Consider the following 1,153,433-nt stretch of genomic DNA (forward strand, 5'->3'; position numbering starts at 1 on the left):
CAAGCGCAAGGTAAGTGGTTTCATTTTTTTAATTTTATTTTATTGTATCTCATCCTCGTCTGTCGACTTCACGCCCCGCCCCGCCGCTCTTACCTGCACCGACCATGACTGGTGTAAATCAGACGTGACTCAGCGTTTGCTCTGAGCCAGTTGTCCATAATCCCTAAATTCTTACTTAGGTGAGTCAGGATAATGGTGCAGCACACCTTTTTATACAAGCCTACTGCAATCGATATGTGAGATAGTGCTGAGGAAAGCTGGACATGGGTGTCTAGCTCTCTCACAATGTGAGGTTAAGCAATTTGAGTTGCTACTGTGAATCGAGTTGTCCATCCAAAATGGAAAAAACAATACCAGTGCAAAATGGAAAAACGAATACCAGTGCATTTTTTGCAATGTGTGGTTCAGTGCCAGTCTATGGTTTGCCCACATAGGAGCCTGCATGTTGCCCTGCATTTGCCTTAAGGTTTCGTACCATCCACTGACACCCTGTCACAAGCCCCCACTGCACACAGTCCTTGTCCTCCCACAGTGGGCTACAGGTGCAGGGCATGACCTCCTGCCACACCCTGTCTGATCTTGTGATGTCTGCCACCCTCAGCTATTTGATGTGGAATCTGGGGTGCAGAGCTGAGCCTTAGACCCACTCTTCTTACCCTCACTAACCAATTGGGCACTGAAGGCTTCCTATTTTACATTTAAATATGTGGATCTCACATTCTCTCCACGCATCCATGATGGCATCCACAATGGTTTTTGTGATCTGCAGGATCCACAAGGATTCAAGGGCTCCTACAATGGAATTATTTTTAGTTTGAGGGAAGGAGCTACCTTTCAGTGATTTCTCCACATCTCCCTTTAGGTGAGAAACTGCTACCCTATATTTTTTCCGGCAGCACAGGTGCACCACATATTAGTGGGTTCACCAACATTTTCCCGTCCTGCCCAGCCAATGCTCATATCCACTGATAATCCGTGCACACCAAAACGGCAAAGGAAAAAAATGTAACTTGTTGTGAGAAGTTGGCCTGGTATATGATGTCCACTAGCTAAAGTGAGCACCTTGCACCAGTCCAAACAACCCTTATGGTGATTTAAGAGGTCTCAGACAACCTTAGAAAGCTATCCAAGTGGTAGCTGTGGAGAGCAGCCTTCAGGCTTAGTCTTGAAGGAGTGTAAAGCAGCTTGTTTTACCAGAATGCAATCTTATAGTGTAGATTAAATTAAAGGAGAAACACACAGTAGTTATAAAAATAGGTATTTATTATATAACACTTATCTAGTATATTACAGTATCTCCTACATGGAGATAGACACAAGTCAAACAATACTTCAGCAAAGAAATAACAATAAATAGCTCTAATACACAGTGGACCCCGGGGGCACCAAACCATATACTAAGAAATTGGTATGAGAACTACGACTCGAGTCAAGACAGTGTCGAAAGGATGTAGAATCGCTGGGACCCCAAGGAGCCACCCAAGGTGAGTAGATAGGGACCCCACGGAGGACAGGTGCAGTTTGGGAACACGAACGCGTGCTCCGTACAACTCTATGTGTAAATCGAGGTTGGAGTTTTAGAGATTAAGGACCGTTCCCAGAGGACTTCCAAGAAACCCCGTGGAGGACAGAAGGTTGGAGAGCTACCCCACCCGTGGATACCGAAGTACCTGAGTTACCTATCCCAGGGAAGCCGGGTGCAAAGGTCTGAAGTGGCGTCGGAAACCGCAGTCGAACCCAATGAAGGACTTCAAAGAAGAGCTACTGCTGGAAGGGAGAAGAGTGTCTGTTGGAATCCAAATGTGGATTCTTGTTGAAGGGTACCTGAAAGCAGAGGGGACAGAGTCTGGGTCACTTGAGAGTGACCAGGAGTTCAGTAGACGAATGCCCACCAATGTCGGGTGCCTCAGGATAGTTGACGGTGACCTTGACTCTGCAGCTGCATGGACAAGGCGATGTTGAGGATGACCAGGAGCTGGATGCAAGCTGTCGTACGAAGGGTGTCGAGTGCTGAGGGGTCGGTGTCCTGCGGGATCACCAACAAGCCTTGGCAACACCAACTCAGGCAGAAGGTCAAGGGAGTGTACGGTTCAGACCAGCAAGGTCCAAGAGACTTATCACACGCAGGGGAGTCAGGGCAGGCCTGGAGAAACCAGGGGAGCCCAGGAAAAGTGAAGCTGACCCTCAATTTGACCCACACAGGGAGCCCAGGAAAAGTGAAGCTGACCCTCAGTTTGACCCACATGTCATTAGAGGACCTCGAGCAGCTTCACAAAACAGGCCACGGAGCACACGGTGCGAGGTGGTTGAAGATCTTTGTAGGAAGTGGTGCCAGAGGTTGGGGATACTTGGAGCCCAATGCACATTTAGCAGGATTGCCAACAAGCATGTGCACTTGCAAAAGTGCATGGTGCACAGGGGTTTGAGTATTGCAGCCCCCACGAGTGATTCTGGCCCAAACTTGGTGAGAAGGCAGCTCAGGTCTTGAGGGATGTAGAAACCCACCTCTTGTGTTGCTGAGCCTTTCAGAATCCGTAGGAGCTTGGGATCAGCAGACCGGGCAGCAGTGTTGTGGTGTCTGCGAATGCAGGGGAGTGACTCCTTCACTCCGAGGGAGAATATCTTCAGATGTCTTGGATGCTCCACAAGTCCTACACGGTTCCTGTATGGTGCAAAGGCACAGATGATACAGCAGACTGAGAGGGAGATGAAGTCAGGCCCAAACGAAGTCCAGCAAAGTCCAGAGTGCCCAGATGGTCAAAGTGCAGTGGTTTCTTGTTCAGAATCTTGTCCACAACAAATCTAAGGTCCTTCATCCAGGTAAGCCCTTAAGTACCAACAGGAGAGGGTTGGAAAGATTATGGGGAGCCTCTCGGGGGAGGGTCTGGACAGGGGGGAGGTTACTCCCATGTCCTTTGCCTACGGCTCTCAGGACTGGTTTGAACTGGAATATGCACAGAGACATCAAATGTGTCCCTCATTCAGACTAAGTCACTTGCAAGCGCACCCACCCAGCCCTAATACACTAAATCCTGTCTGGGAGGTGGTCACACCTCCCTGTGACAGGATGCCTATTGTTTTGCCTTCACCCGCTCGTGGTTGGCTCAGCAGTAGGAGGGCAGAAATGTGTCTCTGGTCAGCAGCAATCATTTTGTGCTGTCCGGAGCTAGAAGGCTGGTACCGGGAACACCGGGGACCCCACGAAGCTCGCTTCTTAGGGGTGGAATCATACCTCCCATACCGGTTACTGGTGTGGGGGTATGATTCCAACTTGTTTGACACCAAACACGATAGGGTTTGTTTCAGCCATTTTAGAGTTGGTCATCACGGGGTCGGATAATGCCCCTCTATATATAGTATATGGCTGCTTCACCAACAACCCAGGAGAATGGACTCCGTAGGCTGGAGGGGTGTACTGCTCATGCAGGGACACCCTCTCACTTAGAACCAAGCACCCTGCCCTCAGGATTGTAGAGGTCTGCTATAGGGGTGACTCATAGGTTTTGAGTGCAGTGACCCTTACATATAGTAAACCTATATCTTAAGTAAGTGGTGCATGCACCAACTTACATAGGCTGCAATGGCAGGCTGTACTTCAATTTTGCATGGCCTCTCATGGGTGGCATAATACACGCTTCAGCCCATGGGAGGCCTCTGGGGTACCTATGCCCTGGATACATGTGCACCATATACTAGGGGCTGACAAGGGTACCCCAGTATCCAATCTGGAGTGCACCTAAGTACATAACATAACAGTTTTAGGGAGAAAGCAGGTAGGCTGAGGTCCTGATTAGCAGGATCCCAGTCAGACTAGTCAAAAACAGCATTACATCAAGCAAAAAGTGGGGGGTAACCATAAGAAGCAGATCCTACTTTCCTAGACTCGGCCAATAAAATGCAAGTATTTTTTATCTAAATTTCAACCCATGCATCCAAGGAACTTGTGAATTAAAGGTCCATATACACAAAAGATTAACCTTTCAAAGTCAACCTGATACTTTTTAGTAGTTCAAATATCTTAAAATTACTGAACAGATTTGCACCAAATGAAAAGGTGGATTCTGAATAATGTTCTATGTTTATAGCCAAATTGGTATAATTCAGTTCAGTAGTTTGGGAATTACACTGCACATTCTGATAGGACTTAAAATGGCAAATGCTCCATTTAGGTCTCAACAAATACAGTTTCCGCTGTTTCGACAGATCTGCATGAAATGTGATAGCGAGTGTGAGCCCCAGGTGCCTGAGGAATGAAATGGGAGGATTTACTGGAAGGAACAAGTGCTGTCTGGATATTGAAGGAGAGGAAAAAGATACTCCGGGTACTGGCTGCAAACAGGGGCGGCACTTCCGTAATGGCAGAGGAGCGTCACCCCACTCGTCAGAGCTAGTCAAAGAAAAATAAAATGACAATCAAACAATATCATTTAATTTTTCTTTGACTGGATTTGACATGCTTGGAGGGCAGGGCCAGGCCATGACAAGCAGGTAGTGGCACTTAAAAGTGGGCATGTATGTTTGGCCGGCCATCCTAGGCTGGCCAAACATACATGCGTCCTTCGATATCTCCAACCCTGGTGTGAATGCGACTGTGTTCACATCTGGGTTGGAGAAATGCCTCAGGCTCACAGGCAGTGTCTGAGCGTCAGAGTAGGTCGCTCAGACCAATCCCGACGCTGCTCTCCCAGCAGAGCAACCTCTGGATTGGCTGAGCAGCCTCTGCCTTTCCAGAGACAGCTGGGAGATCTCCGAGGCAGGAGGCGGCTGTCGGCATTGGAGGCTGTAGGGGAAAAGGTAGGGTTTTAAAAATTATTTTTCCATACCCCTGCCCACCCGTCTGTCCTTCCCCCACCCCCTCACCTTCGTGATGTGACAGCCGCGACTGGCTGCAAAGGTGCTGATTCTCCCCGTTGCTGTCCATTTCCCATAGACGTGTCACCAGTAGGCCCTGACTGGGAACCCAAAGCAGCCCTGGCAGTTTTCTTGGACCAGTCCCTAGGAAAGCACTGCCTGGGTCCGAGAGGCTGGAAACGCTTGCTGCTTTTGTTACTGGGGACTGATATCGCAACATCGATGCAAAACCGGCCCATCCACTTCAAAACCGGCCCTCACCAGGAGCGACTCCTCTGTTATGGTGGAGGAGCGTCGCCCACCCCCCTGCTCCCTGCAGAGGCAAAGTACGAAAATAAAATGATAAAATAGAATGATAGTAAAACATTTTATTACAATTGTATTTTTAGCCCTGCAGGCTGCGAGCCGAGGGAGGGGTGTGGCCTCCCATCCTGACGCTGCAGCACCAGGGAGTAAGGGGGAGTGGTGGGCACTGTCAAGAGCTCATGACGGTTTGGTCAGCCCTCTGGGGCTGGCCAAACCGTCATGCGCACTTAGCCTTTATCCACCGAGCTGTGTTGTACAGCTGGGTGGAGAAACCGAAACAGGCTCCCAGTCTATGTCTGAGTGCCAACCTGAGGCGCTCAGACCAATCCCATCGCTGCTCACATGCTGAGAGCACATCTCAGCAATCAAAGAGGTGCAAGGACACATATCTGATGCAGTGGAGGTGGATGTGGGCCTCTTACGAGACAATCAGTGGAAGTTGACTGGTCGAGTAAAGAGAACTGAGGACTCTGAATGCTGAGGGGAGTTCTAGACACAATAACTTCTGAATAGTTGGGCAGGTGGAAGGCATAGACGGAAACAAAATGAAGAATACCTTGACTGATAGGGTCCCTCACCAGGTAGTCACAAGACTACTCAGCTATTGTAATAGGGACATCATCCTACAAAAGCCCTGCAACATAGGGAAGCTGAGAGTGGGGAATAATGGGACAATTGTATTCCCTTACTATACTGCCGCAGTACAGCAGCACTGCTCATCCTCCTTGGAAGTAAAGAAACTCCAAGAAGCAGTCATTGAAACATGCTGCTATTCCACGCTAAGCGAAAGCGATACAAGTCGGCAAAGTGATCTTCACAGATCCTCAAGTAGTGTGGGACTGATTGGAACTCTACACAGCTGACAAGATGAGGCACCTTCGAGGGACCCTCAACCATAATAATAACAAAAGAGCCTTGCAGAGTTATGTAACTACGGAAAAAGAAGCAGCACTAGAGGCAGCAAGTGCTGAGCGTACTGGACAATTATCCAACAACATTAAAGGAGAAATGCCAGTCTCTTCGGACATCTTGATATACGCCAATAATTCCCTGCAGGAAGGAATGCAACTGACAAGAGAATCATATAGGCTTTTCTGAACCCCCACCACACTTCAGGGTGGTGAAGCAGAGTGCTTACTAACCATTTACAGGAATGTCTGAGATTTGAACTGTGCAGTTTCCTGGCTGCTGGTAAAGAAATGTGGCCAACAGGTACGGCTGCAACAGAAACCAACCTCTCTATTCTTTCCAACAGTGGCAGAGTAAAAGTATTTGTTCAGTCCATATTTCAATCAGCAGAGGGTGATTAACCTCCTCCCTTGGAGAGTGGGAGTTGGAAGATCGATGCAGAGAGCTGAAAATCTAAACACTATAGTTGCACCTACCCGGAATGGGATGATGTTGGATGTATACAGGGTTGCATGTGGACTTGGAACGGTATAGGGAGAGAATTTAGATTTTTCACAGCCTGCTGGACAGAAAATCTGGATTTTATTAAGGACACGGAGGCTAATATTATGCAAATTTCCTTTATTGCCACAGCTCAACAGCAACAATTGAAGAACATAGAACTTCAATGAACATTCTGAAGAAGTATAAAGACCCTTCATGACCAGCCATCTTCCTTCTTTGTTAGACTGCGAGGAAAGATCAACGTGCAGAAGAAAAACAGGAATAAAATTGAAGATAGATTTCCAAATGTGGTCCGAAGGAAAAAGATTCTTATTCTGAAAGAAAATAATGCCATTTAATAATACCTTGGCATAATATAAATTTATATGAATAAAAATTCACAATAGGGAGGGTTATATCCTAAAGAGGAGGGATAATATTAGCCTCCGTGTCCTTAATAAAATCCCGATTTTCTGCCCAGCAGGCTGTGAAAAATCTAAATTTTATGGCACGACACAGAGGCTATTTTATGCAAGTTTAAAGTGCAATAAGAACATTATCATTCACATTAGAGATTGGTCTCAAATAACAAGCCTTAAACATACTATCATTGGACCAGTCTGCTGCCCTAAGGATATCTTGTAGACCACCTCCTAGAAAAAAGGCCTTAGAAGCCGAAGCACCTCTGAGGGAGTGAGCTCCAAAAATAGATGTCTACACTGCTTTCATGCATAACATCCTTAACCCATCTAGCTAAGGTTGGAGAAGAGACTCCTTTATGAGGAGATCTGTAGGAAATCAATAATTGACATTCATTCAGTCTTAGATTTTTAGTTCTTTTCTCGTACTCTTTCGAACATTTAACCATGCAGAGTCTTTCATTCTGAGGAAAATGGGGTAAAAGATAGAGGAAGACATCGTCTTGGTTCTTTTCTTGAGATAAAAGCAAACACCTTCGGGTTGGAAGGCCCTTGCTAGAGACATCTAAAGCCTTGACATCTGAAGTTCTCCTAAAAGAGACTAGACCTAATAAAACTAAGTTTATATGAGATGCGTTTAAGAGAAAGAGAAGCATTTTCTCCCCACGAAGAAAGAGTTCGAAGAACGAGGGTAACATCCCAGAGGGCAGTATATTTAGCAGAAGGTGGGTTAAGAACTCTCATGCTTTTCATTATCTTTTTAGTTAATAGTTTGACCAACAGAGACTCCGTTAATTAAATAATGGCCAGCTGAAATAGCAGATCTATAAACATTAACGGTTCTATAAGATAAACCTGATGTAAACAATTCTGAAAGATAATTAACAACGTGGACTAGATCAGTTGAAACGGGATCATAACATTTTTTAAGGCACCAGCTAACTCATTTGTTCCATGCCAATCGATAAGCCTTTCTTGTACCAGATGCCCATGACTCAGAAATGAGTCTGAAAGCATTTGGCGAAAGCCCAGGGATTCGCCATTGTCTCCTGTAATCTTCCATGCCGTCAGTACCAGAAGACCCTGTTCTACAAGGGGATGGATGTCTCCCTCTGGACATAGGAGTATCTCCTTGAATGAAGGAATCAAAATGGGGAAGTCTACGCTCAGTTCTAGGATGATTGGGAACCAAGCTTGAGATCTCCAAAGAGGGGCTATTACGACAATGCTCTGACGGTAACGTCGAGCATAAAGGAGCAGGTGAGGAAGCATTGCAAAAGGCGGGAAAGCATAGGTGCTAAGCCCCTCCAATCTTGAAGGAAAGCATCTACCTTTTGAGCTTGAGGGTCCAGTCTCCAACTGAAGAAATTCTTCAATTGAGTATTTAGTGGGTCTGCAAATAGGTCTATCTTGAAGGGATCCCATCTGGATTGGATGGCTAAGAATACCTGTCTGTCCAATCTCCAGTTGCTGGAGTCCTTGAAATTCCTCGAGTACCAATCTGCCACCCCATTCTTCAACCCAGGAATGTGTTCCGCTATAACCAAAATTCCTTTGCTCAAACAATAGTTCCATAAGCCTTTCGCTAGGTCTGTTAGGCACTTGGAATGAGGCCCCCATAGGGAAAGCGGTTTTTGACTTGTCTATTTCTTTGGCGTCATTTGACAAATCTTCATGAAATTTTCCAAAAGAAGTGCCCCAGTTAACCTTGTTGGTCATGTAAATTTTCGGGCTGATCCGTTAAGCGGGGGCCGAGGAAAAGGGCAAGGGTCAAAAAAAGTGTGTTTCCCATGTTAACTCCCATAGAGTTTTTAGAGACGCCTGCAGCCCCAACCACTGTACGGAATTACACCAAATTTGGCAGGAAGGTAGATTTTGGTTTTCAAATTAGGCTTTCAGTTATTTGGTGTAAATCCGTGTAGTACTTGTTGAGAAATTTAAGGAAATCCAAATATGTATATCTACGATCGCTGCTAATTTGCAAATAACAAGTTGGTGCAGAGATCTGCAGAGCTCTGATTGGCTGCCAACACTTCAACCAAAAAGTATTGGCAGCCATCTGGGCCGAGTCCCCAAACAAACGTGTAAAAAAGACAAGAGAGTAGGGTAGGAATACCCTGATCCACAAGCATTAGGCTTAACATTTAAAGAAAAACATTTTGCCACAAGTTCATGGCAAAAAAAAAAAACACAAGCGCAGGCTCCCGTGCTTGTTTTTAATTAAGCCAGTGGGTAGGCCAGGTTCCGGGGCATGCCTCCTTTAGTAAATTAAGGGAGGGGGCAGACTTGGCTCCCCTCCATGGGGATGTGTATGCCCCAGAGTCCACAACCTCCCAGGGGCTTATGTTAATGTAAAAGCGGGGGACTGCACGGACTCTCTGGGCCCCGAGGACCACCACCTCCCCGGGTCTACAAACAAAATGAATGGGGGGCCGCGTTGACCCCATGAGCTCCAGGGACCATCCCCTCCTTGGGGCTTTTGGTAAATTTAATGCGGGGTGTGTGAACCATCCCCCCGGGCTCGGGTACCACCACCTCCTCAGGGCTTTAAATTAAATTAGTTGGGGGGTGCAAGGACACCCCCGAGCCTCAGGGACCACCACCTACCCAGAGCTAATAGAATAATGGTGCGGGGGCCGCTCGGACCCCCCCATGCTGTGGAGACCACCACCTCTCCGGTGCAAAAAACATTAAATATAAGGGACTGCCCGGGCCCCCCTGAGCCCCGGGGACCACCACCTCCTCGGGGCTAATTTGAGTATGGTGCGGGGGCAGCTCAGACCCCCGCACCCTGAGGACCACCACCTCCCTGGCGCAAAAATAGATTTTGAAGTGGGAGGGGTCACGCAGCCCCATTCCGGGCCATATACGGCCACGGAGACCACCACCTTCTCGGGCTGGCCCATGAACAACAAAGGAAGAGGGCTGTGTGGCCCCCCACCTGGAACCATATATGGCCCTAGAGACCGCCATCCCCTGGGCCGGCTCCTGCTATGTCCCGGGGTGCTCACTCCCCAGGCCATAGCTGTTTGCTTTTGCTCTGCGGGAGCGGACAGCTACCACCAAGTAAATGCAAACACTCCAGTTCTAGTGGGCGGGAGCTTTCAAAGTACTTACACTCGCTGGAAGCAGAGGTTTCATCTTTAACCTGCCCGCATACATGCGGGAAGAGAAAGAGAAGAAACTATTGCTCCAGCATGGAGGGAGCTGCATTTCCAGCAGCTCTCTGCATGCATCAGCAATGCCGGCTCCCACAGGAGGCGGGAAGCCTGCTGGGACCGCAGGGGCCTTGAGGCTCCTCTCACAGTCCCCATCGTGCACACTGGGTGCCCTGGCTAGAGCCAGGGCAACTAGAGATACATGGCTGGGACCCGGAGGATGGGGTCCCTGGTGCGGAAATTGACCTAGGGAGTGGGACAGCATGGCCTCAATCACATTTTGGCCGGGCTCTTGGAGATAGGGTCCCTCAGGCCAAAATTGCCCCTGGGAGGGGGGGCCACACAGCCCACCTCCTCTTTGGTATACATAGATATTAAGGTTGGTCCCCAGGATATGGGGTCCCTGGGGCTGAAATCAGCACAGAGAAGGGTGCTGCATGGTCTCCCTTCCCCATTAAATTTGGGCCACATCCCCGGGACTGAAATCAGACCAGGGAGGGGGCCGTACTGCCCCCTCCCACAAAGAAAAAATATATGTATACTAAGGTTGGGCCATGGAGGATGCAGCCCCCCCCCCCCCCCCCCAAGGATGAAATCTGCTTTGGAGCCCCCACGGGTCCCTGGGGATCAGGTCCGCAGGGCTGAAATCAGCCCATGGAGGGGGCTTTGTGGCCACCCTCCCCAATAAAATGTGGCTTGGCCACTCACACACCCACTCGGAGTAGGATTCTTCTCCTTCTTCTATCAGCACCCAATACCATTTTGCAAGTTCATTTGCTTGCAGGGGTTTCAGTAGCTGCTTTATCTCAAAGTCTGTACTCCCTTCCCCACTTTCCCCAGTTCTCTTGCCCAACTTGGTAAGTGATAATATTTGAACTTTGAAAGGCGTCCTGCTGTTCGTCCATCCAAAATGTCCCATGAGCCTACTGATCTACAGTGCAAAATCTGACCCTAGTTATTTACACTGGCTTCAGACAGGGGGGCTGCTAGTTTATCCAGCAGGCAGATAAGAGTACCTGCAGAGTACCAAATTGGGGCTGAAGAACAATAATTCTGTTTTCCTAAAGTTCACCCTATTTGGTACCAAGTCTTACATGCGGCCTTCAAAGTCTTCAGCCTTACTTTTCTAAAATATTTGGGATGACCAAATTTGAACAAAAAAAGTTGTCATACTCAGCATGTTCTCTTGTTAAGGCCTTAAACAATAAGGAGTAACATTTTTTTTTTTAAGAGAAGAGATCTAAAGCTTTTAAACTGAAAGGCCCGATAGTAGATTAGGATATCTTGCTCCGACGGATCTTCTTCCAAGCAATCCTTACTCGTTTGTCTGACCATAGAAAACTACTTAAATCTCCTTGTAGTTTCTAAATGGCATCCAGATTAAACTCTAAAGGAATATAAAAGTAAATGTTGGTAGTATAGACATTTTGAGAAGATTCGATCTTCCTAGAAGTGAAAGCGGGAGGTTACTCCATTTCTTAAGTAGTCTTTTGGATTCAGCCTTTACTTTATTAAAATTCATTTGGGCCACTTTATCAATATATCCTGTGTCACCTGGATCCCAAAGTATCTAATTTCCTGTTTCACTAGAGGGCTGAGGTAATGTGTGTTCCACACCATAATTTCATTTTTTTCACTGTTTATTGAGTAACCTGACACCTTCCCGAACTCATCTAGGGTTTTCAAAGTCTCTCGGAGGGAACTTTCCAAATCATTTGTAAATATCCTCAGATCATCCGCATAGAGGCCCACTTTTTTCCCGCCTCTAGTACATATCCCTATTGAGCATTATTTGTAATACCATACTGTGCTTCTCCCAACAACATAATGGCATCGACCCAAACCGTGAATCAACAAATGAATTGCCCTCACATTAAAACTGTTTTCAATTGTTGACGAAATATAGGACAAGTATATTGTTGTGAAGGCACTATGTATCCTTAGTTACTGTGTAAATGAAAAGCTTTGGCTCTCCATCTCTCAGCCTGGTCATGCCCACCCACAGGAAGCCGCAGGAAGCAGCAAGAAACAGGCAGTAACAAGCAGCACTGATTGTGTTAAAGCTGGGATCAGTAGTTACTCTCTTCACATACTGCTTTTATACCGTTGCTCATCCACTTGAGACAGTTTTTGAAGTAGTTTTGTGGTGGATTTCGGCTCTATCAGAGCCCACTGATTCCCCCTCTGTGGTGTGAAGTAAAAGGAGCAATGAAGGAGAAGAGCCCAGAGTGGGGAAGGGAACCAGGTCTGCAATTCTCCCAGACTTTTCAGAATCAGTGGGTGTCGCATGCTGTGCCACTGCTTTTCTACGCCCCCTCGCAACTACCTCCTGCGGGTACTAGTCCTTTGATCCATGACCGTGCCTCCCCATAGGCAGCAGGGCAGGGCGGGCGCAGCAACGCACCCTGGACTTGTAGCTCACCGTTCGGGGCCTTACGAGAGGGTGCGCGTGGGGGCTTGGAGTCAGCATTTGGTCTACGCTGGAGCTCTCTTGAGGATATAAGTCCTGAATCCCCTACAGAAGCTGTAATTCTCCTTGCAACAGCCTCTATCTCCCCTTCTTCTCATTGGAGGATAACAAGAGCTGAACTCTCACACAAGCCTCATCTTTTTCCCACAACTGCTTCTCCTCTTGCCACTTTGCTCGCTTCTCCGTCTACACCAGTAGCAGCACCTAAGTCCTGTGGGTGGTGGGAGTGAATACGGCCTCTGAAGGCAGAGGTCTGTGTCACTAAATACTCCCTTACCATGATGGTTAAAAAGCTCGGAAACCATTTAATTCAAGTGAAAAGGCAACCTCTAGCCCTTCGAACAAAAGAAGGCTTAAGAAACCCCTATATATGGAGCCGAGTGAGCGCGCCGAGCAAGATGGCTGCCTCCCTCTGGGGTGCTGCGGAATTCGCCCTTAATTGACAATTATTTTTGAGTAATTAGGCTAGCCTTACTGCTTTGTCAACACGAGGAGGTTTCCTTTGTTAAGCGCTTTCTGGCTGTTTGTTTCTGGTGCCTTTTCATGTCGGCTGGGTGGAGCAGTTAGCAGTGGACTGCTCTCCGGTGTTTCCTTCAAAACTTCTGCCAAATCTTTCTGTCAGGGTGGAGTGACTCCCAGGAAAGGGTGCGGGTCTGGCCTAGGACACTCCCACAGTTAGTTTTAGCTGCTGCACAGCTCATTTTAAGGTAGAATTTTATTTCTGCTTCCTTTTTTTTCTTTGGTAATATTGTGACAGTTTTTTTGTTTCCTTATTTTGGATATGGATGGAAAGAATACTCAAACTATGTCTACTAAACACAAATGAAATAATTTTCCTCCACTAGTAAAGTCCAAATTAGTGGATATTAATTCGTTATCCACTTTGTTGGAAGAGTTACAAGTTGTGTGTTCCAATACAGATACCATTGTGTCTGAAATAAAAACTTTATGAAAGGTTATGGCTGGCCTTTCCATGAAAATTTCTGACAATGCTATTAAAATTAGGATAATAAATCTAAATACGGCCACCTTATGCCTATTGTGGCTAAAATAGTACCAATGAATAAGTTATTTCTGGACTTAGAAAATTGTAATCGACAATACAATATGCAAATGTTTTATTTACCAGAGGATGTGGAAGGTAATGACTGCAGATTGTATTTTGAAAACTTATTAACTGGCCTTTTACATATAAAGTTTCCTGAAAAATTTGAGATAGACAAAGCGCATTGAATTTCTTCTCATTGTAATCCAATGATATTTAAAGTCTTGCGTCATCACCATTTTGTTTTGATAAGAAAAGCAGCCAGAGACATTTCTTCATTAATGGTCAATGGGAATAAAAATTGTATTCCTCAGGACTTCGCTAAGGAAACAGTTAAAATGTGCAAAGAATTTGCTGATCTTCAACCAAGGCTGAGAAGTGCTGGGTTTAAGTATGGCTTGTTTGATCCGCCCACGATGCGCATATGGAAAGATGAGTCCTCTAAATCTTTTCAGTACCCGTATGATCTTCATCGCTATTTGGATTAACAGTCCCAGTACTCAATGAAAACAAAAGACAGATACCTGAGCTCAATGATAATTGAGTTCTGATATGCTAGCCTTTTGAGTAGAGTATTTTATAAGGGCTTGTGGAGTAAGGTCATTCTGGACATGCATGTGTGCAATTCAAGAGTACTATTTATGTTTCTTTGTTGTCTAGTCTTTATTTTTTGTGTCAGTCTGTGTCTTTCTTTTCTTCTCGTATTAGAGCTACATTTCTTTTTTCATTCTCTCCGATTGGTCAATTCTTCTATCCATCTTTCTTCTTCTCTCATAATGTCGAATACTAATGGTATTAAAATTGTTTCAATTAATGTTAAAGGTTTACGGCACCCTGTTAAACGTACTAAAGTTTTAGAATATTTAGCTAGGTGTAAGGCATATATATGTTTACTTCAGGAGACTCATATAGATGATACAGTTTTATCTTATATGAAGAAAAAAAATGGGTGGGTTCTATTATTTCTTCTCCTGTTCATAGAAAAAATGGAGTTGCTATTCTTTTCGCAAAAAAAATTACATGTTTAGATTTTGCATAAATGTGCTGACGTTGATGGTCGTTTCATTATAGCCAATATCAAAATTGATAATAATATTTTATATCTAATGTATATGGGCCCACAAATGATCCTGATTTTTGGTCCCGATTTACTTCAGAATAACTAAAATTGGGTAATGTTCCACTTATTATAAGAAGTGATTTTAGTCTTATTTGTGATCCATTATTGGATAGAATTTCCCAAACCAACTACTATCCTCCAAAAGCTTTTTTCACTCTTAAATGCTTTTTTAGAACTACCAAAATGGTAGATGTTTGACATCTACATAATACTACAGACAAACAGTTTACTTTTTTTCCTAACAAACATATTTCTTATTCTCGACTTAATTATTTATTAATATCTTGTGGTTTAATATCCTCAATTTTTAAACCTACTATACAGAATATAGATATTTCGACCATGCATTTATATCATGCATTTTATGATTCAACTTCTGTCCACTTGTTCGAGGTTGATGGCTCATGAATACCAATATTGCTCTTAATGAGAAACATAAGACAAAGCTTTTGTCTGCAATTCATGATTATTTCTCATTTAATCCGGAGGGTTCTACGTCTATTATGAATAGATGGGGCACATTTAAAGCATATATCAGGTAAGAAACTATATCTATTATGGCACATGATGATAAGTCATTTAATTCTACAAGTAAAGATTCGGATAAACAAATACCTAAATATGAACATCTATGTATTACTTTTAATCACATCTAATATAAGGTTAATTGCAAAACCTACATTATGAATTGAATAGGGCAGGTATATAAATCTCCAATAGTAAAGCTAAATTTTGTTTTAGTGCTAATAGATGTGGTAGACTCCTGGCTAACCATCTCCGTATTAAAAATGATAAAAATCAAATGAACACTATTTACACTCCAAATGGCTCAATTGCTTTATCCCATGAAGACATTGAGTTCATGAAATATTATTCTGACTTATATAACAAACCACCTCGTACTGATATATCGCATATTGATAATTTTTTGGAAGGATGTGGCTTACGTAAAATCTTGCCAGCAGACCAAACTAAATTGGATCTTCCAATTACTATGGATGAAATACTTTTGGCAAATAAATCGCTGAAGTCACATAAATCTCCAGGCCCAGATAGTATTCCTGTGAAATTTTATAAGAAATTTTCACCTCAGCTTTTTTCGCACTCACTTTCGTTGTTTTCTTATTTTAGTGATACTGGTTCTACTTCGGGTTCGTTCTCTGAAGCGTTCATTATTGTCGTCCCGCAGCCTGATAAAGACCCCTCTTTGGTTACAAATTATTGCCCGATTTCTTTAATAAATCAAGATCCTAAACTTTATGCTAAAATTATTGCAACTAGATTAGCTCTTCTACTTCCTCATATTATACATATGGACCAGTCAGGCTTTATGGAAAACAGGCATTCGACGAATAATACCAGATTATTATTTCATGCAATTGATGCTGGATCATTACTGCCTTTTCCAGCAGGTGTTCTGGCCTTAGATGCGGAAAAGACTTTTGATAAAATACATTGGCAATACCTTTTTCGCACCTTGCCTGCTTTCAATTTTGCTACATTGTTTGTTTGTATGATTTCAGCTTTATACTCCAGTCCGTCTGCCAAACTTTTCATTAATGGTCGGTTTTCTCGTAAATTTTTCCTTTTCCTTTTTAGGGGAACTAGGCAAGGTTGCCCATTATCTCCTTTGCTTTTTTTACTTGCAATTGAACTTTTATTAATTGTCATTAGAAACTGTGCAAAAATCGAAGGCTTTCAGATAAACAAAGTTCCTATTAAAATGTCAGCATATGCTGATGATATTCTCATACATATTGCTAATCCAGATTCTTCCGTCCCTCCGTTATTGAGTTTAATTATTATGTATTCTAAGATCTCAGGTTATAAGCTTAACACTAACAAAACTGAATTTTTTCTCTTAAATGTTCATTGTTCGTCTGATATGTTTACTAATAAAGAAATTGTTTGGCAAAAAGATAAGCTTAAATATTTAGGCATTTTATTTGTTAGCACCATAAAACAATCTCTGTCACTGAATTTTTTTATCTACTTTGGCGTATATTAAGGATAAATTTAAAAAATTGTCTACTTTGGGCGGATTCCGATCCGGGTCGGAAGGGCACCGAACGCGATCTGGCCGGAAAAACGAGGAGCCGTACGCGTGTTTTCTGGCCGACTCGTACAGCTGTACGAGCGAGCCAGTACGATGCGAGCTACATGAAATTCACCGACCGAGTCGTTTCCAGGTCCGAACCGCTCCGTACGTCTCGGTCGTAAGCTAACCGTGGCCTGCAATGGATGCGATTCACGACCGAGCCAGTACGATGCACGCGTCGGACAGCCTGTGCGAGCCTGAGTGTCCGGCTCACAAAAGCGGACTTCGGGGGTCCGCGTCGGACCCCCCGACACCCACAGCCGTACGACTCACACACAGGGGGAGACCTATGGGTCTCCCCAACACAGGCATGTACAGTGCAGATGGCACTGACGCGTACCCACTGTAGGGGACACACTTGAGACGTGCCCATTCAGTCAAAGGGAGCGCATCGACGCTCGTCGTACAACTGGCTCCCATTGACTTCTATGGGAGTCCGACCGAACCGAGTCCGACAGCATACGTGCGCATCGTACTCCCTCGGTCGGACTGTAGGGGTCCGGCTCGGTCGGAAAACACTCCGGATCCGACTCGGTCGGAGTGCTTTCAGACCCGGATCGGAATCGGCCCCTTTGCTTTTATCTTGGTGGGGAAGAGTAGCTGCAATTAAAATGATTATGGCTCCTAAACTTTTCTATCTTTTTTCAATTATACCTATTCAATTACCTCTTAAATGTAATAAGACCATTCACAAATATTTCTCTAAATTTATTTGGAATAACAAATCTCTTGGGTTAGGATATAAAAAATTCAAGTTGCCTAAAAACAATGGTGAGTTTGGTTTACCGGATTTCTTAGTTTATCATAAAGCTTTTATTTTAAAACACTTTATGGTTTCTGCATATAGAACCTAATAATTCACCTTCATGGCTTTGCATTGAACAAAAATTAGTGTCACCGTTTCCTTTACCTGCTTTACTCTCAATGTCCAATTCATCTGCCTTGTGAAAGAAATCAGTAATGTTGAAATCTACAAAATTGATATTAAATGATTTGGACTCACGCACATTAAATTTAACGTTTTGGCATAATGCTTTATTAAAATTAGTTTGTCACATACATTTTTGCCTTTCAGGGTCTTAAGCTGATATTTTTTATTTAAAATATATTTACAATGATAAGGGATATTTAAGTTTTGATGAATTACAACAAATATTTAATTTGCAACCATCAGATATTTATAAATATGAATTGTTCTGTAACTCTATTCTTGATTCATTTCCTAATGACTTTCCTTTAATTGCTTTTTCCGATTTGGAAATGTATCTTCAAACAACATCTTCTTCAGCTCATATAGTGTCATTGTCATATAAAAAATTGAATAATTCTAGTGGGGGTAATATCAATTTTCTTTTTACGTTCTGGAATATAGAATTAGACTTGTTATCTTCGGATATGTGGAGAAACATTTGGTTTAATTCTATCTCAGGTTGTTTACCTGTATCTTTATATAAAACTAATTCCTTTATTCTTTTTAATTCTTTATGGTCTCCTTTAAAATTGTATAATGTGAAACTTTTAAATTTGTCTAATTGTTGGAACTGTTATTTAACCCATTGGTGCTCATGGTGGAATGGTTCCGTCATGAGCACCAGTGCTCATGTTCTCATGAAAAGAACCATTCCGTATGTGCACACTTGCACAAAATCCCTTTGCAAAACCAGGTTGTTTTGTGATAGATAGGGGCCATCTGCGTTTTTGGTCCCAGGCTCGGCGGCCATCTAGGGAAACTTACCAAACACACACATTTCTGAAAACTAGACACCTGTGAGAGTCCAGGGAGGTGTGATTTGCATGGATCACCCAACTTTTTCCTACCAAGAATCTCCTGCAAACCACAAATTTAGCTGAACAAATCAAATGTTCTCCCATTTCTGTGTGGAAAAGTTGTGGGCTCACTGGGCTGACACAAATTTCCTACCACCCAGCATTAACCCAGGTCTCCCGATAAACATGGTACCTCACTTGTGTCGGTGGGCCAAGTACCCGTGGCAGGGAAGGGCCCAAAACGTATTGTGGAGACATCAAAATTATCTATCACAAAATTACCTGGTTTTGCAAGGGGGGCACATGTGTTTTTGGGCCCGCGCTCGATTTCCATCTAGAGAAACCTACCAAACCCAGACATTTCTGAAAACTAGACATCCAGGGGCGTTGAGGAAGGTATGGCGTGCATGGATCCCCCAATGTTTTCCTATCCAGAATCCCCTGCAAACCTCCAATTTAGCAAAAAAAATACATTTTCTTCACATTTATGCCTGGGATCACTGCACTGGCACAAACGTCCTACCATCCAGCGTTCCCCTTGGTCTCCTGATAAAATTGATACCTCACTTTTGTGGGTGTCTAATGCAGAGTCAGCCTAAAAACGCATATACAAAAAATATAGTGCTTAGAGCTTGCTGTGCTATCCCATCAATCCCAATGTTTTTGGTCCTTCCCAGCCACAGGCCCTTAGCCCACCCACACAAGTGAGGTATCATTTTACTCGGTAGATCGAGGGAAACGCTGGGTGGTAGGTATTTTGTGCCGGCATGATAACCCCAGACAGAAATGGGAGGAAAATGTGATTTCTTTAGCTAAATTTGAGGCTTGCAGGGGATTCTGGGTAAGAAAACATTGAGGGATCCTTGCAAGCAATACCTCAATGAACTTCCCTGGGTGTCTAGTTTTCAGAAATGTCTGGTTTTGGTAGGTTTTCTTACATGGCCGTCGGGCCCCGGACGAGAAACGCAGGCGCCCCCCTTGCAAAACCAGTTAGTTTTGTGATAGATAATTTTGATGACTCCAAAATACGTTTTGGGCCCTTCCCTGGCACAGGTACTTGGCCCACCCACCCAAGTGAGGTACCATCTTTATCGGGAGACCTGGGGGAACGCTGGGTGGTAGGAAATTTGTGTCGGCCCAGTGATCCCACAACTTTCCCACACAGAAATGTGAGAAAAATGTGATTTGTTCAGCTAAATTTGCGATTTACAGTGTATTATGGGTAGGAAAATGTTGGGGGATCCACACAAGCCACTCATCTTTGGACTCCCCCAGGTGTTTAGTTTCCAGAAATGTGTGGGCTTGGTAGGTTTCCCAAGATGGCCGCTGAGCCCGGGACCAAAAACGCAGGTGCCCCTTGCAAAACAGGTCGTTTTGTGATAGATAATTTTGATGTCTCCACAGTACGTTTTGGGCCATTGCCTGTCGCTGGCATCTAGGCCTACCCACACACGTGAGGAAGACTTTGGGGAATGCTGGGTGGGTGGAAGTTTGTGGCTCCCCACAGATTCCCGAACGATCCATCACAGAAAGGTAAGGAAAATGTAATATTTTGTTTTTACAAAGTTAGAGGTTTGCAAGGGGTTCTGGGTAACCGAACCTAGTGACAGCCACACAAGTCACACCATCCTGAAATCACCTGGATGTCTAGTTTTCAAAAATGTATGGGTTTGCTAGGTTTCCTTAGGTGCCGGCAGAGCTAAGGTCCAAAATACACAACTAGGCACATCGCAAAAAAAGGGTTAGTTTTCACTGGAAAAATGTGATGTGTCCAAGTTGCTTTTTGGGCCGTTTCCTGTCGCGGGTACTAGGCCTACCCACACAATTGTGGTGCCATTTTTATCGGGAGACTTTGGGGAATGCTGGATGACTGGAAGTTTGTGGCTCACCCCAGATTACAGAACTTTCCATCACAGAAATGTGAGAAATTAGTTTTTGGGTTTGCAAGGGATTCCGGGTGACAGAACCTAGTGAGAGCCACAAAGTCACCCCATTCTAAATTTCCCCGTGTCTCTAGTTTTCAAAAATGTATAGGTTTGCTAGGTTTCCCTAGATGCCGGCTGACCCAGGGTCCAAAATTCACAGCAAGGCACATTGCAAAAAAAAAAGGTACCATTGTTATCGGGAGACTTTGGTAAATGCTGGGTGTGTGGGATTTTGTGGCTACACACAGATTCCAGAACTTCATCACAGAAATTTGAGGAAAATGTTTTTGTTTACAAAGTTTGAGGTTTGCAAGGGATTCTGGGTAACAGAACATGGTGAGAGCCACACAAGTCACCCCATCCTGGATTCCGCTGGATGTCTAGTTTTCAAAAATGTGTAGGTTTGCTAGGTTTCCTTAGGTTACAGTCCATAGGAACAGGTAGTGATGGAAATTAGATCGCACCTCTCTTGTAAGGTGCAGCTGTGTCCGTAATCAAAACTGTACAACAATTTTTTTTAAACCTTTTCAATATGGAACAAATGCATCATACTAGCCGGAATGCATAACACACTTTAGCCAAGGGCCTCCGTGTTAACATGAAAGACGGTTACCATAGCACTCATTACAATAATCAACATGAAGTGTTTCAACTTCTCTTTAGTAATCAGTACATTCAATAATTCAAAAACCAGAGCCAAGTGTTTCTCAGAAAAGCTTGTATTTTCAATCGGGAAAAATAGCCAGTCAGGAAAGAACAGCCAACACGTGTTTTGTCCCACCAGTGACTTTTTCAAGGCTGTAATCATATACAAATATGCATATTAATCGATGTACACATCGTAAGAACATGGTATTAAAGAATTTTCTTAACAAATGTGTGTTATTAATTACATCCGTATGCTGTAGACTGAAGCTAGGAAGGAAAAAGTTGAGCCTCTGCCCTCATGCCAGTTTTGATCGTTCCTGTGAACATCATGTAAAAGTGGTAGGAATGACTGAAAAATTGGTCCTGTGCAGTCTCTTACTTGCATGCACGTTATAGATCCAACAAATATTTATATGGAAAAGTGATACTATAGAAAAAAGAAGAAGAAAGAATAAGAAAAGTACTATGAACCCTGCGAATGTGAATTTGTGAGACATTCATCAATCCCACGGTCAAGTGTCGTGCGGCTCTGTGAATAAAGTAGTACTGAAAGAAAGATGACTAAAAATTGAAGAGACTGACCTAAAGCAGCAGTATAGTGCCGCTGGTCCTGTGTGGCGATCAAGTAGAAAGGTCAAGATGAGGTATTGGCTACTAAAATGAAAAATATATACAAGATTGAGTACATTCTATAAAGGCCCAAGAGGAAGACTGTACGTATGCTTGAAATGAGAACTTACATAAGATTTAGATTTCTGGAGAGACATTTAAAATATATGTGTAATTTATCCGCCCTTCTGAAGTAATATTCTGAGTAAATAGGAAGCGGCTTTGAAGGGTGGTATCATATATCTTACTCACGCAGTCCTCACATAGTATTGTTAGGACTCCCGAAGTCACATTTTTTGTAGACTCCTAGACAAGAACCAGACATTGAAGTAGACACACACCCTGAAAGTAGCGGACATGCAGCACCGTTTTCCAATTTTTTCAACAAAAAAAAATAAATGTAGCTGTATTTTGGCTCCAGGGGAATCCACAAAGCCTGGGTAACTTTAGAATCCTCAGGGTGTTGGGGAAAAAAAAGACGCATATTTCATGAGGATACCTTATGTTTACAAAACAGGGCCCTTAGCGCAATCTACCCCAAAGAGCCAAAAAAAGGTTTAGCACGGGGGAAGGCCTAGCAGCGAAGGGGTTAAATACAGGTTTGTTACGACATATGTTAAATGATTGTCATATTGTTCCAAAGTTATGGAATTAAATTTGGCGGGTTATCACTCAAATATTGAATGTCACAGATACTTTATCATATACTATAGTAATTTGTAAATCCTCTTCTCTATCCACTAAAATGTCCCTAATGCAACTCAAACTCTTTGATTTCTTAATATCCGCAGCTTTAATATCAATTACTACTAATTGGAAAAATGTCTCTTTATTATCAGTTCATGTGTGGTGGGCTTGGATAATTTTTACTAGGAGAGGTGCTAATTTGACGTTATCTGGTATCATTTATAATACTCCGAACTATCAAACTTTTTTGGGAAACCAATTGAAGATTATCTAGGTTTAAATCATGAATTAAATGTTATTACAGGTTTTAACTTTCTATGTATAGGTTTAATACTTAACTTTAGTAGCTCTATAAATGTATAGATGCAGTGATATTATTTTAGTAGTATAGGTACTTTATCAATTATCCTTAATGCTTATTTATGCTATATAATGTTTACTTGCTTGCATATTGTTTTCCTTGAAATCTATTTGTACCTTTTCTGTGCTCTTTTCTGTAAGCTCTCTTTTATCAAAATGTAATAAAAATGTTATGAACAGAAACTCCTATATATGCCTACTCTAGATGACCTCCCTACTATCCCAGTTTCTCCCCCTAAATTAGGACTTTTGGATGAAAACAAGGCAGGGCAACCTCTCTTCTTCAAGATTCTACACTCAAACCTCAGCTAAGTCTAGAGTATTATTATTGACTTGTACAACTAAGACTAAAAGAAATTATGAAAAGCCACCTCGGGACGACACCCTTCCAGAAATAGAGTTGAGTTCACTCAAACTTAGTAAGAAGAATATAACTACAACTGTTCCTTCATATTTTCCAATTTTTAATACACATATATCCTCGATGACAAAGGATGTTCGATCAACTAATAGACCAGAAATCCTTCCTCTCGTGCCCCACATCTTGGAGTCTTCCCTAGTGCCAACCTCCACAATTATATGCACTGTAAGACCCTGCAGGGAATGATGCTACTCTACTGCTTGCAGAGGACATCATGTCCGTCTGGGCACAGCAGAACTGCCAAACCTCTTCCTGCAGTTCTAGGCTCAGCTCTCTTTCCCATTTCTCTCTAGATGTAGAGGTGTCCGAGGCAGTTCCTCCTCAGCGCTGAAGTATGGTGTAGATGTTACATATTTTGCGGTATTTGATTACAGTAGTTTTTCTAGAGTTTGGAAAGTGGCTGATTCATAGGAAAGTTCAGGATAGCGATTTGGACATGCCTAGCAGCCTATAGTATAACAATACATCGACAGGAGCGCATGGCACCGCTCTTTTGTATCCCACCGGTGTAATGAATGTATTGCTTTGATACATGTCCCCACACTTCGTAAATCCCCAGGCAAATAACTGGGTTTTAGCCTTGCTTCGTGAGTGTGGGGTAGTAGTCGATGATGATGTAGTGGTAAACTAGGTAAAGACATGAGATCAAGGCCCCCTGTTTTTTTACATACGCGTCCCCTGCTCCCACTGTGCATGTAGTAGTGGCCATATTGCGGGGTTATCTAGGCGCTGGTGTGCCTATCAATGATGGAAGTGTAACCGGATCAGCCACATCAATCTCTTTTGCTAAATGTGGCACAAAAGATAATGGCTGGTGCCAATATGGGGCAAATGGCACCTTAGCACATAAATATTAGATCTCCAGGTCCGGTGCCTGACGTAACCCTGTACATTTCTTCCCCAATACACCCCAAATCGCAAAGAGGAGGAGACTGATACTCTGGCATGAAATTATAGCAAAAGGTCTGCAGGAAAGAATACTCCACATGGCAAAGATCAGTATAGAGTGGTCTGCAGGCAAGAATACTCCATCTAGCAAAGCTCAGCATGGAGGGGTCTTCAGGCAAGAATACTTCATCTAGCAAAGCTCAGCATGGAGGGGTCTTCAGGCAAGAATACTTCATCTAGCAAAGCTCAGCGTGGAGGGGTCTTCAGGCAAGAATACTTCATCTAGCAAAGCTCAGTGTGATGTGGTCTGCAGGAAAGAATACTCCATATGGCAAAGCTCAGCATGGAGGGGTCTTCAGGCAAGAATACTCCATCTAGCAAAGCTCAGCATGGAGGGGTCTTCAGGCAAGAATACTTCATCTAGCAAAGCTCAGCATGGAGGGGTCTTCAGGCAAGAATACTTCATCTAGCAAAGCTCAGTGTGATGTGGTCTGCAGGAAAGAATACTCCATATGGCAAAGCTCAGCATGGAGGGGTCTTCAGGAAAGAATACTTCATCTAACAAAACTCAGCGTGGTCTGCAGACAAGAATACTCCACCTGGCAAAGCTCAGCGTGGTGTGGTCTGCAGGCAAGAATACTTCATCTAGCAAAGCTCAGCATGGTCTGCAGACAAGAATACTCCACCTGGCAAAGCTCAGCGTGGAGGGGTCTTCACGCAGGAATACTTCATCTAGCAAAGCTCAGCGTGGAGGGGTCTTCAGGCAGGAATACTTCATCTAGCAAAGCTCAGCGTGGAGGGGTTTTCAGGCAGGAATGCTTAATCTGGCAAAGCTCAGCGTGGAGGGGTCTTCAGGCAGGAATGCTTCATCTGGCAAAGCTCAGCGTGGAGGGGTCTTCAGGCAGGAATACTTCATCTGGCAAAGCTCAGAGTGGAGGGGTCTTCAGGCAGGAATGCTTCATCTGGCAAAGCTCAGCGTGGAGGGGTCTTCAGGCAGGAATGCTTCATCTGGCAAAGCTCAGCGTGGAGGGGTCTTCAGGCAGGAATGCTTCATCTGGCAAAGCTCAGGGTGGAGGGGTCTTCAGGCAGGAATACTTCATCTAGCAAAGCTCAGCGTGGAGGGGTCTTCAGGCAGGAATACTTCATCTAGCAAAGCTCAGCGTGGAGGGGTCTTCAGGCAGGAATACTTCATCTAGCAAAGCTCAGCGTGGAGGGGTCTTCAGGCAGGAATGCTTCATCTGGCAAAGCTCAGCTTGGTGTGGGATGGTAAGAGATACTTCTAAACCTCGCTGTGTGCGAAGTCTCTGATGCACTGCAGGGAGAGGGTGCCTCCTCACTGACTAGATGAAACCTGATGCACTTCAGATGAACGCAGAAATGTGATTTATTTTTGAAAGATGAAGGACCTACATTGTTGCCAATAAAGGATGAGCAGTTTTAGGAACCAATAGACATGACTAGGCGTATACCTCAGGGAAGTTTGACTGTTGGCTTCTGCGATCCCCACACAGGCCTGACTGTTCCATCACTCTGCGCACCCAGCCTTTTGTCATTCTGTCTGCCTTCTTTCACCCACCTCCTATCCGACCTCATTTCTCTTCCCCACCTCCTGTTTACTCCATCCCTCCTAATGATTCGCTCCCTCTTGATGATTCCTACCTGAAGATGGTGGGCCTGATTCACAAAGTTAAACGTACACTTTTGTGTAAGGTCACCATTGTTTGCTATTCACAGTGGTATTTTATGAGAAGTATATTTACGACTGCTGAGTTTTCTCACATAAAGATAGGGCAGTCCTATTTTTTTATGTGAGGAAACTCCGCAGTTGTAAAAACTACTTGTTAAATACTTTTATGAATAGCAAACAATCCTATCTTTTTATGTGTGGTAACTGCGCAGTTGTAAGGATAATAATCGTAAAATACCTTTGTGAATAGCAAACAATCGTAACCTTACACAAGTATTAGTTTACCTTTGTGAATCAGGTCCAGTGTTTCTAGGCGCTTTCCAAGCTGAGGGGTGAGTGGAGGATGCTGGGAGGGGTGTCACACGATCATTGCCTAGAAGACCTACAGAGGGCTACACAAGTGAGAAAAGTGAAAGAACGAGAGGGAAATAAAAGTTATTCTTGTCCACACTAATTGTGATGTCTTTTAGTTTAACCATTGATGTAAGGAGTGGTGTTGCGAACTTTGTCTTACTTTTGAAACCCAAGGAAGCTGAACTGCAAAAAAAACAGTATATAACCTGGTCATTATATTGTTTTAAACTTTCAGAAGTCTGTTACCAAAGAGGCACGGCAATGAGTAACTCCATTTATTAAAAGCGAAAGCATCCTTTAGAAGGGCACAAAGCCAACAGTGTGGGCACACATCAAACTTGGCAAAAAAAATATCCGTTTCCACTATTAAATGAGAACTGTGTTCACATGGACATTGCTTTGTGCAGGGAAGCTATTCGAAATTCCTCTCAGTGTGGTTTTAGGAGAGGAAGCTGAGCAGACGGCCTTGTTAATTTAGCATACAGGCTTCGAATAAAGTACAACATCCGTCATCTGAATGAAATTAAATTAAACCTCGGTCCCATGTCCAAGGGGAAGGAGCCAATTTCTGCTGGGGAGCCGGCCGCTGGAGCATCGCCGAAGCCTTAATGGACCTTCCGTTCTGGGAGCCAATTTAGAAGAATAACCAGTTTAACATTTCAAATTAGCCTTTGCATTCAACGCCAGAACATGTGTTACCTGAAAGCTGGACCTTTCTGGTAAAGAAATGCCTGCTGTCACCACCACACCCCCTAGGAAGCCGTGGCAGGCAGAGGCCCTTTTTTATCCCGTGGTACACAATTAAAATATCCAAACTGTTTACCCTCAATTATTTAAATCAGTTTCTGCCCCCAGACAAAAAAAAGTATTCCAATTATGAGTTTTAGGCACACGTGTAGCACACTTTCTCCAGGTGACTCTTGGAACAGATGCAAACACAGCGGAATTAAGGTTGGGAGAAGTCCAGGCCCTGTATTTGTGGCCCAGGCGCTGGTGGCTGGCATCTTGTCGGTGTTGGCATTTATTTTTTATCTCCAGCATGGAAACAGTTATAAGTTTAAATCCTATGTCCTTCAACTCATGAACCCTGATTGAGTCCCGGTAATTGCCTACTCTCTTTAGCAGTCACAGGGTCATGGCTACGACTCCGGAGGCCTAGGTCCTGCTGTCATGAGATTGGAAAGTCCTAGGGCCTAACATGTAACTCGGAAATGGGTTACAGCTTGACCCCTAATGCCCTCTCCTTCCACTGGTCTAAACTCTTGGTGGAAATGAGCACCTGGAAATGTCCTAGCTTTCCGTAATGCTTCAACCAGCAGAGACATGCAATCACCAAGCTATTCCAAGCGTCTGTCAGAGCAATCCCTTGTAGAGTTGACAAATATTTCACTCATTACAAATAGCAGAGCTGTCTCTCTCCAAGTCTCAGACAGCAGAACCCACTCTTACTTGCCGAGGCAGCAAAGCTATCCATCGTTTGATAGGGCAGAAGAGCTGTGCTTTGACCCCCAACCTGTCAGGGTCTACTCGCTGGTGGTGGTGGATACTTTTAAGTGTACTGAATTATCTGGTTTTAGGCGGCTTCTCTTTCCACCCCCCACCCCCCGTTCTATGGCAAGTTTTTTCAGTCAGTTACTCTTTGAATGCCATCACCTTTGATGTTGTTGTTGGTAATAGTTTGATTTTTGAGGGACATTAACTTTTGGCATGATGACCCAGAGCATGCAGGTACATATCTAAAAAACGCATGTCTGTTTTTATAAACAGTATATTTATATGAAATTGAACTTGACATTAAATCATTTTGATTCACATAGCAACTGCACACAGGGCGAGATAAGAACACAATTAAAGTACATAGGCATTCAATTGTCACGTGACAACATAAGGACGCATATTCGATTTTTAAACACATAGGGCCCGATTCACAGAATTAACTTAAGACAAAATCCTAAACTTACTACTTTTGGTATTCACAGAATGCACTTACTACTTTTGGTATTCACAGAATGCACTTACTACTTTTGGTATTCACAGAATGGATTTACGACTACTAACTTTACGTCCGCACTCGGGCCGCAAATTCCGACCTGGAGGCAGAGCTTCCGACCTGGAGGCGGAGATTCCGGCCCGGAGGCGGAGATTCCGGCCCGGAGGCGGAGATTCCGGCCCGGAGGCGGAGATTCCGGCCCGGAGGTGGGGATTTTTGGCCAGTGGCGGAGATTTAGCCATGGCCAAAATCTCCACCTCCGGGCTGGAAGCTCCGCCTCTGGCCTGGAAGCCCTGCCTCTGGCCTGGAAGCCCTGCCTCTGGCCTGGAAGTCCCGCCTCCGGGCCGGAAGCCCCGCCTCCGGAATTTCCGGCCCGAGTGCGGACGTAAAGTTAGTAGTCGTAAATCCATTCTGTGAATACCAAAAGTAGTAAGTGCATTCTGTGAATATCAAAAGTAGTAAGTGCATTCTGTGAATACCAAAAGTAGTAAGTTTAGGATTTTGTCTTAAGTTAATTCTGTGAATCGGGCCCATACTGTTTGGGGTGAAGCCTTCGATTGCTAACATTTGCTGGAGACTAGTCAGTGGATCTACGAGGGTAACTACCAATTGTCTCACTAGGAACCCTGAATAGTTTGACTAATATTTGCCAGAGAGGGGTTGAGTGCGCATTAGCTAGGTGTGTTGTGGGGGGCCAGGGTGGGGGGCCGAAGGGGCTCTAGGTCTGTGTCTATTTTTGTTGGGTAGAGTGGACGGTAATATATCATATCATAGGTTATTGCAGTAGTCTTTTGATGTTTTGTTCTAGTTTCTGTCAGCTCATCTGTTTATCACTGGATACACACATGGCCTCATTGCTGGGACGCCATGGTTATATACCAATTATCCTAAACAGGACAACACATTTTAGTATGCTGGTGCAGTCTGCTGCAGCTAACACCTGTTGTGTATAACTCACTGTACACTGTGTATCTGACTTTTGTGAGCAACATACTAACGGCCTTCAAGTAAGACAAATTGTCAGTTGTGGAAACTGCATATTACAAAAATCAATTACCAGATAAAAAAATGTTTTACATTTTTTTCATTGCACTAGGCTGCATCATTCAGCCATTTTTGAATGACCGGGGCGGGACAGCGTATCCAAGTCATTACAATTTTGCATTGAGCTAAGAGAAAGACCATTGCAGTCAAACTTTCTTGTACAGCGAGGGATCTTCTGTGCATATCCCAACAGAGCGTCTAATAGGGACATTTCTAAGTGGCGGGTCAGTAATCTCACAGATTTCTATGTAGTGGTCAGTAATTTCACTACTTTGAAACATGGAGTTCCAAAATTCAGGTACACCGGGACAGTGCCAGGCAAAACGTATAATATCCGTAGTTTCATATGAGCACTGGAGACATCAGGACACAATATTTGGTTGATTTTATTTAGTTTTATGGGGTAAAATAAGGGAGATTTAGTAATTTATAGTGAATGAGTTTGTCTGTAATCTATATAAATCAGTTAATTTTATTAGAACAATATGACCATGTATCGCCATCTAACGGGGAGTGGAAGTCTTGGTCCCAGAGTTCACATTGGAAACAATACATATGCCAAAATAAATTGCAGTGGTCAGGTGTATTGCCCATAACGCTGGAAAAGATATGGCCACACTTTGAAATAAATATGCAGATCAGGTGTCCAGAAACTGTTCACTTGAGAATAAAGCTGTGAGATGAAATGAACAATTTACAATTCAACAGGCAGAATAAAACGAGTCAAGTGAGATATTTCTGCTGAAAATGCAGAGAATGTAAATAGTTTTTTTGCTAAAGCTGATACAGACGTATTTGATTGAATTAACGGACCTCCAGGGGAAAGTGCCAGAGTGCTAGAATAAAAATGTCTTACCTGTGTTTATATATTGTTCTGCATAAGTTAGCATTCTCTGCACCACTTTATTTTTGGCCACCATTTTGATCCATGAGCAAAACTAATCTCTCTCTCTGCCCCTGCGAGAAGCAGCCTTGGTAATTTTCCTATTCTCCAAGGTTGGGCCTTGCTGTACTAATGAATACACTGTTCTTATTAGCGCATACCTTTCCCACTAGATAAAGGCCTGCTCCCACTGATCCAGCGACGGGCGCAGGCAGAACGACCTTGGCCAAGATATAGTGTGTGCCCGGTCTCAAGATCGCAATTTATCCTTCTGTACCTCCTTTGTGAAGCTGCCTCCATCTGGAAATTTCCAGTCTGGGCGTGCCTTCATTGATTCTGAATCATACATAATGTATCACCTTGTTTTCTGATGTCAGTCCTCACTGCAGAAACCCTAAGCGACAGGGCAGACGGGGCTCCGCTCGAGTGTATCTGAATAAACATTTACTTGGTTTGTATTCTCTACTGTCTGACCGACTCTTCAATTGTATGGAAGGCTGAGAGGTGGTCGCGAGTGACCCGGGTGGCCCTATTCGGGTCACTTCCTTCAAGAGGATGCAAAAAGAAGGTGGGAAACCCTGGCTTTCTGAAAGAATTACCAAGAAATACATTTGACTTCATTCAGTGTTGAACAGCTTGGCTAGATATTTGCATAACCAGTCACATGGGGGCAGGGATGCCATGACCAGAACATTTAATAAACAGTGGTCAAATTCAAAGGTGTTACAGAAGATGTGTGTCAGAGATGCCCAGATTGTCTGAGAAATCATTCGGGGGAGGAAACTGTGGTCCTTATGAACCACATTGGCAAACAAGAAGCCCCATTTACGAGGCTTCAGGCAGACTTTATAGAGAAGCCAGTTTACAATCACCTTAAGAACATTCTCATGCTTGTTTATTATCTTAAAGGGGTGAGGCCTGTGGATCAGAGACGTCATGTATGGTCACTCCCAACTGACCACATTCTGGGAATTAATGCCCCCCACTTCCAGACCTAGAGACATTTGGGAACCATTCATCACTCAGGCCCGGGAGAGGCAGGGATCAGATGGTGACACCTCGGTGGATGCGGTATCGACTGTTGGGCCGGTGTGAAATGTTGTTTGCTGTCTTTCTTTACAGTTAACTCGCCTGCAGTGCATACAATACGAGATGATGCCCTGGACTTGTGGCCATGTTCCTCATATGCTTATTTCTTGATTGGTATCGCAATGTGGTGATCATTTACATGTTTCTATTATTAGTGGGACGGGCACATATTGTAGAACACTTGTAATGTTTTGAATGTACAGCTTTACTCCTGAACATTCATTGCTAGCATGCTGGCTAGTTGATTACTGTATTTCAATTTTATCTTTTGAAAATGCCAATAAATGTATTTATTTTTTAAAAGGGGTGAGGCCTACCCTACCCGGAGATCAGATAGTATGACCATTGCCAAGATTTTGTTGAGGAGTTACTACCATGTTTAGGCTTGCCGATTTATACTGAGACGGATCATGGCAATCATTGTTAAAAAGGAAATTTTGAAATTGATTTGTACCGCTCTCCAGATTAATCTAAGATTCCACTATAGTTATCATCCTCAATCATCTGGTGAGGTGGAGTGGATGAATGGAACCATCAAAAACAAATTGACCAAATTATTTGCATCCATTAGTCTCAAGTGGCCTGATGCTCCTCTTGTTTGAAGAGCATTAGAATTATTCCATATAAAAAGACTGGGCTCCTGCCCCATGAAGTGCTAATGGGCAGAGCAATGTGATTGGCCTACAATCCTTCAGCTACTCTTGTTTCAATGACTAATGAGCTAGTACTAGACTACTGCAAAGGTGTAGCCGGGGAAATATTATTTACATCGCATGCCATTACAACGCGGTCTAGGAGATGGGGTTATGATAAGGAAGCATGGATGGAAAAGTTTCCTAGAAGAATGTTGGACATGCCCTTTCCAAGTCATACTCGTGACTAACACTGCTGTGAAATGTGTCAGAGTCCCACAGTGGTTCCACGCCACTCACACGAAAAGAGTGAAGGCGGTGGATGAAGAAGTGGTGACAACAACCATTGATTCAGAGTCAAGCTTACAGTGTGGATCCAGAGAGGGATGAAGAAACATTTGAAACTAGTGAAAACTCTAGTGAAGTAGCTGGTATAAGTGAAAGCTAACATCCGTGTGAAGATACCAGTAGCCAGTTTTAATTTGTGGGTCAGTGAAGAACTGTTACAAAGTCATGAGTGACAATCAATAAATCAGTGATCTTATAAAGCGTGACTACTCACCCGTGAGGGACTCAAGGTGCTCAGTGTGTGGTAAGTCAAAGAGCCAGGTCTTGAGGTCCTTCCTGAATTGTGGCAGCGATGGGGATTGCCTGAGGTGCAGAGGCAGGGAGTTCCATGTCTTCACAGTGAGGTAGGAGAAGGATCTTCCTCCAGACGTGGTCTTGCGGATCCATGGGATGGTGGCTAGGGTCAGTTGGGCGGAGCGAAGATTACTGGTGGGAGTGTAAAAGGAGAGGCGGTGGTTGAGGAATGCAGGTCTGGCATTGTGGAGGGCTTTGTAGGATTATGTGAGGAGCTTAAAGGTGGTTCTCTTATTGACAGGTAGCCAGTGTAGGTCTCAGGTGGCTGGTGATGTGGTTGTGGCGTGGGATGCTCAGGAGGAGTCTAGCGGAGTAATCTGGATTTTCTGAAGTTTCTTTTGGAGCTTCTGGGTGGTGCTGGCATACAGTGGGCTGCCGTAGCCGAGTCTGCTGCTGGCGAGTGCATGGGTGACTGTTTTCCTGGACTCTGCGGTGATTCATTTGAAGATCTTGCGAAGCAGGTGGAGGGTGTGGAAGCAGGAGGATGAGAAGGCTTTGATTTGCTGATTCATAGAGTGTGAGGCATCCATGAGGATGCAGAGGTTTTGTGTGTGGTCCGTGGGGGGAGTTCCGAGTGATGCGGGCCACCAGGAGTCTTCCCAGGTGGAGGGGGAGGAGCCCAGGATGAGGACTTTGGTCTTGTCTGAGTTAAGTTTGAATTTCTTGCAAGGAGTAATATATCTTGCGTGATTTAAACAGAAACAGAAAAAATGCTAAATAAAACCTAATTCTATTAGGCATATCAATTTTGTTGCAACATTTGTGTAGAAACCCACAGATCAATTCTTTTAGCTGTACTCACTTCAGCCGAAGCAAGTATAATTTATTTCGTAGACTGTATTTCAAGTAAAAAAAAGACAAAGGTATTTTTATATGTGTATTCACACTATATACAATTCCACATTTTGACGTGATTTTGGGACCCCAGTGAAGTGACCATAACCAAAATGGTGCAAAATACGTAGTGCTAATAAGGAACGAAGGCGATGGGTATTGGTAATTAAAAGAGGAGCCCTTTGGATATACAATGTAGACAGTTCTTCATAGGTGACTTATAGTTTGCTGGGGCTCTCCCTTTTTAAATGTCAACGACGTTTTGACCCTCTCGAGATACGGGGTCTCTTCAGGATGGGAATTCTGGGGACTGGAGGTGGGACATAGTTTTAGTTTAGGTCAAAGTGAAATACAGTCTGTGGGCTTATTGATAAAGGGTAGAAATTGCTTACCCAGTAGCACTGATAAGGTGCCCGAGGTACAGGTGTCTTTCTTGTGAACGCTGTTTCGGCCTAATTAGCAATACCCAGTTTGCAAGGACACATGGGTCGCTCTTGTTTCTTTGTGATTTTTGAGTTAAGTTTGAGGCAGCTGTCCTTCATCCAGGTGGTGCCTGCCTTCAACCTATTGTGGAAGTTGGTCTTGGCAGCTGTGGGTTTGTCTCTAAGGGGGGGAATCAGCGGAGTGTCGTTGGCGTAGGAGAAGATATTGAGTCCGTGGATTCTGCCGATGGCTGCAAGTGGGGCCATGTAGATGTTGAAGAGGTGGAGCTCAGGGAGGATCCCTGAGCCACTCAGCAGCTGATCTCTGTGGGTTCAGAGTTGCAGGGTGGAAGTCTGACTCTCTGCGTTCAGCCAGTGGGGAAGGAGTGGATCCATTCTAGGGCTTTGTTGCAGATGTTGGCGTTGTGGAGTCTTGTGCAGAGGGTGTGGTGGGAAAGGGTGTTGAAGGGGGCTGAGAGGTCCAGGACGATGAGGCAGCAGTCTTGCCTCAGTCGAGGAGGATGCAAATGTTGTCTTTCACAGCAAGGAGAGCAGTCTCAGTGCTGTGGTTACTCCTGAAGCCAGATTGGGAGGGGTCCAGGATCTTGTTCATTTCGATGAACTCAGAGTTGGACGGTGTTGGCTTTCTTGATGGCTTTGGCATTGAAGGGGCGCAGAGAGATGGGTCTGTAGTTCTTGAGGTACGTTGGGTCGGCAGAGGGTTTCTTCAGCAGGGGGTTGATCTGTGTGCTTCCAGTCTTCAGGGAGGGTGGAGGACTCTATGGAGCAGTTGATGGTGCTGCAGAGTTCAGGTGCGATGGAGGTGCCAGTTCTGTTGAAGATGTAGTGATGGCAGGGATCCAAGGGGGCTCCGGAGTGGATGCTCTTCATTATCCTGAGGGTGACGTCAGAGGTCAGGGTAGTCCAGCTGGTCAAGGTTTTCTGGGGTTTGGAGCCATTGGGTGCAGTGGTTGTGGATGGGGTAGGTAGGTCTTGGGTTGCGAAGCTGTCATAGATCTCCTTGATCTTGCGGTGGAAAGGGTGGCGAGGTCGTCGCAGAGGTCTTGTGATGGGGGAATGTCTGCTGTCTCTGTGCTGGGTTTAGCGAATTCTTTAACTACGGCAAAAAGTTCTTTGCTGTTGTGTACATTGGCGTTGATGTGCTCCTGGATGTCAGTTTTCTTTATTGTCCACATGAAGCGGTGGTGTGCGGTGATGATGGATTTCAAGGGCTGCATGGTCTGCCGTGATCTTGCTGCTCCTCCATCTTTCTCGAGTTGTCTGGAGGTGTGACTGGACTCTTGGAGGGCAGGGAGAACCAACTAGCTTCCTTGGAGGGCTCGTTGCCTGATGGGGGCCAGTGTGTTGGTGCAGTAGGAGATCTAGCAGTGGAGGTTGTGTGCTGAGGTGTTGGCATCCGTGGATGTCGGTGGTGGGTTCTTGCTGAGGGAGGTGGTGAGCTGGTTTTTCATGACTTTGTTCCAGCTTCCAAACAGGAAGAAGTAATCCCGGATCTGGACAGTGAAAGGCTCTAGTTGGAAAAGTCACAAGAACCCCAGAGGGTGAAAGCAGTTACAATGAGTCAAGGAATTGCTCATGCTGAGTAAAGCACCAGTCCATCAGGGACTGAAGAAGATTCAGCAGTAGTCACAAGTGAAGCTGAGAGAGTCAAGACATCAAAGGCAGTGAAGAGAAGCTGCAAAAAAAAGCACTGGCAGAACTAAAGGCTAAAGTCAGTCGAAGAAAAGCCTTAAGTAATTGAAATTGACTCTAACAGTGAAAGAGTGTCACCAGTTGCTGAAAGACTGGCAAGAAAGAGAATTCCAAATCAAAAGTATGCTTCATCTGAATGGGCGTACCTAGCATCTGTCTGAATAAGGACAAGAATATGACTCAGATCTGCAGTCCAATAAACTGTTGCCAATTACTTTTTGAAAGTGGACTATAAAAAGAAGACACACCTTGGACATTCAAAAAGCTGAAAATGGTGAAATAGAAATTAAATATTGTAAAAAAACCCGTTGAAGAGTTTAAAATAAAAGAAATGTATGATCTGAACAAAAGAACTGAGAAAGCCTAGTTTGATCATTTGTTTTAAAACAAAGAAAAGTTTTATTATTACTATGAAAAAAATATGAAGACTACATTTTGAATCTAGATATGTTTTTAATCTTTGTTTTCAATCTCAACAGAAACGACATATAGCAAATGATGCAAAATGTTTGGATTGATCTCCTTGATAATGACACTAATAGTTTATTGTTGTGCCTCATTTCTACGATTGGATAGGACTCCACTGTGGCTAAATTAACTATTGTAAATAATGGTGTTGGATCTAATACATAAACACATAGGGAAAGTTTCATGATAATATATATATTTTTTATAACATTATTAAATGAGTTTTTATATATCAACACAAGCAATACAAATATCAAACCCAAGCGATTACGGCCACAGTTGAAGCATCAAACAGTGCAGAAAATATACACAGTCCTATGCAGCACCATAGATAACAGCTACCACTGCTGGTTTTGTGATAATATTTACACTAAATTGTTGAGTGACTATGTGGACGTAATGAGGTGTCAAAAACCTTTTTTTGTGTACTTTTCTCCCTTCTTCTGCAAACAGCTTACAGTTTCTTATGCAATCTTGTGCAATGTGTTTGTTAGTACATTTAATAAGCATGAATTTCTTTCACCATATTTGTCAGATTTCAACATTTCACTGGAAGACTTCCTGTTTCTGAAGATGCTAAAGATGGGGTAAAGTATGGTTACATTTTTAGCACAGTTGTTCAAATGAACTTGTTTGAGTGAAGAAGAGCGTGAGGTTGTATAGAATGTAAAAAGAGTGAACATAGAGATTGGAAAGATGAGAAAATACGTGAACAGACAAAAGGTTAAAGAAATATTTAGGTTTTCAGATTTGCACCAGAGACTCAGAATTGAGCATGAGAAAAAGGGTGAGTTGTGTATGTTGTGTCACGAACTCTCAAGAATTAGGTCAGTGGGATATGTGGGTGAGAGTTAATGTGGAAGAAGTGATGTGAATGATCATTTCCTGATTGGTGAAGAAGCAATTTTGAGAGCGATTTATTATGTGTAAAGAGACTATTTTAACCTGCCTCGTGATTGGATGTATTCCTGTTATTTAGCTTTAGTGTGTCTTAAGGTATTTCATGTGAATGGAGAGAAAGATGATTTTGGTTTGAGAAGAGTGAAACATGGTTGTAGACAGATAGTATTAGATATGTTGGAAGCTGCGATTCCATCTGTAGGCATTGCTACGAATGATGTGGCCTTCAGAAGGTAATGCTAGAGTTAGTAACACACACACATCTTCAAAATATAACTAATATTTTTGAGGGAGACCAAGCATTAGAGGAGCATGGCATTTGGGAAACAGTAGGATCCTTGGGTAGTGAGATAGGAAAGGGTTTTCGTAAGGTTGGTGAAGGATTCAAAAGTTTGGGAGGGGGTATGTTTAGTTTGCTTTTAACCCCTGTAATTATTGTGTTAATTATTCAGTTGTTTTGCTGTTGTTCTTCAAGTTTTCTGAGCGGTTATTTCTAAAATGTGGGTGCAAAGAGAGAAGGGGATCGTCCCAGAGAAAACATCAAGAATTTGGGATGGCTGATGCCAGGGATCGTGATTACAATTAGCTGATATTGATGGAGGAATCGTCTCAAAAGAAGCAGAAAAGTGATGCAGTCTGTGTTATAATTGCTAGATTAAATATTTTAATTATGGGTTTTAGTAATTCTAGAATAATCTTAGTGGGGGACATGGTCAAGGATTTTTGTACATTCATATTTTTGTACATCATTCATTAAGAATGTGCAGAATGTACTTCAGAGGTAACTGGGTTGTTCAATTGCAACCCCTAAGGCGATTATTCATGAAAGATCGACGGCAAAGAGCCCCCTTGGAGTGCCCGCTGGATATTGCAGTGCCGGCCCAACGGGGAGCACAGTTAACACTTTCATTGACCAACTACGGTTGGGATGCTGAATATAGTAACCTTGACCCAATTTTGGAATAGTAGGCTTTACTGGTTATTGATATTGTTTGGGAGAATGTGTACCAGACCGTAACTTCTTTCAGTCCTTTGTATCTTGATGGAGTTCTTCTGGACTGCACCTTTTGAATTTTATAATAAATCCCTTAAATGTATTCTGCAGATCTAGATCTCAGTTATTGAGTGGGCCCTTTTACTTAATTGACTGTGTCTGATATTTTAATGTATTGGGAGATGCCTTACCTTGGGGGACATTTTCCCTCATGAAATTGAGGTTGAACATTATCTCCAGTTCATCTAACTGTGGGTATTCTGTTGGGATGAAATGTTCAGGGGTGTAGGGCTATTGGGGTACCCTCCGCCCTCACTGCTTGCCTTCCACACCAATCCAGAGCAGCTTTGCAACCCTCATAAAATGTGATTATTAGTAAAAAGAAAGAATAATTTATGGAAGTATTACCAATTTAATAACGACCAAACAGCCAAACAGTGGAACACACAAGCATCCTGGCTACTTTGTACAATAGACGTGGTTGCGCTTTACACGTCAATACCACATGCAGCTGGATTAGAAGCAGTTGAGTGGGCTCTACTACAACTAGAAGATATCAACACTGAAAAGTTATTACTATTATAGTTACTGAGTTATTGTTTAAAAAACAGTTATTCCAAGTGGGATGACAGATATTACGCACAGCTCACCGGAACATCCATGGGATTTTCGGGGGCACCCACGTACGCGAACATTTTCATGGCTTTATTTGAACATCAGAATCTCATGAGCAATCTGACTTGGTGGTCCAAGATCAAATTATATTGTAGATTCATAGACAACATCTTTTTGGTCTGGATGGATACCAGAGAAAAACTGGAGGAAATGGTACAAACACTCAATACTTTTGACCCCAGAATACAATTCACTCACAAGATTCATGACAAGGAAATTGAATATTTGGATGTAACAGTCATTAAGAAACCAGACGGTGGAGGTGTACACACCCAACTATACCGCAAAACTACAGATTGAAATAATGCTTTAGATCACTCCAGTTTTCACCCTAGGAGCCTCATAAAAAAATCTGCCATACTCTCAATTCATAAGGATAAAGAGAATATGTTCTGATCCAACAGTATGTTCCATCAAAACAGAGGAATACAGACAAAGATACAAAACAAGAGGATATCCTGACAAAGTGCTACTAGATTGCATACAAAGAGCTTCTAATAAAGAACGTAAGGACTTATTTATTGCCAACACTACAACCAAGACCAATCGAATTGTATTTGTATCCAAATACACTAAAAGCTCACCAGCCATTAAAAAGATTATCAATAAAAGATGGGCGTTTTTAGCTAATGAACCCGATTTCAATAATCTATTCAAAGATTTACCTTTACATGCATACACAAGAGGGAGGAATTTGCGGGAATTACTTTCAACGCCTACCCCTGATAACCAACCCAAGGAACCTAAAGGAACTATGAGATGTCACAACTGCATACATTGCAACAATGTGATCATAGACAACAAGCTAACACACCCCATCACAGGAGCACAAATATCGTTGAGACATACGAGTGACTGTAATACAGACAATGTAATATACTGCATAAAGTGTCCTCGTGGAAAAGCATATATTGGAAAAACAGAATGCAAAATCAAAACCCGGCTTACTGAACACAAAAGTTGAATAAGAACAAAAAAATCTAACCTCAGCGGTAGCAGCACACTGGATAGAGGCCAATCATTCTATTTCCCAATTAAGATTTCAGATCATAGAAAAAGTCAAAACACGTTCGGGAGTTGAGAATAATAAAAAACTGCTTCAACGCGAGGTATATTGGATAAAATCCCTACAAACCATGATTCCTAAGGGTCTGAATGATAGATTAGATATGTCTTGTTTTTTGTAGGTTTACCATATGATAACCAAATGTTTATAACGGTTACACTCCACCCAATGCCTAGTAAAGTAACACACACATCACACTACAGTAAAATCATAAGATTGGTGTGAATCATGACATATACACTGTGTCAGCAGTTGGCAGGAATCTGGTACAGGTTCTTAGTGCTAGTATGGACTATAACTTGTCATAAGGAGTAGCGTTTTTAGGTCATGGGGATAGAATAATATTACGATTATCATACACTATATATACAAGCAAGTGGTATATCATCTTATCTTATTTTATACCTTTTTCAGATGTGTTTTTTTTATTAGGCATAATTTTTGGAGTCATAGTCTGTCATGAGCAACCGTGAACAACAGAATATCATATAGGTAAACGGCATAGAATCGCGTTTACATAGCGGATCATCACAGTATATGATACAATTTTTGGAGAACTTCAGTTGAACCGGATAGTATAGAAATCTTGCATTTATATAATTTTTGCTTCATGGTTTTTGTTTAATTTTCACAATGTAACGTGAATTAGTGTTGTTTAGGTTCGACTCAGTATCATCATATTGTTTTATCAACACGTTCTGTTAATTTACCATATTCTTAGTTACCTATTTGAGTTGAATATAGGCTTCGATATTTGTCAGATTTAAAATAACGATTCAGCCTTAAGTCCGCATTTTTGTGGTAGCGTAAGTGTTTTGGATACATGTACTGCACCAGTATACCATGGCGTGCGTCTATTAGTTTGTGGAGACCCCGGAGTCCGTCAGTTATGTTTAGTTAACATTACCGTTAGCTCTTATAACCCCGCGAGATTGCAACTAGGAAACAACGTTGAATCCAGGCAGCCGAGGCACGGATTACGAAATCGAGTGTTAAGGTAACACGCGGGTGAACGAATAATGGCAAGCAGCTAGCGTCGGCCGCCTCTTTCGGTATTTTAATTAGGATGGGCAAATGCCGCTCTACTGTGCGTCTGAAACTGTGATTTTTGTTCCAGACTACAAGCGTCAAACGGTGTTTAGTAGGGTAAGAACTCTGTGACGCAGTGGTTACTACATCGTTTGTGTATGCACTTCTAGATAGATATCTCTAAAAACAACTTGTAGACCTTTTGGCTAGGATTCATTTTGAACGAGTTGGTTTATTTATTTTATTACAGATCAGACCTCAATCGGATAACTTGAGGCAAGGAAGTATAACTCCTTTAAGGTTATAGCATCAGTGTTGGCTTTGTACACAGTGGTTCATTGATTACAGGAATTTATTATTGGTTGTCTTACAGCTGTTGAATTTGATTGGTTGATACATAAAGCACAAGTTATGCAGTTTCAGGTATGATATTATGTTATACACCGCACACAAACACACTGGGTGACGGATTTGAACATTTAATATAGGCAATTCATAAGAGTAATAACCACAGGTCAGCATGTGATCTATTATAATCAAGTCAAGAAAGTCTTTATTGCGAATATTTCATAATAAAAGACATGCTAAAACATCGATACAAGTTAAAAACATACAAACATATGTTACACCAATATACATAAAATCCTATAAATAAGTTTTCACTTTTAAAAAACACCAATATTAAGAAAAGTATTAAATGTACAAAAATTGCAAAGACTTGATATATTTAAAACTAATGTCACAGCAGACTATACAATGTTATGTACAAAATATTTAGGGACTAAAGCTCCGACTACGTAAGAGCCATGCCCAACTTAAATACTTGGCCACACCAATAATCACAAAATTTGAAGTATCAGATTTCAGTATTCTGCTAGCAATAGATGCTGTTCTAACTCCAAGTTTGCGACAGACAGGGCGTAACCACAGCCTTCTTGGGCGAATATACTCCGGGCAAACGTAGAGGAAATGATCTACAGTTTCTGTCATATCCTCACAATGGGGACATTTATCATTACCCGGGGTAGACCAACTTTTAGTGAAGGAACGTAGTGGTAGGGTGCCTAATCTAAATTGATGGTAGAGCTTCCTGTCCTGCAGTTTTGTGATTATATCCCAATAATCCTCAAGATAGGGGTCGTCTTTATTGGTCAAGTATAGTAAGGTCAGAGGACCTCCGGTCATAGAGGCAAAACGCTTGTCTTTGACCCACTGCCAGTATCTGTCCCTAAAGATCTTTTTCTGAGGAAAAACAGCCATCTCAGGATTAGACCACAACTCACCCATTCCCATATCGGTCAGTATAGCTTTAATTTTGAACAACCAACTGATTCTGTGGGAACCCCCTAGGTTTTTAACTTCAATCAAAGCGTTCGCGTAAGAGGACAGCTCAGGTGTTGTCCACAGACGTCGCCAAAACGCCAGTGGGCTAAACCGCACCATGTCCTCAATAGGGTGACATCCCAAATCCAATAGAAGGGTATGCGTGGGGAAGATTGTGGTAACCCTATTGCAGACCTGAGAAATTTGTTTATTATAATCAGATGAAATAATACAGTGATCATGAGCTCTTTTAGGACATCTATTAAAAAATTTAAAATAACCAATCTATGTTTTATTTACAGATGTTGCCTATGAGGAATGAACAGTTTTTAGTTCCGAAATGCATTGGGCATAAGCACTGAATATTTTATGACATTGTACAAGTGACGTTGTATTTTAAGCATTTGCTTACTATGTATATAATGTATATTCATGTAACAAATTGACATTGCAAAAAAATGTAATGCACATTGAAAATGAATCATTTTTGCTTATAATATTATTTTGAAAAGAAGAATACATTTTAATAAGTTTGAAAACTAATGGTCTATATTGTGGTGTGACCACCAAGTGAACAGTGCACAGCAAACTCATGTCTTAGTGCTTGTCATTAACTAACATCAATGATAAGTTGGCACACTGCTTTGGGATTTGCCGTCAAAGAGGCTGTCAATCACAAATTTATTCTAATCAACTGTAATCACTTCCAGCAAAGGAAGTCTATTATTATCTAGGAGGGCTACTTCATCTAGTTATGACTTAAGGTATTTTGGGGCGAAAGATAGTTAAAAGAGATTTAGCTCGGTGTAGAAGTTCACAAACATTCCTAGGATATCTTCACATGTGTATAACTTAGTGCCTTGGGGTGAACAGATGTTGGAACTATACGGAGATCTTTCTTGGACGTGGCAAATTGTCCATGTTAGTGTTCAACTAGGCCTTTTCCTTTCTCCATAGCATCTAAACCGTGTGTATTTCCTCAGCAATTTAACCTCCGCAAATGCTTTGTAACTAATTTGTACATTTCAGCTAGTTTGCTGGGATCAACATGCCCTAATATGATAAAGGTCACATACAGGGCATAGTTTGATCTTCCTCATCAAACTTTAACAGTTTTGAAGTACTTCTCTTAACACAATCAGCTCATCTTTCTGTCCTGTTTGAGGGGGCGGGGGGGAGCTTGAGACAAATCTGACCAAGAAATCCGAGTTGGAACAGGGTCTGAAACAGGGTCTGAAACAGGGTGTCACAAGATGCTTTATACCAAGCTTTAGACTTATTTTCTCATGTTTCCAAATGTGGAGAGTTAAAAAAGCTAAACTGAAGACTAGATATCTGGCTAAGTAACTCCCTATAATTTTTAGCCACGCCTAAAACCTCTCTAGGAGAAACTTGTTAACAAGAACACTACAGCTTTTCTGAATCTTCACTCCTTGGCCCAGTCCATTCTGGTTTTACGCTGCTACATAACACTGGCTCAACCTTGGTTGTTGTAGTTGACGACCTACATCGTCACTCAATGCAGGGGGCAGAGGGACTTTAATATTGCTTGATCTCTCTTCCACATTTATACCATCTGGCACAAAAGGATGTTGATTCATTTACACAAAATTGTGATTAGACCTTCAATTGGCTGGCTTCCCTGCATGATCGAACCTATGCAATGAGAATTTGTCTTTCTATTCAGCATCTAACCCACAGAAACCAGTTTTGCCACAGGGGACTACAATAAGTCTCACCCTTTTCAATGTGTATGTTACTGCTTTAGATTATCGTATTAGGGAAGTTTAACTTCATAATTTATATCCAATTTATGATTCGTCTTGATAATCCTTTTAGTGGTTTCAAAGAACAATTAAACATGTGCCCAGCTACAGCAGCTTCTTGAAGGCAGGTAAAGCTTTGAAACTGAATGCTGATAAGTCGAAGGTCCTTATACTGGACCGCTGTTCCAAGGACCGGTCAGTTAGCTGGTGTCCTTCAGTTCTAGGCAGTGTTAAAAAAACAAGTTGTCTTACTTGATAATATTCTGACTTACAGAGTTGAGGTTAACAAGTTTATGTGCTCTTATTTTCATTATATAAAAGGCTCCTGAAAAGTTGTCCTTTTTTTATTCCCTTTTGATTCCCATAACACAGACAGATGGCCCTCAATTAGTTGCTGAGAGGAGCGGTGTCAAGAAAATGTAAGGTAGGACAAATCCCTGCAGAACAAGAAATAAGGACCTACTTCTCCAATGTTATGGCCTTCCAACCTGCAAGAATCATTGGATCCTGACTCTCATAGGGTGGCTGTGTTCTGCTAAGTCCAAGCTAAAGGGGTTTGGCAAATGAGGCTGCAGTGGGAGTAGTGGACTGGGAGCCCAGTGACAGTGACTGCAGGGGCAGTACAACCTCGACAGCGAAACTGTGGGGTGCCTTTTGGAGTTTGGATTAGCTAGCAGTATGAAGCACCCCTGCTGAAGCTGCAAAAGGAGTGGTAGGGCTGATGAGGCAGGATAGACAAGCCCCAGGAGCGTGCCGTGGCCCTGCATTACTTAAACCACTTAAAAGCGGGGTCTACCTATTCCCAAACAGGCGAGCCTTGTCGAATAGGTGGAATGACAACATAGGTACAAATGACCCACCAGTTGGAATCTATGGTGTCCAAGCCACAACAAAATGTGAAATTGGCCGCGTCATGACTGTAGCTATAGCATGGGGGAGGACAGGTAAGAGATCTTCAGGGACACCTGGGAGGACTCGGGCTGCCAAATCCCGAAGGGCATGAGATTAGAGCTCCAGACAGCCGGTAATTACAGAATATAGTGCCAAACTGGTGGACGAGAAGACTTTCTTTCCAAATGTCCCCACCTATTTAAACTCCCTATCGGAGGAGAAACTGGAACGGAGTTGGGGTTAGTCTTGCTCGCAATTGTCTGAACCACCAAGCATTCAGGCAAGGGGTGCTGAGATAAAAATGCAGGGTCACTCAGGGCAAGGCAGATGTATCTTGCAATCAGTTGGTCGCCCGGGGTGGCCACAGCAAGGCTTGGCCCATTCCACTAACAAAGTACCAGTATTGCTTATGATCTATTACAATACACATGACCTGTTCTATGCCAACATTGATAACTTCAGTGATGACAAATAAAATGACATAATTGATGACTTCACTGTGCATGGCGAGGGTGTACGTTATAGTTACTTGAGTTAATAGAACTGGTATCAGTTTTAGTTTCAAATGTTACGTTTTAACTGACATTTTCATCCAACTACGGCTAAAGAGCCAAGCGTTGTGACAAACTCAACGTATCGTGAACCGGAGCGGTGTCTCAGCCCGTTTTTGATTCTTTGGAATGGGTGTTTGGGAATATATATTCTCACTGAAAAACCCAAAGGTAAAAGTAACGTTATAGTTAGGTGAATATGTCAGTGACAACATTAATGATTTGAACTAAAAAAACACACACAGAAATTCACCAGATATAATTAGCAGAGCTAATTATAACTTGTGCCACCACCATACACTGCTTATGACCTCACATATTACATCACTCTTAACTTGTTCTATGGCATCATTTATGACATCACTGATAAATCTTTATTTATGACATTTTATAACATTCAATATAAAAATGCAAAATAATAAAGAGGTTACAGAGGCAGTGAAATCACATAAAAAGAAATATAGCCAAGACATCTCGAACCTTGCATTACAACCGCAGAGAAATGAGACCTCTCAAATGTAAAAATAAGCATCAAGAGGGGGAACAACGGTAGGTGCCAGGACACCCGAGGGAAATATGCAAATGACCAATAAAATAATAAGTTATAGACATGCATAACAGAAGTAAATGTCGTAAGCCAAACCTTCGTGATCATTGAGATACAGGACAGCCTTCCACATCCTCATCAGCGTCAGAGGTTGAAAGTAACAAATATTCCCTTAGCGGCTGACAAATGTCCTTTGGTCACAAAGTAGGAGGTTGTAAAGATGCATATACTCCACTTGTAGTTTCGCATATATCAGGTCACATGTCCATTCCGCAACACCATTGCAGGGTCCACCTGGCACTTGGCTAGTAACAATGCAATTGCAGTATAGCAGCGGACACCGATCGGTATTGGTTCAACATAACCTAACTGAGCCAATAGTGGACATGGGGTCAATGTCTGCCCAGTCATGCGTGAAAGTGTAGAGTGGGCTGTTCCCAACATGTAAATATAGGTGCACAATTCCAAGCCAAATGTGTAAAATCAGCATATTCAGCCGCACACCTGGGGCAGCGATTCAACCTAGTCGGGTCAAGTCTAGCCAACATCTAGGGGGTGGCATAGGCCCGGTGCAAGTATTTAAAATGCAAAAATTTATGACAATGGGTTTTGGAGAGGAACCTAGTTTGTTCACAGCAGTAATACCATGTTTTGTCAGGCAAAGTGTACCACAAATCTCTCTCCCAAGCAGCCTTCGCCATCTCTGCGCCAATGGGTTTCAGTCGTATAGAAGTATGATATAAGCGGGATACTAGATGGGCGTGATCTGCGGCTGTGATAATCATAGTGAGGGATGGGAAATCCTTAGGTTCCTTTGGGTATGAAGGGAAGAGTGGCTCGTAGAGTACCATGCAGCTGATCTAATTCAAATCTATCCATATAAGTTGCATCATGAACCTCAGTTAACAAGGAGATAGACCGTAGATCTGAGTTAGTAAATAAATCACCCAAGGTTTGTAGATGAAATATGATCAGGGTACGCTCAGTCAGTGTCTCCCTCGTCACTGGAAGCCAGGCATTATTGAGTAGGGTGATGTGAGGAGTATATAGCATATTGAAGCCCAGAAAGCACATGAGTTTGGTCCAAACCCAGTATGTAGAGGAAAGTGTCTGTATCTCAGCAGGGGTCCTAGTCGAACTATGTGGCGTTATAGCAGAAAGGGATAACAGGAGGGCCTGTGTCCATTCTGGTTTAAGATATTACAATCTGGCATCTGTATGGTACCAAAAGTAATCAAAGTGTGCCTGCGCTACAAGGTAACAAAGATAGAAGTCAGGGACTCTGAATTGCCACATTCATAGGGCAAAGTCAACGTATCCCGACTGATTCTAGGGTGTCCATCAGCCCACACCAGTCACGTAAGAATACTGCACAAAGTGTCGAATAAGCTCTTGTTAAGGCTATCAGAATGTTAAGAAATAAATATAAAAAAAAGGGCAGGACCAACATTTTAATTATAGCTATTCTTCCTGCTGTGGACAACGGGAGCTGGACTCAGCGCTCAATCTCGGTAGAAAGTTTATAAATTGCAGGGCCAGAATTCAGACAAATGAGCTCTGAACTGATTCTATGTAAATAGATACCAAGGTATTTGAGAGAGTCTTCACACCATTGCAGGGGGAATTCGATAGTGCAAGGGACAGTAGCATTCATCAATGGAAAAATCTCGGATTTATTCCAATTTATGGAGAGGCTAAAAAGGCTCCAAAGCAGACCACCTCTCAAATTAATGGTGGTAGATTAGTCTCAGGGTCTCCTGACAAACAACAGGGTGTCATTGCATATAAAAAAGCTAGCAGAGAACCTCGATGAAAACGCAACCGCAATCCAAATGCCGTTCCTGAAAATGCTGAACACGGGGGCCCATGGCAATGATGAACAATAAAGGCGAAAGTGGGCATCCAAAGTGGGCATCCCTCTCGAATGCCACGAGGCAATATGAATCGGACCATCAATGTGACATTAAGTTTAAGGCGCGCTAATGGGGTTGCATAAAGTAATTTGACTAAGTCCCTAAAACCTTTAAGGATACCAAGCTTCAGCAGAGTAAAATGCAAGAAGAGCCACTCAGGAGAGTGTGGTATTGTGCATTTACTAAGCCTCTGGCTTAGAATGTAATGAGCTCATGGAGCAAGTGTTCTATATTCCTGTATGAAGATTCTCCTTGGTGTCAGTTGATCCAGAGCCCCTTCTTAGATGAATGTATTTCCTGATTAAACCTTATGTTCAAAGTATAACCCTGCGTGATTCTTCACTACAAGATTGGCGACGACCGGGATTGTTTTCATCATCCAAACTAGCAAGAAGGGGCCAGAGGACGAAGCGGTGAAGTACTTCGAAGGATTTTAAGCAGTGAAGTATTGGATCTGGTATTTAGAACATTTCATTGCCCTACTCGACGAGCGAGGTGAGAAACTCCTTCGTTGTTAATTGTGCTGTCCCCGTTTTGAGAAGGAGCAGCTCGACGTTGTTTCACGGTGTGCGGGACTCTCCATTTAGTTGTTGCTGTGTTGCCATGGTGCGCGGCGAAGCCGGTCAATTGAAACCGACAGCGGTGTCTTAAGGCATACAGCTGCGCAGGCTGAGACTTTACCTTGTCTCATCTATTGGCCTCTGACACCTGAATCTGCTGGGAAAATTTGTCAGCGCTTTATTGGTACAATTTTAAGCAGTGAAGCTCCGTTACTCGCGACGATGTTTCGAGCTCCTACATGCTCGCGCCTTCACTGAATGTTTAAACACGCAGCGCTAAACCAGTCTAAACTTGCAATGTTCAACCCAGGGTTATTCGGCTGGCTTATGTCTCACGCTCAATCTTAAACAGGTCAAGCCGTCAAAAGGTAAAGATAGAATAGGAAGGCTCTCACCTCTGTTTTTCGTCCGTTGTACTTTCTCCATGACTAAGGAGATCATAGAGTCTAAGCAGCACGTCCAATGTTATATTTTACAATTGCAGCACTCCTAGTGGTGTATTTTACAATTGCAGGCTTGGTTTTTTTCGTTAATTAGCAATTTTTGCTTTATTTTGCACCGGTGATTTTTACCTCCGCGATTTGCACGCTTATTACTTTGTGCAAGTCATTTTTACCCAACTATTCGTATGTTTTGTGTGTTACACTGACTTAATATTTTTAATTATTTTTTTTTCTTTCGTTCTTTTCTTCTTCTTCTTCTTCTTCTTTCTTCTCGACTTTGAACCAACATGCAAAATATAACAGCACCAGCCTCTTTCCTGCAAGATCCTGGTGATCCTCCACTAGAGTGGAAACTTTGGATTCACTCGTTTAAAGCATACTTAGTAGCTATTGATGCTAATAAGTTCAAACCTGACAGGAAAAAAGGTTTAATGTATTACCATCTTGGTGTTGAGGGGCAAAACGTATTTGACCATCTTCCTGATTATGATGGTTCGGATGAGGAGATTGATGAATTTGATGCAGCTATTGCTCAACTTGACAAGTATTTTGCAAAATCTAAAAATCTGGTTGTTCACAGATTCAAGTTTTTTACCAGAGTACAAAAACCTTCAGAGAGTATTGATTCTTATGTTACTGCTCTGAAAGTGCTAGCTTCCACGTGTGAATTTGAAGAGTTCACTTCTCAATTGATTAGAGATCAACTTGTGGCTAGATGCAGTTCTAAAAAAATACAAGAACAATTGCTTACCTGCAAGAATCCATCTCTTGATAAAGCTATCGACATAGCGAAAAGTATTGAGGGATCCTGTCAAGACGTTAAGTCTCTTGAGGAATCTCTCCAAAACTAGCATATCAGGGGCTGTTGTTAATAAGTCCACGACCACCGTTGATAAAAGAAAAATTACAACTTCAGCCAAACCCATTGTCCAAAATGTTGCACAAAGGAAAATATTTTGTTTTAGGTGTGGTTCACCTAATCATGTTTCTTCCTTTAGGTATTGTCCAGCACTTGGTCAACATTGTAAGAAGTGCAATAGAATGGGCCATTTTTCAAAAGTGTGTAGGGGTGGCAGATTTAATAATCCTATTCGCTCTTTAGTAACTGAGGACAGTGATGTTGAAAAAGAAAACCCTACCACCAATGTCGAATTAATGTTGGGAGTTAGATGTGTAAAAGAGCTTAATTCTTCTTCTGTCGTTGATCCTGAAGTTGAAGTTTGGATTGATGGAGTGTCCATCAAACTCCTTGTAGATACAGGTGCTCGAATTACAATCATTGATTATAAAAAATACACATTCGCTTGGAGTAAACTTTCTTTGGTTCCTCCCGATGTATCTACGGTGGCATTTGAAGGCAGCAAAGTGGATTTTCTTGGGTATTTCTTTGCTAATATCAAATTTCTTGATTCGCACATCAATGGTAAAGTGTATGTTGCTCGCAAGGGCATTAATGTTCTAGGACTGATTCATCAAGCTGAATTGAAGTTAGTTATAAGACCTGGTTCATGTAATCCTGTCACTGTTGAAAGAATAGAAGTCCCCGGCTGTTGTTGTTCTGTGGATCTGTCTTGTGACCACAAGGTACAATTGAGTTCAGATTTAGATTGGGAGAAAAAATTAAAGAAGGTTTTTCAGGACAAATTAGGCAAAATTTCAGATTTTGTTTTTGCAATAAAAGTTAAACACCAGGTTACCCCAGTCAAACATAAATTACGCAGCATACCTCTAAGTGTAAGGAAAGAACTTTCTGTTATGCTTTCACATTTATGTGAACAAGGCATCATTGCGAAAGTGGAGTGAACCCTTTGGTTGTCTCCCATAGTTCTCGCAAAGAAAAAAATGGCGAACTCAGGATGTGTGTTGACTTGAGGAGTGTCAACGAGGCAATTTGGGTGGATAATTTTCCTTTGCCAAGGATTGAGGATCTTATCACCACACCAAAATTGGTCATTCGTGTTGGTTTACGAAGCTAGACCTTAGGTCAGCTTATCACCAAGTTGTCTTAGATAAATCCTCTCGCCATTTAACCGCCTTTGTTACTCCTGAGGGAACCTTCCAGTTTTGCAGGCTGCCCTTTGGCATTGCTTCTGCGGCAGCAGTTTTTCAGAGATTAATGTCTAGCATGTTTGATCACTTATCTCAAGTAGTGGTTTTCCAAGATGATATTTTGGTGTTTACAGAAAGTGAAGCTGAACATAATATTGTTGTAGAAAATGTTTTGAGTATATTAGAATCTAGAGGTGCCACTTTAAGGAAAGACAAATGTATTTTCAAAACTAAAGAAATAGAATATCTGGGTCACGTTTTTTCTGCTGAAGGTATTAAGCCAAAACCTTGCCTTGTAAAAAGCATTTTATATGCTCAAGCTCCGAAGAACAAAGATCAACTACTTTCTTTTTTGGGCCTTTGTGAGTTCTATGCTAAGTTCTTAAAAAATTTTGCAAACCTAACTGAGTCTTTTAGGCCTTTACTAAAGAAAAATGCAGAATATAACTGGTCTGATTCTTGTGATCAGACTTTTAAGATCATCAAAGAAAGAATTGTTAATGCTCCAGCTCTTCAATCTTTTTCAGAAAAAAGGGCTACTGTTATTACTGTGGATGCGTGTGAATATGGCTTAGGGGCTGTCCTCACTCAGATGGAGAATGGACATGAGTTCACTATTGGCTTCGCTTCTCGTACATTAAGAGATGCCGAAAGTAAATACTCCGTGATTGAAAAAGAGTTGCTAGCCTGTGTGTGGAGTGTAGAGAAATTCAAAGCATATGTTTGGGGCAGACATTTCACGTTGAAAACTGACCATTGTCCTTTAGTCAATATTCTCTCTGGAAAAAAAATCAAACGTACTACAGCTAGAATTTCCAGACTTGCTGCCAAATTGTTTGCATTTTCATTTACAGTAGAATACATTCCTGGGGGAAAAACTCCAGAGCTGATTGTCTTTCTCGACTTCCCATTGACTAACACAACAATCATGATTGGGAAGCCGAGATTGAGGAATGCTTTATTGCATACATAGGAGATGCAAGTTTTTCAGAAAATGAATGGATTTCTGCTGTAGAATCAGATTGCAATAATGTGATAACTTCACTTAAAGTGCAATCTGGTTGGCCAAAAGAATCACAATTAAAAAATGAGTTACAACCTTTTTGGAAAATTGCAGATGAATTATCTTTAGAAGGTAATTTGCTAGTTCGTGGAGAGAAATTGGTAGTAACCTTTTCTCTTCGTCAGCAGGTGATAAAATTGGCTCATGGTCATTTGGATTCTACTCTGACTAAGAAGAAAATTAGGGAAAGATTTTGGTGGCCTCGTATGGATTCACAGATTGAAGATTTTGTGTCAAATTGCATTAAATGTAAATCAAGCGACAAAGTGTTGATAACTGAACGTCAAGTTGAGTCAGTAAGTCTTTGTCCAAAGAGAGCTTGGCAACGTGTCAGTGTTGATTTTTTAGGACCATACCAAGTTTTACCTCACAATTTAAGATATTTTATTGTGATGGTAGATCATCTATCCAGATGGGTCGAGGTTGAGCATGTGTCGGAACCCACCACGAGAAAAGTGCTTGAATATTTTTTGAAGGTGTTTTCTAGAGAGGGTTTTCCAGTAGAACTACTCACTGATAATGGGGTTCAATTTGTTTCCTCCGAAATGCCTTCCTTTTTGGAAAATTGTAAGATTAAACATTTAAGGACACCTCTTTATCATCCCCAGAGTAATGGGAAAGTTGAACGTTTCAACAAGGTATTGGTTGAGTGCATTCAAGCTTCGATCAGGAGCAATATGGATGTGGCTCAATCAATTCATGAGCTGGTTTGGTCTCACCGCACTACTCCACACTCTGTCACTGGCAGATCTCCTTTTGAGCTCATGAGCGGTAGAGAAGCTGCTACTGAATTATGTCCATCTTGGATTCTAAAGGTGTTACCCAAACCAGGGGATGTTGGTAGTTGGTGTAAATCCGCCGAATCTAGCTCTAATATTTTCAATTTTAAAAAATTTGAAAATAAAAAGTATTCTTTGGTGAAACCTTGCAGGCTAAAAATAGGCGATTGGGTCCGTGTCAGGAATCCCATCATGGTTGGGAAAGGTCTTTCAAAGTTTAAGGATCCTGTTCAAGTTTGTGAGATAAGGAAGAATGCTGTGAAACTTTCTGATGGGAATTGGTGGGGTATCTCTCGTGTGGCTTTAATTCCACGTAACTTTTCTGTTCCAAAGAGTTGCAAATTTTTCAAGAAGCAATTCTACTCCACGTAGGAGTGATCGTGTTCACCGGAGACCCACGAGATTTAATGACTTTGTTTCTCGTTAAAATTTTAAAAGAGGAGGGAATGATGGTTGGTTTATTCTTATTTGATATGTTATAACTTGAGTTAATTTCCTTTTTCTCATGTTGTCTATTTGTATTTCATTTCCTTTTTCTCACGTTGTCTATTTGTATTTCAAAGAGGAAGCTTTAATTGTTTTTACATGTACGGTTATTTTAGAAAAATATGTTTTTAGGAATGTATAGGTATTATATTTCTGCTTTATTGTTTCTTTAATTTTCCTGTTATCTTCCTTTATAAAAAGGGGTATGTGTGGTATTGTGCATTTACTAAGCCTCTGGCTTAGAATGTAATGAGCTCATGGAGCAAGTGTTCTATATTCCTGTATGAAGATTCTCCTTGGTGTCAGTTGCTCCAGAGCCCCTTCTTAGATGGATGTATTTCCTGATTAAACCTTATGTTCAAAGTATAACCCTGCGTGATTCTTCACTACAGAGAGTCAAATGCGCTCTCGGCGTCCAGCAGTATAGTAGCAGCCGGGAGGTCCAAGGAGAACTGATTAAGAATTGCAAACACTGTACAGAGATTCACTAAAGTGGAGCGCTTGGGGGACAAACCTAGACTGTAAAGGTGAGGTTAAGCTATCCACTAACAAAGAGAGATGTGTTACAATGATTTTGGCCAGAACTTTATTGTCATGATTGAGCAATGATAAGGGCCTGTATGAGGTGCAGAAGTGAGAGGTTTACCCTGCCTAAGCAGGAGCGTTCTAACTGCCTCGAGCAGAGTGGGGGGTTAGAGGGGATGCCCTGTTCAAGAGATTCAGCATAGACCTCAAGTAGATGTGGGGCCAATATTGTTTTATAAACTTTATGAGAAACACCCAAGAAGCCATCCGACCCGGAAGCCTTAGCTCCTCTAACTTCATCTTTGGCTTGAGAGATTTCCTCACAGGAAAAGGGAGATGAAAAGAATTGCTTGTGGCTCCCCTCGAGCCACACTATCACCATTTCTGACAAGTAGTTTTCTAACGCCTCGTCCGTCACCATGCCTCAGGATGTATATAGGTGTTGGTAATAGGAGGTAAATTCAGTGATAATGGTAGTGTTATCAGAAACCATGGTGCGATCATCAAGTTGAAGAGCAGTAACGTAGGAGGCTTGAAATGTAGGGCAAAGTAGTCTAACCAGTGTGTGGCCAGGTTTCTCTGCCTCTCCTTATACATGTGCTGTGGCATATTTGCCCAAATATGTCACCTCACGGGTTGCTAAATCTAGAAATTCTTGTAATAAAGTTTATTGCATATGCAGTGGCATGAGGGAAGTGGGGAACATGCTTTGCAGATCCAGATCCCGCAGTTTCCCCTCCATGTCCGCCAGCGCCCTCCTGATGGAACGGAGGGCACCCATAGTGTTGAATGTTTGGAAACTGTCCCCCATATTTACTGCAAAGTATTTAATAATTCCATTGCGGGTCTCAGCACTAAATACTTTCTCGTGTAATGTGTTCATTGGAAATCACCATGATGTCATCGGTAGGGAGAGCAGGGGATCTGCAGGGAAGTCATCACTGGAGAGTGATCTGATAACGTATGGGGGTAATGGGTTACATCTTTGAGCCATAGACTTATTTCAGGGGTGAAATACCAGCGGTCTATACGTATCTAGACACTGTGAGGGACAGAATAAAAAGTATAGTCTCTACTATGTGGGTGTTGGGATCTCCAGACATCTGTAAGTTGGAAAGAATTCAGGAGATTGGAAAGAGCCTGCAGAGCGCGTGGCTTGGTGACATGACACGAGCAGTGGGGTCAAGGGGAGGATGAGGAATTAAGTTGAAATCACCAGCCACAATGATATGATTGGTAGGTAAATGGTTTATGTGAGTGGAGATCTCATGAAAGAAATCCGGAGAGTCCACATTTGGGGCATAAACATGAACCAACAAAAAGGATCCAGGTGCAAGTGTGCTGACAACCAGAAGGTAGCGACCCTCAGGATCAGCAATCACCTCTTGTGGGACTAAGGGGCTACTTTTATGGAGCAATATGCAAACCCCCCCCCTGGAATAGGAGCTGTAGCTAGCGAAAAAATGATTAGATTCCCAGGTAAAAGCATTGGAATCTATGGGATTTGGTGTACAGTGTGTCTCTTGAAGAAAGGCTAGTTGAAAAACATATCTGGTCAGACAGGAGAGGATTTGTCTTCCTTTGCGAGGGTTATTTAGCCCTTTGAGAATCCATGTCATACTTACAAGGGAAATAGTCCCGACATTCTTAATCGGCAGCCCCATGCATGTTACAGTGGGTACAGGACAGTAAAGAGTCACAGGCGAGAATCCATGTCATGGCATATACAATAGTGCTACCTCTGCAGAATAAAAAACTGAAAAATGCATCGCAACAGTGAAACAACAGCCCTCCCACCCACCGACACCAAAGGAGTAAATAAAAATCCCTGGTGAAACCCAGTAATACCCAGAAAAACAACATAGCAATCCAGGTGGAGTACTCCTTGGGGTAGGGCAACACTCGTAAGGAGAGATGCCGTAATGGTGGAAAGAAGTAAAAATTATATCAACCTGTCAGAATACCCATAAGCAAATCAAGTTGTACATAGTGCCCAGCTCCTGCATACTGACAGAATAAGGGGAGGGGAAAACGAGAGCCCAAGTGCCTTCAGGTCTATGGAGTAGTCTGCAAGTCTGTAGACGCTGGGCTCGATGAGAAAGCAGAGGTGTGGTCATCAGTCACGCAAAATTATGCAAAAAAAGAACTCTGGGTAGTTCTCAAGTTTAGGTGTAAAGCAGCTCCAGTATAGAGCACTCAACACCAGCGACACTCTAAATTTGCTCACCTCAAATGTCTGCTTTGCTATCAAAGTCTTTAAGAGTAGGATTAGCACAGTGCCGTCCACGTCGATATAGAGTGCTCTGCACACGTAATGGATTTATGTTCATAAATAAAAGATAAATGTATAGCAAAAATGGAGATTAAATTTACAGATATATAGATAGAAAAGAGGCTTAGGGGTTTGGAAGGTTTATTTTATTTAATAGTGGGTATCAGTGGTGGGTTAGAAAACTGTTAGATGTGGAATATGATCAAAAAAGACAAACATTCCCAAAGTTTAAAGTGAGGTTGTGCTTAGCCTTGGTTATAACATCTAAACATAGGTTTACACAAAAACTCACATTAATTGGGAAAAAGAATTATAACACCAAATGCAATACTCATAACTTCACCCTTGATGTGACAGATTAAATTACAAATGTAATAAATAATCTTACATGTGAGATTAAACACCACATTATCGTTTAAAGAGAAGACTATGAATGTAATGTTTGTTTTCATATGTGTTGTTACTCAATTATAATGCGCTTTCAGGTGTGAATTACTTGTATAAATATTGTGAGGTAACTTCTAAAGGCTGTGTGCAAGGTGTTGACTGCAGAAAATGGCCAAAAGCACAGGACCTGCCCCCAATCTGGTGCGGTCAAACAACTCCTGCTGCCCACGGCTGAAGGCCAAGAGCTTTTGGCCTGGCCCTTTTTTAAAAAAAAAACATTTTTAAGGTTAGCAGACGCATTTCTAGGTTTTGAGAAACTGCAGCAAGCTTCCTGGCCATGGACCACGAACTTAGAGCAACCTTCAAGGGCTCTGTTGATGGCCCGTAGGGTAGGTGGAATGGGTTTTAGATTCACCAAACCTGAGAAAGGACCAGCATGGGCCAATGAAGATTGCAGGTTGTTTGAGGTCTCTGCTCATGAAGCTGTAACGGTTCCAAGGTCCCTAGCCAGGAAACACTGATCTCAGAAAAGGTAGGGGCATCATGACTTGCTTGAGGCTTCGCCAATAGTAAATCATAACACCCCCACACACTTTTTCAATTGTAAGAAATAGAATAATGCACTCTGAGCATCTATACAGTGGAGGTTGTATAGTTATAGTTAGGTTACAGTTCCAAGAAGACATTTTCTGCCAATTACGTTGGTGAAGTTTGATGAATCTTCATGAAACTTTCCAAATCAAAGTACATCCACCTGCGCTCCTCCCTGAAAGGTTTTGGGTTGATCCGTCAAGCAGGAGCTGTGAAAAAGGGAGGGTCCCAAAACGCATTCTCCCCATGCAACTTCCCATAGAAATTTTGGGAAACCGTATTAGGCAGAAAGCTAGAGTTTTACTCAAAGTGTGCTTTTTGTGATTTGGTGTAAATTGGTTGCGCCATTTGTGAGAAATTAAAAGTTCAAATTAGAATGATATTTGGATGGTTGATACCACAAATTTAAAAAAAAAAAAAAAAAAACACACTGACCAGCCGAGATGGCTTTTTTTTTTTAATCCATCGACCCGATTGGTCCTGAAGGACTGTTGCCAGGCCCAAAAGACAAAGCAATCTTATCACCTATTGTGTTTGCTGGTGGGGGGACTTCAACCCCCAGGATCCCTTGCTGCTGAAGAGGATTTGCTGACATCTGAGCCCTCATGCTTAAAAGAGTGCCTGGATCCTCGGGACGCCTGTTGTGTTTGCTGGTGGGGAGACTACAACCCCCAGGAACCCTTGCTGTTGAGGGTCTTGCTGGCAGGATCAACCAGTAGCTTTTATCAGCAGAAGGTTGACCCCCAGGGAGAAGCGTTGGTCAGCCATTGAGAGGGAGGCCTTTGTTGTGGTCTGGGCTCTGAAGAAGTTGAGGCCATACTTGTTTGACACTCCATTGTTCAGATAGACCACAAGCCCCTCTTATGGCTTAAACAGATGAAGGGTGAAACCCTTAAACTTTTGAGGTGCTCCATTTCCCTACAGGGGATGGACTATTTAGTGGAACATAGACCAGGGAGTAACCATGCCAATGCAGATATTTCCACTTCGAAAATGAAGAATCAACTGGACAAGTTTAGTCTCATCCGCCTACGTTTGGGGGTGTGGGGGGTTTTGTAGGAAAGTCATGATTACCCCCACTTTTAGTCTGACTGGGATCCTGCTAATCAGGCCCCCGTCTCTGTGCTTTCTCACCTAAATTGGTTTGGTAAGTACTTAGGTACATCACAGATTGAACACTGGTGTTACCTTATCAGTCCCTAGTATATGGTACTAAATTACCCAGGGCATAGGTACACCAGGAGTCCCCCCCATGGGCTGAAGCATGCATTATGCCACCCATGGGAGACCACTCAATTTGCAACTACAGGCCGGTCATTGCAGCCTGTGTAAGCTGGTGCTAGCACCACTTACAAAAGATATAGGTTTCCCTATTTCTAAGGTCACTACACTTAAAACCTATAAGTCACCCCTAGAGCAGGCCTTTAAATCCTGAAGGCAGGGTGCTTGGTTCTAAGTGTGAGGGTGCTCCTGCATGAGCAAGACACCCCTACAACCTACAGAGTCCATTCTCCCGGGTTGTAAGTGAGATAGCCATATGACATATAGAGGGGCACCGCATCATTACGCGGTGACCATCTCAAAACTGGCTGCAACAAATCCTATCATGTTTGGTATCAAACATGTACAGTGTGGAGGTATGATTCCATGCACTGTAGAGCTTCTTTGGGAAGCCCTCAGTGCTCCCAGTACCAGTCTTGCCGACCCGGACAGCCAGCCAGGGCTGCTGCCAGCCAAAGACACGTTTCTGCTCTCCTGCTGCTACCAAGCTCGGGCAGGGAAGGCAGAACAATAGGTATCCTGTCAGACAGGATTTCGTTTATTGGGGCAGTACGGGAGCGCTTGCCAACGCCACATAGTCTGTGTGCAGGGCACACTTGGTGCCCTCCATGCATAACCCAGTTCAAACCAGTTCAGGGAGCTGTTGGCTCCCGCTCTGGCGTGAACCTGGACAAAGGACAGGGGAGTATCCTCCCCCTTGTGTATCCCTTCCTTAGGGAGGGACCCCATCGTCCCAACCCTTTCCTTAGGGTATTTAAGGGATTACCTGAGGGCGGGTCCCTAAATTCGTCGTGGGACAAGATACAATTCTGACATTACTTCTTCAACGATCTGGGCACTCTGGAATTCGATCTGGGCATCAAGGCTGCAACCGAAAAGACACTTGTTGCTCCTTATTTCGTCACCCTGCTCGTCTGCTGCAACGTCCGTGCCTGTGCACCATGCATGAACCTTCCAAGGCCAGTGGCCATCCAAACCACCTGAAGGAATCTCCCTTGAAGTGAAGGATTTACTTCTCTGCATCGCAGGCACCCGCAAATAAGCTGACCGGTCTGCTGATCCTGCACAGACTCCGAAAGGCTCAGCAACACAGATGGTGGTTCTTCTCATCCCTGGAGGCCTGCCCTGTCCTCTCACTAAGCTTGAGGCCAGTATCCGTCGTCGGAGCTGCAGGAACCTAACCCATGTGCACCGCGTCGACTTGCAGTGCAAATGCTTGTTGGCTTCTTTCCACCAAGATCTTCGGGCTCCAAGTAGCCCCAACCTCAAGCATCTGCAGTGACCAAGATCTTCATCCTCAACGCATCACTTGCATCGTGGGCTTGCATCTTTCGTGAGCTGCTCGAGATCCTCTTGCGACTCCAGAGCTTCCGGTCTGTGGGTCCTCTTGAGGGTATCTTTGAATTCTTTGGGCTCCCCTGTGTGCTCGGGGCCTGCCCTGGCTCCCCTGTCTCCTGGACCTTGCTAGTCTTACATTGCACCTACTTCAACTTCCACATTGTTTGCAGATGCCAAGGCTTGTTGGTGCTTTCGCCGGACACCGACCCCCTCAACACTCGACATCTGATGTGGGACAACTCGTATCCAGCTCCTGCTTGTCCTCAGCATTGCCTTGTCCGCACAGCTGCAGTTTCAAGGTCACCATCAGCTTCCCTGCAACACCCAACCTCTGTGACCATTCGTCTTCCGTCCCTCCTGGTAACTCCTGAGTGGCATAAACTCTGCCCCCACTGCTTGCAGGTTCTTCCCATCTTGAATCCACCTTTGGGTTCCACAGGACACTTCCACCTTCACCAGCAGCGGCATCTTCCTTAAGTCCTCCATTGGGTTTAACTGTGGTTTCCAACACCACTGCACACCTATGCACCCAGCTTCCCTGGTGTTGGTATCCTGGTTCCTAAGGTATCCACTGGTGGGGTGGCTCTCCAACCTTCTGTCTTTCATTGGGTTTCTTCAGGGTCCACTGGGAAGGGTCCTTCTTTAAAATTGCAACCGCGACTTACCCGTTGACTTGCATTGATCTAGCAGTCATGCTCCCACTCTGCTCATGGCCACTGTGGGGTTCCTGGTTACTTACCTTGGGTGGTACCTTGGGTCCTCGGCACTTCTACGTCTTCTGAGTATAGTCTTGACTCGAATCGTGGTTCGCATTCCACTATTTTAGTATATGGTTTGGTCTTCCCCGGAGGACCACTGAGTATTTCGTGCTACTTACCTGTTTCTATTGAAAAGTATTGTGTGCATTGTGTATATCTCCGACTAGGAGATATTTGTATTTGTTAGTGAGTGTCTTATAATAAATATATATATTTATAAATATACTGAGTGATTATTTTCACTTACTCTATAACTATGAGATTATGTTATGGTAAAACAAGCTGTTTTACACTCCTTCTGGACTACCGCTTAGAGAGCTTTCTAAGGTTGTCTAAGACCACTAAAATCACCACAATGGTTGTCTGGAATGGTGCAAGGTGCCCACTTACATAAGTGTACACCATATACAAAGTCAGCTTCTCACAGGTGGGACTTTAACCCCCAAGATCCTTTGCTGCTGACATTAGAGCCCTCATGCTTTAAAGCATGACTGGACCTCTGGTATGGGGGACGCACCAGGCGCGTGCTGAGGCCAAGAGTGGGCCCGTCTTCGCCAGGCATAGTCTTACTCCTCGTCTACTCTAGGTACCATGAACATCATATTTTACTGCTATACATTAGCTTACAAATGCAATTGATCCTTTATGGGGTAATGGAAAGTACTGGAGAGTGGTCCTAAAGCCCCATCCGATTCCACTCAATTTTTTTTTTACAGAGAGCAGTGGGAGTAATCAGTAAGGAAGTTTAATTGGCTGAACGCCGCTTATTGCTTTCATTCCCACCGCACATCTGGGTCTCCCTTGGAATCATCGGAAACAGTATCAATAGTCACAAGAACTAAAGCCACCAGCCCGAGTCCGGGGGGATGTGCAACAAACTTAACAGATGTCATCCCAACGATGGAGCCAGAAGTGGCCCAATCACAGCTACAACTACATTTACGCAGTGGGGTAGTAATGTATGCAGCAGGTAAAAGAAAAAGAGCAGATTTAGACACCAAATCCAAGAGATTGTGTGTCTCAGTGCCGTGCAATGCAGTGAAGCAGGGGAAAAGTTCAAGCTGCTTGAGGCAGTAAAGGACCTATGTAACAATCTTATCACTGCTGTGATGGATATATTAGAGCCCATTAATGAACACATGGTTGCCACAGAATTGGAGATATGGAAGATAAATGCCCTACCAGCAATGACAGTACCATGTGGTTGGACCATGAGCTATGTCTTCAAACTACAAGATCAATCTTCCCTGGGTAGAGATCATCTCGGGTGAGCAGGCAGGAACCAAGACTGGCTAGCACGCCCACTACTCAACCTAAAGTGACTATGTGTGCGTAAGGGAGAGTGGAAACAGTTTACCGAGTTTGGCTGGTGGAGCAAGGGGGGGGGACGGCGGTGGCGAGGGAGGGGCAGAGGTTTGCGTAGTAGTAGGTCAGGTATCTGGTCTTAAACAAACATCCCTGAACCTGCCACCTGATGCCTCCCCATATGTGACAAAATTGTCAAAGGTTCCTTGCCTAGCTGTAGAATAGTCATTTACCAAATTGTAAAATAAAGTCTTACATTGGCTTTGCACTAATAATGGTTTGTCATATTCAGATGCCTGCCACATTTTGATGGTCAGGGAGGTGGGTTGGGGCCCATTGCTAAATGTTTGGTTGGGCGATTGTATTTTTGTCAATTTTAGGCACCCTATGATCGTCAACAACTTATTGGCCAATTGTACACAACTGGAATTGTCAGGTTTTAACATCTTACTTCTCCTGCTGGGCTTTTTTTTACCACCACTTGAGTCATGGTCATAGTGTGGGAGGAAATGCCAGCTGCCAGTATCCCCTATCCAGGTTGACTGACTGCTCACTGAAACAAATCTCTCAGCTTATAGAGAGAATGGGCTATCACTAGTAGATGGCATCGCGCCAAGTGTATCCCCATACTTAGAAGACCCAATTGCCCTAGTTTGCGAGATCAGACCCTTATTGATGGTACTGACGCATCGGATCACCAGTGTGTGAGCTGAGAAATAGTAGCAACCAAAACACCAGCATCCCCGCAGTTAGACTATGCAGATACCCGCGCCTTGCTACCCAGCTGCCCCTCTCCACAGACAACTATATTGTCTTGTAACATCGCAGGTATCAAGGGCAAACTAGGTGATCCTGATTGGGGTAAATTTATTGGGTGCCATGATATCTCCTTATTCCAAGCGAATTGAGTGGTCGACCAAGTGCATAGGGCCAGGTTCAAGATCTATAGTGTGCCCGCTATTAAGTCAGCTGCTAGGCGCCCCTCAGGTAAGCTGCTTATATTGGTGCCGTCCAGTTTATCTTATTCTATAGTCAAAATAGGTTCCTCTGATGCCTACGGACTAATTTTCTTCTAGTTCAAAATCAAATCCCTCTTGATAATCAATATATACAATAGGACTGGTGGACACAAGCAGGAATCCCAAACTCCACAAATGCTGGACAGAATATTGGTAGCCCACTCTGAATATCACAATGTCATTGTGGCTGGTGACTTCAATCTTTCTTTTGAACCAAGTGGCATATTCCAAGATTGGTCTAGCATTGAGAACTCCACATTGGGGATCCCTGATTTAACATAGTATAATCTTTCTAGGGTGGCCCTTCACGTGGTGGAACTCACCTTTACGCACAGGTTGCGTTCTTGTAACAGTCGATCACCGTGAGACAAAATGCCTGCTCCCACATTTAGAAGAGCGTTGTATTTTAGTACTATTGACTCCATCCTATTGGATTTGAAACTCTGGAGCAAACTGGGAGACTTGTCGGTGGTAGAACGAAATGAGAGCGATCACAATCCTGATACTCAAATTGAAGCAGTTGATGACATTGCCCCCGCAAAGCAGATGGCCACCACAACCACCTAGAAGTAACAAACAATAGGAGCAATGTTAAGTGGGAGGTAGTGAGTTCTTCACCCAAGGCAGTTATGGGTCTATATCGAATTCTCACCACCCACATGGAAAGCATGCTAGCAAACTGGGGGAACAATGCATCAATTTCAATTGAGCATGATGCGGTGTTCTCAAAATCAAGATCTTTTCACCAAGGAAGCTTTGGGGCGACCCAAACCAACTGCCCCAAAGAGCTGGTTTAACAGGTTTTGTAAAATTGCTAGGACAAAGTAGCTGGAAGCAAAAAAAAAGGGAGCTATTCAGGATATCAGGGAAAACAGGACCATCTATAGAGCCACTTTAAAGGAAGCCAAAGTAAAATGGGAAAATTGTATTTGGCTGGATCTCTTGAATGCCACAGCTTAGGCGGTGCAAATTCAGCAAACCGGTCGAGTCTTCAACCCTATTTTGTGAAGGGGTTGCCAATTTTAAAAATGTATTTTCAATATCCCACAAAAAAAATAGAGTTGTTGCCCCTAGGGACGTTAGTTGCCACTGTAACCCAACCTGCCTCCAGTAGCTTTTTCCTAGGAGGAAACTGCTTGTGCTGGGGCCTCATTTAAACAAGAGATAGATTCAATCAGTTAAGGCCCAAGCAAGGGGGGCAAGCTCTCTAGTATGCAAAACTCTGGAGCCACTGCAACACAGATTGCTTGACTGTAGCGGAAAACAATTTGCCTAGGGAGGCGAGCACCACTTGTATCACAACTTTTGGATTTAGGTATCCATGAAATAGTCGCTTTGGCTGCATTAACACTGTTGCTACATTGGATATGCATTTGGAGCACAATTGATCTGTGCCACTTTAGAGAGGGTCTGGCAGACATCTTAAGAACGAAATTTGCGTTAAAAATAAAATAGCTGGGATTAATAAAAAATGCATGGGCGTGGAAAGATTCTGGAAAGAGCCTTCCTCCATTTGTGCAGGAGATGCATACATAGTGAAAAAACTGGTTTATGAGAAAGCTGCCTGTATTATCCTGAATATGTATTTATTTATCTTGTTTCTTTCTCCCTAGCTGCTCAGCCAGTGTGAATGTGCTTTGTGGAATGTTGGTGTGGTGTTGATGAATGGAATGTTTGGGTGCCTGTGAGGTGAGGTGTGACAGTTGGAGTATGGGCTGAGCAGCAGGCAAGCTGCACCTGGTGGGGTTGCTCTACGTCAGTGGTCTTCAAACTTTTTTGCTTGGAGCCCCCCAAAGCAAAATGTTTTGAAGCCAGGGCCCCCTGCAAAACCTTATTGCAGGAATCGGGAAACAGGAGAGGCAGGGCTGAGCGCAGAGGCAGAGCTTTCGAGATCATATCATGGCTACTTTTTGTAGCTCGTAATCCACAATAAAGGTAAAACATATAATAGGAAAATCATCAAACAATAACAGAAATTGACTACAAAACTATTCTCTCCATAATTTGGTTATTGTGAGCCCCTCACACTCCTGGGACCCAATGCAACTGCACCTGCTGCTAATGATAGCGAAGGCACTAAGTAGCAGTCTACCTTCTCTGCCTCTTTCACAACTTACCGACCATGCCTGGCCATCACTCTAATCTTGAAACAGGTTATCCATCCTTTTTTTTGGTTTTATGTAGGGAGGACTCGGCCCACAGGCTTTTGAAAACTTTACATAAGCACCATTTACATTACACAAACACAAGGTCATATTATTATATTTATTTTTGGCACTGGACGACTAAGTGATTTGAGTTGAGCTGACAAGAGAACTTGAACTAGGGTCTAAAGTAGGCAGCTCTTGTCATTATGCCACATTGCCTCCCTTTTAGAAAAAATTAGCTTCAACGTGTTGCCCCCCCATCTTTTTCCAGTAAACGTGATCTCATCTCTATGGGAAAGGCCCTTTGCAAAACTTGACTGGTCACATTTCTGTTGCTTTTTGCTATATTTGGATATTAAACCGGTATATTGAGGGGGAAACCTATGCCCAGATAGTTTTAACCAGATGTAAAAATTATGAAATAACAAACTAAATGTATCACAAATTGTGCTGTATAACGCCACATAATTTTCCTTTTCTTGACATATAATTTAGGCAACCCTGCCACATGATTTGGTCCTCCCAGGCCGCATAATTCCAGTGACCCTGGCTTTAATTTGCTCCTCATGACACTGGAACCTGTGCAACTTGTTAAACACACATAAAAGCTGATAAGGAGCTAAAATATGCTTTAACTGATGGAGTCCGAGTGCTTTTTACCACAGGCATGGAACTTGTAGCACTATAAATACACTAGTTACTATTCCCCACTGTGAAAACCAGGATTCAAATTGGTAACTGTCTGGTCAGACACATAATTCTGCAGTGATTGCTTTAGCCAACGGATGTTTATAATATAAGAGAGAATATTTTCCCCAAAATAGTTTCATTTGCTTTGTTTTTTCATTTAGTGTGTGCGTGTTTTTTTTAAATTATCTGAAGGTGAAACCATTATAGATATTAGCATATTGTGTTCAGCCCTGAGCCCACTGACTGTACACTCAGGATTACAGTTGCACACTATTTATGCAGTTTAAACTCTGCATATAAAAGATGACAGGCTGAGAACACGCCAGATAACCGTCGCTGCTTCAGGCCATCTTCACTTACAAGTCCTTCCTTGCAGATGCAGTTGCGCCCCCCTGGGAATGCAGTCACGGATCCCCAGAGGGGGCACGCCAAACAGTTTGAAGACCTGTGCTCTACATGAACTTACCAAGTAAAACCATTACCTAATAAAGCTTCTTAAACTACACCTCGGCTACTGGATCTTCCTTACTACACATTTCTGGTGATGATCTGCAGATAGACCTATGCGTTACTACTGGTGTTTCTGAAGCTGCCACTTAAAGAAAGATTAGAAACTGAAGAAACTGCCAGCAATTGCCCTGGCAAATTGCGTTTCCCGGAGGATTCGATCCAACTCAGACTACGCGGTTCGCCACGGCAAGTTCGGAAGGAGATCGAGTTCCAGCCTGATGCACTGACCTGACGCTGCCATCCACCTCGCAGAGAATCCAGCTCCAGTGCTCTCTGACTTCCCTTGCAGGGGGGTTAGACTATCAAGTCCAGAAAAAAGATTCCAACCTCTCTCATTCTAAGGTATGGAGCTGACTAGAACTTAGAGAAACTTTTGGCAACTCTTGGCTAAACTAAAATATAGCTAGCTATACTTTAGAAATGGCACCTACTTCAAACCTCGTACTGCACTTAGGTTAGGTACACTGGGGTAGAACAATTTAGCTACTGGATCTTCCTTACTACACTGTCACTTGCAGGCAGCATCGAAACAACTCAGGAAGTTAAGCAAGTGCTTTTTAGTTCATAAATCCATAAGTAAGGCCGCAACGTTTTTAGATTTCATATGCCTGGCACGTGCACATCAGTGTTTTTACAGTTTAGGTATGGGACACTTCCATTAGCCGCTTCCATCGCCTGATGGGGGGGAGGGGGGGGGGAGGAGGAGGAGTATGAAGTAGGGGTCACACTATTGTTTTTAATAGCAAAAGCGTCATGGAACCGGGTGAACATCTGCTATTCTTCTCCCCTCATTATGCTAAAGCCAGAAGTAGGTGGTTAGTGGCTCTGTGCCGATCCCTTAGTTTAGCAGAAAGAGAAGCCAACAAAACTTGCAAAAGTAACACATCAACAATATTGGTAGTGGCATTGTCAAAGCTTTTGCAGATTGCCCGGATAACGAGAAAAAAGCTATTAGGTAATAAGCCAGATTGAGTCTTACACGGTGAATGATTTGATGATACTTGATGAATTTTTGTACATAACAATTTTTAAATCTAGTATTTATTACTGTTTTTCGGTCTGTGCCAACCTGGCATATTTTGGAATCATTGCATTAAATTATTTAACTTGTGATATTTTATGTATTTTGAGGATTACATTTTTATTTCGAATTATTAATAAAATTGGATGCTTGGGTTGGCTAGCTGAAACATCAACCGCAATGTTTTGGCCGCCATTTCAGGGCTTGTTCCATGTGTCTAGAGTTTCTTACAAAATCATATACAAGGGGGCAGTGTGGCTAAATTTGTGTTTGTGCTGTAGTTCCTGCATTAATCCCGCAGAACTCACCGAAGCCTCCTGTTAGGTCCTGCAGGACTCAGTGCGGCCCTGCTGTGTGGTTTTCCCAGGAGAATTGCAGACTGTGCAAGCATTACAAAATGAAGTTTGCACTGTCCCACAGTAATTTAGGAGTACCACAGTACAGCATTTTTTTTATTTTTAAGGAAAATATGGGGTGGGTGTCCATGCCCAACCATAGGTGAGTTGGCAAGCAACAGGGCATTGGCCACCAGCAGAGGGTTGGGGACAGAGCCTGGCCGCAGGCCCTGACATCCAAGCAGTGCATAGCGGGTGTGCAAGTTATAGATGACTCAATAAATTATTACTGGTAAATTTCAGAACATTTGTTTTTGTCTTATTACAATATCGAACTATAACATCATCTTTACATTTGTTTTTTTCCATTAAATATGTGTCTGAATATCTATATCTATCTATCTATATATATTATCTACTGGCGGTCGCCAGTAGATAGTTATAGTTAGGACCGTGTTTCCATAGGAAATCTCAAAATTCTATTTTGAATAACTTTGGCGCCGGTTGACGAATCCTCGCGAAATTTTCAAAACTAATGGGGAGCTCCGCTCAGCTCCTACCCTGAAAGTCTCGGGGTGATTCGTCAAGCGGGGGCCGAGAAAAAAGGGGGGTCCCAAAACATGTTTTCCCCATGCATTTTTCCATAGGACCTTTAGTCGAAGGTACAGCCCGAACGGCTGAACAGAATTAATAGAAATTTGGCAGAGAAGTAGTCCTCAGGTCAGGGAAGTGCCTTTTGCAGGTTTGGTGTCAATCTGTTCAGTAGTTCCTGAGAAAATAGTATTTAAAAGCATATAAATATCTATAAGCGCGTACCGTGCGCGCACCATAAGCGTACGGTGCGCGAGCGAAATTCTGATTGGTTGTTATATGTCTGTAAACATTCGAATCGGTCGAAATCAGGAAGTGTCGGCCGCCATTTTGTCTGTCACACTGGAAAGGAAAGGAGGAGAACGTGAAAAGGGGGCAGGGTAGGGAATTTGACCCCCTAGTGTTTGTCAGGGGGTCACAGTGGGACCCCGAAGGGCCAAAAAAAAGATTTTAATTTCCTAAAAAATTCGCGAGGTGTGCGTACCGTGCGGGCACGGTAAAAAAAATTTTTTTTCAAAAGATTTTAAAAAGAAGATTAAGTGTTTAAATATTAGGTGGCTCTAAAAAGAGCCGTTGTGTTTATAGAGTGTTTTTTGGTACCTACAAGTAAGTACCGATGCAGAGTCTAAAGTTCAAGAGGAAGACTCTGTTCCCTTCATCATTGAAATGTACACCGTCTCCTCTATAAATGTCTTGCATGTTGTAACGCAAGTTGTTGTGGTATATAGAACCCATACCATAGTCTCTGAGGAAAGCAGAAACAGACTTATTGACGTGCTTTCTTGCTTTGTCAATCTGCGGACAATGTTGGTTGGACCAGTTCCACTTTTGCCTTTGGCATATATTAGAATATACAAAGGCAGTTTGAGGAAAAAGTGACATCAATTGCAGAAAGGTGTCCTTAATAAGCATTTGCAGACCTACCCCAGTTAAAGTGCCTAGGTCATTTCCACCACAGTGCACAATAATAAGGTTAGGCTGTGGGAGATGTAGAAAGGTTTTCACCAAAGGCATTAATTGGTGCCACTTTAACCCTCTCTGACCAATCCATTTAATGTCTACATTTGGCAAAGCAAGATCTTTCAGAATACCTCTTTTTTCTGCAAACTTTTCACACCAGAAGACATAGCTGTGACCTATAATCCACACTGTGAACATCTTCCAAGGAGATCTGGATGTACTCAGGTGTCTTTCAGTAGAATGGCAATATGAGAAGAAAGATAGTTGTAAAATGGAGGCTTACATACTTTTTTAAAAATAAAAAGAAATGATTGGCTGTTTCAGACCATTCAACACTAAAAACTAGGCTGTATGTTTAAATTTTTAAAAGCATGTTTTGTATTGGTTCAGAAAAATGTGTTCCCACAGAACATTAGTTTGGATTTGCTGTTAGGTTTGAAAAGTCAAGCACTCTTGCTCTTTGGATTTGAAACATTGTGTGCTGAACTTCTGACCTCTCTGCTCACACCAGTGTTCCATGAGCTGTTGCTATGGTAGCAGGCAGAAGTCATGTTGGGGGAAGGGATCATTTGGAAAAGGGTTGAAATTTGCAACCAATAGAAATGTGTGATTCCATTTGAAAAAATGTGGGAAACACTGTGATTTGAAGTTAACATGTATATGTGTGAAAAAAAAAGAGGGAAAGATTGCCATTTACTGGTTCTGCTGAGAGGTGTACAGTTCAGAGATTATGGTTCTGATAATCTGCTGTGTGAGTGGCACATTTCTTTCTCAACTAACTACTTTTAAAGGTGAGTTATGAATTTAAGAGGGGATGTATGTGGTGTAGTTGGATATAAATAATAGAAAGGTGATATTATGGAGTATGTCTTCACCATAAGTTAAGGTGTACTGGTATCACCCAGGGATACTGTTTTGTGCCTAGAATCACACCACGAGTCTGTGTGCACACAGGAATTCTTGTCAGAGATTTAATTTGTGTTGCTCTTGCTCTGTTAGACTTGCACTTGCAGGAAAGGGGCAGCTTGTTTTCTTGAACTGAGATGGTTAGCATTCAGCAGAAATCACTTTTTCACAAATGAGAGGCAAATGCAAACACATTTGAAATTAGCAAGGAACATTTTCCTACCACTTTAAAAGTTGTGTTTTACATTTTATGTTAAGGAAGAAATTTAAGTGCCTTGAACTTGAAAGATATTATGGAGTATGTCTTCACCATAAGTTAAGGTGTACTGGTGTCACCCAGGGATACTGTTTTGTGCCTAGAATCACACCACGAGTCTGTGTGCACACAGGAATTCTTGTCAGAGATTTAATTTGTGTTGCTCTTGCTCTGTTAGACTTGCACTCGCAGGAAAGGGGCAGCTTGTTTTCAAGAACTGTGATGGTTAGCATTTACCAGAAATCACTTTCTCACAAATGAGAGGCAAATGCTAACACATTTCAAAATTAGCATGGTACATTTTCCTTCCACTCCCGCAATGGGTGAGGTAGTTTTTACATGTTCAAAAGTCCAATTAACCTTTACCACACATGTAGTCTTACATACATGTCTGCAGTCTTCATGCAGTTGTGCAAGCGGACATGCAGATCTGTGTTGCACCTGACAATACACGGTCTCAGACTTGCAGTTGTAGGAAAGGGACAGGTCATATGATAGGATTTGAAAAGCTCAACAAAAAAATTATACTGTATTAAAATTACATAAAGGTATTTTTTTTTTTTAGTTTCTTTCAGGTATTGCTGAACAACAGTGAAATTAATTAAAGATGCCTATAAAGTCAAGAAAGAGAAAAGAACAGCAACAACATCTATACTTGAAGAAAACTGGACCAAAAAAAATAGTTGAAGAACATCATGTTGGAAAAAAGAAAAAAGTCTTCTGGTAAGCAGACTAAGGATTTTTAAAAGAAATATCGTCAAACAAAGAAAAAATGCAAATAGTGTTTCAAGTACAAAACAACAACAGAGTCGACAGAAAATACGAAAAGCCAATGTTGAATCAGAAGTAAGAAAGAGTGACTTTAACACGAAAAATAGATTTTAAAAACATTCGTAGAAAAATGTTTCAGAGAAGAGTGATGTTAAATTTGCTAAAGGATGTGAACAAATATAAGAAGAAAACCAAATTTTATAAAAAAAAGAAATATATTGAAACAATTGTTGCTAAGGCTTTGGAAATAAAATGAAAACTATTCATTTTAATTTTGAACAGGATGAGTAGATTAGAAAAATTAGTCAAAGCAATGAAGTCACAAAGGAAAAGAGTAGTGAAAAAAAATAACTTTTGTAAAGTGTTCTTAGGAGAATGGAAGCATAGTTTAAGTACTGAGCCATTTTTTAATGAAGAGAGTTATCTTCAAAGTAATAGTTTGTTGCATGCAGTTGACACCAATGGTCGAGCTTATGAAGTAAAAGATGGTTGTGTAATGGAAAATGAGAAAATGGTTCCAAGAAATGAGGAAGAAGTGTTAGCTGACGAGGTTATGGGGAGACGTCCTAAAGCCCCAGTGTACACTTGGAATTGTAGTAGTATTTGCACTGTGCGACAAGAATCTATTGATAAATTACGTGACTTCCTAAGAGAATATAGTAAAAAGAGTGTTAAACAGAAGATTAAGGTGCTTCAAAGACTAGACCCATGCAGAGTGAGAGAGAATACTGGTTTGCAAGGACATTCTCTTGCTTGTCTATCAAGGAAAGTTTGCCAAAGTGTTTTTCACCATTTTAGGATGCTGGCTGTTCATCATATTGAAATGAGAGTTTGTGAGAACATTGTATTTTGCTAAAAGTCCAGCACTAAAGTTAAATGAGTTGAATAGTGCTCTGTTCCGTGGATCTGTATCAGATGTAGTGAAGGTTACTGATGATATTCAGTTTTGTTACTTTGGTCCAGAGCAAGAAAGTGCAGGAAATGACACAGTTATTGAGGAAAACGTGGAAGAGAATGTAGAACTCACTGTTAGTAAATTTTGTCATTTCATCTTCAAAACTTTTACTATCATCTCTAATGAAAGACCAAATATTACTTGTATTTGTTGCCGGAGAACCCATTATAAAATTCAAACAAGAAATGATGATCTGTATAAAAAAAGTGAAAATGAAGATAATTATAAGTGGAAGGATTTTGCAACATATATATTTCTGGAAAATAGTTTTGATTTGGGTGAAGATCAGCGTATTTGTAAATACTGTTATAACAAGTTAGAAGTAAATAGAATGCCAGCCAGAGCTGTACATAATAATTTAGAATTGGTTGATATTCCTGCAGAACTTTCGGATTTAAATACGTATGAGTCTATACTCATTCAATGTGTCCATCCGTTTCATACCATAGTGCGTATGTTTCAAAAACAGGTAAATTACCTCCTTCGGATTTACAAAGAGGTTTAAAAGGAAGAGTTGTCCATTTGCCATTGGATTTGAAAAATAATATGGAAACAATTGATGCAGATAGATTGGAAACTGAACCATTAGTTATTCTGGTTAATGAAGTACCAACAAAGAATAAGAAAATTTGGCAGGAGCTGGTAGATGTACGAAAAGTACAAAGAGCAAATTTATATTTGAAAAGAAATAATAAATGGTATGAAACAATTTATATGGATGAAGATGAAGAAGTTTTACTACCAGACTCAGGAATACCAGCTGGGCAAATTGAAAAAGTGGATAAGTTAAAAGAAGAAGAAATTTATGAACATTTCAGCATACATCCTCTTCATTCTAAAGAAGTTATGGGAAACACTATTGATCTGTTTCAGATGAAAAAAGCACAAGGAACTCCTGTGAGTGTATGGGAGGAGAGCTTGGAAGCTCGTTGTTTTCCCCAGCTGTTTCCTACAGGAAAAGGTGGACGATATGATGAACGTCCAGTACAGATTACTGCTTCTGAGTATCGGACTACAAGGTTATATGCAGAAGATCCAAGATTTCGTCAAAGTATTCCATATTTGTTCCATCTTTTATTTGAAAGTAACTTGTCTGCACTATCTTATGCAGTAAATCACATTTTAAAAACTGGAGTACATCTACATAATGTGTCTGCAAAGGATTTTATGAACAAAGTGCAACAGCGAGATGATCATTTGGAATCTCAAATGATTAATTTGATGGCTTGTCAGCGTGGAACTAATGAAAATTGGTATCGACGCCATGGAGAATTGAAATGTATGTTACGAAATTTAGGAATGTAAATGTAAAATGTAAATGTTATAGACTTGTAAAGCGCACAGCTACCCCAGCAACGGGGCGTCCCGGCGCTGTAGACCGGAACTCTTACATGGTTCCTTACCCTAAGCTGTGCTGAGTACGCTTGGGATGATTTACTGGATTTTCTACGAGAGGCAAATTCAAATATTGAAAACCTCCAATACAAGACAGCAGGAGAATTGTGCTCATTGGATCTGGTTAATGTTTGCAGATATTTCAATCATAGATTTGAGGCTATGATGTCCTTCATCTGCAATAAAAAAAATCCACCTCTTGGAGAAGTTGTGGATTTCTTTTGGAGAAAAGAGTACCAGGCAAGAGGTGCTCCTCATATTCATATGCTGTTGTGGATAAAGGATGCCCCAAAATTTGGAACAGATTCTGATGATGCAGTTTTATCTTTCATTGAAGAATATGCAACATGTGCTATACCTAAAAGCACAGAAGAAAAAAACTTAAAAGAGCAAGTTTTACGTTTCCAAAGACATCGGTGTGGAAAATACTGTCGACGAAAGTACAAGAGTAAAGATAAATTCTACACAAAATGTCGATTTGGATTTCCACGACCTGTTCTTTCAAAAGGAAGAGTAAACAGTTTAAGTCAGCTGTGCGACATACTATTACAAGAAAATCGCCTAAGAATACCTACAACCTAAGAAGAAAAGAAGAGTCAAAATATATAAATGACTACAACCCAGTCATTTTATCCATGTGGAATGCTAACATAGATATACAGTATGTAGCTGACAATTCTATTGCTGTTGCTCGGTATGTCACATCTTACATCACTAAATCTGAGAAAACAGAATTGAAAGAAATGTGGGAAGAGATTTCTCACGAGAAGACTGTCAGTAAAAAGCTATACAGTTTCAGTTTAAAGAGGTTATCGCATCGAGAAATTGGATCCTACGAATGCTCAGATTGGTTATCATCTGCAAATCTGTACTCCAAATCCAGAAGAATAATTTGGGTAAGTTTAGGGCTTGCAGGAATGAGAAATCGGGTACTGAAATCTGTTCGAGAAATTGAATATTTAGCAGAGCACGAACCTGAAAGTACAGACATTTTAAGAACAAACCTGTTGGACACATATTACCCACAAAGAAGTCATCATCTTGAGAACATGTGTCTATATGAAGTGCTGCAGAACTACATTTATAAACGGAATACCACAGAAGACATCAACAATGGAAAATATAAAGCCACTGGTGAGGAAGGATGTTTGGTAAAACAAACAAAAGGAAGTTTGATAAATCACCGGAACCTGAGTTGCGACACTACTGACAAGAAGGAATTTTACTACTTGGCACTTTTACAGCTGTTTAAACCATGGCGTTCAGAGGACGAACTACTTGGAGATTTTCAGAGCTATGAAGATTCCTTTAATGCTTGCAAAGATAGCATAGAATGCAGTACTTTCTCAACTTATGTTCAAATGTTAAATGAAGAAATTGAACAAGAAGCAACAATTGCAGCTGAAGTAGCTAGAGACAGTTCTCAAGACAGTCAAAGTTCTGTGACGTTAAGTCAAGATCCTTTAGGACAACCAATCGTAGAAAATGAAGCTGCAATAGCCATGAATGAAGTCGAAACAGCTATGAATCAAGCTCAGGAAGATTTAATAAACTTACCAAATATGGAACAACAACTGAATGATGAACAACAACAAATTTATGAGGAAGTCAGAAAAAAAATTGATCACGGATTACTACATGAAAATAAAGAGTGCTCATGCACATCGTTTCAACCAATCAGAATGTATGTGAGTGGACAAGCCAGAACTGGAAAAAGTTTCTTGATTAAAGTAATTCGAAGCTACCTACAGCAAAAAACAGATTCAACTTTGTCTTGTGTTGTTACTGCTCCAACTGGGTTAGCAGCATATAACATAAAAGGAATCACCTTACATCGTTTGCTAATGTTACCAGTGGAGCATGAGAACAAAATACAATACCACAAGCTAACAGGAGAAGCATGTTTTGAAGTTGCAAGAGTATTGAAAAAAATGAAAGTTCTCATCATTGATGAGGTAAGCATGGTATCAAACTTAATGCTTGCCTTTGTGCATTTAAGAATGCAGCAAATTCTAAAGACAAACTATGACGTGCTATTTGGAGGCAAACATGTTATAGTTTTTGGGGATCTTCTGCAGCTTACTCCAGTTAAAGGACAACCAGTATTTCAAATCCTTACACATGAAGACACGAAAAAGTCATTAGGAAGTATAGGTAATGTGAATATTTGGACATACTTTCAGTATAAAGAACTCATTACCAATATGCGGCAAGCCAATGATGAGGATTATGCAAGTATTCTCAAAGATATCAGAATTGGACTACTCACAGAACATGGCAGAAAAGCTTTACAGAGTCAATTGCTATGTAATGTGTTTCCAACAGAACAAATAGTTCCAGAGAAAATATACAAGAACATTGCTGGAAAAAATACTGTAATCTGCTTAATGCCAACACTTCATGAATGCTCTATATTCAATCAAGAACATTTGAAATTGGAAAATGAAGAGATGGTCAAACTGGAAGCTGTGGATAAAATACAACATGAAGGAATAACTATTATATTGACAAACAAATTGACAAGTAAATTGGATTCTCTAGAGAAAAACATCTCAAACAGCTGGTTTAGAAAAGAATCTTGATGTATGTATGAACTGTCGAGTAATTTTAAGACGTAATTTGGATGTAGAGAAAGGTTTAGTGAACGGAGCTATGGGTAAAGTTGTGGGTTTTGTTAATTACCAGAAAAAAGTTGGAATTGAATTTTTAAAAATAAAATTTGATCAGATTGAAGAGGTTAAAGACATTTGTCGTTGTTCAGTTCGTTTCTTGCTTGTGAAAGACTTATATGTACGTAGGAAGCAGTTTCCGTTTTCTCTAGCATATGCTGTAACTATTCACAAATCTCAAGAATTAACTGTAGATAGTGCATTTGTAAACATTGGATCTACTGTGTTTAACCTCATCGCTGCTCATGACGGAACCACTCCATCATGAGCCACGGGCGCCGTGTGCTCATGACGGAGTGGTTCCGTCATGCTGCGGCCGTTGGCGGACGCTCCGGCCAGGCGGCGCTGATTCCCCGCCTGTGCGGGCGATTAGCACGAGTGGGCGGAGTCGTGACGGAACCACTCCGTCATGAGCACAGCTCGCCCGTGACTCATGACGGCGTGGTTCCGTCATGAGCATGGCGGCGCCGCGCTGCCCCCAAACCCCCCCAGTGCCGCGGCGGAATTCGTGCCGCGGCGAAGGGGTTAAAGAAGGTATGGCATATGTTGCTTTGTCACGCGTGAAAAAAATATCTGGTTTATTCATGATAGACTTGGACGACTCAAAAGTTAGTGCTGATGCAAACTGTGTAAAGGAGTATAATAGATTAAGAAGAAGCTATGCTCCTCATTTAGGTCAGTATCCTGTGTTTGAAAAACGTGTTATTTGTAGGAAAAGGAGATTTGAGAATCTCTGTAATGAGGATGTACAGAACAGAAAACAAAAAGAGAGTAATGTGACTGCAAGCAAAAAGAAAAAGGACAGTGTTGAAGAGGTTGTTGGTTGTCATTTTGAAAATAGCTCTGGTGTCAACTGCTACGCAAATGTAGTGCTGAATGTTGTATTTTATCTTCAAATTTTGCAAGAGCAGATAATACTAAATCATGGAAAAAGATTCTGTTCTCTGCTGAGTCTCCTTTATGAGAAGCTGAGTAATGATAAAACTAAAATAGAAAGTGCTTCTGATGTTAGAAATCTTTTAGATGAATGTTCTGGATGTACACAGTTTACACAAGATGTCCAGCAAGATGCACAGGAATTCTTGATGTATATGCTTATGGTACTGGAAGATGAAGGGGTAGAAATAGAAAATATATTAGGTGTCTCATATAAATGGGAACATTGTTGTGAAAACTGTATGAACACATGCAGCAGTAATGTTGATTCTGAAAGGTTCATATATTTAACATTACCAGAGAGTAAAACAGTGACTTTTAGTAAATTAGTTAATGATGCAAATCACAACATGGAATGTTCTCAATGTAAATCAGACATGTTATCAACGTTATTTTTACATAAATATGGACAGTATGTAATTTTAATGATGCAACGTTGTAGAGCAGATGGAACTAAAATTGAAACTTTACTAAAGAAGTTTGTAGGAAATCAATTATCAATATCAGGTAAAACTTTTGTTGCACAGTTGCAATTATTTTTCATGATGGACCTTCTATAACTTCTGGTCATTACACAGTTTGTCTTAAATGTGAAAAAGGATGGACACTGTGTAATGATTCTCAATTGATTTTCAAGCAACGTTTGCCTTATGATTTACCAAATTGTTACTTAATTTTTCTAAAACCAAAATTTTAGATACAAATTCCAACATCTGAAGAAACCATTATTTCAATTTTATAGGATTAACATTGGATATTTCACTTACAAAGGATTTTAAAATTACCATTTGGCTCAAGGAAAGGTAAAGGTAACAATTGTGGACTTGTTTGACAGATATTATTTTGGTGTACGTGCTTAAGCTGCAAGACTTACAGACGTTATTTATTGCAAATAGTTATCGTTCTTAGAAGGTATTTTTAATATATTCGTGACATTTCTATCAAGGTCTGTTTTAGTGAGAAGAGATTCAGGGCTTTTTTTAAACACTCTTTCAGATTGTTTTTTTTTTTTGCCCGCTGTTAAATGATGAAAACAATTGATATCACTATTTTCAGTGAAATTCAATACATTCTGAAAACAGCAAAAGAAGGGCAAAAAATTGCTTTGTTAAATATGAAAAAATATGTACTGCTTAAGAAAATGTATTGTTGAATATTAATACTTTTTTTCTTTTTTTCAGATCTTGAAAGAAAATTTAGGAAATGTAATCCATTTTACTTGCAATTGAAAAAAAAAATTTAAAAATGTGTTTAAATTTAAAACAAAGGTGGAGAACATGGTAAGGGGGCATGGTAGAGACTTCCTGACCCCCTAGTCTTTGTCAGGGAGTCACTGAAGGATCACAAAGGGTGAAAAAAATGATTATTTTTTTTTTAAAACACATAAAAAGCACCGTGCGCGCACCCTAAAAAAAAAAAAAAATCGACAAATAGATTTAAAAAACAAGTTTTTGTGTTTAGATTTTAGGTGGCTCTAAAAAGAGCCCTTGTGTTAATGTAGGGACAGAGGAAGAGAAAAACGAAAAAATGAAAAAAACTATGGCCTAGTGCATAAGTGCTCCTCTAATTTCCTCTCAATGAGATCAATACTGGTCTCACCCAGAGAAATGAGAGTTTGACAATCCATGCACCGTGTATACAGCCTCCCAAAAGAAGGGCGTACATCCAGAGGTGTAGAAGTAGAAGGCACCACCGCAAAAGAAGTGCTCGGCTGAGCTGCCAATAGTGTGCTCGGCTGAGCTGTTGCGGATGTGCTCGGCTGAGCTGCTGGTGGGTTTTCACTAACCGCTTGAGCAAAAGTCGCAGGATGCACTTTTTCAACGTGCCTTAACATTGTGTGAATACTAAAAGAGTATTTCTTATTAGCATTTCCACATGATAAGGTCCGGTGACAAAGAATGCACGGGACTTTTGGTGCCTTTACCTTCTTTTGGCCTTCTTGAAAAGTGAAAAACTGCCATATGAAGGAGTCTTTCTGCTTCCTCTGACTCTGTCTCACAAGAGTATCCTGTTCACTCTCAGAAGATGGCTGCTGCTCTGCCATTGTATCTCAAATACAGATTAGCTCCTTCTCCTACTGGTTCAGAAGTAATAATGAGGGGAGTGGGTGTGGTGTTTGAAGAATCTGGAACTGAAACTACTTTGAACCAATAAAGTGTTGTTTCTAGATCACATGACTTGCCATGAGGGGAGTGGGTGTGGTACTGGAAGAATCTGAAACTAGTATGAACCAATAAAAAGTGTTGTTTTTTAATCACATGACTTGAGGTGTGCGCTCGGTGCGCGCACGGCGGAGCAAGTACGCCTGCGTGAACGAGTACACGCGCATGCGCGTAGTATTACGCGCATACGTAACGCGCATACGAAGTACGCGCGCATGCGCGTATGTATTACGCGCGTACGTAGCGCGCATAACAAGCACACGCGAACGTACTACGCGCGCATGCGCGAACTCAGCGCGCGTAGTACGTGCGCATGCACGAACGTACCGCGCAGAGCACGCACGACGTACGCAAGCGTACGTTTTTCGTGTACGCATGCGTACGTTATCTACGTACGCATGCGTACTTGGTGCGCGCACCGAGCGCGCACTATGACGTACGCATGCGTACGTAGATAACGTACGCATGCATACATGAAAAACGTACGCATGCGTACTGGGTGCGCGCACTGAGCGCGCACGGTAAAAAAAACGGTTTAAAAAAAAATGAATGAATTAAAATATATATAAGTTAATAGAAGATATTAAATATGCTGTTCAACTTTATCCAAATTCAAAAAAAAAAAGCTAAGCCATTCCAAATTAAAGGATACAGATAATCTATAAATATATACATAGGTAACTTGATGTAAAAGAAATATATAAAAAATTCATAAATTAGCATTTAAAAAACCTTTGAAATTCACTGAAAAAAACTATAGGTTTCACACATGTTATAGTTAGTTGGACATTTCATTCGTAAAAAACCAATGAAATTCCCCCGTTATAGTTAGTTCAGCTAACTATAACTCGCGCGCCCGCAATCCACTGCTGATGACGTCACATATTACATCACTCATGACATGATCAGTGACATCACTCATGACATCACTGATGACATCTCAAATGACATCACTGATGACGTCATCCATGTGATAAATTAACGCATCTTTTCACACCCTAATATAACCTTTGATACACCGAATCAAAATTTAAGAGTTCAATTCTCAAAACCATAAATACTCCAATACAAATAACTACATACCCACTTATTAACTCTTAGGTCTACATACACCTCCACTCATTCACCTGTACAGTCACTCATATTTACAGTCACTCCATACAAGACTATCATATGCATTTATACACCTATATAGACACTCACACACCAGCAATCATCCATAGAGGTACTCTCACACCTAGTCAGTCATGCAAATAATCACACTCCCATTTACTCACCTATGCGGTTATACACACTCAAGTTCACTTACTCATAAAAATAGTACCACATTCTTACGCTCCTATAGAATCATTGATACCAGCACACACTCATCCATACAGTCACTCACAATCACACTCTCACATCTACCCATTTATATACTCTTACACGCATATATACTGCCTTTCACATATGTAGTTAGTCACAAATGTACCACTGAGATATACATTCAATCCCTAACACCCCCATACATACACTCACTCAACCATACAGTCCATCAGATGCACTCTTAAAACCATGCGCCCATAGAATCACCCACTCACACATCTATGCATAGAGTCACACACACCCTACCCACACAAACACTCAGGAACCCATACAGATATTGAGACAAGCAATCAATAACTCATATAGACACTCATATAGCTATTCACAAAACCATGCAGCCACTTATACACTCACATACAGACACATACAGACATTTACAAAGTTTAGTCATTAGTCTCCAGTAAGATACATTTATTGACTCACTTATAGAATCAGTTACGCACCACAGAAAATCATCCATTCACACACTTGTACAGCCACTCATTCTTCCACAGGCCTTTCACTATAAATATATAAAACATATTTAAAATTTACAAAAAAACACAGTCACTGGATGATGTCATGAGTGATGTCACTGACCAGGTCATGAGTGATGTAATATGTGACGTCATCAGCAGTGGATTGCGGGCGCGCGAGTTATAGTTAGCTGAACTAACTATAACGGGGGAATTTCATTGGTTTTTTACGAGTGAAATGTCCAGCTAACTATAACATGTGTGAAACCTATGGTTTTTCAGTGAATTTGCAAGGTTTTTTAAATGCTAATTCCTAACTATAACGTGTGTGAAACCTATGGTTTTTTCAGTGAATATATATATACATACATACATATATATATATACACAGTGGCGTCTCCCACTGTGTTGTTACGGTTAAAACACATCTTTTCATTGAAACCTCATTTTTGATTTGTCTAAAACTTTTAACCCTATGGATGTAGCTGCACCAAAATTGCCAGTCGCTTGATGTAGTCACAAGGAATGGTGTTAAAAGAGCAATGGTCTAGTTAAGGACGCAGTGCCAGCGGCACCTCTGATAAGCAGTGTGCCATCAGAGATGGCAGCCCAGTGGCAGTGAACTTTGTCATGATGGACAGCTGGGAAAGGGGTCCAGATGCTCTCAAGCACATTCACCAAACACTAGGAAGTTAGTCAGTGAGGTCGATATTAATGGGAGGAAGATTCCTGCCTCAAGGATACTGGTGCCTACAGGACTACGGTTGAAAAGTAATATCTGAAGCCAGAGGAGATTATCCTGGTACCACGAGCAATGCCTGGTAGCCGGCAGAGATGATATGGAGTATTTGCTTCCCAGGGTTGAGGCAGAAGTCCATGCCAAGACAGCCATGGGTGAAATACAAGGGTGCGAGAGAAACAGGGTGCTGGGTGCCGGCTGGGCAATTACCTGATTGTACCTAAGCTAGTACCAGAGCCAGAGGGCTACATGCCCTGGCCAATGTCAGTCATGCTGACAAGAGCACAGGCTGCAAGTCAAACTCAGGAGAAGGCTGGGCTTACTCCTAGAATGGTAAGATCAGATGCAAGTGGTGGAGTGAGGTCCAAGGCAAGTTCTGGGAAGCCATTACCCTTGCTCTCGATGGGAATGTGAATGAGGGTCTCGACGTGGTCTGGTTTTGGAGTCTGGAAGCTGCCAGCGCTGCTGTCTGCTATCAGAACTACCAAGAGGGAGCTTCGCAGGACACACGAAAAGTGTTCTACTCTCATGGGCTTACACAAGGTGGCCCAGCAACAAGCTCTCCACTGAAGTGGTTGGCAAGCACAGTCTAGACTGGGAGGACAAGTTGCTGCATACTAAGCCCATGGATCCAGAACCCAGAGTTAAGAAAAGGTCTGTGGTTCCATAAGCACACATGAATTTCTGGTCATTACTATCCCTTAAGATACCATAAGCAGGGCACTGGGGCATCAAGAAGAACAAAAATAGTTTAGTATGTTTTTTCACCTGTCCAGGTATGTGTCAAGATGTAAAGAGGTTTTGCTGACCCAGATTTGTCAAATGATTGGCATGACTGGAAGCCAAACCAAGGCACTGTTGTTAGTTCTACCCATGATTGCGGTGCCATCTGAGAAGGTGGACGAACACATAGTTGGTCCCTTTACCCACCCCCCCCTTCCACTACCAAGTATATCTTTTTTGTGGTGGATCATGCCAGGGTAGTGGAGGAGGGGCCTCCTTAAAATCTTCCGGCTGGTCGGATTCCCTAAGACAGTTGTCTCTGGCAGGGGAAATAATTTCATTTCACCATACATGAGGGTGATATGGAAGGAAGCTAGTGACATATCACTTCTCCACAATGTACCACCATAATCCTGCTACATTGGTGAATTGGTTGACTGCTTCAACAAGACCCCAAAGAGAAATTTGGGTAACTCACCCGGGATCTCCTTCTGCCATGCCTGTAATTTGCCTGCAGAAGGTAGTAAGACATAACTGCTTTTCGCTTCTGTTTAGGCATTCCGTCAACAGTTCAGGCTTTGGTCATAGAAGACTGGAAGGTACCCCCAAATCCCCAAGCCACGATGAGGTGGACTATGTTCTGGGCCTCATGAAGGTGAAGGCTCAGTCAATGAGCAAGGTGAAGAAAAACCTTTAGGCTACCCAAGAGCTAATGGACCGGAAAGTGACTAAGTACCAAGTGGAATAGAAGGAACTGGTTCGAAGACAATTTGCTATTCAGCTTGGAGTGATCCTAGGTGGTGAGGAATATTTATGATGTCAACTACCTAGTTAACACAGGTGCCAATGAAATCATACTACCAGGAAAATTGTATGGTTAGCATTCTTGCCATGGCAGAAGTCGTCCAGCAGACTGAGCTCCTTCCAGACCTGTTGCACAGTGGTGGGAAAGATGGCCCAGTAGAAAGGGTGAAACTAGCCCCTGATCGGACTCAACTGCAGATGGAGGGCGGGGAGGTTTTTGAATAGTTTGACCACCTATTCTTATCCACGCCAGGGTTAACTAGTGTCTATGTCCATGACACAAACACTGGGGATAGTTTGCCTTAGAAAAGCGATTTACAGAAGTTGTTAGACCAGATCTAAGAATGAATAATGGCAGAAGTGGCCAAAGTGTTGGACCTTCGAGTGACTGAGTGCTCCCATAGTCCATGAGCTAGTCTAGTGGAGTTAGTTACCAAGCATGAGTCCACACACTAGCACTTTTTCATGGACTGCCCGGCATGCAACACTCTCACAAAAGTGGATGCCCATGCTGACAAGCTAGTGGACAGAGTGAGCACAGCTAAGTACCTCAGTGCTTTTGATATGACTGGTGGCTTAGGGAACCGGGTGCCAAGACTTAATTTTCCACCCATGAAGGCCACCATATGTTCAAAGGTATGCCCTTAGGGTTAAAGAATCCTTCAAACACTTTTCAGCACCTAGTCCAGAATGTGTTATTTGGAATGGAAGAATTCAGCATGGCCTCCTTGGACAAAACTGCTCTGTGTTCAGCTGCTCTTTGCAAGATCACCTGAAGCATCTCGAACAGGTTCTGAAGATGCAATGGACCAAACTGACCATCAAGGATATGGAGTACCAGGTGGATCAGTCCTCTGTGGTCTATCTCAGATAGTAGGTGGGAATGGAAGAATCGCCCTTTGGAGTAGAAGGTACAGGCTGTACTTGATTGGGATTTCCCACAACCCAGGTGAGGGCTTTCTTAGGCATCACCAGTTACTACAGGAACGATTTGTGGGCAACAATGGAACTATAGATGTCCCCACTGTGAGCCCTGACCCATCCAAAAGCAGCCCAGGACTGTCATTTGGACTGAGGAGCGGTAGAATGCTTTAATAACCTGGAGGCCACATTCTGCAATGCACCAGTCTTGAAGGCCCTTGACTATAGTCAACCCTTCATTGTACACAACAATGCTTCCAACATGGTAGCTGGGTCAGTTCTCGTACAGCTCATCAAATAGAAAAGGCAACACCTGCTTGCCTTTATGAGCCACAGATTACTGCCTAGTAGGCAGAACTGGGTTATTTAGAAAGAGTGCTTTGCCATCATATTGGCCCTCTGATGGTTCAGACTTTACTTGTCTTATAACAAGCTTGCGGCCCAGAAGAGTCACAAGTCACTCATGAGGTGAATGATTTAAAGGGACAGAACTATACGCAACTCTCGTGATCGATCTCTCTACATGGATTCTACTGCACAGTGGAGCACAAGTTAAGATTATCACATGGGAATACAAGCGGACTTTCCCAATCCAATCAGGCTTTTCCAACAGTGGAGTAAGTTCTGGACATTTGGGCCCTATGAGGTGGAGGATATCTGTTAAGGTGGAGAAATGTCCAGTGCATGGGTCTGGAAAGTGTGTCCCCCTGGCACAAGGTCCACATAGCAAACTGTAGTGTTTTGTATCCCTCCTCAGCACATTGGACAACCATGCGTATGCGCTGAGGCTTTTTCCATGATATGGAATGAGGCCCAGAGCAGAGGTCTGTAGTCAGTAGGGAACACCATGTGGCCTTCCATTTTTATAGAGTGTCTACTATTGTCTCACTGGGTTGCAGAGGACTGACAATGACAGATAACTGGTTATAGTCGCAGAAGAGCCCTTTTTTCCTGTTGTCAAACTGGGGGAGCAGCCTACCGACCTCTTGTGTTTTTTTTAATTGATCTGCCAGTCCCTTGCAGCAAGTCATTCAACCTCACATGTAGAGTATGGGTAAAGCGTGTGCTACTTGTGGGGAGATAATGGACTATTTTGTATCACGTATACTTTGGCGGTACCCAAGATTGAGGCATAGAGGGAGTCAGCGTGCCAATATTTCCTGATCTAGAGCCCAGGGCCCTGTACCAATAGTGACTGGGAGATTCCTTTCACCTACAGGATTCAGCTGCTGACTGCCAAATACCCTTGCTAGGTGTGGAACCAGTAACCTCTGGAAGATTCCTATTGCTTGGCAAGACGGGATGCCTACATTCTACTTCTAGGGAGATTGACTGTTAAGGAGGGGCAATGGAATGAAGATACTTTTCAAAAGAAACAGAGTCTGCAGGGAGCTCATGCAAGGCACAGGGACACCGCTATTGTGACATGGGCGCACCTCCACCAAGATACAGTGAGTGAGGTCTGGAGGCTTGAATGCACTACCCCAGCAAAGGAGGCATTGATATCTGTGACTGAAGTGAATTCCATCCCGTGATCTAACATGAAGTCCCAACGTGGTAGTATTCACAAGAAACTCAAAGTGCTAAGAGAAGACCAAGATCGTAAAGAGGAGACTCATCACTACGACCCTGGGTGGGCACCTGCTTATTTGGCAGGGGGTTTAGTGATTAGACCCAAGGTAAAACCGCGTGACAAGATTTCTGTGACACTTGCGCTGTAACTCTGACTGAAGCTGGTGCTGCCACGAGGTACTGGAGATTTCAGGTGCTGATGCATAGGTGTGAAGTGCGCCGTCTGGTAGCAGGGGCCAGGTCAAAACCGCAGTATACTCGCTTGATGGGCCATGCCACACACACCAGTGAATCCGTTCTGCCTCTGCTGGCAGCGGCACCAGGAGGCACTGCCAGTGGAAGCACTTTCAAAAACTCTGCTACTTGGACAGCAAAGTTACCGTGAAAGAGTGCATACAAGAGTGGGGTCTGAGTAACTATTCTGAGTTATAAGAAAGCAAGAGCTACCCCAGCAAAGCACTAGGAGACTCCCCTCGCAAGACCAAGGGACAATGCTTCTTACCAGTAAAGACTGTTCCCCGTAATACCTGCCCTATGCTAAATTGTGTATAGTGACATTTAATGTGTGTTTTAGCATTAAAGTCCATTCGTTTTTATTTTAAAACCAAAGGAGATTTTAAAACCAAAGGAGTGGCTGGACAGTGATTTATTGCTTCTCACAAATGTTTGTTGGGTGCTGAGTCTATAGTCCCAGAACACTACCTCTCAGACCATGACTCGTACTGCTCAAGATACCCTTCGAGTCCAGTGCCAAAAGGGCGTACTGGGACTAACCCTTCAATAGTACTGTTAAGCTCCAGGGCAACAGTAAATGTCTTTGATTCATCCAAACGGAGTCCAGTGACCCCTGGTTTGTCAAGGGCTTCCGAGAAAGTTCTCATATACAGTAATTCCTATTAAAACACATATCAATAAACAAACACAAAATAGTTTTATAGCAGTAATTCCAAATATTGACCCACTCAAGCATTAAGAAACGAGCACCAAAGCAGGAATTGGGGAAAGCCTGCACAGTTCAATTCAAGAGAACCTGTCGTCATCCTTCAGTAGAGCCAAGCTGAGAATGGATGGAAGGGTTCAATGGATGGAAGGGTTCAATGGATGGAAGGGTGGTTCAATGGATGGAAGGGTGGTTCAATGGATGGAAGGGTGGTTCAATGGATGGAAGGGTGGTTCAATGGATGGAAGGGTGGTTCAATGGATGGAAGGGTGGTTCAATGGATGGAAGGGTGTTCAATGGATGGAAGGGTTCAATGGTTGGAAGGGTTCAATGGTTGGAAGGGTTCAATGGTTGGAAGGGTTCAATGGATGGAAGGGTTCTTCAATGGATGGAAGGGTTCTTCAATGGATGGAAGGGTTCTTCAATGGATGGAAGGGTTCTTCAATGGATGGAAGGGTTCTTCAATGGATGGAAGGGTTCTTCAATGGATGGAAGGGTTCTTCAATGGATGGAAGGGTTCTTCAATGGATGGAAGGGTTCAATGGATGGAAGGGTTCAATGGATGGAAGGGTTCAATGGATGGAAGGGTTCTCATGCACCAAGCCTACCACTACTTACGTGTTGTTTCTGGATCAACAGCTCTCATCCAAGGAATTCAGTTGACCGACGCAGTTGACTTTGGTTTCATATGTGGAGAACAGTGCATAAAAACATAAAAAAACAAAAGGCTTGGTGTGCAAAATTAACTGAAAACCTCCAACCGTAAAGTAAGTTTAATAGATTACGGGCACATCATTCAGTGGAAATGAGTGAGTCCCTCACTTTGGAAGGTGTATATTTTCACAATTACTAGTGTGTTACAGTGTTTTACAAGGTGTGCTGTGCACTGTTGGGCACTGTTCAGTGAAAAACAAATTAACAATAAACTAGAGAAAGAAATTCTGATAGTAGTATCCTGAAGATTTTTGCTGCACTTATAGGAGTCAGGTTCTAAAGTTTCGCTAGCTTATAAACAATGGTCAAGTGCAATTTGCTTACATCATAGAACCCTAAACATGTATTTTTACTAATAATTAAACAGATGAATTACTGTTCAATTAATACACCTATGTAACTGGGAAAGCTAACAACTAAGAGTGTGTGTTAGCTCAGCGGAGGCATTGTCCCCACAACACTGTCATGTTTTTTCAAAGAAAAACAAGCTGAATATGCCATACACAGAAGACCGGACCTACAATGATAACTGTCCACTGAACATGAAGCTGATAAAAGAGATTCACATTTTTAAAAAAAACTCAAACACAGGAAGTTTGGATGAGAGCTTCAAGTACACACAGAGCCAGTATGTATTCAATATTTTATTAATAAACATACAATTACTATAAAAGCTGTTGCATTTTAGACATTTCCTACTTTTCAAAGGCAGTTTAGAATAAATATATAACAGAAAGTTTAGTGTACTTGAATGGAACATAGTAGTCCCACCGGGAGCAATGAATATTGTCTTTTGAGAAGAACTGTTTAAAGTGCGAGCTCCTTTGGCTCACCAAACCTTATGTTATGTGCATTGCTAGTATCTAGTGCACTTCAAAATGCATCTGTAACATCTTGTAACACCAGTGGGGAAACCACTACAGACGTCAGAAAGGAAGTACATACAACAGGTAAAGAGTGGAGCTCTGCATATTCCATGGGCAAAAGGGAAAATAACCAGCAAGCAGAACATCTGAACCTTTCCTGTTCAGCAACAGCAAACTGTTTTTACAAATTGTACTTTTTTTGTTTTTTAAATCAAACACATTTACATTACAGTTCAATATAATTAAGCATATTACTTCCCTTGATATCCCACGACGATGAAGAAAAGTGTAATGAGAACTGCACTGAAGGTGACAAAGACAGCCTCCCTCCTTCACCCCTTCAAAAAACATGGATCTGGCCAAAAGGTTACGAACTAGCTTATATTGTAATGATGGTCAGAATGCATTTAGTGTCAGAATGGTTAGCAAATAGAGTTTTGAAAAAGTACTAGTTCCTTCTGTGTGGTTTGCAATGTGGTTAGCAGAGAAAAGCTCGACTCTTGCATTATGAATATTTATGGACAGCGGAGTTTTAATGTAGGGCTCATTCAACCAAGACACGCACACATGGAATCTGCAAAACCATACATTATGGGTAGAGGAGTCCATGTTATCATGGACTCCTACTGCAACAGGTGAAGCTCCAGACATGTCACAAGTACACTTAGAAAATGGGTAGCTTGAACTTTCCATGTTGTGTTCTGAACAGTTTACAGTGATGTGTTTTAGGCAGACACCATGCAAAGTGTAAACATCGAAGGTATCAAAATATTGAACAGGAAGTCATGCAAGAACTTCGTTAAAATGGAAAAGCTTGCTGTACATTTCCAAAACCATTTTTTCTTTAAAACTTTACTGAGCTCCCGCGTTAAATTGGTTAAATTAAATGGATTGGGATTCAGCATGGTACTACCGTTGTGTTTATTGCATCCAATAAGTCATGGTAGATCGTGTGCAACAGCTCTGCATTTTCTAAGGCACGATTTGAATGAAACGTGGATGTGTGGTTTTCTATTGGACAGTGAACAGGTTTTTAAGCAATGCGCAGGATGGCGCATTCTTAATTGAAGGGGCGGTAACTTCCGCCCAAGCACGCCACCGACATGCAAAGAAGAGGCAAGCATTTTAATAAATAGTTGCTTTTGAAAACGTATAAAAATATATTGCCCACCTACCACGGCACGTCTTTTAATCGCTTCTCACATCTTTTCAAAAAAACGCACAATTGTTTTCAAGTTAGACGACACAATTTCGTCAAATGGGATTTCGGCTTCAAAATGTGCTGTTTCTGTAAATGGTCTCATTTAATAAAACGACCAAGTAAACAAATCAAAAAAACTTTTTGTAAAGATGTTGTCCATGGCTGCATGATGTGAAATATGCAATTGACAACTGAGCTATTTGTCTGTCTCTATTCCACACACAATGCCTTAGTGCTGACTTCCGGAAGTGCACCTGAATACAAACTCAAATTAAACATCCGGGCACTTGGCAAATTCTGCAAACGAACGGTTTACTAACTACAGTGAATACGTGCAGTGTGTGCACAATTCACGGACACGTGCCTTGTTCTTTCTCAACACTGCAAAATAAAATGAAATTAGCTGAATAAACAAACAAACGGAAAAGAAAAGCTGGGCATAGGAAATCTGAGCGCCTCCCTCTCGGAGAGGGAAGTTCAAGGACATAGCAGAAACCCAACGCAAACTGAACATCTTCAGTGCGATGGAACGCGGGCGCACCTGGCTGTTTATCGTGTCGGTGACGCCAATCACCTCACCCGTCGTCCATTCTTTCATAGATAATACTGTTCCAGGGTGCATACACCTCACAACCGCACACAAAGAAACAGCAGCACCTACTCCCGTCTCCCCTTCGCAACACACGCACGAGGCCCTTGTCCAAGCTCCTGCACGGGATGCGGCATCTGGACCATTTTATGTCCATACAATCAAACTGTATTTTTGTCATGATTCATAGGACAGCCAGACCAGGATAACTTACTAATGGCATTAATCACGTTGCCAACGAAGTCCCTTAAAACACACAGCATGCAGCACAGTACAACAATGTGCAAGTTAGCCCTTTTCTTGCGACGTCTGTAGCATTCTGCAACAGGGCCGCACAATAACATTCCGCTTTGTTAGGTGTGTGTGTGTGTGTGCCTGTACAGCAATCAAAGACATGGAGTGAACTTCCGTCTATTTTTTTGAGACTCTTCCTACAGAACTTGTTAAGTAGCCCCAGTCCATTTACGCTCTATGGTCACTAGGAGGATACATACACGAATACAGCACTCACAGGATTACACGAGTTCGAAACTACCACACTTCCCAAAGAAATGCGCAACAACATTTCAATAGGTCTTTGGTGGAACGTTCATGGCAACCAACCGGCAGCCTATATTCCCTGTAGAGATGGATAAAATGTGCGGATCTTAGAAAAAAAGTGGGGAAATGGCTGCTACCAACTTGTGTGAACCCTCGCCGGGAGAAAGATCACCACTTCCTCTCCTATTGCAAACAATGCAAGAAAAACGCTGTTTTCACCCAAAAAGAATTTTCGCAAAGAAGAAAATAGAACAAGGCAATCACTCTTTTCAAGTTTGTTTCTGCCTTCATTCTCTTTCTCCAGGTACACAGAGCAATGGAAGCCACCAAGAGACCTTCAGCAGGCTGGATGCAGCTTTTGAAGAATCCACTTTCCTTCGATTTCCCTCTAGTTGCTATTGTTTTGCTGTATGAAAGCCTGTGCTGCAGACACTCGCTTGTGGTTTTTCAAAAAGAGAAATTTTTGGTAAAATAACAGACCAAAAATGAGCGAAAAGGTGTCAATATAGAAAAAATTAAAGGTGCAATAATTTATATGGCTAATCTTACCTTCAGATTGAGGAAACTGAACACAAAATGCTAAAGGATTGAGTGTCATCCATGCTGTATCTCAATGTACACTACAAGAATAAAGTGTAAGAGGACAGCCATTTGGCGAGAGGTCCCAAATGGGTCAAACTTTTGACTTCACTAACATTTGTGCTCATATAGCATATGTCGGTGTGTGCGAGAGCACGTTTGCGAGTCTTGTAAACATTCTAGATAGTGATAAAATAGGAACATTATTGGTATTTTATTGCACCTTTATTTTTTTTATTCCCATTGGAGAGAATAACAGGCTTGAAATCTTGCAAGTGAACTCTAATAAATATACACAAAAATAGTAGTACTTAAGATGGAGCTGCGACGTTTGCACCTCGCTAACTTGTGCAAGTGCATTGAGAATGGAACAAGCAGAGGGCTCTTTGAGGTTCGGACTCAGACAGAGCCTTTTCCAGAAGCGTTTGCCTTGAGATGAGTGCTGTGGCGTCCATGATGGGAGTTGCACGGTAGATTGTCTGGAAGCAGCCCGCGGGGCAAGGTGGCGGATGTATTTCTCATAGAAAATGTTCAGGTCTGAAATTCATGTCACAACGTTGTGGGCTGACCCGCTGCTGTGTTTTCAGGGAAAATCAGAAACAAAGAAAAAAACATTCAGTCACATAATATTCATTCAAGTTGATGCATTTAGTGCCACAGTAGAGACTGAACACAGTTTTAAATGGGTGTCTAAAAATTGTGCAGTATGAGTTACATACATGGTACTTAATAAATGCCCTACACTCAGATAACGAGCTGCCCAGAACGGAAAGCAGAGTGGAATACCGGTCTGGAATTATCATTGCTGTCCAGTATTTCTGCCCCACTAATTATGCCTTTTCATGCCTGGAATGGAGAATAACACGCTGGGTCCCAAATTTACTGGGCTCTTTCTCACAAATTTCAGGCCCGTTACTGCTTACAAATTATGAGCGTAAAAAAAAAGGGTAAACTTGTAATTGTGTGCGGCATGGTAACTCCTCTGTATAATTCACTCTGCTCAACTTGTAGTCTAGCCCATATTTGTGTTAACAATTGTATGTCCAGTTGAGTTCAGTATTTCCTTTAATTCGGTTAAATAAACCAAATAAAGTACAATATTATCATTTAAAAAGACAATATAACAAAACGAACAATTCACTGTGCAACACTATTTCAAGGTAAAACTTAGTTGTGAAGGGAATTTCGGACCAACAATACAATACTCATCATACATTTTTTTAAGATACATAATATTATGAAAGGATAAAAGATTTGGTTAAAACATACAAAAATTAACATGATTTATAAGCAAGGCAAGTCAACACCAAGATAAAAAGGTCTACATGAAAGTGCTATTTTTATTGAGCATTTGACCTAATGTAACATATTGCAGACAGGAGCTAGCAATTGAATACATCACACAGTCTCTGGTGCTGATTTTGATTATTCTAAGAGATATGTGGCGATCCCTAAACGCAAGAAGTTTACAAAGGGGAATAATCCATCGTGAGCGTTGTTTAGCATATGCCTTACAAAAAAATAGCATGTGTTCGATATTCTCTGGGACTACACAACCCATCGGACACAGGTTTGTTTTGTCTCCCTTTTTCGTCCAGGAATGGGTAAAAGTAGCCAAAGGTAATATGCCCAATCTGAATTTAACATAAGTGCTCATGTGGCAGGCTTGGTACCCATGTTCAGGTATAGCTCATATTCAGGTGCACATTTGGACATCAGGAAGGAGTCTACCAGGGTTCCACGAGAAGCCGCAGAGAGTTTTACGCCCAATACATAATTCCAGTAGGACGTTTTCAGCTTCTTCCAAGTACCTTTAGGTAGTGCAAAAGACTGCAGCCACAAACCTTCCAATCCCAACTTAAATAGCCAATTTTTGATGTGTACAAGCCAGGGGATCTTCCCAGCATGGGGCCATGTAGTATAATTCTGATACAGTCCCTGTAGGGACCTAGATCCTCGTTTGTCCACAGCCTTAGTCAATACTTGATAGGTCTCAACATAGCAATGTCAGAAATCGATCTATAATTTTTTTTTAAATTTCTTTTTATTTGCATTTCAACAACATTACAAACATAATACACTGCAGAATGTATAGGATCCAGTATCGACGAGACAGTTACCTCCATACACAATGATGTCCATATTGCCGATAGGTATCCACACAATAGTGCCAGAGCAAGAATCCAGAGCAGAGTCTCTCCTCGTCCCAGCCCCCAATACACCCCCAACATCTCCCACATCTTCAGTGTCAACCACTGCAACCCACCATCAACCTCTACTTCCGTCTCCCCCCGGCCATCCGACATGAGGGTCAGTGCACTACAACGGATTGAGCGGTGTGTGAGTTAACCATTGTGAGAAAGGGTCCCATATGTCCCGCGGGCGCGTGCGTGGTGGCAGGAGCTCCCAGAATAGGGTGAGTTGCGTCTGACAGTATACTACACTCTTAAGCCACTCCCTAATAGTAGGCGTTGTGGTAGCCCCCCAATGTATCGCAACCTGGCGCTTAGCAAGTAGAAGGAGCATGGCCGGCAGTCGGCGATGTTTAGGCTTAACCATATGCAGGATCCCCAGCAGCGCAGCCTGAGGGGTACATGGGATCGGAAGCTCCGTAATGATGCACATTAGACGCAGCACCTCTGCCCAAAAGGAGGCGATCATGGGACACTCCCACGCCATATGCAAGAAGTCAGCGCCACGCGCAGTGCATTTCCAACAATTGTCCGTGTCTCTTAAGCCTATACGATGAAGTCTGCGTGGGGTGCGATATATCATATGTATGTACTTGAAATGGATAAGCCGGAGTCTATAGTTAGGGGATAGTGTCTCAAGCATTCTGCAGCATAGGTCCCAGTGGGCGTCAACAATGTCAACTCCCAATGCAGCGCTCCACAAATCGCGCGCCACTGGGGTCACCACTGGATGATTGCTTTGCATGCGCCCATATAGACGGGAAATTAGCTTGCGCCCCGATTCCACCTTCAGGACATTCTCCAGAGCCATCAGACTCGGCGGCGGCTCCGGGAATGCAGGAAACAGTGCCCGACATGTGTGGCAAAGCTGGTGATGAAGCAGGGTGTCAAGCGCCGTCGGGGTCTCCGCAGCGCACATCTGTTTCAACGTGATGAAGACACCATCAGGGAAGACGTCCCCCGCCGTATGGAGACCCCGCGACGCTGCGCGTTCTCCCGTTTTCATGCTCTGCAGCGGGGGCCACATTGGGTTCCCGCGCAGGGGGATTGCCGAAGTATAAAGGAGATCCAGCTTAGCCCGGCGGCGCAGTCCGTCCCAAGCCCACTGAAGCGCACGCACCGTATCGATTTCATTCCGCCTGCTCTTGTGTGGCGCATATAGGGCAGTGCGGAGCGGTAACGGGCCAACCATGTCCGCCTCTATCGCCACATGCGGTTGATAAGGCGTGGGGTGTACCCAATAGTGTAGGAACTGCGCCTGCGCACAATACGCATATAGCGTAAAGTCTGGTGCCGCCATACCTCCCTGTCTTTGTGGGAGAGTAAGCGTCTCCCAGGCTACCCTCGGCTGTTTACCCCCCCCACGCCAGTTCGATCATGAGCGAGCGTATCTTATTCAAGAAGTGTTTAGTCAAGGGGAGAGGGATATTAACAAAGAGGTAGAGGAGCTTGGGCAGTATGATCATTTTGGTCACAGCTATCCTGCCCGCCAGGGACAGGGGCAGGTGTTTCCACCGGCCTACCCTTTCCTCTATCCACTGCACGGCCCTCCCATAATTCTCCGTCCACAATGCCTGCATGTCTGTGCTAACCCATACCCCCAGGTATCGCACCGGCCCGGTCGCCCACTCCAGCGGGCAATCAGGCGTGAAGCGGGGTGTCGCCTCCGTCAAAGGCAGGATGACCGACTTCTCCCAATTAATAGTCACTCCCGAAAGCAGACCATACCGTATCAATTCACTCGTCATAGGGGAGAGGTTATCTTGTGGGTCAGTCACATAAAGGGTAATATCATCCGCGTACATTGAAATGGTCAACGCACGGGATGAAAATACAATGCCCCTGTTCGCATGATGTTGCCTGATCCGGGCTGCCAAGGGCTCGGTGGCAATCGCGAATAGTAGGGGTGACAGAGGGCAACCCTGTCTCGTGCCTCTTCCGATATCAAAGGGTTCGGAGACAAGCCCGTTCACCCTCACACGGGCAGTTATGTTAGTATAGAGCAGGCGAATATAGCGGATAAACGCTTCACTTACTCCCATTCGCCGCAGCAATGGGAACAGAAAAGCCCATTCCAGGGAATCGAACGCTTTCGTGGCGTCCAATAGCACCACTGCGGCCTTGACGTGAGGGGCCAAGTAGTGTAGCACTCCAAACAGGGTCCGTAAGTTGTGGTTCGTGGACCGGCCCGGCACGAACCCCGATTGATCTGGGCGGATCATTAGTGGCAACACCGGTTGTAATCGCAAAGCGAGCATTTTCGCGAATATCTTTGCGTCTGTATTTATTAGGGACAGCGGTCGATACGAGTCACAGCTCTGGGCAGCCTTATCAGGTTTTAAGAGAGCAATAATGAGGGCCTCTCTCATCGACGCGGGAAGTACCCCAGATTCAACCGCCTCAGCGTATACAGTCAGCAGCCGGGGGGCGAGGAGGTCAGCGTATTCCTTGTAAAACTGCGCTGGGAGACCGTCCGGCCCGGGCGCCTTGCCAGGGGCCAAGGACCCCAATGCCTCCTTCACATCTTCAATTTCAAAGGGGCGATCGAAATATCCTTTTTGGTGCGCATTAAACCAGATTAGCTGAACCGTGTCTAGGTAATCAGAAATGTCTGCCACGGCAGGCCCACCCCGGGAGCGGTATAGCTTTTTATAGAAGGACCGAAACGTATCCAGTATCTCCGGAGGGGAGTACACGGTGTCGCCCCGTGTCGTTTCTACAGAAGGAATGTAAGAGGAGCCCCTCTGTGAGCGCAGCAACCGGGCCAGTGTTCTGCCCGGGCGATCCCCCTCGCCGTATCTGCACGCCGTTGCGTGTTTATGTAAAAATTTAAGCTCCCTGTCTGCCTCTGTTTGGTATTCCGTTAGTGTGGCGCGTGTTTCCGCTAGAGTGGTCGTTGAGGGGTCTGAGCTATATTGTACCTCTAGAGTATGTAAGCGGTCCTCCAGTCTCTGGAGTGTATTTCTAATGCCCTTCAGCACTCTAGCCTGTCCCGCAATGCAATGGCCCCGGATGACCACCTTGAATGCATCCCATAGGGTTCCCACCGACGCCACCGAGTTCGTGTTGAGTTCAAAGTAATCGAGTATATGTTGGTGTACCTCCTCGCGGAACACCGGATCCAGCAGGGCCTGCGCAGGCAGCTGCCACGTGAATGGGGTGATGTATGGTTTGGGGACCCTTAGCACCAGTTCAACCGGACAGTGGTCCGATAGGGTGCGCGCTCTGTGCTGAACTTCAGACGTCCAGGCTTGGATATGTGGGGTTAGGAGCCAAAAATCTAATCTAGACCACGCCTTTCTATGTGGGGTGAAGCATGTGCCCTCTCGCCCGCCGGGGTGCAGGATCCTCCACGAGTCCAACAGGTTATATTCTTCCATTAGACCTCGAAGAAGGTCCGCTGTGTGCGGATGATGCGTGCGCGCTGCTCCCTCCCTGTCGTTTTCCAGCGACAGTACAGCATTGAAATCCCCTCCCCATATGTACTCCCCCGCGCCAAGGGATTGCGCCTTTAGCCAGACAGTCCGAAAGAAACCCGGGTCATCTGTGTTGGGACCGTAAGTGTTAATTAGGATTATCTGCTTATGGAACAGTTTCCCCAGTATTATTAAATATCTGCCCTCCGAGTCGGCATTTACTTTAAATGTTTGCCAGGGCAATCCTTTGCGTATTAAGATGACCACCCCCCGAGAATAGCTGGAGCATCCAGACGTGTGTACCTCACCCCACCTAGCATTTCGCAATCGTTCTCCCGCTTTCTGTAACAGGTGGGTCTCCTGTAGAAGACAGATGTCGATGTGGTTTCTGGCCAAGTGCGCGTGTGTCAACCTAATCTTGCGATGGTCATTAAGACCTCGTATATTCCAAGTCAGACAGCGTAACTCGGTCAATGAAGCAGTGGGTAATATGCCCTACGCAGCAGTATGCCAATCCGCGGGGTTAGGGGCAGGGCGAACAGCAAAATATCCAGTGTAACAGCCCCAGCACCTAGCAGGAAAGTGTGGATGTGTAGAGGCAATACCGTGTCGTCTTTCAAAAGTGTATTACATTTCCGCAGGTCAATAACATCAAACAAAACAGTCCCTCCCTCCCAACCTCCCACTCCAACCCCCCAATTAGGTTGAGATGCTGTACCCCTCCCAATTCTAACCCAAAAATAAAGCAGTTGCACGGGAATCATCCCTTCGAGGGCGTGGGTTTACCTGCACACTCCCCCATCAGTGAACAATAGGGTGGCCGAACATTCTGCCTTCCAAAGCCCCCAGCAGAACATACACAACAGGCAACGACTTATGCATCACCCACAACAGTAACGGTGTCACCCGTAGAGACCATGTACAACAGGAGTCTGTGGGACCCCAGATGCAGCGAACTTGTTCTACATCTCCCACCCACCACAGGCATCAAGACATAGACATTCAACAAAGTTATGGGTACTCATCCGCTGAGTGTCAGGACGCCATGCTTCACAAAAGTAGAACAGGGATCACAGAAACGCCGGTCAGATCATTCCACATCACTCAGCTTGTCCACCGGGGAGGCCGCACGGCTTGTGCGCTGCTCCCCATTCGTGCGCTCTGCTATCCTGGCAAATTTCAGCGCCTCCTTCGCCTCCGTGAATATCAGCGGCTTCCCTTTGTGGTGAATTTTTAACTTGGCGGGGTACAACATGGCATATCTGGTCCCCACTTTTTGAAAGATTTTTTTGGCAGGTATGAATTCGTGCCGCGCCGACTGCACAGCCTGCGTGAAGTCTGGATATAGGGAAATGGCCATGTTCTGAAAAGTGAGGTCACCCTTTTCCCGGTATAACCGTAGTATGGTGTCCCGATCACGGTAATTGAGAACGCGAGCCAGGATCGGTCTCGGTGGTGCCCCAGGCACCGGGCGAGGTCCAAGCGTTCGATGTGCACGCTCGATCAAGAACATTGCCGACAGTTCTGTCCCAAATAAATCGCGGAACATGCCTTCCACAAATTGCTCCATGTTGCCGATGTTTGTGGACTCCGCAATTCCAATAATGCGCACGTTGTTTCTGCGAGAGCGGGCTTCCAAATCCTCATTGCGCCCTCGTATTACATCCAAGACTTTGTCCATGCGCAGCAATCTTTCCCGGGTGTCCCCTTGGCCTTCTTCACAGTCCGCAATTCGCGCCTCAGCCGCCGCACGCCTTTCCCCATGTTGATCTACTGTGCGCGACAGGCCCTCCATGCGCTGCGCCATTGTGTCAAGCTTGGATTCAATCTCCCTCAGGCAACCCTTTAGTTCACGAAACATACTCTTTATGTCTTCGTCTTGTGAGGGTTCCAGCTGCGTCTCAGGGACCACCGTCTGCGAAGCCGGCTCCACTTCCACATTCCGGGTGGATTTCCTTTCGAACTGGAGCCGCGGCTGTTTATTGTCCGGCTTGCCCATGATCATGCAGGGGAGACCTGCCAGTGGGATCGAGGTGGGGGGTGATCTCAGCTAAGCACTCTTCGCAGTCATGCACCGCTCCCTCGGGAGGCCCCACGGGCGCCCGAGGCACTCCGCCACCAGTCGCTCCACGCAGTTCCCAGCACAGCTGCCGCGCCGACCAGCCCACCGCGCTGACAGAGAAGTGCTATGTCAGCTTCTCCCCTCGGATACCGCGTCTCCGGGCCGCTATGTGGACGTGCAAATGTGGCGACTCAAGGCATGAGATGGAGGAAGCGGCTTATCACTTTCGCCCAACTTCTCTGGCGGAATATACAAGGCGTGGCGTTTCCTGCACAGTATTGTCAGCAAATTCCAATTAGGCATGAGTTGCAAGGTATCGCCGCCTTTGGTGGTGCACTGATCTCCGACTGCGGCGCCACCAGGCCCGTCCCGGTAGTCTTTCTGGGCAGCAGCAGCCAACAGCCTCAATCCCACTCAGGGCCGGTAAAGCGAAGGGCAGGTAATCGCTCCCAGCAGCCAGGCCAGCGCCGACCCCGCAGGCTCCCCCGATCGCGGTCCACACCGCGGCAGCAGCACCAGCCGCGGCAGCTCTATCAGGCGGCCCCGCAGCGCTCAGGCCTCACCGGATTCTCCGTGGTATCCCCGGGCTGCGAAATTCTCCCAGGAGTAGTCAGCACGTCTTCGCCACAGGTCCACGATGCATCGATCCGGCCCCACGGGCCACGGTCACAGTAGCGCCGCAGGTCCTCTCCGCCGGGCCGCCCCACGTGTCAGCTCAAGAGCCCCAGCCGGGGACTCGCGTTGCGGCGACAGCCGACCCGCGCCTCGCGGGCTATCCGACAGCACAGCGCAGGGCCAGCTCGCCTGCAATACTCCACCGATTTCCTCCGCGAAAACTGCCCCCAGGTCACCGGGTCTCCGACACCCCTCTGCACCGCTCTGTCTGCCCGGACAATGAGGCACACTCGGATGGGCCGACGGATAATGTGTTCGGCCGGCAGAGCCCCGTTAAACGGCGGCCATCTTGCGGCTCGGCTACGCCCCCAGAAATCGATCTATAATTTAGGTCGAATCTAATAGGCAGGGTAGGTGCACTGGTTGGGAGTCTCAACAGAGTCTTAATGAAGGCATTTTCAGCTTTTTCAAGGGTGTTAAGATTACAGTGCCTTCATAAATCTGCCCCATACATGGCTCCACCACAGGCTTGAATCTTGTATATTTCCAGGGGAGGGGAGATAGTGAAAGTGTGTGATCTATTGGCAAATCCTAAAATGGACCCGGTTCTTTGCTTACCTGTGCTACCCATCTATGGGAGTCTTCCAGTCTTACAACCAATTAATTAAATTCATGGGCTCTATCTAGAGCCTCCTCCCCTATGAGTATCTTACTCTTGGGTATTTTCCTCCTATTACCAAAGACCATGTACCTAGTTTTGTTTTTGTTAATATCCAGGCTGTGGTTTAGGCCAAAATTATTAAATTTATCCAAGAGAATAGATAGACCACGAGGCGACTTTGATAGTAACTAAGTGTCATCTGCGAAAAGGAGACACAGAATTTTATAATCCTTTACCTTCGGGGAATCATTTTCACAGTTTAAAAGATAGAGAATGCAGCCATTTATATACAAGAGAGAGAGTGTGGGGGCTAAAATACACCCTTGTCTAACACTCCTCCTAATTGGAATATCTTCTGTCAATTCCCCTTTAGGGCCCCACTTAACCCTCACAAAGTTTTCTGTGTATGGTGCCTGGATCAGGGATAGTAGTCCATGCAGGACCCGGATCTTGTGCAAAGCCACCCAAAGTTTTGCCCTGGGTACTAGATCGAATGCAGCTTGCAAATCCACAAAGGCAACATACAGCAGCCCCCTGTCAATGTCTACTACCTTCCACTTACCGGAGAGGAATGAGACAATCTGGTCTATGGCCCGATGTTGGATCTGAATCCCGCCTGCAAGCGAGACGACGCTTTGGCTTGGGCAATCCAATCCCGTAGCCTCGATAAAATGTGCATACTGTAGACTTTCTGAATATTGCCTATCAAATTTATTGGTCTATAGAGCATCTAAGAGGGCCTTCTTGGAGGTTTTTCATGACTCATTAAACCAACCATTTACTCTTGGTCTCCGAAATCCCCTTCCATTTTTGTAGTCCACTACAAACAGGTTATGAATTTTTAAAAATAAATTAACGTGCATTATCAAAATCTGCGTGGGGGTTAAAACATGGCACTATAGAGTTTGCAGTTCTTCTAAAACAACCTTGTAGATTGCAAATGTGGCCTCTTTGGCTCTTGAAAGAACCTCCCATTTTACCTTGCGTTTATTGTTACTATTCATCACAGCCTTATGTGGATCAGGAGAGATTAAACTTTGCCTTTCTCTTATCTGTGACTTATCTCAGACTAGAGTAATAGGAAAGTGATTACTAGCATGTAGATCAAGCACTGCCATGCCTTTAATTTCATGCCAAAATGCGAACATCCAAAAGGATAGAGTCTATGTGGCTATTATAATCACCCCTCCTGAACGTTGGCTTTGCATCCGGGTCTGATGGAAAGCGACCATTGCATGGCCTCAGACCAATAGAGACCAATATATAAATAATCTGGGGGGAAGCAGAACTCATTTTCTGTGGTTTTCTTTGTAGGAGAGTAGGGTCTGCTTTCTATATTCACCCCCACTTTTTGCTTTTGCTCCACTGGTTTTCGACTTAGATGTGGCTGTGGGCCTGCTAATCAGACCCCCGGCCCAGCTGTTCTCTCTCTAAACTAATACTATGTACTTTAGGTGCATAACCCAATTGGATAGGATCACCTTATTGGCCCCTGTACAGTGTACCTTAGGTACCCAGGGCATAGGTGTACCCTAGGCCTACCAGGGGCTGCATTATGCCACCCCTGGCCTGGCCTTCCATTATGACACAACTGGCTGATCAATCAGCTGGGGCAAGATCGTGTAATCACCCCTTGCTTAGGTGTAGTATTCCTATACCTTCCGTGCCCTACGCAAAATTGTGCCTATTCTCCCCAAAGGTTTTAGAGCTGAGGTGGTGCGGAGTATTATACTCAGTAGATTAGACTACTGCAACGCACTGCTCCTAGGAGCCCCAAAGAAATTGATCCTTAGGCTGCAGAGGATCCAGAACATGGCGGCAAAACTGGCTCTATCGCGCCCACGCTCTGCTTCCTCCTCGGCAGCTCTAGCCGATCTACATTGGCTGCCGATACAACAGAGGATCGCGTTTAAGGCGGCATGTCTTGTATTCAAGGCGCTGCATGGACTTGGACCAATCCCACTCCAGGGCCTGTTTTCTTGGTACCAAGCTGCCCGGCCTTTGAGATCCTCATCGGCGTTTCTGGTGCGGGTCCCAAGGATCACTCGAGTCAGGATAGGCGGCCGAGCTTTCAGCCACACAGCCGCCTCATTATGGAATTCCCTTCCGCTAGTGCTGAGGGGTAAGCAAGATCTGACTTCCTTCAAAAGGGACCTTAAGACCTATCTGTTCCCTAGGGCAATATAAACATTCTTCCGGTGGTTTAAATAGGGTCTCAGCGCCAGGATACCCTTGGGGTGACAGACGCGCTTAATAAGAGTCAAATACATACATACATACATACATATATAGACACATGTGTACCTATCAGCCACTCCTATGGCAGGCCTTAACAATCCTGGAGGCAGAGTGCTTGGTAACATGTGAGATGGTGCTCTAGCATGAGCTGAGCCTGTCTGCAGCTTTCGGAACCATGTCCTTATAGCTGTTCTATGATATAGCCTACCATATACTCTTAAAGTGCCTTATAATCTTAAACGGTTATGGTAACTATGGTTTGGCTTTATCGAAACATGTTGTGTAAGGTGTCTAACACTTTGGAATAATACCCCCATACCATTTCTGGCAATGAGGATATTATCCCTCCCTTCTAGAGGGAGAAGACATGTTGAAACCTACTTACCCGGTTAAAATTGACCAGAGCCCCAGCATCACAAAATGGATGCTGCTGCCACAGACACAAGTCTGACCTCCTGCTGCTGGGAGTCCTTCCAGCGAGGGAGGCTTGGACAATAGGTTTCCTGCCTCGGGAGGTGCGAGCACCACCCTAGACAGGATTTTGTGTATTGGGGCAGGGAGGGTTGAATGAAACGAGACACTGCCTGGGGCACACAAGTAGTCCCATGCATAGTCCAGTTCAAACCGGTGCTGGGGCACTCCAGCCCCAGCTCTGGCGCGAAACTGGACAAAGGAAAGGGGGTGTAGCCACTCCCCTTCCTGGTCCCACCCATAGGAGGGACCTTGCAGGTAGCCCAGCCCACTAGCCCAGTATATTAGTAGCTAGTTGGGCCCTGCTAAATTAGATTAACCTGAATCTGCAACTTGAACAGAAACTCTGGACCTTCGACATTCGACCTCAGGAAGAAGACTGAAGAAATCTTCCTTGTGGCCAAGGAGTGACCACCCTGGGCAACCAGGCACCATCCAGCGACCGCTGCTTGCTTTGCGACTGAATCCTACGAGGGACGACTGCAGAGACTGACCAGCGCCGAGACTTCCAGACACCTCTGAACCAGATCCACATCTCCAGCGAAGCTGAGACCCGTGGAGGCGACGAGGGACGTGGGACCAGCGACTTGGGAAAAGTGGCTAGTAACTGACTAGCGCGACTTCTGAGGCATCCTCGAGGCTGTGCTTGGGGAATTGTGAAGCCCCACTCCCGAGCACCATCTGCAAAGAAGATCAGCTCCCCACACTTCACGTGTTCTGCGTGGGGCCCTTCTGCACCTGTGTTGCCCGGTTGCTGGCCCGTTGGCTAGTAACCTCTGCGACGACGAACCTTTACTTTCAACTTGCTGGTCCGGCTCCTCCAGACTGGCACCCGCTCCTCTGTGAAAGAGAAGCACCCCAGACCTTCCTGGTCTGCACCAGAAGCAAGTCCTCCATCCTGCGTGGGTTCCGCTTGCCAAGGCTTGTTGGGTTCTGACTCGACTTCGACGACGCCGACAGCAAGAGCCTTCGTGGGACAGCTCACCTCCTGGTCCTGGTCGTCCTCGACGTCTCCTGGTACCCGTGGCTGCTGCGACAAGCTTCACCCCTTCACCTGCATCTTCACGACATCGCCTGGTTCCTTCCTGGTTCCTTCCCGGCTCCTGGCTGGTGACCTAGACTCTGTCCCTTCTGCTTGCAGGTTCCTTCCTTCTTGATCCCCACCTTGGGATCCACCGGACACTCTTCACTGACTGCCTGTCAGCAACTTTCCTTCAGGCATCCATAGAAGTCCACGACGAAACCCGTCGCAAGTTCACACCTATGCACCCGCAGCCCGTGGGCTAGGTAACTTGGGTACTTCGGTGCTCACAAGGGTATTGACTATCCTAGGGTCTAGTTTCCGAGTCTCGACTTTCTAGCTATACCAGAAGTGTCCTAAAACTGCTCATTTCTAACTGCTAGTGATTCTATCGACTTTTACGCATTACGCGTGAGTGTTTCCACTCTGCACCTGTATCCCGTGGGCCTCCCACTTCCTAACTGTTGGTAGTATAGTGTAGCCCCAGCGATTCCCTAGGCCTAGGCCTATCCTGTGTTCGTGACAGTGGTCCTTATACCACTTACTTAGTATATGGTTTGCATGGCCCCTAGGGCCTAACTGTATTACTTACCTGTGTGACTTAATGTATGCTTAAATAAGACTGTGTTGTACTTACCTCGAATCTCATAAAGAGTGCTGAGGGTTTGCCTAGAATAAATACATTCTATTTTTATATATATCTGTTGTGGTGTCCTTTCATTTGGTATTCAAGGGATTACATATGGTATAACAGCTGGCTTCACATGCCATTCAGAGTTTAGCCTAAGACTGCTCTTGTCCATGCTACCACTAGGATAGCTGGTCTATAAGGTTGACTTTTTCAACCAATCACCATAAGGGTTGGTTGGACTGATACAAGGTGTACACTAGAATTAGTGACATCATATATTAGGCCAACTTCTCACATTCTTTGAATACAAATTCTGGGTATCCTACCAGATTCATCCTAATCCCTTATCAGTTCCAAGAATGGGGTATAGGGTTCGAAGGATGTGTTAAAATCTCCTGCTATGATCACTTTATGGCCAAGGGCAAAAGTTTCCTGAAATGCATTCAAGGTCTTAAAATAAAGAGAGGGTCTGGAAAAAGGAGTCTACCTGTTGTAGATGTTTATCAACATATATGGAGTGCCAGACTTTGGTTTCAGGCTAAGGATTAAAAGGTCACAGGAGTCTATAGGGATTTTGTTAATTGAACACTCAAGTGAACTTTTGGACCATATTAAAAGCCCCCCAGATGGCCTACCTTCTATCAAAGGCAGTGCCTCAATACTATGAGTTAAGAAACCATGCCTATGAACCTTAGTCAGTGCCCAAGTCTCCTGGAAGATGCAGAAGTCAAACTCATCTATGAACAATCACCAGGCCCCATCAACCATTTCTGACCGAATCCCAGCAATATTCCAGGAGATAAGGTGGAGAGCAAAGGCTGGATTTGTTGGCACCTGCACAATCCCCTGAGCAGCCACCCTGTTTGCGACGAATTTGGGGTCAAATTAAGAACATCTGTGGACCCTTAATAACTGGAACAGAGGGGGCGTGGTCTGGCCACGCAGGAAGATGGCCACCTGAGAAGTGAGATCCGTCGCGGGACGGGGCCCCAACGGCTCTAACTCACCGTTTTATACATTTGGAGCTCCTTCCTCCTGTTCCGCTGCATTCGGATGGTGCGGGGATGAGTCGGAGTGAGTTTCCTGGCGTCAGAAGATGAAGCTGTTCCACCAGCGCGTCTCGTCTAGCGCGCTTCCTCGGACGCGCCTCCTCAGGCCGCACCTTTTCCTCTGTATGAGGCCGCGCCTTCCCGGATGACTGGAGCGCTGCCTTCGCTTGGAACGTGATTCTTCATCTATTAAATATGACGGCACCGCCTCCAGGCCATTAATGGTGATGAAGGTGAGGCTTTTCTACGCAGCATGGCATTTGTGAGGGTGCGCCCTTCCTCCTGACAGGGCCGTTTTTTTCTTCATATTGCCGCAACAGCGCTTCTGCCTCATTGAAGTATTACGTATTGTTTGGACAGTGCCTCTTTTATGATTTGAAGCTCTACCTCCTTACCTAGCCTGCAATTGAAACTGTGTATTCCACAATGTTCAGCATTATATATGAGGATTCGCCCTGGTTATCCGGTACTTCTACATCCTTGGTATAATTGCGCTTTTGCGCTCCTCAACGTTACAAAGGCTTGTATTCCTTCTTTCCCTACGGGCTGCATCTCTTCAACTAATGGACATTGAACTTCATAAAAATTTTCATTGTTGGTTATATAAAATTTAGGAGGCCTCCTTTATCTTTTCCTGACAGAACTGCTCCTCATTCAACTGTTTCTATGTATATGTTTTCCATTTATTCTATTGCTTTTGGTGTTGTAATATTCTAATAATAAGTTTCATTATATCAGCCATCCACTACTTTGCATATTTATTTTACCACATTGACAGCAGTTTTGCTCTCAGCAACTTTATCTCATTATTTTCAAAGTACCTACATCTCGATATCCTGCGCCACAGAACGGCCTCCTCACGCTTCTTCAGAGTTTCCTTTAAAAGTCCTTTACAAATGTCTACTACTAAGCACGGCAACAAACACTCTAAACAACTATTTGCAGAGACTCTCAAGCAACCCAATACCATGTCAACAAAGGGCAGCACATCTTCATCATCCAATTTACCTCCAAGCTCACCTCCTGCCACTGGGCATGCATCTGCAGAAACTATGCAACGTATTTTCCAGGAAATTTCTGGGGTTAGTCGTCGACTGGAAGGTATGGACATCACACTTACATCCTTGGCTGAAGAAACCAAGTAAATTCGAGCGGATAAAGCAGGCCTCTATGCCAAAGTGGAGGGTCTCGATACTAGAATTCTTGCAGTGGAGAACCGTCTTGATTCATTTTCCAACAAAGATCAAGATCTTCTATTCCTTCATAGCAAACTCATCGATTTGGAAGATCGTAGTCGAAGGGATAACATCAGTTTTTTTGTTTTTCCGGAACATATTGAAGGCCAAAACACCAAAGCATTTCTTTGTAGCATCCTTCCAAACCTGACTGGTATTTCTTTTGTTCCACCTTTAGAAATCCAAAGAGCCCACAGAACTAGTCCTCCACGTAAGGATTCTACAGCGCGTCCAAGACTGTTCATGGCGAAGGAGACGGGCAATAATCAAACACGACAATTACTGACTGCAGCTCGCTCGCAAGGCTCCTTCTCCTTCAAGGGTCATATAATTCATATGGCAGCTGATTTTTCTAAGGAAACCAATGAACGAAGGAAAGCTTTTCTTTCCATGAGACCTCAATTGCACCAATTAGACATCAAATATGGCTTGTTTGATCCTGCACGTTTTCACATCACCAGAAATGGAGATTCCAAAGATTTTTATGATCCAATACATCTCCAGAATTTTTAGATTCCATCAAACTTCAAGACATGGAAGTTCAAGTCCAATCTTCAACAAAGGATCATTCTCAATCACCTTCTACTTCCTCTCTTCCATTAACAGATCACAGGCGACTTAGTCTTAGTAGCCCCAGACATCATGGTAGAGACTTCGAAAGACTCCATCGCCCCCAAGAAGACAAAACTTTAACCCTTCATTCTGCTTCTACTGCTACCTTTCCACAAAAACCGCATAGAGATAAGTCCAGATCCCCTCTTAAATCTCCCTTAGATGCAGATTGAATAACCTTTTGTCATGCAAGTTGTTCTTCCTATGTTTAAGCTGTAGCTAATTGAAGGTCTCATATTTATTTTTTAACCCCTTCTTATTGTTATCAGCACTAAGATTAATTAAGTTGTTCTTATATACTATGATGTCCACACAGTGTTAGATGCATTATAGATAGATATATGCTTTATTTTCTATATTTTCAATTTTATCTTTAGACTGTTTCTCTCCATTATAATGGTTACTTCCACTTTGTTATTCACTATCAATATTACAATTCTTACCATATTATCATAAGTCTTGCTTTCATTTAGCTATTATGACACCTCGTTATTTGCTTATTGTTCTAATATTTTATTTTTATTTTCTATCATATGTCATTTACATTGTGCTCTATTGTTATTTTCTGCTTATTTACAAGTAGAAGGTATTTTTTTTAAAGTTATCATAAGTTACTTAATTGTTAGTCTTTTGTCCCTTTAAAATGGAATGTACTATAGCTTTTATGACTTACCTTTATTTCTTACTTGCTCTTCTGCTTTCCCTTATTGTATTTCTCACTCTTTATCAAACTGTTATCATGAACTCTATTACATGTTAGTATTCACTCTCCTAACTTCGCTTATTTTCCAGAGGGGTCCTCTCCCGCGGCGGCGCTCTAGTGCGCCCAGACCCGCAGTTAACAGTTCAGGTTCCTCAATCTCTTTCCTTTTATTTGCACGTTCTTCTATCATTTTCTCTTGATTATTCCCTCATCCCTTCCTCCTCCTCTTTATTGTACTTCCTAACAATCATCTTACAGTTTTGTCTTATATTGTGTTACTTGTCTAAATCACCTTTCTTTCCTGCTGCTTGTTTCTTTTCAACTACATATTGATCCCCCTTCTCTAAGCCACGGCTTTTTTTTTGCTTTTTTTTTCTCTCCTAGCCAACAACAACTCTCCCTTCTGCTGATTCTTGTACTGCTCTAACATGCCACATACACATCCTTTAAATGCAATCACATGGAAGGTGCATGGTCTTACTCATTACATTAAGCGGAAGAAAATATTTTCTTATCTCCAATCCAAACATGTAGATGTAGCTTTACTACAAGAAACCCACTTAGAATCGTTGGAGCCTGAAAAATGATGTAGAGATTGGGTGGGAAAGGTCATACATAGTAGTATTCAAAAAGATGAATCCAATGATGTTGCTCCTTCCCGCAAATGTAGAGTAGCAATACTCCTTCACAAATCACTTCAGGTTACTGTTTCAAAAACATGGTCGGATACGAATGGACGTTATATCTTTGCTAAACTACGGGTTGGCGATTCACACATTTGTGTAGGATCTTTCTATGCTCCTACGGGTACCAAAAAATCCTTCTTTCTTCAGTTGTCCCATCTACTAACAGAAATTAATGCGTCACAATATCTGATTGGCGGAGATTGGAATGTGACGCAAGATTCCATCCTAGACAAAACAGGACCATTAGACGAGGGAAATGCTTCAGATAGGGTTTTGCTAGGTGACATAAGGTTGGATAATGGATTGATTGATCATTGGCGTCTTAGTCATCCAACAGATAAGGAATACACTTTCTTTTCCTCTGCCCATGGTACATTCTCTCGTTAAGATTATTTTTTGACATCACAGAAGGTAGTCCAATTGGTTACAGATTCCCGCATCCTGGAAGCAGCTTTGTCTGATAATTCTCCTGTCCTCCTCTCCCTTGAATTAGGACTTTCTAGACCAGGACGGAAACCGTGGTGTATGAGTATCCAATGTCACAGAACTCCAAATGGGAAATTCCAATTACAGTCGCACTTCCAAGATTATCTTTCCACTAATCAAGGCTCTGTAGCCTCCAACAGGGCTAGCTGGGCTGCAGCTAAAGCCACTCTTAGGGGTCAATTAATGTGTGATGCAATAATTGCAATAATTGCAAATAAACAAAACGCCAGATGGCAAATTGACTTAGAACAAGATATACAATTTTACTCTCGTTTGTACACATTTTCTCCAACGTTACAAAATCGTAAATTACTTGAACAAGCTCGCATGGCTCTAAATAGCCTTTTCGCATCCAAAGCAGAGTATGCTTTGCAGAAAATGAAAGGTCGTCACTACGAACAAGGTGAAAAGGCAGGACGATTATTAGCTGTACAATTACGTCAGAGAGGCAGCTATGGCTATTCCGGCCATCTGGACGGCGCAGGGAGATTTGTGTACAAAACCTCAAGAGATTGTTAATGAGTGTGCCTCCTTTTATCAATCTCTTTATACTCCAGCTAACCATATAGACACGGATAAAATGTCAGCATTTCTTGCACAGGTAGATCTTCCGTCCCTATCTGACGATGGTAGAGCCATTCTTGAAGGTGAAATTACTAAAGATGAAATTTCTCGAGCTATAACTTCCCTACCTTATCACAAAGCTCCCGGCGAGGATGGATTCCCTGCCGAATTTGATCGATGGGGAGGTCACAAGGTTATTGATACTCAGCATGCTGCATTCCAGGAGGCGGATAATGTATCTTCATTGGGTCCTATCTCCAACAAAGCCATTATTCCACCCAAACCCGGTAAAGACCCCTTATTGTGCAGTAGTTATCGCCCCATTTCCTTATTAAATTCCAATATCAAAATTTTAGCTAGCATCCTAGCATCTCGTCTTCGTAAAGTTTTACCTTCTTTGATACACCGTACTCAAGTTGGTTTTGTTCCGGGACGTTCCTCTCGGAACCATATTCGCACCTTGGCCCATGCACTATGGTCGGCTACACATCTTTCATTAGCACTCTCGCTTGACGCAGAAAAAGCGTTCGATCGTATCGAATGGGACTACCTTTTCACAATCATGGGAACATTTGGATTGGGTAAGAAATTTATTGATAAAGTACGCTTGTTGTATGACAATCATTCTGCTCAGGTGAATTGTGGTGGGTTTTTATCTGATACGTTTATGATTAGGAAAGGAACGCGCCGAGGTTGCCCATTATCCCCACTTCTTTTCCTTCTGGCTATGGAACCTTTAGCTGCCACCATTCGCTAATCTGATGAGATTACAGGTGTTCCCCTCTCAATTGGACACTCTAAAATATACCTTTATGCCGATGATATTTTGCTTACTCTTACACAACTTCCCCGATCACTTCCCTCTCTTCTCCAAATCATTAATGATTTCTCTTCTTTTTCGGGCTACAAGATCAATTGGGATAAGAGTGAAGCATTGCCCATTTCTAATGGAACCACAAAAGCAGCTATACATGGATTCCCTTTTCATTGGCAACCCTCACGTCTTAAGTACTTAGGCATTCTAGTCAATAAAGGTTTGGAAGACATGGTTGTAGATAATTTAACCCCTCTTATTTCTCAAATGCAACGTGACTTCGATAAATAGAAATCCTTGGGACTCTCTCTATGGGGCAGAGTCCAAGCTATTAAAATGGTCACTCTTCCGAGATTTTTCTACGTTTTAGGTATGCTTCCCCTCCAGCTTCCCCTATCCCTACTTAACCCCTTGCATGCCCGCCCCTTTCCCCGCCCAGTGCCGCGCCTTCCATTAGCGGGCGGAGTTCATGACGAGCTGGACTCGTCATGGGCACAGCGCCACCGCAGCCCATGACGAGTCCAGCTCGTCATGGGCACTGAAGGGGTTAAATCTATAGACTCCAAGATTAAAACTTTTATTTGGAATTCAGCTAAACCACGTCTTGCTATAGCAAAGCTGAAGGCTCATCAATTATATGGTTGGATTGGGCTTCCATCCATTGAGCATTATTCTTTAGCGTTGCATATTTCCCAACTTTCTTATTTGTTACCTGGAATCAAAGATGTACCGCAATGGGTTCATATAGAACCCATTATCTTCTGTCTTCAAAGTTAGATCTTTCCCTCTTATACGGTAGTGGTTCTAGTCGTATTGACTCGAAAAATCCAATCTTATCAGCTATGCATAAATCCTGGCAACGAGGTCATCGTATATTAGGTTCTAATCCGCGGATTCATAGTAAGGCTCATCTATGGAATAACTCAGCTATTCGTATTAACGATCGTATGCTATCTTGGCCTGAATGGCAAGCTGCAGGTATTCGGTACCCGGATCAACTTCTTCATGGTGAAGACTTCAAATCATTTTCACAGCTCAGTGAGGAATTTAATCTTCCTAAACAACATTCTTCCAAATACCTTCAGCTCCAACAGTGTTTGAAGAACCATTTAGGGTCACCCCCTTGGATATTACAAAACTCTCCAATATTGTATTATTTAAATACTTGGGGGAAACTCAAAGGGGTAACCTCCGGTCTTTATAAAACCTTTACATCTCATCTTTTTTCTAAATCCCTCACACATGATCTTCAATGTAAATGGCAAGTCCGTTTATCAACCTGTTATACAGACAGTGAGGGGGATCAGATCTTGGAGAATCTTCATAAAGGAACCCGCGAAGCAAGGCTCAAATTCTGTTTATTCAAAATACTACATGATTGGCACTGGTCGTCAGTCAAATTACACAAAGCTAATCTGCTCCCACACGTTATTTGCTGTAGATGCTCCAATCCTGGTTGTGATACTACCCACATTATTTGTGAATGTCCAAGTATCCAACCCTTTTGGAACTATGTTGGTATTGTTATGTTATGTTAATCGTTTTTATAAGGCGCGCAGCTGCCCCAGCCAAGGAGCGTCCCGGCGCCTGATCAGGTACCACAACACAACAGATCGATGCTAATAAGGGAAAAGGAGGGAATCAGTCAGCGGTTGGAAACAAAAAAGTTTTTATGGCGCGCCTAAAGGAAGTAAGGCTATTCAGGGCTCGAATATGGACAGGGAGAGAATTCCATAATCCTGCTGCTAATACTCGAAAAGAGCGACCTCCCATCCTACTCAGTCTAAACCGTGTATTGACCGCCAAATGGAGAGATTCTGATCTAAGAGACCGTGTAGGAACATAGGAGGAGACAAGCTTAGAGAGGGCTGGAGGAGAGGAAAGCTTCAAGATTTTAAATGTCAGGCAAAGAGCCTTAAATTTAATTCTCTGTCTAACCGGCAGCCAGTGAAGAGAGGTCAAAACTGCAGAGACAGAGCACTGTCTAGGGAGGCCAACGATGGCACACGCCGCGGCATTCTGCACCCTTTGCAATCTAGTAGCCTCCGCCTGATTCACTCCGAGCAGCAGCGCACTCCCATAGTCCAGCCGAGAAAGAATGGAGGCTTGGACCACCAGTTGCCGAGTAGGGGGGTCGACGAATTTGAGGACCGATCTCAGCCCTCGCAGAATACCATAACAGGTAGCTGCAACCTTCTTCGTGTGGCTGGTAAAAGAGAGTGTAGGATCCAGCCAAACCCCCAAGTTCTTAACTTCGGCAGCTGGGATGGGAGTCACCCCCAATTCTGGAGGCCACCACTGGTCTCCCCAAAGCTCCGCCTGCTTTCCTAAAATCAGGACCTCGGTCTTTTTGGCATTTAACTGCAAACAGTTAGTACGCATCCAATTTGCCACGGCTATGAGTCCTGCACGAAATCTGGGAGCGTTCACCTCGGGGGCACCGCTGAGTGTCACCGCCAGCTGCGTGTCGTCAGCATACGATGTCATAGTAAGGCCACATTGTCTGACGACTGCAGCCAGCGGTTTCATATATAGATTAAATAGAGTGGGGCTCAACGCAGAGCCCTGCGGAAACCCCAGCCCCAGTGGATGGAAAGAGGACTGACAAGGTGGAATAGCCACTTTAAAAAACCAGTCCGAAAGGAAAGAGCGAAACCATTGGAGAGCAGTCCCCTCAATTCCCACTCCCCCCAAGCACCGGATCAGGATGTCGTGAGACACCGTGTCAAACGCGGCGCTCAGATCTAACAGGAGGAGCGCCGCTGTCTGCCCAGCATCCAGCACCGTTCGCAAGTGCTCGGTCATAAAGAGCAGTGCAGTTTCGGTGCTGTGTTGTGCACGAAAACCATTCTGGCTCTGGTCAAGAATGTTATTACGAGAAAGGTGGGCAGACAAGATGGAGTTCACGTGTGCCTCAGTAACCTTGGCGGTCCAGGGCAGTAGGGAGATGGGACGATAGTTTTCTGGCAATAGGGGGTCAAGGTTAGGCTTCTTTAAGATAGGGCTGACCACTGCCTGCTTCCAGTAAGACGGACCACGCCTGATGTGAGCGATAGATTGATCAAATCCAGTAAAGGCTCACGACATAAGGGAGGAAGAAGTCTGAATAGCTCTGGCTTCAGCGGATCTAATGGAGAACCGGATTTAATTTTGAGGCTCAGAGTATCGAAAACCTCGTCCGACATTACTGGCAGGGAGGACAGGGTTTCGTGAGCCATAGCTATCACACCAGTTTGCTCAGCACCGGGCACAGATGGCGTAAATCCTCGGTAGATCGCCTGCACTTTCTCCACGAAAAAGGATGCCAAACTTTCACAGTGAGAGTCCGTGCAGATTTCCACCGAGGTGGCCCGTTTCCCCATCAGGTCTTTAAGAACCTTAAAAATTAATTTAGACGGGTTGGGGCTATTCTGAAACTCGAAAGCATAGTATGCGGCCCGAGTTTGACAGATTGCCCTGTGATAGATCTTAAGCTGGGCAAAATACGAAGATTTCAGGGTGGGATCAAAGGATTTCCGCCACGCCCTCTCAGCTTGCCGGCACGTTCTCTTAAGCTCGGCAAGAGTATCATTATACCATGGGCTGGTAACTTTAGCATGGCATTTCGACCAGCGCATCGGTATAAGAGAGTCAAGGGCGGCTAGGACCCAGTTACAAAACTGCTCGTATCCTTGTTCCACATTCAGCAGATTGCCCAGGGGCTGCGCCTCCAAGATCTTATAAAACTCCTCCAGTTTGAGCTTGTGCCAATTTCTTTTAAGGATCAGTCTATCCACAGGTTTAAATTGTGGGTCATCTATAGGGCATGAAACTTTAACCAGCAGATGGTCAGTCCAGCCTACCACCATCGGGTCAGAGACCCTAGCCCGCTCCAGTGTGGTAAATAAGGGGTCAAGGATATGACCTCCTATGTGGGTAGGGGAGGTAACTAGTTGGATCATTTGCATGGCTTCAAGGTCCGCTAGCAAGGTATTAATAGGTGCTGATGACCTCTGATCAAAATGGATATTGAGGTCACCTACGATGTTAAAATTGGCACATCTCGGAGCTAAAGAGCTGACCACGTCAGTAAGAGCGGCCTTGAAGACAGTGTCATTCCCTGGCGGGCGATATTACCCTGAGCTCAATAATGCCTCTGAACTTACCATTTACACCAAGCAATATTATTTTGCATGACGTACGTCACTTCCCAAAGCTTTCCAAACCACAACATCGTCTTTTCCACACTGCTCTAGCCACAGCTAAAATATGTATTTTACGTCACTGGAAATCCTCCTCACCACCTTCACAAGAGGAATGGCTGGTTGCTATGATACAAACAGCTTCACATGAAAGAACAGTTTATAATCTTCAAGATCAAGCCGATATATTCCTCCAGACATGGTCGCCATTCTTACAAACCAAAGCTACTGACCCCTCTGCCACCCTGCCTCCTCCCAGTACTTCTATCTAGGCTGGTTAGTCCACTTTTCCACTCTTGTTTATTATGTTTGATTATTTATTTTGCCTTCTTCCTTTTTTTTTTCTTTCTCTATTCTCTATTTCTCTTCCTTCTTTCTTCATACCCTGGATCATTCTTCTTCTTCTTCTTCTTCTATATTCTCTTTTATACTATATTCTATACTCTTTTCTATTTTTCTTTTTCTTAATATACTTTTCCTTTTGCAAATATACACATTTTCCTGAGACAATACCTATTTATTTTGTTTCTATATATATCTCTTAAATTCTCATTTCTTATGTAATTTCTTTTCCTTCTATTTGTCTATTGTGTTTTTTTCCCCAATATTTATTTGTTTATGTTTTATTTAATTGTTTCTACAATTACTCCCTCATTCACTTATATTGTATTAACTTATTTGCGTCTCTTTTACATGCTTTATTTAAATATTTATTGTTGTATATTTGTTATTATTATATTGCTTATTATCCCTTATTTATTTACAAATGCTTTCTTTTTATTGTTTATCTCTCTGATGTATTCTTACTATAAATTCAATAAAAATTTAAACACAAAAATAACTGGAAAAGGGGTGGCCTCCTCTTGCCTAGGACCTGGGTAGGGAGCCTCTCTGGGAAGTCAATCAACTTGTTCCAGAACCTAAAACCGGTTGGGCACAGGTACACTATAGGGCCTGATCGACCATTGCTGGCTAAAGATGGGAACACTTGGGCTTCTTTGGGGACATAGTGATGCAGGGATATGAGTAGCCCAAACAATACCTAGTGGCTGTTTATAAAAGTACCCCAAGGGGAGTGGATCAATACTAGTTTGACCGACTTGAACATGTGCCGCACTGGCTAGCAATTTTTGTACCAGTGAGGGGTCTTTTAAATTCATGATGACACAGTTCACCGGATGGTCCTTCGACTCTTTCCCAATCCAGCACTCTCTACGAGTATGGATATTATTGGTCAGGGAAGTGGGGAAATTCATATACTTGGAGAGCCAGTTCAGACACTTGAGGCCAAGCTTTTGTGTGCTTCTTTCTGCTCTTCATTCAGTCTCGCTACTACTGACAAAATTACCACACAGGGGCACGCTGCGGGGGTAAGTTAATAACAGGAAGATTCCTAGTCTCTTGAGGAGGTACATCTGCCTCCCTTCGACCAACGCTGCCCCCCTGATAGTGAAGTTGCCCTGGTTGCAGGCCCCTCACCGGATTACCCCCTGTATTCAATATATTCGAACTGCTAGTTGGTAATGGGAGCAGCTTCCGCAAAAACAATGCTCATCTTGTTTTTTCCAGTTTCTGCTACTGAGGGAGGTGAAGATGAAGGAGGAGCAGGATCTACTCTGACATTTTGCCGAGGGGATGATAGTCTGGGTTTAGGGATGTAATTCAGTACCCGATCGATCTCAGACAAGCGAGCCACAACAGGTGAAAATTCACTTCTTATAATCCCTTCTATTCTGCCAACTAGATCCTCTACTAAATCAACAACCCATTTTGGTTTTGTGCAGCCCACATCACAGTCGAGAGTAGCAGTAACAGAGGTGGTGGGTGGTGAATTAACAACAATGCTGTTTGTTGTGGGCAGATTTTCTCGGGTTCTTTGCAACTTGCCTGAGTTCTTCATATACGATTTTGGGGGCGAGTGTCTGCTGGGTGGTATCAGCTGGAGGGCCACCATCGAACATAGCAATCCACCCCTCCCCCCTTAAGACTTCCTGACGGAACACACATACATGAGCCAGACAGTGAATGTGCAATTTCCTTTGGGCCCAAGAAAAGTCTCTTCAGTTAGAGCGGGACACTCCTGAACACCCAGTAGTAGGACCACCCAAATGGAAGACTGAGCAGATATGGGCATAAGACAAAAGCATAAGATAAAAGCAGGGTCAAAGGCAAAGTCCGGGGGGAACAACGTCTGGGTAGAAATGAGATGAGAATGTAGTCAATGCCAGGGGATAAAACAGGTGGCAATGTAACATTGTATGTCAAATATCGTAATTACCCAAGAACCTAAACATATGTGACAATCATGAAATGTACGGTGCAAAATTTATTAAGAAAGTGGGCTGGCAAAAAACACATGCCCAATAATAAACTACTAACACTAATAAAAGTACAAATATCACTCACCCCGTGCACTGTTTATGATCTCACACATTCCACCACAAACATCACTGGTGACAACCAACACAATGTGACTAATATCATACATAACATCATTGGTTGTCCATTATATGGGACATGACATAGAGATCTACGGTTACAATATCAATGTTTGCTATTGGGTATTCTTGCTGCAACTGTATCTACTGGTCACTACTGAGCTTTATGCAGCATTTAATACAGGTCACAGGTTTTAAGGAAAAAAAACAATAGCGTTCCAAGCTCATCTATGTAATCATGATCACCACCATCATTGATCACAAGACTGCTTATAAGGCACCATTTAAAATAGGTAGAACATCCAAGGAACACAGTGGAATTTTTAAGATATGGCTTAGCAGTGTGTACACATATTGTGCCACTTTCAGTACATCTTGGGCAAATTACATTTATTTGGGCATGTCCCTTGTAAACATATGTGTAGGCATTTAGTAGTGATCAGTTGTACTGAAGCCTTGTTTTTCTTTTTAACAGATGTGTTGATTGACATTTCATGAACACTTCACATGTGCAAAGACATCCATTCACGATCAATGCTACAACCATTTTACCATTATTATTGCTGTAAAATACCCGTTTTGGCTTCACGGTTTTAAAGTTTACCTAAAGATTTTATTTGTCACAGTATTCGGAGATAATGAACAAAAATCAACATTCTACGCGAGGATTAAAGGAGAATTTAGTAGTGGCTGTCTGTGAGATTCTTATCTAGATATTGTACAGTTAATGAAATGGAAATTGAAAATTGCATGTATTTCTACTTGACATGTATCAGTTTATTTTGAAAGTGCATATTTGGATAATCTCACTGGCCTCTACTAAATTCTCTTTTAATTCATCACCCTTTTGGAACAACGTTTTCTTTGTTTACATTTAGGCTCCGTTTCCTGTAGGTTTTTGGGTGGCCTGTATTTCTTGACATAGCATTATGTGATGTCACTGCTGTCATGTAAAATGTCATGTGGGAGGTTGTGATCAGCTAAGTGTGGGAATTATGGTTGCATAGGTCACAGAGTACTACAATTTCAGTGTTTTTTATTCTAACCATTATCATCTTATTTAAGCGTATTACTGATAAAATTAGGAAGTTACAGATCTTAGAATCTAGCAATAACATAACTTAAAATATACTTTCAATGCTCTCCATAAAACTTCAGTTAAAGGGATTTTAAGGTCCACCATTTATACATCAATGACATTTTCAATTCAGCGTGGTGTTTGACTAATCTAACATCTCGCTAATAAAGAATTAAAACTTACAAAAACCATATGAGGGCACATATCATACTAAAGTCACATTATGATATGATGCCAGAAAATAAATGACGGTTGTGTTGGGTAACATCACAAGAATCAACTTACTTCTTGATCTGATATAGCAATCATTACAGTTTAGTAAACCATTTCTGATCCGGACATCTGTCCCAGAAGTTGTGTCTCCAAGCTGTCCTTTGCAAATTCCACACTGTCAAGGGAAGTAGAAGAGAGCGAAAACATTTCATATACTGTGGATCAAAATATTATATACATATATATATATGTATATATATATTTATTTACACACACACACACATTATATATATATAGTTATACATTATCAGATTTGGAGGGTAGCAGTTTTGAAATTTCTTAGTATGCTGCAAATTACTTTCATCTAAGTTATCTTTCCAATTTTTCACTTAAAATGTGCGAGTTCACTGTAGTCCCCAATTCTTGGTGCCATTAAAGCTGTACACTAGGTGAGTTGCCTTTTGGGACCTGTGCCTTGCGTGAGTCATAATAATAGTTTCTCGTAGTAGATAAGTTACGCAAAAACATACAGTACGTCACTCCATGTAGTAGAAGAAACTGCAGGAAGGACTACCCAAATATAAAATGCTGCATAGATGCATTTCCTAGTGGTTCAAAATGTATAATAACCACAATAGCAATGGCTTCAGTACTTCCCATTACATTTCCATGTTCATGGGAGAGTCTCTCTTTCTAGAATCGGTGGGTCTTCCGGATTTGGACTTGTGCTATCTGTGCCTAGAGAGACACTTATGCAACACATCACTAGCAAAACTATCTTGCTGAAATTCTTCTGGGGGTCACCTGTGGTTTCCTGAAAATGTAGGAATCAAGCACTTTCATCGCATTTTGTTATCTTTTGATATATATTTTCTGTTACTGAAGGTGCAAAAAATGAGACTGAAGCAATGTATCAGAAAATATTCGAATAAAACTCCTTTGGAGACAAAAAAACCTTGTACAAAAGGAGGGCTTCATCACCAAATACGTGAATTCTCTAAAGGCATTCAATTGTTAAGGAGTTTTCCACCACCGAAACAAACAAGTCAAACAAACATACCTGAAAGCACTGTATGTGGAAATAAAGACTGAGTGTTTCTATGATCATGGCAGCTCCTTTACCAAGAGGAAGTTGACAAGTAGAGCACAGTTTCTTCCCACTGACAGCCCTACAAGAAAGAAAAGACAAGACCAAATAAGTACAGGTGGGTGCACCACTGTACACACCAACACATTCTTGAAATGTCTTCATCTAGCAGCTTATGGCCCCTAGCCTCCGTCTTGCTGGATCTGCACACATCAGTCAGTGCACCAGTCCTAATGTACAAGCCCGAGTGCTAAACAGTACTTCATATTTGACCAATTTATGCAGGAATCAGACACAAACATGTAAGGCCTGATTTGCCCAAATGTGCCCAAGGCAAATTCTCACTTGTGTTAATGCACCAAGTGCTCACTGAGGCTAGTTCAGGTAACTGAGAGCCGCCTAGATGTGCCGTTTATGCATTAAACGAGTGCAGACTGAGTTCAAGTGACAATAAGGGCAAGACTGTTTGCTGGAACAAAATGCAGCAGACTTGCAACATTACAATCATCAACACTGCGAGCAACTGCACAATTCGTTTTCATTACTGACATTGATTGTCCATGTTAATTATCTTCGTCATCAATTTAGTCATCATAAATAACTGATACAACAACTGTTCATTACTAACTATACTTCTTATGTGAACTGAATTACCATTCTCTACCGTTTACTGACCAATGCTTTTGTATCCATCACTCTGTTTGGAGAGGGGAGGGGGTTGACATTCTTCCTACAACCAATATGGTTTTAATACTGAATGAAAGAACACGTTTGGGAGGGTAAACATCCAATCCTTTTAAGCAAAAATACATGTTAAGAACGGAAGGATGATATGTCTGGTATTGTTATGCCTCAAGTCTACGTTAACACCTACATACAATTGGAATTACAATTTCAATTTAATTTGTCTTGATAACATTTACACCTCTCCTCCTCAAGTTGCCCTTCGTGGACTAAAGTGATTCAATGTCTTCTGGCACACTGGAGTGATTTGTCCAGCACAGCATAGTGTTGTTCTTGCCTGAAAATGGTAAAGTCCAAGAATAAGGAAGCAGCTGGCAAAGTCATCAAGTGGCATGGCCGGGTTGCCTCATCTTTTTAGCACCTGCACGTTTCACTGCAAAAGAGTGGAACTGCATTTAAGAGGAGGCTGGCAACTTCTTTTAAAAGTTCAAAACGTTTTAAATGAGGGAGGCACATTAAATAAGCATTGGCATAGCCAATAGGTTTTGCCTTTGGGACCTTATAAGTGTTTACCCATGCAACAGTTGCATAACTAAACACTTATAAGGTCCCAAAAGCTAGACCTATTGGCTATGCCAAAGCTTGTTTTAACTGCTGCAATCTATTATAGCCTCACGGAGAACATCAAAGCGGCCGCGAAAGTGATCGCGATCAAACATCAAAGCAGCCGCGCGGCCGCGAAAGTAATCGCGGTAAAGCGCGACGCGCGAGCCCGCGCACATGCACTGTAGCTCTAGGCTGGACTGGTAGCACTTTTTGGAGCCCTCACAAAATGTCTCGCCAGACCAGCGCATGCGCTGGGTCAGGGAGACTTAAAAAGAACTTGGTGAACACTCTCCCTAATTAGGCAGAGGCAAAGGATCAATACAGTGACCATAACTGCTTGGTTGGAGTTTAGTTATGTAGGTTCTGTCAAACAGCAAGCACTATATGTGGTTTTCTTCTCAATATTCGCAGATGTCTGCTATCAAAGCAAGGTGCTTATGAATGGAGCATGTACCTGACCAACTTGTTCTAAAGGCTCACCCAAACAACAGTACTTTCTTGAGAAGGTCATGCCAATAAGTTTCCTTGAACATGGGAGGCGGAGCTAAGCCAGGCCGCAAGATGGCTGCTCCTTGAGAGGGTTCTGGCGGCCTAATTATAATCCACCTTTTATCAGCTGTCTTATGGACTCCCTATGAACACTATCCGGTGTGGCGGCCTCCTGGACGGACGGTGCTCCCCCGGATTGCTTTTGAGGGCCCTGGGGGCCATCTGGAGCACCGTATGCCCGAGTGACCGAGGTGCGGCCTCCCTGCGATTTGGCTCTGCCAGCCCCGGCGCCCAGGACTACTTCCTGCCATGTGCTGTTGCCGAACCTGCGGCTCTGGACGCGGGGCACTGACACAAGCATCGCCACCGCAACAGTGCCTTCGATCGCCCCGCCCAGATGCATAGCTGCCAAGGTTTCAGATTACTTTTGTGTGACATTTTAATATTTTTGTTGTAATTATGAGTGACATTCAACTACTAAGAGTGACACTTTCTCATGAGGTAAAAATCAAGCAAAGACGACGAGGGAAACATAAATATCAGATTTAACACCCATTTGAGCAATAGGAACTCTAATAATATCTTACAACTGATGCACAGGACAAGAATTCGATGCCAAAAAATTCAGCCCATACAGTGAACCTGTCACACCTACACTTCAGGTCTGTACTGGAAGACAGCGTGCATATGTGATTTTACTGCAGGAAAGGTTTGTGGTAATATCAAAAAAATCAAGAGTACAACCCAGTGCAGCAAACCCAACACACAGGAACAGCCCATAACAATCAGCCCAAAACTGTCACTTCAGGAGTTGCATTGGAGACAGGCATGAAAAGAAAACTACAGCCTCAATTTCTCGACAAGGTACAGATGGGAGAGTGCGTTTATTTAAGCTTGCTGCAGGATTTTTTTTTTTATAAAGTCAGGAAATCAACAGTAAAACCCAACACAAGAGATTTAACAGGCCAAAAAATGTCAGCCTACACACTGGCCTGTTCAAGACCTTGGTTTCTCCAAATTGATTGTTTTCCTTTTTGCAGTTTTATGTAGCACCGGCTCAGTCAAAAGGTATTGAATGGCTTTTTACGAGCACCCGTTACATTTCATGAGCACGGGGAGTTATTTGCCCCAAATCACAGGATGTTCAGACTATGCCGGGAGTCAAACCTCTTTCAGTGACTGCCGCTGGCATCAACCAGGTCCGCCGCGCTGCCCGCTACCTGCAAGTTTAGTGGCACCAAAATCAGTGGAGCTAAGTCGCACAGGCCCGAAACAAGCTTTCACGCTGTCGCAAAAACCTACTGAGACAGACTGCGTCGACTGCACAGTTCTCGGTTACACGGCCGCAGGCAGATCCAGATGACCGCTGCGCATTGTTAAAGGCATAAAGTTAAGTACCACTAGAAGAATAAGTCACAGTACCTTACTTCTTTGCGAGGCGAGCTGGTGCCCCGCCAACAGGCCAGCTGTGTCTGGCTCGCAGTCAGGGCCTCTTCCATTGCGCCAGAAGGAAGCACTTTCACAAGACTGCCCCTGGTACTAATAAGATAGGGTCCGCTGGCGGGATCATAACCGCTGCAGTGCCATGATTGCTCACTAGTGCAAACTCCAAAACATGTCGCCTGTTCGCGCCGCAAATGCTTTGTTCTCATAAACAAGGTGGCTGGAAACAGAAGTAGCCATTGGGCAGCCGGGCACTGACTCCTAACATCAGTCAGTGTATGGAATGTGCCACGTGGTTTCAAGTACTGTACTGCCGGGTCTGATGAGAGTGCGAGTCAGTGGCGTCTGAAAGCCGCGCCGCGGCAGGTAATTAAATGCAGCCAGGCAGCAGGGGAGGCAGACTGTAACATTGTAGCACTCAGACTCCAGAGCTGAGCAGATCTTTAACTATTAACTTACTGAGCCAGAGCGCTGCTGGCAACGCAAGTCTCTGAGAAGCAGCAGAGCCGGGGCACAGAATATGCTACAAGCGCCGGCACCGCCGCGTAGTCAGTTTCAGATTGGCATGATTAAAAATGCGTGACAATGCATTTCAGTGCGGTGATGCGGAACACCACACTGAAATGCGTTAGTGTCACACCTGATGAGTGATACTTGGCAGACATGCAGACGCTGGTGCCCCGATCCTCGCACTACACTTGTTGTCAATGTTTGAGGAGTCGCTAGAGAAGGGCATCCTGCCCCCCATCTCTCAGGGAAGTGGCCATAGTGACTATCCTCAAACCAGATAAACCAGTGCAGTATTGTGACTCCTATAGCTCTTTACCCGTGATTAATGGGGACAATAAGATTTTCACTGAAATTCTGGCCTACCGTCGTCTCCAGATGCTCTCCACACTACTCAGGTCTGACCAATCCGGGTTTATCCCGGGCCGCTCAACTTCCCACAACTTACGTACCATCTTTGCGACCAGGCAGCATCTACACCCCCAGGTGTCAGCAGTCGCCGCCACCCTCCTCCATGCTACGAAGGCATTTGATTCTCTTGAATGGTCCTATCAAGTACACTGTTAGAGCGGCTGGGCCTAAGCTCCAGATTTGTTTTGTCAGATCTGCCTCCTCTATACTTCACCCACCGCCCACATGCTGCTCAATGATGTGCTGTCTGGCCCGTTCCCGTTGACCTGTGATACTCAGCAGGGGTGCCCACTCTCGCCCCTCCTTTTTGCCAAAGCATTGGAGCCATTGGCAGCCCAGTTATGACAACATCACTCCAATCGTGTCCTCATGTAACGTAACTGGTGCTATGTAAAGCGCTCTGATATCCGATTCCGGTCAAGTTTGCGCTATATAAAACTCTTCCAAAATAAAAATAAAAAATAGTGGCCTTGGTTTTACTTCTAGAGGACTGGTGTTTTCCATGTATGCCGACATCACCCTTTATACCCAGAATCAGCCAGAGAACCTGACCCTACTGACCCACAAGATCATTCGCTTTTGTGGCTTCTCTGGTATGATCGATTGCTCAAATATCTATATTATTCCCCCTCACTGACGGCACACAGCATTTCCCCATAAAATACCCATTCAAGTAGGCATCTGGGCCAGTGCGATACCTGGAGATCTGGCTAAGTCGCAATCTGAATGAACTCTGGCGAGCTAATTACGGCCGCGCCATATCCTGGCTTGAAGACAGAGTTCCAATTTGGACCCGCCTGCCTTTGTCGCTGGCTGGGTGAATAACGAACGCGAAGATGGTTATTCTACCTGTTTTTATACCTTTTCTTAACTTGCCCTTCCCCCTCACGACCCAAGTTCTCTGACACTTGAGCTCCATTTTAATTACACTCACGTGGGCAGGTTAACAGCTGCACATTAAGTGGGAGTGCCTATCTCTACCGCTCACCCAGGGTGGCCTTGGCACACCTGATATGACACTCTATGCGCTGTGTGCCCAAGCGCAATATCTGCATTATTGGCTACACCGACGCCCTTCCAACTTCACTTGGCGGTTGAGGCAGACTGAGAGGTGCCCTGCCCAGAGGATATACTGCTGTGTTCAAACAGCATTACTGTTGTCCAACTACAGGCTGCAACTTATACATTTTAAGTTCCTACACCACCTCAATGAAACCCAACACATCTTTTCAACATTGGGCTTGTTACTGATGCATGAGGTGCACCTCATCTTCCTGCACCTGGCATGGGGGATGCCCAGATGTACGTTTTGGGAGGGGTATTCTCCATTATACAAGATATTATTAGTCATGCTATACTTTGCCACCCAAGTGGCTCTCCTTGGTTATGTCAAAGATGTCCCTGCGGGCTCCCGCCGCCTAACCGCCATGCTACTCTTGGCTAAGAGACGTGTGGCAATTCACGGGTGCAGACGACCTCACCTCGCTCTGTCCGCTTGGTTGTGAGACACGGTGTATTGTCAGAAACAACTGTCTAACTTCTGGGACACCATGCCCCCGCGATCCCATCCCAAGGATATTTGGGAACTATTTCTCACATACATGCACTGCAGGGATACACCTGTGTCCTCTCCACAGAGAATTGCACTCTAGGTCAGCCTGCTGCCCTCTGCCATAACACACTCTCCCAATTTCACGACAAGGCCACAGGCTTCTCATCCCCAGTCATGAGACCCGATACCCTGCCTCCCCCACACCGCTGTTTCTGTATCTCTGACTGGGGCAACTTAGTGCACTGTTAAAAGTTTCAGCCCTATTGGCTGTTATGTGTTACTCGATGAACATGTGAGGGAGGAACTGCCTTGATGCTGTTACTACTGTACTTCATAATGAATCGCGCTTATCCCCTCCATCTCCCTCTCCTTCCTTCCCTCCCCTACTCCAGTCCCCTTTCTTCAACCCCTGTTTTGAAGTTGTGATAATTGTCATCTGTTATCTCTATAAATGCCAATAAAAATAAATATATATATTTAAAGTTTCCTTGAACATCCCACCTCATTCCGTACCCCTTCTGACATCAAATAGAAAGAAGCAGCAGGCCAGTTCTGAGTACCCAAGTATTCGGAGGACTAAACCAACATGTTTCCTTCATAGAAACAGATAGGTTTCAAGTCGTCCCAACAGACTCCTTGTATTTGCTCCCCTGAAGGAGGACTGTTCAAGGCAGGGGTGGTTTGATAAGATCTAATGTCAACTTCATTTTCTACTATAAATTATGGAGCGACAAGGGACAACTTAACCCCATAACTATGTAAAGACAAAAATACATTTGACCTATATGAAACCAGGCATGTATAATGAAGTGACCAGGCATGTGTAGCTAAGGAATTTGTCAGTACACAGAAATTATCAGACATCCATAGCCTTTTCCATCAACGATCCACTTCTAGTCCAAAGCTTGTGTAACATAAGTATTCAGAGTAAGTCACTGGAATAGATGTATTTTTTTAACCAACCTGAGCTAACCATTGGATCTGTCATCTAGTTAATCAGCTAAATCAGTGAGATGTGGTGCTACACTGTTCCTCTGGCTGTTAAATGATTACATTCCACACATGATGGGGTTGTTCCATCAGCTCATAGCAAAACTCTTCATGCACACAGATGACACCCAACTTACCTGAACATCTCCTTCAATATCTTATTCTAAAATCAAATGATAACTGTCTGTGGTATCACTTCAAAATGCACGAAAAAGAGGGAGTGGAGGATGGAGGTGGAGCAGAGAAAATGTTCCAGAGGGTTAGGAGTGCAAGGTGCAAAAAATGTCAGCCTCCCCTCTTGTAGTCAGAATCTTGCCTCTTCGAATAGTAGTATAAAGATCAGAGCAGCCGCGGAGGAATGTTCTTAGTGGTCCTGGAGCGGAGATAGGAAGGTCCCTTTTCATGGGCAGTTTTCAGATTAACGTAGAGATTTACACTTCATGTAAGCATCTACAGGCAGCTGGTGTTGCTCCCTTAGTTGATGCTCATAGGCTCAAGAGGCTTCAATATAGGCCTTACTCCTTTGTTTTCTACTGCTTGGAGCATGTTGATAAGGAACACAAGAGTCCAAAGTAAAGGAAGTTAGACTAGCCCAGCATGGAGAGAATGATTGTTCTGATCACAGGAAAGGAAGTGGCAGGGTTTTCAAACAGAACGAGTCAGTAATTGCATGTTTCATTTGATGATTTATTTGCGGGTTTGTGTATAAGTGATCATTAAATGAACGGATGGATTGGTTTGAGTCATGCAGTAATTAGAGGGGAGGATCAACCCCAAGTTAGACCGTTGGTTGTCTTGGAGGTTCTGGTAAGTATTAAGAGCCGAGTGCTGCCAGCACAAATCTGGTGTTCAAGATAGAAGCTCCTGATTACTGAAATGATGGGCTTTACACAGTAATGAACAGGATAATACATAACAAGAAAGCAGTGGCGGCTGGTGACATTTGAAAGTGGTGAGGCGTAAACAAATTGACGTACAACACTGTAGCGAGTGAGCCCGAACCAACTACGGGGGGTTTTGGGGTTCTCATCCAAGAAAAGTTTGAAAAAAGAGTGGGCAAACGGTGCATTTTCAAGCAAATTTGAGAATGCAGGAAGGTTAATAGCGCAACTGTGAATCTGTTCCAACAAAGACAATGACTGGCAAAACTGTCTATCGCTTGTTCTGCTGACATCCTAGGCTCGCAAAAGGAAACCAATATACTATTGGGTGTAAGGTTTGTTCCTGAAACAAGAATATTATCATGCACACATTGACACATGCCCCAGTGATTTATGGCACAAAAAGGGCTGGTGCACGCACTGCCAACCCTTTCAACCATGCACAAAGGCCAGACAATTCTCCAAGCAGCACTTATACTCATTTCCTTTGCAATAAAAGGGATCCTTTGAAGCGCCCAACAGCCCTCCCTTAATTTCAAGTACCGAAGCAATGATGAAAGTAGCAATGTGAAGGGCATTTTTGAACGGGGGCCACGTTCAAGAAGCCCCTTAAATAGAGCACAAAGAAAAAAAGTAAACGCATTACAGTGGATTAGCAAACGAGCAAGCACTCATTACTCTGTCCACAAAAGGACAATTACAATTGGCTGCAGAGTTCATATTACATGCAATTACAATACAATACTGATCCCACTAGGATCAATTAAATAATTAGCGGGGCAGTGTTAAAGTATTTCTAGATGGTGAAGTATTTTCAGGAGCCAAATAGTGTGTAGTGTCAAACATTTGTTACAGTCTGTATTTCGCATGTCACATGGCCTAAACTGACGTAATATCCAAACTTCAAAAGTTGGAATACATAATTTACAACATATGTACATTTCCTCTTGTGTCTTGCGTTGCCCCCATTAAACATCACTGATCACATGTCTGAGCTTGCTATGTTTCTTGGAATTCCAGGTTCCAGACTCATAGGGTCTGCTTGGACTCAGTCGTACACACCTCCCAGTAGCAAGAGAAAACAGTTTTGGTACAAAAACACACAGGGTGCAGGTTCAATATTGGCACGACCCCACTGAATGTATCCAGGGTGTGAGGAGAACGCTTCCTTCTATGTAGAGGAATAAAGGGTATACCCCCACTATCGCCAACCAGTACTGCTCCCAATCTAAGGGACCGATTGGTACATACTCAGACGGTAGCACCAGTGAAGAAAGACAGATTGAACCTCCGAGAAGGACCTACTAAGTAAATAAACCATAATAAAAATGTTAAAATCCAAGCTAGAGGGTCCACTAATTCGAATTGGGAAACTACCGGTTTCTCCATTACATAGATGGAACTACAATAATTTCAAAGATATGGAGGACATATAGCGATTATAATATACTATCAGACTGGATTCCAATTTAATTAAATTAAAGAATCTTTGTCGTAGACAAGAATATACTGACTAGGGAACTACTTGCTGACCATATAAATGATTGGTGACACCAATTTGGACTTTGTAGTACCTCATTTGAACCGGAGATACTTCCATGTCTGAAGATAAAAAACCCAAGACCACTATACAGATGTAAAGTATCTTTCTCTTGGTCCTGAAGAAGGTGATATCAAATTGTTGCTTTCACCGAAACATGCGTAGACCAGTGATTACACATCCGGGAGTCCTACCTAAGAATTAAGCTAAAGAGAAATCAATCAGAAACAAATTTAATGGACCAGTGAATGCCTAAACCTTTATTCTGACAACTATGATGGATAGTAACAGCGAATAGGACCCCATCACAGATGTGTTTTTATTGTCATTTTATTGTTATTTTTGTGTAGTATGATTGATGGTATGTGTGATGAGAATGATAGGTGAGAATGGAAGGATGATGGTGTTCCTTTTGAGGGTTATCATGACGTGTATCATAATGGATAGAATCAAGCTGGGATCTTTCTTTCAATTGAAACATAATATGAATTGGTCTTTATTTGTAAATATTTCTACGAGCACACAAGTTTAAAATATTCAAAAAATATATATAATAAAAATAGACAAATGTTTTTGATAAATATAAACCACATTAGAATGAAAGCAGTTTCTGTGTGTAGAATTTGTTTAATTAAGTAGTTTTTGTGCTGAGATTTTGTCTCATGGGGAAATATCTTGTTTGAGTAATTACCACTTTTGAAATTAGATAGGCCAGATAAGAGGTTGCTCTAATTGTACCCAATCTAAGGGTCAGCCATTACGACTCTGGAGGTTACTACCCAAGATGAGGAATGCAGCCCTAGCCCCCTAGAAACCAAGCACTCTGGAACTAGTAACGGTGTGGTCTCTGTCATAGGCAACCAAGCAGAACATATCTATAATAGGTGAGAACTTGAAGGAGACACGGAAATATAATCACAGGATGGTGTATCGGCAACAAGAGCACAGGGCTTTGAACCTTCCACTTCTACTTAGACACAGCCCTGCACAAAGCTGATGCAGACAAAAGGCAAGCACCCCCTATCCTGCCAGAACAGTTGTTATTGCCAGGACTGAATGTAATGCAAGCACACCGGACAAATGGACTGAGGAAGGCAAAAGGGATGCCCAGCCCTCCACCAAAGGAGAATCCTGAAAGAGAACATCTCAGAAAAAGATGACTGCCTTCACCAGTGAGGAGCATTGTTATTCAGCAATTAAGGGGGCATACCTGTGTGTTGGTCAAGATGTTTGCAATCACAGCAATGCGTGAAGCGTGATTATTGAAATAATACCTGTGTGTGGTGCATGATTGCAGAAACCATAGTAGAGTGGGACACATGATTACAAATACCCCCGCAAAATATGGTAAAGTCAGCCTTGATTTCAGTGATTGGCCCGCGTAGTTATCTATAGTACTGTGTACACAATACTTTAACATCAATGAGGTCGACTGCAATGTTGCACCACTTATGCCTCTCACAATTTCAGGGGTATTGCGCTTGTGAAAAATAAACTTCTGTTGATGCTGAAGCAGGGAACAAATCAGCAGCAAGATATTTGTGTGGGCTCGCTCCCCGGGGGCTTTAACTTAACAATAATATTACTTCCACTTGTGAAATGGACAAACACAATGTCAGAGGCACTGTGGCAATAATGCTGCAAATGCCACCAGCAGATGGGTGCTTCGTATGGGATTCTTCGACTTTGCGGCCCCTGGCTAGGAGGTCAGGTCAAGCAGTTGAGGCTGTGAGCTTCATACTGGCAACTGAATGTTCCTGACATCTATCTGTGGCTCATCCCGCAAGCAGCTCCCCTGCCCTCTTGGAGAGACCCCATCAGGACACTAATCCGCAATCTGAGCAACGTGCAGTATCCCTGCCCTTTAGAGACGTGTATTAAACTCTCACTGAGTTTTCCCTCAGACAGTGGCATTTACCATTAAAATGTGTGTTGACCTCAAAAGTAGGCAATAGCAGTCGCAGCCGGTGGAACGACTCCAGTCAAGGCCGACATGATGGGGGGGGGGCATGATTTGGGTAGGGTGGTACGCGCGGGGGTGGGGGGGGTTTAATGTAATAAATTAAACTTACCAGGCATGAGGCATCTCCTTTGGTCCCGTGTCACATCATGTCTCCTCTGCAACGCTCAACAGGAAATACTAACTGCCAAATCAGGAGACTGAATGCGACGGGGGGCCGGGCGGCTGACCCCTGTTTCCTCATATCCTGGCATTTGATAGGGAATGGGGCGACTTTGCGCAAAACGCATCACCGTCCAAGCAGGAGCCCATCTACAGACGGCTGCACTACACTGGGCATGCGCAGCATCCTAATGGTTTGTGAATGTGAGTGAGGAGCAACGCTCCTCTCTTACATGCGCAGTCAGATCATCTTCTGGACTCCTGCTCTCGCCTGCGTGTGCAGGCGAGAGCAGGAGACATGCGCACTCTAACCCCTGAAGCACAGGCCGGCCCGGAAATGTAAACAGACGAATTGTGAAAGCTGTCAATTCGTCTGCTTACATTCCTGTTGCCCAAACTGCAGTGAGCAGTTTCTTTTGTGAGGCGCTGGCCCGGCGCCTCTATGGACCAGCCGCCCCTGCAAGAAAGGATAAGCTGCTGACCTGGTGCATTGTAAAAATGATATAGACAAAATAAAAGAATACTGCAATTCTGAGGTAAAAGTGGTCTAATGCAGTGATCCTCATATAGTACAGTCCTGCTTAGCTACGTCAACATAAAGCTCCTTTAGCAGATGCATTCCAGCACGAGGAGGGGGATAGACTGTTTGCAGGACCCCAACAATCGCCTCAGGAATTGCTGTGAAAGACACGTAGACATTCCTGCAAAGCCTAAGTTCTTACCTGTGGTGTTCCTCCATTCAAGGGCATGCAGCCTGAGCGGACATGATGATCTCACCATAGCAAACTGCTCACTTTGGCAGCAATGTAGAGAGGTCTTCCAGTAACCACAGCTGTTACAGAGCAGAGCCTCTTTATACAGTCTTTCTATTGGACTGCACGGTCTTCTTTAAATTTAGGATGCTTTACAGAGGCGGATGTGGCCCGATGCCCAGAGGCCATACTGCTGGGCCCCCCAGCCGCAGACAGCTACCTTTTAGGAGGAAGGAAAGGACTTCCTATCCCACACCTCCTGTGAGCAGCTAGACTGTCGCTTTTGGCCCTCAGGGGGCAAAGCTTGGTACCCACTGAAGATAAAGAGCTGTGGTTGCTTCTGGGAATAGAAAAGCTTTCTAAAGACTTTATCAAACAATGGGATCCCCTAATGAATTTCTTTCAAACAGACTATAAGGAGCTTTCCGGTCATAAAAGACCCAGAATTCTGAAAATTTGGGAAAGCTCCAAACTTGATGACTACTATAAAGCAGCCAAGCAGATTGGGACAGAGTCCCGATCTGTGGATGCAACCCAGCGAGGAAAGCCACAGTGAACTGTATCATGGACAAGTGGGTTCGACAACACAGGAGAGGGATGGGATCCGTTGTTTATTGGGGAGGATGGGATCTTGGGAGGGTGAGGGAAGTGTTAAATGAGAAAAACTGTCAAAATTTCCATAAAAATGCATTCAACCCTAATTTAGAATGCTTTTAGGTTTAGTGTGAGCACAATATTAAGACATGGCAGTCAGATACCAAGTACACTTCTTGATAAAACTGTTCTCAGGTTTCTCTAGTCCTAAATCAAGAGAGATAATCAGCACTAAAGGAAAAGAGATCCAAGAATTTGCATTAAGATCTACTGAACAGTATAAAACAGGGTGTGGCCATGAATGATGCCGCCATTTCATTTTTTTAAATGTTATTTAGGGTACTTATAGGGCAGAGACCAAACCCTAAAAACCAGTAGCATGATGCATGCAGCAAAGAGGAATACAGAGTAATGTGCACATATATTCTAGATTTGATACACTGCACATTCAAACTGGGCAGTCACTAAAGAGAATGGTCATCAGGACCATTGGAGAGCACATTAAATAATTAACCAATCAGAATAATATCATGAATAAAGAAAGGTTGGCGAGGGCAGAGTTTGAGGGAACATTTTTCAGTTCCATTCAAAATTGGAGGTCGGTGTCCAGTCCCAGGTGAGGATACAAGTCACTGCTGGAGCTCCTGTTGGAGCATTTGCAGTAGATGGGCATTAAAGGACAAGAGAGCTGCTAACAAGTGTGCATTATACATAAAGAAAACTCTTGCATTCATTTAGCTGATGGTCTGAGTAGGATTTAATTGCATGATGGTTGAATTGAGGCTGTTAAGGGACACCAAACAACAGTTCTTATGAACTTTTCATACCTTCCAGGTGAGTGGCATTGTGGTGTTGGAGAACAAGGACTGGACAGCCCAGATCCGATATTCTCATGGGATCCATTTCTGTAATACAAAAGAAAAATGAAAACAGTTGAAAAGCAAATTGAGGAACAATCACAATAAAGTTAAATATGACTGGGAATACAAAGTGCTGTTCAGGCATTGCTATGTGTACAGGGATCAACATCACATGCAACGAAAAAGGATGTATATTTGTAAGACCAGAAGATTTTATTAAATTCACTTATTTCAACATGCCATTTGACACACTTCTAGTAAAGCCTCCCCCATATAAGACTACCGTAAGATTAATGGAGGAGTGTCGCTATCCGCCGCCAAAAAGTATACAAGCCCACAATCTATCACTGGAAGAATGCAGTTGCTGAATTTAAGAACCTGAGGGACGGGTGCAATACACATTTTCTTGTTTGGGTTACTCCTTAATGGGGGTCATGAATATTATATTCGTTGAAACAGTTGTAACAGGTCTGAGTCCAGTCCCAGCTGCATCCAGCCTGAGTATTGGTGGTGTGGGGCATTATGGGACAAGAGAGCAGCTGGCAGGTAAGCAATGCACATAAAGAGATTTCTCATGAGCGTTTGAATTTATGATCTGACTAGGATTTAATATGCTTTTTGAATTTAGTTTTTTAGGTCATTGAGGTCAGAGGACAAACTCCCAGAATGCCATGTTTTAGTGTTTTGCCTTGGATGAAACACTACTTATAGATCTGGTGACCAAAAACTCGTCCAAAAGTGATTAACTAGTTGGTTCAGTGGGATGATTAACTAATGATACGAATACTAACGTAGGAGAACAGGGAGTAGTGAGTTACACACCACAGTGCATTGCTGCCGTGCACATGCAGCATACGAGAAGAAAGACAAACTTTGTCACAATTACCCGTAAGTTATGTAAACGTTTTCATAAGTTTGTGGATGAGTGGGAAGTGAGAACAGACACACAAGGTTATCCTGAACCAATTTAATAAAGTCATCTGCAAGCCATGAGGCATCTGCACTCATGCAGAATTCGAGACCCCATTGCATACTGGAGTCACAAAAGCCAGGCCATAACGGCATAAACAGGAACATGCCTAGCAGGCCCAAGACAGCACGTAAGACAGTGTGGCTACACGGCTGAGACAGCTGTGAGTGTGGCTCCTAAGGGGGTACACATGTCTAGGCAGTTCCCCAACATTGCTGGCACATGGCTGAAAGAGCCCATGGAGGTCCGTCTGTTCCACGCTGCTGGTGGCAGCTTCCCATGAACTCAACAGGAAGGGTTTACAAGTGTCAGAATGTGCTCGATCAAAGAGTCTGTGGCGCACCTAAAGGTCGCAGGAATGGTGCTTCTCACTGGAGACATGCATTGAGCTAATTATGGAGTATTGAAGAAACCTGCTTCTAATTGATGGTTTGCTTATTGGAATTTGGTATTTAGGAGACTGCAGGAACCACAAGACCTAGAAATTGGATGCCACAAAACTGTGTTGGAGTTTTTGGGGTCACAAGACTTAGGGTGAAGGTATCATGAGACGGTACAACTGTTTTCTCATGTAAGGTCTCCTTAATTTCTGGGGCAGGGTCTAGGGCTTGTGCATTTTACGAGGTGTGTCCTTCTACTTTTGTATGGTGTGCTGCTGGGGTTATGTTCATTTTTATTTTCGCCTTTCACCTAAAACATTGGGAATGTGATACTAAATTCATCATTTCAATTTAGCAATAGGTCCTACTCAATAAATTACTATAGCCGTAAAGTAAATAAACCCCTGCACGGTTATTTACATGGGAGATTAAGTTTGGTCTGCATGCTGCTAGTTTGATCATTTATATATCGTAGCTAGAAAAAAAACACACCCACTTGTGCTTGTAGAAATCTATTTGTTTTTTATCACTGTCATGCTGTAAGTTTAAGTTAAGCAGAGGTTATGTCTTGGGATCCTGCTAACTGGCATCTATATCCCTATGGTCTGATCTGTTGGAGATCAAGATCAGTAAACTAATCAACGAAACTAGGAAACAACTTAAATCTGGCATGCTCTACTGTTTCCTTAACATGAAGATATAATAAGCAACTTCATGACAGGCGCACCTAGGAAATATGTATTTCTCTTTGAAGAACTCCAGACTCCCATTCTTAAAAATGTCTTGGACAAAAGTGCAGACTAAAGTGAATGCATTTGTCAGGGTCAATAACAAAAGCAAGTTGTACTGGAAAAACCAGAGTACGGTGAAAATTAATGGTGGCACTTGTCCGCATCTTCAAAGGAATTTGATTTTGTCTCACATGAGAACACTGCCAAATGGTAACTCCTACAAACTAGAGATAAGGATCCATTTCAAATATATCGAGCAACGTTAAGAATTTTACCAGAACAAGTAATTTCCTAAAAAAGAGCAATCAGTAAGGGCTGGCCAAATGTTAAGAGACTTTCCTACATACAACATTACTGTACATATTTAACACTGTGGGACAAACTAAAGGTGGAATCGGTGTTCAATAGTAAGTTATCTACATTGAGATTTCCAGGGTAGCAATGGTAGAAGAATTTCTTAGATGATACCTTCTTAAAATCTTTCAAGGAGTAAAGGAAATTGACAAAAGGAAAACTTTCATTCTTGAAACTCCTTGAAAGTTTCGTGAAGTCAGTCATATGAATTAATTATTGCTGGTTCAAATGGAAGCTGTGCCTCAAGTAATCCTTTAGCCTGGTACAAACTAGTGCTACTGGAAAACCAGCTTCGATGTAAATGTGCAACAATCGACTAGAGGCTTGTAACAGATCTGCCATTTCTGCATGGTCACGCCAGATTTGCAGCCTTTTCCTCAGCCCTATTTTTACTGTTATTAGGACTCTGTACACTGTGACACTGCCATTCAATGCCACAGGTTGTGTGTTCTGGAACTAAAAGTGGTTCAACTCAATTGGTCTATTTAACCTTCCTTTATAAACCTTAGTAGATGGCACAGATCATGTACCAATATAATTGGAGTTAAATGTAATGTGTCTGTTGCATTGTGTATTTACACCATCCACATATCAGACAAAAATACATGGCTGCCAGGAGCATTACTGTGCTCTGGCTGGGTTGCACCTTGTAACGCAACAAGTCAAGACACCTAATATATAATTAGGTATAAATGCGTTTTTAATAGCATTTAATTAATTAGTACAAACACCAACAATCTTAGTAAGTCTACATTTAAAAGTAAAAGAAATCACCCCTACCCCCAACATTGCTGACAGCCATCTGTTGTCTCCTCACCCCCGTCTCTGTGGTCCATTCTATTCACCCACTATAATCCTAGGCTATACAAGCAGTGATAGTTTATTTTTTGCTATTGAGTTATGGAATAAGAGTCGTCAAGTTTAGAGCTATCAAGGATCCTCAACACTTAAAGCCTCTTAGGACATTGTAACCCTTCATAGAAGAGACCTTTAAACTAAGGGGGCGTCCCCCTCTGGGGGTCCGTGGCTGCATTCTCAGGGCACCACAAACACCTAAACAAGTATTTGTAAATGAAGATGGCTTAGAAGTGCGACTTGGCACATTTCTAGGCTGTCTTCATTTACATGCAGTCTTTGAAGTGATAAAAAAAAAAATACATGGGAAATTCTGTAAAGTAAAATAATGTTCAACCGATTATCTTAACTTGCATTTATTTTTCAGTTACTGTTTCTGCATTATCTTGTAGTTAACTGGAAGTGAAAAATATGATATCGAATATTTTGCTCTTTTTAGCCACGTTTTTTACCCTGCCACCATCGCACTCAGGTGGTGGCAGGGTCAAAAACGTGGCTAAAAAGAACAACAAATTCTTCAAGTGTTTTGTTTTTCAGTTTCAGTTAACTTCATAAAAAATAATGCAGAAACCTTAAACAAAAAATAAATGTAAGTTAAGCTAATTGGTTGGAAATATAATCTTTTATGTTATGACATTTCATTTGGTTAATGTGATCACTGCAGATGTGGGGAACAGTGACTTGTGTATTTAGAGTGCTACAAGGTCCCTTCCTGGAACAGAAAGCACTATGAATATGGAAGTCATTGTTTTACATTTGTATTATACACAGTACAAGGTAAGCTGCTGCAAAATGATTTAGGGTTTTAAGATACAACAAGTGCTTTCAACTTACATATTTTAGTAATAGGTAAACTGTACCCAGTGCAAACACTTTTTTACAAGTGTCCATTAAAAGTACACTTTCTGGAACTCAGCTTATAACAACCTGACATTATGCATCAGAAAGAATTAATTGTCACCAAGATGTTTCAAGTGACTCCATCAATTAAAGCCTATGCTGGCTCTCAAGCAGCCTTTACATTTGTTGATTAACCAATTGCACGCATTCACAGTTCTTGCAGGTAGCAGGCACCCTGGTGAGAAGGCCTGCTTCTTCATTAGCTCCCTGTCCCTGCCTGACCGTCAGAGCACATAAAAACCCCTCCCCACTCCAACTTCGCTCTCCCTTCGCTTTCACACAGAGGCACCTCAAGGGCCACATTAACTGTTAAGGGATAGTTGTTTTTTCAACGAAAAGTATTAAAAAAAACTGCTTTTGGTAAACTAAAAAAGAATGGGCAGGTGGGTCCCCAAAGATCACGTCCACTTCGAACTCTGTTTACATGAAGATGTCCTTCAACGTCAAGTCAAGCAGGTGAAAGTGAGGAGGCTAGCCAGCTAGCAGGGACACGCTCAGTACCAGAGCTCCGACTGCCTGAAACCTCAGATTAATGGCCCAGGAGACTGAGGAAAGTAGTGAGATACTTGGATAGCGTCAAAGAGATGGCCCAGAGCTATATGATGGGTAATATATTTAGTTTATAAATGACAGGCACAGGTTCCTCGGAGAGATGCCTTGAGAAAAGTGGGAGTTATTAGGGCTCTATTTTTTGTCCAATGGTCATTGGTAAAGCAGGTGCTGTGGCATTGGGGCCAGGGTTGTGAGGGGCTACCACACACTTTTGGCTGCCATAGTAGCAAAACGGGGGTGGGAGGCATTTTCCTTGCTAGAATTAGGGGCATGGTCAACCCTTGGGCACAGGGAACAGGGCCAAGCAACATGGGGAGAGAGGTGGGACTTTTTCCTCCTATTTGTTTCCTATAGACGGGGCAGAGAAGCCTGTTCTGAGTTTCGGGACTAGGAGTAATCACCCAGTGGGGTGCGCAGAGGACACAGCCTACTTTGCAGGGCTGGAGGAATCATTAGTGCTGCAGGTCAAGTCGCACCGGGGCCCAGGAGTGAGAAGGGTCAACTAAATCCCAGTTGTGGCTGTTGTACTACGCTTGCTTGATTGCATTAGGTCCCAGTACACATTTGCCGTGCCACTGTTGCTTTGGGCCTGGACCAATGGCCTGACAAAGGTGAAATGGAAGCAGAGGAGATACCTTGGCTGGGTCTCAGAGAGATGGCAGAAAGGGGTGGGACAAGATGAGGCCCATGTTTTTTTTTTAAAGGGGCAGAGAAGACTGCCTGCTTCGCAAGGCAGTAACTATCATTAGTGAAGCAGGATCAGTGGCACTGGGACCCAGGACTGAGGGGCCCTTTGCATCACAATTAAGACTGAATGCCTTTCCAAAAGGTGCACAGGGGGTCGTCTTCCTTGCTAGTGTTAGGCAACGGGCACTGTTGCTACAAAGGGGGGCAACATCTGGGAGCTCATTGTTTCTCAGAGACAGAGAGTCACTTTCAAGATTGGAGTGATGGCCAGGTATGAGGGGAAGGAGTGAAAGAGGCAGAGGAGACAGTCTGTTCTCAGGGCTGCAGTTACCATTAGAGCAGCAGGTACAGTTCAATTGCTTGATATAGTTAAACAGTTTTAAGTTTCACATATAGTGTGGCTTATGACTTGTATCCCTGAAAGGATCTAATAAGCTCAGTTCCTGGGGCTCAGTCCTGTCCCTCCAACTCACCCTATTTTAGCCATACATTTTTTTTTAAAGGGGGAGGGGGCACACTTCAAAACATTTTGCTTTAGGAGGCTTAGAGCAAAAAAGTTTGAAGATCTCCGCTTTATTGTCCTTGCTGAAAACGTCAAAGAGATAGCTCCATCCTCTTGTGAAGTCTCTTTCCTTCCCCTCTGGTGCTTTTTGATAATTTCTTCAGCTCAGAGAGCCACCAAAGCTTTTTAGTCCACTTGTGTTCTGTGGGGGCCAGCTGCTGTCCCCAGAAGGAGAGAGTGATTTGTTAAGCTGTTGGTAAGAAGTGGGAGATGAGACTGCCTTTCCCCCCAGAAGAGGCAGTCTGCTGCTGGGCTACCCAATAGCACCACCGCTGGGCATTTGGTCAGTTGTATACTCATAATTTGTTCTATCACTGCCAAGACTGAGTTCCAGAATAGTGTTATTTTAGGGCAGGACCAAAGGAGTTCCACCCTCTCCACATCTCCTCCACCAGTGTGACTGCCCCTTCTTCTAATCTGGGCTAACCATGCTGCGGTGTAGTGTCATCTGTATAAGATTTCGAACATTGTTTACTTGCCCTCTGTGTGAGAAGTAAAGTTGTTCACTAGGAATAAAATGATCTACCAGTGATACGCAATGCGGGACATTTGTAACTCCTTTTTCCAGGCACATTGAAATGGGAATTTTTCACCCTCCTGCCTAAGTTTAAGCATACTATATATTTCAGAAATGGCATGCTTATTCCCAGTGCTCGTCAGAAGGTATTTCTCAAAGGGCATTTGGGCCCTGGTCACTTTCAGGGACAAGAAGCCAATAGCGTAACTGCAGGTGTCGCAAGCGTTCAGTTTCCAGGAGGACCTATTCTGTTTTCAGTTGCTCAAACTATTTAATGTGCCCTCGTCGAACAGGTCTTTCAGCGTCTTGCACCCTCACCCACTCTGTCTAGTCTAGGGGTAAAATCTATATTTCCCCAGAGTGGTGTAAAGGGCGATGGGAAAGTGGTGAGCCTTTCCTTAATTGCTAACTTGTTCCATATCTCTAGAGTGGCCCTTGTGACTGGAGATTTGTAAGGGGTGTTTGCCATCTGCACTTTGGGCCACTAGGGCACCACCCAGAGGTGTCTCGCCATCATAGTGTTTATCATACACCAACCGTTCCCTGCTGGTTCAGTGGATCAAGAACCATACCTAAGATATAATTAAGTGGCACACTATATTTTTTTAAAGTGTACCCTCAAAGTATATGACAGCCTAAAACCTATTTCACTCTGTGGGTTCAGCTACATTTTCCATCTGGCAGGTCTTCGTGTGAATAAAATATTGAATTTTATATCTCTGCCTGAGAAAACACTAGCACGTTTTCAAAGTTATTTCATATGTATTTTAAAAATTTTTATTTAATGGTCAACTCAGACTTTTAATAATTTGTGTACAGAATATATCAGGCACCTCAACCACCACCTTCTCAGAAGATTCTTGGATCTGGGAAGACTCCATATAAAGAGATATGGGCCTGCTGAAAGAAAGATAACTTGTTCTGAAAGCAGAGGACTCACTCAAGGAGTCCTGCTGGCAAGCAGAGACTGGAAATGCTCTCCAATGATCAAGTGGTTGGCCTCCTGTTTCCTTGCACACAAAAAAGCAGGAGCACTCGTCTCCAAGAGGGCTTATTTGACCATAGTGGACCAGACCGTCCAGAAGACATTGCCAGACATTGAGAACTGTTACATAGTACCCTGCCCAGACAGGCAGTGTTGAAGGAGGGACCTGAAGGAACTTTTTCCGCAGTTGGAGGAAAATGTGACTTATTAATTTTTCCACCCACGATTAGCTGCGGGGTCTTTCCCACTCAAGTAGTAATGAAGGAGGGAACAGAAAGCAGATGTATCCCTTTCTGAGCTGTTTGCTGCACTGAAAACTTGTTCAGTGAGGCCTTGTAGTAAAGGTATTCAGCCTCATGCAGCCCTGCCTAAAAACAGCTTCCAGATTTGCTACGATGGAGGATTTTAACTTCCCCGGGCTGGGGGGAGGCAGCAAATGTATCCAACCAATATAAGCACTCTTGCCAGTCACAAAATCCTGATTTGTTCTGCTGAAAGCATTAGGTGCCAAAACCAATGACAAACATGATAATGACATATCTGACATTAAGGGAACCTCTCCAACCACAACCTGGACTCTGCCCCACTGGAAGATTTTTACTTCCATTTCAGAGACTGACCTGGAAGGTAAAGGTTTTGATTAGGGAGACCTACTTGGTGTATCCGACCTCTGCTCCATCACTGTTACTCTCAAATAGCTCCTGCGAACAGTTGTTTTGAATAGTGCTTTATTTTCTCTATGCAGTTTTGTCTTAAAACTTTCAGTAGTCACATCTTTGGTTCCCCTTAATCAATTTTAATGATTTGATCTTGGTGCCTTTTTGCTTATTAAACTGTTTTCTACTTTTCTAAATCGGATTGGGAATATTACTGTGTCGTGTTCTTTACTTAAAACTGTTGGTCCCGCTAGAACTTCACACTTCTCTGGGGATTGCCTGTTGCTTGTGCCATAGCTGCCAAGAGAAGTTGGCAGTGGTCACTCCGTCCACATTAAGTCCCCAATTTCTGACAAGGCTTCAGTGCATTATGACTGCTGGTTGGTTTCTATAAGAACACTGCACAAAATCGAATGTCGTGAAGGGCTGAACAGACATCATTTATACCCACTTAATAGGTTCCCCTGGACTTCAGAAGGATGGAGCAGGGGTTCACTAAAAGTGCTTTATTTAGAAAACTTCTAATTTCACATGTGTGCAAGTTTCTGGGTTTTATATCATATTAGAATAAGGTTGCCAAAGTGCTGAAACACTTTTTGGGGTAAGTGCTAAGGCTGTAATCTTCAGCAACGAGGAATACAGCAAAGGTTAAATACAAACTGTTTTTAACCTACTATTAACAGCCACATTTTTATTTCCAAATAGAGAAGAAAAAACTATTTTTCAGTGGTTAAGCATTTCATCTAGGCTCATGGTCAGGGAAAAGTCAATAACAGACACCTTTTCACTTACCTCCTTATTCCTCCTGAGGTGTGAACTTGAAGACTAGAACTCAAGGAAGGAGCTTTCAGATCGAGCTCTTCTGAAACTGGTGGCTCTTGAGGGATGGGCTTGGGGGATCTTGGTGCACCTGAAACAGGGTAGGATAAACGGTTAATGATGACCAAGAAACTGAATAAAATGTATTTTCTCAGGGCAACATTCCAGTCCATCGTTTTTGGGACATCAGTCTGGATATGTTGAAAAGGAACAGTCCAGTCCAAACTAGCTGTCTAGGCCCTCTCCAGAGGCGAACACAGAAGACCACAGACCAGTTTAAACCTTGATTGGGGTGCATCAGTGAGGTGCAGCTTTAGTCAATGAGTTAATGATCAATGTCTGGGCATCTCATGCGGAATGTCTCTCTGGAAATAAAAAGTTATGGGAGGACAGCTTGAATTAATCTTAACCACTGTTGATTAATCTTCTCAGTGGGACATCCTAAGTGCATGACCCAGGGTAGGGGCACAGACAGTCTACCTTCCCCGTGTCAAAGTGATAACCGACTAGAAAATGAGTTCACAAATAAGCTAGAAAGTAAGAAGGGGCGAGTGACGTAAGGGACAACCGGCCAGTTAGTTATTGCTGGATCCTGGGTAAAAAAAGATAGCTAACAGAGGTGCGGTATTGCAGGGGTCATAATTAATATACTTTCTGCAAGCTATAAGCCACAATAAAATCCCCCATTGAACAATCACAAAAACAGTCAGAGTACATGTGAAAAGATCAAAGGCCTCACCTCCAGTGCTCCTTCTGTGACACGCTATCTTAGTAAAATTAACAGTAATAGCTTGGTTTTTCCAGTAACAGGTGCTTAAATACATTCACAATGCTCAAATTTGTTCTACGTATTTACCCAAATTGTGATTTGTGAAACTGCACTGAAAACACAATAAAAAGGCTTAAAAACATAACAAAATAATGGAAGTAGTCAGTGAAAAGGTTCCAGAAAGGTGGAGTCCTGGAATGGTGATTGCATCAAAGCCTTTCGTTTTGAAAAAAATTGATCATATTGTTAAACATCCAGATTTGGTAAAATCACATTTAAAGAAGCGTCACGGAGATACTGGCATCATTCTTAGCTTGTGCTCGGAATCACTGACTCCAAGTGTCTGTCTCTCCATGAGAGCTGTAATACCCACTGCCTCGGCCTGCGCTGGAGTTCTGGTGTGAAAGACAAATGAAGAGGGCCTTAAAGCATCATGCAGAATGTGTATTTCTACAGAGCTTCTATTTCAATATCCACACAACACTGCACCTAAGACTGTGACACCCACATCACCCCCTAAGTAGAGAAGAGTTTTCGGCCAGGCAATACATTCTCTTATACAGAAAGATTGCAAATGTCAGTAAACTTCACTTCACAAGCACTGTGCTGGAGAAGCTTCTAAGGAAGGCCTGTTGTTTTATATCTCTCTATTTCTTTTAACTTTTTTCATGTTGGGTGAGCACTTCTGTGCAGGACTGAGATGGGTTTCATACCTATGTATTTGTACCAAAAACAGGCATTTTGTTTGTAAGTGGGCGGTTGCTAAGGTTTGCAAGATTCAAATGAGCATTTTATCTGTGGATCCTTAGATAAAAATTACATCAGGCAAACGTTTACTTGAGGGGCTCAAAAGCATCCATATAACTCAAATAAGATGGGAAGTCAGTGGAAGAATTCAACCTCTCGATTTCACCTTTACTTTTTAAAGCTTTAAAATTAATGTATACGCTAATCTAATCACAAAATCCTTCGAAAAGTTCTGCAGCACAGGGGATGTTCTGATGCACTCATGCCGAGTGACTATTTCTGAGAAAAACCTCCCTCTAAAACACACCAAATGTGAGTATTTTTAGGCACAAGTTACAAGACTTATTCAGGCAATAAAAGGAACATTTCTGGCAGGTGATAAAGGCAAAAAGGAGAAAAACAAAATAAAATGATGGTATTTACATTTGCTTCAGGGTGAAGCATTCTACTGCGGCCCTCCAACCCCCACACGTCAGGTCTACACCAACATCCGCCATGTACACATACATACAGAGATTTACACAGAAACAACTAAAGGAACCTACTGATACTTCAGGAGCAGCATGGGTTCTGTCAAACGTATTGCCTGCTTTTACCTACATCGCTGCATCCTATTCACCTGCTTATCACTCAATGTTGTTAAAAATGTATAAACGCGTTTGGTTTACAAACCTGATCCTCATACAACACTCTCTTTAATTGTATATTACGAGCTGTGGTTGTACGGTTGTGGGCATCAGTAAGATGCCCTCTTTTTTCAATGAGACAGTAAAGGTGCATATTTAGAGATAAGCAGGTACCTTGAAGCTGCAGATGCATTCTGGCCGGGGAGCAGCACTCTTCTGTGCGAGCCTGGCTTCTCTCTTCACTTCTGACCGGAAGCAGCATCTCTGGGCAGGGCTCTGTCACTTCTTTTCTACTGTAAACATCCAAACAACAGATTCAGTTAAAAATGTTGCGGTATGCTGTGCATATTTGGCAAATATATCCTCAATAATATTGTTTCAAATTTTATGTCCCATCGGTAGAGTGCATTTTCTGAATTAGAATGAGTTCATTCTGATCAGTTCATTGATTTACTGTGGGCCTATGCATAGCGCTCACAAAAACTAATCTGTTGTAGTAACTAGGTGCACCGAACACTATTAAAAGCATATTCTACGGATGTCTAGCTTTGACATGACTATATTAGTCCCATGCCAATGGAGTGCACTACAAAAGCTTCATTTTGCAATAACTTCCTGACTGAGTAACATAATTTTAAGTTCTATTAATGAGTTTGTATGGCGTGACGATTACCTGAAAGGTGCCCTGGCACTAGATATGATGGGCAGACTCTGCCCAAAGAAGGCCGCAGTGAACTACTGAAAAGCCAGGTCTCAAAGTCTTCACGCAAGATGCTCCTGAAGACGTTTCATGGATATTGGATTAAGATTCCATTGTTTAGCTGTCAACAAAACAAAATGCAACTGCCTCATTTGGCTTTTTAAAGCATAGTTTAGCAAGGAAAGCATGTTTAGTAAGTAGCGCAGATATCTGCTAGAAAGTAGGGCTTTACTTTCTCTTTTATATAGAGAGGCCCTTTAACTGCTGACAGGACAGCTCAGCGAGTTGCACGTTCCCAGATGAGAAATGCAGATGCAGGTCACAGCTCTGGATCGAATCAAGTGAATTTGCCGTGCGGGCTGGGTGATAACCTACTGTTTTATTGGAGATATATTTTTGTGGAGCAAGATGATTGAGTCTCCTGTATAACTTGGAGAGGGGCTCCTAAAACGTCCTCTCCTCACCCGAAAAGTGCCTCCAGGTATACAAAGAATGTGGATGAAGCAAAGGACCCATGGAGTCCAAGGTCTATCCTACACAGCAATGGAACACGGCACATACCCGAGGCTGGGACAGATCAGCAGGTGGTGCGGCCACAAACCGACCTAGAAGTTGGTAAACATCAAGAACATTCATGCTTCAGGGCCTAGGAACTCGATGCAAACACGGAAACACAGATAGGATGTAGGAGACATGGGGCTTGTTATACCGAGTTGGATGGGCCCTGGAGGAAAAGAGTGGGTCTTTCATTCCTCTCTAGAGAGAGGAAGAACAGCATCTTAAATTCAGCATTCTATTCTTCCAGAGTCTGAAGCAGAGACTAAAGATGCTTGTATCCAGGATAGTTTTATATTTGCTTTCAGGGTCTTCAATCTTGCTGGAATGTGGCTGGGATTGATGTAGAAGCGGTCAGCGATGGACCACTGTCAGATGGATAGCATGAATGCTTTTCATCAGGTTTTGAACCATAGTGTGAGCTAGATGCAGCTCCCTACATGTTACATGTGGGAGAGATGTGCTCAATTATCTTTTGAATCATTTCTAAGGCAGGCAGTGGGGTGGCAGACTGCAATCTGTGAGGGAAGCTGGTGCTCCTGCCAATGTGTGACCTTACTAGCACGTTTATGGTCAATGTAGAGTTGGACGAGGGGTGCTACAGCTCGAGTGTGTGGAGGAGGCGCAGGCCAGTTGTATCATTTGCCCACATGGTGTTTAAAGTCTTTTCACTGCAGAATCCAAGAGGTTTTGCTCAATAGGAGAGGGTGGGGTTAAGTCATGCATAAACTTCCCTGTCTGCCTGGACTGGAGTTAGGATTCAGCAGCTCTGCTATAAAGGTGAGAACGCTTTCCGTCGAGTTCTGCTTTAGGTATGCAGTGTGCATCACCAGGGTATTGATGATTGGCAATGTCCTAGTTGGCAAGATGGTCACACTCGTACTGCAGGTAGAGATTAAAGTATCTGGGCAGGAGTTAAAGCAATGAGGCCACCCACAGGTTACAGGTAGGTGGGAACAGGTAGGCTGCCTCAGCACGAACTACTCTCTCTTGAAAGGAATGAGGAGAACCACTGGAGGACCACATCATTCTTGGCCCTGCAAAAAGAAAGTGTGGACAAGAGGGAGTGTTCACTTAGAGAGGTCTAGGCAGAGTGGCAAGCGTTGCTCACTACAGAGGATTGTGTAAACTACCACTTGGCATGTAGTTTCCGCACGCAGCAAGACTGGAACCCTAGCGGAGTATTTTTGTCTTGTCATTCAGCCACACCATCGAGCATACTAATATTTAATATTAAACACCTTGAGAGCTAGCATTATTGTGAGAGAACTGTTGTTCATCCTTATTAGAAGCCCAGTGTATGCCAGATGCTCAAGGCGCCTATCTCAGCTGTTTCACAATTAACTCTTCCAAATAAAGTATGAGAGAGGGTCTATTTTTTATCATAGAGTACCCCAGGCCCATTCTGTCCACACCTGAGGTACGAGACCCTTGTCCTTGCCCTGCCAGCCTAATTTGTAAGCCTTGTTAAATTGACCGGAGGGTCCTGTTTTACTATACAACAAATGCCCTGGGCCATCCTTGTCACTCAGGCAGTATGAACCCCTACGTAGGCCCTGCCAGCCTGATCTGTAGGCCTTTTGTTAAGTTGACCAAAGTTCTGCACCCATCTTTACTGAACAGCAGGCTCTAGGCTTGTCTGACCAAAAATCACAGCCAGCCTCTCTCTGCGAGGCCTCCTGCTCCAAACTACAGAGCCCCCACCCTACCCTAGTGCAAAATTCACAGGCGCAGAGTTCACTGTCTCTCTATTCTGTCGACATATAGCACATCACATCCTGGGTCTGTACATGAGAATAGAGAAGTTCCCACCGCAACAACCGTCGGACCGGGGTGATGAATGTGGCAACCCAGACACATATCTAGATCTATATATATTTTATTCCTTTGCATTACATATTTTCTGCTTGCCCTATGCAATTTACGACGAGCGCTTGGCCTGAGATTATAACCTTTCACCTAGTCTACGTTCCGCATTTAGTAGGATAAACACGTCTGATAAATGTGCGAACCATGCTATAAGTGATGTAGGTAGAAGTGGCGTGAGATGACGTTACTGTAGGCGCTTCTCATAGCCTTAAAAAGTATAAAAGGGAAGCCCACACAGTTTTCGGCGGACTACCCCACCTGCCTGTTAGTAGATGGCAGGCGGGTGTGGGTGCTCCCCAAGAGCTCTTGTTTTTTGTTTTTAAGATACAATTTAACTTGCCAATATATTTGCTGTATATGCTATGTATGCTATTTTTGTCTCTAAATTGGTGTTTTCTAATTGAGAATGTAATGCTTATATTACACTTTTCTTTTAGGTAGGTACGTGATTATTCTCAGTATATTAGATCAAGTGTGCTATGCATTCTGAGAACATTTTTCTTGAGTTATACTGTTTTCATAGTACATTTGTAAATGTGTCTTTGAGGTTTAGTCTCTCTCTCTCTCGCCCTCCCAAACAGTTCAATGCTTTCATGTAGAAATGCCTTCTGATTCATGTGACTATGTGAATGCGAAGTCACTATATTTTGTATTTGTGTGTCTTTTTCTTGAAGTTTCTTGAAGTTGCACCTTCTAAATAAATCTGTTAAACCTTTTGGCTTAGTTTCCATGACTCACATATCTGTTTCCTTCAGTTTTAGTGCGAGCGTTCCCAGGCACCCCGCCTCAAGTTAAGGTGCCCCTTTTGCCCCTAAATCACTCCCTCGAACAAGTAAATTTACCTAGGCCAACACAATTGTTTGAGAGAGGAAACGGCCTTTACAATGCGGGAAGAGCCACACGTGCAATATCCCCACAAGCTTAACCACACATATGCAATGCGTGGTCTAGATGCTGATATGGGCGGGCCCAGAAGCAAGAAGGATCGGGGAGGACACGGTGAGGTAAGTGGGGCTGGGGCCGGGTTTTGGAGGGGTGGGGTAGTTTTTAAGGATTGGGGGTCGTTTTAAGGGCTCGGGGTAGGGTAGTTTTTAGGCTTTCATGGGGGAGGGGCTGGGAGGGGTCGGGTAGTGTATAGGGCTTGTGGTAGTGTTTAGGGCTCGAGGTAGTGTTTAGGGTCAGGGTCGTTTTTAGGGCTCAGAGAAGTCTGAGTAGTTTTTAAGGTTTGGTGGGGTCGGGTAGTGTTTAGGGCTCAGGGTGGTCAGAGTAGTGTTCAGGGCTCGAGGGTGCCGGGATCGGGCAGTGTTTAGGACTGGGGGGGGGTCAGGGTACTGTTCAGGGCTTGGTTGGGTAGTTTTTAGGGATCAGGGGGTCATAGTCATGTTTAGGTCTCGAGGCGTTCTAAGTTTTAGGGGTCAGATAGTTTTGGGGCTCAGGGCGGGGGGTTGGGGTGTGATGTTTACACACATCCCTTTACCATGAAATTGCGTGGTAAAGGAATGCGTTTAGATGCATTCGCTGTTGGGGCCTCATAGTAGAGGCACGCGTGGTTTAGCCATGCGTGCCTCTGTCATACAACCGTGTGAGAGGTATAACCAAAAACAAAAGGTCAAACGCAAGGATTAAAAGAGGTTACCATAGTAAAAGCTGTGTATAGGGCACTGTCTGGCTAGACCTAAAATTGTGCTTTGTCCTACCTGCTCTCCTCCTGACAATGCTCTCCTTTGCCATTGGTTAGAAGTGAATCTCCCTCCTGGCCCCACAGCAGACTTTGCTTCTCGTTCGCTGCCTTGGATTGCTTTTCTCCCACGCGATCAATTCCTATCGATGCTGCATACTGGAAAGAAACCAGATCACAACAGTCATTTTTCTTGCCAGACTAACTTTATACATATTATGATGTAGTTTATGAAGTCATTTACCAGATAATTAGACATATATTGAAATAATGAAAATGGATCACTCTAGGGCCAACATTCATATCGAATACAGTACTTGACGAAAATCTTTCGAAGTGGCCATATTCTGAACTCTACGTGGATATGCCTTCATATGAAAATGTCAGAAATGCCTCAAACTTGGTTGTCTGCCATTGTTTTTGTATCCTGTTCGCAAGCATTGCCACCCACAAACGTTTGCAATTTCTAAGCGAAAATTCCCTCTTTGACAATAGCCTGTGTTGAACCTGGGAGGCAGCATAACCCTATCGTATGCCTCCATAGGAAGGCAGTGGGCATGCGTGCTACCCATACAAAGATGGCCCCACACACATCAAGAACAGATGACTGAGGGTAACATTTTACACCTTCGACTTCCATATACAAGCATTGATTCAAATAAGTAAACAATGTTAATAATATAACAGCATTGACACAGTCAGTAGGTCTTGACTTGTTTTGGCTTCGACAAAAAACACTGAGAAAAATAAATGTTATTTTGCGTCGCGTGCATGCACGCACACCATGACACTGCTGACAGCCTCAATCAATCAGTAGGCACGCATGCAGCACCACGCATACGCACGCCTACTAAATAATGGGGGCATCATTTTCTTTATTTTGGTATTCACTTCGCCAGGGTGGTGGATGCCACCGGGAGCGGTAAATAAAAAAATATATATATATAATTTTCATGCTAAAACGATTTTTTAAAAGCAGAGTCGGCCATGAGAAAATGGCACCTACTGGGCACTTCTAAAAAATGTTAAACACTTTTTTTCACCTTGTCGTTGTAAATGTGGTTTTCTGCCCATACATACTAGTGCCCTAGAGCCCAACAAGTATCCACTGTAGTGGTGAGTGGCTGCTTATCAGGTGCTCCAGAGGCAAAGCTTCAGGTCCCGTCACCGGTCTACATTGTGGCAAGGCCAGACAAGCTATCAGGAAAGAAGTCCCCACAAGAAGCATATCCGACCTAGACCAACAACGGTAATATTAATAGATACAGGGAAGCTATATTAGACAAATATAGAAAAGTGGGGCCGATCACCTATAAAGACAATAGAATCTTCATGTTCCCAGACAGCACACAAGCTGTCCGAGCGACTCTAAGTCAACCTAACAGCAGGAGACAGACAGTATACCCTGAAAAAAACAGCCGGTCAAGCATGTAGGAAAAGTGATGTATGGGTAAGTACGCATTCCATGAAATGTTGGCGGCTAAAAGTACAGTTCTAAAAAGCTTGAGCACACACATTTACTCTCCATTCTGAACAAAGTATACTTTTAAACTGTGGTGTTTTATGTAATTTTTCGGACTTTAATAGCATCTCTTTTTAGGTGCCATGTTGCTCTTAAACACCATAGCATAGCTTGTGAAAACCTGACGCTTGCTGACAAAGAAATCTTAATGTAACGAGGTACCATCTATATTTTCTGCTTCGCTAGCCAGTTCTGACCACCAGATGGCAGCATGTCTCAATGAAAGAAAGTAAAACAGTCTCACAAGACACTGGGACACTTTCAGTGTAACTAACTCAACGTTTCCCACCTACTCTTGGGAATAAAACAAAGTCCGGTTTTACACGGTGTCTTTGCCAAGTTTTAAAGTCACCCTTTTGTTAGTGAACAAAGCTACCTCTCTGCTGACCCATACCATCCGAAGTACAGTTAAGGAACAAAATAGTGATTAGTCCAGCTTGAACTACCAGGCCAGGTCCTCCCTGAACCCACACAGAATCAACCCAGACGTGGGTCCCATGTTTACTGCGCCACTGGAACCAAGTTGCACCCACGCTGACGAGCACTAACAAGGGCTAAACTGCTCTTGGGTTGCTTCTGTGCCGGTTGAGGGAGGACTTGGCCTGGCAGTTCGAGCTGAACTGTTACTATTGGAGCAGGATCAAGGCTGATTTGCATATGACTGGGTCCAAACTGAGGATGCGGCCCACAGAAATCAGTCTTTCTGAGGCTCACAGTTGTAAGAGAACCTTCTCAGGGTGTTTCTTACGACTGTATTCTCCTGCAGACTTCATACGGGCCTGCCTGCTTCCTCCAGAAGGGTTGCATACACTCCAAACCAAAAGTCCACCCTAACGTTTGCAGCCAAAGAGGCTTTGTAGGTGCATTTTAGGGTTTGCAAAAAAAACCTCTGCACTGCGCAGCCACTCCTGGTTGGGTAACACACCTTCTGTAGGGGCTGGGTATATGCATATAAAAATATAAATGGGCTTAACACCAAAATAGTCTAATCCGGAGTTCAAAAAGTAAACTACATTTGGTAATAGTACTGCATGATAATATTAAAGTCGAACTTTATCACTAAACAAAGTAAAATTAGCGATATTTACATCACATAGTTTGACAGAAACCAATACATACATGTACTAATCCTGATTCTGCTCAAACCCTCAGGAGCACAACATTCTCCGTGAAAAGTAAAACAAACAAGCACTTCCACAATCCTAGAGGTCCATTTGCAGCTTTTGAATGAATGCACAAGGCTTTGGCCGTCTGTTGAGAGCCCTGATGTGATCAATACTCGGCCATGCCGTTTTGCAGATGGTTACACGACGCAAATGCATTTAGTTTACTAATCACCAAACCCATAATGTTAATTAAAGCACACTGAACCAGTGCAGATCTGGCAGAAGCTGAAACAGTCTCTCCAGGGGGGGCTCCACACCGCCACTAGCTGCACTCACCCGCCCCTTCCCGCTGAACTCAGATCTGTGCACGGCAGGTGTGTTGGTTTTGCCAGTGTTTGTTTGAACTCTTCTCACAGACTTCCCACACAGGAAGAAGTATAGTCTAGCATACACACACACTGTAGCAATACGTCTATCAGTGATTTTACTGAAAATTAGCCAGGAAAGAGGGAAACGGAGTTATTTTAGCCAATACCATTAGGCGTAACTTCGAAACTGGCGATGCACGCGTGCACCAGCAGGTGGCGGTGTGCGTCTTACCGTTTGTTGCTCTGTAGCCTCGAGATGGTTCGTCTGCTCCCTCACAGTCCTCGCGAGAATCCCGGAGCACGCGGTGTCCTCAGTCACGGAGGAGGAGATGGACGAGAAGGGCTCCGCAGAGCTCGAAGAAACGGTGAACGGCACCACAGTATCTTCAATGATTTTGCGTTCCTTAAAAGGTGAAACCAAAAGGAAGCAACAACACCTTAGAACAACGCAGACCAGATTCATTTGAGGTAACTTCGGTGCCTCTGAGGTAAATAAATACTGGTTTACAGAGAGGATTTTTAAAAATGGTGGTCGATGGCGTAGTTCACAAGGCCTTTGTCATTCGTAGCATGGATTTTAACCACAAGTACGAGCATTCCATCCGCTCACAGGACAACAGCTTTTAAAATGGGCTAAACACTGGTTAGATAACTATTAGACAAAACATTATAGAATTCGTACAGAAACCGCTTAACATTAATTGAAACAGGGATGCTTAAGCAAAGCCAAGACAGACAAGACTATCAGTATATTACGCTTAGACTGTAAACAACATGTAAAGGTAATTCATTGAATATTCGTGGGTATGTAATGAAGATCTTCTCTGCATATAAACTGCCTTTATAGTTCCAGGTGTATTAGATAAGTATGAAGCATAAAAGAAATTAAATCAAAATAATGTCTAGACACCGAATCAATTACACACACAATCTCAGAGATGTCTAGTTGCCCCATTAAATCCGGTTTCCCTCACATTTTCCGCACTCACACCTGCATATTCATCACTTGAATCCCCCCACATTATCATCACTGTCTTGCAACTCGCTTACAGTTTCCAAACTGACACCACCTTCCACTGCTGAGCTAGAACCCATATTTTAACCACTCAATGACAAGTCATCTGCAACAACTCCATCTTCTCTTTCCTCCCCAGCACCAGACAGACCTGTAGTACTCCAAACAATGACCACTCAAACCAACATCATCACCCTCTGAACCAACACAACTTTTGCCACCACTTCTCTGCTCCCACTCATCTGAATAAACAGCTCTCTTCACCAACACCACATTCCTCTCACTCCACCTCCATCTTTCACCTTCACCGACCCTTTAGTTACTCCTACCACTCTTGTGGACAGATAGAATTTAGACAAACCTTTCTTAATTTTACCAAGACGTCTGAATTTCACAATATCACCAGATTCTAATTAGTTGTTTGGCACACACTTTAGCATCATAATACACCTTACTCTTCTCCTGTTTCATTAACACCCTCTGCTTAACCTGGTCTAAAATTTCACATGCCATCGTGTCGCACATTTGTCCTGGTCTAATGCTAGAATCGGATTATTTCCCTCACAACTTCTTGAAAGGTAATATTCCAGTTGTAGAATGAGGTTTTATATAGTAGTTCTACAGCCACTCAAATGGTATCTTCAATATCCAACTTGGATTGCACAGCAAGCTGCAAACACTCCTTGAACATTCTGTTTGCCCTCTCAACCAAATCATTTGACGGGGGAATATATAAAGAAACAGTGATAGGTGAAATGCAAAAGACTTAAAAAATCATGCTGCACTCGGATGAAAGAAAATGCACGCCATTATCATATACTGTCCATTTAGGAAACCCTTCAATACTGAATACAGATTTTTTTTAAATCAGTTGCTGACTTGAAATCAGTGCAATCAACACATTTGTAAAAATATCTACTTGTAATGATAATCAATAAAAACAATCAAGAACTTCACATCATCAGGAAAAACCGTATTCGGACCCCAAAAATCTAGACCAACTTTCTCCCATGGCAAAAAATTGGAAATTCCACTGGCGACAAAGGTATGTATGTTTCTCACCACAAAGTGTCTCACAGTATCTTGACATCGAGAACATGACCCTAAAATGATGTACCAAAACATCCATGCTAGGCCACCAATAAAACAACTTGCATTTTTTCTTCATAGATGTCAACCCTACGTGACCAGAAAATGCTGGCCATACCAACTGTTCTATTACACCTGGGAGGCACAACCTTCTCTACTCCCTCAACGCTTAAATCATCCACTGGTAACTTGCTCTCCTCTGGCCAACCACTGCAAATCAAATATTTCACTTGCTCCCACACCTTGTCCTCCATTTCCACTTTCTGCCACTCTTCTTTTCTCACAACCACTTCACTGTGTTTCAATACATCCACCAAACCAACAACCCACTCATTTAACCACTGGTCATTCTCATCTCCCGAATCAACAACAGGAAAACATAACAAATTTGCTCTGCCATTCTTGACATTGGAATTGTGGCAAATGTCAAAATTAAACTCTTGCAGATGCGACAACAGATGTATCAACCTGGGACTAGCATTCCCAATTCCCCTTTCACCTAAAAGAAAGGTTAACACCTTATGGTCAGTAGCAATCTTAAATCTCCTGCCCCAAAGGAACATTTTAAAATACTCGACAGCACACACACTAGCCAAGGCTTCTTTCTCTGTTGTACTGTAGTGATGCTCTGCTTCCTTTAGACAATGTGAAGTATACCTTTTACCTTCCATAATTTGTCAGTATTGCACCAATGCCCAAGTTGCGTGCATCAACTGTTACTATGCACCCCATCTCAGGATTTAAAATGTTTAAGAGCTGGCGCACACATAATCATTTTTTTCACTTTCACAAACACTCTGTTTTCAGCATCACCCTTATCAAATGGTACATTTTTCTTTAGTAACTTTCTGAAAGATTCAGACATCACTGCAAATCCTGGAACAACGGGAGCATAGTATTCACATAAACCCAAAAAGGATTTTACTTCTTCCTTCGTACTTGGCTCAAGGGCATGCTTTATAGCACATAGCAAATCTTTTTAAGGCTTGATACCTTCAGGTGAAATGAAGTATCCCAAATAATCTATGGTGCTTTGAAAAAAACAGCATTTATCCTTCCTAATAGTCATCCCATGTTGACTATGGGTACTCAAAACCCTGTTTAGCAGAGCGCTCTTCAAGGTGCTCGGAAAACACCACAATGTCATCATGGTACGCTAAAACTTGTTTTTTTTATGACTAAATGACCTATAAATGAGTTTTTGAAAGACTGGCACAGTCGACCCAAGCCCAAAAGGCATGCGCCAAAAACAAAACCCCCCAAAAGGACTGATGAAAATTGTAAGCATTTTTGATTCTTCACCAAGCAACATCTTGTGATAAGCTGCCCACAAATAGAGTAAAGAGAATATTTGAAGCCCCATTTACAAATGACAAAAGATCCTGCATTTTGGTAAGTGGGTGGTAGTTAATAAAAATATTTGGTTTCAATGACCGCAAGTCCAAACAGAAACTAATAGCACCAGACTTACGTTGGCCACTACAATGGGCGAAACCTACCCTGTAGAGTCAGCATTTTCTATCACCCCTTCTTTCACCGACTCATCCAGGTGTGCTTTGAGCTCAACCCTTATGCTCAAAGGGACGTCTTACTTAATGCTTAAGAGGTCAAGCGTTTTCTTTTAACACAATTTTGTGCCCATACCCTGGTGCACATGGAACACTCTGGGATATAAAAAAATAAAAAACTCTTCATTTGCAATTATGACTTCTGACACACTGACAGGATTATCAGTTCCAGGACATATCACCATCCCCAACATTCCTGAGTCATGCCAGCCTAGGATGTTAGAATCTTGTTTTGCTACTTAAACCCCTGCTCTCACGTCTCGAAATACCCTTCCAGTTTGATTCTTTTACCATCATACGCTATAGCAAAAATGTCAGTGTGCAAATCATTTTGAACAAAGACCCACATCAACAATTTGATAGGTGAACCAGTGTCCTCTGTTACCAGGTACATCCTTTCCACCAATTTTGAGCATGCAAAGTGGATCTTTCATGCCACCCTTAACTCCTGCTTTCAAAGACAAAACAACTTTCATTTCTCCAAACAATCAGACCAGTGTCCTTCATGCACTACATTAACTGCACTTGCCACCCTTTACATATTCTGGCAAAGTGACCAATTTTCTTGCGTTTTACACTGTTTACCTAACGCGGGGCAGGATTTTGAACTGGCAATGTCTTTTTCCTACCACACTTATAACAGGTAATATCATTTTTAGGCCCACTCTTATGTTGTGCGCTTTTAAGTACCACAGCCCCCAAATGTTCACCATCATTATCACTGTTCAATTCTCTGTATGCCACAATATATCTTTCAATCCCATTACCCAAAGTCTGAGTCTATTCTAGTGTGAGATTCTTTCTGCACAACACATTCTCCTGTTTTTTTTTTATGATAGCAAAAACTAACAACTTGATCATGTATATATTGATCCAGTAACGAGCCAAATTCACATGGAACAGCCAATACTCTTAGTGCAGCTACATATTCATCCAACGACTAATGTGGCATTTGCCTTTGTGTTAATAATCTGTGCCCTTCCAGGACAATATTGGGTCCTCCCGAAAACTGTTTACCTAAACGATGCACAGCTTCAATGTATTTATTCCATCTCCCAAAATCACGGGCTCAGGCATGATCTCCAGAAAACGGTCAAACAACTTTTGTCCCTCTTAGTGAAAATAGTTGTAAAGCAACGCAAACCTCCTACTGGCAGAGCAAACTTTTCTCATCATTGGCCACAAGGTAGTTCTCAAACGAACGTAGCCAGTACTTCCAGGACATTTTGGGCTGAAACTGAGAGGTAGGGGGTGCTGGCTCCATCTCGGCACCAGGAAACACCACTGTGACATCACTGACCAATGGTGTCAGTTTCCCATCCATTTTTTTCTCTGTCTCTGAGTTGAACAGGATGGACTGAAGTCTTATCAGCAGGATGCAGTACAAAATCTAAACTTGGAACCATGTTATCTCAATTCTAGTAGTAAACCGGTCTATAAGAAGAGGAGGTCCGCGAGATTGATGACAAACCTGAAGGTGTATAGCTTATCGACCAGAAAGATTCTTACCAAAGGTAATTAACTTTTTCTTTGGAAGGAAACATCTACCTGCAGATTCCTCACATTTTGAATAGATCTCCCAATCGGGAGACTGGTTTTGAAGACCTGGTTAAACAAGAAGTCTTGGAGAACAGAGCAAATGAAGTGTCCTTCCCTCCGCACCTTTGATATCAAACAGTGGCATTTTGCAAACATGTGAAGGGAAGCCCAGGTCGTCGCTTAGCAGATCATGGCCATGGAGACTCCACTTGCTAGAGCTGAAGACTTCTCCCTAGTGGAATATGCCTTGATGTCCTCAAGAGGTTATTTGCGTGCCAGGGCATAACATATCTTGATGTACAACATGATCCACCTGGGCAATATCCTCTTTTGGACAGCTCTACCCTTCATTTTTCTGATGTAGCCAATGAAAAGTTGGTCATGAAGCCGAAAATCTTTGGTACGGTCAACATAAAAACTAACCTCTCTTAGGGTCCAGCCTGTGTGGCCTCTCTTCCTCCTTAGTGGGATGTGGAGGCAGGAAGAAAGTAGGTGTGATGGACTGCCCTAAGAGAAAGCAGCTTTTGTTCCTAAGGACCAGCTTGTCATTAAAAAAGGAAGTAAAGGGAGACTTAATACTCAGCACATTTAACAGGCATGTCTAGCCGAAGTAATGGCAATCAGGAAAACTGTTTTAAAAGTAAGAAATCACAACTGCCATCTGTGCAAGGGGTCAAAGGGAGAAATCCAAAACATAACGCCCAGATTAAAATTCTACTGAGGTATAATGAATGGGGAAGGGAAAACCTATGAGTGAGGCCTTTCAGAAATCTCATAACTGTAGAGGACTTGAACAGTGAAGGCTGGTCTGAGAAACACAGAATAGCTGACAACGAGGAAAAGCAGCCCTCTGGTGTGCCCACTGCGCAATCCTGCAAAGCCAACAGGGTGAACTGTTAAAGGTCCGATAAGTGGGCCCTGAGAGGGTCTACGGCATCGTCTGTACACCGCATGACTAACCTACTCCACCTCTTAGTACACCGTTTTGAAAGAATGTCTGCGGGCGCTTAAAATAACACCCACTACTGCAGAAGGCGGATGAAAAGCATTAGGGGTCTCCGCTCAATCTCCAAACAGCAAGGTGGAGGCTCTGGATATTGGAGTGTGGCACCTGTCCCTCAAATTGAGAGGATGCTTACCCTTTGAGGGACATAGAGCAGGAGCACAGAGATTGATGGACCACGTCTGCTTATTACAACCTTCTCAGCCAATCCATAGCTGTAAAGATGACTTGGACATGGTCTAGCCGAATCTTCCTCAGCACCTCAGGAATAAAGGCTTTAGGAGGAAATATGTGAAGTGGAAAGCTCCATTTCAGTCAAAACGCACCCCAGGGCTCCCTGCAACATAATTGAGGGCACAGAACTAAGGGTAGTGGGCATTACTGTGAGTGGCAATAAGTTCACTCGAGGTGTGCCCAAAATGGAAAAGATGTTCTGGACCACCTCCGGGTGAAGTCACCACTCCTGGCCAGCAAGGTGAAGCAGAGCCAGTCTGTCGGCTTTGATATTCAGAGCACCAGTTGCATGGTTGTCAACCAACCAGATCTGATACTTCTGCGCCCAAGACCAGAGTCGTACTGCCTCGTGACAGAGAAGATGTGACACTACTTCTCCCTACTTACTGATAGACACCCTCGCGGTCCTGTTGCCCGTTAAGATATATGAGGACCATCTGCAGCTAATTTGCCTGCAGCTCCAGCAGATTGATATGGGACATCTGCTCCTCTGGAGCCCAAAGGAGTCTGATTCTCCAGTTCCTCCAGATGCGCTCCCGCACCCTAGAGTGGAAGAGACTATACCCACAGTGGTCACAGCTGGTAAGGCCTGGACCTGGAAGCACATCCCTTGAACTAGGTTCTCCTCAACAGTCCTCCATTTCAAATCCGCTGTTGTGTCTCCAGAGATTACTATGGAGTGTGAATTTTCTGCTACCAAGAACTACTGCCTGTGGAGGCACCACTTGAGGACCCTCATGTGCCAGTGTGTATGATTGACCAGGACAATGCAGGAAGCTGCAAACCTTGTAATTACTGCCTGAATATCCCTTATCCTCTGAGGAAAAGGAAAGGCGCAACTTGATATAGTGCTGAGTACTTCTCCTATGAACAGGATGTCCTGAGAGGGCTCCAGGTGAGACTTAGGCATGGTGATGGAAAATCCCAGGTCATTCAGCAACAACGAAGTTGACTGCAGGTGGCACAACTCAGTCTTCAAAAACGTGGCCTTGAAGAGCTAGTCGTCCAAGTACTGAAACACTGAGATTGGCGATAATCTGAGATGGGCAGCAGTCACACCATCACTTTCATAAAGACTCACGGAGTGGAAATCATGCTAAGCACGGATCCTACTGTGAAGTGGAGGTACTTTATGTGTGACTGCAGAATCTGTATGTAAATATTCATGTCCTGTAAACTGACAGGCAACATCCAGTCTTCTGCTTCAAGCACTCGCAACACCTGAACTTTTACTTGCACAGGAACCAATTCAAGACCCTGAGATCTAGGATCGGACACCGGCTGCCATCCTTCGGGACCAAGCAGTAAAGAGAGTAGCGCCTCTTACACCGTTCCTGTTCTGGCACCAATTCCACCGACTTTTTCTACAGTAAGAGGTCTACCTCCTGCTGAAAGAGGCATAGGTGGTCTGCAGAAAGGAGGCAAGACGAGGAGGGGAATGAGTCTAGGGCCAGTTGGAAGGGTAGAGCATGCAGTCTTTCCATGAGCTGCAATACCCATTGGTCTAAAGATATGTCTTCCCAGGGTTGTGGCAAGGAGGATAACCATCCTCGAATAGGCGCAAAATGCGCCCAAAAGAGGGAACTAGGGCTGCTTCCCGCCTGAGGCTGGGGAGAAAGCAGAGAGGAGGGTGGAAGGGAGAGCTAAAGCTTGGCCTCTACCCTTGCCACGACCTTGCTACTGCTTAAACAGGGGGTCTTGGTGGTGTTGCTCATGCTGCTGGCCTTGCTATAAGCTATGTAAAGGGAAGCCTCTGACGAATCCCCAACATTTTTGAAGTGGTCTGTAGGCTTGCTACTGGGTTTGTAGTCCTTGAGATCTAGTAGTAGCTCTACTGTCCTTGAATCCCTCTGTTGAGAATGCCTTCTCTGCGAATCACTTTACTTTCATAGACTCCTTGTCTATAAGAGTGGTAGTGAAAGCTCCAGGAGATAACCTTGAGGAACAAGACACTTGTACCACCAGGCTCACTGAGGAGAGATGTGTAAACAGGAAAGTCAGGTCTCCTGGGGATGATCTATATCACCTTGCCACTAGTCGATTTTTTGCAGGGGCCCGAGATTGGCTTTTCCCACCACACCATCACTGGATCCGCAATGGCACCACTGAAGAGTGCATTGGTTCTGATATGAGAAATGGGGTATAAAACTTCTGTTGAGAGGTTAGAACTCACCTCTAGCGATGGCAGGGGCAATTCTAAAATGTATGCCGCCTTCCGTACTAGGGCATGGTATGACGTGGTCTCTGGTGGAAGGATGCCTGGGGGATAGGGGGTATAATTCCCATATTCAGCCACTGGCATCTTTAAAGGCTAACAAATCTGCCTCAATGGAGGGGTAGGGGGTCGACATCCCTATACTGCACCAAAGTATTTTTGTTTTTGAACATCTGACAAAAATCGCTGAAAGTTGCTGACCGAAAACAATTAGAGGTGAGCAAGCTCTAGATCTACATCAACGGAACAGAAACAAGCATTGGCATAGCCAATAGGTCTTGCCTTTGGGACCATATAAGTGTTTAGCCATGCAACAGTTCATGTTGTTGCACCAAGGATATTGTGCTGCATAACTAAATACTTATAAGGTCCCAAAAGTGAGACCTATTCGCTATGCCAATGCTTGTTTTCTTGGCCTCATCTGCGTTTCTTTGCAGCACATCCTCTCAAATGCAAGCTAGCCTGTCAGTGTTTTTTTAACCAAAGCTTTGTATCCAGGTACAATACCTCAAGATAAATAAAAACAAAGCTGTGAAGTTCAAGAAGTGCAAAGATTTACATTATCGTGGATCACCGTTTGTCAAACTTGTAGAGTCTGTCTTCGGACGTTGCACTGCTTGTTCCACTTGACAACTCCATTTCAATTAAGTAGAGGAACAGACAGAATGTGGGGCCATTAAATGTTCCATACAACAAGGATGTTTACCCTGATATAGTTAGTAGTTTAAAACATCCTTATCTCTAAATCTAACAGCAGACTGAGAGGGTTGTTACTTTCTCCTTTTCTGTAGATAGCCATTCTCCCCCCGAGTAAAAACAGAACGAGATGATATGAGACAGAGCACCGACAGTAGTGCTAAAAGGACGATGCCCCTCTCCTATCAAACTCCACATAAAACTACCAGCCCCATTAGCCCTTGACCCTTTCCCTACAAAAACAATTTGATGCGAGTGCTTGGCAGAAACACTGTACATGAAGTCCAACCTAGGCAGTTTACTAGCGATGACAGTGCCATATATCGTCCACTCTTTTCAATTAGATTCTTCCCTTCGGGTGGATTAGCCAAAGTTAAACACTTGTTGAAATTCCTTCCTAACACACTGCACAATGTGGCATCTCAGAACCAAAAAGGGACCATGAAACAAGCATTGGTGTTAAAAGGGGCCAGTGAAAAAAACATTATACCTCCTGAGAACCCATATAATTCCAGCATAACCATTTGGATCTAATGGACAAACACCTACAGAAGATTACATCCGTGAGAAATTCAATACGTTATCAAAAATATTAATAACAACTGAGCAGTGAAATTTATTTTCCAAGGCGAATACGGTTGGGACAAAGAACTAAAGCACCAAATAAAAACAGGTAGTTCTCAAAATCAAGGTGTAAAGGTCCCCACGCGTAGGATTCACTTCAAAGGACTTTCATAAGATTCTGACTGCGTCTATGACCTGTTCGATAACTCAAGAATACTCAAGCCTGAGCTGTTGTCAACACGGGGTGAGGGAAGAGATGAGGAGCAGCTCTATCCCGTGGAAAGGTGGGTGCGGTGGCTGGGAGAGCATAGTCTATCACAGGGAAAAGAGAGCAAATTGAACCCCCAAGCAACCACTTACAGCCCTCATGGCGGCCTCGGTGGCGGCGCTGGCCCGAGGTGGGTTGTAGAATTAGATCAGTAGGCCTGGACACAGAAGTGGTACTCTGCAGAGACGGCGGTGGACGGGACCTAGCCCGGAGCAAGGGATGCTCGGAAGGCTGTAACTGAGGAGGACGCAGGAGGTAACGCGACGGTGACGCACTTAAAGGCCGCGTGGCTCTCGGCGATGGATCGCCGCACATATGCCAGCGATGAGTTGGAGTCCTGCTGTTACACTAAAGTCATGGAAGAATTTTCTCATCAGCACAGAGGCCGTCTTTTCGCATCACAAAGGCGTTGCAGCTGTCCCAGGCCTGGGCGACGTCCAGCTATGCCCCTACCACCTCTAATTCAAATTATTAAAAAAATAAATTACTAGCATCACTTCCTTCAAAAGAAGCCCAAAAAGGCATATCCTACCAAAAGAAGCCCAACTGCGAAAACGAAAAAAAGGCCGTGATTATTTAAAACAAGCGCGCGCGGCAGCAGGGGGAGGGAAGAGAGGAGAGGGCCTGCGCGATTTGCTCGCGGGAGTGAGCCGCTGGCCCCACGATAATTGATAACATATGGCGCCAGCCGCTCGCTCCCGCAAGTAAATCGCCAGACGTGCACGCGTTGCCATTTAAGGCAATGGAACACGTGCAGGTGTTTGGCTAAAAAGCCTAAGCGATTGCAAAAGGTCTTTTTGCCTATGCAGCGCATGCGCGCTGCTTAGGCGAGACCTCAAAAGGGAAGTGACATGAAGGTGCCAGTGGGGGTTACTTTACGGCTCCAGTGATGTCACAGTAACATTGCTTCTGGTGCTGTGATGGAGCCAGCGCCCCCTAGTAGTGCAGAAAATATCAAAGAATTTCCAGATGCAGTCAGAAGCCTGGGATATTTAAAGGGTGTGGAATCTACAGGCAGAAGCATCCATCCGATAATACTATTACATGACGTTAGATTTTCACAAGAATCTCTTTACCAAATGATGGAATGCAGCTCCAGTAGTGTACCCAGTATTTTAAAATAGTATGCTTGAGTATTTAACCAGACAGTAGGGATATTTTCCCTATGTGGAGCATATGTTTAGAGAAATGGACCTATCTCTCCATCTTAAACTCATGGATGATATCCAACATTAATCAATGAATGAAAGAAAATTTGTAATCGCGCAACTAAGCCCGAAGGCATCAAGACGCCTAACCAAAGAAAATTCATAAAAAGACTGATCAAAACTAAGGGTAGGCCATGGCAAATAGCCAAGTCTTAAGGGCCTTCCTGAAGGCTTGCATGGAGGGAAGAGATTTAATTTCCACTGGCAGAGTGTTCCACAGCTTAGGGGCCAAAGTTGAAAAAGCTCTGCCACCCCACTTAGCTTTACGAACTCGAGGGACTGATAAAGATTTGTTGGCCGAACGAAGGGTTCTGGAAGGTGTATAGGGGGCCAACAAGTCCCTTAAGCCTCCAGACCTATTAGTGGCCAGAGCCCCGTAGATCAGACTCAAAGACTTAAAAGAGATCCTGGCCTCAATTGGGAGCCAATGCAACGACCTTCTGGCAGCCTGAGCAGAGGCCCGTTTGGGCAAGTCCAATACAAACTTAGCCGCAGCATTCTGCACCATTTGTAATCGTGTTAACAGACCCTTGTTAATGCCTAAATAGAGGGCATTACAATAGTCCAGTCTGGAGCCTATCAGTGCGAAGACGATTTGTTTTCTGGCTTGAAGAGACAAATAATGTCTAATCCTCCGGAAAATGTTTATTAGGCCCAAACAGGTGGAAATAGTCCTCTTTACCTGTTGGTCCATCCCCAGGGTAGGGTCAATCATGACTCCTAAATTTCTAGCCAGGGTCGTAGGAGTCGGACACGCACCCAACGAAGTAGGCCACCAGTCCACCGACCAAAAATCCTCCTTTCCTCCAAACACAAGAATCTCTGTCTTTTCGCCATCTGTGTGGCTGCTTGCTGGTCAGTGCGGAGACAGTGGCCTATCAAGGCAGACACGACTGCTCCGTAAGGGAAATATTTCTCCTTTGTATGGCCCTATCTCAGTATGGTGCAGCCTCACTACATATAATGCAACACCAGACCAAGTAGTTGAAAAATGTATGCTCAACACTGCTGTAACTTGTTTATGATAGGGATTATCAAACTATGTAACCTACTCAAATGCTAGTGTAAATACAAGGACTATTAAATATTCTATGCGTAAATACATATAGTGAATGAACTACAGGTAATGTGCAGTATCTTACTAGGAGCGGTTTCTATCCATTTCATCCGAGTATCAGTAGTGTATTCATTTTACAGTTTCTGTAGTGTGATAGTCCTGAAGCAGGCTCTGTTTCAGGATTCGGTTTTCACCTCTGTGGTGATAAGCAGCCATCCACTCCACATTTATGTACCCTGAAGATATATATATATATATATATATATATATATATTTTCACAGAAAAAAACATAGGTTTCAGGGGTGTTATAGTTAGCTGGACATTTCACTCGTACAAAACCAGAGAAATTCCCCCGTTATAGTTAGTTCAGCTAACTATAACTCGCGCCCCCGCAATGCACTGCTGATGACGTCACATATTACATCACTCATGACATGGTCAGTGACATCACTGATTAGCTGAACTAACTATAACGGGGGAATTTCTCTAGTTTTGTACGAGTAAAATGTCCAGCTAACTAGAACACCCCTGAAACCTATGTTTTTTTCTGTGAATTTCTAAGGTTTTTTAAATGCTAATTCCTAACTATAACATGCAGGAAACCTATGGTTTTTTAAGTGAATTTCAAAGGTTTTTTAAATGCTAATTCCTAACTATAACGTGCCTGAAACCTATGGTTTTTTAAGTGAATTTCAAAGGTTTTTTAAATGCGAATTTCTAACTATGCCTACAGAGATAGGACATGTGAAGAAAGAAGAAAAAACACACAGAAAGAAAAAGAAATGCAGAAAGAAGCTGCAGAAGTCCTCAAAGATAAAGAAAGAAAAGTGCCGGAAGAAGGAAGATGTGCAGAAAGAACAAACAGAGGAGGAGAAAGAGTCTTTGTTGCAAAATCATCCTTTACCCTCAACTTTTTCAGATGGGTACTGGTGGTAACTGACTCTGACTAACCAGTCCTAGAGCCAGTGCTATGCTAAAAGTCACTTAGAATACAGTTAAAACACCTACATACACTAGGCAACACTATGCGTTTGGGTACCTCTGTTATTAGCATGACCTCCATTGTAAGCCCCTAGTATATAATAGGGCAGGGGTATTAAAACTACCTCTTAAAATGCGCCACAGTGTGCATTTGCACACTGGTGATGGGAGGGAGGAGCTGAGCTGACGTGTGCAAACATGCCCTATGGCCGTTTTAATTTGGGGGATAAAGTCCCCTTGAATCCTGAGTTTCCCTTGGGTCCAATTAGCCCACCAGGTATCTCCAGTTAGCGCCACAGAGCTGCCTTGCAAAGAAAATGGGCCTGGACCACCTCTCTGCAACGCAGCACAGTGGTGCTTACTGGAAGCACCTGGTGGACAAGTTGGCCCCCATGGGCCCTCAGGATTGAAGGGGAATTATTTCCCCAACTTAAAACGCGACATAGGGCGTGTTTGCACACGTCACCTCAGGCCCCGTCCCCTCCCTTTCCCACTGTGTAAACACGCCCTGTGGCCGTTTTAAGTTGGGAGATTAACTCCCCTTGAATTCTGAGGCTCCCTAGGGGCAAATTAGCCCACTAGGTACCTCCAGTAAGCACCATTGCAGAGAGGTGTAAAAAGGGGCACATCCTGCACCACCTCTCTGCAACCCAGCGCAGTGGCACTTACTGGAAGCACCTGGTGGGCTAGTTGGCCCCCAGGGTCCCTTAGGATTGAAGGGGAATTATTTCCCCAACTTAAAACGCGCCACAGGGCATGTTTGCACACGTCACCTCAGGCCCCGTCCCCTCACCTCAGGCCCCGTCCCCTCCCTTCACCACTGTGTAAACCCGCCCTGTGGCCGTTCTAAGTTGAGAGATTAAGTCCCCTTGAATCCTAAGGGTCCCTAGGGGCAAACTACCCCACTAGGTAACTTCAGTAAGCGCCACAGAGCTGTGTTCCAGTGAGGTGTAAAAAGGGGCGTGGCCTCAGAACACCGCTCTGCAACGCAGCTCCCTGGCACATACTGGAGATACCTGTTGGGCTAGTTGGCCCTCAGGGACCCTCCCTTCACCTCTGTGCAAACGCGCCCTGTGGCGCGTTTTAAGTTGGGGGATTACCCCCCCTGAATCCTGAGGGTCCCTGGAGTGCAACTACGCCACCAGCTACCTCCATTAAGCGCCACAGAGCTGCGTTGCAGAGAGGTGTAAAAAGGGGCGTGGCCTCAAAACACCTCTCTGCAACGCAGCCCCCTGGTGCATCCTGGAGGTTCCTGATGGGCTATTTTGCCCCCAGGGAGCCCCAGTATTCAAGGGGAATTCGTTCCCCATCCGCAAACGCGCCAGAGGGCGCGTTTGCAGAGTGCTAAAACGAGGGGGCGTGGCCTCCGGTGCGATGCCGGTATTTTGTTTTAAAAGGGGGGCTGCATAGCCCCCCTTCTTTTTCTTATTTTTTGGCCCTAGGGACCCCATCCTCCAGGGCCTGCCCCCTAATCTTTTTTAATGAAAAAATTAAATATTGGGAAGGGGTCGCGTGGCCCCCTCCCGAGGCCTTAACCAGCCCCGGGGACCCCATTCCCCGGGGCAAGGCCTTTTCTTTTTTTTTTTTTAAGTATTTTTTTTTGGGAGGGGGGCTGCGTTGCCCCCCCTCCTCTGGCCACTAAAGGTCCCGGGGACCCCATCCCCCGGGCCTGCATTTCAATTTTTTTTAAATTATTATTTTAGGGGGAGGGGGGCTGCCTGGCCCCCCACCAGGGCCACTAATAGCCCAGGGGACCCCATCCCCCAGGGCTGGCCCTCTCTGTTGCGGGCTGTGGGGCGTGCCCCCCCCCCCCCCCCTCCAATTTAGAGCCCCAGGGAGGTGGCGGTCCCCGGGGTGTGTGGGGGGGGGGCTTGAGCCCCCCCCCCACAGGGTATTTCTTTTTTTTCTTTTCTTAACAAGCCCCGGGGGTGGCGGTCCCTGGGGCTGCAGGGGGGCCATGAGCCCCCCCCCCCCGCAAATATTTCCACAAAGCCCCGGGGGTGGCAGTCCCAGGGGCACAAGATGGCTGCTAACACTTCCTGGTTTGGAGTGTTGACAGCCAATTAGCATACAGCTCGTGCTCGGCAGGGTGCGCGGATCCACCACGCCCATAGATATATCTATGATTTTACTTTTGATTTTCTCAGGAACTACTGAACGGATTTACACCATTTAAGCAAAAGGCATGAGTGTGAACCAAGATCTACCTTTCTGCCAAAGTGGGTGTAATTCCGTTCAGCAGTTCGGGCTGTAGCTGCGACTAACGGTCCCTATGGAAAATTGCATGAGGAAACCCCCCTTTTTTCTCGGCCCCCCCTTTACGAATCACCCCGAGACTTTCAGGATAGGAGCGGACCAGACCGGGCCACGAGTTTTGAAACTTTCGCGAAGATTCGTCAACTGGCGCCAAAGTTATTCCAAATAGAATGTTGCGGATTTCCTATGGATAATAGGTCCTAACTATAACTACCTACTGGCGATCACCAGTAGGTAATATATATATATATATATATACACACACATATACATATACACACACAGATCAAGGCATATGCGACATGTGGAGAGTTGAGAATAGTAAATCTATGCTTAGCTATCTACACTTACCTATATTTCCTAATTTCACAATATTGTGGCTGTTGAGGTTCTGGTTGATACCAGTTTTATATGAAGATATTTAACACCCAGTATTCTAGAGGAATGCCTTTTAAGAACCATTCAAATAGGTAGCAATAATACATTTTGTTGTGGTTTCAACACCCACAGGATGCCTGCTCAGAAATTAGTTTTGCTAAATTCCACCTATTAAAAGTTTTCAGCATTTGAAAGCCATATGATGCGAGTTTTACAAATGCATAAACAGCTCACCTGCAATTCATTTAAGGGCATCCGCCTCAACAAACTTTACCATAATTGCCCAGCATGAGTTTCCAGTGAGGTAACTCAAAGTCTTGTTAAGGGAAAGGTTAAGTATGACGCTTACACTGCCATGCCTTCTTTCCACAAATATAAGACAAAATGAATAAAAACGAGACAAACATGCAGGTGCCTGGAAGCTACTTTATTAGCAAAACAGAAAAGACATATTGCATGTAGCCAATGCGTGCATAGCGAGTACCTCCTCATAGTATTTACGTTCCTCCTCTTCTACTTCTTTCTGGGCCTTTTCCCATTCATCCTTCAGCTTTTCCTGCTCCTTCTGGTACCTCTCCTGTCACAGAATTGTAGTACAATGGGCTCAAAACGACATAATGCAACACAAGTCATGAAATGCTCAAGCACCTTTGATGTAATTTATGCTGGTAGTGGTACGGCTCAAAGTGGTAGGTGTGATGGACAACAGTATGTAGTGCGAAGAGGTCTTAATGTAATCTACATGACTGCAATGAGATGATCAGCATGACAAATAGGCTACATGGCAGCCATAGAAGCTTATTGCAATATCTGGCATCTCAATTTTATTGCGCACTACTAGAAATCAATTACATCCGAGCATGCCCTAAAGTGCTTTGTATGCTGTTGACATCTGCGGTGTCTTGTATTTGGGGTCAGCTAGTCTTTTATAAAAGCATTTGTTTGGCATTCGATCATAGAACGTAGTTCTATGAACTGTAGAAAATTATTTGAATGGTAAGCTGGAGGATTTCTTGGTGGTTGAAGCTTTTTTAGAATTAACCTTTTGTTTCTCAACAAGCTTATCAGTAAGTTATTCAAATCATTGCTACATTTTGGTTACGAGGATGAGCTAGCGAAAAGGCTGGTGAGGAATCTATGGGACAAGTCTGCTCATATGAAAAGGAAGATTCAGTTTGACATTGTGTGTGCTGTGACTGATGTGCGGGTTAACACTGGTGATAAAGTCGTGATAAAGTTCCCAATAGCCTGGGCAGGAAATTCCAAATATTCTGCACCTCAAAAGGTGGTCAAGTTATACAAATAGAATATTGAGCCTGTGCTCAAGAAGTAACTTCTAATTCTCTTGTTTGCTCCCCTTTGTTTCTCTTCTTTTTCCCTGGTCTCTTATCTTCTCTCCTTCTCCTGTTTGCTTTCTTCTTTTTCTTCCCATGTTGGTTTTACATTTTATGGGAATGAGTGATGTGGTATATTGAATTTGAGGGTCAGCTGCCTAGTCTTTTATAATGAAATGTGTTTGACATTCTGCAGTAGAATTTATAGGGATGAACTGTAAGGAGTTCTCTGATGGTTAACATGTATTCTCCTGTATATTTCACCACTAATGGGGTAGTAGGAGTAAGGAAAGTTACTTTAGAATAAGACCATCATTACAATATGAAGGGAAATATTAATTTGGATGCTAAGAGGAGTTTGTGCTTGGAGCCGACTGGTTAATGCCGGACGCTGGGAGGGGCATGGAGGAGCAGAGCAGTAGAACTGTATTCAGCAAACCAAAGAAACTCTTTCCCAAAGTCAGATTCATCTGTCCCCGCCAATGGGTGGCGTTGGAGCTAAGATAACACTGCTTTTACTGCCACCTACAGCCCAGAAAACGAGGGGGTTCAGAAGCCCGCGGGTGTTGTTGCCGGAGTTTGCTGGTACTTGCGGTAGGTATTGCCCAATCACCCGCCCACAGCCTGCATAATAGTTGACACACTGAACAGTCACTAGTAGGAAATTAAGCAAAACAGAGCAAAAGACCAACATAAGAAAAACAAGATACGACTGTCTGCACATACCAAAGTTTTATATTTTCTACAAAGCATTGACGCCATGAATTAGACAATGCAAAAACCACAAAGCTGCCAAAGTAGTACTAAAAAATTTCCATCCACGTGCCATCAAATCCAACAACAGCTCCTTGAATTCTCCAAATGTGCTCAGCCCAAGTCCTAATCAAAACAAATTGCATACTTCAAATACTTCCCAAGAGGAACACAATGCCTCCATTATGGAGGAAACCATCGAAATTAAGGAGCATGAGGAAAAAGTCGAACTTGCAGGTTGTTACCAATGCAGACGATCCAAATACCTATCAGATACCTAACAAAACATTCTTAGAATCTAGATTTCCGGGGAACCATAGTTGGAGAGGTCTCTATGTCCAATGGAAATTATATGACAAAAGACTCCAGAAGTTGGCATTGAATTGAACTGACTCCAGAGGTTGGCATGAGCTTTCTGCTGCGCTGAACGTAATTATATCAGCCCTTTCAAGGCAAAATTTGATCCTAGAAAATCATTTAACCACAGCTCAGAAAAAGAAATGGGCTATAGGATCGATCAAAACCAACCTGCATAAACTGACCTAACTCATTACACAGGTACAAAACGAAACAGTCATGTTATTAGCTCCATGCTCCTGCTCACAAATATATAAACTTGCCACTGTCACTTCCATCCCTCAATCTGTAGTGTAGGACTTTAGAACTAACACCCTTCTTACTGGAGACTGCCCATCTGTCTCCTTCAACAAATTGATGAGTAAATCAAAGCAGACAAAAAAAATTGTGCTCATGGTGAAGAGCTGCTCGAAGCCGGATGGAAATTCCATCCTCAAACAATGGCAAGGCAATTATCACGGACTAAAAACCCACTCATAAGACAACATACTGTGAAATCTAACAGTCGGTAGGAGAAGCTGATAAAACATGTACTCAAAGTTGTTTCGACCACTTAATCTCTAAATCCCCCAATACGTCATTCCTAAAAGTCCCAAGCAAAGATTTCACATGCGGAACAACATCTAGGGACATTACCAAAGGAACTTCTCTAGATGCCAAAAACGATAGTTGAAACTTTGAACTTCTGCCTTTCCCAGGGAATACGGATTGAAAAGACCAGTTTGTCACCTTTATTTCCAATAAAAGTCAAAAGGGACTAAGGAAACTAAATAAATACAAAAATAGAGCACCAGGTCCCACCAGTGAGTAGCATAAAGGGCCAAACGAACCTCCTGAATCCAAACGATATCCCTTGTTCTCCTCACAAACCACTTCAATTCCTCAAATGTCATCCCAACAACCAGATGGTTCCTCCATAGACAAAAAGGACGAAGCACCAGAATACATACCAAACTCCACATGACTAACAAGTCCAAAAAATACAGCCCCAAATGAGATTAGGACATTCATTCCAGCTGCCAACCCACACACATTTTCAACGCCCCTAACAGGACAAAATATATCAAAAGGTGCTTCCATTGCTATGTCGCATGGAGAAAATTTGGCGCACCAAGGAACTGTCACTCAGAATAAACACTTGTAACAACAGTCTCTACCCAAACGATGTAGGTGACAGAAAACTGAGGCAAACTAGTCCCACACTCACCTTCTGATCGAGCCTGGGAAAACTCCACTAATAAAAGTAATTTTAATTCAATCAGCATGGCCAACAGACCAGAACAGCGGCTGACCTTGCTAATGTTTTTGGTGAGGTGCCCCTATCAAACCTGGCTGAGGGAATAGGTGAATGTGAAGCAAGTAACATCACAGACCCCAGATCAAGCACCTCGTGCAAATCTAGAGAGATTAATGGAAAACAATTGTACAAATCAAGGCTCCATCATATCACTAAAGCCACTCACAAGGAATGCAAGATTAGCTAAATCGTAGGAACATTCTAAAGTTCGGAAGAAGTCCACATGAAATCGAGCCATAGAGATGACAGACTGGATGAGGACCTTAGAGAATGGAGGGAGCTGTGCAATGCATGTTTAAACCCTGAACCAGACGCGGGTGACCCACAAGAGTCAAATACCAGCGGGACACGACTATGAGGGAGGAAGAGTAAGATGTTAGGGATGAGAGATATGCATTTACTTTCCCAATGCACTGATATTCCAATAGTCGGCAGGTCCTGCTCATATATGCGTACTCTGCTGCGGTCCACCACTTGTTTATGTCATTTGAAAATGTATAACTGTTGCAACGTTATTACAATCATAAATAAAGGTTATAAAAAAACATTCTCACGTTATTAAAAGCACTCCAAGATAATTCCTGGTGCTCTAATCAATCTATTAACAGCATTACATTTTGAAGCGATATATCCTCTAAAAGCCTAATCTTTTTAGCAATTCGGACATTTTGAAGAAATGCTCGACCTCTAGAAGGGCCCTTTGCGCTTTATCACAACTCCGCTTCCGCATTCCTCTAGTGTTTCGCAGTGTCCTTTCACTATATTAATTGCAGGATGTCGCGGATGTGCCACTGGCGCGCCTAAGGCAAGCCAGTCTGCGCCTGTTCCGCGTATGAATCGCAGCCAGCCATGCTGCCAGGGAGTCCTGCCACAATTACACACTGCTTCCTGCAACCATGTATTTACCGGGTCCCCCTTCTCTGCCTGCCTTATCAACTGTCGATCCCTACCATGACACGCCCTACATATGTGTAATTTGCTAGCCGAGAACCATTGGGACTTGAGGTTTCTAACAAACTTTAATCAAGGATTGTTTGGCTACTGACATTGCATTAGCTATTCCCCCAGACTTTTACATATTGATAGAGTGAACAAAAATGGGGGTGAGTGGCAATTATACATTGCTCCTCCTACTCTTATTCTATTTCAAAATTGATTAATGTAAATAATATTGACGGGCTGGCTTTTACTATTATTTTAGCCCCTTCTATTGCACTATCTGGGGTGCTTAGTCACAGTCTCCTGACGCTTTGACTGCCTCCGTACAGTTATTAGCCGATGCACTAGGTCAACTATCGCCTCTCCATGCCAATATCTTATTATTGGGTGATTTCAACCTCCATGCGGACGATCTGAGTAACAGACCTGTGCAGCAGTTTAAGTTCTCAATGGAAGGTTTTAACTTAGATGCAGGTTGTACACTTGATCTCATTTCAGCAAATCCCTTGACAGTCCTCATCAATCCTGTTCTGAAGCTTACTCGGTCTAACCACGTTTTGGTTCCTTTTAATGTGCTCTCTTCAGGTCCCTGTAGTGTGCAATTACTGAAAGAAAACTTCCAGAACTTGGCATAAAATGTCAGACTCCCAACTTATGGAGAGATTACAGTCTACCCCCTTTTATAAGACAGGGGACTTAGAGCATGATGTGGTCACCTTCGATAATTGGCTGGTCGACGCCCTAGATACCACTGCTCCTTTAAATTCTCTTACCTCAAAAAGATGAAACTCATCCGCTCCTTGGTTTTTCAACGCTCACAAGTTCGAGAAATAGCTATGTATGAGAAATAGCTATGTATAAGACTAGCATGGAAATGGAGGTCCAATTATGAAAAAAGCTATCTACCAGTTAGCTTTGAAAAGCTATTACGCTGCTAATCGGAAGGCTCAGAAATTCTTCAATGCATCTACCATCTGAGAGGCATGTAATAAATCACAATAATAAATCACAAAAGTCGTTTAAAATTGTGAACTTTTTTCTCTCCCCCAAAGCAATAGGAAACACTATTTCCCCTTCTATGCAGTTATTGGAGGCCCTCATAGATTTCTTTCTCAAACTATCTATGAACAATTTCCAGTGCAGATCCCCACTGAACTAGGGTTGGTGGCTAACTCCCACCCGGGTCCGCTACTTACTAGATCTGACTCTATAACCTTAACAAGATGCAAATCAGGTTCCCATTGGACCCTTACTTTACGTTTTAAAATTTGCTGCTTCTGTGAATTCCATCATAAACATACTGATAAATGACTCACTGGACCTGGTGCTCGCTCCTAAAGCCAATCTCCGCGACCTGCAGATGATTCCACCACGGAACCACAGCATTTCTTATCAAAACTTTTTATTGATTCCCAGCAATTTGCTGAACGCAAAATCCAGAATCTTTGGTCTGCAAATCCTACAATCAAAGCAGCATAATCTGTTTGCTGTAACTGTAACAGTTGCCATCTACACGAAACTAGCACCCCAAAAGGTTCGGAACGTTGTCGATATTCCTGAAAAACTAAACTCCGTTTTCAAGACTTTGTCTTGGTCTTTTTGATATAGGTGAAATTGTCCAAAAATGCAAATATGCTTGAGTGAATGCAGCCTGTCGCTTTTGTACATACTTCAAGGAATCATTTGTGCATTGTTTTTATATGCGCCCAGATTGTTTTTTATGAGAAAGACATTTCTTGGACAACCCTTTCGAGAACTCAGCAGAGCAGCCTGCTCAGGGTCTGAATTGAACTGTTTTAAGGGACTAAGTGCAGGTTAACAGCCAGATTTATTAACTTTAAGGACAACGTTCTTGTTGGGATGGCCAGACAGGATGCTACCGGCCCTGAGCACAGCATTACATCATATTGGGAGCTAACTGGGAAGGAAAAACTCTTGTCTCTCCAGAGACATTTACTATTTCATCGGTGGTAATGTTTTTTTTTTAATTTCCTTGTAGCACTATTTGCACAAAGTATAGCTATGTTCTGTATTGAACTTTCTTTTCAATGCTCATAAATATATTTTAATATTTATTTATTATGTTGAAAAGGCCTACACAGATGTTGGCACTTTTAAGTTAAGGTCAATCAGATGTTTTATAGTTAAAGGTAGAATTGAAACAGTATACAGCGTATTGCAAAATTATGTCACCTAACCATAACAGTGCCACACAATTACAATCATCTTTCCTTTAGCAGTTGCCCTTCAGAAATGCCTTTAATTAAATACCTGAAATGGGAAGGAGACCTGCTGCACTCATATTCCTAATTGTAGCCATCATTCTGAAGCATTTATTTTCTGTGTGGTAATCGTAGGTCCTTTGTTATAGGAAACCTGGAGGCACTGTACTTGAAAGGCCCTTGTTTGGAAAGTGAAGACTCTTATTCCCTGGGTGGACCTATGATGTCCACAGACCAACATGAGAGGTCAGTAGACCAAGAAGCTCTCTGTAACTAGATGGTCATGGATTTGTATCTTGAATATGGGATATAGCTAGATATGGTAGTGCTTTCAATTTAAGTCTACCACAATGATGTTGTGTAATAGTCCCACCTAAGAGTTCACACTGATGTCAAAGCCTTGGGCTTGCTGAAGTCTAGAGCCTAGATGTAAAGGGAGTCTAAAGAACAGCTGACCTTAGACGTCCGACTGGTAGAACTATGATAAAGCTGTGATATGGTGCTTCTAGGACAGTAGTCCTTTTCCAGTCTCGGGTGCTTGGGTAGCAAGTTCCATAGGGAGGTGGCATGGGAAAGAAGGGGGCCGCCACCCTATCTTTTATATCTGAAGTGATGTGACAATAACAGACCTCTATTAGCTGATCTGAGACTTGATAAAGAACAAAGAAGCTAGAATTGTAATTCAACATTCCATTATGTAATGTATCGTGGACAAGGACAAGTTTTTAAAAAGAAACCCTTTTCTTAATAGGAAACCAGTGGAGAGATCTGTAAGGGGGAAGTATGAACATGGTGTTTTAGGCCATATACGAGAACAGCATAATTTGGGGAGTAATAATAGCATACTTAACAGACTGGAGGATTACCCCCACTTGCTAAGGAGCCGTTTATATAGTTGGTTTCAAAGAGTGATAATGTAGGAAGGCGAAGACTGATGACTATGGTGTTGCTAATGTCAAAGGACGTAGAAGCCTTCTTGAAGGGGATCAAGATGATCCTGACTTTGGATTCAGAGATTGGTGCAAATTCTTGTAGAACGTGACTGCTAGAAGGGGAGGGAGACGGAGGACTATGCATCAGGTTCGCCCAATGGAATCAACAATTTGCGCCTTTAGAATTGCAGGAGGTTATCACTGAAGTCGGATCAGTGAGCAAACAGGTCATAAAGGGCCTTAGCAGATATCAGCTCCTTTAAGGTGTAGAAAAGTTATTTGGCAAGATTCAGAGGCAAGATTGGTAGTATTCTTTTCTGACTTTGTGCAGACAGATGTGCTTCCTCTGGCGTAGGGACATGGCAGGTGACAGAGTCAAGTTTTGTTTTGATCCTCCTCCTTTATAATGCTCTGCCTTGTTCACCTTGCCTTTTTCATTTGACACAGGCTTCCTGTATCCAAATTATTAGATTATGTGGGACTGCAATTTCTGACAGTGGAGGAACAAGGGAGTCTAGGGCCTTGATTAACTTTAAGATCAAATTATCAAGAACGGCATCAGGATTGTTGAAAGTAGGATTCAGGATATCTGTTAGAGACTGAATGAAAGCTTCCTGCTGTAATTTGTTCAGGTGATACCAGATGGAAGGGAGGACCAATGCTAGTTACAACTGGTTATAGGTCCACTTACTGGCACACTGTTGATAGAGATTTTTAGTAGGATGTGGTATGACCACATAGCCGATAGATTTCAAGAAAGCTGGAGTTCTGGTACTGCTTTCGGAAGGAGGTCAAGACTAGGGCCTTCATTGTACGTTTTTGACCAGTTGTAAGAAGCCAAATGGTTCTAAAACAAAATAGGGGTGAAAATTAGGGATGATCAGAATTAAATTTCCACTGGTGAAACTGAGTGAAGTTCACAGCTTCATGAAGTTGCAAAGTTTGTGGACTATTCATACCTTTCCTGCGTGTGAGGACTACAAAAAATAAAATGGGAATTTTCTCACCTTAACCTTTTTTGTGGTAATATTCTTCTACGAAACATAGGCTTTGCATTGCATTTAAGCTACAGAACTCACTTTTTGCATGTTTTTTCCCAGACACTTTTTTTGGCTGAGTATATTCTTGATAAAAAACTTTCATGGCCTGAATGCCGAACAGCAGCAATATAATCGTTACAATCTCCTACAACATCCATTGATTCCTAATGGCCCACAATTGAACACCCATTTGTTTATGAGCTCTCAACCAGGTGTATCCCAAAACAGCTTAACTCATTTGGCCCAGCACAGACTCTAGGTTCTGACCTCTGCTACCTGCCCCATAACAGCAATCTCCAGGACATCTTGTAGATGACCTCATCAATATCTTCCCAGGGCGCTCCAGTCTACAATTACTGGAAACACTTTCGATGCCACCACTCCCTTCGCCATCGAGCTGTTCTTTGCACCAGTAACGCCCTTTTCTGGCTTATGTTTGCCCGACTCAAATCAAGAATAACTGGAGATGGTTATAATCCAACTATACAACCTTCATTCTGATCGTCACCCTCTAAATCTGTTCTCTCCACTTTGATGATTTAAAGATAATCAACGTGGTGCCGCCCACCAACATAAAGCCAGGATATTTAGAGGACAGTTATACCACCTACACTGCCACCGGCTGTGATGGCCCCTCATCAGGTTGCAATAGTTCTCATAGCACTTAATTTATTTCACCATATGAGGCCTCTGGAGTCTGGGCGTAGACACCTAGCAGTTTGAAGTGGGCAACTCTTCATAAGTTTATGAGTTGTTTCCTATTTTGCATCCTTCATGAGGATGCCCTTCCTTTTGTTACCTTTGATGGACAATAGGTCCTGTACTGCCCAAAAGGCCTTGACTTCTGCTCCAAGGACTGAGTCTTAGGGGCTGAGCTCTGCTACTATCCAAAAACTGTACCCTGTCTGGCAGGCCTTCCAACATCTATTCCACAGCTTTCGCAGTATTTTTGACAGAGATTTTTTTCTCTATGACGTATGAATGCTGCACAGTAATGGAGCATATCAGGGCTCTCTCTCCACAGCTGTGAGACAGTCTTCTTCTGTTAAATCTTAACTTTATGCCTCCAGTCTTGCCACCTATGCTTCCAAAAAGTATGTAAAATTCCTACTTTTCCTCCTAACAGAGAGACTACAGTCAAGACCCCTAATTTAGGGATGGGTTTCGGGACAACCCGGGTCCTGGGGCCGTCTGAGCATGCACAGGGGAAACCACTATCTCCCTAGCTATCATTAAATCTATCTATACCTTCTCAATTGAACACTGCTGCACCAGCAGCCCTACCGTTCCGAAGATTTGCAACTGCCGGCTTCTAACTTCTCTGTGCCCGGACACATGCCACAGCTTTTGAGCTAAGCTGGATGGCTGAGCGGGATTAAAGTCTGTGCCTCCGTCACAGCAGCAGGACCCCCAAACCGATTACCCATGGAGCACAAAGTCTTCCACAGGTGGTGGATTTGAAAGAAGCCCAGGGAGTGACAATAGGCACAAGACTGTGGCTTTACTTATGAGCACCAGTATTTCTTGACCATCTTGTTTCCACGTCGATCACACCCTGCTTCTCACACTTTTTTTTCATAAGACTTTTTGGCAATTTCATCAAGTTACTAAACTAAGCATGGATTAAAAAAGACACAATTGGGTTGGGATAAAGTTGGAAGCTTTTACACACCTCTAAAGCAACAACTCTACCAATGCAACTCTTCTGCTCAGATAGCACAACTCAAACTAGAGTGGTGAACTTTAGATTCGACTAGCATCTTTTTGCTGTATCATCATCACTACCTTTAGCGACTCTTAATCTATATACTTAATTAGAGGTGACTGATGCCATTTTGTCTGAGCGGTAAATGTCTTTCACTACTTTTTAGTCAATAATTTTGTAGCATAACAAAAACCTATATTTTCATTTACAAAAACAACAAAGCGACGTAAATTATTAAATTTATGAAGCAAGCTAGACTTGAATTCATTTAGCATTCTGAGAGACATGCCATGTACAGGTAGTGAGTGTAATGTAAGGGCACAACAGAGTTCCACTCACTGCTTCTGTTTCGTGCAAGAATGAACCAACTCTGAAGCTCCAAAATAAATCGTCCACTGCCAGTCCTAAACACCAAGGAATGGTACTCAATAATTAAAAAAACAAAATGAACGCCGAATAGGGAGACAGCTACAAGAAATGTACCCATTCACAAACAGTCTTAAGTTAAAGCATCTTTATGGCTACGGACTAGTTATTTAAAAAACACAATAAAGATATGATGAATACAGACTAGAATCAGCGCTATATTTAAGATGTCCAGCCAGACACTTAATTTAATGAATCAAAAAAAGCAAGGCGAATAAGAGCACAGTAATGAAGTGGGACACAGTCCTGCATCCTACACAAACATATACCAATTACATTTAGACACAAACATTTCAGGCAAGACAAGAGTAGCTTGTAGCCAATATGAATAACTAGGGCAAGCTTCTGGAAAAACAGTTAATGCACTTGTTTTGATGTGCATACTGTTTAAAGAGGTCGACGACGTTTCGATCCTTTTAAAACAATACTAGGATCATCATCAGGAAGGGTACGAAACAAGCCTGAATTATACACTGCCTTGGAGCCGTAGTGTAGGCGATTCCAGGAAAACCCGTGGACGCTCGAGTTGAGCTAGAGTGGAGCTTAGAGGTGGCTGCATTGAGCGGTTCTTCAGTAACTATGTTGCAGTTAAAACAGAGTCTGTGATCGACGGATGATTGTGGGACTCTAACCGGAGATTGATAGGTCCGGGCTGGGTGAAAATGACACTGTCAGCCCAGTGAGAGGAGGATTACTACATTACTATGCTCTTATTCGCCTTGCATTTTTTGATTCATTAAATTAAGTGTCCGGCTGGACATCTTAAATATAGTGCTGATTCTAGTCTATATTCATCATATCTTTATTGTGTTTTTTAAGGACCTTTGTTTTGTAAAAAACTGACACCCAAGGTTCTTATCTACCTTGCGGGTTCCCTTGTTTGATTCAAAATACAGACTAGTTATGTCACTGAAAAGCATATTTTACATATCAGTGAAAGTAATAGTAATGGTCCTTAAACAACAGAAGTTGATTTGATAATGGCAATTGTAGTAGATAAATTCAAGAGTATAGACAGGTAACAACAAATAGACGGAAATGGCCACTTGAGGCCAGCTGTTGCCTAAAGATCTTCTGATAGGCCAAAACCATACACTAAGGCTGTACGGGCCATTCACATTACATTCATTTTCGAGATTTGGCATAGGCAGCAGCACAACAAGTAACAGTTCAAAGAAGATCATTGCTCCTTCAATTTTACAAATGCTAGCCACCTAGCGGATTAGCCTTTATTAAAAGGGGGGGGGGGGGGGGGGAATGAGGAAAGGCATGTTAGGGGTGTTCAAGACTATGTATCTTTTCCTTGGCTGCTGCAACTAAAGAAAAGAACAAAGTTGTAAAGATGAGGGCAGGGACGTGGTCTAGCTGAGGGCAGAGAGGGTATCAGGCAATTCGATTAAAGCAGGAACGGAGATATGGCTACAGGATAATGAGTGGAGAGAGCAGCAGAAACATCACATGTTCATGGGAAGGTAATCTGGAGATCCAGTTACTGCAGGTATGTGTTTGGGAAGAAAGACCCCTTACAGCATGATTCCGCAGACTGGGAACAATGTGCTGAGCAGATCAGGGGAAAGGCAGTAATAAGAGCATGGCTGCTCAGAAGAAAGGGGGATACTACATGGAGGAAATCATGAAAATTATTTAATTTTGGAAGAAGACCATGAAACAGTCCCTATAGTAAGGGGAACAACAACAAAAAAAAGACATTAGGGAATTGGATCTTCACTGAATAATAGTAACTATATTATTGTTTGCAGCCTTTACCTGCTACTTGCTATAGTAGTTTCTGCTGAAAATGACACGCTTATTTTATACTGAATAACCTTCTGCAGCCATGATCATGCCTATCTATTAACAAAACATTCTTCAAGAATGTAGGAAATCATTGCAGCAATACATGCAACTCATGGTATGAAAACATCATGGAAAAAGGTGAGGAAAAATAAAACAGGACTGACCTGAAGCAATCGTTCCTGTTCTTGCTGCCACTTTTCCTGGCGCTTCCGTTCCTCTTCTGGATCCCAAGTCCAGAAATTCACACGTTTCGTTAAGTTAAGCGTCGGAACTAAAACCTATTTGTACATATATCAAAACAAAGAGATTTAAAATAGTGCACAGCATATTTATGTTTGATGATAAAAACTCAAATCTAATAAAACAAATTGAAACAATACTTTTTCGTAAAGAAATAAAATGATATGGAAAGCTAGCCTCTGATGTGTTAAAAGGCATCCTGCAACAACTCCTGTATTGCTTCTGTAGCATTCAGGACCACATAGAAGCAATACTGTATGTCCACATAGAGTGGTCGTAGTTTCCAGTTCTCCATACACAACAGAATCCTGGTGCCAGTGACTGTGTGCTAAAGGCACAGCTGCAAGCCAACTCCCCAGCACCCAGAAATTATGTGCCTATTTATCTTCAGGGACAAAGGGGACAACAGATAAAAAACAGTGCACTGGGAATTAAGCTAAAACTCACTACTGCCTAGGGAGCAATGATATTTAGGTGTAAACTTAGGATAGTGACCAATACAGAAACTGGATGATAATTATATGAAATTAGTATATATGATTATGCGTTTAGCATATACTCTAGGATATGCAAGAATGGCCGGAAAGATGCAGCAGCAGATTGAAGACTGGAGCAGATACATAGTCAACAGGAATGGTGAAGAATTCGAATAATGCACCACAGAAGGCTGTACATGGCAGACCAGACCGTACACCACTGTGCAGGTACCCACGAACTGGAGATAATCAATATTGCTGGCAGCAAGAAGGAAAATGAGACCCTGCTAGATACTGATGGAGCCGAAACCCTAACCGCAGCAGTAGTCCTCTTTGAAAACAAGGAAGTAATCATCTGCAAAAAGGATCCATAATAGTGAAAAGAGGTAGCCTACAGTGACACTTTTAGGCGCTATTCATCAGAGACAATTGGTACCACTATGCCAAATGTGACACTACCAGGCAAATAAAGGTGTTGTTAGTCACTGTTCTGCCACATCCACGCACCATAATCTCCAACCCAGACCCCAGGGGCGCTTATGGGTCAAGATCACATACCAGCTACCAGTATACCCTGTCTTTAAACCCATCAGGTTAGTAGCAGCAGGCACTGTGGTGCTTCAGTGGTCTCGAAGTAATTAAGGGCCCTTTTTGCACATTGATTATCTTTTCCGTAGGGATCTCTGTCATGATATTAGGGCATGGTCAATTGGGTGTAAGTAGTTCCTACTGTTTCTAGCAAAAAACTAGCCTATCTTCTACCAAAATTAAATGGGCATTTCTATTGAAACAAAAGAAACGACTGCTTGGTTTTATAGAACAAAACAGGACTAGGCATGCTAATTATCTTTCATATAGCAGTAACACAACAATTCAAAAGCTGGTAGACAAGGATAGGCATCCATTTATCACCAGCAATCTTCCAATTAATTGCAGGATTGAAAAATAAACTAAAGACGAGTTACCATCTCAGCACCCGGCCAAATAACACAAAACATCTGGATGTGTTCAGAGATACAGTGTACAGAATTAAACATCAATCAATGTTTATAAACATTTGAGCATGCACAGAACACACCATAACGGGTCATTCCACTAGTTTCACCTGAAGCCCCATCACCCGTGCAGGAAAGCAGTGAACACTTCACCACAAAGTTTAGTCCTTGTGACAAAAAGTCTGTCTTTTGAATATGTCTTGAATGTTGAAAAAGTCACAAAACTAGCTTACCTGGCATGATTAATATAGCTGGAAAATACATTTTAACCGCAGATTCCTCATCTTTGAAATATACCGAGGCGGAAACTGCATTATCTGTCAAAGCACTCACAGTGCCAGATGGGGACTACAGATACCCGGTTATGCATTCTAAAGTCAACATTATCACCGGAAGGTACAGCACTTATGATATACATATTTCCATATGTATGCAATATAGGCAAAACGTCATAGCCTTTCTAGATAGGTGTCTTAACCATTGATGTCCATCGATCCAGCCTGCGACCCAGGCTCTCTGAATTCACCTCATCGGAGATTCGCCCTCAGAATGTTCACAATACTGCTGCTCGTCTGACCACTGCCCAATAGAGGATATGGAGTGGATGACATGCTCTTCTGCTGAATCAAAAGAGTTGGCACTGAAAAGAGACAGCTTGTGGTGCTTGCCAACTTCACAGCTAATATCAAACTGACAAACTCCAACAAAAGCTTCAAACACCAACAGTGACTGCTTCTGCGGAGGTTGTTGGTCGATGTGCAGTTTAACTAGGACACTGTGTACAAATCACAGGAAATATAGCAAGCACCAGACCGCTTTGAGTTGGTGTTAGGAAGCCCAAGATGTTAGAGTACACATACTGAAGATACAGTCATGGAAGTGGGATGAGGAACAGGCACCACGAAGCACTAGAAGCTGGTATTTGAAGTGCCTCAAGTTTCACTTGCAGGGTTGAGCGCTCAGGCAAGAGCAGATTCTGTGGCAATCAAAATACCTATGTCAAAAGATACAAAGGATAGCTTCGCCGAAGAGATAACCAACCTTAAGAAAATTGTGGCTTTTATTTGTTTTTAAAGACTGTTTAGACTTCCCGTCTCTCCTGCACACTAGACAGTTAGTTTGAAGATGGAAACTCAATGCACCAGAGTCTCAAACTCTGTTGGCAATGAAAAGCGCCCCGAGTCTGAAACAGATGTATAGTTGCTGGTGACACTGTTGCTGTAGGTATTTACATAGTACTAGCCTGTTGGAATTTCCAAGATGAAGAATCTGCACAAAACAGAGGTAACTGAGCTATATACAAACCGTGACCTTTCGCATTATTTTTTAAGTGATAGCTGCCAGGTTGCTGCAGTGCCCAGAATAGTAAGCGTGCCTGTGCCAGAAATATGCATCACACTTAAAGTGTGTATATTCAAGCAAAGGGGAAGTTGTCATCACTCACAAGCTGACACGTCACAACTCTCCGTACTTGACTGATGAACGACACATGGTCCTGTGAAGTTACCCAAATGAATGAAATATAAATGTAAACCTTAACGCATCATTTAGACCAAGGTAACTACAGTGGTGCGGTACATCTTTCTCATTAATTCCCAATAAAGGGGCGCGCTCTACACAAGTTTCTCCTCTCAAAGACATAGTTTGGCTCCAATCTTGGCTTGATAACCAACAACAAACCCAAATCCAACTAAAGATGCCTCTGCTCATTGTTTGACTTTCAGGTTTGCCGTCTTTTAACAATGTGCACTCAGTGCAGGAGGTGTAACACAGATCAGCAGTGAGGCGGACAGAAAAACTGTGAACCCTGCCAAATCCTGCACCAGTTACTGTTGTGTATGGCAGAAAAGGATCTAACTAGCCTTTCAATTCAGGTGTAAGAAGCCTTATCGAAGGTGAACCTTTCCCATGTCCATCCCAAGGTCATGTCTTTTACAGGCACATGCATCAAAGGAAAAACCGGTCACAAACAGGCAGATTCTCAGAATCTGCCCCTTAGCGACCGGTATTTTTGCATTTGGGATGCATCATCCCAAATGCAAAAATCGCAATTTAAGGAATCTCTAAATTGCGATTACTTAAATTGCGATTGCATTAAGGAATCCCAAATTGAGATTCCTTAAACGCAATGCATTAAAGTAAAAAAATTAGCGATTTCGCTAATAGGGGGAGCAAATTACCATGAAGTTGAACTTCATGGTAATTTGCAAAAACTTTGAAAAATGCACTTTTGTGCATTTTTCAAAGTTTCATGTAAGGGCATGTGTGTGTGCAACATATATGCACAGATCAATTTCAGGGGTGCAAAAGGGTGTCATTTTGACACCCTTGCACCCTTGAAATTGCATGAGCAATTTGCGAGTACCTAATGGTACTCGCAAATTGCTCATGCAATCTCCAATTCATTCCTATGGGCCTGGAGGCCCATAGGAATGAATGGGACGGCATTCCTTAATTGCGACTCGCAATTTGCGAGTCGCAATTAAGTGTAGGAATCGCTATTTTTATAGCGATTCCTACATGCATAGGCTTTTGCAATTCCTTAATTGCGATTCCTTAATAATCGCAATTAAGGAATAGCAAAAGCCTACGTTGATGCATGTGCCAGTTAGTGCTTTATGCTTGAGGAAGGATGGAATCCACGCTAGGGCAGGGATGAGAGTCCAGCCAAACTCTGGATCTCTATTTAGACTTAATATACAGAGCATCATCATGGAAATAAAGATAGACACTGCATGTGGGTGTTCACAGGTAATCAACACTATGAAACCAATGGTGATCTGTATCTGTACAGAGGAAGCAGAATAGTCCACAAGATCATGTATACCAGTTTGGCTGTCACTTTCCAGATTCCCGTAACGTCTTCATCCCTCTGACAAACAGCAAGTCTGCCAAGAAATGCCTCAAAATATTTATCTTGAACAACCACCTGACTAATAAAATAGCTCTGGGTGACCTTCTTCAATCTTATTTAAGGAAGCATTCAAAATGTATGTGTACATATCCTATAGGTATCTATGGCAATATTTTTTTAATTTATTTTAGACTTTGTTAGTAAACCCTCACTACTAGTGGCCTGGAGCTGTATACCTGAGTGTGATACTGCTCTTGGACGTTCTGAGCAGGCCAGTGTTTCTGGTCCTGAAATTCATATCTGAAAATCCAGACCTCAGTTTCTGGGCCCAGAAACGGAAATCATAGGTGAAGAGCTAAGGGGGATTGGTTGTCTGCAGAGATAGTTGACTGACTTTTGAGCTAGAGAGCTCTTGTCCTGTAGTTCTAATAAAAAAGTGGGGTGTCTGTTAGAGGTCGAGCAAGGAGATGATTTCATCATATCAAACCTTGACAGAAAACATGCCCTGGTAGGCTTGTCATCAAGGAAAGTAAGTGTCTTTGCAACTTCCAGTCAGTGAAATAGAAGTCTACAATGCCCAAGCCAAAGCGGCTGATCATCTACTATGTGGGAGAGATTTTCACCACAGCTCTGCAGCATTTAGCATAGCTGAGAGACATATGCACTGACAACAGAGCTAAAGAACTCCCAAATGTCTGTTCAACATCTTTCGGATGCAACAAGGATTTTTTAATCTTGTTCTGAGAGTCTTGGAGGAGCAAGTCATTTAATTAACTTTGAGCCTCCTTTGGGGCTCCCTTCTCTGCTAATGACACTTCTGACCATAGTGCCAGTCCTCTTGGCTACAAAGGACTGTCATGCCCCTTGATCTAACTTAAAGAATGCAAAAAATGCAGACCTCTTCGTTCCTGGCCCTGGTATGCCATTCTCACCAGTCAACAAGAAGTGGGTTGATGTGTTCTACAGGGATGGCCTGAGTTATCTTCTAAACTGAGCATGTTTTCACAGGCTGTGTTAAAGTTACCTTCTCTCCGTTTTCAGTTTTCTCTCACTCTGCATCATCCAACTCCTATTCAATCCACTGCAGTGTATGGTAGCACTTTAAAACTTCAGGTACCTCATATAAACCATTTTTGTGCTACCACTGGGTAGCCTGTAGGAGACTGTTTCAGGTGATCAGCTATTGCACAGCTACACAAATAATACACCAAAACATCAAAGACCCCCCCAAACATAGTGTTTAGGAGGATCATGCCCTTCTGCCAGGCAGGAAAAAACACAAAAATTAATGAGATTGGCTGAACACCATTCACGTTCTTCAATACGTTTCATTTGTTGCCTTAATTCCTATTTAAGTACCAAGTAAGTTACAAAACAAAATCTACATATACTACTAATTTGTATTTGTGTTTGCACTGTGTTCCAACAAGTTACCCCAATGGGAGCAATGCTTTCTGTTCTCTATGTAGCCTTCGATTTAGGACAAAAGGCTATACGCTAGGATTCTCCCTAACTTCAAAGAGTCAAGAGGTTTACATTACTCTGATGTGGGCTAAGTTTTGCTTTTACTCTTTATTCCCTTTTACATTGTTGGGGAAGAAGCACCTTACTGTTAAATATGTACTCATACAGGGTAAGGCCCTGCTTCTGCTGTGCAAATTGTATTATACCTTCTCCCTTATCCATTTCCCCCATCTTGTATGGAGTTTCCCTACAAAACAAATTCTCCAGAGGAAAAAAAAAACATTTTTCGCAGGTTTCGCTCTCAGGAATCTGAGTCATCACTCCATATCCCCACTGAAATCTGGACTACAACGGAACAATCCTCATAAATTAGGTACACAAGACTACCTAGAACATCTCCTACATAAGATTTGAAGATATCCTATGTTCACATGCCTGTCAAAGTATCTGTGTCCCTAAGATGAAGCTCTAGTAACCTGGCCCTATAAGTGGGTGCTCTGCTCAGTACAAGGTGTTTTGGCAAAGACCTGGAGGGCGCATATCATATCCTCCAATAGAAGTAAAGCTCCTAACCTCTTTACTTAGGGATGGGTCGCAGATGAAAATTGTGAACCAATTCAGCTCAGAGTCCAACACGCTGCCATGTGGGGTTCCTCCTTTAGTTACACTTTTTAATCTGTATTTTTCCACACTGGCCAAGTTTATAATGTCTTTTAGACTACAAGCCCTCTCTTATGCCGATTACCAAAGAAACGGAGCCCATCTCTGCCAACTTAAAAAATTGCATGCAGGCAGTAGCCAACTGGATGGTCAAAAACTGCCTCAAACTTAATGGAGACAAGACGGCGGTCTTGATCTTTCGTAGCCACCTATCCATATGGAACAACTGCTGGTGGCTGAAAATGCTGAGTATGCTACCCATTCAGACAGATTCCACCAAAAATCTGTGAGTATTGGTAGATGAAGATCTGTCATTTGACTTTCAGGTCAACCGTACAGTATCAACCTGTATTTGGATCATCAGGATGCTTAGGAAGGTGTTTTGTTTTATTCCTCTTCAGGCGTGCAAGCAAGTGGTTCTAGCCTTGATTTCATCCAGGCTGGACCATTGCAATTCGCTCTACCTTGATATCAACAAATTTGCCATAGCCGAGCTACAGTGGATACAGAGAGTGGCAGTCAGACTGGTACTTGATATCCCCAAACATCAATCAGTCTCGGCCGGCATAGCCAACCTTCATTGGTTACCAGTGAACAAGGGTATCACCTTTAAAGCCCATAACACTGGGCCTCGAGGACTTATAACCATGTGCCAGTAGTTCATCCCCCCTCCAGACAACTCGGGTCTGCTAGACAGAACCTTGTAGTTGTTCATAAATTTCAGAAGGCAAGGTGGGGATGCAAAGCTTTTTCGATGGCTTTAGAAAAGCTCTTGAACTCCCTCCCACACTCCATCACTAGCCCTCAGGCCCATAGCGCATTTTGAAAAGCCTTGAAAACCTGGCTTTTCACTCTCTAACGGAAGACAGGGTATTTATCTGTGATCTTAGACCCTTTATTTCTGCTGACTATCTCTCTTCAAATCTTAGGTGGAAGTTCGAGTAATACTCGATTAGACTCTGATAAGGATAATACCTTACGAAGCTCCAGTTCAAAGCTTCGCCGGGAGGGCAAGAGTGCTTATTGCGCTATTCTGTAGCTAGCACGACGTGTGCTGACGCTGTCTTCCTGGAAACAGGAAGACAGCGTCAGCACAAGTCGTGCTAGCTACAGAATTGCGCAATAAGCACTCTTGCCCTCCCGGAGAAGCTTTGAACTGGAGCTTCGTAAGGTATTATCCTTATCAGAGTCTAATCGAGTATTACTCGAACTTCCACCTAAGATTTGGCAATTCACCATTTCTTTCACAAATCACTCCTTTCTGAGGTCCTGAAGAAAGCCCCCGGACCCATTTGGGCAATCTACGGGCTGAAACATGTCGACCAACTAAAAAGTGCAGTGGACTCATTACATATCCTATCTGCACATTTCCAGATTTTATTATTTTTCCCCTGAGACCAGGAAGCAAGAGGAACTTTTTAAACTTGACTATTTTTTCACATCACAAGAGCACTTCACCGTTTTGTTTTTTATAATATAATTTTCTGTCTCTGATCACTACTGTAACATCCAGTGGTTCCCTCCGGGCGGAGGAAGCATGATAGAAAACCCCATGATGATGCTGATACGTAGCTAAATCAAGGCAGAGAATCAAGATATACCGCCCCTGAACAGCTCTACGTGAATGAGTGTTTTTTATCAAATTTCGGAAACCACCACCTGAACCCTAGTGACAGGTACCAGTGATCCATTCCCCTTTGATTATAAACGATTAGCTGGAAGCCGAATGGATCACAGCTCCTTCTATCTCCCTCCACATTGATTTAAATATAAGCCCTAAAGAGTACATTATCACTCACCCAGCACTACACAACAGAAGAAACATCACAAAAGCCTCTTCCAATGTCGAACTACAGGATTCAGATGAGAGGAAATCCTCCAACCTTTCATAGCTTCCAAAAGGCAGACTCTGCTTAACTCCTCAGTTATAATTCTGAATCCCAGGCTTGGCCTGAGCCAAGAGCCAGTCAGTGATGTGGTTTGTGAGCGCCAACAATCCAGGGTTTGGATTGCTAGAGCCCACCCTCTGGATTGCATGTCCGTGCCTCAGCTGCCCAATCCAAACAGTGACAACCTCAGAATGTAACACAGCTGGGACGTGAACTATGTTGTTTGGATTTTCCCTTTGTACAGAGCTAAGAGCACTAGGGCCATTGTATGAACACATGGTGGTGTTTCCGTACTCAACCAGGACAGAACTAGATAAGACATGCATATAGAAGCAATACTTACAGGAGCCTTTTCACAGCTACTGGAATCCACTAGACAAAAGAAATGAAAAGACAATTACTAAGATTACCAAGCTGAATTGCAAACTATCTATCCTACCTATGGCGTCTCAATTAATGGTCAACATCAATTTGCAAAAGGCCCAAGAGGGGCTGATTGGTTTATGCATGGCCCTCCACCCGCAGCAGTATGTTTGGGCACAGTCTCATAAATAGTGCATTCTATCTACCGCTAGCTATACAGACCTTCAGTACCACCTCAAGCATCACTCCAAATACTGCAGAGCGGCATGTACTGTGGCAAAGCCTTCAAAGCACCTTGCTAATGTGTAATCATTACCCTCAATAGACATGGATTAAGGGTAAGCTTGCGCAAGTGATCCACACGGGTGGATGCTAATTATGTGCCACAGTTACCAAAGGAGCATACACCGCTTTAACAAAAAGCAATTAAAATCAAGAGATTTTAGTCAAAACACTATGTGGTGTTAGGTGCCATAAGGTCCAAAACCTCATGTTTGAGAAGTTTCAGAGGCTCAATTTTGCTTGAAGAAACATTGATATAATTTTGCGTGAAACCGAATTCCTTTTTTTCTTGTTTAAAAATGAAGCATCCCATTTTGGAGAATGGTCATAGACCCTTGTCAAGGGTGGCTGCTCTTTGACAACTGTGAGTATGTTAGAGGCACACACTAACGAAGCAGAGGTCTAGTGTGAGTGAAAGTTCGTTCATTCGCTGCATAAGTTTTTCTAAAGGCAGTCTGAGGCTGGAGGGGTGGAACTACTGGGCGCACAAGTTAGTTACCTGACTGCGAGAAAAACTGCGAGCGTCGCCAGGAGTTCCGAAACGTAAGCGGAACACTGGCCCTGTTAGGTGGCTCTAGGTTAGAGAGCAGAATAAAAATGGAACAAAAACAATCAACAGGATATCTTGTGTTACTAAGGTGAAAGTGGTTTTTAAAAAGCCTAGATGTCTTTTTTTTTTTTTTACATTTGATTCCTAAAGTAGCATTTCTCTTTTTGCCTTAATTTCTACTGCCTCCCATGAATTCACTTTGTCAATTCCTGTATTTACGAAAGTGAAAGCTACCAGCATAGCGCTATCAGTTTTACAGATAGCCCCTTACTTCACAAGAGTAGGTCACAACCTGGAAGTCACAAAGATGGGGGAATGAGAGGATATCTAAAGAGCTTGACCGTGTACCTCCCCCTCACCTATGTATCTATACAAAAATGAGTACTGGTAGGCGCTGTAAGGAATACAGGATACTTTAGTTTATGTGTGGATTAGGTCATATGTGACGCACGGCCGTTAAATAACCAAATTACAAGACTAAATCTTTCGGAAAAGGATGCAACTCCTCACCCACATCAAAAGGCATGCTCCAGCATGGGAGCTGCTTCTTCGTCAATACAATGAACGTGCTTGACGGGCTCATTTTGAGCTCTTGAGAATCTTGAAAAGTATAATTTCTTGAAGATGTGTATGACAGATTAAGGGTCTCAAAGAATAACTGTTAATAAGAATAACTCAAAGAATAACTGTTAACTTCTTTTTATAGGTGTGTTGAAATTCTACTTGGGCACGAATAAAAAACTTTGAGAAGGAGGAGCTATGCATTAGTAAGCTACCTTCCTGACTGGCATTTTTCACTCCACCAACGGGTTTTCAGCAAAAACGTTGACCCTTTTCGGTTTATAAATTCCTAGGTTGCCTTCACCTAGTGAAAAATTAAGAAAGCTTCTGCAACAAGCTGGGGTAAGACCCAGAATTTTAAATATGTGCAGGACGATATTTTGGCACCACACTACATGTGCACACTAACCACGTCTAGACTATAGTTATCTGGTGTTGTATTTTTAAGAACCCTATATAACAAAACACTACAGTTTAAGTAAAACAAAGCCAGAATTCATGTAAACAGCCCTTCCTGTCCACACCAGGTTCACAGTAAGAACTGGTCCATGGAAAATGAAAGAATTTAACCAGATACTGAAAACAAGTGACATTCATTGGTGTACTCTGGATGAAACTCAGGCTCATTCACAATCACTTTTACTGGTTTTGTTGTCTGTTCTTAAGAGAAGAAGACATGCGTTAAGGAAGCACACTAGAGTTGCAGATGTTTTCACACCATGTGCTTTGATCAATGATCCAAGTTTGTTCACAAGCCCTCTCATAAGTAAATTGCCCCACAGGGAACTTAAGCACAATCATGCGCAAAAAATGCTGGGGGAAATACGTCACCACTGCTTCACAGTCATAGCCTCAGTGCAGAAGTATGGAGAGAGAGGGAGTTCAAGTTTACCAAATACTTCTCTAGTACCCAGTGCTTAATTTGTAAACAATTACGAGCCAGGGTCATCCTCAGGCGTCCATTGCAGCTTGCACCACCAATTGCCCCTGTCAGCACTGCCAATGACAGTATCTGCAAAACTACTAACCATATCACTCCTACAAGTGTGACAATTCAGAATATTCCAGGCCACCCAACGCTAAAGGAGTAGCTTGGGCATAGAATTCCGTCATTTTAATGTATATTGAACTATTAAACAAGTGTTGTTGTGCTCATCTCCTAATTTGACAAACAGCGCCACCATGTGATAGACTATCATAAGTGTCGGTGTTGACAATTAGGTGCAGAGAACCGGAAACCACTGGCTCAAATTAAGCACTGCTAGTACCATGTATGAGATGTCTGACTTTGAAAGCGGAGTATCTGAAGGTGTATGATCCCGTTTTCAAAGTCTGTAATTGAGCTCTTTTCTGTGGCAAGAATGTGCAACTGCTGGTACATGAACTCCTATCCAAACCCACATGCTGTCCTGTGTCTGATGTTATGACTGGCTGAATATCCATTTTACCCCAAAGGTAAGGCTACGCTGTCGTAGCGTGGGGACACTCCGTTGGAGTAACCAAGCGCTCTATACGTTTTTTAATAATAATAATCATATTCCATTGTCATTACACCAGCGCAGCAGGAACAAGGAGTAGGTCTATGTGGCTGCATTGGTAGAAAGGAGATTTAGCTCCCTGTGGCCTACCCTTGTACCATGAACTCAGAGATGTGGTGCCTAGTACTACTAGTGTGGTGACTTGTACTCCTGGCACAGCGGGTGATGCAATAGGAATATGAAAATGGCACTATTGATGTAGCTTCCCAGCCTGGTATCGAGAGTAATGAAGGTGCAAGGCAGCAGCAACAGAGGCCATAGGGATGAAAAGCAAAACAGACCCAGTAGTTTCCACTGATCTTACGCTACAAACAGGAGACCTAATAAGAAATCACTCTGAACAATCATAGACAAGTACAGGTCAGTCTTCACAATGGCTTTTCAATAATGAACTTAAACACAGGTGATGGCAATCTGGTTGCAAGTCACCACCTTGACACTGAGACCAGGGTGGGTTTTTGTCAAAGTCAGAAGCACATCTACGGGGAATAATAATTTAGCTAGAGGCTTGACTGAGAAATGTGCATTGCCAAATGTCTAACCATTCAGGTCACCCACCTAGGTTCACGTTTCATAATGCCTATTTCAGACATGGCTGATACACAAAATAACCACATTTGAAACACAAAACGGTTGTCACTCTCCCTTTTCATTGAGATAGTTGAATGTTTACTCTACCTTGTTCACTTGTATTTTGACATGGAGCATGGGTGGCTTTGGAAGGTTTCTTGAAAAATTCAAACACAGCATATTCTTCCAGCTCATTGGTCTCGGACTTCACTGCCTGCACAAGCATGGCGAGAAATACATTATTATTACTCACAATTATATATGGCATTCTTATACAGTTGTCTATATTTTCTAGAATGCAACAATGCTCAAAGTCCTACGCCAACAAATGTGGCAAATGCAAATGAAGCTAAATCAAGAAATAGCAAAATAATCACTAGGGCCATACTAGAAAATACCCTGTCAAACTGTAAAGTTCCTTAACAAACATTAACCAGTAGTAGGCTAGTTAATGCTTTATATTTTCATGCCCAAATCTCAAGATCATCATCACTTCCTTTGTACCCTCCTTCTGTCACTCTGTTCAGTGTTATACCAGACCTGACACCATCTAAAAAAAAAAAATTCAACGCCGGCAAGGTGAGGCCCGCAGGGGCAGGGCTTGTTACTAGGCATCACCTGAGGCACTTCTACCCACCCATCAACCCCTTCACTACAAAACGAAAAAGAAAAAGAAAAAAAGTTTCACACCCCAAAACGGATATCACTGGCATAGGTTCTTGAAACAGGAGTTGGAAACTCACTGTGTGAAAGGGTTTCCAGCTCATACTGTGTGATATTGGCTCTTCACTAGCAGACCAAGTGAAGGGGGGCTTTTTGTGTCACGCACAGTGGCATTGTGTACGTTTGCAGGATTGTGGTGTAGGAAGCTGGCTCTTTCTATGATAAACCTCATTTTGGTATATCATATAAAAAGTCCACGGGTTCCCTTATGAGTGGACAGGGGCTTGCTCTCCCAAGGTGCTCTTCTAGGGGGTAGTATGGTCAAGCAGCCTTAGGCTTATCAGAGAGGAGTGTTAGACATCTGCAAATCCACACACTAGTCAATAAATGATACACATGGCTCAATAAGGAGATCTCCATCAATTTATAAAAAATAACACGCATCTTTATGTATGTTAAGGCACTAGAATCAATACGATCAGGTAAGTACGCTTTGCAGGAGAAATACTTTTACATTTAAAAAGTTGACACTTTGCATTTGTTAGAAGATGCAACGTTATCCTATGGGAGGAAAACCAAGTACGGCATTCAGGTACAGTACAGCGACTTGTGAGACCAATCTCCTGGAAGTAGGGTATAGGGCAAGCTTTAAGTCAGCACCAGCAGATCATCTCCAGCTAGGGCTGCCGGGTGCAGTGGTGCAATACAGCGTCAGGTGCCCAATGTTAGTTAAAGTAGATCAGTCCGTGGAAAAAGAGGCTGCAGGTTTTGACTAGTTGCCAACAGCAGTGTTCAAGTCTTGAGATGCTAAGGGATGTGGGGACACCTGTAGTCCTCTTCTCCTCGGGTCAGGGCAGCCGTGTGCAGAAGGTCTTTGAGGTGTCGAATTTCTTCATCCGGTAGCACTTGCGATTGAGGGGGGCCTGCACACAGAGGCTGCAGGCAACATAGAGGAGTTCTCGAGGGGTGGAACCGAAGTGGTCTGTGTCCCTTGAGGACCACGCAGACACCATTGACGCCCTTCAACACGGGCTCGGGTGCAGTGGTTTACAGTGCTGTTGGGTTTTGGTGGTTCCAGAGCCCTCGCGGTTCTACTTGGGGTGCCTGCAGGAGAGCAGCTCTGCTGCTCCAAAGGAGTTCTTGAGTCTTTACTGAAGGCAAGCAGTCCTCCAAGGCAAGCGGTCCTCCCAGACTTTGGAGGCACAACAGCTTGCAGGACGAGACGTCTTTGGAGCAATTCAACAAGGAACAGAAGACAGGCTGGCAAAGTTGGTGCCAAGTCAGTTGCTCCCCTTCAGTCTTTGCTTTCGCGACTCTTCAGTGTCCTCCTTTATGGGTCATCAGGATCTGCTTTTCTGGTGCCAGGGGCTTCCCTAAATACTGACTTTAGGGGCGTTAGGAAAGTGTAGGCTAGTAGCCAATGGGCTACTTACCCCTGGGGTCACTACACCCCATATAAGACCACTTCCTGTGGGAAGCGCGAATAACCCTGTCCCAGAGTTCCCAAGTTTGCCATCACCAAGATGGCTAACTCTGAAAAGTCGCCACTACTTCAGGTAGCCCACCTGAGGGCTGGTACTGGCCTGAGGGTGGACATGCCTGTCTGACTAGCTAATATTTCCACCTGTCCAGGTGCCAAAGGGCTCTGAACAAAGGGGGTTGGCTTCCTCTTCTGTGAGAGAAACCAGATTCGCTTACCAAAGGCAGGGGGCTCTTTGAAGTGCCCCTGCCTTGGAATGTTAATCTGCAGACCATCCTGTGGAAGGGGGTATAAACAGCCTCTGCCCGAACAGGCTTGGTTTCTGGCCTCCTGAAAGCAAAGGCCCTCATCCTTGGGGCTCAGAAACTTGTCTCTGGTGGCAGGCTGGCAAAAACCAGTCAGTCTGCACAAGAGTAGCTGGTAGGTTTTCAGGGAGCACCTCTAAGGTGCTCTCTGGGTGCATGTATTAATAAATCCAACACTGACATCAGTGTGAGTTTATTAATTTGAGATGTTTGATACTAAACATCCATATTTTCAGTGAAACCATCACTTAGCTGGGGAACTTGTTTTCACCAGTGTCCAGCACATACTTAAAATGGTTTCCCTGGTCACTTGTACTGAAAGCTATAGAGCTGACCAGCACAGGGGCATATCTGCTCATGCGGTTATGTCCTCACATGTAGTATAGTGCACCCTGCCTTTGGGTTGCAAGGCCTGCTGTAGAGGAGACTTACTTATACTGCATGCAGTGTTTGTGTCATGTGCCATGTCCTGTTTTCACTTTTATTTGCACCAAGACACACACCCTGAAGTGGCAGTCTGTATGTGTTTGGTGAGGGGTCTTTTGGGGTGGTACAATTAGTGCTGCAGTTCTTAAGGACCCTCTTTAGCCTCCTTGCCCTAGGTAAGCAGAGGTCCCACTTACTAGGGACCTACAGGGAGCGCAATGATATTGCCAATTGGGATACAGTTGTACCGTTATTGGGAGAGATCTGGCACTGGGAATCTGGTTAGCAGGAACCCAGTGCACTTCCAGTCGAAATCACAACAAATATCAGGGGAAAAGTGTGTGTGGGGGGAGTAACAGATAACAGTCTAGAGGCATCAGTGGACTCTCTTGCACAGTGAATGTAAACCTTGAGACCCCTTCAGATCTCTCAAATGTATATGGTTTCCTAAACATTTAATTCATTGGCTCTAGGGACTCGCAAAATGGCCGGCCAAGTAGGAGCTCATCCCTGGAGCTCCCGGGTTGGGGATTATCAAATTGGTAGTCATCCCCATGATAACCTGGCCATCCGCCATCCACTACAATACATCTCATACATACTACTTACCAATTTGCTGGAACTTCGATTTCGACGTCGCTTACCTGCAGAATCGATCTTCCTGGGTCTGTCGAGCCTTGCCTCTGCTACGCCGCTCACTGCATTAGCTACCTCCCCAGGGCGGGTGTGCTCTCGGCCAGGGTTCAGGGTGCTGTGTTCCCTGCTTCCGCTCATCGCGCAGCCTTGGCTGTGAAGTGGCTTGCTAGCCTGGCTCTGTGTGCGCGAGCCTCCTGCCAGCTGCCTCAATCTGTGTGCCGTTGATGACGACTGCGGTCCAGTCTTTCCGTGATGCACCCAACATCATGTTGGTGGCTGTGTGGCGTTTCCTTAGTGCCACTCTACTACTCTGATGACAGGGTGAGGGCCTTTCTACTGCCCCACCCAGAACTTCAACTCTGGGGCTGTTGTTAGCTCCTATTTGGCAAGGTCACTGCCGTGCTATTGTTGCTGTCTATAGCCCCAGCCATGGGACGCAATCCTCCTGAAAAAGCCAACGCTGGAGATTTCGATACCCACGGAGCGCCACTCAGCCTGGCCTGGGGGTGGGCCCGGCCGTCCGCTACACTCGGCCTGATGTGCACAGTCACTGCTGGGCAGGGTGACTAACATTACATGACAGGAGCGTTTGTGGAGCGCATTTGGATTTGTTCCTCTGCATCCAATTGCCGAGCTGGTGACCAAACTGCCCACCATTTTGTGACTCTACTAATTGGCCATTACTTAAAATGGCCACTCCTGAAGAAGCCTTAATTCCTGACTTAATTAACAAACAGCGAAAAAGGCCCACGCTCTCTCTCTTTAGGCCTGTCCCCTGCTAATAGTGATTCGTCCATCTCTGCTCCCCCTATTCTTTCACTGCAGGGGCAGAGCCCTGATACTTTGCTGTTGCTACGAAAGAGCATCAATACCAGCCTGCTAGGAAGGTTAATGTAGCTCTATGGTAGCTCTATGGCCTTCTTTAAACTCCACCCCCAGCTCTTACCTATACTAATGAGGTGGCCATCTTGTAACATTATGGCCCACTGCTGATCCCTCCCTAAATCACTAGATCCATCCTCTTTGGGGTAGGTGCTTGCTGCTGCCCCTCGGAGTCTGCACTCAATGGGGCACTACTGGGCTGGGGTCTCTCTATTTAACCTCCTGGGGCTCTTCACTCACCCCCTTCTCATTAGGGTATCATCCTGGGCTACTCACTCAGCTCCTCCCTATCCCATTGTGACGGCCTTCTGGGAACGGATAGTATCTTCTCTATCAACTTCTCCAGATACCGGACGTGGGATTCCCTGCACTCCAATCAGGATTGTAAACACCTTCTACTACCGCAGCAACCTGGATGACTCTCACTGTTCTTATCCCTAGGGGATAGCCATCTTGGACTGGTTAGAGACGCTTTGTTATCCACTCGTGCTACTCCATTGAAAAGGTATCCACTCTCTTCATGCCCCCCCCCCCGAGAATTGTCAACAATGAGGTCCCTGTCACAGCTCTCCACTATACCAACTTGACATCCATCTTGGCACGGTCGGAGACACTTAGCTATCCACATATCCACACGAGCTACCACAAATAAAAGTAATTCCACTCACTACCACCCTCCCTGCGAGTCTTCGCCACTGTGGACCCTCCGCCATCTTTCTAGATCATGCCCTCCAGCGCTCATAGCAGACTAGACTCCAGACTATAGCAGCTAGATATGAATAGCTTCATAATTAATTATCCTACCAACTTGTCCAAAAACGCGGTTAAATCTCTCAAACATAGATTGCTCAAAGCTAATCCAGAAACCCTTATCTCTGATCATTATTTTTGTCCAAAAAAAGGAGCTATTACTAGTGATCTGATCTTCTATACTAAAAGAAGAGCCCAGTGGAGAAAGGCGTTCCACTCTTTACTCAGGATCTCCACGGCTAAGAAATGTCCTCCTGGCCTAAGGCTCTCGGCAGTGCCGTCACCTACATTCAGAGCAAATGCCGCCATATCCATATACAAAAAAATGGGACTATCCTCTTCCACGCGTCTGATCGGAATCTGGGTATCTTCGATGACAGTTTCTCCATCATTAAAAATTCTCTTGACCAAAGTGACACTCTCAATTACTCTAGAGACACCAGTCCATTAATCATTCCTCAGGACCTCCAAGAACTCTCCTCACTGAGCCACACTCACCTGGTGACTTCCCCTCCTACCTTGAACATCACTCATATGGCCATAGCTACACCACGTCTTGGCGGCACTGACTCACCCATCATCTCCCGACCACCCAGCCTTGACCACCTCCACTCTCGGTTTGCTGGGTCAGATGATAGCCTTAGCTCCGATTACGGCTCTAACACTTCCTTCATTCCCCTTCCTCCTTGCACTCACCTAGATAATTCCATAACTCCGCTGCAGGCTCACCCACTCTCCAATTTGAAGTCACTTCTACCTAACCAAATTAACAGCAATAGATCTCACTCCTTTTCGACTCCCCAGCTCTTGAACCCTTCTCCTCTGCCATCCAAGCTCCTTCACTCCAAGCCTTGCTCCCCCCTTCCTGTTCCCATCTGACCAACAGCACCGGAAATCCTCCTCTGGTGGTGGCCCCCCTCCTCATCTTCTTCTCTCTTGGGACACGCCTACCTCCTCCCTCGTGAACGTCCCTGCTCCTCTCCTCTCCAAGAGCTTTGATCCCCAATCCTGTCTTGTCTCTAGACTTAAGGGAATGAACCAGGAGTTTCTAAAACTCAAAACTGACATACAAAAACTCATAAACATCACCTCGGAGCTTGCCCTTGACCTATCGTCCAACAAGACCTCGCAGGAGATCCTGCTAGTGACCAACCAATACACTAAACTACCAACTCCTTCCTCTAGGCTATTGAGTGACCCCTGACAGAAATCACCCGTCCAGAACTGGAGTACCACTCCCTACTCTAACACCCTTCCAGTTTCAAGAACCATCTATCTGAACCAGACATTCTCTCCCTCCTTTGAGCCTACAACTCCTCTCAATCTGTCAACCCAGTCTCTCCTGGAACCACGCAAACAACCCCACTAAACCCTCCTGGAGGTACTAATCACAAGCAAGGCAAAACATATAGATACCCAGACACAACTCTAATGCATTAAACATTGATACCCTTATGCTAGTTCCCATTACCCAGTCTACTCTCACAGACAACAAATCACACCTGAAATGCATGTTGCTTAACTGTAGATTAAACATGCCACGGAGCTCACTGATCCCATCCTAGATCAGGAACTCGACCTCCTAATTCTCACTGAAACCTGGCTTAACAACTCCTCAGGCCCTATCCTGGACATCCTAGTCTCTCATAACCACAACATTATAAGACTCGATTGAGTTAAGAGAACGGGAGGTGGCATAGCCTGTATTTACCATAACAGTCTCCCAGCAAATCAGTCGCCCTCTGCAACTCTCTCATCCTGTGAATATCTGTGCAGACATCATCAGCAAACATAGACCCTTATGCAACCTGCTCATCTTTTACCATCCTTCTGGTGACAATCTCCCTTTGATCAAACAAACTATGGAAACCATCTTGTCCAACTTGGGTCTCCATTGCTCCCAGATCTTCCTTGGTGACTTCAATCTTCACTGGAATGACCCGAATGATCAGGCGGTAAACAGTCTCAAAAACTTCCCAGCAAACCTCAACCTGACTCAATTCTAGGACAGCCCAACTCACAACTTAGGCTCAACCCTCGATCTAATCATCTCCAATCCCAACTCCATTCAACTGGAATATTTTGACCCGTGTCACTGGTCGGATCATCACTATATCACCTTCCGAATCCTTGAAGCACCAAAAGATTCCAACCATTGAAACAAAAACATTGCAAAAGAATGTTGCAAAATGCAAATGTAAATGAGCTCATATCTCGTTGCAATCTGTCCCTACCTCCTCCTGCGTGCATGTCCTACGTCCACGAACTCACTGAACACTACAACTCCATGTTGACAGCCCTGAATGCAATTGCCCTCCTACAACTAAAAAGAAAGCCCAACAAAGACTCCAAACCATGTTTCAGTGACAGCTTAAACTCAGACAGACACAACCTGAGACTAGCAGAACGCTCTTGGAGATCCTCTCCATCTATTGATCTCCTTAAGATTTAAAGACTGAGCAGGAGTATGTACAACAAACACATCAGATCGGCAAAAGCAACCTTTTTCAAAACCCAACTGGACAAAGCCAAAACTATCACTGCTTCTCTTCTTCAAGGTGAGATCCCCGACTGCCTGAAGTCGGTGCTGGTTCTGCCCATTCTCAAAAAACCTACGGCTGATCCAGAAGATCTGAATAATTTTCGGCCAATCACAAACATCCATACTCTGGCAAAACACCTTGAGAAATGTGTTCATGAACAACTGTGTAACCACATTGAGGAATACAAACTTCTTGATAAATTCCAATCGGGCTTCCGTCACGGCCACAGCAACGAAACAGCCAATGCTCTTCCCCTGAACATATCAAGACACTCAGCAGAACCGTGCACAAAAACGCACAATTGGTTAACTTCCAACCACCTCAAACTGAATGCCTTCAAAACGGAATTCCTCATCTCACCGACCAAGCAAACCACCATTGTGGAGAAATATTTGAAAAACCTCTCCGCTCTCAACTGCACACCACACATCATAGACTTCACGGAAATAGTGCTGGATAAGAACTTAAACATGCAGGATCACATCAGCGCATCTACCAAAGGAGCAAATTTCCAACTGAGCATCCTAAGGAAACTAAAACCCTTCCTTCCCCAGGATGACTTCAAATCTGCTGTGCAAGCGTTAGTCATCTCACGGTTGGAATACGGCAGTGCTACCCTCTGCGGCCTACCGAGATATAGATTATCCCCCCTCAGTGCATCTCTGAATGCGGTGGCTAGGCTCATCACTGGCTCCATGTCTGAACTGGGGTGGCAAAGTGGGCTAAAGAACGGTGATGGATCAAACCCAGATCTGTTGACTGGGTGTGAGTGTTTGATTGGTTCTGATGCTCCGTCCATCACCACCCCCTTTTGTACCGCTTTGTTTGCCATAAGTTGGCAGGGTATGCTCAGACGTGAGTCCCTTGCTCACTTTGCCACTGGATTCAAGCAAGCCTGGCTGAAGACGGCTGAAATGCCAGAAACCGGTCCTAGGAAGCTTGTTTCCGGTCCAGGGAAAGGCATGGCTTGGCAGTTCGGGCTGGACTGTTCCCATGAGGCACAGTGTCAGACTGACTTGCATATGGCCATGTCTGAACTGGGGTGGCAAAGTGGGCTAAAGAACGGTGATGGATCAAACCCAGATCTGTTGACTGGGTGTGAGTGTTTGATTGGTTCTGATGCTCCGTCCATCACCACCCCCTTTTGTACCTCCAAGAAAAACAACCACATTTATCTGGACCTCAAATCTCTTAACTGGCTTTCGTTGGAGTCAAGGATTCATTTAAAACTTGCATGTATGACACATAAAGCACTGCATTTCAACACTCCTCTGTACTTGGCAAATAAGCTTGAACTGTCAGGAGGTGCCCGTTGCTCAAGGAGCTCCAGTACCTTGAGGCTCAAACCGAAGAAATTTAAAAAAATGAAAACATAAAATCGTACATTCTCAGGTATTGCCCCAAGAATCTGGAACTCCCTACCTGCAGAAACTAGATTGATTCCTTCAACATTTTCCTTCAAAAAGGAAGTGAAAGCTTTACTGATGAGCAAGTCGCTGAGTTAGAAGCTTTTGTCTTTTTGTCTCCCATCATGTACATCTGCTTTCCTAGTTACTTGGCATTTGTATGATCCCAATACCTGCCTCTATTATGTCATTACGTACTTGTTATTTCTATAGATCGTTGCTTTCCTCCCACAACTGTCTTCCTATGTGTTCCTCAAATCGTCTGTAAAGCGCTCTGATACTCTCTAAATAAATAAATAAATAGGGCAAAAAGATTATAATCTTCCTTGTTAAGGACATCAAGAAACACTTTAAAAAAAATTGAAAATAAAGGACCTTGTTTTCTCAGCACCACCTCGTTCTATGTGGAAAAGTTTGCATTTCTGCAGCATTGAAACTACTTCTAATTCCGTTCAACAAAGTAACGTGAGCGGTTAAGTCACCGAATTCCACTGGTTTAAAAGCTTGTTTTTGAAATATAGCAAATACATTCATACTGCTTAGATACTTGTCTCAAGGAGACAACAGATGAATAAGTGGAAGGTACTAACAGTGGCGGTGTCAGAAGGTTAAAGTTCCTCCCTAGAGCCTGAAACCACTCCCACGCACTTAGGTGTTTAACTGGGACTTTTGATCAATTTCAGAGGCATGTATGCATTTAACAAAAGGTTTCAAGAACAAGGTCTTTGGGCATAGTATCTTAATACAGATGTGCAGCCAGTCTATACATGATCTTTCGGAAGGGAGGGCCCTTCCTCTAGTAGGGATGTGCTAAAAAAAAGGTATTCCCTTTCACAGTTGTGTAGCATGTGGCTGTTAAAGAGAAAAATGAGTGAAAATAATCTCAAGTGACAGTAAGGGGCCCTCCGAAAATTTCTGTTTTTAAGATTCTTCTGACACCAAGCACTGCATCAACCGTCTTGACTGAAACAATGCTTCGAATGCACATGCTTTGAGCAGAAATCTGGGATCCGGTGAGGTAGAAAATAGGATGGTCAATGGTGGCTTACAAACTCCACGCTGAAGAACCAATAAGAGGTGAGTAAATGTATCCATTACGGGACTAGAAACATTATGAAAGTTATGCGCAGTAGAAGAGAATAGCACGCGGGGGTGTGGCTGACTGCTGAGCATGGCGGCCGCACAGTAAACGAGCTCCGCACCCGTACCTGCTGAATCCTGTATAATCCTGGCAGTTTCGGCTCCTACCTGACACGTAACCTCCCGAGAAGCAACCCCTGCGGACCGAGCAGGCTCCTGTCCGGAGAAACCGTCTTTATACGCTGTTGGCCCTTCTGAACACCGGTGTGGGCCGCGCTGCCGGAGGCCTTCCCCGGGAGCGGGTAGCGGTGACAGGGACCGGGGCTGGAGCTGCTGTGGACTTCTGTGCCCCCGCTGCCGCTGGGAGGGGTGAGTGCTGGGGGCTCGAGACTGGCCCGTGGGCCGCGCCTGCCTGCTGTCCCCCTGACTGCTCCGGGGAAGTTTGAGGCCCAGTGCTGTTGACTGCGGCGCTGCTCCCGATATCGCCTTGGACATCAGAGACGGAGCGGGCGGAGTGATGCCGCGACTGCCTGTGGCGTTCTGCGCCTGGGGCCCGCCCCAACACTGCCCTCCCGGACCAGCGGCTCTGAAAGTATCTGCGGCCGGAGATTCCCTATGCAGGCGGGCCTGCCCCTGGTGCTTCCCGCTTACTCTCCTGGATTGGCTGCCGCCGCTAGAAGCCTGGGACTCTGCGGTGCCGGGTAGGAGTGATTCTGGCTGTGTCTCTCTGCTGTGCCTAGCGCCCCCTCCTCTGACCCGCCTGAGGCCTCGGGACTCCGCAGGCGGGGCCTGCTCCATGGCGCTTCTCCTTGTTCCTCCTTGACTGTCTGCGGCGGCGACATCGTGGAGAGCGTCTAGGGGAGTGGAGCCTGCAGCCCCTCTGCCTATTTATAATCACTGGCTGTCTGCTGTGAACTGCCCCCCCCCCCCTCTGCCTCGTTTCCTTGAGCGCTGGCCCTGACTTGGGACTCTGGGGTCTCACTGGAGAGCTAGCATCCGCCTGGACCGGCTTGGGGACGACAACCTGGCACAAACCGGGTCCTGTGTGCTGCCTGTTGTAACGTGCAAAAGGAAATACTCTGCTTGGGGTCTGAGGTACCCCTCCTCACTTGTGGTTCATTGTGCACATCTTGATCGTACATAATACCTGCCCCCCCCCGATCCCCTCCTGCGGCGCTGAGCGGCGATCTCCCCAGACCGGTGGAGAATGTGCTCTTAACGATTGTGGAGGATCTCAACTATCTCCGTAGCAGTGTCTATCGGCCTGCCTGGGCCTGCAGCCCACACTAGCTCTTTGAGCCGCAATGGGCCGCCCCAGGGTCAAGGGGACAGAAGCTAGCGCTGTTGATAGTCAGCAGATTGACGACTCTACGCCCGCCACGCAGCCTCTGCTTTGGGGTCTCCCCCAGACAAACTGGACCTTATCCTAAAGGAGGTGCGTGATCCGCGACAGGCCATTGAGAAGCAACTTGGGACTTTGACGTCTGGGTTCACCCTCCTTAAAGCCAATCACGACAAGCTTGCTGCGGTTGTCAAAGAAAACAAGCTTACTTTACTGGAGTTGGCGCCACAACACAAGGAACACGGTACATTGATTGCACTGCTCCAGAAACAGGTTACGGATCTGCAGGAGAGGGCGGACGATGCGGAAGGACGTGCCCGACGCAATAACATCCGCGTCATAGGCCTGCCGGAGCGATGCGAGGGATCTGACGCTACTAGATTTATGGAGCAGTGGTTCAGGGAACATGTGGCTCCGGAGGGCCTCTCTGATCTTTTCTGCGTGGAAAGGGCACACAGGGTGCCGACGGGTAGACCAGTGGCGGGAGCACGCCCTTGGCCCCTGATCGTCAAAGTTCTGAACTTCAGGGATCGGGACATCCTGATACAGAAGGCGAGGGTGCTGTCCCACATACAATTTGAAAATCAGCGGAAATCCCTGTACCCGGACTACACCGCTCTGGTCCAATGCCAACGATCCCACAACCAAGACGTGAAGGTCAAGCTCAGGACACTGAATGTTAAACAAGCACTGCTATTCCCTGCCAAGTTGAAAGTGATTCATGATCACAAGACACAATTGTTTGAGTCCCCGGACGAAGTGGCAGAATGGATCGAAATCATGTTCCCCCCCCCTGGTGGATCTGGGCCCTCTTTAGAAACGGTCCCTGCCTCTCTGAAATCACGGCGAGTTTGAAAATCAAAATGTCTCTGGGGGGGCTCGCCGCTAAGTCCAGTATTCCCGCTCCGGAACAGGCCTTGCGGGATCAAGCTGAGGCACTGGGAACAACCGTCTGGTTCAGGGATGAAGCCCATTCAATCTTATCGGACTCCTCTGATGAGGCATCAAACCACTCGGACTCAGGATCTAGTATTAATTTGTTTAGCAACATAACACCCCAGACTGCTTATGGTTATCTAAGGTGATGATGGCTTCCGCTCTCTGTAGAGGCGAGCTGTCTAATGACCCCGCCCCTTAAGCCTTGCACCTAGCGGCATGATGCCATACCTCTAGTAGCAAAACTGCGCAATGTGAAGGTAACAATAGCGGTCCGGGCTGCGTGAAGCTCGTAACGCTCTAACTCAGCTGACCTGGCTGTAGGCATACACCCCCCTATGACGAAAGCAACACACACAATGTTTTTAGTTTGCACCATTGTGCACTGGGTTTGGGCCAGCAAAGTTCAGATAGCTGGCCCGAGTATTGTAGATGGGAGTTCTGTCATTTTGTAGGTTCTGGCCTGCCACCTGCACCTACCGACACACTGCTGCTTCCACTTTACTGCAAAGGCATTACATGGATACACATCTTAGATATCAATGCAGGATAGCTACAATGTGATTACCTGGAATGTCAGGGGACTGGGGTCGATCCACAAATGGCACAGAGTACATGCACAGTTGAACAGGCGGCGTGCGCACATAGTGTTTCTACAAGAGTCCCACTTGACAGCAGCCGAAGCGGCTAAGCTTTGCAAAAAATGGAGAGGTCAGATTTTTTCCACGTCATATTCTGCATTTGCGAGGGGCGCGTCCATATGGGTCAGGAATGGGGTCCCCTTTGAGGCGCTGGAGCAGCGGGTGGATCCATTGTGCAGATATGTCTTAGAGAGAGGCACACTGGATGGTGCACAGCTTGTCCTTGGCAGCATATATTCGCCCAACTTTGACCAGGATGCATACCTCTTAAGCCTCAATTCGGTCCTGGCGCCTTGGGCTGAATGTCCGTGGATACTGGGAGGGGATTATAACACTGTAATGGACCCATTTATTGATAGATCTCATCCCCCCCGAGGAGGAGCAAACACTGTCCGACAAGCGGAGGCATTGTGCAGCTGGGCCGAGGGCTGGGGCCTGGGTGATGTCTGGCGTTTGAAAAACCCCACCAGTAGGGAATATTCATTCTTTTCCCGCCCGCACCAACTTCATACCCGCATAGATAGAATCCTTTGCTCCAACCACATTACAACCCAGGTGACACATGCAACATATTTGGGTAAATCTCTTTCTGACCATAACCCATTGGAGGACTCCCTCAGCTGGGGCAGAATCCCAACTCCGATTCCTACCTGGAAATTGTGGCCCCTGATGCTTGAGGACCCAGTCTTCCAGGAGGCACTGGCATAGACAGTTACTTTTCTGAGAACACTGGTACCGTATCCACACCCCAGGTGGAGTGGGATGCATTAAAGACAGTGATCAGGGGGATAGCTAGCAGCACCACAGCAGGGGCACGACAGGAACTACATAATAACTTGAAAGCGGTAGAAAACTCTCTAAATAGTCTTGAACAGGCTGCAGCGACTGACCCCCACAAAGGGAACGCTTCTACAAAACGCCCAAATACAACATGCAGAGTTGCTGGACTTAGGCACATAGACTATAACGCCTATACGCACACGAGACATGCTGACGCGGACAAGGCGGGCCCGCTATTAGCACGCATACTCAGGGATGACCCCCTACATTTCCCGATCCATGGGATTATCACTAGCAGCGGGGACACAGTACATACGCAACAGGACATTAATGCGGCCTTTTGCGACTACTACCAGGCTCTATACCAGGCACCCCCCCCCCCCATTGGTGGAAGAGGCTCTTGACGCCTTTTCAGCTGATGTACAGTTTCCACAATTGGACAAATCGGGGCAGGATGGTCACTCTGGCCCTATTACAAGGACCGAAATTAAGGCAGCCATCAGGGCCTTACCTCGGAATAAGGCCCAAGGTTCTGACGGCCTCCCGGCCGAATTCTTTGCCACTTTTTCAGACCATCTGGTGCTGCAACTAGAGAGCTTGTACAAAGCCGCGCTGTCCTCAGGGTCCCTGCCCCACTCTACTAGACAGGCACTGGTAGTATCTCTCCCCAAACCAGGACGTCCGTCAACGGACCTGTCCGGATACAGACCATTGTCCCTACTCACCACCGAATATAAAATATTGAGTAAGGTGCTTGCTAGCCGCCTGCTCCCATATGTGCACATGCTCATTCACCCAGACCAATGTGGCTTTGTGCCAGCGCGGTGCACCTCGCTTAGTACCAGGAGGTTGTATCATGTCATGGCAGCCACCCCCGAGGAGAGAGCCAACGCTGGATGTGTCACCCTAGATTTGAGACAAGCATTTGATACGCTCCGGTGGGACTACATGTTCCGAGCGCTAGAACGCTTTGGTATACCCCCAGATTATTTAAAGTGGGTGGGGCTTTTATATACCGACCCCACAGCGCGGGCCCGCATATCTCAAAGGAGTACCCGGTTGGTAAAGGCACCCGCCAGGGATGCCCTCTATCCCCCCTGCGTTTTGTGCTAGCCCTGGAGCCTTTGGCCCTTTGGGTGCGGCTATCGGCCACGCAATAGGGGATCCGCCTGGGGTAGACGACATGTAATTTCCGCATATGCGGACGACATTCTGTACGCTGATGACCTCGCCTCTCTCTCACCCCATCCGAGCATTTTTTATTCTTTTGCGCGGCTCTCAGGCCTTAAAATCAATGACGGTAAGTCTAATGCCTTCTTTTTCCGGCAGGGGGATCGCCCAGAGACGGTTCAGTTTAGCCCCCATTTCTTAACTAGTGCCGCACACACTTTTAGATATTTAGGCATACAGATTTACCGATCAACGTCAGACCTCATTGAGGGTAATCTGGGCAAGGCTGTACGTTCGCTCCGCTCCCAGGTCACTTTGTGATCCTCCCTGCCACTCTTGGTGATGGGCCGAGTATCGATCTCGAAAATGGTAGTCCTGCCCCGGCTTTTATATTTTTTCACCAACTTACCGGTTGTGATCCCGACCCCGATGCTCAACTCCCTGAACACTATACTCTCCGCTTTGATATGGGGTAATGGCCGCCGCAGGGTTGGGCTGACCAAGTTACAAATAGACACTGCTAAGGAAGGGCTGGGTGCCCCAGACTTCCGAGCATACTGCTATGCGAGCCAATTGCAATGGCTATCTTATTGGCTGGCAGGGCGCAACTTACAGGAAATAGATTTTTCCCCTGCTGATGTAGACCGGGGGCGGCTCCACACACTGCTGCTCCCGCAGCCTAGGATCCCGGCGCATGCCCCGCTGCTCTTGCGCACGGCGCATACTTATTGGAAAAAAGCCACTCACTACACGCGTAGCTGCCTTCCCTACTCCGACACTACGCCACTTCTTAGGATCCCTACCCCTACTGGCCTGCTTACTAAATGAAGATTGCTTCCTTGGGCGGAGGGTGGAGTGACCACAGTGGGTGACCTATTTGACGACGGCACACTTATGGACCATGGTAATTTTGCACGACATCAGGGTGTCACGGATGCATTGTACCTACTGCATGCTGCACTTGTGCAGTATGTGAAGAAACATTGGGCCCCACACAGGGAGGAACCCCCACGCCATGAAATGGTCTTTATGACCTACCTGATGGGTAACGGCTACCACTGACTGACTGACTGAGGTATTTATTAAGCGCACTTATGCCGAGGCGTCTTGGCGCTGAGCTGAAGAGAGATGTAGGAAAGAAACTATGGCCTGGTGAATAGCCAAGTTTTCACGGACTTTCTAAACAGGGTCTTACTTGTTGTCAGACGTAATTCGGTTGGTAACCTGTTCCATAGGCTAGCTGCCTGAAAAGAGAAGGCTTTACCACCCCATCGGGCCCTTTTAAATCTAGAGATGCCAACTAGGCCCATGTTCGTGGATCTAAGAGTACGACTGGGAACATAAAGAGGGAATAATGTTTTTATGTCATCAGCACCTCCACCATGAACTGCTTTGTGCACTAGGCATAAGGTCTTGAATTGAATACGGTTACGTACAGGGAGCCAGTGTAGCCTCTTCATACAAGCTGAAGTGGGATGATGCTTTGGGAGGTTCAATAGTACTCTTACAGCCGCATTCTGTAGAGATTGAAGTTTTAGGAGCGGTCGCTCACCTATCCCAGAGTATAGTGCATTGCAATAATCTATGCGAGATAGGACCAGAGCTCCTACTACAGTTTTCCTTAGGGGCAGAGGGATAAAAGGCAGAATTTTGCGAAGGATTTTGATCATCAGGAAGCACGCAGAGGTGACCTGATTGACTTGGTGGGTTAGTGAAAGATCTTTGTCCACCAAGAAGCCTAGATTCTTGACTTTTTGTGCAGGGGCGGGGCAAGCGCCCGCCTCTGGAGGCCACCAGAGGTTATTCCAGATGGATGGTTTTTGGCCGAATTCCAGCACCTCCGTCTTTTCGGTGTTTAGTTTGAGAAAGTTTGAGCTCATCCATCTCATTACCCTGGAAAGACAGCTTCTAAATCTCTCCGCAGTAGCTTCAACAGTTTGAGTCAATGACACCACCAGCTGGGTGTCATCAGCGTATGACACTAATTTTAGGCCATTGTTTTTAATTAATCTAGCCAGTGGTGTAACATATAGGTTGAACAACGTAGGGGATAATGCTGATCCCTGGGGAACACCACAGGGGAGAGAGAGTTCAGCAGACTGAAGTCCCTCCCAGTGAATCTGCTGTGATCTTGAATCAAGAAAAGAGCGCAGCAGTGCCAAAGCAGAATCTTTGATACCTATTACGTTCAATCTATCCAGTAACACTTCATGATTAACAGTGTCGAAAGCAGCTGTTAAATCAAGAAGGACCAGGGTGGCCCAGCCTCCACTGTCCATGACTCTACGGATTTCCTCCGTGGCCATAATTAAGGCTGATTCTGTGGAGTGGCGTGATCTGAAACCGTGTTGTGTTACATCCAGTAAGTTATTTGAGTCAATAAATTGCATTAACTCCTGATTAACCATTTTTTCTAAAACTTTGGAAGGAAAAGGGAGACAGGATATGGGGCGATAATGTTTGGTATCCTGTGGGTCAAGTGAGGACTTCTTTAAAATAGGCCTGATACAGGCCTTTCTCCAGCTTGACGGAAAGACACCTGTGCTGGTGATTTTGTTAAACAAAGGAGCCAGTGAGGCACTTATCTCCATGGGGGCAAGATGGTATATGTAGGAGGGGTACGGATCTAGGGGAGAGACAGACTTTATTTGAAGTAGTGCATCATTGACCTGTTTTATGCTGAAAGAAGAAAATTTGGACAGACCGTTCAGCGAGGGACATTCCTCTAAGGGTTTGTCTATGTGTTTGTTAGGTTCAGTCTGTAGCTTCTGGAGTTCATTGTAGACATCATGAATTTTACGTTGAAAGAAGATGGCAAGATTGTCAACAAAGTTTTGATCAGGACAAAAGGTAGTGTCATTAGGACTCTTGATTAATGCTGTGACTGTTTTGAAGAGTTCCTTCGAAGAATTTTTTGCCTCTAGGATTTTATTAGTGAAGTAGGTCACTTTGGCTTGTTTAATTAATAATTTGTATTTTTCCAGAGTGAGATTGTATTCCTTCTTTGATATGGGGCTATAGTCTAGTCTCCATATACGTTCTTGCCGCCTACAAATGATTTTAGCTCGCTTAAGCTCAGCTGTATACCAAGGCGATGTGAGTAATCGTTTCTTAGGTTGAAAAGGCTTCTCAGGGGCTAATTTATCTATGGCCTCATAGATCCAAGAGTCAAAATTGGTAGCCCCTTTATCACTGTTCTCCACATGGGGAGGGCAATTTGTCAAAATATCGGCCAAATCCTCATTTTTTATATCCTTCCATGGGCGAGTATTGATCAGCCGAGAGCGAATTTTCCGTCCAGTTTTAGCCAAAGGTAGATTCACTTTGAAGTATATTGCTGAGTGGTCTGACCAGGGAATCGGTAATATGTCTTTCACCTCAATCTTATGATTATTTGTGAAGATTCCATCAAGTGTATGCCCCGCTACGTGGGTGGGCTGTGATATGATTTGCCGCAAGCCATAACCTGCCAAGTTGTCTATTAAATTAGATGAATCAGAATTATTAGGATCATCTAAGTGGAAATTAAAATCGCCAAGGACCGTGATTGTTGCGGTGTCAAAGCAGGATTCTAAGAAGGTCTGAAGGGATTTAGTAAAAGGAGCTCTTGCTCCAGGGGGTCTATATACCAGGAGACCGGATAGAAGTTCGTAATTATTGAGTTTCACAATAAATGACATGGCTTCAGCCTCTAATGTGGATTCTTTTTTAGAAACAATTTGTAAATGAGAGCGATAGATAAGCGCGATACCTCCTCCAACCGTCGAGGTCCTGTCTACTTGTGTCAGTGAGTAACCTAGGGGTATTGCTATTTGCCAGTCTGGTGCGGAGGAGACCGATGACCATGTTTCAGTGAGGAAAATCAGATCTGGGGTGTTTGAAGATATAAGATTCTCTAATTCGTATTTGTGTTTAGACATGGACCTTGTATTGAGTAGGACGCAGTTAAGTTCATTCATGCTGACTAAGATATTGCTAAGGGTTGGGTGGGATGGTGGGACGTCAGCACAGTATGTGCGGCAGGCTGGCTGATTGGTAAAAATATTGCACATAGTGTTGGTAATACACGTAGATGGATAGAAAGATGTTTTTAAGCCACATGTAGTGCAACAAATGGCTTTACAGAGGCATTACCACCCACACTAGAATCCCACTAACAGACCTACGCAATAATTGGTCTGCAGACCTGGGGACAGACCTGACAGATAGGGACTGGGACAGAGCTTTGGCATACCCCAGGAGAATTCCACGGAACGCCAAATTCAAATTCATCCAATATATGGTTCTACACAGAGCGTATCTTACACCGCTTGCAATGTATTTTTCCGACCACACAACACTGCTGTCCGAGATGCAAATTAGAGGATGCTGACTTACTACACATGCTATGGCAGTGCCCCGTCCTTACCCCTTATTGGTCAAAGGTACTGTTCTTCCTTACAACTGCGGTTGAGATCCCCGTCCCAGACACGCCTGCAGTATGTCTTTTGGGACTGATACGACGCCCTAAGGCACAGAAAGGGCAACTTCGCTTTGTAGACCTGTCTTTGCTTCTGGCTAAACGCTCCATTACGATGTGGTGGAAATCGACCACACACCCCCAACTTTACGGCTAGCATGGGGAAGTAGTGAGATGGGGTGGAGCGGAGATTGTTGACATCCGCCGGGAGGAAGCCCGGGGATTGCGCAAAAGAGTTATCTCTTTAGACTGGGACAGTATCCTGGAAGCGTTCAGGGCCTTGGCCCCGCCACCTGTGCCGGTAGCTCAGACATAACAATTGTTTTATCACCTAGCCCCTGTTTTCCAGTTTCCATGTTTAGGGAGTTCCATTGTTTGTGAATCCCGCGCCATGGGGTGCATACATACCCCTTGAATGCTTGTGTGCAGTCGGGAGTAGACGTGGGAAAACCTTGACATATGCGCTAAGAATGGTTGGTGCCAGACGAAGTTGGGGGAGGGAGGGAGGGATGGGATAGTTGTATGCCTATGTCGTACACTTACTGTTGATGATAATGCATGTACACTGTACGGTGACTTCAATGTATTACGATATTTTGTATGACTGCAAAATGCCGTGATTGATGGGTTTAAAACTAGAAAAATCTAATAAAATGTGTTTTTAAAAAAGAAGAAGAGAATATCACGCAGTGCGATGTAGGGGAAGAAAATATGCACTTGTTGCATTACTTGCTATATCTGTGAAAAGAACGCCAGCTTGGGATCTCTTGTGGAAATCTTACCCAACAAGTTATGTTTGTGGAAACTGTAGCAGATCTTGTATAATTTTATTAAGCGTGGTGCTGCCCACAAGTCACGAGCCTATGTTACAGCCGAGGCCCATGCAGGTAAGAGCGTTGGGGAGAGGGCGGAGGGGGCTGCGACAGACAATGACAAGGGGAAATTATTCATTTAATTTTACCTCGTCATCCAGGCATCCTTGGTGAGACCTGTCCTGTCTGCGTAAAGAAGTTGTAAGTGGCCACTGTGATGTGTAAGGTACTGTCTTGGAAGATAAGATGATGTTATGCCTGAGCTTGGACCATCCCACCTGAATGACAGGAGAGCTGACTGCTAGAGCTCCCTATCCCACAGACCACCTCACTGAGGGGCCCTCAGACCAAGCATTCTCAATGGAGCTAGATCTTAAAATGAGGAAACCTCTGTTACCCTCCGTCTAATGCCACAATTGCCATGACAAATAAATCTTATTTAAAAAACACCCATAAATTCATTTCTATCATAGTTTTACCCTCTGTCTACTCGGGCCTTTCAATGAGATTCTGGTTTCCAACCTAATGTTTGGAACACTACTTATTCTTCAGTAAGCCAAATTTTAAAACAAAATCGACACAAAGTACAATACATCAGCGGTGCAGATCAGGGACCACCTCCATAACTCACAGCCTCAAAGCATCTGCCATTTGTAATGACAAGCATTTTAATAACGAAATTAAAGCCTTGATCTGTTACTGGATAGTACATCCCTCTTGTAAATAAACAAAAGAGTCCGGAGCCATTCAGGGATGTGACGAGAGCACTGATGGCCACTCGTGGTCAAGCAGCAGTGCCTAGACACCATCGGGTAGTAGAGCGCCTAACAAATTAAAATTTCATTTCATTTCAAGACAAGTGTGCAGCTCAGCACTAAATGAAAACACTCGGAGCACAAGACCGTGACAGCTCATCAACTTTGACAATAATAAGATCGGATGTTTCTAGGAAAGGTCATCATTCCAACCACACACAGTGGTTAGCTTTTATTACCGCATGGGTTGCTTCTCACAACTACCCACAAAACTACTTAGCTTCCAGAGTACCTCCGTTTTCCCTGCAGGAATACAAGTGTTTATTTTGGAAGACAGCAGACAAATATCTTCCCTGTTGACTTTAAATGTAAGCAGTAGTGTGAAGGAAATGTTTAGAGGTTATAAGTAGCATCTTAGATTTCGGAAAAATGGGAAATGGATGTGCAAAAGTTTAACTAAATTCCTAGTGGATGGAGCAAAAAGAAGACTAAAGAGGAGTTTGAGAAATGAATCCCTAGGTACTACACTATGATTTTCGAGCATACAGCAGAGAGCCTCATTTGCCAGACACCCATGAAGGAAAAATATTAATGCAATATCCGTAAGTGCTAACGCATGCATTCTGGCCACTATTGTGAAAACCACATCTCTTTAGAAGTAGTAGATATCCATCCACTATTTGCTGAACATCAACATGCTTTGATTTTGCGTGCCCCCATTGTGATCTCGGCTAGAATCTGGCCCTTAGCCTTGTGCAAACTGCCAGGACTTCTATGCCAAGACCCAGCTGTGTCATGTATAAGAAAGGCAAAGGGCCCGAGAACACAAACCATGCTAAATGATATTTTTAAAGAGGAAATGTTGCAGTGCTGCTCTCCAACAGTATGAATACTATATAGTGGCACGGTCAGCAGCCCCTAAACTTTTCAATATCAACTTCAATACAGCAGAAAAGAAACAGCAACACATCTGTATACGGTTTGATTCCTAATAACACTTAACATACTATATGGGGCTACGCAAAAGTATATGATAAAAACAAGGAGTTATGTTTAAAAGCATATACCTTTTTCAGATAGCTGAAGAAAAAGCATCAAGACGAGTGTGGTTTGATTGAATAATCAAGTTGAGGCGAAGAAATTAAACAAAAACTCTCAGAATAAGTTTCACTCTAAAAAAAATACAAATAAATAATTGTCCCTGGCATGCTTTTAACGATTCCTTTGGTGACGTAGATGTGCTGTTCTTTGCTACATTAAAAGACATGGTTTAAGTAGGACACGTGTGCAACTGCAGCTGATGTTTACTTTCTGCTGTTGGTGTGTATAGGGAAACCTCTAAATGGATGATGGTCTTAAAGCGGAAGCGATGCTCCTGTCACAGACCAGTGCACAGACACATACACAGAACAAGAATTATAAGATGCTCGATCTTACTGCTAACTGCCACCCAGCCAAGATGCCACTCAATTAAAATATTCTGATACAACAAATGTATTCTGATGTTTGTGTAATAAAATAGTTGTGGGTCTGGAAGGTACTGAACAGTGCAGTGGCATTATGTGACACTGGTTTCAATATGCCAGACAGTAAAATACACAGGACAATGCAAATTGGCACCCCAGTTTTAAACAATTCTTCCTCACGTCATTGCATTTGCAACCACTGAAATACAAAATATCTATGTCGCAGGTAATACCAAGTATGTACTCTGAAATGAAAAAACATATGTATGTGCCATTAAAACTAGCAAAAACCATGTCATACAAACGGTTTCAGATCTGTTCCAGATGGCTTAAGTTTCTTACCTTTTTCTTGATGTGCACCTCCTTCGGAGCGTCTCTCTCCACACGGTTCGCATACTTTTCTGCCTCTGCAACCTCTTTGCAAGCATCAGTGGGGGTAGTCTCCATGCTGGTTGTACCCATGTTGCTAGAATTTATTGTGGTCTGCTGTATTTGAACAGGATCTGTAACTGATGTACAAATCCCATATCATTCCCGTGCTTTACTCACAAGGCGTTACAACTATACCACCCAAGTACATAATTTAGACGCTGCACAATTAAGTTCACTCGATATTGTATGAAGTATTACAAACTCACACCCATGTTTGGAAAAAAATTATATAATCACATATGTTGCCAATGACCATTATGACTTTCGGCAGATTTATATAGTTCAAACTCGAATCAAAGGTATTGGGAACGCTTTACAGGACATACACATGTATTTTTTTGCAGGCAGGGAGATAACGTGATTTGCCCATTTGGAAACTGGTTCCCCAGCTCCAAAGTTGACAGCTCTGGCAGTTACTCCACACCATTTCCCCAGCATGCCCCCAAAATATGTCTGAAAATCATTAATTTGTTTGTGAGCGTCATTTGGTGATAAGCGAGCCTCTTAACATCAAGAACCGAATCAGCGGCCATCTTGGTTTCGGTTCCTGGAAACCTGGCCATTTCCTAAGTTCTACAAATTATTCTAAGCTGTATTTATGCAGGAAAGAATGAGCTGCACAACTCTCGCTTTTGTCTACTGGCAAATAAGTTTTTCCTCGAACTGTGACTTATTTTTTCTGAATGTTTACAATTTTCATTGAACGTGATTTTCTTTTTATGGAAGGTGGCATTGGGTTACTTTTTTGTGTAGTTAATGTTATGAAGTGTATTATTTCCATTTGCTTCATGGACGCCTGCCTTCCCGTAAAAGTATCTACAATGAGAAAATGGAGGCCAAGGAAAGCTGATAGTGACCAATTACAGCTTGTTTTTAACATTTAGATATGAGAAGAAGCTAATAAAACGTTCCTTCTGCTTAAAACCACACCGAGTAAACTCATTCTGTCTGCATTTTGTATTTGTTTAAATCTGGAACTGGTGAAACCCTAATCTCATTTACTCTCATCTCTTACGTTAGGCAGTAACCTAGCAAGTACGACTAGTGTGCCCAGATTACAGATTCAAATCAAAGGCAGGCCAAGCTCGTCTTAATAAAAACGCATGCCTTTAAAATGGAAAGCGATGACACAATTTTGTGCTTCAATAGCAACTGTTCTTGCATGCCTGTATAGGATCTAACTAGTAAAGTCCGTTATGGACCCCAGAGAGAATGCTCGCTCACTTTTCAAGTGGAGAGAGGCATTAGTCAGGGCTGTGTTTTGGCCCCATTATTATTTTCTCTTTTTTATCAATGAGGTACATAATTTTCTGCAGGCCATAGAAGCTGATGCCCTTTCCGTTGCCAGGCATCCTATACCAGTGTTATTATATGCTGATGACGCTATTTTGTTATCCAGAACACAGGTTGAACTACAGAAATCGAGGAGTGCCTTTGGGGAGTTTATGATCTTAACGAATATGATGATTAAAAAATCTAAAACTTTTACAATAATCTGTGGGTGCAAACCTAAAAAAATGTAGGTCTTTTTTATTGACAATATGCTTATTGACAGTGTAAACTCTATTTGGGAATTTAATTCACAAGTAACGGCTGTTGGGCTCAACATGTACTTAAAGCCAAATCCAAACTGGCCAGAAAAACCAATGAAGTTTTTAGGTTTTCATCAAAACTGGGTAGTCGGACGATCAAAGAAATGGTGAAGATTTATAAGGCTAGAGGGGTGGCTACTGCTGCCTCTGCGGCCGTGTTATGGCGTTATACCCCAGGTAACAAATGCAACTTGAGGAAAATAGTTTTATAAAAAGCTTACTCTGCTGACCCGCCCCGGCTTCTAAATTTATTGCCCATCAAGAAGACATGAAAATCATTGGCAAAATGAGGATGCAAAACACACAATTTGGATCATTTTCGACATATCGGAAGAACTTTTGCAGCACTCGATGCACGAGGAGATCCGAGAACCTCCCTCCACAAAATATATTAACAGCGGGCAACTCCCTTCCCTGCGCGACACGTCAGAAGCATAACACTGTCCAATTGCGGTCTCTGTTAAATTACAACTGGCTACTTACAAATAATTTCTACTGTATCTATACAGGCATGTGGAATTATGAACACGATGTAGGACCAGCAGAAAAAAAACAATACACTGTCAGATAATTAAAAATACCAACTGATGCCATTCGCTAAAGACAACTGCAATTTCGCTCGCAGAGTTTCAGTGAGACTATAAGAAACCCTTATTTCATCGACTCGAGCCGTCTTTGTAACTATATCACGGAGCCACTAGGTGTCAGTAGCGATACAGTTTTCTTTACCTTATGCCCACAAGGAAAAAAGCTTGTAAATCTCTCCCGCAACTTCCAAAACACACTAAAGAACCCAAAGTAGAAAATAAAACAAACTGGGCCGTGCTACTTAAAACGGAATGGCCAATGTATATCACAGTACAATGTTAACTAGCAGGAGTTTGATGGTTTCTAAAAATGAAACTCATTTAAAAGGAACATCATCCTAGTAACGATTCTAGGTATGCCTATTTGCCGTGGCAAGGAACGAAAAAAAAAACGACTACGTTTTTTTTTGTTTTGCAGTTTTTTATAGGGCGAAATCGCTTTTCATAAGCCCCTAATGCGTTACACAAGGATACGGTCATTTTTGGTAGGCACGGGGAGATTAAGGGCCATATGTATGAAAATTTGGTTTTGCGATTGTCAAATAGCGATTTTTTGCGAATCGCAAAACGCTATGCATGTAGGATTTGCAACTAATTTTGCGAATCCAACATATTCCTTAATTGCGATTCGCAATTAAGGATTCGCAATTAAGGAATACCTCCCCATTCATTCCTATGGGATGAATGGGAAGACATTCTCAATTTGCGATTCTCAATTAGAGAATCGCAAATTGAGAATGCAATTTCAAGGGTTCCAGGGTGTCAAAAGGACACCCTGTTGCATCCCTGAAATGTGCATGTGTGCACATGTGCGCCACATGGCACTTTGAAAAATGCAAAAAAGTGCATTTTTCAGAGAAATCACAAATTACCACCAACTTGAAGTTGGTGGTAATTTGCGATTCCTTAAGGCCAAATTGCACTTTTTCTGTGCTTCTTACTTTGCATTTAAGGAATAGCAATTTGCAATTCCTTAAATGCAATTGCAAAATAAGGAATCGCAAATTTTGCGATTCCTTATTTTGCGAGGCAGTTTTTCTTTAATACATACCACTGAGCCAAATTGCGATCGCAAACGCCGAAATTCGCTTGCAATCCCAATTTGGAATGATACATAAGTGATTTGTTCAGAATCACAGGATGTTGGGCCGTCGCTGAGACTTGAACCTGGTTCACCAGTTCCGAGGTCGGCAGCTCTGAATGTTAAACCAGATTAGAATGCATGTCCGCATCTATTCAGAGTCAAAACGTGGCCTAAATAGGATCTGGATCATGTATGGGGTGAGGCTGGGGAGGGGCAGTCATTTAGGGAGGCTCAAAATTTGACTTGAGGTTGCGAAGAAGGCCCCTGGGGCCCTGACTAGATTGTCAGCAGTGGTATGCGGTTAGGAACCTTTCACCATCTCCCACGCAGTGATCGGTGCCGCGTCCCCAGAGAGGAGTGAGCGGAGTGATGAGTTATTGGGGAATCCAACTCGGTCCAAATAGGATGCAAGTCCGCTGCTGGTGGGACAGCTGCGGGATGCTTCGATAACCTGTCAACGCCCGTGCTTAGCAGCTCTGGAGAAAGAAGGATCGATCTGTGCAGTTAGGTGTGGAGGCAGGGAAGAGATCGCTAGGAAAGCAACGTAAATTCTCTTTCAGGAAGTCACAGGAGGTGTGGCAGGACTGGAGTGCTCTGGTGCCCATTGTTGCCCCAGTGTCAAATTGGTAGATACAATTATTACCAGATCTTCATGCAGACATGGAAAGATCCGTCTCGCTCCTCAGTGATTAGATATTGGCCAGAAACGCGTTCACTTGAAAGATTGAATTCCAGATTTCCAGCGATCCTCAAAATAGCTTTGGGCCTCTGTTTAAACAGTAGCAGGAAGTCGTTCATTCTGCTTGGGAGACTGAAAAGCTTAGGTCCACAGTCAGTCATGATTTTAGGCTTCTACTTATGACCAGAAATTGCACTGTCTTCCGTTCAGCTCAAGTACCCATTCACGGGATGAAGGTCAAAAAGATGGCGTTAGTTTCTTCTTACATCACTGTTTAAAGCATAGTGCTGTGTCACTCTCAAACCAGAAATCAATTTCGACAGGTTTATCTTTCAAGAAAAGAGTCCAGGTGAAGCTAGTGGTTCCTGGTAGGATTTGAACATCCATTATTCCAGCAAACAGGCTCTCAACCTGTGTGGGTACAACACTGAGCCGTGATCATAGATTTAGCAATGTTGTATGCAAGTCAGATCTAGGATTCTACTGGTGTCTGTAGGAAGGTGGATATCTGACTATGGTTACCCCCAACTTTTTGCCTAGTGTCTAGCTGGTTTTTCGACTTAGTTGGCCTGAAATCCTGCCATTCAGGGTCTCAGGCTGTCTGCTCTCCCTTTAAAATGGACTCCATGTACCCTAGGTACATAACCAATTGGTAAGGATCACCTTATTGGACCCTGTACAGTGTACCCTAGGTACCCAGGGCATAGGTGTGCCCTAGGCCTCCCAGGGGCTGCAGCATGTATTATGCCACCCCTGGTCTGGCCTTCCAATCAGACACAACTGGCTGATCACTCAGCTGGGGCAAGGTCGTGTAATCACCCCTTGCTTAGATATAGTATGCCTATATCTACCCTTATATATAGACACATGTGTACCTATCAGTCACTCCTATGGCAGGCCTTAACAATCCTGGAGGCAGAGTGCTTGGTAACATGTGAGATGGTGCTCTAGCATGAGCTGAGCCTGTCTGCAGCTTTCGGAACCATGTCCTTATAGCTGTTCTATGATATAGCCTACCATATACTCTTAAAGTGCCTTATAATCTTAAACGGTTATGGTAACTATGGTTTGGCTTTATCAAAACATGTCGTGTAAGGTGTCTAACACTTTGGAATAATACCCCCATACCATTTCTGGTGATGAGGATATTATTCCTCCCTTCTAGAGGGAGAGACATGTTAAAATCCTACTTTGCTGTTTAACTCTAACCAAAGCCTCAGCATCACAAAATGGATGCTGCTGCCACAGACACAAGTCTGACCTCCTGCTGCTGGGAGTGATCCCAGCCAGGGAGGCCTGGACAATAGGTTTCCTGCTTGGGGAGGTGCTAGCACCTCCCCAGACAGCCTTTAGTGTATTGGGGCAGGGTGGGCTGAAAGGAATGAGACATGCCTGGGGCACACAAGGTGTTCCTTGCATAGTCCAGTTCAAACCGGCGCTGGGGCCCTCCAGCCCCAGCTCTGGCGCGAAACTGGACAAAGGGAAGTGGGTGTAACCACCCCCTCCCAGGTCCCACCCATAAGGCGTGACCTAGCAGGTATCCCAGCCCCCCAGATTAGTATAAGAGTGGGAGTTGGGCCTCAAGACTTTAGATTATCCTGAACCTGCAAAACTGAACAGAAACTCTGGACCTTCGACATTCGACGAAAGAAGAAGACTGAAGAATCTCCCTTGTAGCCAAGGAGTGGCTACCCTGTGCAAACAGGCACCATCAAGTGACTACCCTTTGCTTTGTGAAACGTTCGACGAGGAACCGACTGCAGAGCCCGACCAGAGCCTTGATTTCCAGACTTCTCCGACCCTCATCCACATCTGCAGCAGAGCTGAGATCCGTGGAGGCGACGAGCGACGTGGGACCGGCTACCTGGGAAAAGTGGCTAGTAACTTACAGCGCAGCTTCTGAGGTACCCTCGAAGTTGTGCACCGGGGATTGAGAAGCCCCAACCCCAAGCACCATCTGCACCGAAGACCAGCCCCCCACACTCCACGAGTCCTGCGTGGGGCCCTTCAGCATTTTCCTGCTTGCCGCGTCTGTCCGGTTGCTTGCCCGCTGGCTAGTGGCCTTTGTGACGACGCTCCCTGAAATCTTCTGCGCTGGTTTGGCTCCTCCAGACTGGCTCCCGCTTCTCTGCAAAGAAGAAGCACCCCAGACCTTCCTGGTCTGCACCAGAAGCAAGTCCCTTGTTCTTCGTGGGTTCCGCTTGCCAAGGCTTGGTGAGTCCTAGTCCAACTTCGACGCCGCCGACAGCAAGAGCCTTCGTGGGACAGCTCGCCTCCTGGTCCTGGTCGTCCTCGACGCCTCCTGGTCCTCCTGGCTGCAGCGACAAGCTTCACCTTCACCTGCAACTCTTCACGACATCGCCTGGTTCCTTCCTGGTTCCACGTGGTCACTGGCTAGTGACCTTGACTCTGTCCCCTCTGCTTGCAGGTTTCTTCTCTTCTTGATCCCAGGCTTGGGATCCACCGGACACTCTCTCCTGACTGCCTGTCAGCATCTTTCTTCAGGCATCCATAGGAGTCGACGACGAAAACGACGCATCTTCACCCCTATGCACCCGCAGCCTGTGGGCTAGGTAACTTGGGTACTCCGGTGCTCATCAGGATAGTGACTATCCTAGTGTCTAGTTTTCAAGTCTCAACTTCCTAGCTACTCCGGAAGTGTCCTAAATCTATCTATTTCTAAACTGTAACATTACTATTGACTTTTACGCATTACGCGTGAGTGTTTCCACTCTGCACACGAATCCCGTGGGCCTCCCACTTCCTAACTAACGCTAGTGTAGTGTAGCCCCAGCGATTCCCTAGGCCTAGGCCTATTCTATTTCCGTGACAGTGGTTCTTATACCACTTACTTAGTATATGGTTTGCGTGGCCCCTAGGGCCTAACTGTATTACTTACCTGTGTGACTTACTGTATGCATTAATAAGACTGTGTTGTACTTACCTCTAAACTCATAAAGAGTGCTGAGGGTTTGCTAGAATAAATACACTTTATTTTATATACATATCTGTTGTGGTGTCCTTTCATTTGGTATTCAAGGGATTATATATGGTATCACAGCTGGCTTCACATGCCATTCAGAGTTTAGCCTAAGACTGCTCTTGTCCATGCTACCACTAGGATAGCTGGTCTATAAGGTTGACTTTACAACCAATCACCATAAGGGTATTTGGACTGATATAAGGTGTACACTATAACTAGTGACATCATACATCAGGCCAACTTCTCACATTGGTGAGCAGCGGTTGGGATCTGAGCTTGCTGTTGTAATACCATGGTAATCTTGAGATACTAAATTGAAAGATCACACAGATATTGTCTAGGTACATATAACATAGTTTAAAATACTTAAGTCCTACTGGACTTAGTAGTTGTAGGTTGAAGGGAGTAACACACCCTGACTACAACTACTAGAGAGGTTTAGTAGAAACAACTAGTGTAGGTAGGTGCACACACCACACCCTCACTAGATCATGCCTCTGGGAGGAGATCAAGTAGATGCTCTCTCAGGAGGGGCAGGTCTGCAGAAGACCCCCTCTAGGTATGATACCTTAACATTCCAGGAGATGAGACATTTGTGTACCTCCAGAGGAATAAAACAGGGTTCAAACCCTACCCTTAGACAGCTAGTGGAGCTTCTGGAGGCCTATGATGCTGAAAGAGCTGCCAGGGATGGTGCCATAGCTGTAGATAAGGGTCTACCCACCACAGATGAGTCAGATGGGACTTCAGAGGAAGAGGTAGACAGCCAGGGCCAAGTAGGAAGACTTAGCCAGGCTAACCTAAGTTTACATGGGAGTTTGCATGGGGTCCCCCCATACAGACCCCCAAGTAGGCTTTCACAGAGAAGCAGGAGGGACAGATCCCCTTCAAGGGAATCCATCCACTCCCATGTTTCTAGCATCTCTAATGCTTCCTCTCACAGGGGAATGACTTCACCTGAGAGAAAGGAGCATAAAGCCAGAATGAGGGAAGCTAATCTGAGGATTCAGAGGGAAGAAATTGCCCTTGCCAAAGAGAAGCTTGCTCTGGCTAGAGAGCAAAAATTGTGTGGGTCAGAACCCACTGGTGGCAGCAACATTCCTAGAGATAGGGATAGGTCTTATGACCATAGAAACCTAAGCAAGATAGTCCCCCCATATCAGAATGGGGATGACATCCACAAATGGATGACTGCTTTGGAGAGGGCCTGCAAAGTACAGCAGGTACCCCAAAGTCAGTGGGCAGCTATCTTGTGGCTCTCCTTTTCTGACAAAGGTAGAGACAAGCTCCTCACAGTCAGTGATGAGGATGCAAACAATTACAAAGTCCTGAAGAGTGCTCTGATAGATGGGTTTGGCTTAACCACTGAGCAATATAGGTTGTTGTTCAGAGACACCCAGAAGACACAGACACAGGACTGGTCTGATTTTGTGGATTGTGCCACTAAGGCTTTGGAAGGTTGGTTAACTGGCAGCAAGGTGCAGGACTATACAGGATTGTACAACTTGATTATGAGGGAGCAGATCCTTAGTAATTGTCAGAACCAGCTTCTCCATCAACACCTGGTAGACTCAGATTTGACCTCTCCCCAAGAATTGGGAAAGAGGGCAGATAAATGGGTCAGGACCAGGATTAGGCCTAAAAATCAGGGTGGTGACCAAAAGAAAGATACCACCAAGCCTCAAGAGAAGGGTGGGGATAAAGCAAAAGAGAAATCTTCCTCAGGGCCCCAAAACTCCACACAGGGTGGTGGGTCCCAAGCTCCCTCCTCTACCACAGTTAAAAAGCCTTACTGCCATGTGTGTAAAACACCTGGGCATTGGAAAACTGACAGCAGTTGTCCACAGGCTAAAAACAAAACTGTTCCTCCAACTACTCCTGTCACACCACCTATTACTGTCAGCAGTAATCCCCCAGGTGGTGGGAGTGCCCCCAAAAATTTGGTTGGGTTTTCTTGGGGAACACAGGGGGATCCTGGCTTAGCCAATTCCCCTACAGCAGCTACTCTTGTCTGTGATGGTGGCATGGGGTTTGCCAACTTCACTGCCTGTCCCAACACTTTGGGTAGGTACAGACAGGAACCCTACATCAATGGTAGAAAAGCTGAGGCCTACAGAGACACTGGAGCTAGCATCACTATGGTGGCCCATAGGCTAGTTCCCTCTGAGCAGCTTTTGCCTGGTTTCTCATACCAGGTAACTAACATTGATGGCAAACAGAACAGTCATCCCATGGCAGAGGTATGTCTCAGCTGGGGAGGTGTCACTGGCCCTAAAAGGGTGGCAGTGTCTCCAACCTTGCCTGTGGACTGCTTGCTGGGGAATGACTTAGAACTCTCAGCTTGGGCTGGAGTTGAACAAGACACCCATTCTAAAATGGTAGGCCTTTCCAAAAAGGGTAGTGGGGTTGTGCCAGTCACAACCCCTGTCCAAGTAGCTTTCCTCCCTGAAAAGGTTGGAAGGGCAGTGGTAGCCACAGCCCAGGCACAGACAGACTTCCCTGTAGAAATTGGCAGAGCTGTGACAGTCACAGCTCAAACACAAACTGAGTGCCTTCCTGAAAAGGTTGGCAAGGCTGTAGTGGTCTCAGCCCACACTCAGACTGATATAGGTGTAGTGAAGCCTGAAACTATGGATCACTCCACACAAACAGAGAGTAGTGGGGAGGAAGAAAAGTCTCCCTCTCCCCAGACATTAGGAAGAGGTCAGCCTCCTCAGGGATCTGACCTCCCCCCTTGTGAAGGAACTGCCCCAGAGGTAGCCAGGCCTGGCCTGGCAGAGCCTCTGATGTCAGTGGCCCCTTCCAAGGTGGGACCCAGTCTGGTGCAGGTAGCCTGCCTCTCTCTACCCTGCCTCAGTCAGCCCAGGGCTGCAGAGGTCAGGGAGGCCAGTGGACCCCAAGAGGGCCCCTGTCCACAAGAACCCCCCCTTCAAAAGAATGAGGATTGCCTGGTTAGTTGCCCTAGCCAGGTGATGGGTAAAAACATTCCTGAGGGATCCCCTTCACAGGTAGTTAGGGACCTCCCCCAGAGGGATTCTGTTGGGCACAGGCAAACATGGGACCTTAGGGCCCCAAACCTGACCTGTCCCTCCAGTAAGCCCACAAAAGGGACCCAGCCTCCAGCTTTAGGTAGCCAGAGGCTGACCCTGAGAGCACAGTGCAACTCAGTTAGAGAAAGAAAGGCATCCATGGTGGAGGATGATTGGAGGAAGCTGAGGCCTCACTTTGGGGACACTCACTTCAGTACTCCATCTCAACACCAGCCTTTTACTTTGCAAAGACACACCAAAGGTAGAGATTCCCTATGGTGGAGACCCTATGATATCTTTAGGATGAGGGATTGCTTAGTGGACCATGAGACAGGGGGTAACCATGCCAGTGCTGGTTCTTCCTTATATGGCCACTCAGGCAATAGAGGCTTACCTTGTCAAGGCCAGCCTTATCTCCTTTCGTTTGGGGGGGGGGTTGTGTAGGAAGGTGGATATCTGACTATGGTTACCCCCAACTTTTTGCCTAGTGTCTAGCTGGTTTTTCGACTTAGTTGGCCTGAAATCCTGCCATTCAGGGTCTCAGGCTGTCTGCTCTCCCTTTAAAATGGACTCCATGTACCCTAGGTACATAACCAATTGGTAAGGATCACCTTATTGGACCCTGTACAGTGTACCCTAGGTACCCAGGGCATAGGTGTGCCCTAGGCCTCCCAGGGGCTGCAGCATGTATTATGCCACCCCTGGTCTGGCCTTCCAATCAGACACAACTGGCTGATCACTCAGCTGGGGCAAGGTCGTGTAATCACCCCTTGCTTAGATATAGTATGCCTATATCTACCCTTATATATAGACACATGTGTACCTATCAGTCACTCCTATGGCAGGCCTTAACAATCCTGGAGGCAGAGTGCTTGGTAACATGTGAGATGGTGCTCTAGCATGAGCTGAGCCTGTCTGCAGCTTTCGGAACCATGTCCTTATAGCTGTTCTATGATATAGCCTACCATATACTCTTAAAGTGCCTTATAATCTTAAACGGTTATGGTAACTATGGTTTGGCTTTATCAAAACATGTCGTGTAAGGTGTCTAACACTTTGGAATAATACCCCCATACCATTTCTGGTGATGAGGATATTATTCCTCCCTTCTAGAGGGAGAGACATGTTAAAATCCTACTTTGCTGTTTAACTCTAACCAAAGCCTCAGCATCACAAAATGGATGCTGCTGCCACAGACACAAGTCTGACCTCCTGCTGCTGGGAGTGATCCCAGCCAGGGAGGCCTGGACAATAGGTTTCCTGCTTGGGGAGGTGCTAGCACCTCCCCAGACAGCCTTTAGTGTATTGGGGCAGGGTGGGCTGAAAGGAATGAGACATGCCTGGGGCACACAAGGTGTTCCTTGCATAGTCCAGTTCAAACCGGCGCTGGGGCCCTCCAGCCCCAGCTCTGGCGCGAAACTGGACAAAGGGAAGTGGGTGTAACCACCCCCTCCCAGGTCCCACCCATAAGGCGTGACCTAGCAGGTATCCCAGCCCCCCAGATTAGTATAAGAGTGGGAGTTGGGCCTCAAGACTTTAGATTATCCTGAACCTGCAAAACTGAACAGAAACTCTGGACCTTCGACATTCGACGAAAGAAGAAGACTGAAGAATCTCCCTTGTAGCCAAGGAGTGGCTACCCTGTGCAAACAGGCACCATCAAGTGACTACCCTTTGCTTTGTGAAACGTTCGACGAGGAACCGACTGCAGAGCCCGACCAGAGCCTTGATTTCCAGACTTCTCCGACCCTCATCCACATCTGCAGCAGAGCTGAGATCCGTGGAGGCGACGAGCGACGTGGGACCGGCTACCTGGGAAAAGTGGCTAGTAACTTACAGCGCAGCTTCTGAGGTACCCTCGAAGTTGTGCACCGGGGATTGAGAAGCCCCAACCCCAAGCACCATCTGCACCGAAGACCAGCCCCCCACACTCCACGAGTCCTGCGTGGGGCCCTTCAGCATTTTCCTGCTTGCCGCGTCTGTCCGGTTGCTTGCCCGCTGGCTAGTGGCCTTTGTGACGACGCTCCCTGAAATCTTCTGCGCTGGTTTGGCTCCTCCAGACTGGCTCCCGCTTCTCTGCAAAGAAGAAGCACCCCAGACCTTCCTGGTCTGCACCAGAAGCAAGTCCCTTGTTCTTCGTGGGTTCCGCTTGCCAAGGCTTGGTGAGTCCTAGTCCAACTTCGACGCCGCCGACAGCAAGAGCCTTCGTGGGACAGCTCGCCTCCTGGTCCTGGTCGTCCTCGACGCCTCCTGGTCCTCCTGGCTGCAGCGACAAGCTTCACCTTCACCTGCAACTCTTCACGACATCGCCTGGTTCCTTCCTGGTTCCACGTGGTCACTGGCTAGTGACCTTGACTCTGTCCCCTCTGCTTGCAGGTTTCTTCTCTTCTTGATCCCAGGCTTGGGATCCACCGGACACTCTCTCCTGACTGCCTGTCAGCATCTTTCTTCAGGCATCCATAGGAGTCGACGACGAAAACGACGCATCTTCACCCCTATGCACCCGCAGCCTGTGGGCTAGGTAACTTGGGTACTCCGGTGCTCATCAGGATAGTGACTATCCTAGTGTCTAGTTTTCAAGTCTCAACTTCCTAGCTACTCCGGAAGTGTCCTAAATCTATCTATTTCTAAACTGTAACATTACTATTGACTTTTACGCATTACGCGTGAGTGTTTCCACTCTGCACACGAATCCCGTGGGCCTCCCACTTCCTAACTAACGCTAGTGTAGTGTAGCCCCAGCGATTCCCTAGGCCTAGGCCTATTCTATTTCCGTGACAGTGGTTCTTATACCACTTACTTAGTATATGGTTTGCGTGGCCCCTAGGGCCTAACTGTATTACTTACCTGTGTGACTTACTGTATGCATTAATAAGACTGTGTTGTACTTACCTCTAAACTCATAAAGAGTGCTGAGGGTTTGCTAGAATAAATACACTTTATTTTATATACATATCTGTTGTGGTGTCCTTTCATTTGGTATTCAAGGGATTATATATGGTATCACAGCTGGCTTCACATGCCATTCAGAGTTTAGCCTAAGACTGCTCTTGTCCATGCTACCACTAGGATAGCTGGTCTATAAGGTTGACTTTACAACCAATCACCATAAGGGTATTTGGACTGATATAAGGTGTACACTATAACTAGTGACATCATACATCAGGCCAACTTCTCACAGTGTCTACAAAAATCTGTTCAAGACTCATGAGTCATGATTAAGGTGGGGCTCCATAATACAATTTATTCAACTGCATTGCGCTTGGACACTTCTGACGTTCCAGAAAACCGTAGAAGAAATTAGCTCTCCATAGAGCATGGAAGAAATTCTGATGAAGGATGGTTCAGTTCACGTTTCTCTATTTGAATGTGAAATGAAATGGAAGGTTTTTTATAGAGCGCATCTGCTGCCCACGGGCGTCCAGGCGCTAGTAGTGGAAAGAGACTCTGAGGAGGGACCAGGAGAGGACAAGGAGGATTAGAGACAGGAGATAGGAGGAGATTAGTTTCTGAATAAAAATGTTTTCATTTCTTTGCGGAAGTGAAGAAGGATGGGGTTGGATCTGAGTGAGAGGGGAAGGGAATTCCAGAGTCTGGCAGCGTTCAAAGAAAAGGACCTACCACCTGCTCTGGCTTTTTTAATTCTTGGAACTACGGCGAGAAATGCATTGGTGGAGCGAAGAGCTTTACCGGGACAGTAAGGGGAGAGAAGAGAATGGTTGATCTCCGGGCTCGCTCTATGAAAGGCTTGGTGCGATATGCAAAGGGCTTTGAACTTTATTCTCTCTCTGACTGGGAGCCAGTGGAGGGATCTGATCCCTGCCTTGATTGATTGTCTGCGAGGGATCTGAAGAAGGGTGCGGGCAGCACAGTTCTGTGTTCTTTGCAGTTTTTCCAGCACATACTCTGGTGCTCCTAAATATAGAGCATTGTTAAAATCCAATCTAGATTGTACAAGGCCCTGGATAACCACCTGCTTGGCTTCAAAAGGTAATATTGGCAAGATTTGTTTCAACATTCTAATAATCCCGAAGCAGGTTGCAGCTGTTTTCGTTGCCTGAGTATTTAGTGTAAGTTTGTTATCTAGCCATACTCCTAGGCTTTTTATGTCTTCCTTCGGAGTTGGCATTGGTCCTAGACTTACGGGCCATAGCAGGTCATGGGTAGAAGGAGGAGAGGGGCCGAGAATCATTATCTCGGTCTTATCGCCGTTGAGTTTTAAGGATGAGTTTGTCATCCAGCTTTTAACCTCCTCCATACATGCTGCCAGATTGGATTGAGAAAGCACGCTGCCTTTCTGTGTCAGGGAGACCACCAGCTGAGTGTCGTCCGCATATGATATGATCTTAATACCATATTTTTGGACGACCCCCGCCAGTGGCCTCATGTACACATTAAACAGCGTGGGACTCAGTGAGGAGCCCTGGGGCACGCCGCAGTTTAGGGGTCTGCTTGTGGAGTAAGAATCGCCATCAAAGACCTGAAAAGTTCTATTGCTGAGAAATGAACTCAGCCAGTCAAGAGCGTTTCCTAAAATGCCAAGATCGGAGAGTCGGGATAGCAAGGTTTTATGACAAACTGTGTCAAAAGCTGCGCTTAGATCGAGGAGGACCACTGCCACTGTCCCTCCTCGATCCATGATCCTCCTAGCTTCTTCCGTAACGGCTAACAGCGCTGTTTCTGTGCCGTGTCTAGGGCGAAACCCAGTTTGGGTGGCGTCCAGTAGAAGGTTCTCCTCGAGATAGTTGGTGACATGGCGGTTGACGAACTTCTCCAAAATTTTACCTGCCCACGGTAGCAAGGAGATTGGGCGGTAATTATTAGGGTCTAATGGATTGAGATTCGTTTTTTTTTAACAATGCTTTCACCATTGCGTGTTTCCAGGCGGGAGGTACCATCCCTGATGAAATGGAGCTGTTGAGTAAATCCAAGAGGGTAGGAAAAATGATTGGATTGGCCATATTCATCATTTTAGGGGGTGCAGGATCAAGGGGAGAACCGGATTTTACCTGAAGAGCGAGAGATGTAAGCGATTCCAGATCTAATAATGGAAATTCATTCAGGTAGGCTAGCTTAGAGTGTTCGGTGGCGTTTGTAGGATGTGATGTAACAGCTTCTGAGCTAGGGGTTATGAATGAAGAGTATATTGTATTTATTTTTTGAAAGAAAAACTCAGCTAATTCATTGCAGCTGGAGGTAGAAGCATGAGTTGTGATTGTAGGTAAGGGAATTTTGGAAAGAGTTTTGACTACCTGATAAATTTCTTTAGGTTTAGATCTGGCTGTCATGATTTTCTCATTGTAATGGATAGATTGGGCAGAGATTATTTCTGTTTTATAAACTCTAATATTTTCTCTGTATCTCTCTTTATCAATGAGAGCGTATCCCAGGCGCCACTTTCTCTCCATTTTTCTACACTGTCCTTTCAGTTCCCTGAGTTTGTCCGAGTACCAAGGAGCGGTTTCTCGGGCTCTTTTTAGCTTTGTCTTTCTTACGGGGAGGATGGAATCAATAGAGTCCTCTAGCCATTTGTTAAAACTTATGCTATTTTGTTCAGGGTTGTCGGAAAGGGTAGGTTTGGAATTAGAGAGAAGGCTAAGCCATAACTCTGGCGAGAGTTTCGACCAATTCCTCATCTTCCGTGTAATAGGAGGGGGGGGGGGGGGGGCAGCGGAGCTTTACATGTAGACCAGTTCAGGTGGATTAAGTGGTGATCCGTCCATGGTAGAGGAGTGACGGACCCAACTGTTAGGGTGGAGCAGTTGGTAAAGACTGGGTCAAGCAAGTGACCTTTGTCTTGAGTAGGTGATTTTATCAGTTGTCGTAATTGAATCGCGGCTAGACTGGAGATAAGCTCGTTGGCAATGCGGTCGGTGCTGACATCAAAATGGATATTGAAGTCACCCAGCAGCGAAAAATTCGAAGAGGACATGGCTATGTTTGCAGCGAACGAGGGTAAAGAGGAGGAAAAGTGATTCGGTGGGCCTGGCGGTCGATATATAAGAGCCCCTGTTAAACTGTTGTTAGGAGTGAACTTAAGACAAAAAGACAAGCTTTCACACTCCGCGATAGAATCAGAAGTGCAGTAGCATTGAAAAATAGACTTGTGGATAATGGCGAGGCCTCCTCCTTCCCGCATGTACGGTCCCTGCGTTCGATTTGGTAGCCCGATGGCAGGGTTTGAATTACGTCTGGGTCACAGTCTGGGGTTAACCAGGTCTCGGTTAGGAAGAGAGCATCTGGAGAGAGTTCGTCTAGAAGGAGCGAGATTTCTACTTTATGTTTTGACATAGACCTGCAATTTAAAAGCAATAGGGTGAAATTTTGCTGAGGCTGCCTAATTTGACCCGATTTTAAATTAACATGACAATGCTGGCAGTAAGTGGGAAGCTTGAGGGGGTGATGTCTGTGAAGGCAACTGTCATTCGTGGGGGGTTTCACTGTAAAAAGGGCGGCCGAGTCATGTTGCGTCATATGAGAGGGATCAGGGGGGGTGGCCCCTGTCCCTGGCCGGACGCGGACGGGCGCAGACGGGCTTGCCTTAGGCGCGCCGGCGGCGCCGGTGGCGCGCCCGCTGCGCGCGTCCGCTGCGCGGCCGGGCCATGCACATGATGAAATAGGGCAGAGAGGGGGCGTGGCCTGGCGCAATGGGCGTGTCCTGAGCCCAGGGAATCCCAAGCGATGGCGTCGCAACCCACTTCTGGCTCCGCGGCGAGTGAAGGGAGAGGGAACACCACACAAGAAGGTAAAAACAATACAAGTATCAATATATCATTAAAAATCAGCGAGCGCTCCCGGCTTTCCGCCTCAGGAGGTCAATGTGGAACAGATTTTACTCCATCTTATCAATGATCAATGGCTTGTGGACTATAGAGCGATAAAGGAGTGAATTGGTGAGTCACCAAGATGAACTCTAGAAGGACTTTGTCATGATTACTGCAGGGGAGTTCCTAACATCTCTCAACCTATAGCGTACTTAGGTCCTATTCAGAGCTTGGCAGACAGCGTCGTCCGTCACAAATGAGGCAGATGTTTTGCTAGCCATATTACTAGTGCCATTGACTATAATGCATTTGTAATATGGCCCATGGGATATAATCCATGCTTTTGACAGAGTATCTTATACATAAAACTCTAAATAAGGCCCGTAGTTTCATCTTGCTCCTTTCCATATGGATCAGAGATCTATTCAATTAGCTGTCCAGGGACATCACTAGGAGTTCAGGGTACTGTCCTTTAGCTTAAAGTTAGCAGTATAAGGTTTCTCCCCAGTACCCAACCTTCTGGTTGTTGTTCTACATTAGAAAGGGATACCCATTGTGTAAGCATAGAGGACTGGCTTGATCATAAATGGTCTTATAAGCAAACAGCTGTGAGGAGTTTGGAGATTGGGAAAAAGGCATCTGCATCCTTCCTAAGCTATTAGTGGTACCCCGAGACATACCTCTAAATCTAAAACTTCAGTTCTACGTATATTTATTGATCTTAAATTGGGGGCAAGGAGGGGGGCTTAATACAGTTAATATTGATTTGAAAATGCTATCTTGCTTGCGAATCCCGGGATTCCTTCGAGACAACCCGTGATATAGTTTAGCACACACTCGATGTGCATTCAAAGGCGCTGAGATTTCATGGGTTGCCAGAGGTTTGGTAAACACACAATGACCGTCCTGACTTCCTCAGAAGCGGTCGCTCCTCACGCTCCCTGACATCGTAGCGCTATACTGCTCACTGCTCTTTGCTGCTTGGTATTGTAGCGCTATACTGCTCTCTGCTCATTGCTGCTTGGTATCGTAGCGCTATACTGCTCATTGCTGCTTGGTATCGTAGCGCTATACTGCTCACTGCTCATTGTTTAATTATTAATTGTGAACTGCTCGCATTGCCTGTAACATTATTTGTGCCTGATTTGCCTGATTTACCACTGCCCATATCACAGCGTTATTCCGATTGTGCCCCAATCTCGTCCTGTTTCGCTTTTGTTTGTGCTGCCATTTTGTTGTTGTGCCAGTCTCTCCACCCCGCTCCCGCCTCCCAGCTGAGCGTCCCTCCCACTGATAGATAAGAATCGGCCCGTTTGGTCAAGCGCTGTGACCGTCCTGACTTCCTCAGAAGCAGTCGCTCCTCACGCTCCCTGACCATCCTGACATCGTAGCGCTATACTGCTCACTGCTCTCTGCTGCTTGGTATCGTAGCGCTATACTGCTCTCTGCTCATTGCTGCTTGGTATCGTAGCGCTATACTGCTCATTGCTGCTTGGTATCGTAGCGCTATACTGCTCACTGCTCATTGGTTAATTATTAATTGTGCACTGCTCGCATTGCCTGTAACATTATTTGTGCCTGATTTACCACTGCCCATATCACAGCGTTATTCCGATTGTGCCCCAATCTCGTCCTGTTTCGCTTTTGTTTGTGCTGCCATTTTGTTGTTGTGCCAGTCTCTCCACCCCGCTCCCGCCTCCCAGCTGAGCGTCCCTCGCTCCGCCCCCTCGACTATCCATTTATGACAGATGCACCGACGCGCAGCGGACGCGCCCTATGCGTGCCAAAGGTAAGCCCGTCTACGCCCGTCCGCGCCTGGACCGCGCCCAGCGCCAGACCCCCTGGCCCCCGCGTAACACACTCCACCCGCCTAACTTACGACGCAGCAACCCTCTCCGCACGCAACACCGGCCGTCTCCCCGACTGTTACCAAGCCGCCCCAGGACGCACTCATGACCTTTCACCTGCCAATCCTGCAAGTACGACTGCATCAAGACCCACACTACATCCACACACGCCAAACAGAGCTCCAACAACAACCACCTAAAGTGCATCCTGCTCAATACCCGCTCGGTCCACAAACACGCCATTGAACTATGGAACCTACTAGACAACACCACGCCGGACGTCTCCTTCCTTACAGAAACCTGGATGAACGCCTCATCTGCGCCCGACATCGCCATAGCCATCCCGGACGGCTACAAAATCATCCGAAAAGACCGCACCAACCAGACAGGAGGAGGCATCGCCATCGTCCACAAGAACACCATCCGCATCTCAACCAGCTCAAACGACACCCTCACAGCCGCCGAACACCTCCACTTCCAGATACACACCGACCCCAAAACCACACTTAGAGGCACCCTCATCTACAGACCACCAGGACACCGCACACAATTCAGCGAAGACATCACTGACTTCATCAGCCCACACGCCCTCCCCTCTGAAGACTACATTCTACTAGGGGACCTCAACTTCCACCTGGAGAACAACAACAACACCACCACCCTTCTGGACAACCTCGCCAATCTCGGACTCAAACAACTGGTAAACACCCCACCCACTACGCCGGTCACACACTTGACCCAATCTTCTCCTCCAGCAAGCACGTCTCCTTCAATCACGTCACAGAACTCCACTGGACAGACCACAACTGTGTTCACTTCAGCTTCAGTAAGACCACCGCCCACCACCACCCACAACAAGTCCCCCGCAGAAACTGGAACAAACTTACCACCGACCAGCTCACCACATCGCTAAGCCAAAACCTCCCCGCCAAATCATCGGACCCAAATCAAGCAGCCACCGATCTCGCACTATGGATCACCCACTGCGCTGACGAATTAGCACCCTTGAAAAAGCAACACAACAAGCCAAATAACAAAAAAGCCTCCTGGTTCAACGACGACCTCAAGAACTCCAAAAAGAACTGCCGCACCCTCGAGAAAGCCTGGCGAAAAAACCCAACCACCGACAACATGACCGCCCTGATCCGATCCACCAAGAAATCAGCATTCAAGGATCGACTCGACAACAACGCCCACAACAGCAAGGAACTCTTCAGCATTGTCAAAGAACTTACCAATCCCAGCGCCGACACCAACGACATCACACCCTCCCAAGACCTCTGCAACTCTCTAGCCTCGTTCTTCCACAGCAAGATCGCTGACATACATAACAGCTTCGGCGACCAGCCCACTCCCCTCACTACCGAACTGAAACGCCCCACCACCACCCTTTGCGCCTGGAACCCGATCAACACCGAGGACACCACCCGCTTGATGAACTCCATTCACTCCGGATCCCCAACCGACCCATGCCCTCACCATATCTTCAACAAGGCCGACTCAATCATCGCACCCCAACTCCGGGATATCATTAACTGCTCCCTCGACAACGCTACCTTCCCGGAAAGCTGGAAACATGCCGAACTCAGTGCCCTCCTGAAGAAACCTACAGCAGACCCCACTGAACTCAAGAACTACCGCCCCATCTCGCTCCTCCCTTTCCCTGCCAAAGTCATAGAGAAGGCCGTCAACACTCAGCTCGCTGCCTTCCTCGAGTCCAACAACTCTCTCGACCCCTCACAGTCCGGCTTCCGAGCCAAACACAGCACCGAGACTGCCCTCATCGCAGCATCAGACGACATCCGAACACTACTCGACAACGGGGAAACAGCTGCCCTTATCCTCCTGGACCTCTCCGCGGCGTTCGACACAGTCTGTCACAGCACCTTGATACAACGCCTGAGCAACGTCGGGATACAAGGAAAAGCATTGGATTGGATCATATAATTCCTAACCGGAAGAACCCAGAGAGTCCGCCTCCCCCCTTTCAGATCAGAGGCCACCGAAGTCATCTGCGGCGTACCACAAGGTTCATCGCTCAGCCCTACCCTCTTCAACGTCTACATGAGTCCCCTTGCATCCATCGCACGCCAGCACAACCTCAACATCATCTCCTATGCTGACGACACCCAACTAATCTTCTCCTTCACCAAAGACCCAAACCACGCCAAAAACAACCTACACGAAGGGATGACGTAGCCGAATGGATGAAGAACAGCCGTTTAAAACTGAACTCAGACAAGACGGAAGTCCTCATCCTAGGACGTTCACCCTCCGCTTGGGACGACTCATGGTGGCCACCGGCCCTAGGCAGCGCACCTAAACCAACGAACCATGCTCGCAACCTGGGATTCATCCTAGACTCCTCCCTCTCGATGACCAGACAAGTCAACGCCGTCTCATCATCATGCTTTAACATCCTACGCATGCTCCGAAAGATCTTTCGATAGATCCCCACCGAAACAAGGAAGACGGTCACCCATGCACTGGTCACAAGCCGACTGGACTACGGAAACACCCTCTACGCCGGAACCACAGCCAAACTACAGAGAAAACTCCAAACGCATTCAGAACGCCTCCGCAAGACTCATCCTCGACTTACCCCGCCACAATCACATATCCAGTCACCTGAAAGACCTTCATTGGCTCCCCGTCAACAAGAGACCCCCACCCGCCAACTACGATCGTCCAATCAAGCCCTCGCCGCAATTCCACGCATCCGAAAAACAACCATGGGAGGAAGATCTTTCTCCTACTTAACAGCCAAAACCTGGAACTCACTCCCCACCCACCTCCGCCTGACACAAAACCACCTCTCCTTCAGAAAACAACTCAAAACTTGGCTATTTGATAAATAACGAACCCCTCCCCCCCTCCAGCGCCTTGAGACCCTCCGGGTGAGTAGTGCGCTATACAAATTTTTTAACTTAACTTAATAAGATGAGAATTTTACTTTCTGATCGTTTGAACGCCCTGTGCATACCTCAAAAGCGAGACTATGTCAGAAAGAGACTAACTCAAATCAATGACTGATGTAAATGTCTTGTATGTGTTCTCTCTTCTAAATTATAGATTGTGGGCATTGTTATGCATTTTTAAAGAAAATTTGTGTCCAGTCCTTTTTAGGTCTCGTCTGACCCAGCGCATGCTCTGGTCAGCCCTAGACTTATTGAGAGGGCTCCAAAAAGTGCTACCAGGCCAGCCTAGAGCTACAGTGCATGTGCGCGGGCGCGCGCGCTTTACCGCGATTACTTTCACTTTCGCGGCCGCTTTGCATAGCCAATAGGTCTCGCTTTTGGGACCTTATAAGTATTTAGTTATGCAACTGTTGCATGGCTAAACACTTATAAGGTCCCAAAGGCGAGACCTATTGGCTATGCCAATGCTTGTTATTGAATGGATTTTAAACTTTGTAAAGTCTGTAATGATATTTGATATATGGATTATTTCTATTAAAAAGTTTGTGACATAAATATTCAGTTAACTTTGTAGTATATGACTTATTCAGGATTGTGGTTACGAGTGCTTGCTGTGAGGAGGGTCAGAATGTAGAGCTGGTGAATGAGCAGTGGCTCCAAAGGGATTTATTTTTGACTTGACAGTCTTTCACGGAGCCCTCTCCCTTTGGTCTGTGGGGCCTCTCTCATTGCATTTACCTGTCAGAAAGAGAGTCACATTATATCTCCGCTTTGATGTTTAAAAAAAATAAAATGAAGTGAAAAAAAAAAAAAAGAAAGATTCAGGATCAGAAGGACTCCTGCTGGTAGAAGGTAAAATACAGAAACAAACATTAAAAGTATCACATTTTTTAGATATTGTTTGGGTGAGGGATTCATTGATTTTCGTTATTTTCTCCCCTTCCTCTTTTTAATATAATTAATTGCATGTTTTTTGTGGGTTTATTTTAGCTACTGGTGTTCCATGGTCAGTTTCGTTCTTAAAATGCTTGTGCCCTTCAGCTATTTCCCATTTCTATTACCTCCCTGCATCACTCAATCAGCACATGCCCTCCACCACAACCAAGCGTGAGTGCACTCACACACTTGCTCACAAAAACACACTTATTTTCCTGTTCTATGTCTTGAGGCGTATCATAATGTGTGTTAATGAGCCCAAAAAAGTAAGTCTGCAGTATTTGGCACAGTAAGACACCTTTATCCTTTGGAGGCAGTGCATGGGTACTGGAAATGTGGCTTTTTGAGCACCAACCTTTGAGTGGAACATATCCTGAATTAATTGTCTCTGTGTAGCCATCAGAGTTCTGGTCTTCTTTTTGGTTGGCATAGAGTCTTTCTTCCGTCGGTGATGCCTGTCACAGAGAAAACAAAGAACAATCTCACATGGCTGACCCATCAACCCAATACGCTACTACTTCTGCTGCTACATATGGGAAGGAGCAAGTAAAGGTATTTCAGTAGCACCTAGCAGGAGCTGATGCCCCTTTCCAAACTCTAAGGGAGCTGAGCCCTTCAAGGACTTGTCCCACTCCAAGCCCTCAGGACTTGAGCACTTCAGCTACTTGCCCCACTCCAAGTCCTGAGGACCTGAGCAAACTAAAGGCCAAGGACGTGAGAAAGAAAAGGCCCCGAGGACTTGAGCAAATCAAACGTGGAATTGATGTGTACAACTAAATACATGCTTCACGTTACTAATGAAACTATTGAGCCCTCTAATGTACACTGGTAGCTAAATAAAGTCAAGATCAATAATAAATAAGAAATTCTGTTGGGTCAAGCAAAGGTCTGTCTACGAATAGCTAAAAAGTAATGAAATGAGGAAGTTAATATTCACTCACAGTCTGCCTCTAAAGCATTGCTAATGACATCATACTTTGCATTACATACATAACAAATGACATCATTCAAGATATCACAGAGGATCTCTCACACTTGCTCCCTGTGAAATATCACGGAACACATTACATCTATTAGTGTACTCTTCACAAGCAATATCGGCACAATAGGCCTGATTTACTAAACCCACCATGTATCACTTGTCAATAAAAAACAAGCTATGATTTATTCCAATTCACTTACATGACGCTTGTTTTTGTGTCACACTGTACTTTCACACTGAACCTGCATATTTTTCTGTGTTCTGTTCTTTTCCTGGGATTTAGTCTGAACACCACAGACCAGGTCAAACAATAATGCCCCTTGTTATTCTCTTTGGTCAGGCACTAGCACCTAGACACAACACGAGAACGCAGCTGCTGTTTGTGAGCACACATGCCATGTCATATAACTGAGCACAAAAGTTTAAGTAAACGACCTGAGGGAGGGTTCGGAGACCAGATTACTACATCAGTTGAGTTGTAGAATGTCCATCTGTGTATGCTAAGTTACGGAGTCCGCCACTAATCTCAGTGATATTTGATATATAATCATCTAGCTTCAGGAGAAGGGAGGGGGTTTAGGCTACTCTGTCTTATAACATGACAGGGCTTTTCAGGATATATGGGTTATTAAATGATAATAGTATTTTTGGCACGTAGTTGTTTTCCAATTTTAGAAAACAATAGTTTAAATAAATATTCCAAACTTCCTCTGGTATGGTTAGGAGGGCAAGTGAGGCACTATAGCTAGTCAGACCCAGGCTTATGGATACTGAGGTGGTATGGCGATTCAGTCACTATATGCTGATGTTCCATGGTCCCCAAGCATAGTTCTGTTCCTGAGCAGAATCCCTGCAACAATATGGGTGAGGGGGTATTGGTAATCAAGAGTAGCTGTAGTACACATACCCATCTCTGTGTCTTCTGTCCTCGTGAAAGCAAGGACATGTCAACAGGCAGAGAAAGAGAAACAAACGTTCACATGCCTGTGATCATTACGACCAGTGCCTGGCATTGGACTGGGCCTATGTGAGCAGCGGTGACGCCAGATCTCCAGATTTGGTGCTACAATTTAAGATGAGCTGTAACCAGTAGGCCACCAATAATTGACGCAAATAAGGACCCAACTGCTAACACTCCATTCTCCCTTTACTTGTTGCAATCCTGAGGGGGTGGAGGGGACCCCATAACATAGGCTCAGCTGCAATGACTGGTGGGAGCCTGGTGCATTCATTACAGAACCAGGCATGTAGTATCACGTCTCCTCCTCTCCTTGTGGCTCGAGGCAGTGCAGACAAGGGTGCACGGGCAAAAAACTGATTTAAAAAAACCTGCATGAACACAAAAGCAGGTTAGGGAGAAATTAAAGAAATGCTTCACTGCTACGTTGAGAGGTACCGCAGTCACGAAAGAAGCAAAGGGAGGGTCACCCCGTGATGTCTACCCCAGCACGATCACTGTAAACATGCGCACACTGGAAGGGAGAGGCAAAAATGTAAAGAAAGAACTCAAATTCATGTCCTTGCCCTGAACAGCGGTCTTCAAAGAGCTGGCTTGAAAGTATGGAACAGTGTGAGCTCTCGAGGACATGAAGTCTTGCAATAGCACGACGTCCATAGATAGATCAGGCAGGTCTATTGGAATAAAGAGGGCAACCACATTTGAAGCAAGCACTGATGAGCACCAAGTGCACAGAACCAAAAAAAGAGAAAAAGGATGAGCAAGCCTCAAAAACAATAGCCATCGGAGTAGATTTGGCTCAGTTAACCATGAATAGAGCTGCAAAAGATTATACACACCCAATTTTCAATTTAAAAGGACTTTACAGGGGGCGTGGCCTAGCAAGCCATCATGGCGGACGTGTGCTAGGTGAGCTCTGTCCAGCCTAAATTAATATCCTGAATTATCCTGCTTCTCCGGTCCCATTTTCTACCCAAACTATGCCCCGGGAACGGCGCGGCCCTGTGCTCGGTGGGGCCTGGCAGCCTGGTGCGGAGTCCAGAGAGTCGGATCGGGCTTGGCCCAGGCAGGACGGAGGGCCCGCAAGCTGTGCTCGCAGTGAGGTGCTTCCGGTGGCCGTCTCCGGCGTAGACGGAGCTTTCAGACCTGTTCCACTGCCATCGGGGGTCGGTCGCCTCTCCATTCGTTCCTCCGCAACGTGGTGAACCCTAATGGTCGGCAGCCATATCGGGCCGCGGGGAGGGGACTCGTGAGCGTACACGGCTGGGCAGAGGGGCCGATGGGGACTATCTGAGTCCCAGGATGTGGCGGTGATAGCGGCTCCCCAGGATCCCATCGCGCACTCCTCCCCCCGGCAGCGTGGAGGACTTGCATTGGCAGCCCATCGAGCCGTCTGAACGCCTGTGAGGGATATCGGAGGTTGGAGCCTCTCAGCTGGCCTTATTCCTTGGACATTTCAGGTACATCCTCCCTCTTCCCGCCGCTTCCTCCCCCCCCAAGAGAGGTGCCTTACCGATTGGCGGATATATCAGACCGCGGGGGTGCCATCTGAGAACACAGCTGGACCGAGGGGTTGGCGGCCATAGTTTCGATCCCGGGCTGGAGGGCGTTTGCGGTCTTCCCTGCCTTCCTATACTATATTCTGACTGCGCTGTACGGAAGGCAGGCGCAACATTCTCTGGGGTGCGGGGAGGTTCTCAGTCCGTCATGACGAGAGATAAAGCAGGTGGGGAATCATCCAAGCAGAGCACAATAGACAAATTCACGGGCCCCGAGGCCTCTGCAGTGGCGTCGGTGGGGGGGGGGGGGGGGGGGGGGGGGAGGGTGGCGGTTATCATCACCCAGTCAAGGGATGCCCTAAACGCTAAGATTGGCGCAGTCAGTTCCAATGCCATGTTGCTGCGTCAGGACTTGCGCAATGCAATTGCGCCGTATCACAGAGAACGAGACGAGAATCTCTGGAGTGGAGGACGTGGTCGACACTCTGCAGAAGCGAGTGGCTTAGCTTGAGACGATCCAACGTGGACTGGCTTCCCGGGTGGAGGACGCTGCGCAATAATCTTCGCTTTGTCGGGTTCCCGGAGGGGTGCGAGGATGGCGAAATAGAGCGGTTCCTTACTCAGTGGTTGGAGAGTTGGCTCTCCCCGGAGTCATTATCCAAATGTTTCGTAGTGGAACGGGATCATAGAGCTCTGATGCAAAAGCCCCCACCTGGCACCCGCCCGAGGGCTGTTATTGCAAAACTGCTCAATTATCATGAACGGGACATTATCCTGGAACAGGCTAGGGCCAAAGAACCGCTGCTATTTGACAATGCCCGCATTCTGATATTTCCTGACTACACAAAACTGGTTCAGCAACGGAGGCAGTCCTTCATGGCGGCCTAAGCCCGTCTCCGGGATCTCAAACTACCATATGCCTTATTGTATCCAGCCAGGTTGCGGGTGGTGTACCGGTCCCGTACCCATTTCTTTGATTCGCCAGAGGAGGTCTTTCAGTGGACGGATGACACGGTGCAGCTTCTCCCTCACACCGCCCCAGAGGGAATCGGACTCTTCATCAAGTATGGTGGCACGGAAGCAGCCCAAACAGAAGGTGAAGGGGAGCAGACGCACCAGGTCCAGACGTCGATCCCAGTCGTGTGACGCCTCCTCCCGGGCTGAGTCAGTCAAGCGACAGCACATATCGGCGGACTGACTGCTGGTGGTGCTCTTTGTCTCATGGGTTTCTGATACGCTTGCTTCGACCGGAGAAGCACAGATGAGGGCCGGTATCGCTGTTGGACATTAGCTGACAGGAAGAGTGCCAGCAGACGATGGGCTGTAAGTTGGGGATCCACTGGTGGGCGGGGGGGGACCTCCTGTTGGGGTGTGCCGGCCGCGCCCGCCGCGACAGGCACTTCACTTTTTTTGAGGTATGGGGGTGGGGGGGGGGGGGGGGGGGGTTAGAGAATTGTTGGGTTGTTTTGGGGGGTTTTGTTCTTTGATCGCACTGTCCTGCACTGCTTCAGAGTCACCTTGCACATATCACACGTTGTTCTTTATGCCAATGCTTTGCATTGAGCCCTCCCATGGCAACGTTGTCAGTAACCAACGAGATCCCCTTGGGACCCTTCGGATAATTCGTTTGAACGTCAGGGGGGCATTAGACAAGATCAAACGCGGAGCTCTACTTAAACAGGCAAAACGAGTTCATACTGACATTCTCATGCTGCAAGAAACACACCTTATGGGGACCAGGGCACTATGCTTTCAGCGTTTTGGCTACATTCATGTATTTCACTCCGGGTTTGTGAGGGGGTCTCGGGGAGTTGCGATATTGATCCATCGCCGGGTTCCTTACACACGTCAAGACATGGAGAGATACTCAGGGCAGGTATTTGTTCTTACAAGGAACGGTGGGTGATGAAACTATGGTACTGGGGTGTGTTTATGCCTCCCCGCCTTTCTCCTGGGGCATGAGAGAATTATGATCCTATGGGCGGATATGCCGGATGGTCTGGCAGCTGTGGGGGGCATTGGAATGACGTGATGGACCTGGCCAGAGACCGCTGGCGGCCTGGGGGTTCTACAGATGTCCGACAGTCTACCAAACTGCACTCCCTGGTTGGGGGGTTTAGATTGGGTGGCCCCTTGGCGTCGTCTACACGGGACAACACAGGGATACACATACCTATCGGCAGTACATGACTCCTACTCCCGCCTTGATTATATATTTGTCCCAGGTTGGCAGATAGCAGGGTAGTTGCGGCTGATATCCTCCCACGTGGGCTCTTGGACCGCTCGCCGGTAGCCCTTACCTTGCGGGTGGGGCGGGCACACCAGCCTTTTTGGTGGCACCTTTCCGACCTGGAACCTCCAGACGGAGGATTGTAGAGAACATATGGAAAGCGCTTTTGATCAATACCTGACACTTAACGTAGGCTTGGTAGATGGGGCTGAATCTCTTTGGGAGGCGATGAAGCCCACAATCCGTGGCGTGGACAATTCCTTCTGTGCGGCTGCCCGCAGAACGCATAGGGAGTCCCTCGTACATGTAGAGGCTAAACTTCTTGAACTAGCAACTCGCAGTAGGGATGGTGGAAGCAAGACTATTCATACCTCCTCCTAGATGAAGCCCGCCAGGCGTGGCTGGCGACCCGCAGCAGGATATACCAGTGGGGGGATAAGGCCAGTAAGCTATTGCATAGATTGTGTCAGGGGACACTATACCCCCAGGCCCTCCCTGGCGTTGTGGGCCCCGATGGGGCTCCCCTCACGGACTCCTCCGTTATTGCCGAGAGCTTTGCTACGTATTATGCAGACCTCTATGCCCACAAATAATGTCTACATGCAGATGTGATAGGCTGCTTCCTGGCGAGCGTGGAACTGGATCTCCCTCTCACGGAAGAAGAACTCGGTGCTGCACTGGGGGACATGCACCCTGGGAAGGCCCCGGGACCGAATGGCTTTTCATGTGAATTTTTTAAACGATATTTTCTACAATTAGGGCCCCATTATCGCAGGGTGGTGGAGGAGGCCAGGGAGCGGGGTCGTCTGCCTCGTGATTGGAGACATGCGGAAGTGGTGGTGTTCCACAAGCCTGGTAGACCTCCCGATCAGCACGCATCATACCGCCCTATCTCCCTCCTGAATGTGGAGGCCAAGATTCTGGCTAAGGTTCTGGCTAACCGCCTCCGGTCCCATATTACTTCATTGGTCCATCCCGATCAGGCCGGGTTTATGCCCCAGCGGGCGACCCGCCATAATATTCGTCGTGCACATGTTGCCGTGGCGACCGTCCAGGGGTTGGGAGAATGAGCAGCGTTGTTGCTAGCGGATATGGAGAGGGCATTTGATTCACTTAGCTGGGTGTACTTATTCGCGCTCCTCCGCAGGCTGAACATCGGACCTCGGTTCCTGTCCTACCTGACTTTGCTTTATACGGACCTCACCGCATCTGTGCGCGTGGCAGATTCCATCTCCTCCTCGCTTTCTATTGGTCAAGGCACCAGACAGGGTTGTCCACTGTCTCCCTATCTGTCCACTGTCTCCCTATCTGTTCGCGTTAGCTATGGAACCCTTGGCATCCTGGGTGCGGATTGATGCTCAAGTGACCGCTCTTCAATGGGTACCTGGACTGTCAGATCGTATTGCCCTGTACGCCGCCGACGTGCTATTTTTTTCTCAATGAATTAGATAGGTCGGGACCGCAGTTGCTTCGCATCAAGCACATTTTTGGGGAGACTTCTGGCCTGTATATGAACCCTGGAAAGTCTACCCTCTGGGTCCTTGGGGGGGGGGGGGGTGGTGTCTCGGGTCTCGGTTCCTGGGCCTCCTCTGTTCAGGTAGTTTCTGGGGGGCTGAAATATCTGGGAGTGTTTTTGTCGGACTCGCCTGCCACATCTTGGGATAGGAATTTGGCCCCGGTATGGGATCGCGTGAGGGTAGATCTTAAAACTTGGTCTCATTTCCCCCTGTCTATCTATGGCCGGTCAGCCATCTTTAACATGGTTTCGCTCCCGAGCCTACTTTCTCACCTACAAAGCTATTCATATCCGATTTCTCCCAGATGGTTCCGACAGGATAATGTGGCTCTGGGAAAGATTCTGTGGGGCGGCGGAGTGGCGAGAGTGGCCCTACGGACTTGTTTCCAGTCCACATACTGTGGGGGGCTGGCGACCTCTGATATTTTGTCCTACTACATAGCCTCACATCTGCTGGCACTCAATGAATGGTGGTATGGGGGTAGGACTGACCCGGCATACGCTGTTGAGCGGCGGTGCATGGGGGATCACACGCTACACACTATACTCTACTCTGCACCGCTATGTAACTCCTTGCCGTCTGTCACGAAAATTATATTCCAAATCTGGCGGCAGGCACTGTGGAGGATAGGTTGGTGGAATAGGTTGACCCGGGAGACCCCTCTCTGGCACAATGGGCGATAGCCACAAATAGCTGTACGGCCTGGATCTCGTGGCTGGGACAGTATCGGCATCTCTACTTTGGGCGATGTAATGTGGGGGCCGATCCTGAAATCCTTTCAAGATTACAGAAGGACTTCTATATGCCAAAAACCGAATTTTACAGATATCTACAGTTCAGACACGCCATCTCCCCGAGCTTAGTGGGCTTGGAGTCCGCGGCTAAGTTCAGCCCGATAGAGGCAAAGGTGTTTATGGGAGACCTCCAAGACTACAAGATTTCCAAAATCTATCAGTCCCTGGTTACACATAGATCCCCCACGTTGCTGCGCCTTACGGAGGCCTGGGAGGGTGATGTGGGCCCACTGAAGGAGGAGGACTGGACGGAGGCCCTGGCATCCCCGCGGGGGGAAGCCATAGCCATAGCCGTGAGCCTGCGCCTTATCGAGTTCAAATACCTCCATCGGGTGTATTTTACCAGAGTCAGGCTGTGGAGGGCGGGGCTAGTGGCTTCCCCGGTTTGTCTCAGATGTGAACATGAGGAAGGTACCTTGCTGCATACAATTTGGCATTGCTCTGCATTAGCGCGATTCTGGAGAGGAGTTATGGCCTGGCTCTCCGAAGTGCTAGGTTGGGACCTTACCTGCCCGCCGAAGTTGGTACTTCTGCATGTCATGGACAGGATTGGCGGCAATATATACAAACGCCATCTTATGCTATTAGGGTTTACCTTGGCTTAGAGGGATATCGCTAGGGTCTGGAAGGCACAGAGGGCACCCTCAGTGTTCGCGTGGAAGAATGGCCTAGATTTCTGTATGGGCTTGGAGATTCCCATCTTTCTGGCCAGGGGGTGCCTGCTTAAACACTTTAAAATTTGGAAGCACTGGGCAGACTATCGTGACTTCGAGCTAGAGCCCGTCTCAATGGCCAGGTCCCTTGACCCGGCTTCACTTTCAACTTAGTTGACATAAGACATTGCCTCTTGGGCGATGACAAAATATGCTTGTATGGACGATGCTTTTACTTTCGTGGTGCTGTTCCGTAGTAGGTGCTAGTGCTATGGGGGGTGGGTTCGTGGGATTATAGTTTTTTGTTGATAATTCATTGTATTGCTCTACATTTGTCTTATTTTGCTCGTAAAAACTGTCGGAATGATGTACAATTCGTGTGCAGAAGTTTCTGGGTTACAGAGCTCTGCGTTATATGTGCTATTTGACAAATACAATCTGTTTTTTTTTTAAAAAGGACTTTACAAATGAGAAACAGATGCATGACGATAAGCAAAGAAATAAGCACGAACTAGGACGAGGAAAAGAAAGACTCCGAAAGAAATGAATGAACAAACAAGCAAAGTAAACAACAAATCGAGGACAGGAACACTGGTGGGACCCAAAGTTGAACAAAGGGTCAGTGGCGAGGGGCTCAACAAAATAGAATGTGCACAAGTAAGCACACCCAACCAAACAAAAAAGTAGCCCAGGGAGCTCAACACCAGTCACTGCAAAGTGCTGCAACCTGAGAGACACGAAGCTGAGCCCCCGCAGGCTGGCTCTGCCATTTATTCTTCACAGAGGATAAAGGAGCTGAGCGAGGATGGTGCCTATTACTAAGCTCACCACAGTGTAGAGAAACTATAAAACACAACCAATATGCAGATACAGTAGGATGCAGGAGCACACCTAATTACTCCACGCACAAAGAGAAAAGGAGTAGATAAGGAAACTGGAGCACAAATTCAAGACAAACTATGGGAAGCAATAAAGTCAAAAGAGGTCAAATAAAACATCACAAGACACCCTGGCCATCAGGCGGGACGGTCAGAACTGTAGGCAGAAGTGGGTGGTTCTGAACAGTGGAACAACATAACATAAGCAAAAGGCATCAAATAAACTGCCATGCATAGAAATATTACACAAAGTGATACCACTAAGTAACCCAAAAGCAAACACGATCATATCTGAAGGGAGAGAGTCACGAAATTCATATTTTACTTACAGGGGCCACCCCCAGTTAAAAGAACCACAAAGAAGCCTGGGGACAAGGTGGAAAAACTACATGGATTAGTTGGATGAATTTCAAGAATCAGCTGGTGAGTCGCGGGCCAAATAGAAGCCGCAGCCTCTGATTTAGTTAGTAGGTCATGGCGCCCGGTCTTTAATGAGAACATTGTCTACAAAAAAGATTAAGACTTACAACAAACTCAAAGCAGCACTGTGCACACTGTAGCCCCAAACTGTCACAATATAAGGGAGGTACCCTGATCCTCGGAAAAGGGATGGGTATATATCAACATAACAGCAAAACATTCCCTTTTCCCAAGTTCGAAGAGAAGACCCTAAGACTAGTGAATCAGATCAAATAAATCCGTGATCTAAATGTATAAGGACAACAATACATTTCCAAGTTGCTAAAGTACAAAATCATGTGTGAAGAGAAACAAATGTAAAAACATTATCCCCGAAACGCCGCGTCGACTGTTTTTCTTTTTTGTAATATTCGTAAATTGACCAACATTTTTTAATAAAGTAAAAACAGTGTGTTCTAGCTAATCACTTACAGTAAATTTTGTGGTATCATTGTTAAAACTTTTTAATAAACTCATTTTTATAAGCATTCCTTTTTAATATTGTTTGATTTTATATATTAACATTTGTTTCTCTTCACACATGATTTTGTACTTAAGCAACTTGGAAATGTACTGTTGTCCTTATACATTTAGATCACTGATTTATTATATCTGATTCACTAGTCTTAGGGTCTTCTCTTCGAACTTGGGAAAAGGGAACGTTTTGCGCTTATGTTGATATACACACTGTAGCCCCAACATGAATGTGGGCCAGGAATGCCACATATTCAGCACGGCGTACCAAGAGTGGGTATATCCTTAGCACAGGAAGAAAACATGTTGCAACACTGCCCTTTCAACACCTCCACATCTGGATACACCATTCATCAACTACACAACACGTTCCTGAAAAAATGACTCATTAAAAGAAATCCTCCAGAGGGCCAATGCCAGCTAGTAGGACAAAGAAAGCATCACACCTCAATTCAAGAGATGAGGACAAGAAAGAAGGTACACGCATGGGGGAGTAAACCAAGGCAGAGTCTTGGTATCTAGAGACCAGGCCAGTACAATCACCAAACACCAAGAGGCTATACACACATGAATAATCTAGCCTAACAGACCACTGAGGACCTGTCAAGCAGCAAGTGACATGGATAATAGTCGACCTAGGAAGAGAGAGGAAGAAGAAATCCACTGAAGATCACATCCGGCCATCAATACACAAATTCACCCGAGAAAGAAAACTGAGCAGAAAGAACTGAGAAGCATCGATCAATGACACGTGGGAGTAATGCATGCAAGCCGAAGAGATAAAGCAAGAACACACATCGACAACAGTCATTAGACCGTGAAGAGAAAGAACGTGAGCCAGGTGCAATTTTCCACTGCCAAGTACCCCACAGAATAGAGAAGGTAATGAGTGGAGTAAAGGTGCACCAACCAGAAAACCTCCTAAAGACTCATGGAACACTTCGTAATGGTCTGCTAAATCAGACACTGAGTAGGTTATCACAGTCCAGAGAATATATACCACTACATCGTAATGGGGAAACAGCCATTACATCGCATGCATAACAACGCATGCGATTACAACGCGGTTGTTACAACTACCGCGTTGTTACATCGCAGTACCTTTACAACGCAAGTCGTTACAACTACTTGCTGTAGGGGGGGGAAGGATGTTGGAATAGTATAATTTACTAATCCAACTCCAGTGTGTGCAACAGTAGGGAAGGTGTTGGAATAGTAAATTATACTATTCCTTAGCTTAGAACACCCCCTACAGCAAATCATTGTAACGACTTGCGTTGTAATGATAATGCAATGTAACAACGCGGTTGTTGTAACCACCGTGTTGTAATCGCATGCGTTGTCATGCATGCGATGTAATGGCTGTTTCCCCAGTCCAGAGAATCAACGCAATCAGCAATCACATTAGGTACACAAAAACATCACTATAACAAAAACAACCAAGGTCAAGAAAATACTGCAGCAGACAATAACCGGAAAGACATTAGAAGACGCTGAAAATCTCTACCATTCTGAGAACAGCACAACCATCCACCAGCTACAGGCCACATCAGTTGACCATCCTCAGCAGCACAAGCAGCTGAAATGACTAACAGTGAGGTGGCAGACCAAGCACCTAAAAAGAGAACTAAAGGTTTTCTCATCAGGTGGGAGGAGATGTGTCATCCTCTTAAAGAAAGGGGAAGATGTCATGTCAGAGGTAAATTGTTTTTTGTCTAAGGACAGGGAAGCGGTCATTGCTTTAGGACACTAGGGGCCCGATTCACAGAACTAACTTAAGACAAAATCCTAAACTTACTACCATTTTGGTATTCACAGAAGGCACTTACTCATTTTGGTATTCACAGAAGGCACTTACTCATTTCGGTATTCACAGAAGTTAGGAGTCCTAACTTTAGGACTCCTAAATGCCTTCTGTGAATACCGAAAGTCTTAAAATTAGGATTTTTCTCAGTTTAGTAGTAGTATAGTTAGGACTCCTAACTTTAGGACTCCTAAATGCCTTCTGTGAATACCGAAAGTCTTAAAATTAGGATTTTTCTCAATTTAGTAGTCCTAAGTCTAAATTTAGGACTACTAAATTGAGAAAAATCCTAATTTTAAGACTTTCGGTATTCACAGAAGGCATTTAGGAGTCCTAAAGTTATGAGTTCTAACTATGCTACTACTAAACTGAGAAAAATCCTAATTTTAAGACTTTCGGTATTCACAGAAGGCATTTAGGAGTCCTAAAGTTAGGAGTCCTAAATTTAGGACTACTAAATTGAGAAAAATCCTAATTTTAAGACTTTCGGTATTCACAGAAGGCATTTAGGAGTCCTAAAGTTAGGAGTCCTAACTATACTGCTACTAAACTGAGAAAAATCCTAATTTTAAGACTTTTGGTATTCACAGAAGGCATTTAGGAGTCCTAAAGTTAGGACTCCTAACTTCTGTGAATACCGAAATGAGTAAGTGTCTTCTGTGAATACCAAAATGAGTAAGTGCCTTCTGTGAATACCAAAATGGTAGTAAGTTTAGGATTTTGTCTTAAGTTAGTTCTGTGAATCAGGCCCACTGATCTTGCAAGACAGCGCCCTCTGTGGTCAACCAGCGCCAACAGTAGTATGAAGCACCAGACAAAAGCACCCACCATATGGAGACAAAAAATGCGTTTGTATGAAAGTACAAAATGGACTGCAAACCTGCAACTGAAATGGCGAATGTTAAGGGTGTTAGGTGGCTAAAGGCTTACACCTGGATACCTTTTAAGGTATTTGAGTGAAACCCACTGAAATTTTGGATTCTTAAAAATAGAATAAGTGTAAAGTCTATTAACCTATATGTACTCTTTTTGTGAGTGTGCTTATTTGCATACTGCTCAAACAATGGTAACCTTCCATTCACCATAACCTAGGACCGACGTGCTACCTCCACACACAATACTGGCACCAGATTGTCCTCAAAGTAAGCTTATGGCATCCATAAGATTTCAAAACATGTATGTGTCCTTCCCCTATCTGTATGGCACCCAGAAGCCTTCTTTGAAATTTCTTGGCATGCATATATCCTGTACTTAAATGCCTACCATCCACGTACCAAGCTTGCTATCTCTGTCCTGTCTGCGAATCAAGTATGTGATATAATATTGAGATTTATCTGTGCTGTTCTAAACAAGGTAAAGAACAAATGCATCATTTGTGGTGTTAAGATTATGTAAGAATCTTAGTTTTATTTTATTCTTTAGTTTTGACATAGGAACCATAACCCTCACCTAGTGAGTTTTTTACAGAATTTCCTTTCTATGATATAGGTTTTAATAGGACGTATCCACCTAAAAAGGACAGTTGTCAACGTTTTCTATGTACAGCAGCAAGACAGAATTACCCAAGGAAACAACTGATCACTATGATAGCGAAGTCCAATCCCAATTAGTGAAGGCTGGATCAGTTTATTTTTGTACGCTTATATGGCACTTCAGACGTTATGATACATATGTTGACTTTCCTACAGTTACATCACATAGTTGTTGTTTCCTCAGACACCATCAGGGAGGTGGTCCATGGAAATAATGTAAACACCCAATGAGCCAGAACTCTGTTTGCAATGTCCTTTCCACACTTCTAAACTTCTACTTAAATGAGCCAGGCTTAAGACACAGGAGAGAACTATGGCACCTGTAAAGTCTGAACCCCCGGGGTATCAGATTTTAACAGTTGTGAGCCAGGGCAGTCGTAATTGAAACGTTAGTGACCGCTGTTGTTGCTTCTTTCAGAGAGCCTCCAAGCATTTACCAGGGATTTTCAAAGGGTTAAATGGAGAGTTGTGCTTACTTAATTTACCTAGATAAGCTTTAGATCTCAACCTAAGCAACTAATTTTGAGTTAACTAAATCTAAATGAGTCTGAGAAATGCAAATCGATTTATTTAGTTTGCTTCATTACTTGTTGAAAGTGGAGACGTGTTACTTTGTATGATGTATGGATAATCCAGTACTGCGGCTTGTTTATCGTGTTTCATACTTTATAACAGAAATAAAGCCCTGTTAGAAACAGAATCAGGTACTCCCGCTAGGCTCGATTGTTTAAAAGGATGCACTGTATAGTTATGCATCCATGAATGATATATGTCCCCGATGAACACAAATACAGGACCCCAAATTAAGGCATGTGTGATCGCAACAAGTAGCTGGGTGGCTGGAAGCTTTTGTGCCACCTCTGACTTGGCTGCTCTGCTCAAGAATATGAAGCTGCAATGTCCTCAGGACTCCATGCTTTGTTTGCTATGTGGGAGAGGGATGTAGGCAGTGTCGGACTGGCCGACAGGGCAATCAGGCAGTGTCTGGCAGGCCAGTGTGAGACACTTTTTTGGCTTTTTGTTATATTGCGCTGGGCTGGTTTTTACTGTTAACGTCCCTAATATTAAAACAAATATTGCCTGCAGCAAGCTCAAATCAATGCAGTCTTCTATACCATGCAAAACACTCATACAGTGTGTCTTTACAAGTTCACAACTACCCCAATTTGAGGATCAAAGAGTGGTGGCTTCGCAGATTCGATGATCTGGCATACTCAGTTTAGTGATGGACGATGGGTCGTCAGAAGCTTCCTCACCTCCTTTACAGAGGGGTCATGCCAAGAATGCTACCGGCTGTCATACGGGTGGCGCGGGAGGTCTGGCCATTGGAGGACTATGATTGGTGGGAGGCAGTGCAGGCACCTAGAGGCCATAAAGGCCTCTCGATTCAGACTCATGCAAATGAAGTTCCTCCATCATGTTTACCTCATTGGAGCACGGTTACATCGCATGGGCCTGATAGCTGTGGGAAATTGCCTGAGGTATGATGACCCACAAGGGGAATTATCCCATACATTTTGGCACTGCCCCGTGTGCTCTCACTTCTGGAACGAGGTTCTGGGCTGATTGGACGACATGCTGGGCTGGCCCTTCCGGGGTAACCCAAACTCATTCTTCTACATACCACTGAGAACTAAGGGGTTATCGGTATCAGAGAGCGTTACTTTGGCTGGGATTGATAGTTGTCAAGAGAGAGCTTGCGAGAGCCTGGAAGGATACTACTGCTCCCCCTGTACAGGCATGGGCTAAGGGCATGGATTACTGCATGGGGTTGGAGTACCTGATTTACCTAGCTAGGGGGTGTCCCCAGTAGCATTATAAAGCATAGAGCGTTGCCAAGGTCAGGGGCGTTCAGCTCGAGCCCTGACCAGACATACCTTGGTCCAATGTGGCAAATGCTTGCTGCCGTTGCCTCGACACTATTGGTCTACAAATGGGTCCTGAGATCTAGGTCCTGTTATTAGGACACATTTCATCCAGGGTTGCTTTACTGTGCTGCTATTGTGTTTTGTATAACAATGTGTCCCGCATTGCTGCCGTGAGCACGTCACCTATTATTTTGCTTGTAAAAACAAGAGTTAAAAAACAAAACAAAAAAAACAGCCTTAATTTGAAAACATGGACCACATTTTTAGATTTCACCAGTGGTGGCCACTTTTATTTCGGTGCTTGGGCCTATTTTCCTCCTTAGTTCCACCCTGGCTCTATGGGCAGGACAGGGCCCATAAGAATGAGGGAGCAGTATGTGAACAAGGGCTCCCAGCCCATTCCACTCTCCCAAGCGGGAGGTGTATAGCTCATGATGTTCTTCCTTTATTAGAGGGTGTGTCTAGGGCTGCAGGCTTTGTACACTCTCCACGGCACTCTGCAGCATGCAATTTGGGGGAACGTCTGAATCAGTGTGCAGGCCTACCAAGTGCACCTGCGATTCAGTATGGTGGGTGGAGCTGTACAGCCCGTTCTCTAGAACTCACTTGCAGAGAAAACTATAAAGCTAGCGCAGCATATCTTGTAAATTTAGCAAGCAAACCCTAATTTGCATATATTTCAACCAGTCGTTCCCTAATTTTGAAATATTTCTTCAATCAGGGAGCTGATGATGTATTACTATTGAGTACATTCTTGCAGTGTGATTGTTCATTCCATTTATATGAACATTGATATCACTGGTTTGGTAACTAACGCAGTTACCTAGATTGGGAAGTGCATTTAGGGCGATTAATGAATCTAAAAGTATTAGTTTGTGAAACCATAATGCAGAAGGAGGATGTGATATGGTTATGTTGCAGTGGTCTTGATGTGGTAAAGATTAGTGGTACGATTGAGAAGAGATGTTGAGGGAACCACAGATGTGGGTCTGCAATATAGAAGCATATATGTACAGTGAAGGGGAAGGAGTGAGAATGGGGAGAGTGAGAGAGTGTGTGTGTGTGTGTTTAGGGGGTACATCTGAAGAATACAGTGATTGCTCCTAATGAAGTTCAAGTCTAAACTATTTTCTTTCTACCTTATTACTTTACCCACGGCATGTCATCTATTATTTTGTGAGGCTAAAAAAAAAAAAATCACATCATCATCACACTGCACAGCTATCCCGTGAGGGGGTGGGAGCAAAAACAGGGTGTATTTTGATCTTACCGTCACCTCTTTGTAAACAATGTGGGATACTGGTCTCCGTAGGTTCAGCTCAATTGTTGTGGACTCGGGCTTCAGTTCCTCTTGGGTTTTCTCAACTCTGGCCACCCCTTCAAACTTCTGCGACCTGCTTACCGAGGGTGCAAATACCGCCGAGGCACACCTGCTTTCATGCTCATCCTCTATCCCGTTGAAGGCTTCACCGTTCATGTTAACTTTCCCATCTACCTACACGATACACATTGAAAATATATTTATCACATATTTATCATATTATAGAATGGAAAAGTTCACCATTTACTCCACTGGAAGAGTGAAGTACATGATTTCTTCATTTTTGAATAAACCATGATTTGGACAACTATTCAGTGATTCCACAATTTTAAACCAATATGCTTGCTGCAGACACTTTACAATTTATATTTAAGAGTAGTTTAAAGCACAGTGATCCACAGCTGTGGCTGATCCCCAACTCAACAACCAGTTTTTCACACCAGGATGATGTTGCCAGGAAAGGCACACATACCTAAGGTCTTGTAAACTGCATTTTTGTGCTCCCAAGAGCAGAACGTATTACAGTGACTTCCTAAAGGTGGGGATTTTTAATAGAAAAAAATAATTGACTGCCCAGCAGTTTACCTTTTTAGAGTAACACCCTCAACTAGAAATGTTCAAATCTTCATTGTGTAAACTCGCCATGCCATATGTGTCAGGTTCGTCAGCAGAAGAAAAAAGTGAGGGCATACCATTGATGTATCTGGATTAATTTTGATATTGACTTTAATATATAAACTACTTTAGGAAGTAAGTTGTCTGCCTCCTTGTCGTCAGTGCCATTGGGGAAACGGTGTAAGCATTCTATCCTGTGCAAATCAGAGCCGAAGAGAGTCTCTAGACTCAAACAACTGGTGTCGTAGAATAGGCTGGGAATCCAGCTCCATTGTTACTGGCTGTGCCTTAGTAATTTGATAACACAACATATGTCTGGCGAGGGCAGATGTTGGTCCGGAGATGGAGACTGGCTTTAGAGCAGGCCCAGAAGGAATTAGCTGGGACTCAAAACGACAGTGGAGATTTGGTCGAGCATTTGCAAGAGGCCAGTAGTGGGTCCTAGAGGAACAGTCAGCGCCCAGGAAGAACTAAGGCTCCTTGAGGCCTGAAGGTGCTGCAGAAGAATCTGGCATCATCTTAAAAACCTGCAGCATGGCCTCTCTGAAGGCCTCTATCTGCAGCAGGTCCCATTCAAACAGAATTAAGTAACATACCGCAATTAGTACAATGAAAAATTGGGTTTTATGTTTAAAGACAGTGCAAAAATACTAGTCAAATGCAATTAATAAAGGAGAAAATAACAGAACAGTGAGTGAGTTTTGTATCTTTAACTCAAATGTTGGAGTATGAAATGCCTTACTGACTTTTTGTTAATGCTTACTTTTGTGCACAAAAAAGTCACCTTTTAATCACTTGCCTGGGTACCGGAAATCGGCTGATTTCCTTTTACCCTGCCACCAAAACTCACTCACTGTTCTGTTATTTTCTCCTTTATTAATTGTATTTGACTAGTATAATTGAACTGTCTTTAAACATAAAACCCAATTTTTCATTGTACTAATTGCGGTATGTTACTTTATTCTGTTTGAATGGGACCACTGTTCCTTAAAAAAATTTACCTACCCTCGGTCCCTTCTGACTCCTAGGGTCTCCTTGTTTCTTTAACTCTATCTGCAGCAGGATCAACAACGGCCCAGGGAATTTGGTGCGCGCTAAAACAAACTGAGGAGCGGAGTGAGTCGATGCTCGAATCATTTGGCTCTCTGAGTGCCAGCTGCATGGTTTCTTGACTGACTTCAAGTGGCGAGAGTGAGTCGAACCCCAGTTCTCCTTCTTGTGCTTGTGGAGCACTTTGGATTTCAACTTACCTGATGACTTCAAGTGGAACCAAGATTTAGCATGATCTAGAATAAGAGCATCCCTGCGACTTTGTTTTGGAAGGGAGGATGATTGCTCAAGTGAAACCTCTGCTTATTCTCAATGACAGATAGCTCTGCTTCCTGGTCTCGGATTTCCTTCAGTTGCATCAAAGTGCTCTTCTCACTCGACTCTGAATCATGACGAGAGTACGCACATTGTGGGTTTGCGTCTTGCAGTCATGGGACAGTTTGAACCCTGTCATTTTTGGGGGAGACATTGCTTCCCTAGCACCATGTCTGGGAAGAAATTTGACGTCATCAGAAGACCGACAAGTTGGGAGTAGAGCTCCGAATTCATGTTGAAGGGCATAGAATGTAAACAATGGACTTCAGCAAGCGGGATCAGTGCCTGTATGTGGCTCCGCTTCATAACCACTGGGCCGTGCAAGGGTGCAGCAGAGCCACACAGCGCACACCAGCAGTTATTGCTTGAAAAATCTACGGATCCAGCCTCACACCGCAGAATCCTTGCCTTTCGAATATTCCTCTGTTAGAAATAGCCTTCAGACAAACAGGTTCACTATACCTGTCGATCTGACAATCTTCTTCCAGTGTCCGTGTACCATATCCTGTTTTTGGAAGCAGATGGTTCACTGGGTTGCTATTAAAAGGCTTGCACAGTAAAACTCAACTTCACCTCTGAAGGTCACTGTAAGCCAATCTGGAAAGTTTACAATCACAGTGAGGTGATCAAGCAGGACCTGGCCTCAGCTGAAACTAGATGCTTAACATCCAAGAGTGCCTGGCTTGCTCGTTTATAAGACACTAATCAAGCAAGAGCCCACACCAGATGGGGTTAGCTAAGCATATGGTTCGAACATCTTGGACAAACCTCGAGATGCTAACCTTGTACAGAGACGCTGATGTCTTGTTTATAAAAATCAATAAAATACTTTGAATGCGGTTAAAATGAAGGGCAGCTCAGGGGCCTCATCAGTGGGTGGAGAAGAGGAGTCTAAGCTGGCTCCACTACATAGCCTTAATCCTCATAGCAGGTGCATGGAAGCAAGTGGGACTGCAAAGCTAGGGCAGTAGCACAAAACAGCAGTAGTGACTTCATAAATGACCATATCTTCCATTTTGCTTGGCATATGGAAAAGACACCAGACACTACATTCGCAGTAAAGCTCAGGGCACACAGCTAAATACGCAGTTCCGCTCCCATATTGTGAAGGTAGTGCACGAGATTATAATTTCCAATTGCCATAGCCAAGTAATTCTACATTACCAAAATTAGAAAGTATTGACCATCCTGGTTGTCTTATTGATTAGGCCATCAAAGAGTACCTTCTTCAGAGGGCAGAGGCTTCAGATGACTTGACCTAAACACGACTAAAACTGATTTACAAAAAAATAAATCATTTATGTAGGGGTACCAAGCAGGCGCAATGCAATCCATACATACAATTCTTATCTAGTGCTTTCTGAACTTCATTCCAGCAAAAGATAGCACGCTCATGCTAGCCGTAACTAGAGACTTTGCATGTTGTCAAGAGCCACTTGCAAGATTATTTCAGTGAAGGAGCAGTTTATAGTCTATGCATGAGCACATTTCACCTTTACTGGCTGACTATCAAATCCAAGTGTACGAGGCAACCTGCTAGCAGAAAGAGGACTTTGCAGGTGATGACATGTTTTGCAAGGCAGCACCTGCACTGCAAGCAGCGAATATGGATTTAATGTTACTCCACCTGTAATAAAACTTGGCTCGTTTGTTCAATCTTTTAGCCAACCATCTAAAATGTGTGCAAGTACACAACTAGAGTATAAAAGAAAAACTGCAATAATTACAAAAACACTGTCACCTTCGATGAGAAAAATGAAACAGATCGAGATCCAACATATTTTTCATCTTAGGATCCGATCTTGGAAAGACATTTACAAGCATGGTATAGGCTCTACGTATTAGACCTTGTATAAGGAACCACTCTGACGAAGAAGTGCAATTCAGGCTAACACACGGGTGATATTTTCAGCAATTGGTACTTCCCACTAAAAGGATATTCATCAATTTGTCTCTGTGAGCATATATACCATTCTTCTAAACCACTGAAAAATTACTGCATGTCCTGCTCCTGGAAAGGCCCTTTGGTAGTAAATGGTCAATGTAACCTAACACTAGAAGCATCATTGCTTACACAAGAAGATTCATTGGCAAGCACTAAAACATTAACATGCCTGGCACAGAATGTAAAGAGCCTACATACAACCAGAGACAGGATTACTGAAGCACTCATTATAAGGATTCTGTTTAGACTAGTTCAAAATGATATTTATTTTATGGAAAATGTGCCTGGGTAGACTCTCTTACGCTCAAAGTACAGAGGTATAATTTCCTGTCCATTCGTTATCAGAATACAGCAGAATGTAACTAGATTAAATGCTGGTTAAGTGATATTTAATTAACACTGCTGATAATTGCTATACTTTGCGGCTGTATTCCAGAGAAGAAATTCTGAAGCTGCCACAGGATTACCTCGCATTGTTGGATCAGCTACTATAGATCACTTGGAATCAGCATGTTGAGACTAGGGGTGGACGGAATGTTTTATTCCACTTGTAGAATTGGCGGAATTTGGCAGCTACGCACTACTCTTGCAACGCAGCTGAATTTGTTTCCTGCGAGGCTCCAGCAATGCGAGCTGGCAAGCACCAGTGAAATTTGGTGTCCCATAGCACGATTTTCTAACGAGGGCAGGCGCGCTTAGAAGGCTGCTTCTCCCGTAGATTTACTGCCACTCGAGTAGATTTTCTACTTGAGTGGCAGCAAAATCAACTCGAGTGGCTACATGCTCTTACGCAACGCATGGTGCAGTTGGCGCTGTTTGTTTTCCCAGTGTTGCTGTGCCATATTTTCCACTCGTTGGCGGAACTCGGTAGAGTTTTTATTGAACTCCGCAGAATTCGATGGAGTGAAACTCCACAAATTCTGCCTTTCCCTCGTCAGGACCCATTGGCCGCCAAATCCACCGCACAAATTGTTGTCCTGACACTTAAGATTTGAAAGTTCAATAAGATTAGTATGATAGGGGAAAAATAGCAGTTAAAAATATGACCATTTTCTGCATCTTCGAAGCATCTTTTACCACCGGTTGACTATTTTTTCTGCAGTTTTTCACAGCTGAGCACCAATTTCTAATTCACACACTATCTTTTTCCGTTTCAGCACAACATTGCTCCTCTTACCTTGAATGTTTTTAGGACATGTGTGGTTTTGGGTTGCGAGTAAGGCTTGGGCACCAGCAAAGGCACTGCCTTTGACATAGCAGTTTTAGTTGGAGAAGTCCTCCCAGTTGAAAAACTTGCTTCCAATTCACTGGTAGGAGAAATTGTTGCTTCAACTGTGGCTGTAAATTTTGGAGCAGCCACTGGGAGCGAGTGCTGCCGTAAGTACTTCATTGGGTTGGGATCCTCAGGGGGAGAAAGTTTATTTGGCTCGACGGAATGGCGCCTTTCCAAAATTTTTGGCATCTGTAAGCTCTCAAGCACAGCTTCACTGATAGTGAATCTTTCAATGTACTTTTGGAGGATTTTCTCAGCCTCCTCTTGAGACTTGGCATTCTTGTAAGCTTCGTGCAGCTCCTTTTCTCGACGTTCTCTGCAAAAGGGGGGAAAACCAGCATTAACCTTGTTTCTGCAACTGACAAACCTCTTGCGAGCATCGCTGTGCAAGATACAAGACAGTAGGCACACTATAAAAGAGTTGACCATTTGATGGGAGCATAATTTAAAATTAGGAAAACATTCAATAAAGTTTTCTTTACTAGTAGTCAATATATCAGCATCTTCCCATCTGCAATGACCGGTTTTCTCTCCAGTGCATACTTTCTACATTACATTTCTCGTAGACCACCATGAGTGCATCTGTAAAAAATTATCTTTAAAGTTGTGAAATAAACACAAGAAAAATGACCATTCGACCTAGTTGACAAATAACAATTTCAGTCTACCCTGCATTTTGTTTGTATCCATATTCAGTTCAAACAAACAAGGCAAAAGCTAGGCATTGATACTAACAACTTAAAGCTAACAAAATGAAACTAACAAATAAGCTTACTGTGCAACATCCTGGACCAAGAATGCCTCAAACAGCAAGCTTCTAAACGTTCCCTAAGTCTCTGTATTTTGTGTTCAGGAAGAGAGAAATCCACAGTTTTCAAGTCCATTGTTCTTACACTAAGTGAACATCTCTGGAAACACACATACTGAAATAATGCAAAGCAGCAGTACAATTTTATGAGAAGAGGCAATACAAACACAGATACGAAGATTATGTATAGCAGGAAGTTTAAATATATACAAATTACACCTATTTCACACATTTTAAGTATATTCTAATGTAGCCTATCAGATTTTTATTCAAATAAAGGTATGACCACTTTTGGAGAGGGGAAAGGGGGTGTTAATAACAGAAGCCCTAACTAATTGGATGCCTTCGGAATATGAATTAAAAAAATCCAGTATGGCGCACAATATTAATTCAGCATGTGGTTAGATCAGTTATATATATATATATACAAGCACTGCAGAGAAACCATCAGGGCCAAGACACAGAGCAGAGCCGATGGGTTTTCAGCTCTGCTTTAAGCTCGTTGTGAGGAGGTGGAAAGTGGAGGAGGGGTCGAATGGAGTTCCTGAGTGATGACCTCTGCAGGATCTTGCCTGGTTGTAAGAGTACCTCGCTTTGAAAGGGGGCAGGAGGGTCAACAATGACATCTGGGCAATTAATTGCTAAGAACATATTAGAAAGTAATCTTATAATAAGTAACCTGCAGAGATTGGTGGATCGTCATTTACGCACATTTCTTGGCTGGCTGGGCAAAGATTTCTGAGCCGTGTGCTTAGATGGATTGGGTTTGGTTGGCGCTCTTAGGACTGAAGAACCAGACGCCAATGTGTCCTGATCTCTGAAGTAAAATTAACGTTTTGTACTGGGAGAGCCAAATTGATGCAGCTGAGACATTGCCACTACATGAATAGAGCCAATTGCTGATGTGGCTGAAGTAGAACTATTTGCTAATCATATTAGAAAAATAACTCAAAAACTTCGGTTGAGTATCATCTGTGCAAGATGTTGCCAGCTGAGCCAAGGAACAGAATTGGGGGGCATCCTACTTTCATTTCTTTTGGATGTAAATGTATATAGGTTGAGGTGAGTTTAACTACATACAGCTCTGGATGTAAGAGGCAGCTTTGGAGTTAACAGCAACCATCATCACTATCCTGTACTATGAGGTGATCAGGCGTGTCATCCGCATTCATCTGGTAGCCAGTTTTAGTAACTATTGGAAATAAAAGCAAATGCAGCCATGTGTGTTAAATAGGATGATCCTACACATACCCCACACTGAATATGTATGGCAGATGACACACAGAAAGAACTCTAAAGACATTATTGCCCAACAAATTCTTGCGACAGTGTAGAAGAATGGCGATTCTCGGGTATAACATGACAAGAGAATCAGGATTTCATTAAAGACTCAGAGGCTAACATTATGCATAACCTTTTATTGCCACTCCTGCACAGCAGCACCTTCAAGGAATTGGGGCATTAGTAAACAATAAATGTTTCTTGCATATAACTCTCCTCCTCTTTTAAATGCCAAACTGTGAAGACACTTCTCCATCTTCTCCAATTTGCATACTCCATGCACTCTTTAGTCTTTCCATGACTGAGAATCTGTATCCAAAAGAACTAAATTTAAACATTTTAATCCCAAAATGCAGTACTATACCATATTGACCAAATTCTAAACAAACTTATTATTTTATTTATCTATTTTTATAAATTCTCCCTAATAACTGCTCTATATTTCTTTATTTACTTCTTTCTTACATATTTTTAATTTTTAAGGGAGAGGAGGGAAGGATAATGTTAGCCTCCGCGTCTTTAATGAAATCCTGATTCTCTTGTCATGTAATCTCAGAATCGCCATTTCATTACAAGACCGGAGGCTTGAAAGCCTTTCAACATCACCTCAGACATATGCTCAATTCGTCTAAAATATTGTTTTGCAAATGTACCCACTTCTGACCAATCTGCCACTTTCAAAACATTCTCCAGACTTCTACCATACCAACAAGACTTACTTGTCATTGAACCCCTCACAGAACAGGCTTTAAATTGTTCCATGTTCCTTCCAGCCAGTTCCATTGCAATTTTTATCCATCTTGAAATTGACGCCGTATTGACCACCCTAAACGGCTTAACAATAGATATTAATAATTGATGCTCACTTCCCTTCTGTTCTCCAATACTCGACATTCATACTCTTTCAAGCAATCAACCACACAACTTCTGTTCCACAAATTTCGGATAAAATATCGAAGTTGACATAGTCTTTGTTATTTTCCATACCTCAAGAAAACACCGTCTGGACTGAAATTCCTATTACTTACCTCTAAACATTAAACATATGATACACTTCTACATGACACCAAACACAGACTTGTAGCTTGTTTAACAGAAATATTTTTTTATATTCAAATATTTGTTCACTGGCCATGTCAGAAATAACTTCAAAACCAAATCTACATCTCACAACACATCATACCGTGCTTTCAGAGGTCTTTTGAGTCTCATACTTTTCAATAGTCTACAAACCAAAACAATGCTACCTACTTACTTACCCCCAAGAAAAATATATCCAGTATAAATAACCGACCTATAACTATTTATTGTCTGATAGCCTAATCCTTTCTTAAATTGCTCCACTAAATAATTCACAACCTCCACTACAGACGCCTCCACGGAATCCATATTTCTTTCCATGCACCAATGAACGTTCCTTGCTCCATTGTACTTTCTCATAGTGCCTGGTTCCAAGACTCCTCGAGCAACTCTACAGCCCCTTGCGAAAGGCCCTGGAATGCTCTGGATCACCTAAAACCTTCCAAACAAGAAGGTTCAAGGCCCACTCAGCACCAAAGGATGCTCCTCACCTTCCTCTGCCAAGATCAACAAAGGAGTCTCACATGCCAACTCCAACACTCCTGGCAACCTTGCCTGAGTCATTCAAAATGGCGCTACCTATACCAACTGACATCTCTCCTTCCTTACTTTCAGAAGCACTCTCTGGATCATTGCAAAAAGGAGGAAATGCATTTCCCTTCATCTCTGACCAATTTTGCTGAAAGGCATCTATTGCTGCAGCCGCTGGATCCGGTAACCAACTGAAGTACCTCAGAAGTTGATAAGTCAATCTCGTTGCAAACAAATCCATGGCCTAAATGTGTTCTATTCACCTGAAATACTCTCTTCCCAGCATCCAATCGATGTAATCTTTCACATGTCTCGTATTCCAATCTGTCACAGCATTCAGTTCTCCTGGAAGATACTCCGCTCTTAACAACATCTTGTGTTCCAGAAAGAACATCCACGACGCTTTCACAACATCAGAAAGAACCTTGGACCTGCAACCTCCTAACCGGTTTATGTAAGACACTGCCGAAATGTTGTCAATTTTCATCAAAACCATCTGTCCCTATAACTCCTCCCTGAAACTCCTTAAGGCATACAACCCTGCCGTCAACTACAGGCAATTTATGTGAAGATTCCTCTCTAGACCTGACCAAGCACCACCTGTCTCCTGAATCCCTAATCGTGCTCCCCATCCTAATTGACTGGCATCTGTCTCCAGAACAAAATATAGTATGCAACAAAAATAGCTCTTCCATTCCAAGCTTCCAGATTGTGCATCCAAAAACTCAATTCTTCTATTGCTTGTTGATTCAAAGTCATCCTCTTCCCAAGGCACCTGCCTTCACTCTCTGCAAAGCCCGATAATGCAAAGGCCCTGGGAAAAAAGCTTGTATCAACAATGAAAACAACCCTAAAATCCTTGCTAAAGACCTCAATGTTAATGAATCTTTCCACAAAGCTCTCAGAACCTACTTCTTTATCATATTAACTTTTTTGTCGGGTAACCATAAAACTTCCCCAATCGTGTGTCTTGAACCCTAAAAAGTCCACACTCTGGGACAGTATTAGTCTTGATTTCTCCTGGTTTATGGAGAATCCTAAATCCTCCAAACGTTGAACTGTTTCTTTGAGCTGTGAAACCAATTCTACCACATCCTGAGATATCAATAAAATGTTGTCTAAACAAACAATCAAACTGAATCCTCCCTCTCTCTCAAATACGCTACCACTACTCGCAACACCTTTGTGAAGCACCATGACGCTGAAGACAGACCAAAAGTGAGACACAAAAATTGATAGAATTGATTCTGCCATCTGAATTGCAGGAATCTCTGACTTTCTTCCTCCATAGGCACAGTGAAATAAGCATCTTTTAAATCTAATATCACCAAACAGTCGTTTGACTGCAGCATGTCCCTTAAAAGATGGATCCCTCCCATCTTGAAATGCCTGTAAACTAAAGACCGATTTAAATTTCAAGTTTATTACCGGTCTCCATCCTTTGTCCTCTTTTCTCCACTAAAAACAAAGTGCTGACAAAGCCTTTGATGAGATCCTCTACGATGCAAATCGCCCCCTTTTGCAACATCGCCTCTATTTCCAAGTCTGCAACTCTGACTTGTTCTTGTGATGAACTTAACTCATTTGGCTCCTTTACCCTATTTGGTAACTTCACAAACTATTTCGAATCCCTATCCCGCTTTTAAAACCCATGGGTCTTTTGTTATATTTTTCCTATCTTTTAGAAACATTCGCAATCATCCTCCTACTCTTTTTAGGGAAAAACCAAAAGTAATCTGCATACTCACCTCGGGATCTGGAAGCGGATTGACTTCTTCCCCAACTTCTTCTTACTCTGTTAAACCGGCCTCTTTTAGGAAAGAAACCCGAGGACCCCCCAGAATCCTCTTCATGTTCCTCTGTACAGGTGGTTATACTGGGACGTCTGAAACACCCCGGCCAGCATAAGGTCCTCTTCTGATGAACCTTCCAAAAACACCTCCAAATACCCATCTCCTGCTATTTTGTGCCTTCTCAAGAGCAGTAAACGTGGCAACATGTTTACCCAAACTCTTTTACCATGCACACACCAAAGCGCAAACCGTTTGCCTTATTACTAGGTTCTTGCGTTAACATTGCTCCTAATTTAGGACTAATTGTTATCAATACAGACTGTCTACATTCTGCCAAAATCCCCAAGTTGGCATTTCTTAAAAATACTATTGCCCTTTGGTTCTATCATCGCAAAAGCTGAATATCCACCTGCTCTCCATTAATATGCGCTTCCTCAGCCATATCCATAATCTTTGCTAGTGGACCCAATATGTCTAAAAGCCGATCTGGACTGTTTCAAAATCTTTCTAGACCCTCACGTGGGTTCCTTCCCTTCTTAAATAGATGAGTAATCATATCTGGAACAAGATTAGGTGAATAACACCTAGTTATCAATCTGTGGCCTTGAACATTCCGCTCTTAAAACATTTCTTACCTCCTTTTCAAGTGGTTTCCTTATCAATTGTTCAATACACTTGCTGAAATGATCCAGAGGCCACCAATCAGCACTCTTTGGATGCCTTGAATCATATGGGCTAAACATCTCTTCCCCTAATGTGTCTTTAATAACTGCATTACATGAAGATGCAGTATCATTTTTCAAATCATCATTTGAGTCATCGTCCTGATCTAGATCAAAAATTTATTCATCATACATTTTATCATGGCTTTGCATGACTGTCGTCATTAGCCATAAAACAATCCTACACGGATAAATCTTGTGTGCTGCTACGGGCACCTTTGCTCTGCATGCTGCCACGGGCACAGACTCTTGTCATGGAGGTGTATCCATCTTTGCTGTTCTAATTCTAATGCTTTGCTTTTTGTGGTATTCTGTCTCCTATATTTGTTAAGTTACTTTAGCCATTGTAATGTGTTCCCCTGTGAGCTCCTGCTTCAACATTGTAATGTGACATCATACTGTTGGAACTTTGCAGTTACTAAGCTTCACTGTAGAATGCATGTATTTGATTTACTGGGCAGTTATACTGGAGCCTGGCTGTAGGTGAGAATAGCAAGCTGGGGTGTCAAGTCCTACTTGAATAAAGTATTATATCTACAAAACTTTTGGTGTCTGGAGAATCTTTACACTTTTCTAACCTTCTTCCTTGGTCTACTCTTTTCTGCTTCCTTCCTCCTCAGAAAAAGACCAAAAATCTTCATAAGACCATATTTCCTTTCTTTTCCGATCCATAACTATTTCAACTACTTCTCTTACTGATGCTTTCACCTCATTTTGTATTAACGTCCTCAAACTTTCCTCACTTACTCTCCCTTTACCCACCTGCTGATTTACACCACTTTCTTCTGTTGACGTCATAAAAAAAAGATATAACCTTTCCTCCTCAATGTTGTTATTATTATTTTTGATGTCTCTCCTTGACTCCTTTCAAGACCTAAACTCAAAAATCGCTCAACTCTGGAAAAAAAATAAACGCACCTCTTCGCTCAGCCAACCGAGAGAGGGCCTTTCCACAAGTTGCATTGGTTCTCGTTCACTTTCCAACTTGTTTCTTATTAATCCTATTGTTTCTTGCGCAAACTAAGATGGCGACCGTTATCTTGCAAGCTCATGGCGCACCAATCAATGGGCTTATTCCGTTAATTTGCTGTGAGCGTAGCCATGTGCGGACGGCATTCTACAACCGTCATGCTACCAGTTCTCGCTTTGCAGCATGAGCCTAAGCGGAGCAGGCTTCACGCAACCCCAGCCGGCTCGTCCTTAGAGGCTCGAGCAGCAGAAAGCACCACAAACCAAATATCGGTAAGCATGCACACGCTCCTTCCTAGATTTTTCTTTTTTAAAATATCTTTAACTTCTCTTTCCCTCAAAAGTATTATCTCTGGTGAAACCCGGCATACACTGAACAGCCAAACGTTACATATTATTGTTATATATGCACATTTTTTCAAACCTCTAATACTTTCAATAACTCCCTAACCTCTTCAGTGCCCATGACGAGATAGTCTCGTCATGGAGCACGGTCGCGCTGTGCCCATGACGAGACTATCTCGTCATGAACCCCACCCACTAATGTAACGGCACAGGAGGGGGAAAGGGCGTGGCACAGAAGGGGCTAATATATATATATATATATATATACACACACACACACATATATATATATATATATATATATATATATATACACACACACACATTATACACACACAAATAAATATATACACACAAATAAATTCAACTCAACATACACAGCTTCTGAAAATTAGAAGCAGCCACATAAACCAGCTATAATCCTTCACACACACTAAATAAAGTACTTATATATGTAAGCCAAGAACGTACGTCTCTTAACAGGAGCAGCATTTAAAAGAGGAGCAGAGTTCTATGCAAGAGACACTTATTGTTTATTAATGTTCCAATAGTTGACTGTTCTTTGTTGGAAAATATTTGAAGGTGCTGCTGTGCAGGAGTGGCAATTAAAGTTTATGCATAATGGTAGCCTCCTGTCTTGTAATGAAATCCTATGAGGCACTGTCCCAAATGACAGAGATCAGGCAGGATCTGTAGAAGGCATCGCCCTCATTCTGATTGTATGTAGCTCAAATGTTTATAAAAAAAACTTCTGTACACCAGCAATGGCAAAAATACACACACTGATAACCTGAAAGGAGGATATTCTTCTTTAGGTGGTAGGACGGCTATGATGACATTGCAAATTTGAGGACTATGGTCAAGTATGGGGGATCCGAGAAGGATCTATATTTTTCAGGTCTTCAGGGTTTGCACTGGGTTTCGTCTGGGTGGTGGTGAAGATCATATGCTTCAGCTTCACAGGAGAAACCCACCCATATCATGAGACACTGAAGAGTCTGGAGATAAGGGGTGTGACTAGAGTCTAGTCTTGGTCAGTTTTGATGTGCTCACACAAGGGGAGACGATGAGCCTTTCATGAAGGAACCTGATCACATCTACGTCAGAAATCGGAAGCATTCGAGGGTTGTGTAGCTTCTCTTCTTTACCCATAAGTTCACAGGGCATCGTGGAATCGTTGCTATGATGGTTGTGTTTCAAACTTTGGGTTGAATGAAAGTTTTTGGGACAAAACACATTTATTGAGTGGGGTTGAGTTGGTTGCAGACCAAATGGGATATAGAAGTTTACTGAACATTTTGAAGGGTTCTTTGGGAGCATGTTGTGTGTCAAACTTCCAAACCTGTATATACAGTTTAGTTCTGTGAACTGCATGTTGATGCTTCAGTGGGGATGTGGTAGGATGTGTACTAGTAATCTTGTTTTCTTTCACTATATGTCCAAGGCTTAGCTCCATTATATTAGCGCTCATACGTTACCCATACAAAATGTCTTGGACATACGCTGGTAAAACATTTTTATTTATTTGGGGTCCCACTGTGTCAAAAGCCCAGGAAATCGCACTATGTCTTCTCTAAAATGGAAGGGGGAGTTATAGGGCATTTTAATGGCAGGAAACAGACCAATAAAGATGTATCAGACTGGGCAAGGTTTACATTATGGTGTAAGAATGGTTTAGCAGTGGAGGCCTTAGATATAGGATTTTCGGCAGAGTATTCTAAATATATTCTAATCAGTGTATTGTAAATCTTTTTAAATATATTAAACAGATTGCGGTTTGACAAAACTAGAAATAAAAGGGATGGCGTGCGGATGGGACTCGTAACGTTCCATACACAGTCCTAGGTGACTCCGCCTCAATGGTTTACCTCCCGCCATAGGGAGACGTGCCCCAGTCCATCAGCAAAGGTGAAGCTGCAGCGGGCCTCGGGGGACTCCTCCTGGGTTGCTATAATACACTGAGTCTTCAGCGTGGAAATGAAACTTAGCTGCACGCCCGGCGATACCCTCGATTGGAGAGATCTAAAGTGTACGACCAGAAATCTGTGCTCATGACTGTACAGTGACCCTCTACCTCTCAGCTAGATGACATCCTCAGGACTGAAGTAAGCAGGGCTTGGATCAGGGGGCCATTTCCTCTACCCTTATGGCCTCAGGTGTCCTGGGGGTTGCCTTTAGGGGTAAATACAAGTGAGCCTAAATTAGGTATTGGCCATAAAACAGCAATGAAATCTGCCGCAAAGCCCTCTGCTACACAGTAAGAGGCAGACTTTGTGTGACACCGTAAGAGATAAAGAGTAATTCAACAGTAATGAGCTATGTCTGTGAAGCTACTTAGAGAGGCGAGCAGAAGATGCAAAACCGTCTTTGCTCGGAAATGAGCCTGCTTATCTGGAAGCAGCTCAAAAACAGCCTAAGAGATAGTGGGAGAGTTCACCAGAATAATTGAGAAGAAAATAACTGCAGAGATGTCACAATGATCAATCCCAGACAGAGGGATTGATATGGGTGTGGAGGCCTCCTCCCACTTGGTTATTATCCATTGTGCTCTGAAAGATGTTGCGGCAAAAACACTATTCAGTGCAACACCAGATGTCACAGCGATGGTTTAAGGGGAGATTCACCGAGTGGAGGGCTGGGCCAGATCACAGAAAAAGCTCTGAATTGCGGGAGTTCTTGCGGAAGCCCTCCCATTCCTCAAGGTAATAACGGCACTATGAAACAAGCCGAATCGCAAGTCATACCGAGGATGCCATTGAGGGGTAAAACAGGTGAGCTTTTCCCCGGTTTGTTAAAAAGGCAAATGTATGCAATAATGCTGAAGACTACATAGTTGATCTAAACCTCCTAACAAAAGCAAAGGCTATAGGGAGAAGCAGCCATGGCAGAAAGAGACCCTAGGACTGACCATAACATTGCGTGGCCACTCCAGCACCAGAATTAGGTTCCACTGTGAATAGTCAAAGCAAATTGTTAGCAGGAAATACAGCAGATTACGAAATTCCAGCTGCTCTGCAACGAATCCTGGGTTAAATCCTGAGGGAGAATATACAGATCAAAAACGTGCAGCAAGAAATTGCAAGGAAAACGGCAGATCGCATATCCAGTCTGGAGAGAAAAATCTCCCAGGCACTTGATAGAATGGATGAAATGGAGCATCAAATATCAGACTGTGTGGTCAGACTTTTGCAATCCATTGCAGTGGTGGAGACAATGGAGAAGCAGTAAATGCTTCTACGAAGCAAACAGGAGTTGTTGGAAAATCACTGCAGAAAGTCCAATCTAAAATGAGTTCTCTCGGATTACATGCAGGATTAGCAATTGTCCGTGCTCATTGTGTGCCTTCCCTACCGAGTTAAAGAAAAAAATTTAAGCAAGGCAATTCATGAAAAAGTCTTTGAACTGGATAACAAATTTTCAAATAAAATCTTTTTGGATAGGACGGTAGACTCGGCCAGTCAGCGCAAGGAATTTAAGGATATGCTACCCTCTTTCCAATGAATAGGGGCACAGGCAGCAATCATGCAGCCCGCAAAGCTTAAAGTATTACACAGAGGGTGGTTCACTGTATTTACCAAGACTGAGGAGGCAAGTGAATTCCTGAAAGAAATATGTAAAGGGGGCGGTACATAATTAACTTCCTATGGGATGAAAGGCGGAAAGAAGAGGGCATGTGGGAAGGGGCAGAGAGGTAAGGCACAATACTACACCACCAAAAGGTAGAAGACACAGGGGATTCTGGGACCACAGCAGGGGGGGGGGGGCTGGAGGTGGAGGGAGGCAGGGGTTTAAGGATTTGTAGGTGTTGCTGGGGAAAGAGCAGATATACAGTGGAAGAGTTTTCACTGTGTGGGGCAGCAATATGTAGTTTCTCAATCCACAGTAGAGATGTGTCACGTAACTTTGCAACAGAACGTTAGTTGCATTGATAAAGTACGAGGTGAAAGATACAAGACACTTTAGCCTGCAGGCAATTTGGTCATTTGGTTCATGACACTTTAGGTTATTCACTAAAAAGATATTCTGGAAGCACTGTGATGCCCTGGGCCCTACAGACACTTTATTCAAGACAGGCATTTTTTGCACATATCACTTTAAGGAGCAGATACCCTAAGTCCATTGGGAAAAGAGGTGGGGTAGCCCTGGGGTTTGCTATCTCGGTGCTCAGTACTAAGCGAAAACAGGTTACACAAAATGACTGACAATCTAGCCAAGAGGGAATTGTTGTGATGAATGAGTCTCGGATTCAAGGCATGAAATTAAAGGCCATATTGTTTAATGCTAATGGTCTAAATAATAAACGGAAAGTGAGAGCAATTCAAGATTGGATTAAAGCTCACTCTCCTGATATTGCTCTTCTTCAAGAAACCCACTGCTAGGAACGCTCAAAGCAAAGCTCTAGTAGGCTTAAAAAGTGGGCTGTGTTTGAGGGTATATCGAGTGATGAACCGCCCACAGGGTGTGACAATTTACATAAATATACACTTTAGGTTTGAGGTCAGTACCGCCCAAACGGATGAAGAGGTGAGGTAGGCATGGGTCAGTGGGCAAATAAATAGCTCAAGGGCCACATTTGCCACAATCTACACCCCACTTGCCGATGACCCAGTCCCACGGATTGATTTGATTCAATCATTAATGGCCATCTCTGGTAAATTGGCTCTGGGAGGAGATTTCAATTTTCTTCAAAATTCAGAGTTAGATTCGTCATCAAACACTCAGAAGCAAAATTAACCCCGAACTGCAAACATTTTGTCAGAATATGTGGATACATTAAACTAAATTGATCCGTGGAGAAATAAGCACCCAAGGCGGAGAGAATATACATGTAAATCAGGGAGATTCAAGTCCGCTGCCAGATTAGGTTATTTTTTTTACTTCCTACGATCTATGCCTAAGTAATTGAAACCACATACCAAATGGTTCTTCGAACCACTCATTAGTTATTATCTCGGTGATTGGATTAGAATTTGAGAGGTCTATGTGCAAATGGTCCTCTATTAGAATTAAATTATAAGATGAAACCTGGACCCACAAAATTAATAAGGAGATTCTTAGCTACTTTGAATCTAATAACAATAGTGCCAATGTGGAAATTGTCTGGGATGCTTATAAAGCCACAATTTGTGACCTTATAATCTCAAAGGATACAGCGGAAAAGAGACGCCTGAAGAAAAAGAGAATGGGATTAGAATGGGAATTGAGGCTGGCCACGGAAAGTTTTTTCGCTATAAGGCAGGCTAAACAGCTGATGCTATAGTACTATTATGAACAAGGTTTTATTTCAAATGGTGCCTACCTGCAAAAGACATATGAGGAGTGTGAATATGCCAGTAGAGTTTTAGCCTGCCAAGCTCGGGAGAGGAGGGCACAGAACACCATTACCGCACTCTATGAGGAACTAATCCCAGATCTCTAACCCCAAGCAGATTTATGATAATTTTTGACAACAATATGAGTATATTTATTTTCAAGATAAACCCAAGATAGGGTAACCTCATTTACGTTGAACCAAGTATATGGAGCAATCAAATCCATAGACAATGGCAAGGCTTATGGGGAGGATGGCATCCCTACTGTGATTTATAAGATTTTTTTTTATGCCCTTAATCAACAGGTTTTGACCCTTAGTAATCATATCATAAAGAGCGGTAACATCCCCCCATCTTTTAACACAGCTATCATAGTAAGCTTTCTTAAAACAGGCAAACATCTAGATAAAATTATTTCATACAGGCAAACCAGTCTGCTAAACACAGACCTCAAAATTGTTATGAAATCATTGGCCTGTCGTGTGAATAAGGTAGTCGGCACACTTATAAATAGGGATCAATCTGGCTTTATCTTAGGTAGACCGCTCTCTACTAATACGCATTTCTTAATTGAGGTTTTGGACCTCTTCAAACAATGACAAGGTCCGGCCCAAGTCCTATTATTAGATGTAGAGAAGGCTTTTGATTTGGTCTGCTAGAAGAGCCTTTTTTGTATTTTTGAGTAATTCAACTTTCCCCTTGATCTCATACATGTTTTACACAGAATGTACCAGGGCGCATCTGCACAACAAATAGTGAATTCAGTCAACATAGGTGTTTGCAAGGTCAAACTGGGAGCGAGATAGGGATGCTCCTTATCCTCTTTATTATTCATCATCTTTATAGAGACGCTTGTTATCACTATAAGGGGAGACCAAGTGATAGAACCACCAGTCAGGGGGATGTCCAAAATTAAACTGTACGGGGGCAATTTAGCACTTTTTTTATCTAAGCCTGGATATCCAGGAAATGGTTTTTATCTATTTCAATTGGTTGGCGGAAGTAAGATTAATAGGCTAAAAACTGAAATCCTCTAATGTAATTGCACTACAGACACCATAGCTTTAGAGTTCCGTCCTCTGCTAAACACACACAAGAGATATCTCGGTGATTACACCACAGATGATATAGGTAATCTTTTTGCTTTAAATTAGGCAACTCTAGTTAAAAAGGTTAAAGCATTATTTTTCAAGTCAACAGTGCAGCCCATTTCCATAATGGGCAGAGTTGCACTGATAAGGATGTCTGTTTTACCACTTTTTAATTTCTTATTCATTCCTTTGCCCTGCGTCTTGCAAATTAAATTTCTAAAGGAAATAGAAGGACTGTTTTCCACATTTGTTTGGGCTAATAAAACACCCAGAATAGTAATAAGCATTTTTTATAAGACATCCGCAGCTGGGGGTCAATTATCGTCTAATCTGAGGGAATATTATTTAGCAAGTTTTGCACATCTCCCCCATCGATTCTGCAACCCCCAGGCTCTGGGAGACCCAATGATAATGTTATCCTGTATCTTGTACTGCAGAAATATAACATCAATGTTTTTTTTACACTTAACCAAATCACCGAAAAAGCTTCGATACAAGCTTTTGCAGAGGCTGATAAAAAGGAAAGAACTATTGTTCAAATACTCCAAGATCCCAAAATTAATGGCTCAACCAAACTAGCGGCTTCTGTAGTAGGATCCCATCTGCTTCTAGATAAAACTACTGTTCATAGATGGGAGATCAATAGGTATTATGCTATCAGTGACTGTTTAAATCATACTTGGAAGGTATGGATGGACATAGAGCCAGGTATCAGATATGCAAAATAGTCAATACAGTGGTCTTTTATCCAAATTATACAGCTTTTAAAAGTCCTGGGGGCATATGTATCAAACGATTTTGTATTTGCAAATGCTGCGATTCGCAAAAAAACAGTGTTTGCGAATACAAAATCGCAAAATGAGATGTATGAGCCATTTTCGCATCGCATTATTAAGGAATCGCTAATTTTGCGATTCCTTAATTTTGCGTAAGCATTTAAGGAATCGCAAATTGCGTTTCCTTAAATGCTATGTAACACACACCCAAGTTGTGCGATTTCTCCTTAAGAAATCGCAAATTACCACCAACTTCAAGTTGGTGGTAATTTGCGATTTCTTTGAAAAATGCACTTTTTGGCATTTTTCAAAGTGCCATGTGGCGCCCATACATGCCCTGAGGGCATGTATGTGCGCCATATGCGCACACATGCTAATTTCAGGGGTGCATCAGGGTGTCATCATGACACCCTTGCACCTTTGAAATTATTCTCAATTTGCGATTAGCAAATTGCGATTCGCAATTTGACAATGACTTCCCATTCATTGCTATGGGCCTCCTGGCCCATAGAAATGAATGGGAAGGTATTCCTTAATTGTGATTTCGCAATTTGCTAATCGCAATTAAGGAATATTAAGAATTCGCAAAATATGTGCGAATTTTTAAATACATCCCGTTTTGCAATTCTCAAATAGCGATTCTCAAAAAATCTCTATTTGAGATTCACAAATGGAGATTTTGATACATATGCCCCCTGGACCCTATTTCTATCTCGAGAAGCCTGGGGCTATCAGAGGAGTTGAGAGTCCAGAACAAGTAGATCTGTAAAGTATTGGAAAGCACAAGAGAGGTGAGTGTCTAGGGAGGAAATGCGTATCACAAGTGAGACATGGAAGAAGATAAATCTATACAATTTCTTACTAGTAAGAGGGGCGAACCTCTGCCGGATTCAATTTTATACCAAATGGTTGCTCTACAGGACATCAACCCTATTGAATACAGTAAACCCTCAGCTTCCTATAAAGTGCTTCAGGTACTCAGCTGAGCTGAGGAACATTCATCTTGATATCGAACATAACAAAAAAGTTAATTTATCACCGTGTTGCAAGGTCCTTAATCGTCCAAAACTGGAGAACATCGTCAATACCAACATTTGAACACTGGAGGTCCAAAATGCTAACAACTAACGCAAGGTTATGTACTAAGGTCGGGCTCGTACAGTAAATTCTTAACGTTGTGAGGACATTTCAAATAGCCTAAACCTGTGCAGTAAGAGGAGTCAGGGGACATATGGTATTATTACATGTTGTGAGGGAAAGGAGATTAGTGTTACATAGTAGGATTTTCGTAACATCCTGAGTCGCTGGGGAAATCATGAACCATGTTGGGTTAGGTTATATATTCTTAGAGTAGTGGAAGGTTGGAATGAAATTTGCTAATGGGGATATTTTAATTTATTCTTTGGAATGGATTTTCTTTTTCTGTGGTCACGGGGTGATGAACCCGACGCTAAGTTACAAAGATGAATTTGTATCCGAACAAATATAAATAAAACATAAATTTGGTCTTATCATGAAATGGATTGTTTTTAAAAGATGTACGCAATGTCGAGCTAAATGCTGAAATATATGCGGCCATGCAACATGATGGGAAATCAATTGATTTTTAGCGTACTCTTCCAATAAAAAAATAAATAAATAAAGAATTGACCGATCAAAAAGCATACAGAGAAAAGTGTTAACTTTAATGACCCATCTAACTGTCAAAATAAGGGTCTGCTTATTTTGGCCAGATTTATTCAGGGTGAAGGTAGTGAAACGTGGTGTTGAACAGCCTACAATATATCGGATAAGTAGATATGGAAATCTAAATTCAAACAAATACTATATCTAGGGAGCCTTTTGTCCGCGAGTGCTCTGCAATTCCCAGAATGTATATTTGGATATATATTCAGCTTTATGTATAACAGCTAGCAAAGGGTCGATGGACAGATGGTAAACCCAACTGAACCATGTATCTGTTTTTATGTAGGTCTAATTATAGTGGTACTGTTTACAGCCATAAGTCAAATATAAATGTTCCTTTTGAAATACACCAGAAAAATGATTTAAATCCCTAGATTTGATCCAGACTGGACTAAGGTAATACCCACTCTTACAGGGATCCCCAAATTCCACCTGAATCCTCCGACAAGCTGTCCTTCATGTAGCTAATAAGCTAGTCATACGATCAAGGAAATTTGAACACAGCTCTCCTATTATGATCTCACTGATGTGACCTCCAATAGAAAAAAGATGCGTCTTTCATCTAGCACACATAAAGCACTCAACTCTGATACTCCTAAATAAATTTACCTCCAGATCACAAAAGGAGCCTATCACTTCTGGAGTCCGTCAGGGCGACGTACTTTTTCCTATCACCCTTAACTTTAAGTAGAGCCGCTTGGTGCTATACTTTCAACATCAAGATTCACCAATAGGAAGACTAAGAAGTGTTAAAAAAGGCCTTTTTCATCTACACACCCAGCATGTGGGACAACACCTCTATATCCATTAGAACTGCCTCAACTCTGTCTAACTTTAGGAGAGTTGAAGACTCTTTAAACACTACATCACAAAGCATTAACCGTCCACAACGCTGTGTCCGCTCATTTCATTCGCTGACTTTATGATTGTCTTAGACCGGTGCCTTTTGAGTAAGTTCACACTATAAAATATCAAATACATACTTCAGGAAAATGCTACTTATTGCATGATCACCCATATTTTTGGTCTCATATGGCTGGTTTTTACAACTATGCACTGGAACTCTGCTAACCAGGCCCCAGTGCATGTGCTCTGACCCTGAAACACATGCAAAAACTGGCTATAATCCTAATTGGCCTATAAAACTTACCTGTAAGTCCTTAGTATATGGTACAAAGTCTACCCTTGGCCTGTAAGATATATGTCCTTAGTGGACTGCAGCACACATTATGTCACCACTAGAGTTACAGTGCAAAACATGACTGCTGGCCTACCACTGTAGCCTGTCTGTATAGGTTTTAAACTGAAAGTTTGACATGCCAAATTAACCAATTTTGCCAGGCCTAAACCGTTTTCTAAAATATTAATAAGTCACCCCTAGGCAGGCCTTAAGTGCCAATAGGTGTAGGTATTTAAAGGTAGGAATGTGCAAATTTACATGCCCTTACCGGGACAAAGCCCTAAAAGCTATTTTAAAAGTTCCTGTTATATAGGAAGCCATAGAGATACAATATTAAATGTAATATTGATACCGCTGCCTAGGAACAAGCAACAAAGTTAATTCTTGGACTTTTAAAATATTTATTCCATGCCCAATTCACTGGCAAAGTCGGATTTGTAATAAATAGTTTTTAAAAGGTCACCTTTTACCTGCCTAACGCCTCTAGAAGCCCATTTGCATGAGTTTTCAGCCGTCATTTAGGAGCTAGATAGCCCCTTGATGAGGTATGAACTGGCTCATAGAGCTGAGACAAAGGTCTTGGGCGTGTTTCCTGTTCCTCTGACAGGCTGAGCATCTGGGCTGTACCCAGGAACTTCACATCAGGAGGCCTAGCTTGTCACAAATGCATGTAGCTAACATTTGGGCTTGCCCCATCCTTTGTTCACCTAGTCACCAATCCCAGTGGGAGAGGAGCTGTCTCATAGCGAGTTTTAGGGGACCACACAAAAGGGGTTTCTCATTTCCCTGGCCAATCCTCCAGGTTAAGCACAGGAACTCAGTAGAGAGGAACACTGTGGGATTGTTTAAAGTAGAGCAAACTGGAAGTGCTGCAAATGTGGGTAGTTACCCTTGGGAACTTTTTTCCTATTGCTTAGGGAAGGATCAGGAGTTGCATCCACACATAGGCCGGGCCTGATCCCACTTGTACCCAAGTGAAAGAAGAGGATTCAAATCGTAAGCTGACTGACCTCCTTTTAAGCTACAGTGACAACAAGCCCTTCTCCTCAAGAGTCGAGCTGGCCAGTTCTAACTGGACCTGCCCTGAACCCTCTTGGTGATTGCTGCTATAGTGAGTCTTGACCTCCATGTGCTGGTCCTGTGGTCCATGGCTGAGTCAATATCTACTGCTCCTAATATCCTTAAAAACCTGGTACTTAAAAACGTTTTGCCTCAAAGACCTACTGGAGGACCGCAACAAAAATACCAAGTCAATCTGACAAAGGTGTGTTGCCGCTGGGTGAACGATTCAGGGAGCTACCACTCTGAACTTTTAAGCAGCAGCGAATCCAATTCAGCAGGACATTGGTGAGAAGTTATCCATCCTTCATTGACTACAGCCTTTAGCCTTGCAATACTGGAGGAACCCAAGCTCGAAAAAAGGGAGTACGTCTGAAGTGAGAAATCTTCACAAGGTGCCGGAGCCAAAAGTATCCAGGCGATGCAGGGCCTTCCTTGGGTGCAATTGTTTATAATTTCTCCCACCGAGAGCTTTCCTTCCAAAAGCCAACAGAATTATTGACGTCAACAGCTTTATCATCAAACCACTATCGGGTCTCGTGCAGCCCTTCTCACCCAGAGCCTGCTGCCTTGCCCCGCTGAGGATTTTTTACTTCCATTTCAGAGACTAAGTCAGAGTATAAAACTTACAACTGGGACACACCTGGTTTCTGTTTCTGATCAGTGCTCCATCACAGTTGGCATTAAATCACACCCAAGTACCAGTCAAGCACAACCACGTGACTGCATTTGGTGTCTAACGCTTTTCAGTGATATTTCAATTCAGAACTTTTAAAATTCATATTTCTAGGTCCCATTATTGGATTTGTCAGTATGGTGTCATTTTGCTTTTGAAATTAGTACCTATTTTTATCAATTGGACTTATATTTTTATCCCATTGTGTTTTTGACATTGTTTTTAAACTGTTTTGGTACTTCTAAATGCTTTACACATTTTTTAAGTTAAGCCTGCCTGCTCTGTGCCATAGCCACCAGGGGTTGAGCTCAGATTGAAATTACTGAAACCTTTATAGAACATAAAACGATTAGTGATATTAATAATTGTGGTGGACTACACCTCAACTAATAATCCACTTTCTCACACATACCAGAAACTGATAATCTCAGGATGTCATTACCGCCTTGGGCACTAAGACAGCCTTCTTAAAATACCAGCCTTTAAGAAGACAAGAACCCAACATTCTTCTTGGGAAGCAACCCCATTGTGTGGAACTCTATTCCACCAACAATTGAGAAAATCTCCTAGCATACAAAGTTTAAAAGAGTTGAAAATCCTTCCACTTCAATGTTATTTCCAGCTACTAACAGCAGACAATGAGTTGCAATACTGCCTTAACCAAATCTCTCCCCAAGATCGCCAATGCCAGAATCTTTCTATGCAGTATTTGTCCTTGTAGATATGGTAATTCTTTTTATTAAGGTTAGCACGCTAAGACCCTGCTTGTGTGTTTCGTTTTAGTATGATGTACAACCTATGCAAATGTACTGGATGTTTTCTACTTCTACTGCTCAACCACTACTAGATAAAGTACTCTGCCACCACTGGCTCTTATCAGCACTAAATATAAAACTGATCAATATAATTAATAAACATCATATTAACCCAGGTAAATAACAGTGCAACATTTGTCCATGCCCTACGTAGAACACGGGGGTGGAATATCTCATCAGGGCAACAAATACTGTACAATTGCTTTACACGGTCATCAGTCAGAATAACAGATGACAAAATGGAAAAATGAAGTGGCAGTGTAACCAAATCTGATTTTTACTGCCATACTTTCAGTTAGCTAAATTAGCAGATTTTTCAATTAGAACATTTTTGTATTTGAGAAAAAAGTTTCACAATTTTGACTTTACGTCGATTTATGTTTTTCTTTACTAGTAATTGACATTTAAGTACTTATACTACTTTCTCAAGAATGCATTAATAACTTTCATAACATTAAAAGATTTGGCAGATTCATACAAATTGTGATAGTAATTGAAATATAAATGGAGGATGATTTTCTAAATAACTATCTTTAAAGTAAGCTTGCATTTTGAAAACAAATAAAAATCATTACAGCCCCATGTTTCAAGCAGGCTGTACCACAAAATTTGGTATGCAATAGTACAAATTTGGCAATGTCGTAGGAGCATAAACAAAAAGCTCAGAAACTAAAAATTAATTACATTATAGATAATTAAATTAAACAAATTGTGGCTTTATGCACAATGTAGAATATACATTCAGGGGTCTATGTTACAAAGCAATTTCTGCAGTTTGAGTGGTGAAATTGTTCATCATGGTTACCAAGCATCATAAGTTTAAAATTTTGTAAAATAGCAACACATAAATAACGTACTTCTCTTCCACAATTTCTCTGTAGGTCTTAATGCTTTTCCGTCGCTCGCTTAATGCATCCTCGCCACTCAGCACTTTCTCCATTTTCTTTCTTTCTTCCTCTTTTTTTATTAGGTCCTGAGACGCACTTCTTCTGCGAGTTTTCCAACGGGCAAGATCCTACATAGATACAGAAATTAACAATTGCACCGGCATTTCAATTTAATGTAAACAACTTATTCATAGTTACAAATACTGCTGATCTAGCAGTAAAGGCTCTCTAGTTAAAGTACAAACTCAATTTCATGGTCTAGGCTGTAACTCTGGCCCCTTTTACTCCTGTCAACCAACTTGTATCGTATGCACTGGGGCAACAAATCATTTTTGGGGAAGATTTTGAAAAGTTGATGTCTGTCTGTTTATTTGAAAAGTTGAAATTGAATTCAGCACTTGTTAAAACACCTCAAAAAAATAAAATGTATGCATAGATTAACACCTACACAAATTCACGGTATCAGGAAATCCAAACAAAATATAAAACTCAAACTCAATGTATTGTGGAAATGTCCTCATGCCTACAAATGCAGTAAGGATCATACTAAACTGGGAAGTTTATGGCCGATTTGATTTACTTGCTTTCAGGTGGCATTTAATGCTCTACCTTTAATTTTATCACTCACAGAGATCCTTCATCATCTGTGAAGAGAGCATTTTATCGGACTGCAATTACCACTGCTGCCAGAGGCCCCAGCCTGGAAAACTGGTGTATCCTGTATTCTGTTTCAGTCACCCGAGTGGTAGTTCTGTTGTCTAAGCAAAAGTTACTTACCTTCGGTTACGATACATCTGTAAGAGACATATATTAGTTATAGATTTCTTACCTTAGAATGACCCCCAGGCGTCAGGCTGGATCTGGAGAATTTTTCTTCAGCAGTGCCCCTGCGAGTCGGTAGGTCGCATCAGTCGACTCCGTGTTCGTCGTTGGAGTCATGAATGTCGGAATGACGTTGCGGTATCTACTTCGACACAGCCCCTGCACGCCAGTTCTTTACACAACATTCCACGCCAGAGGCGCAGAGCCATGCAAGACACTAACCACTGGTGCACAAAAATAGGGCACTGAAAGGGAGTCCCTTTACACTAGATGTCAGTTGGCAGAACGGGGAGGATGGGTGGGGCGGTAAGGAATCCATAACTAATATATGTCCCTTACAGATATATCGTTACCGAAGGTAGTAACTTGTTCATCTGAAAGAGACTATTAGTTATGGTTACCTTACCTTGGAATAGATACCCCAGCAATACCAACCCCGGAGGTGGGTCTGCAAACTAAGTTCACATCAGAAAGTCCTGAAGAACTGAAAGACCAAAGAAACTGTCTCTCCGGATTTGGCTGTTCAGGCAGTAATGTTTAGTGAACGTGTGCAATGAAGACCACGTGGCTGCCTGGCAAATGTCATGAAGGGGAACTCCACGTCCCAAAGCCGTTGTGGAATGGTCGCGCAACCCTACTGGAGGCTCTTTTTTCACCAAGGAATAGCAAATTTTAATGTAAAGAATGACCCATCGAGAGATAATCCATTTTTGCACGGCCCGACATTTCTTGGCGCCCACATAGCCAACAGAGAGCTGATCATCCACCCGGAATTGTTTTGTGCAATCCAGATATACTGAAAGCGCACATTTTGGATCCAGACGAAGGAGCCTCTCCTCCTCTTTAGAAGGATGCGCGGGGTGGGAAGAAGGTGGGCATAGTGATGGTCTGTCCTATGTGGAAAGAGATAACCTCTTTTGGAAGAAAGGAAGGCCTAGTGCGAAGGACAACCTTGTCCGGATGAACAGCCAGGAAAGGAAGTTTTGAAGAAATAGCATAAAGCTCACTCACCCTGCGAGCAGAGGTAATGGCAAACAAAAAGGCAGTTTTGAGTGTCAAAAGTGTGAGAGGACAGTTATATAGTGGCTCGAAAGGAGCGCACATAAGGTAAGTCAGAACAAGATTCAAGTCCCACTGGGGCATTACGAAAAGAATAGGAGGAAACAGGTGAGTAATGCCCTTAGGGAAGCGATTTACAACAGAGGACTTGAAAAGAGAAGGTTGATCTGGAAGGCGAAGAAAGGCCGAAATGGCCAAAAGATAGCCCTTGGGAGTGCCCAGAGCAGAGCCCTGCTGGGCCAAGGAAAGAATGAAGAGGAGAACCTCTGAAAGAGGGGCAGAAAGGGGATCCACAGCCTTTGCTGTGCACCAAGCTACAAATTGTTCCATCTACAGGCGTATACCGTTTTGATGGAGGGACGCCTGGCTGCCAAGATAACGTTACAGACTTCCGGAGGGAAGTCGACAGCTGTCAACTGTCACCGCTCAATCTCCACGCAAGGAGGTGGAGGCTGGACAGGTTCGGGTGGAGGACCATCCCCTGCTGCTATGACAGAAGAACCTCCAGAAGGGGCAGTCTGATTGGAGGATCGATGGCCTTGTTCAAGAGCTCAAGATACCAGACTCTTCATGCCCAGTCCGGAGATACAAGAATGACATGGGCCCGGTCGCGCTTGATCATCTTCTGCACTCTGAGCAGAAGTGGAAAGGTGTATAGAAGACCGCAACTCCACTTATGATTAAAAGTGTCGCCTAGCAAGTGCCGCCTTGGAAATTCCAACGCACAGAACTGCTGACATAGTGCGTTCTCTTTGGTGGCGAATAGATATAACCAAGGCTCTCCCCACTGCTGAAAGAGACCTTGCACCACCTCCGAGTGAAGACGCCTTTCGTAATCCATCATGCACCAGCGGATGAGTTTTCCGCCCTGGCGTTCAAGGAACCCGCCAGGTGTTGAACCACCAGGGACATGCCCTGATGTTCCAGCCACTTCCAGAGATGTAGTCCCTCCAGACATAGGCTCCACGACCCTACCCCGCCCTGTTTGTTGCAATACCACATGGCGGTGGTGTTGCCCGTGAACACCTGCACTACTCTTCCCTTGACAGAAGGAAGGAATGCCTTCAGTGCAAGACAAGTTGCCCAGAGCTTCACAAGATTGATGTGGAGCCCAGACTCCGCTGGAGACCCGAGGCCTCTGATCTCCACCTCCCCCATGTGGCCGCCCCACCCAGGAAGTGATGCATCCTTCACCACTGTGAACTCTGGTTGGAGAAGGGAGAAGGATCTGCTGCTGACCCAATCTTGGTCCGTTAGCCACCACTGCAATTGGTGTGCAGTGACCACCGAGATCTGGACGGAATTGGAAAGATTCCCGATGCTGTGCCCACAGGAACTTCAGGTCCCACTGCAGAGCCTGCATATGCCACCCGACATAGTCCACCAGCAGGATGCAGGAAGCCATGAGGCCCAACAGCCTCAGAGTCCTTCTGATTAAAACCCGGGATAGAGGATGAAAGATCGGAATCATAGCCCGAACATCCCGAACCGGCTGCTCTGGAGGTTAGGCCCGAAATTGCACTGTGTCCACAACCGCCCTGATGAAAAGGATCTTCTGAGAGGGAAACAGGTGTGACTTTGGCACGTTGATAGTGAACCCCAGCGAATGTAGGAGGTCCGCCATAGTCTGGAAGTGGAAGAAGACAGCCTGGGTGAGCTCGCCTTCGACAGCCAGTTGTCGAGATAGGGAAAGATTGGAACCCCTGATCTGCGCAGATGAGCCGCAACCACCACCATCACTTTCGTGAACACCCAAGGGGCGCTGGTATGGCCAAAAGGGAGCACGGTGAACTGAAAATGCTCGTGGCCTACCATGAACAGTAGGTAACGCGGGTGGGCAGGCAGGATGGGGATATGAAGATAGGCGTCCTGTAAGTCCAACGCTACCATCTAGTCTCTAGGGTTGAGGGCAGACAGGACCTGAGCCAGTGTCAATATTTTGAACTTCTTTCGGAGGAAGCGGTTGACGTCCCTGAGATCCAAGATAGGACACAGGCCTTTGTCCTTCTTGGGTACCAGGAAGTAGTGGGAATAACAACAACAACCTACTTCTCGCACAGGCACTCACTCGATGGCTCCCTTGGCCAAGAGAGCAGTAACTTCCTGACAGAGAAGGGCCAAGTGAACTTTCGACATGCAATGGAAGGCAGGTGGCATTGAGGGAGGGGTAATCTCGAAGGGGAGGTAGTAGCCCCTTCAGATAATCTGCAATACCCACCTGTCCCACGTGATGTTGAGCCAGTGGGGGAGGTGATGGCCAATCCTGCCACCCACGAGCCACTGGTGGCCCTGAAAAGTAGGACTAGGAGGGCTTTGAGGCTGCTGCAGAGGGGGCGCTGGTGGACTGGCCCGTTCGCTGCTACCGGACCCACGATGCTGGGTCCCACGTCCCCGGCCGCGCAGAGGCTGGACAGCTTGCACAGGCCCGGGGCTCTGAGCGGAACGTTGTAGGGTACCTTTTCCGTAGACACGAAAGGGGCAAAAAGCAGACTGCGCAGGGGCTAGAGGTGGTAGCGAGGCCCAAGGATCTGGCCCTAGCCCTCGAATCCATAAAGCGCTCAAGCGCGTTGTCCCCTCTGTCGCCAAACAAGCGACGGACATCAAAGGGCATGTCCAAAAGAGTTGATTGGACATCACCCGAAAAGCCAGTGGCCCTGAGCCAGGTGTAGCTTCTCAGGGCTACCAACATTGAAATCGTACTGCCTAGCGAGTCGGCGGTGTCCAGACCACATCGTATGGTGAACTCCGCTGCGTCTCTACCCTCAGCAACTGCACAGGAGAGCATGGCCCGGGCCTCCTCAGAGCACTGTGGCAGCACTTGAGCAGCCGTATCCCATACAGAATGGGAGTAACGGCCCAAGAGACATGCATTGTTCACCGACCGCAGTCCAAAGCTGGCAGAAGAAAACATCTTCTCAAGATGGTCCAGCTTCTTGGATTCCCTATCAGGTGGAACAGTAGGGAATGCGCCCTTTGAAGTGGAGGCCTGGACCACCAAGTTTTCGGGGGTAGGGTGTTGGGAGAGGAAACTAGGGTCACCTGGGGCCGAACTGTGGCATCGGGCAATCATCCTATCCACAGGAGCCCCTGTGCTGGGCTTGGACCAGGGACCCAGAAGGATGTCTCTGAGGGCCGCAGTGAACAGCAGCAGGGGCTCCGAAGAGGCCGCTGACAGTTGAAGCACCTTGGTCAGGAGGTTAGTCCTGACCGCCATCGTAGGAAGCTCAAGGTTTAAGGCCTCAGCCGCCCTACGCAACACCACAGTGTAAGAGGCACCCTCTTCTGTAGCCATGGTAGGGGGAGAAAGCATGCCAAGGTCTGGAGAAGTGTCCAGACCACTGGCTTCACCCAACTCCTCTCTCCAGTCCGGTTCTTCCAACTGGTGTGCCAGGGGATCCACAGGGGATCCACAGACCCCTTCCACCCTTCACCCTCCTCTGGTAGCCACTCAGGGTGATAGGGAACACCAGGGGAGAACAGAGGTACAAAAGTACCAGTCGACACCAGTCCGGCTCTGTGTCCATGTAGAGGGGTCGGTTGGGGATACAACCGGCGTCGGAAGGGCCGAAGTCAGAGGAGGCGTCATAAGGTCGACCGGCGCAGATCCGGATCCAGGCCTGGATCCCTGGGGGTCCTGCTGCACCGGGGCTGAAGCTGCCGGCATCGAAGTCCTAGAACCCCCAGCCGAGTATGCAGGGCCCTAAGGGGAGCCGCGGAGTCGGGCTGCCCAGAGATGAAGTGAAGGGCTTCGTAAAAACCACAAACTTGGGCGGGGGTCGCTCCGGCTCTCGGGAAGGGGGGGAAAGCTCGGAGTCGACCCAACAGGCTCCATGGGCGGAGTCGGATGACTACCTTCCCCATCCAGCGTCAGCCGACGAGAATGCAAAGAGCGACGATGCTTCTTCGCCTTCTTTTTGTGCTTCAACTTACACGAAGACTTCGACAAGGAGTGGTGCTGATGGCTCTGAGACCGGTCCCACGACCTCCCTCTCGACCGGGACCTCAGGCGGCATGAAACCGACTGCCGGGCTTCCAGAAGCTTACGGGACCACTCCCACAAAGACTTCGGGGTCATGGCCCGACAGTCAAAGCACGACTTCAGGTCGTGATCACGCTCCAGACACCAGAGGTATACTAGATGTGGGTCCATCACAGACATCAGCTTGTGGCAGGAGCCACAAGGCTTGACGCTGGTTCGCCTATGTGACATCCCTGTGCACCAGGAGTCGAACAACTCGAAAAAGAGGTCGAAAAAAGTCGAAAAAAGACAGTCAGAAAGTGACTAGGGGTACCGCTCTCTCCGGATCTGCGCTGGCTGGTGCGGAAAAAGAAAGAACTGACGTCAATGAGCAGGGGCGGCGTCTAAGTAGATACCACAACGTCATTCCGTCAATCACGACGCCAACGACGAACGAGGAGTCGACCGATGCCACCTACTGACGCGCAGGGGTTGTGATGAAAAAGAATTCTGCTGATCCAGTCTGACGCCTAGGGGTAATTCTAAGGTAAGGAATCCATAACGAATAGTCTCCTTCAGATGCATCTATCCGCAATGATGGATAGGTGTACTACCAACAGTCTAATACTGTGACATCTATGTAACGTAGTGCTGTACACAGTTTGAAAAATGATAGACGCTATGTCAAAGTGGGCACCCAATTTATATTAACTGACTGTAAAACAAATGTACTGAATATGCACAGCTGTCCCAATTTATTGAAATATTTCTTGGAAGTGGGTTCCACAAACACCTGGAAAATGGAAGGCTTGCTTGGCATACCATAAACATTTTGGATCTTTCTCTGTGTACTCTCAAACTCTCTAAAGAGCAGAGCATTCCTCAGGCCTCCCTGGAAGGGGTTTGGGCTTGCTCACTTTACATGACTGGTACAATTACGGGTGACAATGTATAGCCTACTGCTTTGAAAGTTGGTCAGTCAACTCTAATGAATCTAGACCCTTACTCTGAAGTAAACCTGTGTTGAGAATTGTAGAAATCCATTGTTGAAAGCGCTGAGGTTATATCCCCATCACGATATATGTGCTTCTCAAACCCAGCCATAAGCAAACCCAATATAAATCAGTGTCAACAAACCACCAAAAGTCCAGTTCATATAATACTTTCTGTGCAGAAAATGAGGGATCCAGCTGGTATTTCTGCGATGGATCTGGGATCCGGTGACCCAGTGAAATATGCTGAATTTGTCCTGGTGTAATATTCTGACAACGGGACAAAAGCGAGCAGCGCCCGCACGTTGCCTGCTTAATATTCGAAGCAGCAAGGCAGAGAGGGGGTTTTATTTTCACTTTCAGTAGAGCCCAAAACAAAGGCCAGATTTAAAGGGTAATCACTTCTCCTTTTGTTCAAGTATCACCCTGGCTGGGAGCTATCTGGAGCCTATCACCTAGATACCAATGCAATGGAGGAAACCAAAGGCCCAAAGTGTGGTATCCCTTCACAAGCACTTAAACTATAATTTAGAGGCAGTGTTCGACATAAACAATGGCAATTAATGTGTAACTCACATTACCTAAACTATGGCTAGACCGCTAGAAGGGTTGAACCTGAAATGTATGCTCTTTAACAATCATTTCTGAAGTTTTGCTGAGCATTTGGAAATCTTGTATCAACTCCAAAAACAGATAATCTTATCTTACTTTACTTGTTCAATCTGTTAGCAGCTTGCCCAGGGCCCGAAGTTCACGAGTCACAACCACCGGCACTATCACAAGGGGAGTCGGAGAGTCAAGACTCTAGTCGAGTCGATGTGACAACTCAGTCTTACACGACCTCGCCTGCCCTGCGGCCCGCCTGAAATCCAGCCGTCCGACTAAGTCAGAGACTGACAATTAAGTGAAGTAATTCACTCACAGCCCGGTTCCAAACTTGCATTGATTCTAGTCAGTCACTCTAGAGTCTTGATACCCAGCACCAGAGCAGCAGGCAAAAATCACACTCGACTCTCACTCCGAGGCCGCACCAGCGCGGCATTTACTGCCATGTGGGGGCTGGCCAATAATTTTTGATAGGGTCGTCATCATTGGTAGCATTTTCACGTCTACCAAATTGACTGCGCTGGGACGCAGTATGCAGTCTCAAACACCGTGGTACACATAGTGCACCAGGCACTGCATACTCAGCTAGGGTAGGGTAGGTTGCAGCAGGTGCGCGCTTGCACTTACATGTGCTGCTAGCTGCAGCATGTGTCTTTAGTCACTGTCCAATCATGCCCAGGCATGCCGTGCACACTTTGTGCTCATTCGCTCAGCTTCCTGGTACAGGCCCGCAGCAGATACATTCAATGTATCAAATCAAGGACTTCGCTAGACGGCCCGGCCTCATCATAGCAACGAGCGAGACAAGTTCTTTCCCTCACCCAGGTCCAGCTTGCAGACCATCATGATGTCTCTGCAGGCAGACCTTCAGCACAACAGTGCAATCAAGCGCTGCTCACACTGAGGCAGATTTTATGCCACCAAAGCGCTTGCCAAGGCTAACAAACAGCCAGGTTGGCTTAGGGGTCGCAGCTGCGACCCCTGGTGACCCCCTAATTGCGGCCATGCATGTAGTAAGTGTTCAAATGTCAGTCACTACAAGGGGATACAACATAGGAGTGCCTAGACTGAGCCTAAAACCACTCATGCTGCAAACTGCGAGGAGACATGTTAGCAGAAGCAAGTTACCAATCTCTAGAAATTGTTACCGCAGTTATCTCGCCTAAATGGAGCACATTCCTGTACACCTCAGTGGCTAAAAACACAAGCTGGGAGTAGAGACCCACTGGCTCGTGGGCTGGTGTGGCAGCACCCGCGGTGCAATGCTCCTGGGATTGTAGTGAACTCCAGATGCCTCTCGTTAGAGCAGAATGATATCTATCAAGGCATCAGGCCCACTGTACAGCGAGCCTGAAGCGAAGGATGATGCCTTTGTCTCTTTACAGCGCCCGTGTGACTGCAGAACATTTATGCAGCTTGGGAAGCAGCATTTTTAGGAAATGAAAACTCTGCCCTTCCCCAGTCTCGTTTCCTCTCCTGTCAACAGCTCACACACCCTCACTTCAACAAATTATTCATGGCCAATAGCTCAAAAGTCTGAACTAAGAGGAATGTTGAAGCGAATGTTTTGTTTCGGAAACCATGGGCCCTTTGTCCATACTTGTTGCGTTCAACTCTGCATCGGAGCAAAAACACAAAAGCCTTTCTGGGGCACTCTGCAAAGCAGAGAAAATAAGTTACTTTAAATTATCCATTTCCATTTAACTCTGAAAAAACATCTATTCAAAAACGAAGAAGTGTTTTCATATACCAGCTGAACTAACAGAATGTATTACTTTAGTTTAGAGCCTGGGTACTCGCAAACACTTCCCCAGAGGGCCAAAATGTTTGATCTGTTATGTGACCGAGGTCCACATTGATGCCAGTAGGATGGTGGTTGGGGCTGGGGCAGAACGGATGGCTGGGGGTGGGGAGGTTAGGGGTATGGTGAAGCTAAATCTATATATCGAGGGGCTGAATTGCACACTGTGAAATCAGGAGACTTGGGATTAATCCCGGCTTACCACTTACCAAATTGTGTGATCCTAGGCAAATGTTTTATTTCACTTCCCCGCCTTTTTCTTCGCTATAACATATAAGAGGACCTCGAAATATATGACTTCAGGATGTGCACTTTACAAAACCTTCTCCTGTGTTTGATTTAAACTGTAATGTTGTTTACGTATAAAAAGAACCCAGGCCGCCCAGAGGGTGCACGTTTCACCTGACTTGCCGCTTAATTCACAATTGGCATTGTTGTCAAGGTGGGGGTGGCGGGGGGGGGGGGGGCAAATCTTTCTAAATTCATGTTTGAAAACTATAAAATATGACTTCTCAATACACCAATATAATCTCATATACTAAAGAGAAATGGATCTGCATGTTAATGAAATACACTTTTGAAAAGAGTATCATATTTTTACAGGCTTATTGCAAGATGTCTTCACTTTACCTTTAAACAAATGCTTACCCGTTTATTTAAAAAAATGTAATGTTCGTGTTGAGTCAAGTAAACAACAGCCCAGGTCTGCTGTTGACCAGGGGGCCACATGTAAAGGCCAGGGGGGCGCATGTAAAGGCCAGGAGGACCGCCTGCAGCCCCCGGTCCGTACTTTGAGAATCACTAGCTACAGCATGGATGACCCGCGTCTGCCATTAACATCCATCTTGCATTAGCTGGAACATCTCAAATCAATCTGAAAACCAAGGATTCTGCAACATATTTTTAAATAACTTATTTCTCCACTTTATTTATATTAAGCACCCACAGCACTGTGGAAGTGATGAGTAATGAAAACAATGGAAATATATCCATTCATTCATTCATTGTACAGGACACAATCAAGAAGCATGACCAAACTTCCACATCATTTTTTGGCGGTTGTAAGGCCTGGAAAAATAGGGCGCTCAGGGCGGGGTATTTTCCTGGGACTGGGAATATCAGACAATCCAGAGTTTGATGGAACAACCGACTACTGTTAAGTTTTGCATTTTTGTGACCACTTTTCCCAATGCAAATTGTGACAGGTGATTACCGTCAAAATTAGCGCAAGGGAAAAAACCTCATGAATGCATTAAATCTTGCTTACAATCCTGATTTCGATAAATACTCCTTTTTGTGTACAAATTGGAAATACAGAGGCGCTCATAATGATGCTTTCAAACTAAAACCTTCCCTCGGATTGTTAAAACCAGACATGCAGTTGCAAACGTTTTTTCATGCTTGAATCTAAGCAAAAGGAAGGAGTTTGCAAATTTTCAGACAGACAGACCAATTGATCCATTTACCCAACACGCGTTCCTTCAGCTAGTTTCTGTGAGGTCCTTCCACTAGCAGTAAAAGGCTTGACCGCTCACAAACTGCCCAAACTCACCCACTTTAAAGAGTCCATTGTCTGTGTTATCACCAGCCAGCAGAGGCATCAAAATGATGCTTTATAACCACACTGCAATGTTGTGTACCTCCTTCAGCACTAGCAACCACAGGGCACAGATGGCTTAGTTGGAAATTATTTTGCTAAGCAGAGGTTAGGTTTGTGACTGTGATTCTGAGATGTCTTCTTCTGAGCAACAGACAGTATAAGAATGCGGTCAGTGGGGTTTGTCAGAATTAGGTACATGGCTCTGAAGGGTACTGCTGACCTAAGCCAATAGCGGAGTTCCAGAGCATAAGGTGATGGGATTCCAAGTGGGCCTCTTTCACAAAGGCTTTTTATGTGGTCTCATAATAAACATTTCCTGTGGCCAGGAAATCTGCTAACCTTCGACTTACTTTGCTGTTTCCTCAATGGCACACATTGGATTTCAAATAAAGACTTGCAAGAAGCAGACAGTAACAACAACATACCAATTAATGCAACTTCAAATGCAGGCTGTAGTGAAAAGGAGAGCAGAACATATGAACTGGTGAACAGAAAGAATATATGCTCGATATTGGCTGCACTGGCAGGAGCTCATTTACAAGGTCCAGAGCTTTCAAGCACGAAGATGCAAGCCCTGTAGTGTTTAGAAAATACGTTATCATCCATGGTATGTTATGGTGTGTCATTGGTTTTTAAAAATGTTTTATAGCTTGCTAATCATCCATGGGGTATCCAGGCACTCTGTAGCTTGTGTATGATACGAGGCAAGCCCCGGGGGGCTCACTCGAAAAGCCAGGTTTTCAGCTTCTTGCGAAAGTCTAGAAGAGAGGAGGCTGCTCTGATGGGTGGGGGTGAGGTCGCTGCAGACTTTAGGAGACAGGTGTGAGAAGGTGCTCCCCCTGCTCTGCGTTTGTGTATGCGTTGGGTCTGTACTAGTGAGAGACCGGAAGAGAGGTGGTGTCTGGAAGGTTCCATGTACTCTAAGCAGCAGCATTAAGTAATCTGGCTACATCAAGCCTTCTGATAAATTCCGTTGAGCTTCGTTGCCCAGTTGCATTACGTGCAGTTTTGAAAGCAAAGACATCTTTTCTTTTTTTTTTTTTTTTTTTTTTTTTTTTTGAAAAAGTTTTTATTGAGCAACAATTCGGTCACAAGTATGGGCCTACAACCACCCGGGCCGGCCGCTAGGTACATAAGGAAATATACACATATCAAAGTTGCAATCCGTTCCCAGGGCACTGCCCCGCAGTGGCTCAAGATAGTTCTCGAAGAACAGCAAGCGTCAGTCCAACAGTAACAGAAACAAAAGAAAAACAATAAAAACAAAAGGCGAGTTACGAGGGATACCAGTGCGGTTCAGGCTCCCCCCGGGAAACTCCAGTCAGAACATTTGAGCAATCCGCTAAAGAGAGGAGTACCGGGAGGCCGGGGACGGAGGGGGGGGGGGAAAGGGGGGTCAAGGAAGATGAACGTCCCTATGTAGTTGTTACAAAAAGCGCCAGGAACCGTCGAGGGTCAGGGGGACATGGCGATATCAGTGTCTACCAGGGGGGGCGTACAGATGCCTCCGCGATACGCATTCCATTGGCCCCAAATTCTACCCCATGCCCCCGGCTTGCCACGGGCCACATACACTGTCTTCTCCCGAAACATACACCAGTCCATATTCTCCTTCCATACTGACACGGTGGGCGGCCGTTGAGCGCCCCAAAGTTGCGCTATATCCCTCTTGGCAATCATGTTCCCTAGGGCCGCCCACCGAGTCTGAGCCGCGTTGTAGTCATTGGGCTCCCACACATTCAGGACACAGCGACGCACCTCCGGCAGCAGTACAACCCCGGTGACCTGTCCCATAACCGTGTGGACCCGGCGCCAATAGTCCGCCACCTCGCGACACTCCCAAAGGATATGAAGAAAGGTGGCGCTGAGCCCGCAGCCTCGTTTACAGAGCCCGTCGTCGGAAAATCCCATCGCGACCAAGCGCGGACCCGTAACATACACCCGATGGAGAATCTTGAGCTGTACCAACCGGAGACGAGCCGGAATGGCAACCTCCTTGGGGGACGACAGTGCAGACTGCCAGTCTTCGTCATCCAATTCGACCCCATCCCCAGTCCAAGCCTCCCGAAGGCGCACCAGGAGATCCGCCCGGTGATTAATCAATTTTTTATAAATTAAAGAAATAGTACTATCAGGGACATGTCCGTCAAGTACGCGGTCCTCGAGGGGCGAGGAAACAGGGACCGTGGTCCCCTCCCCGAAGACCGAGAGCAGGGCGTGTCGAACCTGGGCGTAGCGGAAGAACTCCCTGTCGGTCAGCTCGTATTCGGCCTGGAGCACCGCGAAAGTCTTGACCGCGCCCTTGTGCCACAGGTCTCCCACTTTGCTGATACCAATCGTGTCCCACTGGTCAAACCCCTTGGTGGTCCACAAGCTGCCCAGGCGGTCGGAGGCAAACAAGGGAGTAGCACATGTCATTCGCTCACTCCAGCCCGTGGCCGCAGTGGCAGCCCTCCAGGTCCGCACAGCAATCTTAGTAGGACCCGTAAGGGTCCGGTCAGCCAGGCGGGAATAAAGTGCCCTGTTGTAGTTCCCGCCGGGAAGCAGGAACTTGTCCATCTCATACGCCGGATTCAAGCCGGGCGCATACGTGGCGTGGTTAATGGCAGATAGCTGCGAGGCCCAATAGTACCTGCGAATGTCAGGAAGCGCGATGCCCCCGTCATACCAGGGGAGAGTGAGCTTGGCAAGAGCAATACGCGCCCGGCCGTTCCACACCAGTCTCCTCTGCAGGCTCTCCACCTCCCGAAAGTAGGCCACTGGGATAACGTCAAAGGAGTTCTGGAGTGCATAGAGGAACCTGGGAAGGGACATCATTTTAAACAGCGCGGCCCGACCCAGCGGGGACAGGGGCAGCCTGCACCACCGGGCCGTGTCCTCCCGCAGCCGCCGAAGTGGACGCAGAAGATTCTGCGCGTAGCGAGCCACCGGGTCCAGCGAAACGTATATCCCCAGGCACTTAAAGCCGCTCAGAGATATTTGAATCGGGAGCCGAGGCGGCAGGAGAGGAGGACCACCAGCGATGGGATAAACGCAGGATTTAGACCAATTGATCGTGAGACCCGAATTGTTCCCAAAGGAGGTCAGAACGTCAAAGAGGACGTTGAGTGACTGCCGCGGTGAGGTGAGGTACAGGAGAATGTCGTCCGCATACAGCGAGACCCGATCTTCAAAGCCCGGGCCCCACCGGATCCCTCTAAGCGAGGGCTCCCAACGGAGCCAGGCAGCGAGTGGCTCCAGGGCGAGAGCAAAAAGCAACGGGGACAACGGGCACCCCTGCCTCGTGCCCCTGCCGAGGGCAAAGGGCCGAGAGACCCGCCCATTCACCACCACTTGAGCCATGGGTCCCGTGTAAAGGAGCCTCACCCAGCCAATAAATCCCTCCCCAAAGCCGAATTTATCCAAGACGGCCCAGAGGAATGGCCACTCAATAGTGTCAAATGCCATCGTGGCATCCAAAGAGACCAGCACGGCCGGCTCGGTGAGGAGCTCCGCCCTGGCGAGGACCCCGTGCAGACGCCGCAAGTTAAGAGCGGTGTTGCGGTGCGGGATGAAGCCGCATTGGTCCGGATGAATAAGGTCGCACACGACACTCAACAATCGATTGGCCAGGACTTTCGCCAGGATTTTAGGCTCTGCATTGAGCAGTGAAATAGGCCGGTAAGAGGTACAGCGGTCACGCGGCTTGCCCTCCTTGGGGAGAACGACTATAGTGGCCAGGCGCTGGTCGGCCGGAAGGGAACCCGCCGCAAGAGAGTCGCGGAACATGCGGCCGAGGAAGGGCGCAAGCTTATCAGGACGCAATTTGTATAGTTCAATGGGCAGACCGTTAGGACCCATAGCCTTGCCCGAGCGAAGGGAACGAATCGCGGTCGCTATTTCATCCGACGATAAGGGGGCGTCCAGCCGCTCCCGGTCCTCAACGGACAGGCCGGGCAGAGCAATATCTCTCAATAGGAGGCGAGAGTCATCTTCGTCCCTGTCAGTCACCGGGGAGTACACCGCCCGGAGGTGGTCAGCGAAGCATTCCACAATCTCATCCGGTTCAGTCACACACCCACCATCCGCAGCACGCAACTCGGGGACCACGCGATTCACTCTCTCCTTTTTGTCCAGCCACGCAATCAACTTTCCCGCCTTGTCCCCCGCGTCATACAATCGGCCCTGCTGCTCCCTATACATAGTTTGGGCCGCGTCAGTGACCAGGGACCTATATTCGAACTGTTTCAGGCTAAGGGCATGTAGCCCGTCCGGAGTAATATTCGCCTCCAAGGCCGACTCCAGCCCCGAGACGTCAGTCTCCAGCTTCACCACCGCCTCGCTCCTAACCTTCTTGGCCACCACTATCTGGGCGAGGGCGTGTCCGCGTATAACAGTTTTAAAGGCTTCCCAAAGGGACAACGCAGACGACACCGACCCCTCGTTTTCACTGAAGTATTGGTCCATGGCCTTAACCAGGCTGTCACGAGTCACAGGGTCCCGCAGGTACCAGGGGTTAATGGGAGCTATCCGCCCTGCGGACCGCGGCCCGGTGTCAAAGAGAAGCCACAGTGGAGAATGGTCGGAGATACCACGCGCCAGGTGTCTGACCTCTCGAATCCGACCAGTCTGCGCCGCTGGCATAAGGAAGTAGTCTAACCTGGAGAGACTCCCATGCGCCCCCGAATGAAAAGTGAACTGGCACTGGGTCGGATGCAGTAGTCTCCAACTATCCACCAAGCCGAAGGTCTCCAACATCCCACCCAGCCATGACTGGGCAGCGGGGAGGGTCCTCGGTGGGTGACGATCCAGTTCACCCGAAACCACAGAATTAAAGTCCCCGCCCATGAGCAGGAGGCCGTCCGGGAGGTCAAGCAGCATTCGACCCAAATCAGCAAAGGTGGAGTTCTGGAGGCCCGGGGGGACGTAGACTGAAACCAGGGTAAGGGGCTGCCCCTCCCACCTCCCAATCAGACACACATAGCGCCCTCTGTCATCCGAGACTATCCTCGTGATCTCCACCGGAAGGGAGGTTCGCAGGAGAATGCCCACCCCCCTGGAGCCAGTTGTGAAACCAGAATGGGCTACGAGGCGGTATCCCCCTCTGTGCATCGCATGGCAGACATTGCCGACCAAATGCGTCTCCTGGAGAAACACCACATCAGGAGTCAAACGGCGCAAATATTGCAGTACAACACCCCGCTTAATACGGTCCCCCAACCCATTGACGTTCCACGACATAAGCCTCAACCCGTCTCCCCCCATCCCCTCCAATAGAGCAAGAAGCCCCCAGCCCGCAGCACCGCTCCCAAATATGGATAAAAATCAATTCCTCGCCCTGTAAACAAAAAACACACAACTAAACAACCCCTCTTCCCCCCCAACCCCACCCCAAGTCCACCGCCCCCCACCCTGCACCCCTGCGGGCCTAAGACCCCCCCCAACTTGCAGTGTGCCTGTCGCCCCGCTAACCCCATTCTACAAAAAGACCCCGGAGGAGGAAAGGGACCCGAACCCGCCCGCACCCCTCACGGGTCCTGGTAAAACACAGTATGCAAAAGAAGTAAGACCCAACTGTACAGTGCAAAAACGCAAAAGCAAGGACCAAAGGTCAGTCTAAGGGGACCCGTCACCTGCGGTGCCCCCAGAGGGCCCGGGCCGGCCACCCCCGTCCGGCAGCGAGTCCAGCCAGTCACTTGCGGCCACAGGAGTGTCAAAAAAGACTGTCCGCTCTCCATGCTCCACTCGAAGTTTCGCCGGGTAGAGCATCGAATACTTCAGGCCTAGCTCGCGGAGACGGCGCTTCACCCCCTGGAATCCCATCCGCTGTTTCTGGACCAGTTGCGTGAAGTCCGGGTAAAAGTTGACGATCGAGTTCTCGTAGCGGACCGGGCCACGGGTCCGTGAAGCCTGCAGAATAGCATCGCGGTCCCTGTAGTGGAACAGTTTAGCCACGATAGGCCTCGGGGGGGCCCCCGGCCGCGGCCGGCCGCCAGGAACCCGATGGGCCCGCTCCACAGCGAAGAATTTACTTAGGCCAACCGGGGACAGCTGCTGCAGGATAAGTTCCTCGACCACGAGGTCCACCGGGCGGCTGTCGGAGGACTCCGGTACCCCAATGATACGGATATTGTTGCGTCGGGCCCGTCCCTCGAAGTCCTCAAGCCGCCGGGCCATGTGGTCGTTGACCACTCTAATGTCCCCAAGCGCGGCCCGCAGATCCGACACCTCCGCACCCAAGGTGGAGGTCCGTGTATCAAGGGCCTGGACCTTCTCGTTGGTTTTAGAGAGGTCGGCCCGAATCAGGGTGACGTCGATCGCGACAGTGTCGATCTTACGGGCCAGGGCCTCATATTGCGTCGCGATAGTTTCCCTGATGCCCTCGATGGCGCCCATAATGTCCTGTAGGGAAGGTTCCGCAGCGACGGTCGTGCCTCCCCCCGCAGCATCCGGGGAGAGGCCAGCAGCGCCAGGGGACCCCCTGCCCTGGGTATAGCGGTCCATGTTGTTGCTCTGGACCGCTCCCCCGCGTAGTGAGGCCTTGGTCTTGCGCCCCTCCGGTCCCCCTTTGCCCGCCATGTGAGCGCCGTCACTCAATGGGACCTCCGATCAAGGGGTGCACGGGTGCCAGAGAAAGGATCACAAACTGTCGGTGTAGGGGTCGGAGGCGTCAGACCCGTCCGTAGCAGATGGAAGCAAACCTCGGGCAGAGGCCCAAGAGGCACCCCGCCACCTTGAGCACGCACGCCAGCTGATCTCCTGAAGGCCAAAATCGAAACCGAAAGTGCTGAATCGGTGACTGGCACCGCGCTGAGGCCGCTGTTGTTCAATTGCAGCCCGGCCCCACGGGTCACCTCCACCCCGGCCTCCTCCGTCGGGTGGGTCCCAAAAGTTCCGGCGACGATAACTCAGGATTCCCAGGTCCGATTAGAATTTTGGAAAGAGATATATAGTCAGCTGGTCTTCTTCTCTCAGATTCCATACACCAACTCAGGATAGTCTCAGGATTTATTCCGAGGAGCAGAAAGGGTCCGGGGAGCCCTGTGCTCACGCGACCATCTTGGATGCGCGCTAGGCTCCTCCTCCCAAAGACATCTTTTCACTTCTCACTGCGCAGATACATATGTGTTGGTCTGTGTACTAATCTTAAGATTCACCCTTTCTCTAATATGCATTTTTGTATGGTACGTTTTTTTTTTTTACTTATTTGCTGACAGACCGCACAAGCGAATTAAAGAGACCTTTAGTCCGCATTTAACTGTTTTAGATCAGTCTTTTCTATTTTGGGGGCATCTTTTACAACTTCTGAAAGATACGTACAACTGCTGGTTATAATGCTAGAAACTCTAGCTCCACCGCATCCCGCATCCAGCAAAAAACACCTTACTCCATTTGTGATGCAATTAAAGTAAGAGTCCTTTCCACGTTTTTCCCCGTCTACAAATGGAAGAGACTAGGGCCCCGCATATGCGCACCATCTTACATGCCAGTCCACCCGCTTCATGCTCTCGCCCATCACTAGGCTCCTCCTGGAAACAAATGGCTGCATATACAGCATTCCAAGCCACCGCTCCAAAGTACCTAGGGGCGGACTACTAAGTCTCTGTTCTGATCACTGTGAGGTAGATTCACTTGCTGACCTGTCGGCTAAGTAATGGCAAAGCCGAGCAGCGAAACAATTAAATGCTACCAAAGGGCCACAAAGGAACAACCCTCAGTACATCTGAACTATTGGTCCAAGTCCAGGTATTTCAAGTACACCTGATGTTCTCGGCAGTCTGAGATGAGCCAGGCGCATTTGTTTTCCAGACAAATACAACGAGAGTAACAATTTTAATAATTTGTAGTTGCCGTGGGCTACATTTAAAGCAAGCAGACCTATTCAGAATTTTTGCTCAGATTCTGGGACAAAGGCCATTTGTGTACATGGCAGATCTAGTTCAGTGTACCGACAATGAATAGTATACAAGTCTTTACTTCCCGAGGGCGTTAACAAAAGGCATGCAGGATGAAAAGGCGTGTTTTTAAAGGTTTTCTGTAATATTGTAGTTTTTACCTCATTTTGTGGACTTCATGTTGAAGGCATCTATTTTTTAACCTTTTATGAAAAAGGTAAGTGTACACACTTATTAAATTAACCAGGACTTCCACAAAGGTGCTGTAAGTGATGGACTGTAGTGAACCAATAACACTGCCTAAAGGAGGGCCTAGTTCTCCCAATTCTAAAAAAACCCACAGTAGACCCTGAAGACTTGAATGAAATTACACTTACATAGCGCATGGCTACCCTGAGCCCTCCCAGCGCTGCAGACGTGAGATAAGGATAGTGGTTAGAAAGCTTAAGGGGAGTCCTTAAAGAGGTAGGTTTTCAGAAGTTTCCAAAAAGTCGATAGATTGTGCGGAAGGGCATTCCAGAGATTAGCAGCATTGAAAGAGTGACCACCCCATCTAGATCTTTGTATTTTGACAGCAACAGCCAACAAAGAGGAACTAGAACGAAGATTACGCAACGGATGGTAAGGAGTGATGAGAGAATGGACAATGGCCGGGCCCTTACGCCTAAAGGCTGTGTGTGCCAAGCACATGGCCTTGAATTGTATTCGTGCTCTGACAGGGAGCCAATGAAGGTTCCTCAATGCAGGTTCAGCCGATTGCCTGCGAGGGATCTGAAGAAGCAGGCGAGCCGCACAGTTCTGGATCACCTGAAGCTTATGTGAGGTAAAATGAGGAGATCCCAGGTAAAGGGCATTACCATAGTCCAGGCGAGAAAGAATCAGGGCCTGGACCATAATCCTCCTCGCGTGGAAGGGAAGAAGAGGAAGGATCTTACGCAATAGCCTCATGAGGCCAAAGCAGGTGGCTGAAAGCTTAGTGGCCTGGAAATCAAAACTAAGAGCACTATCAAGCCATAACCCCAGGCTCTTAATCTGGGGTTTAGGATCTGGGGCGGGACCAAGACAGTCCGGCCAGAAAGAGACCGGGTTGATGGGGAGGGAGTTGCTGAGAAACATGAGCTCGGTCTTATCCCCGTTAAGCTTGAGGCAGGAAAGTTCCATCCATCCGGCAACTGCTTCTAGGCAAGGACCCAGAGAGCCAGATGACCTCTCGGGGTGGTTTAATGCCACCACGAGCTGAGTGTCATCTGCATAGGTGACAATTTTTAAGCCGAAAGGATGGACAATCTCAGCTAGGGGGCTCATATAGACATTAAACAACGTGGGGCTCAGGGACGAGCCCGGAGGTACCCCACAGCTTAACGGCAGCTAGTTAGACACCACATCTCCTTCAAACACCTGAAAAAAACGATCAGTAAGAAAAGATCGAAACCAAGCTAAGGCCAAGCCGGAAACACCAAGGTGTTTAAGGTGGCACATCAGGATGTTATGATTGACAGTGTCGAATGTGGCACTAAGGTCAAGGAGAATTGCCGCCGTGCCGCCCCGATCTACAATCTTCCTCGCCTCCGCAGTTACAGCTAAAAGGGCAGTCTCCGGACCCAACTGTGGACGAAAGCCAGTTTGAGAGTAGTGAAGAAGATGATTGGACTCAAAGTACTCTACTAACATGGTGTTCACGTGTTTCTCAAGCAGTTTGGAAGGAGAGATATGGGACGATAATTAGTCAGATTGGATTGATCAAGAGAAGGTATTTTTAAGAGCGCCTTCACCCAGGCGCATTTCCAATTAGGAGGGACCACACCGGAAGAAATAGATAAATTTAATATATCGAGGATGACGGGACGAATAGTATTAGTGACCAAGGCAAGTGACTGAGGACGAGCAGGATCAATGGGAGAGCCTGAAGTTACCTTAGACATGATCAGGTCGAGTGAGGTGGAATCTAGGAGAGGAAATTGCTCTAATGAAAACTGAGGCTCCTCGACCGATTCTGTCATTTGACATACACTTGAGTCATTATGAGAAACTGGAAAAGATAGGTAAATATTCAGAATTTTTCGATGGAAAAATTCTGCAAGATTGTTGCAGCGGGTTTGAGCCCCCTCTAAAATGTGGGCTTTCTGAGGTAAGGTTACTAAGGTTTTAACAATTTGGAAGATCTCCTTAGGAGAGTTTGAGGCCGAGGTAATTTTCTCCTCATAGAAAATGGCTTGGGCAATTTTAATTTCAATCTTATACACTCTAATTAATTTCCTATAATCTAGTTTCCTGGATTCGGAATAGTTTTGCCGCTATCTTCTCTCTGATCTTCTACACATTTGTTTTAATTCTCTTAGTTTAGTGGAGAACCAGGGCGCCTCCTTTGGTTTGCATTTCCTATAGACGTGTCTGTTGGGGATGACTAAATCCAGTGTACTTGTGATCCAGTGATTAAAATTATCAATGGCCAGATCCAGGCCGGCAGTATTAGTTGGTCTAGAAGCTTCAAGAACAGTGGTCCAGAGGCAAGGTGAAAACTTCGACCAATTTGGTGCCAGCACTGGTATTTTATTAGGGGGAGAGGTGGGACCACACCCTTCCCAAACTAAGGGGATCAGAAAATGGTCTGTCCATGGAAGTGGAATAGGAGTCCCAACCACCAATTGTTGTAAGTTGCTAAAAACCGGGTCAAGAAGATGACCTTTAATATGGGTAGGTATGAATCCTTTTTGAATAAGTTGAAATGCTTAAAGGTTCGTTGAGAGCTCTTTGGCCAAATGATCAAGGGGGTCATTTAAATGAATATTAAGCTCTCCAAGTACAGTAAAAGTAGAAGGAACTAAGGCTAAGTTAGAAATGGAAATGGAGAGGCTAGTGAGAACTTGAATAACTATCGGCCAATCACAAACATCCCTACCCTGACAAAACTACTTGAGAAATGTGTACACGAACAACTGCGCAAACACATTGAGCAATTTCAACTGCTTGACCAATTCCAAATCGGGCTTCCGTCCCGGCCACAGCACTGAAATGGCCATCATTCATATAGTAGACGACGCGCTAACCCTGCTTGACCAGAACGAGTCTTGCCTACTCATACTACTTGATCTCTCATCAGCATTTGACACTGTCAAACATGACAATCTACTGAGCCTATTGGAATGTAGGATGGGGCTCTCAGGCCCTGTTCCAAAATGGTTTGCCTCTTTTCTCAACAATAGAACTCAGAGAATCAAATCCAATCAAACACTATCCAAATTCAGCCCCTGCTCGCTGGGTGTGCCTCAGGGGTCCTCGCTCTCCCCCACGCTCTTCAACCTCTTCATGGAACCACTCACTGTAATCCTCAAAGACTCAAACATCCAATATCACAAGTACGCGGACGACACCCAGCTGGACTTGAAAATCGTCTCCCCTGAAGATATCAAGTCACTCAACGGAACCCTGCACAAAACTCTTAGTTGGCTAACATCTTACCACCTCAAACTAAATGCCCTTAAAACGGAATTCCTCCTCATTTCTCCCGCTAAGCAAGCCACGATTGTTGAGAAATATCTTTAAAACCTCAGCACTGAACTGCACACCTCACATCATTGATTCCATGAAATCACTAGGAATTGTGCTCGATAAGAACCTAAACATGCAGGATTACATCAGAGTATCTACGAAAGGAGCCAACTACCAACTGAGCATCCTAAGAAGACTCAAACCCTACCTTCCCCAAGATGACTTCAATTCTGCAGTGGAAGCACTAGTCATCTCCAGACTAAAATACAGCAGTGCTACTGTATGCGGGCTTCCGAAACTCAGCTTAGCCCCCAATAAAGCATTGCTAAATGCTGCGACTAGACTCATCACTGGCTCTAGGAAAACCAACCACATCTCTCCGGACCTGAAATCGCTCAACTGGCTCCTGTTTGAATCAAGGATCCAGTTAAAAATTGCATGTATGACTCATAGAGCACTACACTACAACACTCCCCTTTACGTGGCAAATAAGCTCGAACTATAGGGAGCCTCCCGGCCCGCTAGGAGCACTAGCACACTTCTGCTCAAGACGAAGAAATTTAAAAAAATAAAAACCTACAATCGTACTTTCTCTGGAATTCCCCCGAGAATATGGAACCCCCTACCTGTGGAAACAAGACTGATTCCCTCAACATTTGTCTTCAAAAGGGAAGTGAAAGCCTTACTGTTGAACACTGCGCTGAACTAGAAGTTTCGCTCCTCTTGTCTCCTATCTTGTTTTGCTGTTTAATCCACTACGTGGCATATGCTTCGATCTCAGTGTCGCCTGCCAATATATTATTTTGTTCCTGATCTTTATTTTTTTTCTCGCACAGCTATTTACCTATGTCTTCCTCAGCTCGTATGTAAAGTGCTCGGATACCCGCACCTGTACTGTATGAACAGTCATGACACCAACATTCTATGTTAAAAACAGCCCTAGCCAACATAAAATGAACTCCAACTCTTAGAGAGAACAAAATCACAAATGTCCCTCCCCGTGAGGTGGTATGCAGCATGGCCATGGGGTGCATTGAGGTACTCACATCTTGCCACTGATCATCCTCCTCCTTCAGCAGATTATTCACGTTCTGAAGCTGCTCCTGGTGCACTCTACTGTGGGGCTGCGTAGTGGCCGCCTCATCACACCTTACGTCAAACATACTCATGCTCCTGAAAAACAGAGTAAAATGAGTCAGCGGTAATCGCAGAACTAACGGCACAAACACATGCTTCAGGCCAACCACTGGGTATCAGCCCAAAACCAAACGTATGCACAATGACCCAAGAAGTGGACTCCACATTACACAGTAACCAAAACTCAGGCACCGAAGGCAGTTAGCATAAGGAGGTGATATGTCAGAGACCTCTCATACTGATGTGCAATGACTTTATTAAGAAGACTCCACTGGTACATTCCTTCTTGCAAAACAATGTAAATAATACCACAATTAACGGCTACACTTTCTAAGACCTGCTTGGAAACGCTTCCATGGCAGCATTTGAGGTGCTATCCATTCACACGAATTGAGGCCTGCTGGAATGAGTTCACTCACTGCGAGTTCCTCTGAACTGCAGTTCGAGAAGTGGAGAAGAAAACCAGCTATTATACATTGCTGCTGTTTTGAATTTTGGTTCAAAGCGCAGTTAAAAAAAAAGTGTCCTTTCTCAGCCCTATTTTATTACACTTCACTTGTGTGCTGAGCTGGTGAAGACAAAGTACCAGAGACATCAATGATATGACTGCTGAAAAGATACTGGGCGCAGGTGCGGGAAACCACCAGAGAGACAAAGTGTTGCAAGTGAAGGTCACAGAACCTCATGCCCCTCATGAATTACCAGAAATAGTAATAAAAGGCATCGGTCCGATCCAAAAATTAGATAGAAATCTACGCTTTCTTGGGAAGATTTCGAATGGTAGCAAACAAATACATCTCAGAAGTAAATGTAATGAAGGACAACAAGCGCAGCCCTGCTGCTCCAACATGTTTACCTACACACGTACAATGTTCATGGTCCAAAAATGTACAAAAGTAGGTGTGTACAAAATTTGAATTCCAAGAATAGAATGAAGCAAAAATTATTAATTTGCACGTCAGGAAATAGCAATATATGGTCAAGTTAGATCTCTGGTGTAGTTCTTATTCAAAACATCTTCTGCATGAAAAATCTCCTGAAAAAGTCAATTTAATGTTGATTTCAGAAAAAAAAGTTAAGACATAGCCACTTGCTTTGTTGGGATAGGAATCCATTAAAGGTCAATGTATAGGTTATATTTCTCATCCAAGACCCGTTTTGTGGATTTTTCATTCCAAATCTGTGGTTTAACATATTAATATTTTAGATCAGCTGCTTAACAAAAGCTTTTAGTGAAAAAAGAAAAAAAATCATAGTTCGTTTTCCTGCCATACATTACATTTCTTTGAGCAGCAAAGTAGACTGGTAAGCATGGCTTTATGAATAACCATAAATTGTAGCTGAAAACAAAAGTTCTCAGATGTCAAAATATATGCAACCTTTGGCTTCTCCCAGGGCTTATTTCAGACAGAAGTATTTAATCACCTTGTTCCACAGATACTACTGGCTTATTGGTGCCACTGGTCTTTTCCATGAAATGATTGTTCACTAGTTAGAAAAGCTGTTTCATGGTTACAACTTATATCTCAAATTAACACCATCATTTAAGGAATATCTGTACAGTTACAAGATACACTGACACAATGCAAAGTACCATACCAGCAACATGGCATATCAAGCAGCCAGGGCCTTCTTTTTTCAGATTTTGTATACCATAAAGGTGGATACAACTTTCAAATTTAATGAGGTTTTATTACAGTTTCATGTAATGTGGGATAATGTTCTGTCACTATCTCTCACCCCACCAGCAGTGTCAGAAAGTAAATTTTCTGAACCTGCACACCTACTCGACTGTCACTGATAAAGTCCATACAGACTGATTCACAGCTTCTCCGAAACAGATCAAAGATCACGTTCACGCTGCCTTAGTTCTAGATTCAGATCTACTTCCCTGGATTACATTTCCTAAGGGATCGAGAACAAAACTGATCTCCCCAAAAATATTTGTAAATAACAAAACAATTATCTTTGCCCAGCAATAGATACCCAGGAAGGATGGACACCAGAAGCACACAATAAAAAGGAGGAGATACCGCTCCTAGACACAGTGTGACCGAGGCCCTAAATATGAGGATCAATTTATCTATCCAGTGGGTTTAAATGTTGAACTAACAGTGTAAATGTAAACTTGGAACTCCACTGAGGACACAAAGTCGATTTGTGAACTTTATCGATAAATGTTGGACTATTTGAGTGATAGTTGACTTTACACTGATGTTTGATTGCAGATATGATTTACTCTCTGAGCAATTGACTGAGGTGTGAACTTGAATTTCGCTGATTGCTGACCTATTGTAATTGGTTTTTAAAATCAAAACAATCACAGTAGCAAAGGTTTATCTTGCGCACTTTTGTAGAAAAAACATATTAAATAATGGTCATTGTACAAAACAGACATGCATAATAATTAAGCTTTGCCATGGAAAGTTACTTTGCAATGGAAGGTTACAAACGCATGCTCATTGTATCTCTTAATCGAGTAACTGTATTCAAGCACTGCAAAGTCACAAAGGACACAGAGGCCATGCAGATCCAAAGAGGTTCCTGGCATTTCCAAGCAGGGTGGGGGCAGCCAGCTTGAGCACCAGTCACCCATCCACTGCATATCACGGAGAGGGCCATTGCAACAAGTATTAGCACCACAGGCATACAAAAGTAGCCCTAGCAAGTGGAACACTGAAGGAGCCATTTTGCATGAGTAAAATTCAGTCCACAGAAATTGATGCACAACCACACATGCTCAACAATCACGCTACATATAAGGTTTATGTCCTACAAAGCATAGTGAAAAACCACATAGGAATAACAAAATACACGTGTATCTAATTCCAGGGGTCTCATTCCCGCAGCAACTAGTGCTTGCAACGCTTTTGGATGGCTTTTCATTCCAAACGGTCTACTTTTTTGGGGTAAGTATGACATGAGTTTTTGAATTTTACGTAGAAGGTTTTTGTGATGTTATCTTGTCATGTGTTGTGTGATCTCAAACATATGGTATTATGAAGGTTAAAATGTGTGCGTGATGTAATTTCTCCTGCTGCGCTTTTGGTTTAAGAACAGCCAATTCTTCCACCCAAAAATCCTTTCAGAGGCCTCGTTTGAAAATTAGATTAAGTAAATGAATTGTTCAGCACTATTTGGCTGTATATGATCTACAAAGGAACTGTAAGAGCGGTAACCTGAACCAACACAGGTAAAATCAAACATTCTGTACCAAAGAGTTCCAAATAGCCAAATTAAAATAAACATGATCCCACGAACACATTAATACAACGAGAATAAATACAATTGTCATTTATAACAATCTTCCAAAAAGGACAGATCACCAACTTTTAATCATTAATTGCAGCTATGGTCAGCAATTGCGAGTATTGGCCTTTACTACCGATAACAAGTCTGTTTATTTATGATTCATATATAAATGTCACATGCTGCCTGTCAGTGACATTGTCTGTATAGCACACACTTTTCAGAGAAGAGCTTCCTGGCGCTAGGGTTAAGCAACTACGGAATGAATACTAGAAGCATCCTGCTTACCCTGACAGCAATAAGACAATACACTGTGCGACAAAGGAATCAATGGGTTAAACTCTGACTAAATTACAGATGAGAACAGCTGCACTTTAAAACTAATAACTAAATATACCAGTAATTCACGCCTTAAAGAAAGTCAAATATGTTCCTAGCTTAAACACAAACATTTTAAACAGTCGGTGTTCCTCCCAGTAATCTTTTCGAAGACTCTGCTAGTCACTTTTCGCCTCAGCTGCTGTCCAGATAGGAGTCACTGCACCAGAGTCAATGCAGGCTCGTGGCCAGTATCCGCAAACATCGTTACATACCCACACTGGTGCAGACATACAAGTGTTGCTTTTAAACAATTACAGAACCTGCAACTAGCGACTTCTGTGCCTGAACTCAGATCAATGTCCTAGTAAACAGTGATCCTGGAGCGTGAGGAATGGCAACTAAAGATATGCCTCATTCGGCGCCTTGAACAGCCCCTTGCCCTCTCCGTGATATTGGTCCCTTCAATACTCATGAGATGAATCTGGAAATAAAATCTTGCCTTTTCTTGATATGCTTCAAATTGCCCCTTTAATTCTTCCTGATAAGAGGTCAAACGTTCTCAGCCCAATCATTAGTTTTGGCCTCTGCTATGCATAGCGTAGGGATACTTTAGGTCGCAGGCACCAATTATTTACTTAAAAGGTCTCACATTGAAAATTCTCACAAATCTCAGACTTGTTCTACTGTGGTAGATTGCACACAGCCACTTTGTACACTAACACCCGAGTACAGTATTGTGGTGCTGAGCATGTGCAGACACAGATTCACAACGTAATTTGTTCTGCAATTGCAGAAAACTATATGATTTTCTGACTGGTGGTTTCTGAGTTTTCATTTCAAGGATTGCTCCAAGAGTTTACTTCCCCAGTTTGAGAACTGCTTTTCTCAAACTATTTTTCTTAAGACTTAAGCAAAACAACATTGTTGTTTACGAAGTTTATTACACTGAGACAGAGTGGCATCTCTTCGGAATGAAATTTCGGCACAAGTTATTTTTTTGCTTTCTGTTCCATGTCATCTTTTTGCTCTGTTCCTTGAACAAAAACTAACAGTTGTCTTAATGTCATTTTATTATGAGATCTGTAGGACTTCAAAATAATCATCAGACCACTTTCACATACAACCTCTGGTTAGTCTAATGAAAGGTCTCAGAACGGAGCAACTATACAGCGCTATATCACTCCTTCTGTGCATGACATACTACAACTTACGTCAATACTAAAAATGGATCAAAACACTAATTATACCACATTCCCCTCAGATTCTGGCCTCATATTTAGTGACAAAAGACAAATGAATTCACAGTGCCAAAATCAATCAACCCAAGAGGAGTAAAAATCCAAATTGTTTGACTTCAGACAGCGGAGACCCATACCATTCCTAGGTGAGTCAGGGGTCTACTTGTTTTACTGTAATATAGAAGTTTCTACTAAATTAACATGTTGGTTCTATCTAAATTAGCAGCCATCTTCACATGTCTTCCATTTGAGGCCGGTTTTGACAGTTCAATAGAGATTAAGCAAAGAGAAAAACAGCCCAACAACCACGCATCACTCCCAAAAAACAGAAAAAGAAAATAGCGGACAAAAAGCACATTAGTGTCTACATGCAGGTTACGTTTCAAGGTTTGCTGCAATAAATTGCATTCCAACCAGGAAGAAAAAGCTTGTCTGACAAAACGGACGACGATACAAAAGGATAGACACGTTCTTTACGACGTGGCCCATTAGTAAGTTATTAAAGCATGCAGTTTAATTCAGTTTGTGAGCAAATGGCAAAACTTACTCTGTGTCATCAGACAGAGCAATTCTTGGGCTGAGTCTACAAGAGCAAATAAAACATTAGATGGATACGCTGAATGAGAAAAAAAAACAGTCAGAACACAGTACACAGTACACTGCATGACCCTAGAATCGATTCTTTTCATGCACACTGTCTGGACTAAGTACACAGGTCATACCCATTTCAGAATGTTGAACCACCGGGGTGCAAAGCATAATCTTTCTAGGGATCCGATAAAACAGGATTAGAAGCATTACTGCTGTGCTGCTGAAAACAATTGTAAGAGCATTGAAATGCATAACCTTATCAGTACCTACCTTAAGTTGTGACCTGAAAAGAGTCTGTTAAAAGTCCATAAAACGCCTGTGGTGAGCCCGCTCTACAGTGCCCGTCATGTTAACAGTGCAGAAGCACAGCCCGCTTCTCAACACACGGATGCTTGTAAAATATACTGTTCACATGTGGAATAAACACACAAAAGATTCAGCAGTAAATACTCCTATTTCGATATTATTCTGGAAATGCTGAAATGACCCTTCTGTCAGCAGAGTCTATAGAAAATGAACGAGTGAGGGACAACGGGGGCGGAAGCATGACGCGTGGTGCGGGGCTTTGAATGGAGCTGCCAGGGACGTGCCACTGTCACGCTGCCCTAGTGAGACAGGCAAAATATTTCAATCAAATCCCCCGAGATCAAACCATTAGGACGGTGCACATCACAACCAGCAACATGCTCTCGTTTCCTGGACATTCAAAACAAACACACAATGAGAGTGCTTCCCGGCAGCAAGCTTAAGGCATCATTTTGGTGTCCACAGAACATGTCAAATAGAGGCTGATGCATTGCACAAAGAGGTGCATTTCTACAGGCCTGGTGGCTGGCAAACAGACACCTCTCTTTCGGTTTGTACGGATTGCCCGGATTTGTACAACTTTTTACAACTCCTGTGTGGCCCTCTAAAATAATGTACCTCCCTACTTACTGCACGCTCATAAAAGTACTAGGCTCAACTGGCCACCCAGCACAATACCATCCTACTAGTCTAAAGAAGTTTAACATGTTCAAAAGTATAAAACAAGACACATTTTATTAGTATTCAGTGTTTTAATAATAAGACTCAAAAAGTTTTTTTTCCTTTCACGAAGGCACAGCAAAAACATTTACAACCAAATTAATTATTTCAAACTGATGCTCCTCAGAGTATTAGTGCACACTTTTTAAGTAAGATGTTAAAATCCACTGTCGATATCTTCACTCCACAAAAAGAGTAAACACTGCAAAGGGAGGAGAGAGCAAACCTTCACACTCATGCAAGCTGCTCCAACCTCAGCACTTCAATCTGGGCTTACGTTTCTCGGGCTTCTTCTGCAGCCTGGCATGGGGAATTCTGATTTAAGGTGGTATGTTTCCGAGGGGAGACTAAAGGTCGGAGGTCATGCTCGGCATCTTCTGCTGTCTCCAGGTGCTGATCTCCCTCGGTTACTTCGGAGGGCTGGGGCAGTGTGGCAAATTTCGGAAGACTTTCGGACCTTATTGGCAAAAGTGCTTGCCCAAGCTCATCAAGCGGGCTTGAGGGGGATTTTGTGGTGCTAGGAAAGGAAATGTGGATTTAGTTTCAAACAACCCAATAAATACTTGTATATAAATAAACTGAATGTTATGGCACCAATAAAGTCTAGAAAACCAGTTCCCGTCAGGCATACATTGCAATATGTCTAGTTCACGAGTGAAGGAGCCACCAGATAACATGATGGTCTTACTGCGTGCAGAGACATTCTTGAATACCCTTGGTCATGGATTTGCCATCTCAACACCTATCATGATGCAAGACTCCTTTTAAGTATTTAATAGTTTTTCAGTACAATAAATACGAAGGGGGTGAATTAAAAAGTTTGGCTATCCTTGTACCATCTTAGTCACCCTAAGACGGTACAACTGATCTATGGTCATTACTGGGCACTCCCCATTGTCTATACTTTGATGATTCCTCTTACGGTGATCACCTATCCGAAACTCCAGACCTGATCAATGACCTTTGCAGTGGAATCTATAGCTCAGTAGTTTTTTTTGGCCTGGTCTGGAAGCCAGCTGTGTCAAAAATGGCAACATAGGCTATTGTCAAAAAATTATTTCTGATCTAAGGACTTTTCCCTTCTTTTTTAGGAGAGAGTCTACCTAAGGTGCATCTTCTTCCAGTATAAAACGGTAAAGGCATTGCTAATAGAGTTCATAGCTGAGGATTACAGTACATAACAGGTGTCTTTGGTTTTATTATTTAATGCACTGTGCTTCAACTATTTAGTAAAGTGTATCCAAATCAAAAACATGAATGGGCTGTTATCAATGTTTAGTTCACCGCTCATCGGCTCATACCTGCTGTGGTTTGTAGAATGTTCTGAATCTACCACTATTTCGGGAATTCCCAATTTACCTGTCACGTGCATTGCTACAGAGTCTGAAATCTTCATAAGCCTCAATCTTCCCATACAAGGTGCTCACTGAAATTCCTTTGAAAATACCTTTCATGCAGTGAGAATAAAAATAACTATTTTTCAATGTTTTTAACAGAAGTTGCTAAAGCTCTAGCCTATCCCTAAGGGTATTGGACATTTATAAGTGGTATCTTGTTGTTACTTCCGCCCAGTATGTTCACCCTTTACACGCGTCACCTCAGTGACCATGTTTTCTAAGCATTTACTAACGAGATGGGTTATTTAGCCATTCCAATTTAATACACGCAAGCCCAACATCTTCTCGAAAAGAACATGCTCTAACCTTCTAACCGGTTTGTCAGTTTTCATTGGTCCCATGGTGGGGTCCTCTTTCTTCTTGGTGAAAGGAACTGGAAGGAAGTGTCTCAAGCCAGGGCTGCTCAGCTTCTGAACTGCCCCAGTTCTCCTCATCATCATGTCATCCTTCTCTGGATCAGGAGTTCTCCTGCCATCCTCATTTTCAATGTTTCTCTGGCTTTCAACTCTAAGCAATTGAATGCTTTCTTCCGTCGGAAAAGTGTTGTTTATGGAACTAGGTGATGCCGTTATATGACAATGTGCAGCGGCGGCAGGCATTGGCACGCTACTGCTAAAGGAAGGCAGGGTCACAGTTACTCTCAGGAAATCAAAAGAAATATAGGCCCAGAACAGTGGCACACAACTATGTCTACGTGAGAAAGTGCCTTTGCAATCACGGACGGATCAGCAGGAACATTCTGCTCACACTCAGTCACATTTTGCAAAACGTGCAACTAGCAAACAAACTTGACAAACAATACCCAACGCTTTCAATGTATGAAGGTTTTACTGATCTTTCAAGGCTAAATACATCTGCAGCACACCCGCAGCAAATAAACACGACACTTACCAAAATACAGTGTATTTGCAAGCAGACAGTAGTGAGTTAGTAGCATTAACACACCTAAAAGTTCCCAGCTGATCATGGAATAACCAAACTGGTAAAGGTGGATTTTACCATTTCACTATAGAAAATTTGATGTTCCGAGTCAGCATTTCTGGAAGGATGAAATCCGAGTGCAAAGAGAAATTCTAATTAGCAACCAGGTTCCTTAAGGTTCCAACCTGTCTCTGGTACTTGTTAATGTCCAAGTCTCTCAGCCAAGATACCAGGTTAACAGCTAGCAACAGCTCTGTTAAACAGTATGCAGACAAGACGCAGCTTTATTTTAGAAACAGAGGCACTAAGCACGTAAGCTTGCTTAGAAGTCATCCAAAGGCAGATGGCCAAGGCTGGCTGGCTGTTTTTTGTTGATCAACTCATCAGTCTGATTTTTATTACTGAAGGGACTTCCCATTTTGACATCATAAAATAAACAGCTATCTGAAATGTACCCTGTATTTCATACACAAGACATATTTACACCATTGTAAAACTCAACATTACTATTATCATTCCTAGCAGTCTCTGGTCCATGAATGCTGAAACACTCAACAGAAAACCTCAAAGAACCGTCTATAGTCACGTCCCAATAAATATTTGAAAATTAGTAAGATGATGCAAAGACGATCTAAGAAGACATGACATTTGACCCTCATCCAGAAGTATAAGAAAATTAAACTAACATAGATAATGAGAAATTGGATTTTGAGATAGCCTGCCCCACGATCACATCAGAGTGGTCCATAATTCTGGGGTCTAAGAGATGACATCAGAAAAAGGAAGTGAACATGCTGCAGACAACAATGCCTAAATATTTTAGCTCATCTATGTCTTTGAATTAATAAGCGGTTTGAACCAGTGCCTGCTTATTTAGGTGCAGGGTTTAAAAAAAAAAAAAAAAAAAAACACAAATGTCACTGACATTTTCTAAATAAGACTGGAAACATATTTCTTTGCTTGTTATCTTCTGAACCGTCTTCTGCCTTCACATTTTCATTCAAAGACCTGTTCAAAAGCGGCCTTAAATACAATTTTTTCCACCAAACAGATAGTGTACCCAATAGACTAGCTCATAGTTTCTTACGAGCTAAAGCAAATACTTAAATCACTTTTTTCGCATTTAAATATCTAATTTAAAGACAGTTGACAGCTGGGCAAAGTTCTTTGGCCAGATCTGAAAAAATACAACTTGGGTCTATGTCAGATCCTTAGCAGGAAAGGCCTTCATTTCTTAATGTATCATTTGCTAGCCCAGAGGATTAATCCGAAAGCCTTCCAACTTCTTTTAACCTTTAGAAAAATGGCTAGCCTCAATCGCAATGTCCTTTTTGGTGAATATATGTGTTGAAGGGTTTAAAAAAAAAAAAGGGACAACCCTTTGTGGGGTTGAAGGCATACATTTGATTGTTTTCACATTTGTATAGAACCCCAGAAAGTAAACTTTTATATATTACATTAACATTTTTTAGATAGACCCAACTTTCGATCTGTTGAGGAACTGCATGTTGACCATCACATCAATAATTTGCAGAAGTATCTCAAGCTTCTAACTGATTACATTATTGGTCTCAGTCATCTGGCGCCTTGTCTAACACTCTGGGGAAGTTGGGGTCTTTCAGTCCTTTAAAGATAAAAACCCTTTTGATAAGTGTAAATGTTATTTTAGATTTGTCATGCTTGATGCTCCTTTCTTTTCACATAAAGGCCAGTCTCTCCCTCAAGAGCCATGGTCTGCAGGTGGACCCAATGAACAGTCAACCCATCACTTTTTTTGTTCCTCTCCTTGGTCTACAGAATGCATTACATTTCTGGATGACCGAGTAAATGACATTACAGAATTGCAGAAATCATATAAAGGTGTAGAATTGTCGCTAAAAGCTCATTAGCAGGCACTCTTTTAACCCCGTTTTTTGCAAAGCTGAATGATGATTCCCACAAGCCTGCCATTTATTGACCCATCTCTGGCTTACCGATTCCCAGCAAGGTACTGGAAGCTGAAATTACTTTGCAACGCTTGTGGAAAAAAACAACATCCTTCATGTCTACGAGTTAGGTTTTAGAGCTAAAAGGTGCACTGAAACCACACTGGAAGATCTCAGAAGAGACCTTTTGTCATTTTTGGACACGAACAACTCTAAAGTCATTCGTCTCAGACCTGTTAGCAGCATGCAACGCAGTGAATCATGACATTCTTTTACAATGACTAAGAGAAGGGGCTAGCATAAACAGCCCAGGACTCAAGTAGAGCAAGTTATTCATGTCAGATCGAAGTCAACAGGTTAGACTAAGCAATGCCACTTCGTCAACCAAATCCATCCCATCTACAGTTCCTAAGGGCAACATCTTTTGTCACTATTCCCCAATATGTACATGCAAAATCTAGTGGATACGATTGACCAACTTCAACAACAATTTCAGATGTACACCTATTGGACTTGAGTACAACCAAGAGAAAATGGCTTAGAGGGGTAGCCTATAGAACTTAGATGCTCCAACACTAGTACAATTGAAATTGATTAACATATAAGAGCCTTATTTAGATCTCAGTGGTAGGAACACTCCGTCACAAACATGACCGATATCCTGTACACCGTATTATGATATCCATAGGATTTAATGAGATCCTAATATGGTGGACAGGATCTCTGTCACGTTTATGATGGAGTATTCCCCTCTGCCAGGATCTAAATTAGGCCCTCAGTCTCGTCTTGGCTAGACTAATGTGTGTACTCCACTTTGGCACCCTAAACACAATGTTCCACAACCGACAAATGATTTAACATCGAGCTACAAGACTGTCCCAGTTTCAAAAACAGAATCATATCACCACAACCCTAAAATAATTTCATTGGTTTCCAATTAAGAAAGGATAAAATTCAAAGTCCTAAGATTCGTTTTTAAATTCTACCCGAGAGAAAACCCCTGGTACAACCCAGGCAAGGAATTAGATCCAGCTATTCACATTTAAATCCTCTCCAATAAATATAAGTGTAAAAACACACAAGGTAGAAAACCCATTGGACCTAAGGCAGTACACCTCTGGAATTTGCTGGATTCTGTGATTGACTGCTACCTTAGCAACTTTAAAAAAAGTTTTGAGAACATTTCTTGTCAAAGAATTCTCTAACTCATCATCAGACATTTTCAAAGGGACAGGGCCAATATACATAATTTTGACTTTTTACCATCTTTCTCCTCCATCAATTTGCATATTGTCTCTCAAGATGAATCAATTCCTGAATCATTTTCTGCTTTCCTAGAGCTGCGAAATGGTCTTGATATCCGGTTAGAGCATTACAACTTAACTAAATAAAAACTATGCATTAATGCCTTTTGAGCAAAGTAGGTCTATCTGACACAGCCATTGAGGGATGTGCAGCTGGTAGTTACTTATAAACCGAAACTGAATCTAATTGCTTTAAAGTCCAAAAAAGTATATCATTGTAAGTGATCTATAGGTAGAAGTCAAGTTGCCTTAAAATGGCTAGAAGATGAGTGGCAACGGGAAAAAACCAGAGCGTAAAAACAGAACTCTGCATAGGTATCACGATGTACCCCTTGTTGCATCCAGGTCCACTGAGGTAATTAAAGTCAGTCGAATGTTTTGTGATGTAGATTGTTGACATTCATTCTAACAATAGTTTGCTTCCCCACCTATTCTTTTATGTGGGGGAAAGCTGGGTTAAATGTTAGTAAGAGTTACTTTACATGGGTGTAATCATAGTAGTACCCAAAATACTAAGCAATTTGCTCCCTGCTATTGCCTTATTATGTTATTACATTTGTAAAAGGCACAAATACCCAGAGTTCTCCTGGCGCTGCATCCTTGCATTTTCTTTCATACATCAAAAGCTTGCAGCAAGCTCACACCACTAGTTGAGCATCCTCTAATGTGCCTTTCAAACACCAAAGGCAGCCAAGAATCTCTCACAAAGCTCACAGCTGTTGCCTTGCATCTTTTAATGCTCCTATCAGACATCAGCAGTAGTATAGAGTTCTTGTCTTGCCATTTCTAACCTCTCTTCTTTCTGATGAGTCGTAAAGCACATTTCAGGAAAGCTCTTCTTCTGCATACAATGATGAACAATTGAAACTGATGAAATTACATTTCCATCTGGACAAGCCATCTTCCGAAATGCACCTAGCCTTCTCATACCCATGTCATCTCTAGTGGAGTCTGGGCGACGAGTCTCCTCTTTACTAACTTCCAGCTCTCCACTTAGAATGGTTACAGTCTGCTTCTGAGATTTTAATATTGTAGGAACTTCTCTGGAAACTTCATTTGCCGTCAACATTATCACCTCACTAGTAGGTTTTGTTGACAAGAAGAGAAAAGGATAATTATAAAGAAATAACAAACCAATTTGAAGCCAAACATTAAGCAGTTAGTATGGATAGCGTCTCCATAGGTCAAAAGATATTATACGGAATTGTCAATTGAAGCCAAATACCTAACAACATGTGCATAAGGTATGTCGCTAACATGCGTCAGACTTTTAAGTAGCTGAGCTCAAAAAGGCACATTTTTTAAAACATTCCTTACTGATATTGAAGGAGATGAGGAATGGATTTGGTTCTCTCAACTAGCATCAGGTCACAAACTATGTAAGCCCTTTAGCATGGGTGCTAGTTATATACAACTGGTAATAATTGAAAATCATGGGCTCTCAAAAGTAATTTTTATGCCTCAGCTTGCCCCTTTCACACCAAGCCTGGCAGATTCCAGGTGAGCCCACAACCCCCCCCCACCCCACCCTCTCCACCTACCTAAAGCCTCTGAGCTTTCTGACGAGATATCTCTAGCCTCTCTAGTACCCAAACCATGTAGGCATACTTGTACTTTTATGACTCACAGCCCTCATTTAGGAACAAGCTAAGAATTGAAACGCAAACCTTGTGGGCAGTACCCAATGACACATTTAGGGGTGACCAGCGGTGACGGCTCTTGCTTAGTCTGTGAGTTTAGCCTGTTCGCAAACCCTACTGGTTTAAATTCATTGACACCAGTGACTTATGATCCAAGGCAAAACTGGGTTTATAAGGCCTGTTGGAGAGACCAAGGAGAGCACCCACACTGTAAAAGATAAAGAGTTACAAAAGCTTTCTTAAAATACCACTTTAGCGAGCAAACAATGTATGATGTCTGCATGGTGGATGCTTGCCTGGGGACTCTACATCATTCTTGAAAAAGCAAGCACAAATGTCCTCATTACCCAAAGACAGATCTCACATAGCTTAAGGAATTAGGCTGAAGTTAGTCTTTCCGGTTGGTTGCTAAACCATGACCTCTGATTTTTTCAATTCCTATGGCGGCCTTGCATGCAGTTATCTGGTGACAATCCAATCTCGATGCAGTTAGTAGCCACTAAACAGTCTCAAATACCTGGGGTCAGGATGCAATACTTCCTCTTCTTGATCTTTGCTGTGGGGGCTCGGTGCACAAGCTGGAGACGTTGACACTGCTGCAGCGCAAGCTTGGGTACTAGATTTTTCTATGGCAGCTTCGTCAACAGCCTCGGGCTTAGCTATGCTAAGCTTCTCCCATTTCTGCTGGTCAATCTCGGTAACGGGTCCAAAATGCACAAACCTCTGCCTGGGGTGAGGCCTTTTTCTGGGCACTCTTGCCTTACGGCAGGCAAGGTCATCCTCAACTGATACTGGCACTTCCGTTGTGGCTTTTGAATCAGATTTATCAGATTTATCATTGGGCAACGGAAGCCTGGACTCATCATCACTAACAAGTCAATCAAAAAATTGAAAATGCAAAACAAGAAATATAGGTTTAGCACCACAAGAAAGAAAAAAAGAACACCAGAACAGATAAAATAAATGCTAACTGGTCTAATGATGACGCCAAAATGATGCATGTAAAGAACCTACATAGTTACGGAAAATATTTTTTGAAAAAGTGGAGAGGGTATTTGGTAAACGTTAAAAAGTACATCAAACATTTTTTATTTAAATTATTCATCAACAATAAAAAATATGTCACATAAAAAATGTGTTCGGTTGTGAAGGCATTTTTTAATTTTGTATTTTTTTTTTTTTATAGTCAGACAACAAGGTACGGCTTCTATAAAAGCTAGTTTTCATCACAACAGGCAGACTCTATACGAGTGAAAAAATTATGTTGATTTCTGACACTATTCCCACCTCAAAGACAATTATTGTTAGGACAGGACTCCAAAGTGGGGTCAAAAAAATGCATCAAACTGTTAAGACTGCATTCAAAAGAGGGCCTCCTTTTTCGGGTGCAAACCCATATGTATACATTAATACTCTAGGCGCAAAACGTTTGGTATCCGCGCCGTGGAAATGGAAATGGCTAATGGAGAGTTGGAGACTGGCCTCTCTTGGTTGTTGGTGCAGCATTGCAACCTCCACTTCAGCAAATAAATCTTTCCAGGTCATGGTTCTGGGTGCAATGTGGTCATTTAATACTCTTCCAGCCACCCACACTGAAAGCACAATGCAATTCTCTTAAATATTTTTCTAGAGTGGCAAGACCCAGTTTCTAAAACAATTTTAAATTACACTTAAGACTCCAGGGCAGAATAATAAACCTCACATATTCACTCTTCCTGGCAACAGGTTGAGCAGCTCGTGAACAAAGGGCTTGTAATATCGTCAAAAACACTATAATAACTGCAGTGGAGAATCAAGCACAAGTATATGCTCCTATACAGATGCTGTGAACAGATGAAAGGAGAGAGGTGGTCAGAGGAGGGAGGATAGTGACAGAGGAAAGTGACTGAGTGTGAGGAGGAAGGCATGGACCTGTATGTGTACATACATAGGTGCATGCATGTGTAAACCACGCTGACTTACAAAGTGGCTGCGGATGTTAGCCGTGTGATAGAGGGCAGAGGAGCTACTCTTATTCACACTACCTATAGAAGAAGGGTTTATGTGGTCTTCAATAGGGTGCTATATGGCCCTGTGATGTCTTTATCAAAATAAAACTAAAGGGTCACAAGACAAAGCACGCGAGTACAAGCGGGTGCCTTTCTTTCCAAGAGGTTTATAGATCTGTGCTACTTTTCAAACTCAATGTTTCTGTGCATAGCTGTCTATAAAGTGTCCGTTCACATCTACTGAAGTCTAGAAATGCAGCTCAACCAACCTCGTTTCCGCTGACACTTTTAGCCTCTCCCAGGTCTCTAAGTCTGCCTTGGTTATCGAGGCGGTGACAAAGCTCGGAGGCTCCCGAGGCTGCGAAGCGCTGCCTTGAGTTTTGCGCTTGGCCAAGTCATCTCTCTGAATGTCTGGAATCTTCTCAGGCTCCTCCTCCTCTTCAGACTCATTCTCACAGAGGCTCAGAAATGGATTTTCCTTGCGTGTCAAAATGTGTTTCCCCTCTTCCAATGGCCCCTGTTTTTGACTAGATCAGCAAACGTTTCCACAGGAACAGAAAACATTGCATGGGTGGAGGAACACAACAGCAGCGTGTTAATAGGAATTGGCGCAGTCGATAAAAAGGACAAAATAACAGACATGTTCGAGACCGATAATCACTTGCAATGAAGATCAATTTCCTTTCTGGTCAGCACTCCATGCCAGCGTGGACTCCACTAAGACTCCGCCTCAGCAGGGATAACCACAGCAATCCTGAATGAGTGTCTCCTGCTGATACATCTTCAAAGTGACAGACACTTCTATTCCCGCCACTACTAAGCTTACTCACCATCCTAAATCAAGCCTCTTTGTTGAACATCTGTTCACTTTTCTCTCCTCACTCAAATTCAATTTGTTCAACATTTCAAAAAGCCACATTAAAGAAGTCTGATTAAGCTGCAGGAAGGGCTGATAGTTCAAACAAACGAAAATGGAGACATCTGCAAAGTATTTTTTCTTTTACTAAAACTCTCTGAAAAGCAAAAACAACTTGCACCATTGAGCCCATGGGGAAGTTTTTATTAACCACTCACAAGACACTGTTCTGCCCGCACTAAATTCCTAAAACATTGATTTTAAATGTAAATCCGATTCATATTTTTAGTTTCAACAAAGTTTACATCACTCATAGATTGCATATTTTCTACTATAATTTACCCACAACACAGTTCAGTTCTCACTCAGGTTAACAAATCCGATGTATTCTCCCGAATGCAAGTGTCTGAATATTGAACTGAGCTATCAAACGTAAAGTGCTTATTGTCTATATGTAATCTCACTGGGACAAGTTATTTTTAAATGAAAACAACCAGTAGCCCCGCCTCACTGTTCAGATGCAAAAAACTTTGAGACAGACACTCAAAATATTCCAATAAGCCAATACCACTTAAAGAAGGAAACAGCACTTCTCTGCCATAAAAGATTCTTGTTAGATTGCAGATGTGACGTCACACAGACCTTCATTACTTGCTCGATTTTACTTTTAGTTCTTTATGAGGAATGATATATGTCCTACTTCTACACTGTTGGTATATTGTGAAGACCATGGCTTTCCATTCTATGGAGTGTGCTGGGCAGCTTGTCCAGTGAAATTAACTTGTGGCAAATAAGAAAAGGGCATTATCTCTCAGTGCTAAATCTTAAACTTTGCTAAGACTTCATATATTGAAAAACGTAAAGCTGTAAGATACGAGTTTAAAAGGAAAGGTCACAGAACACCTGATACGCAAGGGCAAGCAGGGATTCTGTAAGGTGCTGTTTGTTGGCCTGGACTGACCCAACTCCCAGTGGAATATAGGCAATTATGTAAAAACTGAAATACTGCACTCTTCAGGGAAATCTTGCGCTGGTTTGAAACTAAGAATTCGCGGGGCAGAGAACAGTGGCAACATTTGCTTTGTTGATGAGCATACCAGCTAACTTGGTCTGCTCTTAGAGGATGTTCCCTTCAGCTTTTTCAAGGCACTGATGGGATAATTAAATCGTGTTTGATTGTGGTATATATTTGAGCTTGTTATGATGACAGTCTCGGAGTCATAACTGTGTGTTTGACCGCTTTAAAAGTCTTAACTGTTGTTTTTGTGGTTAAAAAAAACAGCAATGTTTTACTTTACGTAAGAGACTCATGATCACAGTGTGGTGGTAAAATGGTTACCAAATGCTAAACAGTCTACTAGAAATGGGATCTGGGTGCCTAGAACAGAAGCTTCTTCCCAATGGAACGGAGACATCAAGTTAAAAGGGGACTTAGGAATCGAGCTGTCAAGCTGAAGTCTGCACTTCTTATTCTACAAGCTTAGAGAGACATGTAAGCCATGACTGATTGCCGGTTTTATTATATGCAGGATCTCATTCCTTATGCACCCAGGAGAAAAATACAAGCCCAAACCTTCTGAGGTAGCGTCAAGAACACGTGCAAAATCAAGTGAGAAAAAAAAATCCAGGTTCTTCCTTATGCATCCCAAAATATTAATTGTGTGCAAAAATTACCCTGATGCTGTGGAAAAAGGGGAATTTGTAATGAGTGTTGTTTTGCATCTCTTATAACAGAGCAACTCTGAATAAGAGTCAATACTCTAAAAACATCCAATCCTACATGTAATTTAGGCATAGGTTAGCTAAATGTGTGCCGTGCTTAACATAAGAAATGCTTTTATAGACAATGGCTGGAAATGTATTCACTGGAATTAAAGCCTGATCCGCCAACTTAAAAATTCCGTTAGACAAAATCTAATTTTCAATCTTCTGAAAATCTTGCCTTTTACAAAGGGGTGTAGAGATCAGAAATTACGGCAGTCGTTTTAGTTATTTAAAGGAGGAAAAACATTGTTTTGGCAATTGCCACCCCATAATAAGTCAAGAAGAAAATTCAAACAAACTGCCACACTTCAATACAATCAAGATAAGATCAATCACCGACAGAATACCTTTAGTGCTGGTTAGTTAGCTGCCACTTTACTGAGGGGTAAGCACACAGTGTGTTATCAGGCGATGGTAGCCAGAGCAGATAATTAAATTACAGCACTTCAAAGAGCATGGAGATGTCAGGGAAGAGAGGAATAGATACTGTTACCATTATATGATAAGCCACATCCATGCCACAGACTTGGCAGCTGCGAGCGCAGAGGGTGGAATGGGGAGCTCGAATAAGCTATTTTAGTACGAAAAGGGGTATTAAAAAATAGGTAGATTTATAGGAAATGGGGATTAAAGGTATCCAAATAGAAACGTTTGCTTACAATCACCCTTGACCTTTGGTGTGGATATCCGCTAATTACTAGAATTGTTCAGACATATTTGCAAAACCCGAGATTCTTGTGTGTCCCTTTAAAAGCAATATGTTAAGTTTCACATGGTGATTATGACTGTACTTTGTTTTTCTTTTCCAAGCAGTGCAAACAGTTGTTCATATTATACAATTAAATTAAAATGTATGGGATTTCAGGATGGAGCGCAGCAAGAATACGTAATGGAACAAAGATCAGCTTAAAAATATACACACAAATAGGAACTAAAATACTGAAAATCCATGGAGTAATTAAAGACACAGCATATATAAAACGTATGCATAATGCCAACTCCTGAGCACTCTTCCACTTCTCATCTGCATTAAACCTGATCCCATCACGTTCACAAGACATTAAAAAATTCCATTCTTAAATCTTTAATGCCCTTTGGACACATCTCCTCAATGTCCCCATACCACTGCTCCTATGCCAATTTCTCTTGCTCTCTCTCACAAAGAACGTTGGTAACTACTTCCGGCTCTGTGCACCCAACAACACAAAATCCTAAAAGTAATACATTAAAGAAAAATGGACTAGTACCTAGAGTGCAGCTTTTTATAAATGAGAGGCAGACCCAATTCTTATAAATTTGATTCTGAACTAACACGCCTACTCTATGCAGTACAGGATAAAAAGAGGGAAATGTAAAAACACTTGGGTTATTTGCAATACCTGGTCAGAGCTGGGCTGGTCTCCGAATGCTCCTGAGCGGGCAGTCGGAGATCTTCTCTCTTGTTTCCTTTTTGGACTTTGTGCAGTCCTACAGGAACCTGATTGACTGGGGTTGGCTTGATTTGGTTCATCCTTATTCTTCGTGTTGCAAGGTCATCCTTCTGGATATCGGGAACTCTGCACCCATCGTTGTCCTCCTCAGAGTCCGAGCCCTTACCATGATAGCCTGCCAAAAACGTGTTTTCTTTGCGAAGGATGATATCTGGTGTTCCTGGCTTGGTGCCATGATCCTCAGAGGTTTGATTATGACTAGCAGTTAAAAGTAAATATTATTTTGAACTCCACGTGGGAAAAGAAGAAAAAACCCACATACGAAGCCCCATGCAAGTGAATGCTGTTAGTAATAAACCACATCCACGATGCCATAAGTAAACAAAACTCAAAACTTTTATTTATGACAAACAAAGCGTTCTGTTCTCTTCTGAATACTCAACCAAGCAGGGCGGCCATTTAATAATCACAAAATACTGACCTTCTGGCCAGGTATCAACTGATAAACTGAGAGTGAGTTGGGAGCACATATAAGGCAACATTGTTACACAGCTTTGCCACAGATTAAACAAATGCATGCTTCAAACATTCTCCTTGGTATGTAAATGTTGCCCTAATCAAGAGAAGTCTTTTATCGTACTTTATTTAGATTTTATTGTGCTATTTTTTAAAAAAGTTTTAAAGAGGTTACTGTGCCTTACATCTCTGTAAAGAAAAGGAACATACGTGTGTTACAATAGGTTACAAGAAGGTCATACTATATCACAATGTGGTCCTTGGTATCATTGTCGCATTAGTGTGAGTCCACATTTGTGTTCTGAACAAAGTCTTTTCATAATATATTAGGCAGAAGGGCGTGTTGGTCCCTATTAGGAGCGACTCTTCAGTTGAGTTCTGAAGGAGGTAAAGGAGGGTCCCATCTTAATTCAACTAAGATGCTATTCTATATCTTGGGAACAAGACTTGAGAAGGCAGGGCACAAGTTGAGGCTTTGTGATATTATTTAATTTAACTTTAAAGAGGAACATATTAGTACTGAAGGAATGTCTGCCTTTCCCTGAAATTGTAAACTCAGACTCAGCTTTGAATATTGTTCGCGGATTTAGGTCTCTGAATAATGAGAAATGGAAATGGCTGAAACTCAAGTCTTCTTTCACTGAAAATCTATGCTCAAGTCTACTTGAGATGACCAAATCCCCCTCCATAATGACTAAGAGACAATGTTTTAAGAGAGATATTTGGTGACTTTTTAATGAAATGTACACGCAGGCTGTGTAGCTAGTTTTCTTCTACATGTGGACATGTGCAATGTCTTAGTATGACCTTTGTTGTGTTCCATTGCTGGTAATCTGTTGTAAAAGATGAACAAAAAATGTTTGATAGGAAAACAGAAAATACAGGTGTGTAAATTGATCTTGAAGTCTAGATACAATCTATATTAATTTGTACAGTGATGATAATGTATAATGTTTGCTTTGCGGTAATGCACAATACAAATTATGTAAATCCAGCAAAATACCACATGGGATGCACCTCACCAGCCATTGGTGCGATCTTCCAGAAGAACCATTCACAAACTCGCTCACTTATGCTTTACCTATTAGAACAAATTCTAAATAGAACATTTTTCATTGACTATCATTTAATCAATTTAAGCTGATTTTAGGTGCATCCTGCATTGGAGTGTGCTGTAAGTAGGAGCAGACTTGGAGGTAGAGGAGGGGCCAGCAAATATGCTGGGGGCATTTTTCAAATGATGACCAATGGTTTAGTGGGAGCCTGCAAAGCCGTACTACCACCAAACTGCACTAGGGTGGATGTTGATTGGCTGGGGTGGGTACAGGAGTGCCTAGCAAAGGGGACAAAGGTGCAGGCAAGCGACCTCTTTGTTCAGTGTTTGGTGGAGGGGTTCTTATTACAGATGTGTTTTGGTGAACTGCATGTGTTTTTTGTCTTTGTGTTTCATTAGGGCATTGTAGTCTCACTGTTGGCCACAAGACAGGCAGACACTTTGGCATCATGCATCACAAATTTGGTGATTGGGTATAACCCCATGCTGTGCACAGCCTTTGGTCGAGTGTGGCGGGCCCTTATGCTACTACTTCTAACCCTTTGTGGGTCCTCCACAATAACGCCCAAGGGAAGAGTGAACTGAGGCTTGTGCCAGGGAACCAAGTTATGGCCCAGTTCCCCAGGCACCCAGAAGGGTGCCAGGTGGTCCCCACAGGGATGCAACTGGAAGGAAGGAGGTCAGTATCTGAGCTGGTTCTTCTCTCTAGTTTGGGAGTGAAAATTATTCTTTAAGAATTCGGCAGGAGCCCCACAGTTTGGGCAAGGGGCCCCAAGTATGAAATACTGGAAGGACCAGTTGGGCAGCCAACCATGAGTGCAATAGGTAGGACTTGGGAGGATTATGCAACAGGAATTTCTTGACTGCCTTTCAATGCCTATAATAATATTGAATGCATCTATTTTATATTCATTCATGCAAATGTTTAATGATGCTTTTAAACGTGAACAAGTTGTTTTAGTGTTAATAAATACAGCCCAAGAATAATTCTCAAAAACATACAATCTCATTTCAGTAATTTTGTGGAATCTTCATCTTGGGGCCCTTACCCAGCTTGACCGGTCCCCTCCTTATTTCATAGGTGTTATTATTTTAAGATAATAATACACCCATCACTGGAATCAAAACTTTGGAATCAAAACTTTGGAATCAACTGAGCCTCATTCCCAACAGCTACTTATTTCACAGTGACATTTGCGTTCAAACCAATAGTCTGGCCAGTTGTATAAGGTTTATAGTCCTCTCCACTGCCCCCGTGTCAATCCGCATCTGTGCCGTGGGCTTTACATTTGATTTATCATATACATGTTCCATAATAACTGAGATCATTGGTCAACAGAAAACACTCCACCTGCCCTTGGAGTCTGAAATGATTTTCCAGTAACATTCCCAGAAGGGGTTATGCTGACCAGCTAAGTGAGGCAGACAAAATATTTCTAAAAAATCATGGTGCTAAGCACCAAAATATTCCTAAAAAAGGATGGTGCTAAGCACTCGCTTTGGTAATTAAGCTGTATCCAACCTCAGAAGGTAAAGGGTGTGATTTAGAGTTACATGATGTGGGGCATATACCAATAATTGGAAGATGTCCGATCCACCGTATTACTGTGAATACATTTTGGCTGACGTCCTGCATCTGTCAAGTTACCAAGAGTAACGTACATTCCTATCTGTAATTAGTGGGGCATTTTCAAAATGAAGTAATCAAAGTGTCAAAAGACAAAACAAAGATGTATCATTCTACTTGGACTTAAACCACAATATTAGCCATTTGCCAAATTTAATGAGTGACTATCTGGTACTATCTGGTCAATACCCACTGAACCTTGTGAGTTAACTATTTCTAACATCATGCCCCTGTCTCTCCTGTGAAGAATCGACTGTCGATTGCTTGGGACCACTGTGCACAATGTATGTTACAAGTCTAGGAAGTTAGGTCTGTGCTCCCTACATATCACCACAAACCATCCAGTATAAATAAATGTTACACTGCAGGAGCACAACACCATAGTCAGTCTAATTTACTGTAAAAAATATTTTTTTCCAGATTTGTACGAAAGAACTGTCTTTCAAATCTATGGCAGAGCTACACTTTAAATGTAACTCCTACTCTTTTTGACCTCTCACAGATCTATAGGACTACAACAACCTTTCTGGAGGCTGTTTGACCTGTCAGTCTTAGGGTGGTCTTCCTGCAAACTTTACGCCTTCCTCCTCCATATTTTTCTAATCTCGTTTTTGTTGGCGTTAGGACTCTGTGCACTTTACCACTGCTAACCAGGGCTAAAATGCATGTGCTCACTCCTTGAAACTAAGTAGCATTGGCTTGTCCCCAATTGATATATTTAATTGACTTAGACGTCCTTAGTAAAGTGGTCCTACATGTACCTAGGGTCTGTAAGTTATAAGCTACTAGTGGGCCTGCAGCACTTATTGTGCCACCCACTTAAGAAGCCCTTTAAACCTGTTTCAGGCCTGCCATTGCAGCCTGTGAGTGCAGTTTTAAACCGTCATTTCGACTTGTCAAAATAAACCTTTTTGCCAGACTCAAACCTGCCTTTTTAATACAAGTATGTCACCCCTAGCGTAGGCCCAAAACCGCCCAAAGGGCAGGGTGCAATGTATCTAAAAAGTAGGATATGTAATTTTAAGTTTGGCATGCCATTGTGGTGACAAACTCTTAAATTCGTTTTTTCACTACTGCAAGACCTGCTTCTACCATAAGATAACTTTGGGGTTATCTAATTACATTTAATAACCTGTAACTTCGGAATCGGACCATGTAAACATTTCACGTTTGGTGTCTTTGAAACTGTAATGAAATACCTTCTTTCATGGTGAAGTCGGATTTCTTCATACAATTTTGAAAATGCCATTTTTAGAAAGCTAGCTTTTTCCTGCCTTAGCCATTTAATGCCTTCAGCCAGTCTCTGGGTCACATACCTTGATGTAGTTGTCGGTTGGTATTTGTGCATTGCTCCTAGACAGCCACATACAACAGAGAGCTTAGGTGTGCCTGGAAGGGCCATCGCTGGTAGGATGGGAGGGTGGAGTTAGGCACAGCCACACTTACACCTGAATAGGTTGTGTCCTGCCTTCACACAAAGGATTGCATATCCTCTAGTTAGTCTGGAGCCACGGCAGGAAACCTGTGCACTTCAAAGGGAAGCCTCTAGAAGCTTCTCCCACTTCAAAGGAGGCACCAGATATAAATACGAGACCTTTGACACCAACTCTTCAGTACACTTATGGACCTGCAAAAGACTGCCACGAAGAAGGACTGCTATGCTGCTGAAAGGACTTTCACTCTGCTGGACTGCTGTCCTGAAGGGCTTCGGCCTGCTTTGCTGACCTGCTGCCCTCTTGCCTGGGTGAGAAGGACCAGACCTGCAGCCTGTACACAGGACCACCAGAGTGAGACCAAGGGCTAGTCTCTTATAACAAGCACATGGACTCTGCAACTGTGAACCCTACCCTGCCAAGTGGTACCACCCCAGTCCTGGATTCTTGGAAGTGAGTCTGAAGCTGCTCTGCCAGCCCATCTGTGGATCCAGCAGAACCAACTTGTCTCCTCTGCTGCAGGGTTTCCTATAACGCAAGAACTCTGCATCGACCTTGTAGCCTCATCGGAACCGCCATTACGAGGTAAATCCCCACCACATGCCCTCAAATCGCACATCTCTCTTCGACAGCAGCCTTGGCAAAAATGCAGGACTTTGCATTGCAAGCTCCGCAGTCTCTTTGGAACCAGCCAATGTGAGACATCCATAATGCAGGACTTAGCATCGCAAGCTTCCCTCTCCAACATATCCTCGACGGAGATACATGACCTCACATCGCAGCCGCACAGCTCCCCGGAGCACATACTGAGCAACGCAATTCTGACCGGCTGCGTGATGCATCCTCGATGCAGGACCTCAGAACACTCTGCAACCAGGATTTAAGGTACTCTTATTCAGCAGGCCTAACTAGGTCCCTGTACTGCCTGCATATCTACAGTTCTACTGATTGGATTTTTGATCGTTTTGGTCTTGTATTAGTTAAATAAAATGTACTGTATTTTTCTAATCTGGTGTGGGATACTTTTTGTGGTGTGTTTTCATTTTGCTACTGTTTGAAGTGTTGCACAAATACTTTACACATTGCCTCAGAGTTAGGCCTGAATGGTCTGTGCCAAGCTACCGGAGAGTTGAGCAGAGGTTAATTTAGGGTTTGCTTGTGGCTTCAACCTTGACATGAATTGTGGTTACTACTTGAGTAAAGTTCCACCTCCCTAAACCAGAAACCCAATTTCTTACAAAGCCTTTACTAATTTAGAAAACATCCCAGAAAGTAGCACTATGTACTGCAAAAACCTGGCACGTTTTACCCTGCCCCATGTTTTCACTTCTCAAACTAATTATGATCACTAGTTAAACACCTAGTTTGCAACTTTTGTGAGCTTCGAAATAAGACTTTGTATGGATAGTGTCACCTTAGAACGTAACCAAAGGGGGTGGCCATTATCAACTAATATTCAAAAAGCACACAGCAATCTTCTTTACTCCAAGCATTCCCTCAGCATTCATTCTACTCTTGTAAAATGAGGCGATGGAAATGTCTTCAACTATCACCCAAAACATTGCATTTACAAGCAAAGAGCAGTGTTGGCCCTGGGTGGCCGCAGTGATGCGAGTGCTACTACACAGAAAATTAGCGCCCAACCGCTTTATGATTCCACTGCTCGGGAATCACCAAACTTAAATACAAATGGGAAAGCTGCATGGACATATCATAGGTCAAATGTTCACCCTGAATGAAGACAAGGAGTTTGCTGAAGGTTGGTGCTACATCTTCTGCTGAGTTTGTTCTACTACTATTTCTTTTCCAAAAAACACAAATAATGTATAGCATATCAAAGTAGATTGCATTTTTCTGCGCTATAGGGCGATTCTCGAAAGGGTATCAAAGTATTACCAATGGGAAGCATTTCTTTAGCAAAACTATCGGTTTAAAAGCAAGCGCCCCTTAACTGGGAGTATCAAGAGTAATAGTTTTCAAAGAGAGGTGAATTCATTAAGTATCACACAGAAGAAGAAATGACGGGGTAAACGTACCAAGCTAAATGAGAATTTATTTAGACAAGTAACATCTGACCAATGTGCTTCCCAATGATAAGTAAGATTTTGGCTCTTAAGTGCATACTAGATGCGGCTGATAATCTGTACCGGTCATTTAATTAAAATGCACATACATGTGTAATTTACACTTGTATAACGTGCAGATTTCAAATGTGCAAAACTCATGGTTAACTTACATTGAAGGCAAAGTGAATATTCCCAGACGAGTTCGAACAGTAATCGTGATCTGTATATACAATGATAGTTTATAGTAGCAAAGCAAGGTATTTTAAAGAAGGTTTGTTATATCACAAAGCAAAAGTGTACGTTTGTGCGATTAATTCGGCAAAGTGAAAACACGTTCCTCCTACACTTATTAAAAGGGGGAGGGGGTTTAAAAGAGAAAAATGTTGTATTGCAGGGAAAAAAATCCACATTTTCCTTGACTAACTAAGCTCCCTGCTCAGGACTTGCAGCAGAGCTTGTTGCTAAAATGTTCTTCTTTATACAAATCACAAGGATTTGCAAGAGCAATTTACAGCAGGTGTAATTTACACAGGTAACTAAAGGGAATGTGTGTGGATCTGCATAAGTAATCAGTGATTTACAAGTGGCAACTCACTTCTTAGCCGTTTCTCAGTATCCTTCTCGGCTGTAACTTTGTCAAAACTTAAGAGACTGGTGACTCCAATCATTATTGCTTGCATGCACTGCATACACTAATAGCCTAGGGTTAGGGTCTCAAGTGGATGCTTTTGAACACATGAGATGTCTAGAAGCCGCCTCATGGCATGCTGCAATAATGTTCTTTCCAATACCCTCTCATTTGCAAACGTAAAAGAACATAGTGAAAGCATGACTAGGTCTCCAAAGAAATGAAACCGTAAATGAGTGAACGGACTATTTTTGTTTGGAGTCAGACATCCAACCGCTAAAGCATGTATGTTGAAAAATGAAAAAGGAATGCATCACAGATTCACTGCACCGGGATACCCAGGCATTGTTCCATACTGCTGTTAGAACAGGCTTCCTCCACTGCATGACCTTGAGGAGCCAGCCAGCCTCTGGAAGCAATATTGCTCACTCTCTATTATTACATTTCCAATATAGCATCCATTGGACTCAATTAAAAAATACATTATTTTTTAGTACACAATTAAGCTCAACTATCTTTTGAGCCAACACACACCAGAAATATAGACAATATTTGCTCCTGTCCATGGAAACAGCTTGTGGAAATGGGAGCATTCTACCAAGACTTCTACTCACAGACAACAGCATCAAGATTGACCAATAAGCTGATTATATACAACTTTACTTTAAAGTATCCCCTGCTTTAGACATCAAACCCTGCTTGCACATCATCCAAACCTGGATGTCCAGCACCTACCTGAAACTCAACCCAAACAAGACAGAATTTGCCAAGACCAATAAGCAAGATACATTACAAACAGTGGTCAATGACAAACCTTGACAGCTTCGAACCTCAACATTCAGCAGGTGCCAATTTACATGGATTCACTCTGGACACCAACCTCACTGCCAAGGAATATATTGCCGAACAAGTACGACCTAGTACCAGCTCTCTCGTTCAAAGAAAGTGAAATTATTACTTCCAGATAGCAACGTCAAAACTACTGTTCAAGCTCTCAAATGCTCACATCTGAATGGTGGTAAAGTCCTACTCCAAAGCCTCCCAGACACCGTACCGTTTAGGGGCAACCTACATGCTGCAGCACATCTCATCCAAAGCCTGAAGAAATTTAATTGCAGAACCCCATCCTGATGAAACTCCATTGACTAACTTGGCCAGTTCAAGTCTTCAAAACCAACAAAGTCATCTCAAACAGCACCCCCCGCTTTTCTTGCAGATAATCTCACCATCTCTGATGGTTCTTAGCACACCCGAGTCAGGACACCAACACAACTGTAGATTAGGAAGTGTAAAAAAGAAAAAAGACAATGATTTTTCCAGTTATGCCTCCGGGATCAGGCACAACATCCCTATATCCATCAGGACAACTACAATGCTGCTCCAATTTAGGAAAGAGTTGAAGATGCACCTCTTAAAAGAACACTACATTACAATACATTAACGGTCCACAACCCAGCTTCCTCTCCTGTTACTAGTTGTCTTTATGCTCGTCTATGACTATGTACAACGCTACCCTGTCTTTTGGTTAGATTCACTCTGTAAAAATACTTTATACATACATACTTCTATAAGGATTGATGACGAATTTGCACACAGGTTTCAGCAGCATGCCTCAGGACACACAGCACAGCCTTCCTCCATCATCCACTCTCCCCTTGTGGATTTCATGAACTGTAAAAGCTACAAGTTCATTATTCTGCATCTATAAAATGGCCCAAGTGTCTTCTTCAGACTCATCCCATCACACTCAGAAGATAAGCCCACAGCTGTGCGATACTTGCCCTCTTTAGTCTAACACGAATTACCCAACTGAAAAGTTTGATCCAGAGAGGCAGGTGTCCCGCAGCATTTCAGACCACAGACTGCACCGCTTCACTCACCACCTTACTGGAATGAAATGATTCACATCAGAAGGAATCTGTAGGCCATGCCAGCTTTTTAACGGAGTAGCATGAATATGATCCATGCGGTACCAGACTAAGAAGCTTGGCTACGCTGCCGGTGCCCGGAACTAAACCACTTCAGGGCACACCCTTGCTTCTTTCTAGTGGCTTCTTCTACCTATGGGGTTGGTCTCTCCGTATTTGATACTCTATGGTATATTATTAACCAGAACTGGCAAAGACAATAAGTCTTGCCTTTGGGACTTACTGGCATTGCCAGTGGTCTTTAGCAATGCTGCACAGCATCCTGATCGCAACAAAGAAGCAATGGGGCGCGGGTGATGGGACGGAAGCAACAAGGGGGCATGGCGCAGAACAAAAACAGGGCAACATAGAGGGTGCTGGTGGCGGGAAAATAGGCTAAAGAGGGAAACATGGAGCTGGCGAGGAGAAGCACATGGCCCAGAAAGCAACGTGGGGGTATGGGGAGAAGCAAAAGGGTGAAAAAGGGGAACACGAAGCGCGGCAAAGTGGGAGAGAAGTAATAAGGTGAGAAAAGGAACACATGCACTCCTGTGGAGTGCTTAAACAAAAAGAAAAAAGTAGCGCTTCAAAAGCACTCCGTGGAAGGACACGAGTAATGTGTCTATGCTCCAGGGAACGGGCAAACGCACAAAACAGGAAGGAAAGCCCTAGCAAATATGCAGCAAGGAAAGCAAATGAGAAATACAAAGCCAACCAAATGTAAGCAAAGGGCAGGCCATAAACCCAATGTAAGCTCACAATACGTGCCGACAGATCACACATGTGCTGTCCAGTAGGTGGGACCTAAAAATGGAACCTTGCAGCTCAGCAATTATCAACGGCATAGTCTGGGCCACCTTATGCATTCCTTTGCATAAACTAAATAATTTTTTTGCGTCAAATACTAGTTTACAAACTGCTATACAAGGAAACAAACATTGATATTAAAGACATTCCTGCACTTCAGATCTCATGCAAAATTAGACTTGGGTGCAACATATTATACCAATCTGAAAATGACCAAAGCTTGCAAAAATGGTCTCTAAAGTTTCAAATATTTGGTAGTCCATAACATTACATCACAGGAAAACAGCAAGTACATGAAATCCGCGCCAGTTGCATATGTACAATACATTAGTAACACAGATAAACTAATGATTTTAGGAAGGAGGAGGGAAACGAGAATGGAAATTAACTGATGGGCACGGAAATTATCAATTTCCGTTTTAGAGGGTCCTACATGGGTCAAAGTGTGGAAGTTACATGCAAAGAGGTCATGCTGAAGTGCCATACGGCCACACAATGCTAAGCTAACCTGTTGTAGCGCTTTGCTGCTGGCATGACCTTGATGCCTATACGTTCCAGCTTTTTTAATTTTCGGAGCTCCTCAGAATCATCTTGACCCAGCTTGTCTGCTGAAACCTCTGTCTGCCCTTCAGTCGGTGTCTGGTCCTTTGTAACAACTTGGTGCCGATTCTTAACTGGCTGGACACTGGGCGGTGTTCCTCCAAGGCCTGCCAAGGAATCCTCCTTAACTGGCCCATCGAATTTGCCATCCAACAACACTTCAACATGTTCTTCCTTTATCTGCTCGGGGTACCTCTGGCTATTGAGTTATTTAACAGGGTTTTAGCACTTTGTGCAACTATCGATGCAGAAAGACAAAGAATCCCTTGCAAAAACGACCGCATGCATGGATAATCATGAACGAGTACAAAATGGCCTAGCCACAAACCTATTTAGAAACTCCTTTGTCCACAAAACTAAAACATAATTTTTTTAAAGCACGATTTGGTCTTTTCCCAGGATCATCTCACGCTATGCCAAGGGTGCATACAACAAGACTGTTGCCCTGTCAATTATGCAAAAAAGGAGAAGAAAACATTATCCATTTACTTTGTATATGCCGAGAGTTGAAGGAAGAAAGAGGAGCGACACTTAAAAGGCGTTTTAACACTCGCAGAATTCGGTCTTGTAGACAAGCACTTATATGATGTCCTAAATCAACAGATATAGTTGATCTCTGCCTTTGCAAAAATTATATTAATGGCAAAAAAGAAATTGGACTCCGGTGATTAGATGTCAGGAATTTTGCAACGAAACTTGCAGAACTAGTATAAAAGAGCACATATGGGACATGTATGATAGTGAAATTGCACAATAAGACTTGCACTTGTCCAGGTATTGGTAAAAGGGAAATTGGAGTTTATTCGTGAAATTTGATCAGATATGATGATGTGTTACTTTTATAAAATGCGGCATCTCCAAGCCAAACAACGAATACCCCGTTTTTATGCCTAAATGAAAAAATAAATAATATGGATTTGTTTTTGTTTTTATAAGTATATATTGTATGATTTTAAATAATAAAACAATAAAAATTAATTGAATTGAAGGTGTACAAATCCTTTCTCCAGCAAACACTCACTTTAATAGGATTGATACTTGCCATTTAATGGTAGAAAGTTTCAAAGATTGGATTCGAGGGTCAAACAGTGAGATTCCCTTTAGTATTACAGACTTATGTGGAAATGGGGAGATGGTTTGACAAAGGAGAACAAATTCAGTTTCAACCATAAAAAATGTGTGTTTTGTCATCACTCTGTTTTTTTTTTGTAAAAGGAGGTCCAATTAATGTCTCTCTCCTACACCAAAGCCAAATGCTGGAGAAAGTTTATTTGCGCAATGTAATGGCCTCCTCATAAGTGTTAATACCCTCCTAGTTTACAAATTCCAAGAACTACTATTCTTGAATGTTCACTGAGGCAGGTTTGTTTGCCTCCGGACACAAATCTGTTACTTTAATGTGTATTGAAGACAGAAGTTCAGTCTTGGGTATACATTAAAAACTCGAATGCAATGTGGGGTTGTAGTCCTGGTGCACTTCAGCTGAACCAGCTGGAATACAGGAGCGGACTGCAACGCTTCACAAAAGGAATACCCAAGAAGGTGTCTCCAGGGCCAGGAAGTCATCTCGTAACCCTACCTATAGATAAAACTGCTATCTCTGGGTCTATCAAGTCAGGTGGAAAAATGATACATTTGTCTAGGTCACTTCTGTGGCTAGCAATCTTAAAGTTTATTAAAAGTTTATAAAAAGCAAGGTGTATGCTGTTATGAGACGTGCTTTAAATGTGCTCAGTATTTTCCCTGCATCATCCTCTCAAGTTGTAATGACAACAGGTATAAATACCGAAGTGAGAAAACCAGCAACACTATATATGATAAGTCCTCCAAAATTAATCACATGCTGTTGGTTTAATCTTTGAGAGCTCAACCTTTAAAAGACAAGTGGCCAACTGCACGCTGCGTGCTATTAAAAACTGAATCCCCTATGTTTCAACATCAAATTGGCTCGGCTGCCAGAAAGACCAAGCTTTGACAAAGCCAATAGGAATGCCCTTGGTATGTGAGTAATATCTTTTGAAAAAATCAAATATATGCGTTTTGCAAAAAAAATGGTAAACATATAAAAAAAATATATAAAAATAAAGGAGTGGCCCAGCAGTTCAGGCACACCATCCCTACCACTGAACTGCACTCCCGTTCAGGCAGCTGTGCGCATGTGAGCAGGCAAAGTTCCATCACAGAGTGCAAGACAGTCAATGGAGAAGCGGGCTGCCCTAAAGCCCCATGATGTATGGTGTGGTGGATAATCTGAATGGTACTTTAAACAGCCCATGAATAAACAGGGCTAAATGAAAACCCCTGTATGTATTCAGTATGAATGTTTATTAGGACTTTAAAAAAAAAACATGAGGCTGGTATTAGTGAGAGTTGTCCATAAGCTAGATCTAAAAAGGTTTGTGTCCCCCCGAACACCAGTAGGTAGTCCTGGGTTTGTGCACAGTGTTGACCACAGAAAGCCCATCTTTGCAGTAATAGGTCAAATAGGAAACAGTCATCAACCCTGACAATATTTACACAACATCGCGCTGTTAGTTACCTGAAAGGCCTCTCTCCTCCTTGTGGCGACGTGGCAGTACTCCAGCTTTTACGGTATTCTTCCCGCTCTGCCTTCTTTTTCCTAAGAGGAGCCGGTATATAGGCAGTTTGGTTACTCTTGTTTGGGAGGTACTGGTTAAAAGGCACAAAAACTTTATTTTCACCAAAAGAAATCCGCCTAGCAGACATATCGTCCTTTTTTACATCTGGTATCTTTCGATGTGGAAAGTCTGATTCAGAGTCACTGCCTCTCCCTGGAACGAAGGAAAAATTACAATTTCAGTACTCAATTCAGTAATCATGTTTTTTTTAAACTGCACAGCGGACAAGGAAGACCAAAAAACAATAATCTAGATTTGGGGACAGGGCGTGGCGGATATTAGTACTGCTTCCAAGTCTCTCACATAAATATAAAGAATTCACATCAACCAACCTAATTTGAGGTGATTTTATGTCTTAGACCAAGTTACAATCAATGATGTCTTGTCATTTTATTCAATGCACACTTGACACTGATTTCAACAGTGCAATTTCATAAAAAGAATCATTTCTACATGTTATGCGAGTACCCTCAATTTACCAAGGCATGTTTCCCATTATTACATTTCTTGATCGTTAATTTAAGTTCACATATTTTCTTTCCAAAATGTTAGAAGTCGATTTTGTTTTTAAAATGCGAATAGGGACCCATTTGCAATGCAAAGAATTTAGATTTGAACCATGGTAAGTCTCGTGCTCTGAGCGAAAATGACATGCAAGATTCAATTGGTGGATTGTAGCAAGTGTTCTTTTTAGCACTAGACCGCATCTCCAAGTGGTTGCTAACAAGCAGCCCTGATGGACCTGTTAGAGTAGGGAATTTCTAAATATTTTCTTTTAATAAAATTCTGAGCGTATTTGTTTTAAAACTGATTACAAATAAACAGATTGCCACATTACGTACGTGAAATCTTAAAGACACAGCACTGCATCGTTTGCACTTAAAAGTGGAACTTTATAATTAGCACCACTTGCCCTCACCACTACATAATCCCCCAAAAAAATGTTCAGCCAACTTGAGCTAAAGGATTGCACCAACTGTTCTGTAACCACATAGGCTCACTAGATGGGTATAACCATGCTCCAGTTTGTGGCGTAGTGGAGTGGTAACTGAACTCGCTGAGACAGCAGCACATACAGGTGTCTACATCTGTGCAGAAGCTGGTTAACACATTGTAATCTCAGTCTATTAATAAGCACAATTTCAAGATACTGAGTACAGTTCTGCTTTGCCACCAGGGAATTTATATTTCGAAGAAAATCCACACTAGCTTATTAAATTCACCATTACTAGTGCTATAGATGTCTAGTCTATGTCTCATTATGGTAGCTTATCAAGCTAAATTAGAAAGTCTCTAGCACTCAGATTTTAGAATAGTGTTTCCAATTTACTGCACACGGGCTGTTGTTAACAGTGTTCCCAGTGGCATAGCTAGCCCTCTGGCCGCCTGTGGCAGTCCCTGCGTTTGTCACCCTGCGGTGGTCGCAGTGAAGAGCAAAGGGGGTGGGGGCTGGCAAGGGTTTTCTCGGTTTTACCGCCCTGCGGCAAACAGATTGAGGAGTTGAAGGAGGGGGCGGGGGGGGGGAAGGGAAGGGGGGTTAGGGTACTATTGCCACCTGAAATGACAGATAAGAGCGGGTGGAGGCCACCGCCCCCAAAACATCTGAAGGGCCGTTGCATTAGGCGAGCCTAAAGAAAGCTTAAGTTTAAAGGTTTAGCTAGAGATTGTCCTTCTTACGAACAGCTTATCTAACAAAAATGTCCTTACTATTAGGTCACATGGTTTACATGTGCCTGGCTAGCCTAGCACCACACCATATATGATTTATGGAATGTGATGGGCCTTTTAGGCCCAGCAAGTGATGGAAGGAATTATTAAATGTGGACTGACCACCCACCCACAGAGCTTTTTGCTACCTGTTTTTAATCTAAGACACCACCTGCCAAGTCAGGAGGTCTTAAAAAGAAGGCCTAAATGAGAGCGCAAGATGGCGACTGGGATTTAGTCCTTCCGCATTCCCTGGAACTACAGGACATTTTTCCGCGGATACACGGCCTCAACCCGATTTCAGGCAGTATGCAGCGGTCTCAAATCCACTGGGGAGCTGCATAGGTGTTTTTTTGAGGTTTTTTAAGACCTTCTAAGGGTCTTTTTTCTATACTTATCAATGCATGACGCCGCTCCTCACGCCAGGCTGCCACAGCCACCATGTTGTTAAGATTTCCTCCGCCTCTCACAATAGAGCTCATCAACGGACGGGCTCCCAACGGGACTAATTACCTCACGGAGATTATAAGGAGGGGGTGAAGATCACTCTTCATTATATTTAAATATTTTACTAAGGAGCAATGTGCTAATGCATTTAGAGGGAATTCCCATAATTTTCCAGCACACCGTTTAAATGCATGATTATTGGGCAGGTCTTTTACATTATCATTCATAGAAACCGGTTTTGTGTCACGCTGAGGTCACTTTTCGCCACTAGTGATCTTATTTTTTTTTTTCACTTTATAATGCTATTTTCCTGCTTTTAGCTTCCATTATCCACCATGGATCAATAACTGCCTTCAACATCGAAGCATTTTACCTCTCCTATACCCACAGTTGGGCCCAGGAAGGGACAACCTGGCAATGTCAATGAAAGAGCTAAAAAAGATCCAGTGTCTCCATCTAAATCTCCTTTATCTCTTAACCTGGAAGATATAATGGATGAAATCAAAAACTTGAAACCTCTTGCTATCGAAGCAAATGCCACACTTCAAAGAATTGAGAAAAAATAGTCCAACCTGGATTCTAGAGTTGGGGACATTGAGCAATGTATTAGCGATACCAAAGATGTTGTGTCTCTAGTGAATGTGATGTCTGCGGAAATTCTCCAACTCAAAAAGCACACAGTGGACCTGAAAAAACATACTAGATGCAATAATCTCAGAACTTATGTCCTTCCTGAAGATTTGGAGAGCTCGAACATGAATGCCTTCCTACAGCTTACCATTCCTAAAATCTTTGAGCTAAAGGATTGCACCACTCACCGTACACAGAGCGCACACTGGGTTGAACAGCCAAATACTCGTATTCTGTTTCTGTGGTGGGTGTCTACTTTGAATTGGCTGTGCTTGTGAATGGGGAGCAAGGGAAGCTTCTTGAGGTGTGGTGTGATGGGTGCGGTGTGAGAGGTCGAGCATGAGTCTTGCAGCGGTGTTCTGGATGGTCTGGAGTCTATGTAGGAGTTGTTTGAAGATTTCAGCGAGTGAGTGTTGGCGTAGTCCCGCCTGCTGGTGACGAGTGTCTTCAGGTCCTTCAGACGTTCTGAGGCAACCATTTGAAGATCTTTCGTAACATGTGCAGCATGTGGAAGCAGGAGGTGCACACTGTGTTGAATGTAGCCATCCTGTTGATTTCTTGCATCGTCTGTCGATGCAGGTGTTGGTCCTAACTCTGACGGCCACCAGGAGGGGGTCCCATGGGAAGGTCTTGTTGCCAAAAAACAGTAATTCTGTATTGTCAGAGTTGAGCTGCAGATATTTGGTTTGCATGTAGTCTGCTACTATGGTCCTGCAGTTGGTGAAGTTGGTTCTGGTGGTGGTTGTCTAGTCCATCAGTGAGAGGATGAGTTGGGTGTCATCGGCGTAGGAGGTGACAGTGATGTCTTGTGATCTAGTAATGTTGGCAAACGGTGTCATGTATATGTTGAAAAGGTTGGGGCTGAGGGACAATCCCTGTGGGGCTCGGCATATCAGTCTCTTGGTCTATGATGTGCATGGTGACAGCCTGACCCTGTGGGTTCTTCCACTGAGGAAGGAACAGGTCGATTTGAGAGCAGATCCTTGTATGTCAATCTCATGAAGTCTTCTGAGGAGGGTGTTATGGGAGACAGTGTCGAAGGCTGCAAAGAAGTCAAGCAGGACGAGGGATGCTTTTTCTCCTCGTTCCAGGCTGATTCAAATGTTGTCAGTGGCTGTGATGAGTGCTGTTTCGGTACTATGGTTCTTTCTGAATCCTAATTGAGTGTTGTCTAGAAGAAGGTGAAGTTCGAGGAGGACTGTGAGTTGCTTTCTGATGGCCTTCTCAATCACTGTGGCTGGATAAGGGAGCAGGGAGATGGGTCAGAAGTTGCTAGTTGATTCTTGTTGGCTGTGGGCTTCTTGAGGATGGTGTTGATTTCTGCAAGTTTTCTTCACCCGGAAAAGTGGCAGACGTGATGGAGGTGCTGATGACGTGGGTCAGGGTGCTGCCGATTGGTGATGTTGCCAGGTTGTAGATGTAGTGGGGGCATGGGTCCATTGGGGCCCAAGTGGTTGGTCCGAATGATTGCCGCTGTGCCGTTACTGGTGAGGGTTGTCCATTCGGTAAGGTGGCCATCTTGGCTGTTGGTGGGTACGTTAGCAATGAGTTATAAGAGACATCTTAAAATAAAAAACAGAGTTCTAGTCTGGAAAGACTGGTACAAAAGGGTATTGTTTCAGCAAATCAGTTTTTTTTCTGATTCTGGTCATCTTTCTTTAGCCCATACTCAAAGACAAATTCGGTTTACTTATATCCCCTCTGCCAGACAACCAACACCTTAAAGCAAAATCACCACAATCTACATTATTTGCTTCAATTATAGACCATCCTCAACATACTAGCTTCCCTACATTTAATTTTTCAGTTCCAACAAAGGCCTCATACGTCTACAAAAATATTGACAATAATCCCATTAACCCATTGATAGACCAAAAACTAACATTTTGTCTGAAAGGGAACTGATTTCTAACAGGTTTTTTCCAAAAAAATATGGAATAAAGTTTGCATTGTAATCCACTCCACCTCTCACTCTGCCAGCACTACACAGACTTTATTTATCTTTTATGATAGATAATTTCTTACTCCCTCTTCTCTATATAGGTTCAAAATATCTACAGATAGTAAATTCTGGTCTTGAACAGAAGAGAACAGGGATATTTTTCATATTTCTTTTCGACTGTTTCGGTTTTTAATTTCACTTCCGTTCGATAAACTTCACATTTTCCTGGGAGATGCCCAGGAACAATTGTGTTATGATGGGAAAATGTGTTGATATCTCAACAGCAACTGCATTACAAGTTATCACATCTAGTTGGAGGAATGCTCAGGAAATTACCTTCATTAGATGGTGGTTTATGCTCTGCCATTATCACAAATTGAATTGTGCCAATGTTAACTCTACACAATAACTATAACAACTAATCAAACAAGATTTATTATGGTTGCCCTTTTCTTCTTTTCTGTCTAGACAGAATAACCCTCCTGGTGTAAATGTATTGTTTGACCCTTCATAACCATTTAATTTTTGCTTTTGTTGATCATCATAAAGATACACTTAAAACCCCTATCTTCTTCCCCTTCATAATAGGCTCATTTTTCCTCTCACCCTCTTCCTCTTTCCTGCTCTTCTTTCAAAAACAAAAAAATATCAATAGCAATGTTTTACCAATTTATTGTTCATTAGAGTACTAATAATTTTTATAGGGTTTTTATGAACATAAGATTTTTGTGAACACCAATAAACCTTATCTAGGTCGCAATTATATTTATTAATGGCTGTGCTCATGTGGATATTCTCTTTCGTTTTGCTTATATTTTGGTTCACTTTGGAATTGTTAAATAAAGCATTTTCAAACTAAAAAAGAAAGCCTACATAATAATAATCTGAGCAATCTCTAGTTTCTTTCCTCCCTAGTCACTAGCGTTTTCAACTAATCTAGTATCAAGGATTGCAACTTTGTTCTATTACAGTTGAATCTCCAAGTATTACAGGCAAAATATTCCAACAGTTTACTTAGCTGCCATTGAAGCCCCCAAGGGCCCTGACTCAGGATAACATCATCATCCATGTAAAAAACAAACAAAAAAGCTGATAATATACATTGCTCTTACTTTAGGTAAAACACATTTAGTAATCCAAGCTCTAAAAGTCACATAAAAAGATATTAAAAATTGACATTACTAGCAAGAAAATGTAACCCTTAACAAAGAAGATGGGTAATCAAGTAAACCTCACTCTTCTCAACAATAAACTGCTGTCCAAGTGTCATTACAAACAAGATGGGTGCCTTGTAGAAGTACTGGAGACTTATTTTAATAACAGCAATTAACAACATAATGAGCCACGTTGGTGACACAGGTAAGGCGCTACTTTGCATCTCTCCATACTTGGGAGTACCCTCTCATTCTTGAGAATTAACAAATGGGCAGAGACAACAAAGGTGATGGCATGACTAGACTACTGCAATGTCTTCTACACGGTGTTCGAACAAAAGTTAAATGTGAGTGAGCAAAGACTTTAAAGTCAGGCTGCCAGAGCGTGTCAGGACCAGAGCTGGCATAACCATGTGAAGGCAGGCCCAAAACCCCTTTATTTTCTCCTTGCGGATGTGAGCATCAAATACAAAGACCTGTACTTTGCTCACAAGGCACGCTGAGCTAATGGTCCAACGTGCCTACAAAACAAGCCCCCCACTACCCGCCGAGCAGAATGCAGTGCTCGTCTACAGCACATCCGATCATTCAACAAGCCTTCAATGGATAGGCAAGACTGTGGGTGTCCAGGGTCCCAGACTGGCATGCTTTGAGGCCAAACCTGGGAGCAGAACCCAACTACTTAAGTTTCAGATAGGACCTGAAATCAGACTATTTCCATTTTGCCTACAATTAAACTTTCATGTACAGGGCGTAGAGATTTAAGATTGTTAAATTAGAGCCTCCGTTTCCACAGCTGGACACCAACTTCTTGCCTTACGTCCCAAAATTTAGACTATTGCTCAATTTCAGCGCTCTAAAAATAACCAAAAAGAAAAGAAAGTGTTCCATAAAAAAACATTCATAAATCATAAGATAGTTTATAATATCTACTATTTCCGTCCGATTTCTATTAACTGTGAATCTTTAGGTTTTTGTCCAACTAAACCGACCTGTGATCTCCTTCACAGACAGGCACTTTTAGGCAGTCTTTTTTTATAATTAGTGATCTTTCATCTGATGCAAAACCATTGCGCCCACTGTAAAATGAGCAGCGCCTGTCTGGACTGTAGAGCCTTTCAGACATTACTGTAATGCCCACAATGTTAAAAGAAAGATGCTTTCAGAAAGAGCGAAAGGGCAGAATGAACAAATCCACATTCCACTCCACAATTCCAGGCTGTTAAAATCATGTCTGCAAACAAATATGTGAAATGCTTGCTGGTATCATGACATCCATAATTTAACTTAGCAATGAAAGAAGTAACCATGTATAAAACGTTCCCAAGAGACTATAAAATCAACAGTTTTGCTTGTTTCTGGGCCCTTCTTGAAGTATCCATGTTGTTTTATAAGAAGGCCTTAATTATATTATAGTTGACATCATACTAATATGGGCACGTATTGCATTAACCAACAGCCTCATCAACTTTTGCATTGGATTTTTTCGTGTTGAGAGGCGAGATTAACCTCTTCGATTTGACTTATTTGTACTTCAAAGGTAAATGTCTATGTTGAGAGAAGATCCACTCTGTCCAAATGACTTGTTGCCATGTCTGAGCCTGTAGCATCTGTGCAAGCTGGAACATAATTCTGTTGGAAGCCTGAATTTAAGACATCTATGTAGCAACAGCAGCTCTGCCATTGGCTGGAGTCATTTCTGTATCAAGAATACCTCTGCCAGATGTGTAATGAGGCCCTATGACTCCACACTGTCTGCCTGCCTGTCCACTAGTCTGCCTTCTACATTCTGTACCGGTCATGTATGTGCAACCTGTGGGATTACTGTACTGTTAAAAACATACATTGTAACATTGTAAAACAATAACTGTCTAGGACACAAACAGCACTGAAAGATGAACTTCACCTATGGATGATGTGATGGGCTGTGGCAATGGTGGGATAGACAAACAGTGGTAATGAATTATACATGTTCATGATAAATGAGACACACTGCTGAAATGCACCAGCTAAAGAGTACAGTTGCTGAACGCAAGATGCTGGCTCCATTTAATCTCCATCCAAACTCTTAAGGCTACCAGGAACTGCTGCCAGGGGGAAGTGAACCCGAGTGGTGGATACAAATCTGAGGAAACTGGCAAAGAGGTAGACAACTACATGAGAACCTAAGACGTCAACAGAGAGTTGAACTTATTTAGTAGGAGAATTTGTTTAGACAAGAATCAAGGGACGCATCATATTTGGACACAATGTTAACATTATTTCTGTACAATCTCAAGCAAAGAGACAACCTTATAATGACTTGGAGCAATGTTATGTTTAGGACTTAATTCTGTATGGAGCAAGGGCTGCTCTTACGTCTGATGAGAATTCGAAGTTGGAGCCTATGCCCAAGACAGCACAGCCATTGCTGGCCAGGGCAAAGGTCAGATATTCCAGGTACTAGAGACAATGTGATGACAGGAAGGGCCTCTCCCTTTTCACCCTCAGTGTAAGTCACAAGCACCTCAACTTTGATCAGTCAGAGTGACAGAAGCACCTCAAGAAACATGCTTTAAATTCAGCAACTAACTTTTAATGGGGGGGGAGGGGGTTAACATTTAAGGAGACACATTTCTCTTCACCAATTATCTGGGTTAAGGTCTATAATTTGATCAGAAATTAATATAAGAGACAGACAGCACTTGCTGCCTTCGTGGACATTTTGGTAAGTACGCTCAACTTCTCAGAGAACACTAGCCAACATTATTTGCTCAACCTTTTTTGTGTTCCTTGTATGGAAGCATAACCACGCGGACCCCAAACATCAAGCTAAAAACAGGGTATTAACTATGGTCTCAAATGAAGAGTGACATCTCTGAGCTTAAAAAGGGATGTGTAGAGCTTAGTTACGTGAGTAGAAGCAGATGAAAAAAATGATCAAAATTATGTCTGACAGGGGCCAGGTGGTGACAACCTCATTTGTTTTGCTAAAGTCCCAGTTGGAGTCCCTCTGAGGGAAGTATGGAGATATTGGAAGACGGTCCAAGAGAGATATTAACATTCTTAACATGAAAGAAGGAATGGAAGAAGAGAATATTAATGGGTGCATCCAATCTTTCTTCAGAAAAGTGCTAAATGCAGGAGATACGCTAGTGGTTGGTCTGGAAAGAAAGTAGGGAGGAGATCCAATAAACTAAATGATCGGCCAATAGACAAAGACATCCTTTACAAATACAAATGTCTGGGATAATTCTAAGGTGTGCGGTAACTCAGGTTACTGCAATAAGTTGTGCAAACTTTATTGCAAGCAATTACTACAAGGTGCAATGAAATGAACATCCCCGGAAAACTTCATGCAGGTCAAATCTGATATTTATCTGAGGATGGGAGGAGGTGTGGTATATATCAGGATATGTGAATTTTGAAAAACTTTGAATCAGGAATAATTAGCGCAAAGAACACTGGTGCTCTAATCGTCGAATCTGCAGTGGCTAAATTATCTTCTTACCCACTGAAGGAACAGATGCTCAAACCCGGGAGACTGTAGACACATAAAATTCAGGGACAGCCAGGTGACACTTTTTCAAGACGTAGCAATAACAACTTTAGAAAAAGATAGAAGTACCATCAAATGGTGGGAGTACTTTCCAGAAAGTATATACAATATTGATTGATCGTTCCTGAAGGTCTCCAATTCAAATGAATGGACAGGAAAATGGTGGCAAAGTCAGTACAAGATGGAAGAAAAATTCTGGTCATTCTACATGACGAGGGACATAAACTTGAATTCAGATGAAGTTGTAGGGAGCAATGGCGAAGAAACAGTGGAGAGTCTAAGGCAAGAGGAGCTAAGCATTTTATTTTATGACATTTGGACAAGTTGCTACTTATGTTTTGACAAGTGTGATGTATTGAGGAACTTCTACTAAAGGAGAATGTGGCCCCAGAAAAGAGTTTCCTGATGTTTCAAACAGAAGCTCTTGGCCTCACCCTTTATAATGACAAGACATGAAGGATCTTATTAATTCATGTGTAAGAAGGGCAGTGTCAGTACAACAGAGCCCATCTATATTGACTACTTATGCGAACCCCTCTGTGGGGGCACCAAAGGTGTGAAAATAAATTTGCACTGCAAGAGGGTCTTTTGGGAGATCTTCTATAAACACAATGAAAGAAAGCACACTGGTGAGGCAGAAATGTTCTGGTATCTGATTTATTCATGTTAATGATGACAGTTCTGATGGGAGGGGTACTTGGACGGCCTTATAAGCAGCATATGATCGATATAAACAAGATCCTCTCACTAAATAAAATGCTTTCAAGCTACTGTCAATGAAGGTGAGGGGGTATCAATGCTTCCAACACTGGCCAATACACTTGTTATCCATGCTATATACCTGCTCGGTAAACTTCGAGACTGAAGTAGTAAGGGGGTCTTCAATCTGGTATGGGATTGGACTCTGGATAGACCAACTCCCCCAGATAAGTAGACAGAAAGAAACTGAAGGTCCTTACTGGATTTTATGAGGGAGTGTTAGTCACATCATATTAAGAGACCACACTCTTACAAAGAAAGATCTAAACTTTCATTTGGGAGAGGGCAAAAGTCAAGGGTTTCCAGGACAATAATGTCGCCAAAGACTGGGGAGTGCTAATTGTCTCAGATCTGACCAAGTTGCCCATATGAGACTTTCACACAATTATTACCAGCACAAGAAAAGGAGTCCAAACATGGGTCTACATGGGTAGGGCAGTGGTGGGTAGGATCCTATGGCAACTTCTCTGACTTTCTAAAGCCAATAAACCCACAATGTACACTGGTGAACTGCTACAAGCATTTTGGTGCAGACCTGCGATTCAACAGCCATCCACTATGGATGACAACTCTCCCATCTCTTTTCACACCAGGTCACATTAACTCACCTTACACCAGCTTTGAAGGCCATGCCTTTTATAGATGGAAAGACACTGAATGCCAAACTTTGAGGCATACCTTTGCCAAGGGGAGAACTGGTTTAGGAGTAGGCCTAAACAAGAATTCAACCTGAAGGAAGCAGACAGAACAACATCTGAACAACTATGTCTCTGAATGATGTACTGACTAAAAAAGCTGTTAACAGAGGAGATTTGTATACCTTTGAGCGGTTTGTGATAAAGTGTACTTCATCAGGGATACGAGTTCAACTATTTACAAGCTACTAAACGAGGGTAAAAAGCATGAGAGATGTGAATACTAATCCACCTTTGAACAAGCATAAGGCAAGGAAATAAGTGATGAGGACTGGGTGGTTCTATGGAAAAAAGGCAAAGAATTACACAAGCCGGGCTTTGAAGATCGGGTCTCGCTGTATGCGGACGACATTCTCCTGTATCTCACCTCACCACGGCAGTCGCTCAACGTCCTCTTTGACGTTCTGACCTCCTTTGGGAACAATTCGGGTCTCACGATCAATTGGTCTAAATCCTGCGTTTATCCCATCTCTGGTGGTCCTCCTCTCCTGCCGCCTCGGCTCCCGATTCAAATATCTCTGAGCGGCTTTAAGTACCTGGGGATATACGTTTCGCTGGACCCGGCGGCTCGCTATGAGCAGAATCTCCTGCGTCCACTTCGGCGACTGCGGGAGGACACGGCCCGGTGGTGCAGGCTGCCCCTGTCCCCGCTGGGTCGGGCCGCGCTGTTCAAAATGATGTCCCTTCCCAGGTTCCTCTATGCACTCCAGAACTCCTTCGACGTTATCCCAGTGGCCTACTTTCGGGAGGTGGAGAGCCTGCAGAGGAGACTGGTGTGGGACGGGCGGGCGCGTATTGCTCTTGCCAAGCTCACTCTCCCCTGGTACGACGGGGGCATCGCGCTTCCTGACATTCGCAGATACTATTGGGCCTCGCAGCTATCTGCCATTAACCACGCCACGTATGCGCCCGGCTTGAATCCGGCGTATGAGATGGACAAGTTCCTGCTTCCCGGCGGGAACTACAACAGGGCACTTTATTCCCGCCTGGCTGGCCGGACCCTTACGGGTCCTACTAAGATTGCTGTGCGGACCTGGAGGGCTGCCACTGCGGCCATGGGCTGGAGTGAGCGATTAACATGTGCTACTCCCTTGTTTGCCTCCGACCGCCTGGGCAGCTTGTGGACCACGAAGGGGTTTGACCAGTGGGACACGATTGGTATCAGCAAAGTGGGAGACCTGTGGCACAAGGGTGCGGTCAAGACTTTCGCGGTGCTCCAGGCAGAATACGAGCTGACCGACAGGGAGTTCTTCCGCTACGCCCAGGTTCGACACGCCCTGCTCTCGGTCTTCGGGGAGGGGACCAAGATCCCTGTTTCCTCGCCCCTCGAGGACCGCATACTTGACGGACATGTCCCTGATAGTACTATTTCTTTAATTTATAAAAAATTAATTAATCACCGGGCGGACCTTTTTGTGCGCCTTCGGGAGGCTTGGACTGGGGATGGGGTGGAATTGGACGACGAAGATTGGCAGTCTGCACTGTCGTCCCCCAAGGAGGTTGCCATTCCGGCTCGTCTCCGGTTGGTACAGCTCAAGATTCTCCACCGGGTGTATGTGACGGGTCCGCGCTTGGTCTCGATGGGATTTTCCGACGACGGGCTCTGTAAGCGAGGCTGTGGGCTCAGCGCCACCTTTCTTCATATCCTTTGGGAGTGCCGCGAGGTGGCGGACTACTGGCGCCGGGTCCACACGGTAATGGGACAGGTTACTGGGGTTGTGCTGCTGCCGGAGGTGCGTCGCTGTGTCCTGAATGTGTGGGAGCCCAATGATTACAGCGCGGCTCAGACTCGGTGGGCGGCCCTAGGGAACATGATTGCCAAGAGGGACATAGCGCAACTTTGGGGCGCTCAACGGCCGCCCACCGTGTCAGTATGGAAGGAGAATATGGACTGGTGTATGTTTAGGGAGAAGACAGTGTATGTGGCCCGTGGCAAGCCGGGGGCATGGGGTAGCATTTGGGGGCAATGGAACGCGTATCGCGGAGGCATCTGTACGCCCCCCCTGGTAGACACTGATATCGCCATGTCCCCCTGACCCTTGATGGCTCCTGGCGCCTTTTGGAACAACTACATATGGACGTCCATCTCCCTTGACCCCCTCCCCCCCCCCCCCCCCCCGACCCCGGCCTCCCGGTACTCCTCTCTTTAGCGGATTGCTCAATTGTCCTGACGGGAGTTTCCCGGGGGGAGCCTGATCCGCACTGGTTTCCCTCATAACTCGCCTTTTGTTTTTTATTGTTTTTCCTTTTGTTTTTGTGATTGTTGGACTTACGCTTCCTGTTCCTCGAGAACTATCTGGAGCCACTGCGGGGCAGCGCCCTGGGAACTGATTGTAGCCTTGATATGTGTAGATTTCCTTCTGTACCTAGCGGCCGGCCCGGGTGGTTGTAGGCCCGTACTTGTAACCGAATTATTGTTCAATAAAAACTTTTTCAAAAAAAAAAAAAAAAAAAAGAATTACACAAGCACTCAAAACAATGTTATAAGTGAAAGTATAACTTGTATCTAACCCCACCGAGAATATAATTTATTCACCCCAGTATGATAGAATTATGCTGGAGAGGGGAGGCCATTGAAATCTGGTGGACTTGCTCAACATAACAAGGCTTTTGGAAGGAAATAATCAGACATCTTAAAAAGAAATTTACATATCCGGTCTCTGAAGTGATAACACTGGGGCTTCGCAACCCATCAGCTGAAGTAATATCAAAACAAGAGAAAACCATGCAATGGCACTTGCTAATTGTGGATAAGCAGCCGAGAGCGACAATGTGGAACAAGTAAGATTTACCTTGGGTGACTCAAGGGTACTACAGGTTATGAACAGTCCATTACACCACAGTTTGAGCGTAATACCGGCAGCTACCACAACTTTGGTTCCCAGATACACTCTACCTATGGCCTACTGGTAGGCATTCACCCGGAGGTCATAAGGTACGGTGCATAACTGGGTGATTAATGATATTGGTCCTCGGGCCATGATGAATTTGCCCGTAAGTTATTGTGTGGCAATGAAACAGGTCGGTCATTCATACCAGCATGGTCTAAACATGTGACTTGGTTTTAATCATGAGTATGGGCATGGAATAAAGACATAAGCTATATGCCACATTTAACTCATATTTAATCATGTTTGAGAGGAGGACAGTACAGTCTTCTCTTCGTCTATGAGGATCCAGGGAGGCTGATGTTTGTGTTTGACTTGATATGGGTTCTCACAATCATCACCATTCTCCATGTTGGTTTCTACGGTCTTTTTTTTATAGGAAAATTGCCAATGATGGGAAAGCGAGCCAGGTGGTGAGTAACAGGCTCCTGGTGGTCGCTTATGTGAGGCACTTCCTATATTTTTACACATAATCCTTATGAATTCTATGGATATGGAAGTCCTTGTCACTTGGCCTGACAAAAGTATCAGACACAGGCACTGGGTTCGTCTCTAAATATATATTGGAGAACGGATCCTGCTCTCACACAAAATAATGACAGTGTTTGCCTAGTGAGAGATATCCTCGTATATAGTCTGTGTGAGGCGTATCAGGGGTTGTGTAGTTTTATATGGGCTTTTTGAGTGGAGGGCACCTTTGATACAGAATCCCTCAAGCTCATACTTTGTAGGCTAGGTGTGCACCTGAACTCCATTATCACAGAAACTGCAACATGATTTATAATGACCACAGACTGCAGCTCCTTCAACAATGGCACATGGGATACTCAGTATTTTTTATCTTGTCAAACTGTTGACCTTTCCTGGTTTGGGGAGAGAAGCCCGGATAGAAGAGTATGCTACTCGTACTGAATCTCACCACTAAGAAGTTTAACAATTTCTGAAGGGCAGGAAATTGATCATTACTAATGAAGGATTGCTGCAAGCGGGCAATTTTTTTTAAGGAGACATAAGAGATGTCCATCACCGGGTGAACAGTACTTTATTTTGGGAGAACACTTCCTATGTGGACTTTTCCATGGCAATCACCAATGCAGGCACCAGTCTCCGATTACGGAATAATTCCTCTTGGACTGATACTCCATAGGCCACGGCTTTATCCTATTTTATTCCACAAAGGTCATTGTCCCTGCCAATATTTGGATATAGGAAATATTATATGGGCTTGACCCCCATCTGGTCCAAATCAATATCTTAAGAACTTTGCAAACTCCTTCTGGATGATATTAAGGCTACTACAAAATGATCAATTTCCATAGATCAATGAGAGTGTCCTCACTCGCAGTGGTTTCTGCTCACCCCGGTCCAGTCAGCGGGCTGGCCATCTACTCTGAGGAACTATTCAGGCTTTTATTCTTAGCAAAGATTTCCTCCATAGTTGGAATTGGCGTTGGAGGATGGCTCGTCTTTGGCATAAGAGCGGAGAAAGAAGTCCCAATTCTTGTCCACAGATTTGAGTTTTTTTTTTTTAATACAGTATTCAAGATTGTGGAGTACAGCGCTTTACAGAGACTGCACAGATGTAAAAGGTCAGCATACAAGAATGACGCAATTCTAACTAGCTGAACTATGTTGCATTATAAAATAATGCAAATAATGGTATGGAAGCACTGGGAACAATAGGTCATATGCAGCTGGATGGAGAAATCAGCAAGAGTTCTAATTGAGAGGTTTAGTTTAAGGTTTGCTGGGTCCGCCAGGATTGATTTTTTGGGGAATTGTGCAAGGAAAGAAATGTCTTCAGGTGAGGATATTATCAACTATAGCGGTGTGTCATTAGCTTAGAAGTGATAACAAACACTGCATTTAATTTTAGAAAGGGGTCCAAGGGCTTCCAAGTACAAATCAAAAAGCATGGAAGTAAGACTAGTACTTTCCCCCAATCAAATAGACTTTTAATACATATTAACACCGTATTTGCTACACTGTTACACCTGCCACTCAGAGTAAAGTGCCTATGCTCCCCCTTTAAGCATGCTTAAATGGTCTCATAATCCTTTCTCACCGGCGGGAAACCTTGCTTTTGAAAATGAATAAGTTACCCTTAAGAATACATTTGTTAACCACAAGGTAGGGGTGCCTAATATTTTTAAAAAAATTATGTGCAAAATTGCCATGTTACTCCAGTGACTAGGCTAAAGAAGCTATTTTCATTAGCAGGACGGCTGCAGAATCTTACAAAATTTCAAAGTACATATTATAAACTGTAATTGTTGAAGGAAACAGTTACATAATCATTCAAAGACTATGTTTCATATTTATTAAATGTCCAATTCAATGGGGGAAGTTAGATTTTAATAAATATTTAAGAAAGCAACTTTCAAGAGTTATTCCCTCCCTAAAACTATTGGTGGGTAATTTGCATTTTTGCCACAGTCTGCTTGCAGCAACTCAGTCAGTGCTTGATCTTAATGAGGTGTGAGAACTGCTCCCAGAGCCGAACAATGACTTGGGCCTGATGACGGGAAGGACTGAGTATGGGGCATCTGATCTCGAACGGCTCAGGAAGGACAGTTAGACTAGGCACAGAGGTTAAGCCTGCCCATTCATAGTTTACAGTAAGGGGAGATCTGAAGAAGGGAAAGCCTTTGTCCCCAAGGCCCCCTTAGCCAGGCTGCCACTAATCCCTGTGCAAGCTGCCCCCAGGCTAATTTTGGAGTGGAGGGGACTGCTCATTGCTTTCGCCACACCTCTGGTTGGATAGAAGAGTTCTGCACAAGGAAGAAAAGGTTTTCCCACTTGAATTTTAGTGTGATTGTCTGCAGTAGGGCAAACAGGAACTGCTGAACAAATGAGTAGGGTTTCCCCAATTAACTTTTACCCCAATGGTTAGAAGCCCACTAGCTGGTGCCAGCCAAAAACGTGGCAATAAATGCACCCTTCTCAGAACACTTTGTGGACCCGCGAAAGATCAGAAGAGGACTGGACAAGACATTTTTGACCTAAGAGAAGCCCTGAATGACTGGACCTGCTCCATTTTGTTCTCAGGGCAAAGAAGTGACCTCCTTCTGTATGGCCACAGGGACACAACAAGATGCAAGAGCCCTTTTTCATGAAGTGACCAGTTGACCATTATCAACTGGACCAGGATTGGATCTTGCATGTGGCCTCTGCTGGAGTGAGTCCTAGCCCCTAAGTGCTATCCCTGAAGTCCTGAGAGTCTCAGAAGTGACCCAGAGGACTAGCACAGAAAACCTGAAACATTGGGGTTTATAACATTTTTGGACTTCCAAGATCTCCAGAACAGTCAGGGGATCTCATAGCAAAGGTGTTTGATTTTGATGCACCTTTCTCAGATACATCTTCAGGCTTGCCACGCTGAAAGATTTTGAGCTCCATAAAAAAAAAAAAAAAAGACTATGTCGGAAGGTAAAATCTTTGAACGGGACAAACCCACTTGCTCCATCGCAGTTGGCGTGAAATAGCACTGGGGTCCAAGTCTGCCACTTTCATAGACAATCATTGGCACTCTGAGGCTTTATGGCACATTTTTTACTTAAACCTTTAAAAATTCACATCTCTGGTTCCCCTTACTGGATTATTTTGGTGTCATTTTGTTAATTACATTTTATTCAATTTTTTTCTAATTCGGTTTGGGGTTTTTATTTCTTTTTTTTGTTTTGACTTCATTACTAACTTGACACCACATAAATACTTTACACATTGCCCTACAATATACTTGTCTGCTCTATGTCATACCTTACAGAGGGTTGAGCACTGGTTAATTTCGTGACTTTAGAGGGCACCCTGACAAGTTAGTGCTATTTCTTCTTTAGGTGGGCCGAACTACCCTCCCCCCACCCCGCATGCCCCTCAAGAATAATCCACTTTCTTAAACTATTCATATATTTATTTAGTCAGGAACAAAACCAGGAGAAAGAGAAGAATTTATCAGTTTGGCGCCGAATAGCATGAGGAACTACTTTCACAAAATGGGTGAGTGAAGTGAAAGAAGGGGTGAAGAAGGCAACCCAATTCCTCAATTTCAAATGAGAGATTTCTTTGAATTCAAATTAGGAGAATGTGGAGTTCTAAACTATCTCTACATTATGAATGGCTGTGAAAGATGCCTGCTTAGTTGATATAGTATTGTGAAATCAAAGGGGGGAATTGCATGCCATAGATATCCCATAATATGTACTGAAAGGAAGCTGCGGACAACTGCTCAGAAGTTATAGCTATTTATGCTAAAACCGGTTGTAACAATCCTCTGTTTGGAGAGTCTAATAAGGGCACAAACCAAGCTGGTTTTAATTATGGACATTGGAAAAACCTGCTGGGACGCCACAATACACGGACAGATGAGACAATGTTAAATCAAGTATGTAACAAATCTTTAGAGCGACCTAATACTGTTAACCTCCTGTAAAGATGAGAGAACATTGTAAACGTAACTATGTAATTGCAACAAAATCCGAAACTCAATAAACCGATGTATAAAAATTAAAGGAATGTCTGTGAAAGACTTGAACAACAAATATCTCAATGTTGCCAATATTCTCTTAGACAAAGAATGAAGTAGAGGGGTTATGGTTATCAACATGGAAGTTATTTATGGAATGAGATGTTTAGAGATTTGTGGATTGTTTCACTAGATAAAATTATTTTTTGTCAATGTTTTACCCGATTTCACTCAGACTGAAAATAAATTACGATTCATCCTCAAAAAATATTTCTTGGACTTTTTCCTTTCAGACCTTAGTTTCTACTGTTGTCTAAGGCAAGACTAAGTCGTCAAGCCCTAGCTAGCTTCCTTAAGGCGTTCCTGTCTTGCCTGAGTTTTTTTTTTTTAGAGAACCACTGTAAGGTGATTTTGGATTTGTAACATTTTAGTTTTAGGGGGGAAAACACATTCATTTTCAAGCTCGTGTTCTTAGGGTAAATATTTTACGAGTCCAATTGCTGAACTTCACTTCAACATAGGGTAAAGGTAGATAACAGAGTCTAGGAAAGCCATAGATCTATCACTAATATGCATTGATTGACAGAGCTCTTACACTATCCCGCTCCAGCTTCCTCCACTCGGATACTTCACAGGTACAAAATCAGCGGGGGAATACGGCTCATAAAGGATACACGAGGATAACCCTAAAAAAAAAAATCAAGCAGCTATTACCCACTCAGTAAGGCCAAGCGATCACTCAAACTAACCCAGAGGTGCGAATTATGCCCACTGGGTTATGGTTGGGTTGACACTTCAGCACTACTTATGTGCGACCAACTACCATTCCAATCAGCAGCTTGGTATAGTGAAGGGCTGAAGAACAGCAGTTAAAGTTCATGGTTGGGATCGTCCCTCACAGCTACAGCTATGCTTGTATTCCTCAGAGTCCAATTCAAAGAGCAACGATTTGCCACATTTTCGTAGTCACAATCAAATCAGCAATAAGATGCTACAAAAATGCAGCTAGTAAGTCACTATGCACTTCGGACCATGCTCAAAGTCCACTCCAGCATATGAGAACCTCACTGCCCATCGCCATGGTGAAGTCACAGATTATGCTGCTTGGCACCCTGATGGTTCTTCAGCCCAGAAAGTAGGACCTCAGGCTCTGGGGACCACCTAGATTTTTCGAATATAGGGGACCATACATCAGATCCTGTTTAAGGGGACACCATCTGTGAGGGTCAAATGGGAGATTAATTATAGTTATGTAGAAAAAAAGCTCTATACTTTGACTATGTATTCAAGTTAAAGTTTCCAACGATTATGACACAGGGTGATTTTTATGGCTTCTGGGAGTTACTGGTAATTATAACTAACCTCTGTTTTTACTCTTCACTGCACTGGAGCCTTGCTGTGAAAGGGGATACTTTTTGTGCAAGTCAATGTGTACTTGGAGCTACTCTAAGGTTTCAAGTGTCCATCCCCTTGGTCCGGCCACTTCGCTGGGGCCTCTGGGATTCAATGGAAATTAGACTTGTGGCAGGTGTTGCCATTGTCAATGGAACAACAGGAGACAAGTACTATTGTGAGCTCACTTAAAAGCCATGTACTTCCTCGATGGGCTTTGACTTTCAAGGAGTAGAGAAACTGAATATTCCCAACTTAAGAGGGTAGTAGAAGATACAGCTCTTAGTTCAAATAATATTCTGATTATTTACCACAGTATATATACTGTGCAAGCAGTTTTATTTATTTTTTTGTAAAAAGGAATTATTTACAATTAAAAGGAACATTCTCAGTCACTTGTGGAAATCTTAAGCACATTTCTATTACAATTTTAGGAATCACGGTTTCTCTGAAAACAGTTAAGTGTCTCTAGTGCTTTTGCACTTTGAGTGGAGATACACTTACAGCCAGAGCAGGCTTATGCTGCAGTCAAGTGCAATGCTGGATTGATGCAGCCTAAGTCAAACACAGTTAGAAATCTTACTCAGTCTGGTTTGGTATTCACTTCTGGTTCCCCTGTGCAGTCTAGAGGAACTGCACTATCTGGACACAGTCTGTATAGGAGGCACCGCCCCTTCTGTGATTCCTTCAGTTGTTTTGACTAGGCATGGTAGCTGCAGCTGTGAAGAATGAAAACAAGAGAGAAGTTCAGCAGCCAGGCCGGAGTTGCAGGGACAGGCGGCTGCCACAGCAGGGTAAGCACTGTGAGATGTGTCGGCAAGGAGCTCAAGGTGAACAGCTCAAGACTGCTCAACCACAGAGATAGGAATTAGTCACAGAGGATCATGGGTGTTCTCCAGGCTGACAGGATGCAGCACACACAACTTCAAGCTGTCCCTCGTAGAGACTTGGGGAACCAGGGAGAATGGCGGCAGATGGCCTCGCTCAAACAGAGTGAAGTAAATCACAAAGGCTCTCAAAGCCTCTGCAGGTTGTGGGTGGGCTGCAGGAGGAGGCCTTCCATTCTCTTCGGTCTAAAATTACTCATGGCAATACACTGGAGGCTGGATTCAGTTTGTGGTCCAGGAAAAGTCACATGTTTCAAGCGAGAAAGTCTATTGCGCTCTCTTTTTTGCATAGAGGCGGGATACCTTTCTCTGCACTCCTGTGATAAATTAATTCCATTGATCCCCTGTGGAGACAGCCAATATGCCCATCTCTGGTTCCACCCTTCCTTCTACACAGGAATGCAGAGCTTCTTCTAAGTAAAAGGAGCTTGTCAAATAAGCCAAGTGCATTAGTAGATGGCCTTAAACCACCTGTCTGCTCAGACTGAAAGTTGAGCACAAAGTTTAGGTGGGAGCGAATCGTAAATTGAATCTCTTTCAAGTGTCAGTGCTCCATGGCAATCGTGCTACGAGGGAACTCTTACTCGGAGTTTGTGGCTTGGGGTCCAGACTACCTCTGGCCAATCAGTTGCTTTTGCTGCCTCTACAGCATAGCAAGAGACAGCATGTGTGTCAAGGACAGACAATATTGGCCAATCCCATTAAGTGTTGCTACTCTCAGTCTGCGGACGGGTTAACCTGCGGAAACTGCCTTAGAAGAGCTTGGGGAAGCACAAAGATTCCTTCCTGCTTTAGTCAGTAGGTGTGATTCTAATTCAAGACACACTGCACGTGGTTCTACAATGGATTCTGCAGGAGGGGGTGAGAAGAGAGTATCACGTGGTAACAGACAGTGAAGGGATAGAGCAACACTGGCTACCCCTAAAGCCTATGGAACACTCCAACCTTAGGGACTTAACACAACAGGGGTTCCCTCTTCCCATGCACACTATTGCGCAACGCAAACATGGCAGGGGGAAACAGGGATCAAGTCATGATACTACACAGATTTACACAAGGCTAGCAGTTAGGAAATCTTCGCCCTGGGCCACAGATATAAAAAGGCCTAAACCCAAACGGTCACTAAGCTGCTGTTAGTAACGTTGTGGCCCAGTCATGCAAAAGACATTGACACTTATTAAAAGGAGTGACACTTTGCGTGTACTTCATCTGCTTTGTTGGTGAGAAAAATGCAAAAGATGTGGAGCACTTAACAGGGGACTCACGAGGTCAGACTACAAAACTGGTCAGTTGCAATAAGTAAAGGTACAGCAGGTTTTCACATGGACACTGCACCAGGGACATTCCAGCCTTCGTCCTTCAATGAGTGCTGTTTGACAACGGTTTGCACATAGCTCTGTTAATGTGCAAACCATTTTAATAGTTGAAATACGTAAGGCCCCTCATATACAATTTGCAAAACAGACGGATTGGATATTTTAAGAGTTTTAAAAGTGTTAACTTTTTATATATAAAAGAAAAAGATGGGTAAGTTTGTTTAAAACTTTCTGACCGTCTCAAACTTTTTAAACATACTGAAAATGTTTGTTCTCACTTTGAGAATTTGCTACGAAGCATAAAACTCGTGTACCAGTTCGGAAAAATCTTTCACTTGTACGTAATAAATTGGTTAAAACTCCCCGAAATTGTTTGCACACTGCATAATCTGTTTAAACACCATAACAACTTTTTTTACGAAAAAGATCGCAACTTTGAAATACAAAAATATTTTCTTGGAACCCCAAACCTTTATCGAAACTCTCTCAGACCAGTTTTGCTTTACCCAAAGTAAATCACCGAGGACTAAGCGCACCGCATCCCTGTGACACCATGACATCAGATGCATCACACAGAAAGACTGCGGCTACAATATAGAGGCGCTATCTTTGAGTATAGGGCGGATCTAACCTTCTGCGTAAATCCATTAAAGGCTTCGCCAGGTCGGGCAGCTGCAGCAGATTACCGGCCACCTTCCAGTACTTTGAACTCCCGCAGCTTGCTACAAAGCACAAAGTGATAGTGACAAACGGTGTGATACAGAGAACACTTCGCACGGGATGAATGTCCTAGTTCAGAGGGTAATCTACACAGCGCCGCACTTCTCGCGCATTTCAATTCGTTCTATTTCGGGAGATGCAAGCAGCTTACAGGTTTACAAATCCTGCTAGCAATTACAGTTTCCTGTCACTAATTATGTGTGAAAGTACTGGGCACTAATCTCCCGCGGATTCTACAATCCTCATGTGTGCATGCCTGGCGCAGGGGCCTCCTGGTTCCCCCCAGTGAAGCCCAGTGTACAAGAAGTCTCATTTATCAAACGAAAGGGGAAACACAAATATCACACTGCTTCTAATTTACCACTAATTCAAAATGGATGCTAAAGCACATGGGAAACTTCCTTTACTAAAGCACAATCACGTCATAAGTGAGTAGTTTATTAGATTTGTCCTATGTAGAGCACCCCCGGCACAAGGAGAGCAGTGCATTCAGTCCAAGTAGTGACAGTGACTTTGGCGCAACCCATCTACTGGATGGGGGACCATGTCTCCGCACGGCAGAGGATGTAGCTTTCGCCGGATCCAGGTGCTGGTTGGGGGGGATGGGAAACAAAGTCAGGGTAAATGTTACCTCTTCATTCCAGAAGTCAGCCCATAGTTTGTCTGCCGCCTGCCAGTACCAGCTTATGAGAGACCCCAGCAAGCGGCATTGCCACTAACCAAAGGGTGCAGGAATATTGGCATGGATTAGTCAAAGGTTTTTGGAACACCGCAATGTTCAGATGTGAGTTAGTGCTTCTTAATCCATTGGTACCAAGAAATATGTCCAGAGATGTTTCTCCAGAAATGGTCTCTGGTTGTTTCTTAAGCTCAGGCGATCTAGTTACTTGCCAAATCCTGGTCCTTTGTATAATAATGTACAAGGGCCCAGGCTTGCTCAGGCACACCACTTACTATGCAGACAACTTCTAAAAGCTCATGTCCTCCACTAAATACCAAAGCAGGCAATCTCTTTGTGATCTATTCACAAATTACATTTAGTAGTACATAAAGTAATATTATAGTACTACTTTTCACGTACTTCAAAACGCTACTCACAAACCCACACGTGAAGGTCTCCGCCGTGGCTATCAGCTCTATGTGGAGATCTTCTCCATCCGCACGCATAAGCCTATGATTTAAATGCAAATGTGAAAGCGAAAAGGGGGAGTGGCTGGTAACTGAGGAATACTTATTACTAAACAGGAGGGGCTTATGGAGGGCTAAGGACGGGCTACCGGAAGGATATACTAATACCAACACCCATGAAAGAACAAAACCAATACATGTTAGCATACAAGCTAAACATTTTAGATAAAATGCTATATTACAAATTTAAACATTTTTAATTGCAAAAAATAAATTGCTTTAAAAAGTTAAAATAATTTTTTCAATACTTAAAAATATCTCAAATTAAAACATATATCTTCAATTAATCTTCATGAACAAGATATTACTTAAATATTAAAATGCTAGTGATCTCTGACCTGGTGAAGGACATTTCCATCTACGTGTGATCTCTGACCTGGTGAAGGACATTTCCATCTACGTGTGAAAAGTTACTAGTATTAACCTCACACTCATAAATTATGTCTTAGATGACTCCACCACAAGACACGCAAGTCTCCACTTAGTTATAAATCTATACTTTGAAATGGAGAGTAGCGAAAAAGTATCGATTTACACCTAGATGCAGGAGTACATTGGCGTGTAAGTAAATCTACCTGTGTACAATTTTTGAGAATAGGGCCCGTTGTGTTTTGGTGATCTGCTCACTGTTAAAAGGCACAGCTCAGGTGAACCGTGCACTAAACGTATCACGAGATACCACAACAACTGGTAAAATGCAACAACATCTGTGTGATAAAACAGGAAAAAGGGCGCATTTTGGTCTACATCCTCTCACTCAGGGTCTACTCAAGTCAGTCACAAGAAAAATTGAGATTTTCCAACAATCACGCTGGCATATAATGTAAAAATACATTATACACCAAGCAGGTCACATGTGAGGGGATAAAGGGACAATGAAAAGAGACGAATGTGGATTGGTGGGGGTACTAACAGACAAAACATCATAGTTTGCAAAATAACCAAAATAATTTGAGACTTTCAAAGCAGAGAGGGAGTGTGTGTTCGTTTTTGTTCGTGTGTATGTAAAGAATTCTTGTGAAATCCGACAGACACCTCACCATATCCGACTGAAAGCACCTGTACCCAACAACTTTCCAGAACATACATATATTACTAGGGTGTTAACACCCCGCCCTCCTCCCCCCACCCGAAGCCACGCCCCTGGATTTTTAAGGATTTATTTTTCTGCTGCATATTATTACACTGCACACTTTTCCCTTTAAAGTGTGTTCTGCTGGCTATATCTTTGAAACTGTTTCCCATATAGCAGCGAACTTTTTCGTGCTTAGGGGAAATGTAGTTTTATATAGTTTATTTCATATTCAAATGCAAAGCACAGAAATAAAACTGCCTAATTCTGTACGGCTGCACAATGACTTTAAAACTGGAGCGTGCCTCGTGGTAGTGAAACTGCAGGGCGAGACATCAGTCGGAGAGACCACAGATAAAGGCCTCGCCTCCGGTACGTACCATCGCTGCTCCCTCGCAGGACTACATCCGGGGACGGGGTCTGCTGTGAGCGGGAGCCGAACGAGTCCAGGCTGTCGAAGGAGTCGTCCCTGCCATGCCGCGGCGGTGAGAGCGAGTCGCTGCGCTCCGAGTCCCAGCAGTCGATGTAGCCGCTGTCACGAATGCTTCGCTTGGGGCTCTCGATGTCATCCGTCTCCTGGGACAGCAAGAGAGAAAAGAAATGCATTCTGAGGCAAGTCGCACATTCAGCGAAAAGCCAACACGCCCATTCAAACCCCAGCCCCATTCAGCATCACCCACACCTCAAAGGCAAACTAGCAATGCACCTTGAGAACAGAGACAAAACGCTTCCAGGCGCACGGGAAACTGCCACACTTATAAAAACACCAAACATTCACCCTTCTCTAGATTTCAGAATCAGCAGGGAGAAAGAAGCCAGTCTACTGACGAGGATAGAGGCCTCACAGGTGAAAGAACCAGGGCCTGCCCTAGCGCCTCGTGCGCCATCATTAAAAGGCAGATGTGTCCACATGTACTGGGGGGTGGTCTCCACTCTCTCGGGCTAGGTGCCCACAGCAGCACGCTGCCTGGCCCTACAGTAAAACGCACGCTGGTCCCATAATGAGGCAGTGTGTCTCGCCCTCCCTCCCGCTAGAAAAAGACATTCCTGCTATGAAAGGGGGGTGTCTTTCCGAGGCAATCAGCAATGAAAAATATGCTAAATGTTTTTGCTGATGCCGCCGAAGAATTTGGCGCAGCGCTTTCCTCGCTGCCAGCTCCCGGCCCCGGGGGACACGAGAGCCCTTGCGGCTGACCCACATGTCCGGAGCCGGCGGAACAATGGCCGCCTTTGACGGCCCCGCGCTCATGCATTCTTTGCAGCACAGGCCGCGCTCACTGAAACACTGCCGAGCCGGCCCGGGGAAAGGTCACCGGAGCCGTCCGCGCCCGCCTGCGAGAATACACCCCTTGTTCCAACCTCTGTCTTCGCATTCGCGACAATGGCACGGGCCGAGGAAGCCAAAATAACAAGGCCTGTTGAAATCCAAAGCTCAGCTCCACCTCCCTGGGGCTGTCGTGTGAATCGGGGCCGGGGCAAGTCATCCGGGCCAGGCACAGCCGACAGGCGAGGACAAACATCCCCAATGTGTTAATTCAATTGTTTTCCACAGAAGTGAAGCATTCTCGCTTGAACTTTTTTTGTTTTGAATATGTAAAAGAAAGCATAACGTATTCTCTTCGTCTGCTACAGTCTTACTATTAACCTTCACAAATCAAGTGATAGAAAAGTAGAATCGGGCACCGTACTGAGAAGCATGGGGTGGAGCACAAACAGTGCTTAATTTGAGCCGGTGGCTGCAAGTGGTAGGTACCAGCACTCAAATTATAGGGACTGGAACTCATTTTTCAACGTCAGACTGTGACCGAGAGCAAGAGAGAAAGTCAGAAGGGAGAGAAACAACAGGTAACTAGTGACAAGGGGAGAAAAAGTACCCGCAAGAGTAACCTAAAGAAACGGGAAGTGTAGGGTGATGGGCAAAAATGGAGGAACCAAGACTAGGCAGCTTTGGTATTCCGCAACCCCAGCAGTGGGCCCCAAAAGAGAACATTTGGCTGGTACATATCTATTCTTACAAATGAAGCTCTAGGCACAAATAAAACATTTGCACATACAGAAATGTAAAATCAATAAAAAGAATCCAAGGGATGTTATTAACCCGATTCACCTCCATACTCTTGTTAAACGTAAACGGTGCTGATGGAATATTCTACATATTTTAACATGTTGGGTGTCCTCCTTCATTTTCCCTCCAAACTGCATAATTAATCTCCTTTTTTATAATTTGGAGTTTTCAATGAATTTACAACTAGGATTTCTTAAATCATTTACCACTGCATAGTTGTGCCACGTGTCCCCAAAGCTTGCATTGGCAAACATTCCTAAGACAATGGCAAATACATTTGTGGCACGTGGTCATGATGTATAAACACATCATTAAGGCTTATATATACATATATATACACACACACACATTTTGAGTCATACTCCAAGAGTCTGTAAACAGCTTAACTTTATTCTGTGAACCATGGCGAGATATAGAAATGCGGACATGTCAACCCCACAGGCCTTGATCGAGAGAGAGAGAGCAGAGAGAGAGGAGAGAGAGAGAGAGCAGAGAGAGAGAGAGAGCACAGAGAGAGAGAGAGAGAGAGCAGAGAGAGCGCACAGAGAGAGAGAGCAGAGAGAGAGAGGGAGCAGAGAGAGTATATATAGTCACTGAAAAACAAAGGTTAAAGTAACATTATAGTTAAGTGAATAGGTCAGTGACAACATTAATGTTTTGAACTAAAAAAACACAGAAATTAATCAGTTATAGTTAGCAGAGCTAACTATGACTTGCAGCCCCACCATGTACTGCTTATGACCTCACATATTTCATCACTCTATGACATTTATGATATCACTAATGACATCACCCAATGAGTATGGTAGTTAGTTTTATAGTTTACATAGTGGCAGGCAACTACCATATTACTTTTCTAACTAATTTCGTACAGCCTGTAATTTTGGTGCATTTACAAAATGCATGTACACCTAATGCACCATAAGTGTATAGGTATTGAACACGTTATAAATCTTTGTATTGAAAAGTAACTCTTCATGCAAGTGACAGTTGACGACCTGTGTTCATTATGTTCCACACACGTTTTTTGGTACTGCAGAAAAAGTTTCCAGCAAGGCAAAGATTTTACATACTAAGTATTGTAAGCAGTCTTGAGTTATGAGACAGAATCGTAGCAGCATGACAATTTCTGCTCAACAAAGAAGACTGTGTGCACCAGGTACGAACCTATGTACATGTGCCTGTTTTGCTTCACAAGATGGGCTAGCTTTAAAGCTTTCACCAGAGTATGGAGGCTGTAGGTAGTGTGAATTTTAACGCAAACACAAAGATGGACGTAGCGCTGAACTTTTCAGACACTCTACACCAGTCATGGATCTAGGTTGAATCCATCATTCTTTAGCTCACCTCACCACCAGTTCAAACCAAGCAATATGCAAATCGGTCTTTACCCTGTTCCCCATGGGAACAGTCCAGCCGGACTGCCAAACCAGGTCTTACCTGGACCGGAAACAGGCATCCTGGGACCGGTTTCAGGATAACACCCCATATCAGCCAGGCTAGCCTGAATCCAGTGGCAAAGTGAGCAAGAGACCCACGTTTGGGCATACCCTGCCAACTTAGGGCAAACAAAGCAAACATAAAGAGGTGATGGACGGAGCACTGAAACTTTTCAGACACTCGCCCCCAGTCACAGATCTGAGTTGAATCCATCATCATTCTTTAGCTCACTTCTCCACCTCAGTTCCGAACCCAGCCATATGCAAACCAGTCTTGACCCTGTACCTCATGGGAACAGTCCAGCCCAAATTGCCAAGTCAGGTCTTCCCTCGACAAGAAACAAGCATGCTGGGATCAGTATCAGGGTAAAACCCTCATCAGCCAAGGTAACTTGAATCCAGTGGCAAAGTGAGCAAGGAACCCACATCTGGGCATACCTGGCTTGGCAGTTCGGGCTGGACGGTTCCCATGAGGAACAGGGTCAAAGCGTTATGAGGGATATAATATGTGAGATCATAAGCAGTGCATGGCGGGGGCACAAGTTCTAGTTAGCTTCGCTAACTAGAACTGGCAAATTTCTGTACTTTTTTTTTTGTCAAAAAAAGTTAATGTTGTCACTAACATTCACCTAACTTTAACGTTACTTTAAACATTCGTTTTTTCAGTGAATTTCTAAGGTTTTTGTTTAACAAAGTTACATTTCATTGCCAAATGAAAAGCCAATGACCTTTGAGTGTGGGCGGCGTCGGATTGGTCACAGGGCAAAATGTTTTTTAAAGGAGAGGGGGAGCAAGTGGCCAAGAGACCCTCCTCCCCTACCCTTATTAGGCCTTTGGGATCCCATTACCGAGGATCTTTTTTTTTTTTTTCAAGGGGGAGGGCACGTAGAAATTGTTTTTTTTCCAAGAAGTAATGTAATGTATCTTCCTTAACTTCAAGTATCAGGAGATAATCTTTAAAGAGACTGGTTACTTCATAATTTACATGTTTCTAAGGCATTTTATCCCATCAGACGACTTTTCACTTTGCACATTTACACTGTCATGTGACTAATTACTTCACAATCACTGCTCTCTGCCTTGATGGCTTGTAGAATTCGTGGTCCAAGTCATCACTTTTAGTTATGTTATTAGAGCCTTTTTCAATTAAAAAATACTTAACAATGATTGCACCCTTTAATGGGATCAAATATATTTATACATTAATCATTCCTTTTTCATGACTCAGTTTGATTCTTAATGGATTTCCTTTTAGCAGGCTTCTAGCAGATTTTTATTCACTATCTATACATGCACAGAAGCCGCAATGTTTGAGGTTTCTGAGAAGCGGCACCTCGCACAGGTAAATGCTGTGGGGCAACGGAGCGGGGGCGGGGGGGTGGTAGTGGAATCTGACATACGACGGGAATGTGAAAACGAACTAAATAAATAAAAGCACTTACCTTGCGCTCGTCGCATCACAGACTTCGGTGATGCTGCAAGCGCAAGTTAAGTGGTTTTATTTATTTAGTTTTCACATTCCCGTCGTATGTCGTTTTCCACTACCCCACGCCCCGCGCCACAGCATTTACCTGTACGAGCCGCCGCTGTTTCTGAGACGATCAACCTCACGTTGGACAAGGGGAAGAATGGTATCCTAATACTATTAGATCGGTCAGCGGCATTCAACACAGTCCTCCATACACTGCTGCTGAGATACCTGGAAGAAGTTTGGATAGTGGGGCCTGCCCGGAGGTGGTTTTATGCTATCCTCACAGACAGAACTCAGATCGTCCCTCAGCCCCACTCTTTTTAATATTTGTATGACACCTCTGGCCCACCTTGTTGAATGGTTTGGGATCACAGTTTTATCATATGCAGATGATACCCAGTTGATTCTCTCAGAGCGACAGCCTTCGAGTTCGGAGCTCAACTTCCAGAAATGTCTCACGGAGGTGTTTAACTGGATGAATCATAACCAACTAAATTGCAAAGCAGAAACAACAGATTATCCTGTTAGGTAAATTCAATGCGTTCTCGACAATGACCCGGTGGCCTGAGAGCAACGACCCCCCCCCCATCTTCCGCCCACTACCACGGCGCAAAACGGAGGATAAGGTTTGACTCGACCTATCTGTCAGGTCTCATAGTCTTAATGTTTCAGCAACTTGTTTTGTGCTGCTAAGAATCTTGAAAAAATGTCTTGCTTGCTTACCTCTAACTGCTCACAAGACAGTGATACATGCCATAATCACTTCGAGACTGGATTACAGCAATTTCCTCTTCTTGGGTTTGCAAACCACTTTTTATTTTGTGCAGAAAATCAAAAGATATTCAAGATCAAATCCAAACGATGGGACGTCCTTAAAGCAGATAAGGATCTTTGTGGGATAATAACAGGCCATCCTTCGATCCCTTTCAAAAGACCCAATACTTTAAAAAAACATCCTGAGTTCTAGTGACACACACAATACTTATAGGTGAAATCTAAAACGTGGTTAGATAATAAATTAGCAGGATGTTACAGATGTGGTGGGTGCATTTGCTGCAAATATGTTAAAAATAAGTCCACAATGTTTTCTAATCATGACCAGTCTAAACTGTTTAAGATCAAACCCTTTATGAATTGTAACACTATCTATTGTGTCTACATTGTTACATGTGCTTGCTCACTACAATATTTTGGTTCAACCAAAAGACCGCTCACAGAGAGGTGGAAAGAACACCTTAGTGCTATTAGGAACTCCCATTGCACTGCACTTCAAAGACCAACACCAACATATACACATCAGTCAAATTTCTTTCATGGTCATTGATCACATATCCATTCACCACAGAGGAGGTGATACGGGACTCAGATTGAGACGCAAACAGTGTTGGTGTATTAATAAACTGTAAGCAGTCAGATTTGGCTTGAACATGGATCATGAACTTTACATCCCTCTCTGGCAGATCAGTCTTTTTGAAGTGCAGGACCTAGCATTGTTATTAACAGTTTACATCTGGGAGGATACATTAATTTTTAGAATAATGGTATTGGTTTCTGTTACTGTTACTGTAGGATGTAGTTATTCCTGAAACATTGTCTATGTAGGAGGTGCAACTCTCCACTGTGTTTGAGTTTTTAGGTCTCAAAAAATGTATTGCGACTCTCTTCAAAATCTCGCAAGCAGAGTCGAGTTCATTGCCTAGCTAAATTGGTAGTGTAGTCTCTAGAGTGTGTTTTCTGTCAACATACGTTTACATTTGTTACTTAAACATGGGATTATTTATAGGAACTTTTCAACGAGCGGAGGATATATTTTCAATATATAATCTCTCCTTCATATATCCCTTTTTATAAATAATTTAGTGTTAGGGCTCTGTGATCTGACAAGGAGTTATCTGGGCTTGAACCATTGGTATTATTTTGGTTTTTTTTAAGATTAACCCTGAAGTTTTTTGGACTACCCATAAAACTTACAATAACCTTTAGAACCTTTGAACATATATAAAAATGATTGTCTGGTATACCTTAAGGTTGTCATTAGACCCAGCAAGCATTAAGCTTTGGTTTACATTATATCATCGGTCATAATACTTATTTTTCTTATATGTCTGTATCTTTTTTGATTTTGTTACTCTGGCACATACCTAGGTTATCGAGTTTATAGCCTAAAAAGTAGAAGTTCTCTTTGTCTTTCTATAATTTGCGCCCACCTTGCACATTAATCAGCAGCATTATGGAACACTCTCTGTGTTTTAAACCAGTATCAAACCAGGATTCGAAACCCGGATCAGTGGTTTTCAAGAAATTCTAATTGTCTCAATACTTGATATCAGGAGTTTTCACTGAGTGCGTTCTGAAAGCCTTTTCATCGTTTTTTGTTAAATTGCAGCATATTTACCATACTATATATCCTTTTGCATTACTCGCAACACATATTTAAATTAGTCCGATATTATTTTATTAAATCATAGGAATATGTTTTATCATGTTAGACGTTGCTCAGCACTAGAGGCAAACAGGCAGTGTAGTGGTATTATCTCGTATCCATAAATGCTTTAACCAACCGGGGTTCGGTACAGGCCAAATATCTTGACATTTCCTACATATTGGTTTAAGAGTGGCATATCTTGGTAGATGTGGCCCTGTACTACGAGTTAACATATAGTGCAGTGGTATACTCTATCGTTTGATTTCATCAGTAAACTTAGGTTTGAGACCTAAACGTGCTTCTACTGCAATTGTTACATTTTTTGGTTTCCATAAATAAATAAAAATTGGGTTATTTTTTCTTGTCTTAGTTTCGGCAGTACAGGTGGAATTCGAGCATTTCAAAAGTGATTTGTGCTTAATCTCGATCTAACTAAATGAATGCATTATAAAACTAATTAGTAATTGGTAAGTTCGTTCGTGTTTCTTGTGATCTTATCGGACCATTTAAAAACATTTTTTCCCATAGTCTTTACTTAATTATCTTGCAAGGTATTAATGTTTGGGAGCTGATTGGATAAAGGCAGGAAAACTGCAGAGTGGTTTGTGACTTGAAAATGGCTAGACGCGGAAGGTACTAGAAGGTATATTTTTGTTTTGTGGCAAAAGAGAGTTAGACTTGCATTGTGTGCGTTGACAGAGCTTAAGTGGAGAAGTAAAGCCATGTGTTTTTTGTGTTTATTGTAGTGACTCTCCAAAGGTTTTGACATGGATACTTTCTAGCATGTTTAGTGATATCTGACCTGCAGTGAGTCTGAATTTAACTGTGACCACACACGCAATGATTTTGGATACACTGCGGGATCTCCTTGAATTAAAAGGTTCTTTCTCAAATGGACGGTAAGTATGAAACGCTCTAGGTAGTGACTCTCCATTATTTTAGTTTAAATAACATTGCCATAATTGATTCTTCTTTTATTGTGTATGTCTAGTACAGCAATTCATTTAAGGTGGTGAAGGCGCAAGGTGGTGGAAGCGCAATTGGAGATTTGTTTTCAGTGGACAGAGGGAGAAAGCAGCACCTGGAGAACTGGTTTGGCGTGTTATATATGGTAGCATGCACAGACTTTAGGAGCAGGTCTAGCTATCTTAGCGCTACTACGCAGCTAAAGTTTTGTTGTATGCTTCAAATTGATTTAAGATATTAGCGGTGAGCACGCTACATTTTAAAGGTAAAATGTGTCAAGAACGCGTTTGAAAAGTAGCGTCTGGCTATTTTAGCGCTACTTTGTAGCTACATTTTCGATGTATGCATCAAATTGATCTAATATATAAGAAGTTAGCACGCTATATTTGAATTGTAACGCACGTGTTGGAAGCGCGTTTGAAAGGTAGCATCTGGGTATTTTAGCACCAATATAATGTTCCTTGATGCACATCTACAGTTGATAAGAATTTAAACTTTAGTTTAACAAGGTAAGTGGCTGGGCAGGATAGTTCCTGTTATTTGGAACAGGTTTGTGATTCAGAAGCATTGGGTTGTTTGTTTATCAATAGGGTAGATCTTTTAGCTCTAACCATAGTACTTTGTGAGTCTGCACATGTATACCAAGTTAGTGCATTAAAACATTTTCAGTTTCTTATTGGAGCCCTTTGGTTGATTTACAGTGAAATGCAATGAAACTGTGAACGATACGCTTTATTATAAGCTTACAACTATTTTGTGAACATTGCTTGATACAGGGTAAGGACACTGTATCACAGGGGTTCAAGGCTAGATAAATACTCATGTTATTGTCAAGTGTGTTATGTATTTCCTGGAAAATCATTTGCTTATCTTTTGATTGTTTTTATATCACCAGACAACGATTGGGATTAAGAACACTTTTTGGCGAATCCATTGGCTACATAGGACATTTATAGAAGACTCTTTCGGGTGAGTAATATGAATGGAACATCCACTAATTTGAACAGTAGACAACATAAGAGGTACACCTTAGGATGTCCAATCCCGGGGAATTACTTGGGACACTAGTTCTGCTGGTTACCCTAAAAAAATATATCTTTATTTATATAAATTGCCCTTTTTCATTTTTCTTATTCATTTTCTGATTTCCTTATATTTCTTGTTTTTCCCTTTTTCTTTTGTATCTACTTTGTTTATTCTGGAATCTAGGGGACATTGAGGCTGTGTCTTTCCTAAAGCTTTTGTGTTTAGCTCAATCGGACTATCAATATATCATTTGAGTTATGGACTTTATTTTATTTAAGCTGGTAGATAATCTGTTTTGTTATTACTTCATTTCATATTGATGTTTATTTTTATTATTCATTTGTGCGTTAGTCAGAATATTGTATATGTTACAGCCCTGAAGAAGCGGATTCAGTCCACAAAACACGTGCTGGCCACTTCAGCGTTCACGTGCCTACGACTTTTTTGTTGACTAAATGTTATGGATCTAACCAGTAGAGTTCAACGCTACGGTTTCCTTTTTTGACTAGAAATCTTTCAAATAAGAATGTGATATACCTACTAACAATGTTCATCAATGAAAGCAATATAAATATATAATACAAATTTGAATTTTGTGGAACCATTGATTTGTGTATTTTTTGACTCCCCTCTTCGCTCCGATTTTAATTTAATGTATATGTCAGATGTATGAACATCTGTGTGGGTGATTGCACAGGGCCTATTTCTTGGATTATCCATTAATTTTTGTTACATGATGTCACATATCACAATACCAATAGGCATTATCAATGACCTTAATATGCATGGCCAAGCAGCACATCTCTATTCCAACAAAAGAACATCCAATACAAAAATACACCAACTATAGGCACAAAAGGTTTAATTTAAGCTGGCCCTAAAGTAAAGGCGAAAAGCTAATGAAGTAGATCGAAATCACTACTGCTGTACGGAAGAGACTAACAGGCACATGCATCAAAGGAAAAACCGGTCGCAAACGGGCAGATTCTCAGAATCTGCCCCTTTGCGACCGGTATTTTTGCATTTGGGATGCATCATCCCAAATGCAAAAATCGCAATTTAAGGAATCTCTAAATTGCGATTACTTAAATTGCAATTGCATTTAAGGAATCTCAAATAGAGATTCCGTAAATGCCATGCATTAAAGTTAAAAAATTAGCGATTTCGCTAATAGGGGGAGCAAATTACCATTAAGTTGAACTTCATGGTAATTTGCAAAAACTTAGAAAAATTCACTTTTTTGCATCTTTCTAAGTTACATGTTGCACACACACATGCCCTTAGGGCATGTGTGTGTGCAACATATGTGCACAGATGAATTTCAGGGGTGCAATAGGGTGTCATTTTGACACCCTTGCACCCTTGAAATTGCATGAGCAATTTGCGAATACCTACTGGTACTCGCAAATTGCTCATGCAATCTCCAATTTATTCCTATGGGCCTGAAGGCCCATAGGAATGAATGGGACGGCATTCCTTAATTGCGACTCGCAATTTGCGAGTTGCAATTAAGGAATGTGTAGGAATTCCTATTTTTATAGCGATTCCTACATGCATAGGCTTTTGCAATTCCTTAATTGCGATTCCTTAATAATCGCAATTAAGGAATCGCAAAAGCCTACGTTGATGCATGTGCCAGTAAGAATACAATCTGGTTCAGCCTGCAGGCTGCAGCTGAAAGAGGTATCACAATGCATATGTCAAAAGGTATTTTGGTCACTGAGAAAATGGCTTGGGGACCACATAGGAGGTTGGCTGACTGAGTGGTAGGCCCTCTTCTTAAGAAGTCGAAGGGCGATAAAGTATGGGAACTGTGATGCTGTTGCAATGGAGACGGGGTGGGGTCAAAGTGTGGCTAAAAAACACCCAAATATTCCGTAACTTTTTTCGATCTTTCAACTTTAGGTAACTACATATAACATAACGCCCAGTTTGAATGAAAAATAAATGCAAGTTAAGTTAATCAGTTGGAAATACACTATCGTACATTATGAAACCTCTATTAGTTAACGCACAGCCGTGCTCTGCGTGTGTAACCAGAGAGCCACCGAACTGAAACCTGGTTGGTGCAGTGGAGAATAGTGACCTATGTATGTTTAGTGCTGCGAGGTCTCCAGTCTGTGAAAGAAAACACTCTGATTATGTCATTATTTTAAGCTTGATTTACTCACAGTGTAAGATATGCTGCTACAAAATGCCCAAACAGGTTTAAGATAAAAGAAGTGCTTCCAAAATATAAATTTTAGTAATAGTGTGACTGTACATAGTGCAATTTTTTTTAACTGTCTATTAAAAGCACACCGCTCAGAGCTCAGCTGGTAACTCCCTTGCAATACAACTCAGAGATATTAAATCTGTGTCATCAGAAAGGTTTAAAGTGATGTCATCAATTAAAGCCAATACCGGCTTACAAGCACCCTTTACAATTGCAGACTGACCAGTTGCACACATTTATATTTCTTTCAGGCAAACAGGCACCCTGACAAGAAGGTTTATTAAGCCGTCTGCCCCTCCCTGGGTTTCACAGCACAGGAGACTGAGATTCCATTGCCTTAAACTTAACCCAAAGCATTTCGGCTGTCTGACTCGGCTCTCCAGGGACGGTCGTCTTTTCACAAAAAGTAGGGGAACTGTTCTTCTTAAATTAAAAAAGTATGGTTACGCTGTGTCTCTCAGATCCTGCCCACTTTGACCACTGCTATTCAACCAAAGTCTTGCACAGAGGGTTATATCCATTCAGTGGCATGGACCAGGCCTTCGCCCTCGCTGTGAAAGGCCAAACAGCGCGCACAGTGCACTGATCACAGGGCCTGGCCTTACGCAAGGTGACGGGTGATGTTTCGGCACGAGGTCTGCTCCCCATTGTAGAGATGCGTCAGTGGCGCAGGCTTTGTTCTTCCATTTTTCTTCCTGGAAATAGCCTTCCGCTGCCCAGCTAGACAAGTCTACTGTGTAGCAGCCCTTGGCCTTCTGGTCCAAAAATATCCAAATCTAACATTGATCTAAGTCTGGCTAAGAACTGCTACTTGTATGTACACATTGTGATGACTAAGCATCCAATCAGTAGCAAAAAAAATATATAAACAGGGAACTCTCACTTCCCCATTTGCACTTCACCAGTGTGCTTGTGGCAAACCAACTCGTGTGCTGCACACAATAAACACAGCAAACTTTGACAACCCGGCAAGTGCAGCTACTTCGGGTCTATCAGTAGCCAGCTGGAGTGGTATTGTACTTTTTTTCTTTGTGCTTGCCCCCGTCGTTGCTCCTTGCCCTGTCGCTCCTGCCCCCCTCTTGCATTGTGGCCTTCATCAGCCCTCCACCCCTCCTTCTCCTGTGTTGCATTTATTTTTGTTATACAGGGCGGTATCGGCCCGAGGGCACTGGAATGCCATACATGAGCACCGGATTAAGTTACACAAGGTCAGATTAATTAATTTTATTGCTATAGTGTTGCTTGCCCACGTTGTGTTGCTTGCTTCTGCTACCCCGCGTTCTGTTGCTTGCACCCTCCCACCACTCTCTTGTTGTTGCTTGCACCCTTCCCTTGCATGCCCTATACCAACAGAACAAAACATGGTTGCATTAATATGCATCACTAGCGAACATGATTCGCCTGGCCGTCCACCTCAGAAATGTTTCTCATCAAACTGAGCTCCAATTGGGGCTATAGCTGCTCGGCTTCAAGTAGTCTATTATTTGAATTGAGACTTTGAGGCCACAGTAGCATTTCCAAAGCACACAAAATGTCAAATGAATTGACCTGCAGGCGGCATGAATCTTGCTGGCATATTCTGAGGAAACAGCTTTCAGTGAACATGCCGGGCACCACTGTGGGGCACTTCAAGGTCACAAACACGAGAGGCAGAGGTGCATGCCACTGGACCAATCTCATCTTGATAAAAGCTAGGAGTACTATTTGGTCAAGCCCGCTCAGCTGCGTGACATCCTGGACTTCCACCACTACAGCAACACAGCAGAGCCAGGGGGACACTGTTAAAAGGCTGCTTTTCCTCACCTTCAAGAAAGACTCCAAAACAAGCACTGGCAAAGCCAATAGATCACACCTAATAGAGAGATATTGGCGTGTCAATGGATTTTAGCCATGTCGGACAGCAGCATGACTGAAAGTGAAAATAAAAAGTGCCATGACGCGGCCGTCATAGTTTAAAACAAGCATTGGCATAGCCAATAGGTCTCACTTTTGGGACCTTATAAGTATATAGCCATGCGGCACATTATCATTTGTGCTACAACTTGTATTGTTACTACAAGTGCCAGTGGTGAACGGCCACACACACCCAAGGATGGGCTTCTGTGCTATTTAATGAAAATATAATAAAGTCTCTTCAATTTGTTTTTTTAAAAGGTGTATTTCTTAAACAAAGAAGCTTGGACACTAATAGGTGCACTGCATTGAGAAGTATACATAAAGTGTTTTTTTGTAAAACTGGTAGTCTGAACTTCTATATCTGGAGGTGCTTTTATACAGGCTAATGAATCAAGAAAGTTTTAGTAAAATAAGATATAACAGAGACATCTTAAACATGAAATACCTAAAGCATTCAAAGACTAAATAATCACATTGATCAAGTCCAAGGGTCAATAATACATGCACAAAGAGCTCTGTGAGATTGTAATGATCCAGCCATAACACTGCTAAACATAGAGTGAATAAAGTGGCTCAGGGGCTGCAACAGTGCCTTTCTGCAGTGCAGAATGGAGAACACTAACTCACAGAAGATTAAGCAGGTCATATTGTAAGGCCATAAGTATACATATAGCTTGAAGAGAAGTTGATCCAAGGCAGAGAGCTTTCAAGACCAAGCACAGCTGTAATCAGCTGCTAACAAGAATCACATAAAGGAAACTAGTGAATAATACTGCAGTGAGACAGGACATAAAAATCTCACTGACAATTCAAGATGGCTGACTGCAATAGACTCCTCAATACTGTGAAATGATGCATGGAGAAGAGGATTATCTCCTCCAGTAAAAAAAAATCAAGACTTTGCCTTTATTAATCAATATATACATAAAACCCCAATAAGAACTAATGGAAACTTGATTCTCGCGAACATTTGCTTAAATGACACCCATATAGATCTCAAGAAGGCAACATGAAATACATCTTGACACTCGTCTCTAGTACCTACAGAATGGAAAGTCATCAAACTCTGGCATCTCAAGCCACTAACTGAATAAAAATCACCTTTCTGTTTGACCATGTCAAACATTCAGAGATGGAGGTCAGCTCACAATGCAGTGGGTTAGACACCAGAAATCTCCAGTATCAAGCCCCCAAGGAGCGGCAGTGGACAATAAACTGTAGGCAAAGTGGGCCTGACCGTCTAAATATCAGTGGGGAATAATTCCCTGGTCTGGGGATGTGTCGGCTCAAAAGGTTTTCTGTCGTTGTTGTAATGCTTAGAATTAGTGGGGGCTCTTGTTTTTCGAATTGCATTTCTGAAGTTACAGAATAGAGTATTACCTGATTTCAGATACTTTTCTCTTTTGTGATTTAGTTTCACTAATTTGCAGTGTTCCGATGACTGCCTAGGTTCCAGTTCCAAACTACAATACTACAAAGTATTATTATCTAAAACAAAAACCTAAAGAAATGCACAGTAAGGGGATGGCAAATAAACAGTGCAGCGACTTTAGTGCTGCAAATAAGAGAACAGAGAAAAGCAAAATTAGCACAATAAAAAGAGCTTGGTGGCCACACACGAGAGGGTGGGATGAAGTTGAAGGGGGATTCTGATGTAGTAAATCAAGTTGAGGGAGCTAGAAGGAGATGTGGTCCATTCACCTTCCGGCAAGTAGTTTGTAATCAAAAATAGAATGGATCACTTGTACCTGTTTTCCAGGGTTATATGGTTTTTCATCTATTCCTTAAAAAACCCTCATTCACGTTTAGATGGATCATATGGCGGTATATCCTGATTCTCCGCCTAAAAAATGTGACAGCATCATCATTGGGTTTTGTTTATGCTTCCTCCACCCGGAGGGAACCACTGGATATTTGCAGTAGTGATCAGAAATAAAAACTATAATAAAAAGTGTTCGTGTTCAGTGAAAAAATATGTTAAAAAAGGGGTTATTTCCTCATGCTACCTGGACTGTATTTTTATTATTGTCTGGTGCATGGGAAAAGAATAAAATAGGAGGAAGTTGTGCAGAATGGGCGTATAATGTGTCCACTGCACAATCAGTCCAAGTGGTGGGTTGACATGTTTCAGCCCTTTATTCGCCCCGCAGGGTTGAGGGGGCTTTCGTCAGGACCTTAAGAGTGTTAAAGGGTGGTGCACGACTTGTGCTGACGCGGTCTTCAGGAAGACAGCGTCAGCACAAGTCGTGCACTCAGCAAAAATTCGCTAAATCGCGTCCGTACCTATTTATCGAAGTTTCGAATTGAAGCACCAGAAGGTAATAACCTCGGTTCCGGAGCTCAACAAATTGACATTTGAACTCCCCTTTTCGATATTGGGTATTATTCCCTTGTATCACCACCCTTTAACACTCTTAAGGTCCTGACGAAAGCCCCCTCGACCCTGCGGGGCGAATAAAGGGCTGAAACATGTCGACCCACCACTTGGACTGATTGTGCAGTGGACACATTATACGCCCATTCTGCACAACTTCCTCCTATTTTATTCTTTTCCCATGCACCAGACAATAATAAAAATACAGTCCAGGTAGCATGAGGAAATAACCCCTTTTTAACATATTTTTTCACTGAACACGAGCACTTTATTATAGTTTTTATTTCTGATCACTACTGCAAATATCCAGTGGTTCCCTCCGGATGGAGGAAGCATAAACAAAACCCAATGATGATGCTGTCACGTTTTTTAGGCGGAGAATTAAGATATACCGCCATATGATCCATCTAAACGTGAATGAGGGTTTTTTAAGGAATAGATGAAAAACCATATAACCCTGGAAAACAGGTACAAGTGATCCATTCTAAGGGGGATTCTGATGGGCATACTGTAGCTGTCTCCCAGTAAAACACTGGTGGGACTCTAACTCAACACCAGGATTATCAAGTGCCTATGCCTTGGCTGTACTTGGAGGTGCAGAGGCATCTTGCATGGAATGACCATTGGCAGGGTGTGCAGAGAGGCTGAAACATTTGGATAATACTGAATGCCCCAACACAGGACCATACAGCACTACAAACCAAGCACTGCTCTGCATCAGTGCATGAAAATGATTTGGTGTAATCGTCATCACGTTTCCGTTAATGCTCTGGTAATACAGATCTGAGCGCAGCATCATGAGACCACAAAACATACTTCAAGGCAGCCCTGAAGCGAAGATCGAAGAAGACGACAGAACATACAGTGATATACGCTTAAAAATCATGTGGGCGACTTTTATTTGCTGCTAGACCCTCTTATGAATAAAGACAGAGTGGATTGGCTGGCAACAGAGTGGGAGTGTGTAAATTAAAGGCGAGAGGAGGGGAAGGCAGTACCCAAGAAAGGGAGCAGCACGGAGGGTGGAGTGACGCACATGAAAGAGAGAACAAGTACATCACAGTTCACTCAAGTAAAAAAAAAATCATGAGAGTACTAATTGGTATATTTTAGAACGTCACAGGAAGCGTTGCTATTTTAACTTTGACATGAATGACAACATAGGAGTTGATATCAGTTCAACGATAAAAATCAAAATGAATGTAAAATTAAAAGAATAACACAAAAACGACACTAAGGAAGACAAATGGCTGACAACATCTGTGGAGCAGTAGGAACAAGTGTTCAAAGCGGATTAAAGGAAGGAGTCTGTAGGAGGACTCCCCAAAAATGGTGTTGCTTCCAGAAACTTCTGCAGCTCCCAGGAGTTGCTTTGCACAAAGCAGAGGTCTGAAAAGAGGTATATTTAGACCAGGTTCCACTCTTCCCAGTTGGTGTGGCATATGCCTTGAGTGACACAGAGCTCAAACTAACCTCCAAATGTTTGAGTCTCACCCACAACGTGCGAGACTGGATGTCTTTGACATCAGAAATATACCTTTTGTACATTTGCAATTTTCATTCCCATTAAAAGAATACGTTTTGAGCTTCCCCAGCAACCATGCATCTGCCTGGACCAACACATCTCGCTATACATCCCTTTACAGCTCCTGACGGATTTCTGACCCCTGAACAGGCAGACTGAGGAGAAGAATGCCAAGCGCGACCATCGGGAAGCACGCTCTTAGGGCCCGGCCCCCACCCCCTTACGCTTTAGCGTGGCCAGCAACCCAATTGGTTGCTGGCCAGTAGTAGTCCTTTCGGGGCACCACGACGATGGCCCAACGTAGACTTCCGGTGGGGAGGAGTGGAGGTGGGATTTGGGGGCTATTTAGGCCCGGCTCTCACCTCCACTCATCCCGTTTGCTGCGATTCCTGCCCGAACGACGGACTCCTTTTTAGCTGGCGTCGAGGTCGTGAGGTCGTCGAGGTCTTCGGATTGTGGTCGGGCTGCTGGTCGTCGGGGCTGCTTGCCGGTCGGGCTGCTTGGCTGCAGGTCGTTGGGGCTGCTTGCCGGTTGGGCTACTGGGCGTGCGGCGGTGATCTCGGGGTAGTGGCGTAGCAGACTTTCAGGTAAGGTGCCGGGGTAGTGGGGACACGGGCGCGGCTTCCGGCGTGCAGTGGGCGGCCAGCGGTATATTGTAATTTGTTGCTGTCCCCGCTGGGCTCCGGGTGTGGCGCGGTGGCCCTGCCGCCCTTGCATCGTGGGAACAGGCGTGGTAGTGTGGTCTTTGCAGGGCTCAGCGTTGCGGCGCGGTGCTTTGTCGGTCCCCGCATGGTTGGAGGCATTAGCCGGCGTGGCTGGTGGTAGGCGGGGAATTTTGTGAGGAGGTGTACGCTGCGTAGGTTGGTCCTGCACCGAAAGTTCTGAGGCGGTAACTAGGATTCCCGGGCGCGCGCGGGGGGAGAGTTGCAGACAACAGAAGCGGCGTGTGAGCACAGCAAGGGGAGGGATGTTCTACACCTACGCGTTAACGGCGTAGCGAGCAGGGGGTGCGTCGTCAGCGGGACGGGTGAAAGAGTGAATCCGCCATAGCGCGAGCAAGGCTTAGGCAGCGACGTGCGGGGGCGCAGTGTATGTGATCGGAAGCGCGGATTAGCGAGCGTCCATCGCATGGGTGTCTGAGTGCCAAGAGAGAGAGGTGAAGCGAACTGAGGCAGAAAGACAGTTTGCTGTGGTGGAGGTTGACGACGAAATCTTGTTCCCGCGTGTATTAGTAGTTTATTACTAGGAAGAATTGACAGAGTGTATGTGGCCTAATGGTTATGGTCTGAGACTCTTACTCTCAAGGTTGCAGGTTCAATTCCCATTGATTCGGTTCTGGTAGATCTCTTTGGGTGGGCAGACAGAATTTGTGGGTGGCGATTCATAGTCACGGAATCGCGCTGTCTGGATAAAAGGAGATACAGTGAGCAGGGGGAGAAGAAACATTGTGGGCTAGCAAGGCGCCATTTTAATTTTGTGTTCGGTCAGGTTGTATTGGTCCCGCCATGCCCCCCAAGAGGAATCCCAAGAGGAAGGAGGGGGAATCAGAGATTGTGCAGTTATTAAAGTTGGTACTGGCAAAGCTGAGCAGGGAGGAGGATTGCGAGGACGAGTTACCTGAGAATGCTGGGGGGGGGGGGAGGCCCCCCTGAGTCGGACAGCGAGGAGGTTACAGAGCCAGTAGCGCCAGAGGAGGGCGATAGTTCCACCCAAGGCGGCCTTCCCCCCTCTAGTGAAAAAAGCAAAGGTTAGCAAGAAAAGGAAGGTGGTGAGGGAGAGTGAAGGGACTGTGCCGGTTATGCCCGGCGCACAATCATTTGCACCTCAGCTTCCAGCGGGACTTGCGCCTGATATGCCCCCCGCACCAGTAGCTCCCATACCTACACCCGCACCTACACCGGCAATACTCCCTGCACCAGTACCCCCATAACTGCACCAGCTCCTGCACTACCTCCTGCACCAGTGGCTCCCATACCTATATCAACTCCAGTGCCTGAGCCCATCATGGCTCCGGGGGTACCACAGGAAGTGCCCAGACACCCAGGGAGTGGAGGGCCGGGGGTTGAGCGGGATGACGTGAGCATTATTTTGGCCGAAATCAGAAATCATTAGGGCCTTGACTCCAGCCACGAGCAACTCTGTACCCATAGTCCCAGAGAACCCAGTCACCACAACAATGCCAAGGGTGACGCCAGCGCTGCAGGAAGAGGTAGCGGAAGTGCAGGCCCCCAGCGCGCCGACAGGAGGGCGTCAGGTAGCCAACACTAATAGCTTGGCAACGGTCGCAACATTGCTAGCACAGCTGGGGGCGCCAGTGACGAGCAACACCGCAATAGCCCCTTGGGCGTCACAGGCAGGAACGGGTGGGGTCCTGGCAGTGCTGAGCAAGCAGGTGTCTCTCTTGGGTAAAACGCAAGAGACAGACGCGACCGCGAATGGACCAGCGGTGGGTCAAGCGGCCCCCGCACAACCAGCGTCAGAGGTGCCCCCTGCAGGTAAGGCAGTGGATGGCGCAAGTAAGGTTGGGGGGGATGAATGTAAGGTTTTGAGCGGCATGGAAACTGTTTTGTTAAAAAGAGGTAAATTGGCAGCACACTGGACATAAGGGAAAATATTTGGAAGGGTGATTTTGTAGACATTTTCACGCTCATTAGGCCAAAGAGGAGGGAAGAGGACAATAGAGAGAAGGACAGGAAAGAGGGTTTCTTCAGGGAGAGAAAACCAAAGGTGGAAGAATCCATTACCAACTGGCTATTTGGTTTTAATGTGTTCTCCATTGTGATGCTAGAGAAAAAGTCAGAGTTGGCTATACCCCTGATATGTTATGCCAACAAGATCTTAAAGGCTCAAGTCACATATGGGGGTGTAGCGTGGTTAGATTATGACAGATTTTAGGTGGGCCAAAGTGGAGGATCCTGACATGGGTTGGGACCAGACGGAGGTGAATGTATGGTTGGAAAGTGTGAACAAGACTCCCGTGAGGCAGCCCTTTCGGACATCCCAAGGAGGCTCGGTTGAGAAAAAAGGGACATGTTAGGCATTTAATAGAAAAACGTGCACTTGGGCCCCAGGGACTTGCAAGTTCAAACACGTATGCGCTTACTGCGGCCACCCCTCCCACCCAGAGTATAAATGTCTCAAGAAATCTAAAGAGAAAGGGAGGGAACCCAAGCCTCCCCCTACGCAATGAATTACCTACACCGGTCGATTTAGGGAAACATGCTCTGGCTAAATCAGTACCTTGACAGGAAGGCAGCCAGAATTTTGTACGAGGGGTTTTCTGTAGGCTTCCGTATCCCAGCGCAGGGAGTGCCACCAGTGGGCTATTGTAAAAATGTATTGTCAGCACGTATGCATCCAGAGGTGGTGGCACTTAAGGTGCGCAAGGAAAAGGCGCTGGGACGAGTGGCTGGTCCTTTTGTGACGCCACCACTGCCTGGGTTTGTTTGCTCTCCTCTGGGGGTGGTGCCCAAAAAAGAGCCAGGGCAGTTCAGAATGATACACAATTTATCAGCACCACAGGGGGCATCAGTAAATTACGCCATAGACCCGACTTTGTGCTCAGTGACGTACTCTTCTTTTGACGCGGCTTTGCAGAAGCTGCACGACCTGGGGCCAAACGCTTTGCTGGCAAAAACCGATGTTGAGTCTGCCTTTCGGCTTTTACCAGTGCATCCAGAAGACTATCATCTCTTAGGTTTCCAAGTGGATTCTCGATATTATTACGACAAGTGCATGCCAATGGGCTGCGCAGTGTCAAGCAAATATTTCGAGATGTTTAGCACAATGCTGCAGTGGTTATTTGTGGTACGGACAGGGCACAAGGAGATAGTGCACTACTTGGATGATTTCATGATCATGGGCCCTCCTGCTTCAGAAAGTTGTGGGCAGGCTTTGGGCCAGCTGGTGGCTTTGTTTGAGGAATTGGGAGTGCCTTTGGCCCCTGGGAAGACGGTGGGTCCTGACACTAGCTTGTCCTTCTTGGGCATTGAAATAGATACGGTAGCGGGGGAATGCAGGCTGCCGCCAGACGAAGTCCAGGCTTTCTCACAAGCCATAGACGCTGCCCTAGCGGGTCCCAAGGTCACACTACATCAACTTCAGGTTTTGGTGGGAGAGTTAAACTTCGCATTGAGAATCATTCCCATGGGGCGCCCGTTCTCAAGATCCATTGCACGAGCCATGACTGGTCTCACTCAGAAGTATCACCACGTGAGACTGCAGGCAGAGGTTAAAGAAGACCTAAGGATTTGGCGTAGTTTTTTTAGGGACTTCGATGGGAAGGTAATTTGGCCCGAGCCGGCGATGTCCAGTTCTGAATTGGGCTTGCTCACTGACTCTGCAGGCAGCATTGGTTTTGGGGCAATTTTGGGACCGCAGTGGTGTAAGGGTGATTGGCCAGTGGCATGGCATGAGAGCGGTCTGTCTAGGAACATAGCCTTTTTGGAGCTTTTCCCAATCATAGTGGCAGTGGAAATTTGGGCACCAATTTTTAGGAACAAGACAGTAATCTTTTGGTCTGACAATATGGCAGTGGTGGAAGCCATCAATAGGCAGGGGGCTACTTGTAAGCACGTGTTGCGGTTGTTGAAGCATTTGGTTCTGGCTTGTTTGAAACTGAATTTGGTGTTCAAGGCTGCACATATCCCCGGTGTAAATAACCAAGCCGCTGATGCTTTGTCTCGCCTCAAGTTACAGGAGTTCAGGAAGTATCATCCTCAGGCAAACGAACGGATGACGGTGTTCCCAGCAGCTTTGTGGAAGATTGGAGTACCGGATTAGCAGGGCTGGTGGGAGCATCCTTGAGTGAAAGCACAAGACGGACTTACCAGCAGCAGTTCAGAGATTACAAGACGTTTGCGGGGCGCTCAAGCCGCTCCCCCCTTTTTTCCGCTGAGACGCTGTGCGAGTATTTAATGGCAATTAGAAAGCAGGGTAGACCAGCATCTTATGCCAGGGCGCGCGTAACGGCGATAAGCTTCTTTGCAAGAGTGGCGGGGTTGCAGAACCCTGGGGCTACCTTTGTGGTAAGGAGGGCTCTATCAGGCTGGGCTAGGCTTGAAGGGGCGAAAAAAGACAGGCTTGAGGCCTCTAGGTGTGCAGCTGCTAAGGGACATCCTGGGGGTGTTACAGTCCGTGTGCGGGTCGCATTATGAATGCATTTTGTTCAGGGCAGTTTTTTCCCTAGCATTTTATGGGGCTTTTCGCCTGGGCGAATTGGTGGGGGCGTCAATAGCTGATCATACAGGGGGACTCCAATGGCAAGACACAAAGTTAGACTCTGGGGGTTTAGAGGTGGTTTTAAGGCGATCCAAGACTGACCCGTTGGGTAAAGGATCTGTAATTCATTTAGCCCCAGCTCCAGGTGAAGTGGCCTGCCCCATAGCCAACATGGAAGCTTATCGATTAATACGCCCCAGCTGGGGGGGCAGGCTCTGTTTATACATGAGCAAGGGGATTGCTTATCTAAATTCCAGTTCAGGGCCGTTTTTCAACGGGCCTTGATCGGTTTAGGGTTGGATCCCAAAGGATATTCATCTCACTCCTTTAGGATAGGGGCAGCAACACTCGCTTCAGGAGCTGGTTTACCGGCTTAGACGGTTAAGAAAGTGGGGCGCTGGTCATCGTCCTGTTTTAAGCGCTATGTGCGGCCTGAGTTACTTTAAAATGACATTCAGTATATACAGTTGAACTCGCTGACATTGTTTTTCTTCTCCCTTGCTGTTAGTATGGCAACGAAAGTAATCTGGGTGTTGGGACACTCGTTCGTGCGGCGCGCCACGGTCCGGCTGCGGCAGAAGCGAGTGATCAAACCAGCGGGGTTAAAGAGGACATCATTTGTATGACGAGGCGTCGGCGGCTTGCGGATCCGGCAGTTGCGCCAGCTGGTCGAAGAGACACAAGAACGCGAGGGACATCCGTTCCCGGATTTAATCATCTTACACCTGGGAGGAAATGACATGGTGAAATTGGGTCGCATGGCAGTAAGAGAGGACTTATTGACCGAATTTGCCTGGCTGGGGAGAACATTCCCACGGGCCCGGATAGCATGGTCATGCATGATCCCCCGCCGGATTTGGTCGGAGGGGGTCAGATCCCGGGCCCTGAATGTATCGGTGAGACGCCTCAACGGGGAGTTGGCCAAGTTGTGCTCAGGTCCGGGCCGCTTGTGTCATATTCCACACAGACTAATATCAGGCGACCAGATGTTTCACCGACGGTGTCCACTCATCAGACATTGGCACGGACATGTGGATCAAGGGGATTTGGTCTTTTGTGCAAAACTTGTTCTTTGGTGGGGAGGGTGAAGGACCTGTGGGCCCTGGTCAACCTAGTGGCGGAATAGGGGTCACACAGTTGTGATTTTTAGGGCAACGGGAGGCCTGCTGGCATACTCCTGAGGCCAGCACTGAGGAGAGAGATGGTAAGCTCTCCGCAGGGAGAATGGGGACACCGGCTGCTGGGGAGGCAAGGGCGACAGGTCACATGAGCCTCCTTTGGCAGCCTGGTGGCGAGGGGTTGGTCCCCCGGAAATAGACGGATAAGGACCAAGGGCCGGGGGGCTCACCACTCAAGGACGCAGGTGGGTGGCGCCTTGCGTGGTTCTCAATCGGCGGGGATGCGAGCCTGGAGGCCCCTTAGTGCTGGAGGTTATTAGGGACAAGAATATTAGGTTATGAATTCAGAACGCTTGGAAGCATTAAATGTGATATGCAAGAATTTATAACCTAGCAATTTATCAATGTTATTGTCATGTTTATGAATAACTTGTTTTGTATTAAGCATGGCCTAATTTTCCCACACCTTGGAGTAGTGAATGGTTTGTGGGTACTCAATGGGTGGAACGGGGTCGCTATGGGGGGGTCCGGGTTCTATGCCAAGCGCGACCATCGGGAAGCGCGCTCTTAGGACCCGACCCCCCCCGCCCCGGGACACACCCCTTACGCTTTAGCGTGGCCAGCAACCCAATTGGTTGCTGGCCAGTAGTAGTCCTTCCGGGGCACCACGACGTGGGCCCAACGTAGACTTCCGGTGGGGAGGAGTGGAGGTGGGGTTTGGGGGCTATTTAGGCCCGGCTCTCACCTCCACTCATCCTCTGTTTGCTGCGATTCATGCCCGGACGACAAACTCCTTTTTAGCTCCCACCCACCCGTCCCTTGAGTTTAGGGGGCAGGTTGGTTAGGATTGGGGAGAGGGGCGTTGCGGAATAGGGGTCACAGAGTTGTGATTTTTAGGACAACGGGAGGCCTGCTGGCATACTCCTGAGGCCAGCACTGAGGGGAGAGATGGTAAGCTCTCCGCAGGGAGAATGGGGACACCGGCTGCTGGGGAGGCAAGGACGACAGGTCACACGAGCCTCCTTTGGCAGCCTGGTGGCGAGGGGTGGGCCCCCCGGAAATAGACGGATAAGGACCAAGGGCCGGGGGGCTCACCACTCAAGGACGCAGGTGGGTGGCGCCTTGCGTGGTTCTCAATCGGCGGGGATGCGAGCCTGGAGGCCCCTTAGTGCTGGAGGTTATTAGGGAGAAGAATATTAGGTTATGAATTCAGAACGCTTGGAAGCATTAAATGTGATATGCAAGAATTTATAACCTAGCAATTTATCAATGTTATTGATTGTCATGTTTATGAATAACTTGTTTTGTATTAAACATGGCCTAATTTTCCCACACCTTGGAGTAGTGAATGGTTTGTGGGTACTCAATGGGTGGAACGGGGTCGCTATGGGGGGGTCCGGGTTCTAAAAACAGCATGCGGGTGGCAGGGAGGAGAGTGGAGGGATTGGGAGTGCAGTAACGGTGAGGGTAAAAAGAGGAGACAAGGGTGACAGGTGGAGGGGGTGGCATGCTGTGGGACGAGACTGAAGGGAGAGAGAACAGAACTAGCATGGCAGGAAGGAGAGCAAAGACTTGCAGGGAGAGGTGAGGTGGAAGGGAGAGAGAACACACCAATGCTGGCAGAATGAGAGAAGAGATGCGAGACTGAAGAGAAGCTGACGGTAGAGAGAACTGACCAGGGATGGCAAGATGGGCAGAGAGAGCGGAGACACGGAGGAGAGGCGCTGAGAGGGAGAGCTGAAGGGGGAAAGAACATAACAAGGGTGGGACGGGTGAGTGCTTAGACTGACAGAGAGAGTGAGGAGATTAAATGGAGAGGCAGAAGGAAGAGAGAAAAAAATGAAGGTGACGGAGAGGAGGGCAGAAGGACCAGAATGGACAGCGTTGAAACTGAGAAAAAGAAGCAGGATGGCACAGAGGAGAGCAGAGATGAGCAGGGGAGCGGGGAGACTGAGGGGAGAGTGAAGAGAATGAGGGTGGCAAGGGTAGAGACATGCATGGAGAGCAGCAACACTGGGGAGAAAGAGAACAGACCGGCGATGACAGATGAGAGCCGAGAGACTGGCGGGGAGCAAGGCAACACTGAGGGGAGAAAGAACTCATACGTGGGCTGATTCGAGGGAAACATGAAAAGACTCGAGGGCAAAACAGACACACTGCGGCTAAAGGGCAGGCTAAGGATCAGAAACTGCAGACTCCGGGGAAAGCAGTCAAACAAGGGAGGCTGGAAAGCAAGCAGACTCAGGGGAAAGTGGAATGACTAACAGTGAAAACAAGCAACTTTGGGGACAGCAAACATACAGGAAAATTGAAAGCATGAGGTGCAAGTAGTCAGACAAGGGGAAAACTAGAGGAACAAGCGCGCGCGCCTCACAATGAAAGCAAAAAAAATAAAAAGGCCAAAAATAAAATAACACAAAAAAGACAGGGAGAGGAGGGGTAATTAAAAGGAAAGCTTGGTGGACGATGAAGGGGCAACATGGAGCGCACAGGGAAGAGGGGTTGCTTGGGGAGGGAATCAGTATCCGAGGCAGTGCGCTAGAAAACACATGCACACTCGCTGAGTGCTGGAAGGAAAAAAGTAGTTCCCTGCATGTGAGCAGTGGAAGAATACAAGTCACCCAATCAAAAGGATGGAACAGACGGCAAACACATGAAGAAGACAATCCATCAAAAAGAAGAAAGCAAATGAGTGGCAATGAAGCCAGGCTCTAAACCAAAGGTCAGAGTGTTCACAGCGCCCCCCTGGGGGTCAGTGACTTTATCCTCAGGGGGGATGGGTGGGGGCGATTGCCTGGCTAAGACACATTAGAGGACAATACCACTGTAATGGGTGGCGGAAAGGGCAGTGAATTAAAACAGCTTGGGAGCGCAAACTTTTCTTGCATATTTCAAAGACGCAGGACTGGAATAAGGGTATTTTGGAAAGCCTCCAATCAGAAAGGCGAATGAGCTTGTATAAAGAGCCTAGCCAGTGCCCTCACTCCGGATGGGCCATAAAGCAGGATGTGGTGTTATCACTTTGGGAATGGAGAACCAGGAAAGTCCTCTCAACATCTTGTAATTCTGGGCAGAGGAGAGGTGTGGTGCAGCAGTGGAGAGGTGTGGTGCAGCAGCCAGGGCAGCTGACTTCGGAGCACAGGGCTCACGGTTCGATCCCCGTCTCCGGTGGCAGATCAGCTCAGCACCATGTGACTCTGGGCAATAGCTCACTTAATTTCCATGACGGCCCTCAGTGCCTTGAGACCCGTAAGGGTGAGTAGTTCGCGCTTTACAAATACTGGATTTAATTCTGGGCAAATCACTTCATTTCCCCGTGCCTAAAATATGAATGTTAACTTGTATAATGTTATTGATGCTCATAAAGCACTTCAGTACCTTAGAGTCCAGTTTGCGCTATATAAATTTGCAACAAAAAAAAATCTAGAGCTGATTTCTTTGCTTAAAGACTCAGAGGGGTCAGATACCGGACTGGTGGCATTTCGGCTACGGCCCATAGAAGGGAGGTGAGATTCAGGGTTCATGTTTTCACTGGGAGCCCTGAGGGGGCAGACTGCTGGAGCAGCCCTCAAATATTGCCGGGTCCATGCATAAGTAACTCATCCAGTCCATGTTTTCTTCCTCTGCATTCAGACCGGTTTAGTCCTGTTTATTACATTGGTAAGTAAGGACTCTGATAGTCCTGTTTAGTACATTACTATGTCAGGACTGCAAGTCCCAGCAGGTCCGGCTTTAGCGCCCGTGGTGCCCAGTGCGACAATGTTTGTTGGCGCCCCCCAATGACCACCTCTGCCAAGGATTCCTTCACTAACATCCTTTCACAGTGCCCCTCAAGTCTACATAACCACTCTCTCAGATGCTTTTAATTAGTTTTATAGTGCCACTCATACCAGTGTAGGGTGTCAGAACACTTTACATCACACAGATTACACAGAGACAATCGATCATACGTGTGTAAATCAGTGTGTAGGAAACGTTACATAAGACAGAGGACTCCAAGGTGTAGGAGTCACATGTCATCCATACTGGTAGGCAGAATATTTTAAGAGCTGCTTGGTCTGGAAAAGCACAAACTCAGAGTTTAAAATGTAACACCATGATTGGGGGTCCCGTTTAATAATAAGAATTGATTTCTACCCAAATTAACCGATTTTGCAACACTAGGATAATAAAAAACTGGGGGGGAAATCATAACGCGCCAGCCTATACCTTGCAGTTTTCATGCAGCTCTCTTTTAACAGTACAATTGCTCACTGTTCTACGTTATGATTTTAACTTCTAAAGAGCAAGCAGCAAAAGGATCTCTCTTACTAAAGTAGTAACCCACTGACCTACTTACATTATAGCACTTTATGATCTGCATGGTACACCGTCTTTGCAGCAGGCATATTAACCCTCTGCGCTACCCTACGATGAGTAAAAACTTCCAATAGACAAAACTCCAATATCTCGCTCGCTCTCGCTCTAGACAAATAGACAAAACTCCAATCTCTCTCTCTCTCTCTCTCCCCCCCCCCCCCCCCCACGCCCCTCCACCCCCAGGAAGAACATTAATCACCTGAGTTATTTTGACATTTTTATTGTCGGCTAAAAATTGCTGCAGGCAATGAACACAGTAGCGGGTGCTTTTAAAACCATAATATACGACACCCTCACACGAAGTCAGCAACCGGTGCAGTGGCACCGGTCGCACCGGCCCCAACCAAAGAAATATTTCCTGTACTGGATGAGCTGCTAAAGATTGTCACTGGGACACTTGAGAGCGCTCGTGGGGACTCAGAGCCATAGACCAGGGGAGGAAATCGAGGTGTGGGGCTACATGTGTTCTGTCCCTTATAAATCCATGAGCGGGCAGACTTTTGGGGGCTGGCACAGAGCTGGGGTGAAGTAGCATGGCTACTCGTTTTTCTACTTATAACTCTGGAAGGGGAGGACTGCTGGGGCAGCACCCTCACGTTTCCAAGGTCCATGTGTGTACATCTTATCCAATCCAGATTTTTTTCTTTGCATTCTGGAACTTGAAGTTCCGTTTATTACATTATTAAATAGGACTACAAGTTTTCAAATGCAAACAAAAATAATGGGCTTGGATGGGGAGAGGATGTGGCCAAACAGCTAGAGCTCGCGACCTCGAAGCTGGGGAACCGGTTTCGAGTCTCAGCAGGGACACTCAACATCCCGTGATTCTGGGCAAATCATGTAATCTTCTCGTGCCTAAAAAAATTATTGTTTCCGCCTGTAACCCAAGTGGTGCTCATGTAAAGCGCTTTGATCCGTTTGGATCTAGTTCGTGCTATATATAAACTCAAAGAAAAAACAGAGCTTTTTAGGTGGCCCAGGAACTGTCCTAACCCAGGGGAGGAAATCAAGGTGCATACGGTGGGTAAGCACTTTCAAGTTTTCTAGGTCTTTGTGCGGGTCGTTTTTTCTTTGCTTTCTGGCATTTGTAGTTCTGTTTATTTCATAACCAAATCAGGACCACAAGTCCAAGAATGCAAGAGAACTCAACATCTGGGAACCCACAGATTTAAACAGTCACCAAACACTTTGGGTCACATTGGGGCTTACAATAGCGAAAAGGAACATAGCACAGCTTTTGGGGGGGCACCCACGCTCTCAGACTGTGAGAAAGACCTCGATTGGTGCATGTTCAGGGAGAAGACAGTCTATATTGCTCGAGGCTGCCCTGAAAATGGTCCAAAATCTGGGACCCATGGAATACCTATAGGGATCTGTGTCGCCCTCCCCGTGGTACTGACCCGGACGCGGTCCTTTCCCCATAGCTTCCAATAGGAAATACTGTTATTTCAATGAATGCTGTATGTCACCACTGTTGCACACTTGCCTAATCCTTCGCACTGTATGTAAATGTCAATGATTGTTAATAGAAAGAATTATATAAAAAAAAAAAATGCAAGAAAAAAACAAGTAGTAGAAATGCATGTACCTGGAAATGTTGAGAGCTCTTAGCTATGGCTCAGAGGAGCATTTAACAAAAAAACCTGCTGATTTAATCAATCCTGCCCACACGTGCCACTCATTCACTCCTTTTTCTAGACCCTAAACTTTTGGAGGGATGCCAGAATTAAAATCACCTTGATCAGAGGGGCTTTACACAAGAACATTTGAATACCTCTGTTCTAAATCCAATGCAAGTTTTTTGTATGGTCCACAAGAGACTTTTGCCTATGACAACTAAAAGCTATGAGATAGTGGAGACCTAAAAATCAGGGTTGTGTTACGGTTTCACTGCTTAAACATCATAAGCAATACCTGATTTACAAATCTATGTAAAGTTCTTAAGCGTCCACCAGGACTTTGGGGTCAAGCTCTCAATGGAAAGACTACTACTGCTTTAGGAGGAAACGTTTGGCAAATCGGGTCCTTGCTAGACGAATTGGGAGTGTTGCATCCAGCTCTGAAGGGCTTATTGGGGGTATTGTGCCAAAGTACTTGAAACACCATCCAAATAAACGTCTAGTTTCCAATGCCATATCTGGAGAATTGCTCCTACAAGTAAGAGCCTTTTCTGCTGTATCCTTTCCCAATCTGTACGCCACATTTCAGTATTGTTTATAGAGATGGAGGCCTCGTCTTGAGTGTTTTCAGTCCTCAAGTCCATTTCTTTCATATTGCATGTGGTATGGGAGGAGTGTCAGGGGGATGATTGGACACATTTTTGTTATGGGTGGCTGGAAGGATGAAGTGTAAGTAAAGGTGGCAGGATGAATGGAAAGTTGCATTGAAATGTTGAAGAATTGACAGATCCATGGATAGATAAAAGGATACAGGTTTTATAAGGATGGATCGACAGTCAGATTGGATGCATGAAGCCCAGAAGCACTGGGAGTGAAAGGAACACAGACAACAGCTTGGAGGAGTGCAGGAGAGGGGAAAGGCAGCTCTTAAGAGAAATTCTCTTGGATGGACTGGGGAGGCTCAGAGGAAGGGGAACACCTTGAGGCAGGCGCTTTTGCAGCCGGAGGGAAGCACCAAGCCATGAGGCAGGTGGTGAAAATACCAGGCACACAGGCAGCTGAAAGATCAGGAGGAGAAGACACAATCAGATGGGAATGTGAGAACTGTGCTGTCAAAGGCCAGGAGTCGGAAGGCGTTATTTCAAGCTGCATGCATGCACTGTCCACACAGCAAACCAGAAAAGGTTGATAGGAGCGGTGTGGCCTTGTGAAGAACTCTATAGATACCAGCATCAGTGTAGGAACAACATGCTGTTGCATTAATTTGCATCTAAGGAACCACTTTGCCACCCTATCACGTAGATCCACAGTGACCGAGATCAATTGCTACTGCTGCTAATCTAACCTTCACGCGTGTACGAGCAACACAACTAGGCTACCTTACCAGCCTTCTACATTCATTTCACATTTGGAGAGATGTAAAAAAAATTATAGTGCATGCCAAGTGACATTTTATTATTAGAAAAAAGCCAAAGTAGCATCGAAGCAATGTATTAAAATGTCATGAAACCCGAACAGTCTTCCAGAAAAGTGCCATGAACAAAAATATTAAGAAACATACTAGACTTCTAGTAGTTCATATAATAATATGCTGTCCCAACTTGTAAAATTTGCTATAACTAGAAATCTAATTTGCAATACAAAAAGAAATGATAAGTATGTCAAGCATCCAACTAGTAAACATGCTAGAATGAACTTGTTTGTGTCATGTATTGCTTCTACAACCTTGATTACGTACAACTTATATAAACCTGGAATCCCTGAAAATCCTTTGAATTTACTTGGGAATAACAAATGCACATGAAAAGGTAAAACACAAATAGATTCTCAGAATATCTGAGGAGGGAACCATTCTCAAGTTATACAAATAAACCATACTTGGTTCAGATCAGGGAGCAAACACAGGATAATGTCCAAAAAAGGACACGATTACAGCAGCCAAGCTGAGCTTCTGAGACAATTAGGTTGCAAAGCTCTTTAATTTACTTGTCGTAGATACAGTACATTTGTTATGGTGATCTGCTTTTCGAGACCTGGAGGCAAAGTCATGGTTTAGGTGGGAGCACAGCTCAACAAGGGCAGTGACACCGGGGCCCAGGTCTGTGATTGGACTACTGCATACCAATCATAGATGTTGCTATGTATTTAAAGAACTTATTAAGTGCTCCACTTTCTCCTGTCCTCCTACAAAGTGCAAAAACCCTCCAAACTCACCACAGAGCAAAGACATAGCCATTTGAGAGTTGCATATGATCATCAAAGTGGTAGTAGCTCGAATCTGCATTTGAAACGGAGTTTTACATTTTTAATATAGTAATGCTGCATTGTGATCAATCATTTAATAGTGATAATATTAAACTTGTATTACCTTATATTGAAATTAGCGCACTCTACATTTCCTTTCGCTGACAAAAGAAATCTCCTCCCACAATCTCTCCACCTTTGGGAAACACTTTCATACCTAGTGAAGTTAATGTGCACATCTTGGCTACGGATCCCTGCCCAGCCTTTGATGTAAAGCTCACCACAACTACCCACCTGACTGAACAAAAAGGTCTAATGGAGTCATCGTTTTTCTAATCCACACAGTGGATTAAAAAAAGAGTAGTAAATGACGGGAAATCGCAGACAGTAAAACCTTCATCCCTTTCACTGTAATCCACTGTGATGGATTTGAGAATTCACAACCACAAATGTGTGTCTTTTTCTTAAATGTGACCTTTAATCTGCACAGGAATAGTGCCATTGCCCTCTCCACCGATTCTTTAAAGGGTTTTATCAAGTTGCCCAATTCTCATTGTCTGTCATCTCTGTGTTGGACTCGTCTACTCTAACTGCATAAGAAAATCCATTCCCTGATATCCATTTCAATGCATGCGCTTTGGAGAAAATAGTATTCCTGATAATAAAGCTTAAAACATTTAGCAAAATCTTTAGTTTGGCATCTTTATAGAACGATCATTGATCAACAGGGCAGTTTTGTAGATTGTATAATCCTTTTCTTTTCTAAAGCACCGTCAAAGGTGTATAATATCAGCCCTGTCTGCTTTCCTGCCTTTGAGATTAGAAGATAATATTTAATTTGCCATCCCTTCTCGGACTTGCACAAATTGCCTCCTCGACAACGTATTTTAGCTGCCTTTCTATCTGTTCACTTGGAAAGGTTGTTAAATGTATATTTCAAAGCACTGCAGTCTGCCATAATTCTTTTAGGATAATTTCGCTTTCAAATCCTGCCAACTTCGTGTCAGAACTGTGGCTATCGCTATCATTTAAGCCCAACTCTTCCCCATGCTAACTTCTGAAGTACTTTTCTTTCGGTCAGACTAGGCCAGCTTCCCTCACCTGCAATTTGAGACTGAGTGTGACTTTGATCCCGGATCTGCGGATGAGCCATCCTACGAAATAGTTTTTTTGTTTGAGGAGGGTACGAGCCCTACTCAAACAACAACCACAATCTGTGTCATGGCAAAGCACAAAAAGGCACTAAATTAACCTTAACCCTCTGGTAGCTTAGCACAAAGCAGTCAGGCTTAACTTAGAGGCAATGTGTAAGGTATTTATGCAACACACAAACAGTAATAAAGTGAAAACAGCACACAAGAAAAATACCATACCAATTTAGAAAACAAGAGAAAAATGTAATCAATTATGTGGCACCAAAAATACAAAAAGTAGAACCAGAGTTATGGATTTTTAAAGTTTTTAGTAAAAACTAGCACCTAATGATCAAAGCAGGCATGTAGTCGTGCAAGACCATAGCAAAGTCGGAAGTTGTGGCTGACTGCTGTGGAGCGCAGTTCGGATACATTAGGTGGATTGGGCCTGGTCCCAGCTTACCTGCGGAGTAAGAAGAAATTTTGGGAAAAAATGTCTGAGAAGATGAAGTTCAGTGGCATAAGGCAACTGGCTGCAACCATGGACGAGGCGTGATCGTTTGGGAGTAGCTGGACAAAGTTGATTTCTATGTTCAGACTTAGTCACTTTTTTGGAGGTTGAAAATCTCCAGCAGGGCGAAGCTGCAAGCTTTAGTCGACGAGGGCTCCATGAGGCCAAATACCACTTCTGCGAGGAGTCAGTGAACAGGATTTGCTTCTGTGGAGAACGTAGCAAGGGCTACCACGAAGTCAGAGCAACTGGCAATGGACATTGGGTGGATTGGGGAGCACGTGGATCCTAGTCTCAGTTCTCGGACCATTTTTTGGCTGAAAATGTTTTAAGTCCCACGTTTGGGGCTTTAACTATTTGGGCACCTTTTGCACCATTTCCAAGGGTCCAGGGTTGGGTGGGCACCATTTGGAGGGCAGGGTTCCCTTCAGGTAAAGCACAAGTGCAGGGTTCAAGTTGTTGGAGCTTTTTGTATCCCTGTAGCACAGAGCATGAAGCCAGACAACTAGTCCTTGGAGTCACTCTGGTGGTCCTGGGTTCAAGCAGCAATGCTGTTCTCAAGCAGCAAAGCAGTCCTCTGAAGTACAAGGCAGGCCTCCTGAGTGAACTCAAGAATCAGTCTAAGTGTGCTATTTAAATACCTGGTGACAGTGTTGAAGTGGAAGAAACTTCTAGAGGTTTCCCCAATAGTTGGGTTTGGAATTTCCTTCTTCCCTGCCCAAGTTCCAAGAGGTCTACAGTGACAAAAGACTGGTATGAAGTTATTTGTGAGAATGCTGAGGCAGCTCCATTGAAATGTAAGTGGGACAGGGAAAAGGCTCCACCCCTCACACCCTGCCAGGATGGCCCATCCTGCCAACACCTAGTCCACCTTTGTCTCACTGTCTGGAAGGAATATACAAAGACCAACTGCCACTCTAATCACAATTAAGTGACCCGAGACAGGCTGCAGGTTCCAAATGGTTGGGACAAAAAAAATCTAACAGTGGAATTTTCAAAATTCCAACTTAAAATCGACTTTGCAATTAAAGAAGATTTTAAATTACAATTATTTAGAGACCAAATATGACATTTTTACCGGTTCTCTCCCCTCCCCCCCAAAAAAAATTATCACTTTATAACCCAATGTTCTCCTATGGGAGAGGTAGGTAAAAAATGGATTTGGGAGTTCTTCACTATGAGGACATGTAAAATTACACGTCCAACTTTTTAGCTACACTACACCCTGCCCTACGGGCTGTTTAGGGCCTACATTAGGGATGACTTGTATATTAAAAAGACCTAATTGGTACTAGTGAGGTTCAAGTGCATGCCCACTAGATGCAAAAGGTTTGCTTTACCAGGTGGTCAAAAACTGCACACAGGCTGCAATGGAAGGCATGAGACATGTTTTGAAGGGCTACTTAAGTGTGTCGCACAAAACGTGCTGCAGGCTCACTAGTAGCATTTCATTTTGGTACATGCTGTACCATTTTATTAGGGACTTGTACATAAAGTAAATATGCTAATCAGGTGTAAGCCAATTTCACCATCTTTTATGGAGAGAGCCCAAGTGCTTTAGCACTGGTTAGCAGTGGTAAAGTGTACATAGTCATAGCACCAACAAAATTGAATTCAGCAAAACAAGAGGGGTGAAAGCAAAACGTTTAGGAGTTACCCTGCAGTCAGGGCCAAGTCCACCACCCATCATCTATTTTTCTTACCCCAACTAACATAATTCATGCTGTTTTTTAAAATATCTCTTTTGACCCCTTATTCACCTTCAGGTAACCTAGAATTCTCAAATGTTAGAAAGGACCATTCCATGTGAACCCCTTTAATACAGCAGTACAGCCTATGCCTTTTAACCATATTATCCTCAGCTTTCTTATTCAAATGCTTGACGTTAGCTGGCTAGAAATGATCTGCCTTAAAAAAAAAAAAAATCCAGGGTCCATTTAATTGACTTTCAGAAAACTTGGGAGTGGATGTTTAGCCCTCATCCCTTACCACTGGAATTTTTGACATGGGCTGAGGTACACAGTTTCCCTGATGGGCTAGATGGTTGCTCTGACCTACCGAGGTATCATATTTTTTTATTCATGAGATATCCAAATCTTAAGGTACCAACCAACCGTAAACCTAAACTTGGAGGCAAAGCACATGACCCAGCACCATAACTTTACTGTGAACACAAGCAGTTTACTTCAATTATTGTTTCTTCATACGTTGCATCGTTTACTGTGAGTGATAAGTGCCATTTTCCTACTGATTGTGGTCTGGCAGCTGTGGAAATAAGGATTTTCCCGATCAGTTATGTCCCCTATCTTGGACCCCAACGGTTCTATGTGCATGTCACAAGTACATGTATGTTCCCTCCAGTTCCAGTTATGAAGACGCAAATACATGTGCGTCCACCGTCAACATGCTCTCTGTCAGATCCGCCATGACTAGGCCGGATATTCCATTCCTAAATATGAAAGGCCACCGGCTTTATATGGTTCACTTATGCCATTTTACAGTCCAGGCAAGTAGGCCCTGATTCTGTCATCAAACTCCTCTTGCTTTCTGCCTCTGAAAACTCCAGTTCGAGCCTGCATCTGTGACCATGAACTTTGTCTCATTCTCTGCGCGGCTCACGAAGCCTGACATCAGCCTATTCTCTGCCAAGAACTGTATTTCACCTTCGAGTTATCTGTTTCCCCCTCAGCCGATGCATTCCTGTCTAGTAGTTTAAGTAAACATCCTTCCAGCTACCGAGCAAAAGGCTCGACTTCTCTGCCCTCATGCAAGTAATTCATAGCCCTGTTACCATGGAATATTCCTACCCCCTCGCTTTCAGTGTAGACACTTAGATGCTTGTACACGCACGCACAGTCAGTATAGAATAGATTCTGTTCGAGAGTCCTTCTTTATGGATAACATAGTTCTTTAAACATAGGATGTTAGATATGATTTGGGATTAGGTTGACTTGACCCCCCAGACTTCTTGTCTCCACATGTAGAGCTAAATGTCAAGTCCCCTTCACCCCCTAGTTGCACGTCAATCACACGTCATACTGCTGCGCACGCATCTATGCCAAGTATTATCTTATAGATCCACCTATATATGACATCATAACCAATTATGTTCCTTTTTACTCCTTATTACACCCATTTTTTGGTTACGCAGATAGATCGTCATTTTCCTTATCAATTGTTACGCCTATTGCATTCGCCTCATTGTAATGTATGATCTATAAAAGTCATTTCATGTCAATAATGTATGTACTTCACTTCCTGAACCTCCGTGGTGATGGAACCTGGAGCAACCGATTATAATCGTTCATTGGAATAAAGCCCATTCCGAACCTCTAATACCACGGATTCTGCCTCTCATTTTACTGAGCTGTTTTATTATGTTTCTGTATCAAATTCAGTCCCGGTAAAGGAAAATTATTTACCACATGAATGGCGCCCGAACAGGGACACTTTCTCATCTCACGCGCCGGCGGTGAGTTGCAGGCCCGGTCTCCTGCCACAGCTGGACGGACAATAACGCGTACCAGCAGGATTTCCTGTATCTCCCTCCGGTCAAGCGGGGGCGACTGAGACTGCGATCAACACCCAGACGAGGCGGTGAGAAGTGCGAAGTATCCCGACCAGAGCCTAGCTGAGAGAGCAAGATCCGAGGTATACAGAGACCCACCAGTTCAAAGTCAAGCCCAGTGTCCGACGAGTCGAGTCGAGTCCAGTCCGTTTCAAGTTCAAGTTACCGAGGCCTTCCGTTTCCGAAGCTACCCGGTGAGTACCATTGCTGGGGAGGCATTTCTGACGTGCACATAGGTTGTGCCGGTCAAGACGGGTTTGGGTACACAAATCCGGTCTGCACTGTTTTAGCAGTGTATCTGTACTGTTTAGCAGTATATCAAGTATTCCGAAGTATCTAGTTATTGTCAAGAATTAAGCTTGGTGATTAGTTATGCAGACGATCATCATTGTTGGTTATTTTAAAGGTTAAAAATGTTTTAATGTTTAATGTTCAATGTGTTAAACGTCCTGCATATTGTGGTATGAATGGTTGTTCATTACTGTGCTTTTGTATTAAGTGTGTTCAAGATTAAGTATCGGATCAGTTGTCAATATGCCGCTCTTTTCGAAATTAAGACAGATCACTACTAGAAAAGGGGTTCTCGAAGAAGCCGTCCCTATTCCTCCTAGGGACACTCCAGGGCACTTCATGTACCACAAACATGGCTTAGACGCTATATTATTTCTTGATTTATGGGTAGACTACACCAAGGGATTACCAGAAAGTCAGAGGTGGCCCGCAGCGGGAACCTGGGATGCAGAGTGCATCATGAAAGTCGAGGAAGAGTTATGGAAAAGGAAAGTCAGACAGTCACAGAAAGACGCCGTTGAGTTATGGCGTAAGGAATCTCAGACGCACAGAAAAAGCACGTAGACAGGAAGAAAAGAATAAAGAAAGTTCAAATAAAGTTCGAGAAAATCTATTAATTGAGGAAGGTATCCGAGTGAAATCAGAACAAGTAGACAGACAAAGAAACGCCCTTATGAATGGTATGTATCCCCTTCTGGCCGAAGGATTACCCAAGGCTACTCCAGAAATACCGAAAGACTTGCCACCCCCATTGTTCCCAATAAAGGTACATCCTAAGGGGCATCCTAGAACCGCAGAAGATGTTTTTCTTTCCTCATATTTAGATGACGCCGCTCCCGAATATGCTAATTCCGCCCCGCATAGACCGCATACCAGGGAGGTCCAACGCCAAGATCCAGCACCCGTATCCCTACAGCAACAAATCGAGTCACAGGTTCTGGCAAGCACATCTGTTTCTGCATCCGCTCCTACAGCTACTTCTATAGCTGTGTCCACACCTGTAGTTGCTGTGTCACGTTCGACGAATCCTTTCACACCCGACACCCCAGATGGGGCCATGGGAGGTGCTACCAATATCTTTTCTACGCCGCCCAGAATAAATAAACTTACTTTTCAAGAGTCAGCACATTCACGTACACCCAAACTCATAAGTGCCCGTACGCTGAAGGAACTTCTTATAGATTGCAGATATGACCCTGTGCCCGGTAAAGAGGACGAAATGACCCTGGCATCATTGCGTATCAGACGAGCCGCAGTGTATTTAGGAAAGTTACCAGGAATGACTGCGCATCTAGATGAAATATATCATTTTGTCCAAACAGGGCGAGATCCAGAATGTATTAACAGAGCTATGGAATACCAGAAAGTAGAGATACAGGGGGAACTGTTACGTTTCCTCATAAACTGTGTGATCAGAAATCAAGACCGACCGGGGGTAGACCCGGAAGCAATGCAAATTCTTACAAGATGGAGCCAGAATATATCAGAAGGGAGACATGATAAACAAAATTGTATAATAGCCATGTGCCGTAAGATCTGTAAAGAAATAGAGCGCCTACACGAAGAGAGATTAGAGGTAGACGAGTTCGAACAAAGCGAGGAAGAAGGGTCAGGACTGCCCACAGGACAGTCAGACACCATAGCCTATGTAGGTAGAAGAAGATCTTGTAATAATAATAGACGTCTTACTGACTCAATACGTCCGATATGTCCAGATAATAACAGGAATTTCCAAATACCTATAATTAATATAAGGTCTAACGAGCATTCGTTCCAAACCGCCGACAAACTACTCCGAGAACGAAGGGGTTATCATTTTCTCGATTCTATGGATGAACAAGATTTAGCCAGGGCAGCTGTCCATTGGGTGGACAGTCCCGGAAAATATAGTGATGATACAGTAGTACGCACATTTCTGAATCTTACCCCAGATGAACAGAGGTTAGCTGGGATTTATATGATTCAACAACTCATTATACTATATCGAAGTCAGCATTCGGACCCTGGTCCCTTACCTGACATACTGACTGAATTGCTTATGAATAAATGGAGAGGTGCAGGTACTAAATTAATTAAAGAAGTTCTAGAATCAAGAAAGCAGTATATTCTTTTTGTATGCGCAGAGCATGTCTCATTGCCTGTCAAAGAAAGAACAACGTATCACATGGATAGACAGAATCCCTTACGAGAAGTGCACCCAATAAAAGGCGAGGACAACGAGTTCAAGCGCGTATTTGTATATACGCCCATATCGAAAATAGAATTGTTACAAATGAAGAAAGTGGTACCCAGTCATGACAAAGATCCAGCGGGTTTTCACCGAGAAATTAAAGACATGTTACTCATGGGAGAGTATACCTACCCCGACATTATGACAATATTAAAGGTATTGATGCCTGCTGGTATTTATGAGAAACTCAAGGAAAAAGAGTGGGAGGTAGGAGACCAAAAGATAGAATGGTCAGTGTTAGAAGCGGAAGAAAAGGCCCGAACTGCAGGAGCAGGACTTGGGGATAAAACTAAAGCACTGCCAGGTTTATTAGTGCAGGTACTGCCACGTTTATTAACTACAAAAAATGAAGATTGGGGTATAATTTCAGCCTGTAAACAGAAGCAAGATGAAGACACTAGTGATTACTATGCCCGATTTGAAAAATGTTTTGGTATAAATAGTGGCATAAAAGCAAGTAGCGAATCATACCCACATCTGTTTGTAACAAAATTAGTAGAAAATGCCCTGCCACCAGTAAAGAATAGAGTATTAAAATTCGAGAGTACCTGGCAAGGTAACACTCCATCACAAATGTTACAAATGTTACAGTACCATCATAATAGAATTAGAGAGGAACAAGAACATGAACACAGACGCATGAAAGACACGAAAATGAAAATGTTAGTTTCCCAGACAGTTCCAGCTGAAGGACATAAAAAGGGTATGACACATTCCGATTCAGCAGGACCTGTAAAAGGGACATGCAATTATTGTAAAAAGCCAGGTCATTATGTACACGATTGTCCAGTTTTAAAACATAATATCACCATAGGTAAAACTCAAGAAAGACCACGACCATTTAGACAAGAGCAGAATGAACAAGGAGCTTTGCAGCATGCCCAGGCCATGCCAGCCGCACAACAGCCAATACAGTTTGTGCCAGCTGCACCACCGTTGCCTGTTGCTGCCACACAGACAACAACACGACAAATGTATCAGACCGCACAGTATGAATATCCTGAGTATCAGCGTTACGCATGAACTAGCCTAGAGAGGGAAGTTGACTTACCCCTTATCGAGATACCTGTAGATCAAGAAGGACCTTATGTACATAGTGAATTATTAGGCCAAGATAGAAAATTTTTACTCGATACAGGGGCAAGTCGAACAACTATAAAACGTAGTGAAGTTCCAGGGGCACCCCTCTCAGGCTCTCAAAATATTTCCCTTGGTTTTTCAGGAAAACCTATTGTTAATGAAGTGTCACAACCTCTGCCACTTACGATAGGACCTCTGACCCGAACTACAGATTTATTGCTTACTGAGTCATGTCCAGAAAACTTGCTAGGAATAAAAACATTGAAAGCTCTAGGAGCCATAATATGTTGTTCTCCGGAAGGAGTAAGGTTGTTTTTACGTGATTTTAAAGGTCACTATGTGTCTAGAGACATGGATCCCCGACTGCAGACTTTACCTACACGTCTATGGGCACAAGGCCCTACTGATGTTGGTTGCATGAATATTACACCATATAGAGTCACATTAAAGGCAGGAGTGGTGCTACCACGAATGCGACAATACAAGTTACCACCAGATGCTGTAGTGGCTTTACTACAAATCATTGACGAGCTTATTGCCCAAGGAGTAGTTGTAGAAACAGACTCCAATGTATGTAATTCACCGATAATTCCGATTCTTAAACGAACAGATCCTAAGGCCCCGCCAGTATATCGATTGGTTATTGATCTGCGCGAGTTAAACAAATGCATTGTGCCACAATTTCCTGTGGTCCCAGATATCTCGTCATTACTGACAGCCATTGATTCCGAAGCAACCTTCTTTACTGTAATTGATCTCAAGAATGCCTTTTTCAGCGTCCCAATAGATCCGGAAAGCCAATATTTGTTCGGATTTAGTTTAAATGGACGTAGCTTTAAATTCTCACGCGCACCTCAAGGATTTACAGAAAGCCCCAGCATCTATAGCCAAGCACTGAAACGAGAACTCGATAGTATCCACATGCCAGTTAACACTGCCCTGCTTCAATACGTCGATGATCTGCTGATCACCGCAAGAAGCGAACCGGAATGTGAAAAAGCATCACTGACAGTTTTACAATTTCTAGCCGAAAAGGGGCACAAGGTGTCCCCTTCTAAGCTGCAATTCTGTGTCCAGCGAGTTGTTTATCTTGGACACTCGCTGTCCAAGGAGGGAAGGCAGCTTACACCCGACCGCATTCAATTAATAGCTAACATGCCAATACCCAAGACACAAAAGGAGGTACGGGCTTTCATAGGCCTCACTTCATATTGTAGGCAGTGGATCCCTCAGTATGCATTTCTAGCAAAACCACTCATTCAGTTGACAACACAGGAGGCAGCCACATCGACTGTTCTCCCTTGGACTCAAGAACATACACAAGCTTTTGAAAGCCTAAAGAAAGCTTTATGTCAAGCACCTGTTTTAGCAACACCATGTTACAGAAAACAGTTTACACTTTTTGTTACAGAACGCGAAGGTACTGCCTTGTCGGTACTCACACAGGAACAAGCAGGAGCACACAAACCATGTGCTTATTTTTCTAGTACATTAGATCCAGTAGCTCAGGCTTTGCCTGCATGCCTGAAATCAGTAGCAGTGACAGCTTTAGCAATCAGACAAAGCGATGCCATAGTGTTAGGACATCCATTGACAGTTCAAGTACCACACACAGTAGAGGTCCTTGTAAATAGAACGCAAACACAACACTTGACTATAGCGCGACTTACAGGGTATGAACTTACATTGTTTCTGCCACATATAGAAATCAGACGCTGTAACACATTGAATCCTGCCACACTTTTGCCAGTAACCGGAACAGACCCACTAGCTCATGACTGTATTGAAGTTATTACTATAACGACAAAACCCAGACAAGACTTGACAGATGTCCCATTGTCAGATCCAGACCTGACGTTGTATGTAGATGGTTCATGTATGAGAACAAGTACAGGAGAGTTAGTGGCTGCTTACGCAGTCACCACAGATACTGAAGTCATTGAAACTAATCGTATAAATACTTTGTCAGCCCAAGCCGCAGAGCTCATCGCTCTGACACAAGCCTGTATTCAAGCCACGAATAAAAAAGTCAACATATACACTGATTCACGTTATGCATTCGGAGTTGTACATGACTTCGGCGTGCTGTGGCGAGATAGAGGTTATTTAACTTCCCACGGTGCCCACATTCAGCACGGACCCCTCATTCATGCCTTATTAGATGCAATACATCTACCCACTGCAATATCAATTATGAAATGTAAGGCTCATACGAAGGTTACTGATATCATTTCCCAAGGCAATGATCTAGCCGACAGAACAGCTAAACAGACTGCTCAAACTCAAACCCCCGACATGACAAAGACAATAGTCCCGACACCGACACATTGTATGACAGTTAAAGATCCTACTCTTGACGTAATTGACATACAGACACATGCTACACCAGACGAAATAAAGAAATGGACTGAATTAGGAGGGATCCAAACGGACCAAGGATGGATGATGAAGGAAAAGTCTGTATGGTTCCTTCCTGATTCAATGGTCCAAGTTATAATTAACACTATACATAGTCCAGCGCATCTAGGAGAAAAAGCTATGCTAGACAGCATTCAACACATTTGGTTCAATAAACATTTACGAGCAGCAGCCAAACAAAAGGTCCGTACCTGTATGATCTGTTGCCAGTTCAACCCAGGAAAAAGCGTTCCCGTAGAACAGGGTGGATTTCATCCTCCTGATCACCCTTTTGAAGTCCTCCAGATGGATTATATCCAGATGGAACGATGTCGAGGATTCAAATATGTTCTCGTAGTTGTCTGCGCTCTGTCCCGTTGGACGGAGGCATACCCGGTTTCAGATTACACTGCCCCGACTACTGCCAAACAGTTGGTTCGAGAATTCTTCCCACGATACGGTTTACCACGTGTTGTCTACTCAGATAACGGCCAGCCGTTCTCATCCGAATTAATGAAACATGTTTCACTTCTGCTAGGATATCAGTGGAAATTCCACTGTGTTCGACACCCCGAGGCAGCAGGTCTCGTAGAAAGACATAATCAGATACTGAAAATTAGACTGTCCAAAATATGCAGAGAGAAAGGTGTCGACTGGATAGTAGCATTACCAGTTGCACTCTTTTACATGAGAATGGTAGCACACTCTCGAACAGGGCTATCCCCGTATGAGGTGATCTTCGGCAGACCACCAAATATGTGGGGGACGCCCATACCACGAAAAATAACTGATATTGACTGTAATATGCTGACAGATTACTTGGCTTCCTTGATGTCTGCACTACAATCTTGTCGTTCACAGGTTGCTGCAGCATTTCCCGACAACACTGAGGTGAAACCCCATGACGTAGTTCCGGGTGATTTCGTGTTTGTGAAAAATTTCGACCGAAAGACTCAGCTGGAGCCCAGGTGGAAGACACCCAAGTTGGTCCTGCTGACCACAAGAACAGCCGTGAAGATCGAGGGCCGCAAGGGCTGGATTCATTCAAGTCATATCAAGAAATTTCATGGACAATCCTCGGATATAGACATTGTGCCCTGCACTCCCTCACAGACTGATTCAAAGCTTCCTTTGGTTGAAAAGACTGAAACCGAACTCTACAAAGTTAAATTGAGGCCTAGAACGTCAGACGATTTGATTGTTTAAGTCCTCTCCTAGGTGAAGCGGTTGAATCTGTCTCTGACATGTATCCTCTAGACCTGAATCATGGACAGTCGCGAAAAATGATGAAACGACAGGCGTATTGTAAATCACTGCGTAGCCATTGCATAGTGACATTAATAATCTTGTTTTTCTTGAGTCTTTTAATAATTACTGCAAGCATATTGTTGCACATATATTACCCTATTTCTAGACATGTTTATAATATTACTGCTGAACATTCTTTTAGTGACTTACCTCCGCATGAATTGTCTTATAGACTTGCGCTGCGCAATAACACTTTCATTAGTATGTTACATCATTCCCATCAGACTAGTAATGCCACTAATTGTTGGGTGTGTGGCCGACTCCCTCCCTATCAGAATTATGAAGGAGTCCTGCCTTTCTTTCCACATCCGTTTACACATAATGGATCCTGTGGAGCATGGTTTAGTTTAATCAATTCCATAGACTCAGACACAGCAGTTTACCAAGATCATTGGGTATGGGGAAAATCTGAACCTAGTTTTACTCAAGGTCTGCTACCCTGACAAGGAGGGTCGCCCCAAGAGAACAGGAACTGATCTAGAAAATGAAGTATATGGATTAGGTAATTTTACACCTAATCTCATGATTCTAAAAGTCGTATCCGAAGTTGAACTAGTCTTGCCCACCATGTCAGTATTCCCAGCGAAGGGTGAATTATGTGTAAGAAAGGTTGGTTCCATACATATGGGCCATAGTAAATGTACTACTATAGTAGAATTCAGTGATCAAGGCAAATCTTCATTTAGAGCTTATCGCCACTCCTACTTTATATGTGGCCAGACTGCATATATGCGTCTACCTCTCGACTGGGATGGTACCTGCTACATTGCATTCCTTTTGCCACCTGTTTTCCTAGCTCCTCCTGATTATTACAGAAATATTCATTTAGTACACAACAGAGAGCGGAGAGATCTCCCAATTGTCGATTACACTGAAACAGCATGGGAAAAATACACAGATTTCAATAAAGGTATCTTTCCTTATATAGGTACTGTTACTAATAGTAAACTGATACGTAGATTAACTAGAACCCTTGAAGCAGTAGTGAATGAGACTATTTCCGCCTTAGGCAATTTAACGGAAGAGCAGTCTGCTATGCGGATTGTTGTGCTTCAAAATCGTCTTGTTCTTGACGTCATCCTGGCTGATAGGGGCGGAGCTTGTAGGGTCATCGGATCAAGCTGCTGCGTATTCATACCAGAAAATTCGCCATCTGTATATAAAGCCATCACTCGCCTTCATAAGATTGTAAACCAGATACACCAGAACCCAGGCACTTGGACTTGGTCCAGTTGGTTTTGGAGTGTGATATCGGCCTGGGGATGGAGAGTTTTATCCTTCCTAGGTATTGGCCTTCTCATACTATTCAGTTGCTGTCTATGTCTGCAATGTGGACCAGCGATTTGTGGTCTGTGTACCACATCGTGTATTCCACCACCAAGATTTCGTTCGTCCCGGAAGAAGAAAGAAGAACAAATGATGTTATATTAACAGATCAATGGATTGATGAAGATTGATATCTCTTAACGGGCAAGTAGGGGACAAGGAGGGAATGTGGAAATATGGATTTTCCCGATCAGTTATGTCCCCTATCTTGGACCCCAACGGTTCTATGTGCATGTCACAAGTACATGTATGTTCCCTCCAGTTCCAGTTATGAAGACGCAAATACATGTGCGTCCACCGTCAACATGCTCTCTGTCAGATCCGCCATGACTAGGCCGGATATTCCATTCCTAAATATGAAAGGCCACCGGCTTTATATGGTTCACTTATGCCATTTTACAGTCCAGGCAAGTAGGCCCTGATTCTGTCATCAAACTCCTCTTGCTTTCTGCCTCTGAAAACTCCAGTTCGAGCCTGCATCTGTGACCATGAACTTTGTCTCATTCTCTGCGCGGCTCACGAAGCCTGACATCAGCCTATTCTCTGCCAAGAACTGTATTTCACCTTCGAGTTATCTGTTTCCCCCTCAGCCGATGCATTCCTGTCTAGTAGTTTAAGTAAACATCCTTCCAGCTACCGAGCAAAAGGCTCGACTTCTCTGCCCTCATGCAAGTAATTCATAGCCCTGTTACCATGGAATATTCCTACCCCCTCGCTTTCAGTGTAGACACTTAGATGCTTGTACACGCACGCACAGTCAGTATAGAATAGATTCTGTTCGAGAGTCCTTCTTTATGGATAACATAGTTCTTTAAACATAGGATGTTAGATATGATTTGGGATTAGGTTGACTTGACCCCCCAGACTTCTTGTCTCCACATGTAGAGCTAAATGTCAAGTCCCCTTCACCCCCTAGTTGCACGTCAATCACACGTCATACTGCTGCGCACGCATCTATGCCAAGTATTATCTTATAGATCCACCTATATATGACATCATAACCAATTATGTTCCTTTTTACTCCTTATTACACCCATTTTTTGGTTACGCAGATAGATCGTCATTTTCCTTATCAATTGTTACGCCTATTGCATTCGCCTCATTGTAATGTATGATCTATAAAAGTCATTTCATGTCAATAATGTATGTACTTCACTTCCTGAACCTCCGTGGTGATGGAACCTGGAGCAACCGATTATAATCGTTCATTGGAATAAAGCCCATTCCGAACCTCTAATACCACGGATTCTGCCTCTCATTTTACTGAGCTGTTTTATTATGTTTCTGTATCAAATTCAGTCCCGGTAAAGGAAAATTATTTACCACACAGCGATCATAAGAAGTGTATTGGGAAGAACTGTTTTGGGAGGGAGGGTCACTATTCTTTGCCTTCCTTACATAGTTACAACAGAGGATCATTCGCAATCTGTGATATTCAGTGTAGCATGGGGGCCTATTGTTACACCTGTAATTCTTCTACAACACATTTTGTTGCTTTATTAATGTATGCAGTGTTCATAGTGTTGGCCTCCTTTCCACTGTACATGTAATTATACATCTAAGGATGCCTGCCCATCATATCCTCATTGTAACTGTCCTAACTGTGTTACACTATCTTAACCTTCACTCCAGGTACTTTGAGCTAGGCCTTGACTGTAGGACCATTCTACAGCAGGGTCACGCATGTTTATGAGGACAGCTCGCCATCACAGACTGTGTACCTAAGGTCCAGGCTAGGAGAGAACACCTGCAATCTTCTCGGACATTAAGTAGTCTTGCAGGAATTGAGGCACAACCCTGAAACCTGTCATATCAAGGTGATCCAGCCTGGAATAGGGTGACTGCCCTTGACATAGGATGGCAACAAATGGCATAGGATAGCCATCCCTGGCACAGAAGTCATCCTCTCTGCCGCTGGATGTCTACAACTGGCTTATGATGGTCAGCTCTTGTATGGGAGGTGTTGAGTGATGTTCATCGTTAGCTTACAAAGAACATACCTGACATAGGACACCATTCTTTATGCATACTTACCATTCAAGGCATGTAATGATCATCTCTAGCATACAATGGCCATCCCTGGCACAGGATGATGATTAACCCAAGCACATGATTGTCATTCCCTGGCATGTGCTGGCATTAGATGGCCATCGCAGGGCATCTGATGGCTATTTTTGGCATGATGTGTTCAACCCAGCAAGATAACACTGCTTTTGTCATTTGATGTTGGTGCCTGGGAATGTGCAGTCCGGCATGAAAAAGGAGGCAGAGCCAGTCCGTGCGTTGCCGCAGCAAATGAAATTGCAGTAAAGGAAACTGTCATGCTGACAAAATGACTATTTGCTTAAAGTTAAAAGGTAGATTTGACGGTCTAATGGATGTATATTCAAGCAATATAAAGCAGTTTGGAGACAAAAGTAGTTCAATTACTAAAAACACAAAGCTGGATGTAAGAGACAAATTGGGTAGTTTAGGAAAATGATTCGCTCTTTATGGGTGTGAGAATCCTTTTTTTAAATCAACATAGTAAAATCTGGTGTATGAGGGCGCAAATATATTTTCTAAATATTACACACTGGTATTTGGGGGAAATGTGTCAGAATATAATCGGCATTCAACCAGATGGACATCTTAGCATATAAATATTGACAGTTGCGCGGGCCTGGGGCGCAGCAACTACCCCCTCGGATAGAAGACTGGGAGATCGACCTAGATTGGTGACAACATGCTGAGCAAGTGGTCTATCAAAGCAGTGAGAAAAAGAATGGGCTAAATGTTGCAACTATTGGGGGGTGCTAAGCATGGGGGGTGGAACCATGGCGAGAACGATGGGCACTTGCATGGAAGTCTGCTCAACTCTTAACAACAAAACGTCATTGGCCATAAACGCTCCATTTTAAATGTATAAGCATGCTCTACTTTGGCAATTTGCTGTTTTACCCGAAATTATCACTGAATGCTTGCTTTCATGTCACTCCTGGGCTTACTGTATGTTGAGCAATGATTCAATAAACAGTGTTTACAAATTAAATACATTTTGACATGGGAAAAAGAAAGAAAGAGAATGAACAGGGTAAAGATGGAGAAGTTAAATACACAAGCGACTGCCGGTGGTTAGATTTATTTCAAGCATTCCTCTGATCACCTTTTGTGTGTTTGATGTAACACCTTAAGTGACCACGCGTATGTCCAGACGTAGGTCCCGCGCTCACTGTGCCACCTGACTGAAGAGCCCCAATCAGGGCGAAAATGGTCTTAGGTTGCTTGTGTTATGATGCCGGGAGGACCTGGCGTGGCAGTTCGAGCTGGACTGTTCCTGCTGGAGCCGGGTCAAGACCGATTTGCATATGGCTGGGTGCAAGCTGAGGTGGCATGATGGGCAAATGTACGATGGGTTTGAATGCTACCCCGAACAAGTGCCAGTGTTTATAGACTTATTGCAAGCATTGATGCCATCACATTTTGCATGTTTGAAGTTAAGAACGGCCACAACAAGATTAGGCTGGTTTATTAGATATTCACATAAAAAGGATTATCATATTGAGATGCTTTGAAAGGCAGCAAAGTCTCTCCCTCATATACCTGGCCTAAGGCACGAAGCGACCACCACCACCACTACAATTAAATTTGAGCTTTCTAGTCCTTCAGCCAACAGAATGCAAATTCTTATTTAGGGCAAGCATTTGGGGATTCAAATGGGAAGGTAATTGCACATTTGTTTTTATGAAAATTTCCTTGCAATGAATTATTTGATTTCGGAGGCCATTCAATACAGTAAAGTTACTTTCCCACTAGGTGCTTCATGGCAAAAAGTGGCAACATGGCATAGCTCTAGCAGGCTTCTTTATCTCTCCTGCGCAACATCTTTCCTCTGTATTGGCTTGTATATTCGTGGGTTTTGGGGGGCCAATTTCAAGGCCGGTGGCAGTGGACTTGTAGAGCAGTCTGTGAGCATAGGTGGACTCAACTAAGGCAGTAATTCTGACCGTGCTGGGTTAAAGGAGGGAAGAGGCTGACAGGAGCACCTCACAGGCACTTGTGATTCTTGATTTATCCGCGGCATTTGACATGGTTGACCATGCTCTTTTGGTGGATTGTGTCGAGGCCGCGGGTATTCAGGGAACAGCACTTAAATGGTTTGTGTCTTTTCTGAAACATTCCCAATCGGTTTGACTTCCCCCTAAGATCATATTGCCCTGCGGTATACCCAAAGGATCATCCTTCTCCCCCCATCTTTTCAACTTATATATTTTTCCTCTGGTACAGTCCTTGAGGAAAATGAATGTTTGCACTTTTGATTATGCTGATGATATGCAACTTCTGTTTGCAGTCAATGATACTCCGGACTCAATCCTGAATTTCCAAAAGAAAATTCTATTTATTGCACAGTGGATGAAGAGCAATCAATTGAAATTAAACCCTGACAAAACAGGGATTGTTCTGGTTGGAGGCTCCCAAAATCCATGGAAGTCCAACTTTTGGCCCGCTGAACTGGGCATGCCTCCTCCCCCATCCCCACCCCCCAGCCCACAACCTCTGCGAAGAGTCTAGGAGTTCTTATCGAAAATGTCTCTATGAAGCCTCAGGTTGGGTCCGTAGTTTCCTCCTTTTTCTTCCAGCTTGGGAAGATGAGAAAAATTGGTAGATTTTTCACTTTTGAAGCCCTTGTCCAGGTTGTTCTTGCATTAGTCATCTCTCATATAGACTATGCGAATTCACTTTATTTTGGTCTCATGGATTACCTGATAAAGATACGACTACAGCTGGTACAAAATCAGGCGGCTAGACTGATTTTCCGACAGCCAAGAAGATGCCATATCACTCCCCTGATGAGGAAACTCCACTGGTTACCAGTGAAACAGCGTTCTGCCTTTAAGATCGGATGCATGATCTGTAAATCCTTGCATGGCATCTGCCCTGAGTTTATCTCTTAACGTATCCATAGGTACACTCCTGCTCGCAATCTGAGCTCCTCGCACCTCAAACTTTCGGTCATTCCTCCCTTAACAAAGGGGAACAGAGGTGCTAGATTTTCTGTTCTGGCCCCTCGATTCTGGAACTCATTCCCATCTAATATTAGCTCAACCTAATCTGCAGATTTTAACAAAAAAATGTGTTCCTTGCTCAATCGAATCAAAAGTGACCAAAAACTTGGCAACATGTGTTGCGCCCAGATGGTGATAATCTGTGTAAAATTACAAAATAAGGACAGAATACGGTCACAAAGGGTGCCGCATTACTCTGTGTAATTTGCCTTTTCTTGCTGCACAATTTAGTCAACCCTGCCACACAGTTGTCAAAGTGGGTGGGATCGGCAGGGCACAGCGTGCCCCTACTTTTTAAATTTCATAGAATCCGTTCCCCAGCTTTTTTATTTTAAAAATGCTTCACAGGATGTCAGAAATAGCCAAGGCGTATAGATAAGGCTCGGCTGTTCGGGAATGGGCAGGGTGTCTCTTACTTTTTGCCCAGACACTGTCCACTTCTCCTGTTCTGCCTTTGGCAGCTGCCCCCTTCCTCTATTTCTTACTCTTATTCAGGGCTTTAAGTGGGATGAACAAACTGAGGGCTCTCTCAAAGGGGCGTGGTCAATATAATTAAGGGCGTTGCTTAAAAACCCCTAAGCTAAAAAATCTTTGCTAAGCCTTGTGTGCTGACCCACTAGTATTTTGATGCTTCTGCCATTATATTCAGGCATATAATACAATGCGTAACATTGCAACTACAAGAAGCCAGGACTATTGCCTTTGTCAATGTTTATTAGTTGCATAAGATAAATAAGCGACAACTATGACTGTTGTACACGATATTGAAAATGCTTCCGTTCTGAAATGAGGAGACTGTGAAAGTACTATAACAAGTCTCTTTGAAGTTACATCAAAGGCAGTGAAGGGTGGGACGCTGCAGAGTTAAATAAGATTTATTTTTCACCCTGAGGGTGGGGGCGAAAATGTACAGCCCGATAGGGAGGGACCCATTTCCGCACCTGCTTTTTAGAACTGCCGGTGCTGAGCACCGGCAGGACCAGGCCCACTTAAAGCCCTGTTCTTATTCCCTCTCTTTCTGTCTCTGTCTCGCTCCTCCTCACTTGCTGGATGAAAACTGACTTTTAGAAACAGCTCTTACCCTCTCCTTTCGTTCCCCTGTGAAATGGATCAAAAGAAGAAACACTTTTGCTGGAAATGTCTTTCTGAATTTTTCTATTCCAAAGTGCAACGTCGGGATGGAGAGGAAGAATAGGTTTAAAATACGAATTAAATAAATAAAGCAAAACAGAATTGTCACAAAGTGGCCAGATTGGTTTTATTCACACCCAAACATTAGCGCCACTTTACAGAGTTTGTTAGTTAAGCGCTACTTACGTTTTCTTCTCTTTCTTTGAACATTGTTTTCCCCGGGTGGGGAAGTGCATCATTCCTGGAGGTACTGAAATACCGCGTTGATGCGTACAATGGAAACGTGTAATGTGATCCTTATCAGCTGTTTTAGTAATTTGAGTTTACAAAATGTGTACCGTGGCTCTGTGCTCAGTGATGTGGTCTTTTTAAACCATCATACTGCTTCCGTTTGGTAAGGATATAAGAAATGGACATTCATGTGTAGTCCTGTCCCCGACTTTTCAGGCAAAAACACTCATTGATTTCTGAATGAGTGTAAAAAGCGTTATGATAACCATGTTGATCCTGCTTACATTTCACATGTTTTACTTAATCTTGCATTCCCTATGAGTGTTTGCTTTTTCCAGGATATTGTTTTTGTTCTTTCAGACAGCAGATTACTGTTGTCTAGTGCAACTTTGAATTGAGATGCATCCAGGTGTTTATAGCAGGGCACAATTGGGTTGCAGCCAAAGGCAGTGCAAGCTTCTCTCAGCGGGGCAATATGATGTTCAGTGGGGAGAGGATGTGGCACTATGGCCAGAGCTTCTGTATTTGGAACCCTGGAACCAGGTTCAGCCTTCATGACCAGTCCCACCAGACCACTCCCCTGAGGGAGCACATTCTTATGCAAGACCTTAGAAGGCCCCACTAGACCTCAGAAGCCCTGGTGTCTTAGCACCAGCAGGTGGACCCTAGTGGTGGCAAGTGTGGGTTAACCTCGAAGGCCTGTCCATCACACTCCATACTGAAGTTCACCTCCAGTCCTGCATGAAGGCCTACGAAGGAGCACACCCTAGAGCAACAGTGACTCTTTCACTGAGGTCACAGGACCCTTGAGGCCAGTCCGCCTCACCCATTGGTACCTCCATTGGCCTTGTTTCAGCAAAAATTCAACTCACCAGGGATCAAAAATGCAGTATTTGCACGCACGCCAAACTAAGTTTGCGAACTTCACGGTCTCTCTGCTTCATGTGCAAGCACTTTTAACATGCGGTACCTGCTTTGGGGCCACTGGAATTATGCAGCAATGGAGGACAAAATTATGTGGCAGTGTTGACTAAATTATGCAGCAACAGAAAAGGCTGCAGCGTAATGCCCTACATTTTCTGATACTTTATTATTTTGACATTTTTTACACATACTAACAGTCTTTACAAAGATTTTGCCTCATTAGTACCAGTGTAACATACAAATACAGCAATGAGAAAGGTGACCAGTCAACTTTTGCGAAGGCCCCTTGTTATGATCTATTCTGCAGCATTGTGAATCTAGTTTTGGAACATTGTCTCCGACATCGTCGTCTGAGTGATCTGAACAATCTGGTGGTCATTGATGACATCACAATACAACATCCTCTGGCCTGGGGGGAATGTTAAGTCAGTTGAGCCCAGCTGTCTGTTAGGGTTGGTGGTCTTTAACATTCATCTGAATACATATTTTAAGAACTGTACTTGCAGTATGTGTGGTATTTACAACTTAACAGCCCACCACATCGAGACAACACAAGTCACATTTTTTATTAACTTTTGATCTGTTTGAGCTACAAATAATTTCTTTAGTAAACATCATCAGATTATGCAGTGGATGATGTATTATTTGGCAAATATGGCAGAGGCATAATTGAGTGGAAAGCATTTGCAAACTAGGATATTTTGTTATTTAGGTTTGTACAGCTCTAGTGGAAAAAGAGAGGAAAAGTTCTGATGACAGAAACTATGTGGTTCTGACTCAAATGGCTTGTGATTCTACTTGTAAGCGTATTTGGGACATTCTGTGATTGGAAACTCATCCCACTTTGTGAATGTATTTTAATGTCAATAATTCATATTAAATCTTCAATAAACATGTGTTTCCATTGGTTCAATTAAATAACGTAGTAAGCTGTAGCTGGTAACTGAAATGCCAAATAAATACTCAAAATTGGAATGGTTTGCTCTTTCTGCTTCTCCGCCCACAGTTCCCCTAAGTTTTTTCCCCACTTCGACCACTGCTGCCATATAACTTAGACCTCCCCTCTTCATATTTCAGTGGCCCTGCATATTACCCTGAGGGTATGTATCTGCTGTCTAATACCTGATAATTTTGTCAGCCTACCCGTGACGCAAAATTACACAAAATCAACGTTATCTTCTGGTGCAGACCCTGCTCCCCAAACGCACTTTCTGGGGAGAGTCAGATGCGCTCTGCAGACCACGAAGAACTGGAATATTTGTCGAGCATCCCTTTAGTACTGCCTCGGATCCTATAACCTGATGGTTTTGTCAAGTCTGTACCAAAAAAGCACCATTTGGTACCCCTGTTTTTCAATGTACTCACCGGCGGAGGCTTCCGCCAGTTAGATGGAACTCGGGCTGACCTGCTCAGGTTGCTCTCTCAGTGCAAGTGAGGGTGCGGAATTACACCGCATCATTTTACCATAAGTTCAGCAGCTGCCACTGCCGTCCGCCTAAAGCCCAAAGGAACCCCGGCTCGGGCGGCTCCCTCGCCATGCTGCCCTTGCACTTGACTTCAAAGCACAGATTGTTTATTGTTTCAGTAAAGCTCAGAATCTAACTTCTGGCAGCCGGGAACAGGGGTCGGCAGCCTGCTGCGCGCTTCCCTCTGCAGCCCGTAAACAGAATAGCTATGAATGCATCATGGCCTGAAAGTTATGACTGGCCCGGAGTATGAGACGCTCGCGGACACCTGTTTACCCTCCAGTCACGCGCGCGCTGGGAGGCCCCAGTGGAACGGCCGCACTCACTCCCATAACACGTCACTCACGCACCTGCGGGTGAGACGCGCGCGCCTTACCTTCCTCATCTGGGCCAGTAAACCTTCGAACTCCTTCAGGTCCAGCGTGGCGCCGCTGTACGAGGTGCAGCTGTTCGCGGCCTTCCCCAGCCAGTAAATCGTGACTAGTACCTGCAGAAACGGACAAGGATTATTAGCCAGGGAAATACCTTCGGACGGTTTCCGATGCAACTTTCACCTGGCATAAAATGGAGGCCACGTGTATGGCCCCGCTACATTCCAGTCAGAACCAAACCTCCAGAACAGAAAGCCTGCTACAAGTTAAAACAGACATTTTTTAATCTAGACAGCAGCCAATTCACAAACAATCATTCTTCTCAGGTTACGGTAAAGTTAAATTACGTATAGCTGAAAAATTACATTTCAGTACTTAATATTTCATCGACTGCTGGGTGCTTTTAATACATACATTAGTTTTTTTATAGTAAACAATCAACGTAAAGCTCTTTGGTTCCCTTATCAGACATTTACTTAAAATACACCGATATCTCTTTCACCAGTGGGATCTGCAAATAGAAACACATGTCACGCTCGGCATCCTGGCTTCCAGACTATGGAAAACGTATGAAAGTTTGCCTGTGCCTTTTTTGCCCTAGTTGCAAAATTATAAAATGTTTTTTCCGCTCACCAATGAAGAACAAGAACTGACATAATAACCTATATATAAGCTTTTTATTGTTGTCAATGGTTTCAACCTGAGTTAGGGGTCTGACATCCTGATATCCATGGCTACCCAATCACACAGTATTGAAAAACAAAAAGGTTGATTGTCGCTGCTGTGACGTCACTGGGCAGCGACTGCTTGCCGGTATTCCCCACCTCATTCAAGTCTCCACAGAAAAAGGGAGACTGTGGCATGTGCATGGCACTCTGAAACCTCTAGACTATGGGTACTTGCAAACATTTTCCCGGACACCGAAAAGTTTGGTCTTTGATGTGACCAATGGCTTCACTAATGTCAGCGGGGGAGGGGTGGAAGTGGGTGTAGAGCAGCGGTCTCCAACCGGTCGATCGCGAGCTACCGGTAGCTCGCCGAGGCCCCATGAGTAGCTCACGATGGCATTTTCAATTTTTTAGCCCTATATAATCTTTATCGTTTTTAGGCCTTTTTTTTAAGAGCTGTTGCCCACCCTCACTCAATCCAGCTGCTCTGATAGGCCTAAGCTTAGCTGGGGCGGGCTGAAGAGTCATCGTAGCGGCCGTAGCCCATCCACTCCCCCTGCCTTTAAGAGCCTACCACCGCACTTTTCATTGTGTGCAACGTGTGCACTGCTGGAATGGAGCTGCTCCCACTGCCTTTAGGAGCCTTGCACCGTGCTTACATCCTGCGCGACGTGCGCATTGCCAGTGCGGAGCAGCAGGGGCCGAAAAGCTTGTTGGCGTGCAAGTGGCGTGGCACAGGCAGTATTGAGCTGCTACCGCCCTATCAGTGCCTGCACCACTTGCCTTTTCCAGTCCGACTCTGAGTCTTTCGGGAGGTAAGTCCTGTCTTGATTTATTCGCTGCGCCATGGCCACTGAATTAATTGCTGAATAAGAGTTAGCCCCTGCCCTAGCCTTTCTCAGCCCCTGGCGCCAAAAATATTCCTGCCCAGAGCCACTGTCAATACGAGGAGAAGGTGTGCCGTGGAGAGGGTGAGGAGGGGGAGAAGAGATTAATGATGCACTCGTGAATTAAAATATTTTATGCAATGCAGAGTCAGAAAACAGGCAGACATGTTGGCTGAATATTTGAAGTGCAGCAGAGAGCGGGAGCTCTGTATGTGAGGTGAAGGGACAGATAAACACGAGTCTATGTGTGGTGTAGGGAACACACTGATACTGCAAGTGTGGGGCACAGGGAAGGGGGCAATTAAGAAGCTGCACTTGAGGGGCTGGCACACATGATGATAAGCAGAGATGACACTGTGCATGTGAGGTGCAGGGAAAAAATTTACATGACCGTGAATGTGACGTGCAGGTACAGAGGATACATGTGCAAAGCGGGGAGGCATACATGAAGCTGTGCATTTGAAGTACAAGGACAAGCTGGCATGATGCTCTGCGTGTGAGGAGCAGGGAGCAAACAAAGTACTACATTTAAGATATGGGGAACAAACTTATGATATCGCATGTGAGATGCAGGGAGCAGGCACGCATGAGGCTGTGCATGTTAGGTACATGGAACACCCTGTTTCTCCTGCTGTTCAATAAGTGTTGTATTCCAAGGTATTGTTTTTAAGAGCACAAGAAACTCAATACGGAAATACTGAGACAGCTTGAGTACCAGCCTCCATCTTTCCATTCCAGGGATCAGAACCCCATACTCAGCTGCCCAGTTTAATCCGGGAAGAGCTTTTGTCTCATTTATAACAACATCCAGGTGTTTTTCCTTTCCCCTCCAACACACTCTGCTTTGTTTGTGGCTCAACTGGAGGGTGTACTGCTTGAGTGTGATGTTTTATTAATCAAAGATGGGATGAGCACTATGGAATCATTGAAATAAAGCAGACTTTTTTTTTTAAAGAGTTTCATGTGCCCTAGAGTAAAATGTGCCACATGAACATATATTCTATGAAACTAAGTATTTTGTTCAAACCACAGTATGGGCTCCAAAGAAATTAGACTTAAAGTTAATGAAGCTGGGTAAGCGGGGTCCCTTGAAAAAATGTGCGCGTTGCTTCGCCTTTAGTAGCTCACAATGATTTTCACTGATCAGAAGTAGCTCTCACTACAGAAAAGGTTGGAGACCCCTGGTGTAGAGGAAGCAAAGCATGTACATCTAGTGGCTGAACACAATTGCGCAATATGAAACCAGAAAACCTGGGATGAAGCCAGGCTTCCGCACTTGGCCAAATGGTGTGATTCCGGGAAATTGTTTCATTTTGATTTCCCTCCTTTTTCTTCATTATCACATATAAGAGAACCTCGAAATGCATGACTTCAGGATTCATGCTGTACAAAACGTTTTCCTGCTGTGTTAAGATGTAATCACTAATGGCATTGTTGTCAAGGTGTGGGGGAGGGGGGGGGGGGGGAGGACCATGAACGTTTCTAAGTTCATGTTAGAAAAATATCACTAAAAAAAATACTTCTGAATGCACTGCTATAATCTGATTTAGTAAGGTGAAATGGTTCTACAGGTTAATGAAATACACATTTTGGATTTTTAAAAGACTATCATCATTTTAAAATGAAGGTGTTTCTAAAGTTAAGGGCCCAGTTACTTTATTTCCCTAATTGCAATTAACCTTTAAATAAGTGTTCACTGTTTATTTAACTTTTTTTTTTTTTTTTTTTTTTTTTTTGAAAAAATTTTTATTAAACAATAATTCGGTTACAAGTATGGGCCTACAACCACCCGGGCCGGCCGCTAGGTACATAAGGAAATATACACATATCCAGGCTACAGTCAGTTCCCAGGGCACTGCCCCGCAGTGGCTCAAAATAGTTCTCGAAGAACAGCAAGCGTCAGTCCAACAATAACAGAAACAAAAGGAAAAACAATAAAAACAAAAGGCGAGTTATGAAGGATACCAGTGCGGATCAGGCTCCCCCCGGGAAAACTCCAGTCAGAACATTTGAGCAATCCGCTAAAGAGAGGAGTACCGGGAGGCCGGGGACGGAGGGGGGGGGGGGAGGGGGTCAAGGGAGATGAACGTCCATATGTAGTTGTTACAAAAAGTGCCAGGAGCCGTCAAGGGTCAGGGGGACATGGCGATATCAGTGTCTACCAGGGGGGGCGTACAGATGCCTCCGCGATACGCATTCCATTGACCCCAAATTCTACCCCATGCCCCCGGCTTGCCACGGGCCACATACACTGTCTTCTCCCGAAACATACACCAGTCCATATTCTCCTTCCATACTGACACGGTGGGCGGCCGTTGAGCGCCCCAAAGTTGCGCTATATTCCTCTTGGCAATCATGTTCCCTAGGGCCGCCCACCGAGTCTGAGCCGCGTTGTAGTCATTGGGCTCCCAAACATTCAGGACACAGCGACGCACCTCCGGCAGCAGCACAACCCCGGTGACCTGTCCCATAACCGTGTGGACCCGGCGCCAGTAGTCCGCCACCTCGCGGCACTCCCAAAGGATATGAAGAAAGGTGGCGCTGAGCCCACAACCTCGCTTACAGAGCCCGTCGTCGGAAAATCCCATCGTGACCAAGCGCGGACCCGTCGCATACACCCGGTGGAGAATCTTGAGCTGTACCAACCGGAGACGAGCCGGAATGGCAACCTCCTTGGGGGACGACAGTGCAGACTGCCAATCTTCGTCGTCCAATTCGACCCCATCCCCAGTCCAAGCCTCCCGAAGGCGCACCAGGAGATCCGCCCGGTGATTAATCAATTTTTTATAAATTAAAGAAATAGTACTATCAGGGACATGTCCGTCAAGTATGCGGTCCTCGAGGGGCGAGGAAACAGGGATCTTGGTCCCCTCCCCGAAGACCGAGAGCAGGGCGTGTCGAACCTGGGCGTAGCGGAAGAACTCCCTGTCGGTCAGCTCGTATTCGGCCTGGAGCACCGCGAAAGTCTTGACCGCGCCCTTGTGCCACAGGTCTCCCACTTTGCTGATACCAATCGTGTCCCACTGGTCAAACCCCTTGGTGGTCCACAAGCTGCCCAGGCGGTCGGAGGCAAACAAGGGAGTAGCACATGTCATTTGCTCACTCCAGCCCATGGCCGCAGTGGCGGCCCCCCAGGTCCGCACAGCAATCTTAGTAGGACCCGTAAGGGTCCGGTCAGCCAGGCGGGAATAAAGTGCCCTGTTGTAGTTCCCGCCGGGAAGCAGGAACTTGTCCATCTCATACGCCGGATTCAAGCCGGGCGCATACGTGGCGTGGTTAATGGCAGATAGCTGCGAGGCCCAATAGTACCTGCGAATGTCAGGAAGCGCGATGCCCCCGTCATACCAGGGGAGAGTGAGCTTGGCAAGAGCAATACGCGCCCGGCCGTTCCACACCAGTCTCCTCTGCAGGCTCTCCACCTCCCGAAAGTAGGCCACTGGGATAACGTCGAAGGAGTTCTGGAGTGCATAGAGGAACCTGGGAAGGGACATCATTTTAAACAGCGCGGCCCGACCCAGCGGGGACAGGGGCAGCCTGCACCACCGGGCCGTGTCCTCACGCAGTCGCCGAAGTGGACGCAGGAGATTCTGCTCATAGCGAGCCACCGGGTCCAGCGAAACGTATATCCCCAGGTACTTAAAGCCGCTCAGAGATATTTGAATCGGGAGCCGAGGCGGCAGGAGAGGAGGACCACCAGAGATGGGATAAACGCAGGATTTAGACCAATTGATCGTGAGACCCGAATTGTTCCCAAAGGAGGTCAGAACGTCAAAGAGGACGTTGAGTGACTGCCGCGGTGAGGTGAGATACAGGAGAATGTCGTCCGCATACAGAGAGACCCGATCTTCGAAGCCCGGGCCCCACCGGATCCCTCTAAGCGAGGGCTCCCAACGGAGCCAGGCGGCGAGTGGCTCCAGGGCGAGAGCAAAAAGCAACGGGGACAACGGGCATCCCTGCCTCGTGCCCCTGCCGAGGGCAAAGGGCCGAGAGACCCGCCCATTCACCACCACTTGAGCCATGGGTCCCGTGTAAAGGAGCCTCACCCAACCAATAAATCCCTCTCCAAAGCCGAATTTATCCAAGACGGCCCAGAGGAATGGCCACTCAATAGTGTCAAATGCCATCGTGGCATCCAAAGAAACCAGCACGGCCGGCTCGGAGAGGAACTCCGCCCTGGCGAGGACACCGTGCAGACGCCGCAAGTTAAGAGCGGTGTTGCGGTGCGGGATAAAGCCGCATTGGTCCGGATGAATAAGGTCGCACACGACACTCAACAATCGATTGGCCAGGACTTTCGCCAGGATTTTAGGCTCCGCATTGAGCAGTGAAATGGGCCGGTAGGAGGTACAGCGGTCACGCGGCTTGCCCTCCTTGGGGATAACGACTATAGTGGCCAAGCGCTGGTCGGCCGGAAGGGAACCCGCCGCAAGAGAGTCGCGGAACATGCGGCTGAGGAAGGGCGCAAGCTTATCAGGACGCAATTTGTATAGTTCAATGGGCAGACCGTTAGGACCCATAGCCTTGCCCGAGCGAAGGGAACGAATCGCGGTCGCTATTTCATCCGACGACAAGGGGGCGTCCAGCCGCTCCCGGTCCTCAACGGACAGGCCGGGCAGAGCAATATCTCTCAGTAGGAGGCGAGAGTCATCCTCATCCCTGTCAGTCACCGGGGAGTACACCGCCCGGAGGTGGTCAGCGAAACATTCCACAATCACATCCGGCTCAGTCACACACACACCATCCGCAGCACGCAACTCGGGGACCACACGATTCACTCTCTCCTTTTTGTCCAGCCACGCAATCAACTTTCCCGCCTTGTCCCCCGCGTCATACAAGCGGCCCTGCTGCTCCCTATACATAGTTTTGGCCGCGTCCGTGACCAGGGACCTATATTCGAACTGTTTCAGGCTAAGGGCGTGTAGCCCGTCCGGAGTAACATTCGCCTCCAAGGCCGACTCCAGCCCCGAGATGTCAGTCTCCAGCGTCACCACCGCCTCGCTCCTAACCTTCTTGGCCACCACTATCTGGGCGAGGGCGTGTCCGCGTATAACAGTTTTAAAGGCTTCCCAAAGGGACAACGCAGACGACACCGACCCCTCGTTTTCACTGAAGTATTGGTCCATGGCCTTAACCAGGCTGTCACGAGTCACAGGGTCCCGCAGGTACCAGGGGTTAATGGGGGCTATCCGCCCTGCGGACCGCGACCCGGTGTCAAAGAGAAGCCACAGCGGAGAATGGTCGGAGATACCACGCGCCAGGTGTCTGACCTCTCGAATCCGACCAGTCTGCGCCGCGGGCATAAGGAAATAGTCTAACCTGGAGAGACTCCCATGCGCCCCCGAATGAAAGGTGAACTGGCACTGGGTCGGATGCATTAGTCTCCAACTATCCACCAAGCCGAAGGTCTCCAACATCCCACCCAGCCATGACTGGGCAGCGGTGAGGGTCCTCGGTGGGTGACGATCCAGTTCACCCGAAACCACAGAATTAAAGTCCCCGCCCATGAGCAGGAGGCCGTCCGGAAGGTCAAGCAGCATTCGACCCAAGTCAGTAAAGGTGGAGTTCTGGAGGCCCGGGGGGACATAGACTGAAACCAGGGTAAGGGGCTGCCCCTCCCACCTCCCAATCAAACACACATAGCGCCCTCTGTCATCCGAGACTATCCTCGTGATCTCCACCGGAAGGGAGGTTCGCAGGAGAATGCCCACCCCCCTGGAGCCAGTTGTGAAACCAGAATGGGCTACGAGGCGGTATCCCCCCCTGTTCATCGCATGGCAGACATTGCCGACCAAATGCGTCTCCTGGAGAAACACCACATCAGGAGTCAAACGACGCAAATATTGCAGTACAACACCCCGCTTAATACGGTCCCCCAACCCATTGACGTTCCATGACATAAGCCTCAACCCGTCTCCCCCCATCCCCTCCAATAAATCAAGAGGCCCCCAGCCCGCAGCACCGCTCCCAAATATGGATAAAAATCAATACCTCGCCCTGTAAACAAAAAACACACAACTAAACAACCCCTCTTCCCCCCCAACCCCACCCCAAGTCCAACGCCCCCCACCCTGCACCCCTGCGGGCCAAAGACCCCCCCCAACTTGCAGTGTGCCTGTCGCCCCACTAACCCCATTCTACAAAAAGACCCCGGAGGAGGAAAGGGACCCGAACCCGCCCGCACCCCTCACGGGTCCTGGTAAAACACAGTATGCAAAAGAAGTAAGACCCAACTGTACAGTGCAAAACCGCAAAAGCAAGGACCAAAGGTCAGTCTAAGGGGACCCGTCACCTGCGGTGCCCCCAGAGGGCCCGGGCCGGCCACCCCCGTCCGGCAGCGAGTCCAGCCAGTCACCTGCGGCCACAGGAGAGTCAAAAAAGACTGTCCGTTCTCCATGCTCCACTCGAAGTTTCGCCGGGTAGATCATCGAATACTTCAGGCCCAGCTCGCGGAGACGGCGCTTCACCCCTTGGAATCCCATCCGCTGTTTCTGGACCAGTTGCGTGAAGTCCGGATAAAAGTTGATGGTCGAGTTCTCGTAGCGGACCGGGCCACGGGTCCGTGAAGCCTGCAGAATAGCATCGCGGTCCCTGTAGTGGAACAGTTTAGCCACGACAGGCCTCGGGGGGGCCCCCGGCCGCGGCCGGCCGCCCGGAACTCGATGGGCCCGCTCCACAGCGAAGAATTTGCTTAGGCCAACCGGGGACAGCTGTTGCAGGATAAGTTCCTCGACCACGAGGTCCACCGGGCGGCTGTCGGAGGACTCCGGTACCCCAATGATGCGGATATTGTTGCGTCGGGCCCGTCCCTCGAAGTCCTCAAGCCGCCGGGCCATATGGTCGTTGACCACTCTAATGTCCCCAAGCGCGGCCCGCAGATCCGACACCTCCGCACCCAGGGTGGAGGTCCGTGTATCAAGGGCCTGGACCTTCTCATTGGTTTTAGAGAGGTCGGCCCGAATCAGGGTGACGTCGATCGCGACAGTGTCGATCTTACGGGCCAGGGCCTCATATTGCGTCGCGATAGTTTCCCTGATGCCCTCGATGGCGCCCATAATGTCCTGTAGGGAAGGTTCCGCAGAGACGGTCGTGCCTCCCCCTGCAGCATCCGGGGAGAGGCCAGCAGCGCCAGGGGACCCCCTGCCCTGGGTATAGCGGTCCATGTTGTTGCTCTGGACCGCTCCCCCGCGCAGTGAAGCCTTGGTCTTGCGCCCCTCCGGACCCCCTTTGCCCGCCATGTTAGCGCAGTCTCTCAATGGGACCTCCGATCAAGGGGTGTGCAGGCGCCAGCGAAAGGACCACAAACTGTCGGTGTAGGGGTCGGAGGCGTTAGGCCCCCCAGTAGCAGATGGAAGCAAGCCTCGGGCAGAGGCCCAGGAGGCACCTCGCCACCTTGAGCACGCACGCCAGCTGATCTCCTGAAGGCCAAAACCGAAACCGAAAGTGCTGAATCGGTAACTGGCGCCGCGCTGAGGCCGCTGTTGTTCAATTGCAGCCCGGCCCCGCGGGTCACCTTCACCCCGGCCACCTCCGTCGGGTGGGTCCCAAAAGTTCCGACGACGACAACTCAGGATTCCCAGGTCCGATTAGAGTTTTGAAAAGAGATATATGATCAGCTGGTCTTCATCTCCCAGATTCCATACACCAAATCAGGATAGTATCAGGATATATTCCGGGGAGCAGAAAGGGTCCGGGGAGCCCTGTGCTCACGCGACCATCTTGGATGCGCGCTAGGCTCCTCCTCCATTTAACTTTTTTTAAAGTTAGTGCTGAGTCGAGTATACAGCAGCCCATTGCTGCTGCTGCCCAGGGGGCCTCATGTAAAGATCAGAGAGCCGCATGCGGCCCCCGGGCCGTACTTTGAGTACCACTGCTCTAACCTTTCAGCCGCAGGTCTGAAGAGAACTGCCGTGAACTGCAGACTGTGTTAGCAGCAACTCTCAGAGGGTCAATTTCCACAGAGGGCCAATTTCACTTAATGCCGTCCCTCAGAGAGGCAATGTCAGTCAGTAATCCGCGGGGAAGGGTCAGATGGTGGCGGAAGCACAACGAAGGATGCCAAGTATTACGTTTTTAAATATTGGGACAGGGTGTGAAACGCAAAGGTGATAGTTGGAGCGATTGTAAAAGTCAGTGATAGACACACTACCTTTTTATTTCAGTGAGATGCCCTAAGTGCGATCAGTATGCCCATACATGGGTCGCGTGCTCGCCATGCCACCAGTCACAGGCTGCTCCTCACAGAGGCGGGCAAGCCTGGCATGGGCCTGTGTATGCTCCATATACAGAGGGCCTGGCAGTTTGGGTTGGACTGCTCTTATACGGGTAGTATGAAGCCTGATTTACATAGGATTGGCCCTAATCTACACTACTATAGAGGGCAAAAAAAGGATGGATTGTAATGCAGCATAAACAATTGCCGATAGCAGAGCAAGCATTTCACCGATCATCTTTTTTTCCGTTTGACGATTTTTACGTATGCTCAATTTCAAGCTTCTAATAATCTCAATACCTGTGATAAAGTCTTAAATACAGAACAGCAGCAAGCAGAAACGCAAAATGAAGGGCTGCCACCATGAACTTAGGATTTTAGCTGCATTGTGGTTAATATTAAACTACAGAGAAAAAATCATATCCAGGCTCGAAATGGGGGAAAAATATAGGCCCGGACACTAAAATATAAGTGTCCCCCATTAGAGAACCAGAGCACTAAAAAAAATAAAACACATTCACAAATCAGGGCAGTTTTGAACTTCTAAAGACATTCTGTGCGGGTATTTTGCAAGCTATAGAAGACTGCATGCATTTTGTGTTTGCTGCCGACAATTTCTGTAGTGATTACAGAAAAATCAACGGTAAAAACCAAGGTTAAAAAAACGACCACACTGCTAAAAAAACAGTTCCCCACACACCAACCTCTCAGCCCAGCCCATCGGGCACTGCCTGATTGTGCTTCAGCAAGTGTGCGGTAACTGCCTTCCATAAGTAAATAACCTTTACATCGCTCTGCGTTGTACACAGAACCATTCTTCATTACAAAACTTCGCTAATTAAATCCACTTCTCTTCTATTCACAAAATTCAACCAGGTCAGTAGGAGAATTCCAAATCCGAACAGCAAATCTGCGGGATCCATTCAAAATTCCATTCCACAGCCTGCGCTAGCGGTGTGCAGCATTAGGAAGCTTTTGGGAAAGAGATCAAAAATAAATTAGCAAGACAAAACGTTGTAAAGTTCTCTTTGTTTCTCTACTGTTCCTTCATATTGTCTGGACTCACACTGAGGACAGAAAGTGGTATACGGTAGAAATACGAACACACTGTAGTTTTCAGGAATGTTTTTCGCTTTAGGTTTCTCACAATGTAGTACGTTTCACAGGGGTTCTATAATCTAATTTATTTTGTCTTGATTATGGGTCGTATAATCTTGGAAACCGAAATTAAATAAACCCTAACCTAACTTAATTTTTAAAGTGTGTAGTTTCTATAAAAAAAAAAGTCTTATGTTTCTCTGTGTCCTGGTAGACCACAGTTACCCAAAAAAAACTGGCATGCTCATGTGTGACGGTAGTAACTACTGCCTAGGAAGCTCTCGCTGAAAAGCTGGTGATTCCTAGCACACCTGTCCTACATCAGTTCTCACGGATGGAAAACTCAGAAACAGCGAAAGGTATTGTAGATCCCTTTGCAGTTTTATCTGGCGAATTATCGGACAAGTACAAGTAAATAATATTTGAGCAACATCCTGGACACTTAGAAGAGCACTAGGCTTATGCAAACACGGTGGAACGGTGCCTACCACACACCCAGGTTTCTACATAATACCAATATTTTCTTTTCAGAAAATATAGCTTTGCTATGTTTCCATGGGAACAGGTTTCCCGTAGGCAAGGTACAGAGCGCTCGATACTTGTGCTATTTAATCGAGGCATGTTGTGTTTATCTTTACTGCAGTTTCCAAACCAGTTCAAAAATCAGTGCCACGTTAAGCCAAGCAGCAAATTTGATAGTTAGCACTGGGGCTCATTATGTGTTAAGGGCTTAAAACGAACATTAAAAAAGTGTTGTGCTGCCTCTGAGGCTAAGAAGAGAAACAGTCGGACACTGAGCAGGAACAAGCCAGGGACTATGCAATGAACTTCCCAGGAAGAGTCCTTAAACTAAGCCTATGCAACATATTTCTAAGATGCTCAAGAGAAGAACTGTCACCTTGACAGTCACGTGGATTGAATCCTGGCCCCTCTTGAGATGCCGCCTCCCTTGAGTAGCAACACTACGCAGTCTTCCTCGAGAATCCCTTTATTGATTCATCGCCTATAAACTCACGACAAGATGGACTTCTCAAAAACCAAAGGACGGGATCTTCAGATATTGGTCTATGCAAATGGTCCAACCGCATGGAGAAGCACTACAACTTTGAAGGAAAACTGATGTGTTGAATCTTTCTGCACAGGTTCCTCAAAGTGAAAAGTCTGGGAAGAAAGCGCCACGAAGGCAGAAAGACCTGACACAGCATCCAGGACAGTACACCTCGAACTCCAAGATTTCAGTTCCAATGTAAGGACAAATGAAAATCAATTACCAATAAAGAACACCTTAGGGAAAACAAAACAAACACCATAGAATCAACAGAATCCTGAGCCCAAACAAGAACTTATTTCCCGGAAGAACCTCTCGAGCTCTTTTGCACAGGTAGCGTCCTATCCAGATCTACAAGACGGGTTGGCCTTAGTAAACCTTGTGGACTCTGAGTCCACATTATTTGTCTTTTCACGAGCAGCACATTCCTTGCTGCCTCCCATACAAGCCTACATCCCTTCATTGCACTACTTTTCTTACTGAGTGCTGTTTGAGCTACCCATATCATTGTAACGTTTAGCTTAATAACGTTTTCTATTAAATATACCAGTCCTATTATTAATATGCATGTTTAATTCTGGACTGGTCTGATTTGTGCTACTTATGAAACTATGACATCTGATGCCACTACCAGCTAGTCCCTGGCTGTTAATCTCACTCTTGTAGGTTCCTGCTTTCTCCCTTTATGAAGGTTTCCTGTCTTTCTTTTCCTCGGTCTTTGCAATTCGGTGTTTTTCCCTCCTGTAAATGATCTGATTAAAAAAAATGATGGTCAACAAAAATGAGTGCAGGTGGCCCCCACTGGCTCAAATTAAGTACTGCTGTTAGCGATACCAACATATTAACAGTTTGTTGCAAGCATCAAATGCTCACTGCTAACAGTGCTTTACTAAAAAATTAAGATCTGCCTTCCCCATTTTAACAATTTAGAAAAAGAGAGTAAAATGTAAAAAGTTATATGACACCAAAACAACAACAATCCGATTAGTAGACCCAGCGATATGAAATTTAAAGGTTTTGTGAAAATTAAGAGCTAAGAAGCAAAAAGCACCAACTGTGTTTATCATGTTGCAGTAGACTGAGTTCAAGTCACAAATGCAGGCTAACCGCATTGGAGCACAATGAGGATACTCAATTCAATGCGCTGAAAAGTACTTGTGGCTTGGGCGCCAAGATGCAAAGTCCTTATTTCGATCTGTAGACCAGCGTCAAGGAACTGTCCATGACGAGCTGCGATGCGAGGTCTGGTGTCGAGGTGCAATGAGCAGCAGCGGGCTGATGAGCTTTCAACGAGGAGATGCATTGTGCTGCACCCAGCCGATGAGCCATTGACGAAGAGATGAGATATGAGGCCCTGTGTTGTTATTGAGGGGGCCGCAGGTGCTTGCGAGGACTTGTGCTGAGATGCGTCGGCATTGAGGGCGACCTGCGTCACACTGGGACACTGTCTATAGAGAGCTGTGCTGTGTCAAGATCCGTAGAGTTATGCCGACTTGGAACGAGCCGGTTACGTCTCTGTGGCTTGAACAGGTGACTAGCCAACTGACCCTTGGAGATTCCTTGGAGTCCTGGGTCCACATAGGCAGGCTGGATTTAGCAGGGCAGCTTATGACAGCATAAGAGTCCTGGGGCAGCAACAGAAGGCCTTGGGTAGAAAAACAGCCTTTGGCCAGCAAGCAGGTCAGCAGGGCATGCTTCACAGCTAGACAGTCCTTCTTCCTGGTAGAGTCCAAAAATCCAGAAACGATCTGAAGATTTGGCTCCGAGGGTCCACTATTTGTACCTGATGCCCACTTTGAAGTGGGAGAAGATTCTAGTGTCCTCCCCTAAAGAGGAGTCCAGAATTACCCTCCTCCCTGCCCTAGTGTGAAACCCTTTGTGATGGGGCAGCTCCTCCCCCTAATCCTGACCGAGATGGCCTAACCTGCCAACACCTATTCCCCCTTTGTCTCACTATCTGGGAGCAATACACACAGAACAAATGCCAGCTACACCTAGTCATGTGACCCAGGCTACAGCCACCAAATGGTTTGGACAAGAAAATGCCAGCTTTCTAAAAGTGTCATTTTCAGAACTGTGTCTTAAAATCCAACTTTACCATTAAAGATGGTTTTAAATTACAATTCTTTAGAGACCCAACTCGACTTCCCTACCTGTTCCCAATTGAAAGTTATCACTTTTTAAATGAAATAAGGTAACCCATTTTTTTCCTATGAGAGGGGCAGGCCTTGCAGCAGTGAAAAACAAATGAAAGAGTTTTCAATGCTGGGACATGTAAAACTTGAAGTCCACCTTTTTAGATACACTACACCCTGCCCTATGGACTGTTTATGGCCAACCCAGGGGCAACTTGTATGTATTAAGAAAGAAGGTATTGGCCTGGTAAAAGGTTTATTTTGCCAAGTCGAAATGGCAGATTAAAACTGTAGACATAGGCTGCAGTGGCAGGCCTGAGATATGTTTAAAAAGGCCTTAAAAGGGCTACTTAAGTGGGCGACACATTAACCGGTCAAAGAGTTTCACGTTTGGCAATCTGAGGTGAACTCAATTCCCTGAGACTTTAATATGCAAATTGGTTAGCACTTCAGATGAGTTTCTTGGAATTTGATACTCTTGTGCTGTAATTTAATCCCAATGTACCAGTGTAATTTTGGATACACGTAGTAGCGGAACTACGGTTCTTTGAGATTATGAAGATAAATTGGTGCACATTTTTCACCTAGGGGATATCCTTTCTTGACCTTACTTTGAAAATAATATATGCTACACATAGATTGAAATTGATGGTTGCTCTCAAACACTTTTATGTCCTGATGATGACCTAACAAATCAATAAGGTTAAAACGCAGTTGACGTTCTCCTTTGGCAAACCAAGAGGAAGCGTACATTGCATTCTGATCTTATTATAATACAGATAAATATTTGCATTCTTTTTTTCCTCTGCCATTGTGTGTGTTTTTTATTTACACTCTAACTTGCATTATTATATGCTGGGTGTAACCTTGTGAGCACTAACTGTCTGTTTATTTTGGATTCTGCATTATTCATGCTTTACAAAAAATATATTAACTAACAAAAAAGTATTCTACAAGAGTCTATAGTGGGTGCCTTATTTTCCGTTTTCTCCATTGTTGCAGAGAGCCATACATTTTCGTGATTTCGTTACAGTATCATGAGTGTTTCCTTTTTTAAAATAAATTATTTTCCCTGAACTGTTGTGGCTGTTACATTGTTTAGTGGCCCATGTTTCTGGGGAGTAGGGCGGCTCCAGTTTGATGTAATGAACATGCCACTAGTAGCATTTAATTTACAGACCCTGGGTACATGTAGTACCACTTTACTAGGGACTTCCAAGGAAATTAAATGTGTCAATTGGGTGTAAGCCAATTCTACCATGTTTAAGGGAGAGAGCACAAGTACCTTAGCATTGATTAGCAGTGGTAAAGTGTGCATAGTCCTAAGGCCAGCTAAACCGAAGTCAGCAAAAACAGGAGTACTGAAGGCAAGGGGATCAGAGAAAACCACCCCAAGGATGTCAGGACCAACAGAAGGCTTGAAAGAACATTGTCTTTGAAGCACACTCCTTACCAACGTTCCTTGGCTTATCGGCTGCTCTGAAGTTGTGGGGCACAATTGTAACACAGCGTGCCACACTGAACACCTTCCTCACAGTGAGAGGTGCCTGAGGGAGAAGGACAGGCCATTTAATAACAGACTGCTGCTGACCATATTCTTGGCTCTGATCCACAGGTAGCCATCAAAATTCTGCCTACTGTGCACAGGGTACTAGTAAGACTATGGCACGTTGTCTCACAAAGTTAGAGACAACATGGTTTTCTATGGATTGTGGGGTACACCCAGTCACAAATTAATGCAGCTGGAGCTAGAAAGCGGGAGACAAGTTAGTCCAGTGCATTAGTACAAAACTTCACTGTACATCTGTTATGAGCCCAGACTTTTGAAGGCCCATGAACCTGCAGAGACAAGAAAAAAGAAAGGGGTTTCACTGTCATACAAGGGCTATTAGAAAAGATAGGCCCCATCTGGAGACTGCCCAAACCTCCCAAAAACACCAGCAGGATACTTTCAGTGGACCTCCACTTCTGAGACGTTAATGAAAGTGACAGCAAGCATCATATCTATTTATCTTTCTTATTCACTACTCTGGCGTAGCAAAAATGGCGAGCTATTGTTACAATGATAAGAGCATTCATCCAGAATGCAAAGAAAATTCCTAACTCCTTCTAAACCTTAAAAACAGCCTAAAACAATCTTCTCTTACTTTCTAAAGCAGTGTGAAAATGCACACAGCCACAACATACCTTTCCTATACTGCCTTCTGTGAGCGCAACCCTTGCCTGTGAACCAAATCAAAGTCCATGGACAGTGGAATCATATCTAGTATGTATCCATCACAAAGTCCCTCTCAGCACAGCGATTCCACTCATTAGTTGCAGGCGTAAACGTGGCTTTTTCGATGTGTGAGTTGTTGTAGGCCAGAGAACCCCTGGTATTATCCACCTGGGTCTCTTCCCCTTTTTAGTTGGCCAGCAAATGAAGGCCTTCTGTGCATTGTAGGGCGCACTTCGAGATTGTTACTAAAGCCTTTTTTCTATATCCTAAAATGGTCCATCATATCCATTGCAGCTTAAGCACCACCCCATTTTCTCCCAGGTCCCTAATTACATTTCTGTATCTAGAATTGGCCCACGGATTTCTCCTGTGGCAATGCCCCCCTCCTGTTACTTAATCCATCCCCTGTGCTTGCGTCATATCCCTCACATCTTCCTGCCTGACATCCTGGAAGATCTAAGACAGCAGCCTCCAGTACTCGACCTTGGGCCCATTGGCTTTGCGCATGAGTCTGGTCCTCCATACTGGCGTGGAAGGGGTTTCTGGTGCTTAGCTCCAAGATGGACAGCCTTTCATAGGCCGTTTTTGCATGCCGCTGGCTCACTGGGCGGAATGAGAGACATTCATGTGGTTTTAACTCTGGAACGTTCGAAGTCCATCAATGCCACCTTTCTTTAGGACACCGCCGTTGGCTCTCAGCTGTACTTCTAACCAATGTGTTGCCCTTGCGCCAAATACACTGCTGCCCCCACACTGCCCACTTGCAAAGCTAAAGGTTTAAATGTTGCACTCTTTTTCACTCATCAGACTGTCAGGTGAGCAGAGTGGACCGGATTAGCAGTACTCCATCCAGTAACACCACACTGCCTGCCTCTTCAAACGCAGCCTTTACACAGCAGCAGCTTTACTAGAGGTGTTGTTTTCATGTCTGGTCAGTGCTGTAAAACACTACGAACACGCTTCTCTGCTCAAGTCTGAAAAGGTGTTCATGCGGAAAGGAGTACGCGATGTTGAAATGGGAAGGCGTTAATGCTTTGGTCTGAATCACGCGTCCGGTGCAGGTGATGCTTTCTCTTAAGGTCGCGAATACTGTAAAAGCTGAGTCAGTGAGTTAATTCCATCAAAAACTCACATTTTGCCCTCCCAAATGTATTGTATACATGTACCGGTCTCCTGCAACCTGCAGACTTCCACCAGAGGCATGGGCTGGGAGAAGAACCTTGGGGCTGGGTGGACATGATAGCGTTCTGCTTAAGCATGTAGGTGCTCGAGGGGTGGGAAGGGGTAACTTCTTAGGTCCCTATCATCCAGTAGGGGGTGGAGTTTAGGAGCTGAAGTGAGTTGGATCAGGTGATGATGCATTGTTTCGACCTTGGAGGCAACATCTCCCCTCCTTGGTCAAACAGGAATAAAGATACTTGTCTCCTATGCAACGGAGTGCCCTCACCCCTCCAACTACAATCCGTGGGCCCGTCCAGTAGACCCTCTGTTAAAAAGCGGGTTCTGATGTGAAAATGATGATCCTTATGCGCAAGTCTAGTTTTAAGTCCTTTATTAGGTTTTAAGCATGGAGAATGAAAAACCCACAACCGCTCATCCTGGTGTTCCCGCTGCAACTGTCAAACTTGCAGAAGCACGAGAACTCCAGTATGAATGGCGTATGCAAATCACAACAGCGCCCGAGAACAGGCGCGCGACATAGACAAATTGTCCTTAAAGGAATAAGGACAATTTGTCACCACAACACCCTCTCCTTTCCACCACATTCAAGGTGTCCATTTAGCTACCCCATAGCTGGGTTTCCATCCTTGGTACTCCAATGCCTCTTCCCTGCTCACTCCCTTCGTAGGGCCAGTTGTCACAGATACAACTTTGTGGTAGATGGTAATGTTATTCTAAGGAGGTGCAAAGCATGTTGGAACGCTCTCCCACCAGTTATCAGCGGGGTCAAAGGCACATCCGTGAGAACATAAACATACACTTTTCGGGAAGTGCCAGACATTGTGTTGCATGCCTAACTGTGCCAGGCGCTTGGTGTACTGTAGGGGCCCTGGTGCCACAGCACCTGCTGCACTATTAATAGCTATGCCCCAATCAAACAGAAAAAGCAAAAACTGACTCAAAACATAACCTCCCAATATGCTTTGACAAAGACCTCTGCAGACAATGTTTCACAGATCCATAACAGGGTCCAGCTGGCGGCTATCCTATGTAATCCATTACTAACAATGCACACTAGTCTATTCAAACCTCACAGCCCACTAATAAAATATATATATGTAAATATATATATATATATATATATATATATATATATATATACATATACATATACAAGGCGCATAGCTACCAAAAAGGTTTCCCAGCGCCGCAATACAGGAAAAAAATACAAGTAGCCAAGCTAACCACAATCTATTGGTTGAATAACCACGCCTTTACATGTCTGCGAAAATTGCTGAAAACAGTTTCCTTCCTAAGAAATAGAGGAAGGGAATTCCAGAGAAGGGGGCCCAGATAAGCAAAGGACCGACCACCCAGACGAGACCGTTTGATCCTTGGCACTAAAAACTTAGCCTGAGTAGAGGAACGTGGAGGGTGGATATATATATATATATATTGCAATAAGAACAAATCACTTCTGTTCAGGCCGAGTACTCCAGAACCGAACCGCCATCCAGTTCACTCGAGTGCTACAGGCCGTACAACTGGTAATGAAACACTTTAAAGTCAACCACAGACATACAGAGAGAGTCATCGTACTCGTCCTCCGCATTAACATATATCGCTCCTTCGGCAAGCAGTACATTTTCAGATTATGTCTTGTATACGATAAATGCTGGGGGACTCATCCACCGCACGTGGCCGAGGGCCAGACTACATTCAATAATTCGCAACCGACAAGAAAACCACAAACTATTTCTAAACGCTCGCCCACGATGCCAGCTAACCTCGTTCACGAGTAGCGTATTTCATCCGACAATTAGCAATTCATTGCTTTTCCAGGCCTCCACCAGCAAGCCACTGCGTGAACACGGAATTACCACACTGCAGGTTCTGATGGTGTATTCCCACAAACACCTTGTGTTTGATCCAGTGTGGAAAATGTAGTCAAAGTGACAAGAAATATTTCAGGGTTTGATCCAATAACCGCAATTGGGATCTGAATAGGAAGCCTCACCGGTTTCTGTTTTTTCATCTAAACAGCTCACCAGGTGCAATTTCCAAATGCGCGCGTTTCTACTTTCCTTTCAGAAACAGAGCGCGCGCCGTAAGCAGTCCGCGCGCGCCGTCAGGAGTCCGGGCCCGCCCTCCCGTGTCCTCCACTTCAGCACAAACCCAGCAGCACCTGCACGTGCTCCACAGGGGAACACTGCGTGGGAGAGCACGTACAGCAAGTCCTCGCAGCTTTATGCTCTCGGCTACGCGTATTTCCAAAATAAATAATTGGGCCTCGGCGCTGCAATTATATTCCCACGCAGGCCAGCTTGAGAGGCGTGTATGTGGGAGCAGGCTAAAGGCGCGCGCTGGTTCCTGCCGACATTCAAGCCTTAGTCAGCAGTATATCTTAAACAATGGCTACCCCGGACACTGCACGTGACAGTCAGACACTCAGGGGCAATGCAGTCATGATAAACAAAACGTAAACACCCACAAATACTTACATTTTTCAGCTTTCTGCTGTAGTCTGTGCTCCTGGGGTGCATGAAAGAAAAAAAAGAATATTGCATCACACAAGGTGCAACTTGTTAGGTATATTTGCATAAATCAAACATTGCAAGTGAATGTATACAGTATGTGCATCCTTTTATAGAAATAAAAACACTCTAGCTTGAACACAGTGATAGACAAGGGATCCTACTGGTATAACAAATACAGAGGCTTCTCACAAAAGAAAATGCACTCATTCAGTGAATTATATTCAAAACATTATTCAGCAACAACCGGACCTTAAAGAGATACAACATGGCCTCACTTCTCTATGAGTGATCTCTTGGCATAACTGCTGCGTTAAGAACTGCACCCATAATGCAAAAATGAATAGATAAACAAAACATCTTTATGACAAAGAAAAAAATATTAATTACTATAGCCTGGACGTATATTTAGTAAGAATTGTGTTTTTTGCTGCACACAAAAGATCTCCCCCTAAAGTCAACCAATTAGGCATGTTAACACCACCTGGCCAAAATAGTTTTCTTTAATGCTTGAAAACTGAAATAAACCACAGACAGTTTTTATCTTTTGCAAAATGGCTAGTGTCACCCATAATTTTTTATTCACCTGAGCTACAAAATACATTTTTGCTTAAAAATCCCAATTTTTCAGAACACGAAGGGTTATTTGGCAAATGAAGCAAATCCATACCTGCCTGGAAAATCCATGCAACTGAGTAATTCTACACTGCCCTCACCATACCGCTGTTTACATGACTGTCTTGCACATTTTCTGGGGCACATACTTTCCAATAAGCCACGTTGCTTATTCACAGAGGCTAGTTCATACAAAATTGTTCCCAATCTGCATGTAGAACAAGCATTGGCATAGCCAATAGGTCTCGCCTTTGGGACCTTATAAGTGTTTAGCCATGCAACAGTTGCATAACTAAATACTTATAAGGTCCCAAAAGCGAGACCTATTGGCTATGCAAAGCGGCGTGCGGCCGCGAAAGTGAAAGCGATCACGATCAAACCCGCCATGAAACCGAAAGTCATCGCGGTAAAGCGAGGCCCGCGCACATGCACTGTAGCTCTAGGCTGGCCTGGTAGCACTTTTTGGAGCCCTCTCAATAAGTCTCGCCAGACCAGCGCATGCGCTGGGTCAGGCGAGACCTAAAAAGGAGGGCCACTCCAATCAGTATCAAGAAGAAAATTAAAGATTCTGAGGTACAGTTTATAGAATTATAGAGGGGATGTATCAATATTGCATCTGTTTCCCACCAACACCGAGGCGACTATGATGCCGATTGGAACTTCAAAGTGGAAACTTCATCCTCCACCAACTATTTTCTGTTAAGTATGCATCCCTCACAGGTAAAATCCTGTAAGCTTATCTGACAGATCAGTTGTGCAGAAGGAGATGAATCAAAGGGAAGCCATACACAAAATGGCCTTCACACCCTCTGCATAGCCATCTCTCCCTCCCCTTCCAGGCCTCGGCTATGCTCTATATTTTCTATTAGAGAGCAGCCACAGGTGAAGTGCTGGCATAAGAATTGCTAGCAAACACGACAGACTTCCATCTCACACGCAAATCTGTAGGTTAGAGAGAAATCTACAATGGCATACGACACCTATCAGTTCCTTGCCTCGTTTGGGTTTGAAGAGACTTGGGATAAGAGAGGGGACATGATATTTCATTACAAGCCATTCCATTGATGCTTTCATATCTCTGCAGTCAGGGAGTTAACCACGTTCCCATCACTTAGCTCAAGTTTGAGAAGACTTAAACAAGGTGGATGAGAACTGGAAAACAGTTCCTTCTCCATGCTGACATCATAGCAATGAAACAAGTTTTGCATATTGATGCTGGGTCGCCACCACAGCAAAAAACTGATTTGAGTTGCTCATTCATGATAGCTACTTTCTATGGAAGCCATGCACACCACAGAAAGATCTGTAGGTCTTTCCAAACCTACAAGAAGCATATTTAGAAACCTCACCAAGTCTATCATTCCACTCCTGGTGCACAGAAATAGTGTGTTGGCACAAGATGCGTCCTACATATTGAACAGTTGCAAGATTGTCTGGTGAACCGTTCACATGAGGCTACTTTAACACTCAATCCAATATCTGCAATGAGAGACTAAGCACTGTGCTGGTAGTTGTAGAAATCACTATAAACAAGGAACCCATCTGCTATCAAGATGGCCCAAAGGCATAGAGTGAATATATGTTTTTTTGTTCAGCTCCATCGCCGTCTTATGAATACGCAGAAGTAATTCCAACAACATGAGTGCTAGCAGGAGGGCCAGGAATTGGCCAAACATTACTTTGTACCAGATCATGAATCCAGATGCAGCGAATGCTTGTAGGAAAACATTCCCAGATGACGCCATGTCAGTAATGAAACAAGGTCCAAATCCTGGCTTTTATTTAACAAACTAAATGATTCTGGAAGCTGTAGTCTTGATTCAAGTCAATGAAACCAATTCGACTGACGAATACAATCACACTGGTTTGTAAAAGGAAAGCAAAGGACTGGGGAATTTTATAGCTGGTGACAAGGAGTCATTTTGTCACCTTAGCTAAATTTGACCCTCACTTGTTCTTAATAAGGAGACACGTCAAAAGACGCTTTGAGAATAGTTGGAAAGGGTAAGAAAATAAAAGCTTCAACTGCATAATAAGAATTGACTCATTGCAGATCTAACTTCGGAAACAAACAACTTGCCAATCTTGATATATCCCACCAGTAGCAGTAAACATATTCTTGGGCACATAATTAAACACCATCACACAAAGATAACAGAGGAAAGGCTAATATAAACGGATCCCTAACCTACAAGGCAGAGTCAACTTAATTCTAATTAATGTTATTAAACCTAGGGTTGTAAACATAAGTAATGTACAAAAATGTGACATTGCATTATTTGCAGTCGATTTAGAATATATAAAATATATATAGATATTATTAAATGGAAAGAATAGCATGGGCCTTCACCAATGTCTTAAGTACCACACATATTCAAATGCTCACTAAACCTCTGTTACATTTCTCCTCCCTAATCACGGCCATGTATTATGGCCCCCGCAACAGCATGGAGAAAGCCCCAGGACTTCACAGCATTTGAAGGGGAGAAACAAGTCTACTGTGAGATCCAGGCCACTCAAATACCTGGACACTATGCTCTAATCGAGTTAATCGATATCTGAATTTCTACAATCATCAATAAGGATGCAGTTCTTAGAACAAAAAACGAATACATGGGGAAGCGCAAATGCCAAGCAGTGAACTGATGAGGGAGTTCAATGCAATGGATTAAAAGAGAGGTAAAGCAATTACTAACCGAGTAGGATGACCACATTTGCCATGGTGTCAAGAGCGGTAAACACAAACTAATAAAGGGAGCAGCTAGTGAAAGATGTCACATTAGGTCACAAAATCTAATCAGGCATCATCAAACAAAGGAACATTCCGAAATGCCCACTGCTGGTCATTCGCAGTGATGCAGGACTGGGTGAAGAGAAGTGTTTTTTCCCTCTGCATTGCATGACTCCTTTGAAAAATGTGCATTAAGGTGCCTGTTAGAAATGGGGGTCTCTAGTTGGCAATGGCTGGCCACTGTCCAAGTAGGGACCCTTCTTCCTAAGTCAGAGTAAGCAGTCTACACCCTTTGACAACCCCTGCTCAACCCTGTGGTAACGTAGCACGAGCAGCTAGGCTTATCTCAGAGGCAGTGTGTGAAGCATTTATGACCATACACAGTAATATAATGAGAAACACTACAAATGGACACCACTCAAGTAGTTATGAAAATAGGTATTTTTATATAGACTTAATCACAAGACCAATAACAGTAAAAATCCACAATACTATAAAAATATAATTACTTTAGAAATGCTGCAAGGAAAAATAGTTCAGGATGCACAAAATGATGTTTAGTTCAAGGCAGGGGTCTCTGCGACCCTTTTACTCACAAAGTATCTGGTTCCTGGAGCAAAGCAACAAAAATGTCGCTAAGGCGTTGTAGCGATAAATTTCCTCACGCTAACCAGCGATGCGTTGAATCCTTACCGCAAGGGAGGATGATGCGCTGGGTTGCGGGCATGACAAAGCGACAAACTTACTCACGCTAAGTCGGTGATGCGATGAAATCCTTGCCGCGAAGGGAGGATGATGCACCGAGCCTGTTGCGTGTGCGATCTTGCTGCGTTGACAAAGATGGCGCTCCGCGAGGAAGCGACGATCCGGATTCGATGCGGGGAAAATGGCGAACGCTCGGCGTCCGCGCTGCGATGATCCTGTTGCGATGATTTCAGATAGCGGGCGTTTTCAGGCCCGCAGACAGGTGCTGCGACGATCTTCGGATAGCGGGCGCTCGGCGACAGCGGAGCGGCGATTTTTCTCACGCTCACCAGCTGCAGCGGCTCGCTAACGGAGGTTAGCGACGATTTTCAGCGCTCTCTTCTCAACAGTAGAAATAGAGGTCCTGGAACACACAGGAGCCTCACCTGCAGATAGTAATCCTCGCTGGGAGGAAACAGGAGGCTGATGATGGAGTCTGATGTGCCTGAGACTCCAGCAGGAGGCTAGCTCTCTTCTAGCCCTTGGGTGATTGCTGTAGCACAAAAATAAAAGTCCAATCAAAGTTCTTTTCCTCTTCTTGAAGTCCAGTAGTAACAGCTGCAGGCCAGTCCCAGAAACAGCACACAAGCACAAGGACAGTCCTTCTCCTGCAGATTCTTGTAGTCCACGGACAGAGGTTCTTCTTGTTATCCAGGAGCAATACAAATTGTAGGGGTTTGTGCACAAATATTTATACCCCCCAAAGTCTTTGTTCTTAGGGGTCCCAAGCCTCTGAACCCAGCCAGAACCAGTTTTGCCCAGCCCTGGAGCACTTTGTTGATCAGGCTGCATCCTTCCTTTCAGAAAGAGGGGGTCTGCCCCAGACGCACAGTGGGAGGTGGAGCCAGCTTTCACCTTGCCAGGCACAGCCCTATTCAAGTGCAGGAGCTACCCCTCCCCTCACACCTAGGCAGGTCGCTCTATTCAACCCAGGTCTGACTCAGCCTGCCCTGTCCCTCCAAAACCAGACAGCCAATACACATAATAGCAGAGCAACTGGAAGGCTTAGGCAAGAAAGTACCTATACTCTAAAAGTGGTAGTTTCAAACCCAGAATATAAAAATAACCTTCACTAAAAGATGTATTTTAATATTCTGAGCTCAGGCATACTAGATTCGTTTTTCTACCATGTTCTGTGGGTCAGTTAGGACTATAGGATGTAATAGCCCAGACCTCCCATTCTGGCCTATGGAGAACAGGTAGCCTTACAGTAGTGAAAAACGAAATTGGGTGTAATTCACTACTAGGACATGCTACATACAACAGGGCATGTCCTACCTTACACATACAATGCGCCCTATCATAAGGGGGGCTTACATGATGCCAAGGGAAGGTTTAGGGGCTGGGAAGCGGGTGCACTTCACAGCCAAGATGGCAGTTCTGGACTGCACGCAGACACTGCAGTGGCAGGTCTGAGACACACTTTACAAGCTGCTTCTGTGGGTGGCACAAACCAGTGCTGCAGGCCCACCAGCAGGATTCGGTTTACCAGCCCTGGGCACACACCGGCCATGCTACTAGGGACTAACAGGTAAACTGAATAAGCCAATCATGGATGTACCAATTCATATGTCATCTTTACAAAGGGAGCATTCGCGCTGCGGCACTGAATGGCAGCGGCACAGCGCCCAGAGCATCTATAACCAGCAAAAACAGAGGAGACACAGCGAAAAAAGGAAGGGAGACTCACGCCAATGGTGCCAGGTCTAACACGCGTCCCCTCCAGCTGAAATGTGGGGAGAACTACCCATCCCCTTGGAAGTTCTCTTCACTAAGGCGGAAAAATCTGGACAGACCATCAGCATTGGCGTGTTCTGTACCAGGGCGATGTTCCACCGTAAAGTCCATACCCTGTAGGGAAATTGACCACCTTAACAACTTGGGATTCTCACCCCTCATCTGCATTAACCATCTGAGGGGCCTGTGGTCTGTCTGCACCCGGAAGTGAGTCCCAAAAAGGTATGGTCTCAGCTTCTTCAGTGCCCAGACCACAGCAAATGCCTCACGCTCAATTGCACTCCACTTCTGTTCCCGTGGAAGTAACCTCCTACTGATGAAGGCTACGGGTTGGTCTAGTCCCTCCTCATTCATCTGTGACAGAACAGCCCCCACCCCATGCTCTGAAGCGTCTGTCTGGACAATAAATTCCTTAGCAAAGTTGGGCGCCGGGAGCTCGGGCGCTGTACACATGGCAGTTTTGAGGGCATCAAAAGCTTTCTGACAGGTGTCAGTCCAGTTCACAATCTTGGGCTGCTTCTTGGAAGTCAGCTCAGTCAAGGGGGCAACGATGCTGCCATACCCCTTGACAAACCTCCTGTAATAACCCGTGAGTCCTAAGAAGGCCCTCACCTGGGTCTGGGTCCTTGGGGGCTCCCACGCCAGGATGGTTTCAATCTTGGGCTGTAGAGGTGCCACCTGGCCACTCCCTACCTGGTGTCCTAAGTACACCACCGAACCCTGCCCAATCTGGCACTTACTGGCCTTGATTGTGAGGCCTGCTCGGCGAAGCGCCATCAACACTTCCCAGAGGTGGTGTAAGTGGTCCTCCCACGAGGAACTGAATACTGCAATGTCATCCAGGTAGGCGGCACTGAAATCCTCCAGCCCAGCCAACACCTGATTGACCAACCTCTGGAAGGTGGCAGGGGCATTCTTCATTCCAAAGGGCATCACACGGAACTGGTAGTGCCCATCTGGGGTGGAGAATGCGGACCTCTCCTTTGCCCCATCAGTTAAGGCGATCTGCCAGTACCCAGACGTTAGATCAAACGTGCTGAGGTACCGGGCAGCCCCTAACCGATCTATGAGCTCATCAGCTCTGGGGATGGGGTGCGCGTCGGTCCTCGTGACCGAATTGAGACCTCGATAGTCCACACAGAACCTAAGTTCTGGAGTGTCACCAGGCGCTGCAGCTTTTGGTACCAAGACCACGGGGCTGGACCAGGGGATGCTAGAGGACTCAATCACCCCTAGAGCAAACATTTTGGAGACCTCCTCCTTGATGTAGGCCCTTACCCGGTCAGTCACTCGGTAAGCCTTGTGCTTGACAGGAGGACTGTCCCCGGTGTCCACCTCATGGACGCACCAGTCAGTGACACCAGGCACCAGGGAAAATAAATCAGGGAATTGCCCCAACAGCTGGCGGCAATCTAACTGTTGCTCAGGGGTCAGTGTGGTGGAGAGGACCACACCCTCCACTGACCCATCCTTTTCTCCTGCACACAGGAGGTCAGGAAGAGGCTCACTTTCCTCCTCCATCCCTGCATCTGTGGCAAGGAGCATGCCCACTTCAGACCTCTCAAAGTGGGGCTTCAGGCGATTCACATGCAGGACCCGCAGGGGGTTCCTGGGAGATTTAAAGTCCACCAAATAGGTAACTTGACTTTTGCGCTCCACCACCTCAAAGGGACCGGTCCACTTATCTTGGAGCGCACAAGGCTCCACTGGGGCTAGTACCCAAACCTTCTGACCAGGTTGAAATTCGACCAGAGTGGAATTCTGGTCGTGCCAACGTTTCATCTCCTCCTGGCTGGCTTCCAGATTTGCCTCAGCAATTTTTCTGAAACGCCGAGTTTGGTTCCTGAAGGCCAGGATGTAGCTAAATACATCCTGGGGAGGTTTCCTGGGAGATTGCTCCCAGCCTTCCTTGACCAAACTCAGAGGTCCTCTTACCGGATGGCCATAGAGCAGTTCAAAGGGACTGAACCCTAAGGACTTCTGTGGCACTTCACGGTATGCAAACAACAGGCATGGCAAGAGGACGTCCCACTTACGCCTCAGGGGCTCTTCTAGGCCCATGATCATGCCCTTCAAGGTCCGGTTGAATCTCTCAACCAGACCGTTACCCTGGGGGTGGTAAGGAGTGGTGAACTTGTAAGTCACCCCACACTCCTTCCACAGGGACTTCATATACTGGGAGATGAAGTTGGTCCCCCTGTCGCTCACCACCTCTCTGGGGAACCCCACACGGGAGAAGATCCCCATCAGTGCACGTGCCACCACGGGGGCCGTCACTGTCCTGAGCGGGATGGCTTCAGGGTACCGGGTGGCATGGTCCACCAAGACCAGGATGTACCTGTTGCCCATGGCTGTCTTGGGGTCCAGAGGCCCCACAATGTCGATGCCCACTCGCTCGAATGGGGTGCTAACAACTGGGAAGGGTTGGAGTGGGGCTTTGATCTTCCCCCCACTCTTCCAACTTGCCTGGCAAGTCTCACAGGTCCTACAATACGTATCTGAACTCTTGCGCATCTGGGTCCAATAAAAGTGGGTGACCAGCCTTTCAAAGGTCTTAGTCTGCCCCAGATGTCCTGCCAATGGGATGTCATGAGCCAACCCCAGTAGGAAGGTTCTGAAGCACTCGGGTACCACCAGCACACGGGCTGACCCCGGTTCAGCAACCTTAGGCTCGCTATACAGGAGACTGTTCTCCCAATAAATCAGATGTGAACCGGACACATCACCTGCTGCCTGGGCTGCAGCCTGTTGCCGCATACCCTCAAGAGAGGGGCAAGTTCTCTGCTGTTCACAAAACTCCTCCCTGGTGGGCCCCCCTTCCTGCTGCCACTGGCTCAGCTAGGTCCCCCAGGTCGGTACTCTGCTCCCCGGTAGGCTCCAGGGCATCCCCCTCAGGGTCTGCTCCCTCCTGGGCCGTGGGAACCAAGGGGGCCGGTTTCCCGCGCACCCTGCCCCCTCCCTCTAAGGCAGGGACCTGGGCCATATTCTCAGGCTCCAGGTCTTTCTCAATACTCTCTTTGGCTGCCATGGACCGAGCGGTAGCACATGCCCACTCAGGCAGTCCCAACATTTGCAAGTGAGCTCTCTTCTCCACCGTAGCCCACGGGGAGTTCTCCAAATCATTGCCCAACAGACAGTCCACAGGCATGGCGGGCCTCACAGCTACCTGAAGAGTTCCTGAGACCCCCCCCCCACTCAAAGGGAACCTGAGCCACCTCACAGTGGCTCTCTGTGTTGTCTGCAGACACTACTGGGTAGAATGCATGGGGCACAACCTGCTCTTTGGACACCAACCGGGAGCTGACAGCAGTTACACTGGCTCCTGTGTCCCTCAGAGCCTCCACTCTATGGCCATTGATGGTTACCCACTGCCTGTATTTTTTAGTGTTATCAGGCAGTGCAGGCTTAGGAACCATTTCAAAGTCTCCTAGTGAGACAAGGGTCAACTCTACGGGGTCCCACCCGCCGGGGGCACCCATCTCCTCCTCCCCCAGGGCTACACTAGCAAGCTGGCGGGGCGGTGCACTGGGTGGTGCAGGAGTATCCTTTTGGGGACACTGGGGGTCAAAGTATCTGTGGCCCACCTGGCCACACTTAAAACAAGTAGTGGGCCTCCTTGGAACAGGATTACCTGTTGGAGGCACTGGCTTCTTATCTGGGGGAGGCTGGGATACCACTGCCTGGTTCCCTTGGGAATTATCTTGGGGCCCTCGGTGGAACTCCCTTGGTTTACCCCTGTCCCCCCCACCTCTCTGCTGGGGACCCTGCCCACCTTTGGCGAAGTCTCCCACTGGACCCTTGCGAACCCGGGTGCTCACCCAGCGGTCCGCCTCCTCAGCAAGCTTCCTAGGGTTAGTCAGCTTGCAATCTATCAGATGCTGGCGTAGCTCAGGAAAACAGTTACTAGAAAAATGCTCCCATGCAATCAAGTCATACAGTTGCTCAAAAGTTTCTACTTTGCTGCCTTTTACCCAGCGCTCCATTGCTCTGCCAAAAAAAGACACATATTCTACCCACATGGTACCCTCTATCTTCTTGCAAGTTCTAAATCTCTGCCTGTACATTTCAGGGGTCAAACCATAGCGGGTAATCAAAGCTTCCTTCATGTGGGCATAAATCATTCTACTTTATGGGGGTAGGTCCAACAAGGTATCCCTCCCCTCACTCACAAAGCGTCCCCACAACCCCGCTCCCCAATCCTTCTCAGGGACCCGGTGGGACACCATAGCTAATTCATAAGCGGCAAACCATTGCCCAATATCCTCACTTTTATGAAAATCCTTAATAACCTCTTTAGGTATATACACTCTACTCTCATTATGCACTACCGGTATGCTGCCACCAGAGGGGGAGATCTCAATACTCTTGGCCTTAATCTCCAACTCCCTCAAAATTCTCTCATGTTCAAATTTCATCTTCATTATCTCAACTTCCAACTTCTTATTCTCTAGGTCTCTCTGACCATCCAATTTAAGCTTAGCCATCTCCATATTATGCCGCCTATCTCTCTCCCTGTCCTCCATCTCTTCTGGAGTCAGGCCCCTTGAGGACACACTAGTGCCCGGGCTGGAAACTGCTTTATCCCCTACCAAATCTACAATTTCGTCCTGCCGCTCTCCTGCATCCTCTCCTCCCTCCACAGGCTCTTCTACATTCTTTGGGGCATCCCTGGCTTCTAACCAGGCCTTCAGCGCCTTGTAATACTCTTCCCTTTTAGTGAGACCTGTGATAGGGACTGTGAAGCGTTTGCAAAAATATTTGAGCTGCTTGGCATTGTAGGTGTCTAATTTCTCTTCTTCCCAGGAGAGATCCTCAGAGGCATTGGATCTGGGCTTGGCCATTGTAATAATAACTGGCAATATCGATCAAAAATAGAATCAAAAATCTCAAAAACGTACGTGGTTGTGTTATGGTCTGCACTCACTAGTAGTGTACACTATAATTACTGTATGCAATCATAAATGCAAGTCTAGATCCTCACCGCTGCCACCAATGTTAGAAATGGGGGTCTCTAGTTGGCAATGGCTGGCCACTGTCCAAGTAGGGACCCTTCTTCCTAAGTCAGAGTAAGCAGCCTACACCCTTTGACAACCCCTGCTCAACCCTGTGGTAACGTAGCACGAGCAGCTAGGCTTATCTCAGAGGCAGTGTGTGAAGCATTTATGACCATACACAGTAACATAATGTGGAAAACTACAAATGGACACCACTCAAGTAGTTATGAAAAATAGGTATTTTTATATAGACTTAATCACAAGACCAATAACAGTAAAAATCCACAATACTATAAAAATATAATTACTTTAGAAATGCTGCAAGGAAAAATAGTTCAGGATGCACAAAATGATGTTAAGTTCAAGGCAGGGGTCTCTGCGACCCTTTTACTCACAAAGTATCTGGTTCCTGGAGCAAAGCAACAAAAATGTCGCTAAGGCGTTGTAGCGATAAATTTCCTCACGCTAACCAGCGATGCGTTGAATCCTTACCGCAAGGGAGGATGATGCGCTGGGTTGCGGGCAGGACAAAGCGACAAACTTCCTCACGCTAAGTCGGTGATGCGATGAAATCCTTGCCGCGAAGGGAGGATGATGCACCGAGCCTGTTGCGTGTGCGATCTTGCTGCGTTGACAAAGATGGCGCTCCGCGAGGAAGCGACGATCCGGATTCGATGCGGGGAAAATGGCGAACGCTCGGCGTCCGCGCTGCGATGATCCTGTTGCGATGATTTCAGATAGCGGGCGTTTTCAGGCCCGCAGACAGGTGCTGCGACGATCTTCGGATAGCGGGCGCTCGGCGACAGCGGAGCGGCGATTTTTCTCACGCTCACCAGCTGCAGCGGCTCGCTAACGGAGGTTAGCGACGATTTTCAGCGCTCTCTTCTCAACAGTAGAAATAGAGGTCCTGGAACACACAGGAGCCTCACCTGCAGATAGTAATCCTCGCTGGAAGGAAACAGGAGGCTGATGATGGAGTCTGATGTGCCTGAGACTCCAGCAGGAGGCTAGCTCTCTTCTAGCCCTTGGGTGATTGCTGTAGCACAAAAATAAAAGTCCAATCAAAGTTCTTTTCCTCTTCTTGAAGTCCAGTAGTAACAGCTGCAGGCCAGTCCCAGAAACAGCACACAAGCACAAGGACAGTCCTTCTCCTGCAGATTCTTGTAGTCCACGGACAGAGGTTCTTCTTGTTATCCAGGAGCAATACAAATTGTAGGGGTTTGTGCACAAATATTTATACCCCCAAAGTCTTTGTTCTTAGGGGTCCCAAGCCTCTGAACCCAGCCAGAACCAGTTTTGCCCAGCCCTGGAGCACTTTGTTGATCAGGCTGCATCCTTCCTTTCAGAAAGAGGGGGTCTGCCCCAGACGCACAGTGGGAGGTGGAGCCAGCTTTCACCTTGACAGGCACAGCCCTATTCAAGTGCAGGAGCTACCCCTCCCCTCACACCTAGGCAGGTCGCTCTATTCAACCCAGGTCTGACTCAGCCTGCCCTGTCCCTCCAAAACCAGACAGCCAATACACATAATAGCAGAGCAACTGGAAGGCTTAGGCAAGAAAGTACCTATACTTTAAAAGTGGTAGTTTCAAACCCAGAATATAAAAATAACCTTCACTAAAAGATGTATTTCAATATTCTGAGCTCAGGCATACTAGATTCGTTTTTCTACCATGTTCTGTGGGTCAGTTAGGACTATAGGATGTAATAGCCCAGACCTCCCATTCTGGCCTATGGAGAACAGGTAGCCTTACAGTAGTGAAAAACGAAATTGGGTGTAATTCACTACTAGGACATGCTACATACAACAGGGCATGTCCTACCTTACACATACAATGCGCCCTATCATAAGGGGGGCTTACATGATGCCAAGGGAAGGTTTAGGGGCTGGGAAGCGGGTGCACTTCACAGCCAAGATGGCAGTTCTGGACTGCACGCAGACACTGCAGTGGCAGGTCTGAGACACACTTTACAAGCTGCTTCTGTGGGTGGCACAAACCAGTGCTGCAGGCCCACCAGCAGCATTCGGTTTACCAGCCCTGGGCACACACCGGCCACGCTACTAGGGACTAACAGGTAAACTGAATAAGCCAATCATGGATGTACCAATTCATATGTCATCTTTACAAAGGGAGCATTCGCGCTGCGGCACTGAATGGCAGCGGCACAGCGCCCAGAGCATCTATAACCAGCAAAAACAGAGGAGACACAGCGAAAAAAGGAAGGGAGACTCACGCCAATGGTGCCAGGTCTAACAGTACACTACTCCATAAACAACCCTACACCACTGAAGATACCTTCACGGAACACTCATGTCACAACAGGACTTGCATATTACCAATGAACTTAGAGTATCACAAAGTATATCCTGAAAACATTATTTTTTCAGGAGCTCGAGCTGTGAATGAATGAATACATAGGCAGGTTATTATAACCCATCAACAGAAAACCATTTAAATGGTTACAACAAATTAATGCGAAACTGGCTCTTGTAAGTGCAGATCCCCATGAGTGCATCTTCCTCACCGAGGATGTGCACTCCAAGTACACAACTTCGTGATGACACGGAGATACAAAAGGCAGCCAACATCAAGGATAATATGAGTGTCGGGGTGAATTATGGCGGGCCTCATGCTTTGCATACCATTACTGGTGAATCTACTCTTTAGCACTTCCTACAGCAAACTCTCCTCTCAGTATCATAAAATGTGCCTTTCAGCATGTCATTATTGATACTACAGTCTGGCTACTGAATACAAAATCTCGTTCAATAGTGTAACACGCGGTCTGGAGTATTCTAAAATCAGGAAGGTGAAGACCAGCCCTCGCAGCCTTTTCACTAATGTTTTATTTGTGCATCATAGTTTGATTTCGACAAGAAAATGAAAATTCAAGGACAATTGTAATTCATCTTCCAGGAACTGTTTCTATTGAAGCTTCAACTTTCTGGTTTCCATTATAGGAGTGACTGCGATCTTCTGTACTTTTCAGTAAAAACAGAAGCAGAGTGAGCAGGTCTTATCGAAGGTTGGTGGACCTTGCATGACATCATACAAAATACATCACTAGTGTGTGCACGTGTTTGTTCATTTTTACATCAAGTTTAAAAGTTATTTACTGTTTTTGATGGAAGAAATTTGTGTAGTAAACTAGAGCAGTGATAATCTCCACCCCTCCACCCCCCCCCCCCCATGTCTTGAATAGAGCCAACCAAATGTAACGCATGTAGAGAACATTTTGCAGTGGCAGATAGAAAGTAAACTTGTTTTTTGATTATAGAAATCAACCAGTATCAGTTTATGCCAACCAGATACCATGTTTAGGTCTCCAACACCCATAGCGGAAGGGCGTATGAGATGTTGTGCATACTTCACACTAGGAGGATTGCTCATCTATCACTGGAAGCACGCGAAGAAAAATAAACCTGCCGTGCACGTGTTTTTCTTTCCACTGTAATCTTAATATGAATAAAGTTATGTAAGCCTGCTGAACACGTCCATGTAAAATTCCTTCACGCATTAGATCACCGTAGATTCATATATTGAAGTGAGAAATAAAAATAAACCTGCCACTTGACAGTGACAAGTGCCCTGCAGAGAGAATGATACAAAAGTGAAACGTTTACACAGAGAGGTTTCTGCTAACACGAACCTTATGGACGTGGCCAATCACAACAGCCCAGCACAATGAGCGCAGCCGCCTGGAGAGCGAAAGTTTAAGTAACTAAACCTAGGCGTCTGATTACTGCGCACAAAAATAACAGATCACTGAAATATGTCCTATCACATCTAAGCGACAGATTCACTGGCGGATTGTTTGGTGGATAACAGTCTGGCACCCCCTCAGGCAAGTGTTGCAACACAGACTAAGGGGGTCACTCAAGCACCAGCAGCCTGGCGGCCAAGCTGGTGGTGGCCACACAGCCACATTCAGAGGCCCTGCTGCTGTGGCTTAGGATTTTTGCTGAAAGTGCTCTGGCCGATAGGAGGTCACTGAGTGTTGACCACGTCACCATTTCATATCATCAGAACAGCTCGGTCAGCATTATGTTTAGGTCCAGCTTGACAGTGCAGCTGTCACCAGACCTTATGTGATAAGCTGAAAAAGAGCGCTGAGAAGCACGACTGAAGGGGCGGCTTTAGCTCCGTCCAAATCTTTATTTTCCCCAAGTAGAGCATTTGATTGGACAGAAGAGTGCTTGTATTGCACTTTTTGCTTTGTGTGCACAATACAACAGGATTAATTTGGTCAAGGTGCTAAGTTTATGATCAAGGCCAGAGCCCTGATCTATTATGCAAAGTTACAACAAAGGCAGTAGGAGTGACAATCATTTTGAAAAGCAAATGTTAAAGGCAAAAGGGCATTTAAGGGTGCATTTTCATCACAGTGTGTGAAAGCTGGAAAATAAGTATTTTGTTACATGGAATCTTACAGACTACCACATTAAGCAAAGGGATTTCGTGTTGGTTACCATCTTCGACAAATCCCGGGGATAGAAGAAAACTTGTTAGACAGGCCTAGGAGTGGTTGTATAATGTTTTTCCAGTGTAATTGTGTATACTTTTGTGATTCTTAATGGTCTGAGATGGTTACGGGGACAAGCCAAATATCAAGGCTATAGGCCTCACTGGTTCATGGGAAAAAGTGGTCAGATGCTATAGGCCCCATCTGTTTATTATGAAAAGTTACAACACATGCAGTAGGCCTGCATGGTTGTTGTGAAAACATTTGTTAAAACTAATGGGCCTTTAAGAGTGGATTGTTATTACACTTTGCTAAAGTGTGCGTAGAAAGGTATTTTATTAAATGGAGTTTTTCAGATTACTGTTGCAGGCAGGGATTTTGGGGTTGGTCATTCCTTCTGACCAACCCTGGGGATAGAAGATTTGCACTTTGATAGATTGCTGTTACCCCTACTTAGGAGGGGTTACATATTTTTTGCCAACTATGGTGCTATACATATTTTTCATTTTATGACTATGACTAACTATTGAAAGAAATTACAAAAAATGCTAAGAGTGCAGAAGAAGCTGTGGTGAAATTTACACTCGAGTCAATAAAGAGATAACCTAGAAGGATCAAAAAAGATTTGAGAATTCACCTCACCCACAACTTATTGCGGCATGCTTCATCCTCGATGACCCCCCACACCAGGGTAGGGTAATCACACTGGTGGACTCAACCAAAAAAGGGAGTTCAATATTATTTTTTTCAGGACAATCGCAGGGGTTCATATGTCAAATTTAAAAATACTTAATGGTATACCAAATAGATTTCATTTTTTGCCATACGTACACATGGTTTGTTTTAAAAACAAATATGCTTGGCTCAAAATTGAGAATGATAGTTCACCTAACCACATATATATGCCAACATGTTTCAGTCAATTATTATGCCTGCATAGGTCAAAAGTCTTATTCAGGGCTTGAGAACACCCTGCCTACTTAATTATTTTTTTTTTTTTGTTGAATATATGTTTATTTGCATGAAAATCACTCAAATACAGTGCAATCAACACCCAATACTTGCCCGGAACATACCAATATACAATTCCCTTTGCACCAACATCCTTATTATGACTCCACAATAGACGGAACAATTCAGTGCCTCCCCAGCAGACCTTGTGGGGTACCCCTTGGAAGTCCACCATCCAGTGCCCATACGTAGGTAGCTCCCTGCCTACTTAATGTATATATCCCATGCAAATATATGTGGCATACAGCTCTCATACCCGTCTACTGTAATTAGCAATGATACCCTATTGTGGGATACCACTGGGCCTTCATGGTCAAGAATGGGAGGCATCTCCCCTCTAGTCACACATTCGTCAAGGGGTAGATGCAGTCTGCCAAACCTAATCAGCCCCCAATCTGCTGCATAGTAGTACACTTCTATGGTCAACCATGGCACAATCAGGGCTGACATTAGGGAGGTGTGACTGGTGCAGCCGCACATGGTGCTGTGTTTAGAAAAAACACATGGGTTTAAAAGCACCTGCTGCACAGTTCCATGTGTGTCCAGCACTTTTCAAGCAACAATAACGATGTAAAGATGACTCTGGTGATTAATATTACTTCTGGAGAGGGATCAGAGTTTTTTCTTGTGGCAGTTTTGCCTCATCATACAGTAGCCCAGAGGGTTAATATGCCTGCTGCAAAGGACGTGTTTCATGCAGATCACAGAACTGTATTTTATGTGACTAGCTCAGTTGGTTACTGCTTTTGTCACAGAGATCCTTTTGTTACTTGCAGTTTCGAAATTACAATCCTTAATATAGCACAGTGACCTATTAACTGTCAAAGAGCTGTATGCAAATGGCATGCTATAGGCTAGAATCTTTTGTTTTTTTCTCACTCTTTCATTATCCTAATGTTGCTAAAAAGGGTTTGATGGGTGGAAATACATTCTTATTACTGAAGTCAACTCAAACCACGGTAGTATGTTTTAAATCCTGAGTTTGTGCTTCTCCACACCAAACTCACTCTTAAAATATACGGCCTACTAGTCTGGATGACATGCGACTTCGACACAGTGTAATCCTCATTGTTTTATGTAACATTTCCTATGGACTGATGTACAAACGTATGATTCATTTTCTCTGTATAACATATGTGTGATATAAAGTGCTCTGATACCCTACACTGGTATGAATAGCGCTATAAAACAAATGAAATGCATGTGAGAGAGGGGCTATACAGAGATGAGAGGCAATGTTGGAGGGTGGTAGTGAGGGAGGCAATGTTGGAGGGTGGTAGTGAGGGAGGCAATGTTGGAGGGTGGTAGTGAGGGAGGCAATGGAGAAGGTGGTCATTAGATGGTGCCAAAAAAGATTTTCGCACTGGACACCACCAGCACTAAAGCCAGTCCTGGGCACAAGGACACTTTCCATTACTACTAATAATACAAATATCTTCCAGTGAGAGCGTCATAGACAGGAGTGCTGTATCTCGTTTTGAAGTGACAAAACAATATTAAATTATATTTTAGACCTTCGTTCACATATTTGTACTTATTTTAAAATGCTTATGCTGGAGATAGTATAGTGAATGAAGTTGTGCGGTAATAAAATCATCGACAAATGTCAATAGCTCAGTCATTGTATTGAGTCCCTAAACAGTGTAGAGCATGCAGCTATGCGGAGGAATGAATGTGTATTGGATCCCCGAGTCACGTTTAGATTTTTTTTCCAATTCCCTTGGTAAGTGCAGCTTCTGGAGGGGAGGCTGTAATCTGGAAATTTCACTCTATTCAAATATTTTCAGATGTTCTAAACCTTCTCTGGATGAGTAGATCAGGAACTTTCCCCATGTTTAAAGCATCTATTTCATAAGACTTGTAGTTCAGGGACACACACAGAGGGTACAAGGTATATCAGAACCCATTCCAGGGTGATAGTGCTAGCAGAGGTTACTGGACTCCAACAGTGGTAGTAAGGACAGCAGGATAAGGGTCCTAAGGGAGGTGGTGTGGGGACAGAGACTCAGAACTCACCATTTATGCAACAGACAAGATTTACTGCCAAGTCCAGTGCTTCTTTTTGTGAAAAAGAGAAAAACTTTTATCAACTCTAAAATGCACTATTACACATATTTATTACAAGGGCCTAAGTTTTGTACATATAGCATGGGATTTCTACAAAGAAACGAATGCGGTTTAAAGTACACGGAGATGGAGGGTCACTTACTGAATGCATAAGCGGTTTCCCTAGTTCTGTGACCTACATGTCAAGCTTTACAGAATGTCCCAGAACCAAGTCTTTAAAGTTATGGCATTGTCCCAACCCTCCTAATTCAATTAGTGAGGGGAGTTCCAGCTTTACCTAGGTATTGACTTTTGGATGCGATGGCGGTGTGCCGGGGATTCTTGAGTTAGACAGGGCAGCCACCATTTCTTTAGACTCTCAGTGCAACAGGGAGTTGGTTAGCAACTCACGCACCACCTTCAATCTGTCTGGGGCTTCTGCTGGCATGCAGGCATGTTGCGTGAAGACTATACCAGTTGGTACCATTGACTTCTCCACCTAGCAATGGTGCCCTCTCGGGGCATCGGCGCAGTCGTTCATAACAATTGGTGTTTCTGGTAACGGTTACTCACAACTCTCAGCTCATGGTTGCTCATAGCTGCAGGTACTTCAGGTTGGTCTTATTTGCAAAATACTGAGATCACAGCAGTGATTGCACCACTTGTAGGCTAATCAGGTGACTTGGTTAGGTCGGGGAGACCAGAAGACCTCCTGCAAATTCAGGCTGGCGCTGGTTACACTCCCCACAGCAGTCTGCAATTTCTGAGGCTGCTCAAACACTTGTGGGCAGAGCAACTAGGGTTCTTCTTGTCAGCCATCTCCCTGCAGGGGCCAAACACTATTTCCCCTCTTTCATCAGGCCAGCAGCTCTAAGCTCATAGGCAGACCTCCTAGTAATATTGCAGGCTTCAGGCAGTGTTTCATCACCTGTGGAAGATTGGCTGCACATGACACCAACCCTTGATCTCAGGATTTCTTAGAGTATTCTGCTGGAGTAACCCCTTGAATGAATGAATGAACCAAATTTGTTATAGCGCTGGTTACTCACAAAGAGTGTCCCGGCGCTGACAGAGATCGGGTGGGGGAGCAAGAAAAACGCTGCTAAGTTCTAAAAAGCCATGTTTTCAGGTGTTTCTTAAAAACTAAAATGTCTGGGATAGCCCGAAGAGTGGCCGGGAGTTTGTTCCAGGCCTGGGCCCCCAGGAAACCAAATGATCTGCCACCCATACGGGCCAAGCGTACCTTGGGTGTACGGGCAAGGTCAGACGAAGAGGATTTTAGGGACCGTGCTGGAATATAGCGGTCAGCTCGTTTCCCATGAAGGGCCTAAAAGAAGACAACGAGGGCTTTGAATTTTAATCCTTTCTTTCAATCGTAGCCAGTGGAGGCATTTAAGGAGGGGCGCCATAAGAGACCTGGGTTTAGCTCTGAGAATTGTCCTGGCTGCAGCATTTTGTACTACTTGCAGGCGCTGTACAAGGCAACTGGGAAGGCCCAAATACAGGACATTTGCCTAGTCCAGTCTTGAGGTCACCAATGCCTGGACCACCGTTTTCCTAGTCTCTAGTGTTAGAAGTGGCAGAAATGTTCTTAGCATGTGCAGAATGCCGAAGCAGGTGCCGACCAGACCTTGGACATGTGAACTCAAGGAAAGTGCATTATCCAGGAAAACACCATGGTTTCTCAAAGATGATTGCTCCGAGTGTGGAGGCGAGTATTCTTCAGGCCACCATGCGTTCCAACTATTGACTACAGGTTGGCCAAAGAAGACAATCTCGGATTTGTCCGAGTTGCACTTCAGCCGATTCATCTTGAGCCACTGAAATACCTTTGTCAGACATGCTCTGATGTTTGCACCGTCAAAGTCAGCTCCTTTTTTCGCAGGTGAAAATCAATTGTGTGTCATCCGCGTAGGATATAATCTTAGCGCCATTTGCATTTGCCATGGTTGCCAAGGGGTACAAGTACAGGTTGAAAAGGGTCTGACTGAAAATGGAGCTCTTGGGAACTCCAACCTTCAACTCAGGCATGGGGGCTGAGAAGGGGGGAAGCCATATTTTTTGGGCTCTGTCTTGCAGGAAAGAATCCAACCAGGCCAATACTATCCCGCCAATTCCCAGAGTCCTCAATCTGTCAATGAGTCTTACGTGCCGGACAGTGTCAAATGCTGAAGACAGATCGAGTAATATCAGGACAGCCCTTCCGCCCGGATCCAATTTTTCTCTGATGTACTCCGTCACTTCCAGTAGGGCCGTCTCAGTGCTAAAAATTAGCCCTAAACCCCGATTGAGACGGGTGCAACAGATTGTGGCTTTCTGTGTGATTAAGAAATTTTTTATTTACATGTTTTTCTAGACCTTTTGAGAGGGCCGGAAGGAGAGAAATCGGCCTATAGTTGGAGGGATTGTTATGGTCAGCCGAAGGTTTTTTTTGTTTTTTTTAATTTGAAGAATTTTGGCCTCCTTCCCTATGCATGGTACTTTCCCAGCGGAAAGGGATGAATTCAGTACCTTATTTACTGTGACATTTAACATGGGGGCAAGTGAAGCCAGAAATGTTCTTCCTTGGTCAATGACAAAATGGAAACAAACGATAAAGTGTGGGTGCCAAATTCAAAATTATTTCCATGCAGGAAACCAGGATCTCACTGTCAAAGGTCTGGAACTGGCTTGGGGCAGCCTCTTCTATGTATATTCCTATTCCGTGAAGCAGGTAAAGTCCTTCCCTCTGGAAGGGTTCTTCTCAATAGATAGCGAGGAGGGGTGTTTTTAACTGGAGACCCACAACAGAAGTACAATCAAGTGTGAAGTTCTGCACCTGACTGATAGTCAGACTCTGCAGGCCCTCCACTATATGGTCGCAACTGCCTCTCTAAATAGCCACAGCTCCATCTCCATCTCCTAGGCTTCACTGTCTGGGGTTGTTTTTTGCAAGCCCGGAATGCCAGAAACACTCTTTCTTGTCCATGGAGGCTAAGCCACAACCTCATTTGTGGGCAATGTTGTACCATGGGCCCTGTAAAATGGATCCGGCTGGTCTGGCCAGGAGTACACTCATTTCACATACAGCCCTGCGAAAAGCATCACATACAAACACCCACAAAATTCACTCTGGATATCAGTGCAGCTTTTGGGTTCTACTTTCCACCGGACCTTCACCAGACCTTTACCCAAGTGGGGCTGATAAGCACCACAATCTTCCTAAACAGAAAAAGGCCCATTTTGCAACTATCAATTAAATAACATACAGTACACTGCCACCACCGCTTAATGGATGTGTCTCGCAACACAGACAGTATACTTGTGGCAGCTCAAGGGTATGCTGGTGAGCTCCTCCAGAACACAAAGACAGCCTCCGGGTCTCAAAACGTATAATATCCCCTAGACCAAGCCATTCATGCACAATGATCGTGCATTCTAGGACGAACAAAAAATATCAGGATACCAGATATCATGCAGTTGGGTTACTCGGAGCATGTCCTAAAAAGCCACCTCAATGAACTCGCAGTACCAAGGGATATACATACCCTAAACACAAGACAGTGTATTTGTGACAGCGCTGTTTGCTGCACTCCCTAACCTTGACTGAAAGACGTCTGTGTGTATTCAAATATATTTTTTGGACAGGCACCAAAAACAACCCATTGAAAAGGGCGAAATTGGGGATTTCTCAATGTAAAGATTTGTTTTATAGCAGAGTTAGAAATAAAACCCATTTCCACCAGACCACCTTCTACTGCAGGTTGTTCTCCACACATCATGCAAGAGTTAGCATGGAAGAACAGAAGTTCACATGGAAATGCATGAATCCATGTTTACTCCAGGGATCCACTGTAAATCTCCAAAAAGTCGGAAATCTGCACCAATCATAAATACTGTAGCTTCTCACTCCCCTGTGTGTACACAACTCAGCCACGCTATAAATTCTAGCACAGGTCAGGCACAACTAGGCCTGTTCCCAGTGAACCACAGACTGTGGAGGGGGCATATGGTGTGCATAACAAGTTCAATCACAAATGAGAGAGGTGGGAGATAAAAATGTTGCTTCTACTAGGTTGTAAAATTCCTTAATCTAGCCTAGCCCATCACTCTTGCTGTAATACGATAGTCGCTTCCATTTACAGCGACTATCGTATCGTATCGTGAAACTTACCCCCAGCCTCCAAGTCCTTGCTCCAAGCCACACTTCCTGTAATGATGGAATCATGAATGATTCTTGGTGATCCATGCAGGGCGCCTCAAAGCTGCGGCGTTGTCATCTTCAGAATTAAGTGATCTTGCGGTGAACTGATGCATGTGTACATATGGTCGTCACTGGAAAGCACTGTAGGAATTTCATTAGAAACCTTTAATCTTGAAATATCAAGGGGTTCCTCCAGGGCAGTGAGAAGTGGCTTCGCTAAATCCTAATAACCTCTCCTTTAAAATGACTCATGGACTTCGAACCTGACGCACGAGGTTCATACTTCTGCAGCAGGCAAACAAATGCGAACGCTTGGCCCGACAGCACAACTTCAGAAATGAGGCACAACACAGATGACACGATAACGATCCAGTCTCAAGCATAGGACTTGCAAATCTTGGGACTGTGCAAGAAAGAACCTAGAATTAATACAGATAGGATTCTAAAGTCAACCTTATCTGGCAGACTAGAAGGAACTAGGCTACAGCTGGTAGCCAGGTCTAACATCATGAGTGCCTCTGATGGGGATAGCGCTCTCCCATTTGGACAAGATATGCAGAGGGCGAAAATCTATGAAAAAGATCCAGTGATATTGAGCATGAAATACTAAGCATCACACAAGTCCATCTTTGGTACCTGCGGGAAAACTGAAACCTCCCCTTGTCTTACCTGGTAAACCAGAAATAGGACCACCCTCAAGTGATCCTTCCTACATATTGTGTCTAACCCGCAACCACCTCATGCTCAACGTCCTCAAAACGGAATTCCTCTTGATCACCACCCCACAATTGCTCTCTCCCCATACAGGAATAGCTCAAACAACGTACAGCTCTCAATTGTGCCCCTAACATAATTGACTCCACGAGATCATTTGGTATAACTTTGGACAAATATCTGAATATGCAAGATCATATCAGCACAACAACCCTGGGATGCTAAAGAAAATCAAACCGTTCGAGCCCCCTGCGACCTTCATTTGGCAGTACAATCCCATTTCATTTACCGATTAGACTATGGGATTGCTACTCTTGCAGGCCATCCCAAAACAAGGTTAGCACCATTAGGAGCTGTGGTGAACTCAGCAGCTAGACCAGTCAGGGGATCTAGAACATTTTATCATATCAGTCCGGACCTAAAACTATTAAACTGGCTCCCGCTTGAAGCAGGACCCAGCTGAAAATAGCTTGCACGACCCATAAGGGTCTACAACACAACACTCCCATTTACCTGGCCAATAAACTAGAATGGTCTGGGGGCAGTCATTCCTTGAGAAGCGCCAATTCCCTATTGCTGAAACTGCACAAGCTCAACAAAAAGACAACATACAACCGCTCAATCTCTGGCTTGGCACCTAGAATATGGAACTCACTGCCGCCCACCAAAAAGAACCAACCCCTCGACGACCGCCTTCAAAATAAAAATGAAAAGGTTTGACGAAAAAATATCTGTTAACAACCCTGATGAATGCTTAGGGTTGACTCATGGTGATGATATTGGATCATGAATCTACCTGCACAATGGTTGCTCTGCAGTTTTTTCTGTTATTACTTATAACTGATTGCCTCTCACTTTATATGTAAATCTTGTCTGCAATTTTTCTGCGCTCTGGGACCTGGATGAGTTCTGTCCGTGCATTATAAAACTCTTCAAATAAATAAAAACAAATAAAATTGTACCCAAGACCTGACATTTCCGCTTGTTCACAAAAGGCCTTAATTTGGCCTCAGCTTTCTCTCGTGTGTAAAGCATGATCCCGTAAATCTGCTGTCACAAAACGCACAGATCTCCCACATTCTTTGCATCATATGTTCACCCTTCTACAGACTATTTCTTATCCCCTTTCGCTGAGATTCCCAAGTGACATACTGTGTCGAAATGCATGCATCCCTCTAGATGTTGGAACTTTCTGCATTCATTTTGCAGGCATGTACTCTGAAGGTCTCAAAACAAAGTTGATACTTCTATTTCTCTCAAATTTACTTTGATCATTTTCTTTTTTCCACTGCTTTTCCCAAATTGCACAGCGCTGTGATGCTCCTATTGAGGTCTTACCAAGTGGTATCTGGAAACTGTCAAGCTTGAAAAAGTAAAAGTAAACCTTGGCTGCAACACTGCGAGTGCCCATTTTAAAATGATGTGAGAGGATTTTCAGCTGGCCTTCACAGAGAGGGAGACACCAGAGTACCTGCGCCCCCCTTCTAGGGATTATCAAAGGAAGGGTCGGGGCTGTCTGCATGCTGCAGCTTGAAAAGGTCTCTAGTTTAAAAACCATACTCATTGCGAAAATAAATGTAAATGACTGCTGCTGGGTACCTAAAGTGCATTTATTAGACAAGGCCCGAAGCAGTCCACACATACTGAGCACCTGATGTCAGACTATCTGCTAGCGAACAAAGGCTTCGGAGAAGAGCCCCAAGACGCAGGGAAACAAACAGAGGAAACCAACAAAGCACGTATGATTCCTCCTTGATCATGGTGGGTCTCCTCAGACTATCCCAGCCACAGAGAAATATATCCCAAGGCTTCCTGTGGCGGAGGAAGTCTGTGTCCTTGTCGGTCGTATATTGTATTTTCAAAATGGTACATGGAACTGTTTATTAAAAACAAGTTATGGATGAGAGCGGCCATTTGGATGGCATCCAAGCAGGAGCATCGGCTGACCCTCAATGATGGAGCAGATATGACAGAATAAGAATCTGTGGGAACTCTACAGGTCTGATTTACGCCCCTTTGGACCCATGTTTGTGGAGCCGTGATTGAGACCCTAGGGCAGATCAAAGACAAGGGGTAACCTCAAGACACCGACCACTCTGCTGTGGGAAGGAAGACGGGTGTGGCTGGGGGAAGAGAAGGAAACGGGGCAGTTTTGAGCAGAGACGGGTAGAGGGAGGGCCGCTGTAGAGCAGAGAGAGCTACAACAGAGGTAGAGTCTGCCAGTACCAGAGTCCATAATCTGTGAGTGAGGGTCCCAGGCACACACGACAACGCATACACAGGAATGCAGTGGTATCGGATGGCCCTGCCCCGTCAAGTGGCATGACAGCAGCACACGGATTCCAAGGAGGGCTCCTATACTATCCCTGGTCTAGGAGGGATGTCTCAGTCCTCACAACTCCACCTACAGACCTTGCAAGACTCGGACACGGCTGGTGGATACAATACAAGGCGCTACAAACCCCACACTCGACCCCAAAAGAGTGGGGGCCCCAGCCAACAGCTTTTGTGATCCTCTTGCTTTAGCTGATTTTTTTCATACATGTATCTTGTGTCCATATGCGCAGAACATTTCACATCCGTGCTCTGACCATTTCTACACTTGCCTTCTGATGATGCAGAAACCATGTTGTCAGTAGCAGAAATCAGGCAGTAAATGGCTGCACACGCCACGCCCTCGCTGCCTGCCCTCAGCACCTCCCCAGAGCACTGGCTCGGATGTTTTCTGGAGCGCGGGCATACACTTTTAAATCGCAGAACTTCACCGACTGCCATTTAACGCCCAAGGAACAAGGGGGACAGCTACAGAACCCCGCTTCATCACGAACAGTGCTCCTCGTAAGGAAATCTAGTCATGTCACTCCTCCAGCTGGGAGAGGACGTGGTTTACCGGCTACAGCGACCGACTTTGAAGCAGGGGAACTAGGCTCGGGTCTGGCCGGAGGCTCACGCATCTTGTGATTCTGGGCAAATCACTTAATCTCCCGGCGCCTAAAAAAATGAAGGTACCCCTCTGTAATGCAACTGGTGCACATGTAAAGCGCTCCGATACCTGGGTCGAGTTAGCGCTATATAGAACTGCAAAAAAAAAGTGCCTAGTAATGGCATCTGAAGCAGGGGCCAACCCTCCCCCTCCAGGGCTCCAACCCATCTCTGCAGCACGCCACATTCAACCTATAGGCTCAAAAAGATGCCACCTGCCTAGAAGCCCCCGTCGGTGCTTGGTGATTCCACCAACCACAGCCTCCTGACATAGGAGGCGCTTGTTAGCGAAGCTTCTTGGCGCGAAAGGACCAAAGTAAGCAATGCAGCGGCGACGGGACTGCAGTTGCGCTCGGCACTGCTCGTAGGTTTGCATCGTCCATGCACCCAGCTTAAGTGAAGCCCAGCTCTACGCCTGCACAGACTCTGCGGAACAGGTGCTGCCGGCTCTGACGGGCCCGTGGGGTCGGTTTCAAGTGTCTTTTTAGAGCGCACTTATTTATGGGAGACAGACCACCTGCACTCACCTGCTTCTCAGAATACTACTGCCAGAGCCAGATCAAAGTCATGGCGTGCCCGAGATGGTCTGCGTGAGTCATGAAACGGGCTTCGAAGATAGCGCTGGGGCTTCGAACAGCTATTCCTACAACTAACACTACCTTCTACTGGTCAACTCTGAGGCGAATGCACGAACCCACTGCTTGAAAAGGAGCTGCTTGGAAGTCCGCAGTCCTCACGCACACTTCACGCCGTGCGTTCGGGACGGGCATTAGGAATACGAACGGCGCCAGCGCAGACTGCTTCGATAATATTTGTGTTTAGGAAAAACAACTCGCAGCAGACAATGTTAGGAAACCCAGACGGCCCGGCCATAGCATGGAAAGTGAGCTCCGCGGAGGCCCCCCCGCACACACCGTCCGGTCCCACTTCCCCCTCTGCGGCGCTTGGCAGCGGAGAGAAAACACAGGGCGACCTGCGCTGGCCACAGAAACAAAACACGCACTGCCTCGCTGCAAAAACACAATATGTGACAACCTTTGACCCCCTCCCTCACTGTCAGCCACGGTGCACAGTCTGAGCTGCACTGTCTTAAAATAATCAGACACTCCCCCACCCGCAGCGGCCACATTAAAAACCCCAATAGCGCAGCAGCGCGGGGGACTTACTTGAGTGCTGCCCTGTTGGACGTGTCCTGGAGGTCGCCGGGGTCAAACAGCTGTGACTCCTTGAGTCCGAGCTCCTTGCAGCCTCGCAGGAACAGGGCGATGTTGTCCTGCAAGGAAAGGAGAAGGCACATTGAGCGGCGGAGCGCATATCGCCGGAGCGGGCTCTGTCAAGCAGCGCGCGCGCCCTGCCCCGCCCCGCCCATCACAAGCCCCTGGACCGCGTCCAGGGCTCCCTCATTCGCTGAACCCGACCCAAACACATTGCCTGCTTAGACCACAAATCACACGCATTTTGAAGGTTTAAATGAAAACTGATGAAAACTTGTTCCACGTCTTTAAATGTTGCCATACATGTTGCATTCTTCCAGCTTCCCCTGCGACTGGCGGCAGTTTGTTTGCTTTACATTTTGGATGCGTCTGAGCGCTACCAACATGTGCTGGACAGCCTGGAAACAGAAGCTCCCATTTTATTCACTGTTCTGGCGCAGTAAGGACGGGAGGCAGCGCCGCCTTTCCTGCTTCCTACTGGGAGACCGCTAACGGCCCGATTATGAGGAGGCCGCAACTACATGGGGAGAAACCGGGGCTGGAGTTAACGGTCCCGGGGGCACCACGAGTTTACAGGCCTGGAATCGGTGGAAACAGGAGGGAACGTTTGCCAAGCAGGTGGAAAACGTGTGTTGTAAAGCAATGAAACCCAGTAAAGGTGTCATGAGTGGCCCCTAGGAGTGGGATTGTAATTAGAACGTTGGAATGTTGAGAGCTCCATTTAAGACAATGGAATGGCTGAGGGAAGCCTGGAGCATCAACATTCCAATGTTTGTTCATAGCGGTCTCACAGAACCCAGGGGGATTTCAACCCCCTCAGGCTCCGTGAAGCCTTTGTGTTACAAATGAGAACATTCTGTCCTCTAGGGGCGGAATGTTCTAATAGCCTTAAAGCCCTCCGTAGCGGGCTCAAACACCCATTAAAGACCTGCTCCCATTTAAAGGCCCTCGCCTTCGTCTTGGGCCTTTAACACGGGAGCGGGCCGTAACGGCCGGTAGAGGCTGCTATTTCAGGCTCTAAGGCTATACTAGAACCTTGAAATGTTGGGCGCTCCACTGAAAGCAATGAAGTGGCTCTAGGCTAATTATGGCTGGTATGATCTTTCTGCTCCCACATTCCATTGTTTTTCCCTTTTATAACATTTTACCCTGTGTGTGTGGAATGTTCTAATAGCCTGACAGTCCTTCTGCCTCGGGCTATACCATTGTTAAAGGCCCTCTCACTCATCGTAGGCCCGAGCCACACTGGTATATCCCTCAGCAGCGGGCTATAAGTCTATATTAAGCCCATGGTTATTCAATCAGGCACCCCTTCATGGACGTCAACAAGTGGGCACAGGGAACTGCCCAAAAAGATTGTTTTTTTTTTTTACTTAAGGTAATTTACAGCACACAGAACTAGCCCCAGAAAATAAGAGGTTGTAAGTAGCAAGGGGTGAAATATCACAATAGGCCAGTGATACTCAAAGTATGGCCCCGGGGCCGCTTGCGGCCTCTTAACCTTACCATGCGGTCCCCTCTGGTGAACAGCAGCTACTAAGGACAAATATTCAGAAAAAAAATGTTAAATAAACAGGCAAGCATTTATTTGCAGGTTACCTGATGTTAAGAAGTAAGGTTGTGTCCTGCACCACCTTACTTTAGGAAAACCTTTATTTTGAAAGACATCTTGCAACAAATGTGTAAAAATATGATTAGGTTTCTTCAAAATTCAAAAAAAGTGTATTTCATTAAAACTCAAAATCGTTGTACCATTCGACTGCATTGAGAGGTGTTTTTTTAAGAGATAGTTTTCAAATATGAATTTAGAAACATTCATGCCCCCCAACCCAACCTGATCATGCCAACTGTGGACTAAAAGGCAAGTGAGTTTTCATGTGCACCCTCTGGGTGGCCTAGGTTTGCTAATATATGTGGACAACATTATAATCAAACACAAGAGAACGTTTTGTATAGCACACATCTGAACTCATGCATTTCGAGGTCCTCTTACATTCCATGAAGAAAAAGGAGGCACAGTGAAACAAAACTTGCCTATGATTACACAGTTTGGTCAAAGGGAAAAGCCGGGATTGATCCCAGGTTTTCTGGCTTCATGCTGAACAATTCAGCCACTAGATGTACATGCTTCACTTCCCCTGCGACCACCTTACTCAATCCCCGACATACCCAGACCCCCTACCGCCACCCTGCTGGCATCAGTGCGGCCCTCGGTCACACCACAGACCATACTTTATGGCCCCTGGGCTAATGTTTGCGAGTACCCATGCAACAGACAGTTAAATATAATGGCTCTAAATGTGTGCCCAACTGTGGACAATATTCTCACAACAGGCACTCAAGACTGCATTTACCGTCCCTGCCCCTTATCCCCTATCCCGCCTGTAAACAAACTACTCTAAACCTGCACTATATAGAAGATTATATGTATGTGGTGTCTTATTATTGTGTCACTTACCAACCACAGAAACAGACAATACTTGTGTGTGTGTGTATCCATCAAACCCTACCCTGGCCTATGTAATGTCATCCCATTCCTATATACAGGGTTTCTTGCAGAGCTGCTCCTGTGCTCAATAAATACAATATACGTTTTTAAGGTCTGGAATGATAGCACAGCCGTCTGCAAGACCTATTGCATCCAATATACACACAGTGGGCTCAGTGTCAGCCCCCCAATCAACCACTGCCTTATTTGGATCAACATCTTCAGCCACTGGCTTGAGACTTGGTCAATTCCATCTTAGAGAAGTTTTTCACGCTCAACATCATGTTACTGGCGGTTTGGTGCATCGTTCCTGCTTATATGGAGGGGCTGCACCGTAGAGGTGGGGGAGCCAACACATTAACAGACAGCAGAGTCAGAGCTGAGCCGGATCTGGTTTGGCTGTAAGTACCTGTGCACGAACCAAGCCCTGATAATATTTGGAAAGTAAGTCATGCAACAAACACGTTAAAATATGATGAATTTACTTGAAAAAGTAATCTTTAACATGTGGATGTGTTTCAGCACTTCAGATTACATCAATGCTTTGAGTAGTATTTTTTAAAAGTGATCATTTTAATTATCAACCTAAAAGCCTTCCTGACAATGCCATTAGTGAAGTAAGAGGTAAGTCAGCTGTCATGTGTTCCTATATATGTGTTGTAGATTTTTGCTGCAAAAGGAGCAACATTATAGTCTATTACACAAAAACAAAAGGTTTTTGTATTGCACACAACCTGAACGCACATATTTGAAGGCGGTCTCAAATATGATTATAAAGAAAAAGTAGTCTTGTTGAAAAAAAAGATTTGCTAAGGATCACACGGTTTCATCAAGTGGGGAAGCCTAGAGTTCTTGTTTTACACTTTACAAATCTGCCACTAGAAGGGTATCTGTTTCCCAAGTGTCTGTTTAAAATTAAACGTTTCTCATCAAAGCTTTGTCTTTATTTCTTAATTCATGAGATGGCAGCTTAGTGGCGGGTGGCGGCCAAATGAAAGCTAGGCTTGTTTTGGGCCTGAGGCGTCAAGAGGACCTCGAGCTAAACCAGAGCCAAGCATCTGGCTTGAGCTTGGCTTGATTTCTCATTGGCTCGCCAAATTTGCCTAGATTATAATTCAATAGGGATTACCTTAACCTAAAAAATACACTAAACCACTACACAGATCCAATCTATTTGTTTACAGAAACAGCATTTCTTTAAATACAGCAGACATTTTTTGAGCTTTTGTCATTATTCTAGTGTTTGTGTGACCCCAATATGGATCCAAACTGATTTTTGTTGATCACATCATGCAGCCATTTTGGATTCAGACTTTTCCGATGTGATCAACGAAAACAATTGGGAGGAGTATGAGATTTGGGCACTTGATTAAAACCACCAAAAACACAAAACACGAATACCATGAACACACTATTCCCATCCTTAATACCACACCATCACCACCATGAATGTCATCGCAACAACCACTAAATCCAACACCAGTACCACCACCAATACGACTATTACCAATACTACACCATCACCACAACACCAACAATACCACCCCAATACCAACATCAACATAATACCAACACCACACTAGTATACAAAGATGACCACATAACCATCACCAATATTAGCACTACAATACCAGTAGCACCTATACCCCCATTAACACCAATTAGTAAACATAGCATCAATACCCTCAATATCACTTCCACAAATAATACCACCATCAGTTCAACTACCACCAATACATACCACTATCAATATCAGTGCAGACAATACCATTCCCACACCACCACCAATACCCCAAATCCTAATACTGCAATACCACCACCAATACAATATCACACCACCATAAACAATGCTATTAATAATACCAACACCAATACAACCACCACCGACACAACCATCAGTACGAGTACAAGCTGCCTAAAACAGTGGGCCTTTTCCATTCCCTCAGTAATAGCCCTTGCTAATCCAAAAGCATCATGAGAGGGTTTCCCTCTCAGTAATAGCCCTTCCTAATCCAAATGTATCATGAGATGGGTACAAATATCCATACCTAGTCCATTGTCAGTCAAGAGTGCAGGTACTGGCCCCACAGTATATTTGCAATTGGACTGAGAGAGGCTGGTAAAAAATATTACCCAGCTAACACAGGAGGAGAGCATGCTGTTCAGCCACTCTGCACTGACCATCTCTGCACTGGCCCACTGAACTAAACAAAGTCTACATACTACACCTAACACTTTGATGGCATCTAATGAGTAACAAAATCAAATCCTATGTGTAAAAGGGCCACAAAGACTAGATCTACAGTCAAGTTCAAATTAGTACCCTGATTTTAAGTACTTACAAAGAATGGATCGTGGCTTACCCAAGACAAAGCTACGACACTCCATATTGGGACGCAATGCTCCGCGGATTCAAAGAGATGAAACTAGAACTGAGGTTGGGTCTGTGTGTGAATTTGACAACTGGAATTTTTTTGAGCCCCCCCTATTGTCCTGAGTTTTCCAAAATGCAGTAACTTGGTCCACTTCACGGTTTCTCTGGCCTGTGGGATTATCCCTGTGGAGGGACCGCATTTTAGTTATGAGTGTATTTAAGGGGGCATTGATGACCTGGAGTATATATGATGGGAGTTCATAGAGAGAGAAGATCTCAGTAGATACTATGTAGGATGAAATTGCCCTGTGTGGTCTTGGCGCTCACTAGTAACACTACAAATAGCTTTGTAATATTTAGTTTATAGTGCTCAAGGGAGGAGGAATCATCCACTCAATCTAATACTTATCCACAAGCCCGAGCACATATATGGTGTTTGTCCAGTATTAAATAAAGACTAGTACATTGCACAACATAGTTTAACAAGCTTTTCTTGTATATTTAACTATATCTCTTCGGTCGATCCAGCCAAAGAAAGAAAATTAAATTGTGTATAAGAGAGAAGATCTCAGTCTACTTTGTTTTCCTTTTAGGCAAGTCTGCGTACTGAAATTTGCTAGTGCAAGGGAAAGAGTAACTACTATACTCTCATCAAGAGCAAGTCTTGCATTACAAAGGAAGGTAAGTGGGAGGATGTTCTATGGAATTTCGATTGAACCAGAGTCCGTCGTCAGCAATGGCAATGCAAAGGGTACTTCTCCCCATTAAATCTACTGTGGCCATAATATTGGTTAGCGTTAGCACATAGCCTCAGAGGTATTTATCTTTCTTATTCACTACCAGTGGGATATAAATCTGTATAATATAAACGTGCTATTAGAATGTCTTTATGTCTTATGAGTATTTCTCACTTCATATAATTTTATCTCTTGTTCTACAATTAGGTTTTTCCTTTATGTGTGACATTTTGTTAAAGGTTGCAGTTGCAGAATGCAACTCAAAAAGGGACTCCTGGCATTTGTTTTGTTTACTATAAATCACAAGTATACCATAGCTTCAAAAACCTTTTCTCCAGCTTGTTGTCCCTGACCAGCGACAAACTGGAACAAGCATTTGCAATGCAATAGGTCTCGCATTACTGAAAGTTTGAGCTACTGGCGTTGCAAATAATAATGCTAGCTAGATTTTTTTTTTGTTTTGAAAAAAAAGCCCAGCAATAGCATAAGTAAGGGTGTAGTACATCATGTGGGTAATAGATGTCCCTTTACAACTCTACAGGGAGACCTAACAGCCTGTGGTACTGCACCCTTTTCTTGCTTCGTGGATTTTATTACTAATGCTACTGCTGGGATATTTTTTAACAAAAAAAAAAAAAACATTTGCAAAGCCAATAGCTTGAACTTTCAGTAAAGTGAGACCTATTTTATTGCAAGCAATAAATGCTTGTTAGCTAGAGCCACAGGAAATAACGGCGTAACATAACTAAATTATGTAGCAGTGTTGACTAAATTATGCTGCAAGAAGAGGAAAGTTTTGCAGCATCTAACATAAATATAGAGTCGTAAATATTGTTTACAAAAATATTGCCCCATTAGAGCCAATAGTAGAAAATCTAAAGTAAATGCAATAGAGGATATTGAGGCCATATTTGTGTTGGGAGATCTTTCTATAAGTGATACTCTGAACCGAACCAGACTTAGGGGGGTGTTAAGAGAACCCTGGCAAAGGAAAGCAAACCAAACCTGAAAACAGTGCTGTGCAAAACAGGTCTAAGGATACCATTCATCCTAAACTTGGGGCTGGCTGTCATCAAACTTAAGGCCACTGTAGACTACGTACAATCACGACTGCAACTTACTGCCTCACTCTTTCACTTTCATGACATGTTGCCTGTTGTTTTGGGACAGCAGCTGACACTTATTTATGTAGATTTACAGGTGTTTTTTAAAGTGCTAAATGCCCTTTTCCAGTCGCCTCAAAGTGATAAGATTACTGATGCAGCGTTAGCGGGTAGCAGTGAGAATGTTAAACGTGTTTAGCAGCTTACATCTGAATTTTGCGATTGTGTTGCGCACACTTTTTTGCTAATGATTAGAAGCACACTTAAGCATTAGACACCTTCATTTAACGCCCAGAGTTTACACTACACGGTGGGTCACATCCTTCTCCTATGAACTAAGGGCCCTTTAACATGCACACTTCATCGTGCAGCGTTTTCAGTCATGATTTATTAATTGCGTTGCTTGCAAGAGGGCGATTCATGCAGTTAGCATGAATGAAATAAAATATGTATAACTCCGTGAGCTGATGTATTCAGCGCTTGTCAGGATGACGAGAAAAGTGGAGGGCAAAGACTGCTGCCAACATTTCTTATGACTTACAATGGAAGCCTGTATGCAATCGACAAGAAACGAGTGAGGTTCATACCCAAAAACACACACACAAACCCACACACGCAGTGGCGTAGCTAGGCCTTATGCTGCCCTTGGCGGCCCGTGCGTTTGCTGGCTGTGGCGGCCAAATGTAGGAGCGAGGGAGAGGGGTGCTGGCGATTCCTGGGGCCACCGCTCGCGACAGTGTAAGGTAAGGGTGGAGGCCGCCACCCCCAAAACTTAAGCCGCCTTGGGTGGACCGCCCCCCCGCGCTACGCCACTGCGCGCACACAGACACACACAGTCTCTCACACATGGAAACCAATAGGCATACAGACAAACACGCACAGACAAAAACACACATGCGCACACACGGAAACAAATAAGCATTAGACACAAATATGCACACACAGACACACACTAAACAGAAATGCAACTAATTAACCCCACATTGTAAAGACAATACACACACTTTGGAGCAGGAAATACATTAAATAACACTTCAATCAAGTGCGGTCAATCAACAAAATGCATACATAGCGAGGACAAGTAAACACAGAGATACAAAATGAAGGCAATGTAAATAGAGGAAATACATAAAATAACATGAACATACTTAATACAAGCATTTGGCGCCGGTGGGACCTGTTGAGGCGGGTGCAACTCCTGCAGCAGTGCAGGTGTCCGCGGGTTCCGGCACAAACAAAGTGCAGGCAGTACATTTATGCCATGGAGACCACCGGGAGCGGAGGGAGGAGGTCAGGTGGAGCAGTAAAAGCTGCGGGAGGAGGAGTGAGTATTGAAGAGGTGTTGCCGCCTTGTTAAGGGAAAGGTTGTGTTTGTGCTGAGTGGGGGTAGCGCTCTTAATTCAAGCAGAGGGGGGAGCAAAAGGAGCTTCAAGGAGCATGCTGTGTCATGAAAAACAAAAGAAAGGCGGTGCCCGCTTAATGCCCGGGTGATACCGCCCCGCATATGCAATCCATACCCAAGAGCCATCGAGCACACCCAGAGAAACATGAGCTCACGGGCTTTGCTCCCATATGGAGAGAGGCACCGGAGGAACCCTCAATAGCAGACAAGTCCTAGTGTTATGGAGGTCACGCACGTGACCCCTGCGAATGCAAGGACAAAGGAAGTTGTGCGATCGGGCCTGGGGGGGAAAATGGCGCAGCCACCATTGTTGCGGATTAGGAGAAGCAAGCCACATTGCTTTATAAAAGCGGTCTCCTGCTAAAATATTAAGCGCGGTGGCCGTGTTGTTGTGAATATGAAAGCAGGAGCTGTGCTGAAACGGAAAGTGCAGCGCTCATGCGATGAGGAGCAGACGGTCAGTAGCGAGTTGAAAAGCGGGCCCTGTTGCAGGAAAGCATGTCGTGCGTGAAATAGGAGAAAGTCCTTTGAGAAAACAGTGCTCAAAGACTGTAAATAAAACATACTGAGTATCAACAACGTAAAAGGGCAGGTCCTTTTGGGAGGTTACAAAAGGAGAAAAGGATGTACTAAGGATGAACTACTTAGCCTATTCACGGATCAAAAGCAACCATTTAGAAAGGACAGTAACAGGACCCAATTGAAAAGATGGGTGGAGTATCAAGTCCATACCTGAATACAGTATGTCTCGAAGAGACCACGCAAGCGCTGTCTAGGCGAGACCTTGAAAGGAAGAACTCCTTGCCTGCGGCAAAAAGTAAGTCAACTACCTATTATTTCACATGAATCTGGTAAATAGTCTCTCAGTACCTCAGAATAGGGATAGGCTTCAGTCAATCCCGAATTGTTAGCACTACCCAATATTTATGACATCTTATATAGAATGTAGTGCATTTTACATTACAATCAAAGCAAGAGAAGACAAACACTTTTGATTTTAGCTTCTTGATAGTATGTACAGAATATCAATCTTTTTACATGAGCTTCACTTAATCATCCAACAAGTGATTCACGCATTTGACTGCATACAGAACTAGGGCTTTTTCGACATCGTTTGTCTTCTCTCGCTTTGTTTATAATGTCAAATAGACTTCATTCTATATGAGATGTAACTTACTGTGTGCACATTCTCCATGTCATATATGTTGCCTTTTGACTGGGTTTGGTTTTTATACCTACATTGAATGCATAACTGCAACAACTACACAATCAAATTACAACTGGGTATTCCGGTAGGGTGGTACTGGCCAATAGTTCTTCTTTCCCTTGCACAACCCAAAACTTGAAGGCTTCTACCTTGGTTTCCAGTTTAGAGAGCTGAAGCCATTTAAATAAGTATACCGCGATCCATACAACTCGCCACTGTCATTTCCAAAATGACAATGAAGAACTTATTATCTCACATCAATCAATAAAGGTCAGCAGATCATCCAGCCAAAATCAGTTTCCAAATCCTCATTAGCTAACCCCTCCTTGATGCTGGACCATTACATTTAACCACGAGTAGCAGACCAAGTATAGGTAAACAAAGCATTGAAATTTAACGACTGAGTCGTCCTAAACTCTCAAAATGTTCTTCAAACTGTGTCACAGAGTATACAAAAATATTTTCCAATATATTGCAGAAGCAGCAAATTACAATGTTACTATTCAAGCTTATGAGCTATTATGCTAAATGGAAGAGTTGTGGGCAGTGAGGGGAGAAGTACGAGTGGGGAGAAGTACGAGTGTGACTATGTGGACAAGCACTGTGTGGTATTTTGGCTGAAATGAATTTGATTGAGCAAGGTCATTCTGCCACATTTGCATTTTCCGGGTGGGCTGCTTGCCAGGGGGCTTCTATCAGAGTAGGACGGCTGCAATGACCACCACGGCCCCATTCTAGTTGTAGCCTCCTGCAGTGTGGGGCATTACAACGGCTGATTTTCTCTTTCATTAAATCCACACATTTGAGCAAGTTATGGAAAGTTTTTTCTCTCTTCCCTCCCAACAGACTCCCGATTAAGTGCCACTGCACGCGGAAACTCAGGGCCCGATTCTCAAAGGTAAACATACACTTTATAGCAAGTTTACTAATGTCCGGTATTCATAAACTACGTGAGGAGTTTCACCACTCCGCACGCCCTATAATTAAAACTCCATACGCAGTTTGTGAACTGCTTTTGTAGTACTAAAAACGTACTACAAAGTGCAGTTGGAGAATCACGCTCTCCATATTTATGCCATTCTCTTGGCTGATGGAAGTTCTGAACTGCTATGCTCTATCCGTATCCTTCTTCTCCTATGACTCCGCTATCAGCATCTGAGATGGGTTTCATCCCACTTTGTGGACTTCCACCTGACCCGGCATTAGATTCTCCCATACCAGCCTTGGAATCCGTACTGGCTGCACCCCCGAAAGACTCGTCAGGGAAAAGCACTAGTTTCAACTCCAACTGCAAAACACACAGTGTTTCTAGCAACATGGCTGAATCACCATTTGGAATGAAGATGCTCGGTGCACCACACCGATACCAATAGCTGTCCGGCTTTGGGCCACTCTAATGGAACCACCCAGTCAAGGATGAGAAAAAGGTGAAACGTGTTCCAACTTCCTATCCGTGGCATTCTCCATTACCAAAGCAACAGTTTTCTCAAACAAAGCGCCACATCGCCAAAACTAAAAACCAAAATGCCGCAAAAGGAATCTTGGGTCTAAACCCATCTGCCCCTCTATCCTCATTGGCTAGCATGCCGTCTGTGAACTGGAGTGAGAGGCTCAGTTTAGAAGTAGATATGCAGTTCATCCAATTCATTTGCAAGCTTCAGACATACTTTGGGGGCACACACTTTTTTTTGGGAACAGAGTAAAATTAAATTGTATTTGAAAATGATAAATGTACAATATTAAGACTGGACACAAAGATTTTTCACGCACAAATCTGCGTGAGATGTGAAGGTCGTAAACAACCTTACATACAACATTATATTATATTAACTGGGACAATCAGGGCTACACAAAGGTATATTGACTGACATTTTATCCAGCCTTCCAATGTAATTGGTAGTTGATGCTCATTCAGGAAGTCAAGTAATGATAAATCCAAAGAGGGCAACAAAGAGGCCATCTTGATTTGATCTGGAGAGAGTGATGGAAAGCAACGCCGCAGGCCCTAGTTTTGATCATCACTATTGTTCATTGCTACCATTGTGGTGTGAATTTTCTTGCGACAGTGGGGGCTCTTCTGCTATGGCAAAGGAGCGTTACCCCTCTCCAGCACCCTAAAAAAACATAAAAAATACAACAGGTTTTAAACCCATGTTATTAAGGTTTTATTTTTCTTCTAAGTGTGCAGACTCAAGTCTTGGGGGCAGGGCCAGGGAATGACAGGCACTGAGGGGGGGGGGGGGGGGGGGGGTTGTAGGTGCAATGCCTTCAGTGCGCATGCGGGTTTGACCAGCCGTCTCAGGACAGCCAAACCCACATGCAAACTGTCGAGGTCTCCAACCCGAGCTGTGTTGCCGGTTGGAGAAAGCAGGCAGAGGCTCCCAGTCTCACACTGAGGGCGCTCATGGCCAACCCTGAGCTGCTCATGCTGCGAGAGCAGCGTCAGGATTGGCCACAGGAGATTCTGGGAGCCTGACTGCAGAGGAGCAGAAAAGCGCAATGCGGCTGAAGGATAGTTCTTATTTGTTTTGTCCTAGTCCCGTGCCCCATTAGTCCCCTCTGGCACCTCGTCGCCCTGCCACCCTGCCCTGCCACCAGCGGCCACTGCTTTGCGACACTCGCAATGCATTATAAAAAAAGGCGATATACTAATCTGTAGACTATACGCACACACTGCCTTCTCTGTAGTTCATCAATGTGTACTGTCTATGCATCGCTTGACTGAGTATAAAACCTGATGCCAATAAAAAAAATAATATATATTTTTTTAAAAGCAACGCCCCAAGTGCAGCATTATTGTACCCTCTCAAAAGTCAAAATAAACCCCAGAGGCGTGCAGGTGGCACCCGATCTTTAAAATGACACTTCTGATGCGGATCTGCTGAATTCCTGGTCTGTATGCTACATTCATGTTTCTCGCTGAACATCTATTTCACAGCAGTGCCTCATCTATTGCTGCTATGGTAGCCCTCGGTTTCCTTAGCAACTTTGAACGAGCAGGTGCAAATAATGGAGTAGTCTAAAAAAAAAGAAGGACAAACAGTCCTCCAACAGCTACATTTTCAGCTTTGTATAAAAGTAAAAGTGGTTTTCAATGCAATAGCTTGTGGGAGACGTGTTTTGCCTTGGCGGTCTATAAGAAAGTTATTAGTGTGGTAGAATTACATTAATATATGCAATTTTCCCCAGGTAAATTTCTTCAAGTGAAAATCGCCACATTTTTCGGGAGAGGATGCCCAGTAATTACTGGAACAAGCAGATCATGGAGCAGAAAAATACCAACATTTAAATGTTGTTTCCCATTTTGGAGGAGGTGAACTCCTAATAGGTGGCATTTATCACACCCAGTAAATTTAAAACGAAAGGGTATCTGATTGCTTCGATAAGTAACAACCCCCTATTGGGGTCACTTGTAACCAGGGCCACCAAGGAAGTGGAAAAAATTCGACAAGTAAATTCCTTAAAAGTCTGTCTGCTGTGTCTGTACTACATATAAATACATCACTGTATACCGAGACAAAATGTACAGCCCATACTGATCTACTTTTATCCAGTTTGCACAAAGGCATCACGCCAGATTTGCAGGGCTAGAACTCATGACTGCGGTGCATTCCTTAACTAGGCGAACCATAAGCTGGGAAGCAGAGAGTGGTGAGCCTTCACAGAAACAACTCTAGTAAGTGTTGGTGCTGCCGCAGTGACTGATGGGACCACCAAAGACACTGGCATCTGCGTTGTAGCCACCTTGACATATTGAGGCTGTTCCCTCCCTACTACCCTTTGCCATGACGTAGGGTTATGGTTTACCCTTACAAGGGGGCTGCAAAAACATGCTTCATTTAGTACCAGCAACATCCGGAAGTAAAATCCTTCCATTCACAATTCCTCACACATTTCCACATGATCGCATTTGCCCGCTCCCATGAGGAGCATCGCTCGGAGGCCTTTTGATTTGAGAGTATTACCACAAGGACTTCGCGCCGCATTGGTTTCTAGCAGACGGCTGCAATATGTGCAATGGATGGCGAAGGACTCCACCGGACACAGACCCGCCACATGAAAGGGCCTTGCAGCGTAGAGACAAAAACAGTGATCTTTACCCAGTACTGCAATCAAGAAGCATACGACAATCTTGCTTCATTGGAGGAGGACTACCTGGGTTTTGAGATCATTCACTGAATGGCCCTTTAATTGGGAACATGGGGACCTATTACACATAGGGCGCACTTTCCCTGTTTGCGCCACGGTGTACCTTAAAACAGGTGCGCTTAGCGCAAAAAGGGAAAGTGCACCCTATTGCGTTGAATGTACTGTTCCCAGGGTAGCCGCAAAATCATGCTGCACTGTGGGCAACACATTCAAGTGAAAAACAGAGAGGCTTTGAAGCAGTCGCTCCGTGTTTCACTGTGCATGCAGCAACCCGCCTGCACTTTTAAGAGGGGAGAGAGATACCCTTGCAGGAGGGTGCAGTGAATGCCTGCACTTGCCTGCAAGGGGATGTCTGGGTCCCCCCTTCAAAGGGCTGCCATCAGGTGGCACACTTAAAGTGTGCCACCTTTTAGGTGGTGTACTGTCAGAGCGCCTCCAGACTGCTTCTTTGCCTCTGTGCCCGCATCTATAATACAGTGCTGGCACATAGGCAAAGGGATTCCCTCGTTTGCATGGGGCCACGCCCCCAGGCCAATGAGGGAACACCCTCCAGTGATAGCACTCGCGCTATATGTGCACCAGCACTATCTGTATTGCAGAAAAGGCCTCACAAGCATCTGCGGCCCTTTCTGTAACACCTAAGTGCCTTGGGGGCGATCAAAGCGGGCGCACATACCCGTTGCGCCCCAGGACACTTTCCATAATACGGCCTCTGGGGTTTAAGTTTAAGACTTGGCTCGAGTGAATTTTCTCATCCGATGTATTCCTCAACCCATGGAAACCCAGTAGAGGGATTCCATCTACCATATTGTGAATTGCCTAATATTCGGATTTTCTGCACTTTTGGGTTTTCTACCCACATAGTGCATCATTGTAGATCATTTGTATACATTTATTTCCAAAGTGTTTTGAGAAAAGATTACATCTGGTTTGTCAGGGACACTTGACCCACCCGGTTCCTTTAGTATTTGTAACATAGACATGAGAGTCCTTTACTCTCTTAGGCAATGCTAAGTGTTCACATCATTTATTCCTTATTTTGTATGGTTTTTAGCAGGCACCCAATCATTGAAATCATCTTTTCTAGGATCATGTCCCCAACGACCCCATTGGCCCATACTGACAATATTGACGCTTCTTCAGACTTTCAAGACCGTGCCTTGGCCTTCTTCCCTGAAAGGAATAGGGCTGCCTCCTGGCACTCCTCTGCCTTAGTGTACTTATTTCCATGTCTTGTAGTACACTCAATGTTATACCCGTTTCAAGACTATTTGGAGTTTTACCCTTTTACTTTGGCTATTGTTGCAAACCTCTCTCTGTAGGCACGATTGTAAGTATAAACGTACCCCTTCCGCTCTGGAACACCTACATCACAGTGTCGCACTCCAATGCCTCTTGTATAGATAGCCCTTCCATCGTGTGGGGTGTAGGATTTAGGGATTTAACCTAAATCAGTTTGTGCCAGGGGTCTATGTCTTTTTTGGGGGCATTCTTCAGTGCTTCTGCCCATTTGGCTACGTCTTTTGTTCCGCATCATGCTCCCATCGTTTGCATGGTGTTTGTAGTTTGCCCGGTAGGTACATTTGTACGGTTTTATTCATTTTTGCTATTTGTTTACAATCAGCTCTGTCGGCTCTCCCTCTGTCTTTCAAAGAAATGCAGTGTGGGAGCTGCATCAATTAGCTCTTCCATTGGTGCATGGGGCTATTGCAGACATTTACAGAACGGGGTATGTGAAGGTCACATTTTTGCTGGCGTTGCACAAAACAGTTCATTTCCTTTTCGTGCCACAGATTAATTAGTTTTAAAATCTTAAACCGGTCAGCAGCTGCGAAATACATTAACTGGTTTACACCATGCCCGTAGAGGGGTTTCTAGAGTTACTTGGCTTTTCACTGAAGTTTTGATTTCCACTGATACTGGAACCCAGTATTCTGCATCATTGGATTTCTAAGAACCACGTAGTACCAAAGCCCCTACCAAGTACTATAATATGTTTACATTGAACAATGAGATACGTACTCGTTTGCCTCCGGAATACTAGCCTTTGTGCTGTGACTTGCCAGGATATCAGATTCGCCGCTTCCTCCATTCACGTGGGATAAACTGCTGATTACAATATATCTACATTTAAGATTTCTATGGTGGAGCACCTACTTACAACAAAAAGCTACAAATATGAGCTGAGTAAAAAAACATATGCTGTACCCCCAGGGATTGAAGAGCTATAGCAAAGCTGTACTGGTCACCTGTTTGCTTTTTATTGCTATATTTGGGTGTTAAACTGATGCTAATCGCTTTTACACTGGGCCCATCACGTCATGCACACACACAGTTAGGACCTCTTATCCGTGCTACATCAATGCTTGTTGCCCAATGGCTAGTGGGGCCGTAGATGCTCAGGTGTCCCCGGGCACCCTCCGTATTGTCAGTTGGAATGTGTGCGGGGTCCTGGATAAAATTAAGCGAGGGGCAGTCCTGCGTCAGGCAAAGAGGGTCGGAGCTGACATCCTCTTTTTGCAGGAAACCCATCTGATGGGCTCCAAGGCCCTGTGCCTGCAGCGTTTTGGCTTCCAGCAGGTCTTTCACGCTGGGTTCATGCAGGGTTCTAGGGGAGTAGCGGTTCTAATACATCACAGGGTTCCATACGTGCACGCGCAACAATGGCTGGACCCGCATGGGCAGTACCTGATTCTTCGGGGCAAGATTGGGGAGGACTCTATTGTGCTGAGCTGTGTATACGCCCCTCCCCCTTTACAGTGGTCCTTGGTGGAGCAGCTGCTCTCCTTATGGGCTGACATGCCGGACGTGGCCTCAGTGGTGGGTGGAGATTGGAATGATGTTATGTATATGGGCAGGAACAGAAGCAGGGTAGGAGGGGGTCTGGGTGGCACTCAACCCACGAAATTGCATTCTCTGGTTACGAGCCTCGATTGGGTAGACACCTGGCGGCACGGTGATAGGAGGGAATTTACGTACCTCTCAGCAGTCCAGAAGTCTTTCTCTAGGATAGACTATGTTTTCGTCCCCCGGGCGACGGCAACGAGCGTAGTGTCCGCTGGGATCCTTCCTAGGGGATTGTTGGACCACTCTCCGGTGTTCGTGGTGCTGCAGCTGGGCAGGGGGCGGCAACCCTTTCGCTGGCGCCTAGCAGTATGGAACTTGCAGAATGGGGGAGGCGATCGCGGACTACTTTGTCGCTAATGTGGGGTCGGTCTCCAGTGCAGTAACACTTTGGGAGGCATTGAAGCCCACTCTACGAGGGGTGGATATTGCATGGTGCGTGGCGGCCCATAGAAAGCGTTGAGATGAGTTGGTTAGGGCTGAAGCGGAGGTGGAAGCACTTGAGCGTCGGAGCCGGGAGGCGGGTCGGTGACTGGAGGTGCGACAGCTACTGCTGACGCAGCAGTCCTATGCCTCTCTTGATGGACGAGACTCGCCAAATCTGGCTAGCAACACGTAGCAGAATTTGTCAATGGTGCGACAAGTCGAGCAAGATGCTACATCGGCTCTGCCAGGGTGTTTTTCATCCTCAGGCCCTCCCGGGGGTGCTGGATGAGAGGGGGGCGCCGATGATTGACTCTCAGACCATAGCGGAGAGTTTCACCACCTATTATACGGATTTATACGCCCCTCGGGAGTGCTTACCGGAGGCAACGGTAGACAAATTCATTGCGGACCTCCCGCCCAGAGCGGTGTCCAATGAGACGCGCCAGCAGCTGGAGCTCCCCCTCTCAGAGGAAGAACTGGGTAAGGTCCTGGGTGAGCTCAATTCAGGGAAGGGGCCGGGACCCAATGGGTTCCCCAGTGAGTTCCATCATTGATACAATCTACAACTAGCATCTTATTATCGGGCGGCGGTAGAGGAGGCCAGGGAGGCCGGACGGCTCCCTCCGGACTGGCGGCATGCAGAGGTGGTGGTGTTTCATAAGCCTGGTCGGCCCCCGGAGCAGCATGCTTCTTACCGCCCCATCTCCCTTCACAATGTTGAGGCCAAGGTTTTGGCCAAAGCACTGGCTAATCGCCTCCTACCCCACATTTCGGCTATGGTCCACCCGGACCAGGCCGGGTTCATGCCTCAGAGGGCGACGCGCCACAACATACAGCAGGCACACGCAGCACTGGCAGCGGTCCGACAGACGGGGGAGCCGGCTGCGCTCCTACTGGCGGACATGGACAGGGCATTTGATTCCCTGAGCTGGGTTTACCTGTTCGCCCTCCTTCGTAGGCTTAATCTCGGCCCTCAGTTCCTGTCGTATGTGGTGCTTCTATATATCGAATTGACAGCATCGGTCCGCGTGGCGGGAGCGGTCTCATCCAGCTTCCCCATCCGACGTGGCACCAGACAGGGGTGCCCCCTGTCGCCCTATCTATTCGCCCTCGCCATGGAGCCGTTGGCGGCCTGGGTGCGTATAGACGCACAGTTGAAGAGATTTGAGTGGGCCCCTGGCCTATCTGACAGGACCGCACTATATGCGGATGATGTCCTCTTCTGTTTAACGGCATTGGACAGGTCGGGCCGCGAATCCTGGAGATCATGCAAATATTCGGGGAAACGACCGGGCTGTACATGAACCCCCGCAAGTCCACGCTGTGGGTCTTGGGAGCTCGGGTGAGAGTGGGCACGTGGGCGTCTGCGCTACAGGTAGCGGTGGGAGGACTTAAATATCTGGGAGTATTCCTGTCAGATGTGCCGGCGATATCGTGGGAGCGGAACTTTGCACCGGTATGGGAGCACGTTTGTGAAGACATTAAGACCAGGTCCCGTATGCCTCTAACTATATAGGGCAGATCGGCGATCTTTAAGATGGTTGCGCTCCCCCGCCTGCTATACCAGTTACAGAATCACCCGTTCCTGATTGCGCCTCGCTGGTTCCGGCTGGTGAATTCGGTGCTGGGGCAGTTCCTTTGGGGGTGGGGGGGCGGTGCGTGTGGCGTTGCGCACATGCTTTCTCTCCACCTACTGTGGAGGCCTGGCGACCTCAGATATTCTTTCATACTACCAGGCCTCACATCTGTTAGTCCTCAATTAGTGGTGGTATGGGGACAGGGGGAACCCGGCCTATGCATTGACTGGGGTTGAATGTTTTGATTTGTTCTGCATTCCATCCATCAATTGTGTCTCTTTTGCTTTCTCACTCTAAGAGCGCCAGGTATGCCCAGACGTGGGTCCTGGGCTCACTGCCACTAGAAATAAAGCTATCCTGGCTGAAGAGGGGGGAAACCCCGAAACCGGTCCTAGGATGCTTGTTTCCGGTCCAGGGATGACCTGGCTTGGCAGTCCGGGCTGGACTGTTCTCATGAGGCACTGATTTGCATATGGCCAGGTCTAAACTGGGGTGGCATGGTGAGCAAAAGAATGATGGATTTAACCCAGATCTCTTGACTGGGGGTGAATGTATTGATTTGTTCTGCATTCCGTCAATCAATTGTGTCTCTTTTGCTTTCTCGCCCTAAGTGCGCCAGCTATGCCCAGACGTGGGTCCTGGGCTCACTGTGCCACTGGAAATAAAGCTATCCTGGCTGAAGAGGGGTGAAACCCTGAAACCAGTCCTAGGATGCTTGTTTCCGGTCCAGGGATGACCTGGCTTGGCAATTCGGGCTGGACTGTTCCCAAGAGGCACAGGGTCAAGACTGATTTGCCTATGGCTAGGTCTAAACTGGGGTGGCATGGTGAGCAAAAGAATGGTGGATTTAACCCAGATCTCTTGACTGGGGGTGAATGTTTTGATTTGTTCTGCATTCCGTCCATCCATTGTGTCTCTTTTGCTCTTCTTTTTAACGGCATTGGACAGGTCGGGCCGCGAATCCTGGAGATCATGCAAATATTCGGGGAAACGACCGGGCTGTACATGAACCCCCGCAAGTCCACGCTGTGGGTCTTGGGAGCTCGGGTGAGAGTGGGTACGTGGGAGGACTTAAATATCTGGGAGTATTCCTGTCGGATGTGCCGGCGATATCGTGGGAGCGGAACTTGGCACCGGTATGGGAGCACGTTCGTGCAGACATTAAGACCTGGTCCAATATGCCTAACTATATATGGCAGATCGGCGATCTTTAAGATGGTTGCGCTCCCCCGCCTGCTATACCAGTTACAGAATCACCTGTTCCCGATTGCGCCTCGCTGGTTCTGGCTGGTGAATTCAGTGCTGGGGCAGTTCCTTTGGGGGCGGAGGGCGGGGGCGGTGTGTGTGGCGTGCGCACATGCTTTCTATCCACCTACTGTGGAGGCCTGGTGACCTCAGATATTCTTTCATACTACCAGGCCTCACACCTGTTAGTCCTCAATGAGTGGTGGTATGGGGACAGGGGGGACCCAGCCTATGCATTGGAGCGTCACCTAATGGGGCATTACACTCTCCACACAATCCTCTACTCGGCGACGCTGAGAGGTGCGCTGCCACCGGTGTCAAAGGTAGTCTTCCAAGTTAAGATTAATTAATTTCAAGTTTCTGCACAGATTTTATAGGACCCCTATAGGGCTTCATAGGATGGGGATACGTGCGGACAATGGATGCTGGAGATGCGGCTTCTCCCCTGCCACGTTTTTGCACATGGCATGGGAATGGCCAAAATTAACAGATTACTGGACAAAGATATTTACCTCAATTAATCAAATAATTGGAAGATCTGATTTGCCAACTCCCGCAGTGGGGCTATTGGGATTTGTTAACGACACCCTGCCGAAAGCGTGTAAATTACATGCTCTGCTATTATTGTTTGCTAAAAGACAGGTGGCGGTGTGCTGGGGTGGGAGGAGGCTGCCATCGATTGAGGGCTGGCTTGCCGCGGTAACATTTGGGCATACTCAGCTATCTACTTTTTGGGAGCTCATGCCGCCCACCTCCAGGCCTCATGACATCTGGGAGCCCTTTCTGCAATGGGCACAAAATCAGAAGGACGCGGCTGCGTAAATGTGAGGGGGCTCTCGCTTCGTGGTGTCACTGGGGATGGGGGTGTTGGGGAATCGGGCGAGACCCCTTGGTTCCTCACACACCTTAACAAAGGATACGTATGAATGTATAGGTGTACATGAACAGATGATATAACTGCTGTAACCCTGTCGGAATGTCTTGATGTAGAACTGCAGTGGAGGGAAGACGCACCATTGTTGTCCCTCGTAGGGTAAAATAAAGATGCAGGTTTCATAAAAGGGTTATGCAGATGGCACCCAGTAAATGTGCGATTTGATGATGCATTCTTTATTCTCCATGTTTGTCCCACGATAGAACATATGGCTGTGGGGAGATACACTGTCCAACTGGCTTGTTTCTGTTGTTGTAATGCCCTGGAGTCTATACTAAAAGATGCTACTCAGGACATCCCACGGATAGGAAAGCTTGGCATCCCAGTTCTCCTATACGCTGATGATGTGGTCCTGCTTTCCCGTACTGGAGTTGGCCTCCAGCGATTGCTGGACGCCTTTGAGGTCTTTATGACCTCCTTGGATCTAAAGATCAATGTTAAAAAGTCCCAGATCATGACCATGGGTAAGGGTAACAACAACAAACCCCTCAAAACTTTCACCTGTGGGAAGCAAGAATTGTGTAGAGTAACAACATTTCCATACCTAGGGATTACCTTCGATGAGAAAGGCTCCTGGGGCCCCCAGATAAAAAACAGAAACATTGCCCTTGTAAAGTCATCTTCTGCTGTTCTGGGTTTTATGAACAAACTAGGTGGTAGGCCAATTGTTACTCTGTTAAAAATTTATGAAGCAAAATGCCTTACAGTGGCAACGTATGGAAGTGCGATATGGGGCCATTGCTCTGTGGAGAGTATACAGATCACGGAAAACAAATTTTTAAGATCGGTTCTCTCTCTGCCTCAGTCTACTTCAACACATATCGTTCATACTGAACTGGGTGTGGGTTACATCTCAGACTTGATTAAACTGGCCCCTGTTCTAGCCTGGCTTAAGACTTGGTTGAACCAAGAAATTCCGCTCAACCATTCCATTCTAAAAGATTGCCTGCAGCTGGACAAAGGAAATAAAATAGCGTGGCTAGCCTATATCAAAAATTGTTTTGATAGAGTAGGGAGACTGGACCTTTTCTATTCCCCGGAATTAATTACTGTTAAAGATATTGGACTGATTAAAAGTATGATGAAAGATTTGCTATGTCTAGAAAGAGAACAAGTAGAATACAAGACACCTTCGGTGCGGGCCAGTATTATTTTGAGTACTCATGCGGGTCCTGAATTATATCTGTCTATTGTTAATCAACCCTTTCACCGGTTTCTACTTACACGTTTTCGGTTCAATCTGATTCATCTTACTCTTGGTCATTTCCAAACTTGGTGTCCCCCAGAAAATGGAACGCCGTGTAATCGTGATGATTTTTCGATCCAGAACACAATGCACTTTTTGATGTTCTGTGATCATTACGCGGCTTTAAGAAAGAAATACTTGTTCCCAATTTTAAAGGAGGCGGGGTTCATACAGGTCAAACCGGCCCTTTTGTATCTACAGTTACTGCAGACCCCCAGGATCATGTTCCATGTTGCTACTTTTTTAGTGGGCGCTGTTAGGGCTAAGAAAACGAAGCTTGCCATTAATCAGATTTTTTAAATGTAATGTATTGGCCCATTATTTAACTTTTTACATGAAATGTAACATCGGCGAATTTGGAAGAATATTAATGTTTTATGTTAAATTACGCTTTTATGATGTTTTTACCTTACTGACCCCTCTCTTAAACATTTTAGATAATATGATTTGTAGAGCTTATGTAATATTGATTGTACTGTTTCTATGCCTTTTTATGATATTTATTTATCGAAATAAAGTACTTTGACTGACTCACTGACTGACTGTTGTTGTAATGTGGTTTATGTTAATGAAAATGCCAATTAAAAAAAAAAGGTAGTCTTCCAAATCTGGCGGCAGTCTCTAAGACAAATGGGGTGGTGGAATACACTAACTAGGGAAACTCCTCTGTGGCACAACGGACGCCTGCCTGACCTGGCGGCCCTACAGTGCTTCAGGGGATGGGATGCCATAGGTATTTCCACCATGGGAGATGTAGTGCGGGATGGGTCTCTTAAATCTTTCCGGGATCTGCAGGAAGAATTTTGCATGCCCCGGACACAGTTCTACCGGTACCTCCAGCTCAGCCATGCGCTTTCCCCAGCCTGGAGGGCCTCGACTCCATCCCCGAGTTTAGCCCGTTGGAGGCAAAGGTCTTCATGGGTGACCTCGAAACCAAAAAGATCTTGCGGATATATCAGTCCCTGGTCACCTACAGTTGCCTACGTTGGAGAAGCTACGGAAAGTGTGGGAGGAGGATGTGGGTACGTTGGAGGAAGAAGACTGGAGGGAGGTCCTAGCCGCCCCCCGGGGAGCGGCCATAGCGATGCGTCTCCGCCTCATCCAATTCAAATACCTCCACCGGGTTTACTTTACTCGGGTTCGACTGTGTCGGGCAGGCCTGGTTGCCTCCCCGGAATGCCTCCGGTGTGGTGGGGCGGAGGGCACATTCCTGCACATGGGCTGGCAATGCTCGTCGCTGGATCGTTTCTGGAGGGGGGTTTTCTCTTGCCTATCTGAGGTCCTGGGGTGCAACCAATGTCCATTCTGTGTTACCAAGTCTAAAAAGTACGAAATAATGAATACTATTAAAAGATGTGCCAAATTATGCTGCATAATTTGACTTTTCTTGCCACATAATTTACTCGACATTGCCGCATATTTTGGCCCTCTCCAGCCGCATAATTCCAGTGGCCCTGCTCCTACACGACTGCAAACCTGCTATTGACAGACCTATGCATTTTTGCTTGTAGTGAAATTATGTGGCAGGACGTTCAGTGGAAAAGTATCATGGGAATAACAGATGCTGGGAGACACAGATAGCACGAGTGGCTAACCTAAAGAGAGAGAGCATCGAAGGAATTGGGATATAGATGTATCAAGTTTGGGCATTTGAGAAGTTTAGAGAACACCTGGAAGCGAGACCGGACGGAAAATAAAGGGGTTACAAAGCAAGTGGAAATGTGGAAACAGTGACAAAGGGAGACGGGAGGGCTGAAAAAAAAGCCTGCAAGAGTATTAAGAAGAGACAGGCAGTGTAGGGCGGGGGAAGAAAGCGACATAAGGTGGAATCCAGAGCAGGGAGCCCTGGTATCTGGCCTGTGGATGGCTTTAATAAAACACTTGGGACGCCTGACACCGACGCGTCTCCGAAAATGTATTAAAACATCGGAGTATTGTGGACGGCCTCCTTTATACTCCCACTCGATAATTGAATGCCATGTCAGACATTTCCCAAAAACCTGGGACATCCACACGCCTTTGGCCAATTGCGTGCTAAAACCAGACGCAAAGGCCAATTGCGTGTGAGTACCACATGCACGAGCTTCTACAAAAGCTGAAGTGATTCCAAGAGGCCGATTTCCTAGACAGCGCATGCGCACTGTGCTAAGCTCGACCTAAAAATGTGTTTACTTACTTGATTCAAACCATCCAAATGTCAAAGAGTCTTCTTGGGAAGTTTTGCTTGGGACTTCATGCATCAGATCATCGATGAATAACCAAAGTTGTAATCTGAACAATTATTCTCGAGGACTGCTATTCCCACAGATAACAGAGTGCATTGTAGCTCTAATGTAAGCACACGGGATCCCCTTCTCTACACAAGAGATTATCTTCCTTTCAAAATATATTGAAAGTTTTCTAATGGTCGCACCTGCATCCAACTTCCAGAAAGGTCTAGATAGTTTTCTATGATACCTACAAATATGAAATTAGATTGAAGATAAACAAACTTAAAGATCAAAATTGTTCATTAAAATCAGCCATTCCAATATAATAAACTGTCCCTCTGACTACCTCGACTTTATCCATCCAGATGCAAATGAATTGCTTGGGCAGTTCTTCCTAGACTGTTACACATAGATCGAAGAAAGGGCATCAGAGTGATAATTAGCCAAAGTGGTGGGCAAGTATAACCCAAATACGCCAGACCACAGGAATTTGAATATGCTGCCAGTAATGCCCCAAATACACCCCTCCTATCTGGAAAGGTGAGGCATCATAGCCACATGGCATCTGGCCTGAGGGAGCATTTGGATGTCTTAATCCAGAAAAATATCTATCACTGATCTTCTGGCGGCCCTGCTGTTGATGAGATTTGATCTAGTGCCATCAAAAAAAGCTCTCAAGAAGGACAAAATAAAAGATATGTAAAGAGAAGAAGAGAGCAACAATTGTTTTGATTTTAAAAAGGCCAGACCTCCTTAGTGGTCTGAGACTTTGTAAAGTTGCTCTTTCGGCTCAGAACTTTGAAGGAAATTCACGCACTGGCTTATGCAATTTTGTTTGAGGCACCATTCAACCGCACTAGAGCCAAAATCTACATCTTTCTTTTCAGGCATCATTCTGGCCTGCCAGACACTGACTGCGCGATACCAAAGGGGGATGATGGACGGAGCGCTTGAGCAAATCAAACACTCACCCTCAGTCAACTGATCTTGGTTTAATCCATCATCATTCTTTAGCACACTCCACCACCCCAGTTCAGACATGGCCATGTGCAAATCAGTCTGACCCTGTGCCTCATGGGAACAGTCCAGCCCGAACTGCCAAGCCATGGCTTCCCTGCACCGGAAACAAGCATCCTGGGATCGGTTTCGGGTTCATAACCCTCATCAGCCAGGCTATCTTGAATCCAGTGGCAAAGTGAGGAAGGGACGCACAGACTGCGGCCACTTTGGTTTTATTTTGCATGACTCAGCAGATCTGATATGGTGTTTGCCTTTCTAAGAGACATGATCAACAAGCATTGGTAAAGTAAAAAATGTTGATGCTCGCACTTAAGACAAAGGCAAAAAAAATTGTGCTGCAGTACAAAACCATTGTTAAAAAAAAGTCTGCATGTATGTACGCTGCATGGATAAAATAAAAATTACATTAATTCTGATAGAATGCACTTTTTAGATGTAAAATAGTGCCTCAAGAATTCCAGTGGAGGTGAACAATACACACAAACAGCCAATAGAGAGGAGATTAAATATTCTCGTGAGTTGATATAAGATATGATTGATAGCTTCTCAAGTCAATGGCTAACGTTTCCTGGACCAGAGCAGTCAACGACAGAAGGAGGGTGAAGCAATGCCCATAAGGTATGCAAAGAATACATTGCATGTTCACAATAAACAGCACACGCACCAACACGTGAAAAACAGCCATGCGACTATTAACCAATAATTGTCACTGCTTGTCAAGCTGGCTGAAATGAGTAAAGGTTTCCGCTCAGTTTTTTTAAAAGTGCGCTCCATCTGCCATAGATAAATTCATCATAAAATTGCAAGACAATTGGTTGAGACCGCCATTGTCACACGAGAGGTTAAGGGTGAATTGCTTGGGCAACATGGTCCTCTAAATTTCATTAGCAGCCCACTAGATAAGTGGTCAAAGGACACCAGCAGAGCCTTTTAAGCAGTCCACAGAGCTACCAGCTACATCGTCCTGTCGTTTGATGCAAATATGCAGGAAGGTTAGAGAAACTTCAGGAGAAAATCAAACTTACGTAAAAGATCTTCACTTGTTTGAAGTCCAGAAGCAAAGAGAAGTCGAAGCACGAGCTTTGGCACAAACGTTATAAACATGAGCTACAGGCGCATGCTGGTATTGTGCACGTATCTCTTCCCGAGCTCACCGGGAACGAAGGCTGCCCTTTTCAATTTAAGGCAGAAAAAAACAATTGATGGACAGAATGGTGAACAATGTCAAACATTCAACCCAATACAGTGATCTGGGCGTAAATTATCATTTTCTCCCCATGCCATTCCAGTTTGAACCCAGCCATATCAAATCAGTCTTGACCCTGCTCCTCAAGGGGACAGTCCAGCCCGAATTGCCAGGCAAAGTCCTCCCTGCACTGGAAACAAGCATCCTAGTACCGGTTTTGGGGTGTCATCCCATACCAGCCAAGCTAGCTTGACTCCAGTTCCCATAGGGGGCAGGGCCATGACTGATTTGCATATGGCTGGGTCCAAACTGGGGTGACATGGCGAGCAAAATAACGATGGATTAAACCCAGAGCTGTGACTGATGGTGAGCGTTTCAACACTCCGTCCATCATTTTATTTTGTAATGTGCCTTTTTCAAATTAAGGCATATCCATGTGGAACTATCAATCTACCTTTCCGGGGCCTAGCACACATCATTTCCAACTGTTTACCAGTCTCGACTTCCTGGCTGTTTTGTAGTGATTCTTACAAATTGATTTAATTCTCTTTCTTTTAATCAAGATAGTCGTGACACATGCCTGGGCATCATTCCAGTGAGAGTTACATTGACAAAGACACAGGATGCAGATTGTTCATGCTCAAAAGGCGCAGTTTACACCAACACCCTTTCCTTAAAAATAAGAGCATCTCCCTCAAAGACATACAACTAATAAACTTCAAAATGGCCAAAACCAATCGGTGGGTTGAATTTGGTTTTCCAATCCATGAAAACAACTCCTTCTGCCTTGGGACAGAGGCCATGATACATGGATTGTAACATGAAAACAACTCCTGCTGCCTTGGGACAGAGGCCATGATACATGGATTGTAACATGAAAACAACTCCTGCTGCCTTGGGACAGAGGCCACGATACATGGATTGTAACATGAAAACAACTTCTGCTGCCTTGGGACAGAGGTCATGATACATGGATTGTAACATGAAAACAACTCCTGCTGCCTTGGGACAGAGGTCATGATACATGGATTGTAACATGAAAACAACTCCTTCTGCCTTGGGACAGAGGCCATGATACATGGATTGTAACATGAAAACAACTTCTGCTGCCTTGGGACAGAGGTCATGATACATGGATTGTAACATGAAAACAACTTCTGCTGCCTTGGGACAGAGGCCACGATACATGGATTGTAACATGAAAACAACTCCTGCTGCCTTGGGACAGAGGCCACGATACATGGATTGTAACATGAAAACAACTTCTGCTGCCTTGGGACAGAGGTCATGATACATGGATTGTAACATGAAAACAACTTCTGCTGCCTTGGGACAGAGGCCACGATACATGGATTGTAACATGAAAACAACTTCTGCTGCCTTGGGACAGAGGTCCTGATACATGGATTGTAACATGAAAACAACTTCTGCTGCCTTGGGACAGAGGTCATGATACATGGATTGTAACATGAAAACAACTTCTGCTGCCTTGGGACAGAGGCCACGATACATGGATTGTAACATGAAAACAACTCCTGCTGCCTTGGGACAGAGGCCATGATACATGGATTGTAACATGAAAACAACTCCTGCTGCTTCGGGACAGAGGTCATGATACATGGATTGTAACATGAAAACAACTTCTGCTGCCTTGGGACAGAGGCCACGATACATGGATTGTAACATGAAAACAACTCCTGCTGCTTCGGGACAGAGGTCATGATACATGGATTGTAACATGAAAACAACTCCTGCTGCCTTGGGACAGAGGCCATGATACATGGATTGTAACATGAAAACAACTCCTGCTGCCTTGGGACAGAGGTCCTGATACATGGATTGTAACATGAAAACAACTCCTGCTGCCTGGGGACAGAGGCCACGATACATGGATTGTAACATGAAAACAACTCCTGCTGCTTCGGGACAGAGGTCATGATACATGGATTGTAACATGAAAACAACTCCTGCTGCCTTGGGACAGAGGCCATGATACATGGATTGTAACATGAAAACAACTCCTGCTGCTTCGGGACAGAGGTCATGATACATGGATTGTAACATGAAAACAACTTCTGCTGCCTTGGGACAGAGGTCACGATACATGGATTGTAACATGAAAACAACTTCTGCTGCCTCGGGACAGAGGTCATGATACATGGATTGTAACATGAAAACAACTCCTGCTGCCTTGGGACAGAGGCCATGATACATGGATTGTAACATGAAAACAACTCCTGCTGCCTTGGGACAGAGGTCCTGATACATGGATTGTAACATGAAAACAACTCCTGCTGCCTTGGGACAGAGGTCACGATACATGGATTGTAACATGAAAACAACTTCTGCTGCCTTGGGACAGAGGCCACGATACATGGATTGTAACATGAAAACAACTTCTGCTGCCTTGGGACAGAGGTCATGATACATGGATTGTAACATGAAAACAACTCCTTCTGCCTTGGGACAGAGGCCATGATACATGGATTGTAACATGAAAACAACTCCTGCTGCCTTGGGACAGAGGTCATGATACATGGATTGTAACATGAAAACAACTCCTTCTGCCTTGGGACAGAGGCCATGATACATGGATTGTAACATGAAAACAACTCCTGCTGCCTTGGGACAGAGGCCACGATACATGGATTGTAACATGAAAACAACTCCTGCTGCCTTGGGACAGAGGTCCTGATACATGGATTGTAACATGAAAACAACTCCTGCTGCCTTGGGACAGAGGTCACGATACATGGATTGTAACATGAAAACAACTTCTGCTGCCTTGGGACAGAGGCCACGATACATGGATTGTAACATGAAAACAACTCCTGCTGCCTTGGGACAGAGGCCATGATACATGGATTGTAACATGAAAACAACTCCTGCTGCTTCGGGACAGAGGTCATGATACATGGATTGTAACATGAAAACAACTTCTGCTGCCTTGGGACAGAGGCCACGATACATGGATTGTAACATGAAAACAACTCCTGCTGCTTCGGGACAGAGGTCATGATACATGGATTGTAACATGAAAACAACTCCTGCTGCCTTGGGACAGAGGCCATGATACATGGATTGTAACATGAAAACAACTCCTGCTGCCTTGGGACAGAGGTCCTGATACATGGATTGTAACATGAAAACAACTCCTGCTGCCTGGGGACAGAGGCCACGATACATGGATTGTAACATGAAAACAACTCCTGCTGCTTCGGGACAGAGGTCATGATACATGGATTGTAACATGAAAACAACTTCTGCTGCCTTGGGACAGAGGCCACGATACATGGATTGTAACATGAAAACAACTCCTGCTGCTTCGGGACAGAGGTCATGATACATGGATTGTAACATGAAAACAACTCCTGCTGCCTTGGGACAGAGGCCATGATACATGGATTGTAACATGAAAACAACTCCTGCTGCCTTGGGACAGAGGTCCTGATACATGGATTGTAACATGAAAACAACTCCTGCTGCCTGGGGACAGAGGCCACGATACATGGATTGTAACATGAAAACAACTCCTGCTGCTTCGGGACAGAGGTCATGATACATGGATTGTAACATGAAAACAACTCCTGCTGCCTTGGGACAGAGGCCATGATACATGGATTGTAACATGAAAACAACTCCTGCTGCTTCGGGACAGAGGTCATGATACATGGATTGTAACATGAAAACAACTTCTGCTGCCTTGGGACAGAGGTCACGATACATGGATTGTAACATGAAAACAACTTCTGCTGCCTCGGGACAGAGGTCATGATACATGGATTGTAACATGAAAACAACTCCTGCTGCCTTGGGACAGAGGCCATGATACATGGATTGTAACATGAAAACAACTCCTGCTGCCTTGGGACAGAGGTCCTGATACATGGATTGTAACATGAAAACAACTCCTGCTGCCTTGGGACAGAGGTCACGATACATGGATTGTAACATGAAAACAACTTCTGCTGCCTTGGGACAGAGGCCACGATACATGGATTGTAACATGAAAACAACTTCTGCTGCCTTGGGACAGAGGTCATGATACATGGATTGTAACATGAAAACAACTCCTTCTGCCTTGGGACAGAGGCCATGATACATGGATTGTAACATGAAAACAACTCCTGCTGCCTTGGGACAGAGGTCATGATACATGGATTGTAACATGAAAACAACTTCTGCTGCCTTGGGACAGAGGCCACGATACATGGATTGTAACATGATGTCTAACAGCCCTGTCCAAGGGAGTGCAGGACCAGTGTTATCTCTACCCTGTCTCACTGCCAAGCCCCTGAAGGTGATGGATGTCCACAGCTCTAGTTAACACTTTTGGGCCAGACAAAGCAATGTTCGGCTTGCATATCCTGTTTAGCATCTGGCCAAGAGCGAGCTTTTCCTATCACTTCTCTGGCGCAGTTTGCCAAATCCGAGCATCTATCATCCTCGAGGGCTCATTCCTTTGCTATTTTTGAACCCCGCGTCTCGGTTAAATGGCTGCTTCAGAAGATCGCCTTCGCCTTCGCTGCTGCAGCGAGAGCAACAGATGAGCGCACGTATGAACGCGCAGGTGTGATCTATCCCAGGGAAGCATGTCACTTACTTGGAGCAAGTGACTGATAGATGTACATTCGCAACTATAGCACTGCAATGCAAAGGCCGAACTCCATGTTACTAACAATTGACTTTAAAATCTCCACTCAACTGTCAATCCCACTTCAGCTGTAAAAATATGTCACCATAATAACACATTTAAAAGCCTATGTTTGAATCTAATATGTAAAAAAAAAAATGTTCTGAAGATTGCATTCACGGAATTACACCCCTGCGCGTGGGTAGTGCGCGCAGGCGCTGCCGCTGGACCATAACATGCCTTGATGTTTAGTGATGCCGGATGCTCTGGCTGGTTCTCCGGACCCTCGTGGAACCGGTGGCCCGGGAGTAGAATATTTGCAGCACAATTTAAGACCGTTCACGACGATGCACATTTAAATGGTGCGCAGATGAAGACCACTGAGAGGTGGCATCTGAAGAGATCATTCTAGCAAGAGAACATTTAACAAGTACTAAATGTACAGGCTTCAGTCTTTCACTTTGGTGGACAGTAAGGACGGGGAGCGGGTCGCAAATGCACATTGGGTGCAAAGTGCACCAAGAGGAACCAACAGATCCTTCCATCTGTACTAGAAGAGTACCGGGAAAACTGCAGAGTTTAAGTCTTGCTCAGTTAAAGAATGCAGCAAGGACTGATGACACAGTTTGTGTGCCTCCTTACAGCTGAAAACATTAGGAGGACTGCATACCAGTCTAACGTTACCCTTAATCATACCCTTATGGCATCTGGCGACCAAGTGCGCTCTATCTATCTATCTATCTATCTATCTATCTTTATAAGCAAGCATAATCATTTTCTAACACTGACTGGCAAAAGGTTCATTCAATAATACATCAGCACAATTGTTCCACCACTTCATAAATCATCACAAAAGAAAGATTCATCCATTGAAAATCCTGATTTCACACTACAAAAACATTTCCAGGATTATGTGTGAGGGCTTGGGGCCAGACCGCCTGCTTGCCTCCAGGCTCCACCTTCTCGGGAGGCAAGCCCGCAGCGGTGCACCAAGAGCGTCCCCCATGCTTTTACCCATGCATGTCAGGAGGTCACAGTGGTGCAGTGCGGATGAGAAATACCATGAGGCATGTGCTTGCATCTGGAACCAGAGGGGAGCCAACATGCTGCTGTGTAATGAGGCAAGATGGAGGCCTGAATTGGTTGTCAGACTGCCCAAAGCCTGACATCGGAGACAGACAATGGGGCCCCACAGTGTTAAGTTGTGCAGGGGCCTCCCAGGACACTGGCAATATCCGATTAACCAGGACCAGCAAGATCGCTGCACAGGCGTGCCGGATGAGGAAGCCCAGCACAAGAGAGGCCAAGGGCAAGACCGCAGACTCTACAATTCCCTAGACCAGGCACTGATGCTTTGAAGGAGCAGTGTCTGGGTGTAAATGTCCACTATGGTGGGAAAGATACTGAGGAAGCCAAAGCCAGACATCTTTTCTCCTCTGTACCAGAGAACAGGTGGTGGCTCAAGCAAGCAGGAGGCAGAGGTGGCTAATTTGACTACAGGGGCTCCAGACTCCATCTTGAAGAAGTTGGACGCAGTGTAAAAGTCAACTACTGGGGAAAAAAGGCAGAAGCAATGGAGTCAAAAATTAAGGGAGTGGAGTCAGAAACAAATTCAATAGATGCCAGAACAGAATGTAAAATATGGTTAGCAGCATGGAGTACAGAAGAAAGGAGTGCAAGAGGTTCAGGAATATAGTAGCAATCACAATGGGATACTAAGATGGCGGTGTTGGAAAATGAGTGGGAAGCAGTCATCGTCCCTGTTCTGATCTTCCCACCTGCTGATCGAAAGATAACACTCAAAGAAGTAGTGTGCTCCATCATCAAAGATCACCCGACACCCGAGGAGCCAAGATGGCGACCGGGACGGCAGCGTAGATTCCCGGCTCCGTGAACCTCCGCATCCCGCACGGATATCCTGCATGAGATCCTTATTCTGCGCTACGAGATCGTGTTCGTAAACGAAAGTGGCAACCGATCGTGTGACTCTGAGGTTTCTGACTGCCGTACCGCCGGAGAAATCAGCGGTTGAACTTTGCGGCCCGTGCGGTCCCGAAGCCGGGACCTCGAGTGGACGCCTTGGCCGGGCGGCAGTTTAACAACAGCGGCCTGGGGTGACTGGGTGGAGTCGGTCCGCCGGAGTGGTGCTCCCCTCGGCCTGCATTTTGCTGTGGTCGCTCCCCCCTGCTGAGCGCTGCGGACCGAGGACATGCCCGGGTGTGCGATTCTCGAATTCTGTGGTGTTTGCCCCTGCCTTTGACGGTGAGCTGCCCGGACGCCGTCCCTGGCTCGCTCTGATCCTGGCGGGCTGCTCCCGGCTTTTCGCGGGAGCTGGTCCGTGGCGGAGACGACTGTTGCCCGTGACCGCGCAACGGCTGAATCTGTGCCTGCCCCAGGATCCCTGTCTTCAGCGACGTGGACCTTGAGGCGTTGGTCCCGGGGTCCTGGCCCCAATACGAGTCGGGCCTTCCCAGCGGCCATTTTGTCAGTATGCAGCCTACCATCCTGTCCGCTGGGACGCAGCGGGACTGGGGGTGTGTGACGGTCGGGAGTGTGGCAGAGCGATCGGAGAGGGCTGCTCTGGGGTACGGCGACCTCCTGGAGGCCCTTGGTGCCCTTCATTACTCCTTGGCTCATGGCGCCGGGGTCCTGGGGAGGAAGCTAGATGGTGTGGTATCAGCGTTGGGACAGTGGCGGCATGCTGGTCCACAAGTACACAGTGGCTTTCCACACTGCACACAGGAGGAAGATGTTGCGGCCCCCCCCGCGATTAGTGTACAGCCGGACACTCCGGACAGTATGCTACCGTGTGGTCGGCTAACTGTGGGCTTGATCTGCTCCGGAGGTATTGGACCTGAGCGGAAGATGGTGGCCTTGTCCCGTGCGCGGTCTCCGGCGGCCCAGGGACGACTCCAGCAACGTGTGTCTCATTTGACTGTTTCAGCCTGTCTGGACCTTGTGTGCAGTGCAGATCCTGGGGCAGCACTGGAACAGACGCCCCTCCATGAAGCGGTCCGTGCTGATGTTCAGAGACTTCCACCCCACCTGCGTGCGTCGCTTCCCGACTGTTTTTGGACACCCCTGTACCTTGGGACATCGGACATGGTGCTGGGTCGAGGGGCAGGCATGGGCAGAATCGCAAAGAGCGGTCAAGGCTGAGGCTGATCCTTCGGGAGTGGTCACCTAGTAGACAGGCGGACTCATGGTTGCGTGCTCTCATGGTTATTCACATAGTTGGTGCATAATGCTCCCCACTCCCCCCCCCCCTTTTTTGATATGATCAACTTGGTGCTGCTAATTGTTTGCTGTGGGGGGACTTCACCGTGCGGGAGGGAGAAGCCGGGGGTATGTTTTGAAGGCCCTCCTCCAGTTTATTACATTCTCTCCGCCCCCCCCGTCTGGGGGGGCTCTTTCTTACTCCTTTTTTCCCTGTCTCTTCTATATTTCGGGTCTAGTTCCAGGGCGACAGGCACACTGCTGGGGGGTGGGGCCATACTCATTCGCAGAGGTGCAGGGTGGGGGGATGGGGGAGGGGACTCTTTAGTCTTTATCTCTTTTTCCATGGCCTCCTTTTTCTTCTCTGTTTCTTTTTGCTTGTTTTTCTGGGATCAGCGCGGTACACCTCTCTTATTGTGAATCGTTTGCTCTTAATGTGTGCCACAGTTTCCGGGGGGTTCGCAGGGCTTTAGGTACGGGGACCTGTAGGCGCACCTACCTTTGATATTTCTCCCCATCCGTACTTTCCCGTGTCTGCGCCATTGACTCAATGTATTGCTGCTTACTGCTTACGTCTCTTATCCTTGCCCCTTATCGCTGTTGGGAAATTGTTTGGCACCTGATCCTACTGTTTTGTTTTATTATAAAATGAAAAACCCTTTCTCTCCTGGTGTCCTACCTGTGCGGCTCATTGGCCGGACTATATTGTATTGTAGACTTTGCTCTCCGAGGTGCCGCCTGTGTTTACATTTGCCTTTATTGTTCTGATTGCTTGGCGGCCGGCCCCGGGGGGTTGTAGGCCCATACGTGTAAATGATTGAAACGTCAATAAAGGTTTTTCAAAAAAAAAAAAAAAAAAAGATCACCCGACACCCATGGAAGGTGGCGGAGGGTGACTGGTACACAAAGCACAAAACCCCAGTCCAGGACCGTCAAAGGGCCCAAGAATTCACATGGCGAAACAATTATGGCCATTCTTCATGACCCGGACTTAAGAGACTATATACTGTGGAAGGTTCTTTGAGTGGAAACTTCAGTAGACTAAAACAACCGAGGCATCAACAACTGCAGGTGTTGTGTGCGCATTCCTTGGCACTGCGGCAGCATTTGGAAGCCTGGAACCAAACGTAAGCTCTAGCACAATAACAAAACTTCGATTTCTACTTAAGTGAAAACACCACTGTTCTGTCTAGATCTCAAATAAGCCACTTGACACACGCAAGGAGACGTTATCTTTTGGGATACAGATCAACGGCATTCCTAGGTCACGCCCTTTGACACTCCCTAGTAATCACATCTGAAATAAACTTGGGTTTGGGGCAGTTACAAAACTGAGTTGTATTTTTTAGGCGGTCAGATTGTTTTTGAGTTATGTTTCCACCTCTTCTTGTGTTCTACTTCTGTCTTGTCCTCCATAAGTTTAATGAACAATTGTGTTCCCCAAACAACACATGGAGATTGGCAAGAGGTAGCGGTGCAACTCCTCCTAACCGATGCTGCCCGGGGCCAGGCCCCGCAGGTAAAAAATGAAGAAGTCCAAAGAGTCCAGCATTCCAGCCAGGGCCACTTGCCATTGTTTCTTATACATTGCTTTGAGCTAGTTTTGCACCATATACATCATACATACATTTAAGAACTGCTAATTGTCCAGCCTTAGTGGTTGACTGTAGAGCGAATTCTCTATGGTATGTGCTCCGACTCACACTCTTGTCTCAAAGCCAGACCCAACGGTAACAGGAAGAATTTGCAGTAGAATGGAACACCTTGGCATTAATCCACTGTTTAGACACCAGCCAGTATTAGTGTGTACAGTTCCACAGCAGAGTTTAAATGTACTATGGGGTGGCTATCACCGGAAATACAGGAGATTCAGTGCACAGGCTTCTCTCAAAAAGATCTCACAACACCTTCTACTTGCTGCTGTTCATAAAGACGTTTTTGTGAAGCTCTTACTGGCTTCTAGCAGACGGTAACAAATCAGTTCAACATATTTCAGAACATCTTGGCTGCTCTTTTTCAAAAACAGCTCATGACCAAGCCAGGGCAGCTATTAAATCTTCACAACCTTCAGAGAGGGAGATAGTGCAAGACAGAGGGAGGATAATTCATAAACTATAAAAAGCAGGGCGCTGTAAACACAACATATAAGAGCACTGCGGTTTCCGGTCCTTTTCCTCATTTAATCCCCAAGAAAAGCAAAATACCAAATGATATTAGCTTTAAAAGTGCGTGGTTAATATATGTCTATGAGAATTGGGCTGTACATTGCACTCCCATTTCTGGCTCTCGGCTCTGTTTTGCTAGAGGCTCAGTTTCTCTGTGAGATTACGCTTTCATCTCTACTCACAAATGTTTGGCAAGGAAAGTCTATGATTGGGCATGTGTTCCGCACGGGACATTCAGAGAAGACAAATGAGTTATAAAGCACTGTACATAAAATATAATGCTGTATACAAGATTGTGATAAACTCTACTAAACACATGGAAGTAAATATTGTGATTCAATCGCTTTAAAGTAAATGTCGAACAACCGGATTCAAAAATAAAGTGGTAAATCTACACCCGCAAGTCCATGCCCTTGCATGGAGGCAGATCTACAACTTTCGTGGTTTTGCAAAGGTTTTGCAAAGTGTGCTGGGAAAGGTGCTCTCCTCACAGTTTTACAAGCGTAATCATTGACATGTTTCAAGACTATCTTTTTCACTCTGATGGTGAAATGTCCCCATTGAATAAGTGAACTTCGCCAGTTGTTCTTAAACCTTTTACTGGGGTGGACTGCACTAAAGCACAGCTGGAAGCCAGGGATCACCCAAGACATTTCTACAATTTGAACCTCAACAATAATACATAAAATACACAAACAAGTACACACTATATGAAATCAGTACATTTACTTTCCTTTGACACTGTATATTTAAACAGGAGAGTGACTACCCAATGGTGTAAAGACCAGGTCGTATTAACGAATACATAGTTAGCCACGTGAAATCCGTGCTCTCAGTAGGGACAGACATAGTACTTAGATCGACATTGGCCGCAGATGGACACAGGGCCGTACTCAAGCTTGACATGGACAAAGTTGGACACCATGCAGGCAGCATCTGTGTGTCAAAAAGTGACAAACACAGTGGCTGCATCCAAGCTAAAATAGCAGGTGCTCATTATGCCCGAAAACATGCAGTCTACTGGGAAGTGGTTCTCTGCCTGTTGGAGTATGTCAGATTCTGCTGTAAAGTGCAGGCATGCCCCCTTTCCAATAGAAGAAGTGTAGGTGCTTGGACTAAGTGCCTGACCATGTAAAGCCATGGATGAGAGCATGTGCAGCCTGAAAGGGCCTCTTGAAGTCTACCTGTGAAGACGTGCATACATCGCTAAGCGGTTAGAACACTAGCTCCAAGTGTGCAGATGTCTAAGATTTTCTAGAAACCCATATGCAATTCGAACGCGTTTTTAAGTCACAATCAGAGGTCTTGTTCAGCTCGGAGTGTGTCTGAATGTGAACAGTGTATGTGCACATTCACCCTAGCTGCGGCCCGAACTTGCAGCCCGCTTCTGACAAAAACGTTTTAAAAAATCATCTGATTTTTTTTCTTTTCAAACATATTTTTCTATAGTTTATAATTAATACATATGTTGAATACCCTGCACAGGCAATACAGTAGACTTCAAGTAAGCATAGTTATTACTTGATCAAACGACTTAGCTTGTAAATGAACCATCTTTAGTTATGAAGCTTAAAATGCTTAGGATTATTGATCCAAGATAATGGTTAGAAGGCACGTGAGATTGTGGACCCCTAAATATGTGCTGTGGACCCACAGGGGTTCGAGACCACATGTTAAGAAATGCTGCACTATGCAAGGCACAATTAGGACTGCTAAAGGCGAAATGCCTTGATGCAATGGACAATTTGGTTTTCTTTCCACAGGGCAAATACTTTCCGTGCAGTGAAATCTCACCCTCTGGCCCCCCATGAATGTTCAGAAGTGGGACGTGTAATAATGCCCTTAAACTCCGGAGTCTGTGGGTGCTTCCAAACATTCCAGGCAAACCGCACGCTGAAACACTCACTTCCAACCCCATTAGTGGGATTTACACAAGCAAAATACCAGGAAAACATCGATTAATATTGTGCATCAGAAAAAGGATTTATAAGTGCAAAACCATATTCAGGGAATACTTTTCAGTTGTAAATCTAGCCATGTGTGCGTATACTCCAGGCTGAAATGTGCAAATGGCTTAGTGAATCAGCCAGAAGAATCGAAAAGACTCCATTTCTCATCAACATTCAGGAATTACATAATCTAACAAGAAAACAGCACATAGCCAGTCCAGCCAATCATCTACTGTACTCAGCCCCTTCAGTCGCATCCTATTATGAATAACCAGCGTTCATTCCTGATCAGTGGTGGATCAACAATTTGTTTTTCTCATGTATTACTCTTTAAAATGCAACTGTGTTTGGGGTTAGGGAATGGTATGCGTGGTATCTATCAAGTGTTGCATGTATTGTTGTTGTGTTGGTGCTTTCCTAATGGTGGTCCATACTGACGCTGCTTGTGCATCTACCAGGCCAGAGGACTGAGCAACCCCCACCCGCCTTTCAGGGGCATGGCTATGTTCATACTTTCAACAACCAACTTCACAATCTTCCAGATATAGAACCTTTCGCCCTGCCCAGGAAGGTGCCAGCCATGCAGGCGGTGTCAGAAAGCAATAATGATAAGTAAGAATAATCAATATAATAAATCAATAACAATAATGGAAAATTAAAAAAACAATAAAGACAATACTAAATCGTGGCAAAGCATTTACTCATATTTTGCCTACCATGACTTAGTTTATCAGTTCATTAATAGATTTTATTTGTTGATGTCATATGTAGGGCATCAAAAATTGATGTGCGTAATCCACTTCCACAGAATTTAGTGCTATATGCAGGATGGAGGAGAGGGGGCGGGGGGGCCTCTCCCTTCTCAATCCAGGTTAGCAGCTATGTGTTCCTTTATAAGATGGATACAAGATCGCGTCCTTTGATTGAGTTATGCAAATAGCATGCTTAATATCAATCGTGGGTGGTGATGTCTAGAGGATCCAAGGTTACCTGGACGTTTTCAGGGAATGGTGGTACCGCAACTGAAACTGTCTAACAGTAAGACATGGTGTGTGCTTCTTGCGGGGCCCAGAGGAATGTGTACATGGACCTATTGGCCATCACTGTTCACTAATTCAAAGAATCAGGGTAGGTCTTTAAACAAACTCTACAATTAAGTCCCTGAGCAAAGTTGCAGCAAAGTTTGCTCCTAAAGTAATGACGAGCCGAATGTCCTATTTCTCAAACTCAGGCATAGAAGTTTGTGAAAAAAGAGGATGCAGCCTATAGCTTTGCGAATGCTAAATGGTTTGCTTGGGTTTGGACATAAATAAAGCAATATCCTTTCAGTTGTCCAATTTTTGACCTCAGGCACCATGGCCCTATTTCTGAAGCTGTTAGGAGGAGAAAGCCTTGCTGATGCTATACTCTGCCCAGAGGTGGAAACCTGAGTGCAAACTGAAACTATGTTATTGGTATCTACATTAAATTAGGAAGACACCTTACTGCGTCTAAAACTAGGAGGCCACAAGGACCGTAATAAATTAGCCTGTAGCTGTATGTTGCACTTTAGCAGATAGAGCTGCATTTTCCTACGAGAGCGCATAGGCATGCAAGATCACGGTCCCCTTCCCTAATTCAAAGGCAAGGGAGATGCTGCGCCTGAAGGCAGCCAGGTAACTACGAGCTGTGCTAATCCTAACCCTGTGCAACAGGAGCTTCATAGAGAGTCAAGCAGGCTGTGGCGCTACTGAGTCATATTTCTCATAAACCAAAGATCCACATTAAAAAAAAAAAACTCATTGATTTTCATCATAGTAACAAACATAACCACATGTACGTACAGTTATCGGCCATTATACGCCTTATGCAATGTTCTAACTGTGGAATCATTACAGCCATTGAGTCCATCGGCCCCACCCTCATCAGTGCCCCACCTCCATAGTTCAGTATATTATTCCCAGCACCCCCTCTCCCATTCCCAGTCTCAAGGGAAATGCATCTAGTTTAGCAGTCCATTTGCCTTTCCTCATATGTGGTCCACTTCTCCCATATTTAAAGATGCTTCCGAGGGTATCCCCTGGCCTCATATATTGGGAATTTAAGGGTACAACATACGTCCAGTCCCCTCTTCCATCTGGTGATACTTAGTGACGCTAAACTCCTCCAATTTTGGACTCTATGCCACTTGCCTAGGTGTAAACCAAGTATGAGAAGTGTTTTTACAGAATGAGTGAACTACCTGCCTTCCAAGATGTTCAACAATGCTATCTTGGGGCTCAAAGATATGGGATATCAAAAAACCGGACAGAAAAGTATGTGATAACCCTTGTCAGAATGAACTAATGTTTTCACAGATTCACATTGTATGGAGGAACTCTCAAATCTCAGTCTGGCATCGACTACAGTTAATACACGGGAGCCTCTCAGGGGTAAAGTACGCTTATTGAAGGAATTTTAACAAGATAAGACAATACCTACTAGACATCGCTGCCTTGAGTGGCTAGCAGAGCAAACATCCACTCTTCATCCTCCATTGGTGCAATGTTCTTTTTCCAAAGTATCCACGATCTGAGAAAAGGTATCCAGAGTATTGACACAGAGATTTGTAGATGCACAAAATGTTACACTTTTGAGGGAACTGTAGCATTGTTAATTTTGCTTCCAGTAGGTTGAAATTCGGGATTTCCCCATCTACCCTAAGATACAGTGTTATGGCACGCCTTAATTGGAGATATCGGAAGAACCGGGTATACAATAGTCCAAACACTGCCCTTAAATCAGTGAAGGTTTTCATGTTGCTGGATATAACTACATTCTCCAGTAGGTGATCCCATCCTTGAAGCTCTCAAGAGAAGCTACCACTGGGAAGACCTGCGTCCATCCACTGCGGCATCTCACCTGACAGTTCGCTTTCTTAAGCACTTCATCTGTTTAAGTGCAGCCCTAAAGGTTTGCAGCACAATTTGTGTTGCAGGTGGCATATCAACTGGGATTGTGCTACCATACAGGAAAAGAGCAGATTGGGTGTTTGGCGGGAAATCAGTTAAACTATTACCCAGAGTTTAAGAACATATGAGGGAACGGCTTGTGCTTAAAGAACAACTTTCTAGAACCATAGGTAGAAGATACTCATTTTTCATTGCCCATGACAAAGGAACTGTGGTTAACAGAGAAGAGGAAGGCCTTCATCCAAGGTGAAAACTAGTTCATCCAAGTATCTGAAATGGCACCACAATGCAGTGGCGAGGAGCGTCAGATCACAGACTAGATGGAGAAAGAACTTCTGAATAATGTTTAGAGAACCAGGTGAAAAGACCAAGACAACGTACATTAAGATGCAAGGCACCTCGGTAACAAGTTTAGGATGCACAGTGAAGACATCTTGATAAGCTCTGGTCAGAGGCCAGGCTGTAAGAGATCTATAAATGCTGAACACACATTGAGATAGGTGTAAAATGGGGTTGTTGCAGAGGGCCGCTCTGATGTCACATGATGTACTGCTAACTGGGTAGCAAAAAAAGGGTTGCTGTGCCATCGTTAGTGCACGAGCTAAAATACACTGCCAACTCAGTTTGTAAGGCACATCAGCGACAGAAGCAAAGGAGCAGGATTGAATGTAGGAAAATTCCCCGCAAAGATGGAGGTTTCAGCAAAAGAGGGAGAAATGTATGGCTTTCTTCACTCTCTATCACACTTAGGCCAAACAGGTTAGTAATAAAAAAAACATTTCTAAATATATAATGTTGTGCTGCAGTTTGAAAGCTGAAGTATACAAAAAAGTGATGGGTAGAATGCAATGCTTGAACTAATCTCAGCCACTGGTAATTACTCAGGCAACACCCCAGTCCATTGTTATTTTGCACACCACACCACATTAGCTTGGACCCAGCCATATGCAAAACAGTCTTGACCTTGCTCCAATAGGAGCAGTCTAGCCTGAACTTCCAGTCCAAGTCCTCTCTGAGCTAGTGCACAAGCAACCTAAGGTCAGTTTCACCTTGGTTGGGGCTCTTGAGGTGTATGTGTGCCTTACTACATGTAGACAAGAATCCATTCTGAAATCCCGAGCGCAAGTGGCAAACAAGATGGTAGTCAAAGCAGAGCCTTATTATATAGCGGAGTGAATAATGTTACTTTGAAGTGGACCAGGCTCCACTGTAAAATGTGTGGGGATTAAATGGTCTTCTAATGTAAATGATAGCCCCCAGCACTGCTTTGCTTTCCCTCGTCAACTGAGGTGCGGTGCAGGCAACAATTTGCAGCGGCCTGTAGAGGAGGGCCTCTTTTTTGTGCATTTGTTCGTTATCTCAAGTCATGGTTCAACCTCTATTCAGGGGATAACGGAACACCTGGCGCTGCGCATTCCACCCACTAAGTCAGTTTCCCCTATGGCTTGAAACATTAAAACGCTATTAATAAAGTGTGAGGAGTAATTAATGTAATGTGCAGTCAACAATTAAATCCAAAATATCTGTAATACATTAGTCTATTAATAAGACATAAACCTTTGGTTTCGGCAACCAACTCATTGATTCAGTATTTAAAGAAAAATGTTTGCTTAGGTATGTATCAAAAGGAGATCATTTGTGAATCCTACTAAGCAGCGTGTACTCAATGACAGTCTATGGAAACACCAATACCAGAGCCCCACAGCACTCTTGCTCTGGCGGCATGATCGTGCACATTCGGAAATTGAGGCTGAATAATCTTGAATAGTCCTGGTGTTGAATGAATTTTAGTGTGGAGCATTGACTTTGAAGTGGTCGTTGAGGAAATTGCAGCAAAGTGTTAGGAGGTCTGGAGTCATTAAGACTTGATTCTATTCACGGTGCTCTGGTGTTGATCTGCAGTTGGTGTTACCATAGATTACGTCATTGAGTAAATGCTGCTCAGCAGAATGAACAAATAATCTCCTTTTGATACATGCATAAGATTTTTTTGTTGTTGCTTTTAATACTGAAACGTTGATCTAGCGCTGCGGAAGCGGTGTCCCTACCATGAAACTTTTTGGCTGCCATGTTTTCTTTCTCTATGATCTTAGAGTACTGCATGGATTTGCAATTTTGAGTGTTATCCTGATGATAATCTTTCAGTGTGTGTGAACTCAACCAATGTATTCTGTACACAAAAGGTTTAGGTCTTAAGAATAGACTAATACATGTATTTCAGATATTTTGGATTTAATTGATGACTACACATTACATTAATTACGCCCCACACTATATTAATCGTGGGTCAAGCTGCTCAACTCCTCTTCCTGCCAGACCCTCAGATTAAAGGTTTGATGGCTGAGAAGCTCCTGAGAATTGATGTAGACTCCCTGAGATCAGACAGACCTTCCTGTCAAGTGGCACACAGCAGAGCTCAAAGAACCCACCATGTTCAAGGGTGGGAGCCTTTAGCAGTCAGCCCCTTTCTCGTATCTGGAGCAGACCCGGCGTCTTCCAACAATCCTGCTAGTCAAGGAAGGTGAGGTCTGAAAGAAGCTGAATAAAAAACTCTTAAGCAACAGAACATCCCTAAGCAGGAAGGCACCTGAAAAGTTAACCCTATGAGGAGGACAACCCTGGTGGGCAGGGGCCAGATCCTGAAGGGAGTACAGTTAATAGAAAAGGACTTGAGAGATCAGCAGGAAGTGAATGTGAGGATGAAATCAGAGTTCACAGAGTCAGGGGCAACCCTCATACTATTAGGACTATTCCACTTTAATTATCCACAGTCTTTTGATTTCCCAGTGTGTTATGCAGAATCCTCAATTTGTATGATATGTGTAATACTGCGATGTGATGGAGAATAAAGTAATGTTTTTAAATATAATGCAAAGCACTGGTTGGACAGTTTTTCACTATTTATATTCTGCCGAGTGCTTAGTCAGCAACATCTCCCCACAAAAGCCTTAGACAGTTCTGCTTTCCTACTCTTCAGCGTTAAATGACTATACTAGGTAATCAGTTATCGGTACAACGTAAGGACCCAGGACAGCAGATACACACTACAGTTGACTCAATTGGAGCCCTGTTGCCCTGGCCTGTCTTGTGGCCGCTCAGTCAGTTCTGACAGCAACTAACCCAAGTCCGCACCCGGACATTGAGGACCATCTGCTAGAGAGGGGGTCGCACTTCCTGAAAAAACTCCTTGCACAAGCCTTGCTTTTAGGAGCTGTTAATGTTAGTTCTTATGTCTATAGTATGGCGTCAAGGTCCCATTTTGTGTGGGGAATCTAAAGCTGTATATGGATCAAGAGAGCCAGTTTCAAAAGGGTAGGATGGCGTATTTCTGTTGCATGCTGACAGCCAGTGGCTATGACTGACCACTGCACAGTACTGGCAAAGCCAGATCTTGGAATGTTGAATTGCCTGTCACCTTCTCGACCTCTACCATGGGTGGTAACCATCCCTAGAATCCGGATCCCTTTGGAACCTTATCTGGCTTTCTTTTGATGGAAGGTATTTCATTGCTTCAAGTACTATTTGTGCTGCTGTTTTTTGTTTTTGTCATTCGTGCAGCCAGACACCATAATATGCTGGCAATCGGGCACACTGTATTTCTATGGCTCAAGAGCGTGCATTGTATATCATCTTGAGGCAATCCAGGCATATCTTTTATTACAGCAGCGGAGGGATATTCACATGTTTTACTTTAAACTTTGATTTGTTTATATTGGCTCAACATGAGTAGAAACAGAGTGTACTAACTACTCAGGCCTCACACACCTGCTGAGAAAGCGACTATGCGCTCGTTGAGCAGAGACAAAGGAGTGAAGGGTGTCAGGAATGATGAAGAGCGGCCACACGTAGGTTGCCAGAGGGCGCCATGTCCTCGGAAACCATGTAGGGCTGGGCTTTCATTTAACAAACGAGTGCATTCTGAGCATTATTGCTTTGTTTCCTTCAACTGAGCTTACCGGATTTGTGCACTTTGATAGCATGGATTTGTAAAATGTAAGCCCCGGACTGTAAACCTGGAGTGGTATTATACATTGTGACCTGGGGCGCAAGGGGCGTGTGTGCCCGCTCTGGGCGCCTACGTCGTAAAATGGTACTACAGAAGGTGCAGCAAACCCTTGTGCGCCCCTTTCTATGAAATCGGTAGCGATAGTGCATATGAAGCGCCAAAGCTATCATCAGATGGCGTTCCCTCATTTGAATAGGGAAGTGGCCCCATGCAAATGAGGCAATCACTTTGCCTCTGCACCCCGTGCTGGATTATGGACGCAGAAGCAAACATGCCTTTAGGAGGCGCACCAAACGTGTGCCACAAAAAAGGGTTGTGCTTTCAGTGCACCTCCTAAGGCAGCCCTCGAGTGGAGAAAAGGGGTCACCTAGACCCCCAGACATCCCCTCTCCAGGCAGTTGCAGTCACTCACTACACTCGCATGCAAGGAGATCTCTCACTACTATTCAAAGTGCAGGCAGGTTGCCACCAGCATAGTATATCACAGAGCAGCTTTGAAACAGATGCTCTGTATTTAATTTGAATGCGCTGCCCTGAAGGCAGCGCAGGTGTTTGCAGTTGCCCTGGAGACAGCACATTCTTTGTTATAAGGCGCACTGCCTTGGTTTGCGTCCCGCACACCTTTTGGAAAATGCGCTATGGTTCAAACAGGGGAAGTACATCATATGCATAATACAGCCACTGGAGACCTTCCAACATGGTGCAATTTGACAGCCTCTACCATAAAGGTAAGTGATTATTGGAATTTAGTAAATAGTACATTACTATGCTATACCTCCTCCCAATGAGGGGTCATAAGATGTTTGAACAAGCACTTGCATAGCCAATGGGTTTCACTTATGTGTGATCTATTGCCTTTGTCAATTTTTTTAAAGACACTGTTGCACAGCAACGAGTGCTGCGGTACAACATAGTTTAAAGTCAAGCAAAAAAAAAGTGCTATGACGCGGCCAGTGTTGACAGTCATAGCACTTTTTTTTCTTTTTAAACCAAGAGAGAGGGTGCACACCAGAGGAGAGAGAAGACGCAGGGGGCAGCAACAACAGATAGCGGAAGGTGGGAAGCAACACAAGGGAGAAGTGGAGGAAGGTGGGAGCAGCAACAATGGGAGTGGAGGGGAGAAGCTCACTTAATCTCCCAATACCTAAAAACATGAATATGTCCTTGTGTAATGTAACTGGTGTTCATGTAAAGCGCTTCAATACCTTCGGGTTGAGTTCGTGTTATATAAAGCTGCAAAGCAACGTAAGGGAGGTGCGGTGAAGGAGGGAGGAAGCAGCAACACAAGGGAAAGTGGGAGGGGGGACAAGAAACACGAGGGAGGGAGACAGAAGACATGCACTCTTCAAGATATGTCCAAAAGTAAAAAAGAAACAAAAAGGACCTGCAGCAGTGTGAGGCCAGTGGAAGACCACTGGCAGCAGACAGGAAGTTGTACTAGGACCATGCTCCATTGCAGGATGAACCCCGAAAGCGCTGAAAGGAAGCAGCAGGAGGCGCTGACCATTGAGAAGCAAGAAAACTAGAGTGACGTGGAACCAACCAATGGAAATTAATGGTAAGTAACAGGTGGGCTCTAAACCCGTTGTAAAGCTTTTTTTGTTAGCAGATTTCACTGACAGTGCATGTGTGCTGTTCATGTGAAATCTAAAACCGGACATCAGCATGGACAGATAGATAAGCTTAAAGAGGACAGCTCAAAGAACATATTTTCCAATATCTGTAGCACTGAAGTACAAAAAAATGCTTTGTTTTAGGAGTACATCACCCGGTGGCCATCACCTACTACATGCAACGGGAGCTCATGGCAGCCCACTAACAATTTACCATTGCGTAACTGCTCCTACGTCTTCCTATCTGTCAACAGCACAAAGGCTGACAAGAAGTTAATCACCCAGTACTGGTAGCTCTGAAAACCATCTCATTCTCCACTCTGCACAATAAATGCAGGTTTTATACCCACAGCATCTTGACTGAGGTTCTCATTTTTGCCTGTCCTTCTACCCACGTAAACAATTAAACAGCTTTATAAGGAATAGTCTTCTTTGAAGAATCTATTTATACCATTAATTAAAATCTAGATCTAATTTTTGCCATGAAATAGATGGACATGATGCACCTTTCCAAAGCAACTCGCAAAAGGTTTCTGGGGTGGAGTGAGGGTTTCACATAGGGCTACAGTAAGGCTATTCTTCTAAAAGGGGCAAGCGGGGAGTAGACAAGAAGCCACAAGGGGCAAAGAGGTATGCCTTGGTACCTGTTCCGGCTCACAACACCTTTTTTAACAGGACCATATCATGCCTTTACCATTTAATAGGTTTAGAAATACAGAGGAATTGTAGCAATGTTGTTCATTGAATTTCACTCTACTTATGCTTAGTAATGCTTAAAAAACACCAGTACTGACTACGAAATGTGAAATCTGTCAAAGCCAAGAGCACATCACAAAACCATATTTTGGTTTATATGATTAATTGCCCATAACCACTTCATTTGTCAAAAGTCAATTTTCTTCGCTTTGCAATAGCCCACGCAATTAGCAACACTAAGCATTCCGAAACTCGTAGTTTTACTTTTTTACTGTAAACATGGACCAACAACTCAGAATACCTCATATAGTTGGCTAAAGATGACTTGATAAATGAGGACCGCTTCAACGTCGCATGGGGCCATCATGCATTTGTGTTTTGTTTTCCCCATTTCTGTTTTCCATCATCTCCTTCAGTGAAAGTTATATTGCTAGACCTTGTAAAGCGTAACCGCATGGTGGTCCGTTGGGTTTTGTTCATCATGGATTGCTCAACCCCGTTATATTGCTACGTATTATTTTTGCAACATGTTTTATGAAACCGCTCATATCTCCCCGACTGATATAACCGAAAACACCCAGGAATTGAATGTTTACATTATAGTAGGGAGAACATTTTAGATGCTCTTCCTGTCCACTGCGGTATCACTTATTCGCATTCACCAATACACGTGATGGTGACTGCTGGAGTAGCTTGATCGAATGGCGTAGCGTGGGCGGGGCCACAGGGGCAGTAGCCCCGGGGGCAACATTTTTCAGGGTGCAAAGCTGATGGCACTAATTGCACCACCCAATACTTGCCTTGCACCAGGCGCTGGAAATCCACGCTCCACCGCTGGCTTGGTCAGCAACTTGCCAGACGTAGGAGACCCTGTGTCCATGTTCCAGGACAGTACAATGATGAAAGAGGTTATTACAAATAACAAATCTGATCTTTAAGCCTTGGTTGGCTGAGGCGTCAGTACAGCTGTTCAGTGCAAGATGGAACATAATAGCACCTGCTTGTGATCACTGACTTTGAAACTTTTAAAGGCAATATGCATAAAATTAGGTGCCCGGAGATACTACTCATATTTACACATAACCCTAGTAGTATGGATTCCAAGATAAGAACAGAAAGCCTGTGAAAGATATTAAGAATCGTTAAGGAGAATAGATTTTTATAATGCGCGATATGATGGGCATATGTCTTGCATTACTCAACCCCACACTGAACTTGTTGAGGTGGGAAGCAATGACCGGCAATTACTCTTTGCACATCATCGTTACTGAACTGACTTTCTGCAGCAAACTGGATTTTTAACAATAGATCCAGTTCCTTCAGACCTTTTCTAAATCTACAAATTTGAATTCAAGAAGTAAATAAACCTCCTATATTTACCAGACATGGTCTCAGTGGCTCTTGCTTACACCCTCCTCAACTGCTACTGCAACATCCCATGGTGTGGGTAACCAAAGAAACCAGCTTCAGTTATTCCTGAAGAAAGCAGCGTAAAAGTGCATCCATATCTAACACCTTGGATATCCACCCTTAGGCTTCAGAGGATCTCACTGGTGGCACCTTTCAACGCTACAGGTTTTTCCATCTCCTCCCCGAAATATCGGATTTGGTTTCTTGCACTAGAATGAGCGTTACTTTGTGTGATAGGATTCATCTAGCACCGTGGTACTCAAAGTAAGGCCCGGGGGGCGCATGCGTCCCTCCTGACTTTCACATGTAGCCCCCCAGCTGAATGACCACAGGCCTGCTGTTGACTTCAGAAAGCACAAAATATTCAAAAATGTGTTAAATAAACACGAAAGCGTTTATTTACAGGCTAACTGAATTAAAAGAAAAGAAGCCTATAAGGTGTCCTGCAAAGCGTAATTTAGGAACATATACATTTTTTAATGCATCTTGGAACAAATGTGTTAAAATATGATAATCTCTTCAAAATTCAAAAAGTGTATTTCATTACCATTAAGAAGTGTTATTCCTTAGTACATCAGAATAGATAAGTGCATTCAGAAGTATTTTATTTCAAACTGATAGTTTTGAAAAATTAGTGTGGAAATAGTCATGCCTCCTCACACCCTGACAACAATGACAATAGTGAAATAAGAGGCAAGTCAGTTGCCACGTGGAACCCTCTGGGTGGTCAGGGTTGTTGTTATACATGGACAACAATATAGTTTATTAAATCCAACACAAGAGGCTTGTACAGCATATAACCTGAACTCATGTATATCAAGGTGCTCTTATATGTCATAATGAAGAAAAAGGAAGCAAAATGAAATTAGGCAATTGCCTTGGATCAAACAATTGAGTCAAGTGTGGAAGCTGGGATTGACCCTAGGTTTTCTGGTTTCATGTTGTGCACTTCTATTTTATTTGAATTAAATTCAATTATCAAGTTACTTCCTTTTTACATTTGCCTCTCCCAAAGTAGCGACAGCAAGCAGAGAAGGCTTACCTCAAGGTGCGGTAGAGATATAGTGATTCAGAAATAGCATAGCACAGTGTTGTCAAATCTATGACTCTTCTAGAGACTAGGGGCTTACTTTAGAGAGCAGTATGGAAAGAAACTCCATGACACACTTACCACACCATGTAAGTGAATCACATCCCCTACGTACACATGAACCCCCCTACAAAGCCCCACTCCCACGACTGCCACTAATGCAGCCCTCGGGTACACCACAGACCATAGGTTTTTGGCCCCTGGGGAAATGTTTGCGAGTACCCATGATCTAGCATAAGATCGGAACAATTAACCAACATCCTCATTTAACTACGGCACTGCATGCATTCTGCAGGGAGCAGTCCACGGCTTTAGTTTCTGACCAACAAGCGCAGCTGCTAAGTCACTCTGTAGTTGGATTATTTTAGAAGGTGCAAAAGGACTTGGGTTTCTTTGGAGACAAAATATTTTGCCTTAGTAAACTTTAGGCAAATTTAAGAAAACTTAGAAGGTCAATGTACAGTTTACTGAAAAAACATTCATAAGAGTTGATTATCAGAAGCGCAGTCCTAGCTTGAGTAAGTCTGTGAATTAGAAATTGCGCTCTTGGTTATGGTAATGTTTTTTAAACATTACATTTTTTTAACTATTCAGTTTTACTTCGCTTATTACATATTTATTTTGCATTCTGTAAAAAAATAAATATGCTGCAATTATATTTCCATGATTAATTTCCAATAACTGTGCAATCACAGTTAAATCATCTTACTTTTGGAAAGATAAGCAGTCATAAATAACAATACAATCATATGAAAACAGAATTCTTATATAAGCACATGTTCACATCTGCAATATTCAAGTTAGACTAACTTTTGCTCAGAACTTTCCATGTTGTCACTTTTCACATCTTTTGGCCCGACTCTGATGATCGGCAGCATGGATAATCACCCAGAAACCGGCTTTCCATTTAAAAAAAAAAAAATATAGAAGTGGAAACCCACTGTTTTCTGTCTATATGTAGTTGCAAAACAATCAATAAAAACGGAACAGCACAACCTGTAATTATGAAATTTCAGTTATTGTAAAGAGTCCTTACATCTGACATTTAAAATTGGGTGGCTTTCATTCCTCCTCTATGGTGTATTAGAACATTTGAATGTTGAACGCTCTATTGAAGACATTGGAGCGCTCCGGGCTTCTAATGGCTGGTAGAAGCCCGGAGCATTAACATTCCAATGGTTTGTTCACAGCATTAGCTGTGAACAAAGGCCTTACAGAGGTCCAACGGGATTTCAACCCCCTCGGGCTCCATGAGGCCTTTGTTTTAAAAAATTAAGACATTCTGCCCTCTAGGACCAGAATGTTCTAATAGCCTTAGAGCCCTCCATAGCGAGCTCTACCGGCCATTAAAGGTCCGCTCACTTGTTAAAGGCCTTTTCCTTCGGCTCGGATCTTTAACGTTGGAGCACGTCTTTAATGGCCGATAGAGCCCGCTACGTCGGGCACAAAGGCTATATTAAACTAATAGCAAATTTAACTCAATATCTCAGTGATACATTGCAGCAATGTTAGATTGACTTGCAGAGATCTGGGTTAAAACATCTACCGAACAGTCTTACAACAAGATTGTCGAAGAGCACCTCTAGCAAAGTGGTCTAATAATGACATATCAACCGAATGTGCATTCTCAGAACAATGACCGAAGATCAATCCCACATCTTTCTTTATTTTTGAACCCAGTGCAGCAGATTTATCCAACCACTTCATGGTTGGCAAAACATCAAAAGGAGCAGCGGTCGTGCATGCAGGCATTTGTGCCGTGGCAGCAGAATGTGAGTGAGTGCCAGCCTTTCCTAGAAAACCCAAGATCACTCTTGCAAAAAGGTAACAAATGAAGCCTTTAGGCTCGAGTTCCTAGGCAAGCGTGCGCATTCTTTAATTCATTCTTCTCTTCGGCTCAGAAGTGATGATGGAATTCGTTTATATTTTAAAAATAAGCCATCCTAGTGAACATACATCTTTCTCAGAACTGCACGTTCTTAAAAATGTACGCCTGTCTTCCCCATTACCTCCAGACTGCGATGATTCACCTGTTTTGCTTTATGACCCATTCCTTTCATAGACACAGTACTGAGACTTGCAGATCCCCAAGGCATGTTCCAATAGCATTTTTCTATCTGTTAACTTAAGATCTTGTTTTAAAGCTTTGACCTTCTTTCAATAAAATGAGATCACCCACAAAGTTTCTGAAACCTTTTTTTCCTGGGGATGCAGATATTACAGCTATGCCTCCAAGAACTGGTAGGAAACTTGTAGAACTCAACAGGAGGAAACCGCAACTTCTCACAGCGGACATGCCGTGACGATGGAAACTGCAATCACAGTTATTAGAAAAGAGACAGGCTACGGTACGTGGGACATCAAAAAGAGAAAACTCACCAAGACAATGCATTCTGTTTCTACATACCTCATAAAAACGACCGGAATGCTACAAAACATGAAAGGTAAAACTAAGTATCTGGAATGAGGCCAAGCCCTTGAAGTTGTGGCTTTTCAGACCACTTGGATATGTTAGACATTCAGGGATAAAGGCAGCAAAACAAATTGCTGTTCTTTCCCACGAGAATTTCTTGGCGAACTTATACCATCTTAGTAGTTCATCCTTTTTGAGAAGCCTCCTTAGACTGATAACCCTTCAGTCATTTATAGTGAATGTAGCAGAATGATGCTAGACAGCTGGGTACATTGCTTAGGCCGCTGGGTGATCCCAGGTCTTTCAGAACCCGTGAAGCCCTTCACTACTGCAGCTCTCGAAAAATACAGCTTCGTATTAATATGCCTCCTGGGGAGCAAAACACTGAGCACAAAAATTAATGTGGTCCTAAGGAGAACCGAGGCATGGACCTACACACGGGCAGAGGTCACATGGGGGACCTGTGATGAATCAATATTGATGGAACTCCTCAAGGTCAGTACCCGTAAATGGTATAGATCAGAATCTGGTCGGTGTCCGGGATGGGGTTTCAATATCAGCTATGCACATTCCCTGGATGGGCGGCCTGCGGGATGAGGGGCGGGAGAACATCCTCGAGCCCGTAAATTGATGAGACATCTACTTATCCAGGGACCTGACACCCAGATACTCTTTTCCTTTGGAATGTGAACCTAGTCCTTAACCTCTTCCTGTCCCAAGCTACGAACAAATTTCTCTCTCGGAAGGAGCTTTAGCAAAAAATGAGCTATTGCTTTGCCTGGTGTCCTGCAGATAGTTCTCTGAAGTTGGAGCTTTGGATTTGTCTGGAAGGATATTCACCACAGAGGACGTGACGTTTAATAATCGCCAGACAAAGTCCAGCACATGAACTGTATCTAACTTAGCCTTTCCAGGTTCTCCTAAACATTGTGTTTGTTGCCTCAGAGCTCCTACCCGACTATCATGAGATGGGTGCGCTGGGTCATGGCTGAAGCAGGCAGTGATGAGTCCAGCTTTGAGGCCCATTCAACCAGAGGAGCAAACGTGTCCAAGGCCTTAACCCTTGGGAGGTACATTGAAAGACAAACAATGCAGATTGGTCCTCAGAATTCACCTTAAAAATGTTTATTTCAAGTCGGTACTGGATATTGCTTCTCAAGTCGTTCTAGTGGTGAATAAGGTTTGAACATGCATAATCCTGCCTCTTGTCCTGATACTGAATGTACAGTTTCCCAACTAAAGTAATAGAAAGTTTCAATTCTATACAGGACACAGAGGTAAGGATCCCATTCGGTGTCACTCTTCGCAAAAATTCCACCCTAACTAAGAAAATGGTAAGGTACAAGTAATCAATTAATTTTATTCTGGAATCAGGGATTATTTTTATTTTCTTTAAAGAGTTTGGCTGCAGTACTGCCATGTGAAGGTTTTGTATGCTGGCATCCGCTTAATCTGTGGTTTTTCTGCGAGAGTTGATTTTAAGCAAGAGTAGACATGTCAAAGTTATAGTGACTCGCAAGAAGAAAAGATGCAGTCACATGAGAGGCAGACCATATTACTGCTGGTGGTGCTCTGAAATGTGGAATTTGTGGGTTATTCCACAAAAGTAGTTCAGGAAGTGGAATAAAGGAGCGTAAAAGCATAATACTCGCCTCCCTGACCTTAATAGAATGAAAGCTTTCAAAGATGTTAATTAGGACATTTTACATTCTAAAGAGTGTGCACTTGCATGTGTAAAATGAATGCAAATAAACATTTGAATATTTTTTAAAACTCCTCTCTGTAGTAAACATATTTTACCTTCCAGAATCCTCTTCCTCTACACATTCTCATACCTACCCAGAACGCATTTACGGATGCCCTCACCAGGAGTAAATCGGTTTGCTTTAGTTAGTTGGAAACTACCCGCAAATCGTTGGTGAAGACCCACAAAATTGTGAACTTGTGTATGTTTATCACCATTTACAAATGGACACAAACAGAACACCCACAGACCTTTCTCCTAAATCTAATGAGTGATAGGAGTCTATCATTGCTGAGCTCCTGAATCCGATACAAATTATATTTTGTGCAACTAGGTTGACCGTAGCTGCGTAAAACTTAAATAAATTAGGCCATAGGTTTTTTAAACACACTAAATTATTATTTTTTTCATTTCAAAAGAATTTTATTATTTTAAAGACGCAAATATGAAACATAAGATACAAGCAAAAGTGATACAATTGATAACGGACAATAAGGTAATAGATACTTTAAAATAAAATTAAATAATAGGAAAACAAGTCATTGTCATTCATTAATCCGCAGATATCAGATAGATAAATTACTTAAGGAGGGACGACCCAAAATGATATCTGCCAAAGATACATATCAAAAGTATCACCCTCAGATGGCAAACTAGGGAGAAGAGGAAAGAGAGGAAAGGAAGAAAGAAAAGACGGAAAGAGTAGGAAAAAGAGGAGGAAAGAAAAAGAGAGACAGAGAGAAGAAAAGGAAGAGGAGAGGATTTCCTGAGGATTCACCCGACACACAAAACAACACTAACCAGACAAATCAAAGGGATATTGCTCCACCAACCCTTCGGAGGCCAACTCCATATATGAATCTAAGGCTTTCCAAACACCAGAAGAAATAGAAGGGGATAGATGAGCATGGTCAATTGACGTATGAGCACTTCGTAGAAAGGAAACCCAGGCCCACCAAGTATGGTAAGAGACGGACGAAAAGGATTTCCACTCCATGAGAATTACTTTGACTGCAATAGTTAATAAGAGGTCCAGCAACTGTAACTCCATGGGATCTAAAGGCAGAGGGACTGGGGCCGCCAACGGACCCAAAAGAATTAATGAAAAAGACAGTTGGAATTTGATGTTAAAGATGAGCATGAGGTGTTTGTGAACTAAATCCCAAAAGGGTTGGAGAAGGGAACAATCAAGGAACATATGTTGAAAATCGCCTGGTAGAAGCCCACAACTCCAGCACAAATTGTCCTCTTTGAGATTAAGTGAATACAGACGAATGGGAGTCCAGTGAAGAAGATTAATAGAGAAAAACTTAGACTGCATTAAAGAGGGGGCATTTTTGTTGCGAAGAGAAAATTTACCAATATCTTGCCAGGTATCAGAAGAGATATGAGCAGTAACACTATGATCAAAATGATGTAACCATTTTTGCTGTGTGACAGTTTGGGAAGGGAGTGTGGAGGACGATAAAAATTTGTAAATCCGAGATGCAACATGACCAGTCCTGATCCATAACTGAAAAAGCGTAATCATAGGGGAAGAAGGATGAAGGTGTATTTTAGCAAGTGCAACCTTAATCTTAAGAAAAGTATAAAAGTCTAAATTAGATAAAGAGAATTGTTGAGCAAGGGATGAGAAAGGGAAAGGGTCATTGTTGGAATCATAGAGATGTTTAACAAGTGAGACACCTTTCCCAGCCCAGTAGGACATCAACTCAGGGTCAATATTAATTTTGATTTTAGAATTGCGCCAAATAGACGACCATCTAGTTTTATGCAGTGGAATTGCTACTCTCTTATCAACCTTACGAACCGCAGCAATAGTGTCTAAAATAATAGAGCGAGAGAATGGAATAGAAAGGGTATTCGTGGTTAAAAAAGATGCAGTCGGCAGTGGGGAGGCCAGTTCCTGTTCTATTGTCAACCATGCTGGAACATGAATAGATGGAGAAGAAAACCAAAGGGCACCCTGGGACGCCAGAAAAGCAGTTTGGTACTTCCCCCAATCAGGAAAATTACAGCCACCCATATCATAAGATTTCCGTAAAAATTTATAAGCAATCCTAGCCCTTCTATCATTCCATAAAAATTTAGAAGTAAGCAAATCAAGTTCATGAAAAAAGGAATCAGAAAGCCTTACTGGAAGCATAGAGGAAACAAAATTAATAATAGGAGTGATCATCATTTTAAGAGTCTGCATTCGGCCCCACCAAGAAATATGCTTCGGAGACCAATTTTCTAAAAGACGTCTCACCTTAAGAATAGTTTGGGATTCATTATAAGTAGCCGTAGCATATAGGGTGGAACAAAAATGGATACCCAGATATTTTAGCTGTTTAGATTGCCATTTAAAGCCCGCCGAACCCATATGAGAGGAGAAGCAGTAAGCATTTAAGGGAAACATCTCTGTCTTATCTTTGTTCAGAGTGTATCCTGAAACTTTTGAAAAAAGAGAAATCGTATCTGAAATAGCAGGGATGGCCAAGGCAATATCATCAGAAAAAAGGAGATCATCAGCTGCATATGCAGCTGTTTTAATCTGCTGAGACCCAAAAGAGAACCCCTTAATATCTGGATGTGAGTCAATCAATCTGAGGAGAGGATCAATGGACAACAAAAATAAGAGAGGGGACAAAGGACACCCTTGTCTAGTGCCCTGACAAAGGTTAAAAAAGGAAGACGTAGCACCATTCACCCGTATGTTAGCCCTAGGTCGGGAGTAAAGAGACATAACCATACGAATAAAGGAATCACCAAGGTTATGTGCACATAAAACAGCTCTTAAAAAAGGCCAAGAGACCTTATCAAAGGCCTTTTCAGCATCAAGGGCCAAGGCCGCCGCCGGAAGATTAGATCGCTTGGCGGCACCAAGAATATGACAAAAAGTACGAATATTATCACGTGCAAGACGCCCCTTTACGAAACCTGTTTGGGATGGATGAACCAATTGAGGAATAAAGGACTCTAAACGTTTAGCTAAGATTTTAGCAAAGATCTTAGCTTCCATGTTAAGAAGGGAAATGGGACGAAACTTTTTGGGATCTGCATGATCCTTCCCTTCTTTGGGGATAACTACAATAGTAGCATCAGCCGCGGAACCAGACACAGAACCATCCTTAATAAAAGCATCAAAAACGGATTGGAGTTTCGGGACAAGCACGGGAATAAAGGTTTTATAAAAGGCAATAGGATATCCATCAGGACCAGGAGCTTTACCAGACCGAATAGCTTTAATCGCGGAGATGATTTCATCAGAAGTAATCGGACAGTTTAATGAGTGATTATCTTCCTCCGAAACAACTTTCAAAGGAACCGACTTCAAGAACTCCTGACATTGTTCAAAAGAAGCTTGAGCAGACGGGGTATATATATTATTATAAAAATCGCGGAAAACCTCAAGAATTTCTGCAGTTTGAAATTTTTTCTTACCAAGCTGGTCAGTAATAGAAGGAATTTGGAAAGAATTACAAGAAGATTCCTGAAACTTTAAAGTGGCTGCAAGAATCTTGCCCGCACGATTTTTTAACAGCAATCTCTTAGATTTCTGAGCCTGCAGGCCAATATGAGCTCTCTTGGTGACTATAGTATTATACGAATACTTTAAATTCTTAATAGATTGGAGGCAGGTCTTATCCTGAGAATGTCGAAAGAGGGATTCCTGACGTTTGATCGCATCTGCTAAGTCCGTGAGTTCCTTTTTAATGGCTGCGTTTCTCCTTGACATACATTTAATGACCTGACCACGGAAAGTACATTTAAAAGAGTCCCAGAGAACAACAGGGGAACTGACTGACCCAACATTCTCAATAAAAAAAGTCTCAATATCATTGGAAAACTCTCGCACCAAGGACTCATCATGTAAAATTTCTGTGTTTAATCTCCACGAACGAGCTCGTGCCCTAGGGACAAAGGACGTAAGAGTAAAGGTCACTGCTGCATGATCAGAAATTAAAATAGGGTGAATAAGCGGAGAAGAAGAAAATTGAACCAGAGAAAAATGAACCAAAAGATAATCAATACGTGAAAAGGACGAATGAGGGGAAGAAAAAAAGGAGAAGTCACTGCCAGTGGGATTATGAAGACGCCAGACATCCTGAAGATGGGTAAGAGAGCACATATTAATCATTTGTTTGTGTGCTTTAGGGAGACGAAAGTTAAAGGCAGAATTCCTATCTAAGATGGGATCCATTGGCAAATTAAAGTCTCCACCTACAATAAGATTACCAGAATGAGGTGTATCATTGAGCTTTTTGGTGATCGCATTCCAAAAAGACGGGTCATCCTTGTTGGGGGCATAAATATTCATGACAAATAGGTCAGCATTACCATTGGACACCTTAGATAGTAACCAACGTCCCTCTGTATCCTGTTCAGAGGAAACGATAGATAACCCAGAGTGTTTAGAGACTAAGGTAATTACCCTATTTCTTTTACCACAAGCATCTGAACAAGCAACATCAAAGACCCACTCTTTCTTCAGAAACAACGCCTCCTTGGCAGAGAGCTTTGTCTCCTGAAAAAGGACAAGATCCGAAGAAAGAGATTTACAGTAGTCCAAAATCTTTGACCTTTTAACTGGGTGATTTAACCCTTTAACATTAAGGGAAAGTATATTTAGTCCAGACATAGAACCATTATCAGGAAGAAAAGATATTTCATATATGACAAATGAAGTGCAACAACCAGGAGAACCAACCAGCAGACGTCAAAAGCCAACACAAAACAAGGTGAAACCAAAGAGGAAATCCGAAGAGGAAAAAGGAAAGAAGAGGAGAAAGAAAGCAAGAAAATACACAGAAAGAGAGAGAGAAGGGCCCATAAGGCAGGTCTGAAAAAGACCAAATTCATACAAGGGGGGACATGGGAAAAAGAGCAAGGGGCCAACAAGAGGAATACAAACTACAGCATAAAAGCCCCAAAACAGTACATTGCTGATTATACATGTTTAAAAGAAAAACTATCTAAAAGCTAAGAACTGGAACTAATTATAACATTTTGGAAAACAAAGCGAAATGAAAGACTATAAAGGCAACACGGTTAACCAAGTTAATATATAGGTACCAGCTAAAATGAATCATAGAGAACGATAAGGGCAGGAAAGAGAGAAAAAGAAAACAAGTGCAAGCCATAAGAGCTGGTGGAGATTGAACTAAGAGTTAACACTACTATTAGAAAGAGCCAGATCAAAGCGGACTCCATAAAGAGAAAAAGGAATAGAATGAAGAGAAAAGAAGAAATACATTCTAAAGCATACTATATAATACATTATGGGAAAAATAAGTGAAGCATAATAAAAACGGCATATAGTATCCTCTCGATATAGCAATCAATGAAACCCTATGGCAGCTAATTAAGGGAACTAATACTATATATAAATATGTAAAATCTATATACAAGCTTATAGATAACTGACCATGAGTAGATAAAGCCATATACACACAAATTGGCAAAATAAGATACGCTTGCCTAAATAAGTGAACATGTAGGTAAAGAGGCATAAAACTATCAAGTACAAAGCATCTATAAAAAACTGACCTACTCGAAAAAGATAATTAATAACACATAATAAACAAACCACTCAGCGAAAAATCAATAAAGTAGATATAACTAGTAACTATATGGACGACACATAGTGACTCAAAATATAGCCATAAGTAAACATCTAGTAAACATATATGATTCAAACATATAGACAAGCCATACAGCAACACGTTGATAAAGCAAAGGAAAAAACAATGTCTTACTCCATAAATACGGGATAACAAGAGACAACCATGAGGCAAAAAGACCGACCACAAAAGGATAAAACAAACCCAATTTCACATCAAAAATCGACGCACAAACCGAAGTCATACAACGGGATAAGAAAGGGACCAGGAACTAATACATCGAGAGACAAACTGGGAAGGCAAGGAATAACAGGACGACACGCGAACAGGAGTGAAGTCAAGCCATCAAGAGATGCTACCACAAAAAAATTGAAAGGTTTATACAATAAAACTAACAACAAAAAAAACCATTAAACCATAGCGATAACAAGGGAGCACCAAAAGACGACAAAAACACACCAAAACCAATGGACATAAAGACCACCGCGCAGATCGAAAAGCAACTAGACTTAATAGATCTGACAAAGAAGAAAAACAATGCAGTATGAATAACCACATCAGGTGCCAGAAGAACCAGGAACATGTGAAGCCACCGTTTGAAGATCCATCTGTAGCTCCATCTGATTATCCAAAAACGAGGCCAAATCAGCAGGTTCGTCAAAAATTCTGACACGACCTTTGAAAGTAATGCGGAATTTTGAAGGGCCAGCAAAGGAGAAGGGGATATTCATCTCAGATAAACGCTTCCGGAGATTAAGAAAGCCCTTCCTCCTAATCACCGTGTCCCTGGCAAAGTCTTGAGAGATTGAGATACGATGGCCATTCCAAGAAACAGCTCTAACCTTCCGCATATGAGCCAGAATCTGCTCTGTATGTTGATGACGCAGCGGTTTAAAAATTATCGCTCTTGGTTGCGTAGCAGACTTGGGGCGAAAGGTGGGGACACGGTGTGCACGTTCCAGTTCAAAATCTCTATGAAAAGAAATTTGTAGTGTAGAGGGAATCCATTGATAAAGAAACTCAATCATGGAAGATGCATCCTTCTCAACATCCTCTGGAAGACCAAAAATACGCAGATTGGATCTGCGATTATGATCTTCTTGTTCAGTGAGGTCTTTCCTCAATGCTGCCATGGAACGCTCTATCTGCGTGAGAGATCTAGAGTGCTTTTGCATGGTATGCTCTGCGCCACTAATCCGTGCTTCTGTACCTGAAACACGAAGGGAAAGGGCCTTGAAATCATTCCTGATGGCTAACACCTCCACCTGCAGCAAATCTGTGTTAGTCTTAGTAGACTGCGCAATTTCATAGACCTCATTAAGGCGCGTCAGGATGGACTCAAGAGTAGAATTAGTGTCTTTTGGAGCAGACTCAGGTGTGGGGGATACCTGCTTGGACCTCTTAAGAGATGCTTTAGAGTCCTTAACGTCTTTAGCATTCGGTGAAGGGGCCATATTCTCAGCCATAGGGCGGACCACCTCAACAGGACCAAAATACACCTCTTCAGATATAGTAAGAGCAAGAAATGCCAGGGGCTAAAAAACCCTTAATATGCGATAGGAAAAACGAGCAGGAAGGAATAACGCACTTGCAGCAAAAAGAACCGAACAGTGAATATGGCAGGCGATCACCGTCAGGAAAAAAAAAACCACCTCACAAAAAAATATCAAGTGCTGCAGGAGCAAGTAGGCACACCCCGACTTCGAAAACAACCAATATCAAGCATAGAGCAAAGAAGCCTCACATAAGGAAGTGGCAGTGCGTCTGACGAATAGTATATTAGCAGAAACCTCAAAAAGTTCTCACAATGGGCAGCACTGCAATAGGCGGTAGAAAAAAACAAAATAAGCACAAAAAAAGTGAAAAAACGTCACCAGTTCCTGTATAACTCCATTCCAGACAGGATAACCCCAGTAGCGTCGTCGTGTAGAGGCCAGAGTAAAACTCCCTCAGAGAAGAAACAAAATGGCGGCCGCTCGTAAAACCATGGAGCGCCGCCTTAAAATGCCGAAATATGGACTCTGGCCATATCCCACCACCAGAAAACTCCCTCGTAGCGCACCCGGCAGTTTCACCGGCAAGATATCGTCCTCTGCGCTGAGCGGGGCATTCCTCAGCGGCAGCAATGTCTCCGTTGGCCCTCGCTCTTTACGGAGCTCAAGCGCGATCCGCCATCTCGCAGCGGCGCGCAAGCCACGCCCCATACACACTAAATTATTATTAATAAATTTAATTCATGAAATCACATCTGCTGGTTGCAAAACTTCATCGCCTCATCAACAATTGAAGGGCTTCAAAATTAAAGCAATAAAGGACATTATCACAATTTAGAAGAGAGATTTTAAAGCTAAAGGAAAACTGCCAGAGGCCAAGTGCAGCTGGCTGGGATTACTGGTTAGGTATCTGTAAACGGCATTGCACAATTTGACTGAATATTAGCCACTTTCTAAAAGTTGTCTTCATCAGAAGATGAATTCCTTTACTAAAAACGTATTCATTCTCTAGCAGGGCATAGATTCGATCTAGGTAAAAAAGTGAGGAAGAGAACAAGCGCCCTTGAAGAGTCTGCTGTGATAAGTGATAAAGTAATGACAGGGTAGGAGCGTAAAGCTTCCGAGAATAGCGCACAGAGTGACACTGATTTACAATCGGCCACCAGAGCAGGGCACAGCACGCCGATCCTGGAGGCCGCCTTTCAGGGCTGAACATGTCCCTTACACAGGTAAGGGCGCCTTTGGTCCCATGGCTGCCTAGCTCCGGTACAGGTAAATTATGAGGCATGCGTGTGATTTAAGACAAATTACACACCCTTATTAGCTAGTTATTACATTTCTACACAGTTAACAATAAATACAACTATATAAATTGAGGCGAAACTGTTCAGAATTGTATTTATTACCAATAACTAATTATTTTATCTGGCACAGAAGCACTTGAACCCCATTTATTAATACTGGAGATGAAATAGTGTGTGTAAAACATACACAATGTCCCAATCAGCAAACTACAGACCTCAAATGTTCCTATTTCTTGTAATAAAGAATGACCACTTTTACTCTGTGCATTCAAACTTGGTGTTAAAACTATGCTCTAAATTATTTTAATACAACTCTTTCTGTGATGAACAAATTAAAATTCAGCACATTTGTAAAACACATCAATTAACAGATTCACGGCAAGCTAGAAAGGATTTGTTTTCCTTTTTTCTTGCCCCTCCCGGGCCTTTTCCCATGCTCTCCCTCCCTTGTTATCCCCATGTGCACCGTACTTCGTTTGCCACTTCTCCCACTTTCTGCTCTCCGGCACCCTTCTCAGCCCCACCCACCGTCCCCGCTCTCCTCTCTCTCCCAAGACCTATTTAATGGTGGCTGCAGCACAAACGCGTAGCAAGCATACCAAAGGCAAACCTGTCTACACCCATCCATGACCTGCTTACGCCCAACACCAGGAACCCATGTCCTTCACCTACTCACCGCTACACTGCCATGACCAGTCACCCTCTCAACCCTGGCCGCTGCGCACCATACTATTACTGCACCGCACATCATGCAACCTCCTAACTCTCTCACACCTACAGTATCCCATTTCACGCTCTCTCATAGGGATGAGCCACCTCTCACACAACACTCCACACACGTACGCATACCCCTCAACACCCGCCCACTTACCAAGCATGGCACGGAGATCTGGGACCTGCAGCACAGCCCTGCCCTGGATCTACTGTTCCTCACGGAAACCTAGATTAACCCTGCATCATCCATTACATCGCCTCAGCCATCCCACCATCTACAAGATCAGCCGTCAGGACAGCCAGCACAAGTCCAGAGGCGTAGTCGCTATCATCTTTAAGGACACAATCAGCTGTACCACCCCCCCTCCCCCACAAACAGCCACCAGAAACATAGAACACCTCACATTGAAACTCCACATGACAGCTAACTTCAACCTTAGCTGAACCTTCGTCTACAGACTAAGGCCTCCTCACCAACTACACCAGCACCATCCTGGACTTCGTTGTGCCATTGACCCTTGACTCCAGTGACTACATCCTCCTCGGAGATAAGAACTTCCACCTGGAAAACAGTGTTGAACGAGATTCAACAGTTCGCCCAGAAAACCTCAGATGCATTGGTCTCTCCCGATGTGCGACTGATCCCACCCACTCTGCTGTACATATCCAGGACAATTTTTACCTTCTTCAACAACATCGAAGTCAGCAAGCCCTAAAAGATAGCCTGGACAGACCACGCACTCGTCAAGGTAAGCATTGGGTCACCACCAGTGCCAATACCCTGGCCCCCCTAAAACTCAGCAACACTACAAAATCCAGACCGCAAGCCAGAAGATACACAGAGGAACTCAGGATTACGAAGCGCCACTGCATGCAACTGGAGAGCAGATGGAGAATGAGCTGAGACATCTTGGACAAAAACACTTTCAAACCCAAGGACCCATTTTCCACTGAATCTGCTACTTCCTGACCAGCAGGACTCAAGCAGTCTGCCTCAGCGGAGGTCGACATGGCTCGTGGGCGGCGGGGCAGGCAGGTTGCGCATATTTTTTTTTAAAAACATGAAAAAACAAATTTTAAAAAAACACCGTTGTGCTGGTTCTGCGTCTCTGCTCCTGCTCTTCTCTGCCCAAACGGAAGCACAGCCAGGCCCCACTGACCAATCACAACGCTGCAATGAATGCAGCATTGTGATTGGTAGGCACTCAGGCTCCCCTGACCAATCACAACACTGCAATGCTGAGTTGTGATTGGTTTTGAGCGTTCTGGTTGGACGCTCAACCAGGGAATGGGAGCATGGGCTTGTTCTCCATGCAGGCTGCAATACAGCCTGCATGGAGAATGGGGAAAGTGCGCATGACTGGTTTGGGTGGTCCAAGAGGGCCGACCAAACAGTCATTACGCACTTAAGAGTGGGCAAACCACTCCTCCCTTGCCCTGCTCCGAGACCAGAGCCGCCCCACCCGCCCGCCAAGCAGCAGGAAGCATAAAATGATAACTTTAAATTATCATTTTATGCTTTTCCTTTGCCCTGATTAAAAGCAGTGAGGCGACGCTCCTTCGCCATAGCGGAGGAGCCGCCACTGGTCAGTCTGGCCCCTTACTCTTCAGATGCTCACAACTATGGAATGCCGCAAGTCTCGTCTCTGAGCCTGACCCTCTTCAACACCTATATGATCTTACTATCCAGCGCCATAGGCGCCCATGACAGATATTCTCCCCTACACGGATGACACACAACTTATACTCTTCCTCTTGGACAAGATTCCCAACACACAGAACAGGTTCACCACCTGCATGACCGAAGTCAGTGACTGGATGAAGACTCAAGCTCAACACTGACAAGAAGTCATCATCTTTGGTAAGAACCCTTTGCCATGGGACTCCACCTGGTTAGCAGCTGAATAGGTTCCCACACCTACCCCCAGCTCCCAAGGCAAGAACTTCAGGATACTCAGACAGCAAACTGGACATGGCCATGCAAGTCAATGCATTTTCAGTGTCTTGCTTGCTCGCCCTAAAGATGCTAAGGAAAATCTTCAAATGGCTCCAGAGCAACATCTGTCACTCATGCCCTCATCACCAGCAACCTGAACTTCCTCTATGCTGGAATCAACAAACAACTCACTAGAAGATTGCAAACCCTTCAGAAATTAGTAGTCAGATTCACCTTCAACCTCCCAGGCAGCACTCGCATGGCACCACACCTCCAGGAGCTCTACTGGCTCCTGATACACAAGCATGCACAGTTTTCTTCAAACTCATCATACACACCTTCAAAGCACTACATAACATAGGGCAGAACTACCTTAACAGTCACATCTCCTTTCAGAAACCTACCAGACACCTCTACTTGGCAGGACTCCTACTTGCACACATCCTACGCATACACAGAACCAGATCCGTATGTCGGGCCTTCTTCATCGCTTCAAAAGCACGGAACGACTTCCCACTACACTTCTGAACTATCTCCTCACTACTTAAGTTCCACAAGAAGCTGAAGACCTGGCTTTTCGAATAGTTCCCCGCATGTCTCAGGTGAGGGTAGACCCACCTGCTCAGCACCAGGATACTCTCCCCGGTGACTGGCATGTCATTAGATGACAACAGCAAAATTCTCCTATATTGACAGAACAGTGGTCATCTACTGACCATTTCTGAGATACTTATGAAGTGACAGAAGTAAAAAACAATATTTTCCCAAGATAAAAAAAATCTAAAGTGTGTTTCATGCAAGGCCCATTTTTTACCCAATTGAATGAAGAAAGGGATAGTTGAGGGAACCTTCCCCCAAACACCTTAAGAAAAGATTGAAATTAATGGTGCATTATACTTCACAATTTCAACAGATAGCCTCTAAAAAGCCACATATATCACAAAGTTCTGAGAAGGAACACCAGTAATATTAGTCTCGGTGTACCTGGCAGTGGCCCCTGACAGTGGCACCAAGGAGTGCTTGTAAGCTAACCTGCTAGGGGTAGGAATAACAAGTTAGTACCGGAGTACGGTCGGTGATTTTGCTCACATTCAGATGAGAGCACATGGCGAACCAGAAACAAGGGCGAGCACGAAAACGCAGGAGATTTGTCCCGGCAGCTACTTTCCGTCAGCAGCTCTTAAAAACTACAGCACTGTACTACTCTATGCCTCCTGGGGAAGCAAAACACGGACTGCCAAAAAAACAACTGATACTACTTTTTATCTACCCACAGAGCACAAGCGTCTAAGGAAAACCGAGGCATGGGCATACAGGTGGCAGAGGGACTAGATATTGATGGAACTTCTCAAGGACCTATAAGGCTCTATTCATCACAGTGAAAATAGGGTGAATTCAATGGAGGGACACTGGAGGCCATTCAGAGATCTACCGACCAGAGAGAGCGAGAGAGGATTAAACCTTGAAATGCCAAGTAAAAGCGATAGAGACATCAGTACACTCAAGCAAAAGAGGTACCATGAGTAGAAATGTTAATGTCTGCAGATTTGCCTCAATAGCCAATCTAGAATCCAAAGAGGAATATCTCTGTAAAATTTAGTGAAAACAGCAAGGATCCAGAGCCCGAAGGCATCTGTTTTAGTGAATATTGAGGAGCTTAAGTCCAGATTCATAGATTAGTTCATTCTGAGGTACTGAGTGGAATCCCACCATTACATGTGGATGTCATCAATGTTTCTAGGTTCCCTACGAAGGCTGTACGACCGGAGAGGTTGGAACAGGAACTGTCAATGAAGTTCTTGTTGACCCTGGGGATCATGAGACCTTCTAGACTTGAGCCAACAGCTGTGGAAATGGAATTGCAGAAGCAAGTGGGCTTACAGAGACTTGGCTATGTTCTCTATCCAGCAGATCTAGTGCCTTACAGATCTGTTTGTTGTTATGCCTCGCTATTGGTGACGGAGATATATTCGTGGCGGTGGTTAGATACACCAAGGTTTCTGTCCCCAGCGCCACAGGCTTTTTTGTGATGCCTGCATTGTGATAATTCAATTATTTTTATCAGGATTTTAAATTATTCAGTGTAGCATTACAATAAAACAAGCTTTTTTTAACTACATACGAGGGATTTATTCAGCATCTTTAAAATAAGAAAAGAAAGTATTTGCTATTAACTAGTTGGGTTCGTCTGGTGGGGGGGGGGGTGGGAGGGGTGGCAGCTAACTTTGAAGGAGTTGAAGAAAGAGGAATATATCAGCAGAAAACATGATCAACTATCATCCAAGACTTAGAATTCAGAAACCTGTGCTTTTTCAGTTTAATTCTCCGGCGATGATAGAAAATTGGAACATACCGAGTTCAGAATGCATCTTTTTCCAAGAATGACTGTCAAAAGTAACTATCGGTGTTGCCACACTATAGCCTGTAACACTAAAATATATTTTAAATTGTAAGGGCAGCAGAGGTTCTACATCAATTTTTGAAAAATGTGAAACCGGACAAATTCCGGTATCATCGCAATGACCATATACAAGCTACTTATACGAAATGGAGAAATAGGATTTTGAGGTCCTTCGCGGGTGGCAAAAAAAAAAAAAAAAGACAGGAGAGCTCGAATTTTTTTTTTCCTCATTAGCATGTACATCCAGTACGGCAGGGTCCTGCTATTGAATATATTACTTCTTGTGGTGGGTCGAGGGGAACTGAGTAGTACACAAAAGAAAAGTCATACTTAATAATCATGGTATTTCTGGGGCAGCAATATTCCTTAAATGACCAACTAAAAATAAACTGCAATTTTAGGCCATTAATGCACTGTTCAACAACTTAGTTTGCAGACAAACTCGTTCTTTATTAGGTGTGGAGAAAGGTGGATGTTGCAATTACTCCCGTGGGTAGTGACAGTGATGGGAATATTTTCATGCACGACTGATGTAAAATATGCCTGCTAAAAAGAACATGTCTGTAGTTGCATTTCACTGGCGACGAAAACATAACAGGATTTAGCAATCATCCGTGCAGCAAAAGGTGTGCTAAGCCTCAGTGTAAAGCACCACGCTGCCAACGAGGAAGGCGTGGCATGAAGTCTGCAGGCTGACATGGCAAGACCTCCAGCACAGAAAATACAAGGAAGCAGGTTATTCTTACAACACAGCCAACAAACAAATGTGCCAGTTGTTCCAGCAACACCCTGCCAGCCATTGGGCAAAAATGAAAAGGTACACACGTGGAATCTAGAGCAACGTGGAGGACAGCAGTTGGAAGACAGACTTTATGCAGCGGGGTCGCCAGCCTCCAGGGCATGTCCTATGGGCAGACATGAAGTATTATGACAGCCATCCACAATATCCCGGATGTTCAGCTATGGTTTCCTCCAGAGTAAAGAACAGATTGCAGGGCTCAGGGCTCACTGTTTGTCCCTGCGTTGCACAAGTTGCTTTGTGACTTACACACCCGGGGTGGTTTGTGTTTACACCCCACACTACTGGATGCTGGAGCCTATCTACATACAGGCTGAGCACAGTGGCAAGGGCTTTAGTCAACCTAAGTGAAGTGACATCCTTTTGGAAAACGTCCACCTTTAGCACTAGAAGGAAACTGGCACCTTTCCTGCTGGTGCAATCCAACAACGCCACCATGACGTGTCTTGCCCTGGAACCATCCATGTTTGTCTTTCCTATCTAACGTCAAAGACTGAAGTGCAGATGTAAATGTTTGTTTTAAAAGCAGCAGATTTTTTTTTTAATGAAGAAAAAAAAAATCGCATCTCACGACGTGTTTAAACTGTTTAAAATTATGTTTAATACCAAAAGATTCAAGCACGATGGAGGGTGGAAGGCGGCAAGAAGTCTCCCTGACAGACCGAAAATACACTATGTAGCTGTAAAAAGAAATGGGTATAGCTGTGAACAAGCACTGGCAAAGTCAACAGGGGTAGATTGTGCAAGGAAGATTTAATGGGGTAGATTGGACTGAAGTGGGGTAGATTGGACTGGAGCAGAGTAGATTAAGGTGAACTGGAGTGGGGTATATTAGAGTGGAGTATATTGGAGCTTGGTAGGGTAGATAGGAGTGAGGAGAATACAGTGGTGACTGGCATCTACAGGGAGGGTTGAAGGTGGGCGCGCATACAAAATAAAATTAAAATAAATAGTAACTTACCTGAACGCAATGTCCTCTGCTCCGCTCCTCTTCTTTCCACAGGAACTGGGTGCAGCAACTCCCTTGACCAATCCTGGCACTGCTCTCATGCTGGTGAGAGCCTTGCCCCGATTGGCCTCACTCGGCGCTCCACAGCGCTCTGGAGGCCTGCACTTGCTCTAACCCAGCTGTCTTGATACAGCTGAGTTAGAGATGTTTATAGTGTGCATGTGTTGGCCAAAAAGACATGCGCACTTTAAACAGTGCATAGCCAGCCACCCTCCTCCATGCTGCCGTCACTCAGCAGCAGCCCTGTCCCCGCCCTGATGCTCTGTTTGGGATGGGGAATGAAAAATAAAATGGTAATAAATTACCATTTCATTATTTATCTCTAGGGGTTTTGGGGGAAATTTAAGTGGGGTGATGCTCCTCCGCTCCAACGGACGAGCCGCCCCAGGTAGAATAGGTGGATTGGAGTGGTGTAGATTGGAATGCAGTGAGATAGATTGGGGAGGTATACATGATTGGGGTGGAGTGGGATACATTTGAGTGGAGTGGGGGTAGTTTGGAGTGGAATAGATCGGAGTGAAGTGGGGTAAATTGGGGTAAAGTGTAGCGTGGTAGACTGAAGTAAAGTGGAGTAGATTGGAATGGAGTGAGGTAGACTGGGGTAGTGTAGAGTGGGGTAGATTGGAGTAGATTGGATTGGGGTAGACTGGAATGGAGAGGGATACACTGGAGTGTAGTAGATTGGGGTAGACTGGAGTGAAGTGGAGTAGATTTGAGTGGAGTTGATTAGGGTGGAGTGGATTGGGGTATATTGAGAGGAGTGCAGTAGAATGGAGTGGGGTAGATGGTGGTCAAATGGAGTGGGATAAGTGGTGAGAGGTAAGTAGTGTGGAGTGGAGGGGCATAGAACGGAGTGGCATGGCATGTCGAACCGTATCACAGAGTGGAGGGGAGTGGACTGGCATGTTGTAGAGTGGAGTGGGGTGTCGTAGAATGCAGTGGCATGGCCCTGAGTGGAAGGGCATAGTGTGGAGTAGAGAGGATTGGTGTAAAGCAGAGTGGCGTAGAATAGAGTATGCATGGTGTGGTAGCGCACTATCATTACAGCCAACACATTTTCTATTGAAATTACCATTACATTTGCACAGACATACAGTTTTACTGCGCATAAATGATAACGTGTGGAAAGGTCATCACCTATTAAATGGAGGTTCTTTTGATCGTATTAAAATATTTGTTTCCACCACAATTCAGAATTACCAAAAAAATGTGCTTCATTTGTACTTTCTTAATTCTGATACATTCTGAAATATCAACACAGTTCATTTTCATTGTGCACTAGAAAAAATTAAATCGTTCAGCCTTTCTCTGACATGGGTACCCAGCAGGATTGTCACATTAAAGCTCTCACTTTACAATCAGAGAAAGAAAACTAAACATCAAGCTCCCACAGAAGACAGAGTCTGGCATTTGATGTTTGTCTTTGAATGCACTGCAAATATGACAAAATAAGAACAAGGTTTAAAGGCCTGTTTACTGAAAATGTGTACTTCCTGAGTATTCTCCTGCACTCTGCCTCCACCACTCCATCTCAAAGAACACAAAAAGCACCCAACACCTCACCCCCTCAGACACTCACCAGCCAGCCTCCACTCGCACACCACTCCCCTTTCACATGCATACTCCTCAACACCCTCTCACTCAACAAACACACCACAGAAATATGGGACCTGCTGTACGATCGTGCATTGGACCTGCTCTTTCTCAGAGAAATGTGGCTGATCCCCGACTTAAAGTTGGGCAGCGCCACAGCGATCCTCGCTTGCTACAAGATCACCAGACAAGACCGCCAGCACAAACCTGGAGGCTGAGTCACCATTATTTTTAGGAACACCTACACCACCTCGAAGGAAACTACAACCAGCTACATGGAGCACCTCAACTTCAAGCTATGAATCACAGCCTGCTTCACCCTGTGTGGCACCCTCGTAACCACTGGGACCCCACATCAAGTTTGCCTGCATCATTACAGATTTAGTCGTGGCTCTCATCATCGACTAACACCGTCATCCTACTAAGAGACTTGAATTTTCCACTTAGAACACCTCACTGACCCCCAACTCGGTATCCCTGCTGGTGAATATCTGCCTCACCCAGCATGTTGCCGGACGCATCCATGCCACCGGACTCTTCCTGGACCCAACCTTCTCCTTCGGAACATTTCAGTCAACAAACCATTGCCCATCACGTGGACAGACCACGCCCTCATCAGCTTCAACATTCCCATCCCGACCCATAGAAGACCTGCCACCACTAGACCAGCCCGCCGCTGCTGGAACAACATCACAGAAAAAGATTGGGCTTCCGTGCTCTCCATGCAATGTCCCGAACACACCAGCAGCCTGATGTAAGACTTCTAGAACTACAACAGCTGGATCCCAGTTTGCTCCGACTCACTGCCCTCCCACTCAAACACAAAATATAACAAGAACGCAAACCAGCAGTTACACAGAAGAATTCACGATGACCAAACAACTCAGCAAACTACTAGAGCACAAATGAAGAATGAGCCATGGCACACCAGAAAGGAACACCTTCAAATCAGCCTTGAGACGCTACCTTCAGCAAATCCGATCACTAAGCATACATCGCTCACAGATCGCATTGATTCCACCAGCAACAGCAGCAAGGAAATCTTCACCATCGTGAAAGATTTCACTGCACCTACAGCCACCTCCATAAACATCATCCCTTTGAAACACCCCTGCGACAAGCTCTCAGAATCTGTCTGCAACAAGATCACAGACCTGTACGGAAAAGTAGACTCTTAATCAGACCCCAATGACCTTCCCTTCTCGGCCTAAGAACTAACCCTGACCACGTGGCCCACCATTAGTACAAGCAAATACGCTCAGGGGCCTCATCAGACCTCTGCCCCACCACACCTCCAACAATGGGCTCACCCCTTCAGCTAAGCTGACTTCCATCCTCAATGCCTCCATCAACTCGGCCACCTTCCCTGAAACCTGGAAACATGCCACTGTTATTGAATCCTTTGTGGACCCAGCCAAGCTCACCAACTACAGTCCGATCTCCCTCCTACCACGCCAAGGTACATGAGAAGCTCATCAACAGATGCCTCACCAACTACCTCGACAATCACTATCACCTTGATGCCACAAAGCCCAGATTCAGACTCAACCACAGAACGATGACAGCACTCATCACCACAACAGACATCTCCATGATGCTTGATAGAGAAGAGATGGCAGCGCTCATCCTACTTGACATATCAGCAGCTTGTGACATAGTATCTCACCCCACCCTCATCAGACGTCTACACAAGATCAGCATTTAAGGACCTGCCTTCAGCTAGATCTGTTCCTTCTTGACAGAAACAATACAAGCAGTTCTTCTAGCACCATACACCTCGGAAGCACGGGAGCTTATCTGCAGAGGGACTCATAGGTCATTCTTCAGCCCCACACTCTTCAACCGTGCATGACTTCACTGGCCAATGCAATTCGTGCCCACTACTGCCCTACTAGGAACTTACGTTCTAAAGACAAATCTCTATTGTCAGTTCCCTGAATTTGCTTGACGAGATGTGAGGCAAGGTCGTTTTCCTACTTGCCGCCAATTTACTGGAACCATCTGCCACTCCATGTACAAACTTGTTCAGTCTTTGTCAGTTATAGGAAACCTCATAAGACAGCGCTGTTTTAGGAATGGAGTTGTGTGTTTGACTGTATGTTTCCTTAGTGCCAAGAGACCCCTTCAGGTATGATTCATGCACTATATAAGTCATAATAACATACCATTAACATCCTCTCATACGCCGACGACATGCAACTCATCTTATCCCTCTTGGACAGAAACCCCAGCACGAGAAATAAGTTCACCACCTGCATGACCGAAGTCACCATCTAGATGAAATCTAATTGTCTCAGGCTCAACACAGACAAGACAGAAGTAGTGATCTTCTGAAATAGCATCTCACCATAGGACTCCTCCTGGTAGTCCATCAACCTCGGACCAACACTCACCCCCAGCTCCGAAGACAGGAACTTTGGGATCATCACTGACAACAAGCTGGACATGTCCAGACAAGTCAATTACTTCAAACCATCCTCCTTCCTAACTCTCAGGATGATGAAGATCTTCAAATGGTTCCTAAGCAACACCAGGAAAACCATCACCCACGTCCTCGTCACCAACTCCCTATACACTGGAACCACCAAACAACTCACCAGAAGACTACAAACATTTCAAAAGGTGGCAGTCAGCCTCATCCTCAGCCTATCATGCAGAAAACACACCACTCCACAACTAAAGGAACTTCACTGGCTCTCGATACCAAAACGTGGCCAATTCAAACTCCTCACCCAAACATTCAAAGCACTGCACAACACAGGCCCAGCCTACCTGAACAATCACATCTCCTACCACCAATCATCCAGACACCTGCGCTCAGCCATGCTCCTATTAGCACATATCTCACACATACACAGAAACAAAGCTGGAGGTCAAGTCTTCTGCATCACTCCAAAAGTGTGGAACAACCTCATGCTTCACTGCTGAGCCTCTTCCTAGCTTTAGGAGTTCCGCAAGAAGCTGAAGACCACACTCTCTGACTAAACCCCCGCCCCCTCCCACTGAGGGCACACCTGCTCAGTGCTAAGATACCCTAAAAGGGATAGCGTGCTCGAAAAATACACATAACAGAGAATCAAGTCTAAAGATATGAAAGGCCGCATTGCCATGAAAGACGGTGTTCCCCTTATTAAAAATAGAATCAACGGGAGCATGGCTTGGAAGGCGCGGTGAATGGCGGCTTAACTGTGCTGCTCCCGCCGTCCTTGGCCGACAGGCAGTCTTACCACCCTTTAAACGTTGCAGACGACATCCCGGATTCACAGGCCCATGAAGCGCGCTTCTTGACTCACCAATTAGGAGTAAAAATTTTAAAAAACAGCACGATGGACATAATACTACAAAAATTGGAACTGGTCCATGACCTAACAAAATCCACCAAGCTTAACACGGATGTTATGCAGCAGGACTTATATTCCATCAAAGCCGAACTCATCTCCATCAACAATAGAATTACGGCAGCGGAGGGCCGCATTAGTACTCTGAAGGACAAATCCCACACCTCACTAAGAGACATCCAAAGCCTAAAAATAACTACAGATACACTAAAAAAAATTGTCGCCGAATTCGAGGATCGTAATCGTAGAGGAAACCTGCGCATCTTTGGTCTACCGGAAGGTTCAGAAGATACATCTCCCTCGCGCCTGGACTTTCTGGAAAAATGGCTCCCCCAAACAACAGGCCTCTCCTTTAAAAAAGACTTTGAACTCGAAAGGGACCATCGAGTTCCCTCCTTCAGACCTACGAACAGGAATACTACCAGACAGATTGTTTGCCGTCCACTGAGGTTTCAACATGCAGAAATGATCCTCAATTATGTTCGTAAAAACAATCACATCCTCGGGCAAGGTCAGAAAATCTTTGTTTCCCAGGACTACTCCAGACCTACACTAGAGACAAGGAAGGGCTTTCTACCCACAATCCAGTGTTACTCTTGAAACATGTCATCTCCCTCACCTGGTGTCAATCTCTTTCATTAACACAAGGCCCACACATTACTCTCACATCTCTTTTATTACGCCTTCCTGGGGTTCTCTTGCCCCTCAAATTACAAGTTAGCTTTGCGTTCATTCAGCCACACTTGTCTACCCTCGCAATGACAAATTCCCTGTTAGACAGAAGTTAAATGTAAAGGGCCTTAACCACCCGATCAAATGGAAGAAAATTGAAAATTACCTTTTTAAACTAAAACCAGATGTAATACTGTTCCAAGAAACAAAGATGTCCCAAGGAGGTCTAGACAACTTTGGTAAGAGCTGGATTGCTGACATCATTAGCTCGCCCAATGAAAATAAGAAAGGCGGGGTAGCCACTTTAATCTAAAAAAAAAAAAAATCAGGCTTTTCTACTGAATCACACTTCGCAGATAAGAGTAGAAGATGGGTTCTATCTAAATTCACAAAAAGCACAGAGCACTTCCATGTCCTCAACGTATACAGCCCGAACACAGACGACCCGGAGTTCTGGTACTCATTAACCCTCCCCTGAGCAAAATACCTGGTAATGACCTCATTATCATGGGAGGAGACTTCAACCTCCCCATGGATGTAACATTAGATAGACAACCCAGTTCCATCCTTAATCCCTCTAGGGCACATAGGTCATTACACAAACTCTGTGAAAGATTTAGCTTACACGATTCCTGAAGGCTCCAACACTCAGACACCAGAGACTACACCTTTTTTTCAAACCCCTATAAATCATACTCCAGAATCGATTCCTTAATGATATCCAAACCACATGTGCCCCTAATTGACCAAACAGACATACTATCGAGATTAGTCTCAGACCACTCAGCCATAACTCTCTCCCTTATCTGCACCAATATGAATACCCCGATTAAGACCTGGAAATTCAATGATGAATCAATCAGAGATGCTTCATCAAAAGTGAAGATTGAAAAAAACCATTCTAAACTATCTAGAAGATAATACTAGCTCTGACACTTCCACTGCCAACCACTGGGACGCCCTGAAAGCCACGGTGAGGGGCACTCTTATTAATATACAATCTAAGATTAACAAAGACCACAACAAAGAACTTCTAGCCTTGGAACAAGATATTAAACATCTGGAGGCCGCCCACAGGTCCGACATGGATCCCCAAACCCTCTCAAAACTCTCCAACAAGAAATACAAATATAATAGACTCCTAAGTGAAAGAGCGGGTATATGGGTCAACAAATTCAAATGCCTAAACATATGGGACGCAAACAGGGCAGGTAACATTCTGGCCTCCTACCTGAAACATTAGCAAAACCACAAGGGAATTGATTCCCTCACGGATCAATCTAACATTATAAGATTTTTATCAGTCCTTTTATACAGACAACTCAGGGATCCAAACATCAGCCTGTGCGGAATACCTCAGAGACATTCCACTTCCATCCATCTCGGATCAAGAGGAGGCTACCTTAAGCTCACCATTCTCTGTAGAAGAGTTAGACTCCGCAATTTGTTCGTTAAAATCAAACAAAGCGCCCGGTCCAGATGGCTATACTGCCAGCTTTTACAAAACTTTCGCCCATTTGCTCAAACCAACTCTTCTGTCCCTTTTTCAACACTTTGCCGACTCGGGCACTATTTCCGGGACCACCAGTGAAGCAACTATCGTCGTAATCTTCAAAGAGGGGAAAGACCATACACAGGTTAAAAACTACAGACCAATCTCTCTAATTAACCTGGATGCAAAGATCAACGACAAGATACTTTGTAAGAGATTGGAACCTCTCCTGCCTCACCTAATTGGACACTCACAAGTGGGCTTCATGAAACACAGGCTATCTAACGATAACACCCGGCTCCTCTGCCACATTATTGAAAAAGCTGAATTGGCCAATTCTGAAGCGCTAGCGGTTACCCTCGATGCTTAAAAAGCATTCGACAGGGTCTCATGGACATTACTCCATGAATCTCTTAAGAAATATAATTTAGGTGATGCTTTTACTAGAATGATCATGGCTCTGTATAGCGGTCCGTCTGCTAGGATCAGGTCTGGTGGCTTACTTTCCACTGAATTTAAACTAGAAAGAGGCACGAGGCAAGGTTGCCACCTCTCTCCCTCATTATTTATCCTATCCCTTGAACCCTTACTCCACAAGATCAGATCCAACCCCTACATTCATGGCATTGCCTTCAATAATATTAAAGTGAAAGTCGCGACATACGCTGACGATATCCTAATAATGTCTGAAAAGGCTAGTCAATCTATTCCGGCCCTACTCCAAACCATCGAAGAATATCACCAAGTTTCTAATGACAAACTTAAAGACAAATCTGAAATTCTCCCTCTGAATAATCTCTGCTCCAGTGCCCTGTTCATCACCAAAGGTCTAACCTGGCAACCAAAATTTGTGAAATATCTGGGCTTGGAATTCAACTCAGACTTGCTGGAATCCCTGAAACACAACGAGGCACTAGCTCTAAGATAGGTAGAAACCTTACTTGAGACATTGAACCCCAAATTTTTAACGTGGTGAGGCCAAGTGGAGACCAGAAAAATGATGATCATACCCATAATCAACTACCTTACAAATATGCTACCAATAACTCCATCAGAGGATTTCTAAAAAAAGATTGACAAGCCACTAAACAAATTTCATTGGCAAAACCATGAATTTCAATAAAAAAAACTAAGCCTCCCAGTGCATCTAAGTGGCGTTCATCTTGCTGGCTTCAAGAGCCACCAAACTGCCTTCCTGGCCAGACAGGTCTCAATGTGGTTCGCCCAAGCCCTGGATTATACCCCCACATGGCTTTTGGTAGAAAGGGAGCTCCTAGGCAAATTCCACCCGATTAACTAGCAACCCCAAACTCCCACTCTCAGGCAAATATATCTTTCTCAACACAAAAAGGGCCCTCCTGAGAATAGATAGATCCTTGGAAACCCTGATCTCTAGCTCAAATATGACCTTCCTATGGAACAACCCTAAAATCAGAATCCATGGCTCTCCTCCCAGTTGGTCCCACTGGACCTCTAGAGGCGTTAACTTCTTGAAAGACCTAGGGTCTACTCAATCTCCGCTACCCTTCAGGGAGCTGAAAAAACACTTTAACTTACAGGACATAGATCTTTATATTTTTTTAAAGCTTAAGGTTGCTCTTTCTAAATTACAACTTCCAAATAAAGACCATTTTATCCTTTAACAAATCCGGTCACCAGGCCTCTAAGTTTTACCATCTTATACAACCGAAGTCCTCTACCACACACTCAAATCTCCAAGCTGAAAAGCTTACGCCACAAACCTGGCATCAGATATGGAGATCAGTGGTCTCATAAAATCTCCCACACACTCCACAGACAAAATTCTGGTTATTACACAGGACATTCGGAACCCCGGCATGCCTCTACAAGCTCTCCCTTTGAGAGACACCAGCTTGCTGGAATTGCAATGACTCCATGGTGTTCTCTCTCATCTCCTCTTCTATTGTAGTGCAGTCTCCCCTTTAAGGGACTCAGTGTTTAGCTTTATCCATTCCACCTGTGGAGTCCCTCTAGAGCGGACTTTAACACTTCTCTTGGGTTTTTTAGACCTAAACATAAGATCTCATGAAGACAGTCTAGTAATTGATATCCTGCTCGCTGCTGCATGCAAAACGATCTTAGCTAATTGGAAGAACACATCTGCCACCTTCTTCCGATCCTGGCTAAACTGGGTCTCTTTCCTGAGAGGAGCAGATAACATCTCACTACAAAATTCCCCATGGATTGTACGCAACACACCTATCTGGAACTCCTTTGACAATTACTTTGCCACCTCTAAAACACCATGAAAGCCCACCAGGAGATCCACCTCTACATTTCGGTACATCTCCCCTTCTTGCACGTGCACAAACATGAGAGTAACTAGACCTGACAACGTCACCCTCCTAAACCCGGTGATGACTCCTTAGAGGGACGGGAGCACATAACCTGAACTCCACTTGAAACTAATTGCTCTAAATGCCTTCTGTTACCCACAGATAGAGCGGGGTCGATTCTATACCTACTAGCATCCCTCTCTTCTCTCTTCTATCACTTATTATTTGTCAGACCTTTCCACTCAAGGGCCCGTTAAGACATCATATGTTGCTTTTCTTATGCTAATCAACTGTTACCAACCATCCAGGTCTGTACGCTACAGAAATGTGTATCTCAGATTGGTTCCTTGTATTATTAGACTCTTTTTTACTTTTTGTTTGCTCTTTGTTTATGAAAAATGCTCAATAAAATACTCCTGAAATTAAAAAAATAGAATCAACAATACTGGAAACGTGCTGAAGACACAAACAAAGTGGAGATCACTTAAGAAGAAGCCTATTCCGTTCACCTTTTGATTCCCGTGCTCTTCCATTTAATGTATTCCTATAAATCTCCCTGGGAGCTCCGTGGTAGAGCCAGACCTGACCACATATGGATCACTATTAGGAAAGTTTCCAAAGAAATTAAGTAAATACTGCATTGAACAAAAGGAAGCGCCATTTTTATTAAATTGCTTTTTAATTAGACATAAGGACTTATACATGTTACACTGTCAACTTAGATTCACATGTGATATTTAAGCATACGGTCACATTTGCATTCAAACGTGACATATTGAAGTGACCGGATGCGTGTCATTTTGGACTCGGACAGGCAAACAGCAGGTTGGGGAACCAGCGGCAGGTCCTCCTTGCATGTGTGTACATGTCGAAAGTCAACATGCATTATCAGACATTTGCTGTTAATTAGAACCACCAAAGCCCAATTGTACAAGTGCAATATGACAAATTACTAAATTATATTGAAGTTCACATAAACTGTACCACTCAATCTTGGGCTGCAATTGGCTTTCGCTATTTAATTAAAACAAATAATTCCATTAACAGTTCAGCTCTGACAACAAAAATAGTAATATTAGTGTATTTCAGTTCTAAGCTTTGATGTTAATTTCTGAGTAAGGCCTGCCTGTCCTATAAAGAGGGTGGTGTGCTATTAATATTGCCAGTCTGAAGAACAAAAGCTTTGCACAGAATTCTACATACAGAGACTTTACGAGAGAACGCAGGGTAAGACACTCATAGACAATGTGCCCGGAGGTGGTGGAAAACCTAATTAATTGAAATGTTTTTTTGCTGAATTCGCTGGCTGGAGGATATCACACTTTCATCGGGTGTTTAGAAAGGCATAGAAAACTGCCTTCTGGGGAATTGACAAGACATTAATAAGACAGAAAATCTGAACTGCAGCGGGCATGAACAATTAGACATTTCCAGATACTGCCTAAAAAATAATATATCCATGCACATGTGTTTTTATATTAGCTTGACTTCAGCATACATGTAATTTCTAACTATAACACTAAAGTTAACAAATCTCCAAAGAATTTTGCAGAACTAAATCTAGGACCACACCAAATGTTGCTTTATCTGCGACAGTGTGTCCTTGAGGCCAGCACTAGGCCAAGGAAGTGTTTAGCTCAAACTCGTTTCGTCTAGTTGGATAGCCTGGAAACCTGGTCTTGGCTTGACATTAAAGTGCAGCAGGCGGTATTGTGACACTTCTTGGAGAAAGACCGGCCTCTGCTCTAGCAGGCCCTACAAGAGGCAGAGAACTTCAAATCTTATCAACTTTTGTACGAGCAGGCGTTTTAAGGTTCTCAATAATTCAGAAGTGACCTGCTGGTGACAGAAGAGAGGAAATATCTCGTGTACTGTTACAGTCTGCAAGAGGACGTGGGTACAGGGGCAGATCCTCCTTGACAGCGGAGGAGCGTCGCCCCACCTACTGCGAGGGCAGCAGTAAACCAAAGTATAGAAATAAAACAGTGTCATTTCCATGTTGTGCATGCCACCAGCGAGTGTGAGGGCGCAGCGCGGGGTCGGGCTGATTCTCAGTGATTGAAACTGCAGAGCAGAGATGGCACGTATATTTCAGAGTGTGCATGTTGGGTCAGCCGGCTGCCTTTGCCACGACCAGCACGACATGCATACTTCTGCCGGAACCTACCCACCAGCTATTTTAGGCAGACGGGGGGATTGCATGTTCTCCCAGTCTCAAAAGGAGCGCTGGGTTAGCTGCCCCGCCCAATCCTGCTGCTTCTCTCAGCATGAGAGAAGTTGCAGGATTGGTTAGGTTCGCGTTGCTAGAAACCAGAATCCACACTGCAGCCTCGTGGCTAGAACTGCAGTTCGGTTTATTAGGAAGCATTCTGCAGCACGTGGATTCTTGGCCGCGGTTACAAAGGAGACCACAGGAACGCAGTCAGGAAACAGCATAGATCATCAGTGAAGCCAATGTTCTTACCTGAAGATATATATATTGAAAAGTAAAACAATAACACATCGGAGAGGAGGTCGAAGGTGCAGTCATTCAGTCACAGTGTAGAAACTGAAATCGGACGTGGTAAATCAGCGTAGATCACAACAGAGCAGTCGGCTGTGGAAATGTTGCTTGAGTAATGGGAACCGGTTATTTAAAGCGCTAAGAAACAGTGGAAGTGCAATATGAAGCGTTATAATATAAAAGGAAAGTATCCTTCTGTGCAAGAGACTTGTGCCTTTGTAGGAAGTGTCTTACGATATTGTCGTTAAAAGTGGTGGACGCACAACTCTGTTGAAGAAATCATTTGGTGACTCAGTTGCTGACAATGGAACCCGATAATCTGTGCTATAAACCCAGCTTTGCCGCTGGACCGCCAATTGCGAGATTCTTAGATAGTCACGTAATCCTCTTGTGCTTTGGGCTGTAAGGCTACAGTATATATTAATATTCTCTACAAGGGATGCGCCTGCCCCTTTGGAAGTCGCAGCAAGGGGCCTGCACCACCAGATCTGCCTCCCGCGAGAGGCGCCTGCCTGCACGTCTTGAAGGGTGCTTAGCTGGAGAGCGCCTGGAAGCTTTGAGAGAGGAGCAAGAGATATGTGCGCTGGGTGATGCTAATTAATAATATTCAGGTGAGCCGCCTCCTGTTGACCAGGGAATGCTATTGATGGTGTGAATACGCCGCTCTCAGTACATTCGTGGATAGTCAGGTGGTTTTACTGAGTTGCTTGAGAACACTCAATGGAGCTCGAATGTCTTTAACAAACCACCCGCTCTCCCCTCGGTGTGCATGGTGCCCCGAAACCTTATTTCTAATTGCAGTGCACTGAAGCAACCTTTGCTAATAAGAAGCGACCACGGACAGGCCTGTGTGAATCTGAGTAGGGGCTGTGGGTCTGGTTCGAGAGGTCCAGGAGCCTGAGCTGTTGTATGTAATTAAACACAAGGGACACACTACTCAGTGACCCGGATCTTCTTCAGCTCTGCTCATCAGCAATGTTTACATCCCCCGGTGCCCCTCCCCTCCCTGACAGGCTGGGGGCTCTTAGACTTACCGGGTGTCAACGAGGTGTGGCGGCTTTACTCTGACCTTCACAAGCACTTAATCAGGTCAGAGTCCTGGCTCATGGACCTGAAACCTCTGGAGGAACCCTGAATTACAACGGTTACAAAATGAAATCAAACTGCAGCCTTAATGGGTTTTTTTCCAAACCTGTTCACTGCGCAAGTTAAATCAGTTCACAGCAATGAGTCGCACCCCTTATAGTCAGTAGCCCCTTTACAACAGGTGCGTGTAGTAAGTATTACATGTGCGTTCCATCCATGTAGTAACAAAGCCCTCTAATTCAGTTTAGCAGTCAGGTCTCCAATTCTTCTTCACACCTCAAAAATAATTACCACAACTTTCAGTGCCAACATCTTGCACCTATAAAGGACCTCGCTCCTGGCCTGATCCACAAAGCTATTTATACACTTAAGTGCTGCTTCACTACATGAATAATATCATTCTTAAGGGCACATTTCTGCGCCAGATCACACATGCAAGAGCGATCTCAGTCTTGTCTACAAACCCTTAGCTGGCCTGGGAAATAACTTCCAGAGTGGGAGGCTGGTATTCTAGCCAGCCTGCAGCAGTGCATTAAGCATGCTGCTTCGTATTTCTCCTGGCCCAAGAAAAGCATGTGCAGCGCACTTATCTGTGAGGAACTCAGCATTGTTATCTCAAAGTCTGTTATTGCTTTATTAACCTTCTTGCTTTCTCGAATTTGCTTCAAAATGCACCATTTCTCCACTCTTTTTTAAAGAAAATTCTAGGGGGGACGGGGGGGAAGAACTCCACCCAAGCCCCCCCCCCCTTAAAACAAGTTGGGCTTGTTCACTACGCTTGCTCGCAACAAGGCATTCATCCTGAACTTTTACACCCCACCACTTTCAAATGTCTCACCACTTTCAAATGTCACCAGCCGCCACTGTGTGGGTACACATATAAACCAAGCCACTTCCATAATGTGAATATTTTTGCAGATGCATGAAGTATAAATAGAGACTACGAACAGGCCACGTGCTCTACTGTTTCAACCTGTCCTACGATAATGAGAACATCTCCATAATGGTGGTGGAATAAAATTGTGGGGGCGTAATCTGAGGAAAAGGGAAAATCCTTCTAGAAGCAAGGAAAAATGGTATGCAGTGGCACGTGAGACCCACTGGCTACGTAGCAATTTGAGCAACCAATTCTAAGAACACGTCTTCACGTTCCCTTAAAGGCAGGGTCACTGGAATTATGGGACTTTGCGGCCGCAGCGATTTTTGCATAATTATAGATTTGCCGCATTTCTGTTGCTTACTGCTGTATTTGGGTATTAGACTGGTACTAATAAGGTGCAACCAATGCCCAGTCTTTACAAGTATATAGAAGACAAAATAACGAAGTAAAAGTATCACAACATTTTCCGCATTAAACTGCATAATTTGCCTCTTCTTGCTGCATAATTTACTCAACCCTGCCACATAATGTGGCCCTCCCCTGCCGCATTATTCCAGTGGCCCTTCCTAGAGGTGGGGCAATTGGCAGGTGAAAAAAGTTGCTACTTGCCATGCAGCTGGCTGTGAATAGTTTCCACCTATTTTTCACTGAGGAATGATAGTCTTTCTTCCTGACCACTGTGTTCAAACCTCAACCACTGCTCTCCCAAGCTCCACCCACCACACACGGGCAGGATGCAGTTCCCTTTGTTAGACACATTCTCCCAGCACTGACAGGTGATTGGCAGGCGCTTGATTGCATGTCTGAACTCGCATCCCACACCTCGACCTGCAATCCGCCAAAGATGAATGCAGAGCGATACAGTCAGGGAGGACCCGCAACAGAGACCTAACAAAGGACGTGTGTAAATGGGAGATATGTCCCAGCCACAATGAGACACGAACTCCACAAATGGCAGGTGTAATTAGGCCCACAATCTGCTAGCGCACACCTGCTGGGAAAGAATGAGCAGCCATTAAATGTGAACAAAGACATAAAACACATCTGTCTCCCTTTCCTAGCCTGAACAGAACTAGACTGGCCAGGCAGATACCAAGAGACAGCACTGCGCCCTTACACAGATTGGAATGACATGTTTCCGGTGAGTTAATAGACCTTTGTTCAAACCAGTGAACACCAAAGATCCACGCAATTTTACATTTTGCATATTCTACAGATTTACACTATTTGTTTAAAATAGGATACTTTTTCGGCAATACTTTACTTTCTTTGGCTCGCACACGCAGGTCTTAAACCCTATTAGCCATAAAACACAAACTAAGTATCATAGAAAGGCCTACGCTATAGTGCCTCTCGGTGGACCCAATAAACCCTTTACTGAGGTATATTTATTATTTACATTGTATTTTATACAGCAAGAACCTACTCCAAGGTAACAGCAGAGCGCCCTAAAGCTATCTAAAGTTCATGCAGTAGGATGAAATTGGGATGTCAAAGCTAAAAACACAAGCAGCAGACATCCCTCAAAATGAAGCTCCATATGTTGGGAGGCCAACATGGTGGGAAAAAAAGTCATTAATGGGGTTATTTTGGGGGTTAGATTACATCTCTTCAAATGATACTGTAGGTTAACAGCAACATTTATAATCCGGGTTTACAGTATTTACATTGTGGGAACATCATGCTTGGAACTGGAAGGTATCTTTGGACTGCCTAAGCTTTTCTGGGTGGACCCCATATACCCTGCACTGAGGTGTCTCTGGATTTCCTTAGGCTGCACCATCAGTGTTTTCTGGATTGGCCTCAAAGACTCCTTACTGAGGTGTATTTAGATTTCATAAGGCTGTGCCTTTAGGGCTTCTGGGTGAGTCCCAGAGAGCCTGTTTTGAGGTGACTTTGGATTTTCTAAGGCTGCACGTTTAGCACTTGACATGACAGTAAATGGTCACTTACAGAACTGCTGGGCATGACTTCATCCCTCATTCCTTATTGCTTCAACGTAGTGCACAGGCACATCCACGTTACCTCGGCCCGGCTGAGATGGGCAGGTAGGATCATCTTGTCATGTTGTTTCAGAGGGGGCAAAAACATGGGGTCTTTCTTCCATGTTGTCTTGGACTGCCCAGTGATCATCGCTTTTTGGGAAACAATGCTATCTGCATTGTCCACAAACAGGTTAAACACACAGTTTGGGAGCTACACTAACCAAATAGGCCAACAGGATTATACAAATAAATCTACACTGAAAAAACAAAGGCTGCAGGGATGTTATAGTTAGGCTCAGATTTCACTCGTAAAAAACCACTGAAATTCAGCAGTTCTAGTTACCTGAGCTAATTATAACTTACGCCCCGCAATGCACTACTTATGACCGCACGCATTACATCACTCATGACATGGTCAGTGACATCACTGATGACATCTCAAATGACATCACGGAAGGCATCATGCACAGAACCACTCACACCCCTATATAACCTCTCACACTGCCAGTAGGGTGGGTATATATACATTCTCATTCTCTCGCTCTCTTGGAAAGAACAAGGGTTGAAGTGATTTTATAGTTAGGTGTCGAAAAGAACTAATGTTTAAAAACCAAAAACAAAAAACACAGAAACTCGCCACATATAGTTAACTGAACTAACTATAATTTGCACCCTCATCATGCACTGCTTATAACCTCACATATTACATCACTCATTACATGTTAAATGTTAGAACTGATGATATCTAAAATTACCTCATTATGACATCACAGATGACATCATGCAGTCAATGTGTCAGTGTCCTATAGGGTTTGTGGACTAGAATTAATTCAAAAAGCTACACCTGGTCCTAATTTTCTATTGCCAATCAAGTGAAAATGAACATAACCTTTGACCAGATGATGGACATATAGTATATATGTCAAGTTATCTGCATCTGGTGGATGATACCTTCTTTTTATTGGTATTCGCCCCAGCTATCAAACAAAACGCCCTCATAAATTTTATTAGGGTCACCCCTTTTTTAACTTTGAACACACTTCAAAGAAAGTGTTCGGAATCTAGTTACCTTAACATGATCAGCCTCTTAAAGACTTCATATGACTCCCAATTTTAAGTCAAGATGTTGACAAGTATGCATTTGCCATTGCTAACACCCCTTCTGCAAAGGCTCTATGGAGAGTCCATGTAGTTTGGTAAAATACACTACACACATTCCCGAAATGAGCAATGGCAAACAACCCTAGCGCCATGCCTGCAACCCTAGTGTGAGTTAAATCATCTCTATGTTGGTCACCCCTATATTCTTCATGTTTCAACAGTCTGCAGTGCCTCAAAATCTTCAGCAAAGTTCCAGAAATAAACATCCACACCTCAAACATCCTTGTTACATAGAATTTGTCCACAGGACTGTAGTATAACTATTTAAACAAGGGAGCGTGGCCAGACATCCACTAGTGGATAATCTATTGTCAACAGACAATTTGGCTTATCTCAGATTTATTGCAACAGGCTTTGGCTTTAAGCCACAACCTCCTTTGAAACATGCCTCTGAAACCCACATTAGCTGAGCTCAACCTTTAACTCGTTTAACAGTGAACTACTTCGAACCCCAAACCTTACTGGTTTGTAAACGGTGCACCATAAAACATGCACAACCAAATTTGCCTCCAGGGCTTACATTATTTCCATTCTATGCACCCATATGTGTACAATCCGTAACTCTGCTGTACCTGAATAAAGGTCCCTTACTAACAACTTTTATTTTAATTAAGTAAGGGTTTATGGAGTAATGTGAATAGCAGCATCACAGGTGATTTATTTGAGATGTGGGTGATGTCATCAATTATGTCATTTAATATATTATGCAGAACAGAGGTTTGGGTGAAGTGTGAAGACTCTGGTCAGCATTTATATAACTATTGTCCCGTTAGAGTCACTAAAAAAACACTTCAGTGTCTTAGAAGGAACCCAGAGTTACTCAGACTTATTCATCGGACCAACATTAATTACAAAGAAGACAAAACACAGGACTAATATAGTTTGCATCTTGTAAAGTTTTGACTCTAAGTGTAACAATCAACAAAATAAGTGATCATAGTGCAGACAACGCAGGGCTCCAATGGTGATTATAGATGAAAGACACTGTACAATTCCTAATGGATGTAAGCATTGACTGATAGAACTCATAAGAGGGTTTGCTTATGTCTGTGTGGAATCCCTTGAAGACAAATTACACTAACAACCAAGAGGGAGGGTTTGTCGAAGTTTCTTGAAAAACCGGTAACAATCCTCTTCATACAAACGCAGCAAGGGTGGTCCCATACATACAGATCGAACCATACCAAAATTGTCATTTAATTTTTTTTCTCAACAAGAACGCGGTGGAGTTGATTTCACAATGTCCGGCACCACTGAAGTGTGGGGAGAGGGAGAGGGAGAGGGAGAGGGAGAGGGAGGGAGGGAGGGAGGGAGGGAGGGAGGGAGGGAGGGAGGGAGGGAGGGAGGGAGGGAGGGAGGGAGAGAGAGAGAGAGAGAGAGAGAGAGAGAGAGAGAGAGAGAGAGAGAGAGAGAGAGAGAGAGAGAGAGAGAGAGAGAGAGACCATGCGCACACACCCCGCCAGTGGCAACCCCATGGTGAGCATGGCCTACAGCGGTGTGCGGCAGTGGGTTGACCCTGCAAACAGCCTGCACAACAGCTATTGGACGCAGGGTGTAGCCTATGACCAGACACTTCTCATTATTTTTTAAATAGTTTTTCGGTACCACAGTACCAGTATACCATGGTACCTCACTCACAGGCTTGTTGGGTACAGCAGTACCAGGTGCTGGTATTGGAGTTCCTGCATTGGCAACAAGGTCTGTTCTCGGGCAAGGCTCTCAGCCATCCACCCAGAGGCGTCCATCCCCCCTCTGCCCAGGCCCTGCGCTCAAACCCGCCACAAGTGGCTAACCCCCACTCTGCATTGCCTGTACTTAAAAAAAAAAACAAAAAGAAGAAATGTCAGGATTGCGATACCAGCACCAGTACTGCAGTACAAGATGTTTTACATTTTAACTTTTGATCCACATGGCCCTGGGGGTTAGGGAGTGTTCACCTTCCAACCTTATGTGATATTTTATTATTTTTATTTTTCCAGGACTCGGGAACAAAGTCCCAGAGTTCTGCAATACTGCCAGAGTATTATCCATGGTTGGTGTGGCCACCCAATCAGAATCCGCCCGTCCACTGAAAGGGACAATAAGGTTATTTCAGGACTCCCAACTGCTCAGACAGCTCTAAAATTTTACAAGTATTAACCACTTCTTGCCCACCCAAGCACCTTTTTAACATTCATTTCTTGAAAACGGCAGAACGGATTTACACCAAGTAACAAAAAGCATTCTTTCTGACCAAGTTCAAACTTTTTGCGAGATTTAGTGCAATTCGGTTCATCTATTTTTTTTCTGTATCAGAGAGCAAACTTCCTTATGGGAAATACCATGGGAAATTTCAATTCTGGGACAGCGACCCCTCCCCCCACCCCTTATTTTTGTTGCCTTGACTCCACACTTGATGGATTGGTGGGAAACTTTCCATGATGGAGCCACAGAACTTTTTTGGGGAAAGTTTAGACCAAAATTGTCAATCAGCAACTAAATTATTAAAGAAACAAAAAGTGTCTTCCTATGGAAACTCTAACCTAACTATAAATTACACAGTGGTGACTGCCACTGTGTAAATATATGTATGGCGCATACATACACAATTACAATACAACACCGACCACAAAAAGAGACAGGATTGTTCAGGTTTTAAAACTACTATTTAGCATAAGTAACAGGGAATTACAACCCATATCCCAGTTAAGATATAACATTAAATCACCCTATAGAGAACCAGGACCAAAGGACGGGATCTAGACTACATCATAAGAAATAAATGTCATGACGTAAGAGTGGACTTAACGCATATTTGCCATTTTAACTTCATCAACTCATCACTTCATCAATAAACAAGTGTGGTGGAGTTATGTCCTGCTGTAAGGCACACATTTCAGTTTACTTCATAGCTTTTGGAGATATATTGGTAATTCAGTTCCCAGAAAGCTGGATTTCACTTCTTATGAAGCTCAATCCACAATTTTTCCAAAAGCAGTAGGATGACTTTGAAATTATGTAAGCTATGGTTCTGCAGAAAGGCAGGTGGCTACCTCCTAAATCAGTTGAGTTGGACCTTATGGAACGGATCCGACGAATAACAGAGAGAATGGAAACCATGTGTAAACGACTCAGCATTGTTTAAATCAGATTAACATGGCATTTTCTTGTTTTACGATAAACCAGCAGATTTTTTAAGAAGCAAAGATTTATCCATGTAATCCTGGTGCCTGGAAATACTGTGTCGAGACACTAGGATGCAACTTGTTTTTTCATCACAGAAGAGAGACAGCTCGATAGCAGTCAATATATTTTGGCAACATGTGAGGGAAGCAACAAGCTATAACCACTCCTTATTGGATAGCGAATATTTTTCAGCAACTTTTCTGCCATCTGGAACTGCAAATCCCACCGAAAAATTGCTTTCCTTTTGTATGGATCATTCTGGTCATGAGACGACAACAAAGGCAACAGAAAATACCAAGCACAGGCAAAGCCAACCGATTTGACTTTTGTACGTGATGCGCATCAAGCTTGTGCATGTCATACAGACCTGAAACCGACTGACTTTGCCAATGATAGTTTGTCCAGCGGCAGAGGGGAATGGATGCTGACCAACGCCTCTTAAAAATGGATGCTACAGAAAACAGCAGACCCCTTCAGCATCAATTTTTCAGATGCACTTGACATTGCTCCTCAAAGTGCTTCTGAGCTACATGCCATCTGAGTTCACATGTAAAATTACCCCTAGTGCATTCCAATGGAGGCAGGACACAGTCAATCAGCCAACAGAAAAACAGTGAGACTAAAATAATTCTATATGGTGATCCTAACCGTGATTGTCAATGTCTCAAGCCACTGGCTGAGGGTTCCAGTGAAATTGAAGTAAATAGCTGAAGAACGTGGACCCAAAGGACCTTAAAGTACACACAGAATGTAAACTTCACGATGAATGGTGCAATTGCTTATCATTGTCTTTGTGGTTTGTAATTCACATTTTCTGGCATTCTATTTGCTGGCTTTGTTTTAGGCTGTTCAGCATGTCGTCACTCACGTGGATCAAAGCTTGTTCACCATCGCTCCTTGTATTCTTTACTTTTTGTTCTTATCTTGTCACATTTGTTTGTGCGTTCAAAGACATTTGTGTAATGGCAGGGTCTGACTTCTAAGACGGGTTGCTGTTTACTTTTCTTTCTCTGACTTCAAAGTGAGAGGATTTATGTGACAATCTTGCCGGTACTGGCAAAAACAATTCTAGCACACAACAAAATGTATATGTCTGTGAATGCACTGTGCAAATATTTCAGTATATATCAGAATTAGGAAAGCACAAATAAAGCACTATTTTTGTAATTCAGAAGTGTGGTGGAAACAAATATTTGAATATGATCAAAACAAATCAGTACACTAGGTGATGCCATTTCAACACATTATCATTTCTGCCCTATATAGTTTTATTAGTAAAACTCTATGTGCAAATGTAATGGTCATTTCAATTGAAAATGTGTTAATGTAATTGCAATAAGCTACCACACCATGCATATGCCACTCCACACTGCTCTATACCCCGACACTATAATCCACTCCATTCCACTATACTCCGCGTGACATCACTCCACGCTACGCCACCCCACTCTATGACAGTTTACTCCACTCTACGCTATGCCAGTTTACACCACTCAACGCCCTCCACGACACTGTACTCTGCTCCACTCTGTCACTATATGCTACTCACTACACGACACAACCACTTCACTCTACCTCCACTCCACAACTCTACTCCACTCTACAACTGTCCACTCTATGTCACTCTCCTCTATACCACTAACTTTTAGCCATGCTGAACAGCAGCCACAATGGTGTACAACTTTGCTAACAAATAATTGGCAAAACCAACAGCTTTTGCATTGGCAAAACCCATTGGATTTTCCAAAGCTTGTTTAGAATAACTGTAATGAGGATTAAATTAAAAATTTGGGGGGTGGGATACAAATGTGGAGCCAGCTAGTTGGGTAATTTAGAGACAGTCTCCCGAGACCCAGTATACAACACTTTACCTCCTGCACAACAATATCCCTTAATAATGCAGAGTCAGGTTGAATAAAGTGAAACGACCTAATGATGGCACAGAAGCAAACATCTCCACTCTGAAAGGAAACAAAGCAAGTTAAAAACTAGTATTAAACGGTATAATCAGGAAGAGTAATTTTAATGTACTTCAAATATAAATTCCCACCTTGTAATAATTTGTTCACTGTAAGATAAGTTGCTTTGCATTTCTAGTCCGGCGGTTGCCCCCTTCCTGCAGCAAGGCCTACACATTCAGGTTGACAAAAGCCCGCATTGAGTACATATCACTCCCAGTATCTCTCCAGGCCGGGGCATTTCTGTAAGCTTTGCTGTACTTCCAGGCACCCATGTCTTTCTCATGTTTTCCCCTTTCCCATTGTGGAAAGTTGTTTCTGTTAAACTGCTCTGATCCGGACTCAATACTAATGTCAGTGGTACAGCTCCGGATAGGATTAAAGGGACAGATCTATGGGCCATTTACCTTTGGAGGAGTACAATTAGGTGCTTCTGGGAGTACATTACTGCATTCCTATTACAGGAGCGGGGCATGTAGGAGGAAGTTGCATTAATCTGTACTTTTGTGCCTCCACAGGAGTGTACTCACTGCGGTGCATCCTACCACCATGAATGTTGAAATAAGCATGGTGCAACAATCCTGTGTATTCAAACTGATGTTTCAAAGTACTAAAAGTATGTTTTAGCCCGCTTACATTATAAACAACCATTTAAATTAGAATATATCAGCGTTTACCTACGAAACAGTCAACAAACCACACACAAACTACATTTGCGGATGTAAAGTTGGTAAAGTGCCCAACTGTCCTATCGTCTGGATCCCTAATGAGGACTTTTGTGTTATACATAAACACGGATCATGCGTGTGTGCCATGAAATAGGCCTGTCTTATGGATTGGGGTGTTGTTGGCCCAGAAGGGGTGCCCAAAGCACAACCCTCATAGAGGTGGAAGGCTGCAGCCTTCACCAGGAGTTAAGCAGCACAAGTGCGGTGGTGGCAGCATATCGTGAAGTGATTAGTTGTAGTGAACAGGTCCTTTTTACCGTGTCACTGGAGTGAGGATTACAGGCTCACTCCCCTTTTTAAAAAAGGTCTGTTGGTGCTGTGTACTTAACTCACACTTGGCCTATATCAGGTAGATGTAGAGTGCTGAGCAGCACAAGAGCAGTGACTCTGGATGTATGTGTGCCTGGGAAGGCTACAGTACATGGATTGAGCAGTATTGTGTAGTACATGTGAGATCAGTGCATATGCGGAGAGTATGTATACCTGCGAGGAATATATGACATGAAAGATGCAGTGCTGTGCAGTGAGTGTGCAATAAAAGAATGTGCAGGGTGTTTGCGTGCTTGCGTGAAGTACAACACATGATGGGTGAAGTTTTGTGCACCGTGCACATAGTAAGTGTGTATGCTGGCAGAGTACATTTGTAAATTGCACACCGTCTTACAATACAGAGAAACTACAGTACCGAGCAGTGCGCGCAGACTGCATGTGGTTGCTAAATGCATGTGTGTCTATAGTGGCACAATGCATGGAGGTAACAGTACTGGAGAGGAAGTGTGCTTTGAATGTTCTCTCAGTGCAAGTGTGTCTACAATGGTACATTACATGATGAACCCTGGGTTCCATTTTGGAAAGCCAGGCCTGCCTAGTAAAGACATGAGGATGAGAGGAACCCCCCCGCCCCAGACAGATTTGTGTATTGCTGAATTCGTTTGAGCTGTGTGTGACACACGCTGGAGGAAGGGACCCTCCATTTGCAATTCAAAAGGTTGCTCTTTGACTCAGTGATAGATCACAAGGAAGGGGCCTGGTCACTTCAAAGGAAATGGCACTGATAAGGGAATCATCAAGAGGAAGACTTTTGGTCTGGAATTAACCTTTTGATGCACATATTACTGTGGCTGACATCCAGGTGTGATCTCTGGTCACTCCTGTAAATTGTGTTGTGGGTCAATCAGCTTTGGAGTCTTGCCTGCTGTGACAGACATACTTTCAAATGGAAAGAAGAAAAGGAGAAGTGAACTCAGACCCTAAATCACATTTCGGTGTCTGAAATGGACTATAAGAAGAGGTTGAGACCCCAAACACTATCATCCGCCAACAGACGGACTATATCAGGAAGGGAAGGTCTGCAAGACATGTGCCTGTGACCAGGACGGGGGCAAAGGCCTGCTAGTGTCCGTGCTAGGTGAGGGGACATCACCTAGGAAAACCAAGACCACCTGCCCTGAAGCACCAGTGCCTGCCTGCTAGCCAAGACCATTGTGCCCTGTGAGGAAGAGGAGAGCGTTGAAGGGAGCGAGGGCCTGTGGGAAGCCCTGCCAAAAGGGCTCCCTGAGTGAGATGTGAGGAACGGCTACGCACCGATGGGGTCGTAGCCTGAATGCTGGAGTGTCAGTTCGGTGAACCCGATATGTCAAGAGAGGGTCACCGTGGACTGACCCATGAGAAAGAACAGTGCGGGATTAACCATGCTGCAGTGACCCCATAAGCCATGAGGAGCAACTGGTAACGCTGCTTCTTTGAGAGCGCTGCCAGTACCAAAGTTGCCAGACAGTTTTGGGCTGTTGCCTGAGTAAAAGACTGAGGCTTTGTTTGGTGGGTCGAACCCGCAAAGCGAGAGAACTGCCCCTGACGGCCCCCCAAGGACACCACAGACGATATCAAACCCTCACTGGGCTTCATTCAGGAGCTGATGAATGAATTTCCCCACCCCTGCTGTGGAAGGTCAGCTTACTACAACTTTATGAGCTCTGGCTGCGCCGCTCAGGAGAGAGAGCCAGTGCCGCCAGGTGCTGCCATGAAGGCAGCAAGCAGCCGGACTTCTCTGAGCAGGATCAGAACTCGCGGGTGCTTGCACTGAGGGCACATGTTACAATGCTGAATGCTTCCGTCCAGCAGGAGTGGGTAAGACTTGAACTGGGCCTGTTGGGTCCCTGGGACTCGCTGCCATCAGTGCTGTGGCACCATAGACGCTTTTGACTAATTCCAGAAGAGTCAATGGGGAACTGTTGAGTACAGCAGTATTCGTGAGCATCCCCTGGAAGCGGCCACCAGTGAATGGGGATTAACCTCGAACATGTTACAAGGAAGAGGATGGGACAGAGATTTGCCGGACAACTATTGCAGCCCGACCTCCAGGTAAGGATTGCGTCGTTGTTTCTGAATGTCGTTATTCCTTTGCATGTGTAGAGTTAGGTTCTGCCCTCCACGAGGCTACGTGTGCCACAGGTGAGCAGGCAGTGAAGCTACGACAGAAAGAAGTGAGGGAGCACAAGAGGGCCATTGCATAGGTGCCTGCACCACTAATACATGTGCCTATGCAGGAGATTTGCCAAACCTAGAACAAGGCGGTAGGGACACATCTTTGACTCATAGCCATCAGGTGACCCTCTTTTAGCATGTGACCTTAATTTATCCATGTTTGTCAATGTAGGGTAGTGCATTATAATGAAAGGTTGGAGTTACACCAGCACTTCACGAAGATGAACATCTCAACTTTAGCAACTTATTAGCTAATGCCCCCAGCAGACCTGGGTGTAAACTAATTCTTAGCTGGATCTAAGGCACCGCTAAGGCAACACTAAACATTCTGCCCTTCAAAATCTCAAACTATTGGCTTTGTCGTTGCTTTTGACCTTAATAGAGACACAAACAAGCACAAGTACAAAGATTGCGCTGATTTCAAAAGTTATCGTCTCTTTGGTTTACTTTATCCTGAAGTATGCAATTCCATGGCGTGGAATGATCTGCTGTTCACACACTTTAGAAGTCAGTGAAGTTACCTTTGCAGCTCCATTTTTCTCACTTTGGCATCACTGGAGATGGCAGATTCCCGCCATAGCCTGAGCAGCAGCCTGTTGCACGTGGATTGAACTTCATCCCATGTCAGTAACAGGCAATAAATATAAGGAAATATGACAAAAATGTTAAACCTTTCCATAGCGTGGCGTTATAGTAGGAATGGTAAACATTCTCTTAACAACTAAGTAGACTTAACTAAGATCACAGATTGTTGATATGAAAAGTAGTGCGAGTTCACCACAAGTGGAATCAGCAGAGACGTTCCTACTAGATGTTTGGCCCAATTTTCTATTGTCAGGTCTGGAAAATAGACATTGTATATCACACTTTTGTTCAGAAAAAACGAGAACTTTGGTCCTCAAATATAAGCGAGGTGCTGCCGAGATTCTCTGCGGGATCTTTTAGTGTTTAAAGGGTCCGGTGCACCTTATCGTAGATGTGACACACGAGCCCTGCTGAATTCCATCTCTGGAACATGCACGAATAAGTGGAAGAAGTCTGACCGCCGAGACTGCAGGGGTGTAAAGCTCACACTGCTTTGCACTCGTTTGCTTTACAATCTGTTGGCGTTTAGGAACTTTCTGTCCCGCTTGATGTCTCTCCAGTCCTGTGCGCCCAGCACTTCCCTTAGCTCTATTGCACCTAGAAACGAGTTACTTTGCGCTGTTAGGCGCTATCAAATCAAGTCAAATCTGGAGTCTCACCTGGGACCAATGAGAACAGGGATTGTCTTGCCAGACAATAATTGGAGCACCCGCATGAGAGATTTTGGAACACAGACGGGGAACAAAATGTGCCCGTTCACCAACACTTGTGGGAGGTAACACTTGAAATGGTGATTAAAAAAAAAATCCCATGCACTGTATTATTTCTACCAAAAAGAGAAGAGGCATGTGCAGGAACATGTCACATCTTTGTTAGCAAGAGAGCTCAATAGACTACTGAATCCACTGCAGAGATCAAGAATGGTCTAGAAGGAGTACGAATCCCGGCAGGACCGCTCTGCTTTACATCCTTCAAATTAAGCATATTGCCAATCCCGCTTTCCATTATTTAGAGCGCACAGATATGTACAATAATTCCACCTCCAGCTGGCAACCTGTACTGTTAAGGGTTGTCAGAGCAGCACAGTCAACTCAAGGCACTATATGTAGCGCCCAGGCGGTCTTACCTGCTGCCACCTCCTTCAAAACTTACCCCCATTGTGTTTACTGACTTACGTCAGAGGAGTATGACATCACAGGCTGTACAATGGACAACAGTAGATTTATTAGCATGTTTTGTTGTTGAAGGGCTAACGGGGCTTCTTAATCAGTATTCAGTATCTTTGCCACAGGTAACATGGCCTAGCAGATCTGATCATGTCACTTTACAGCATTTACATGTTACTCTGCTCAAAGCAGAAGCACCAGCAGAGCCAGGTCAGAAAGCCATTGGCAAAGGGAGAGGAGAGAGAAAGAAACAGTAACTGAATCACATCTGGAGCAACGGCAAACACTGATTAAGTTTGATGAACCTGTGCTTGGTCCCTGCTCCCCAGACGTTTGGACTGAGCTGGCCAGTTAAGGAGGCAGCAAAGAAGACTGAAACTGGAGCCAACAAATGGTAAGCAATGGGCGGGCTGCAAGTCCTTTGTTGAACACAATTGTGTCACAAGTGAGCACATGTGCTCACAAGCTCGACCTTAAAAAGGGTGACACAGATGTTGTTAAATGAGGCGTATTTACATATATACATAACTTTTCTCTGAAGAACAAACCAACGTCCACCCTAAAGACAAGACAAGCCTGTTTGCATATCCTCTCTGAAGAATCTATCCGCTCTCTCTATTGACGATAAAATGTACATTTCAACCATTTTACACCATTCAAATTTAAAAAAATCATAATTTTGTCTGATATGAATTGAGTCCTACTGTACAACACCATTGCTCTGTAGCAAATAGGTCAGTTGAACAAATATTTACCCCTTTTTCTGGTGAATGTATAAAAAATCCATTTACTAAAATAATCAATAACGACAATCACGAACCGCATATTCAGCGGAAACAGGCAAAGAGGTCCCATAAAGTCTACAGTCACCTTCTACCAAGGTCCATCCGGCACAGTGCCCAGGTGAAGGGGATTTGCTAAAATTTTCCAATGTTCCTCTGACAACAGACACTGCTGACAGCCCTTCACAGATGCTTCAACCTGGCTATCTCCATGTGGCCTCCAATAAGCCTTTCTCAATAACTTCTGTATCCCTGAATGGTCCATGTCCAATGTGCATGTGTTTTCCACATACTTTTTTTGTTGAAATGAAAGTACATTGTGTAATAATCAAATCGGCTTCGAATTACAGTTCATCTGCAACGTGAGCAAAACCATGCAACTCCTCGCTTCAGTCTGTGGGCAACTCTTTACAATATACCACTTAACTTCATTTAGAATATTGTCATCAGCATACACCTCCTTCCAATCCTTGTCAGAAATAAGCAGCCATCGTCGAAACAAGGACATTTTTATCATGTTCGGTTATGTTATTTTAATTTATAACGCGCACGAATCACCCCGATAGGGGAATCTCGGCACAACTGCGGATATGCAATGCAGACCGGCCACCTGCGGATATATTACATCCATCAGAAGCATACTTAGATTCCAGCATCTTGGAAATCAGTCTAACTGACCTGGTAGAGTTTGCCTGTGCCACACATCATGAAAAAGTGGCTTATGGTCAGTAAATAGTTTAGATTTTGAACCCCATAAATAAGTTTTGATTCTTTCAACTGGCCAGGAGAATGTCTAAACAAATGCAATTCAACTCTGCGTGCACTGGAAGAAAATGTTTCTGCATGTTTCTGGTTAACATCCCACTGGTATACCACAATCTCAATGCCCACAAAACTCGCAACTAGTCCCCACACACCTTGTGTCACTACTAAAAGGTTGAGGCATGATGAAACATCTCTCTGACACATACAAAAGCTTCTTCCTGCTTCAAGAAACACTTCACAACTTTTTCAATAGTGATCTCAGAGGCTGAACTATCAAAGCTTTGTTTTATTTAACTTTATTTTCATTTTAGCACTTAACATTAGCGACAAACCTCCAATATTGGACGTTGAGACATTACCTGCATATAGCAAAAGGTACAGCACAGTCTTACCCCGCCCTATCATATCAGCACATCCAATAGGCTTCTTTCTTTGTTACAATCACATTATAAACCTTTCCAGGTTTTACAGTTTCAATACTAAAATCCTTTGCCCACCTTCCTGCAGTTTATCCCATGTCCTAATCGTGCAAATGGCTGTAGACATGTTATTCGAAAGGTATGGGGTCGTTGTGCCAATCAAGGGTGTGGAGGGGACAGGGGACATGCTTTTTATCTCGACTGGCAAGTGCCAAAGAACAGGCAACGGCGTGTACCAATACATAGCAAAGTGCACCTAGGTGCAAAGATAATACAGCTCCAAGTCTGGGTCTTCATATCCACCACAGCGTAAAGGTGGCGTGAGCTTTTCCCATCTATCTGGGCTGTTTACCAGCCCACACCAGCCTAATCAGCTGGGATCTAAGAGTCTTAAACAGAGAAACCTAGAGCGGGAAGGGAACGTTCAAAAAGAGATAAAGCATCTTCAGGATTATCATCATTTTCATGAGGCCTTTACGCCCAGCAACTGATAGTGGAAATGATATCCAATGTGTTATCTGTTCTGTAATTGTATTACCCAGATATTTCAGGGATTCAATTAACCAATGCAGTGAGAAGTCTGGAGTAAATTGTAGGATTTTATCTGTAAGGGGTAAGTCTGTGACTTGCGGCAATTGATGTGAAGAGCCCCAAATATAATATACTCCCTCAGGATGGCATGAGACAATCTAGGCTCCCTGAGGTAGGGAATTATGTCAGCATACAGGGATATTATAATATACCAGCTGGTGTATCATGATGCATGCTCAGAATAGTGCTGGTGGAACTTGGCAGCAAGCTGTTCAATGGTCTTTGCGAGGAGGATATGATCAACTATCAAAGCTTAACCACAAACAAATCTAAAGTAGCATTCGCTTATCCCTAAAAATGGTCTTAACATACCCTTGCCTTTTGGGTTCAGTACATTTCTTATGGCATCAAGGTTCATTTTGGGTTTGACGCCTTCTGAAGAAATTGTGTGACCCAAATACACAACACTAATCTTATAAAAGTACACATTTCCTTCCTTTAATCTGTTCCGGTTTCTTAAAAAAAAATCCTTGACTTTAATTAACTTTGCATTGTGTTCATGAGGACTGGACTGCTAACTTACAGCCCAATGTAAACTCGAAAGGATGGTACCTCATTAATAGCCCCAAACAATGTCTCCATAACTTTCTGGTAAAAGTAGTATTAAATACTTGTATGCACAAAATAGCAAGATGAACATAGGAAGATCTTGTGTCTCTGCTGTCAAACAAAACCTGGTGATAAGCCTATTTTGAATTAATCATGAAAAAATAGCACCAGCCTATCCTGACACTTAGTTAACAGATGCCAATCTACAATGATATTTTTCTTCAAGTTGTGTAATCGGCAGCCAGCCAAATTTCACCCGATTTCTTACTGGCGATAACTACAGCAGAGATCCTTCGGAGATAGGGACTCCCCCCTACACCTAACTGATCAAGCCGTCAGTGAAAATGTTTGAGTTCACTTAGAAGAATGATTTAACTTTAGTAGTGCCTGACGTTACTCTGTGCAACCTAGATTATTTACAATATTTTGTGTCTATTGTTTATGTACAGCGCTCCAGCAGCCTTTCAGAAGCTATAGTGCATGGACATATCACGAAGGGAGATTAGAGCGGACCTCTTAGAGGAGGGCGTGATTAGGATTTGAAAAGTAATGTGGTTTTCAAAAGGGGTACACAACCTGTTTTGAAGGATATCTGGATGTGTTTTCAGAGCTGCTCTATCAGCCTTTAGAGAGGATTCCTGAATTAGGCTTTGCAGAGTGGGGTAGAGAAGTTTTCTGGACGGAAACTCGCAAAGGGGCCTGAATAGCAGCGGTGATAGGGATGAGGCTTGCAGCGGGGATCTTCATGGGGCCATGGAGGGTTTGTCAGGATGGGGCTTTGCAGAAAGAGTATGGAGGAGCTTTTGTATAGAAAGATTGGCCTGGACTGGACTTCGGAAATGGTGTGTAGTGAGATTTGTATGGTTGTGACAATATAGCTTCATGTAGTGGCTTTGAATAGGTGTCTAGGTGAGAGACTGAAGATGGACGCTGATTCTGGCTTTAAAGAGGACACCGCAATGGTACTTTGCAGAGGTGCTCTGGATGGGCATTTGAAGAGTGGTTTTAGATGGGGTTTTGGCAGAAGGGGTGGTGCTTTGAAAATGAGTTCCGAATGGGGTATAAGCAGGGACCTACATGATGTCTTACGAAATGGTGTGTGCTTGAGACTTGGTAAAGGATGTCTGAATTGTGCTTTGCAGAATGGGGTCTGGGTACTGCTTTTGGGGGTGGGATCTGTGTGGTGCCATGCAGAGAAAGAAGAGTAAAGGCTTTGAAGTTTGGGTCTGTACTAGGCTTATAGAGGGTATCTAGTTGAGAGCTCTGTGGGGCGAGTCTGGGTGTGAATTTGTAGAGCATTCAGATTAGGCCTTTGTAAGGACGGGTCAGGATAGTGCTTTGCAGAGGAGGTCTGAATTGAGTGTTGATGAGAGGGCCAGGATGGGTTTTATATCCATGTAATTCCCAATGCGCTGAGAATTTAGTAAGCCTTCTTACCCTTGTCTCAGTCTGACATATGGATGGTTTGAAGGGGGGCCTGACCCCCAAACATTCTGCTCAGGGGGAGCTTGGCATAATGTTTGAAGATCACTGCTCTAACCTCATAATTGAAGATTTAAAAATAAACGATAATCCTTTGATATTAAAAAGGAGAGGAAAAAGGTACTCATCTAGTGACAATTATATAATGTGAAACCAGAAAACTTGGAATCAGTCCTAGATTCCCCGCTTGATTTAATTGTGTGATCCCAAGCAAATATTTTGTTTCACCGAGCCTCCTTTTTCTTCATTGTCACACACACGAGCACCTTCAAATATGTGAGTGAGGATATGCAATGAACATAAACCTCTAGAGCTTGATTTAATAGGCTGTATTATTTTTTACTTGTTTTTTTTTTACTTGTTTTATTATTTTCTATGCATATCATTGGTAAAACAGGTCTATCAAGTCATAGTGCTTAGTACTGCAAAATTACAGTTTACTATCCTGCAAGACAAATGCAGTATATGCCTTCGAGTAATTTGAAATAGAACATATGCGGGCTTCATTTAGAGCCCAACCAGAGGAACACATTAAAACCCTGATCCAAACTAGTACGGTCCAGACCAAATTAACAGAACCCTCTCCTTCCAAGACCCTCCCCTAGAGAGTATCCAACTTTGCCTTTTACTACAGGACTATTTCTTGGTGAACGCTATAAATTGCAAGAAGACAGTTTGCCTTTAACAGGTTTCCTGTACGCTTGTTGCTGCTGGGGGCTTTGAAGGACCCTCACCTGCCCTTCTGCTTTTCTTGTCCCTCTACAGCCGTTCTGCTCTCCCTCCCGCCGCTGCAGTAGAACACCCTGCGGCCGCCGTGAGGAGGGGGAGACTACAACTACCGGCAGCCTCTGAACCAGCTATTCACAATCTCGCGCCCCGAGGCGCATAAAAGCGGCGTCATCCTCGGTGGAGCGGGGGCTTTCCTGTACGCTTGTTGCTGCTGGGGGCTTTGAAGGACCCTCACCTGCCCTTCTGCTTTTCTTGTCCCTCTACAGCCGTTCTGCTCTCCCTCCCGCCGCTGCAGTAGAACACCCTGCGGCCGCCGTGAGGAGGGGGAGACTACAACTACCGGCAGCCTCTGAACCAGCTGTTCACAATCTCGCGCCCCGAGGCGCATAAAAGCGGCGTCATCCCCCGCGTCGGGGGACCGCGCGCGGGCGGCGCCGGGCTGAGCCCGGGCAGAGGGCGGGCCGTCTGTGGCCGTCAGGGGACGGAAGAGGCCGGGCTGGGCCACCCCCCTTGTTTCTACATACCAAACAGGTAATCATTCTAAGCATGGGTAAACGCACAACGAAAACTACTTGCGCTGTCACTGCCGCTCCTGTTGATTCGACCACATCAATAGACTCACTGTTGGCCAATGCTCTCACTATGGTCGCCAATGAGATCGCTGACACCGAACGCAGAATGTCTTTTGGATTCCCCACCACTACTACCACTGTGCTATGTTCACAATCTCCTAAGGCCTCATCTAACCTGGACCTCCCCATCTCCCCTATAGTAACAGTTATCAAACCAATTAGCAATGTTGACACCTTAAGTTTGACCGCTGGAAAATCAAGTCTGCAGACTATTGCTGTAACAGACTGTCTAGCGGAGCCAGTACCAGATAAAACGTCATGCTCCAACAAACTTGCAAGGGAGAAACGCAAGAGAGGCCCAGTGAAATGCATAGTAAACAAAAGGAAACAACCAGGCCGATGCAGAAATCAACCAACGCCACAGAGTATGTGGAACAAAGATAAAGCTAAAGATTGTGAAATAGTTATATCAAGTGCCACTGAGGACTTACTACTTTCCTCATCTCCATCGGATGAAGGATCTGAGAGACCTACCACTCTCACACGAAGACTAGAGTCCCCAACTGCGGACAAAAGTATTTGTGGGGTCTCTATGTTATCCAAGGAGAGTAGCGTTAATACAGTCAGTACCCAGACTGAGTCCACCGATCAAAATTCTTTATTTAAATTTAATGGCAACCTGATAGAAACAATTGTCGATACCATTTTTAAACAAGTTGAAATTCAAATAGTCAAACAATTTAATACTGTTTTTAAGAGACTGGACAAAATCGAAAACCTTGTTAAAAAAGAGGAAATTAAAAGGAAAGGAACTATTAGCTTAGATGTTGTTCGAGGTGACAAAATTATGAGTAAATTGGAAACCCTATGTAATGATTTGAGGGAGGGGGGCCAGAATGTCGCTGCCGATTCCAGCCGCGTAAATACGCAAGGCCCAACTGTTGATAAAACTGCTTTATCTAACAGTATTTCAGCTAACATTTTACCTACATTGTCTACGGGCCTTGATCACGACCCCACTGGTTTAGAAGGAATAGTAATGACTGGTACCTCAATTTCGGATGCCAAGACCCCGCTAGCCTCCTCAACAGACAGGACAGGTATTACCTCGGATGGCATAAGCACTGGTGGAGGCACATCAGTAAGAAACAAACCTACTAATAATTTAGGGCAGCCCCTCAACTTACCTCCAGAATCTTGCCCATATGTTTTAGTGCTAGCAGGCGTACCCGCTCTAAAAGAAGGCCAAAGTGAGTCATGGGTACAACTACACAATAAATGCATTAACTGGCTGACAAAACATAAAGGGGCAAGATGGAACATATCAAATGAGATTATATTAACTCGTAGGGTAAGTTGGGTGGGGCCACAACAGAAAAATATTAGCGGGGACTGTATAGTGATTAACTTTAGACATCCGAACTTTGTAAAATATTTTATGGACACACATAACACCCATGTCAGTACATTCACCGCAATAAGCCTTCACCCTTTGGGCTATTTTTATAGGCCCCCCCACAGACCAATTCAGACAGTCTCTAACACCATCCCTATAGCTAACAGATTCTCTGCCTTATCGGACTTAGGAAGTTTAGACTGACAACCACCAACACCTCCTATTATATTGGATAAGGTTGTTAGCATAGTGCCCATGGATACGGTTAATCCTACACGTATCCATAAACTTTGTCCAGATAGATTAGTCCTTCCACATGTAGCCTGTTCAGATCGTCCCATTACTCCCACTTCTTCCACTACTACCCTATCAACTGACACCCTAAGTGTCATTAGTTGGAATATTGCAGGGCTTCCAGGTAAGATGAAAATCAAAGAATGGGTTACCTGGATAAGTAACTTTGATGTGGTAATGTTACAAGAAACATGGTGTACATCTACCCAACTATTGGAGGGTTTCTTTTGCCACAATCTTATTGTACCAACTCCTGCTCTGGGACGTCCAAGTGGCGGTCTATCTATCTGGGCAAAAATTTCTAAGGACACGAAAATTGAACCTCTAAATGTGGTTAGTAAAAATCTGGTAGCCGTAAAATATGTTGCAAGGTTAAAGATTTGTTTCATAAATTTTTATAATAATGATTTTGTCAACCATCCTAACCCCACCTTTTTAGAACTGTTTAAGTTTATCGATGATGTTGCGGATGGTGAAAAATATGGTCTATTCGATGGCATTTGTGTTGGCGGGGACTTTAATGCTCATATTTATACTACATCTCCGCCCTGTAGACGAGGTTCTGAACTATTGGATCTTTTATACAGTAGAGACCTAGATGATGTTATGGGCCATTTCGGAATCAACGAGGGAAAGGTACCGGCCCCCACGTACATCGGCCGTGGTTCTTCAACCACGATTGACTATATGTTTACCTCTTCCCCCCTTAGTGAAGTGTTAATTAAGTCTGAGGTTGTCAGCAGCCCATACAGTGACCATCTACCATTAGTAATTTATCTTAAATCTATTAAAAAGCCTGTAGGCCCATATGAGGTTGGAGTTCAAAATATTATTGTATCCACAGACAGACTAAGGATTATCTGGAGAGGGATTAATAATCGAGAGATTTTAACTAATGTAATTAAGAATAATCCCCTGCTGATTTCCAACTGCCTAACATTTGGTGGCCCTGATATTACTAGATCCTTTTGTGATCTATGTGTAGTAATAAAAAGGGCTATTTCCAGACCGGTAATAGAACACAATACAAATAATCATAGATGGTTTGACACCAATTGTTCAAGGGCCAATAGAGAACTTAGGAAAGCTTTGGAAGCTAAACCCCGAGATGTTTCCCTTGTCAGTTCATTACGCTTTAAATATAAACAGGTTTTAAAAACCAGAACTGAAGAGCTCTTAATAAGCCACTGGGATAATCTCACTAAAACAACTGCCCTAAAAGATACTACTGGTTTCTGGAAAGAAGTAAAAAGTCTGAGAGCCCTGGGAAGTAACATCACCCCGATAAATTGTAATATCGCAGGAGATTCATGGGTCAGCCATTTCTCAAATCTCTATGCCACAGCTGGGAATTCAACCGAGGATAATTTCCCAGACAACACCGTAGTCATTACATTAGAGGAGGTGGAGGAAGCCATCGCGAATAGTGCTGGCAACAAGGCCCCCGGCCCGGATGGTCTGTCCATCGACCAGATAAAATCAAATACATGGTTTTGGGCCCCCCTACTTTGCAATCTTTTTAATAACTTAAGTAAGGAATCCATCCCTCCCACATGGTCTTGTAGTACCATTGTTCCCATCTTTAAAAAGGGAAATAGGTTGGACCCGGGGTGTTATCGTCCAATATCTTTGATCGACAACACCCTGAAGGTCCTTGGCAGGGTCTTATTCGACAAAATAAGTACCTGGGCAGACGAAAACTCCATTATCCACCGTTGTCAGCTTGGCTTTCGGAGCAAGCTTGGCACGGTGGAACAATGTTTAAACCTTAACCTCATAATGGCCAAATATACGAGAGCTAAACGATCTCCTCTGTATTTTGGCTTTATGGACCTTAGTTCAGCGTTTGATTTCGTTAATCGCTCCCGCTTGTGGTCCATTCTTTTAAATTATGGCTTAGACGAACCTCTAGTCCACTTCCTGGCCAATCTTCACCGCAACCTGAAAGCTCGAGTTCGACTAAATAATGATGGTGAGGTTTCAAATGAGATTTTAATTGGCAAGGGGGTGAGACAGGGCTGTGTCTTGGCCCCCTTGCTTTTTATCTTATACATCAATGAATTAACTCATTCCCTATGCAATTTGACAAAGGACGTTCCAATTATCAATAAGAAACCTATCCCGGCGCTACTTTACGCGGATGACGCGGTCCTTATGGGCCGCACCCCGAATGCTCTGCGTATTCTAATATCGGGATTTGTTAATTATATGTCCGATCTAGGGTTGTGCACTAATTTCAACAAATCCTTTATAATGACTTGCGGCCCTAAAAATTATAAAATCCCAAAGATTGTGATAGGTCCAAACATCCTAAAAAGCACCTGCACTTTCCCCTATCTGGGTCTGTTATTCTCTAATAGCGGTTCGTGGCAACCACACGTGGCAATGGGGAGAAATAATCTTTCAAAATCGATTAATTCCATCACCTCCCTACGCCAACCACGCCAGGCTGATGTGGTTCTTAGCTTACTACAAATTTACCGAACCCAATGTCTCCCAACTGGCACATATGGTGCAGAAGTCTGGGGGTTTTCGAACTGTAAAGCAATACAGAGCGAAGAGAACAGATTCTGTCGAAAAATCCTGGGGGGAGTTATTAGTGCACCGACCTTTGTATGTCACAATGAATTAAAATTACAATATGTTGAGGATTTTATCAGAGCGAGACCTGCATTATTTTGGCTAAGGATATGGCAAAACCCGGCAGCTTCTCTGACTCGTGAGATTATCTTAGATTGTTTGAAAAGTGATAATGTAGCTCTAATCCCATGGATTAATGCGGTAGAAAGGAGCCTTGTGAGTGTCAACTACGGTCACCTCTTCATATACCCGGATAGGATTGACGGCTCCCATAAAAACTTGGTGAGAAGAGCACTCTATCAGCATTTTCATAATGAAAGGGAAAGAGCAGTTTCTGTGAAACAATCCACAATTGATTATTTACCAATCTATGAATCTCACATTGAATCCCTGATGTCCCCCCAGCCCTATTTATGTAAAAAACTGGGTAGATGGACCAGAATCTTATTATTTAGATTCAGGGATAGGAGCATTATAAACCTCATCTGCTTTCCACTGGGTTATATTAAAAACCCGGAAAAACTACATTGTCCTTGTGACCGCGGTGGAACCCAGAGTATGCCCCATTTCATTTTCGGCTGTGGTTTTTATATGAAATTTACAAGACATTATTTAATACCATATTGTAAGAAATATGACTTGTCTAACCATAACCTTGCCTATAGACACTTTTTAATGCTAGGATCTGATGAATTAATTTTTAGAGTTAGTAGCTTTCTTAAAGCCATTGTATGCTCACGCAGGTCGTTGAAAATTGATTAGCTCTGCTTAGACATTCACTTTGCACTTTAAAGCATGTCTTGCTGAAATTCAATATATTATATTAGTTTTACCATCATAAATTTATGAGCTAATTTTCTATGTATAACCTTATATACTGTTGTACGATGGCCTCTTTTGCACAGCCCAGCCAATAGGTTATTTGTGTTTTCATTGCTGTTTTTTATAAATTATATTCTTATATGTAACAAGCAACGGCCCAAAATTGTAGTATTTAATGTGTATTTTAAAATGTTTGTCTTTGTGCTTTTATGGATGGTTTGTTGAAATCCGAATAAAGTCTATTTGAATTGAATTGAACAGGTTCCTATGGCCTTGCACTTGATTTAATAGATTGTATATAACATTGCTGCATGTATAATGAGAATATTGGCAACATAAATGGTACAGGTGACAAATGACTTGCCTCCTAGTTCACTAGTGGCATAGTCGTCAGGGTGGGCGGCAGGAATCTGCTTAAATTCATGTTTAAAAATTAGGACTTTAAAAAATGACCTCTCAATGCAGTGATATAATCTGATGTACTAATGTGAAACGCTTCTGCAAATAAAACAAATACATGTCAATTACATTTTAAAGAGATTTTTCCAAATGTTTACATGTTTGCTGCATGATTTACATGCCAACCATTTTCAGAGTTCATGGGTACAGGGGCTCTTAGAGCCAAGCCGGAGCCTTGGCTCGCGCCTCCCTGTTATATTTTTTTGCTTGCCCACCTCTAAAAAAACAGTGGTACACTTTTTCTCTTTCGCTTTAACAGCATACACTGAAAATCTCTTCATGCTAACTGCTCTGTTAAGCTAAAGTTTATAACAGAAATAAGGACTTGGTTTTTCAATATTCTGCAAATTGCTTGGGCCTAGGTAGAATGTAGAGGGCCGAAGGAAAAGAGTATAGCGCATAGGAAAATATGATGTCACCAGGATGCAGTCACAATATACTCCAATACAGCAACAGCCATGTACACCACATTCCTGGTGTCTATATAGGTTCCAAATGCGGATGGACGTTTCTCCTTCCTGAACTTAGAAGGCTTGCTTTACTTTGCTTACCACGCAAATTAACCATCTTAAATACTTTCACAAATAATGTGTAAGAATGCAACTCACCTACTTTGTAAACACTTCTTGTATTATATCATCTTAAGAATGAATATTTGTCCAAGAAAGCTCAAATAAAAGGCACCTTTCGCACACTTCTACTTCGAAAAAGAGTACCAAATGTATAACGATTTGTGTTACAGAGAAGTAATGGTTACAGCCCAACATTACGAGCTCCGTATAGTCAAACTACTTTAATATACACAAGCAGTCGATGGTTTTATTATCAGATGCTCCAACGACCATGTGTGGTTTTAACAACCACTTGAGTTAAAAGCAGTTTTATAAAAAGTTCCTCACTTCCTTGTCTCGGGCTGTTTATGAAATGCAAAAATACATAAAAATACCAGGACCTGGCCAATTTTATCTTTATTTTGGAAGGTCTGTTTCAAGCATTCCAGAGCATCTGGCAGGTCCCAAAACAGCTATTCTGAGAGTTTGAGATCATAAACGCCATGGTTATTCTAAACTATCTCTCGGGACATGGATTCTTCAGGAGGGGAGAAGCAGGCTTTTTTGTGAAAACAAGTTTCTAATAAACAACTGGTCCCTAGTGTAGATACAGACGGTCTCAAAAGGCCGGATGCTGTGCCACCCCGAGCATCGTTTGACTTTGTTGGTCGGCTTGTGTTTCTCCATCAGTGCACTTATTCTGTAAGCAGCTGATTCGAAGTGCAGGGGCAAAGGCCTTTCACCTGCAATTTTGAATGAGAGACAGTCTATGGGTTCTTACCTGTAAACCGTATACCGTAGCCACAACTAGGGTCTTTACTTTTGGCCATAGTAAACGGCCAGTTTGCTTCATATGTGGTACGCTATCTGACTCTAGTAAGCTTGGGAGACCGTGTGCAAAAGTCATGTGTAGGGTGAATGGTGTGCTAGAGAGTACTTAGTGAGTGCTTGTACAGAACTGTGGCTACCCTGTATGCTGTATTTATACACCCTCCTATGGAAGTGGCAGACTATATGCTGATGTCTTTGAGGAACCATCTGATTGTGGACAGAATAGTAGGGGGTGGGCAGGTGGAATAAAAATGTAGGGTCTAATTACGAGTCTAGCAGTCTTCGGACCGCCAGACTCCTGGTGGGGCGGCAGTGGCACATTACGACCTTGGCAGTTGTGTTTCCCTGGGACCGCTGACTCCGCCAGGGAGCCACCATTCCCTGGCGGTGGCATGGTGGTCTTGAGGCAGTAATATACTTGGCGGGACCGCAGCGGTCCCAACAAGCATATTACGACTTTCCTCACTGCCACGGATTTCATGGAGGTCTTTCCTCCATGAAAACAGTGGCAGTGGGGAACGAAAAGGGGGCCCTAGAGGGCCCCCTTGTGCCTCACTCCATGTGGATGTACACAGGGGAGCACAACATATGCCCCCTGTGTGCATGCACCCCCAGTTCCAGCAGAGCATAGCCGCTGTGGAACTTCTTTTGACGTTCCCATTGCAGTGCCTATAAGAACCGCCTGCCAAGGACTTAAAAAGTAATACATTAGCGGGCGGTTCTTACGTGGGTTTGGCGGTGCGGTGGTGGGGCGGTCCTGCCGCCGCACTGTCAAACTCCTAATCAGCCACTTAGTATCTACCTGTTGAGTTGCTTAGCACAATAAATCTTCAAGACTGATGAGTGAGATAGAAGATTTAATGAACGCAGCCTGGCATCCGACCACCTCGACGATCCAGCAGCAACTGGCAAAGACCGAGTGCCGTCAGCCTCACATTCTAAGAACATAGAAGGTTGAACACTCCACATGAGGTAAGGTATAAGGAGAACACCATGACGAAGGTAAGTTACATCACAACATATCCTCCTCCTTAATGAACACTGAAGAACCGAAGAAAGAAGAATACTAAATTGATGCAAAAATTTTAAAAAAACAACATTGAAAGGAAGAAATCAAACTGTGACATAGTCTTGTAAATACGAAGGAGCTTTGCGTATTTTCACACTACAACTCAAATCAGAACCATCGACTACATCTTCACACCCACGAGAAGCTACACTCGGCCCAGCAACAGCCCCTCGCTCCATCCTCTCTTGGTCAACTTTGGGATCCTTATCAGGAATGAACATAGTACCTGAACACCCCTCATCATGACAAGATTGCTCGACAACAGATCCACTCTTCTGGTAAAGAGCTACTCTGTGTAAATTTCATTTTTGTCCTCCTTCGACAACAACAAAATGCTTCCCCACGCTGACCACTTTACAGGGACTTGAAAATTTGCTTAACCCCGCTTTAACTCTACCATACTTCAACTTAACCCAATCACCAACCTTGAACTTGGAGTCAAAAAACTCCTCAGGACGTTCACCTCCCAATACCACCCACTCCTTGAGCCAACTTGGAACCAGCCGAGACCCAGGTACCCGTCCCCTCATGCTTTGGAAAGGAGAAACTTGAGTAACACTATGCACAGTGACACGATACGCCCAGAGCATCTCTTCAATAAGACGTCTGGGGGATTGCCCATTAGCCAAAGCTAGTTGAATGGTACCTTTTACTAACCTGTTAGCCCGCTCCACCATACCATTTCCCATGGGATTGTACAAAGAGGTGCAAGCGTGTTTAACGCCACTCTTTTCCAAGAAACAACGCATTTCACCAGAAGTTAATTGCGTACCATTGTCGGTTAACAGCATATGGGGCACACCTTCATCCAGAAACAACTTTTCTAACGCTCCAATAGTAGACTGAGTAGTGACATACCACAAAAATTTCACCACAAGCCATCTGGAATGGACATCAATAATTACCACCGCGAAACGCATATCTGTCGAAAGTTCAGAAAGGGGACCAATAAAGTCTAGACAAATAGTATACCAAGCCTTCCCAGGATCAGTAATATGCCCCATATTCTTCTGATTTCCAACTTTGAGCCTTTTTTCGCTCTCTTTGCATAAAGCACAATTTTCTACCCACCTACGAATCTGATCATCCATTCCTGGCCACCAGTATTCTTGTTTAACTCCTCTGATAGTAATCCCTTGGCCAAGATGACCTTCATGGGCCAGTTTAAAGATATGCAAGCGAAGTCCATCAGGAGGCACAAACCTGTCCCCTCTCATAACCACGTCTGAACCATTTACAAAAAGTTCATCTAAAAGCTTCCAATATGGTCTGACAGCAACCAAAACCATACTTTCACGGGGAGCACCTTTCCTGATTAAAGAAATGACTTCCAACAACGTCTTATCAGACTCCATTTCATGTACCCATTGAGCTTTAGAAAATGTATCTAGACTGCACTCGCATACTTCACTTAAAACGGCAACCGCTTCTTCAGATTCCGATTGCTTCACCAAATCTCTATCTACAACTTCCCAATCTAAGGACATGTGAGATAAACAGTCCGCTTGCAAGTTCCTCCATCCCTGAATGAATTCAATCTCATACGAATACTCTTGTAACCGGGCAGCAAATCTCGCCAAGCGAGCAGACCCTTAACCAGCGCCACTCGCAGACAAGATTTTCATCAAGGGCTTATGATCCGTCCTTAAAACGAATCTTGAACCCCAAAGGTACACCCTAAAATACTCTACACCCCACGCTGCAGCGAGTGCCTCACGCTCAATTACAGAATATGTCCTTCCGCTTGCGTCAACGTTCTAGATGCAAAAGCAATAGTTCTTTCCCCTGCACATTGATTTTGAGAAAATACAACCCCAATCCCTGTGAGACTTGCATCTACCGTGAGAAAGGATTTACACTCAGGCTTAAAGGGAGCTCGGATTCCTGCATCGCAAATCTTGAGTTTAATGTTTGAGAAAGCTTCCTGTTGTTCTACATTCCAGACAAATTTAGCACCTTTGCGGAGAAGACACCGTAACGGCTCCGAAATATCAGCAAAAGCTCTGACAAACTTGGAATAATATTCCACTAGGCCTAAAAAGGACCTGAGCTAATCCTTGTCTTTGGGAGATGGCGCATCTCTTATTGCTTCCAATAAGTTGCGTTTTGGAGCTAACCCACTACTCGAAATAGTATAGCCAAGGTATTCGACCTGTTCGGTTAAGAACTTACACTTGTCTCTGTTGACCGTTAAACCTGCACTTTCAAGTTTCCAAAGAACTTGTCTCAGAAGAGCATTGTGCTCTTCCACTGTTTTGCCTGAGACTAATAGGTCATCTTGAAAGTAGACCACTCCCACCAGTCCCTTGAACATGTTGGACATCATTCTCTGAAAAACACTTGCAGCCGACTTTGAAATGTTCCCTCTGTGGTAATGAATGCTGTGAGTGACTTGAAATCCGGATGTAACTTGACCTGACTATTTCGAAAAAATACTTTCCACCACCAACAGATTGTAACAATTCACTAATGTTAGGTAACGGAAAAGTATCCAAGACTATGTCTTTATTGAGCGATCTTAAGTCAATGCAAAACTTCAAACGGCCATCGGATTTAAGTGTCAAAACTACGGGTGAAATCCATGATGATGCTTCTACGGGTTCTATGACCCCTGAGTTCAACAGATCTGGAAGAAGATCTTTCAGTCCCTCCCTCACGGATAAGGGTACCTTTCTCAATTTGTGTTGCACCGGACAAGCATCAGGTTTAAGAATGATTTTGTGGAGATAACCTTGTACACACCCCAATCTGTCTTCGAACACTTTATGCGCATCTTGTAAAATGTGATCAACCTGTATGTCATCATCAACCACCATAATTAGATTTTTGGACCTTGGGTTGATAATGTATAAATCATACTGATGCATCCAACCAATGATTGGTGGACCTTCTTTAGCTGCATACACTTTACCTTGAGTACTCCTTGAACCAAATTTGATAATCCGACACATGTAACCCAAAATGTCAATCGATTCACCCTGATAACTAACCGGATTGATATCCTTATCCAAAAGAGTGACACCCTTCCATAGTGTGAGAAACAGAGACTCCGGTATGATAGTGAACATAGACCCCGAGTTCACCATGAGAGTTACATTTTCTCCACACACATTAAACTCAGCAGTAGGTCTAGTTATTCTACGTACATCTTGAGTGAGTTCCCCACCAAAACAATCAGTGTTTTCTTCTAAAACCAACACACGGTTAATTGTTTGTTGAATAACAGGACATGGTTGAACCACATTGACTTTATACGTAGCCTTATCCAAGGTATCAGAAGATTGGCACATGCGTGCATAATGTCCCTTTTGACCACACTTCCTGCACACTTGGTCTAAAGCAAAACATTTCGTATAATCAGCTAAGTGATACTGACTACCACATCTTAAGCATTCTCTGTTCTTCATTCTAGATAAAGAAATAGAGGCATGGACATTTTTTACACTGTTTTTAGAGACTGCACTAATGTCCAAATCTACATCTTTGTAACTCTCGACACTAGCAATTTCATTGTTAGGTCTGTCTCTCTTGCTTAACTCCTTAATACATTTCTGTGATTCTTCGATTACCTTAGCTAAATCTATTGCCTCATTTAATGAAGGATCTTTAGCAGCCCACAATCTCTCTTGGATTTTCCTGTCACGACATTGTACGATGAGCTGGTCACGGATCATTTCTTCAGCCATTATCCTAAAACGGCACTTTACCAACAGTTCACGTAATCTAGCCACAAAATCATCAATGCTTTCACCTTCAGATTGAGGTTGAGTGTAAAATTTGTACATTGTCATAACTAAGTTTACTCCTTTAGCGAACCTTGTTTCAAGACGTTTAATCGCTTCTTTGTATTCGTTATCCATGGGTTGACCATATGCACCCATGGCAACTGGAAGATATTTGAATACTCGCTGACCCTCACTTCCCAAAGCACTAAGAAGTAAAGCTTTCTTTCTTTCTAGCGAAAAGTTAACACCATCAAGGGCTACAATGTAATTTTCTAACATTCCTACCCAATCCTCCCATATGATTCTAGGTGTGCCTGGAGAAGGTAAAAATGGAGGTGGCATAATAACATTGGAATGTGACTCAGCCATGACACAGTGAAACCAGAACAAAAATACTTAACAACAAAAACAGTCCTTGAAAGTAAAATGCGGTAAGCAGATTAGCAAAAGTACAATGGTAACAGGTGTGCAGATCACCACAGAAGACTGCACAGTCCAAAACAAAGTACGTGCTTAGATTTGAGAATTTAAACTTGCAAGACAGTTTACCCAAAATTCACCAAGGGTGTGCAGATCACCGTTGAGCTCAAGCGTCTGCACGTATGCACACAATCCGTGAAGTAAACATAAAACTTAAATGGTGAAAACTTGCTCTAATCGGTGAAAGAGGCGCTGTTCAACACACACCCAGCAACTTACATAAACTTCGAAAAGGTGTGCAGATCACCGCTGGAGTCTGCAGGAGTGCGCTAAAGAATAATTTACGGTATGCAGTAAGATTTTGCACAACTCTGTGAACAGGCGCGATGTTGACGTTGAAGTTGTAGAGCAAGATGGCGGCACATAACTGTCGTCACACGCTGCGCACGGCGTTACTCACACACATGCACTTGTGCGCGTCCTCCGTACGTTTCAACAGGAAAAATGACGTATCGATGTCGGTTGGGCTGTTGAGCGTGCGCTGGCCTTAAAGAAGCGTTTCAACAAACAAATGATGGACGGAATGCTGACAATGCATACATTCTCCCCCAGTCAAGAGATCTGGGTTAAATCCATCGTTTTTTTGCCCACTACACCACCCCAGTTTAGACATGGCCATATGCAAATCAGTCTTGAACCTGTGCCTCATGGGAACAGTCCAGCCCGAACTGCCAAGCCATGTCTTCCCTGGACCAGAATCAAGCATCCTAGGACCGGTTTCTGGCTATCAGCCGTCATCAGCCAGGATAGCTTGACTCCAGTGGCGTAGTGAGCACGGGTCCCACGTCTGGGAATACCCATCCCACTTAGGGTGAAAAGCGTTTCAACAAACAAATGATGGACGGAATGCTGACAATGCATACATTCTCCCCCAGTCAAGAGATCTGGGTTAAATCCATCGTTTTTTTGCCCACTACACCACCCCAGTTTAGACATGGCCATATGCAAATCAGTCTTGACCCTGTGCCTCATGGGAACAGTCCAGCCCGAACTGCCAAGCCATGTCTTCCCTGGACCAGAATCAAGCATCCTAGGACCGGTTTCTGGCTATCAGCCGTCATCAGCCAGGATAGCTTGACTCCAGTGGCGTAGTGAGCACGGGTCCCACGTCTGGGAATACCCATCCCACTTAGGGTGAAAAGCGTTTCAACAAACAAATGATGGACGGAATGCTGACAATGCATACATTCTCCCCCAGTCAAGAGATCTGGGTTAAATCCATCGTTTTTTTGCCCACTACACCACCCCAGTTTAGACATGGCCATATGCAAATCAGTCTTGACCCTGTGCCTCATGGGAACAGTCCAGCCCGAACTGCCAAGCCATGTCTTCCCTGGACCAGAATCAAGCATCCTAGGACCGGTTTCTGGCTATCAGCCGTCATCAGCCAGGATAGCTTGACTCCAGTGGCATAGTGAGCACGGGTCCCACGTCTGGGAATACCCATCCCACTTAGGGTGAAAAGCGTTTCAACAAACAAATGATTGACGGAATGCTGACAATGCATACATTCTCCCCCAGTCAAGAGATCTGGGTTAAATCCATCGTTTTTTTGCCCACTACACCACCCCAGTTTAGACATGGCCATATGCAAATCAGTCTTGACCCTGTGCCTCATGGGAACAGTCCAGCCCGAACTGCCAAGCCATGTCTTCCCTGGACCAGAATCAAGCATCCTAGGACCGGTTTCTGGCTATCAGCCGTCATCAGCCAGGATAGCTTGACTCCAGTGGCGTAGTGAGCACGGGTCCCACGTCTGGGAATACCCATCCCACTAAGGGTGAAAAGCGTTTCAACAAACAAATGATGGACGGAATGCTGACAATGCATACATTCTCCCCCAGTCAAGAGATCTGGGTTAAATCCATCGTGTTTTTGCCCACTACACCACCCCAGTTTAGACATGGCCATATGCAAATCAGTCTTGACCCTGTGCCTCATGGGAACAGTCCAGCCCGAACTGCCAAACCATGTCTTCCCTGGACCAGAATCAAGAATCCTAGGACCGGTTTCTGGCTAAGTGTAGTGGGCAAAAGAACGATGGATTTAACCCAGATCTCTTGACTGGGGGAGAATGTCTGCATTGTCAGCATTCCGTCCATCATTTGTTTGTTGTAACGCTTTTTGCCCTAAGTGGGATGGGTATTCCCAGACGTGGGACCCGTGCTCACTACGCCACTGGAGTCAAGCTATCCTGGCTGATGACGGCTGATAGCCAGAAACCGGTCCTAGGATGCTTGATTCCGGTCCAGGGAAGACATGGCTTGGCAGTTCGGGCTGGACTGTTCCCATGAGGCACAGGGTCAAGACTGATTTGCATATGGCCATGTCTAAACTGGGGTGGTGTAGTGGGCAAAAGAACGATGGATTTAACCCATATCTCTTGACTGGGGGAGAATGTCTGCATTGTCAGCATTCCGTCCATCATTTGTTTGTTGTAACGCTTTTTGCCCTTAGTGGGATGGGTATTCCCAGACGTGGGACCCGTGCTCACTACGCCACTGGAGTCAAGCTATCCTGGCTGATGACGGCTGATAGCCAGAAACCGGTCCTAGGATGCTTGATTCCGGTCCAGGGAAGACATGGCTTGGCAGTTCGGGCTGGACTGTTCCTTTGAGGCACAGGGTCAAGACTGATTTGCATATGGCCATGTCTAAACTGGGGTGGTGTAGTGGGCAAAAGAACGATGGATTTAACCCAGATCTCTTGACTGGGGGAGAATGTCTGCATTGTCAGCATTCCGTCCATCATTTGTTTGTTGTAACGCTTTTTGCCCTAAGTGGGATGGGTATTCCCAGACGTGGGACCCGTGCTCACTACGCCACTGGAGTAAAGCTATCCTGGCTGATGACGGCTGATAGCCAGAAACCGGTCCTAGGATGCTTGATTCCGGTCCAGGGAAGACATGGCTTGGCAGTTCGGGCTGGACTGTTCCCATGAGGCACAGGGTCAAGACTGATTTGCATATGGCCATGTCTAAACTGGGGTGGTGTAGTGGGCAAAAGAACGATGGATTTAACCCAGATCTCTTGACTGGGGGAGAATGTCTGCATTGTCAGCATTCCGTCCATCATTTGTTTGTTGTAACGCTTTTTGCCCTAAGTGGGATGGGTATTCCCAGACGTGGGACCCGTGCTCACTACGCCACTGGAGTCAAGCTATCCTGGCTGATGACGGCTGATAGCCAGAAACCGGTCCTAGGATGCTTGATTCCGGTCCAGGGAAGACATGGCTTGGCAGTTCGGGCTGGACTGTTCCCATGAGGCACAGGGTCAAGACTGATTTGCATATGGCCATGTCTAAACTGGGGTGGTGTAGTGGGCAAAAGAACGATGGATTTAACCCAGATCTCTTGACTGGGGGAGAATGTCTGCATTGTCAGCATTCCGTCCATCATTTGTTTGTTGTAACGCTTTTTGCCCTAAGTGGGATGGGTATTCCCAGACGTGGGACCCGTGCTCACTACGCCACTGGAGTCAAGCTATCCTGGCTGATGACGGCTGATAGCCAGAAACCGGTCCTAGGATGCTTGATTCCGGTCCAGGGAAGACATGGCTTGGCAGTTCGGGCTGGACTGTTCCCATGAGGCACAGGGTCAAGACTGATTTGCATATGGCCATGTCTAAACTGGGGTGGTGTAGTGGGCAAAAGAACGATGGATTTAACCCAGATCTCTTGACTGGGGGAGAATGTCTGCATTGTCAGCATTCCGTCCATCATTTGTTTGTTGTAACGCTTTTTGCCCTAAGTGGGATGGGTATTCCCAGACGTGGGACCCGTGCTCACTACGCCACTGGAGTCAAGCTATCCTGGCTGATGACGGCTGATAGCCAGAAACCGGTCCTAGGATGCTTGATTCCGGTCCAGGGAAGACATGGCTTGGCAGTTCGGGCTGGACTGTTCCCATGAGGCACAGGGTCAAGACTGATTTGCATATGGCCATGTCTAAACTGGGGTGGTGTAGTGGGCAAAAGAACGATGGATTTAACCCAGATCTCTTGACTGGGGGAGAATGTCTGCATTGTCAGCATTCCGTCCATCATTTGTTTGTTGTAACGCTTTTTGCCCTAAGTGGGATGGGTATTCCCAGACGTGGGACCCGTGCTCACTACGCCACTGGAGTCAAGCTATCCTGGCTGATGACGGCTGATAGCCAGAAACCGGTCCTAGGATGCTTGATTCCGGTCCAGGGAAGACATGGCTTGGCAGTTCGGGCTGGACTGTTCCCATGAGGCACAGGGTCAAGACTGATTTGCATATGGCCATGTCTAAACTGGGGTGGTGTAGTGGGCAAAAGAACGATGGATTTAACCCAGATCTCTTGACTGGGGGAGAATGTCTGCATTGTCAGCATTCCGTCCATCATTTGTTTGTTGTAACGCTTTTTGCCCTAAGTGGGATGGGTATTCCCAGACGTGGGACCCGTGCTCACTACGCCACTGGAGTCAAGCTATCCTGGCTGATGACGGCTGATAGCCAGAAACCGGTCCTAGGATGCTTGATTCCGGTCCAGGGAAGACATGGCTTGGCAGTTCGGGCTGGACTGTTCCCATGAGGCACAGGGTCAAGACTGATTTGCATATGGCCATGTCTAAACTGGGGTGGTGTAGTGGGCAAAAGAACGATGGATTTAACCCAGATCTCTTGACTGGGGGAGAATGTCTGCATTGTCAGCATTCCGTCCATCATTTGTTTGTTGTAACGCTTTTTGCCCTAAGTGGGATGGGTATTCCCAGACGTGGGACCCGTGCTCACTACGCCACTGGAGTCAAGCTATCCTGGCTGATGACGGCTGATAGCCAGAAACCGGTCCTAGGATGCTTGATTCCGGTCCAGGGAAGACATGGCTTGGCAGTTCGGGCTGGACTGTTCCCACGAGGCACAGGGTCAAGACTGATTTGCATATGGCCATGTCTAAACTGGGGTGGTGTAGTGGGCAAAAGAACGATGGATTTAACCCAGATCTCTTGACTGGGGGAGAATGTCTGCATTGTCAGCATTCCGTCCATCATTTGTTTGTTGTAACGGCCTTAAAGAAGAGCGCGACTCAAACAGCCTAAGGCTCTCACTTAAACTTTCAACAAAGAGAGGGCACAGTACCTCAATTGAGAGTCACGGAGAAAAAATAAGCCAAGGAGGATTCCTTCAGAGGCTAGGCAATCATCCAACACGGCAGGGGCAAGGAGACAGCAAACATGGATCACCAGGTCGCGTTGAGGAGCGCCGAGGACAACGAGGAAATCGTCGCCAAAATTGTTGAGTTGCTTAGCACAATAAATCTTCGAGACTGATGAATGAGATGGAAGATTTAATGAAGAACGCAGCCTTGCATCCGACCACCTCGACGATCCAGCAGCAACTGGCAAAGACCGAGTGCCGTCAACCTCACATTCTAAGAACATAGAAGGTTGAACACTCCACATGAGGTAAGGTATAAGGAGAACACCATGACGATGGTAAGTTACATCAAAACACTACCCATCAGGATCACCCTTCTACTGAACTTGAGATCCGGCCTGTGTCAGGGCTAGAACCAGAGATCTTGGCCGTTTGGCCGAACCATGTAGTTTAACCAGTTGATAGTATAGCCCAGTATGTTGCACTGTTCTCAACTTGAAAAGAGTTGACATTTTGAAGAAAATATCTCTTGTTGTTTGCCCTGGCTTTCCACCAGTAAGTACAGAGGAGGTGATACACCATTCACATCGAGCCAATAGTCTACCTCAACTACGGCTGAGCACAGGCTAAACAAATGTTGTTTATGCTCCAGCAAAGGCCAGTTCTAGGGTTTATAGAAGACTTGCTACCTGGATCTGCCAGGGAAGAAGATAAAAATGTACTCTTCATTGAGGAGGGCAGCAGGCCACTGACCTGGAGGATAAACAAAAAGGTTCAGCTGCCTCGACCCTTTGTGAAAATGGTCTTGAGGGACTGAGCCAACCAGGGCCAGAAAAACACGATTTGCCATCGACAGTGTGAGGATCTGCAGGGAGAAACAAATAGTGGTGAACCTGCATGACCTGTGACCTTACCGGTGCATCTCTGACTTGTGTGAGCACATATGAGCCCTCTCCCCATCCAAGTGGAAGGGAAAGGATGTTCTTCTTCACCTTGGGCTCTGGAGTAGTATCACATTGGCTGAGACTCCTCTCCTGACTTCCTGAACTGCTGAAATGACCATTCTAACCTATAATGGTCGGGGGCCATGTACATCAAAGTCACTGTTGAATCCTAGCCCTAAATCCCTTTTCTTCCAGGCCCAAACTGTCACCCACCAGTTTGGTGCCTTCAGTTCACGCAGGAGTTTTTTTATACAGAATCTTGATATCAGGCATACCCAGTTGCCGTATATTTGGGTGGTAGACCAACTCCAGCAATAGCAGTCCTGCCTTGAACTGCGAATATCAGGGCTTTCTTGGAACTGTATGGCATTTATTAACGGAGACTACAGGATTCGAGGTGGAGTCGTTAACTAGACACAAGACTATGACCTTGCCCCTTTGCTACACTAAAGCATGACCCCTAAATGGAATTGGACCCTGTTCGTTTTGGGTGGTTCGGGTTTAAGATACGGATTCTCAGCCATTGAGCACAAACTTAAAGAGTTGTTCTAGCTTTGCATGCAGGGCGACTGAGAAACTAGGGCCGCCTATCATAGTTAACTTGACACATTACAGCACTCACCTATGTGCCAATGACTTAATAAAGCACATCTCTAGTAAAGCCAAGAGTTCACAAAAGCTGCCAAGGTCACTGTCGTAAACTTACACTCCTCCCAACATGGCCATCTTTGGTCATTAGACCTTTCTCTATGTTCACACCTCTTAAGCTCCCAGTATACCTATGTGCATTTTACTTTGTACTTGAGGGTTCCACACTTGCCAGTTGATGGTCTGGTCAGCTGGAGAGGTGTACTGCTCTGCTGTATCTTAATAAACCTATCCTGTAACTTATCTAGAAGTATCATGTGATCCATCTACTTATACTTACAACAGTCTCCCGAAAATTTCCAGCAAGGATAACATTGGCCATGGGACCACATGTAAATTGTGGCATAGCACCTTACCACAAAAGTGCTAGAATTTTAACAGGAAGCACATCTCAAACGGTGAAGGTCCTAGAACTTTCAAGCTTTTCTGTCTTTCACTTTTTTCCAAGCCAGAGTACTTTCCTATGTATAAAGCCTATTCTGTTTCTAAGACACAGCTGTGAATGGACACAGAGCTTGTAAGGGTCATTATGTGCGACAATTATCTAAGCTCAACCCCTGCACCATCTCCTGAATTACAACACTAACTGCTCACCCTTGCTATCCCTGGTACTTCTACTGGACAAAGGGAGTACCATGGAATCCCACTGGAGTAAAATAGTACCCTCAGACCAAAGTTATAATTTGTTACTGTGTAAACACATTAAAACAGATAGAATTAAATTAGTTGATTTACTGTAGCGTCTGCGGTGACATATTTTAACACTTCATAGCGATGATGAAAATAGTAGGTGCTACTTTTCAACAAATTCGGAATTATTCCTTTTCTTCTTGACCCTAGAAGTACGAAAGGGCGAGTGTGTCCGACTCAGAATGCAGTCTCATCCGATGGTCACCGTCAAATATCAGCAGCGAGGATTTAACTCACTAAGCTAGTCCGTGGCAGACAGGGCTGGCCCAATCAACTGCCTTCTTTCGCGCAGGCCTTCTGTTGCCAGCCCTTACAGCTGTTGTTTCATCTAGGGAGACTGAAAAAACGCCTCAGCTTTGGGAAACCACGTCTCAAGCTTCCAGCATTAAGGCCTGCTTAGTACACCGCGCACTCCCACACACTCAGGGCGGCAGGCTTTATTTAAACAGCTTTTCTGGGACCGTAGGGAAAACAGACCTCCCCGTCCTTAGAAGCGGGTCCTAAACTGCACACTTAAAATCGGTTTCATCTACAGATGCCGGTCCTTAACCTGCGCGGGTCAAGCGCGGCGCTCTCGTTCCCATCCCGTTCGACAAACCGGGGTTTAATCCCTCTTAAGCGCCTGACGTGTCGTTTTGGCAGCGCAGGGGGCTGCGTCATTGCTGGACAGCGGCTCGGCCGCTCTCCCCTCTTTCAGGACAGCTGCAAAGAGCTCGGCAGGGTTTTGTTTCTGGGCTTTGGTCTCAATGAAACTGATCTTCGTCGTCTCGCTCGTATTCCAGACAATCCACCACGGCCTCTGCCAAGCACACCATGATGGAGCCGCTTTCTTCTATCTCCTCTTCCTGCTTCGCCTTTTACTGGGCTCTGCAGCTACGGCGAACAGTAAGGCTCAAACTGAGAAACAAAGCGGACGGCGACCTGAGCAGTGCAGGTGTCCGAATGTCTGGAACAGTAATGGCGGGGCCCCAAAGGCTGTTTAACTCCTTCCACGCGATAACCACTAATAATTGGGCCGAAGCAGATTTTGCTTGAGCAATTCCTTCTCTTCACGCTGCTAATATCAGATAAGGCCTATATAATAAAGGGCGGGGCTTAAACGTGTATTCTAAAATTCTGGACCGACAACTGAGTGCCACCCAACAGGTATTTCAGTGCCTTACTAAGCTTTCTGCTATTGCCTCCAAATATATATAACACAACTGACATACACTTAAAATAAACTACGATTATTGGCTTTGCCAATGACTGTTAGCTGTTTAAGATAATGAGTAACAATGGTCTTGTTGTAAATAATATTGCAAAGACTTCAATCCCGAAATTATGAGACTGCGGATTAAATATTGCTAAAGTCTCTAGAGGGGTAGTGGTCTTCAGAGTGTAATTCACACGATTTTTCTGTGCAGTCGATGTTAGACACTTGCATCCTTTTTCTCTCCATACATTTCTGAAAATCCTCTATCTGCATATTTCACACATCATCTCTTTCCTCTTCAGCACCCTCATTTTACTCTCTCATACATGCACTTCCTTGCAGCTCCAAGCTCAAACAGACAACAACCCCCCCCCTGAGCACTGCATTTTCTTTTTATTTTGCCGTGACACTATTTTGACAACTGTGCACCTATTTCACACACATTTGCATAGAATCACAAACTGCAACTTGCATACCCGACAATAACTCTGTGCGCTTTGCCGAGAGGCCAGGGATTAGGAGACCATGTATTCTGAACACCTGTGTGACCCACTGACATCCACGGAGAGAAACTTGCACTGCCTTCAGTCACTACTCCATAGCTCTCAATCGTGGCCAAAATACAGGCTCACAACATCCTGGAAACAGCAAACACTGTTAGAATGCGTTTATCAACACAAGTTATCTAAAAAGTATGCAAACTGCCATGGCCTGTAAAGGTAGTTTAAATGGTCGGGGTATGTAATCGAACCTACTTTCCAATGATCTATGAAGGGTAATTAGCACAGCTCTTCATGTATCCATTCGATTTTGGTTTTCCCTCACTGTGTCCATTAGATGATATTCTCAACTACAGCATGCGAGGGAGACTGCTGGAATGAAGCAATACACCTGGTCAGGTACCTCTTGCTAGGGGCATTGGAGCACAAGAGCAGTGTCATGAAGGACCCAATGCTTGCTAGGGGCACAGGAGCACACGAGTGGTGGCACAAAGGAGCCAGTGCTTGCTAGGGGCACAGGAGCACACTAGTAGTGGCACGAAGGACCCAGTGCTTGCTAGGGGCACAGGAGCACACGAGTAGTGGCACGAAGGACCCGGTGCTTGCTAGGGGCACAGGAGCACACTAGTAGTGGCACGAAGGACCCAGTGCTTGCTCGGGGCACAGGAGCACACAAGAAGTGGCACGAAGGACCTGGTGCTTGCTAGGGGCACAGGAGCACACAAGTGGTGGCAAGAAGGACCCAGTGCTTGCTAGGGGCATAGGAGCACACAAGTAGTGGCACCAAGGACCCAGTGCTTAATTTGACCCATTGCTCGCAAGTGGTGGGTACCGGCACTCATTTTAGGTATGGGGGCTTATGTTTCATAATTATATTTTGACCCGGAGTAAGAGGGAGAAAGGAGGAGGAGAAAAATAGGAATGTAGTGTCAAAGGGAGAAAACAGAAAAAAACGTACAAGACCGAGATCAAAAAAAAAGAGAAGACGTGGGAGCTAGAGTTTAAAGGTATGAGTTGCTATTCATCACCCTCACCATCTGGCAGCACCATGGCCGGCTCTTAAAACAAGCATTGGCATAGCCAATAGGTCTCGCCTTTGGGACCTTAAAGTGATCGCGATCAAACATCAAAGCGGCCGTGAAAGTGAAAGTAATCGCGGTAAAGCGTGGCGCGCGCGCACATGCACTGTAGCTCTAGGCTGGCCTGGTAGCACTTTTTGGAGCCCTCTCAATAAGTCTCGCCAGACCAGCGCATGCGCTGGGTCAGGCGAGACCTAAAAAACTATGGGCCCTACACTTATTTCTTTACAAAGTACAGCACAAAGGCCATCAATAAAGTGACAGAAAATGTCTATTTACTACGATGTGAAGCGTAGCAGAGGCAGACCCAGGAGTACAGCCATTGCGGGTTACTAGGTCATATAGACCCACATGCATTAAAGAACAAGCATTGGCATAGCCAATAGGTCTCGCCTTTGGGACCTTATAAGTGTTTAGCTATGCAACAGTTGCATAACTAAATACTTGTAAGGTCCCAAAAGCGAGACCTATTGGCTATGCAAAGCGGCCGCGAAAATGATCGCGATCACGATCAAACATTAAAGCGGCCGTGAAAGTGAAAGTAATCGCGGTAAAGCGTGGCGTGCGCGCCCGTGCACATGCACTGTAGCTCTAGGCTGGCCTGGTAGCACTTTTTGGAGCCCTCTCAATAAGTCTCGCCAGACCAGTGCATGCGCTGGGTCAGGCGAGACCTAACAAAACGGTCACAAACGGGCAGATTCTCAGAAACTGCCCCTTTGCGACCGGTATTTTTGCATTTGGCATGCATCATCCCAAATGCAAACATCACAATTTAAGTAATCAAAATTGCGATTACTTAAATTGCCATTGCATTTAAGGAATCGCAAATTGAGATTCCTTAAATGCAATGCATTAAAGTAAAAAAAACTAGCGATTTCGCTAATAGAGGGAGCAAATTGCCATGAAGTTGAACTTCATGGTAATTTGCAAAACTTTGAAAAATGCACTATAGCGCATTTTTCAAAGTTCCATTTTACACACACACACATGCCTTTGGGTGTGTGTGCAAGATGCACTCATATGCAGATTTCAGGGGTGCAACAGGGTGTCCTTTTGACACCCTGGCACCGTTGAAATTGCATTCTCAATTTGCGATTCTCTAATTGAGAATCGCAAATTGAGAATGTCTTCCCATTAATTCCTATGGGCCTCTAGGCCCATAGGAATGAATGGGGAGGTATTCCTTAATTGCAACTCGCAATTTGCGAGTCGCAATTAAGGAATGTTTAGAAATCGTTATTTTTTAAGCGATTTCTACATTCATAGCCTTTTGCTATTCCTTATTAGCGAATCCTTATTTTTCGCTAATAATGAATCGCAAATGGCATTGTTGATGCATGTGCCAGATAGTAGGGAATGATAAACATGCTTACTGGCATCATCTCCCTTCTCAGGGGGAAGGGGCGATACCAGGACAGTCCTGGAGCTAGGGTCTTTACCACTCTAAACACAAAAGTAAGTCTAAATCAGGAGCTGTGAGCAGCCTTTTCACCTGGCTCTTTGCCGGAGACAAATATATCACATACACCAATATAAACTATATTTAACTTAAATTACCACTTGTGCTGCACTTATTTTGAGTAGGTGTCAGATTAGGAAATCTTACACTGGACCAGTCCCAAAACAATGCAAATGTTCCCATGAATGTTCCACATCCTTACCTACACCTGACCCAGACTGGGAGTCTATATTCCTGTTGCAGGCCTTATGCTGTGACATTTCCTAACTCTATAACACTTTATATTCATTCCGTAAGCATCATATTCATTTATAGAGTGCATGAATGCCAAAGAGGGATCCTGGCACTAAAGCCAGACCACCTTTCCAAAACCGCAAACTACAGTTTCAATACCCAGGTACTGACATGTTTCCTGAACGTAAGAAAATTAGTCTGACATCTTAAATCCATTAGTAGCAAATGTCAGGCTTCAGCTGTCTGAAAGGCAAGAGATTTACTACCTTGGAGAGTGTTTCTAATTTAAGGAATCTGTAGAAAGAAAACGGAGGATCGCTCTGTTCTAGACGGCGAGTACCATGAAAATAATTGCTGGACAAAGAAAGATCCCATATCCCTCAGGGGCTTGAAACTGCTACAGAGGCTTTAAAAAAAAAAAACTCACATTTGTATCAGAAGACAGAGTAAAGTCTGCAGGTGACCAGTAATAGGGGCGGGGCAGGTTAAGAAGCTGGCATGTAGCACTGTTTTGAACCAGCTATAATCGCTGGCGTGTATAATCCAGACCAAGTTACCTAGCGTCTGAATAGTCAAAACAGGCACCTAGTACTAGCAGTGGCCCCATCATGAGGGCAGTGGAGAGTCACGCCCCCCCCCCTGGTGCCAGTGCAGCAAAGGTAAAAAAATAGAATGGTGATAAAATGAATTAGCATGTTATTTTTCACTGCTCCCAGTCTAAGCAGTTGGAGGGTGGGCCATTGGTGCTGACTGGCAGCAGAGGAGTGGAGCTCAAGCCAGTTTAAAATGCGCATGTCACTTTGGCAAGTGATCTTGCGACGGCCCGCCTGACATGCGCACTTTAAACCTCTCCACTTAGCTGTCCTAGACAGCTGGGTGGGGATCAGACACAGGCCCCTAGTGCCTGCTGGACCGTCGAGGCAGCCCGTTCCAGCCAATCCTGGCGCTGCTCTCATGCTGCTCATCTGCAGCATGAGAGCAGCACAAGGATTTGAAGAGGGGAGTTGGCTGAGGCTCCATGAGGTTCCGTCGCACTTACGGCATTCAAGAAGAAAAACACAGAGGACGAGAAAGTGTGGGTAAGAACATTTTTTATTTTTTTTATTATCTTTTTGGCCCACTGACAGGCAGTGTGAGAAACTCGCATTTCCTTGACCATCAACTCAAGAGCTCTCAGACACAGCACGTTATAAACAACAATCTGTTAATGAGCCATGATTGAGAGCTTTGGCATTTGAGCCTTAAGGCATTGTGATTTGTTACAATGCCGGTCACTGGGTTTGGCTCTCGGTCCGTTCGACGTCCTTCTACTGTTTAGGGTCACCGCCAGCCTGAATGGTGGGATACTGTACAGTCTTTGGGAGGAAGTTAAGATTTTTCCTTAAGACTTTCAGGTGAAGAAAACAGAAGGTGTAACTTTCTCACAGTGTGAAATGAAAGAGCTTTACCAAACACAACCTCTAGGTTTTTAACTGGTCATGCAGTGTAGGGCGTGGCCTAGCGTGTCTGGTAACCAGCCTCTCGACCAGATGGAGATACACCTCCCAACACCAGCTCTCTAGGTTTTGTCTCAGTCTAGCTTTAAGTAGATTTGGACTTGCAATCTGCTAGACACTTAAGCCCATGAAGGAAGTGGATATGGGCAGCAGCTCCTATACTATCCAGCATTAAACATTATCTAAATACCGTCAGCATAACATATACACAATTGCTCCAATTCTTTACTCGGATCAGCAGGAAGAGCCAGAGAGAAATTACACAATGTGGGGCTTGACAAGGAACCCTGTGGAACTCCACACACCATAGAATTGGCTGTAGATCTAAAAGGAGGTATGAATACCATTTATGTCCTATTAGAAAGGAATGAAACCCCTTCAACGCTTACTCACACACTCCAACCTCCTCTAGCCTATCGACCAGTGTAGCGTGACACGCAGTGTAAAAGGCTGTGGAGAGGAACATGAGGACTAAAGCAGCAACTCTGCCCTGATCCGTATCATATGCATTTCTTCGCATACTGCCTTTAGCGTTCTCTCTGTTTTGCAAAAGGGAAGGAATCCAGCCTGACCTGGATTAAGAAGGGAGCGGACTGTCAAACTCTGACAGCTGCGTGTTAATTAGCTTTTCGGTCAATTTGGTGGGTAAATGCATCCAAAACAAGCATTTACAATGCAATAGGTCTCACAATTACATTATTTTGAGCTATTGGAATTGTAAACAACATTGTTTTTTTATTTTTTTCCTTTCTAAAAAACAAAGAAATTGCTCTAATGCAAAATGGCAATAGCTAACTTTTTTGTAACTGCGAAATCCATCGCATTGCATTTGTACTAGTGAGAGTTATCGGTATTGTAAATGATACTGGTCCTTTCGCTAAGAGGAAGGGTACACAAGCATTTGCAATGCAATAGGTTTCTTACTTGCGAGATTTTGAGCTATTAGCATTGTAAATGGCAATGTCTTATTTATTTGTTTAAAAAACCTGCAATAATAAAAGACATTGTCATTTACAATACTAATATGTTAAAGTTTTGAAAATGCGAGACCTATTGCTATGCCAATGCGTGTATTACTTTGCTGCTATCTCCCATTGGGAGTTCACCCGGGCTGGCAGTCCACTATATGGGCATCAGGACATTGGATGTTTCTCTGGACTCTCAAAAGTTAAAGATACAACATATGCATTTGTGAATATAAACGTGTCCTGATGTCATTACCATGCCCCGTCAATCATTCTCCCTTTGCAATGGCTTTTTGCTGTTATTTGTATGTGATGAAAATGTATAAATAAATTTAAAAAAGTACCCTGGCATGCATACTGTGCTAGACTTGATAAACACAATAATATATAGAAGGAGAGAGCGGAAAATAAATGAATCTAGCTAATACTTCCTTCCTAATATACTAATACTCACAAAACAGTATAGCTAGGATACAGAGTTCATTGGTTAGGTTCAACCCTGATGTATATTTAGTCATAAAGAATAGTTGTAAAAACAGCTGTTTTACAACTATTCATTGTAAATATACCAACTTCGATTATATCTTTACCACCAAGGCTAGACAAATAATACAGAGCCTCTGAGTTGGACAATCTGCACAAGCTAACTCCCCTAAAGTATCCACAATTAAGGGAAATGCTTTGAAATTGTGGATTGGCTAATCTGGTCCTTTAGGCATGGAAAATAAATGAAGGGAGGATGTGTGGGTGTTCAGTTGATCCGCCAGAGCTTTCTGCGTTAGGGCTGTGAACTGTACACCTATAAATATTATGATAGATCTTTTTGGAATAGGCTAGACTTTAATTATTTTTCCCCGACCAGTATTTGTTCCAGGTTGTCTTAGGTTCGGTAAAGAAGCCAGTGCATTAATTAAAAAACATTAGTTTTTTCTTGAGAGCACATAACTAATCACAGTAACGCCTAGATTAACTGCTAACCTTGGGAATAGCGGGCTACTCGCCCTAAAGCATTTCAACGCCTCATCAGTGATAGTTAGTGCTATATAAACACAACTACATTGAAACACATGCTAGGTCCCTGCTCTTTTCTGCACCCTCTCTCTCTAGGGCTCTGTCTCTCTCCTATCAACTCATCCACATGTCATTCCAAGACTTTCCCCAATTCCTATTTTATCAACACCCCCCGACCCCCAGCCACTTTTCTCCCATATCTTCCCCCAATGCCCCTCCCCCAATACCTTAGACCTGAGGTCGGGTTCGCCTCCCCCTCACCCTCCGAGCTACTGCCATCCAAGGCCTTCTCCTCCAGACCGAAAATGTGGGCACACAGCGGGGAAACCGGAGATCCGGGGCGGAGGGCACCAGGTGAGGTCGCCGGAGAAGCCTCAGTCACTACAACACAGCAACCCCGCGAGATAGCGCCACATCACCAACACCCATGCGCAGCCACACCCCCCCGAGAGAGAGCATCCACGGAGAGGCGGGGTACTTCTCATAGCCGACCAATGAACAGCTGCGAAACCAATTTCTGAAAATGAGGCATAGGGCAAATAGAGCATGGGCGGGCTCTCATCTCGTACTACAGTAGCAAATCTCGTTCCAGCGATGCAGGGCAGTTTTTTTACCTGATGAAATATGCAAGCAATAGAGAGAAGACTTTAAAACGAGGCGTAGGGCAAATAGAGCGTGGGAGGGCTCTCTAACTACAGTAGCAAATCTCGTTCCAGTGATGCGGGCAGTTTGCTTACCTGATGAAATATGCAAGCAATAGAGCGGAGACAAAAGTCCAGGTCATGGACATAAAAATAATTCCTTTCAGTACCAACAAGTAAATGTACGGGAGATTCAGTGGAATTTGGAATGAATCGCAGACAGCGCATTCCAGCAGACAAAGGGAGCCTGGATAGTGGGGGCAGCCGGCGCATTGTGCCTGCCTGCAGCCCTGCCTCCTTTTGGGACGGCCCATCCGAACTGGATCCTTTGCTTCACGGCTTGTTTAGATAACACGCCTACTTTAGATAAGAAATTGCTTCACGACAGCCATGAAGCAGACGATCCAGTCTGGATTGGCCGGACGAAAAGGAGAAAGGGCAGTGACCAAGAAGCCTCATTTTCAATGGGAAGCCAGCGTTTAGCAAAAACGGTGACGCGACCCAATGAAAATGATGGGCGGGGCTTCAAGTCCCCTTCTGAAATCTCCTAATCTACAATATATCTCGCCAGAGTGTGCAGCGCATTCGCACTGCAACGCTAGCCGAGACCTAAAAATTGTGGTAGTTGCAAAGGCAGTAGGATTAAAAGGGGGTCTTCTTTAATAGAGAAATGATAGGTTTTTCTCAATTCCGGTGGAAGACAGCCTGTCTTAAGGGAGGAGCTGACAAACTGATGGACCATAAGTGGAGACAATTAAATATGAGGCTAGGATTGTCTGGTGACACAGATCTGATCATGTTTGATAGCTTCAAGATCTCCTTCGGGGAATTGTGGCTGAACTCAGAAAGAAACTGTGCTGGTTCTCAGGTTGTGGCTCAGAGGCATGGTTTGAGATGAACTGAAAGAAAAAGTGATAGAATTCTAGATTGTTTTGCAGAAAAAGACTGACGCTGATTCACACATCTCATGAGATGGTGAATAAGCATGTTGAAAAGAGACACGAATAGTAAATGTCTTCAAAACTGTATATGTTTCTAGGGAAGCACTGGTACAAGTGAGAAGAAGGACAAGCCTGTCTTCATTTCTGCCTGTAATTCTTAAAGACAGCCATATACTTTATTTTGACCTTAGCTAGGTATTCTTAGAGCCAGGTTCTTTCCAATAGTTTCAATCAAGCCCCTTTAGTGTCAGCTGGCGCCGAGTTAGACTAAAGGGCCAATTGTGTGTTTCAGTGAGCAGTAATGATTTGTGCTGGAACAAGAGCCCTAAACAGTGACAATCTATGAATTACAATGATCACTGCTGTGCTGTACATTGTTATGTAAGGTACAAGACGAACATTCCATTAAGAGCAAGTGGAATTATAATTCAAGAAAACAATTAAGTCTGAGTGACGGTAGATGAGACTGGATGCAAAATCATTAGATGCAAACAGTAGGTCTAATATAGGACCAGCAGAACGACTGGGCTCCGTGATTAATTGCTTTCAGCCATGCAATGCACAAGTATAGCAAGTTTTGTAAGGCCATACTGAAAGGCACATCCACCCAAATACTACTGTCACCAAAAGTAAAAACTTTATTAGAACCCAGGACTAGAGATGCGCTAAAGTTAGCAAAGCTAGCTCCAAAGACTACTGAAGTGCATGGAGGCTGAGAAACCAATACAGCTTAAACATGGCGGCAAAAAGGGAAATCCAGTGTCTTCAAAGAGAATGACTCTCCAATGAGATCATCTTAACCTTCAGCCATTCATGATATATGATTGCTAAACCCTTTCTATTTATATTCACTCAATAAAGATTTACATCTTGAAGGTAGAGAGGGCTTCTTTATGAACATAAGGTGCTGAAGTGCTTTTAATATAGGATTCCATCAAAGCGTAAATGCAAAAAAGTCTGTTATTACTTACAAAGGAAGTATTAAGTACACAACCTTCCGTATACTGGGAACCAAGTAATCCATTGCAGCCCTTTACTCACTCAGTGTAGCGAGGCACAGTAATCCAAGGCCTGCTTACAGAATGCAGTGTGGGCTAGTGCCCCAGTTCACAGGCACACAACAGACAACATCCAATAATTCATATCCAGTCAGTGCTTTCACTTATTAAAAGGAAGAGTGCTTTGTGTGTCCGCACACTTCTCAATACTACACATTAATTCACAAATATACATAATGGCAGATGGAAATACCTACGGTGACACCCCTCATAACAGTTCACATCCCTCAGCAAGCCCTCAACCATAAAATCACAACACTCTTTATATATAAAAGACAACATTACTGGATGTAGTTATCAAAACAAACGGAGGCCTGTTTGCTTTGTCAGGGTGTCCCACATTAATAAAAGCAGTGTTGTGCCATAAGTAACCCAGTGTTATACCTTTAAAATCACCAAAGATGGTGTCTCATTTCAATGACATTCATTAAATCATGTCCTGATTCATTGTTAACGTTGTGGCGGTCAATAAGCCATTGTAGTGACTTACATTAATAAATGCAATGCATTAATTGACTACTAAATTTGTCATCGTCAATACAACATTTCAATAAGCTATGCGCTCTAGTCTTTCTCCTCCCTGTAACATGCTGAGAAGCAGCCTAGGACCCAACAACAGGGGTCTCTATAATCTACAAGCTTTATTGCTAAATTACCAGCTCAAATTCTGCTTGCTAACCAATGAAACATCTCCTGGGGTTATCTATTTAATCCCTTGGGAGGTTTCGGGCAACATCTAGAGAAGTTGATGTGGGCCTCTTTTTGGGGCTGCTGCACGCCTGGCAGTCCCCAGAACACGTGGCAGTATGTTGGTAGTACCTGTTCGCTCTCTGGAGCATCACTAAACACCATATGAACATTTTTGGGACTGTTCCAGGGCCTTATGGGGCGAACTTTCTCTCGGCTGAACCACACCTGCATCACTGCCCTTTGATGAGCCTCCCAGCAGCCTCCTTCAGTCTCCGGTGAGATTGGGGCCCTCAGGGATGTATTGCAAAGGAGCGGGGTGGAGCTCATGTTATTGATAATTTCTTTTTGACTCCTCATTGCGTTGGTCCCCAGAGGGACGGGTCACGGGAGTATAGGAAATAAGGGGTGACGCCACATGCACCACCCAGGCCATTTTCCTCCCTGGGGATTTGATCCTCCCCGAGGAGTTTGATGAGTTTCGGCAGTGGGACGCCATGTGCACTTATTGCCTTACTCCAAGGGGACTGAAGTTCCTCCTCAATTTTCTAAGGTGCCGGTAGGCCTATTTCGATGGAGTAAAGTGTGTTTTGTTTCTGGGAGCCAGTTCTTGGCACTGGGAGCATGTAGTTCAGGCTACTTGGTCTCTTAAATCTTATAATTCTTTGAGAACCTGCTTTTTACTGCACTCCCTTCTGGTGCAGAACCTGCGAACATCTGGGCATCTGACACATCTCCAGGGCCATGGGCCTTCCTCAGCAGGGCTCCCAAAGCAACAAGGCAGAGTGTTTTTCCGGACTGCACCCTTCAGGTCACATGACCTCTTAATTGGACGCTTGCAGAGCACTTGGATCAGTAAAAGTCCAGGCCCCCTCCTTCTGGAGGTAGGGTGATCAGATGTTCAGAACAAAAAAACGGGGCAGTCATTGAAACAGGACTAAATGTTGCCATTAGTCAGTACAGTGAACACTTGTCCTATTTCTATGTCAATGGCTGTCCTTCTTTATATAATACCTGCTAGCACACATGTGCACACATTTTCACGTGCAACCAGCCCACAGCCTCTTGCCCTAGAAACGCAGCCACTGTTGGTTAGCACACCATCATAACAGTGCTTACAGCAAGTGAAACTCAAGCAATGAGAGTCATTCACCGCAGACGTCCATAAACCTAATAGTCCAAAAAGCAAAAAATCCAGGGGGATTAAATGGGTGGAACTAAACTGAACAATTAACATTTTTCTTTCATTCAAAAGGGCTGATCGCAGCAACTCTATCAGAATTAAGAGATACTAAGCGCGCACAATTGGGGGATTAAGCTTATATGGAGAAACAATCATAGTATGCTTCTGATGCAGCTTGGGGAGAGATCCAGGAGGAAAGTCCTAGAGGAAACCCTCCTAGAAAGGAGTGGTGAATCCGCTTTCCTGACCAGTGCCTGGAGTGCAGACGGGCTTGTCTGTGGTGTGCCGCCGACACAGACACACAAGTAGACAATTTAAATAATCCTTCCCACGCCAGGCATATACTTGAGTGGTTAACAACTAGACCGTCAAGTCAAAACGGGAACACAAGACGGCCACTGCAACCTAGAACAGGCCAACAACCAGAAAAAATGCCAACTAATAAAAACACAAGCAAGCGTTCACAGAGAATAAGACCAATAATCTATTCAAACACTTTCCTTAACAATAAAACTCTTTGAAAGACTAATAAAATGATCTATTTACAATGCCTGTGACTTCATAATCGCTTTAAACTATGAATCAGACATGCAACCATTCAGCATGGTTTCTATATAAAGAGGTTGGTCTATTAACTTACAGCTATTCCATCAACTTGGTTGTGAAAAATAAAGCTCAGTATTCCTGATTGTACCCAAGTATGTAAATGGAGAAAATGTTGCATAGTCCTAGTGACCGCTTCAAACCATAGCATGCTTTTAGCCTTTCCGTGTAGACTTTATAGCTCCCAAATTTTAAACTCCAATGTACTCGTGTGTGGCACATCGGGCCAGACGTACATAGCTTTGGGTTTGTGATTACCTAATAGCAAATTTTAGCGATTCGCTGTTTGGGAATCACAAATAGCTATGTAGAAATGTGTGTTTCCAACATTTAGCGATTCCCAGTAGGTCACAAATAGACCTACCTCATTAATATTCATGAGGTAGGTCTCAGTGTGTGACCCATTGGGAATCGCTAAAATCACGGGAATGGTGTCCTTCTGGAGTCAGCAGACCAACATGTCTGTTATTGCTTTTAAATAAAGGTATGGTATGAGTTTCAAAAATAAAAATGAACAAATTTATTTTCATTTTTGGGGCGAGCCTAGCGCAGCGTGCATGCGCTACTCTAGGAAAAGGCCTTTTGAAAACACTTCAGCTTTTTTTCAAGCTTGTGCGTGTGGTGCTCACACCCTATTGGCCAAAGGCGTGTGGATGTCCCAACTTTTTGGGAAATGTTTACTCCCAGAACGTTTGTCTCTCGGGAGCCAGCAGCGGTGCGTAGGCTGCCATCTGTCTTGGGTCAGATTTCATCCTTTGAACGCCGTTCCTCGTCCCCAACCCCCACCCATTTCTTCACTCCAGAGACTTCCCCGGGAACGCGCGAGCGCGCGTTTCAAAACGATTTCAGCATGTCTGGCTGTAGTCGTGTGGGCACGCACACAGTCCTGGCGTTATTCCGCAGTGCCAAACTGTTGGCGCTAGCTTGTTTTCTTTTTAGTTAAGTACTCTACGGGAGTGTGTGTGTTTTTTAGCTGTCTTCCTTGTGTGCTTCTCTGCCAACCCAGTCTTTGTGTTGCTGTGTTTTGCTGTGTCTCACCGTGTGCTTCCCTTACACCCCCTCCCCCGCCCCCCCTGAACTCGCCTCCGTCTTGCTCGGTCTCTATGTGTTCTTCTGGGACTTTTAACACCATTTCTGTGTTTCTCTGTCTCGCCCTGAGTTTCTCTGTTCCAGTCCCCAGACTTCACATTGCTTGTCACGCTGTGTGCTTCTGTGCTCCCTCCCCTGCCTGGATCTCAGTGTTGCTGTCTCACCCTCTGCTTCTCTGCACCCCTCATGTTTCTGTCTCCCGTGCTTCCACCACCATCTCCATCTTGCTTTGGTTCGCCGTTTCCTTTTGTGCATCCCGTGTTGCATTGTCTCATTATGTGTTTCTCTGCCACCCAGTGTTCCTTTTGTCTTTTGTGTTGCTTCTCAGTGCCTCTGTTGCCCATTTTGATTACCCATCCACCAGCGGCCGCCGTTTTCCTTCTGTGTTTCTTAAACTCTGGTCAGTAACTAAATATAAAAAAACAACACCTGCATTATTTGGTATGTGCGCACATGTGTGGAGCTTGCGCCTGCAAAATTATAAGCTTGTCTGCATCAAAAGCTTTTTTTTCCCAATTGTTTTGCAATGCTGCTCACCATCAGGGATGCTATACAGGAGGGCAAAAATACATTGGCAATGCCACTAGGTCCGAAAAGCATGACTAATTGACTTTGCCAGTGTTTGTTTTTAATTCCACTGTTTTAACATAGCCCTCAGTCTTGTTGGAGGGTTTAAATAAGCCGAAATTGCTGCTTCTGATTAATGCATATACTGTGCGTATGTGTGACAGCGCATGCAAGCACACAACGGCCCCCTTGGAATTAAACTATTCTTAAATGGCCACATTGTGCTCAAGTGCCTGCGTACGCTTCCAATGCGTGTGTAATGTCTCCATTATGGCTCCGGTCGCTAATGTGGCTTTTACTGTTCCAACATGGCCATTTAAGAACGTTAAAACGGTAAGCATTGGCAAAGTCAATATGTCAGCACTGGCCTGGAGCCGACCTGTTGGCTCTGCCAGTGATTTTTTATAATGAAATGACTGTTGGCTTTGGTACTTTCAAAAGTAGTGACGTGGAAATGAAAAGAAAACGAGAAATCTTTCAAGCTTTTTGTGGCTTTTGGTGACAAACCTGAATAGTTGCCATGGCACAACAAGCACTTAAGATAGTCTCTATGGAGAGAACCACCTAGCAGCTATGCAGTTAAGTCGCCAATGAATAGAAACGAGTATGCAGTTTGCTCACAAATACCTCAATTCCCCCATCAGTGAAACATATAAACTTCATTATATTTTATGGATGTTATTTTTTGGTATCAATGTTCATGTGTTTTGGTCATGCTAACATTTCTAACACGCTGACAATACAGAGCAACAAGAGGCGTATAAGAACATCAACTGATATATTCCATCTTCTTTTATCAAGAATACATGGCTGCATTTCCAACTACTGCACTCCAGCACTGACTGATTGACAGTCTATCCCAGACCTACTTTCACAATTTCTCCCTCTCCTCCGTTATTCCCTCATTCCTCCCTTCCTTACTGGCCTCCGTAATCCCCCTTACTACTTTCCTCCCTTCGTTCCTAACCCTCCCTCCTTTTCCCATTCTTCATTACTTCAACCATCTCTTCCCCCATCGATTCTTCCGCCCCGCAAACCGTTCCTTCCTATTTACTTCCAGTGCCCCTTCTGCCTATCACCCTCTCTGCTTCCCTATCTTTCTTCAATATCTCCTTTCCTCCTTCTTCCTTATTGCCCGTCTTAATCCCTCTCTTCACTTCTTAAACGTATACCCAGCCTTATTTCCTCAAACCTCATTTCAACGTATTCCTGTCATTCATATCTTGCCCTTCAACCTTTCACTAAGTCCTTTCTTTTTTTTCTTCTTGCTTTCTCTCCTATCCTTTCTTTCCTCTCTCGCCCTCACTTCATCCTTCCCTTCCTCTCGCATCCCCTCATCTTTCCTCCATTCATTTCTTCCCTTCCTTCCTGAATTTCTCTATCACATTGCTCAACATCACACCGTTCCATGCCACATAATTCAACTCCACATATTTCCATTCCACACTACATAATTCACCAACAAACCGCATAATTCAACTCAAAAACACAATAACAAACACCACATACATCCAATCCAAGCCAAATAATTCCACATCATGCTTCAAAATTCAACAGCACACCACAGAATTAAACTCCACTACATACCATTCCACACCCCAAAATACCATGCCACATAATTACACACCATCACACCCACTCCACATAATTCCAATATGCTCCATACCACATAATTACTATCCACATATTTCATCTGTAAACCATGCCACATAATTTCACTACACAAATCCACTCCACACCACACAATTCCACACCACACAATTCCACAACTAACAATTCCAATCCAACTCACATAATTCTACCACACACCACATATATACACTCTACAACATATAGGTAAAAGACATTATCATTTACAATGCCAATAGCTCTAACTCAAGCAAATGCGAGAGCTATAGCAGTCTTTTTTAGATCACAAAAGTAAAAAAAGATGCCTGCGTCATTTCATGTGGTAATGCCTGCATGTGCCTACAAAAGAATGTGGCCATTCTTGTTTATTATAACTTTTCAACATGCTGCACAACAGCCATGCTGCTCTACTACATAGCTTAAAAACAAAGGTCAAGCCAAAACCTCTGGCTAAGCACTTATAAGGTCCCAAAGACGAGACCTATTGGCTATGCCAATGCTTGTTTAAGAGTAGGCAGTGATCTGTGGGACAACTGCCTGTTCTTAAAAAACACTTTTACATACATTGAAAAAGGGGAAGAGGTCCCTTGGGTACCACTTCCCGTTTGCAAATGGGTTACCAGCTTCTTGAAGTAGGCGGTAAAGTGCAAATGTTTTCCGACCACATTTCGGTCACAAAACATTCACACATACCACTCGAGTCGCTATTAAGAAGGGACGCCCTCAACATGCCCTGTCCTAATACCTAATAGCAAACGCATTAAACTATTCAGTAATAAGTTACAAATTACAAAATAGGGCTTTGTACAAAAAAATGCTTTTTAGCACTTGTAAACGGCCCCGATTCGGAGAATCGGGCCATATGCGACCTAAAAAAAAAAGCTATGTATATCTGGCCCAAAGTCTGCTATGATCGTAGCTCAATAATCTTGGCAGAGCTTTGAGCAAATTCAAGTTTCAGTGGTGGGCCACACACAATTTCTCTCGTACAAAAAATGGTAAACTCAATTCAACACACTCCACTAACAAATAGTCAGATTATTGACGTGGTATATTGCATTTTTTAATCTTAATCACCAGACAACTTCAGCTTGCCCACGACCATGGTCTTCTTGCTCCTAGTAACGTTTTTACAATGGTCTTCAGTGTACACTGCCTACTACAGTAATGATGAATATTCGGTGACCATCTGCATGTAATTCCTTTCTGGCCCAAGCCATGTTTTTCTTAATGTATACCATGCAGAAAAAAACAGGCTGGAAAAGTATCCACTCCATCACTTTCCCAGGAAGGAAATATTTCAGTCTCTACTTGATTTATAGATTCTAGAAGGATCCTGGTTTAGGAGTATGCCAAGCCACCTTTGCAATATCTGAATTAATACTGGGACCAGGGTGTTTTTTCCCGGTTGCTTCTAATTAATGAAGTTATAACTCCATGTGGATCTCAAAGTCATTTTTCACAATCAAGGGCATGTCAAGATTTTTTTTTTATTGTTTTCAACAAACTCAAATCTAAAGTTGGTTTTCTATCTTATCTATTGTTCTTCAGCCCGGAATACAAATACCTGATCATGTGTCTGGGGCAAACCGATCTGCTTGAGCTGCCAGGAATATGTCAAGTTACAGATAATAATTGCAATATGCGAGGAAAGGAAAACTGGAAAAACAGACTGATCGAATTGTGGCATGTATTATTTTTCTGTGCAACGCTTTTGGGCGTTAGGTTAGATCTTATTACACCAATGTTGTGTAAATATGCCATTGCTAATATTCAAATTTTTCGGAAGCATGTGGCTCATGGGGAGCAGACTGGTATTGAGGCATGAAAGACCGATTCACTAATTTTAGTTTTATATTTGGTTGGACAGGTATTCTGCCACATTACTGCTTTTCCTTTGCTATCATTTTTAATACCCGTCCCCTTTTATTATTATATAGATGGTATTATCTGGTGCAAGTAACCTAAACAATGCATTTATCAGAGTTCAAAGAACTCCAAGTATCATTCTCTGAGATTCTACCCTCAGCATCAAATATTTTGCTGAGTATCTCTGGTAAATCTTAGAAGTGGAAAACTATTTTTTATGGGTCAAGGAAGGGGCGTCTTAGTGAATGAACGTTGTACTTTAGAGGAAAAGCAGTAGACACTGCCAGGGGCTCTGAAAAGCATTGGAAGAGTGAGGTTTAGTGAACAAAACACTCTTTAGGATTGGTCAAGCATTAAGTCATTGAAGATGACCGCAAATGTCTTATATCCAAAGTATTCCGCAAAAAAGGGAGGTTCGTGCTAGGCTGTTCATTCAGCTTGCTACAAATATTATCTACAACTTAAAAGTAACTTCACTCACTGTTATTCTTGTGTCTCAAACATTGGTGTCTTATTCTAGTAAATGTTTAACACGTCCCTTTTCCCAGATTTAGAAAGGTTGGCCTATCTTCCATACAGCGGATTCTTTTACCTACACCAGTCATTATGTATACCTTGTTTCAGGGACTGAAAATGGTGTCGGTGTTACATTTAGTAAGGTCAATGAGGCATGGGCTATTGCACATCGTTTTCATTTTTTAACTACTGCTCAGCGAATAGTTCAATCCGCGTCGGGATAGACAATCGTGATGGACCGCTCTGAATGGAGGCAACCAACAGACAGGGTTATATTTGTCAGTAGCTTTCTTTTAAACGTCCATCACTTCCTTTGATTTCAATACAAGATCCAGATGTAAAGTGTATAAAAGCAAGGTGACGGATGTACTGTTAAATCTGGATGTAGCTATAGAGGTTTCTTAAGGATAATGATCAAAAGTGTCCATATGGTCTGTGAGGGCGTGCCTTTTACTTCAGTCATACAGCATGCATTACCTTCGATGGACTTCATCGCCCATTTGGTATCTGAATATTAAGCAGTCAATCCAGCAAATAAAGGCATTGAACAATGCACACAACAGTGTCTTTGTCATAGTCTAATATCATTTGTAAAATCAATGTAAAACCTCAGAACTGTTGTGATGTGATAATTTCAGTGTTGTGTTTGTACAATTGAATCAAGGAGTCTAAAGAAAGTAAAGAGGCTCATCTACTGACTCGCAGGATATCAGGATCCGCTCGGTGTAAAAGGACGGGTTCATAATCCTCGCAGAAAACTGTAGAAGACTCTGTTGCTGAAGGGCACAGCACCTCAAAACATGATGAGGTGAGGTAAAGAAAGCTAAACATGGTGTATTCCAGATTAACAGAGATGCTTTTAAGAACTAACCAATGATCATGTGTAAAGTCAACAGTGTGCCGCTTCCGCCCAAAGGCAAAACCACACAGCAACCAATTACAGTGTCATTGGACTTTAAGAAAACATCCCCTGGGAGTTTTTGTTCTGTAGACACTAGTTGTGGTCAGGAACCTTTCACGTGTGAATACATGTTGCATCACAACAGCATAACCAGCAGAGAATACCACAACTACGGCCACACAGGAGACTAGTGTTCCCTTTTAGAGCTTAATATGGTGAAGTGATTTGCATCTATAATTTGATTACGGGCATTCTTTTTTGGACACTTTCATAACAGGGCTGACAGGGCTGTGCAACTGAGACGTGTGCACCAAATACAAATTCGGTCTGACTCACATGACATTGAAGATTGGCTACAAGCCAAGCTCTGCTCAATCTTCTTGATGAATTTGTGAATGATTGTAAGTAGCACCAAAGGCTGTAGGAGTCACTGAGAACAAATCAGAAGGGCCGCTTACATCATGGAGGTCTAATCCCTGCTGAACCACTGTGTGTACGAGAGAGGCATGGAGAGATGTATACTGTGTCAAACAGATGGCTTTACGGAAAAAGAGATCTGAAGATCCAGACAAAACCTTATAATACAGCTTCAATTTACTAGTACTCCATGAATTGTGTGACAGCTATTGGCAACTATCTTGTAAATTCAACCAGGAACATGCAGTTCAATGAGAACTGTTTCATGGCTGGAGTAAGTCGCTTTAAATTCTTCAGGAAGAGACAAACATGGCATTCCTCTATAGAAAGGCCAACTGCAAATGTTTGCACATTGTTTTCAGTTTCATTGTCAGGGTGCAGTTACGTAGATATAAGTCGTACGCTGAGCCAGGACTACTCTTCCATGATGGAGTCGGTGGTGACTCCAACCTAACTCTGATGAGTCTGTGGAAACTAAAGCACAGCACAACTCACTTTGAGAAGATTTATTGTCACAATCACTACACAAAAACAATAAGGACCAAAGAGATGTTGATGCCCTTGAGCTGCTGTTCTGTCATTTCAATCCTTTGGTGTGACATGTGGAGCCGAAAACCCATTATAGCGCAACAGCTAAAGTACAGGAAATTAAAAAGGCAACGCAGCGGAAAGGACTCTGGAAATATCAGGCCAAAGTAGATCAGATAATCGTGTTAGTGGATGACGATGTCTAGCAGGACCCAACACATTAAGAGAAAAGTAAATGAGGCCTTACATTAGCCTACAATTAACTAACGCCTCTGTGGCTGCTACATAACCACATTTGATTGGTTCTCCCAGATCCCCAGGCAAGTAACAGACTAAGACCACGTGCATGCTGGTTAGGTTCTGAACTGCAATGCAGGTGCAGCAAAAGTTCCAGGCAGTGGTAAGCATGCACATCCTGATGGCCAAGACCGCTATTAAGAAAACCGGGTTGTGATGAAAGCCAGAAAAACTGCATCCAGACTCCGGATAGGACCATATGCCCTTAGTGTTGGATCCCTACTAGAAATGAAGGAACAGATGGTGGCGTTCTCAGATATCGACACGGAAGTACACATCTTGGAGATACACAAAACATAATCAGTCTCCTTTGGAGTAGGAGGATTCTCTTCGCCTATAGCATGAGGGTTTTTTTCAAAGTATATGCACTTTCGTTGGAGGTATAGAAACTTGGTTTTCAGTTCACTCTGAATGTTAACAGAACTGCAATGAAGGAGTATCGAGGTTAAGAGATGATACTGTAGGAATGTCTGCAAGAGACCTACATTTGTCATCAAGGATCATGGGCTATTCCTCCTTAATATCAACCGGTGCATTCCCAGCATACGCATCTGCGTATCTGTGAATGGCTGTAGGCGCCAACTTCAAAAAGGAGAGAAAAGCAAGCACCACAGCCTTCTAATAAGATATTGAACTCACTGAATCCAGAGTCTCATGGCACTCACTTTTAAAACAGGTCAGCCAAATATTTTTCATCTGGACATTCGCTTCGTCCAAGTGGGACATGAGTGGTGCGCACATACTTCCTCCGTAAGTTTGAGGCAACGTGGGCACAGAATCGGTTTCATGTGCTTTACCATGTGAAGGCAGAAATCTAAATGGACTCCTACAAAAAGAAGGAGGCTGAGGATAGGCCGGCCAGACAGTGATTTGGTAGAAATCCAGGAAAAAATCTTAGGCCCCTTGAAGCGAGCAGGCACAGTGAACAGAGGGTGGGAGACAAATACCCCTTTTGAAGTGCAGGGATCTCTCCCGCTCCTTTTCCGGCTTTATTCTTCTACAGAGGATTTACATACAGCTTTGCACCCTAGCACAGTGCCTGAAGGCTTCTCTCCTTTTGTGCCACTGTTTTGCACTCCCTAGCCAGGAACACCCATGCGCCACTCCCTTCCTTCCAAATCTTATCAAAAGATATGTGGCAAAAACCAGACCTTAAAGAAAACAGATATAGGCTGTAGGAAACACATCTGCCTAACCAGGATCAATACTTGGAAGAAACCGCAAGTCAGTGCTCACCTCATTCCTGACTGACCAGTATCCAGGCTATGTACTGTAGCGAGGGAAGAAAGACTACCAATTTTCATCGCTGCTGCTGCATACTTAAACATTTATTTTCAAAAATGCAGAGCCTGTTGTACAACATTCTACGACAATGCAAAAAGGTCCATTGGCGAGGCCTTGCACCGTAGACAAAGGTAGTCTGCCACCTCATCTCCAGGGAATGAGGCCATATTTGATGCTCTCAGGGCCATACTAGTGTCCACTTATTGTTGACACGCGAGGCAGCGGCCTAAAATCACGTACTTATTCACTATCCGTCCTAATGAACTACCCTACAAACAGACCAATACAGCAGACATACAGCAGAAACCAGAATCTTCAAAGGATGCCGCTCAATTGGCCTTCGGATAGGCAGCAAGAGGGGATTTTAGTCTGCCTCCAGAAACAGGACACGAGTGTATGATTTTACTCTGGCATCACCTTGAACAGCTATGGTGGAATGTAATGGAAGATGCCCAGTTTATTTTATTAGTCAGTGTCAAGCTATGTAGACAAAGCAATTAGGAAATGACTGACGGAAAAAAAAAGCCTAAAAAAAGCCTAAAATTGATCGGGGGGAAAGCTATTCGGCCAAGTCACACCTTGCCTTGAGACAAGACCCAGCCTACACCCTTAAAGGAACGTGCAGACGGCTGGGTGCAAAGCAAGTTACTGTGATCAGCTGTCAAACCACCGATTAGGAAACCACGCTCCCGATGGAGTGGGCGGGAAATGTAGCCGCCAACTGCTTTCTGCTTCACCTAACGCACAATGAACACACCCTGTAGCGCACAGAGCCAATTATAACCGATTCTAAGCGCTGCAAGCCTTGCGCTTGATTTACAGACAATACGGGCTGGGGTTAAATACCTCCGAACGCCGAAATAGGCGGGTAAAACACACATACCATGGCCTGAAGAAATCTAAACACTAGCAAAGTACCATCTAGACGGCGGGATTCCATTCATAACGGGTAATTCGAGTACTTTCTGCCGTAAAGAAAGGGCCCCATTCCCACGCAATGGGGCGCTTTGTACTGAAGCACAAAGCATTCCCTTCTCCGGTAACCCATCTCAAGCCAGTGGTAAACCTATGCAAACGCTGACATTTCGGCGTCAATTCGGGGGAAGGACTGCGCAGATAATTCGTACCAACCTGCGCACAAAACCACACTCATCCCAGGAAGAAATAAACTAAATGAACGAACTGCTCTGAGCCAAGCAAGCATCCCATACCATGGTGTTTCGAAACGGGCCTGCCGCGCGGGGCGGCACATTCATATAGCAGTGCTCTGTATAACGTATAGTTTTAACCTCTGACCAAGGTATGCTAAACGACCCCACCAACAGGCAAAAAAAAATCCTAATTCAAACAATCAATCATTCATTCGTTCATACATAATTTTCACCCCGTTTACTCACTCGGTTACATAAATGTGTGTTGCTTCAACTGAAGTCTAAAGGGGGAACGCGAATTCAAGCGGTCGCCCCCGGACACATCCATTCTCAGGGGCCTTTTAGTTCGGCTTCTGAAGGCCATGCGGGGCTGTGAAAACAAGCGGGCCCGCCTGCGGGTGAGGCGGGATATGACGTGCTAGACAACTGTCCAAGCACAGCAGACGCATTATTCATGTCACGAGATGAGCTGGAACTTTAAGACATCTAATGTAACATTTGGTATTTTATCACTGTGGCGGAATAAAAGCACTTAGTGGGAAAAAACATTATCTATCGTTATGGCTGCATAAACAGGTAATGTAGTGTGAAGAAGAATTACCGCTCACATTCGAGTACTGTTACAGCCATCCATAACTAAACTACCTATTGTATGTAAGAGCAGTGGTACACCTGGGCTCGCGAGGCCCATTCACCTGGTTCACTACGGTTTAACAAAATTAAATATGAAAATTAATAAATGATAAAGTATATACAAATAAAGAAGCAAAATTGAAAATGTGAACTTTCTACATTGGTTTGTGAATTAGACATAATATTTAAATATTTGAGAATTTGTTTGATGTATACTTTTTTATGTCTTGTTTTGAGGTTCAACTCCTAGAAATTGCTTAGGGCGGGGGGGGGGGGTGGAGGGCTCGGCTTCTAATGACTCAGTGAGTACCCCCAATTCCAGTAATTAATCAGAGGTCCACAGAAGTCAAAATATTAAGAAGCGCTGTATTAGAGAATTGAACATGTGTTCCTCAGCGCTGTAGGGGTTATGCAACACGCCTTTGTTGTCTGTAATGTGCATTGCTGTGCAGACCTGGAATATACAGGAGTCAGAGGTCTGAGGAAGTCAGCAAACACGTGAGCTGGATGGGAAGCATTACTGTAGTGTGAATGAATGCACAGTGCTGGGCTGGATTATCTGAGGTATTATAGAAAACGCACCTTTTCACTGCAGTACTTCCTGATTGTTTGCCTTTATGGACCTAGGCTTTTTCAGATATTATGACTGCACTGACAGAGTTGTTCAGTGTAACAGTGCATGTGATACGTTCATAAACTTCTACTTTTTATTAGGCTTCACTCAGCTAGGTTGTTGAACTTTGGATAAGTGCAAAAAGAATAATTAAGGGACAGAATGCTGCACCATGACAAACATTCACCCCAGTACATAGATCTGGGCCTAAATCCATAGTTGTTTTGCTCCCAGTGTCATTCCAGTTCAGACCCATCTATATGCAAACCAGTCTTGACCCTGCTCCCGGTGGGAACAGTCCAACCCGTAACTGCCAGGCCCTCCCTAGACTGGAAACAAGCCTCCTGGGACCGGTTTCGGCACATCACTCCTCATCAGCCTGGCTAGCTTGACTCCAGTGGCATGGAGAACACGGGACCCACGTCTGGGCATACTGTTCCACTCGGGGTGACAAATGCAAAAAGAACAATTTATGGAGAGAATGCTGCACAATGTCAAACATTCACCCCAGTACAGAGATCTGGGCCTAAATAAATCCACATATACGACAAACATGTAGGAGTCCAGAAAGCACCATGGTGCTGTGACTGGAGTGCAGATTAAAAGTTACGCAGGGTCACATGGCAAGAAACAGTACTTTGCTGCTTTATATATTACCCAAGTCACCTCTGGGAGCCCAATAGCACCCATTGGCCTTAATGCTCACCAAGAGGAACATAGCGATGGCACAAAGGTGTTGTAGATCCTGAAATCAGACACTCAGTATGGATGTGAAATTGAGAGTGGGAATAGAGAGTGAGAACTACCGAAGGAGAAAAAAAGATGGGGTGATGGGTGCAGAGGCCACTGGAACTTGGGATGTGTTACTACAGTTGTTTGTGGATGTTATAATGGATGTGTGACCACTTAAAACATGATAAACCGCCCAAACAAGAATCAATATCGAGAAACCGCACTACAGCTTCACATGGCTATCCTGCTAATTGATAGTTTGGATAGGGTAGAAATGCACCCAGGAGTTCTGAAAGGCGCAAGCATAAATGGCACTAAACGACAACTGACGCACTGGGCGATATGATGCTAAACATTTATTCTGCCACCCAATATGCTCTCAGAGGTTTTTTGTGTGTGTTAAATGGGATAAATGTTCGAACATATGGGAGTGAAGGATTGACTTCACAAGATATGACAATGTTGTCCAAATAGACTGCTGTGCAGACAGCTTAAACTATGCTTTGAAGTCATTTTTATGAGAAAAAAACGTGTTTGAAAATAAAAATTAAGTCACTCAATCAAAAGAAGCTTTATTCGATTGTAAAATTGTGCAATCATAAAAGCAGTACATAAATCGTTATAATCGGAGTGACAATATAAAATAGTATAGCTCCATAAGTATCGATCATATATAAAAGTTAAAAAGACAGACATAATCGGGAATACAAAATTGACATCCACAGTTAATTAAAACACTAAGCTCTTCCTGTAGGCGACCGTCCTTTTTAAAAACATCGCAACTTTCTATATCATATCAGCATTGTCCAGGGTTTGCAATGCAATATACGCAGGTCGACAAGTCCTAAATCCCATCATTTTTAACATTGGTCGAATCCACACTTTCCTAATTTCAGAGTAAGAACCACAAAAAAAGATAACATGGATGGTGGATTGACATGAGCTATCATCACAAGGACAAACTATCAAAGTGCGACTCCAATTGTTCATATTAGGAAAGCTGGTGAGTCTATGAAATATACCAAGTCGGAATCTTGTTAATAAAAACCTATCAAACCCTGCTGGAACTATGGCTAAGTAAGGCTGTATTTTAAAAACACTTAAAATCATTTGGTTATCTAATACCGAGGGTTTCGAAATTCCCTGTCGTCAGCCTTGTAATTTCCAGCAATGCAATGCCTTCTTTTTTTTAATTCCTTCCTGCTTACTGAGTGCAAGGATTCAGGGTCAGTAAAATATTCAGGATGGCCCAAATAATGAATAAAATTGGAAACATAATAAATCCAGGGAATCCTTAAAACTTTTTCCAATTTTAAAATATCCTTTAAAACATACCTATTTAATGTGGATTCATCTTTAGTCCATACACGGTGCCACAATAAGACTGGCTCAAGTTTAATCATGTCAGTCAGATATGTTAATCCCAATTTCTGCATGACAGATATAAGCAGGTGTTGTTCTTGGTACAGACAATAAATATCTTAAATATTTATTTTCCACTACTTGTAGGGAGTTAGTATTTGTAATACCCCAGATTCCAGACCCATAAGTTGCGGTGGAAATACATTTTGCCAGGTAAATTTGTAGAAGTTCCAGAGGTCGTCGTAACCCTAATCTTTTCGAAAACTGGGTGAGTGCGGATATAGTATTAATAAAACTAAGTGTTTTAAATCTTATTGCCTGTGTCCACGTGTCCTCTTGGTGGAACAAAACACCCAGATATGAAAAAGCTTTTGCTATGTCAATCTTTTGATCGGCAATAAACACTTCCCGACATTTTATTCCTCCCCACCCCACAGCTCATAACGTAGGTCTTAGACGTGTTCATGGTTAGACCTAAGTCCCGCATAAAATCGTTAAAACCGTTCAAAACTCTCTGTAAACCGACTTGGGTTCTAGACATTAAAACCGCGTCGTCGGCATATAAAAGGGCAGGGATAGGGCGACCATTAATTTTAGTGAAGTCAACCTTTTGCTCAAGTAATGAGCCTTCCAGATCATTTATGTATAAGTTAAAAAGAAATGGTGCAAGGACACATCCTTGTCGGACTCCCCTGCGGATTGGGATTGAAGATGTGTCCCACCCTTGACATCAAAGCGGACTCTGGTTTGGGCATTAGAGTAAAACCGCCTTAAAAAGTAAATAATTTGATGATCCACACCTATCCTTTCTAGAATCTCCCACAATTTAATATGTCGTAGCGAGTCGAAAGCTGCTGTCAAATCTACAAAGGCTAAAAACAAGTTACCCTTTTTCACACGAACATATTTTCCCACCAGTAAAGCAAGAATAAGAGACTGCTCAATAGTGCCCACTCCTTTGCGAAAGCCATACTGCACATCGGATAGAATCTTATTATCAAATGCCCAGGCTTTTAGTCTTACTAAAATTACTCGACTCAAGATTTTTGTCATTGAGTCGAGTAAAGAAATGGGCCTGTAGCATCTAGGGTCTTGACGGTTTCCTTTTTAAAAAATGGCAACTATGATTGACTCTGTCCAGGTTGCTGGAAATGGAGCGTGGCAGCTAGCATTCGTTACTTGCATAACGATCGGGTCCCAAAGAGATAAATTTGACTTAAAGAGATCACTGGGGACACCATCTGGTCCAGGCGCCTTTCCTCCACGGGTGTTGGAGATTGCAGTCACCACCTCGTCTAGGGTGAATTTGAGGTCAGTATTAGGTAATTTATTCCTTAATAAGGTGTAATTGTCAGGCCGATCTATCCCCCTGAAGACCTCTATGAAATGCCCAATCCACTGTTCCTCTGAGATAGCAATATCAATGGAAGGACCCCCATCTGGTTTCAAAAAAGGTGCTTTTACCGCCTTCCAGAAGGCACTGCTATCCCTACTTAAGGCAGCCAAATGGAAGGACTCCCAGGCTTCTCTTTTCAGGCTATCTCTTCTCGCCTTAATTGCTAGTTTATACGTTCTCCTTGCCACCCTAATGGCCTCACAATCTCTCGGATAGTGTGAAGAATCTTTTTTAAGTTTGTGTGTGCTTTTATGCATTGTGAGTCAAACCAACCCGTTAGTTTTGCCTTCCTTGCCTTGTGAACAGAAAGGACTTTCCTCACAGTACTTGATATTGACTCAAAAGCCTCTAAAATGCTACCTGGGCCAGCTAAATTGCTAGTACAAGTATCGAATTCATCTTTGCAATTAGTCACCACAATTTTTTGGACATGATCAGGATCAATCATAGCCCATTTCAATGCATAACCATTCGTTCTATCCAGTGCAAGTGACTCCAAAGGCAATAGAGCAATATTATCTCTATTTGAACTTTTTAAACATCCTTTAAATGTTACACACAGTGGGAAGTGGTCACTCAATGATATATCCCCGATGTGAAATGAGCTAACCTGAGCGGCATAGATTTGACAGCAATAAAAAAATCAATTGTAGAGTATAAACCCCGCCCATTAAAAGTATACCCCATAGATACTATTTCCAGGCACATTTCATTTACAAAGCCTAAGTCCAGGGTGCTTAACAACTCATTTAGCCGCTCCCCAACTTTTGAGTGTGTAAAATGCGTGCCACTGGGCCTTTCCTCCACATTGAATCCACACACATTTGGATCATCAGTGGGACATAAACCACAGTTAAAATCTCCTGCGAATAGGATCCTGGTGTCCAAGACACTTTTATGCCAGAGAGATTGAACATCAGTTATTAACTCATTAAAAACAGCTTCTACATCAAGCGTGGGAATATGGTTATACAAATTAATCAAAATTATTGACCGCTTGCGGTCTGTCTTAATATTAATAATTTGAAAAAAGGCATTGTGTCTAGCCTAGATTATATTTTACTAAAATTCAGCATATTTGCAATATTAGTAAAAAGGCCTCCCTTTAGTCTCCCTCCTTTACTATCTCGTGCCTCGGTGTGTAAGGTTCTATACCCGTTGATATGTAGTGGATCTCTAGCCCATGTCTCTTGAAGGCAGAGAATATCCTGACTTTGAATGAAATCGCACCAAATTGGATTTAACAATTTTTGGTGTAATCGTGCTATATTCCATGAGACAAGTTTACAGAGGGTTTCCTCTCCTATATTGTCCTGGATATACATTGGTAATTTTAACGAGGCAAGCTTGTTATCAAGGTGCATTACAGGTTGCATAACGTTTGCGGTTGTGACTGCTTCTAATATAGTTAACTGGGTGGCAAAGGGCAGTGATACATTATTGTAATCTCTATCTAACAGCCCTTGCAGGGGAGCTCCATGGCTGGAAGTGATATAGGATAGGATAAAAGTTTTTAAAGCGCTCGAATGCCGAAGCGTCTTGGCGCTGGTAAGTGTGGAGATAAATCAGTCTTAAGCGAAAACTCCCTTAGAACAACCAAGTCTTCAGGCCCTTCCTGAAGCATTGATGGTTTGGTACAGATTTTAGGGAAAGAGGGAGCTTGTTCCAGAGTCCTGCGGCACAGTTTGAGAAGGCTTTACCTCCCCACCCAACTCTCCTAATCCTGCTCACCTGAAGAAGACTCAGGGTGCTGGACCTTAGGGCACGGCCGGGGGTATAGGGAGTCAGTATTTTCTGAATATCCTTGGCTCCTCCCCTGAAGACGGCTTTATGGACCAGGCATTAGGCCTTAAATTCCACTCGCTGTTGTACGGGGAGCCAGTGTAGAGTTCTGATTCACGCCAAGATGGATTGTTGTCTGGGAATGTCCAAAAGCAGTCTCGCGGCAGCATTCTGCAAAGCCTGCAACCTACTCAACTGGGCCTTGTTTATCCCTAGCAGTAGGGAATTACAGTAGTCCAGCTTGGACAGCAGGAGCGCCACCACCACTGTCTTACATAGCTCTAACGAAATGAAAGGGAAAATCTTTCTCAAGGTCTTTATTAAGAAAAAGCATGATGAAGCAAGGCTGTTCACAAGGGCCGAGAAATTTAGCTGACAGTCGAACAGCAGGCCAAGGTTTCTCACCTTGGACACGGGGCGGGGGCATTCACTAGCCTTCAGGGGCCACCAGGAGTTGTTCCACAGGGGTTTCCCCTGGCCAAACTCAATGATCTCTGTTTTATCTGTGTTGATCTTCAGGAAGCTCTGGTTCATCCAGGTCACAATTTCCAATAGGCACGCGTGGAATCTAGCGGCTGTCTCATCTAATTGATTGGACGTCGATATTATGAGCTGGGAATCGTCCGTGTATGACACTAGGGCAAAGCCAGGTTTCCGGATGAGTCTGGTCAAAGGGGTGACATAGATGTTAAACAGCGTAGTTGACAGCGCTGAACCCTGAGGAACCCCACAAGGGAGATGGAAACTGTCGGACTGAAGGCCGTCCCAGTATAAGCTCTGCTCCCTTCCCTCCAGAAATGATGAGAGAAGGGACAGCGCAGGGCCCTTAATTCTGACCTCCTGCAGTCTCTGTATCAACACCGTGTGATTCACGGTGTCGAAGGCCACCGACAGATCCAACAGGACAAGAATAGCCCTACCCCCTTTGTCGACTATGCTACGGATCTCCTCTGCAGCCATGAGAAGAGCTGATTCCGTCGAATGTTGTGAACGAAAACCATGTTGGGTGGAGTCTAGCAAATTGTGAGTATCTAGGTACTCCGTCAGTGACCTGTTTACTGATTTCTCTAAAATTTTCGCTGCAATAGGTAGCGCAGCAATCGGACGGTAGTTCTTAGGTTCACAAGGATCTAATGTGGGCTTCTTCGGTAATGGCCTGATCGTAGCTATCTTCCAACTGGAAGGATAGCTACCTGACTCCAGCACTTGGTTAATTAAAGGTGTTAGTTCATCAGCAATTCTGTCAACAGCAAGATGCAAGATCATGGGGGGGCAGGGGTCTTTAGGTGAACCTAATTTAGTGACAGTGATAAGTTTACAGGTTTCTTCCCTTGTGATTAGTGGTAGACAGTAGACAGTTAAGCCAGCTTTCTACAATAAAGGAATTAACAGCGTCGTCAGAGATAGATGGTTCATGTATGCTGCATTTGGAGCCTTGGGCTAGGGTAGGCAAGTATTCTTTATACGATACACTAGGAGCTTGATCAAATGGTCAATCAATTGCGTCTAGGGACTCAAATACTTCAAAACGATTGCTGGTTGGCACGATATAACAAGAACTACTAATATTGGAAAAAAGAGGCTGTTGGAGATAAGACTGTTCATCAGTCAAGGGGTTATAAAAAAAAACAGAGGGAGAAAATTAATGCCATTTACGTTAATCTCCCCAGTTCCTGCTCTATTAAGAATGTGCCGTACTAGATTTGGCGATCTAAATGATAAAACAGTACAATCTCCTTGCAATCGTTTGTTTAACCTTCCAACACATGAGACTTGTCTTGCCATTTTGAATTCACTGAAAAGAGCGTTATTTAGCCCTGTTCTGGTATTAAGAAAATGACAAGCTTTATTGCGTAGAGTTGACCAGTGTTCAAAATCATTACCAAGCACAGGAGGGACATTTGCTAAGACCACTGTGTATGGGGTCGCTTCAGGTGGGAGATTTAGGACCATATTGGGAGAGGCTTCATATGGCCAATGTACATATGTACACTGCTTTGGTGCAACAGAACCTAGATCTACATTCGTGTTCCCCTGAGCTCTCCCCCCCCCGCCCCATATTGTGCGTGACCGGGTTTTGTAATGTTACAGGCCGAATCAATGGGAAGTTATGGCCCCGGTCAGTCTCAATAGACTGAGTGTGTGTACTAGTCGAAGGATCAGTGCTTGCGTTAGAGGGCAATTGGGTCGTCGTTGCTTGGCTGCAAGTCTGACTACATTTGGGATTTGGGCAATACGTTGTAGTGACTATACCCTTATCCCTAATGCCGTTCCCTCTAAGGAGCATAGGCCCAGCACCTTTGCCATTATCACCAACAACAGAGCTAGCTAATTGGGGGGGAGCTGCTAACCTTTCAAGTAAAATTATTCTTTCTTCAATGCTGCCCAACTTCCGTATCACGGGGGCAAGGAGGTCAGTAATCAGTAACCCCAAATGTTTACAAAGATCATCCTCACTTGACCGAGCAATATTACAAGTCCCATCGTTATTCGCCGTGGCATTACTGGGGAATGATGGCATAGAAGAGCAGGCTTTGTTATTCGCTACCGGAGAGGTTATTCTGGGAATAGTTTTATGTGTTGCTCGTTGATTTTGTTTCTGTGGCACACATCTCTTCTTTCTTGTTCCCTGATCTAGTCCCTTCTTGCCTCCCTGGTTTTTCGTTGCTTTCTGGCCTCTAGTACTAACACCAGTACTCTGTGTCTCCGGCTCTTGCTCGATAAATAGACTCATATCCTGGGCCGACAGATTAGGGTTCTTATTGCTGGTGGATCCCGGTGAGTCAGCAGTGGCATCAGTCAGTCGAGGGACAATGGAAGTTTCCGGGCCATTACTCAAGGCATTGACTGTACAATTATCAGGCTGACGTGCAAAAAGAGATTGCGGGTCCAGGGATAGCCTCCGTTCAGTTAGTGCAATTTCATGCATCAGGGCAGACTCAGCGTGCACAAGAAACGCATCTAGTGTCCCTGCCACCCCTGAGCCCGCCCCCACTTTGCGACTATTCATTTGGGCGAGTACAGTCAGAATTTACTTAATACTTACTCCGCTCGATACGATTACAGTCCGCGGTTGCAAGGAATGCAGATGTTAGAGGGCTAGCCCAGCCCAGACTCTTTCAGGCTCCGACGGGTTTCGTCCCGCACGCGTCCTGCACCGCGGGTGGAGAGGCTGCACTATAAGCGCGTTGGCCCCGCCTCCCCTTCACTTGCGGCAGCTGCGGGATGAAGCGGTGCACTCTGGGGGTTGAAGTCCTCCCCAGAGTGTGTGGAGCTGCGCGGGCGCCGCTGGAACGGCGGCGCAGCCCCTGGGATGCTCATCCCACCAGGAGCCCTCCAAAAGGCAGTCACGGCTATACGGGCAGCAAACAGGCAGTAAATTAAGTCACTCATGTAGTGTGCCTTGTATATCCACATGCAACAAAACAGTAGCTTTTCCTTCAAGAGGAGAGCCCAAATGAAGATCTCAAGAACAGTAGCCGTTTACACCAAAATCCATGCACAGACTTTCAGCCTGCACTCGCAATAGGAGGGAAAACCGGTTACAGCATTGGCAGAGGACAAGAAATCTCATTTCCACAGGAAAGTCGCTAGAAAAAAGGACGAGGCCCTTGAGGTCGGAGGAAGGATATGATAATTGTTCATGAGGAACTCTGAAAGGTTTGCAGTAAACTGAGACTGGGAGTGCTGAGAAGGGCAACTGGGGTTTGATAAGAACTGGATATAGGGAATTCACCTGTCACTGTCTAGGGCACTAGTAAAAACTCTAATTTCAATGCCATATCCTCAAATCATTCCAGCATCTGTGAAGACATCTGGGTAAAGAGTACTGAACAAAAACTCCTTCTGGTACCCAGGAATTGCTTTCCAAGGATCAATTGGATGGCTTCCTGTTGCTGCTATATGGACACAAAAGGCAGTGGTGCTCCCTGCTTTGAAGAAGGCCCAGCTGACCCTGAAAGAGCGCTGGCACCTAGAAGCTTGCACGGAGGACCGAAGGGCTGCAGGAAGCACCAGGAGTTACATTCACAGAATCAAGAAATATTGGAATTCATGGTTGTAGTAGGAAACAGAGCAGCATAGCGTTGGGACTGGAGTCCCTAAGAAAACCATAAACAGTAAGAAACAACAGTGGAACCCTCTGACTGCCAGCACCTAACCTGATATCACTCCAGTAATATTATCCCTTTCTATACTTCCAAGGGTCTGTGTGCACGCTGAATAGCACCCACTGTGACAGTGCTTGTTCCATGAGGAACTTAACAATTTCATACACAAGCAAAGGTGCACCACATTGCATAGTATAATCCAACAGGACACATATTTCAAAAGTAAATAGTTGTAACCCAGTAGCCCAAAGATAACATCCAGACCACAGACTTACCACAATATGATAATTGTAAGAAAAGTATGCGCTGAAAAACGTCGCTCCAAAGGGGATCCTTGCAAGAAACCATAGCACTATCTGTGTGGCATTTAAATAGCGCGGGTAAACAACGAAACCACACCTCCTACGTCAGGTGCGCGAACATACGCCCACCAAGGGACATGAAACGCGCACCAACTCAGCGGCCATATTGTAATGGGGATGACAAAACCATATTACCTACAAGCGACACGCTATTAATATCAGAACGGATCAGTGAAATAAGGGCAAAGAAATATGTATTATTCAAAATGCCTTAATAGTGGCTAAATACCATCAGGTTCAGCACGCTGACATCCGACTGCACGCTTTTAATATACAACACTCGAAACAATCAAAAAAGGTCACAAAGCGTCATGTGCGCAAAACCATACCAAAAAACGAGCGTGTGACAGGTCAGATTGGCAGTCATACTGGAATAGGAATAACCGAACCATGTGACTTACAGAAATCACGCTAAGAGTATATAAATCCAACAGTAATATACGGACAAGGAGATCTGTTTATTTAGGACACTTAAGCAATCGTTACATCACATTTAGTTCAGCGCGCCGAAATCCGGCTATGCACATTCGATATACAAATCTCCAGGACAGTCAAATGTGACTTCATAAGTCTATATTTACTACAATCCCACATCGGGGGAGATGAACAGATATAACTAATGTTTTATATAAGATCTATATTCAAGCTTCTTATGCTAAAATCTAGTCACATGATATCAGCAACAATACGGCGGCCATCTTAGCATGGGATAAAATGAATGGGAAATATACCTAAAACAACAAATATTTCAGTTTTTATATCCTAGTCTTTCAGAAATGTTTAAATATATCACATATGTATATCTCTGAATTCGTCAGACCATATAGAATCTTAATGCAGTGAATAATAACAAGTATACAGGTAACCAGAGGAGAAAAGAGGGAGAGATGTGAGCAAATAAAATCGGTGGGGGGTTATAAGATTGACAATTAAGTCACTCCCGGTTGATACAAACAAAGTGCAAGTAGCAATATTCAATTTTTTGTCATTATGTGATGGAGTCTTATTCAATGTGCCAAAAATATAACATAAGAGAACATAGTTTTTTGTATAGAGTCAGTCAGGATTCCAAGGCGGGATAACACTCTTACAGGAAGTAGTGCATTTCATCATCACTATTGTGACCTAGCTCAACAGCTCGCTATCTACAAATCCACCCTGCTTCTTTTTTTCTTAAAGTCAATTCCCTGTTCCCTCCTCTTGGATGGACAGGGACATGATCCATCCCCATGAACCAAAAAGCCTCACCAGCTGTATGATTTTCTTGCATATGGAATGTGAGAGTGTGGAAATTTAGCGTGCAAACTGAACATCATCTGCGCCATCTTGCCTCTTCCCAGCGCCACGCACAACGAATGCACGGCCGCCATTTTAGGCACCCCACTCTCTCCCCGCTCACTCTCGACCGCCAGCGCTTTCCCCTGGCGCTGCAAGCATCCCCCGCGCGCCGGCCACCCCCCGCTCTCTCATACAGGCCATAAACCCTCTCCTTCTGCGCGACCCTGCTACGGAACCACTCCCAACCGACAACCCATACATGGTCATGCCTCTCCTTTGATAACCCCCTTCCTCTGCGCCCCATTGTCTGAACTGGTCCCAGGCCATCACCTAGCCCTGCGGATGCAGTTTACTGTCCCTACTGTAAGGGAAACACCCCACATCAAAGGGATTACAGTAGATCAAAGCCCCTACCCCCTGAGACCCGGCCAGTTGCACACACCCCCGGGAATTAGCGGAATTCCCTGCTGCGCGATAGCCATCTCCCACTGCGGGTAGGGTGGGAACTTCTACTGTATCTATGTGTGGGATCGGATCTGAGCCGGGGCTTCAGGGGATGTTCTTTCAGGCATCAAGGGAATCTCAAGAATGTACTATGTGTAATAAAGCAATAAACCAGTGTATAAGAGACCAGGTCTCAGAGATGCAGTTAGAGCACCTCGTGACGATACCTTGCTGTCTGATCTGATGTGTTCTGCTCCGACGGAATAAAACTTTGTTTCCTGCCTTCCAGTCTCCGGCGCCTGCCTCTTTTATTGGTAAATCATCGAGTGGTATGAGAGGCGATTACCGCCGGGCAAATACTTGAAAGATTATCGACTGAAACTGCCGCTACCATTTAACAATTGGCGTCCCAAACGTGGGGCCCATCAGCGACACGTGGATCCAGTGGGAGAGGTCCCGACGACAGAGTGAACGACTGCAACGATCGGGAGAGCTCCTGCCCAATAGACCCTCGTCTGGCAGCCGATCATCCGAACTTCACTGGTTCCGAGCAGACCTCTCTCGAGTGATCTACGGTCCTGACTGGGAACCATCAGGAGTGCCGCGGCAAATACGGAGAATAGAGGACGATCGGGCGCTGGAGGCGGAAGACGAGAAACTGTCCACGCGGTCCGGGTAAGGTCGTGAAATACGACAAAAGTGCGAAATAATTGATTGATTGTTTGAATACTAGTATTGCTCATTGATTGTTCTTTTTGAGATATTCGCTGTCTACAAACGGGGAGGAGTAGGAATACTCTCTCTCTCTCCCTTTGCAGATAGTGAAGGGTAGGTAACGCAGACTTTTGTCCCCGTTGAAACCCGTCGTGCCTATCTTTATCTCCCCATTGATTGATTGTCCGAACATTGATTGTTTTGAAGAATAGTGCTTTTTGAGATATTCTCTGTTTGCAAATAACGTAGAATAGGAATATTCTGTCTAGTCTTTGCAAATAGTGAAGGGTAGGTAACGCAGACTTTTGTCCCCGTTGAAACCCGTCGTGCCTATCTTTATCTCCCCATTGATTGATTGATTGATTGTCCGAACACTAGTTGTTCGATATTGGTTCTTTGGAGGTATTCTCTGCTTACAAATAACGAAGAATAGAGATATTCTGTCTAGTCTTTGCAAGCAGTGAAAAGATAGGTAGTGCTGACTTTTGTCCCCGTTGAAACCCGTCATGCCTATCTTCTCCCCACTGATTGGTAGTTGGTTCTGCCCGGACCGCTTATTAGAGGTGAACCATCCGGCTCCACTGGAAGGCACCCCTAATAAGGACATGTTCACTAAATATGGACTAGTCGCCGTAGCTTATAGCAAGCTGTGGCATAAATATACCAAGAAGGACCCCGAAAGTCAGTGGCCACTGATGGGATCCTTCGACGACCGCAAGATAGAAGCGCTAGAAGTAGCTCTGCGTAGCAATAAGACGACGCCTACTATGCTTGACAGTATTGGCATGTGGCGCAAAGAAGCGACGCAACGGAAAAAGAGGGAAGAAGTAAAAGCAGAAAAGGAATTACGAAAGGCAGCTCACCTTGCCGCTAGAAAGTTAGAAGAAGACATAAAGGAGAGAAGGGAAACTAAACTAAGACAGGAGCCCGAAACCTCAGGCCAGTACGCTGTTAGGACCCCTTCTTTGCTCTACCCTGTATTGTCCTCCAAGCAGCAAACGAATGACGAATTACTGTTAGGTCCCCCGACCATTTACATGCCCCCTCCGTATGCACCCTCCCAATCGGTAGTGCAACACCCACAACCCCCGAACACGAACGAAAGCAGTACAGGGGCCTCGGCCCTCACGGCCTCCGCGCCGGCTGAGCCTCTTGTACTGAACCTAACGTCGACTACAACGCTAGACGACCATGAGATAGGAAAGAAAGAGTCCACCAGAATGAATTGGTTAACTAAAGATGAACGAGCAGGAATTGACAAGATAGTAGGGACGCTGGTGGAGCGAAAAGAAAGTGAGGAGTATATAACGGACGTGTATAAATCGTATGCCGACAGCCGCAGACGACACTTCGTCGTACGGCTCTGTTATCACACCCTGAATACATACGAGGATAGGTACCACGATAAAGGTCCCGAAGGCCTAGCGGCCCTATATAGGAAGGTAGACATTGGGGAAGAAAGAGAGGGCGATGTAACGAACCTCTTCACTCGTACACTCGAGGTCTACCGACACCTTAAAGAACATGGACAGACAACCAAAACAGAAACCCCCATAGCAACTAAACCCCAGGGAGGAAGGACCGATGCTATGATGCCCATTAAAGAAGCTGCCCCCTATTGGGTCCCCCCACGGGGTCAGGGAACGCACGACGACATCAACCACCAAGATGCGAAGGGAAGGGTTGTATATAACTGGGTCTACCAGCCGTGGGACCGGCAAGATATTTTGACCTTTAGAAAGACCCTACCCGACTTGAGAAAGAACCCGACTGCCTTCTACACTGAATTAGGCACAGCCTTAGGCTCAACGATAATGACGTTAGCAGATATCGACTTGTTCTTTGGGCTATGCCTGCCGGCTGATGTGTGGAAACAAATCCGGAAAGCTGACCACGCTGAGCCGTTCGGATATACCTGGGTACAACTCGATACCATAGATAAACAGCGAGAGCCAGGACAGAAACCCCCGAAAGCCATCTTAGAGCTCCCAGACAAGATTGTACAAAAGCTGAAGACTCTAACCCCAGAAAGAAAGGTAGACTGGTCGATAGTGACGGCTTGCCGCCAGAAACCCCAGGAAGATGTGTCTGAATACTTCTCCCGATTCGAGACTGTGTTTTCCGATTACAGTGGCCAAGACATGACCACCGTAACCGGACACCACCTCTTTGTCCAGAATTATGTAAAGGGTCTGTCTCAAGAAGTTTCCCAGAAGCTACAGACCAGCGAGAGTAGTTGGGCAGCCTCCAAACCCGCAGCAATTCTCCAGATGGCCCAATACTACGAAAACCAGAAAAACGAGAACGATAGAGCGTCAGAGAAGAAGAAAAAGGAATTAAAGGAGAGGGTGATGATAGCTCAGTTGCAAGGGGTGACCATAGGAAGGGAACCCCCGAAAGAGAACTACCAACCAACCGCCCCTGGAAAGCTACCCCCTAGAGACCATACACCTACACCCTACAATGGACGGAGAGACTTAGATGGGAACCAATGTGCGTTCTGTAGAGGGTTCGGACATTGGAAATCCCAGTGCCCGGTCCTTCTGGAAATGAATAAAAATAGGAACCCCAGAGACACAGCATATGACCCCAGAAATAGAGGACGGGGACGAGGGCACACGAACGACGCCATCAACGACAGGCCAGGCAGACCAAACACCTTTGATCGCCCCCGACAAAACCAGTGTCAGCAGTCCGACTATGAAAGCACTCATGACTTCGCATAGGACCGCCAGGGGCAAGGGAGGGATCCAGTCGAACTCCGTGTTGACCAGCAAGGTCCTTACGTCACCGCTAAGGTCTTGGGCACAAAATCTCCATTCCTGGTAGATACTGGGGCGACACGTAGTGCGTTATCTAAACGACTGATTCCTAGGGCACCCTTGTCTGGCTCACACGTAACCTCAATAGGCTTTGACGGAACGCCCTCCACTAACCCCTTATCAGCACCAATCCCCTTTGATTTAGAAGATAACACCACTGACACGACCTTTCTGCTCTCCTCCAACACCCCCGATGCTATTATGGGACTTGATTTGCTAAAACATTTTCGAGCCACTATCAGATGCTCCCCAGACGGAGTTCGAGTCATCCTACACGATAACCCAGATCTGTCCAGACCCTGTCACACTCGGCGTATGCTCTCTATAACCGATGCCGATATGTCCCTACTCGACACATTACCTTCACATCTATGGGCTAAAACCGACTCAGATGTAGGGCGCATGGTGATCGACCCGGTACACATAACCGTCCGACCGGACGCAGTGCTCCCAAAGCTTCCTCAGTATCGGATATCCCCCGAAGGCGAGAAGGCATTGGTGGAAATCATCGAGTCCCTGGTCGAGGCAGGAGTGGTAGAAGAAGTAGCGAGTAATGTTTGCAACAGCCCTATCCTACCCATTGTAAAGAAGCAAGGCGAGGGGGATGAGAAAGCCTACCGTTTCATTGTTGACTTGCGAGAGGTTAACAAAGTAGTCATACCCCAGTACCCCGTAGTCTCAGACATCACCACCATCCTCACCCTGATTCCATCCACTGCCACCATCTTTACTGTTATTGACCTCAAGAACGCATTCTTTTCCATCCCCATCCACCCAGACAGCCGCTACCTGTTCGGCTTCACTTTAAAAGCCCGTTCGTACAGATTCTGTAGGGCACCCCAAGGCTACACTGAGAGTCCCAGTATTTACAGCCAGGCCCTCAAGAGGCAACTAGATGCAGTCCAACTACCCGATGGAGTGGCGTTGATACAGTACGTCGATGACATTCTTTTGGCGGCCGACACCACTCCACTTGCCGTCACAGCCACCATTCACCTCCTCCGCTTCCTTGCGGAGAACGGTCACAAGGTCTCCAGAAAGAAATTGCAATTCTGCCAGCCCCAAGTAACGTATCTAGGCCACCTACTATCCAAAGACGGGAGGAAACTTACCCCTGACCGAATTCAAACCATCCTAGAAACCCCTGTTCCCAAAACTCAGAAGCAAGTGCGGTCCCTAGTGGGCCTCACCTCCTTCTGCCGTCAGTGGTTGCCAAATTTCAGTCTTATCGTAAAACCTCTGCTTTCCCTGCTGGCTAAAGATACCCCCTTCCCCCTCCCCTGGACACCCGAATGCCAATCCTCCTTCAAAGAATTACGGGACGCCCTCTGCTCAGCCCCAGTCCTAGGAACCCCAAACTACACTAAACCTTTCTCCCTCTACACCCACGAAAGGGAGGGATGCGCATTGTCTGTCCTAACCCAGTCCATAGGCCCTAAACAACGCCCTTGTGCCTACTTCTCTGCCACTCTCGACCCCGTAGCCAGAGCCTTGCCCGCCTGCCTTCGAGCAGTAGCCGCCGCTGCTGTCTCTATCCGACAAAGTGAGGGGATCGTGCTCTCGAACCCCCTCACTGTATTGGTGCCCCATGCTGTTGATACCCTCCTGAACCAAACCAAAACTCAACACCTGACTAGCGCACGACTGACTGGGTACGAACTGACTCTGCTTGCACCCCACATCACATTGAAACGATGCACCACTCTGAATCCAGCCACTCTACTACCTCTCCCTGACACCGACCCCAATGCGTCCCCTATACATGACTGCGTGACCCTCACCGACGAACAGACCAAGAGTAGGGTTGACCTCCGGGATACTGCCTTCCCGAACCCTGACGGAGAACTGTGGGTGGATGGCTCATGTATCAAGCTCCCCGATGGCACCACCTCAGCTGCCTATGCAGTCACCACGGCCCGAACCGTTGTTGAGACAGCCCGCATCCCCCAGCGATCCGCACAGGCGGCTGAACTAATTGCCCTCACACGAGCCTGCATACTGGCAGCAGGGACAACCGCAAACATTTACACAGACAGCCAATACGCCTTTGGGGTAGTTCACCACTTCGGGCTCTTATGGAAAGAGAGGGGATTCTTGACCTCGCATGGCACACCCATCCTGCATGGAGATCTAGTCTCTGCCCTGACCGAAGCAATCCTCCTCCCCACACGGATAGCCGTGATCAAATGCCAGGCACACAAGAAGGTGACAGACATTATAGGTCAGGGAAACGCACTAGCTGACATTACTGCCCGAACCACAGCCGAGAATAGGTCCACGACCCGCATGTACGTGACCAGGTCACAAACTGAGAATTGGAAGGATGCTAGGGAAACGATTAGGGATATCCAACTAGCCAGCACACCACACGAATTAACTGATTGGGCCCGGGTAGGATTGAAGGACGATGACGGTTGTTGGCGAACTAAAGACTCGAACAAATGGCTGCTGCCCGACTCATACTTGATCCCCATGCTGACCATGGCACACTCCCCCGCACACATAGGGTCTGCCCCCATGATCGAACTCATCTCCAAAGTCTGGCACAACGACAGAATACCAGACTCAGCCAAACGACTGGTCCAACAATGCCTAGTATGCCTCCAACACAACCCTGGGAAAGGAACTGCTGTACCCCGGGGAGGGTTTGGGGTCCCCAATCACCCCTTTGAGGTCCTACAAATGGACTACGTCCAGCTAGAAAGGTGCCAAGGTTTAAAGTATGTGCTTGTCGTTGTGTGTGCCTTCAGCAAGTGGGTGGAAGCCTACCCAACCCACGACAACACCGCTATGACTACCGCAAAAGTACTACTGAAGGAATTCTTCCCCCGATACGGCCTTTGTCGAATTTTGTGGAGCGACAATGGCCCCCACTTCGTAGCCGAAGTTATCCAACTCATCTTAAAAGGGTTGGGTGTAAAACAGAAGTTCCACGCGGTCTTCCATCCCCAATCTGCAGGCTTGGTTGAGCGACACAATGCCACATTGAAGCTTAAGATAGCAAAAATAGTCGCCACCACAGGGCTAAGATGGCCAGACGCTCTCCCACTAGCATTGCTATCAATGCGTTCCACCCCCACCAAACACCACTTAACCCCCTACGAGGTCGTCTTCGGGCGGCCCATGAACCTTTGGACTGCACCAAAACCATCGTCCATCCACGACGTCCCGGACGTCCTCATGTCTGACTATTTGTATAACCTAACTAAGACGTTGTCTGTTATCCATCAGCAGGTGCTGCACGCCATTCCCGATGTTTCCAGGGGCCCGGGACACGACATCCAACCCGGCGACTTCGTTCTAGTGCGTAACTTCCAGCGCACCAAGAGTCTGGAGCCCCGGTGGACGGGTCCCCTGCAAGTCCTGATCACCACCCGAACAGCTCTTCGAGTGGAGGGGAAACGCAATTGGCTGCATGCACACCACTGCAAGAAGGTATCACCGACCCTGACAACCACGGACAACATCACCGCCCAAGAGGAACTTCTGGACAAAGACCGACCACCCCTGAGCCACTGCCCAGATACAGAGACACTCGAGCTAGTGAGATATCCCGATCCCACTGTGCCATCCAAAGAAGGGTATAACTTGCGACGAAAGGAGAGAACTTCGGCTAAGCAGACCACAAGCTAGGTGGAAATCTCAAAGCAGTAGCCTAGTCACCTCGAAGGCCACCAGAAGAGAAACCAAACAAAGTCTGTGGTTCTGCCCGCTACCGAGTCTCTTGAAGGTGATGGAAGCGCCCAACATGAAGATGATGGAAGCAATGGGACGTCCGAAGATCCACTACAGAAACCCAAAGACTGACCGAATGCACAGCTTAAAGACTATTGCACTTTATTACCCTTCTCTTTTGCCTTCTCCTCATGGTCACCTTCTGGATCATGGAGGAGAGCACACCCGCTCATAAGACATTACTGGCCACCGTTCAACCTACCACCACGAAAGAACATCATCTGATCTCGCTTTCACCCCAACTCCGAGAAAGGCGTAAGGAGTTCTGGAATAACTCTTTTGTACAGTTGCTCCACCAACACAATCTTGCTACCAACGCCACTAATTGCTGGATCTGTGGACTGCTACCACATGCCACTGGACACTCTGTCCCTTTCATCCCTTCACCTTTTTCTGTCCATGGCTCCTGCCTCGCCTGGCTAATCCTCCTGCAAGAAAGCTACAAGGACAATGCCACTTCCGGCAGAACCATGTCACACTTCTACCATGGGTTCTGGCTGAACAAAACTGGAAGAACCTCTGCCCTCTTCTGCCCTCTGAGATCGAACACTTCCTTTCACATGGACATCCCTGCCAAAGAACGAGTTGAAATGCAAGTGTTCAACAATCCAGCCAGACCCACCTTCTCTTACCTCCGGAAACGGACGGCCGCCACCCTAACAGTGGCCCTGTCCGTCATCAACATCACTGGGTCTGTATGCCTCGAAGGCCTGGGGGCACAGCTGGTGGGCCACAGCTCCTGCCTCATCACCCGAACATTGGACTCAGTTGACCCACCCTCCTTTGTTGCCTCCCCGAATATGTACTTCATCTGTGGTACTAAGGCCTACACCTGGCTTCCGAAAGGTTGGGGAGGCACCTGCTACATCGCCTTTGTCCTTCCTCCGACGTATGTGGCTCCAGCAAACCATCACCGACAGAAACGGGCCAAAGACATTGTACAGGCCGACTCCACCGGAGTACAGTTCATGGACGCAGTCAAAGGCCTTGTTCCACTCTGGGGTCCAATGGCAAACAGCCGTGCCATCCGCCACTTAACCCAGGCAGTCGAAACGGCAATGAACATTACAGCTGGCGCCCTCGCCAACAACACCGCTGAGCTTCAGGCCGTCCGCCTGGTGGCTCTCCAGAACCGCCTTGTTCTAGACGTGGTTCTGGCAGATCGTGGAGGAGCATGCCGCATCATTGGGTCCAGCTGTTGTACCTACGTACCGGATAACTCACCCTCAGTCTACAAAGCAATTGAACACCTCCACAGACTGTCCGCAGAGGTCCATCAAGAACAAGAAGAATGGTCGCTGGGGAGTTGGTTTTGGGACACTATTAAAGGTTGGGGATGGAGGCTGTTTTCATTTATCCTGATACCAATTGTGATACTATGTGGATGTTGCATGGGGATTCAGTGTCTGCCACCTTTATGTTCGCTTTTTATGAACCGCATCTGCCCTAAGACTTTGGACTTTGAAACTGAGCGGATGAGAGCTCTGAACGAGGTGGAGGTGCGGGGTATTATGGGGATAGATCCAAACTAGGCAAGCTGGCGAGATATGTTAAAAGGGAGGACTGTGGAAATTTAGCGTGCAAACTGAACATCATCTGCGCCATCTTGCCTCTTCCCAGCGCCACGCACAACGAATGCACGGCCGCCATTTTAGGCACCCCACTCTCTCCCCGCTCACTCTCGACCGCCAGCGCTTTCCCCTGGCGCTGCAAGCATCCCCCGCGCGCCGGCCACCCCCCGCTCTCTCATACAGGCCATAAACCCTCTCCTTCTGCGCGACCCTGCTACGGAACCACTCCCAACCGACAACCCATACATGGTCATGCCTCTCCTTTGATAACCCCCTTCCTCTGCGCCCCATTGTCTGAACTGGTCCCAGGCCATCACCTAGCCCTGCGGATGCAGTTTACTGTCCCTACTGTAAGGGAAACACCCCACATCAAAGGGATTACAGTAGATCAAAGCCCCTACCCCCTGAGACCCGGCCAGTTGCACACACCCCCGGGAATTAGCGGAATTCCCTGCTGCGCGATAGCCATCTCCCACTGCGGGTAGGGTGGGAACTTCTACTGTATCTATGTGTGGGATCGGATCTGAGCCGGGGCTTCAGGGGATGTTCTTTCAGGCATCAAGGGAATCTCAAGAATGTACTATGTGTAATAAAGCAATAAACCAGTGTATAAGAGACCAGGTCTCAGAGATGCAGTTAGAGCACCTCGTGACGATACCTTGCTGTCTGATCTGATGTGTTCTGCTCCGACGGAATAAAACTTTGTTTCCTGCCTTCCAGTCTCCGGCGCCTGCCTCTTTTATTGGTAAATCATCGAGTGGTATGAGAGGCGATTACCGCCGGGCAAATACTTGAAAGATTATCGACTGAAACTGCCGCTACCATTTAACAAGAGGATATTTCAGATCCCCATTGCGACGAGCTCACACATGTTCCTGCACTCTTATCTTAAGGGCTCTTTTTGTGCTGCCAACATAGATCTTATTACAAGTGCAGCCCAGGATATAAATCACATATTTAGAATTACAGTTAATAAAATGATCGATGGAATATATACGTGTGGTATTGAAACAGAAGTTTTTTGTCTCGTTTCTTCCAACCCTGCAGACACTACACTCACTACATGTATGGAAACCAGTCATTGTAGACGTAAGCCAGGTTTGAGATTTAGAGGTAGTAACATAACTGGGACACAGCATTTTACGTATATTTTGTCCATCCTGTACGTCACCTTCGGCTTAGTCGGTAGGGTATCCCGCAGGCTTGGTATGTCCACCAACAGATGCCAATGCTTTCTGAGGACATTATAAACCCTACTACCAAAATCATTATATTGCGTGTTGAAAGCAATAGGAGCTTTTGTAGACCTTTTGCCTACATTTGCTACTAAAGTCGAAGTCCTTGGGACTTCGATCACTTTTCTGTGTGCTTTATTCAGTATATCCATCGGGTATCCTCTATCTATCTAGGAAACGCTTCTCCGTGTCCCCTAGGTTCTTTAAGAAGATTTTTTCAGTGCTGTAGTTACGTCGCATGCGTATCATCTCACCGTATGGAATGTTATTGATAACATGTTGGGGATGTGAGCTTTGAAAATGTAGTGTACTATTGGAAGCTGTGCTTTTTCTGTGTGTGCGGCTATGGATGTGATTATCCTGTATGAAAAAAGTAACGTCTAGAAAACCAATCTCTTTCCTACTATAATTAATAGTAAGGTTTACATTGAAAGGATTATCATTTAGACAAGTGTGATAGTCCAAAAGTTCTGGGGCAGGTCCATCCCAAAGCATGATGACATCGTCGATGTACCTGCCCCAGATAATCACATGTTCCATCCACCTTGCCGCAAGGCGGCCCCAGTAATATTGGAAGCACCTGGGTGTACCAGTCAGAAGATTACAGACTCTGAGCCTTACCTACCAGTCTCTGTAAAGCAGAACAGGTTGCGGTTATCTTTTTCTGGTTTTCCTCTCTGGTGCAAGAGCAGCCTCTTGTTTTTTTTGTTTTCGGGGTCATGCACAGACTTGAAAGTGACCTTTTAATCTCCATTGTTTATATTCAAATTCTTAACTATTTTACCTGAAAACATAAAAAATATGTATAATCTGATTACCTGTATCTGAAAGTAACTATTATTGTGTCCTTTTGATTTTTTAAAAATTCGTTTTGAAATGTTCATGTATTAGGTTCTTAAGTTGTGGCTTGTTTGATTCTGCTGGAATGTAACGTTCATTACTCTAGGGAACTGCCTGCGGAGGTAGAGTAGAAATTACATGTATTGTAACCTAACCGAACTGCGTTTATTAAACAAGTAAGGGTATCCCCTCCCAAAATAATAACCCAGTTTGTGACGGGTGCACATTACGTTGTAGAAAAGAATTGATTTATTGGACTACTGATTGCCTTCTACAGCTAGCATTGTCTAATGGGACTAGTTAATTTTCCAGACCAGTATACCCGGGACAGAGAATTGTTATTTGACCTTCATGAGTAGCCTATAAATGAGGACAGACAGCAGGTACTGGTCAGCATCACAAAGAGCTTTAGTAAGAATACGTGTTGACCCTTTGCAGGTAAATAGTTCAATTTTATTTAAATTTTGTACGCAAACAGGCTAGACTGAAATGCGCACTCAACCTAACCAAAGATAGCGAACAGCTTCCCAAACTAATGGCACGTGGTCCTTTTTCTTAGGAACATATCCAGCCTAATGTATGGCTGTCTCCACATTGCCCAAAAGAGATGGACATTTCTCAGGAAGCCCTGCCAGCAGCATGTTACAATAACTGAGCATCGGCGTAATCAAAGATCCAACCTCTCTTCCACCGTCTTTGGGCAGCAGCAATGGGAGATCATTCGGTAATATCATAGGGTCTGGGCCTTTTTACCCCAGATTTTGCTAAGAAGTCTCTGGCCGGCTGACCTCAACTGTTCTTTGGCAATTTTAATAAATTTGATCTCTTTCCCTGAGAAATGCATTGAGTATTTAATCAATACGCATGTGAGTAATCAAAGAATAATGTGGAAATTGAGTTAAATAATGAATACATTGAATCCGAAGAAAAACATTATTTCTTCATTCATTAACAAAGACCTGAAAGTACTTCGTGCACAAAGCTATTTTAACGCCCAAGACGGGTCAAATTTAAGAGTCGGGTCTAACCTGCCAGAGTGCTAAGCAAAAACTGAGAAGAAAGCCAAGACCCTTGGATATTGTTTTGGGTACAATTGTCATCTGCCAGGACACGATGCAAATGCACCATAACGTTTTGAACAGAGACCCAGTATGATAATGAACAGTTTATGAACAGAAAGAAGAGTACTCAACAAGGGGCAAGACATTTGCGAGCATTCTTTAATGCTAAAAACATCCTTTTTTGTCTTGGCAACTTGACATGCAAGAGAAATATAAAATTCAGCAGGACTCTCAAATCTATTGTGAAAGATGGAATACCAAGGTACTGCAGAAGGACAGAGAAGATATCTTATGTGGTAAAGTGTGAGCTACAAAGGCCATTCTCAAACAGTACAACGCCCTTCTCGGTGGCATTGAGCTGGAGTTGACTCCTGTGGATATAGTCCTCAATCAAAACCCATGGCCATGTGTAAAGCACTGCAGGCAAACAAACACCCATAAAGGGGTTAAACTAAACCTGCTATTTCATGCAGCTAAACCACCTTCCATACACCCAAATGTGTAATTGTAAGCGTACGTTCACCAGAAGGGTATCTTGACACTGAATAACGGATGTTTATTGTTACCCAACTCAATGGTACCCATTTTATCGACCTCAGAAGGACGAAAGGCTGAGCGGACCCACTGGGATTTGTTTGAACGAGTGACCATGAGGTCGAACATAGGCCTCTAAAGTGAAGGCATTTAGTCCATTCAGACCCGGCCCACCCCAGTTAAGATGTGCTGCAGGCTCTCTGAGGCAGACAACAATTCAAATAGTTGCATGTTGTGTTGACATAAGAAAAGCAAGGGCAAATGTCCGGATTATCTGAAAAAGTGTGACGTAACATCTTACATGGATTGCCATTTGGTGTGTAAAGTGTTCACACATTATATGAACAGTACACATTTTGCTTGCTGTCTATACATTCAGAGTGTGTGCTAAATCTCAGCCTGGAGGGACAAGGGGTGGGGGTGGAGCCAAAACATGGGCCTTACATGGTGAGTCACAGGTTTGTACCCATCTGGAAAGCAGTTTTGTGAAGTATCCGAAGCCATGCAAGCCTAGCTCGTCATGCTGCAGGTATCCACAAAAATCTTTACCATTGAAAATAGCCTAGTTAAACATAGGAAAGGAACTGGAAAAGTATTTACCCCCAAAAAATGACGCAAAGAAAACACCACATATAACAAAACCCCAAAAATGGTTTGAGGAAGTGGAAGAAACGCATGGGTCTTCAATTCAGCTTTATTTAAATTGACATTTGAATGGATACTCCCTGTACAGAAAGTCAACAAAAGTATCACTTTAAATGTTAATTTATTTTTTAAGTCATTCACGCACATGTACGTTGTATGCATGGGGCACAATAGAGAAAAGAGCAGAACTGCAGGTGAGATAATAGAAGGTTACACTTTAAAAAAAGAATAAAAAGCTGACAGAAGCAACCCCTAATGTAAGAGAAAAAACAAATTCCTCACAGAATGCATACTTCATATCCCATCTTATTAAATAAATTTGTAAGTATTCAGTTATTTAGATAGTACGTAATACCTTGTGTAAGATCACACACCTTGATCAATTGGAGATCCTGGAATTAAAATCCACTTCTCCTAGATCAATAGTCTACAATTTAGGCAGAAATTCAACAATTCCTTCATTAATGGATCATTTTAGTTACAAAGGTGTAGTTGAGATTTGTGAGGATTTTGTTTAACTAGATTTTTAGGGAAATTTAAAGCCATAATGAGTATCAGAAAAATCCTTTTAACTATTAAGCCAGGCGCATTGAATTAATTAATATCCTACATGGTGCTAATTCAGCCAAGTCTCAAATTATTGTGTCCTTTTGATTTTTTTTTAAATTTGTTTTGAAATATTCATGTATTAGGTTCTTAACTTGTGGCTTGTTTGATTCTGCTGGAATGTAACGTTCATTACTCTAGGGAACTGCCTGTGGAGGTAGAGTAGAAATTACATGTATTGTAACCTAACCGGAATGCGTTTATTAAACAAGTAAGGGTATCCCCTCCCAAAATAATAACCCAGTTTGTGACGGGTGCACATTACGTTGTAGAAAAGAATAGATTTATTGGACTACTGATTGCCTTCTACAGCTAGCATTGTCTAATGTGACTAGTTAATTTTCCAGACCAGTATACCCGGGACAGAGAATTGTTATTTGATCTTCATGAGTAGCCTACTAAGCTACTAAGATTAGTTTGAGAGACTGTTGTCGGAGCTTGCGTACCACTAGTGGAATCAGTGGGAGTGGCGGAAAAGCGTACGCAAATCTGCCTGACCAGTTCATCCATATCGCATTGCCCTTGGACAATGGGTGTGGAAACCTGGCGGCGAAGGTTGGGCATTTTGCGTTTTCGTGTGTGGCAAACAGTTCTATGTCTGGTTGGCCCCACATCAGGAAAAATGGTAGAAGAACTTGGGGATGTAGTTCCCATTCGTGAATCTGTTGTGTTTGTCGACTTAACAGATCCGCAATCTGATTGTGAACTCCTGGAAGGTGTTCCGCAAGTAGATATATAATTTGTGGGATGGCCCATCTCCAAATGTTCTGTGCGAGCTGGGACAGCTGCAGAGAATGTGTGCCTCCTTGTTTTTGTATGTAGTTCATGACTGTCATGTTGTCCGTCCGGATCAGGACAGCTTTGTTTTGTACATGTACTTGGAATGATTTTAAAGCTAGAAATATTGCTATTAGTTCCAGGTGATTGATGTGGAGCACTTTTTGTTGAGTGGTCCACTTGCCTTGTATGTCCGAGGAGATGGGCCCCCAATCCCGTAAGTGATGCGTCTGTCGTGAGTACTATCTGTGGAACAGGTTCGAGGAACATCCGCCCTTTGGACAAGTTTTTTGTGTTCCACCACTGCAGAGAGCGATGTGTGCGGCTGTCTACCAACACCAGATGTGTAAGTTGTCCTTGAGCCTGATTCCACTTATGTGCTAGACATTCCTGTAAGGGGCGCATTTGAAGTCTTGCATAAGGTACAATCGAAATGCAAGATGCCCGCATGCCTATGAGTTGCATGAACACTCTGGCTGGGAGAGTGTTGGGCTTGAAATGTTGTGATGAGGGCTTGTATGCTGGCTATCCTGGCTGGACTGGGATATGCTAGAGCTGTGGAGGTGTTTATTGTGGCCCCCAGATATTGGTGTATATGAGAGGGCTGGAGATGCAACTTGGTGTAGCTGACCGTGAACCCCAAGTTGTTGAATGTTTGGATGGTTTGGTGAGTGTGTTGAACACATTGGTTGAGTGACTTGGCTTTTATTAGCCAGTCGTCCAGATATGGGAAGACATGGATCTGTTGTCTTCTCAGATGTGCTGCTACTACCGCAAGACTCTGGGTAGGGGTGGTGACTCCGAATGGAAGGACTTGGAACTGATAGTGTTGTCCGTCCACTACAAACCTTAGATACTTCCTGTGAGCAGGATGTATGGGAATGTGGAAGTAAGCATCCTTGAGATCTAGTGTGGCAAGGAAATCACCTTGTTGTAGCAGAGGAAGCACTTGTTGGAGAGCGATCATATGAAAATGATCCGAGTGTATATGTAGGTTGAGGGGTCTGAGGTCGAGTATCGGTCTTAGAGTCCCGTCCTTTTTGGGTATTAGGAAGTACAGCGAGTAAACCCCTGTTCCTTGATGTTGTGAGGGAACAGGCTCTGTTGCGTGCTTTTGAAGCAGTGAGAGAACCTCTTGTTTTAGGAGCGCAAGATGATCTGTGGACATTGGACGCTTGCTTGGGTGGTATGTGGGGGTGGTAGCTGTAAGTTCCAGGCAGTAACCTTACTGGATAATCTGTGTTACCCACTTGTCTGTTGTGATGGAATTCCAGACAGGTAGGAACTGTGATAATCTTCCCCCGACTGGAGTGGAATGGTCTGGGGGAAGCAGAGGGAAGTCACTGTTTTGTAGTGGGGGAGGTGCGAGTGTTATTACCTCGGCATCTTCCTTTATTGTTATTTCCTCTGTATCCGCTTCTAAAATATCCTTTATTGGGGAATGTTTGTGTAGTGGCTTTAAACGAAGATGAGGTGTCTGCGCCCATGTTTTTGGAGGCTCCTCTATAGAAGGAGCAACGAAAGGAGCCACGTGTTTGTGGAGACTGTAATGCTCCCATGGACTTAGCAGTCTCAGTGTCTTTCTTCATCGTTTCAAGTGCAGTGTCTACAGCCGGGCCAAAAAGTTGTTCTTGGTTAAACGGCTGGTTGAGGATGATAGTCTGGACCTCCTGTTTAAAGCCTGAAATGCGCAGCCAGGCATGTGTCTAAGGAGTACACTGGTATTGATGGATCTAGAGGCAGTGTCTGCCGCGTCAAGTACGCATTTAATTGACGCGTTTGAAATTAGCTTACCATCTTGGATGAGATCATTTGCTTGGGTTTTATATTGGTCAGGCAAATGTTGTAATAGGGTTTCCAGTTGGTCATAGTGGGCCCTATCATATCTAGCCAGCAGTGCTTGCGTGTTGGCTATGCGCCAGTGATTGGCTGCCTGCGCAGCTACCCTTTTGCCCGAAGCGTCTAGTAAATTGGATTCTTTATCAGGGGGTGGCGCATCCCCGGAGGTTTGTGAGTTCGCGCGCTTTCTAGCGTTGGAAACTACTAGAGAATCCAAAGGCAGCGGTCCATTAATGTAAGCAGGGTCTTCAGGGACAGGTCTATATTTAGTATTGATTCTAGGGTTAAGAATCCTGGCACGTACGGGATCTTTGAACACTTCCGGGGCATGCTTAATGACTCCCTTGATCATTGGCAATATTTGCACTGTCTTTTGGGACTGTTCGAATGTATCCAAAAGGAAGTCCTCCTCTGCTGTGTTTGAGTGCATAGTGACGCCGTGATAAACCAACCCTATAAACCAATATCGTCTGGGGGAGATGGTTTTGAGGGGTATGGCTGGGTGCTTGGGAGGTCTGGTAGATCTGTTGGGACAGGGTACTCTCAATCATCTTGTGGTGGGTCGTCTGGATCTGTGAACGGGTCATTTGGGTCACCCCCCACCCCTTGGTCATCATCATCATCATCATCATCATCATCATCATCTGGAGGTGGTGTATGTGGTGGAGAAGTTACAGGCAGAGGTGGTGTAATAGATTTAGGGAGAGGAGGTGGGTTAGAAGGAAGTACAGGAGAAGGAGGCATAGGTGATGTAGCAGAGTCCTTTTTCACAGGCACTGGAGTGGCAGGTGCTGTGTCTAACTTCCTCTTCTTACATGGCACAGCTGTGACATGTCCTGTTTCAGGATTAATATAAATCTTTCTGCCTAGGATCGACAGGATCCGGGTGAAAAAGTTCCTCTTCCTCGGGAACCGCCTTCGGTGTCGATTTTTTCGGTTCCGAGCGTGGCTGGTGTTGAGTTTTATGGTCTTTGGCCTTAGGAGGCGTGGTAGAGTCCTTAGGCTTGTCTTTTGGTTCTGAGGGTCTTGGTTTCCAAGCCAAAGCAGGATCTTTAGGCTTGGAAGCGTTCAAAGCCGGCTTATCCACGGATCTCGAGATTTTCGGGGCCGATTTGTCTTTGGAGGTGGAAGGCGTCGGAACCGATTTCGGAGCATAGTGTTCCTTTGGCTTCGATGCCGAAGGCGCCGGCGGGACGATTACGTGAGGTTTGCTCGGTCCCGATCTACCAGGAGGCTTGTCTTGTTTCTTCGGAGCCGGGCCTGGAGGTGGGGCTTCTGAAGTGTGTTTTCAATCGCGACTGGGGCCAACAGGCGAAGTCTTGACTAGTGCCTTCGGTTTTGGTGGTGGGGTTGGGGTAGGGGCAGTAGTACTCACTCGTTGACCAGGAGTGATGGGGTCATCTGAGTCTTCTGCCTCTGATACGATTTCAAGAGCTTCGGAATCTTCTTCCGGGACATCCGGGCCTTCGTCGAAGATGTCCTCTGGTTCCGGAGCTGATCTCTGCGCCATGATGTGACGTCGAGCCCGTCGATCTCGAACAGTCATCTTCGATCGAAAGGATGCGCAGGCTGGACAGCTGGACTCGTCGTGTTCAGGTGAGAGGCACAAGTTGCAGACCCTGTGATGGTCACTGTGCGGGAATTTTGCTCCACACTGGGGGCATTTCTTGAATGGCGTCCTTTCCATGAGCCGTAGGCCTTACGGCGTGGATAGGCCCAGCGGCCCGCGTCGACGACCGGAATCAAGCCGATGAAAGGCACGAAGATGAAGATGAAGATGTTCGAAGTCAATCCGAAGAGTTTGTGGAAGTTTTGTGCGTCGAAAAAGTTTGAATTGGAGATTTCGAACCGGAGCGCAAAAGTTGCATCCAAACCCAATGGCGGAAAAAAACAATCTAAGGATGGAGTCGATGCCCATGCGCACTATCGTCCAAGGGAGGAGTCACCTATCTCGTGACTACAAAGACTTCTTCCAAGACAACAACAACATGCAAGCATCCGAGCCCAACACCAGATGACGATCTAATGCAAGTGTGTGATCTGCAGCTCATATGCCTCAAACACTCACTTTTGTATGCTTTTTATTGACACATTAGCCATATGAATAGGGAGCCCTGTAAAGGGAAAACACTAACTAAGAAATAAAGTCAACATTTGGTGTCAAAATACGCAAACACCTTTAGGAAAATGATTATCTTAAAACTCATAGGTATTTCATTTGAAAGGTTTCACAAAATATAGGATATTAGGTGAATTAGGACATCCTAAAATGATGGATTCAAAATACATCATTATTTTTAAATATTGAAGCTAATAAAATACTCAATATGCCTCAAGTTTCTGAAAACATCAAATTTAAGCTCAACTTTGGTTTTAGAGAATAAATAATTCAGATGTTTAAATTGAATGACAAGAAACTATCAAAGTAAACAGGAAAGTTTCATAGAAGGCACAACCTGTGCTGAATGAAGTCTTATGAGGGGATAGACATCTACATAAGACAGACTAGAAAAGAAAAAGAATCATCATTAAGATAGTAAAAAATAGTTTATGGATGGAAATGTACAAGATTAATGTAAACAGAACATGAGTTTTTCTCACTTTCTCTCACAATCTCATTCAAATCCTTCATACAGTAGCAGACACAGAGAGCGTTCACTGAAGATATACAACATGTATGATTTGTAGATAATGCACAGAATGACGGGCAGGATATTACTTTACTATTTTGTTCTTGCACTATGAAGGAGCTATGAAAGAACGAAATGTTATATTTAAAAGGTATGATAGTGTAGTTGGAACACACACAGATTAACAAACAACACTCAAAAAACACTCCAGGAAATAGAAGTAAGAATTCAGAAATTCTGCTGCTTAGTATTGATTATTTTATCCATTTTGGTGAATCACTATGATGAAGGATTGACCTGATGATTAAGATGTTTAATGAAAATTCTCACACTCCATTCTAAATTCTAAATAAAAACGATACAATTGTGCTATACTCTTCTCTAATGAAAACTAGGTTAATGCTTATCTTGATATATTATTGAAAGCAGTAAAATCCACAATGACAACAAACGAGGTAAATAGAGTCATGGTATTACTACTGGACACAGTAGAGCTCGGATAAGGGTCTTTATGAAATTTCTCAATATTTATTCTGCTAAATTTTCAGGACGTATGGATGTAAGGTGGTTCCCAAATAGACACATTTGAATATCTGTGTGTATGGGTTTGGGAGGTAAACAGTAATGCAAAAGAGGGCTAGCCATTTTTGTAAATAAAGACGGCAATTTCATTATATTATAGCTCACCACAAATATTGATATCTGCCTTGTAAAATGGATAAGACTTCATCAAAAATAGCTAGGCTTGGTTCCACATATATGTAATGTTTACCTAACCCTGAAACTGATTAGCATGGAGAACAAAGAACAGATTTTAAATAGAATTGTTAGTCAATGTACAATGGACATACCATAATGTGATTTCAATGCTTAACTGGGAGGGCTTGAGAATACAGCAGTACTCTTATAACTTCTAGCCTCCCCTTCCTCTTTGCTGATTGGTGAAGAAATTCTCTAATTATCAAGGGTTGCATCTCACATGACCAAATGTCAATAGGCTTTTTTAACATGGTTGAACGGTCATACAGTCCAACTACCCTGCAAGCCTAACATACCACATCTGTGTTATTTCATGAGCTTAGAAAGAACTGAAAGTGAATTTGTCCCTAAAGTCAACAAACTACAATGGGCAACTTTGGCATTGAAATTAAAAATTAATAATGAGATTTTCCAAAACTGCCCTTCATCAGTTAAGACAATTTACAAATAGGCGGCATCAGTTAAGATATTTAACATATAGGCGGAAATATACTAATACCTCCTAAAGTTATAAAATGAGTCACAAGTGCTTATAAAAGTTTGCTAAAAGTATTTTAAAAAAATAATATAAACGTAAATTTAAAAAAATGAATTTGGAGGCACTTGAGTCCCAAAACCAAAAAAAGCAAGTGAAATGCTTACATTCTGCTCAAATGAGATGAAAGTAAACACTTTTAACCATTCCACGAAACAGCTTTGTTGACATATATTGAAAAGCACATTCGCCGAAGTATACAAGAGAAACAATTACATTTAGAAGTGGGAAGTGACCGTAGTTTCACGTTGGAGAATGAGAATAAATATGGGACTGGAAGCCTTTAAATCCCGAATTGCGGTTTTAGGGTAAACTCAATATCTAACTCATGGAAGGAAGTCTATTTACCCTTACTTGAAAATCCCTTTTAGCATAATTTATTGTTCAACTTTATGTCCCGATTGGAGAATAGAGGGAAGCTGAACTCGGAACCACATTTAGTTACTTGGAGTTCTGGATACAATCAACTAAAATATCGAGCAGGCCTTGGCAACGTGGGGTAAGTGGATCAAGTCAATGAGAGGAACTTAATATTGCTCTATGTGCAAGTAAATACATTAAAGCAGCTTGTCAACAGCTGTGGTCAAGGTTTGTTATCACATCTGAATGCAATGATATGAATCAGTTGTGAATACAATTGCATAGCATGAGAACAGAACAGGAACTTTGTCCATTTTAATTGTGTTACACTGAAACACATGCTCTTATGTGATAAGCTCTGTGGGTGGATTAGGTACACAAGGAACACAAGTGTACAGCACAGAAATGTGTAACAGCCTATTTACTAGTTACCATCTGCACTGTAGATCTGTCCAAACTACAAGATGCCCCCATGCCTACAACCAAATGTTTCAAGAGAGCTACATCCAGAATTGCTCATTATCAATGACTTCACCTTATTTTAAACCCCATGTGGGTTCCAATCTTTAAACTGATAAACTGAAAAGAAATGCTAGAGAGTGGTATCTGTTAAATTAGTTACAAAGTCCTTACCATTGAATATATGGCCATTTCTGCTTAGTTTGTACAGTTACTTGGACTGTGCTTCTAGACAGTAGGGGGAAATAGAGCAGCAATACCAAAATTGAACTGGATAAATGGTGGCCGACCTCTTGCTCTTCTTCATAATAGTTTTAAAGGGAAGGATTCTTCTATTGCTTTTTATCCCTGCTTAGTTAATTTTTATCCATCTCATTCTTTGAGTACTGAAGGTGAATTAGGATCGCATCACACACAACCTAGTTTCATGTGGTACAGAGAGAAGGCCTGGAGGAATGGCTGGATGAATGATTCTGCCAGTGTGTACATTTATAGAGGTGGTTACAGATGATGGGCACCCAACAATACATTTTTGGGGGATCCGGACTTATTTTTCTTCATCAGATTTCTTCATTCATGGCAAGAGAGAAAAGCAGAAAAGTGAGAAAGTAGGAAGAGAGCTGGGAAACCAAGACAAGGTGGAAGAACCTGCAAAAGTTAAGTGAAGAGACAGGAAGGTTGGCAGCAGAAAGAGGTATGAGACGGAATTAAGACTAGGCAGATATTTAGCAATCTCAGGACTTGGCAGTGGCACATTGGTCTCCTAAGAAAACGTTTGGACCCCTGAACCTATTTTTCTACAATTTAAGTTCTGGATTCGGCTATGAAGTAGAGGACCATTTAGTGATAGCACTGACCACAGTGTATATGAAGCCATCAGTACCATTTTTTGCGAAGTAATGTCCAAATTATGCGTTTCTTTATTGACTGTGTTATCAACACAGGCCACCATAAATCCATTTGTACTAACAACATTCAATATTTTTTTATTTTGTGTGCTTTCACTGCGCAAAATGCAGTGATCTAAAAACCCATGGTCAATATCGCATGGTTCCCTTTGAAATATGGATTCTCTCATCATAATGACAGCCCCCAAACTATCCCTGTGGAGTTTTGCCATTGTCTGTGGTACTAGGATTATGTGGCATGGAGGACCAATTTATGCAGCAAGGTTTTCATAATGCAGTAAAAACTTTTAATTATGTGGCACGTTCTCAGAGTATTTCATCCGTTCGGAGAAACAACTTTTATTGTGAAATTAAGTGGCAAAGGCAGTGAATCCATAATTATGTGGTGAACATTACAGCCACCGAATCACATAAACCCTCAGCCTTTCACCATCGTCCACTATATTAAGAGTTTATTAATGAAAGGTAAACCTTAACATTCGAATTGCAGTCATTGCCCATTGTTATTTGTAAATTACAAAAATCACCTTTTTTTCAAGCTAACTACCCCAAAATAAGCAAATCGCGTTATAAAAATACATAACGAGCAACATACGTGATTTGGTTCAAGATTGTCATCTCGGTGTTCTGGTGATATTTCATGGTTTAATTAGTCACCAGATCTCTAAATGTGTGCCTTCTCTTTGGCGACACTGACTTCTATTTTCCATTGAAAAACAGCACTGAGTTCCAAAAGTAAACCTCTTTTACACCCGCCTTAAAGCACCTGAAACTACATAGAGGAGAAAACGTGATCTGAAAACACATTCCTAGAAATTCTACACTACACAGTTCTGCTCAGAGCATAAGTCGTATCCTTAGTCCACAAATGACCCCATTGTGAACAGCAAGAGGAACATTTCAGCAATGTCTGATTTACAGCGTGCTGTATTAATCAAGAGATTTTATCAAAAAAACAACCGAACATAACACCCAGAGAGGACATGCCGGTGACGTCAGGTACAACAGACTGACAGAGCTTGCATTCCTCAAACACCAGGCGCTGTCCCTGGGCACGGCACCGGAGAAGCGCCTGAAAACCCGCTAGCACAGACTGCCCAGCTTGCAGCCCGCGCTCGCCAGACACCTCGTCGCCACTGTGTCAATTCAGCGGAGTTACTTTTAGAAAACGGGTTGCTGCCTCACGTTGGACTCGCTGCCAGAGCTGGCATCAATCTGTCAAATATACATGTACCTTTAATAACAGCACAGTTCACAAGGCAGAGGAAGCCATCTGAAGAGATCACAGAGAAGGGCACCGGATGACTGACGAGAGGTGTTGTCCCCATTTTAGGACTGCAATAATTTAAAAACAGCATTACCTAATGACTGTGCGCAAAATGCTTCGATTATATAGTTAAGTAAAAGCATTACTGAACATGTGATGAGTAAATCAGTAGACTAATATTGAATGTGTGAGGGATATTGAGCGTGTGTGCGCATGTTGCGCAACTGAAAAGGGGGGGCTATTGGCCCCCCCGCCCGCATGGCGGTGCGGCGACCGCCCTTACCTCCTGGACCTCTCGGGGGTGGGGCGTGTCCTTTGGGGCGCGCCCTGCCACCGATTGGTTGCCACCCTCCCTTGACCCGGATGACGCTAATCGACATCCGGGTCGGGGGGGAGGGGGCGGGCTGCTGAGGGATAAAGAAGCGGGGAGCGCCCAGGTGACCCCCTTGTTGCCTGGTCGCTCCCCCACACTGGACGTGCCCTGGGCTCGGGGCTTCTTGTTGGGGAAAGTGGATGAATTAGAGGCCCTCATGAATGAAAGGTTTGCTGATCCCCCAGGCCCTTCAGGCAGGCCCACGCGGCAGCGAAAGGCACCCTTGCCAAGGGGGGATTTCGCTAGCCCATCAAAGAGGTCTAAGGCCAAGAAGCCCAGGTACAGTGCCCCAGCCCCGGTAGTTCCGGTTTCGATTCCACCCGCACCCGCGGTTCCGGTACCTCTTATACCTGTGCCGGTAGTTCCGGCGCCCGCTGCACCGGCTCCTGCCATGCCGCCGGCGGTCCCTCCTGTGGGGCCTGCTTCCCCGCCCGTGGTACCGATGCCAGTGCCGGGCCTGCCGCCGGTCACTCCGTTGCCTGCCACACCAGTGCCACCGGCCATGCCCCCTGGGTCGCCCGTAGTCTCAGCTGATAACCCGGACTCGGTCCCTGCTGAATTGGTATCTCAAATAGCGGCCTTATTGCCTTGGCTACAAAAGGGGGGCGTGTTACCTGCTTCATCAGATCATGCTGCGGAAGCAGCGCAGTTGATAGAAAAGATTAAATCGGCAGCGGCGGCTGACAGAGCTGCGGTTCCCTCATCTTCTTCACTTACAGGTTCCAGCCCCGCCCAACCGAACGCAGATGGTGGTCAACCGGCCCGGGTGCCAGGAAATGGTAAGGAGGTGGCGCTGCCTCTCTTGGGGGATGGGTCAATGCCCTCCAGGAGTGAGAATTTGGCACAACATGTGTCCCAGGCAACGAAAGAAATGATCTGGGCGGGAAAATATATTTACATTTTTTCATTGCTACTTGATAATAGGGAAATGGAACATGCAAAGACACTGAAGGAGTGGATGCTTCCGAGTGAATGGAGGGCACAGTGTTCTAGATTTAGGGTGGAGGAAACTTTGCTCAACTGGGTTAGGGCTTTCGCAGTATTCACGACCATCATGGCCGAATGGCCTCCTAATGTGAAGGCGCCATTGGCTTGCTACCAGAGTAGGATTGTGGGGTAGAGTGAACAGTACCCGGGGGATGCCTGGAAGGAGTAGGATGTCAATTTCAGGAAAGCTAAAGATTTTGACACATCGCTGGCATGGGACAGGGTTGACTCTGTGTCTTGGCATAAGCAGTTCTCAGGGAGCTCAGCCCCACCCCAGTCCACCAGTGCGGTCAGGGTGTACTCCGCCAGACCCCAACACCCCTTTCGGTCGGCCCAGGGGAGTGAAGTCCCGGGTAGGGGTAGGGGGGGGGGGGTCTGAGAGAAAAGGGGTGTGCTGGGATTTCAATAAACGCTCCTGCACAAGGGCCCCTGGCACCTGTAGATTTAGGCATGCATGTTCGGTCTGTGGTCACCCCTCCCACCCCGAGTCATCTTGCAGGTCCAAGCAGGGCAACCACAGTCAGAGGGGGAGGGGGAAGCCAGAGTAGTGCAGATAATTTGGATATCCCCTCCCCTATAGTTGTTTTAGCAATGATCCCTTCGTTGAATAGGTACCCGAACCACACAGCGGCCACTCTGCTTCAAGAAGGTTTCTCCGAAGGTTTTAGGATCCCGGCAGGGGGGTACACAGGTAGCACACATTGCAGGAATCAATTGTCAGTAAAACATAACCCCGCAGTGGTGGCTGCTAAGATTAGCAAAGAACTGTCTCTGGGCAGGATAGCTGGCCCTTTCCTGAAGGTGCCTGTACCCAATTTTGTGTGTTCACCACTAGGGGTAGTACCCAAAAAAGAGAAAGGGGAGTTCAGACTGATCCACAACCTGTCGGCGCCTAGAGGAGCGTCATTGAATGATGCTATTGATGAGGGGATTTGTAGTGTAAAGTATGCCTCATTTGACTAGGCAGTTGACTTATTGCGGGCGCTGGGGCCAGGGGCAATGATGGCAAAATCAGACATAGAATCTGCTTTCCGTCTCCTCCCAGTCCACCCTCTGGACCACCATCTCTTAGGTTTCACTTTTGAGGACAAGTTTTACATGGATAAATGCATTCCCATGGGCTGTTCCATATCATGTGCCTACTTTGAGACGTTTAGCTCATTTTTGGAATGGGTCATGAGAGAGGCGACGGGCCACCGGCGGGTTATGCATTATCTGGACGATTTCCTTTTCTTAGGTGCAGCGGGATCTTAGGAGTGTGCTTGGGCATTGCAGGAATTTTGCGGGCTTTTGGGGTTCCGCTAGCGCCGGGGAAGACGGTTGGCCCGTTCACCTGTTTGGAATTCCTTGGTATCGAAATTGACTCCGTGGAAGGATGCTTCAGGTTGCCCAGGGACAAAGTGTCTAGGTTTAGAGCAGCCCTACGTCGATGCCTACGCACAGACAAGGTTACCTTGCAACAGCTGCAGGAAGTGGTGGGGCAACTGAATTTTGCACTGCGAGTCATCCCAATGGCACGCCCTTTCTCACGCTCCATTGCCCAAGCTATGAAAGGGCTACGGGAGAAACATCACCACACGAGGTTGTCATCTGAGGTTCGCCAGGATATGCATATATGGATGGCATTCCTGGAGGATTTTAATGGCAGAGTAGTGTGGTCAGGTCCTCCCGCCACATCAGCAGAATTGGGTTTATGGACAGACGCTGCGGGGAGTGCGGGCTTTGGTGCCATCCTAGGGACCAAGTGGGTCGCCCAGCGGTGGCCGGCAGACTGGAGAGCACGGGGTCTGACCGCCAATATTGGCTTCCTGGAACTCATCCCAATATGGGTAGCATTGATGGTCTGGCCGGAACACTTATGCAATCAATCGGTGGTGTTCTGGTCTGATAACATGACAGTTGTGGAATGTATAAACCAGCAGGGGGCACGCTGTCCATTCATACTCCGCTTAATAAAGGAGATTGTGTTGCAGTGCTTAAAATGGAATGTGGTTTTCAGAGCCAAGCATGTCCCTGGCATCCTCAACAATGCAGCTGACTCCCTTTCTCGCTTTAAAATGCAGGTTTTCAGGGAACATCTTCCTGCAGCAGACCCCTCGCCAGCGCAGTTCCCGGCAGTACTTTGGCAGATTGGTGGCCTAGATTACAGGACCTCGTGGTTGCTAGCTTAGCCCCCAGGACCAAGACAGCTTACGAAGGGGCGTTTTTGTCTTACCGGGCTTTCTTGGGGCAGGAATGGGAGGTTAGGTGGGCCCAGGAGGACAGCTTTGCAGCTTACCTAGAATCGATGCATAGGGAAGGGCGCTCAGTGGCGGCTGTGAGCAGACATAGGGCGGCGGTCTCCTTCTTCGCACAGGCTAGGGGCATGCGAGATCCCACTAACACCTTTCTGGTACGCAAGGCCTTGAGGGGTTGGCGCCGTTTACAGGGTTACCGGGGTGATAAGAGAAGGCCCATTGGACTGGCACGGCTGACAGCCTTATTGGGGGCGCTTCACAGTGTATGTAGCTCTGAGTGGGAGGTACTTCTGTTCAAGGCTGCATTTTCCCTGGCCTTCTATGGGGCTCTGAGGATTGGGGAGTTAGTTGCTGGGTCGAAAGCTGATAAGGTGGGCGGCCTACAGTGGGCCGATGCGAAGATCAGTGAGGACACTATGTGGATAACAATTCAGAGATCAAAAACTGACCAGGATTCTCGGGGTCACACCATAGTGCTCCACCGGGCCCGGGCCAACCCTTGCTGCCCGGTTTCTCACGTGGAGGCCTTCTGCAGGCAGCGGGAGGGCACGGCGGGGGGCGCACTGTTGTGTCACGCCGACGGTACACCATTGACCAGGTACCAGTTTAGGCGAGTCTTGGAGCTAACTGTCAGATTGGCAGGTTTTGATCCAAAAGAATTCGGCACCCACTCATTTAGGATTGGGGCAGCAACTGAGGCAGTGGCGAGGGGTCTCCCAGTTGAGAATGTGAAGAGGCTGGGGAGATGGTCGTCCGAACGTTACAAACGTTATGTACAAATTGACATGTTGTGACAGGATGGTGCTCACGCCTGGTATGTTTCTGGTTTTTGCAGTTTCTCAAACCTGTGACGCAGGGGAGGAACTCGCCACCGGGCGTCAACGATCGACACCAGCACAGCACGAAGGACACAGGAAATTGGTGATTTGGATTGTGGGCCACTCTTATGTTAGGCGTGCAGAACATGTTTTTCTTTCTGGAGACCGTAGGACGAAGGCGGCGCAAAAGGGGTTTGATATCGCATTCTTCGGGAGAGGGGGTTTATGCCTCAGCCAGTTTAGGAATTTTTTCCAGGGACTCTTGGCTCAGCAGCCCGCCCCCCGTCAGTGGTGATACATCACCTGGGGGAGAATGATTTGGCCAAACTGGGGAGGCGCATCCTTATTGAGGAGATCATCTCCACTGCGGGGTGGGTGGCCAAGACTTGCCCGGGTTCCACAGTAGTTTGGTCGCAACTTATCCCTCGGTGGCAGTGGCGGGGGGGGGGGGGACTCGGTCAGGGCGTTGAATCACTCGGTACGGAGGATCAACACACAGTTGGACAAATTATTTCGAGCCCCCCGGTTGCAGACGATTCCACATGGGTGTATCTGGGGCGAGCAGTTCTACCTTAGGGACGGGGTACACTTGACTGAGGCAGCGAACATCTTGTGATCTAATAATGTCTGGGCCTGGTTGGAGGGATTTGCTAAGTAAGCGCGCTCCTGGCTTAGATCTAGGTAAGGGGGAGGCCAGATCGTCGGTTAACAATGCTGGCCTGTGGCGGTAAGGTCATGACCGGTGAGCAACTATTTTAAGGTCTGAGGGGGCGGGCATCATCCTATGGAGGTTCCCGCCCAGGGGGAGGGGCCATTGGCCCCTCCTAGAACTTCAGGGGCAAGGTAACTGGTGCTTCAAAGGGGCGCGGGTTGGGGAGTCACGCTTTCCTTAGGCTGGTAGCCACCCCGCGCGCGCATACTCATGACGTCACCGGATGGCGCAGAGTAAGGGCCCTCCTTAAGTGGGTAAATGAAGTTCACGGCGTGGACCGGGTAATTACCGGGCCCGGCTGCGCATGCACACATCTTTAGGGGAGGCGCAGCTAGTAGGACCTGACACCGGTTAGCGACCTTGCCATATGGCCCAGAAATGTTAGTATACAAAAATGCAGAGGAGGATGTTAGACTCGGTTAGGAAACAATCTGTATTAGAGTTTTTGTTAAGGATAGTCACTCACACCTGTTGACAATAATGTATCTAATGTCCTGCTGATTTTTGTATAACTGTTTATCGTGCAATCATAAATTTTATTGTTTTATAACTTAATAAATACAGCCGGGGGGTCTTGCGACCTCCCGCCTTCCAAAGATACCATGTTTTATGTTCCTGTGTCCGGGGGTTGGTGAGGTTATAGGGAGGGGGGCGGCAGCCAGTCACTGACCATGTGCTTCATAACCGTGTCGTGAGTTCCTAATGGCAGTCAGAACTGTAAGGCCAGGCCGCCCTGTGGCAAAACTGCAGAGTACCTGCCATGCACCTATATGGGCAACCCTGTATGCAGCTACCACCAACTCATTCCTTCGAGCTCCAGCAGACAGGAGATGGGTAGATGTCTGCTGCAAGGTGGAAAGAGACTGATTTAGAAAACCTGCAAGTCGGAACCCGGGCCGGGAAGGCAAAGCCGGACCCGATGGGGGCCCGGGTCAAACGCAGGAAGCCCTCCCCCGCCCCTTTTGCATCAGGGCAAGGAAAGGGGTGCCCAGGATTTGTCCCCTTAGGGCAAGCATGCCCCCCCTCCCCCCCAATAAGGGGGCGAGCAAGGTAGGGCGAGGGGGGGATAAAGAGGGCCAGCAAGCCACAGGTAATCACAACCACCCTCCCCTCGCCAAGGAGAGAGAAGAATCCCACCCACCCACACCAAAAGAAAGCGGGCGTCGCAGCCGCAAGGGTAGAGGTGAAGTGGAACAAACACAAGGAAGGTAGTAAATAGAGAAAACTTACTAAAAGATAGATGGAAGGCTCTCACAGTGTCCTTGGGATGCCGCACGGCAGGGGCACTGAGGGAGCCAAGGGGGGGCATGCCGCCATAGAAAGAGTAGATGTGATGCTCCCGCAGGACCCTTGGGATGCCTCACGGCTGGGGTACCGAGGGAGAAAGATGCAAGGACTCAGCCTCGGCAAAGAATCCTTGGGATGCCACACGGCAGGGTACAGGGCGAGCGGGACTGCACTTGCAGCCCAGACGGACACCCTCCAAGTCGGTAGCAAGTTGAAGCCTAGACCTGTAAATCAGAGGCCCAGACAGGGGGTCCCTCCGCTCCCGGGAAATTGAGGAGGCTGGGTCCATACTGCGAGCAAAACAAGGGAGAAGATCCGTAAATGTAAAGATATAGCATGGACAATAAATGTACAGTTGATATGACCATGAACGTTGCAAAATGTATAAACATGTAATGCTGAATAAACTGTGACCTTTTAAGGCACCAAAAGCACGTTCTCATTGGTGATTTAAGGTTACCAGGAACACAGTTTGGTGGAAACTGGCAAGTAAGAGGGGGGGGGGGGGGGGGGGGAGGGAGACTCGCCACCTGGGAGCAGCTCTGCATTGCAGCCTGCACAATGTAAGTTGAGTTCACTTCAGCCAAATAAAGTAAAAGTTACAGCTGAGAGCTCTACAATACGTTGTACCAGCCGCCAGTCACACTGACTGCAGTCTCCAAAGTTGAGTAGAGCCGTCTAAGTAAAGTTAGTACAGCTGAGAGCTCTGCATTGCAGTCGCTGTCTTCAGTGTCTGCAAAATTAAGTTGAGTTCAGCTGTGATTGTAGTGAGGCCGGCTCAGGTCCGCTTCGTGTTGGGGCCTCTCAATCCTGTTTGTACAGTAGAGTCCCACATGGGACCAGTGGGGTAGTGAAGCCCCCGCTTAAGCAGTTTAAGTGGGGGCTGTCACAGGGACGCAAACTTTATCTCAATAAAACGTTAATTAGTCATTTGTGGCCCCTTCCGTCTGCAGACAAAATGTTAATAAATAATGGATAGGGAACACCATGACCGAGGCGTGTGGCTGCAGGTAAAGGAAATAGAGAAAGGAAATTCACAATGATGAACAAAGGGGGACAAAACCGAGAGAGGAACAAACAGAAAAAAAGTGTGCATGAGAGAAAGATAAAGTAACAAGCATTTGCATAGCCAAATAGGTCTCGCCTTTGGGACCTTATAAGTGTTTAGCCATGCAACAGTTGCATAACTAAATACTTATAAGGTCCCAAAAGCGAGACCTATTGGCTATGCCAAGCGGCCGTGCGTCCGCAAAAGTGATCGTGATCAAACATCAAAAGTGAAAGTAATCGCGGTAAAAACGGCGTGCGTGCCCGCGCACAGGCACTGTAGCTCTAGGCTGGCCTGGTAGCACTTTTTGGAGCCCTCTCAAAAAGTCTCGCCAGACCAGCGCATGCGCTGGGTCAGGCGAGACCTAAAAACCAAGATACAAAATATGGGCAGGAAGTAGAGAATGAACAGGAGAAAAAATAATGGGTGAAAGGAAGAACAATGAAACGAAATTAAAAAAGGTGAAAATTAGGATACACAGATGTAGGAGTGAAGGGATGGAAGAGTGAAAGAATATTTTGAAAGCATGAAAGGATGGAATGATAAAGTGAAACAATGGATAGGAGTCAGGGAAAACAGATGTATGTTACGTTATTGGTGTTTAAATAGCTCGCCAATCACCCATGAGGGCATTAGCGCGTGTAGAGATGAAAGAGTGAAAAGACAGAGATAAAAGGATGAATGAGTGGAAGAATGGGGAATGGACAGATAATGTGTGTGAAAGGATGTATGAAAGGGTGAATGGATGGATGGAAAGGTGAAGGGATTGACAGAGGAATGGATAAATAGATAGGAGGGTGAAAGGATTGATAAACGGATGGGAGGATAATCAGGGCTGGACTGGGAACGGGCCCTGGAGGACTGCTCGGCCGGCACCCCTGGGGGAAGGTTGGGGTGCGGCCGAGCTGTTTGCCAGTGCCTGTTTCGGACGATTTTGTTACTGGGGGCCGATATTGCTGGCCCCCGGTGACAAAAACGGACCGCCAGTGGCCCAAAACCGGTCCCATACTGGCGCCCACCGGGGAAACGCCCAGGGCCCACTACGGCCAGTCCGGCCCTGAGGATAATGAAAGGGTAAAAGAAACCCTTCTAAGTAAGATCAGGTTTGCTCATGTTGCATGCTCGTTGTAGAGGTATGGTTAAAGTGAGGGTTGTTCTCGCTAATTTTCTAGCTACTCCCTTGCGTGGCACAGAGAGCCTGAACAGACTCTGTGTGTCTCAATGCTGCTTTAATTTGATGATTGCCACAATCTTGCCAAGTACCACGCATCAGGGGTTAGACTAACACATTTCAGTGTGTTGGTCCGCACCACCGCACTAAATGCATTGTCACGCATTTATAGCCTTTTAGCTGTCTGCTGGAGCGCTACTATTTAGCACCTCCACAGACTCCGCTTAGCTTGCAGCGCGCGGTCAGTGCAATGCTTGCAGCAGGCTTGGGGACTGGTTCAGATCACGCCTGGCAGTGTCACGAAAGACTTCAGCCTCATGATCTGTTTAACAATACGATCAGGTTACAAGGGCACTAAGTTAGTGCCCTTCCCTTTCTGTTGCCTTTTAGCAGTTTTAAGATTTTCTTATTGTTTCTTGCAGCTCAAATGGGTGCAATTTCTGAGATTTATATGTTTCCCTCGTCTCATTGCTTGATTTTTGCTCCCGAGAAAGTGTTACTCATAGTTGTTGAATGTCACTCATAATTACACTGAAATTATGAAAATGTCACACATAAGCAATCTGAAATCTTGGCAGCTATGTTAACAGTTAGAGAAGAGCCAACCAAATAGCATGGTCCAAGGTTCCTGTGCATTAAAAATACACACTGAAAAAATCATGATTATGGCGTTGTGAAAAAAAGGCTTTCAAACTCCCAGTGGGAATTAGGAGAGCCCCAGAATCTGTCTCCCCTCCGCACCAGAGTACGCCACCAAACAGAAATCAGAAGACGAGAAGGGTGGGCTAGCGTGCAATAAAATTCATTATTTTTAGCAGTGTAAGACGATGAAACAATCTCCACAGAGAAGCAGAGAAGAAAAATAGAGTAAATGAATACCAAACGAGGTTTATCAGAGAGGGAGCGTAAGTTTAGAAGGCAGAGAAGAGGCTGGAGACGACGAGGGACCTGTTAGGCGAGAATCTGAAAGGAAATCAGCAGAAAAAAATACCAGCCGGTCCTTATTTGCAGTGAATTGAGAACGGCGGGGCCGGCATGGGCATCGGCCAAGCCAAAGTATGGCGGTCATGCCGGCCCCCTCCAGACATGGAGGCAAGCCTGTTGCGCACTTTGGTGATGCGACAGGCGCGCCTCCTCACCGATTGGTCCCGGCCCAGGGCGTGACCCGGAAGTGATTGGAATCACTTCCGGGTCACGTGATGGGCTAACGCCAGGCTGGTTAGAGCCGGTCTGGCTTGAAACCTGGATAAAAGGCTTGGGAGCACAGGAGTCAGCCTCTTCACTCCTTGCTCCCCAGCCTGCCACACCAGCCTCGCTAGGAGGCTGTAATTTGACTTTTGTCTTTGTTTTGCAGGGTCATCGGTCGATCATCGTTGTGAGTTTCGTCACCGTCGGAGAGCCGTGCATTGTCTGCTTTCTTCTTTTTATTCAGGTGAGCTGTTAATTCGGAGGACATCGGAGATCGGCAGGTAGGCGGAAGAATCGTGGAGTGAGAAGCTGTAGCTGGTGAATCGCGGAGGAGTGCCGGGAGAAAGCAACGACCAGCCGGTGCCGGAGAGCGGGAAGCGGTTGCGGGCGAATCCGGTAGAGGTGGAATCCTGTACAGGTACCCGGTAGAGGTGGCGCTTGTGTCTGGTTAAAGCGCTCGCCCCTCCGGTCTTCTCCCGCTTTTTGTAGGCTGCGCGCATCTTTAACATCGTGCGCGCAGCAGTGACTGTTTCAACGGAGCCCGCATTGCCTGGCTTCGTCACTGTGGCCTGATCGTTTAGGATCTGAGACTCTTACTCTCAGGGTTACGTTTTCAATAGCGATTGTTTTTAGTTCTTTGGTCGTGTATCCTCCTTTGAGCCCGCATTGCCTGGCAGGGTTACTGGGGACGAATGTTTAGGGTCTGAGACTATTAGTCTCAAAGTTAAGTTTTCAACCCCCATTGTTTCCTTTATGTTTACTGGGTCATTTTGAAAGGCGATCGGCACACCGGGCGATTAGACTATCAGAGTGATTAGGCTCATTAGTGGTAGGAGCAATCACCTATTCAAAGGCTGTGTTAGTCTAGTTTACTGAGGATACCAGTGCCACATATTGGTAGATCTAAGTGCCTAACATTGTGTACTGAGCACAACCAAGCCTCACGGGGTGGGGGGGGACACACTTGATCTGTTTTCCTTCATATGCTATAGATCCCAAGCAACATCAGTGAGCGCTGAGAGGACCGCAGAGTCTTCCTCGGGGTTTGGACAACCGGTGAAGCACACTGGATACCTAAGAGGACACAGACAGGCCTGCACTCCAGCGCTTCCGGGAGCCGCACAGGTTTTGAGCTGATCACCTGACCCACTGGATTAGCTAGTGGTGGGCTCTGGTTGCACAGATGCTTACGGCTGGTTTGTGTACCTCCAACGTGTTAAGGTAAGCGCCTGGACTGTGGTCCAAATCATTGCAGGACGTGGGAGTGCTTAAGTCAGGCTAGTACACGTGTTTTTCGCCTGTTGGCTGAATATAAGAGGCCATTGTATAGATTTGGGGTAATAGCCTGCGCATTCCAGTAATACTGCAGTAAGTTGTATAGTAATGGCTGGGAAAGCAAAGAGGTGTGACCAGCGTTCTCGTACGGAGAGGCTGATGGAGGCAATGATGAAGAAGGTGGACGAATTGGGGCATGGTCTTGCTGATCTCAGGGAGAAAGTAGAGGGGCAGGAGGGGACAGAAGAGAGGGCTAGGCGCAGCAGTATGCCCCCCAAGGCGGCATTTCCTCCCATCCCAAAAAGAGTTAGAGCAAAGAAGCGGGTGGAGGATGAACCAGTTGCGCCCGTGGCCCCTATTCCCGTAAGGGAAGTCCCACCTGTACCTCTGGGAGAGGTCCCACCTGCCCCAGTACCAGCCCATCCAGTGACACCAGTTGCCCCTGTGCCAGCTCCCCAGCCCAGAGAGGAACCCGCACCCACAGGTGTGGTCCCGGTTGAACCAGTGGTCCCTGCGCCAGTCGCACAGCCCAGGGAGGACCCAGGCCTGCAGGGGAGGCCCCATCAGGGGGAAGCCTACAGCTCCCAGGAGTCCCTCCAGCGGGGGGGAATGAGATCCCGGAGGATATAGTTTCCCATTTGGCAGCAATCCTTCCATGGTTGGGGAAGGCAGGCATCCTCTCTTCAACAGTGGGGGCAAAGGACATAGGTACTGATTCACTAGCAGAGACAAAGCGAATAGTTGCTCAATTTCATATGGCGCCTGTGGAGAAAACTGTTGAGGGGCCAGGTGCACCTTTCCCTGTCATTTCAGCGGGTGGTATCAGCACGCTTGAAACCAGCAAGGGATTGCCGGGGTGCTGTCTGATAAATGAGAAGCAGCCGGAGTCAGCTGGGGCCACCCCAGTAGGTAAGCAGCTGACATTGCCAATGCTAGATGTAGGGGAGTCCTGCTCAGAGCGGGAGCGTTTGGGGAGACATGTTACGCAAGAAGTAAAAAGCAGGATTTGGTCTGGGGAGTACGTTAATATGTTCTCCTTGCTTATTTGCGAAAGAGATAGGGAAGATGCGAGAAAAAATAAAGACTGGATGCTCCCTAGTGAATGGGCAAATGAACTCCAGAAGTACAGGGTGGAGGAAAACTTGATTAATTGGATCAGAGGTTTTTCCAAATTCATGGCAGTGAAGGCCGAGCGTTTCCCTAACTTACAAGCGCAGATGGCTTGTTACCAGAACAGGATTGTTCGGGCACATGATAAATTTGCGGGGGGTGGGTGGATGGAATATGACAAAAATTTCAGGAGAACTAAGGCATCTTACCCATCTCTATCTTGGGACCGCATCAACCAAATTGCATGGCTAGATCCATTTGGTGGGGGAGCACAAAATATTACCAAAAGCCAATTTCCCCCAGCCCTTTCAGCCATTTCAGTCCTTTTGGTCGCAGGGAAGCACAGGTTCCGCCAATAATACAAATGGCGGAGGGGGAAGGAAGGGGAAGTAAGGGGACATGTTGGGATTTTAATAGACGGACTTGCTCCAGACCTCAAGGAATGTGCAGGTTCAAACATGCGTGTTCCATTTGTGCCAACCCGTCTCACCCAGAGTCTAAATGTCTCAAGAAATCAAGGGATAAGGGTAGGAAGAAACAGGAGTGAGACGGAAGCACCCATCAAAGCACGGTCTCCCATTGATGTAACGGCACTGACACTCTGGCTCAACAAGTATCCTTGCCATCTCACCGCTAAAATTTTGCTGGATGGTTTCAGGTATGGTTTTAGGATACCAGCACTAGGTTATGTGGGAACACCGGAGTGCAAGAATCAACTCTCGGTGCAGGCCAACCCCAGTGTAGTAGCAACAAAAATTGACAAGGAATTGCACCTGGGCAGAATAGCAGGCCCATTTGCGTCCATCCCTGTGGAGAATTTTGTCTGCTCCCCTTTGGGTGTGGTCCCCAAGAAAGTAGAGGGCAAATTCAGACTCATCCATAACCTGTCAGCACCCAAGGGAAATTCATTAAATGACGCAATTAATGATGAGATTTGCAGTGTGAAGTACGCTTCCTTTGACCAAGCAGTAGAGATGCTCAGGGGTTTGGGCCCAGGAGCCTTGATGGCTAAATCAAACATAGAATCCACTTTTCGGTTGTTGCCAGTCCACCCTTCTAATTTTCACCTACTTGGTTTTCAGTTTCAGGGGAAATTCTATATGGACATGTGTATGCAAATGGGCTGCTCAGTGTCCTGCGCATATTTTGAAAAATTCAGTTCATTTTTGGAATGGGTTTTCAGACAGGAGACAGGGCATCAGTTTGTCATGCACTACCTGGATGACTTTCTTATCTTGGGGTCACCGGGCTCCCGGGAGTGTGTGTGGGCGCTGCAGGAATTTTGCACGCTCATGCAGGCTTTTAGGGTCTCTTTGGCCCCAGGAAAGACAGTTGGGCCAGCAACAACAATAGAGTTCCTAGGGATTGAGTTAGATTCCACTCCGGGGTGTTTCAGGTTGCCTGCGGACAAGATCACCAAGTTTAGGGCAGCGTTACAGCAATGCTTGGGTAGGAAGAAGGTCACATTGCACCAGTTACAACAGACTGTAGAACAACTGAATTTTGCCCTGAGGGTCATACCGATGGTAAGGCCATTTTCCCGATCCATCTCGCAGGCCATGGTTGGGATCAGGGAGAAACACCACCACACCAGGCTGTCAGCTGAGGTTAGGCAGGACATGCGGATTTGGATGGCATTCCTGCAGGACTTCAATGGCAGGGTAGTGTGGCCCGGTCCGCCCACTCTACTTCCGCGGAGTTAGGCTTAATGACCGACGCTGCGGGTAGTGAGGGATTTGGTGCCATACTCGGTACAGAGTGGGTGGCACAGCGGTGGCCAGCATGGTGGGTGGAGACTGGCTTGACGGGTAACATTGGTTTCCTAGAACTATTTCCCATCTGGGTGGCATTGACGGTATGGCCAGAACAACTGCGTAATCAATCAGTGGTGTTCTGGTCAGACAACATGACTGTGGTCGAATGCATCAATCAACAAGCTGCACGGTGTAAAATGATTCTCCGTCTATTGAAAGAAATTGTCCTTTTATGCATGAAGCTAAATATGCAATTTAGAGCCAAACATGTTCCAGGTGTTTTAAACCATGCTGCTGACGCACGTTCTTGCTTTAAGATGCAGGTTTTCAGGGCACACCTCCCGGCTGTGGTGGCTTATGCCACCCCCTTCCCAGAACTACTTTGGCAGATTGGTGCCCCCAACTACCAGACCTCGTGGCAGCTAGCCTAGCACCCAGGACCAGGAAAGCATATGAAGGGGCGTTTTGGACATTATGGCCCACATGCATCAAAACAAAAACCGGTCGCAAACGGGCAGATTCTCAGAATCTGACCCTTTGCTCCCGGTATTTTTGCATTTGGGATGCATCATCCCAAATGCAAAAATAGCAAAATAAGGAATCTCTAAATTGTGATTCCTTAAATTGCGATTGCATTTAAGGAATCTCAAATTGAGATTCCTTAAATGCAAAACATGAAAGTAAAAATATTAGCGATTTCGCTAATAGGGGGAGCAAATTACCATGAAGTTGAACTTCATGGTAATTTGCAAAAACATTGAAAAATGCACTTAAGTGCTTTTTTCAAAGTTCCATTTTACACACACACATGCCCTTGGGGCATGTGTGTGTGCAAGATGTACTCATATGCAGATTTCAGGGGTGCAACAGGGTGTCCTTTTGACACCCTGGCACCCTTGAAATTGCATGAGCAATATGCGATTCTCTAATTGAGAATGGCAAATTAAGAAAGTCTTCCCATTCAGTCCTATGGGCCTCTAGGCCCATAGGAATGAATGGGGAGGTAATTCCTTAATTGCAACTCGCAATTTGCAAGTAGCAATTAAGGAATGTTTAGGAATCGCTATTTTGTAAGCGATTTCTACATGCATAGCCTTTTGCTATTCCTTATTAGCGAATCCTTATTTTTCGCTAATAAGGAATCGCAAATGGCATTGTTGATGCATGTGCCAGATTGTTCCTTCTTGGGAAGGGAGTGGGCTGAGAGGTGGCATGACACAGGATCACTCCTTCATTACCTGGGTTTTTTAAAGGGGGAGGGACGTTCAGCGGTAGCAGCTAAACGGCATGTGGCGGCAATCTCTTTCTTTGCCCAAATTAGCGACAAAGGGGATCCCACCAACAGCTTTACAGTTAGGAAGGCACTGAAAGCTTGGCAACGCCTCCAAGGGTCTGCCCCAGATATGAGACAGCCAATCAGGGTGGAGTTGTTGACATCCCTACTAGGGACCCTCCCCTTGATCTGCACCACCTCAGGGGAAGTGCTGTTGTTCACCGCCGCTTTTTCATTGACCTTTTATGGTGCCTTCAGGATTGGGGAATTGGTGGCCCAAAACAAACAAGATGTACACGGCGGCCTGCAGTTTGACCGCGTGAAGGTGCGAGGGGATACACTGCTGATATCAATTAGGAAGTCCAAGACAGATCAAGAAGCACGTGGGGATGGGGTAGTACTGCATCGGGCACATGGTAATCCTTGCTGCCCCCTCTCACATGTGGAAGCTTACCTGCAGTGTAGACCCCGTAACAAAGGGGGGCCTTTACTAGTGCATGCAGATGGTATCCCACTCACACGTTTTCAATTTAAGAGGGTCTTGGACATGGCAATCCAGAAGGCAGGTTTGAACCCAAGCTGTTTTGGTACTCACTCTTTTAGAATAGGGGCAGCCACTGAAGCAACGGCTAGGGGCTTACCTAGCAACAACGTCCAAAGGATTGGGAGGTGGGCCTCTAATTGTTATAAGCGCTATGTGCGACTACATATGCTGTGAGTGGGATATTTTGGCTGACGCACGTGTCCTTCTCTGCTTTCATTTACAGTTTCTCAAACCTGTCACGCAGGGGGGAAACTGGAAACGCCGCAACAACGTCAGGCAACTCAAGGACTATCATCACCTGATAGAGGATCACATGTCGTTTGGATTATTGGCCACTCGTATGTAAGGTGTCTGTCTAATTTTTCCCTTACAGGCAATTATAAATCTAGGGCACGGCAGGCTGGTTTTGAGATATCATTTCATGGGAAGGGGGGCCTCCGCTTTAGTCAGTTTAGGGGTGTCGTGTTAGACCTATTGAATAAGGGGGGGGGGCTCTTCCCAATATTATTATTCTGCACCTGGGGGGGAACGATCTAGCAAGCCTAGGAAGAAGGGGGTTGGTGGAAACCATAATCTCAGAAGTAGGTTGGTTAGCCAAGACATGCCAGGGGTGCACTATTGGGTGGTCACAGATGATACCACGATTTCAATGGAGGGGAGGGGAATCTGTAAGAGCATTGAATCACTCTGTGAGGAGAATAAATACCAAAATAGGCTTTTCAGGGCTCCTCATCTACAGAGCATAGCCCATGGGTGCATTAGGGGAGAACCGTGCTTCTTAAAAGACAGTGTCCACTTGTCAAAAGTAGGCAATGAAGTGTTCCTAGAGAATATGCTAGCTTAGTTGGGTGGCCTCAGAAACAGGGCATGACCTCCTAGTGAGCGCAGGGAGGGGCGGGGAGGCCAGATAGTCAGTCAACTATGCTGGCCTGTGGCGGTAAGGTCATGATTGGTGAGCAGTAAATTTAAGGTCCTTAGAGGGTGGCGCCATTCCTGAATGGGGTCGCCCAAGTGGGAGGGACAAGTGCTCTCTCCTAGAACTCCAGGGGCAGTTGGGTACGGGGCCAGTAAATGGCGCAGAATGGCAAGGGCCCCTTTTATGTAGGTGATATAGAGCGTACGGGGGTAACCGGGGGGTGTGGGGGGGGGGGGGGGGGAGTACACTCACGGTAAACGGGCCCTCTGCGCATGCGCACTCCGGCTGGAGGGAGTGGTTAAGTTGATAAGGATCTGACACCAGTTAGTGACCTTGCCGTATGCCCAAATAGGATACGCAGAAAAATAAATGCTGTAATGATTATTAAAGATATGTTAGATTTGGATAGGAAACCTTTGTATTAGAGTTATGTTAAGGTTAGCCATCGGACATCTGTACTTATCAATTGTAATCAATGTAATGCATAATTTTCTGCGTAAATTTTGAAAATATTGTAGATTTTGATAATGTTTATCAATTTTGTTTAATAAATACGGCCGGTGGGTTTTCCCCCCCACATCAATTGACTGTGATTTCTGTTTGTCAGCATACGAATCACAAGTCAGTCAGAGGTAGCGACACTGGACAGATAGAACCACGTCATCTATGTCCCCCTATACAGTCCTGTATGCTTCATCGTGAAAACAGCATTTTGTCCAGATCACGCAGACATTACACCGACGTTAAGAAACCAAAATCCGGAATAAAATGTTTGCTCCTGCACTACTACGTTATAGTATTTCAGGCCAAAAATTTGCAAACAAGGTTCCCAGACTAATTATTGTGCAAAGACAGCCAGTTCCTAAGTTCATGCCCTGTGTGCTCTTGCGAGGGTATCAAATGCCAGGAAATGCCCTCCTCCCCTGTGGGCCAACACGGATTCAGCAAGAAACCGAACCTCGTTCCTGTACGTCCTACCATCAAAACCCACCGTGGGAATAGCGGAATTTTGATGAGACGTGCATTCATATGGGGCTTATTGTATTACCCTTTCAAAAAGCAGACAATTTATATTCGACAGTGATTTGTGGTTTGTCATAACTGAGGTTTTGGTACGTGTAACTTGTACTGCCTTCTCACAAAACTGATGTAAAGACGGTTCTAGTAACTGGAAGTCCACTAACAAGCTAAATAATATTTAAATGCCGAAGTCAGCCTCCTTCATTTAAATGATGTGTTATACAACACATTGTAAGCAATTCTGCAGCGTATAATTACAATACATAATAGACGTTAATGATACTCAATTTAATGGTACCCAATTTTATGACCTCTGAAAGATGGAAGGCAGAGACATTCTTGCTGTACTCGAACCAGTGCTTCAAATGGGCCGATACTCACAGGTACTGAGTACCGGCACTTCTTGTTTTTACCAAGCTGAGTACTGGCACTTTTCCAGTGACAAGGAGAGCACCGGTACTCGGATTGATCAGATGGGCACTGGGCTGATGCTTGAGGGCCAGCTGTGGCACGTTTATTTTGCAGCAGGTTTGCTGTTTTGGCGCCTGCTGGAGGCCTGCCGCAGGGGTAAGTGGGCCTCTGCTCCCGAAGCTCTCATTGTCCTCAACCGCCCCCTGCCGGGCCTCCATGCTGGGTCGTCTTGTTAGTGAATTGGACATCGGCTGCCAGGGGCACAGTGATGTGTGCAGCCTGAATGGGTGGGAGGGAAGAGAGCCTGCATAAGTGACCGTGCCATTAAACGCTTGGCCTCCCACTGAGGCCTGACTCACTTGCTTCTGCGATTCCACCCTCACCCCTGTCCACCTGATGGGACAGTGACAGGGATGAGGTGGTGGACATGGCCTGCCTGCGCAGCGTGCCTGGAGTCCAGGTAAGGTGGGAGGAGGTGTACTGACCTGCCCATCAAAGGCCAGTATTGTTCTGACCTCTGCCCTGCTGGACTCTGCACATGCTCACGACCCTGCAGTGCTCACTGCCTGCCACTGCAAGCTCTCCGGCCGTGTGGCCTTCTGTTGAGGGAAGAGGAAGGAGAATTGGGTGAAAGAAGGTAAAGGGTGAGGGGGCAGAGATAGAAGGAGCAGAGGAGAGTTTAAAGGGGGAAAAATAGAGACAGAAGGGGTAAGTGCAGACAAAGATGGGAAAGAGCTCGAGACGACCATGGAAAGAGTAACAGAGGCACGGAGATGGCAGATTAGAAATAGAAAGAGTGAAAGTAGAGGATTATAGGATACCTTAGGGGTAAAGAGAGTGGGGCAGCGAGAGAAATGGATACAAATGGGAGAGAAGTGAGTGGGGGAGGGATGGAGAGATTAAAGATGTGAAGATTGATAGAGAGTATTTGTCTGCTTGTTTGTGTGCATTTGCCTGGTTGTGTGTATGTTTGTGTGTGAGAGAGAAACTAAATCAGAGGAAGAGAATCAGGACACCCAGGAGGTATTTGAAAAGAATTGTGTCTAATACTTCTCATTAATGATGGTGTGCCAGTCTCTCTCGTCCTGGTGAACATTAATTCTTAGCCTAGAAGGGCTAATAGTACTGTTGATGGCTTGGCTGCATTCAGGGTTTAGAAGCTCCTTACATTGCTCCCAGAAGTACTTCACACCACCCTTTATTAGCATATGTACCTGTTAATCTGCACATATGGAAAGTTTGAGACAACTGTCAAGGGCAATGCACGGGCAAAATGAATACTCAATAGATGTGTTTCTATCATCATGTCTCACCCCGCCTCTAACACCGCCCACTAGCCACGCCCCTAACTCATTTTAATGAGTACCTGCACTTCTATTTTAACATTTAAAGCACTGACTCGAACTTGTGACCTACAGATTACTGCAGGTTTATGCGGAGAGCTTCAAATCACTGAGCCATCATGCTGGCTACAGGAAGGTGAAACTCTCGCGAAGAGGTTGTGCGTTTAACTCTCCGGAAGCCTCCGTTTAAGGACTAGAGGTTTAATCACTACCACTACAATCTGAATAATTTTTAGTGAATGTCACCCAGCCATGAAATATAACACATTTTAATGCTGTGTTGTATGCTAATACACCAAAGGCCATACGTATCAACGTTGGTAGTGGCAATTTCCAAATTGTGATTATTACTGATTTTGAAATCACAATTACTCATGCATGAAACTTATTTTTAAAAGTGCGACATGTAGTGGGGCGCAAATAGACCTACCTCATGAATATTATTGCATTTGCAAACCACTAGCAATCAAAGTTGTCACAGAGATGGTGGCTTTTAAATAAGCACATTTTTTTTTTTAAATGCTACTCGTTTTTCTTAACAGGATGCCTTAAAGAAAAGTTTCTTGTTTTAACTTTTGTTTGTGTATGAAGACGCAGTGGTCCCGTGGACTCTTCTGCCTCCTCTTAAACATTTTTTTCTATACATTCACAAAAGGAAAGGGTCCAGTTATACAAACAATTCCGATTTGGTATTTCGAAGGGATGCCCCTTCCAAGTACCAAATTGATATTTTGTTGCAAACCCAAATTGCAATTCGGTAACATGCTATCATATCGAAGATTGGGTTTATACATACCAAAATGATTGTTTGCGGTTGCAAACAGGACTATTCTGCAAAACAACCTGTTTGCGAGCACCAAAGAGCTGATAGTCTGGCCCATATTTTTTTTAGATTTAACACAAATTTGTTTGCTCGGCAATATATCAAGGTCTGGTATCGACCTGCAAAATATTGCACTCATTACATCCCCTACCACTACATTGTCCAGGTAAGTATTTATTTAGTGTTCTTGACTTTTCATCTACCTATCTAGACTTACTTTGTGACACAGGGGTTAAATCAATGTAGTTGATGCAATATTTGTGTCTTTTGATACAACACATGCCTTACAGTGGTGATATACCACGAGAATCATTGTCTATAGTAGGCTGTAAGGTACAAAACAAAAAAAGTTAAACCATCCAAGGTGTAGATTATGGTAAAAGGCATAAGACAGACATAACCTGAAACACTTTGGAGCACGGTTTACTGCTTTTCATGAGGGTAATGACTGGGCTTAGCATTTGCTTCAACCATCCTAGTTATTTGACTTGCTTGTCTCCACACTACTGAAAAAAGTACCTTTGGACTCCAGGCCATAAGGACCCTCTGCTGTATCAGAGTCTGCGGTCCTTGGAGACAAGACAACTTGATCTTCACAGTCTCCCCATCTTCCATGTGAGACCGGCTCATCACTGATCTGCACTCCTGCGGAAACTCCAGGTGTACAATGAATCCCATAGAATCACAAACGTCAGGAAATGATACAACTAAGGTGCATAGTGTCAACTCTACCAGGAATGCTAGCACTAGGCTCGGGAGCTGAAAAAGTTCATAGTTTGAACTTCACTAAGAGAAACATCTACGCTGTGGACAAGTCACGCTGCAAAAATAGACAGAACTAAAAGAAAAATGTAAATATGTCAACCTGAGTTGTCTTATGTTTACACAAGTGAACAAACACTGTCACTGAGTTTTTAAACCACTAGAAATTCAAGTTCCTACTGTATGCTAATATTTACAGTGTCAAATTGGCGACCTACGCCAAGTGGGGTCGCTTCTTCTTGAGGGTCCTGGATCATACACATACTATAAATTCCTTTACTGGCTATATTTGTTCAACCCTGACCAGATTTTTTAACTATGTGTGGGTATAAACTGAATGATTATTTCAAAAGTATTTCATCCCCTGCAAAAGAGGAGGAAAGAGAAACTCCAGGGTCTTTAATTCAGAGCCCACCATGAAAGTCAATGGTTAGCCAAGAGGCCCTACAGAGGTCTACCTCAAGATCCGTAGCAGATATCCTTGAGGCGCGGTAGGGACAAGGCAAACCTCTCAAATATCATTCCCAGCACGACTGACCTCCTCCACAATGATATTCTGGTGAAATATTGTGTCTCGGCAAAATTCAGGTTAATTCTGATAAAATGTTATTATTTTGTGGCATAGAGAAGTCTGCTCTGGTAGTCCAGGAGACAAAGCTAGAGCCATTGTCAAACACAAACTTAGCAGTGGGGAACGCTTAACTAAATCTGAACCCCATATTTGGAGTCCGTGGCATAGCAGTGGGGAACGCTTAACTAAATCTGAACCCCATATTTGGAGTCCGTGGCATGAAAGCTGAAGAACGCCGGGAGGTGTGTCATCTGTTCTAATTAAGTGCACATTCTTTGCATACCTCGAGAAAAGCACACAACTGTAATGTATTTTAAACTGGTCGTTCATTGTGACGAATGGTTTTGCGATTAATTCCGTTTTGTATGTTGTAAGGCCACAAACGTTATCTCATATTGTTTTTATGGATGAATGTTGTGGAAAGTTTTAAATAACCGATGCAATGAATTGAAATTAAAGTAATGAATGGCAGTGGTGTTTTCTTGGATACGCACACACACAAAGTAAAAACCATCATGGTGGAACAAAAAAATACATAAAAAGGAAAACGAGAAACCTGAAATAGTGACACAAAGTTGAGAAAGGTTGTTTATTTCAACACTAGGTCCGACGCGTTTCGGAGTTTACTTGCACTCCTTTCTCACTATTAGGGGAGAGGCGGCAGGAGACTGGTTCAGGTATTTGAGTATGTATGTATGTATGTATGTATATATATATATATATATATATATATATATATATATATATATATATATATATTCAAATACCTGAACCAGTCTCCTGCCGCCTCTCCCCTAATAGTAAGTGTACAATATTTACAAAGCAAAATCGAAGAACTTGAGTTGTAACTTATCGTTATACTTTGGGGTATTATGCTTTTTCCTATAGGCCCGATGAAACAGAAAAGAAATAGAGATTCGAACAAGAAGTAAAACAGATTTGGTTTTAGCCATCCATCCATCCATCCTTCATTTTGACAAAAGGAAGTGACAATATAATGTATAGTCCCCCAGTCGAGAAATGCTCTGAAGTTTAACACCGTTTAAAGATTAGCTCCAGCTGTCATAATCGGGGTGTGTCCCCTCGCCCCACCAAGAGCCACCGTGGTCAGATCCCTGGTGCAACTACTTGGTTCACTGTACCAGTACGAATTAGAAATCCAGTTGGACTACAAGTTGTACACAACCAACAAAGCCATACTGTGCGGGTGGTGTTTTCTAGGGGCGATTAGTCCTTCTGGATGAGTTCAGGGACACAGTGGAGCTCTAAACCCTCAATCACAAATGAATAACACACTCAAGATAACACTAAGAAACACGGGGAACATCTGTAATTTTTTTATTTCTAAAACCCAAGTCTAGTGCATAAAATAGGAATGGTAACCGCACAGAATGTGAAAATAAATGTAGCACTGCCTAACATGACCAGTGAAAACAAAATGAACATTCCTAACATGGTTAGTGTGTTTCTAGGATCCTAACACCCCATCGCTACTTCTAAGCTCTATACTACATTTTAGCATAAAATAGGAAACCTTTAAATTGAGTTTAAGATGGAACAGCATGCCTTTCTCCGAAAGAAATAGCTGTAGTATTTAAAAAGCAAGTGAAAAAGGGTTAAACATATAGTCAGACTGAGGTCCATAGGTCCTGAAGAAAGCCAAGAACTTAGTTGTCATTATGGCTGAAACATGTTGACCTAATTAGAACAAGGGTATATATGTTTAACCCTTTTTCACTTGCTTTTTAAATACTACCACTTTTTGGGAGGAAGAATAAAAATTGGTGCCCCTGAGTAGGTAGTTTTTAATCACTACTTAATTTTTTGCACTCTGCCCCTCCTTACCTTTGAGTTGGGAGATCAAATACGTGCTTTGCACTCCAGCTCCTTCCCATTAGGGGTTAAGTTGTAGCCCACAGGGGGCACCTTGCGGTCCCCATGTGTTGGAGGAACCCAATGATGAAGCATGTCACCCTCGGGTGAGTGAGGGTTTTCGTCCAAAACTAGTTTGTGCCCTACCTTTATCAACCTGGCTTTAAATTGGTGCTACCCTATACATTGTGTGTTTGACAGATACCTGAGTTTTCATAGTATCTGATCCCTAATCTTATGTCTTGTTTGTAAGACTGGTGACACTAAAGTCCCAACAAGACAAAATAAGTATAGCGATCAATGCATCATCTAGATTCACTTGCAAACGTTTAAACCTCCACTGTAAGCAATCACATTTATATGGCAGTGACCATAAAATAAACAACTAAAATATGTCAGCCTAAAGAGGGGGCGGACATGATGATAATACTTCTGCGTGTCTAAACTTCACACGTTGTATCTCCTTTTTTTTGTTTCTATTTTATTCCCTTTTTTATTATTTGGGTGTGGTTAAAATGTTAAAGATGTAGATATCTTGTAATCAGTTGCGATATTCACTCCCCATCGCCCATGTACTATTGTCTACTGCGATCCAAATGCTAAAACTTAGTATGGGCCACGCATCTCTGTAACACTTATCACGTATGCATATGGTTAATCACTGATGTAAAGAGTCACATGTGATAAAAGAGCCCTGCTCCTCAATTAGAGGTAACAGCATGCGTGGGCTGCGGGCACCCATGCAAATATGCAATAGCACGTCTACTCCTGAGATGCAGATGCTGCTTGTGTTGCAGATACGAGATGATAATATCTAGAATTGTGGAAATAGCGACATAAACTTCACACTTTGTAAAAGAAATGCATGAGTTTGCAGGCAAGCACATACAAAAGTAAAAGTATTTACACGGTCCCTGTCACAGTGTCCATGACACAATGGGGTTACTCCCATGTTTGGAGCACATTTCTGACTTTTTGTGAAAGTATAAAGACTGTATAGAGTACTCCTTGAAATCTACAAGAGCCACAATACCTACATGTACTTGTAAATGTATTCACTTGCCCATTCAGAAATGGAACCGGTGTAATCCTTTTCTTATACCACTACCAACTGAGGGAGTGTTTCTTCCCTTACAACACTCGAACAACAATGAATCATGTCTTGAACAATAGTAAATCTCTGATCACTTTCAGGGTGGCACGCTAGTTAAAAAGGCCCGATGAATACTCACGAGCTTGTAGCTCTGTGCCTGGTCAAAAACATTTCCAGGTCGCCCATCTCTGAAAATCCACCAGCCTGTCCAAGTGAGGACGTTTTATCACAGGAAACATCATGTCGTACTGGTGTAATAGTATGTGCAGTAACTGCTTTTAGGAGTGCAAATTCAGGTTTTGTAATAAAGTTGAATTTGCACTGCCAAAGGCTGCTTTTGTGGACCCAAAATCACTCAGGTGAGCAAATACTTTAATGAATCATGACCTATCTCCATAGTGGATTAACCAAAGCAACCGAATGAACCTGGAACACAAACAAACCTATTTCAAAACCTTTTACGCGTCTCCCGGAAATCAGTGGCTGACATCGAAACACATAGATTATTACTCACCAATCCTGCAATGGGAGTGGGCAGTCTGTTGATCTTTTTCACTAGTCCCGGCTTTATCGCATTGAGTAGCCTGTCATTGGGGGGAAAAGGAGATTATCAAACTATATCCAGAACATGTCAACAATAAGCACGTCAACAAAGGTAGCAGAAGTGCACATGTAAACACCATCAGATGCATTAACAAACCAGCATAAAGTTTAACTGACTGAACCCCTGCTTTTGTATCAGTAATGTTCTGCAGTATGACCTTGATGAAAGGTTTTCTTCCATTTTCACTGGTTATACAAGAACACATTAGTTCACCTGAATTGTCTTTCTGGTCAATAATGCCTTTCATGCCCGGTTATTTTTAGGAGAAAACCTACTCCTTCCCTTGCATGCCTAATACATATTATTTGTAAATTAATTGTACAAGTAGTTATAAAAAGTAAAATTCATGCATGAGATATTCAAGTTTTGCATAAGACGCGTATTGATAAGAGTAGTCTATTGTTGTATTCAAGCTTTTTCTCTCAATGTCTAGTTTCCGAGTTTTGAGTCGGGGCAGGTGTCATATGTTTAAAAGTAAGCCAAGTGATTTTTTTTCCTAACACTGATATTTTATAGGCGATGAGTATATTGTGGTCATAAAATGCCCAAGTAACATTCTGTACTGCCATTATAATTACGGCTCCCGGTTTTATGGTATTTATTTTTAACATTTCCGTCTGTATTTATCCATATTTATTTTTTGCCCATCTTTTTAGTATTTATCCATATTTATTTTGTGTTTTGCGAATATATGGAGTTATAAAATGGTATATTTCCATATTTATTTAACTTATAAACATGCACTCATACTTTGCTGCCTGTTGCATTTTAGCACATTAAGCAGCCAAACATAGCAAAACACTACTCCTTCAGGTAAATATGAGCATTATAATATATATATATGTTACCATATACCTGCATTTAGGAAAATCTCAACCTATTTTTAACTTCCCATGCTGCCTATCTGCTCAACTGTTGTCCTAGAAATCACAAAAAACAGCATGGAGAGTCACCCACAAGACATACACTTTTCTGCATTTTTCTGCTTTTAAAAATAAATACAGACAGGAAACACTTTGTTTTCTGTCTGTAATTATCTGTAAAAATCCGTAAAAACGTAAAACTGGGAGCCTTAATTATAATCACGAAGAGCCAATTCAGAAACTACCCCTCTTACATCATGTCTTATGGATCCGAGCATGTGTCACAATTATTCCCACATACCCAGAATCCTAGTGCAGGAAGGAACACTGCATACTTTCGCACATACACAGAACAGTTACAACTGGTATAATATCAACTTGAAGCTACGTTTCAGCAAGTATAATACTAACGGTTATTGATTTAATTCCATGATTGCATTTATTGTATGTACTTGTTTTTAATCTATTTATGAAGGCATATGTGTACTTGTCAATTTAAATCTATATTATTATTTATAACCAATTTATTATATGCATTGATTGAACAATACTTTTTTCTGTACACTTGCAGCTTCTGTTTTTTGTTCTAGATTGAAAATGATAACATTATTTTTAAAATAATTAATACTCTTATAAAAACTTAAAACCAACTAAAGCAACTATAATACCAACAATAGTTGCATAAACCAAAAGCTAAGCTTCTTTAAGAAAATGCAACTCTTATTGTTTCTCGGGCTGCCACACAGTTCACTCTGTTACAACCACGCAACATAAATGGACCCCTTCAAACACATTTAAGTTTTAAGCAGGTTAATGGCCTATATTTTTATACAGTACTTGCCATCACAGATGTTACAGAGCTTTAAATAGCCAGCATTACTATCGCCCTACCCAACAGTCCTAATGTTGTTGACTTCAGAACGACAAAGGCGTGGCCTCGCTTCACCAGATCTCTTGTCACGTGAGAGAAACTGATAATGGTCCAAATTCTAGTTGCTGCCTCCTGGCAGCGGACTGCCCCCACTTCAGATACAAGATGATGTACTTGAGAAATCAAGTGCCCATTTTAGAAGAGTGACCTCCTTTGTGCCCTGGCTGCAGTTCCAGTTTGTCAGCATTTCAACTGGGTGACTTTAGTGCGCCATTCGTAGCTTCCGAATAGGTGCACTGGGAAAATGGAAATTATGTTTTTGGGAATATATACCAGCCAAAAAGCAAGAGAAAAAGTTAAGTAATAGGTGGTTGGTGAGCATATTTCCTTTTAAAATACAACACCTCAGAAGATATGAAAGGAGGTGTACAAGGATAGTTCCTCCGCAATGGCGTCGCCCCACTGGCTCAGAGCCATCAGGAGAAAAAAAAAAACAATTACCTATAATCGTTTTTTATTTTCATTTGCCAACTCTGAGCCAGCGTGTGCAGAAAGGGGCGGGGCCGGGGGAGGAGGAGTGCTATGTGCTCTTCTAAGTGTACATGTGTATTTAGCCGACTGTCTCAGGCCGAGAGTCTTCCCCAAACTCCAGCGCTGGAGCCCCGTATCTCCCCCATATCTATTTCCCTTCGGGAAAAGAAGTTGTAATCCTGAACTGTGTGAAAAGCTGAGGAGTGTATATCCCTCATGTAGAACTGTCTTTGTTATTCTGACATTGTGTTTTGTTAACCGCTTGCATGCTCATTACGAGCCCAGCTCGTCATGAGGCACAGTGGAGCTGTGCTCATGACGAGCTGGCCCGCCCACGTGCGATTGATTCCCCGCTTGTGCGGGAGAATCAATCAGTGGGCGGGGTCGTGACGAGCTCAGCTCGTCATGAGCACAGCTCCACTGTGCTTCATGACGAGCTGGGCTTGTCACGAGCACCGCGCTCGCCCCGCGCCGTGGGGGAATTACCCCCGCAGCGAAGGGGTTAACATAGTTTGGGGAAGACTCTCTGGCATCACTCCATGACTGTGGCTCTGTTCCAATGAAAAGTTAGCCGATGGGATGTTTGAGTATGTGGTTGTGTTATAGGTTGGTAGAATGAGTGTGTGTGACTCATGATGTTAATTTTTATGATATTGATTTTTGCATTGCTTGTACTGTTTTGATCAAAGTATATAAATAAACCATATTTTTTTTTTTTAATCTACGTATTAGCACCAGATAAAGTAATTTTTGGGCAGAGGGGTTGTTCTTCACTGTATTGTTAGCAGTTTCATGCCCCAGCTCCCTCTGCCTGCTACTTATTCCAGGGGCCCCCTTCTGTGTGAGTGGTTAAGATCTGTAGCCTCCCAGATATTCAAGATGCAGTGCTTGGGTTCGGGAGGGACTGGTTTCCCACTAACTCTTGTAATGGTGTTCATGACAGATTTCCAATATGACTGTATTGCAGGGCATTCCCAGAGCTTATGGTAGAAGGTACCAATCTCACACTGCCGTAGGCAAAGCTGGGTGGGAGCTCTTCCCATTTTATGGAGCGTGGTTCTGGTATAATATATTATGTGGAGTATTTTAAGATGCACTAGTCGCAGCTTGGACGTAATCGCTACCTCTCTGGGCGAGGCAAGCGCTTCCTGCCAGTCAGTGTCATCGAGTTCCCCTACCTCCTCCCCCCATTTGTGTCGGAGCTTTTGCATGGAGTCAGGCATGTTGTTGATTATCTTACGGTATGCCATGAAGATTGCTCTTGTGGTCATGTGGTCTGTAAGTAATCTAGGTTATCCATTTCTTGAAATATACCACTCCAGCAAATTGTCTCTGGTTGCATTAGAGCAGGGGTACTCACAAACTTTCTGTCGGGGGCCAAAATTACAGCGTGGTTAGTGGCCGAGGGCCGCACTGATAGGGGTGGAGTCTATGGGGGCGGAGCTAGAGTAAAAAAAAAAACCTTTCAAAAAATAGGCGGTATGGCTTAAAAAGACCACATTCGTAAACACACAGACGCTGTATACATTTCGTTTTCCAATTCCAATTCCCTTTCAGTACCTCCAGGCAAGGTGCATTTTCCCACACAGGGAAAACAATGTTGTTCAAAGAGGGGAGAAAACACAAGTATCACTTCACTGGCAAACACTGTAACGTGGCGCTAATGTGTTTAGGTGTAAATAAATCAATCTGGCCACCTTGCCACCACTGTCTTGCTTTAATTAGTTATTTATTTTTGACATTTGGAATGTTTTATTCCTCTCCACCCCGAGGCTGCACTGGTGTCAGAAAAAGACGTTTCCAGCAAAAATGTTTTCTTTTTTGGATCCATTTCACAGGGGAGCAAATAAAGGAAAGGAGGAAAGAGAAGGTAATACCTGTTTCCTGAAGTTTTGGTTTTCCCTAACTGAGGAGCGAGACCGAAAGAGAGGGAAGACTCGGAGGCTTAGAGGCCGTCACCGGGGCATGCGCTCACAGTTATAGGGACTTGGGGAGGCTGCGCGCAGGAGCCATATGGACAAAATGTAGGAAAATATACATGACAAATTTTCCTGGTCGCATGGCTACGCTATATTAAAACGCACGTTCGTATCCCAGGTCTCGCGCACAAACGATTAAAGAAAATAAACATACCTGTGCAGGCGCTGCTGTGAAGGTTCTCCGGGGCTGCGGGCAGGATGGACGTCCTGAAGAGGGACACAGGAAGCTCACCGAAAGGTCCTTTAAAAGTCAGCTGTAACTAGCGCTAGTTACAGCTGACTTTTAAAGGGAGTGAGCTTCGTGTGACGTCAGAGGCAGGCAGGCCAATCAGATGCAAGCAGTAAGCAGAGACGATGGCCGCAGGAGGAAACGTTGTGAATACGTAGCGTATTCACAACGTTTGCTACTGCGGCCATCTTCCCTGCTTACTCCCTCCAAGGAAGTGTACGGTCATCGATCAAGGTCCGCGGGCCGCCAATGAAGGCCGGGCGGGCCGCCAGCGGCCCACGGGCCGTACTATGAGGAACCCTGCACTAGAACGCCACTGTGCCAAAATGCAACTTAGGGGAGTGGCCAAGCCGGAAATGTAGAAGGACCCAAAGCGCCTCTGCTCCTCTCCAGCGTGGCCTAAACACTTGCCAATGCTCCCCTTCTAGTGTGTCTAAGCCTCTGGCCGTCAACATCTGAGACTTGACGGCGACTGCAAGGTCAGCAGCAGCAGCTTGGGTTCTTAGACCCCTAAGGACCAAGACATACTCTTGGTTTGTTTACTTTAGGATGAAGGGCAGAGCTGATGACTGAATATAGTACTAAGTCCTCTACTCCAATGTGTAGCTAAGTAATTTCAATTTTTTTGATTATTTGTGATTATTATTCCAAGGTGCTCTGGTAATCCAGAGTGGTAAAATGAACGGAAAATGCAGGCAACATGTGTTTTGCTCCTTTGTGACACGCAGGCCTGGGGCTTCCTCAAGGCTGAGCACAGTGCATAGGCAAATAATGAGGTGAAAAGTTGAAAAAAAGGATGAAGGCCAAGTGGAAAAACGGGAAACCGTTTACAATAATATTTTGTCATGCCTGAGCCTTTCTGAATTTGTGAATTTCTGTTCATTTGTGTCTTTGTTATATATGTTGCATTGGAGGCAGGATTGTGTCCCACTTTATTCTTGTGTTTTATGTGATTTGATACATTATTACATTTTCTGTCCAGCTGGACAGCTTTAATATAGTACTGATTTCAGGCCCATATTAATTGTTTTCTGTGTGAATCTCCCCTGTCAAGGACTATTTTGTAATTGTAGAATACACCACACTGACACGCCACCTCATCTTAAAGGGGTAAGCACCCTCACCACTTCCAGTCATGTAGAATAGGAGAAAACCAGTGTATAATTCATTCAATGGCGGAGGAGCTGGCTAAAGAGCTGGTAGGAGGGTGTTCAGAAGGGGAAAGAGTGTAACTTTTCCTACTTTTGCATCTTGGTTCTGCCCCGTTCCCAAGTTCTGAGTAGAGTCCAAAACAGAGAATAGAGAGGGGCATGCAGAGGGCAGCATCAAGCAGCTTAAACCTTCTGATGGACTTGTATATTGTATATTGCTTCAGACTGTCAGAAGTGCTTGATCAAAAAAGCTGAATGAGATACAGCAGGGTCATGACCAGTGCCCAACTTGCAAATTGGACGGGGCAGATATCTACCACATGGTGTCGAGATGCAGAATTACTGCAACCTTTTGGGTGGAATCTGCAGACGTAGTGATGGTACTGATCGGTAAAGAGAAACATGCTCACCAGATGGAAGGTATGAACTTTATTTCCCAAAACCAAAAAGCTAAAATCTGAACTATGATTCTCAGATGTGGCTTTTCTCATCACCAAGCACTGTGCAACTATGTCTTGGAAATACCCCTTAGGCCCACAACAATCTGCGGGGTGCGTGGGGGCAAAAGGAAGAGGTTAAATGCTAGTGCAGACGAAAGTTGGTAGGACGTCAATGTCATGGCAGACCGATGTGACCTCTTTGGGGGGTGTTACACTACTCGAACTGGGTGTTTATATGGACCTTAAACCACACAGAAAAACATTTTATTTTAGTAATTTTTTATTTTTATTTGTGCTTAGTTATAAGAATGTTTGGAATCAGCTGTAAGACTTGAGAAGGGTCAAAGTGCATATGCCGACCACTATTGACTAGATGCCCAAACAACAGAGATTGAACATTGGACCATCACCTCTAACGGACCTCCAATTGCCAGAGATTCTGGTATCAATCTAGAAAGTATTCGGAAATTAAAACGGACTGGCCATAGCGGGCACTGGGAGTTTCCCCAGTGGGCCGCCAGGGTGGGGGCCGATTTTGGGACCCTGGCGCCGTTTTTGTTACCGGGGCAGGCAATATCGGCCTCCTGTAACAAAATCTGCCAAAACCGGCCCTAGCAAACCGCTCGGCTGCACCTCCCCTTGGCCCCAGGGGGGCCCGGCGCAGCAGTTTGCCAGGGTCTGATTCGGTTCCCAGTCCGGCCCTGATGTCAACCACACTGTAGCCTTGGCTACCAGAGTTTTGCGGCAGTTAAGAACTATATTATGCAAATAAACTAACGCGACAACAAAAGTCAAATTATGCAGTATCTTGGGGCCCAATCTGCAGCAGTTTTATTTAATTACTTTGTCATTTTAACAACTAATAATACTGTCCGGGTAAGGGTGCACCTCATTAGGACCAGTTTAACACCTGAAAGATCACTAGTTGACCCTGCAAAGGGCTGCCGAGCACCACATGGCACTATTTGTTTTGTAACTTTTAATCTGTTTGAGCTAGAAACTTTTGTTTGGTGAAATCTAAAAATTATGACGTAGATGGTGTATTACGTAGCAAATGCGTAAGATCCACAATTATACCGAAAATGCAGCAGCTTTGCTTAGTTCTACTGGTCCCGGGCATAACTTACCCCTGCACTGCTTGTTAGATGCTGATTATGTAAACAAGGCACGTGGTTCGACACCCCTGGTCTTGCGTCAGTCAGAAGTCTTATATCCAAAGACCGAAGATGTCAGAGCGGGAGGCGAAGAAGTAATTTATTCTTTCTAATCAGATGAACAGCACAAGACATGCCCTGGTCGGTGCCCAAGGCTCCACCAGGAAACTGCCTGGAGTCAAAGAAATGCAGCACGAACAATCTAACATTAAAAGAAACATGACCTGAGAATAAACTAAGTGTGAAGCATAATGCATACAGAGCAGCACATGCAGCCACTGGTACATGCCTGCAGTGCCACTGAAGCCTCCTTAGCTATGGTGGAGTGCGCTTGGCCAGCAGGAGGAGGTTTGTCTCATGCAGGGTAAAACATTGAGAGCTGCACGGTGTATTGTATCCGGCCATGGTGGCCATAGCTGCAGCTCACCCACCACTACTCTCCTGAAAAAGTCACAAGGCGCCACTCTGCAGAGCACAAAGCCCTGGATCTAACCAAGTAACACCTAAGATGCACATTCACCGGAAACACTGGCCAGCGTTTACACGGCCCAAAAAGCATGCAGCTGCATAAGAAAGTAAGGAGAAGTAATTAACCAAACAACATATTAATCAACACTTCAGAAGTGCACCGGGCTTGAAGGCCACTGATCTGCCTGTCTAAATTTATGGCCACTATCAGGAAAAAATTCCAAAGAGGACTGTAAATTGAATGAGACAAGGGCATAAAACGAGGGTGCAACCAGAACCAGATTCGAATCTTGTGGAATTGTTGACAAGAGGAAACAGGGACAATAGACCTTTTTAGGTCTCGCCTGACCCAGCGCATGATCTGGTCTGGCGAGACATTTTGTGAGGGCTCCAAAAAGTGCTACCAGGCCAGCCTAGAGCTACAGTGCATGTGCGCGGGCGCGCGCCGCGCTTTACCGCGATTACTTTCTCTTTGGCGGCCGCGTGGCCGCTTTGATGTTCTCCGCGAGGCTTCAATAGTAGCAGTTAAAACATGCATTGGCATAGCCAATAGGTTTCGCTTTTGGGACCTTATAAGTGTTTAGTTATGCAACTGTTGCATGGCTAAACACTTATAAGGTCCCAAAGGCGAGACCTATTGGCTATGCCAATGCTTGTTTGTTCTTGCTGGCAGTTGAGAAGGATTCAAATGACAGGATACTACAGATGCAGGTTTTGCATAGGGCCAAGTAGATTCCTGATTCAGCTAGATGTCTAGCAAATAAAACCACATCCCCCTAGCATGAGACCAGTCTGATATTATTTGACGAGTCACATTAGCAGAATCTTAGAGGCTCAGGGGTTGAGAAAAGATCTGTGGACATTTTACTGTGGGACAAACACCAACATACTCTGGATACCAGTGTTCCTCCCATGGAGATTACTTTTTTTTGGTGGGGGGGTGGAGGGAGGTGCCCACAGGCATTTCACCACCTTCAAGTGCAGCACTGTTTTATTGAGCGCTGGGGTGCAGGAGGCAAAATGTCCGCCAGCATCATTAACCTTGGCCAAAGTGCTCATACCGTGGGCGAGGGGAGGACACTTCCTCAGGCTGTCAAATATCTACCACATTTCCTCCGGATGTGGTAAACAGCCAGAAAAATGCTCAAGAGATGGCCTGCTTCCACACGCCTACTGGCAACCAGCAGTGCTGCAGGCAGTGATGGCCACCTTGCTTTGCAGGTTCAAGAGGGCACTGGAAATGTTTGAGACGATCAGCACAACTCCAGACCAAACTACTCAGGGGAGACTTATCAAACCAAAGAAATTCAACTTTAGCCTAAGGATATTTATGTTAAAACACTCAGACACTTGGCCCACAAGGCACTAATGGAAACATCCCCAAAGCAAACCGCAACACTCCCAGTGAAAACTGATGAGCTGGTTGCAACAGCTTTATGGGGTTGCGGCAGGGGCAACCCAGCATCTCAGAGCTTCTCCTTAGGAGAGTGGACGAGGACGACAAAGTGATGCTATTCTCTGCTAGTGGAAGCCTACGGGCACCCTCCATCCACATCTACTTTGACTAAGGAAAACTCAAATTCTTCTAGCAGTTGGGGCAAAAGGAAGCGGGTATTCTGTAATGCATTTATATAATGTAAGGTTTTTAAACAGTGTAGCGTGACACTGGAAATGAATCTGAGTGTGCTACAGAGGAGTCGATAGAGATAATTACTTTAGGAGTTTTCAACAAGATGGTCGGTAAAGATTTAATGGTTTCAGAGCCAATTTTACAAAAAAATCACTCTGATGTGCTTGGAAGAAGGAGAAGCCTTAGCTTGGGGGTGGAGGACACACTGAGGATTCTTTCCATCTCGCTGTCCCAGAAGGCCACAATGACTCCGATGCATGAGAACACCACCACAAGAGAAGGATGCTAGACAGGAAATCAACAGGACAGCGAGTTGTGCGGGGCGAAAATGGGTTGTTTCTTTCCTATGTGAATTTGAGTAGATCAACCGATATGTGATTTGATGGCATTACAAAGTTTGGAAAATTGCAAGAAACAGATGGACATTTTCTTTACATATCTGGGTAGATTTTGAATAGTGGTGCGTGTCCAGCTGGACAACCTTGTATAGCTCATCAGTGGCACAACCATGCACACAGTCTTGCACTGTCTGATCTCTTCAATTCATCAGGAGACTGTTTAGACCTTGGTTTGAAGTAGTTTCACCATCTTAGGGCAAATATTACCACAGCAGCATGATTTTGGATCCTTTTGGGATTGGAGAGTTTGTTTGGGAAGTCCTATATAAACTAATTACAGTTGTCCATTCTTGAGATAATCATAATCAGCTTGTTTGTGCACTGTGGCAGACGGAAGATTCTGAAGTTGTCATAGGTGGTGGAATTGACCCTTATGTGAGGTGTTACGTCGCCATTTACAAACTGATTTCTGCCCATCCTACCTTTTGTTGGTTTTCTATCGAGCCTCACCACAGAAAGGAAGAGATTAAGCGTACATAAGTCCTGAGCGATGGATCTATGTTTTCTGACTGTTGGGTAGCATTCTTTCCCCAACATCCACTCTTGGGCATATTCCAGCCATTTTGCCACTTGCCTTTGGACATCAATCAGATCCCCTTTGAACTTGAGGTTGACCTTGCTGTAATCTGCATACATGTGACGTTCCAAGTTATGAGCTTCCAAGAGATCATGCAGCAGGACCATGTAAACAGTTAAGAGGGGCGGTGAGACGGCGAACACTTCTGGACTATGTAGTTGATGGGTGTGACTTCAGAGCAGAAAAAACCCATGTGACATGCGGAGCCTCTCGCCTCTGGGTGGGGTAGCTATTGGGGTCTGCATGATTACATCAAACATTGCTGTCCGAGTTACACTGTATAAATACAGGAAAGGAAATACGGCCCATTAATTACATAATTTAACGACCTCCTAATTAAAGTAGCCGATCACTATTAGGTAAGGCTTTAAACACAAAGGGTCAGTCGTGTAGCGCTACATGATGAGGTTCCTCTGAAATAAATCGGGGGGAGGGGGGGGGGGGGGGGTCAGAGATCAACATCCCCCTTGGGTGGTACAGACTCCTGCCACCTGCACCAAAGGCCCTAAGCCATGCCCCTACAAATGGGTGGGTAAACACTGGCCTAGGAGGGTGCATGTCAGTGCACAAAGGAGAGAGGCTTCAAAAAGATGAAAAACAGGAAGGGAAGCATTACTTTAGCTTTGTAAAGCAGATTTGCCTGCATGCAGTAACTTAGCATTCTGAATCCAGATAAAAGAGGCGTTTTTTTGGCTCTCAGCAAAACTATCTATTCATCCTTGAAAGGCACATTTTATTGTTCCTCTATGCTTCTCTTGTAGCCATCTGGCGAGCACCCAACTTCTAAGGCCTCCTCTCAAAGCAGATATTTGGCTGGAAGAAGAGTCAAAATCATGAACAAAGTCGGAAGTAATCCAACTTTCCAAAAAGTAAGTCACTCATTCATCACCAATAATCCATAAACAATTTTGCCAAGTTTCTCATCTAGTCCCAGGAACAAACTGATGCACCTTGGAAACAAATCTAGAATAAAAGGTAGGGTGGTCTTCTGAGCGAAAAAGAAGCAAATGTGATTTGTAGCCTTGTATAGAAAGTAGCCTACAGGGGAAAGAACTGCTATCACCAAGTACCCAATCAGCAACAGCCTAATCGAAAAGGCTCCTATCAAAGCATTTAACAGATGTGACCATATTTTTTTCCTAACAGCTTTTCATTCAAGCTCCAAAGGTCGGCTTCCATTAACTCCCTGCCTCAATGCCAAAAACAAAAGATTTCCAGCCAGAGATTAACTTTAAAAGACACTGGAATTTGATCTAGCGAAATTGGACTATTCTAGGGCAAGATTTAACACCAGGCATCTTGGATGCGAAGATTTCTGTCCAAGTTCCCATAGCAATCAATATTTATAAGCGCGTTTCTAACTGACTTGTTCAAACACATTGTTTCGCGCCCACTAGAAAGTGGAAAGGATCCGGCCTTCTTGGTTCACCAGAGCGATGCACTGCTCGTGGCAGGAGGCAGCAACCGTTGGCAAGCAAACAAACCTCCTCAGCTGAACTTACCACTGCGCACAATCAACCACTATAGGCGGACTCTATGTCCCTAAACCACCCCCGGTGCACTGCTACAACACTCTAGCCCCCAGCAGACACAGGAATCTACTACAAGGCCAAGTAATCTTTCATAAATTGCAATAAAAAAATATGACAGACGTGGTCTGTCTCCCAGCAGAATGAAAGGATTCTGAAAGGACAATTCCGCTGTAGAAGGCCTGGCTTGTTGATTTTCCACCAGGGGGTTCCACAGACCAGATCTGCTCCCCCCAACATCTTGGCCAATGTCCAGCACAGCCAGCTTTGCACTAACCTTTCTAAAGACATTGCCCGAAGCTACTGTCCCAGCACGGTACTGTGTGCTTTCCTTGTAGCCCGATCCTTTAGCCAGGAAAGCCTGTTGGGGCACTCTTACTACAAGAACAAAGCTCCTTGTCGGTCAAGGAATACACCATTTTAACCAAGTACTCCCTTTCTGGCAGCAGCTATAATACTCGAGGCCTTGTAAAAATGGTTCAGAGCTGGGGGGGAAACCGGAAGTAGCCAACATTTCTACTCTCCAGCTATTAAGTGGCAGCAGGCGCGTGTAGTACATACGTACGCAATAGGAATTAAAATGGCGTCAACGCTGAGACGGCAAGTTCACCAACCTTTGTCACAACAGATGAGGCAGTTCCAGAGAACAGGGGTTCATACCAGATCTGAAAGTGATTTAAGTGTTGCACACTATGGGTTAAGTCCTAATTGAGTGAAAAACCTAGAACATCCAACAAGTGATGGCAGGAACGCATTAATTAATCTGGACCGCTGATAAATACTCTGGGTCACATTTTCTGCTCTGTGCCACTCCAGAGGGCCAGAACCATATGAAACCCAACTTTGGTCCTACATAAATAGGAACAGCGAAACCAGAGCATACATAATGGGAACAGTGAAACATGAGCTGCCAGGCCTGGTCCACTCTGCACAAGAATACAAGCAAGTGCAGAACAGTTTCAGGCGTGTTGGCCCTCAACAGCGTGATGCAGCTTAAAGCTGAAGGCAAACTGAGCTTCGGGACCCACGTCTGGCCATATCAGTCACGATTAAGACGTTACATCTAGAACAACAAATACGTGATGGGTGAAATGCTTCAACTATTTTCAGCCATTGGTGAATTCTCTGGGCCACATTGCAGGCCATCATTTCCAGCACATTGTTCCACTCCAGAAGGGTGGAACCATCTGCAAAATCAGCCTTGGACCTTCTCCAATAGAAACAGTCCAGCCTAAAACGCCAGGTCATGCCCCCCTTTGGATAAGAACACAAGCAACCCCAAAAGAGCCTCTTCATTGTGGGGCATTCCCCCATCTGAATATGAAGAGATGCAGCGTTTCTTTGCGTTCCTCCTACCCCTTCAAAACTTTTGATGACTCCGAAGTGCTCTCACTTTTGCTTAGACTATATCCGCCCTTTATACAAACTAAATAAAAAAATAACTAGGAGTTTAATAATTCTGAATTTAACTGTGGCATCATATCCAGATGCATTGAACACTAATCTGTGAAGCTAAAAAGCATGACACATTCAAACGGGTATTTTGGAGTACGTAAAGTACTACTCCTGTAGTACTCTTTTATGCGCTCTTTCATGTTGTTGTGAACTTCCCCCAAATCATCTAAAATGGGAATACTTTGGGAATATCAGGGAATGATCATAAAAAATTAATGCAACTAGAAAGGACTGTGCCCTCTTCTCACCTTTACCAATAGGGAGTTGGAACTTTCAGGCGGATTCACAAAGGCATTCAAGCATATGTAAAATAGTATGTGTTTATTACAATCTCCACCATTCATAAATGGAATCGGACCCAATGAGTTTTCCTCGTCTGTCAGTTAGTGGTTGGGAAATTTCAAGCAATGTGGCTAGAGAACGAACCCCTCCCAGACATGCGAGTGACCACCCTCTGGCACGGCCTAGCTCAGGCACCAATACCCATCCTCGTTGGGTAATCAGAGTGAGAGTCTTACTTAACTGGTGCATAACAGCCGCAATTTATTTTGAAAGCATGAAACATAAACATCGTATTTCTTTTGTTCATCCATATACTCCATGATTTCAACACAGCATCACATCTATAAATGTATCACATTATGATGCATTGGGCCATAAACTCCTTACAGCACTTCTAGCTCAGCCATCCCCCTGAGAGACAGCTCCCTTTGGTGTCTAGTGTTTACGGCCTCCAAGCTTCCTTTGCTACCGATATCTGAGTGGGTGGCCATCAGGCCCGACCAAGGCTGCAAGTGCTGTGACCGTCTGTGCTGACCCCAAGCTGGCCATTCCCCTGCTCCCCCAGTGCCCCTGCCGAAAGGCATCCCAAGGATACGGTTTTATGCGGCGCGTCATCCTAGGCTAGTGTACTTTCTTGTTGGTCTACTTTGTGTCGTTTCCTGTGGCCTCCTTGCCCTTTCTCAACTTTTGGCTGAGTCGCCCGCTCTTTAGTGTGGGTGGGTGAACCAACGACAAGGTCACAGAATGGCCTTCCTACCCCTTGCCCCCTTTCTTATCCACTGCTTCCCCCCACCCCACTTCGCTCTGATTGGGTGGTTCAAACCCTGCTGGCCAATCCCCTTCTGACTTTTTCCTGGGATTTTCCGTCCGTGCTCCGGAAGGCTCTACCCTCCCGGCCCACGCAATGACACACTGTTAAGTACGTCCAAGGGGTGCACCTCATCCGGATTAAGCGTTTGAGTAGCTAGCATATTGTAAGGGTGTGGTATATGGAAAGTCAACAGCGCTAAGCTAAGACTCTACATGATTTTACGGACAGCCATTCTAAAGTGAGAGCTTAAGCCTTAAACAGATAAAGTAAGGAGTACTCTTACAGTTAAGACCATCAACAAACAAAATACAGCGGAAGTACTGTTTGAACTGTATGCAAGTGGCCTTCTTCAGGAAACGGACTACCGACTTAAGATAAAAGCTAAAATCGAAGCAGTGCAACCTCTATCTTCACGCACGAAGTAGAGTTCAGGTGCCTAGAACATCAAGGCCTCCTTCCAAACCTGTGGTATTTGGATGCGGTAAAACCATCTAGGGAATTACCAAAACAGAAAACTATAATTTGTATCTAGGTCTCATTTTACATGCCCATTCTGAATTTTGACAGGCTGCAACAGAGAATAAAGCAGTACAAACAGTGGCCTTTTTCCCTCGCCCTGAGCTTCAAAACTCTGAATTACTTGCTGGGTACCAGCATAGATTTTTGCCGTGTGAAATATATATTTGAGACAGGCAGGCCAGAGGACGGCTCGCAATGTCAAAATATTAAAAAACAGTGATTCAACACTACCAGCCCAAGTGGAATGAGAGCTTAACACTTTATCCTTACCCAACACTCGTCCTTACCTCAACCAACCTCACCCTCTTCTGGGAGGAGCTACACCGTGGATGGGGAAAGGCACTGCTAGAAGGATCCTCCGTACTCTCTTGAGCCCAGGGAGGTGAGGGAATCGAAGCGCTTACAAAGCACACACTGAAGGTTGGCTGGCACCAGTAGGGCACCTTCACACTTGTGCTGAGGCAGATGCTCGGCGCCTAAGACAGAGTGGTGTATTTTTCCCCTTCACAATGCGCACAATTATATTTCTGATTGCTTCCCGTGTGCGTTTAGTTGCTTGTTTTGATATGTGCAACAGTTTTGCCTTTGTGCATTCTTCTGAAGTTTTCTTGTAGTTTTTTTTCTCTTTTCTATTGCTCTTGGCGTTTCTCCTATTTCTTTGTCTTGTACTCGGATAAACAGAGAGGCATGGAGGCTTAAACGCGCACAAAGAAGGCAGTGAGAGGGCAGGAGAGAATGCGATGGGAGGCCGAGAGGAAAGTGTGATTTTGTTTCAGCTGAACTTTAGCTGCACTGAATATGGAACACACAAGAAGGGCCCTACAGCTCATCCGCAAGGAGCAGGATTTTATTAGCGCCAAACAATTCTACGGAAACTTCCACCTGGCACCTGAATTGGAATGGGGATATTGATACAGTGACCTTTCGTGGACGTTTGACCTCACACAGGGCTGTCCAACTATATTACTGCCCTAATCTCCCGCCTTTCATTTGAGCAGTGCGACATCTTCTGAAAACGTACTTAATATAAACATACAGTTCATAACCTGCTGGTGGAACGTCTGTCTCCGCTGGCTGTACGACCAAAACTTAAAGCAATTTGAAAAACTAAAAAGAATGACGTAGTCCCATGGCGTGATAGTAATTTACAGAGTTTAGTTAGGTCTGGGCTTGAAACAGTTATAGCCGTCTTGCCAGTTTCAAGTAATAAAAAAAAAAAGGATTATATATCGCCAACAATACCTCTGCTCCACATCGAAAGAAGCACACACACACACAAGGGCAATTAGGTTTAAGGCATTTTTTATTTCAATGAGCCTCCTCCGACCCGGCAGACAAAGGAGCTGGGGGTCGCGTAACTAGTTAGCATAGAGGAGTCTCGTTCGTTATCAGAATTAACTGGACAAATCGCTCCATCAACTAAGAACGGCCATGCACCACCACCCACAGAATCGAGAAAGAGCTATCAATGTGTCAATCCTTTCCGTATATATTCATATTCCTTGAAAAAAACACAGGTTTTAGGGACGTTCTAGTTAGACTGACATTTCACTCATACAAAACAGAGTAATTCGGCCGTTATAGTTAGCTGAGCTAACTATAACTCGCGCCCCCGCAATGCACTACTGATGACGTCACATATTACATCACTCATGACATGGTCAGTGACATCACTGATGACATCACTGACTCATCCTGTGAATGTGAGCGTTTCTAAAAAGTTTAAGAATGTTATATATATATACACTAAGCTGTATTCGAAGAATGAGTCGGTGTATGAGTACTGATGATTTGTTGGGCACATGACTGACTGTATGAGTGAGTGATTAAAATTCCCTTAGTGAATGTATGGGTGAGTGAATAATCTGTGTAAATGTGTGCATCAGTCTGTCAGTTGGTGTGTAAATGGCTGCATGGGTTGGTGATTAGTTGTTTGAGTACCTGTATGGGTGCCTGAGTGTGTGGGGGAGGGGCTGTATGACTCCCTGCATGGATGTATGAGTGAGTGAATCCCTGGGTGTATGGGTTCATGAGTGTGTTTGTGAGGGACGGTATGGTTGAGTGAGTGTATGTATGGGTGTGTCGGTGAGTGTATGGGTGTGTTGGTGAGTGTATAGATGTCTCAGTGGTATATGGGTGAGTAACTGCTTATGTGAAAGGCAGCATATGTGAGTGTTGGAGTATATAAGTGACTGTATGTGTGAGTGTGTGTGAGAGTGGCTGTATGGATAAGTGTGTGCTTGTGTCAGTGATTGCAGAAGAGAGTAAGTATGTGTTACTATCTGTATGAATAAGTGAGGTGGTGAGTGTATAGGTGAGTAAATGGCAGTGTGATTGATTCTTTGGGTGACTGACTAGGTGTATGAGAAATTCTATGGGTGAGTGGTGGTGTGTGAGTGTCTGTATGGGTGTATGAGTGCATATATCAGTGGCTATATTGATGAGTGACTGCGTGTATGAGTGACTGTATAGGTGAATCAGTGGATGTGTGTGTAGACCTATGAATCAGTGAGTGGGTATGTACTAAGTGGTTTTAGTGTGTCCATGGTTTCAAAAATGCTAGTCTGTATTTTAGACTGGGTGTAAGAAGGGTTATATTAGAGTGTGAGGATGTGCATGAAATATTGAGAGGATGATGCCATCAATGATGTCATTTGAAATGTCATCAGTGATGTCACTGACCAGGTCATAAGTGATGTAATATGTGACGTCATCAGCAGTGCATTGCGGGGGCACGAGTTATGGTTAACTCAGCTAACGAGAACAGCCGAATTTCTCTGGTTTTGTACGAGTGAAATGTCAGCCTAACTAGAACGTCCATGAAACCTGTGGTTTTTTCCATTAATTTCTAAGGTTTTTTAAATGCTAATCCCGAACTACCATGTCCATGGAACCTGTGTTTTTTTCAGTGAATGTCTAAGGCTTTTTAAATGCTAATCCCCAACTATAACGTCCCTGAAACCTGTGCTTTTTTTCAATGAATTTCAAAGGTTTTTTAAATGCTAATTTCTAACTATAAGTTAGTAGTCGCATTTGCACATTGGTGCAAAAAGGGGGCTGAGCCTCTGACCAGCACTCAAGAATTCTGCTGCGTGGGATTTACAGGAGGTACCAGGAGGGCTTCTTGGTCCCCAAAGTCCCCCAGGAGTAAAGTGGACTTCATCCCCAACCAGTAGTTTGCCAGGAGGCGCGTTTGCAGAGAGGTGGAGAAAGGGGGCGTGGCCTCCGAAGACCTCTTCGCAATCCCACTGTGTGGCTCTTGCTGGCTGGAACAGGGTGTCCTTGGGGGCCAACTACCCCTCCTATTACCTCCAGTAAGTCCCACACACATAGCAGGATTGCTAAGTTCTCATAGCAGGCCATGCCCCCTTTGCCCACCACTCTGCAAACAAGCTCCCTGGTGCGCTCTTGGATGGGGATTAAAGTCCCCTTTCCTGCCCGGAGGAGCTTTTGCATAGTGGTGCAGAGAGGGGGCGGGGCCTCCGGCAAGATGCTGGCTTCTCTTTTTTGTTTTCTTTCTGGAAGGGGGGCTGTGTAGCCCCCTCCCATAATACCTTTTGGGCTCTTGGGACCCCATCCCCCAGGGCCTGAGCCATTTTTTAATAAAAGGAATTTTAAAAAACGGGAAGTTGTCCGCGAGGTCAACCTCTTGAGGCTGATTTCGGACCCGGGGACCCCATCCCCGGGGCATGGGCACTTCTTTTTTTAAACCATTATTTAAAGGAGGGGGGCCGCGCGCCCCCCCCTCCTGAGGCCATTTTCGACCCTGGGGACCCCATCCCCTAGAGCTTTCCCTCTTTTAAACTATTTTTTTTTTTAAAAAAATTATGGCAGGGGGGCTGCATGGTCCCTCTTCCCTGTGCCACTTTTGGCCCCGGGTGCCCTATTCCCCGGGGCAAGGCCTGCCTTTTCTTAAAAAACATTTTGGAGGGGGGTAGCAGGCCCCCCCTCATGAGGCCGTTTTCGGCCCCGAGGACCCCATCCCACAGGGCAAAAAATAAATAAATATATACGAAAAATTAAAATATTACCTTTCAAAACGAAGTGCATCATATGTCCTCCATGTGCGCACGGTGCGCGAAGCGCACCGTGCGCGCACAGAACGAACTGCGTTAAGTGGGCGCGCACGCCACGAATGGCGTAAAGTAACTTAGCATTTAAAAAACCGTACAAATTCACTGAAAAAACCATAGGTTTCACACACGTTATAGTTAGCGGAAATTTTACTGATAAAAAACCAATGAAATTCCCCCGTTATAGTTACTGCAGGCAACTATAACTCACGCGACCGCAATCTTCTGCTGATGACATATGTGTCTTTATGAAAAAAAAATATTTGTAATATATGTATAGCTAAAAATGTATGGAAGAAGACATGGGCAAATAAGTGTCTAAATACAGTATTAGCATCAGCAGAGGATTGCGGTCGCCAAACCTACAAAAGGCACTTCCTTGACCTGGGGACTACCTCTCTGCCAAATTTCATTAAATTCTGTTCAGCCGTTCGGGCTGTAGCCCTGTCTAAAGGTCCTATGGAAAAATGCATGGGAAAAACGCGTTTTGGGACCCCCCTTTTATCTCAGCCCCCGCTTGACGAATCCCCCCGAGACTTTCAGGGTAGGAGCGGAGCGGAGCGCCCCACCTATTTTGAAAGATTCGCGAGGATTCGTCGACCGGCGCCAAAGTTATTCAAAATAGAATGTTGCGGATTTCCTATGGAAACGTGGTCCTAACTATAACTACCTACTGGCGACCGCCAGTAGGTAATATATATATATATATATATATATATTCACTGAAAAAACCATAGGTTTCACACATGTTATAGTTAGCGGAAATTTTACTGATAAAAAACCAATGAAATTCCCCCGTTATAGTTACTGCAGGCAACTATAACTCACGCGACCGCAATCCTCTGCTGATGCTAATACTGTATTTAGACACTTATTTGCCCATGTCTTCTTCCATACATTTTTAGCTATACATATATTACAAATATTTTTTTTTCATAAAGACACATATGTCATCAGCAGAAGATTGCGGTCGCGTGAGTTATAGTTGCCTGCAGTAACTATAACGGGGGAATTTCATTGGTTTTTTATCAGTAAAATTTCCGCTAACTATAACATGTGTGAAACCTATGGTTTTTTCAGTGAATATATATATATATATATATATATATATATATATATATATATATATTACCTACTGGCGGTCGCCAGTAGGTAGTTATAGTTAGGACCACGTTTCCATAGGAAATTCGCAACATTCTATTTTGAATAACTTTGGCGCCGGTCGACGAATCCTCGCGAATTTTTCAAAATCGGTGGGGCGCTCCGCTCCGCTCCTACCCTGAAAGTCTCGGGGGGATTCGTCAAGCGGGGGCTGAGATAAAAGGGGGGTCCCAAAACGCGTTTTTCCCATGCATTTTTCCATAGGACCTTTAGACAGGGCTACAGCCCGAACGGCTGAACAGAATTTAATGAAATTTGGCAGAGAGGTAGTCCCCAGGTCAAGGACGTGCCTTTTGTAGGTTTGGTGTAAATCTGTTTAGTAGATTCTGAGAAAATAGCCTTTAAATCAATATATATATCTGTGGCAGCTTACGGTGCGCTTACCGTGCGCTTACCGTAAGCTTACCGTACGCGTACGGTGGCGTGCGCGAGCGCGATTCTGATTGGCTCTTAGATCTTAGTAAACATTCGAGTCGGTCGAAACCAGGAAGCGGCGGCCGCCATTTTCTCTCTCGCTTCCTGAGTTGGGCAGCAAATACGTACCCCAAATATATGTAAAGAGGCAGTTTCATGAGATCCTAACCACCCAGCATTGATACAGGGGTCCCCAAACCACCCCCAAGCCCAAAAAAAATAATAATTTTTTTTTCGGAAAATCGCCAATTACGCTTACCGTACGCGCACGGTAAAAAATTATATAAAAAAAAAAAACTATCCACATTCTCCCCACCCCGTGTGCAAATGGTGCCCGAAGAATACATTTCACAAAGATGCGCAAAATATGTCCCCCATGTGCGCACGGTGCGCGAAGCGCATCGTGCGTACATGGCCCATCCCGCTTAACGTGGGCACGCGGTACGCGCAGCGCACCGCGTGACCACTGTGCGTGCACGGCACTAACTGCGTAAAGTGGGCGCGCGGTACGCGAAGCGCACCGCGTGCTCACCGTGCGCGCACGGAACGAACTGCGTTAACTGGGCGCGCACGCCACGAATGGCGTAAAGTAACTTAGCATTTAAAAAACCTTGCAAATTCACTGAAAAAACCGTAGGTTTCACACATGTTATAGTTAGCTGGACATTTTACTGATAAAAAACCAATGAAATTCCCCCGTTATAGTTACTGCAGGCAACTATAACTCACGCGACCGCAATCTTCTGCTGATGACATATGTGTCTTTATGAAAAATAAATATTTGTAATATATGTAAAGCTAAAATTTAATGGAAGAAGACATGGGCAAATAAGTGTCTAAATACAGTATTAGCATCAGCAGAGGATTGCGGTCGCGTGAGTTATAGTTGCCTGCAGTAACTATAACGGGGGAATTTCATTGGTTTTTTATCAGTAAAATGTCCAGCTAACTATAACATGTGTGAAACCTATGGTTTTTTCAGTGAATATATATATATATATATATATATATATATATATATTTTCACTTAAAAAACCATAGGTTTCACACATGTTATAGTTAGCTGGACATTTCACTCGTAAAAAACCAATGAAATTCCCCCGTTATAGTTAGTGCAGGCAACTATAACTCACGCGACCGCAATCCTCTGCTGATGACGTCAGATATTACATCACTGTATTTAGACACTTATTTACCCACGTCTTCTTCCATTAATCTTTAGCTATACATATATTACAAATATTTATTTTTCATAAAGACACATATGTCATCAGTGATGTAATATCTGACGTCATCAGCAGAGGATTGCTGTCGCGTGAGTTATAGTTGCCTGCACTAACTATAACGGGGGAATTTCATTGGTTTTTTACGAGTGAAATGTCCAGCTAACTATAACATGTGTGAAACCTATGGTTTTTTAAGTGAATTTGCAAGGTTTTTTAAATGCTAATTCGTAACTATAACGTGTATGAAACCTATGGTTTTTTCAGTGAATATATATATATATACATACACACACACACATACACACACATATACATATATATACATATATATATATATATATTATCTACTGGCGGTCGCGAGTAGATAGTTATAGTTAGGACCGTGTTTCCATAGGAAATCTCAAAATTCTATTTTGAATAACTTTGGCCCCGGTTGACGAATCCTCGCGAAATTTTCAAAACTAATGGGGCGCTCCGTTCAGCTCCTACCCTGAAAGTCTTGGGGTGATTCGTCAAGTGGGGGCCGAGAAAAGAGGGGGGTCCCAAAACGCGTTTTCTTCATGCATTTTTCCATAGGACCTTTAGACGCAGCTACAGCCCAAACGGCTGAACGGAATTACTTGAAATTTGGCAGAGAGGTAGCCATAAGGTCAAGGAAGTGCCTTTTGCAGGTCTGGTGTAAATCTGTTCAGTATTTCCTGAGAAAATAGCATTTAAAAGCATATCAATATCTATACGCGCGCAGGGTGCGCGCACTGTGCAAGCCCTGTGCGCGCACCCTGCCGTGCGCGAGCGTAATTCTGATTGGTTGTTAGATGTCAGTAAACATTCGAATCATTCGAAATCAGAAAGTGTCGGCCGCCATTTTGTCTGTCGCACTGAAAAGGAAAGGTGGAGAACGTGAATAGGGGGCAGAGTAGGGAGTTCTTGACCCCCAAGCCATTGTCAGGGGGTCACAGTAGGACCACGAAGGGAAAAAAAAATGATTTTAATTTTTTTTAAAAACATCGCGAGGTGCGCGCACTCTGCGCGCACCCGAAAAAAAACATTAAAAAAAATAGAAATAAAAATCAAGTTTAAGTGTTTAGATATTAGGTGGCTCTAAAAAGAGCCCTTGTGTTCATTGAGTGTTTTTCGGTACTTACAAGTAAGTACCGATGCAGAGTCTAAAGTTCAAGAGGAAGACTCTGTTCCCTTCATCATTGAAATGTACTCCGTCTCCTCTATCAATGTCTTGCATGTTGTAACGCAAGTTGTTGTGGTATATAGAACCCATACCATAGTCTCTGAGGAAAGCAGAAACAGACTTATTGACGTGCTTTCTTGCTTTGTCAATTTGCGGACAAAATTGGTTGGACCAGTTCCACTTTTGCCTTTGGCATATATTAGAATATACAAAGGCAGTTTGTGGAAAAAGTGACATCAATTGCAGAAAGATGTCCTTAATAAGCATTTCCAGACCTACTGAAAAAACCACAGGTTTCACACACGTTATAGTTAGGAAATAGCATTTAAAAAACCTTACAAATTCACTGAAAAAACCATAGGTTTCACACATGTTATAGTTAGCTGGACATTTTACTCGTAAAAAATCAATGAAATTCCCCCGTTATAGTTAGTTCAGCTAACTATAACTCGCGTGCCCGCAATCCACTGCTGATGACGTCACATATTACATCACTCATGACATGGTCAGTGACATCACTCATGACATCACTGATGACATCTCAAATGACATCACTGATGACATCACTGATGAAGTTATCCATTGAGTATGTGTTTTTGAACAATTTTAATATGTTTAATATATATAGGGAAAGGCCTGTTGAAGAATGAGTGGGTGTATATGTGTGAATGGATGATTTTCTAGGTGTGTGACTGACTCTATAACTGAGTCATTAAATGTATCTTATTGCAGACTAGTGACTAAACTGTGTGAATGTCTGTATGTGTCTGTATGTTGGTGTATAAGTGGCGGTATGGTTTTGTGAATACCTTTATAAGTGTGTATATGAGTTGTTAATTGCTTGTCTCAGTATCTGTATGGGTTCCTGAGTGTTTGTGTGGGTAGGGTGTGTGTGACTATGCATAAATGTGTGAGTGTGTGATTCTATGGGTGCATGGTTTTAAGAGTGCATCTGTGATGGACTGTATGGTTGAGTGAGTGTATGTATGGGTGTGTTAGGGATTGAATGTATATCTCAGTAGTACATTTGTGACTAACTACATATGTGAAAGGCAGTATATGTGCGTGTAAGAGTATATAAGTGAGTAGATATGAGACTGTGATTGTGAAAGTGACTGTATGGATGAGTGTGTGCTTGTATGAATGATTCTATAAGAGGGTAAGAATGTGGTACTTTTTTTATGACTAAGTGAACTTGAGTGTGTATAACCGCATAGCTGAGTAAATGGGAGTGTGATTATTTGCATGACTGACTAGGTGTGAGAGTACCTCTATGGATTATTGGTGGTGTGTGAGTGTCTATATAGGTGTATAAATGCATAAGATAGTTTTGTATGGAGTGACTGTACAGCTGAATGATTGGAGGTGTATGTAGACCTAAGAGTTAATAAGTGGGTATGTAGTTATTGGTATTGTAGTATGTATAGTTTTGAAATTTGAACTCTTAAATTTTGAGTTGGTGTATCAAAAGTTATATCAGGGTGTGAGAAGATGTGCTAATTTTTCACATGGATGACATCATCAGTGATGTCATTTGAGATGTCATTAGTGATGTCATGAGTGATGTCACTGACCATGTCATGAGTGATGTAATATGTGACATCATCAGCAGTGGATTGCGGGCGTGCGAGTTATAGTTAGCTGAACTAACTATAACGGGGGAATTTCATTGTTTTTTTACGAGTAAAATGTCCAGCTAACTATAACATGTGTGAAACCTATGGTTTTTTCAGTGAATATATATATATATATATATATATATATATATGTATATGTATATTCACTGAAAAAACCATAGGTTTCACACATGTTATAGTTAGCTGGACATTTTACTGATAAAAAACCAATGAAATTCCCCCGTTATAGTTACTGTAGGCAACTATAACTCACGCGACTGTAATCCTCTGCTGATGCTAATACTGTATTTAGACACTTATTTGCCCATGTCTTCTTCCATTAAATTTTAGCTATACATATATTACAAATATTTTTTTTTCATAAAGACACATATGTCATCAGCAGAGGATTACGGTCGCGTGAGTTATAGTTGCCTACAGTAACTATAACGGGGGAATTTCATTGGTTTTTTATCAGTAAAATGTCCAGCTAACTATAACATGTGTGAAACCTATGGTTTTTTCAGTGAATTTGCAAGGTTTTTTAAATGCTAATTCCTAACTATAACGTGTGTGAAACCTATGGTTTTTTCAGTGAATTTGTACGGTTTTTTAAATGCTAAGTTACTTTACGCCATTTGTGGCGTGCGCGCCCACTTAACGCAGTTCGCGCACCGTGCGCGCACCGTGCGCACATGGTGGAAATATGATGAGCATCGCTGTGATATTTAAAATATGTGTTATTTTTAATTCAAATAAGCCATGCACAAAATGTGCCCTTCGGGCACCTTTTGCACACGGGGTGGGGAGAGTGTGGATTTTTTTTTTTTTTTTTTACATTTTTTACCGTACGCGTACGGTAAGCGTAATCGGCGAAATTTTCGAAAAAATTAAAATTGCCTTTTTTCCCTTGGGGGGTCGTTGGGGACTCCTTGGACATGGCTAGGTGCTTGGGAGCTGTCTAAACAGCCCCTTTACATGTTTTGGGGCTTTGTTTTTCCACCCCCTGTCAGAGTGCGAGAGAGAAAATGGCGGCCGCCGCTTCCTGGTTTCGACCGATTCGAATGTTTACTAAGATCTAAGGGCCAATCAGAATCGCGCTCACGCACGTCACCGTACGCGTACGGTAAGCGCACCGTAAGTGCACCGTAAGCTGGCTCAGATATATATATTGATTTAAAGGCTATTTTCTCAGAATCTACTGAACAGATTTACACCAAACCTACAAAAGGCACTTCCTTGACTTGAGGACTACCTCTCTGCCAAATTTCAAGTAATTCTGTTCAGCCGTTCGGGCTGTAGCTGTGTCTAAAGGTCCTATGGAAAAATGCATGGGAAAAATGCGTTTTGGGACCCCCCTTTTATCTCAGCCCCCGCTTGACGAATCCCCCCGAGACTTTCAGGGTAGGAGCGGAGCGTAGCGCCCCACCTATTTTGAAAAATTTGCGAGGATTCGTCAACCGGCGCAAAAGTTATTCAAAATAGAATGTTGCGGATTTCCTATGGAAACGTGGTCCTAACTATAACTACCTACTGGCGACCGCCAGTAGGTAATATGTATGTGTATATATATATATATATATATGCATAATGATGGTATTCCTTCGCGAGCAGCACTCGAAAAACGACGTAGATTACCAGCCTCAATCCAGGGTATGGGCAATATTCTCCGGGCGGGTTGATTAAAAGCAGCCCTTCACGTCGACTGACGCGTTTCGCTACAAAGCTTCTTCGGAGGTTTCAGTGAAAGGTACGTGCAGCGGTGTCCTGCATCTCCCATTACTTAGCCCACTTTAACACGCCCCTGCTTGGGGATTGCCAATTATTTACTCTAGGCGTTATGGGAGATGTAGTGTTTTTATTTCACCTTGAGTCATCATTAGTGCACAATTTCTGCTAGGATAAAGTCCTTATTGAACCCCCGCTCAGGGTTATTGTCCTAGATCCCTCGTCGCTCCTCTGTTCTGCCGGTGTATCCGACCTCACGGCCCCCTATGGATATGGGGTGGGGCTTCTTCGACGGCCGGACCGCCGCCCTATTGATGCATAATGATGGTATTCCTTCGCGAGCAGCACTCGAAAAACGACGTAGGTTACCAGCCTCAATCCAGGGTATGGGCAATATTCTCCGGGCGGGTTGATTAAAAGCAGCCCTTCACGTCGCCTGACGCGTTTCGCTACAAAGCTTCTTCGGAGGTTTCAGTGAAAGGTACGTGCAGCGGTGTCCTGCATCTCCCATTACATAGCCCACTATAACACGCCCCTGCATGGGGATTGCCAATTATTTACTCTAGGCGTTATGGGAGATGTAGTGTTTTTATTTCACCTTTAGTCATCATTAGTGCACAATTTCTGCTAGGATAAAGTCCTTATTGAACCCCCACTCAGGGTTAGTGTCCTAGATCCCTCGTCGCTCCTCCGTTCTGCCGGTGTGTCCGACCTCACGGCCCCTATGGATATGGGGTGGTGCTTCCTCGACGGCTGGACCGCCGCCCTATTGATGCATAATGATGGTATTCCTTCGCGAGCAGCACTCGAAAAACGACGTAGGTTACCAGCCTCAATCCAGGGTATGGGCAATATTCTCCGGGCGGGTTGATTAAAAGCAGCCCTTCACGTCGACTGACGCGTTTCGCTACAAAGCTTCTTCAGAGGTTTCAGTGAAAGGTACGTGCAGCGGTGTCCTGCATCTCCCATTACATAGCCCACTATAATACGCCCCTGCATGGAGATTGCCAATTATTTACTCTAGGCGTTATGGGAGATGTAGTGTTTTTATTTCACCTTTAGTCATCATTAGTGCACAATTTCTGCTAGGATAAAGTCCTTATTGAACCCCCGCTCAGGGTTATTGTCCTAGATCCCTCGTCGCTCCTCTGTTCTGCCGGTGTATCCAACCTCACGGCCCCCTATGGATATGGGGTGGGGCTTCCTCGACGGCCGGACCGCCGCACTATTGATGCATAATGATGGTATTCCTTCGCGAGCAGCACTCGAAAAACGACGTAGGTTACTAGCCCCAATCCAGGGTATTGGCAATATTCTCCGGGCGGGTTGATTAAAAGCAGCCCTTCACGTCACCTGACACGTTTCGCTACAAAGCTTCTTCGGAGGTTTCAGTGAAAGGTACGTGCAGCGGTGTCCTGCATCTCCCATTACATAGCCCACTATAACACGCCCCTGCATGGGGATTGCCAATTATTTACTCTAGGCGTTATGGGAGATGTAGTGTTTTTAATTCACCTTTAGTCATCATTAGTGCACAATTTCTGCTAGGATAAAGTCCTTATTGAACCCCCGCTCAGGGTTATTCTCCTAGATCCCTCGTCGCTCCTCCGTTCTGCTGGTGTATCCGACCTCACGGCCCCTATGGATATGGGGTGGTGCTTCCTCGACGGCTGGACCACCGCCCTATTGATGCATAATGATGGTATTCCTTCGCGAGCAGCACTCGAAAAACTACGTAGGTTACCAGCCTCAATCCAGGGTATGGGCAATATTCTCCGGGCGGGTTGATTAAAAGCAGCCCTTCACGTCGACTGACGCGTTTCGCTACAAAGCTTCTTCGGAGGTTTCAGTGAAAGGTACGTGCAGCGGTGTACTGCATCTCCCATTACATAGCCCACTATAACACGCCCCTGCATGGGGATTGCCAATTATTTACTCTAGGCGTTATGGGAGATGTAGTGTTTTTATTTCACCTTTAGTTATCATTAGTGCACAATTTCTGCTAGGCTAAAGTCCTTAATGAACCCCCGCTTAGGGTTATTGTCCTAGATCCCTCGTCGCTCCTCCGTTCTGCCGGTGTATCCGACCTCACGGCCCCCTATGGATATGGGGTGGTGCTTCCTCGACGGCCGGTATACTTGAAGATGAAGGATCACAAGAAAACAACAGCCAGCCAGGGCAAAAATCTGGATCCCAAAAGATACAATGAGTCACAAAGAAATAAGATATCCAAGAAAGAAGTGACTCAAACAGATAGATTCACCAAAGAAAAAAATATATATTTCCACTACAACGTTTCAGCTTCCGCCTTCCTCAGGTAGTACAAGATGGTTTGCTCTGTGGCTGCACAGATGACAGCTGAATTTTCAAAAAGCATCATGAGTGAAGATTCCATTTGGAATGTGGAATCAATGCAGTCCTGAGAGCTCTTGAGATATGCAGTAATCTGGTTGTGTTGTCAGTAATGTTCAGTCCATCTGGATGCAAGTGATTTTAAACGGTACATCCAGAAGTTTTCCCTGGAGTCCAGTAGTTCTGCCTTTGAAACATGTTCCACGGGGAAAATCTTCAAATCTGATAGTGAATGATCCACAAGGTTGAAATGATTGGCTATAGGCTGGTCAATTTTCTTATTAATTATTGCAGATTTGTGGTTCCTGAATCGTGTACGGAGGTCATTCACTGTTTGGCCTACATATTGTTTTTTACAGCTTTGCCGTTGGCACTGAATCACAAATAATGCACGTTGAGCGACATGTAAGATGCTGCCTTATTGCATAGGTTCTTCTTGTAACAGAACTAGTTATAGATGATGTTTGTAAAAGATATTCACACATGATGCACCTTTTAGAGTCACAGCAATGAACCCCTGCATTTGTTACAGCTTGCTTGAGTTCAGCTCTCACAATAAGAGATCGTAAATTTGGAGCTCTGCGGTAAGCAATGACTGGTGGTTTTGGTAAGTAAGGGAAATGTTTTTTGCATTATATTTCTGTAGTTAGGAGCTGATGGATGATAGTCAACTACAAATGGAGTTCTGTCACTTTTGTTTCTGCCGTTGGTATTCCAAATAAGTGCTTCTCTGGGTGACTGCAAAGACTTGTCAATTTGTTGCTGTATGATATACAGAGGATAGCCTTGCCTTATAAATAATGTAGCAAGCTTCTGTAGATGCTCTTTACAGGTTTCCTCATTGCTGCAGATGCTTCTTATTCTAAGTGCTTGGCTGTAGATGATGCTCAGTTTAGTGTGGTGTGGGTGACATGAAGTCCAGTTTAGATACAAATGAGCATCTGTAGGCTTGTGGTACAGATCAGTTGTAATGCTGTGTTCATGAATTGTGAGTAGCACATCCAGAAAAGGGAGATGAGGATTCTGTTTAGTATTGCTGCTGGTAAATTTGATGGTAGGATAGATATTGTTGATATAAGCTGTAAATTGTTCTAATGTTCTACTTCCTGCATTCCATATTATAAATATGTCATCAATGTATCGTACCCATACCAGTGGTTTGATGCTAGAAGTAGCAAGTATACAGTTCTCTAATTTTCCCATGAAGATATTTGCATAGGATGGAGCCATCCGAGTGCCCATGGAAGTCCCTTGTATCTGCAGATAGTGTTTACCATCGAATGTAAAATTGTTGGATTTAAGGATAACTCTTGCAAAGTTGGTAAGCACATTTGTTGATGGCTTTTTCACAGTTCTTTTATTAAGAGCTTCAGATAATGCCATAAGCCCATCCTCATGTGGTATATTGGTGTATAATGATGTAACATCAAATGTAGCCAGAAGAGTATCATCATCAAATGTGTAGGTTTGGTTTAATTATTCAATAATCTGAAGGAAGTGACTGGTATCTTTAACAAATGATGGAAGTTCCTGTACAATGGGCTGGAGGTGCAGGTCGACAAATAAAGATAGTCTCTCAGTGGCTGTGTCGTTGCCAGAGATGATGGGACGGCCAGGATTGTTCATTTTGTGAATTTTGGGAAGCATATAAAATCTCCCAGGTCTTGGTTTGGGATGAACAAATATATCTGCTGTTGTTTCATCAATGAGGTTTAAGCTCCTGTATCTTCCAACCATGTTCTTAATTTCTTTGTTCAAGTCTTCTGTGGGATCAGTTTCTAAAGGTTTGTAAGTGTTGGTATCCATTAGTTGTCTCATTCCTTCCTCAATATAATCACTTACTTTCATGGCAACCACTGCACCACCTTTGCTGGTTTTATAATGACATCCATTCTCCGTTGAAGGAGGTGGGGAGCTTTTCTTTCTTCTCGGGTGATGTTATCAAAAATCCTTTTAGGTGTTGATTCCTTGATGAGTTTCTTAATGGATAAAATGTATGTATCAAGGACAGGATTTCTACCACATTGAGGAGTCCATGATTTGGGATGGCGGAACTTCTTAAATGGATCTGGAAGGTAGCTTGGCAGATCAACATTAGAATTATTATAAAAGTATTCTGCAAGTCTGCATCTCCTCTCGAAGGTTTTTAGGTCTCTCATCATGTTGGCAGTGTTATGGTCGGTACAGGACAGAAATAGAGGCCGTTGCTCAAGAGGTTCAATTCACCTGGTGATAGGAGCCCTCCAGTCAAGTCAATAACTGGGTTGGATGTCTGGAAGGGTTGTAGCTGACTGATGCTATGCAGCCTTTTTTCTCTTATAAATCTTCTATTCTTTTTATGCTGTTTACTCACAGGGCTTTCACTGACAAGAAAATCTCCAAAACAGAATGATTTATGAAGTGGTGAGTTGGAAGAGGAGGTATATGAAATCTTAACATATCTCTTTTTAGTTTTGCAGATTTAATATCAATAGCTTTCCTGGCAGTCACCTTTATTACTACTGCAATCCTCTGTAGTATGTGTGCTACTTCAGAGTCACTTTTTGTGTTCTTTAAAAATAAATATATATATATATATATATATATAAACATTTTGAGGGGGGGGACCACGTACTCCAGGGCCATTTTCGGCCCCGGGGACCCCATCACCGAGGCTTGGCCTCTCGTTGGGGACCGCAGGGAAGCCCCAAAGCCCCCGCGGTCCCAGCTGGCTCCCCGCCTCCAGCGGGAGCCGGCATTGCTTTTGGGCAAAGGAAGCTGCTAACATGCAGCTCCCTTTGGGACATTGCTGGAGCCGGCCCTGGGGGGGGGGGTTGGTCCCCAGCGCCAAGGAGGGCTCCACAAGGGGGCCACACAGACCCCCCCCAAACATAAGTTTAAAGCCCCGGGGAGGTGGTAGTCCCCGGTGGCCTGCTGCGGGCCTCCGTATTTAAATTACTCTATGCCCTGGGGAGGTGGTGGTCTCTGGGGCAGTGTTGCCCCCCCCCCCACCATTTTAATTTAAACAAAGCCCTGGGGAGATTGTGGTGCCCGGTTCTGCAGGGGAGGGGTGTGGGGGCTTTGGTGGGGGCACCCGCGGGCCCCCACACCATAATTAACAATTGCCCCCAGGACCTGGCCCACCCGGGGGCTTAAAAAAAAGGAAGTGCGGCAGACGTGAATCTCACCGAATTGTTATTTTAAAAAATGGTTTTGTGGAATCCCCTGAGCAGCTCTAGGGGGTCAGGGTGTTACTACCCTGCCTCCTTTTCTTCTTTTTTGACCTTTTTTCTTGTGACTCGGTTCAACCTAGTCACAAGATGGCTGCCAAACCTTTTTGGTTTAAAGTGTTGGCAGCCAATCAGAATCAAGCTCGTGCTCTGGAGGGTTCGCGGATCCACCACAGTCGTCATATATATAAATATTTTAAATATGAATATTTCAGGAACTACTGAAGGGATTTACATCATTTTTTTTAAAACATGCTTTTTTTTTTTTAGGTAACAATCTTGTCCCATGTAACGGAATCTTGTCCCGTGTGGATACGGGACAAGATTGTTACCTAACCGGAATAACCCACGGACTTGGAAACGCCTAAGGCGCTAAGCGATACACCGCTGACCTATTTCTTAACGTTTTTACCAAGGCTACCAAAGTACAACACTTGATGCATTAAAGGAATATTATGATTGACAAAGGGAAGGTACTAACTTGATTTGATGCTGGTGTTTCCTACCAAGAATTCTTGAACAGTGCTCACTATAATACTTCGCCCTGAAGAAGCCCTCTCTAGAGTGAAACGCGTTGGGTTTACCTTCTTGTCAAAGGAATCTATGAAATAAAGAACCTTCTACGCAAAACAAAAAAACCTGTGAATGACTGCAACCTTTCTCCTCAGGAGCACGATGGACGATGAGGTAAAAAGCCTCCTTAGCCAATCAGATTGTTCTGTTATTTAAAGTTGCGTGCCTGCAGACTCTCGTGTCCCACAAACCAAAACTACCAGATACACAAATATTCTGAACACCAGTTTCTCAGAAACTTTTAAATAGATTTACACAAAATCACAAAAAGCATGCTTTCTGGAAAAAGATCTAGCTTTCTGCAAAGTTTGGTGTAATTCCGTTGAACCATTTTGGCTGTAGCATGGTTAAAAAAATCCCTATGGAAATTTCATTGGGAAATTAAGTTTGACCCCCCGCCCCCAATTTTCTTGCGCTGGGGGGACCCAATACTGGCCTATAGGAGCTACAATCAGGCTAGATATTCAGGCTAACAACAGACTACGTAAGTGAATTTGAGTCAGCTTCCTTGTCTGTAGCATAAGTGACTATCCTGAAAATTTAGCAAAATTCCATCCCTCCTGGAACTACATTGTAAACCCCTGCTTCAAAGAATTTGAATCAGCAGTGGAAATAATGGGGCCACATAGCAAATATTCACAGCGAAAGCTCCTTCACAGATGAAGCGCACATGCGGTTAGCAGCAACAGGCAGGTAAGTAACTGCGGACAAAAATCTACAAGCCGAGCCACTGCCAGGATTTACTCACATCGGCAGTAATGTAAGTGCGTCAAATATATCATGTCTGATTCCACTATGAACAGCTCCTTTGCATTTAGTGTCCCAACAAGTAACCAATCTCTTTTCTGCTGAAACATAGAATTCTGTCCTCAAGCCGCTATGGACTCTTTGGCCCAATGACTTTTGCATCCATTTTGATTTTAGCATACATTAACAGAAACACGCTTTCCGCAGTGGGGATGTAGTCGGTGCTTAACATGGCCCAGTGGTTCCAGGTGCGGGCAATCAGCATTCCTTTTTAAGAACCAACACTTATTTTTTCTCAGCTTTGATCCAGGGCAAGAGAGAGGGGGAAAAGAGGGGGGAAAAAACACAAAAACAGTGACAAAGTGAGAAAGCAGAGATGAAAAATCTGCAGAATTTAGATAAAGAGGCAGGAAGCATCTGCTTATGCATAGAGGCATGAGGTGCAATCTAGGCTATGCAGCCTTAGTATTCAGCACCCAAAATTTCGAGTGTAGATGGCAGGCTTCTTAGCAAATGTTTAGGCCCTGGTACTTACTCTTTTACAAATTAAGCACTGGATGGAAGCTATGTGTTTAATATTGCAAGGGGGGCGCACAGCACACCCGTTCAGTTCTCCTTGCACAGCTGTGTGTATCTATGGTCACAGACCCTCAGCTCAACGCGTAGGAGATATTAGTTTTTGCAGCTGTGCTTTAGGTGAGATAAGTTGAAAAGTGAAATTGAGCTTGCAGAAAATGCGTATTTGGGAGAAAGCACGAGGAGGAGAGGGGCAGAAAGGTTTAACTCTACAGGGAAAATGTACACAGATGACTTCATTCAGAACGAATTAAAAATATTACTCCCAAGGGAGGATAAATGAACGATGGAGAGGCAGACAAGGGTCTGTGGTGACCCACAGGAGTGATGCACAAGACAGCTGCAAGCATCTCATTGTGGCTGAGCCTCGCACACAGTTACAAACTTGTGAAAAGAGAGCATGAACCAACTTTTACGAAAATCGAAGGCGGCCAGCACTCCTGGAGAAGGAGGGACAGGTTAAACCACATACGGTACAAAAAAATTAAGATCTCATTCCAATATGCACAAAATTACAGAGAGACATTTGAAGATTTTCATAGAGTTACACAATTTAAGGTAGTAAACGGTAAAGAATGTTCTATAGGTGTTTGGAGGTCTCAGCGCAGACTCTGCAGCAGGGCATACCCCCGCGGCACTGTGCCACGGATTAACACTGTGCCGCAGGTAGATAGGGTATATTTTTCCAAAAAGGTTTTAAGGGGCCAAGGGTATAAGTGTCTTTAAAGAAACAGAGGTGGGGGCGGGGCCAAGATGGCATCCGAGTGAGACGCTTTTATCCGTCTCTCCAGACCTGATCAACGGGCCCCCATGCCCTTGCCTTCTAAGCCGGGTAGGAGGGCCAGAGTTGAAGCCCAGAGCCTGGGGATATTGGCGAGGGGCCAGCCAGGGAGCATCAGAGGTCTCCCGGCAGGGTTGGAATGGGGTCACAATTCGGCCCGGGCAGCCAAAAAAAAAGTGGCCCACATTCGATAGCAACCTTTAGTTAGGATAATGGAGCTAAATGATGACAAATATTTGTGGTAATAAAAGTAATTTGAAGCTTAGAGGACCACTATTTAAATAGGAAATTAACATTCCAATAAGAAAAAATGTACCTTAGAAGTACCGAATTATCAAAAATAGTAGGAACTCCGCTTTAATTGTATTTTTTATCCATACCATTGCTGAGAATGTTTTGATTAATGGGTCGCCTCCACGAGTAGCCTGACACCCTGCAGAGAGCGGCAGCGATGAGGGGCTGAGACATGCTCCCGGGGCGTGGCATTCGCAACGGTGGCAGCAGAGAGTCCTCCCCCTGCCCTGAGACCCGCATTCCATTGGGGGAACTGGGGGTCCCAGTTGAGGGCCCCCGTTTGTGCACTTTGCTTCAGAGCTTTGGTATTGGAGGCCTGAGAAGCGACACGGCGCCCATAGCCCTGGGCCCTACTTGAAGACCATATTGCCAGACCGCAAGGACGGGGGACCATCCAGGGGTGACCGCTGGGGCATGGGATGCCATGGACCAAGAACGGGTGCTTGCACAGGAGTCGCCAGTGGGGCAAAACAGACACCCAGCTCATCCCCCCGGGGTACGTAGCCCAGAAGTGGGCATTGCTCTCCACTCGCTTTCTCTCCCTCCCTGTTCAACTGATGCCTGCCGGGGCCCAGAGTGTAGGAGATCGACTAGTGGGGCATTGGGTTCGCGACACAGGGCATTGCTGACCGGGGCACGGTCACCAGAGCACATAGTCAATCACAAGACCTGGCTGCGGCAACAGAGATTCCTCACCGCCTGCTGAGACCTTAAGCTGGAGACAGTGCAATGCCCGGTGTGGGCTACGCTGGGGTGTGTTATTCAGCTGCTGAGACAGCGTAGCGGGAGGCAGACTGATAGAGACTTCCACATCCCATAACACCGGTAAGAGCCCGGACGGCTCGGGGAGTTGTGACAGGAGGGAGATGGCCGGCCCCCTGCGCTCACCTGTCTGGGAAGAGAAAGAACTTTGGTTACCATTGCGGCGACCGGTCAAGACTCTTCCTAACGAATAGACTCTGTACACCCCGCTGTGTGGAGATGCTACAATATCTTGCCAAGGAAGACAAGCTAAACCCTCCTGCACCATGGCCAGAAGTATGGGGAAGAAGGACCAGTCCGTGAAGGAGATGCTCCCGAAGACCCTGCGCTCCCTTACAGATGCCCCCCCACCGGCCTCAAGGATACTGACGTCAGCACCCCCCACAGAGGCGAATGCCCCTTTAACTCACCCCTTTATTGAAGCACTCTTTGCCTCCTTATGTGAAGACCTGCAAGCAATGAAAAAGGATCTCTCCAAGGAACTGAAGGTGAGACGGGATGTGGACGCTCTGGGCACAGAGTCGACACTCTGGAGCAACATGAGGGTAGCTGGGAGGAGGAGATTGAACAACTCCAGCAAGAAATCTTGCATCTCCATGACCAACACCTGGACTTGCAGGCCCATACCGAAGATCTAGAGAATCGCTCAAGACGCAATAACATCTGCATAAGGGGCTTCTGGACTGGAGAAGAGGGTGCGGGTGTCGCTTTCTTCGTGCAGGAACTTTTTCGGGCGATCTTGGATGCTACACCGGACTTTGAGATAACTCTGGATGGCATGCACGGAGTGGGACCCAAAAGACCTATAAAAAGGCTATAGCATGCACTCAGATATTTCTTGGGAGTCTGGTGAACCTTCAGCGGATCTATTCGCAGCATGGAGGCAAACGTCAATGTTTTAGTAGGATGATGATTTACGATTAGGGTGTCGTTCATTATTCTAAGGGTAGTCAAACTCAACGTAAAGGTACTAAATAATCCAGTGAAGAGAAGAGAGGTCCTTTCATATCTCGAACAGTTTGGGGTGGACATTTGGGTGTTACAAGAAACGCAATTGGTGGCTAAGGACTGGCATAGACTAAAATCAAAGTAATTCCCTAAACAATTAATCTTATCTATGCCTACGAAGACTGCTGGAATGGCAAAGCTGGTGTTCCATTCCTTTAAAAGGTACAATAGGCTCTCCAATAGCAGAGATACAAGGGCGCCTTTTGGTCCATAAGATTTCTATGGGTGCACAGTCAATACTAGTGGGCTCCAAATGAAGGACAGGAGCGCCATTTGAGAAAAGCAGTGGCAGACGCCATGAATACCCAGGAGCGTTTGGTCTTATTGGTAGGGGATTTAAATTTGATCTTTTGCAACGATGTGGACCGCTCTTTTCACATCGAAACAAGGGGACTCGGGAGGTATCTCGAGATTGCAGCGACTAGCTGAGTGACATGGGGTCGAAGGATCTATGGAGCGAAGCACACGCTAGTACACAGGATTACACATACTTCTGCCATGCACACAAGACCTATGCACGACTAGATCATTTTCTAGGCACCCAGGAGTTACAGGCGACACTCACCTCCATAGAGATCGAACCTAGGATTTTATCAGATTACTCGGCGGTTGTTCCGAGTATTGGCCTGCCTCGGCCCTCCCGCCCGTCATGGCGAATGAGGGAGACTCTCCTATATCGCCCACAGGTAGTACAGCAGATCCGGCAAGCCGTTACGCAATATCTTGAAGAGGCAATACTCCGGGGATGTCGATAGTGAGAGTTTGGAACGCCCTTAAGGTGGTAATTCGGGGCGAATTCCTTGCAATCTCGGCAGCTGAGAGCAAGCTGAGACGAGAGAAGCGGGAGCAACTCCAACAAAAGGTGAGAGAGTTGGAGCGTATACACCATTGCACAGGGGTGCCTAGGGTGAGGCGGCAGTTAAAGTCAACACGGAAACAGTTAGCTGGCTTAGATTTAGATAGGGCGGAATACGCCTTCCTGCGTCTACAACATTTATTTTACGCAGAAGGTAATAAATGCAGGAGAATGCTAGTGAATAAACTACGCGTGCAATGCCAGGCTATATCAGTTACATTGCTCTTCATGGAGATCGGTGTTGACGTGACGGGCGACACCGCCATAGCAGAACATTTTTGCGAAATATATGAAAGGCTGTATTCTCCCCATATATACCCGGGGACAACCCCAGACACTATTTAGCACAAGTCAATGTATCACATCTGACTGAGGGACAGCCCGCTCAACTAGATAGCCCAATACGTATTGAGGAGGTAATCTCCGTGATCTCAAGGTTAAAACCTCTCAAGTCACCGGGACTGGATGGCTTCCAGGTGCTGTTTTACAAAGATCTTCTGCGACCAGCTAGCTCCCCTATTCACTAAACTATTTAACGCCATAGAAAATCCTGCTTCTCTTTCTCCATCAATGAAAGAGGCCTCAGGGGTAGTTATACCTTTGCCGGGCAAGGATAAACCCCTTTACAGGTCCAAGGGACGAGAGACAACACTAGACTGTTCCTAGTATTGTATAATTCATTTTGGCCTGCTAGATGATTGAAAGCTGGGAGGGGTGGGAGAATTACAATGGGCATGTCACTGACTATATGTTGTGTTGCTAACAATATTAGATACGAAGTTGTCCAGTACTATGTTGCATATTTCATTTGATAGTTTTGAAGATAGACTAAAAAGAACTGCAACACATACCAGTTGTATTGATGGTAGCTACAAATCTGCCCTACAGGGCGGAACTGGCTTTTCACACAATCTGTATAGGGTATAACTGTTGCCGTTCGGCTCTAGCGCCGGGACACTTGTGAGTAGCTGTGCTCTGTATAAATTTTCATGCAAAAAAAACAATTGATGGACAGAATGTGAAACAATATCCAACATTCACCCCAGTACAGAGATCTAGGCCTAAATCCATCGTTTGTTTGCTCCCCATGCCATTCCAGTGTAAACCCAGTCATATGCAAGTCAGTCTTGACCCTGTTCCCCATGGGAATATAAAGTCAGGATCTGTGGACTGTATCTCTTGGGATGGTATGAATAGGAGCTTTGAGCTTCTATACTAAACAATGCTACTGTCATAACATGTCCAGTGCTGTTAGTTATTTGAAATTTTAATAAAGAAAATAATTTTTTTTTTTTTAAAGAGTAACGCATAATTACCAAAATGACTATGATTACTCCAGCGTAATTGAAATTCTGCCCAGGCCTAGCGTACACCCCGACAGACAAAGCCTTCTTGACAAAAGCACATTCTTTCTGGTGGCAACAGATGGCACCAATGGTGAAGTGTGAGGTGCCAGTGTTGAAAGTGAGCAGCAACCAGTGATCGAAGTGGGCAGTGGCACCCTAAGAAAAATCTAAGGCACCTGCACATTTTTGGTGCAAAGCAAGCCCTGAGCACGCGTGACACAATCTTTTAGTTGTGATCCTTTTTTTCCAAAAAGCTTGGGGAAACGACTGAATAAATGCAAGTGCGTTAATAATGCTGAACAGGAGTCTGTTTCCATGTCGCCCAATAGCAGTCGTTTCCTTTTCCTCTCAAGGTCAGACATCTGCACGGGCAGGTCTAGAACACTTCTGACCGGAGCCCCCAGATTGGGTTGTTTTTTACAAATCGAAAAACACCGGGAATGAGTACACCAGATCAATGCATTGCTATTAAAACCACGTTTTTTGGTAGAAGACAGATCCATCACGGCTGAGGGCTTCCATTCTGCCCACTCTCAGACAGAAAGCAAAGCACCTCCCAGCTCCCGCCAGGCAGTGCTGACAGAAATAAAGCATGGGTGTCTCCCAGAAAACAGTTTAATGAGACTGAAACAAAATACTATATTAGGAGCTTTCCAAGCATTGTGGTGAACCGGGGACTTGAACTGGAATAGTACATGCAACTAGCATAGAATGTTTTTTGTTTTGTTTGTTTTCTTGCCAAGGTTCGGCCTGGTATTGGATTAAAGTGATGGCAGAAACGCAGCGGTAAAACAAGTCATCTGGCTGTGGTCTGCTCAAGAGACCTCCGGGTCACGAGTTCAAGGTCACGCAAGCTTATATACTTCCGGGTCGAAAAATGAGTAACATTCACTCCGGTAATGGGAACACTTACTGTTTGAACACGTGTAGTTGGTGGCGTTGGTAGCAGGTGCTACATAAAAAGCCACCATTATCTGACCCACTGACTGAGCTGTGATGCTACACAAATGGCACACTACACTACATTAATACAAATGTAATTATCACTATCATAACAAGTACAAGTCAAAGAATCCAGGATTACGGCTATTAATGATCTACACATTTATATATATAAACCTATTTCTACCAAAGTTGTTGACTTTTAATTGATCGTGAAAGGATGAAAAGTGAGCCAGTCCTACTACTACTACTGGCAGTTCAGGCTGGACTGTTCCCATGAGGCACAGGGTCAAGACTGATTTGCATATAGCTGGGTGTGCACTGAGGTGGTAAAGTGAGCTAAAGAATGATGCTGGATTCAGCCCAGATCTGTGAGTGGGGGTGAGTGTCTGAAAAGTTTCAGTGCTCCGTCCATCATCTCCTTGTGTTTGCTACCAATACTGGAGCCATCACCTTTAGGTTACACACACCAGTTGCTGCTTTAACTTGCGAGTGCCCCAGTAAGCATGGTGGGATTGTGGTTTTACACAATCTAAACAACAAACTCATGTCCACCGCTCAAATTAATTTCATATCTCCCTAATTCACCACTAATCCTCTTTGGGTTCCAGAGTAGCGTGCTACTCGCCGAAAAAGCGCTTCAACGCCTCGTCATGGGTAGTAAGCGCTATATGAATGCAATTACAATAAATAAAGCTTTGCTCAGCTCAGCTCACCTCGGCTTTATGTTTTGAAGTCAAGCTGTTTTCGCACATTGACACACAAGGAAAATGACGGAAAAAATGGAGGCCCCCCGGGATGGTATAACAAACATGTCTTCAACCCTCAAACAGCCATCTGTGTAAGTTGAAGGCAGCCTCCTGTGAGTGTAATATGTATACACTTATTGCTGAGACGTAATGCAGCCCATCTTTAAGTTTTCGAACCATGTATCCAGTAGTATTTTAAGGATCATTTGTTTTCAGCGCAGAAACTATACATAGTCGAGCGGATTCTACCGTGCCATAGAAACGCCTTTGAAAACGTTCATTCCCCTCATCCCGGTGTTGTCTTAAGAGTAACGTCAATATTGAGAGGGGTTTGCAATGAAGTACTCACTGTACAAGAGTACAGAACAGTCATTCAGAGAGCAGGCAGCGCCGAGAGCCACACGAGACCAGACTTCCACTTTCAATCAGGAGAAAGACTTACTCGCACAGCAGGATGCCGTTCTCTAGTCCAGACCGGAAGTCCTTATCCCCGACACTCCTGCCAGTCACTTGCTGTGGAAACAAACAAAAGAGGGCACTGGTTAGGGCTGTCATCTTTGCACTCACTTCAGTCACTTTGTGTTCCTCAATCAGACATTTTACACAATGTAAGAACTGTCAATAAACGTGGAAGGCGGCGCTTTAACAGACAAGCGTTAGATTATTTTTCATGCTTGGTTGTGCGGTGACGGTACAGCTCCTCTTTGTATACACCTGGCCCCTCCCCAGAGCCCCACGCGCGCTTCCTCCACACTAAGGTCCTTGTGGGTTCTGGTAGATAGGACGGAGGTTCAGTGGTACCTTCCCTGCTTCAATGACGTAACACTAACATGTTGGATATGCATTGCGTTGTCGTATCATGTTGTTATGCACCCTGCGCGGGCCACTTCATACTGTATTAATATGTCCGCTGTGTGAAGTGTATGAGCCTGCTTGTATGCAGACACTGCAGTGTTGATTGAGATATTTGTACCTCTAGCTGAAAACAACAAAAAAACTGCTTGAAATTAAACACACATGGTTGGCTGCTCTCTGGCACGAGTATTCCAAAATACGGTAACAGGGCGAGCCTCCTCCATTCAATAACATGCACGCCAACACAGCAACTGATATGAAGTCACAGCGAGCAAAATCTGGCACTTAACATCGTTTGGCGCACTAAAATGGCACCTAAACACTTTACACAGGGAGGCTGTCACATTTCCCTGGCTAATAATTTTGTGTGATAAATACAGATACGCCGGTGAGCGGTATTACCACTTTACCCTACATCTGAGAAGGGGAGCATGCTGTAATAACACGTGTTTTCCCCTGGTCCAATGCGCTAAACGTAGATTGTTGCTAGCGTCCCATCACGAATTCCACCAGCTCTTACGTGCAAAAAACGGGGAACAAATGGCGGGGGTTCAGAAATGATGGCATGACTTTGAATCCCAATTATTAAACCCAAACCTATTGGCTTCGCAAAAGCTGACAGTTGTTTTGAATTTGTAGTTTAGCAGTAACCAGGTGGATGAATTTCGTAATTGTAGACTCCAAAGGGTCTTTTCGTCCAATGGTACCTATTAGAGGAACAACCCTTTGGTGTCCCTGGCAGTTTCTTTATTTTGCCATAAATTGAACGCAGTTTTGCAGTGGAAAAAATAAATAAAGGAAAGCTGTTGTGTGCAATGCAATACCAGATAAACAAGTGAATGTGACAAAAGTGTAATTATCCAGTGCACTTTTCATGCATTCCATTGTAAGCATTTCCTAGGAAGCTGAAGAATGCACCCCAATAGCCCCTTGGCTGAAGGGTCACACCCCAAAGCAAGTCATTGATGGAAGGAAACTGAATTAGAAATCCCTACATTCTGAAACCTGCAAGGAAAAACCAGCATTTTTAAATACATTTGTTGATGCTCTTTCGGGTAAGATGCGACAATAACTTACATTATATTGACTGACCAGCCTATGCCGACAAGTTAATGACTTAACAAACCAATATAGGCTTGAAACAGTATTTCAGTCATCTTTTTGCGATTAGCAGAGCCAAAAAAGGGTGCAATTATATTTGCGACGTTGTTGGCCCTGAATGGATTAAAAGTATTTAGAAAAGGTGCTGCAGAATTTTGCAGTCAGTGTTTCTACCAGCTTTGAGCAAAATGGGTGAGTTGGGAGCACAGGTTTGATCCTGAACAGGAGACTTCGCGAACACCGGCACTATCCATTTTGACAAGGCCCTCTTCTGAACCACTTTACTATTCATTGCCCCTCAAAACCCAATAAAGAACTGCCCATTGATTTAAGATGCCCTGTGCCACCTTGGGGTAAAGATGCCACTCGTGGTTCGCCAGACAACGCCTGCTTAACTCGTCTTTTCTGGCATTCAAGAACCGTGCTAGGTGGTTGGCATCCAGGAAGAAGTCTTGTTCCTGTCACTTCCAGTGACCTAGAGCTTGTGTCTCAAGGCCCAGAACCTCACTCCATCCTGCTTGTTGCAGTACCACACGCAGAGATGTTGTCCCTGAGAACCTGTATCAGCATCCCCTTGACAGACGGAAGGAATGATTTTCTGAATATCCTTGGCTTGCTGTGGTGGTGGGTGCAGGGATAGTAAAAACTTTGTACATCACTGTGTCCAGTAAAGACCCAAAGAATTAAATCCTCTGTGAGGAGGTCATCAGTGGCTTTGGTTCACGGATAGAAAACCCCCAAAAAGTCAAGAAGCTGGCCACTGCCTGGAGGTGATCCACGACTGACTGCGGTGAACCAGCCTTCAGCAGTCAATCTCGCTGAGGTACGGGAATAAATGCACTCCCGACCTTTGAACATAAGCTGCGATCACTGCTATCACTTTCGTGAACACATGCGGGGCTAGGGCAAGACCAAAGGGGTGCATGGTAAACTGAAAGTGTTCCTGTCCTACCTTGACCCACAGGTAGCGCCTATGAAACTGCCGGATGGGTATATGAAAATACACATACTGCAATTCCGAAGACACCATCAAGTCTTCTGGGTCAAGAGCAAACACAATCTGAGCCAATGTGAGCATCTGGAATTTGTCCTTCTGTAGAAAGATATTCAGCAGGAGAAGGTCCGGAATGGGCCTGAGGCCCTCATTGTTTTTTCGAGGCAAGGAAATACCATAACAACTCCGGTATTCCTCTATGTCCAGAACCAGATCAATGGCACCTATGGAGAGCAAAAGAAGTACCTCCTGCATCAGAATTTTCAAGGGCTCTTCCAAAGTCTGTTCTGGTGTTGGAGGTAAATGGGGAGGGGAGGAAACAAAGGATAACGCATAGCCCTTTGAACTATATGTAAAACCTATTTTTCTGATCAAATTCGTCTCCAATCATGGAGGAAATGCTGGATCCAAACCCCCTCATGCCCCACCGACCTGGAATGTTTACTCAAGGACACGGTAAAGCTTGGTAGCCACTGCACAAGGCAGGAGCTGTTGCAGAACTGCTGTCCCTACCTCCATGTACTTTGCCTGCCAGTACAATGTCCACAGCTACAAAGAGACTAATCTGTGTGCTCCACCACCAGTGGGATGGCTACATGTCTATAGGCAAGCTCCCTGAAGAAACCTCCGAGCTTACGACTACTGACCCCAGCAAAACCATTTCCCCACCAGTTACCTAAGGAACGTGCTACGGTTTGGCTGTCTTTAAACATCTCTAGAGCACAGACTGCCCAAATTGTGGATCTATTAAAGGGCATGTCCTTAAAGGATGCAGGTATGTCGCCCTGAAAATCTAGTAGACCTCATCCACGCAGCCCTCTTAAACAACACTTATCTTTATAACTGTAATGTATTCATATTAGTAAGGAAATTACCATATATTTGAAAACATTGATCATTAACCTATACATTTGCTAGTATTTCTGGGTTACCTTCATTTGAAACTAGATAACTAAAAACTTCCTTTGTAAAGATGAAAGCATGAAATAGGTTTATAATATATGGGATACTGCAAGCGCTATATAAACGTCAGTCTCTAATTTTTTTTATAATTAGCGACTTTTGATGCACCGAAAAGACATCAGAATTCAACTATTATAAGGTTATTACAGTTGAGTTCTGACATCACAATGTCTGTTGCCAGAGCCAGTAGCCGAGGTGAAACGCAAGCCAGGGAGAATAATTAAAGCACCGGTTTAAACCAACAAATGGAACGTTGCTTTTCTTTCTTCTGCTGTATTTTAATAGCTTACAATGACAAGCAGAGAGAATATGTTTAGATTTTGCACTCCTTTGATAGAGAAAAGCTAGATCCTTTTTGAATGTTTCTACACATTCTGAGTTACTGCAGCTTTTTTTTTTTAACTGATTTGTATTGAACGGTTTCTAATATCTGCTTGCAACAAATATCTAACAGATTTTTGATGTGTTTAATTTTGCACTAGAGGTTTTATTTTTATTGTTCATGTTTGCAAACATGCTTGGTCTTTCATATGAAAGAGCTACACACCAAGGTTTTAAGTAGTTTGTGGGAAAGGTTATGGTGTGACCATGTATTATTATGGGATAAAGTACCCCCTGGTGTACATGATAAGGACACTGCAAATCACCTCGAAGTTCCATAACCTTACAAAGGAACTCTGCCAACGGCCTCGTTCCCCTAAATGGTTATGGAGCTTCTCTGTAACTTGCAATATCCTTATAATGTATGACAGGGTATACTTTATCCCTAATATCTCACTGTAATAGTTATTATATCACGTGTTCTCTTATACTAGGTAGTGTTAAAGCCTCTCATTGTTTTATTCATTTTCCCCAGGGCAATGTTTTTCAACCAATGGTAAAGATAAATACAGAGTGAACGGGATCAGTAAACATGCACCAGATACTACTAGATCTACACTAGTATGCACCAAGCACAACCTGATAGATACACCGGGCCTTCAGTAAATGCCCTTGCAAAAAAAGGATATGACCCTCATACAGACTTGCAGACAATGAAAGCAAGTCTTCTGCAAGCACAAAGTATGCATAATTCACAAAGTCCACCACAAAAAAAAAAAATCAAGTTTGAGAAAGGCTGCATTGCGCAAACACAACAATTTGCTCTATTAGAAGATAGAACAATGAATATGTGTTTAAAGAGGTAGAACATTCAAAGACTTCCAGTTCTATATTTCAAATTCGAAGAGTTACAGTTCCATATTTCATATGCATGTGCGTAGACAGGCAATGCAATAGGGAACACTCCAATGAAGAAAGGCCTCCAAGCTTCAAGACTCAAAACACTAAGTATGATCAGATCACCACCACACTCCACAAACAACACTGGCTCGCCATGCAAGTTGGAAACACCTTCGAAATCTACTGAGCTGTATTCAAGAATTCCTCCCCCAACTCACCACCCTAGAGAACAGGGAAGATTAAGAATTCAGGATATTGAACACTGAACACGCTGCCAAGCAAAACACAAACAAATGCATGAAGGACCATACCAGGTAACTCCAACCCAATGCAAACAGGACAAAGACCTTCACTATTACACTTCATGAAGAAACTGAAAAATCTCTTCTTAAAGAAACACCACATCATGAGGTAATCCCGCCAATGGCTTACCCGCATGGACACCAACATGCAAGCAAGTCTTAACGGCCGTAAAACTGTACCCTCCTTCTAATGTACAGTGCTCTGTCTCAATTGCGGCTGGCAGGGAATGGGAGTGAGGGGGAACAAAATATAAAAAAAAGAAAAACCACTTGCCTCCTCACGGCGCCATCTCCTCCGCCGTTGCCCTGCTTCCTGACAAGTGCTGGAAGCAGGAAGCACATAGGCTCCCCTAAGTCAACCACGATGCTGCTGTCACCATAACAACAGTGTTGTGATTGGCCAGCTCCCTGTGGTTCAGCGCTCAGATGGGTACTGGGAGCCTGTGCATGTTCTCCATGCAAGCTGTGTATTACAGCCCACTGGAGATCATGCTAAGTGCACATGATTGTTTGGCCGGCCCAAGACGGTAGGCCAAACTATCATGCGCACTTATTGTGGACAAATCACTCCTCCCTTGGCTTTGATATCAGCCCAGCCCCGCCCCAACCCAGACCGATAGCTACGAAAAATAAAATTGATAATAACTATGTTATTATCATTTTCTTTCTTTTTTTTTCCTGCTCAGAGAGCAGTGGGGCGATGCTTCTCCGACCAAGCAGAGCAGTCGCTCCTGCTCTGTTTTAGAACTATGATCATGCACATAAATACCGCCAGACGCTTTTATCATTCCATCAAGGCGACATTGTTGCAATGCTTTACAAACTGCTTTGCATCTGCAAAATTAACTAAAAGGTATTTTACACATTGAAATATGGCCAATTTGTGTACAGAAGGACCAGGATGGGTGACTTGGGTGGGGAAACTATGTATTTGACCTGAAAAATCCCTGAATGCTACATACAAACATGTGTAACTGTAGCATCTTGTGCATGTGACTGTGTGCAATTACTCCTTTTTGTGACTGTGCACATTTCTCACTGAGTCCCAAAGCAATTGTTTACTTTGTCTTCTTTACGGCATGAAGGCCCAGCTTTGCCAGGTCAATGCTAAGGACACAGGGGGGAATAACCCACTATGAGTTTGAGAGTTTTAACCTTTCTTCTCCTTTGGAGGCCAGACCTGGTACCAAAAGACTGCTGGGAGGTTGAACAGGTGAAGGGTTATATATGTATCTTATGAGATCAATGCTGCCCTAATCACACTAGGCATTAAAGCAACAGTAAGCAACCAAGACTCTGAGAGTTCCAATCAAAAAGCTTTAACTATGAGCAGTTGTGTCTTAAACTAGACTTTGGAGTGACTGACTAACGGACTGCTAGGAATAGGGCATTCTGACCTGCTCGAAAAAAACATGGATAAATCCGAATTAGTGAGAAAACCAAATCCAAGTATGATATAATATGGTTAATTACTGCACTACATTTCTTCTTTACTTAATGCCTACTCGGACCGCATTTATGTGTGCCGGGCAAATGGAAAGCTGGGCACAAGGGTGGCGGGGAGTGAGTGGCATGGAGGGGTCGGGAAGCAGGATAACTGCTTTCTGGGAGAACACTCCAGATGGTCTACACATCAGTAGTGCCTTATCTGAACTGTTCCATGGGCAGCTCTTCATTTCCCCTCCAACAAAGACAACTACTCGGAAAAGAGGTGTGAATTGGGCCTTTTTGAGGACTCTTAGCTTTGGGCCTAGAAAGTCGACTCGGAACTAAATTCTATTTCACCACCACACAAAATATTACACAGTATTATGCAGGACTAGCCACCGTTAGAAGATGGGGCCAAAAAGATGTTGTGCAACTTGAATACAAATGTTATTATTCCAATCTATTCATATGTTAGCATGTAGAACCAAACATGTGGCTACCAGACTGTAAACACACATGCTGTCCTGACAATGCAAGAGGCACAGAGAAATGTAAAATGCTAAAAAGAAATTAAAATAGGATAATCAGCTGGGCGTTTGGTACCCATTAGCTTTAAAGCATAACTTGCTTTTTGGCCCTCAGTGCCAGCTCATAACTTGCTAATGTATTCATTCTGTAATTGCTATCACTGAGTAACATCTATCCCAGACAACACTCTGCGCCTCTTGGAACAAAAATATTGCTTGTGTTCGGGGCTGGATTGCATAACAGCGCTTGGGCGCCAGGCCAACCCCTCCAAACGGATCCATACTGCTCTGCAACAGGAAAAACAACAACTTGTTCGTAGCTACGGCTGCTCAATCAGGGACAGGAGCGCGCTGGAACAGAATTTGTTTATCCTGTTTCCTTTTCACACAGAATTTGTTATGGAACCCACCATCACAAAAAAAGGCTACCCAGAGTCGTGCTGAGGAAGTTTTCTGCACTCGGCTTTCCATGGTTTGTCGCGTTCATGAGCAGAGGGAGAGACAAGGGGAACACCCTCATGAGTGCAACGAGAATGCACAGTCACAGACCGGAAACTCCCAGACCTGGCTGGATCAGAACCAGTAACCACAGACGCCACCTGTGCATGCTGGGGAGCGGATCTGTCACTGTCGAACGTTGCGAGTTTCCTGCAGCAACCACCGTACGCAACCCCATTATCATCAGACATTAGTGTGCGATGGGGAGGGGGGCGAGGGCACGTTCTTTACGGGCGCGCGCGAAGCACCAGGCCCGGTCATTAGCACGGGAGTGTCAGAAGCTTTGGCGGGAAGCGAAGCCTGGTGGCAGCGCGAGCAGATGCCGTGCCCCGAGGCAGCTCATTCCAGACAACTAGACTGTGACAAGTTATACCAAACATGGTGCGTGCCTGCCTGCGAGGAAAAACACGGGTCTGTTTACTCATGCTGCTGCGGTGAGACATTCGGGGAGCAGGGGAGGGCTGCAGGTCACTGCTCGAGGAGTCACGTGCATTCGGCATGGTTAACGAGGCCTGAATCAATAACCAGACAATGCAACGAGTGAAGTGAACAGAGGACTACATGGCGAGTCTTTCTTGATGGGTTTGCGTGCTTATCTCCAGCCGCTTTCAAAGCGCTTGAAACGGGGCGCAATCTTTTTGTCCAGGCTTTGCTGAGGTTTTGGTCTGTAGTGCGCGGGCCCGCTTTTGGTTTTTCTTTCAGCTTTACTGCTAGTAGCAGCAAGCTTGGAAAACTGCACCTGGAAGCAGTTAGAGAACAATCAAGTTGGTTGAATGTCAGAATATTTGAGAACAAAATTACCACCGTAGGTACATAATCATGGTTTAAATATTGTTTACAAAAATATCGCTCCACTGGGTGTAGATTTTCTATTATTAACTCCTTCCCTGCTCATGACGGAACCACTCCGTCATGAGCCACGGGCGCCGTGTGTTCATGACGGAGTGGTTCCGTCATGCTGCGGCCGTTGGCGGCAGCTCCGCCCACGCGGCACTGATTCCCCGCCTGTGCGGGCGATCAATGCAAGTGGGCGGAGTTGTGACGGAACCACTCCGTCATGAGCACAGCGGGCCCCTGGCTCATGACGGAGTGGTTCCGTCACGAGCATGGCGGCGCCGCAAACCCCCCAAACACCCCCAGCGCCGCGGCGAAGGGGTTAACTCAAAATGGGACTATATTTTTAGAAACTAGGTTTACGACACCATATTCTTGTCGGGTGATATTTAGGCACCAACATTTCGGTATCAGGCAGCCTGTGTTCATGTGTGGTAATCAGCTCACAGTTCATCTTCCACCATTAAGAGTTTTTGCAAGAGCACTGCAGTTCCTACAATTCAGTGTCTGGAGGAGAGTTCTTAACTCTATTTTAGCTGTATTGAGGTAGAACAGTTTCCTCTCTCAATCTTCCTGAAACAAATACATTATATATGTCTTTAATCTTACATGCAGGTGGATCTCTTCACTCATTCTGAATAGAGTGGAGTTTCACCCAAACAGGTGTTCAATCAGAGATGTGGAAACAGGCAGGAGATGTTGAGTAGACCCTAAGACACCAATGAAAAATCAAAGGACCTGTACTTCAAAATAACCAAGACCAGTCACCAAACTAAGTAAAATGCGACCTATTTTGCATAATAGGTGTATCTGTAGATTGCAGGTTCATTAGAGCCAGTTGTCTTGGTGTTACTGACACACCATATTTGTTGTTACCCAGCTCAACAGCACTTATTTTATCGAGCTCAGATGGTCGAGTGGCCTTAGTGGGATTCGAGCTTCCCAGATCCCTGGGGAGGATGCAATAGTCCAAATACCACCATGCTTGCAGATACTTTAATCTCCTTTCACGGACACCTCTCATCTGCTTACTCCATACCCAAAACATGACCTAACCTCCGTGATTAAGAATTTTGCATAAAGCAGAAGACAAAATATACCCCAGCCAACAACATTCCCAGAATCAGTAGTAACTCCGGTAACGTGTCAAATGCCATGAGGGAGACTTTGGGCCAGTTCTGCTTTTCACTCAAGCATTAAGCAGACAGACTTGCATTTTCATTTTAAAGCATCGGCACGAAACCTATCTTGCTTAGAGCGGTTGGCTGTGAAACCAGGATTAGGTAAAAGTCACCATCATGGCATGGAGAGAGTTCACAGTTCTGCAATAGGAGAGAAGAGCTTTTGGCATACACCAACAAGACGCACTTCATAACTGGTATTGGGGAAGAAACTGATGGACAATGAGTTATTGGACACTGTATCGCAATGCGAGTCTGGGCTTATGCAGGAATGAACAGTGAATTTACCTTGCCAGAAATACCCCGCAAAGATTAATCTAGGATCGCAAGATCCGACCTCTACTTCAGAGAACAAACCATTGAGGAAACACGAAACCAGCCGATACCAGTCTGTACTCAGAGACATAGGGAATCATACAGGCCAAATACATCAATGGAGCGCTCAATCAAACCAAGAAAATATTTATCATTGACTTTGAACCATACAACTTTCGTGCCATGAAAAACAACCAAACATAACGTTGAAACTCGACATGAAGTATTAAAATCCAAATTTGTCAAAATTAATGAATCAATTGTCAAGTCTCAAGAACCACCTCTCCCTCCACCTGTTCCCCACACTGTTACAATCTCCCTTCCCCTCACTCAAACCACTCCAGACCATCAAGACAATGCACCTGGCAACTGATACAAAAGAACAGAACTCACCCACGGACCTTTGATCAGTTTCCTGCTTCAAACATTTCCTTCCTACATTTGCAGCAGACACAGACATACATGATAAGTGCTTCCCTCTGCTCAGGAGTTATACTCCGCTCTCTATAATATGCCATTCTTAAACCCTCCCCAAAAACAAATGCGGACCCTATTCAACATATTTTTTGCGTATGCCCAAAGTTATTAAAAGAACAGAAGTCACTATTAAATGTACTACTGAATAGTATGAACATTCAAACTTGTAGAGAAGCTGTAATTACCTGGCTCGGCGGGGCCTCAATCCCCCTAATATGCAGGGTGGTAAAACTTTTAAATGTGTATTTAAAGGAAATTGGTTGAAACTCTGTGGAGAGCGAAATAGATTTTTTAAAACTAATGGACAACCATAAAAATTCCGAAAAGCAAAATGCCGTCTTATATATGGGTTGTTACAAAGACATGGACTTTCCAAATCTCTATTTTAAATTAATTTTTAAATAATTGTTGCACAAAAGTAGTTTGTAGATTAACTGTGTAAAAATTCCACTAACGATTTTATTTGTTTATACAAGTATGTAGTAGTACTACTTAAAAATGTAATGGTTTTTGTTTTTAAAAGACCGATCACTTAAATAAATTGAAACTGCGGACACTAGGATCCTGTCAAATTACCACCCAATCTCCAACCGTCTACTTCCCATTTCTGAGAAGCATTATCGAAAAAGATGAAGACAACTTCAAGAATGTGTACGACTAAATCGCCTCCTTCAGGATCATCAATCTGGGTTTAGACTTGCTAAAGTCACTGAATCAGACACAGCCAAAATAACAGATACGCTCCTTTCCTTTTCTGAAAGCAACAAAGCCCCTTTTACTCCTCATCCTCTCTGCAGACTAAGATACTATTGACCAAACAATGCTGGCGGAAAAGCTAAATCTGATCGGAGGGAATATCTGCATCTGTTTTGGACCTGGTCTTTATTTTCGAACCAAAGTCAAAAAGCCAGGATCTGGTCAGTTGCACCGTGCACTAGCCCAGGGCCTCGCGGCATTCCACAATGGTCATCATCCCTCTCTTGCCTTTTGCTCAAGGTTTAATTGTGTCCAAGGCCCCCGTTACTTAATTAACCGCAAGTCAGCAATGAAATGCATATTGATGATATTCAAATCCGCTTCTAGCTAGACAACCATTATCATAAATCCACCAACATCAGCTCATGCTTGGACCATGTGCTCCTTTGGTTTGGGGATCTTTTTGACTCAGAACGATCACTTGCACCCAAGTCAACAATATAGTTAAAGGCACCAACTTCCAGCTGTTTGTACTCTGCAGAATCCTCTCACTTCTCAAAAATAATCCCAAGGAGATACTGACATGAAATCTGGACATCCACATCATGCAACCAGACCTCCCTAAGAAACTCATTGCCAGTCTACAAAGGCTGCAGGACCAAACAACCACATTAGGCGTACATTTTTTGTTGAAGGTGACCACATCAAACTAACTCTAAAGGCTCGCCACTGGCTCCCATCAGAAACCAGGAACTAATAGGTTTCCAGATCTCTATTAAAAATAAAAACACACGGGGGAGAGGGCTCGCCGGATCAAGACTGAGGGACTAATATTAGGCCTCGCTCGGGACAAAACTGATGCCACTTTTGACTATACGTCGGATTGCTTAAGTTCCCCTCCTATGGAGGTTGTGTGGGGTCTCTTGGGGGTTCTCCCTCCTCCTCTGGGGGTCTAGTTAGTTTAACTATCTATGGGGCGACAGGCACACTGCACGTTGGGGGGGCTGTCTGGGCTCATGCAGGGGTGCAGGGAGGGGGGAGTTTTGTTGGGGTGGGTGGGCAGGGATGGGGTGTTGTTCGTTATTATCACAAGGCAACCCTTTTTTTGTGTTGGTTCTACTGTGCTCTCCGGGGGACGAATGATGGTTTCTGTGTATGATGGGGGGTAGGGAATTAACTTTGTTGTCTTGGAACGTCAATGGACTGGGGGACAGGATCAAACGAGGTGTGGTCCTACAGTATCTGAAGCGACTCTCGCCTGATGTGGTCTTCCTGCAGGAGACACACCTTATTGGCAATTCCTTCTGCGCCATGAATCGGCGTGGCTACCGCCTCGTGGCCCACTCGGGCTTCACGTCAGGCTCGAGGGGTGTGGGTATCATGGTAAAGAACTCGCTCCCGTTAGAAATTGATGAGGTGCTCCACGATGACAGGGGACGTTACACTGTCTTGGTGGGGAGAATGGAGGGCAAAGTGGTTGTCTTTGTGTCAGTGTACGTCTCACCGGGGTTGCAGTCGACCACCTTTGCAGATCTGGGGCGCCTCCTCCTTAGCCTTCCGGGGGGGCTTCTGGTGGTGGGGGGGGATTTCAACGCGGTGGTTTCTGGGACTGTGGATCGTCACCCCCCTAGGGACCTCCCCCGGGCACAGGCGTGGCTATCCGGCCTCTTGGATACACTGGGATTGGTGGACTGCTGGCGCTTAAAACATCCCACGCAGCTGCAATACACCTTCCACTCGGGGGCCCATGGTAGTCTCTCACGGCTTGATTATATCCTTGTCCCGGCGGCCCATGTCGGGAGGGTGGGGGAGGTGCGCCATTTGGCACGGGGTATCTCGGACCACTCCCCGCTATTGTTGCATTTTGATGTCTTTCCGAGGGCTGAGAGCAGGGTGGTCCCAATCAATTCCTGGTACCTGCGCGACCCCACCATTCGCGCTGACTTGATTAAATCCCTCCAGCGCTATTTTGAGGAGAATGTGGGGTCAGTGCCTTCAGCTATCTCCCTGTGGGAGGCCTTCAAAACAGTACTTAGAGGGGAGGCCCTATCCCTTATTTCCCACGCCCGGAGGCGCGAGCGGGAGGAGGTGACCCGGGTGGAGGCTGAAATAGCTGAGCTGGAGGGTAATCTAGAAGATGGGGTGACGGATACTGCACTACATGTCCTCCAGCTCAAACAGGCGGCTTATAGGGCCCTCGTTACGGATGCGGCCAGGGGCCTTAGTAGAGAGCAACAGGGGCGACTGTATGATGTGGGTGATAAGGCTGGTAAACTGATAGCGTGGTTGGATAAAAAGGAGAGAGCGAATCGTGTGGTCCCGCTGATTGAGAAAACGAATGGTGTGTGTGTAACTGAGCCAGAAGAAATTGTCTCCTGTTTCACGGAGTATTTCCGCGAGGTGTATTCCCCGGTCTCTTCTTGCTCGGAAGGGGATTCCCGTGCCCTGCTCAGGGATATCGCGCTGCCTTCCCTGTCCGGGGAGGACAGGGTGTCGCTGGACGCCGCTCCCACCTCCGACGAAATCGCCCTCGCCATACGCTCGGTCGCTTCTGGCAAGGCCATGGGCCCGAACGGTATCCCTATCAAGCTGTATAAGCTGCGACCGGATACATTGGCGCCTCACCTCCGCGCAATGTTCCTCGCGGCCCACTCGCTGGGCTCCCTCCCGCTTGACCAGCGTCTGGCTACAATCGTGGTGATCCACAAGGAAGGGAGACCTCGGGATCGGGTTACTTCTTATCGGCCTATCTCACTACTGAATGCGGAGCCCAAAATTCTCGCCAAGGTACTCGCCAATCGGCTGGTCGGTGTGGTGGGAGATCTGGTTCATCAGGACCAGTCTGGCTTTATTCCCCATCGCAATACAGCCCTTAATCTGCGCCGTTTGCATGGGGTGCTTGCGCGCGTCCCATTTATACGGGAACCGGCCATTTTGGCGTCCTTAGACGCCACCATGGCGTTTGACACGCTTGAGTGGCCATACATCTGGGCGATGCTTGCGAAGTTCGGATTTGGCCCAGGATTCATCAGTTGGGTCAAATTGTTGTATGCGGGCCCATTGGCGCAGGTGGTCGTGAACGGAAGAGTATCGGCCCCGTTTGAGCTGGGCCGGGGCACGCGACAGGGCTGTCCCTTGTCGCCGCTTCTTTTTGCGCTTGCCTTGGAGCCCCTGGCGGAGTGGCTGCGGTGGGAGCCTTCCATCCGTGGTCTCCGTTGGACCCCCGAGTATGAGGACCGCGTATCCCTATACGCTGATGACATCCTTCTGTACCTAGCCTCCCCACGTAAATCACTTATAGTGCTAGTTGATGTTTTACACTCGTTTGGTCGTAACTCCGGTCTCGTCATCAACTGGGCTAAATCGTGTGTGTATGTTCTCTCTGGGGAGGCTCCTATTCTCCCGCGGGGCTGTCCGATCCAGATCGCCCCGCAGGGATTTCGGTACCTGGGTGTCTTCATTACTCTGGACCCGGAGGCCCGGTATGAACGGAATCTGCTTCCCCCCCTCCAGCGTCTGCGGGTAGATGTCGCACGCTGGCGGCGCCTGCCGCTTTCGCCGCTCGGCCGGGCGGCATTGTTCAAGATGATGTCTCTGCCGCGTTCTCTGTACGCTTTGCAGAACACTATGGACTTGGTCCCGGCGCGCTACTTCCGTGAGGTGGAGAGTCTGCAACGCCGCCTGTTCTGGGACGGGAGGCCGCGCATTGCTCTGGCTAAGCTGACGCTCCCATGGTTTGACGGGGGGATTGCCCTCCCGGATATTAAGCGGTACTATTGGGCCTCCCAGCTCGCTGCCATTAACCATGGCTTCTACGGGCCCGCCTTAAACCCGGCATTTGAAATGGACAAGATGCTCCTGCCAGGTGGCGACTACAATCGAGCGCTCTACTCTAGCGCGCCCGACGCTCGTCTGACGGGCCCCACGCGTGTCATGGTGCAAGTCTGGCACGCGGCCAATGCAGCTATGGGGTGGAAGGACCGTTTGACCCGGGCATCACCACTATACGCGTCTGAGCGGTTAGGTTCCCTGTGGACCTCTAAGGGCTTCGAGAAGTGGGACATAATAGGTATCAGTAAAGTGGGGGATCTTTGGACGAGGGGAGGATTTAAAACGTTCGATATGCTGCAGGCGGAATTTCAGTTGCAGGGCAGTGAATACTTTCGGTATTTGCAGGTCCGTCATGCGCTGGGCTCCGTCTTCTCGGACGTTGCCTCCATCCCGGAATATTCCCCCCTGGAGGATAGAATGCTGGATGGGCACGTCCCGGACAGCACGATCTCACTTATATACAAAAAGCTCATAAGCGACCGCTCGGGCCTGTTGACTGCCCTTCGTGCGGCTTGGGTTGCCGACGGGCTGGAGTTGGACGACGAGGACTGGACCTCCGCGGTGGCCTCCCCGAAGGAGGTGGCCATACCGGCTCGCCTTCGCTTCGTCCAGCTCAAGATACTCCACCGGGTCTACATGACGGGGCCAAAGCTTCTGCGTATGGGCTATGCTGGAGATGGGTTGTGTAAGCGTGGGTGTGGTGCTTTGGGGACCTTTATGCATATTTTGTGGGAGTGCCCGGAGGTAGAGGGGTTCTGGCGTGGTGTACATGAGGTGCTGCGACTGGTTACGCATGTGGCGCTGTTGCCTGAAGCGAGGAGATGCCTGTTGAATGTGTGGGAACCGGCTGATTACTCGGCGCCGCAGACGTGGTGGGTGTCTCTGGGATATATGATAGCCAAGCGTGATATTGCTCAACTGTGGGGATCCCAGAGGCCCCCGACGGTCTCGGCCTGGAAAGAACACATGGACTGGTGCATGTTTCGCGAAAAGGTGGTGTATGTGGCGAGGGGTAAGCCTGGGACATGGGTGAAAGTATGGGGCCCCTGGAACGCCTACCGAGGGGGTATCTGCGCACCACCGCTGCTGCCTGATGCCTCGCCAGCCCCATCCCCTTAGCCGACTCATTCCCCCGCTGCCGGGCATTGGGTTCCCCCAGTCCTCGCTTTGTTCTCTTCCCCCTCCTCACATTTCTGTGTATAGTTGGGATCCCCCCTCTCGGGGAGCACGTGCTGCTATTTTTGATTGTGGGTTGCCTTGTGGGTGTGGTTTTAATTTTTGTTGTTCTTAATTTAAAATGAAACCGCATAATGGGGCCTGGATGATGTGGCTTTTGACATTGTTACCTACTGAGAAATGCTCCTCCTGTAATACCACGTGTCCCATAAATGTATGTCGTATGTTCCTACCATTGCTAGCGGCCGGCCGGAAGGTTGTGGGCCCATACTTGTATACTTTTAAGACCTGTAATAAACGGTTTCAAAAAAAAAAATAAAAATAAAAATAAAAACACAAGTCAGGAAGCTTAAAGTCCAACTAGCATTTAATGCAAAATAGCAGACAGCCAGCAAAAGACCAAAGAACTGTCATTTTAACTGACTAGGGCTCTTGCTAGTTGGAGCATAGAGCCAAAATTCCTAGAAAAGTTGACTAGTATATATACTTTTACTCAATACAAGTCAATGGAGTTTAATCACGTGACGGAAACTTGTTACTCTCAATAAAAAGAATCCAATGGGCAGGTGGCTTTATCTTCTCCACGAGGAAGTGATCGATTTCCTTGAGAAGAAGATATGATTTACATATACAATACTAGGTTCATTTTCTCCTGAAATCCTGCTTCCACTTCCCAGGCTTGAAAGTGTTGTTCTGCTTCGAAAAATGCAAATGTACAACTGTAAGCCCTATTGTTTCCGAGCCTACCTGGGCCATGAACATTATTATGCATATTCAGTGCCACAGGAAGATTTAAACTATAAAATGACATTCATATTTGATTAACATTTTTGATACATTCTGGGTTATGTACAAAATTCCCAACACTATATCACATAGTAGTATAAGAACATTATACAGGCAAGAATTACTTTTTCACACTGTTCATACAAAAGACTGTGGCAAAGTCCCATAATACCAGTCGAAAAACTGCTCCCCTCTAACTATGCCCAGCTAGAAACCTTTGCTCCTATTCTGCCCACCTGATACATCAGAAATCATTCAAAAGGTTAAAACAAGGAGACAGGTGCCTTGGAAGTCAGGTTCCTAGAATATGGAATGTCCTCAAGCTTTCTTTAAGATCTGATCCCAACCACATACGATTCAGAAACAACTAAAGTGTGAGCTATTTAATTTGTTTGTAACTGAACTCATCACAGTTAGAGTGGCGCGACCGAAACACTGGACACTGGCTACAACCATCCGATCAGATTACAGCATGCCTTCGTGGCTTCTCTTTTCATTTTTCTGTACATCGTCATGTCAACACTGCTATGAAACAACTGAAAAACAACATGTTACACTATACCAAACTCAGAAATAAACAAACAGTGCGAAGAAGCCAAGGAATTGACCAATAGACCACTATACTATACCATGAGACCAAACAAAGGCTTCCATTATAAAGGTGCAGCCTGGTGAGGTCTAACTGGTCAAAGAGGTAGATGAAAGGATGAGTTATTATATATTTTTGTCAAAAGTCAAAATAGGCAACATGCAGAATGTGTATCTTTACCTTCCAGGACCATATCTCACATTCACAGTGCTCAAAAGAACAGATGGTGTTTCCTGTAAAACTAAATGACACTGACTGCATATGCCAGTGTGGCCCTTATCAACTTCCAAAACATCTGGAGACGCTAAAACACCACCTCTCCAACCTTGTGACAGAAAAAAGGCTTATAAGTAAACGTGCTTTTTCAATAATGGTCTCAATGCTTTTTTCACAATGCACATGCCCAACAACCGAAGTAAGTAGAAGTATACCAAATGCCGTTGTGACAGCTTTGGACATCATTAACAGCAAGGTGGATGCAACAGGGGCAGTTTGCAGCAGCTTGCCAATGCTGTGGTCCAGGGCTTGTGCATGAACTCAGAACTTCACCACGCAGTCCCTTCGGTCACTTGGAGGGATCAACATGAACAAGAGTTTTGGTACACGACCTGAAGTACCAGAGGTGATACTATCCACTCATCTCCCATCATTGTATTTGCATGTAATCAAGTGTCGCATGCTAGCCTCCAGATGATCGCTCTTTCCAGCATAGCGCTTCATAGAAGACTTTATTACACTAGTGCTGTTTTTATGTTATGTTAGACTCGAGCTGAAAAAATAGCATGTCGATAGAGACTGAGATCATTGGGCCATTTTAAGCTTCATTGGCTCATGGGACTATTCTGTGTGCATTTTTAGAAAGTTCCACTGCCCTATCTTTCCACATCCTGCCAAGGCATGACTTGCCACATAACCTGTTAAGGCAAGGAATGCCAGCCGCTTGGAACAGATCAGCGAAAAGGCATCGGCCTAGAATATACGAAAGAACAGGCGTTCATCTTGTTTTGCTTGGAGCCTGATAATGTGGCAAATGGCCTATAAACATGAGACAGTTTGTTTTTGTTGAGACAATAATGCAACGTGAACCGATTTGAACCAACAATGTTGACAGTAAGGGAAAATATCTGGGGACTGGCGACTTCTCTGGAGGAAGAAATATGGTACACTGTATTTGAAGATAGTTCTGTCCCAGATGTAAAAACAAAGAAACATGCATGAGATTTGAAATGTGTTCCCCGTGCAGATCGCCTGTGACACTAGGACTATAAAGTAACACAACCAACAAGTGGTGAACCTTCTTCAGAGAATGCAGGTTTAGACCCCAGCACAGCTCACTCAGCCTTTCACCTTTCCGTGGTCCATAAAAAGAGTAACACCCAACTGAGAAACATCAACACCTGCTATGGATTGCTATTACTGGTACACATACTATTTAAGGGTTGCTGCGAAGATTGGGAAGCAAAATGAACTCTTTTTTAAATCTAAAGCCTGATCAATTGTTTTTTATGGCATTTTGTTCATTTCTTTACCTACAAAGATAAATCACACAGAGGTTAAAAAAACTGTTGGTATAAAACAATACTACTTCATACAAGTGGAATCTGACATTTCAAATGGCTACACTAACCCTAGCAGGTTTAGGCCCACTATCAAACATACATTAGCCTTTTTAATATTACTTGGTGCAAAGAAGGTAATGGTAGATGTGCAATTTGGTGGACTGTCAGCTTAAAATAAAGCACAACTGAATTTGGATTTTTCAAAACTAAAATTTAGATGCAAGTTATAACAATTGGAAACATTTATTAATAAATCTATACATCTATCTATATCGCTTTATCTATCTCTATCCAACACATTGGTGATACCCATAGTGTACCGATGGGGTTTCAATTGAAAAGGCATTTTTCTTTCTTTATTCGACCTCGTGGACGGTTATGCATTAAATGTGGCACTAAAGTAGAACTTTATTCATTGATTTGAGGGGTGTGGGTTTGGGGGGGGGGGGGGGTGTGAGCCAGAGACTTTACTGTTTAACTAGGCATGTAATTTTTCTCCTGATTTTGCTACCCACTTAGTACTTAAACTCATTTTTGATTTTGCATTTCTCGGTGTTACCCTATTTGCGGACAGCCTTCATGGTATTGACTATACACCATCTTAGATTAATTTTGTAATAAAATCCTTTAAAATATTCCACTTATCTAGAACTAAGTTATTGAGAGTGGGCCCTTTTACCTAACTGATTGCATTTCTGGTAATTTGATGTTTTACCAACTCGAGCCACATTGACTCATGAATTTGAGGTTTGCACCGCCTCCACCTCATCGAATTGTGGGCATTTTGATTGATTTCAATTTTGGGGTGTCAAGATTGTGGGGACGGTCCCCCAGGCCAACTGAAACATTTTTAAAACGTTAATCTGCAGCTTTAAAGGGTTAACGCTTTTGTACATCACTGCTGTTGTAACTGACAGTCAAGATTTGTGAATCAGGTTAATTACATTTTGATTTTTTTTACAACATGTAATTGGCTGGATTAAGGCTGCTTTTTTACTGGCCTTCTTGAAACTCTTTCACGTTGTGGAAATTTGTTTCCCCACAGCCGTAGGGAACTAACCCCAGGGCTGTGTTCCGGGCGTTCCCAGAAATGAAGAAAAAAATCCACTCCTGAGAGAACTGCGCTCAAATGCTGCATGACTTGTGACTCGTTTTAGGTGCTGGATTCGACAACAATATTGTGCTAGACTTAGGAGTCGCTTCCAATTTATGAGTTTCAGGCAATGTAAAAAAACAAAACAAAAATAAACACACAGAAGTGCCAACAAAGTCTGGTTTTGATTAGAACGCGGGAGGCAGAGCATGATCAGGCCCTGTGCCCAAACACCACGGCAGGTTTGGTGCAGGGTCTGGCCTGGCTCTGTGATCAATTTACTGTTCTAGTGGGTGCCCGCCATCTTGGAATGATAAACTCAAACAAACAAAATGTCTGTCGCGTCAGAAAGCATGCATGGACATGCATGGTGATTTTGGGGTCGTCATTAAGCAGATGTCTTTAACGTGCAATAAGGCTGATGTTTAGGATTGGTAATAGCCATTTATTTTCTGTTTTTCGCCAATGCTGAACAGCATTTGCACATTGTCCCACTGATTGTTAGCCTGTTTCCATGTGTATACTGACTGCTCACGGGCTAACAGACAAAGTAATTCATCTGCCCGACACCTTATTTGTCCTAAGGTCAGTGTGTTATTTAATTTCTCTTTTGCTGGTAAAATGGAAATTCTGGTAGACAAAAGCGCAATCCAGACAGACACATGGGATCAGGTCTGACCCATGTGGTATCTCGGATGACCGAAGCGAGATCTCTTCAGACCGAAATGAAAGACAGTCTTCAGCAAACACAAAAGTATTTACTTTGTGAACTGAATACTCGGAGAGTCAGCGTAATGAGTTATTTTGTGTGAGGGGACACAGGTGAGAACACTTTCTTACCAACCCTGCTGAGGAACATGTGTCCTAACAATAATTTAAATGGCCTTTAAGAAGAAGTAATAATGATTGAGCACAAATTGGTAAATTAGGTGATGCTTGTGCCCTCCTCCTAAGGGCATTGTCGCTTTTGCTAATGAGTGGGAAGCCCTAATGTCTGGTGGCAAAACCTATACATACTTTGCCTAGCACAACCCATCCTGGAAATTGAATTTTCATAAACAGGAACAAATCACAAACTTAATAAGAACCACAGTCAACAGGATACATCTAGAAACAAAACTGTCATCTTTGTGGGGAAGACAAAAAGAAAAGTAGTGACTTATGCAAGAGTACTAGGCCAACGAGAAAGACTTCTCAGAAGGTTTGGGTTTCTATGTGGCTCAAGGCTGTAATGCTCTGGTAGGAAGAGCATTTAAAAGAGGCCCAGGCTTAGGAGATACCAATGGGACGTTTGTCTCAATTTCCCAACGGACTAGCACAAAACAGTAATCCTTGCTTACAGTATCAGGGATTAATCTAGGTCTTCAGTGGACATCACAACTTTCGCTTGCTTTTTTTAAACCGTTAACTTTTTTAGAACCCTACATGGGGCTCGTTCCTGTTTTATTGTCAAGTTGTGCCGACAACACAGTTGTTCACAGAAGATTATTTTCTCACATTTTGTTTCCATGCACAAATGAAGCAACTCATAACTGCAACAAAAAAGATAAGACCTGGTCTGGAAAAGTCACTGGCAGCTACTGAGTGTTAAGAGTGCAATGATTTCTGACTGCATGCCTGCATTCAAGAATCAACCATGCAATGATTTCTGACTGCATGCCTGCATTCAAGAGTCAGCCATGTAATGATTTCTGACTGCATGCCTGCATTCAAGAATCAGCCATGCAATGATTTCTGACTGCATGCCTGCATTCAAGAATCCACCATGCAATGATTTTTGACTGCATGCCTGCATTCAAGAATCAGCCATGCAATGATTTCTGACTGCATGCCTGCATTCAAGAATCAACCATGCAATTATTTCTGACTGCATGCCTGCATTCAAGAGTCAGCCATGCAATGATTTCTGACTGCATGCCTGCATTCAAGAGTCAGCCATGTAATGATTTCTGACTGCATGCCTGCATTCAAGAATCAGCCATGCAATGATTTCTGACTGCATGCCTGCATTCAAGAATCAGCCATGCAATGATTTCTGACTGCATGCCTGCATTCAAGAATCAACCATGCAATTATTTCTGACTGAATGCCTGCATTCAAGAGTCAGCCATGCAATGATTTCTGACTGCATGCCTGCATTCAAGAATCAACCATGCAATGATTTCTGACTGCATGCCTGCATTCAAGAGTCAGCCATGCAATGATTTCTGACTGCATGCCTGCATTCAAGAATCAGCCATGCAATGATTTCTGACTGCATGCCTGCATTCAAGAATCAGCCATGCAATGATTTCTGACTGCATGCCTGCATTCAAGAATCAGCCATACAATGATTTCTGACTGCATGCCTGCATTCAAGAGTCAGCCATGCAATGATTTCTGACTGCATGCCTGCATTCAAGAGTCAGCCATGCAATGATTTCTGACTGCATGCCTGCATTCAAGAATCAGCCATGCAATGATTTCTGACTGCATGCCTGCATTCAAGAATCCGCCATGCAATGATTTCTGACTGCATGCCTGCATTCAAGAATCCACCATGCAATGATTTTTGACTGCATGCCTGCATTCAAGAATCCACCATGCAATGATTTCTGACTGCATACCTGCATTCAAGAATCAGCCATGCAATGATTTCTGACTGCATGCCTGCATTCAAGAATCAGCCATGCAATGATTTCTGACTGCATGCCTGCATTCAAGAATCCACCATGCAATGATTTTTGACTGCATGCCTGCATTCAAGAATCCACCATGCAATGATTTCTGACTGCATACCTGCATTCAAGAATCAGCCATGCAATGATTTCTGACTGCATGCCTGCATTCAAGAATCAGCCATGCAATGATTTCTGACTGCATGCCGGTATTCAAGAATCAGCCATGCAATGATTTCTGACTGCATGCCTGCATTCAAGAATCCACCATGCAATGATTTCTGACTGCATGCCTGCATTCAAGAATCATCCATGCAATGATTTCTGACTGCATGCCTGCATTCAAGAATCAGCCATGCAATGATTTCTGACTGCATGCCTGCATTCAAGAATCAGCCATGCAATGATTTCTGACTGCATGCCTGCATTCAAGAATCAGCCATGCAATGATTTCTGACTGCATGCGTGTATTCAAGAATCAGCCATGCAATGATTTCTGACTGCATGCGTGCATTCAAGAATCAGCCATGCAATGATTTCGGACTGCATGCCTGCATTCAAGAATCCACCATGCAATGATTTCTGACTGCATGCCTGCATTCAAGAATCCACCATGCAATGATTTCTGACTGCATGCCTGCATTCAAGAATCAACCATGCAATGATTTCTGACTGCATGCCTGCATTCAAGAATCAGCCATGCAATGATTTCTGACTGCATGCCTGCATTCAAGAATCCGCCATGCAATTATTTCTGACTGCATGCCTGCATTCAAGAATCCACCATGCAATGATTTCTGACTGCATGCCTGCATTCAAGAATCAGCCATGCAATGATTTCTGACTGCATGCCTGCATTCAAGAATCAGCCATGCAATGATTTCTGACTGCATGCCTGCATTCAAGAATCCACCATGCAATGATTTTTGACTGCATGCCTGCATTCAAGAATCAGCCATGCAATGATTTCTGACTGCATGCATGCATTCAAGAATCAGCCATGCAATGATTTCTGACTGCATGCATGCATTCAAGAATCAGCCATGCAATGATTTCTGACTGCATGCATGCATTCAAGAATCAGCCATGCAATGATTTCTGGCTGCATGCCTGCATTCAAGAATCCACCATGCAATGATTTTTGACTGCATGCCTGCATTCAAGAATCAGCCATGCCTGCACGCTGCGGTTGGGTTGTTGGAGTGTTGCTAGCTCTGCACACGTTTGTTAAAAGATTACCAGAGAGGTTACACGTTCTACAACTGGCGGGAAGACCATGTATGAGCTCACTTTGTAATGCCATCAACTGATTTGGTACGTAAATAATTGTGGGCAAGTGAAGTTTGTGTTGTTTAGGTCTCTCAAAAACTAATAACATTAGTATGTAAAAAAAGAGAGTGCCATGATTTCGGAAGAAATCATCCTGAGGATGGAGCTGAGAGAGAAAGGCAGAAGAGGGAGGAATAGAAAATTAAGAAAACAATGACAAAGAAAGTAAGGTTTCAAAAAGAAACTGCAAGTGCGATAAAGAGATAGGAAGTATAGGGTGGTAGAAGAAAGAAGAGCCCCCATGTCTCATTCATTGTGGAGCATCAATTGAGATCTCACTCACAACAGGCTAAATGTCACACCAGGGGAGAAGGACTATATTCTGAACTTCAATGCAACTCTATTCCGAGATTTGCTGTGTGTAGAGCAGGCACTGGAAGTTCTCTTTACATTCTAGGTCACAAAGTTTTGTTTTTTTAAACTCATTTTACATTTATTGTGATTGGGCTAGCTATGATTTTAATGACGTCACTTCTCATGTTGTCAAACGTTGTCATCAATTATGCCAATTAGTTCTCACTCCTAAGAATTCTCAAAACGTGAGAGCTCTGAAGGGCTTGAGGTGGGATCAAAAGAAGCCATCCTTGGTATCCAACAGGAAGAAATCTTCAGGTCCAGGAGCTGATTGTTTGCTTAGCTCTAATGAATCTTCTTTCATGCTTAATGCTCGAAAAATATGTTCTCACTTCAGACGGAGTTTAGTATAATTAAAAGGGATGTAGGATGTGGGTTACTAGGTGAGAGGCAGCGATGGTTCGTGGTTTGGTAGCAGCGTGGGGCTGTCTTTTCCCAAAGGTTACAATTTGTTTAATGCAAACAGCTGAGTAGACAGATCAGCGACATACTGCTCTGTGCACAATACATTGGCTATTAGTGTGCAAAAGGCACGTTTCAACATACATCATGTAATATATACAATAGTAATTAAAAACAGTAGTATGATTACACGATGTGACTACATGGCCTGCTTACTGCAGATCAGGAAGAGGAATGGTTTATTAGCGAACATCGATTACAGCTCTGTTGCGGCTGGTGTGCTGGTCTATATAAAGCCTTTAATAAACATGCCAAAGAAATGCATTTAACAGCCTTTACAGAACAAGAGAGGGAATACCTTATCTCGGAACTTTTAAGTGTGAAGAAAAAATAAACCAACATTTATTCGGCAAAGGATACAAAAGGAAAACGGGCATTGGCAAAGCCAAGAGGTCTGGCTTTAATAAGCTATAGCATGCCGCCTTAGTAAATTAGAGGGAGACGTGAGTGAGACAGCAAGCGCAGAAGAAACGGCTACCTATAGGGGAAAGAAGTTCTCTGCAAGCACTCAAATGGAGATGGAAGGATACACCCAAACTGCCAACAGCTTTAGGTGACAGATTAATACCCTATTAGGCTGAACCAAGACGTGATTCATAAAGTCTCAAGCCAATGGCTGAAAGAGGCAGGCCCGAGAAAGGCTATGGGTAAAAACGGGCAGACCCAAAGTCTCCTCTAAGTGTATTGTTAGCAATACGTCAGTTTGACATCAGTGCTCTCAAAACCCGGACATAAAAATACTAGTGCTGGAGATTACTTTTCAGTAAAGGTGCTTTTCTCTTCCCTCTTCGTACCATCTCAATGTTACCTGATATATCCATCATGTATTATCCCAATGTGTCCCCCTTACATAGTACATGCAGCTAGTTAAATAAAACTGAAATTGAGTAGTTTTATTGGGATGCATGCTTTGAGTTTGTACTTCGCAAAAGTGTCTTACAGTGCAATTTCAATCCCACTGTGGCTTTAATGCACAGTGCACATACAAGTACAAAGCAATCCAACATGTAAAATTGTAACCTTAAGTTTTGCGTCAATTCATCAACTCATCAGTTCCTGCATAGAGTGAATGCAGTCCACTTCCCAAGGGAAGCTGCTAATCAAGTACATTTGAAAACTCTAGGTCTACTACATCCACGGTAACAAGCAAGACGTTCAAGGGCTACACCGGTCTTTGAAGGGGCAATCAGTTTATACTGTTAGCCAAGATTGCTGTAGTAAATCAGCAACTTACACTGGAAAAATAATTATTCTGCAAATTAGGAGCATTTTGCAGAACTGAGGTGTTCAAAAATGTGCTCAAGGTTCAGTGAGCACTGTAATGCTAAAATAAGTTGCCTCAATTCCATCTTGTTTCTTAAGAAATTCATTATTAATTCAAAACTGATTATTGCTTCAATGTGGTCATATATCATTCTATTCTGACTTTTTGGGGAATAACATGCAGATTTTGGTGCTAGGGCACTAAAATCTTCACATAACAAATACCAGGCAACTTTTGCTAGTGTTAAATTTTGGGAAATTAAACCTGCTAGAAATTAAGGTAGTGTGTGACCTTTATTGCTCCCGGTAAAACATCGCACCACAGGGTCAGTGGTATCAGGCCTTAAATGGGTGGTAACACATCAAATACTTCTGTAAGAATAACAAGTTTACAAGTAATAACACCTGGTTCATCTGGAACAAATTGACACCTTAGAAAAAACAGACAATTATCACCCTCCATCATACAACTAATTTACATTTTGTGATGAATAAATGGTGAACAAATTCATCTTCAACTAAAGAGTGATGCTTAATGCCAAACCGCTAGAGGCTGCGTAATCAGTAGGTCTCCTTATTTCGTTCCAAAATGTCAAAAATCAGATGCTGAAGTGCCAAGGGGACATCAAATACATCCATTCTGCAGGACATGGTGCCCATTCTCTGGGGCCTGGTGCTCTTCGGGTGGGTGCAGGGAAAAGCACCTTCAAACCAGGTTAGAAATGAGTCACATAAGCAAACACTGAGTTTTTATTGCTGCAACATGTTTATCGGCTGCCTTGTTACATTTTAAGTTGGTGGCTGTTATACATAACATGTTTATATTATATGTGTAGTTTATGTATGGTGTAAAATGATTTGTATAAGCTGTAACGTAACTTTATGGTTTTGAATATACTGCTGTAGCAGATACACATAGGGGTCTTTCTGGCTTTGAAAGTATTGCTTGCAGTGCATACCGCGGTGTGATGGTGCGGTTGTCAAATTGTAAATATGGGTACTGGGTTGCGCTTAAATGTTGCACTGCTCCACCGCCGCTGGTAAAGGGCTCCCAGTAAGCATTGGGCTTCTTTTTTTGCAGTGAGGCAAGAATCTGCCACGTCTTTAAAGAGCCACATTCCGTGAAAGCAGAATTTAAAACGGTTTCTTTCCACAGGTTTAGATCTACAGATTGCATGCGGTCACAAAAAACCTCCACCCGTTATAGTCCTTAAAATCCGGCATTAAAAAAATAACCCTGGATAACTTTTTCCCTCCTTTATTTTGAATGCACCTCAGCTTCCCTTCCCTTTTTAAATTTTTTAAATGTATTTTTTATTTTTATAATCAATTGCTTCTCACAGAGCCCCTTCTAAAGATCACGCCTAAGCTGTTAATGTACCACAGAGAAACTAATGCATGGAATGGTTTACTTTAGCATGCAAGACTAACCTCAATAAGCAATGGACTTACCATTAACTTTCGGCACATGAGTAACGTGCTACTCGCCTCCAAGCGCCTCTGCGCCTCGTCAGAGGTAGCAAGTGATTGAACGCAATTTCAATTCAAAGTTCAATAAGTCAAAAGTTAAAAAGCTGTCAAAGAGCAACCGGAACATGTTTCCCAAATCCCAACGCTGATCCCTTCCCAGCAACAAACTTCCTGCCTATGGCTCTATACCACCAAGATATGGTCTTCTATCTAAAATGCTATAATGTACAACAAAGGGTCTGATTTACTTCATTCTTGTTGTAAGGGCAGCATGGTAGGTAGTTCTCTACTGCAGAAATAACGCAAGAGTAGAAAAGGAGGGACAGGCAGCAATCACCAAGTTAGCTATAAAAAGGTATTAAAACTCTTGCTCAGGTGTTTAACTCGCGTGCATGTGTCAATTCGCAATTAATATGCAGAATATATTCAAATGGAAAGAAGTGGTCTGTTAGCAAACCCTATTTTCTCGAGACAGGTGAAACATTTTGAAAAGCACTTTGTACAAAAGGCTTTTATGAAGCTATGCAGAGTTGCCTCATCATCAGTAAACACATTCCACACTGTTGATGTTGCAATCCACATTCTGTGCCCACAGAGCTGTATCCTGTTGGCATAGCTCTCTGCTCATCGTCTATATTTAGCATGAAGTAATGCTGGCTCATTGTAAACCTTTTCATGAAATGCACTAGCCAATTCTTGCAAAATCACAGCCAAAAGTAGCGCTTTTACACTGGGAAGCGAGCAAAAAAGGAGAACACAGCTGGGTCCCCTTTAAGTTAGGTGTAAGTAAAACGAGCTTGTTTATGGTTCATCAACTTCCATGACCTGTTTAGATGACACATGTTAGTTACTGTGTGTGAGCAGACAACAATCTCAAACCAAGCTGGCAGTCAGGATTATCCTGCTCATCTTTCACAATATACACGTCAAACATGGGAAAACGAGCCAAGCGCCACTTCTTAATCGCCCAGAGCTATTGCAAAAGTGCAACTATATCTGAGCATTTCTGCATAGGAAGAATGAAAAAGGAACCACAATTTAACCATTCATTTCTGGCACGGAGCTAATCAGAGGGATCAGATTTACTGCATTGTGCGGAAATGATACAAAAGAGTGTGTGGCCAAGAATGGTGCCCACGTGCAGCCCCTTCAGAGACCTATAACTTGCACCCTCTCCTGACCCAAGCATCAACTGATTTGGTTCCTCAAATTGTTAACAGAAAATGGGATTTAGAAACAGACGACAATTTTCTGCTGAAAACAGATGGTGGATGATTGGTTGAAGCAGCTCAATTTTGGCGTGGTAGATCTAGGTTTGGTCAGCCAATCTCCTACCAGTGCAACATGGCGCTGGTGGTAGTCCGGGAGTGCACTCTGATCCGCCAGATCTGAGAAAGGCCAGCAGGAGGGCAGTGGATAGCCTCCTTTTATCAACAGATAAACGCTTGCCAGCTCCGGAAGCTCAACTTACTAAATGGGGTGGTGAACCTGCAGCACCGAAGAGGGGCTAGAGACTATTGCTACAGACAGAGGATGCACATAGGGCAGGGCGAGTCACAAAGAGCATCATCCGCCACGTGTTGGTCGCAGAGTAACCTAGCTGCCTGTACCCATCTCTGTGGCGACCTAAAAGTAGACGAAACTGAAATCCCCAAAACACCAGTTCTCTTGAAGCGGTTATCCCAAAGTAGACCCACTGAAGCCCAGGAAAATGGTGTTAACTTGGGAACTACAGGACTATTCAGTATTGAATGGGAACTGTCAAAAGGGTTTGAAGAAAGTTGTTGGTCACCGGGAGGTTGTTTCTTTTAAAGGATACAAAGAAATCTACCTCTTTCATTTAATATAGCCTTCCGCTGTGCTATATAACAGAAGAATTTTTTTGCTCAATTTTTTTAAGATCATACATTTTAAAAGAGAACTATATCAAAGACATCATATGAATGTGCTGTTGTGTCTTTTATTTTTACACACGTACTTTAAAAAAGTTTGACAAATATTTCCATAATGCTTTCAATTTATAATGTGTAAAAATAATTTGCTCTGCCATTTGAATACCACTGAAGCTCAATCTACATACACTCTTATCGCTAGACCACCCCATAATCCAGTCACCACTTTCACATAAAGACTTGCCAAATATACAACTCTTGTAGTACTGTCCCTTCCTTGTTTGATTAAATGTCACCCAGTCACATATCAAAGCCCTACGAACAACCTAAAACATTGGTTTTTTTGGTAAGAATTTACTGATCTTTTTGACAGATTTATATTGTGATGGGATTCTTCCATTTATTGTCTAGTGTCAATTAAGATTACCAGCGCAGTAGGTATGTTAATCGTTGGGATGTGACCCTTGCAATATCCCTAACAACAAAACTTTGACACCAAATGCTTCTTGCTGTGGTTAACCCATGCCAACCACATGTTAGTGTAATTGCAGCCTCCATGATTACTCAAATTGGTTTGTATTCGGTCTCAACAGAATAACTCAAGAGTAAATGCAGAAGGGTCTTTCAGAATAGGATCTCAAGATTTTGATAGTTCGCAATTTTCTCCAATATAGTCACTCCATAACGCACAACATAAATGGGTGAGAATCTTCATTTTAAATACCATAATTACTCGGTGTACATTGCTACATCCAAATGCAATACAGAACTCTGTAGGTCCTGTCGCTACTAATTTACCTTCATTTATTGATCTTGAAATGATGAACCCACTTCATCTGGGCATTACAACAAATGTAAAGGTAGCTGAAATCCTGCACAACCGCTAACCTTGTGCCACATAACCCAGATATTTGCGCACTATCCCCACTTCTAGAGATTATCTGAATAAACTCTCAAGTACCTACTACCACAGGACTCCAGCATAAGTGCGCTCTTTACAGGCGTGCACCGGGTTGATCCAGTATTCAAGTCATCAGCCAATGAGAAAATCTGAAGAAGCATGTCCATTACCTCAAAGGGCAAAGCCTTTGTACTTTTAAGGCCAGAAGGAAACTCACAAAATACAACGCAAACACCAAGGGTCCCAAATACACGCTTTCTTAATATCATTTTCAGTTGTTATAACGCTTTTCTTAAAGGGAACAAGGAAGGATCAGATCTCCCAAATTTGATCAGATTAGAAATAGGCAGCACAAAGACAACAGGATAAAAATACAATAAAATTGCAGAACGACTCCTACAAACAAAGCTATGCAGAGATATTACCCGGTTTTAATTAATCTCTTGCCTTAACCCAAGAGCACATTAAATGTATGTGTTTGAATTGCACATCAATAAACACTATCAAACACAGTCTAGTGTGCATCCATAAGATATCTTCTAACTAATATGACTTTTCCAGGCTCATAAAAGAGAAAATACCCTGACTCCCACATGCACTTTTTCAAAAGATAATTCAAGGAAACACTGGTTTTCCTCCAAGCTGTTGTCATACATCTACTTCCGGTTTCTAAACACTGCCTGGACCCCTCCCCTCCCAAGCCAATTCTAGTTTCTTGTTTTGTTTGCCACTGATGCAAGCCCACTTTCCAGCCTTCATCAGCTTGTCAACAGATTCGGCTGTTTCAGGAGCTTGAATACTCAGTATATTAAAAATTTATTTGGGGGACTAGAAGGGTGGACGGCCGAGGAAAAAAGGCTCCTGAGCAGACACATGAAGTTTTGGCCAGCTCGCCCATCCGTCTGGGGCACTGCTCCCATGCCTGGGGCTGGCAGGTCTACAAGGGAGCAGAGTGTGGACGGAGTTATCCGACCCAGAGCTCGAGTGTTCATGGAGATGTGGCACTAACCGGACCCCTGTCCCCTGACCGGAGATGCTGGCCTGATGAGACAGCTGCCCAGTGTACATTTGGTGGGCGGAGCCATCCAAAGGCGGCACCTTTTACTACTAAAGGTAAATACTCCCCAGCAGTAATTTGTGTATTGTTCTATGTGAAGTTCACTAAGACTATTATTGTACAGAACTGTTAAATAAAACCATAAATAAAAGTGGGTCAGCATCAATTTGAGGGGATGTGAAGCATGGACAAGCCCACGTAACTTGCGCACATAAATAAGGTAAGAGGATAAGCAAATGGAGGCCATATTGGAGTAAAGAGCCTTTCTTCTATCCAATAACAGTGACTCAGCATAGTGGCGACCTTTAAATAGAAAGAGGAAAGAGCCCCACCAGGCTTCGACTGAAGAGCTCCAGAAGCAGGCAAAGGAATAAGGGCCCTGCTAGAGTGGGGATACTCACTGGGCGGCCCCCCTGAACTTTACATGGTGAACGGCAGAACTGGGCTGCTGTTTCCTTGAATGAGCACTGACATTCACAGAGATGTTACTCGAATGGGCAAGCAGTATTTGCACATTAGCTGAGGCACAGGTGTCCTGCCCGACTAATCTTTAGGAACATCTTCATTTTAAAGACATCTTGCAACAAAGGTAAATATATGATAACGTCTCTTCTACATTAAAAAAGTGCACTTCTTAACACTCAAAAAAACCTACTTATTTAGCATGAACAAATCAGAATAGTGCATTGAGAGAAATTTTTCAAAAGTGACTATTTTCAAACAAACTTAGAAACATCCATGCGTCCCCCGGAATTGAGGACAATGCCATTCATGTACCAAGAGGCAAGTTAAGTTGTCGTACACCATCGACTGTTACACACAAACCAGCATTATAGTATTTTAAAACGACACACAGGACAGGATTTTGTACAGCGCACATTTTGAACTTCTATATCTCAAGGTGCTCTCATTGGTGATAATGAAGACAAAATAAAATATAACAATTGTCTAGGTTCACACAATTTGTACGAACAATCAAGCCGGGATTATTCCCAAATTTTCTGGATTAAAATTGTGCAATTCAGCCCCTAGATTCAGCCCTCTCATTTTACTTTAAAGTTAATGCTTTGTCTTTAGTTTTTGGTACATGAGGTTAGAGCCTCAGCGGCAGGCAGAAGCCACAGAAAGGCATGGTTGCTTTAGGCTTGAGGATTCAGAGAAGCTTGTGGTGAGCATCAAACTTGCCCCCCCCCTCCAAGCATTTGCCCACCTAGATCATGTATTTGGAATCAAGTGGACAAGGGTATAGGAAGGACATGAATTGATAATCAAACAATTTGTTGATGCAAGAGCAGTAACACAGTGCAGAATTACTTGTTAAAACGTCCATAAGTTTGTCACTACACCATATTTTAGTGAGTGAATTGTGGGACAGGGTGTTCTCTCCCCAACAGTAAAATCAACAGACTATTATAGTCTGTTTTCTTACACATGCCAGTGCTTAGTTTGATGTTAGTTGTTATCGATGCAAAAAAAACGAGGATTAATAAACGTCATGTATTCTGGTCCCATAGTTTCCATCTTGCTCATTACACAATAACTGGGTGTGAGTGGTTCCAATGGTGAAACACAGGGACTACTCTCACCAGAGTAACGTAACTATGTTGTGAAACCTGCTCAGACTTTAAATAGTGTTTACCACCAGCATTCCTTAGCACAGAGGTAAAGCCAGGATTAAACGTCAAGTCTGCTAGTGCCATGACTAACCTTGCCCACTGTACTAGGTCTAGTAGTGGAGGTTGGGTATTTGGTCACCACCATGAATTGCACACCATGGTGAGGGAGTCTTGTCAAGGGGTTTATATAGCACTAGCTCCCTTAAATAAGCCGGTTTCTAAGCACTCCTGTTAAAAGATAAGAGACTAAATACTTAGGAAGATTGTGGGGTCTAAGATTCTATTCATTCCAATTTGATGATCAAGTTTTTTCTTTCCTTCACTTGACACACAAAAGTTAGCGATAGCAAGCAGAGTAGGGTGCGGTTGAGGGACAGCAACTCAGACACAGCACAAGACAGTACTGTCAAATCTGTGTCTGTTCTACAGAGTATGGGCTTAATTTAGAGGTCAGAATGGAGTGAAATCCTCAAGCTAGCTCCATGACACAGTCCACACCATGTACATGCTTTGCTACCCCTATGTCCACCTAAGTTCCCCATTCCGCCCAGCCCCACCCTGCTGGCATCAATGCAGTCTTCGGTTATTCAACAGACCATATTGGCCCCTTGAAAAGGCGCGCGAGTGCCCATGTGCTACACTCGCAATCTAGGCTACATTTTAGGATGGACCAGTAGTACGGCGGAGCTGCCACTGGTTATTTGCTGAGCTGTGAAAGGGAACTATTAACTGAAAGCGGCCTTAAAAAACCAAAATGATGATGCGTATCACTGACAGAGTGAACATAAATGTGATAGGACTCTGGTCGCCAGAGTGATGTGTTGTGTTTGCAGAAATCTGAGATGAGGTGTTCGACGCTCTTGGACTCTTGAGTGCTAGCGGAAGGGGAGTATTGCTGACTTGCAGAGGGGTGAAAGGAAAACTATAAGAATGCATTCCAGGTTTTAAAATGCAGAGTGCAGGGGGGTTGTTTATTTGTCCACCTTTTGCCTTTGTGATTTCTGTGAATAAAAGTGATTTTGGAGGAAGCAAAAACTATTATCAGGTGTTTAGTGTGTAGGATCATAAAAGGGCACACTGATGTTGGAAAGGAGATGTAAAAGTTGTAACCAAATGAGATAGTAAAATAAGTACACAGGTTTCCACTCAGTCCTAGGAAATCTGAAAATTCTATTTTGAATAATTTTAGCGCCGGTTGACGAATCCTCGCGAAATTTTCAAAACTAATGGGGCGCTCCGCTCAGCTCCTACCCTGAAAGTCTCGAGGTGATTCGTCAAGCGGGGGCTGAGAAAAAAGGGGGGTCCCAAAACGCGTTTTCCTCATGCATTTTCCCATAGGACCTTTAGTCGAAGGTACAGCCCGAACGGCTGAACAGAATTACTTGAAATTTGGCAAAGAGGTTGTCCTCAGGTCAGGCATGTGCCTTTTGCATATATGGAGTCAATCTGTTCAGTATTTCCTGAGAAAATTGCAGTTAAAAGTACATAAATATCTATCACCTTAACGTGCGCGAGCGTAATTCTGATTGGTGGTTACATGTCAGTCAACGTTCGAATCGGTCAAAATCAGGAAGTGTCGTCCGCCATTTTGTTTGTTTTGGGTGCGACAGTGAAAAAGAGAGGTGGCGAACGTGAAAAGGGGGCAGGGTAGAGAGTTCCTGACCCCCTAGCCTTTGTCAGGGGGTCCCTGAAAGACCCCGAAGGGTGAAAAAAATTTTTTATTTTCTGTTAAAAAAAAATCGCGGGGTGCGTGCACGAAGAAAAACCTTAAAAAAAAAAATATAATAATACATACATAACTTAGCATTTAAAAAACCGTACAAATTCACTTAAAAAACCATAGGTTTCACACACGTTATAGTTAGGAATTAGCATTTAAAAAACCGTACAAATTCACTTAAAAAACCATAGGTTTCACACACGTTATAGTTAGGAATTAACATTTAAAAAACCGTACAAATTCACTTAAAAAACCATAGGTTTCACACACGTTATAGTTAGGAATTAGCATTTAAAAAACCTTGCAAATTCACTTAAAAAACCATAGGTTTCACACATGTTATAGTTAGGTGGACATTTCACTCGTAAAAAACCAATGAAATTCCCCCGTTATAGTTAGTTGAGATAACTATAACTCGCGCGACCACCACTCTATCACAAGGATGATGTCATCAGTGATGTCATGAGTGATGCCACTGTCCATGTCATGAGTGATGTAATATGTGACGTCATGAGCAGAGGATTGCGGGCGCGCGAGTTATAGTTATCTCAACTAACTATAACGGGGGAATTTCATTGGTTTTTTACGAGTGAAATGTCCACCTAACTATAACATGTGTGAAACCTATGGTTTTTAAAGTGAATATATATATATACACACACACACATACATATACAACACCCTTTCAGGCATAGAGTGACGCATAATATATACACACACACACACTTCCTGCCCACTCCTTTGAAGATGGAGATATATATATATATTTTTTTTTTTTTGCGTCAACAGAAATTATTTTAGGTATTCAGAGAAGATGTGACAAATCAAGAGAACTGTGAGATATATATATATATATATATATATATATATATATATATATATATATATATATATATTCTTCCAAAGGTTGCCACTCGAGCGGAGACGCACACAAAAGCAAGCTGACCCCAAAAGCATTCAGAGTCTTTATTCAGCGTGGCAGCAATGTGGAACCCATCAGGGTAATATTTGAACGTAGGGACGGCTAGTCCCAGAAGGCACAGCGATACTGGCTCATTTGGGCGGGACAATTGCTATTTAAGGACTGCCTCCCTACGTATCCACATAGCAACAGCCACGACCCGTGACCAAGGAGCACAGGGGCTCCGAAACGCGTAGGGTAGGCTATGAAATATCCTGATGTGCACGCTGCCACGCTGAATAAAGACTCTGAATGCTTTTGGGGTCAGCTTGCTTTTGTGTGCGTCTCCGCTCGAGTGGCAACCTTTGGAAGAATTTATACGGCCAGTCACGGCCGGGGAGGCAGCACCACCGTACATTTACTGGACTGTCGATTCCGGATACATACGGGAATCACGAATGGCAGGATTGCAAGCAGCAACATTGTGGCAGTAAGCAGTTGGGAGGTTCTATTGAGAACTTGACGATATTGTTGGTAAATGTGGAACCCATCAGGGTAATATTTGAACGTAGGGACTGCTAGTCCCAGAAGGCACAGCGATACTGGCTCATTTGGGCGGGACAATTGCTATTTAAGGACTGCCTCCCTACGTATCCACATAGCAACAGCCACGACCCGTGACCAAGGAGCACAGGGGCTCCGAAACGCGTAGGGTAGGCTATGAAATATCCTGATGTGCACGCTGCCACGCTGAATAAAGACTCTGAATGCTTTTGGGGTCAGCTTGCTTTTGTGTGCGTCTCCGCTCGAGTGGCAACCTTTGGAAGAATTTATACGGCCAGTCACGGCCGGGGAGGCAGCACCACCGTACATTTACTGGACTGTCGATTCCGGATACATACGGGAATCACGAATGGCAGGATTGCAAGCAGCAACATTGTGGCAGTAAGCAGTTGGGAGGTTCTATTGAGAACTTGACGATATTGTTGGTAAATGTGGAACCCATCAGGGTAATATTTGAACGTAGGGACTGCTAGTCCCAGAAGGCACAGCGATACTGGCTCATTTGGGCGGGACAATTGCTATTTAAGGACTGCCTCCCTACTTATCCACATAGCAACAGCCACGACCCGTGACCAAGGAGCACAGGGGCTCCGAAACGCGTAGGGTAGGCTATGAAATATCCTGATGTGCACGCTGCCACGCTGAATAAAGACTCTGAATGCTTTTGGGGTCAGCTTGCTTTTGTGTGCGTCTCCGCTCGAGTGGCAACCTTTGGAAGAATTTATACGGCCAGTCACGGCCGGGGAGGCAGCACCACCGTACATTTACTGGACTGTCGATTCCGGATACATACGGGAATCACGAATGGCAGGATTGCAAGCAGCAACATTGTGGCAGTAAGCAGTTGGGAGGTTCTATTGAGAACTTGACGATATTGTTGGTAAATGTGGAACCCATCAGGGTAATATTTGAACGTAGGGACTGCTAGTCCCAGAAGGCACAGCGATACTGGCTCATTTGGGCGGGACAATTGCTATTTAAGGACTGCCTCCCTACGTATCCACATAGCAACAGCCACGACCCGTGACCAAGGAGCACAGGGGCTCCGAAACGCGTAGGGTAGGCTATGAAATATCCTGATGTGCACGCTGCCACGCTGAATAAAGACTCTGAATGCTTTTGGGGTCAGCTTGCTTTTGTGTGAGTCTCCGCTCGAGTGGCAACCTTTGGAAGAATTTATACGGCCAGTCACGGCCGGGGAGGCAGCACCACCGTACATTTACTGGACTGTCGATTCCGGATACATACGGGAATCACGAATGGCAGGATTGCAAGCAGCAACATTGTGGCAGTAAGCAGGTGGGAGGTTCTATTGAGAACTTGACGATATTGTTGGTAAATGTGGAACCCATCAGGGTAATATTTGAACGTAGGGACTGCTAGTCCCAGAAGGCACAGCGATACTGGCTCATTTGGGCGGGACAATTGCTATTTAAGGACTGCCTCCCTACGTATCCACATAGCAACAGCCACGACCCGTGACCAAGGAGCACAGGGGCTCCGAAACGCGTAGGGTAGGCAATGAAATATCCTGATGTGCACGCTGAATAAAGACTCTGAATGCTTTTGGGGTCAGCTTGCTTTTGTGTGCGTCTCCGCTCGAGTGGCAACCTTTGGAAGAATATATCGTGTTGCTCTTTTCCCTTCGTTTGGGTCCCCTACATTTTGTTTTACTGTATTTTAGGAGCACTGGATAACAGTACTGTACAGGTCTCAGGTCTACTGTTAGTAAGCAGTATCATGTAGTACAGTTTAAGGTACAAGCACATATATTTTGCTACTTAGACTATACATGATGCTTATTTTCTTTCGTCTTTTGTGATATAGAGCTCGAACACTAATAAGAGTTAAACATGTTATTTCCTCCCACCCTAACCCTTGGGCTGTAAAGACCCAGGCACTTGCTTTAACGGTGCAGCTGTACAAAATGTGCCTGGTCTCCAGAGGTACGGAAATACATTTTTCTAGAGACTGTCTCCTATGCGTGTGTGTTGTACTGGGTTGTGATGCAGTCATGCCAGATGTCATTTCATTTTTAAGAAATGACTTCATGTCTTACATATACAGGTGTGTTTCAACACACACAAGTGGAAAAGGGAACCAGAGGCCTCAAGGCGGTCGCTCATCATTTTTATTAGGAGTCATAAACGTCTCAAGAATTATGTCCCAACTGTGGGTGATTAGATTTTTCCTTGAGCCTTCCCTTTCCTCTAGATCGAGGTGTAAACTTTCGGTACTCAGCCATTTAATCCACACACTTGCCACTCTCAGCAGAGGGGGCGAGGTGTGTAGCTAGTTTATAAAGACAGATAGACGTGTTTCTACTAAAGCCAAGTTTACTAACTTCTCAAAAGCTATGTTTTTCTTATAGGGCACTGGTAGAGTCCAAGTACACATGCCTCAACCGTGTTCCAGAAAGTGTGTCCTGTAGTGGGGGTTAAAATGGAGGTGGTGAGCTCCCCAGAGAGCTGCAGGCCTGTGCAGGTCCACCACCTACAAACACAAGGAGATGATGGACGGAGCGCTGAAACCTTTCAGACACTCACCCCCAGTCACAGATCTGGGTTGAATCCATCATCGCTCTTTAGCTTACTTCGCCACCTCAGTTCAGACCCAGCTATATGCAAATCAGTCTGACCCTGTGCCTCTTGGGAACAGTCCAGTCCGAATTGCCAAGCCAGGTCTTCCCTGAACCAGAAACAAGAACCCTGGGACCAGTTTCGGTGTAAAACCCCTCATCAGCCAGGCTAGCTTGAATCCAGAGGCAAAGTGAGCAAGGGACCCACATCTGGGCATACCCTGCCAACTTAGGGCAAACAAAGCAAACACAAGGAGATGATGGACAGAGCACTGAAACTTTTCAGACACTCACTCCCAGTCACAGATCTGAGTTGAATCCACTTGTGCAGTAAATCTGCAGAGAGGTACATCTGGGGCAATTTGTATTCTCTGTGGTGTAAGATATGTTCTGTTCAGTATGTGAAATTGGATCCGTTTAAATCTCGTGTTGCATAAAACTAGAGGGTTGTTTCAGGATCTTTGTCCATTCCTATCATGAAATGATGTGGAAAGGCCGGTTTCCCATTGGTCCCACTGCTTGGTGTGACCCTATGCCTAAGTATTGTGTAAAAGACCCACATATACATTTAATTGTCTCGCCTTCCCATTGTGTATAGTGTTTGCAGCACAGTATGCATCGGCGGGTCAAGTGTTCGTAGATGCCAGAGTTTTTGCAGGGCATGTTTAATCTGCTGATAAGTAAGGAACTGTCCACGCGGAATCCCAAATCCATGCACCATTGTTTCAAAGTCTTACAAGACTCCACCGACAAACAGTGCTCCTACTGTGTCGATACGAGCCTCGAGCCACAGAAGTTGGGAAGCCCCAGTATTGGAGTCCAAGTGCATAGAGGGGCTTGCTGTTGGTAAGTGCTAATGCATGCGTCAGGCAGGTCAGTGGGCGTGAAAAAGAACCTGTGTTTGCCCCCTACGCGCTTTCCTGGTAGCACCTGTCGTTGCAAAGCACGGCTAGTAGTGGTCTTACCTGCATAATTTGTAATGTTGAACGTTCTGATGCCCTTGGAGTCTCGTGCTGTATAAAACCACAAACACAATCTACTGCAAGACCTTTACTACAAGGCCTTGGAAGCAGTAAGTGGTACTGACTATGCAGCTTCGATCATCCTTCTGACAAGCACTGGCGTGGTGCAGACACTGAGTTCACCACCTCGAACAATCCCCAGTCTCCCCACCACCCACACTGCTGAACACCTGCTGCCGCCATCAGCGCAGCCGCATGCATTATTAAGCGCTCTGCCTGCTAAGGCGATTGAATACACGCAGCAGAACTACCGAAGCCAGGGGCAATTAAAAGCACAGCGATCTGTGCACAATTCCCGAAATATCCGCCCGCCTTGTTTACCTTTTCCGTCTCACATTTTAATTACTTCTGGGCGGTCAGCGATAGGACTTTGGTGGGCCTCGTTCTAAAACGAAAGAGGAACCGAGGCCATCTCTCAGTATGGTAAAGCGAACTAAACATATGTACATACTGAATGCTGCCTCAGGACAAGGACAAACGAATAGCTAACTAGCTGGTGGTGTTCGTGAAAAATACAGGTTTGCAAAAGCATGCAACCCTGCGTCCATTTGTCTCCTGGTTACACTCCTCTAAGGCGCAGCCTTCTCAGATAGGAGCTCTATTGACTGATCGATGCCAACAGGATGCCATGACTTTTTCATCATTTAAACTTCGATTAAGAGTCCTGCGTTATGGGTGTGTTATTTATCGCACCCAACAAACAGAACCCCTGAATGGGATGTAATCAGTAACACAAATTAGGATTTTCCCTCGGGAAATGTAGCATAACATGAGGATTTTGGTGGTTACCTACCAAGATCCGTGTCCCGGTATTTCCTGGGCCTTTTTTATTTATTTATTTATTTTAAATCGGGTTTGTCCTGCTGAATTTCACTGGAGGGTAAAATCGGGCTGTCAGATTTACCGACTAATTTAGAATTCTGACATCCATGCACACAGAGGTCTGTATCAGTGTTTCACTTTAACCAAGCACTGTTGCTGAGGCATACTGTTTTACATCACTAACACTGCTACAATGTATGTACTACATTTGATGCGTTTAGAAATGGTCATTGGTTTTTCAGGACTTAAAAACAAGTCCACAATGCTCAAAGTATTGGTTCCCCATTGCTATGCTTACACTTCAGTGGCGTGGAAGCAGGGCAGCTGAAATTGTGCAGCACTGAAGACCAAATTATGTGGTTTTGTTCACTAAATAATTAGACATGGAAAGTCAAATTATGCAGCATATTAAGCAATTAAGGGGAAATTACACGGTGCAATTTTGTGGCATTATGATCTAGCGATTATGACAGTTAACAGGCATGCAAAAGGACGTGCCAGTATCCTAGAAAATGCAAAGGGTGGAAAGGATGCCTCTCATAAAAGATAACTGAATTATGCTTAAAAGTGCAAGCTTTTTTGTTTTCTGCTGCAGACGCAAGCCCCTTGGCAAGTCCATCAATAGGGAATAATGTGCATCTCGCTATAGGCTATAGCACTCAAGAGAAGAAATGGACCAGTTTGAGCAAGTTTGCCTTGTGGACACAGTGTTGGGTAACATTAGATTAGCATGTGTCAATCACGTCTGTGTTGGCAGAAATCTGATGTTTATGCACCAGCAACTCATAATTACCTGGAAAACCCAGTAGGCCGCCAGTTTTCCTGGAAGCAGCCAAGAGTGGGAAAACAGAGAAGAGAGTAAAAAAAGAAAAAAATGAGACTACAGAGATGGACAAAGACTGGATGATTCCCAACTGGACGTCAAGGGATTCTGCTGACATAATGATGAACCACAAGGCATTCTTCTATTACTACAGCCAGCTGCAGACGGCTTTGCAGGTGGGTTGAAGCGTTAGTGCTAAAAGTCCAGATCAGGAATGGAGACTGTTTGAGGAACAACCAAGTAATTCTCATTTCAGATGGGACTGTTTTACCTATGGGGATTGTTAAAGTAATCCATTTTTTATATGTGGCAATTTACAAATTAAAAGATGCATTTTTCATCATCTTTCTCCTCTACGGATAAGGGAGCAACAGCAGCATCACACTTCCTTGTAGCACGTCATGCTGACGTCACAAATCTGTATAACGAGTCGGGTACTGCAGGTCCAAGCTTGGGCAGCCTTGTATGTAGTCGCTTCTGTCCTATCCTTTACTCCCGTTGGTAGTGTTGGTCTGACTTACAAGCATATTGCCCAGTGACACAGTTGCATTTTTTTATGCAATTCACAAATACCTCTGTGAACATTTTACGCCTGCTGGGATGCAGATAAAACAGATTTTTAACCATCAAAAAAAGTTACAAGTGCTTAGTGCTTGCTGAATTCTGCCAACAAAAGCTTACCTTTTTGTGAATCCATGTCTCCTTCATTTTTAGGTCTCGCTTGACCCAGCGCATGCGCTGGTCTGGCGAAACTTATTGAGAGGGCTCCAAAAAGTGCTACCAGGCCAGCCTAGAGCTACAGTGCATGAGCGCGCGCGCGCCACGCTTTTCCGCTATTACTTTCACTTTCGCGGCCGCTATGATGTTTGATCGCGATCACTTTCGCGGCCGCACGGCCGCTTGGCATAGCCAATAGGTCTCGCTTTTGGGACCTTATAAGTATTTAGTTATGCAACTGTTGCATGGCTAAACAGTTATAAGGTCCCAAAGGCGAGACCTATTGGCTATGCCAATGCTTGTTTCATCTTAGTATTCTCATCCAAAACTATTAATCAGTAACATTTCAAAATAAGATTTATTCACCTGAATATATACTATGTAGTCCAATGGGAGACTAGGGCACGTGGAACCTTAAACTCCCAAACAGTGCCTTCGGTGGGCCATTGAAATGATGTTCAGGGGATGGAAGAAAAGACACATGGGGCACATGTAAAATCAGGTTGTGACTGGCAGGCCATCCTCACTCCAGGCAGCGGCGGCTTCTCTGCTGTCGCCCCCTCCCCCCATCCATCCCCATCTGCCTCAAAATGGCAGGAGAGGAGAAATAAAATGATAATAAACACTTTTTATTATCGTTTTATTTTTCCTTTCCTGCAGAGTCTTTGGGGGCGGGGCCGTGGGGGATGACAGGCTGCAGGAGTAATGGTGGGCACTTTTGTCAGTGCGAATGACCGTTTGGCCGTCTGTCTCAGGCCAGCCAAACAGTCATGCGCACTGAAGTGGTCTCCAACACGATGTGCATTGCCAGGTTGGAGACAGCAGGAAGAGGCTCCCAGTCTCGGACGCTGCTCTCGAGTCTGGTTGCCTGTGCCTGCGAGGAGAGGAGCAGAAGACAGCGACGCGGCCAGCTGCAGGTACGTTTTTATTCATTTATTAATTTTGTCGTTCCGCGACCCTTCAACTTCCACAAGACCAGCCGCTACTGACTTCAGAATGTGTTACTTCTTGAAACCTTGTATCAGACACATCAAGATTACGACAGGATGCTTAAATCCACAACTAAAACAGTTGAACTACTTTGGTGTTAAACTCCTTGACTGCGATGACAACGCATTCATAATGCCATTTAGAGGTGAAACCCGCTTCACAGCCAGAAAAGACCTGTGCCAAGAGTTACACTTATGTCAACATTTTTAGTTCTTGAAACATTAAAATAACAGTGACTGGTTAAGCCAACAGCTCTGGTTTTGATGTGCTAAAAGACACAAAGACGGACGTGCTCAAGTGCACACAGATTATTTGTACCATGTCTCGATGTAACCGCTACATGGCACTGCACGCTTGAGGAACAAAAAACAGTAAAGAAACAGAAGACACAGGAAGAAGCATGTTGCCTAGAGACAAGGCACAAACAGACCTGGCTTTAATGTCCAAACACATGTAAACATAGGCCTGCACATGCTTCCTCTGAAAGGGAGTGCTTGTATTGCACTATTTGCCTTGCGGTGAAAAGTTAAGCCAAATACAGCAGGAATTTGTTGGTTATGGTAACAAGACGATGATCAAGACTACAGGCCCAAACTGTTTATTATGTAAACGTAATGACAAATGCAGGGGGCTTGACTTATGTATTGTGAAAAGTATACGTTAAAGCCAGTACGCTTTAAAGAGTGGATTATTACACTGTGTTATTAATTGCCTGTAGACAGGTGTTTTGTTGCCTGAAGTCACCCGCATTACTGCAGTTAGCAAGAGTTTTGGTGTCAATAATCCCCTCTGACAAACCCTGGGATTAGAAGATTGGCACTGTGACAAACAACGCATGTAAGGCCCTCCCATGACGAGTTTTATATGGTTTTGCCAACTGTAATATTTTGCGTTGTTATAATTTTATGACTAAGTTGTTGTGGCCTTATGGGAAGCGTACGCACAATACCACAGGTTGGTGCTGATTATTCTGACAAGGCAATAACAAAAGCAATAGACCTGATTGGTACAATTTTTTATATGTCCCTCTTCATTTCTTTGCATTTCTGTTTTTAGCTAAGGCCTGCGAGACTGCTATAGCTGTCTCGCCAGACTATTGGTTTGCTAACAAAAATGCATAAGATAAATACAGAGCAGGGCTAGAGGATAGCAGGTTTAATCTATTGGTCTGGTAAACTATCATTCACATTTTGCTCCCGCCCACCACAGCATCAAGTATGGGGCAATGGGTCTACTCATTTTACCCTTTGGCTGCTTTCACTTTGAATTTCTGCGTATGACAATCAATCATATCCACCTACAAATAGTTTGTCTCTTCAGTGATAAACCAGTTTCACAATGTGATTTTCTATTGTTTTTTTTCTCTTGAAATAATCACTTTGGATGCACAGAGACCAATTTATTTTATTTTCCTATTTTAAGATTTTCGCTATAAAATATTTTAAGTGACATCGGAGCTGCCTGCAATTTGTGTGCTTGGTTAGGTTTTATTTAAATTGTTCTCATTCAATAATAATTACGGCACCCAGTTTTCTGTTTTTATAGATAAATAAAAACAGAAAACCATGAGTTTTCTGTTTGCATTTATTTTTAAAAGTGTCATAAATACAGAAAATTGGACTTCTTTTAATTGACTCTCTGTGCTGTCTTTTATGAATTATAACCCAACAGCTGAGCAGATGGACAGCATAGGAAATTAAAAAAACAGGTTGAAATTTCTTTAAACAACGGCATATGTCAACATGCATTTGTGGTATAATGCTAATATTTACCAGTGGATGTATTATGTGCTATTTGGCAGCTTAAAAACCTAAAACACGACAGCCATCAAGGATGAGTATGCATCCATCAGTTACATAAATATAGAAATGTACAGTTTTGCAACGTTATGCGCAAAACACAAAATAAATATTGATAAATACAGATAAAAGGGCCAAAAACGAATATGAATGACTACAGACTGAAATGCCATAAAACCGGGGCCCTAATAATAATAACAGCATCAATAATATTAATAAATATAATACTAATAGTAAAATGCATTATTATTAAAAACATCACTCTCAAAAAAGGCATCTCAGTGAATGTTTAAATTGCAATTTTTATTGCAAGCGTATGGTATATACGTTTATGTGCCAGCAAGCTTTCTTTTATTATTTTTGTAGCACAGGATTTGTTGGAATATGCCCTTTGTGAGGGTTATCCGCAAACCTTTTGCTTCTTCCTGCTATTTTTTCCTGACCTGTTGTTGACTATAGGGCTCTGGGCACTATACCACTGCTGATCAGTGCTAAAGTGCATATGCTCTCTGTGTAAATTGCTATTGTGATTGGTTATCCATGATTGGCGTATTTGATTTACCAGTTGGTCCCTAGTAAAGTGCACTGTGTGTGCCAGGGCTGGTAAATCAAATGCTACTAGTGGGCCTGCAGCACTGAGTGTGCCACCCACATGAGTATCCCTGAAAAATGTCTCAGGCCTGCCACCGTGGTGCCTGCTCACAGTTTGTTAACTGCCATTTCAACTTGGCAGGTGCACCCACTTGCCAGGCCCTAAACTTCCCTTTTCTTACATATAAGACACCCCTACGATAGGCCTAAGGTACCCCCCTGGGCAGAGTGCAGTGTATGTGAAAGGTAGGACATGTACTGGTGTGTGTAACATGTCCTGATAGTGAAATACTGCCAATTTCGTTTTTCACTATTGAAAGGCTGACTTGCCCATAGGACAGAATGGGGAATACTTTGTAACATTTTACAAGCATATCTTCCCATAGGGAGAAGATCGAAAAATTGAGTTTAGTATCCCTGAACTCAGGATTTAATAACACATCTTTTAGTAAAAATAGTTTTTAACTTGTGTGTTTGAAAATACCACTTTTTAGAAAGTGGCTATTTTCTTGTTCAACCATCCTGTGCCTCTGCCTAGTTGTGGATTGACTGTCTGGCTTTGGAGTGACAGGGGCTGGGGAGGTGCAGTGGCTCCAGGAGTCTGGATGAGTCCGCACTAGGCTGAATAGGCCTGATCTGCATTTAGAGTGGTGGGTGGAATAGCACCTGTACCTGAATAAGGCTGTGCCTGCCTTCCACAATACTGGCTCCTCCCCCTGTGGTGTGTCTGGAGCCAAGTCTCACACTGACAATGGATGTTATTGTGCACTTGCAGAGTGCTCCCAGAACTGGTTTGAACTGGGCTCAGAGCCGCTTTCACAAAGAGAACAAATACATTTTGGGGTATAAGTATCAGACCCAAAACCCCAGACTTTAGATCATTCCTTGAATTCAAGAGGAACCTTTGACATGGAGAAGAGCTGGAGAGACTGAGGAGAAGTATTGCCCTTGCTGTGCCTGGGGTTGGCCTACAGTTGCTGTTTCTGCTAAGGAAAGGAGAAGGACATTGCTGTACTATGTGTCCCTTGCTTGAGGGAGATCTCCAAGGGCCTGAAGTGAGCTGGCCTCCTGTTCAGAAGTCTCAGGGACACAAAGACTTCACCCCCAGCTCCCCTGAACTCTGCTGTTGTGAGTTCTGACCTGCCTAGAGGTGCCTGTGCCAGTTTTTGGGCCTCTGGAGGTTGTTGCTGCCTTTTGGGAGCTGTAAGAAAGAAGAAGCGTGAAGAACTACAGAAATCAACGCATCGCTCTTCTTGCGGCCGTTTTCTCAACACATCTCCACGGCACGAGAAGAAGTTCCACGCATCGCCGTGCCACTACAAAAACCGTTGCAGCGCCTGTCGCCGCTGCAAGAATTGACTCAGAGGGAGCGCGGCTGAAGAGGACAGACACAGCGCCGATCGACGCGGAATCACCAACGCATCCCGGATTCCCACGCCTCGAACCTGTGCGGCATGCTTTCCCGACTCATCACCTGCGAACTAGAATCGTCACGAAGAATCGACAAATCACTCCCCGTACAGACCGGATTCGACGCAACTCGTCCTCTGCTTGTCACAGAACTGTTGCATCGCCTCCACAAGGTCTCAGGAGTGTCGCATCTCTTTGTTTTCCGACTCTGCGGGCTGTTTGGCTTGTAGAACTTTGACGCATCCACAGATACTTTGGTGAAAAGTCATGAATCCATAGTTTTCTATGGTACAAGTTCTCGAAACCTTTTGAAAGTGATATTTTTAACTGTGTATGTTGGAATTTTTCGTTTTGGTCTTGTTTAGTTTAGATAAAGATACTTCATTTTTCTAAACTGGTGTGGTGTCCATTTGTGGTGTTTTCACTGTGTTACTGTGAGTGTTGGTACAAAGACTTTACACATTGCCTTTGGGATAAGCCTGTCTGCTCGTGCCAAGCTACAGAGGGGGTGAGCAGGGGTTATCTAACTATAGAGACCCCCATTTCTAACAGGATTTCAATAGAAACAAAATAATTAACGATTGTACCAGCTTATCAAGACCAGACCTTTTATCGGCTTTGCCAGTATGTTTTGCTCCCAATAAGACTCCATAAATGCATAGGGTATGCCCAGACAAGAGTCCTGTGAATGCTGCCCCACAGGACTCAAGTTGTAAGTCAGTGGACTGGGGTGCGGCCCGAGTAATTACCAGTGGCTCAGATTATTTAAAGCTTTTCTCCCATGACTTTGTTTGCTTCAGTGTCACACCCTAAGTGCAACTGGTATGCCTAGATGTAGGTCCTTTGCTCACTGTGCCTTTGGAACCAAATTACACCAGACTGAAAAGCCAAAACCAGGGCAAAACCGGTCTTCGGCTGCTTGTGTTCTGGGTCAGAGAGGGCCTGCTTTGGCTGTTCGGGCTGGACTATTCCTATTGGAGCAGGGTCAAGACTGATTTTGCATATGGCTGGGTATATTCTGAGGTGGCATGGTGGACAAAAAAGACAGTGGACTGGGATGCGGCCCGAGTAATTATCACTGGCTGAGAGTAATTCAAGCATTCAACCCATCACGTTTTTGTTTACTTGAGTACCTCAATGGTGAGGACTACCAAGGCTGAACTTGATCTGTGGTTACTAGTGTTCCTCTTCAGAGCATTTTTGATTTAGCATAATCCAGACTTTGCTACTGTCCATTTCTGTATGTGAACAGGACTAATTTTCATAAGGCTAGTTTCTGTACATAGAGAAAAAAACTGACTGTAAGGTGTCCCAGAATAATTACAAGTGGTTGCTATTATCTCAAACTATTCACTCATCCCTTTTTTCAGTAGTTGCAGTTGTAATCATTGCTGTTGTCTGTGCCTTGCTGGAAGTTGTTTAAGTTCTTGGCCGTGCTGTGGTGGCAGTCGATGCTATCTTCACAATTGTGGCCAATGCCGTTGTCCTGAACTTGCTGCAGCAGTTGTAACAATTGTTGTCCATGTCATGGTGGAGGCTGTGGTCACTGCTGTTGGCTGTCCTGCCGTCACTCCTGTTCCAGCAGCTGTGGTGCCTACTGTTGTAACCATTCTTGCTGCTGCCCCTGCTATGGCCTTCTTCTGAGGTACAGCTGGAGCCGTTGTGGTTGTCGGTGTCATGATGGTAGCTATTCTCAATAATCTGATCCATCCTGGGGTTACAATTGTAGTGGAAGCTGTTGTCACTGCTGTGCTTGCAAAAATTATTGCAGCTTCCATTGCTACTGAGTTGGTGGCTGTGGTCACAGCTGTTGCTGCTTTGGTTCCTACTCTAACAGAAATTATGATCATTGTTGCTTATGTGGTGGCTGCTGACTGATGAAATGGCCCTTACTGTGGTCATATTGCTTTGGTCCCCATCGTGTTGGCAACTGTGGTCATTGGTGCAATTCCTGCGGTCATTATATCTGTGGTTGCTGTTGTGGTCCCAGAGGTGCTTACAGCTCTTGTTGCGGAAGTGGTGATGGTTGTAGTAGCTTCGTTTTTACTGATGTGATTCCTGATAGGGTGGCAGCAGTTGTTGCTGCACTGGTCTTTATTGTAACCGGGGTTGCTGTTGCTTCCTGTGTGGATACAACCGTGGCCTCTAAACTGTTGGCAGCTGTTATTACTAGTGTTGACCCTGCCACAGTGACAGCGGTGTTCCCTTTCCAGCTACAGCAGTGGTTGCTACAGTGGCCCCTACATTGCTTGTAGCTATTATGGTGGCAGCTGTAGTCGATGCTCTGGGCACATCTGTGGCAATAGCTGTGGTCAGGAGTGACCCTATCCAAGGTTTATCTCTAAAATCCATGCAGATGGGAGCACAGATACACGTCTTCTGAACCCGGATTACGTTAGCTTTCAGAAGTAGTAGTTCTCAGATCTGTAGCCCGTAATAGGGAGGTACTTATGAGTTTCAACCAGTCTGCTGCTCCTCTTCCTCAGGGAGTCTCTCTGATGGTCAAGTCTTCTGTGCAGAGTAACTACTGGAGAGGGTTTATGTGGCACTTTAACTACTAGCAAGGCCTTAGAGGCCCATAATGGAAGGTATTTGGCACAGCATTGATGCAGGGGTTCTGCTCAATTATAGAACTATGCTTGGAATCATAAAACATCAATATGTAGGGACGGAGTCATCATACCACCTCAGTATCTAGAAGTTTCAGTCCGACTAGCTTTAGTGCCTCACTGGCCCTCCTAACCTCACCAGAGAAGCAAGTGAATTGGCACCCCGGAACACAACAGTCTTGACCCTTTCAGGGAGTGTGGTAACAGGACACACTATTTCACTCTCTCACTCGTACTTATCCACAATAAAATAACCAGGAGACACTAAGGAAGTTTAGTATATTTAAACTATTGTGCTCTGCAATGCAGTATGCATGCCACAATTAGTAAACAAATGCACATTAAAAATACTGTTAGCATGGTTAATAATCCATAGACCATAAAAAGCCATGTCATTTTATAGGACAGAGGAAACTAACCCCCCTGCTACTAAAGCTAAATAATTATATATGAAAGATCTCTGGGATTACTGGCAGACGCCATACCTTAGCATTCACATCTGGATGTTTTACTTCCCAGCAGACGCAGTGCTCTTGTCTCAGAACTCTCTTCCCATCTGTGTGTTTTTGGCTCATGGACTCCTCTATATGATAGGACACATGGGCACATAAACAACAGCTGCAGTCTTGTGTTATGTCTAGGTGCTACTGCCTGGCCAGAAAGAATAACAAGGGACATTGTTGTTTGACCTGGTCGGTGGTGTTAAGACTAAATCCCAGGAAAATAACATAAGACGAAAACATATGCAGGTTCCATCTGAAAGTACAATATGGCACAAAAGCAAGCGTGTTTATATAGTAACGTGCACAAAGAAAAAGGAGGCCTACAAGTGCACAGATAGGCTAACATAGGGGAACTACAATAGGCCATGAAAGAAACAACAGCATAACATGGCATTTTAAGCTATCTGAAATGTGAGTTGAAGTTCTTATACATGCATTAGATATTATTATAGAAAACGGTTAACAGTACCACCATTCTGCTCTCTGGACCAGTAACTGAAGGCTTTAGATCAGCTGTTGGTGTACTCTACCACATATGAATTCTTGTATACCTCCTCTATAGCACTGTAATGTTAATGGACATTAACCATATAAATGTGTTATTTCGCCAGGCATCAGCAAGCAATATTTGTGTTGCAGTCCATGTTTTTAGATTTCTCATTTGGGGCAATACATGTTATGCTCAGCTCATTATTTATGGATCAGTTTTATTAGTTTTAAGTGAATAGTCACACAGCTGCCACAATTCAGCGGCGCCATGTTATGCATTAAAGGTGCTGTTATAGGAAAACTTGCCAGGGTTCAGACCCATGCCACCACCCAGCATGATATTAAAAAGTGTCTATCACCCAGTAAGAGTCACAGGGAGTACAAACTACTCAGCCCAACAATCATTTTCTGCACCTGTCAGCAGCCTCATATCCCCATACCCACCTAAATCAAGTTGACAACCAGTGTTGTGTGAATGTTTTCTGAAATCTATAGCCAGTTTACTAGGAAATAATTTGCAGAAATGCACTTTCTGATCAGCTCTCCTCTAAATTTTCTCAGAGTGACAAAAACCCTGACTCCCCTTTGTAACAAGAGGGCCCAGTCAGTGCCTTGGGGGCTCCTCCGATTTCAGTGAAATAGGGAAGCTTGCTGCGGTATGGATCTCATCAGCTGCCTTCCCCCAGATGTCCCACTTGTTTGAAAGCAGGTGCCAAGAAACACATCCTTTTCTCCTTTCTAGATCTTTCTTATATTTCCAAACCGCAGACCCCCACCGCTGGTATTTTGTTTAAGGCTGAAGAAAGTAAATGCCTTGCGGTTGCGGTTATTGTAAACAGAAGGAAACTCTGCTTCAGAGCCCACGTTCACAACTGCAAGCAGGCTCCCACAAACATCAGGCGTGCTGGAGGACGCCCCCTCCCCCCACACACCCCCTCTCCCCACTTCGAAGACCTGCACTGGTGGCAACTGCTAAACCCGCTAATGGATTCTGCACTGGTTCAAGTTCAAAAGCTAGGGTTACACGTGCGAGCATCTAAACCTCCTCCCGGCAGACAACTCGGTAAAAAGGATACCACGGGATGAGGCCGGGGGTTAGATTCGCTGCATCCAGCTCCAACGATGCGGGTCTAACTCGATCAAACACAGCCGCTCGATGACACGCTCCCAGTTCAGTTCAGTTCCTTTGCCATCATGCTTCACTGTTCTACTGTTAATATAGTGCTACATGCAGCTTCAAAGCACTGTCAGCACACGCCACAGACCAGGTCACAGTGCAAAAAGGGTGATATGCCATTAAGGCAGGCGCGCAACACCCATTGGGCTCACCGGGCTTCAGCCCCCCCCCCCCCCGTCGTGTGTGACAGCCCGGCTGAGACAGCCTCGCGGGCTGGCGTCAGTCTAATTGCAGCCGCACCAGAGTACTTCACGGGTCTTTAAAAGACCATTTACACGTTAATTAGGCTTTTGTTGCGTTTTCGCCCCTTCTTACAGCCACTCTGCCTATGGCCAGAAGACTTAGACCCCCCGAAATCTTTTCAGCCCCCCCCGAAATTTGGCTCTAGTTGCCCGCCTGCATCAAGGCATATACCTTCTTATGTCCATAGAACCCCTACACAGCTAAACAGTAAAAAAACTGTTTCTATAATGGTTACATATACATGACAAGCAATATAGGTCGTTTGCATTAAAGTGCTTCTCTATATCCATGCCCATTGATGGAATTTATCTAGTACCACATATGGATCTGTGAAATCTAATCGATGCTTGGAGGGCCGATTGGTCAGATCTCCATGCCCTGGTATGGGTAGAGGTTAGGACCCCGCCCCTCCTATACTTGGGGTCTTTCCCTAACACACTATGTGGAGCATGCAGCACTGTAAACTCAGAGTCTTGCTCAATAACAATCCAACACAACCTTTGCTTCCTGATGGTGGAACAACTTGGGCTCATCCTGAGCCTCGTTTACTCCACAGTAACAGATGACTTTAACTGGGAGTGTCTGGTGCGTGCATTACTATAGGGCAGAAAAAAATCTAAGCATTGCCGGACCAAGGCCTGGGCAGTTTATTTATAGGTTTTGTGCAGTGTTCAGAACAGTCCTCAAAAGAAACGCAAAAGACAAATTCTTGATGAACAAATGCCACAGATCAAGGATGCTCAATATGGACTCACACCGAGCAAGTGGACCTCAGTCTGGACCAACAGTGACTTTACTCTCACAGCTGTCGAAGCGGACACGTTGATGCTAAAACCAGGCCTGACTGAGGGAACCCAGGTCTGCAGTGACATTGGCGGACCACCCATAGAGACCCAGGAGGATCTCAGTGTCACGTGCATGAATATGGCAATGGCAACTGCAGGCATCGACGCTCCATCTAAAATGCACCACCATGCCCCATTTGTCAGCATGTAGGAGTGTACCACATATGAAAGCGTGAGCTATCACAGCACATGCAGTAGCATGCATCACCTTAAGGACACACTGAACGAAAGGCACTACCACCTCTGGTACATCAGACAAGCACATCAGAAGTAGAGGTTTAGGAAACAACAAGCAGTACGTGACAACCACTTATCATGTGATCTATTTTACTGCAATTATAGGTCTTCTAAAAGGTGCACAAGAAGTGCTTATGTATTGCAACGTGCCTCCTTTCACTTTAGAAGTGGAATTTGGTACTGAGAAAGGAAGGGAGAGTTTGTTTTTTCCCACATGTCTGGAATCTCACCAGCCATCTTTGGAACTCAACCTACAGTCGAAGGCTTTTTGAGTAAAGTATGTGGATTGTCCATTCCATACTCAGACAAATCACTTATGTCACAACTGCTTTTGGAATAAAAAGACAATCTTATTTGAACACAGTGGGGCACCAGGTAGGAAGACTAAGATTGTAGGGAAGGGCTACTTCTGAGATTAAATTCAGGAAGCATTTGAATGACACATTTGTGAGGGGCAAACCTGGTTTAGCTGCTTTTTGATGTTGCAGTGCACTGTAGCATTTACATAGCGCTTCATATCCCTTTGCACGCAGCATCAGACAGGTCGCTCTCCACACCATGGGGACATAGCATTGCATTTTTTTTGATCTTATGAGGGAAAGGTTTTGGTGTTTGCGGGAGTGACCACAGAGATGTTCTTGTCTTGTGGTTTTGGAGGAGAAGTACAAGTGACAGGAAGAAAAATTATAATTTGCTTGCGGTTATAATATACTCTGCACTCTGTGTGTATTATGTTTCATGGTTTTAATTATGCTTTGAGTTTATATTCCATACCGACAGCAGGTGGGTTAACTACGTTTGCGAGTCGGGGAGGAAGAAAGGGGAAGAAACATAGTAAGGATGCAAGGGTCCACCTGGATGGTATAAGAGGAACTAAAACAAACAGGGAGCTACACAGCACCAATCTAGCAAGACGGGTAGCAGGGTTCTGTGTAAGTGCACACCGAAAAATATGGAAATAATCAGAAAAGATGCAAAAAAACAATTGATAGACAGAATGCAGAACAATGTCATACATTCACCCCAGTACAGAGATCTGGGCCTAAATCCATCGTTTTTTTGCTCACCATGCCATTCCAGTTTGGACCCAGCCATATGCAAATCAGTATTGACCCTGCACCCAATGGGAACAGTCCAGCCCCAACTGCCAGGCCAGGTCCTCCCTGAACTGGAAACAAGCATCCTAGGACCGGTTTCGGGCTTTCAGCCCTCATCAGCCAGGATAGCTTGACTCCAGTGACATGGAGAGCACGGGACCCACGTCTGGGAATACCCGCCCAACTCGGGGTGACAAATGCAAAAACTGCCTGGCTTGGCAGTTCGGGCTGGACTGTTCCCACAAGGAATAGGGTCAAGACTGAAATGCATATGGCTGGGTCCAAACTGGGGTGGTGTGGTGAGCAAAAGAATGATGGATTTAACCCAGATCCTTCTGACTGGGGTTGAGGGTTTGTATTGTCCAGCATTCCGTCCATCAATTGTTTCTTTTGCCGAATCAGAAAAGACCAAGAAAGAAAGATGGGGTCAAACGAGTATAAATAATTACAAATGGGAAAGAATGAGAGTTGGAGACTACAGCAGTAGTCATTTACCTTTTTAATGGCAGGGGCACTACCCACTGCTGTACAGATATACTTCACGAACCAGGAATAAAGTTGGAAGAGAAATCAAGGTCCGCAACCTGAGCAGAAACAGTCTTTACAGGCCAGTTTTCACCTATTCATCCTAGGATGAAGAAAGTCAAACGTTTGGGCTACCTTCTCATAACCTGAGGGCTGCAAAGGTCAGCCAAGCACTAGTAGGGGAAGCCCAAGTCTGAAACCCTAGCCAGACTAGGTGCCTACGAAACATAAAATCCAGGGCGTCGACGAACACAGCAGAGATATACAGCGTGGTTTGCAGAAACAGACCAATTCGAAGAGATCACTGACAGAATAGCAAGAACAAAAAGATTGTGCGTACAAGATATTGTGTCAAAAATACTGAGGACCAAAATATTGATAAATTGGTGAAAATATTCCAAACTCCACATCTATGTACCTTGAAGATATATATACACCGTTATTGTACATATATTTATGGTCAACTTTATTAAAACTTTGCATACCCATAGAAACTTACATTCACAATATTGTGCTCAATATTCTTGCCGCAATATTTTACCCGTACTATATTTTTGACTCTATATTTCATCCAAACACCACTCGAACAGTACTGCAGATGTGTAACCTAGATCCGTGTTGACCGTTCTGCCAAGAAGGGATTCCCTGGTACCTTTTACTATGGGCACGTGCACTACAACATCATATATTCTCCCGGTTCCATTTGAGACGCCCTGTGCAATACCCTTGAATGGCACTGCTGCATCTCATCAAAATCATCTCTGTTCTCACTTCTCTCAGTGCTGACAGCTTCTCCAAGGAGAGCAATGCATTCTCAGATTTGAGCACTTATGCCAATCAGCGGCACAAATATGGTGATTGAGCGACTCTCTGGCAAGCCACTGGGTCGCAAGCATCTCACAGAGGCTGCGGCACGTTATACGTTTGTGTGCTGTTTTGTTATGGGAAAAGTAGATCAGAATCCTCTAGAGGTCTTTTGCTTTGGCTTTAGCCTGTTCCACAAACAGTAATTTCACAATATTTCCATAGGTTTTCTACACTCATTGCCTTTCAGCTTTGCTATTTTTTTAATTATGTTTATTCAAAAATACAGCAATACATCACGTTGCTATAATATGGGTCAACACATATACCCACCCACGGAACAGGTTTTAGTCACAGTTTTTCCATGACCTCCATTTTACAGTCTGTCGTGAAGACCGTATATGTTCACAAATGGTGGGTTTGGTGGCAATCAGCTTTGATGTTCAATCATGATATTTGCCAACTGCCCTTCTTAAGGTGTGGGGGGGGGGGGGTTCTGGGGTGACACATAGTCCACAGCCTTCAATTAGTTGAAGCAGGGCCTGCAATTGGACACATGATCACCCTTCTCCCACAACTCCAGGACTTAAAACCTCCAGTAGAGTGGGAAGCACTGCAGAAGGGGGTTAACATTTCCTTCCTATGTTGTGGGATTTCATTCTGATCCCACCAACCCATCCTTCCATCCTGTTGATCAGAGGGTCTCCATGGGTCCAGGCCACGCACAAATTAAACAGCGACTGATTTGGAAACACATTGGGAAACTTTGAAAACAGAATGTGTAAATTAACAAAAATAGACAGGAATCTGAGGTGAACGTTTGCTACAATTGGGAAACACACCACATTCATTCATCGCAACGATGTGTGTGACTAAGTAAAGTCGAATTACAACTGCTGACATCATAGCTGTTCCAGCCCAAGCTTTAGGTCCCTTTCTTCAGTAGAACTGCACTCGCTTGTACACGAACATCAGTCACTCGCTAGCCCTCAATATGATGTTCACCCTAATCTCCTTAGCGTGATTTTTGGACCTTTTGTAGTAGTGGATTCAAGGTACGCTATGTTGAGACTAGCTGCTATGTAGACCAGGAATTGAACAGGGATAGGCCACAACTCATGCGCTCACTCGCACAAACTGAGGGAACCACAAAATGAAAGCTTCTGTTCTCCCAAGAGATCACTGATAGAAAAGAAAAACAATCGCCCAGGAATGGTGGTGCTACCACCCACAACACAGGGAGTCCGATACCTGGGTGAAAACCCAGATGCAAGGTGCAGCTTGTGGCTAACCTGAAAAGACACCAGAACCAAAGAGGTTGGACTAAAATACCAGCAGGGCCAGAAGTGCAGGGTGACCACCTAACTCCATGTCATTATGGATAGGTTTTCTCCATGTCCTGGGCTTTTCACCGACAAATAATAGGTATCAGGCGTGTTAGTCTAATATGTTCCACAGATGCAAACCAAGATGACAATAACCAGAATGCATTTGGTTGTCACACAAAAAGCCCATGACTGTAAACACTGCTCGTAATGACATGGAGTTATGTGATCACTTTATCCAGTGGCCACAAAGTGGAGGAGTGGAGTCAAGGACTTTCATTGTGCAGTAAAGTCTGTCCAGCTTTAGACTGATATATCGCGAGGAGAAAACTAGCACATCTTTTATGGGGCCAGCTGTGAGGCGCGACTGTTCTCGCTGGCAGGAAACTCGGACCATCAAGCCATCACTTCCGGTTGCTGGAAGGAACACATTTACAAAGGAGCATCACCCATGACACAAAATCACCCTATGAATCTAACAGGCACGAAGACAAACAAAAAAAAGGTTAACTTATTTTGTCTTATTATGGGTGGTTTATGTCTTATTGTAGGTATTTTAGATTTCTCAGTCTCCGGTCTCCATGAGATCTCTTCATATTAGACACCTTCCGCCTCTGGAGATTGGGTAGGGGGAACTTTGGTGAAGAGTAGAGTGTAGAAATCGCAGGCCACTGACGTCATTCAAGAGTTGCAGCTGCGGCCCCTGGCTTGCCCCTTATGACCCCTGGCCTCAGAGGTAGCAAAATCAGTGCAAGGAGCATCTGGGCAGTTTGTGCTTATGGACATTGGTTGGGGCGCAAATCTCCTTGTTTTTTGTCATCTGTTTTATTACACTCAGTGAATAATGAAATTGTTTACAATTACTATAATAAAAAAATGAAACATGACCCTCCCTGGCAGCAGAGGTTAAGTAAAAAATACTTTTATATGTATGCTGTGTGCAAGCAGGCAGGTGAGTGTGTTTATGTGAGTGTGTGTATGTGTGATTGTGTGTATCCGTAAGAATGTGTGTGTGAGTGAACGTAAAAGTCAAATGGCTTGGGATGTCACTTCCGCTACCCGTGGCCTTCGGGTGAATTGCCATTCATGTCGCAGGCCAATGTAAAGGAAAATCATTTCACCTCCTCCAATCTTCCCAGCAGAGCATTTTCGTTTGGCAAGAATGGTTGCAGGTGGTAAAACAAATCGCTCATCACTTATTCTCATCCAGGTCCACCCGGGCACTACCGCCTAGTTGTAAAACAAATGACACTTGGCAGCCATTTTATTTACAATACTGGGGCAAATAGCAGATTTGATCTAACTAAAGTGACTCGAGTTTATTTTTCAGAAACTATACTTTTCCTTCGGTACAAAGAGGTTATCCTTCTTGGAATAAACAGTGACTTGACCTGCAGTGCTGAGGCCAAGGGTACCTAGAGCCATAATTTGATAGGCTGTGTACCAAGGATGCACCAAGCATGCACGCATCCACTATTAATGTTTATTTTATTTAGAGCTTTTCTAAAGCGCCATTAAAGCCTAAAGGCAATGCAGTGCTGCAGAGCAGAATAAACAAAGCAAGAACAATTGGCAAAAAATATTTAGTATACATATAAAGGGAAAACATATACTTCATAATTAAACAGTAAGGCACAAATTTCGAACTATGAAAGCAAAAATCAGCCTAGGTAATCACAAAAGTATAGTATTTTTAATTTATTTATGGACAATTATTAAAATCATTTTATAGCTTCAAACATATTGGAAGATATCACCGCCACCGCCATGTCCATGTGTGTAAAATGCGGTTTCACAGACATTTAAAATCTCAGAATCTCCAGTCTCAAAATGGCACTACGTCCCATGCTCAGAGTCCCCCCAAAAACAATCAAAGTCCAGATGGGACAGAACCAGAGAGTGTAGCCCTATCCTAAGGTCCACCAGAAGCAGAAAGTGATAGACCTGCCTCGGAGAGACAGCTGAAAGTTAGTGGTTTTTACCAAGACATTTATATGAAAAGGTAAGGTCAGTCCTGGGCCAGGTGTAAAACCCAGACCTTTCATCTGGATGGCCCGCACATGTTTTCAGTTTTCCGCTTCTGCATCCTCGATTACACAGGCAGACTGCTAACAGGATTAGCAATTCGGAGGAACTGGATTAACTTTTCAGAAGTGCATGGCTGTCCAGTTATCAATGAAGACAAGACACTGCCTCGGTCCCATATAGACAACGCACATAAATACAATGATGCATCATTTTACCATATGGTTGAAGGTAGATGTCCACCAGCGCTCCCAGCAGCTCCCTGTACAAAATTAATATCATGTGGGGCAAGATGGATGCCGGTGGCACTCTAAATAGAACTGATGGACAATCAGATTCTGATGCCCAGAACTAAACCTCAAGTTAAAGTTTGAGGAGGATAACTGGTTTTGATGGCAGGGTCCAGAGTTGGTGCTCCTCCTTCCTCTCAAGTCTTTCTGAGGGTTCCATGGTTAGTAGTCTGAAACACAGCAGCGAGAGCCACGATGATGAACAAGCCGGCATCTCCATTATTATACATGGGCTGTGTGTTGCCTGGCAACTCGAGCTTAGCAACTAAAATGTATATGGAGTTGTTGAGGACCGGACTGCAGAAGATTAGCAAGCTCTGGTGTATATATAGATAAAGGGATGGGAAACGTATAACATTGAATTGTAGTCAATGGAGAAGGTTGCTTCTAAGGCACTGTACGCAAGCCATTCAACAGGTTTTCCACAGAATTTTAGAAAACAGATAGTGCTTTGCAAACCTAGTCAAGTTTTGGTCTTGTTCCACTTGCATATGAACTTGCAAAACTCTGCAACTCCTGATCTGTCCATACTTCCTCTTAACCAAATGCTGCCTGAGCAGACGTGGTCTTTGCACTTCGTTGATGCTCAAACCTTTTGCGAGTAGAAGCATTACTGCACACTTATCTCAAATGATTAGCTGGTTAACTGGGAATCTATGTGCTTCAGATTACTCTGCACTCAATAAAACAGGGTTTATTTTCGATACTATTGCAATCCTCAGCTACCCTAAACTTCTCATACATAAATATCTGCCCAAAATTCAGACTGTACTTTTTAAATCCTGGGAGAGGATATGAACCAGTTACCTGGCTACTGCCCAAGTGCTGCTTAGCGGGCAGCCTTGGACATTTCCTTGCAAACCATGGTGATGGTTCTATGAATACTTTCCACAGCTTTGGATATTAGCAACAGATTTCTGTGAAGATTCTTGCAACCACACCTTTATCTCTATAGTACAACACGCTTGCTTGGGCGCATAGTTGTTGATTCAGCAAAAGGCCAGAAGTAGAAGTGATATCACACACCCTATCAACAACAACATAGACAACACCCCTTTGTCCAAGGCTTAGCCTGTCAAAAGTCCATCTCCTGGCTGAGGGAGAGCCAAGCAGTGGCTGCTAGAGCCCCACTAACCGACTCCCACTGCTGTGGCCTTTATCACCCCTGGGGCGGCAAAGACAGTAACAGTCGCTGCCCCTGCCTACAACCAATTAATATTCATGCTCAGGGACAGCCATTTCTTTTCCGCTGTTGCGAATTTCAACTGATTGTATAGAGTGAATCTCAGGCCAAAACCAGGCATGTGCGAATACACAGACAGTTGTCCTTACCAACCTATCAAAGGTCGGGCACGGATTAATCAGCAGTGGTTGCACATGCGCGAGACTCTCATGACTGAACATTCTCAGAAAAGTAGATTCACGAGACTCCCACCTAGATCCACAACCATGTGTCCACTCAGACTGAAGAGTAGAGTTAAGGCAGCCCCCGGGGAATGGTCGAAGGTCCAGCGCTTGGACTGAAGAGTCGTTTCGAAGCTTTTCTAGAACGTGTATAGAGCCAAAATAGTTCTGAAGGTCCGACATAAAATACATGCTTAAATATGCAGCGTCCATCTATTTTTCCCCATTGATGACTTAAAAAAGGTCCATGGCTTACCGCACAACGGTCTAGTGTGGCAGGGCGAGCAAAGCACTGCAGCAGCACTGTTCTGTGCTCATTAAGTCCGACATCTCCTAACTGGAGCAATATATTTGGGACAAATTAAAAAGTCACTAGCTTGCTACTTCAGTACTTTAACATAGGATACACGAGCCTGTCGAACAGCATGAACAGGAACCCTGGCACCCCATATATCTTAGAGCATCTGGCTTCACACTAAATCAAAGCAGCAGAAATGTGCAATTCAGAACCTAAACTAGAGAAAAGCAATCTACAGTCTCCGACTGTGGTCAACATTAAATACCTCAATTAAGTATAATCACAGCGCAAATAATGCATCCACTACATCTGGAAAAAGATCAACGTGTTCCAAGGAAATGAGCAGTGGTGAGACCGTTCTCTTCAATACATTGATCTGCGCCGGCAGGAACAAATTACAGTTAACGAGGGGCGGACAGCAGCAAGGGCGGGAGCTCTCAGAACGTCTGCAGTGACGTTCGGATCACTGCCACGCGCCGCACGCCAATGCCCCACGCAGGTCTCTCTCAGGCGGGGCGCGAGCGCCACGCGTGCAATGGGTCTAGACCAATTAACAGTAGATTGCGGGTAAATTCATCAACTCGCATACCACACCGTGGGAATGAAGAGAGAACATTCCTGGATATTAACAGCACAGCAGCAGTTAATCGAGAGCTGGCAGCACGGCACGAGAAACAGCAGGTTAAAGTAGGATAGATTGGCACCTGGAACCGTCTGCCAGGCGGGAGGCCTAAGCAAACACCCCCAAACTGAGGTAGCCATCCTTTATGTCGACATACTTGGATAATGTCAATACAAGCGTCCCGCGGGAGGGGCAGGAATGCTGCCGACTACACGGGTAATAAATATTTACAATGTCTAATACGTCTCGCTTGGCAGAGTGCGCAGTAACGGCATTACATTAGTTACCCGAAAGCGCTGGGAGATCCCACTGGCGTTAGGGAACAGAGAGAGACTCGTGTATTAAGGCCAGCTTAGAAAACTCCATTACAATTCCTCTCGGGGGTCATCCATATCTGATGTCAAGTAAACAACAAACATTTCAACAGGAGTAATAGCATACCAGTAAATAGCATACCAGAACTCAGGCAAAAAAGAACCATTGAAAAAGAACCCACAAAAATAGGTCAGCAAATCAGTGCATAATTTTAGCCTGTGGTTTCCGGTGCTGGGCACCAGCACTTTATTGTCAACACCATCAAATTTTTTTGTGCTGAGCACAATCACAGTTCAGTAATTCAGTATACATTAAAAATGACTAATACCGATCACCCAAAGCCATAGGAATAGATTAGGCAGCAGCTATTTGTCATTTTAATGTCTATTAAAAGTCTGAATTGTCACACTTGGAGTCTGATGGTTAGTAGTTGAGTTGGTACTGTCACTGGTAGCAATATTGGGTTGTGCAAGCTGCAGTAGCCTCCTGATGAGGGCGTTTGCACCCACCCCCCACCTCCCTCACAAATTAAGCACAGGCAATACTCAAACATAGGCCAAGGTAGCATACCAAGTTCATCAAAATATAAAGCCTGATGTGAATGAAATAGTTTTTGACTGCACTCACCACTTGTAGTATTACTAAGGATATCTTGATTGATATAGGATATTCTTTTCTTCGAAATAAAGGTGTAATTCAAAGAACAAATGCACAATTAGTATTTACAAAAGACTTAACAATCTGCACTTGCATAAATTTACAAACCAAATTTGCTTCCAGTGCGCTCCATTAGTGAAATCTGCCTTGCACACATGCACCTGGCTCTTGCGCATGCCTTGTGCTTGGCGCATGCCAGGGGTGCGGCAAAAGAGGCTTTCACCATATCCATCATTCTCAAAGGGCTGAGCCAGAATTTACAACTGGCACATGTGATTCCACTACAGACCTGACCAGGGCAAGGCTTCTGCAAAGAAGGCACAACGTGGACAAGGGAAAGAAATGTCTGATGACTGCATATAATCAATGTAGGAAGAAGTACAGATTCACATTCCTACCACTTGATACACTGCACTAATGATTGATCCTAAGAAAAAGTGGATTGAAAGACATACAATACATACAAGCCTCAGATGGGGATCGGAAAAACATCTGACCAAGATCCCAAAGCCAGACTCCATTTTGAGCATGTAAAATTAGCCTGTCTGCCATTGACCCATTTGCTGCACGTCATTATCTTTCGAGGAACATGTGAAAGTATAAATTCATCCAAACAATGACTTTCCTACCACCGAAAGCGACGCAAGTCTGCTGCACGTTTCCTGATATCTGTATTTCAAGGTCTGACAGTGAATGTGAGAGTCTATTAAAACCTATCAATCAGAAATAAAGAGAGCACAAGCTATGTACTTCGAGGAAAAAATTACGTAGGCCGCAAACATGCCCAGAGAAATATTCCAAATAGCAAAAAAGCTTACAAAACACCCTGCACCTGAGCTACCATAAGACTCTTCTCAGTTACAATGCAACGAACTCGCGGAGTTCTTCAACAAAAAAATCTTAGACATATATAATACTTTCCCTCAGGCCATATGTATAGACAATTTGGGCCAGGAAGTAGACACCCCAAGGGGTAGCGACTGGAGGACCTTCCAACCATGGACCAGTCCACCTTATCACAATTTTTTGCCCAGGTCAAATCCGGGTCCCCTCTTGATCCGGCCCCTCTCCATAAACTCCGCAAGGTAGAGGAAGCTGTACTTCCTGTTCTTCTGGAGGTGCAAACTCCTCTATATCCAGCTGTCAGGTGCCTCTGTCATGGAAACACACCATGATAAGCGCACTCCTAAAAAAAAAAAACAGCCTCAACCCTGAGGTATGGGGTAATGATCGTCCAGTTTTGCTTCTCCCTGGGACCAGCAAAATTCTGGAGAAATACGTCAACAAGATTGTCTCAGAATACTTAGAAACCCACTCCCTACTGCATACTTCTCAGACTGGCTTCTGTCCTAACCATGGTACGGAGATAATTCTCGCCCGGTGCCTCCTCAACTCACGGGTTCACACTCTGCGACTCTGGGCAATAGCTTGCTTAATCTCCACAACGGCCCCTCGTGGCGGGATGCCTGACTTTCACCTTGTGGATACCCTGCTATCTCACAGGGGAATACCAGGACGGGTTCCCTAAGCAAGCGCCGGGAAACCCACTGCGGGTAGCTGTGCGCTATATAAGCTCAATTACATTTACATTTACATTTACGGAAACAGCTCTATTAGCAGTAGTAGAGGACTCAAGGAAACTCCTCGATTAGGAAGGTGTAGTGGCGGTCATCCTCCTTGACCTGAGCTCCGCATTGGATACTGTCAATTACAACATCTTATCTGACATACTTAGAATGGTGGGAGTTTCAGGCAAGGTGTTGGCATGGATCAAGTCTTTCCTGAAGGATAGAGCATTCCAGGTATTCGAGGGCATGTGCCACTAACATGCGGAGTCCCTCAGGGCTCATCATTAAGTCCCACTGTATTTAATGTTTATCTAAAACCGCTTGCCGAGCTAGTCCTCCCATATGGGATTCAGATCATTACCTAGGCGGATGACACGCAGCTAGTGGTAGCGCTAAAACACCCGAAGAATATGCCAGTCAATCTAGAAGCCTGTATGGAAACGGTGGCCACATGGATGGACCAGTCATGTCTCAAGCTCAATGGAGACTAGACGGAGCTAATGATCTTGGGTAACTACCCCATCGCCACAGCTGGAATTAACTGGCCTAAAATGTCTTGGCCCGCCGACAGCCCCCAAAGATCAAATCAAAAGTTTGGGAGTCTGGTTGGATAAGTCCCTTAATTTCAACTGCCAAGCAGTCAAGTTAGCCACCTTCTGTTTTGGTATCATCAGAATGCTGCGCAAAATCCTCCCACTTCTCCCCACACCAGCTCAAAGAGTGATGGTCCATGCGCTGGTACGCTCCCGTCTGGACTACGGGAACTCCCTCTACCTTGGCACCACAAAGTCCACCACAAGGAAACTGCAGGTTGTGCAGAATTGTGCAGCCAGGCTGATTCATCACATCCCTTACTCGCATTCGGCCATGCCAGCACTAAAAAAACTGCACTGGCTCCCAATAAATGAACGGATAAGGTTTAAATCATTGAGCATGGCACATAAAACACTCTGGGGGATCAGTCCAAAGATAAACCATTTTCTCATGGCCTTCCGTCACCCTTCAAGATGCCTCCGGACAACCAGCATGTTTCTAGCAGCGGTACCTAAAATAAAGAGAGCCCGTTCAGGGGGCCGCACCTTCTCTTACAATGCTGTCAGACTATGGAACACTCTCCCCATCCAGCTGCGCCCAACTGCCCACCACCTCTCATTCCGGAAGCAGCTGAAGACTTGGCTCTTCCAGAATCTGCCTTAACCATCCAGCCTCCATTTGCTTGTAGCTGCTAGCTCGGGGATGCCTAAGGGTAGCCATGCGCTTAACAAATGCTAATTAATACTAATAATAATAATGTACAAAATAAACATGTAGTCTGCGCTGATGTATTTTCATTATGCTGATTCATACCGGTTATGTCTTGGACTAGGTGGAACATCCCTGAATGTAAGGTAAAAATCAGTGGTGACCCTATAAAAACTCCATGAATTGATGCTTTCACGAGTTCCTTGAAAGATAATGACATGCAGCATGTGGGCCAAAGGTAGACTTGCTGACTTATGTAGATGGGGAACGCTACATCTACATTAGTCATTACACTCTTTGGTCAGAGAGTGATACCCTGTGAGCACGCTACAAACTGAACACTTTGAGTACCACGGACAAAAGTTTGTGCGTGTTCTCCCACTTTTTTTTGTTCTAGACTTGCTGACTTAACATGCTCAAAGTGATGTCTGGCTTTGGGATCTTTATGACACTTAAATTTCAATCCATTTAAATGTCTATTTTAGGCGGAGGAGAAGTCCAATGGACAGAAAGGGGAAAACACAAAAAAAGGGTACCAAATAAACAGGCAGAGGTGGTCTAGTTCCACTCCTTCAGACATATGAAAATTGCACGGCTTGTTTTGAATTTAATGTCTTTGGAGGTAAGAAAAGACCTGGATATCACCCAGGGACCCAAAGAAAGGGTATCACATGTCTTTCAAAGGGTCTTATGAACAAAGCAGCAACCAAAACCCAAAAGAATTATTTCTGGTTTCTCCAAAATGGTTTCTCTTCTTTACCATTAAACAAAAGTTTAATTAGCTTTAGAGCTGGTGTGACCAAGACAGGTAAATCATGAAAACAAAACTTAAGGAAAAAACAAGATACAGAAGAGTGCCAAAAATTTGCATAAGAATCTCGTACAATATCTTCAAACTTTCTAGTTAACCCATCCAACTTTGAAGTCTAGGTATGAAATGTCCCCAGGGACTGCATGGCATGTAAGGGGATGGATACGTCAGATTTAGCATCTACCTTTTGTGAGCTTGAGTATTGGGCTATGTATATTACTTGAAGTGCGCAGGTAGATTTTGCCTGTTTGTGGGCTTCTCAAGTAGGGTTTCATTAGAGGAAACAGGTCTTCCAACAAAATGCTGCATAAAGTTTCTTGTTCTTTGTGCTTCAGTAGCAACGTCAAAGTATCTGCAAAAGCAGACTGCTCTTTGTAATATGCCAATCACTGGTGTTAAGTAATACAGAAAATTAGTGCACATAAATATCTTCCAGAGCTAGAACAAAGCAATGCTAGTCCTCTCGCCCTTTTCCGGCTCATGTCCTGTTTCTTACCTGCCAATCTCAGACCAGGCGTTAACTAGGCTTGAGTGAAAGTTAAATTACACAGGCGTAATTCACTTAATTTCAGTTTTCTCACGTTACACCACATTGTGCAATTACACCAGAGTTCGTGGCAAAATAATACCACAGGAACAACGCAAACAACCACATCAGTTGGCTATTGCTGTTGGAAATTGTGTTTCTTGCGCTATTTTCTAGCATGAAATACTATAAAATGGCTGACACAAAGACCATTTAATGCTGAAATCTAGTGCTAAATAATGAATTTATTACATGTAACTCTTCCAAAATTTTGTGTAATTGCACATAAGAAACACAATTAGAAAAAATAGAACATTACATGCTGTTTATCCCATGTTCTAGTCCACGAAGTACACATGCATCTTCTTTTGTATTTTGAACTTGATTTACAGCCTTAACTCAACAGGACGTAGAAGTGTGTGCCCGCGTTGAGTAACAATGCCTGTAAGGTGCAGAGAAGCAGGGAAATGGGCACAGTCGGACTGTATGCAATGGGGAGGCTTTTTGAGGAAGTTCTGTTCTTGTGTAAGCGTAATAGGTAGTTTATTCCAAACTCCAGGTCTGATCAGAAACAAACCCACTCTTGCATTACACCCCTGAAATCTAGGGATCACTAGGAGTGAAGGAAAAGCCGAGCTCCGCAATGTGATTTTTTTTTTTTTTTTAAACTTATAACTGGAACATGTCTGGGGCTATTTTGATCTGAGATTTTGAGCCATCTAGTATTTTCAGAACTTACATGATGCAAGTCAAATTCCTTTCCCAAAAACAACCCACCTGAATCTGCATTTTAAAAATGCAAATTGTTTTTTAAAAATTATTATTTAGGAAAGACTATAAACATCTTGCCTCAATATACTTTACATACTAGAGTAGCCCTTGTCATAATGCCCACTTGTTCATTTTCTTTAAGGTAAAATTTCGTCTGCTAAATAACTCTAGAACCTGCAGGGACTGAAAAACTGCTTGGCACCAGTTTCTACATTTAATATGGGACCAGTTATTACTCAAGACACCTTCGCCTGCCTTTGAATATATGCAATATTACTAGGCAGGTTAAGTCCTGGGGTAGCTTGTTACTAGGGTATTAATTACTTCCATAGTCCCAATAGCAACATTTTCTGCTTTAGAGTCGTTTAGACTAAGCAAATTAGCCTCCATCCAGGACTCAATTTTCTTAACAACTCTGCCAATAACTCCAGTTCTTGACAGCCTACCATTAGCAGAAGTAAGAAAAAAACCTGTGCTCTGCTGGGTCCAAGAAAATCTGAAATGGCTTACAGGTTTTATTGTCATTTTAAACAAAAAAGTGCACAGTACAAACATGCGTCCAGTTGACTTATGCAGTTCATCTTCTTAATAACAGAATAACTTCAATTAATGCAAATCTCTAAACAGAACATTAACTTATTTGCTCCATCTTCAGTAAAAAGAGATTCGGTAAAGGCATGTTGGCCCAGAACTAGTCCTTGAACTCAAAAAAGGCTTCCACAGCAGCAAAACAAAAACCAAATGATTTAGCTCCAAGCACGAGAAGAATGTTCTGGCAGCCCGGCCTCACTCCCAAACTAGCTTTGCTCAGTTTGTCCAACAATAATATTGTAAAAGTAGAATTACGAGGAATTGAGAGGTTCTGCAGATTTTTCTTCAAATGTAAATCTACGGGGAGATTTGCTCGCTCTCCACGAAAATAGCAAGTACATTTAATCTTTGAATTTACTGCAAAGGTTGGAAAACCGGGATCGTGAAGGTTGCCTCCACTTTACTGTAATATCTTTTATTTAAATTTAAAAAAATATGTTCTCCCCTACTGAGAGTGCTGCGTGAAAGAAGATTGACATTAACACAAAAGTAGTGTTCAGACAGACATAGGGCCACTTCTGTGCAAAATTCAATGCAATTTGAGAATAAAATACAGAATGCGTTGGTGCGAAATACCGTTTTGATGTATGGTGATTAGCTACAGACTTTAGGTAAACATAATTTTAGTGATAAGAAATGTGGTCGGACAAGGATTAGTTTATGGAAGGTTACTCTGCATAATACCCCAGACTGTTCAAATAGGAAAACAAATAAAGAACATTTTCAGAGAAAGAACTAGTGGTTAATTTGAGAGAAGATGAATGCTCAAGTCATAAAAAAGTTAAATCCTACGAAGATACACTTGATTTAGAGAAGACGAAACAGGAAAAAATATGTATTGACCTAAGCTAGAAACAGTGGGCTCAGCAAGGCAAAGGATACCTGAAACTTGGGCGTTTGAAGTGGGAAGATCATAACAAAATGACATTATTTTTACGAGACATAGATGATCATAGAATGATGGCCTTATACAAGAAGATCAATGAAAATAATGCGGGTTGCTCTGCTCTGACAGAAGATATACCAAGTGAGTGAAAGAATTAAAAGGATTCATGAATGTTTAGCAGTTATTGTCTGGTGCATTGATAACATATTATAGGCTTATAGCCAGCTATTAAAGGCCCGCTGCATCGTTAAAGGCCTGAGCCACTTTTTTGTTTACATCAAAACGCTTTGAAATGTAATCATTACTTCGAGGACAGCGCAGCATAAGGAAAGTGTTTTTATTTTTTTAAACGTTTGGAAAAAAAAGTTGATGAGGAGGCATGTGCAGGGGGGCAGGTTTTATTTGGCAACACTGCCTCGGTTATGTGAACGATCAGTTGGCTGTAAGTGAACTCCTTGAATGTTTGGCAAAGCAGCATGGTGGGTCACTGCTTTTGTGTCTGTGGAAGTAACAGTGCATTATTGTGCTTAATGTACATTAATGCACCTGCAAGAGCGGAATTTGAAATTACCTGCGCGTCACCAGGTGCATGATCGACTCTTCGTGAGCCAGCATATTCATCATTTGTAGTATGTCAGTATCTGAGGTAGTGGTGCGCAGGCCGCGCTTTGTATAATAACGTTATGACGCGCGTGTGATATACACAGCAGAAATTTTGTTTTGGGCAGCTGGTGTTACACCGTATCACATCATTGCGTCATGTGATGTATCATGCTGCCAATTTGGGTCAGGCACTGATAGAGGCGACATGGCTGGTATCAGAAGTGCACTATTTTCCAATCGCAGGATTGTATGATGGAGAGAGCAGCTTCTTTTGGTGAAGCGCGTAGGATTCAGGATCACAGAAATACTAAGGAGAAATACTGAAGCTGGTTGGAGTTTACCCGGTGTTGCTTGTAAGGAGACTAAGTGCAGACAACTGGCTAACTGGCTAACTTTTACTTCAGAATGCAGAGGTTTTTGTTTTAATTTGTTGTATTAACCTCTTCTGTGCCCATGACGAGATAGTCTCGTCATGGAGCACGGTTGCGCTGTGCCCATGACGAGACTATCTCGTCATGAACCCCACCCACTAATGCAACGCCCGGCACAGGAGGGGGAAAGGGCGTGGCACTGAAGGGGTTAACCTGCTGTGTTTATTTATTGCTTTGTTTATTATTTTAGATAATTTTGTTGGAAATGGCAACTGGAATGAAACAACCTCCATAGTTTTTGTCAGATGCATGAGAACCTTCGTTACTATAGCCAACATGGAAAAAACTGTTAAATTCATATTTGGTGGCAATTGGGGGGGCGGGGGGGGGAGGGGGAGAACGTCAGCATCTGGGAAGCAGGATGTTTAACAACACAACCTTGGGGTGGAAGGCAGGAATATTTATGAAAGTTTGGAGGAAATTCCCATGAGGAATGATGACGGGGAACCGAGAGATGTGTAGGACATGTCAGTGAAGATGTTAGAACTACACTTTGGGAACCCAGATAAACATAGTTCTTGAGCGCCATAAGTTCTCTGCACGTCAACAAGGCAAAATGGAAAGAATAGGTAGCTATGTTCATGTTTGAGAAATTTGGCTAGAACATGTGAATTTGGAGACCAAATTGATTCCTTAATCAGGGATCAGTTAGTACAGTGTGCAAACAGTATTAAAGTGCAGGAGAAGCTTTTGGCGAGGAACCCTAATCTCAAGGAGGCCATTGCCACCCTAGAAGGTTTTGAGCACACCCCTTGTTGGATTAAAGAGATCAGGAAAGATGATCATTATATAGTGTGGAAATTGCCAGTCATAGCTATGAAAGAGGATGATGGGCAGAAAAACTTTACGAAAGAACAAATGATTAAAGGAGATGATAAGAGTTATTGCTGTTGCAATGGCCAGCAAACAGCAAATTACCTAAAGTGTTTTGCTAGGAATGCTGTATGTAGGAAATGCGGGAGGGAAGGGTATTTTGCCAGAGTATGTAAAGGTCTTCCTGATGTGAAAAGTGCAGACAAGGTTGTGTGATAAATGTAAGTTGAGTATGCCAGAATATAAGATAATTACTGGGGGGTAAAGAGCTGACTATATTAGCAGATTCTGGATCACCCGACACTCTGGTTGGCGAATGCATTTGGGAAGATGATTATGGCAAAGAAGGACTTGAACCCATCAAACCGGATAACAAACCTTTTGGCTATGGCGGTGCAACGATTGATGCTATTGGATATGTTCCAAATGTTGATTAATTTCAAAGAAGAAAAGGCACTGGGGAACATGTATGTAGCTAAAAGGGGTGGGGATTGTTTGCATGGTTGGAGACATCAAAGAGATTTGGGTATCACCCTTAAAACCAATGCATATGAGCAAGTTATGCCTGTGAATGAGGTGTGTGAAACTGAGGATATTGTGAAGAGATTTCCCTAAGTCTGAGGAGAAGTTAAGACGGATTAAGAAGTCTGAGTTTTGCATTGTACATAAAGATCTTGTGTAGCCGGTTGAGTGCAAAGTGAGGAAAATATCACATAGGATGTTGGACCCTTTGAAAAATAACTTGGTAGGTTGTTGGAGTTAGGTGTCATAGAGGAGATTGAATTTTCACAGTTGTTGGCTCCAGTTGTGTTGGGACCAAAGGACAATGGCAAATGTTTGAGTGTGTGCAAAGATCTAAGAGGTCTAAATAAAAACATTTGGTTTGACAGGCAGCCTCTAACAAGTATTGGGCAAGAAGTGTCCTTGTTGAAAGATGTGCGGTTCTTCAGAGTGATGCGATGGACCTCTCGGCTGCTTATCACCAAGTGCCATTGAGTGAGGAGGTCAAACATTTGACATCACTTGTTAAGCACTTAGGTGCTTACCGTTTTCTCCATATTCCTTTTGGACTTACAGCAGCATTCATATTATGATTAAAGTACTGGAGGGGGTCAGTTAAGTTATGGTCTTCCAGGTCCATATTCTGGTGTACGCTAAAGATGGGGAAGACCATGATAGGAAGCTGTATGAACTGCTTAAGAGGTTATGGGAGTATGGCCTAATGTTAGAGAGGGAAAAGTGCAGATTCAGTGTGACAACGGTGTTGTAACTGGGGCACACTATTTATAGAGATGGAATTACTATTAAGCCTGATTTAGTCAAGTCCAATATTGATGTGCCGGAACCTTCTAATAAGGATGAAGTGCATTCTTTCTTGGGTTTAGCCAAATATTATAACAAATTTATTAAGAAATTTGCAAGTGCGGTGTAGCTGATAAGATTGCTACTGAGGAAAGAGGAGAAATTTGTATGGCCGAGTGAATTTAAAAATGCTTTCTAAATTATCAGAGTATCAGCAAATTACCTACTCTAGGGCATTTTGATGTCTTTAAGAGCACTATTTTGACCACAGATGCTAATCTGAAGGGTCTGTGTTGTCTCAAATTGTGGTTGGTGAGGAGCAAGGTTTTGCTTTTGCTTCCAAGACTCTGAAGGGTATAGAAGAAAACTATTTGGTCATTGAAAGAAAGGACCTTGTATGCACATTGAGTATTTTGCATTTCAAGTTGAATTTATGAGGTCTATATTTTGTGGTGAGGTTGACCACAGGACCATTGGTGATGTTGTTCACTTGTAAGGGGAGTAAGAAAGTTACATCTTGCATTAGCAGATGGATGGAAGGCGTGAGAGACTATAAATTCCAAGTGGGTTATTTGAGAGGGTCTCACACAAGGACAGCAGATTGCTTTCTCCGGTTATGGGTAGAGGATGAAAAATATGAGGGTGAGGAGTCTAGTGATATGTGGGTACAGGAAAATACATTAACCAGGACTGAGTGGAGTAAAGCAACAGGAGAGGATGATGCAATGACCCTAGTAAGGGGCTATGTGATTAAGGAGTGGCCAGAGAGGCGAAATTTAACAGCTTTTGTGGACGGATTTTGAACAGTACATAATGAATTATAGGTTGTTGGTGATTTTCTGTATAGGGGAGAGAGGTTGGTGCCGGCAGAAGGATTGCGAGACAACAATGAAATCTGGCCATGAGGGTGACCTTAGAAGGAATTAGCTAAAGCCATGGTAAGCGAGTGTTCTTGTTGGCCTCAGATGGATCGCATGGTTAAGACCGTGGTCAAGGATTGTGAATAGTGTACAAATTGTGACAAGAGTAAAGTGTCTAGGACAGCTCCTTTATCGCCGGTGAGGTGCCTGAGAAATCCTGTGTAAATTGGGTATGGACATTATTGGGCCTTTCAATTTCCTAGCTGAGGTTGAAATATTTGTCATAACACTGGTAGACTACACTTCCAAGTGGGTCTCAACTGGATGTGTCCAAGTTGTCACTGCTCATATAATGATAGAATTTTTGAGAGAGTAGTTCGCCAGAGAAGGGGTACCTGAGAATATAGTTACTGATAATAAACTAAGTGCGTCTAGGGTCTGACCTGGGAGGCAAGGGAGATGCCTCAAGTATGTATCCAAGCCCCCTTATATGAGTTGAGACTGCCTGTTGCTGCCATGAATAATTTTCTTTGGGGGTTTTGAATATCTTGTTTATTGTTCTACATTCTTTCATGTTTCATTCCATAGGAATTGTACAGCACACACAGCATGAAGACCAATGATTTGAGATGTTAACCATGAGCCGATATACTGGGCTGGTCCTGGGACAGTTGAGGGGACTGGGCTGGCTCTGATGTATGGGACACATTTTTGTCACTTGTCGTGCACTGGGATTGCGTGAGACACCATGTATCCTAATGATTGTTCCATTCTGGGATAAAAACAAGTTTAACAAAAAAAGAAATAATTACTGAGAATAGAGTGCAGTTCCCTTACTCTCAGATGGTGGAGTTTTTGAGGGACATGTGTGCCAAATACAAAAGGACAGCACTTCATTCTGCCCAACTCCCAATGCACTGGTGGAAGGTGAAAAAGTTGGTTAAAGCGTGTTGTCAACAGGCTGTGGACTGTAGTGGTTCCTGTAGGAATTTACTCAGGGAAAAACTGTGGGTGCACAGACCCGTGCCCAATGTGGTCACAGATTTTACTCCTTTTAGCGTATTGAGAGGAGGAATGGCTGACACCAAGATAAATCCCCGGTGGTTTAAGGTTGGAATAGAGGAGAGCAGGGTATGGAAGGAGGAGGTGAAAGAGAAGATTGATAAGCATCAGTTGAAGTACAAGGAGAGGTTTGATAACAGACATGGGGTAAAGAAAAGTGTGTGTGGTCTGGGGATGAAACGGTGTGGATCACAAAACCACAATTCCATATAAAATGAGTGTTTTTTAGACCTTTCTGGATCACAGCAGTGAAGTTCATGGTGGTGCGAGTACAAACTGGTAAGTGGTGGAGTATGTCCAGACTGGTTAGTTGTGACAGAAGGGATGAGGAGAATGATGATGATGATGATAGCGTTGATTGTCACAAAAGTTCTATTCGTTCTCAAAGATCTATTCGCTCTCCTGTGTGGATGAAGTATTACTATAGTAAATAAGTTCTCAGAGAATACATGTGTGTGTTGTAGTTCCGCTACAGTTTTGTTCTCCTTGGACGATATTTGTATATCTGGAACCACTGCACTTTGTTATGTATTATCTTTAGGGTTCATGTGGGTTAGTTGTTTTTGTTCCTGCCCTGGGTACATTTCGTTTTTTCCCCTACCCTTGTAGGACGATGATGTGTTCTGTTTAATTGGGCTGTATTTTGTTTGCATCAGTTCTGTAATGGATTGCTCACCATTTAATTGGAGTGTTCTAGGCGGAATGTTTTGGTGGTAGTTGGAGACTGAGAAGAGTGAATATCTGTTTGGTGTTGCTCTTTGCTGTAACCTATTAAACTATCTTTTTACCTCTGGAATTTCATCATTTCTTTGAGGCCAACTAAGTAGACTCCCTTACAAAATTGTATTTTTAAAATTGAGTTGAAACGATTACGGTGCAATTTTTCAAGTAAAGGACAACAGATCCAATCGGTTACAAAGAGATTGCACATTTTAATACTTTGAGAGTTCAACACAATAGAAAGAAGCATGATTTATTTGTAGCAGCTGCAAATCATGTGTGTACCTGTAAGAAAACGATGTGCTCCCTCTCATGCTAATATGAGGGACCAATATGCCTTGCATCCCTTAGATCCTGAAAAAGCCCAACTCCCCTAGCCCTCGGTCCTGCATGGCCAGCTCCGCTCTATTTCTGCAATGCTGAATGAATGTTCGTGCTGCTCAAATCACAAACCGTAGCTTATTATTAAAAAAATACATTCCAGCCCGTTAAATTGCTGTACGGGTACGTCGCTTTCTTTTGAATGCATTGTACAATCAGACACAAACAGAGGAATAAAGGGCCACTAATGGTACAGAATATCAAATTATTACAGCTGCACAATACATCTCCATAATGCAACAACAGGAAGCCGAAAACCCGGCAAAGAAAATAGCAGCTTTGTCACAAAATAAAAGTGAGAGTGTGCCAGAGGGGTGCAAAACAAATGGCTTCCTTTCCATACACTGTATTTTTATTCTAAAACTGCAGTGCTACAGCGACAAAAGTTGAAGAAATGTTTTTGTATTCCTAATTCTCGGAAAAAATAGCTGAGGTCTGAACAAACGTGCCTGGATGAAATCCATGCCCCATCCATGCCCCGACAGGGAGGCTCATCAGCCTCTGGGCCGGCCTGCATAAGAGTACCGGCTCCCCATTGAGGTCTTCATAGCTGCAGGAGCTGGGGCCTCCTTCAGTCTTCAGTGACAACCACAGGAATGGAATGGACATGGAATACTAGCAAGATCTACCTGCAATCAACTCAGCCTCAAGACCCCTAGTAAATTGCAACAACAAAAAATGTGAACTGTGGGCAAACCCACCATCCCAGACTCGCGACCTGCATCGAAAGCGCCAAGAGGCCAAGTAATTGGAAAATGTGCACGCACTATATATAAACCATCTAACCCAACAAACCAGATGAATCCAAAACTTCCAGATTAAAAACAGAAGGGAATTTGCAAGGCCTTTCTGAGGTCCATCACCAAATCGCTAAATGCTGAGAGAACACGGAAACAATCTCATTGCCTTTTGGATTTCAGAACATCCACATCACGTGCTGGAGACCCTTCATAAACAGCACACAGTTCTATCAATGAGAACGTTTGCAGTGATTTTAGTTCTGGCCTTCAGACAACTTTAGGAAACTTAATAGCCTTACGATTTCTGTAAAATTCCTAATACAAATTTAGTAAATGGGCTTCCAGTCAGACATCATCCTAGTTTAAGTGTTGTTCACATTTTGCTTCTGCCCAGCACATGACAGTAGGGGGCAGCAGATCAGTCCACTTCACTACTGCCTGTCTAGCACTGGGACAGCATTTTTTCCCTGATCACCGTGCACAGCCACTTGAAAAGGAGTGCACATCAGTGTAAGAGCTGATGCACCTGGACTGCGGCTTCATTTAAATATCTCTGCTAAATTTTTGCATAAGTTTGTCCCAAAAGGAAAAAGATTGGTTTTGTCAATGCTTGTTTGACATATAAGCTACAGTAGCGCCGAATGTTGCGTGATGCTCCGTGAACATGTTTTCTCAAAACTTTAAAAAATGAAAATCAATGTTCTAGAAATCCATTCGTCTCGTTGCTGAGAGTAAAGACAAAAGTCAGACATGACGGATGACGGCTGCTAGTCAAGTGACCACTTGTTGGGAGTGATGGCCGCTTTGTGCACAAGTGAAAAGCATGTTTTTCAGCACACCTTTGAAGAGGGAAGCGTAGTGCGATCAAAGAAACCACAACAATGCGCGGCTCTTTTCAGCACGTGCTTCGGGGTGCATAATGTTTACATTTTTCCCTTTGTGCAGTCGCACGCAGGAGAACCCCCAGAGCACATTCCAGGGAGCAGACCATTTTTACTCTTTAAATGAACATTGGTTCAAATGATTTATGCAGGAAGTAAATGGTGCATTTAAAAACAAAAGTCGGCATCACAGAATCACAACGTAAAGCCTTAACGTAGTCCTTGCTAGCCGCTGGGAAGTGTGCCAGGCGTTTTTATGTTGCTGCTCCTTGTCCTTGGTGCTCTGTTGAGAGGGCCCGGCATGCAAGATTAGTGCCAGTCAGGACGACAACTCTACTGCCTGTGCCGGAGTAACTCTCTTAGCATAAGGAATGTTGGCCTCAGTTTTATTTAGTCTGGGCAGCCTCTACTGCAGGCTCGGTTTGTTTGCGGATTAGCGGTTACATTAGGGCACTCTTGTGTTTTTTGTTTTCTATATGACTGATATCTGTGCGAGTTTAGTTGTGTAGAATGTGCTGGTACCAACCACAGCTGAAGCAGGTTTGTTGGCAAGTTTTGGGAAGACGTTTCCAAACAATCACCAAACTGGTTGCACCAATCTCCGATCTACCCTTAAAGTATCCACTCCTCCATTAAACCACATTGGCATTATGCTACTAGATCCAATTATTAACTGCTACTGTCCTCCAACAAAGCACAGCGGGATGGAAAGACTGCAACCCCAAAGATATGCACAATGGTGGATCACCACCCGCCTTACTTACAAGAGGGAAAGCAATGCTGCTTATTCTGCCCCTGTCGGACCTAACCAGGCATTACACCAAAAGCAGTAGGACTGCATCTAACCGGATGCGAATTAAAAGATTAAGGAATCCGATATGTTTGTGTGGTTGAACTGCTAAGCAGGAGCCAAGATCTAATAATGGCCCTTGCTTGTAACCAAATTGTGAAGTCCTGGCCAAACCACTTGTTAGCTCAAGCCTGGGCAGCGCATGCGCTGCTTTGCGAGGCATGCTGTATTCAGATATGGACGTGAAGCTCAGCTCATATTTTTCATTGGCTTGTGTCATTGTCCACTGCAAACTGTGGCTTTTCATTAGTAAATAGGCTTAGTAGTCCCTCCTTAGTACTGCCTTGCTCAGTTTGTAACCTCCCATGAGGATACCCCCTGTTACGGGTTGTTCATCGGTAGGCTTGAATTACAGCCTCCAAGCACTATTTTCTCAAATAGCTATTTCAGGACACGCTCTCCCAACACTTAAAAAAAAATCTTTATAGCACGAGCACCGAACAAATTTGCAATGCAATAGGTCTCGCTTTTGCGAGAGTTTGAGTTATTGGCATTGTAAATGTTTTAAAAACAACACATAAATAAAATGCATTGTCATTTACAATGCCAATAGCTCAAACTCTCGTAAATGCGAGACCTATTCCATTGCCAATGCTCGTTTGTATTGTGCTTCAGTTACATTAATCTTCCAAACTTGATTGAAGTTACTAACAGGCTACTTTAGCACTAGAAATGTTACATTTGTATTTAGGCACTGAATGTCCGATTCACAAAGGTGCTTCTAGTAAAGTTATGAGTACAGAGTCTTTGTACTCAGGGTGGAGTCGGTCGACTCTCTGTACTCAGGCGGAGTCCCAGCACTCGGGGCGGAGTCCCAGCACTCGGGGTGGAGTCTCCATACTAAGAACTGCAGTTCAGAGATTTCGCCCCGAGTGCAGAGATTCCGCCCCGAGTGCAGAGACTACGCCCCCAGTGCAGAGACTTCGTACTCGTAACTTTACTATATATGTAAGTACCTTTGTGAATCGAGCCATTAGACTGGATTACGAACGGATAATTCAGACTCTTCTACAACCCTGTTTGCTAAGAAGTTGGAATTATGAGTGTGCTGACTTTATGGCATCCAGTAATTAGTGGAAGCAATAAAGTCTGCAACCCACACCTTAGAGTTCAGCAGGTCCAACCTGCAGAAATTTAGCCAGGAAAAAAAGCCCAGTAATTACCAGAGCATTCATATTCTGGTGCTGTTATCACGGAAATTAGCATGCTACTCACCATTATTGGGGAAAAACTCATGGCACTTACCGCACCCGATGCATGCTGAACCCCAGGGTGTCATATTTCATTGGGTTAAATAAAAACTGAATAACCCTCCAGGGCACTCGTATTCACCCGTGCCTAAACTAAGATTTTAATGCAGCTTGTATGTACATGGTGCAATAAAATACTACAACCACATTTTTGTAGCATACAAAACGCTTGAAAAATAAGAGGACAAAGCATCAAAATCCGCATGTTAAACCCATTTTCATGTATTAACTTATAATTGGTTATAGTTATTGCATCCCAGAAATAACAATTCCCAGGGTATTGCTATTTAAATTCACGCTAACAGCAAGTCACTCACAATCAGGGCCTTCTAGTCAAACGCCGGCTAGATACATATTAATAATGTCATGGCCTTCACACACAGCGAACATCCAGTGTACGGAGACATTTGAATGATTGTAAACAAAACACAAAACAATTATTTATGGCCTAACAGAAGGAGTTGAGAGATAGTGTCTATATTCTCTAGTGTTAGTTGACAATCATTTAAAAATACCTTTTATACCATCTACAGTAAGTAATGCAAACAGTGCACTCCACAGAGTATAAAAATGGGACAGCGACTAAAAGAAAGGCACAGAACGTGTTCACCTGTCTGTTTATAATACTGCAGTTCATTTCGAGTGATGGGGGTATTTCGTGGCAGGTGCACCTAATTAGGTATTTGGATGTAGGTAAAATATGGATGGCCCGTAAGAGGTGCTGGACTAGTGCCTCGGTACACACAAACGCACCAGACCACCGCTCAAATTATGTTGGACTGTCCTTATGGAACCTCAGCACAGCAGTCCAATATAATACTGAACTCCTTGATATTCACCAAATAGCACTTTGCATTCTGACGTGTGCAGTTCTGGTTCACACATTGAAAGATGTTGGCTAAAAACACAAGATGGGCTGAATGTGTCTTAAAAGACGTGGACACCCCTGTTATGAAGTTGAAACAATCATAATACACCATTGCTTAATTTGAGCAGGTGGTTTCCGATACTCAACACCCTCACTTAATTGGTTTCCTGTGCTCCACACCGCACTTGGGACAGACTGCCACATGGTGGCGCTGCTCATCTAATTTAGAGATTAGCAGAACAACGGTGGTTTATAAATATAATATACATTAAAAATTACTAATACCTGCCTCCCCGGCCATTCCTTTAGCTGCGGGGACCTGGAAAAATCTGAACTGTGGCACTTTCAGGCGAGAGACATGCTTAGTTGTTTTTGCAGCAATGACATGGGGCGTAGGGTGTTGCAAGCTGCAGTGGCCTCCTGGTCAGGGCCCTGGCACTTATTTTACAAATTAAGCACTGTATTAAATATAATGATGTCAGATTCTAGCTTAAACATTCAGCTCGTCAAAAACAAGTGCCCCAAATTGCATAAAAACAACAAACAGGGGGTACAGGGCTTACCAGGCTCCAGAGGTGGTGACTCCTTGGGACTCTGGAGTGGCTTCAGGCCCCATCTTCTTAGGGCCTCTCTTCATGGGCGCCAGGAGCAGGGCAGGTAACCCCGTGAGTCTAATCCTAAATGTGGGTAGTAACCTCGGACTCCTTAAGGCTTGAGCCGCAGACTAAGCAGCGTATACCCACCGCCCTGTCCTAACTGGGACTCTGCTTTTCACAGAGCCTGAGCAGAGGAAGATAGAAGCTGTAATAGAAGCGGCCGGGTGAGCCATGGGAAAGTGAGAGTCCCATGGGAGGGGCACCCACTTTATATCTGTAAGACACTGGAGACAAATAGCAGAGATTTGTGGGGAAACAGTGATGGCCTCTCTGGTTGCTACAACCATGAATATGCAACCCAAAGACGACAAAAGAAAAAAAGCAGAAAAGATCATTGTTATTCAATGCAAGCACAGGTCCCCGGACACAGTCACATCCACCAGAAATTACAAGCATTGGCAAAGCCAACAAGTCTCACCTACGCAAGAGCTATTGGCTTTGCCACGGTGTTGTGGCCATTATGTACATCCAGTGTGACTGTGGATAAAAGTTAGTCGCGTAGAAAAGAGTGGTGTGGACTGTCGTAGAGTGGAATGGCAAAGAGTGTAGTGGCATATAGTGTCATGTATTGGAGTGGCAGAGTGCGGAGTCACTTTGAGTGGCATAGAATAGAATGGCTTAGAGTAGAGTGTACTGGTGTAGAGTACAGTGGCGTGCAATGCAGTGTTGCAGAGTAGAGTGGCAGAGTACACTACACGTGTGGTGCAGAGAAGAGTGGCACAGAGCGGTGCAAACTAGAGTATGCTGCCATAGCGTAGAGTGAAGTGGCGTAGAGTGGAATGGGTGTAGAGTGCATTGGTGCAAAATATTGCAGAGTATAGTGGCATAGAGTGGAGTGATGCAGAGTAGAGTGGCGTACAGTGCATTTGCATAGAATGTAGTAGTGCAGAGTAGAGTGGCATAGAGTTCAGTGGCGCAGAGTAGAGTGGCGCAGAGTAGAGTGGCGCAGAGTGCATTCACATAGAATGTAATAGTGCAGATTAGAGTGGCATAGAGTTCAGTGGTGTAGAGTGCAGTGTTACAGAGTAGAGTTTCCGAGTGCAGCTGTCTAGAGTGGCGTAGATTGCACTGGCGGAGAGTGCATTGGCATAGAGAGGCGTGGAGTAGCATAGAATGCAGTAGTGCAGAGTAAGAGTGGCGTAGAGTTCAGCGGTGTAGACGGGGTGTCAGAGTGCAGTGGTGTAGAGTACATTGACAGAGTAGAGTGGCATAGAGTAGAGTGGTGTAGAGTGGGGTATATTGGCGTGGAGTGGTGTAGAGTAGAGTTGGCTGGTGTAGAGTGTTGCAGAGTACAATGCAGAGCCATAGACTTTAGCAGTGCGCAAGGCAACGCCATAGAATGCAGTGGCATAGATTAGAGTGGTACATAGTAGAGAGCAGTGGTACAGAGGGGAGTGGTACATAGTAGAGAGCAGTGGTACAGAGGGGAGTGGTACATAGTAGAGAGCAGTGGTACAGAGGGGAGTGGTACATAGTAGAGAGCAGTGGTACAGAGGAGAGTGGTGCATAGTAGCGCAGTGCAGAGTGGCGCAGAGCAGAGTGGGGCAGAGTTGCACATAGTACAGTGGCCTGGCGTGGTGCAGAGTAGAATGGCGTAGAGTGCAGTGGCATGGAGTGCTGCAGAGAGTGCAGTGATGCAGAGCAGAGTGGCGTAAAATGCATTGCCATTGAGTGGAGTAGTGTTCAGTGGCGGAGAGAGCAGTGGCGTAGAGAGCAGTGGACTAGAGAGCAGCGGTGAATAGTGGAGTGGTGCAGAGGAGAGTGGAGTGTAGAGGCGTAGCGTGGGGTGATGCAGGGTAGAATGCATTGGTGTAAAATGTAATAGCAGAGTGAAGTGGTGTAGAGAACAGTGGCATAGAGAGTAGTGGTGCAGATTAGATTTAGAGTGGCGTACAGTGGATTGGCTTAGAGTCCAGGGGAATAGAGTGGAGTGGCACACTGTGGAGTGGTGTAGAGCGGAGTAGCCCAGACTGGAGTGGTGCAAAGTGCAGTGACGAAGAGGGTGTAGACTAGAGTGGCGTAGAGTGCATTGGCATAGAGTAGAGTGGTGCATAGTAGAGTGGAGAGGCGTAGAGAAAAGCGACGTAGAGTGCAGTGGTGTAAAGTGGAATGGTGCAGAGTGGAGTGCAGTGGCGTGGGGTGGTGCAGAAAATAGTGGAGTGGCATAGAGTGGAGTATGCATGGTTTAGTAGCACATTGCCATTAGAGAAACACATTTTCAACTGAAATGACCATTAGCACAGACATACAGTTTTTCTAATAAAACTATACAGCGCACAAACAATAAAGTGTGGGAATGGCATAACCTAGTGTATTGATTTGTTTTGATCATATTAAAGTATTTGTTTCCAACACTTCAGAATTAACAAAAAAAGTGCTTCATTTATGCTTTTCAAATTCTGATATATTCTGAAATACTTGCACAGTTCATTTAAATGTTGTTGTGGGCTAGAAAAAAATCCCTTTCCTAAACCCAGTATCCACCATGATTGTCAAATAAATCCTCTCACTTTGAAGTCAGAGAAACAAACGTAAACACCAAGCTCCCTTGGAAGACACAGCCTGACAATTGAACTTGGTCTCTGAATGCACAGCAAATGTGGCATGTGAAGAACAAGGTTTATAGGCCTGCTTACACAAAGGAGTACTAATTGAAGAATACAAGGAGCGAGAGGTAGTGTGAAAAATCTTTGCTCCTTGGGATAGAAGAACTCAAGCTGAACAGCCTAAAACAAATAATGCCAGCAAATGGAAAACCAAAAAATGTGAGCTACAAACAAAAACGTCAGTAGTAAACAATGAGTGAAAGCTTTCTGAATGCCCCCAAGATGTGTTTAGCAAACCAGACAGCTGTGCTGTCTGTTAGGCTTTGACCTAAAAATGAGGGACAAGAAGGTGGGAGGGGGCAATGTCGAACCTCTAAGACAGCACTACATCTTTCAGGAGGAGGGTGCCATGGCACCTACAGATAAACATTTGTACCTGACAGAGGTTTCAGTACAGAAGTTGAATGCTAGTGTTTCCAATGTAAATCATCTGTGGCATACCTACAATATGATGGAAAGGATCATGAGAACCCTTGAACCTGTGCTATCACCTCCATGATATGCATGGCAAACCAGCATAACCATCTTGAAGAAGCAGCACTTTCTGCGAACATCCTCTTGCCAGGAGTCCTGAAAGTTACAGAGAAGATGTCTCCAACATCAACAACCCAGAGATTCATAACAATGAGTTTTTAGCACCCGATGTCTCATCAAGATCGACTGTGCCTAGGGTATACCGATTTCATTACAAGACAGGAGTCTACCATTATGCATATTTCTTTTAATGTAACTCTAAGCAGCCACTCGAAAGCATTACATCACAGAGTGAAAAAGTTCTAGAACAGAATATTAAGTCCATACAATAACCATGAGCACAGAACAGTCTGCCTCTTTTAAACGAGACTCCAAGCAGATAAGTTATATTTCTATTACTCTCCATTTTTTACTAACTTTGCAAATCTTTACCAATTTGCTTAATATTAACTATTACTAACTCCTAATGTCCTTCTGAGGGACTTTCCCCTCTCCTTTTATTTTAATCCCTTCTGATCTCCAATTTACGGAGATCAGTCTCTTTCAGTCGACCCGACCACCCCCCCTCCTCACCGGAGTTCTGTTTTTGCCCTCGCGTTATTTTGGAGCCTAGCGGGCGCGTTCTCCTCCTCTGCGCTCTGCTCACACCAGCTTCACCAGATTGTGGAAGTTAAATTCGAGAGAGAGTCCCGCCGAGTGCAGGCGGCTCTCTCCCTTCTGCACATACTCCTACTCGGGAGAGTGCCCAGCCGAGCGCGGGCGACTCTTCCCCCACGCTAGGACATCTAAGGCACATCGGGTTCCCCCTCCGATTTGGGAGTAGAGGATTGAGGAAAATACCTTGGCAACGGGGGCACGACGTCATCCTGTTGCCAAGGCAAATTCTTCTATCACCACAATAGCTCCCTTACGAGGCGCAGACCTCGTTTTCATGGCTACCGGCAGCAGCTGATCACAAGCAGATACAGTGACAGTTGCTCTGCTCCGATCAGCTGCTGCCATTCCCAGGAATACTGGGTCTGCTTTGCGCTGTTTGAACAGCCTCATTCTGAAAACATTTAACTCACTACAAGCCAGCTCTACAGATCCACATTTAATAATGAGCTCCAGAGACTCTAGATCACAGCCTAACCTGAACTAAAGGTCTGACTGCCCTTATTATCCTTAATTATAGAAGAAAAATCGGTTTTGGACTTTTACTCAATTTTTTAAAAGTTAATTATTCAATTTTAAAACAATTACATTTATTCATTTACCAGCTATAGAGCATGTTTGCTAACTGAGCCATTTTTATTATATATTAACACTAAAATGTCTGAGATTGATTCTGATGATGCGGTAGCCCCCATCCCTAATGTGAATAACGAGGCTTTCAAGAAAATTATCCACAGAAAGAGGAGATCCTGTATGTTGGAGAGACTAAACAAAGTTATGTCATCCAAAAGATCCCTCCCTACTGAGGAGGATGACGTTACCGAAAGCCCAAACATACAAGTAATTGACGATCTCACTGAAATTAGAGGGAAAAGATTAAAGAAGAATACAAATTTTGAATACCCAAACCCCCTGAGCACATGGGAGGTCTCAGCCCCTCAACTCTTAATGGAGGTCCTCGCACCTCAAATGCATTAGGTGTCCTTAGCAGCACAAATTATCCTGGTGTCCGTAGCGCCACAACACATATGGGTGTCCTTAGCGGCACAAACTATCAAAGTGCTCAGTACGACGAATCGGAGGATGACGAGACTACTAATATCTTTGACGAATATGTCCTTGACCTCGATGAAGATGATCACGAATTTACTAGCCAACCTACTGAAGATGAACTTTCATCTTCTTCCAGAGATAATATTATTAACCCTTTGGGTGAAGAAATATTCTCACCCTACAATATTAAGCATTGAGAAGCTCTGAATGGTGGCTGCAAGACCATGTGGCCAAATTTATTAAAAAATGGCTCAGGAATTTACTTGAAAAAGATACCCGTAACATCCTCAGAGCAGAATGCTCAAGACCCTCTACTGAATATTGAAGAAAAAAAATCTGTCAGACCCCCAACCTCGATCCATAACTAATTAAATTCCTCTTCAAACTAGGAAGAGACCCAAGGAAGGGGATGGAGAGATCCCTTAAGGCCTGTCAAGACCGTCTACTCGACGTCCTTCGACTTTTGGCTAGGATCATAGATACGGCTGAAGAAAGCAATATTAAGGGAACGGCCCTAGACACCGAGCCTATCGGGGGTGGAGTCAGAGAGGAATGATCCTTTTGGGTAATGCGAATGCCAGCATCAACGCCGAAAGAAGAAGGGTAGTGATTACAAAAATAAACCCCAAACTAAGCGATATGGCAGACAAAGAACCTTCACAAAAGCCTAAAGGTTTACTCTTCGGTGAAGATATGATTAAAACCCTTGGCAAATATGTGTCAACCTTCACGGCACTGGACAAACCTCAACACAAACCAAACCTTTTTGCACGGGCTTCAACCCAAGGCCCTACTTGTAATTCAGAGGGTTCGGGAGAGGCTTCCAATCACCAATCAACCAAGGGCTGCAACTTGGGAGTTGCAGCCCTTGGTTGCACTAGGCCTGGCAACCAAGAGGAGATCCCAGATGACGAAGCATGCCACTTCGGTGGGTGATGGGATTACGTCCTCTTAAATAGGACTCTCTCTTTCTCCTAAAAATACATAAAATATTGCCTGATATTCCTACAGTTGTCATAGACCTGCGGGCAGTTTTGTTTAGTCTTAAAATGTATCAGATTAAGGAGACCCCCTAAACTTAAATACGAGTCACTGCGAGACGTTAATCTAATTTTAGACCTATTCACAAATTAGCCGGATAACAGACATTTAGATAGGAAAAGTCTATCCATTAAACTCTTAACCTTGTTGTGCTTAATCGAATGCAGAAGGCTTTCAGATGTTAAAGCTCTATCACCAATAGATCTTCTAATATGTTTGGTGTTAAATTTGAGATAAATATTAGAACAAATACTATGTCAGATTCAATGTTTTATCCACGTTTTGACCAATGCAAAAAACTCTGTGGTGTAGATTGTATGAAGAGTACGAATGTTGAATGAATGGTCTTCATGCTCACTGCGTGAATCAATTATTTATATCCTTCGTCAAACCTTTCAAAGCTATAACTTCTGCTTCTATAGCCAGATGGGTTAAATCCGCAATGAAATGAGTGGGCATTGATTTAAAGAAATTTCAAGCACACTCTCTCAGAGGTGCTATGGCCTGTAAATCGTTCTGGACTGGAGGCAAGTTAGATTACATTCTCAAGGCGGCCGACTGGTCTAATGCAAATACAGTTGCACAACACTACTGCAAACCAATTGAACATATGTCTGATGTAGTCTTACAGAGCTACCAACATGCATAATGGTAGCCTCCGGTCTTGTAATGAAATTGCGATTCTCCTATTACCATGGCAGGAGAATCTGGATTTCATTAAAGACACCAAGGCTAACATTATCCCACCCAACCCATCCCATGGGTGGTTAAGTTTAATTTGGTTTATTAGATGGTATATTTTTCATATCAGATTGTCTTTAAATGGTTTATTTCAATAACATTTTGACGTATAGAGTTTTATTGCTTGTCTCTATCGCCTTTTCTACCTTTCATTCCAATGGAGTACTTATACCTTTCTTTATTTCAGGTAACTCTTCATAATGGATTCACCATCCGAAGTTTCTTCTTCCTGAGTCTTCCTTGATTTACGTCTTGTTGGTTTTAAAGAGGAAGAGATAAAAATAAAAATGTGATCTATTTCCTATTTCACCATATTTAAAAGAGGCAGACTAGTCTGTGCTCATGGTTATTGTATGGACTTAATATTCAGTTCTAGAACTTTTTCACTCTGCGATGTAATGCTTTCAAGTGGCTGCTTGGAGTTACATTAAAAGAAATATGCATAATGTTAGCCTCCATGTCTTTAATGAAATCCAGATTCTCTTGTCATGGTAATAGGAGAATTGCAATTCCCAAAGGAAAAGGTGGCTGGCACCGGAGATTAAAAAAAAGGTACTATGATGTGGAGAGGAGTAACACGGGGGAGAAAGAGGTGGTTCTTTGTGCCTTCCAGCAAAGGGCAAAACACAGATAGGGTGAAATTAAATTTATGGGGATTATTTATGGTTTATCAGATGAAGAACATCTAAATATTTATGGCTGTCCTGTTCACAAGTATATACTCTAAATAAAGTGAACAGATATCAGCCAATTTGTGGCAGGTGTTCCACATCTAGCAAGCTCTAAATAACATCCAGACTCTTCTAGAATCATGGTAGGTCAATCTTGAGACACCACCAATCACCCCAGAGCATTAAAAAAAGGACTTGAATGCTTTGGGATGTAATACTATATTATTGCACAGTGAAAGAATAAAAGTGGTAGTGGGGGGCAGAAAACATTCCCAGCTGGAAGCTACTGAATCTTATTGGACTATGATGTATGGTAAAACAAAGTAGTCTCAGGGGACTTTGATGGTTCTGATTCAGTTGCTTGTCCCTCCCCGAAATGTTTTTAGAATGATGTCGATTGCTCCTTATTGGTTTAGTGCACCTGCATTTTTGTAATAAAAGATATATTTTTAAAACACCAATGCCTTAATTCTGTTCTTGGCACTTCTACCCTTTTTTAGGTTTTGGCTAGACCACGATTACGCTGTCTCTTCAAGACATGTTCAATATACTTTATGGGCTTCAGCCCACCCATAGGTTTCCTATTTGCTGGTTCCATCGTCGCTCTCCTAATTTTTCTCCCCATTTGTCCATGGAATGCATAAGTCACGCCTCTTCCTGTATTTAGCCCTCCCAGAGAGTATTGACCAGTTACAATATCAATCAGTGATTTCATTTTAGCATCTGTTTTAGGAACTACTTTCTTTGTTGAAAAGCAATTCCCATGATAGGTCCTGTTTTCAGTCGCTCCGAGCTCTGCTCCGTTTCTGTAAACGAGCCTGTAAATCTTGTTCTTATCTCGTCACATTTGCTGAGCATTCAAACACAGAGATTAAATGTCAGACGCTGTTTTCAGAGGGCGTCTGTTCCATGCCCCTACCCCTCCCTCATCGCTGCTTGCTTTTTTAGGAACGGAGAGCTGCATTTCTGCTTTCAGTGACAAGACTTCATGCAAAAACATTCAAATCCAAGTACTCTGTCACATGTGGCTTAAAAAAAATGCTATGCGCAGTCAGCATTCTGTGTGAAATGAGAAAACCTACATTTCAGGAGCCGTTTCCATTTGAATGTGTCATTTTTATGGTATGCATTTTAGTTTCATCTCGCGTTTAGATGGTATTAAAGCACCGTCTTGTAGTTGGGAGTTTGCTTCCACTGCATGTCTCACTGTACGGTAAAATCAATTGAAGGAAATTGTTCGTTCTCCATTCTAGCAAACTTAAACTATCACAGACCCCTAAAACGCTTTGCTTCAAGACTGCAGTCTTTTGTCATATTTGTTGAGAGTAGCTCAAGGGGAAGGATGCAAATAGTAAAACACCTCCATACCACAATGAGTAAAAAACGCATTAGCAAAGGCAATAGGTTTCACCCAAGTAAGATCTATTGGCTTTGTCAATGTTTTTTTAAATTTTCCATATTGCACACAGGCTGCTGTGCAACACGGCTTAAAGTAAAAAGAAAAAGAAGAGCTACGACGCTGTCAAAGCAGGCTCACGCTTCTGTGTAACATGTAAAAAAAACATTGACAAAGCCAATAGATCTTGCATAGGCAAAACCTAATGCTTGCATGCCCATACCTGTATACTCCCAGCTAGTTCTGGAGGTAAGGCTGAACAACTGAGAAAGGTGAAATTATAGGTTTCACAGTATCCTCCGTAATGTTTACACTATTTATTGTTGATAATAAAAACATTGAAAAATACAACAAGAAACATGAGGAGTAGAGCCTGCCAAGCTCCAAGATAAGAGACATTCTATGGAGCTCGATTCTGGCTCTCCCTTCCTGTCAGCCAGGTGCATATGCCGATGGAATCTGAGAGCTGGAAGCGATGTCGGAGGTAGGGGACAGAGTGGCACTACTCCCCGGGGTATTTTCAAATTGATAGCAGGGGCGGCTCATCCGCTAAGGCGGAGGAGCGACACCCCACTGCTCTCAGAGCATTAGAAAAGGGAAAAAAAAATATATAACAATAACGAGGGTATTATAATTTTATTTTTCGTTGCTGCAGGCTTGATTAGGGCGGGCTGGTGACTAAGGAAGGAGGAGTGGACTGTTCACACTAAATGCACATGACTGCTTGGCCGGCCGTCTTGGCCCGGCCAAACCGTCATGTGTACTTTGCATGTTCCCCACCAGGCTGCAACATGCCCAGGCCCCCAGCGCCCATCACAGTGCCGATTCACGGAGCTCAGACCAATCAGAACTCTGCATTGGAACGTTGTGGTTGCTATGGGGAGCCAATCAGAACGCTGCATTGCAGAGTTGTGATTAGCTTAGGGAAGCCTGCGTGCTGTGCTTCCAGACTCCACCAGCGACAAAGGAGAGACGAAAGCGGCCACGGCATGAGGAGGCAAGTGTTTTTTTTTTTTATAGTTCCACCCACCCTAAAGCCCCTCCCCCCCGTTCCCTGCCAGCCAGCACTGGTTGATAGGCTCTCACACCGCCAGCTGATAAGAGTGGACATGACAAGACTGCAGTGCCAGCTTATCCCTCAGCAGGCCCCTGCAACCCTCGTGACGCAGGAGAGTGTGGCGGGGGGCAACACTTCAGGAGGGGCCCCATTCAGCACAATGCCAAATAAATATCTGAGATATGGGAGACTCAGGATCCCCTTATCACATTCTGCAGTGGCGCCCCATCATTTGAGTTACGCCACAGCGTGCAGCAGCAGAATTGATTGTAGACCTTGTGCAAGGGGGTCTTTCATTTGCCTGGGGATGGCTCAATGGACCAGATACCTTTGTATTAAAAGGTGACAGAGTGGCATGACGCAGACTGTTCAAGAATTTGCTGAGGTGGGGCCCAAATGTGGAACTGCTGATTAGCTTTAGATGGCCGTCTGAAGAGGAAGGGAGGGCGGCTGACCTGCAGTGCTCCATAGAGTGCTTTAATGCTAGAGCCATGGCTCCTGGCTGGGGCTCTGTAGCCATCCTTGTTTGGGGCCACCCGAAGAATGGTTGGACTGCACTAGTGTGACTAAGGGCGTTTTACCATTTCAAGATTTTACTGTGGCCATGGGGAAGAATGAACTGCTTGCCCTAAATCCACCACCAGAAGAGGAGAAGAGATTGGCACAGGGAAGAGAAACTGAATTGGGGCTGTCGCACAGTAGGTCTCAACTGATGGTGACAACAGTTCACCTCCTATAGCATACACACAAGCTTGAGGTTTTCCACACTATGTTGGAGGTGAATGAGTGTAAAAATTAAGAGATGTCTCAGAAATTGGAAATGTTTACAGCCAAGTTATATCCCGGAGGCAAAGACCAGTACTGCAAAGATTGTGTCGTCACTATCATGGCACTGATGGAGTCTGAAATTGTGAGGCAAGACTTTCCACACATGGCCTGTCTGCATGTTCATCTGGCTACTTGATGGTAGAAGGGTGTAATAACGTGAATCCACACCAGATGAAGTTATGTGGTAGGAGGTATTTATTACAGCCTCAACCAACAGCCAGCATATATCAACTGTCATGCATAGAACCCTGCATGACAGAACCTCAGAGCAAGCTGGTTCCATGCCCAGTGTTCTGGCATGGAGCCATGTTACATCATTAAACTTCTTCATCTTTACATTAGAACAAAAGTAACATGAGAACAAGAAACACATTTGAACAGAAAGAAAAAGAGGGTAGAAAGAACTACACAAAATCACGCAAATGTAAAGGAAACCTGCGTGTTCTGACACTCCTACAAGTATTATCAGACCTTAAATCAATGTCAGAGGGAACACGATAAGAAGTATCATCCCTCCTGTCAGCCACACCACACCCCCCAAAATGTGCTACACGACTATGATTCCAGATGCGACCATCAACCGTCTTGACAGCATTTTTAAACAGCTTAATGATAGTTTTTGGAGAGGTATATTTTGACCAATTTTGACACCCAACAGGAGCTTTGACCTTTACTTTATCTCCAACCTCAAAATTTGTAACTTTCGCATTATTCCTTTTATCAACATAAATCTTCCTTTTGTTTTGCAGAGACACTTCTTTGTCTCTCCATTCCCCAATACCATTATTTTTCAAACCCTTTCCAGCAACCATCCAGCCAGGACACAAACAAGTATTTGGAGACCTTCCCCTGAGCAGTTCAAAAGGAGTCTTCCCCGTTGATGCATGAGGAGTGTACCTGTAGGCTGTTATACGACCCTGCAGTTCTTTTCTCCAATCTAAACAGTTTACCTTTGCTAATTGTATACTCTCCTTTAAAGTCCTGTTAAATCTCTCCAAAGCACCATTCGCCTCTGGATGATATAACGCAATTTTTTTATGTACAATTCCACATTTTACAAAATACTCCTCCATCTGAGCAGAACAGAACTGCGGACCATTGTCAGAAAGAATAGAGTTAGGAAAACTCTCGCGTTTGAACACAGATTCTAAAAAACTGATCACAGAATGAGAAGTGATCTCTCTCACCAAACTCACCTCCACCCATCGTAAATACAAATCCAGCAACACCAACAGGTAAGGAGTCTGATGTTCTCCATGCAATGGTCCCACAATATCGATAGCTAATTCATCCCATGGACTTTTTGGTAAACTTCTACAAACCATAGGTGAACATCTTGGTTTGAGCACCTTATCACTCGCTTGACAAGGTGTACACTCCCTAACAGTACGTTCCACCATCAAATCTAATCCAGGCCACCAGAAATCCTGACGGATGCGCTCTTTGGTTTTAGAAATGCCCATATGCCCTTCATGAGCCATGTTCACGATGACTTCTCTCAAACTCAATGGGGAATCATTCTTGTGCCCCTCATTAGAACACCATCAACAACGGCTAACTCATTCGCAACTAACGACCAAGGTTTAACCAGACTTCGAGACTTATGCTGTTCCAAAAGAGACATCACAGAACACAATTCACTATCCTTTTGCAACTCATCCCTCCATTCATCTTCCTTTACAGCCCCCAGCGTAACATCACAAACTCTTATGCCACACTCAGCATCACATTGATCATTTTCATCCTGAGATTTATCATTCTCTACCACCTCCACCAATCTCGACAGACAGTCTGCCGTTACATTTGCCTTTCCTGGAATGTATTCAAACATGAAGTTATACTCCTGTAAGGAAATGACCCATCTCCTGATCCTCGAGGAAATTGAGTCCAAACCCTTCTTCTCAAATTTCTTTCAGGGGTTTATGATCAGACCTGACTACGAAAGAAGATCCCCACACAAATTTTCTGAACTTGTTTATGGCCCAGAAAATTGCCAACGCTTCCTTCTCTATAACAGAATAACCTATCTCCGCCCCTTTCAAGCATCTTGAAGCAGAAGCTATTAGCACCTCTTGGCCCTTCCTGATCTGAAAGAGAAGAGCACCCAGCCTCTTTATACTCGCATCAGTAATAATGAAAGTGGGATTCCCAGGTGCAAAAGCTTGTAAGGTTGGTGCATTCCTGAGATCATTTTTTACTTGTTTAAACTCTGTACCACACTCTTCCGTCCAAACAAACTCTGCATTCTTACACATCAACTTCCTTAGATTTACTGTCTTATCTGCAAAATTTCGTATAAATTTGTTATAAAATTCTGCCATACCTAAGAATGAAGAAACCTCATCTTTTGTACACGGTTCTTTTAACATTTCGATAGTGTCCACCAAATCCTTTTTAGGACTCACCCCCTGCCGTGAAATATGATGACCCAAATAGTCCAGTTCAGTGACTCCAAATTTACATTTGCTTCGCCTAAGAGATAACCCAGCATCAAGCATCCTTTTAAGCACAGCATGCACCCTCTCATCATGTTCTCTCACGTCTCTCCCACATATTAATACATCATCCTGGTAGCACTTTACGCCTGAAATGCCTTTAAAAAGATCTTCCATAATCCTCTGGAATACTGAGGCCGCAGAAACCAGCCCAAACGGCATACGCAAAAACTTGAAGGCCCCCATTGGCGTAATAAAAGCCGTTAATTCTTGACACTCTTTACTCAACGGAACCTGATGGTATGCTGATGCCATATCCAGAGTGGTAAAATAACCAGCACCATCCAACGATGATACTAATTCCTCAATATTGGGAAGTGGGAACTTGTCAACCACCACTTCTTTATTTAAGGCACGAAGATCCACACATAAACGGATTTCATTATTTGGTTTACGTGCCACAACAATGGGAGCTAACCACTCCGTTGCCTCTACAGGCTGTATAACACCAGTGGACAACAATTTATCTATCTCTTTTTGTACAGCATCTTAGTAAAAGGCGAAAGATTTATTCGGTTTGAAGAGAAACCAGAGTATTTTGTACAGCATCTTGGATACAAATGGGAATGCGTCTAACTTTTGCCACAACTGGTACTGCACCCTGTTTCAACTTAATATGGTGATTGTACCCCTTTAAACACCCCAAGGTGTCACTGAACAATTCACCAAACGCTCTCACAAACTTGTTTTCGTCACCCTCAATAGATTGTACCTGAACAGATGGATGTGCATTAGGATTGAGAATGACACCCAAACGTGCTTGATGACTCCAGCTCAGCAAATTATCGCCCCTCTCAGCAACATAAATCCTAGCATCAGTGAACCTACCATTGTACTCAATGCAGTCATCAAAATAACCTAATAACTTAATTGGCAACCCACCATAACCCGTAGGTTTAATATTAGGTTTGAACAGTTTCTTCCTTCCTTGAAAATTCTTCATAAAAAGATCCTTTGAGAGAAACGTGATGTGAGAGCACGAATCAAATTTCATTTTGACTCTAACATCCCCCACCAAAACCCACTCAGAGGGATGTTCCACCTCACTCTCACTAACTTGAAAACTGACTTCCTTTATTTCTGATCTAGAATCTCTCCTATTCCTCATCCTACAATTTTTTCCAAAATGTCCTCTTTTTCCACAAACATTGCAAGTAACCCTATTAGCAGGACACTCACTTGCATTAGCCATGTGTCCAAATCTTCCACATCTGTAGCAACTTCCCTGAAAAGGTGTTGCAAACCTCCTATTCCCTTGTGTCTTTCCTGCGTTTTTTTCTATTACAACACCTTTCTCACAGACACCCTCATAATTTTTTTCCTTCTCATCTTTTTGTATGACTCGACACTCCACTTCTTGTGCTTTTACACTGACCTTGTCTTCTTTATGTTCTTTACTTAGTTCTCCAACACACTTTAACATATGCTCTACCCTTTTTGCAATACTAACAACCTCATCCAACGGTGGCTCGTCCTTTAGCCAGAGTTCTTCCCTCACTTTATCACTGCAACACCTCAGCACAAACTGATCTCTAATCCTTTCCTCTACCAACGCCCCAAATTTACAACTTGAAGCCAACTTCCGTAAAGCCGTAATATATTCTTCAACACTCTCCTCTTTCCCTTGCTCCCGCAAACCAAAATGGTACCTTTCCATAATAGTACTAATCTTTGGCAAGTAATGTAAATCTAGTTGTCTTGCACATATTTCATATTCATTCAACCCCCTCTGATCAGTTTGCGACAATGGAGGTAGATTTTCCAACACCTCCTGTCCTTCACCCCCTAAACAATGTAACAAAAGTGCCTGCTTCCTTTCACCACTCAAATTCGTACCACACACCCTGGCATAATTCTCAAAAATCTTTTTCCATTTCTTCCACTTAATAACCGGTTCTCCTGGATCTGACAAGAAAAACGATGGCGCTGTAACATTCTGCATACTCACAAGAGGTGTAAAACACTTCTTCCCCACAATATATTCCAAACCCTACTAGTTGCTAAAAGTACTTGAAGTCCATCAGGTGTGTCAGTCACCGTATGTCCCAGCACGATACCGCTATATCAAACACGTTTCTTGAGGTGTGTTTGTCACCGCAGAGATGACCTTTTCAGTTTAATTCATTTTGCAACGCTCAAATACTTGTATTCCACAAGTGCAATAAAGATTCCAAAGAAATGTATATTCCCGTGACCACAAACCAATATAGTGATCCTTATCCAGTCTCCGTCTAAGTTTCAACTTCGAATGGACCGTCGATGATCTTCTTCGATGTCCTCCAACAAATGTGCTGCAAAAAATTTTTTTTTAAAAAAATACAAAAATTCCTTCTTCCTCATCTAAGATGGCCGCCACGAAACATTTGGTCCGTTTTCTTCAGGCAGTTGGGCTTGCTTTCTCTTTGAGCAATCTCGGATCTTTTTGCTCACACCAAATGGCCGCAACCAAACATCCGGTCTATTTTCTTTAGTTAATCTGGCTTGTTCTTCTCCTTTCACCACACTCAAGATGGCCGCCAACAATTCCCACTGCCTTCAGTCCTTTTTCAATTGCTCACTGACCTTCTGACGTCGTGAAGCATACAGAGACCACTTAGATCCTCAGTACATGCTCAAACAGCTTTCCACAAAGCCCCTACAACTGCAATTTCCCACTTTTCTCCGCTAGAACATGCTGCAAGACGCTCGATCCTCATCCAGCACGTCTCTGTAAGTTATCACCGTTTTTCTCTTAAATAATCCAAGCTCTTCCTTCTTTGTTGTTGTTGAGGCTGTCCCTTCCTCTGGGTTCTTTTCTCCGCCCAATCTTCGCCAGTGTAATAACGTGAATCCACACCAGATGAAGTTATGTGGTAGGAGGTATTTATTACAGCCTCAACCAACAGCCAGCATATATCAACTGTCATGCATAGAACCCTGCATGACAGAACCTCAGAGCAAGCTGGTTCCATGCCCTGTGTTCTGGCATGGAGCCATGTTACATCATTACAAAGGGACCCTTCTAAATGAATTGCAGAATGGTGTAGAGTTAGGAAGAAAAGTGTAGTGATCCAAAGAAAGTTCTATTCTTCCTAGATCTCAGGCAGAACACCTAACAAATAACCATAGCAACAGAATTCAGGTTCAGCTCAGGTCTACTTGGTGAGCATTCAGGAAAACAAACACCAGAGGTGGAGGTCTGGTGCCTTGTGAGTCAATGAGTTATTGGTACCTTCTGGCTGTCTGTGTGATCCTGATTTTTCAATGCCCATTTGCTAAGAGGCATAGTTTGAGTCTTGAGTTATGATACACATACATCAATTCAAATTACTCCATGGACAACCCTCTTCAATCCCCAATCCGGACTCATTTGGTCTTGAGCCACGAGTTGGCCAGAGTCTTGTAGAGAGTTTTTTCTGTTTTGTTATATTTATAGGTCTACTCAGAATACACTGGACGGACCTTGTGTTTGAGCTGGGAAAGTATTATGTTTTGTAGTATGCAAGTTCTGACTTAACAAAATGGTTTAAAAAAATCCCAGTTATACCAAAACAACTATGCCGCTGGCCTCAATGGAAATGGAAATAGTCTCATGTAGCCTCTGAGGTGACCACTCCAAAGCTAAATGTACGAACATTTATAGACCTTGGCTTCTGCATCTTGACGCCGCATAGCCCCCTCCCCATCGGAGTCGTCAGATACTGTATTCAATATTTTTATACAAACTCATAAGGGCGCTTTCTCTGAACGAATTCAGTGGCCTTCTACAATACTGAAACACGACTGTCTTGCACTAGATCAAAGTGAACCTGCAACCAGTGACTCCGTTAAGATCTGATGCCCACATCTTCAGATGGGAATCAGATGATCACACGATTCTTCATCTCTTCTGAGCGATTTGCCTGCACCACCTTCGCTTTCACACCTGCACCACTATTCAGTTCTGATTTCAAAGGCCAGTTCCACAGCGACTGATCACCTCCAAGCATCTGTCGCCAATGCCACAACTGGTGGTAGAGCACAGACCAATGCAGTGAACGGAGCCAAGAGAAAGTCCCAAGTATCTTCACTATGCCGGGGCAAACCATGGAGGCTGCAACACGGCGGTCCAACTTGAGGCCCTCGGTGAGCCAAGGAAAGCAGTTTTCTTCAGCAACTAAACTATTTGTTCTAAGGACACCCACCTTGCAAGCCCACCAATCCCGGTCCTCCTTGGCTCATGTCTTCATCGTATCACCTTCATCAACTTTCAAACAAGAGGTTTAAATGACATCTGAACTGTGTTCATATTTTACACAGAAATTCAATATACAAATACTAATTTCAAAACCGCAAATGGTATGATCGATGCTACATTCCAGAACCTCTGCCGAGCCACAAAACATCATTTTGCTCCGTTTCACAGCATTTTTCATTTGGTTTGCATTAAGTCAATGGCAGGAGTCGAATAAATCAGTGCTACCAGATGTTTACTACCGTGTTAGCTTACTTACCTAAAGTAAAACTGGCACCCAGAATTAAACTGCTTGAGTTTAATGACCCAAAAAAGTTCAATGCTCTTTAATATTCCGAAGGCTGAAGCCCTTCTAAACCCACGGGAAAATTCATAAGGTGCTCCCGTGATTGACTGCAGCGGTCTAAACATTCACTAAATCGTACGAGTTTTTTTTCATATTTTATTTACGGTCATTTGTTTACTCTGATTTTTACAACACAGATTCTTAACATGGTAAAACTGGCTTCTAGCTTACAACCCTGCCTATATAATGAAGCGAAGTACCTAGTGTGTTTGCCCAAAAAAATAAAAACAGACACACACACACACGAGCATTAATTCCACATCCTGATTGACAGCATTGATGGCGTTTGGGAGGTCATCAGGCGCGGTGCGTCCATTGGGGCGTGGGGGCGTAGCCCCCCCGCCCACGCACCCACCCGCGCTTAGTTTACTTTCAGAGATGCCGAGGGTGGGGACGGAGAACTCAACTGACAATGCATGTCAGTGAGTCATCATGACGTCGGACCGTGGGCGGTCCGGCGTCATGTTGACTGACATGCATTGCGGCAGCACAGCACAAGTGCGCATGAGTGGGCATGGTGAGCTAGTTTTTAGCCCGTGCCCAGTCATGCGCACTTGTGTTTTCACGGATTTGCGCATGCCCATTAGGAGCCCCTCGGTCTCCTAATGGGCAGGCGGCGGGCGAGGAGTAGGCTGTGCCCTCAGCCAATCCTGGCGCTGCAGCAGCGCCAGGATTGGCTGACAGGCTGAGGGGTTGCCACTGCAGCGCTGACGTGACGACGTCAGCTCCAGTTTGAAGAGGGCAGAGGCGGTCAGGTAAGGTGGGCTGTAGGCGCCAACGGACGGACCCGAGGCGGCGCGGACGTGCTGAGGACCTCAGGTAGGATTTAATTTTTTTTTATTTTAACACCCCCCGCGCGACTTCCCCCACCACGCGCGACTTCCCCCCCCCCCCCCTGCGAGCCGCGACTGGAGGGTAGCCGGGATCGATATTATTAGACGTGCGTAAGTCCGTGTGTTCACTACATGTAGGCTTAGTATTTTATGTTCGGGTGGGTTTCTTCCTGAAGATAGCGCAGTTCTGTAGTGCTACAGATAAGAGTTACGGTACCTTCGGGGACCCTGTCCCTGATCTAGTAGTCAGATACATTTTGAGAAAATTGATCGCAGTTTATTGCTGGCAGTGTTAACCTGCTGTCGGTGCCTGAATTAAGTGCGGCATGAGGCACTATATAGGCTGCAGGTCTCGCCATTCACCTACACATCGTGTTTGTTGCCTGTCTGTACCCAAAGGTCCCCCACCCTAGTGAGTCCCCTACAACGTTAAGGAATACGGTTTCATTGAGCACTTATGGATGCGTGGCTGGTTCGTGGTCTGAACTTTACGCCATCTTGCCCCCTAACTTGTTTTTCCTCCTTGAGGCAACACCCAGCAAGTGCAGGATTGGGTGCGTGGGCCGTCTTGATTATCTCCTAACCCGCTAATCTTACATTTAGGAAAAAAGTGTTTGTTTAATCTATCATAGTTTGTTTATTGCTGTGTAACTCATATTTATTACATTTTTCTGGTGTGTTTATTAACGCTGAAATAAATATGGCTGACTAATGGAAATGTGATGGCCATCCAGTATTTTTCTACAAATTACAAGTTTCTATTCATCCATACATGTGAAAATCGCCTCGCATGCTGCATGTGCTTTTAAGGTGTGCATTGTAAATGACGTTCAGTGTTGCAACTGGAATGTGGAATGTATTAAGAGCACGGCAAAATATTTCAGTGTGCGGTGAAGAACGTCATTAGAGCAGTTCTAATTAACGCAACTTTTATTACACTTTGCATAGTTACAGCTGTTGTACTACTATGGTTCTAATAATCTGCATAAAGGCGCGTGGTGCTGTTGTTCCAGGCATGAAACATCACACTAATATTTTTGCTGTTTGTCAGTTAATGTTTCTATTCTTTTGTGGCACACGGTAGATTACAAGATGTACCTGAAGAACATGTTAATAACAGTGTGGTGAAAATACTAAGCAATAACTGCGGGGCACATATTAGAGTAAGAATTTGGAGACTGGGGTGAGGCACGGAATGGCTGAAATTAAAAAGTACGGTTGTTTTTGGATGGACACCGGCTGACCTGGACTAGAGGGTTTCAGACGTAGGGGATTTTGTGCTCCACCACACATTTTACGCCCCACCACTTTCAAATGTCACCAGCCGCCCCTGGAGGTCATATCTGCAGATGAACACCCAAACTTTTAACATTGTGGAGATGTAAATACCTCTGTGAAATGCAATAAATGTACTCATGTGCATGTTGAAGAGTAAAGGTCTCTCCTCCTGGGAATATGGAAGGAACATCTGCACATGTAAGGGGGAAGAGTAGAAGGTATACACACACGCAAACGTAGATAGGGGAGGGAAGTGAAGCCGGTGAGGATTCAAGTGCCGCCCAAACTGAAACTGTAGGGCTCCGGACACATGAAACACCTCGGTGGGATGAACGGACGCCATAGTTCGCCGGGGCCTTGCTACCTAAACGGGCTTACAACAGAAAGACAGTTCAACTGGAAACTCTGCAGACCCAGTGGAATACTTCCTGCTGGCCTTCTAACCGGTATATAATTACAGTTTCATATAATAAATCCACTGTATGGCCTGCAGGATAATAAAATCCAAATAATATGAAATGCAGAAATCATAACATGTGAAGTCTTAAATTATTACCTTCAAGAAATGTTTATCCTCAAAATGCAATTTAAAGGGTTACCCTCTCGGCTTTAAATTCTCTTCTCTAACCCTTTAAAATCCTCTTACTTTCATGGCGTAATCTCAAAGCTTAACCATCAGGAATGCAATTTTAACGTAACCACACTCCCAACAAAGACTCTACTATTAAGATAATTTGTATAGCAAGCAGCATGCCTGGATTTCACTTACTGTATGGAGCTAGGGATGTCCAAATGAGGCAGTGAATAGTAATCTCTTTGCCATATAAAAACCATGTGAGGGGATTGTGCTCATAAATTTAGCAACCCCACCTGAATAGGTGGGAAAGCGTCGACAAGCAGAGCTTTCCGCATCCACATATCCTTACTCCTGTAAAATAGCTACTTTCCCACTGCCTAATCAATCACACTTGCACACTCACAGCAGCAGAGTGCAACCCGCCAAGGAAGGGGATTGTGGTGAGCCTAGCAGTTTAGTGTGGTGCACTTCAGATACCGAGCCAAGTAGTACATGGGGCGCAGAGCACACAAGTGTGCACGCATACAAGTGTGCACGCATACACATGCATCTATATTAACGCCACAAACCCTCAATATGCAGCATCCGCGAGGGTAGGAACGCAATGCCAGCAGTGGCGCCAGCCGCAAAATTCAAGTGGGGGGCGGGGGCGGCACAGGGGCAGGGAACGAGACGAGGGATTAGGGAAATATATATATTTTTTAACTCACCTTTTTCGACGCTACCGGCCGCCTCGGTGCTCCTCTTCTCTCCTGATGGTGACCCAGCAGTCCCTGGGACACCAGCACAGGCTCCCCACCCAATCCCGGCGCTCCTCTCAATAGCGTTAAAGAAGTGCCAGGATTGGTCTGAGCGGATTGGTTTGCGGCTCAGACAGTGCCTGGGAGTCTGAGCTGTTTCTCCAACCTGGCTGTGCAACACAGCTGGGTTGGAGAAACGTAAGTGCGCATGTCGGTTTGGCCGGCCTGAGACAGCAGGCCAAACCATCATTCGCACTTACAGTGAGCACAGCCAAGCCCCGTCCCACTTTGGCTGACTCTAGAGAGAAACAGGAAAAATAAAATGATAATAAAACCAATTTATTATCATTTTATTTCCCCCAGTTTCCCTCAGCTAGCTCTCATCGAGGTGGGGGTGGGAGGGGGGGGGGGGGGCGAAGAGTGACGCTCCTGCGCCATAGTGGAGGAGCGGCAGCTGACTTCCGGAAGAGAACCTTTCTTACACTGAACTCTGAAAGAAAGGGCAGCTGGCCTCCATGCCCGGTCTCCTCCACTCACTGGCTGAGCCTCAGCCAATGAGAGGCAGGGATCAAGTTTGGACAGTATGCGCATGCAAACTTTTCTGCTTCTGTGTTTCTCCTTCTTCAATGCTGCATGTATCATGCCTCCTGCCTCCTCTAGTCATTTCTGCCCAGTTACAGCCTGTTACTAGACTACAGCTGCAGAGCTTCAGGGAGCCCAGGGTGCAGATCATTCATCCTCCATGGTGCAGAAGGCGGAGAGACATAGTCTACCATAGGGTGATATGCCAGGTTAGGGCCATCGTTAAGTCATGGACTAATGGCAACACTCATTATGGCAAACCCATATCCATTACAAAATGTGAATATCCTGGACAAAGTATTTTTTTATTTATTTATTTTTAATCGGCAAACGTGACTTCTAATGGGCACCCCTGTGGGTATTCCAGACATCCTGTGGCTGTCCCTGGCTTATGGTGTGCATTCCTGGCACGTGTTAATTGTGACACTTAGATACATGAAGTTGAATCTGTTGTGTGATGTGATGTGGATGAGCTCCAGAGGAAGAGCCTTCCACAGCTCTCAAAGCTCTGCCACCAGACCAAGCATGTTTAAAGAGCATAAGTCTCTACCTCAAAAGAGCTCCAGGCGGCAGAGGCCCTGCCAGAACTCAAGGGATCAAAACGAGCCAGAGTACACTAGAATGTTTTACAGAAGTCTTAGGGACAAAGGAACAGAGAACTGAACTCAATCTCTTGCTTCATTGCAGAAGAAACAGAATGGTGCTTTGACTGGCAAGCCTGGCCCCCATATGTTGAAGTCTTTGAAATTTCACTCCCATCTTTCAGACCCAGTAATTCATTAAAAGATACCATGAGGGTGTGGCCAAGATGGCGACCTGAGCGGACGCAGGTCTCCGGGGCTCCTCGTACCGAACACATCGCCGGACCAATTCTGAGCACATAGTCCCCGATTGGGTCTCAGATTTGGACAGAGGACAGGGCAGTGCCGAGGAGCCTGCCCGGAAGGCACTCTTGAGGAGCGGGGCGCTCCCGACCGACCTTGCGGCTACTTGCAGTTCGGGGCTGTGAAATGGCGCCCGGGCCGCTCGGGCACGGAGGAGTACCCCGCAAGGCTAAAACAGCGGGAGGACTTGGCGGTGCCTGCGCTTCGTTCGTCGCTGTCCCCTGGTCTCGCCACGCTGCAGAGGAGTTGCGGCGGCAGTGTGGAGACTGGGCTGGGGGCCCGGGCGGAGCACCGGCAACACTGCGGGATGAACCATTCCCCGACTGGAGCACGAAAATCGACGCCGAGGCTTCTGGGCCCACGGGGCAGTGCTCGGGGGACTACCTCCCCGGCGCTGCTTTGAAGGGCTCGGCGGCAGTTCCCCGAAGATCCCCAATAGCTGTGGCAATGTGGAGGTGCTCCAGTCCCCCGTCTGCAGCGGGGGGGGGGTGCGGGAACAAGAGGCAGCGAGACGGCGGAACGCGACCCCCTGCAGAACGCACTGAGGTACCAGAGCGGGAAGTGGATTTGCCGACCCGGGGCAGTATTAAGCACCCAGCGTTCTAGGGCGCCCAGGAAGCAGAGGGAAGGAGGCCCATTACACAAAACCTAGAGGCATAGTGGCGGGGCCACTGAGGGCACGGCGTCAGAGAGCAGCCCAGGACCTTCACCTGCCCCTGCATACGCACTTGGCGCCGGACACATATGGGCCCGACAGGCGCTGCTGAGAGTAGAAGTGCAGCACCAGACCCGACATTACCTGCAGGGCAGCGCGCACGGTGGGCCCCACACTTGATGTTTATCAGAGGGCAAGCAAGGCCTGGCGACGGCAGACAGTAGCCCTTGTGGGTAGGCCTGGATATCAGCACATCTGCGGCCTGAGCCCGAAACACATACAGGGCCTTGCACTACACCAACCGGGGGGGGGGGGGGGCGGGATCGGTGGCTGAAGCCATACATTCACTCGTGCCCAACTATGCAGCGTTCGAAGCAGCGAGTAGGACAAATCTGCGCCCCCACACTAGCACGTCAGCCCCTGGCGATCTGGTCACAAGGTGGGGGCCCGAACGGCCAAAGCAAATAGGGGTCGGAGAGCTCCAGCGGACAACGCCACACTATGGCCAGCACGAGAAAGAAAGGAGAACGTACGCTCACGGACATGCTCCTGAAGGGCCCCCCAAAGGGAGGCAGAGGGCCTCCCTCCCCAACAACACCAACACAGCAACTGGAACCGGGGGACCGGGAGATGCCTATCACCAGATCTTTCTTGGAAACTCTATTGAACTCCTTGCATGAGGATTTCCACACGCTCAAACAAGAGGTGGCAGGGGAGGTGAGGGAGATACACAGCGATGTGGACGGCCTAGGCGAGCGCGTGGCGTCCCTCGAAGACTCAAACCAAACCAGAAGTGAGGAAGTCGAACATCTCCAACAAGAAATTCTCCGCCTTAGAGATCAACAAACGGACTTACAGGCACACGCGGAGGACTTGGAAAACAGGTCCAGACGCAATAACATCCGGGTCAGGGGAGTTCCATCCAAAGCAGGAGTGGAAATCACCCAGTATTTACAGGGCCTTTTCCGGGAGATATTAGGGGAACCCACAGACTTTGCAATTCGTATTGATCGGGCACACAGAGTTGATCTAGCGAGGCGCACACCTGCTCCCCCCCCCCGGATATTCTGGCCTTCCTACCGGACTTTCCGCTGAAAGAGAGGATCCTTCGAGAGGCGCGTCTGAAGCAACCTCTTCAATACTAAGGGCACTCGGTAGCGCTGTTCCAAGATTTGTCAACCATCACGCTCCAAAAAAGGAAAACGTTCAGGGAAGTCACGACGTTCCTGAGAGACAAGGGGATACCATACTCCTGGGGTCACCCTTTCCACCTGATTTTCAAATGGAACGGAGCATTGCAACAACTGAGATCCCTTCAGGAAACCTGTGCTCTGCGGGGGCTCGAACACAACGAGATAAATACCTCTCCAGATCGCTCCCAGAAACCTACGAATGGAGGGTGGCAAAGAGTTAGCCGCAGACGCTCACCCATCGCGGAAATGAAACCAGACCAAGCCACCAGGTCGCGGGAACGGGCCTTGGCCCTCACTGCGGTGTCAAGGGATATGTCGCCTACTGAATGATCTGTTAGTGAGAATGGGACTTAATGGCATTATTACAAAGCTGGTCTGGGGGGGGGGGGGGGCTCGCTGAGGCTACACGCTCAACCAGTTGACTTCACCGCAGGCCTGTGACACGGGTATACAGGCTTGGGACTATGGTAACTTGTTGGGATTGTTTTGTTGGGGTTAGGGTCGCAAGAGGAGGGGTCTGGTTCAAGGGTTCAGTAAATGTTGGGGTTGGGGCCGGGAGACAAGGGGGGGACCAGGGGGTACTTGGGGCAAAGGAAGGGGGAGGGATCCAGTGTGCCGAGGGGGAACAGGGCTCGAGTAAGACACCAGGCGGGGTCGTCCCCCTAAAACCAAGTTGTCTCCTACTCGACATACAAAATGACAGGGGCCACCCGAAAAGTCCTCACCCTAAACGTGAAAGGGCTTAATAATCCCATTAAAAGACGTGCCGTCCTATCTTATCTAGAGAACTCTGGTGCATCCATATGACTGCTACAGGAAACGCACCTCCTAACCAAAGACTGGCACCGGATGAGATCTCAGGCCTTCCCTCAACAATTCTACTCCTCTACCACTGACAAGAAAGCGGGGGTGGCAATTCTGTTTGCTAAGCACTTTCACGGGCAGGTGGGAGACAGAGTGGGGGAGATCAAGGGCAGGCTCTTACCTTACAATACCTGGGTGGCAACATGTCCTTGATGGTGGGGTCCCTGTATGTCCCCAACTCTGGTCAAGAACCTTTTCTTAAAGGCGCCCTCTCAGAGATCTTACTTTCCCAAGAACGATACTTACTCATCGGTGGGGACCTTAATCTGGTCACGGACAGGGAGGCGGATAGATCAGGCCATCGCTTGGGTAACACTGGATCGCTTTCGGCCGATGGAAAGGATTGGATGTATCAAAGGGGGCTGATGGACTTGTGGCGGGACACGCACCCTCGGAACATACACTACACATTCTATTCCCACGTGCACCATACATATGCCAGGCTAGACCATCTTATAGGCTCCTTGCAGCTCCGTGCGATCGTGGAGGATGCAGATATTACCCCAGCCGCTATCTCGGATCACAACGCCGTGGTGGCAACCATAAGGGTCCCACGCACCAAGGCGACAGGGCGCAGGTGGAGACTTCGAGAGGCCATACTACAACGTAAGGAGATAGTCCAACAACTACACAAAAGCATCACTGACGACCTAACACTCAATGACCGGCCAGGTACACCCGTGACCGCCATTTGGGGAGCCTTAAAGGCTGTAGTGAGGGGAGAACTGATAGCCATCTCAGCGGCGGAAGTCTGACCTCTTCCTCCGTCCGTCTTTCTCTCTCCCGATTTCCCTCCTCCTGCTTGTCTGATGCCCTTAATTGTATTCTGCCTTTGCTCGTTTCATTTTTCGTAAGCTTTTCTGCCTTTAGCCTGCCTGTTTTTTCTCTCAGTCTCTGTTCTTCAGTGCTGTTGGTCTTTTTTCAGTGCCCTTCTCCCCCCGCCCACCCCCCGCTCTCCTTTCCCGCCGCTGCCTCCCCTGCGGCCCCGCCCCCATCCTCTCCCATTCGCCACCCGCCTCCCAGCTGCTGCTCCTCCCTCCCTCCACCCTTCTTAATGCAGGCCGCTGTGCGGCCGCACCGCAGGCGCGCCGGAGGCGCACCAGAGGCAAGCCCGTCTGCGCCCGTCCGCGCCTGGACCGCGCCCAGCGCCAGGACCACTGGCCCACGACGATGCCAGCCCACACGACGGACTTACGACAACGCCACCCTCAACGCACTCAAACCCGGCCGGAACCCCGCCTGCTACCGAGCCACCCCGAAATGCACCCACGGACCCTTCACCTGCCAAACCTGCAATTTCACCTGCCTCCGGACCTGCACCGCACCTGAAAGGCCAGGCACCAGCAACAACTACCTCAAGTGCATCCTGCTCAACACCCGCTCCGTCCACAGACACGCCGTCGAACTCTGGAACCTGCTCGACACAACTTCACCAGACGTTGCCTTCCTCACAGAAACCTGGATGAACGCCTCCTCAGCCCCTGACATCGCCATAGCCATCCCGGACGGATACAAGATCACCCGGAGGGATCGCGCCAACCAGACCGGAGGAGGCATCGCCATCATCCACAGGGACACCATCCGCATCACGACCAACTCCGACGACACCCTCACCGCCGCCGAGCACCTTCACTTTCAGATACACACCAATCCCAAGACCACCCTCAGAGGCACTCTCATCTACAGACCCCCGGGACCACGCACACAATTCAGCGAAGCCATCGCAGACTTAATCAGCCCGCACGCCCTCACCTCCTCTGACTACATCCTCCTAGGGGACCTCAACTTCCACTTGGAGAACAACAATGACAGCAACACCACCACCCTGCTGGACAACCTCGCCAACCTCGGACTCAAGCAACTGGTGAACACCCCCACCCACTACGCCGGCCACACGCTTGACCCGGTCTTCTCCTCCAGCAAGCACATCTCCTTCAGCCACTCCACCGAACTTCATTGGACTGATCACAGCTGCGTCCACTTCAACTTCAGGAGAACCACGACCCACCACCACCCGCAACAGGCTCCCCGCAGGAGCTGGAACAAGATCACCGCCGACCAACTCACCACCTCCCTCAGCCAGAACTCTCCCGCTAGCGCAACGGACCCCAACGAAGCAGCCCACAACTTCACACAGTGGCTCACCAACTGCGCCGACGACCTCGCACCTCTGAAGAACCCAACCAGCAGACCCGGCAGCAAGAAAGCCTCGTGGTTCACCAACGAACTCAAAACATCCAAGAAAAACTGCCGCATCCTCGAAAAAGCCTGGCGCCACGACCAGACTACAGAAAACATGACAGCCCTCAAGAACGCCACCCGCATACACCACCAGCTGATCCGCACCACCAAAAGAACAACATTCAAAGAACGACTGGACAACAACACCCACAACAGCAAGGAACTCTTCAGCATCGTCAAAGAGCTCTCCAACCCCAGTGCCGGAAACAACATCACACCCTCGCAAGACCTCTGCGACTCACTCGCCTCATTCTTCCACCGCAAGATCGCTGACATACACAACAGCTTCGGCGCACAGACCATGCACCCAACCACCGAACCAACGCCCCCCACCACCACCCTCTGCAACTGGACCCCGGTCAGCACCGAAAACACCACCCGCACGATGAACACCATCCACTCCGGATCCCCTGCCGACCCTGCCCCCACCATGTCTTCAACAAGGCCGACTCCATCATCGCACCCCAACTCCGAGACATCGTCAACATCTCCTTCACCACCGCCACCTTCCCAGAGAGCTGGAAGCATGCAGAGCTCAGCGCCCTCCTGAAGAAACCGACAGCGGACCCCACCGACCTCAAGAACTTCCCCCATCTCGCTCCTCCCTTTTCCTGCCAAAGTCATCGAGAAGACCGTCAACAAACAGCTCGCTGCCTACCTCGAGACGAACGGATCCCTCGACCCCTCACAGTCCGGTTTCCGAGCCAACCACAGCACCGAGACCGCCCTCATCTCAGCCACCGACAACATCAAATCCCTGCTCGACAACGGGGAAACAGCTGCCCTCATCCTCCTGGACCTCTCTGCAGCGTTCAACACAGTTTGCCACCGCACACTAATACAGCGCCTCAGCAACACCGGAATCCAAGAGAAGGCACTGGAGTGGATCATCTCGTTCCTCGCCAGAAGAACCCAGAGAGTCCGCCTCCCCCCGTTCCGCAGCCACCGAAGTCATCTGCGGCGTACCTCAAGGATCCTCGCTCAGCCCCACCCTCTTCAACGTCTACATGAGCCCCCTCGCGGCCATCGCACGCCAACACAACCTTAACATCATTTCCTACGCCGATGACACCCAGCTGATCCTCTCCCTCACCAACAACCCCGCCACCGCCAGAGCCAGCCTACACGAAGGAATGAAAGACGTCGCCGAGTGGATGGAGAAAAGCCGCCTGAAATTTAACTCCGACAAGACGGAAGTCCTCATCCTGGGATCATCCCCCTCCGCCTGGGACGACTCCTGGTGGCCCCCTGCCCTGGGCACCACCCCCAAGCCAACGGACCGCGCACAAAACCTGGGCTTCATCCTGGACTCCTCCCTCTCGATGACCAAACAAGTCAACGCCGTCTCGTCATCCTGTTTCAACACCCTGCGCATGCTCCGAAAGATCTTTCGATGGATCCCCACCGAAACCAGGAAGACGGTCACCCAGGCACTCGTCACCAGCCGACTGGACTACAGGAACACCCTCTACGCGGGATCCACAGCCAAACTACAGAAAAGACTCCAGCGCATACAAAACGCTGCCACACGACTCGTCCTGAACATCCCCCGCCACAACCACATCTCCGCCCACCTGAGAGACCTGCACTGGCTCCCCGTCAGCAAGAGGATCACGTTCAGACTCCTCACCCACGCACACAAGGCTCTCCATGACCTGGGCCCCAAGTACCTCAACAACCGCCTCACTTTCTGCACGCCCACCCGCCAGCTGCGATCGGCCAGCCTCGCCCTCGCCACCGTTCCACGCATTCGCAGAGCCACCGCCGGAGGAAGATCCTTCTCCTACCTGGCGGCCAAGACATGGAACTTCCTCCCCATCCACCTACGGCTGACCCAGGACCATCTCTCCTTCAGGAAGCAACTCAAGACCTGGCTTTTCGAGCAGTAACGGACCCCTCCCCCCCAGCGCCTTGAGACCCTAGCGGGTGAGTAGCGCGCTTTATAGATTGTTTGATTGATTGATTGATTGATTGAATGAGCGTAAAGACAAACAGGACTCTCTAACCGCCAAGGTGACTGAACTTGAGAGGATACATAGCCGCGCAGGGGCCCCTAGGATTTGGAAACAGCTGAAGATTGCTAGGGCACAGTTGGCGGGACAGGATATAGATCGCGCCGAATATGCAGCACTAAAACTCCGCCATACATATTACGTGGGAGGCGATAAAACAGGACGACTTCTCGCAAGCGTGCTCAGAGCCAAAGTCCAACGGTCCAAAATCACAAGCCTGTATAATGCCCGGGGCGAGAAGCTAGGCGATATCGAGCAAATCGCGGAGGCTTTTAGAGAATATTATGCATCCTTATACAGCGCAGATCCTTTTCTTGACGAAAATGGAGAGGCCTACCTGAGCGGTGCGGCCATAACTGCTCTCTGGTTTTTACAAAGCTTTCTGCCCGGTAATAGCACCACTTCTGACTAGACTGTTCAACTCCTGCCAGGGGCCTGGATCGATCCAAACGGACATTTTAGAGGCCGATATCATTGTACTACCTAAACCGGGTAAGGACGCTTCTCATTGCGCTGCCTATAGACCAATCTCCCTACTCAACCTCGATCTCAAAATCTTCACAGGGGTGCTGGCTTCCAGGCTAGGACCCCGACTCCCGGGCATTATAGAGCCAGACCAATCCGGATTCATCCCCGGCAGACAATGCAGTGATAACACTAAACGCATCCTTCACTTAATAGACAAAACCCACTATGTGCAGTCAGACTCCATGCTCCTATCTATAGACGCCGAGAAGGCGTTTGACAGAGTGGACTGGGTTTTTTTGGAGAAGACCTTGGTACACTTTGGCATTGGGGAACGTTTCAGAGCATGGATTGCCAGCTGCTATGATAAACCGCGAGCAAGGATCCGTGTCAACGGCCTGGGCACACAACCCTTTGACATTCGGCGAGGCACAAGACAGGGGTGTCCGCTTTCACCCTTCCTCTTTGCGCTTTATGTAGAACCACTAGCGCAGAGAATTCGGGACAACCCAAACATCCTTGGCACTACCTACTGCGCTAGACAACCCCATGCAGTCAGTGCCTGCCTTTCTGGAGGTGGTAGAGGCCTTTGTGAGGGTGTCGGCCTCAAAATGAAAAGGGGGAAATCAATGCTCCTACCACTCGGCAGCAATTCACACACCGATCCTGTAGTGCCTCTGGTTTACGGGGGCCTGCAGGTCCAGACGGGGGGGCCTGCAGGTCCAGACGGAGCTCCCATACCTAGGGATCGTCCTCACCCCCTCCACAGAGCAAACAGTCACCCAGAACTACACCAACATCACCTCCCAGATTCAGGGGGACCAGAGGAGTTGGCAGAAACAGCCTTTATCATTGCTGGGGCGCATCGCCGCGGTAAAAATGTCCGCACTCCCCAAACTATTATATATTTTTCAGACCATTCCGGTGATTCCCCCCAAGGGCACCATTAAGAGACTGCAAGACGCGTTGCAGCACTTTATATGGGCCGGGAAAAAGCCTAGGATGCGAAGAAGCTTGTCCTATCAGGCACCAGATTAGGGGGGCCTGGGGATCCCCAACTTACAACAATATTTCCAAGCGACACAATTGAGATATTTAGTGGAGTGGTACAGGTCCGAGTCAGAGAAGAGATGGCTCTTCCAAGACAGGGCGATGGCGCAAACCTCGCTTTGGAAGATACCTTTCTTAAAACGTGCTGATAGACCTACATACCTTCAGAAATCCCCCATAACGCGCACGGTGCTACGTGTGTGGGACTCAGTGGCCTCTAAAAGGGGACTCACTACTTTTCCATCACCACTTACGCCACTGTTCGATAACCTCGACTTTACCCCAGGGATGGACGCAAGCGCGTTCGGGCAATGGCAGAGGTCATAATGCAGATCCGCGGGTCATCCTTTCGATCTTGAGGGGTTCATACAGTTCACCGAACTAACAGTTCTACAGCATCACCGCCCCACAACGGTTTTAATACTTTCAAGTCCGACATTGGCTAACACATCCTAAAATACGCCCCCTAGTCGGTAGGATGATGACGACATTTGAAAAATGGCTAGTTACTAAAGAGTCAGACCGCAAACTTATCACAGACTTCTACAAGATGACCTCCCCGCCCCCAGATGAACACCAATCAGCAGGCCAGCGGCGCTGGGAGAAGGAGCTGGGGAGAACCCTCATCAACAAGGAATGGCCGACCATATATTACAGGGCCCACCACACAGCCAGGAATACAGCCAGAAGGGAATCTGCGGTGAAACTTGTGACATACTGGTACTTGACTCCGGTACAGTTACATAAAGGAAACCCGAACCGCAGTCCGGCCTGCTGGAGAGTGTGTGACGAAGAAGGCACACTAACGCATCTCCTTTGGGATTGCAGAGGTCGCAGCCTACTGGACAACAGTCCTTAACGACATTGACAGCCATTTCAACACCGAAATTCCCCGATTTCCTGCCTACACACTTCTGGGGTTTCCTAACGCACTTACATTTCCACTGAAATCAGTCAGAGGGTGACAAATGGGTCTGGTCATGAGCGCGGCTGTTCAGCACATCTTATCCCTCTGGGGTACACGTACTCGGCCCACTCACACAGGCTGGCTACATAGATTATGGTACACGCTGGGTATGGAACGCATCCAAGCCACTCTTGCGCAATCTACCGCACCCTTTCATAAGGTTTGGCATCCTATTTTGTCACTCCTATCTATGGAATTCAACGAAATAACCTGCCCAAAGTATCTCCGCCTTTTGCGACTTACTGATGCACAGCCCCCTGTGGCCACTTCTGAAACATAGCTGCTCTCACGTGTAAGAACACATGGAGGTAAAGGCTTGGCACACTGGTTGGGGTAGGGGGAGTTTCATGGGAGGGCGGTGGGTTTTGCTCTTGTTGGGGGTTACCGGGACGGGCATGAGACTGGAAGCAGGAGCTACGATCCAGACAACACCCAAGGACACCCGCTATATGAACAAACATCTGTGGAACTGCGTTATCAAGCAGGGGGCGAGCGGGTACCAAGTATTCATTGTATTTCTTGGGGCTTTTATGGAATATGTATTGTGCTTGCCTGAAGCTAAAATCAATAAAACAAAGTTAAATAAAAAAAAGATACCATGATGACCAGCTCCATACTAATTCCCGCGCAGTATTCTGCTCGGCAGCAGTCCAGAAGCCCCAGAGAAGCCAGGAAGGTGGTGATCCTCGTAGCAAGCTGCTTTTCGGTGTTCTTTGTCAGGGACAGGAGTGAGGCACCAGGGTGAAAGTTTACGGTCTGTGGAATCAACACCAGGATTTTTGATCAGTGAGTGATCACGTTTTTACATTCCTCAAGAATAATGTCTAGATAGTTGGGAGTATGTAATAAATCTAGAAATCTTCCAATAGATGGCAGGCCCAGACCCTTGCAAAACCTAAACAAGGTGTGGGTCACCTGGAGAGCAAGATTCAAGTCTACAGTGCTTGACTCTACAGCTTTTCTCAGGGCGGGAAGAGAGAAAACGATGTCGGGGTTCTGCTGAGCAGCAAAATAATGATCAGAGAAAGATACCACAGAAATCAAGTTTAATTTCCTCAAAGATGGTAGAACCTTTGGTAGAAAAATAACCTGCCAAGCTTCAAAAAGTGGAATGAGACCGTGTAATGCTCAGCTGGAGATGGAGCCATCTTGAAGCAGAGGACAAGGATCACCTGAGGAAGAGTTCTAGGTCGCGACAGGACAATCCACTTAGTCACAGTTTTTGATGGTGACAGCTGCATGGTTCGCGTCAGGCTCACTTTCTTGGTGGCAGCACAAACGACCTAGAGCACAATTCTTGGTTGTTGTGGTACAATCCACCCTGGGCACAGTTCTTGTGCACATCAGCTACAACCTCGGTCTGCGATTCCTGCCTGGAACAACTAGCACAGAGAGACTGGGTCCATGCTACTGAGGGCACATAATCGCTCACCACAGTCGTCCTTCCAGGGATCCACACACCACCAGGGTGGAGCTGCTTCTGGCACTCTCTGACAGTTGCATCTTGTGCAGGGATGGCAGATTCCTTCCTTCTCTCAGCATCCAGGCACTTCAGGTCAGAGGAACAGCTTCTTACAGCAAGGCAAGTCTTCAGGTGATGTCCCTTCACTTGTAGGATGCTGGCTGTCAGGCAGTCACTGTCTCTGGTTCCCCAGCAGTCCTTTGAGTACTCTGTGGAGCACTCCTTTACTTGGTCAAAGAGAACCTGGAACCGGAACAACAAGTGGGTCAGTGGCTCCCACCTCTATACTGTGAAAGCAGACAGGGATGTGGATTCTCTGTCTGCACTTTCAGGTATGGCTGGGGTTGTTCTTCTTTCAAGGGTACTTTCCAGGGTTTTCTCCAAACACAGCCTTTGTGTAAAGTGATGTTCCTCAGAGCAGCGTAGTCTCTAGCCTGGAGCACCCACCACAGAGCCACAAAAAAGATGTAAAGTTTCTGCACCTGGATTATCAACAGCCACACTGAACAGTGATCAGGGAAGAGACAAAATAGTGGTCTCACCAACAGGGGCACAATTAACCTTAAAAACAGAGACTGCAGCCCCACCCTTCTCCCCCTCTATCTTCCAAATGGCAGTGCTACTACAAGACTAATAAGCAGTCCCTCTCAGCAAAACGTCTAATTGGACTTCCAAAGGAGGCTTGTCTCCATTTTCCCCACTTCAGTGTCGAGTCCTCCTCCCTCTAGCTTCAGGAATGGCAGAAATACACTGTCTGGGAATACAACTTTGCCTCCCTCTGTAAAGGAACATATTAGTGACTTCCAAAATGGCACCCACAGGCCTCCATTACTCTGGCTCAATCATTCATACAATGAACATACACAAATGTGCATAACATGCACTTAGATCATAGCGCCAGCCTTCCAAGTTAGCGCACAGCAGCTGAACTACATGAGGGGGACCAGTAGGCCTCCACTCCAGTGACAAAGATAACAAGCATTTGCAATGCAATAGGTCTCGCATTTACGAGAGTTTGAGCTATTGGCATTGTAAATTACATTGCCTTTTATTATTATTATTATTTTTTTTTTAAACAGACAAATAAAGGGCATTGTCATTTACAATGTCAATAGCTTGAACTCTCGCAAATGAAAGACCTATTACATTGCAAACACGTCAGCAGGCAGGACAAAGCTCTTTGAGAAAATAGTGCTCGGAGGCTGTAATCAAAGCCTACCAAGCAACAACTCACGTAACAGGGAATGTCCTAAGGGAAGATACAAAATGGGAAAAGGTAGTATTAGGAAGGAAAAAACTGGGAGGAGAGTGGGTGGAGCTTCACATCCAAACCTTAATACAGCATGCCTTGCAGAGCAGCGTATGCGCTGCCCAGGCTCTACCTAAAAAGGTCTAGACACAGTTATCAATTCACAAACATGGTATGCAGCCACCACTGTTCTGTCCCTGTCATGGGTTTATCATGTAGGAGTCCACAATCTGTAAATGAAAGCACGGTCTGTGCACCCCTCTAAGTCACAGGAGAGGTCCAAGACCTTATGGATGTGAAGGGACAGATAGGCCTATGCGTACATACTAGCTTAGTGTGAAGCTAGAGCCAAAATCAAAAATTGATACCAGATACATGCATGCGGGCACTCCGAACACTACTGTACAACATTTAGGGAACATTCCCATCCCAAGACAAGGCCTCCAACTCGAGCCACAGCAGATAATCTGTATAAGGACGGCAAAAGCACCATTGAATTATGTAATGGGAAGTAGACTACGTAATTCACCAAAAAGGCAAAGTTCATACATGTATATAAATTCTATAAAACTTGAACCCAAATCTAGAGCTACGGAGCTTGATATAGTACATATAATCAGAAATAAATTAAGGTCATATACTTATTCTTTACAAGCATTCATTTTGAAATCTTGTGTATTGTTGTGAACATCCATAATCTAATTCTTTATAACCAAACAAACAATATTTGTACTTATTTTACTTTTTTTTTTTTTTTAAACTAAAAAAGCCACTACTCAAGTTTGCCAGTTGGCACAGATTTCTTACGCAACATTAAATCCCATTTGCACTATTATAGAAACATCAAAGTGTCAAGAGCCACAAGAAAGAACACTGTGGTTAGCCTGAGGAAAAAGTCTAATTATCCACAGAGTGCGTGGGAGGTAATCTGCCACAGTATTGTTTTTCTAGCTAAAGATGCAGGTGCACTGAGCCCACCCAAGGCTTTGCTCAAGATATATGTTTTGCTTAGAATCAAAGATCTGAAACGGCATGCATCTAGTTTTTGAGAAACAAAACCTGGCACTACCCCACCCAGTACTGGAAGGCTGATTCCCACCTAGAGCCTTTAAGACACCCCATATGAGATGAGGGACTTTCATACCAGCTCTTTTTTTAAGGTCTAGCCTAGGCAGCGCTTGCCCTATCTCTTTGAGACATGCTATATTCAGGATATGGGTATAAAGCTCCACCTACTTTCCGCCCATCTTTTTATTTGGCTCCTGTCCCTGTCCTTTGTAAATGGTGTCTTTTCATCGGCCATTAGGCTTAGCTGTCCCTCCTTAGTACTGCCTTGTCTCTTGTACCTTGCCGTGAGGACACCCCCTGTTAAATGTGCTGTTACACCCTAGGTTTTAAACTCAGCCTCAAGGCACTATTTTCTTAAAGGCCTTGAGACAGGACACTCACTTGGTCCTAAACTATGTTGGCAGTGGTTACTTTACTCACTAGCACATCTCACATTTATATTAGACCTTCTATAAATTTCTCTTCATCAGCTCCACAAAGAGTACAACCTAATCCGCAAATAATATAATAATTATTCTGTGACATTTCAAAGCTACTAATTGTATATATGGACATAGCTATTTAAATATACTTGTGGTACTTTCTTGCATGCAATGCATCATGGGCAGGGTGGATTTACCATATCTTCTGCAGGGTGCAGTACCACATTTGACCAAAGTTTATGATGCTCACTAGGGACCTCTAGGAGCAGCTTGTGGTACTGCACCTAGACATGTAGTGCTGGTGCCTTGCTTACTAGGGTCCTCTAGGAGCAGCTTGCGGTACTGCACCTAGACATGAAGTGCTGGTGCCTTACTCACTAGGGACCTCTAGGAGCAGCTTGTGGTACTGCACCTAGACATGTAGTGCTGGTGCCTTGCTTACTAGGGACCTCTAGGAGCAGCTTGCGGTACTGCACCTAGACATGAAGTGCTGGTGCCTTGCTCACTAGGGACCACTAGAAGCAGCTTGCGGTACTGCACCTAGACATGCAGTGCTGGTGCCTTGCTCACTAGAGACCTCTAGGAGCAGTTTGCGGTACTGCAACTAGACAAGCAGTGCTGGTGCCTTGCTCACTAGGGAACTCTAGGAGCAGCTTGCGGTACTGCATGTACATTTCCCTTAATCAGCTCAACAGAGTACAACCTAATCTGGAATTAATATAATAATTCTTTTGTCATATTTCAAAGCTACTAATTGTATATATGGACATAGCTATTTGAATGTATTTGTGGTACTGTCTTGCATGCAATGCATTATGGTTAGGGTGGATTTACCATATCTTTTGCAGGGGAAGTACCATGTGTGACCAAAAGTTTATGATGCTCAATAGGGACCTCTAGGAGCAGCTTGGGGTACTGCACCTAGACAGGCAGTGCTGGTGACTTGCTCACTAGAGACCTCTAGGAACAGCTTGCGGTACTGCACCTAGACATGAAGTGCTGGTGCCTTACTCACTAGGGACCTCTAGGAGCAGCTTGTGGTACTGCACCTAGACATGTAGTGCTGGTTCCTTGCTCACAAGGGACCTCTAGGAGCAGCTTGCGGTACTGCGCTGAGACATACAATGGTGGTTCCTGGCTCACGACACAAGCATTTGCAATGCACTAGGTCTTGCATTACTGAAAGTACAAGCTATTGGTGTTGCATTATTATTTGCAACGCCAATACCTCAAACTATCAGTAACGCGAGACCTATTGCAAATGCTGGTTTTTGGCTTGGGGGGGCGAACTCGACCGGAAGGTATCAGAGCGCTTCACATGAGCACCAGTTGCGTCACAGACTGACACATTCATTTTTGGTAGGCACAGGGAAATTAAGGGATTGCCCATAATCACAGGATGTTGAGCGTCTCTGCCAAAACTCGAATCCGGTTCCCTAGATTTCAGGTCGACCACTCTGCCGTTAGGCCACATCCTCTCATCTACTTCAAAGCTTTCTCGAAGTTGTAGCAGAATGTTTCTAGCTATGGTACCATAAATGCCTGCTCAGAGTGGCTCCATGGAGCACCTACCAGCATGATATGCTTACAACCGTACGTCAACCTTGAAATTATTTTTGTAGCCGCCCATTGAGCCACAAAAGTATATTTCAATGGGCCTGACCTGACAGGAACTATGAAGGGCGCGGATCATACCACCACCTACTGGTCATACTGTCTCACCAGTGTGTTATAAAATGTTAATTTGCTAAATTGATTTTTGTAGCACGATTTTAAAAAGCACAGTATTTGGCAAACAATATAAGTAACATATAAGGATATGGTAATTTTCATTGTATAGGGATTACCCTCATATCAGCTTGCAAGCGCCAATAAGCCGCAAAGCCAGCATTTACACATAAATAACATACGATGCATTTCTTTTGTACGGGATCAAAAGTGCGCCAGATTTACAACCTCGGCTACAGGTTTCTGGTTTCTTGAAGTTCAAGTAGGCCCTAATGTGGGCTTCCCAACACGTCTCTCACCGCTACTGTCCAATGAACCCGCCACTGGCCATGAAGTGTGAACAGCTGATGCAGCACTGCACATCACCAAAACATGAACATTGTGTGTGGACGAAAAGCCCGTCAGTGCTGCATTTTCAGCGAGGAAAAGATGGCCTACTAAATAAAAAATTTAACTCCCTAGAAAAAGACACAAATTTACTACTAAAACAAGCCTTGCGATAAATGTACAGCTTTGAGTGAAATTAAGTAACGCCACAGCTGTAAGACCTGGCAGCGGCGCGCACTGCTGGCTCGAGTCACGGGTGGGGTGGGGTGTAGCAATGGCCCTCTCGAGTATCAATGCAGCCATGCTCTCTCCTGCATTGAGAGCAAACTGAAGCGATGCCTCGTGTAAACCTCGAGCCAGAGCTCTGGTGGCAATTAACGATGCACTCCAGGCCACAAGGAACTGGGCTAGAGGCGACAGATCCCAGTTTGCTATGGCCCTACTATGATGCCTAAAGTGAGCTCGGCGCTCGCCCCTGAAGCATACGGTGCTCTGCAGGTCACGGATTCAAGCAAGGCTAACTCGGCTTTCCATTTCTCTGAAGTGCTTAAATAGTTACACCTGTAATTTACATAGATTAGAAACAGCAGAATAACAGTACATATACACAAATACACATATATATACGTACATATATAAATAAATAGGAGTTCTCATCCTCAAAGAAAACGCCTTGCTCCGAAAGACGGCCTCAGGAGCAGACGCTCGCCGGGCTACTCGCCAGTCACTCCCACAGCAGAGCCTTCTCCTGGCGTGCCATATATGCGATCCGGGTAAATCCAATCCCCTTTAAAGATGAAAAGTTGGCAGGAATTCCTGCAAAACTAGATTCTGCTGCTTATTAACAGCACTGACTCAGATCATGGAGATAATCCCAGAGATGAAACGCAATTTAATATACAGGATTTTAAGGACATGTGTTTAGGGCGTGTGTGTTGGTAGAGCAGTGTGTAAAAGGAAACAAAAGAAAGCAAGCAAGCATTGGCAAAACCAATAGATTTCATCTATGCAAGATCTATTGGCTTTGTCAATGCTTGTGTTACTATTGTTTGTCAGGGACTATTGACTTTCAGATCATGCGCGTAAGCACTTTTCTATTATTTATGTGTAATTTTTTTCTGTTTGGAGATGAGTGGTGCGTAAATCAGAGAGCGGGAGGAGGAAGTGGCGTTTTAAAAGCAGGGTGGGATGTTATAAAAACGGAGGAGGGTGGTGGTTAAACACAACTAATGCATGTCTAAGGCAGACTGCCGACCTTGGAACTGGGGATCCTGGGCAAATCATGTAATCGAAAAAAAAAAAAAAACGTTTCTATGTGTAATGTAAATGGAGCTCATGTAAAGCACTCCAATACCTACACAGATACGAGTGGGGGCATGGGAGATGGTGAAGCAGGAGATGGGTAAAACAATAAAGAGCAGGGAGGAAGACATAGTGGGTTAAAAGCAGCAGCGGGGGGTTTCTTTTTTGATAAGCAATTTTTTCTTGATTTTAAAAACATAGGAACAATTCAGCCAATATACGGAAATCACAAGTGTGAGTTCATTCGCACAAGCACTGTACCCCCCCAATCACGTTCCCCATAAAAGTACATATACAGAATTTGGAACCAGGTTAAGCAGGACCCTCCACATTCCCCAACCACTTCCCCCACACTCTGCGGTATTTCTTAACGCACCCCTTAGCTTTATAAAGGGCTTTCTCTTGGGTCGCGCACCAGTCCACCCCTCTTCGCCACCTCTCCAGGGTGGGTGGGTCAGGGCTTATTCAGGCCGCCGCAATGTCCCGCTTGGCCACCATCACAGCTGTGTTAAAAAACAACTTATAATTCCTGGACCCATCCAGCCCATCAGTGATCCCCAGTAAGGAGTGACGTGAGTCATGAGGAACCTCCCATCCCAATACCTCAGTTCGCTCCACTTCAATGGATCCCCAGAACTGGCCTAAGCGGGGGCACGACCAAACCATATGGAGGAAGTCGGCTGGGGCGTGGTTACATCTTGCACATGACGCATCCGGGCGCAAACCCGCTCTGTACAGGCACAGGGGAGTGAGGTACGCAGCATGTAAATAGTAGAGCTGAACCAGCTCGAGTTTGGCGGAGACGGTGACTATTCTGGGGGCCATGAGAGCATCACGCCAGTCCACCTTGTCAAGGGGGCCCACCCATTGATCCCTCAACTTGTCTAGGGATGTGGGAGTGTTGTTAATGAGGGTGCGGTAAATGCAGGAGACCCCCCCCACCCCTCCCAAGTCTCCCAACATCGTTTGGGCCTCAGTGGAGCTGTATTCAGGGAGACTCGTGTCATCCGTAATATGTATGTGGAGGGCATGTCTCAGTTGCAGGTATTTATAAAACTGAGATGAGTGTAGGGAGTAGCGAGTTCGGAGCTCCTGGAAGGACAGCATACGGCCCCTTGCCCATACATCCCCTAGATGGGAAATGCCAATAAGGTCCCAGGTTCTGAACCCCCGCAATCCACTAACATCCCGGAGCTAAGCCCCTTGCCACAGGGGCGTACATTGGGTTAACTTCCCCGTCCATCCGGTGTGACGGAGCGATGCCCGCCAGGCCAACAACACAGAGCGCATCACATCCGGCAGTCGGGTCAGAATAGGCCCCCCATACAGCATGGCCTGGATGTCCGCGAGCCCCAGTTCACTCAGTTCAAGCCTGTAGGCTGGATCCGACCGGCCCCCATTGAACCAGTCGTGGATGACCAACAGACGCACCGCCAGGAAATACAGATACAAGTGGGTCATCCTCACGCCTCCATCGTAAGAGGGAATCTGGCAAGTCGACAGAGCCACGCGGGCCCGTCCTCCGCTCCAGAGAAACTTATTTTTTAGACTGTCCAGTTCCCTGAACCACGCCCTGGAAAAACAGAAGGGGGTATTCTGTAGGACGTAAAGGAACCTGGGGAGGATCATCATTTTAAATAGGGCCACCCTCCCCAGGGGGTTCAGAGGCAGCGTTTTCCATTTAAGGAGGTCCTCCTTGGCCTTCTTAACTAACGGGACCACATTAAGGGACCAGCCCAGCTCGGGAGGAAGGGCGATCCAGATCCCCAGATATTTAAAGGACTGCCTCCGGAGTGGTATGGTAGACTGCCAATCAATGTAGGGGGACCAGTACTGACTTCCCAAGGTTTAGCCGCAGCCCCGAGGCCTGCTCGAATGCTTGCAGGATCCGGAGGCAGTGTGGCCCGGAGGAGACTGGATCGGACAGGAAGACAAGGACGTCGTCCGCGTACAGTGCGATCTTGTCCGCGTTCGTATGGGGCCACTCCCATCCATGGAGATGCTCCTCTGCCCGCACCAGGGATGCCAAGGGCTCCATCGCCAGGGCGAATAGCAACGGGGAGAGGGGACATCCCTGCCTAGTGCCCCTGGCGATGGGGAAGGTCTCCAACAGCACCCCGTTGACCAGTACTCTCGCTCTCGGGTGAGCGTACAGGACCCGGACCAGGGAACAAAAGTGGGGCCCGAACCCCATCTCGATCAGAACGCCCTGCAGGTACGTCCAGTCCACCGAGTCGAAAGCTTTTTCGAAGTCTATGGACATGAGCGCCAAATACGGGGTGAGCAGGTGCCGATTTGACAGGGCCAGCTGCAGCCTTCTGAGGCAGTGGCGGGTCCCACGCCGAGGCATGAACCCGCATTGATCCGGGTGTACCAATAAGGCCAAATAGGGGTTCGCCGTTGGGCCAGAATGGTAGCGTAAAGTTTAATTTCGGTGTTGAGGAAGGATATGGGGCGGTACTCTGCACATAGTCGGGAGGGAGGCTGGGATTTCGGGAGAACCACAATGGTGGCAATGTCCGTTTCCGGCGGTAAGGAACCTCTCTCCACGGTTTCTTTAAACTAGCTGGCTAGGTGGGGTGCTAGGGTGCCTCGGTATGCCGCATAATACTCCTGCGGGAGGCCAGCCGGACCCGGGGTTTTACCCGGGGAGACCAGGGTGATCGCCTCCTCAATTACTTTCAAGGAGATGGGACGCTCCAGATCCTTCTGAGCAGCTGGTTCCAGCCTAGGGAGGCGCACTCCACCCCGGTCAAGGAGGGCTGCAACGGTCAGCTCAGGGTTGTGTGCTGTATACAGCCTCCGGTAATATGCCGCAAAGGTGTTTGCCATCGCCACGGGAGCACGCTGCACCGCTCCCGTCACGTCCACCACCTCTGGGATGATACGATTCGCCCTGGGATATGTGTCCAACCTGTGCAAGATCGCACTATTCTTGTCCCCCCAACCGTAGACTCCTGCTACCGAAGACCTCCAGAGGAGCTTGGCGGCATCCAGGGATAGTTGTTTAATCTTATCCCAGATGAGGGCTAAGTGTCGGGTCTGGGCGGCGTCCTCTGTCGTGGATAGTAGCAGTTCCAAGCGAAGCGCCTGCGCTTCCTTGGAGGAACTCTCCTGCAGCTGCGATTGCCTCTGGATCTTAAGCTGCCGTTTTGCGAAATTCCGTATGGTCGCCTTTCCTGCTTTCCATAGGGTACCCGGAGAGGCTACCGAGCCCTCGTTGATGGCAAAGTATTGTATAAGTTCCTTCCCCACCTCCTGCCTGAAATCTTTATCCTGGAGAAACCAGGCGTTCATTCTCCATTTTTGGCAGGCCGTGAGAGGGGGGGGCCCCTGAGCTAAGGAGTATTGGGGAGTGATCGGAAATGCCTCTAGGGAGGATGCGGACGTCAACAATCAGAGAACAGTCGGTTGCGGGGACAAAGATCGGATCTATGAGCTCCTGGGTGCGGTGAGCCGCGGAGGTATGCGGGAATTGGATGCTGCGTGGGTGCCATGTGCGCCAAGCATCGCAAAGCCCCAGGGACTCAGACAAGTTTTGCAGTTGTTTCGCACTCGCCACCCGGGCGACAGATGGAGGCCCCGTTATGTCAAGTGACAGGGCTAAGATCGCATTGAAGTCTCCTGCAATGACCATGTTGCCTGCGGGCACGTTGTTTAGCAGGGCAGCGGGGTGCGCAAGTGTGGGCGCGAGCATGGAGGGGGGGCATACACCGACATGAGAGTGAGGGGGAAACCAAACAACGATCCGCAAGCTGTCACCGATGAGCCTTGAGGGTCATGTACCACTTGAGAGAGGACAAAGGGCAGTGTATGCCTTAGGAGGATGGCAACCCCTCGTGAGCCCCTGGAGAAGCCGGAGTTCCATACCCCATCATAGCCATAGAGATCTAAGAAGGGGCAGCAGTTACCCAAGAGGTGCGTTTCTTGAAGCAACAGGATATCAATGTGGAGACGCTGTGCGTACCGTAAAACCGCTGTGCGTCTGTGCTGGTCCAGCAGGCCATTGACATTCCACGACAACACGTGGAGAGACGCCATAGGGGAAGCGTTATCTGTCATGGTAGGCATTTCTAGGGCAATGTGGAGCATGTGGCTTTGGGTTTACAAACGCGCTTGGGAGCCCGCGGAGGTGTGTGCAATCATGTATTACAGGGGGGGGAAACCCATCCCTCCCACTGGCAACATGTGTCATTCCGTAGTGGCTGAAACAAAAACCTACAAACAACAGGGCAACATACAGCGAAAAACTCTCCCAAACCCTCCCTCACTCCCACCCTACACTTCAGGAACAGAAGCATCTGTCGACCCCCCAATAAACACCCAATGCACAGAGCGAACAACCAAACTAAAACGTCTGGGAATTGGGAAGTGTGGAGGACCCCTCCTCGTGAGCGGATGCATGTTTACAAAGACCATCAGGAACTTGGGAACAGATCTGAGACAGAGCGCCGTCTCCGGCCACGGAGCAAGGCCCGGCGGGCAGAGACTGGCTCAAGCAGGATCCCTCAACAGCATCGGGCTACAGGAATGGTCCGTATGCGGAAGGTCAATCGCTGAGGGCCGGGGAACAGCCCCACCGCCGTCTAGATGAACCAGAGCGCCTCCCAGTCGACGCTCCCTCCTGGACCCGGGGTGGCTGTTGTGTGTGACCCGGCGGGGAGTCCGAGCGGGCCCGCCTCCAGTCACGGCGCCTACGGGAACGATTACGTGGAGGCTGAGGGGCAGAGGGAGCGGAGCGTCCGAGCCCGTCCCCCACATCACCCCCGCCCGGGACACAACCCGCAGAGGGCACTCCTCCGTTGCCCAGGTCCATACCGTCGTCGGGCTGTCGAAAAACAGTGTCTTGTTCTCAAATACCACCCGCAGGTAAGCCGGGAAGATGAGCCGGTACTGAATGTTAAGTGCCCTAAACTTCTGCATGACCTCTCCAAAGAAGCAACGTTGGCCCTGGACCTCACGGGTATAATCTTGGATGATCATAATGGCGGAGTTTTCATGAAGGAGCCGTTGTTGCTTGCGGGCTTCAGACAGGATGATGTCTCAGTCCTTGAAGTTAAGAACCCGCATTATGATCGGGCGGGCAGGAGCGCCCGGCATTGGCTTGGGGGCCAGGGACCGGTGGGCCCGCTCAATCGCAAACCAAGGGGATAGGGATCCCTCGGGAACCCACGACCTCAGCCACCTCTCCAGGAACTCCACTGTACGACCCTGTTCTGCTCCCTCCGGAAAGCCCACCAGGGGAAGGTTGTTGCGTCTGGACCGGTTTTCCGCGTCCTCCGGCCGGCGGTGCAACTCCTGAGTATGGGACTGAAGGCGGGCCACCTGCCCCTTAAGTTGCTGCACATCATCTTCCACAGAGGAGATCCTGGACTCAGTTTCTTTAATCCGGGGGTTCGCGTTGCGAAGGTCCTGCCTGATAAGAGTCACATCCACTCTTAGTTCTGTGATTTTGCCCTCCACCGAGGTCTGGGACGTGTGGATGGCCTGAAGCATGGTGGCCAGTTCAGGGGACGGAGGAGCCTCCTGCCCAGCCACTCCTCCAGTAGCCCCCCCACCCCCTCCGGGGTGGTGAAGCGATCCATTTTGGTCTGGGTGGCGGGGACCTTCGATGACCTGTCCGACCTACCCATTTCTGATCCCCGGGGAGGAACGGGATCTCAAAGACCCCCCGGCCGGATCCCACTCGGGACCACACACTGCGTCTGCAGGAATAGCAGCAGCGCCGTGACTGATATGGCAGGTGACCATGAAAGCACAATAATGAGCAGCGCCGAGCCTGGGGAGGAGAGGCCGAGCCGGGTCAGTTCACCTTAGACGCAGGTCGCAGGGGGTGCGCCCGGATTGGGGGAGAGGAGGATGAGACGGGGTGGAGGGAGGGAAGCCGTGCTAACCAGAGCCCCACACACGCGCCTGCCGCCCGCCCGACGGCCAAATCCTCCACCCAAACCCAGATGCCACGGCACCCCCAGTCCTTACCTCCAGTCCAAGGCGCAAGAGCTTGCCGCTTGCCGCTGACCTCGCACCGACTGCCAGAAGAGCCCGCCGCAGCAGCACATGACTCAGGCACAACAGGGGCAGTCAGGAAGCGTGCAGGTCTTCCCCATGCGGCCTCTGTGGGCTCCCCACCTCCAGGAGTGTTGCTTGGGTCCAGGGAATGGCGAGGGAGGGAAGCCTCACTCCCAGCAGGCCACCCAGGGGCACCGGTGATGACCCTCCGTGAAGGACCACAACCCCAAAAGATCCCACCGCAGGCGGAGGCCTGCGACGCCGGTGAAGTCCGCCCAGGCCCAGGAGGGGGGGCAGCGAAGGAGCACCTCCTCAGCAGATCACACAGTGTCGCTCCACCAGGAATCAACACCGCCCGACTCAAGCTAACTCCATGACACAATGGGGCCCGTGGCGCCAAGTATGATCAGTCCAAGTCCCGGCAATCACCATCCCAACAAGTCCACCGCTGTGATGCAATGGGGGCCCGCTGCATCCAGGCCTGCAGTCCAGGCCCCGGGGGTTCAATCACGATACAGCGGCAAGTCCAGCAGCTATGGCACACTGGGGCCCCGCGGCGCCAATGCCCTCAGTCCGGGACACCGCGGCCACACAAGCAAACCTTCGGCAGAGGCCCTCAGCGCCGGGCACCAGTCCAGCCCACAGGGCGGCAACAGCGATCCTCACTCCCAGCGGGGTGCACCGCAGGCGGCAGCCCCCAGCGTCCACCTAGCCAGGCCCCGGCTACAGGAGCAACAAGGAGAGCACCGGCGTCCCCAGGCACATCACGCAGGCCCACCCAGGACCCCGATGACAGGCGCAAGGGTCCCCGTCGAGCCGAGCCACAGCAGGCGGAGCAGAGTCCACCACGGAGTAGCGGCCAGCCCCAGGCAGGAGCGCCGCAGACCGCCAGGCGCCGTAGGTATGTAGATATTGCCGCCCGACTGACGGACGATTTCACCGCCCTCTCGCAACGAGCGAACACCAGCTCTCAAAGTGCCCCGGTCCCACGGGGTGGGGAGGAGACCAGCCAAAGAACGCAAGAAGGGAGGTGCTGCCAGCTACATCAGGGGCCCCACCGTGCAGACGAACACAGACAGTCCAGGGTTGCGGGTCGCTGCGGGCTCAGGACCTACGCGGCGTAGACCGCCATTTTAGAGATGACGCGCAGCGGGCCAGGAGGACCGGGGCCGCTCACACCACTCCAGGACGCCACCAACTTCCCAAGCGGAGCTCCGGCAGCCCCCAGCAGCAATGCTCACGATGCCAGTTATCAGGGAGTCCCGATGTTCACGGATGGCCGAGCGGATGACGGAGGGGTCCGGAGCACACCTAAGGTGCGACCGCCATCTTGACGCTCGTAGCCACGCCCCCACCCCCCCACCGCACGGGGGGTTTCTTAAAAGCAGCGACGGGGGTTTGTTAAAAACAATCGTGGAGGGTGGTTGGTTAACACGCTGGGAAGGAGAGAAGATTGGCAGCAGATGCATTAATGTGGAGTACTCAATAACCACAAAAAAAGTATCTTCAGAGTCCCTAGCCAGTGGAAGGATCTAGTGGCTAGTGACCGGAAGCTGTACTTGGGCCAGTCTCCACACCACGACATGGACAGGTAAGGCAGATCACGAAGACGTGCAAAGTGACATTAGAAAACATGCTGACCAATCAGATGTATGTAAATTGGAGCAACGTTGGAATCAACGAATGGTAAGAAAAGGCAAGTATTGGGCAGGCTGGTGGCCCTTTAAGATTTTTTTATTACAGGAGATTTCGCAAGCCACCTAAAAATAGACTGCAATCTACTGCAAAGTGAGTAATATAAGAATGGTGGAATCACAGGTGCGAGGCTGCACAATAGAAAAACTATAATAATGAAAGCAGTTAAAAGGAAGCTAACCACATTAATTCTACCTTCAAGTGTCTCTTACCCTTCACTGGCAAGTAGCACTACTTTGGAGTATTAAGAATAAAATTAAGTCATGCTTTCTTATTACAATGAAGATAATTAAATATTCCCACTTAAAATCCATTAAAGAAGTTCCTTATGCAATGAAATCACATATAAGGGGACATAAAAGGAAAGCAAGACTACAAGGTCCTGTAATGCAAGTTAACTTTCAAACCTAATTTTCATATAGGCCGAAATAATATTCATTCACAGAGTAGAGCATCTGCATTCTTAACTCTAAAAGAAGCAGATTACAAATAAATAAGAAACAATTGTCAAAGTAAGAGGAGCCAAAACCTCTAGGAAATGACGTTATAGAACCTAGTTATAGATGCGAGGTAGGGCAATTATCAAGCGACGTCAGTGTCTTACTTAGACGCAGTGGTTGTTAAATGAAGTCTCACAAAACCTACACTATGCGAAGTAGGATCGGATAAAACACCATTGCATATTCATACGTTTATCAACATCGCCAGAGAAAAGATGAACTCCATATATTCTTTATTTATATTGAGAGATTACTTATGAAGATAACCGTCTTACAGAATGAAGTATATTAGAATATGAAGTAATATCTCAATTGAGCATTAGAACACTTTAAGATTGGAATAAATAATATTTTTTTTTTTTTTTTTTTTTTTAAAACCTTTATTTGTGCATAGGAAAAGAACAAATACGGGCCTACAACCGTCAGGCCGGCCACGGTACGGTTAAGCACTGGTACAAACATTACATCCCCTGCGCATCTACGGTCAAGATTAGCAACGAGTCATGAGGTATACACTGGAGAGATCCTTGACACCAGGGGAAGGAGAAGTGAAGGTTAATTTTAAGGTTTTCAAAATAATTTTATCAGGGAAAAAATCAGTAAAGAATAAGAACCAAGGAGATTCGAGTCCGCAAGATAGCTTCACCACACGGGAGAGCAGCAGCATCATTAAAACGGTCATGGAAGGAAAATCTCAGGCAGTGAGGCGATGCAGTTATATAACAGGATAGTCACATAAGTAAAGATGCACCCCTCCAGAGCCGCCCCCACTCAATCCACCCCACACCCGGACCCCGAATCGAAACAAGTATAGCGCAGAAACATAAAAGAAAAAGGCCCATAGAACTAAGTAGAAACAATGAATTACCCCCCCACCCTACACCAATGCGGAGGCTACGGCCTGCCCCCCCCCCCCCAGCATAGTGCCTGTCGCCCAATGAACCCGAAATATAGACCAGAGAGAAAGTAGGAATAGAGTAAAGAAAAATAAGAGAACAGAGAGGTAAGTGGGGAGGAGCCTACGTTACCCCAGAGCGCCCGAAACCATCGGCCAGCTATGGCCTCCACACACTGAGAACCCACTACGCCAAACGCGGTCGTGTGAAGATAACGTGTCACAACAATTTAAATGAAGGCGGACAAACCGCGACGAGTGCGCACAACATATGCAAACAGTTCCAGTCCCAGTCCAGCCCATCCGTGAAACCATGGCGATATAAACCAGTTCAGCCCTGGCCCGATCGCGGGCTTAAGATTACACCAGCCCCTACATGAAGGCCCCGCACCCCGTGCAGACAAAGACAATATGGCCGCTTGGGAGAAGATGGTGAAGTAGAGTCACAAAATGGCCGCCGACAATCTATTGAGGTCCCCTTGTGCACCACATAAAGTCCAGACCTGGCATGTAAAGTACAGGAGTTCCACAGAAAAGAAGCAGTAGGCCACCATGAACGGTTCCTCGAGGACGTCAGGTGTCGCTCCGCTGGATACTCTTGCGGGCACGGTGAGGCAGGCAACAACGAAGCAGGCAGCAATGAACGGGGAGACAAAGTATCCGCAATTGAGCTGGAGAGCGATTGATCCTGGGTGCCGGTAAAGCCAGTTGCAGGCACCAGTGTAGCACGATCATAAACAGCCATTGCGTCCCCGCAAGAGGACAAAAGCACTGGCAGACCCACGCCTTGTTGATGACAAACGAGGCGCTCACGACCCGCAGCCGACAGTATGGAGTCAAACCGCTCACTCAGCGCTTGCAAGCCAAGACACATTTGTAGACGAAAGTCCCGCAGGGCAGCCAGAACGGAGCCGCATGTCAGCGGAGGCTGCGCCCCCACATCGGTAGCAATCCGGGACGGCACTGTGGAGCTGGTGTCTGGTAGAGGGAGGGCGAAGCGGGCAGCGGGCGAGACCGGAGTAGCATCCCCCAGCCGCGAGCAGGCAATCAACGCCATGTTCTACCGCAGAACGGTACAGTGGCCAGGGGGGGGGGTCGTAACAAGGAGGCAATTCCCCTCAGGTCTGCGCCGCAACAGGGAAAAGCCAACAGTCGCTGCCCTTCCCTCGGGTTCTCTTTGCAGCCGACTAGGCAATAGAAGAAGGGGGTCTGCAGCCTCCCACAGCGCGGTCCACAAAACGAGGCAGGAGACCCGCCGCACCGGGGCTTACCCTATAGCTCCAGCCCATCAGGTGCGGGGTGCAGGAGGTGTCCGGGCGTCCCTCCCCCGGCTCATCCGGCGACAGTCCGTGGTGTGAGGTGGGACCGGGACCGCGGGGCTCAGGTTTACGCTAGCGGGTCCGGTAACTGCGGAGCTTCCAGGGGGCCGGCCAAGGCCACAATAGAGCAGGGGTCCAGTGCGGAGAACAAAAGCACCAAGAACTCCGGCGTCTGGGCGGGCTAAGACTCCGGGAAAGCGGCGGCGCGGTCAGCGCGTCGTCGCACACGTTGCACCTCGAAAATCGGCGAGGATAGGAGTCAGGATGATAGTCCGAGGCCAAGGGCCGACGGAGCCGGGCGCTCAAGCGTCTGCTCCGGTCGCCATCTTGGCTCCTCCCCGAATAAATAATATTATTAATGGCATTTATTTTATTTTACACCCACCCCTACCTGTAGGGTCCCACAAGGGTCAGCCCTCAAAGTCCTATCCCTCCCAGATCTCACTCTCATACTCAAATCCTTCAAAGCCAGCTTCATATGAAGGTTATGTCTTATCATCGTCTTTCACCTATGCTCTCCGCAGGGGTGCTTCCTTATCCCTACTTACCACCGTCAATGCCTCCCTCACTTAAGGCATCTTCCCATAAGGTCTGAAGACCGGCCAGATCCTGCCACTTCAAAAAAAAGAAAAAAAACCTACACTAGGCACTAATTACCTCACCAACTACAGGTCTATCACTCACCTACTATTCACACCAGTCTGGCTTCAGAGCATGCTGCAGCACTGTGATTAACACCTCACACATTGTAGCACATGCCCTCTTGTATACTCAGAGAACAAGATGACCCCCTCCCTCCTGAATCCTGGGCCACTCAGTTGCCTTCGACATAGTCGACCATCCCACTCTCATATGCACCCTTGAGTCGTGAATGGATTCACCAGCAATGTCCTTTGCCATTTCTCCTACTTTCTTTCCAACTGGCACCAGTTTGCCCTCAAGGGCACGTACAGATCACAAAAGATCTTTATCACCTGTGGAGTCCCCCAGAGTTCCTTACTATCCCATGTCATCTTCAACCTTTACATGGAACTTGATGCTCTACGCACAGGTAACCGCATCAAGACTTACCAATATGCAAATGATACACAACTCCACTTGAAAGTCTCCTCTGCTTCAGACATCCATCAACTCAAACACTGCTTGCACATAATCCAGACCTGAATGTCCAATGCCTAACTTAAATTCAGCCCAACCAAGTCAGAAACCCTGGTCCTTGCCAAGAACAAACAAGATGCTGTACAAACATGGCTCAATGACATAAGTCCTGACAGCTTCGAACACCAACTTTCACTAAAAGCCTAGCACTCAAATTCACCTTGGAAACTAGCCTCACCCTCAAGGAACACATTGAAAACAAACCAAAGACGGCCTGTTACCAGCCATCTCTTCCAAAGAACATCGAACTGCTTCTTCCAGAAAGTGGCTTCAAAACTGATGTTCAAACAGGTTGTTGGATGGCTACATGCCCACAAAAGCGATCTCCCTCATATATAAGAAACTAATAAACAACACCTCCGACCCACTTGTCCAGACCAGGGGGCGGTGGGAGAGAGATGGGTTAGAACTTGACTATGAAGAATGGCAGGAGGCGTTGTCGCCCCCGAGAGAAGTCGCAATCTCTTCCAAACTCCGCCTGGTTCAATTGAAGATCCTACATAGGATTTGTGTGCCGGGGGCCAGGATTGTTAGCATGGGGAGAGCGTCTGATGGGATGTGCTGGAGGCAATGTGGTCAAAAGGGTACTTTCTTACACATAATATGGGAATGTGTCATTATCCAGCATTATTGGAAGGAGATACACAAGTGTATAAACGAGGTGCTCCAGGTGAGACTCCGGCCTGAAGCCAAACGATGTCTGTTAAACGTCTGGGAGCCTACTGATGTGAATAACAGGGGGAAAACTTGGGTCACATTGGGCCTGATGGTAGCTAAGAGGAATATTGCCTGACTGTGGGCGTCTGGAGTGTCGCCAAGGTTGGCCTCCTGGAAGGCGGACATGGACTGGTGCATGCTGAGGGAAAAAACAGTGTATGTAGCACCGGGTTGCCCCAAAAAGTGGACGGCAATTTGGAACGTATATAGAGCGAATATTTGTGTCCCACCCACCGCTCCTCCTCTGGAAGAACCTTTCACACCCTGAATTCCTGCCTCCCTGACCTGTTGTTTTGATTTATCACAGTAATGCGGTCTATTTATGTCTGACACAATATCTGTCCTGTAACAAAATGCCATTCTCTTTGTGTTCAATAAAAAGAATTATAAAAAATATAAACTGATGTTCAAGCCCTCGTACTCTTGCATCTAGATGGTGGTAATGCCCCAATCCATAGCCTCCTAGACCCCACACTGGCACCCCTTAGGGGTATCCTACACACTTCAGCAAGATCACCGAATGGCTTGAAAAAATATGATCACACCACTCCTATCCTGATTGAACGCCATTGGGTCCCGGCACTATCTTCATAACCAGCTGCATCATTTACAAAGCCATCACAACCAGCACCCCATGTCATCTTGCAGAGAAGGTCACCATCTCTGGTGGTTCTCAGCATACTGCAGCCCAGATATCAGACTGTAGATTAAGAAGTGTACAATAGAAAGCAGCAGGCCTTTTCCATCTATGCACCCAGGATCTGGAACAACATCCTCATATTCATCAGTTCCACCCCAAAGCTTCTTCAATTTAGGAGACAGTCAAAGATTCACCTCTTTAAAGAACACTACATCACAATGCATTAACCGTTCATAACCCAGCTCCTATTACTCATTGTCTTTATGATGGTCCACGTACAGCGCTCCACTGGTTTTTTACTAGGTTTGCGTTATAAACATACCATATGCATAGATACATTTACAGTACACCTTATTGGTGAAAAGTGAAAAGTAAGACGTTAGATCAAAATATTATTTTAGGCGTGCTTGAATGTTAAGGTGTGCCAAATCAAATACTATTTTCCTGAAGTCAGTCTGATTAACCGAAAAAAGCACATTCCAAAACAGGAAACCTCAATCTGTTCTCTCCCACGCCGAAGTTGCTTGGTATTCTGGCCTTTTCCTGTTACAACAAATAAAATGCAATAAAGCAGAGGGTGGTTGCTCTATATCCGCAGTTTAATGCTAGACAGAAACAACTCGATCACGAAAATATTATTTTTTTGTCAAGCACGAACTCAAGACTGCCTGCCGCTCTGTTCTACTCCTACAACTATTCAGAAAGCAGAAGGTTATATGAAGTAGAAACCGAAGTACAAATGTGGAGATGGAACAGAAATCAGTGCGTGGTGTGCTCGGGTACCCAACAAACCCACTCAGCAGCACCCCGCTTCCAAGAGGCTTGCAGCACATGCACACGATACTAGAGACCATACCAAATTGGTGTTACAAAAAGAACTGCAGCTTTTTTACTGAAACAGGAAGAGCTACCTCCTATGGAAAGCTGTAGGGGCCCAGTACCCGCAAGAAAAAGTTATCCCCCCTCTGATGGCGATAATCGTGGACTCAAGTCAAAGCACCACTCACACATCTTGTGTCGGATTGCAATATGTGGCTGGGGTAAAATGACTCCCACCCCACAGCCCTTGGGCTTGACCGCATCCTCCAGAGTGTGTCCACTGGCCAAGGATCTGGCCAATGACTGGTCAAGTAGGTGGGGTGGGGCTTACAACCTCAGGCCAAGTGAGCACATATGGAGATTTGTGCCTGTCCAGCCTCTAAGATGGTGTCATCAGGGAAGTGTAAAGTCTGGCTGAGACCAGTACCTTGGGGAGGGCTTCTAGCTGTCCCTCACAATGCCTGGCCAATAATCGGTCCAGTAGGTGGTTGTAGGACTTACGACCTTAGGCCATGTGAGCACATATTGTGAATTGTGCCTGTCCAGCCTTCTAAGACGGTGTCATCAGGGAGGTGTAAATTCTGGCTGAGAGACCAGCACCTTGGGGAGGGCTTCTAGCTGTCCCTCACAAAGGCTGGCCAATAATCGGTCCAGTAGGTGGTTGTAGGACTTACGACCTTAGGCCATGTGAGCACATATTGTGAATTGTGCCTGTCCAGCCTTCTAAGACGGTGTCATCAGGGAGGTGTAAAGTCTGGCTGAGAGACCAGCACCTTGGAGAGTGTACCTGGCTGTCCCTCACAATGCTATAGTCTTTGCCACCTTTGGGCGAGTGAGCGATTTGTCCAATATCCTTTCGGGCAGACGAGTGCAGCTACACAGAGTGCAGGGGATTTAAAGCGGTATCAGAGTTAATGGGGAGCCAATAAACTTGGCAAGTAAGTTGGGGCACATACTGCTTTTCAGTGATTATCTTAAATGCCTGGGATTTAATCACCCGCAGCTGCGCGCGCAGTTTATTTTCAACGGGCACATAGCAGGCCGCAGTAGTGTAGGTTGACCCCCATCCAAACGCACACCACTGGGACAAGACGATTTGGGGGTGTCCTAAACCGTCAGAGGTAGGATGAAGTTCTGCAACACATCTCACTCGCCTATTCCTCCACTGACATAATGCAGTGAAAAAAAAAACACCTTGGCTTTTCATGTGCTGTGTGGGTCACGTCCAAGCTCTGGATAGGCATAAATTCAAGGATGCTTGTACTAACAGGTGCCACCTTATTTATTATTGTGGAAAGTAAAAACAAGACCGAAAGCAATACGAAGGACACATTTCGAAATTGTTTTATACTGCACAAAGTTTGCTCAATTCAGACTAAAAAGAGCAAAACTTACATCACGCACTAACCACGGTTAATTTATCATTTTTATTTTTTTAACAATTGCCTTAGAGTAGCTAAAAGAGTCGTCTGTTCGGAGACTCAGAAACTCGTTTGTTGTTGAGTATATATGCAACATAATCCTCAAAAGGAAATATTATTTTACAGGTTTCCTCAACACATAATCGGGCATCCGTCCTCACTGGGTTAATCTTACCCGCTCCTTCTGTTCACATGAAACAAAAGAAGATTCTCGAAGCCCTCGGACAGACAGCAATTTGCAACATAAATTCTTTCTCTTCCCGTCATGCCACGGGCCGAGGTCTTTTCCCACACTCGTGTGCCGACTGTTCCCTGACTGAAAGGGTTCTCGCAACAAAACGCTACAAGGTAATGAGAACACACTTCGCAGTATTTATGATGGCCATTTATGATAGCCTCAATTTATTCAGTTACTAAACTAACTGTAAAAGCTAAACCGGGCCCTTGCCTTCACCACTAACATCACTTTCCCACAGACTGTGGTCTATGGAGGACCTGGATAAGGGCAAGTACTGCACGCGCAGGGGGCGGGGCACGCTGAACTTTTGAACAAAAACCTGTGCATGGCTGAGTAGAGGGTGGACTGCTGAAAAAATATTTTTTTTTGCAACAACAAGACTAAGGGTAGAATGCTTGAATTAATCTCAGCCACGGGCAATAGTTCATGGCCGCATTCCAGTCCATCATTTTTCACTCACCATGCCAAACTAGACAAAGGCCCGCCTTATCCAAATCAGTACCTCCCGAACTGTCGGGCAAGGCCCCCTCCGGATGGGACCACAAGCAATCCCAGGCAGGTTTCGACCTACTTGGGTCTCAACAGTGAGATATAGCTCGGGTCCTGTGGCACCGTATGCATGGGACTCATGTCTCTCTCTTGACAAAAGGCAAGCATTCCATTCATTACCTTGATGTTGTTGCAGAAAAAAAAAATATTTTCAGCAAAATACACGGTGTTTTTTTGCAACAGTTTTATATTATTAATATTTTTGCAGAAACGTCTTTGATGCGTCTCCTACCTCACAGCCAAGACCTGGACCACCCGGCCGCTCCACCTCAAGCAATCACGGTCACTGCCTCAATTCAGAAAGGACCTCAAGATCTGGCCCTTCGACTGAACCACAGTGCCTTCAACAGAACAGCCCCCGCCTCCTCCCCCCCAGTCTAGAGACCCTTACATGTGAGTAGTCACGCTTTACACGTTTTACAAGACACTTGATTGATTGGACGACGCTTAGGCCGGAGGAGTTTATTCACAATAGCCGAGGGTGTAAGTTTCAAAGCCAGGCACCCGCCCAACCAAAACTGTAGAAAGTACCAGTGCTCGGATCGGTTCTTTATTGTATGCAATGGTCAGGGCTGTGCATTTCCCTCAGCTATTTGGGTCAATGTTCTTAAACATAGAGGATTTATTTAGCAGTTTTGATTAGCAGAAACCAGGCTCAATGAGACATCAAAGCGCTTTACAGAGGTCAGTAGGTTATGAAAAGTTAAATTGTGTATAATGCATGTGTATGTAAAGAAACTTACTGCGATTCACATGTCACTAGTTAAAATCCCATCCTTCCGAAACTGGTTAGCTCAGTAGCATCAAACTGGGTCAAATACACATCTGTTTTCACGTTGCTTAGGAACGGCAGGAGAGACATAGTAGGCGCTATATAAAAGCAAACTATTGTAGTTGATAATGAATAAACCTAGCACAATGTGGAATAGCAGCAGTGGAGCCCACACTAAGAGAAAATGTCACTGACAACCTGGCAGCAGGGTAAAGCATTAAGACAACAGTTCTGAAGTACCTCCCACATGAAAGATGCTTTACATATTTTTCATCACTGTGTAGGAAGTGGGTATTCAAAGTTCAGGAGGGATGGAGTTCCAGATTCTTAAAGCACAGCCTCAGAAAAGCAACTCACCAATGTATAGCCCTTCCTTAGAACCCGATGTCTTCAGAACAAATGCCTAGGAGCTTTGAAATGATTGACACCCATCCTAAGAAATGTTGGGATTTCTGTGCCAGATAGTGGGGAAAGGCTACTTGCAGGATTTTATTAAACAAAAGGTAATTCTGTAAATGCATCTAGGGTCAATGGGTAGCTTTTCGTAGGACAATGTAGACAGCGGTGACATGGTTAAAGTTATAGCGGCCTGAAACAGCACGAACTACAGTGTTCAAGTCAGCCTTTGGAGGGGTTTGGGGGGCAAGATGTACTGTGGATCTCGGAGTGATCAGGAATTTTGCATAATCACCTGTCAACCAACACCAAGGTCTCTACCATGGTCTTAAACATGCTCAAAGATGTAGCCATTCAAACCTTTAAGAAGTGACATTAGAATGAGGCATTTCTAGGCCATATTGTTTAAATGGATGGGAAGGGCCAGCCTCCTAGCATGGAAGATGTTTAGATACTACAAGCAATCACAGACAGGCTTGGATTCAAGTACGGAGAGGGAATCGAGCAAAGATCATAATGAGGGAATAAGCAGAAACTGTTTTCTGCGAATTGAGTTTCAATTTCAAAGGCCCAATCACCAGGAAGTGTATCCTGGTGCTGAGGGCCAAACATAGGGCCTAGTGGGAGACTAATCAAAAAGCCAGGTTCTGCTTGAAAAGCCTAATTCACAAAGTGCAAATTTAAGATTAAAAAGTGTACCGGCTAAAGCTCAAGATTAATGAGTGCAGCGAAGAAGAGGACCTTTGGGTCTACTTTGCATGAGAGGCACTCTTCAATGAGGAGGTGGTCAATTTGTACCGGACTTACTCAGTTAGTACATAGAATGAGAAACACCTGTGGACCTTACATCCAACATTGATGCAATGATTTAGGCAGTATGAAACAGCACCCAGTCATCAACAGTATAAAAGGCAGCAGCCATTTGAAGAAGAATCAGCAGGCGAGGGTCATCTGAGGCAAGGCCTCGCAGAGAGCAAGGCAGTCTCTGTGCTGTACCTTAATATGAAGCCCGAGTGAAGGTCATCAGTGAGGTCGCGAGCCGCAATGAACTGTTATATAGCTTAGCCACAAAGTGCTATATGACATTTTTCAAGAAGGGAAGTCTTGATATAGGACAAAAATAGCTAAGACAGGAAAATCAGAATAAGCCTTTAATTAAAAAGGCCCGACTTGGGCAATTTTGATGCTGTCAAGGGAATCTCCCTCTGCTAGTAAGAAGTTCACTTGATTTGTCCAGCAGGGCGTTTTATGGTTCAAGAACGGAAGAATGAAGACCACAAAAGGTCGAGATGTTGTTAGATCGAAAAGAGTTAAAGGTGAGCCAGCTGGAAGAAAAATTCCTAACATAAGAACTGGGAAGATTGGATTGGATGGGGAAGTGCAAGGTCACATTCAATGTTTCTCACTAGCTAAAAAGCAGATACATTTGTTGTTCTTTGCCATCAGGACAGGAGAAGACCTGCATTACAATGTCAAAATGGGTGCTTTGGTTTTTTCCCCCAATGGAGTAAATTTGGGCTCCGAGTAACAAACCTTTGGCCTCGAAAGTGTGTTTTTGTAAGGTTTCCTGCAGTCCCTTATTTATATTCTACAAATGCTGAGGATTCTAGCACCAGTTCCACTCAATGGACCTTCCAATCTTTCTTTCCTGATTGTTCTCGGTGGAAAACCATTGGACAGATTTGGTTTAACTTGTCAAGTTTTGTAGTCCAGAGGAGATGGGTCTTTAGCAGTCTTATACATGGTTGCAGCATAGGGGGAAGGGTGGTGTCAACATTCTCATTACAGTTGGACATGGCAAAAGAACACAAGTGCGAGAAACCAGATAGGTGACACTGGTGTGCTTTCCGTCTTAGACCCATGCCTACAATCTTTGGGCCCGCCAGTAGACCAAGATTTCATGAACGTAATGAAGTAAGGTACTGGTAAATAACAGGATCAATCCATCAGTTTAGGATCCTCAACTCAGAAGCGGTCCTCCTTGCAAATGATTCAGACGAGGGTGGAGTCCTTGTCATCACTTGCTTGGTGGATTTCAGGGTTGAACACGGCTGTTCTACAACAGAGGATGATGAAGTAGGATACGACATGGTCACTGCATTCTCCCCAGTAGCTATTAAGATCACTGGGGAAGATATTGTTAGCAAATCATTCGATCTGAATGTGCTGATTTAGGAAAAGCTCTTTGTGGATCTCAGACCCTGCAGTCCCAGTTCTCCGTACACAGTGAAGGCGGATGACAACATAGCCGAACAGGAGGAGGAGGTGGTTAATGAGCCAGATTATGAGAGACAATAGCATTAACAAGCTCTAATTTATCTTTGGCAGCAGTGTGTAGGAGACAGATGAGAGGAGCGCCTAACCTATTTATACAGGAATCGGGAAGGAGCCCGAGAGCTCTGAATCGAGTTTTGTGTGCGACTGTTCTAACAGAACGAGGATCATGAGACTGTCTGCAGATGGAAGCGGTGGTAAAGAGGCCTGAACTGTGGCACTGCCTTTGTTTTTTTAGGGGAAGAAAAGTTAAATCGAGGAGTCCCTCTGGGGGGGAAAAAAATCAGGTAAGTCTAAACAGTGGTGGCCTTGATTGTTTCTAGGCATAGAGATCAAGACCAGAGATTTTAAAAAGCAAAAGAAATTGGAAGGGAAGGGATCTTTCTGAAGAGCACCTGCATTGTAGACTGATTTTCTTGAGGCAGGCACGATGGACAGGAGAACAAGAATTGAAGCTGTAAAAGGAAAACCAGGTAGTAGGGCCTATATAAAACGAGAACCTGAAAGGGCGACAATGAAATCAACAGCCAGTGCTGCCCACTGGATGGGCAGCAGAGCCTGAACAGAGAATACAACGACAAATCATGAAAGAGGCAGATTGCTTGGGAAGGTCTGTAGAAACTCGCCTGTTAAAAGTTATCACCACAGTACCGTAGCAAGCATTAAGGCATTAAGGCGTACAATAGTCAACAGGTTGCATGAGGAGCCTTTATAATAAAAATAAAATACTAATAAACAATCAGTGAAATAAAAAGTGCACTGTAAAAATAACAGCAATTAAATTAATATCCATGGTGCCGAAAAGCACTCACCGGCAAAGAGGAAAGAGATATCTTTCATACGGTAAGGCCTCAAGAAGGGAACACTAGATCAAAAGGTAGCATGATCCACAATCAAGAAGATGGTACGCATCAGTAGGCGTGAATCGCGTATCTCTATCTGCACCAACTAGAGTTTAAGGGCAGCCAGAAGTCTGGTGCACCAGGATTGCAGCATCCCTTCAATACATCACACACAGACCCCCCCACTCAACCAGCCCTATATAACAAACAGACCAGACCACCAAGAAGCGTTTTGCAGTCTCTTCATGGGTCTAACAAAAAAACAAAATGCTACAATACAAATGTGGTACACCAGCAAGATGGAATGGCTGAAAAAACAGCACCTGGCATGCATGTTGTCAAAATTCTAGGACTGAGTAAGAATCGCTGCTGCGGTTGTCTATGTACCAGTAAAATTCAAACTCAAGTTAATTATGTAGCAGAATCCACATCTAACCCTGAATTCATTTAGCAGTTATTATGCCTTTCTGAGGCCTTGTGATAGCAGGTGTGGTCTGCATCCATTCCAAACCTATCTACTTAGATTTTTCTGACTGAAATACACTCCACAGAGTGTAATAACAATGAATGATAGACAGTTTGCCGTATTCAACGTGTCCTGATTGGATTACGTCTGCATATAAACACATTTCGATTTGCATACTGCCACATTACGGTAGCACACTTTAGCAACTAAGGGGAAAAACATACTACTAACAATTAGAACATTGGAATGTTGGAAGCTCCATTGAAAACAATGGAGTGCTCTGGGGTTATAATGGCTGGTATAAGCCCGGAGCTCCAACATTCCAATGTGTCTTTGTTCACAGCTGTGGCTGTGAACAAAGGCTTCAGGGAGCCTGAGGGGATTTGAATCCCCTCGCGCTCCCTGAAGCCTTTGTTTTATTTGTTTGAACATTCTGCCCTCTAGTGGCAGAATGTTCTAATAGCCTTATAGGCCTTCGTAGCAGGGCTATACCGGCTATTAAAGTCCCGCTGCTTTGTTAAAAGTCCCTCGTCTTCGGCTTGGGCCTTTAACGATGCAGCGGGCCTTTAACAGCCGGTATAGCCCGCTATAAGGCTATATTATATAGTACCCCAAATTTACGAGACAGCCCTTAAAAACGCAGTAGGTTTCTTTAAGACACCAGTAGCAACAGAACAAGGTAGAGAACCCGATCTCTGGCTATAAAAATAAGCTCATGGAAATTAACCCATCCTGTAACAATTACATGAATGGCATGGTAATTGGTTTCACCCATTAATTAGAGCAAAAGAACCAAAAATAAACATGCCATAATCTTATGTCATCCAAATCGTATTCCTTTCCAACTAGCTTACGGAAACAAGCTTCATTCTTGAAAGGTTGCCTTGCAAGTTCCTGACATCTAACATTTATGATAATTTATGATAGGTTGTATTAAAGCAGTAGCATCTATGGGTTAACTCAGTGGTAATCATGTTAACGACCCCAGAAGGATGAGAGTCTGACCTGGAACCATCAAAGAGACAATTTGCAACACTCAATCCAAGTGTAACCAGCTTCTACATTTGCAATAGAGTCAGAAAGCTTCCACGCTTGACACGGTTTGACTAAAACTGACCAAATTTGACCAAACTAGGTTTTAGTTTAGCATTCATTTTTTTGTACCACTGAAAAGAGGCAAAAAGAGACAGTCCACTGCACCACTGTAGTGGCCTGCAACTATCCCATTTTACATTCGATTTAAAAAATTTAGCATTTCATCACCACAAGTATCAGGCACGTGCTTGAAAAACAATGACTATGAACCAAGTCAAACATGTACACTGAGATACAAAACCCTCACAAAAACCCAACATATAGTGGTACAGTTTGTATTTTTGAACCAAACAAATAGCTCAGCAGTCCCAGCCCTTCACTCACAAGACCGTATGCTAAGGGAAGTGAGGCAGAGAACACAGCCAACGTCACCAAGGCATCCATCAATTTGACCAATTACTGGGGTCAAGACATGCAGAGTCCTGCAATGCCTCACTCTTATTAGTTAATTGGAACTTAGCCCGGCTTTCAGTTAAAACAGAAGACAAAGATTGGGCTTCCTTCATAACACTTTCAGTGGCCAAGGTGTGTTGTAACGAAACAGCTGAACTAGATGGCTTTGTCGCATACAGTATTCCGGCCATACAGCTGAGCAGGGGAAGACCAAAAGGTGGCCTAACAACCTGAATGTCTACAAGTTTCTCAGTTAGAACTCAATCAAGCAAGAATGAACGACAATTTGCAACATCAAGTTAACAAATTATCTTTTTTTTTTATGGACATCACCAAAGTCTACCTTCCTCCTGCCAACAGAAATTTGAAGATGGTTCTCTTAAAAGACCTGGAACAGAAGAACATCAGAAGGGCTAGGCTTAAACACAGCCTGAAAAAAGAAATCAATACTGGTATGCGGTGATTTAAATATCAAACCCCATCTAAACATATTGGTTCAGGAAATACTACTCAAAGGGGCTGCATGGAACATTCCTTGCATTGTGTTAACTGCCTTCAACCGCACCAAACAAGGGGAAAAACTGTGCAACATGATGGAATGCAAGGTCATCCGGACCTTAAATGGATGCACCATCTCAGATACGCCAGCCTAAAAGTCCTCTGCCTCCGCAAGATTTTTAGGTCTTATGGACTATTATAATGATTAACCTGGAAGGTTACCCAGTTCAAAAACATGAAAGCCTAAAAGTATTTGGCCTCTGAAATCTGGGAAATCTTGCCCTTAAGGAAAATTGGAAGAAACTAACATGGGAGGGCCAAATAAGGAGCTTTTTAATTATGGTAATTCAACTTGGAAACTCCAACATCAGAAGCTCTACAAAATGTGAGAAACGCTAGATAGAGCCGTTAAGGGCCTAGAGTCACTACTCATTGTAACTTCTGAAAACTATGGGAACAGTCCACTCCCATGTAAATCTGTCACAAAGGTAGAGTGCTTCAAGTTGAATGTCAGCATTCCAAGAAAGACACATAGCATGTTACAAGAACAAGGCATAAAACTATGGGTGGAGAAGAAATCTCAAATATAAGAGACAAGCATACAAGTGTCTAATCAGATTAATAAAAGGTGAACAAAAAAACATATTGGGGGGGGGGGGAATTAGGAAATTTAAGAAAGTATTAGCAAACAAATTATGGGACCTGGTAAGATGGGGATGTGAAGGCCTGAATATGAATGTAGAATCAGGAATTAACTCCAGAGTAGAAGCACCACTTTTCATCAACGTACCAAGCACAAAAAAAAAACCAACACTATTCTGCACTGAAATGGAGGTCTTGGGACAACTGATAAATACATAACGCATATATTAAAATTACCTAGGATCTCCGATATAGACTGGGCGAAAGTCCTGCCCACCGTTGTTCTGGATTATATTAAAAATGATGTCTGCAAAGACCTTAGAAAGCCCTGGGCCATGATAAAGTTGCCTCTGATGTTTTCTAAAACAACCCTTCTACCTGAGCCCCAGTTCTGAAGACCGTCTACAATGCCTTCTCGATCTACAATGACACCATGGTCCTGGATAACACCCATTATAATACCCATCCACGAAAAAAGGACTTTGTGGTGATCTGGCAAATTATAGACAGACTCATTTCATTGCTGGATAGTACTGGAAAGATGAATAGAATACTACTTCTAAACCATCTTCAGGACTGGGCCGACAAAAATAAGATATTATCAGATCTCCAAGCCACCTTCACGAAGGGAGTGGTGACAGTAGGTCAGGCCATGAGACTGTTCCTCACAAGCATTAAATACACAATAATTAATAAAAACCCTTTATATATGGCCTTTATAGATCTGGAACTAGCGCTCAATTCTGTTTATAGACATTATTATGGGCAACTTTTAGGACAATTGGTGGACTCAAAAACTTAACAACTGCATTACAACATCTCTATCAAGAGAACACTGCCAGAATGACATACGGCCCAAGAGGCGAATGTACACCAGAGGTCAACATAGAATTAGGAGTGCGACAAGGGTGCATACTTGCGCCCATGTTGTTTAGTCCATTTATCAACTATACCGGCAAATAGATCAACATGAACTTAGATGTTCCTACATTGGGAGGAGTAATGTTTCCCATATTTTAATTCGCCGAAAACGTGGTTCTCTTGTTCATTACAGAGCTGTTCATGTGTAAATTGCTCCAGAGTTTTGAAGATTACTGTAACTACTAAGGATTACCCATCAACATCAAGAAAACCGAAGTCATGATAATAAACACAATGAAAAAGTTAAACATAACTTTCAAAATCTATGGAGCCAACCTATAGTGTGTCAAGAATTTTGATTACCTCTGAATCTTCTTCGACATCCTGTGCCGAAATAACAGCAAAAATTGAGACATGCATGAGCCGCAGCACAGGTGCAATTTTACATTTTGCAAACAGCTTTGGCAGGAGATCATTGGTGTCTGCCATTTGCACCTATAAAGTAAAGGCAACGGCTGCTGGTTCATATGGAGCGGAGTTGTGGGGCTTTAGGAAGGACAAAAGTCTTGCAAAAGAATAGATTTATCCAACACTTTCTACATCTCGGCCCTAGTACATCAATGGAGGCCCTCAGGGCTGAACTGAGCACCACTGTCCTGAGTCTCAGACTGCAATCAAGCCGAACCAGTACTGGACTAGCCTGTGGACAAACATCTCTCTAACTAACGAAAAGCACTCATGGACAACCTTGACATTAAATGCCCTATAAAACTGTGGTGGCTGGATCATATAGCCACAAGCCTCAAGGACACGGGATGAAAACAATATTGGGTGAACCAAGTGAGCCCTAAGATCATCACAAAGCATCACCAGGATTATATCATGGCCGCCTGGTCAGTAAGAGAGGCATGCTTATAGGGATGAAGTTGGCAGCAAATCAACAACCTTTTTTGATATATATATATATATCTCGCTTTTTTCCTGAAGAAAAAGGGAGCCTATGCACTAAATTCAGACTAGCCTTGGCTCACACTAAAAGATGGGCTAATAATGAAAATTGCACTGAGTTTTGCACCCATACCATGGAGAGAGGCGGCAGATCTTTCGTCCTCTTTTTAAAAACACAACATAGGAAGCTGTAGGCCCATTAAAAAAAAAGTCTAACAGGTGTATATGTATCAAATAGGGTCTTTAAAAAACGGGCCTTCAATCGAGACACATTGAGTATTCCTTAAGACAACTGAACACTAAAAGGGACTGTTTAAAATGGGCCCATGGCATCTTCTGATTGCTTTAGGTGCTCGATTTGCTAGGACATGATTGCAGAGAGAGGGTCTCCAATTGGAGGTCTTCCTGGCATGTGTTTATTTTCTCTCGTGGTCTGGAATTTGCAATTATTCACTCCAAACCTAAGAGACACAAACTAGGCAAACTGCCCGCTCTAGTTAGGGAAGGTTTTGCACTTGGTATGCCAGACTACCTTTATATGAAATCTTAAATAACTCAACCTATATAAAAAAATTACTAGGACATTGTACTATACCATTATTTATTGATGGCTTGGTGATATACTTTAATGTCCTTTGCACTAAATAAATGTTATCCTTTTCTAATTAAAGAAAAAAGAAGCTGTAGGAAGACTATCATTCTGCCTCCGGTCAGACTCCGACGCAGCCGGGTCCTCTGTATATTTTTTCAAGCCTTGAAATCTAGACCTGTCTCACAATTATGTACCTCAATTATTTGTATATATTTTATTGTTTTTTAGTGAATCTTAATTATTTTAACTGATTTATTATAATATTTCGTTTTTGTACTAAAATGCATTTAATCTTTTTACCTGAATTTGTTCTGTTTGTATGGGTTCTAATAGAGGATTCAAATATTTAATATATTCTTTAATAAATGTTCTTAAATCAAAGTCACAACAAAATTAAAAGTGGCTTTGAATTTGAAGATCATACATAGATGTTGATGCATAGTAAAAACTTCCCCTCGATGTTCTATATCATATTTCATTAGCATTCTCACATATCAACAGTTACTTGTTATAACAAAATATGAGATGAAAGTATTCTGATAAAAGTCCAGCATTTCTTTTGTATAAATGAATCTTGCAAAAACACTGGCTGGTATTGACAGTGGCTCCGGGATTTAGGGAAGGAGAGAGAACCCGCCCCGAGGCAGTCACAAGAAAGATTCTGTCCGCAATGGAATCAGAGCGAAGTAGAGGAAAGCAATATGCTCCGTTGAAGACCAATAAGAATGGAAGGTGCCTATTTCTATTAGTTGCTGACTGCAACCCATATTTCTCTGCAGTTCGTACACCGAAAGGGCGAACTTGCGATATCTTGCAGGAGACATATCAAAGGTCCAGACGAGGTGACGAGTTTAAGGCCACGTACTCAGGGTTGTGACAAGCTCATTCGTGAGTGGGTTTTGTTTGTGTTGTGTTACCCATGTCCTGATGAGGCCCGACTCAGTGGGCCGAAACGCGTCGACCTGAAGAAGAGGAGGAGTCCAGTGAATTAAAATGTGTATATAGGAACTTGACAAACACACACAATACATGGACTGAATAGAGGAGGAGTTTCCCTCTGTTTCTGTGAGTGTAAAGGATTACCTCCCCTCGGAATGCTTACATATATGTATTTCATGCAACTGGGTTAAAATGGATGGGTACAGAAAGGTTTAGGTGTTCTATGCTAGACCATTGTGTTTTACGTTTCTTTATGTGTTGAAAATTTATCCATTTTTTTTATATATCTATATATATCTATATCAAAAAATAGATTAAAAAGATATGTGAATGAATTGAGGAAGACTCCTATTTACGAGTTAGAATTGGGGACTAGGCTCCCACGTAGAGGAATAATATATACGTTTTCCTAGTTGAAATAACTGTTGTGTGTCAATCTACAGACATCATTTTCTTTTTGATTCGGTATTGACAGTTGAGGCAGATACTTTAACAGTAACATGTTTTTTAGCAAAAATCTGAAACACTCCAAATCATTTGTATACTGCATACATGTCAACAAAAGTATGTGTGGCTTGTGTTATGCTGATTGCGCATCCAGTATTTGATTTCAGTATTGCAGGTTAGATTGTTGTTGATACTGCAATGCAAACTTGTGCCAAAATCCAACAGGGTGAATGTCAGACACCTTACAGATGCCACGTTTTATGCAGACCAGTTTAGGTCAGTTGGCTTCTCACCGCCCGTTACATTACAATCCCCAGATTCAGGATTAGGGCGGGTGTGCCAGACTCAGAATTTGTGGTCACACTTCTATAGGAAGATTAATGCAATGCAAGCAATATGAGAGCATAAAAAAAGAAACTCAAAGTGCAGATGAGATATTTAAACGCATTCTAATTTGAACAGAGCTTAGAGTGAAGGTGAAAAAGTGTAAAGATGCATTTTGTGCCATCCGACTGTGCTCTGGAAGACTGGCATGAAGCCAAACTGCAAGAGGAGACGCGCTGGACCGCTGACAAATATCAGATCTCATTTCAATGCACAGGGCACTGCACAAAAGAAAGGATACTGTATTGTTCCCTTTCTGAAGAGGCTCCTGGCACATACACTGCAGGTTCAACCATCAAATGTCACCGGATGTGATCATAGTGGCAACTGCACAACCACATTACCAACAGATTGAAGATCGTTCTATTCCAGAGGGATGTTCCAATGGATTGATTTAAGATCTTAAAAACCAAAACAATCTTCATTATCATTCCATATACATGTCCTTTTTATGCATTGAAAGGATGACGGTATTTATCTATAATAATAAAAATGTGAGCACATTAGATCACAAAACATAAAAGCGATAACGTGTCAATCACATGCCTGAAGATATTTAGATCAGTGCAGCCACTGGGTTAAGAACAAGGCTTTGTGCCAAAGATAAACATAACGTTGTAAAGCAAAAGTACATTTACAGCACAAATATTCTTCCCTACCTTAAAAAGTACACTTATTTAGAAAAAACGGAGAAATCAACTAGATTGCAAGTGCGTTACTCCAGATAATGTAAAATAAATTATTACATTAAACCTAATGCAATACTGGGATGAGGATACGTGAAGCAAGCCAAAGTCAAAGATGCTCTGTTATGTGGTGAACAGATAATAAAATTCAGAGGCTGTGTTACCTGCATTAACTTTAGCTAAAGGGGAACAGAAGTAGGTTGAGCAATGCTTCAAGTCACTGTGGCTCTGCAAAGGTGTTGTGGGTGGGGGCCAGGAGGCAGTACAATCAGGCTGGTGGGTGACACTACTTCAAATCAATATGTTGTACATACAATAGCATAGCATTAAGTTCCTGCTGAAATATTAAAGGGTGGCAACTAAGAGTAAATCAAAAAGCTCTCAATGGACACATGTGGCTCCAGAGAATGTTGCCAAATTAAAGCCATTGATGCAGTCAATAATGCTTAGTAATATATGGAATATATGCAACAATTGTTATTTATCTGAGTAAGTGGTACAGATCAGGTCCAAGAACGTATACAGATCTGATTTTTGGTTACGTTCATTGGGGACACCTACAAGCACACAAAGCAGAGTGTTCCTATGCAAACCAGAAATCATCAGATTCACAGAATAGGGATTTCCATGCAGGAATCTACCTACTCCTGAGGAATAATTGAGGGATAGAGAACAAAACACATTGTAGGATGGAGTGTGTTAGCTGGAAAGATCATGTTAAATGTTTGGAACTCCTAGAAAGTCACAACACTGTAGCTATGTACAAATATTATCCAAGTATGTTCCTATTTTACAAGTGCACACAAATGTATCCCTGCAAAAAGGTAAGAGTAAAAAGGCAAAGAGACATGGAGAACTCTCAAATTTATAGGAGATTTGGGAGGGTAGACGTTGTATTCATGGCCAAAATATTTTCCCTACAGCGATAATAATACATTAAGAAAATAAAGAATTGTGCACAATACACTGCAACCCAAACCCAGCAGACTGTTCCCCACTGAAAAAGTCAGCTGGCATACATCTAGAATACCTGGAATTCCAAACTGGGCCTTTCAGGACTAAGGGCAAGGAATAAGATAACAGCAGGAGCAGACATTAAACCTCTCCAACTGGAATTTCCAATTACTTTGTGAATCAGCTCTCATGTCTCTAAATTGGGTCGTGCTAAATGTGTAATCCATCTGTTCCTAAGTGAAATACCTAATGATGCACGCTTACCTGTACAAACTGAACCTAAATCTAATGAACGACATCTATAGATTGTTAATTTTAATTCATTTTTATATCATATATTCAAGGCTCCCCACCTCCCGCCTCAGTCTATGAAAAAAGCTAATATTAAACGGCATCTAATCTGATTTCAACACAGCCATTTGTAGCCTTGCGCTAATCTGATGAGACCTGCACAAAGCAACCTTGTAAATGTATTCCTAAAATCTTCTCCTATTTCCTCTCATTTCAAAAAAAGCCATTGAGAGCGCAGTTTCCCAGGGTCTAGGCCAGGCATTCATTCTACCTATTGGTTTCCAGTGGGAATCAGTGCGCTGCTTTTGGGCTCCACCATAGTACAACTATTGTCTAGAGGGCTTTTCCTCCACCCGGGTCCCAAAAAAAGGTATTGTTCACCAATTAGAGAGCAGGAGCCAGGCGGAAAGTGGATCCTGATAAACCGGTGAGGTAATCCTATTAAAATGGGAAGGAAACATTCAAAATACAGAATCGTGCACATTCACTAGCCAGTAGAAACATAAAAATAGACGGTTTTAGAAGAGACAGAATTAAACAAAATCTCAAGTTTCCCATAAGACATTTGTCTGTCCAACTGGTCGTCACAATGGCAAATAACCTGAAGACATGCGGACAAATCATTTGTTCTTCTTAGCACAGCTGGAGCGAGAAGAACAGCAGCCCGGTCACTAGAGAGGGGGGAAAACCCTGCCTCCTTATCCAGTCACGCGTCCCTAACAGCCACCGATAAACATTATAACATGTTCCACTTCATAGATGGAGGTCTGCTCGGGTCTTGCGATTTACTGTGACATCATCACTGGATGGTCCACTTAAAAAGTCCAGGCAGAGCTTAGTGAGAAGCAGGCAGAACAGCATACCAGTCAGCTGTAAAGCAAAATACAGAGTAGCTTGGACAATTTACTTTAAACAATGGCAGGAATGCAGGCGGCCAAGCAGGGGTTAATCAGGGCCATTTTCTTTGCTTGCATTTGGCCACATACTCCATTAATATGCCACATCTGAACAAGGAGTACAGCAGGCATTACATATCTACTTCCTGTAGACCTGGAATACACCAAACCCACACATCAATTGGAGACCAAAAATTCTTCACGACGCTCCTCCACCCAGCAACCCCAACCCCAAAATATGGGACATGAGCCTATTGTGAAGACTTGAGAAAAACATGGAACAGGAGTGGCTGGGGCGAGGAGTGCTTATGGGTGTGTGTGGTATGCATTTTCCCTCAACACAGAGTACTCACACTTTTTAGAAAGAACAAATTCAAAGGGGTTCTTCCGAAAAATGACCACGACTTTGTTAACAAATCCATCTTCCAAAATGTTCTTATATTGCAGATGGTGGGCAGGGTTGTTCGGGAAAGCGCAGTAGCCAAGTTTCTGGTGTTTCAGAAGTGGGTAAGTGGGGTAACCAGCAGGGGGGGGTATTGGGTGGGAGGGAGGGCAGAGGGGGGGTTGGAAGGGAGGTGGGGGAGTTTATTACTGTTGAGTTCTGTTTAAGCACAAAATGATGCTGAGAATATTGAAGATTGAGGAATCTCCATGGATGTAACCATTGGTTCAGACTTTGACATGTATTGTTGGTGAAACATAAACCACCTCGGCTGAGGCGGGTATGCTGTAGGATTGTATTTACACCTGATTTATTGATTTGGAGGTATAAAACTAATAAAGAAATCAACAACAAAAAAAAAGTGGGGTAACCAGTCGCGAGATTTACTTTATGTTGTCGCAAATATGAGGAAGAGTAATACTGGGCAGCATGAGGAAGTGTCATACCCCATGGTTTACAAAACTGGAGAAGAGTACTCTGAGCAAGGTTGGCTTTATGGTTTTGGAAAGAGTACCACCCAGCCTCATGACAACATTTGGTGTTCAGTACCCAGTAGAGTGCAGGCTGGAAACCACAGGTTCCACCAGTGTGCTCTTGGATCAGTTGTCACTTTATACGAATGGAAATGTTAATAGGTGCATGGTACTGGAGGTAGAGGTAATCAGTGTGTGGAGTCTTGTGTCTTTGTTTCACCAGTGTGTGCTCTGGGACCAGTAGTAATTTTTTTTACAAATGGGAGAATATGAAGGCTATGTTGTGCTGGAAGCAGAGTACATTGATGAATGACTCCAGTACATGCAAAACACACACACCTGCCAAAAAGACAATTATTGTTTATAGATGCAAGTATTTGACTTAGTTTCAGAAGTGTCGCATTAGGGTGTAGTATCCAAGTACTTCCGTTTCCCGGCACATTAGGATGTTGGTTCATTATGCTGACGCACTGGTGTTAGGGGACTGTAAGAATGCACTGATCGCTTTGCTTTGTCAGTAATTAACAAGTAACATGCTTTTGGTAACGCTCCTTCTGGTAGAGAATCTATCTATCCGCGTTTTTCAGACTAGATCTGGAAACTTTTCAGCAGTAACTTTTTTGCATTCTACTCTGAAATCTGATTGTGGTAAGAGAGATACCCTCAGACTTCACTTTAACTCCTGAGCCCGCATCTGCCACTTAGCATCCCAGTAGCCTTAGAGTCAACCTCAATGAAATCCAGGACCGAGGCTGAAAGATCAGATTCATAGGCTGTATGTCCTGGACTCGCTTTCCTGGGGGAAAAGCACAAAACCGAATCGTGTCCAGAAGGACTACGATAAAGAGGAGTGTCTGAGAGAGTGGCGGCTGGTGCCATTTGAAAATGGTACGGCAAGGTACACCAATCCCTCACCATCTTCAGAGAAAATGTGAAGACACGCACTGCAGTAGTGGGAGGAATACTGGCAGGACATCAAAGCGCTTTACGTGAACACCTGCTACAATTACACAATGGCAGGTTCATTTTTTTTTTTAGGCATAGGGAGACGTCTTGTAGAAGTATGTCACGAGCAGTCACTTTCCTGCTGAAAGCCACGAGCACGGTCCTTGCTCCTGTCGTACGGCTTTCCCAAAGTTCTTTAGTGTATTGTTTCATGACGAACAGCAGGAAGCATCAGGGGCGACGTCACCTTGTTTTGTGTTTGCGGCACCTGTCACAGCAAGATAATAAATTCACGCGGGAAGGTAAACTACGAAGAGATGTCACGTACTGTTGAATCTAGTATGCTTTTTCGATATGTTGTAGCCGTTGTCTGCACTCATAAAGTTGTAACGATTGTATTTATGTTTTCACTTTCATCTTGTTTTTAGATCTGCCCCTGAAGAAGGGCCGCTAAACGGCCCGAAATGCATTGGGCTAGCATGAATATAAATAATGTTTTGACCTATGTATTAAGTGAAATGAACAAATTATTATTGTGATTTGAACAATAATTAAATGTTGTTTTGAAAAACCTATTATGTTGCTGAAAACATTGTTCGTGAAATGAAACTGTTTTTGAATATCACCAGTCACAAAATTGATTGTATATAGAGTTAAACTGATTTAAAAAATTAGTAGCATTTGCACCCAGGGAAGGTTTCTCCGTAGCAAGATTCTTTCACTTGCACTACCTCAGAAACCGACCGCTGCGCCCACGCACGAGGATGATGCTGCACAGTACCCTCCCCCCCCACTACTTCCTCTGACCCTCCATTTGTTTCTCTTATTTCACAGGTTCTGGTTATAGCCTACTTCGAATATCTATATTAAAACCAAATAGGTTTTGTTGAAAATCAAGGTTCCCTCACCCGCCCCTCCCTCTGCTTAATTCCCTCTGCCTCCCCCAGGTGCTAGACTAGTTACAGAAAAGTTGCACCAGCTACCATTTGCTGGTAGGTGGCATTTGGTTCCGTCCAGATGGCGGGTTCCACTCAACCAGGGGAGATTAAGTGATTGGCTCAGAATCTCAGGATGTTGAACCAACACAGGGACTCAGCACAGTTCCACATGATAATCATAACTCCTCAAGCATAAAGAATGTAAACGGAAAAAAAGTAACAGGCTGAGGCAGCACTTACAGTGTCACTTCATGGGTAACTTGGGGCCAGGACCGGATGACGTGGAGGTGAGCACCAAGTATAAATTATTTGTGGTCAGGCAGCGCCTTACCCTCGTCTTATCCATTTTCCTGAGCATGACGACGTGGGAACAGCAGCGACTAAGGAAAGACAGGAAGGGATAGGAAATGACCAATCACTAAATGGCTTCACAATGAAGCTATACTGGGACTGGCCAAACCTACCACCCCAATGATGCCTCCAAGACTAGGCCTACTCACCTTTCTTGAGCCATCTAGACGCTGCTCCCTTGCAGCATCAGGACTGGCTGGAGCAGGCAAACTCAAGGCTTCTCAGGAGAGCGGCGTGACTGCGGCTTTGATCCCCAGCTCACTAACGTTGTGCTGGTGGAAGAAGCCTTGAGGGCGCGTCTCGGGTCGGTCGTAGGAAGACATCCATCCAACCTCACATGCACACTAACACTTCAGACCCCTAAGCTGTCTATATTGATGCCCCACCCCCGCCCACTCACGATTTAAAAAGCCTAGACATCCGCCTGCAATGTGCGCTCGGACCACAAATGCAATAAAAGCACCGCGGCCGGGAATTTAAATAAATATTAAGTACATAATGAAAGCTTATTAATACAGGGACCAGGGAGTAACAAATAAAGGAGGCAGACGCCATAGTGCTCCCAGAGAGAAACCGCTGCTGGTCTGAGAACGAGTCAGGTGCAACTTTGGCACCTTAATAGTGAACCTCAAAAATGACAAGAGGTTTGCCATAGTGTGGGGGTGGTTGACAACTGCCTGGGGCGAGCCTGCGTTCTACTGGCAAGTCATCAAGGTAGGGGGGAAGACTGACACTCCTGACCACCACTTGTATTCTGCCATCACAGCCGTCACTTTTGTGAATTCCTGTGTTCCAGTGGTGAAACCAAAGCAAACTAAAAGTGCTCCTGTCCCACCACAAACCTCAGGTTACGTCGATGGGCCATCATGACAGGTACATGGAAATAGGCATCCTGCAGGTCCAACACCACCATCATGTCTTCAGGGTTCGGGTCAGATAGCCAGGGTGAGCATTTTGAATTTCTCTTGCCAGTGGGAGGCATTGAGAGGGTGCAGGTCTAAAATAAGACAAAGGTATCTGTCCATCTTGGGAACCAGAAATGAGTAACAACTACATCCTACTTCTGGTGCTGGCACCCTTTCCATAGCCCCTTTGGCCAAAATGGATAGCATTTCCTGTTGTAAGATGGAGAGCTGGGCCTCAGTCAATCAGTGGGGAGACGGTGGAAGGTGAGAAGAGAAGTGAAGAAGGGTAAGGCATATCCCCTGTGAATGAGTTGCGAACAGGGGCCTGCGTTTGGACAATCATCATCTGGCCGCAGGCCCTAAAATAAAAATGTCAAGAAGTGGAGGCCGTCTTTTTTCCTATAATGCCTCCAGGTTATGGAACTCTCTCCCCCTCCATGTTTGTCTTGAGGCTAACCACCTGACCTTCCGGAAATTGCTTAAAACCTTACTCTTTCCCTAATGCCACTCAGAGCTCTATGAATGTACTGCTATCAGTGCTGGGATGCCTTCGGCAAATAATCCTACAGTGCACGCATTAGCTGAGACTTCAATGCTACAAGGCCTGGGTGCTATACAGATAGTAAAACCCAAATTCAGTTTATTTGCAAACAGTTGATTTTTATATATGCTAGCTCCAATTGTACAGCCACCTGAATACATAGCTATCATTATTACACGTAGACCTTCTCTCCTCCCTCCCCGACTCTAGAGAGTCATCTCATTTAAATATTCCACCCTGTGGGCATACTTCAGGATGGCTTCAGATGACTTCCCCAGATAATTGCAGGAATAGCCTGGCTGAAGTCATCGGATGTCTTCAGAATGACTCCAGGATGATCTTCCTTTTTGACTTGGGAATGGGTCCTGCCTGCATCGGGTGTGGGCCCGGGTCGGTACGAAAAAGCGGAGCCAACAGATAAACAATTCAAGGCAGTATGGGCCCAATTTCCCGTCCTCTGAATTTTGAAAGCTGTCCTGCCCCAGATACGCAGTTTCTTCATGTACTACAGACACCAAATGATGTCAAGTCCCAATTAAACCTTCTACCTTCCCGCAGGCGATGCAAAGGTGGTGGGAAGATCATATTATGCTGTTGGGTGACTGGGAATTTACAAATGACATCATGCAGCTAGTGATTCGGGCTTGAATCAGAGCCTAGTGGTTGTTTGAGTGAAATGTGCGAATCCCTCAGACCTAGGGTGACCAGGCGTCCCGGATTTGCCTGGACAGTCCCGGTTTTCCACCAGCTGTCCCGGCAGATTTCAGGAAATTAAGCTCATGTCCCGGTTTTTAGAGAGGGTCGGCTGAAAACGGTGATAGGTATCTTTATGTTTTGCAAAGCAGGGATAGTTAGCAGCTGTTATAAGAAAGCAATTAAAGCTACTGGCTTTAAAAATGGCATTTTATGTAGGTTCTTACGGCCTCTTCTGTAATTCCCCGAGAAGGAGCACTGTCATTCTGTGCGCTGGGTTGAAGTAAAATTGTAGGCCTTCTATTTTTGGGAAATGTCCCGGTTTTTGGCTTTAAAATTCTGTCACCCTACTCAGACCCTCACACCCAAACAACCTTTCTCTATCAGTTTACACTGCTTGCAGGCTTTCGAGCTGGAGGCATTATCGATCTGTTTTTGTTTATCTTTTGGAAATGACAAAGAAGATTGATCCATAAAAACAAATTAAGAACTGCATAATTGTGATGCCGATAGATAGGATTTAAGGATGCCTAAACAGTTCTGGGGCTACCCTACCCGTACATCTAACCCAAGTCAAACACGCACACCTCTCACTTTCAGTGTATATTCAATTTATTACTTCTACTAGGATCTCCCTAATAAAGCTTTCTAGACTCTTCCCTCCTCTATCCCTCCTTTATCCTATTCAATCAAACTAACAGACTTGCATGTCCACCGGCTAAATAAACAATTTCTATTTCCCTGTACTAATTCACTACTAATCCTTGGGGTTCCGGAGCAGCAGGCTACTGGACGAAAAGCGCTTCAACGCCTCGCCAGGCGTAGTAAGCGCTATATAAATACAATTACTCTCCCCTAAACTTTTTTTCTTTATTGAGTTTCCACAGCTACACTCCCCTGCCCTTCCTTCCTTCCCGTACAGTTTGGCAGAAGAAATTTGTTTTTTTCCCCTCTCACTAAAGTATGTCATTTAGGTCTAAAATGAAAACAAACAATGCCATTGTGGTTTTTTTCTAGAAATATTCCTTGAGATTTTCGCTGTGACTGCCCTTTGGTGTTAAGTGAGTCTGCATCTGTGCTGTATGCAGTCTGGCTGCTCCTTTGACACTGTGCATGTCCCTTGAAGGCAGTACTGGTGCAGTCAAGTCTTTTGTGCATCTCGAACAGGTAGTTCTGGGGCTGACACCGCTTCTGTACTTCTGGTTCACATGGTACTACTTACATCAGCATTTATGTACACCTGGCAGTGCGAACAATTACTGCAGCCGCAACTTCATTTCGGTTCACCTTAGACCTGCAGCCCTGTTCTACCTTCTTCTATCCTACCGCAACACCCCCCTCTCCCCCCATTCTGTACACTGGAGCAGGTAGTACAGGGTCTGTACGATATGGGTAGCTAGTAATGCAACAGCTTCACTGTCACAGGGATGGAATGCAGCAGGACACTAGGACCCTGTACGGATGGCGCTAGACACCAGACATTGGTTCCGGTCAGCAGGAGAGGAGCGGGAAGTAAAGGGGTACCCGACTTACAACAGGGGATTTGTGAGGGCAAGACTTGGGACGAAGGGCTCCCGAACAGTGTGTACCAACTCTGCCTCCCCTCCCCCCCCCCCCCCCCCCCTTTGACAAGAATAAAGCACTCTTATCACTACCTGTCGAGCCCCGAGTGTTCCTTGGGCTGAGAGGGCTACACAACATGACATCTAGCGACGGAGGTGGGATTACTTAAACCACGACGACGCCACAACAACCTGGTCACAGCTGAGCTTTCCTCGCTCATCAAGTCAATAGCATCGCTCCTTTCAAGGAAAATAACGCTGCAAGTGCATGCGAAGCCGCAGCAGGGAATGGCCCCAAGAGTACACTGTCCACCGGCAGCAGTGAAGTGCCCGATGCTGTTCAGTGTGAGCACCGGTGAACAGGAGCGCCCCAGAAGACATTGCAACTGCCCGAGGTCCCTGTATAAGCCACAAGGTCTCACAAGATTGTGGGGGCCATATTACAGTCAGGCCACTCAATGTTTCCATAGGAAATTGAATGGGAAGCTATTTTGAAGTCAGGCGAAGAAGTGTTTTCCATGGAAACGAATAGGAATCTCCATCCTAAGGTCATGCCACCAAAGTACATGAGGGCACTGATCCCGAGAGAAGTAAGGAACTGGGCCAATAGCTCTAGCAGGATAATGCAAAGACAATACTAGCAGGCAGTGGACACAGCAGTTTTGTCAAGTCAGAAAAGGACATTCCCAGCTTCATATTTCGCCGTCCTCTGCCATTCGACCGCTGACTCGCAGACAAAGCGTGCCAGGTGGGAGAAATTAATTAGGCATTTCGAGCATTATATCAAAGTAATATGCAAGAAACACACAGATGAGCAAGCCAGAAACCTGTTACTCAACCTTGTGGGAGTAGCCATGGACAACCTGCTTGTAACATTCCGACCTGAATCCATAACTACATACAAAGGTCTGATCAAACGTCTCACAGACAGCTTTGACCCGCAAAGGAATGTGGACTATGAACGATACACATTCAATACAGCATGCCAAGGAGCGAATGAATGCCTTGATAATGTTGCAGCCGGCTGCGGAATTTGGTAACTTAATGCGAATTCAAGTAATTCAACAATGAGGAGGCGATACGATTGCACATCATTGAAGGATGCTATCCAACTGGATTTAAAACAAAAATACTCAAAGAAACCTATTCGCTTGACAAGATACTAGTCATGGCGAGGACAGAAGCCAGGGCCACATCACACGCCTAACCATGGAGAGTGGCCGAACAAGCACGTTGGTGCAGGTAGTAGCGATATTCTGGCTACCACACCAATTGCAAATCTGGAGTAGGGAGTAATGTGAACGGTCTCTCTTCTGGAATCATGCTCACAGTAGAGCTTCTATCACATTGTAAACTTGGTGCATTTTGCACTGCCAATGGTACGGAAGTGGGTACGGTTGTGGGTCAAAGGTACTGTTGCGGGCCACATGGTTATGTATAACCTTGCTCACTTAGCACTGGAGTAATCACACCGTTATGGTACACCTGGCATAGGAAATGTTGATGTCACTTTTCAGCAATACCACACATGTTGATGTATGTCGTTTACGGAAATAACTGGGATAATACAAGTGGAGACCAGTTCTTTATTACAACTCTCTTCGGTTGTAGATCGTAGTATCGCAGTCGCGATATCAGTCTGCAGCCGGATCATGCCAGAGATACCGACTACCAAAGTATCATCAATGCACATGTGGATTTACCATTATTAACGTAGCTGTGACGATATTTTGGAGTCGATATTATGCACACAATAAATCTGCAGTTGCATATTTCGACCTAAATATTTTGGTACAACAGCCTCTTATTAGGTCCTTAGCACCAGAAAGCGGACATTTTCAGGCCACACCGATTCTGCTAATAGACTCAAATGAAATATTAAAACAGGTCAAACATTCACAATTCTTATTAAAATACACAAATGTTCATTGGAACCATCTCGTTACGGTCCTAGCACAAAAAGCACGCTTCAGCCAAACTTATTCAGCCTAAACGCAACCTACAATAAATGTAAACGGTTGTAAATCGCTGTAAGGATTAATCACGGTCTTTCTTTGACATGCGGAATCTGTGCACGCTAAATCAACCGGGAGGGGCATAGAGCGGCCTCAGCAGGGCGCCAGCGAGGATCCCAGGTCACCGTGATCGACAACAGATGCGCGTGCAGCGCTCTGCTGGCTCGTGTCAAACGCCACAATCCGCTCCTACCCACAGCAGCTCAAGTTCGGAAAACCTCTTAAAAGTGACTGCCTCCCTATATCTGAGGGACTTTCCATGAGGCCGAAATAACTAACATTCTGCCTTTCTGAAGAATGAGCTCGAAAAGTACTTAACCTAAGAGATCAAACCCCAATTTAAGGGGTATTTTTCATGTTCCATCCAAACCTAGATAATTTACAGGATTTCACCGCGACAGAGCTCATCACGAGGTTTTGGTAAAAGCAACTGTGATGTTTTTATTTTTTTTACAGACAGGACACTCCTACAGTCCCGCGAGTTGAAGTGTTCACAAAATGAAATAATTTCGGAAATCCTTGTTTGCACTAGGGGTGGGCGGAATTTGCGGAATTAACCTTCGCAAATTATCGCGAGAATGTTTAAAATTATCGCAAACAAGCAGAAATATCGCAAAGATGCGGAAGTTTTTTTCCGGCATGTTCGCGAGATTTTCTGCATGGTTGCGGGTCGCCAACTTACCCATGTGGTTGCTTGCGGGCGCGGCCATCTTGTTTTGAGTTGTTCTCGCGGTGCATGATCGCGAGAAGAAAGACGTGATCGCGCGACGCATGACGTCACTGCGGGCGCGAACTGTCGCGAGACAGCGCAAATGGCTAAAAACAATACAACATCTCATGGAGAACGCGACCGGATCAAGAAAACTTGTCGGCGAACGCAGGGATTCAGGTAAGGCGATCGCGCGCGCGCGAGAATGTATCATTTTACAGCGCGAGCAAGAAACAAATTATCGCCAAGCTGCGGAAACCGGAATTTTTGACATTTTCGCGCTCTCCGCGGAACGCAAAAATGTCAAATTATCGCAATTTCCGCGAACGGAACGAAATTTTTGCCCAGGCCTAGTTTGCACACAAATTCCTGCACGTTTCCCCTCAATCTAAGGATTTCCCCTACCCAGACACATTTTGTTCCGGGAAACGATTCAACTAAAGGGTTTTCCTGCATAACTCGTAATCGTGATGTGGACAGCAACTTGAGTTACTGGGTCGGAATTTACTAAAAAGCTTGTAATTGCGGCTTAAGTGCTTGGGAGGGCAGTGCATTTATGGAGTTGTTGCATGTCACCAGGATCATCCAGGAGATGCTAATAAGGTAAAAAAGACTTTTTTTAGATTCTGTTGGTGGGCCTGCGCTTTTTGAATGTGTCAACGCAATGTGCGAACGTTATGTGACTACAATATGTTCAAGCTCTGGTTACATTCTCTAAAACAGATGGATAAAATAACAAGGGCTATTCAGAGTGAGGGCGTTGGCTGTAGAGCACCAGTGCCTTGGACTGGATGGTCCTGGTGCTGTTCGAGGAGCTAGGAGCTATTTTCTGGACTCGCTCCAGCTCAGAAACCAACATCAGAATTGTTAACGAAGAAACTATGTTCAAGATGGCCATCTGAAACACTTCTCCAAGGCAAACAAAAGCATACTTACTCTAACTTCAGAACCAGTAGCCTCTTATCAAGACTCTCTTGGTTCATTATGGTTGTCAGAGCCCCCCCAAGGAGACATACATACCAGTTTAATTTTAATTAACTTGGTGATGGTTGATAAGGACACCTACTCCAATATCCCAAAGAAACAGTGGCCAACCCTTCATGTAAAGTCTGGTGCGGCTAGGTATGTGGGTTTGGTACCTTAAAATGGAAATTACTTCAATACATTTTATCAGCTGTAGAGGGCATAGTATTTGCATAACACACATTTCTACCAGATATATGAGATTGTAGCACTTCCAGAATGTGGAAAAAAATGTGTTCCAAAAGTTAATTGTGACATCTGGCCAATAAGCAATTTATAGGAAAAAAAGCTGCTCAAATAAAAAAAAAAAAACCCTAGCAAGATCAGACTAGAAGTGATTAGAGCAAAACAACAGTTGATGTACAGAATGCAGAACAATGTCATACATTCACCCCAGTACAGAGATCTGGGCCTAAATCCATCGTTTTTTTGCTCACCATGCCATTCCAGTTTGAACCCAGACATATGCAAATCAGTCTTGACCCTGTGCCTCATGGGAACAGTCCAGCCCGAACTGCCAAGCCAGGTCCTCCCTGGACTGGAAACAAGCATCCTAGGACCGGTTTCGGGGTTTCACCCCTCTTCAGCCAGGATAGCTTGATTCCAGTGGCATGGAGAACACGGGACCCACGTCTGGGCATACCCGTACCACTCGGGGTGACAAATGCAAAACAACAGTTGATGGACAGAATGCAGAACAATGTCATACGTTCACCCCAGTACAGAGATCTGGGCCTAAATCCATCGTTTTTTTGCTCACCATGCCATTCCAGTTTGAACCCAGCCATATGCAAATTAGTCTTGACCCTGTGCCTCATGGGAATAGTCCAGCGTGGGGGAGAATGTTTGAGTGGGAAGGGTATGCCCAGATGTGGGTACCTTGCTCACTCTGCCACTGAATTTAAGCTAGCCTGGCTGAAGAAGGGTGACATACCCTGAAACAGGTCCCAGGATGCTTGTTTCCGGTCCAGGGAGGACCTGACTTGGCAGTTGGGTCTGGACTGTTCCCATGGGGTACAGGGTCAAGACTGATTTGCATATGGCTGGGTCCAAACTGGGGTGGCGTAGTGGGCAAAACAACTATGGATTTAACCCAGATCTTTTGACTGGGGGAGAATGTTTGCATTGTCAGCATTCCGTCCATCATTTGTTTGCTGTTACACTAGAAGTGATTAGAAGCATCATAGAAAATTACTCAGTTCTTTGCATGTGGCCCAACCCAGTCCTAGTTACAAAGAACTAACAGCTACTCCCTTCATAAAAATGTATTAATTTTTTAAGTTCTTCCTAGAAGTGAAATACAAGAAATACAGGGTTACTCGCTTCTAAAGTGTATTAGTATTTGAGACACATTAAAATATGGGTTTTAAATGCAATGTATGGAATTACTGAATTTCTCAGAACATAGTAGTATTTGCACTGTATACTTTAATATGCTTGAAAGGAAACAAAGATTTGCTTAGCTCCTCAATGTGAATTTGTATGGTCGACCCAGGTGTCAAACACAAGGGACACAGAATAACTTATTTCCTAAGAATGTACCACAAGGAGTGTTCGGTATTTACTAAAAATGCACTTGTGAACTCAACCCACATGTGATCCAGAAGGCACACGGATAAGTATCATACAGATAACTGGTATGTATTTGTTAGAACAACTTGATTGTGTTTCTTATTATGAATTCAATAACGTCTGAAAAGCAGCAGTTCAGAGTGAAGGGTGGAAGGTCAACTTTTTAAGAACTAAAGGAAGAAAAAGACTAAGATGGTAACGTAAGGGACTGGTTGTGCCATTGAAGTAAACCCAGGAGCAATTTAAAACTCCTTCATGGACTTCTTTGTTTCAGTGATGCTACCGTATATGTGTAACCCAACCTGACCCGCACTTAACTTAGGCATCTGCTCCATTCTAGCGGAGGAGTGCTTCAGAGAGATCCCTGAGGGTTCTTGGAAAAAAGTCATACGGTAAAGACGATTATTCGATTAGTTACAGCAATGGAGATGGACCTCATTGTAATTCTCCACTAGCTGCTGTCTGTTTAGAAGGAGTTTCTCCCCAAAAATTCCAATTAAAGTTTTCTTTTGTTATAATTTCTCCTCTTCTCCTCTTTTAGTGTCAGTTTTCCTTACTGTAAAAAAGAAAAAAGGGGGGAGGGTGTTGAAGTGGAAAGGATGGAGTAAAGAAAACCTTTACAGCACAATGTGCTGCAAAATACAAGTATTCCACTATTAAAACTCCCAAAAAGCTACGAGGCAGGACCATTTCAAGATTCCCTTCTAATATCATGACTGTTTGGGATAGAACTGATGATGCCTCGACGTGATCCATACTTCTAGTTCTGCCATCTCCTCCTGTTCTCCCACAGTGTTGTGACACCACTTCAATGCAAGCTTTCTTGCCATCTGCATCCCAAGAAACCTCTTTTGCAAGGAGAAGGTGATAAGTAATACCACATTCTAATTCCTCACTGGATCCCAAGCTCCCATAAATTTCACACTTCAAGGTCTAGGCTGAGTAGGCTCCAATTAGAGGCCTGTTCCGATGCGGTGCCTACAACACAGTATGTTAGATCGCTCTGTGTTCCACACCGCACTTGGTGAGCATATCACTAACTTCTTAAAAGACGACCACAGTACGGCTTCTTCAGTGGCAGTTGAGTGGGAGGTATGATAATTTTCAGGCCAAGGGTAACTACATTCACACTGTAGTGGGAGCTCGCAAAACCATCACTTGGGAATGCCGAGAGATGGAAGATTCCCTGCTTCGCCTGGAGAAGGCGGCGGCACAGGAGCCCGCTCACAGAGACACATTTAGGACAACATGCACTAGACAATCTGCATTACTCGAGCTGCTTCACTACTTCGACTACACTACATCCACCACTAGAATGCATGTGGAGGGAGACAAGGAGTCTAGAATACGGGCGTGGCTCATTAACTGGGTACAACTTCTACACCAATACCATCTCTTCACCTAATGCAAGATATAGCCGTACATACACAAGAAATCCAAAGCCTTTTACAATTATTAATATGTATTATATAGTGACGCTAACCACATTCCTGACTGACATGATGCTGCCCCCAGTTCCCCCAAAACGGAGGGAAGAAGGGGGATGACCAACATTACTGCCCAAAAGACGATATGGGGCCTTGTTTAGGGCAAAACTCCTGGCACTGATGTATTCACACTGGAGTTCTACTAAACTTATGCCGACCCATTAATATCTAGATTGGCTGCACTATATTAACCAGCTATAGCAGAGGGTAAACTGAGGCCTCCTTTAAGGAAGCAGTGCTAGCTTTGATGCCCAAACCTGACCACAACCATACGATCCCCTTTTCATGGGCCACTGGCAATTCTCAATTTGGACTGTAAAATGCTTAGTAAAATTCTTAGCAAAATTATCGCAGGGAGGATGGTACAGGAGCTACCTGGCTTAAAATACCCCGACCAAAACAGTTTGACTCATGGAAAGAGCAACAGAGGTTTGCCCTCACTCAGCTTGCCTGCTTCTCAATTTGCAAAAGGCTTTCAATACACTTGGCTGGAATTCTCTCTTTGAAGTGTTAATCAAGTTAGGCTTCGGCAAGCGAATACTGAAACTAACTAAACTGCTCTATACTGACCCCACAGCCAAAGTCTGCAACGGCAAGCTCATCGCTACCCCCTTCGAAATCCTTAGAGGTACACGCCAGGGCTGTCCATTAGCTCTCTTATTTTTGCTCTTGCCGTGAAACCCTTGGTTTGTAAGGTGCACCAAGATAGGGTGCACATGCAAATAAAGTTTGCGCACAAAACCTAAAAAAAGAGTTGTGACTATTTTTACTACTGCTGGGATACTTTTTAACAGATGGTCAAAGCTAGGTCTAAACTCAGGATTAGATTTCAGATTAGGGTTGGGGTCTGGAAATAATTAAAAAACATTTATACTATTTTGCTGAAAACGTGATCTATCGCATATTTTATGCCTATTATGAGGGGGTTTCAGATTTTAAGACCATTGGTTTTTAGATGACAGACTTCATGCCAAATTAACATGCTGATCTCTCAAGGACAAACGGGCAGAGCGTGGTAGTATAATGTGTACTTCTAATGGGTTTGGCATGGCAGTGGGAGTACAAGTAAGTTGGCTTAAATCAGTTTTTTTCGTCTTTGCCCCAATTCTCCATCAGTCCAGAGCAGCAGCCCCATGACTCTCCATATTAAATTGGGCACAGGATGAGAACAAAGCACTGAGAAGTAAAGAGGTGAGTGGTATTAGGAAACGCGCAATAGCCAACGGGTGAGAAGAAACACCTTTTCAGCTAAAAAGCGCAGTGAAGCATGAGAAACTTCTACTGTAGCACTCAGCGGTGCCAATCACAACTCTTCTGCAGAGGACACCGAGCGACACCAACATTGCCTCCTTTCCTCCAGCACCTAGACTCTCGTCTCCGGTTGCGTCATCTAAACAGTAGGCCCTTTATATCTGTCACATCACGCTTTGCAGTATGACTGTCTTACTCACCCCACTACTTCCCACATGAACTGTTGTAGGTTTGATTTTGTAGAGTTCAGAATTCTCTATTATTTGTTGTATTATGTCCACGACCAACTGTGATACTATGCATCACATTACACTGTTAATTCAATAAGCTACGTAATAGGTTTACAAAGAAATGGAAGAATAAATGCATTATCACTTCAGACTGTGCACACGCGAAGTGTGTACTTTAAAATGCAAATAAAAAAACTGGTGTATTCCTGACAGGCCGTCAGCGGTCATACTGCATATGTGTCTCAGAATCCATTGACTTCCCAGAATCCGCATGAGCCAAAATGTACTTAGTACCATCCCTGTGAGTATTCCAAACACATTGCCTCACGCAACACCTGGAATTGGGCCCCGCAGGAAAATAAGCCCAAAGGTCCTAAATCAACCAGAACTTAAACGGGATCATCCACCAGCTCCTCTGTCGACTCTGGACATGAACTAGATACAACAATAAACTACAGACTCAACTATCAAGGACAGTCTAGTACTTCAGGGCTTCGCAGCCATGTTTTTGGCCAAGCCACTGCATGTTTTTTTTAAATATTTTTATTTTTAAGAATCAGAAAACATAGCATCTCTTGATGTTGGCGGTGAATCACAGGCACATGTAACAATATGAAAGGACCAAGGTATAACTCTGGCATATCTACATGGTGTGGGTCAAGCATAATCATAGGCAGCTGCATGGCATCTATGTAGCATACCTGTTCATAGGAATTTGCCCCCTGCAAATATAACATTGCAATAACGGACAGGACGATATTCAATCACTTGTGGTTTCATCCACAGCTTCCATCTCATCAAATCCATGGTGTTTCCTCCATGAGACCCAGATCTTGGCAAACTTTTTGGGACAACCTCTAGCCTGCTACGTAACCTTTTCAGTGGTCATATACATGTCTATGCCCTATTCTTCCAAAGTTGGTGGTTCTGATGACCCTCATTTCTTGGCCAAGTCTCTCTTGGTCACCACGAGGCCAAATTACAGAACAGAAATCGGGTTCTTGAGAGGTCTACTTCTGTTGGGTTACCTGGCAGGATGGACTTAGTATCCACTGGGAGGCACACTGCAAGGATTATTGCTAATGTGTTTACCACAGCAGTCCAGTAGGCAGCTACTGTGGGGGGGGGTTATAGTCCCTCTGCACGGAACTGAAAGGAATGAACTCCCCTCCAGCAAATCGCCTCGTTTGGATATACCGAGTAGATGCCAAGATCTAAAGTTTGTCAATTTTCCAATTTCCCTGAACCTCTTGCCGGACCACAGTGGAGTCTCCCATGTGCATCTCACCGCCCACCCCAGGTATCTCTGCGCCTTGTTCCAAGCTTCAATGGTAACCCAGGTCGCTGGTAAAAGCGCCTGCGTGCCGGCGCCCCCGTACAAACAGTGTATGTACGTTTTAGTTTGAAACTGGGTTCGTTTGAGCAAATAGGTAGGATGGTCGACCGGCTTGTATTTCCAGTCAATCATCACTACTGGCCGCCCAGCAGTATGCTAGAACAAGCCACTGCATGGTTAAGCGGCGAGGGATATACTCAACAGCTCTTCAGTGAAGTTTGATCATTCAATCTCCCTGCTGCACCTTCAGCCTTTTTCGAGGGTCCTGCTTTTCCCAGACCGCCAGGGGAACAGGAGAAGTGGAGCTGCAGCCCAGCGAGAAATGTCCTGCTACAAAGCCAGCTGGCTGCAAGTCCTACACACCGATTGACATGTTTGCACTTCCCAGTGGTTTTCGCTGTCATTACTCATTTGCAGATTACTGCTCTCGGATTTGCTGTACTTGAACTAAAACTTTTTTTTTAAACTGTTAGGCACTCTCTTATATGAAACGTTCCCATTTAAAAACCCGGATACTACAAGCAGCAGCCCCTCATCCCTTGCTAGGTTCACACTTATGTAAGTTTAGGCCAAACAATGCATTGCACGCACATTTACATTTTTTGTTGCAATAATATAAAATACATGTGTGCAACCTATTGAAGGGTATTTAATACATGCAGCAAAGCAGGCCGGATGCAAAAATTCCCTCCATACGGTGTGTGCGCATTTATGTCGGTTGTCTTTATTTTATTTCCTGTGTATACCATATACAGGAAGAACTAATGTGCCCGTCACGAGGAGCAGTACCTCAAACGGACCGGATGTTAGCACTTCGCTACCGTGCGATTATACTAATGTACCCAAAGCCCACTGCTCACAACTGCTGCACTTTGGACGGAGGACTTTGGTGAACAGGGCGGGGTATTGCAGAATCCATTGGTTTTAACTCTTATAATGTGTTCCGTGGCTCCAAGCCTCACTTTATGGTCTCCTGGTGCTGCTCGCTGGCACCGGCTGCTCATTAATGCTTCTAGATTCGTGTAAAGCACCTGAGGGCACGCGGCTCTCCGCGCGCCTCTCACTCCAGAGTTTAAACTGTGCCGAGGGACCGGCCTGGTCTGTGTTGCTTCTCTGCGGCCTACCAGCGAATGTTTGACAGACTAAACGCAACACTCAAACGTGATGACCGATTATATTCGGTTCAGATGTTGTATTCCCCGAAGGCCCATTCTTAAAAACACGCCACCGCTGCCCAGACAGGAAGCAGACCAGCACCGCCACCGACAGGAGGCAGACCCAGCACCCCCCCCCCCCCTCCCCCACTAGCGGGCTCTGCAGTAAACAGTCTGTGGTAGACAAGCTAATCACCAAAGGCACATGTTATGAATTTATGCCAAGGAATTTCGGTACAAATAACCCACTTAGCTGCTAAACAAACTGGGGCTCATCTCCTAGCAGCCGTCGCGTGGCAGATGGCACATGAATACTCGGAACCCGAAATGGGCGCGAGATCGTTACAGACAGACCTATATCTCCCTACATTAGGGTGACCAGACGTCCCGGGTTTGCCAGGGCGGTCCCTGTTTTTCACCAACTGTCCTGGCAGATTTCAAGAAATTTCGCTCATGTCCCGGTTTTTAAAGAGGGTCAACTGAAAAGGGAGGGAGGTGTTTTTTTTATGTTTTACAAAGCAGGGATAGTTAGCAGTTGTTTAAAGAAAGCAGTTTAATTAACAGGCAAGCTACTGGGTTTAAAAATTGCATTTTATGTATGTTCTTACTGCCTGTTCTGTAATTCTCTGCTGAGGAGCGCGGTCATTCTGTGCGCTCGCTTGAAGTAAAGTTGTTGTCCTTTTATTTTTGTGTAATGTCCCCGTTTTTGGCTTTAAAATTCTGGTCACCCTACCCTACATCACATCATAGTCTAATTCCTACCCCGATTCTCGAGACGACGCTAAATTGTGATACAGACACCGGCAAGCCAACCGGGATGAATTTAATGTGCTAACGCACGCAAACATACATACTAAGCGCTTCTCTGCACAGACTGTGTCGTGTCTCAGTGCACCCTGCAGCAGGGCAAAGCTGGGATTAATAAACAGGTTACATACACACAGGGCTTTAAGTGGGATGAAAAAAAAATGTGTGTGTGTGGGTTGTCTGTCAAAGAGGCATGGCCGATGTAATTAGGGGCGTGGCTTAAAAGCACAAGCTAAAAATCTGTGCTTAGAATATGTGCCACCGGACTGGTATTTTGCCGCTTTGGTCGTTGCATATAGTATTACAAGTAACATGACACCCACAACAAGCCAGGACTATTGGCTTTGTAAATGAATATTAGTTGCATAAGATAAATAAGCAGCAACTACGGCTTTGTAGTATACAACATTGGAAATGCTTCAGTTCTGACATGATGAGACTATGAAATAACTATAACGAGTCTCTTATAAATTACATCGAAATCAGTGAAGGGTGTCACTACTTCAGAGTTAAGATTTTTTTTCGCCCTGATGGGGAGGCAAAAATGGAGAGCCCGATAGGGACCCGTGTCAGCACCTGCTTTTTAGGTCTTGCGCCTAGCGTTGCAGTGCGGAGCACTACTCGCGCAGCAAGAGACCTCTTGTAGGGGGTTTTAAAACGGACCTAGGAATCGCACACGCTCGTTTGCTTTTCCTTTTGGCCCACGCGATTGGCCTTTGCGTGCGTCTTTTAATCAAAGACAGCACGCAATTGGCCAAAGGCGGGCGCATTGCTCCACCCATGGCCTATGTGTGTCTATTACGCGCACCACTGCTATGCGGTTTCAATTATCGTGCCCAGAAACTGGCGCGATAATTGAAACCACATGTCTCGCTGTGGCGCGCGCACCACTCGCTGGCTTGTTTTGGGAGGGGGAGAGGTGCCCTAGTCCAGAGGGCATTCAAGAGGGTTTCATTGGTAAACGGACATACACACCAGGCGGTACATAAATACACAATGAGTTAGGGTCACTGACGTGCAGGATACACAGTCGTTCGAGCATGTGGGAAACGAAAGAAATAACTTACGAGAAACAATACATATTGACACTGAAAATACAGATTCACGCGTGCTACGTACGTTCTGCCATCTAGTGGTTGAATTAAAAAAAAAAATGTTGCTTGTTTTCTGAAAGTGTCCATTGTGGAGTCGTCGACAGTAAGATCCTCGATCCTCTAATACAGACCCTCAATGACAGTGAGTAGTTGTACCCAACACCCGAAAGACTGGTTCCAATATTCAGATTTCTTTTGTGTCTTGTATTTGGGTTTATGTGCATGCTATCTGGCTAGGATTTACGCACACAAAAAGCTCATTAATTGGCTAGGGGCGGATGGGGGCTGCATTTTCGGCATGAATCTGTCACATGCTGTACACTGGCTAGCCAGTAGTACCACAAGACAGGCGGTGGCTTAGAGGTTTTTACCAGTTTATCACTGCTTGTCTCACCTACTCTCCTTTTGTCTGCATCAAGCCAGTGATGTTTTGTAACTTCAGGGTTCAAACGAGCAGCTATGCAGAGGAATAAAAGCTACAGTAGCCCATTGAGCCCTTGTTGTGGTCTCAATGCTTTCATGTGGATAAAATGTCTGGATTAAGTCATTACTGCAGCTAAAACAAACTTGGTAACTGGCAAACTCTGGTTTGTATTCCAAATGAGACAAAGAATTGGATATTCTTTTTTTCATTTCTTTTGTCCTGGGTACAGATACTATTGTGATATCTACAGCCTTTTTTAAATGCCACACAAACTGGGAGCAAAATTAGCCCAAGAGAATGCCATCACTGCCCAGTAGCTGGTTGTTTTTTGTACGGATTCCTACTTTCCCCACGGGCAACGGGGTAAAATGTAAGGGCATGGTCTTTGTCGGCTGTCTTTACACAAGGCAGTGCCCTAGATGCATTACATTGGCAGCACAATTTCCTGCACGTATTTACTTGAGGAAACTAAATAATCAATTTACTCCAAAACTGTGATCTAAAATCAGGCGCAGGCACTGTTTGCTCCCAATGTTCTCAGTATGGTACGCAGAAAAAAGGCTTTTATGCTTGTTGTCCAACTGTCTATTTAATGTGGAAGGAAAACATGTCCTTGTGCAGTCTTATGAATGGACCTCCAATAGGCAGGACATGCAACTCAATAACATTTGAGTCACATAAAAGCGCATCCTAAGATAACCTTAATGGTTATGTTTTTCATTAGTCATACCCACTGATATGTGCTAGCAATAAAAGAACAAACGACAGACCAAGGTCGAGCACATTCAATCCATATGTACATTAAAAGTAAAAAAGTGGTGCAATCACTTCCTGCACCCGCCGTCCGAAGGTGCCACTATTAGCCAACATTTTCAAGAAAGATGGAAGGTGCACTCATTGTGGAGTCAATAAAGCAAGCAGAGATCTGTTCCAAAAGTACGTCTTTTATTCCATTGTTTCTTAAAAACTGGCACACAGCCAACGCGTTTCGTTCCCAATTTTGCCAGAGGGCACTTCATCAGGGCTCAACAATAACCAGCTGGTGCATCATTTTCAAAAGTATTTTGGGTAGGACAGGACCTCAGAGGCAGGGTATAGCCTCCGAAATCTTATGAATTCACGAAAATCTAGTACCCAATCGAATGTAAGGTATCGTGTATCCCAGATACGGTATTGAAGATATAAGCAAATCCCAGTCACCACCATCCCATCAGGGGACAAATTATCTGTGCGGTCTGGTATGGATACTATTAGAACAGCAAAGTCGTAAGGATTACAGCATGATAACCGGCAAGATACCCACTGATATGTGCTTATATATTGTGTTTTTTTCCCACCAACAAATGTCTTTAATGTATTTATTTTAGAGCGCAGTTCACCTCAACTTTAGCGACTGCGCTTATTTATTTAATTTACGGCGCTATCCGCTTTCAAGCGGCCACGCGCTTTTATTTTCTGCTGAACTTGCTCCTTTTACAGTGTAGTACTTGTTTTTTATTTTGTAAGCAGGGCACACTTTTATTATAGCGGCCGCTTTTTCAACATGGTTTCCCCCCTTCCCCCCCTCCCCCACCGGAACCCGGAAGAAGGCATCAGCTCGCAGCTGCTGGTTGCGACGGGGGTCGCGTTTGGAGTCGGATTTTACTTATACAAGTAAGTAGAAATGTTTAGGCCCCGGTCGAGCCCCCGGGGGCTCGCCCGGAACATTCCAAGATAGTTTTAAGCTGTTTCAGAAGTCGTTACCTTCCTCATAAACGTGGAGGTAGTGTTGCTGTTTAGCAACTATGTCTGTGAACAAAACTGCACTGTAAACTCGCTTTAGCAGCGTGTGGATGAGTAAAACATAGCTTATGTAAGTACTAGTAGGAGAAAAAGTCAAAGGAGTCATTGGCATGTGCGCAGCTCCGAGGGTATAGTTATTAGCTCCGTGCATGCTCCACTGCTGTATTCACAATTGCATGCACGATTTTTATATGCCCGCTAACAGTGTACTCTTATTAGACTGATCACAACCGATAGGCTGTAATGGCCTTGTTTAACTTTAGTGTCCTGTTTGAAGTGTTTCATTTCTTTGCTCCATTGACCAGTTCTCTTACCCAAGTCTTTACTTGAGTGTTTTACCAACCTTGTTTTGATGCGAACGCAACCCAACCAAACAGGCTGCGGACTACTGTGTTAGGAGGTTTTGTCATTTTGACTACTCGCTCTGAGGTAGTGGCCTAGCGTATTTGGTACTTGGCTACCTTCAGATGCTGCCGCTGTGCTTAGCTGAACCTTTAACTCCACTGATGAAACGTGTGATAATAAAGGGGGGTGGGTCCTTGGTGTTCAGCTGAAGTTATTTTTTTTGTGTAAAGCAGGTAGCTACCTTTGTTTTCTGAACTTCATGTTCTGGGAATTGACTGGTTGCTCACTGGAGTCCATTTATTAATAAAATCTTGTGAATGGGCGGGTCTCCCTTAAGCTAAGCTCCCTCGAGGAGGTGCTGGGCCACTTTTTGGACACTAACTGCCTTTCTCTAATTGAACTCAATGTGTAGGGGTGCTCGTGCCTTAACTGTCACTTGGAGCAGCTTTGGTAATATCTGTGCAATATCCCTGTAAATATGGCAGTAATTTGTATTTTGCTTCGAGGCTTGTTGATTTTGTTGTCGGGCTGCAGAAACTAGTCTGTCTCCCGTGCCTTGCTTGTTCTTGACATTCAAAATACCTGTTTTTACCACAGTTGTAATAACTTAAAAATCCTACGCACTATTATTATTATTTTTTTTTTAAAGTATTTTTTTATTGAGTATCACATGATTTACAAGTACATAGTACCAGCAGCAAGCGTGTTGGAAACATTTACCAAAAAGTCAGTTGGAAGACATCGCGTTCACATGTTGTACCCCAACAGTCTAAGAATACCAGCAGCTCAAAGAGAATACAACATTTCTTATAGCAGAAATGAACAAACTGCTATCCCAGGCAGCTAGTAACCATTCCATTAAATGCCATCTAGTGCAACACCCATTTCACACCCACCCACAATAACCCTCCCCCACCCTACCCCAACAAAACCATTAACCTAAGTGCCGCTCTATGGCAGACTCACCCCGCCGCCTACGCACCATTATATCTCCTTCTGACACAAGCATTTTTTTTAGCCCTGAGCTGCTACTCACAAAAAAAAAAAAAAAAAAAAAAATCGTGGTTTCTATAAATTGTCTTGTAGAATTTAAAATCATCAAAATAATCAACTCCGAAATAAAGAGAACCAGTTTACTCTGTAAATCCGTTTTGGGGGAATTATTTGCTGGGCAAATATTTATATGCTCATTTTTATGAACTTTGTCTAAATCAGAATAAATAAAAAAAAAACGCATTAGGTGTGCACCAGATACACAATCATTGTTGTATCCCGGATTAGGGACTCATTTCTCAAATTAATAACTGGCTGAACCACTGCATTTTGTTATTTTTATACTTATCGGTTCATCCAGTAGGGGAAACTTTTAACTATGCACATAAAGGGGCAAAAGTGTCAGGTCTCGGCTTCTATTTATAAAACATACATCATTTGCTGTCTAGGAGCAGGCTTAAGACACAGTACGTGTTGAACTGTCTTTGTGCTGTTTGAACACATATCACACTGAGTACAGAACGCCCAAAGGTTTCTGTTTGCATTACACCAGAGGCTCATTCACTGTGCAGAAGCCCTCACTCATTTGCATCACAAGATCTGTGTGCAAAAGTCTTGCGAGTGTGCAGCAGGACCATATCTCAGATGGAGTCTGTATATAGCAGGACGTCTAAGTGCGGCAGGTAGTTTGTGTGCAGTATGTCGCAGTCTTTAAGCTGCAGGCCTCTCCCAGTTTGTGTGCAGCAGGCCTTCTGCTGTTTGTGACGCTTTTCATTCAGTCTCTATAATTGTTCAAGTGTTTTATATAGCACTAATATACCGCATTACCACCTCAGGGTGTTTATGCACTACAAGCATACTGAAAGTCAGCAGCCTGCTCCTGTTCTCTCTCCGCCCTTCCCCTTCAAAAGCCAAGGAGTGGTTTCATGTCAGCTTTCTTCTTTCTCCTTCTCCGCACATAGGCTCTTGGAAAAACAAGCATTTGCAAAGCAATAGGTCTCACAATTGTGAGATTTTGACCTATTGGCATTGTAAATGACAATTGCCATTTATCTGTGTTTAAAAAACACCTACAATAATAAAAGGCATGGTCATTTACTATACCAATACGTCAACGTTTCTAAAATGCGAGACCTATTGCATTGTAAATGCTTGTTTGAACTGCCGGTAGGCAGGGTCGGGTTGGTATGGGGGGCAGTCGGGCAATGGCCGAGGGGCCGGTATCCGAGTTCCAGCGGTGGGCTGCTTTTTTCTGCAGCCTGGGGGGGCGATTTGGGCAGTGTCTGTGTTGTTCGGATGCCGACAGCTGCCCAGTGGGTGCCTGAGTGGCCTTTCTGGAGGCAGATGTGCGTCCATTACCTCCATTTTATCAACAGGCAGAGGTGTCCCTCCCTTTCTATCGCTGGGCCGGCCCATTAATGAATGCACAGTGAGCCTGAGCAGAAGGGGTCTCACTTCTTTTTAGGTATGTTTCACCAGTTTGAACTAATCCGTGTATTTTTAAAAAAATTTTTTTTTTTAATCGAAGTAAAGTTAAGAAAACATGCCTCTGTCAGAGACCTCCCCTCTCCCCCTTCTTTTTATAAAACTTCGCTGAAGCAGTGTTTTGTGGAAAGGCAATATGCAAATGTGGGCCACTTTTTTTTATTTTTTTTTTAGCGTGCCCAGGCCGATCCCAATCTAACCCTGCCTGCCGGCAGGTCACGGCCCACTTAAAGCCCTGCATACACAGTAGACCAAGAAAAAGGGAACACTGCCTACGGACATAGCACAACAAACAGTCCAAGTACATTTGTACATGCCTACGTTTGCATTAGTCAGTGCATTAAAGCAAGATCCACTGGCTACAAAAATAAATGCAGCTTCATGGATAATTAGGGTTGCCAGAACACCCCACAACACCACGACAACCTTTCTTGACGTGGGCTTTTCCTTTAAATACCACTGTTGTCAGGTATTTTAATAGGCCTAATTCATATGAACCAAGACTACAACTCCCACAATACACTGATGAGTTAACTTTAAACACAGGGCTGGAAACCAGACGTCCTGCCACATGGTAACAAAAATATGGTTTCACAGATTGGGCACACGGTCCCCCCCGAAAAGAAAAAAAAAACCTGGCCTATGCATGCCAAACTGGGGTGCTTCTTTGTATTTCAAATGGTACAGCTGGATAGGATAGGATAGGATCATCACTTATAGAGCGCGAACAAATGCCGAGGCGTCTTGGCGCTAGTCCATAGAGAGAGATCGCTCCATCTAACACCTAGTCGTATCAAACAGCCGTGTTTTTATCAGTTTTCTGAAAACTTGGTGACTTTTCGTAAGTTTAACAAAGCCAGGGAGCTCATTCCACAGGCAAGCCGCCTGAAACGAAAAAGCTCTACCACCCCATCTGGCTTTTTTGACACGATTAAGTTTCAGCAAGCTTTGCGTAGATGACCTAAGTGTCCGCCCCGGGAGATATGGGCTGAAGAGCTTCTGAACTTCCTGAGCTCCCCCCCCATAGACCGCCTTATGGACTAGGCATAACGCCTTGAATTCTATACGCTGCTGAACTGGGAGCCAGTGCAGCGCTTTAATTCCCTCGACAACAGACTGGTCCCTGGGTACATCCAACAGGAGTCTAGCTGCCGCATTCTGCAGAATCTGCAGTCTCTTCAGCAAGGTTTTGTTCAATCCTAGCAGTACTGCGTTGCAATAGTCCATTTTAGACAGCACTAAAGCTACCACCACATTCCTGCGAAGATCTGGATTGATAAAAGGGAAAATCTTCCGCAATATCCTGATTAAATAAAAGCAGGAGGAGGCAAGGTTGTTAACATGTGCAGAGAAATTAAGTTGGTTATCGAATACCACTCCCAGATTTCTGACCTTGAGCACAGGACAGGGACATTCACCTGCCTCCGCCGGCCACCAGGAGCTATTCCATACCGGACTTCCCGGGCCGAATTCCATTAATTCCGTTTTCTCTGTATTGATCTTAAGAAAGTTTTCTCGCATCCATATCATGATTTCGGACATACAGCTATGAAACTTGTTAGCCGTGTCATTTGATTCTTCACCAGCCGAGACTATAAGCTGTGAATCATCAGCGTAGGAGATTACAGTGAAGCCCTGAGCCTTAATAAGCTTGGCCAAGGGGGCTACGTAAATGTTGAAGAGCGTGGGGGACAAAGAGGAGCCTTGTGGCACACCACATGGTAGGTGGAAAGGGTCCGACTGTAGGCCGTCCCATGACAGGCTGTTATCTCTGCCATCCAGAAAGGAGGCTAGTAGTGCCAATGCCCTTCCCTGGACCCCAAACTCCTGAAGCCTTCGAAGCAACACCTTGTGATTAACGGTATCGAAGGCAGCCAAGAGGTCCAACATCACCAATACTGCTCGACCTCCGCGGTCTACTATAGCCCGTACATTTTCTGCTGCGATCAACAATGCTGACTCCGTGGAGTGCTGGGCACGAAAACCGTGCTGAGAAGAGTCAAGCAGATCGTGGGCTACCAAGTGTGCCGTAAGGGCACAATTTAGTTCTTTCTCCAGGATCTTCGCCCCCATGGGCAGGGCAGAGATTGGACGATAGTTTTTTAAGACGAGAGGGTCTAATGTCGCTTTTTTTAATAAAGGTTTGATTATTGCCCTCTTCCAGCAAGACGGATAGCGCCCAGATTGCGTTGCTATGTTAATTACCTGGGACAGTTCCTCCGCTATCAAGTCAGCGGCCAAGTGGAACACTGATGGGGGACAAGGATCTAGAGGTGATCCTGAGTTTGTTGAAAGGATCAACCTCTGAGTTTCCTCCACCGTAATTGAGGCGAACTCACTGAGTCCTGTGTCGTTCCTAGGGCCCGAATCCGGCCCTACCTTTCCCCCTTCTAGGCTGTAACACATGCTACTAAACTCATTATATATGACCTGGACCTTCTCTTGGAAATATACTGCCAACTTTTGGCACATTTCTTGGTCCGGTCGATAGTTGCTGTCCTGGGGTGGTTTAGCCAGAACTGTTATAGTTCTGAACAGCTCCTTGGCCGAGTTGCCGGCATCCCTGATTTTAGCAGAAAAATAAGCACTCTTGGCTGCCACTATCGCATGCTTGTAGGCTGCAAGGGTGCTATTAGAATGTGCTTTGCCCTCCACGCTATAATCCTTTCTCCACGACCGCTCAGCCCTTCTACATGTGGCCTTCAAGGTCTTGAGCTCAGAGTTGTACCAAGATGCACTTGGTTTAGTTCTCCTAGTACCAAGTAGCTTCTGAGGGGCTACCCTTTCCACCGCCGACTCCAGCCACTCCCTAAAATACAGTGCCGCCACGGAACTATCATTAGTATAGACAGGACGTGACCCGGCTAGTATAGGGAGTAGTTTCTCAGCAGTCACCTGAGACCATAGTCTGATCATACGTTTCTCTACTCTGTGACCTGAGGAAATAACTGATGTCCCGGTCATAATGGTGAAATTTACTACCTTATGATCAGACCAGGGAAGCGCCATGATATTGACCACTTTCAAGGCCATATTATTGATAAAAATGCCATCTAGGATATGTCCACCACTGTGCGTGGGACTAGTAACTATTTGGTTAAAATCCAGCACCGCTAAACTTTCAATTAACGTGGCAACCTCGGATTGATTCGGGAGTTCTAAATGATAATTAAAATCGCCCAAAATCATAAACGGATGATAATCCACTCGAGACTCTAAGCAATGCATAAGCAGACCTGGAAAAGTGGACTTAGGACCTGGTGGACGATAAACTAAAATTCCGCGGAAGTTATACCTATTAGCCACGTAAATATTAAAAAACATCGCTTCCGCGGCAAGGTCCAGGTGTGTTTCCACACGAATTTTCAGCTGTGATAAATGAACAACAGCTATTCCCCCCCCCTTTCTTCTCACCTCTATCTTGGGAAGAGACAACATACCCACTCGGTAAGGCAATGTTCCAGTCAGGACCGGACGCCTTGTCCGACCATGTTTCAGTTAAAAAAACTAAGTCATACGCACCACTTTCTATCAGATCATGAATTTGGTAACTATGCTTATGCAGCGACCGAACATTCACCAGAGCACAGCTAAGCGACTGAAGTGGGTGGCCTTTCTTCAAGGGGGGGGGGGGGGCACTGCTTTACTCTCAGTCCTGAACTCTCCGGCTTTCTGGCTGGTCCGTGGGGTCCTCCCATCGTCCTTCCTGATGTTGTTCCAAACCTGGCCCTCACACTTGGGGCAGGGTTTTAACCATGAATCCTTCTGATTAGGATCCCACTTGTGGGGTCTACATACAGAGTTATCCATATCAAACAGCTCCTCTCTGCTATACGAATGCAAATAGCGAGGGGCAGGGGTCCTGGCGCTGGGCGTGGATCGGGCGCGGACGGGCGCAGACGGGCTTGCCTTTGGCGCGCCTTTGGCGCGCCCGCTGCGCAACCGTCCCAGCACCGTTTTTATCTTGCCAAGAATCACGCCCCTAACTGACACGTCAATCCCAGGTGCAATGCGGACCCGCCTACAGCCGGGTCCGCTTGGGTCGAGTGTCGGTGATTAACAGGGAGAAGAATACAAGAGGAGCATTCCCGGTGAGAATACTCTCGTGCAAATAGGCAAATGTGCAAAATGCTAAGCTATTCCCACAATGTTAAAACATATGTGAACGTTTTAAAAACACACATCAACAGTATTCATTAAAAAGGATCAGCGCAGAAATATCCTTTCAGTAAAAAGCAGTCTTGATAAAAAAACAACGGAGTAGACCAGAGGCCAAACAGAGGTACTCTCTACGAACCGCTGCGCGGCCGTCCCAGCGCCGTTTTTATCTTGCCAAGAATCACGCCCCTAACTGACACGTCAATCCCAGGTGCAATGCGGACACGCCTACAGCCGGGTCCGCTTGGGTCGAGTGTCGGTGATTAACAGGGAGAAGAATACAAGAGGAGCATTCCCGGTAAGAATACTCTCGTGCAAATAGGCAATGTGCAAAATGCTAAGCTATTCCCACAATGTTAAAACATATGTGAACGTTTTAAAAACACACATCAACAGTATTCATTAAAAGGAGGGTGCACTGGTGCAGGAGATGACATTTTCACCTGCCAATACTTTCTTCTGTATTTTCCCATTTTGTGCTCCATGCCTTCCTGTTCCAAATAAGCAAACTAACACACTATTTATCAGCACATGGCCCTAGTGTTGTTCATTAAAACTTGGGCAAGAGAATCTTTACCTATGAATAGATTATTTCTTCCTCACGCATAGTATTATCATTTTGTGCTCACAATTGTTTTTCATTTTCTGTCACTATGTAGGTAGCCTATAAAGAGATTGACTCTTACAACTCTTCAGAGTCTTACAATATCACTGGAACTAGACGTGTAGTGGTTTGAAGCGGCCATAAGTCGACAACCAAAGCTCTATAGAACTTCTAAGCAGATTAAGTTTGCACACAAAAACTTTGAAAAAGTTGTGACTATTTCAACTACTGCTAGGATATTGTTAAACTGATGGTCAAAGTTAGGACTAAGCTCAGGGTTAGATTTCGGTTTAGGGTTTAATTAAAACAACATGTTTATTATACAATTTTTCTAACAACACGGTCTAACGTACATTTTATAAACATTATGATTGGGTTAGATATTTTAAAACTACCATTTAATATAGCCCAGAATTTGGTCAAAAGGCATCAGAGCTCTTTACCTGAGAACTAGGTTACGTTACACAAAGTCAGTATATGTATATATATATTTTTTTAATAACAAAAAGGTATGCCACACTCCGGATCCTTGCTTCAGATATTTTATTTGACAAACAAAGCCAGTTGCTCACCGTAATCCTCATGGTGTCAGTACCTGTTCTTTTTGGGGATACCGGTATTGGAAGATATATTTTCCAGCACAAAGAGTCATTGCCGCACCACGCGTCCCGGGTGCTTGACTCCAGCGATGGTGAACCGCTATATCTAAGACCACAAAGGCGATTAATTCCAAACGCCAAAAACGAGAGCACACATGGAAATTCTCAAAGTGCTTTTAATGTGCAGGCCTCCTGCACTGACAGCTGCATTTCGGTTTTACGTCTTCTTCTAGGTCAGTTTCTGTTATTCCACAGAGCCATTTTAATCAAACAGTGTATCACATGTTAATCATAAAAAGAGAAGATGGTCTATTAATCACAGTAGATTGCCAAATTCAGTGGTGGCCATCTTATAACTTGGTTTTCAACATAAACATGTGCAAACAATTTAAATCAAAACCATAAGTGAATCAAATAAAAATTAATTAGACTAATTCGGACGATACGGGAGACAATTCATGGATATTAATGAGGCACAGGGAATAAAAATAATAGTAACCCATTCAGAAAATTCATCATTATTTACAATCATATTCCCTATCGAGAATACTTGCCTATTGCAAAATATATTTTGAAAAGAGTCTCCCATGTCCATTCATAATTGTGCCCTGAATGGGCAATCATGTCGGAGTGTGGGTGCAAATCTCAGAAGAAAAGGGGGGTAATTCAGTTGGTTAAATCCCAAGGTCAGAAGAACTACTTATAACAATTCCTAACCATGGTGGTTTCTAATGCTAAAGGTTAGATTCGTATATGGCGAGTCCCATACCTATGTTAGGTTTTGCCCATGATGAGAGGAATGTGGTGTGATCCAAAGTACATAAATGTAACCTATTATTCGAGGTGTCTCACATTTCTTCATCAGTGTTGAGTCCCAGTGGAGCCTTGGTTTGAAGATCTAATATGTACCTCGATTCTAATATACCCAGTTTTTAGATTAGGTCACCCCCTCTTTCATTCTTTTTGACTTGATCTATACAAAAGAATTTGAGGAGGTCTCGATTACTTTGGTGGAACATTTCAAAATGGCGGGCCACCGGATAAGTTACAGCCTTCTTGGTGATCGCTCGCATGTGCTCGAGAATGCACTTTTTTTGTAGGGTGTATGGTGCTTCCTATGTAGCGTTTGGGCAGGGGCACTCTAGGCAGTACACTGTGTACTTTGAGTTACAGTTTGAAAGTTGTTTAATGCTTCTAAATAGTCTAGAGTCCTGTTGTCTACCTTTGTAATTGACCACTTTGTGACTGTATTTGCATGCCTTGCAACTCATGCAAGGGTAGAAGCCTGTAACTTTGTCGGTTTTAGGAGGGGTGGCATTATAGTGACTGTGTACCAGATAGTACCTCAGTGATTGGCATGGTCTGTAAGTAATCTGGGGTCGTGCGGGGATGCTATGCTTTAGTACATTATCAGTTTGGAGGCTATGCCAATTCTTTTTGAAGAGCTGGACTATATCCCCTGACTTTTCATTGAAGTGGGTAATCATCCTTACTGGTCCTCTCGGTGTTGATCTTTTGGGAGTCTGTGGGTTTTGTTATGAGGAGTTCAGACCCGCTTACTTTGCCTGCCCTTTCCTCGGCCTGATATAGAGCGGCATTAGTGTACCCTCTAGCTTTAAATCTTTTTAGATCTACAGTTTTAGCTTCATGGTAGTCTGGCTGGGTCGTGCAGTTACACTTAAGGCATAACAATTCTCCATAGGGAATAGTTTTGATCAGGCTTTTGGGTGGTAACTTCCTGCGTGCAGGACAGAATTTCCTGATGTCGGTTTTCTATACAGCCTGGTCAGCAGGTTAGCATCCTCAACATAGATTTCCAAGTCGAGGTAGTATACCTTGGTGTTACTAAGGTGCCCTGGCAATGATAGATTCAGGTCATTGGTGTTGAGTGAGGCAATATATTCCTCAGCCAAGGAACGGCTACCCCGCCACACAATAAAAAGGTCATCTATGTACCTAGCCCACAACGCCACTTTGTCAATCCAGTTCTCATGTTTTTCACCCCAGGCCACGTGCTTCTTCCACCAGCCCACAAAAAGGTTTGCGTAGATGGGGGCGAAGCACATGCCCATAGCGGTTCCGCGCTTCTGCCTGTACAGTTGCCCTGATAATCTAAAAATGTTGTTTTCTAGGCAAAATCTGATCATATGTAGGAGCACAAGATTATGTTTTTGAAACTTAAGAGATTTCTTATTAAGGAACCATTTTACTGCAGTGATGCCTTGCTCATGATTTATACATGTGTATAAGCTAGTTCTATCAAGAGTGATAAGTAGTAGGTCTTCCTCCAATATCATGCCCTCAATCAATCTCAGCAAATCCCGAGTGTCCCGTACATATGAGGCCAAATCTTTGACTGGGGCAATAAAAAAAAAGTTAATATATTTTGATGTATTCTACAGAAGACTATTTATAGAAGCCACAATTGGTCTTCCCGGTGGATTTACCAAGTCCTTGTGAATTTTTGGGAGGTGGTAAAAAGGACTTCCAACTTTTATATTATATATACACACATCTTCCAACATCGGTTTCTCCAAAAAGAACAGGTACCGACACCAAGAGGATGGTTTCTCCACACAGTTTAATCAAGCTACGGCATAACACGTTTTGGCAGTCTCTCCTGCCTTGTTCACACACAATACACACACATACACAATCCTACACAATACACACAAACACACAGTTTAAATGAATAGCCCAGAATCACGGAATGTTTAGCCAATGCGGAGACTCAAACCGGATTCCCCAGTGCCAAAGTTTGAAGCTAAAGCCGATAAGCCACATCTCCATTCTGGTTGTCACGTATTGTTTCAAAAACAAAATGTTTTATTTGTTTTTCAAACTATTCATCTTGATTTCAGTAAAGTAAAAACCTTAAGATGACAAGGATGACTAAGAAGTGAGGAGAATCAAGTAGGGATATGCAAAGGTCCCATAATTTGCTGTAGCGTAATTACATGAAATTACGACAAAATTATGTGGAATTCTGTATAATTACGTGCAATGCATCTCGTGGTACATTTGGGTACAACTTCAACTTGATTTCTCAATCAAACCACTAGCAGGCGCAAAAAAAACCCGAACAGTTCACTTGGGTAGAAAATCTCCTAGAAATGCAACTCGCATTGAAAAATTATCTGAACGGTACATCTTGCATTAAACCTTTCCCCCTAAATTAGGTCATGTGGCATAATGGTGTAATCTCAATAAATTTGCAACATTTTCTCACACGAAATTTCTAAAATGACACCAATTATACCAGCTTAATTAAAATGATCTCTGCTGTCATGGTACAACAGAGGCCAGGAGGAAGGGTGGTCATGTGGGACGGAGTGGGGTAAAGGAAGTAGCTGAGCAGGTGGGCAGAACAATAAGGAGAACGTGGGGTGGGGATTTGAAGAGGAAGTAGCACACAGTAGAGAGCACAAGAAACGTATGCAGTCCACGGAGTGCTGAAACAAGAAGAAAAAAGTAATTCCCGGATATCAATGGGGAAGGATAAAAGTCATCCAACCAAAAGGATGGTAAAGAAGCTGAATATGACTTTTTACTACGCGAGTCCTTACATCGCATGCCTTCACAACGCGGTCGCTACAACGACTGCGTTGTTACCACGCAATGCCATTATTACCCCAAGTCATTACATCGACTTGCAGTAGATGACACTGTAACATTAGGAATGTATAATTTACTATTCCAACAACAGCCCACACAACAGTAGGGAAGGTGTTGGAATAGTAAACTATACTACACCTTATGTTGCGGTGTAATGTCCGCGATGTAAAGGTTGTTTCCCAAAGAAGCTATGCAGCAGGCGAGTAACAGACATCAGCAAAATGAGATTGTTGAGAGAGCGACCACAAACAGCAAAAAGATTCCCGAAGGGCAAGACCTAAAAAGGTAACTCCACTATTAAGCACTACATATGAAAACAGACGTGGTGTACAAAAATAAATTTCCAGACAATACCACGACGGGACAAGCTGCTTCTGCACACTTCTTTTCGAAACAAATAGTAAAACTATTTTGTTTCCTTGTATGCCAGAGTAGCGTAATTTTCTAATAATACTTTTACCCTCGCTGCAGGCTACTGGAGAAGTAACCAAGAAGCGAGTGTCCCTCAGTGGCTGCTTAGCTGCTGGAACAAAAGACGGATTCTTTTAGCGATGTTTTAGTGAGGCAGCTCCAATCTTGGCATACTACACACATTCCGCCGGGTTCAGCGCCAGCAAGTGCACAAATCCATTCTCCCTTTGCACCGAGGCCCATCTACCGCATGCACGGATGGGAGCACATCCTCGATTATTCCTCAACTGTGAAGATGCAAAAAACTACAAATCAAATGTGTTCCTTTTAGCCAGCGCAAAAATTGAAGGTCAAAACTAATGTTTATAGATTTCTTTAATTTTCTTTTTATGATATCTCAAAATATCTGAACGATACCACTAGAGAGGTTTAATCCCTTTTATTTTTTAATATGTTAATAACATCTTCATGCTCAATTCACAGAAGTGTCTGGGCTCTTTACGAGAGGGTGGCATGTCCAGTCAAAAATAAGTACACACCCAAAAAAACTGTACTTTGTGTGAGTGTATTCAAATTGCAGGTAGTTTCTGGCACACACAAATTGTGACTGGAATGGGACCTCAAGCAACTATCAGTGGCTAAAATTAATGAAACATTACACCCACCTCTTTTTTTGTTTGCTAAGTGAGACATGCTAAGTGCAACGGGTATGTCCAGAGCTGCGTCCCGGTGCTCACTCGGTTACAGGTGACAAGGTGCAACTCACTCATGAGCGCTAACGAGGCTGAATCCAGTCAGAAGAGCTTCTGTTCAGAAGGAACATGGCCCGGCAGTTTAGGGGAACCAATCGAGTGTACTCGCTTGCACCGCATTAATCAGACTCCGCACGCTTACCGAACGAAAATAAACGTGCTTTTAGAAAACGGGGATCTGTACCCGAATTGCAAGAACATGGGGGAACCGGGACGGAAGTAAAACCGGCTCAAAGATAAAGATAAAAGTGGCCAAGAAAAAGCCCTGAGGAAGTCGCGGGTATTTTCCTATTGCGACGAAACACGTGTTGGCTTGGCTTGAGACCAGAATTCTAATAACAAATTAAAAAGAATACAAGAAATTGGAGATTATGTTATTTCATGTCCCTATATAAATACGTTTTTGCATGATAATAGCGTGTGGATATAAGAATTGACATTTCTGTTGACTTCGGTCACACAATTGGGGAGTGGGTGATCTCCCTACCTCAGAGCACCGTAAAGAAATAGGGATAACCAGATTCATGTGTATAGACCTTTAGAGCACCACACACCTTCAAAAATACCTCACCCATCACAGTTTCTTTAATCAAGTAATCTGCAATGATGTTCAAATAGAAACGACACTCGACAGCACATACAATTGAAGAAGACTGCCCCTGCTCAAGGCTGAATATTTCAGAGGCTCTTCAGCAGGATTTCGGCTGTACACAGAATACTTGAGGAATGCATAGTGCACTTTTACACAGGCATGTCCAGTATTATGCAACACAGTGCCCACCAGCTGTGAACTGTGCCAGTGTTCCAGCCTCTGCATTTCCAGGTCTCTAAAAGCATGTGTATTTTAAGGGTTCCCTTGAAAGTCGATGGGAGGCATAGAACCAGACCCAACTTATTCCAAGACTGGTAAATTACTCTAACACCACTCTTCATATATTGGGAGAAATATTTTTCTTTTGTCTTTGGTGTAGTCTCAGGAACTAGGGAGACTAAAAACATGGCTATGGTAATGTGCATGCTTGTAATATGTGTGCATGCTCCGGCGAGGCGGTAACACATTGAAAGACAAGTAGCCTGAACATACCAATAATAACAATATAACGTGTATTTGTAAAGCGCACGTTCACCCCGAAGGGTATCTTGGCACTGAATAACAGTTGTTTATTGTTAACCTCAGAAGGATGAAAGGCTGAGTTGACCTGCCAGAACTTAAGTGTACCTACAGACTGAATTGACCGGACAGGCATTACGCCCGATATTACGAGAAATTATAGGACCCTATCTGTACAGACGACTCTACTCCATAATTTTTATGGCAATGCCCTGAGGAAGCCCCAGGCCGGATGACAATGTAAAGGGGTGAAACACGTGTTGGCTGTCAGTTTGTTTGTTTCTCACTCACTCTCATGGATAGAGTGACAACACCTTATAAACAACCAACAAAATGAACTTTTGTCTGATTGGAATTTTTTCCTGAAGGAGTACGAAACCAGTCTTGCCAGGACAACCACTTTGAACTATTGGTGTATGTGGGTTTTAGATACTAATAAGGTGAACTATTTCCCCAGACAGTTACCTGGTGCAAAAATGATAAAATAATGAAGTAATACCATCACAAAATGTGCAGCATGAATTGCCTTTTATTGCCGCATAATTTAGCCAACCCTAACACATTATGTGGTCCCAATCTGTCACATAATTCCAGTAGCCCTGATACCAATAACTTGTTATAAAGCGCATCGTATTGCACGAATAACATTTCTAAACACTGAAAACAGGCGATAAAACCCAATTTACGACTTAATTTACGCAACTCAAACTGAATTTTGGAACATACAGACCGGGTCAGACGCCCAGGTGGACGGTTTTCCTAATGCTTTGTAACACATGGTTTTCTAAATTTTACTGTGCTTGGAAAACGATGTTATTCTAAAAACACAGTATTTTTCCACTTCAGCCTACAACATCTTCAGAGGTAACATACGAGGTTTCTTGGTGGTGCACTGACCGAGTGAAGGCGAAACTCCAGACAAGATAACTCCATTGAAGCAGGCTTCCCTCCTCCTGTTCGCCTCCAGCAGTACAAGATTCGGTCACAGGGGCAGACGGATGAGCCGCTGCTCTGCAATGTGCCCCTCTGGGAAGTGCAGAATGCCGGGAATCCCCGAGGAACAGCCGCCTCGCCACTTTTAGACTGGCAGCGCGTGCTCCCGCAGTGCTGAGGCAGGACAGGAGCATTCCACGGGCGAAGCACTTCAAATGGGGCAAGAACCTGGCCGACCCTGCTGCCAGCCACGCAAGAACCTGGCCGACCCTGCTGCCAGCCACGTGACGCAAGTACCTGGCCAACCCTGCTGCTAGCCACGCAAGTACCTGGCCGACCCTGCTTCCAGACACGCAAGAACCTGGCCGACCCTGCTGCCAGCCACGCAAGTACCTGGCCGACCCTGCTGCCAGCCACGCAAGTACCTGGCCGACCCCGCTGCCAGCCACGCAAGTACCTGGCCGACCCCGCTGCCAGCCACGCAAGTACCAGGCCGACCCCGCTGCCAGCCACGCAAGTACCAGGCCGACCCCGCTGCCAGCCACGCAAGTACCTGGCCGACGCCGCTTCCAGCCACGCAAGTACCTGGCCGATCCTGCTGCCAGCCACGCAAGTACCTGGCCGACGCTGCTTCCAGACACGCAAGAACCTGGCCGACCCCGCTGCCAGCCACGCAAGAACCTGGCCGACCCCGCTGCCAGCCACGCAAGAACCTGGCCGACCCCGCTGCCAGCCACGCAAGTACCTGGCCGACCCTGCTGCCAGCCACGCAAGTACCTGGCCGAACCCGCTGCCAGCCACACAAGTACCTGGCCGACCCTGCTGCCAGCCACGCAAGTACCTGGCCGACGCTGCTTCCAGACACGCAAGAACCTAGCCCACCCCGCTGCCAGCCACGCAAGAACCTGGCCGACCCCGCTGCCAGCCACGCAAGAACCTGGCCGACCCCGCTGCCAGCCACGCAAGAACTGGGCCGACCCTGCTGCCAGCCACGCAAGAACCGAGCCGGCCCTGCTTCCAGCCACGCAAGAACCTGGCCGACCCCGCTGCCAGCCACGCAAGAACCTGGCCGACCCCGCTGCCAGCCACGCAAGAACCTGGCCGACCCCGCTGCCAGCCACGCAAGAACCGAGCCGGCCCTGCTGCCAGCCACACAAGAACCGGGCCGACCCTGCTGCCAGCCACGCAATCTCGAGAAGACGTGGCTTTTTAGCTTGTACATGTGGATGAAGCTGTACTGGTTTTGTTGTTATTCGTTCTCGGTATCCCGAGTACACGTGCAATGGAATGGGCACTCGGTCTCTCTGCAGATACGAGGCATATACACACAAATGACAATACAAAATTATAGAGGATCCACATAAAAACAAGCATTGGTAGAGCCAATAAGTCTCAGCTTGGCCGACCCATTGGCTTTGCCTTTGCTTTTTGCCAACTGCGAGACGTGGAGCATTTGGGGATTGGGAAAAGCGAGAGCATTAGAGAGTGGCGGGGGGGGGGGGGGGGGGGGGAAACGGAGAGAGCAAGAGCACACAGGCATTCTAATGACGAGTTGAAAATAAAACAAGAAAAAAAGTCCCCTCAAATATGCAGGGGAAAGATGCTACACATTCAGACAGAATGCTCCCGGGCGAGACAAACACAAGACTAGGGAGGAAAACCATCAAATCAAGAGGAGACAAAGAGGTACACAACACACCCATCCATTTACGAGCAAGAACCTAACCAAAAGTCATTAGTATATGTTAAGTACTGTAAACAATAGGTCTGCCTTCAGACAGCTAAAGCTGCTTGCAGCTGAGACCTAAAAACGGATAATTTTTACACAAACCCTAATAAGATGACCAAAAAAAAACACAACCACATAAAATGCTGCTATGGGATCATTGCCAATCCTCTTTTCTAGCACAGGGTGAACTATTTTGGCAAATCTCCAAGCCAGCCTCATATCAGCGTTTTGTGAACCGTGATCTGTTTGCGGTGCAGCAATTAAGTCCAGCCTTGAGAAAACCCACAGTCACTGCAGTATCGAGATAAAGAAAAAATGAGGATTTTTGGGCCAGGATCCATTTCTTATAAGCAACATGACTGGGGCCAGAGGGACCTTCCACAGACAGACTATGGCAAAGCTCCACATGCAAGCAGAAGACTTCCAGTCTGAATCAGAAGAACACAGGGGCATGTTGATGCTGCATCACTACAATAAGTCGAAGTGATTGGCGCAGACCCACAGGAGGGCACCAATAACCCATTCGTAAAGTCCTAGCTAGCATGCCACCAGTAGGTAAGCGTGGCAGAAGAGTACTTGTCATACATGACAACAGCACTCCTTCCTGGCATCACAGATGTAGGGTATTCTGTATTTTCCACATTAGATCCATCACAGCTAAACTTTTCAGCCGCCACCATATCCTCAACATTTAATCGCAAAGACACGTTGCGTTAAATGAATGGTGGAGCTTGGAGATGTACTACCGGCTGCTTTACAAGAAAGTCCTTGCTGCTTCTAAACGCTTTAAATAATGGGCATCACTTTTACTGAAGTTGACGGCACTTCATTTACTGACCTCTGGTGGATGGACGGCGGATGTGGTCCTGCTAGAATCAGGCCCATCAAACACTAGATTTCTGCAAAGAGGGTTGTACTCAATGAGAAAATGAAGAGCACCATGTGAATGCAGAACGGTATCTCCCACAGTCACCCACGTTTGGGTTGGCTCACTCATCATAAGAGGAGGCTGCAAAGCGCTAACGTGGAGGGGATAAAAATAGGACCAGGTGAGGCAGTGCCAGAAAATGGAAGATAAGGGCTTCGGTACAGGTGAATTGGGGATACAACCTTAACTGGGACACCAATACGTTTGACGAGTGTAGTTGCAGACTGCATGCCCCAAAACAATGATAAAAGGCTTGCGTCCTCCATGTCAGAGGATTCTCAATCAGTGCATCCAACATTTAAAAGGGGCTGAATAAAACCGCTAGCTTGACACCCAATAATGTTACTGCACCAGTGACACCGTAAACATACACACGTGTTTCTGCCAGAGTGAGCAATCCTACTCTCAAAAGTAAGGTGCCATGGTAGAGACCAGAAAACACCAGCACCTTTACCATTAGCTGAAAATACATCTGTACAGCACTCGACAATGAACCTCTTCCCTGCTTCCACTGCAGGCAGGGGTTCAGTACCCAGCAACAACTCAAACCACACAGGGAAAGTTTTAAATGCAAGCCCTGCAAACGCATACACAAAAGATACTGGTCTCCCTACTTTACAGTCTGTATGATGTGCTTGAAAACACTTACAAAAGACTACATTCAGTGGCACGATTTGTGCCACCCGAGGCGAAGGGGCATTCTGCTGCCCCTCCAGTAGCCAGTGCTTTAAATGGGCAGGTGATATCCGGTACCGAGTACCTGCAGTTCTTTGATTTGGAAGGGAGAGTAGCTGCTCTTCTCAGCAGTGCTGCCGTACATTTAATGGGTGAGTACCGGCACTTACTCAGCAGCTAACAAGCACTCTAAACAGTGAGTACCTGCACTTCCTTACTTCCACTTCAACCAGTGCCAGTAACAATGGGGCCACCTTTGATGTTTCTAGGGGTGTTCTGGTCCTCATACGGTGGTGCTCTGCATGGTTGTGTAGACCCGACTTGCCACTGAAATGGTCATGCAATATCTTAAGATGCATCAACTGTACGACAACATATATATGTCCTGTTATGGCACTTAAAAGAACTCTCAGGAGGCAGGAAGATCGTCCCTATTTCATAGTTGCTACAAGAACCATATCATTTATGCAAAGACTGCTGCAACTTAGACTTTTGAAGTTCTCATTAATGCAGAGGTCCAACGTGAATCAATTCTTGTGGTAAACACGAACAGATGGAAGACATTTCGTCACAGTTATCACGAGGAAGGCCCCCAGCAAACGTTCTCCACACTAGGATTTTTTTCCCACAGATCTTCACCAAATTTGTAACTAATAAACTTTACACTCCTTATTCCAATTGCCTTTTCCTCCCAATGTTCTGATAACTCCATTTTCAACACTTCTGAATGAGTATTACCAAAGCAGCGATACTACATGTAAAGGCGGAGTGAGATCACCATGTAGTGTGCACTGCAGACCAAACTCCCTCTTATGTCACTCGTTCCAATCTGTCACATTGAAGTATACAAAAAACAGACTATCTTGCATACTACAGTGAGACAGAGTGGAACAAGTGACTTCACACAGGCAGACACTCTTGCCATGTGCAGAAGGTTCCCTACAAGGCAGTGCCTCTCGGGCAAACAAAGGCTTGTTGATAAAGTGTGCTCAAAGGAGCTTTCACACTCAGCGCTTTCATGTAAGGGTTACTCAAGTAAGTGGATTACTACTGCAACCGGATTCAGAAGGTTCTCCAAAAACAAAAACTGTTCTTAGACTGTGTAAATGACGTACCATCATATGTAACATCTCCCCACAGCAATGTTAGCAGGGGTTCTCTCCAAAAACAAGTTGCAGAGTCCACCTTTATTGCTGCTAACGAGCCATTTCACAAACTACATGCGTGGTAAACACTGAAGACTGCTTCAGGAAACCAGCAAATTCAAGAGCCACTACCAGCGCATGAGTACCAGTGACACAGAGTCGAGGGCGCGGTCCCTCAGCCACGCAGACAAATGACTTAAAAAGTAGATCTCTCAAATGAGAAGGCGCGAAGCTGTAACCAGACAGGTGAATTTTTTTCCCTGTGTGGTCCAGGAGTTGCAGGCCTGCTAGCTGCTTGTGAAGAGTCTTGATAATTATATATATCTCCGAACAGAAAAGCATATGCTATGCTTGTTCAACATTGAGCACCAACTGAGCAGGGTAGCGCTCCTCCAAGAGCGAACCACTATTTCTCAGTAGTGGTGAATATGTATAAACCAGGGCGCCTTCACTACTACTGCTACCTTGCACCGCAGGTGAAGGTCTAATCCGCCTTCAACCTCTTGAGGATTTCCGCGAAGACACACTTAGAATTACAACCTCCCACAACCACTGATTAAGCGTCAGTGATACCGCGTGGGTAAGCACGCTAGCACGTCTAAATATGGGACTGAGAACATTTACGATCGCAAGGTCAGGCCACCAGCTTCATGACCTCCCTGGGGAACGGAGTCACATACCTAGACCAAAAAAAGTCCAGGTCACCTCCTGCTGAGGGGAAGCGGCCATGAGACATAGCGGAGCCGGTGACTGAGGCACCGCAGCAGATGCCTTCAGTCAGCTGCAGTCATTCTTCTGTGCCAGTGGACCATACAGGATTGTACAAGGAGGCCTTCAGCATGGCCTCTGCAGGTCAGAGGTCATGGAAGCATAGCACCTGTGACGAGTTTTATACATGGACTGAAGTTCAAGCTGCACCTGTTGCTTTAAGATGCAAACGTGCTTAGGTCATTCCAGGCTCCCTGTTTCGGCAGGCACAGAATGGAGGGACAACTGAGAAAGAATTTGCTAAAGAATTTGCTAAAGAGCACAGAATTTATTTTAGGACCAAAGAAAAATTCTATCTCGTGTCTCAATGCTCCATGAGAGATTACCTTTTACAGACCAAACCTGCACTAAAAGCGAAACACTTTCACGTACACCTATCTCAGGACTCAAAGCATTTTTTTATCCTCGCTTCCATTCTTGAACTCCACTTTTCCTCCGAAAATATTACTCTTGCATATAGTATGAGAAACCTAACCACTTTTTCTCTATGCCACTTGCTAATCATTTGGAATTAAAGGTTCTTGGCTTAAAACTGACTAAAGGTAATAGCAATATAAAAGGATAAAAAAAAGATCAGATGAAGTCAGACCAATCAGCAGGAAACAATATAACCATGTTAGTTTTTGATGCGGATACTGTTTTCTGATTTCAGTGAGAAAAGGGGAGGCAGAGCTGGGGCGGGGAGTGGGACTGGAGTTAGAGGATGGGATAATTCCACCCTACGGTTTCATTGGGACGGTAAACTGTAATGTGTAATACTGCGAAAACAATCAAATGCTTTAAATAAAAATAAAAAAAATAAAAAAAGGTGTAAACACCAAAATGAAGAAAACTGCAGATGCTGAAAGCAACACACACGTTGTACCAGCCTCAGGATCCCACTTGCCCGCTTTATACTTCACCACCACAATGGGCGGAGATGCCAACTTTGAAACTAGGGAGCAAGGTTCGAGTTCTAGATTCGGCTCAGCATCCTATGATTCTAGGCAAATGACTGAATCTCCCTGTGTCTATAGAAAAAAAATAACCTGGGACTCATACAGTGGTAGAATTCCCTTGGGACAGATTTGTGCTACATAAAAACAAATAGAGAATCAAAAAAGAAAAATAAGGTTTCAGTATAACTCAGTCAGAGGTATGCACAATTAACTGGCATCTACTAGCATGTGTAGTAGCCTATGCTAAATAGATCAGTGGCCAGATTTCACGGGGGATGTGTATCCTCTAAACAGGACCATGTGCCAGGGGCAGCTTCCACAGTAGTAGAGGATGCTGGTTTGGAGGGCAACAATCACCTGTGATGAGTTTATACCATAAGCGTTTACAGTGCACGTAATGTGAAAACTATATTTGTAATAATCTCAAAGTACAATTTCTGCATAATGTCCTACTTAAGGGTAAGATTAAGTTAAAATGGGATAATGCAAAGCCGATAGCCCGCTGATACGCCATCCCTGCCACACATTTAATCATACTACAAAATCCAGAGTAAGCCCAACGTTTCTTCAAATTTTCATGTTCTCTGCCGTTGCTGGCTTGTAACTGTAAAGAGCATTTATTTGTCTGTAAAGGTTTGAATGTAGTGTGATGATTCCAATCATTCCAGTCTCAAAAAAACAAGAGGCAGAATCACATTTCTAAGGTAACCTCTGTTGACCTTTCTCTTTTAGTGATGGACTCCATATTGTGAGAGAATATGTGTTCAAGCAGAATATTCGGTGTATGGCTTGGAACAAAACAGGTTCCCTTTCTATAGATTTTTTAAATTTCATAAATAAAACAGTAAAATTACAAGACTAAATACATTTGGACCATAAATTGTAGGTCATACATGATGTGAAATATCAGGGCTTGTTACACCATCACCACACTTGGAATGTGCTTAACCAGCTTCATAAAATACATTTAAGAGCAAACTAGACCCAGATGGCCTCCCAAACTATTGCCCCACAATCTGCTTCTAGTTCCCTTCACAACATGCTCAAAAGAGCTGCAGTGTTCCTAGTCCAAGAGCAACTAGTGCACTACAATCTCTAACTGTCCTACACATCAGGCTTCCACCCTCACTGTAGCAGTGAAACAGCATCACTTCAATACATTAACAACCCTAACCAACTCACAGACAAGGAGGACTCCTGTTCCTATTCCTTGCCCACATTTCAGGAGCCTTCAGAGCACTCCGCATTGAAGTTCTACTGATCATCATCCAAGCTCGCATAGACCTCGCCAACAATACTTAACAAGCACACTTTCACCCTGCCAGACAATAGGTTTCAATTGGTATCTCCAAATCCCTTCTTCCCGTCAAGCAGTTCTTCCCCTGGTCTCTAAAGCTACCACCACGAAATGACATCCACTGCCGAACACCATCCCTGGACCACATTCAATGCTCCTTTCTCACGGTCACCCGAAGAGGAGCTCAACCAACACCAATTTTCTTAGTCTAGAACAGAAGCAAACGTCGACCAGTTATCATCGATAGATCTAAATCCATACAGCTTGGAAACTTTGCATCCACCCTTCCTACTATAATTGAGTCCTTGAATTTCTACATTGACTCGTGCCTCAAATAATATATTTTCATTCCAATAGTTTCAGATTAGCCTTCTGTGCAGGAGTAAATCTTTCCATTTGCCAGAGACTGCAAAAACAAAAACACAAAACAAATGATACCAAAATATTGAGCACTTAGGATTAGGTTCTTAAAAAAAACAAAAAAAAAAAAAACACAGCACACCTACAAATCAGGCTTCCACCGTCTATCAACTATTTATCCCCCAAAAATGCTTGGACTAGAATAAGAACAGCAAGTTAAACAGGTCCTAAATAAATGAAAAGGGAGTCTGATGTAAATTTAGAAATGTACACCAGGCTGACATTTTTGCATATCAACATTTGTGTATGGTAGACATTTACCAGTTCATATTTTTGAGCTTGCATTTGCAGTTGATGTTTTAAAATGTAACTGACAGAAATAGCCTTTTTTACAACCCCAGCACTACTCACAGACCAACTAACCTCGAAACAGGACAGTGAACTTCCCCAAGACAAGGAAAGAGAAGGTAAACCTACTCTGCTTTTTTCCCTATCAAACTAGTACACGGCTTCCTCTTCCCCAACCCCGTCCAACCTTCTTATTCCTCCACCAACCATCTTCAGAAAAAGCAACATCTTTCTCTTTACTCACCCCATCCAATCAACTCCTCAACTCTCATTTCCGATCACCGCCTGCAATTGTCAATGTGACTATTTTGTAATATAATGAGCTAAGATTACTTCAGAAAAATCCCTTTGTACTTCTGTAACCTGCGGGTTTCAGGCCATAATCCACCCATCCTGTGTAAAAGATTAAAATTCCAGTTGTCGCTACATTATTAAATAAAAAAAAACAAAGTCATACATATAGTTGGCAATAACGTTTGCTCAACATGGCCTTCCACTCCAGCCTAAATTTCCCCAAACTCACTCCCTTTTGAGGGTCACAGACTTTATAAAAATGTTTTACACCTACATTATGTAGCATTTAATAGCGAAATGTCATCTTCTGCCTTTCCCCCCCAGAGTCCTTGAGGCCACTCCTTAGCAGAGGTCATCAAGTTTACCTCCGTTCATTTCTGTATTATAAACCAAATATCCTGGTGCTGATTTCTGGTTCCCACCCAGTCCCTCAGGTAGCTTGATACATGGATGACTACAAAGTAGTGGTAGAACATGCGTCCTTGGAATACAACTGGCCAAACCAATCAGCACCGATTTCACACAGCCATCTTCTTAGTTCAAAATCTTGAAGTTCTCAAACTTGCACAGCCCTTGGAGGAACAAACCGGAGAAGTCGGGCTTGGAACTGGCTTGGCTTTGTAGGTTGGTTATAAATATGCAAAACGTTATAACAAGGTACAATTGGAAAAACCATGACAAAATATTTTAATTTTCAATAGGAGAAATGTAAACATAACTGTGAACGAAGCAAAAGAGTCAGAGGTCAAGAAGCACTATTCAAAAACCCTTTACCTTTTGTTAACCCCTTCCATGCTGCGCAGATTCCGCCGCTGTGCTGACGGAATCTTGCGCGGGCGTGGTCATGACGGAACGGTTCCGTCATGAGCACAGCTCAACCGTGGCTCATGACGGAACCGTTCCGTCATGAGCACCGAAGGGGTTAAGTGATCACTATCTCCAAAGCACATGTGAACCATACACTGATGTTTAAAATGCTCTACTTGCAATTAAGAGGCCACGGACTCTAAAGCACAGAACTGACACATGAACCAATAAGGGCATTTAAAGCCATCTGCTTCTTATTAAGAGGCCGTCTCTAAACACATGCAGTACATGTTAGTTCTATGTTGCAGTAAGGAAGGAGTCTCAACTGTGCCAAAAATTAGCATAGAGCACAAACATTATTAGCTACAAAAAATTATTACAATTAAGTAAGCCAATAAAAGCAAGATCACATTAGAATGTACTGAACACATAGCAAGTGTTTCAGAACGACTGAGAAGAATATCCTGCTTTCAAAATAATTTGAATTTGTGCCAAGACTGCTTGTGGAGACATCTTGAGGAGGAGTCGAAATGGAGCTGAATATCACTGTCAAAGTCAAATATATCCCATTAAGTAACCATACACACACATCTGAAAGAGGGGGGGGTTGACATTGCTCCCTCTAATTAATCCACATCTCTCAAATTGACTTAACAATGAGGAGGGAAACAGGGTTTAACATATTGGCAACATTTGTTCTTTTATTTGGTTTGCCAAGAAACAAGAGCAAAAAACCTCAATTCTTGTCCAATATTGTAAAAGTTCAGGCCTTCTAGAACGTTAGGATTTAATAGAAGACTATAGATCAGAGTTTCTGAACACGACCCACTATTTAGAATGACAAACCTTCGGAACCCACCTAACTTTAATGAACACGAGGCGGGCAGTTTTTGAATGAGCATTGTGCTCTAGTGAACTGTCATTACAGACAGTACCTTTTCTATTGGAGTGGTCATTAACTTTGCGCCGGCATGCTGTCTTACTGATAAAACTATATAGTGGGCAAATGATATTGTGTGGAAATCGGATTTCTGTGAATAGTTGCCATTTGTGCATCACCAAGTAAAGTGCTTTGATTTGTTTTGCTCCTATTACAATTTTCCAGTACTTTCAGATTTACAGAAGAACGTGCTTCATTTTTGCTTTTCCTCACTGAAGAATACAGTTCATTTACAGGTATCTACATTTTTTTTGTGTGTAGGAAAAAAAACAAAAAAAACACACACACACTACACTTTTATGTACTTCAGAAAGATTCTCACATAATTCACTGTAAAAACTCCTCTCACTTGCAGTCGGAGAAGGAAAAGTAAACACCAATCCTAGGCTATCATTTGACGTCTGTCTTTGAAGCATCAAATGTGAAAGATAGACACACAGAATTTAAAGGCATCTTTATTTATTGCTCAGACTTTCACGAGCCACCGAAAATCGGCTGGCGATTCACAGTTTGGCAAACACTGTAGTACAGACGATTCCCACCGTCTCCTTCATCCTGGGCAGAACGCCAAACAAGTGTCATCATCGTCCACGCAGGAAGGGTGGAAGCAAGGTCAGGACACCTCCCAGTATATCCCTTTGACTTCCTGGTTGTACACTCCTGCTGGTCCTCAGCACACCAACATCTGCAGGCACAGCTCCTAAAGTCCACTGTAATCCAATGTGAGAGAAACATTCCACATGGACGTGCTCCAGTGTTCATTCCCAAGATCACCCACATTTTCAGCTCTGCAGGCCATAACTCAACGGCACTTGGCAAATCTCCAACTGCGGAAAAATAGCAGCCAAGCTCATACATTTGTCTAATGACAATCCCTATGACGGCATCTATGCATGTCAATGTTCCTGTACTTGTGAAGTGTAGAGTGGTCGTGCAGCAATTTTGCCAATACTTGTATCTGGCACATCATTTTGCTGTTATGACGCAGTTCCTCTGAATTGTCAATATAAGGGATAAGCTGTAAAATCTCATCTGAGCGCCTGATTACAAGTATCCTGGTGATTAATGAATGCACTCGTTAAAAATGTGACACTGCAATGCTCAGAAATAGATGGGTCCACTAGTTCGCCTACTTAAAGATAAGGAGACAAAGTGAGGCATTACATAATGATCTTAGTGTTTACCGCATCAAAACCACACATGACCTAGCATTTAGGAGGTATTTTCATCCATTCAATTTCCCGAGATCAGACCTGTTGAAGTTTAACAAGGGGCAGACTTTATCACAAACAATAATGATCATGTTTGACAAACACTGCTGGACTTATAACTGTGATCCCCATACAACGGTGTGTTTGCAGGAGGTGTGCAATTTGTCGGGGTACCTATAATCAGGCTATTGGTGCTTTGTGATAGAAAAAAAAGAACCTTTACAGACGTTCTAATGGGCAGGAAAGAAAATGACATTTTCTGCCTGAATAAAGGCTGAATTCAGATTGTAGGTTTGACTGCTTAAGAGGACTGGACTGGCTCCAACACTCAACTGTAAAAATGAATGGTAGAAAAAACAAAAACCCAGAGCAGTGGAATAAACTATTGTTGAAGATTACCTAGAAAGTTTGTTGTGGGGATAATGGTGGGCGCAAGTCAAGTGAATAAAAAATTTAATTTGCAATCATGCTATAATTTTAAACTTGGTTAAGTGTTACTTATGGAATCCATCATGAAATGGATGCTTGTTTAGAACATGTGACTGGTGAAAAAATGTACTCAATCACATTATTTTCTTTAACTTTTTAGCATTAATAAACTCCTGTTCAAGGACCAGGGATCCGAAACACATTGAGGATTTTGCGAGGATTAGGTTATGTTTATTATTTAAATGATCACATGAGACACAATATTGGAATACTGAAGATCATCCAAACAGGAGAGATCAATTAATAAAACTGAGGTAAGTACTCCAAATATCATTTAGTCAAAAAATTCATTCCTTTGCGATTCACTGGCATGAAAGATTGAAAACTAATGGGTGGAACCTGCAAGGGAGTGCAGGAGGAAACAACTACACCAATTTTGGCATAGTGCATTGGCGATAATTTTAAACATGTCATGAAGGCATGAATGAAGTGTGCAATTCCTTATAGCAAAATGGCCAAAACTGAAATCAGACGCGACAATCTTTACTGAAGTATTGTGTCAGAGTTTGTGCCTACAACGTTTTTCTTGGTCCTGCCATTTCTGCTGGTGGCTTGCTTTAGCTGGAATTATGTGACTATGTTATGTTAACTGTACTGTAATAAACACTTGTACTAAAAAAAAAAACTAAAAAAAACACACGTTACAAGTAAACCTCTCCCAAACTACATTTTCCACAAGTCAGATATAAATTCATAAATCAAGACGCATACACACTATGCCCTTATCTCCATATTAACTTGCAAATTGTCGGTGAACACAATTTCTGACACCAACAACAGCACTTCATATTCATCAACCTAAGAAACAACTAAAATACAAGTAGCATCGAGGGGACAAGAAGTAAAACCTCAAGTGTCTAAAGTAGTTTCTCCCTTTCAACCTTACTCTCTAAAAATAAAGATCAATTTTTTCCATGAAATGGAGGCTCAACAACCTGTGGATCACTGAAATATTGTCATTCCTACCATCTCTCTCACAGGGAGTGAGATGGACCCATCTCCATTGTGAAACGATACGATAAAACACGAGAATCTATTAGACCTCCTGGAACACAGAATGGGATTCTCAGGTGCAGTGCTAAACTGGTTTACCTCATTTCTCCATAATCGGACACAACAATTCAAGGTCAATAACTCCCTCTCCAAACCAGTACCAGTTACTCTAGGTGTCCCACAAGGGTCCTCACTCTCCCCAACGCTGTTTAAACTCTTCATGGAACCACTCACCGAAGTTCTACAAGCATCTAACGTACAATATCACATGTACGCAGACGACACACAACTACACTTCAAGATCCACTCCTTAGATGACATCAAATCACTTAACCTATCGCTTAGGAATACACAAACTTGGCTAGCAGAAAACCATCTCAAACTGAATGCCCTAAAAACAGAATTCCTCCTTATAGCTCCACCCGCCCAAGTCCCCAAAATGCGAGAGTGGATTAAACATCTTACAGCATTCAAAGTTCAACCTACCATCGTGGACTCAGCGAAATCACTCGGAATTATTCTTGACAGTAACCTCAATATGCAAAAACACATCGGCAGTGTTACAAAGGCAGCAAACTTCCAGATAAATACACTAAGGAAACTTAAACCTTTCCTACCACCCAATGACTTCAAACAGGCAGTACAAGCACTAATCATACCAAGACTGGAATACGGTATCATCTCTCTTTGTGGCCTACCCAAAGTTTCAACTGCACCATTAAGAGCCTCCATCAATTCGGCAGCCAGACTCATCACCGGCTCCAAAAGAAACTCCCACATCACCCCGGATCTACAATCCTTGAACTGGCTACCCCTTGAAGCCAGAATTCATCTGAAAATAGAGTGTATGACACACAAAGCCCTTCACCACAATGCACCATCTTATCTGGCACAGAAACTGACGATCTCTGGCGGGATCAGATCCTCAAGAAGTGCGGATAACCTACTACTGAAACCAAAAAGGTTCCACAAGAAGAAAACATATAACAGATCCTTCTCCGGGATGGCTCCCAGAATCTGGAATGCCTTACCTCCTGAAACCAGACTTAACCCCTCCACTGCTTCTTTCAAAAGGGAGGTAAAATCGATACTCATGGCCAAATTCACCTAACTATGGACTATAGACATCTGGGTTCCAATCACATCCGTGTCCCTAACAAGACGGTCATAATAGACCATCTAAGCAACTAGACTTTTTGTTTTTTCCTCAGGTTGATTATTGCTTTGCCTACACAAGATGCTCTGTGTATGTGCTATGTGTAACATCTATTTGTTGTATTGTAACCTTACTGATTGTATAGCGCTCTGATATCCGTTTAGGATCTTGTTCGCGCTCTATAAAACTTTCTAAATAAATAAATAAATAAATAAATAAGAAAGACTTAATTGATTCCAAGACTACTTCCACTCACAACTTAGTTAAAGTGGTGCAATTACAGACATATCATTGATAAAATGGTCCGTGATCACGCAAATCCACCTCAAAATAGTAACATATAAGTGAGATGGGTCACAATGGGTTTATTATGTCCATAAAGTGAATTCCATATTGGGGTGCGGTTAACAAAGGTCTCTAACAATATTCCTACTGGTTAACTTTTCCAGATTTGCAACGATAAAACACTCACAAGGCACATTTAACATTGTACATCTATGGACTCCTCCCAAAATAGAAAAAAGAGGAAGCAACTAAGTTAGCAACTTAAATGTTTTCCTAGTCTACAGCCTTGAGGAGCGCCCTTATGTCAGAAACGGGTGGTATCGCTTAAACACAACTTTTAACAAGCTTAACATTATTTAGGAAATGTTATCTGTCCACAAAATATTCTAGGATTCACCCAAAGTTGAATGGTAAACAACCCTCATGAACTATTTTGAGAAAAGTTGCACTTCCACCATACGTTCAAGGACTGCCGCAAGAAAAGTAAATTAGCCTTTCGAGCATTAGCTTAAACTCACTCCCCCCACAGATCCCCAACCCACCCTTTAACTCTCCAGCCTCCAGCCTGGATGGCTTCTAACCTATTCATTGCTTGGTAACCGTCACTTTATCCAAATCCTATCACCTTGAGAGTACTTTGAAACCTATTTTCAGGTTCCTCATGGAGAGCAAGGGGCTCTACCACTTTTCAACCTGAGCTGTTACTAAGAAGGGTGGCTTACCCTTGCCCCTGGATCATAAGGAGGTAGGGTCAGCACCCTAGCGATCATCTTTTTGTTGCAAGTCCTTATGAAAGCCGGGGTATTGTTGTGTGCCGGCTGAAACATGATGACGGTTCTGCAGAGTGGAGGGGTTGGTGCCTCATTATAAGCTCCCCATACCACCATCCACAAGTCCTCACGTTACCATTCTTTTACTGTTGGTCAGGGTACCCAATATTACATTTATGATAGGGACTCCCTGATACCAATTTTAAACACGGTTTCTGCACTTGTTCACACCTGTGATCCCACAGTATTGTCATTTATGTTGTATTGTCTTCCCTCTCCCTATTGCACCACCTCCTGCGTTGGTCTGCGCGGAGGTGTGTTAGCAGCCCTTTGATGAAGCATGACACAGCTTGCTGTGTGTGAGGGCAGTTTAAACACACGTGTGCTCCCCCGACTTGATTAACATTTTATTTTTTCTAAGTCCTGCTTCTATTTTATGTTTGTGATACTCTGAAACCGTACCAAGTTAATCAAAGCAATTGAAGTGATATTAGTCAATTAGGCAGATAGTAGCAGGTTCTCTGTACTGGAATAACTTGGCTCGGTTTTCACACATTTCTATTTCTGTACGTTTTAGCAATAACCGAGTAGGTAAGGTAGTCCAAGGTGATGAGCATTAAGAAACTTTAAGCCAAAGCATTGTCACTGCGGGTAGTGGCACTCGGTCTTAGAAAAGCAATCCCTTCTTTTGCTGTAAACAACTTGTGCTGAAATAACAGAGAAGAGGTACCCTGTGAGAAACATGTATCCAATTTTGGTCATGAGATGGCCTGAAGGAATGGAGATCAAGGCCACCTGTAAATTTAATGGTAAACAAGAATACTGTAGCTGAAAACCTCTCAATCACCAAGCGCATGTACCAAATTTGCTCTTACTGGCCCGGTTTATAGCTCAATCTTCAAAAGTTAGAAATATGCCCTTGTGTGATTACTCCTACATTTGGAAGCAAAGTTTGGCTTTTCTTGGCTACAAATCCCCGGAGTAAATCTGGAACTCTGCAATAGCTTATATTTTCTGGAGCACTCCAATGCCTAACTTCAATGAATTTAGATTTTCCACCGGTAGAAAACGTCTGCATGCATAATGGAGAGATACATGAAAGGAGATGCACATGAAACTTATTTTCTTTTTCTTCATGGAACAATATTTTTCCTGTCAGGAAGGTCACTCACCACAACATTTTTTAAACATGTGGATGTTTCCTCCTTGCTCCAAACCAGGATATGCACTTAATTCTGCTTTTATATACAAGATGTATATGATGACCCACAAACTAATGAGTCTGTGGGCATTTACCTACTACATTTGTAGGGTGCCCCATCCAAGAACAGCCAGAATACAACCCAGAACCCTAAAATTAATAAAGACAGAATTTATGCATTCTTAAGAGAACCTTACAATTGTGAAATTCCAACAGTCCTGAAGGGACTTTACATTTGGAAAGTGTCTATTTTGTACACCTACGTTCATCTTATCCCCTCCTGCACAATCTCCTGAATACACTATTTCCCTGACAGAAGTACGGCAGAGGAGGATTTCACCCCATTCCCTGCAAACCAGCAAGATAGCGTATAGATCTTGGAGGTGCCCGACTCTTTGCACGAAGCACCTGAAAATACAGGACTGAGGTCTTTTGATGGGAGCAGATGATGGCCATCAGAAGATCCAGTTAACCTGGAGGTGGTGGAACAACTTCTCTCCAGACCTGGCTGCAGGAGGTAGCAGAGAGTCAGTGCCCTGGTCTAGTGAAGGTGGGGACCACGAGGCAATCTCAGAGGTCTTCCTCAAATGCTGTGAGGCTGCTCCCAATACGGCGCTGGCGAGATAGCCATACAGACTGCAGCCTCAACAGGAAAGAGAAGCCGACAGGAAAGAGCGGAATTCTTTAAAAGTGAAGCCTTCAGCTCCACAGACCATAAACGGATTATCATGGGAGGATATTCTGAGAGAGGCGGGTCTAACGAGGTAGAAGACTTTACTTATGCCCACCTTTAATTGACTACCAAGACAAAACTGAGAGGACTGTGGCCTCATGGAGGGTAAACTGGAGGCTTTTCATCGGAGTTGCAGGTGCAGAAGAATCCCTTTCAAAAGTAAAAAGGGAGGATCGGTGCTCTGAAGACTGCATGAAAGAAGCTGAATTATACCAGATATGAACAGGTCAAGTTAAACACTGCAAAGCACCCAACATCATCAAACTGAGGCCAGGAGAGATCTTTAAAAAAAAAATGATGATGGAATAAATTTGATGAGTGGGGTCCAGTCTGATACTCGAGATGGACTTGGTGCTAAAAATGCACAATATGATGGCTGAAATGAAGGGCTTAGGAGAACAAAGCCCAGATAACTGTGCCTACCAGGGATAGGGAAAAGACCAGGGAGCTGGTGGGACAATCCTGATTTGAGGATGCAGGCAATTGGAGAATTGCTTCGGAGTACTGCAGTGATGTTGAAGGAAAAGCAGTGTGTGGGAATTATCTCTCACTCAGGGATATTGATATGTTAGGAGAGCCCTAATTAAGATCAGGAAGGAACTCCAGAATACACACATGCCACTGTAGGTCACCCAGCACAACTCGAAGTTCTCCATAAAGAGAAGACATGTTTCAGTCGGAAGCTGGCAGCCACAGCCTTCAAAGAGGGGCTAAAAGAGAATGTCCGTCTACCTACTGTCGATGCCCTACCTTCTTGGGAAATCATAATTCATGCACTATCACTGGAAGCTGGACTGCGTTGAAGGTGGTTTCCTGGGAACTACACGGGAATGCATTTAAGCTTGCATGAGAATTGGAGACCCAGGACAAGGAGGAACGCGGAGGTCCAGAGGAGGCCGGTGGTGCACTTCTGCAGCAGCAATTCGACCGTGTTTTGGAGGCGATAGCGACCATGCGCTCGGCCCTCCAGCAGGACATTGCCCAGGTGGCGACGAGCCTGGGTCTCCTTAGAGCGGACCACGGCAAACTGTCGGACCGGGTCAAGGAAGTGGAGGGCTCGGTGAAAACCTTGGAGCCGGCGCAGCGCACCCTGGCCGCGGAAATGAAGGAGGCTTTATCCCGGATCACGGTCCTCGAGCAGAGAGCGGAGGATGCAGAAGGCCGCAACAGGAGGAACAACATTCGTGTGGTTGGCCTGCCGGAAAAGGTCGAGGATGGCGACATGGTGGCGTATCTGGAGGCCTGGCTCCGAGACACGGTGGCCCCGGAGGGTTTGTCCTCCTTTTACACTCTGGAGCGTGCCCATAGAGTCCCGGTGAGGCCGCCGCAGCAGGGCCGTGCCCCGCGGCCGGTGGTGGCGCGGTTGCTGCACTTCAGGGATAGGGACCTGATCCTCAATGCCGCCAGACACAATGGGCCATTCAAAGTGGCGAATAGTCAGGTGAACATCTTCCCGGATTACACCTATGAAACCCAACGCAGACGGTTTTCCTTCCTGGCGGTCAAGCGCGAGCTCCGGAGTGAGGGTATCCAGTACTCGCTCTTCTACCCGGCGAGACTCCGCGTAATTGTCGATGACAAAACCCAGTTCTTCGACACCCCAGAGGACGCTTGTCACTGGCTCGAACTCTATAGAGCGGGGAAAGGTGGATCCGGCTCTTCGCCTAGACGGATGGCAGAGCCGGGACAGAGGCGGAGATCCAGGAGGACTAGAGGTCGCGGAGGCCGATCGGGGGGTCCCTCAACTGTGGAGACATCGACGGAGCGGAGGGGAGTGCTGGAGGTGCTGACGGCGCTGTCTGGGTCACGGGACGATGCCACGGCGGAGGAGGGGATCCCGGATGACGAGGGGGGCTCAACGGACTCCGAGGGATCTGTACCGAACAGTGGCCATACGCCGGAGATCACACCACAATCGGTGGAGGACATACTGGATGGACAGGGGTAACTGGGTGTGCTTCTTCAGTTTGGGTGGGGGCCCGGCGGGGGGATGGCGGGGGACGGTAAGAGTGGTTGTCTACCGGGGTAGGATGGGCGGGGTGCCCTGGACTGGCCCCCAGGGGGTCTTTTCGTGACACTGTTGTGGGCTTGCTTTAGTCCTGGTGGCCTGGGCGACGAGGGCCCATTGCCTCCGTCCGGCCCGCACCTGGCCCTTAAGGCCTTCCTGTGGTGGCGACTGCAGGATTAGTAAGGTGTAGTGGGTTGTTGGGGAGTGTGGTTTGGATGGGAACTAGATGGTGCTATTTGGGTCCTGTTCTGGGGAGGGTGGATGGGGAGTTAATTAATATTTGGGTTGTTCAGTTTTGTTTGGGGACAATGGCCGCCATCAGTGCTATGAGGATCGATGTCCTTTTATGGTTGGGACCCAGCTGGGGAGACTTTGCGAGACTGATATGGGACAATGGCTGAGATTGCCAATCTGAAATGTGTTACTTGGAACGTACGGGGGCTTCATACAATGTCCAGGCGTCACAAGGTCCACGCTTATTTAGTGCGTAGGGGGATACAAATGGCGCTGCTGCAGGAAACCCATCTGAACAAGGCGGAAGGGGCGGCGCTACAGCGTAGATGGAGGGGGCAGGTCTTTTGCACCTCGTACTCCGCATATGCCAGAGGGGCGCTGATCTGGGTTAGAGCTGGGGTCCCCTTCCAGGTCACGAACTCAGTGATAGATCCAGAGGGGCGCTATGTGGCCATTTCGGGGACTTTGGGAGGGAGAGACCTAAACGTTTGCTGTGTGTATGCTCCTAATGTCGACCAGACTGCCTTCCTTTCCAGGTTATCGGGCTCGTTGGCCCACTGCCTCTCCGGGCCCATCCTGCTGGGTGGAGATTTCAATTCCGTAGTGGATGTAGACAATGACCGCTCGCACCCACCCCTCCCTGATTCTCCGGTTCGTCGTTTGGCTAGGGACCGTCGGGACTGGCAGACTCACTGGGGCCTAACGGACATTTGGAGGGCGCAACACCCCACAACTAGGGACTACTCCTACTTCTCGAGCCTCCATGAATTGCACGTTCGATTGGACGGCTTTCTTGGTTCGCCCGAATTGGTTTCGGCGGCGGTCCGGTCTGAATATTTGACCAGAACCATTTCTGATCATAACCCCCTCCTGTTGGACCTTCGCTGGTTTCCTGGGGTGCCGGCGGTGCCCACCTGGAAATTACGTCCCGAGACCCTTGAGGACAGTGTCTTCAAGGCGGACCTGGGTGACACGATCTCGGAGTACTTTGCGTCCAACGGTGGCACCGCGAGCACGAGAGCGCTAGAGTGGGACGCTTTTAAGGTGGTGGTGAGAGGGTACTGCATATCTAAACAGGTCGGTGTGCGGCGAGTTATCCTCGCGGACCTGGAGACAGCGGATCGGAAACTCCGCGAGCTGGAATTACGCCGCCCAGGGCACCCAGACTTACAGGCGCGCACGGCGGAGGCGAGGGAGGCGGTGGCAGCAGAGGTCGAACGGCTCCGCTGTTTTGACTATAAAGCCTATACGGTTCGGTCCATCGCGGAGGGGGATAGGTCGGGCGCGCTGTTAGCGTGGCTGGCCAACCCTGCGCGGCAGACTTCACTGACGACGTCCATGCGTAGGGCAGACGGAACCCAGGTGTATACTCAGCCTGCGATTTTGAGCTGCTACCGGCAATACTATGAGCGCTTGTACCGCAGTCGCTCTGTCCGAGACCCTGCCCTGCTAGATAATTATTTGCGGCCCCTAGAGATTCCAGCAATGGAGCAGGAGGTAGCTAAAACCTTGGGGGCCGACATAGAGCTGGGAGAGATCCGTAGCGCCATTAAAAAGATGGCGAGAAATAAGACCCCGGGCCTGGACGGGCTTCCTGTAGAGTTCTATGCGGCTTATGCCGATCTCCTAGCCCCTAGGTTGTTGGTGGTATATAGAGAGGCGAGGAGGCTGGGGCGCCTTCCAGGCTCGATGTGTGAGGCATTGGTGGTCCCGCTCCTCAAGCCCGGCAGGGACTCATCCGATCCGGGCTCCTACCGTCCCTTATCGATGCTGACGGTGGATTATAAAATACTTAGCAGCATCTTGGCCACGAGGCTGCTTGGGCACATGAGTTCTTTAGTGCATGAGGACCAGGCTGGCTTTATCCCCAGGCGTAACACGACCATGAACATTCGCAGGTTGTGCCGCTTGCTTGGGGAACCGCTTGTGGACGCCCCATGCCCGGTTGTCCTATCAGTGGACTTAGAGAAGGCCTTTGATAGCCTGGAATGGGACTACCTCTGCACTGTGTTGCGGAGGTTCGGCCTCGGAGAGGGTTTCGTCAGCTGGACCAGGGTGCTGTACGCCTCGGCGTCAGCCAGGGTTCGGGCGGGACCGCTGATTTCCTCACGATACCCGGTGGAACGGGGCACGAGGCAGGGCTGCTCGCTCTCCCCACTGCTCTTTGCGCTGGCGGTGGAGCCTCTTGCGTTGCATCTCCGGTCGGGAGCCCATTACGCGGGCCTGTGGACCCTGTCGGGCCCGCACTACGTCTCCCTATACGCAGACGACCTGTTGCTCTTCCTGGAGGACCCGCTTGCTGCCCTTCGTGGAGCTGCGACGGCGCTCACGGAGTTTGGGGAGGTCTCGGGCCTTCGAGTGAATTGGACTAAGACATGTCTTTTCCCGATTCGCAGGGGCACCCCTACACCTGCCTTGAGTAGGGAGATTAGATGGGAACCCGACTGCTTCAAATATCTAGGGGTGTATGTCTACCACGAACCTTCTGGCCTCCTTGATGGGAACATTGCCCGGGGCATCCGGGCACTGCGAGGCAGTATGGGCTTTTGGGCCACGCTGCCGCTCTCGGTGGCAGGGCGGATCGCTCTGCTTAAAATGGTGGCGCTCCCCCGGCTGTTATATTATTTCCGGACACTACCGATCTGGATCCCACCGACCACGTTTCGACTATTACGGTCCATGATAGTCGGATTCCTTTGGGGCTCGGGCCGCCGGCGGGTGGCCCTCAAGACCCTGATGAGGCCGAAGGAGGAGGGTGGTCTTGCGGCGCCGGACTTCGAAAAATATTACTTAGCGGCGCAGCTCCAGACCTTCACCCAGGAGATCGCTCGGGAGTTCCGGGGCCCCGAGGACAGGAGGGGAACGGGTATGGCCAGGCATGTTCTCTCCTTCATAGTGATGAGGCAACGATTGGCCTTGCAGGACTTGTCTATGGAGGAGCGGACTGTTCGCCTGTGCTGGAACCGGGCTCACGCCCGGGGCCACCAGCGAACACCGTATGCACCCGAAATACCGCTGGGGATGCTAACGGCTTTGCCCCATGGGGGTGATTGGTCGCGGCTGGCGACCTGGGAGGACGCCGGCCTGCAGCTCATCGGTGATCTCTACGAGGACGGGACGCTCTTGCCATTCCAGGAGCTCATTAATCGCTTCGGGATTCCCCGCGGCGACTTTTTGTTGCACTCGGCCCTTGTTCGAGCGATCCAGGTGCACTGGAGGTCCGGGCAGGCAGAACCCCTTTTATCCCCAGTGTGCCAATACGTGATGATGTCCGCGGGCACGGTAAGGGCGGTCACATGCCTTTACGGTAGACTGCTCAAAGAGGGGCTGGCTCCCCTCACCACCCTGAGAAACCGATGGGAGGAGGACATTGGCAAGGAGATCCCAGAGACGACCTGGGCTCAGCTGGTGCGGCGTGCCTGGAAGGGCACACGCCACGCCCGCTTTCAATTAGTCCACTATTATGTGCTCCATAGAGCATATTTGACCCCGGTGAAAATCAGGCGATATTTTGCGGCGGCCTCAGCGGTGTGCCCCAGGTGCCCGGCCCAGGAGGCGGACCTTCTCCACATGCTGTGGGCCTGCCCGGGATTGTCGGCCTATTGGGAGGAAGTGGGGAAGACCCTGGAGGAAACGACGGGGAGATCTCTTTCGTTGGATGCGGCGGTGGGTCTCCTGCATTGGTTCCCTCATACCCCCAAGAATAAAATATCTAGTAAATTCATCGATTTGGGGCTGCTCCTTGCTAAACGGGAGGTGACCAGGAATTGGAAGGCACGGACCGGCCCGACAGGGAGCCGGTGGCACAGCGAATTTTTGAAGTGGGCGGCGGGGGAGAGTACGCTTAGATACCAGCTAGCTTGGAGGCAGCGTAACGAGAAGGCCGAGGAGACAGCGCTGGAGTGGGAGATGCTCGTGCAGGCCCTTAGGGAGTACTGCGCCCCCGGCGATGCCGAACATGAGGTAGCGGCGCGCCCTGAGTCCCGATAGACGGTTGCACTTCTCAACTTTATTGTTTTCCCCATGGGTCCCCAAGAAGATCCGGTTGCGGTTGATGCCGCGCGCTGATGGCGGTGGGGGGGGGGAGGGTTTTTCTGGGATTGGGGGGTTTTAAGGGTGGGGGGATGTTTTTGGAGTTATAGGGTTGTTTAGAAAAGCAGATGAAGGACAACGAATCCTCCGGGCCGACCTCGACAACCTCCTGAGCCCCCACGGACTTTCGCCGCCCGACCCCAGGGTTGTGGGCTGAACGGCTGTGTAAGCAACTTCCGGAGGGGATCGGAGAGTTGGGTTTCAACGCTCCGGCTTGAGATGTAATGCTGGCCGATTATGTAAAGATTTACTAATTCCTGCAATAAAAATAATTTAAAAAAAAAAAAAAAAAAAAAAAAAGCTTGCATGAGAATATGCTTGTCTGCGCCACTGCCATCCCTACCACCCGGCTTCCCCATTTGGCTCCTAATAAGGAGTTACCGTGCGAATGCAGTGAGATGCTACGGTTGATTCCAGTATTGCAACCTCTCATACGGATACATGGAGAATTGTGGCAAATGTTTCAAACATTGACAAGCGCTTGGGTAATATAACGGTCTGTATTCTACGTATTTTTAAAAAAGTACAACAAATTCTAAGACATTTACTTATCTGAAATGTGATAAAATATACTGTGTTTTGTGTAAAGCGAACGGCAGACTGAAGGCTGTGTTATGTGGGGAGCATGGACAAGGTGGCGCAATGTACCATCACCAACAGTTTAATGTAACAGACTTTTCTCAAGAGCCCACAAAATAGCACACATTGGAGTACATGGGCAAGACACACAAGCTAGGCATAGGAGTACGTTTGTAAAGTCTCTCTTAAGGCTCACAAATAGCACCACAGAGTCCCATGGCCCCCACACGAAATGGACGTCAACTCACCAAACTCACCAAGATGCCTGGGGTAGCAGAAGTGACTTCTCATGCCCCTTGACCTTCCCTATCACTCACACATACATATGGTTATACAGACATACACACACTCTGTCTACACATGCACACACACACTTACATAAATACACTCAAAACTGTAAGCACGCACAAAACAAGCATACATGTAAAAGCATCCATTTCTTTTATTTACCTCAGCTGCCAGGGAAAGTCATATTCCAGCTATTTGTACTCCATTTTTAAATAAACTAATAGCGAATAATGTATTATTCTTCACTATTAGTATAATAAAATGTTTACAAAAAATGAGGTGAGTGAAGCCCCCACCGACGTCCATAATTGAAAAATACTGTAGTTGTCACGGTCCAGAGGGCCTCTCGGGCCACTGCGCCCCGGTGCCACTGCATCTGCTGCACCATTGATGGTTACGCCCCTGCGACTAGCTCCGTGGCCTTTGTTAGTACAAAAACTGTTTGTTTGGGATTACAGGGGGAAGCTTCAACACAGGCGACTCTGGAGTTACACTACAAATCTAATTTGTTTTAACCGCACCTCTGCTGTTACTGCTTGTAAAGGGCCTGCGTTCCATTTCCTTCTTCCCTGTAAAGCTTGCCTGTCCCCACTCGAGGTCAGAAACGAACCCCAACAGCTGCAGCCAGTGGTTCCTGCCAGGGAAACCCGAGATTCACTCTGCAATGGAACCCTCCCGGGGGCCCGTCTGTTTAAATGCAATCAAGCCTCGGCCCCTCCCTGTCCCACGAGGAGCCCTCTGTAGCCTAACTTTCTACCCCTAATCAACCCCGGGTATTGGATTTCTGTCCACAAATAGGAGCCGTCTGTCTGCTGGCCTTATCCCACTAATCAGCCACCGGGGTCCCCACCCCGCCGTTTGTCCAACAATCAGCCCAGCTTCTACTCATCCTTCAGTTCTAGCAATGTTTCTTCAGCATCCCCCGCACATCCTACAAAGGTCACGACGACCCACGCGCCTTTGTGCGGTGTTCCAATCTTGCAGCGTCTCCATGTTGGTACCTCACTGTGCCCCAAACCTCTAAACCTAGTGTTGCTCAGGCCTTAACCACAGACCTTCCACAGCCCTCCAAGTGCCAGTTGTTCTGAGCTCCACTTCTTGGCCACGGCCCCAACTTTGCCTTCAACGCTTGTTAAGAGCACCAGCTACTTCCGTAGACATTGCATCTGGGACCTTCCACGACAACCTCACCAGATCCACCGTAATGTTTGGAATCCGTCCTTACCAATCGTCTTGGGGTACAGTTACCCGATACTGTGTCCGTCTAAACAGTATCACATCCAGTGTGATCCCACTCTCAGCCTCAGCTCTGTGGCTTCTTTAACTTGAATCCGCCTATGACTGAGTTTGTTCAATTCACCGGTGTGTTTATTTTCCTATCATGGCTGTGCCCTGCATCCCTGTCCACAGCTACGCCTCTCTGTATACCATCCCTTGGATATCTGCATGTACCTTCCACTTGGTCCCCTCCTGCCCACCAATATCCGCTTCCTCTGCTCGGCCACTAGCATCACCGCTTGAGGTGGCCCTTCAGCCCTCCTCGATTGTCCAAGTCGGATACTTCAAATGCTCTGCACACAGTTTTATTTTTTACAACATGAAGGGAATCTGACAGCTCGATAGGGGTGAGGTGAGGTTAGAGAAATTAAATGACACTTGTAAGTCTAATACAATTATTCAGAAATAAATATACTACTGAAAACACGTATCAAATTCTGATGCACTGACAACAAACCCAAGATACGGTTCTAGGGGGGCCTAAATGTAGCGGATCACTGCAAAATACCAACTGAAGGTTTAACACAACTCAGAATAAGTCAATGTGCATGGCGGTTTAGAGATGTGTGACGTTTGGGAACAAGATTTACTCTGCATCTAGTGTTAGTAAGGAAAGCTTGGGTGCATTCGTCAACTATCTAACAAAGAAAACGAGCGGATACTGTGAAACAATGCAAGTCTTCCTGAGGAGGGGTGACAACGACCACATCCCCCATCCCCCCCAAAAATGAAGGACTTGGCCAGGTGACCTCACAGTTTCAATAAAATAGGCCAGCCCTCCGTTATCCAAGGTTTTGTTAAGAAGGAGGAGGAAGAAAAGGTTACACTTATCTGCCAAGGCTTAATGCATTGACTGAGGTCATTCAAAGACACCCCATTGGAGTTTCAATAAACACGAAGCAAATCACGCTCACGCCAAAGGCTTTCCAAACAGAAGAGGCTTCGAAACCTCCGAGGGAAGAAACACCCTCTTCAGAAATGTGTAACAACTGGACGTTCATCTGCAGGAAAACAGAAAGTGCAACCCGTTTCACTAGTTGTTCGCCAACCCATTTGGTCTTGTGTGATCCAACTCCACGTTCTCCATGGTTTTCAGACTGGGAGAAGTATCAAAGCAAAGCGAAAAGGAGTATCTCGAAGAAGACAGTCCCTGGAAAGTATGACCCGTAACCATCTTCTCTGCCAGTCATCTCAGCTTGTGGAATAGATATCGGTAGGGACGGGGATTAAATAGAGGACAGACATACTGCAGCGTTCCAGGGGTAAAACCAAGTTTTAAAAGAACTTGTGGTGAAAACAAGCACCTTTAACCAGGACAATAAATGTGTTTTCTATGTACACTCCGATCGCCAAAGACTGCCATCTTGAATCCTTGATAGCTTCTAAACTCTTGATAGTGCCTAATACAGGCAGACTACATCCTAGAGGTCACAAGAGCTTCTCGATTGGTCCAGGGTGCAAACCACTGACAAATCACCAAGTCTAGTTCAGGGTATAGGGGAGAGTGCCTGAAAGCAACACCGCAGACAAGTAAGGCACGGGAATTTATAAAAGCTAACACAATCGAGAATGGTTTAAGTTGTAAGCACTGTGAGTCAAATCTCCAGCATTCACTATCGGACACCATGTATAGCGGACATGTGCTGGAGACACCCTAGTCCCTGGTGAGTAAGACATCATACGAATTATGTATTTTTAACGCAAGGGCATTTGTAGGCAGAACAAGGGATTGTAGTGTCGCCTGGATAGGGATGGTTCAAGAACCAAGACCTTACTACTGAAGGACAGTGCAAGAAACACAAGCAACCACCTCTCGGCATAAGCAGTATTGGAGGGGAGACAAACACGGAAATACAAGTACTGAATAAACACGGGTAGAGCTGGAAACCAAGATTCCAAGAAGGGTGCGTGTGTAGAAAGCAGCCAAGAAACTCTTCACACGAGGGGTCCACTGAAGAGGCGGCTTGCCTTGAAAAACCATTCAGAGGGTGCGGTTCAAACTACTGCCACACACATGAGTTCAAACATATTCTTTAAGATGTGTTATTGTTCCTGGGAGGAAAACATGGTTGCAACGTAACCATGAAATGGAACATGCAAATGGAACTCACGATTTTGACCACTTGGCTAGAGTTTTTTTCCCCAGTGGTTAGTAAACCACAATCACAAATTCGTCCAAAAAGAAAAAAAATGCAAAGGCAAATGGGCAAGCAGGTAAGGTGATCTGAGACAGGCTACATGTTTGTGTTTTGAAGAGTTTCTCTCCATGCGACGAAGGCCTCATTATTGTGATAGACAAACCCCATTCTCTTCTGTGTGGTTTGTATAGACCTAATGAAACCCGATGCATCGCGAGAAAGAGATACTGCGCCTTTAATAATGGAGAATTGTTCTGAAGAGGGGCCCAGCGCAGGTGCGGCCTGTGGGCCGTAGAAAAGAGAGCGACTCCGGCAATTTACTCCTGAAACACAAAAAGAGGCCCAGTGGCTCTTACAGACCCCTGTGTGGTGTTGTATTTTGGCTGCTAACCTGATTTGGGCACAGCTTAGAATGGTCTTGTTCACTAGGCAAATTGAAGTTTCTGCCTTGGACGTTTGTAGGGCTCCACAAGGTGGGGGCGGCGGGTTCCTAAAACAATACTTCCCTCCACACTGTATAAAGTTACGATGTTCCTCCACCTGGGCCTACTTGCATAGCGCAACTTACACACGCGCCTTACAGGAGGTCGCACGCCTGTGGTTTTCACTGAACAACACCCATGCAGCGTGCGTAAATAAACAATTAGAATATTTATATAGCTCAGTAAATCGCCAGTGAATGCTGTGCAACAAAGTGCAGCATGTGATAAAAATGGGGTTTTCCCCTGGCTCACCCTGACCAGCGTGCGTAACTATAAACTTGAGGAAAATAGATGTGGTGCACGCAACTTTTTGTTTCAATTATTTTGCAGATTGTGAACACATCAAGGTCTAATTCAATAACAGGCAAAAATAAAAATCTTTACAGATTGTTAATTAGTAAAAACTGGAGCAGTGGTTCATGAATTACTAATCATCCAACTTTGCAGACAGAAAATGTAGGGCGCAGACGGTCAAGTGTCCATTAAAGAGTGCACAGAGGACTGGCAAAAAAGGAGCAAACTAGTTTCATCGAGACCCTGTTAAATCCTATTGCTATAAATAATTGTAACTGGCCAACCGTGTTTGAACACAGCAGTGGTTAATCTCTGGGGATAAAGGATGCTGGAAGCTGATGCAAGGTGCCTACTGAAATCAGCAACAGAAGTTGTGGCGCCCTGCCCTGCCAAACCTGTCCGAAGATGTACAACCAACTGACCACTGGGCCAAGTCCGGCAAGGCAGGGTTCGAGGTTACCTGCTCAATGAATGACATATAGAAGGCAGTTACATCTGAATAGTTGATACTGTTACTCTGTATATATGTTGAGAAATCTCACTTTATGTGCTCTTGGTGATTCCAATAGCTCAACTGTAATTGTTTATAACAAAAATGCCAATGAAGATAGATAAAAAATAAAATAAAAAAAAATGTTGTGTGTAAGTAATCGGACCCATTGGCATCTTGGAGTCTTCCAGATAGTGAAGGTGGCTGGAACTCGCTGAGCGGATTGTTGAACATCGAGTCGCGTCAAGCCGCGTGCTGGAGTTCACGCGGCTGGTTCAAGCATGGAGTTTGCAATAGTCGGGGCACACCGACCTGCTGTCGAAGCTCTGAATCAGCAATTCGGTGCTCTTGCATCTGCAGCAAATTAGCGTCCAACTCATGTGCAGCTGTGCTTTTTGAGGAAAAGTTGCAAACACAGTTTTAAGTCTTTTAGTCAGTCTCCTTAGCGACTGGCTACAGGGGTAAACAGTATGAAGGGTCTCCCTACAACACTCACCAAACCCCTTATTTCAGCAGGAACTCAAGGCCAATCCACACCAAGAGTCCCATAGGCTTCTTGCAGGTGGAACGCTTCCTACAGCAGCAGAACAAGACGTCTCTGCAAGTTTAGATCTGGAAGCGGCCGGGCACAACAGTGATCATCATTTGTGGGGTGGTGCTTCCTCCTTTTCTAAGTGCAAGGTGCTTCAGAGGTTCAGAGGTCATAGGTGGGGAATTTGAAACATGCAAACATATACCATGGAGGGAAAGCTACTTTCCAATCACCCTAAAATTCCGACACCAAAATACACATCCCTTTACTACCAAATGATGTATAACCTGCACAAATATGACAACCTTGCTAATGAAAATCGTTCAGAGGCCTTGGCACAGAAAAACTATAACCTGGGGGGAAGAGTGGAAAAGGCCACAAGTCTTCTTTATGCTCGACTATTCTAAAAACAGGGAACAGTGGTTCTTATCCTGTGTTCTAGAGATACCTGGGGTCCCAGATGCTAACTCAGGTGATCCCCGACTGCTTGGAAAATTAAATTAATATTAACAGATTAATACAGAGTACATAAATAAAGTTGGAAAGTTGAAAATCACACAGACTATAGTGCATAGTATGAAAGTGTGGTCTGAACTGAATTCACAAAAGCTCTCCCCATTGAACTTTTGAATTGTTTGTTTGTAAATTATTTCTTCATTTATGTATTTGTTTGATTAATGCTTGCTTCCCTATTTGTGTGTATTGTTTTGTGGTTCAAGCATTCGCTTAGGCTGAGGTCCCCGGATTTCAATAATGGCTTAGTCGGGGTCACCGGATTCCAATCAATGGTTCAGTGTGGGTCCTCGGATTCCAGTACCAATTAAGTGGGGAGTACCCAGATTCCAGTACTGATCAAGTGGGGGTCCACAGAAGTCAGAAGGTTAAGAACATCTGCCCTAGAGAACACAGAATATCAGCACATTTTCCTTCCCACTACTGCCTCGACCTATGATGTCGAAGTGGCCATCCGAAGTCTGGGGTGGATCTTCAGTGCGTGTGGTCCAAACAAGAAAGATAGCAGGTTTTTGTATAGGAAACAGAGCACTTACTGGGCCTCTGTGACCACTCGCCTTAATGCGTCTTCCTTGGAAAAGTTAAATTGTCCTCTGGAACACCTGAATTCTTAAACAGTCTTCTTCCACACAAAAAAAGAAAAGGATTACACTTTAATCCAAGCTGAGCTGGAAGAAGTAGTAAATGGGCGTTCCCACCCGTCCAAAACAGTAAGCGATATCCAAAGTGGATCTTAATTTTATCTTTTCACAGCGCTGCATTTCTGTAAATGCACTGCGTACCGCCAAACTACCACCACCATCAAAAGTATTATACGCGGAAAGAATTTATAGGATGCGTTTTTAGGAAAAGGAGCTGCAGTTTGAGCTGGGTGGCTCATCATTTGTGACACTGAGAAGCCTTTATAAAATGTCTACTCTTGGCTTGGCTACTCAGCTACACGGATTACGCATACAGATGTCCAGGTTTGAAGACTATGTTGAATAGAAATCGGAGTCTCCAACATTTTTACTTGACAGAAAAGTGTATATTACTTCAACATGTCTTACTTGACTGAAACATAGCAAGTACATACCATGTCAAAGGATCTGCCCTAAAGGTCAGATGAAAACCACATTAAAAACAACAAAACGTCTCTGCTGTCCGAGTCTCTTTCAGCAGGCATCAGACACCAAAACAGCACAAAAAGACACAATAAAAAATAAAAAAACAACAACACAAAAAAGTAGGAGAAATAAAAATACATAGTAGGTGATTTCCTCACGAACCGATTCTTTAAGCAAAACTCTAGGAATACAAAGGGCACATTGTGGAAGAGGAGTAGTAACTCCCTACCATTTTCTGAAAGAATACTTGGTCTGTAGTGGATGGTGGAAGTTAAGGAGGAGGAGAAGGTGTCCCTTTGTATGGACGACACTGAAGACCGGTAATCACGGGCTTGTGGCGTGTCTGGGTGGGCTGTGGTGCACACTTCTGTTTCTACGAGCTTTGGAAACATTGAGGGAGGCGCCACAGCCTCCACGGCTACCCGTCTTATTGTTACCGGCTAGAGACAACATGTGCACAAAGAGGCCCGAGGCCTAGTCCCACCTTAGTCCCGATGCTGCACTCACCAGCATCCAGGCTAGGGAGGGAAACACGCCTCAGCAGACTGGCCCAGTTGCAGCATATCCCGTACACTAGTTTGACTCTTAGTGTCTGCCGCCACCGCACTTTTTTGGGGAGGAGGGGGTAGATAGGCTGAGCTTCCCAATCTGTCAGATATAAATACAAACTTCCATCTAAAATTCAACTCTAATTCTGATGTAAGGAGAGTAAACCTATTAAATAACTCACTTTCCCGTACATGATTGACTGGGAAATTAGACCCATTCAAGTCAAATGTACGACAGGGTTGTTCCATTTCTGCCTGTGCCATCACACCATGTGCTTTAGTAATGCAGTGGTTTAGCAGATTGGGTCCACTGTCCATACAGGGCGTCTGCATCAGACTTCACTGCAACTGGCTCCAACTCCATCAGTGCTCGCCGAGTGGACTCCGCTTTGAATTCTGGGACTTGTGCTTCTGCTTTCTTCATTAGCTGCATGCACTCTGAAGTCCCAGCTTACACAGGGCTGTAGGCTGGAAACCAGGACTGAAAGACATGGATTCTCATAACATGCAGCCATTTGGATTGGAAGTTCTGTTACTTTAGAACAGGTCTTTAACACACTTCAGAAGCTCTAGGATACAATCGAAGCTCTACGTTAAAATATCAGTGGGATACACAATCACGGGCAGCATGAGGCGGCGGGTCACTCGCAGTGAAATGTCGTTTGACCCATCACTTCTACAGCAGCTGAAACAAAGGGGCACATTATCAAGACAGGCGATAATTCCAACTGAAGCTCAGGTTAGATGTCCTTCACATCTAACATGGGCTTCAATTGGAATTCCATAGAGCATATTATCAAGCCCGTTATCGCCGTTTGCGGCGATAATTTTATCGCCTGTCTTGATAATATGCCCCAAAGTTATTTGGGTCTCACTATCAGGAACTATAAAGTCTTATGCACAGGGTACGTCTCTTAGGCTGTCATTACGAGGGAGTATCTTTACTCCAACGCCAAAATCAAGATTGGAGGCCTCATAAGAGAGTGCATACACTCATCTAACATGACCAATGACTCGATAACCCCCTGTGCCGACTATAGGAGTTTGGGAAACACGGTGCAGAGATGAGAGATCTGCACACGTTATGAACAAAGGCTTTGACATGAGTGCACTCCTTCGAGGCTGGAGCTCTTCACATGCAGAAGTTGACAAAAGCCTTCTAGCTTACACCATGCGGGGTCACAGGAGGCTGCAGTTAGTTCAAATACTTATTGCAAGAATCATATGAAAAAGGTCTAGGGGTGCAAGACTGAAAGGTGGAGAAAAAGAAATTACTTTCCACGTAGGATTATACAAATATTAACATTTGAACCTTTTGTGAGTCTTCTGTCGCAACGTTCAGATCAGAAGAAAGCCTAAGTCAGGCAGGAAATAAGTGGCAAGAGGGTCAGGCACAGCTGGAAAATGTACAAGTGGGAGAAAATGTTCAACAATCACCTACTCTCATACAGCCCAGGACGCTGTGCCTGCCCGGTCTGCTTGTGCTCAACCTGTTTATACGAGGATTTGCTATCAGTTATACTTACAATCTTTAGTATGACAACATGTTTCTGGCGTGTCTGCATCGGGCCTTCGACGCCCCACGAGGCTTACCTCATAGCAACTGAGGTGGCCCCTGTATTTCTGGAGTGAAAACTCCATGAACATGGTCTGCCAACTAACAGAGCTATAAAAGGATAAAAACTTGTCGGATAGCTGGCTCCCAGGCGTGCTTTGCTGCACTAAAATGTAACCACACACTCGAAGAAACCACGACTAATCCACTAGTTTGCACACATTGCACTGTCATATTTTATTTCGACACAATAATCCTGTAGAATTCTGCCGCATCCAAAACAGCCCTCTAGAATACTGCCGCATCCACAAACTGCCCTCTAGAATACTGCAGCATCCACAACAGCCCCCTAGAATACTGCCGCATCCACAAACTGCCCTCTAGAACTCTGCAGCATCCGCAACAGCCTTCTAGAATATTGCAGCATCCACACCAGCCCTCTAAAACACTACAGAATCCACAAACAGCCTTCTAGAACTCTGCAGCATCCGCAACAGGCTTCTAGAATACTGCAGCATCCACACCAGCCCTCTAAAACACTACAGCATCCACAAACAGCCCTCTAGAACTCTGCAGCATCCACACCAGCCTTCTAGAATACTGCAGCATCCACACCAGCCCTCTAGAATACTGCTGCATCCAGAACAGCCCTCTAGAATACTGCCGCATCCACAAACTGCCCTCTAAAACACTACAGCATCCACAAACAGCCCTCTTGAACTCTGCAGCATCCACAACAGCCTTCTAGAATACTGCAGCATCCACAAACAGCCCTCTAGAACTCTGCAGCATCCACACCAGCCTTCTAGAATACTGCAGCATCCACACCAGCCCTCTAGAATACTGCCACATCCACAAACTGCCCTCTAAAACACTACAGCATCCACAAACAGCCCTCTAGAACTCTGCAGCATCCGCAACAGCCTTCTAGAATACTACAGCATCCACAAACAGCCCTCTAGAACTCTGCAGCATCCGCAACAGCCTTCTAGAATATTGCAGCATCCACACCAGCCCTCTAAAACACTACAGCATCCACAAACAGCCCTCTAGAACTCTGCAGCATCCGCAACAGCCTTCTAGAAAACTGCAGCATCCACACCAGCCCTCTAGAATACTGCCACATCCACAAACTGCCCTCTAAAACACTACAGCATCCACAAACAGCCCTCTAGAACTCTGCAGCATCCACACCAGCCTTCTAGAATACTGCAGCATCCACACCAGCCCTCTAGAATACGGCCGCATCCAGAACAGCCCTCTAGAATACTGCCGCATCCACAAACTGCCCTCTAAAACACTACAGCATCCACAAACAGCCCTCTAGAATACTGCAGCATCCACACCAGCCCTCTAGAATAATGCCGCATCCACAAACTGCCCTCTAAAACACTACAGCATCTACAAACAGCCCTCTAGAACACTTCAGCATCCGCAACAGCCTTCTAGAATACTGCAGCATCCACACCAGCCCTCTAGAATACTGCCGCATCCACAAACTGCCCTCTAAAACACTACAGCATCCACAAACAGCCCTCTAGAACTCTGCAGCATCCGCAACAGCCTTCTAGAATACTGCAGCATCCACACCAGCCCTCTAAAACACTACAGCACCCACAAACAGCCCTCTAGAACTCTGCAGCATCCACACCAGCCTTCTAGAATACTGCAGCATCCACACCAGCCCTCTAGAATACGGCCGCATCCAGAACAGCCCTCTAGAATACTGCCGCATCCACAAACTGCCCTCTAAAACACTACAGCATCCACAAACAGCCCTCTAGAACTCTGCAGCATCCACACCAGCCTTCTAGAATACTGCAGCATCCACACCAGCCCTCTAGAATAATGCAGCATCCACAAACTGCCCTCTAAAACACTACAGCATCCACAAACAGCCCTCTAGAACACTTCAGCATCCGCAACAGCCTTCTAGAATACTGCAGCATCCACACCAGCCCTCTAGAATACTGCCGCATCCACAAACTGCCCTCTAAAACACTACAGCATCCACAAACAGCCCTCTAGAACTCTGCAGCATCCGCAACAGCCTTCTAGAATACTGCAGCATCCACACCAGCCCTCTAAAACACTACAGCATCCACAAACAGCCCTCTAGAATACTGCCGCATCCACAAACAGCCCTCTAGAACTCTGCAGCATCCACACCAGCCTTCCAGAATACTGCAGCATCCACACCAGCCCTCTAGAATACTGCCGCATGCAGAACAGCCCTCTAGAATACTGCCGCATCCACAAACTGCCCTCTGAAACACTACAGCATCCACAAACAGCCCTCTAGAACTCTGCAGCATCCACACCAGCCTTCTAGAATACTGCAGCATCCACACCAGCCCTCTAGAATACTGCCGCATCCACAAACTGCCCTCTAAAACACTACAGCATCCACAAACAGCCCTCTAGAACTCTGCAGCATCCGCAACAGCCTTCTAGAATACTGCAGCATCCACACCAGCCTTCTAGAATACTGCAGCATCCACACCAGCCCTCTAGAATACTGACGCATCCAGCCCTCTAGAATACTGCCGCATCCAGAACAGCCCTCTAGAATACTGCCGCATCCACAAACTGCCCTCTAAAACACTACAGCATTCACAAACAGCCCTCTAGAACTCTGCAGCATCCACAACAGCCTTCTAGAATATTGCAGCATCCACACCAGCCCTCTAGAATACTGCCACATCCACAAACTGCCCTCTAGAATACTGCAGCATCCACAACAGCCCCCTAGAACACTACAGCATCCACAAACAGCCCTCTAGAACTCTGCAGCATCCACATCAACCTTCTAGAACACTGCAGCATCCACACCAGCCCTCTAGAATACTGCCGCATTCAGAACAGCCCTCTAGAATACTGCCGCATCCACAAACTGCCCTCTAAAACACTACAGCATCCACAAACAGCCCTCTAGAACTCTGCAGCATCCACAATAGCCTTCTAGAATATTGCAGCATCCACACCAGCCCTCTAGAATACTGCCACATCCACAAACTGCCCTCTAGAATACTGCAGCATCCACAACAGCCCCCTAGAACACTACAGCATCCGCAACAGTCCTCTAGAATATTGCAGCATCCACAACAGTCCTCTAGAATACTGTCTCGTTCACAACAGCCCACCAGAATACTGCCACGTCCACAATAGCCCCCCAGAATACTGGAGCAGGCACAACAGCCCTCTAGAATACCATCATAGCCACAACAACCCTGTACAATAGCGCAATACCCACAACAGCCCTCTAGAATAGTGCCACACCAACAACAGCCATTTAGAATACAGCCACATCCACAATAGCCCCCCAAAATACTGGAGCATGCACAACAGTCCTCTAGAATACCATCAGAGCCACAACAACCCTGTAGAATAGCGCAATACCCACAACAGCCCTCTAGAATAGTGCCACACCCACAACAGCCATCTAGAATTCAGCCACATTCACAACAGCCCTCTAGAATACTGTCATATCCACAACAGCCCTCTAAAATACTGCTGTATCCACAACAGCCCTCTAGAATACTGCCACACCCACAACAGCCCTCCAGAATACTGCCACATCCACATGAGCCCTCTAGAATACTGCCACATCCACAACAGCCCTCTAGAATACTGCCATATCCATAACAGCCCTCTAGAATACTGCCATATCCACAACAGCCCTCTAGAATACTTCCATATCCACAACAGCCTTCTAAGAACCGCAACATCCACAACAGCGCTCTAGAATACTGCCATATCCACGACAGCCCTCTAGAACACTGCCGCATACACAACAGCCATCTAGAATACTGCCATATCCACAACAGCCTTCTAAGAACTGCAACATCCACAACAGCACTCTAGAATACTGCCATATCCACAACAGCCCTCTAGAATACTGCCACATTCACAACAGCCCTCTAGAATACCGTCATATCCACAACAGCCCTCTAAGAACCGCAACATCCACAAACAGCCCTCTAGAATGCAATCACAGCGACAAGAGCTGCCTAGAATACGGTCACATCCACTTGACATCCCCTATGCAAATAGCGAAGGCGCTACTACCAGAGGTAGTAGGGAGAAATAGGGGTTTCAAGCGACACAGGCACTGCAATCACTATGTAAAAAGTATTCATCATAAATGAGGCACCTTCCAAGGCCAAGAGGCTCCTCGTATGGTATGAACGGCACGTTAAACAAGATAAAAAAATTCATATGAGGTTGAACGCCCGAGGGTTGCCAGGTCACTAATGCAAAACTAAGTAATTTGAGGGCTAGTTTTTGAACACAGATTAAGGAAAGTAATGTTAAAAACGTTTATGTCTAAACCATGAATGTTACCATGGGATGTTGGGAAGAGAAGGGCAACCGTCTCATCGGTACAGGAGGCGAGTACAGATAAGTTATTTTAAAATTGCAAAAGAACTTTATCATGCACCATTTAGATTATTTTATTTCATTTTGCAGCACATGCAAAACAAACATTGGAAAATCCAATAGGTCTGGCCTTGGTCAGCTGCCTCGTTTGTGAATTTTTGGAAACATATACAATGTGCATCAACGGTTTAAAAGTAATAAAAAGTAAAAATTGTTGCTACCTGAAAATAATCTTTATATGTTTGCCAAAAATATGGCTAAATTTCCCTACTGCCAGGAAAAAAAAGTAGCGAAAGCAGAGATTTCTCACTAGCCCTGGCACTGGAGTGGACTACATTATAGAAGGACATAGCAAAATGAGGTCACTCAAAGTAAAAAAAAAAAAAAAAAAAGCCAATGGCTTATTTGGGCTTACCCAATGCCCCACGCTGTATGCTATGGTGAGTCAAAGCAAAATACGAATGACAGCTGAACTAAGCAACTGATAAAGGGGGCTGACAGAAAGCCATATATGTATATGTGCATTTTATTTAGATTTTTTTTAAATTCATGAGGCTGGCATGACAGTTAAAGCAACCTACAGACCAGGGATAAAAAAAAAAAAGTCTAATGAATTTGGAAAAGGTAGTATGGCCAACTAAATTAAATGAAGAATAGGAAGACCCCAGTCATGAGAAACAGATCATAATTTTATACTGAATTGCCCTGACCACAGCAAATGTATTTATTTATTTTATTTATTGAGTTTTATATAGCACGAACTTGACCCGAGGGCATCAGAGCTCTTCACAGTGTTAGCAAACGTTTAACCCCTTCGGTGCCACGCCATTTCCCCCTCCTGTGCCGGGCGTTTCACACGCGGGTGGGGTTCATGACGAGATAGTCTCGTCATGGGCACAGCGCGACCGTGCTCCATGACGAGACTATCTCGTCATGGGCACAGAAGAGGTTAAGGTACGGTTAGAATAAATATGGATACACAGTGACACAGAGTGACGAGATAAATGAGGAAATTGCATAGGCAGCTACTACGTAAGCTACATTTGGCGTTAATACAGATACATGGTGAAAGAAAATGACATGGTGTACAAAGACAAACAGGGAAGGCAGTCTAGCGGAGGAGGGCCTTGACAGAGGCAACTGATCGCCTGGCACTATTACCGGTCCTGGTTAGGGGTCACACATTAGCCCAGGCTCACCATATTGTATTCCCGCCACCCGCATTTCAGGTGGCACTCTCTACTTAGAGCAAAGGACAGTCCACACACCAGTGTAACCCTAGGCCATGAATATATGGGTTGATAGTAAGAGACATGCCTGGGGGGTGGGGAGTGTGGGAGGTTGGTTATGAGCGAACAAGAGTTGTAAGGGGTGCAAAAACGACTGAAAGAAGAGATCCTAATGGATTGATAACTATTGTATTAAGTTGACACAAAGTAAGGGGTGGTGAGCTGGGGGTTGGACGGTTATTAAGATGTCTGCTTTTCCCTGTTCTGCAAGTGCGGAAATGGGATCATTGAAATTGAAGGGATTGCTTTATTGAAGCTACTTGCTTCCTTTTGCTGGTTGGCGTTTTATATGTATTACTAATGAATCCGGAGATCCATTATTCTATGCAACTTGAAAACTTAATAAAGTCGGTTAAAAAAGAAATGGTGTACAAGGATATGGGTAACATTGTCGATTCAATTTTGAGGTAGTTACGGTACTCAAAAATACATAGCGCTTTACAGAGCACAGCTGCAATTGCACGAGATTACCAAAGGAGTAAAACTAAAACAAAACCCATAGTAACAGTAAAAAATGACAAAACACGCTGAACAGTAGTAAGGATGGACAATATCGTTCAGAGGTAGCTGGATTAAGGCCTTTTAAGGGTGGGGGAATTTGAGGCACAGTTTTTCCCTGGATAGTGGAGCACAGATTTGTTTGAGGGTGGGGGAGGAAGCCCATGGGCTAGTCTAGTGCTTTCAAGGAGGGGGGTTGAGGTATTTGTTGAGGAGAAGAAGAAGCTTCAGTTTCTTTTTGAAGTGAGGGAAGAATTTATTTTCCCCGCAGGTCATGGGACAGGAAGTTCCAAATTTTGGGAGCATTCCCAGAGAAGGAGCGAGTGTGAGATTTCTCCCTCTTAAATTTTTGAGGAATCAAGAGTAGACTGTTTGAGTTCCGTAAAGGTCTCTTTTGGCTGGATATTTGGTTTTTCAGTGTACAGGGCTTTGTGAGCTAGGCAGGTGATTTGTAATACGGCCCTAGCCCCAATTGGTAGCCAGTTGAGTTGTGTGAGAGTGGGCGAGATGTAATCAAAGAGCCTTTCACCTAATATAAGTCTGGCCGTAGTGTGGAGTGTGGCTTTCAATGGGGCTAGGTAGCATTTTGGGGCGTCTGTAACCATTGAATTGCCATAATTCACCTTGGGTAGAACTAAGGATTGAACCACCGTCTTTAGGTCTTCAATGGGGATGAAAGATTTGACTTTGAGGTTTTTCAGCGTGTAGAATGCACTTTTTGAAGAGGCATGGATATGGTCTTTCATGCTTAGGTGGCAGTTGAGAGTAATTCCCAGAGATTTAACAGTCAGAAATGGACAGTTTGCAGTTTAGAGCCGAGAGGTTGTCGAGCCAGCTATCTACAGGAAATGATTTTTCTCTGGGATGAATGAGAAGGAGTTCAGTTTTGCTGGGGTTGTGTTTGAGATGGTGGCTGGTCGGCCAGGCTTGAACTGTGAGGATAGTGTTATTTAGGTGATGGATGTCTTTGACGGACGGGATTTTCATGTACAGTTGGGTGTCATCTGCATTTCGATGGTAGGCTATTCTAGCTTGATTCAGGATCACTGCAAGGGGTTCCATATAGCGGTTGAATAGTAGACAGCTTGGATCCTTTTCTCCCAACAATGAGCAATTCCTCGTCTGTTATTGACCAGCAGTATCAAATGTGTTTCTCACACTGGATAAATTGTGCCATTTTAGGGCAAAGGCATTTGTGAATGATCTAAGATAACGAAAAATATGCATGTCGGCTCTACATTAACAATGATCAACAGCCACGGAGCTCATCTACCGTCTGTTCAATTTCTTCCTCATTACAAGCAGGACAAAGGCTTTGATTGTTTAATAACACACATAACACAATGTACAAAAAAAATGAAAGTGTATGAACTTAACCATATAATATTTTGATCCAATCACAGAAGCAGATATCAATCCAAGTCACACTGCAACCAGCAACCAATACATTTTTTTAAAAGTGCATTTTAGACACACACTAGTTATTAGATACCATTTATGATCCATCTCCAACATGTAACCAATGTTGCAAATAAAACATCTGTGCTAAGCAAAATGCTGTATTTTACTGGATCCCGCCAGTCAACAACTACCACGGAAAACCCCAACTAATAAGCGTTGACAATAAGAATCAGAGGTAACCCACACAATTGCACCTTGTTCACAGAACACCAGTCTGGGAAAACACCTGATAAAACCGCTTGGTGTGAGCAGGTTTGAAGGTGACCCACATACACAGATTCTGACCCGCTTTCCGTGTCATGCAATTAAATCTCCTATAGGGACCCTGAAAATAGTCGCAAGCTCCAATGCATTTCAATAAAAAGTTCATATTGCACCACCTTTTCATGTGCAATGACGCCTCTATAAGCAGGAAAAACATGAGCATTAATCACTATTAGCAAAATCAGCACACATCCTTCTTGTAATGAAACTTTTTGCTCCAATAGCCCCAACAAAAGCACCCTGCAAACATGCGCTGTGAATAAGACCCAAGAAAGTCAAGAGTCCAAGTTACTACTGGGCTGCCCAACTAGCGGTCATTAATCATGGAATCTATGGCCGCCCGGATGACCCCAGATATACTATGGGCAGGTGGTTACTCCCGGGTGGAGACTATTACAGAGCCTTATATGCTAAGCCCCGCAGACTCCCGCTGACCAGACCTACAGCGCATGCCATCCATACTTGGCATGTAGTCAACAAATATCTACAATGGGACAACAAGCTCACTTTGGCCACTCCATTGTGGAGCTCTGAGAGACTTGGGAGCCTCTGGAAATGTAAAGGGTGACAAGTGGGACCTTATTGGTATCTCGAGTATCAGAGACATCTGGGGAGAGGGGACAGTCCTTCCATTCACTTCACTCCAAACTCAATACAGCTTGGCAGACTCTGAGCACTATAGATATCTCCAAATCCGACATGCTCTGCGTACTCAGATTCCAAGTAACACGAAGCCCCCTGACGCCTCCCCCCTGAAGGATAGATTATTGGATGGTCACCTGCCGGTAAAAACCATCTCTCTTATATACAAGAAACTTATCAACCACATGGCGGATCCATTACAGGCCCTTAAGGGGAAATGGTGCAGTGATGGGCTGGAACTAGACGAAGAGGACTGGCAAGCGGCGGTTTCATCCACGCGAGAGGTCGCAATTCAGGCTAGGCTGCGTTTAGTGCAACTCAAAATACTCCACAGGACATATATAACGGGGCCCTGCTTGGTCCGGATGGGAAAGCCAGAAAGCGGCGAGTGTAGACGAGGGTGTGGGGAGGTAGGATCCTTTATCCATATCCTGTGGGAATGTCACCATGTGCAAACATACTGGAGGGATATACATCACACGCTGCGGGAGGTATTAGGGGTAAGCATCCAGCCGGAGGCCTGTCGATGTCTCCTGAACGTCTGGGAGCCCACAGACCTTAACTCCTATACAACACAGTGGGCAACTCTGGCTTACATGATTGCTAAACGGAACATAGCGCAGCAGTGGGGTGCAGTCCAAGCGCCCCAATTGAGGAGATGGGAAGAGGACCTAGACTGGTGCACGTTCAGAGAGAAATCAGTCTATGTGGCCAGAGGGTGTTCCGGGAAATAGGAGAGGGTATGGGGCGCCTGGAATCACTATAGAGGAGACATCTGTACCCCGCCTGGTCGCCCGAGCGAAACTGGAACTCTGGACACCCCTTAACCTAATCTGTTTAATAATCATGCTCTCTATCGGAAGTCACTGTTGATAATGTGTAATGATACGGTCGCTCGCCTGTATTGGATGGATGTGTTGTCATTGAAATGTTTAATAAAAGAAATATATAAAAAAAAAAAAAAAAAAAAAAAAGAGTCAAAGTTACACATTAGTACTCAACACAGTAGTCCTTTATCGAACTTGTAAAGATTGAAGGCCGATTCAGTCCTGCCAGGATTACCCTTCAGACTTAAATCTTAGCTCCCGGGTCTCTAGGAAAAAAAGCCTGCCTCTACAACCTTGAAATAGAAACATCCCCCTCTCCTGGTCATCTAAATAGGTTGTATCGCTTCCCTTCACGATGTTCTATTGCTGAACTTACGCCTTTTGTCTGTCCACCTGTAGAAGTGTTCCGATTTCTCCTGTAGACCTTGGAAAGTGCCTTGAATGACGCACACAGATGCATTTAGCACTAGATAATTGATTTGTTGGTTGGAACTCCAAATGAGGCTAGCCAACTTGCACGGGAATTCAGTCCTAGCGTGCTGTCTCCCAATGTGGCCACCTTGCAGTCCTAAGGCGAGCACACCAAGGTAGCTCCAGGGCGAGTCCCAATATGTTATCCCTGCTGAGATGCTGCGCCTCAATCATTTGTTTCTCTGAAAATTTGTTAAAACCGATTCCAAAACATAAATAGGTAAATAACACACCGATGCTCCGAACAGTCCTTGCTTGGGTGACCAAAGAGGTTTCATCTCTTCTAGACCAGTATGTGAACAGGTGAGGTCAGCACAGGAGTTTAAGACACAGATTCCAAGTTAGTGATGTGGTAAAGCTACATAAAGCAGGTTAACAAAAAACACATGGGAGAGACTGACCATGTAAAAAATGTAAATCTGAAGCTAAACTCATAAATTAACCAAAACAACCTGAGGAAAAATGACCACCTAAGCAATATCTGCTAACCTGCCATGTAAGATTTCAGACATGGGTTTGGAGCAGAAGCAAATGTCATTTAAACATAGTCAGTGATGTTAACTCTTGCTTCAACATGCTACTCCAAGTTGGATAAATGTATCTGGTAACCTGGTCGGCTAGGAATGATGCTGGCAATAACCCTTCACAGCACCACAGCGAAAACAGAGCAGGCAAACTCTACTTAGCAACTTTACCCAAAGGTCAACTAGAAGGGCACTCAACTGACAGCAAAAAGCAGCAGCCTGGTATGTAGGCATTGCATACATATGTGGGCCATTGGGGTCAAATGTGTGCCCATATGTTTTCCTAAGTAGGCCCGTTTCTTATCGAGGTGGTGTAGGAGTCTTGCTGTGTGGTGGAAGAGAGGATGATCTATTGGAATAAGTGTAATCTGTGGTAACAGGTGTTAAAAAACTAACTAAATTGTTCTAAAATGCACCCAAAATCCCAGTAATTTGGCAGAAAGCACAATAAATGTAAACCTAGTGCTCCAAGCATTGAAAAATCTCTTCAATATTCAGGCACACGGACCAGGACTCCCTACATTCCCATGGGAGAGTATTGGTCCTTCTCAGATAGAAGTTCTTATTTGTCCTCTCAAACAACAAGGAGCAGCTTTATGTCAATATCCTTAGGTAAATCATAATGAACCCATAGGATTTGGTGGTAAAGACTTTATTCTAAAAAAAAAAAATGATATTCTCCAACAGCTTGGATATTAAAAACTACGATTATAGAGGGAGGAGGTAGGAAAGAGCTGTCAATACAAGGATATGACTGATAGGTGTTGTTGGAAATCCAGCCTTTTCTGTGTGGTCACCCCAGATTTTTCACCTTCTGCTGAACCCTATATTTATGCTGAATTTAGACCTCTATTCACCTACTTCGTTTAACCAGTGGTAAAATGCCTGTGCTACCCCTTTAAACTGAACAAACTTGTCATATTCCTAATTTGTATTTAACTTACCTGTAAATCAATAGTATATGGTACAAAATACACCCAGGGCCTATATGATAAATGTTACAAGTGAACTGTAGCATCTACTGTCCCATCCAATACAGAGATGGCGTAAAACGTGGCTTCAGGCCTACCATTGTAGCCTGACTGTAACAGCTTAAACGCTGCAACTGGATCTATAAAAATACATATTTTTTTTAAAGGTCAACACTTCCCTTTTAAGTATTAATAAGTCACCTCTTTGTATTCCTTGCAGTCCACAAGGCAGGATACATGATATTTAAAAGTCGGACATGTTATGATAACATGTTCTTACAATAAATAGCACCCAAAAGCTATTATTCTCTGCGGCAGGCCTAGCTGTCCCATGTAGAAAACCAGAGCAAAGATTAAAATCCTAATACTGTATCTCAAGAACAGGACCAGCTAGAAAAATAAACAACTAGTTTAATAGTTATTAAAAATCCTATCCAACTCCGATTTTTAATAAATGTTAAGGAAAAGTAACTTTTTGAAAGTTACCTTTTCCGTGCATGAAGTTCCTTTAGGATATTTTGCATTTGCACTCAAACTTCTATCAGTCACTGGTTAGCATTTAAATAGGTATGAGAAAGGTGTGAAATGTCTCAGAGGTGCAAATAATAGGTAGCAATTACTCCTCTGAACCTCACCAAATGTGCATGGTGGAGCTGTGAGCATCCCTTTTGAATTTGCAGTGTAAAATCCTGCTTGCCAGGTTTGCTAAGTTTACATATAGTACTGGGAGCACACATAAAAGACACAGAACAGGATGCCAAGACAAGTCTTATGTATCTACTGCCTGGTTGCTAGAAACCCCTGCCTTTGTTCTACAAGACTTAGGGGCTAGAGTTTCTGCATCTTGTACCAAGAAGTTGACTTCAAAGGTCAAACTGCTGGCCTTCTGTTATATCTACATGGATACAACAAACTACAAGAGACCTTTCCTGCAAGAACCCAGCTCTCCAGTAGCAATTGGACCTGAACTGGACCCTGCTGTTGGCCTCTGCCGGCCAACCTGTGAGTCTCGAAATGCTTCCCTCCCCTGAGATCCTGGGAGGCTTTAGAAGTGCACTCCTGAAGCAGATTGGGACTTAATCAGGAGGTACAATCTTTGACTAGGACGAACCTGGTTGGCGTATTCGACCCAGGGTCAGCCTCAAACTGCCCCTAAGTCACTGGCGCTTTATGCCTCTTGGCGCTATTCCTACTTAAATCTTAAAAATAATATCTCCTGTTCCTCTTCTGGAGTTTTATCATATTGGTGCCGTAATGTTTAGTACATTTTCTAGATTTGGTTGGGGATTTTTATTGTTTTTCCTTTTGACATTACTACTGTTTTGTTACTGCATAAATAGTTTACACATCGCCCCTAGTTATGCCCGTCTGTTCTGTGACATAGCTACCAGGATATTGAACTTAGGTTAATTTTGTGACTTTGCGGGTTCGTCCTGACAAGAGTTGTGATTATTCCTTGAGGTGGTTAGTCACTCACCCCAAATAATGAACCCAATTTCTTACAGGTGTCACAGTCCTCATTAGCAAATTTCATGCCAACAGAAAAATGGCACTAGTAAATATTATACACAGGCCCACTCTGCAGTACAGTAACAGTTTATTCAAGCAGGGACTGCCCCAGTACAACAGTGAGTTTTACCATGTACTACTTTTCAATTTGTTAATATTAGAACATCCACGCTTTTATTTATTTAAGTAATCCCAAGAACACATGTACAAAATTCACTCATTGGCACATTCTAATAGGCACACAAATGACATGCTCATACACTAAGAATACAGTAGTAGGTGGACCATACACTTGCACACCTGGCCAAGCGGCTGGATACCCTCTCGGTGATTAGTGCGCTATACAAATCAATATAACATAACTTAGTACACCAGCCATTTCCAGGTGCAGAATTAGCCTGTGTCACTAAACGTCTCCCCAGATCACTTGTGGCTTTGCTTCACTACAACTCATAGCCAACAAATAACCAGATAACTAGCAACTGCTTGAGCCTCTCTCACATAACACACTGTGTTTGCACAACGCCTAACAAAGAAGAGTTCAGTGTGGTTTCTTTCTCTGACAACAACACAAGGCAGTCTGTCTTAGGGAGCTGGACCAGAGATGTCACATACTAGAGCGGGAACACAAAAACACAATTGTAACTAGCAATGGTTTCTAAATGCATGATGGAAGGCCACTTCTAGCAACATACGACTGCAGAGCAGGGCTCTGGAGAGCTGTCTGGAGAATAGAAGAGGCTGTTTATACACACTATTTAAGAAGGGACATGGACCATCTATCAACAAATAAGCACATCTAAATATCTCTTAGGCCATAGCTGAATGTGCCTAACATTTGCTACCCTCCTTTAGCAAAGCCTTAGAAGTGTGGCTCTTCTGTTCATGTCTCCTCCTGCTGCTTGGCCCCTCATTTATTGCAATGATGTGATTGGATATAATTCGAGCGAGGGGCAAATAAATGCATAAAAAGATAAGTAAATCCTTTGACAGGCAGGTAATAGTTCTGTTCTGCTTGTAGGCCCTTCTGTATCTTCACAGTAATGCAACAAGTGACAGCTGCTTGCTGTTAAATAATGCATACCCCGACAAACATAAGCAGAGCACACAGTGAACACCCATCTTAAATAGAGCTATGCTCAGGCTGGTAGCAGCTCTGGTGTGCTGCCCTGTGGCCCCTCTTTTGATGCAACAAGTGACCAACTGCTCGTTAAGTAGGCATGTCTGGGAATACCTAGCATATACTATAGCAAGCACATGCATGACCCTGCAATCTTGCAACAGGTGAGCTACACAGTACACTGGACATTGGGTAAATGTAGTAATGGCATTAACACCATTACTGGAATTACTTCCCCGGATAAAGTCTAAAAATAAACCTACAGACATGCAGATCAACAGAACAAATACAAGCACCGACTGACAACAACAGGACCAGGTTGTATCTGTAGCCAAAGGTACATTCTCCGACACAATTTGAGAGTCTACTTCTTAGAACAATTTCTCTAAGTTCTAGGTGCATTTTCACTCCATTGCTAACAACACGGCGCCTGCATGCATTAGCCTCGCTGGTGTGTGGGCCTGTTTTCCTGCGTGACGCTATCAGTCTGGATAAGCTAATATTGCTACAGAGCAGCAGAGTAATGGAAAGTTCCTCAGCCTTTTTACAGCCCACGTTAACAGGCGCAGCCATCAGTCATGCAATGTGTCTGTCATTCAGGAAAGGCTGGCCCTGTCACTCCATGGCACGCTCCACATGGTCACTACCAAGACACGCAGGGGGTGCCAGGCGTCACCTGCCTAGCCATTAGGGATTATCAATGGAAAGTGGCCTCCCACAGAGAGGTGTGGGAGCGTGCCCACCCCCAAACCACAAAACCCCCTCGACTTCAACGAAGTGCACGCCGTGACCCTGTCCAGAAAGGCGTTTGCAATACCAAAGAAGTTTTCCACAAGGGTTTTGGAGGTGCAGACGGTACCCATCCATACCAGAATTACCACTCTGCATGCATCACTCTCTGCTTCTCCTAAAATGAACGGTTCGGATCCAGGGTGCCAGAGTGAGAAGCGCTGTGGTACGACTGTGAGGTTGGGGGCCTCATCACGCTGCTATAGCGCCCAGCACAGTTACAGTGCAAGCTAATAGCGGCTCTCAGGGGGTACAGGGTAACAACTCTCACCCGCAGGCACGTCAAACAGGTAAATGAACAAACACAAGGCTTCTTTTTGCCGCAAACCCCCTGGGACTGGTTGCTCCCACACTCAGGCAGGTATGCAAGAGAGACAGATACAGGTTTCCCCGCCTGTGCGACGAGGCGCACTAACGGGACTGCAGCCGGCTCCACCGGGAGTTGCATGGCCGGCTACCTCTCCATCAGTGCACCCAGACTCACTCCGCCATGCAACGGGCACACCGGACCAGCCGCGCGGGGGCTGCCTGGGCAGGCCCGCTCACCCCGACACTCACCTCGATCCATTTCTGAGCCTCGCTGAAGGCTGCCTCGGGGGCCGGCTCCTGCGGCGGCGTCACCCTGGCCAGCTCTAGCCCCGGGCTGGCCATCCTCGCGAGCCCACTCTGCGCCGAAGGGGAGAGCCGCAGCGCGCGCTGACACACGGGGATCCTGCGCTGACACCGCTATCCTCGGCCGGGGGCGGGATCCACTGCTGCGCTCAGCCTCCACCCACCGCTCCGCCACCGACGCTGTCCCCACGGACCGACACAAGTGAGACCCGCGTCCCCGCCGCTGCCACCAGCAGCGCGCAGCTAAAAATAAACAAGGCGGGTGGAAGGGGCTTTGCCATCCGCCCATGCAAATCCCGATCGCGAGGCCGCCTCCCACTAATCACATGCTTCATTAGTGCCTGTGCGGCCGGGGCCTCTGCAGCACTGCAGGCTCGGGGCCTAACGGGGACCTGGCCTGCACACCCCACGGGCTGCTGCGCTCCTTCCTCCCTGGAGGCAGAGCACGCTCCGGTGTCCAGACTCGGTCTGTATAGAGCCAGAATAAACCTTCCTCCCTAACAGGATAAAAGCACATTTTAAAATACATTCAAGCTGGGTCAAGCAATATAGTTTCAAATCACCCAGCCTTTCATCCTTCCCCGGAGCGTAAAATAAGTACCATCATGTTGAGAAATATTAAACACCTGTTATCTGTCAATAGTTCCCATTTACCCCTGGTTGTAAGCGTGTGTTGTCTACAAATAAACCTATTATTTTATGTTATTGTGTGGGCAGAAACTGCAAGTGAGAAGGTGTACCAGTGTACCTACCACTGAGGACGTGACAGGCTGTGCAAGGACTGGACCAACACATGGGTACTCACACACATTGTCCCAGGGGCCACAACGTTTGGTCTGTGATGTGACCGAAGGCTGTATTAATGCCAGCAGAGGGGCGCTGGGAGGTAGGGGGCATTGGGGTGTTGGTAAGGTGTAAGGTGTAGGGGAAGCAAACCATGTACATCTAGCGCCTGAAGTACACAATGTGAAACCAAAAACTTTGGATTAATCCCGGCTTCTCCACATAACCAAATTGTGTGATCATAGGCAACTTTTATTTCACTTTCCCTCCTTTTTTAGGTCTCGCCTGAGCCAGCGTGTGCGCTGGATTGGCGAAACATTTAGTGAGTGGGGGCTTTAGAAATGCGACCACAGCTTTTTGGGTGGCATAGACCGTGCAGTTACGCGCACAATGACAAGCGAAGGCGCCATCTGACTTTCCTCTCTCGCCAGCAGACGTGCCTCCTTTTTTTTTTTACAGTTACGAGCTGTCATGGTTCATTAAGTGCTTCCGCGTGCACCACTCGCGTGCTTTTTTTTTTAACTTGAGGCGCGCGCGCTTGTTTTTATTATGTTATACATTTCTACACATGCTGCCTGAAGGTAAAGACTAGTGAGGAGGATGCTCCCTTCGAAACCAGCAGTCTTGATTTCATGTCGCAACTCTTTCTTTTGAAACTCGGTATTAAAACTATACTAATAAACTTAAAATGTCATATCGTCTGGAGTTGAGAAACATGCTCTTTCCCGCAGCATGATGTTGTTTCCCAAAACGGCTGCTACATTTGCTGTGCCACATTTTAAGGAATGCTGAATCTTGCACGTACATGTACAAGTGTTCCTCAGGCGGCCACTGGGTGGAACTAGAGAGGTGCATATGTGAGGTGACTGTATTCCCCACAAAAGTTTGCTTTTAGGAAAGACGGGCAGACAAGGTACTACTGTTCCCCCTGGTAGCATGAAGCCATAAATGAAACATGATTGACATGTTTCTCAAAGATGCAAATCATAAAGGCTATCTCCATATTACCAATTGTGAGCTCGTTTCTCTTATCAATTTTAAAGACGACTGAAGGAAACTGTTGTCAGGCGACTTCAGATAATGTGGAGTCGGCGCTTGATGCATGCATCTGCAGAAGCTACAGGAGACCGATTTGATTCGACGATACAGTCTTTCAACCACTGCGAGCTTGGAAATACTGGCGCTTGCATGTTTGTATTATGTACATTGGGACAACCTAAGTCGTAAGTGATATGGCCGATATAAGCCATCAAAAGCATTCAGCTAAATATAAGAATGTTTTTGCAGTGCCTTACTTCACAAAACATTAGTCGGTGAAAACAATGAAGCTTTCCCTAGGCAAGATCTAAAACCAGCATTGGCATAGCCAATAGGTCTCGCCTTTGGGTCCTTAAAAGTGTTTAACCATGCAACAGTTAATGTTGTTACACTAAGGATATTGTGTTGCATAACTAAATACTTATAAGGTCCCGAAAGCGAGACCTATTGGCTATGCCAATGCTTGTCTTCATTATCACATATTAGGTCATTGAAATGCAGTACTTCAGGATGCGGGCTGTACAAATCCTCCTCCTGTGTTTGATTTAATAACATTTAATGTTGTTCATGTATGATAGAAACCCAGGCCACGCAAAGAGTGCACATTACTACTGATTTTTCTCTTAGTTCACTATTGACATTGTTGTCAGATTGGGGAGAAGAATGAATGTTTATGATTTCGTGTCTGAAAACTATCACTTAAAAAAATACTTCTCAATGCACTGATATAATCTGATGTACTAAGATGAAACAGTTCGTAATGTTAATGAAATACACTTTGGAAATTTGAACTGACTTTTATCATACTTTTACACTTTTACTACAATACGTCTTTAAAATTGAAGCTATTTCTAAAGTTAAGCGGTGAAGTGCGGTACACCATAGGTACTTCCTTTCTTTAACTGCAGGTAACCTTTAAAGAAATGCTTGTCTGTTTATTAACTATTTTTTAATGTTAGTGCTGAGTCGAGTAAACAGCAGCCCAGTGCTGCTGTTGACAAGAATGGGTGCAAATTAAGATCAGGAGGGCCGCATGTGGCCCCGGGCCGTAAACTCGACACAACATGGCGACGGGTTACCACGCCGATACACACGCATGATTGGAGTACTCTGCTTTTGAGTGCATGATGAAGATACAGGTATGAATAATATTTTGTACTGGATTTAGTTCCATGCTGGTTACTCTCTAAACATGCGCTTTTGTTTGATGTGGGTGTTTGACACAGATATAACTGTATACATTTACTGCAGTTTGTGACGTGTAAGGCTACTGATCTAGCACACTGGTCTGTTCCCTGATGTGGGGTTTAAAATTGTGTATACGCTGTGATTTTCGTTTGGTTTTCGTCAGGTTTTTAACAAATAGGGGTTATAGGCAATTACTCACTGCCTATCGGTCTCTGTTTTTACGCAAACTGATATCCTGGCATATGGAGCTTACTATACTAAAAGTGGAGGAGCAGAGTATATATACACCATAGATTAGAATTTGACGTGTTTTTATAGTATGTATTTAGGCATATTGGAGTGACCTATTGATACGGATTGAATTATTTTGTATATTTATACTCTTCATAACAGATTCACTGAAGATCTTGTGATTGATCAATTATACGCAACAGTACGTTATTCAATTTTTTTCAGTTTCTAAACTTAAAGAGACTTTAATAATTTTAATACGAGACCAGCAGCAGTAAGCAGTGGTAGATCCTCCACCTCCCCAAATTAATCAGTTCGAAACTTTTGATCATAATATAAGCACTTTAGTCTCGACATGTAAATTGTCCCATTTACCAGCTAAACGGAGGATCCCTTTTGACCTGCTATTATGTTTAAATAGGGAAATAAATAAACTAGTGAGGACTCAGTTCCTGAAATTCTCCCTCAAAATTAGTAAATTAATAAATTTACTAAAGAGGAAAAGACAAAACAAAAAAGGAAGACTATGAGGGGATACAGTTAAAAGAGGTACTCTTGTAAAAATAATGCCAAACGATATTGGGAAATATTTGCGGACTGCTGTGGAACAAGAGTAAAATCTGTTCTAATTCCCATAAAAAAAGAAGAATGAAAATTATATCTGTACGAACTTTACTCTGCAAATCCAAATTCTTCTTGTCCTGCATTCATTGTAACATATTCCACTAAATCCCTAGAACTTAGCTATGCACCCTCAAAGGACTAAATTGTAGGTTTTATTAAAAATATGAGAGCCTCCGGGGCAATGGGCCCTGACGAAATCCCTATGACTGTCATTAAAAAAGAGCCTCAAATGTGGGCTACGTATCTTGAACTGCTGTTTGCTTACTGCTATCTGCAGAGGAAGACGCCCCTATCTTGGTCTGGCAGTATTTTAATTCCATTACATAAAATGGGACATAGGCATCATCTGGGCAATTATCGACAATAGCCCTGTCAGATGCGGTGAGGAAAATATTAGCCCGCAGCATTTTAGATCATCTTACAGATTGGGTGGTGGAGGAGAAAATTGTACCATAGAACAAGCAGGTTTTAGTAAACATCATTCCACCCTAGATAATATCAGCATGTTGAAACTAATAGAGGAAAAGTATAAGATTGTTGGTATCTTGGGAATAAATGCTTTGCCCTGCATCGGGGAGGGTACAAAATGGTGGCACACTCGGGGTTCACATCTGGGTCTCGAGGGGTGGGTATCCTTGTGAAGAACTCCTTCCCTTTCAAGATAAAGGCATCATGGACTGATGTCCGTGGCAGATATGTAGGGATTTCGGGCCAGTGGGAAGGGAGAACGGCGACATTTATCTCCGTATATGTCCCGCCCGGTTTGCAGGCGGATACCTTTAAAGATCTGGGCGCCATTTTTCTGACGTTCCCGTTGGGGGTCCTAGCAATGGGGGGGGACTTCAACGCGGTGGTGGCCGGGGAGGTAGATAGGCACCCGCTGCGAGGCTTGCAGCCCTCTCAGAAGTGGCTATCCGGATTTCTGGAAGCAATGGGGATGGTAGATGGGTGGCGTACTCTCAACCCCAACGGGACACAATATACACACGTATCAAGCGTGCATCGTAGTCTGTCACGCATTGATTACATCCTAGTTCCGGCGTCACAGGCCCATACCATTCAAGAGGTCCGTCACTTGGGGCGAGGTATCTCTGATCACTCCCCCGTGTGGCTTCAAATGAGAATGGGAAGCTTCGTAGCCGGCAAGATAGCCCCGATAAACCCATGGTATCTGACTGATCCAATTATCCGTAAAACTGCCATTAAGGCCACAGACACCTACTTCCGAGATGGTTTCTGCCATAGCTGGGAAGAAGAGGGATGGACAGGCCGAGTTGGTAAGAGCGGAGGAAGAGGTGCTGAGGTCGGAGGAGGAGATAGCTCGGGGAGTGACCCCAGATGGCCTCCACCGGTTGATGTTGAGGCAGTAAGAGTTGAATAGTATTGCTAAAAATAGAGCGCAGGCCCAGTGCGGCAGGATCCAGAGCAGGGTGTACGAACTGGGGGACAAGGCTGGGAAGCTGATAGCGTGGCTGGACAGGAGGGAATGGGCCTCGCGTCTTGTGCCCGAGTTACAGGGTGAGGATATGCAGCATATTACTGAGCCGCAGGCCATTGCCGACGCTTTCGCTGACTATTACCGCACGATCTATAGTGCCTCCGGGACATACTCGGAGGATGACAACAGTGACATGATGGGGAACGTACAGCTCCCCATGATCTCGGAGGAAAACAGGGCATATAAGGAGTCCCCATTGACGGATGAGGAGGTGGCGCAGGCGATCCGAGAAGTGCGCTCCGGGAAAGCCACGGGTCCTAACGGTATCCTGGTTGAATTATATAAGCTGGCGGCGAATAAACTCGCCCCACACGTCCGTGCAATGTTTGAGGACAGCAGAAATACGGGAACGCTTCCATACGATCAGCGGGTCGCCAATATAGTCGTCATTCATAAAGAGGGTAAACCTGAAACACACCGCGGATCCTACAGGCCAATATCGCTCCTGAATGCGGAGCCTAAAATTCTGGCCACGAGATTAAGGAAGGTAATCACTGCTCTTGTGCATCCGGATCAATCGGGCTTTATGCCACATCGCAATATGGCCCTTAAACTGCGCCGCCTGCACGGGGTGCTGAGTAGGGCATCGACGATACAGGAAGCGGCGGCCCTGGTTTCGTTGGATGCCACCATGGCTTTTGACATGGTTGAGTGGCCTTATTTATTTGCAGTATTGTGCAAATTCGGATTCGGCCCGGTGTTCCTGAGCTGGATCCGTCTCTTATATTCTGACCCGATGGCCCGGGTAGTAGTGAATAACTGGAAGTCCAAGGATTTCCAGCTGAGCAGAGGCACGCGTCAGGGTTGCCCCCTGTCGCCGTTGCTTTTTGCGCTGGCACTCGAACCGCTGGCAGCTTGGATTCGGCAAGACCAATCTATTCGGGGATTGCGGTGGACCAATGAATGGGAGGACAAGATCTCCCTATACGCGGACGATGTTCTGCTCTACATTGCCACTCCTAGGGCATCACTGATTTGCTTATTAGACGTGTTAGCTATATTTGGTAGGTATTCCGGGTACACAGTTAATTGGTCCAAGTCTGTCATTTATGTGCTGGCAGGCGAACCGCCGGCGGTACCGCCGGGTTGCCCAATAACAATCGCCACTGACGGCTTCCGTTACCTCGGGATTTATGTGTCCCTGGATCCGAGGCGGCGCTTTGCTTGTAATCTGGACCCGCCCCTGCAGCGACTCAAAGCGGATGTTGCACGTTGGAGGTCCCTTCCTCTCTCTATGCTTGTGAGGGCGGTCCTCTTTAAAATGATGGCACTTCCGGGTTTCTTGTACGTGCTCCATAACACGATGGATCCGGTCCCGGGGTCCTACTTTAAAGATGTTGAGAGCCTCCAAAGGAAACTTCTTTGGGATGGCAGACCCCGGATTGCGTTCACCAAATTGACCCTGAATTGGTATGACGGGGGGATTAGTCTCCCTGACATTCGGAAATATTATTGGGCGGCCCAGTTGGCTGCGATTAACCATGGGATGCACTGCAGCCCTGACGATCCCGGTTACGCCCTGGATAGGTGGCTGCTCCCGGGGGGAGACTATACTAGGGCGTTGTATGCTAGGCCGGGTAGATTCTCGTTGACAGGCCCTACTGCACACGCAGTCCAAACATGGCATGCGGTCAACAAACATTTGGGATGGGACGGTAAGCTGACGCTAGCAACGCCTCTGTGGGAATCCAAAAAATTAGGGAGCCTTTGGAAATCCAAGGGCTTTGATAGGTGGGATCTTATAGGGATCGCGCAGATCAAAGACATGTGGGGACAGGGCACGGTCCTACCGTTTGCTGCCCTCAAGGAGCAGTATGGCATGGCGGACGCTGAGCACTTCCGGTACCTGCAGATCCGGCATGCGTTATTAGCGCGAATCCCGGGGGGCGAGTCACTGCCAGAAGCCTCACCATTGGAGGCTAGGGTGTTGGATGGGCATATCCCTGAGAAAACCATTTCCCTCATTTATAAGAAACTAATTAACAATATGGAAGATCCACTGGTGCACCTCAGGGGGAAGTGGAATAGTGAAGGCCTCGAACTTGACGATGAAGACTGGCAGGAAGCAGTCTCCTCCCCCAGGGTGGTGGCAACTCAAGGCCCGGCTTAGGTTGGTACAGCTCAATATTTTGCATATGACATATGTAACTGGTCCCGGGCTGGTTCGTATGGGGCGGGCGGAAAGCGGGGAGTGTAGACGGGGGTGCGGAGAGCCAGGGACTTTCTTCCATGTCCTTTGGGGGTGCCAGCGGATAGCAGAGTATTGGGGAGGTATACACCGAATTATCCGGGCTGTGTTAGGGGTTGACATCCACCCAGAGGCACGTAGGTGCCTGCTCAATGTCTGGGAGCCTACTGACCTCAACGTATGCACTACACCGTGGGCTACGCTGGCATTCATGATAGCGAAGAGAAACATCGCGCAATTGTGGGCCCCGGCACAGCCACCCGGTCTGGGGAAGTGGAGGGAGGACCTAGACTGGTGCATGTGGAGAGAAAAGGCGGTGTTTGTGGCCAGGGGTTGCCCCGGAAAGTGGAGTAAAGTGTGGGGTGCTTGGAACCACTATTGAGGTGATGTATGTCCCCCACCGAGCAGACTAACTGCTGATGAGGCTCATGTAACCCCCTAACCGCTACGAAACTCTGTTTGAAACCTGTATTGAGTTGTGTACTCAGTGACCGATTGTAACCGACGACGCCTGCCAATGAATATCTGCTGTCTGACTGTCGAATTGGTTTAACAAAAAGAATAAAAAAAAAAAAAAAGATTGTTGGTAGCTCAAATGTATATGTGGCTTTAGTAGATTTTTCAACAGCCTTCAATAAGGTTGACAGGCCCTTACTGTGAAAACAATGGAATAAAATGGGAGTGCCTACCCCCCAGTTATATTTAATTATTGCCCTGCACTCACAAACCTGGTATCAGGTGCTAATAGGGGTAAATTTACAATAATTCCCACAGAAAACAGACTGAAGCAAGGCTGTTTATTAGCCCCACTACTTTTCTCTTTGTATGTAGCTGACCTACCCGAATGTTTCTCTCCCCTAGAAGGAAATGCGCCATAGATAGGTGGCCGTCCTTTTGCATGTCTTATGTATGCAGACGATGTTGCAATTATGGACTTGACCCCTAAAGGGTTGAATAAAAAGCTAATATCTTTGCAGAAATATACGATGGCGGAGCGCGATAGGTGGCGCACATCCAAGATGGCCGCACACCTGTGAGGCTCAGGAAGCTTGGCGAAGACATCCAACATTTATCCTCATATCTACCACAGATAAATGTGATTTGCCGCTGTCTACATGTTCCCTAGACCATCCGGTCACTCTGGGGAATAACTGCGGCTCTCGAGATTTTAAAAGACCATCTACGGGACAGTGCATGCTACGGGCGCAAGGACGGGCGTCTTCGCTGGAGACTTACTTGGCCGCCGCATCTACTTGAGCCCCGCGGCTCCCCACGTGGCGATAGGCCTCACCGCAGGCAGATCCGGACTGGAGCCTCCCTGTTGCACGTAAATTTCCTTCCCGTTGGCTCCTTGTGCTGTCGACTCCTCCACCTGCCGACGCCTGTGGTTATATTCGGCGGTGTGGAGCACGACAGCTGTGGGGCGCTTTTTGTGTAGTGGGAACTCAAGCTATAATTCGCTCTGAAATGTGCCGGCCAAGCGTTAGACTACACGCTGTTGATTGTCTCCAGGCGACAGATTCCTTATTCTCGCCTCTGAGCCTCTCAACGCTATTCCAACTTTCAATGACATCCCATCCCTTTGCCAGACTGTGCAGCTACCTACGCATGCAACGCCTACCCTGCGCCTAGCCTAGTGACTGGGTGACATCTATTCACCCACGCTGCGGCATCGTCTGGACGTGCAATAGGGAAACCGGATGGCCATCAGCCTCGATTGACCTTTGATACCAAAAAGGCCGCGACGAGATCACCCTCTGCAGATATGGCACCTGCCAATATGGACCAAACACAACCACCCTCGCAATCTTCTGAAGATGATGTTAAGACTGTACTCCTGGCCGTACAGCACAGTCTATCAGATTTGTCCGGGAAGATGGCTACAATGAATAATCGGCTGGACTTTCTGGTAAAAAAGTGGGCAAACATGATGGGCAATTGAAAGAGGCGGAACGTCGCATATCCAAGAACGAAGATACCACTTCTCAGATGCAAGCTCAGGTAGCGCAAATGGACAAGTTGTTGAAAGTTATTGCGGCCAAGAACAAAGATATTGAAGCCAGGAGTCGTCGCAATAACGTTCGAATACTAGGCATACCTGAGAGTACGAATACAGGCGTATGGAGGACTGTATTGAGCGTCTTCTAAAAAGCTCCTTTGGTCAAGATTCTTTCTCGACGCATCTAGTGGTTGAGCGTGCACATCGCTCCCTGGGCCCGCGGCCCCCACCGGGCGAGGCCCCAAGACCCATCATTGCTCGTCTTCTCAATTATCGCGACCGTGATGTTGCACTCCAGAAGGCCTGCAAACTAAAACCACTGCAATTTGAAGGGAATGCATTCACCATCTATCCAGATTTTACTCTGGCAGTACAGGAGGCACGCCGTACATTTCTCAGTGTTATGCAGAAACTTCGCAAGGCTCAAATAGAATACGCTCTCTTATATCCTGCGAGGCTTTGAATTACACACAATGGCAAACACAATCCGCAACAAGTGGAGGACTTTCTGAAAACTATCTTGAAACGTTCACCACGCCGCGACTGCATCTCCAGATCATCTTCACCATCCAGTGGCTGAATGGGAGCAGAGGGCCACATGCTGTGATTGCCCGTCACAAGCCACACTTGCCCTTGCTGATCTGTACCATAGTATAACGAAACGCTGTTACCCTGCGCATCACCCCCCTCTTGCTGATGGGACTCTTGTCAATGCTCTCCAGCTGGATCTACACTCCTGTAAAGAATCATGGACAGATAAGTGCCCTAGGGGCTTTGTTCCTTGACTGTGGTTCTATCTGTATACTTAAACTGCCTTGTTGAACTGTGGGTAGATTTACCTGACACATCGCCAAGCACTCTTCCCCCCCACGTCACTCTATCTCCCCAATGGGCTGACACCCTGGGACTGCAATGCAGTTAGAGTTGGGTCACAGGAAGGGATTACTGCCCCCTGGCGCCCCCCCCCATGGGAGAACCCCCATGCTATTCTTTTCTTTCTGTCTTTTATTGTTGTGTTTTTCTCTTGCTCTGCTGGCCTAATCTGGTTAGAGTAGATTGGCCGCGATGTTGGGATATATTGGGTGGGCAACAACATGCCGGCACGATTGGGGTGCCATTGTGGGTGGGGGTAGCATTGTTGTTAGTAGTTTGTTATGATGCTAACTCATTGAGGTTTTTTGTTTTGGGGGAGGGAATGGGATGGGATTTTTTTAATTGCTCTATTACATATTGGACAACTTCAGCTCGACATGACAGTCATTATGTGAGTGGACACATTACCCTTCGACAACATCATGTTCGCCATACAGCCCCATCATATCTGCAATGTCAACACAAACTGACCCGCCTTGCATTAAATTGATCACATGCAATGTCAGGGGTCTTCGGGACCCTCATAAACGGAGACAAGTATTAGCGTATTTAGATAGACACCACATACAAATAGCTATGCTCCAAGAAACGCACATGGTCCCTAGACGTCCTTCCTGCTTTGGCAATAGATGGGCCTCTGCACAAGCGTTCTCCTCCTACTCAACATACTTGCGGGGCACGCTTATATTAGTTAAGAGGAATACACCGTTCATATTGGGTGGCATGTATAGTGACCCCTCCGGCTGCAGCTGTATACTCTGGGGCACATTGGGCATGCAATCGATCACCCTAGCTTGTAGTTATAGTCCTAACTCAGATGACCCTGATTATTTCACCACTCTATGGGGACACATACTTAAAATAGGCTTCACTCATGTCATATGGGGTTGGGATTTTAACACAGCTATCTCCCCCCTATGGATCGCTCCAACCCCCTTTCTCATCACTATACCAACACTTGGGAGACCCTCTCTGGGCTGTTTACGGAGCATGGCCTTGTAGACGCGTGGCGCTATGTGCATCCCACTGATAGGGAAGGCACTTTTTATACGGCAGGGCACACAACCTGGTCTCGATTAGATTACTGGGTTTGCTCACGTGGAGTGACCCCCTGGTTGGAGGCTAGTACCAGAAGCGCTTTTAGACACTGTGTTTCAAGCAGAAATAGGGGAAGAGATTACGGATTTTTTTACTAGAAAGAAGGGTTCTGTCGAACGGTTGGGTACGCTCTGGGAGGATTTTAAAGTGACGGTCAGGGGCATATGCATATCCAAAAGAAATATACGATGGCGCAGTACTTAAAGATAAATTGTTTTAAAAGTAAAGTTCTGATTATGAAATGTAGTAGAAGTAGAACATTTGGTAATTTGAACTGGCAAATTGGTTCCGAAAAATTGGAGATGGTAGATTCTTTTCTTTATTTGGGGAAAGTAATAACGGGCAACACAAACAATAACAAAACACAGAAAAAAGGCCACGGGTCCAAAATAGAGCGGTGAAGAATGCAACAAGGTCTACTCAACCATGTGCTGGAGGGGGAATCCCTTTAAGGACGGTTCTCCTCACATACCAACGGTGTCATGCTTCATCATGGGGGTGCGTCCTCGTGTGAAAGACCTAGTTTCTACGCGAACTACAACCCCCTCGCTACGAGCAAGGAGCACAGGGATGTTTTGGTATAGATGAGGCGGGTTGAACTAAAATCCTATGTGAGCTTGGTGTGCTTAGTGAAAAGTGCAGTGCTAATGTGAACGTGGTTAAAACTGGCTACAAGGTTAGCTATGTAACAACTTTAATTGGCTACCCTGTGACAGGATTAAAAACAAATAGCTGATAACACAGTTGCCGTCATTAAAGGCTACTGTGTTAGTGCATGACCAACATGTTTCGGCCTGGGGACCAATTCAGAGTGTCATGGCCTTCATCAGGGTCGGGTGTACAGCTACTTCAACTAAGTGAAAATACAAGCACATGTGAAAATGTATGTGCAGTATTAACGGTGTGTAATACTGAACCAGTGGTCCTGCTGTTTAGTATGTTCACCGTGGAACCTGCGGTGAGACAAAAAAAAATATTTACAATGAAGCGCGATTAAGACAGTGCATGAAAGACTAGGTTGAAATAAATGCAATATTTCTGCTAATGAGTCAAAGCACTGGACAACATACCACTATTTAGTAAATATGTAAATTAGTACACAGATGTGTGACTCACCATCATTGATTAGGGAATTCGCCACATATGTCCTGGCATACTAGCCAAAGGGTACATGCGCCAAACCAACCTAATAGAAAAGGTTGTGGCATTAAAATGAGAGAGGGAAATCATATAGAATAGTGGAAGAAAGAAAGAGCGAACGCATTCAATCGGTGCTCAGAATACGAAAAAGAGAGGTAAGATAATGTATCTTGTTAGTACATATGGTCTGGCGGGTGACGAATTTAACCTGGAGCGAGAGGGCCCAATTGGGAAGTTGCAAATGTGACGTGGGCAAGAGGACCCAATTGGTCCATGTGGCTGGCGTGGTCGATGCATTGGTGAAACAAGGGCAAATAAGAACATCTACAACGACATCCCAGTAGTTGTCAGGCCGGTGGCAAGGACAGGTCGCAATGTTAAATCTCCCTATTAGCACTCCCCTGGCCCCAATGATTCTAGATCTGGGTCAAAAACATTACTGCACAAGATGGGTTATAAGCAGTTAATGTTTTGGCACTGCCTGTGGTCGGTAAATGAGCTCACTCAATATAGAGCAGAGACGATAGATCTCCTAAAGGGATCACAGGTCAACTCTATCCCATGGTTTATTTGTTTGAAGAATTTATTGAAGAGCCTTGGGATGGAGGAATACTGGTCTACCCCAGAAAACCTGGGACTAATTCCAAAATGTAGACTCAAAAAGATATACTGGGATACTATTATGGAAAAGGAGGCGGCCAGATGGGTGGGTACCCTGACTCAAGATTTTAATAATTTTAAATTTGCCCCTTTTTATGAGGAAACCATTAGTGAATTTGTACCACCACTGGCACGGAAATTATTCATTCAATACCGTTTTAAAACTTTTCCAACTAAAGTGTTCTGTAAAACGTGGTGTAGTAATGCCTCCACAAATGATGAGTGTCCTGCTTGCAATGTTTGCTCTGAGTCAATAGTCCACTTGCTAGTCTTCTGCGTTACTACAGAAATCTGCGGGCTAAGTGGATTGTGCCATTATGTAGATTGGTAGGACCTGAGCATTACCTGGAGGCTATGAAAGTCCTAGCCACCGACACGTGAAGGGTGGTGGTATTCGGTTTGGTCAGAATCTGGCATGCATTATGGATCAAACGTACCAAATGTATTACATAGTTTCCTAATCTTTGTATGGGGCTATTTTTATTGATTTTTAACTTCGTATTGCTTTTATCTATTGCTGTATTTTTTACTTTGTATATTGCTTTTATTGCTTGTACCATTCTTACATTGTATGGAACCTTGCATTTTATAAGATCCTTGTGATAAAAAATAAAGTATTTTGATGATGGCTATTGAAACAATCCCAGTAAAGGACTGGAGCTTTTTACATTAAATTGAAGGTCAGCTTCTATGTAAATTATGTAATTTTAATACTTCAGTTCCAATAGCTGCTATTATACTGGAATTTGGTTTGATAGGTTCATTCACTCAAGGCTTAGCCAGTATATTAGGTTGGGGCTACCAGCTAAAAAACTGTGAGTTACACACATTAAGGGGTTTCATGTGTAAGGAAATCTGTGAAGGACTCACTGATAAATATTCATTTTCACGTGACTTCTCCTTGGCATTGAATTATTTTAGCATAAAGGGGGAGTCAGTGAGCTTCCTCTCGTTTTTAGAATTTAAGTTGTTTGGTTAGCATTCAGAGAGATGTTAACTATTGCAGATCAAAAGAAAGGCTTAAGATAATAGCAATATCAAATACACCAAGAATCTCTCAGAGATATTTATCCTGAATTTAGAACATGGTGTTCGACGTTGGCTTATATTATTTCATTTGAACCTTTTGCAGTCGAATGATCAACTAGCTAATTGGGACCCAGCCCTGTAAATTGGAACAAAATGCCGGTTTTGTAATCTGGGCATTCAGAATTTCGATCATATCCTATTTGTCTGCCCAGCTCGAGTTCAGTTTGCTACCGATGGCTTTGACCTATGTTCTTGCAAAATAGCATTAAGAATTTATCATCAGCTCATGAACTCCTTATTTAAAAAAAATAAAAATGAAAGTGTGTTTAAAAACTATTTAATTTTTTAAAGAAGTTTATGAATATATTATAGTCTTCAATACCCTTATTTATGCTAGTCCCTATTTTTATTGTTGTTTTACTTGCTATTGCTAAGGGAGAATGAATCCTTAATTATAAATCTACCAATTTGTTCCTTGGAATTCCGTCTGGTTTACAATTTATTGCTGCTACATGATGCACTTTATCCAAAAACTGGTTTTATTTTAAAGCTGATATTTGTACGCTATTCTAATGTGTACATGTGCTTCTGCTGCTATATAAATGCACTTTGCACAGAATTGGATTATATCTTGCTGTTATTCATCATTACCAAGGAAAAGCAGTTGTTAGTCATAAATGTTTTAGTTCTTCTTTAGAACTTGTTTTATTTATAAATTGTTTGCTGCTGCACGCTCCACTTTACCTATAGATCTACAGTGAAGTCGATATTGTACTGTTTAAAATTATCTACAAAATTGCATATGTATTTAAATGTATGTTCTTGTTGACTAATGAATACCCTTGTCCTGCACACGTATCACCAGAGCCAGCCAGAGAGCCAGAGAGCTAGCGCATACCTGGGCTTCCACCTGCTGCATTCGGGCCACCTACGCTGTTGCTTCCCTGCCGCCGTTCAATCACCCACGGCCCAGAGACTACAATCCCCAGCCTGCATAGCGGCACTGAGACACTTCCGGACGCCGTTGCGCCCGGAGGCGCTTAAAAACGAAAGGCTCCCTCGGTGGAGCGGGGGTGTCCTGCACACGTATCACCAGAGCCAGCCAGAGAGCCAGAGAGCTAGCGCATACCTGGGCTTCCACTAGCTGCATTCGGGCCACCTACGCTGTTGCTTTCCTGCCGCCGTTCAATCACCCACGGCCCAGAGACTACAATCCCCAGCCTGCATAGCGGCACTGGGACACTTCCGGACGCCGTTGCGCCCGGAGGCGCTTAAAAACGAAAGGCTCCCTCCGTGTCGCGGGACGCGCGCGGGCGGCGCCAGGAGAAGCCCGGGACAAGGGCGGGACCGTCTGTGGCCGTCCGGGGCCGACAGAGGCCGGGCTGGGCCACGTTCCATACATCTCGCTGTAAGCGCCGGGGGCTGAGCCGGCTACAGAGGTATTTTGCGCCACCTGTGTATTGTGACATTTGTATCTTGCTAACTGACAGTGGACACTGGTATTGGGGAGAAACTTTGGTATATATTGAATTGGTGGCCTGTTGTTATTTAGCACCCGGGCGGACCACACGCCGACGGCTGACACCAGTGTAGACGGTTCCGGTGCTCTACAGTTACAATATTTGCCTGATTCATAGTTTGACCCTAAAACTAGGGGGTCTGAAGAAGGTATATAAGGCAGAAGACCGTGATATCATGGTCAAAAATAAGATTGCTAAAACGAGGGTAGGGGGAGGAGTTAAAGGGACACTGGACGCCTTTATTACTAGAGCAGAATCAGTACTAATACATGAAATCCAATTGGCTGAGCGCAGATTGTCCCTGGACCCCCAATTAGCAACAAAAAGATCCTCGTTGGGCAATATAGCATCTTGTGTAACGCCTGGCGCTCCGGCAGATTCAAATGAGTCTACCTTGGAGCAGTATACTCAAGCTGACACTACCAATATACCACTGATCACAGTCCATAACCCGCAGGGTGACATAACAAGTCTAGGCAGGATAGGGCCATTGACTGAAAACCAAGGCGCGGTACTCAGCCCACAGGGTAGAGAAGGCTCACAGCTAATTATATCACAGGGAGCTATGAACGGGGGAGCCACAAGGGAGGAGTCCATTAATCACCAAGTAGAAGGTGAGACTGATCTGGAACAGAGCTTGGGGGAAGAGGTAACCACACGCACTAAAACTCAAAAAATAGGACCTGGGCCCTCAGCGGGGTGGGGCTTACAATGTTGCACGCGCGCCAATACAGCTAGCCGGAAGGGAGCTGCCAAACCGACTAAAGGCAGTACCAAAAAATTGGAGAAAATAGGGTGCCCTAGATGCTGCCATGAAAATGGGCCATGTGGGACCCAACAAATTATAATAGAGTTAGAAAATAAAATGGAACAGCTCATACAGCGTTTGCTAGGGCCAGTAATGGCGAAAATAACGAATATGGAAGGGACCATAAACAAATTTGTGTCCCGAATCCAGCCACAACATGCTAGAGACCCCGGGCAGGAGAGGGAGGAGGGCAGCACAGTGCTGAATTGTAACAACAAGGAGCCAAATAGAAGGGGAGGCGAACAAGCAGTGTGTAGTAAATCATCACAGGGAGCCAATATGGGTAATATGGGGAACAAGAATTTGAATGGGGAAATCCGGGATCAATCGGATACTCGATTCGAGACTAGAGATACTGGCCTGACACATAGGGAACACACGAAGCATAACGGGATAGACCGCATAGACTGCATTCAGGCCACCCCAGGGCTTCCAATATTAGACCTACCCCCAGCCTCTAGCCCATACGCAGTGGTGCTTGTAGGAGTCCCGGGACTGAGTAAGGGAGCCGAGGAATCGACTAGCACTTTGATAAATAAAGCAGCACACTGGATCAAAAATAACATACCAGTTAATAGTTTCCAACATGACCACATCCTCATGGCCAGGAGGACAGCCTGGATTGGCCGAGGAGAGAAAAAGTTCCCTGGCGACTGTATCATTGTAAATTTAAGATTACCTGGTTTAGTAAGTGAACTCCTAGATAATCGGTACGGGGAGAGTAAGAGAGGGTCATGTGTAAGGATGCTCCCTTTGCATTATTTTTATAGGGATAGTGCCCGTGATCCCGGGCAGATCCGGCAAGGGCCAAGATTACCTATGAAAAGTAGATGGGACAACATATACTTAGCCCCAAATAGATTTGCCACCCTCACTGATTATTCTGCCCTGGACGAACAGGATTGACTGGGGAGTGTAGGGAATACAGTGGTGGAGAGAGCAGATGATGCTGTAAGAAACCAGGGAACTATAAGTAAAATAGGACCTAATAATCAGGATGTTAGCATTGATATACTTTCCGGACAGGTTAGGGTGGTGGGAGATACAGCCCCGCAAGAAATAAGTTTGGAGATAAATACAACTAAAAGGATGACCAGAGACGGCAGAGATGGTAGGGCTCGCACAACCTCTGAGCTGAGGTTGTTGTCCTGGAATACTGCGGGTCTTGCATCTAAAGTGGCAAACCAGGAATGGCAAAGTTTTATCAAGGGATATAATATTATTTCCCTACAGGAAACTTGGGAAACGGATTGCAGTGGCCTGTTCCTGGAGGGCTATAAATTGTTTTTCACCCCGGCACGTAAATCACCTATGGGTCGAGCCAAGGGAGGTTTAATTTTGTATGCGGCATTGATGCTGCAAGGGAGTTGGCAAGACCTAGGGTGGGATTCCGAATGCCTCCAGGGCATAAGATACATTGCAAAGGGCCTTAAGGTTATTTTTATAAATTTTTATAACGCAGGACAATCAATGTCCAACTTGGCGGAATTAGAACAGAGAATTTCTGGACTAAATGATGCGGGGGATCCCAGCGTCAGGATACTTTTAGTGGGGGATTTTAACACTCACCCATGCCCATACTTGAAATGGGAAGGAGGTTCATGGGACGCCTGTCCTTCTACAAAAGGCTGGCATGTAGAGCATTCTAGAGAAGGCATGGCACTAGGCATGATTTTAGGTAAATTTGCATTAACACACACAATGGACCTAGTCATGAATGGTTCAGCAGTTTCAATGACGCCATCATTTAAGGGGCGGGGTTGCGATTCCATCATCGATTATATTTTTGTTTCCCACGCTCTAGCTGGTAGGGTCAGTCACTTTGCGATAGTCCCAAGCATTTTTAGCGACCAGAATCCTCTGGAATTGACAATAGAGACCTCAGATCCGTGTGTCAAAATAGATAAAAGGTTTCCCGGGGGACAATACAAGGCAATGGATCAGGGCAGGAGAATTAAATGGTGTAAGATCGATGGATTGGCATTACACAGAGCGCTCCTGGTAGAGAATGATAGTTATATGTGGAAATGCCTAGATAGTAATATTGAGGGGAGCGATCTGATTACAGAATTTGAGGGCACTGCCCAACATATTGATAGCCTCTTAAGGCGTAAGATGAATAAGCAGACAGACCCGTGCCCGAGATGGCTCGATAAAGAATGCTCGAAGGCACATAGGAATCTGAAGCAGGCGCTTAAAATAGCCCCAAGGGACAGAGGCACAATCATGGAATGCAGGAACCAATATAAAAAGGCCATTAGTAGAAAGAAGCATTGCCTTCAATGTCAAGCTTGGGAGTCACTAAAAGAAGCAGCAGAGCATCGTGACATGACAAGCTTTTGGAAAACAATAAATGACCCTTGTTTCCAAGATTCAAATAAGCCCCAGGTTGTATCACATATCCTACCGGAAGAATGGGTAGCACACTTCTCTAAATTATACAATTGGGGTAACCCAGAGACGTTGCAATCCCAAACTCTGGAATTATCCGAGGGTGAGTGTATACCATTTACGGTGGAAGAAGTGAAACTTGGAATAGAAGGCCTGACCTTAAGAAAAGCGCCTGGACCCGATGGGATCCCACCAGACCTGTTTAAAAGCCAGGTGGAACTTTGGGCACCAATATTGGTTAGGGTATTAAATGCTGCCTGCCAGGAGGGTATGCCAAGATCATGGTCCACGGCAGTCATCGTTCCAATTTTTAAAAAGGGCAATAGAAATGACCCCCAATGTTATCGCCCAATATCCCTCATAGATGTCACGGTGAAAATCATGGGGAGAGTCATTCTCAATCGTCTTTTGGAATGGGCCAAAGAATATAACATCATTACCGATCTCCAGTATGGGTTTAGGAGTGGGCGTTCAACATCAGACCAGTGCCTTAACCTCTACCACCTAGTGGCCAAATACACCCTGGCCAGGGAAGGCACTGTGTACTTTGCATTTATGGACCTCTCAGCAGCTTTTGACTGCGTTAGCAGAAGGAAGCTGTGGGAGATGTTGGCTGAGATGGGCATAGATCGGGGTTTGTTACGAGTACTTCAATCACTCCACCTTGAAACTACGGCACAGGTGAGATTTACAGATGAGGGCGACTTGACTGAGGAGTTCCACTGCCGGGGAGGGGTGCGGCAAGGCTGCATCCTGGCCCCTTTTTTATTTACGTTATATGTAAACGGGCTAGACAAAGCACTGGGAGGGCTGGATGCAGACTGCCCTTGTATAGGAAGGAGAAGCATACCAGTCCTCCTATATGCAGATGATGCGGTACTTTTGGCCCGCACAGGCAGGAGCCTGCAGTTGCTTATAAATGGGTTCGTCAGGTTCATGGCGGACCTAGATCTAGTGCCTAATTTATCCAAGTCGTATGTTATGGAAGTAGGCAAAAAACCGGTTAAGAACTATGGCTTCTCAATAGGCACCCATACATTGGAAAAAGTAAAAACTTTTAATTACTTGGGGATCGTCTTTGACCAAGATCTTAGCTTTAAACCCCTAGTAAGCCTGAAATGTAGTCAATTTCCGAGTGCTGTGGGATCCATTATGAATTTCACAACAAGATTGGGTCGCTGGTCCCCACACGAAATTACCCAGTTATATAGTTCAGTTTGCTGCTCAAAGATCCTCTATGGAAGCGAGGTCTAGGGGCTTTCGTGATATGGGGAACATTCAAAAAGAAGAAGATACATTTCTAGAAAGGCTTCTGCAGGTCCCCATAAGCGTTTCTTCGTATGTTGCCCACGAGGAATTGGGTATGGATTATCTTACTGATCAAGCTGCCTCTAACCCAATTTCTTGTTGGGTAAAAATAAGGACTAATCCAGAGGCCACCCTGAGTAGATTAATTATACAGGATTGCATGAAAGGGGATAAGTGGACTAGAATACCATGGCTAAGATATGTAAGGGATGCTCTGACCAGGCTGGGTTATGACAAGTTTTTCAATGACCCAAGCACGCTGGCCAATAGAGATAAGGGCAGCATAAAGAAAGCCTGTAGGCAGTACTTGGCTAGGACTAGAGAAGCAACAGAGGGGTCTAAAAGTACAGTGAGATCACACCAGCTCATTAAAACTAAGCCGGGCATGGAATTTTATTTGGCAAACATGTATAATAGACATGACAGATATTTAATGTATAATAGACATGACAGATATTTAATGTCTAGATTTAGATTAGATTTGCTACACCATATTTTGGCCGTCCCAGCAGGTTTTGCACATGACATAAGCTTAAAAGGGTGCTGCGGCTGCGATCTTAGATCTCCGCAAGACACCCTGCATTTTGTTTTATTGTGCCCCTACTTTTCTTATCCACGTTCATTGTTTTTAAAAACATTACTTAAACGTGCAAATATTGAACAGGCCAAAGTGGCCCTCCTATTTCTTAAGCTTGCTGCTGATCCTTTTACACTGTTTAGCATGGTACATTTCTTGCGTTTGGCAGTCAAGCTGAGGAAAACTAGGGGAGAGGAGTAATGGGGTCGACGGTATTAAAAATGAGCAGTAACAAAGGAACTAAAATTAAGAAAGGAGTAGAGTATAAGTGTATAGCTCTCCCGCTTAAGGACGACATGGATTGTTAGCTTTTAAAGTCGCTTGTTTTAACATGAATTATTTATTAATGTATGGAATATTGTGTTTTATAAGGCCCGATTGTATAATATGTATCTTTTATGGCTATTTTTTAATAACCGAATAAAGATTATTTGAATTTGAATTTGAATTTGACTAATGAATACCCTTGTCTCCTTTTCTATATTGTGTGCCACTGATTGTTCCGATTTGCTCTTAAATCCTGAGAACTGGCTGTGAAAGGGCATGTTTCTCTGATAATGGGTTATTTTGAATTTAATACTGCAGTTGTTATATAGTTATAAATACTGTGTCTTAGTGAACTTTGATACAATTACGCTGGAATGTAATATGTTAATATTTTATTCTATTTACGATGGCAATGAACTGAGCTCGTATTTTAATGTATATTTTTATAATGATTGTGTGTCATTTTAAGTGGACCTCATTGGAGATCTAAATTCTTAATAAAATCGAATTGAATTATACGTCATTAGGTTTAAACATGCAAACAGGTGAGCAGGTGTGATTACTTCCTAGCATAAAAACGGATCTATGGGTTATACGGTAACACTAAGGTAAAATAATAAAAGAGGGCATGCCTGCATGGATATAATATATTAACTGGTATTACACTTGATCGTAAGAGATTCCAACCTACAATTATGGTTGGTGTGTGAACCATCATGGAGAGTGTTTTGGGACCAAACCATATACCCATGTTTTACTTACTATTGTGAGAACAGAGGTCCTGTTAGAGGATTGAATACAGATAAGGGCACTTTATCTAACTAACAAAATACACTAGAGGTCTCGTTCACATTTGAGTTGCACAATGATCAGTGTGGTATAGACACAGAGATTATTATAACAAGCACTTGGGTTCTTTAGGTGGTGGGGTCACGGCTCCATGTACATAATGTTGAGCTGATGGTTTATATTCCTCTTGTAGGCCTGATGAAGTCAGAGGTTAATGTACCAAACAGACGAACACATGTTGGCTACAGAAGTTACCAGAGTGATTGCAAAGAGTATTAAGAACAGCAAATGAAATGTGAAGAAGCAAGAAAATAAAAAACGAAGAACAAAGAAACTTCTTTTGTACTCATAAATTACAGTTTTGAACATTTGGTTGCTCGGGGGTTGCATTAATCTAAAGTTATTGAGGTTGTCCTCATCAAGTTGGTGGCCGCTCTTTTCCCCTTGGAGCACTGTGCCTTTTGAGATTAAGTTAGGAATACTCTAAGTTTGCGCTAGCATTTAACCGTGCCACAGTAATTTATGATTTAAAAAAAATACTTCTCAATGCACAGATATAATCTGATGTACTAAGATGAAACAGTTCTATATGTTACTGAAATACACTTTTTGAATTTTGAACAGACTTTATCTATTTACACTATTTCTACAAGCAGTTTTTAAAAATGAAGGTATTTTTAAAGTTAAGCAGTGTTTAAGCATATACCACTTGAGTTTAGGCTCACTCCCGAGGAGGAACCTCTGATTCCAGTTAGCACGGTATGTAATCTGAGGGTTTTGTTAGACGGCAATCTCCAAATGGAGTCGCAGGTCAACAAGACTGTTAGCGTGTGCTTCGATTTGATGCGCATGTTACGGCAGATTCTCCCGCTACTACCAAAGGACTCTAGCTCCCTTGTAGTAAGGAACATAGTGCTCAGTAGGCTGGACTACTGCAACTCCCTGTACTTGGGAGCACCACAATACATCTTCCAGGGGCTGCAGAGAGTCCAGTCCATGGCAGCAAAGCTGGCGCTAAATAGGCAACGCAGGTCTTCTACTACTCTGGCCTTGAGAGATCTCCATTGGCTGCCTATTAAGGAAAGGGTCTGTTTTAAATCGCTCTGTATGGTATACAGAGCGGTACATGACTCGGGCCCAGTTCCACTGCAGGAGAAGTTCACTTGGTATAATCCCATGAGGCAACTCCGCTCCTCCAGCGCGAACCTGATGACGACGGCCAGAGTTAAGCGCTCTAGGAAGGGAGAAGGGCTTTTAGTGTGGCGGCTGCATATCTATGGATCGAGCTGCCCCAGAGCATCAGACAAGCCAACTCCCTGACCGAGTTTAGAAAGAGTCTGTAGACTTGGCTCTTTCCTAAGGATTGATCCCCTTTCTCCAATTTCTCTGGTCTGCCCATGTGACGGTCATACTTCAGTCTAAGCGCCAGGATACCTGTAGGGTGACAGCATGCGCTATATATGAACTTATTACATTACATTACATTAAAAATGAAGGTATTTTTAAAGTTAAGCAGTGCGGTTCAACCTAGGTACTTCCTTTCCTTAACTGCAGGTAACCTTTCAATAAATGCTTGTCTGTTTATTAAATATTTTTTTTATGTTAGTGCTGAGTCGAGTATACAGCAGCCCAGTGCTGCTGTTCACAAGGGGGGTGCAAATTAAGAACAGGAGGACAGCATGTGGCCCCCAGGCCGTACTTTGAGTATCTCTGGACCAATAGGACCCAGTGATGATGCTGCACCCAACCTCCAGGCCCCTACTATGGATGCCCCCACGACCTATCGTTCAACAAACTAGCAGGTCTTTTTCAGAAATTCTATGGTGAAAGGTATGGCTTTGCAGGATGAACAACTTTTTGTGCCGTGACTGGAGAAACGGAGGGTCAAGGGCACCCTGTTCCTCCATTACACATGAGAGGAGATTTACAAACGCTTTCAGGATCTACCCAGCATGAGAAATTATTACGATTACAACAAACCGCTGGCCGCCCACTTCAACCTGCTAATCAAACAAGATTATGAAGGGTTTATTTGGAGATACGCTGAACAAAAAGACAGTGAACCTTTAGAGAACCTCCATGCATGGCTGTGCAATCTTGGAAGTACCTGCATGGATGACCAAAACAAAGGTGTCCATCTGGGTCCAAACAGTGCCAGACTGTCCTTCCGTCATTTTCCCGGGGGACTAGAGGCATTGGAGGACGGTTTTGAAAGACCAAGGTCGCTGTCGGTGCCTCTGTAACTATCCCCAACTTACGGAGGTTAATTACATCAGCTACAGTGGGGCTTTGGAAGAGAGAGGTGAAGAGAATAGGGCAATAGAGAATGGAGAGAAGGCTAGAGAAAAGCAGTGCTGGTTTGAGTATTTTTGCCATGGCTGCTTTTGGTTTTCCAGTCCAGCCCTGGCCCAAATCATTCAGCTGTCCAGATCGTCAATAGTGAGACAGCTCACCCTAATGGAACCATGATTGAGTCTTGAAACTTTTTTATCCTAGTTACATTTAAATGTGTTGCATGTTAGAGTCTCCAAGAGTGAATCATCTCTAGAGCACCTACCCCCCCCTCAAAGGTTTTCACCATGATTAATTGTGTAATGAGATCCCTGTGCCTCACAGACACACCCCCACAAAGTGAAACTGACCAAAAGCCCTTCTCATCCCCACCACCTCCTGTTTTATTTCTGTCTTGTGGACACATTTAATGGGTCACTGCTGAGTAGGGACTCCAGCTGTTTTTATTTATTTATAGTTACTATTAATGATTGTTCTCAGTTGTTGGCTCCATGTCTGCACCGTGGAGCGTGCAGGCCCAAGCATCATACCATGAGCTTCTCGACACAGTCTGAGAGAGGCTTACTGTGTTTCCTGCCTGAGAGAAGAGGTGCAGGAGGGCTCGTTTGTGTTTGTTGCCTTGAACCATACCTTCAAGGCAGCAGTAGGCGTAGCAGACACTGGGAGATCAAATCTACTACTCTAACTCCAGTCTTAGACTATTTGGAGTAAAGTGCAACTTTCCTTCAAATATTCCACGAGACCTAATTACATTTTTATCTTCAGTGCGGGATTATTTTGGGTAAAGTTACAAATTCCCAGAGTATTTTTAGTAAGGGTTGAAAAGTATTAATTTTGACTTGCAGTAGGCGCTGCCCTGAGGGTGCAGCTCACGGCAAGAAAGTAGGAATACCCTCAGGTGTAGACTAACGGCAAGCATCACCAGGACTATAGAGCACCTGCGGAAGGCGCTGAAATAAACTAGATTCAATCAGGGCCAGACTGGCCATAGCGGGCACTGGGCGTTTTCCCATTGGGCTGAAAGGGTGGGGGTTGGTTTTGGAACGGTGGGGGCCGTTTAAGTTACTGGGGGCCGGTTTTGCAGCAGTGCTGCAAAATCAGCTCCCTGTAACAGCTGGTCTGTTAGAAATGCCGGGGCTGGATACCCTTGGAAGATGCCACACTTCCGTCAGGTTGCTGTATGGAGCGGCTTAGAACGAGGCAATCGGTAAGTGTCCCCGGGGTTGCAAAGTCCCTGTGGGGGATTTCAAGAGCACCAGCAAAATAATTGAGAGCCGCGGGGTGGCCGGTTGTACAATGGCCATTAGGAGACTTGATCGGCATGGTGCTTAAGACCATGTACTTTCATTTAATAAATTAAGGGCTGAATAGTGGCGTCTGTTTATTTCTGGCCCGTTTAAAGACTAATGGGTATCATCTGTGCCTGAAGGCTTAAGGTCTTAGATTCATACTCTGAAGATTAAGGGGCTGATTTCAAGCGCCTATGTTGATTCTGGTTATGTTTTTTTTGTTTTTCTTTGTGGCATGATAGGTTTATTTATTTTTTGTTGTTGGTTTTTTTTCAGACAGATATGGGCTAAACATAGATACAGATATGCATTGCCTAGTAGATTACAACACTGATATCTCACATGGAGGACTCTTCAATAACAGGCAATATCATATAATCATGACACAAAGATATACATTGTTAGGATATTATGCGACTACATATACATCAAAATAACCAACAGAGCAGTGGGCAGCAAGGTTAGGTCACAACGCACATAGGCAGGCCAGTCCAAGGATATTGTAGCGTCTTAGTTAAGGAGAGAGTTAATGATAGTTTACCAATACAAGGCGCCCACAATAAGTATCTGCATTACCAATGGAAGTGTGTCGTACATAGAGTGTCTGATGACAGGACAACTATTGGGGTGCTTCCTGAGAGCTAGCAGTTGTTGATGGCCTGATGTCAACAGTAAGGGGTGCATCCCTTTCCCTGAGCCAATTTGTGAAGGGTTCCCAAATATCTTTAGGATGAGAAGCCATAGGTATGAGATCTCAGAAAGTCGCCAGTTGTTCCTGACAATAGGCTATGTCACGGATTCACTCAGGGATTCGAGGGTACTTAGGGGCTTCCCAATGTATAGCCAGTCTGCGATTTGCTAGTAGAAGCAGCATATCAGTTAGGCGGTGCGACTCTGGCGGGGTCTCCTCAACATAGCCCAGCAGTGCAACTAATGAGGAACACTCCAGCGTTGTCCAGTAATGGCTTGTATGGTATCACATACCTCACCCCAAAATTTAGAGACGGCTGGGCATTCCCATGCGATGTGTAGGAAGGCGGGCGCTTCACGTTTGCACTTCCAACAGCGCGAATCCTCCCGCAGCTTTAACTTAAATAACTGCAAAGGGGTACAGTAGTATCGATGTAGGAATTTAAAATGTATAAGCCTCAACTTATAGTTTGGGGATTGATAGAGGTCGCCTAGCATTGATATACCCATTTTACGGGCCCGATCTATGACGCCCTTGTCATGTAGGAAGGGAAAGTGTGAGTGGAACGCAAGCGGTGAGGAGGGTGCATAAAGCAAAGAGGCATCTGTTCACTTCCTCAAGCCCTCCTAAGCCCACCGCAAGGTCTCAACTGTGTTGATTTCGTTGGCATTTCTGTGGTAGGGTTGATACACAGCCATGTGCAGTGTAGTGGGGTCAGCTATGCCCTTTTCAGTGGCCACATGGGGTTGAAACGGGATGGGATGCACCCAATAATGAAGAAATTGTGCTTGCGCGCTTAGCGCATAGAGTACGAGGTCAGGCACTCCCAGTCCCTCTTTTGATAGTGGGCGAGTCAGCAAGTCCCAGCTTACCCTGGGTTGGCTGCCAGCCCAGGCCATACCAATCGTGATAGATCGCAGAGATTTAAAAAAGGCTTGAGTCAATGGTATATGTATATTCACGAAAAGATATAATAACTTGGGGAGGACAATCATGTTTAGTATGGCAATTCTACCCGCCAGCGTCAGAGGTAGTGCGGCCCAGAATTTAGCCCTATCTGCAAACCAGTCTAGTAATCTACCAGAATTTGTTGCAGGTCTTTGCTGAGCCAGACACCAAGATATTTCACGGCATCATCCGCCCATGTCAGCGGGAATTCCAATGTGGTATCTACTGGGGCTTCCGTGAGGGGCAGGATTGAAGACTTCGACCAATTTATTTTTATGCCAGACATACCGCCGAAGCAGAGGACTTCCCGCAGCACAGGATTGAGGTTGTTGTCCGGTTTCCTAATATATAGCGTAATGTCGTCAGCATACATTGAGATGATAAGGTTTCTATCTGTAAAGACCAGACCTCGAGCAGAGTGATGCTGGCAAATTCTAGCAGCCAACAGCTCCATTGCCACTGTAAACAGGAATGGTGACAAGGGGCACCCCTGCCTGGTTCCACGGGTGATGGGAAAGGGATTTGAAATTAAACCATTTGCTTGAAGCCGGGCCGTGGGCTTGGTATATAGTAGGCTAAATAGTTTGACGAAATTGGTGCGGAAGCCTAATCTGGGCAAGATGGTAAACAAGAAGGGCCATTCCAAAGAATCAAACGCTTTGGTGGCGTCCAAAAATACTGCAATGACCGGGATTTTGGGAACAATTTGGTGGAGTGTAGAAACAAATGTGCGCAGGTTGTGGGCTGTCGACCTGCCCAGGATAAAGCCAGATTGATCCGGCCAAGCAATGAGATGCATTAGCGGCTGCAGTCTGTTAGCGATCAATTTTGCCAGAATTTTGGTATCTACATTAATTAGCAAAAAAGGTCTGTAAGAGTCACAGAGAGTCGTCACCTTTATCTGGTTTCAGTAGGGTAATGATTTCAGCCTCTCTCTTGGTCGGCGGCAGCTCCCCAATTTCCAGCGATTCTTGATAAACATCAAGAAGGTGAGGTGCAAATGGTTCCACAAATGTCTCATGGAATAGTGTAGTCAGCCCATCCAGCCCTGGGGCCTCTCCGCTTGGGAGACCTCTAATCACCTGCGTAATGTCATCAACTGTAAACGGTTCATCTAAGTATTCTCTGTGGGTTGCGCTTAGCCATAGCAGCTCTTTTGAGTGTAGATATTCGCCTAAGTCCGGGTTGGGTGCCCGTTGTGTGGCAGTATATAGAGAAGAATAGAGTTTGGTCAGATGTTCATGTGTGGCCACTTGTCCTCGAATAGGGGAGGAGTTGTTATCAACAAGCTCAGCAATAAAGTTGGGTGAGGTGCGTTGTTTAAGCACATTGGTTAGAGTTTTTCCTGGCCTATCGCCCTCTGCATAACTTCGTGCTTCGTGTCGTAAGGCACATTCTGACTTATTGGTCCCGATCATCTCAGGACTCCAATGACAGCGGACACGAGAATGGAATTTTCATGGTTGATGAAGTAATCAAACGTCTGGAGAGGTGACCACTTGTCATCTCAGCTATTGCTCATACCAATGACCAGGGCCAGTTTAGCAGGATGAGGTGTGGGGGATGGATAGAGTCTGGACAGGTTAAGGGTCATTGGTCAAAGGCACAGATGTTGAGGTTCTCCAACTGTAGAGAGATAGAAGCAATTCACCTGGTTCTGCTGGCGTTTGCTCATTTTCTGGTGTGCAAAGGTGTTCTCTTCAGGAGAGACAACAATATGGCTATTTCCTACCTCTACAAAGAGGAGGTAACAAGGTCTTTAGCATTGACAAAGATCTCTGATCAAATCTTCTTGTGGACACAGGACTAGATCTTAGATCTAAAACCAATTTACATTCAGAGGAAATTGAATGTCAGAGCAGACAAGTGAGCAGGGAGATTCCTTCCTCACAAGAGTTCTGTTTGAGCAGGTAAGCATGTGACAGGATCTGTCAGAAGTGGGGTCCTCCAGAGGCAGATATGTTTGCATCAGCCCAAAGACTGTGTGGTCTAACAGTACTATTGGCTTTGAATTACTGTAACCTGAAGACAGAGTGTAAAGACACACAAGAATGACTGGCAACTCTCTGATAGTGACAGAGACGCCCTTGACGAAGACTTGACGGACGACGAGATCCAAAAGGCCATAAGTAAAATCCAGTTGGGGAAGGCGATGGGGCCCAATGGGATTCCCATAGAATTCCTGAAAATGGTTGCCACCCAGGCGGCGCCTCATTAGTGGGCCATGTATGATGAGAGTTACGAGAAAGGGATCCTGCCGGAAGATCAGCGACTAGCATCAATAGTTGTGATTCGTAAGCCGGGAAGCCCGTTGACGATTGCGGCTCCGACCGGTCAATTTCTTTCATCAACGCGGAAGCTAAAATTCTTGCGAAATTACTAGCCTTGCGCTTGGTCACGGTAATTTCTTCACTGGTCCATCCAGACCAATTTGGCTTCATGCCAGGGAGAAATATGGTGCTTAATATCCGGCGTCTTCACAACGTGCTCGCGCGTCGAGAGTTTATAGAGGAAGACGCAGTGGTGTTATCCCTTGAAGCCTCTATGGCGTTTGATTCTATTTAGTGGCCATACCTATTTGAAGTCCTGAGGCGCATGGGCTTTGGCCCGAAATTCCTGGGCTGGGTGAGGCTGCTCTATACATGTGTACGGGGCCAAGTGCGAGTAAACAACTATACGTCTCGAATATTCTCATTAAAAAGGGGCACTCCCGGACATTAGACTCTACTATTGGGCATCGCAACTAATGGTGGTGAATCACTGGAAATATTGCTCCCCTATTGATCCAGCCTATTTGGTGGACAAATACCAAACTGGGAGAACAGGGTACTTGGGGGCACTGTACTCAAAGGCTCGCAAAGGACAGTGTTTCGGCCCCACAGCCCATACAATTGCAATTTGGCAACAGGCGAACTGGGACTTCTGTGTCACCAGCCCATATTTGACAAGTGGGATATCATTGGGATCTCCACTATAGGACACCTGGTTAAGAAGGGCCCAATCCTTAAGTTTGGGGAATTGAGAGAGAAATATGACATGGCTCATGGAGAGGTATTTAGATATCTACAAATTAGACATGCCCTTACCACAGCTCTTCCTGACATGAGTGACATACCAGAGTCATCCCTCTTGGAGGATCGGCTACTTGACGGACCGCTGCTTATTAAAGCCATATCATTGACTTACAAAAAACTATGTAACAACCTACCCGACACGTTCCACAAACTTCGAGAGAAAGCACAAATAGATCTTGGGCCCATTGACGATGAGGACTGGCAAGCGGCACTAATGTCCCCTAGGGAAGCTGCTATCACCCTTCGCTTTCGATTAATTCAACTCAAAATTTTACATAGATCTTATCTGACCGGGGTAACCCTAGCATAGATAGGCTCAAGGGCGGATGCGCTCTGCCTATGGGGCTGCCAGCAAGATGCATCCTTCTGTCCTATGATTTGGGATTGCCCAGTGGTGCGACCAATATAGGAGGGGGCCACGAATCACATCCAGGATGCCCTGGGAAAAGAGCTCACCCTTATGTCGCGATTGGGTCTTCTCAACATGTGGGAGCCGACTAACCTAACAGAGGTAGAACAACAACTGACTACATTGGTCTACACCTTAGTCAAACGTTAGATTGTGAAAAAGTGGGGGGCGGTGGACAGGCCTTCTCCCCGAATGTAGGTAAGAGAGTTTGATAAGTGCATGGTTGCGGAGAAGAAGGTATTTAAAACAAGAGGGTGTCCAAAGAAATGGGCCAGGGAATGTGGTAAGTGGAATGCCCACCGTGGCAACCTATGTGTGTCCCCATCGGTGGAAATGGAACTGCAGCGCACTGGAGAGCGCCATCAGGACATACCGTGATCGGCTCACAACGTTCACAATTAGCGGATACTCCTCTGAGTACCGGACTCATTGCTTGTGGGATATTACATTCATGATGTATGTTATGTCTATATCAACAAATGCTAATAAACAGATTTCATAATAATCAGGACATACCGTGATTGTAACTAATTTACCTTCCCTCATGGCTTTAAAAGATTGTATAAATTGCCAAACTGTTGATCGGAAAATGTATGTGACCTTTATCAAAGTGAAAATTAATAAAAATATTTATTTTTAAAAAAATGAGTAACTGGCAAACTAGGAAAAGGATGAACAGTGCAAGAAAACAACATTTGCAAAGTACAGTATTGGTACACCAGCATTGGCACCGAGATATCCTTAGCATATGAATCTGACTTAACAGTAGCAGGATCGTTTAGAAGCCCAATAGGCTGATCTTTCAGTAGATTCAATTGCATCGAAATATATCATACAGAACAGTTTTATACAACGAGATCTGTCTCTTGCTGTCACAAAAAGGATCGTAGGTGATCACAGACATTTCTAGGCCACGCAGTAGGGTGAGTGACAGCAGCGTAATTCTCCATCAGTTCATTGCAATAGGTCAAGTTTTTAAGCCTTGATGTATATTTTGGTGGTCTGGTGCTCAACCAGTGTATCATCACACACCTCTTGGCCAGCAGACTACCAGGGACACAAAGCCAACGCCAGTGATGGGCCAGTAGTACCTTCAATCGGTGCACCTAGGGAGTTAAAGATCTCATTCAAAAACTCTATCACTGGTGGGAATGACCACGCTATGTGTGGGAAAGCCACTGAAGTAGCTTTACACTTTTTACATTCAACTATTTCCCTAGGAGAAAATCTTGCCATGCGTTCCGGAATGACATATAGTTGCTGATTTTTTTTTAACTGATTTAGTTTATGCCTGTTGTTAACTGGAATATTGCTAATCTCAGCACAACAATACTTCCAACAAGTGTCAGATAATGGGGAGTCTAGTTCTGCTTCCCATGCCTGCCTATCCATGTACTGTTGGATTCTCCTACTGCCAGCTTCCATGGCATAGATGAAAGAGGCTGCCTTGCCTGTGTCTCCTCGCTGAATCATCTTGGTAAATATAGGGAGTTTCATGGGTAGTTGTGGAAAACCCAGGCATATAGTTCTCATAGCCGCTCGTAGTCTAGAATACAGCAAGTCTGTGACTGGAGTGTTGCCATGCTTAGCCTTACAATCTTGCAGTTCCATGAAGACCCAGTTAAAAAAAATATCACACAGAACTTCAATACTTACTCCTTTTAATATGTGGCGAGAAGTTTTTTAAAGTGTAGGCGGGAGGAGTGGGTTACACACTATATTCACTGGAGGAAAGTGCATTAATCCAGCTCCAGTCCTTCTTGCTATTTCCCTCAAAGTTCAGCTAGTTATTCCTAGCACATGGTCCCTCAGAGAGGCTGGTTCTTTACATAGAAAACGACTCAGCTAGTGTTCGCTTGATCCTCACATGCTTAAAGAGGGGGTGTGAGGACTGAACCAGTACTACGCTTAATGCGCTTGCATATTTACGAGGTATAGAAATGGGTCTGGTACTGAGAAGCCCCACCTTTGCCTTTGGTTGTATCAGGACTTCTCATTTAATACATGGCTCTTTAACACCCCATATTAACCCCATTGACACTTGTCTAAGTCCATAGAAACATTCGTTAGGTTTGCAGATTGAAATATTATTACATAGGTATAAACATTTCAGCAGTACCGACCCAGCAACGGTATGGGCAGTACTGTCCAAGGTTCATCTTGCTCCGAGGCTCTTCTGAGCTACCCCAGAGTGTCATCTCAGTAGCTCTGTTGTATCCTTGGTTACGTGTACCCCCAGGTATTTAACCCCTTCTACCCTCCATGTAAGTGGGTATTCCCCTTTAAGATAGTGATAGTGTTCCCCATAACCGGGAATCATTCTGATTTATCCCAGCTAATCTGTCAACTAGAATATCCACAAAATGTAATTATATATTGGATGATTGGGGTTTTTGGTCGTACAGTATAATGTCATCAGCAATGAATCTTATCAAAAGAGGTTTCCCTCTGGCATAGAGACTGCAGTAAGAGTGAAATTCACGAAGCAGGCAAGTCAGGGGCTCGATAGCCAGGGCAAAAACCTGGCGTGACAATGGACAACCATAGTGACTGGCCCTGCGAATGGGCTCTAAAGGCCTGATTTAGATCTCGGCAGACAGGGTACTCCATCACAACGGTGACGGATATCCCGTCCGCTAGAAAATAAATCCCATAGAATATAATGGGATTTATATTCCGTCAGACAGGCTATCCGACAATGTTGTTGAGTAAAGATTGCTAACCTCACCCACCCGGGCGGTGGAACCTGCATACCATACATTTACCAATTCAAAGAAATACTTGCCAAGACCCATACGCCGTAGCACTTCCTGCATGAGCAGTCATTTCAGCACATAAAAATCATTTTCAGCATCTAATAGAAAAGCTGCTGCCGGTAAATGTTGTTTTACCGGGTACGGGATGGCCTTTAGTACATTGAGGGCTGTTGACCCATGAGTTATAAACCCAGATTGCTTCAGCAGCACCAACAACTGCATCAGTGGTTGAAACCTTTGTGCTAGAATTTATAATCGACATTCAGGAGCAAAAGTGGCCTACAAGAGGAGCACAGTTGGTGGTCACTGCCTTGCTTTGGAAGTAGAGTAATCATTGCCTCAAACATTGACCGAGGGAGCCTACCTTTAGCGATGGCTGCATTACACACATCTAACAACTAGGGAGCCAGTATGCCAGAAGATTCCTTATAAAACACCATTGAGAGACCATCGACTCCCGGGCTTCACAGCTTGGTAGACGGGCAATAGCCGTTTTAACATCTTCATTCCTAAGGGGGAAATTAAGAAGTTCACGCATCCCTCCCTCCCTGAACCCAGGGAAGAGCGACATTATTTAAGTATTCTGCTATTTCACAGGAGGCATCACTAGATCGGGAAGAGGATAAACGCTCATAGTATTGCCTGAAGTTGTGAGGACTATCCGTTGGGGTTGTTGCAATTGATTCATCGCCTGTGGTGATACCCAACACTTCTGTATCTTGGAGCCCATGCTAATACTTTACCTGGTCATTTCTCTTCACCAAATGCCCTGTCACAGACATGTCTGCCTAGGTATACTACCTCCCGATCAGTGGCCTCCCTAAATTCTCCCTGGATATCTAGTATATGAATGAATATAGTATTATCTCCATTCAAATCATATTTATTTTCAAGATGTGTAGGCTCCTCCTCTGACATTCCTAGCTGTGTACCCAACGATCTAAGGATGCCTGCCCCTTTGGAAATGCGTATACCCCAGGTGCACGCTTTAAGCGCTTCCCATACTGTTTCTCTTTCAGATAGCGAATACTCATTTAAGTTAAAATATTCTAAAGAACAGGATTGATCTCCTACCAGAAGACCAGATCTAGCATTTCAATCCCTTTTGATCTCCAGTATTTAATCCTCTGTGGAGGGGATGGGGATTAGCTAACAAAAGCATCACTGCTGAGTAGTATGATAAAGTTCTAGGCTAAATGCTCACATCCTGTACTTTCACTATTGGAAGTAGTGAAGCCAGCCATAGATCAATACGGGAACTTAGGTCATGTACCGACCTGTAATAGTATTCATTTGCTTCAGGGTGCAGTGTTCTCCGTGCATCTACTAGATGGTACAATTGCATAATGTGGGATACAGTTTCACTTGCTTTTGTGAGTGGTCTCCTGAGTTCAAATGACCTGTCCTATCATACTGCAGAGTTAGCAATAGATTGAACTCCCCACACCAAAGCATGGCTACGCCCACAAACCTTTAACATTTGACAATACCATCATCAAAAAATTCTGCTGTTTCAATATTGGGGGTCATATAAATGTATCCAAATAATCGGCATTGAGATAATCTGACAGCAATTATCACTAATCGCCCCTATGAGTGCCACACCCATTCCTGTAAAATGAAGTTTGTAGTTTTCCATGCGAGAGTTACCACCCCTCTGGAATACATACAATACAAGAGAAACTATTTGTGCGGGCCCCATATGGATGCAAAAGTGGATTGTGCTCTTGGTGGTATGGTCATCCCCTGAAGTAAGGCCACATCAATTTTATATCAATTTATATAAGCAAGAACTTGACGGGCTTTGCAGGGATGTTCAATCCCACGCATATTCCAACTAATTATTACCAGTGTAAAATACATTAAGAGATATGCTATTTACGACCCCTTTATCCAAAAAGCATGAAGTGTTGTGTGTGTATACACATACTGTACAATTTGCAAAATGCTTTATTAGGGCCAGATATATGACCGTTTTTTGCGGTCCAAACGGGAAATCGGACAGTTTGCGACTGCAAAAAAGGGTCCTCGCATGTACAAATGCTATTTTGCGAGACAGTGACTCGCAAAATAGAGTTTTCGACCCTCGCTATTCGGAATGGTTTAGGGTCCTCTTTGTGACCTTCGCCCAAAGGGGACCCCCTTTGTGAATGGATGCAAAAATATTTTTTGAGAGCAGGCATTGGTCCCAGGGACATTTAATTTATTTTTTTTAAATGCATCCCGTTTTTCTGTAAGGAAACTGCTTTATTTAAAAAGCAATCACAGACATGGTGGTCTGCTGACCCCAGCAGGCCACCATCCCTGGGAGTGCTAGCCATTCCTAATGCGGTCGCAAATTGCACCTGCCTCATGAATAATAATGAGACATGCAATTTGTGACCCCATTAGGAATCGCAAACAGTGTCTCAGACACTGTTGTACATTCTAATTTGCGAGTCGCAAATTGCAAGTCGCAAAACAACGCAATTTGTGACTCGCAAATTGGTAGGGTTGTACATGTGGCCTTTGGAGTCATACCAATACAAAGGCGAACAGAATTCAGAATCCAAAACAACCCAATACCCACCCCTTTTCCAAGCCAACCACAATTCATAGTAAAAATAACCCTCCCAAACCTAAAAGAAAAAGATAACTACACACAGTGACCCACACCATCACCGGAATTGCGCTCCACACATGGTGTTGCCTAAGAGCACGCATCTGATCCAGGGCAATTTATATTACCCATCACTGTAATGAAGATTTACCCATTGACGAACACATCCAACAAAGAACAATTGCACACAGAAGCATATCAGAATGCATCTAGAGAGCGTAACTATCAGATGTAGGTTCTCAATTTTAATTGAGTATTGTTAACACGATAAACAGCTAATACAACCACATTGCCTTCTTAACACTTAGACATTGTGCTCCCATGTTGAAGACCAAATATATCTCATTAAACTGATCTGGGAGCAGAAGACTATATGGCAGGAAAGATGTGGAATACATCCAACCGTGTTACTCAGGCCAGCAGCTGCATTTCTCCGCAGCTGGATGGATCCCGGACTACTAGAGCCAGACTTCATCCCTCCTTTGGGTTTTAACACATTTCGATACATTCCAGTGCTAGTTCCAGTTGGATGTAAAATGTACTTTTCTGTTGGGCTCATTTCTCAATATGGCCAGATAAAACATCGAATAATTGATGGATTTCTTCCTTAGCAACTTCTTTTTTTTATGTTTGAAATGCTTTATTGAAGAAAAAGTATAATGAACAACAAAATACAGATCATAGAAAGAACATTGTCATACAGAATCAAAAAGAGAAAAAATAAAGGATCATCATGAGTTAAATATAAGAAACCAGAGGGAAAAATTAAAAAGCATTTTGTAAAATTTTAAAGGCAATCAGGGGAAAAGGGGGGAAAGAGAAGAAAAAGAAGGAAAAAGGGAAGGAAGGGAAAGAAGAAAGAGAAAGGTAAATATGAGGCGTTAGGAGAAGGATAGATAAAGAAATCAGAGAGAAACAAGGTAGAATAAAAAGAGCAAACAAGCCAAGGGTAGGGAGTAGTTGAAAGGCAGGAAAGAGAAGTGTAAATGTAGAAGATACAAAAGGGAAAGAGTCACTTATGGGGGTTTGAAATTCTCAGAGGATAAAGGAGAGATAGATTTTGATTTCAGAGCCATGCGGTCAAGATATGCTGTGAGAGGCAACCAGAATAAATCCCTATTGAGGGTAGGAGTGGAGGCAGCAGCAAAACGAACATCAAGCCTGTGATGTTGACAAAGAGAATTCCACCAACATTGTATAGAGAGCTTAGAAAGGTCCTTCCAATTAGAAGAAATATGTTGGAAAGCCAGAGCCAACATAAGATCTAATAGACCAGAGGAGCGGGAGGGAATATCAAGAGTATCAGAGATACTACCTAAAAAGAGAAGAGGGATAGAGTATGGAATAGAGATAGAGAATAGACGAGAGACATAAGACCACACCTGATCCCAAAGTGCGAGAACAGAAGGGCACAGAAAAAGTAGATGAAAAAGATCAGCATTAGGGGCAGAACAGGTCCAGCAGGTAGAGTCCTTATCAGGAGAAAAGCGAGAAATAGAAACAGGAGAGAGATAAAGCCTGTGATATAGAAAGAACATAGATTGAGTTAGTGAGGCGGAACTGGAAATTTTTAAGGACCTGGCCCAGATTTTGTCCCAAACAGCTATAGACCAGTCACAGCCCAAATCAAGTTCCCAAGCAAGTTCCAATTTAGATTTCGGGCGGGTCGGATTGGGGGAGGAGAAGAATTTATAGATAAGAGAGGCTTTAGGAAGAGTAGACAGGATCTGAAGAAGTGGGGAATGGGATACGGAAGAGGATGATAAGGGGAGTGAATAATAGACATCAAGAATGATGGCCATGAGGACAGTGAATCTGCGGAAAAAGGACTGGGGGCAGTGAAACAAAAGTCGGAATCGAGGAAAAGAACATGGGAGAAAGCCATCGAAAAGTTGGTTAACCCATATCAGACCCCTTGATCTCCACGCAGTCCAACAAATAGGACGGTTATTAAGGAGAATAAGCGAATTGTACCAGATAGGGGAAGCCAAAAAGGATTCACGAGAGACCAGGTCAGGACGGACCAGAGCATGTAGAAGAGAAGAAGTGTGTTTGAACAGGGGTAGAGGAGTGGTTAAGTTCTTAGCAGAGAAATGTGCAATTTCAGATAGGGAGAAAGGAGAGAGGAGTGAGCGTTCAATAGAGAGCCAAAGAGGAGCAAGAGGAGAGGGCGCAAGAGCAAGCCAATTAGAAGCCTGACGGAGAGAGAAAGATTTATGGTAGAGACGGAAATCCGGAAAGTTGACTCCGCCATTGGATTTCGGTTTACGAAGAGCAGCTAGAGCAACTCTCGATTTTTTATGATTCCAGAGAAACTTAGAGAGACAAGAGTCAATGCGTTTAAAATAGATATCAGGGATATGAATGGGGAGCATGGAAAGGATGTATATAAGAATGGGAGATATCATCATTTTGATCGAATCCAGCCGACCCCACCATGAGAGAAAGAGAGGATTCCAAGAAGAGAACAACTTATCAATACGGGATAATACAGCAGACATGTTGAGTCGAATAGATGAAGAAATGGAGTTAGAGAACAAAATTCCAAGATACTTAATTTTAGATGAATTCCATGCAAAACCAGTGGACGAAAACTGATGAGGGAGACAGAATTTAGTGAGAGGAAGAATCTCAGTTTTATCAGAGTTAATCTTGTAACCAGAAACTTGGGAAAAGGAGTTAAATTCAAGTAGTAAGGCCGGGATGGATTGGTCTGGGTCAGAAATAAACAAAAGAATGTCATCCGCATATGCAGAGAGTTTCAAATGGGTCTTGTCGTAAGGGAAGCCAGAAATAGAAATGTTGTTTCTAATAGACGTAAGAAATGGCTCTAAAGCAAGGACAAAGAGTAGAGGGGACAAAGGGCAGCCCTGACGGACGCCATGCCGCAAAGGAAAATAAGTGGATAGAAGGCCATTAACTAAAACAGACGCTTTAGGGGAGGAATAAAGCAAAGAAACCAGAGAAATAAAATTAGGACCAAAACCATGCCAACGCAGGGAGGCAAACAGAAAGGACCAATCTACTCTATCAAAAGCCTTCTCAGCATCAACCGAGATGGCAGCTAGAGAAATGTTGAGAGAAGGAACCTTATTGAGAACATTAAGGAAAAGGCGGGAGTTATCCGAAGTGAGTCTACCCTTTACGAATCCACATTGTTCTTTACCAATGAGATGAGGGAGGAGAGGATCTAAGCGTCGGGCAAGGAGTTTAGCAAATAATTTATAGTCTACATTAACAAGGGATATTGGGCGATAATTTTTACAAAACTGGGGATCGCGACCCTCTTTAGGAATTAGGCAGATCGTAGCCTCGTGAAAGGTACCAGCAGCTGTGCCAGAGGTAAAGAAAGATTGGAAGAGGGAAAGAAGTTTAGGAAGAAGAAGATCTGAGAAATGTAGGTAGAATTCCACAGAGAAACCGTCCGGACCCGGAGATTTACCTTTGGTGAGAGAAGTTAAGGCGCTGTCTAGTTCGGTGATAGAAAGGTCGAGTTCAAGATCAGGGAAGTTAAGATGAGAAGTAGAGGGGGTAGGGATTTTGTCGAAGTAGGATTGAATAAGGGCAGCCGAAGGGGGGGACTCAGGAGTATAAAGAGATTGGTAAAACTGTTGAAATTGGGCAAGTATATCCTGTTCCTTATGCAAGAGAAGATTATCAGTGGAATATATCGAGTCAATCAGATTGCGCTCCCTGCGAGACTTAAGGTAGCTGGCCAATAGTTTACCAGACTTGTTGCGACCTCCGTAATAGCGGGCGCTGCTGCGAAGTAACATTGAGGAAGCATTATCCGTGGTAATTTTGTTAAAATCAAATTTGGCGCGTATAAGGTCTGGCACAACCGTTTTAGTAGAAGAGGTGTAGAATGTATGCTCCAGGGATTTGATATGGGAGAGAAGGTCTTTCTGTTTCTTAAGGTAAGACTTCTTTTTCTTTGAGACAAAATCAATCACAAAACCGCGAGCGGTAGCCTTAAAAGAGTCCCAAATAACGTGAGGGGGTAAAGAGGGATCAGAATTGAGAAGAAAAAATTCCGTAGCAAAGGAAAGAAAAGAAGAGGAAAAGAGGGGATCTAGGAGAAGAGAGTTATTGAAACGCCAGCGGGAGGATTTGGGATGGGGAGGAAGAAGATCAAGAACTGTGACAATGGGAGCATGGTCTGAGATAACTATCGGCTCTATAGATGAGGAAAGAAGATTTTGAGAAAGAGATTGAGAAAGGAAGATGTAGTCAATCCGAGAGAAAGAGGCATGAGGAGGTGAAAAGAAGGAATAGTCCAGAGAGTCAGGGTGGGACAGTCTCCATGAGTCAAGAAGGTGAGATTTAGAGATAGTGTCAAGGAATTGTGTATGTGATTTGTGGGGGATAAAGCGGGCGGAGGATTTGCGATCAAGGAACGGGTCAACAATTTGATTACAATCCCCCCCCAAAATGAACAGGGAATCACTAAATTGAAAACACTTAGAAGTTATCAGAGGCCAAAAATTACAATCAGGATGGGTGGGGCCATATACATTAAAAACAGTCAAGGATACAGAATTGATTAACAACTTAACTAAGACCCAACGACCCTCGGTATCATTTTCTTGAGAGAGAACTTTACATTTGAGCTTCTTGTGACACAAAATGGCCACACCATTCTTTTTATTGGATGTAGGAGAAAATAAAACCGTTCCCACCCAGCCTCTCTTTAATTTAAGAGACTCCGCCTCAGAAAGGTGAGTCTCTTGTAAAAGAACTAAGTCAGGAGTATAAGAGGCTAGATGGGAAAGCACTCTCTGTCGTTTAATAGGGCTAACAAAACCTAATAACAATAAAATGTGTAAAGAACAGAGAAAAGGCATAAAACCAAGAACGCCATAGAGGGGAACAACAAGTGAATGAAAGAAAAGAGCTAGACAAAAGAAAGTCAGGAGATACAGTGAGAGAAATCAAGGAAAAAGGAAAGAGAGGAAAAAGGGGGGAAAAGAAAAGTAGAAGAAGAGACAGTACATATCCAAAACGGATGACTGAGGAACACATACCTGAAGGGGGGAGGGAGATGACAAAATGACGACGGGGTATGGGAGGATTCGACAAGAACAGCCTCCTAAGCCGGAGAGCAACACACCGCACCAGGACGGAATATGAGGAAGACGAATCATATGATATGAAGAGGGATACAAGAGGGTTTATCGAATAAAAATCTAAGGGAGGGAAAAAGAAACGTGTTATACAGAGGTCATAGTGAAGTAAACAGTACAAAAGCAGACATTATATGTAAAACAGAAAACCCAAACAACAATCATTATATAATCACATCAAGCGGAGAAAGAATCAAACCAATGAGGGAAAAACTTTCAGCAAAAACCTGTAAGGAGAAAAAACCAAACAGATAAATAATCAACCAGTAGAGGGATTGGATGTGTCCATGCCAGCATTGGTCTGAATGTGAATAAAATTCTTAAGTTCAGCCGGATCTTGGAAAGTCCAGGTGTTATTTTGATGAGTAACCTTGAAGGTACAGGGGTGAAAGAGGCCATATCTGGCTCCCATAGAGCGCAGAGGAGCACGAAGAGATAAAAATTATTTTCTTCTGGCAGCAGTAACATTAGAAACATCCTGAGAGAGAAAAACTCTCTGACCCATCCAGGACACCTGGCGCTTCGCTCGAGCTGTAGAGAGGACTAGAAGGAGATCAGTAAACTTGAGGAAGAGGATGATGACCCCTCGCGGTTTGGTTGAGGAGGAGGAGCGAGGACCAAGTCTATGGGCTCGTTGGATACTGAGAGAGGTAGTAGTGGGAAGGTCCAGTAGTTTCAGGAGGAAAGAGGAGAAAAATGTGACAGGATCATCTCCTTCCAGGGATTCCGGCAGGCCGTAAACGCGTAGGTTGTTCCTCCTGTTCCTGTTTTCCAAGACTTCAGTGTGTTGTTGAAGGGCGAGAAGAGACTTTTCCAGAGAGGAGATGCGTTGAGAATTTGACTGAATTTCTGGAACCTGCTGCTCCACAGAAGAAACACGAGCCTCCATAGTTGACCATTTAGCCTCAAAAAGCTGCATCTTGGTATTAGTCTCCTCCACGAACGGGCGCAAAGCGCGAATCTCCTCAAGTATCAACTCCATAGATATAGGGGGTGGAGATGGCTCGGATGGAGGAGGAGAGGAGTCGTGTTTCAAGCGCTTAGGCAAGGAGGCAGGAGGAGAAGACTTGCTGGGGGTAGGTTGTGATGGAGAAGAGCGGGTGGAGGATGTTGTCGCCATTTGTTCTGTGGAAGGAGGATGAGGAGAATGACCTGTTGATGAGGAAGAGGCGGGGGAAGGTGGAGTCTTCGAGGGCACAAAGACAAACTTTGGGTTGCGTAGCTTGCCCATAGAAGCCTGAACGTGCCAGGGGCAGGATGAGAAAGAAGTGCTCCAATGTAAGGTCCTGTAAGCAAGTGTCAGTATGTATAGATGAAAAAGACAGCGACCAACAGAAGCACTAAGCGACAACAGCAAAAACCAGAATCCCAAGACATAGAGGTGATGCAAACAGGAAATGAAAGGCTACTTCCAGTGTTGACAGAAAAGTCATCAGTGAGCGCAAACACCAAATACGCCGAAATTTAATGGCAAAGTTGCAGCAGAAATCCAGCAATGAGGAAGTAGGTTACGCATTAGAACTGAAGTAAGACATCAGGGAAGAGCACAGCCAACGCAACATCCTGTGAGGAGAACAAGGAAGTAGGGGTCTCCCAGGAAGCAGCAGGAGCATGAAGAAAATCATTCAGTCATAGCGCGGTGACAGAGCGGCCATTAATTGTCAATAATAAAGTCCAGGAACAGAAGGAAACACAAGGAGAGCATGTTTGCAGTTACCTCAGCGTCGCGCACACATCGCGCCTACTTCAAAATGGCGGCCGCGCTGAGGCACATACACCGAGAAGCTGGAACTAGGTAAAAAACTGCTGGAAAACGAACTCCGGCGCTCACATCTTCAGCTCGGAGATATCCGCATGTAGGAGCCACAAGAAAGAAGCCGAAACAGTCACAGATAGAGGCGGGGAGATGAAAAACACCGCCGCGGCGCAGGGAGCTCCGGACTCAGGCGGCCATCTTGATCGGCGTCCAAGCCACGCCCCACCTTAGCAACTTCTTGACTGCTAGAAATGACTCTGGCCTCTTGCGCAGCAGGGGTAGAGTTAGGATAGAGATTTGGGCCAGTTCTGTTGAGATAAAGAACCACGTCCCATGCCATGTAATTGAGCAGGTGCCCCAGGTGTGTGTCCGTGGCCCAATAGTGAGCAGAACTCTGGATGCTGTGGGCGAGGAGGCAAACACAAGGAGATGATGGGCGGAGCGCTGAAACTTTTCAGACACTCACTCCCAGGAGGCAGGCATCAACGATACTCCTCCGATCATGCAGTAAATCTTCCTGATTCCAACGGCGGTCTTGGGTGCCCCTAGGTTTGCATGCTCTTCTCCCACTGATCACAACTCACTACACTGCTCGGGTGTGTGCTGCTCCAGCATACACTGCTCCAGAGTGACAGCCCTTATCTTCACCACAGCTCCATCCTGGCATACAATGGTCGGAAACAGTGCACTCCGGGAAAAGGCCAGTTAAGGTTGCAACACTGCATGGGGGCAATGATCCTCTTCCTTGTCACATCGCTGCACTAAGGCTCTGGCCCATATCTTCACAGTGGTTCCACCTGGCATAAATGGGGTCAGGAACAGCAAACATAAGGCAGCCCCTTCAGGTCACAACACTGCACAAGCGAAGGCCTGTTTCTTGTCACAGCGCTTATCTTCACTGCAGCCCCCACCTGACATTTGGGGTTTATGACAGCAGAACTCATGCTGATGGCCAGATTGGTGCCATGGTCCTCAAACATCACTGCAACCCCCACCTAGCATATGGGGTCCCAAACAAGAGCACTCAGTCAGACAGCCCAATCAGTGCAATGGTCCTTAACACGAACCCATAATCTCACACTCAGGGATCTACTCGACCGGATCCCTACTGGACCTCACTCCCTCCAGGTGTTCTCTTCCTACTCACAGGGTCCTCCGGGCTCAGCAGGTATTCAGATGCTGGTGCACCCGGCTCCAGGGCAAGTGGTCTTGAGTTTCCTGAGTTGTGTCCCCACATCCACTAGGGAGACTAGCAGGCGATAGTCTCCAGCCCAGTCACAACAGGCAGAAATCGTGCTGAGCTTCTACACGCTGATGTGCAGCCCCAGTTGGAAATTTTTTGAGAGGCTGAAGCTCCCCATTTTATAATCCATTTCCAGAAACAGATGTGGTTTCGTTTTTGAGTCTTTAAAGTTCTTGATGTAGGGGTTGCCCCCTTTAAAGTGCCCACTCCTCTTTCCTGCCCTTTGTTCAGGAAGGAGTCTGTTACACTCCAAACTTGATAGCCCCACACACAGGTGACAGGAGTGACTAGAGGATCACACCTGGCTGTCACCCTCACTGATATATGCGTATCAAGCCCCCCAGATCTATTCTTTATGATTCCCTTGTCAGCCCTAACTCCTTCCTGAGATGTGCCCAATCCCCACTGACCAGTTCTATTTTCATAATTAAAGAACCCTTTTGCAGTGTGGAAGATTGTCTGGCTCTCCCTTCCTCCAGCGTATGTGTCCCAACCAGCTCTCAAAAATGCAGGCCATCCACAGATCTGCCTGAGATGGTTCCTCCACATGCCTCTCCAAGACCCTGGACTTCCAAAATGTCCTCCATATGCTTTGCCATGCACAGGCACACATACGCTACAGCACGCACACACAATCACACATGCACTGCACAGCGCTAAATATTAATGTGATGTGGGCCAAAGATGAGTAAGGTACACAGCAGCAGTGAGTGGCCAGTAGGCTTCACTCAAGTGACACAGATGAAAAGGTCTGCTCACTTTACTGATCATTGTCAGGAAAACTACTTAACTCTGGGTAAGGGCAGTAGTCCTTTACCACTACCAGAATAACGCTTTGCACACCCTCCCGGTCTAACAAGAGCGCAGTCAATAAAACAGGCCTACGTCATGGCTCACACGCATGATCTGTGTTCACCCATGAAGAAATGTCGGTACCAAGGATCCAGATAGCGCAGCAGAGCCTGAGGTGCACGTCTGTTACCATGGAGGAGTTTTCCGTCCCAACAGAGGGCAAGCAGGGCAGCACTGTGAAAACTCTCCACCAAGGGTAGCCGCACTCAGGTCGGTTCCAATAGAGAGTCAAGTACAGCGATGGGTGTTAGATGGGTTTGAGTTGGGTATGAGTTTCATCCAGCATAGGTCATTATGAGGCACGGCTCTGTGGCACCCTCAACAGACCAATGGATGAAGCAAGGTGACCCAAAGCCCCTATGTATTTATATTGGAATGCATTTGTGTTTAAGATTTTTTTTTAATACAGAAGGCTGGTGAGAGCTGTCTATATGCCAGACCTAAAAAAAATATCTGTGAGCTACATTCACACATGACAAGAGGATATCAGAATGTATGCAAACATGTACACTGTGGTGCACAAGTGTGCAACAACCGCTCACTGAACACAGAGATTCATGTTGCAATAATCGGCGAGCTGAAAGAACATTTTAGGGGTTAAAAGAGTATCGGATTCAGGTTCTTCACTGCTAAGCCGTGATCAGAACGCCAATTTAAAATGGATGAGAAAATATAGACTCATGTGCATGTCAAAGTCTGCTAATAAATTAAATGCCACACTTTCTGTATCAAACCCAGCATTCCTACTACTTGAGAGTGGTAAGTATGAACTAAAATCACAACCACCCTTCACATGACCTCGCTACACACTGCAGGACATGTTGTTTGCTGTCACATTTCACATGGACATTGCGAGGGGGCGCTCTCAGTCAGTTATTTCTCGGGTCTCCCAGCAGGAGTAAGTGCAGGTTGCCTGGTTTCCTGCTGCAGAGTTAAGACCTGCACTCCTGATGACGGCGGAGCACCACAGAGCAGGGCAGCACCTGCCCGCCAATCAATCACTCTTTCAGCAACGCGATGACAGCGACGATGAGAAACGGCAACAACCTGGAAAACAGTAGACAAATCTCTCATCTTTTTTTCCACCCTTGGCAGTTGCCACAAAAAGTTCGTTAAACACAATTGGGGTCTGTTTCTAATCTCTGCTGACAGCTGAAATAGCAGCAGAAGAGATTTAGGGCAGGTGTCGGAGGTCCTGCGAGTGACGGTCACACCGACTACGCAGCAGTAAAGCTGATGTTGTTAAGCTGCAGATTTAGCTGTGCTGAGGCACGCCTCAAAACACGACGAATGGCCTTGGAGAAACTCGGCCTGGGTTTATCCAATATTTTCTGTGAGCGGATGATTATTTTTTCAGGCACAGGCAGCAACATGGGGCAAATTTACTGGGGTGTTTTCAGTTGTAAATATGAATTTACGGACCAAAAATACCTCCGTTTTACGTCTTCCAGGAATTAACTAATGGTTTCCTGGCAGGCGCGAACGGTTTTATTACTGCAGATTTCTCTGTCACTAGTTCAGAGAAATACACAGTAGTAAATCACACATAAGGGGTGGGTAATGGGAGGGACAAGGCATGGTTAGCCTTGTAACTTTGAGAAATTTCACAAACTCCCAACTACCTACGTGAAAATTCCCAAACTTCAAACAAAGAAATGAAACATTTATAGAACGCGGCAAATCCCCCGAGAGGGTCTCGAGAAGCCGTTCGCTGCTGCGTGGAGGTGTGATCATTCAAACATCCAGGTCTTTAGTTCTCTTCTGAATTGCTGGGACGACGGTGCGGTCATAAGGTACAGGGGGAGGTTGTTCCAAGCCGTGACTGCCAGGCGCAAGAAAGGGGCGTCCTCCGCTGTTGGCTCGGCAGATCTGTGGGGTGTTTGCGAAGGAGAGGGAAGCTGATCGAAGGCGTCTGGCCGGTTGGTGGAGGGTCAGGCGTTTGTTGATGTATGCTGGTCCTTCGTTGTGCGGGGCCTTGTGGGCGTGGGTCAGCATCTTGAACTGGCATCTCTCCTGAATCAGGAGACAGTGTAGTTTCTTGAGATGTGGTGTGATGTGAGTCCTTCTGGGGAGGTCGAAAATGAGTCTTGCTGCTGAGTTCTGTAATGTCTGGAGTCTCTTCCAGAGGCATGCAGTGATTCCTACGTAGAGCCTGATTCCGTAGTCCAGTCTGCTGCTGATGAGGGCGTGTGTGACAGCCTTTCTGGTGTCCGCTGGGAGCCACCTGAAGGTCTTGCGGTGCATCCAAAGGCTGCGGAAGTAGGCAGATGAGACTGCATTGACTTCCTTCTCCACGGATAGCTTGCTATCCAGGATGATGCCGAGGTTGCAGGTGTGGTCAGTTGGGGGGGATGGGGCATGTGCCGAGCTCACAGGCCACCATGTGTCATCCATGGCGAAGTGTTGTTCCCAAAGATGAGGACTTTTTTCGGTGTTGAGTTTGAGACAGTTATCCTTCATGCAGTCTACAACATTCATCATGCATCTGTGGAAGTTAGCTTTTATGGTAGAGGGATCTTCGATCCGACTCTTTGCCACCTTGGAAATGGAGATTTACTTCAGCCAAGGACTGAATTAACTCCCCTTCAAGAATGGTGAGGGGTACAGATCACCTTCAGATTTGGTGAGGGCGTAAGGGAAGAGTTTTCTCCACATGGATAAATGTTTTTTCCAAGGGAAACTAAAAGAAGTAATACAAAACTGTGTGTTTGCACTGTTGGTTGCATTCCATTAGTGCGTAATTTTACCTCAGGTAGAATTTTGAACAGTGTGAATAGGAGCGGGGGTAAGAAAACACATGACATTTCCAGTTATACTGTTGAAAAACTGCGCCTGGTACAGCTTTCCAAGCAAAATAGAGGGACAGTATGTGAATTACAATTAGTAGAAAAAACGTGCCCATATATAAGCAAACCTTTACAGATGCAGTTTTACTACTTTTTTGTGAATTGGCCTCTATGTCTTTATTGTATTCAAAGTAAGGACATGTCTCAAAGTGAAGTTACCACTTTCTTGTTCTTATTCTGAGCACCATGCTACATGAGGTATCGTGTACAGACCGTGTTTGCACCCAGTTTGATACCCACAGGAACACGCTGTGCTGAGTCTTCAATGTTTGCATGCACAGGTTGTATGTGGAGGAAATTGCACAGGCAGAACAGTGCGAAAACAGAAATGCGGTGCATTTAAACCAGTCGAAAAGAATGTTTCCCCAAGTTATCACCACTGAACAAGGCAAAACTTGAAAATAGGCACAAAAACTGACGAATACCCTACCAAGCAAGAATTTCTGCTACAACATAAGCGAGGGCTAGACAGAGGAGTGAGCGGTTTCTCTCCTCACCCCACGTCATGGACAAACTTGAAGTAAATTTACAAAAGGAAGAATATCCTCCTGACAATTTTGGGGAAATTTGAGGCTTCTGGTGCATTATAAAATGCACAGGCCAGTAACTTTGATCAAAAGAAGGTATAATTTATATGCACGTTGTCGCGGGGTAAGAGAATCTCCACTAGTGGCAAATGTGCCTTCTGAATCACATTGAGCTTAGAGCATTGGTCAAAATTGAAAGAAACATTAAATGAATCTTTACAGGATCTTTAGTGGTTGTCTGTCATGGAATTACAGGTAAAATGTGGGGCACGCGGCGCCCTTTTAACTACAATTGACTAAAAGTTAACTGAATAGGGTTTTGAGACAGTTCGTATGACATGATCACAAATGCTCAGTGCGCCAGCCTCACTGCATTGGTAAGACTGTACCTTACTCTTGGTAGGAGGACCTAGTGGCACAGTCAGCACCAGGCAGATAGGGAAGGTGCAGATCATTGGAGAAGCTTAGACAGAACAGAGGGGAGGCCAGTCTTCTGGCTGGTGAGCCCTGTCTCAGTCGCCATGATGGGGAACCGGAAGTGAAAGGCAATCCAGGAAGTAATTTAGCATATTATCCCACAATACCAGAGCTACCATTAATAATGAGCAAGCCAGACTTTCTCAAACAGGCAGGGGTTTCCTTCAGTAAAAACTTGGGGAAAAGTGGGTCAAACGCTGCAGTTTACAACACAATTTACAAAAGTATTGTAAGCTAAACAGTTATGTGTTTTGCAAACAGTTTTGAAAAGACACTAATAAAAAATGTACTACTTCAGGGTTTGCCAGAAACTACAGGAGCAATATTTCTTTTTAGCAGCAAATTATAGTTGTGGTGATAAAAAACTGCTGTGGTGATAGAAAAATCTGGAAGCACGAGGGCTAATATTTTTTCAACAAAAGAAAAAGCAGCTATTAAATATAGTATGGCCCAATTAAAAATTGCTCGTTGAAAATCTGATGCTGAGACAATAACACTACTGCTGTGGAAGAACATAATCCCAGTTACCATTTTGTGTCAGAAAATACTACTATCAGAACTCATGCAATTATATGCCACAGTACTTCATATATTTATGAGTGTTGGTCAAATATTCTTGGGGACCTTGGTTAACAGTCATTGGGTGCTCAGGTAACCAGGGCATTGCTAATAATATAATGTTTGATGTGTGTGCCTGTGTGCCTTGAAATAAATTAGGATTGTTTAGTGGCATGGTTTTGAGCATGAGTTTAGCCTGTTAATGCCCATTGGCTAATCTTTCACGGAATACACTGGAGATGTTTCTACCAGTGGGTGCACTGTCAATCACATGGGGATGACAAGATGCACTGTAGCACTAGTGTGTGTATATTTGTCGGCCATCTAGAAGGAAGAAGAATATTTGTACCTTCTTCCGCCAGCATGCACATTGACGTGGGGTGCCGTGTCTTTCTATACATAGTGGCTTTCTATAGCGCAGCAGAATTTACTCGAACCGGTGTGAGGCAACACTTCGGGTGAAACATTAAGTCTTTACTTCCCTTCCTGGACTTGTACATTTTTAACAAACTGGCAATTTTTAAAATGTAATAGTCACCTTTTAGCTGCTCTGTATATGATCTGCATCCCTTATTATTTACATTGAGCATCTATTAGCATTACGCTACTCCTTATGGGCATAGCATTATGGTTTGCTAACTTTGTCTATAGACCGGTCTTCTGAGACCCCCCTTATGTGACTCTTCTATGCTTTGATACAGCTTTCTCAAAGGATTCAGTAAGTCCAAATTATATATTCGAAGGGCACAAGTCCTAAAAAGGAAGAGGGGGATTAACCAAGTTTAGCAGTATGCAAGTGGCATCACGGTGCGTGGCATCATGTGTGACATCACAGGAAGTGGCATCATGGCCCATCACCTCACAGGAAGTGACATCACAAGAAGTAACATCAGATCTTTAGACTTCCAACATATGCTTAGCAGGTCTATCATGAGTACATTTGAGTGCATTACAGGATTTAACGAATGAAGACTGCACAGTACTTAAGTCTGTTACTTCACTGCAGCCGCGGTCCTTCCAGACTCGTGCAGGAATCATGAGAGGCAGGCATGGGCACCAAACTCTCCGGCGGCCCCGCTCTGGTCTGGGCCCAGTCAAGCGGCATAATCTGATGAGAGGCTGCAGGCAGTGGCACTGTAGAAGGCGGTACCTCATAACTATCCGCCCGCTCTCGCTTTTGGTGCCGGCCCCGCCTATAGTCCTAGCTCAGCATTCCGATTGGGCAAATCACGGGACACTGTTTGCCATCATCATATCACGTGAATATGCGTCTGTGGTGAATGGAGGCATGGAGAACAGCTGAGCCAGCACCAGCTAGGACAGAAGCTGTCAGTCACCTTACTCTGCGGCTGCCAGAGCAGCACGTACCAGGCGCTGCTTTGCTCAGTGCTATTAGAAGTGCTTGGCTTGACAGCTTCGGGAGGCCCTATATATGCGTGACTTTCCATTTCAGTGCGGTGATGCGGATCACCACACTGAAATGCGTTAGTCTAACGCTTGATGTGTGATACTTGGCAGGGCTGCTTGAGTTCCCTGCTTGAAGGAATTAACAGCTCATCTGCTGATCTTAAAAAAAAAAAGGTTTCTGGTTGAAACGGATCAAAAGTTACTAAACTTGTGGTGCCGTGTGTCCTTGTGTAGTGGAAGGCCTTTTGAAAAGGGTTGACTGCTCATCTTTCAGATGTTTATTGCTGTATTTGGGTATTAAACTGGTACTAATAAGGTGAAATATTTTACCGGACAATGTTACCAGTCAAAATAATGATGTAATACTTTCACAAGATGTGGCGCATTACACTGCATAATTTAGTCAGCCCTGCTGCATACTTTGGACCTCCGCTGCTGCATAATTCCAGTGGCCCTTGTTTAGACCATATTGTTTTTTCTCAATCTGTTGTCATTATAAGGCTGCTCAAAAGGGGTTCTTTGTGTAGTAATAAAATCTTATTAATACAGACTACCCCAAGCACTGCAGTACATTTGAAATCCTGACGTTGTTTCTCCTGACTATGCACTCTTAACACGTAATGCCTACTAGTAAGGGTGATATGTAACTCCTCCACCTTGTAACCCTCATTGCCTTATGTAACGCAACACATCCTGTACATTGATTTGCACATTTGTATGATTTTTTGTCAATGCATAATATGTGTGTGATGGAAAGCATTCTGACACCCTATTTGGAGCTATTAAAGAATAAAATTATAAAAATAGTGGTATTAGAATTATAATTTGTGTAAATACTCATACAGACTAATACATCTGACATTCACACACTGCATGCAAATCAGTTGTATAATGGGCCCCTTCAGCCACCTGCACTTTGCTGGTTAGAACAGAAAGCAGACAACAAGTGGGTGCTGCTGAATTTGTCCCAGTGTCCGGAAATTACACTGGGTCACATTCAGCAAGTTTTACTGGGGCCCAACTTCGTGTCAGTGGGAACGGCGTCCACCCTGGGAAATAAGTGAGTGGACATCGTCCACCTGTGTGTGCTCCCGACAAGTGCTCTGTATATTCGCATCATTCAGCATTGATCTTTTGAGCCTCTTGAGTAAGTTTTCATTTTCATAATTTGCTTACAACTAATTGATCAGGTGATTTTTAAAATGCAACCCGATGGAGCACGAATCTGTCAAGAAGATTTGGTGAGTTGCAGCCTTTTGACAATCTATACAAGAGGCTACTCTGTTTTACACAACAGCTCATGTCGATATTTGGTTTATTCATACCATACAGAATGGGCTTATTCTGGTGGATATATCCCGAAGAAGACCCATTGGATGTTTTCAGTAACAAGTATTTACTGCAGGGGTCGAAACGTCGGTGCATTGGAAAATACAGCCTGTTATACTCCTAGTTGGGAAGAAGTGAATGAAATTATCATCACATCAGGGACAACCAGGGCCGCAACAGTGGAGACAGAAATGCGCACCTACTAAGGATAACCGCTTGTAGTCCTCCGCAGACCGCTAAAGGTTGGACCCTTCTTCAGGGAGAGAGATGAGGACTTGTGGGGGAGCAGAGATGGAACGGGAAGGGTTATGGGCATATGCGCCTTGGTCCGTTTTTCTAGGACTTTGGTCCTGACATTGTTACGTTGTGTTATGTACTGCTACCTCGCTGCACAAAATCCAATGCTGTTCATATCAGAGGATGTACTACTACTGACGCTTCTTAGCAGCACTGCCATACATTTCAAGGCTATACTGAGAATTCTAAAGGGGCTGTTACATTCTCAAAGGAACACAAACTGTTCCATTGGATTGGATAGCACCAGCACTTCTCAGTACAGCGCTTCTTAGAAGTTCCATTGGATTGGATAGCACCAGCACTTCTCAGTACAGCGCTTCTTAGAAGTTCCATTGGATTGGATAGCACCAGCACTTCTCAGTACAGCGCTTCTTTGAAGTTCCATTGGATTGGATAGCACCAGCACTTCTCAGTACGTCTATTAAACCTTTAGTGGAACAGAACTGACACTTCTTAGTAAGACTGCCACACTTTTATTGCACACTGAAACTCTCTTTTCTTAGCAAAGATGTTATACCATAAGATGGCATTACAAGCACTTCTCAGCAGGGCTGCCATACTGTTATTCGACACTTTCGCCATTTATTGGCTCAATCCCAAAATGTCTGTGCAAGGGTGCCTCTTTTACTGGGAAGTACTAACTCCTATCAACATGGCTGCCATTCTTTTAGTGAAATAGTGCCAGCAGTTCTCAGCAGGGTCTCCTAGCTGCACTGGATAGTAGCAGCACTTCTGAGCAGCACTCTATTGGATAGCACCAGCAGTTCTCATCCGGGCTGCTATACATGTATATGGAAGAATGCACACCCTGTGCATGTAGGGGACGCTGGGGGCTCTTTGATAATCCTTGGATGCTGGAGGTTCCTTGGTTTACTCCTGTAAGGCTTGTAGAGGGCTCAGTGATTACACAGCCCTTGTTCCAGATCAGCTCGGCCTTTCAAGTGAGCTTGGTAAGATGTTTGAATGGGTCATCATAACTATATGTACAAATTCACTATGCTGCGTTCTGTGGCAAAGCGCTATACAAATGGCTGATTCTTGTTATTATTGTTACTCCTAATTTAATAAGGTTCAAAGAGACGAGAAAACTCCCTGGTCTTCATTTAGTCCTCACTCCGCAAATGTAAATAAAGCTCCGTGGAAGGAACTTCACAAGCACTATGGAGAATAGCTTCAGTACTGCTGCCCAACTTGGTGTGAATTAAACACCGAAGAATTATGGCCGAGAAATTAGTACAATTTGATAACATTTAAAAACGTGAAAACGAAACAAATAAACAGGTAGGTTCGAGCAATTACAATACTATTCATAACACAGGAAATTGTGTGGTGTATGTTTTCGTTACAACATAACAACCTCTGTCCTGCAAATGCGCGTAGGAGTTAAGGGCCTGGGGCCTGCACTGAGGTGATACAATTCAGTTTGGCAAAATGAACACAAATAGCTCTCCGAGTCTAAGGGGTAGATTTACAAGCCCCTTGCGCCACTTTTGCGTCACTTTTAACATGGGAAAAGTGACGCAAAAGTGGCGCAAGGGGCTTGTAAATCTGCCCCTATGTGTTTTTTGTTCGTCAAAGTTATAGAAATGCACGATGCTGAAATCATGAATCACTGAATCACATCTTGCCTTCCTTTCATAGCGAGGTTCAGATTCTTGCATTTGAAAAGAGTTGATGGCTGCCTCGAAGGTTGACAAGAGAGGGGATTTTTCAGGGTGGTGCAAGACTTTTCTAGATTCTCTATACAAATTCGGTCAAATGCAACCATCTACTCCATTCCTAAAAGACCCTTACTAGTTCCTGTGTTCCTAACCAGCCCAAACCACACTGCTGTTTTGTTTGTTGAGCGAAAATATTTCTTATATCATACTTCGTCAATGGTTGGTCAAAAAATCTGGAGCGAATGAGGAATAACTAGGGAGTGTGGACCCGAATTACTGATTTCGGCAGTAATTCCCCATTTCTAAGTGGACTCTTAGGTCACCAACGCAAATTGGCTGGTAGGCTGCTCCCGGAGTCATCCCTACTTCTGGTGTAGGGAACTCTGGTGGTGATCCTGGCTGATTCACTAGGGCAGGCCGAAGGAGGCCTTAAGCATGTTGAGTGCTGTTATGGAGAGGACTTTCACGCAGGGGATCCTACACACTTTACAAGGCCTTCTTTCAGCCTGAGGTCTATTAAATCCATGAGACATGGGAGTGTCAGGGGCCTCCTCAGAAAGGAGGGACCATCAGTTTCTTTTACACCATTGTGTACACAAGGTTGCATTAAGCAGCAGCGGATCGCATTTCTCTAGTGTGGAGAGGCAGTGACCAGGGGCCCTATTAGATATAGGGCACAAATGCCCTGGTTTGTTCTACTGCGCATCTTTAACTGGGTGCGCGGGGCGCAGACCAGGACAATGTGCACTATTACAGCGAATGCGTTATTCCCAGTGCAGGCGCGAACCCTGGTCTGCTCTGGAAACAGCACTTCAGAGAAAAGTGAACTAGCTAGTTGCATCCTCTCAACCGGATCCTTTTCAAAGGGTGTAGAGATTCCCCTGCAGGTGGGTGCAGTGAGCGACAGTATCCACCTGCAGGTGGATACGTGGAGGTTGTCAAACCCCATACCTCACTCGCAAAGGGTGCGCTCCAAGTTGTGCACGGACTGTGCCACCTCTATCCGTGTCCTGGCAGTCTTTTGCCTTTGCATCTGTAATACGCCGCGAGCGCAAAGGATTCCCTCACTTACATGAGGCCACAACTCCATGCAGACGAGGGCACGCGCCATTGCGACCACACAATAATCCATATTACAGAAGGGGTTGTGCAAGCGGCTACTTCTGTAATACCATAATGCTCTGGTACGTCAGAAAAGGGGCAGGATCCATGCCAATACATGGATCCTGCGGTTTATTGTATCGAAGGCCTCAAGCCCACTGAGGCGGACTCACTGTCAGAAAGCACTAACCTTGTGATCTGGATCCAGCATGAGCGATGTACCCTTTCACATGTTTCAGCACCCACTGCCCACCCCACACTGAATGATATGTTTGTTAATAATAGAGCCGGCGAAAGAGGCATGGGATAAGGTGGAAAACAGGCCCTGGTGTCACAACTCTGCCTGGTCCCAGGGTCAGACTGATTTGCATATGGCCATGTCTGAACTGGGGTGGTGGAGTGAGCTAAAGAATGATGATGGATTAAACCCAGATCAGTTGACTGGGGTGAGTGTTTGATTTGCTCAAACGCTCCGTCCATCATCCCCTTTGGTATCGCTTTGGTCCCGGGGCTGGGCACTGTCATTGACCGGAGGAGAGCTGAGATCTAAAGACAAGAGGACGTCTCCTGAATGGGTCAATCTTGCTACAGCACCGGATTTCTAATACTGTAAATTATATACCTTTAAACAGTCTCTGTGTTTCCAGTTCTCTAAGATATGATGAAGCCTGTCTTCGGAGAGCTGAGACCTAATGACCCCTGTGTGGAATAAATGCAAAGAGTGTTCAGATTTATCAGGCGATTCTCACTGCAGATAAACACCTTCTGTGCTCTGTGAGCAGCTGTGAGATTCGATGAATGATCACCGTGACAGGCGCCTGACCTGCAACTGATGAATGTACATTAGCATTCTCGGAGAACAACAAACAATAACTTCCCACCCTATGTCAATGCTTTTATACCATATGAATATCAAAAGAAAGATGATCAAAGTCGGTCACGAGGTGAATGTCTTTATCCCTTCTTACATGGAAATGACAAAATGCAAACGAGATCGGTTCATAATCCGGAAAAGAGAGACTCATGAAACGCCGTGTGGATGTAAAGTCTGTGGGCCGCTAAATCATAGGGCTTGTAACCACTAAATGGCTTTTTAGTATATACGAAACCCATTTTGCGATTTGGTAAGTAGTTTCCGAATCACAAAATGGGTTTCGAAATGCATACCAAATCACAGTTTGGAGAGGGACTTCCTTTCCAAACTGCAAGTCGGAATGCACTGCATCAATGGTTCATGAAAGCAATTACAGGTTCAAGCTCTGCATGGGTCATTGACTCTTCAACTGAGGTGGAAACCCAGTAAAAAAAGAGAAGGGGCCACTTGGGACCCCTTGCTCTTTGTGAATCTTAAAAACGTTTGTTGGGAGTGAGCAGTGGTCCAGGGGACCACTGCCAACTATTAAACTAACTTTGAAACATATTTAATGTAGTGGTGCTGACCCCAGCAAGCCACCACGCCTGCAATGGCATCCGCTCTGAATGCCACACACTTCTTAAATAGTGATGAGGTGGGCTGAACTTCGACTGACTCCTATTAGTACATTGGTTCGTTTGCAAAATCAGAATTGATTTGCAAAAAGTTGGTGCACAATTTGCGACAATTTTTTGAGAATCAGTTCTTAGTACAAGTGGCCCTGAGTCCAAAAACACAAGTACCATCCTAGAATAGTTCTCTGTAGCCATTTCAGACTTTCAGCCATTTAAAGGATAACAATAGTCTGCAAAGTTTCAAAAACTTTGTCAGCAAGGTCCCAGATGTAGCAGTTATGTATCTAGGTTGCCTATCAAGGACGCTCTAGACCACGAGAAATATATACTCTGAAACTTCAAAAAGTCCGCAAGTCTTGTGAAAATCCTGTGGCGTCACAGCACATGCAGTTTCCTTAACTGAAGTCATGCATGGCGCATAGCGCATGCACAATGACTTGAAGCCTCTCACCAACACTTAGTGTACAGTGCAACCCTTTAATGTTTCTGAATGTGGAGACCATGTAGCAGCTTGAAGTACCACGCTTGTGCATAAGTCGAGTGAGAATAGCTAAGTGTCGGCCACAGATCATAGCACTCAAGCACCACTTCATCTGACCCCACTCACGCTGTGCCTCAGTAATGAGGCCCAACAAGACTGAAACCGTCGGGGGGACGTGTGCAGAAGGGAAATGCCCTGGCTGTTCATGCTGGACTGTCCCTTTTGAGTCTGGGCTAACTAAGGCTAATTTGCATCAGGGGCGGCTCCTCCGTTATGGCAGAGGAGCATCGCCCCACTGCTTTCTCACACTGCAAGAAGCCAAAACATAAAATGGTAATAACTTTTAGTTATTACCATTTTTTGTTTGCTTTGCAGGTGGGCAGGGCTGCTCTGTTCTCTGAGCAGGGGAGGCGTGGTTTAGCCACTCCTGAGTGCGCAAAGACTGTTTGGTCGGCCCTCTCGGGCCGCCCAAACCAGTCATGCGCACTTTGTCTTTCTCCATGTAGGCTGCAGCCTGCATGGAGAACATGCACACCCCTCTAGCCCCTGGCTGAGCGCCGTGTCACAGCGCTCCAGACCAATCACAACTCTGCATGCAGCGTTGTGATTGGCTTAGGGGAGGGAGCCTGGCTGCCTGCTTCCTGTTCCTGTCAGATGCAGGAGAGCAGGAGCAGTGAAGAAGCGGGACCCGGCTGGGTAGGTTTTTAATACATATATTTTTATTACGCCCCCCCGCGCAACCTGCTCCACACCCGCCCCAACCGTGCGCCATGCCGGCCGCTATTGATTTGCATATGTTTGTCCCTATCTGTAGAGGTGCCCCAAGTGAAGAAAATACTGGACTTGAATCATCAGGTAGTGAGCGCATTCCACAGTTCACTATGGGCCTGATTCACAAAGGGCCTCTGCACCCATGGCGGAGTCAGAGCGGGCTCTAGGGCGGTGCGAGTGGTGCCACCTCACAGAGTGCTGACTTCGGGTGGGGGCACTGTGCTTGCAAGTATATTAGGTTTTAAAAGCACCTGCTGCCTCGCTGCTGGCCTCCAGCAATTTTCAGGCAACAATAAAAATGTCAAGATAGATCCGGTGATTAATGTTCTTCCTGGAGAGTGATCGGAGTTTTGTCTGGTGGAAGTTTTGACGCATCATAAAGCAGCGCAGAGGGTAAATATGCCTGCAGCAAATAACCAGTACCATGCAGATCACAAAGTGTATATAGTATAAATAGGTCAGTGGGTTACTGCTTTTGTCAGAGATATCCTTTTATTACTTGCAGTGTGTAAGTTAAAATCCTAATATAGAACAGTGAGCTATCAACTGCTATCAAAGAGTTGCATGCAACTTACAAGGTATATATTAAAGAGTTATGATATTTTCCCTTGTTTTTCCTTATCCTAAGTTTGCAAAAAGGGGTCATTTGGGTAGAAATCAATTCTTATTATGAAAGAGAATCCCCAACCATGGTGTTACATTTTAAATTCTGAGATAATGCTTCTCCAGACCAAGCACTCAAACTATACTGCTTGTCAGTTTGGATGACGTGACTCCTACACCTTGTAGCCTTCTGTCGTACTTAACATTTCCTATATACCGATTTACACACATATGATTGATTGTCTCTGTGTAATGTGTGTGTGATGTAAAGTGCTCTGAAATCCTACAGTGGTATGAGTGGCGCTATAAAACTAATTAAATGCATCTGAGAGAGAGTGGGTATGGAGACCTGAGGGGCACTGTTAAAGAGTGTTAGTGAGGGAATCCATGACGGAGGTGGTCATTGGGGGGCATCAACAAACATTGTCGCACTGGGCGCCACCCGCACTAGCCCTAGGCGGAGTCCCCACAGTCGTGGGGGAGTCGCCGCACTCGGGCGGAATCTCCATAATGAGGATTCGTACTGCTGTGGTTCCGCCCGAATCTCCATAATGAGGATTCTTACTGCTGTGGTTTCACCCGAGTGCGGAGACTCCACCAGGAGTGCGGAGGCCCTTTGTGAATCAGGCCATAATGTTCATCTCCACAAATTTAACCCTCAATATTTAGGTGATAACCACAGATAATGTTCTGCAAGCATCAATAAAACCACACATTGTTGCATATAATGTGTGACAGAGTGGTGGAAGCATATGTTACAATGTCTCTTCAGGGGGCAGACGCGCGCTGCACATTTCAAGATGGCCACCTAGTCCGGAGCTCCGTTCCGCGACGGGGATTACCGCAATGTTTTTTGAGGCTCCAGCTCCAATTTCGGCCTGAAACGGACACCTATGTACATCGGAATATCCCTTGAGGGGATCATTTTATTGGTATGCCTTCTTCTCCTCTGCTGTGAGAAATTCAAAGATTACTTTTTCTCTCACAATACAGCCGCCATTTTGTTTTTTCTTTACCTACCACTGCAATGAACTGCAATGACCTTTCTCTCCTCAGAGACATTGCTTTGAAGGTACTTCCTCCATGTACTATATGCCCTGTTTTCTTCTGCTCATATAGGGGTTGGTTTTAGCCTTCTCCCTTAATTTTTACCCAGTGGGGTGCAGTGGTCACTTTAATCTATGAATTTGCCGCCTGTTTTATCTTGTGACTGTTGTGAAGTGCTGTGCAGCCCGTCTAAGAGCTAAACTGACATTCTAGCTGCTCCGTGACTCCTTCACCTTTACAAATTTTCTTTTGCCTTTTTCAACATATGGGTAGGAGTAAAAAGCTACTTTTTATTGGCAAGAAGTCTACAGCTCATCCTCTCGGAACTTCTTTGCTTCATACTATTTTTGGCTCTTCTCTGCAAGACACTGACATGATGGCACAGTCTAATTCTTCGTGAATGACGGTTTTGCCAAATTTTTCTATCAAACTGCAAACTCCATCTTCAGCGAATAAACGCCTCAAACAGGATCCTCCTTCTCCACCAAAGTCTGCCTCTCCTACATCTTTGAACACTGTTCTGAAAGAGATTCATGCTCTACGGTCATTTATTGAAGAAACAAATTTGCGTCTTCAAGTCCAGGATACTAAATTATCATCTATGGAAGCTTGTATATCTGTGGTGGAACAACAGGTTGGAGAGGTACAAGACATTTCTGCCAAGATTGTTACCCTAGAGAAGTAGGATCTCCTGTTAAAGAAATCTGCTGAAGATCTTGAAAACAGAAATAGGCGTAATAATCTTCGCTTATATGGTTTTCCGAAGGTTTGGAAGGAAATGATCCGGTTAACTTCTTCTCTACATTTCTTCCAAAGCTTCTTGACCTTACTGTAAGTACAAACGTTCTCATAGACTGGGTCCTCGCTTCTCCTCTGCTTCTGCTCCTTTGAGGCCACAAGGTGTGATCTTTCTATTCCTAAAATGTACTGACCTTTTACAAGTTCTGAATGCAGCTAAACTCAAAAAACAACTTGTATGGTCTGGCTCTAAACTTTTCATCTCACAAGATGTCTCTTCAGCAACAGCCAAACGTCAGAAGGAATTTCTGGATCTTCGTCCCGCCCTACTCACTCTGGGTGCAAGATACGGATTGTTTCATCCATGCCTGTTTAAAGTTACTTTTCATAACAGGACCTCAACTTTCGAAGATACGGTAGACTTGAGGAAATGTATTCATTCGCACTCCACAACGTCAATGGAAACTGCTGGTCCTTCCTCCATGGCATCTATACCCTGACTTCTTATTTTGATAACACATTGTGTTACCTTTTGCTTCACAATATGCTAATCTTTTTTCATTTTGCAGGTTGTCTCTTTGCTTGTTGTCTTTATTATTTATCTCATAATATGTTGTCTTTACATCTCTATTTTTCTCTTTCAATGCGTTTCATACAGATTCCCTTTTTGCGATATCGTGTGTATCCGTTTCCCGCTCGTTTTTTACCATTCCCCGTTTTGGTACGTTCTCCCTGACTGGACGTGTCATCTTCACCTGTGTGTCACCACTCCTCGTATCCTCTTCCCGTTCCTCTCTGAAGGTACATATCACAGCCGTCAGTCTTCTTTTTATCCTTATTTGCAGTTATTTGTCCTCATTATGGTTGACATGTACTGTCTTCTCTTAATATTCTTTCTTTCACCCTTTCCTTTTCTGTCTCTAACTCCCCTACTTCCTCTTTATTCTTTATTCTGCTCTCCTCTCTCAGTATTTCATTTCTTCTTGTTTATTTCTGTTTATCGTGTTGTTCTATACATTGCTCAGTTTATCCACATTCAGAGTTGTATCATGGAATGTGAAAGGTCTTATTAATCCCATAAAATGGCAGAGAATACTCTCTCATTTAGCCTCCCCTGATCCCGATCTAGTTTTATTACAAGAGACTCACTTGACAGAATTGGAGGCTTTAAAGCTTAAACGGAGTTGGATTGGTTTAGTTCTTGTTTCTCCGACCTCCAATTAAAAAAACGGTGTCATTATCCTATGTCATAACATTTTAAATTGTTCTGTTATTTCTCAAGACATACATTGAGAAGGTAGAGGGTTATTAGCTAAGTTACTTATTAACAACATCTCTTTGACCGTTCTTAATGTTTATGGTCTGACTCAACAGGACTATTCATTTTGGCCTAATATTACAAAAAAAGTATTCAATATAAGGATGAGTTTTTTTGTCTTAGGAGGCAATTGCAACCAGATCATAGATCCATTTATAGACAGCAAATCCCAAATTCGATTTATCCCCCATAAAGTTCATAAGCGATTTCACAACACAATCTCTCAGACACACCTTATAGAAGCCTGGCGTTTATGTAACCCAGATGTAACAGAGTATTCCTTTTTTTGTCCTCCTCATGGGTCTCTTACGCGAATAGACTATATCTTTCTCTCCAAACATCTGCCCCAAAATCTCGTTTCCTCTACAATTGAACCTATTGTAATTTCAGAACACGCCCCAGTGATTGCAGACTTTGTTTTGCTTAGTTCGCAAACCTTCATCCTCTAGATGAAGATTCAATAATTTTCTCCTACAAGACCCTGAATTCTCTTCTTCCTTCTCCTCTAATGCTGAAGAATGTTTTTGTCTTGAATGGTGATCCAAATTCCTCCCCTTCATTGATATGGGATACATTTAAAGCTGCTGCTCGCGGTTTTATAATACATTTTGTTTCCAAGAAAAGGAAGAAATCTTATGCTCAACATAAATCCATATTAGCTAATATTAAACAATTAGAGCAACAATTTTATTCTTCCTCCTCTGGCTCTAATTTGCAAGAGCTAGTTCGTGCAAAATTAGATTTCAACAAAGTAACCACTAATAAAATTCTTCATCTATTCTTCTTCGCAGCAGTGCACATTATTATGGTGGATGGAATAAATCCGGCAAGCTTTTGGCCAATTACCTCAAAGCTCATAAAGAACGTATGTTAATAGATTCCATTCAAATTTCAGAGGGCAAACATCTTTTTAAGGAACAGGATATTTTAGATGTATTTGTGACTTTTTATAAATCCTTGTTGTGACGAGGGGAGGTCGGAACAGGGCGAAGAGGGGACTGAGGTAGACTGGTGGACCCCGATACCCCTATCTTCCCCTCTTGTTTCTATGCAGCCGGAGGAGTGGGCCTCGTCATCCTTCGCGACGGACATACAGCAACCAGAAGAATATGGCGGTCCCTTTAACTGGAAAAGCCTGGAGAGAAAAGACACTCCCCCTCTCAGTGACATGGCTCTGCCAGGACCAATAAGAGTTTGGGATTTCCCCTTGAGGGTGTGTGACGACACCGGAGAGGAGAACACGGAAGCTGGAGAAGACGCCCGAGACGAGGAGAGAGAACGCGTGAGGAGGGAGAAGCGGAATCGTGCTGTGGGACTACCGGACGCCATTGGAGAGCCAGGAGGCCAACGACATCGCGCTTTGCCCAGCCACGCTCAAGGAGGAGCGTGGCTCACCCATGTACGTGAGCGCTTCGCGGGCTGGGTCGGGACGAGGGAGACCCCCGTTAAGTAGCCCGGCATACCCCTGCTGAGTTTGCCTTGTGTGTAACCTTACCCTCGCACTGTCACTTCACTCCCATAGTCTGGCACCCCCTCACTATTATTGTAGAAGTGGCTCACGAGTGTGTCTCTCACTCCCTTTCCCACAAGGAAGTTCGATATAACCCGATACTAACACCCACTCTCTCCTTCCTTTCCGGAGACAGAGTTGAAGCTATTCCCCTTCCAACAGCGGCACTCAAGAGGAAGAACCAGGACCAGGAGGAGAAACACTCCCCCCCTGTCACCCCCAGAGGAGGATATACCGGATCCTAAACCTGGCGTCCCCCAGAAAGCGTGTGTTGAGAAAAATAAAACCCTCACTAATTCAAGTTGGCTCACGTGTCCCTTATTCCGTCCCGCAACACTTGTATACACCGGAATCCCCTGCTTCTGCCTCTTTGATTGATACTTATCTTGCCCAGATCCCTCCTCCTATTTGTGGAGATCTGGACTTTAACACTCTTGAGTCAGATATTTCTGATGTAGAAATTTCTAAATCTCTACATTTACTTTAAAAGCAGAAAACTCCAGGGCCAGACGGATTTACGGTAGAGTTTTATTTACACTTCTCAAATGTATTACACCTAAACTATTACACCTTTTTCATTACTTTTGAAATACTGGTAAGGCAGATGGTACTTTTTTAGAAGCTACAATTTGCTTGATTCATAAGGAAGGTCGTGACCCAAAACTTAGTAAGAATTATCGCCCTATACCCCTTGTAAACGTAGATTATAATATTTTCGTTAAACTACTTGCTTTACGTCTTGAATCCCTTTTGTCTATTGTAATTGGTCCTGAACAATGCGGCTTAGTTAAAGGTAGATTGACTTCTGACAATTCTTGAATGTTCTTGAATGTTCTCAATAAAGCCTCCATTCTTTCTTGTTCCCTGCTGACTCTTGATGCGGAGAAAGCTTTTGACAGAGTTGATTGGTCCGTCCTATTCAAAACCCTAAACTGGCATAGCTTCGGTCCCAAATGTATTTCTCTTATTTCTTTGCTTTATTCATCCCCTGCTGCTTCTGTTTTAGTTAATAGTCTTCTTTCTCAATTTTTTCCATTACAACGGGGGGTTCGTCAGGGTTGTCCTCTCTCTCCTCTCCTATTTGTTCTATCCCTTGAACCTTTTTTATCTCGTATTCGTCAGAATTCTTCTATCTCTGGTTTTATTTATGGAGAATCACATTTAAAATTGCCTGCCTATGCAGATGATATTTTGCTTTTTATTTCTAATCCTGAGACTTCTATTCCTTCTTTAGTACAAGAATGTTCTGATTTTTCTTTGACTTCTGGCTATAAAATAAATCCAGATAAAACAGAAATTGTACCAATTACCAAATTCTGTCTTAAACATCACTTTGATTTGGCTGGTATTAGTTGGAACAACTCTAAAATTAAGGGGGATATTCTCAAGAACATGTGATAATCATTGCAAAATTAGCTTAACGCAACTTTGCACATCGCAGTCTATCGCGGGAAAATAACAGTGGTAACGTGGTATTCTCAAGCCAGCGGTACCATGCAAAAGGCTCACAATAATGCGTCAAATGTCCGCAATAAAGTCAACACGACATCGCAAAAATGCAAAACACGAATGCGATGAGGACAATAGCGATACAAAAATCAGCGAAAACCAGCGACAGGCCTGCAATTCCCACACGTCATGCGGGAAAATGCACTATATGAGCAACAAAAAAAAAAGGGAGAATAAAAGAAACTGCGTAGCACCATGGATGCACCCGGACCGAGTGCAGAGGCCAACGCGAACCCCACAAGCCCCACAGACCACCAGCAAGGAACCTCGTGGTCGGGAATGCCAAGGAGAAAAGGAAGAGGCAGACGGGGTGCAGTCTGCAGGACAACCAGATCAGCGTCACGGAGGTGACAGATCACTACCATCCACTGGACTTCAATATGACAAACTTGAATACAGTCGGAGTGTCACGGAGGTCTATGGAGGAGGACAAGAGGCGCTGGCATGATGTGAGCAGCCAAACCAAGCACAAACCCGCTGCCAACAGGAAGGCAGCAACGGTGACAGGAGGTGGGAGTCCTGCGCCACAGGAGGAGCTGGAGGAAACGGAGGTCACAGTCATCAGGGTGGAGACGGCGCAAGGAGTTGGGAGTCCGGACACAGCTCTATCGGACCTGACACAACATCAACAGGGTGAGTAACGACCAGGGCCTGGGGGGATGGGGGGAGATGGGCACAATGGCACACATGCACAACGATGTGTAGCACACTGAACACCTACAATGACCCTGGATCATGTCCCTGACCCTGATCCCCGTGGCACACTGCAGCACACACACATAGCAATAACAGCACATCCGAAGACAATGTGGAACAAAGTGCAACACCGACACTGCAGAACAGAGGACACAACTGGGTCCGCTCATGCGCAGAAACAGGCCAATCACGTCTAACATAGCAGGAAACTGAGATTGAAATGCACGTGTACAACCACACATCCGTCATGTAGTCCAAATGTCCACTGTCCCGCATCAAATATACAGCACCTCCCAAACAGTCACAATGTACATTGTCATACAGTCTGCATGTAAACAAGAAAAATGCGCCAACATACATGTCAACACAATGTCAACATGCATCTCCCCTTCACATTGCAGAGGGACAAGCAACACCTCCAGCAGAGCAAACCAGACTATTCATCAGTGATGCTGGAGAGGACCACCACACCTTCGACAACGACACCCTACAACAGCCCATGGACATCTCAGGCAACCCACCCCCAGGAGCAGGGCAGCCAAGCTACACAGAGGAAACCCCAGCCCCTGCACAGACCACACAGCAGGAAGCACCCGCCACCAAGGCTGGCTCCCAACACTTCACCTAGGCACACATCACATTCCAATTCCAGGTGTCCGAATGCCAAAAGGAGGTGGCCGAACAGGTGCGGGTGGGGTCAGAGCTCATGGAATCCGAAGTAGATCACATACGTGGGTGTCCAAGTCCCATCAGGGACCACCTACACCCCACAAAGGAGACCCACACCATGACAGATACACATGCATTTGCACATTTCCTGCAATGAACCACAACCAGAGCCCCGGAATCAACATTCACACCCAAACGCTGGACCTCTGTACGACGGCCCAGTTCACTCCTCTTATGTATTGAGTGGGTGACGACAAAGCTACATGTCCAAGGTCTTACCCGCTGCCAGCGATGACATGGTTGCGTCCGCTGTACTCAGCACAATGTAATGTCGTAGGCCCTGGGGTCTTCATGCATACATCATGACCACACGGACACACGCAAATAGTTTGTGGAACTGGCTATGGGCACGTGCGCCTGGCCCCTTTATTGGCAGGGTCACATGTACAGTGACGCTTGTGCTGGATGGGTGTGGGGTGAGTGTAAGCCAGCCAGCACGGAGTGATTGGTGCTGGCAACAACTTGAACAGTGAACAACATTAAAACGGAAACAGAAAACACCAGCATTACAGAGACAACTGCGGAGCATCATGGTAGTAGCCAGAGCAAGTACAGAGGTCACCCAATCTGCAAACAGAAGTGTCCGTGAGTTGCAGTGCACTGAGGTTGTGGCATTAGAGCTGAGCGTGCTCATGTGAAGAAAATGTCTAGGATTGTGCCTCTTCGGGTTATTCCTGATGCAGCTGCAGTGGGGTTTGTTACACATGCATCATCTTCCTCATCATCGTCCCAGGTCTCCCACACTGCCTGAGGTGAAATTGCTGCGTTAGCTCACCACAGCACACAACTCATTCAGAAATGGTCCATGAGTCGTGGTGCACTGAGTTAGTGGCACGTGGAGTGCTGAGCAGGGTATCAGGCAGATGATGGCATCCACGACAGGTGTGAGCAACTACGTTAGTCTGCCAGTACGGCTGTTTCGACTCTGGCAGTTGGCGTTTGGAGGTGGTTCTGGCGGTGGTGGCGTGTGCCTCCTGTGGTAATGCGATGTCCGGGCCGGTCAGAACCCGATTCGATGTGTGAGCCCTGGTGGACTGCAGGTGAGGCCGGAGGCAGCGGACAGCGCAGGGCCACAGACACATGGCATTGATGACCCTAAGGCCATCGTCTCAGAGGCCGTCCAATATCTCACCGGACAGGGTTCCTGACTTGAGCTGCACAGCGTTAGTGGCCCTGGATGCACTGTGGCCGGCACACCGCCACGGGACGGTGACTTGCGGTGCAGTGAGATGGGCCATGCGAGCTGAGCGGGTCCTCATCGATGTCCGAGGTGAATGTGGCGGAGGGTTGTGGGGGACAGTGGAAGGTGTACTCCAGGGCATGACACAGGGTGCAGAAGCCATCCAGAAGCACCAAATTGAGGAGTGGAATGCTACAGCCTCGTTTCCGCCCAAAAATCAGTATCACTGACATGATGATGAAGACAACCCCCAGTCCATAGACTAGGTCGCCACCAAAGTTCAACCACAAAGTGTCCATGGCTGTCGGGGAACAGACTTAGTGGCACTGGAGCTGAAGGGGTATGCAGTCTGCGATGAGGCCAGAACAATGATATAAAAGCTGCCATAAATAAGTCAAGACTGAGTTCCCAATGTGTGACCTACTCGACCGCAGTGTAGACCCGAGGCATTGGTCAGCAGGGGCCCACAGCCACGTGTCGTTGTCTCTCGATGCACAGAGTTAGTGACACCAGAGCAGTTGTTGGCAGTGTTCGATCACCTCCGTAACGAGGATCCTTTTTTCCTCCGGACTGCACCACGTCATCCTCTTACTCCTCTCCATGCGTTCAATGATATGAACTCTGCCATACACAAATCAAGACTTAGTTCCAACTGTGTGACCTACTCGACCGCAGTGTAGGCCGAAGGCAGAAGTCAGCAAGGGACCACAGAGAGGTGTCTAGGCACAGAGTTGGTGGCACCACATCGAAGGGAGTACAGTGACATACAATTTACCATGAAGTGTGTACTCTGCCATTGCGTAATCAAGACTCAGTTCCAAATGTGTGACCGACTTGGCAGCTGTGTAGGCCAGTGGAGTATGTCAACGAGAAAGGAGTACTGCAGGCCTGTGTTGCGGAGGCTGTGATTGTCTGAGGAGGCTGCTAAGCTCGCGGGCCTCGGGCTTGGGGCTAGCGCCGGCACGTGGTGGGCCCTCTTTGACACAGAGCGAGGGTGTCGGCAGGTGAGCAGTGAGGCCTGGGTGCACAGGTGCGGGCAAGACGGGTTCGTGGACAAGCGGGCCTGGATGCAGCAGGCGCAAAGGATCGCAGGCAACACTGCTCACGGCAACGGCGATGGCCTCGAGGCAGACTGGGTGGCGCCGCCTTGGCAGAGACGTTGGGCATTCTGGAAGAGAACCACACCCAGAGCTACATGCTTTTTATTTACACCTCTACGCTGGCCTGGCGTACGCCGGGCCGGCCCACTCCGCTCACGCTTACAGGGGGAGATATCACAAGCTACATTTCCAGGCTCTTCCCCACTGGCTGGGGTGACATGGTTGTGTCCACTGTCCACTAAACTCCATACACCAGAACTGCATGTGGACCTGGATATGTCTGTGGTCTGCATACTGCAGTCTGTCCAGCACATCTCCGCCACACCTGGCATTGTGTACCTTGTCATTCATGGGTCACTTGTCTCCGTCGCACATGCCTGGTTCCCACCTCTCCCCACATTCCGCTATTGTGTGCCTGAGGTGCCATGCCATTGATGACTCATGTACATGGCTAGCCCAGGTGCCACAGTAGGTTATGCTGTTGTGTCTGGTGGGTGGGCATGTTGTTTGGCATGTTGAATGTGAGTCTGTGACATGTGCATTCCCAGAGTTGTGAGTTGCATGATTGTGGAGTTGGGGGGTGTGGTGTGTTCATTTGGTACTTGCCAACAAGCAGTGCATTTCCATGGGTGTCATCCTGTTAGCGCTGGTTGATGATGGACTGTCGGTAAAAGTAGGAATCATGCACACTGCCTGGGTAGTTGGCGACGACATTGGTGGCGATTCCCAGGTGGTCCACTGTTGCCTGCACATTGATGGAATGCGTGTGCTTTCTGTTGAGGTAATTGTGTGCAGTGTCACCAGGGGGCACAAGTAGGACATGTGTGCAGTCAATTGCCCCCTAACACGTGCGGGAAGCCAGCTATGACGTAGACGCCTTGCTTGCTCTCCAGCTGTTCCTGCGCAGTGTGGAGGGAGTATAGGTACTGGGGTACCAAGCTGATGAAGGCATCCAAGACAGTTGTGATGGACTTTGATAGGGCTGGCTGTGAGACTCCTCCGACTCTGGCGGTTGTTGGTTGGAAGGTCCCAGAGGCCAACATGTGCAGCACAGCAGCAGCTTTGTCTGCAGAGGGATGTTGGTTGTCCGCTGTGTTGGTACCATCAGCCTGTGGGCAATGGTGGTCAGGATGCGTAGGATGGTTGTCCTTTTGAGCCTGTAGTGGGCAATGACATTCTCTGGTGATGTGTCTGTGAGGTTGGTGCGTTTTCTGAAGGTCTGCTGTCTTGGTCTGCGCTGCCTCTGTGGTGGTCCGGGAGGGGGAGGGGGGTTACGGGGTGGTGGCGGTCCTGGGGGTGTTGCCGGTGGGTGTTGTGGCCCTGTTGGGGCTCTGAGCTGCATGATCAGTGGATCCATGGCATCTGTTGGTCTTCAGATGTGGCTGTGGTCTGGGCTCCCTTTTCTGGTGCCGGTTGCCGTCCGCCTTTGCACCAGGTTAGAGCAGGTGTTAATTTCCTGCTGCTAACGCGCCTTATCGCATGTTTTGTGCTCTTATCGCCGATCTGGCTGGTCGTTGAGAATGTTGAGGTGTGGTGTTGTCGCAGCTTTTTGCTCGGGAATGCCTACTCTGCATCTCATTAGCGATAGTTGCCGGGGTCATCTGTGGCGATGTCTTTTGAGGATGCTATCACCAGAAAACTGGTGTTATCGGGTGTTTGCACCAGCTTGTGAATGGGGCGATACATTTATCGTGACTTTGGCTGCGATAAAGTGCCGCTAACTTGGCGATAGGTCCTTGAGAATATGCCCCTAAATATTTAGGCATCTGGTTCAATAACTCCATTCCAAACACGGTTAAACACAACATGAAGGAAGCACTTAACCTTATTTCTAACCTTCTTTCCTCCTGGAATCCTCTTTTCCTTTCTTGGTGGGGGCGTCTTAATTCTATAAACATGATGATCACTCCTATTTTATTATATAATCTTTCCATGATACCTACCTGTATTCCTTTTAAAAAATGTGATTCCCTCCTCTCTAATTCCTATGGCACGGTAAAAAACCTAGGATTTCTCTGAAACTTCTCAAAAATCCCAAAGCCAATAGGGGAGTAAAATTCCCTGACTTGCGACTTTATCATAAGGCTTTTTCCTTGAAGCAAGCATCCCGATGGCTTCTCACAGACATTACACCTTACACACCTTTATGGGTTAAAATAGAACGATCTCTTCTTGCTCCTTTTTCTATTAAAGAGATTCTCTCCTTTACTACTAAGACATACATCACCTCTCTTCCACTATTTCGTCACACATGTTCCTTATTAAGACCTCACTGTCAATTACTAATTTTTACTAGAGAATCCTTTCTCCAATCTTCTCTTTGGTATAATCGCCTAATCATGATTAAAAATAGGCCTTTATATTGGAAGTCTTAAAGACTTCGAGGTGTCATTTGAGTCTGTGATATGTTTGATGGCATGATCCCTTGTTCTTTTCCTCATTTCCAAGCTACTTTCAATTGTCCACATTTTGTCTGGAAGAAATTCTCAACTCTTATTGAGATAATTCTAGATGTCTTTTACTCCCTCCCCTCTGATGTTTCCCCACCTACAGCTGATCCTCTTTTAAAAGGTTTGCAACTATTTCCGAAGGCTTCTTTGATAAATACATTTCTTTCCACTCCTGTTCCTATTCGTTCTAAAACAAAACTAGAGCTTGCTTGGGAAGCGGATTTGGGTTGCGTATGGAGCATTGAATTCTGGAATAAAATCTGGGCAAGATCATTAAAAATCTCTAGATCTGCTTCTACTACTCAATCTATGTTCTTTTGTATATCATAGATTGTTTTTTACTCCCCCATCAATAGCCAAGTTTTCACACAACAAAGATGATTCGTACTGGTCCTGTAAATTCCCATCAGCTGATTTATTTCAGCTTTTATTTTTCTGTCCCAATGTTGCTTACTTTTGGTTCGATGTATGGTCTCTCCTATCCAAGATGTTTTAACATACAGATACCCCTGGTTAATAATATAATTTTTGTAGGCATTTTATCAGATTTTGTATACTTACCCTCACATGAGAAAGGCCTATTTGATCTTATGTTAGCTCTAGCTTTACAACAAATTACTTCTAAATGGAAATGTTCAGCTAAACTCTCGGTCAAGTCATGGTGGAATAATGTATGTTATTATATTCGACTGGATATTGCTTTTACCTCCTACTATAATCCAACTGTTAATAGAGAATTGTATTGGTTACCATTAATCACCTATTTGAACAAAGTTTCAAAAAGAGAAGATGTTTCCTCTATTAGGTCTGAAAATTTTAAACCTCCGTAAATTGTTGTTTATCTACCTTTTTACTCTAAATTATATTCTTTTATTATTATACTGCTTTTTGATATGTTAATCTCTTCTTTACTTATTACTAGTATGCAATCTTACTCGATCTTCAGTTCCTGAATCATATTATACACTTTTTCCCTTCCCTCCCCCTAAAATGTAAAATTGTAAACAGCTTTCTACTCTGTTTAATTTTGTCTTTCATTTCTGTTGTTACTCGTGTTATGATAATTTGTATGGCTTCTTTTTGCAATTCCTGGTAGCACGTTTTGGAGTCCTCACATTAAGTCTCGCCAGACCAGCGCATGCGCTGGGTCAGGGAAGACCTAAAAATATAGTGCAGAGGCGCTGGATTAATGTCCAAGGAAGGACCTTCAATAGGTGTGTTTGAGAATAGCTAAAGGAATCTGGGAGAATTGGTCATATTTATTCGAGCTAGTTCAAGCAGCTGGCATCGCAGACCACTTGGGGCCTACTTACAAGTGGCCTGTCAGAAGCAATAATTATCGCCGCTTATAAGATCCACCACCTTGGTGTTTGGAGCTTATCGGGTGTGATAATCATTGCTGGTTCGGACTTTTTGGGGAATGACATGCAGAATCTGGTGCTGTCCACACCAAAACCCGAGTGTCCTGATAAAAACAAGTGTTTGCCCAGAGATCACAATTTAATTGACCGCTTGTACTCAGATTAATTACTTTCACCTCCACTGACTGAGGGCGTCAATTGCATTTATAGAATATAATAGAGAAAAATAAGTGGATGTTTAATCCCGAGGTAATTAATCATCATCATCATTATCAATGAAACTTTATTTCGGCCAATTTCACCATAAAAGCATATATACGATAACATACATTTCATTTGATTTGTGGTTAAAACAATAAAAAGAAATACATTCATCATATGGCATTGTATATATAACACATGAGTGTAACCTGCAAACAATCTATATTACAATCAGTCCAAGCTCACTAGCTACATTAAAATGCATGTGCAGAATGTATGTACAATTTACAATGTCGGACATGATAAGCCCATGGTCTAGCTCACAGGTCAGCCATTCTGGCAATGTTTTTTTTTTATAAAGTGCTTGTAACTGTCAATTAAAAAAGCCGTGAGCATAATCATATACCCATGGACCACAATTCTACTTGTTGACAGTTCTACGCACTAGTACACTATACCTCAAGTTAAAAATACCTCAACAAAGTAATTAAAAAAGCTCATAAAATTCATGAATGATACCTCCAGATAAAAGGATATCCAAAGTCCATTTAAAAAAAGTGTACCAAGGATCAACCAGTGTCTGTAGGGGTGAACTTCAAGAATACTCTGTGTGTGCACCACATGGAGAATAAAAAGCCTGCTACTGAGAATGCTATAGGGAGGCTTGCATCATATTGCGATAGCCTAAAAGCCTCTGAGCAATGCCTGGTTTCCAAGTTTCTGCATATCTGGATCAACCATCGTTTTCTCCCTTTCTTATACCCAGGGCAGAAACAAACCACATGGTATTCTGTCTCTGCTGCATTGTTACAGGCCGGGCAGCCCAGAGTTTGTAAGCCTGCCCATTTGTTTGTGAAAGCACGCAGTGGCAGTACCATGTGCCTAAATTGTAAATATAGCTTCCTTGCGGCATCCAGCTTGATGTCGTCCAGTACCGACTCTAACCTGTACTGCTCTTTGAGTTCCAGAAATACTGCAGTAAGCTTGCCTATTGAATGGCTCCCCTGTAGTTGAGCCAGTGTGTTCTCCCAGTAACAATCCTTTAGCTCCTTCCTTGACACTGTGGGGCATGTTATTTCTGGACTATCCCACAGGTTACCCCGTCCCATAGTCAGAAAAGTGTTCCAGATAAGGGCCAGCCATGGTAGTCTCCCCACTCCGGGTATGCTCAACACCTCTCTTAGCTCTTCCCTATACTCAGCCAGTTGTGGAGTGACCCACAAACGTCGCCAAAATAAGAGAGGTCTGAGAGCAGCTTCTTCCGCAATTGACCTGACCCCCAAATCGAATCAAAGCGGTATGAGGGGGTATCTACGAGGGAGGCCAAATAATTGCCTGGCAAAGGTGTTTTCAGCTTTTGCAAGACTGTCAGAATGACAGTGCCCCCATATAAAGCAGCACCTCTAGCTTGTGCCTTGTATATTTCTAGTACCAGTCACACAGGTTTATGGATAGAGTTTCGAAATACCTTTGTCAGTCCCCCCATTGTCTGGGCTAGCTTCAAACTGGCTTTTTTAATTTGTGCCCCCCCCCCCAGTCAATTTTTTCTGTAATCGTAATGCCATGATACTCAAAGACAGACATCCTCTTCAGGGGTCTGCCGTCCAATCATGGGTTTGGTCGAGTACTGCTGCCTGAGTTGAACACCATAAATTGTGTTTTAAGTAGGTTAATCTCAAGCCCCCTTTCCTTACAGAAGACATCAAATTTATTGAGAACCCTATGTATACCCATAGGAGTTTTTTAAAGTAACAGGGTATCGTCGGCAAACATCTTGGTCGGGATTTTACGGTTCGCCAACTTAGGTGCATCTGTATCCTTCTCTGTGTTTAAAAATTCAACTAACCCATTTATAAATAGTCAAAAAAGGGTCGGGCAAGAACACATCCCTGACGGACACCTCTATCTACAGGGATGGGTGTGGTAAGTTCCCTGTGTTTACCAAACCTTATTTGTGCGAAATTTCCTTTGTGTAACCGCCTCAGAATTTGGCACAAATACACCGGAACCACCATCTCCAGTAAGGTTGCCCACAACTTATCTCTTGGCACCAAATCGAATGCAGATTTTAGGTCCACAAATATTAAATAGAGACTGCCACCCTCAATACACACGGTCTTCCAGTGTAATAATTGTAGCCTAAAGATCTGATCTAATGTGGACATTTTTTCTATAAACCCAGCTTGAAACGAGCTGAGAACATTGTGTTCCTCCATCCAGCTCTGTAGACGACCCAACAGCACACCTGCAAATATTTTTTGACTAATGTCAAAGAGGCTTATGGGCCTATAGTTTGTCGCAAGCAAAGTAGAACCCTTTTTGTAAACTGGTATGATTTCCGAACCAGCCCAAGTAGTGTGGAGTACCATACTTAGCAGGATGGCATTAAATAGAGTCCAAAAATAAGGTCCCCATATAGTAGCTTCGCTACGGAACAGATCCTCGGGTATCTTGTCTAGCCCTGGGGCTCCTGCTGGTGCGATTTTGCTCAGTGCTCCAGTAACCTCTTTGAGGGTTATTATCGGGGTATCTTTTTTTCTCCATAAAGCTAATCGTGTAGGCTTCGGGACAGTTGGCCTGTGGGGTCAACGTTCATTATCCACTGAGCCGTCCCCTATCTCTACCCTCAAATAGAGGGACTCAAAATGGTCCTTCCACACATCTGCCCCTAGATTTGGTTCTATAGCCGGTTTTCCTTCAGAACTGCCCGTATTTACCATATTCCCAAAAGTCCTCATATCATGGGTTCCCAAGGAATCATGAGTAGGGCTATTTAAATTAGCTACTAATGTTTATTTAATCACTTCCTGTAAAATGTATCCCAAAGCTTAAGCCAAAAACTGGAGGACCAGTCACAAATAGTAACATACCATCTAGATAAAGACAAACTAAAGCAAAGAGTATTAAGATGAGAAAACTAATTCAATTGCATTGACACAGAATAATGACGGTTCCTCCTGTGTAAATAGAAGGGTTCAGGCACTACTTCATCTGGTCCTTTTATGGCAACAGCAAAGTATATGGAATAAAGTACCTCCTGCCATACATTATAAGAATATTGCAAATCACCAAGGAGTTCAGTGACTATATAGAGGAACGAGGCCGAAGGTCAAATTCCTTTATAAGGTCATGGGACGTCGAGGTGACTAGCTCTATCTATATATTGTATGACAAGGGGTACTTTATTCCTTTTAATACATGGCCACACCATCCCCCTTCCCACAATTCACTTAGATCCTTGGTGTGTTGCTCTTTTAAATGGGATGTTTGCAGACATGAAGATTTAAAGCAGAATATGTAGCAAAAACGTAAAGATACCAAAAAGAATTTAAGACCAGATGTACGACCATTTTATTTTGCGCCTCGCAATTTGCAACTAATTGGTAGTCGCAAATTGCGAGGTGCAAAATAAAATGTACAACAGTGTGCTTAACACTGTTTGCGATTCCCAATGGAGTCGCAAAATGCGAGGCTCATTAATATTAATGAACCTCTAGCAATTTGCGAGCCTATTGGGAATGACAGGCCCTCCCAGGTATGGTGGCCTGCTGGGCTCAGCAGACCACCATGTCTGGGACTGCCTTGAAATAAAGCAGCTTGAAAAAAAAAAATGCAGCCCATTTTCCTTAAAGGAAAACGGGATGCATTTAAAAAAAAAATTAAATTAAACATTTTCGTTTCATTTTTTAAGGGCAGGCAGTGGTCCTTGGGACCACTGCCTGCCCTTAAAAAATATTTTCGCATGCATTTGCAAAGAGGAAGGGATCCCCTAGGGACCCCTTCCCATTTGCGAATGCATTACTGCCTACTTGCAGTAGGTGGTAATTGCGAGTGTTTTGCGACCGCAATTGCGGTCGCAAAACATTAGTACATGGTTTTGCGACTCGCTATTTGGAAGGGAATGCCCCTTCCAAATAGCGAGTCGCAAAACCAATTTAGCGAGTTGCAAATAAATTGTGACTTACTAAATAGGCTTTGTACATGACCCATGATGTTTTTGCATGTGCAAACGGGTTCGCAAACTTGTTTACGCATGCAAAAACTGGTCGTACACCTGGCCCTTTTACTTGTCAGGAAAAGATAGTGCCAATACTCTATAGAAGTGTTTCCCAAACTGTGGGTTCGGATCCAGTGGTAGGTCGCCAGATGATTTTTGGTGAGTCGGGAAAGTCTCAGCAATAAATAAGCATCCCTTTAAATTCTGAGGTTATCTTTCACAGTCGGTGCTTCATAGGCAATGGTCAAATGACAAGCTTTATATCCTCTGAAAAATTTCTGCTTATGGGATAGTGTTTACTTTTCTTTCTTGGACTGCAAAGTGAGAGGAGTTTTTAAAGTGAATTATGTGACAATCTTGCTGAAGGATAGGAAAGTGTAGTGTCATTTTCTTTCAATACACAACAAAATGTAGATGTAAATGAACTGTATTTATTCCTCAGTTAGGAAAAGCAAACAGGAACCACATTTTTTTGCAGTTCTGAAGAGAAACGAAAACAGAGATTTTAGAAGGAACAAAAGAAATCAGAACATTTTATTTTGTGATGCACTAATGATAAATATTTACTGAAACCCGATTTCCATACATTATTATTTGTGCACAATATGGTTTTATAAGTAAACCAGTATGTCTTCGCAAAGTTAGTGACCGTGGGCCCGATTCACAGAACTAACTTAAGACAAAATCCTAAACTTACTACCATTTTGGTATTCACAGAAGGCACTTACTCATTTTGGTATTCACAGAAGGCACTTACTCATTTCGGTATTCACAGAAGTTAGGAGTCCTAACTTTAGGACTCCTAAATGCCTTCTGTGAATACTGAAAGTCTTAAAATTAGGATTTTTCTCAGTTTAGTAGTAGTATAGTTAGGACTCCTAAATGCCTTCTGTGAATACCGAAAGTCTTAAAATTAGGATTTTTCTCAATTTAGTAGTAGCAAGTTGACTGACAAGGCCTCATTAGTCAGTCACTCATGACCTCTCCACATCAAATGTTGCGTCAGTCACAAGGAAATTGTGCTTCTATGAATTAAGAGTATTGCTGAACGAAGATTCGTAGTACTAGATGGGATCCAATTTGTCGGCAACCGAGTGTTAGCAGAGTATCTCAAGTGTGCCTCCTATAGGGCAGCATGGCCTGGTGCACATTGGCTTGCTTGCATGTTGTGGTCTGATCGCAGAGGCTGGGCATTGCAGTGAATCTTTAGTCCAGGCACCTACCAATGGAGGCAGCATAGAGGTTGCACTTGTTAAGAGGTGGGGTGTGGAGGTTCCATGCTATGTCCTTCTGCTGGCAGTTTGGCTGAGGTTGCTTCCTGGCCAGAAAAAAAGGTGATGGCCTGCTGGTGCAGGGGCTCCTTGGCTTGACCACAGAAAGGTTATGGCCCACCTACTCCAGCAAGAGTACTGACCCTGTTGCTGTAGGATGGTGGTGATGGGCGCGGAGAAAACTTCTGGTTTTAATCATCTCTGCTAAAGGAATCCAAATGGATGTTAAGAAGGTGGAGACTATTCAAGTATGGAAATCACCCCAGTCAGTGAAGGAGGTACAAAGTTTCCTGGGCATTGCTAACATTTACAGGCAGTTTAGAAACCAATTTTCCGTAACAGTCGCACCTATTACTAGATTATTGACAAGCATTGGCAATGCAATAGGTCTCGCATTTACGCAAGTTTAAACTACTGGCATTGTAAATGACAATGCCTTTTATTTATGTTTTGGTTTGTACAACATAAATTAAAGGCATTGTCATTTACAATACCATTTACAATACCAATAGCTCCAAAACTCACAGTTGTGAGACATATTGCATTGCAAATGCTTGTTTACTCCACTCTGGATTTCCAGGGAACAGACTGTGTTTCTATTCCGACGTCCCCTTGTTTCCCCTGGAGTTTCACACACAGATTTGGGCTCCCATTACCCGGGCCCATTGGATTTTACTGGCCACTTGTAACAAGGCATCCGTCTGTAGCTCTAAATTCAAAGATGGTGAACTTGAAGCTTGAGGTTCTGTGAGCGGCCATTATGTCTGTGGTAGGACAACTAAGTGAAGACGCTTTTCTGAGGCTGAAGCATGGTGCTGGTTCAACGACAGGAGTTTCAAAATTGTCCAGGGCTTGATGTGGATGTTAATGCTGATTCCAAAGGGTTACAGCAGTTTAACCGAAACCCAGCTTAGGTGCTTCTTCTGAATAACTGGTTCTACCAAGCTTGGTCTTCTTAGTTCAAGGACTTTCGGATGAGCACATTTGTCTGGTTCCAGAGGCTTTTCAGTCCCTGAAGGTGGCCTGTCCAGTGAGCAGCCTTCCCAACATATGCAGGGCCAAGTATTCCTGGGATGCTAGCCACAAAACTGGCTCTCGTAGTTCTGTATTCAAGCCCTGGAAGCCCAGGTTCTATCCAGGGGTGGCACAAACTCCGAGTTCCCATGTCAAATGTTAGAAGGACTCTTTGCAACTGATAGGTGTGTCAAGCAAACTTTTTTAAAAAGGAAACTGGTATACATTGGTAGGTGATCCAAAATTAGTCCCACACATCTCATTGCAACGTGAACCTTCTGCCTACTGACAAATCTCCCATAGTCCCGAGTGGACTAACATCCAAGATGGCTAGGGAAATCTTTGTACATGGCAATGCCTAGCTTTCCCTCCAACTGCACTCAAACTAGGTCATCCTAGTCCCCTTTAGAGTGTTTGAAGCCCATGTTCCTGGCACTACTTCTAGTAGACAGTATATGAGATACCTTCTACTGAAAGGAACAGGTCTAGCCAGTCACAAATGGAAAGGGCTACCAGCGCGGGTCTCCAGCCTCCTTCCTTTTTGTGGCATGCTGTATGTGTCTTTTTAAAGCTTGAGCCACTAATGGCCATTCACAGAGGTTGTAACATAATATAAATACTGTGATGGCATTTTGTTACAAAGATGAATGTCATTTACCCACTAAAGCTGGATCAAGTAACTAGAAGACAAAAATGGGTAATGCAGATCATGCTTCACATTTATTACATAGAGGAATTTGTATGACCAAAGGGACATGGTAAATGGTATATAGTGCAGTAATAAAGGTCAAAAAGGGCATTCATTACTGTATTTTATTTTCTATTACCCAGCTGAAAACTTTGAATTACGTCACAGAACCGACCCAATATTGTACAGAAACAGCATTTAATTTCCCTATATGTAGTTTTGCACGCGATTTTTCCCAGCGCTTCTAATGAGGCATTGAGCCTTCAAAAAGAACTTTTATTTTGAAATGAATACCTTATTTCATTTAAGCAATTAGAAAATGTTTGCAATCTTGACTACCATATCACGACCCTGACAACTGGAAGACCACCATACTGTGTTACCTTCTTTTAAATATTGCTTTCTTGTACACATTTTGCAAAACGTCAGTTTATCATACATGCAGAATAATATGGTTCATCCTTCACATTTGACCTAAGTTTATGCAAAGTGGGCCCGATTCACAGAACTAACTTAAGACAAAATCCTAAACTTACTACTTTTGGTATTCACAGAAGGCATTTAGTAGTAGTAAAGTTAGGATGTTGTCTTAAGTCTGTCTTACGTTTGTAGAATCCTGCAGGGTTGTCTGAAATCTCAGAGTGTACGAAAACTCAAAGGAGGGACAACTGAACGGAAACAATTGCATTTTTGCTGACAAACCTTTTTTTAATTTCGTCAAAAGCATTAATAGAAACAAGAAACGTGCGTGAAAAGAGCACAGCAGGAATAGCAAGGTCTTACTTTAAAAAAAATGCAGTGTGACGTTTTAGTGAAGATTTTTGGAACTCGTGCAAAACACGTATCATGTTCTTTCAACGCATGCAGCGGTCACGTGTACAGTTCATCTGCGCATTGACATCCTTAATGTGTCGCACGGTGACCCTGCTGAGGGTAGAAAGGAAGGATATAATTCAAGGGACGCAGTATCACCTCATACAAGTCAACAATGTAAAGGCACGTCCCCAATGCAGGGAACAATTCTGGAAGGTCACTGCCGGTCAGCTGAAAAATAATATCCTTAATAATATCCTTAAAATCAGCTCCAGGAAGCCGAGCAACAAGGGAACATATCGGACTCCTGTCAAGGAACACAAGTGAAAGCTAAAGGCAGAACCGAAACAAGGACATGAAACCGGAGAAATAACTAACAAGCTGATGCCGGGAGAGTGAAAGCATTCTGCTCAGACGCAGCGAGCGCGGGAGATGCCATGCGCGCGGTGGGAGCGTGTGAGCCAGAGAGGAGACGCAATGCGTGCGCACATCGCCTGTTCGTGCGCGCACATGGTTTGTCTCCCTTCGCTCACCAAATTCACAACAATAGAGTCTCGGCAAGCAAACCAGCGCATGCGCTGCGTTCGCTAGGCGAGACCTAAAAAAAGGGGCATGCTTCCACTGGGATGTGCAGGCAGAAAAAACTTTTCAGGCCCTAAAAGAACGGCTTGTCACAGCCCTCATGCTTAGGCATCCTGATATAACATGACCTTTCGTAGTGGAAGTAGATGCTTCAGAAATAGCAGTGGGTGGTGTTCTATCACGACCTCATCAAACCACTAAGCAACCACATCAAATCACTTATTACTTACGTAAACTCAGTCATGCTGATGCCAATTACACAGTGGAAGATATGGAACTTTCAGCTATCAAATCGGCTTTCGATGAATGGCGTCATTACCTGCTGGGGCCCAACATACGGTGACAATACTGACTGATCACCGTAACCTACAGTTTCTCAAATCAGCTTGGCTTTGTCTGCCTGGCAACTGAGATGGACACAGTCTTTTTTTGACTATGATTGTATCATTACTTTTCGACCCGGAAAGCAAAACGGGAAGGCAAATGCCCTTTCCCGTTATGGTTATGAACATTTTGAAAATACTCAGGTCCCGCTACAGATAATACCTATTGACAAAGTGGAACAGCTTATAATCATCCCAGACTTTTTGACTATGATTCTACAAGAACAAAGCACAAAAGAAAGCACAGTATTAGAACAAAATGCTACTGTGGAAAAAGATTGATTGCACTACGTAAATGGGGGTCTATATGTTCCCTCACTAAGATAACAAGAACATGCCTTAGATTGGAGTCATTCAAGTAAATTGGCTGGTCATCCAGGGGTAAAGAGAACCTTAGACCTTTAACAGAGACATTTCTGGTGGCCCACCCTGCTTAAAGATTCTTAACGATATGTGGAAAATTGTGCAGTGTGTGCTCAAGGTAAAATTGGGCACGCAGTCCCTACAAGATTACTTAAGCTTATACCTGTTCTCCCACAGCAATGGCATACTGTATCATTAGATTTTATAGTAGAACTACCATGCAGCCCTGAAGGTTTTAATGTGGTTTTGGTAACCGTTGATCCCTTAATAAAGATAGCGTATTTCACCCCCATGAAAAGCTTTCCTACTGCTAAGAGGCTAGTTTGAGGTATTTACGCAGGCTGTAATATGGTTACATGAGTTCCCCTCTATTTTTATTTCCAACTATAGTTGCTCACAGTTTATCTCTTACTTCTAGCGAACATTATGTGATCTGATGGGCCTAGAGGTACGGTTGTCGTCAAGCAATCCCTCTCAAACTGACAAACAAACGGAGAGAGTAAACCAGGTTCTGGAAAAATACATTAGGTGCCAGACCTTACAAAATAGCACCAATTAAGGAGACTCTTTATGGATATCTGAAATCGCATATAATAATTCCACAAATGAATCACTGGGTTTTTCCCCTTTTCACTGTACCTGTGAATATCACCAGAAGATGATGAATAGTGATATACAACTACCTCATAGTGGGCCCGATTCACAGAACTAACTTAAGACAAAATCCTAAACTTGCTACCATTTTCGTATTCACAGAAGACACTTACTCACTTCGGTATTCACAGAAGTTAGGAGTCCTAACTTTAGAACTCCTAAATGCCTTCTGTGAATACCGAAAGTCTTAAAATTAGGATTTTTCTCAGTTTAGGAGTCCTAAAGTTAGGACTCCTAACTTTACTACTACTAAACTGAGAAAAATCCTAATTTTAAGGCTTTCAGTATTCACAGAAGGCATTTAGGAGTCCTAAAGTTAGGAGTCCTAACTTTACTACTACTAAATTGAGAAAAATCCTAGTTTTAAGGCTTTCGGTATTCACAGAAGGCATTTAGGAGTCCTAAAGTTAGGAGTCCTAACTATACTACTACTAAACTGAGAAAAATCCTAATTTTAAGACTTTCGGTATTCACAGAAGGCATTTAGGAGTCCTAATGTTAGGACTCCTAACTTCTGTGAATACCGAAATGAGTAAGTGCCTTCTGTGAATACCAAAATGAGTAAGTGCCTTCTGTGAATACCAAAATGGTAGTAAGTTTAGGATTTTGTCTTAAGTTAGTTCTGTGAATCGGGCCTATAGTACCTGCTGCACATGACTTTGAGGAACACATTAGCTTTACATTACCGAACATCGAAAGAAGCCACGCAGTCCCACTCTTGCTGTAAGTTGAGGGTGTGGGTCTATTCCCTGTGCCAACTCCGACACCTTAGTAGGTCAAGGCCTTTTGAGAGGTCATGCTACGTATTTTTGGCCCTATTCTGGCTCCCCTTCGCACACCTTTGGTTCCACAGGAGACTCCTATTGTGTTACCGCCTATGGACTCTGCCTTCGGTTACGCACCGACTACAGTGTAGACTTCCATTGTGGCTTCAAGATCTACGCCAGACCATTCTTTGTTGATGCCAGTTTTGACACCACTTGTGCAAAAGGAGGATACTCTGCCGACTCCAGTGTCTGACCCCGAGCAGAATCTATTTCAACCCCGACTGAGGTTGCACTTCGACTCCACTTGGGCACACCCGGTACACATTCAGTCTCAGTCACACCAAACGCTCCCTCTACCATGAAGCCGTCCTTAGATTCTCCACAAGCTATTCAGTTTCGACTCTGACTAAATTTCATTGTCAATAGGAGAGGGCAAAGGAGAGGATTGGATGATGTCAACAGGATCATTATGGTGATGTCACTTTATATTTAGATATATACGAGGCCAATGAGATTGATACTTCCCCTGATACAGGGTTGACTCCCCACCCCCCTTGGACAGCGAACAGAGACGTTGCTGCGGTCCTGGATCTACAACATCCTTCTGCGGAGGTTAAAATAAATGTACTTACGGAAGTACATCAGCCGAGGCACCTTCTTCTGAGCCCTTCCTACCATTCAATGAGGCCCTAACAGATACTTTTACGAGCAATTTGGCTAAAATGTGCTCATGCCCAAAAGTGAATAGGCAGGTGGCTAGACACCACAGACTGTCACCGGGAGACCCTCATTTTCTTACACAGCAGCCTACTCCTGAAAGTTTGGTGGTCCAAGCTTTCACCATTATGGTGAATCCTAATTTGTTCCCAACAACCCCCCACCCACCAGCAGGGAGATGAAAAAGATTGAAGCATTTGGGGAAATCCTTGTTCATTTTAGCCTGCCTAGCCTTGAGCTCAGTCAATGTAAATTGCTTATTAGGCTGTTATACGGGCACCCTCTGGGACATGGGCAGGGAAATATTGTATAAAGTGAAGTTACAAGAAACTCACCTCCTACAAAAGGATGCACTATGACTTTGACCACACTCGTGCACATCCCAATTCCACACTACTAAGTCGAGAGAGGTAGCTATACTGTTTTGTAGAGTCCTGAAATGTGACATAGAGTCAAAACATCAGGGCAAAGATGGTAGATATATGGGGCTACGACCACACCAACATATTTCATTCTGCATGTACCGGGCTCCCCCGTCTGACAAAGATGTATCACTCTCAAGGGATTCAGCCCTAGATATACTCCCCGTGTTCCGTAAAAATCCGTCACAAAGTGTTCCCCTTACCTCCATATCAGCTACCAATTTGTTGTCCGTGCACACACGGCGGAGGTGCAGCTCCTTGGCCAGTGACTACACGGACACATCCGGAACCCATTGTTCCACCGGTGGAGCCCTAACTTCTATCCAGGTAATTGCAACCCGCCTCTGGGCTAACACTAGAGCTAACCTCGGTGTATAGGGGCTAAGCCTTCCCACCAGCTTAGTGCCCACGAGCCCAGGACGGACTAGCTATAGTGTCTCACTTGCTCTCCTACTCACAAACGGAAAAAACAATGATTAGACACCCCAGAACACAACACTCCCGGATCCCTCAGGAATCGCGATAACAAGACACACCTTTTTGGTCACACTCTCGTACTTGTCCACAATAAGATCTTACAGTCATGAAAATAGTTTAAAATATTTATTTTAATTAACGCGCTCTAAAATGCAGTATAGGTGCCACAACCAGCAGGAAAATGTACATTATCAATACAATTAGCATTGTAACAAGGCCATATATCATAAAGGGAGATGTCATTTTATAAAGACAGTGGATGAAGGACGAAAAGGCCTAGCACCCTCCCCGTGGTAAGCAGAAGTATTAATATATAATAGAAGATCTCTGAGCTTTGTCAGCAGACCCCATACCTCAAGCCATGGATCGTATTTCTACATCACAGGTGCATTTTGCTCTTCTTCCTGGAAAGGTCCCTCCACAAGTGTGTGTTACCTAAACATGCATCCCTATAATATCAAAGTACGAGTCTCCAGCAAAAACAGCTGCATTGGTATGTTTTGTCTAAGTGCTAGGGTCTGAGCAGAACAGAATAACAAGAGTCACTGTTTATCGACCTTGCTCACAATGTTCAGACTAAACTCCAGGAACAGGCAGAGAATGAGTACTGCAGAGAGTTCTAATGTGACAGGCATAAACAGAGCTTTGTGAAAATAAAGACATGTAGTGTCGTGCGCAAAAGCAGCATAGTGGCTACCGGGCTCATGCTAACTTAAAGATGTCGACAATGTCCCTAGCGACCACGTGCCACCCTCCCCTTGGCCAGGTTGTAGTGCATAGACAAACAGGTTTCAAAGATAAGCAGAGCCAAATTGCATTATGTTCCATCCAAGTTGTGCCAACCAAAAAGGGACAAATTTGAAAGAAATGAATATATATACACATAAGAATAATTACAGGGCACATATGTATTACGATGACAACATAACATTAATGAATTTAAGTGATGGATATATAAGCCAAGTTGGTTTGACACTGAAAACATGCAGTATGCAGATATAATACAGGAGTCCCCATGGAGGCAGCGTCAAGAGCTCATTTATAAATAATATGAAAGAGCTTTTTATGAAATATTTATTTAAATATGCATTTATATATTTATTTATATATGTGTATATATGTAATGCATCACTAAATTTGCCTTATATCTGTTGGCCAAAGATCTTTATTTATATTGATGTGCATATTTATATGTATATTTATTTGTATATTTATTTACCGAATGACTTGTAATACAAATTGTGGTATACACTAACTTCTATATACACATAATGAAGGCAATTATGGCTTTTGGATTTATTAAGCGGAAACAGGCTGCTTCCAGATTTACGGACCCCGTCCGTGATCGAGGTCGAGCGGTATACAGCCTATAGGAAGCATTTTACTCTGTGAAGGAGACGACTGCGTTTACCCCCTGCACGCCAAAAGATTGCAAACCATGTGAGCAGCGGTGAGAGACGAGTCGGAGGACTCGTTTCAGCACAGCGTAGCTGTTAGCGGTGTGTAGAATTGGTGTCTGGCAGGTGGGGGGATGTGCACAAGTTACAGAACCACTCAGGGGTTTATTTAAAGACTCCCGGGTGGGCCTGCACAAAATCCAGCATGTTGGAGGAAGCGCTGCGTGAGAGAGAGGCAGCAGCAGAGGAACTATTTGGCAACATGCCAATTTCAAGGTGCAATTCAAGACAAGGACAGTAAAAATGTACTTAAGATCATAGAGAAAAATATGCAAACAGAGATTACAAAGTGGTGGGAGCAGAAGTCCTTACAAAAGTACGAGGTAACTGGGCGAGTGCCCGAGGGATGAGAATAATGTTAGCGCCAAGTTTGACAATCCAAACCCTAAAATGCTAACAGAATGGGAAGAAAGTAACTTGGACGCCAGTATGAGACTTGTGAAAAGTTTAATAAAATATGCACAGATTGACCGGGAGGAATTGACCAAAGAAATGGACAAATTGAATATGGATTTAGACAAATGTGATAATCATGACTACATCACCAAAATGAGAAATGAAATAGAAGGGCGTTTAAAAAAACATGAGGACACCATAAAGATAAGAAAAGCTTTTAAATTTAATCGTGACCGTATTGACTATGAAACAGGGCAGATTTTTACATTTGCACGCAAGTTTGATAATGTGAAGCAGCAACATTTTGCTAAAACAACCCCAGCAGGAGCAAATGTTCAGAGGGCAGTTTTTAGTGAGACAAATGAATCAGCATCAACCTCAGACCAGAATTCCCTGACAAGTGAAGCGGAATTGGATGATAGAGGAGAACGGATGACGGGGGCCAATAGTGACAAAGGGAGACTTACGTTGGCTGAGGAATTAGATTTTTTAAGTTTGGACAGAAAACAAACTTTAACGCCACGGAACCCTCCAAGAGTGTAAGGAAAAGGAGAAACAAAAGGAGAAGAGGAAGAAGGCAATGTAGGAAAACCAAAAAACAAAAGGCAACAATGGAGGAAATAATAATGGAGAATAAAAACACTGTGATCAACATGTCTGAAGTCATACTCACTAACGAGGAAATCCAGATTCTCTCACTTGGACTGTCATTTTGCCCTGTAAGTGACTTTAATTACGGACAAACTAGAGTGGACATTTTTTAATTTATTAGGAAGTTAAAACTTAACAAATTCTTCACAATAAAATAAGGTTTACAACGCAAAACTGGGGGGCAATCTGAAAGTGAAACCTAAAGTGTAGAGTTACAAGGATCAGATGCAAATCTACTATTGACTTTTTATGACTTAGCAAGTCAATCTGGTACATTAGCAGTCAATGAAGAACGTAACTCCACACAAACAAGACTACAGGACTTTGGAGTAAACACAGCTAAGACTGCGCACAGCCCACTTAAGCCTAAATCAACCTTTTGTCCGATGATGCCAAGAGATGCCATAGATATCTTTCATGATTGTGTTATCTATGATTTAAAAACACAGTACATTAAGAGCAAAAAACAAGTTAAGAAATGTGAGTACAGTCAAAAGCAATATGACAAACTAATGAAAGAATCAAGGGAAAATAAAAACATCATTATTAACAAATTTGACAAAGGAGGTAACGTTGTCATCTGGCCTAAGGAGCAATACGTGGCAGAAGCTTTAAGACAACTCAATAATGACTCATGTTATGAATGGGCAAACAATAAAAATTATACTACTGCTAAGAAAAAAGTATGGAAAAGACTTGCCGCATTGGAAAAGAGAGGGTTTGATTACCAAAGAAAAATGTACCTTCCTGCACGAAGAGTATCCCACTTTGTCTATAATGTACTTATTACCAAGGATTCACAAAGAGATTCTCCCTGTACCAGGAAGTCCAATAATTTCTGCCAAGAATAGTGTATCTGAAAACATATCTCAATATGTAGATTTTTTTCTGCAAGATTTTATTCAAGCACTGCCTTTATATATTAGAGTTACGGGGGATTTCATAAATAAACTACACGGTACAACATGGAATGAAGAATATATTCTAATGACATTAAACATCACCTCACTCTATACGAGCATAGATCATTCAGTGGATCTAAATGCAATACAGCACTTTTTAAACATGAGATCGATTGGTTTGTTGAAACATAACCAAATGTTATTAGACTTAATAACTTGGTGTCTGTACAATAACTTCTTTCTTTTTGGTAACAAATTATTTAGACAGATTAGAGGTGTAGCAATGGGGGCCTGCTTCTCCCCCAGCTATGCATGTTTACATGTTGGCTGGTGGGAGGAGCAGGTCCTCTGGAGTAAACATTCTGCCTTAATGAAGAATCATGTAATACAATGGATGAGGTTCATAGAAGATATTTTTGTAATTTGGCATGGTGATGTGGAGAGTGCACAGGAATTTGTGGGAACCATCAATGAAAATGAATTTAATCTTGAATTTACAGCCAATATAAATGCAATTTCTGTGAACTTCCTCGATGTTACTGTATATGTGGCTGAACATAAACTAGAAGCCACACTTCACCGTAAAATAACTGCAGGGAACTCAACGCTACATGCAAAGAGTTTCCACCCAAGGCATCGCATACAAAGTATACCTTACGGGGAATTATTAAGATTGAAAAGAATATGCAGTACTGAGGAAGAACTAACTAAATGTCAAAATGAAATGATAGCCAGATTTGGATAACGAGGCTATGGTCAAAACATACTTGCTTAAGCAGTAGAGAGCGTCGTCACCAATAAGGTGCCATATATTAATAACTAGGTGTTGGTACCTCCCATCAACTCACAAAGTAACAATGACAACGAGAATACTGTCAGATTAATAACTACATATAGTAGGCAAGAAAATAAAGTCAGGAGCATTATAAATAGGAACTGGCCAGTCATATTAAAAGACACAATAATGGAACAAAAACTTCCTAATAAACCCACACTTACATTTAGGAGGGCACCCTCAATGAGATCTACCTTGGTGAAAAAAAGTCCGGAAATTGCAATTGTCACTACATGGTTAAAACCTAAGAAAGGTTTTTTTTAAATGTAAATCATGTAGAGCCTGTAAATTTGGTATTAATACCACGGAATACATGACTCCTTTCAGTACAGAGCCTATCCCGCTGAAAGAGAATTATAACTGCTGCACGCACTATTCAGTTTATGTGCTGACATGCACCTGTGGCATACGCTACGTTTGTAGTTGAAGCTACAGGTGCATGTACAAATCCTTCAGCATCTGCGAGCGATAGTCAACTCAGACCAGACGTATCCAGTGGCGAGGCATTTCAAAAGCACACATCACAATAACCTCGACTCTCTCACATACTATGTAATTGGCTCTGTACCCCCCCTTAGGCGAGGGGAGAATAGAGAGAGGCTGTTGAGGAAATTGGAGTCTAGAATGATTTGAGAATTAAGCTCCAAATATCCACAGGATTTGAACAACAGTGATAAGATGTATAATTTCCTGTAATCACTATGCATTGATGTATACATATGAGAGAAAAAAGCTGCCGGATTATGAACTATGAGGCTTGTCATGGCTTTTGTATGATTTTATAAGCTTTTATGGGATATTTATGATTATTTTATAACATATTTATTTGCTATATATATATATTTTTTAAAATATATTTATTAAGGTTTTAATTGTCATGACACACATATAACATACATTGCAAAAAATATGTCCGTCATTACCGAACATTTATTTGCTATATATATAGAATCTGTTCCATAATTTTCCTATAAATGATCTTAAGAATGAAGGTTTTATGATGTTTTTGATTATTTATGAATGATTTTAAGCCAAAATCATGAACATATTTAATGAAGGTATGTATGAATTTACCTAGACTAATGCTGAGAATTCTTCATTTTTGTATTTATATGTACATTTGCACATGTCTAAGTAGGTATAGGCTTATACCACTTTCCTCCCTGAAGGTCTTACATAAGAGCTATGATGTATCATCCGGGATGGGGTACTCCTCTCGTGTGACTCGCTGGTGGAGGAGTGGGGGCTATCGCCGGGGCAATTCCTGACTTACCACTCCATAGTTAGGACCCTGGTTACTGGGTGGGGAGATATGACCGCGGAACCCAGTCAACACCTTACTATACAATATCTGCACGTGATGGGGAGAGGCCGGCGGCTGATTAGTTGGTTTGCAGCGTCATTATGAACGCATACGGCGTTTGCCCTGGAACCACTTAAAGGCAAGTGGGAAACGGACCTAGGGAGGCAGCTGACAGATACAGAATGGGTCCGTATACTGAAAAGCCCGGTGCGTATACCTAGAAATATGCGCCTTCGGCAGATACAGCTGTTTGTACTCCACAGAGCATATCTCACCCCCGCGGCTCTTAATCGCTACTTTCGCTGTAATGACGCAAAATGTCCTAGGTGCGCGGAGATGGGGGCTGATCTCATTCACATGCTGTGGGGCTGTTGTAAGCTGCAATCCTACTGGAGCGCGGTCCACGACTCCCTGCGTGCTATCACACACCGTGACATACCTTTTGACTGGATGGTCCACCTGCTGCACCACTTTCGCAGATCCCCGACAACCAAGGTGACGTCCCGATTCCTAGATCTGGGATTCGCGGTCGCAAAACGTCTCATAACTAAGAGGTGGAAGGCACAGGACCCACCTCACGCGCGGGCATGGAGGTACTCGCTTACTGCATGGGCCGGGGCAGAGGGGACTGCTATTAGGCGGGAGGAGACATTAGGGCTGCGGAAGACGCCCATCGTCACACAGTGGGAGGAGTTACTCCGGGCACTTCGAGGGATTGAGGAGGTGGATGGAGAGGGTGCGACAGCAAATGGGGAGACGACTCCAAGGCGGGCACCAGGGGACCTGCCGGAATGACTTCGTGGTGTTCCACGCCTGACATGCAGCTAGTTTAGATATCATGAGAACACGCGCTTATGTACGAGGCGGTGAGTCACGTCTGCACCATAGCGCATCAGCGTGAGGGACAGGGGACAGGCGGGTGGCGGGCACAGGGCTATGTCCAACGGAGCTGGTCTGGGTTCGAGGTGGTTGAGGTTTTCCATGGGGTTGTTGTTCTATTATCATTTGTTGGGAATAGTTGCGGATCTGGTTGAGAGGCTTACTGGGACAATTTGCTGAACTACTGCAGAGAAACGGTGGGTTGCGCATCGTACTGTTTAAGGCTTGAACTGTACCAGGGGTCCTGAGGAACTGGATAGAACTATCAGTCGAGGTGTTGTTACATGACCACGTTTCTGACTTGTGCAATGTATAGTGCTATTGGCACTAAAAGTTCTGCCTACGGAATACATAAGCCTGTGTGCTGTAAGTTTTGCACTTATGATTACAAAATTAATAAAAACAGATTTAAACAAAAAATAAGAGCTATGATGTATCATGATGGTTAGCACAAATCTAGTAATATTAGTAATAAATATGTGTGTGTGTAGTTTAGTCAGAAAAATGCAAAAGATTACGCGCACCGTGGAATGCAAGGTGTTCCAAAAAGGCATCATTGTCTTTAACAACAAAGAGGGATGCCATCCAATTCAGCAGAGCGAACGAACATTCATGTTCCTCGTAATCCGATGCGTCCAGCAGCAGAATAGGGCAACTTGCGTGATATTCGATGAAACTCTTCTGCAAGAGGCGCAGTGCAGCCACCATGCCAATACTCCAAGCTCAGTCGCACGGATCATACAGGTATCACCAGAACAGTCCTGGTCATGTGCCAGCAAGGGACCCACCAACAGATCATAATCCGGGTCAGCGCCTGATGTTGTGGAGAGGCAGATATCAAAGGCCCAATAGAAAGGGCACCGCGGGTAGTGGAACACAGGTTGCACGCAAGTGAAGTAAGTGAAGCGAAAGGTAAGCCCAGCTCACACTGAGTATTGCATGCAGCAATCATCCAAAAAGTTGCTGCATTCGTTCACGGTATAGGCGCCATAGGCCTGGTCTGTGCAGAACCACAGGATTGGCATCCATTGCGTAACAGGAGAAGAAGTACCAGCGCTCCACACGTCAGCAACAGGATAAGTGGAAAACCACCGGAGGCGCTGGAAAAAATAGAATGTATAAAGGCCAGTATTTCTTCAAAAATCGTCTGAAAAGATGAACCAAGGCCTGAGTCCACAAATTTAAAAAAAATGTGCAAGACCTTCAGTATCAGACGCATTAAAAATTTGATGAATGAGTTCCCCAAAATTTAGTGGGAGATTTGTATTCAGCAGTGACTGAATCTCACTAGATGTCCTAGCCACCTGCAATTTGAAGGTCTCTTGAGCAGAAGTGAGAGCGACTTCTTGTTGAAACAATAGCGCTTTGAGTCTGCTTAGTTTATTGAAGTCTGTTTTCAAAGTGGGAATGCAAGGCCACAGTGAGCTATCTACGAACCCAAGCGGGGGAGGAAAAAGAACATTGCTGCAACAAGTAACTCTTTCGGAAACCGTTACTATAAAAGGAATCCCTTCCTGTAACCCGCAGTAGTTGTGGTTATTTAGGATAAGATAACTAAGATAGAAAGCAATGTGAGCGTGGGAATTAATGAGGGAACTGGTATTCCTTTTACAAAACAGGCCAAATTGGGTGCTGACACGTTGCAAGCGCCGTGAAGCTGAACTTGTGTACACACTAATGCATGTCCTACTGTAGAATCACAGTCTTCCCCTGTCAGAAAAACCTCTTTATCCTCACATAGACAGCGAAACGTAAACGGTTAAGACCACATTTCGTGCAAAAAGGTACTACCCAGGGGTTCAAATCTTCCGATAGGATAATGTTTCATACATTAGTAAATTGAAAGAGGGAAATGGGAAAGGAAATAACCCCATGTATTAACCATACTGAAGAATCGGTCTCCGCTATTGAAAAGGGTAGTTGTTCCAACTTCTCAATATGTAACAAGGTGTAGGTTGAATCCCACTAAGGGAGGCCGCACTTAGTGTATGGGGGGGACTTAGCTCAGGAGGGCACACTTTTACCCTGATCAATGTTACATGCTGTGTTGGAGGGGAATATTTCCAAATTCAAATATGTACAGCTTAAGAGCTGGGCTCAAAATCAGAAATCCCTTATTGGTGCAGGAAACCTATTGGAGGAATATTTGGTGGGAAAACCAGCGGGGAAAAAATAAATCTCCTTTTAGGTACTGGAAAATCGAAGAAGCAGTAGATGGGGAGTTTAAACTCCCGGAAGATCTGTGGAGTGTCTACCAGGAGAGCCAGTACAACAACTCTGGTAAAAACCACTGGGCACCCTCTTCCGCACAGTTACACCGGCATGGTTAAGGAGGAATCATTTCTTCTCAATTCATAAGGCCTACCTGACTCCGCAAAGACTTTAAAAGATGATGAAAGAACCTCCTGTAAGATGCAAACAATGTGGTTTGGAGAGAGCATCAGATATACATAGGTTTCAAGAATTTCCAGCTATCCTTGATTTTTGGGTAAAGGTTGTTGAAACCATCTCGAATATTCTAGGTCTCCAAGTCAAGGTAAGCCTATCTACAATAATCTCTGGGATTTCTGATGATGTTACAAGACCAGCTAGAGCATTTCTTTTTTATGCAATATTGTTGGCCAGGCGGCAAATCTGTCAGAGATGGGTGAAATGTTTGCCGCCTCAACATTCTGACTGGTTATCCTCTGTTATTTTGACATCTAAGTTAGATCTGAGAAGATCTCAATCAAAGAGAAAGAAAGCTCTGTGGAAGTTTTTGCTAAAATGGCAAAATACAGAGGAGGGTGGAGACAGTTAGAGCCTATGGTACTTAATAAACATCTTGCCCTATGATTATACCTCTCTGGATTTCTCTGGACTGCGATGGGCCCTTCCCACTGCCGTATGGCCATCTGAGCGGTTGCTGGTAAATACCAGACCAAATAAGAGAGTTGACCTTACCCGTTGGGGTCGGTACCATTCCACTGCATAGCTGTGCTTGCAGGGGAGAAGAAAGTCTATACTTGCTTGCCAAATACATCGAGCACTGGCGGTTGGTCTGGTTACCGTTGTCAGAGGTGAATGAGGACAAAAAAAGCATTAGCATCCCAGTCGTTGGAAAGCAGTCCAGGTGTGATGATGTCACCAAAAAATGCCATTTACTTCTGGCACAGCAGAAATGTTAACATGTGATCGATCCCTTTTCATCATATGAGATGTGGTGTGTGGGGCCAAAACACCATCAACCAAATGTACATCAGAACATTCAGGTAAATAATGACCATTAATCAAAAAGAAAGAAACAGTCACAAATCCAATACACATGAAGAGAAACATCATTGTAAGAACCATTCAGATGTAGGTCCAAGGAGGAACCAGATATATTCTGCGAAATCAGGAAAAGAAAATGAAAAATGGACTTGGGTGTTCCTCCTCTGTAGTAGAATTCGATGAAGAGGACGATGCAGTTAAGGAAAAGTTGCCTCTGTCCATGTAATAACCAACAGTTCCTAGTAGAAACTAAAGTGGTCTGTCAGCATTAAAAGATGATTGAAGCGCATGTATAGGAATGTCCACAGTAAGCTCCATAGGCGGCGAGACTTGATTTCGAGGTGTAGTCATTGCAGTTGATGACAAAACAGGCAGCAAATCTATTGAGGTTTCCACTTCGCGCTCCTGGTGTACGGTAGTCGCTGGCCAGGACCTCATAGGAAGTGGAACATCTCTCCGTGGGACAGGTTTAGGCATACTATTCAGTATCGGCCAAATGGTGCAACTTGTCATGTTCAATGGAAATGTAGCGATTTTCCTTGCGTCCAGGTAGTGGAGGCAAAATAATAGTTCGGGTGCCCTGTAATCCAAGAACAGGGAGTGGTGCACGGTAGGAGGGACCAAATTCTTTTTTTTTTCCTTTATCTTCTCCCGGACCAGATCTCCAACTTTAGGAAGCCACCCTGTGACTGGGATCAGCACCACTGTGTTTTCGGATAAGTGCAACTCAGCTTTAGCAAGAGTGTCTCGAGTCTTTTGTAGATCCTGTAACATAGCACAATGGTTATCTACGTCAAATGTTGTGACAGCCGCCACAACGTCTAGCAAACCACACCACCAAAAAGGTTGCTGCAAAAGAGATGCCTTCGCTGAAACTCCAGCATGAGCAGATGCCATGCCTTCGTGCACGGCAACGATCAAAGGAAGCCTGCGGTCCTCGTTGGGAATCAGCCGATACCCAACGGACGGTATGGATGCAAAGGGAACTTGTTCCAGTGATAAATTATAAGAATAGTTAGAAGGGAAACCTTGTGGGAACGCCGTCCCATCCCTTGTAGCATCTATAGCTGCAAGAATGTCATTATCAACTTTAGTTATGGACCTGGTAACTGCTGCTACTGTACACGTGGCAACGGCAGATTTTGCTGCCTCATCAGCCAAAGAATTACCAACAACATGTGCTCCCACACGCTGATGGCCATGAGCATGTATAACATGTGTTAGCGGCAAGCTTTCTTTAAAAGCTGCCACTTGAACCCAAAGCGTTTTATGCTTGGTTGCGCTACCTTTAGTGTTCCGATAATTGTTTTGAGAACAAAAGAATAGATTGTCATTAAAGGACTGTACACAATAGAAAGAATCGCACACTATAAGTGCATATACATCTGGATCAGCGAATTCAGGAGCCAATACTAAAGCCCGCAGCTCAGCCAACTGAGCAGTGCAGTCACCAAGCGACTGTGTGTGGACTAAGGAAGACTTAAACTCACCGTCAACCATAGAGCCCGCCACAATAGCACAAGCGGTCAAGTAAGCATGTTTGGAACCAACGGCCAGCTGTGCTGATCCGTCGATATAAACTATACTCTTGTATTGGTCAAGAGGAAGCAAAAACTGTGGCGCAGGATGAACCTGTTCAAACTGTAAAAACTCCTGCGTCTGTAAGGATGGGTCAAAGATAAAGGTGACATCAGCCAATGTCAAAGAACTCGCCCATTGAATCCAACGCGAGTGTAAGGCTTTAGAATTCATTACGCTCACCTTTGTGACTGCCTCTAGAGTAGGTACAGGCAATACCATAAAGAATGCGTTTCCCCTGAGCCAAAGAGCATTCCTTCAGGATCGCCGTCTGTACTGCCGTAAGACGTTTTTCAATGGGGGCAAAGCACAACTCCGCCGATGTGTACAAATGCAATTTGTAGGCAATGGCGATGGTATCACCCTCATTGAAAGCCAGGTAAGTGAGACCCAATGTACCAGGTACAATTCGTATGACTAAGTTAGTTGTGTTGTCATGAGTTAACAAGAAGTTGATCGCAAGCAGATCAGACTGCAAAGAAGAATTTCTGTATGTTCCGGAAGCCAGCTGGAAGATGAAAAAGAGGGTTGTATCAACGCGTAAAGTGGTTTGATTCACTGAGCATAATCAGGAATGTAGTTCCTCCCGAAATTAAAAAAACACAGCAAAGATTGTAACATCTTAAGAGTAGAAGGAGGCTGGAATTGAGCACATTTCTCCAGAAAGTGGGGGGCTCACCCCCTCCCTTCATCGTTGAGTTTGTAACCCAAAAAGAGAACTGTCAAATAGGCGATATGAGACTTAGCAAAATTGAATGTGTACCCTAAGTCTGCAATGGACAATATGATGCGGTCAACACGCACTAGATGCAGTATCAATCCGTCATCGCTCAAATAAATGTCTTCGACGTAAGGGGAAGCATCAGGATCAATGTTGTGTAAAAGTGACACAACACGCACAGCAAACCCACTAGGGCTATTCTCATAGTCCATGGGCAATCTTGTAAATCTTTTCTGATTGCCGACCGCAGTAAATGCGGTCCAGTCATGGCCCTCAGGAGCCATATTGTGACTGTAAAATCCATTTGAAATGTCTAAAGTCGTTTTATACTTTTTTTGGACAATGTTATTTATTAACGCAGAGCTGTGGGTGTTCTGTACGGCAAACGTACAAACATGACTGTTCAAATTTTTATCATCCCAAACTATGCGATATGAACCATCCACTTTCGATATCAGAAAAAGAGGATTATTCATTGATGAAACACAGGGTTCAAATACTCCCTGATATTCCAATTGGCCTAAAATGCCACTAACGACTTTGCCTCACGTTTGTTCGGACACTTTGCATAAGTCTGCGCTGAGCAAATTAGCATTGATAGACACAGTCTCAATCTTGTGTTCAGAGCAGTGCTTGACCCATGAATAGCTGTCAAAAGATCAGCTCGAGATGCCTCCCTCTTGCGCTCTGGGGAAGCGACATTCAATTCCAACTCCTCCTGTCGAACCAATTGCTGGGAAGACTGCCTGTGGGTAGTATATTGTGTAGTGGAATTGGAATGCTGTGGCTCGCAGCTGCCTGTCTTTACCCATCTTAAAGCCATCAACAGGATGAAAAGCTGCTCCGGGCCCCCTACCCCTCCAGGGCCAACACACTTTCAACTTGCGCCTGAGGGTCACACTCCCCGGCAGGCAGATTCGAGGCAGGGGGCCCATCTAGTTTCCCCAGTCTTCCTCATAGAGGTCCATATCTGAGCCCACAAAACCTCCAGTATCAAATGCAGCAGTCACCAGGGACAGGAGGGGCCCCAGGCCACACTCTGCCCATGGGTCACCAGCTCCCACAAAACTGCAGCTGAGCACCAGAACCAATGTTGAATTCCAGTGCCTCCGCTACCTCCTACGGACAGCTTGCCGGATTGTCAACCAGCCCACTAAGTCTGATCTTAGGCCTGCTCCCCCTCGGGTCGCACGTACATACTGTGGGCCAGTTCACGTCTCCTCCAGTCACCCCTACTCCAGCCAGCTGGGTATAAAGGGCTGCCTGACCTCGTACAGACCTTCAGTAGCCACAGCCTCCCCAAGCCAGTGCTCGATCCAGCACTTCCTTCTGTAATGCCAGGGGCCCCTCTCCTGCACCCAACAGACTTTTCAGGGTGGCCACGAGAAAGGCCAGGCTGTGGCTGCGTCACTCGGGCCCGCATGCCGGGGGTGGCCAAACTCAGCTGCAGCTGCCACCTCAATGGCTCAACCTGCTCCTCCAAAACACAGGAGCCGCGTTCCGAGCTTTTCTTCAACCACCGGCTATGATGGAAGCAGAATTAGACAAGATTACTGGCGGGCCGGCAGGAGCAAAAGGTATCTACGTCCTGTCGGCTATCTTGCCAGGCCACTCCCCCATCAGTGGAGACTTAAACACAATTTTGGACATGGGGATAGAAAAGCCTACAGCACGGCCAACATGTCCCACTTCTCCCCACGGCTGTCAATGTCTGATAAGCACTCTTACCTGAGGAGTACTTGATAGAAGTTTCACAGGGCCGCTATGAGCCAATCTTCCCAAAAACCCTACCTTTTAACCTGTGTAATATTTACAAACACGAAGGCTAAGGGATAAGGTGTAGGGAGGAGGGCCGGATATGGATGCTGCTTCTTCCTGTTGTCGACCTGCGAGGCAACAGGGTCGACTTTAGACTCTAACCTTAAGTTTTTAGGATGATACAGTCACTTCTTGTTTTTATGTTCCTGATTAAGGTACTAAACATGTGTCCTACCTGCGATAGTCAGGAGTCTTGCGTTGCGTCCGTGGAGTCTTGTGACAGAGATCGGGAGTTTTTGAGAGGTGGTATCGTCTGGTGAATGCAGCTCAGTCAAATGTCTTGTGCTGAGATTTTCTACTTAAATTTCCAAGTTCTCCTGATCCGTCACGTGAAACTTTGAAAGAAAATTACAATTCAATAATAAAAACTAAGCTTAACATGTTCCTTGAACATTACAGCAGAATGTTCTATGTCCTTAAGTGTTTTTTTCTTTGTGGAAAAAACGTTCCAAAAATTAGTCTCTTTATTTTCTTAATTAACGCTGTCTTGCATTGGGCGCCAGTTAAATAAGAAACTGTTCACTTAGCTGTCATGATTTTTTGTCTTTTAGGTCCAATGATCGGCGAGGAAACCAGAACATATTCGTATCCAGGAAACGAAGCAAAGAATATTCCTGCTCAACGAAGATCAGGTCAGTCAGTGTTGCCGCTCCACTCTAAGGCTAAGCTTTTTCCAGAACATGTCATATTTAAAGTGTACCATTCGCTAGAACTCGCCATGAATAAATAAGCATCAAAGGAAATGTTCTTGAGTTTACTCGCGGCTTGTCTGTAGTTGTAAAGCTCTGGTAAAACTCTGACGCAGCACGCATAAGACGCGCAACGTGCACATCGTTGCTCGGGTGTAGCCAGACTATAAATAGCCGCGAGCCTCAAGAACATTTCCTTTGATGCTTATTTATTCATGGCGAATTCTAGCGAATGGTACACTTTAAATATGGCATAAAGTAAATACAACATATACCACCGTTATACATAATAAGCACAATGAGTACATAAGAGAACAAAAGCACAGATCACGTTCTTACCTAAGTTCCTAAGTTCAGATACATTTATAATTTCTAATACACATTCATGATTCCTTATACACTCTTTGCGTGCTGGGAGCACGGGACAGGGGTGGGTTTTAACAGGGGTAATGAAAGTTGGCCCCATTCTATTACTGTGCATGATAAGCAGCTATGGAACGTGGCTAGAGGTGGGATGGTTTATAGTGGCGGTATCGGAATCATGACAGTACCCCCTCTCAAAATCCACCCTAATACCACAGGAATGGGTTTGGGTTTATCAGTGTAGGGTGCATGAAAGGATTTTACCATTCTTGGTGCATTTTGTAAGTTAGCTAAAGGTTCCCATGTTCGTTCTTCTGGACCGTAATCCTTCCAGTCTACTAGGTAGTACAATTTGCCTCGAATTCTCTTTGAATCAAGAACAGCTTTTACTTCAAACTCAGGGGTACCATCAATATCTATGGCTGGCAGAGTTAAGTCAATACGAGTTTCGGGATTGAATGGTTTCACTAAAGACACATGGAAAACTGGATGGAATCGAAATTTTGACAGTAAAGTTAACCTTACACTCACAGGGTTGATAATCTTTTCTATGGCAAATGGAACAATAAACCTGGGACAACATTTTTTATTGCCTCTGATGCGTACGTGTTTGGTAGAAAGCTATACTTTGTCTCCCACGGCATAAGAGGGTTGAGTGGTTCTATGCGTATCAGTTGTGATTTTCTGTTTTACTTTTGCTTTAGCCAAATGAAAGTGTGCTTGTTCTTGAATAGATACCAAATCTTTTACATAATCACATACCGAAGGTGTTAACAAAGATGTGCTAAATTGACCTGGAATATTTTTGGGGTGATAACCATGTGCACAAAAGAATGGAGACATGTCTATGGAAATGTATATGTTATTATAAGCGAACTCTAAAATCCATAAAATCTCTGCCCATTCTTGATTGCGGTTTGTTAATGTGCAACGCAAATATTGTTCTATAGTTTGGTTTGTGCGTTCAGTTAAACCATCCGTCTGTGGGTGGTAGCTTGATGAGATGCAAACTTCCATGTTTAAGATTTTGCCTAAATGTTGCCAAAAATGAGATATAAACTGAGAATCCCTATCTGAAATTACCACTGACGGGATTCCATGTAGTCGAATGATTTCTTTAGCAAAAATCTGAGTCATTTCTTTTGCAGATGGCAATTATTTCAAGGGTATAAAATGTGCCATTCGGGTAAAATGATCAATAACCGTAAGTATTGTGGTAAACCCTTCCTTGGTACTAGGTAAGTCCGCTATAAAACCAAGTGACACAGTATGCCATGGTTGTGGGGGTATTGGCAAGGCAAGTAGTAAACCACTGGGGGCTTGGTGTGATGATTTGTTTTGAACACAAATTGCACAGGTATCCACATAGGCTTGTATATCTTTAAAAATGGAAGGCCACCAACACTGTCTCTTGACTAGCTGATAAGTTTTAGTAACTCCTGGGTGAACTGACATAAGAGTATCATGATGTAATTGAATTACTTGTTTGTGTAAAGTAGGAGTTGGTACAAAGATTTTTTCATTCATAAATATCATATTGTTTTTCCATTGAAGTAAGGGGTACATATTTTGCCAATATTCTTTTTTTTTGTTTTGCAATTCTTTTTGAACATCTTCTTCAACATTCTTATATGTGATACCAACTTGAAAACATTGTGATGGTAAAATTGTTTGTGGTAAATCATGGGTACTATTCAAATCTTCACTGAGTCCTATTCTTGATAAAGCATCTGCTTTGTTATTATCTTTTCCAGGACGATATGTAATAACAAAGTTATAATCATTAAAAAAGAGTGTCCATATCAGTTGGTGAGCTGAAAGAGCTTTTACTGAACATAAAGCTTGTAAATTACAATGATCTGTGTATATTGTAAAAGGATGACGAGCACCTAACAAGTAGTGGCGCCATTCTTCAAGCACAGCTTTTATGGCCAAAAGTTCTCTGTCAGCTATGGCATAGTTCTGTTATGCAGAGGATAATTTCCTGGAATAATAAGCTATGGGATGCATCTGACCTGTATCCCGATGTCTTTGTGACAAGATACCTCCGATAGCAAATTGTGAGGCATCAGCTTCTACTATGAATGGAGAAGAGGGATCTGGATGCATAAGAATTGGGGCAGATGTGAATTGCCTTTTTAATTCTTGGAAGGCTTGCTCAGCTAAATTATTCCATTCAAATTTTGTATTTTTACACAATAATTTTGTGATGGGGGTTATAATTTGAGAGAGATTTTTAATAAAACACCTATAAAAACTGGCGAATCCCCAAAAACGTTTCATTTGTTTCACTGAAGAGGGACTGGGCCAAGTAAGTACTGCTTGGATCTTCCTTGGATCCATCTCAATGCCTGCAGGACTGATAATATAACCTAGAAAGTCTACTTTGGTGGTGTGAAACATGTTTTTTTCTAATTTTACATATAAGGAATTTTTTAAAAGCTGGTGAAGAATGGCCCGCACATGTTGTACATGTTCTGATACAGTCTTTGAATAAATAAGGATGTCGTCAATATATACTACACAGCATATATCTAAAACATCTCTGAGCACTTCATTAATAAAAAACTGGAATGCTGCTGGAGCGTTGCAGAGACCGAAGGGCATGACCTGATATTCATAAAGACCAAATTTGGTACGAAAGGCTGTCTTCCATTCATCGCCCTCTCAGACTCTCACAAGATGATATGCTCCACGCAAATCCAGCTTTGTATAAATGGTAGCATCCTTCATTTGGTCTAACAACGTAGGTATCAGAGGAAGAGGGTACTTATTTTTAACAGTTACATTGTTAAGTGCACAATATTCTATACACGCGCACAACTCTCCCCCCTTCTTCGGTATAAAAAAAAGAGGTGAGGAGACTGGAGACTTAGAGTGTCGTATGAAGCCATTTGCTAGATATCCATCTAGGTATTCTCGTAGATGCTTATTCTCCTTTTCTGTGAGAGCAAAGATCTGGCTACACGATAGGGTTGCCCCTGGTACCAAATCAATGCGACAATCAAAGTCCCTGTGCGGTGGTAAGGTAACCTGAAGTTAACTCTTTTCCGTCAACTGCTCTCACTATCTCGGGTCTAGATTTTGGTTCTAAGTTTAATCCTAATGTGTGTAAAAATTGAGTGTCAATAAAATTGCCCGTGGCTCCTGAGTCTATAAAAGCATCTACAGACCATGATCATTCTTTATCAATCTTTGATTGTAACATTATTCGAATGCTTAGGTGATGGTAAGTAGCTTCTGGGGCTGTGGAGGCCAAAATAACTTGCCCACTCGATAAATTGACCTCATCTTTCATCGAGCTAGTTAGTTTACCGGATGTTACGTTACAGCTACCTCATTAGCTTTTACTTTGGGTTTGTTAGGTCGATTAGGACATTCCTTTATGAAGTGTCCGGTCTTTCCGCAATAGAGATACTGATTTAATTTTCGTCTCATTTCTTTTCCTTCATTAGAAAGGGCGCCTCTGATAGTGCCAATTTGCATGGGTTCCCCCAGATCAGTCTTGGGAGCTGATTCTATCTTAGAACTGGACTTTTCCTGAAACATGAACATTTTATGTTCATTTTGTCCTTTTTCATTCTTACGCTCGGATAATCTGTGATTAAGCTTGACCACTAGATCATTGAAGTCTTCTATATCCTCTGGGGGGTCTAAAATTTGAGTCACCATTTCCTTTAGCTCGTCTCTAAGTCCTTTATAAAAAAGAGAAACTCTTTTTTCTTCAGGCCATGCTGCTTCAATAACTAGTCTATAAATATAATGCAACAGATCAGCAGATCCCTGTTTTAGTGGAATAATTCGTGATCTGCTGATTGTACAAATACATGTTTAGCAAAAAGTTTCTTCATCATGTTTTAACCTTCTTAAATCATAGAGAATCGGATCTCAACTATAGGTACTGACCATAAAGCTGCGTCTCCTCCTAAATAAGAAAGGATAAAAGCTGTTTTGGAAGAATCATCTGGAATGCAGCCGGTTTTGCAATAAAATATAAATGGCATTGATTTAGGAAAATTGTAAATGTATTAGTATCTTCGTAGAAGCATTCTGGAGCCGCTAGTGGGATAGTAACTGGGGTGACTACTTGAATTTGAGTAGGGGTTGAAGAAGAAGGAGTACTAGTATGCAGCGTTTGCATTGCACGTTGAAATGAAGATGGTTTGAGAATGGGTTTCTGCGAGGCTGCAAAACTCCAGGTAGCTGTGTGCGGTATATTGGTAGTTTGAAGAGCCGATACGTCTCTTCGAAGTGCAGCATTTTCCGCCTGTATGTTTGTCAAAATTGCAGCTATATCCTGCAAGGATACTTCCGAAGTTTGATTCATAGCATCTGGGTAAAACAATTTACGTGGGCTTAGCCTTCTGTCAAGGTCTGATAAGCATTATTACCTGAGGAGTACTTGATAGAAGTTTCACAGAGACTCTATGAGCCAATCTTCCCAAAAAACCTACCTTTTAACCTGTGTAATATTTACAAACACGAAGGCTAAGGGATAAGGTGTAGGGAGGAGGGGCGGATATAGACGCTGCTTCTTCCTGTTGTCGACCTGCAAAGCAACAGGGTAGACTTTAGACTCTAACCTTAAGTTTTTAGGATGATACAGTCACTTCTTGTTTTTATGTTCCTGATTAAGGTACTAAACATGTGTCCTACCTGCGATAGTCAGGAGTCTCGCGTTGCGTCCGTGGAGTCTTGTGACAGAGATCGGGTGTTTTTGAGAGGTGTTATCGTCTGGTGAATGCAGCTCAGTCAAGTGTCTTGTGCTGAGATTTTCTGCTTAAATTTCCAAGTTCTCCTGATCTGTCACATGAAACTTTGAAAGAAAATTACAATTCAATAATAAAAACTAAGCTCAACATGTCCCTTGAACTTTACAGCAAAATGTTCTATGTCCTTTAGTGTTTTTTCTTTGTGGAAAAAACGTTCCGAAAATTAGTCTCTTTATTTTCTTAATTAACGCTGTCTTGCGTTGGGCGCCAGTTAAATAAGAAACTGTTCACTTACCTGTCATGATTTTTTGTCTTTTAGGTCCAATGATCGGCGAGGAAACCAGAACATATTCGTATCCAGGAAACGAAGCAAAGAAGATTCCTGCTCGACGAAGATCAGGTGAGCCAGTGTTGCCGCTCCACTCGGTGAAAGGCTAAGCGTTTTCCAGGACATGGGTGTGGCTATTTATAGTCTGGCCACACCCGAGCAATGATGTGCACGTTGTGCGTCTTACGCGTGCAGCGTCAGAGTTTTACCAGAGCTTTACAACTGCAGACAAGCCGCAAGCCGCGAGTAAACTCAAGAACGTTTCCTTTGATGCTCATTTATTCATGGCATATTCTAGCGAATGGTACACTTTAAATATGGAATAAAGTAAATACAACATATACCACCGTTATACATAATAAGCGCAACGAGTACATAAGAGAACAAAAGCACGGATCACGTTCTTATCTAAGTTCCTAAGTTCAGATACATTTATAATTTCTAATACACATTCATGGTTCCTTATACACTCTTGGAGTGCTGGGAGCACGGGACAGGGGTGGGTTTTAACAGGGGTAATGAAAGTTGGCCCCATTCTATTACTGCGCATGATAAGCAGCTATGGATGGTGGCTAGAGATGGGATGGTTTGTAGTGGAGGTAGCAGAATCATGACAACGGCCTACATGTCTCACTCCCCTCCATCCCTACTACAAGGAATTGTGGATATCGACCTGGTAGACTCTGGCGTTATCAACATCCAGGCCAGTGGGACTACACATTCTTTTTCCATGTCCATTGAATGCATTCCCAGATAGCTTAGTTTCTGTTATCATGTGACCTGGTAACGACCTGTCTTTCCACAAACACTGAACCTAAGGTTTTATCAGACCAAGCAGCAGTCAGAGCTTAAGATACTTTCCCACAACCATTTTTTTCTAGTCAGTGGCAGGTTACCAAAGTAGCATTCAGGACCAGGTGGTATGGTAAATAATTTGGGGCGCCATAACACATTACTTTCATGTGAGCATTACACCTGAGGTCAGCTGGGACACAAACTGGCATACCGCTAAAGCGGTAATAAGGGGTGAGTTGATATCCCACATGGCAACATTCAGCATCTGGGAAAGCAGAAAAAACTGAAATTAAGCGTCTTGAGGCCCAACACAAAATAGATACTGATCCGAGGACACATAGGGTGATTAGGGAAAAGCTGAACACTTGGGGGCCTATTAGGATGGCGGGCAGGCTTTCGTCCGCCCGCCACCCTAGTGGTGCTGGGACCGGCCGCCAGTGGTGCAGCGGTCCCGCACTGGCAATTAGGATGCCACCGCGGCATCCTCTACTCCCAGCATTGTGGCGGGCGGTGCTCACAGCACCGCCCGCCACAATGCTGGGAATGCACATTGTGCATTGTCATGCCCAAGGTGACAGGCACCGCGCGGTGCCTGCCACCTTGTCCGTGACGATGTAGGGGTACCATAGGTACCCCCATGTGCACCTGCCACCCTGGGGCCCCCAATACAAAGCAAGATCCGCATGGCTTACCATGGCGGGGTCTTCGCCATGGAAAGCCCTGCACCGCTGCCCATGCTAATATGGATGGCAGTGTCAAGCAGACACCGCCATCATATCTAGCCCCTTTTCCGCCTGGTCGACTGGTCGACCGGCGGAAAACCGGTGGGCGGTCTTTCCGTCCGCCGGGGTCCCCCCGCCATACTAATGTGGCGAGGGGGAAATGGGTGGCAGGCGGGGTATGATGTAGGCCAGATTGCCACCGCCATGCAGGAGGTGGCGATCCGCCCTACATCACAATAGACCCCTTAGTATTATGGGAGGCTGCAACAAAAACTCTAGTACACTAAACAGAAGTACTATGAAAAGGTTGATAAGGCCGACAGGCTCTTGGCATACAAACGTAGGCAACTCCACTCCTGAAACCATATTGGGGAATAAAAGATGATGGGGTGCGGAGTGACTCATACTAATACAGAGGACATCCTCACGGTCTTCACAGAATATTATAGTCCCATGAGCTGGAGGAAGATATCTTAGAGGAAGAGGTCTTAAAAGCAATAACATCCCTCTCTGGCCAGAAGGCTCAGAGACCTGACAGTTTCACATCATCCTTTTGCAAAGCATATTCAGGGTTACTGGCGGCTCTGTTGGCCATGGTCTTTAATCATATCCTCACCACAAATACAGTCACTCGTACGATGTTGGAGGCACGGGGGAATGCTGATTGTGAAACCAGATAAGGACTTCTTGTATTGAACAATTGCTTTACTGAACAGTGATGTAAAAAGTTTCATGGCCATCATAGTTTCCAGTCTTAACGAGATCTGGCCAAAATTAATACCTCAACAACAGAGTGGGTTTATAATGCTTGACATGCGAGGGACAACACTACGTTTGTCACCTCCTTGATAGATGGTTGTTCCTTAGCTCAATGCGGAGAAGGCCTTCTGCATTCAACTGGTCTTTTATAGCTAACATCCTCCAAAAAACACCTTTAGGACCCAAGATGACTAAATGGATTAAAGCTAATTATAAGTTCCCAGAGACAAAGTTAAAAGTAAACTGGGCTTTTACCCCTATTTTACAGTTGACTAGAGACAGACAACAGGGATGTCTGCTGTCGCCATCCATGTTTGCCCTCGCAATGGAACACCTCACACACAAAATACAAAATAACTAAGCAATACAAGGTATAACGGTGGGCAACAAAGTATTCAAGCTGTCCCTATATGCAGAAGATATTCTCTGCTTCTTATCAAATCCCTCTTCCTCCCTCCCTGCCCTTAAGGAGGAACTGAGTCTTTTTCTTCCATAGCAGTATTTAGAGGAAACTTATCTAAATCTGAGGAAATACGCATGGTGGGTCAGCATCAAGAAACACACACTGCATTGGTCCAGAGTGGCTTTACATGGTCTCCAAATCCCATCAAATATCTTGGGGTATTTCTGCTACAGAGATCAGCACATTTATGTCTAGCCAATATTCTCCCGCTCCTACAAACATTGTTTAAGGATCTCTTTAGGGGGGGTAAGCTGGAAATCAGATGGCTCAGGCATATGATGAGTGTAAAAATGAATTGTTTGCCACCTCTCCTCTATATTTTATGATGCACACCACTCAGGATGCACAACTCCACAATTACTTTTATACCAATAAACAGTTTGCATTTGTTTGGAGGAACCGTTCCCCCAGAGTCCCACAGATTACGTTTTTGAAGCCAGACACTCAGGGGGCCTGGGGCTTCCAAATGTGTAAACATATGTGCAGGCGGCCCAGATACGTGCATGCTTGACTGGAATCCTGTTGGCATCCAGGGGAGGTGGAAGCTGGTTGAGCAGAGCTTCTCGGATATTCCTCTCCGATGTTTGCTTTGGCTGGCACCGAGGGCGAGAGAGCAGGATTTCTCCCCCTTCTCCTCCAAGACAATTCTCCTAGAAATCTGACGTCAGGTTGTGAAGAAGACGGGTTCAGCGTCCTTTCCCTCCCCGAAGACCCCCATCATGCATAACCCAGATTTTCCACCAGGCCAACAGTACCTGGGTCTTAAAGCATGGGAGATCGAGTGCCAACACGCTCAAGGGGAGATGTTTGTGGAGGAGACTCTGGTTACCATGGAGGAACTGATGGAGAAATGGAACCTAGATCGGCGTGATCACGATCGAATAATTTGGCTCCGACACTAGGCGGGCTCTAGGGAGGTGTCTTTACTGGCATGATGGGACAAAACACCATTAGAGAAATTGGCAAACAACATCATACAAAAAGGCATCACCTGGCTTCAATGTTCCCTATTGGATGTGTACACGAAACCTAAACATACATACATCATGCAATGAGAGCAGGACTTGGGAGGGGGGGAAGGTTGGGGAGGAGGCTTGCATCAACATCTCGCGTAGGGCAGCGAAGGCCTCCATTAGTGTGTCTCATAAGGAGAATTTGTATGAACTACTGATGAGATGATATCTGTCTCCCGCTCAGCTTCACGCCAGTACCAGGAGCTCAGAGCTTTACTGGAAGGGATGTGGAGCGAGGGACAGTTTCATTCACATGTGGTGGCATTGTACCCTTATGCAGACATACTGGGGGCAGATTTTAACAAATATTTGTCACATCACGGGAACCCCGATGCCCCTTGATCCTTGTGAGACTTTTAGGTGACCCAAGTGACAACTCCATATTTCCGCTAACTAGTCCAGTAGACAAATTAATCTCACAACTCCTTCTGGCTGCTGAAATGCCTCGAGCACATGTACGGAAACAACAAACAACTTCACCCTTAGATCTCTGGTGGAGCAAAATTTGGTTGATTTATGAAATGGAGAAACTTTTGGCCAATATTCATGACACACAGGCAAAATTTAACAAAGTATGGAGAGCATTTCAAACATACATGTTAAGAGATAGTGTTGGGGACCTACAAGCTACTCGTCCACCCAAATTGATTCACACTGCTAGTCTCCACATCAGCACACCAGGGACCCGGGAGCCACCATATAACATTGACTCACAATCAGCTACTTAACCAGTATTGTGCATGTGGAGGGTGGTCGGGGTGAGGGGGAAGCATGTGACTGACACAACGAACTGCTGCCTGGGGGAAGGGGAATGACTCCCTGTTATCCTTGGTGCAACAGCTCACATCTGGCTATGTGCTAGGCAAGCATCACAATGTCAGCAGATCGCTAAAAAGTCACCAATATGGGGCTGCTCACCTATACTTCAGTACGTGCACTCACCCTATAGCACATGGTTAAAATCCTGAGCCTTAATGTTCGAGGCCTCAATGCTCCAGTGAAATGACTGCCACTCCTCTCCTTGCTTAGCGATTCTAAATGCAATGTCTGTCTTGTTCAAGAAACACTCCTCCTTGAGGTAGACTGGAAGCGCTTAAATTCCATATGGTTCAACCGCCAGTACTTCTACTCTGGGCTGGGGAAGAAGGCAGAGTAGCGGTGCTGTTGGCCACACTTTTTACGGGGAGGGTGACCCAGACTCAAGCAGAGATACCAGGCAGACTCCTGTCCCTACACATTGACATGAAGGGCTATACATGTACACTTGTAAATCTTTGCGTTCCCAATGACCACCAGGAAGCCTTCCTTAAATACACGGTGGGGCGGGTGCTAGCCACTCCAGATGTCCTTTTGGGAGGTGATTTTAATCTGGTCACAGATGCATCGTTATATAGATCAACCCAAAGGGCTGGGCATGCAGGAGCACTTTCATCGGCAAGCTGGCAAAAGCTAACAGATGTGGGGTTGGTCAGTGTATAGTGATAGCGCAACCCGCTAGTAAAAAACTATACATTTTCTCCAGAGCACACCAGATATATGCTTGAATTTACTTTTTCCTTACCTCCCCTGCGTCTAACTGCTGTGACCAGGGGGGTAATTATTGGGGTGGCCACACTCTCGGACCATTCACCTATAACTATTATATGCCATCTGCCAGGTCCTGCGCCTAAAAATCGTGCCTGGTGCCTTAACCATAAACTTCTTGTGCATGAGGCCACAGCCACTAAAATAACAAACGCCATCCGAGACTTCCTGGCTACCAACAATACGGTAGACACTCCTTTTGTACTGCATTGGGACACTTTGAAAGCGGAAATTCGGGCCGCTTTATTGCCACAGCAGCTCTGTCACAGCTAGAGGATGAGATAAGGGAATTGGAAGAGCTGCATAAGCGAACAGGTTCCCTTGAAGCGTGACATCAGCTTACGGCGGCCCATAAGCAACTCAAGGCCCTTGACATTGATAAAGCTGAATACGCACTCCTGTGTAGGAAGCAGAAATACTATGTCGGGGTCAATAAGGCGGGCTGACTACTGGCGCACAGACTTCGTGCCCAGGCCCTCCAACTCAGAATACTGTAGAGTGAGGGCTCTCAGGGCACTAGGGTTGACTAAAACGAGCGCATAGCTCAGGAGTTTGAACACTTCTACTATACATTATACACAGCTGAGGCCCTTGACTTGGGGAACACTGAATCTTATTTGGCACAAGTTTCCCTTGTCCATCTTCCCCCAGCTGACTTCTCCAAACTAGACAAGGACATCCAGCCCACTGATGGACTCATGGCCATACAGCGTCTAGTTAGGCAAAGCGCCTGACCAGAACGGTTAACCTTGGACTTCTATAAAACGTTCACGCTTATCTTGGCACCTATTTTAGCCCATTTATGTAACTCCTTTAGTACTATAGGCACACTCACTAACAAGAAGCAGCTGGCGACCATCACATTCAACCCTAAACCTGAAAAGGATCCCGAATACTGCTCCTCATATCGCATCATCACATTGCTGAATGTGAATGTTAAGATCTTCATAAGTATCTTGGCTACTTGCATGGCTCCATATATGCAAGGACTTGTGGACCCTCACCAAACTGGGTACATACCCGAGCACAGCTACAGTGATAACACTAAGTGCCCTTGCAACCTCCTTAATAAAGTCCAGCGTTCTTGTATCCCGACCCTTCTACTATCTGTTGACGCCGAGAAAGGCATTTGATCGGGTTCATTGACTGTACCTTCAACTTGTGCTCACTAAAATGGGCCTTGGACCACGATTCTGCCACTGGATATGGCTCAGTTATGCCTAACCTAGAGCAGTAGACAGGGTCAGTGGGCTAATGTCGCCGCCTTTTGTAATTACCAGGGGCACTTGCCAGGGCTGTCCCCATTACTTTTTGCCCTCTGTACGGAATCCTTTGTCAAACGGGTATGCAGGAATGCTGACATAGCAGGTGTTAGAAATGGGATTTTCAGTCGGCTAGGGCATGTGCCAAAGTCGGGCAGAAACCACCAACCTAGTCAGGATAAGGGAGTTACACTCTTAAAATAACCCCAGCTCACCCCCTTGGCACGAGCAGTTAGGCTTATCTTAAAGGCAGTGTGTAAAGCATTTGCACATAATCAACAGTAATACAGTGTAAGCACTACACAACGACATCACACCAGTTTAGAAAAATATCCAATTATTTTTATATATTTAAGACAAGACCAAAAACGATAAAAATCCACAATACAGTACTTAAAAATCTTAATTATCAAAATATGCTTGAAAAATAGTTCCTTGATGTCTATAGCTCCGTCAGGGGCTATCACGGCATCGTTAGCAAACAAATCCAAACAGTTCTGGCTGACCGAGGCGTCGTGGGCCAGCTACGGTAAGACCCGTAAACAGTACCTTTTAAAAATGCAGGCGTCGGCGACCTCTGTCTGAGCTTCCGAAAGCACGGCGTCCGCAGGCGTAGGTTCCAGAGGTCGGTGCAGGAGTCGTCAGGGCCCTTGAAGTCACACGCGTTGCAGGTCGAATTCCCCTCTGTTGAAGTCAAGAGCGCTGGCGTCGGCAGGCGTGGGGTGCTGCAGTGCGAAGTGCAGCGGTGCGGCGTGCGGTGCCCTCAGGTCGCTGTGCGGCGTGCAGTGCCCTCGGGTCGCGGTGAGAGCAGCGGCTCGGTGGCCGCATCAGATGGAGTCATCGGTGTGAGAAGTTGGCCTGATATATGATGTCACTAGTTCTAGTGTACACCTTGTATCAGTCCAAACAACCCTTATGGTGATTGGTTGTAGAGTCAACCTTATAGACCAGCTATCCTAGTGGTAGCATGAACAAGAGCAGTCTTAGGCTAAACTCTGTATGGCATGTGAAGCCAGCTGTTATACCATTATAATCCCTTGAATACCAAATGAAAGGACACCACACCAGATATATATAAAATTAGAACGTATTTATTCTAACATATACCCTCAGCACTCTTTATGAGTTCAGAGGTCTAAGCACAACAATTTCTTAAGTAGCATACGTTAAGTTACACAGGAAAAATACAGTTAGGCCCAGGGGCCACGCAAACCATATACTAAGAAAGTGGTATAAGTACCACGTCACGAACAGGGAGTAGGCCTAGGGCCTAGGGAATCGCTGGGGCTACACTGCCCTACCAATAGTTAGGAAGTGGGAGGCCCACGGGAAGCGTGCGCAGTGTGGAAGCACACACGCGGGTTACATTAAAGTCAATGGGAATGTAGCAATTAGAAATGGGAAGAATAAGGACACTTCCGAAGTAACTAGGAGGAAGCAACTAGAGACTTAGACACTTGGATAGTCAATATCCACTGGAGCTCCGGAGTACTTGTGTTACCTCACCCACAGGAGACGGGTGCATAGGTGTGAAGATGTGTCGGGTGTAGTCGCTGGATCCTATGGATGCCTGAAAAACAGATGCTGGCAGGCAGCCAGGAGGAAGATGTCCGGTGGATCCAAGGATGGATCTTGAAGGAAGAACACCTGCAAGCAGAGGGGACAAAGTCTGGGTCACTAGCCAGTGACCGTGTGGAACCAGGAAGGAACCAGGCGATGTCGTGCAGAACACAGGTGATGTCTTGAAGCTTGTCTATGCAGCTGCGTGGACCAGGAGGTGTCGAGGATGACCAGAACCAGGGTACGAGCTGTCCCACGAAGGATCTTGCTGCTGTCGACCCGATTGGAGTCAACAAGCCTTGGCAAAGGCAACCCACGCGGAAAGGGAAATTCGCTTCAGGTGCAGACCATGAAGGTCTGAGGTGCTTCTCTTTCACAGGGAAGCAAGGGACAGTCTGGAGGAGCCAAACCAGTGGTGAAAAGTTAAGGGTTCGTCGTCACTGAGGCTACTAGCCAACGGCCAAGCAACCGGACAGACGCGTCGAGCAGGAAAATGCAGCAGGGCCCCACGCAGAACTCGTGGAGCGTGGAGGGCTGATCTTCAGTGCAGATGGTGCTCGGGGTTGGGGCTTCTCAATCCCCAGAGCACAACTTCGAGGATGCCTCAGAAGCTGCGCTGGAAGCTACTCGCCAATTTTCCCAGGTAGCCGGTTCCACGTCTCTCGTCGCCTCCACGGATCTCAGCTTAGCTGTGGCTGTGGATCAGGGTCAGAGAAGTCTGGAGGTCAAGGCACTGGTCGGGCTCTGCAGTCGGTTCCTCGTAGAACTTGGGCAAAGCAAACGGCAGATCGCTTGTTGGTGCGTGTTTGCACAGGGTGGCCCCTCCTTGGCCACAAGGGAGATTCTTCAGTCTTCTTGTCGTCAAATGTCGAAGGTCCAGAGTTTCGTGTCTAGTTTCAGTTCAGGATAATCCAAAGTCCTAGGGACTCAGCTCCCACTCTTATACTAATCTGGGGGGCTGGGTTACCTGCTAGGTCCCTCATATGGGTGGGACCAGGGAGGGGGGTGGTTACACCCCCTTCCCTTTGTACAGTTTTGCGCCAGGACTGGGGCTGGAGTGCCCCAGCACCGGTTTGAACCGGACTATGCATGGGACACCTTGTGTGCCCCAGGCAGTGTCTCGTTTCTTTCATCCCTCCCTGCCCCAATACACTAAGCCCTGTCTAGGGTGGTGATAGCACCTCCCAAGGCAGGAAACCTATTGTCTAAGCCTCCCTCGCTGGAAAGACTCCCAGCAGCAGGAGGTCAGACTTGTGTCTGTGGCAGCAGCATCCATTTTGTGATGCTGGGGCTCTGGTTAACTTTAACCGGGTAGTAGGTCTTCAACATGCCTTCTCCCTCTAGAAGGGGGGAATACTATCCTCATCGCCAGAAATGGGGTGGGGGTAGTATTCCAAAGAGTTAGACACCTTACACGACATGTTATGATAAAGCCAAACCATAGTTACCATAGCCGCGAGGATTATAAGGCACTTTAAGAGTATATGGTAGGCGATATCATAGAACAGCTATAAGGACATGGTTCCGAAAGCTGCAGACAGGCTCAGCTCATGCTAGAGCACCATCTCACATGTTACCAAGCACTCTGCCTTCAGGATTGTTAAGGCCTGCCATAGGAGTGACTGAAAGGTTACCCATGTGTCTATATATAAGGTAGGTATAGGAATACTATACCTAAGCAAGGGGTGATTACACGACCTTGCCCCAGCTGAGTGATCAGCCAGTTGTGTCAGGATGGGAGGCCAGCCAGGGGTGGCATAATACATGCTGCAGCCCCTGGTAGGCCTAGGGTACACCCATGCCCTGGGTACCTAAGGTACACTGTACAGGGCCCTATAAGGTGATCCTTACCAATTGGGTTATGTACCTAAAGTACATAGTATGAATTTAGAGAGAGAACAGCTAGGCTGTGGGTCTCATTAGCAGGCCCACAGCCACATCTAAGTCGAAAACCAGTGAAGCAAACGCAAAAAGTGGGGGTGACCATAGGAAGCAGACCCTACTCTCCTACACAAACCCCCCCCAAACTTAGGGACATTAAACTAACCTTGACCAGTTGAGTCTTCATGTTCTAAGTGGAAATATCTGGAGAGTCCATCTGCATTGGCATGGTCAGTCCCAGGTCTATGTTCCACTGTGAAGTCCATCCCCTGTAGGGAAATGGACCACCTAAGAAGTTTGGGATTTTCACCCTTCATCTGATTTAGCCACAAGAGGGGCTTATGATCTGTCTGAATCTTGAAGTGAGTGCCAAACAGGTATGGCCTCAGCTTCTTCAGGGCCCAAACCACAGCAAAGGCCTCCCTCTCAATAGCTGACCAACGTTTCTCTCTAGGGGTCAGCCTTCTACTAATAAAAGCAATGGGCTGGTCTTGACCATCTATATTCAGTTGTGAAAGAACAGCTCCCACACCCAACTCAGAAGCATCTGTTTGGACAATGAATTCTTTGGAGTAATCTGGACTTTTCAGAATAGGTGCAGTGCACATGGCCTGCTTCAGGTCATCAAATGCCTTCTGACAACTTACTGTCCACTGAACTTTCTTTGGCATTTTCTTGGAGGTCAAGTCATTAAGTGGTGTCACAATGGCCCCATAGTTCTTAACAAACTTTCTGTAGTACCCAGACAGGCCCAAGAAAGCTCTGACCTGTGTCTGGGTAATTGGAGGAGTCCAGTCCTTTATGGTCTGGATCTTGCTCTCTAGTGGTTGAACCTGACCCCCACCTACTAGGTGGCCCAGGTACACAACCTTGCTCTGCCCTATCTGGCACTTGGTGGCCTTGATAGTGAAGCCTGCCTTTTGCAGGGCCTCTAAAACATTCCTCAGGTGGACCAGGTGATCCTCCCAGGTGGAGCTAAAGACAGCAATATCATCAAGATAAGCTGCACAGTAGTCATCCAGGCCTGTAAGGACTTGATTCACCAACCTTTGGAAAGTGGCAGGTGAATTCTTCAAGCCAAAGGGCATTACCACAAATTGATACTGTCCTCCTGGGGTTGAGAAGGCAGTTTTGGCCTTTGCACTCTCAGCTAGTCTGATTTGCCAGTAGCCTGCTGTCAGGTCAAATGTACTCAAAAACTTGGCAGCTGCCAATCTGTCAACGAGCTCATCTGCCCTAGGTATTGGGTGTCCTAGTGACAGCATTGAGACCTCTGTAATCCACGCAAACCTCATCTCTCTCTTACCATCTTGGGTGTGAGGTTTTGGCACAAGAACTACAGGACTAGCCCAAGGGCTCTCTGAAGGTTCAATGACTCCCAGCTCCAACATCTTTTGTACCTCAATCTTTATGCAGTCCCTGACATGGTCAGGTTGCCTGTAGATTTTAATCTTCACAGGCAGACTGTCACCAGTGTCCACCTCATGGGTGCACCAGTTTGTCTGACTTGGGGTCAGAGAGAACATATGTCTAAAGGCCTGTAGAACTTGTCTGCAGTCCTGTTGCTGATGGTTAGTGAGGCTGTCAGAAAAGACCACACCATCAACTGAACCATCATCAGGGTTCTGAGTCAGCAGGTCTGGGAGAGGGTCACTCTCTTCCTCCTGCCCCTCATCTGTAGCCATGAGTAAGCCCATGTCTGCCCTGTCAACATATGCCTTTAACCTGTTGACATGAAGCACCCTATGGGGGCATCTGGGAGTCCCAAGGTCCACCAAGTAGGTGACTTCTCCCTTTTGTGCAACAATAGTGTGGGGCCCAGACCATTTGTCCTGGAGTGCTGCTGGGGCCACTGGCTCCAACACCCACACTTTCTGTCCTGGCTGGTACACAGTCAGCACAGCCTTTTGGTCATGCCAAGCTTTTTGGAGTTCTTGGCTTGCCTCAAGGTTTTTGGAAGCCTTCTTCATGTACTCTGCCATCCTTGAGCGGAGGCCAAGCACATAATTCACTATATCAAGCTTGGGTTGTCTGAGAGGTCTCTCCAATCCTTCCCTTACTAGACATAGGGGTCCCCTCACAGGATGCCCAAAAAAAAGTTCAAAAGGGCTGTAGCCAACCCCCTTTTGTGGGACCTCTCTGTAAGCAAACAGAAGGCAGGGTAAAAGGATGTCCCATCTTCGCCTAAGCATGTCTGGTAAACCTTTTATCATCCCTTTTAGGGTCTTGTTGAACCTTTCCACAAGCCCATTGTATTGTGGGTGATAGGGTGTAGTGAATTTGTAGTTAACACCACACTCCTTCCACATTGCAGTTAAATATCCTGACATGAAGTGGGCACCTCTGTCAGAGTCAACCTCCTTTGGAAACCCCACTCTGGAGAACACTCCAAGTAGGGCCCTTGCCACAACAGGAGCTATTGTGGTCCTCAGGGGTATAGCTTCTGGGTACCTGGTGGCATGGTCCACTATCACCAGTATGAATCTGTGCCCAGATGCTGTTTGCGGGTCCATTGGTCCAACAATGTCTATCCCCACTCTCTCAAAGGGAACCCCCACCACTGGTAGTGGTATCAGGGGGGCCTTTGTGGTGCCACCTGATTTGCCACTGGCTTGGCTGGTGACACAGGAGCGACAAAACTCCTTGGTATCTTCTGACATGTGAGGCCAGTAAAAGTGAGGGACAAGTCTGTCCCAAGTCTTATTCTGGCCTAAGTGTCCTGCAAGGGGAATATCATGGGCCAAGGTAAGAAGGAAGCCTCTGAAACTCAATGGTATGACCAACCTCCTGGACGCACCAGGCTTGGGGTCTCTAGCCTCTGAGTACAGCAGCCCTTCATCCCAATACACTTTATGGGTACCCTGAGCATTCCCTGCAGCCTCAGCAGCAGCCTGCTGTCTGAGGGGTTCAAGAGAAGGACAGTTTAATTGGGCCTGCCTCAGATCTGCCCTTGAAGGTCCCTCTGCCCCAAGAACCTCAACCTGGTCAGGTTCCAGTTCTTCTAGGACAGTTCCTTCAGGGCTCTCAGAATCATCCTCCTGTGAGGGCTGATTCTCTACCTGAGGCAGTGGGGAAGGCACAGCCTTAACCCTACTGCTCTTTCTCTTGGGTTGTGTCTGGTCCATTGTCCCAGGATCCAGCACTTGTTCAGTGTTGCATTTTTTTGCCTGTGACCTGGTCACAGCAAGGACATGTGCATCTATTCCCAGCATTTCTGCATGGGTCCTATACTCCACTTCAGCCCAAACTGAAGTTTCTAGGTCATTTCCCAACAGACACTCTACAGGAAGGTCTGAACTTACCACAACTTTCTTGAGGCCAGTTACCCCTCCCCAGGAGAAGTTAACAATTGCCACACTATGGGAGGTAGTGGCATTGCTAGCGTTGGTCACTAGGTAATTCTCACCTAGCATGATCTGTCCAGGGTCCACAAAGGCAGGAGTCACCATGGTGACACTAGCACCTGTGTCCCTGTAGGCCTGAGCCATTCTATGGTTGATTAAAGGAGTCTGTCTGTACTTGCCCAGGTTACTGGGGCTCACAGTAGAGGACAAAGCTATGTCCCCATCACAGATCAGAACAGTCTGAGTTGGTATTCTGACTAGGCCAGAATCCACTTCAGTTCCCAGGGTTAACCCTATTACACCCTTTTGCTGGGAACCACCACTTACAGCTGGACTAGGGGGTACAGTTGCCTTAGGGGCAATGGTGGCTGGGGGCTTGTCCTTTTTGGTGCATTCACTATACCAATGGGAATTGGACTTACAATAGTTACACCAAGGTTTCTTTTGGCCATCTTTCTTTTTATCCTTTTTGGGACCACCCTTCCCCTGAGCCTTTTGGGGGCCTGGTGAAGACTTCTGGTCTTTTGCTTTCTGCTCATTACCCTTCTGGTCTGCCTTTTTCTGATCACCGCCCTGGTTCTGGTTTTTCTGCTTAACTCTAGTCCTGACCCACCTATCTGCCTTCTTTCCCAATTCCTGGGGAGAAGTTAGGTCACAGTCAATCAAGTGTTGATGCAGCAGCTGGTTTTGACAGTTGTTAAGGATTTGTTCTCTCATGATCAAATTATACAATCCTGTATAGTCCTTAACCTTACTACCCAATAACCAGCCTTCCAAAGCCTTAGTGGCACAATCTACAAAGTCAGTCAAGTCCTGAGTCTGTGTCTTCTGGGTATCCCTGAACAACAACCTGTATTGTTCAGTGGTTAGGCCAAACCCATCAATCAGAGCACTCTTCAGGACAGTGTAATTGTCAGCGTCCTCATCACTAACTGTGAGGAGCTTCTCTCTACCTTTCTCAGAGAAGGAGAGCCACAAGATAGCTGGCCACTGACTTTGGGGTACCTGCTGTACTTTGCAAGCGCTCTCCAAAGCAGTTATCCATTTGTGGATGTCATCCCCACACTTGTAGGGAGGGACAATCTTGCTCAGGTTTCTATTGTCATAGGTCCTGTCTCTATCCTTAGGGATAGTGCTGCCACCAGTGGGTTCTAACCCACTTAACTTTTGCTCTCTGGCCAGAGCAAGTCTCTCTTTAGCAAGGGCAAATTCTTCCCTTTCAATCCTCAGATTGACTTCCCTCATGCTGGCCTTATGCTCTTTTCTCTGTGGAGAAGTCATTCCCCTGTGAGAAGAGGCATTGGAGCTATTAGAGACATGGGAGTGGATAGATTCCCTGGAAGGGGATCTTCCTCTCCTACTTCTCTGGTTAAGTCCACTTGAGGGTCTGAATGGGGGGACCCCATTCTGACTCCCATGTAGGCTTAAGTTAGCCTAGTTAAGTCTCCTAACTTGGACCTGGCTGTCTACCTCATCTCCTGAAGTCCCTTCTGACTCATCTTGATCAGTATTGTGAGGGGAGTCTTCTGTAGAGGGCAGACCCTCCTTTGTACCTAAGGTACCATTCTGGGAGGCTCTCTGAGCATCATACTCTTCTAAGATCTCCACTAGATAAATGAGGGTAGGGTTCAAACCCTGTTTTAACTTTCTGGAGGTACACAATTGTCTCATCTCCTGAAAAGTTAGGGTATCATATCTAGAGGGTATCTTTCTAGGATATCCCCCTCCTGAGAGAGAATCATCTTGATCTCCTCTCAGAGACATGATCTAGTGAGGGTGTGGTGTGTGCACCTACCTTCTCTAGTTGTATCTACTAAAACCTCTCTAGTAGTTGTAGTCAGGGTGTGCTAGGCCCTTCAACCTACAACATCTAAGTTCAGTAGAACTTAAGTATTCTAAGATTTTGTTTTATATGTATCTTACGGTACCTATTGTGATCTTTCAATTTGATATCTCAAGATTACAATGGTATCACAACAGCAAGCTCAGATCCCAACCGCTGCTCACCAATGTAAGAAGTTGGCCTGATATATGATGTCACTAGTTCTAGTGTACACCTTGTATCAGTCCAAACAACCCTTATGGTGATTGGTTGTAAAGTAAACCTTATAGACCAGCTATCCTAGTGGTAGCATGGACAAGAGCAGTCTTAGGCTAAACTCTGTATGGCATGTGAAGCCAGCTGTTATACCATTATAATCCCTTGAATACCAAATGAAAGGACACCACACCAGATATATATAAAATTAGAACGTATTTATTCTAACATATACCCTCAGCACTCTTTATGAGTTCAGAGGTCTAAGCACAACAATTTCTTAAGTAGCATACGTTAAGTTACACAGGAAAAATACAGTTAGGCCCAGGGGCCACGCAAACCATATACTAAGAAAGTGGTATAAGTACCACGTCAGGAACAGGGAGTAGGCCTAGGGCCTAGGGAATCGCTGGGGCTACACTACTCTACCAATAGTTAGGAAGTGGGAGGCCCACGGGAAGCGTGCGCAGTGTGGAAACACACACTCGGGTTACATTAAAGTCAACGGGAATGTAGCAATTAGAAATGGGAAGAATAAGGACACTTCCGAAGTAACTAGGAGGAAGCAACTAGAGACTTAGACACTTGGATAGTCAATATCTACTGGAGCATCGGAGTACTCGCGTTACCTCACCCACAGGAGACGGGTGCATAGGTGTGAAGATGTGTCGGGTGTTGTCTCTGGATCCTATGGATGCCTGAAGAACAGATACTGGCAGGCGGCCAGGAGGAAGATGTCCGGTGGATCCAAGGATGGATCATGAAGGAAGAACACCTGCAAGCAGAGGGGACAAAGTCTGGGTCACTAGCCAGTGACCGTGTGGAACCAGGAAGGAACCAGGCGATGTCGTGCAGAACACAGGTGATGTCTTGAAGCTTGTCTATGCAGCTGCGTGGACCAGGAGGCGTCGAGGATGACCAGAACCAGGGCATGAGCTGTCCCACAAAGGATCTTGCAGCTGGCGGAGTCGACGTCCCGATTGGAGTCAACAAGCCTTGGCAAAGGCACCCCACGCGGAAAGGGAAAATTGCTTCAGGTGCAGACCAGGAAGGTCTGAGGTGCTTCTCTTTCGCAGGGAAGCAAGGGCCAGTCTGGAGGAGCTAAACCAGTGGTGAAAAGTTAAGGGTTTGTCGTCACTGAGGCTACTAGCCAACGGGCAAGCAACCGGACAGATGCATCAAGCAGGAAAATGTAGAAGGGCCCCACGCAAAACTCGTGGAGTGTGGAGAGCTGATCTTTGGTGCAGATGGTGCTCGGGGTTGGGGCTTCTCAATCCCCAGAGCACAACTTTGAGCATGCCTTTGAAGCTGCGCTGGAAGCTACTCGCCAATTTTCCCAGGTAGCCGGTCCCACGTCTCTCGCCGCCTCCACGGATCTCAGCTTGGCTGTGGCTGTGGCTCAGGGTCAGAGAAGTCTGGAGGTCAAGGCGCTGGTCGGGCTCTGCAGTTGGTTCCTCATAGAACTTGGGCAAAGCAAACGGCAGATCGCTTGTTGGTGCCTGTTTGCACAGGGTGGCCACTCCTTGGCCACAAGGGAGATTCTTCAGTCTTCTTGTCGTCGAATGTCGAAGGACCAGAGTTTCGTGTCTAGTTTCAGTTCAGGATAATCCAAAGTCCTAGGGACTCAGCTCCCACTCTTACAGTAATCAGGGAGGCTGGGTTACCTGCTAGGTCCCTCCTATGGGTGGGACCAGGGGGGGGGTGGTTACACCCCCTTCCCTTTGTACAGTTTCGCGCCAGGACTGGGGCTGGAGTGCCCCAGCACCGGTTTGAACCGGACTATGCATGAGACACCTTGTGTGCCCCAGGCAGTGTCTCGTTTCTTTCATTCCTCCCTGCCCCAATACACTAAGCCCTGTCTAGGGTGGTGCTAGCACCTCCCAAGGCAGGAAACCTATTGTCCAAGCCTCCCTCGCTGGAAGGACTCCCAGCAGCAGGAGGTCAGACTTGTTTCTGTGGCAGCAGCATCCATGTTGTGATGCTGGGGCTCTGGTTAACTTTAACCGGGTAGTAGGTCTTCAACATGTCTTCTCCCTCTAGAAGGGGGGAATACTATCCTCATCACCAGAAATGGGGTGGGGGTAGTATTCCAAAGTGTTAGACACCTTACACGACATGTTTTGATAAAGCCAAACCATAGTTACCATAACCGCAAGGATTATAAGGCACTTTAAGAGTATATGGTAGGCGATATCATAGAACAGCTATAAGGACATGGTTCCGAAAGCTGCAGACAGGCTCAGCTCATGCTAGAGCACCATCTCACATGTTACCAAGCACTCTGCCTTCAGGATTGTTAAGGCCTGCCATAGGAGTGACTGAAAGGTTACCCATGTGTCTATATATAAGGTAGGTATAGGAATACTATACCTAAGCAAGGGGTGATTACACAACCTTGCCCCAGCTGAGTGAACAGCCAGTTGTGTCAGGATGGGAGGCCAGCCAGGGGTGGCATAATACATGCAGTAGCCCCTGGTAGGCCTAGGGTACACCCATGCCCTGGGTACCTAAGGTACACTGTACAGGGCCCTATAAGGTGATCCTTACCAATTGGGTTATGTACCTAAAGTACATAGTATGAATTTAGAGAGAGAACAGCTGGGCTGTGGGTCTGCTTAGCAGACCCACAGCCACATCTAAGTCGAAAACCAGTGAAGCAAAAGCAAAAAGTGGGGGTGACCATAGGAAGCAGACCCTACTCTCCTACAATCGGTGAGACCAGGGTCGCGGTGCGAGATGAAGGCGGTGCTCGTGGCGGTGCTGGCAGGTCACGGTGCAAGCAGCAGCGGCGTCGTGACTGAAGCGCTGTTGTCGGTTGACGAACTGGAGTCGATGGTGCCGGCATCGGTAGACCAAGGCTGTGGTGCTGGATGAGGGCGGTGCATCGTGTAACTTTACGAGCGGTGCCCTCGAACCACGGTGCAAGCAGCGGCTTAGATTTCGGCATGGAGTGGCGGCATCGGGGATACCAAGGCGTCGTATGAAACGAGGCAGTGCGATGTTGTGGTGGTGCCATCTGCGGTGCCTTCAGGATACGGAGTCAGCAGCGGCGTCGTAGACGGCGTCGGGTTGCTTTTTCCTCTGTTGCAACACAAAACACACAGTCCCCAGTGCTGAGGGCAGGAGAGCTTGAAGTCTTTGCTGTTCCTGAGACTTCTTGAGCAAGGGGCAAGCTCTACCTCAAGCCCTTGGAGAAACTTACAAAAGTAGATTGCAGGAAGTCCAGTCCAGTCCTTTTACTGCCCAAGACAGAAGCAGCCACTGCAGGACAACACGGCAAAGCACACAGCAAAGTGGTAGTCCCTCCTCACAGCTTCCCCAGCTCTTCTTCTTGGCAGTCTTCTTGATCCAAAAGAGTTCAGGGGTCGATGGGTGACCAAGAAGGCAGCTAGTTAGGGCGCAGGATCGTGTCCCTCCGGCGCCGCCACTCTCTAGCCTTGTAATCGAGCCCAATCCCGGTTCCCTAGAGCACTGTAACAGGACCAGGCAGCACCAGTGAGGAGCTCTGTACCAGCCTGCCGAGTTTCCAGCGACTCAACCGCTCCCTGCTGGCATCGGATCCGAGGGCCGGAGCGGAGGCTCGGCGAGTAGAGCAGGAGAGCCTGCGACCAGGAGAAGCGCGGTGTGGTCCGGCGACGGAGGAGCATGAAGCTGACGATGTATGGATGCCGACTGCGATGAAGCACCGGGGGGTCCGCGGGACCGGGGGAGCTGAGCCGGCATGATCAGCTGATCTGTGCAGGTGAGGGCTGGCGGTATACCGGAGGCCGGAGCGCGGGGCACCGCGGGAACCGCCTTCTTGTGGGAGTCGCCATCGCGGATCACACTTTCGGCGCCTTGGGCCGACAGCGGACTGCACTGTGACACAAGGGTGTTGACTGTGCTACGTGGGAGGGTGGCCTCCCGTAACAGACGCCAGCGGTGGGAGCCCCCCATCAGCGAGGAATAGCTGGGGGCCTTGCTTCCAGCCCGGTAGAGCTCCGGGAGAGGACGTGAGCCCCGACACGCCCGGGGAACGAAAGGCGCACTGGGCTTCCTGGGTCCCGAGGCCCTCTATTGCCATAGACTGTAGGTGGGCCGGGGGGGCTGGCCCCAGGTGACGGAGCGGCGGCCTCACACGGACGCCGACAACAGAGGCAGCCGTCCACCAGTACTGCCACAGCCTGGAACCCCATTTCGAGTCCGGTGGGCCCGGGAGGCAGGGTGGGCCCTGACAAGGCCTGCGTGGGGTGCATCCTGAACACTAAGGCCCAATACTGCATTGGCCCGCTTTGTTGAGGCGGAATAAGAGCCCACGCAGCGATACAGGGCATGGCACTCAGGTCAGTCATCAGCCCTTTGCCCGAAAGAGGGTGAGGCCCGGCAGCGCGAGGCGGGGTCCCGGGCGGTCTTCCTGGGGCCTGCCCGGCCAAGATAGAACTGAGCCTGTATCCAGCGGCGGGGACCCTGGGTGTTGTGATGTGTGGCCGCGGCCTGGATTCCGCAGATCCCCCACGATAAATCCCACTGGCGGAAGCCCGCAAGCCGGTGGGGAGGAGGTAACTCGCCGAGTGTGGCCGGTGATGAAAATAGCCTCACTGTGGGCTGTTTGGAGGATCTGGGTCCCCGTCCCTGACAGCACGCACGAAGAAAGACAAAACATTGAAGGAGATGCTCCTGAAGCAGCCTGGGCCCACCACCCCCGCCAATGAGAGACACGAAGGGGCATTGGAAGGGGGCGACGGCCCAGCCACTAAGACCTTTATGATGGAACTATTCGCTGCCATTAAAGAAGACATACAGGAACTCAGAAGCCAGCTTTCCGCCGATCTCAGGGAGGTAAGATGGGACATGGATGAGGTGGGAGAACGTGTGGCCGCGCTGGAAGAGCATGAACTCAGCCGGGAAGAGGAACTTCACCAGATGCAACAAGACATGCTCCGCCTCCAGGAGCAGCATTTGGATCTACAAGCACATGCCGAAGATCTCGAGAACCGCTCTCGGTGGAATAATGTACGGATCCGAGGTGTACCCTGGTGAGAGGAGGGGGACGATCTAAGGGCTTATGTCGGGGCTCTGTTCCAGCAGATAATGGGTGAAGATGACGCGCCTGACATACAGATGGACCGTGTTCACAGAGTGGGCCTCCCCCGAGCAAACAAAGCACCACCGCCGGACATCCTTGTGTGCATCCATAACTTCCAATTAAAAGAAAAGATAATTCGGAGGGTGCGGGAGGCTAACCCAATCTAATTCCGGGGCCATACGCCTGCAATTTTTTAGGACTTGGCGGCCTCCACATTGCTCAAACGGCATGCATTCAGAGCGGTCACCTCCCATCTCCGTGAGCAAGGCATCCCATACTCCTGGAGCCATCCCTTCCGCATCATATTTAAATTACAAGGGAAACTACACCAGATTTGCTTTCTCACTGAGGCCCTTGAGGTACTTGGCCTTGATAGCACGACGACAGCAGAGCAGGTAGAGAGGCCCAAGGAGCGCGCCTCTCTTCGATCCACGAGTTGGCAAGCCGGCCTCCACACTGAAGCCCAACCAGGCAACGATGACCAAAGAGCGGGAGGCGGTGCTCTCCTCCCTATCGCAGCCATCGCAACGCCTGGCTCTGAGCAACTGGACTGCACCAGATTAGGTAACTTGGAAGGCTGCCGGGGGGGCACGGGTGGTTGTCCCCGATGCTCGCAGACAAACTCTCCGCTTGCAGGTGGGGGCGGACCATGCACTCTGCACCACCTGTTGCTGAGTGAGTCATGACCTCCTTGGTTCTCCATTCTCTGACGAATTTTTGTCGTGCCTTGCTCTTAGTAGCTGTTCTGAGATCTGTTTTTCTTTGATTATATTTCCGGTTGTTGTTATTTCTTTTTGGGGTTTCCGCACCAGTCAGTCCTCCCGTCTTGCTTCCCCGCTGAGGTCTAGATAGCGGGATGCTGGCAAGGCAGCTTGTTGCACCTACACACACATCCGATGGGGAAAGCCCTTAAGATAATTAGCCTTAATGTGCTGGGTCTAAACAACCTGGTGAAAAGATCAGCTGTCCTATCCTTGCTAGAAAATGCGGAAGGTGATGTTTGTCTCCTCCAGGAGACACACCTTCTTTCTAAGGACACCCCTCGCATGCGAGCTAGGTGCTTCCCGCAGCAATTCTGGTCTACGGGTCCGTACAAGAAAAATGGGGTAGCAATTCTGGTTAGAGAACACTTCCCAGGCAAAGTCATTGCAACTGTGGCAGAAATCAAGGGGCGCCTGCTTGTGGTTAGGGTGCAGTGGGGTGGTTTACACTTAACATTGGCCTCACTCTATGCTCCAAACACACAACAGGAATCCTTTATTCTTGCTGCTGTCACAGAGGTCCTTGCGACACAAGATGCAGCGATACTGGTGGGAGGGGACCTTAATTTAGTAATGAATACGGATTTGGACAGCTCAGGACAAAGATCAAACCAAACGGTGGCATTCTCCCCACGGGGCCGGGAATGACTGGCAGACAATGGCCTACATGACATTTGGCGTACCCAACACCGCGGCTTAAAGGACTACACTTACTACTCAGTAGCCCACAAAACCTATGCGCAACTTGACCATTTTTCTGGCCTCTACTCCCGTAGCGTGTGAACTGCACACTGCCACGATCGAACCCCCGGTCCTGTTCGGATCATGCCCTCATCGCGGCTCACATCCCTATGCAGACCTCACATGCGATCTCCCCTGGGTGGTGTTTGCGGGAGAGTCTCCTGCATTCCGCTGAAGCCCTGAAATTGGTCACTAGGGGTGAATTCATAGACATATCTGCAGCTGAAAACAAACTAAGGAAAGAGATGCTCAGCGAACTAGAGAAAGGTGTAGAGGAACTAGAGTCTATCCACAAAAGAACTGGGGCGCCGAGGGTGTGGAGGGAGTTGGAGAAACACAGATGTCTCCTGAAGCATCTGGATCTCGATAGGGCGGAGTATGCCCTTCTTCGCCTCCGCCACAAATTCTATCTTAGCAGCGATAAGTGTGGTAGGCCCCTGGCCCACAGACTGCAGGCTAAAATGCAGACGGCTTTGATTCAGGCGATCAGAGATCAAAACAGGGAGGAATAGAGCACAGATATGCACATAGTGGAAGCCTTCAGCTCCTTCTACTGCACCCTGTATACTGGGCAGGACCCACCGGCACGGGATCCTCTTCTATATTTGAAAACCTGTGCAATTTCCCCTCTCCCCAAAACAACAACAGAACTGCTTGATTCTGCCATTCGAATAGAGGAAGTGATTACAGTGATATCCCGATTGAAAATTGGCAGGTTACCGGGCTGGCTCCCTTTTTAACTAAACCTTTCTGGAGATGGGGGCAGTAACGCCGTCCATGTCGGAGGCAGCTTTCTCAGTCATTCTAAAGCCTGCCAAAGACCCGTGAGAATGTGGGTCCTACAGGCCCATATCCCTCCTCAACATAGACGCGAAAATTTTAGCGGCGTGTTTAAATCCCCTAATGGCAGACTTAATAGATCCTGACCAAGCAGGCTTTATCCCTACAAAACAAAGGGGGGGTATAATACAAAAGGTCTCTTCCACCTCATGGATAGCGTACAGAGATCGGGTAGGCAGGCCTTCTTCTTATCTATTGATGCTGAAAAGGCATTCGACTGAGTGGGTTGGGCCTATTTGTTTGATACCCTGCGTTGCTTCGGGTTTGGGGAGAACTACATAAGGTGGATCAAATGCATCAACTGCGCACCCAAGGCATTTGTGAGAGTAAATGGCAACAGATCAGCTGCTTCCCCAATATCCCGGGGGACCCGCCAAGGTTGTCCTTTATCCCCCGTCTTATTCGCGCTCTACATGGAGCCATTGGCCCAACGTATAAGAGCGGATTCGCGCATCAAAGGATTGAAATTCGGGGCTGATGTTCACAAGATCAGTCTATATGCAGACAATGTGATTTACTCTCTCTTACCAATCCTCACTCGACTCTGCCGGCTCTCCTTGAAGAGTTGTTTGGCTTTGGGGAGGTGTCTGGGTTTAAAGTCAACCTGGGCAAATCAAACATCCTAAACTTGTCGATCCCCCCAGCTATGGTGGATGGTCTGCAGCAACAGTTCCCGTTCCAGTGGACCCAGCAAGACATATCGTACCTGGGCATCTGCCTTGCGCCAACCATTGACCGGACGGTTGCTCTAAACTATGTGACTCTCTTGGAACACACGGCCAAAGCACTGGACGCTTGGTCAAGACTGCGGCTAGCATGGTTTGGGAGGATTGCGGCGGTGAAAATGACAGTTCTCCCGCGCATTCTTTATATATTCCAATCGATCCCCATGACACCTCCACCACGGGTGATACCGCAATTGCAGACCCTTATTAATAAAGCCGCACCTCTCGGTAACTCAAATGGTCCGCCCGAAGAGTGAGGGTGGGGTGGGTCTCCCTTAGATTAGTGGCTACTACCAGGTGGCCTGCCTCCGCTACATCGTGGAATGGAACAGACCCTTATCCGGCAAGCACTGGAACTTTAAGGAACAGGCGATAGCTGGAATTAACATCTGGAGAGAGCTCTTGTTGCCACGCAAGCACAGGGCCTAGGGGTTATATTCCTCCCCTGTCACCTCCCTGACACTAAAGGTCTGGGATGTGGTGACTATCAGGAAGGGATGGACTCCCTTTCCTTCGCCTATGACTCCAATTGTGGATAACCCAGACTTACCCCCAGGACAGGCCTCAGTAGTGTTCCAGCGCAAGAGGGTGGGATCTCTCTTTGACACAGAAGGTCTGGCCCCATTTGCGCAGCTCAAGAGAGACTATGATCTCCTAGCGACTGATGAATATGCATACAGCCAACTATATCACTGGATCACTGTGCCCTCTAATTACAAAAAAAGTCCCGCTCCCTTACCACATTTGAAAAATGGCTGCTTCGCAAAAAAGACGATCTCCAACTTATTTTTGAACTGTACGCTATGCTTATCATGCGACCTATTGAGCAGCGCACGAAGGTGCAAATCCGGTGGGAGAATGAGCTGGGTAGGACACTCTCTACTAAGGAATGGGAACATATACTCTACAGAACACATCACACCGCACACAACACTGCTGGGGCAGAATCCACCTTTAAAGTCTTCTCATACTGGTACTATATCCTAATGCGAATACACAGTTGGGGCAAAAGCAAATCTGAGCTATGCTGGAGGGGATGTCTGGTACCCTATCGCATTTGTTATGGCATTGTCCCAAACTTCAGCGCTACTGGACTGAGGTCTTCAATAACATAGACGAAGTGTTCAACACCGCCTTACCCTGGTCTCCGGAATACACTCTCCTTGGACTCTCACACTCACAGGTTTTCCCATTACGATCTATGAGAGGTAGGCAAATAATGCTAGCCTTGTCAGCAGCAAGACAAGCTATCCTAGCTCAATGGGGCGCGAAGGCCATTCCTGAATTTGTGAATTGGTTACATTGCTTGTGGTATATTTTGGATATGGAGCGCATGTCCCTAGTTGTGGATGGAAAGGGGTGGGTCTACGCAGAATTATGGGCGCCATTTCTGCAGTTGTTGTCCAAAGACATGAGAGAAATCACTTGCCCTAAATATTTGCAAATCCTTAAATTACTACCACAGGTTGCGCATGCTGCCGCACAGCAGAATACAATTTAAGAGTGGCATGCTATCATCACTTCTGTTCAGGGGCCTTGGATCCGATAGGGAGGCAACGACTGGTGTGGAAGAGGGTTATGGGAGGGATATGGGGGGCTTTGGTGTGGGGTTGTTTCCCTATTCGTTTTTCCTTCCTTTTATTATTGAGGTGTTGCTTTACCATGAAAAGTAAGAAGTCTATAACCAATGTGAAGAGCCATTCCGAGCACAACGCTGCCGGCCTCCGGGTTGTTGGCATGAAAGCCGTGTATTGCTACGTGAGAGGCGCTCTGCCGGCCATTGGATGTAGGCAGGAGGCTGTGTTATCGCATTTTGACTTTTTACCAATAAACAGATTGGTTCCTAAAAGTCAGGGGTCTGGGCCCCAATATTTATATCCCAAAATCCTTTGATCTCTCAGGCAGAGGGTGTCTGTGCCCAGCCAGAACCAGTTCTGCCTTCTCTGGTGTGACTTCCTGGCAGGAGTTGGAGACGGCATGGTCAGAGCCAGACCATGCCCTTTGAGGTGCAAGGAAATCTCCTCCCCCTTCCCCAATTGCAGCCCAGGTCTATTCAGCCCTTTCCTGATCCACCTAGACTATCTGGAGCCACTCCTGCTCCCCAGCCTTCTGTCATCCAAAACCCATACAGGCAATCCACATTCCAGCAGGGGCACACTGGATGACTGAGCAAGAAAATACCTACTTTCTAAAAATGGTATTTTCAAACACAGAATGTAAAAATCACCTTCACTAAAAGATACATCTTTAGATTCTGAATTCAGGCATACTAAACTTTATTTTCCCACCTAATTACCGGGCCAGTTACGTGTATAAGATGTTATAAACAGACTCCCCATTCTGTCCTATGGGGAACAGGTAGCCTTGCAATAGCGAAAAACGAGACTGGCCGTAGTTCGCTATCAGGACATGCCACACACACCAGGGCATGTCCTACCTTTCACATACACGGCACCCGGCCCACAGGGGTACCTTGGGCCTACCTTAGGGGTGGCTGACATGTAAGAAAAGGGAAGGTGAGGGACTGGCAAGTGTATGCACTGGCCAAGTCGACATGGCAGTTACAAACTGCGCGCAGACTCGGCAATGGCGGGTCTGAGTTACCTTTTACGGGTCATTTGTGTGGGTGGCACAAAATCCCATGCTGCAGCCCACAAATGGCATTTGATTCACAGGCCCTGGCACACGCAGTGCACTTTATTAGGGACTGACACATAAATGAAACAGGCAAATCATGGAAACACCAATCCATAACACATTTTACCACAGGAGCACTTGCACTTTACCACTGATTAGCAGTGAGAAAAGTGCGCAGAAACACTAAGCCAGCACAGAGTCAGAACCGGGAGGTCAGAAAGCAAAAAACTCAGGGGAAACACGCCAAAAGATGCTAAATCTAACAGCAGGCTTGAGAATCGGGGGCAGGGAGCATAAATTAGCACTGTATACTGATGATGCTTTGAAAGCGCTGACAAGGCCTCTTACTTTCTTGCTTCCCCTTATGTGAGAGATGGTGGCCCTCGGAGGAGCCTCTGCTTTAAAATTTAACTTTCTGGAATCTCATGCCCTCAACCTTACTCTCCCCAAAGCTGACCAGGTCCAATTAGCATGCCTTTTCCCCCTCATATGGGCCGTTCAAGGTGTGGGATATTTGGGTCAACCTATACTCCCGATGTTGGGCCACACCACAGAAAGCAACTACGCTGCGCTTCTTGCTACTGCCTGATATGACCTTTCCTCATGTAAGATATGCCCCCTTTCCTGATTTGGGGAGACTTGCAGCGGTCAAAATGACCCTCTTACCTAAGATTATTTATGTTATGCAAACGCTACTGTTGCTGCCCCTTTCCTATATTCTCGGCAAGCTACAACACCTTATAGATTACTTTATTTGGGTGGGCAAAAAGATGTGCATAGCGAAAAAGCAGGCTTATTTAGCCCCATCGGAGGGTGGACTGGGCATTTCTTACTTATTAAAATATATAATATCAGGCAGCACAGCTCCATTACATCGTGGAATGGTTCAGGCCGCGTACAGAGAAACATTGGTGCTTCAAAGATCAGATTGTGGCTGGAATACACATCTGAAAAATACAGTGGTTTCCTGACCCGCACTGACCTCCAAGAGTCTACATCTCTAGTCTAGGACACAGTACAAATCCATACTATCTACTCGCATATCACCCTTTTTTTAGAGTTTTTATAGCACGAACTTGACCCAAAGGTATCAGAGCACTTTACATGAGCACCAATTGCATTACAGACGGACATATTCATTTTTATTGGGCTTGGGGAGATTAAGTGATTTGCACAGAATCACAGGATGTTAAGTGGCCCTGCCGAGACTCGAACCCGGTTCCCCAGCTTCAAGGTCGACTGCTCTAGCCATAAAGCCACTTCCTCTCCACATCATCCACGCCCTTGACCCCGTTTGTAGAGAATCCTGACTTCCCCCCGGCAGTACAGGGGCCTAGCTTTGTGCGGTGCCAAGCTGCCAAATGTAAAGTATAGGTGACCTCTTTGATGTCGACAGGATTATGAAATTCGCACAACTTCAATCTAACTAAGGCCTCTCGTCCATTGACCCTAAGCAATATATTGCCCTTCGACATTGGATCCAAGCTGCCCCTGACCTCTTTCGAAAAATACCTTCTCACCCGTTCTGACAATAGGCGCTTACTCTCTGACATATAAAAGTGTTATAATGTGAATTTTCACTCTTATTGGTGATATGCTACTTCTAGTTTGTAAGTAATATGTATGGTATGTTCCTCCATGCTCACCCCTGTTTTCCCCTCTATGGTACACTCCTTTGTTCCCCTGGAGGCTACCTTAGAATGTTCATGAGGAGTTGCTGAATGCTGGTGGAGAGAGGAGTCGGAAAATAAAGAGATGTTCTTACCTGAAGATGCTTCAGACTTTTTATCAAAAAGCCCTACTGGTGCCCTCTAAAACACTGGCACAATGCCTGAGCCTCTGTGTGTGGTGCATCAAGTAAGGAAATTATGCTCAAGATTGCCCACTACTGGTACTATACGCTGGCTAGGGTAGCTAAGTGGAAGCAGGGTGGAGATGCGACATGTTGGAGACACTGTGGACAAGCTGACACACTTAAACATTGTCTTTGGCACTACTCCAAGAAACAACAATTCTGGACGGAGGTCTTGGCAGATGTCAATGAGATTTATGACACAAACATCCCTAGGTTCCCCAGCTATGTCCTCCTAGGATCTCTGAACTCCCTCATGTGCCCACTGAAATCGATGAGGGGACAGGCCATCATTCTGGTGCATGACGCAGCCAAACAGGTCCTTCTGGTCCTTGGGGCACAGACTCGGTGCATACTTGCTTGGATTGGCTACACAAATTATAGGATCTCCTAGGGAAGGAGAAACTAACAGCAGCCGTTGTCAACATGTTGTCACACTTTGACAAAACTTGGGGACATTGCGTGCAATTCCTGTCCAATGAATTTGGGAGCTGACTTGCCCAGCCTACTTAAGAGTTCTTTGCCTTACACGCTTGGAACACGACACTCACTAAGGTGCAGGGGAAAGCCTTCACTACTCCTACCTTTTCACAAGCGCTGGCCGCTTTACATCTTTCTATGAGCTATCGAGGAATTCTGTTTCCTGTCCCATTTATCTCCTCTCTTACCATCTTAGTCCCCCTTCCCTTCCTTTTGCCTTTCCTCCCTACCAATTTTCCCTGTTATTGCTGTTTCCCCTATTGTTCCTCACCGGCCATTGGCTGTAGGTGGGATAAATGTTGTCTTGTCTATTCTTCTAAAAATCAATACTACAGATTTAACTTAAAAATAATATTTCAAAAATCTGAATAATTACATTTTAATCAAAAATATTGTAGAAAATCTTGAACTATTGCAAACATTTAAGTGATAGTCAAGGTTAATAATAGTGATAAGTATTATATTTAAAGAGAATTTTAAAACAGGGATAAAAACGTAAAATAAAATGTAGGCAATTAAAATAGTTTTAATAAAAGTAGAAGTGCAAATCAAAAGCAATTAAAATATCTTTATTTATAAAAGAATATATATTAATATAATAAATCAGAAATGTTAAACATATGATACAAGTTAAACATTTTTTTTTACTTTTTCATTCCAGTTGATTTCAATTGCAGATGTTGTCTTTTCTTAGTTTTTTTGCTTTCAGTTTGACGTTCATGCTTGTGCATCTGTTTCTATAGTCTGTGGAGCGTCATGGTCAAGATTACAAGCATGGAGGAGCTGCGGTCAGGAAGGATTGAGTAAAAGCCACATATAGGTTAAGCCAGTGCTTAGTTTGTAAAAAAGATAAGTGCTAGGGCCCTTGTCAGGAGGCCACTGCAGCTTGCCCACCCATTGCTCCTGCCAGCGCTGCCAATGAAAGTACTAACACAACTACTAACCATCACATTCCGACAAGTGCAGCAATTCAGACTATTCCAGGCCCCCAAAACTATAATAATTGCTTGGGTGGCAGGTATTAGTCATTTTTTATTTATTTTGAATAATTAATAAACCACTGTTGTTTCGCTCATCTCTATATTGAACAAACAATGCCCCCATGTGGCAGACTGTCAAAAGTGCTGGTGTTGGCAATTAACACAACACAACACAACTTATTTTGTGAAAAGATAGACAAGATCTATTCTTCCTTCCCCAACCCCGAGGCGGGCTCCCCGATGGACCACGAGCCACCCACCTCCCAAGCCCACTGTATTAGCTTCGGCCCATTCTCTGAAGAGGAAGTGGGCAAAGCAATGCTCGAAATTAAATCTGGTTCCCCCTTGGACCCTTGCCCCCATCATATTTTCCGACAACTCATTCCTTTAATTTGCCCTGCAGTAACTCAAGTGCTGAATCACTCGCTAGAAGCGGCAGAATTTCCATCCAGCTGGAAGAACGCCACAGTCACCCCCCTTCTAAAAAAAGCAGGCCTAGATATCAACAACCCGGCCAACTATAGACCCATTTCCCAACTTCCCTACTTGTCGAAAGTCCTGGAGAAACTGGTCAACAGGCAACTGGTCAGTTTTCTCGAAACGAATAACCTACTGGACATCACGCAAACAGGTTTTTGGGCCAACAACAGCACGCAAACAACTCTCCTGGCCGTGCTTGACAACATCAGAATGCATGTGGACCAGGGGAAAACAGTTGCCCTAATCCTGTTGGACCTCTCGGCGGCATTCGACACCGTCCCACACAAACTGCTCCTGGAGACCTTAGCATCTAGAGGCATTAGGGACAGAGCACTGGGATGGCTGCGGTCTTTCCTATCGGAAAGATCACAATCGGTGCACCTGGGCAAGTTCTCATCCCCTCGCCGGATTATCAAATACGGGGTCCCGCAGGGGGCCTCGCTAAGCCCTATTCTGTTCAACGTTTTCGTGTCTTCCCTGGCTGGAATCGGCAGAAAATGGGGTGTTGAAATCTGTTCCTATGCGGATGACACCCAACTCACTGTAATCTTGGACGAGAAGAACAACCCCAAGGACAGGCTTCTAAACTGTCTCTCTGAGTTGGCTGAATGGATGCACAAGCACTACTTTAAGCTAAATGCAGACAAATCAGAGATACTGCTGTTCGGAGGCCACACTCAACTGTGGAACGACACCTGGTGGCCCGAAGCTCTGGGTATCCCTCCTGCCCCGACATCAACAGCAAGGAATCTTGGAATAACTATTGACACCTCCCACTCCATGAAAACTCATGTAGCCGCTATATGCGGTAAAGGCTTTGCAACTCTGAAGATGCTTAAAAGAGTCTTTCCATGGATTCCAATAGAGTGTAGAAGGATCCTAGTTCAGTCTCTCCTGATGAGTAGGCTGGACTATGGAAACTCCCTGTTCGTAGGCATGGCAGAGTACCTATTCACCAAACTCCAAATGGTGCAGAACGCAGCAGCCAAGGCTATCTGCATGAAAAGAAAATTCGACTCGGCCACAAATTGTCTGCGTGATCTACACTGGTTGCCAATGAAGCAAAGAGCAACTTTTAAAATGTTGTGCATCACTCATAGAGCACTGCACAAGACAGGCCCTCTCATCCTTAGAAACAGGATTCAGTTCTACACTCCCACCAGAAACCTCCGCTCACAAATCTCGGCGCAAGCCAGCATCCCCCGGGTAAAGAGAGCCAGGATGGGTGAACGAGCCTTTTCCCACGTCGCTGCAAGGAAGTGGAACGAACTTCCCGTGGCCCTCCGACTCACAGAATGCCACCTGGCATTTAGGAAACAACTAAAAACCTTCCTTTTCCCCCACTCCGACTAAACCACCCAACTATGCCCACTGCACCCACACTTTAGCAATCTCAGCGCCGTGATATCCCTTTGGGATGATTGTTAGCGCTCTATAAGAAACCTAAATAAATAAGTGTGGGTGCCGAGCCCCGAAACCACAGGCTCACATTAAGCACTGGGTTAGGCACTTTATTATGGAGAGAGAGGAAGGGAGATAGGTAGATGTTAAATAGATTTATAATTAAGTAATGTTAATTTTAAGCAATTTTACATTTCCCCACAGGCTGTGTTGGTATATACACATCAGGTAGGTGTTAATTTTAACATTTTAAGTTTAAGAAAAAGGATCATCACTTTGTAAATACTTCTTTCTAAGTATAAATAAAAATAATAATAGTTTTTTTGAATTTTTCTATGTCGTAGTTTTGTTACTGTGATTAACTTTTGATGAGGAAGCGCGCAATCAAAAGAGATGACATCATATTTTTATGATAATTTGGTTTTTCAAATTTAGTTTTGCTTATGGAAAACTATTCTTGTAAAAAGTGTTTTTTAAAACTATTGGGTTGTTACAGGTTTTGGTTGAGAATTCTTTTGGTGCAAGGAATAATTGTAAAAATTAATTTTGCGGTTTTTAGATTCGTTAAGCATTTTTTTGGTGTTTGGACATTGTTTATATTCACTGGACTACTGGATTAACAAAGATGGTTGGTGAGTGGATCGTTAAAAATATCACCAAGAGTTGAAGAAAGAAGACTTCTACAAACAGACCATTAAAAAAAATATGTATATTTTTATGAACCATTTTAAAAATACAAATGTAATTAAAATATTGAGTATAAACAGGAGAGTAATGCATTTTAAAAATAAGTAAGATCAATAGTGTAGGATGTAAGCAACGTTTTCCAGGTAGTCTGATCCTTCCAACATAGAAAACTGTTGTATTTTGGCCAATAATCGTTCAGACATATTTTACTTTTTTTGGACACTCCAGGATTGAGAATACCTATTAAATATTACGCTTGTCTCATTTCCGGAAAACTTTGTTCCTTTTTTAAGATTTCCAGGAACTGACACAGGTTGGGGTGTTGTTTATCAATTGAACTGTTAAAGGAGTTATGCCAACCCTCAATGGCACTGTTTGATTTTGCACCTCCCTCTAAGCAGGTCGAGTAGCAGTTCCACCATTCAATTGGAAAGCGTGGTTTCCTCCTGTGACCTGACCTGCTTAAATGGCCTATCTGTGCATCTTCAAAACATTTTAAAAGGGGTGCAAATGTTTCTTCATTTTATAGAAAAAAAATTATCTGATTGAATAATTGATATGTAAAAGTAATACATTCAATCAGAAGGTACAAAACAAAATGATGTTAACTTTCTAAGCTCAAATTTAATTTACTTTTTGACATGTAGCCCTCAGCTAAGGGTGTTTTTTGAATCTTTTTCCAATATGCTTGGGAATTTATTTCAAAAAAACATCCTCAAATTTGGGTATTTGAGTAAAGTTTAACAATAGCGTTAATTATCTGTAATTTAAAAACTATTCTTATTTTCCTAGAACTTTTGTTTATTGTTCTTGGTTTGACAACTGTAAAAAATTTAGTATGGGCGGAGGATATCTTGTCAAGGGGTAAAACATAAATAAGTGGGATAGTAGTGTGTTTGATTTTAGCATGTCTTGTGTAAATGTGGATGAATGCATGTGGTGTGGCTTTAAAGGCACCATCCACATTTCACAGTTTTTTAGAGTAACGGTGTTATGAACGGTAACAAAGATTAGTATACACTTTTAAATGTGTTGGTTGTCATAGATAAGAAAAGATTCATGATTGAAACACTGTTAGTTTTGGGGGAATGTTTAAATAGGGTAGTTGTGAGGAGTTGTTAATTGGGGATTACTCTCATGTTCTTAACGCTGCACCATTCTTCTAAGATTAGGAATTGTGGGTATACTACTAGCAACATGCATGGACATGTTCTGCACTACCTCCTTCACTGTTGAACCACAGGGTTCTTTAGAGGTGACACCAAGTGCATTTATGTGTTGTACATTTTCTCTTACTTCCAACTCCTTTGGAGAGGCAGAGCGGTTATGTTGGTGTTTTCTTTCAACTAAGTCACCAAGTGTAATAACTTCGTAATGGGTAGAAAAGTAGTCCACATACCTCCAATGACCCCTGGGCTCAGTAAGTCTTTCCTTCCAATAAAGGGACCCACCATATGTGAGATATTTGATCAGTTTATTTCCTCTTTTAGAACAAATGCATGCAGCTTGCCTTGTATTTTCCATGCTGTTTAACTGAACGATAGACAAAATAAAGTATGTTGAAAATATGCATTGAATGTTTTAAATAGTTTGCTTTATCCTGTGAATAGAATAAAACATCCAGCTGAATATTCATTAGTCGAAATAAAGTTTTAAAACGTGTTACTTGTTAGATTTCTGTTGGGTAAAATATCTTAAATGTAGTCATTTTCTGGTTATTAGATGGAAAAATAATTAACAATTTCTTTTTGCAATAAAAGTCAGGAGAATTACCTTTTGTATGGGGAAAATGGTATTTGATTGGCTAACTTGTTAGGATGTTATTATACCAGTGTTAGATTTTGCTTTTTCTTAGAGGTTTTGGTTTATGGTTTCCTAAAATGACTAAAGATTCAATGTTAATACATTTTAAAAATAGTTAAAATATTCTCTTTAATACTGTTAAAAAACAATCATTTTCTACATTCAAAATACTGCTTGCATTAAATAAATGTTTTTTAATATTGGCTTTAAAAAGACAATAATGAAAATTATTCTCTTGTTTCGAACTGGAAAAAAATAGTTTGGAATTTTTGGAATCATTTTGTGATATAGATTATATGCTGGTATAGAGTTTTGATTTTCGGATGTGAATGTTGATTTCTTGTAAAGCTTGAGTTTGATAATGTTTTGCATGAGGAAATGCTGAGGAACAAAGAGAATAGTTATTTTCTTTGGGTAAGTTTACCCTCTTACTAGTGTCCAGTACTGTCCCTGATCTGTCACAGGGCGAAATAGGGAATAGTAAATCTGATCCTCTACCAGTGTGCAGCACCTTCCCCAGCTGGCACAGGGCAGAGTTAGGAATACTAAATATGCCCCACAACCAGTGTCCAGCAACTTCGCCGAGTTGGCGCAGGGCGCATTTGGGAATAGTAAATCTGCCACCCCAACCAGTGTCCAGCACCTTCCTTGAGTTGGCACAGGATGGAGTTGGTAACAGTACATCTGTCCCCCAATCATGGTCCAGTACCTTCCCCGATTTGGCACAGGGCAGTGTTAGCAATAGTAAATCTGCCCCCAACCAAGGTCCAGCACCTTTCCCGAGTTGGCACAGGGTGGATTTGGGAATAGTAAATCTGCCCCACCAACCAGTGTCCCAGTTGTCTGATATATTTTAGCTTTTTTTTACATGAGTTTATTTACATTTCAAAAATAACTTTTTTGAAAAAAATGTATTGCTTTGTTTTTCACAAAATGATTGACGTCTTAGTCTGAGAAAAGCATTTTGGCAGTTTTTGGGAAATCTCTAGAAACAAATATTTAGTTGTTAATAGAAATCCTTTCTGAAAATGTTTTTAATTTGAGTATTATTTTTTGTATGAAATTATACTTATGTTCAGGGATAGGTGACACTGTGAAGAGGAAGACTGTCAGGCAGTTGCTGCTGTTTGTTCAAGTGTGTGTAGTCACCTGAATGACACACTAATTACAAAATAGTGGATGCCCGTATATAAACTATTTTTTTAGGTAAAATCAACATTTATTTTAAAATGTGCATCTGAAAGCTTGAACTTTTTTACTTTAAAACATGACTAAACCTATAATTTAAGTAGTATACGAATTTTAAGGTTTTAGTCTTGACCTTCTCATGTGTAGTGATCCGCCATCTTGGTTGTGGCATTTGTACATTAAGTTAAAAATAGCTTACAATTAAAATTGAATTATTATTTTGTTTGTAAAAAAATGCGTTATGAAGACGTGAATGGTAATAGTATGCGTGGTAAAGGTATGTGTGGCAACAACATGGAACAATACTATTTAGAATCGCAATTACAATGGGTGGCAAAGTGGATGGCAGGGCTGCAACAGTCTGACTCCGTCACAGATGCCCCCCCTGGTACCTGGCACGCATCCTTCAAACATTCCAACCATGCGCCAGGAGTAAACTGCCAGAACAAATACTTCTCAGAGTCGTACACAAAGTTCATCGGAGAAGCCTATACATTACATGCACAGTACCCCCATATGCACCGGCACTGCCACTGCAGGGTACGCCACGTAGGGGCAGCGCAGTGACTGCCACAGAGTTGACGGCCTGGCTGGCAGCTGGAGTGCAAACACTGGGAGACCGCTAACAGGAAGGGGCACTTTTACCATATGATGTCTTAGCGGACTTGAACGACCTATCGCCTGGCCAGTTCTTACAATAGCGCTCTTTCTTAGCAGCCCTCAAGGAAAAATGGGGCCACATGACTACAGAACTGCCCACACATCTAACCATACAATACCTACACGTTATGGGAAGGGGTAGACACCTCACTAAATGGTTTGCCAACTCACTATGGGCCCGATTCACAGAACTAACTTAAGACAAAATCCTAAACTTACTACCATTTTGGTATTCACAGAAGGCACTTACTCATTTTGGTATTCACAGAAGGCACTTACTCATTTCGGTATTCACAGAAGTTAGGAGTCCTAACTTTAGGACTCCTAAATGCCTTCTGTGAATACCGAAAGTCTTAAAATTAGGATTTTTCTCAGTTTAGTAGTAGTATAGTTAGGACTCCTAACTTTAGGACTCCTAAATGCCTTCTGTGAATACCGAAAGTCTTAAAATTAGGATTTTTCTCAATTTAGTAGTCCTAAGTTTAGGACTCCTAACTTTAGGACTCCTAAATGCCTTCTGTGAATACCGAAAGCCTTAAAATTAGGATTTTTCTCAGTTTAGTAGTAGTATAGTTAGGACTCCTAACTTTAGGACTCCTAAATGCCTTCTGTGAATACCGAAAGTCTTAAAATTAGGATTTTTCTCAATTTAGTAGTCCTAAATTTAGATTTAGGACTACTAAATTGAGAAAAATCCTAATTTTAAGACTTTCGGTATTCACAGAAGGCATTTAGGAGTCCTAAAGTTAGGACTCCTAACTTCTGTGAATACCGAAATGAGTAAGTGCCTTCCGTGAATACCAAAATGAGTAAGTGCCTTCTGTGAATACCAAAATGGTAGTAAGTTTAGGATTTTGTCTTAAGTTAGTTCTGTGAATCGGGCCCTATATCTCCACACGGAGGTGTCACTGGTATTCACTAGACAGCGGTGGGAGGATGACAGAGGACACCCCTTTGAGGACAAGGAGTGGATGGAAGTACTGAATATATGTCCCACGTAACCCGCGCTTCAGGCTCACCCAACATTACATAATCCAGAGGGCTTATCTCACCCCAGAGAAAATTAACAAATTCTATAATAGGACAGATGTGGCATGCCCCATATGTCAGCAACTAGATGCCGACTTGCTGCACATGTTGTGGACCTGCCCATCACTGTGTGCCTACTGGCGCCAGGTTAGTGCCGCCCTAGCAGTATCCATGCCCGAAACCTGGAGTGCACATGGGAGGAATGCATACTACACCTTTATCCTAGAGGTAAAAGGCTAAAAGTCACTTCCTGCTTCCTAGATTTAGGCATGCTAACAGCTAAACGCCTGATCACAAAACGGTGGAAAAAGCCTAATCCCCCTGCCCTGCTGTCTTGGAGATGATCGCTCGTGGTGTGGACCATGGCGGAGGGTGAAGCACTGCGAACTGACGATATCCGTGGTCTCCGCAAGGAGCTTATCGCAACACACTGGGAGGCCATATTACATGATTTTCAGGGGACACAATCAGGCAGCTCGTGGGCCCCCTGTCTGTCCTCTCCTGGCGTTCCTAATGGCTGATACTGTGGGTGGTGGCCTGATATGTCGTGACGCTAAGGGTGGACCAGCGTGGGGTATTGTTCCCTAGATTGACATCTCCTCCCATTCCCCCTCCACTCCCCCAAAACTGGAAGTCAAGGACAACTGAGCACAATTATGGGGACCTCCCAACCCCCACCACAGTCTCTACACTTAAACAATTCTTAAAGGCTAGACCCCATAGAAAATCCTCCCCCGTACCCCAGCTGCATCCCACATTACCTTGCAGCTACAAGAACGCCAAACTTACTTGTGAACTGTGGAAGGCATCCATAACATGCCAAGACTGGTGTACATACATGAAGGGTCGATGTTGAATTAGCTGAACATCACTAATTATACATAGCTACAGTGCACTCCTCACCCTGAGCCACAGCCTCGTTGGAAGAGGGCAACTAATTGATAAACATGCTTACTATGCACAAGGCTACTGATCAGCTTTTGCACATGCAAACGCCTACTGATGCGCCTCACATAGAAATACGGGGGCGGAAACACACAGCATTGATACTGAATAATGTGATTGGAAACGCGGAAACAGAGAGAGAGTGAAATCTGAATGGAAACTATTACCAAACTGCTCAGAAGTTACTGTTGTTTATGTTGAAACCTGTTATAAGAACCACCTGTTTATTGGCTTAAACATGTACAATCAACCATTTGGACTTAAATCTGTGCAATGTATGCATGATGGAATACTAAGCACCAAAAATAACAAAGCAAAAGAAATGTATGCTTACAACAAGCTAATTGCAACAAGAAATAATGTTAGACCTCTATAACTGTGATGGAGAATATGCACTGTATCAAATGTAACCATTACAAAAAACTCAATAAACAGCTGTAAAAAAAAACAAAAAAAAAAACAAAGGTATGTGTGGCAAAGGTAGTTTTCATTTTAATAATTGACAATGCGTGGATAAAGGCATGCATGGTAAAGACATATGCTTGGTAAAGGCATGCATGGTAAAGGCATGCATTGTAGTGTCTTACATCCCTCTGCAGACCACAAGCCCTGTGACTGACCTCAGTAATGTTTAATTCACATTTTCACATTTTCAGAATTGAAATATTTCCAATTCTATTTTTTACAACAATATCATTATTATTTATCTGATACCAATAACAAGCATTGGCAAAGTCAATAGGTCTGGCTTGTTTTAGGCATATATCTGTAATTCTGTGATGTGTCTAGTTGCAATAACTCTCACAGAGAGGCACTCAAGTATTAGTCAGGTGGCATGCTATGTGAAGCTCAGGATTTTAGTGTAAATGTCTTAAGCCATGCTCTTGATTACGTATGCCACGCCTCTAGGAAAGAAATCATAGTTATGCTTCTTTGACCACGCCCCCACCTTTTACATCCCACTTAAAGCCCTGAGGCAAACTACTGGTCATTGGTACTTCCTATGTGAGGTTGCTTGATAACTGTAGTTTGCCCAGTAAAAAAACATTTAGAGCTAAAGTTGGCAGTGTATGGATAGCTGTTCCTTATTCCTCCTGTACTTCTATTCTGCCCTATAAAGTGCAGTTTGTTCCTCCTTTGACCGAAAATATCAGTTTTTTCACTTTGTATCAATTTGTGTCTGACTTACCCATCCTAAGACAAATATCCCTCGGTAGGGAGGGAGTCGCTGGAAGAAAAATGAATATATTTTTGCTGTAGCTTTGCTCATACAGTCTGGATCTCTGGTAAGAGATTGATCGGCTAAACAAAGACCACAAGGACATATTATTCAATGCCTGCCAGGCAGCACATCACACCTGGTTTGCGAAAGAGAACACAGCCTGCAGAAAGTTAAACCCCTCGGTACATGAATTCAAACCACTCTTTCTGCCAGGGTTACCATTGTTGTGCAGGAAAGCCTTCCTATGCATCTCTCCTGCTGCTGGAACTGTTTCCTGTGTAGTCAAGTGCCGAGCTCAGCCTCGCTGTACCCATGGAAACAGGCTCCGCAGCCCATGGTAACTACCTGCTGCCATCTGCCTGGCAATTGATACTGCATTTAGCGAGCATCTGAAACTGCCGCCCAGCAGCAGAGAGGTTTGCAGCGAAGGCAGCCCTGGGGCTCAGTGGTACAGAACTGGGGCCAGCCTCGTCCTAGGAAACAAGAACGTATGCAATCCGTGCCCATAGTAGACCTAATAGGAAGAAAGGGGAATGCGCTGCTGGTTCACTTCACACATAAAAGCAAGTAGTACTGTTTAGAGGTCTCTCTTTCCATAGGGCTGTTAAACCATCTCGAACATCTGTATTGAACTAGCTGCTTTCATTAAATGCATGGATGTGTATTCGGGTAGGAAAGGGTTCCTACCCGAATTAACTTCGATCCATATAAATTTGATATCTTTTAAACTTTAAGTATTTTACTTCTGATGTATCCATATAATTCTGTAAGCATGCCATATTTGGCTCCATTGTTTAGGGACTAGAATTAAATAATGAAACCCAAATAGTAATGCAAACATGGAATCCAAGAGCCGCGGTATTTGGCGTGGTAATACCACACCGGGTAAATACCTAGCTATACCATAACTATACCACTCGGCGCTGTGTTGTGGTTGTGGTATTAACTTCCAATTCCTAGTTACATCTTTCAGAAGGGGAATCACTTGTTAATAATACCCGTTCCGATCCCAGATGAGGTTGTGCCATGGCCTAACTATGGATGGGGTGGCCGGTGGTGTGTCTTGTCGAAGGCTGCCTGTGTACAGGACATGTAGCTATCCCTTGCTCCCATTGCATGTCCGTCAACTCTCAGGGCCCATAGACTACCTGTAGTAGCGACTCTTCATAATACTTTGCTACATTCAGGAGCCCACTTTCCAGTGCTTAATTTGAGCCAGTGGTTTCCGATGCTCTGCACTGGCCCTTAATTGTCAAAAACGGCCACATGGTGGTGGTGTGTGTGCAATATAGAGATGAGCACAACAAGAGTTGTTTATTGATGAAATAGACATTACAACTAATACCCGCCTCCCAAGCCAGTGAGGGGCCTCGAACAGTTTGAATTGTCACACTTGTAGCAGTGTGATGGCTAGTAGTTTTGTATATACTGTCATTGGCAGCGGCAATGGGTGGTGCACGCTGGGGTGGCCTCCTGACAAGGGCACTGGCATTTATTCTTTTACAAATTAAGCACTGCCCATTTCTCTCTTGCATGGTGATATTTGCATGGTCCTTAGTGGTATTCAAGGGGATCCATGCACCCAAAGGAATGATCTAGCTAAGTTGTATCATTAAAAAAAAAAAAACTCCAGTATGATGAATGACGTGTTATGTAACATATATAGAAATTTTTGTATAGGGCTACTCTCCCTAGCCACGCTAAAGGGAGTTTTTTTTCCAGTGCAAGATGTCAATCTCCAGGTTTCACAAGATTAGTTCCATATTGTCTCAAATTAAGGCTTGATCCCTCAAATACTCCAAGATCCTCCATTTTTTTAAAGTGTTCATATTCAATCTCGAGGAGAGTTGTCAGTTTCCCTCACAAGGTCCAGTTTCCCACAAAGAACAGCATTGACTTTTTCCAATTTATGCCTAGTCCTGTGTATTTGCGATAGATAGACTTTAGAGTCTTTCTAGGGTGTCCTAAGGGCCTGCTGTGTACAACATTATTTTGTCGGCAGATAACGATATCCTTACTTTCCAGTCCCAGCCCTACTTCCATCCCTGTCAGTGTGAACAGCATAATTCAAAGGGGTCATCCCCATCTCTTTTCCCTGCCTGTTGAAAGGTAATGTACTACAAGTGGTCCTGTCGGGAGAAATGTTTTTTTACTAAGCATGGATATAAAGGGTCCAATAATGATCCCTATCAGGCTGTGCACGAGAGCAATTATTAGTGATGCCTTAATTGCCTCTGCACATCGAAATTCAAAATTTCAACAAACCACGACACTGAAGAGTAATTCATCAATAACATGTATTATTCTGGCTGTCTATAACAAACAAATGAAATATAATACAATTATTTAAACTAATATAATGTGGAAAATCAAGAGTTAACAGGATTCACATACACAGGCATGAAAACATAAAAGCCACACATAGTCCAATGTCCACACTTGTGAAGCTCAAGGTATCCTTTTATTGTTTCCTTTATATATTTGTAGGATAGCTGACACAGGACATTGGATAATTACGCCAACGTTTCGACCCTCTGATAACGTGTGTATGGTTATACATCTTAGCGGGTCTTCCTCAGGACTCAAACACCAAAGGGACAGCCTCGAAAATGAGAATTCAGGATCACAAAATGAACGTCCTGCAAAATATCATGAATATATATTCCATGTCATCATGGTCCCCAGCCGGGGTACGCAATGTATGTAAAGTGGGGTAAGTATCAGCCAATCATCCCTTTCTTTAAGTACACAAAACCCTTTCCAATGAATTCTTGGTAATTGTGCAAGGAAATTGATCCCGATCAGCAGTTGAAAGCTTGCTGAACGTCCTCCTCATGTGGCAAACAACACCAAGACTATGGTTTGGTTGGCCTTCATTCATAGGTGAGGTTGCTATATAGGTATCTTGAATTCAGTTTAGTGGATCTCTGTGGCATGAACCTGGATTAGTATGAGTGTACCAGATCAGTTATCAGTGGTATCAGTCTGTTATTATCGGTCATTGTCAGTGGCACCAGTAGCTAGTATTTTAATTAATACTTCTGCCTCGCTGTTCAGTAATAAAATGGGGCTGTAGGTGGGGATGCGTTTGTCTCTTGGCTTACCTCCTTTGTGGATGTGATTATCATTTCATCCTTAAGTCGGCAGGCAGAATTCCCTTTTGTCCATAGTCCTGAAACATTTCCAGTAATGTTTTTTAGTCAGTTATGCAATTTTTTGTGTAATTCCATAGGGAATGCATAGGGACCTGGTGTTTTGCTGAACTGGAGTTGAGTTACTGAAGTTCCTATTTCCTCTGCTGTGATTTCTTCCTCTAGAGTCTAGACACAGTATTTTTCACCTTAGTTAGGCAATGCATGAACCAGTCAGAGACAAAGGGTGAGTGTGTATTCATAGAAATTTCAGAGCGATTACGTGTCGTTTCAGCTATTGCCATATCTCCCTCGACCAGACCACCTATTTCTTGGTGACTCCTCCTGTTGTAAACTCCCAAAGCCAGACCCCATTTTGAGCATATTAAGTTAGCCTGTCTGCCTTTGGTCTACATTCAGTACCTCGTTATCTTTTGCAGAATTCGTAAAAGTGTCAATCCATCTAAACAGTTACTTTGCTAACACATAAGGTGGCACAAGCCTGCTACAAGCTTCATGATATCTACATTTCAAGGTCTGATAGTGGATGTGCAAAATAATGATGTAGTCTGAGTTGACGTATTTTCATCATTACATGTCAAATACACACCTTTAAACGTGTATAGTGTCTTTTCTTAGTACAATGCTTGTGTGTGATATTATAAATAATGAACATGGGTTTGAATTACCACTGCATCCCATACCCGTTCACATGTCTGTAAGTAACCCAGAAAGCACAGACACCCCACCAGCAAGTATTCTTCGTTTGATTCTATGGGGCTACAATAACCTGGACTTCCCTGCTCAAGCGAAGGTGCACTGAACTCTGTCCAGGCACCCGTGGATGGGAAAACCCAAACTTATAGACCTAGGACAGAGCCCTTGGTTATGCAACACTGCTACCTGTCTAGTTCCTTTCTCCTATCTGCATAGCCAGGCTAACAAAAACATGTGCTTTGTCTGCTGTAAATTATTTGTATTTGTCTCTTTGCCTGTAGTTGCCTCAGGGTGCTAGAGTGTAGGTATGTGTCTCCTCGAGGTGCAGTATATCCAGTTGCAGTTTTCAGTCTGTCTGATGTTTTTCTCCTATCTGTCCCTGCATTACCAGATACAACACAGTCCCTAACAACCACCTTGGAAGAGCCCCCATCTGTTGTGGCACTTGTCATTGACCATTCATTTTCTGTGCAGTATTTTTTGAACGACACTAGGTGGTCTTCCACTACATTATGTCTATTCTGGTAATGTGTACCTTGCCATCAGTCTACTGCTCGCTCTGTAGTTCTACTAGTGGATATAGTAATGGAAAGTGGTCAGAGATTACCCTTGACAGATATTTTGCTTATCAAATTTAGTGGGCAGTGCCTGGGGAGTGAAATATTAATCATTCTGCAGTAGGTATTGTGGGAATAAGATTAATATGAAAAACAGCTATCCTCTGTATATTTCCCACTGTATTTCATGGAGGCACATGGTGTGTGCATATCTCCTCAATTCCAAGCAGGCATTGCTCAGAGCTTTGAGATGGATTTATCCCTCCCCCATCTTTTACTAAGTTAAAATCCTCTTCCAGCAGCAACAGTTCTGGATTACAGTATGATACTCTCGTGCTGAGCAGCGGCAGAGATCTCTCCATAACCTTTGCTATCAGTTGTTCCTAGTACCTCTACTCTCCAGTCCATATATGATCAGCAAGTCTGAGTTTCTGCATTGATAAGTTTCTCATATATTATTGCTAATAGGCTTTTTGTGGAACTAAACAATTAGAAAATAATTTCAAATCTTGTTAGGTCCCTTCCTACAAGGTCACTGTTAACTGAGGTAAATGCCCAGTGACCGACCTTGAGGTATCTCAATCGCTCTATGTCATCAAATTTCTTTTTAAGTCTCAAATGCTTTCATTTTTCAACACTGCAACAAATCTCCATTACTTCAATATAAGAATGTTATCATGCATTAGTGCCTCAGGAGAAATCTAGGTTGTAGTGTACAGGAGTGTAGGGATAAGGATAAGTGATAATGATGAGCCTTCTCGCTAGTTTCTTCCAAATTGTAATGAAGGGATGTATTATTTCTGAGATGTAGGCTCCAGTGGATCTGTGTTGAGGGGGTAGCAGAAGAGATCCCAGAATAATCTGCTAATAAAGACATGATTCATATGTGGCCGGTGCTTTTTTGTTTCTCTCAAGGACCATTCCAATCCTTAGCCGAGTCACAGAGTAGTACCTCTCCAGACCAGGTAAACCTCTGACTCATGGGACTTCATAATCTTACTAGGAATCCTCGACCGGGTCTCACAAGATTAAATCATAACAGGGAGTTTAGAGATTATCCAGGTCACATTTAGAGATTGCCAACGGGTGAGTCTGACATAAATATAATATATTTATTGAGGTAATACATTCATTGTTAGTGCCACCCATTACCCTCACAGCCACAAAATTAAGAAAGGGCACCATCTTTGTAGATCAGCTCTTGACCTGCTCAAAAAAGAATTGGGCAACTCGCTTTGTACAAGTCTCTGATAGCAGGTATGAGGTATAGTGCCAGATATTTCTTTTTGTATTTTGCTCCTCTAAATGGCGTAAAACTTTTTAAACTCTCCCTGGCTACTTAATCTAGCCCCCTATCATTTCACATTTACCTAGGTTCACTTTAAATCTAGAATGCTCTTCATATTGTCTCAGGATGTCTAAGATCCTTGGGATGGAGTTCTCTGGGCTTCTCAAATTCAGCAGAATATCGTTGGTGAAATAATTATATTTATGGTGATCCAAAAGTCATTCCCTCCATTTCAATATTGCCTCTAATTGTTATAGCTAAGTGTTCTGCCAACAAGGCAAACATGATTGGGGAGTGAGAACACACATTTCTATTCCCCCTGCCAGTGTATGCTGCGTAACAAATGATGGGCGGAATACTGAATGAATCAAGCATACATCACCAGTCAAGAGATCTGGGTTAAATCCATGATTCTCTTGCCCACTACGCCACCCCAGCTTGGACCCAATCATATGCAATGCAGTCTGGGCCTGCTCCTCATGGGAACAATCCAGCCTGAACTGCCAAGCCGGCTCCTTCCTAGACCAGAAACAAGCATCCTGGGAACGGTTTCGGGGTATTACTCCTCACCCACCAAGAAAAGAAAATAAATGCTGATCTCTGGCTCTAGGTATGTGATAGTCTGCTCAGAGGATTTTTTTTATCACTGGCCTAGTTCAAGGTTCTGTAGTACATATTAAAGAAATGACCAGTTGACATGCTCAGATGCTTTGGTGTTCTCTACTAAGTGCAGGATTCTACGTATATTATCAAGTCTCTGTCTTTTTTTGATAAATTCAGATTGATCTTGGTGGATCCAGATGGGCATGTGATCTTCAATATGATTGGCCAAAATCTTTGTGAATATTTTAAGGGACACATTAAGCAGAGAGATGGGCCTGTAAGAGTGGTGAAAGTGCCGATTAGTCGTTCTGGAACTTTTCTAGAGACACACTCCGATGGGTCTTTTAAGCAGCATGAAAGTGTGAAGGGGAGAAAATCATTAATGCACAGTCAATTTAGAAACACCGCTTCCTGATACATAATTACCAAAGGAAAAGTGAGGAAAGTTATTTAAGTTTATTGCAAAGCCAAAAATATTATGCACATAAGCACACCTCAGCACAAGGGTAGAGAAATACAAAGGAAACAGCATAAATCCAAATCTACGCACCCAATTCAGATGGTGCAACATGAACAAGACTATTAGCTTGAGAAGGAGGATAGGTGTCAGAAGTGGAATCTTCCTTAGAAGTCTCTCCACCGTTGAGATGGGTGTAGCAGCGTAAAGCCACTATCGAAAGAGAATGATCTTGCTCTGAGATGCTCTCTCTCCAAATGCAAGGATAGGTGGGGCACTATCCCTAATTCCATCAACCAGTTGTCCCCAGGTAGAATTCCGATGATGCGCTCCTCGCGCATATTCCACTGTGTTCTCCATGTACATCCCATTGCAACAATTCTTCCTTGGCTCTCATGCCTTCTCCCCTGTGAAACCAACTTTTTCACATATCACCTCCAAGCCATGTAACTGTTACTTCTTATTTCCTTGCTTAGCCGTTAAACCAAAGGCATTAGTTTGCCTAAAGAATGCTTCTCCACCTGCAATGCAATACATGAGAAAGAACAGCTTCCACAGTGCACATGAAATTCAGAACATTACTACTAAAGTTAGAATTGTCAGGGGTTGCAATTCAGGCCTAAAACTTTGGCTAGCATCGGAACGTATCATTAAAACATTACGAGTTGCATAATTAATTTTGCATTTCGACTAACACATTTACCTAATTATGGAAAGTAATTTATTATCAAGCACATCTACTATATGAGTAATATCAAGCTTCACAACACAATTTCTCCATGTTAGCGTTTTTTCGCTAGATACATTTACTTCCTACATTAACTCTTCATACTACTTGTCGATAAACAACAATTTGTCATGTAGATACATTAACGCTGTTCACAGTTCTAATACTCTCATTTACACAAGACAGGATTACATGCGGGTGCACTATACACGTGATTAGGATGCCCCCCTACTAATGACTAAAATGTAAATAGGAAACTTCCGCTCCATCACTTCCCCCCTCTGATAATCTCCAAAGCGCCCTGTAGAGTAGACCGACCTAAACAGATGTAGTAGCCAGCATTATTTGCCTGAATTCCTCCATTTGCTTCAAATTCCTATAGTAACTGTCCTGTAATCTCTCAATCCTTCTTCCCCTTTACCTTAAGGAGTTCTCCAACTGCCTCGCTCTATGCTATTTATATGCCCTCATCATGCCAACTAAAACAATGATACAGATTATAATAATCAGTATCCGTTTTAAGATGAATCCAAAGATTCCACTTCCCAGATTTGTAAACCACCTTCCAACTGCGCCAAATCCTTTTCCAATCTTATCCCAAACTTCTTTGGCTTTCCAGTCTTGTATCTCTTGATATACATCAGTGATATTACTAATATATCCCTTCAGATCTCTACTTTTATTAGGGATATACGTACAACACTGTTGGACCCTCAGTATACAACAGACAGCCCTCTATTGCGGGTAGGACATCTAATGCAAGTCAATTCTGCATCATCATTGCCCTTATCGAGACTATCTCTCCATCAATGAGTATCAAGGACTTAGCTGTGTTAACAAAAAACGTATCCACTGTGGTAGACAGTCTCCTAATCCTGACATAATTTAGCACCACTCCCAAACTAGGTATTATTGCTCCGAAGATGTCTCCCATAACCTCTCCAGCACTCTATCCTTGTTTTTCCTTACTTTTTGATCTTCCTTCACGACTCTCCAAATCATCCACATGATATATTTTCAGAAACATAACCGCCAAGTAACACGCACCAAACGTATATTTGCAATATTTCCCCACACAAAATATTCTCCCGGTACCATGCGAACTAACTTCAAAGAACCATTGACCAAAAATATATGATCTCATACACTCTGTCCTACAAATAGAGACTTGTAACTACTCCCAGCTTGTCATTTGGAAAGCTTTCCTCACTTTTGCCAATCTAGAGCTATCAGGCCAGAACCCTGTTTAGCCTTATGGGCCAACTCCTCCGTGGTCCTATCAGAATCCTTATCCGTGTTAGCAACGCTGTTAACTAATCCCCTACATCTATCTTCTACCTGATCTATACATATATTTTCTATCTCTGTTAGTACGCAAGATAAATTATGTCCATGTGCGTAAGCAGTGTCTAAGGTTACAATAGGTGCAAAATAATTGTCCATTCTTTCTACTCTTCTTTGGGCATTGTACTTATTTGAATGTTTATAAACAGGTATTTCTGAAAGTACCACATCATAACTGGAGACGTAGTACTCATAATGACCTTATCCACAGACTATAGTAAGAAATAAGCTACAAGTAAGGCCATAGGTCAAGGGTAAGTGATGGTAAGTGATTCCTTCTTCAACTGATGCCGGTAATTGCATGCACAAATAACAATCTCTAACTTCCATAGTGTCCATATATTCATACAGCAACCTAGTGTAAGCATTTAATGTATAATCTCTCTTAGACAGGTCTACATGAATGAAGCGACTAGTTTGCTCCAATAAACCTTTCTCAGATCCTACAGTATCTTCCCTTGAGACAACAGAAGCAGGTATGGATGTTTCGTGTACCCCCACCCCATGCTCCTCACTTTCGGGTGAACTTAAAACGGACTCTATAATGACTGCACCTATTACTACAATAACCCCAATAAAGAGGGCACCTGCAATACATTTTTACCCACGATTCAAATTTCCAGACTCCATTTTAGAGTAGCTGGGATCACTGTTCAAGTAGAGGAATAGCACACAGAGTCTCTTTTCTCCTTCAACCTCCACGTATGACAATGTTCTTAAGCAGATTTTGAAGCCTTAGAAACTTCTTTTTGGCAGTTCCTTCTTTACAGTTTTTACACAGCCCAGAAGACCTCCCTATGCCTCTCCTTTTCTAGATTGAATCCCAAAATGTATTCTTCTTCCACTCGGGCCTAGGTTATCTTCTTGAATAAATTACTTACAGTTCACAGTTCAATTCACATCCCTTATCACGTCAGGGCCTCAATAACTCAATAATCTCCTCAATAACTCGTTGTAGCAGTTCAACTCTTAATGCTGCAATCTCTTGAGGAGACTGTGGTGCTCCGAAACTTGGGAATTCCATGTCTTCCAAAATCAGAGTCCATAAGCCAGATAGCCTGGGTGGGAAAGGAACAGTTAACGACAGAAGTGCATTTACTTCAAGCCCAGGAACTCTCAGCATTTTCTCGACTACTAGCACAGAGATCTCAAACCTCACTCTCCCTGGCATTTGATACCAGATAAGTCCACTTAGGAGAGGAGTACCTCCAACAAGGCACTCGAATTCTTCTAGATCTCCCCACTCTTTCCGTGTTCTGCTCGTTCTCACTCAGGTTCAACTCTGAAGTTTCACTTATTGGTGCAAGTTCTCTTTCCGATGCGAGTCTCAGGATCTTACTCCTCTGTATCATAGGCCAGTTCTCACCTACTGCAAATTTATTTCCCTGGGCTGCCTACAACTTCTTGTCACACCGGCCTCTTCCACCGAGTCAGACTCTCTATCACTCGCAATCAGCGGCCGCCGGCACATGTAAGAGTAGTGGGGCGGAGCAGGGCGCATCGGCGAGAAGCCGACAGACGGCGGAATAGGTATTATTTATTTATTTAATTATACCTATTCCATCAGTCGACTTTCCCCCGCTCCCACCACGCCTCACCTCGGCACACCGTGTTTACCTGTGCCGGCTGCCACTGCTCGCAACGGTACCGTCTCCCTCAGAGTCTATGCCAAGGTCTTGTGTAGCTTGACCCCCTCTGATCGACCCGGTGTGCATCCAGCCTCTTCAGGTACCTCTACAGCTTGGCTTGTCCCCTCCTATGACCTTTCAGTCATGGTTGGAAATTCTTCTGGGAGAGGAACTGTTTCATCAGAGGGACCTGAAACTCGACGTGTGTGTGAAAGGCATGGACCCAATTTGGCACTCCGCCACACTACACAGCAGTCATAGTCCCCAGTATCACTTAGTTTGGATCACCCCAACAAGGATCAAGACAGGCTTTCCTCACGTGACTTTGATGAGAACCCAATCCCCTGGGTTCAGGTCGTGGACAGAGATCCCTTGATATCTGTGCAGTCACTGCTTCAACCTGATGAGACACAGAACAAACCACATCAGCCAACCATTTACAGTAGTCAAGGACCAAATCATCTGAAATGTTCACAAGTGCTTTGGCAAGCATCGCTCTCCCCATGAATATTTCGTTGGGTGACAACTCTGTTCTGCTGTCAGGGATGCTGCGCAGACTCATTAGCACTAGTGGTAGTGCATCATGCCACTTCAAGGATGTCGAAGCACACACTTTAGCCAACTTCGATTTCAGGGTACCGTTGATCTGCTCCACCATTACAGATGCCTCTGGCCTGTAGCTACAATGAAGTCTCTGATCCACATTCAGAGCTGTACACAGCAACTTCATAACTTCGTTATGGAAATACGTGCCTCGGCTCTATGGGGGTGACGACTATAGGAGATATGTTCCAGGAAGGGAAAGTCAAGACATGGGAACAGTTTGGGGGGCCCAACACCAATGCATTACTGCTGCATAGATTTCAGCTTCATAGAATGAGGCATGCAATGGCAGACATACTAGGCAGTGATCAAGACGAACCGCCCGAAGTTTTACCACTCACGTATGTTATAAAAGCAGGCTCTCCAACCAAAATTGTGTCTAAAATTTACAAACTAACACTGGGGTATCGGGAAAATTTTACAACAATGTGAGACTCGCTTGGCAAACGGACTTGGGTAGAGAACTGGACGATGTTACCTGGAGATACTGCTGCGAAAACACGAAGCGGATCTTGCTGAATGGGAGACACAGGCTCATTCATTTTAAGTTCCTAAACAGGGTGTACTATATGCGGGAGAGACTGTGTCGATATGGGCATACGTACCTCAGAGACCTCTCAGGGGCTGCAGCATGTAATATGCCGCCCCTGGAAGACCATTCAAAATGACACCACAGGTCTGCTACAGCAGCCTGTGTAAGGTGGTGCATGCACCCCTTACTTAGATATAGGTTCACTATATCTACTCTATATCACTTCACATATAAACCTATCAGTCACCCCTATGGCAGGCCTTATCAATCCTGAAGGCAGGGTGCTGGGTTTTATGTGAGAGGGTTCATCTGCATGAGCAGAGCCCCCCGGAACCTATTTTCCGGGGTTGTTTGTGATGCAGCCAACCATATATATTTAAGTGCATTATATCCTCGCGCTAAATTATAACTTTAAAATGGCTGCATGGAAACATGTTGTGTTTGGTGTCAAACACCTGGAATCATACCTCCCCGCATGATTCCACCCTCCTAGAGGGGCAAATATGACATACCGGGCTACCCGGTACCAGCTTTCTCGACTTGGGCATCACAAAATGGATGCTGCCAACCACAGACACGAGTCTGCTCTCCTGCTGCTGAGCCAAGCTCGAGCAGGGGAAGGCTTGGCAATAGGCTTCCTTTCACAGGGAGGTGTGACCACCTCCCAGACAGTCTTTAGTGTATTGGGGCTGGGTAGGTGCACTCTGAGAGTGCTTTGATGTCTGCACTGGGGGCACATTTGGTGTCCCTGTGCATAGTCCAGCTCAAACCGGTTGCAGGAGCCATTTGCTCCTGCTCTGGCGTGAAACTGGACAAAGGACATGGGTGTAGCCACCCCTCTGTCCTGACCCTCCCATAGGTGCGTCCACAGAGTTTGTCCCACCCCTTCCTTGGGTATAAAGTAGGAACCCCTGACTACAGGACTTTAGATTTTACCTGGACTAAACTCTGCTACAGAAACCAAGTTCTTCGACAATCTGCATGACGCTGGATGACTGAAGAATCTCCCTTGAAGTAAAGGAGTTACTGCCCTGCAAGGCAGGGACCTAAAACGCATCTGACCGGTTTGCATTTCCCGAGCTCCTGAGGACTCCGAAGATTTCTGCAACACAGGAGGTGGGTTTCTGAGGTCTCTGAGGTTGGTCCGTGGGCTGGTACTTTGTGATTCAGCTCTAGGTCCCTTCACGATCCCTGGTCTGTTGGCCTGTGGGTCCCTGTGAAGGTAACTGTGACTTTCTGTGGGCTTTCCTGGTTGCTCCAGACGTGCCCTGACTCTCTATAGCTTGGAGAGTCCCCAGGAACTTGCTTGTCTTCAGCGAAGCATCTTTCCTCTGTCTGCGTGGGTTGCAGTTGCCAAGGATTGTTGGTGTTCAATCCGGACACTGACCCCCCAGCACTCAACATCCTTTGTGGGACAGCTCACCTTTGGACTTTGGTTGTCGTCGACGTCTCCTGGTTCCCGTGGCTGCAGAGTCAAGCTTCACCTCTTCTTACCTGAAACACCCAACATCGGTGAGCATTCATCTATCGAGCCCCTGGGCACTGTAAAGGGACCCAGACTCTGTCCCCTCTGCTTTCAGGTTCTTCTCATCTCTGATCCAGGCTTAGATCACACCGGACACTTTTCATCTTCCCGGCAGCAGCACTTTTTCGCATCACGCCATTGAAAACGACGAAGGTTTCCGACATCACTTGACCCCTATGCACCGGCTCCACTGGGATAGGTAACACAGGTATCTCGGTACTCTCAAGGGTGCTGGCCTTAGAACCTTCTATGTTTAACTGGGTTCGCTTAAAGTCCTCTCCGAAGTGTCTTTAATCTTTAAAATTCCAAACGCGACTTTCCCATAGAGTTGTATGGAGCTCGCGCCTGTGTTCACACACTGCACCCGTCCTTCGTGGGTCCCCTGTGTCACTACCTTGGGTGGTTCCTCGGGGTCCCAGCAATTCTACGTGCTCTAGGCACTGTGTCTAGTCAAGTTGTGGTTGTTATACCACTTTCTTAGTATATGGTTTGGTCTCCCCCTGGAGCCCACTGTGTATTGTGCTATTTACTGTCGTTCTAGTGATTTCATAGTGTGTGCTTTGTTCTCTAATCTCATAAAGAGGTTAGTAGAGAGTGTTTAGTAATAAATACATATATTTGATATATTCCTTGTGTGGTTCTCCTTTCATTTGGTCATTCAGGAGGTTCTAATCTGGTAAAACAAGCTACTTTACATTCCTTTGAGACTTAGCCTGAAGGCTGCTCTCCATAGCTACCACTAGGATAGCTTTCAATAAAGGTTGTCTTTGACCTAATCATCAATAAGGGTTGTTTGGACTGGTAGAAGGTGCCCACTTTAATTAGTGGTCAGCATATACCAGGCCAACTTCTCACACCTGGGATTAGCAACTTTTGGGTCTTAGTGTTTAAAGAATTAAGCCATGTTATAGGCACGCAAATCACACCAGACCCCATGCTGGCTTTATTGGGGTACTCTAAGCCACTCCCTAAGACAGTTCGCAGATTAGTAGACATGGGTTTGCTAATAGCTCGATGGAGTGTGGGAAAGCAGTCGGACGACAAATGTCTGGACTTTATACCAAACACACCTGTTGACTAAAGATGTGCTTACTGATGGTGAAGCTGCTGCTTGTGTGTGGGAGGAGGAGGCAGAGCATGAACTTTAGATGGGCAATAAAAAGGTTGTAGGGGACTGTGTTGTTAGACTGCTAGATATGGTGGAGAAAAGACAGAATTTGGTCCAGAATTCCATAAATTCAGATGAGGATTGCCTATTCTGTGACTCAGGTTACTCGAACTGTTGCTACCTTGGGAAGTATGGGCTGATAATGTTTAATGTATGGTAACCACAGGTATGACTGACTGTACACTGATGTAAAGTGTTTGATTTCCTTTTGTGCAAACCTGTCAATATACTGAACGGGGTAATGTCTCTTTGTTTTGATGAAAATGTCAATAAAGTTAAAAATTAAAAAAAACAAAATGCGTGCCTCTATCAGACTCCAATGTAGTTGGAAATCCGAATCTGGGAATGAGCTCTTTTAGCAATAACTTAGCTACTGTGAAGCTATCACAGCTTAAGAAAAAGATCATACAGGCACAGAACTCCTCATGAAGAGTTATTCAGAGTGGTAAAATCACTAACCTCAATCACTCTAGATACCTGTTATCACCAAGCCTCAAAGGAGAAGTGTAACACGTTAGCCACCTATTTTCATAAAAAGGTAGTAGACATCCACAGCTCCCTGCAGGGGAAGCTGAACAATCTAGCTACACCAGAATTGGGTCAGCAGGTGGCCGTAACTCCTGCTCTTTCCCACTTTCCAGATTTTGACTTTTTCATGGCTCAATTAATCATCAAGGGAATTAGATCAGGCTCCCCCCTAGATCCAGCCCCCCATACATTCTGGCAAAGGTCATGGAGGTCCTTTTGCCTTCAATAGTAGATATGCTAAATCTCTCCCTCCAAACAGGTAGAGTCCCTGCTGCCTGGAAACAGGCAATAGTTAAGCCGTTGCTAAAGAAATCTAACTTGGATGCAGCAATACCAGAGAACTTTTGTCCAATTTCATTACTCCCATTTATCAGCTACATTTTGGAGAAGCATGTCAGCAAAACCTTGTCTCAATTCTTGGAAGATCATCTCCGGTTACATCCTACACAGATGGGATTTCACCCACAGTACAGCACGGAATCCGTCCTACTAGTAGTACCAGAAGAATTAAAAATTACTCCTGATCAGGGGGGATCGGCTGCAATACTTCTGTTAAACCTGAGTGCAGCATTCGATACGGTTGACTATGGGCACACAGATTGAGTCAAAGGGGCATCCTGGTTAAAGCACTGGAATGGCTAAGATCCTTCCTAGGGGAGAGGTCCTTCAAGGTTAGGGAAGCCAATTTCCTTTCTGATTGAAAACAATTGCCCTGCGGCATACCACAGGGCTCGTCACTAAGCCCAACATTATTCAATGCATATATGCAGCCACTGACGGACATTGTGCAGTAATATGGCATCTCCATTATCTCCTATGCTGATTACACCCAACTGGTGGTGTCACTGAACTCCAGGACCAACGGGGAGGCAGGTCAGCTGGCCCCGTCTGGAACAAGTAGTTAACTGAATGACAGGGAGCTGTTTAAAATTAAACGGAAATAAGACTGAATTGATGATCCTAGGGAACGCAGGGATATCCAGGCCCCTAGTAAGTTGGCCACACTGCTTAGGGAATGCCCCCGTTCCCAAGACAACCATTAAGAATCTGGGTTTTTGCTTTGGGCTTCTAAGAATGCTCCGTAAGATCCTCGGACTTATCCCTATACAGCGAAGAAAAATGGTCATTCATTCCCTAGTTACCTCACGGCTGATTACGGCAACTCGCTCTTCTTAGGCTCTCCTAAATGTCTTATCAATAAGTTGCAGGTAGTCCAGAACGCAGCGGTCTGACTTTTGTATCAAATTCCTATGAAAAACTCAGCAGTGGCACATCGTAGGAAACTACATTGACTCCCGATTGAGGTGAGAATTAGGTTTAAAGCACTTTGTCTAACACACAAAGCTATAATCAACAAAAGGGCCAGTAAGATTAGGAATCTGCTGTGCCTACATCTTCCCAGCAGATGTCTGAGGTCCGGCTCTGAGCGCCTGCTAAATACCACCAGAGTAAAAAGGGCCAGATGGAGGGGGGGAGAGCTTTTTCCCACCTCGCGCCCAAGTTGTGGAATTCACCCCCTCGGGAGATCCGATTCACAGTTGCTGAGGCCACATTTAGAAAAAACTTGAAAACTTGGATGTTCACGAACTGTAAATAGGCACTTCCCTGCTCGCGATCGTTCCATCAGTTCATCTGCCTAGCGCTGGGAAGCCTTCGGGAAGCCACGCGCTCTATAAATCCTTTTAACATTAACATCTCCTAGTCAGGTAAGCCTGAACCCATCGGGAACAAATGCACACAACAACCAGAATGTGCCTCAAACCAATGCACACAGACATCTCAACAAAATCCATTTGGATCCAATTGAAGGGATCTCCTGACCTGCCAATGTGGCTCAAGGCAACAACAGTATTTTTCCCAGCATTCATTTGGTGGCACATGACACACCGATGACACACAGCTTCTGCAATCACTCAAAACTTTGGATTAAAACAAGTCTGCCTGAACAATCTCACAATCGCATCTCTTCCTATGTGAGCTGAATTTGCCTCGCCATTGGGTGTAACAAACAATCCGGAAATACTGCTCTGCCATCAGCTGAAACCCAAATGTAGTCCTTCAGCTTCTCACAACCTACACTGACCCAACCTGCTTGTTCATCCTCTGTAACTTCCAATTTGCAGATGCCTCACTTCATCCCGTGTCAGCAGCTGCTAGCATCATATTGATTTCAGTCTGCTCTGTACTCTAGCCAGAATATTCTCCATTAAAGACACATGTATTAAAGGCACAGAAGCATGCAACTTCATCAGCATACCGATTTCCAGTAGTTACAAAATTGTTCCCCTTTCCATGGGCTGCGCACTTGACAACAGCCACTTCCCTTGGTAATTATAATGCTTCCAATAGTTGTCTCATATACTCCCCATTTCTTATAGGAGAACCAGATGAAGTTAAGAATCCTCTCTGCGACCATAGCTGTCAAAATCATGAACCACACTGAACCCATACTGGCTATCGGTATAGATTGTGACTCAGATTTTTTCAGAGACTCAACATGCTCGTGTCAAGGCAATGATTTCGGCCACTTGTGCAGAATGTACTTTCTGTAACCAAGTGGCTTCCCCCACTCCAGAAATGGTACAGACAGCAAACGCTGCTCTCAGATTTCCCTTATTGTCTCTTAAGCATGAACCATCAGCAAAAAGGACTTGATCCGAATCAGACAATGGCTCGTCATCAATGTCAGGCCTTGGTTTCGTACACAGTTCAGTGACATCCAGACAGTCATGGTCTTCACATTCTTCCCCATCAGACCTTGGATTGGGTAACAAGGTAGCAGGATTTAACACAGAACACCGCTTCAGGGTTACATTCTCAGCGGCAAGAAGCACATGCTCGTACCTTGTCAGTCTGTTATTTGTCAAATGCTGTGTCTTGGTTCTCTTCATCAGAAGCTCAACAGAGTGTGGTACATACACTGTTAAAGGATGACCCATCATGATGCTCTCACATCGTTCAATACTGACACCTGTTGCAGAAACGGATTTGAAACATCCGGTAAAAACTCTAAAGCTACAGGATCTAGAGTAGCTGAGAAATAGGCCGCTGTCTACAGGCGCTTCCATGTGTCTGTGTGAGTACAGATAGAGCACAACCTTCCCTTCCATGATAGAACAGCAAAAATGCTTTGTTGTAATCAGGCATTCCTAAAGCCGGAGAGTGACACAGGCACTCTCTCAACTCCAGAAAGGCAAGTAGGCAATCGTTATCCCAAGGCACCGGATCGCACACATCATTGTGAGTCAGCATCTGCAAAGGTTTCGCCATCAAGGAAAAGTTGGCAATCTATTGTCGACAATTGCCAAATCATTTCCAAAAACATTCTGACCTCTTTTTGGGTACTAGGTGGATTCATCTTCATAATTGCCTCCACTCTTTCCGGTGACACCTTCTTCTTGCCCTTTTCAATAAGATGGCCCAAATACTGTACTTCATTTAGACAGTACTGAAGCTTACTCGCAGACACTTTATGCCCATTCTCAGCCAGGAGGTTCAGTAAGGCAATGGTATCATCCCTGCAAGCATCACGCGCCTCGGATGCAATGAGAAGGTCATTGGTGTATTGGACCAGTACTGAGTTTCGGGGCAACATCAGATTTTCAAGGTTCTTTTTTTAAGATCAGGTTAAAAATAGATGGACTTTTAGTATACCCTTGTGGGATACCACCCCACGTTAAGACACATTTTCCAGATAGAAAGCAAATAAAAATTGGCTTTACTGGTGCAGTGGAACAGAGAAAAACAACTGACAGGTCAATCACCGTAAATCATTCAGCTTCATAAGGAATCTGGAATAGGATCACAGATGGATTCGGTACCACGGAACAATATGGGATCAATGTGCTGTTCATTTTTCTGAGATCTTGGACAATGCGACGTTTCCGCTAGGGTTCTGTGAACCCATAATAGCAGAGTTGCACACACGTCCCAAGATCTCCTTTAGAATGCCCTGCGCGATCATTGATTCAATTACAGGTGTAATTCCTGCCACCGTTTCCGGAGTCAGATTGTACTGGGGCATTCTCAGAAATTCTGCATTTGGCTTGATCTGTATGTGGACTGGCTTGACTCCTCGAATCAGTCCGATCTCCTCTCCAGTAAAGTACCACACCACTGGCGAGATGGTGTCTCTAAGATCCAGTGGCATGTCTGTCACCGTCAGTTAGGGAAACAAGGTAGCGCAAAGCTTGTTTGCCAATTTGAAGCCAATGTATTCATCATTGGTTTGAAATTCATTTCCCTTTGGTGTGCACTAGGTGGTACAATTCAATTTGCACAACAGATCACGCCCTAAGAAACACACTGGGCTTGAATCATACACCACAAAATGATTGTGATCCTGGAAGGTTCTGGTTTTTACTGGCGCCTCTTACATCAAGGGGCTTGTCATCTTTTTATTAGCGACTCCTACAACTTGGATCAATTGGTTGGAGGGGCAAGGTTGGGGCTGCTGCAAATCTCACAGTAGAACGGGTAGCACCAGTATCAATTAAGCCTTCTACCCTCCCAGGCACCGTCATAAGGACGGGTCCAGACCAAATCCATCCAGAGACTCCATCAAGGGCATCTGATGGTACGTGGTCTGTGGAATTCTTGGAGGCTGAGGCACTTGCACTAATTGGTTCTGATTCCCTCCCTCATTAAATGATCTTGGCTGGTCACCGTCTATAATTGGTTCACCCCATCTGCCATCTGTATGAGTTCTCCTCCCTGCTCTTGCGTGGCAAGATTGAGGCGACACGTTTCTAATGCCTGATCTTCTGACAAAAATGATATGCATTGGACTTCTTCAGGGTGGCGACATCTACCATGTTTATAGGGATACCTCTCCCTCTTCCCTGACCTGGTGACCCTCCAACTCGTTGTATCTGTACAACTCCTGGGGTGTTTCCTTGACCACGGCTTACAGCTCCCATCATCCCCTGCACCTGTTCTCCTTTCTGAGCATTACGCATTTGGACTAACATCAATTTCTCCTCTATCCTCCTATGTTTGGAGTCCACCTCATCACTGCAGTACCTGATATACCGTAGGATTTTGTCCACGTTTTTGTTTTGCCAGCAGATAAGATGCTGTTGGATCATGAGGCTGATGTCTGGCCTCAGTCCAGTCACAAATCTGGACACAAATTGCCCCCTGTTTTTGGGGTCAGGAGGATCTAACCCACTGTACTGCTTGAAGGCTTGTAACAGTCTTTCATACTAGGCATGTACCAACTCCTTAGGCTTCTGGGTCGTCCGATCTATCTTGGGCCCAATTAATCAATGTCCTGTGGGGCTATTTTGGACTGCTACCAGATCATACTTTTTCATGACCAAGGGCGAATGACCATGAGTTACTGAGTCCAATTCTGGCTCAGCAGTAGGACACTTGACAGCTATTTTACAAGCAGACCATAGTCCACTAGGGACCACAATTTCAAACGAGGTGTTCAAATCGATCAACAACACTTTTGAGATCTTTTGTGAATGCAGCAAGATCACCCGACTCAAAGAGACATGCACACACCCTCCACTAGGCACCTCTCGCAACAAGTATGCCTCTATTCCTGCGTCCCCACTCCTGGAGGAGGCGTCTCTCCTGTCAACTTTCTTGTGCTTTTCTTCCTCGACCACCACTCTTCACACTTGTCCAGCATACTCCAAGCCCTTATTCCTATTACCAGTTCCTGTATGTGCATCCTCAATCCAGTAACTCTCTTTTCCTCTAACTCTTGGTCACTGTAGGTAAGCCTGTGATTTCACTGAAATGCTTTAGTACGAGATAAATCTACCCCACACCTCTGAGCCAAATCCGACAACTTCTCATGTGCTTGTCTTGCCTTCCGTGTGACATCCTTGGCCATAAACAACTATTCATCTGGCTCATAGATCTCTACTCTGTCTAGAGGTAGACTCCCACTGATGATCTCTTCTAATTCTGCCTTTATTTTTACCACATCCACTAGCTTCACTTTCATTGTGGCCTTGATGGTATCCTGACTGGGCTTACTATTCTGTCTGTCTTTGCTGTTATTAAGATCCCTCAACCATGACTCTAAGTCTGCGACGTCTAGGATGGGTTAGTTCTCAGAGGTACCACTAGGTCCGCTCACAGGAGTTTCCCACATTTGCAGATCTGAACTGGTGTTTACAATAGGTACAGATCTTAGAGTGCTGGAACCAATCCGTACTCCCAAAGGATCGTCATTAGCCGCTAGAGGGGTACTGGATTCCATAGCCACAGGAGTCCCATCCGCATGCATGAATTGTCTCTGGCTAGAGCTTCCAGTTGGGCCTGAGTCATAAACAGGAATGACAAGTCCAATGGTAACCGGTACTGTAAGAGCTTCCAGCAATCGTAAATTAACATTGTCACCATTCGGTTCCATACCTCTGAAGACGGACACTCCTGTTCCCCTTGTTCCTGCTAATATCATTTCCACAAACCCTGGATCAGGAGTCACTGGGGCTGATAAACCTCCCACATTATCGGTGCCATTTAGACTTCGGCCTACTTCTCCCAATAGTAAACTGTAAGGTGGTGGACGCTCGGCTAACAACACATCCAATAAGCTGTCTTCAGTATCACTACTGTCACTCCCATTTGCCCTTCTCTCCTTGTCCTGTGATTCTCCTTCCCCCACCAATACTTGGTATAACCTCTCTCCCTCAATGGTATTGACTCTCCACCTCTTAAGCTTAGCATCCCACTGTGCATCCTGATACGCCTTCATGGTTTTCTTCATCCTACCTTGATATTTCTCTCTCTGCCTAGCATGAGCTACACACATCCATGCATCTAATGCCTCAAACTGTGTGGGTTTGGGCAAACGTCACATCGCAAACATCGTCCCTCTAAGGTGATTCAATATCTCTAGCCTGAATGTGCCAAAGCATGGGAATGACAATTCCCCCTCCTTTTCAGTGATTTTGTGCCAATTTTGTAAAGCCAAATTATAGTATGAAGCCCAATCTTTGTGGCTAGAAAGTGAGATGGAGTATCCTCAGGTGGCACCACTTTGCCCACTCAAGTAACAACCCCTTCATCTGAAGAGATCTCTGTCAGCCACAAAGTATTCCCAATGACTATCAACCAATCCCAGATGGGGTTACACCAACCGACCTATCAGAGCGCTGCACAATCTGACGTCACTCTCACTCCTCGCAGCATCTCACCTTCCTTCACAGTTTGTCTGTACGCATTCACTCACACAATCATCTTAAGTCCATATTTGTCTACCATTCTAAAAGATCGATAGAATTCAATTACTCAAGAGCATTCGAACACACTAACTCTCAGCCAGTGTGTATCACCTGAATCAGTATAGTTAACCACTATACACAATGTCTACTAAACGATTCCCATACGCACCATTCACACAAGTTCCCTGTCTTAGGTGGAACTGCCAATGACGTCTCACGACAGTTCCTCAATTCTCCAGTCAGACAATCAAAATCGATGTGTCTTCTACACCTTTCAATATTCCGAGATCTTATGCCACTTCAGGACCCACAACTCAAATCTCAATCCTTGGGCCATGTCAGATCCGAAACAACATTCACTCGACTCACACTTTAACTTCGCAAGACCTCATACAATCAAACCATTCCCGCAATCTGACGTTCTACACGCATCCTGTTAATACTTACTCCACCACTGATCGCGCTGCACCATCAAACTCGGTCGGTCTCCACCGGATTTCGTCACCTTCTGTTCCCGACCATAGGGCTCTGTTTCAGGGCTTTTAGGTTTCTGGACAACACCTATGCTAAACCAGATTGATTCTTCCCTTACTTCATGTGCAAATCATTCTACTCTGCTACCAACTGGAAGGGAGGATTAGTCGTTCTGGAACTTTTCTAAAGACACACTCCGATGGGTCTTTTAAGCAGAATGAAAGTGTGAAGGGGAGAAAATCATTAATGCACAGCCAATTTAGAAACATCGCGTCCTGATACATAATAACCAAAGGACAACTGAGAAAGGTTAGTTAAGTTTATTACAAAGCCAAAAATAATTGAACATAAACACACCTCAGCACAAGGGTATAAAAACACAAAGTGTGAGCGGGTAGGAATCACTGTAGACGGTTTTGTGGTTGCACGGGGTTTTATTGCAGTAAGCACACGCCTTTTCACCACTTTATGACGATAATAAGGTAGGGGTGTCTCTGTGTCGGCTTCTCTTGTTTCCGGTCGTCGTCGGTTCGTCCTCGTCCACCAGGTGGGGCGCTGTCCCTCCAGAATGAGCGGCCTGCTGTGTCGATCCTCCGGTAGGGCTCCCCCGGAAAGAGAAACAAAAGGTTCCACGGTCAGTGACCAGCGTATATGCACTATAGTGTATTAGGGCAGGGGGGTGAGGGAACACTCGGTGCGATATTTACAAGAGGCGTGGTGAAGGGCTGTGCTCGGGGTAGGAGTAACCGGGATGTCCCAAACGTGACACGGCTCTGAGGTGTCCCTCCCCCGTACTATCTACAAGCGGCGTCCTTTAGCACCCACCCAGCCCGTGAAACGATCGCGTACCTGGGAGAGCCACGCTCCTCCAGGAACGTGGCTGGGCGGCTCACGGGGTCGTTGGCCTCCTGGCTTCGCCGTTCCGTCTTCGTCTCCTCCTCTTCGATTCTTGCGATATTCCTCTCTCCTTCGACCTCCGTTCGGCTCCTCTGCACCTTCCTCCGCACTCCTCTCGACGTCTCGTCCTCCGGTGTCAACGCACACCTGTGGGAGAGCAGTTCCGGGTATTTCAGCCCATCCTACATCGTCGTCATCGGTAGGGGCTGGGTCAAGAGAAACGCCTTCCCACTTAAAGGTACGGTGGGCCAATTCTTCGTCAGGCAGTGGGTACTGAGGTCCGTCGGAAGTCCATTCCGGTTGCTGATGGGGAAAAAGAGGGGAGAAGGGGTCGATCACAGCATTAGTCCTGGGGGTAGCCCCGCTGTCTGTTCCTACACCGTGACACAAAGGAAACAACATGAATCCAAATCTACGCACCAAATTCAGATGGTGCAACATGATCAAGACTATTATCTCAGGAAGGAGGATACAAACAATCAAGAAGCAAGAGTCCAAATTTCCCTGTATCGAGGGCCGGTGAATGAAGAGCATTTAATCCTGTCCTTACCCTATCGCTATATTGATATCCCTACATGAATGAGTAAGTTTGAGAAGTTGGCCTGGTATATGATGTCCACTAATAAGGTGGTTACCTTGCACCAGTCCAAACAACCCTTATGAGGATATAAGAGGTCAAAGATAACCTTAGAAAGCTATCCAAGCGGTAGCTGTGAAGAGCAGCCTTCAGGCTTAGTCTTGAAGGAATGTTAAGCAGCTTGTGTTACCAGAATGCAATCTTATTGTATTAATTAAATGAACGGAGAACCACACAGTAGTTATAAAAATATGTATTTATTATTATAACACACATTAAATACCTCACAGTATCTGCTACACATAGATAAACACAAAGCACACAATACAGTAGCACAGAAACAAACGTAAGTAGCACTAATACACAGTGGGCTCCAGGGGGAGACAGAACCATATACTAAAATAGTGGTATAAGAACCACGGTTTGAGTCAAGACAATGTCTAGAGATTGTAGAATCGCTGGAACCCCGAGGCACCACCCAAGGTGAGTAAGGAGGGTCCCCACGGAGGACGGGTGCAGTGCGAGAACACGACCTCGTGCTACGTACAATTCAATGGGAGAGTCATGGTTGCAGTTTTAGTGCTTAAGGACCCTTCCCAGTGGATTACGAGGAAACCCTTTGGAACATAGAAGGTTGGAGAGCCATCCCACCCGTGGATACCAGAGTACCAGAGTTACCTATCCCAGGGAAGCTGGGTGCATAGGGCTGAAGTGGCGCTGGAAACCGTTGTCATTTTCAATGGAAGTCTCCAAAGAAAGCCACTGCTAGAAAGAAGAAAAATGCCCGGTGGAACCCACAGGTAGATTCTTGAAGGAAGGAACCTGAAAGCAGAGGGGACAGAGTCTGGGTCACTCAGGAGTGACCAGGGACTCAGTAGACAAATTCCCACCGATGTCAAGTGCTTCAAGTGTGAATATGGAGACCTTGACTCTACAGCCACGGGGACCAGGAGACATCGAGGACAACCAGGAGTCGGATACGAGCTGTCCCACGAAGGATGTCGAGTGCTGAGGGGTCGGTGTCTGGCTGGTGCACCAACAAGCCTTGGCAGTGGCAACCCACGAAGATGGTGGCCAAACTCCTTTGTACAAAATGTGAGCAGAGGTTGGGGCTATAGATAGCCCAATGCACTTAGTTGGGGAATGCTAACAAGCATATGCACTTGCAAATTTAAGTGGTGCACAGGGGTTTGGGTTATGCGGTCCCCACGAGGGATACTGGCCTCAAACTTGGTGAGAGGGCAGCTCGACCTCAAGGAACGAGAAACCCACCTCCTGTGTTGCTGGAGCCTTCGGAGTCCACAGGAGCTCAGGAACATCAGACCGGTCAGTTGCATTACGGTGCCTGCGAACGCAGGGGAGTGACTCCTTCACCCCAAGGGAGATAGTTCAGTTGTCCTTGATGGTCCACAGGTCTTGCATGGAGCCTGTATGGTGCAAGGGCACAGACAATGCTTTGGACGGACAGGGAGACGAAGTCGGGCCCAGTCGAAGTCCAGCGAAGTCCAGAGTGTACAGACGGTCGAAGGTCAGTGGTTTCTTGATCAGAATCTTGTCCACGTTGAATCTAGGGTCCTACAGCCAGGTAAGCCCTTTTGTACCCACGGGAGAGGGTTGGACAGATTCAGGGGAACCCTCCCAGGGGAGGGTCAGGACAGTGGGGAGGATACTCCCATGTCCTTTGTCCAGTTTTGCATCAGAGCAGGAGCCAACGGCTCCCAGGACTCGTTTGAACAGGACTATGCACAGGGAGTCCACCCACCCAGCCCCAATACACTAAATCCTGTCTGGGAGGTGGTCATATCGCCCTGTGACAGGATGCCTATTGTCCTGCCTTCCCCTGCTCAAGCTTGGCTCATCAGCAGGAGGGCAGAAATGAGTCTCTGGTCGGCAGCAACCATTTCGTGCTGCCCGGGTCGAGAAGGCTGGTACCGGGAAGACCAGTGACCCCACGAAGCTTGCTTCAGAAGGGTGAAATCATACCTCCCACACCGGTTACCAGTGTGGAGGTATGATTCCAAGGTGTTTGATACCAAACACAACATGTTTTGTTGCAGCCATTTTCGAGATAGCATTTCACGCGAGCATATAATGCACCTCTACCCATATGTCTGGTTGCGTCACTGACCACCTGGGAGAATGGTCTCTGAAGGCTGCAGAGGGGCTCTGCTCATGCAGTGGCACCCTCTCACGTAAAACCCAGCACCCTGTCTTCAGGATTGTCAAGGCCTGCTAGAGGGGAGACTGATAGGTTTTAAGTGTAGTGACATATAGATATAGTAAACCTATATCTAAAGTAAGTGGTGCATACACCATCTTACACAGGGTGCAATGGCAGGCCTGTAGTTCCATTTTGCATGGCCTCTAATGGGTGGCATAATACATGCTTTAGCCCATGGGAGGCCTCTGGGGTACCTATGCCCTGGGTACATGTGTACCATATACTAGGGACTGACAGAGGTACCCCAGTATCCAATCTGAAGTGTACCTAAGTACACACATAACATTTTAGGGAGAAAGCAGATAGACTGGGGTCCTGATTAGCAGGATCCCAGTCAGACTAGTCAAAAACAGTGTAACATCAAGCAAAAAGTGGGGGTAACCATAAGAAGCAGATCCTACTTTCCTACAGTAAGCATTTTGAATCAGGAGGAATGGTGTCAGAAGTGGAGTCTTCCTAAGAAGTCTCTCCACCTCTGAGATGGGTCTAGCCGTGTAAAGCCACTATCAAAAGAGAATGAGCTTGCTCTGAGATGCTCTCTCTCCAAAGGCAAAGAAGATGTGGGGCACTATCCCTAATTCCAACAACTAGTTATCCCCAGGTATAATTCTCATGATGCACTCCTCGCACGTACTCCACAATGGGTACAGTCATGAACGTACTTTTCCACTGTGTTCTCCATGTACATCCCATTGAATTAAGGCCCACAACTTTGGCTAACATAGGAATGTATCATTTAAACATTACAAGTTGCATAATTAACTTTGCATTTCGACTAACACGTTTACCTAATTATGGACAGTATGGTCATCAAATACATCTAATACATGAGTAATAGAAAACTTCACAACACGATTTCTCCATGTTAGAGTTTTCAGCTAGTTACATTTATTTCCTACGTTAACTCTTCATACTAGTCGATAAACTAAAATATGTCACATGGATACATTAACGCGGTTCACAGTTCTAACACACACATTTACACAAGACAGGATTAAATGGGGTGTTTTCTTCACGTTATGATGCACCACTACAAATGAGTAAAATGCAAATACAAAACTCCCACTCCATCATTGGCAAGCATCTAACAGTCTGCCTGACTTATGTATCAGCAAGATGTCGGCCTCTATCTTCCTGGGGTAACTGCTCCTGCGACTAGTATGGCATTATATATTTTAGTAAATTGGAAGCTAGCATATGAGATTAGCATTTACAAAAACCTCCAGTTATGCCATGAAGCCCTGGTGACTTATTGATCTGCAAATGTTTTAGCACTCTCAATACTTCCACCTCTGTTATGCCTTCCTCTAGTGATTATCGCTGGTGCGCCTCAATTTTGGTTTTCTTTACTTTCCAGTACAGATCCATCAATGGGGTCTTCTTTAAGTAAATTGCTTTATAAGGTTGAATAGCCTGTTCCGAGTTTGTGTAGTGGCCTCGATGGGTGTGCTGTACTTAGCTTTATCCACACATAGCCTAACTGCAGTATTGTATCTGTTTTATTAACCTTTTTGTCGAATTCTTTCTTAAAGTGTAGTAAAGCCTTCCCTGACATTTCAGTGAGTGGCACTATAAGTTGTCATATAAGACCAGTACATTTTCTCAATAGTAGGAGGGAGCCCTCTCCTATATAATCCCGTTTTTGATATCACTTGCAACCTTTCATGCACCAGGGCACAATTCCATGTCTGGTCTGCCTTAATGTCTCTACGCTTCACCCAAGCTAGCCTTAAATGCAACCCACAAGCAGTTTGGAGGGCACTTTCCAGGTATCGTTAGTCTCTAAATAATCTCAAATCTGTCGTCTCATGTCACTGTCATAAACCCTAGCTTTTAGTATTACAGGGTCAAATTGCAGCCATGCTCCCTTCATCCATGGCGGAACCCCTTGTGAAAATCCCAGGTTACTTGTGCATGATCTGGCCTGGCAATAATACCTATATCAATTCTCTCTGTCACAACAGTGTGTCAGATCTCCATACATGAACTGTCCTAAGTATATCCTATGGCTGTGAGAAATGAAAGTATAAGCTTTATATCTTTGTTTCTAGATGTCATAGCCATACCTAAAATAACAATTTTCAATAGTCAGGACATATCTCTGTGCTCTATTCTGCGGGTGCCTGCCCATGGTAGAATCCTGGATTGTGTTAAATTCTGTAATCCAAATCAGGGCCCCTGCACATCTTTGCTTGAACAATTCTATTACCTTATTTAGAAAGTATCCTTGATGGGCATTTGGTGCATAGGAAGCCATTAATGTAATCGGTGACCCATTACGTTTCCCAATAAGTACATATCAGCCTTCTTTAGTGTCCCTTATCACTCCTTGTGTCTCCAGTGCAAGTCTTTAGGTAGTGCTGTCAGCACCCTGCTGATTTTCTGGTTCGAAGCGGCATAAAACTCGTTCAGGTAATGCCTATTTTTGTCATACCCAAACATCTTTGGAGATAAAATGGGGCTCCAGATGATTTATAATGTCCAGTCTTTCTGAGGCCAGTGCTTTGTATATCGGATGTCTCTTTACAGGGAAATTAAGTCCCCTAACACTCCATGTGATCAGTCTCAACATAAACTATGGATGAAACAGGTGCATAAGAAGATCAACACTCAAATTGTTTTCACATTTTCAGAGTCTGTTAGTCCTTTGCACAAGTGTATGACTGAGCATGACGCCTCTCCACCAGGTTCCTTCACTTCCCAAATTGTGTAGTACTCTAAAAATTGAAACAAAAGCCTGCATTAGACATCCTTGATATTCCAGGAGTCGGGAACAAAACAATCCCAGGTATGGTGATAAAAAAAAAAATAGCCAACATCTCCCACCAGCCTGACCTACAAAATCATACTAATAAATCATGATCAGTATCCATAAATAATTGTGCACCCATTATAAAAAGATACCATCTGTAGGGCATGGTTCCTTCAATAAGGTATTGTTTCCTGTTATGGATGGAAACCAAGCATGTCGCGTCTCCAGTCCATGTGAACACAGCTGCCTCATTGATACTTGATTTGCCTGTTCCTCAATTCTGTCGTTATCAGTATCAAGGCCCTTCATTTATTAAGGGTGCTCTGAGAGAGATCTTAAAATATTTGGATATCGCAGCCTTTAAATCTTATTGACTCTGTGATTCTGATTACTCAGAATTCGATTCTTCCATTGTTAAGATGATTACTTAGCCAGAATGGCCCTCAGCTTGGCCTTTGATGAATTTGCTGGTGCAACCATCTTATGCATTTGCATTCTGCCAATGTCAAAGTCTGTCAGCACTTTGAGTACAGTGCTTAAAAGGTCTCTGTAGAATCTACGACATCATTGCCTTCTAGCACTTCTTTTACATTTTTCAGGCATAGATTATCCCAACAAGAAATATCTTCTAGATCATCGTACTTTTCCTGTAATTCCCTCAGATCATCTTTCATGCCAGAGACAGACTCATGAGTCTTTTCCTGAACAGGCCCTAAAGTGAAACCGTTTCTCCATTGTAGCTGACTTGCTCCCCTATGGCTTGAACGTTTTGTTTTGCCACGTGAGTTACAACATATGTTATTGCAATCTATAGACAGCAAATATCTCACTCAGCAAGGCTTAAAGCAGGACCAGACAACTCACCGAAGTCTTCTTTTGTTAAGGCAGGTGCGTCTCCCCTCCTCAATGCAATTACTCCAGACTGCTCTGCACAGAAATCCTCTGCTACTACTTTTTCTGACCCCCTTTGTAGAAGATATGAAGATGTATTTGAGACTTGACCTGACCTACACCTTTCATTAATAACCCACATCGTTAGGGGAGAAGTTTATGGCAGGGAACCCTGTGAGTGATACAAGTGGTCTGCTTTCACAAGCAATAATCTTTAAGGTCAGCGAGTCATCTCCACTTCCTTAGCAGGAAGATCTGCCAGCACTCCTGTTCCTGCTTGAACGTGGGTGTGCCACTCATTAGGGGCTGCAGGTTCCTACTCTGTGCAGGACAGAGGCTCTAGAAGGCCGACACTTTGTTTTGGAGTTTGATGTTACCCATCTCCTACCATCGCTCCTGAACCACTGCTTTGTACTGTGAGTATGGAATGAAGCCAATACATCGCCATCCTCGCCATTCCATGTCCCATTTCATGATGGTGTAGGGATGCAGCAGAAGGTCTTTATGGGGGGTCGTCCTGAGAGCTCGTCTCCAGAGTGCCATGTGCTCATTGGCCACACCCCTTAAGGCATTCTGCCTACATTTGAGTACATCAGTGAAAATGGTTTCTGTGCAGATGCATAAAGTTTTATGGTGCCAAATGGTCAACTTGCAGTATTGGCTACCAATGCAAGTAGCTACTAGTGGTAATGGATGATAGGAGGACCACTATCCCAACACAAATGTAGGATAGTCAGAGGTATTTGTTTCATCAGAAGGTGACTTTCTTTTATATTTGCAATTTCCTGAATTTGATCCAGCAAAAGGACAAATGCAAAAAGAACAGATGGATGGATGGAATGCTGAACAAATCAAACATTCACCCCTAGTCACAGATCTGGGTTGAATCAATCTTTTTTTGCTTGCAATGCCATTCTAGTTTGGACCCAGCGTTATGCAAATCAGTCCCGACCGTGCTCCCCATGTGAACAGTCCAGACCAAACTGCCAGGCCAGGTCCTCCCCGGACCAGAAACAAGCATCCTAGGACATGTTTTGGGGTATCACCCCTTATCAACTAGGCTATCTTGAATCCAGTGGCATAGCGAGCACAGGACCCACGACTGGGCATACCCTTCCCACCCAGGGCGGCAAATGCAAAAAGAACAGATGATGGACGGAATGCTGAACAAATCAAACATTCATCCCCAGTCACAGATCTGAGTTAAATCCATTGTTATTACCGCCATGCCAATCTAGTTTGGACCCAGCCATATGCAAATCAGTCCTGAACCTGCACCCCATTGGAACAGTCTAACTGCAAGGCCAGGCCCTTCCCAGACCAGAAATAAACATCCTGGGACCAGTGATGTCACTGACCATGTTATGAATGATGCAAAATGTGAGGTCATAAGCAGTACATTGCTGGGTTACGAGTTATAGTTAGCCCAACTAACTATAACGGCTGAATTTCTCTGGTTTCATATGAGTAAAATGTCAGTCTTACTATAACGTCCCTCTAACCTTTGTTTTTTTCTGTGAATTTCTAAGGTTTTTAAAATGCTAATTCCTAACTATAACGTCCCTGAAACCTGTGTTTTTTTCAGTGAATTTCTAAGGTTTTGAAAATGCCAATTTCTAACTATAATGTCTTTGTAACATTTGTTTTTTTTCAATGAATTTTTAAAATGCTAATTTCTAACTATAACGTCCCTGAAACCTGTGGTTTTTTCAGTGAATTTCTAAGGTTTTTTAACTAGGAGTCACATTTGTAGAATGGTGGAGTAAGTGGGCTAGGCCTCCGACCAGCTCTCAGGAATTCCACTGTGTAGCACTTACAAGTGGTACCAGGAGGGCTTCTTGGCCCTCAAAGTCCCTCTGAAGCCAAGGGGATTTTAGCACCCAACCAAGAGCGCGCCGGGAGGTGTATTTACAGAGTGGTGGAAAGAGGAGGCATGGCCTGCTATCAGAACTCAGCAATTCTGTTGCGTGGGACTTACTAGAGGTGATAGGAGGGGTAGTTCACCCCCAAGGACGTCCTTGGGGGCCAACTACCCCTCCTATCACCTTCACTAAGTTACACACAGCAGGATTGTAGAGTTCTGATAGCAGGCCACGCCCCATTTGTCCACAACTCTGCAAATGCGCTTCCTGGTGCGCTCTTGGTTGGGGTATGAAGTCCGCTTAGCTGCTAGGGGTCCTTAGGGCCCAACTAGCTTATCTGTTACCTACAGTAAGCCCCACACAGTGGGATTGCTGAGAGGTTGTCACAGGCGACTCCACCTTTCTCCACCACTCTTCAAACGCGCCTCTTGGCGCACTCTTGGTAGATGGATTGAGTCTCCTTGCCTCTTGAGGGTCCCTGGGGGCCAACTGGCCCTCCTGTCACTTCCAGTAAGCCCCATACAGCTGGATTGCTGAGAGGTGGTCAGAGGCCATGACCCTTTTCTCTACCACTCTATGCGCGTCCTGGCACACTGCTGCTTGGAGAATGAAGTCCACTTTAGTCCTTAGGTCCTGAGGACATAAGGTGACCTCATTCTCCCACCAGCAGTGTGCCAAGAGGTGCGTTTGCAGAGTGTTGTAAATAGGGGTGTGGCCGCGGACCACCTCTCTTACTGGAGGTACCTGGCAGGCTAGTTGGCCCTAAGGACCCTCAGTAGCGACTTCATCCCCAACCAAGAGCATGCCAGGAGGCGTGTTTGCAGAGTAGTCGTGAAAGGGGGTGGGGCATCCGGCAAGTTGCCGATTTCTCTTTTTTTATTATAGGAAAGGTGGTTGTGTGGCCCCCCCTGCCCGTGGTGCTTTTGGGCACCGGAAACCCCATGCCCCAGGGCCAGACCTATTTTTTTATTTTTAATTAAATGCAAAGGGAGGGGGGCCGTGTGGCCATCTCTCCCGAGGCCGATATATGCCCCAGGACCCCATCCCCCGGGGCTTGGCCATTTGGTTTATTTTTATTTTTTGTAAAGGAGGGGGCTGCGCCCCCCCATGCCGATTTAAGCCCTGGGGACCCTGTCCTCTGGAGTCCGGCTATTTTTTTTTTATAATAAAAAAAAGGAGGGGGCTGAGTGGCCCCCATCCTGGGTCACTTTCGGCCCCGTGGACCCTATCCCCCGGGGCATGGCCACATCGTTGGGGACTGCGGGCGGGGCCCAAGGCCCCCGCGGTTCCTACCGGCTCTCCGCCTCCTGCGGGAGCTGGCATTGCTTTTGGACAAAGGGAGTTGCTAACATGCAGCCCCCGTTGCCCAAAAGCAATTCTTTTCTGCTCTCGCTTCCATGAAGCAAAGCAAAGTTTGCTATGGCTTACTGCTCCCGCCATGCCATAGCAAACTGCAATGTCCCGGGGACAGGCACCACGGGACATTGCTGGAGCTGGCCCTGGCAGTCTCCAGGGCCATGGAGGGCTCATGGAGGGGGGCAGCGCAGCCCCCCTCCAATCTTCTCTTTAGCACCGGGGAGGTGGTGGTCCCTGGGGAAGGGGTTCTGGAACGGACCCCCGCATTTTCTCAATTGGTGGCCCGGGAAAGTTGTGATCCCCAGGGCTGTGTAGGGGGGCTCGAGCCCACCCACACTTCTTTTTTAAAAATAGGCCCAGGGAAGTGGCGTTCCGCAGGGCTGTGGGGGGCAGTGTGGCCATTTAATTTTGCTCATTCTCCCCTTTTTCAACAAATGTTCCCAGATACTAAAGTGTCATTCATTCATCAATCTCTAGTTAATGCTCTGTTATGATAATGGTTTGTGGTGTTTTTAGGATCATGTCATTTTCTTGTCATGTAAGTTAATTGTCATTAGTACCACAAAACAACATTTGTTGACCTTTACAATATATGACATCTAAAACTGTATGTGGAATATCGGAAAACTGAACTATGCACTGTTCATATGAGGATTAATGCTAAACATCTCTGAGTTGTGTAAATGTCGGTCTTTTAGCCAGCTAGGCCTTGGAATGCTGAATTTCACATTTCTCCTCTCTACTGTGTTGTGTTGAACGGTTGCTACATTTCAGGTATATGTACTAATGCTTCTTTTTTCATTTCAGGACATCTTCTTACCTGTTTAATACAAGTACTTTTGCATCAAACAAACTGTTTGTGTACTAAAGAAATTTTATACTGAATGGTTCTATCATGATATAAAATGCCTTTTCCCTTTTAAGTGTCTACATTATAGTTGCTCAAAACGAATTGGATGTGCAATCCACACTTTTACTTTCTCCATGCCACTGGAATCAAGCTATCCTGGCTGAAGAGGGGTGAAACCCCGAAACCGCTCCTAGGATGCTTGTTTCCACTCCAGGGAGGACCTGGGTTGGCAGTTCGGGCTGGACTGTTACCATGAGGCACAGGGTCAAGACTGATTTGCATATGGCTGGGTTCAAACTGGAATGGCATGGTGAGCAAAAAAACGATGGATTTAGGCCCAGATCTCTGTACTGGGGTGAATGTATGACATTGTTCTGCATTCTGTCCATCAACGGTTGTTTTTGGATTTGTCACCCATAGTGGGACGGGTATGCCCAGACGTGGGTCCCGAGCTCTCCATGCCACTAGACTCAAGCTATCCTGGCTGAACAGGGGTGAAACCCCGAAACCGCTCCTAGGATGCTTGTTTCCAGTCCAGTGAGGACCTGGCTTGGCAGTTCGGGCTGGACTGTTCCCATGAGGTACAGGGTCAAGACTGATTTGCATATGGCTGGGTTCAAACTGGAATGGCATGGTGAGCAAAAAAACGATGGATTTAGGCCCAGATCTCTGTACTGGGGTGAATGTATGACATTGTTCTGCATTCTGTCCATCAACTGTTGTTTTTACAAAGGTCTGGTAATAGGCGGTATACTTGAGGCTGTTGTCTTCTCTCTCTCCCAGGGTTCTAATGTCTGCAAATGAAAAAAGTAGTGACGTTTTCACAACATTTCCCACATATACATTTATGCTCATTCACACAAATGTCAAGGTGGGCACAACATATATGCTTTCACTACATTTTTCTATTGTAAACATTGTGTTGGTCACTTTTTAACAGCTGAATATGCTTTTTTGGCTTTCAAAATCAATAAAAAAATTTTTTTAAATATTACATTTGTAATGTATTACTTACACAATCTTTTTTTGCCTAAAATAACTTCAACAGATGTGTTAACACCACGCTACAAGAGCATGTCACAGCACTAACGCACTATAAATAAATGTCGTTTTTAAACAAACATGAGTGTCCTCCAATTTTTACAGGTGGAAAGAAAGTAGCCACCTTTTTGAGATGTGGTGAAGCACTTAACAGCCACTAAGGCATTATTTGAGTACCTAAAATGGCTGCTGCCTGACCTTGCCATCAGGACATATGTTGTATGTGCACATCCGCAGCAGAACTTTATCGCCTAGTGGATGTTGTACTCCACGACGACACAGCCTTACGCTAACGTGTGTGAAAGCACCCAATGGCTGTAATAAGTCACTGCTGACGATCATGTCCATCACGTACATGTGTGCAGCGGTTGCAAACAATTCACTTGCCTTCTAATACTGCAGCCATCACGTTCTCTACTTTTGCTACTGTTTCTGACCTCTGGGAGCTATAATGGCACGAGTTTCTGGGGAAAGGGCCCGTGTCTTCATGCCTGCGGAGCAGAAGAATCTGGCAAGGGAGGTCCTTTCCCTGTATGGTCACCTTTCTGGCTCACCAGACAAAGAGGTACATGTTTGAAATGTGTATGTAAATCGGTCTAATGTTTAAATTTTTCCTGAAACATAGGCTACAATATCCCTTTGAGTTCCTGCCTAAAGTGTACTGAATGATGTGAAATGCCATATATTTTGTTCCTTACATAAGGCAATGATCTTGGGGATGTGTAGGCACTTTCCTATTAAAATCAAAAGGCCCCATTAATTAGTATGTTTGTGTGTCCAAAGCCCAAAATAAATTTTGCAGTATATGTATAGGTGTATCAATGTATCGCTATTTAAATACATGTGAAATGCATTAATGTCACATCATGTACATTTGAAAATTACATTCTAATGTATTTATAACTGTACATGTAAATATTTTCTGTAGCTACCAAATGAAATAGATGTTTGCTCTCTGTAAAGTGCCACAAGACCCTCAGCCTAGATCAGGGGTCTCAAAACAGCCGTCCCGGAGCTACCAGTACCACCCAGACCCCTCAAGAGTGGCACACAGCCTTAATGGAAGTCATTAGATGGGTACAAGGTCAGTTTTCCATTTGAAAGTTAAGGGAAGGCTGTGTTCATGTGACATCATGATCAGCATGCTGCAGAAATCTGGGCCTCACAAAGAGCAGTGCTCAGCCAGACTCATGGGCCAGGCTGGGATTGAGTCCCAAAGCTCTGAGTTATTGGTGTCATTAAAATTGGTTCCTTGACAAAAGACTTTTGGAGGTGTGTGCCACAAAATGCCCCTGCATACTAAGAAATGGAGGACATTTGAGATGGAGAGTTACCTTACTTTTTAAAGAAACACTTCATTTCAGTTTGACTCCCATTCAGAAGTGTGTGCTTTCCAAACTGCAGGCACCTTACTCCCAGTGGGTAGTATTTACTGTGCCATACGTACTAATGCAAGACACAGCCCTCTGTTAGATGTGATAATATTGAAGTGCAGAGAAATGTTCAGCTAAAGCTTCTTATCATGGTATATTTTTCTGCACTTTCAAACATATCACATCTAAGTGCTGTGTCTTGCATCAGTACTGATGGCACAGTAAATATTGGCCACTGGGAAGAACTGGGCTACAGTCAGACAATGCAGGCAGCGAGTCTGTGTGGTAAAATCTTGTGGCACAGGACACACTTTTTCCCATATGTGGTACTGTTATAAGATTGACACAAACAAAAAAATGTATGTCCATTTGAATTGAGACAAATGTATGTTACAGAGAAACATTCTATCAAATGCTTCTTAACATGGAACCATTTTCTGCACCTTCACATGACCCCAAAATAAATAGACATACAAATGTATGTTTGTGTCATTCATGCAACTGTACCACATATGGAAGAAAGTGTGTTCTGTGCCCAGTGCCGGACTGGCCGTAGCGGGCACCAGGCATTCCCCCGGTGCGCCGCACGGGTGGGGGCCGGTTTTGGGCCCCTGGGGGCCGTTTTTGTTACAGGGCCGTTTTTGCAGCATAGCTGCAAAATCGGCCCTGTAACAAAATCGGCCGAAAACCGGCCCTGGCAAAGTGCTCGGCCAGCCCCGTGGGGGCCGGCCGAGCACTTTGTCAGGGCTGGTTTTGGTTCCCAGTCCAGCCCTGTCTGTGCAACAAGATTTTACCACACAGACTGCGTCATCCGTATAATGTTAGCCCATTCATAGGGACACATGTTCATATATGCCCAAAAAGCACACTCTCACTGACACTCATGGCATACAATTCATAGCGCCCTTTGTCATAGCATGTACTTCCAACCAGAGTATCTGGTTCTAAGGACTTCGGGCATCAAGTCAATGAAACTGGCCATGAAGGGGTCTGCTAACAATGTGCAAGTTGCTTGGCTGCAAGTAGCTCACAATGTTTTGCAGTGATCTGAAGTAGCTCACATCACTGACAATGCAGGTGACTCTGGCCTACAGGATGTCATTGTGCTGGATTTGTGAGTGTAGGAAGTGAGAAGGGATGAGGGTAGTCAATAAGTCAGTATAAAAGTGTGCATTTAGATATTTGCTTTGGTCAGCATGTGAAGATGTGCATGTTAACTTATGAGTCATGCTTGGGTTAGTGTAGTGAAATGGTGTGGCATCACTTTAGACAAACAAAAAGTAACAAACCCTTTCTTTTCTTGTATCCACACAAGTCAGCGCTCATCAGAAGCGGGACATCTGGAAGGCCATAGCCAGGAAGGTGTAGACCCTGGTGGTCAACAAGCAGTGCAGCATTCACTACAGGAAAAGGTGGGAGGACCTAAGATGCTGGACCCGAAAGTCAGCTGAAGTCCAGCTCAGCCAGTCCTCCCAATGTGGGAAGCGCGTGTGCCGCACACCAACCCCCCTTATGGATCGCAATCTTGAAGTGGCCTATCCGGCACTTGATTGGCACTTGAGAGCCCAACAGCAGTAGCAACGGGGTAAGTTGTAGTGTGAGTTGAACATGCTAACTATTTTTAGTTACAGCAACTATTTTTGACATCTACATGAAGGTTGACATGCGGGGGAAAAAAAAAATGAAACAATAATAAACCCGGGTTTATTATCGGTTTATTTTGTGTCTTGGAGTTTTGAGGACAGGACCACGTGGTTGGAGAGAGCAAAGCCCAGGGTCCCAGTCTCCTTGGGAATGCAAATCATCAGCACTCGGGCCAATCATGAGGCTGCTCTCAAGTATGAGAGCAGCTTCAGGATTGGGCGCAGGGGAGACTGGGAGCCTCTGCAGTGGAGCCACAAGAGGAGGTAGAAGGCGGCGATGTGGTGGGTTGCAGGCAAGTTTATTTTTTCTCCTTTTATTCGTTGTTTATTGTCTCCCCCAACACCCCTACCTCTTCTCCTTTGACACCGGCCGCTATTGTTGACATGTTTAACGCAAAAGAGTTTTTTAAGGTGTAAGTATGGCACAAGGTGTATGATGAAGTGTTTAGTACATAAATTTGATGGAAAGGATACCACATGCTGTGTGTTCACTACCAATGGACTAGTTTCAGCAGACACATGCCTCTCTAAACAACAGTCCCCCATTAGTTTATATTTGGCTGTAAGAGGGACATTTGTACTTAACATGCCACTAGTTTTTAATGTGTAAGGTATATTGATCATTTCCTATTGTAAATGATCTAGGTTTAGCCCTAATACAGGTGAGATAGCATACAATGCAATCATAATGCAGTGAATGTTCCAGACATCACCTTGGTAAGTTGGTTTCGTACCCATACATGAGTGAGCAAGTGGGCCAGATTTGCTTATGACATCAGATTCAATGGCTAGATTTTAAGTTCTATACATATCCAAAATGTGCTGAGATTCATAAATACACGTTAATTCGTATTACAAGTGACAGTTTTGCATGATGTCTTACTCCTTCACACGTGTGGATGTAAGCCAGTCTGATTTCCTCATAAAAGTGTGAGAGAGGCATTGACATTTAAGAACAAAACAGACAGCAGTTTGTACACATTGGTGACACAGCAACAGATGAACAAAGACATTTAGCATTGTCCTTTCTTGTGTCCAGAAGCTAAAACTATGATGGAGTCAAAGGAAATACTTACAAGACCTTTTGGTGATTGAATGTTCCATCACATGCATTAAAGGGTTTGCCATTTGGAAACACAGTATCAGAGCAAAGTAATCACTCATTAGAAATCAATCAAGGTTTATTATGCTGCATATTGTGAGTTACCTTTGTCTCTTGGAAATGATCATCATATATGTATCAGTGTATGTACTATTTACTGTGATGTTGTACCAATTTCCATCTAAACTGCAAGCCAGCATTTTATTGTGACAACAGTTTTTACACTAGTGAAAGCTTTACCACTCCTGACTAGAGAGATTCATGAGTCAAATGTGAAAATGTTTATGTTATGTACAGTAGTGTATTAGCAGTGTATCAAGGCCTATGCATTTACTTGCTGTGGAGGTTAAATGACAATCCAGCCTGTAGAGTGTTACAAATAAATGTTATGCAGCATAGGTATCAACACAATGCGTGAGACATTGATAAGCTATCACAGTACAGGATACATATAGTCATTTAGACATTTGACATATACTTGATTCACTTTGAATAAGTGCCAGCATTGTGAAAGGCCCACACAAAGCAAACAGGTTTTCAGTACATACAAATGTTTTTACAACATTGCAGTATTTGTTGCAACACATTGATACATGTATACCCTTTTTGTGAATGTTAAAGATGGAGATTTTTGGGTTCGTAAATACACTGTTCGAAGATATTTCAGGTTGATATCCTTATGCTGAACTAAGTTCATTATTCTGTGCAAAAAAAGGCCAAACATTCAGAGGTGTTAGACGGTTCCTGTAGAAATGTAATGGGTAGGCGAGAGACAAGAGTATCCATGATATAGGAGCTATCATGTGTTATGACCAACCTGTGACCTAATAGTTTTAGGAACTGTTGCCTAAATGCATGCGATTATGATAATGTCTAAACAAAGTTGGAGAGCCTAAAGCAGGTGTAATGCGAAATCTTGTTAGAGGTATTGTGATCGAAGTTCACGATCATTTCCATTTACACAGATACAATGATCTTTTGGATATGTCTTCACAGCATCTTCAGCAGAAGGCGGAAGAGAGCGTGGCCAAGAACGCAGGGAAGAAGCTAGTTACTGCGCTTCCAGCGCTGCCAACATCAGCAAGGGACCCAGTCTCATGGAGGGTGAGGGGAGTGCTGTGGAGGTCTCCAGCTCTAGTTCATCTTCTTCGGAGGACTCAACCAGTAAGCATTTCCTATTGTACCTCCAGTGCCATCTCACCCTCCCTGATGCTCCCCCCTTTGACCACTCCCACATTACTAAAAAAAAAAAAGAGTGCGGTTTCCTTTGACCCAGGCACCTCACCCCTCTGGCCTGGTCGCACTGGCTGCGCTCAGTGGGGAGGCTGTTGGCCTCCTATGCATGATTAATGTAGGGCAGAGAACCCTGCTGAATGCCATCCAGGGGCTTAGCTCCCAGATACAGCACAGATCAGCCTTCCTGGAAGGCATTCACAGTGGTAGCTCTGGCCTACAGCAGTCTTTTCAGGTTCTGGCCTCCTCCCTAACAGCAGCTTTGCAACCTGCTCAATATCCTGCCCCACCTCCCATCCCTTCTCCATCCTCAGTCTTCATGACCTGCCCTGTCCAAAGCACACACAATCATTCACAAGAAGACACTTCAACAGACCCAAGCAGCACACACACAGGAAAAAAAGAAACAGAGGCACACTGACAAACATGCATCCACCACACCCACTACCAAAGACACACTCATCACCGCCTCCACTGACACATCCACTGACAGCACACCCACCACTATTTCTAGCGATCCCTTGCCCCGTCTGGCTTCCCTCAATTGCACATCTCCCTCATAGGTCGCCCATCTCATAAACTCCTTCTTCCACCGCTCCACCCCCGGTCCCCCCTGTGATTCCCATTTTCTAGTAACTTCTCTTTTAGCTATCAGGAATGCCAAGTCTTGGAACCTGCTTGTTACCTTGACTCTTGAGGTATGAGGACACCAGTGTAAAAGACAATGCCCTGGTGTCCACTGTATCTCTTTCTCTAGTATCTCCCCTACAATAGCTGCCACCTCCCTCGAGAAGTTCCTAATCCTAGGGCAATCCCAGAACATATGTAAAAATGCTTCATTTGTCTCCCCGCATCTTGGACATAGGGCTGTTTGAATCCCAATGTGTTTATTAATGCAAGCTGGTGTAAGGTAAGCTCTATGTAACACATAGAAATGTATTAATTGAAATCTGGTGTTTCTAGTGACCCTAGTCGCTCTCTCGACAATATAGCCCATGTTTTGTCCTCTATAGCATTTCCCAGGTAACCCTACCAGCTTTCCCATAATCAAGTGAGAACAGGTAGTGTTTCATTCTCAAGGCACTGGTATAAACAGGTAACTCCTTTAAAAGTCCCGGCGGCTGACACCACATATTGGCAACTTCCTGACGTCGGGGGCTCTGAGAGACCCTCTCCCTAGTGTTTACGTATTGCCTTTGTAAAGGCATTATATAGTAAAAAGTGACCCTAGGGTATGTCATATCGTTCTCTAAATTCATTGAAGGGGAGAAGGGAACTTTCCTCATATAACATGCCTATGGTGGTCACTCCCGCTTCCTCTCATTCCCTCAAGGCTCGCCAGCTTCCCCCATGCAGCAGCACCATGCAGAGGGTCAGTGGTATCTCCGGGGCATAAAGTTTTTTCGCCTTAGACCTCTGGAGGCTCCTGGCCCAGCATTTATGTATTACTTTGACTTCATTTGTCTCAACCCCCCTCTGTGTAAGCATTCGCAGCATTATATTAGAGAGTGTCTTGTCAGACTAGGGACTGCGTCGTTCTGTTGAGCTGTAGTTCTCATACTTCCGGCTACCCATTTTGTAAACCACTGCAGCTGAGCGGCGAGATAGTAGTACTCAAAGTGTGGTAGTGCCAGACCCCCCGTTATTTTTGGCCTCGTTAGTGTAGCCCATGCCACCCGTCGTCTACCCGTCCCCCATATGAAGGAGAGGTGTGGCTCACTGGTTAGAGGCGGCAGACCCGTAAGCAGAGAATCGGCCAGGGACCAGGGTTCAATTCCCAACGCGGCAGGGTCGTGGACCAGGGTCAAAACGGACTCGATAATTCTCGCCTCGGTACCTACTCTAACCAGGAACACACTCGGCAACTCTGGGCATTAAGCTTGCCTCATCTCTACAACGGCCCCCCACAGACGCCAGGGATGCCTGGTTTCACGTTGGAGATACCCAGAAAGGGACCATCTCACAGGGAAAACCAGGACGGGTTCCCCAGCGGTCTTCAGCGCCAGGATACTCCATGGAGTCACAGTGCGCTTTACAAGTACACCCACATTTACATTTACATATCACCAGTGACTTCAGGTATCGAAATGTTCCCGCTGGGATCCAGACAAGCAACACCCCAAACAGGTATAGCAATCTCGGGAGAGTCACCATTTTCAGTAAGGAAATTCTCCCTGAGACTGATAAGGGTAGGGTCCCCCAGAAAGCAAGGCTCGCCCTCACCCATTCATTGCTTTCCCCATGTTACCTTCAAACCAATCCGCCTTATCATGGTATATGATAACTCCCATGTATGGGAGACACCGACTCTCCCAAGTCGCTTCCACCTCTATCGGAGGCTCTTCACGTCCTTCTCTAGTGGGGAAGAGGCACGATTTCCTCCAGTTAACTCTAAGGCCTGATACTTTTGCATGTGATTCCAGCATTTCCCAGGCTCCCTCAAGCTCTTCCCTTGTATTCTGGAGGAACAGCAGCAAATTATCAGCGTATAACGCTATATGCTGAGTTCGGCCCATCGCCTCCAATCCCCTGTAGTGGATTCCCGCCCTGGCTGTAAGAGGCTCCATGGCCAGAGCGAACAACAGAGGGGAGAGCGGGCAGCCCTGACACTTGCCTCCCCCCACTGTATAAGCCTCCGAGTTTAGACCCCCGGTCTTGACACGAGCTCTAGAGTCTGCATATAGCAGGGACGTCCACTGGACGAACTCCGCACCCAGCCCAAATTTCATCATTACTCTGAATATGTACAACCATCATTCCAGGCTATCAAATGCCTTTTCGATGTCTACCTCAAATATAACCGCCTTGTTTATATCATAGGATTCTGATTCAAGGACACGCATGAATCTACTAATATTTACCGCCATGTTGCGTGTGGGAATAAAACCTGCCTGATCTAAATGAATTAGACCCGACATATGTGGAAGCAGCCTTGTAGCCAGGATTTTACTCAGAAGCTTGTAATCTAAGTTTAACATAGAGAGCAGCCTGTAGGCTGTTTTATCTGTTGCTGCTTACCTGGTTTTAGCAGTGGAATGACCAATGCTTCCCTAGTTGAGCCTGGTAGCACACCCCCTTGTTTTGCTTGACTATACACTTCCACTAGTTTCGGTCCCAAGATGTCTACATTCATTGAGTAAAATTCGACCATAAGGCTGTCTGTGCCCGGAGTTTTGTTCCTGGCCATGTTTTTAATTGCTGCCCTAACCTCCTGTACTTTTATTTACCATCCCAGCGTTTAAGCAGCATCATCATCTATAGTCAGAAAGGTCTGGGGTCCTATGAAGTCATCAATATCTGATTCAGTACCCCTCGTCCAACTCGCATACAGTTCCCCATAGTATTTAAAAAACACCTTATTAATATTGTGTTGTTGATACAATGCCCCATCCGGGCCATCCCAGATCTCGAGTATGGTAGACCCACTCTTGGCCAGGTTGGCTAACCATGCTAACATCGCTCCAGCTTTATCCCTTTCCACATGGGCTCGAATCATGTAGTTCCTATAGTCAAAGCAACGGAGCCTCTCTACTTGCTCCGCCACTTTCCCTTTGGCTTCCAGAAGTTGTTCCTGCAGCTCTCTATGGTTTGGTCTCGCCTTCTCTAACTCCTGGAGGTTTTGCTCTGCCTGTATTGTGTCTCGTAAGAGTGACCCCCTGATTCCCACCGCCTCAGAGATACACTTCCCCCTGATCACAACTTTAAAAGCGTCCCACTCAACCATTGGATCAGCAGCAGTCCCTGTGTTGGTCTCAAAGTAATGTTCTATCTCTGTCCTTATTGTCACCTGAAAGACCTGGTCTTCCAGGGCTTCCGGCCTTAGCCGCCAAGTGGGGATACGTGTTCTTTTTTTCGACCATTGGAGCCCCATCAGCAGGGGGTTGTGGTCAGAAATCGTCCGAGCAAGGTACTCGCTTGTCTTCATGTGTTCGTGTATGTCTGGGGAGCAGAGTATGGCGTTGAGTCAAACATGCAGGTCATGGAGATATGAGAAGAACGAATAGTCTCTGTCCCTAGGGTGTAACGCCCTCCAAGAATCTATCAGACACCATTGGTGCTGCCACGTTTGCCGTGCTTCGGCTGCCCTAACAACGGGAGTGTCTTCTCGGGTGGATGGGAGCGGTCTAATTCAGCATCAGTGAAGCAGTTAAAGTCTCCACCCAGTATCAGTGACCCTGTCAAGTGAGGTGTCAGTTTTCTGGGGAGAGTGGCTAGAAATGACGCCTGATCTGTATTTGGCTCATATATGTTCCCGATTGTTACGTCTCTACCGTCCAATTTCCCTACTAAGACTACATAGCGCCCTTCCGTGTCTATTATGTGATTACTGCACTGATATGGGACTCCTGCTCTCACCCATATAAGCACCCCCCTCGCATAGGAGGAATAATTCGTATAATACACCTGTCCTTTCCAACGTCTCCGCAGGGCTTCCCCCTCCTTGGCAACAATGTGCATTTTTTTGCAACAGCGCGACATGTACGCCCCTTCTAGTCAGAAATGCATGATATTTATGGCGCTTTGTCATAGTGTGCATTCCTCTCACATTCCAAGAGAGGAACCTTATGTCTATAGCGGAGCCCATTGGATCGGTGTTAGCAACATTCCACCAATTACTCTAGCACAGGCACGCCTCACCCTACCTAAAGAACCCCGTAAAACACAAACTTCCCAACATCCCAACCGGACAGGTGATAGTCCAGAACCCATCCAAACTTGATACCAATCAGTATCGTTCCACAGAGTTCCTGCGCAGTTGTACTTTGGGGGTGAAGTTTCGATCAGTTGCCTCTTGGCCCCTCACCTCCCGGCTCTCCCCCCTCCATGAATGTGGAATATGTGTCCGTCTCCTTGAGATTAGCTGTCCCCACTGTCATTTGTGTTTACCCTTCCTGCAATGGCAAAAAGGGGGAAAAAGAAAAAGGCTATATGAAGCAAAAGTCTGTCCTTTCTCTGCACATTGTGACCGTGAATCCTGTGGTCAGATGAGTTTGTCTATTGACTTGGGGGTAACTTTAGGAAGTTCTGTGTCGGATTCCTCCGCCGAGCTTGAACTTTAGGAGCCTTCTGGTGCTCTCTCCTCAATGTCATTTCGCGTAGACTTGGGACTGGAGCTCGCTTGGCTTATCTCTGCTACTTCCCTAAGGACTCTTTGCCTTTCCTCTCTGGCTTCTGTCGATGATGGCGTGTGGGCCTTATCCTGGGTTCTCTGTGTCTTCCCGGGGTCCACACCAGGGGAGTTCACCTCGACCTCCGGACAGTATCCAGCCAGCTCCAGGCATCCTGGGGTGTTTGAAAAAATTGGGTTACCGTCGGATATACCACTTGCAGCCGGGCTGGGAACATCATGGCGTAAGGCATCTGTAGTTGTCTGAGACGTCTCTTCACTGCCAAGAAGGAGGCACGTTGCCTTTGCACCTCACTTGTGAAGTCTGGGAATATCAGTATCTTGCAGTTTCCAATCTGGAGAATTTTGTTATGACAGACTTGTGCCAGAATATGATCTTGATCTCTGTAATAAAGTAGGCGAGCAATCACCGGGCGGGTGGGGGAACCCGGTTTAGGTCGTGCCGGTACTCTGTGTGCCCTTTCTAGCGCATAGAATTGTGACAGGCCCTCTGGGGCCATGTTTGTCCTCAGCCAATTTTCTAGGTTTTGCACCATGTCGGTACCCTCCTCATGCTCCGGAATCCCAAGAATGCGGATGTTATTCCTTCTGGACCTTCCTTCACTGTCTTCCGCTCGAATTTCTAGGATTTTTAGCCTGTTCAGTACCTCTGACGGGACTCTCTCTGCCAACTGGCGATGATCGTCTTTTAAGAGGCTCAAGTCTGTTCCTATGGTGTCTATCTTGGCCTCAAGGGCTTCACAGGAGGCTGTGATCGCTTGCATGATGTCTCTCAGCGTGGGACTAGGGTGGGTGGTCTCCTTTACCACTCCTCCTGTGTCCTCTTCCTCATCAGTCGGTTCTTGTCTCTTGCCGGGGTCCCCATTGTTCTGCATTCATCTTTTGGTTATCCTCCCGATTCCCTGAAGGTGCAGTTCTACCTCTGCGGCAGTGAGCTGCTAACCGGCGGGGGTGGCAAGGCCTTCTCTCTGGCACTCAGGCGTACATTGACATGCGGGTATGTCTCTCTGTCCCTGGGGTTTGTTAGTGTCTTTGCCAGGGGTATTTCCATCACAGTCTTCTGAGTGTGGATTCCCCTTTCCGAATTGCAATTCCCTCTCAGGAACTGCTCAGCGGTGTATGGGCAATGTCTTTTTTGGGCCTGCGCCTCAGGGCCTGATCTCTTTGGTGCGTGCTGATTAGGGGGAAGAAGATCACCCCAACGTTTCTGGTCGGCACTACTCCATGAGAGGCCTCCTCACTTTAGGTGTTCAGCAGTTTCCCCATAGGGGTCTGTCCTTCTTCCGCATCTCGTTCTAAGTGCCCCAGTAGGTTGCGACCTGTGCTGAGCTGCTCCTCACCCAGTGCCTTCCGGTCTTACTACCCAAGGGCATCCAGCACAACTGCCGGTTGCCTCCCTTTGTACTGCAGGCCCTTGTACTTCAGTGGTTCTCACACCTCATCTGCCCACGGTCCACTTCCCCCGTATTGCTGCTCCGTGTAGCTGCCCAGGGACTGAATCACCTTGTTACTAGGTGGGAGCCGTCTCTGCCCTCGCTGTCCCTCCACCGTGTCTCAGCCCTCATACAGCCCTTTCCTGCACTTTCGGCCTCCTCCCGTGTTGTGATGTATCTCCGCTCTCCCAAATTTGCACCACTTAATCGCTTGGCACTCCCCGCTCACCTTCAAGGCTTCGTAGTGTGGCCCTCTGCTTCGCAGCATCCACCCTTCTGCGGCAACTCTGTGTTCCTCTTCAACTCCGGTTGCTATCCACAGCTTCTCAGGGCTCTCCCGCCCCCGCCCCTCATCGTCCTCCAGTCACTGCCGCCAGGCTCCAGTCTTTCGTCGCAGGCCCTCTCGGCTGAGCTGCACTCCCGGAGGGTCAATTTCCCCTTCCTGGTTCTCTTCATCTCTCAAGCTACGCAGGGACAGCACCTCGCTCCGACAGCCCCAAGTGTCAGATCCAGGGGCTCACCAGTAGTGGCTCAGCTCCCTCTCGATAGCTCCATCACAGCACCCGCTCTCTAAGCGGGGTAGTTCGCCGAGCATTCACCTTCGATCATGCAGGTGTGTAATCGCCTGCCGCTTTCTTCTTCCACCGCCACCAGGGACACCTCCTTTCAGTTAACGCCCGCCATTTTCGGCCACCATAAGGGCCCCTCGCCGTCACTCCGCCTCAGTCGTGCAGGAACCTCTCCAGTGCTTCTCATCAACGTTCCGTACGCTCCCTTCTGTCACCCTAGGACCCCTCATTCCCCGTACTCATGTTTTGGGGGTATGGGTCAGCAGGGTATTTGAGGATGGAGGATCGCCGGGCAGGAGCTCCACAAACCATGTCTCACTCCATTGGCGGTTAGCCACGCCCGCATCTCCGTTGTATTAGCGTTTATCAAACCCTCAATCTGGATCTCATTTTATGGTGGTGGATGATTTACCAATAAATCATTTAAAAGTTTAGAATCTATGTCACTCTCTTCTCCTTGTTTCCCTGTGCCATTCCTATCTGTCTCTGTATGTTTATTGTTCTCTTTCCCTTATCTCCTCCAACTTGTAACACAGCATATAATCTTGTACCATGTACAATGTCTGCTCGCCACCTTTTCTGTTGTGCATCCCATCTAAGTTCAGTGTAATGATCCATAGTTTTCCTATATCTCCCTTGATATTTCTCTTTCCGATGTGCCATGTGCTCCCATGAATTTAAAGGTTCAAATACGGTAGGTCTAAGATGTGGTTTCCTTCCATACATTATCCTCCTTAAATTCTCAAATTGAATGTCCCATAACAGGAAACTGTAAACTCTCGTCTTCTTCAGTAAGCTTGTGCCAAAATTGAAGCCACAAACACAAATGTAATCCTTTGTCCATCATGATAGTGTTTCCTGGCATACCCTTAACAGGTGCTTCTACCTTTGCTCTAACAGATACAGTCTAACTTTTCTTTACCATGTTCTGTGATGCTTTAAAAAAATGTCATTCTATTTCAATTCTGTATTCACAAATGCTTTTCGTAAAATCCAGGAAATGAATTTTCTGCCACAAATCACTTGTTCCGCTATCTCAACCAATAACAGCTGACTTTTAAGACATAGTCAACCAATACCAGCGCGACTTTACACCAACCAACCAATCACAGCGCAACACACAGTGACATCAATCTCGCTCTCTGCAGCAGCTCACCCTCCTTTACAATTTTCTTCAGTGCGTTTTCTCGAAGCAAAATCACAATACAAGACAAGCAACAAATACACCTATCTAGTCCACCAAATGAAATACTCTCACAAGGTAACTAAAATTTTCTACAATCATTTGCTTCAATGAAAGTTTGACAAGCGGAATTTTACCCTAATTGGTGCAGTTATTCCCTGTGCACCTGAGATCAACTATACCAACTATTTACCACCAACACACAAGGAGAACCCTTTACCAAGATGTTGTTGTTAATGTCTCATGACCAACACCACAAAACAGCAGGCAACTTACTCAGTGTCTTCTACACTGAGACAACCCGTAGGTAGTATCTCGAAATCTTAGACCATGACGGACCGGTTTACAACTTCAGCTTTGCATCAAGAGCCACAATCATTCATGAACTTTAACCATGTGGACTCTAACCACTTTATTTTGCTCAACAACACACAACCATTTCAAAAACCGCAATCTTATCAAAAGCAATAGCGACTCACATCCCTATTAATACTCACACTACTTCGATTCTACACGTTGAGTTAATTAGGAAGAATACTTCATTAGCACTCCAACAATTCTTCTCTTTGGCAAACGTACATTTTATTGGGGCTCTTTAAATTTTGATAATAATTTTGCTATCTTTTTGGCACCCTAAAATCTAACTTCTCTAGGGAAAACTATAGCTCTGCTACCAAACATTTGATCCAGCGTAACTGGTATTAATATTTCAAGTTTAACTTTCACTTCACTACTTACTCATCTATCCTTTTAACTGCACTAGGCCCCCTGCAGTTAGATGGATTTCAGCATAAGCCTCACCACAGAGACGAATGGTCCTCTGATGGATCTTTCTTTTTGGATAGGCGGGTTGGGAATTAGGGTGTCTAAAACATCAACGGTAACCACCCAATGAGGACCATTATTGGAAACCAACTCTCACATTTGAAACTAAATTCAAATACACTACTTTCAGGACCATACTGTAAAAATAAAATATCGCAATTGGGAGACCCAATCTCCTAAAGAAATTATGTCAAACCAGAATGATACAAACTAGAAGCACTGCTACTGCAACACAAAATAAAAAAAGCAAAACAATATCTGAAAAGATTTGCTTATTTTCTCTGCAACACATTTAGATTAAGAGAGTATTTCAGTACAGTTTCAAATAAAGAACATAAGGACACAATAATAGATTCAGGTAATTTAGATAGTATTGTTCTAAAGTTCCAAATTGTATACAAATAAGCAACTTCTTAAGCATCTCAATCGAGAATATTAAAGCATGTAGTACAAGACCAAACATTTAGTCAGAAGTTCACATCCAAAAAGATAAGTTTAAACAAACATCAGATAAGAGATTACAGGCTTCTACCACCATTAAAGGCAGAAGATAGTTCAGTCCTATCTTTAGATTCAAAGCAAAGGAGTAAAATAATCAATTTGATAGCCCTCTAAGGGCGAGTCCATGAGCATACGCAAAAAAAAAAACATGAAGCAAAAATCAATTTGTTTGGCAAAGAAGAATTCCAAGTTGACTGCATGAATGTATCAGCATTAACAAAAGGGCAGTACAAGATAGAGAAAAGTAGGCGTTACGATAAAAGGATAAGATCCAAAGTGAAATGAGTGGTGTCCCATAGAACATTTTGTGATGTTAGTGTCCTGCATTGACAGGAACAGAAAAAAACAATTGCGTTGCCCCGCCTTTGTGGTTTCTTCATTTATAGTCCTTGTGACATCTTAATGACGTGGTGTCAGTCCACTAGTCAGTCCATCATATGATTAGTTTACGTATGTAGTCACAAAATACAGTTACTCCTGCATTCTTTCCCAAGAATTTCATGAGAACAACTTAGGTTTCCGGACCTCACAGGTTTGTCAATGGTAAGAAAATGTACAATGTAACAGACTATGGCATCGGGTGATAGTTGACATTCCCACCAAGCCATTGCACCATGAACTTCAAAAGAATGTCCTTTGTATGTATACTGACACATGCACAGAACAAATAAAGCACCATTTGCAAAAATGTCAATGGATTAGTATGCTAGCTCAAGTAAGAACATGTTTAAAGCTTAAAATGCATACATCAGCTTTAAAGGAGTTCAACTTAATTGGAATCAAATATAATGCATCAAATCATTATTTCATAATACAAGAAAAAGAATAAAGGTTTCACCAATGTATTGTTACACAAAAGTGGATTACCATTAATCTAATGCCAAACATTTTCAACATCCATACACGTTAATTATTTTCAAAAACCATTTGACCAAAATAGTTTCCACATTTTTAAAATCAGTAAGTTCTCGACTATCACTTCTGCAAGTTTCAACTTCCTAGCTAACTTTATCGCATAATTGCACCACAATCAATTTATAATGCATTTGAAATAAAAGGCAATTGAACTGTTAGGCCTCATCATCAAATGTATTCGTTTTCATCAATACGATGTCGACACCCTCTCTGCCTGATCGTGAATGAAGTGCATAGTTGTGTACGGATGAGCTCCAGAGGGTTCTTTACGTACAGCTTTTAATGCACACAACATTTCTGTCATCCTTATGGAAGACAAAGACTTGGAAGTGAGTACATGTGTGTTCAGTTTACTTCATGTGAGGGAACCTCAGTAGTAGGTAAGTAAGTACGGTTACTTAGCATGAAAGTAAACACAACCCATTCTAAACCTACAGTAAAGTGAAACAATTCTTTAATAAAAATTACTTAAAAAAGCAATTATGATTGAACCAGAGTGGCCAACATTAAGAAAACACCTGTCACAAAAATGAACACAAAAAAAGTGGTTAAAACACTGGGGCCTAGTGTAGAAACAGTCACTAGTATGATATTACTTTCATGCTGGTGAGAGGGATTTCCACTCAAAAAGCCATTTCACCACATTACTGATCAATACCCATGTGCGCATACCTAATAAAACAGACGAGATGTGTTTTAAATTTTAAATGCCACCATCGTTCTCATTTTCTGCAAATTTCCAAGTCAAGTAACTGAACATCTCTGCTTCTTCTCCGAGTTTCTGGTACATCACAAATAAACATTTTGCCAGCTCGCACCGCCCCAGAAAGAAACTTTGGGACAGTTTTTAGGTCTTGCCTGACCCAGCGCATGCGCTGGTCTGGCGAGACTTATTGAGAGGGCTCCAAAAAGTGCTACCAGGCCAGCCTAGAGCTACAGTGCATGTGCGCGGGCGCGCGCGCCGTACTTTACCGCGATTGCTTTCACTTTCGCGGCCGCACGGCCGCTTTGATGTTTGATCTTGACCGCGATCGCGATCACTCACTTTCTCAGGCACACGGCCGCTAGGCATAGCCAATAGGTCTCGCTTTTGGGACCTTATAAGTATTTAGTTATGCAACTGTTGCATGGCTAAACACTTATAAGGTCCCAAAGGCGAGACCTATTGGCTATGCCAATGCTTGTTTGTCATGCTGCAAGTCGAAGGTTTTGGCGCTGTTCGTACAGCCGATTGAGTCAGGCCCGCCGCGTTCTCCGCGAGCTAAAGTAGATTTAAGCGAGCCGGAAAGGAGTGGGGAGAAATTCGAAGGCAGTGTGTCTAGTGCCACACAATCAGTACGCATGTCGAGATTTAAAAAAAAATAATTAACGGATTTATAGTATACAGGAATTACTCTCATTAACCCCTCCAGGGTTTTTGTTGAATCAGTTTCTGCTCCCAGAACGCACTTCACAATAGACGTCATTTGATTCAACTGCCTGAATGACTTCTTCCTGGTACGTCCAAACATCACAAGTATTTTAATTACAAGCTACTAATTTCAGACATCGAAACAGACGAAAACACAACATTTTAAATGTGTTTTTTCTCATTTTGTTGCCTAACATGTTCACAATGTGCAAATCTTTTCGAAATTTAGGTTTTGCAATACTGCCACCTACTGGTCATGTCTTTTTTTTTTAAATCACCGAATGACCCAAAAGCCCCAATGCATTATGGATTAACCGCGGTTCCTACAGCAGAGAATACAACATTGCATTAGAAATTTGGGTTGGGGGAACTGGTACTAAAGAAGGCGGCGTTAATAACCCTTTACTCTCGGTGAATGAAGAGATGCAAGGTGAAAAGTATCCATCAGGTAACAAGTCCTAAAAACAGAAGTGTGTGTGTGTGTGTGGGGAGGGGGGATGGGGGCGGGGTTGGACTAACCAAGCAAGCAGTATGCCAGTGACTAATGGAACATGACATCATAGTGCGTTGACAACACGGCACGTATGTTTAACAGGTCTACCATTTGACTGCATTAAAATATTTAACAAATGAGATTTTGTGTCGAGGTTGTTCCAAAAAAGTGACAACCCCTGAAGCAAAATCTGGGCCTCAATTTATGCATACATTTTTAAAACCCTGCCACAGAGAAATTGGCAACAAGGAGAAATATGGCAGTAAATCTGTTCTGCTTAATTGGTTGCAAAGCCTGCATTTTAAAACATCTTATGGATTTATGGCACCTGCTGCCGAGATCTTTGTATGCCAACTATATCTCAGGGAATATTAATAATGGTAAGATAACTCTGGAGGTTAATGTATTTGTTGGAGAGATCCGTGTTTTGTCTAGTCCCAGTTTTGAATCAAAGAAATATAGAGGGTTAGTCTGTCTCCCACAGAGCACATTATATAATACGCAGATGACAGATTTTTTTTCTATGTAAATGTGCCATTGAGATCATTTTTTACCTGCAGTTCATAAATTGCAATCATTCTATTATAGCAAAGTGCGCTATGAAGAACGTGGTCCCTATATCCTACACATTGATTTACACACACAATTTATTGTCAGTGTATATATGTGCGTGTGATGTAAAGTGCTTTGACACCCTGCATTGGGATGAGTAGCACCATAGAATATTATATAAGTAGAACAGAATAGTGGTATTTAAAATTGTATTTCTGTAAATGAGGAACAGATCAACACATCTGACATTCTTACAGTGCATATTCCCAAAAATCGAACGATTCGGAAAAAAAACTAGCTTACGGAAGAGTGTATGAGATACAGCAAATCTCCACTGAGATCGTTTAGTAGGAAAAGAATGTTTTTCCTAGCGACCCCTCACCCACCAGACTCATTACAGTCCACTCCTTCAGTAACAACCGCTGATTTTAACCTTACCGGCTAGAGGCAGGAATAAAACAATAGTCCTACTAGTCAGGTATTTTTAATCTACCAGCACTTCATTCCACTCCCCTTCACCTACACTGTCTTTATCATAGACTCCATCTATAAGTGCTCCGGTGTAACCGTTTGGTCGTAGCATGCCTCAATCCGTAGAGGATTGGGATGAACCCCAATGATGAAGCATGCCACCATGGGGCTACCCTGGTGGGTGAGGGCTCTCTAGGAAAACTTTTTTTTCCTACTAAACGATCTCAGTGGAGGTTTGTTGTATCTCATACACTCTTCCCTGGGCTGTTTTTTTTCGAATCTATCGATTTTTTTGAATACGTAGCTATAAGGAGGATAAACCTAGCTCTACCTCTCTCCCCTCCCGTTTTTTGTTGAGAATTCTTGCAGTGCATGCATATCTCCTATATACAGGGATTGAACAAAGTCAAAAGCATACATCTCTTAAGTACCTATAAAACTGATAAGCTGTGTGCCTTTGTTTCCCCTCAACTGCATTTAGGTTTGAGGCTCCCAATAGCTCCCAGCTAAGATACTCCAACAAAAGTAGGTCCGATGGCCCCTTAATTTTGGCCTATGTTATTGACCTAACAGAAATCTGATAAGCACCCTTACCTGCCTACACATTTCTGCTCGGAAGAGAAGCAGACAATGTGTAGGCACTACTGAATGTGTCCCGGTGTCTGAAAACTACACAGGGGCAAGTTTAACGTATTTCTGTGGGGTCCAGCCTCTTAGCAGGGTCAGTGGCGTCCACCTTGTGATATGAGTGGGTAAACGCTGTCTACCCACGTGTACCATCGACTTGTGCTCTGGTTTATATGCAAACAATGTTCCTGTAAATTATATTTTCTCTTCTTAGATGCTGATCTGGAACTGCGCCCTTTTCGAAGGAGTGATTACATCAAACAGGGACAGCCCCATTAACCAGAAGCTGGGCCAATGAACAATGTGCAAAAGCAATTAGACCTGATCAACACGGGCACTAAATTCTTCTAACTTCCTGGGTGGGAATTCATTTTCTACCCCAACAACAATCCTTCATATTTCTAAGGTATTGTCCCTACTCATACTAGCCCTGTCTTTTCATTTATTACAAAAAACCGACCTTCAAATTAACAGTCACTGTGTTATACACCAATACCCTCCACTTCAACCGGTATATATTGAACACAAAATTGTGAACAAAATTTGTGAAACAATTGTGAAAAAACGAGATAGCACCTCACGTGCACAACACCACAAGAGCTTATTGGTTAAATATCACCAGTTGTGCCCACGTTTTTCATCATGGGTTGCTATCTCGCAAAAAAATAAATATATATACATTGGTGTCCAGAAAACCAGTGAAAAATAGATTTGTGTCTGCTAACAACAAAAATAGACCCAGTGAAGTTAAAATTGAGATAAGCCACACAGTCACTTTATTCTCAACTTGTGGGCCTATTCAAAGTAAAACCAAACTGCATGCTTGCAGACCATTTAATGATGGGCCGACATGTTTCATTGCCTGTATATCGTAGAGGCAATTTCTTCAGGACATGGGGTCTTAATCCACCTTTCTGGACACTTGTTCTGTACACGCAGTGACTGTTAAACACAAAGAAGTTTCGTTAAAAAGGACGTCCAACCAGTCAAATATCCTCCTCACTTCTTCAAACACATGTATCTTGTACATTTGCACCATAGATTCATATTTACCAGGTAGTAGCCACAGCCCCTCGTACCAGCTATCCACCTCGTCACACAGGAACTCAATTCTATTGTGAGCCCGGTTTCGTTAATAGGACACTTGTGTTGTCCCAATTCTAAAAAAGACAAACAGACATTAATGACTGCATGTGTTTAAATACTGCACCCCTGTGTCACTGCTGCGAGTACAGGCCCAATTACACATCCTTTGTGATTATGGCTACACATTACTGTAACCTGCTCATGTCCCAGTCCTGTCATTAGCATATTACTCGGGTGCGACTATTTATTGCCTTCAAAATAGCACCAAGGAGTAGTTTCTTTTCTGTAACTACAGTTCTGTAGTAGGGGTATCTCTGTGATAGTCATAATCTAGTGAATAGTCCCGCCCATGTGCGGGGACCCCGGAGCAATAAAAAAAAAATCTCTTAAGGTGTCAAATCATGCAGACCTGCATCCACCCTTAAGAGAGAATTTAATTTAAAGACAGATAATGCAGCCTATACCCACAGGCTACACTGTCCAGTACTTCAACTAGAAAATTCCACCAACATCCACAAACAGCACTGCCTGTCCAGCTTTTCTCTACAAGGAAAAAAACCCTGCCTCTACCAGCAAAAGCCTCTGGAATGATAGAGAGGAAGGAATGGACAGACAAGCCCCATAGGCTGCCATTATGTGACTCAGAACAGGATACTGTGCCTTTAAGAAAACTTTCCAGAACTTTCCCAGTATCCCAGAATGCACAGCAGGTCCCTTTTACTTTCAGTTCTTTTTTCTGGCTCCTGCTAGCAGGACCCTGGAGCATTGAGCTCTCCCTTTTCAAGGGTCATTAGCATATTACTCGGGTGCGACTATTTATTGCCTTCAAAATAGCACCAATCATTAATTCACTATACCGCTCAGGGATGTCAATCACGGACTACCTCGCCCTCAGAAAGTCCAGCCTGAACCCCTCTCAATTCCTGTGCTCGCATTAGATATTTACAAGTGTGAATAGTATTTCGCCACACAACTTCTCCCATTACCACTCCAATTCTAACCCATACATCAAATACCTGTGCCCCGCAATTCCTACCGCGTCTACCGCCAGACGAGTGTTTTCTCATTTACGCGTAGATCGCGGACGGGAGTCCGGATTCAAGTAAGGCGGTTCGCAAACCGGAAACACACTCTTTTCCATGTCACGTGATCGGCACTATTCTGAGGGTGCCATATTGGAGTGGGGAACTTTCACAATACTATACCCATGATGCCTGCAACTCTTCTAATTCTATCATGAGCTATCTGCCCAATGTTATAATATTTTACAAACAAACAGACCATGGGGATAAACCTCCCATTTTTTATATAATACACACCATAGGGGAACCATACTCCTACTTCCCAGTATTGTATCTTACATGTATTACGATCTCAAAGAGCTTACTTCAATACTTTCTCATGGGGCTAATTTCGTTATACAGCTGAATGCTCCCGTACTTTTGTAGAAAATGGCCCTTAAGAATTTGTTAATAATTCCTATGTGCAGCTGAATGTTCTAGGACTGTTTTAGAAAAACGAAAACCACAAGAATTTATTGGGTACGGGAACACGAAGGCAGTCTTACCAAGGATTTTATTAAAAAACAGTCGTACAAAGGATTTTATTAAAAAAAACTTATAAGGATACCGTCTACTGATCAAAAGAGAGCAGTTATATGATCCATATCAGAGCCCTGATACAATCAATCAATCACAGGCTGACCTTATTCCACTCAATATAATCGTTTAGACCTATCTGGTCAGCCTACTCCAAAAATATCCAACGGGCCTCCCTTTTGGATAGTATTTTGTCAATGTTATGGGTGTCCCCTACCACTTTCTCAAGTACAACTCAAGACAGTGATCTAGCATCACGGTTCTTATCTTTGAAATGTTGTACTAGCCTCGTGGTGAGTTTTCCTGCTCGTATCGTACTCAAGTGCTCCTGAATACGAATCTTGACCTTTCGAGATGTGAGCCCTATATAATGCAATCCACATGAACAGGTCAAACGGTAGATCACATTCACTGTTTAGCAGTTGCTGAATTTTGTTAAATGCCATATTTTCCCATTCAACAACTGAACATTTTTTGTCCTCTCCGTGAGATCACATACTGAACAAGACGGGTAATGTCCCGGTGAGAGCGTTGACTCTTTAGGACACGGTTTTGGACGGGTATGCACCAGTTTGTCCTTTAAATTACAAGCTCTTCTAAAAGCAAATATAGGCTGGGGCATTTTGAAATCTGATGTTGGCAATAGTGCCAATGTTTACGAATGGCCTGGCGGATTTTAGTTGCCAAAGGATCAAAAGTCATGACAACCGGCAGACAGTCGGTTTTAGTTCTCAAATGTTTCTCCAAAACTGCACTCCGCGGAGTGTTCAGAGCTCTTTTCCAAGCATGATTTACTATTTTCCTCTGATACTTCCTTTCCACCAGCTTTCACATAACACCTCTGACTGCTGTACGAAGTCATTTGTAGAGGAACAGTTCCTGCGGTACTGCAGGAATTGACCTACAGGCAAATTATCTCTTAGTGCCCAAGGGTGACCTTTGGGCCTTGTGTATTTTTGGCAGTATGTAGAACGCTGGGGTTCTCGGTTTGGGATTCAACATAAATTCTGCCTCTTTAACAGTGATCCACTTCTTCTCCTTTGCCACTCCTACTATTCCTTTGATAATCTCCTGTAGTTCACTTACTGGGTCACAAGGCAGCGGACGATAATTCTCACGCATACCCAACAATTTCATAACTTCATTCTCGTAATCTGTGGTGTTCATAACAACCACAGCCCCACCTTTATCCGCCGATTTTATAGTGATCAATGGGTTCTCTTGTAAGCTCCGAATGCATGCCAGTCATCACGACTCATGTTGTTAAAGGACTGGTGCTGCACAGTTTGTTCTAAGGAGTTGATCTCCTCCAATACTTTGTGTTCAGAGACTAGGACCTCTGGACCTAGTACAGAATTGGGAGGGCAAAACTGTGAGGGTTGATGCAAATTCGTACTGAATAAAGACGGGGGATCCTGAGTTTTATTAGCAAAAAACTTTTTAAGTTTAATGTTTCTCATAATCTCTTGAAATTCAATTCTGCACTTAAAAGAATGATGTGTAGGGGTGGTAACGTATCCTAACCCCTTATTCAAAACCTGCAGTTCACTTGGTGTAAGCATGTGGTCAGAAAGATTGACAACTATGTTGTCCATGATTGATTCCTCCCCCGACTGCGGGTTATTCGTGGCGAATATGTCTATCATGTTAGATCCTGATTTTGTCATGCACGTCCTGTGCCTCTCTGTCCTCCCCCACTGTTGCCCCTCTGGTTTTGTCCTAAAAAAGAGAGTAGCAATGCTCCCAGATCTTCGTTAGACTTCTCCTGATGTATTGTCAAATGTCCAGTTATGTGGTGTGCGCCTAGTCGGTTGTCTCCCTCCCCGTGCCTGACCTCCACATTGTCTTTGTTCAGTCCCCCGTTGGCAAGAACTATCCTCAGTATAGGGAAACGCCCATGCATGGGTAAAACGTTCAAGGTTACGTTTCAGGCCTTTTATTTTTGGGTTCACCATATAATTTTTATAATCAGCCAGGTCCTCTTTCGTATCAGTGTGGGTAGTATCCCTTTTAATACTCTCCTCCAAATCAACAATCTCTTTAAGGAGTTCTTCACTGAGTCTTTTAGCGGTGTTAGTGATGAGAATCAGCCAGTCCCGGGTACACTTATTGGCAATATAACTCCAATCGACCCGGAACTGACTGTCTTCAAGAAAAAGTCTTGGTTCAATCCGAACTAACAAGCTTGCTGGGGCTGCACCTGCTCTAAGATACTCGGTCATCAATGCCCCATGAAGGGCTGTCCTCACTTGCCTCTTCTTAATGTTGCTCAATTTCTCCCATTCTTCCCTGGCTGATGTAGAGCTTGTCAATTGTGCATCAGGGAAAAGTGAAGGACCTGACATGTTAGCAGCAATATGGTCATCTGAAAAGGCTAGACAATGTCTATCCATCCTATACTATAAAGATCTTAATAGATACCCTTATGATAGTGAAACAAACAGATGTGATTGAAAGGATTCGGAAAATCAATTTCGAGAGAAGAATTTTGAAAATTCAACAATAGTTTGAACGTCCTAGATCTATTTAAAAAAAGCTCTCACGGCCAATCCGCCGTACATAATTCTTACATACACAAGGGAGCTATAGAGGGAAAAATTGATCAGGTTGCCCTCCACTCAAAGCAACCAACAAAAGCAATTATACCTGATCAACACGGGCACTAAATTCTTCTAACTTCCTGAGTGGGAGTGGGAATTCATTTTCTACCCCAACAACAATCCTTCATATTTCTAAGGTATTGTCCCTACTCAAACTAGCCATGTCTTTTCATTTATTACAAAAAAACGACCTTCAAATTAACAGTCACTGTGTTATACACAAATACCCTCCACTTCAACAGGTATATATAGAACACAAAATTGTGAACAAAATTTGTGAAAAAATTGTGAAAAAACAAGATAGCACCTCATGTGCGCAACACCACAAGAGCTTACTGGTTGATTATCACCAGTTGTGCCCATGTTTTTCATCATCGTTGGCTATCTCACCAAAAAATAAATATATATACAATGGTGTCCAGAAAACCAGTGAAATATAGATGTGTGTCTGCTAACAACAAAAATAGACCCTGTGAAGTTAAAATTGAGATAAGCCACACAGTCACCAAGCAACCACTTTATTCTCAACTCGTGGGCCTATTCAAAGTAAAACCAAACTGCATGCTTGCAGACCATTTAATGATGGGCCGAGATGTTTCATTGCCTGTATATCGTAGAGGCAATTTCTTCAGGCATGGGGTCTTAATCCACCTTTCTGGACCCTTGTTCCGTACACACAGTGACTGTTAAACACAAAGAAGATTAGTTAAAAAAGACTTCCAACCAGTCAAATATCCATCTCACTTCTTCAAACACATGTATCTTGTACATTTGCACCGTAGATTCATATTTACCAGTTAGTAGTCATGGCCCCTCGTACCAGCTATCCACCTCATCACACAGGAACTTAATTCTATTGTGAGCCCTGTTTCGTTAATAGTACACTTGTGTTGTCCCAATTCTAAAAAATATGTTTTGTGTATTTGGTCTGGAACGGAGAAAGAGTTGCTGGAATTTTTAAATTGGCTAAATACTCTAGATACAAGTTTGAGGTTCACTTGGACTTTTAGTAATAAAAATGGAGTGTTTTAAGATTTGGATATAGTGGTGAGTAATGACAAGCTGTGCACCATTGTATACCAGAAGGCAACTGACAGGAATTCACTTCTGCATTACCAGTCATTCCACCCTCGGGTACTAAGAGATAATTTGCCTGTAGGTCAATTCCTGCGGTACCGCAGGAACAGTTCCTCTACAAATGACTACGTACAGCAGTCAGAGGTGTTATATGAAAAGCTGGTGGAAAGGAAGTATCCGAGGAAAATAGTAAATCATGCTAGGAAAAGAGCTCTGAACACTCCACGGAGTGCACTTTTGGAGAGAAATTTGAGAACTAAAACTGACTGTCTGCTGGCTGTCATGACCTTTGATCCTTTCGCAACTAAAATCCGCCAGGCCATTCGTAAACATTGGGCACTATTTTCAACATCAGATTTCAAAATGCCCCAACCTAGATTTGCTTTTAGATGAGCTTGTAATTTAAAGGACAAACTGGTGCATACCCGTCCAAAACCGTGTCCTAAAGAGTCAATGCTCCCTCCGGGACATTACCCATGCGGGTCTTGTTCAGTATGTGATCTCACGGAGGGGACAAAAAATGTACAGATGTTGAATGGGAAAATATGGTATTTGACACAATTCAGCAACTGCAATAAGGTGAATGTGGTCTACCGTTTGACCTGTTCATGTGGATTGCATTATATAGTGCTCACATCACGAAACATCAAAATTCGGAGGAGCACTTGAGTACGATCCGAGCAGGAAAACTCACGACGGGGCTAGTACAACATTTTAAAGATAAGAACCGTGATGCTAGATCACTGTCTTGGGTTGTACTAGAATAAGTGGTAGGGGACACCCATGACATTGACAAAATACTATCCAAAAGGGAGGCCTGTTGGAGTTTTTTGGGAGAAGGTTGACCAATATTGAGTGGAATGAGGTCAGCATGTGATTGATTGATTGATTGTATCAGGGCTCTGATATGGATCATATAACTGCTCTCTTTTGATCAGTAGAAGGTATCCTTATAAGTTTTTTTCAATAAAATACTTTGTAAGACTTTTTTTAAAATTAAATCCTTGGAAAGACTGCCTTCGTGTTCCCCTACCCAATAAATTCTTGTTGTTTTCATTTTTCTAAAACAGTCCTAGAACATTCAGTTGCACATAGAAATTATTAAATTCTTAAGGGCCGTTTTCTACAAAAGTCCTGGAGCATTAAGCTGTATATAGAAATTAGCCCCAGACGCCTATGAGAAAGTATTGAAGGGAGCTCTTTCAGATCGTAATACATGTAAGATACAATACTGGGAAGTAGGAGTATGGTTCTCGTATGGTGTGTATTATATAAAAAACGGGCTCTTCATCCCCATGGTCTGTTTGTTTGTAAAATATTATAACATTGGACAGACAGCTCATGATAGAATTAGAAGAGTTGCAGGCATCATGGGTATAGTATTGTGAAAGTTCCCCACTCCAATATGGCATCCACAGAACAGTACCGATCACGTGACACAGAAACGAGTGTGTTTCTGGTTTGCGGACCGCCTTACTTAAATCAGGACTCCCGTCCGCGATCTACACGGGAATGAGAAAACGCTTGTCCGGCGGAAGACGCAGTAAGAATTTCGGGGCACAGGTATTTGATGTATGGGTTTGAATTGGAGTGGTAATGGGAGAAGTTGTGTGGCAAAATACCATTCACACTTGTAGATATCTAATGCGAGCACAGGAATTGAGAGGGGTTCAAGCTGTACTTTCTGAAGGCCAGGTAGTCCGTGATTGACATCCCTGAGCGATATAGCAAATTAACGATTGGTGCTATTTTGAAGGCAATAAATAGTCGCACCCGAGTAATATGCTATTGACAGGACTGGGACATGAGTAGGTCACAGTAATGTGTAGCCATAATCACAAAGGATGTGTACTCACAGCAGTAACACAGGGGTGCAGTAT

At 44.9% G+C, this 1,153,433-nt stretch overlaps 1 protein-coding gene across 11 annotated transcripts; it reads right to left on the reverse strand.

Annotated features, from left to right (window-relative positions):
• Positions 1-87,601: 87,601 nt before the first annotated feature.
• LIMCH1 (LIM and calponin homology domains 1) lies at positions 87,602-947,731 on the reverse strand. Of its 11 annotated transcripts, none has more exons than XM_085642181.1 (34): positions 947,389-947,731; positions 712,133-712,203; positions 671,115-671,184; positions 464,793-464,899; positions 437,376-437,406; positions 417,456-417,566; positions 362,857-363,052; positions 337,580-337,832; positions 334,949-335,239; positions 324,352-324,660; positions 320,622-320,879; positions 318,882-319,232; positions 317,516-317,803; positions 312,881-313,183; positions 311,455-311,694; positions 310,108-310,143; positions 304,662-304,788; positions 281,385-281,542; positions 260,308-260,719; positions 255,155-255,379; positions 238,592-238,691; positions 215,728-215,894; positions 192,962-193,067; positions 189,333-189,361; positions 180,576-180,689; positions 168,094-168,186; positions 151,770-151,940; positions 148,561-148,700; positions 143,914-144,032; positions 141,571-141,688; positions 132,597-132,674; positions 119,172-119,280; positions 118,184-118,286; positions 87,602-91,320 (listed from the first exon to the last, which is right to left on the reverse strand). In XM_085642181.1, the coding sequence occupies exons 1-34, from the start codon at positions 947,479-947,481 to the stop codon at positions 91,295-91,297; spliced, it is 5,403 nt and encodes a 1,800-aa protein (XP_085498307.1). In that variant the 5' UTR covers positions 947,482-947,731; the 3' UTR covers positions 87,602-91,294. The 11 variants fall into 11 exon arrangements, with proteins under 11 accessions (XP_085498307.1, XP_085498306.1, XP_085498310.1 ...); XM_085642180.1 differs by having other exon boundaries at positions 312,881-313,186; XM_085642184.1 differs by lacking the exon at positions 320,622-320,879.
• Between the last annotated feature and the right edge of the window lie 205,702 nt (positions 947,732-1,153,433).

Source organism: Triturus cristatus, chromosome 2_2 (assembly GCF_964204655.1).
Source record: "Triturus cristatus chromosome 2_2, aTriCri1.1, whole genome shotgun sequence".
NCBI lineage: Eukaryota > Metazoa > Chordata > Amphibia > Caudata > Salamandridae > Triturus > Triturus cristatus.

Bases quoted from the DNA above. Each gene is read 5' to 3' on its own strand.
- LIMCH1 (XM_085642180.1), bottom strand. From the start codon at position 947,481: ATGGCCAGCCCGGGGCTAGAGCTGGCCAGGGTGACGCCGCCGCAGGAG. The intron at 712,204-947,388 runs GTGAGTGTCGGG...TTGTTTCCACAG, and splicing joins AGGCTCAGAAATGGATCGAG to CAAGTGACTGGCAGGAGTGT. The intron at 189,362-192,961 runs GTAGAGTAAACA...TCTTTTGTCTAG, and splicing joins TCAAAATACAAGTGAACAAG to TGGATTCCAGTAGCTGTGAA.